Consider the following 1,114,008-nt stretch of genomic DNA (forward strand, 5'->3'; position numbering starts at 1 on the left):
TGCCCCTGAAATTTTGAACGGTAGTGTATAAATAATGCAAGTATGTTAAAGCTTTTGACATAAAAACCAAATAAAATAACACAAATTTAGTATACCATGCGGTCACTGCTGTTACTGCTCGTGTCACTCATGTCATGTGACTCATGTCAATCACCCATGTATCTTCACTGAGTTTGCAATCCCAAGCTCTGTGGAAAACAACCACCACTACAAAACAAATAATAATAATTAAATAAATCCATTTGTCTTAGCAACAATCAACATTTGGTCAAGTCTCATGTCTCATTCACTATTTAAAAGGCATGTGCAGTTGCTGCCAATGTCAGTCATTAACTTATGTTTGCCAAGTATGTGGTAGACAGCAAGTTATCCGTTATCATTCCTTTATTTTAAGCTACCGACATTACCAAAATCAAAATAACACCAGTGCCCTGCTGCTGTGAAAGGGAAGAACTGTGAAAGTCCACGGCCAAAACTCCCTCCCACATTTCCACTGGATTAATTAAACTGGAACGTACACCTTTGGAAACAGCATTAATTATTATTTACAATACAATAAGCAGCGTGATTGCGGGTAGCAGAGGCTTTCATCTCTCCAGGAGGTGCTACCCTCCCTTCTTGTCCTCACCCCCCCGACTCTCAGGTAACCGTGCATAAAATGAGATTTCTGAAAGAACGAGAAGATGCGAGAAAACATATGCACTCTTTTAATGAGGGAAACTGAAAGTGGAAGTGGAACGAAAAAAAACCAAAAAAACAAGTGACATTCGTCTCTTTTAAAGCCAAACAAAAGAGTTTGTTGCATCATTTTTCTTTTCTTTATTTTATTTGAAACATTTCACCAACGGATGTCATCGCAAAAATGTCTATCCAATAACAAGAATGTTGTTTCAAAGAATCAAAAAAGGTGATGCGAGTGCAGTAAGTCCAGGGAGAACAAGAGAGAGAGAAAGAGATGTGATTTCACAGGTAATCTCATTCTGATGTCACGCCTGATTGAGAGCAGTAAAGAGGAAAATCACATCAGGAGTAGCAGAACAGAAAACATCATGAGGAGGAATGTGAAAACGTGCCAATTATACAATGAGAAAACACCAGACAAACACGTGCACACAATGAGACAGACACACACTAAAGGAAACAAAAGAAATCGAATGTCTAACAAATAAAAAAGCAAAGAAAAAGGAAACATTATTTGGAAAAGCAACAGATCCAAGAACAAATGTGCAGAGAAAGAGAGTGCATTATATCAGTGAGGATTGCTAAGTAGTACAAATACTCCTGGCACTCAGGGATCTGCTGTCTCGTAATACAGAACCGCTGCTCTTGCATAGTACCGTCTCTCTTGAGGGGGACGAAACCCAACTAATACATTCTTTTTTTATTTAGAAAAAAATGAGTACATCAGTAATCGTTAAGTATAATGAGTTCCATGCATAATACAACTTTTTAGGATTAATTTGGCATTAACATGAATACAAACAAGGGTCAATCACACTGAAAAAAGTTATTTATATTTATAATAAACATTTAAAGATATAGCTATATTATATGCTATAGCTAGCGGGGGTAAAATGAGTCTGAAACCATAAAGGGTAAATTCGATTTGACAAATTTGAACTGTTATTGCTCAAAGCGTCTACATATGTGAAAAGACACATGTGCCTTGAAGAGCAGTGTGAAGCCTTTTAAAGAGTAATAATTGGTCTGTTTATGACATAAAAAAAGATGAGTGCTTGGCCCAAAGGTCAGTGTAAATCATCCAGTAATTAGCTGCTTAATAAAAAACAGTGAGTTTTCATCCTGGACCAAACCAGCAAAATGACTTGCATTCTGTGGACAAGAAGTGTGTTGTTGGAGGTAAAAGGGCAGAGGAGACGGATGGGAAAGGTTAATTGTTAAGACTTTTCCTATGCGCGTATGTGCGCGACCCGCCGGCATTTATTAGCAAAAGGTGACTGTGAGCTTTGTGTTTCTTTTCTGTGTCTGTGTCACCGTAGTGACTACACACAGGTCAAACCCGAGAGGTCCGAGGAGGCGGTGATGTCATCATAGGGCACGCAGACGGGCGAGCAAGGCCTCCACATCCGTGTCACCACTGGATGAGCAAAGCGTCGGAGTTTGCTCTTTTTCCTTTTCTCGCTCTCTCGCTCTTTCTTTCTCTCTCTCAGGCCGGTGGGTCGGCCTGTGGGCTGCAGACGGATGGGGTTCGCTCTCGTAATGAGGCTCCTGGGCAGTGGGTGCTCGTGTCGAGTTGAAATTGATATTCTGCCGCGACCGTGACCTTTGCAGAGGTGCCTTCATGTTTTCTGCAGGAGGGATGGGAGAGAGATGGGGAGAGAGAAAGAAAAACAGGTTCTCATGAAAACGTTTATAAAAGTTAGCAGCTCTTTGAGGACGGGTTGTGTAGACACTAAAGTCATCAAAGAAATGAGAGCGGAAGACGGAGAGCGATGCTGACAACATGACAACACAATAAAAATTAAAGAGGCGCATACGCTCGCTCACCTCAGTACTGTCACCTCTCGCCCTTTTTATTGCCGCCGCTGCTCTTCTAGCCTTTCCAGCATTAAATCTCTGATCTGTGATGTGGTGCAGGGGCTGGTGGGAAGCGTTTCACTGGCTTAATGATTCACTACCCAGCACATCTACTGTACCTGAACAACTTAAAGCCATCTTTTCTCACTCACTCTTACCACCATCCAGACTGTGAGGTGTAGTCAGAGGAGTTCACAAGTCTGAGATCACCAGCGAAAAATGCTTTGATTTTGATCAAAGCATTAGTTTTCAATTATATGATCAGCATTACAATTTAACTGAAAAAAAAAAACTAATAGCAGCAGCGTTAGCTTAAATACCTTGAAATAATTTAGAATCTTAATTTCACTTCTAAACATCTTAAAATGGATTTTAACATTTTTAAACGACAAATTTGATCAAATGTGGTCTCACTTGAAGCCTATTTTCTGGGTAACAGAAACAATAACAAGTAACTGAGATATAAAGTCAGATATTATTCCTCTCATTTGTGGTTTTTATAATAGTTTTTACTTTTAATTATTACAACTTCATATCTTGCATGTGTAATTTTAAGTCTTAATTATTAAATTAACAATTAATAATAATAATATAAAGTTGCAATTATGAGAAGTCACATGTGAAATATAGTCACAAATGCAAGCAATAAAGTTGACTGCAGAATATGAAGTGGCAAATGTGAGATAAAATCACAATTATGTGATATAAATATCATATTTTTTTCTTTTTTATACTCTGATGTGGAAATTGACTTCCATTGGTCTCGAGAGATTTAGAACAACTGTATATTTACATTATTTGGATGTATACATTTTTATGTAGGAAAAACAAAACCAAGCAAATGAGAGGAAAAAAGCAGGAAAAAAAAAATCCATATTCATCTGACCTTGCACTGACCTTTATGGATGCTTTATGGAAAGGTGCGCCTGACAAACTACTATAAGTTTTCCAGATTGGTTCTAGACTCAACGGCTTTATCATCACATCAGCGGCGATTCCTGCGCCAGGCTCGGCTCTCTGATGAGAGCGTATATTACAGCCACGGTGCACGAAAAATAAATAAAAAAACCCTCCTGCATTACAAACAGAGCCTCACCAAGGTGCAGAGCACACTCGTTCACTTCAGTGCAGGAGCGAGGGACAGAGTGATGTATGAGTGCTTTAAACAAGGACAATCTCTACAAACAAGAAAAGATGGAGAACGAGAGAGAGAGCGAGAAGAAAAGAGCCAGCGATAAACTTCCACAGCAAAGCAAAAATACTGCAATAAAGGAGCATGCAGACATGATGGTTTCTTCATCCTCCAACAAATTTCCCACTGAAAAGGCTCAACTGCAGCTGATTTGGTATCAACTCATAACAGTTTCTAAAGGTCTTAGCTGCAAATTTAGGCACTGCAGCAGACCTCCAACACAATAAACCACATTCATCAAGCTGTAAGACCATGATAGCAAAAGAAACTACATTTACATTATCTCAAGGCAAGTGCCTGCTTGTCCATGACCATGATGTACTGTTTAATATTTTGATGGAAAGTTGGAAACCATGTTTTTTTTTTTTTCAAGATTCTTTGATGAAAAGAAAGTACAAAAGAACAGCATTCATTTGAAATGGCAAACTTTTGTAAATGTCATTGCTGCCAATTTAACAGTAGTCTATGTACAATAATAATAGTGTCATTAGCCTTAACAAGCACCACTAATATATCTTATATTTAGACCCTATAGGTTATGCATGATTACAGTATGTATAAGTCAAGAACTGTCAGAATAAATAATGTGTGAATGCTATCATGAGTGTTGACCTTTTTAAAGGCAGCATATAATAAGCAATCTCATGGCTTATCTAAGCAATGTGCTTCTCGAATGTTAGTGAATGTCTATAATCTTGTGCATGCTCTCAATGATGAAACATACAGTAAATGGGACAGAATTTTAGTCCATTGTGTCATGCAGAGTAAATGAGTGGTTTAAGATGAATGATAGCTGTAAAGTACAGAATAGGAGTGTGTGGCGAGCCATGGTCGGGTGTGTGTGGTAGTGAGTTCTCTGCGCTCTCATTACTGCTTTGTGAGAATGTGCACTCGTTTGTCTCTGTGTGCCGCTCTCTGCCCTATGCTTCAGGCCACTTTCATTAGTCTCTTCGGCTCTTCCACTTTCGCCTTCATTTCCTGCTCGTCCCATTTGCTGTTTCCCTTTCTTAAAAGAATCTTTCTTTTTCTCCACATGTCTTTGTTCGGCACCATACTGCTTAGTTGCTTTATCCTCTCCTACTTTTTAGCTGGCTCGGGTGCTGCAAACTGACCCTGTTGATATGTAGAGGCTGCGTGTCTCTCATTAGCGTGAGGATGAGGTCTGTGTTTCTTAATGAGTGCTAAAACACAAGCTACAGTACGATGGAGACACTGCACCACTATATGACTTCTGATTTATTCTTTTCACATTCACCAGGAAGCAGCAGATGCCAAGTTTTTTCTAAACTTGTTATAAGAAGTGAGAGAAAGAGGGAGAGAGCAGAAAAAAAGAAAAAGAAAACAGGAGCTAGATGTAGTACTAGAGACACAAAGCAGTGAGCAGCTGTGACAGTCAAGCTCTATCTAATACAGTTATTTCCAGTTATTTTTATGGTTCTGAATCTGGAATCATCATAATAATACAACTTAAGAATGTAAAAGCTAAAGTTCAGCAGCTAGTTCAATTAAATGTTTCATTGTGCCTTCCATAATGAAATGAGTTTATGATTCTTCAAGCATCATTAAATAAATAAATGAAAGGGATAGATCACCCAAAAATGAAAATTCATTTACTCACCCAAAAAAAGCCTCAAAAACATCCTATAAATAATAGTCTATATGGATCTTCTAACTCATTTAATAGCTCGATATACGCAACAGACTGAAATTAGTTATAAGGAGAAAATCTTGCTTGACAGTTTTGGCCACTATTCACTTTCGTTGCAAGGAAAAAAAACAGCTTGGACATACTGTCCTTTTGCGTTCCATTGAGGAACATCATGAGGGTGAGTAAATGTTGACATTTCTGGACTGAACTATTCCTTTAATATGGTAGAACATGTACTCTATTGTAGGACAAGCTTAAAATGCAAAAGTCAATTAAATAAAAATCTAATCTTGTATCTCTCTGGCCGAATAACGTTCAATTAATATTCTAAAAACATTCAAATCCGTCCATCCTTTCAGATTCCCCCAAGCGTCTATGAAGCAAACACACACTGCGGTAGAAATCTTTCATCAGTACGTATCTCCTCAGTTAGGCTCATAAAAACTCACTCACGTCCAGACTGTGCCATCTGAAAGAGACTGTCTCATTCCTCTCTTCAAATAGAACAGGGCTGAAATACCGGTTTCTGACTTTAGAGATCATTTGATCAATTTGCATTTGCACTGGGGGCCGCTGAGAAACTCACTTTCTTTTCATCTCTTTGCTCTCCTCCTTTCTTTCCCCTACTCTTCAGCAGAAGTTTTGGCAGGAGACTCGACGGAACGTGACAGCAGATGAGGGCACTTGATCAACCTAACGAGCTCGCACGCAGACAGGCGTCCGATTAGTTGCAATGGAGCCTGTCTCACACCATTCGGGACTTTAGGAGCTCTGCACAATGCAATCGGTGACACATAATTTCCCCCTCTGCACGCCGTACGGCTCGCCATATAATCTATAGAAGTATTAGGAATGATTATACCATACGTCTGACTGCAATCTAGCGTTCTAAACCTGGAAATGGCACCTGGTGAATGGCTAAGGTTACATTTGCATGGAAATTAACATGACTTTGCTCAGTGGGAGGAACAGGGTAGACGTTCATGCTACTGATACTCCTTTGACGGGACTTTACACGCGTCCCAAATGCATTTATGTGATAAACAATAAGGGTGCACAATAAATCAGTATCAAATCAGTTATTGCCTGACATTAAATATTTTTTTTGTTTATCATCATTATTATTATTATTATCTATCAGCATCACTTTATATTTTATATATTTAAATACTACTATTCAAAAGTTTTTAAAATGGCTTTGAAATAAGTCTATTATGCTCACGAAGGCTGCTGTTATAAGATCAAAATTACAGTAAAAACAGTAATATTGTGAAATATTTTTACAATTTAAAGTAACCGTGTTCTATTGTAATATATTTTAAAATGTAATTTATTCCTGTGATAGCAATGCTGAATTTACTGCAGCCATGACTTCAGTCTTTAGTGTCACATGATCCTTCAGAAATCATTTTAATATGCTGGTTTGGTAAGAAGAACATTTAAATGTAAAATTTTTCAGTATTCTCTCTCTCTCTCTCTCTCTATATATATACACACATACATACATACTATATTAAACTGTAGAATCCTTTTTGGCGTTTATTTTTTCACTTTTATCGTCAGAATTTTAACAACTGAAATGATTATCCCCTATAATGTAATAGTATCTAATTGGGCAAATATTGGTGCATGCATAAAAATAATAATACTGGTACTATGTTGGGCTGCCACTTATCAGCCAAAGCAAAGTCTGAGTCCACTGAGTTTTTTTCTAGGGACAATGCATGTGGAATTAAAGTTCGCCTGCTGTGAATTATAGCATCTATGTAAGCCAAAGTGAGCTGATGTAACACTACTGTTTGATGACTAAATTTAGCTTAATGATCAGGCTGTCCTACTGGCCCTCTTTCGTTTGGACTCTGTGCGCGCTCGTTTATCTACATTTAGGCGGGAAAAGGGGAGATGGCACATGCGGACAAGGTCAAGGGAAATCAGAGCTAATTCTGAGCGGGTGAATTAGACCAGAAATACTGGTAATAAATTATGCCTTAATTGATGCCTTACGGTGCAAAGAGACGTGATTATGGGTTGCCACATGAATAACACAGAACCCTGGGCGACAGAATATGGGTTTGGTTCTGCACAAATGGCAAACAATGTCAGACTGTGAGAGACTGTGTGTGCGTATTTGATGTGGTGGCTCTCAAATGATGAGACCAGTGCGAGAGGCAAGCCTTGACTGATAAAGAGGGCTGTAATTCAGAGCCCATAATGCTCTAATGTCCCTCTTTGTCTGACTGAAGGACTCGGAGAGCGATGACCTGCACATTAGCCCCTATGCCTACATGAGTTAAGCAGTAATTAAGCATATCAGTGGAGACATGCCTCATACACCGGGCACCCAAAAGCCGCCCACTGGTGCCACAGGTAAAGCATGTTTTTATGGGTTTCTATGCTCTTCGACTGACATTTATGACAGAGGGAAGGCAATTAATATTAAAAAGATAAAAAGGAGGAGGAGAAGAGGTTCCAGAGAGGCTGTAACTCTCTAATTACCAAGCTGAAGAAGTAGCATAACCTCTGAACCCAAGCAAGAGTCAAACATATCAAAGCTAGTCCATGTGTTGTTCTGGGATCAGCGAGTGTGAACACTGAAACACAGAAAGAGAATAAGTAATGATTCACGTTTAAACGGCATAATTCAGAGGTTTCCTTTTCTTCTCCAAAGACATTGTCTATGTTGCGTGTGCATCTCTTTGTTTTATGTGCCTCTGTGTGTGTGTGTGTGTGTGTGCGCGTGCACGTGCACGTATTTGCATGTATTTGAAGGTTCTGTACCCCAATGACTTTCAATTTATGGCCAATAACAGTTGACAGTCTTTACAATATCTTAGTAAATATAGTAAAGTTAATTTTTGGCCATTATTTACTCACCCTCATGTCATTCCAAACCTGTATGACTTTCTTCTGTGGAACAGAAAAGAAGGTATTTTGAAGAATGTTGGTAACTAAACAGTTTTGGCGACTATTGACTTCCATTGTACGAACAAAAGAACATATTTTATGTTGTACAGAATAAAAAAAAAGTATTTTTTGAATTACAGTTTTGAAATGACATGAGGGTGAGTAAATGATAACAGAGTTTTCATTTTTGGGTAAACTATCCCTTTAAGATAGTGTAGTATCTTCAGTCTCCACAATCTGTCTGATGAATCTGTCTGATATGATGTCCCTGCATGGTAAAATATAGAAAAACTGCAGTGTAATCAAAGTCTTTGGACCATCAGATCTGTGTCTTGAAGGGGTCTAGTCTTGGTCCTGGTCCAATCTGTACTCTAACTCTGGTATGTTGTGGCAGAAATAAGGAACTACATTGACCAAAATGCAATGTGGTTATTAGGAGAGGTTCGGTGAGACTGAAGGACGTAGTGGAATTATTTAAGCAACAGAACCGAAAAAACTCCATCAAGTGACCTAATGGTGTCCTAAAACTCCATCAGGTGACCTAATGGAGAAAAAAAAAACCTTGGGAGAACCCAGGCTCAGTCGGGGCCAGTTCTCCTCTGGCATTTATGAACTAGAGGCCGGATTGTAGTTTGAACTGTAAGATTAAAAATATTATATGAATGCCTGGCCGAAAAGATGCGTCTTTAATCTAGTTTTAAACTGGGAGAGCGAGTCCGAGCAACGAACAGTATCAGGAAGACTATTCCAGAGTTTCGGAGCCAAATGTGAAAATGCTCTCCCTCCTTTGGTTGATCTGGATATCCTAGGTATGACCAAAAGCCTCGAATTTATTGATCTTAAAGAGCGCGATGGATTATAGGGCGATAGAAGATCCGTTAAAACGATTGGAGCTAAGCCGTTTAGGGCTTTATAAGTCAGTAGCAATACCTTGTAATTAATACGGAACTTTATAGGTAACCAATGCAGTGATGATAAAATCGGTGTTATATGATCATATTTTCTTGATCTAGTAAGAACTCTAGCGGCTGCATTTTGGACTAACTGTAGCTTGTTTATTGAGGATGCAGGACAACCGGCTAATAAAGCATTACAGTAATCTAGTCTCGAGGTCATGAATGCATGAACTAACTTTTCTGCATCAGAAACTGATAGCATATTACGTAGCTTAGCAATGTTTCTAAGGTGGAAAAAGGCTGTTTTTGTAACATATGAAATATGATTTTCAAAAGACAGGTTACAATCGAGTATAACACCCAGGTCTTTTACTGTAGAGGATAAAGTAACAGGACATCCTACGATGTTAAAGTTGTATTGTGAGAGGTTCTGTGGGTGGTTTTTTGAACCGATAAGTATTACCTGTCTTGTCTGGATTTAATAAAAGAAAATTACGCGTCATCCAATCTTTTATATCTTTAACACACTCTGTCAATTTGGATAATTTAGCGTTTTCATCCGGCCGTGATGAAATATATATTTGAGTGTCATCAGCATAACAATGGAAACTAATTCCATGTTTCCTTATAATATTTCCAAGTGGCATCATATATATTGAGAATAATAGAGGGCCCAACACAGATCCCTGCGGCACTCCATAGTTTACTGAAGTTATGATCGATTTTTCTCCATTCAAATAGACAAAATGGTAGCGGTCAGATAAGTATGATCTAAACCAGCTTAATGCTTGTCTAGATCATACTTATCTGGTGTTTCTAAGCATTTCGCTGGCTGCACTCGATGTCTCGATTCCTGAAGGACACTCGTTCATCGGCTGTGTTTGGGCTGTGCGTGAGCTGAATAGTAGACATTTTTATGAGTTTCCATTACAACGCCGCCGAAAAGGACAAACTCGATAGAAGATAGCTGCGTCTCTAAGTATTTCGCTGGCTGCACTGTGAAAGAGTGTCTGGATTATCGTTGTTCCTATTCCTGAAAGACACTCAGAGTTACTTATCAGAGTTGCCTGGGCTGAGCGGGAGCTGAACGCTGCAGCACTGTGAGTGAGTTACCCGTTTTCATTGTGGACTGTGAGACACAAAGCCAAGGTACTGTGAGTCTGACTCCAGGTAGGACTGGAACAGTACACTCTTCCTCTTAAACTATTCACTCGCCCTCAACCTACAAAAAAGACGCAACAAACTGAGATCACCTACACACACACACTTACCCCTCAACTAACGAATGCTAAAATTTCTGAGGTGAAAGTTATTCATGAACTAATAGAAGAGGTTAATGCATTCTACTAGTTATTGCTTTTATGTTACATGAGTTGAACCAATCACTTCATTGACTTTATTTGTGGACTTATATTTTGTTAAATACATTTATCACATTGTTTGATGATATGTTTCTTTATTGGTTGGTCAAGATGGTTATGTATACTGTATATATATATATGATTTAGTGAATACCATGCTCTAATGTTTTGAAATTGTTGTATGAGAATAATTTCTGTTTTGACTGAAGTACACCAAGCGCTTGAGGGAGACAAAAACCTAAGAGTTATACAATAAGACTTAAAAAAAAAAAAAAAAATTATATATATATATATATATATATTTTGATGTTAAAATGGTGGGGTAACAGTGCAGTTCTGTAACGGGTGATTTAATGATTACCACCGTCACAATGTCCACCTGTATAAACTCTCTTTCTCTCAGTTGTGGCAGTTGTATTGAACAATCAGAGTCTTTAACAAAGAGCAGCAGTGGGGAGTTGTAATCCCACAGCATTCAGCGCCTCACAAAAATTAATTACAAATGAAAACGGCTTAATGCTTACTTGAACCCGGGGAGAGAAGAGAATGTCACCAAATTATATCCAAGAGAGAGGGAGAGGGAGAGGGAGAGAGAGGGAAAGAGGGAGAGAGAGAGAGAGAGAGGGAGAGAGAGAGAGAGAGAGAGAGAGAGAGAGAGAGAGAGAGAGAGAGAGAGAGAGAGAGATTTGATTTTGAGATGAAACATCTGTATCTCAGCATCAGAGAGACTCTAGAGAGATCTTTGATGTTGACAAAATAATCAGTATGCCATTTTGAACAACATTAGCGGTTAAAAGAGGTAAAGACTGCACATGCATACAGTATGTGCATACATAAGGGAGTGATACAACTATTTCAGGTATTTCACACATATGCTCTTAAGTATTTTAATTTAACATACATGCTCTAACTAGCAGTCATCCGCCCAAACAAACCAGAACAAGACCAATAATACACAGACAAACGCAGCCTCAAAGATAAAGAACAAATGAACAAGAAACAACTTCTGCATTGCAGTTTGAGTCTGTCCTAGTCATGTGACCAATAGAATGCTACTTTGTCTTACTGAAACAAAACATTCTCAAGAAAACAGAAACGGGTTGGACAGCACATGGCCTGATGCATACTGTAGATCCTCCATGACAAAGACAACAAATACAAGGTTTGGGGGTAATCAGAAGGATCAGAGCCCAGAAAAGTGTTGATCAATCGAGTGGTGTGTAATCACTGCTACATCTACATGCTAGCTAGATGCTAGCTAATATGGCTACAACATCCCTCTTGTCCCCTCTGCTTTGGTTGAACTTTCATACAGTAATTTGATCTGATTATGATTCATCAACTGCCTTAAAGGGATAGTTCAGCCCAAATTGCAAATGTCGTCATTATTTACCCAACATCATGTTGTTCCAAACCTGTAAAACCTTCTTGAAATGTGTGTTTTTTTCTCTCTCTAATCAATATAAGTCAATGGTAATTGACTTCATTCTTCAAAATATCTTTTGTTTTCTGAACAAACAACATAAATGATGATTGGGTAAATGCTTTCTTAAAGGTCCTGGACAAGTCCACCAACATGGGGTGTTGAATAGCGATTAAAGATCTGGGCTGGTAACAAAGGTTCAGACCCAACAAAGAGAAATTCATTAGCTATCGCCATTCTTTCTTTAGGAAATAAACAATCCCTGGTTGCTCCAGGGCTATTGTCTCAGTAATAAGTGTGCTGGGAATCATTTTAGGATAAAGGAGCCTGCTAAATGATTTTGGTTTACTAATAAAGTTTCCTGGCTGTCTGTCTGACATGTTGATGGAATTCATCTTCAGAAACAAAAGCTCAAAAGGAAGACCCAGCATTGTCTAGTCAACCTGCTCAAATGTTCTGTTGGCATCACAGATGCAAACTATCAGACCATAAGCTTTGGGACCAAGTTTGAAACAGATTTTGTGACAGATGAGACACAACAGAGTGTATCCTGACAGTTGCTGAGATCAGGTAGGCTGGGCCCTCTTCACGAGCTGCTCTACTGCAAAGGAAAGTTCTTGAACATTTGTGAGCGGATACATGCATGTGGGTGAAACCATACCTCTAATTGGAAGTAACGTATATCTGTCATTGTGAATCTGCTCGCTGCAACTAGGGTGAACTGTTGGAGAGCTGCACAATTAGCAAAAGATTCAAATGAAATCAGTCGTCACAGTCTCTGTGAAGCTCCTCAGAACAGGAAGTTGGGCTGGGGTTTAAAGTAATTAGAGAGAAGGAATCTTCATTTGAATGCCAAACCTGATGAGTTTCCTGAATATTTTCTGCTACAGGACATCTGTCTGTGCATTGCTGCAGGGATGGGTAATTATTCAATCCAGCCCACTCTCATTTATATCGCTGTCTGCGGCTGTCTCACTCCATCTTTCTTCCAATTCCCAGACTCCCTTTCAGTGATTCCTACAGTTTTTCTTTCTTGGTTTGTTTTAGTCGTTGTTTTTTGTCTTCAAAAGAAAATATGCTTTAAATTGAGTGAATATTTTGTTAAGCAATTTTCATTGTACTGTATTTTACTCTCTGTGAAAAGGCATATCATTTTAGTCAACTAGACCAAATTTAAAATATTTTGAAAAATGTATCAATTTAAACACTGGGTACTATAAAGTATAAAATACAGCTGATTAAGTTTGCCTATTGTATATATAAGGAGTAGTACTTTGGAGTCTAAATAAATTACATACAGTATATGCACTACTGGTTAAAAGTTTTTCATCAGTAAACTTTTTTGTGAAACAAATTAATACTTTTATTTATCAGCATAGACTCATTCAATTTATCAAAAGTGAGTAGACACTTTGTTACAAAACTTTATATTTCATTTAAATGCTGTTATTTAGAAATTTCTATTCATATAATCCTGAAAAAGAAAAAGATGTATCACAACTTCACAAAACATTATGCCGCACAACCGTTTTCAACATTGCTAATCAGGACATTAGCATCAGCACCAAATCAGGACATTAGAATGATTTCAGAAGGACCATGAAGACTAGAGTAATGAGAGAATCAATTAAAATAGTAAAATTACATTTAAAATAATCTAATATAAATATAAAGCTGTATCCACAACAAAATGTAATATTGTTAAATAATGTTTTCATTCAAAAATTTCATTCTTCCCATTTTTTCTTCCTCTATCACTTTCTCGCTGGCTTCCTCTTTTTCCTGTCCGTCGTCATGAAGTGCTATTGATTTCAGGCCTAGTCCAGTCTGTGTGTTCTCTCTCCCTAGACGCTCCCTCTCTCCATCATTCTCTCTATATCTCCCTTTTTCTCCCATCAAAGTCCTTTAGGTTAATGAGTAGACTGACTGATGAGCTGCAGATGGAGTGAGGAAGGAGTGTGAGGGGGATGGAGAAGAGGGGTGCAGACAGTGAACTGTCAGTTCCACGAGATGGGACTTATGGGAGAGGTGGCCGTAATTGATCGGATTCTGTAGTAATGTATTACCACCTCCACATGCGGATAATGGCTAACGCTGTCTAATGACTGCTGGCAACGGCCAACACTTCATTGATAGCTGATGTTTGCTATTAACTTCCCATCTCATTACAGACTATAGACTAGTTTTCCATAAGTCTCAGCCGGTTGCATATTACCGTCACAAAGATATTTCTGTCGAGGGTCATTCGTGTCTTAATTGTGTTTTAGAAGTCAATAGTCAGATCCATTGCAGCAAAATTACAGATTCTGAACAGGTGTGATGTTACATCATCAGATCAAACAGAATCACTCCAGAATCACACTTTTAAGCTCACTCTGCTCCACCCCGGACTTAGAGTCGGGCTGGGTGCTTCTCCTCAAGTTGCCGGGCTTCTCTCTCGACTGCCTTCGACAGCTTTCAATATGCACATCCAGCCTCGTGAAACATACTTATGAATTCAAAACAGCCTCAAGTCATGCTCCATATTTCATTGAAGTTGAATATTTAAAAAGATCAACCCACTCAAAACCCCATAAACCTTTCTTACGGAGGCTTCTCTGTCCTAAAAATAAAATCTCATATGCCATATCATATTACAGGCGGCTCCATCAGGCTCTCGAGCTTCCTTTAACAAACAGACAGGGCCATTCTGGTAAACAGGCTGTCCGCATCTACAAAACGTATGTTCCTCTACCCGGTCTCCTCCCTACCAAAACACACTTCCTCTTCCCTAGCCTGCTCTCCAAACAGATCAGGCCTGATCCGAGCACCTCCAATAGATGCTGACTAATACCTGCAAAATATATACAACAAAGAAATGAATAAATAAATACTCTTTTATCCAAAGGGACTTGCATTAAATTCAAGGTACTTTTTATCAGTTGATGCATTGTCCTATGTCCAATTATCTAACATTACTAACATCACACTCTACTATTTAAGAAGCTATTTAGCAACACAAACACTATTTTGTGGTGATTTGTTAAATACAACTTGTTAAAAAGTAAACTTTTAGCAAATTAGATCCTGTTTCCCCCCACATGATTTTGCTGTTTATCTACTTAACTGACACCACAGTCCTACTCCAGTTATTATTATTATATTTCAAATTTGTATAATTTCCAACTAACTGACACCTTTTCTGATTGAATCAATGGTGGCTAACCTCAGTCCCTTACCTCACCGAGTCTAAAACAGCAACTGTCCATTCAGTAATTATGAAGATCTACAGTTAATGGTCATAAAAATACATCTGCCAATCACACAAGGCAAGACAAGGAACGCTTCTGCTGTCTGTTTAACAGGATACAAGCTTTATTTTCTTTATACGATTGACATTTACACAACACAAAGATTCATTTTTCTCTTTTCTGACCTGTGTGTTAACCCATGGGCACTAAATGTTCTTCTATGAATTGGGTCGACTGCGGTGCTGCCTTTTGTATCTCTAATACAACAATAATAACGCCACTAATGTCAACAGCTGTGGTACATTTAATCAAATCAGCCTGTCTAATCCTGCTCCGGTCAATAGAACCCAAGTAGAAACAAATGAAGCTCGATTCAGACAGCATAAAAGCAGGTTGAAGGTCACGTGTTTTTAATTAAACTTAAACAAATGGCTACGGAGGCAAAAGAAGGCAAATTGTTTCAGCTCATAATCTCTAATGAGACTTTTGGCGTAGGCGATAAGAGCAGATGCCTCGTGCATTCGAGAAAGGTCAACTCTCATTGCCATTCTGACATAGCCTCTCTCGCCCAACACACGCCCGTTTCTCTCTCAAACAGGAGGAAAAAAATCAGCAAGCGGTTCTGCCCATGCGTGAAGACGTAAACAGCACACAGAAAACATTCCTTCTTATTTAATTAGATCGCAACGATGCTTCTGAAAACAATTTGTAAGATGTTACGTTTGGTGAATTCTGAAGTGGACCGCCTGTAAAAACAGACTTTAATAAAATATGTAAAAGCATTATTCACACATTCTTTACAAACAAACAAAAAACTACCTACTGCTGCGTTTCTGTCCACCTCATGCTGAGATTAATAATGAAACAGCCTGACATTTGAAACAAAGGCACCGATTTATAGCAGTTTGAGTCATATTTTCACTGAACACACACACACACACGCACACAAATAAAAACCCTTTACTGCATTTGCCAACACTTACAGAACTTGTATCAAGGGAGGGTAATAAGTGAGCGGTAAAGTTGCGCACCACACATTTTCATGTGTTGCAGTGGTATAGTAAGCAACACATCATTATACTAGACAACAGTTCAGTGGTGGGAGTCTTCTGTGCAATACTAATGGTTAATTTAGCTCCTGGACCACTGTGGCAGGCATCTCATCACAATTAGACTTAATGCAAGACCTTGCTGAAGGTCACAGATGATCCGTTACGAGAAAAATGAAAAACAATGCAAATTAACAGAAGAATGACTGTCCGGTGAGATATGCATGTTTTTTTTGTGTACACGTGCATTGAATGGGTGTGAGAGAATGTGTGTATTTTTACACTTCCCCCCTGGCCAAAGACGCAGCAATTAAAAAGACATGCACCAATAAGCCCCTCCTGTGTTCTTCTGTAGAACGTCACGGAAACCTAGACGAAGACAGAGAGAGATGGAGTATGTTCCTATATCAGATCTGAGGAGAGGTCATAAACAGCACATTTAAGGGTATAGTTCACACAAAAAACAAAACAAAAAAAAAGGTGAAAGAAGGATGCCGGGTCCGATGAGTCACGTTTTCTTTTACATCACATGGACTGTCGTGAACGTATTCAACTTTTACCTGGACCTAACAGTCTACTAACACTAATGAGAGAATGTCTAAAGTGGACAATCGAAAAAAAGTGTATATCGCGTACATCGCTGGGCGATAATATAGATCACATTCTTGGACGATATAACAATCAAGCAGTTGAGATTTGCTACATAGCGAGAAACCTAGTGTGACACATCTTTAAGAGGAAAATTTAAATGCATGCAAATCAAACATGAGAGCTGTAACAGAGGAAAAGATTTTCTGACATATCTAAATGAGAACCAGAACAAATGTCCCTCTCTCTTCTAATGGATAAAGCATCAATAGAGAGATGCATGAACACAAATCAGTGACCTTAGACCAGGGGTCGGCAAGTAACTTTGGCCGCGGGCCAATATTTTTTTTAGCCAGTAGATGGCGGGCCAGCTACACAGAGTAGGCCTATGGATACAAATACTCTTATATACTGTAGGCCTATAATCGCGGAATATGATGGGTCCGTCACCGTCCGTGGATCATTCGGTTTTTTTTTCAAATTAAAACCAAAAATAAAAAGATGAAAAACGACTTGTTTTTCCATTATTTATTTCCTGAACTAAAATGAAAAAAACGAATAACGACGGGTTTTCTGATTTTCTGATTGTGCTCAGATCAAAAATAGAAAAAATTAATTACTGGATTAGACAAATTTTAATTTTGATTTTGAATTTAACACCTTAGGCATGATATATCAAGGAAATCATTTTAAACAGATCAAGTACTATTGTGGTAACAGATTACAGCCATTTTAATAAAGGTGTGAATAGCAATCATGCCTCATTCGCTTACAGTCCGACTTTTGAACTTTATTCCTTTTTTTATTATTATTTATTCGGGACACACACATACACACCTAAAGGTTTAAGAAGGTCTGCGCGGGACTGTTTTTTTCCGTCCCGCTCCCACAAGGTTCTATTCAGCAACCGCTTAAAATACACTCTGTGTTCACCCGCTTTATTTCCCGACCTGAGGGGTCCGCAAAATTCTCGTTTCTATAATCTCACATTCAAATGTCTCTAACGGAAAGAAGGAGATTAAGTAGCCTATAATAATTATAAATGCTATACAAAAATTGGGTTCATGTCAATATAAATATTAGGCTATTTTAACATTGTACTGTCAGCAGAGAAATAAGCCTATCACTCAAAAAGAGAAAAAAAAAAATGCCACAGGAAAAATGTATGAAATATAAATAACAAATTGAATAGGACAAAGCCTATCACTCAAATTTCAAAGCAACATAAACGAAAATCATATTGCCCTACTGACAAATGAAGTAGGCTATGTTCTGCCGAACTATTTCAAACATCCTTGCAAAAAAAGAATGTTGTTGACTGACAATGGTTTCAGTACCAAACAGCTCCTCAGAGCTAGGTGTACAGGTGGTCAGAATTAAGTGCGGATACGCTGTCAAAAGATGTCGGGAGTGGGCTATTGTCAGTCAGACCGCCCGCTCCATCCAAAGTACACCAGAGTTCTGACCACTACCGTCTTTTGACGCGCGAATGCACACAAAGTGGTCAAGCGTATAACGCGCTATTCGCGTCCGGTATGAACGCACAGTTATACTTTAAAATGTAATCCCGCGCCGCATGATTCCCTATGTGCGTTTCACACAGTACTACGGCTACGGCTTTTCTCAAGTATTGGAAGAATTTTGTGCAGCATTTAGGACTTCCAAAATAATCCGGCGGGCCAGAAAATATTGCTGGCGGGCCAGTTTTGGCCCGTGGGCCGCCAGTTGTCGTTCCCTGCCTTAGACTAAAAAGGTTGACCTCTGACTAGCTTTTCATCAATGAAACAATGCCTGATCAAAACAGGTCGAACAACAACAAGCACCAAAGACCAAAGAGATCTTTGTTCCCACAGCTCTCTAAAACCCCACCTGAACATACGCCAGAAATATTCAGAAGTCCTCTGGAGGCTAATGATGTACGGGACACACAGTGATGCTTGTATCTGACTAACCAATAATCCATAAAGACATAGTACAGTGGCATGTGGTGGCAAGGACAGGCTGCAGATTAGATTGAAATTATTGATTTGAATCAATTGAGAGAGTGAACATTTCCCTTGACCTCATAGAACAGGGAAACAGGAGTAATTGAATTGCATCAGTGTATATTGGGTGTGTTCAGGTACAGTCACTTGGAGACTCGCCTGGTGGCCCTGAAGGACTATTGACTTAACAGAGAGCAGATCTAATGATCAGGGCTAAGAAGACAAAAGCTCTCAGCGTGAGAGTGTGTGTGCATGCATGTCTATGGGGATACGTCTACAGGATTTTAAAGTACCATAATCCATTTCCAAAGGAAGGTTAAAACTGGCCTTTGAGAGAAGGAAAATGGTAGGTAGGTTGATACACGTAACCAAAGCTACTGGTGTAAAATAGAACCGTGTTGATTCACATATGTCTAAAGATCACTTTGTACACACTTTGCTGTAGAGCAACAGTGTTTTGGTGCCTCACAGCATCACAGCGCACTTCACAGCCCCATGCAGTACCCTACCAGCAATTACCAGCACATAAACACATTCTGAAAGACTTGCACGAACAAAAGACGACGTTAGCAAGTAAACAAATGTACCCTTACACATGAAAATATATAGCTGCCTTTAACATTTTAGAATAGGGAGCCCTTGCACCAGAATGATCATATTCGGGGGTCCATGGCATCTAAACGATTGAAAAAACACCTGAGTTGAACAATTATGTGATACACAGTGCTGGTGTTTCTATGCTGCAGGGTAAATGTGTGACTGTGTAAGTGTTTTAGTATGTTTTCTTTATAAGCATGAAAGCTTTGCTCAGCACTTATGAGGTGTTATAGTGAGAACTGGGTTTAAAATTCACATAACAATGAGATGTCAAGCTTTTGTTCTAAACTCTGTGCCCGTGTTGTTTACTCGGCAAACCCCTATATCGGACCCAAACACACACCCTGAACAACTTTTCTCATTCTTCAAAATCTCAGCGATAGAATCTAAACCAGAGCAGAAAGTACAACATAAACAACACACGTATTCACAAACACACTCCTGTGAGTGCACTGCTACAGAAAGGCTTCTTTCTCCAAATATCTAAAATGGCTGAAAGTGCAAGAAGAGGAGGAGAGTGAAATGAAAAAGAGAGAGGCAATTAATCTGAATGTTTGCAGAGGTCAATTGGCCTCACTGCCTTCATCAGGAGATGAGGAGATGCAGCCCGGAGCAGACCACTGCAACTCATATGGGGATAGAGGTCTGAGTGGGCCTCATGATTATTAGCGTAATTAAGTTTGTATGGTCATTACAGAGGGTTGCGATGAATGCCAGCCACACCAAATTAAAATCCTATGTAAGGTGGAAAACTGATTGAACCCACAGCCACATTTAAATATCCTCTTTAACAAGAGAGGAGAGGGAGTGAGAGATCAGAAAAAGACAGATGTGTTTCAAGCCCTCGGGTAGAGAGAAGACCCACTACAGCACGGGGATGTTGTTTGTGTGGACTGAACAGGCTTTGATGGAGGCTTTCACACGCTCCAGTGCAATAAAGACACAGATGAGTTCTAGAGCAACAGGTATGAAGGCTTCAAAGATGTAAGAATTACATACTGTACTCGACTGATATGGGTTTTTCAAAAGCTGATCTAGAAAGCTAAACCAATAATTCAATGACAAGAGTTGTGCATTTAGAACGGAAGTCGCTAAGACTTTGGTTAAAGTCCCTTTCAAGGAAAGTCTGTTAATTCGACGGCCATATTTGCAATGCCTCCGGGCAGCTATTTCAGGCATCCAAGACTCACAATTAAATACAGGCCATGAATTTTGGTCTGGGTTTGCAGGTATTGCGCATAATTTTAATCATTCCTGCAGGTCTATATAAGGTCAATCGCACTTATAATGTGGGAAATTCCCACAAACATTTATTCACTTTAGCATGTAGGTTGTATGAGTAAATTAATCCACACAGATTATAAAATCAAGTCAGTCATTTTAAAACTTTCTGCGAGACAATTTCACAAACAGCTCGCGAGTAACAAAACTGAGTTTTTTTTTTTCTCGAATTATAGCGCATTTAAAAACAGACAAAATGATGCCAAAATTCCATTCTTGGCGAGTATCCTCGTGTAAACAGTCGGTTATGTCTTAAATAAACGAAAGTGTAACTGTATGATGGATCCGTGCACTAGCTCTTAAAGTGACAGCAGTCTAATATGTGTCTGTCATGAATGTTGATAAAACAACAAAAGAAAGCTTTAATTGTAAAAAAAAAAAAAATCTGGATTAATAGCCTATGTATTAAATTTATACAGGAATAAAAGACTACCCAGTGTTATTTTAAATTTGAATACTTCATTCAGTTTCTGTTGTATTTCTGTACCTGAATAGTAGTGTATAAACACTGAATACATTTTTTTTTTTTTCATTCGTATCTTTATTCTATTGCGTTTGTTTGTTCTACTTTTTCAAAACATTTTTTTTTTTTGTGTGTGTGTGTTGTGTAAACTCTTGAGCAACAGTTTAGGTGAGATAAATGTATTTTAAGAACAATTGTCTAAAAAGCATCACCCCCAAACTTAACCAGAGTTGGAGAATTTTTCCTTCGGGGGAAAAGTGTGTCAGCATCGGCATCCTGTCAGTGGTCAAGTGGCATTAGAGATAGCAAACAAAGATATACTCAAAGGACAAGGAAAATGGTCAAGAGGGGAGATGGAAAAGAGCTGAGAAGGAAAATGAGTCATAGAGGTCCAGGTGGTGGGCTGACATTGACAACGTTTTGCACGAGTGTCTGAATGTACAGAGATTTAACAAAGGAGTATTCCTGAGCCCACCGAGGTATGGAATGCACAGCAATTTCTGTTATGGAAAGCCTGTGCAAAAATTAGAATAAGGAAAACCGTAGGTTTTTTTTTTTTTTTTTTGCTTTACAAAATCCGTAAACCTGCTCTATCAGGAAAGTATTACAAAAACATCAGTCACTATATATATATATATATATATATATATATATATATATATATATAGAGAGAGAGAGAGAGAGAGAGAGAGAGAGAGAGAGAGAGAGAGAGAGAGAGAGAGAGAGAGAGAGAGAGAGAGAGAGAGAGAGAGAGAGAGAGAGAGAGAGAGAGAGAGAGAGAGAGAATTTTTAAATGCTAGCATACAGCAACAACAGGTTTCAAAGAGTTAAAACATAATGGAAGAAGAGTTAGGGGTTAAGCATTTCTACAAGCTTTCTTCTTTCCATCTCCCCTGACTGTGGTGAACTCGTAAACACTACGCGGCTTCAGTTTGGAGCATGAGCGCAATAACTAACCGTGACAACCCTCCCCATGAGGTTTAGCCTGAGATTTGGGTTTCTGTCTGTCACCATCTGTGTGAACCCTCTACTGTTAGGACTGCCTCTGTCATCCACAGCACAGAGAGATGGAGAGAGTCAGAGAGAGAGAGAGAGAGAGAGACTGACAGACAAAGACAGAAAGAGTGAGGGCTTACAGTAATGTGATAGAATACGCTTATTCTTCGCTCTCTATTAGCTGCCGCTGGCCTGTCGGTGGGAGCCTGCTCAAGTCACAGTGTAAAACAAGCTGCCTGATGCATATTGCAAAGAAAAATGGCAAGTGCATATTGAAATCACCAGTTCCAATTGATTCTATGCAATTTCAGAAAGTTAAAATGCACATCTGTATCAGTCTGACAGTAAACAATCTTGTATGAACAAGGAACTAGGTTTTTACAATGCTTCCAAACTAAAATATTTAAATAATATAGAATAAATAAATAATAGAGCCACCTCTAAATGTCAAACGCTGCTTAATAGTAGAACATTCTGGCGTAATTCTAATTGAAAGAGACACTGACACTGTTTTTTTTGTGTTTAGTACTGTAAAGCTGCTTGCTTTTAAACGATCTATTGTAAAGTGGTATATAAATGTGACGTGAAGTGCAAACATCCACATTGCTATGATCAGATGCTTATTTTAACTACTGTTTTCTCATCCCTGTCATTTTTGTTTAGTGTTTATTTTGTTACTGAAAGGAAGCACATATTAGCATATTCATTTAAACGCCACTCTCAGCAGTGTAGGTGGCGTCTGGATGTTCGCTAACAGTATACCGCTAACTTCTTTTCATCCCAAAGAGAAGATCGAAAAAGAACTTCGCCATGAGTATATCGGGGACTTTAGCTGTCAGAACTGAAAACGAAAAGGAAACGCACACCAGTAACCAGAAAAGGGGACACACAACATACCAATGCAAAAACTTAAAAGAGACAGAGCAAGGGAGAGATGAAGATAGTCTGTACACTGTCAAAGTTGAAAAGCCGATTTAGATCCGTTCTCTTGCTAATTTTCTTCAGTGAGTCAGCACATCTCTGACTCCCCACGAGTACTGAATACTTGGCCTATGATTAAAATTGACTAGAAAAAAAAAAAAAAGCATCTTATTTCTTAGGGCTTTTGCAACTTTTGATCAATATAACAGCACAGAAGGGACAGAAAATATACTGGGCCATAACAGACCATAATAAAAATTGTGTCTCCTGCTCGAGCCACTAGACCCCCGCTCCGACATCTAAAGACCATTTTGTGACTCGCGTCAGTGCATCAAGGTTATTTTAGTTTTGCATTTTTAATTTTTTTTTTTTTTTTATATCGGCTTCAAATGTGCCAAACGCTTTAGTTTCTTTTTTTATTAGTTTTATTAATATTTTTTTTTACTAGTTTTCATTTTGTGAACACATTTCTGTTGACTTTTTATATATTTTAGTTTCAGTTTTAGTTTCAGCAATTAAAGTGCCTTATTAACAGAACACTTCCAGAGCGCAGACCAAAGCCAGGCATTTTATTTTAGGCTTAGTGATGCAAACGTAGCAACACAAACAAAGCATGTTGAGATTTGATGTGTAACAGTAAAAGTATACGCCAAAAAATGCTCGGCAAAATGAAACAGTCAAGTCTTTTTACTCCATAAATGTACACAAGCTGCACTCCGATTGAGGGTCCGTATAAAGTTCACTTCTTCCTGAGCACGGGATATGTGTTGAAGTTCACTAGACAAAATGAGTTCATTCGGAAAACCCTTCAATGCCATTACATAAATATACATTTTACACGCATATATTTATACATCAATGTGTATTTGTATAATATAAATTTATTATTAATTTAATATAAATATTTGAAAGTGCTAGACTGAATGATAAATGTATGTTGTGATATTTATATGGAAATAAATGTAATTTGGTTATATTAGATGTGTCTTATCTTATTTAACCATAATCGTGATATTTTAACTTGTGTCTTGCTCACTTTATACCCATGAACAACCATAAATCATAACTGGGACTAATAAAACTCAATAACGGCAGAGCCTCAAGATATTTTCTCACCACGTTTATTTTAGTAAAACTCCTTAGAGTATGTGGTGATGTGCATGACAGTTGGGTAAATTTCCCTCTCAACTTTCAGAGAAGTGATGTATCGATCTTGCATTATTCCTGGTTATGCCGTTCGCAGTGCACTTAACTGCTTTGCACCTCTCCCTCAGATAACCTCACATACAGGATGCGCCACACAGCTTTCAGACCATCAGAATGAGGACATTTTGACCGGTCAATTTCTGAGACCCCTTTAAAGGCCTGTTTGAGGGTCAAGTTTTGGTTAAGGGGACAGTAGGTGTAGGGTAAGGGTTCGGCACTTAGTAGTGATGGGTAAAGTTAGAGCCAGGAGCTAGAGATTGCATTTAGGGGTGCGCCAAAATATCGATATGGCGATATCTCGCGATATTTTCTCCCGCGATCAATTCTCGATGCGCTCTTGCCAAGTATCGATCTTAAAAGCCGTTAGGGCGGGTGTACACGGTGCGAGTTCGGACACTCGGGAGGTTGTGAGATATTGCACACGTTGCGAGTCAGTTTAACTGATAATCGCGTCAAAGCAGCTGGTACAAGGCACGACTGTCCTGCATGAATTTTATCCCGAGCCGGCAGCAATCACGTGGGCTTTCGCGCTAAACCGTCATGTTGCGAATGGGAGAGAGAGAGAAAAGTGTGTGTGTGTGTGTGACAGTGACAGTGTATGCGCATGCTGTTGCTGCCACTGAGGTATAGCCCCATTGATGTGGTTGTGTATGATTTGGCAATAAGGGACAGCTGGTGAAATTTTTTTTTTTTAAATTATCGGGAGGTCAGGAGGTGCTCGTAACGTGCTCGGCTTGTAATTCCTCTCACACGCTGCGAGCCGCGACCATGCGAGCATCACCGATTCCACTCGATTTCTCCCGAGTGAAAAAAATCATCTGCAGCAAAACAAAAATAGTGTCTGTGACTGTTTTGTTGCAACTGATAAGACACAAGTTGTTTTTGTTATTGTGTTTCATCCAAAAAAATAAATGGAGATTCATTTTCCTAATAAAAAAAAAAACTTTTTATTTCTTAAAACATGATATATTGTCAGTTATTACTGATAATATATCGATTATCGCCATATCGTGATATTATCGGTATCGTGAACAATGTATTGCGTATCGTATCGTATCGTGAAGTACCCAGTGATTCCCAGCCCTAATTGCATTGTGTCAATAAATGTCCTCACAAAGATAGATCTACAAGATTGTGTTCATTTTTTGAAGTCTTCATTAATTGTTCATAGATTTGTCAAACAAATAAACAGTTCCCCTTAACCACAGTTATCCTTTATGCTGCTTTGGGGCGATGTCTTTGTTGTGAAATATTATTAAAAATGTTTCGCTTAAACGCTGTCTTACTTAACAAAAAAAACAAAAACATCTTCGAGATATTTCAATGATTTATTTTGATTAAAATTCTTTGATTCATTTGGATTTAGTATAATGAAAATATAACAGTCATTATTTCTACAGAATTTCTGCATGTTTGTCTGAAGTGATGGTGAACACTGCAGAAGACCAGTAAAGAAGGACAGGAGGAGGGACGCCTCACAATGACTTGGATTTGAAGTCAGAAGCTGAAAATTAAACCCCTGCAGCTAATAGTAGTTTTTATTACTTTTGGCTAGTGTGCTTATATTAGAATCACAGTCGAGTGAAACAAAACACGATATATATATATGAAACAGATGAGTGTCTATAAAGAAAAGATGTGAGAAGACATATTTCAGACCTCATGGAGAGATCGAAGCATTTCGCTAGAATAAATTACTGGCAAAAATGCAACAATCTTGTCAATAAGAATGTCTTTCCCATGTTAAAATGAGATGTGAGACATTTTGAAATTTGACATCAAAGAGCTCATCTCTGGAAGGGAAAATCTATCTCTTTTTAGCAAATGAGCAATCAATCCAATAAAGACATGTAGAGCCTTTCAAACCATTACTGAAACTTACTATGAATGCTCTCTTCAGAGGGAAGGAAAGCTAGGACACAAGATTAAGAGAAAGAGAGCAAGATGTACTGCAGAGCAAGATGTACGTTTTTTTTGTTTTTGTGTTTTTGTTTTTGTTTTGAACCCCATTGACCTTCAAAATCATCTTTAGTGTTTTGCAGAACACAAAATAATTGGTTTGGAACTACATGAGAACGAGTGAATGAAAGAATTTTCTCGTTTGGGTGAACTATTCTTTTAAGTTCATCTAAACAAAACAAACATGAGTGTTTAACTTAAAAAAAGTGAACACTGGGTTCAGATGTATAACCGTTTACAGTAACTGTTGAGTGCATCCTCTTATTAATAATTAAATCAAGCGTTTGCGACTGATGACTGTCTGAGGAGGTCACTTCTGAGGAGAAGTAAGTCTCAGAACACTTGACCTTGTATTCAGTCACTCCACAGCAGATGAACTCACAGCGTTTCCTTTAAACTCAATCAAATAAAACACATGCACACAACGGCACCAGGCCAAACTGCCTTACACAGTGCCAGATTGATCATATTTAGTCTAAGACAATGTCGAAAGAGGAGTAAAGGAGAAAGAGGCAGGAAAAGATAACTAATAAAATATATCTAGTCCATATAACTATATTTTTTATGCTTTTGAAAAAAAAAAGTATTTTATGTTCACCAAAGACTGTATTTATTTGATTATAAAAACAGTAATAATGTGAAATATTACAATTTACCATACAATTTAAATGTAATTTATTCATGTAATGCCAAAGCTGAATTTCCTGCAGCCATTATGATTTCAATAAACATTATTGAATTCAACTGATTATGATAACTTGATGCTTAACCCTTTAGAACCTGAAGCTAAAATAGTTTTTTTTTCACATATTTAGATCTTTTGACTATAAAATTCTAAAACAATGTGCTATCTTCATGTGCAAGGTGTCATCTTTTTCAGAAAAAAGATTAGCTTTCAACAAATTACAGTTATTGACCATTACTGTGTGTGGTGAGTTTGTAAATATAATTTAAATAGACAAAAATAAAAAAACGAGAATAAATTTACTGATTTTTATTTAGAAAAAAAAAAAAAAAGAAAAATCACGAATGAAAGAAACTAACACTTTATTTAAAGTTGAAAAATGAACTATAATACATATATTATAGAAAATAAAATATTATAAAAAGTATTTTTTGTGACATTGGGTTGCACAGTTTTCATTCAGGACACTTTTTTTCATACACGCACACACATACAAATGCATGCATACATAGGCACGCACACATACACATGCACACACCACATGCTAAGATACGTGAACGCCATCCGCCTCCCAAGATTCATTAAAAATCATCCCAATCCCCTCTTCTGCTGTCTACCACTTCTTTCGCCATGTATTTTATTATTTTATGCAATCCAAAACACTCTAACCTGCCGCGCTTCGTATCTCTGTTCAAATCCTTCCTTCCGGCTCTGCCAGAAAGCTGCTGTCATTTGCAGACGGAAAGCGTAATCAACCGTATATTGCCGAAAAGCGCATGTTGTCTACTGTCAGGGGCAATTTGAATGGTTTTGATAGTGCAAACGGTTGAAGAGTTACGGTAAAATGAATACAGCTTGCTGGTATGTGTTCTAAAGGGTTAAGAAACATTTCCTATTATCAATATTATAGTGTTTAGAACAGTGTTGCTTAGAATTCTTTGTGGAAACGTGAGTTTGTTCAATAGAACAGCATTTATTTGAATTATTTTTTTTTTTTTTGCAACAACATAAATGTAACATTGATTGCATACTTGTTGAATAAATACTATTCAAAAATATTAATTTCACAAAAAATAAGAAATCTTACCCTAATTTTTCATGAATTATAAAGTGTAACTTCATGAATTATATTTATTGGATTATTTATTTTCAAATAAAAAATGAACACTAAAAAATGATGATGAAATTCAGAGTGTCTTAACATTTGGCTTGTTTCCATTTAGTTGTTAAAGAAGTTCATAAGATCTTCTCAAGTTTGCTTATATGAATAATAACCTAGAAACCTCAAATAGATTTCAATTATTATGAAGTACATCATAGTTTTCTTAAAAATACATGTTTTATTATCCTAAACATTCTTTTATTTCTTAAAAACACATTAAAAAGAGCTTAAAATTAAATGTTTAATGTGATCCGAGACTTTTGGACTCTACTGAACAGTATATGGGCTATAACAGATAACAGTAACTAGCGCTGTTTTAAAACCTAGAGATCTGTCTCATTGAGAGAGGCTGTAAGTGAAAAGAGAAAGCATGACACATTTCTGCCGTTTGTTTCCTATGCTTTCTTTCTCAGTCATAACGCTATTTGTGGCTGTTTAGTGGAGAAATTGTCTGGGCAGTGCTGATGAATGCAGTTTCCCAGTCCTGAATTAAAATCCCATTAGGCTGTAATTACACTGGGTGAAAGTCCAGATCATTTTGAAGAGTTTAGGAGTTGCTTTCAAATGGAGATTCATCTTTTATTCTGCTGAATGAGCCTCTTAAAGTTTAGATGTAAGCTGTACATGTATTATGCAAATTTTAATGCCGACTTAATCAGTCAAATATAAATACGAACCTACAAACGTTTCACCAAATGATCCACATTTCAGCTCTTCGCATAAGTCATTACAAGATACAGACTCTACCCTGGACTACACGGAGGGCAAATGAACACAAGCGGTGTGATGTGACTGACAGGTGTAACATGAGAGGTGATGCTGAACCTGGCAGGGCGAGCAATGGGAATGTCTTCCTCGTCACCGCGAGAACACCAGGAAAAGACGTGGCACAACACGAATGTCACCGGGAGGGAAGACACCTTGTCAGAACGACAGCGCAAACCCATTAAAAAACCCTGGAATATTATTACAGAATATTCTGACATTTTTCCTTCTTTTAGGCTGCAGCAAGGACACTTCGATCTGTCCGTCATCACCAGCGTGAAGGTTTGTATCATGCAGGTTCTTCTTATAATTGACCCACACCACTGCAATGGAATCCTTTCTAAAAGTCTTATTGCAATAAAATGTGTTGTAAAGCATTAACTTGTCCTTAATCTTTTGTACAAAAGCTTGTCAATTAACAATGAGCAATACATTTGTTACAGTATTTATCTTTGTTGATGTTAGTTAATAAAAAACACAATTGTTCATTGTTAGTTCACAGCATTAGCTAATGTTATAATTTATGAGTATATGTTGAAATTAACATTAACTAAGATTATTAATAAAGGTTGTAGAAGTATTGTTCACTCTTAGATCATGAAACTAAAGATGAAACCTTATTGTAAAGTGTTACTGATTTATTTTCAGTTTTTTTTACAAGTGTTCACAGTGTACCCACAATCCTTTGCTGCAGGTCCTGTGGGATTGTGGCTGAGTAGAAATATGGCTGGCTGCTTTCATTATGGTACTGTAATGTAATGGCGACCACACTGTCTGTTCTTTGCATGCCTGCACTACTGAATGGTTGCCTTGACGAGATCGCTCATGGCAACTGCACAGGTCTGTCTCTCTCACGGTTCAGGGAAAAACACGGCCAAGCCACCCTGGGGAATCTACACCCAACATGTATTCGTTGTATAGCCCTCGGTCTATCCCTCAGAGGAGACCACCTGCTATTCTTTTTACTGCACTGTGATGAGATGGTGGTCTCGTCCTCATTTATTTCTTTCTTTTGCTTTTCTGTTTCTCCTCCTCCTCCGGTGTGCCGCATCCATAAAAGCTTCAGTCTGTTTTGTGCAGAAAACCCAGAGATTCTGACCTGGTTTTGCCGGGTTGAGGACTTAGAGTGGAATCAAAAGTGTTCTGAAATTTTCAGTTTATACTGCTGGAATGACACACTTGCCCCAATTCTTTTTCTGATGTGAATTTTATTTTGCTTAATTTTTTTTATTTGTATTTAATTACCCTGATTCTTTGTTATCTTGCATGAGATTTATTTTATTTTATTTTCAATTTTATAAAAAAAAAAATATATATTTTGTTTATTTGTTTTTCAACTTTAATTTACTTTTATTCTATTTTATTGTTGTTAAATTATTATGCTTTTTAATTATTTTTATTTTTCCCACTTTTATTTTAATATTTATTTTCCCACTTTTATAAAATAATGGTCGATTTTAGATTTCTCCATTAACACACTTTTTAAATGGAAAATGAACACCCACAAGCTCATGTTTTTCTAATGAGCCTGGACTAGAAATTCACAACTCAGAGTAAGTATGTGCTATGTCTCACAGTGAGCTAAAATAGGAACTACAGATCAAATAACATTTAGAAAATAATCTTAAAACTGTTGAAATGATTATGGTACATGCATTTAATAAAGGTAACTATTGCCCCCTAGTTGGGAAACACAAAGAAAATTTCTTTGTGTGTTTTTGAAAGAAAATTATTATTTTTTTATTAGGGTGCAATAAATCAATAAAAAACAAACACATTCTGTATTATTCAAAATGTCCATTAAAATGCGCAGGCTGCTTTTAAAACCAAAATTTAAATTTTACAATATCAAAAAATAGAAAACAGCTATATATATATATGTTACTTTTTGGTTGCATTTTGATTATTTAAACACTGTACTGGTTAATAGATTAATAACATTCTTTTAAAAATCATTAAAAAGAATGTATTTGGTGTCATCCTTGTGATAACTAAAGTATAATGAAGAGCAGTTGACGAAATACAAAATACAAGATAAAAGTGCTAGTAGTTAGGCCTGCGTGTTATCTAGCGGATACGTTTAACCCTAAAGCAACTTACAACTTACACTGAACCGTCTCCCTGCAGAAATCTGAGGTTAACTTCTTTACTCAGGGCCTGCATCCTCCCCCCGGCTACTACAAATTGCCCCCTTAAATATATATCTTAAGCTGAGGTTCCACTGGGTGTCTATGGCTGCTGAAAACCTTCAACTTCAACACAGCCAAATTTATACAAAGGGAATATTTCTTGACAAAGTAGTAAGTGATTGCACTGATCAAAAGCTCTTTGATATTCAAATCATCTGGGTCAAGCAAGCGTTCAGCTTCTCATTGCGAGTCTGCGGAGCATTTGGTGAGACAAAGCACAGTGCTTTAAAAGACAGAGGAACACGATGTACGTGCAGAATTCATTTGAATGCATTTACATGAGGCTAGAGTTGAAGCTGTGGCTGAGTTAATGGCTTAAGATCACAGATGTGCACATGAGAGTAACGTGATCGAGAGTGGCCATGTGAAATGAAGACACTGAAAACCAGCGATCAACGTCGTCTAGATCTCTCTGAAACGTGTAAATGCGCACACTATCAACATTTTTTAAGTGTTTAACATCTTTGGGCCATATCTTGACCCTCTTTTTTTTCCCCTCCGTGCCCTCTCTCTCGCTCTCTGTGTAAGGGAGCAGTGTGTTTCTAATGAACATAGCTGTCGCTCGGCAGGTTTCTGATTACTGCATAACTGCTTTCAATTAGTGCCGAGCACATTAGCATTGCCAGCGTGAGTCACACTGAGTCCAATCCTCATTCCATTGCTCTCTCTCCTCTTCCCCTTACAGTTTTAAACATTTTAATGGAAGGCCTCAATACCTTTTATAAAGGTACATTATGCTTATCCAAGCCAAGTCTAATCTTCAAAATATCTGTGAAAGGTGAAGTGAACTTGAGTCAAGATACTTTGGATTTAAACTTGGATGGCTAGTGATTACATTTACATTTATCCATTTAGCACAAGCTTCTATCCAAATAAGTACAAAGTGATTCATAATAAGGAGGTGGTAACATGAGATGTACTGCCATACAAAGTTACAAGATTGTTCAGTATACGCGTAATGTAAGGTCATGTACAAATTTTACCGTAATAAATCAATACAGTTATCCAGCAAGGATGCATTCGATTGATCAAAAGTTGCAGTAAAGGCAAATTAGAATGATTTCTGAATGATCATGTAACACTGAAGACTGGAGTAATGACTGCTGGTTTTGATATCAAAATAGCTTTGTTATATTTTAGTATAACAGTTTATATAACAGTTCCTTTAAACAATTTAAACATTTCACAGTATTGCTGTTTTTACTATATTCTTGATCAAATAAATTCAGCCTTGGTGAGTAAAAACATTAATAAAAATAAAAAAATCTTACCAACCCAAAATGTAAAGAGTGTATTCTGTGCATCCATAAAATAAACTTAAATTTATACATGACTATGTTCTCAGAGAGAGACAGAGAGAGAGGGGGGGGGGGGGGGGGGGGGGGGGGAGCTAATTTAGCCTGGCTTGATGACATCGAGCAGAAGTATACTGACTCTGTGCTTTATAATCACTTCCCATGAGACTGCACAACACTTACACACTTACTAGTGTGACAGAGAGAGGGTTATGAACACACAATCAACCCACACACACACACACACACACACACAATCAGCACATAGAGAGTGTCAGGTGTGCACAAAACAGAACCATGTGCAACAGAGGAAGGCAAATATACTAGCACCGACACATGCGCGCACACACACCCGCACCCGCACCCACACACTACCATGACGTCATGTTGATGTACTTATAAGTAACATAGGAAAGGGGAAAAACATACTGCAAATGCAATCAAGTCTGCAGTGGTCAGTAGAGCAGGGCATGCACACACATACACACAGCTGGAGACGTGCAAATCCTATAAACAGTGAGGAGGGTCTTGTCTCACATTCCTGACTTCATGAAGTTCATTGTGACCAGATGCAGTATACAGAGAACAAAGACACAAATATGACACATGAATAACAAATAAGTCAGATAAACCCCATTTGAGCTCATTAAAATGAGAAGTCTCATAACGTAGTCCATAGAGGTTTACTGTAAGTACACAACACGGAAACAGTTCACAATTCATTTTGAGCCAGACACAAATCAATGAGATGATGATTTGTGATTCTTTAAAAGGATAGTTCACCCCAAAAAATAAAATTCTGTCATAATTTACTCAGCCTAATGTTGGTCCACACCCAACACAAATTAATCTATTTTTAATGAATCCTGAGAGGTTTCTGTCCCTCCTCTGAATCATAAAGGTGTTGTAAAACGAATCCATAGTGGTCCAGAGTGGTTTAATCCAAGATTTGCGAATAGATGTGATTACATGATCAAATAAAATGACCATATCTCTTCCCAGGACTTGTCATATAGTGTCATATATTAATTATATATATTAATCACCTTTTAGAATGATTCAAACTGGGATCTGAGAGTCCATCTGACAGATTCAAAAGAACTGGTTCATAAGAGTCATTTGTCTGTGAATTAGACGGAAGTGGTCACACTGTACTGAATGCTCTTGCATGCAGCCATCAAATACAAAGCAATTGTTTAATTTAGTCTTTCATTTAACTCACTGCATTCAATTCAGACTGCAAATTCACAAAATGTAAAATATGATATGGTAAAAATATGAAATATAGATTCAGCAGCTGTATAGCCAGAAAACGTCCTTTCTCCTGTAGTTAATTGGGTGAGAGGGACCGTTGGAGAGGGGTTACAGGTCTCATGCTGAAGTCTAACACAAGCAAAGAGAAGATTAGACTGTTTTTGTCTCAGAGGAGAAAGTGAGATGGTGGGTGTGGATATTTGCTTTTTCATGGAGGCATATCTCAGACTAAGAGGAGCATTCAGGCCTTTACGGCACTCTCTATTCCAATGCGATTATATGAAAAATGGAAAAAAAAGATGGAAGGATAAAAGGTAGGAAGGTTTCAGATCATCACAAATGGATTTTTACAGGTGGATGGATGAATGTCTGAGTAGATGGGTATATGAATAGATGGATCAATAGCAGAAAGTGAAAGCACACAGGTCTGGACAATAATGATCTACACAATACAGGTTTAGCTCTTTGCACAAAATATGTGGCTGGTTTCCATTCATACAATGTTGCATTAATAATTTGGTTTCATGCAAGTATTTGTGTGCGTTGAGAGAACGGTTCCTGCGGGAGGTTTTTAGTAGAACTAAATTAGCCCTTACAATTAAGAAATGTGTGCTGAGAGTCAAGGGAGTGATTTGAGTTCCCTCGTTGCACACAGAGTCTTTAAGCACGAGGGCCTGACCCCACTACATGCTCCAATCACTAAACACGGTAAGCCCCTCATTAACTAACCACAATGGGACCTCTGTCACACAAACACACACCGCAGAATATCAAACTGAAAACTATTAAGAAACACAATGCAAGGCAGATCAAATGTGGTTTAAAATTGAATGAAAAAATGAAGGAGCTGGTGTGGTAGTCGTGGTCTGAGGCAATTGTTAACACTATGTTATGGGATGCAGTTCATTCTTCACTGAGGCTTTTACTTCGGGAAACACAACAAGGGCAGCCAATTAATCTGCCTTTGATTAGGTTCTAATGAGAGTTCACTGCCATCTCCAGTCTGGGTCACTCGTTTTGCTTTGGTGCCCTGATCGCAAATTAGCAACTAAGGAACCTTTGTCTTCTTTCAGGACTATGGAAAATACAAACTTTCACAATTAGGAACTGTAATTGTTCACTCACGATATCACTCAACTGTAACTGCAATAACAAAAATACAAAAGTGCACACATATAGATACAGAGATGCCACCGCCAGACTGAATATCTAATCTGTTGTGTAAAATTAAGCATGCTGTGAATAGAGAACATGACAGAGATTTTGAACACTGAGAACTGAGAATGTACACTTATTCAAAAGTTTGGAATCTGAACTATTTTATAATGTTTTTGAAAGAAGTCTTTTATGCTGCATTTATTTGATAAAACTACAGTAAAAACAGCAATATTGTGAAATATCACAATTAAAAATAACCGTTTTCTATTTGAATATATTTTAAAATGTAATTTATAACTGTAATGGCAAAGCAATTCTAGTCTTCAGTGTCATGATCCTTCAGAAATCATTCTAATATATGCTGATTTGCTGCTCAAGAAACATTTCTTCTTATTATCAATGTTGAAAAACGGCTGTTCAGCTTAATATTTTTGTAGAAACCGTGAAACTTTCTTTTTAGGTCTCTGATGAACAGAAATGATATACATATATATTTGAAATAGAAATCTTTTGTAAAATTATAAATGTCACTTTTCATCAATTTAATGCAGCCTTGCTTAATAAAAATATAAATTTTATTTAAAAACAATTGTACAGACCACAAATTTTTGAACGGTAGCATAAACAAAGTGCAGTCTGGAAACTACAGACTCACTTGTCTTAAATCTGACACTGATATCAATAGTTACTTTCTTATTATGGCAGATAATCGATAAATGGCTCATATTAAAATTCTATGATGTCTAGGTAAATAAAATCCCAAAAAAAAAAAAAAAAAAAATCAACTGTTTTCCATTCTACAAGTGAATTTAGACTGTTTTAATGCTCATTAGATATATATTCAATGGATATTAATTTTGAAATGTATTAAAGATTACATTTAACAGTGTTATTAAATTATTAGTGTTTTTAAATTCTAACTTTAAGTAAGCGGCAATGTTAATCTAATTGTAAAAATACGGGACATGAGCATGGACAATTAAATATCACCAATACAAATCAAATCAAATAATATTAACAAAAAAATAATTTAAAAAATCTCTAATATCAGACAATATTTTAGATATTTTGTGCACCCTTACTTAAAACGTGAATAGTCTTCACATTCTTTAACACCATAGGAACTAAAAACAAAAACAGTAAAATTATCAAAGGGATAGTTCACGCAATTTTTTTTATTCTGTCATCATGTATTTACCCTCATTCTTTTTGCCCATACAATGAAAGTCAGTGGGGTCAATTGCTGTTTCACAATAACACCCTCTCTCATGATCAGAAAACAATGCTATCATCGTATTGATTAAAGGACAAGACATAACTGTGAGTAAAAGACTCTTCTGCACTATCTGTATTAACAGAAAGAAAGGTGAGAGCGGAGACAGGTAGAGAAACCTGTTCATGTGTTTGGATCCTGATAAATCCTGCTTCCCACTGTAACAACACTGGCAGTGACAGCTGACCTTTGACAAGGCTAGGACAGTGATTTGCCCTTTGCCATGGCAACGAGGGACAGACATTCAGCCTGTGGCTCCTCTGATCATGTCAGTGTCAATGAGGTCAATGTGGACACTGAACCCTCACCCTCGACCAGAGAACAGGTGTTTGCCAAGCTTCAGAAAGAATGTGAAACACGCCGACAGTATAATAATATCTGAGCAGAGCAGGAATGACAGTGTAACCTGTGAGACGGTGTAACTGACAGGGCTGTTGATGTAGCTGGCAGGAACAAACCGGGTTTCTCCCTGAGGACCTGTCACTGCGTTTAGCCAAATATATCACAATGACATTACTGATCCACAAAACACCTGCTTGGCCGAGTCCCTACAGAGGGACGAAACACTTTCACGCTCTCTCTCTCGCGCGCTCTGTTTCTAATGTACATACAAATGCTCACCTTGCGCCACACACTTATCAAACAAAAAACAATTCCACCTAATTCCCAGACGGTCCGCCCACTCCCTCCCATTCTCTTAGCTACTGTCAACAGCCCATTGCCTCTGAGAATCCGTGTCACTTCCTGTTTGTCTCAGCATCTCCGTACCGACCACTGGGGCTCCTGGCGGGGAAGTGGGCAGGAGCCATCAGAGGTATAACGAATCTCCACGGAAACGCTAGGTGATTGATGGCTGAACACTCTTACCTTGGGTAGTTGACTGACAGCGACAGAGCAGGAGAGGCTTTTACTGACATTTGTCATAAATCAACTACAATTTCATCAGAGAGAGAGAAAACGAGAGATAGAGGGGCCTGTCATCCGAGCCATCTGTTATCACTCTGCATTTCACATTTCTCTCTCTATCCTCTACTCAAAAGCACGCATACAATGCAAATGCACTGATGTGTTCGCTGGGAGATGTTGCGTGATGTTGGTGTGGGTCATAATGCTTTAGTTTCCCCCTCCTTTAAAATCAACAAGAAGTCACAGTTGACCCTATTTATTTTCTTAATACACATTCATGGTCTTTTTGTGCATGATATATAATTTTGTGCTTTCAGTTTTTGAAATCTTCATTGAAATGTAATAATTTGCTCAGCCACTTTAATTTTAGCTGATGTGAATACATATTAATATAATAAATTTTGTTCATTACACAATACTGAAACAAAGGAGCTCTGCCATTTCAGAAAAACAAAAACAAATGATATATATAGATATAGGTATATATATAGATATATATATACACATACACATACATACATATATATACACATACATACATATATATATATACACACACGTATATGTTGTATAATTGCAATATTTCACAATATTAGTTTTTGAAAATAAATGCAACCATAGTGAACAAATCAAAACTATCAAAACTAAATAAGTAAATAAATAAAACAATTACAATCAAACTGCATCCAAATGTTTGAACGGGAGTGTTTGCGTGTATATATACACCTTTATAGTTTTTTTGTGGTCCTTACAATAGAAGTCATTGGCCACTAAATCTGTTTGGCTACCAACATTCTTCAATATATCTGCATAATACATTATTTGTGTCGTTCCAAGCCATCCATACAGGTAGTAAAACCATACAGGCTTTTTTTACCCCTCTATAATTGAATATCCTATTTACCTTACATTACAAAATTAAGTTTCACCACGACTTTAAAACTAACTCAGACAACACAACAGAGCTCAAACTTGTGTCCTGTTATCATCGTCCCGCAAATACAGAGATCTCGCAGGCCGCTACGCCCTAACCATCTCTGACAGCCTGACAAATTACATTACGCTTTTTCAGGAGACCCGCAACTCATCTGGTAAGCAATTTTCTAAGGCACTTAGGTGAAGATCCCGCTCCTGTGTGTGACCTTTTAGGCACCCCGACTCTGCTGTCACAGTCTGAGAGGCTATGAAGAGAGCAGCATGTAAAGGCCAGATCCCTCTCTGCAGATATGCAGAGCTAATCAGCGGCTCCATGAAAAGCTGCTACATGCTGCTCCACACAACGCAATGGAGTGGAAAAAGAGAGAGAGAGATGCAAGGGTCAAAAAAATGATCCAAACACATACCGGCTTACTCACAGTGTGTAGCCAGTGAAAGCACCAGGCCGAAAACCAAGCAGCATCCATCACTCCAGTCTGTCGGTTCCCCTCAGCCCCACACACACCTGGCTGAGCAACATCTGCATAAACACATCTGCTGCTCCATGGAATGCTTTCTTAAAGCACACTTTCCTGAGCCTGTATCAGAGCTTGTCATGCACAAATCATGGGTTAGTTACACTCGCACAAAATGGTGTGGAATATTGTGAATATAGTCATGGCATTGCATTTAAGCCCTTCAATTTTGACTATATAAAAAATACAGCACAAAGTAAATTAAAATAGATCCTAAATATTATCATCATTATTAATAATAATCATTTTACTTTTTGTTAGAAGTAATAATAATAATAATTATTTATTATTATTATTTGTTTTACCATCGAGTATTTTAGCATGGTTGGAACCCTGTAGTGACCAATCAGAAGCCAGCGATGGAACTATCCGTTTTATAAAGCATGTTGGCGTTCAGATCAGATCTGATATTCAGACAGGCGGTGGACAAAAAAACAACATGAGGTGTGCTTGCGATTTGATGTGTTAAAATTCACTTACTGAGATAAAAGACAACAGATCCACATGACCTAAAATAAAGTATCTATAAACATGTGTACGTTACCAAAAGAAACAGGGCTTTAATTGTGTTGCTTGTCTTGACATCTTTAAATCAGTTTGGTGTTGAACGCCCCACAGCTTGAGCTTTGTTCTGTTCAAAGCCAGTTTACAACAGCTGTTTTGTTGTTGTTGTTTACTAATCTCTCCTTGCATCTTTAAAAGAACTATCACACCCACAAAAACAGATGTCAATTGTTTTTCCTCCAGTGCGGTTTCTTTCACAAGAATTAAGAGGATTAGAGGCACTACATTTGCCGCTAATAAAAGTAAAAGAGAAAGGTGGCGGGAAATAGAGAGAGAAAGACAAGAGGGGTGAAACTCATCCAAACTGTCAACATGTAAAGTGGAATTTGCACTTGAAAACGGTGGTGCTGAATATGTGCATTTGATCATTTTGACGTGAAGGTTTGCGAAAGGAGTGATCAGAGACACCGCCGTCTTCCTGATCTATTTTTTACGCTCCTCATCTTTCCTCCGACTGCTCAAAGATGGGTAATTATCTTTTAAAGATGAGACTCTGGGTTGGGATGCTTTTGTCCTGGTATGCATCGCTGTGTGTATGAAGATTTCAGTGTGAAAGGCGCACATCAGGAATAAAAGTGCTTCTGAAAGATGTCCAGCTCTTTTGAGGAATAAAAGCTGGGTTATATTAACTGTGAAGAACATTAACAGAAAAAAAAAAAAAAAAAAAAAATCTATGAAACTATCAGACTGTGAACAGACAATCAATCAATTCGATTTACTGAAAATGTAACTACCTAAGCAAAATCTTGCCAAATGTCAGCAATATTTCAGTACATATTCATCACTAAACAATGGCTCTCAATCACTATAAACGTGTGCACAAACACGCTTGAACGCATGCAAATGCCAGCACACTGTAGGAAGAGGCCTAATTGCACACTGCCCTGATAAATCATGTTTTCATCTCCTGTCTGGACAATCTAGCACTCCTTTGATGGATAGGTTACACGTGTCCTTCTCTTCCTCTAATGCTATTCCTCCATCTCTCTCCCTCCTCTCACTATTGTTCCTCCCTTGTTACAGCGCCAGTGGCTGCAGGATTCAGAGGATTAGAGGCGAGAACGCCTGTTCTCATCTTCCCCCCTCTGCCTCGTTCTCTATCCTCTCATCTTCCCCGAACAAAAGCGGATTTAAGCCATTAAAGGTGTGATAATCCTGAGAAGATGGGATGAGGTAGAAATGGATGAGAGAAGCACAGAGTGAGTGATTCCAGCTGTGTGGTTACACGTGAGGAGGCTAATTACCTCTTTAGAATTCAAACCACAGCGAAGGTCAACCAATCACCAGGCACCAATCACAAAGAAACTTGCCTGTAAATAATCTGAATATTTAATGGAAATTATATTTCATCAGGGCATCTAATTTTTTTTTTTGGCACACTTTGTTATTGTTATGTGTGCACCAAAGTGAGTATGGGTCTTGAGTGTACAATGGGTAATGATCTTGTGTGCGCTTGCTTTAATGTGACCATTCATTGAGAGAGTGGGCAAAACGGTGATTTAAACATTAAACAAGAATGGAAACATAATCCTGAGGGTTTAAACCAGTAATTACCTAATAAATAAAAAAAGGAAGGTATGGTAATCCAACAGCTTTACACACGCTGCGGGTTACAGTCGGATAGACATGCATCTGTGTGTATAGAATAAATGAAAACTATGGCAAATGTGCACTCACAGAGAAGCGGTGTGGGAAACTGTCATTGGCAACAGTGCATTCATGAGTGTTTTTCTAAAAGAGCGGTGATACAGCTGGCATATGAGAAATACAACTCTAATATCACTGTTTAAGCAGAACGTGTGTGATTTCCTCAGGGCATCTCATGGCTGGGGGAGATTTTACACAGCTTTCTCTGTCTCACTTCTGCAATTTCTCATTCATTAGCCTGGCCAAACAAACACTAAAATGCAAAAATGCAAATGACAACGACACATGCACTAGCACACATAAACAAACCCCATTACCTCACAAAAGGCTAATTTAATTCGAAAATAGGAGTTAATGAACACCAACCTAATTGCCTTTTATCTTCATTAGATGAATGGAAAACTAACTGCGTGTTAAGGGTAAAAACTGCCGTTTTCCTGCATCTAGCACATGATTGCGTTTAGAGCTGGGATTTCAAAGCAAAGGAAAAAACAGAGAGAAAATAGCTTTGTTCCAAAACCCAGTGAGCTGCTACCTAGACAGCATTTAAGCTATAATTAGTTCTGAGGCAAAGGATGCAAGCTGGCCAATGAACAAGGAAAAATTAAGTATACTTTGTATAGAGGGCCAGAATGCATTGTGAATGACAGACACGTGGACAGAAATGTTGATTATGATATATTATATTGAATACAGAACAAAAAAAAATGATTAAATTGTTTAGTCTAACAAAAATATATGCATTTTTATGCTAATAGAGTATACCGTGTTGTTAGCTTAGCCACATGCTAATGTCTATAGGAATCAATTGAGAGTTTTCCTGTGCACTTCACTTGGAGTTGCTGCCTGAGTGAAATAGACAGAATAAAAGAGAGAGGCCAAGCAAATGCAAGAAATTAAATGGATTTGTTAATATAAAGACTAACACAGTCGAATGTCAAGCTCTGTAATTATAACCTATAATGCTTCCTGTGTGGGGCTGAGACGCTTGTCACTTTGTGAACGTGTGTGGGTGAATATGCAGCTCTGTGTTACTATCTTAACCAATATATTATTCTGTACTCAATATTGAATGTTTCTCAACTTTCAAAACCAATCGCTCTTTTATTAAAAAATATGAGGAATAGGGGAAATAGGCAAGTCTAAATTTGACATTAAATAATAATAATACTAATATTATTATATACTATATATATATATACTTATATACTTAGTATATGTGTAGTTTGTAGACCATACAGAGTTGTTGGCGATTCTTTCTATTGAAATGTTGCGTAATGTGTGACCCCCGTCACCGATCCTTCGTGCAATGTGCACACAGCAGCAAATAAATAGAAACAATGAGAATGGTCTACGAAAACCTGTGACTCTACCGGTTAAAGCTACAATATGTAATTTTTTTCACTGCTAGGGGTTGCTAACCTCTTACAATAAAAAAGGCGTAGAATGATGACGCAGTGAATAAGCTGAATGGAAATTGTCATCATGCCGATGGATCTAATAATGTTTTTGGGAAATAATGTTTATGGATAAGTGAATACATTCATGTTTTTTAACATGACTGTGGTATGAAACAGGGTGCGATGAGAGACAGATATCAGCGCCACACGCGAGTCCCGCGGATATAAAGGAATGAGGACATTTCATTCTACCTAACTAACGTACCCACAAGTGCTGAATTAATACTCAAACTGGTCAGTTTATGTAACAAATTAAAATTGTGAGGTAACGCAGCGCTGTTTCACTTGGTCTACACTATCATACTAAACTGCATTTGAGTGTGTTGAAAATTATAATGTTATTCTACGTGTTAGTTTGTTGGCTGTATGAGACTATCAGTAAGCTAGATCAACATTAGAATAACACACTGATCATATTCTAACATTTCATCATGTTGAGCTATAAAACATTGATTCGTTTTATGTGTATTTGCTCACCTGTCTAATAAAGTACATGCAAGCGCGGCGTCTCTGTCAAGTACAAGTTTGTCGTGGATGTGGAGCTCTCGGCATCTCGAAACGCCACGCCGATAATGATCCTCATTTTATTTCTCCTTTTGTCCCAAAGTCTGCTTGCCATGGTCCATAATGTTTGAATGAAACAACAACAGCGTGAGCGTGACGCTAGACATTTCGCAGTTGTCCACGTCTGATGCCATGGTTACTATGGGAGTACTAGCGGAAACCAGGGACAAGTGACAAGGGACGGGCACTATTTAAAATTGTGAATTTCTCTGAATTTAAAAATCCTAAACATTTAGGATAATATAAGTACACAATTGAAAGAAATATATAACACTGTGCAAGTGTTGTTTTTTGTGGATATTTTGATGCAAAATTCTTACATATTGTACCTTTAAGCATTGTGGACACGCTACAGAGTTGCCTTAAATGTTCCATGCATGATGTGGGATGAAAAGATGTTAATAAAGTCTAGCAGCGGAGTGGGTCCCGGCGGGGATCATTCTGCAGCCGATCAGAGAGGCAGGGCTGGTTAATTTATACCTTAGAGGAAGGTGATCACAGCACAAGTTGCCCTAATGATCCCAACCCACCTGGGGGAGCACGGCTAGGGCTATGCCCCGAGGCCACGACAAGGGGTTAGAGATGGGATTAGGGGGTCCATTGAAGGGGAGGGTATCAGCCCCACGGCCAAGCGCCGAGGGGTAAACCACCCACAAGACACCCTGAGAATAATTTCACTGATGCGGAACGTCACTAGATTCCGCCCGACTGCCAGATCAATAAGGAGGAAGTACTCTACGTGCGAGCCACCAAGACACGGATCCTCTGAAAGCCTCCGATCCGGAGTGGCATGGTCTGGATTTGGAGAAGAGCTTGAGGATGATATGCCAGTCAGGCTGAAGGAAGCTTTCATTATGTCATAAAAATGTCTCGAGGATTTTTACTACACTTACCACCTAACAGCTTTATCGGAGCTTAAACTCAACAGCCGTACTCCAACGCTGGTCATGCCGCAACAACCATCCACGTCCACAAAGATCCACACCCTCTCTTCTCCCTCTCTTTGGCACAAATCTATGGCACAAACAGCCTCGTTCAGCATTCAACATGTGTCTCCTCAAGCAACCAATCCACTCAGTCAGCCACTCTGTTGCCATGGCAACCTCTGTGGCATTACGGCAGGACGTGCGCCAGACAGAGCTCCCACTCTGCATAGCCTACCTCAGATCAATCTCTTCTGTTACTGAGGAAGAACGAGAAAAAGAGTGAGTGAGAGAGAAAGAGAGGGGATAATTAAACAAGGGCCTTGATTAGTACCTTCTCAACCGCTTCAGCAAATCAAATCAGCGTTTGATTTGCCTAAACAAATCGAAACGCTTTTCCCTCCACCCTGGGCTTCCAAACCATTTTAACTTCTTTTAGTGTCTACTATCCGTAATCTTGCACATAATTCCTAATTGTTTTAAAATCACCTGTCCTTTGAATGTTCAACATGTGCAATGCCAGGGATTTGGAGAACGCGGGCATGAGGAGGTCTGTTTAATACGGATGCACATGTGCCAGTTGTCCCTCCCTCACGCCATTGCAGGGAGAGAGATATCTTGTGTTGAGCGGTTATGGGAGGGGTTGGTCTGCATGCTGCTCTGAGATAAGGGGACTGTAAAATTCAATTAACTGGACCTTTATTTCTTCTCTCCCTTTTTGTCTATGTGTTTGATTGCACACCAAACTCAGACTTCCTGACCAATCCATTCAAAGTAACTATGTGAAAGAGAGAGAGAGCTCTGAAAAGGTTGTTGCACCCACCATGTACGTACAATGTATTTCTCACATCTGCATTCTCTGGTACATACAACAATGCACCTCTCCAACCCTGTCTTTACTCTCTCCATTCCAGTGTTATTTCAGCATTATTTATACACTGTAAAAAAATAAAAAATAAAAATTCATAATCTATCACAACTTTTTTTCTTTTGTCAAATCAACTTCAGATAACATAATATTTTGAGTTTTTGTTGATTAAACCTATCTCCATTTTATTAACTCAAATTTTTTATTTCAGTGAACTCAAAATTAAGGCAACCAGGTAATTACTTTTTTTTTTTTTTAAGTTGAACCAACAATATTTTAGGGGAGTTTAGGGGAGTGAAAATGTAAAGTTGATGTCCCTACAATAACAAACCGGCGTGCAACTCATTCAAGAACGCTGTGCAAGTTTATTGCAACAATGGCGTATCAATGGTGCTGTGAATGTGAACTTCAAAAATCCAGCGTTTAGTTGATCCTGATTAGTGCTCATTGTCACAATAGTAAACACAATGGCTTTCTTCTTCCATGAGCGAGTTTGGAATCACGGCGGTTTTGTTTCCAGGCGGACCGATAAAGAACACGCCACACACGTCTCCCGGAAAACCTAGATAATTCAACCAATCATCAGGTGGCGACTTCAAAACTGCCAAAGCATTTCCCATTTTGTGTGCCATATGCATCAGACGTTCAAGGAAACGGTCCACGGGTTTTCTTCATCTAATATCTGTATTTTACACTATTTTAGCTTTATTCAGTTAATGAAAATGTTTTTTATTATATTTAATGTCAGTTAACAATAGCAACGTTATGGCTACTCCATCCTCGTTTTTCTACTAGGTCGTACTACATGCATCATTCCTGAGTCTTTAATGTCTTTACTCCCTTCCCAATCAAGTAATTTTCCTCCACTGACCAATCTGAGCATCATCCCCCACCAACTAATCCAGTCACTGCCCCTTCCTCAAGACGAATTCATCGTGTCCATCTCTCTTTCTTATCTGCGCCTGTACTCCCCTCTCTATCTTTCGCGCTCTCCTGGTTGGAGCATTAGGCTCCAGCGGAGGGTCTATCAGTGCATCCTGCATTACAGCGTAACACGCTGAGTCATTGTGAGGTTTGTATGGAGGAAAGGAGAGTAATCAGAGATTAGTCAGCCACCCACAGCTCAGTCTGCCCTCTTTCCCTCTCTCTATCTCTCTCTCTGCACCCAAGCACCACCTGCTTTTATTACTTTCTGATGTTTGTTGTGAGAGTGAGGAAAGATGTCATAATGGTCAAACATGGGTTCAAATATTATTTAGTTCACCCAAAAATGATAATCATTTACTCACCATCATGTCATTCAAAAAACATAAAAAAAATCAAAAGGAGAGGGTTTGCAGAATGTCCAAGCTGCACTTTTCCATACAATGAAAACAGGATTGAGCAGATACAATCATATACAGATGTACTGAGACACCTTTTTTTGTTTCTCAGGATAATGTAATGATACTTTAGATCTATGTGATTCAAACATTGCATCATGGTTTCCACAAAAAATATTAATTAGCATAAGTTTTTTCAATATTATAATCACCATATTAGAATAAATTCTGAAGGATCATGTGACAATGAAGACTGGAGTAATAATGCTGAAAAATCATCTTTGCCATTAAAGGAATAAATTACATTCTAAAACATATTAAAATAGAAAAGTTATTTTAAATTGCAATAATATTTCATAATATTACTGTTTTTTACTGTACTTTAAACGCAGTCTTGGTGAGCATAAGATATATTTCAAAAACATAAAAAATCTCAACTCTGACATTTCTACGAGGCACAAGAAAAAAAGCACCATGATAGTGAAAAAGGACAACAAAAAAAAGGTAAAACAAATGCAATGACATCATATAATAGCTCCACGCTAGGAACAAAGCATCATTTTACTCATCATTCACTGACAATCGTTGTATAGCATATATACTTCAGAATATATCACACAAGAGGTCTAGACTTATAAAGTATATACTTTGATGGTGCTTTTAGATGTGCTTCAGATCCTTCACCCCCACACTTTCATTGCTTTCTTCTAGGGCACACAAGTCTTTGCTCTTTTCCATGCAAAGTTAGATGGAGAGTAAATCATCACAACCAGTTAAAATGGGACAAGCTAACATGTCTGTCTACAAAGAGTGAAATCTACTGATTGACATCTACTGAGACTCCCCACAGAAACTGCAATCCTGTGACATTTCAATGAGAACATGTAAAAGCATGACTAGATATGGCACGTGCTCTAATTTAGCAAGGGTTTCCATTTACATCTATTTACATTCAGCCTTCTACAAAGACTAGCCGCATGCTTGCAGCTTAATTGCTTTAATTTAACAGGCAGCACAGGTTTTCTGCAGATTTACCATTTTCTCCTAATAATACTTTCTGAATTTCAACATTTCTTTTTACTTCTGATAAAGCGTGACACTATAACGTGCATCTCAGGCAATGAGATGAGTATGAAAACAAGCTTGCCCTTTTTTAAGAAATAGACTTACTAATCTAACTTATGCGAAAATGTACTGTAATCGAGCTGTGTTTACACATGCTTGAAAACAGGCATTATCTGATACAGACATGAATTAGTCAAATACTCATAATAGCATGGCTATTTGTGGCAAGTCAATATCACTATATTATAAGTGCAATTACTGTGCTGTTTGTGTTTTTGATAAATTATCTGAAATCCTAATGCAACTCTGAGAATAGATATTCAAACAAGTGCATAGCATTATAACTATATTTGTCGTCATTTAATTTAAACACCATTTCTTCTTCAATCTCCTCCTCCACAATGCTAGTTTTCATAGCCTCCTCTTTTGTTTGAGAAACTCGCAGACTCTCCCTCACAAACACACAAATCTTCAGCCGGCAAGGTATGTACAAACTCACTTTACAGAGACGCGCTGTACGAGTCTGGTGAGGAGAGAACGGCTTTGATTTACTGGAAGTGCTGAGAGATGCAGCTAGTGTTCAGAAAGCAGCACAACAGCCCTGGAGAGATGGATGAGGGTTGAGAGAGAGAGAGAGCTGACAGGACACGCTGTGTTTGTCCGGCCCTGAGGAGTTTAATGGGATGAGATTTGATCTTGCTCCGTATGACATTTTTGCTATTTGCGAGATGCCAAAACACCGTATATTTTACCATGCGAAAAGTAGCGGAAGAGAAGCGGGTGTGTGTTCAGTCAATGTTCCTGAACAGACTCTTGAATTAATCTTTCACTCTAATGAAACACAGAGGCCCCGTATGTGAGGTGCAGATGATGTATGGCTCTAAAACGCGGATAAATCAAGAGTTCAGACAGTCCAACTTTAAGAACAATGACACGAGACATCAATTAGAGAGAAGAAAGAGAAGAACGCGATGCTCTCAGACGTGCTGATTAAATAACGCTTTTCCTTCTCCTTTGGTTCTGTCACATCAGGAGGAGAGAGAAGGAAAAATTAGTGCGCTATGGTGCACTTCATTGCTTAGATGGGAGTTTTAAATAAAATCCTGCATTTGTACGCCCTGCGTGGACCTGATTCATCTTGATAAATCCATTTAAGAAATCAGGAGGTGTGAAAAAAGAGCTTTGTATTTATGTACTTCTGCAACAATACTTGTGTTCGATAGCAAAGTAATGGGACTTTCAGAATGCTAGATATTAAATGGGTGCAGTAAGAGTCCTGGTAGTGAGCAGATGATTAAAAGAGCTCATAGGGCATAAATTCCCTAATGTATGTACTGTTTACAAACTGCCTTGGGTATATATATCGCATAATCTATTTTGGAAGTGCTGCAACAGCTTGAAGGCTCTCTGAACAAGAAAGAGCGTATTGTATTGGGCGGTGATGAATGCCTCAAATCCAGAACAGACTGGGATAAGTTTGTATATTATCTCCATTTTCATCCGTACACTTTATTTCTCCCCTGCCCTGTAGGCTCTTAGGCCTGAGAGATGGGACGAGGCAGAAATGAGAGTGAGAGAGAGAGAGAGAATATATCACTAAACCTCTAGCCTGAAGCAAATTTTCTCCACATCAGCAGCGTGGCTCTCCAGTACAGCCTGACTGAGAGCATAAGCCATTTGATGCTATAAAAAGGATTTCATAATAGACATATTACCTAAAATAAAATCATTCGAGACATTTATTTTTTGTGTGCGTATACTGAAAGGTTCATGAGGGAGATGTAATTGGATTATAAGGGGTGTATTGCAATTTACAATCTTTTTACTGAAGCCTTTTATAAGTGTTTGAATGTCCAAATCATTAGACTACATTTTATTTAAACCACGGAACTGGTGAATTCTTAATTACGATTAGCATACAATTATCCACAGTTCCATATCACGAAACCATGTTATTTTTCCAAATTTTATAAAGTTGCAAATGTGCAAAAAGAGCCTTAAAGGGATAGTTCACCCAGAAATGAAAATTCTGTCATCATTTACTCACACTGTTCCAAACCTGTATCCAAACCAAGACATTTATATGCAGAAATGGTTACTTTCAATATAGTAATTGGCGGAGTATGATAGTGTTTCAGTGGCAAAAACCTGAGAAAATGCAATAACATAACCTGTATCTGTATACTGTTGTGTGTTATATCTAGATTGCCACCACAGATGTGCATTATTTTTCAATAATTCAACCGTGGCAAATGTCAATGTTTCCTAATTAACAGATCAGGTCCAGGATTATGCATAAAATCAATCTTGTCTATCAAACATGCTCATAAAACCTTTAGCAGTGGTGCATACCCCACTGACTGCAAACTTTCCATTGGTTTCATTTACCAAGTGTGGAGTGACCTTTCCCAGCCAGCTATAAAATCAATTTCAGGCTCTAATTCAGAAATATGTTACATGATCATTGTTGGGTGGAATATTAATCAGTAGGTACTAGAGCTCAGACCTAAAAGCTTACTGAAAAGCAGGGTTTTCTATCTGCATCTAAGGCAGAAGGGTGACAATTGTACTGGTGCCTTTTCTGGCAAAAGAGAGAGTGGGGTAAGATGACTATCTTCATCTAGTAATTTTGTCATGGACATATATTAACAAAGGGTCCACCATAAACCGCTTCCTGCGATTGAGAGATCAGAAAACTGACCTTCATAATGATAACTGTTGCATGTCAAAAAAAAAAAAAAAAAAAAAAAAAAAAAACACACAATAATGATCTAAAAATTATTAAAAAGTAAGCAATAAATTAGTATGCAGGTTTTATGCATATTCAAAAACAAAACTAATACAAATGGAAACAAACAACAAAATTAATAAAACTTTAAAACATTAAAATGAAAAACGAATTAAAAGAAAATAGTAGTGGAGAGTGGAAGATATATATTCAATTTACCCTTTAACATGGTTAAATTTGACATTTTTCAGCATTATTATACCATTGTTAGATGGGAGACAGCTGTAGAACAGCTTACCCCACTCTGTACCTGCACTGAGCAAAAAAGCCAAGAGTTACCTGTGAAAGCTACAACTGAGTTTCTTGAATCAATTTCAATGTGGATTCAAAGCACTCCATGTGGTCAAATACAAATAATCCATCATTTCTGAAGCCCGAGCCCCCTTAAGAGCCAGACCGCTCCCTCAATCCATTCACTCGTCTTCTTTCTGTCGCAAGTCTTATCCTAACCCTGGTCACTCAAGTCATAAAGCATCTTTATCTTCATCCTGAGAAGAAAAAAAAAAAAGCAGGTAGAAGGATGTGGGGTTCCAGACACACTTAAAGGCTTTAAGTGTTGCCTCAGGCACAGATGAAGAGAGAGAGAGAGAGAGAGAATGAGGGAAAGGGGCTACTAAAATGAGAGGGGGATTGGTCTTCCTAATAGAGATTAGAGATTTTACTTCCTAAAGATTTTACTTCCTAATCTTGACCACAGCACACATTCTGGATGTTTGTAGTGCACAAAAAGAGGTAATGTAAGAATCTGCAAGTGTGTGTTCTTACCTCAGCATTTATACCTTTGTTGACTGAGTTCAAGAAAGTAATAGATGACCAAAGGCATAAGTCTAAGGACCTGAATCTCCACAGATTACTCGATTTGAGACACTGGAACTCTTAAGGCGGCTGTCGCCTGTGTAAAGGGAATCTCAAAAAAAATAATAATAAAAAATAAATAAATAAATAATAATAATCTTATTGCTTCGACCTGCGTCTATCAATTCCAACTGGCATATACACAGACGCACACACATTCCACACATATTATTCCCACTGCTCTAATGGTTACACACACCAGACTGACCAGTTCATTTTTTGTGGTTAAATACAGTGTCTTCTGTTGCAGATGTGCTTGATTTTAATTCGCTTTGCTGCTCCACTGGAGTGTGAAACACTAAAGCCCTGGAGATCAATTACTGAGGGGTATTTGCACTACACAGTGGCAGAGGGGACAGGGACGGGACGGGCCTGACATACTTCAGCATGTGTTCACTCTCTCAGCCACTGGTCTTTTCCCACTGCACTCATTACACTGTCAATCAGCTGACAGTCAAAAACATATTGCAAAGAGACAGAACATCTCATTTTGATTTATATACACTTCAAATGAAAGGAAGGGAACCAACTAAATAATATACATACAGATAATAAGGATGCAAACGAATGAGGATGTCACACAAACACAATGTCTCATATCTGACAAAACTCGTTAGAGAGAGACAAACTCAAATAATGTGCAAATAACATCTTAAAGTCAACATGAAAACTTGTTATTGTATGTTATTGTGGATAATTCATCAGTGTATATTATTTAAATACATACATGTTTGTTTTTGTAAACCTTTATATAGTAAATATATGCTCTGCTTCTGAAATGACTATTTTCCGGCTGGAGTCACCAAGGCTGTATTAGCAAATAGCCAAATGTAGCTTTATAGCCATTGTTTTAGGCCACTGTTAAATGTCATGCAGCCTTTGTAAAATATTTGTGATTACTTTAATAAAGGTTACAGCAATAATAGCAGATAACGATATATTTGAGAAAGGAGAGTTGTCACTGGGATAAGTTGAGATGCTCTGGAGAGTGAACTTGACCTTTAACCTCCAAAAGCGAAAGTAAAATAGTTTGCAAATGGCATTTCATGTTGACTACATAGACAAATGAGAGGTCCTTCCACACAAACACAATATCTCATGCCTGGCAAAACTCTCCAGAGACAGACAAGTTCATCATCCACCTCAGTGCAAATAAAGCGCTACATTTAGTCTGGGAGGCACCAAGAGGACAAAGTGTGTGCAACAAGAGACACTTTAGAGTTTTATTTAAAAAGCAGATGGCACAGCCGAAATGAAGATGAATTGGACTGAAGCCTGGTGTGAGATGAGAACTAATTAGCCTGGCCATCAGAGGGGCTTGTAGAACTGCAGAGGCCCGCATGAACATACACAAGCCCGGGGCTCCATTAGTCAGCCTAGTCTAGAATAAAACACAGGGACAAGGGCACCAGTGCCCTGCCCCGCAGCCAGACTCCCACATCTCTTCTGATGCTTCAGAGGACCACGGAGGGGAGGGCGCCACACTTGATATCCCAGAATGCCCTGTGTCCTTCATTACTTTTTGCTGAGAGACATATGAGGGGAGTTAATGTGAGCTGCGGCAGTCTTTCTTATGATGGATCGCACATACGCACACATCTTTCTCTCTGTCTATTCACTCTCTCTTTTCTACGCACAATCTAATTTGAGATAAGTCATAAGAGAACACTAGTGGGAGCGAGAGCAGACTTTATCAGTGCTCTGGGTGAGTGTGGGAGGAGATCTAGGAGTAATTGTATTCCTGTATGCTTGCAGGGACTCCTATTAAAACCAATAACTGTTAATGGGGTTACAGCTTAATTTTTTAAGTGCCTTGATAACGATTATGAAGCATCCTTTGACAAGACAGCCAAGTCTGTTTATGTTATGTTGCTGATGCATATTAGAACAATCACTACTGTACATAACACTGGAAAACTGAAGATCTTGAGAAGTCTATGAGGTAAAACGGGAACAATATGAACAGAAATTCATGCGAAAACGTACAGAGGGAAGTTTGATTGAATCTTGCTCCAGATGGTTTTCCTGATTCCCACTACACATCAAACGCTGATCCCATTTATTACAGAAAAAACTGGATTGATGGTTACATTGATACTTGTCATGTCAAAAGGGAAGATTCAACATGTTGCAATTTTGTAACTTTCCAAGAGAGCATGAAAAAAGAAAAAACAAAACAGCTAAGTCAACAGACAATAGTGGGAAAGCCTTTTCAGCAAAACATTTTCCCAATGTTTCTGGGCGTCCGGTTTTACTGGAAATGTGGCATTCTCTGCACACAGCGCGTTTCTGGATGACACATTAACACCTGGCGGTAACGACAGCTAAAGCACATCACATTGATTATAACCCTGCTGACTCCCGACACTTACATCAACCGTCCAATCACAAAACCACATGAGTTGTAAGCAGCATGTTTAGATGAAATAAAACGAAACTCAACGTGCAAGCAGACAGAAAAGATTGATTCATGCAGTAAAAAGGAGACAACTCAGATATGAAAACTGTAAAAATATTTACAGTTACAATACCCCTTTTCTACCAGTAAGATGGAGGTGATGGTGCTGCAGCCAGTGCCCAATGTAGCCCTAATCTGTGCATTACCACTAAAGAAAAAGCAGTTTCTGAGTCAAAAACACTGACCCAGGAATGATTACATTAGTGGGCAGGCTAAACCAAAAGAAGACTGTAAAAATACCTTATAACATTTCAAGAAGTTATCTACACTGGAAGCGGCTGATGTAAAACATCACTTAGGAGATAGAAACCATGGGGGCATATTACAGAAACTTTCTATCTTGAGTCTTAAGATATGTCAAGCGAATTTAGGATTCTTTTCACAAATTTGTATTAAAGAAGCAAATCTTACCTTGATTTAAGATAATTATCCTATCTTACAAAAGCTCATATTATCTGTAGTTAGGAAATCTTAAACTGCCCCATTGAGTTCGGTAATCAACTCTCAGGTCTGTTACCAAGCAACCAATGACGCGTAAGCAGCTGCTGTGAAGTAAATGCTAGAGATTAAAATGCAGAAACAAAATAGGTGAGCTTTTAATTAAGTGCTGCAGAAAGAGAAGTTTTGATAAGCTTGGTAGGAAAGGCAAAGCATGTCACTATATTTCATGGAAGTCTGTAATTATTTATCAGTGTTTTGTCGTCAAAGTGCAGCACATAATTTGGGTGTTCAAAAAGTCTTTCCACTATCAAACATTGCTGTTCTTTATCTTGCATCATTAATACATTCTCAGACAGGGTTATTTGTTATGATAATCTTACAGTTGGCTTTTAAATCATTTTGAAGTTAGGACATGAGGTTGTCCTAAAGTTAAGACAGTTTATAAGATTTTTTTGTTTGCAATACAGATTCTGAATTAAATTACGTTGGATATTAAAATATGCTCTCAAACCTAGGAGTAAGACTTGTAAATAAAGACTATGATTCAGTATGTTTGTTTGTGGGCAGCTTATAAAATAATGGTCAGTTAAATCATTATTCAGCTCTCAAGTCAATGGAAACACAAAGTATCAGCCAGCGAGCACCAACACCAACACTGTTTGGGTAGAAAAGGAAAATTTGTAGTTAGAAGCAATAGCCTTTCCTGGACCTGTATCACACTATAACACTTGTCGTGTTTATGACCAGCAGCTTAGGAAGCTGGAAAAAAAACGTTTGCTATCATTTCCCTTTTGCTAGGCGTTTATAGAGGCCTTGAGGGACTGTTATGAGCCATTCAAATAAGCAAGTAGCCTGATCTGGACCAACTATTGAACATTAGTAGCTATAAGAAAGCAAAAAAATAATAAAAAAAATCAATAAAAAGAGTGACGCATGATTGAGAGAAGACAAAACAGACATTAACCCGAACAGAACACACATTCAAAATGCATGGCTGGTAGATCAGGGTAAGTGCGCAAAATGAATGCAGTTAATGGCGAAGAGAACAAGTGAAAGCAAATAGTAGAGAGAAATTATATTCTCTCTTTTATTAACTCTGATTTTACCGTGGTTGCAGTCTTTCAGAACAGGTCTTTGTGGACTCGGGTTGAGCACTTGTCTTGATTCATCTGTGGAAATTAGGACATGGGACAAGACAGAGTGAGTGCCAATCTCACACATAAACCCACCTTTGTTCTCCATATATTAGACTTATACTTCCTAGCAGGGCCTAAAATTAACACTCGCCAAGTGCCAAATGCGAGTAAAAACCGGCGTTGGCAAGTAGAATATGAAACTGTGTCAATAGCCAGTTGCCTGATAACATTTTTATGAATTCTATCAATGCAAAGTTGTGAGAACATAGGCATTAAAGTTTAAGCCTTTTTTTTTTTTTTTTTTTACTATTTTTTTTTTTTTTTTTTTGACAATAAACATGCCAGAATGAGAACATGAAAACATGGATGAAATCAACTACCCACCAACCAATCCCCTCCCTCCCCTCGCACCCCATTCCCACTGCAGAGAGATTTACATTTGATTACTTTATTCAATGTCTCTACCTGAAAACTACTGTTACTTGTCTTTAATAATGTTTTAAAATTATGTTAGTTAGGCTAATAGTTTTAGCTGTGGTATTGAAATTGGAATAGAGAAGTGTGAATCTTCACTGGTATCTAAAATTTTGGTGTCATAACTGCCTTTTTTGCTAAAATAGTTTCAAGGCCGGTGAAAAAACATTTATGGCTGCAAATATTCTTAAGTCACCGGTCATTGGCAGGTGTAGCAAAAAGTTAGTTTTAGGCCCTGCTTCCCAGTAGAAGGAGAGTTATGATATACTTTTATTTTTTTTTAAATGTTGAAATTTCCTGCAGCGTTTAACAAGGTCTTTCTGATTTGCCAGGTCAGTTTGTTGGGCTATCCTGACAGCACACTGATTTCTATTGAAGGTGGTCAGCAGCATTAAACTTCACTGGGTCCTGTAATGCCAGAGGAAGTGTGCTGATAATGGGGGGCTGATTCTGTACTGATTTCTATAGAAGAAAAAAGCTTTTAACACTTTGACTGGAACAGAGCCATCAATTGTGAATTGTGCACTAACAGTATGGCAAACTATATACAATAATGGTTTCATCATAAAGAGTTTGAAACTTGTCTGCGAACTGAAGACATCCAGTATATAACAATGTTGAAATGTTTGTGGTATAATGTTACACATGATTTCTATTTTAAATAAATGCTTTTCTTTTGAACCTTCTATTCATCAAATAAGCCTAAAAAAAATTTAGGCAGCAACTGTTTTCAAATTTGAAAATTCATCTTTGACATCACAGGAATAAATTACATTTTAAAATATAATAAAATAGAAAAAAAAGTCTATATATATATATTTTTTTATTTTTAAATAAAATAAACGCAGCCTTGGTGAGCATAATGGGCTTATATCAAACACACACAAAAATATCTTACCAACCCAAACTTTTGAACAGTAAACTCAGTTTATGGTCAGGCTTGTACTGATATATGCCACCCATTAACTGCATGTCTGAAGCTGTCTGAAGTCAACAAACCTGAGCCTCTCAGATGGGTAGGTCGGACACATAACATGAAGAGTGCAGAAGATACACTCTACCTTATCTCACCCCTCAATGCACTGGAAAAAGAGACTCTAAACCACTGGATGCTTTAGGCTGCTACACACAGTTACAAAATACAGAAAAATACACAGCTATCCCTACACTCTGCTTTGGGTTTCTGGTCACCATGAAGGGGTTTATTTTGTTATGATGACCAGCTGACTGTATTATCCTACTTATCACACAGCTATTTAAATGACAAACAAGCAAATATACATGAAACTTGTACAGCTATGAAAAAAAAAAGCAGTCGGAATAAAGTACATTTTAGTGGTTTAACGGTTTATCTGTTGGAATTGACCAATCAGAGTCGAGCATTACAGTGAGCTCTGAAATAAAAAGCCAAGTGAAAGAAAGAAAGAAAGAAAGAAAGAAAGAAAGAAAGAAAGAAAGAAAGAAAGAAAGAAAGAAAGAAAGAAAGAAAGAGAAAGAAAGAACGAACGAAAGAAAGAAAGAAAGAAAGAAAGAAAGAAAGAAAGAAAGAAAGAAAGAAAGAAAGAAAGAAAGAAAGAACGAAAAATACAACCAATGATGGCAGGATGTGAGTGGAGTGTGAGTAGACTCACCTCGGGGTCTGGGTGCTCTTTTCCTGCGGTCTCTGAAAGCGGCTCCAGACTGCAGCGCCTCCAGCAGACAATCCATCACACCGGTCTCATCGTTCTCTACAGGAGAGAGGAAGAAAGAAGAGAAAACATTAGGATGCGGAGGGGCATTCCATAGCGTCACTTAAAGCGGCCTTAAGGGTCTCTGCAGGAATGCTGGAGAGAGAGAGAGAGAGAGAGAGAGAGAGAGAGAGAGAGGGGGAAAAAAACCCCAAAGAGGCCTTTTGTGGACGGTATATCACAGCGTCGATTCGGACAATTTGAGAGGCAAGACAGGCCCTTAAACTCCTCTATACGTCTCCTCTGCACCTCTACACAAATCCGCTGGTGTTTTGTAGCATTTGGAGGGCCGGTCGTAAAAACAGCTGAGTGGTGCAAGCAGTTAACCTCAGGCCACTGGATTTCACATAGAGCAACTCCACAGACACAAGGAGGCCTGTGGGACACACGGCAGGAAGGAGGAACACCACACTGCTCACGGTCACAAACACATCACGTATATGCTCGCACTGCTGCTTACACAAAAACTTTACACACACGCACACACATCCACTGACAGAGAATAAATCAGGTTGGCAGGAAAGTGTGCTTTTCAGCAGGTTTGGATAGAAAGGCTTGTGTGAGAGAATGTCTGTTGTGTGTTGAACCCCTAGATGGGTGCGCGTGGGTAAGCATTACGGGGCCTTGACACTGTAACCTCCAAATATTAATCTTTACACTGACACAGCAAACGCACACACGCACACAACACAAAACAAATCAAAAAGCACATGAGTGTGTGTGCTAACGCTGCAGAAGTGCCCACTTCTCCACCGATAAGTTATGACACCTATCATAGGGGTTGTTCAGAATTAAACCAGTACAGTTTACCTGTATAACCTGACAGTCATGATATAATTTCATGAGGGTTGAAAGGTGTGATATAGTTTCATGAGGGTTATACTGTAGACATGCAAGTCTACAGTATAGTACATTTATCCTTCTGGATATATACATTTACTACACTATATCTAATATAAATTACAGAAAATAAAACAATCATAATGAATAAAAAACAAATAAAGGTAATTACAATAAAATTATTTGATAATATTACAGAAAATAAAACACATAACACACATGAACGAAGTGTCTTGGATTAGCCTCAGTGAAGTCATCAGTCACTCCCTTTAAAGCAAATACACACTGAATTTCACTGAATAGAGGAAATCTTCCTCTACTCTATCTGAATTTCTGCATTTTCTTAAAATATAAAATGCAAAAGCAAACACACAATTACAGGGGCTTTATAAAAGGGGCTGTCTGAAGCTTATTTGGGACTGCAGCATTGTCACGGTTGAGTTGCTCTCTGTAAAAAGCAAGACAGAGTCAGCCATATACACTGATAGCCATTTTCAATCAGCAGGTATTGTCTGAGTAAGTGAGCGATGGAGAGAGAGAGAGAGAGAGAGAGAGAGAGAGAGAGAGAGAGAGAGAGAGAGAGAGAGAGAGAGAGAGAGAGAGAGAGAGAGAGACAGAGCGAGAGAGAGAGAGAGAGAGAGAGCGAGAGAGAGAGAGAGAGAGAGAGACAGAGCGAGAGAGAGAGAGAGAGAGACAGAGCGAGAGAGAGAGAGAGAGAGAGAGAGAGAGAGAGAGAGAGAGAGATTGTGTGAAACAGAGGAGAAGGTAGAAGGTTCTTTTGTACAGAGTGCTGTCAGTAGTTCAGAAGGGGCAGTTGACCACAATGAAAACTATCAACGGAGAGAAAGCACAAAACTGTTGACCTTTACTAGCCAAGCTTCAATTAGACACAAAGAGAGTGAGTCTGTGATAAAGTAAGTGTGTGTGTGTGTGTGTGTGTGTGTGTGTGTGTGTGTGATAGACCAACCACTTATCACCGCTCTCTCCAACAGAAATACAAACTTGCTAAATTGAATCCATTATATTTTCATAATGAATTAAAAATCCTACTTTAGACATTATGATTTTTTTTTTTTCCAAAGAACTTAAACTTAATTTATTTACATTTAACATTGTTTGCTAGCAAATATGCTTAAATGTTTTTGCACAGAATACATAATGCAATGATGATGACGACAATAATAAAAATAATAATTTGTAGAGCAGAAATGACAGCTAAGTCTTTTCCCTAGAGTACGTACTGGCTTTGTTACGTTTCTGTCATCATTTCATCCGTTCTTCCAGACAGATTTGCTTTTAAATATTCTTTTGGCCTTGCATCTAGGACCTTTTTTGTAAAAAAATAATAAAATAAATAGATTCACTTTTTGGCAGACACGCAATTTTCCTGTATTCTGCATAATCCACTCACTAATTTTGTTTTTAACAACATATTACGGGTATGGTTTAGCCAATGCTACAATTGTAGCATACATGTCACTTAGAAGCTAGAAAAGGTTCTATGTTGGTCTCATCTGATTACAAAATCTTTTCCACATTTTCAACATGAGCAACTGTGTCGTGTCATGCCTTTTGGCAAACTCCAGAAAAGCTGCGACATGGGCTGCATTTACACTTGCCATTAGCATGTGATCACTGTGATCCGATCAAGCAGATCGGATCATAAGCCAATCAGGACACGGTGCGTTTACACCTGTCCACGCCAAGTGGCTTCTGTATCTGGATAACAGATCGGATCTCACATTCCCGCGAAAAAAAAGAAAGAAAAAGGGATGGCTCCAGTGCAAAGTCGACCTGAAATGGTGGGTTTTCTTTTAAAAACGGTTTTCAGTAGGGGTACATTTTACAAATCTCACAAAATGAGGAGGATGAAGAGGCTGCAAGTAGGCTACTAATAATGTGGATACTAGATGCCGTAATGGAAACGGTACAGAGAAACGTATGGGTCCGAGAACATGCTGTGGTGGGAAAAATGCGTTCTTTACAGGAAATTAATGGTTCTGCAACTTTCGGGTGCGAACTGCGAAGGCAAACATTTCAGTATATTTGCGATGTAGCCTATATGTACTTCGCACTCGACTGCAAAACCACACAGCTCTCAGTTCCGGAGAGAGGAGGGGGAATAATGACAGTGGGCAGAGATTCGTGTGACGTCCACCTGTGAATGCAGACACGATGGCTGGATTGCGTTTACATTACACTGAGACCCGATCACAAAGCGTCCTCGACCACCTCCGAACCTGGACACGCTGAAGCGTGTCACAGGTCACATGTTAATGCCAAGTGTAAACGCAGCCATGGATCTTTTTGAACATTGTCCCCTTTTGTATCGTACTCCTGAATCGGCCAGTGTTATCCAGGGCTCTTGATATGCTGTCTGGTGCACCTTCAGCTCCAGAACTATGTAGCCTCTACAAAGTGTTTGCTGCTCTCTCTGTAGCTTCCATCACAAGTCTCCTGCTTGTTTGTGAAAAAAAAAAAAAAAACCTGTCTAGACAGTGTTGGGGTAGTTTGATATAGCTTTCACAATGCCCACTGGGACCACCATACACCTGCATTATTTTCAGTTGTTATGTACTTTTTTCCCCCTGCAGTTTATGCATTTGTTTTACATATGTTCTTTAGTCATTTTCACCGGTTTAATTTAATTCAGACTGAAAAACGCTTCAATAACTGTGTGAGTTTATGATAAAGCATATGGGCGAGTGATTTTAATGATTCACAGGTAGAGACCAATTATAAGGCAATTGTGTCCTCATTAGAGAAACCGCATTTCATCTGTGTAAGCGAAGAGCTTCTACAACCCAGGTAAAGAATATTTACATAAATTTCAGTTTTTATCTGTACAACTACGGTCTTCACTCACTTACTGTACAGTGTCGCATTTAAAATAATTTGAGATTCAGTGCTTACATTTGTGACACTGTTTGCTTTTCCAGAACTCTTCATCAGTAATATCTGTAATATTGGCGATAAGAGATTTGAAACCAATATATCATCCATGCCAAAAGTCTAAGTATCATTTGCCCATTTTGCCATCTGCCAAGCAAAAACCTAATCACTCGGAATAGTACTAGAACACCTCTTCCCAACAGTGAAAAGTCAAAAATATGCATGAAAACAATACAGTACACTGTGTGTGTGTGTGTGTGTGTGTGTGTGTGCGTGCGTGCATACATGTATGTATGTATGTATGTATGTATGTATATATGTATATATGTATATGTATATGTATATGTATATATATATATATATATATATATATATATATATATATATATACATATAGGTATACACATATAGGTAGTTCATTGTCATCCCATTACGACTTCTATAATTTGTTGGTTCTTTGATGACTGTATAGTCCGATGCGGGAAGCACACTGTCTTTTACAGATAGGGCATATGCAAATTTCTCCTGATTGTCTTGGAAGGCAGAAACAAGCATGGCCTGCTTTCTTTGGTGTCTTTTAGACAGGCGATGTTTAGTTCTCCTGTCTTCATAACTTTGTACTCCATTCTGACAAAGTTGCTGGCAAAGTGTGCGATTCAGGGCACTACTTTCCAGGGATGTGGGCTTTATCCCACACTTCTTAAAGCCTTTTAGTTGGTCTTTCAGCCTCTTTTTTTTACCTCCTACAGAACGGCAGCCAAGATGTAATTGACCGTACAGTACCTTACATGGGAGGCGACTTGGTGACATTCTCACAACATGACCAAGCCACCTGAGTTGGTAAAGCATTAGGGTTGCTTCTATACTCCAACAGTTAGTTTTTTGCAGGATCTCAATATGTGGCACTCGATCTTGCCGTGTCACTTTGAGAATGTGCTGCAGGCATCTAATAAGGAGAGATTCCAACATTTTCACGTCGAGCATAGATAGTCCATGCTTCACAACCATACAGGCGGGTGGGTGAGGCTGATTGCTCGATAAACAGCAATATTTGTGTGTATATGTAAATTAATGTTGCTGAACACACTTTTATATATACACACACAAACACATGCAAAGCTGTTGTCCCCAATCTCTCTGCTGACAGTGGGCAGTGTCTAAGTGAGTGGTGAGCTAATGAGTTATGATTTTGTTTTGTTTTTCGCCAAGCAAAGAGCGAGTGGCTGGCACTGAACCTGACCACAAGGAAATGAGGCGTGAATGTCAATCACTTATCTCAGTGTTCCAACACCATCTTCTTCACCCACAGGACCCAGGACAGCAGCAGCTGTCACGGCAACGCTTCAGAAACCAGCACTCTCAGATAGACAGACAGGTGCTAATGGACAGGTGTGAAAAGACATAAAGGTGCACCACTAGCAGGGAAGTCGGTACTACAGAACACAATATAAGTCGATAAGAGAGCTAGGGGGAAAAAACAGAGGAACGCTTAAGGCAGAGAGAGGAGAAATAACTAGTAACATGCTACTGAGTGGAGGCTTGAGGAAAGAGATGCAATCATAGAAAAGCAGATGAATGTCCGACTGCATTTGTGCATGTGGGTGTGTGTGTGAGACTCTTTGCTACACCGACATGCGTTGTGCATGCTGTTCAATCAGACCTGACTATTTACATGCAGCCTTGAATCGACACAATTGATCGTTCGCAAAGACCTGCCCCCTTTAGTTACTGTTGCTATGTCCGACAAGCCACGCCGCTCTCACGCCACACCATGTTCTCACGCAGTGAAAAATACATTGCGGAGCAGAGAGGACACTGACAGCGCACTGACAACGTGCTGACAGACAGGACAGACCAGGTTAATTTTGATATGAAAAGTCTCACCTTTCAAATTTGGTAATTTTTTAAAGAAATTTAAACAATAAATACCGTTTTGTGGCTCTTTAATGTGTCGTGTTCTCTACAGATCACTGTAGAGCCTCAGTTAAAGATGCTCGTGAACCGATCATCTCTTCCTTCTAGTTAATTTATAGCATCAAATAAACATGAATGAACATAAGAAGGAATGTTGTTTTAACCGCGGAAAGTACAGTTCAGTACACTCCGTTTTTCAAGTTCAAATCCTCCAACGTTAATCTACTAACTCTCCTGATTGCTTTGTCAGACAAAAAATGGCAGATTCGGAGGATTGTGATTGGTCAGATCGCCTGTCAATCAAACTCCCTGCGAAGGGTTAATTTATAAGGAAGGGTCATGCTTAGAATATTTACGTCTTTCTGAGAAGAGAGAGAGTGAGCCAAGGGAAATGAGAGTAGATATGGACTACGATGATTGACATTAGCCTGCACAGTTTTCCAGGTGGCACGTTTCTTATTTCTTTTGAAAGATAGGCCCAGATAGCCAGGTTGCAGGAAGAATGGATGGATAGACGGACAGCGAGAGGGTGTGATTTAAGAGAAATGGAGAAAGAGAGAGCGCGAACCCGAAAGAGCGATAAGTGCTAGGAGGTAGCCTGCTGGGTCTCTGATGGAGGAGAGAGGGATGGAGGGTGGCTTTAATAAAGAGCTGAGTGAAGAAGAGAGAGGAGGTGTGAGAGGGAAGGATATGGTGTGATTTAGCCAGGAACGGAAAAGGCATTTGGCTTGATTGCTGTTGCCTCTCTTTTAGTTCTCCCTCTTTTTTATAAATACAAGAGAGAGTGAATAGAAGCACTCACACTGAAGAGAAAGACAGAGAAAGAGGGCGACTGCTCTTCAAATAAAATTATATACATCTAAATGTTCCATAAATCAATTAAAAAATCTTTAAGCAATGAACTGTATAAATCAAAGCATTTAATATTTTTTCCTTTTAAAAAAAACATTTAAAAATTAATACAAATTTACCTCTTTTTTTAAATAACTGAATAAATGGTCCACGGTTTAATCCACAATACTGTAATCTATCAACATGGAACAATGTCTGGAACCAGTTTCCCTTTTGCAATGTGGAATTTGTCTTTCATTTCAAAGAAGGTACAAAAAAAAAAAGGATTTTCTTGAAAGGGGGGCCATGAGACAGTAAAGATAAACATACAACGTGGACTTTTTTTAATCATTTTGTCAAGTATTTCAATTACTTTCAGCTTTCCTTCAACCTAAAAATCTATGAAACTACCTTTCTGTACCCCTTCTGCTGCTAGTAAAGTGAAAGGCCTTAGATGTATTTGCTCTTAATCGCCATGTCAGCACAACTTATGAACACGTTATGATTGGCGTAGCATGTCTTTCAAAGGAGAAGCTACACTTCAGTCCAGCTGAGATTTATGAGATGTTCATTACGGATCACAGAAACACATGATTTCACTGATCTGAGATCAAACAACAGCATGCGAAGGGGCTGGACAGGTGTCTGCACAGGTTGAGCAATAATGGCGGAACAGCACAATCATTCCTGACGTATCAACAGTCACAGTTCATGTCCGTTCTCTCTCGCATTTGTCTGAAGAGGGTGAAAGAGAGATGACAAATAATGAAGACAGCAATTACCTCCCCTATAATCTTTCATCAACCCTCTTTTCTTGTTCTCATCTTTCACATCATATTTTCCTGAACAGATACAAAGAGCACATTTGCTCAGCTGCCTGTCTGCTATGGCTTTGACAAAATGCCACCTGCTAATCTGATTTGTCAGGTGCATATTCTGATTATTAAACCTTTACTGGAGCGTAAAGGTCAGATATTTTCACTTTTCACTTTTTTCAAAGAAAGGAGGAAACGTCAGTGAAAGATAAAGGGAAAATTGTTAGATCTCATGCATAAGCTCAGCAGGAGTCCACCTGAGCTCTAGAAGGTTCAATCTTAAAGAAACATATTCCATTGCTTTGTGAACCTAGTAGAGCATGATGTTAATGCTCAATGGGTTTGATTTCCAGAGAACACACACACACTGATAAAATGCATATCTTGAGATCGCTTTGGCTAAAAGCATCTGGCTAATGTGCCGCAGTCTTTGCGAACGGATTGTTATCGAAGGAACAATACATCCTTTTTCTAAATTATTTTTAAAATTATATTTTTATATTATATAAAAACACAAATGGATGCACTAAGCGCATATAATAAATTAAATCTGATGCGGGATGTGGGTTTTTATAAAACATAAAAGATTACATTATGCACATTGTGTATTTCAGTGCATAACACTGAGTACAAACAAGGCGTAACAATTCATCAAGCAATAACAGCCACTTCATGTGAATCTGAGTTTCTGTCAGCTCTAGTACTGTGCTGTAGCTCTGCCCATAGAGAAATCTATATAGTGAGGGTCAAGCAGTATTTTTTCTTTCGGTTTGAATAGACAAATTACTTGTTGCGCTTTCAATTTGTAGCCCTGTTAAATTATGGACTCTTTGTGAGGCTTTATTCCTTTTTGAATGTTTTACTAAGCTTTTACTGCATTTGTCCATTTCAGTATACCCTTTCATAGGCTGTAGGGCTCAGAGTCGGTATCATCAGCTGGTTTCTGAGCTCCAGGGAGCTGGGAGTCCCCCTGTGGCTTCCTCCTGGAGGAGAGCCCATATCTGGGACAGAGTAGCCAGAACGCTGGGCTTTTACAGCACTTGCTGGAATTGGGAATAGCACAGGCGACTGTGTTTGCTCCGTGTCTATGGATATGTGGCCTAATTCTGTTAGATGTCTGGTCTGTTGCTTTCAACAAGCACAGAGACCCTCCCCTCTCTCTGAAAACATGTGCATGTAGTTCTCTCTACTCCTCCGGTCTGGTCTTGAATCATTGCTCTTCTCTGTGTGTGTGGCTCCAAAACATTTCAGAGGAAACTAGTGCACAGCTTCCTCTCCTGCTAACAGTGCCAAACCAATTTATAATTTTTTTCTTCTCCGTCTCACATCCTACCACCCACCAAAGAGCGGCCCGCTTACGTTAACCCTAACACGTACAGAGCATCGCCTCTCTCACTGGGGCGGTTTGGATTACCACAGCGCTTTAATTGACAGTCTCCGTGGAGACGAACAGGAGAAGTGGCAATGGTAACCTGGAAACACAACAGAGCCTATTTGTGCTGACTTCAGACGAGAGACAGACATCATCAAAAATGTGAGTGAGAGTAAAAGAGAAAGAGAGGGAGAATTGTTATTATTTTTGAATAAAAAACAGCCGTTCACTGTCTTTTCCAAAGACACACTGCACTTAGAGCAACCTTGTGTGTTAAAGAGCTGCATGCACATGCTCACTTCCAGCATGCACGTGTCAGAGAGACATCAGAGCTCTGAGTCAGAGTACAGGAAAGAAAAGGGAGATAAAGAGGAACATGATTAGAAACTAATTGGTGTGAAAGAGATTTGTGATAGAAAGCAGACGGGGGGAAGAGGAAGCAGAGGATGGTCTCTCTTTGAAGGCGACATTCTCTGAAAAGCTCTTTGATGTGGCCTCACTGTCTGCATCTCCTGCTGCACCTGAGCCAAGACGAGCGCTAAAAAATTTAATTTTCTTTTACACTTAGGGCTGCGCAATTAATTGATATATAATTGCAGCAATTAACTAATTGGGAACAGTGTTCGTTAAAACATTTCTTTTAGGACTATGCTTGATGCGGCTAAACGTTTTTTTTTGTTTTGTTTTTTTGCAACAGATAAGGGTTGCAACCAATCACACACGCCTGCTGTGTGAATGAATGCAACGGCCAATCAGATACTCGTTTTAAATTAAGTATTTGAGTGTTTCTTCAACAATGAGTATTTTTGCCAACGGACCTTTACAAACATGTGCAACTTTCTTCTTTGTTTTTTTTTTTCTTCTTTTAAAGAAAGTTTTAAGTAGTACAACTGATTTTTATAATCAAATAAATGCAGTCTTGGTGAGCATAAAAAACTGACCCCAAACTTTTGAACAGTAATGTAAAAGTGCTTGAAGTTGAAGAAACACCCAAGTACTGTCCAGTGTAAACAGCTTTGTTTAGAATGGTAATTTACACTGAACTGCAGGACACAGTCGAGTGAAAACATGCAACCAGTTACCGTTTTAGTGATTACAATGTGTTCAGTGACACACTCCAGGATTGTCATGTTACTCACGTTGTGTAATTTATTCTGCAACTTACTAGCAAATTTGATTTTCATGCTGCTAAGAGAGCCAACGTAAACTTGACCACTCAGGCACTCTCGCTTTAAACAATGACCTCATGTTATACACGCATGCTAAACCCTAGACTGAAGAGCAAATGAGATTGGAGTAACATGCTATACAAAAAGTGAGATGAAAAAAGGAGGGGACTGCTAGGTGTGTGTGTTTTGTGTTTTCTGCACACGTCGCACTGATGAGAAAAGCCAGACTCGGAGACTTGAAGTAAGTGATGCAGTTTGCGACAACTAAGCCGTAATAACAAAACAGTGAAGGAAAATGGCCCACTGATGCAATTACATGTGGCAGGTAGCAGTTAGCCATCTGAGTGGCTGCCCGATCAAAAACACGGACAATCACAACAAGCAGAGCTTTCCTACTTTGAGAAAAAGTCTGCAGTTCTTCTCTGTAGTTGTGGTCTTTCCAGTGATAATTATTAAGATAACACTGATTAGCACACGCTGGGGAGCTGCAGGGCAAGAGCGTCCGCTCTGAGGCTCTGTGGACGAGAGAGAGCGATCACACTGGTTGACTGGACAGGAAGCAGTATTAGCTGAAGAGACACCTGAGACCTCCTGAAAGAGACACATTTATATGCCAGAGCCTGCTCAACACATACACACTCACTCATTTACACGCTCTCCACTTCATGCATCTCTCTTTTCCATCTGAATCAGCACACACACTCCACCTGTGGCTCAGCCACTCATCTTAAAGTGCATGCGGAATGACAGAGAGAGAGAGAGAGAGAGAGAGATTGGTCCTACACTATAAGAGCCTGCATGTTCTAGGTTGGAGAAGTCAGTCCTTGTAAGAGGACACTGCTGGTGTTTGATTGATGAAAGGATGAGAAGAGAGAGAGATGGAGTGAGCAGACACAAATAAGGGTGGAAGTACCCACAGGACACTTTAGAACTGATTCTGGGTGATATAGCTTTTTTTTTTTCAAGACTCAGTATCTTGATATTTTTTCAGCTTTTAGACAATTGCCAATGTTTTGAAATGTATGTATTTGCTCTGAAATGGCTTCAAATTGTGATCTTTTCCCCGATTATTAACAGCCACTGTCGCAAAACAGATTCAAAACTACACAAAAAATTGAAATATGAAGGTTTTCAACTAAATAGAAGAATGGCACAATAATTTGTATTAATATGCAACAATATAGCAATATCTAACAATAAACTAGCAATACTTATCCACATATACACTATCGTTCAATTCAGTACGATTTTTTTTTTATGTTTTTGAAAAGTCTCTTATGCTCACCAAGGCTGCATGTATTTCATAAAAAGTACACTAATATTGTGTAATATTCTTACAATTTAATATAATGTTTTCTATTTTATTATATTTTAGAATGTAATTTATTCCTGTGATGGCAAAGCTGTATTTTTTTTTCATACTTCAGTCTTCAGTGTCACATGATCCTTCAGAAATCATTCTAATATGCTGATTTGGTGCTCAAGAAACATGTATTATTATAAATATTGTCAATGGTCATGGCGCTTAATATTTTTATGGAAATGTTTTAGTATTCTTTGATGAATGGAAAGTTTAAAAGAAAAGCATTTATTTGAATTATTATTATTATACAATGTAAAAGTCTTCATTGTAACTTTTAATCAATTTAATGTATTATTGCAGATTGAAAGTAATCATTTCTTTGATATGAACTCAAATTCGTGTAGTAGATTCAGGGAAATGAATCAAACATTTTTGCAACTAAAATTTATATCAGAGTCTTAAGGAGTAACTGAGCTACAGGTGCAGTTGCAGAAAACATAGCAGCAAAATAAAAAATGCCTTAAATTATTGCATTATTCACGATACTGGTTAACATTACATTCAACCACAAAATAATATCAAGTATTGGTTACACTTTATTTTAAGGTCTCTTTGTTATAGTGTAATTATACGGAGTAATATTAAGTAACTAGGATTAGGGTTTGGTTTGGTTTAAACAGAATTAGTTTTGGTTTGCATGTAATTATGCATAATGTATAGTTACTATTATAGTAACTGCATGTAACATCTGTAACAATGACACTGTAAAATAGTGTTACCCAACTATGTTGTAAATATTTGGTTCAGCCATTGGCCCTATAACATTCATTTTAAGTTGAACAAATGAAACCAGTCCAATGCTTCTAATGCACTGGCAGGCTGAATGAAGTGTACTTGGACTCGAACAGAGAAGATAGTTTAAATAGAGTTATGCTCAGAGACGCATAACATTGGGATGGGGAGAGTATAAGACAGAGAGTATAAGACAGAGTAAGACTAAGACAAAAAGTCTTTTTCTGAGGATATAATCAGAGTGCAAGTGAGTTAAGCAGAGAGATAAAACGAATTCATCTAAATGTATAAATAATTCATATGCTGACTGCCTGGACAGTGTGTAGTGCCCCCTGTTGAGCAAAGACAGCGGTGACATGTTGTCAGTAAACCCTTGTAGAAGAATCTCAAAGTTGAAACAAAACCACTTTGGATCTGAATGACTGTGTCATGAGACATTTAATGAAATCTGCATTAACCTAGAAAGGTTTATTAGAGACCTGCTCTAGAGACTTAAACACTGAGATTTGTTTTAAATGAAAGTGAAGGACAGCAGTCCTCCAAAGGAGAGTAAAAAAAGGAAAGAAGAGAAACATTCTAAAACAAAACCCAGCAGAATCAGAATGAGACGTGCTTCAGTGGCTGCCCTTTAAAAAACCTTGACTTATTCATCTCTACTGAGGACTATGCTTCTAAACAGATACAAAAATAAATAAAAATCAGAACTCACCCACCATCACACAAACTGTCAAATCTCCTAAAATGTCTTCATTTCTTAGCTTACCTCTAAAAGCACTTTCACAACATTCATCAATGGACAGAACTCTATGGTGCTCGTCCTGCAAGTGATGTTTAACGGTCAAACAATTTCAACTTTCACCCACTGACCCCTTTGAAGCACAGGCAATAAGTGTGTTTGACTGTGCCTTGGCTTCCTGATTGGCAAGATTTGCTGGTTGCATTTGGGGGACTCATCAACTTAGATAATGTCTACTTCCCGTAGTGGAGCTCACAGTGTTCGCTTTATTGCAGATGAAGTAGATCAGATGCAGTATTTATCAGATATGTTCAAATTTTACATGTAGTAATAATTTTTACTGAATAGGTTTAGGGCTGCACGATTAATTGAAACTAATCTGCGGTTATTTTATGCGCAGCTTGTCAGTGCAGCACGGCTCTGTGATCGGTAGTAAATGCTGCTCTATGTGAAAGCCAGAGGGCGCTCTCGCGCAGAAACTCCAAATATGCCCCGCACGTCATTCCAGGAAATCCCTATGAGTATCATACTATCGCTGTAGCTGAATAAACAGAAGATTGAAACGCTTTGCTTGATTAAACAGGACTAATAAACACATGGCTACGACAATGTATGGTTTATCTGAGTTCTTCAAGCCTTCTCGGGTATTTTCATGATAATAAAGTATATTTATACTTCAAAGCTAATCAACATAGCTTTATCACTGTATATAATACTATGAAATAATATGTTGTGTGCCTTATTCTGTGTAAGAAGTCACATCATCTCACAGAAGCATGCTCAACTGTCGTTATGAAGCGAGTTTGGAGTAAAAACATGTTATTAAATGTTGTCTTTTGTTGGACAAGGCTCCAAGGCTTCTCATGTTTGGAAAGATGTTTGACGCGTGTCACAGTGCCTTCAGAAAGAACAGCGTTTACTACTGATCACAGAGCTGTGATTCAATGACAAGCTGCTCATAATTTTTTTTTTTTTTAATAATCGCAATAAGCCAATGCGATTAATCGTGCAGCCCTGGTGCTGATTAGAAGAAGAAGAAAAAGCTTTAAATAAGCTTATATTATTTAGGCTTAATAAGAATAAAGTGGGGTTTGTTATTTTATCAGTTAATTTTGACAAACATAACACAAAATAAGATTCGATTATAAAAAATTCTGCTCACACAGATTTGTGAGCATGAGCATAATAGAAGTTTTCAGAATAAACAAAAAAGTCATGGTTGTCATCTGTGAATCTGGTCAATCGTGAAAATCGTCATTAGGCGCTCTGGAGAAACTGTCAGCTGAGTCAGACGGCTGCTTTCCAATCACTCTCGTCATACTCTACTGTATGGTATAATCTGTATTGAATAGGGCGCTATATAAATAAAGGTGACTTGACTTTATTAAACTAACAATAGTAAGGCCAACCAAAAGTAATGTGGGTATCATGATTATTGTCTTACTCATTCTAGTACGATCTGACTCATACTACAACACTGAAGTCACGTTCATTGGCTTCAAGTAATATGACCACAAATACATCATGCATCCCTAACTCACTCACCCACCCACAGAGTTCAACTTTAAGCCCTCCACCTTGCACTGCACTTCATGCCCCACTGCCACCACACATCCTACCATAACCCAACACTAGATTCACTACTGACAGTACCACACTCCACATATTCATTTGTAAGTGTGTATGTGTGTATTTTAAGTGCATGAATAATGCACACAGGCTGCTCTTCTGTTTTATTGACTCAGCGTGAGACCCGATACGGACACAAAACTCATCCCAGTCAACACTGAGAGCCCGCTGCGTGTATGTACACACCCTCACACACATTCCGCACACAGCAGGAGGCAAGCACGAGTGGCAACATATTATAACAAACTCATTTCATGTGTGTCTCATGAGTGCACAGAACCTGTTTGTAATCCAATCACATCTCTAATATCATCATGCATTACGTTGCATCATTATGAGTTAGATGCTCGCTTAGAAAAAAAAAAGAATGTAAACATTATAGAAAGTGAGTAATGCAGATCGGCCTGTTTCAGAACTGATAAACACTACAAAGTAATGTTTTCGACATTATGAAAGCCATGGTGCTGAAATTCCATTGCGTTTGTGGCATTATAACAACGATGGGCTGTTCACATGGTAACAGATTGACAACAGGACACACATACGCTCTCACTCTTCTGTCTGTTTAAAACAAGCTCCCATGTGCGTGTGCAGGGATTCGTTTCATCCATCTTCAAAGGTGATTTTTCTAAAGCTCACTCTCGTGAAAACTTTCAGTGAGTGACTGATAAACATCTCACCTGTGTTGACCTCCAGCAGTCTCTTCTTCCTCATCTGCCGATCCTGCTTCTCTCGTTCTGCCTTCTCTTTGGCTATCCTCGCTTTCCTCTGCTTCTCCTCCGCCTCTCTTCTCCTTACGTTCTCCTTCACCGCTTGCTGGAGAGAAAAAAGGGCAGAGATAGAGCAGACTATTGAGGAAACAAGTAAAGATAAACTTGCCATTTACAAACAAAAGGCGAGTATATTTCTTAAAAGAAATGAATACTTTTATTCAGCAAATTACTTTTACTCAGACTCATTAAATTGATCAAAAGTGACAAAGAAATGCATAATGTTACAAAACATTTCTATTTCAAATAAAATATGAAAGATTATTATTATGAGAACATTTATTGTATCTATATTAACTGTAAAACAGTGTAAATAGTTATTACAATTGTTGACCAATTATTTTTATGGTAATGTTTTTCTTGTTTGCATTAGTGATGCGTTGGCAATATTGTGCAAATCACGTCAATTTACTTCGAAAATTGAAAGAGCGAGTCAGTATAAAAAGCCTTTTCTGAATTTTTAACTGGTATAAAGATTTTTCATATTTCTGAATTTTAGCCCAGGAGTCATTGACCTACACAACATTCTGGTGATGTGAATTAGAGATGCGCGGATGGGCTATTATTTCATCCGCAACCTCATCACAAAACTCATCATCCATCCACCACCCATCCGCACCAACGTTTTTGACCAATTTTCAAAACCGCACTCGCCCGCCATCCGCTGATTGGTGTATACATATATTTTTCATTTGATTGGTTCAACCGCCCGCCACCCGCCTGAATTTAATTAAAATATTATTTTTCGTCACGTCATCTGCCCGATCCGCGGTTTATCCGTGGAGTCCGCGGCTGTAACCACCAACCACGCATCTCTAATGTGAATACAATCGAGTCGAACACACCAAACTAAGACCTCAGTAAACAGTCTATAAATAGACATTTGAATGATTTTAAGAACCAAGTTGAGTCTTAAACATCCATGTTCAAAACTATTCAACCCCAAAAGTCAGTGTTTGGCGGAACATCCTTTACCCTTTATACCCTCCAAATAAATGCTTATGGCAAGTGTTCAGAGGACCCTGACACCTCTCTATTGGACTCTTAGCCCACTGCTCATGTGAAAAGCTTCCAGCTCACTGACATTTTGTGCTTCCTGTGCTGCCACCGCTTGTTTCAAATCCCATCAAAGATTTTCAATGGGACTTAAATCTAGAGGCTGAAACGGCCACTCAAGGACATTCCGTGCCCGATCCCTGAACCATGTTCTGGTAGACTTGGATGTATGCTTGGGATCATTGTCTTGCTGGAAAGTCCAAGCTTCAATTTACATGCTGAAGGCATCACACTCTTTGCCAAATTGGCCTGGTACTTCAAAGAATCCATGGTGCCAGTTACATGGTCAAGATTGCCCTTTCCTGCAGCAACAAAACACCTGAATGACCCAACCAAATGATTTTGTGCTTAAGCTAGCTGAAACCATTTCCTCCTGACTGCTCTCTCTCGAAAATGGTAGATGAAGTTCAGTTTTATTTTTTAATTCCGTTTTTTCCCCCCGTTTTATTTTTTGACTCCATTCTAATGGTTAAATCAAAATTTTAGTAATCATGAAGCATGTCTAATTGAAATCATGAAACTGTACAAACATACATGAAACATACAATTTAACAACAATTTCTTAAAAGTTTAACAAACATTACATGTTTAGGACCCTATGAGATATGTTTTTATTTCCCTCAAATTCTAAATGATGTGTTTTCTGGATTTCATTTTAATGGTTTAATTAAATGTTAATAATCAAAAAGCATGTCTAATTAAATTCATAAAAACAACAATTTTAATAAAAACATTTTTTAATTAATTTGTATGACGTTTTTTTTTCCCCCCACAAATTCTGTGCTTGCTTATTTTCCGGTAATCAAATGAGTACAGAAAACATTAATTTATTTTATCTTTTAATCATATGAAATTAAACAAACTTTTGTTAAACAACATGCTACACAATGAGCTTTACTGTTAACATTAAAACATGGAAGAAAAATGTATTATTCCTTAAAAAAAAATTTAAGTTTCGATAATAATAATTATTATTATTAGTGTTAGTATTATTATTATTACATTGAGACACATCTAAATTCTACTGTACAACAGTAATATATTTCTGTCAAGTTAAACCAATTCTTAATTTTGACTCAAGAAACATTAATTATTATCAGTGTTGAAAAGTTGTGTTTTTTTGTTGTTGTTGTTTTTTGAAATTACGATACACTACCATTTAAAGGTTTGGGGTAAGTGAAATATACATTACTATGATTACTGAAGGATCATGTGACATTGAAGACTGGAGTAATGATGCTGAAAATTTAGCTTTGACATTACATATATTAAATTATTTTATTTTATATTATATATAATTATATTATAACAGAAACAGTTCTTTTAAAGTGTAATAATATTTTACAATATTACTGTTTTTACTGTATTTTTGATCAAATAAATACAGCCTTGGTGAGCTTAAGGCGAGACACTACAGGTGAATAGGGTAAAAATTTTAACTAGCAGATATCACCATGAAACTTTCCCAGTTGAATACCTACATTAAGATAAGAAAAAAATGTATTACAAGTTTTCTGTAATTTAATGTTTAAATATGCAAATTAGGCAATATCTAATTAAATATGCGCTAATTTGTATATATTTTAAAAAACGAAATCTGAGTATTGGATAAAGCCAGATAAAAAATTATTTTTTCATTGTGTTCACATATTAGATGGGGAAAAAATTACAGAGGGATTTATGGATATCTACTTTTGTTATCCTGTAAATCAGAATATACTGTCAAAAAAAATGATTTTCGCCATGTTTTTTGTAATAAAATGTTATATAAATCAGGCTAGGAATAATGTATTTACAAATCCCTCTGTAAATGTCTTCATAATATAACTAGGTACAAGACTGGAAAGTTTGGTGTATATCGGTGCTACTGAAGTGGAGATTTCGTACTTGGAGTATGAGAGAAAGGTCATTTTGAGAAAACGGGCTTTAAAGATTTATCATCAGCCAATGAGATTGCGCATTCAGCCCTTTTACTATCGCGATTGGTTGCTGATAAAAAGGAAATGACCATATTTGGATCCGACAGCATTGTACAGTGAAGAGAGAGCTTTCCAGCCGTGCCTGTGATGACAGAGAGCAGACAGAGATCGCGGATCGGCAGGGTGATTTACAACGACAACTTTTGTTGAATTTACGCGAAATCTACAGACGCAAACAGACAAAGTGTAATAAAATAAAGACCTAAATGTGTATTTCGGACTTTTTTTCACCACAGTCTGAAAGAAGACATGTTATGAAGACAAACATCCAAAAATCTCAAAATTGACCAGTAAAAAAAATAAAATGTTTTTGCCTGCCGTGTCTCGCCTTAAGTGACTTCTTTCAAAAACATGAAAGAGTCTTATTGAAAAAAAAAAATCTTTTGACCGGTCTGTACATACTAATTTACATTATGAAACATGTTGGGGGGTATGTAGGGGGGTGAATAATTTTGATCAATTATAATTATAATTAATACATTACATATTTGACTGCAATATACATTAAATGAAATGTAACAGAAAGAAAGAAAGAAAGAAAGAAAGAAAGAAAGAAAGAAAGAAAGAAAGAACGAACAAACTGGAAGAAAATAATGTTAAGTGGAGCAAAGTGGCAGAAAGAGAGAAAAAGACCTCTCATTAACTAAGCCATTCCCAGGTTTTGACAACGCTCTGAGCACTTCAGACATTTTCGAGAAAATCTGGGGGACAAGAACTGAGCAAAATGTCGCCTCCTTGCTTGCTTTCTTTTCTTTTTGGACCATTAGTGGTTGGAGAGGGTTGTTAGAAATCTATAACTCCTCTTTTGGTTTGATGAGGGCTACTTTTCTAGGTGTAAGAACACTCGGGCAATCAGAACAAGCTATCAGAAAGAAACATCATTAGAGCAGTCACCTTGTCCTAACTCTTCATATTTCTCTTTCTCCGGCTCTCTTTCTCTCTTCAGCCTTAAAAGCCTTCTCCAGATAATGGATGTATTTCTAAGTGTGCAGAACAGAGCAAGTGGCACACCTCACACAAAGGTAAGGTGTAAGAGGCAAAAGACGAACAGGTTTAATGAGAAAAGGCAGAAAGAAAGAGTGGGAGAGAAAGAGTGGGGAGAGGGGAGTTCAACACAAATGGAAAAATAAAGACGGCTGAGAAATAACCTGAATTCATAATTCAATAATTTACATAAGGGTATGAGTACTGCATTTCTAGATTTAAAAAAAAGTTTAATGCATTTACAGAAGTAATGCACATATCCTGGGCCCATATCCTGACACATGTAAATGGATAAATATTAAGTCCACTTAAGCCCATATACATATGCGCACACACTTTTTTTCTTATAAATTATATTTTATTACATGTCTACGGGGCTGTTGAATGCTTGAAACTGATTGGTTGATGAATGAATGTTCTAAAGTGTGCAATTATTTTCAGGAAAGCGCATGGCTAAGGCATATTTGTTCAGTGATTACTACCAAGAAAACAGATAGTAAAACCATAGATATAACGGTCTTCTCAAGTAACTGTACGAACTTCCATTCCAGGTAAAGCAACACCAACTTCCAGTTTTATCCGAATATAGACACGAATACTTTTGAGATTGTTACAAATACAGATATTGGCTCTGCTGCAAACCCCTAATATATATTTACACACACAACTCTTTCTGACTGGCCAATGAAACCCTCATTTGTTACTACCACGCCAACCCATAATTTTGTTGTCCTATTAAAGCATTTCACCATCATATCTAATATTTGTCCCATGGAAAAACCTGCTCTAAGAGGGGATTGACAAAAAGAAAAAGAAAAGTTCCTCGTAAATGGCTAAGGCAGATGTCGCTGTCTATTTTTTGCACAGCTCACAGATCTCCAACTGATCCATAGTTGGAGCAGTGGTCCCTTAAATGAGCAGGAAATATGGCTATTGACGGCAGGCCAAGACAGAGTATAAGTCACATGATAACGAGGCTTATTCCCCATTGCGTGTGGCGGATTACGGCCACAGTCTGCGATCACAGTAAATCCTGACGAGGGGAAAAAGATAGCGAGATGGAAGGTGGGTTAAATCAGCTTTCCTCTCCATGGCTCTGTGACTGTGCGCGCACAGAGCACTTTAAACACTTTCATTAGAATTAGAGGAGAATGAAAAGCAGTGGTGCGTGACCTCACGCTCTGTAGCATGGACATCAATATCAACACTAATACAAGAGGGGGATTCATAATGATCCTGCCCTTCCTTCAACACTTCTAATACACTGTTTGTGACTTGTCAGTTGTCACTGGTGTTGCCCCAAATGCAAATTTCTACACATTTCAAAACATTCTGCCAGAAGCCTAATTTGAGGGAACGTCTTCACTGATAGAGAAAATGAGGCAATTGAATAATTCACATTACATGCAGGGTAGGTGATTTGTTCCAGAAACATTACATGTATGTACAGTATATGTACTGTAGATACATCATCTGTGGAAGATGTAGGACCATAAAATGTTCATCCATTCATTGAATTCGGTCCGAATGCAATGATATGATGTCCTACCTGCCTGCGTACACACCATAACTACAGTAATTTGTAAGAGATGGAAACCTATGACGTTATACTTAGAACAGTTCGTGACACGAATTTATGTTTTTCAAACGCTGAAATAAATCTGCAGCAGTCAGGTGGTACAGGTCAGTGCCCTTGAAGTTGTTTATGTTCATTATTTTTGTAATGTTACGTACTTTGAGACATGAGGTAGTTTAACGTCGTCTCTTGTGATGCTTTTGTTTTCTCCCTGCTGTACGAGTTCATGTTTTTTTGTGTGTTTTGAAGGAGGCGTGGCTTTGGAGACGCTCTGAAGGGAGGGTGGGATCTCATGCGCTCAAAGCTAGCACACTATTGCTTGCCTCTCTGAAAATTGGCAACGGTACCTTTAAGCTTGTTTTGAGTCAGCAATTTGCTCAATTGGTCTCTGCTTTCTACACAGGAAGTGATGTTGGCGGTGCCCTGACCCAGGTCTTCTGCAGGTGGCTATAATGGGACACATTGGAACTGCACAGATGTTGTTTTATCGCTTCTAGGGCTGCACAAAATATCGAATTAAAATCAACATCGCGATATGGCTTACGGCGATTGTCAAATCGTGCAGGTTGCGATTTAAATAATTAAAATATATGTGCTACCGGTTTCAGAGTGAAGCAGGGCACGCATGTAAATGAACTAAGTGCCAAGCTTCACTCTGAAACTGACAGTGCACACTTTTAATTGTCGGCAACCTGTCAAAATAAGATTGATGGGCTGCTGTTTCTGTTAAAGACGCAATTATGACAAAGTAGTATGTCTCAAAGCTAGCCTCCTCTTCCACTACATACTCAAAAGTATGTACTTTATGGTCTAATAATGCAGTTCATGGATTCTCATCCGTGGAATGCGCCACTTCCGGTATTTCTCCAGTTACTCGACACGGGTAAATTGCAATCGAGGATTTTTAAAAATTGAGTACTCAAATTTAATCGTGGAATCGTAACAGTCCTAGTCAGTTTTTTTTTACAATATCGTGCAGCCCTAATCACTGTAGAAGCACTATACAGATAGAGGTCTTACCCAACATGCTTCGCTTGTGACCAGCAGCCTCATCTGAACCACATGTGACAGGTATGTCAATCCAACCTCTCGCGCAGTGGCCACCATACTCAGGTAAAGTATCGACAGCAGTTTAGAGTGAGATTGTCAGCAGATGCAACGATTAAGTCGACAGCGCCTCGGTGTACAACAGCTCTGACGCGAGTAAGCATTCAGGAGCAGATGGGCCAACGCTGAACGATGAGTGAACTAGTTATTAGATGTTCAATAACAGTTCCGAGGAAAATGTGCAGGAGGCTGAGGATGTTCCATTATGCCTCTTCAGTGGCATAATAGAAAATAATAACATAAGAGCGGGTCTAATCCCTGACTGAAAACCATGATAGAAGACTTACCGACAAGAACAAGCTCTTAGAGAAACTTACAAAACGTCACAACAGAAGAAATTCATGTTTCCACATTAAATGGCATTATTAAATGCTTTTATACACATAATTTTAATAGCTATACAAAAAGGTCAGTTTTTAAACTAAGCAAGCATAAAAGCATTGATGTTTTCTAAAGACTTATGTGCTGAATCCATTTATTCACTTATAGGTTAAAACTTACAGGTCACAAAACCTTTAATCTGTGGAAATTATAGTTTCAATTGTCTGAGAGACCTTAAAGGTTTTTTTTTTCTTTTTCTTTTTTTTAGCTTTTAGTATGAATATGTTAGCCTTAAGTAGTGTTGTTTTTGGCGGCCTGTTTTAATTTTAGTTTTAGTCTAGTCTTTGTGTCAGGCTGTCATTTTAGTTTTTATTAGTTTTAGTCACATTCATACTCTTTTTAGTCTAGTCAAGTTTTAGTCGACGAAAACTGATGACATTTTAGTCTAGTTTTAGTCAACGAAAACTGATGACATTTTAGTCTAGTTTTAGTCGACGAAAACTGATGACATTTTAGTCTAGTTTTAGTCAATGAAAATTGTATTTTAGTCTCTTTTTAGTAATGCGATTCTATTTAACCCAGTCAATATAGAATTTCAAACAAGGCTATCTTATTATAGGCTATTTAGTAGGCCTATATTTAGGGCTGTGACGGTGACAGGTTTTTTTTACCATAACTACCGGCGGTGGTTGGGGGGTTATTAAAAAAAAAAAAACTCGTTTTATATTTCCACACAAAGACGCGTGATACACTCTGCGCTTTGAGAGGGATGTGGGACACGAGCAGGAAAACACGAAGATATCGATCTCTTTATGATATCTTCGTGTTTTCTACTTGATGTAAATTGGTTTGAAGAGCGAATTTTATCCTCCACAAGGGCGAGATATTTAGGCTGTGTTTGAGATTGCGCTGCCAGAGAAAGTGAAACTAAAAATCACCCACACGTGTCAAACGCGCTTTACAACTAAACTCGCGCTCAATGTCTAATATAACAAGCACAAACTGTGTTAAAAAGAATTTGACATGCAAGTACAAATGTAGGCTATCTGTCCTACAGCGTTTTTCTACTTTACCACAGTAAAGAATACGAATATAATAGGCCTAATTAAAAGCGAACCAAGAAACGTTTATACCTTTAGAAAATGGGTGAGACGTGAGTGAAGATTTGGGAAAAGAAACAAGAGATTCCATGCAGGGATGAGTCACGATTTTTGGATATTCGATTAGTTTATTTAATTATAAAATATCGAATAGGTTGTGCGATTATACTCTAAAATAAAATCTCCATGTTCTGGCGCTGATGCGGTGACGTGTTCATGTAACAAGAGACGCTGCCAATAACGCACATAACAGCTGTCACAAAGAACCAGCAAAAGTAATGATTATGAATGTGTCAAATATATCAATGAGACATTTTAATAGAATAACTAATGGAGTAATATATGGTTAAATTCGCTGATAATCGGGTGACCAGATCGCAATCCAGAATTTAAAGCCGACAAAGCTATAGGTTCACGCACAACTCTCTCATTCGTCGTGACGTTACATTTCGTCTCGTCTCGTTTTGGTCAACGAAAATGAAGAGACATTTTAGCATAGTTTTTATTTTTTAAACCACATTTAGTCTCGTTTTTATTCGTCAACGATATTGCATTATACATGTATTTTAGTCATCGTCACATGACCATGCATTTACGTCTAGTCTCGTCTCGTTTTCGTCAGGTGATAACGGTTCGTTGACGACAATATTTCGTCATAATTTTCGTTGACGAAAGCAACACTAGCCTTAAGGTTATGAATAAGCTGGTTTGTTCCAAAATAATGACAAAATTCACATTTAGGAGATATAAGCATTCAAAACTTACAGTCTCTCACTTCCGCTAAAATGGATCACGAATTTTAATGACATCACCGCGGACTTCAGCTTCTCATCACATCTTCTGTCCAATTAAATGCTCTATAGAATCTAAAGCATCTCGCCCCCTATTCTATACATACCACCTGGCCAAAGCGATCGTTGACAGACACATCATGGAGCAATATGGGTTGGAGATGTGTGTTCGGTTGCTCAAACGCTCGAGGTTTATTCCGTTTTCCAATTTCAATTTATTCACACCTCTACAACCGAGTCCAACATATCATCAGCGCTAGAATTCACTTCCATGGTGCTGTCAAGTACCACTTGAAGTATTGTGAGGTAAACTAAACGCTATTGGCTATTTGAAAAGGGGGAGGAGCCATTCAATATGCACCGCCTTAGCTTCCTGTTTCAGTGGAAATTACGTCAACGCATTATACAAAGCTGCAAGTTCCAAGGCACTTCAGTGGTCCTTTAAAGCAGTGGTCTCTAACTCAGTTCCTGAAGGACTACAACTCTGCACAGTTTTGCTCCAACCCTAATCAAATACACCTGATCCAGCTAATCAAGGTCTTCAGGATTACTAGAAACTTCCAAGCAGGTGTTAATTGGAATTGGTTAGATCTAAACTCTGCAGGGCTGTGGCCCTCCAGGAACTGAGTTTGAGATCACTGCCTTAAGTCCTTTATACACACACAATATTGTGCTGATATTGATTATTTTCAATACAGTACAGTGGAACGCTAAAGATACAAGTAAATCTCACAATGCTGAATAAATACTGAAAAGGTGTAACTTCAGTCTGAATCAATAGCAATCACTGTAACGTACACACACCCCTGATTTATTCTAATGTAAATCAAAGCCACTGCCCGAGTCGTTCCCAGTATTGCTGATCTCACACAGTTTATAAAGCTGCCGCTGGCTATGAGAGCATCAGAGATACAGGGGCATGACCCAGCTTCTGTGCTGTGAGTGTGTCTGATGCCACAATGTGCCTCAACAGAGACGGATTTCCCTGCCACACTGCCGAAGGACTGTTCTGATTAATGGCACTTAAAGGGAGAGTTCACCCAAAAATTTTAATTCATCATCATTTACATTTGAAACGACCCATAAGACTTTGGTTAATCTTTGAAACACAAATTATTTTTTAATGAAACCTGAGAGGTTTTTGTCCCTCAATTGACAGGCCAGGTAAGTAAAACTTATAAGATCCAAGCAATGCAGATTGGTGAATGAATCATTCTTCCGAGTGAGATCCCCCCCCCAAAATTTAATAATTGATCTGATTTTTCCATAAGATGCCTATGTTCCATTCATTGATTTAATAATCTGCAGTGGTTGCCTGCTCATTGGAGAGAAAGTGAATGATGACTTAAATTTTGGTTTGTTTTTCACACACAGCTATTGTATGAATTGCTTTAATATCCTTAAGATACCAGTACTTTTTGTGTGTGTCTGTGTGTGTTTAATGGAATAACTTTTAGTAGTAATACGTGTTTGGAACAGCATCAAGGTGAGTAAATGACAGAAATAAAAATTTTGGGTTGAACTATTAATGACTTTTAAAGAGTTAACAGCATGGCAGTGACCGGTGAATTCTTACAAATGCACATACAAACACAAAGTAAAGGCAATGAGAGTTTAGGGAGAGAGAAAAAGAGAGCATGAGAGGATGGGGGTTACCACACACAGTCTTTGCTGTTAGTCATAGTCAGCATCTGTGTATGTGTGTGTAAATGACTGATGAGGGGTTAAGGGGAGAATCCTACACACAGCTGAGGTGAGGAAACTCCTCAGAATACACTATTCATCTCTCTGCACCCCACACACCATTACAAAGTGTTACTGATGAACCTGAACTGCTGGGCTTCGCTCTCTCCGGACATGCTGCACAATACCAGCCATCAACCACTATGTGACATACCCCTTTGCCGTCACTGGATACAGTGCCTAATCTGGCTCCATTCAATGCGTTTCCACTGTAGACATGATTGTTCTAGGTCAGAAGAAAACTTAAACATACAATCATAAATACACTAACATCAAGCCAGGGGATGGAATAACCTCCTCATAATGTAAAGTTTTCAAAAAATAAAAATAAATCAGTCCTTCTAGACCTGTTCACATTAAGGGCAATAACTATACCTATACAATTGTAATATCGTTGTAATTATACGAGAATAGTGAAGTCCACAACACAGCTATAACGTCACAGGGGAACGATATTGTTGGAATCACTTTCAGAACCATTTTTTTTTTCCAGCTGAATAAGGATAAATACATTGACGGCCAATCAAAATCCACCCTACTTTAAAGAGCTGGAGCATTAAAGCAGCAGACAACATTTCTGCAGCGCCTTTTATAATAAACTGAACGTTATCATGCATTGGTGAGGACACAAATATCATTCAAACACAAAGCAAATTGCAAATGAAGTGAGGTGAATTAAGTTGACACCTTATTTGTATCTGCGGTGCAGCATAACTACTATAATGACTTTATTTTCCGCATCTTAAATAAAACATCTAGAAATACTATGATTGTCTTTTTGAGATACTTATCATAGACACAAGAACGACTCTAAGAGTGTGTGTGTGTGTGTTCAGGTTTTGTGGTAACAGCATCACACCAGCTTTGGCCCAAGCATCATTTTGATGGAAAATGTGGAAACAAGGGAACAAAATGTTTGCATTTTGTTTCTCAGTCTCTGCAAACTTCTGCACTTGTATCTCTTTAAGTATTTAAATCAGCATTCACTGTGAGAGACGACTCCATGTGAGCTGAACAAAGTGTGTCGGAAAGAGTCTAAAATGCTGTTACAAGTGATTGATGTCTGGCAAACTCTAAACTCAAAGCCGGGGCTCTCATAAGACATGCCTTAATATAGATCACAACAGCTGCCTGCCTACCTCATATAACCCTGCTAATCTGATGAAGCCACTCTTTCTACAAATCTGCTCGGCTCCTGCCAAGCCCAATGTGTCTGATTAGACTCCGCCCACTCTCCCAGTCAATATGGGATAAAATTCCTCTCTTCTCATCTGCATAAATGGCCTTTAACTGTGTTTAGGTGGAGAGCGAAGGGAAAGAGATAAACACAGGGTGCAGAAATTAGGACGGAACTCTGCGGTCTCCCTTGGCCCAAAATTGTCTGTTTTCTCATTACACAGCCGCTCTCCATTTTCTAGTCATCGTTTGAACTCAATTACTGCAGTCTTGCCAGGAGTGAGGCCCTTGCTATTTCCCCTTTCATTCGCATCAAATTCAGTTTGACAGGAGAAAATTCAGGGAGATACAAACCTGCTATGAAGGGTTACAGTGACCGAAGCTAATTTCGCTACAGTAATAGCTTTGGCATTAGACAAACTGGTGCCATTTTGTTTACATTAAAAAGCAACTCAGACAAATTGGGGGGGGGGGGGGGGGGGGGGTTACTTCAGGCCTGATACTTCGCTCGTGTATTGGGGGGGGGGGGGGGGGGGACTTCAGGCCTGATACTGCGCTCGTGTACTTGGAGTGGATTGAGCATGCGTGCAAGCTTGTCGAGCGCACACCCCTTTTTCACAGACATCGCTGGAAAGTTTGTAGTTTGGTCAGATATGGCAATAGCAAAGAAAGTAAAATGAGGAGCATATTAATAACGTTAACTGACGATAGATAGATAAATAGATAGATAGAATATTCACTGTGCTATTAAATTGAAGATACAATATGATAGAGCAATAATATGAACATTGAAAGTAACAGTAGCTCCTACAATAGTGTAACAGGCATAATTAGGCATGAAAATAATTGAAGGAATATCTATTTGCTAAGCCAACTAAACTGATTAATATTATTCTGGTTTCTCTGCCCAATATGTTTTTTAATTACAAAATGCAATGAAAATAAAGGAATTGGTACTCTGTATCGCTAAGTACCTGACTCGTTCTGGAAAAAGTGGTATAGGTGCATCCCTACCTGACACAATACATGACTAACTAAACAAACTCTGGAACACACTGACGGCATATGGTAGGTTAAAGCACATAGAGGTCAAACACAACTGCAACTAAGTGCTATGCAATTTCTAGAATTGGCGTGAATCAATCTTATTTAGTTATTGGACTTCTAGGGGGTATGGACAGGTCTCCAAGGGAGGTGGCCTGCAGCTGCCCACTAGGTCTAATAGCGCAGCTCAACATCGACCAAAGACAAAACAGTCAATACAGTCAATCCTAGCAGCACCCTGCCTCTCTGTTTTTTCTTAATGCAGATTGCCAGAGCAGAGGGGATTCCCTCAGTTTCAGGTTGAGTCTTGGACTGGGTGCTGAATATATGGTATTAACGGTTACTCACCAAAAACAAATGGAGATGAAGTTGTAAATGCTGCTATAGGGTTGAAGAAGAATCATTTTGCAAAACTGCGGTAGATGTAGTTCGCCCAAAATACTACACATTTTCACATAATACTTTTACAAGAATATACTTTTACAACAGTTTTAACCAAATGCAGCTTAGTACTCTGGTGTGTTCAATTAGGGTTGGAGCTAAATTGCTGCAGGATAGTGGAGCTTCAGGGTTGGATTTGAAGTTATAGATGAGCTTGAAGACATCCTTGATAAATCAAATATGTATAAATAAATAAATAAAAATTATCATTGAGCTATTATCATGATGAGATGAACTATAATAAATCCTGTATTTACTGCACTGATAGCAGATTATATAAGCATTTAAATGACCTTATACATCATAAATAGCGATTATCGGTCTTGAATTCTCGCTTTATGGGTTGTGCCAAGGAGAGATGAACGGATGCCCATTTTCCATCCTGTTCTCTCTTTCTCTGCCTGCAGGTCATCCCGTGTTCACCCACTCTCCCTTGTCTGTCTGCCATTAGCCACGGTCAATTGGATTCCTGTCAGCACTGCCGAACTGCTGCTGGTCTATTTCAAACGGGTGGGTGAGCAGAGAGGGAGAACGCTCATACACACGCGCACGCTAAAAGACTCTGAAACACACAGTTCAATGTAAAATGACTAGCACCCTGTACACTAGGGGCTCAGAGCGAGCGAGGGCATGTCCAACATTAGCCTCTCTCAGAGTGTTAGCGATGAGGATCACAAAGAATGAGCCACATGCGACAATGTTCACCTGGTCAGTCTGTTATGAGGAGGGTTGTGACAACGCTTCAATGATGTGATGTGTTTGTGTGCCTATGTGTAACATTTTGGCTATTTCCTGACAAGGCAGAGCTGCCAGTTAAAGTTTAAAAGTCAACAGTAGAAATGAAAAGAGTGGTTGTTGCACAGCAACTCCCATGGTACAGGATTATAGGGTGTGATTCAGAGGTTTGGCAAGGTTTGTGTGACTCTTGAGCTTTAGCCTCATAATTAACTGCTCTTTAAAACAATTCACCCCCTTTGTAAGTTTTTGGGTATTTGACGTGCGAGGATGCATTTCCAAGACCAACCTGCAACTTAGAGCGAGGTGTGAAATCAAATTACTATTACTATGTCGCATAAGAATCCTGTCTCAAATCTTTGTGATTTTATACAACAACAAAAAAAACACAGACAACAATTTGTCCGCACATGTTTTTCAAGATTGTAAAACGAACCCTGGTAAAGCAGATCCGGCTACCTCTCAATACATTCCCAATACAAACTTTCTGCTCTGTCCTTCTATTTCCGATTCCACTCAATGGCTGTTTCAAAACCTAGTACCGTCTGGGTATCATAGACAAACAAAGCTGAAAAGGCATCATATTTGGATATTGTCGACCTTTCGGAATCACAGCAGCCTACATGTACAGTACAACTTTTGAAGACAAAATTCAGCCAACTGCATAAATCAAAGCTACCTACAGACAGCATTTTAAGCTTCATAAACATCCAAATCATAATTGTGATTATGAGTAGCCTGCAAAGCAGCATTTTCTGCATTACAGACACAGCCAAATCAGAGCTACCTACCTAGCCTGGATCATAAGGGAGTTTGCAAGATCATATCAAATACACCAACAATCAAGAGAGCACTTTACAAACCAGAGATACCTACAGTATCAATGCTGTAAATAAAAGAAAAACCTGAATTTAGCAATTTTTTTCCTAAAAATCCTTGAAACAATGAAAATTTACATTAGAAGCATAACATATTTAGTATGATATAAATAAAGTGTGATAAAGACAATATAATTAAATAAATAAATACCTAAATAAATGTAATTTATATCATCATTGTACTAAACCCAAAATTATTAGAATATTATGTGGATATTGTATGGTAAATATAATAAATAACATTAAAAATATAAAAAAATATATAAAAATACATTTATAAACATACATGCATACAAACAGGCACATTCAGTTCACATCATGATTATACTTACATATATTAAGAAAATATCTGGAAAAATTGTGGTAAATATATATTACATTATACATTATTATATTATAATTACCTATATTACAAGGTAAAAATACATCAGGAGCAACACTGTACAAGTTATTAAAGCTTGTTTTCATAGATTTTGATTATTTAAGTGTATTATGTCTTATTGCATTGGAAATTTTCTCATTGGTTTTAACTTTAATTAAAAAAAATGCCTGTGCATTAATACAAAATACACTTGTATTAAAGATGTTCTCTCAAAACTTAATTATTTACAAACTAAATATTTATAAATGCAATTAAAAACTAAAAAGTTTATGCAGTGATGGATATTGCTTCTCAAGCAAGTGTTGTTTGTTTCAAGGATTTTCAGATATTTTAATTACAAAATTACTGATACAATTTTTTCAGTGCAAGCAGCATTTTTGGGCTTCGTAAAAGTCTTTGAATGAAAATAAAAAGCCGGCTACCTAAACGCCATTTCTGAAAATTAAAGGCTTATACAAGCACTCAAATGTACCCAAAAATGCTGCAGAGGTAGCTCACTGGGTTTAGAGGCACAATACTCCTATATGGAGAAGTGAAAGGAGGTAAGGTGAGGTGGGATCTTCATCTCTCCCTACACAAATTCAATTATTCATAACAGTCTGATTGACAGGAATGGTCATTTGCTGCTGCTGCTGCAGCATTATTACCTTTCTTTTGTCCCCTCCTTTTTCATTTAATTCTCTGTGTGTCTCCTATATTAGTCTGTCTCATAGTCTCTCTTTTTGTCTTTCTTTTCTTTCTTCATTCCTGTCACTGTTCCACCCTAAGAAAGAGAATAGGAAAATGGGTCGAGAAAGTCGGAATGTGTGTGTCAAGTATGTGCCGGTGTTGCTGGGAATCAGTGGGGCAGCAGCCAAAAACAATCTCCATCAAAATGCAGACATCCTGTCAATGTCATTCTGCAGAAAAAAGCAGTCAGAACCGAAGAGAGCGAGCGAGAGAGATGTTATTGAGAGGATGACTAAGCATGCGTTGCTGCAGGTCTGCATGTGTGTGAGTGTTTGGTGTGCAGGAATGTGTGAGTGCATACAGTGTTTTGGTAAGGTGAGTGTGTGTGAAGGCCTGTAGCCTCCTGCTCTACTGCTGGTCCCCTGCCACTCCTCAGCATTGATTTAAACAAGCTGCTTCTGAGGGCTGAAAACTCACTGACCTGGAAAAGGGCAGAAAGAGGGAGAGAGTGAGGGAGAGACATTCTACATGAGGGTGAAGAACGGGCAGGAAAGAAAGAGAAGCAGAGGACAGGAAGAATGGGTTAGAGAAGAAAGAAACATTTGCATCTGGCTACACCCCTTTAAAATCTTGAAGCCACCGAGACTTAAAGTCAACATGAAACTAAAATTGACCACCATTTATTTTCTTAATTCATGTTCCTAGGGTTATTGTCCACATTGTAAAGTAAGTGAATAAATAAAACAATTTGTTAAAATATTATTTGAAAACAACAAATACATTTAAAAAAAAAAACCCTGAATTGTTTTACTCTTAAAATATGCCATATAACACAAGTAAATTGGATTGTAAATGCATTTGATGTCACTGTGATAAAAATGAATTAATTTACATTGTGACTATTCAAAAGCCATACGTTTATATATATATATATATATATATATATATATATATATATATATATATATATATATATATATATATATATATTAGGGCTGGGTATTGACACAAATGTCACAATTCGATTCGATTTCGATTCACAAGCTTGCAATTCGATTCGATTTCGACTCGATTCAATATTGATTATTTTGGATATCAGGTAGGCCTACAATACATTGCAAATTTTCTCAAGGAAAACAAATCTCTTAACTATTATTGTAAACTATGGGAGTCAGTTGTAGCCTATAGGCTTCATTAGCCTACTATAATATTGAAGGTAAAAATTAACTGATTTGTATGCAAACACTTAAAACACATTTATTTTTATAATAATAAAGTTATATGAAATTATATAAAAATTTATAAATTTCATAAAGTCATAAAACACTTTCCAGATTTATTCAAACATGCATTAAATATTGAAGAACATAAAAAATTATAATGAATATGTAATGTATGCTTAATTTTTCTAGCAGACTAACGAGTTTATCGTCGCTGGATATGTTTTTTTCTGAGGTAAATGTGAGGTTACATGACATTGTTTACTAACGTCTTTCCACAGTTGAAACACTTGATTGAGCGATTCCATGAGACATGATATGGACTTCGATAAGTTGTACGCTACCTTTTAACACACTTTCAGATGCTCATTCATGTTTATTTCGCACTGTAACTGGTGTTAAGGCGGAAGAGAAGATCATGTGCGCTCCGCGCTGCGGCTTCTCTTGAGATGAGCTGAGCCAGAGCGATCTCACACCACAGCGCCAAAACAGTAATTATGTTTTTGAATTTCGTAAGAAAATGGACGTAATTTGAAATCAGGGTTCCTGCAGGTTTCAGTTAGTCAAATTTAAGACCTTTTTAAGACATTTTAAGACCATAAAGATTGAAATTTAAGACCTACACGACGCATTGCCAAAAAATATTCAAATCAAAGAATTCATTTTATTTCAATGAATTCAGTAATTGAAAAAGCATTAACTTAATTTACAGATAAAGCAATCACATTAGTAACCTTCCAGACCCAACAACACGTGTCAGAGAAAAGAACAGAATCAGATATAATTTTTTTTATAGAAAATTGTACTTTGCATATTATAGGCCTACTGTAAAAAACACATAATTAGTTGATTTTAGTTGATCATAGTTGATCATAACTAGAGATGAAATGGCATGAACATTTCATTTAATTATTATAGTGCCAAAAATTATCACTTATCACAGAATCCTGTTCAAAAAGTACTAATACTACACAATGAAATCAATTCACCAAGTTTTATGTCTAAAAACAGCAAATAACAATTAAAATTAGCATCAATACGCACTAACATAAACATTAAAATAATACGATTAAAAATGATAGCCAGATTTTAAAAGTGTCTTGCAACATGTTATATACTAACATGTACAAGTTCAAATACAGTTGACAAAAAAGGTTTTTATAAAAAGATAAACCTCACATATTTCAGACTTTAATTTATCTTTTTTGACTCATTCTTTTTATAAAATATGATTTAGTGACATTTACAATACACTTTAGCTTATCTTTTATTATTAATAGTAAAATTCGGTCCGATTTTCCCGTGGCGTCTGTCGTTGCTATGCAACTCCACAATGACAAAAAAGTTTTAGTGGCTAATGGATTTCCACCGCCGAAAAACGCTTGCTATAGCTCTGTTACAAGATTTATTTACGGAGAAGAGAAAAACACCCGTAGTGTTTGGGTGCACCCGCATCCTTCATGTCTTTTTTCATGTTGCTGCGCCTGGAAAAAAAACGAGCGCGTCGCTTCAATTATAAGTGCGCTTACCGCGCGCCTACATTTGAATGAACTTGAGCGCGAAAAAGACGCGATATGTGAACTGCCTCTTGGCGAGCGACTTCGATACTTTTTTGCTACTTTGTAATAACTTAATGCGGCCAGCGTTTCTGGAAATGAACGAGGGTAAAATCTTTTTTAAGACCTGACTAAACGAAATTTAAGACCGCGGATGAAAATCTGGCTGTTTTTAAGACGTTTTAAGGCCTTAAATTTAAAGTTCAGAATTTAAGACATTTTAAGACTTTTTAAGACCCCGCGGGAACCCTGTGAAATATGAGACTTTGTTTCATATCAATAATAACAAAGCACAAAGATTATTGCGATTTATTGGATGGGATGCGCGCAACAATGTTCCATTCATTCATCAACTGAAAACAGGATGACTAATCGATTCTTGGGATTTAAGAATCGATATCGTTTCGTAAAAATGAGAATCGATTAAAATCGAGAAATCGATATTTTTTTACCCAGCCCTAATATATATATATATATATATATATATATATATATATATATATATATATATATTAAATAAAGTATTCGATATTTTTTTACCCAGCCCTAATATATATATATATTAAATAAAGTATTAAATACATTAATTCATTAAATAAATCAATGTAATTTACATCATGATTGCACTTATATTATATTGCCAATATTAATATAATATAATATAGTATTTATATTATTATTAATATAATCCATTATACTTATTTTTCTATTTTTTATTTTATTTTCAGAAGACCCAAGTTTGAAAACCCCTGGTTCAGACAACATATTGTTGACAATGAATTGACAGTGTATTTCCTAAAGTTTAACACGTATTGAATGAGCTGTCCCTCAGTGTCATTTTTGTTTGTGTCAGCTGATCAGCATCCAAACCCAGTCTAAAATCTATTAAGCAAAAACACAACCAAGAATCATCCTTTTGGTCAATTACAACCCCTATCCTGCTCACTGTTGCCTTGTTTCACGGCGAGTGTGAAAACTCAGTCTGACGGAGTACAGCACAGGCTGCTCGTCTGGAGTGCAAGTTCTGTGTCCCTCGCTGCACCGAGAACAGGTTTCAAATGTGCGCCACAGGAGTGCATTATCATGCATCTGATGGTGGACCCGCCGTCAGCTCATTCCCCAAATTTCAGCATTTCCATCATGAAATCATTTAAAATAATAAAGGCAACGAGATTCGTCTCATCACTGTAGCAGCCAAGTGGAAAATAACTTTGCATTTCAAATGGCTTTTCATAAAGGAGACAGGCGGCTTCTCTTTTGTCAGATTAGTGCACTAGAACCTTCAGAATGGGAATGAAGGGAGTGTGTGAAAGCACGCACACACAATCACACACTCAATGACAGAAAGCGCTCAGTCTTAATGTGTGCATAACCTGCACCTATCGTTGCAAGACGAGCAATATTTGGCAACTAAATACCCAGTGTTCCCTCTACTTATGATAACATACACAAGACTTCCTCCTGTTCAAGTAAGTCAGGGCTTGTGGGCCAAAAGGGTCAAGGCTGGAAGGAGAGAGAACCAGATTATTCCCTGTAAAGTCATTGAAAGCTGGTGTGGGGCTACTGCAAAGCTGCAAACACAAGCTGGTTTCAACAGGGCACTGACACGACTCCATTTCATATGATATAGAGACTGTGATTATGAGCTGAATCAGAGTCACGGCTTACCATGAACATGGCTCTGAAGTTGCTGAGGTCAGTGAAGAGTTCCTCCACGGATGTCTTCTTTGAGTCGATGGCGAAAAACTCCAGCATGTTGAGGTAAAGGGTCACCATATTACTGTGCATGATCTTCAGCTTCTGATACTGATCTCTCGCCTGCGTAGAGAAACTGTGAGGAATCACTGTCAAGGACTTTTCCAAAACAGTATTGAAAAGTGAATGAGAAAACGTGTTGTCACAAGGATTTTCATTAAAATAATTTAAGGAATAATACATTTTCTTCTTCATTGTGATACTTTGGTTAAATTAATTAAATAAAATGGTTTAAAAAAAAAATTCAGTTGTTCCAGAGTAAAAATGCTGTTTCTGATTGCAGGTAACAAATTAACCCCCCAAAACCAATGAGCCAAGGAAACAATCATCCTTACTTCTGCACCTTTGAACATAAATACACAAAAAAGTTCAATAAATCAGCAGTAATTTATGCAATTGTTATTTAATTTTCCAGTTTATTATTACAGTGCTCTCTCATTTCAAGGCAAGGAAAGTTAATCTCTTATTTTATTCTAACAGGTTACCATTTGGAAAGGATGTTGTGAAATGCCAGAGATTAAGCATAGTTTCCACTAAGAATGAACCAAAATGAAAATTCACTTTTAATGCCTGATCGCATGACTACAAGCCCATAATGCAACACTTGCTAAAGTTGTGCAACCCGCACATGCAAAAACCCAGACACATATCGCGTAAGAGCATATAAATAGTTCACATGTAAAAGTCCAGTTCATTTTAATTATGGTTAAAACTGCTGCACTTCTGCACAGAGCCAAGCGCTTTATCCATTACTGCTCTTTATCCAATTAAAACGGTGCTGGTGTGTACAGTAGGAGCCAATGCAAAACATGTCATTTATTGGGAAAGCATGTATACACACAAACATAATTATAGATGACTTGTAGACAGTCATTTAAACCAGTGTTTGTTATGCACATTTATTTGCAGCCCACATGCATTTATATTGAATGTAAGCAAATGTCTGCAAAGCCCATGTTTTTAAGGTGACCCTTATGGCAACACTGAACAACCATAAATTCATTAAGATCTTAGCAAGTTTAGAAAAAAACCCTACTTTTCACTTTTTAAAGGGGTCATCGGATGCAAAATTCACTTTTATATGGTGTTTGCATATAAATGTGTCTTTGCAGTGTGTGGACACACCACCATACAATGAAGAAAATCCATTCACTAAAAAGCCTAAACACTCAATAATCAAGCTGTTTGAATTTTCTGAGCAATATGACATCATATTGCTCATGCTCCGCCCACGACCACTGACAGACTGTCCCGCCCTCAGCCATTTGTAGACTGTCCACCAAGGCAGATTGCCAAGACAGCACTTTACTTGTCTTGTGTCGACATCCCCCATGGAAGAGAGGGGTGGGGTGAGCAGTTGCTCATCATCATTTAAAGAGACATGCACCGAAACGGGTCTCTGTGAACAAAGCTGTTTTTGAGGAGGTAAAAAGGGTGTTGTTTTACACAACCATTGAGGAATTTTAACCAACGTGTGTTACAAACTTTACATGAAGACCCTAAAGAATCATACCAACTTGTGGAAAATAGGCATTTGATGACCCCTTTAAAGATAATGAGAGAATGGAAGTTAACTCCCTGGGGTCGGCCGTTGCGATTGTCTCGCTGTTTTTCTTATCAGTGCAAAAGAGACTTGAATAACTCCATTGAATTTTGTCATACAGGCAAGTGTTATACGTCATTCAAAACTTTTAAATGTCTTTTATTTGTGTACACTAATAATAAAAACAAAATGTTGAGTTTTTCGTAAAATAAAGAAAATAAAGATGCACATTCTGCCGTCTCTCTCAATGTGAAGTTCATTCTGAAACGCGACAGAAAATGATCTGTAACTCAGTGTATGCTTGTCACCGTGACATGAAACGTCTTTACAGAGCTTGAAGTCTCCATTTTTTTAAATGATGTAAATCATATTAAAAACAAATATTCTCTGAAATTGTACCGCAAATGGTTATGGATAATTTATAGCGCGTGATTATATAGCATGTGTTCACACCATCTCTCATGTTGTTAAGTGTAACCAGTGTGGGACCTGCATTTAAATAAATCTACACCAGTCTGCATCAGAGACAGATGCAGTTGTAACCTAAAAATTGTATTTGAAATTGTTTTGATCTAACGGACCGATGCCACTCCAATTCATTGTTGACCATTAGTTGATCAAGATCGAACTCTTTTGAAAACATGAAATGATAGTTGGATGAAAATGTAATTTTACTATCGGTGCACACCTCATATGTGGTGGATAAACATGGTGATTTCCTTCAAATTTCTATTAAAGCACATTAATGCAGTACAATTCATACCTAAATGCACAACTTAAATAGGGTTTTGCTCTTTTGGTAAAAACACATTTTTTTATTTTTTTCATGGTAAGGTGACATTTGCATGGAATTGCTCATAAGCAATATTAATAGTTGTGCATGTCATTAATTAACACCTTACACATGTTCACTTGCATATCACATGAACACTGCCATATGTGTGCACACTGAAAAATAACATGCTGGGAACACAAGTCTGGTGTGAGAAAAAGGGATGGGTGAAAATCTTTGATGAAGATCAAAGTTTTCCTTTTGGAATGGAGAGTGAAACAATCTACTCAGGGTTTCTGCAGGGATCTTCAATTTAAATGTAATGCCTTTTCAATGCCTTTTTAATGCCATTTTTTTCATTTTAATGCCATACACAACCTATGATCAACCATATATATATATAAATTAACTTGATTAATCACACATTTTTTCCACAATTAAAAACACTTACATTTGTTTAGGTTTATATTAGTTTATATATTTTATAATGTAATCATTTCACAGTTAATCTACAAATGAATGTAGAGACAACATAAAGACCAGTTTTACTGATAATACAGCTATTGATATCTGGATAAAAAATGATTTCTCCCCCCTAATTTTAAACATTAATTATAGCCATCCAACATTACAGTGTAATTGAAAGCTATCAATTTTTTAACATTAGGCTTAAAAAAAAAAAAAGACAACTTTTAATTTAAGTGAACTTAAACAATCCTCACATAAACCTATAATAAATGTCATATTTACCTTTGGCCTTCCTGTCTAACATACAAAAATTGAATGAAGTTATCAAACAGTCTGCACAGCATAAATTATAGATTAAATATGGACTAATGCTTATTAAAGCTACAAGAGTTCTTTAGTCAATAGCAGTGAGTAATTTTCTCTGGTGCCTTTGTACTGTGATTAACTTTACTGACAGTAAGCTTTATTGGCTGCTGTCCCTTTAAGAGCAGCTGCTGACAGAAACATGGATCTAACATGTGCCTCATTCTCTCACAACTCTTTGCGTTCATTAAAGACTTCATTTCACTAATTTAAGACTGCTCTTATTTTACGAGGATACTCACAAAACAGACATTTTGGCAAAATTGTGTTTTATTGTTCGTTCAAGCGCGAAAGAGTACCGTTTTCTGGTGCGCAGTCTGTGCGCACGATCTGGCGCGCGTCTTTCTCTGTGTGTGTGTGTATGTGTGTGTCACATATACAGGACATTCACAGGCAGCGGCACGGCGTTAAACTGGACAAAAATAATCTCATGCGTTAACGCGTTAAAAAAACGCAAAGTGAGCTTCAACAGCGGATGTCAAGCTGATGAGAGAAAGTTACTACACATAGATAACTGCTGTCTGCCTTTTACCGTCGATCTGTGGCTGTCAGACTGCATGAGATTTTACGGCGTTGATTCCCATTGTAGCTACCCAATTTAATACCTTTTTACAAACGCTGCAAAATCATTCTTTAGTTTGACCACCAACCATGTTCTAAATTGTGTCTTCCATGCACTTTCCCAGTTTTCTGGTCTAGTTTTATTCCTGTTGTTCCTGCTGTCCAAAATTACTCGCGCCACCTCCGCAACTTTGCTCCAGCCGGAGGCAATCACCAAACTGTTTCCACGTGTTTTTAATCACACTAACGTACATATTTTGCGACAGCAAATACAAATGATTAATTATGAAGACTATATTCAAATAAATTGATAATATAACATTTTCTTCAAAACCATAACAAAATTTAATGCCTGAAGGATTACAATTTAATGCTTTTTAATGCCATTTAAGGCCTTAAATATCGCAAAATCAATTGAATGACTTTTAATTGTTTTTAATGCCCCGCGGAAACCCTGTCTACTGTACATGCATGCCGACAAAGAAAGAAAACAGTAGGCCAGAAGGAAAATATATACATATACATGTGTGTGTGTGTGTGTCCTTGGGGTTGGACAAAGATTTTTACAGTATATAAACAAGTGCTAAGAAAATAAAAATATTCTTATTGTTTACTGCTGTATGAGTGAAGTTTCACTAGGATGTAGACCTATAACCCACACACAATCACTCTCAAGAGCAAAGAGCTCTTTTCACGTCATAGTCCGCTTCACTAAGCCACATAAAATGTCTATAACAAACATTAGCATTATGTCTCACACATACACATGCATGCACTGACACTGTGACTCTTACACACGACATGAAAGAGAGAATCTGGGTCTAATCCTTGCTGTGAGGTCAGGAATGCCTATGCAAAGATGGTAAGCTTTACTTCAAATATCATAACTAATATTTTCGACTTTGATGTGGTTTTTAATTAGTAATCCTGTTTGAAGCTGGTGCCTCACATCACACTATTCCCACCTCCCCCAAAAAAATCTGTTAAAACTTTAAATCAGTGTCCAAAGAAATTTTGCTTTTATTACTGGCATTAGCTTGAGAGAGAGTGTGTGTGCGTGTCTGTGTGTTTATGAGGTGTGTGTACGAGCTGGCCGAGAGGTGAACTGTTTTCAGGAGGTGGTGTCAGATTGACTTGTGAACTCCACCACGGCAGTCTCAATGAAGCGCAGTTACACTACAAACAGATCTGTAGTTAAGTGCCACAACAGATAACAATCGCACCTGCTGTCATTCGCCTGTCCTTCTTACGTTAAAGCCTACACAATTCTTCAGGGTATTTTGATTAATTGCTATAAATAATGCTGCGTTTGATTTATCAAATATATCTTCATGTATAACTCCTAAATTAATGTGGTAGATATTAACTGAGTTTGCTTTAAGACTCATTAACATTGAGTGGCTACCAACACAATCATATTTATAAGTATATACAGTGAGGAAAATAAGTATTTGAACACCCTGCTATTTTGCAAGTTCTCTCACTTAGAAATCATGGAGGGGTCTGAAATTGTCATCGTAGGTGCATGTCCACTGTGAGAGACATAATCTAAAAAAAAAAAATCCAGAAATCACAATGTATGATTTTTTAACTATTTATTTGTATGATACAGCTGCAGATAAGTATTTGAACACCTGAGAAAATCAATGTTAATATTTGGTACAGTAGCCTTTGTTTGCAATTACAGAGGTCAAACGTTTCCTGTAGTTTTTCACCAGGTTTGCACACACTGCAGGAGGGATTTTGGCCCACTCCTCCACACAGATCTTCTCTAGATCAGTCAGGTTTCTGGGCTGTCACTGAGAAACACAGAGTTTGAGCTCCCTCCAAAGATTCTCTATTGGGTTTAGGTCTGGAGACTGGCTAGGCCACGCCAGAACCTTGATATGCTTCTTACAGAGCCACTCCTTGGTTATCCTGGCTGTGTGCTTCGGGTCATTGTCATGTTGGAAGACCCAGCCTCGACCCATCTTCAATGCTCTAACTGAGGGAAGGTTAGATGCCCAAAATCTCGCAATACATGGCCCCGGTCATCCTCTCCTTAATACAGTGCAGTCGCCCTGTCCCATGTGCAGAAAAACACCCCCAAAGCATGATGCTACCACCCCCATGCTTCACAGTAGGGATGGTGTTCTTGGGATGGTACTCATCATTCTTCTTCCTCCAAACACGTTTAGTAGAATTATGACCAAAAAGTTCTATTTTGGTCTCATCTGACCACATGACTTTCTCCCATGACTCCTCTGGATCATCCAAATGGTCATTGGCAAACTTAAAGACGGGCCTTGACATGTGCTGGTTTAAGCAGGGGAACCTTCCGTGCCATGCATGATTTCAAACCATGACGTCTTAGTGTATTACCAACAGTAACCTTGGAAACGGTGGTCCCAGCTCTTTTCAGGTCATTGACCAGCTCCTCCCGTGTAGTTCTGGGCTGATTTCTCACCTTTCTTAGGATCATTGAGACCCCACGAGGTGAGATCTTGCATGGAGCCCCAGTCCGAGGGAGATTGACAGTCATGTTTAGCTTCTTCCATTTTCTAATGATTGCTCCAACAGTGGACCTTTTTTCACCAAGCTGCTTGGCAATTTCCCCGTAGCCCTTTCCAGCCTTGTGGAGGTGTACAATTTTGTCTCTAGTGTCTTTGGACAGCTCTTTGGTCTTGGCCATGTTAGTAGTTGGATTCTTACTGATTGTATGGGGTGGACAGGTGTCTTTATGCAGCTAACGACCTCAAACAGGTGCATCTAATTTAGGATAATAAATTGAGTGGAGGTGGACATTTTAAAGGCAGACTAACAGGTCTTTGAGGGTCAGAATTCTAGCTGATAGACAGGTGTTCAAATACTTATTTGCAGCTGTATCATACAAATAAATAGTTAAAAAATCATATATTGGGATTTCTGGATTTTTTTTTTTTAGATTATGTCTCTCACAGTGGACATGCACCTACGATGACAATTTCAGACCCCTCCATGATTTCCAAGTGGGAGAACTTGCAAAATAGCAGGGTGTTCAAATACTTATTTTCCTCACTGTATATATATATATATATATATATATTAGGGCTGGGTATTGACACAGATTTCACAATTCGATTCGATTTCGATTCACAAGCTTGCGATTCGATTCGATTTCGATTACGATTCGATTCGATTCAATATCGATTATTTTGGATATCAGGTTGTAAATTTTCTCAAGGAAAACTGGAAAATAAAAGGGAAAAAAATTATTGTAAACTATGGGAGTCAGTTGTAGCCTATAGGCTTCATTAGCCTACTATAATATTGAAGGTAAAAATTAACTGATTTGTATACAAACACTTAAAATACACTTTTATTTATTTTTATAATAATAAAGTTATATGAAAATATAAAAATTTAAATGGTGGCTGTCACAAAAACTTTCCAGATTTATTCAAACATGCATTAAATATTGAAGAACAATAAAAATTATTATGATTATGTAATATGGTGCATATATTTAGCAAAATGCTCCTCTCTAGAGTTAATTTTTCCAGCTGACTAACGAGTTTATGGTCACTGGATATGGTTTTTCTGAGGTAAATGTGACATTACATGACATTGTTTACTAACGTCTTTCCACGGTTGAAAGTGAAACACTGATTGAGCGATTCCATGTGACATGATACGGACTTCGATAAGTTGTACTCTATCTTTTAACACACTTTCAGATGCTCATTCGTGTTTATTTCGCGCTGTAACTGGTGTTATTAATGCGGAAGAGAAGATCATGTGCGCTCCGCGCTGCTGCTTCTCTTGAGCTGAGCCAGAGCGATCTCACGCCACAGCGCCAAAACGGTAATTATGTTTTTGAATTTCGTAAGAAAATGGACGTAATTTGAAATCTGAGACTTTGTTTCATATCAATAATAACAAAGCACAAAGATTATTGCGATTTATTGGATGGGATGCGCGCATCAATGTTACATTCATTCATCAACTGAAAACAGGATGACTAATCGATTCTTGGGATTTTTCGAGAAATCGATATTTTTTACCCAGCCCTAATATATATATATATATATATATATATATATATATATATATATATATATATATATATATATATATATATATATATATATATATGACTTGTGTGCTGTTTTATATGCATTAGTGTGTTTTTGCTGAATTGAGCAAAATCTCTGCTGTGTGGCAATCTACTGTCCTATATTGCAACAGTTTCTTTGTAACCTGAACAGCTTACTTGCATAATCAACTCTTCCTAGGCAAGCAAGGTACAAGTGACTATTAGCCAGAACTGACTAAAAAGTAGTCATCTAGAGACAGGACGGAGCTACTCTAACCCACACATTTCACACCAGGACTCAGGTCCTCCATGACTTATTCATGATGAAGACATAAGGGAGGACAGACAGGCCGGACAGCGATGCTTGTTTGGCATACACATGAAATCATTTGGGAGTTCTTTCGGTGGCATACACACACAGATCTGTTTTGTGCGTCTCCTCTGCTGTCTTTTATACTGCGAGTTCATTCACGCCTTCCAAATATGAACGGAGAATGGGGCGCAGGGGACGTGCTCACCTAATGAAAGGACAGGCGGTGTATGAGAGCGAGATAAGACTTCATTAACGTTAATACTGATCTGGTTGCTGGTGCTAAGAGCTCAGAGGAAAGAAAAGGGCCTGTGCCGTGTGGAGCCAAGCGGTGTTAGCAGTAACAGAGGAAAGAGAGAGGAATGTGGGTTCTGGGTTTTTGTTCTAAATGACAAAGAGCTAAACTAAATAGAGAGAGAGAGAGGTTGATGGCTGACCCTTGAACACAAGTTCTGTGCAGAGGGATTGAAAAGCATTGATTTTTTTTCCTGTACACCTGAGCTTGTTAAGTCTCTCATACTGTACACTTACACGACACAAAGACACACTATTAACAAATACACCATAATACAGTACCTGAGACCCACACAAATGCATGTGGATACCCCCTTCTAATGAACTATTTCAGATGCATACTAACAGGTGCATAAAATAAACACAGTCTCCCAAGTCATTTACAGTAGAATAGAACATAGAAAAACAATGCTATATGCTGCTATAGCAGAAAAGGGAGGGCCAATCCTTAATGTCAATTGTTTAAAAATAAAATGTTAAAAACAAGCACATATGGATGTAATATTCGGGCGTTTACATACTTTTGGCCATTTAGTGTCCATAAAATGTCATGTAGTGTCCATAAAATGCAGCCTCTGGTTAGACTGTATATTTTTAGAGATGCAACACTGGCGAATACTGACAATCTGCATCATGACAGTGTACTGTACAAAACGGTATGTACAATGTTTTGCACAAGATTACATTTAAAGGCCCATTCACACCAAGGACGATAACTATAACGATAACGGTAAAGACATAGTTCTAAAAATTGTTCTAAATGTAAAAGAATAACAGTCCACACCACAAATACTGTATAACAATAACGGCACAGTAAAACAATATCATTGGAATCACTTTCAGAACGATTTTGTCCCCAGCTGATGAACGATAAAACCACTGACAGCCAATCAGAATCCATTTTGTTTTAAGAGCGAAAGCATTTAAAGTGACAGACTACAAAAAAGCAGAGCATGCTAAAAATAAACAATGATATTGTCCTCTGGTGTGAACGCTAATATAGTAATCGTTATAGTTATTGTTCTTGGTGTGAAGGGGTCTTAAATGTTATTAAATTATTATTGTTTTAAAAAATTAACTCTAATGTTTTTTTGTTTTGTTTGTCATTGCCTATGCCATCATCTAACACTCACTTAAAGAAAAACTCCAAAATCAGCTGACAACTGCTATGGTACCAATATATCACACATCCCTAATATTTCAGCACATTACTACGCAAGACTTACAAATACAACGTTGATGCCCATTGTAAGAGGCCACTGCAAATACCCACCAAGAGCTGCCCACCAAGTGAGCATATTTTTGGCATCATCAGTGTTTTCAAATTTGAAAAACATTACCCCAAAATGCTGTCTAGCAGGGTAGCTCTCTAGGATTTGAGTCAATGCATTCATATAATATATCGGTAGGGACAAGGCACTAAATGTAGCTATTAAAAAATAATAATAATTAAAACACTAAAAACAAATGAAAAATTAAAGGCTAGAGCAGACAAGCAAAAAAAGCAGAAAGGGCAATAGAAAAATAAATAAATAAACAGAAAAAAACGGTATGGATGAGAGGAGGGATGTAGGGTGGAAGACAGTCCACTATGTGGCTGGTGAGTGAGATAATAACCTCCCCTGGTAGAGTCTAGCTAGGACAGCGTGAAGGGTAGAGCAGTCGGGTCAGACCCAGAACATGGAATTCACTGGATCATGAGCACTCACTAAAGTAATAAAGTCAAATCTGTTTTTTTGCCCATGAAACAGCAAACACACCAACAAAAAAATAAAACATTCGCTAAGCCTGAGCCCAAGACAGAAAAATTAATAATGAAGCTACACAAGACTACCTGCTCCACAGAGATGTACAAAATGCACTACAAGAAAGGTTCATTGATGATTATTAGGGTATCTGTTTTGATCAGCGTTTAGTTTGTGCCACTGGTATCTCCCCTGGCAACACGTCTGGCTTTCAAACATTTGCCATTAGCAAAGGAGACAGCATCAAGACCGCAGGAAATGATTTCGAGAGCAATGACAGACAGCAAGGAAAAGAACTAACAAGCAAGTACAGGAATGTACAACTCCATTATCAAACCAGGTTTCACAAGCAGCCCGGTGAAGTTCAATATAAATAATTTATTCGCACACGCCGACATAAACTCTGATTAGTGTTTGTGAATGTGTGTGAGGTTGACAAGGGTGCCAGAAAATGTGTTGCCACCATGTGCAAGAGAACTAACGATGTAGATAGCAGCACAACAATGAATAAGTGTGTTCAGACAACAACAACAACAAAAAAAGAAACAAAGAAATGTACAGTGTGTGTGTGTATGTGTATGCAAACGTGTGAAAGGATATTGCCATCTTGCTGTGGAACAGGTCCTGCTGATCGTCTGTGGAGCTGAAAGTGTCCAGATCCTTCTCCAACTGCAGCAGGTGTTTCTCCATCTGTCTCAGGCTCTTCTCAAGGTTTTCTGCTGATACTACACACAGAGAGGTACAGATTTAAAACAATGCACTGACACGCTTTACTTACAGCAGATCCAAAATGCATGTTTCCAGTAGGGATGCACCGAAATGAAAATTCTTGGCCGAAGCCGAATAATAATGACGAAGGCCGAAGGCCGAATACCGAACACGTACATTTTTTTCCATTTATTTTGCCAATTTTTTCACCATCGCATCAATTAAATAGTAAAAATTTGCTTTTTACTATTTTGTCTTGCTTTTCATACATTTTTAAAAAAAAAATACAATTACAAAAATACAATTTAAAAATATTTATTTAACACTAAACATTGTTTTAACATTTTGTCTTGTGGACTAGGCTATTAAACATCTGTTATGTGAAAGCTTTTTCATGGCAGTACTAAATAGAAACAATGTTTTTATGATCCTTCTTATTAAAAAATAAATAAAAATAACATTTCTGCAAAATTCTGCAAAGTGTATGTAAACGTATGACTAAAGTGTAAATGTAACAAAAATCATAAAATTATTAGAAGCCAAAATGTTGCTATGGTTATCACGTTCTCATGTTGCTATGGTTACTATGTCAATCATCGCAATTTCATGACTCACAGGACTAAAATTTAGCGGATTAACTCCCACATTTAAATGCAGTTATCACTCTATAATTTACAATGTGAACGTAACCACTGGTCCTCTAGAAGCATGAAAAACAAAACTATTATTTAGATCAATAGCGCTCCCTTTAAGCCATGACTTAGGCCTACTTACCGCCTTCTGCACTCTCACTAAAACTCTCGTCATAAACACTGAAGTTGTCCGTACTGCACAGTGAATCTCTTATTTATATAGCGTCTAGACTTTGTTGTTTATGAGGGGGATTTGCGAAAGGATAAAGTTTGCGCTGATTCTAAACATACAATTTGAGCGATTTGAATGATATGGTGTACTCCAGTGCCCGGACTCGACTGTACTCAGAAAAATTTACTGGGATGGAGTGAAGTTTTCTTAGGTTTCATGAAAATGGTTCCCTGTGAATAAGCAAATGCTGAAATCTAAAATTACAATAAAATGACTGCACAAAACGTGAAATGCCAAGTGTAATTATTATTATTTAAAAGATCTTGAAGTCAACAACAACATAGCCTACAATAATAACAGAAAAAGAGAGCCGCTCAATAGTAAACCATTAATTTTTGTCTCGTATTTACCACCGAGCTAAATTTCACAAGCTTTTGGCTGGCTGGTAGCTGGTGCTAATTCCCATCTGTGCCTAGCTGTGACATTAGGTGCTTTAGCTTATTTCACATGTAGTATCTTTGCTCGTTGATGCCCGGAACATGTCCGTTATTTTGGAGAATTTTGCTGCCTCCTCCTCCATATTTTTTTTACTTTTGAGTCTGACCTTCTCAGCGCCACATTTCCCTTTTCTTTTTTGTCTTTCCATAATTTGGGGCTGTTTACACCTGGCCACTTCATACGTTTTCTCAGATCGGATAGAGCTATCTGATTTATCAAAACGATTCCATGATTGTGTTAAGCGTCTGCGACTTACTTTCACTTTGATTCACTTAGTTTGCACGTTGGCTTGATGAGTAGATGCTCAGCTGCGATCGGATTCGGATTCAAATCCGTCTCGAATGCGTTTCGGAGGGCATTTACACCTGGTCTTTTCACGATTGGATAGCTATCCGATCACAGAAAATGCATTAAGTGGCCAGGTGTAAACAGCCCACTCACTCACACACTGTCTGTTAACGTTAGACTTCCAAAACGTGACGAGGAAAAAACAGAGGTGTTCGATGGCTTTACGTCATAGGCCGACAGGCTATGCCATTTGGGGAGGGGCCGCTCACTGATCCCCCTATATTTTTGAAAATCCTAAAATCCTGAAAATCTTTAGAAGACTCTGCAGTCTGATACAATCTGTTGTGAGTCCTTTTTATAGCTAGACAGCAAACAATTCCTTTAAAAAAGTAGAGAGAGTTGACGTCTCTTCTTTCACACACAGTGTGAGATGTCAACAGTGTAGCTGTTTAATCATTTTTAACTCTGAGGTCTCACTGGTGTTAATTTTTTTATATATATATTTTTTTTATTTCAAAGCATTTATTGCCATTTGTTTGCAATTTTTGTTTTCTATGCAATACATCTGATGTGTTTGGTTTATCTATGCAATTACAACAAGAAAAAAAGGATAATAATAGCATTGATAAAGAGCAGGGTAACACTTAACAATAAGGTCTCATTAGTTAATGTGAGTAAAAAAATTAATTACAATGAGCAATTTATTTGTAACAGTATTCATTAATCTTTGTTAACATTAGATAAAATACTGATCGTTGTTAGTTCATGTTAGCTCAGATCCATGAAATATTGTTAACAGATAAAAAGTAATGCATTAATAAATGTTGAAATACAAATCAACTAAGATTAATAAATGTGTTGGAAGTATTTTTCATTGTTAGTTCATGTTGACTAATGTTAACAATTGGAACAGCATTTTATCACATGGTAAATGCTAAATTTTGCACATCTGAAGTGTGTCTTCAACTGGAGTGTAAATGTGCACAGTCAATTGTATGAACACCTGTCACAGTGACTGTGTGTGGAGGTTACTATTCTCAACATTTTATCGAAATCACATTAGTGTTCCTCTCTCGCACACATCACTGAATAGGTATTCAGTGCAGACTCATTTAGGATGTACGAGGTTAAAATTGATGCTCTATTTATTTGTGTGTGTGTGCGTGTGTGTGTGTGTGTGTGCGCGTGTGTGTGTGTGTGTGTGTGTGAGAGAGAGAAAGAATGGGAGTTTGTTTCAGAAATTACACACGTCAGCTTTATAGCAAACCATTTCTAAAAGGTTCAATGTCCTATTAGCAGACTCTATTACATAAAACTATAATTTTTTACAGATATATTTGGTTCATTATTATTACAACAGTTCCGGTAAGACCAAACCAGGTCTGCATCTTTCACCTGTTCCTCACACATGCTGGTAGTTTGATGAGGTAATTATGTGACTTTAATAAGAGGCTCAGGTTTGATTAAGCAGACACTGTTAGGAGGGGACGATCTTGTTCCATGCACAGTGTTAGCTTAATGTGATGGGACACATTGACTGAACCTCAAGGGTTGAGATTTGGCTTATATGTGCTCAGCTTAGCAGGATATTATTTATTGCATTTTCATGAGGAATTGTGTAAATGTTAAACTACTTAACGGTAATCTGCTTAGTTAAGGCAGACTTTTTTTTTGGGGGGGCGGATAAGGATCATAAAATCCTTAATGATTTTTAACATGCACGAAGAACAATTTGAGGTTTTTAGCAACTTATTGTGCCTCTCACACTGTCCATATCTTGGCCTATAGAGTCAAAGCACACATTTTACATTTAGAACAGTACAAAGCTTAATCAAAACCAAAGTGCATGTACACAACCAGACAGGACAAGCTGAATGCAAAAACCTCACTTTCGCCACAAAAACTCATCTCTAGCTCCCTCTCATGGAGTCAATGTAGAGAGGTAAATGTCTCTATTTGGTCTCACAGTACAGTGTCAGAAGTAGCTGGTACTGGCACTTTGAGTGTGACTCAAGAGTCCAGCACCTACAGACATATGTCAATTTGAATATCTGTAAGATACATTTATTCATGCACAAAGTATTATTATGCAGCATGTTGGGGAGACATGTTCTAAGCAATTAGCCTTGTGAACAATAAAGTACCAAACCATTCAAAAGTTTGGGTTTGGTAAGATTTTATTGTAATGTTTTTCAAACAAAAATTCATAAAATATTATTACAATTTAAAATAACTCTTTTCTATTTTAATATATCAAACACACAAGATTGTGGGAATCAAACACACAAGATTGTGGGATATCATAGGCCGCAAATGATACATCTATGCTGCCTGCAGAAGCAGTATTGTTCAGCTTTCAGACAAAGCTGCTGTCTAGGTAGTTAGCTCATTAGATTTAGAAATGCATCCACTACGTTTCAGGTGCCCTTTCTTAAGAGCCACTTTGGTAGCAAAGTGTGAGCCAAAGGAAATAAAAATGTAAAAGAAAGCCTCAATAACAGTCAGCAGGTGCTCCTGAAAAAAAAACACACTAAAGAAACACACATGTATGAACCCTCCATTAGCAGCCACTGAAGGGAATCACCCTAGACCTAACCGCATCACAATGGGAGACAAAAACATAATAGTTGGGGAATGACAATAGCTAATTCTTAATGAAAGCATCTCCATCTCCAGGAGAAAATCAAAACATTCACCTGCAAATGTGAGCTCTAAAGGACAGAATAATGGAAGTAATATCTGTAAAACAATCAAAGGCTGTTTCCTGAGGGGCGTGCAGGGACAGACGTTCAGTGTGGTGGGGATATGTTACCCATAATGCCATTTCAGCTTTGATGAAGGGCACAAGAGCAGGCAGCACTAATGAAATGGGGAACGGGAGAGAAAGAGACGGACAGGGAGAAAAAAAAGTGAAACTAATAAAAAGCTGCAGAGCCAGAGTAGGAGAAAGAGGACATGACAGAAAAAACTACATTGCTCCAGCCTTCCTTCCTTGGAAAACAAAAGGAATGCCTGAGCTGCTCATTTCAATACAGTGAAACTAAATTGTGACCATAAACCATCAAGCACCAATAAAAAATAATAATAAAAAAAGACAGCAAAGCATCATAAAAGCACACCATATGGGTTTGGAGCAATGTGAGGGTGACTAAATGACATAATTCACTTTTTTTTTAGGTCAAATTCAGCTAACAGTTCATAATTAAGTCAACATGAAACAAAAATCAACCCCATTAGGTCTTAATAAATGTCCCTGGTCTTACTGTGAATCATTCTTCCAAGTATATTATTATAAAAATACAAATAAATCATAATAGTTAATACTGTATAAAAATGTAATAACAATCCCAGCCTGTGAAACTTTCATGTTCAGCTGATGCAATCAACACACTACACAGCCAGAGAACAACGATATTAACCAATAATATTACAACCTAACAAGTCTAACAATCCAATAAAATCCCAACTACTAAGTCCTGCCCTCCATCATTTCCTGCTGACTTATGTTTCATTTAGAAAAACACAAGTTTTATGTTCCCTGTAAATACTTTCTCTAAGGCTGACAGACATATAGGCAGGGCATCTTATTAATCACTCTCTCTAATAATCCTGTTTGATTATTTGTCCTCGCACTGCCAAAATTCTCCCTACCCTGCTTTCTGGAAGCATTAGGTAACGCAGTGAGTTGCTCTGGTCCTGTTGTGACTCTGCCTCTAGGGCTGCCGAGGGCAACGTGACCTCACACAACGGCCCGTCGGCTTCTCTCTGTCTGCTAAAACACACACAGGCAGATAGACATAGACTGTCTGAAAATATCAGCTTATATTAGTGGATTCTAATCGTGATGTGTTCAGATTAAGATTTACAATAAAAGGATCCAGAGATCTGACAACTCACCGGCCTTATAATTATGAGTGCACAAACACACACACACAGGCTGACATTATCTCTGTGTCTAGTGTTGCTGACAGAGTGTGAGCAGCAAAATGAGGCTGTGCAGCAACAATTACAGAAGTCAACAAAAAAATCACAAAAAAATCACAGATAGAAACTGGTAGTTCATGTGAGAGTGATGTTAAAGACCAGTTAAAGTACCATCTCATGTTGGCAGCTATGAACTGAATTATTATTATTTTTAATTTTTTTTCACTTTTCAGATGGTCAGCCAGGGAGTTGTTAGAGCAGCTAAATCACCTTAAACCAGCAAACTATCCTCGACTAATTAAGGCATTGTATAATTAAGGCAAAATCAATTAAAAAGCAAACAATAAAACAGTAATAGCAAAACAAGTTAGCATTGCTATTTTTTAATAAAATAAAAAATAAAATACAAGTATATCTCACAATATTGTAATTGCATTGTAATACTTAAATAAATAAGATTTATTTATTTATTTATTTATTTACAACAGACACTGGTTCTGAGTACCTCGACTGGCCCGGTCCACATGCTGTAGATCATCCACAAACTTCAGCACTTCAGGGTATTTCTCCTCACAGATCTCTGCCAGGAAATTCAGTAGAGTGGACTTCTGATCAGCCGATTTAGTGTCCTTCAGCTGGGACACAGAGAGATAGAGAGATAGAGAAAGACAGAAGCAGGGAAAACAATTGTTTAATGTGGGAACATTAAATCAAAATAGAAACAAATAAATACATCCATCAAAAAAATGCAGATATTTGGTTGTTCAGAGCATTACAGAAACAGAGAAAGAATCTTGAAGGAAGCCATTGACATCCGCTGCTTTCACGTCTGACAAGTTAATTTGATAGTACACTGAAATTGCCGCCGGACAAGAAAAGCAAGACATTTTCATTGTCAGTTATGATTATCATCGTGGCACAAGGATACAAGCCTTTGTAAAAGGCAGAGCAAAAAGCATTTGATTAACGCAGATAGCACAAACATTATTAAGCTCTTTTGGGTGGTGTAGCTTGACGATTTAAGAAGCTTGATTACCAAGTGTGGGGGGGTGGGGGGTGAGTGAGAGATAGAGATAGAGATGAAGTGAAAATGGAGTTCCAAATAAGCCCTTATGAAATGAGAGATGAAATTGGAGAAATCGACTTGCCATCTAGTCCATTTCAGTTCTCACCACTATCTTGTGTGCTGCCATTTCTTCTTAAATGTACATGTTCTGACAGAAGCTTTGTGCTGGATATACACACTGGGTTCAACTGGATAATTTCAGTGTCAGAACATTTGGAAGCCGTGTGAAGCATTAGACGAATGGCGGACTTCTCAAAAATCCTATGTAGTAAGCTGGAACAAAAATATTCTACAAATTGCTTGTGCATATATTTAATCAAAATAGTACGAAAATTATAATGGAACAAAGAAACCCAAAATATCTAATCTTATCCTGTAGTTCAACTCACTGAGGTCTGTGACAAATCGGTTCTCAACTGGAAAAGTTTTACAGGAAACATTCAACAACATTCACTGAGATTCTGACGTCCAAGACATACTGAACCGTCCTCTGCTGATGAGATCAAACAGTGACGCGTGAGTCACACACTCAAAGAGAAACGCTTTCAAATCCTTTGACAACAAAATATGCTCGGATAAACCCACCGTGAGCAAAAGAAGAAGATACTGACAGGTTAAACTCAGAATAAAACAAACAAACAATCAGATCAACAGAGGCAAAGAGAACATCAGGATGGGCCCTCAGGCAAGGAACTTGAAAGGCAGAAACCGACACACTTTCTCTGTTACCCTGCCCATCAGGGACTGCATCACTATGTGCAGATGTAGAGATCTAGTCTCCCTCTCGGCAGTGAGGACGGATCACTCCATCTGATACGCAAGGCCCTTAAGTGGATATTAGGACAAGTTTGAAGACAAGCGTTGATATTATATATAATATTATAGATCACCGGTACCCATGGATGATTTTATTTGAAAGCAATTGATACTTTTATTAAAAGTGTCAGTAAAAACAATTGCATTGCTGTTGTAAATGTTGTTATTTTGAAATTTCTATTCATAAAAAAAAAAAAAAAAAAAAGTATCAGGATTTCCAAACATTGAAAACAATAATAAAAGTTTTTTTGACAACCAAATCAGCATATTACAATGATTTTTAAAGGATCATATGACACTGAAGTAATGGCTGAATGAAAATGTAGCTTTTCCATGCCATCACAGGAATAAATGTATATTAAAATAGAAAACAGTTATTTTAAATTTTAATAACATTTGACAATATTACTGTTTTTACTATATTTCTGATCAAATAAATACAGCCTTGGAGACAATAAGAGACATCTTTCAAAAACATTGAAAGAAAAATCTTACTGACCCCAAACTATTGAACAGTACTGTAGATATAATGACTAATTTAAAATAAAATGTAGATTCTGTCACAATTTAGTCACCCCTAATATAATTCCAAGCCCATTTACCTTGCACGGGACTGTGAAAAATTGTATGGAGGGAAAAAGCTCCAAAAAGGCAAAAAAAAAAAAAACTTTCAAAAGGAAAAAACATAATACAATTTTAACACATTTTATTAAAAACATAATAAAAGTAGTCTTAATGACTTGTGTTCATTATTCTTAGATATTTGAACAGCTTCATGGAAAAATGTCAAAGTAATTTGGGTTTGGAACAACATGGGGGTGAGTAAATAATGACTGACATTTAATTTTTGGGTTATTCCTTTATAAAATGTCTGAATGTGAGCATGTCCACATACAGTCTTCGGTCTTTTATCAGGTCTTCTAGGTGACATGATGAGCAGGAAGGCATTTCATTATGCCGGAGAATGTCACAAATGCAGTGATGGCCGTTCTCTGATTTTTAGCACCACAGAAAAGGGAAGGAGTGAAAGTACAGTAGTAATGAAAAAAATGGATGGCTAATAAGAAAAAGAGGCGGATCAAGCCTGATAAAATCCAATGCCAAGTCACCATGGAAACCTAAGTAAATCTCTATGGCTTCTGTGGTAATTAATTATACGGCCCTTCTGCCCTTCCCCACTCACCTAAATCAGAACATTTCACCCAAACATCATTAGACTAGCTAACACAATGCTAGGACTCTTGCTAAGATGTTCTGTTTAAAAATCCATTAGCATTACATTAACACACCTAAACTAAACAGGAATTAAAGACTGTCCTTTTTCCGACAAACACATATATGTCTGCATTACGTCATTACTCTGAGACTTATCTCTGAAAACAGAAGAAGAAACCATAAAGTGGTTTTTGGTCTCTGCACTTTGATAGATGCCAGAAGATACGGCTATTGTGGTCTTGAGTGCTTGATAGTGTTAAATCAAATGAGATCTTCTTGAACGCCAGGCGTCTCCAGCGAGAGGCACTTTAGATGGGCCGACCGATAGGGGTCAAGGTAACGGGAAATGTGCGGGAGGGAAGTGAAGGACACGCAAGCAGCAACCGGACACTTGTGCCTGATGGTGACTCAGCTTTAGCTCCTCCACAAACATCAGACACATATAAATTATCATCTTATCGGCTTCTTCCCAAAAACAGAGAGCAGGAGGAGAGAATTTGATGGAAAATGCCCGCGGTTCATGTGGGTGGGCGTGTTTCTAATACGAAGAGACCTGATAAAGGGGCTAATAATTCACAGAAGGAGAAAATATGGATAGCAGAATGCATAAATGACTTCAGGGCTGGCTTTACTGGATGAAATAATAACATCGGCAGAGGTTCTCATGGAATACACTTTCTCCATGAAAGCAGCCCAATACAGCCTCTAGACTTCATGTATTTGATCCAGAAGTTTGAAAGCTGTTGTTTTATAAATGTGTAGGCTTAGAAATCCATTGAATCACAAATACATCCATTTAACACATTTGACTTACTGTAATCCATTTTGCAGACTTCTGTAGATGTTTTCATAGAGAAAATGTGGACAAAAAGTGTGCCAGGCCTAGATATTAAACTCAAAGGTTGTTGTGACTCACATACAAACTCTTTCTCTGTACGTACTTTGCAGAGTGAGCTGAGGTTGAAGCCGAAGGACTGGGCATTCCGTGAGCCGGCGTTCATGAAGTTCCCCATGAGCAGAATGAGTTCCAGCAGCCTGCTGAAGGGTTTGCTCTTCCTCACCTCGTCGCAGGCTGCGTTCACTGCCATGATGTCTGGACGCAAGTTATTCACCAGCTCTTCAAACTGCAGCTTAAACAGGATTGAGTTGAGCCTGGGCCTCAGACGCTTCACACTACTCATCTTGAAGAAGATAAAATAAGCAGAAAAGCATGGTTGATTTAAATGTCAGTGAAATAGAACCTAAGGAAACAAAAATGGAAATAGTAATCTTATAATTTTCTCCTGATTTTAAGTTTAATACAACACCTCTAAATCAGAAACAAAAACTTTATTCCTGAATGAAATACATTTCTTTCAGATCTGAATGATGTACAAGATGAATTTAGAGTTTATTGCAATGCATGCTGGTTTACATTCTAACTGAAATCACATACAAACTAGTTAAGATTTTTATGGTGAAACTCTCATTCATCTCAAATTGCTTCTCCTCAAAGCCTGCAAACATGCATATATGTGTTTGTGTGTGTAGTGTGCATTTAAGAGTTGTGTGGGGGGCGGGGGGAGGCCACAGTTTGCCCCATAAAAGCCAATTAGCAATCACAAATTAAGGGTGTAATTGAGATATTCAATATGGAGATATGATTAATATGTCTAGAGTTGTTTTCCATAATCAGATATCATCTCTCGTATATGCACACACAGTGCAATCAGTCTGGATGTGTGTATAAACTAATCCAGGGATCATTTCATCCTTGAAGACAAATGACAAAGGACCAAAAGCAAAACAAATCCAAATTGAAAAAGAGATTGATGGAAAGAAGGAAGGGAGACTGAGAAGAGAAGAGAAGGTAAAGAAAATAGGGCAAAGCCAAATGCCTAATTTATGTGTGTAAACATTCAGCAAACTTGTAGAAGACATCTTCTGTGTTGTCAGGCAGCGCTAATCTGCAATGAAACAGACTCTGATTCAAAGCTCTCCCAGCCATAAATGTTTGAGGGGGATTTGTACCCTCCCCCTCCATAAAACTCACACCCAGCACATATAATGAATTATTCATTCGAGCTTCTAGAAGACAAAAAAGTAGGAATTATCAGGAAGTTTCAGTAAAGTTGGAAATCACAAAGATCAGGTATATAAAACACTTTGGGGACTGACACCGGACACATGTGGTGCAATGACAAAAGACGGACCGTATATCAAAATATAGCATAAAATGATGCTTCCAATGAATAAATGATGAGAAGCTGGAAATTTAGCAAACATATTGCCTTGTAGAATCTGAACTGAAAGCTACCATGCATAAACAACATGAAACCGCATAAGCAACTGTAAAAAATAAATACATAATATTCCAAAAGAAGATCATGTAGGGTGGGAACTGATTTTATTCAAAAGGATTTGATTGGATCTTGCAAATTACATGATTTTTTTGTTTTGTTTTCCAACCACACAGCCTTGGCTGTCAGTGAAAGATGATAGAACAGCAAACAAGCAATTGCTTTTGTTTTCTTCTTTAGAAAAGCTAAACACTGATGAATTGCATTCAATAAGACCAGAGAAATAAAGACAGTAAAGAGGGTCAATTTTGACATTATGTGGTCTAGACATTTCACATCTCAATTAGAGTGCTGTCTACAGTAGCAAATATTCTCTTTGATCAGTGTTGGGAGTCTTTATGTAAACAAAAGCAGCTTCTGAACAAAAGCAGCTATGCATATGTTAATCTAGTCAGAGTGTAAAAGTGTTATTTGCTGCAATTTGTCCACTAACAATGTTTAACAGACAACAAACTGGCATTGATCAAAAATGCAGTAAAATGGAAATATCAAGAAATCTTATTAGAATTTTTAACAGTTTTGCACATTCATATTTTTTGTATTTATTTTTTCAGTCATGCGATCCTTCAGAAAATATTCTAATATGGTGATTTGGTGCTTAAGAAACATCTCTTGTTATAAGTGTTGGATTAGGCCATCCTTAAAAATATTTTGGTTTGCAGTAACAGCAAAAAAAAAGAAAAAAAGGGTCGGTAGGTAGGTATATATATATTTTTATATATAAAAAAAAATATATAAAAAAGTATAATTTTTTTTATAAAAAAAAAAAAAAATCGGGGTGGGGGGGGGGGAGAGAGAGAGAGAGAGAGAGAGAACATTTTTCACCGATGTCTAGGGGCTGTTTACACCAGGCCACTTCATGCGTTTTTTCAAACGATTCCATTTACACCTGGTTACATAGGCTAAATGTGTGTGTTTTTTGCGTGCACGTCACCGAAAGCAACAGTTATGAGACGCATTATTTTATTGATCATCAGCTAAAATTTCTGAATCAAAGCCCGCAATAAGAGAAAGCGGAAACAGCCCTGGTAAGATCATTTTGTTTCTTTACATTTAATGAAGATGATTGTGTGTTAAGCGTCTGTGACTTACTTTCACTTTGATTTGCGATAGCACGTTGATGCTCAGCTTCTCATCTGCGGCGATGCGTGTTGCAGTAGCGTCGTCATATCTGACAATAACATGACATATAGCCTATAACACGCTCTCACGTTTATTTTTTAATAAACCATATTCAACAACATATAAAAATGAAATAATCTTTAGAGTAAAGCCGCAGCCATCATTACCAAGCGCGAACCATTGACAGTGAATGAAACGAAGCGAACTTAGCCTACGTATGTAATGCGTAAACCAATGGTGTAAACATAATCATAGATGACGCGCCACAGGTTTTTATTTAAAAGAAAGAACGTAGCTTATGTTTGTATGTAGGTCTAGGCAATTTATATTCACAATACTTAACTATTATTTTATTGCATTTGTATTAGTTGTTTGAAGAGTTAAAAAAAATCGGTCGGTCTTAACGCAAGTTTACAACCGGCAAGTCGGTCGGACTAAAAGGGAAAAAAATAATAATAATTGGGTCGGTGCTAAATTGACAGGGTCGGTCGGGTTACGGCAAACAAGAATATTTTTAAGGATGGCCTTAAATGGGTACTTCACCATTAGGAAAAGGCCTTAAACATGGCTGGCAGTAGAATGTTGGAATTTTTTTTAAATTGATTCTACCTGACGAGAGGGGGAAAAAAGAAGGGAAAAAAAGGCTGTTGTCTTCTCTTTTGTCAAACAGGTAGGAAAACACCCAAGGCCACTCCCACAAGTCCGATATGGATAGGCTTGACCAGAGTCAAATGCTGCCTTGCTTGAGTGGGAAATACTTCTTAGCAAACATTTAGACAGTGTATGGTGTAGACTTGTATTTTCCCAGGTGCAATAATTCAAAGAGTTAATGATTAGCAGGACTAAGTTAGGGTGTATTCACACCTAAGCAATCGCACTCGTGAGCGAACTAAAAGAAAAAAAAACGTCAGTTCCGCCCGAAGCAAAATGCTGTTGCGTACGGTAAGAAAGCTGTTGCCATTATGTTCCATTTTTACCATAATGCTGTTTTTCAGTGATAAATCTACACGTACAAATACAATAACTGTTCTGTTATTAACCCTCTGTTGATCCGACTGTCCATACAAAAGTGCAGAAGTATAATCTGTAGTTTTCACGAAAGACTTTACAGCACAGTCTCCTCAAGGTAAGCCATTCAAATCACCCTTTAAAATATAATTTCAAATGCACCTGCAAAAGGGAGTGGAAGTAATGCCGTCATGCCTGCCACTCAGCATGTGACGGTATTCAGAGGGGAACAACTTTTCAAGTGTTTCAAGTATTATTCTTTATCAAGAAGCTAAATCATCATTTCACACAACCACCCAGAGTGCCTGCCGATCAACAGAAGCGTTTCAATATGTGTGTTTGTCCCAGTAGACCCTGAACACACTCACTCCGTCTGTAGTGTATAATGGCTGCTGGAAGACTCAATGGGGAACGGGATACACACACACCTGTTTCATCTTTCTGCCTCTATTGTCTGGCTGAGTTAGTTTGCCTGATTTAAACTTTTCTTTTTGTGCACCTTGAACTAAGACCTGTTAAAAGGGGGGGGGGGAATACTGTTGCTATGGCAACAGGATATTTCTCTTCCCAGAGTTTTCCAGTAAGAGGTGTAATTCTTTACGCTCAGCTTCACCTGACTAAAGCGAAACAGTTTATCAGAAGCTAAAAAATACCACATGCAGCCATTAAAAGAGTTCATTTGAGGTATCAAAGCAGATGGCTGAAATAGAAGCATCACATATGTGGGTAGAAGCACCACAAACACACGCTTGCACACAATCACCCAATATGATCTTAAGGTTACGGTAGTCACATTCTATATTTTATGGTCCACTTAGCAGGATGCAAACAAAGGGTTCAAAGTTCTGGCTCCAGAAAAGAACAAAGAGTACAAAACTGCTTGCAATGGCACTATGAGAGATTAAGAATTCCCTTTGAACTGGATAGTTCTCTGAACTGCAAATGCATCATTTCCTGCTGCCCACGCATGCATAAACCGTAGCTCCATAGCCCTCATTACATAAACACCCCCAACCACAATGGCGAGCCACACTGTTGCATGATGTAACTCCCTCGTGCCTTTCTTTCACTTCCGTTTCATTTCTCAAATGCAAGTCCCCCTTCTCTTATTCCAGCATCCCAGTGTGTCTTCAAAAATAAAGTGTAATTAGCCTAAAGCCAGGTGTACACTGTCCGATTTATAATAGTCCTTTACGATTGTTGCTTGACAGACTGTACAAACAAGAGCCCAGCTGTAAGCCATGTCACATTGTAGGATGTTGGGGGACTAATTGCATCATCAGCTTCTGCACTCCTATTGGTATTTAATTTTTCTTATGAGAAGCCACACTGCTAGCCTGGCAAGCCAGACCTACATCAAGATGTTAGGTCTGGCAACTCACCATTGGCACGGCTCAATCCGAGGGGTGGGATAAATGGTTGTCTCTCAAAATCCCTCTGCACGCAATAGGATAGCGCTACAACCAATCAGAGCAACGAAGGCGGCTAGTTGGTATATTAAACTTTTGCCGTATCCAGTCGGTAAAACTCCGAACACATCTTCCTTTTTTTAAAATGACTTAAGTGCCGTTCTTTGCTCTTTTCTTAAAGAAAAGCTTAACTCCAAGTCCTCCAGAGTCGCGGCCAAAGCCAATTCGAAAGACCGCTGTTCGCCAGCAGCAGCCGCCATTCTTTGTTTTCAAGTAGCAGGGAACCGTCGCAACTCTGTCGTCATTATGTTAAGCCCGCCCCGCCTACTGTATACACGATGTGATTTTGCTGCCGCTAGGGTGCGTCTAGATTTCTAGGCTACCAGAATTCAGAATGGTACGTTTGATGTTTTTCATATGCAGCCGAAATATCAGCTCTTATTAGTTGGGCAACTTGGTGGTCACACCAGTGCAACCTCTAAAAAGTTTTAGTGGCAAGAAAAAAGGTCGTAAAATGCAACCATTTGGTTGCAGTCTGGAGCCCTGATTTTAAAACCTGATTTACATTTTCTGTAAAAAACAACAACAACAAAAACAAATCTAAAATACGTTCACAAAATTTGCTTCATAAGACAGACATAACTGAAATAACGATAACTCAAAGTCAGTCAGATGCTAATTCAATAGCCAATCAGTGATTCAGTTGAGTTCATTTAGCAAAGAATTGATTTGAACAAATTTGATTTGATAACGAGGAAACAATTCGGAAATCATAACTGGTAACAGTTTAGTAAAGAGGAGATGCACTGACATGATAAATAATACTGATATGCTGATAATTAATTTAATGTTATGGCTAAAACTGACAAAGGGCAGACAAAGTTTTACATATAAAAAATTCTATACTTTGTATGAAACTGAAAAATAAAATAAAAAACAGAATAAATGTAGACACCAAAACCTACTTTTAATCCAGTATGAAAAATGGATATTGCAGATTACATTTAACAGCATTATTAAATGATTAGTGTTATTAACGGTTCATTTTAAATGAGTATTAGGTAATGACAACAGTAATTTAAATAAAAAAAAAACATGGAAAATTATCACAATTAAATATTAAAAATTGACCCATATATATATTGATAAATTAAAATGTCTCTATGGTGCAAATATACTGTGTACGCCTAAACTCAAAAGAAACACATTTTCTATTGAAATCACATTTAGTTCAGACTGCAAAATCCAAATTCTGGCAAAATACAATTTTCAGATTAGATTCAGCAACAAAAGAGGAGTGGAGGAAATACTGTTTTTTTTCCTCTGACAGTTCAATGTGCTCGAGACAACTATTAGTAATAGTTTAATTTAAGACAACTGGGTTAAAACTGTGTTAATGTGTCAGGTCGACCATATGTATTTTCCATTAGAGAATAATAGTAATTCTTTCTCTGTTCAGAGAAACAATATACTTCTTAGGTTGTACAATATGTAGTTGTTTTGTTTGTGACAAGATGATGATATCGGTTTCAATTTAAGAGATTAAATCTTGTGTAGAGGGACGGACACAAAATCAATCTGAGAAAAGTTTAAATAAAGAGTGATTGATGACTTCTAACTGGACGTTCCACTACACTGAAAGGTAAATTGATAAGAAAGCAGTTTAGAATTTGGAATACAGTGGCAGCAACACCGAGGGCATGCGTGTTCGTGCATGGAATAACTTACCACTACTCCAAACTGCTCCGGTTCAGAGAGGTTGGCATATTCACTCTTGTACTTGACCAGTGTGTTCAGCTGCTCCTGTTCAGGCAGGTGTTTTACAAGAGTCTGGAAGAAAGAACAAGACAAAGAACTGTTACTGTGCTACATTCATCCAATTAGAAGTTCAACTTTAACCTGCAATCTAATTGTTGCCGATTTAGTTCCAGTTTCTAGACATTTAGTGGAGCTCCTCATCTAAATCGACTCACTGGCAATTAATGACACACTAGACTAATTGAAGGGACGATATATCTCCCTGGTGCATTCAGGGGTTAAGCATCTTGCTCAAGGGCAAAATGGTACTTGATCTCAGTAAACTTCCAGTTCATGGGTCACCCCTGGCTGGAAATGAACCTGCAACCTGTACATTAGCAGACCTAATACTAAAACTATATTCAAAAAATAAAAAGCAAAGATAGCATTTAGATTGCAATAACTGTATTGAGATACATGCTGTTTATTTCATATTGTTAAAAATATCAATACCTATATTTTATATACCATTATTTTATCTTATTAAAAATACAAATGTTATCATTTGTTTCGCAATAACTATATTGCAGTATTTATTTTTGCGTTGTAGTTAATTGTAGTTATTTTATTAAAAAATAAAGTTATCAATTATAATACTGTAATATTTACCATTATATTATATTAAATTGATATGCACCACTGCTTTTGGCCAGTTATAGAATTATACATGAGATTCAACATTGAAAGTCCGACATCCACTGATATTCAAAGAAAGCTGGAAATGACGTGAAAGCAATTCACATCATTAGGCTAACATAGCTTCACCATAATATATGGTTTTATGTCAAAGCATCGATAGGCCTGTGATGTTTTGTTATCCCATTTTCCGTCTCTTTCTCCCAATCAGATGGTGTCAATCTCAATTAAATCCATCTTATAAAAGGTAAATGCCTAATTTTTTTTTAAAAAAACATGGTGTAATGCAGCAATTTAATCCTCTTTATGCATGCAATCATGTGAACTTGTCTATCTACAGCGTGTGTTCTCTCAACCTCTGTAACCGTCAGTCTCCATGAGATCATTAAATCCCAGATATAAATGGATATTCAGCAATTCTCACTTATCAACGTATTGTGATCTTGTTATTTTTCCAAGAAGAATTCATAACTCATAGGTATTGTCATAAAGTACTACAATATAAATCCACTTAATTAGCCGCTTATCTGTGGGGTTCAAACCTTTTATTTTAGAGTCTGGAAATAAAGAACCTACTCTTGAGTCTCTGACTTCAGAAACAAACTTTAAAGTTTCAAAAACCCATTGATGAACTGGTCTAGCTCATCTCCAAATAGGCACTTCATTAGTGCACATGAACATGAACCTAATAGATGGATGGCCACGTTCCTACATCAACAAAATAAAATCAAGCACAGATGAAGATGGATATTTCTGTTGTTCCCATCCCAGTCATTAAGATAAAGAAATGGGGCTGATTTTAAGTGGTAAGTAGTATAAAACAACAAAGCTCTGTTATAGATCTTAAAGGACAAATCCAGTGAAAAATGAACCTGGGGTTAATTAACACATGGTTACCGAGTTGATCGTTCCCTGCGATGCGTTTTCATGAAAATCGAATGTAAAGAGTTTTATCTTTAAAAACAGATTAGCTCATAACACTAGTATATGGGGCACAGAGTAAGTAAAAGTAAATCGCTAGTTAATACCACTAACAATGCTCAAAATAGCCTCACACTAACATGGTAGCATAATGAGGGTCCCTACATGCAAACCGAAGCATTGAGAACTTTGTAAGTGTACAGACAGTTTAATAAGAAGATACTTTATAAAGACAGTACATTACGCGTTTACATGCAGGAGCCATCTTGGAAAACAGTCTCGACTAATCGAGTCACGAACGCCGTGCTACGTTAGATTTCACAAACGTAATTCCTATCAACCAGCTCACTTAGCACGCCGTTCGTGACTCGATTAGTCGAGACTGTTTTCCAAGATGGCTCCTGCATGTAAACGCGTAATGTACTGTCTTTATAAAGTATCTTCTTATTAAACTGTCTGTACACTTACAAAGTTCTCAGTGCTTCGGTTTGCATGTAGGGACCCTCATTATGCTACCGTGTTAGTGTGAGGCTATTTTGAGCATTGTTAGTGGTATTAACTAGCGATTTACTTTTACTTACTCTGTGCCCCATATACTAGTGTTATGAGCTAATCTGTTTTTAAAGATAAAACTCTATACATTCGATTTTCATGAAAACGCATCGCAGGGAACGATCGACTCGGTAACCATGTGTTAATTAACCCCAGGTTAATTTTTCACTGGATTTGTCCTTTAAGTAGTGGATATTTTAAAACTATTATAGTGAATGAGAACCTGCTGTGCACTAAGCTACAGAAGAATACATAAACCTGAGCCTGACATCAATGCTGAATGATAAAATACAAGAGAAAATCAGAAAGATTGTTTAATGTATTTATAAAACAAAAATTAAATATATGCATTTAAACCATGTAGAAATATGTCAAACAGTAGAGATTCTGCTATGCCATCGTACAGTACATCTATGGAGCGATTAAAAAAATTACAACACCATGCAGAAACTAATGTATAGTGATGCAGCCTTGATTATAATGACAGCAAATTAGTTCTGATGTGCATGTATTTGGTGTAAGCACTATGTAACAAAGTTGTTTACAGTTGCCTGGCAACATAGCAATGAATTTAAAAAGTATACTATATATCACTACTTACTTTTTAGAGGGATTATGTTGTGGTTCAATGTATGTTTTTTCCTGTGAGCTTTTTGTTTTTCTATGCTTTTGTTTTTATTTTTTATTTTTTTTATAGTAAAGTAGAATCCGTAGCTGTAGTTTGCCTTTTTGCCATAATTTTGACAGATAAATACCTTAACCCAATTTAGTGTTTTGTTTATCATTCCCATTTAAAATAACAAAAAAGAGTGTGTCCATTTATACTAAATCCATTTAGGCTGATTTTCATACAAATACCATAGAAACCATATAGTTACATTCTACCATGGTGATGAGGTGCTATATGCGTGGTTTTAACTGTGGTTATCATGATTTAAATGCATAATACGGTTATGGTAAATTGGTTAATGGTTAATTTTAATAAAGCAGTTAGAATATTTAAATTTTACCATATAAAAATTAGGTTGTTACAATTTTTACAATGTTACTGTTTTTGTCAATGAACATAAATTTACATCTGCATCCTAACCCAGATACTACAACTGTCAACTCATTGTAAAATATGCATTGCTAAGAGACAAAACATGTAATATTAATATTGCAGCCTGCACTGCAAACTATGCTGAAGATACACGTCAAAGTCAGGCAATAAAAATGAGTAGAAACAATATCACCCATTAGCACATGCAGAAACCAATAAATATTTTTTCTATTAAGATATTTACTTTAAGGGAAAAAAATTGGGTGATATTTAAAGATGAACTGAACTGAAATAATCAAAGTTGATAATGTGTTGTTTATGACAATTAAAAGTAAATTACACAAAAAATTTGAATTAAAAATATCAATATAGCTCTTTTTTTAAGCAACACAAAAATTGCGTTTGTTAGTATAAGAACGCTGGCAATTCCGATGACGTCACCGGCATGGTAGAACCTGCGAAGGTATATAGGCAGCTGCAGCTGCAGGTCCTATACACAGACGAAAATTAGTGATTTTAATGGCATGGGTATCTGACTACCACCACACGCCCGGCCTGACACATTAACTGTAATTATGAACCCAAGCCCGATTTAAACCTACCATTTTTTTAATACGTGGGCCGTTATAACCAGGGGCGGCGCCAGAGAATTTTTTAACGCAGGTGCTGAGGGGGTGCTAGATATATACAAATAGTATTAATAAATGAGCAAACATAGGCCACTTAATATTTAATAATCAATTATTTTAATTATCACAATTAAAGTATTAATTGTATTCAATTGAACAAGCAACATTCAGCATTCAATCAAATATTCTTATAGATTTATTATTAATAATGATAATTAATAATTAGCCTAATTATTTCAACATAATATCTCGTTATTTCGTAATATGTAGCCTACATAATATGTGTGCGTGCAACAAGCAAGATGTGCATTTGTAAATCCGGTGACGCACATGCATTTATTTATATTAATAAACAGTGTCGGCTGCAAAGATTAAGCTGACGATCGCCATCTCCGTAGTGAACGCGCCTATAGAGAGAAATGCACATCATTACATAATCAGAGAGTAGGCTAGCCTATTTATTTTCGTTTTGAATTGTTTCGTTTAAAGACATTTCAAGCTTTCTATATTTCTCATGTGTGTAAGGCATACACTGAGTTTCGGTTAAGTTAGGATGAGATGCGCTCCAGTTCACGTGCAATGCAAGTGGACGCGCGGACGCCTCCATGATTATAATGTCTGCTATATTTGCTTATTAAATACAGGTTGATGAAAAAAATATTAAAATTAAGATACAATTTATACAAAACGAAATTCACTTTAAAGAAAGGCTTTCTACAATGCAAATCTTAATTAAGTGGTCAAAATCATGTCTGACCCGCTCCATATCTCTCGATATATTGCGCATATCCTATCTTACTCATGCTGTTAACTTTTTTATATTCAACATAGATGAAAAAAATTATAATAATAAAAAAATAAATAATATTTTAATGAAACTAAATGAGCTTATTTAATGGCTACAACACGTATAGTAGGCTTACAGACTCTCTATTTGTACAAATTGCTGCATATTCATTTACTTCTGAATTGTGTACGTTGAAAGGCATTTGTTTGTGCATAAAACATATCTGACTGCAACATTTATCAAGTTAACGGATAATTGTGCGTGCATTTATTAATTATTATCTTAGTGAATAATGCAACAAGGATGAAGCATGTAAACTGCGTTGTTTGTTTATTCAGAATGAAATGGATCGCAAATGGATCCGAATGAAGAAACGTAAAAAAAAAAAACAATAAAAAACAATAAAAAAAAACCTGAACTCCCTCTGTATCAACAATGTGCCCTGAGACGATGGACATCAGCTAGCTTCAGGGTGGGTAGGACATTGGAATCTGTTTACAGACAGACCTGCTGTGGTTTTATTAGCAGCTAGTAAACGCATTATTATCGAGACGAGTCATGATTTATACGGTTTATATGGTCGGAGTGGTGGCTAGCTTGTGGAGTTTGACAAAAGTGCTTCCAACGTGTTTACGTTAGCTGCTAGCTCTTTCCCTAGGTTGGATCGTTTGGTATATAGCTTGATTTTGTTACTCAATTTCAATGAATGAGTGTCTCAGTTTTGTTGAACGCTATAAAGCTATATTGAACACAATATGGTTTGTGTATGTGACAACGTTACATCCAGCCCTTTGCTTAGCTTGCTATCATGATAACAGTTAACATACTTCTCTGTCCTCTGCCTTGACGTGAGCGTTTCAGCGCCCTGTCTCTGCGGTTACATAGATAGCATCGGTGGTGTTAGTACTTGCCATTGGTCTATCGGTCTGCCCTGTACTACAGCCTGAAAAGTTTAACATTGACGGAATAGCCTCAGGTTTAGCCTAACCCTCACCAGTGAACCAGTTGTATAAGTACAAATCTCTAAATAGACTGTCGCTAAAAAATGCTCACTATGGACTCGAAATCCAGGGGCTGCATGCAATGGCTGCTCTGCTAGTGTTGGTTAGCAACGGAGTAGCTTACCATTCCAGTGACGTTGCCGAATGTTGAAATCCAAGATGGCGGCGCCCGTGTAACAACAACAACATTTTCAACATACCATTTTATCCCTTTTAACAAATTCTGCCACTTTAAAAATTGTACCAATGAGAATAAATAAAATGCATCTTTTATATCACCTTTACTCAAAATTCCAGTTCAGTTCATCTTTAAGTGTAAAGAATTCAAAAACGTGAAGTGTTTGTCATGTTCTAACAATAAAGTGTAGTTTAAAAACACAATTATTATTACTTTTACAACTTTCACTTATAGGAGCAAAAATCTGCCTTTAAAGTTAAAAGAAATAAAGATTTGACATTAATCGTGATAATTATCAATATCTACTGATATGAAAAATGTTATCGTGATAAAATTCTGATTCTTATCGGTTCCCAATTTCGATTCCAATAAGGTAAAAAATAAAATAATAATAAAAAAAAACTTAGATATCATTCACATTTAGTCTTATTGCAAAACATTTAATTGTAGCTGAATATCATGAACAAAAATCAACAAGCTAAAGAACACGTACACAAGGAACTTCTGCCTGTGGTTTAAAAATACCACAGAAAAACGACTAGCCTAACTAATATACATTTCAAGCATTGTTAAAGAAAAGTAAACACTCAGTAATAAAAAAAAGAACAAAAAATAGCAATCAAAACAAATAGATACAACTGAACAAAGATACGATATTCAGGTACAGAAACTGTAATCAAATGTAAAATAACACTGCACTTTATAAATATATATTTTTTAAATTTTATATAAATTTCAAATATAGTTAAAAAAGTTATTCAGTCAAGAACGAGTGATTTTTCTCTTTATCTTTTGTTGTTTCTCTCTCGCGCTTGAATGTTTTAAAATCACTTTTTTCTGTGCGCTCGTTTTGGATGTGTATGCAGCACATAAAACAGTGCGAGTCGTCTCGCGCTTGAATGATTTAAAAAAATATTTTCTGTGAGTGTGCTTTGGATGTATGCGCAGCACAGAAAACAGCGCGACAAACTAATCAATTTTAATTTTATAACAAGTATCCGATTCCTGACCTCAAGTATTCGATTCCGGAATTGTGAATGTGTTCATAACTGAAATTGAGAAGTATTCAGAAGACCCAGTCTGAAGCCCAGTCTGAATTGCAAACACTTCTCATGTAACTACCAGCTTAAGATGAATTGCTTGTTGTATTTCTCATTTGTAATTCTCTTTGGATAAATGAATGAATGTAAATTTTACCATGTATACAAGTTATATAAGTCCCGTAGAACACAGCTCTGGACAATGGCACCTTGCAAACTGAAATCCAAGTAAATTACCGTAAAATTACCAGAATGTCTTTACCGGTAAATACTAGGGATGCACCGATACCATTTTTTCAGAATCGATCCGATCCGATACCAAAAATTCTGAGTATCGACCGATACCGATCCGATACCAGCACAGTTTTTCTTTTCTTTTATATATAGCCTACTATAAAATTGAGACATTTGAGTAATAAATGTATAGCACAGCTGTTTAATGAGGTAGCAACATATGATAGATAGGACAGAACAAGAACGGCTATTAATAATCTTTTATTGCGTCACTGTATTATGATATGAAAGGCTCCAATACAGTGCGGCACAAAGTACTTATGCGCATCCCGAGCACAGAATGATGCGCTTGAAGCAACATGAGTCACAGCGCGCAGCGCGTCAAGTCCGCATTGAAAAGTTTAAAGCACAAAGAAAATACATATTGATGCGTAGTGTAGCCTATTATACAGAATCTATCTATGCAATAGTCTGTTCAGCATTTTCTTTTAACAGTTTTAAATTTCAGTTACTGTGCGCGTGAAGAACAAATAGTGCTCTGACTTTACTCCAGTGTTGTGATCTAACAGACACCCGGTAGAAAGTAACATGATTAAGGTACAGCAATAAAGTCCAGCAAGATAAAGTTGTTTTATGCGAAACCATAGACCTTTATCTACAGATCAAGTATAATAATAGTAACATTGAATCATCTTGGAGAGAGTTTCATCGTGTTAACTGTGGTAACCGAACGCAATGCGCTGTTTGAATGAAGAATGATTGACAGCCGCAGCTGAGGGAAACGTTTACGTGATCTTGAATTTAACGACTTAAATATTCATTTCTATCTCACATTATACTATATAATGGCTTCAGAACACTTATAATATTGTGCACTAAAACGTATGGTGCTTTATAATGTTTGTGTGCCTTTTGTGGGGCTTAACAATAACACTGAATAGTATACGCACAATATCGGATTTGGATCGGCCTCGTCTGACCGATACCCGATCCGGCAAAAATGGCAGTATCGGAGCCAATACCGATACTGAGTATCGGATCGGTGCATCCCTAGTAAATACACAAATATGCTGTTCACACAAGCAACAGCGTTCTGGCTTTTTACCGGTAAGAGACCATCCACACATCATCAGCAAAATACCGGTAAATTCTGTGATGTCAGTAGGAAAAGCGCTTTAGTTTGTCTATCTGTTCAATTTGACAACATTTTATGACGTCTGAGTGAAAGGCATAACAGATGATCAAACAGAACACGTTTTTTCCTCTTAAGAAAATGAGACGCACATAATAGTAACCAACCCGTGGCGCTGATGAATGGAAAAGGCAGGTTCTCGAGCACAACACGTTGAAAAAACTGCGAGATGTGGCGCAACGGTCAAAGATGATCATTTAGCGCATATTTAAAAATAGAAAATAGAAAAAATCTTACTGTAAACAGCACGGAGTAATCACATCATCTTCATAAGTCTTTATGATTGGCCCAATTCAGACTTCTTAAGTCATCCCGTTTGTGCGTGCAAATACCAGTAATCTTCATTCCGCGTTCAGACAGAGCACATTACTGGTAATTTACTGGCAACGTTACAACTTCCCTTACTGGTAAATTGCTGGAAACCAGTATTTTTTAAAAGGTCCTGTTCACACATGATCTATTACTGGTAATTTACCAGTAAATTACCAGTAAAGACTGTATGTGTGAAAGGGGCTAATGTCAAAATGGCTGCTGAACAATTCCTCATGTTTGTGGCTATCCTCTCTGAACATGGGCGTGCTTTAAAGGTCATGAATGGTGAAGAGAGGTGATGTTACCTGGATCATGGGCTCAGTTAGCTGATCCTCGTCCACCTCTAAAATCATTTTCCTGATCTCCTCATAGGGCATCCGGAATGACCCCAGGAAAATGGCTAAGGGAGAGGGGGAGAGTTTTCATCAAAAGCTCCCTGCAGTAATTCATTAACAGTCCACACACACTCTGTTTAAAGTGTGTGTGTGTGTGTGTGTGTGTGTGTGTGTGTGTGTGTGTGTGTGTGTACTGCATGCTGATAATATCTGATAAAAAGAAAGAATGAGCTTGAATTCTTCTGCAATTGAAACGCACTTCAACAAGAAGAGATGAGGGCCAGACGAGAACTTCAGCAGAATCAGGATAACATTCATATATCAAGGCAGTAGGGTAAGAGTATTCACCCCTGCCTGCATCTGTCACAAATACTGAGTTAAAATATGATTTTAGAAGAACGGCAATAAAAGGAAGGTGAGAAAACAAGTAAGTGAATGGCAGAATAGGTAAAAAGGGTGAGGGACAGCGATCTGACTGCCGGGATGTTCAGAAACATTTAATTTCTCCATTCCACTCTCATTATAGAACTCTACTTATTGCCACGGAGATACTCGGACAAATGAATCAGTGTGAATACATGCAATTGACAGACAGAAAAAGAGAGAAAAAAAAAAAAAGTTTGAAAAACAGGTGCAAGGAGAAGTGTGTGCGAAAGAGGAAGAGAGAGACACGAAATACATTGTATATAACAGCACAAGACAGGTGTTATTGTGAACTCCAAGGTTCTGAGAGAAAAAGAGATGGAAGGATACAAGGGAAAAAAAGGACACCTGAAAACCTGTTTTGACTTCCACACCTTTCTTCACAGAAAGAGCAGGAGAGAAATAACTTGCATGGAAATCATCAAATATGCTAGGAACAGACAAGTTTAAAACATTACAATATGTAATGCTTATTTTCACTATTTTTGTCATTGTTGGTCTATGTCAGATGGGTGGGTGTGTGTGTGTGTGTGTGTGTGTGTGTGTGTGTTGCGTTTTTGAGAAAAAAAGCATACATTTGTTTACCACCTTTACACTAGCTAATGTTTAAAATAATCAAACAAAATAAATAAGGTAAAATAAAATAACTGGATAATACTCACAGAGGTTCTGTGCTATCTTCGGATCCAGCACTTTCAGTTCTTTAACTCTCTTTTTGATGTATTTCTTCTCTTCCAGATCCTCCTCTTCACGTCGAGCTGAAAACCATCATAACACTTTATTACCACACTCAACATGCATGCAGAAAACCTGTTCAAAAACCCCAGTGTGAAAAACACAGAGTCACAGTCACAGAACTGACACAAAGCTTGAAGCGGACTAATGGTCTACAGCAGTGGGAACACATTAGCCTGCACTTAATTTTTCATCATTACTGTCAATCACGTGTTGGGAAAGAAACTAGCATTTCATCTTAAACACAACTGAACAGAAAACACTGCATAATTAAAGAGCAAACTCCAGAAAAACGCATTTAATGAGGACCTGTGGGGTTCTATGATAAGTTGAACTCTTGGGGTCAGATGATGAGTAGGATGACACTGTGCAAACATGTTTGATTGTTGACGAGAGAGAAAGAGAGTGATGTAATCTGTGCCAAATGGAAAACGGAACACTTTTAAATGGCCATAATGCTCAAAACCATGTTAGATAGGTTGCTTCAATGTAAAGAGAGATCTATAGGGGCTTTTGCACTGGAGGAACGCATCTATAGTTCCTATAACTTATAGTTCCTATTGGCGGAAGTACCCGCTTTTATGTGTGATCGCACCGCAGGAACTGGGAGCAATTTTAGTTATAGGAACGCCTTTTGGGGGACTAAATTTTCTCCTACTTCTGAATAGGGTCAAACCAGCACAATAGGAACTACCAGTGATGCAAGTAAACACTGACTGGCCGAAAGCATGCTGTATGAAACACCAGCACCCGCCATACACTTACTCCACAAACTAACGCTACAAACATGGTAAACAGGGGTAAGATGGACCGACGCCGAAGTCCAGGCACTTCACAACCTTTAGACTACGGAGTTGTTGACATCGTTGAATGCAGCACTTAAATGACTTTGCTGTTGGCCGGTTTAAGTCACTTCAGAGTTCCTACTGGTGGTGCGAATGCAACCAGTAAATTGCTTCAATTTACTGGTCTATGACGCCCAAAAACACTGTCTAGGTAGCTATCTTGGATATCAACAAAAAGCTGTCTAAGCAGGTAGATTCAATTTGAACATTACTACAATGTCCAAAATACTGTCTAGGTAGCTCATAACATTTTGAGGCACAACCAATGAGTGTGTAATGGTCATGCTGGGTGAGTAAGGGGATTGGTATTTGACAAGACAGCTGTGAAGAATGAGATTAGAGCCACACAGCTCTGGTGACTGTGGTAAATGAGGTCACACTCTCACTGTCCTGTGCACACACACAGTTTCAACTGTACATATTTAGCTTACCATGCATGAAGATTTTCAGAAAGTGAATAAAATAATTTTGATATAGTCTTTTTACTTTCGTGTGGCTTTTAAAACCAACAAAAGAGGCAACGCAGAGGTCAGTGACTAACAGGTTACACAGCTCCCTCTTCAGTTCTCGGAAAAAAGACAGTGAGAGAGATGGAGAAAAAAAAAGAGAAAAGAGATGAGCAGATGGAAAGCAGGGGGTTTCAATACAAGTTTAATTATTTATAACACCAGATTAAGAGAAGTAAACGCAGGTCTCCGGAGAGAAGTGCATAATTGTCTTGTGCACTAATTAACACGGCTGTCTGGATACCGGCTCGAAAAACACAGGAGTGGGGTTAATCTACAGGAAAAGAGACCTATTCACACAAACAGCTAACCCAGATGCATATAGCTAAACCAGCGTGAGTCTGCCTTATACACTCACACAGAGATGACAGTAGCCGCGTTTCCACTGTCGGGCCAGTGCGAGCCAAGGCTTTAAACGGGCCATGCCGGGCTAAAAGTCCCGGGCCTGTAGCACCAAGCCCAAAACCACACTGCGTTTCCACTGTCAGGCCAGAAGCTCAACTGCGCTTCACTAAAACACGCCCATAACACACCTCTCTGGAACAACGTCACACAAACCCATCATTTCACCAACAAATGGAAGTTTTATCAGAAAACTAATCAGAAAGAAATCACTGGAAACAGCGAGATCAAAAAAGGAACATTTTTGTTCGCAAAGCGACCGTTTGCTGCCATTTTTGTTGTTTAGGCTACTTGAAGATTTAAAACCCAAGCATCGATGTTTTGCCACAGGTTTACAATAAAAAGTGATACATTGATCATAATGAATTAATTTGTGTCAAAATTGCACATTAGTTACACAGAAATAAAGTAGTTTACCGTTATTTCACAAAAGAAAGAGGACGGACTCGCGTCTGTTTCTGTTTATTTGTAGTTACAGGTTTGATACACTGCCAATTTTGCAGGTTTTCCCACTTACAAAGCATGTAGAAGTCTGTAATTTTTATTACAGAAAAAAATCCAGAAAATCACATTGTATGATTTTTAAGTAATTAATTTGCATTTTATTGCATGACATAAGAAAAGCAGAACTTAATATTTGGTAGAGAAACCTTTGTTTGCAATTACAGAGATCATACGTTTCCTGTAGTTCTTGACCAGGTTTGCACACACTACAGCAGGGATTTTGGCCCACTCCTCCATACAGACCTTCTCCAGATCCTTCATGTTTCTGGGATGTCGCTGAGCAATACGGACTTTCAGCTCCCTCCAAAGATTTTCTATTGGGTTCAGGTCTGGAGACTGGCTAGGCCACTCCAGGACCTTGAGATGCTTCTTACGGAGCCACTCCTTAGTTACCCTGGCTGTGTGTTTCGGGTCGTTGTCATGCTGGAAGACCCAGCCACGACCCATCTTCAATGCTCTTACTGAGGGAAGGAGGTTGTTGGCCAAGATCTCGCGATACATGGCCCCATCCATCCTCCCCTCAATACGGTGCAGTCGTCCTGTCCCCTTTGCAGAAAAACATCCCCAAAGAATGATGTTTCCACCTCCATGCTTCACGGTTGGGATGGTGTTCTTGGGGTTGTACTCATCCTTCTTCCTCCAAACACGGCGAGTGGAGTTTAGACCAAAAAGCTCTATTTTTGTCTCATCAGACCACATGACCTTCTCCCATTCCTCCTCTGGATCATCCAGATGGTCATTGGCAAACTTCAGACGTGCCTGGACATGCGCTGGCTTGAGCAGGGGGACCTTGCATGTGCTGCAGGATTTTAATCCATGACGGCGTAGTGTGTTACTAATGGTTTTCTTTAAGACTGTGGTCCCAGCTCTCTTCAGGTCATTAACCAGGTCCTGCCGTGTAGTTCTGGGCTGATCTCTCACCTTCCTCATGATCATTGATGCCCCACGAGGTATGATCTTGCATGGTGCCCCAGACCGAGGGAGATTGACCGTCATCTTGAACTTCTTCCATTTTCTAATAATTGTGCCAACAGTTGTTGCCTTCTCACCAAGCTGCTTTCATATTGTCCTGTAGCCCATCCCAGCCTTGTGCAGGTCTACAATTTTATCCCTGATGTCCTTACACAGCTCACTGGTCTTGGCCATTGTGGAGAGGTTGGAGTCTGTTTGATTGAGTGTGTGGACAGGTGTCTTTTATACAGGTAACGAGTTCAAACACGTGAAGTTAATACAGGTAATGAGTGGAGAACAGGAGGGCTTCTTAAAGAAAAACTAACAGGTCCGTGAGAGCCGGAATTCTTACTGGTTGGTAGGTGATCAAATACTTATGTCATGCAATAAAATGCAAATAAATTATTTAAAAATCATACAATGTGATTTTCTGGATTTTTGTTTTAGATTCCGTCTCACACAGTTGAAGTGTACCTATGATAAAAATTACAGACCTCTACATGCTTTGTAAGTAGGAAAACCTGCAAAATCGGCAGCGTGTCAAATACTTGTTCTCCCCACTGTATTTACATCACATTTAGAAAGAATGATCATTCCTACAAATATGCCACCAAAAATATGACCTGAGGAGCTTTATGACACTCTCTCCCAATATAGTTATAGGCCTATTTTCAGGCAGAAAAACATAGGAAGCTCTTGAAAAACAGGAGTTGCTTTATTTTATGAAATATGCGGAGCTATCAAGCGGTCCATATTTACCATGTTTACTATGGTAATGGTTTGCGTGCAGTCCTATTTTTGCCTTATACCGTACGGTGATCAGAATCCACATCGGATCACAAACAGAAGGAATTCAAACATGAAAGTGAGTTTTGAGCTAAAATGATTTTAAAAGTCTTTAATGCTGATTTTAGCTGGTATATGGAATCATCCGCGGTGCTGACGTCTCTAAACTCCTCTGTTCGTAAACACTCCTTAAGCCCGAGTTGGCCCGCTTTGGACCAAGGTATTCATCAGGCCAGAAAACCCTGGCCGTTGGCCCAGAGGAAGCCCTGACGAGGCCCGATCAAGCCTGGAAGTGACAGTGGAAACGCGACTAGCCCTGACACGCACTAGCACGCCCGCTTTAGGCCCGACAGTGGAGACGCGGCTAGTGATTGCAATAGAAAGTCAAAGTGACTACACAGCACTTCTACAGGCTCCACAGGTTATACAGTCATTAACTATGTTCCAACCTAGTAAATTACCTACAGAGAGTGCAATGCAAGGGCAAATGTGACACATTTTGGTCAACCTAAGGCAACGTTACTTGTTTTAGTGGAAAAGGCAATTCCAGAATGTTCAGAAAGTTTGGGGTCAGTAAGATTGTTTAATGTTCGTGAAATAATTATCTTATGCTCAAAAATCAAAAATATGCAAAAAAAACAAGGCTGTGGTTATTTAATCTAAAACACATTAAAACAGTAATTTTGTGAAACATTACCATTTAAAATAAGTTTTCTATTTTAAAATATTTTAAAAAGTAACATTCATGTGAAAGCAATGCTAAATTTTCAACATCCATTACTCCAGGCTTAGTGTCACATGATCCTTCAGAAATCATTCTAATATGCCGATTTGTGCTCAAACATTTATAACAATTGTTGAAAACAGTTGTGTTGCTAAATATATTTTAAATGTCTTTCCTGTCATTTTTAATCTAATGTATCATTGAAGGAATTTAATGTATCCTTGTTGATCCTCATTCTTACTGAGCCCAAACTTTTGAATGATTTAGTGTGTTTATGGTTCCATTTCAGTCAGGATGCCTTCTAAGGCAGTTGTCTATGTAGGCAAGCAGACAACAAGTCAGCTCACTAGGTTTCAGAAGAGTGCTAATGAGTATTACTATCTGTCTTCTTTTAAACAGCCAATAGGTGGGGTCACCATGGGGGAGGGCTTGTGTTGGGAGGGAGGAGCCACATACAGAAAAACTTTGCTCTCCTACAAGCTCACACACACACACACACACTTACTGTACTTGGGTGGCTCTTCCGCAGGTTCACTCTCCTCAGACACTTTAGTGAGTGGAGAGTGAAGGGAGAAAGTAGAAAACAGAACAAGAATGCAAATAATAAAATTAGAGACAGCAGCCAACAGAAATAGACAGTAAGTGCCAGAAAAACAAGAGAAAATTAGACAGAAACAGTCAAATGAGCCTGAAGACCAAGAGGAAGTAGAGACATGATTTATCATATTCTACAATTAACTGTTAATTATGCTAAAACTCTGGAGCGGATACATTTGATTTGGCAAAATGTGAAATGGCTAAAACTTTTAAATGATGTAAATCATATCAAAAACAAATATTCTCTTTAAGTAATCCGTATGAAAGCAACGACATAGTTTCTCCAGTCTGAGCTAATTAACTCTAATGTGACCACGCCCACACGAGCGATTGACATGCAAATAGTCCACGTGGGCCTGTAAACGCCCTCATTACCTCAAAACAAAGAATCAGAGACTACAGTAACATATTTCTCTGCTTTTCGTCGAGACTGTGTTTGTGCTGTGCTGTTTTCCTTGGATTTACCTCAGAAGAATTAGAAGAACGCAATTTGAAGATGAGAAGATTTTTAAGGTAAGACATTTCCACTCCTAATAGTAAGCATGTTATTGTACATTGTAAAAACATGAAGCCTATGTCGTACATGTATATGTAGGCTATCTATATATAGACAGAAACATGTTGAAATGTGAACTAGAGGCAACCTTTCAATGCTAAATGTATATACATGTACGACACAAGGAAGCTTTCGATAATAAAACAGCATGATAAAAGTAGGCTAGTATGAGTGTTTACTCTAATATGGTGATTATTATAATGTTTAGACCTGAGTTTACTGTTAAATACTTTTATTCCTTTGTTTGTGGATATCTGCTCAAACGTAGATGGTAACAATAATGTTTCATAGTTTGGAACTGCTCGATCGCTTCAGTATATGTTCTCTGCACATTTTGAGTTTGAGTCAGTCGCGCTGTGCATTAGGCTTCATGTTTTTACTCCAATCTCATTTCATAACGCAATAACGAATGGAAACATTTGAGGTAACATATGATAATCAATATATTTTTCTCTAGTGTAGTGTTACTGATATGTTCCTTTTTAACGATGTATGGGCCGCCTGTTATCGGCTATTGTTAATATTATTTTATGCAGCACTGCACGTATATGCCGTGCAGAGCAACAAACCTGGTGTTCATTGTTTATATACGTGTGTGTGTGTGTGTGTGTGTGTGTGTGTGTGTGTGTGTGTGTATTTTGTACATTTTAAATCGCAATTTTAACCAGAAAAATCTAAAATGTATTCCCAAAATCGTGGAGCCCTATAGTTTCTCTTGATATCTGCATGTTCACAGGTGTTTATTTTTATTTTTTATACAGGGACCAGATGCCCCACTGATGAGTCCTGCTGACTTCAACATTCACATGAGTACATGAACATGGTAAATGGAAAATCAAACACCTTGGAAATGACAGGTATGTACTATGTTTCAGGAATGGCACAAAGGTGTGTGACTGTTCAAGTCTCTGTCTTTAGATCAGTGTGTTAAATAATGTGCTTTTTTGTCCTTTGTTGTGTGTTTGTATCTTTGTATGTTGTGTTGTAAATAAATCCAAACAATCAAAAAGTCATTCTTTTTTAAATCTCCTCATTCTTTGTGCAAGGTTCCTCATAATGATAGGGCCATTATGGTAGGGTCTTTGTCTTTCTCAGGTGTGAAAGCCATCAATATTAATGATGTGTTCACGCCTCCTTGCATAAAGCTTTCTTACACAAAACATGTCTTACAAATTTAAAATCGATATATTGTTTTATCTGAATGAGTTGTCAGGATGATTTTCACATGGTTTTTGAGCAAATATTCTAGGCTACGTGATACAATTTTCAAAAATCTTGTGAAGAAATAATCAGTATGGGTTTCATGACCTAATTTCAGTGACAATTTTTTTTCACAAACCACGCATAAACGTCATTATCTCAAAACTACAAACTTTTACATACATGCTGCTGACATATTATTGTAGCAGTGTTTGTGCTGAATACAGTGTAATCAGACTTTAGCCATGAAAATGTCACAATTAACAGAAATAAGAACAAATGTCAGAGCATGTCAGAACACCTCCAGGGCCCAGAAAACACCTCAGACCCCAGAGGGTTAAAGATTCATGTTCTTGATGTAATTGGAACAAATTGGCTGATTTATCCTGTATATCAGATGAGGATCTCAAAGATCAACTCAAGCGCTGAAAGACGTAACACATGAAATGCATGACAACATGCTCTGTTGGATCATTTGAGACCTGTGATGTACAGATATGTGAATGTGAACTCTGAAAGCACAGAGTCCGTGCGCAGCTGGAATATCGATCCGAAAGCTTGGCCCTCTCACCATCCCTCCATCTAGCCATCCTATCTGTATCACCCCTCTTCTAGAGAAAGAATAGAAAGCAAGTGTGTGTGGGATGAAGATATGCAGTATTGATCTGCTCATCATGACTAACAGCCGTGCCATCAAAACTACACCCATTCATTACACACACACAAGCACATGCACACTAAACACATACAAGTCAGATGATGCATGATTCATGGTGCCGTCTCTCAGAATCACACAAAACCAAAGTGTGTGTAACGGCCTTCTCTGAGACTTTAACTGCTTGAGTATATGGCTAATAAATTTATCATACTGTGGCCTCCTTAAAGTGTCTAAGGATTGTGTTTTCCAGCCTTTGAATGGGAAAGGATGTTGTAAAGAATTTAAGGAGTGGTTCATCCAAAAATGAAAGCTTTGTTGGAGGAAGTGAGCAAAAAGGCATCACTCACTGATAAATATTGCTCTCCAAAACAGGTTTAAAATCGTATTAGCACTAGACAATACTGATTTCCATCAAAGTGCTATATCATGTCTCTTAACTGATCATGAAGCGCCAAGCTTGAATATTGGGTATTGCAAATGAGATTTCTGAGCTCAAAAGTCTTGCACTATATAGTGTGTATGGACTACTTTTATGGTCCTCAGGGTATGCTTGTAGTCCACAGATTAAATTAAGTCAGGGGCTGGAATAAAATGAAGGTGGGTAAATGATGACAATAGAATGCTGCTGGGATGATGTAACATAGGATTTTTTTTTATTGACTTTTGAATTTTTGCAGAAAATAAGCTGTGTGACCAACAGAGCATGTGAGCGGAGTGGAGCGGTGAGAATCTCCGCTCATCGCTCACGGAACTGTTCACCCCTCCGCTCCCCCGCTCAAAGCTACATCAGGCCGCTCCGCTCATTATCGCTCAGCGCTCAATTCGCGCAAAAAAGGAAAAAAATCTACATGTAGGCTATATCACTTTTAGCTTAGACCACAGCCTTACCTCCTAAAGAACTAATGAGTAACAACATTTTTCAAATTGAAATGTTTTATTTCAAATTACAGGCTTATGTAAGAAGGAATATAGACCAATTTTGAGCCTACGTCACAGTTATGTCACAGCGTTAGCTGATGGCAAAACGAATGGAAAACTGGAGGCGGCCAATACAAACCAGCACAGATTCGGCTACATAATAAGGAGCTTAAATTATTATTATTGTTATTAAATGTCATTTTGTTGTGTTGTTGGGTGCAAGAATCGACGGAGTACAGGCTCCGATTTGAAATTTTATCGCATAATGTTTTCTAAATGATTGTGATTATTTGTGAATCATCATTGTTTTGACTGATTGTGACTATAACAGTTACTTTTTGAGGAACCTGAATATTACGCTATATTTAATTTACACTTTGTTACAAGTTACCGTATTCAATTTGCTAACCTTTTGTTTTCTTCCCAGCGTGTTCGCGTAGCTCACGTTCATGTTTTCGAGAGATGTGTCTTTTGAGATTCCAAAATGAATCTTTGCTGACTGAAACGATGTCTCCACATTCGTTTTCTTGTACCACATTATCATTGTTAGTTAGTTTTATTATATTAATAGTAGCCTAGCCTACACCTGTGTGACTTCTCATTTTCCTTTTTGAAGTAGCCTACTTTTTGAACTCCATTATTGAGCCGAGTTTTGACTGAAAATAGTCTACTGTTGATGACTATGCAAGACAGATGGATCCTGGTTTAGGTTTGACTGAGCATGCTTCAGACTCGTGGTGTGAGCTGAGCGAAATTGGAGCGAAATTGGAGCGGGAAATAAGGCGACGCTCCGTCCTTTTAAAAATGCCGCTCTGCGCTCTGTCGAAGATCCGCCCGCTCCCGCTCCCCGCTCGCTCCCGCTCGCTCCCGCTCCACTCCGCTCACCCGCTCGCTCCCGCTCCACTCCGCTCACATGCTCTGGTGACCAACTACATATTCATTTTGTTTCACAACATTCACATTCACAAATTTTATGAATTTTAAAGCAAAACAAAAGTATAAAGCAAAAGGTTGGCTACAAACGGTCACATGACTTCAATTTCACCACCACTATGCTACAAACAACTTTCATCTTTATTTAAAATCTACAAGTTGGAAAGATGGGAGTTGGAATAGTTTGCAAATGTACAAGCATAAACACAATGAGACTGTAAAAGTGAACCAGTGAGTAGATTACATGTTCAGTGCGATGGCATCGACAACCTCTATAGTCCCATTTAGCCACTTGTTATATATATATATTTTTTTATGCCATAGAATAAAATGAGAAAATATATTGAGCTTGTGTTAACCACAGACCTTGTTTCATGCACTTAACCAAAAACCCATTAAAAAAACTCAAGAGTTTGGGACACAAACCCAGAAGTGCAAAAAAGCTAAATCGCTTCTGGGTTTTAAGACTCATTCCTGCAGCACCAAATTAAAATTTTTGAACACCATCATGTGCCCATAAACCTATAGATTCTACTACAATAAACTAAACTATATATTGACTCACTTACGCAGCTGATTAATATTAACCAGAAAAATACATCTTGATGTAGACAAATAACAGTGGTTTAAAGGTCTTTCAGACAGGCAATTTTTCACATGCTATGTACTACACTGTCACCATATTAAAAGGGCACATTAAAGGCCAAGCAAAATTCACTAAAAGCTCTTTGAAAGAGTACTTGGTTTGCCTGGTGAGCAGAGTTGGAGCAAAAACGCCAATTCTGTGATTCCTGCCACACACTTGAAGTGAGAAGACATTAACCCCATCAATTAACATTTAGATCGCTAATGAAAGGGCAACTGACATGAAATGGTTTAACATGGTGTCTCCAAATGCCACGATGACTATATACATCTAATGAAGGACAGGTAATGATGCAGACGAGCGGGTCAATACCAAAGTATCTCACATGCAAATATAGGGTGTGAGCTAAACAGCATACTACACAATTTTTGGAGTGTATATGAATACTGTGCAAACTACAATGTTTCTGTATGCACGGAATACCTGGACGAGCAACTAAACTTGACAAGTTGTGCAGTGTACAACATATAGTATAGTATAGTATAGTATAGTATATAGTGCTAGCCCATAACACAATGCAATAACTGTAGAGCACTTTGGGCAAAAACGTTATTAAATGTGCAATATAAATACATAATAGTTGAAAGTTAAAGTTGCAATAAACTTAACCTTCCATGTCCAGTGTGATGACTGAAGTGGAATTTACAGTAGTAAATATTTTCTTGACTATTGTGATGCTAAAACTTCAAAAGACTTGAAGGTTCCGGAACGACTGATGAAATATGCACTATTTTGTACTTTTCCACAATACAGGAAGTATTTAGTATAGTATAAGAAGCGCTTTGAGTATTTGGTGCAGTTGGGTTTGGGCCAATTGACCTCCTAGACAAAATTCCCTCTATCATTCCCTCACCAAATCAGGCACAAAATAATCTTCTCAATAAATAGCATAACAATCTGATGTCTGACAGAAGAGGAGAACAAGAGTGATGAAGATCTAGAAAAATTACATTTTATCATCTTCCCCACCCCCCAAGTCTCTAGGGCTTGTCAACGAATATTCTAAATTCGAATATATATTCGAATAGTTTTAAAAAACACAAATTCGAATGTGAAAATTAATATTCGAATGTGGAAAAACCATAACGCCCGCGGTAGCAGAGGCGCGGCTGTCTGCTTTGCGAGTGGGCGCGCTGCCTGAGGGGTGAGGGACAGGTCACAGGAAGAAGCGTTAACGGTAAACAGAAACATTACTAAAGAGTAGGCTACTGTACTGACTGAATAGATATTGCGCAGCATGAATAAGGTAGGTTAGATACAGCAGTTCCATGCACTGCAGGCTTCCACTGGTTTGATTATTTACCGTTTCATGTCAAGGAAAAGTTCAATTTTTACCACAGCACAGCTCGCTCGGAGCGTTCAATGTCGGATTCGCGTCTACCGCGTCTAGTTGGACTCTTGAACATTTTGAATTCGCGCGTCAAAAGCAAAAGTTTGATGCGCGGAGAGCGTGCCGCCTCATTCGAGCCACAAGACCTCCAGACGCGCGTAAACGCGTCTTTACATCGACTTAACATTGAAATCACTCGCACCAGACGCTCTATTCGCGTTTGGTGTGTGAACGCAGCGGGTAAGGGCGAGAGAGAGAAAGAGTGCCTGCGAGTGAGCGAGCGAGAGTGGGGTCTGCGGTCTTGGCCATTAGGAGATTTACTTGTTTGTTTTTGTGAAGGTAATACGTTGTCAAATATGTTTAAACTTAAATAAACTACCTATACAAGTAGTTATGTCTCTTTGTATTAATTTGTCCTGTTATTGACGTAATGTGCGTCATTGACAAAATGGCAACCAGATGTTCGAATAGTTCGAATATTCGTGTGTTTTTTAGAGGGAATATTCGAACGTCATTTTTGAGCAATTTTGACAGCCCTACAAGTCTCCCTCTGTCGCTGTCTCTCTCTCTCTCTCTCTCTGTATGTCTCTCAGCATTGTGTTAAAGAGAATGGGAGATAAAATAAACAAGGATTGAAAGGGAATGAGGGATGGGCTGTCGGGCCCATGAGACAGCCTCCAGTGTTCCAGCTCGTCTGATCAAGGGCTGCTTAACCATACCACAACATTACAGCAATGCAACCGCAGCATCAATACTGTGATGCCGAGCTAAAGCCTTCATTTCACCAACATCAATCTTTGTCTTTTTCCATAGTCAGCATACAGACAAAAGCATTAGTAATCAGACCATCAAACTTATACAGACACGCACAAAAAAATAACTATGAAAGTTGTCATTGGTGCATGTGTGTTAAGCTAGTGTGCTAAGCTCTGATATGGAAGTTACTTTAGATGAACGCATCTGCAAACAACAAAACAAGCATGCACTTTTAAATAACAAATGAGAAACTTTGGTAACAGTTGCTGGCTCTGTGAATCGCATGAATGCTCAGCACGGGTCTCTCTGGCATTTTCAAGAATCCTCACTAAAGCCCACATTAAAAAGAGATTAAACCATCTGTGGAAATGAAATGAGGAGACATGCAATGATTATCATGATAAAGTGCATATTTATGATTGGTGATTTGGTGGCAGAGCTGGCAGGCTCAATTGTGTGTGTTTCCAATAATGCTGCAGTATTTGTAGAGATTTGTACGGGTAATAAGACGGGACCGCAGGGAGACAGTCAAAGGACCTGGCAACAGAAAAGGCCTGTAATGTTACAGAAAAACCCAACACTAATTAAACACTCTCCTCCTTTGCTCAGATTCTTTGTGCTGTAAATCATGGTCTATTCACCCATCTCCTACTGTCATCCATGGGATTCTGTTTCTCCTTACACTGTCCTGTCATCTCTCTTTTCAGTTGCTAGCTCTGTCCACCCAGGCAGACTTCTATCTCTGCTCTTGTTTGGTAAGTTTAAAGTTTAGTTGAGAAACAGGATGTGCAGTTTGTGGTCTGAATTAGGAGAGACTTGATTCCAGACGGAAGGTAGACAAACCAGTGTTTCCCACACATAGACTAATTTGTGGCGGTGCACCACAGAATCAACACCGGCAGCCACATATTGCGTTTCGTTATTCTTTTTTTTAAACGCTATTTAAAGGGGTGGTCAAATGCCTTTTTTCGAATGCTTGATTGTGTTTGTGGGGTGCACTGTAACATGTGTTCATGCTTCGTTTTTAAAAATTCGCATTATTTTTCACATATTTAACCATTATTCTACACTGCTCTGTCCCTCCTTGTAAAAACGGTCGGATGATTTCCGCGTTCTATGAAGCCCCCCCCCTTCAAAATACGCAATGGGCTCAGATTGGTTGGCTGGCCCAGTGTGTTGTGATTCGCTAACCACCGAGTACACGTTGTTCGGAAACGTCACGCCCCCTTATCTTTACCGGTAGTTTGTGCTTCAGTAAACAACGGCGTCAATATTTCCATACCAATTTGAGCCCGAATCAGACCCAGAGAATGTTAGTGGAGAGGATCGAGCAGAACCTGTTCAAGAACGGCTGTTAAAGGACGTTTCAGAAAGGTATGTTTTTAAAGACTGCAGATCGCTATATGACACTGTTACTTTTGTATATTTAGAACGATTGTAGCTAAATATCTGTCGCCTGAACTATTAATCCAATACGAACACTAAACATTGGCTTTACAACAGCCAAATCAAACACAAAACCATGTTTAGCATGCCTGTAGATAAACAATACATAAAAGCTATAATCAAAGAATAATTTACACTGATCACATAAACGCCAACACAATTAACAACCACGAACATTCCAAGTTCGCTGCGCTGGTGATATTAAACAGAAGTTTGTATGTGTTTGTCGGATAAGTATGAATTAACGTTAGCATTTAACAAACTGGTTTGTGGAGCCAAACAGCGTTGTCCTTCGTTTACTTCCTTGCTACAACGTACAATTAACAATACGAACTATTACAGGAAAACAGAACGACGAAAAATAAATCATACTGACAGGTTGTGGCCCGTAAACAGTTTCTGTTTTTAAAGTTGGAACTGCTCCATCTTTCAGGACTAGCTGTTGTGCGAATCCTTCATCGGAGGAGGGGTTTATGTAAATATTGGGCTTAGTGATGTCAGCAAGCCCGCAGGAATGTTGTGTAGTCCCTACTGGCCGTTTTTTGTAGTTCTTAGAAATTGATTTCTTTAAAAGCAAATATCTCCCTTTGCTTTAAACTTTGAAAGTTGTAACTTTGCAGATGTTGTTTATGCTCAAACAGCAACATTACACACTAACTAAAGTTAGAAAAGTGAAATCGTGTTTTACCACCCCTTTAAAACACGCAGCATATTCGTTCAGCTACATTTCCTTTCCCTGCTCTCCCTCCGTCTTTCTCGGCCGCCAAAATAATTTTTGTCCCGCCAAAGCCTTATTTGATCGGTGAGTGATGTAGATGATTGCTGCGCTTGTGACAGGGTGCATGTTACTGAAAGAACGATCAGAGAGCCCCGGCCGTGCACGCGCACTCTCACCGTCTTCAAAATGTCTTGCTCTCTCTCACTCCCTCGCGCATATTAATCAAAATCAATTGAGAATTGACACGATGGTAAAAGATCGGAAGACCGAAGTTCACGTGGAGCATTCAGAGATTTTTTCCCTGAATTACCGCTGGGTGTGAATTGTGCTAAAAAACATTGCCTTATCTTCTCTGAAAAGCGTTCCGCACATTCAGCTGAAATAAAAAACACATTGAATAAACAAAAAAAAACCTCACGAAACATCTGAATCTGTGTATAACAAATCGGTAACACTTTGCAATAAGGTCCCATTTATTAAACTCTAGTTAACTACATTAGTTAACATTAACTATTAATAAACTGCACTTCTACAGCATTTATTAATCTTTATTAATGTTAATTTCACCATTTACTATTAGCCTACATATTACATAGCCTACATAGCCTATATTGAAATCAAAAGTTGTATTTATTAACATTAGTTCGCCTAATGCACTGTGAAGTAACATGAACAAACAATGAACAGCTGTATTTTTATTAACTAAGATTAACAAAGATGAATAAATACAGTAACAAATGTATTGCTCATGGTTCATGTTAGTTAGCTTAATACATTAACTAATGTAAACAAATCAAACCAGTGGTAAAAATCACAGCTTTAAAAAAAAAAAAAAAAAAAAAAAAAAAGAGGCCAAGAAAGGATGACAGTGTCCGTCGGCCACCACCGAAGACCAGTTTTGACCCAGGAAAAACAAGAATTTTGACCCCTTAGCAAACAAGCGATTGCGCCTTCTTTAGAAAGTTAACTAGTCGCAAGTTTGCGGTAAAATGCAGTTGGGATGTCAAGGTCAAAACACTGTATAAGCTGTGAATCAAATAAAACTTATAAATAATGTTCTTACACTGAATGTTTGGATTTTGTGAAGGTGTGAATCATTTGTGATTAATATTTAATATAATAAAGTTCTGTGTAACGAATTATTAACGAAGGAATTATTTTGAATCACCAATATTTTGAAAAAAAAAAAATTGTGTTTATATACATATATATATTTTCTATATACATTACAGGCCAAAAGTTTGGAAACATTACTATTTTTAATGTTTTTTGAAAAGTTTCTTCTGCTCATCAAGCCTGCATTTATTTGATCAAAAATACAGAATAATATTGTGATATATTATTACAATTTAAAATAATTGGTTTTCAATTTATTATACTTTAAATTATCATTTATTTCTGTGATGCAAAGCTGAATTATCAGGATCATTACTCCAGTTTTCAGTGTCACATGTGACATCCAGTTTATCTCATGATCCTTTAGAAATCATTCTAATATTCTGATTTATTATGAGTGTTGGAAACAGTTCTGCTGCCTAATATATTTGATGAATAAAAGGTTAAAAAGAACTGCATTTATTCAAAATAAAAAAATATTTTCTAATAATATAAATCTTCTTTACGATCACTTTTTATCAATTTAACACATCCTTGCTGAATAAAAGTATTGATTTATTTCAAAAAAAAAAAAAAAAAAATTACTGACCCCAAATTACTGACCAGTAGTGTATATTGTTGTTACAAAAGATTTATATTTTTAAAACATTTGCTGCTTTTTGTTATGAAAAAAATATTAAGCAGCAGAACTGTTTCCAACTTTGATAATGAATCATCATATTAGAATGATTTCTAAAGGATCATGTGATAGACTGGAGTAATGATCCTGAAAATTCAGCTTTGCATCACAGAAATAAATGATAATTTAAAGTATAATAAATTGAAAACCAATTATTTTAAATTGTAATAATATATCACAATATAACTTTTTTTCTGTATTTTTGATCAAATAAATGCAGGCTTGATGAGCAGAAAAAACTTCTTTCAAAAACATTAAAAATAGTAATGTTTCCAAACTTTTGGCCTGTACTGTATATATTTAAATATGGTTTTGGAGTAAAAGTTTCAACCATGGCAGAATAAAAGCATGTCACCTGCAAGAGCCATGTGATCGCTCAAAGGACTAAAATTCTCTCCGCAGTGTTAATGCACATTTTCTACATGCAAAAAACACACACAAAGAGAGCGTAAAAAAAACCCCATTTCATCCTGTTTTCCTCCCTTTATTTCATTCTTTCCATCAGGGTGCGAGATAAGTGGATGAGAGGGAAAACAGGTCTATTATCAATTCCTCATTGCAAAAAGGAAAAGGACGAAGCGTGGATGAAAAATCATCTTTGCAAAATAAAGTCGCAGCTGCAAATGTATTTTAAACGAGCCACTACATTACGCTGCTGATGTAAGAGCCTCATACGACAAATTGTAAATAAATTGTGCTGCTTTTATTACGAGACTGCAGCAAACAGAGAAAGAGAGACAGGGAAACAGAAAAGGATATTAGAAAATAAGGAAGAGCAAAAAAAGGAGGAACAGTGATGCTGCGCATCACACTCTAAGAGAGAGAAAGGCAGAGCAGAGAAAGAGCTTCATTATGTCTATGTGATCAGAAGTAGATCCTTCACTGTCTAATCTCACTGTTTGCCTTCACACACACAAAAGAACACACATGCTCATCATTTATCACTCAACATCAACATCAATCTAAGCTCCATTACCCATGATCCTCTTTGACTAATCAACACCTGGGTAAGACTCCTGCTAACCTCTTTGACCTCTACTCTATCATTTGCTTTGCACACACACACACACACACAAAATGTGAACATAAACCCCTCACACATCTCTGACGAAACAGTCTCTGATGTGACTGTCAATTAAGAGGATCTAATGGGCACTAATGATTAAAAATTAAAATGAAGAAACAATAGAACTGCAGATTTGTTGTTTGATTGAAAAGCACCATTATCTAGAAGTGAGGAATGAGCTTGAACATGTAATGTAACAAAAATGAGGTTAAAAGTTTAAAGATATAACAAACATGAAAATAAAGACATCAAAAGAATATACACTAAAATTAAATGTTTAGGGTCGCTATGATTTATTTATTTTTTGCATCCAAAACTGCTTTTATTTTAACAAAATACAGCAAAAAAAGTAAAACTGTGAGATATTATTATTACAAATTAAAATGACTGTTTTCTATTTTAAGATATGATAAATAGGCATTGCTGAAAGAGTGGCTCCACTAGAATCAGTACTGTGTGTGTGTGGGGGGTTTATTCTGTCTGTGAGTGGACAGTGAGAATGGAGCATCCCGCTGCTATCACCCTGGGGTCCGACACAAAAGAGCCAAAGTAGATTAAAGGCTTTAGAGGTAATTCTGCCTGCTAATTTCCACACACATCCACACACGCAGTGAATGCATGTGAAGTTGTTGATAAAGCAAGTCCAATTTAAGTTTCATATATAACAACAAATGTAAGTGAGCGAGTATGGCTAAAGAAAATGGGCTGAATCACAGTGATATCTCTCTCTTACACGGACACAAACTGCTGAGATCATACTAAAGGACATATGCTGTCTGCAATACCCTAATGTTTATAGCTCACACAATTGTAAACACCACCCTGTTTAATGAGCTGTTTTCTCAGATTTAAGTCCTTTTCTTGTGGCATCTCTCTGTACAAATAGCTGTTTCCTGATTGTTATTTCTGGCTACTAGACAGCATTGTTTCAAAGAAACAAAGCTAATTATAGTGTCATATCTAATTTGAGAGTGGGGAGAAATACACTTCAAAAAATGCCTGCCTTTAAAACTTGTTTTCTTTCTCTCCCGTCTCTGCAGCTCAGTTGCTCTGATCATATGCTTGGAATTCTTTCCCGTCTCTTTCAGCTGGACTATGGCCTGTTATTATGCTACCTGAGAGCAGCTCTCCTAATTGGCCACTGCTGATTGTGTAACGGCTGATGGACTAAGGCCAGAGGTAGTCATTTGGCTGCACTTTTCCTAGTGACCAAGGTGTATTGGATGCTTCTAAGAGACAGAAACCCTGAGAGGTCTATACTCCCCTACAGAAAGCTGCAGCGAGATGGTTCTCGAGGGCTGGAAATAAGAGAAACATAGACGGGGAGAATGAGAGAGCCTACATACTCAGAAACACTAACTTATTGGACAAACCAGTGCTGCAGTGCTGGATACTGCATGCATTTTTAACATTGCTAAAAGTACACAAAACAGTAACATTTTCAGCTCATTTCAAGTCAAACAACTTGAATTAGTAGCTAGTTCATTCATTTATATTTACCAATTCACTAAGTGAGTGAGACCAATTCAGACCAATAACCAATTTGTGAATCTGTTCATGTTTCATTAAAAAGAGCCAATTCACCAGAGCCATTTTAGACATTACTGATCTCACTGTAATTACAGTATCATACAATTATTATGAAAATAATGATATACTCAAAATTGCAAAAATGTGAAAAGTATTTTTCTAAATATATACACAAATGAAGAATTTGAAGTAAATTTCCACACACATTTCTTCTTGATATTCAAAAAACAAAACAAAAATGCTGTGGATTCAAACTGTATTGTGGCAAGGACATTGCTGAAATTAAATAAATATATAACATTTAAGTTGCTTTCTGATTGCGGTTGATTCATATAATCAGCAAGCAAACAGCCAACATCAGGTCAAAGCCTCAGATGTCCAGCTGTGTCTGAGTGACTTTGAAACAAACCATTCTTCACTGGCAGAGATAAAATGCTTGAAGGGTTGTAGTCCAATCACTCAGGAGAGAGTTATGACAGCCGTGCTCACTCCAGGGGTTCTTAAGGACTTCATTACCCATTAGTCATCAGTGTGACGGCCCCTGAAGCAGCGGTGGTCTTGTGGAACGTTCTGGCACATGTTGACAGAGTGCTGAGAGAGTGTGTGGAAGTGTTTTAATCCCTGGCCACTCTGGGCCGTCACTGCATCGACCGGGGCGTTAGCGTCTGACAGGCTGATTAATAAGGAAAAAATGAGAGGAACCACACTGTCTTACAACTACTCCGAGTTTCACACCCTGCTGTGATAAAACACGAAATAACAAATATTTCAAACCCCATTATTGGGCTGAAGATTGGAGGGGCAGTGCTGTCTGGGCACACAACTGTTCAATCGTTCAACTACAAGAACAGAAAAAAAAAAGAAAAAAAATTTTCATCAGTCTTACAGAGAGGCAACAAAATCCACAAGAATGTTCAGAAGATACTGAGAGAAAGCCATTTCAATCCTTGGCCCAGTATACACATTAACTTTGATTGTAATTACATTCCCATTTACAACCAGTAGTAACATACATTGCAAATGTTTCTCCTTTGAATACATGAACTGTAGCGACTGAGACAAATCGGACACAATTATTTGGCATATGCACGAACAAATCTCTAAAAAACAGCCATCTGAGAGCTGTGCCATACTCATGAGTTGCAACTCATACAGTGACATTTGACACTCAAGGACCCAACAACGAATTCAATCTTCAACCACTTCAAGAATTGACCATGCAAGTATAAATTTCATGAGATACACTGAAATAAGCTGATGGTTCTTTTCATACTAAAATAGATCTTGCTCCAGAGTTCTATTTCCTGTTTCCGGTTCCATAACACTCACACCTTTACCTATGCATGTGGATGAATGTATGTATGTTTGTTTGTTTGTTTGTTTGTTTAGTTTATTTATGTTTGTGATTTAGTTAATAAAACTTGTGCACAATTATGAATTTGATTTCTGATCCTCTGTTTGCATACAAAGTCCCCTTTACGATCATGGTCTTGTTACATGCTTTTGCTGTACATAAGGAATAATTATCTTTCAGTGACCCTGAAAGATTCACTTTTCTTACAATAAATTAATAATCGAAGAGTTCTTTGGAACTGATTGATTGTAATATTAATTGGTCTTACCTCAAAGTTAATCTAATTAACTGACCCAAATATTAATAATTAATCATAATTGGAAATTATGGATTGTTATTAATATTCCCCTTTTGAGCTAATATTGTTACAGAACGTACTGTGACAGTTTGTCACTGCATGTTCATAAAGAGCAAAAAAAAGGACAAAAAAATCAAAATTACTATATCGAAAACTAAAAATATCTAAAATAACTACTCATACTTTAACTTAAAAAAAAAAGTACAGAACAACCTGATCAAGAGGAATGTTGAGGAGTACATCTGTGACAGAGGATCCATGTAACCCTCTAGTTCATAGATCACCTCTAGGATGTACAAATTACAGCCTTTTAACAGTTAGGTTAAAAGGCTAAACAAATTTGCACTCTCAACTCATATCAACTCATAGGAAACAAAGTTAAGATACAAACAGACATTCTTCAGTAATTTCGTCTTCTATTCCTTTTTAAAATCTTATTTTGCTGGCAATCAACAACAGCACATATTCAATCTGAGCTCATATTTAACTCTGTCTTGCATCACAAATGCTGATGGTTCGCTGTGTACTTGTAGCTCCTACAATGATTTTTAATGAGACCGGACATGGAAAACAGTCAAAAGCTGCGAGCACCCATTGTTTGTTCAGGGAAAGGGTAGAAAGATGAAATTACGGTTTGCAAACAAATGTTCGGTGGCAGAATGTAAAATTGGATTTTGATGATAGTTTAAAAAGAAGTCTATATTTTTTTTAACTATAAACCACATATATATATACATATATATATACATATATATATATATATATATATATATATATATATATATATATATATATATATATATATATATATATATATATTTATATTTAACCCCCTGAGGTCGGCAATCACGCCGGCGTGATCTGCTCGCTTTTTTTTTTATCAGTGTAAAAGAGACTCATAAATAGTCTGTTGACTTTGATTTTCCATAGGAGTTTCATACATCAATCGATCCTGTTAAGTGTATTTTTTTTTGTGTATACTCACAATAAAAACAAAGTGTTGTGCTTTTTGCCAAAAAAAGAAAAATAAACACAAAGCGAGTTCCGCCTTCTCTCTGTCAGTTAAGTCCATTCTGAAACGCGTCCGAAAATGAGCCATAACTCAGCGAATACTCAGTCAAACAGTCACACAGGCATGAAGCTTGAATTCTCTTCTTTTAAATGAAGTCATTTTTATAAAAAACAAATATTCTCAGTTTATGCAATCTGTATGAAAAGAGAGAGATGTCAGTCGTTCTCATCTCAGCTAATTATTTTTAATGTGACCCCGCCCACGGAGAGCGCGCGCTATTCAAACGCAAATGACTGAGGCAATCCACGCAAACCTGTGAACGCCCCCATATCAGCTCAAGAAAACACATCAAGTTTATTCAGATCATTGTACTTGTTTACACCGTCTCGCGGCGCTGTGAGGAATAATACTATCGAAATAATAATAATGGAAAATGTACCTCAGAAGTGCTGGTATTTCGAGGACAACGGATCCTGAGCTATGGAATACTGTAGTACGTTTTTTTTTCATTCTCAAGTGAATCGCGTTCCTGAGTGTGAATGAATGAATGGCAGAGATGCGCGCTGTGTACCACAACTGGCAAAGAGACGGTTTAAATTTGAATCGCGTTTCTGTGTGTGAATAAATGTTTCGCTTTTAGAAAACTGTATTGCTATACTGAGTAAAAATCGACTGAAATATGTTGAAATAAAATGTATTTGTATAAGCAACGTATTAAACTGCAAATTAACATTTATATTTCTTATAATAAAAACGAAAGACCTATGTTACAGACATATGAAAGACAACATTTCGTTGATTAGTTTTGGATAGATTATACATTTTTACTGTAAAATATCTGCCACATCAAATAAGCTTTTGTTTGCCAATTTTTGCTCATATGTTAAATATAGTATGTTTTGTCAAAAATAAAGTAATCAAATAATATGTTATAGTGTTTATTCCAATGTAGCCTAGGCTATATTCAAGTAATGAATCCTTAACTTTGAAATATGTATGATAAAATGTATACTTTAGTTTTTACAAAGAAAGATTACACTTGAATTGTTGTTGTAATTGTAACCTTTTTAATAAAAAAATATATATATTTACAAGGTAGATGTAAACAAACTATTAAAAGGTAAATATAAGCATTTTCTTTAAATAATTTTTATTGTGTTTTATTAGTGACAAATTTGGGGAGAGGATAAATATTCCAAAACTGAAAATACAGTATGAGAATTAACTGCACAATTACTAGACATGTTTTCCTTGGATATTATAGGCCAATTTTGCAAGCACAATTTGTGAAAAAAAAAGAAAAAAAAAAGAGATGCTTCCAACTGTTGCTCTTGCATTCTTTCTTGTGGCTCAGTCAAACACCTGAATGAATGGCTCATTAAGTATGCGGGCCCCATTGTCTACTCAGGTGCGAACCACTAAATATGCATGATGGTGTTGGCGCCCACTTCGCATATTGCCTTTCCAAACAGAAAGTGTTTTGCAAAATTTAAATCAATGTATTGTGTTATGTGAATGATTAGGGAGGATGATTTTCACATCATTTTGAAGAAAAAACTCTAGGCGACAACATTAGTCAAAAGTCTTATTGACACATATTTAGTATGTGTTTTGTGGCCTTATTTCAGAAACTTTAGTTTTTAGTTTTTTCAATAACCATACATAAACATTATTCTCTCAAAAATGCAAACATGTACATTCATGTTGCTCACATATTATGGTAGCCCTGTTTGTGCTAAATACACCTTTATTACACCTTTGCCATTAATATGTTTATAAGCAACTGAAAAAAGCACAAATGTCAGGGCATGTCAGAACATCTCAAGGACCCCAAAAACACCTTAGACCCCAGAGGGTTAATATATTATATTTATATTATATTTATATATATATTTATATATATATATTTATATATATATATATATATATATATATATATATATATATATATATATATATATATATATATATATATATATATATATATATATATATATATAAACACCATGAAGTCAAATTTGGTGCTCTGTCATTAACTGTATGTGTGCGCACTTTGATTGCTTGATGTGCATTAACTCATTGGATTACTACAAATAAATCATTATATTATATTATCTTTATTATATTATTGAAAATCCCATCCATAGTGATAAATGCGTTTGTTGTAATCTGTTCATACATGGAGTGATTGGCAGAGCCTTGTACTTGATTTCATGGCTATCTGGAAAACAGTGAAAATGCATTTTGTTATACATGTGGGATATCATGGTTAGCCGCCTGATTACTCTTGCTGAAATGAAAGCACTTGCTTGATTTCATGGGTATGGGCCAACAGCAGAATCCTCTCGCAAATATGACACTAGCACGGAGAGGAAGAGAGAGGCAAAAAAAAATAAAAAATTTGTGAAACTGCTCTAAGCATGGCTCATTTCATTATAATCTGTGGCTGCTGTACAAAAACAGAAAGTCTATGAATACAATGTGGACTAAACATGATTTCAGTTGCTAAGAATGAAAATTATGCCTCGATTCCCTTTCTCTCTTAAAAGGACACCGGTGTCGTCTGCATGAGAGATCACGTCCTAGTTGCCTGACCTTAATAACACATCTACACAATTAGCAGTGCTTGAAAAGAGCCAAGGCAGATGAGGCAGAGAGGAAGAGTGGCGTAAACGAGACTGAGTGGATGCCTCTAATAATGGGCTGTGCGCTTCTCCTCCATTAAGCCTGCACTGGTCAATCGGAGGACGTGGGGGACGGCAGCGCAGCGCCCACTGAAGTGCTCATCAGTCTTCGCTGATCTAATTAACATTATAAGATACGTCGCCCCACAGCTGTACCGAAGGTAAATGCAACAACCAGGCAGAACGAAACCCTCTAATCACGACACTGCTCAAATTTTTGCTATCAGATCCCTGATAAAGTTATCCAACAAGATATGATGGGGCAATTACAGTCACAACACTTGGCTGAATTAACAAATAATAGAGAGGCAGACATTGATTAGATTAAAATTACCATCTGCTAACAATGAGACGGCACTGATCGACGGTGAATTGGAACAAAGGCACGACGCTCATGTCGGATATATAAATCCATCTATCTATCTATAATCATAGCACAAGTACACACGCCGCACTCTGTGATGTGTAAAGGTGTGTATGGCAAATAAGGGAGGTGAGCAGCTCTTAACAATCAAGGGTGGTGATCACATCGGTGAGCACAAGCAGCCACGCCGAACCCGAAGCGCTCAGGGAGGGAGAACACAGGAGCTGGGTTGTGTGAAATTACACTTTTCAATCTACTCAATCTTTCTCTCCTATCATACACAATCATGCAGCACACCACTCAAAAAAAAGAGAGAAAGAGGTTGTCTTCTGTTCTTCTGCTGGCTTCTACTGTTGTGGTTAGTTTGGGAGCATAAATGGCTTGACTCGCATTTAAATGCACTCTCCACAGGCTGAGCTGTGGCAGAGGTGAAGAATTTTACAGAAAAAAAATTCATTTTAACTAAAAGCCAAAGAAAATGTTCCATTGATCAAAATATGACTAATGAGACGCACAGAGAGCAAAGGGTGAATATTCCAAAAATCACAGAGTGAGAAAGGCCTGCTAGTCTATTCTTCACCCCAACCTCAAAATCAACAATCAATTCAGGGAACAAAGGTGAATCACTGTCTGGAAAAATCTGGGTAACCTATGACAACTTTGTCGGTCTTTAGTCTGGAAGGAGCAGAGACAAGAAACAGCATTTTAGTATTCCCGTCATTCTTTAAAAAATGCAAAAACTTCCTATTGTTTTCTGTCAGAGGTGCTTTGAGGTTGACCTTGAGTCTGTGAGTCGTATGCACAGTGAGTGCGAATGGCACAGTCGTAGGGGGGCAGAGGTGCAAAAGAGGCAGGGAGTTCGGTGCGAGGCCTCTCTGATACTGCATTAGGGATGCAGTTACACATCCCGCAAAGCCAAAGGGAAATAAAAGGCAGGGAGGCTATTCAACAGCAACCAATTTTGAGGCCTCTAGGAGAGCAGGAGAAGGAGACGCATCTTAAAACCCCTGCCCTCTCGGAAATCCATCTTGTTACGGCCATCTAATAAACAATTCCATTACCTGGCTTCCCCAGGTGAAATTAAATGTCATGGTTAAGTGTGACATGGAGAGAAGGGAAATCAGCACAACTCCGCAGAAATTTCATAGCAGTCATTATCTGTGAGGGTCCATGCTGGAGCCCAGAGGCACAGGTAAGGGGGTTTCTCTTTTTCTGATTGATAACAAGGTCTCCACCAGCATTTCAGGACTACAAGCAACCGTAAACTCTCACGGTTGAGTCCTGAATAGTTTGATCATGCCGATCTACTGTTAAAGGGCTTTCAAGCCGACAGTGGTAAAAAATCGCTGGAGGTCTCCAAGTGTCTGCTGTGAGAGGCTAGTAGGCATTCCTGCTCAACAGCAGTATCCAACAGCATCAGACTGTGGATCACTAACAAAAAAAGATGCTTTAAAAAAAGAATAGCATTAGTGAAGACAGCTTGGTTTACATACAATTATCCCATCAACAAACATGGCTGGATTCACCTTCTTCACTGTGTGCACCAATTTAAATAAAGTTATGCTTTGCTTTGGCAACTTTGTTGCATCGGCAATATTGTGGTCATGTCACCTCAGGGGCTGGATTCATAAAACTTCATAACCATTTTTCATCTTATTTTATAAGTTAAGAAGAACATTTAAAATATTTTGTATTTATTTGCATGTATTAAAGGGCTAGATCACGTATACCTTTCTTCTGTGGAGCAAAAATAAATAGATTGGGAAAATGTATCAAATTTAAATAAATAAATATATATATAAATAATATTTATTTATTATAAAAAGTTAATTTTTACTTTGTTTATATAGTTTTTATTTTTTACCCAACAAACAGGATACTGATAATGCATTTTTACTTCTTGCGTACTCAATCTATGGCAAATTTTTGTGAAGGAAGACAAGCATGTGAAGTTTATCTTGTTTCAAACTGAAGCAAAACACTGTCTGAAGGTTTCCTGAAGAACTGAAAAGCTCTTAAACCTATTGTTGCGCCGGCGCCAATAAAGTCATGCAGATAGCAGATTTGAACAAAAAAAATCAAGTGCAAATACAAATACAAAAATAAGATGAGTAAAGAAAACAAATTAAATATAATAGTTGCTGAGTCTGTGATCTGAACACTTTACCTCAGAGCATCCGTTAACTGAATGAATTGAGAATATCACCTGAAAATCCGATAACATCAGCAATTTTCATTCAAGCAGCTGATTTCTGTAAATCAGTGTAAAATTAAATGTATATTGCAGCACAGGGTGAAGTTATTTACGATGATTTGAGACAAATATAATGTAAATTTAATATAAAACGATGTAAATGGCGCTCTGTGTCGCGGCAGGATTTTGAACAAGGTCCTGAGCCGTTGCTGGGTGCCGCGTACAGAGCCGAATGGTACCGCCGGTGTGTGTACACTCATAGAGAATAATGTGTTTGAATTTTAAAGACGTGGCACTGCGCTTCTCGTCCGGTGTGCGACCCCCTTCAAGGTGCTGTTTTCTTTGAAGCCGAAGAACTCCATACTGGCGAGCTTACTTTTTTCGGGTGTGGACAGAGTGTTTCACTCTAGCTGCGCGGGCGCGGACGAGCGCTGCGTCGTCGTCTTATTTGATAGGTGTCCGCGGGTGCACTGTGAATAGCTGTCAGCATGAATGCTCCTTTAAAACTAGTGGGCATGTTACCGTCATTGTATATCTGTTGAACTGCGTTGCATAGAAAGCCTACGCTTTGAAATCAGTGAGCTGAATGAGAAGTAACTCACTAGATGAATTATAACTGACAGCCTCTATCAAGAGCTGCATTAATGTGCGCTGAATCAAAATCATCCACTTACACATCCATATTTTCACAGCCTCAATATTTTCAAAGCAATATCAAAATGCTTTAATTTACCTGCTTGAGAAATGTTGACATCAAACTGCATACCGACATATTTTAAAAACCCCACTGATGTATCACCTATAGTGGACTGAAAGCTTAAAGAGCGTAATCACCTTTACAAGCTGTGAGAGCAGGTTTTCATAGGTCTTCCATTTAAGACGACCCACACGATTACGCTGAAAGCTTGTTGTTTGAGCCAGGTTCAGTCGTGTTACATGACAGCTTGATACTGTAAGTCCAGGCTAAATTAGTGGAGCTCCAAAGGACTGCAGAGCAGAAGTTGCAGTGACTGATGATGGGCCTCTGGGGCTGACACACTTCAGCCCTCTGGCAAAAACAGAAACTATCACCAGTTCTACCCTCTATTTCTTCTCTCTTTCACACAAAATGATGCCTTTGAGCATTCTGTTTTTATTTACTGAAAAATGTATATGTAAGGGGCTCCCCGAAGACAGAGAGCGATCACAGCATTTTCCAAAAACTTCTGATGTGTGACTCTGATGTGTGGCTTCAGGCTGAGTGTTCAGTTTGTTTCTCTTTCCATTTACGGCACCTCTGTCCTTTTTCAAAAGCATCAACACTTAACCTCAACAAGCTACACTTATCCTTTAAAATCAATGTCCTTTCTTCCTCAGATGGGACAAAATTGGTGTCACAGTGGAGAGGTGTGATTAAGCACTGAACTTCTGTGATATCTGCACTCCCTTGAAATAAACAAAGCTTTATAGGCCTTAAAGAGCTTTACATTCCTAAAAAAAATACCAGTGCTAGCAAAATAGCAAAAATAACAGTATTTGAGTATTTTTCTGTCTGACAAGAAGGAACACAAGACGACAGTATAAAATCTGAGTTCCCCCACTAAGCAAAAACAATATGGGCTTTCAGTAAATAAGTAGTGGTGGTGATAAGCCATCTTGCTATATATCTGTATTGTCAGATTTTTTATCAAAAGCTCGGTATGACACCTGCTCCACAAAGTAGAACAAACTGCACACTCATGTAAGTGAGTGATGTTTCTCTGTTAGTGGTCCTGCCCTTCTCTACAGCAGCACTCTGATCAGGCCGTCTGTGTTTGGTCCATGCCAGCTTTAACATTTATCTGTCTTCATCCAACTGCGCCTGCAATTTGGCCTCGTGCTGGGCTCTCTAAAAATGGCTTTTAATAACCGTCTGAATGGCACAAATATAAACAGAATCTGTCTTCTCATGGCCACCCTGCCACTCAGTTCCAGTCTGAAGGGGCGCGTGAAGCTAATTATCGAAAAACTAAAAGCAGCAATGCATTTCTTTGATTGAGATTTAATAAAGGAGAACAAGACAACATCCTCTCATGCTCTCTGTGTTTCAACTTGACTTGTAGTGTTGTGTATAAGGGGTAGGCAAAAATCTATTTAACAATATTCTAAACAAATGGGTCAATAATGCTAGTTAATATCTAAATCTATCTTTAAGGAAAGTTTAAAAAAAAAAGAAAAATGCAAGAAAACAAAAATACTTTTATAGAATTTTTATAGAAAAAAATACTAATATATATACACATCAGGGTTTCTGCAGGTATTTTCAAATTAAATTTAATTATTTTTAATGCCATTTTTATTTTATTTTTAATGCCATACATGACACTAACCACAGATAAAATACATATACATATAAATATATATAGCAATTACCAAACCGGTTCCGTGTGTTTATCACACTAACGTACATATTTTGCGACAGCAAATAAAAAGTATTATATATATGCACTATGTAAAAACACTAAATGTTCTTAAAAAGCAAAATATATATATTTTTTTCTGTTTTCAAATTTCAACCATGGGAATGGCCATTATCTAATATGTGTTGGAAACTACTGAAAACATTGTATTTTGCCCATCCCTAAAAATTAAGCAGACTGAATAATAATGTGTAAGAGAAAAGAAAATGTGATGGAGTGTGTTGAGCAACAACTACATAAGCAGAAAGATCCTGACTTCAAAGGCACAATGCTATTGACCAATCTCGGTGTGAGTAGCCTTGTTTCAAGGTCTTCATGGCAGTTCATGTTATGATAAAAAAAAAAAAATAACCGAGTGAAATAACCGGCCTTGTTTACCTTGATCCAGAGCAATACTGTGTTTTCAATCTGACCTTGTACAAGAGGCCTTCAGCGGTATTGAAGAGCACAAAATAATGGAACCCTCAAACATGGAAATTAATTTTGCAGTTGAAATACTTTTCATTAGCATGCTTGATCCGTTTTCTGTCCAAATCTCTATGGTCAAATCCTCTGATCTGCGAAAACAGCTCTTCTTAACACAGTTTGAAAATGTATACATCTATCAGACATCTCAAAGATTTGTATTGAGTTTAAAGAGTGGGAAAACTTTTTCTGATTCATATTCTGATTTAGACCCAGTTTCTGCAAACCAGAACAATCCTTTGAACCAATAAAATGTTCAGATCACCACTGAATAGTGAACCCTTATACTGCCTTTAAGAAAGGAATTTGATACAAAGGCAACATTCTATAATCTTTTTACAATACACTTAAGTTATTTATAACTCTTTTTCTTTAATATAGTAATTCTGAATGGAGAACAACAATTTGCCAAGAGTCATCTTTCACATGATACCATAATTATGCTTGACTTCATGAACCATCTATTTTAGATTAGGAATGACATTTCTTTTGTTTTGTTAAGCTGCTGCTATCTCAAAGAGATGCTGTTTGACCTTCCTTGGGCTGACAAACCTAGAATGGGTGAAATGTATTTTAAACACTGTTCCTAAGTTTTATGTTGTTGCTACGCTCACCTGCTAGCCAATATTAGTGTTGATATAGTGTTGTTTACAATAGCTTTTTTAAGCTCTCACTTTTGTAAGGCTGTTCAACACCCCTTGTGAAAATTAACCATGTTTTTGTGATCGATTACTGTTTGTATAACCATAGTTTTACGACAAATATCATGATTAAATGGTGGAAAACATCGTCCCTAATGTAAAAGTAAAACATACCACTCTGAAACGTCCTGTGAAATCCGTGCATGTTTGATAACATTTTCAGTGTCTGAACCGGGTTTGAAATTGCCACCATCCTTTATTTTTACACTAGAGCAGAACTCTCAGTTATAGAGGGGCGGGACATTTCCTGAACACACGCTAAGCGCTGCTCATCACAACACATTTCGTATTTTGGAAGGAGGGGCTTCATTGAAAGCAGAACTAAACAACGCTTTCGGGACAGACTGGAGAGAGAGGAACTGTAATAAATGTAAAATATGTGAAAATTCTAGTACACACAAAAAACAAAATCAAGACTTCATAAAAGGGCATAATAGGACCCCTTTAAGCAATTTTACCTGTTTCCAACATTAACAATAAAAAGAATTGTGTCTTGAACACCATCAGCATTTTAGAGGATCATGTGACACTGAAGTAACTGGAGAAATGACTGCAAAATATTCAGCAGGAATATACTATAAACTGTATTAAAATAGGATAGAATTTGATCCCCCCAAAAAAATGCAGCCTTTGGTGAGCAATAAGAGACTCCTTTCAAAATCATTTAAAAAAAACCTTGTCAACTACAAACTTTAGAACAGTAAGATATGATAAAGATATTTTCAATAAGATATGATAAAGAATGATACATACATAAAGTACCAATAGCACTACTGATGAACAAATTTTGACTTCATTGTGTCCAGGAAGGTGCCATACACACAGGCTCTAGTAAACCCAGTGCTGACAGAAAGGACACAGTGGTTCTGTCACGATGGGGCCAGTTTGACATTTAAATGACTTGTGTGCCCACAGCTGGAGACAGCTGGCACAACACCAGAGTGGCCACCGATTCGCTCTGGTCATAAACACTCATCACGGTACTGACAGGAAATGAGCGGGAAAACAGGCCCCCGCTGGTACAAGGAGAAGACGAGCCCAGATGCAGCTGCGTTCGGTCTGTAGACTGAATGACTGGTGGGAACACATCTGCCGTGAAAGGCGAGATGGATCTATTGTCGAATTTAAGTAGAACTCTGAAAATGTGAAATATCTGTCCACTCTAATCTCTCTCACGCTCCCACAAATGAGCAAGGACACCCGTGCGCATGCGCATCAATCAAGAGCTCCGCTGACCTCGGAAAAAGGTTGAGAGTGTAAACAATGACAATGATGTGAGCGCTTAAATTGATGTGCTTAGGGGGGAAAAAAGAGCCTCTGACATTTAAAGACAAGCAAATGAAGTTAGTCACAGGGCCCCTCCATAATGGCTAGTACACGGCTGGCCTGTGGGTAAGACGTGAGAAATGAGTGCACTTCAAATGGCAAATGAGGAGACGTCGATGAATGACTCATCGGACATGTGTGTTAAAAGACAGAGCAAAAAACACAGCACCACAACAATGAAAAGAAAGAGCGCAAGCAAAAAGCAAACTGACCTTTGGCTTCTGTTCCAGCAAGCAGACAGCAGGGCATTCAGTAAAAGAGAGAGAGAGAGAGAGAGCGTGAGAGAGAGAGCGAGAGAAGCAGGTAGCCATATGGACTGTCATGCTTTATGCTGAAATAAAAACTCTGAGCTGGGAGGTAAGTGAGTTAGCCAGTTGTCCATCTGCAGCATGTAATTCGGTTAAAAGGCTATTAAAAAGCTCTAATTTGCCCCCTGTAGACAATGTGGGGCAGATACAAATATAAATGCTCAGACTTGAGCCCTGATGACGTTTTTTGATGTCCCGTTTTTATAAGGTTATTAAACAGCACAGACTTGGCTCATGTATTTCTATGTACAAATGTTGCAAGAAATTCTCAGAAACAACTTGACCACAGTGTTGTGTCCTGAGGACTTATTATACGCATATATGTTTTTGGGTGTGTATTTTACCCTGTGTAGGTGTGTTTTTGCCTGTTTGTGTCTCTCTCCCTCACTCCTTACAGTTAATTAACCTCAGCTGACACTCATAAGGAGTGTGCTACACAGAGCAACCACTGCTTCAGGGAAGTTCACTTCTCCCATGCAACAGACTTGTGTGTTGAAAAAGCTACTGAGTGTAGAAACTTGTGTGTTGTCCTTTAGCTGTGTCCAAAATCATCCCCTACCCTCATTCACAATTCCCAACATCAGTCCACTAATATAGTTCACTTTAGGGAGTGAATGAAAACGAGTGAAATTGGACACTGAGGGTACGTTCACACGACAATGATATGCTTACAACGGAGAAGTGTTTCCTTGGATTTTTTTTTTTTTCGACGTACAGACGACACCATTGTCAAAACGATCCCCATTCACACGGATCCGCGAAAACGACTAAAAACGTTGTGTTCTGCTATCAGGCCATTAGATGGCAATGAAACTATAGATTGAACACATAATCCACATGTGCATGACATCATCGTTTTCACAGATTCATGTTTTTGTTGTTTACACGGAAACCATTTTCAAAAACGTGCATTTTAAAACCCATTTTCAAAAGTTTGCGTTTTCACGCACCAAAAAAGCCAGTTGTTCAGTCGTTATTGAGGTGCTTTGTGGATTGAATGAGTGCACTCGAAAACATCCACTTTGGTTTCGGACACCACTACAAATGGCTGTCCCTTTTGGATATGGGGGCGATTTTGGACATTTTGTGGATATGTGTGCTCATGTGATTGTGGCTTTTTTTTTTTTAGGAATCCACCTTACTCCTGACGAGCTTACTGCGTTTTAAATTATGGGTGGCACTTCCGGTTTGTGAAACTTCCAAATCATAAGGATTCCTTGCAAATAAAGCTTATCCGTCAGAGAATAACGTAACACTTGGTATTTTAACGTGACATTTTACAACAAGAATATCTATGGCAAGAGCTCCCATTCAGTCACTGCATTTTTTCCCCTCATGATTATTTTCTATTTTCCCTTTGGATTCCGCTGTAATAGAATGAAAAAAGACAATATACGGCACATTTGTGGTCTTGTTCTCCCGATTTAATTTACGATGTATATCCCATTAATAATTCACTGGAATGCACAAAGAATCTCTCAATTTTCTCAAATTTTGTTTTCACAGGTAAATAAAATGTATTATCTGGTCAAAATGATGGAAATCACTGAAATAGTATCACGCAATGCTGAACTTTTTGCAACTGTCATATGTTAATTGCTTTTCTTTTATTGGAAGCTATAGGGAGAGGGTGCCATTTTCTTTTAAATATACAAAATGTTTATCCCTGTTTTTTGGTTGGTTTCTTTTCTTTTCCATGTGTAGGTCCTTTAGTTCCCCTCTTAGTAGTTAGTAACTCTGTTTGTTGGTTTGGCCAGGCCCTCTCCCGAAGACATTGACTATCAAAAACTATTTTTGTTTGCTACAAAAAGTAGCTGCTTTAAAGTTCTGGGGCAGAGGACTGACAGTGAATCCTCCACGTTTTCCATTTACGTTTCTTCTTTTGGTTTAATTTTCACACGTTAAAAAAAGGGGGGGGAAGGGGGGGTGCAGCAAGTGATGTAAAGCAATCTCATCTGACATCTTCAGTGCGGCTCTCAAACAAGCATACACTTCACCTTTTTACCTGTGCTAAAAAACAGTTTGGAAAACCGTGCAGAGAAAATCACAATTAGACTTCATCTCAGGGTATGGTATTAAAAAAAAGCTGGGAACAGGAACTCACCAGCACTGCATCAATTAGCCTTTCTTTAATTCACGATTAGAGTGATAACCAGCAGGCCAAGCTGGACTGATTAACTTGTGCCAACCTGCACTTACTCAAACTGCCACCTGGGAGCACAAGCAATCAGAAGACAGACAAGAGTAAGAGTCTTCTGCTTACCACAATATTTTCCGCTTTTCGACACGTTTAACTACTGCACTTCCAAAAGCTTTTCATTAAAAGACAAACTTCACTGAAAATTCTGTCATTTACTCAACCTCGTGCGTTCCATACCTGTACGCCTTTCTGTAAAGCACGAAAGATGATATTCTAAACAATTTTGAACTGTTTTTGTCCATAAAATGAATGTTGATGGGGAATATCAAACACTGTCAATGAATAGACGAAAAAAATTATTGGAGTTTGTCTGTTTTCTCACTGCCAGGTAAAAATAGCATAGAAAAGTAATAGTGCACTTACTACATTTATTACTATTACATGCAGCATTTGAGGTATCAAATAGAGAACATGATTCGACATGCTACAGTAAATGCAATCATACAATAAAATATCCTCTGCCTGTTGGATATTTTGCAATTTACAACAAATTTACAATCTGACCAGTGTTGTTATACTAAACTAAAACTATTAAAAACTCGTTTTAGTTAGTTGAAATAAAGCTAAAATAAAGTAAAATACAAATATTAGGTAAAAAACAAACTTAAATGAAAACCTGAAACAAAATAAGTACTAAAATTCCGTCAAATAAAAAAAAAGAAATATTAAAATGTCAAAAGCACATACAATTACTTACATTATTACAAAATTAATTGCATACTAAAATTCAAATTAAACTGAAAATATAAAGATAAAAGCCAATTACAAATATTGATAAATACAATTGTATTATAACGCAGTGTTTCCCCTACAATGTATTCAGCAGCGCCGCTGCAAAATCTTCACATGATCAGTAATATCACGACATTCACTTCATTCACTTATACACCTAAAAACAATGAGATATGATGACCGGCGGCGCTGCTAATGCGGTGGCTCTGAATCCACTTGTTGACAAGAAAGGAGGAAAGAGCCACATATGGAAATATTTTCGATTAGGCTAATGTCACGTTGCCATAAGAGGCCGTTCACATAGCGCGTTTTTTGCGCGTGCAAATTCGTAATTTAAAATGTAGATGCGGCAAGCACTCTCATAATAGAAGAGCACTCGTTTTTCCAGGTGCGCCTCTCTGTTCATGGTTGCATAGCAACGACAGACGCCACGGGAGAGCAAGCGCTTGTGGAAAGGAGAAAGTGGTACAAACTGCGAAATTGGTACCGAGAACCGTGGATTTTTACCGAATATTAAAAAATTTCAGTGAAAAAAAAATTAACTGAAAAAAAAAAAAATTCAGTGAAAATATTCACCTTTAAGTTATTTCTAGGTGAAGACAGACCTGAGGAATAGGCTACAAGGACAGCATCTGGCCACGTGCATGCGTGCCAGCATTAATGGCCCCCCCACAATAGCATTCAATTACCAAAGAGCCTTAGAGATCTTCTATGAAAAGCCCAGAAAAATTAAGTGCTCACAGATTGGGTGTGGCCTTTGCCATTAAGATAAAATTTTCAATAAATTGTAAATAATCTTTTTCTGGGTTGTGCCGTTTCATTTTTCCCCTATCATTTTTCCCCTACCTTATAGCTGAAAATTAACACAAAAGAAAAACATGAATAATCCTGTCTAAAATTATAAAATGAAGGTTTTTGTTTGTGACCAGTTCAAGGTACGTGCTGCAATAATCATGCCTTGAATCTGTTGATGGTATATTTGTATGTCTAAACATTTCTGCCCACAAAAATTGCCAGCTGCTGGAAAAATTTCTAAGGGAAACACTGTAACGCTAAAATAACAAACTGACATTTTCAACAAAACAAAAAAAGCGTAATGCTGCCACAATGCTAGTGACAGTGTGCTTCTGTGCAGTTTTCTCTGCAATTGCCTACTTCAAAAGAGTCCATCCTCAAGATATTGTGGTCCTTAGATATTGCTCAAGTACCTCCTTAAATACTTTTTTTTTTCCTCAGGTGAAATTTGTCTAGCTTAGAAAAGTGACTGTACAATTCTCCAGAATACTCCAAGTGATTTGAAGTATCATTCATGTCTCTATTGGACATGAATACATCAGGGTTTTGTTTAAATATATAACCCAAAGTATGAGTAATAGTAGCAGTGCTGCTTGTCTTCACACTTATATTATGTTACCTTTAAAGAGGCAGTAGGTGTCTTTGAGCCTAAAGAATGAACTTGGCAGGTATGAAAAAAAATGATGAACATTTCAGAGACTGAATTCTTTGTTCAGCGTCTACATGATGAATGACCTTCACCGATCCCCTGAGGTGTGCTTTACATTTTTGGAGGGTGGAAGAGTCTCCATGTCTGCCTGTGTATCTCTTCTTGGTGAGATTAACAGTGGTGCAAAGAAGGCCATCTCTCCCACATATGGTGACAAAAAGTCCCCCTGCAACCAAAATAAACCCGTATTTTCCACCCTAAAAGATTGCGATAAATAAAAGTCCCACATGAAGCAAACAAATCGAGCCAAAAATGCAGGAAAAACAAGAACAAAAACTAAATGTATACCTTCTGAATGTTTTTATCTGATCAAAGGCCATTTAAAATGGCGGTCTCTTTGTCCCACGGTGAGTATATCACAGCTGACAGCATTGAGGATCTTCATCAGCAAAAGACACCTCAGGGAGCAGAAAATGAGACCAGTGCTTTGGAGGAACAAGCCACAACAAGCATTATCTCAAACCTGTGCTGGGCTCGACAGTGCAAGCATTTCACTTGCGCAGATGTGTGCGAGCTGTAAAATGTATTTAGGAGCACCAGTACGAATAAAATGTCTTAAATATCTTAAATGGTATAACAAACTCCTTCATTATCATTTTAAAGCCAGGTTCACACATACTCCGTTTGCAGTACGTATGCAGCATGTACTGTAGTAAGCAAGCGGTGCAGAGCAGCAGCACAGGTTCATTGTGCTTTCAAGCAAGTGATCCGCGGCTGTATACCACAAACATAACATTTGTTCTTTATTTTAAAATCCAGAAGTTGTTACTGGAAAAGGTTTTTCAGCATTGTAATTCTCTTTGTACACAGTACAGTTATACAATCTTTCATAAAGGTACTCACATTTAAACGCACTAAATTTAAAGGGATAGTTCACCCAAAAATGAAAATTACCCCATGGATTTACTCACCCTCAAGCCATCCTAGGTGTATATGACATTGTTCTTTCAGATGAATATAATCTGAGTTATATTAAAAAATGTCCTGGCTCTTCCAAGCTTTATAATGGCAGTGAATGGCCATTTATTTTTTGAAGTTCATCAAAGTGCATCCATCTATGATAAAAGTGCTCCACACTTTTTAATAAAGGAAGCGAAGTGATGTGTTTGTGTAAGAAAAAGCACCCGAGAACAGTATTTGTGTTTCAAACAGACATTCAGATTTATGTATTCACTATGTTGTTCAGGTCAGCACCAAATACTCAAAGAATTTATAGGTATTTACTTTCAAACTTAAAGGTGCACTATGTACCTTTAAACATTTTTACATTTTAAACTAAAACATGAAAATGTTCTGATTCTTTATTACTGTTCGGTAACACTTTATAATAAGTAACAATATCTGATTCATTAGTTAACATGAATTAACAATCAGAAACACTTTTTAAAGCATTTATGTTTATGCTTTTATGAATTAAGTATTTATGTTAATTTCAACATTTACGAATACATTTTTTAAATAAAAAGTGGTATCCGTTAATATAATTTAATGGACCTGAGCTAACATGAACTAACAATGATTAGTTGTATTTTTATCAAATAACGTTAACAAATAATAACTACTGTAACAAATGCCATTTCTAATTGTTAATGCTAGTTAATGCATTAACTAATTTTAACTAATGGGACCTTATTGTAAAGTGCTAATGTTCTATGATTCTTTTGCACTTTAATCTGTTTGGAAAAATTTGATTACTTTATCATTTTTGGTGTGTTGTTTTGTTGTATTTAAATGTTCAGAGTTTTTTATAAAAAAGTTATTAAACCTGTTAGGAGGAAAACTATTTTTTTAATACCATATAATGTGATAAAAGCAATTATTGTGACATGTATAATACATATCATTTTGCTTTTGAATGTCTCATACCTAGGTAAAACACATTTTTTGATAAATTTGCATTGCGTCCCTAAAGTTTTGTAATGCAACTCACAAGCACAAAAAAGTAAGCATCAAGCCCTGCTTATGGTTTATCTGAAGAGAACATTAAGTAGTTGTACCTCTCAGAAGAGGGATGTTTTTCCTCTTCTGTTTGGAATTGATTGTTTTCAACTCTCACAGAAACAAAACTGCATTCATCAATTATTGAGTTCAGAGCAGAGGAAATAGTCCTCATTTACGCCAGGTCAGGGTCTATCAGCTAAATAAATGTAATGCTACAAAGAAAAACCTTCCAAATGAGCATTAAAAAGATTTAAATGTTCAGGAACACGAATGGCTTTACTCTAAATCCAAACGCACAACCTTGAAGGTGGGAAACATTTATAATTTAGATCACTTCCAAAAAGGCTTCAGGTCTGGTTCCCAAGACAACATGCGCTGTGTTTACAATATCAGTGGTTTCATTTTATTCTGCGTTTATCAGATATTCGGTTCGTTTGAGTGTGCGTCATTGTCTTTGTGCATGTGTGTTTAGGGACCCGACTAGCGCCCTTGTCAAGGTGATGTACTGCTTTGATTGGATCACAAACACCCCTCTCTATTCATACCAATGCATTCGGCACCTCTGAACCGCTATGAGCTATGGGACATGAGTTTAATTCTATTCCTGAGAGAGAAGGCCAAGCAGTGACAACGCATCCATAATGCCTAGACCATCCTCTCTGCTGGAGACTTTTCCGGTCATATATTATCTGTGTTTCATGGGAAAATTGCTTTATGAGAGATATGAGATTTAATCGAAGGCAAAATAAGCTAATGTAGCTTTTCTATTATATGTTGCAGCAAGCGATAATGTCACAGGAGCGCAGTATGTAGAAATCGAAAGCGCGTGCAGGGTTTCAATAAGAAATTTGCTAAGATGAGAATAACACCCTCCTCTTTAATCTCCCTTTTTTCCCCATCCTTGCGTGCTCAGAAAGTCATGTTTCAGACAATTAGGTGGCTGATGGGATAGACCAGATCACAGGCTTGGGGCAGCTGCTATCTAAAGTATCTAAAATCAACATGAAACGATACTTGCAAGTCATTTTATGTTGCATACTTTAATTGGACAGATTTGCGAGAAACGGAATATAATATAAAAGGGGATTTAGGCCAGGAATGGATTTATCCAGTGGGAATTTATCAGAAAAGTGCAAAGTTAGCGATGCTGAGATGATGAAAAATTTGTCCCAGAAAACAATCCAGATTTATGTGAAACTCTACCTTTAAAGGCTGAAAGTCAAGCTCAAGGACAGTTAAATGCATCTTAATCTATGTCCATGGTAATAGAGCTTCAATTTGATCAATATTTTGTTATTGAAAGGATTGTAGAAAATAGAATAACATATGACAGTATCCCAAAACAACGACTAAAATAGCCTGTTCAAGTGGCCTAGGTGAGTATATTAAAAGTCAAAGTCAGTGTCAATTGATCTATTAAGGCGATAAACGGCGTCAATTTTAAGTTGACCAATGTAAGCCACACTTATATACCCAAATCAAGAACTTAGTGAGAAAGATGAATGACAGGCGGAAAGAAAATCAAATCTCAAGATGCATGATGCATTTCCGAGAGCCACTCGAAAAGATAAATGAGATTCTGTAAGTGTTAGCAGTACTTCTGTTTTGGTCTTTGGTAGGGAGACACGAGCCACCACAAATCCTCCCTTCTGATCTCTCCCAAGCACATGAGCCGAGCCTCCAGCCAGGAACGATTAATAGTACACACATTTTTCTAGACCAGAACGGACACAAAGAAAGACAGAGAAGACAGAAAGGGAGAAGAAATGTGCATTTGGAGCTCAGATTCTCTTCTCTAAAATGTCTCATAAGATGCACAAAAAGACTTTTAGATTACAGACAGATATTAAAAAGGCTTAAAATGAGTTTTCAAAGTGTTTTCATCTAGTTAAGGCAAGACACGGCAGGCAAAAACATAGATTTTTCATGTAGTGGTCAGTTTTGAGATTTTGGGCTAGTTTACTCCTTCAATATGTGTTCTTTCAAGCTGCTATAAAGAAAACGTTGAAAATATACATTAAGATGTTTATTTTATTACATTTTGTTTACTTGCGGCAGTAAGTTTCTCCCGAATTTACCAGGAAGTTAGCATTCCAACACGGCATGCCGAGATCCTTCTGTTTACTGAAGTCTGTCATGACCAGTATCGCTGTAAAGCTCCGAGTCTCCTGCACAACGCTATGTAACCCAAATATGGGCATTTCCTTTCTATCAGTAACCAATCGTGAATGTCCAAAGGGGGATTTAAAGCTAACGACGATTTCTCATTTAGAGCTATCTAAATCTTTAACTGCCCACCTATGTACACCAAAATTTCCAGTTATACACTTAGCAGTATTCTGAAGATATTATTTTATATTTGTGTGTGTATATATATATATATATATATATATATATATATATATATATATATATATATATATATATATATATATATATATATATATATATATATAAATATATATATATATACAGATATATATATATATTTGTTAATAAATCATTCCTGGCCTGATTTATGTGACATTTTAATAAAAAAAATATGGCGAAAATCTATTTTTTATGGCTATAGACAGTATATTTTGATTCCCTATGTAATGAAAGCATATATCCTGAAATCCCTCTGAGTTTTTATTTTCATCTTGTGTGTAAACAAAATGAAAAAAGAATTTTGCACCTGGCTTTATCATATGTTCAGATCTATCTACCGAAAATATATGCAAAATCGTGCATATTTAATTAGATAATGCCTAATTTGCATAATTAAACATACAAATTTCTAAAACTTGTAATACATTTTTTTTATATACTTGTGTAAGTAATCAACTGAGGAAGTTTCATGGTGATATCTATTATTTTAAAATTTTATCCTATTCACCTGTAGTATCTCGCCTTGAAAAAAAGCTTTAGACACTTGAATAAAGAGTGAGTGCCTTCTACTCGCTTAGAATGTACAGCTCCCATCAGAAGAGACGAGCATGAAATTACAGCAAATGAAAGATAGAAAAATTACCTAAAAAGAGAAAAGACAAGAAAAGCAGAAATTAGATATTCATATTTTCCTTTTATATACAAGATGACACATGCTGAGGCGAATTCTAATGTTATATGAGGTCGAGACGAGTGTGTGCGAGAGTGAATACGTGTTTGCAACAGTAACTTGGCAGAGCGTCATAATTAACAGAGTGGAAAGGGCACATTTCATTTTAATGAGCATGGAAATTGGAAATCAACAGCCTTTCCTGAGGCTACATACAGTCCTGGGTGTGAGGAGTTGTATTGATTTACTGTACAGGCTACAATTATCCCTCCCATTTATTAGAGTCTGTGCCCTCTGTCACTCCCATTTCCTGCAGTCACTGCATCTTACAATGCTAACATCTAGGATTCTAGACACACAAACAGTTTGATAAAATCATCCTCTCAGAGAAGTTGCGTCTTTGCATGCATTTTCATTAAAGCCCAGCAACGGTGATACACACTCAGATATCTTTGGCAGTTGCTATCAAAACGTCCCACCACAAGCGTTAAGTTATTATGCATGCCATGTCATGTTAACAATAGTCCAAATTTCAAAAAATGCATCTTGAGACCCCTGCATGCTGTTCCATTCCACTGTGCTTCAAGTTCTTTTCAAATGCTAGAAAATATCGTCTGCCGCCACCCACAACACACATGATGGTGAGTTTTGCACTTGTAAGCACCACTCACATTTAAAATATAGTTCATCATAATAACTATGACTACTGTCTCATCCGCTTTTGTTTTGGCAGTAAAAATGTACATTTCTCATTCCAACAATGCGTTAATTAAATCACTGAGAGACAGAGCATTAGAAACTGAGACAAAAGCATGTGGGATGACCAAAACTGATCCATGGTGGCAAAAAAAAAAAAAAAAAAAAAATGGATAAAAGATTAATATAAGTACTCTTAAAGATCCTGCTAAACTAAAGTGATAGAAATGAGGGAGCTTGTCTGTCTACTGTTTGTTTAATCATCACAATACATGTTTGAAATATACATGCCATGTACTCAAGTCTGGTCTTTAGATAGATGGACGATTGTATTGACAAAAATGATAAGAGACAAATAATCCAAGGTTAAAGATGTGGAGAGATCTCTCATATTCCTCTTCCGCAGAGAACTATGAAATATTAAAGCTGCAGCTTTTGGACAGCAGCAGCGTCATGACCCAAGATTAACTTTTAAATAATGTTTTAACATGCTTAATATTTTATCATCTCAGCTATTAAGAGAACAGTTCTTTCAAAGCACCCAAAAATAAGATTATGAACTGATTTTTCGTTTTTATCATTAACAGGAAACTCCAGATCTGACACATACTTCAACACTATGCAAGAAAAAACTAAATTAGTACTTAATTACTCCTAACATTTTTTTTTTTTTTTACTTCGAGATTCACTTAAAATAAGTAGGGTTTTCTTTAAGGTTTTTTTTTATGATTATTATTATCATTATTTAGCTGCTATCTTCTCTGTAAAGTTTCTCTGTCATTTTGGTGTCAGGAAACAATACTATCCTATTTCATTCTGGGTATGAGTGACTATGGAACTCAATGTGCTCTAATCATCCGTCTTACAAAAATATTTTCAGCTGAGGAAGATTATTTTAAACTTTTTTTACACTTCTAGAAATTCACAATATGTGTTCATAGTACATCAATATCTCTTATTCCATGACAGGAAACACAGAATGGTTTTCTGATCAGTAGGCACATAAGTCTTGATAAAAAAAATAAATAAAAAAAATGCAATAAATAACATATACAGCTGTACTGCCTAGTGCCTACACATTTTCAAAACATAATTTTACCAATACATGTTTGAAGGAGTTCACAAAACACTATCACAAAAAAAATAAAATAAATTAACTACACATTTATTGGGTCAAAAAGACAGATTATCTACTACGTTGTGCACAGAAAAAACCCCTGTAATATAAGATGAGGGGTTAGACAATACAGTAGTAGCAGCACTTTTACTCCTCAAACACACAGCTAACAGTGCTATGACGGTGTGTTAGTTAAAAAGGGTCAAACCTTAAAGGCTGAGGTCAGTCAGCCATATCAGTGTTAAAGCCTCATTACTCTTTTTCTTTCTTTCTCTTTAATATAACAAAAACTACTCAACGTGAACTAATGTCTCCCTTTATCCATCCACATTTGTCTGCCCACGCACTGCACTTATGTCCATCATTACAGATCAAACGCTCCTCTCTCAAACACAGTACTAGTCATGGACACGCCAGTAGCCTCCGCATGAAACAAAAGCAGTCAACTCACCAATTCATCCAGATGCGTCGATCATGCATGTGCAAACAGTCATAGGACAATATGAGAGTTGATATGACAAAGAGCAGTGGTGAAGCTGTGAGTTGTGGCATGGGTGGGGAAATCATTATATATATATATTTTTTTATGGATTCAGATACTGATTCATTTTGTTTTACTGTAATGCAACCGATTTGCCAAATTGATCCAGCATTTTTTAATAAATAAATAAATAAATAAATAAAAAAAAAAAAAAAAAAAAAAAAAAAAAAAAAAATCACCCAAACTATAAAGGACTACAAATATGAAATGTGTGTGTGTGTGTGTGTATATATAATGCTTTAATGAGAGGCTTTGTTAGTCGTGAGAGGGCCATCTCCGGGGGAACCTGAGCTCAGTAAAAGCCATGCAAACTCAGCGCAATCTTTGAGCTTATTGTTCCCCTCACACCCAGTTATGATCATATATTTCGGTCTGGTTTTCAGGATTGTTGAGAATCCAGGGTGTGAGCAGTGCAAGCAGAAGTGTGTTTGTTTATCTCGCTCTCATACAGTAATGCTTTCTGCAGACTGGGGAAGAATGCAAAAGTGAGAAGTGCTTGGCATGAATGGCAGTTTTGCCATGCCAAGCTTTATATATAATATACACACACACGTATTTAGACTTGTGATAAAAGGCCTAGCAGAGGATGTACCTCCTCTTTTACTAGAAGTTCCTGATTTAGTTACTTAGCACACAGTTACAGAGCTGCACAGGACAGCTACCGAACTGGACAAAAGGCGGCTACATGGATAGTCAGGACTGCTAAGAGGATTACTAATGCACTCTTGCCCTCCCATCCAGGACTTATACCCCTCTAGGAGGAGAAAACGGGCTGGAGAAAACGGGGCTGAAAAAAAAAAAATCATCTCGGACCCTGGCCACAACCTCTTTGAACTACTTCCCTCTGGCCGGGACTACAGATCATTGTCCACTAAAAAAACACACATAAGAGCAGTGTTTTTTTTCCAAATGCCATCTATGTCATGAACAGCAAACACTAGTCAATGACCTTTCTTCACAGAGCAATTTCCATTCTTAGTCTTTGTGCAACTTAGGGCTGCACAATTAATCGAATTTCTAATCACGATTACGATTATGGATGCCACGATTACAAAATCGTTCAAAACCACGATTACAAAAAAACACACAAAAAAAAAACACTCTGCGTGCATTTAGAGCATGTTATGAGAGGCAAATCACAACTACTTCAGAAAACCCAGCACAATAGGAACTACCAGGCAGTGACGTATGTGTACGCTGAAATAAAAAGTCTTTCATCTCAGAAAAACGGACGTTCCTGTCATGTCAGCCGTTATAGGCTACTGTGCTCGTAGCGCACACGCTTCAATTGTACGCGCAAATGCGGAGGCGTACGCTGTGTATAAAGTGCAAAGGAAACTACGAGCATGCAACGTTGTTACGGTGTAAATTAGTAAGTCACGAAATAAAAGTAAAATACCAATAAATCACGTTACTGGTATGTCGTGTGTTAGCTGAGAAGGACTTACATGCAGGTATGATTTTCATTCTGTTCACCAGGAGCAGTTTCCATGTTTCATTAACAGTTCTTGTTAATATTGTGTATTCACCATGGTAACTGTCGTTTCAATATTAATCCCAAAATGCCACTTTATTTTCACTTTGTGTTATTTTTTATATTTTTAAATGACTATGGTGGCTCGCTCATACCAACATTGTATTAACAAAAGCTAGTCTGGGACTGCCATTTAATAGCTTTAGCATAGGCCTAATGTTTATTTCTTAGTAGTCTTTACTATTAGTCATATTCTTACAATTTATGTGTATGTTAAGTAAAGGGGGACAGTGTGTGTGTTCACAATCTTTAAGTAAACATGTATAATAATATGCATATTATATATATATATATATATATATATATATATATATATATATATATATATATATATATATTCAATGTAAATTGTAATAATCGTAATTAATAATCGCAATTACAATTTAAAGGGAATAATCGGCAATTATGATTTTTGTCATAATCGTGCAGCCCTAGTGCAACTACAGTACAACTGCATGTGTGTAAATGCACATTTATTTATACCAACTGCATTTCTGCACTACAATCTGCATTTTCTTTTATTCCGTGTGTGAAAATGTTGTCTCTCTAGAAGTACTGAAAACTTCTGTTGCCAAAGTGAAAAAAGCAATGCCCTTTCTGATTCTTGTTTTGAGAAAGCGAGAGCAAGAACTATTTTAGTCAACAGCAAAGACATATCACCGTTCTACAAACAGTCGTAACATTAATGAATTAATTAATGAAGACAACAAACACTTCAACATCAAACACAAATCATGCTATTTTACTCTCTTTGCATGTCTGCACTATAGTCATGATTCTCTCCCATGAGTTTTAGATGGTGCTGGTTAATCTGCGATGGAGAGGTTTTGAGGCAGGTGTTTGATGGTCTGGGAGGTTGGAACATGTGTATGAGTGAATTGTGATCTGCAATTGACTCTTTGAGTGGAGTCATCACTTACTATTAAGTGATGGGACAGCTCAAACACAGCCAAAGTAATTATGTTGTATTTTATTACATGCACATTGCACACACACTCGCAGAGTTATTTAATGTCACTCAGTAGTGTGAGCTATTTGCAATTATCAATACATACTCTCTAAAACAAGTGTATATATAAGCAACAAAATAAACACTAAATTACAGGGCTAATGACAGGTGCCCATAAGCATGTTAACACGAAGTTTTCACACATATGTGTAGTATACAGCAACAATTCAATGAATATACACTAATGCATGACAGTTAGCTTTCTATCATCTTGGAGATGCTTCTGAGTCGATAAGTGTCTTCTACCAGTTTTGTGGGCCAAAAGCCTTTAATTACATGCTTACAGAAACGCAGGTGTTTGAGTGTGTCCATATAAAGGCAATGTTCAATCATATGCCTCTTCAGACTGCATTTGCACTGAACCCTCAGCCAGCAGGTCTCAGAAAGAAAGGAGGAAGAAAGAGAAGAGAGAGAGAGTTGTGGAGATTAATGCAAATGATCAACAACATGGGTGATGTGTGAAAAGGTGTGCAGAGAGACATTCATTCTTGAGAGTAAGAGGAGGAGGAGAAAGTGATTATTATATACGTGATTGCAAAGGCAAATGTAAAAAACAACAAATGTTTTGCAATGAATCAGGGAAGAAAGAGGCAAATTAACGACTAGCACAACAGCGATAACAAGCAAGCTGTTTTGCAACGGTTCAAACATTTTTATAAAGTATAAACAATTACAAATAATTATATAAAAATATGTAAATCATTATGGTCAATCTGTAGCTTTCACAGAACTTCTGACCCCTCAAAGAATAGTTTGTCTTGGGAGGGAGGGAGGGAGGGAGGGAGAGAGAGAGAGAGAGAGAGAGAGAGAGAGAGAGAGAGAGAGAGAGAGAGAGAGAGAGAGAGAGAGAGAGAGAGAGAGAGAGAGAGAAAGAAAGAAAGAAAGGAACGAACGAGTGAAAGGAAAACAGAAAAGAACCGCAATACAGCTCAATACAGGTTGGAAAAAAAGCAGTGAAATACGCTAAGAATAGAGGGATGATGAAAGAGACAGACATGCTTCATCTCTCTGATCTAGGAAACCAAACTCTGTGCTGAACAACAGCAACAACACATATACAGATTAAGACATCAGAAAGCTTCTGCTCATTTTAGACCTTCACATTTTTTTTCTGGAGTCCTTTAGTCAGTGTTACATGAGCACTTTATGATATGCATTCCTGATCCTTGAATGTACTTTCTCTTCTATTCGTGTAAATGGGCATAAAAAAAACCCCAGCAACTCCTTGCACACGCGTCTCAGGAGTGAGACGTCTCAGACATTTCCCATCTGAAATTGGGCGGAACAACTGACGTCATACAACCAAATAGAAAATATTCCTTTTCTATGAACATGCGCCCACAAAAACATTTTCAATGTAGATGTGCTTGACTTGGCAAGCAAATCTGAAGGTTCTCTCCTCCTCATCCTCAATTCTGCCTCCACATCCTATAATCTCTATCAGGACAGTCGTGAGAGGACCATCTCCGGGGGAACCTGAGCTCAGTAAAAGCCATGCAAACTCAGCGCAACCTTTGAGCTTTTTGTTCCCCTCACGCCCAGTTTTTATCATTCATTTCAGTCTGATTTTAGGGATTGTTGAGAATCCAGGGTGTGAGCAGTGCAAGCAGAAGTGTGTGTTTATCTCGCTCTCACACAGTAATGCTTGCTGCAGATGAGGGAAGAATGCAAAAGTGAGAAGTGCTTGGCATGAATGGCAGTTTTGCCATGCCAAGCTTTATATCTGAACAGGAAATTACATGGCGGGGACAGATTCTAAGACACATTAGGCAGATGAGGATAACCCAAAAGCACATGTTTAGAGATAAATGTCTGGTTGAAGAAATAAATGACTGCAGATAGGCTTCATCTGTATCTGGACAAGGAAGATAAAATCAAGGCTTTTTCTGTTACTATCTACCTACGGCCACATATGAACGATCGATCGAAGGATAGACAGATAACAATAACTTAAGAGATTTACTCCATTTAAATGCAGTTGTCACCCCCAGTACACCTCTGAACTTGGCCATATGGAATCTATGGAGCTTTGATGGAGCTTTTTGAAGGGAAATCTGTGGAACTGATTTAAACATGGAAAAACATTGAGCACTGAACTGTTATTGGCAGCTGTAAGTACAAACAAATTAGCCCAAAAAAATATCAAACAAAAATGCAAGGGTAAGGAATGGGTAAAATTGTGTGAATGAGGGACTCTAATTATACAGACCTTTCTGTAAGCACAGATTTTGTGTGGGCCAACCGTGAGTTTTCTTTACACAGTTTAGTATGTCTTACAGAAAAACCAGAGCCAATATTTAGTTTATACGTGACAACCTATATAAATAACAAAATAAGGCCTTGATGACACAGATACACAATTACACCTACACAACTGCTCACAAAGAGGGGGAAAATGTGCTGAATAATGTGCATCATGCCTACAAGAAATCACATTTAACACCATGTCATGAAGGACTCTGGAATATATCAGTCTCGCTAAACTCAATTATGTTTATGCCGTATGACCTGGAGAAGTTTCTGGACCGATAATACAAACTCACAAGCTAGATCTACCTCATACCATTTCATCCATCAGCAATTTGCAACTTGTGAAATAAGGGTCATATTACACAACGCTGAACGTCACTTCTGGTGGGGTTTTCTTTCAGGTTACAGTCTGACAGTTTTCATAGGTTGTTATTAGGAAAACAGTACCACCGGCGAAGCATTCCCCTGGGACGTCCCAACAGCCGTTCGGCTCAGCAACACCGCCTAGGCACCTGCTCCCAGAGGACGGGCCACATCTGGAGGGGTGGGCGGAAAAGAGATTTGGCCCCTGCAGATGTTATCAACTCAAAGAGGCTACAACACCTGTGCTCACACTCTCTCACAAAAACAAAGCAGGCGTGACAGATGACATACATACAAAGTCACACATAACGAACACACTCACACCTGCTCCCTCCCACATTCAAGTCAATGGGGCAGCGGAAGCGTCATCTGACAAGAGGGACACGCTCACCTCAGAACTCGCAATATCTTGAACAAAATAACCAGCCATTAAAGCAGCAAAGACCACATTGTTAAAGATGCTTGTACTCTCTTGCTGTTATTTCAGGAAGGAGAGAGAACTGAAACCTCAAATAAAGAGAAGGAATAAATAAATCAAGAAAAGTGTCAGATTTATAATGAAAACGTTTACAACAATGTTTGTTTGTCTGCTTGAATAACAGCATTTTCAATGTTGTAAATAATAGTGCTGGAGCTGCATTTATTTATTTTCACATTACATTGTTTCCTTTTTGTGTGTGGGATCAAATGTTCTTTTTTATTGTATGAAACAGTGGTATGGTATAATGCAATACTAAAATATAATATTTTACAATCCTGAAAAGCTCTGAGTGCACGTTGTCCATTTAATGTAAATGAAGCCATGGGAGGTTCAGCCAATAAAAGACCAGTAATTAGAGGATCGTATAATACATTTATCTTTTTTTCCCTTTGTTTTGTAGACCCTTAAATTGTATTCTTATCCTTATATTTCAAAAGATAACATTTTCTAAAAATTAAAAAAAAAATCATTGTCATGAACAATTCGGTTCATCTACTGATTTGAGTCCACTTAAAGAGCACATGGGATAGCGATTTATAATGCCTAAATCACACTTCATCAAATTTTGTAAAAACTATACTATTGTGAAATATTATTACAACTGAATAAGTGTTTTCTATTTTAATACATTTAAAAAAATATTACAACTGAATAAGTGTTTTCTATTTTAATATATTTTAAAATGTCATTTATGGCAAAGCTGATTTTCAGCGGCCTTTACTTCAGAAATCAAGAAAGTTCTTTATTATCACTAGCTGTGTTTCCATTACAGATTTGCGCAAAACTTTTGCGATTTTCTAAATGTCGATAAAAAACTATTGCGAAATGACTGTTTCCATTAACCGATGTTATGCGACTAAAACTTATTTATTTTTGTCATTCCAAAAATCATGGCAATGATGTTGGTAGGTTTAAGTACATCCTAGCCACCACACTAGCCATTATTTTTAATCGAAGGAGTAGGCGTGTTATCCAAGCATTAATGGCAAGGAAAGACCTTTATACTCGTGAGTGGCACATGAGGTGTTTCTCCCTCATATCTGCTTCGAGGTCTTGACTGTGACATTTCTTTGTTGTTTAGAATCCAGTATTCCCGTAATTCTTTTAACTTTTATGAGTTTAATAAAGAACATTGTCTCGTCTTCTGAATGAATGTTCTGAATGAATGTTCCACAATTCACAATTCTTTCAGCCAAAGAATCATTAGGTCCAAGCCAAACTCAATAAATGGATGGATCAAATTGTGGATTGAGGGCAAGATAGCATGTCCAGTAATTATCAAGTTTGAAACCTGAGGAAGGAAAGAAAATTCATGACATGACTCATTTAAAGAGAGAACAGTAATGTCAATTACAAGTGTGTAATAAGAAATATTAAAACAGAGTAGTGAGTGACCAAATTTAACAGCATCCAAAATCCTTCATACTGATCCTTCCTACACTCATCTACTAAGGTTCCTTGGACATCCAGCACTCAAACTCCCAATGCCAATGATTCCTCACTGACTTCTGACTGACTGACTTCTGACAGATGGATAAGTTTAGCAAGTCGTGTGAAACTGCAGACGGTAGTATCAGGGTGGCAGATTGCAGGGCATGTGTTTGTGTGTGTGGGCTCTATTCCAGCAATCACTCAATGGTCCAACAAAGGCCTGAATCATTGTGATAGAGGGTTGATGAAAGACAGAGGCAGGGCAAGCTTGCTCTAAGCAGCTTGCTGGTGATTGTTTCCTACACTTTGCCGCTTTGACGGAAAGAGGATGTGGCAAAATAACAGGACTTTAACAGATTTCAGACTGAAAAAAGCAAACGTCTGTTCAATCAGAGCAGTCATTTCAGGGACGAACAATGGCGAGCACAACAACAGCAGAGAACAACGAACAGCAGCAGTGAAAATTAATATTTTAGCGAGTAGAAGTCTTGATTCTTCTGGTTAATGTTTAATTGGGCTCCAGATGTTGGTGCACTTAAGGGAAATTAAGAAAGCTTGAGAGACGGGATAAAGAGCAGCGAGCGGGGGATCAGTGCGCCGCCGTTACGGATGCAGTCCTGACATGAGGTTTCAAAACGTTAGCTTCTGCTCCTTAAAGAAAGGCAATGAATAAATAAAACTGATACAAAAGCACTCGCCGCAGCTCCCAAATACACTTGATGAGGAGTGAAAGGAGACAGAGGAGAAGTCCATCTGCGAGTGAGATGTGAAAGAACTCTGATGGGCCCCTGGGTGACCGGAGATGCTGAGCGCTTGGTTCTTTGAGAGGAAGTCTGGTTTTCGGCTGTCATGAGTTCTGTAATCACATCTGGGAACACGGCGTTCTCAGGCCTGAAGTAAAGTGAAGTGGAATCTGACAGGTTGTCTTCATTTCTCAAAGATTGGAGAGCGTATGACTGACAGCACCAAATCCTGCTTTAGGTTAACAGACAGAGCCGGACTATAAAGTCCATCCAAATAATCTAACCTAGACAGAGCGGTTAGCAAAAGTTAAGAGGGTCAATCTTGTGCAAAGCAGACACGGGACATACACATTGCAATTAACACACATGAAGCCCATCGGCCATTAACCAATTGGTACCAATGAGACTTACATTCATTAATGTTTCCAAAAGGCACATTTTTATGTCAAAGAACCTGAAATATGATGATCTATTAGCGCTCTATATATATATATACATCCTAAAATATAAGTAGATGTATATTTGGGATGTATAAAGACTTGCTTATAATTATATTGTTACTGCACTTAATTCAAAGCAAATACAAATAAATTCTATCTTTTTTATACCCACTATTAGCGTAATTTCAGATGTAAAAAAATAAATAAAAAAAAAAAAAAAAAAAAATAATAATAATAATAATAATAATAATAATAATAATAATAATAATAATAATATCGCAATAAAAATACTAAAATATTTTTTTTATATATATTTAGGGGCTTTTATTTTTATCCATAGAGTTATCTGAATGCCACTGGTTAGCTGTTGCCTGAATGTGTAATAACCAGTAGTTGTACTAAAAAGTCACAGTGAATTCATAGTATTTACTATGTATGTGTAGATTCTCTTTGACACATTGTTCTGATCATCTCAGTTGAATTGATCTGGAATGACATTACCCGGAATAAAACTAAACACGGCTAGTTCAAAGGCTTCTCTTACAACAAAAAACACTCTAAAGCATCCAGTAGAGACTTTGAAGCAAACTCATTAAAAAGTTTTTCACTTATGTTCACAAGTAAGTAAAATGGACAGATAAAATAGTTATGAAGAAAGTGAGCAAGAAATCACAATGAGGAAGATGAGCTTTGTTTACCTGACGGAGTTGAGGATGATGATGTTCGCATAATTAAAGTCAGATTCGCCAACATGTAAAATATCTGCCTCACACACATTTTAGGTTTATTTAAATTTAAATAATCTGACAACCTTGTAAAACACGCTTTCACCATTTGCCCTATTGAAGCTAGACATCTTAAACTGTGTGCATAATTCAAGGTTCAGTCGCATAACATCATCCCTGTGGGTACTGAGAAGGATGGAAGAGAGAGAGAAAGAGATATCTGCATATAGAGCTGAGTAGTGACAGGTAGACAATGCTGATATGAATAATTGAAAAGAAAATCAAGTAAAGCAACATGCCGGAGCAATTCAAAACAAGCTTAATGTGAATAAATCATCAGGGGGGGGGTAGAGAGAGATCTTAATTATCTTGTGGCTGTAGAAATGTTTAAATGACTAAATCCAAAACTAGTACAAAACTAATTTCTGGTGTGTATAACTTTGGTTTATTTAGTGTCTGTGTGTGGGTAGCAGTACAAAAACCCAATCGTGACAGCAGTAGGCAACGTCCTGTCGAAGAGTTGGAGGGAACATCCAACAGCTTGGGGAGTCTGTCTCTCTAAAGCCCACGTAGCTCATTCAAGGAAGGTTACAAGTCTGACTGATGAAGGTAGAACATTTTGAAAGCTGATTCTTGATTTTAAGTCTGAATACTTTCACTTCCTCAATTTGAATACAAGAAAATGTTACTACCAAATTAAAACATTCAAAATCCTAAGCTAAAACTTGTGTTCTTTAAGATATGATTGGCTAACCACTGAGCAACTGTGCTTTGTTGCATTTACTGACAGGCAGCGAGTTTGCAGTAGGGTCTAATATAATTTAGTGCTGACTCATTCTTCAATATCAGCCTCTTTGCAGGCTTGTATTTTATTAAGAAACATTACTAAAACTATGAGCTGAAATGTGCCACATAAAGCCTGGAGGTTAGACTGAAGTGATTAGAAACCTTGTTCAAACTTCAGAAAACTTCATTCGTTTCTAAAAATGCAATTATTAAGAAAGATACGTAGAGCTACAGGTGCTACACGCAGCCAGAAAAAAATATAAATAAATAAATAAATCAAGGTTAGTTCTTTATAATATCTACATCCTCGTTATTATTTCACTAGATATGTCTACAGCCATTTTTATGTGAATTTTGGGATACTGTATAAAAAATGCTGGATGTAAATGCCAAGATGAGCATACATTCTAAAAATGTGTATAAAAAACACAGAAAAGACTAGTTGCCAATAGGGCTGTGTGATATAGCTAAAAAAATGTATCACAATATAATGTTTCATATCGTTCGGTATCGATAATTGACATTATTAATATGACATTTTTTATAACCTTTTTTTTTTTTAAAGACAAGTAGAAACGTCTGAATTTAAACCACTGTTTTTTTATTTATTTATCCACATTATTAGGGCAAACAACAAATTATATTAGTTTTAGCAGTCAAAAACAAAAATATCTTCTTTATATCTTATATAAAGATAAAAAAGTGGAAAATGGCAGAGAAATTTCCTTGATTTAAATATATTTAAATCAAGGAAATTTCTCTGCCATTTTCCTTCTTTTTTTTTCATTAAAAGAACAAATATTTTAAATAAGCCAAGTGTGAGTTTTCCTACATCTTGAAACTTTTAGTTTTATAAATGATGGTAATTTTGATGAACAAATTATGTTCTGGTCATAACATTAAAAATAACATTTAAATATGATAATATTTTAGTTTTGAAGTGCTGGAAAAACATGTGAGACGCACTTAGAGCATTTTACTATTCCTGCCAAACTTCCATGGTTACAGTTAGTGTTACTATACTAAATCCATGGTGAATGTTGCTGATTTGTGGACTATAACTATAACTAGTTCATTCATGGCACAATGTTTCTCTTAGTTTCCACGTCAGCGCTGTTTAATCTGTTAACAACGGAGAAATTTGAATGCTCCTCACTAGATCTCGCAGCGATGTTATTACTTCAGTGGCGAATTCAAATGCTCAAATGCCTACTTTACTGGATCTCTTAGCGCTGTGTAGTAACAGTGTCGCTTGATCAAGATCGTCTTGCGCTGCACTAGTGTCAACTGATAAAGGTCCGTGAAACACAAAATAATGAGTAGCGCAGTTTCGTTCCGCTTTCATTATGTTGCCATTTGATGTTGGGCAATGTTGTGGTGGTCACGCCAGTGATGCGTGCGCATTTTAATGAAAATATCGAGTGCTAAATACCAATACCGTTTTATAGAACACGCTTTATTTGCAAATGTTTTATGCGATATTCCAATATTGTGCAAAAGTAAAATCCCCAACTTTGGATGGAAACATGGCAACTGTGGCTAGGCAGAGTTTCCAAAAAAACAAAACAAAGCGTTTAAATTATTTATTATGCTAACACAGCGCAGTATTTATGCAGTGCATCAGGTTTATTTGCAGAACTACAAAGAAACATTAACATTGACTGACCGGCTCGCTGTGTGCCGAAGGTAACGGCCAGCCTGGTAAGCAGGTCCTCGTTCTCGTAACGATCCTCTTTGGCGATGACCCAAAAACAACTCTCGGACATCTCCTGGGGTGAGATCTAAACAGACACAGAAAGCAAAAAAACTAAAAAAAAAAAAAAAAAAATCATAGCCTGACATCATGGCACATCAAGTTAGGTCAAGTTAGGTGCTGGAGTTGCTAGGAAACGTGATGCATCTAAACAGTGAGGTGGATTTATGAAAAAGTAAAGAGGAAACCTATTCAAATATTCATATCGTGTTCTATCGCAGGTCTTTATTTTGTTCTCCTACATGTCAGTGTGTGTGACAGCTGAATGCAGCCCTGGAGAGGCTTATTCTCAGTCTTCTCAGTACATGAAAACACAGGGCGATCTCCAGTCAGACATCACCACACACGGGCCACACAAACACATGCCTAAAACACCCATGAAGCACTGCAATGAAGGAACACAAACTGGAGATCATCATTTAGAGGGGGGGGAACCAAAAACAAAAAAACGAAGAAGAAAATTAGGATGAAAAAGAAGAGAGAAGGAATGGAGAGGAAAATAAATGGTAAAAATAATATGGATGAAAGAAAGAAAGAAAGAAAGAAAGAAAGAAAGAAAGAAAGAAAGAAAGAAAGAAAGAAAGAAAGAAAGAAAGAATTCTACTTCTGTATTGTGGTGATTTTGTAAAAAACGGAAATTAAGACTACAAACAATGTCTTCAGTAGTGTTCAAATATCTAATCTGGAGGTGTGAAAGGAAGCCATAGTAACACTTGGGAGAGAAGAGCATTGTGGGATGATCAGTTTAAAGGAGTCTTCTTGTTAACATAAAGACTCAAAGGGTAATCGATGAGACTAGCTGCGCTAATGAACAGACCTCACACTCCTGCCAAATACCTGAGCCAATAACAGCTCTTCAAATCTGCTCCATGAGGACATGTTCAAAGAAATCAAACAATCAGGAACGGACAGAACATGAGCCTGAAGAGTAGCCTCTCAGTGGAAGCGATTAACCCACGTTTCCAACTGCGAGCGTGATTAAGCGAACATGCAATGCTATGTTCAGCCCCTTTGACGGCATGGGGTGGCATGTTTCCCATGATGCACCAGCTGCCTCGTCTTTGACTTTCTAAGCTGCAAAGCTCATGTTAATGAGTGATAAAAGTCTTGGGTCAGGAGCCATGAATATTGTATGGCGTCGGTTTCTCAAGCAGCTGTTTAAAAAAGCATATTTGTGTCCGCCTAATGGCTAATTACAAACAGGTTTCGGATGAGATGAAGCATATGGCGGATTTTTTTAAAACATCTGTATGACAGTGGCAAAAAGGACAGAGATTAAATATTAATCGTAATGTTATAAACTAACACAACTCAAGACATCGTATCGCAACATCTGCCGAGAAACAAGAGCAGGAATCCGCACAGTAAAGTGTGATCCTTCACAGCAGAGAAACATTTCCTTTAATGATGCTTGGCAGCAAACAGAAGAAGTTTTCTTTGGTTACTTCGCAAACATCTGTCTTTTCTGCTGTTGCTGCTTGAGCACCAAAGGAGGATTCTGTCCCGCAAGGGTTTGAGTGAAGTTAAAGACTAAAAAAAAGTAGTTTATGGTACTTTTTTTTTTTACCTTGGACCAATTGAGGCGCTTCATGGAAGTATCGGGTTTGAATTCTTTCTTGGGTTTCAGGCCGAAAGGCAGCACGTGTTGGATTGAGTAGGATGTCAGCGCACCCAGTCCCAGAGGAGGAGGAGGGGGTGGAGGCGGTGGAGGTGGTGGAGGTGGAGGGGGTGGCAGAGCTGCAGCCCCAGGAACAGGTGGAGGAGGAGGTGGAGCAGGGGGGAATGAGGAAGAGGCAGTTGAATACAAGACCACTGGAACGGCTCCGAACTGTGAAAACAGAAAACAAAAAGGTAGGAAAGAGGAGAAACATGCCTCATATTAATTCAGTTCCTGTTTCTAAAACAACTTTAAAACTTAAAGGTCCCGTATTATGCCCCTTTTCACAAGATGTAAAATAAGTCTCTGATGTCCCCAGAGTGTGTATGTGAAGTTTCAGCTCAAAATACCCAACAGATCATTTTTTACAGCATGTTTAAATTGTCATTTTTTGGGGCTCAGAAAAACGAGCTGTTTTAGTGTGTGCCCTTTAAATGCAAATAAGCTGCTGCTGCACGACACAGGGGGCGGAGCCTCACAAGCTCGCGCTCAGTCTCTCAGGACAATTTAATCTCACGGAATGATGATAATATCAGAAACTCTCAGTAACGGTGTTCATTTCGAGTCGGACAATAATGCCTACAGAGTCAGAGTGCTGTATAGAGATGGAACAGGTATAGTTTAGTAGTTTAATTACGGTTATTATAACGTATTTGTCATCTGCTTGTATGTATCCATTATTTATTAATAGCCTACAAGTCTGCTGTTTCGGACCAGGGCCGAATGATGATCAAACATATACTGATGAGTTTAATAAAGTTTATTGTACATCACACAAAAGATGAAGCGTCAGTTTTACTTCAGAAAATCACCGTAAGAGCTGAGTAAACACAGTAAGTTATAAGAAGTGCGCAAGTACATAAACGTAGAGTTGAGGGAGCATTCCTGTGGGCGGAGGTTAGTCAAAAAACTGTTCTACTGACGTCATTAAAGAAGGAAGTAGAGGGATGTAGTCCAAACGGGCCGTTCGATGTAGGCGACTTCTGTTAAATAAAATATCTCGCTTGGCATTGAACTTTGAGCTTTATAATTTTACAGATATTATTTATACTCTAACAACAATATTACACACTAACTAAAGTTTGAAAAATGGGATCACGAAGAACGGGACCTTTAAAAATGTGGGGTCAGTAAGATTTATGTTTTTGAAAGAAGTCTCGTATGCTCACAGAGGCTGCATTTATTTGTTGAAAAATACAGTTAAAACAGTAATATTGTGAAATATTACAATTCAATACAATTGTTTTCTATTTTAATATATTTTAAAATGTAAATTATTAATGGAAATGCTGAATATTCAGCAGCCATTACTATGTCACATTAATGCTCAGAAATAATTCTAATGTTGATTTGGTGCTCAAGAAACATTCTTCTTATTATTAAATGTTAGTCAAAAAAGTTATTAATTTTGATGAATCGAAAGTAAAAAAAAAAAAAAAGTAAAAAAAACAGCATTTATTTAGCATTCTGAATAAAAGTATTAATTTATTTCCACACAAAAAAAAACTCTTAATGACCCCAAACTTTTGAAGACAATTTACAATAAGGTTCAAATTCAGTTCAAGAAGTTAATGCATTAAGTATTATGAAGTAGAAATTAAAAAATATTTTACAGCATTTATTAATATAAATGGAAATTTCTACATATGCTAATACACATTTCAAGTTGTATAAATTAACAAATTACCCCATTAATTAACCATGCAAAATAGTACAGTTATAAATTAACATTAAAATAGTTAATTCAAGATACATAAAATATATGTAAATAAATGTAACTAACCATGAAGAGCAACCCATTCAGAATAAATGAAATGAAAAGAAAATAGAACACAAGGAGATAAAGTATGCAAAATAAAAAAAAAGTGAAAAGAAAGCCGTAATGAAGACAAAAAGAGTCAAGATGATTTATGCATAAAATTTTAGCCCTATGCTAATGCTGCCGTGCAAAGGCAAAAGACTGTAACTTCGTTTTTGGTCGAAAATGAGTTCGTTATTTATATTTTTGCCACATTCAAGACAATAAGAAAATAATGAGTTGTCTTAACAGTAACTTCCAAAAGCCCATGAGAAACCAAGGCAGAACACCATAACACCAGTTACCGCTCTTTGGCTTTGTTTTGGAACGCTCAAATTGAGTTACGGTGCTCTGCCTTTGTTTAGCCGCTGGTCAATATGAAGTTACTGTGCCGGTGTTCTATCAAATAATGCTACCTATCCGATTGTACGGTTATCTGCCTTTGTTTTACTGTCCATTAAAATTAAAATTACGGTGTAGCCTGTGTACTTTGTACAGCTGCCATCAGTCCCTCTAACTTCTGATGTTCTCAGAGCATTGTCCTGCACAAATGCGGTCAGAACATTTAGTATGGATTGTAAAGGATCATGCAGAGTTGACACATGTTGACAAAAATGTTACACATGCTAGTAGCAGATGAATACAACAAAGAACTAAATCCCCGCCTCACCCAGTTCGGGTACCGGACCTGGTTGAAACACTCATGCATCTAGCTGGCAGAGTGCCAAAACTTCGCCGGCGCCTTCAGCACTGCCCTAAACACGGTCGAACCAACGCTGGACTAATATATCTATGGAGATATTTTGTCATGTCAAATGTATTAATAATGCCATCAGAATGCAACCAAAGCACAGGATAGCAATAAGTAGATGGCTATAAATAATTGTAAATCATACAAAATAAATGCCATGATCACTAGATTTTATACAGGTGTTACTATAATGATTTTGTTAATGGTGATCAGCAACCAAATAATGATAATGTGGAAGTTACTGCCTTTTGCCTTGGCATGATTTCTCACTTTTTGCTGACAATACAAAGGCAGAGTACAGTAACTTAAATAGTGGTCAAAAGTCAAGTTTGAGCTCAAGATTTTTTTATGTACATCATTTTCATTACTAAAACATCTATTTGCCAGATTTCCAGTGTCCTACCTATAATTAATTTGGCGGGACAACTAAAAATCTTTAAAGTCATTTTTCTCAGTTCCATACTCTAGCGAGTCTTTTGCCTTTGTAGGGCAGAATATATAGACCATTTACGTGTCTCAAAGCAGGTTTGAATCCTGCTGGCTACAGTAGCAATGTACTTCTTGGTGGTGGAGTGATGTAGTGGTTAAGATTCAGGGTAAGTAAAGAGAAAGTTTCCTGATCACTGCCAGAATCCATCACCAATTGCATGACTGAGCAAGGTCCTCAAACCCTATGTAACTTCAGAGTGATCATCACTGCAATAAGTTCATGGCATTATCATGGCGATATCAGATAAAAATTGAGGAAGCAAAAAAAATAAAAGATCCTTTGAGTTGTAACGTATCATTTATGTACAACAGAGACTTACAGTACCTGTCCTTCCAGATTTACTCAGATAAGTAAATATAAAAGATTAATAAGACCATAACCCTTTCCTTGATAAAAACACCTCAAACCCCTATCAAACATTCAGAGAAAACAAGTACAATACATTACTCTAGTGTATTCACTCCATTCATTCTGAATGGCAAACAGCTGCAAGGGTGTGGGGAGGGGATTTATTGAACAAGTAGGTGTGCTCTAATTCAAACTGCACGCACACCGGCCTCCAGATAATTCACAGGCTAAGAGTCAGCATGACTGACGCTCCTGCATATGTGGAGAATTGACTGGGTGATTACGTTTTGCGTTGCTGCAAACGATCGCACCCCAAAGAGATGGATCAGCTTAACTGCCTGCACTCCAAACTTTCACTTCGCTCATTGGCCACCATCATTTAAGAATTGATCCGCTCTATCGACGATAGCCCGTTGAGCCAAAAAGCAATTGATCAAACAAACTGTTCAGTTGATGCCCTATTTGTCATGTCAATGGGAGGGGTTTGCACGTCCATAAAAAACGAAGAGTCTCGAGTCTTGAGTCGAGGACAGAATGGAGGAGAGGAGTACAGACACAAAGCAAGGAGAGCTAGAAAGTGAGAAAAAAAAAAAAAAACAGAGAGAAACTGCCATATGCAACAGATGTGCCGTATTGCTTGTGTGGATCTAAACAATCCACTGGCCAGGGGCACAAGGTTTCAAATTTACCCCCGCATATAATTTATTGTAGCATTGCCATCTACCAAAGGAACCTGTTGCAAATTAGCCTTCCAGTTGGTCTGAACAACAACTGAATCAGAGTCAGTTTCACATTATCCCCATGAAAATGCTGAATATTTCTTGAGTGCTTGTTTTTTACAAAAGAGTTAAAGAAAGAGTGCAGCAATGCCATCAAAACCAGTGACAGAAATTAGCCAAAACAAAGAGAAAGAAAAGCATGGATACCTGGTTTCTATAGGCCTGAAGTTCAGCTTCCAGCTCATTGATCTTCTCCTCTCTCTTCAACATCTGGGCTTGAGCTTCCTGTCTTCCCAAGAACTCCTCATCAAACTGGAGAGCAAAACCATATCAGCAGATGACAAAAAAAAAACAAAAAAAAATTCATCAAAACAGTTCTCAAAGATGTTTGAGTACTGCTCAGTTGTGTTCTTCTGTTAGAATTATGTACTAAGGCTGAGAACTAATTACTGAAATGAAAGATATTTACACTACAATGAAACAAATACAAAACATAGCAAATTTAATTAAGGGTTTATCCAAAAAGTTCTGTCAGAGGATTTGCACTGAGAAATAAAGATCAATCTTTAAACTGCTTTACCATGCAAAGAGAGCTAAAATTCGTTAGAGGGTCTTGAGGAATACATATTCTATAAGCTATATAATCAGGTTAGTTTAGGCTTACACATTGCTTAGTAGTGGATGCTAAAAAGATCAATAGAATCACCGACAGAAAAACAAGCAAATCGGCTGAATTATTACACTACAATTCAAAAGTTTGGGTTCAGTAAATAAATAAATATTTTAACATTGTTACAAGAGATCATATTTTAAACAATTGCTGTTCATTTAAACTTTCTATTCATCAATGAATTCTGGGGAAAAAATCAGTTTCCTCAAACATATTAAAGCACAACAGTTTTCAAAATTGGTAAGAAATCAAGCATATTTGAAGGATTTCTGAAGGATCACGTGAAACTGAAGAATGGACTTTTTACTGTATTTTCATCAAATAAATGTATTAGAGAGACTTCTTTCAAAAACTAGCGACTGTATGGTAGTGTACATATACATACCACAAAACTAAAAATTAACAACCACTTTTTATTGCACAAAACTAATCCTCACAAAAAATAGTGACAAAGGTGTTTTTGTGGCTGATTTAAAGAGGATGAATAGAGATGAAACTTTTCAGAGAGGGAAATACAGATAAGTTTGAGTTTCAATCATTTACTGGATGTGAAAGGATGTAGTTAAAATGCTGTGGTTTGGGATCTATAGATCCGTTGCCCTCGCCCACGTACATTTCGGCCAACAATTATAAAGGAATGCTCCCAACAATCAATACAGGGGCCTTTTTAATCTCAGAATACTGTTAATTACAAATGGCTGTTTGAACGATTTCAAGTAATCTCGCCGTAATTAAAGAAAGCTAAATGGTGCAGTCATGAATGGTCTTCAAAGGCCGCATACTTCATTAGAGGAGCCAAAGTGAGAAGAAAGAAATAGAAAACAAGGGAGGGGTGGAAGATAAAGAAGAAGGAAAGAAAGGGCACTTGCCTTTTGAGCTAACTCTGAGGCCCTCTGTTCAAACTCCTCAGTCCTGGCTTTATCCACACACACCTCTGCAGTGAAATGAAGGAAAGGTTAACCATTTCAGTTTGTAAAAAACAAATTAACCAGCTCATATGTGAGAGCATAAACACACCTAACAGGTGGCTGAAGTCTACATCCAGACGTTTGCGGTATGTGAAATCAGGATCTGTGCCACTACGATGGAGGACAATTTGAGACACACACTCTTCTATGATCTTAAAATACTGAGGCCTAGAGGACAGAGAACAAGAGAGAATAAGACAGAGCGAAGAGGGAGGAAAAATCAATGCATTATATTATCTTTTGGGGAATATGGTACCATTGACTCGTGCAAAAAATGAGAAAAAAATGTTAAATTAACTCTGAATCCTCTGACAGTAGCGATACTGGCTTATACAAGCTATTAACTGATGCAATGAAAATGACTGAGTCCTTTAAATCTGTGATGCTGCTCGACACTCATATAAAACAGAAAGAGAGATATAAAATGGAGAGGGATATGGAGAGAGACAAAAAAAAGTGAAAAGGGATGGCGTATGCAATACTGTATAGAGTGAACTAACTGTGCCATCAAGCAAAGGATGTCCTTAACTTCACACCTGCTCTTTTGCTTCCCTATTCCCAACACTATAATATAAGCTTGTCATATGCATATCTATATATATTTTTTTATTTATAGAACAGAAGTGATATTGGCCTGCATATTATAAACGGAGCTGACGTTTAATAAATTTAGCCTTTGTGACTGAATACGACCTAGACTAAAAAGAGTAAAATTAGCAGAGCTTTCGAGTGGAAATAATTAGGATCAATCAGTTTATTTGATCATAGGTGATCATTTGACCTTTTACAGTCATCATTTCTACGAGGTACTCTGAAGTCGGTGCCATATAATAATGATTAAAATTAGACACCAAAAGATTGTCTAAAATTAAATTATAATCAATTATAATCAAAATCAGTCTCATTATTCTAGTGCCATTAATCATGTTCACTAATTGATATGTTTGAAAATGGAACAAATAAAGTACCTAAATCAACCTCATATTTGAAATCTCAAATATTCTAATATGGTTTACATAAATTCAGATTATAAAATTCAGATGACTGTATTCTCAGTTTTAGATTGAGTCAGCATTAAAGGCACATAAATCCACATTCCCATAGGGAATAACTGACCATAAATAGAAAACATAAGCAATGTGTGGTCAATGAACGTTCTTTTTCATAGTGACTTCAGAAAGAGCAAAACAACCACTTGAACGGCACAATTGGCATGTGAATGCGTGTATATTAATGAACAAGGTATACATTGCCTATTTGCTGTGTTTTTTAAAACCAAGTTATATATCCTGTATTCTACATATTAGAAGCCTCTCTTTTGATCAAGACCAGGTTTAACACACCCCCAGCTGTGAGCTCGAAGACATGAAAACACTCTTTGAGCAGACGCCACAGATGAAAAGAGAGAGAGAAAGAGAGAGGGAGGGATATAGGGAAGGGGAACAGTAATGTGGGCATGTGAGATGAGAGGAAGATGAAAGCAGGTTCATTCTCTTTGTTAGACACTGTCATTGGATAGTTTGGGGGTAAGAGACCAGCAGGGTGTGTGTGGACTGCCTGTGTAGAATAAGCAACATTCATGGACAGAATTTAGAGAGAAATGTTCATGAGGAGAGAAGAGCTTACTTTGAGGACTGGGACCGTTTAATAATAATTGACCAATTCACCAGCAGTACTCGAAAAGACAACACAGCAAATTTATGTTTATTTGGTCAGGATGTGTGTTTAGAAACAAGTTCTCCAGGATACTTATATTTGCAAGATTAACTGCAGGACAGAAAACAAAACAAAAAAATCACCAGGTCCACCCTCCAAGTAGGCCTATGTGTATGTAGATGGATAGATGGATAGAGAGAGAGACGGACAGACAGATAGATATTTGCATCAGCTGCAGAATGAGTGCTGCTTTTCTCCAGTACCGCCACTCAGCAGATGGTCTCTATCTCTACACCTCTATTTCCATTTGCACTTCTCTTTTCTGTCAAAGCTGTTATTCTAAAAACAATATACAGCTCACTGGCTAAAGATCTTGAAAAGCTGTTCTCCAAAACACAACACACTGAGTCATTAGTGAGACCTTTACTGCCATGAAGATGTATGCTGTTGCATCACTGGCACTAATTAGACAGAAATCAATAAAAACCTCAGACTAGGTTTGAAAGGGAAGAGCGGCAGCATTTTCATAAAAATTGAATATTAATATAAGTTGAATATAACGTGACTGTAAGTGCCGGAGTTGGTTTTGAAAGACATTGTCTTTTTTTCACAGGTTTATGAAAGGTCTTGTGCGTCCAATACTATTTAACAGTTCAAACACACCAACTCATTCATTAATATTATTCCAAAATATTATTCATCAATTAGTAATAATAAATGCAAAATGAACAAAATCAAAGAAATAGAAGAATGGGAATGAAGTAGTAACTGAATAAAATGTTTAACATGTCAATATTCACTTTTTTTTTTTTTTTTCTTTGCCTAAATTACATAGCCATTTCTTGGGTATTTTTCATTCACCATCTAGTCAGCTCAATAAAAACAAATACATAAATACATAAACAAGCACTCCTCACCGTGTGAAATAGTCATTCCTGACCAGCAGCAGGTGCTGCAGTATGGAAAGAAAATGGCTCTCAGCGCTTGTGTCCTTCACAGAACAATATAACACATTAAAGACATCTCCAATATCAGTACACACTGTGTTAAGGAGAACTCAAGCTCTGCCACTGGTAAAATAAAGGGAACAAATGGAAAACCACAGAAAAAGAGAACGTACAAACTCTCTTATAAATAATGTAGACACGAAGACAGAGCAAAGACTTATCTTGTAGCCTTGTCAAAGCATGAGACTTGTAAAACACTAATGAAAGCAAATGAATAAGGGAGATTTATGGTTTTGATTAAATCTAAGAAAACATCAATGTAATCAGTGCATGGTTTGCAATGATATTATTACATGGCCACCATAATATTGTTGGAGGTCCTCTAAGGATCAAAGAATGAGTGGGAGAAAGAAAGAGAAGACGACACAGGAGAGGGAGTGTTTTCTGAGGAGCGTTTAAGTGTGGACAGAATATCAAATGAAATTGTATGCATCTCAGCATCAGAAGGATATTCCAGTTCACTCCGGATGTCCTCCAGGCGATGGGAGAACTCAATCATGTCCTCCTCCTTGTGCTCCTCAAAGACCTTCAGCTGAATATCCAGAGCATCGTTTTTTACAGTGTTCAGGCTCTACACCGAGGGAAGGGCAAGGGTAAACAAAGAAAAGAGCAAATTAAATGGGTCATGCAATAGAAAACTTTCATACGTGAAGAGGTTAGCCAATCAGAACAGAGGTCAACTACATATAGAAGTCCTACAGATATGGAAGCAAAACAGCAGGTGTAATTCTAAGTAAACAGCAAGAATGAGGGAAAAAATCATGGCAAAAATTATTCAACTGCTTTTGTTGCAAGAAAACGTGTCTAACATTTTAAGTGGACATTCAGGGGAAAATGTGGAATATGGCCACTTTAAGAGGGAAAAAAAGAGAAACACTGACAAAACACAATTTCCAAAAATGTGTATTTAGAGAAAAAAAATAATAATAATTTTGCTTTCATTCCATCTCTTATTCTCTACTCTCATTTCTGAGGCAGCTTCTGTTTTGAATAATAAATAAGACATGCGTGAGGCATTAATCTATCTCACTCGCACACTCTCTGGCTTTCATTTCACACACTTCTCTCCTGTTTTGTTCAGGCAGTTTTCAGTTGTTTGTTGATATAACATAACCACATTCAGAATGCCAAGAGGAGACAGACCGAGAGAAAGAGACCAATCCAATCCTGGCTGTAGCTATTGATTCAGCAGAGCGACCTCTCCTTCAGGCCTCATAAATTATTCGTAGACCCATTTTACAATATTTCACTCAAGTGGACAACTCATTTAAATATTAATACACAGACAGTGGTGGAGCCGCTTACCGGCAGGATCTCTCGCAGGCCGCAGCGCATAAATTCATTTCGGATGTGCAGCCTGAAGTCCAACTCATCAGGAGACGTTACGAGGGCATTGATGAGCTGCATGCAAGCCACCTAAAGGGAAGATAACATTCAGTATGAGTATATATATATATATATGTGTGTGTGATATAAACATACATACATATATTAGGGGTGGAACGGTACATGTATTCGTATTGAACCGAAACGGTACGGGCGTCACGGTTCGGTGCATGAATATCCACGGAGAATACACGGTATAAAAATGAATAAAACTCGCGTGCAAATGAATGTAATGTAATGCGGAACTACTGTTAGATACGTGGATTCTTAGGGACACCTAATCTGTAGCTCCGCCTTAGCTCTGAAGCTCCGAGGCTATAATGAACAGGCTGCGATGTCAAGAATGCAATGCTGGAATATGTTGTGTGTGTACGTGCCAACCCATTTAAAAACAGTCTGTCGGTGCTGTCTTTTGGACATTCATCATATTGCATTGGTTTTCATTTCTTGTCCTCAAACAGAGCACTAATCTGTTTGTTTACACATTCTACATTGATTAAAAAAGAAAATCAAATGTGTTTTTAATGGTAGTATTATTGGTAACACTTTACAATAAGGTTCATTAGTTAACTACATTAGTTAACATTAACTAATAATGAACTGCACTTATACAGCATTTGTTCATCTTTGTTAATGTTAATTTCAACATTTACTAATACTTTATTAAAATCTTGTTAACATTAGGTAATGCACTGTGAACTAACATGAACAAACAATGAACAGCTTTATTTTCATTAACTAACATTAACAAAGATTAACAAAAACAGTAGTAAATGTATTGCTCATTGTTAGTTCATGTTAGTTAATACATTTACTAATGTTTTATAAAGGAACCTTATTGTAAAGTGTTACCGTATTATTTTGTACAGAAATAAATTATTTATAATTAAGATGAGAATAAAGTTAGTGTTAATTAAAATTTTAAGGAAAACAAATATATTGATCTGAAATATAGCAAAATAATTTTAAATTCATTCAGGTAGGCCTACAATTACCAAACATTTCTCAAGGTCTTTTTGTCTTTTTATTAATTTAATTAATAAACTAATTATATAAAACTATCGTCAATGCACTACAAATAAACTGGTCCTATGCCTTTACTTTATTAATAAAACTACAAAACTAAAAAATACTAAGAACTAAAAAATACAAGGCTTATGATATTTATTTTCCTTTGGTGGTACAGCCTGAGACATGCACAATAATAAATAAAAAAAAATGCCTTCTGCATTTTTGTTTTGCTTTTCCCTCCATTGTACCGAACCGAGGTATGAACGAATATATATATATATAATAAAAAAGTAAAAACAGCACAGTTAACAGTTGTGATATTAAGCCTTTATTAATTAGTTCATTAGTTTATCACTAATTCACATGGCTTAGTTTAAAAACAAAGCATCATGATCTTAAATGTTTCACTGAAGCAGAAGACAGCTTGTTTGTAGAGGAATGTATATGAGACTGCAGTTTGGACTTGTTGCAGAGCATCACTGCGGTTTATGACTCTCACAGAGCTCTCAGCCAACAAAGGATTCCATCACCTCAGTCAAAATCTACTATTCATTTCCTCAAGCAACACAGATCATCAATTATTGATCAGCCTTCTTCGCAACACCCTAAATCACACGTGTGTGAGGAAATGTTTAGTTAAAAGGCACTGGTGCATTCAGGGGACCGAGGCATATTGAACAGACAGTGAATTGTCTGTATGGCCCTGTGTGTCTGTGCCTCCAGTTCACATAATGTCTGCTGATAAAATAATTGATTATTACACAAACCACACTGATTCCACATTATTTATAGTGGTGAGTCTCAACCGAACAGGTTGTGATGGCACAGGGCTGGTACAATTTTATTTATTTATTTTTTTATATTTATTTTTATTTAGTTACCAGGGACATTGCACATTAATAAACATTGCTGTAAATGTGCCAGAATTAGCCAAAGGCAAGTTATACATCAACCTAAGACAAAATATATGGTTAAATACACACTAGTTAAAATTGAAATAAAATACATAACACAATCCATAAATAATAGCAATAAAAATAAAACAAACAAACAAACAAACATAAAAGTACAATGACAAGGAGAAATAGTATCGATGACAGAAGCAATAGCAGAAGAGCCGACAGTTATAGAGTTCTAATGTTGACAAAGCTGTGTGCTAATTAACCATTTCTTTAAATGGAATCTGAATCATGTATCTAGTTCTCTTATAGTTGTTGGAATAACGTTCCATTGTCGTGCAGCTTTAACAGACAAAGCAGATTGAGTAAAATGACTATGCCTGAGTTGAATAATACAATCTCCTCTTAATGCACCTCTTGTGGAACGATACGCAGTTATTCTAATACTAACAAACTGACTAAGAGGGGAAGAAGTCAACCCATTTTAATCTTATACATGAGACATACATTTGCATATATAATCAATCTCCCAGCTCAGCAGATTATATTTTTCTAATATTGAACAGTGATGAAAATGTACCAGTTTCTTATAAAGAATTTGTGTATGTTTGTATAAAGACTAATGGTTTTAGAGTCTCTAAGCTTGCCTGAACCCAAGTTGTTAAACAGTAAATAATGTGAGAAATAACAGTAGAATGCATATACATCTTAGCTGCCTCTGACACAATCTCGAGTAAACCTAAAATTAGAAAGATTAAACTTCACTTGCTTACAAACCTTGTTAACCTGAACTTTAAATATAAGTTTAGAATCAATCAGTATGCCAAGGTATTTATATTGAGAAACAATCTGCAGCCTCACCCCTAACACAAACATAGCACAAACATACTGTAACATCTCTTCACTGATACTATTTGACTGTTTTAGACACATTTATAATCCACATTTTTAAGGTTGGGTAAAAAAAAATGTATTCTTCGAATTGTCACAACTCAACTGTCACAAATTAAACTGGTGACTCTTATGAACGAGTTATTTTCAGTAAAACATACTGCACAACAGGTATAGTAGTATAGTATAGTACAGGGGTATTAAATTAAAGTTCCAAGAGGTCCGGTCTCTATATTTCCTTCCCAGCGGAGGACAAAATTATAATAGTACTACGGCTGCCCCGATGGAAATGTATAACTGTGTTGTCCGGACATCCGCTGGGAAAGAACTTTAGAGATCGGACCTCTTGGAACTTTAATTGAATACCCCCCTGGACTATACCATACTGGTCATGTTGTATGATTTGGACTTAATGAAAAGAACTTGTTCATAACATTCACCAGTTCAATAGAGTTGTGACAAATCGAAGAATCAATATTTTTACCCAGCCTTAAAAATAGCAGGAAACATTTCAAATCTTAATCCTAAGGGTCAAAACACGATAATGATGATGATAAATAAAAATGATGACATTGCATAATTCAGTTAGTTCATTCATCAATGATTCAAACGGTAACTCCAGAGTTTGGGTCTTTTGAGTGATACACTAAATAAGTATGCTCACAAGAGTAATTGTTTGTAAATCAGACTATACTGGTTGGCTGTAAGATTTTGATTCACTACAAAGAACTAGTTCATAAAAGAATCTATATTTTTACCCCTGCATCCAAAGAACTGTAGAAAATATTTCTAATTCTAAACTCGAAAGTTCCAAACACAAGAATAAAATTTAGTTGGGTAAGGTAAATTGATGATATTTTTAAAATAGAAAAAATATATAGCTTTTAAGATCTGCTTGGACAGTCTACATAAGCAGAAAATTTTGATTTAGAAGACGACGATATTGTATTATCCATATTTGTGTGGCTCAGCGGTTGAACTGTGGGAGAAATATCAGCAAAGTTGAGAACAAAAGACACTTGAGATGAGGGAAAAGAAAAACATAAGCCATTAATAACTTTACCATCTTCTTAATCTGCTTACTTCACATGCCTGGTGAGAGATGGGAGTGGTGAGAGGACAGGATGAGGAGAGAAAGAGAAAATCTATTCCTGTGAGAATCACTCACCCTCCATTAGCTCAGGGTAATACAGTGCTAAAAGAAATATCTACTAGACGTAGACATGAAAACACAAATTATGTATTGATAAAACAACATGCTGAATCATTTACTAACTCCAATGGATGAGCAGAAACATGCAAAAGGAAAATGCTTTCCTTTAAATAGTATCCTCTTGGAGCTGAGCTTAAATTCTTCAAAAATAAAGTTGTCATATGCAGTCTATGGTCAACCCTGAGTGCTCCCTGCCTCTCACTCCTACATAAACAAACTGAACTTTATGCACTTTTTCTGTGTGTGTGTCTATAAAAGCATATATTTGAAGAAACATGCCCCTAAATATATCTCAGGCAAGAAAAGGAGAGTAGAGTGAACTCACAAACTGTTCTCAGTGATAATGGTCTGTAATAAATGATTTATGTATACATTTAAAAAAAAAGATTTATAAAAGAGATCACCGCAAACTATTAGCAGAAACAATAACCAGTCAATCAATAGAACATTACTAGAGAGGCCCCTAAACACACCAGTTGGCCTTCATGGATATTAACCAGTGTGCGTGTCTTGGATATTTTTTGGCCTGTTTTTCTCCTCTCATTTAAACAATTCCTATCTAATGGAGAGTAATCGGCCAATAAGGGCCGTTTCCTGTGCGACCTGCTATTGTTGAGCATGCAATTGCTTCGTATTAACTATTCAACACTATAAAAAGCTTTTGGGCTGAAAGAGGAGAAATTAGTGAGTTGATTAATGCTAAACATAATATTTTGCTCAAGTTGCAGCACTACTAAATATGTTGCTCTCTGCAGATCACAGTAAAGCATTAAAGCACAATGACAGCATTCTGTCATTATGTCAAAAGAATATATTTTTTTAGCTGTAACATTAACTGCTGAGTAAGTGGTTTATCCTAAATGCTAGATATGAGAACGTATGTGAACACGTGCTCGCTCTATACATATTTGAAGGGAAAGCTCTGTGCCTCTTTTTCACCTCCCTCAGCTACCAATTAAACTGAAACACGGCTACTTTGATCAGCCTCAACAATGAAGCCGTGTAATTAAAGCAGCCAAACCAGTGCATGTTGTTCGGTAGGACCAGCACACTCCAGAGGAACAGGGCACTTACAATGAGTGCACACATTCTGTGACAAGAGAGCCCAGAGACAGTCAAAACTAAACATTCAGATAAGGTATAGGACACAACAAGGCATCTGCACGGTCCTTGAAAAATACACATTTTTACAGAGAGACGAGAATGACGGACGGACAGATTTTCAACTGTTGGAATACTTAAGAAAACTGTCCATTACAAGATTTGTGGTTTACAGACCCTGACTCATGGTGCACTTCTGTCTTATTTAGAGGCATAGGACTAAATATCCCTAGTCAAATTAGTAATTATTTATGGAATTATTTTAAATTTTATCAGGGATGCTTGACTAATGCCAGTTTGTTCTTTACAATGCAAATTAAGTGCTTTAACTGGCAGCACTAATCTTACAAATGTCCTGAGCCCCTAAGCATGCTGGCTAAACAAAAGGTCATGTTGATTTGTCAGAAAGGGGCAGGAAATTAAGTTAGTTTTATAACGTTTCATTTATTTAGGAACACTGAGTATCTTTACTTATATAAGCTTTTGAAATGTGTTCTTGTATAAAAGACTGGTCGTTAACAAGCACACTTGCTTATTTGTTTTCTGATCCTTTTTGGTGTAGGTAGGGTTGTGCCGGTAAACTTGACAACCATACCACCACAGTGGCTGAGTAGCACCGGCGGTGGTCCGCCAAAACAAATTTTTTGTATGTGAATGCTGTTTTACATGCGATATTTTCAAAATTCTATAATTAAATAAACTAATTTAATATTCAAAAATCGTGACTCATCCCTGCATGGAATCTCTTGTTTCTTTTCCCAAATCTTCACTCACGTCACACCCATTTTCTAAGGGGATTATAGCCTACGTTTCTTCCTTTGGTTCGCTTCTAATTAGGCCTATTATATTCGTATTCTTTGCTGTGGTAAAGTAGAAAAACGCTGTAGGACAGATAGCATATATATTTATACTTGCACGTCAAATTCTTTTTAACACAGTTCGTGCTTGTTATTAGACATGGTAAGGCACGTCAAGTTTATTTGTAAAGCGCGTTTCACACACACGGGTGATTTTAGTTTCACTTTCTCTGGTAGCGCAAAATCAAACATAGCCAAAATGTCTTGCCCTTGTGGAAGATAAAATTCGCTCTTCAGACCATTTATAACAAGTAAAAAACATGAAGATATCAGAAAAGAGATCGATTGTCTCTTTCCTGCTCATGTCCCACATCCCTCTCAAAGCGCAGAGCGGTAGCTATATGATGTGTCTTTGTGTGGAAATATAAATCGAACGTTTTTTAAATAGATTTAACTGTATTATATTATTTAAGTTACCATTATTTACTGATATTTATTTCAATGCTTTGCAGGCTTTAGTGTGTTGTTTCTTTGACGGAATTGCTCAAATAAACTTTTTTTTTTTTTTAACAACCCCCCAACCACCGCACCACTGCGCCACTGCCAGTAGTTGGTCCATTACCACCGCGGTGGTAAAAAACTGACACCGTCACAGCCCTGGGTGTAGGCCTCTATATATTTTAAAGTGTAAATTGCGTTTTAGAGGTGATTCAGGGCCTGTGACTTTGTTCTATTGAAGTCACTACCAAGCAAATAGCTGGTGCTTCATCTCAGCATGACCATTTAGCGGCCCTCAAATCTCTGAGGAAAACATTCAAAATGAAATATTATATAAAGAAAATGTATTTCCTGAGCAATGAAAAAGAAAAATCCTTTAATCAATCTTTTGTCTTGTTTTCCAATGAAAACATCCTTAAAACAAGATAGATTTAACTGCGAAAATGCATATTAAATTTTTTTATTTTTTTAAATAAATTAATTTACATTCAATTTAGTTATATATAACTAAATAGAAAAAAATGTATTTATTAATATAAAATTATATGTATGTATTTCAATAATGCTTGTACTGATTGTCAGGCTCAAGTGGAGTTTTTTGAAGGGGCAAGTGAGAGAGGAAGGCATCCAAACTTCGGCCACCAAACATTTTCAGCTGAGATTGATTATTGCTTCATTCTCATATTAAACAGCCATTTGAACAAATCGGTTGAATGAATAACTCAATGACTCACTCATTAAGACAGCCAATTGCCGCCACCTATTAGCATGTTAGTTTCGTATTTAAAAGCATCACTGGATTTCTCCAATATTTCATATTTGTGTCTGTACCAATAAATATTTTTTTCCATCACATTCACAGATCACAGTGATCCTATTTTCCTTTTCTTTAGAAAGTGGCACCAGTTCAGCCTGAAAGCATTTTCACTTTCTTTTGCATTTAGCATAGGTATAAATGTGTATATTTGGCTGAGTGTGTATTTTACCATACAAGGTCATGAGGGCATTGAAAGGGATGTATCAGCAGAAGATGAGTGAACAAGAAGGCATATGAGGAGCAGAGAATGTTTACCTGTAACTGGACGGAGCGAACACTAAGGCCTTGGACGATAGGGTTAAAGCGGGCCACCCCTCTTCCCTCTGTTGCCGTAGTGATGGCTTCAAGGACCTTCTCCAAACTTTATGGAGGAAAAAAAGTGAAAATAAGTGTCACAGCTTTGATTTGGCTTTACATTTTTTGCAGAGAGTTATGCTGGGATTGCACTTCTCACTGGTATGGAGGGCACTTTAAATGCACTTACTGCTCCTAATATACTTTTCATAAAAGACAGACACTTGCACCTTTTGATTGTTTACATGAAGCTGATATTTGAAAAAGAGTGTTTTGATGAAGTAGTCCTGATGAATCCTTTATGCATCCAAGCTAAATGTATGATCTGCTTATAATTTCAATGCAAAAAGCCCAAACAAAAAATACATAAAAAGGAAAAAGCATCTGTAAGAGTATGTACAAGGCTGTTCTAATGTATAAAAATTGGGATGCAGAATGGGAGCTAAAACAAACAGTAACTAACATACACACAACTAAATATATATTTTTTTTTAATTATGATGCCATGATGTGAAGCTCAACAAACAGCAGCCCAAAAAGCATTTGAACACACACATGAAATAAATATATGAAATAAATATTTGATAATCTATTTGAGAATACTGAGGTTAAATATTACAATGAGGACATAAAACTCTAACAGAAACTATATAATTGAATAATTAAATAATGAAATGAGGCTGAAATAAGAAAGAACAATAATTGCATCATAAAAAGATTGATTTCAACTGAAAGGCTGGAAAAAGCAAGTCGGGAGGCTTACGTATTTTCTTCTCCCACAATGCAGATTGCAGAAAGCAGTTTAACCACATCTGTCATCATGGCCGGCTGACAAGGGTCGATGGCTTGGGCCAACAGTGCCAGACTAGTCTCCTCTCCAAGGATCCGATCCAGTCCATACTGCAGACAGACAAAAGTTATGTAATTCATAACCCGGTGTAACTCAGCAATTCCTGTGATGCTATTCCGCAGTGACACTGCACCACTGCTAAATCTACAGCGTCTTAGTAAAATATCAATTCAGTGAATCTTGAAATTGAATGTAATGACTTACAAAGAATTACTGCACAAAACAGAGAGCTAAAAAGGAGAGCTAATGACTAGCCTGAACAGAGAAGTGCATGGTGGGGGAACAAAATAAAAACTAAAAACAAAACCAAAAGTAAAAAAATATATAAAATAAACTATTATTACTAAATTATTACTAAATTATTACTAAATTATTACTAAATTATTACTAATTATAAAATATTAAAGTAAAATATAATAATAAAAAACATTATTACAATAACCATATTCAACAAAAAATAAATCAAATATTATGGTTTATTATTGTAAACATTAAGCTATATAAAATATTGAGGGACACATTCAATTCAAAGTAGTAATTTTGGAGAAGAGTTTTAGTTTTAAATTAGAGGTGACTTTAAAAGTGGAGGAAATAAAGAAGGACATAACGTAGCTGCCTGTTGCTCTGTCCTTGAAGTAATGACAAAACTGCGATCAGGGATATGTTAATAGTAGCATGAAAGAGAGAGGAGGGTGAAAAAAAAAGAAAGAAATGGCAAACATAAAGGTGAATGAAGAACACAGTCACAGGACAGAAAAGCCTTGGGGGTCTAGAACGACAAGAGCGGATCGAGACCCGCAGAGAGAAGCAAGGAGTCAAAGAGGGGAGAATATCCAATATAAAACACGGGGGTTCGGTTAATGACGACCGCAGCGCCAATACCACAGGACGAATTTCTCATTAATTCAAAACATTCTGATGTAACTTAAAAGAAGATGATATCTCCACTCTGTCAATCTTTAGGTATAAGAGATACACTTGTCTCATTGTTGAAAATGGAAAGACTAATTTTGAAATTGTGCTTATTTAGAAATGAACAAATATAAACATGGAAAGAGACAAATCAGCTGCCATCTTGCAACAACACAAAACAACTTGTGACTCAAGTTTAGCAATTTTCAAGACATGAATCATGCTGAGTGAATTCATTTCTAACTAAAAAGCTTTAGGACAGCAAATTCACCAAGTTGTGTTAATTGCTCTATAACTCATGTCAATTAATGACTCCGACTGCCATATCTCAGACTTGTTGTCATTCAGAACAGATGTTTCTGCTGGGTTTTTTTATGCAAACTTAGGTATGAAAACATCCTTCCCGCCTCAGAGGCACAGGGGAGATAACGTGCTATCACAGTGTTTACGCAGAGTAATGGATGTAAACATATTTGAGCCATTTTCTGTCTTCATTCGGTGGGAGTTGGTGACAGATGGACGGGAGCACCTGGCTGGCAGGCAACATGGGCAGAATACGTCCCATGATGCTGTGGGGCTAAAGTGAGAGGTCTGGAGCGGTGACAGGCCTCTGGGTAAATAAGGCTCTCAGCACCTGTCGGGTGATTGGGATTACACCAGACCTTCAGGGCTGAGAGGTATGTGTAGTAGGATGTCTAGTAGGATGTGTAGAACTGGGATCTCCAACAAATTAATTCCCAAAATGACTAAACAGAAATAGATGCAGTGAGCTTTTTTTTTTTGATCCTTCAGAAACAGGCCTCAGGAAAACAACAATGGCCACAACCCATTTATATTTCCTCAGTGGGTGACCATGACAGATTTCCAACTGAAACATTCACTGATGCGCTTAAGTTGCTTTGTTTCCATTTTAAATGAATGGCGTGTCAATTAGAGCTGATGACGAGACAATTGAATACAATAACAAAAAAAGAAAAAGGAAAATCAACTTCTGAAGCTCCTGATGGGTGGGGTGGGGGGGGGGGGCGGGGGGGCACTCAATTTATTCTGTAGATCAGTGGTCTCAAACTCAGTTCCTGAAGGGCCACTGCCCTGCAGAGTTTAGCTGCAACCCTAATTAAACACACCTGATCTAGCTTATCAAGCTCTTCAGGGCTACTAGAAACCAAAGCCAATTAAAGGCAAGCCTGCAACCTTTAGCCATAAAACCATAGGCAGGGAAGGAGACAAGAGGCCATTTTTTTTATAGATATCAATGAAGGAGAAGCTTCACTACGCTGAATAAACAGCTTTTGTAAGGAAATAGCTTATTTAATGAATCGTCAGCCTGTTCACTAATCTTCAACATGTTTTACACAAAACAATACTTTCGTTGGGAAATATGTCGAATTTACCTTGATAAAAACACTACTTTTTAAGAGAAGGTGGAGTAGGGAATGTCGCGACAGGTAAGACTCATTTACAGCATTACCACCAGCAAATGTGTAGTAGTAGGCGTTGTGTAATATTGAGTGATATTGTATATTGTCTAAATTAAATATCAATATCGTTTCTTTCTTTACTTTCAGATTTTAATAAGTGAATGACTATGACTGCCATGCGATGCTGATATAATGCATTTTAATAATAAAGGTAAAATGAATAATTTCATTATAAATATTGTATTATATTGTTGTTTTATAAAAAATAAATGATGTGATCTCTCTATGGCTTCCAGGTTTCAACAAATGAATTAGAATTGTGATTGTAAGACTTGAATTGCAATGATTTATGACAGCCTAATAATGATATAATGCTTTTTAATGAAAGGAGGTAAACAAAATATAAAGATTTTAATAAATAAATGTATTCTTTCTATGGTTCCAGATTTCAACAATTAAATTACAACAAAAATTTTAGTGATTAGTTTTACTATCACTGCCATGTATGCCCAATAAAGCTTTTAATGAACATATTCTAATCTAATCTTAAATGTGGTTTTATGCACACTGTAGTGCTTATATTGCTTACTCATTTCGTGATATAAGATATTGGTCATATTGCCCACAGCTATTCTATGCTTTGTTGTCTAAATAAAACACTAAAAACAAAAATAATTGTTAACATTTTAACTGAGCATTAGATTACAGATTAGATTATAACATAAAATAGTGAAAATTGGGATGCATAAATATCTAATACTGACTGATACAGATGAATAAAAAATAAATATTTCACATTTAATAATTAAAATTTTACATTTCTAATACTGATGCACTGTAAAAGCAATGCTTACTTTAAGAAAACACCATTGACGAACGCCATCATAACAAAACAGTCAGACCTGTTAGCGAGGCTGATAGATGACTGCTAACAGGTTTTCAGATAAGATCAGTTCAACTTCCCTCAAACACCATGGGATATGTTGACACCAGACAACATGTCTGTCTAACATCTGCCACATACCCAGTGAATGAACATGGATCAAAACACTACAGATCTCTATCTGTACGTATGTATGTGTGCACAAGGCGTGAGTAACTCTTCAGACCCCGGGCTATCTCAACAACATCAGAGACACCACTGGAGATCCACTTCTAACGCCTCTCTAACAGGAGTGTGCAAATCATCAAAAGACCCCTCAGACCTCTCCACCTCGGCCGTGCGGAGTAACCCCCCTCCCGAGTTCAGAGTGGTGGCTGTCTGCAGCCCCCTTCATCTGAAGCTCTGCTCTTATCGCTCATGACCATTTGAAAGCTGACGCAGGTAAGTGCGTCCAACGGGGAGAAGCGGATGCATAGTGAGTTAGCGGACATGTAACGCGCCAGTTGATGAAGGGGTCGGCTGACACACAACAGTGGAATTAGTCTTGTTTGAAGCTGGTGCTTTAGGGTAATAATGAGATTTCTACTTCAAAAAAGTACATCTGAAACTCATGAAATACATTCACAGCAGATAAATATGCTAAAAAAAAAATCTTCATTCCACATATTCTATATATCATTAGTGACATTTTTGATGTGGGGCAGCTGAAAATGTGCAAGCAAAAACCATTTTTACAGCTTAACATTTTAACAACCACCAATGGGAGCGAAGACTGTGGAACTCGCATTGAGAAGAAGAGTCAAAACCATATTTAGCTGCAGGTTGTATGTGGTCTTTGAAAACTGATAACTGTCCAATATGACATGAGAGTTATCTCAAGTGGAAGGTAGTTATAAAGTGAACCCGCAGCTCAGTGACGTTATTACCTTGTTGTTCATAAAGGCCTTCAGGCACTGAATGACTTTGTGTTGACTCTTCTTATCCACCTTTTCTTGGCTGAAAAAAAAAAACACGAAAGAAAGAAAGAGTGTAAGTGAAAGAGGGAGGAGCTCAGTGGGTTTCCAGAAGACAAAAACAGAGTCAGAGTTTAGTTAAACTGTACAGGTCTCAGGGCTCATGCTGAGAGTAAAGTACACTTAAAACCTAGTAGGAAGCTTTTGCATAAGAAATATAATGGAATTTGTTTTACTGTTTTTTGTGGAGGAGCTTCTCCAGCGTTTCCAACAGGAGGCCCAGACCCTCATGGCCAAAACTCTGCACCCAGCTGGAAGGGGGGAAAAAACATGTTAGGGTACATTTGCATATAATCATTTAGCAGACGCAAAAAATAGGGCAACAATATGCAAGTATGACTAGTCCCAGTTAGTCTAGCACAGTACATGTGACATAGCAAGGTTTTTTTTTCTTTTGTTTTTTTTATAGATATATAGAATAGTAAGTGTTAGTATTAAAGGGTGAAGAGTTGATGAAAAAGATTCAAAAGATTCCCGGGTTGAGTTAGCCAGGTCATTCCACCAGCTTGGAACAGTCAAGGTAAATATCTAAGAAGAACTGAAGTATGTAAATTATATTAACTAAATAAACCAGAATGTATTACATACCAGGACTGAAACATAAGTGTCAACAAGCTTTATCAGAGTGGAGTTTGTCAGAGCCTATTTAACGTTACTATATTCCCACACTAGATTCTTCAACAAATTAAGCTCTCCCCCTGGAGCAAAAACTGAAAGGCATTGCTAATAGAGCAAATATGTTTATTTTAATTCCATTCAGACACAATCTTGCGCTCTACATCTCCATTGATTTGGCCTCTATTGTCTGTGGGAATTGCCACGGCGGAAATTTAACTCTCCAATAACGAAAGGGGAAGCATGTCGAGTGAGGCATTGATTAATAATGAGGGAATTCAATAAGCATAAACAAACCGATTAACCCATTGTGTGTAGCAAGCAGGTCACAGAGTTCATACTGCAGCCTATAACAGATGTTTCTGAAAACATAAGCTTTTATTTGGATGTAACAGTAATAACATGGTCCAACAAAGCAGATATTCCAATAAAATATTTTGTGTATTATATATAATATACTATTATTCATAATATATTGTTGGCCTCAAAACTATAAGTATAGGTGAAAAATCTTGTTCAGGCCTGATACATCTTTTACAGTAACAATTCTAAAATTCTATCAGATACCAATAATTATTTTCATGTTATGGCCAATAATAAATGGCTGATATTAAAATTAAGATATTTAAAAAAAAAATAATAATAATCCTATTTTGTCTAAAAAAGATTAAACACTTAAACTCAAATTAACATTTAAAAAATGTTATTTCAAAGTAAACTCCCACTCAATAATCCAGGCAATAATTTGCATGCATGCAAGCATTTATCCATCACTTTGTTCAAGATCCTTAAGATGCAGGTAAACTTCATTGTTCAAGCCTCATTCTTTTCCGCAAACACCTAAAAAACAAACTTACACTGCAATTTCACGCAATTTTCAAGTTGTGATTCATTGTGTACTTAAGTCCATAGTAGCCAAAGAGAATCACTGATAAATTGGCGGTTAAGCCCACTAAAATCAGTCAGGTAAAAACAAGAGAAAAGCTCATCTGCCATATTATGAGCTGTTGATCATGTCAGTCAGAGTGGGCTGGGTTGAGTGCGGCCTCACAGAACTGTGTGAAATTGCCTCAGTGTAAGTGTAGAAGAGCGGTGAGCATCAATAGCCAATTTTCAGAAAGCCAGTGTCAAGAGGAGTGGGTGTGCTTCCAAGGCTAAATTACAGCCGAAATTGACCACAACCCGGAAACTAGAAACTAAGGTGGACTGAGGAGAAGAGAACAGAGGAGGGAGAAAGATAATGCTGTGTAAAGTAAAATGGAAAGCAATACAGAGACAGTCCGATGAGATTGAGAGGAAGTGCTCTCCTAGCTGAGCTGTGGCAGGATTGATATCACCACAGTTTCACAGACAGAAGGTTTTCACCAAAATGAGTCCTCGTGACGAAACGTTTCATCACGAAATAGCAAAAGTCAAAAGGTAAAATACTTTGCAACCATCCTGCAATTTACAGGTGGACACAAATGGTTGTAACAACAAATTGCAGTAGTGGGACTATTTATTTTCTGCATTTTAGTTTTTATTTTATTTTAGAGTGAATATTATATATATATATGTGTGTGTGTGTGTGTGTGTGTGTGTGTTTTGGTCATCCTTCTGTTAGACTGTCTCACAAATGAATTAGGTTTAATAGCTGTCAGCTGTTAAATTTAAGTACACAATTAGATAATACCAATTTAGGTCAACCAATTACTAAGCAATGCTTAATTTTGTCTGTAGTGTAAAAAGGTCACATTAGTAATTAAAAGAAAAAACACTTAAGCAAAACATGGTCAGGTGAAAGTACCTGAATAATTTTGCTCCAAAATTTTTATACATTTTACTGGTAGTCCACTGTATGTAGAATTTTTGGCTATAATATGTTACAGTTTATAGTGAACAGAACTATAGTGCCCTGCACCCACTAGTAAAAAAAATATAAAAAATGATATCTGGTGTCTGAATAATTTTTGGTTTGACTGTATGTATGTATGTATGTATGTATGTATGTATGTATGTATGTATGTATGTATGTATGCATGTATGTATGTACAGTGCTGGTCAGAATTATTTGCCCCCTTGGTAAATATGATCAAAGATGGCTGTAAAAAATAAATCTGCATTGTTTATCCTTTTGATATTTTATTAAAAAAAATGCAAAAATCGAACCTTTTATTGAAGTAAAAGAATTGAAAGTGGAGGGGAAATCGCATTATGAAATATATGTTTTTCTCCAAAACACATTGGGAACAATTATTTGCCCCCTTTTATTAAATACTTTTTGCAACCTACTTTTTTCCAAGATAACAGCTCTGAGTCTTCTCCTATAATGCCTGATGAGTTTGGAGAACACCTGACACGAGATCAGAGAGCATTCCTCCATACAGAATCTCTCCAGATCCTTCAGATTCCCAGATCCATGTTGGCACTTCTCTTCAGTTCAGCCCACTCCTTTTCCATAGGGTTCAGGTCTGGGGTTGTCAGGTTTTGATTTTTATCTGTTGGTATTTGATCGAATCCATGATGCCATGTATCTGAACAAGATGTCCAGGACCTCTGGCAGAAAATGAGGCCCACAGCATTAAAGATACAGCAGAGTATTTCATTTTACACATGGCATACTTTTTATCCCTGTATGAACCAAACCCATATTAAGTGTTTGCTGCCAAAACATTGCCTTTTTTTTAATTTATTTCATCGGTCCATAAAACGTTTGAAAAGTAACTGACACTACTGGAACTTCAAACGGGACGGGTTCTATGGTCAGATGAAACAAAAAGTTTTTTGGCAGCAAACACTTAAGATGGGTTTGGTGTTGTCTGATGTCTACGATAGCGATCAAAATCAGCTTTTGATGGAAACTTGGTGCTTAAAATAACGCATTTATCAATTACATTGTTCCGCCACTAAGTGGCTACAAGTGACTGTTAAAAAAATTTATTTGTTATTGAATCATTTATTCAAGAGAACGTAGTATTGTATGATGCTTCTGAAATAAGTAAAAAAGATGTGATAATTTGTTTTTGTAAATATGACTCATCTTATAGACCTTATGCGCCAGAGAAACGAGGGCACTGCCATTAGAATATTGTCTTTTAACTTCCGTTTTTGCGGTCGCTCTGTATATTTCTATGGCATCGCTGTCCAGGAGTAATTAGCTTTTTAAGTGGATTTACTTAATGTAAAGTTAACTAAAGTTATCAGGAGGATTGTAATGTTTAAAGCAGACGACTTAAATGTCAGTCGACCGGGAAGATTTTAAAACGAGCCGTTCATTAATAAACACGCAAAATCACTGTGAAAATACAGACCGGAAGTCAAAAGACAACGAGCGCAGTGCTGAAAAGGGGCGGGGCTACATAAGGTCTATACATCATGTACAGTCTGTATAAGTGTATGATTTAACTTTTCCCGATGGTCTAGTGTTAAAAAAATTGCAATATATTGCAATATCGAATCGCAATACTTGAAAAATTATAATTCTTTAAAAAAAAATGTTTTTTTTTTTAAAAATTGCAATACATATCGTATCGGCACCCAAGTATCGTAATGGTATCGAATCGGGAGATAGGTGTATCGTCCCAACCCTATTCTGTATGGAGGAATGCTCTCTGCTCTCTTGTCAGGTGTTCTCCAAACTCATATGCATTATAGGAGAAGACTCAGAGCTGTTATCTTGGAAAAGGAGGTTGCAAAAAGTATTTAATAAAAGGGGGCAAATAATTGTTCCCAACATGTTTTGGAGAAAAACATTTATTTCATAATGTGATTTAGAGAGAGAGAGAGAGAGAGAGAGAGAGAGAGAGAAAAAAATGAAGAAAATAAAATACATACATTGCAATATAATACACTTTACAGGTAGACACGAATGGTTCCAGCACATTACATAAAATGCGGAGTTGGCACTAAATAAAAAAAACATGATATTGTGTGCATGTGTACCACAACCATATATTATGAATTAGTGTTGTCACGATACTGGAATTTTTTACTTCGATATGATACCTTGAAAAGTATCGATATTTAATATAATTTTCGATGCAACGGGGAAAAAACGCTGCATACAAAAAATATCCAAAAATGTCTTATGAAGAGATCACTTAAATATGATTAAGCTTTTATCATATATAAACGTTGATCAATTACATTACCATTCTCACAAATTTCATAACTCGATGTATTTGTTTTTACAATGGGGTAATTTTGTTGCAATAGCTTACAGCACAAGGAAGCTTGATTTCAAATGGTAAATTGAATTTAAAAAAAGATAAACGAAAAAATTAACTTTTTGTTTAAAAAAAAAGAACGAATAAACAAAATGACTAACATTACAACAGTAATATTCAGGAAAGAAACTGAATAAAGAAACGAAGTAATCAAATTTAAAATAACATTTGATAATCTTCATTGAACAATTTAGAGATTAAGTTAATCAGTCAAGAGCACTAAGTGATTTTCTTATTATCTTTTGTTGTTTGATTAACGTTAACAACATAGAGATCGGCACGTTTATTAGGTTGCTTATTACTAAGACCTGACGCATCCATGGATACAAAATACTGTTACTGTTACACATTCTTCCTGAACCGTTTACGACTGTGTTTACGCTAATACTCACCAAGATTGTAGTGTGTATTTGACCATGAATAAGCCACGAAAGAGAGCTCATTTTGGCACTTGTATGTAAGAGGCGGCTTTATTATGTGTGCACGCTTCGGATGCGAGTGCGAAATCTGTGGAAATTTTAGTATTATGTGCAATCCCGCACCGAAATTCAGACCCGGTCACACCAACACTATTTAACCGGAGTGAATGAGACGACTGAGAGGAGATGGGTGCATGTCAACTCTCTGTCGGAGAGGAGAGCAAAAAAGCGCAGCTGGTATTAGTGTATCGATACTGCAGAAAGGAGTATTAGAATCGTTTCAGATATTTCAGTATCGATACATATCAAAATATCAATATTTTTGACAACACTTATGAATACATGTCACCATTTAACCCATTCAAGTCCTTCCCTATATGCAAATAAACTGTAGGAGGATCAAAACTATGGCTTCTCCAACATGGAAGGATGCTGTCGTACTATAGCTGGAACCCAGGGACCTGAGAAGCTATGATGAGGGGACCTTATACAGGCCACCATGTCGTAAATATGGATCTACATATTTCACTTTCTTTTTACACTCCCCCACGCCTTCCTTTCTCTCTTTTTGTTCAGTAACTTCCCCTTGCTTCAGCCACTCCAAAGGGATTGTAATGATTTCCAGTACATGGGGTCCCTTGGGTGTGCGTAGACAGAATAAGGCTCTCTGAACATATTTAACTTGTAGTCGTTGAGAGGTGTGAAAGGAAGATGAAATCTTGGCCAGTCTTTTAGGTATTGCGGCTGATTGCGATGGGAGTTGAGGGCTCAGGCCCCCTAAGATCTGGTTAATCACATCTCACCACAGAGGTAAATGTACCATAGTAACAAAATAATCAGCAGAGAGCAGAGTAATATGTACCTGAATACAAAAAAGCCATCGGTTTCTTTCATTCGCCAGCTTTTCCCCTGATCATATTGATTAGAGAACCTGCCAATGGCCAAGAAAGGAGGCTTCCCACTGGGAGGAGAGGGGAAGGAAACAAATGATAATGAGAGAAGGAGATGAAGAGGAGAAAGAAGGATGGAGCTGATGAGGGAACGACAGAGTACAGTGAAAGTCGGCAAGAAAGTAGAGTCAAGCAGAGAATCAAAGCATGTTCGCAGAGAAGATAAGAGGGCAATACAGAGGAAGAGCGAGTGTTTATGTGGCGAGAGAGTGAAAGCAAGAGTCAGTGTAATGTCTGTTCACATCAAAATGCAGTCCTCGTCCAATTCTAATCAACAAGCCGCATGCCTCCAAGCATCCACTAATCAAATCCTAGCATGTATGCCTGTGTGAATTTTCAAGGTGAAGCAAAAGGGGGGCTCACCCTGAATTGAATTTGTCAAATCGGACTGGAGCGGAGAAAACAGAGAAGGGGAGTGTAGTAGTCCATCAACAAAATTCATTTGCTGATGGGATTCCAGCTCGTCTAAATCAAAATGACGACAATGATGCTGGTTATTATGGATGAAATGAACTGTTAGTTTAGCCGAATAAAGAGGCACGGACGTGTCTCAACACTCAAATGAGTAGTAAATTAAAGACAATGTCGGTTTCCGAGAAATGTGCATTTAGACGCTGTGTCGCCCTCATGTTGAATTCATCTCATTTGTAGGGTTATTTATTTTCTTTTTTATGGATGGAATGAGATTAGGAAAGTGTCAGTAATTGAAAAATCAGGATGGGGGGGATTGTCAACCAGAGCAAATTTCTGGCAAAATGGCATAATCAAGTAGTTTCTCAGGAATGAAGAAATAGTGAAGTGTAATGGAATGCAAACAGGATCAACAAAAGGAGTAAGATAGCCAATGAGAGTGAAAGAGGAGAGAGACACTTTTACTCTGCACTTTCAATTTAATAATTCATTTTATACTACTGATATTTCAGTTTTGTTTTTGTTTTGTTTTTGTTAATGCTTATTTATTTTAGTTTACTTTGTGTCTGTCTCAAACCATGCTGCTGATATAAATATAGTTATATAAAAATAGACAACATTTTAGACTAAAAGTAAAACTAACTTGAGGGGAAGAAAGAGATAAAGCTGAAAATGAAGCAAGGTAAGTACTGTTCAAAAGTTTTGCGTCATTCATTTTTTTTTTTTTTTTTGCGTTCACACTGCAGGGCTTAATGCTCAATTCCGATTTTTTGAAAAAATTCGATTTTTTTGCAAGGCCGTTCACATTTCCAATTAAATGCGACCTTTTGTGATCTCCTGTGTGAACGTGAAATGACCCAGAAGTGACCCGCATGCGCAGAAGAGTACTCAACGGTCAACGACGTCACTTGCTGTTTGCGGAAGTAGCTAAACTTCAACTAACTGTGATTCTCACACACACACACACACACACACACGAGCGCGCGCAGCGACCGTTACACAAGAGCCAGACAGCAGCCGCTGACCTATCTAATATCAGCACAAATAAGTTAACATAACGTTAGTCATATATAATGATGGTGGCCATGGGCTTTTATTTATTTTTTTAATTAACGGGCTCGTCGAGGTCGACCCGTTCGGCAGATTTACCTCAGCTCGACGAATATGCAGTCCGTTTTCAAACCGACGACTACTTCAACGCAGAATTATGACGTTTTTCGCGTATCAATGACGTGCGGGTCGGATACATGCGACCTGGCCGTTCAGACTGAAGTCGCATTTCAAAAGATCGGATATGTATCGGATTTGGGACCACATACCCAAGTGGCCTGGGTCGCATTTGAAAAGATCGGATCTGTGTCGTTCAGACTGTCATGAAAAGATCAGATACAGGTCGCATAGGGGCAAAAAAATCGGAATTGGGTCGTTTCAGCCTGCAGTGTGAACGTAGCCTTATACGCACCAAGGAATCATACAGTAAAACAACAAAGTAAAGAAAAAAAATGACAACCAATTAGACTACCACGCAATCAATTAATCTTCTCATCAAAACCAAAGCAGCAATTTAAATGCCCCAGGCTGACATTAAAAGTATAGATTTATCACCCCCCTGTTATTCAGTAACACCGTACATTCTGACATAAATGTCAGCAAGTGACACGTGACAAGAGCTAGAGGAGGAGGGTTGCCAGATGTTGACAGGTTAAGAATGAGGTTGCAACGTGAGAGAGTTAAATTTATACTCATGCTTACAGGAAGCAGGCAGTGGATGATACCGAGCAGGCCAGGCCTAGGGTTGTGATAAGAGCTTCATTGAAACGCATAACTTACACATAAGAAACCATATACTTCCATCATCAGCAGGTGAAACCCGGAGCAGAAGACAAGAATAATCAGTCAAAGCAAAGCAGATGAAAAACCAAGGGTGACTCCCTTCAAACCAAAAGGGTGCGAGTTCCTGTCAACATGATGCAGTGGAGAGAGGTCAGCGTGTTCGAGAATGAGGCGGGCGGAAAAGCAAAGAGGTCAAAAGCGGCACTCTCCTACACGCCGTCGAAATTTCACATTCTCACAGACGGCAAATCAAGCAAAACACTTTCTCCCAAACAACTTATCTACCACCAGGTGAACAGGAGTGTGAAGTAACAACTGTAATTAAGTACTTTTTTTCCGAAATTATACTTTGAGTAGTTTAAAAATTGTGTAATTTTACTTTGACTTGAGTACATTAAGTGATGTATCCGTACTTTTACTCTGCTATTTTCCTTCCATTTGTGGTCGTTACTCGTTACATGCTCGTTTTAAAATTTTATTTTTATCCATCAACGTGATTGGATCGAGTAATCGGTCTCGTGACTGTCATCAAATCAAATTATGGATAGAAAACTTTAACCGCTGGCCTACTCATGGTTGCTGTGGAAGTGCATTCTTCAAGCATCAATTCAATCAATATATCAGCGTCTTCCTCTATAATATGCTAAGGTACATTTCACATTTCTGCTTACTATGATATTTATATAGGCTAGCCTATCTACAGGGCCTAACATTTGGTGTGAGGTTGGGGGTATTGCGTACAGTGTTAACTCCCTCAATTGACAAGTTCAAAATGCAGTGAATTCCCGCTCCCATTTACTTCATAATCACATTATAGAGAGAGGCGCGTCGCAATCTGTGCACTGCCACGTCTCGTGCTCATCATGCAGCCAGATTCAGTATGCAGTGCACCTTATGAACCATGGCGTTAACTTGAACTGCATTTCTGTCAGTGCGTGACTACAGCTCGTTAATAAACAAGGTTTTTTTATTATTATTATTATTATTGATCCATTTCATTCAATCCATCTTCATTTGGCAAGTGCACTTGTGCAAAAAAAAATTATGTTCAACTTTTGTTTTTTTGTGTGTGGATGCTGTGTGTGTGTGTGTGTGTGTGTGTGTGTGTGTGTGTGTGTGTGTGTGTGTGTGTGTGTGTGTGTGTGTGTGTGTGTGTGTGTGTGTGTGTGTGTGTGTGTGTGTGTTTCTTTTGTAAAAGTTTCCCGGATATAACTTCCCTTTTTAATGCACAATTTTCCTTACAAATTATATTATCAGCATTACAATGTGAGTAAATATAGCTGTGTAAAATCTAAGGGATGATGCCACCCTTCTAGAACAATGTGCATTTACGTTTAAATTGTAACATTTAATGGCATGGAATTACAGTGTAATTAGTGTTAGCTCACTATCTTAGCCTTTTTCAGTGCATTAGGTGAGGTAAACTGATATTATTAGTGATTCTGATTTCTTCATCAAAACACAAAAACTGGTACCGCTTTGGAGAGAAATTGGGTATTTTTTAATAACCTATCTCATGGTGTGTGACGCTAAACTATCGTATGAGTTTCTAAAGGTTTTTTTTAATTAGTTGCACAGTTATGAACATTGATATTTTATGTGCAACAATAGCATGCTCAGGCTCAGTGGCCTTACGCCTAATTTTTTATTTTTTTTCAAACAATATGATTTCAATGGCGATGAGTGTACCGTTTTGATGCATTTTAAAAAGATGGATGATATATATTCTTCAATCTTTCTGAAAAAGAACAAAAGATAATGTGAATTACAGTATGTACAATGTTCTTTTAATTTATTAATTGTAGTGTACAGTGTTTATTATAAGGGGTAGAATCCGCAGCTCAGTACTCACTACCCATGAGTACTTTTAAAAAAGCTACTTTTTTTACTCTTACTCAAGTAGTTTTTTGGACAAGTACTTTTTACTCTACTCAGACTACATTTTTTGGAATTTTGGTACTTTTACTTGAGTATGTTTTTTCAGTACTCTTTCCACTGCATGAAGTTATCAGAAGCAAAATCTCTTTGAAAATTCCTTGTATGAAATGAGCATCCAAGTCTGGCCATCTGACGACAGAATCATTTTCATTTCTTTCCCTCTCTCTTCTCAGAAGTAAGGGATGCAGCTGGTATGATCAGCCCGAGTGAAGGCAATCATTACCAGGCCTTTTTGTATCAGTAAGCCTGACATCAAACAGCAGCTTGCTTTTTCTTTTTCTCCTACGTTCTCCCTCTTTCCTGCCCCCTCCTTCGAAGGAGCGTTCGATTACAAAAGCAGAACATCTGGAGATGGACGCTTGTGTCTGAATAACAATATTAATCAATCCCACAAGTGCCGGCAGAACGGCAGTCTTAAACAAAAGGCAGAACACTTTACCGCCACAGGAGGCTCCAATCAAGAGAGGCTGCATTGAGAGCAGTGTCCCACTGCTCATAATCACATAAAGTGGCACATTCGTTCCGGGGAAAAACGTGTCGAAAATAAGCATGAGATGGTTTTCTCTTCTTTAGCTCCCCTTTTCTCTCATCCGTCTTCAAACTTTTGTCCTTCACCTTCCCTATGCACTTTGTTGGTTTTTATCAAAAGTTTCAAGTAGCTATACAAGGAGATTAGGTCCTTAACCATTTAAAGATGAGGCCAAATGGACAGAAACTTTCACATGTGCTTTAAATGAGATATAAACCCCACCAGACTTTCAAAATAACCACATTTAAACTCCAATCTCAACACAGTTCCTATGACGATATTATACTTAAAGAAATAGTTCACTTAAAAACAAAATTTCTGTCATTTACTCATCCTCAAGTTGTTTCAAACCTGTATGAATTTCTTTCTTCTGCTGAACACAAAGGAAGATATTTTGAAGAATGCCGGTAACCAGACAGTTGACGGACCCCATTGACTTCCATAGTAGGAAAAAAAATATTATGGAAGTCAACTGTTTGGTTAAAGACATTTATTTCGACAGAATTTTACAGACAGAATTTAAGTGAACTATTCCTTTAAGTGCAGTTTTCTAACTGGGAACAAGTGACTACAAGTGGATGCTATGGGAGAAAGGAAAATAGTTTCATTTTCATACACATTATAAATGAATTTTTAGCACAGTTTTACACATGAAAATGTAAGCTGCCATGGAATTTAGGTAGAGGATCAAATTTGATGGTCCTTGGAATCTTAAAGTTTGAAAACCCCAGCCTTACTGTTCATGTAATATTTTTATTAATAAAAACAGGCAGGATCAGTGGACAGAAAGCTGTCGGCCTCCTGAGGGAGAGCAAGCGCAGAGGACTGGTGGAAATCTTTACATTTGCTAAAACATAGAAAAGGGAAGAGAAAAAAAAATTTGATTGATGTGACAATGTGAGAACTTGGTCTGTTTGACCCCCGGAAGCAACCCTTCACTTTCATTAGCATCCTCCCACACTCTGAACAACCAGTCTCTTCAAACACATTCTCTTTTATCTCTATTTTCTTGTCTCCCTTTATCCCTCCTCATCCCTTTCTGTTTTACGGCTAAATAGTGAATGAGACAAACTCCCCATCTACTCCTTACAGAGGCGAATGACTGTCATACAAGTCATTTCTTTTAAAATAGCTGATGCAAGCCCATAGCAAGGTTAATGCATTTAAACTAACCTTCAAGAGCATAGCAATAAGCAGAATACCTGACCAAAGACTTTGCAGAAATATAACAGTGCTAAGCGAACAAAAGTCAGAAGTTAGCCAGTGATAAATATTAACGAGTTTTAGAGTAATGTGTGCTTGCAAAGGGAATACAGGTCAGTCACACTGAAAAGCAGCGTCGCTAGAGTAACGCATGTACGATCACCCACTTGTTTGAGCCATAAGCGACATAAGAGGAGTGGGCAGGCTCTCTCTCTCTCTCTCGCAGTTGAACATTAAAAACACTGGAAAACAAATTCATCATCCCATTCCCAGGAAACAAAAACAGACATAAATCACAAAGAAAAATGAGGCGCCTTATCTGGCTAACTTCACGGCAAAGGTAGCTTGACTTCCCTTCTCCCTCTGGAGTCTCTACCCCAAGGCTGCGTTACCCACGTTAGAGTTGCGCTGGGTTGGAGCCGCACTGAGCCGAAAATAAAACATTAACTCCAAAGTCCTGCAGCGCCCCCAGGTCTTACACATCCGTCTCGCCCTATTTTCCCCTTACTCTCCACAAGGGAGAGAGTCTCCTCTGTGAAGAGGAGACTCCAGAACCTAGATAGTAAAGTAGGTGGAAGCGATAAGTAGGAATATATTTATACACGTTTGTAAGACTCAAGTGTGCCGCACACGTCCTGAAAAGTGAATCCAAAACATTTAAATTGCCCCCTGGTGGCTGGCTGCAGTATAGGTCATAAACCCAGCCCTCTCCATGTAATCAATGGGATGCAAAGGAAACAAAAAAAAGAATCAGATTACACTTCAAATAATTTTCCCCCCAAAGATGTTTTTTGTCATTTTAGGTTGTTCTTATAACGCTGTTTTTCAAGTGTTTGTTTTTCCAGTAAGTTTTAGTTAGTTGTTTGAGCACCTGTGGGGCATCCTCAAGCGGAAGGTGGAGAAGTGGCATGTGTCTAACATCCAGAAGCTCTGTGATGTCATTATGGAGGAGTGGAAGAAGATCCCAGGAACAACCTGTGCAGCTCTGGTGAATTCCATGCCTAGGAGGATGAAGGTAGTGCTAGACAATGCTAGATAAGTGCTAGATAAATGGTGCTCATACAAAATATTTTGTATGACACTTTTGACACAGTTTTGACATGTTCACTTGGTGTACTCACTTGGTGTACTCACTTTTGTTGCCAGCTATTTTGACAATAATGGCTGTATGTTGAGTTATTTTCAGAGGACAGTAAATATATACTGCTATACAAGCAGCACATTGACTACTCTAAAATATATCCAAGTTTCATTTCTATAGTATTGTCCCTTGAGAAGATGTACTAAAATGTGTATACTGAAATGTATGTAATATGTATCTTAGTTTTTATTTTTTAATAAAAGAAAATAATGACAAAGGTTTTTATCTTCGCCATTTTGACCTAAATGTCTGCCATTCTTATTTTATTTTATATTTTGTTACATTGTAAGACTTTATTTTTAAAATAGGGACATTAGTTTGGCTGTAATGCTCCGTCACTTGGAAAATAGTAAAACCAATATGAAAAAGAATCGTGATAAAATCGTGAATCGTGATTTTCTGAAATAAATCAACACTGCTCCATATGAAAGCACTGTGAGTTTGAGTCACTTATAACGTGCATTTGAAAAAGCAACACACGTCAAACATAGTTCAAAACATGAGAAGCATTTATGAACCTCTTGTCCAACAAAAGACAACATTTATTAACATGCTTTTACTCCAAACTCATTTCATAAATGACAGTTGAGCATCCTTCTGTGAGATGTGACTTCTTACACAAAATAAGGCAGTTGTGACGTGTGTTTATTAGTCATGCAGGGCAGGAAAGTTTGTGAGATCGTGATGAACTGAGACAAGTGCCAGCTTTTTAATGATTATAAGGGAGTTTGCAAATGTAATATTTTATACAACAATTCAATGAACATGAAATTAATATTAGTGACTTACATTTTAGGAACTTTAGGAATTTTTAAGGATTTTGTCAACGAAAATAGTCACAGCTGAACCGCTGCGTATCTCCGAGCAAACACGGGTGTTTAGTTTATGAATGAATCTGCGTTTTCAAACGAATCTAGTGAGTCAATGATTCAATGACCCATTCATAAAGACAGTCGCTTGATTTATTCCTGAATGAATTAGCCATTTGAACGAATCGATTGAATGAATGATTCAGTGACAAAGACAGTGACTTGCCGCCTCCTACTGGTGGTTTTAATAAAAAAAATTAAAAAGTATAGTTTCAGTTATTTAAATCATTTAATATTTCTTTATTCCAAAACTTCCATTTAAAACACTAATCTCATAACATCATTGTTATGAATGTAAAAGCATTCACGCCACTTCTGAGCCTCATTAAACAGTCTGTAAATCTACCTAAATGCCACCTTTTTGTTCTTCTATGTCACCTCTGCAGTGCAAAGATGGATTTTGTTGATACTGATTTCATTTGTTTGGTAACTTATTCTTCCTGATTGCGTCTTATTATTCTAACTCAATTTATAAATATAAAATTTAGAAATTTTACATTAAAGATGGCATTTAATAAAGTAAAAAAAATAAATGAAAAAAAAGCCCTTACAAAGGTTTAAAAAAAGCCCCGGCAAAGTCTTTAAAGAATCAAATATTGCCAAGATTAATTTCTGTCATTGATCAGAAGATGCTCCTAAATTTTTGACTCTGCTCCTAATTTTTTTTTTTTTATTAGGAGCACAAATGCTCCTAAAAAGAAATGCAAGCGTAGAGCCCTGCCATGTTTAATCAATCAAAGTGTTTCAATCTTCTGTTTATTCAGCTACAGCGATGATGCCCATAGGGATTTCCTGGAATGATTTGTGTTATCACACTTGTATTAGTACGATAACGGCATATTTGGCGTGTCTGCGCGAGACGTCCTCTGGCATTCAGATGGAGCAGCATTTACTACAGATCAGCCGTGCTGCACTGAAAAGCTTTTTAACACTGCGCATAAAATAATCGCAGCCTTTGCCAAATCGCGTGCGGTTTCTTTGTGATTAATCAACGCATTCTCATCCTAGGGTGTCATATACTGACGCTTTTGACATTTCGTCTACATCCAACGCACATGGCACCCTTTAGCGTCAATATGACACGCACAGAGCTTTGTTCGGTTATGGGTAGGTTTAGGTCTGGGGTAGGGTTAGGGTTAGACCGCTAGGAGGCGCCTTCTGGCCCATATCTATTTGCGTCTCATATTGACGCTAAAGGGTGCCATTTGCGTTGGATGTAGACGTAATGTCAAAAGCGTCAGTATATGACGCCTTGGGATGAGATCGGGCTGGATTAATAGTGCAGCCCTATTTTAAACATAATACATTGAATAATAATATAAAAAATTAAAAAAAAAATTTAAAAGAAAGATAATTTTCATATTAAATTAAAACCACCAGTAAGTAGCAATTGAGATTCAACTGATTCATTCAAACAGGTGATTTATTCCGGATTTATTCAATCTTAATGAGTGAGTCATTGAATCATTCATTCAACCAATTTGTTCAAAAAGGTGATTCATTCAGTAACGAAACACCACGGTGTGTTTCTCAGAGATGCAAAACAGTGCTGTGGCTTGTTTCGAACTATTTACATTGGTGAAATGGAGAAAAAAACAGGCAATATTGTGTCTAAAATGTAAGTCACTTAATATTAACTTGTTTTTTGAATTGTTGTATAAAATCAATATCACATTTGTAATCGTTCTGATATTTGGAGGGGGGAAAAAAAACGGCACTCTTGGTGTCATAACTATATTAAATTATATAAATATAAAACAGATATGGGGCATTTTTGCCCCTTATCCTGAATTTTGAGGGCATTATAAATGCATTTTAATAAACTAAATCACACAGTGAATGCGTGCATTCTAAATGCTCACACGCACTACTCTAACCTAGCCTACTAGACTACATCATGTAGTCGTGTATATATGCGCTCTCTGGGTGTGTTTTTGTAATGTGGGATATACTCAATGTCAGATCGCATATCGTTAAGACCACAATTATGATATCGTAGACGTAGACAATATATCGCACACCCCTACTCCAATGGCCAACTTTATTTAAAAAAAAATTATATTTCCTTACAAATAAATAAAATAAACCCTAAATAATGCAAACAAGTCATTGGACAACATTACTTGCGTATAAATGCATGTGCTATGGGTAAATAAAATGGAATAGCCTCCGCACGGACAATAATGAAATTATTCGAATTAAACCATATTATTGTTTAAAATACAAGAAAAATAAAAGTGATAGTTAATAATGCATCAATTTTTTTGAAAAGAAACATCTAAAATTAACATCACTGTTTCAAAAAACAGCATTGCTGTTTGAGCTGCATGCACTGAAGCTGGAGAGCTGGATGAACACAGGTAAACTGAAGCACTTTGTTAGCGGGTTAATATACAACACAAACATAATATTATAACTTATGAAGTTATGCATAAGTGAACTTGAACTAAGTTACGTGTTATTCAGAATGTGTAACTCCTTTTGTGTATGCACTCTACCCTTAACAATGTGCTCTATGGCAACTAAACCCAAAGAATTCATAACTTTTTATTACAATAATGTTCTCATTATAATGTTATATAATATGACAGTCCCAATCATAGTTCTTAATGTCGTGCATTGCTGTTTGAGCTGCATGCGCAGAAGAAAGATGATCACCAGTAAACTGAAGCGATTTACTACCGCGCTAACTAACTTAGCCAAATGCATCCTGTATGAGAAAAATCCGATATACAAACAAAAACATAATATCACAACTTACAATTGCACAAAACAAAAGGACATGTGAACTTGACAGTACCAATCATGAAGGTTTAATTGTGTTGTGAATGCGCACAAAGAATTCACAACATTCTTTTACAGTACTGTTTTAATATAAATTGTATAAACTTATTCTATATAATATGACAGACTTGCACTGCACATGTTGCACTAAACTATATTTTCCTTTTCAAAGTGATTGCAATTATATTTCAAGCAATACAAAACTATCATGGTGAACTGTGCGCACCCGAAGTGACTCAACTGAAGGAAATAATCCATTTATCGGCTTTAATATATTGGCCAAAGTTTCTTACCGGGCTGATAATGTTAACGTTAAAAATTAACACATATAGGCCGATACCGATATAATGGCTAATATATACTGTATATATCATGCACACCTTAAATTAACTGGTATAATGGTGTTTTATTAGAACACTAAAAGAGGGAGATACAAACAGACCATTATATTTTTTTCTGATCATTTTATTTTCCCTACATACTTGAGTCTCTCTTGTTCTCATTCTCTGTGGCCTTGTTTTGACTGTACATGAATAGATTAATCTAAATGACCTAAATTTGTACCATTGTGTATGGGAGAGCTGCTTCCAGTTCAGAATTTTCTTCTTGCATGTACATGACATCATCTACCGTATACTTCCCTCAACAGTATTGTAACAACAGACTGAAATGACTTACAAGAATAAAGCTAATTTGAGTGTGCATACCGGAGACACACTCCAAAATGGCACCAGTAGACTATTTTGGTACTTGTGTGTGATCAGGTGTGTGATCAGGTGTGTGATCAAGTGTAGGAGTGTGTGTGTGTGTGTGTGTGTGTGTGTGTGTGTGTGTGTGTGTGTGTGTGTGTGTGTGTGTGTGTGTGTGTGTGTGTGTGTGTGTGTGTGTGTGTGTGTGTATAATCACAGGTTTGTGAAGCCCGGAGGGAGATTAGTAATGAAAAAAATTAATGTTAATGCAAAATTAGCGTTAATAACCTGAAACCATTGAGAGAAAAAAAAGTAACAAATTATTTAAGATGCCATTAAATCAAAGTCTTATCAAGCAAATGAGCTCAAGCTAAAGCGCAGTTATATTTGCTTCAAAGAGTGCTTCTGTATACTTCTGTTGAGGATATGCGAGTGTGTGCCCGAATCAGTTTCCTGCTGCATTACGAATCCGACAGAAGTATTAAAGAAAGAACAGTCATAACTCATGGTACACAGGCCCACTGAACATCACTACCAAACCCATATTACAAACTCCCAGCTCAATTTCCTGTTTGTCTCCACAGCAATGCACACTTATAGATGAAATTACTGTCTGTCTGCCATCTTAAACATGGACCATTATTCACAGGTGCCAGCTGCTCGTGGCAGACAGACAATCGTTTCTTCATTTCTTAAGACCCTTGCACACTGAGTCTGAAATTCGCATCCGAAATTTTCACACATTAAAAAATAAATACGACCTCACGTTATGTCAATCACGCTTGTACAATGCCTCCGAAACTTTCGTCCGTCAAAAAGAAATTCGGATCAGGTTCAATTTTCTGCGTTTTTCGCATCCGTAGCAAGTATTTTGAAGGGTGTCTTGACAATTTAGAGCCACCGAATCACGAATATTCACGAATACGAAAAAACGCATGCGTAAATTTCGGACTCAGTGTGCAAGGACCTTTACCCAGTACCTCTAAAACACAACATTCAATGTGGGCTGCAGTGTTACGTGGGTTTTCTGCAAATATCTTCTTAATCCACATTAGATAATCTATAGATTCCAAAACATGTGCAAAGAGCCTTTAAACAAGAAAAAGAAAAAAAGAGAAATCAAGAGACAAACAAAGTGAGTGAGTGACATGACAGTTCTCTGCAGTTGTGGATGTGTATGACTGCTGTAAAGTCAGAGCAGGGTGCATAGATGAAGGAAAATCAATACACATCCATGCACATTCCTTACAGTACACGTAGCACAAAGACAAGCGTCAAAACTAACTTGAAATTTCAAGTAAAGTACTGGTGTGAATTCTACTCTGTGCTTTAGCCAGTTACTTTGCTTTGCCAGAACTGGATATAAGCTCAGCAAAAAAAACGAAACTTCCATTTTTTAGGATGCTTTACATGAAGCTATACAGTAGATGTGACGGTGATAATATTCTCCCACAGGTTAATCGACTTGTGACAACACCTGTAATATCGGTTTCTTCGGGGGGGATGTAAACAAAAAAAAAAAAAAAAAAAAATCACATCGCTTATAAAAAGCTGGTGCGGCAGTGTGCACTTCACTTTCACTTTTAAATTAGCGTCAATTCATCCTTCGCAGGGAGTTTGATTGACATGCGATCTGAGTCTGAACAATCAAAATCCACCATTTTTGTCCGACAAAGCAGTCAGGAGAGTTAGTAGACTGCTCTTATGAGGACACTCGACAAAACGGACATTTTGGCATAATTTGTGTGTGTTATGGTTTGTTCAAGCCCGAAAGAGAACTCAATACTGACGCGCGTCTTTCGTGTGTAATAGGCAGGACTTACGGTACTGATCCACTTGTCCGTGCGACACTGTCGCGCCACACTCCACTTTATTCCTATAGGTGACGCCAAGCGACTTTGTCGCGCCCGCAAACCATTCCGGGAAGGCGGCCCTTTATTTGGAAAAATGCTGTGCATCAAAAAGCTGGTCGATGCCCATCTTTATGCAAATGAATTCCGTTGAACACAATGCGACTATCCAATAGACGAAGAGCATATGGAGACGGGGGGGAAGTCTCTCGCAGGTTTTAAATACGCAACATTTCCTGCTCGGTCAAAACCACGCCCATAGCGGTAAACTAAGGAACGCCCATCAATGTACAAATGTGGGGAGGCGTCGCGACAGTCGTGTCGCAAAAGTGGATCTGTACCGTTAGCCTACAGCGTGGTCTCTTTAGTCTTGTCACGCTTGAATGGTTTAAAAGCATTCACATTAATAAGAGCGTGATCATACAACGCTAGTCAATGGGTGACAGAAAAAAACGGATACTGCGTAATTGCGTTAAATATTTTTAACACTTTAAACTTTTTTTTTTGCACTGCCACGGTGGGCAAGTGATGAAACCAGTGTTGCGATGAACACCGTGTAACACCGGTAACACTGACTATCGTAGCAAGCCTACTATACAGATATTTATTGGAAAGGGTTTAATGTTTTCCATGCTTTTTCAATAAACCATAAACAATTACTGTACAGTAGTGATGCGCGGATCACGGTTATATCCGCGGGCGCTGCGGATAATCTGCTGAACGGGCCATGAAGATTAAAGACCATGAAGATGAGATGCACTGTAGATATTAAAGCAGCTGGTGGTCACACAAGATCCTGACTGCTCTGACACACACACACATACATGCTCATGAAACGTATTTTTACAATGTAAATGTACAATGTCAATGTAGAAAACAGTTGTGCTGCTTAATATTTTTGTGGAAATAGTGATAGTTTTTTCAGTGTTCTTTGATTTTTAGAAAGTACAAAAGAACAGTTTTTTTTTTATGTTGAAAAATAATTTATACAAAACATTATAAATATTACAGCATCATAAATGTATTTACGATACACTTTTAATTGATTTAATCCATCATTGCTGAATAAATGTGTTAAAGGGGTCATATGATGTGATTTCTTGTTTTCCTTTTTCTTTAGCGTTATGTAGCTGTTTGTGCATGTTTTCTGCAGAGTTACACAGCTCAAAGTCTCAAACTCAAAGAGATATTCTTTGTAAAAATTAAGGCTCAGCCACTCCTTCCTGAAACACTTCATTCAAACACACCCCCACAAATCTACATCAGTGTGTGGGGGCAGAGTATAATACCGCCCAAATGTACACACAAAGAATGAAGGCGTAACTTTTATTCTCACTGTATTATTGTTGCCGCCATGTTCCGGATCAGATTTGGGCTTGAATTGATAAGGTAGTAACGACATTATCACCTGTCATCATTGCTTTGGGAGCTGATGTTCCAAATATGTTAAGGAACGTGACATTTCCATCACATGCTTAAAGTATTTGGGCCAATCACGAATTAAAAGGCGATTAATATTAAACCGATAAATAACCCATTAACCGGCCCTATATTACATCTCAACATTTCTTCAGGATAAAAGGAAAACTGATTCTTGAAATAAGAACAGAAGAGCAAATGTTCCTTTTTCTCCTCACATGGAAGGAAAAACACATCAAAACCGGTGCAATCAGACAAAAGAACGGTGACTGATTTCAGCCATTTATGCGCGACAGAGCTCTCTCCATCAAAGCAGCAAGCAAACTTCTCTCTCAGACTTCACACTGGAGTGTGAGTGCTGCTAAATGCTTTAGCGCAGAGTTATGGAAGGATACAGGGGGCCAGTGAGCTAGAAGAGAAAGAGAGAGAGTTGCGGCCAGAAACTCAATAAGCTGACATTTGAATTGCAGGCAAATGAGGCCCTAAACAAGGCTGAAATGGCTGGATTAGAAATTCAGATTGATAGGCCTGTCTGGAGCCATTCGGAGGGCCTCCCCTGGTGCACCCTGGGAAGTCCGTACTTTCTGTAGGAAGGCGATTTTTTTGAGAAGAGCCAATTTAGCAAAGTCCATACGTGAGCGAGCGGAGAAGAGATTTGCATCACAGTGAGCATGCTGAGTGAGAAAGAATATCCATCGCAAATGAGAAGCGAAAATGTAAGCCTGCGTTTACCTAAAGTCACATTTGGTTTTGAGCATTCACATTCAATAGTTTATTCCCAGAATGCCTCCCTTTTCGAATGCACACAAACCAAAATGAATGTGGGATAGAATATATTGGTCTGAATTTTTATAGACCCTCGGCATATATAAAATCGATCACAGAAACTACTTCCACTAAGAAACAAGACTTGAAGGGGGGGACTATGTAATCAGACTATGTAAAAAGAGTTTGTGCATTGTTCGATCAGCTGCACTATACAGCATGAAAGAAACCTGTGGACCTTTAGAAAGTGTCACGTTTAAAAGACGAGTATGAACTATGAGCCATTTCGAAGCAAAACTAGCAGTGAAAAATTAATTGGTGAAAATTAAAAACTATAATTAGTCCTTGAATTTATTCATCATGGCACTAAGCAGCATGAATGGTCATTCCATCAAAGAGAGAGCGGGAGGAAAGAAAAACTCCCTGGTGAGTTGAGGCTAGAAGACAAACATGAAGCCGCCTTAATCAGTTAAACTTGGGGCGGTAATTTAAATTTGGCTCAATCAATAAGGCTGTCTTCTGAACAGCAACCTCTCGTCAATAAAACACGACTGATGTTGAGGGGAACCAAATTGCTGGAATCTAAATAACAAAGGCATTCTGAAATATTTTCTGACCTTGATGTGACAGCGATCAAAATATAATTTTAATGCATTATGCTGATTAAAAATTCCACCACGTTTAATTACAAACATCAAGTGCCAACATATCAGCTGAGCAATAAAGTTCACACAAACGATAAAATTTCTATCTACAGTAAGCTAAAAAGGTCTCAGAAATACGAGACGCTAATTATTTACGGCTCTTGTGAAATTTACACCGTGTTTTAGACCTAGGTGGATGTGGTTTGTGACTTGTACATAATAGAAAATGAACTACACTACTGTGCAAAATTCTTAGGCATGTTACCATTTTCACCCCAAAAAATGGTTTTAAGCCAGTTATTTATACATTTTGCTGTAGCATGTTAGTAGGAAATACCAGTTTACATTTCCAAACATTCATTTTTGCCTTTAATTGTAATAATCCAGTGAGATTTTTGAGGGCACAAGAATCTGACAAAAAGCCAGTATGATCCGGACGGAGATCTGATCTCACCATCATCGAGTCCATCTGTGATCACATGAAGAAACAGAAAAAAATTAGACATACTAAGTTCAGAAGAACGGTGGCAATGTCTCCAAGATGCTTGAAGAAACCTTCCTGCAAAGCTACAGTACTGTGAAAAGTTTTAGGCACTTGTGTAAAAATGCTGCAAAGTGAGGATGCTTTCGAAAATAATATCATAAACAGATTTTATTTATCAATAAACTTCGAACTAAATCAAATCAATATTTGGTGTGACCACCCTTTGTGTTTAAAACAGTTTTTGTCCTATAGGTACATTTGCACATAGTTTTTCAGGTAGCTTTCTAGGAAGGTTTCTTCAAGCATCTTGGAGACATTGCCACAGTTCTTCTGGATTTAATCCGTCTCAGTTTTTTTCCTGTTTCTTCATGTGATCATGGATGGTGGACCCTATGATGGTGAAATGAGACCTCCGTGCGGAGCATACCAGCTGTTGTCAGACTCCTTGTGCATACAAAAATCTGGATTCTGGAATCACTGGATTATTACAATTAATGGCAAAATGAATGTTTGGACTGATATTTCCCATTGACATACTACAGCAAAAGATATAAATAACTGACTGACTTAAAAACATTTTTTTGGGGGAAAATACTAACGTGCCTAAGACTTCTGAACAGTACTGTATATCATATTCTATTCAGTTTTCTCCCTGCATTATACTCTGTAAGAGTAAGACTAGGGGTTAATATGTATCCTCATACACAAACAAACACTCATCCCTGCATAACTGCCTGAGGGCTAAGAAGCTGTGCCTGTGGGTTGGAGTAGTATGGTGCAGAAAATGTTTTAAAGTTGTAAAAAAAAAAAAAAGCCTGCGGGGAGACCTGGAGAACCATACTGTGATTAACACACTTGTATGCATGTGCATACATGGGACAAACAAGCACCACACATTTATTCACACTCAAAAATACAAAAGTCAAAGCAATGGCTCAGTGGGTAATGAGTTAAGTGTACGTCGACATATAAAACAGCTGCTGTTCTTGTTCAGACCAGAGTTTAAATCATGCTTGGGTCATGTTCTCAGAGATACAGCATGCTAAGAAATGCAGGTGCGTCCTTCTTGTCTTGTCACTCGCTCTGTTTGGCCCTCTTCTATCTTCTCGCCCCTCTTGAACCAAACGTTGAAGACTTTAAATAGTCTCTCTCACTTTAAATAGAAAAACTCACTCTCTCCATGTCATTTTCAATCATTCATGATAACTGGATAAAAACTAGGCAGGTTTCCCTCAAAATTTTTTTATTCATTTTCATGAAACAAATTTCCCAATATTTCCAGGTTTTTCATTACCTTGGAACCCAATTATAATTTCCATTTTGCTGACATATGGAATAAATTTCTTGCGAAAGGCGTGGTCACATTAGCAAAACAAATTTTGCAGGTAAAGAAGGTCCATTGTACATTATCAATAGTGTAGTGATGCATGAAGCACTGCTTACTCAGAATTCACTTCCAAACTAAGCAGCCTTATACTGGTTGTAAATGTGGTGAATTTGCACGTTCAAAGTTTAACAAACTTAAATATGTGAAATCCAATGTTTCGCATCAAGCATCCCTCATTACTATTGAGATGACTGCATTTTGCCTTTGGAATTTCACTGTACGAAGGTATAAGTGACCGCACACTAATAATATAAATTATACAAGCCAGTGTTACAGACGGATTCAAACTTGGAACTTGTCTTTAACTATTCATTAAATGAACCAGTTCATAAGAGTAATTTGTTATGAAGTCATCCAAACGAAGTTCTGGATGACATTCTCTCCTCCTATCTTTCTCATTTCTTTCATCTCACCACATCCCTATCTCTGTGAATCAGTTGTTTAATTAAAATCATTAATCATTTCAGCTTAAACATCTTACTGCTTCTGTTCAGACCAACAAATACATTGAATTTAATTAAATGGGTGGGGGAAACAATTAAAAGGTAGGCATGTCCTTTATGCTAGTTGATGCAGACCTCAAATTAAAAGAAAAGATTTGATTCAAGCAACACGGATGCAGGAAACGTTTTTGAGGATGCAGGAGTGTTTGGAAAAATATGGAATGAAGCCCTTGTCATTGACAATGAATAGGAAGAAGGATCTGCAAAGAGAAGAAGATAGGGCAGCGGAGAAGCCTGATCTCACTATGTGTCCAACCGGTGCAGTTTTACTGGTTGCGCTCTCTGAAAGAGGTCGCAAAGCCAAGGCTCAAAACCTCTCCACTTGGCTCACGAAGTCACTCGCTATTGTGTGTCTGACAAAATAACAAATCTGAAGCCTTAAACCTGAAGGTCAGTTTTAATACAATATCTAAAACCAATTTCCACCTGTTTGTCAGTGCCATTTATCACCTTCATTTAATACAATTATATCTCCTACACAAACGCCTCGGCTCAGCAAGAGAAAGTAAGAGGGCATGGGTGTGTGCGTGTGTGCACTGGTTCTGTGTCCTGAGGGGGCAGGTGAGGGTTGAGGGTGCGAGTCCTCATTCGAAAGAAGTGGGAATTACTTTGGGCAACTCGCGCAACAAGACAAAGTGTGAGGGTGAGACCGAGAGAAAAGGAAAAACCTGATAATAGATGCAAAAAAAACCTGCACACAAGTCAAAACAAAAGCTGCTAGCCCAAATCAGGAGTGAGAGATTGGCTGACCCTAAGAGGAGGAGGTGTGGGATCTGCATTCACAAGCAGAAATGGGTTGCAAGGGGCAAGACAATGAAGAGAATGGAAAGAAACAACTGATAATCTGAAGAAAAATGAACAGCACAGACAAACATATACTTTCCTGAAGCAAAGAAAAGGCTTCCTTGATAATTGCTTGTCAGTCAGAGAATTAAATTAGGCATTCTCATCTAATATAATGAAATGTATTGGTGACAAAACTTTCCTTAATTTTCTCACCATCACAAATATTGCTTGCTTTCTGCTAAACGCAAAGGGATGAAAATGTGGCTACTGAAAAAACATCATAAATACTCCATGTGTCATCAAAGAAGATAAAAAGGCCTATAGGGCTGGAAAAGTAGGAGGGTGAGTAACTGATGACAGAATTTGCATGTCGATTAACTATTCTTATTAATTTATGAACTAGGCCTATAATATTTTGGAAACAGACAAGTTTTAAGAAAGGAAGGTGTTTGTGTCGGGAGTCTTGTCTTAATTCTAAGACTTCAATGGGCAAGTAGATCAGATAACATTTAAAATGATGATCAGCACACAAAGAATATCAACTGGTTTCTTTTATTAAATTTAAGTCAGTGAAATGTTTTTCATATGCTCACTATGGCTGCATTTCTTGGATCAAAAATACAGTAAATATTTTGAAATATAATAATGATGTATAATATGTAGGGGTGTGGGGGGGGATCGATTCACATATGAATCGCGATTCTATATTCTGCCAATTCGCATCGATTCAAATTTAAACTAAATTTCTAAATGTCAATGTACTACTTAAAATTATGTTATTAAACAATTATTAAATCACAATAAGCCACGAAAAAGGACTCAATACGATGCTCATGCTGACAGACACACAGCCGAAGCATGTGCACAGAAAATAAATACAAATGCAATCCCGAATTTAGTTCTCTTTCACAGCTTATTGCACTTGAATGGTCAAAATTACATACAATTATGTCAAATTCACATCGCATGGAATATTCACATAAACGGTTCAACGTGAACAAACAGTTAAGAGAAAATTGCATGTGTAACAGTATATTAGATCCATTCATTTGTTCTTAAAGGGACAGCAGCCTAACAAACTGTTGCTATTGGTTTCATTAATGTTAATACTTTTTTTTTTAAATAATAAAAAAAAAGAAATCACTCACTGCTTTTGACTGAATCACTTTAGTATCTTTATTATTAATTAATTTATATTTAATTAATACAGTGAATACTATATTGTGTTTTTTTACATTTGATTATTCAATTGCTGTAGTATTTCTTAAGATATGTCAAATAAAACTATAGGTTACTGTACCTGAAAAAGCTGTTTATTTAAAAAAAATGGGAAGGAAAAAAACTAAAAATTCAAGTTTTACAATTAATTCAGTGAGATTTGTTTTTCTTCTAGATCTATTAAATGGTCTATCGCAGTCAAATAAGACAATAAACAAAACAGTAAACTACAATCAAATCTATACATTAGGGCTGTCACAATATGATATTGCGATTATCGCATCCAAAATAAAAGTTTGTATTTACATCATAAATGTGTGTGTGTACTGTGTATAATTATTATATATATAATTATTATATATATATATATATATATATATATATATATATATATATATATATATATATATATATATATATATATATATATATATATATATATATATATATATATAAATATATATAAATATATATATATATATAAATATATATATATATATATAAATATATAAATACACACACATGCTTGTATATATTTATGAAATATTTGCATGTATATACTGTTTATAGATTTATATATAATTTATATTTATATAAATATAAATATTGTATATCTAAATAACATTTTTTTTAAAAAAATATATACATGCATGTGTATTTAAATATACAAAATAATTATACACAGTACACACACATTTATTATGAAAATACAAACTTTTAGTTTGGATGCGATAATCGCGATATCATATCGTGACAGCCCTACTATACATATATGGAATTGAAATTTGAATCAAAATTGAGAATCAATTTAATCGAATCGTGACCTCAAGAATCGTTATGAATCAAATCGTGAGGTACCAAAAGATTCCACCCCAAATAATATGTATAACATGTAATTTTTTTCCAGTGTTGGAAAAGCTGAATTTTCATCAGTCATTTCTCCGGTCTTTAGTGTCACATGATCCTTCAGAAATCATTCTAATACACTGATTTGCTGCTCAAGAAACATTTCTTATTATTATCAATGTTGAAAAGAGTTGTGCTGCTTAATAATTTAGTAGAATGCGTGATGCATTATCAGGATTCTTTGATGAATAAAAAGTTCAAAAGAACAAAATTATTTTAAATAGAAATCTTTTGTAATATTTTAAATCTTTAACCAATCTGTCCAACTGTCAACCAATTTAATGCGACATTGCTGAATAAAATCTCTTTAAATTTTTTTTAAAGATAGTGTATATTAAGAAAATATCAAATAAAAACAAATGTATGATCTAGTGGCTTCAGTGACAATTTAGAGGTAAAAGTTCTCTGTCTTCCTCTATGGAGGACAGTTTGATGGGGCATGACCGACTGAACCATGGGCCAGTGCAGGAGGGAAGAGCATGGGCAGTGTGTCTCTGGGGGTAAACCACAGGCCCACTGAGGTCTGTGGAGAGTGACAGTCACTGAGCCAACTCACCGCCTTCAACTACAACAGTACAGCTAAACATGCTCACTGGAGAAAGAAGGAATGTTTCCAGCAAGTGCTCTGACCAATACATTCTGCATCCAGAACGAACACGCTGTACGCATGCAGGGAGTAGAGGCACTGGAACAAAAATAAAGGAGGGCAATCTGCACACAACCAAGTGAGACTCAATAGCAGGCTATTAGACAAATTGTTACTGACAGCACGTATGAAGAAAAGACTATGTGATGAGGCCATGCTGTATTACGCTGTAACTCAGTTTTTCTCTCCTCTACAGTTTTGTAATCAAACTAGATTTGACAAAACTCACACCAAGTATTCAAATCCTGATCATCTGGTGCATGTCAACAATAATCACTCCTCTTTCTAATATGTTAAATGTGTCCTATGTGAGCTATCAATAGCTGTGTTTAAATGGACCCTAACAATCCGATTGTAATCAGACTACTAGCACAGTTGGAATAAAAAAAGTCACATGTAACCATGTCAGTCAAAATAAATAGGCCGAAACCAATTGAAATTTCATTCGGATTGTAAGGGGTGGTTTAAACCTTTAGTAATCTAATCAAGAAGACATGTAAACACTTGATCGGATTGAAACCCGGAACTGGAAAGTACTGTGCATGTACCCTGGTGATCCAGAGTTCTCGCGAGAGCACAAGTTGAATTTGCTCAGCGAGTTACTCTGGTGTCGAATAATGATGCTCATTAAATATGCCCCTCGATCTGAGCAGCACCAATCACATCGGGTTATCTGATATAGGCGGGCCAGAGGCGAGCTAAACAGATGACGACAGCGCTGTGACGACAAAGTCATTAGTAAACATTGCAAGATAGCTATGGATTTAGTTTGTGATCAATTAGTTTCTTATTTAAACGAAAGTGAAGTGAATCTACACCCAATGCAATTTGGGTTTCGAAAAAATTATTCTACTGAAATTGCTAATTGTTATTTTGTCGAACAAATTAGAGGTCAACTTGACACTTGTTGGAGCTGTGTTTTTAGACTTAGCAAAGGCATTTGACACTGTGAATCACAACTGTTTAATGTCAAAACTTCAGAATTTTAATTTATCAGATGCTGCCTTGATGTGGATGAAATCATACCTCAGTAATAGAAGTCAATGCACAAGAGTGGCTGATAAATGTTCTTCATTTGCTAGCTGTCCTACGGGGGTTCCTCAGGGGTCAATTTTAGGACCGATTTTATTTAGTATTTATATTAATGATCTACCTCAAGTATGTCCAGGTGTAAATGTTATAATGTATGCAGATGATACTGTGCTTTTTACTCATGCAAGAACTAAAGAACTAGCTGCAAACAAACTGTCATCTGCAATGGTGAAAGTCTCAAATTGGTTGAATGAGTCTTGTTTGTCTCTAAATGTAAGTAAAACTGTATGCACGTATTTCACTGCACGAAAACAAAACTCTGTGAATCCAGATATCATATTTAATGGTGAAGCAATCAAATTTGTGACATGTTAAATATTTAGGAATAATAGACCAACACCTGTCTTTCAAAAAGCAAGTAAAAAGGGTTATAAATAATGTTAAATTCAATTTGAATAATTTTAAAAACATCAGGCACCAGCTCTCTGAATCAGCTGCACTTCTTTTAGTACATACTCTGATTCTTCCTCACTTGTCGTATTGTATAACAACTTGGTCACAAGCAGATGCAACTACACTTAAGCCCGTGTACTCCCTTCATAAACAAATCATGAAAGTGTTAGATAAAAAATCAAGGGACTACCATCATTGTACTATTTTGAAAAGGTTACATTTTTTAAGTTTTTATAATTTTGTATTTTATACTGATGTGTGCCTGATGTACAAAATTATTCATAATCTTGCTCCACCCCCTCTTCAGGGATGCGTGACCCATAACGGAAGTGCAGGTAGGACTAGAGCATCGGCCAGGGGAGATTTGGTACCGCAGTACAGAAAAACAGCCTTTGGGCAAAAAGCTTTTTCAGTTAGAGTAGTGGGGTTGTGGAATTCCTTACCTACAAACATTCAAAGCCTCAATAGCTTCTCAATTTTTAAAAATAAGCTTAAGTACTGGCTACTATCACAACAGATCTGCAACCACTAATGACTGTGTGACTGTACATTATCTGTTTTAAATTTTATATTCTTGGACCTGTATGTATTGTGATGTTTTATGTGGTGTATATGTAATGTATGTTATTTTATTTGTTTACCTGCCCAGGGACAGCAGATGTAAACTAGCTATTAGCTAATTCTGGTACAATTACTTTTAATTGTGCATTGTCCCTGTAAAAATAAACAATAAAATGAAATGAAATGGATGAATACCAGTTGTTTGAAACAGCTTTGGCCGCTACAATGAACGAGTTAGAGTTGGCTTTTTGCTGTTTCGCCGACCGGATACGGTAAGAGTATAATCAGAGAATGTCTAATAAGGTTAGCTCCGCTGGTAGCTGGGGTTTATTGTTGTGATTGGTCGTAGTGTTATCCAATTGCGTGAAGCGAGATTTTCAAATGCAGGCTTGGTGCCGCCCCTCGAGCTGGGCGATTTTCATTAGTCGACGCCAGACCATTAATCTTTTAGATTTAGGTCTGGATTTCCAGGCTACTGTGCATGTGCAATGACGTAGAAATGGCGTAATGACGTTTAACTCAAGGAACGAGCTGTTGTTGTTGAAACTGGAAAAGTGTCATAAATGGGTCGTGTCATTATAAAAATCTCCTTCCACTGATCGTCTGTGAAGTGGAGCAAGACAACGTCCCAACAGTCCTTGTTTCTGACTCATCTACAGATGCCTTGTTTTGGGGGCGGGAATGGTAATTTTTACTGCTTGATAAATATAAGCAGCACGGCACAACGGTTCATGTGTTTGTCATTTTCGAATTAGTAAAAAAAATTAAAGAAAAGCAGCAATGTAGGACAATAGTATGTGCAAACAGCGGGAAACTCTGTAGAATTATTTATGCAGTGTGTGTGTGTGTGTGTGTGTGTGTGTGTGTGTGTGTGTGTGTGTGTGTGTGTGTAAAAATCAATTCTGATTAGAAGCTTGACATATAAATGTGCACATTAACCCAATCACTTTAATTCCAATTGAAACAAAAGGTGTCCATGTAAATGTAGCTAATTATAATAAAACATATTTAGAAATAACACACAGATCTGAATGACACCAGTTCAGCAATTCCCCACACCCAAATGTTCTACACATAGAATGATCATTGACCAATGAATTTTCATAATCATGACTCCTACTCAGTCTTTAATATGACTGGATTAGGATTTGTATAATGCCATTTTATAAGACTACACTAACAATGAGCAATTTCTAGCCAAATAAATACTATAGAACTAAGGATACACTTTTTTAAATGTGGTCAATAACACTAACTATTCAGCAAGAATGAATTAAGTTGAACAAATTGAAAGTAAAACATTTGTAATCTTACAAAATATTAATATTTCAAATAAATGCTATTCTATATTCATCAAAAAATCCTGAAAAAAACAACATCAGGTGTTTACACAAAAATATTAAGCAGCACAACTGTTTTTAATACTGATAATAATAAATGTTCTTGAGCACAAAATCAGCATATTAGAATTATTTCTGAATGATCATGTGACATTGAAGACTAGAGTCATGATGCTGTAAAATTCAGATTTGCCATGACAGGAATAAATAAATTACATTCTAAAATATATTAAAAACACAACAGTTATTTTAAACTGTAATCAATTTCACAATATTATTTTACTGCAGCAATGGTAAGCATAAGAGACTTCTTTCAAAAACATTAAACAACAGACTTCAAGCTTTTGAACGGTAGTGTAGATAGAACATTTTGAAAAAAATTGACTGGAAGTATCTGTGACTTTTCCATGACCTTTTAAGAATTTATATGACTTTTCCAGTCCTGGAAATCACACTTTTGAAATCCCGTGGTTTTCCAGGGCTGTGGGAAGCCTGTAAATTCTATTAAATTTAACCCTCAGGGACTGGTCCTACTTAAATCAATATTTAAACCATGACCCCTTAAGAAGTAAAACATGTAGCCTTTCGAAAGTATTGGTTAAACTGTCAACATAATTTTTTACTAGATCATTTCCCCCCCAAACAAAATGCAGATGGCAGAGGAAAAAGACGAGAAAGACAGCAAAAAGACAATCAAGCACACTGCCAACCAAATAATGTGGATATACATTAAAGGAATAGTTCACCCAAAAATGAAAATGATTTCATTTATTACTCTCTCATGTCGTTCCAAAGCCCTAAGACTTTCGTTCATCTTCAGAACACAAATGAAGATCTTTTTGATGAAATCTGAGAGCTTTCTATCCCTCCATAGACAGCTACGCAACTGACACTGATACTGAATTGAGCGGTTTAGTCCAAATTTTCTGAAGAGACTCGATAGCTTTATATGATGAACAGATTTAATTAAGGCTTTTATTCACATATAAACTTTCATCAACTCACACGGAAGCTCAAGCATGTTCAAGAACCAATGAGGTTCATTCCCGTGTGTTACGCAGCACGTTTGAGCTTCCGCAAGAACCAATGAGGTCTGTTCTCATGCATCATGCAAGTATGGTTGAGCTTCTGTTTATGTTTGCTTGTCAATGTTTATATGTGAATAAAAGCCTAAATTCAATCTGTTCAACATATATGATCAAGTCTCTTCAGAAAATGTGGACTAAAGCGCTCAATTCATATGGATTAGTTTTACGATTGCTTTGTGAACTTTTTGAAGCGTCAAATTGTCAGTTGCATTGGAAGGGTTCCAGACATTATAATGAGCTTAAAGAGGTTTGAAGGGACATTAGTAGCCCAGCACACCCAATGTTTTGAAGAAACATTAAAGTTAGCTAAAATCAGCTGTTTTTACTCCTCAGCAGACATGCAAGGATATCTGCAACTGCAGATTCCACAGAATTCTGCAGAATTCAAATGCTCATCATTCAAAAAGTTCTGCAGTACATCTGACTCTTGCATAATTACTTATTACTTTTACAGGGTATATACAGGAATCATGGAGTTAAATGTAATACCTTTTAAGACCTTTTTAAGACTTTACATACATTTTAAGAACTCATCGCCACTTCAAGTTTTAACCTGTTACATTGGCAACACTTTAACTTGCATTTAAACATAGCAGTGAGTGTAGTGCAGTCAGTCAGTGAGCGCGGTAACAAATGACGTCAAATCTAGCAGGATTCCATAAACTACACAGTATCCCACTATTCGCCTACGCAATGATTAAATTCAGGCAAACTTTAGCATACAACCTCTTTGGACAAATGAAAAGATGATACAACATTTAATACTAAGGAAAATAGCATTTAAGACTTTTACATACTTTTTAAAATACTTTTTATACTTTAAAATACTAAATACTTTTTAAGGGCCTTAATTTTCTCTAAATTGATTTATCAACTGTTAATACTTTAAAACCCTGTGGACACCCTGTTTTAATTTATTAATCTGAAAGTTTAACACTACTAGAAATGAGGAAAATGTAAATGCAATAAAAAAAATCATTCTTAAATGATTCTGAATCAATCCACACACAAAAAAAAAAAAGAATAATATAAAGATTTAAAGCCACACCGCGGACTTTGTGACCTAAAGAGTTGACGCATACGAGTTATTTTAAATGATTCCTCAGGCCAATATACAGCGTTTGACACTATTAATGCTCCGAGCGGGGCTGCCCTCTTGAAATACCGCCTATGTAAGTTTGGAGAAGACGGACCGTCGTTGGCCAGGTCATGTGACCTGGAGAACGTATCGCTTTACGGCCATCACGTGACCATAGGCTCTGATATACTCATGGAGCAGACTTTTGCGACAGTGCTGCGGCGCTTGTGGCCTCTAGGGGCGCTAGACGTGAAAGTTACAGGTCTAGCGCCCCTAGCGCCCGCAAAAGTTCCGCGGTGTGGCTTTAAATGAATTTTGTGAATAAAGTTTGCACGTCTCATCATTTATTTATTTTTTAAAGTTGTATATTCCAAATTTTTTAATTGCATTGTTACCTCACACACAAAAAATACTTACGGATATTCAACATACTTGTAGACAACTTCCTTTTTGTCTCCTCGTTTTTCGCTCGCTGTGACTCCTCTAAGGTCTGTTTCTCTCCCCTACGATTCCTTTAAACAAGTGTCTTGCACATTTTCACCCATCATAGAGGAAAAACTAACGGGTCTTGTAGAAAGCATGGTAGAGGGAAAGTAGGAACAGACGAAGGAGTGACAGTGGGCCAATAAAAAAAGCTCCCCCCCCCTCCTCTCTCTCTCTGAAATAACTTGTGCAGAAACTTATTTTTTTTTTCATCCTGGTTCCTGGAGAGAATTGGCAGCCCATTTTATTGGACCCAAGGGAAATTACATGCTTTATATTCCATCTCCCCACACATGTCGGGACAAGAGCACATCTGTCCAGAGTTGACACTGGGATGAATAGAAGGGGAGAAAAAGAGCAAGGGCGGTGAGAGACAGAGAAAGGGAGAAAGAGAGGGGAGATGAAAAGTGCTGATCGCTGAACATGGAAGAACTGTGATGTTTATGCGATATCAATAGTTGTTTCAAAAGCTAGAGAGCCTAAATGCAGATGTAAACAGAGTCTAAAACATTTTGTAGTACGTTTTCGTAGAGTAGACAGTCGATGAGTTCAAAAAAACACAAAAGATCACCTACTCTCTGCTTACTGACCTAATGTGTAAACATTATGGGAAACACGCAAGCCAGACAGGATTTAAACTTTGTCGGTTTCCAAATTTGGTTTGAAGATGAAAAACGTACCAAGCACAATGTTCTCTCACCATTCCTGATTTCTAACACGCACTCACAGTGTTCAGCATGGTCTTGCAGCTATCAGAGCAAAGATGCTGTTTATTCATATTTTTCCGTCATCTCCTTTCACGTTCATATGCAAACGTGCAAGCTTATTTCGTCTATTAGATCAAAAGATCTGAAAAAGCCCATTCATTTACCCGCCCATATACCCTCCTCTCAAAGAATCAGGACAGAAGTGGTCAAAAGTTCTCAAAAGAGAATAAATAGAGATTAAAACACCAGGTATAAATGGGAATGTGTCTCCCTCGTCAACCTGTGATCCAATCAACCAAAATGCACCTTAATACCAGGTGTAAACAGGGCCACAAAGGCAGTTCAAAACAGCAGGAAGCAATTATGTTGCCTTTTAAAGGGGTCATGAACTGAGAAATAAAAATTTCCTTGAGGTTTTGACATATAAGAGGTCATCATATTATAAGAATATCCTGAAAGTTTCAGACCTGAAAACTTCCTTGTTATTCCAAAATCAGATTTTATTCTTGCCAGGTCCAGCGAACGACTCGTCCTGGAATGTGCCTCTTTATGACGTAATAAGGTAGTCAAAGACCGCCTCTGCAGAAGAAAATCAACTTTGGCCCTGCCCACTGGCATTAGTGAGATGAGGAAGAAAGAGCAGCACAGGGTAACTCACTGGACTAAAAATAACATTACCTTCCAAAGGATCCTAATGCTAGGAATGTGGATATTTATTTTCAACAATGTGAATGTCTCAGTTGAACATTAGGCTATCTATTTGTATTCAGTACATTTCACTGGATTCTTTGGTAGATCAGGCCGCAAACCCGGCGCTGGCTTTGCAGGATTTTACGATATGGACTCGACAGTATTGCCACAACGTGCAAGTAACCCTGTTCATTCAAATGCCTGATCTGTGACCAGTGATTTCTGATGTAATGATTCATGTAGCTACAGTCAGATGTTCTTTGTCCTGTCAGTAAATCAAATAAGTGACTAAACGGTCAATTTCAAATTGTTTCTCTTAGTAGGATGTAAATTAGTGATCGACCGATATTGATTTTTTATAACCGATACCGATTATTTGCATTTTTATGTGCCCGATAACCGATATGCAGAACCGATATTTATTTACTTTTATACTTCTGGTTTTGACACAATTACTACAACACAAATTAACTGAACAAACCATTCAACAATCACTCCCTCCTTGCATACAAAAAAAAACAACTTTATATTTATACACAAATAAATAGAGGGGTCTGAGTCCAAAAAATAAAGTGCACTGTTACTAAGTGTATTTGTTTAAAAATAAAAGCTTTGATGAGGTAAAAAATAAAGCACAAAAATGATTCTAACATATTGGGGGGGAAAAAAATCTAAATTACCTTAATTTTTTTTTTTTTTTTTTGCATAGCTGGAGTCATAATCCGGGAGTCATATCACCTTTATAAATGTAATTCATTTTAAACAGTTTTAGAAGGTTCATGGGCCGTTTAATAGGTTTAAAGGGTCATGAAACCCCCCTATTTCAGCGCAAGTCTAGCTCACACTGTTTTTGAAAAATGCAACTGAAATGGGCGTGGATGGCTGTGGATGGCTGTGAGAAGGGGGAGGGGAGTGTGGGTGTGGTATTGCACGGCAGGGATAACTGTTATTGCATACACATACCTCTGAAGGGTTAGAAAAGTCATCGGGACTTGGTACCGCATTGCTTGAAAGACGCAAGGTGGATTTGTCGTCAACAAGGCCGAAGTCCAACATTCTCCAGTTCGCGAAGCTCTCTCGAGAAAAATGTTTGCTGCATATATATAAATTAGATGTGTCCGTTGTGGATGGCCAACCAGCCGCACGGAGCCAGACTCTAGCCCTGGCAGCATCGCGGGGAAAGCTATGCAATGCGCTTGAACTTTTGCACCACGCATACAAACACTTGCGTCCCATGATCGCCTCTCTCATCGACTACGCAATATCACAGTTTGTTTGACAGGTCTATCATTGGAAAGATCCACGTGGTATCATGATTAATTCAGTGAAATGTCTTCTCATTGGATATGAAGGCTCAGCCTCATTAATAATTATGAGAGAACGATGAGTCATCACTGTACGATCCGTACAGAAAAACGTCACATCCTGTGACGTGGACTTGATGAAGATTTCAAACCCGGAAGACGAAAATAGCCGATACAAACTCAAATTTAACCATTTATATCCTATTATTAAATTTTACAGATTATAACATTGTCTTCTATGGTGTTAAACACACCTACCTCTGTTAAAATCTCAGAAAAATTGGTTTAGGGTTTCATGACCCTTTAAAGAGTGAGGAATAATTCACTGGGTAATATTAATTCACTGATTAATATTAGCTGGAATATAACATTGTCAGGAAAGTAACAAACAAAACAGCATATACATCATTGCATTTTCCAACTAGTATGTTATTAAGAATTATTAATAATGTTTTTGTCGGTCTAGATCATGCTTTCTTACAAAGTGCTGTTTATCTATGCAACACAGAACTATAACTTAGGCTACTCATCCGCGATCTCGCGTGGAGATAATAAATAATTAATTTCCACAGAGCAGTATTTATTTAGATTTGTATTAGCGAAATAATGGTTATGTAGTAAATGTAATAATTTAGGGTGTTTAAACGAGATAATCTTGTCAAAAGTTTCATGCAGTAGCCGTGCTTGAGCATTCCTGATCATCAACCCAGTGAGTGCTCAGCAATATGAACAAACTTTTTTTTTTTCGATACTATATAAACAGCACTTTGTAAGTTGGCATTGAATCTAGATCATGAAATGCCAACTTACAAAGTGCTGTTTGTTTATCTATGCATTTACACAGAACTTAACTTACTCAACCGCGATCGCACGTGGAGATAATAAATAATTTCCACAAAGCGGTAGGCCTATATTTAGATGTGTATTAGCGAAATAATTGCTATGTAGTAAATGATAATATAATCTAGGGTGTTTAAACAAGATAATCTTGTCAAAAGTTTCATTCAGTGGCCGTGCTTGAGCATTCCTGATCATCAACCCAGTGAGTGCTCAGCAATATGAACAAACTTTTTTCTCGAGACTAATGGTGAGCAAATACAACAGATAGAGAATTAAATTCAGCGCTTTTATTTTCAACATGCACTCATTCATATCTGTTTTATTTAATTCATGTAAAGTTACGTCTTTATTGGGGCAGGACATGACGGATTACGCTATGTGACTCCATGAGTTCGTCTCAATTTTTTAGAACCAAGCTGCATAAACTATATCAGGTATTTATGTCTCAAATCTCATTTCTGCATGTCTGTTATGTTAAATAAAGTTGAATAATTAAAGCAAAGCAAGCAGAACATATACTTTACCTGTGCACAGTGTTGTTGTTGACTGATCTCCTCAGACACTGGCTGCAATGGCGGAATTCTCAAAACGGCCACAAGATGGCGCCGTTTATCGGCGAATCCGATATTACAAAACCAATACCCGTTTATGGGAAAATGCTTAAATATCGGGAAAAATATCGGTCGATACATCGGTCGATCACTAATGTAAATAATCTGTTATTTAAACTGATTGAGAGATATATATATATATATATATATATATATATATATATATATATATATATATATATATATTCAGTCAGTTTAAATAACAGATTATTTACATTTAGTAATAACAGATTATTTACAAAATATTTATATTTATAGAGAGAGAGAGAGAGAGAGAGAGAGAGAGAGAGAGAGAGAGAGAGAGAGAGAGAGAGAGAGAGAGAGAGAGAGAGAGAGAGAGAGAGAGAGAGAGAGAAAACGATCAAAGAACGCTCCGTTTACAATTGCTGTAGCTGTCAATCAAACAGCAATCAAACTGACTGAGTTCTGGACTCACACCAAAACTTCTGTAATAATCAACAAATCTCTTATTTACATTGCGTTTGCACTGTTAGTTATGATGAAGGCATTCGTTAGTGTGCAGAAATCGAGTTGCAATGAAGAGATCGCTGCGTGCATGTCTGTGATCGGCTACAATACTCATCACTGCAACCTTTCATGCCACGATCTCAGTATAATGCCATAGATCTAATTGTAATGCTATAATTATCACTTTTCACTAGTAGTTAACACATTGAGAGCTGTAATAGTAAAAACATGCTAAAAGTTTTCTAGAGAGTTCCACATGTAATACTAGCTATTTCATATGCAAAGCTGTTGGCCAATCACAGCAGTGGGCGTTTACACTGAAGTCTCACAGCAGACACACCCCTTCAAACAGAGCGTGCAAATTAGAGGGCTAAAATAGCACTAGGAAAAATGCCTTTTATTTCCAAATTGTGCCAATTTTTTTAAGTTAAAATCATACTAACATTATATGTGCACCCCAGGAAACATGAAAAAGTCTAAGACAGGACATACCCTTAGCGGCTTAATGAAAAATCTCATTCAATATCAGAACAAGAGAAAAATTTAGATAAAACATTCCAAATCAGGATCTAACAGGATATTTTTGTTAAGAATGGCATGTACTAGGGATGCTCCAGCAGATTGGTATTGGCCGATAAGCACAACAAAACACTCGATCGGTAGTCACTAAATTTGGCAGATCTCACAAACTGATAGCAATTTGATGGAGTAAAACTGTAAAAAGTTGCCGCGGACGCACATGTAAACAACAGACAGATAAGGGTTTGTGCCATGTTCTGCTTTGTAACTCGTGAAACATTAGCAAGCCATAGTATATCGGACATCTTTATTTAGAGCAGGTTGTCTCAATTCAAACAAGCCAACATACATGCTTAGATCTTGAGAAAATCCTCATGGAGTGACATGACATGCTGCTTGGCTAAAGCTATAGGACTTCCGGGATCAGATCACGTCTTTAAAACTTAAAAAAAGTTTAACCAATGGAAACTGGATCTCTGGTATGGTAGGTAGGGACGATGTGTAGAAACCAATCAGACGCTGTTTTAGAGCTGGAGCGCGTCTGGATTGGGATGATCGCTCCAATAATCAGGTCTTGATTTAACGTGCACCACAGAATAGGAGCGCACACAGCTGAAATAGCGCAGGAAGATAATCACTCTCAACCAGGATCTTGTTACTTATTACATGAAATTCAAAATATTTGTATGCTTTATTGTTGCGTTTACACATGTAGGTAGCTCATGATGACAAGAAATTAGTAGTCAGTATTGGCTGAAAAAAATCTGATCAGAGCATCACTAGCATGTACTGTGCAGCAAGATGATAATTGGGTAAAGGGTGTAAACATATAAATGTAAAAGATTACCATCCATCCATGCCCTGTCCTCGTTTGGGTCATCCCATTCAATATTTAACCAGTCACAGTCGGTGGAGCGCAATGAGGCCTGCTAAATCAGAACAGGTGTCTTTTCAAAATCATTTAGCATTCTGCTGTGATGGGAGGATGAACTCCTGAACTGATAAAAAAGGAGTGAAGGAGGAGTGAAAATCAATGTCCCTCACAATGGCACATGCAGGTAATGGAAACATCACTCACTCGTCCAATCAGACGCCTTGCCTGAGCAGAAGAGGATGTATGGGTATGAATTACGCCCCCTAAAAATTCTCAGTGCTCATGCCCCATACACACGATCCCTCATCTCTCATCCGTTGTAAGGAGGAGAGCGAGAATATTAGTACAAATCAAAGATCAGCCAAGCAAAGGATGGCCAACCTCACCCACACAATCACAAAACCCATCAAGCTCATCATTACCAACCGCACACATACAGAAAACAGAGACACACACACACACAGCTGTTGCAAAACTGTTAATTTCAACGTAGTGACAACAGAATGTCTATTTGTAATTAAAACGAAACTAAGAACTGTCTAACTGTAAAGAACTGTCTCAACTCTACAAGTACAGCAAACAGGACAATGCATAAAACAAAGAGCATTTATCAACATGTCACCAGCATTCAGCTTAAATCACTATGATTGATGTTTAAGCCATTGATAAAAAGAATCCTAGATATCAAGCTGCAGAATTTTCTTTTATTATTTATTTATTTATTAAAAATATCATGTGTGATGTTTTTTTATCCTTCAAGTCTGAGTGGATTCCCAAGGGTACAACATCTCATTCTTTTGACATGAAGGACCTTGTACATCAGCTAACAGATTCAAACATTAGCAGTTACAATCGTCACCTTTTTGGGCACAGGTTAAACGCTCAATTTGACTTGAACGCTCGAAAATTCGCTTCGATCACATCAGTCTAGTTTTTTTGGTTTATAATGTAAGCTAGTTGATAAAATTTGAAAGAAAGGAAAAAACTATATTTAGCACAAAAAACAGTAATCTCTAGGGAAGCACTATTATAGATAATTATTTGTACATAATACGTAGGGCTATATATATATAATATATATATGTAACAATAATATACAGGGTTCGTACACTTTTTCCAAGGTCAAATTCAAGCACTTTTCAAGCACTTTCCAGGTCCATTTTAAAGCTTTTTCCAGCACCTTACACTACCGTAAATTACATACCAATACATAGTTAAAATTATTATTTAGTGTTTTTATCACATCAAAAGAGATAAACAGCCAAATGTTTCATAATAGCAGAGGGCTGCACGATATTGAAGAAAAATGAGATATGCGATAACTCATTAAATAATGCGATATTCAATATGCGATACGATAATGCTTAAAGTGTGTCAAATTAACTTAAATTATCTTTAAAATATCTTTAAAATGATATAACCTACACATACGTGTTTCACATTCTTTTTGTGATAAGAAAATATCCCTACAACTTATGACAGTGAACATCAGTGTTTTACTGTAGCATAAGAAGTGTTATTTTAACATCACTGGGGTTTAGGGGTTCAGGTTATCCTACATTAGGTTTATTTAACAACAGAAACTGATTAATCAAATGTAAAAATAAACACTGCTTAGTTTTCACTGCATGAATTAAATATACTGATTCTTATTAAAGCTACAAAAGTTAGCCTATTCAGCCAAAAGCAGTGAGTGATTTTCTTTGTCTTTTGTTCATGACCCCAGTTATTGCAAGCCGTTGCGATATGCAATTATGCATATTGTAATATATAGCCTACATTTGCAATATTTCGATATATTGTGCAGCCCTAATATTTAAGCCAATCACAAGTTTTATTCTTCAAAATGTATCACTAAGTATATAGCCTAAAGCATATGAATAATATAGTTTTCATTATATTAATGTCCAAATATTGCTTACCAGATAATGTGATTTATAGGCTGTAAAACTGAATTAATTTCAAATATGAAGACTTAGGATTTAAACAGAAATATTTGACAGGCCTTCCCGTTTTGGGACACATTCTTGATATAGACAAGGTTTGAACAATATCTGAGTGCACAGGCACCTGCCTGATAAATGTATTTCATTGCCAAGATGTCTTGGGCCAAGACATAACGTTAGCTAATACATTTACTGGAATACAGCAGTGTAAATATTGCATAGGGCCATCCTAAACCTTACAGTAACAGTAGACTACTTATGACACTGACTGATTTCAGTTCAGCAATCAACGACTGTTGTTATGCACTGGGCTAACGTTTGCAGGTTAATTTGCACGTTACAGTTCTGTAATTTTGGCAATGTTCACTGCATATTCCACAAATGAACGTGACATAACGGACATGCAATACTTACATTACATTATCACACCAAGTACTCTCAGTCACTAATGGCCCTTTCAGATAGGACGCGGACCGCGCTGCCCTATGAAATGAAACCGATATATTTCAATGGCTTGCGCGACTCGGACCAAAGCGGAGCTCAGCGAGCTCGCGCGCACGCCGCGGTCAAAGTTTAAAATAGTTCAACTGTTGCCGCTGCGTGCGTGGCCAATAAAAACGGTGCATCCAAACAACCACGGAAATCAAAATGAAAACTTTTGCTCTGGCCAGCGTAACGCAAATCAATCTGTATCTGATTCTGAAGGGCTACATTTTTTTCTCCATTTAATAAAGAACTATTTCGTCAGAAAGATATTTCTTGTGAAAGAAATACAGTTACAAATTCAAGCATTTTCAAGCATTGTATCCAAAATTCAAGCACTTTTCAAACCTTGAAAATACAACATCAAAATTCAAGCACTTTAAAGGATTTCAAGCACCCGTACGAACCCTGAATATAATATATATATGTAACAAAAAAACGATATATATATATATAAATAAATAAATAAATAAAAATAGATATACATGCCAGTTGGTGGCGCTATAACTTTGACTCACAAATGTCACATCGATGTGATCGGCCTCTTACAACGAACACACTGCTGAAGTTTCAGCAAGATCAGTTAATGTATGCAAAAGTTATAACTAGAGATGCACCGATTACAATTTTCTGGGCCGATTCCGATTTCCGATTTTTGATTAAGTTTGACCTGCCGATACCGATTTTAGCCGATTCCGATTTCATTTTTTCTAACCACTTTACAGCACACACGAATATTTATTTTATATCTTTTCTGTAATAGAACATTTTACAATTTGCATAGTACATATTTTTTTGAACAGATAATTACCAGGTGTGGGTAATTCACACACATCTAGTGCAGTGTTATGGAAGAACCATTTCCTTTTCACATTCAATATCCAAAATTTTATATATGTATTTAGCAAACTAAACATCTGTATGAAAACAGGGAATGGCAATAAAATAATATATAAATACAAAATAAAATAAATATAGCCTTGCAGTATAAAGATATTTCTCAAAGCACACACACACAGGCCTATTGCAATCACTTGTACAAACTGAATAATAAAACAAGTTTAAATGGGTACATTTTCTATAAATACTAGTCTTCGTTTTCTTTTCTGACATAGCCTACTCCAGTTCTTGTTAAAACAGGCAAATTCTGTGCATTTTGGGCACTTTTTTGTGAAACCCTGTTTAGGCTATTTTGTCCATCAAAAGTGTGCTTTCCCTTTAATTGAGGGTGAGCAGTGCAGCAAATAGACTCGGCGCCGAAACACGCGCTTCACTGCTCGCGACGCTCCTGCTTGACGCTCACGCGCTGGTCCTGCTCCCGAAAAAAAATACGCGCTTGCGTTCTGAACGGACGTAATTCACGAGGTTTCCTACATGTGAGTTCCGTGTGCATGTGTGATGCTGATGTTGCGCGATGTTATTCATGCGGCGCCCGAGTGCATTTGACCGGCATAACATCGGCATTTGTCAGACTGACCGGCCGGTCGCCGGTCACGGCCGATCACGTGAAAATCGGCCAATTCCGGTCACCAGCCGATCAATCGGTGCATCTCTAGTTATAACACACTTCCTGTGTCCCATTATTCGCCATAAATTCGTTTCCTCGTCACGGCCAAACCGTTCGAGATATCAAAAATCTGTTCGCAAGAATTCATCCTCAATGTCTTGACTTCATTCACACCGAGTTTGGTGGCGATCGGATGAATTCCCTAGGAGGAGTATTTCACATTCCATTGTATGCGTTTTCCAAACAACGTATAATAACCGACTTCCTGTTGGGCTTTTGTAAAACTTAGAGCATGAAAGTTGTTCGGCCCGATGAGATCTATATGTGTACTGAGTTTCATATTATTACATGCAAGCGTGTTTCATATATGGACCAAGATTTCGGACCCCATTCCAGGGAGCGCTGTCGAGCCCCCCTGCCACGCCCGGGTACCAGCTTCAGTCCGGCCCTGATGGCCGCGGGTTCTGACCTGTGTGCAAAGTTTCAAGAGTTTTTGAGCATGTTAAGGGCCCCAAAAGTGGCAAAAAGGCACACACACACACAAAAAAAAAAAAATCCTTACGAAAACAATAGGGCCTTCGCCCTCTCAGGGCTTGGGCCCTAAATATTTAAAATTTTGTGGGGGAAAAAGCTTCAGGCATACCAATGGTTTAACACCATTGTCATTGGCCAATGCCAATATGGTCACCAATCTATTGTGCATACCTTGCCCAAAATGAACAATAAGAAGCATCAATGCATCTTAGAATGGAATAGTTTTCTCAGCCTCTAAGGAAAAGAATAAAAGAAGGTGGTGAAATACATGGTAAAATAACTTCCAATGTGGACCAATATCAGCCTTGACTACATGTGAATATCAACATCCAGACGTTCCAACAGGGAATTGCAGAGAGGGACCTGTGGGAATCCTAATTATAATAAAATACGATATGTCCGTTTTCATTAGGGAATTGTCATGGCCTTCTCTCTCTTGCTTCTTATTGAAAAGCAGGGACGATCACAGTAGAGTCTACATGGATCAGTCATGTTAAAATAATTACTCTTCCCTGCCTAATGTGAAATACTCATCATGGTCCTCCCAACCTAAATCTTAAAAAAAAAACACCATATCAAAACGTTGTGCATTTCCACACTGTTGAGCATTTGCAAATTTGCTTTTTAGCAATAAATCAACATTTACTATAGTCTTTGCTTCCTCACACTTATCTTGTTTTATTCATCCCACAACAGTGACCTATAAGAACAAAACACTGCAGGCTTTCATCAGCATAGCTGAATAAAACAGCTTTGTGTCATACTCTAGTCAGACAATGCCAAAAATACAAATTAAAAAAAGATTGAATTGTTTGGAGAAGTTTTAACCTTGCGGAGGAACAAATGAAAAGGTGCCAGGTGTGAGTAATGTTCGGGCTAGACTCCTCATGCAAGGTCGGACATTGCTCTCCGATTGTGGATCATTCCACCAGCGACGTTCACGGCCATAACAAACAGCTGCATGTGCCAGAACAACGTTCAGGGTGCTAATAGAAATCATGACATTTCATGAATTATGCCAATAAAGAATGCAGCACTGATGAAAACAGTTTAACACAGACTCTCCTGCTCGAACATGCTCTCGTCTTTCTCTCTTTCTTCTCCATCATCACAGATGAGGTTTATTTTTCCATCCATAGTCTTTGAAATTGGACACTGCTTAGTGCAGTCTGTCAATTTAAGTTTAACTGCCTGTAATAACTTTATCTGCACGCAAACACTGGGGTCTCTATCCCACTTATCTATTGGATTTTTTTGTTATTGGAATTAGGAAAAAGTTTCAGATGAAAAGGACACTGAACAAAAATGAGTGTCCTAAAGCAACGTTCTCAGATGAATTAGACCATGTCTTGTTATGAGTCTGTGTTCAGAATAGAAAGCAAGTGATTCTGGTCCCCCAAGCATTCCATAACTAAAAAAAACACAACAACAATTTTGCCTAGTCACTTAGGCCTATTTGAAATGTGTAGGCTTTAATGTATTCTTACTTTTTTTTTTTTTTTAAAGATCAATAAAAATCTCAGTCTTTAGAAATTATAAAAGCCACAATAAAGCAAATTAAAATAAAAAATATTAGGGCTGAACGATTAATCGCAACAAAACCGCATGCGATTTGCGATTATTTTATGTGCAGCTTGTCAGTGGAGTGCGGCTGATTGGTAGTAAATACTGCCCCATTTGAACGCCAGAGGGCGGTCTCATGCAAACACGATAAATATGCCCCACCACAGAAGTACAATAATGCGCATCATTCCAGGAAATCCCTATCGCTGTAGCTGAATAAACAGATTGAAACGCTTTGATTAAACATGACTTATAAATACACGACTGCCTTATTATGTGTAAGAAGGCACATCATCTCACAGAAGGAGGAGCTCAGCTGTCGTTATGAAGTGAGTTTGGAGTAAATGCATGTTATTAAATGTTGTTCATAAGGTTCATAAATGCTTCTCATGTTTAGGAAAGATGTTTGACGTGTGTTGTTTTTTCAAATGCACGTTATAAGTGACTCAAACTCACAGTGCTTTCAGATGGAGCAGCGTTTACAGAGCCGTTCATCAATGACAAACTGCACAAAAAAAAATAATAAAATAAATAAAATAAAAACGCAGCCTTTGCGATTTTAAAATCTCGATTTAAGTGCGATTACATGGAAAGTGCAATTAATCGTTCAGCCCTATATATATATATATATATATATATATATATATATATATAGTGAGGAAAATAAGTATTTGAACACCCTGCTATTTTGCAAGTTCTCCCACTTGGAAATCATGGAGGGGTCTGAAATTGTCATCATAGGTGCATGTCCACTGTGAGAGACATAATCTAAAAAAAAAAATCCAGAAATCACAATGTATGTTTTTTTAACTATTTATTTGTATGATACAGCTGCAAATAAGTATTTGAACACCTGTCTATCAGCTAGAATTCTGACCCTCAAAGACCTGTTAGTCTGCCTTTAAAATGTCCACCTCCACTCCATTTATTATCCTAAATTAGATGCACCTGTTTGAGGTCGTTAGCTGCATAAAGACAACCGTCCACCCCATAAAATCAGTAAGAATCCAACTACTAACATGGCCAAGACCAAAGAGCTGTCCAAAGACACTAGAGACAAAATTGTACACCTCCACAAGGCTGTAAAGGGCTACGGGGAAATTGCCAAGCAGCTTGGTGAAAAAAGGTCCACTGTTGGAGCAATCATTAGAAAATGGAAGAAGCTAAACATGACTGTCAATCTCCCTCGGACTGGGGCTCCATGCAAGATCTCACCTCGTGGGGTCTCAATGATCCTAAGAAAGGTGAGAAATCAGCCCAGAACTACACGGGAGGAGCTGGTCAATGACCTGAAAAGAGCTGGGACCACCGTTTCCAAGGTTACTGTTGGTAATACACTAAGACGTCATGGTTTGAAATCATGCATGGCACGGAAGGTTCCCCTGCTTAAACCAGCACATGTCAAGGCCCGTCTTAAGTTTGCCAATGACCATTTGGATGATCCAGAGGAGTCATGGGAGAAAGTCATGTGGTCAGATGAGACCAAAATAGAACTTTTTGGTCATAATTCCACTAAACGTGTTTGGAGGAAGAAGAATGATGAGTACCATCCCAAGAACACCATCCCTACTGTGAAGCATGGGGGTGGTAGCATCATGCTTTGGGGGTGTTTTTCTGCACATGGGACAGGGCGACTGCACTGTATTAAGGAGAGGATGACCGGGGCCATGTATTGCGAGATTTTGGGGAACAACCTCCTTCCCTCAGTTAGAGCATTGAAGATGGGTCGAGGCTGGGTCTTCCAACATGACAATGACCCGAAGCACACAGCCAGGATAACCAAGGAGTGGCTCTGTAAGAAGCATATCAAGGTTCTGGCGTGGCCTAGCCAGTCTCCAGACCTAAACCCAATAGAGAATCTTTGGAGGGAGCTCAAACTCAGCGACAGCCCAGAAACCTGACTGATCTAGAGAAGATCTGTGTGGAGGAGTGGGCCAAAATCCCTCCTGCAGTGTGTGCAAACCTGGTGAAAAACTACAGGAAACGTTTGACCTCTGTAATTGCAAACAAAGGCTACTGTACCAAATATTAACATTGATTTTCTCAGGTGTTCAAATACTTATTTGCAGCTGTATCATACAAATAAATAGTTAAAAAATCATACATTGTGATTTCTGGATTTATTTTTTATTTTTTTGGATTATGTCTCTCACAGTGGACATGCACCTACGATGACAATTTCAGACCCCTCCATGATTTCTAAGTGGGAGAACTTGCAAAATAGCAGGGTGTTCAAATACTTATTTTCCTCACTGATATATATATATATATATATATATATATATATATATATATATATATATATATATATATATATATATATATATATATATATATATATATATATATATATATCCATCCAAGGACAACAGAATGACATCAACAGTAACACCACCATGAGAATAAAATATGCATTTCCTCTCCTATCTACCGTATTCTCCTCTACACTTCCAACCAACGCCTGCAGCATTGCGTCTCTCTGTGTAAACTGCATTTAAAACTATGCTGTAAAAAGAGTAGTTTTAATGGTCACCAAAAAAAAGAAAAAAGGGAAAGCGTATTCAAAAAACTATTCACAAATTGTTTATCATCTTCACCCTCCTGGAGAGGCCTCTCTATCATGTTTGCAGTACAAATGCAGGCAAACAGCAGGAGAGCTCGTCGCAAAAGGCATCAAACAATTAAGTAGTAGGAAGGAAAACCTGGGGCGACGTGGCAATCGGTAATAGTAATACATATTAATAAATATGAAATCACAGCACTCCGCTGAGATACACACCGTCGGGCAAATGTCAGAGGTCAGATGTGGTAGGTGGCCAGGCTGAATAGTTCAATGTGTGTGTTAAGCCGCGTTTCCACCGCAGGAACTTTCCCCAGGAACTAGGAACTTTGGGCTGGTACTCGATGTGTTTACACCGCAGGAACCAGGGTCTAAATGAAGTTCTGGGTAAATATTTCCCCCTCCGATAGTCCCTGCTCACGAGGTAGTACTTTTTCAAAGTTCAGGAATTTTCAGGGGTGGGACTTGTGCGCTGCACAAGCTGATTGGTTGTGTTCACGCTGCATTTTGGTTGGATGACTCCACGCAGCATTTTATTTATTTTTAACCTCCCTTTTTTTAAAAATCTATTGCGGTTTGTGTTTTGGCTTCATGCAGTAAGAGTTGTCTGTCTGCAAATATGGAATTTAATTAAAAAAAACTGGTGGACTGGCGACGAGTTTCAGGCTTTATTTTGTGGAAGAGGAAACTTTATGCGCGTTCGTCCCAGCCATACGGTCAATGTCCGCAATAGCTGATAACATACAAATTTTATATCTAACGTTAGCATTACGAGCTTACTGAACACGCTTTATCAGTGCTCGTCTCTTTTCTGCCACAGCTTTTATTATTAAGTCATTATGTTTACACAATGTCATCTATTGCAAGGCACTCCAAACCATGTTATAAATTTACTATAACAGGATTGAAATAGCGCTTTGAGGTTAGTAACAAACAACTATTTACAAGACTGTCACTATTTATGATTGATAGACGGGGTTCAGGCTTTTTTTAAGTGTATTTGCGAAAGAGGAAATTTTTGCGCGTTCGTCCCAGCATCTCACAATAACTGATAACATACGTTGTCTAATTTTATACGCATACGAGTTTTCTGAACACGCTTTAGTATCAGTGCTCGTCTATTTTGTTTTGTTAATTACCTCGTTAGTAAACCAATACATAACTGCAGCACAGTTTGAATCTCCTCCATACTTATTATAAATGTGGCGCTCAAAACTGATTACTGTCCGTCGCAGACTGGGAGGAGCAGTTTGCGCGCAGTTTACCTTCCCGGTACTTTAGACCGCGGTGTAAACGCAGAAAGCAACCGGTCTGGGGCAAAAAAAGTTCCTGGGAAAAAAGTTCCTGGGACAAATTGTTCCAGGTAATTTCGGTGGAAACGCGGCTTTTGAGTATTCAGCAGGCTGCAATATCAAGCTAGCTTGTCAAATTTGAGATGTAAGAAAGCTTTTACGAATGCCTTCCAGTGGAAAAGTGTTTGTGCAACCTGAGCAGGTTTCTACAAAAGACACAGCAGCATAAATATCCTGGTAAATTACATGTCAGAGAGAAAGAGGAAAACTTTGATACAAGAAAACTTGACTAACATATATTAAAATAAATGCTACAAAACTCCTTTACGTGAGTACCTGACTGGGTTGCTGGTGAGTGACACTCTGAGGGAGTCCAGACAGGCAAACAGTCTCTCATCAGTGGCGCCACCTTTCAGCTCAATCAGAAACTCCTGAGGAGAGATTTGACTGCTGCTCCTCAAACTACCCTGTCAGAGAACAATGGAGAGAAAATACTATTAGATGGTCAAACATTGAAACACTGTTTTGTAGATTTCAGTTTTTCCCTATTCAAGTAGACTGGAGCTCTACTTGCATGATTGGAAATTTCTGCCCGGGGCAGTACCTAGAGGGCTGCAGAGTGGACTTGCCTTAAAATAAGATTACATTATGTTTTTTTATAGATTTAAAGGCTCAACGTGTGGTTTGAAAAAAATCACAATGAATGAACAACAAATTCGCATGCTCTGAAAAGAAAATATTTTTCCAACTTAGTCTGAAAATTAGATTTATTATCATTTGTAGGCTATTGAATATTGATCATCTTCTTCAAACTTCTTTTATTAGTTTGAAAGGCTTTTATTTTTTGGAGAAGCCAGCAAATAAACATGCCAAAATTGTGGCTGTCGCTTGCCAAATTTGAGATTAAGAGCTCCTAGAATTGACAAACAAAAATGCAGATAAATAAAATGCACAAATTTCTGCCTATTCAATTACTGACTTAACAAAACTGCAATTACTAGAATTAATTGGCAAAGCTTGTACTAAAACAAATATTGCACATTGCAAAATGAACATTAGTGAACATTCTTATTCTAATGTTTTATTTGTGTATTAAACAATGTGGAAAAAAGGAAAACGAGGAGAAGGATAATGAGAAGTAGTAGAAAAAAGGAGGAAGAGAAGTAGTAGAAGGAGAAGGAGAAGGAGAAAAAGGAAAAGGAGAAGGAGAAAAGGGAGGAAAGGAGGAGGAAAAGGAGAAGGAGAAGGCAAAGAAAGGAAAAGGAGAAGGAGAATAAGAAAGAAAGAGGAAAAGGAGGAATGACAACAACAAACAACAGGAAGAAAAACGAACAAAAATTAGTAAACCTCCACACCTCCCAATGTCATATAAATCCTGTGACATAGATCTAACAGAGACAATAATCATTTTTTTCTTCTGTTTTTGTTATTGTTTGTGGTTCTTGAAGACACTGCATGTTAATGAGGAAAATAATTATGTGTGATTTATCTTTAAGATTTTTTTTCTCTGAACATGCATGCCTTTGCTTGCTTCCACATATTTAGACATTTTTCAAGTAATCTTGCGCAATGGGTGGGTGACAGACTGGTATTGAATACTCATTTGCAAAGTCACAGTTTCGGTTCATATGTCACCAGTAGTGGTGCACGGTTAGATTCATTTAAGGCCAAAACGATACTGATATTTCAAACTCAAGGTCAATCACAAAGCAGCACTTTAGGATATTTCACATGCATTAAGGCTTATAGGAACACTATAGAAGTCAAACTAGTAAAAACCATGCAGCATCACACACGTCACAAATGCATTAAAAAACAAGAGAAATGCAAATACTAGCTTCAAAATAGATCATTATTGTCTATGATTGCTCTTGAGGGTTTGTTTAGGTTAGTAAAGCAAATCACTAAGAATGAAGTAGTTTAGGGGGAGGCACTGCAACAGCAGGATAAACTGTCACTCATTTTCAAGTACAGTCAAGATTTAAATTTCCATCTTTCTTTTAGTGTGCTTTCAGACTTGGTTTGATTATTATCTGGTCTGAACCAGAGTTCAATTGCATTCAACAGCGTTCACATAACCCAAACAAACCAAACTCAAACGTCAATCAAACCCAGGTGCGCACCAATAGTGCTAGTGTGAAAGCACCCTTAGTCAATGAACTCTTCTGGGCTGCCATTTAGCCATTCAAGATAATTACTGTAATTACCTATACATTCATGCTACTCACAATTCAATTAGATTTAATACTTACATTTCAAATGTGTTGTTAGAAATGACCAGCAGAGTTTGGTTATTTACAGGAGACGTTTCACCTCTAGTGTATGTTGGGCGGTGGAGTTTGTGTTCAGCTACCATTATGTAAGATCTCTCTCTCTATCTCTATCTCTATCTCAATCTCTCATTTTCTAACCAGGAATTGTTGATTCTTGTAGCCAGGACACAAACATTGCCAGTGGGAGACAGACACGGTCAGCAGGAGCAGGTCATTACACCACAAGATCAGCCCTCCTTACCCTACCCATGATGCATTGGGCCTGTGGGCTGCTGCCCTGACTGTCCCCTCCGCAGGAGACGGAGGTCTTTATCACCACATGCAAGAGATACAGCTGCTTCCAGGGAAAGACTCTCCACCCATCCCTTGTTCTCTTTCTTTACTGTCCTGTCCTTCCTTTATAGTTCTCCCTTTATCAGACTGCTTTTTGTAACTTGAGGAAAGCAAACATTGTCTTTTTTGCTTCCTTTCCACTCAATAGCTAAATCTTCAGCAAATCCCAGGCAAAATATCAACCCCACACAACATATTTGGGATTTTACAAGAGATTCTGGCTGTTTGTGTTTAGAAGAAAAAAAAGAGAGAGAGACAAAGGAAAATCGTTTTGTTTATCTCTATAGAACCATCTTGTCTGGGCTACTTCACATAATGAGAGTTTCCTTGGATTTTAAATGTGTTCTGCATAGTTTATCCCGTTACTCCCGTCCCGATAATAAAAAATAAATAACACTAAAAATCTCATAGACAACAAAAGATAAAAGTGTCGGATAAGGGCGATGCTCATTCAGGATCAAGCCTGCTCTTTGAAACCTGCATTATCCAAACAAATCTTTACACATGAATATGGCTCGCAGCAACAACATCAAACAAAGAAAGTTTCACATTAAGCAGCCAAGTCATGATCTCACAGCAGAAGCTCCAATCACCTGGTGGCGTCTTCTGTCAGGAATCACAGGAGCGAAGGTAAACATCCTAGAGCATGCCCTGGGTCACGGATCGACCTGTCTGCTTAGTGCTGAACCCTCCGAGCCTGACAACAGGCCAATTAGATCAACTCTGCACAGGTTATGACATTAATAAACCATGAAGCCAAGTTTCCTTAGGTAATTGTAGCTATCACTCCCCTTAAGGTACTGCGAACCTGATTCTCATTAGTTAGTGGTGTGATTTAGCGGACAGTTTCATACAAAGTGACTTACAGTAGACTAATTGAGGAGACAGTCCCAGTGAAGCAACCAGGGTTAAGTGTCATGCTCAAGGGCAAAATAGTGATCGACGTAACATCAACAATTCCTAGGTCCCTAGTGGGGCAGCAAACCAGCATCCTGTGCGCTAACAAGCTCAGATCTGAAAGTATTAAGCTTGCGCTTTCCTACTCTCAATCACATTTCATAGTCGTCTAGACCAGGGATTTTCAATCTTTAAGGACCGGGACACACCAAGCATTTCTAACAGCAAGCATGAGGAGCAAACCCACTATAACTTTAAAAATACTACTGCTATTGTGCCACGTAATATAGTTTTAACCCCTTTAAACCCAAAGATCACCAGCGGCCCTAGATTATTGTTGTTCAACATTCACATCATGTTTAAAATAAAATAAAACAACTCTTAATTTATCTGGACAAACTTAGTATCATTAGAAAGATGTAAGACTCCAGCTTCGATATTTGACCACTGTTTATGATAAAACTTGGTTGCAGTGACAAATTCTTAATTTATGTCAGGAGTGCAAAATAATCAACCTGTAATTCTTGATATTTTGAATAGAATAACACAAATTCATATTCAGTGAATTCTGTTTGGTACATAAAAAAAAACCAAAGAAATGTTTTTACACGTAAAACATGAAGCTATAAATACATGATTAAGATAGTAAATGATATTATGTGATTTTAATGTTTGTTTGTTTTTTTATAACAGGTTTACATGAGAAATTCTAAGCAGGAGCAGCGATTCTTATAAAAGGCTATAAATAAATTTTCAACAACATAAGTTATTGCAAATACTCATTGGTGGGTTAAAGTGAGTTTTAAGTAAAAGCAAAGGATTAATCGTATAAATTGTCTGATGTGGAGATGATAGTTGTGGCTCAGGTGCAGTTATATTTCACAATGTATTTTGTCAAAAGAATTTCACTTAAGTTCATAAGAAAAGTTTTGTTTTGTTTTCTAGAAAGACTATTTATAATAGGTGGATAAATTATTATTGGGATCAAAGCGATGTGGATGGGAAAGCCACAATGCCAAAATAAAGGCTAATAGCCTTAAAAAAATAATAATAAATGAAGCAACACCATCGGTGCTCGATGATAAAATGATAAAAGAGTAATGAAGATTAGGTCTCATTCTTGACAGAGGTGTGAAAGGATTGTTGAACAATCGAAACATAAATGGAGCAGTTCGCCACACCAGATATAAACTGCAAGGCAGCTGCTTTTTATAAAAACAGCCATGATAAGGTATTAGAAAATTCAGTTTTAGAGATAACATTCTCAGATTTTGAAAGAAAGAAAGAAAGCAAAAAAGCAAGCAAGCAAGCAAGCAAGCAAGCAAGCAAGCAAGCAAGAAAGAAAGAAAGAAAGAAAGAAAGAAAGAAAGAAAGAAAGAAAGAAAGAAAGAAAGAAAGAAAGAAAGAAAGAAAGAAAGAAAGAAAGAAAGAAAGAAAAAAAGAAAAAAAACTGTCTATTCTGTTCTGGTATGCATTGGCTTGGCTTGCATGAGATATCATTATATATTCTGAACAGTTAAATAGACGATATTAATGTTCTGCCATTTGAGCATGAATAGACTGAACTTGAAAACTTTGTTAGATGATTTGTTTGTTCTGATAAAATGATTTTGGCAAGCTCAAGCCATCCCCTGCTTTTCCTGTCTGTTCTGTCCTCTGCAATATTGTCTATAATTACATGCAAGCGGAAAAAAGCAGCGCATAAGCAAATGTCAGACATGCTTAGGGAATTGATCATCCATTTAAAGGACAGGTCACAAATGCCTCTAAAATGCCAGAGCCTCTCCCATCCAATCAGGGTGGAGAGCATCTGAGGGCATAAAAAAAACATCAAAATGTCCCCATCAACCTGTTCCTGTGGTTGTGATAATTAACAGTGTGTTATGGTCAAATGTCACAACACGGAGTTTGAGCCAAAAAAATTCCAAAAATTCCAAAAAGTCTTGGAATTGACGATGCCTTATCTGCCACTGATCCACAGATAATGATGATAATGTTAATGATGGGGATGATGGTGATAACGAAGGATATTTGGATATTTTTGGGAGAAAAAAACAGTTCTAAACTCAAGTGGCAATTTCTAAGAAATGTAATTGTTGGTGTCATGTCGATTTCATGCATTCAAAAATAAATGAAATAATACTATACAAATTAAAATAATTAAATAAATTTTGCATATACTTTGAATACACTTGAGTGTACATATCCTAATCATTACTTGCAAACAAGTTTTCAAAAATATTTTGTACACCCATGCACAGTTAATATATTTGTTAAGGTAACAAAAAAAATTAAAAAGCACTTTGATTTGGACAAAAATTATAAATATTAATAATAATATTTTAAAACAAAACTGCTTAACTGCATTTTCCCCAAGAATAAATAATAAAAAGAAAAGTTATCACTAAAGATTCTAAAAGCTTTTGTTTTCATCTTTGACCAAGAATCACATCACTGACCCCTGTGACTAATAGCAATCTCAACATGTGAGAACTGTGAGTTTTTCCACAACAAGGGAATGTACAGTTGCCCAGAATGTGGTGAAAAGGGCCAGTCCTCAAGGATGTCAGTGTGTGCATGAGTTCTTGCTGCGTGCTGCACATTTGATTTCACTGCTCGAGTCCTATGGGAGCTCATTTAATGTATCAGGTGTTGAGCTTTTTGTGGAGCAAATATCTGGGACATGCCCCCACCTTCCTTACTGCCATATTACTGCCATACTAAAAAAAAAAAAAAAAACATCCTAAACCGTCCTAAAAAAATAAATAAGATAAACTGTGTCTCTAGAAGTGGCAAGATTGCCAATTAATAACAAAAATTAAATAGCTCAGTATCTCTCTCTATCCCTAAGAGCAGAAAATAAAACGAAATCTAGAGTGTGCGTGTGGCAGGCACGCGCCAAGGCGGTCAGTCCCCGGGAAACATGGCCGTCTGCCCAGGTCTTCTCCTGCATGTCGTTTCTGGGCAAGTTTTTCCCCTGGTTCACGTTATGATTCATAATGAGCCAAATCATCATTACCCATCGAACCCTGAGATGCATAAATCACACACGCACACACACTGAAAGCGGCCCAGCAAAACCCTTTAATGATTGTACTAATCTTACACCAGAGGAGCGCAGACTTTGGCCTCTTCACAGTTTAACTCTGGAAGCATCATTCACAACTTTTCTCTATAATAACAAAAAAATATTTTGAAGAATTCAATTGTCTGCACATAGTGTCCAAAGCAATACTGGACCTCACTAAATTTCTTTGTATGGACAAAACACAAAAAGTAAAACTTTTCTTGTGTTCAACAGAAGAAAGAATTACAACATATGGTTGAGTAAATGATGACAATTTTCATTTGTAGGTAACTATCCTTTAGGGAAGAAGTCTAGGTCACATTTTATCTAAAGGTGTAGGCTAGATGCTATATTTCCTTCTACTGCCATGCGATTATACAAATCATTACAATGAAAAATGTCAAAGTAGTTTACTGACTCGATGAGATTGCACATCTTTGAGACCTTTAAGGGTTTTAAAGCTGCAATCTGGATTTTGATGACATTTATTTTGGACTAATTTCAAATTGACTTCACGATTCCACTTTGAGCAAACTGGTTGTGAAGCCCCTGTCTCTGGCAGTACACAAGTTTCTATGATTTTAAAATAAAGTGCTTAGCCCCAGGCTTTTCTAGAAGGTACTAGCATATAATGTGGTTTTCTCTCTTTAAACCGCACCTCAGCACAAACTCAGAAAAATATATATCCAACCCTTTCATCTGTGAAGTTTAATATGTGTCTCTTTCAAAATAAACTTCCAACTTCCTTGGGTTATTCTGCACGGTATTAGTCTCCCAGATGAATTGCTAAGGAATATGTTTGCCCTGAGCATCAGATGGCCTGCTAGTGGACAAGCCACTGGGGAGCACTTCAACACTGACTCCCAATTACAGACTGGGAATGAATGTCCACATCCTGATATCAAAGCAGAGGGCCACTTTGGTTGGAGAGAAAACAAGATCTAAGAGCTCGGAAGAGAATGTGCGCATAGGGCCTTTAATGACTAAGGATTTCAGGGTGTTGTTGTACCGAGACACAATGTACTCGAGCCCCATTGTCCATTCCCCGTTTCCATTCATACTCTCTCCTTCCCTCAGTCCTAATGATTCATCATATTTTCTGGTGCGAGTGGGAGGTCTGCACTGTCTAAACAGTATCTTACATTATTGAGATACAAACCACGCAGGAACTTCTCCATTTAGTGCCTTTAGAGATGGCATTAAGCAAAGAGCGGAAAGAGAGGAGCGCCGATACAGCCCTCTCCATCAACACAAAGGCTAACCTTAATGCATAATGCAAATGAGCACGGCAGCAATGGCTTGGCTCTCCTTTCAGCGCTCTGATATAATTAAGAGCTCTGGGGCCTGACTATTTGGGCCCGAGAGAGGACTTTTTTCCTCACTTCTTTTTTCTTTTTTTTTCTTTTTCCTTCTCTCTCTTCATCCCACTTTCTAACATCCTGAACATGTGTATTAAATCACCATCTTGTAGAGGTACTTATGGTTGCCCCAACAGAGTTAGAGTAGCTTTTATCATATCAAATCGGAGAATTATTCTGTGATCTATATTTAATTAGACGCGCTGACTCTTTGTGAACGGAACAACAGTCCCATTAGTCTCCAAATTTCCATTTCCAAAATAGAATCAGACACTGCTGACCTTCACTTGTACGGGCAGAAGAAAGAAAAGAGACACTAAACAAGAACACAGATGAGTATCTGTAACAACACTCGAGAGTCATTTGCTTTTCATAAGATAAACTGATGGCATATCTAATGGCATGGCAAAAAAAAAAAAAAGAAAGAGAGATCAAGGCAATGACAAACAAACAAAATAAAATACACATGAAATTATATAAAATATTAAATAAAATAAAAATCACTTTAAACGTCAACTTTTCAAGTTTCAAAAAGAACATTAAATATAATTGTGATTCAGCTTCTTTGACTTAAAAACAATACGGCGCTGTCATCCAGCTGAGGTGATGGACCAGAGGGAACATGTTTTATTATGAGAAAGAGTCTGAGCCCAGTGGAGACTTCAGTCAAAGTCTGCAATTGTATGGTGCCAAAAACAGAGACGTTTTGACAAGATACAGCCCATAAAGCTTGTCTCCCATTATGTCCTCAAGCAACTCTATCAAAAGACAATTTTTCACAATACAAAGACTACAGTAGTGTACTTCACTTGCCTAGCAATATATCAAGGGTCCAGGCCACACAAATGGCCTCATGTGACAGTTCACGCACAGAATTTGCACTAATTTCAGTGCCTTTCATTCATTTCAATTCAATTTTTTCATTCATTCACTGCCCCTTGTTTTAGTAAATAGCTTGGTTAGTTTAATCATGCTGTCAGTTACCATGAAAAATAAAATAATCAATTCAACAAATAAATGAAATACAAACATCCTTTTCCTCCTTAAATCAGTGTAGAAAACGAGTCTACAGATTTAAAAAAAAAAAGGAAAAAACACATAAGACCAGAACTCTGGTCATCTACCAGATTCTGATCCACAACATGAGTTTCTGCAGCTCACAGACAGCTGACACAGCATGCAGAATGTGAGGAGAGATGCATGGAGAAGCATGACATGGCCTGGGGTCTGTTGGTGGGTCTCGTATCAGCCCTGACTCAAAGCACACTACGGGAGAGAAGCTTGCCTCTATCCAAAGTTGATAAAACAGAGTTAAACAAAGTGACAGCAGCAGAAAGCCTATAACGTGCAAGGTGGAGACTGTGCATCCGTTTTCTGACTGAAGGAACTGTAAACATACACACACTCTGGCTGGGCTTGTTGTGCAGCTCTCCAGTGCCATCTAGGGGTTACAAAAAATGTAAGAGGGAAATACTGCTGATGAGTAGGATATTAAAACTAAAAGGAGATAGTTAACAGACTTTAGCAAAAAGTTAACTACATCAGACACATTCACTTAAATAGCATTCATATACCACAGACTGACTTAAGCGGTTTTGGGAGTACTTTACTAAATCAAAAAATTATGGAATTTAGAAACAGGCATGTTGAAATATAAGTATTTTCATCTTTAGCTTTCATGGGTTTAATGGATGTATAGCAAGTGATAAGAGATAGTTATTTGGCTGATGCAACAACAGGTTGCTAAAATGGTCTAATCACAATCACAGGAGGCTATTGCACAAAGTTTATACTGATCTTTCTCCAAATGTCCATTAAGCCTGACTAATATTCAAATAAAACTTTTCACAAGTATCCACTCTCACTGAATCCAGAAAAATTTTCAGACAACAATAATCAACTGTTTCCATACAGAGGTTTTGCAAATAAATGATAAGCTATACTGCCCCTCAGTGGTCATCGAATAAGCCAGATCAAGCAATCAGCCAATCAATCAATCAAAATACAATGAACTACAAGCAATATCACAAGAACCGAACCTAAAAAAATACAGTATTGTTCCGAATATAAGAATTGTTCCGCACCGGGGAGGTTGGCGTACGGGTGTCTCAGTGCGTGGCCATGGGTAAGAAATGAGGGGCCTCGCTGGTGGATATGTTCAGCTCTTTGGGGATATCCAGTGCCTTTAGATGGATTATGGCTCTGGTTATAGGCAGCACCTCGTTTTTTTTGTTTTGTTGTTTTTTGTTTTTTTTGGGGTGCGTGCTGGCTGGCGTAGTTGCCTATCGATTTCTTCGACACGTTCACTTTTAGGACCACGGTAAGCTTTTCTTCAACTGTTAGCATTTTTAGACTTAAGAAAAGTTACTAAAAGTAACTAAGAAAGTTACTACTTTTATAATGCATCTGTGCCCTTTTTTAATTAATTGCCTCAGTTCACATTTATTGCAATTCCATGAAAAAGAGTGACAAGTACACATTTTCAAAATATCTCTTTTTGTCTTTCACAGAAAAAATTAAGTCAAACAAATATGGAATGACGAGTGTGGAAAAAAAAACAATAGCAATTTTTATTTTAGGGTGCACTATTCTTTTAATAAAAGTAACCGTTTCACTCCATCTATTTACCGATGTGATGCTGAGACCAGCGTGATCTTATATAGCCTTTATTGTAAACCGTTACAGTTGAGAGCAATTAGGAGGCGTTTAGCATTCTTTGTTTGCTGTGTACAATTGTTGACAGGCAGGCATTTGTTTTACTCTGCTAATAATCGATCTGTTTAACAATCAATCAATCATTTTAATTGTGGTTTCAGCAGCGCCTGAAACCTGGAAACTGAGGTGCCATTAGAAAAAAGGTTTGATCGATGGAGGGTTGCAGGCATGGCACTCCACCCCACCACCAAACTGATGACCTGAAAGTGAGGGCAAAATATAGCAAGCACCCATCTTTATGGAAATACTCCTGTTTTAATGCATGTTACTAAAATGAATGTGAATTTTGTCTTATCCAGATGCTGATAATTACACAGCTCTCAAGAATGCTGTACATATTCAAACACGCACACCAGACGAAGGAACCACTTTCCAATCTACGCCTACATCCGTCAAAATCCAATTTATAAAGTGAGTGTAGGAAAGTCAGGCTTGATGTTTCTCAGAGTCCGCAGTACATCTATACAGGGGCATCAAAACTGACAAACAAAAAAACACTCCCCCTACCCCTCAAAAAAGCCTGACAGTTTCCCAGTGCATACACAGATGTACGCTTCTAAAAAGCCTGACAGGCTGAGATCTTCTCAGACATATATACGGAAAGCCCTTGCTCATCTTCCACCGCTGTGCTGACAAGAGCCCTCTGCCTCAGTAAATCTGTAGGCCACATCACCGGGATCGAGAGAGGAAAAGTGTGGGCATTGTATCGCGCCCCAGCACCAGAACTGCATGTACCTTTCATCACACAAGGCCCTACAGCGTGGCATTTTTCAACCTATTACCTCTCATTATAGCGCCCAAGCGGGAGTGGGGAGCATCTCTGAAACACACAGAGATAATTCGGCTTCTCTTTATGCTCACTCTAGTAAGAAGCACAAAGAAGAAACAACGAAACAAGAATGTGACGTCCATGTCAAGCAAACCTGACCCTCTTTGTATTTTGTGAGAGACCTCTGCTGGTTTTGAGGTGTGAAGTAGAGACATGCTGTAGAACCTGTAGACTTCAAATCACATAGCATAACTACGTATGAAAAAAATCCTAAAGAATTGAACAATTCTGGCTCTCCAACAATCGATCTGTACTATTTCAATTCAGCTCAATGGATTAGAGATGCGCGGATGGTCTATTATTTCAACCGCAACCGCATCACAAAACTCATCATCCGTCCGCCATCCATCCGCACTAACGTTTCTAACCAATTTTCAAAACCGCACCCGCCCGCCATCCGCTGATTGGGCGATGCAAGGCGCTGCTGATGACAGCCGCGAGACTAGAAAGCTCTTACCTCAGAATATCAGCTGTGAACCTGACCTTATCTGATAGGCTACTGTAGCCTACAATATTTTCATTGTATGTAGCCTAATAGAAAACGCATTTTTGCACATCATTTCAACATGCTGCTATTTAGTCTACTAATGAATGCCTATTTCACTTTATTTTTTAGCAAATAGATAGAAAGCTCGAATAAAATAACAAGTCATTTACATTATAGGCTAATTAACTCTATGCACTTTCATGTCAGGGTGACGACTAGGACTAGCCTGCTCTGAAGACTCCCGTTAATTTTGAATGCACGGGAAGAGAGAGGGCGTCTTTTTCAGGCACAGTGCAATTCATTTTATATACCAACAACAGACCTAACAATCATATAGTAAACTATAGAGCCTCGATATTAAAGAAACGCCGACTCTATTCATTCCGAAATTCGATTAAATTCCACCGCACAACAGTGCACGTTCACATGTGGCTAATTGTCCATAACAACCCCAAAACGGACGTGAGCGCTCTGAAAGCGGCACGACTGCTTTAAAACTTTCACAGAGACCTCAAACAGAACAGCTGCCTTTCTTTAAATTGAATTTCGTTTTGTATTAATTATATCTTAATTTTAATCAATGTTTAATGAACCAATTGCCTGGATTTAATAGCCTAAATAAGTAGTAAATATCAGACAATAGATAATCACGACATGGAGGCGCCGGCGAGTGAAATCAGCTCATAAATCAGAGTCTCATAAATCAAATCAAATCAAGTATATTTGTATAGCGCTTTTCACAATACAGATTGTATCAAAGCAGCTTCACAGTATTAAAATAAAATAATACAACAAGGTTTGTTTCTGGAATTTATTGATTGATAAAATAAAATTAAATATCCCCAAAATATAAACGAATATAAATGAACCGAAACTCAGCGTATAGCCTAATGCACATTCACATTCACGGCGTATAGACACATTTAGACGCATTCATAATCATTACTTTTACCGGTTCTTTGTGGCAAGCTTTATGCGTGTGGTCGTGCGCTTGAGTGCGGCTATACGTAAACGTTCATTATCCTGTAGGCTATATAAGGGGCGATTTCTCAACGAATGACTTAAATTAACAGCCTTCTAGTCGACTAGAAAAAAAAAAACTTTTGGTCGGAAGCAGCCCTTATTCCACATATTTTCGAACCAGGGCCAGGCATCAGGACATCTGGTTTGAGAGAGCGACCCTGCGGAATGAACGAGCGAAATATTCAGAAATGCGCTCTCCATTTACGAGCTCTGATCGGAACAAACCCAAACCTCACTGTCTGCTGAACTTGCGCAGAACATCAAAATATAACCAGCTTTTTAAAATGTTTTTTAAAAACTAAACACTATTTTAGCACAAATTATGAGCATATTGGCGATTTTTTATAATTATTGACAAAATTAGAATATAGCCTAGTAAAGTTTTTTTTTTCTTTTTAGTTTTGGGTGGGCCTGTTGAAAAGCGGAGCCGTGCCTGAGCTACAGGACATCGTCTTTTAAAACATAACCTGCGCGAAAGAGAAAAAAAAATGAATGCATCATTGTACCCAGCACTTCTGAAAATGCACTTCCGAATGCGTCTCTGTCCCCACTCCCCAGCACATTTCAAACCAAACTGACGCCCATGCTTTATTGATATCTCTATCAGACAATGCCTTTTTTTGGATGTAGGTAGGCTATAGTCAGATAACAATATTTAACAATGTATAGGCTACATATATTTTTCATTTGATGGTTCAACCGCCCGCCAGCCGCCCGAATTTAATTAAATTTTTATTTTTTGTCACGTCATCCGCCCGATCCGCGGTTTATCCGCGGAGTCCGCGGCTGTAACCGCCAACCGCGCATCTCTACAATGGATGCGCAGTGTACCTGTATTTGACGTACTGTACCATAAACTCTAAAGTGCCGTCGCTTTGCTGAGAGCTGTGTTTCTCGCACACACGCAGAGAGTGTGAGTCTTACATACCATGCAAAATCAACATGATACATGTAAACGATATTCTTTGTTGTATTTTCCTGTCGAAATAATGGCATTCATTTGGAATTATTCAGCTTTTAAGAACAAGCAGAAGACTGCATTCTCCGGTAGTGGCGGGAACTAATGTGCAAACAGCAATCTCATTGGCTAGCGCTTACCTATTATCGTCCCGGTTTTGATTTCAGCAAAATAGTTAGAGCGAACGCTGACAACGTGATTAATATTCATGAGCCCAGCAGCTCATCAATCCTTACTGCCTTGTATATTGTTATTAGTAGTAGAATTAGTAGTAGTATTATCTTTTAATAATCATTACCATTATCTCTTAATATCTTTTTTTTTTACAGAAACGCTGAATGAACAACAATATTCTTAAGCACCATCACCAGTCCTAAGTTCAGTTAACCGTCATATTCTCCTAATTTCCAGTTTACACACATTGTTTTTGGGGTCCATTTGGGATTTTTACAGAGCTATTGTATAAAAAAAATATACATTTTTAAATATACAAATGATATATCTTTTTTGTTTACTTCTCAACTATACGTTTATGCTGTGTTTACTGTGTTTATGCTGTAATTACTCTACACCACTACTGTAACGGTGTTGGTGGTCGTTGAAGGCACAAGACGAAGATGAAGGTACAACAATGTTTATTTAAACTAATACAGGCAGAACAGGCACAACTAACACAAACGAGAACCGACCAAGGACTGAACAGAACAGGGAGTATAAATACACAGAAGGAAACTAACTAGACAGGTGTAGAAGGCAAACTAATTAGGGACAAACGAGCACAGGTGCAGATAATCCATGACATGGGGATGACATGGTGGTGACATAACGCCCCCCTCGGATAGGCGCGTCCTCGCGCCGTAAAGACGACAAGAGAAGAAAAAAGAAAAAAGGACGGAGGCTTCGGCGGAGGGCGTGGAGCTGGTGTGGCGTGAGTCGTTGGTGGAGATGTATACCATGGTGGAGCTGATGGTGGGAGGAACCAGGGAGGAGTATTAACCAAGGGGGCGGACGGAACCCTGGGGACGATCGGCGGAGGCGGAACCATGGTGAGTGGTAGAGGAACAAAGAGGTTGACGGAACAGGGCGACATCGCTGGTTTGGAAGGTTGGCGCTGAGCCGTTGGGTCGCGGGACTGAGGTGATGACGAGGACTTCCATATGCTCATTGTCAGAATTTGGAGACAATAAGCATATGAACCGTTGTGCCATGCTGCTTGTATTTATCACCCAGAAAAAATTCCCCTCCCCGCACCCAAAACCGTCTGGTCTCATCTGTGGATGAGAATCCAAAACGAGGACTAGTGGGACCTCGCCCTGCTCCACTTCACAGACGCTGAGTGAAAGGAGAATTTTAGAATGATGGGACACTCATTTATATGACACTTTATTCAACATGAAGAAAAGCTTGTTCCGCACGTCATACGTCATTAAGCTATTTCCACGTCATTGCACATGCGCAGTCCTTTCAGTTTTGGTTTTCAATCCTATCAAGTGTTTACATGTTCTCTCAATCGGATTACAAAAGGAATAAACCACCCCTTTCAATCGGATCGAAATTTAATTTGGATCAAGCTCAATCGGATCGATTAAGGTGTTTACATCAAGGCTTTTCAGTCCAATTGAGCCGTCAATCCGATAACTAACGGTTTATTTGGTTGCATGTAAACGTAGCCATTGATTCATCTAATCGACTTGCTTGTACCATCATGTTTAACTTTTACACAAGCTGACAGTTCCCTGAGGTCTTTATAAGACAGCTGTGACATTTTTTTGGTCAAATAGTGTTCTGTGCTCGTCTGTGAAGCCAACCAACGACAACAGTTTATGCTTTGCTCGAACTTTTGCCATTGCGTTAGAACCGGTTACACTGTTGTCGCTTGCAAAAACCAAATGGCGGTGCCATGGGTGGAAGCGTGCAGATTAAGGGGCGGAAATATTATAATAAGATCCCCTTCCTACGTCAGAAGAGGAGTGAAATCTGATCGGCTTATTTTTTTACATGCTTGCAGAGAAAGGCTTACCAAAACATTTACTGGGTTGTCACTTTTCACGTTTTCTGTGTTGGTAGATGGACAGGGGACCCGATTATAACGCTTAAAAATGATATGTCCCCTTTAAATATAATGTTCCTTATGGTGGTGATATTTGATTATCATTGTGGCTGATGCTATTACATTCTTATAATGAATGCAGGAAAATAATAACTACAATCAAAAATGAAAGAGGTGATGGTATACCAAGAGTATTCTCATTGCCTGTAGCACAAATTAGAAATAATTAATAAAAAAAAATGATCAGGTCACATAGCTACACACCCTTATTCTAAAGAAGTGTGTGGTCAGTTAAAATGGGCCTCACGATTGTGTCTTTAATTGCTTGTGCCCTCTCTCTCTCTCCATTCGACTGCTATACCTCCATTGTCACCATCACAGCTCATTGTCATGCAAAAGCCTGATTCATTAAAATGCACTCCATTACCAAACCTACAGTGTAATTATTAGATAAAGAATTTATCACATGCACCGAAATGCAAATCAAAAAGGTGTTCTTTCTCTCTCCATTAAAGTAATTGGTTTGCAAACACAGCCTTTCAGCAATGGCAAAAACTCAATTGAGAGTAGATTGTGGAAAGGCTATCCTGGCCTTGTTAAACCTTGGAGGGAATTACAGGACTGTGCTTATGGGAGTTAAAGCATCAGGGGACGAAGAGGAAGAAAACAGACAAAAGATACGGCTGTATATTTAACAAGTGAAAAAAAAAAAAAACTGTGGCATCCTTTTTCTCTCTTTGGTCAGAGTTGAAGAGCAACACACTACAGAGTTAGGAAGAGTTAGGGTGAAGATGAGGGAGATATCATGCCTGTCTTATTTCATTGTGCACCTGCAATTTTCAAAAAAGCTTTTGTCGTCAATAGAATTCACGTTTATTCTGCAATTATCTCCTGAACGCCACAGGGGGTACATTACAGTAAAAATTGAGCTATTATAATACCTTTCTTTAGAAATTGTTCCTCGAAAAGGCAGACAACCACAAGATGCGCAATTAGTCAGAACAGAAATTATTTTTCAGCAGCATGATGCGGTAAACAGGTGCACAACAAAAAACTGTTTTAGACGTCTTTCAGAACCAAAATAGCTGGAAGTGTTCAAAGGTGAAGTCGGCACCTTTTGCAGCAGCTTAACCACTGAAAAGAATTGACTTGGTTTAAGGGCTTGCATTATTTACTAAAGAAACTGAAAAACACTAATTTTTTTAATCAATCAGGTGCAGCCTTTCAAGACTAAAAACTAGAGAGACATAAATATTCATGTATCGCTTTATCTGGTTTCAACAGTACTTATTGAAGTATTAAAATAACTATGAAGAGACCTTGAAGAGGGAATAGGGGAAAAGGAAAAGGAAAAAAGAGTTTGTAATATGCAGACTTCTCATTAACGCATTAATGGCAGCATTAAAACAGGTGCTTAAACAGGTGCTTAAATAAAAAAACTCCCTAATGAGTCAAATGTTTACGTTATTTAAAAAACTGCTTAGAAAAACTATATAAAAATATCAATAATAAAATAAATGCTCATCTTCGTACTTTTTTTTTTATTCATTATAAACCACAACAAATGAAACGTTCTGCATAATCTGCCTTTCAATCAGTGCTAGACTAAAATGAGCTCACGCATCTTTCATAACCTTTAAACCTAAGACCTAATCCTTCAAAGTTTTCTATCGGAAGTATAATATCACTGTATTAAATGTAATTGTGTAAAACTGTAAAAACATTAGATGTTCTTTTTAACTTAAACTTTTACCATTAGTAATATCCACATTATCTGTTTCAGGTTGGGTAATTGAGACTCTCTAAGTACGTTTTATAACACTAAGGGGGAAATTAACAGGGCATGATTCTTTTACAAATGTTCTTATGCCTGAGATTTAATCCAAAATATAGAATCATATCTGTTTAACTCAATACACCCTCTCAGGTTCCTCTCCTTTCTAAGAGCTCAGTGCAAGATCTGTGAACTTCAAGAAATTTAGATTAAGCCATAATTTAAGAGGTAAGGTGTGAGCTACACTTAAAAGGTGTGTAAATGTCAAGTGCTTTAATACAGCCATAAATAAAAGAGATAAAATAAAGAATATGAATCTTGTGTCACATACAGCCGTGGCACAGATGTGTCTATCTGCAGGAATTAAGAGATTATAGCGAAATCTCACCATCACTTTTATGGCAGGCTCACAGCAGATAGCGCCTAATTCCTGTCTGGAATCCGTTGGGGTCAACCGTCGACAAATGGCGAAGTGGAATTTGCGGGTTATTGGCAGAGGATCTGTAATAGGGCTGACATTTACCATCAGCCTCTCCCTGATAATAATGACCATTTCTCTGTGAAACACAAAAGGAAAGCTGTCCCGAATATGATAAATGAGAAGTTCATAAGTGAGGATCAGTCAAGGACAGGAATTAACTTAAGGTAAGAAGAATTTCAGAGTGGATAGCTCCCCTTCAACCTGTCCTAGGGCTTCTATGAGTGCTGAAAATGTCCCGCTTGCAACCCTTTCAAAGGCAGGTCAATGGCAAGAGATAATTAGCTGTAACATATGATTAGCTGCATAAAGACATTATAAAATGGACTATCCTGAGGGCAATGAAAGATGTTTCAGCACACACACACTCTTGAAAGACGCAAGAAGGTGAAGAAGGTGCTCTCTAAGCCTGAGAGAAGACACAGAAAATGATTTCAATAATCCTCTTAAATCGGTTGTGGTCAACAACCGATAAATGGCCGATAATTTTCTATAACATTTTGTCTAAAAAAAAAAGAAAAAATATTTTTTTACAGTGTATAGTATGATTAGCGGGTTTGCGTTTTTGAGGCTTGCGTAGAGATAACGGGTAATCGTTTGCACCTTCGAACCTATTTCAGGGAGTGCGTTCTCGAGACACCATGCACTGATTTGTGCGGATGGGCGGCCGGAGCGCATTAAGGGTTTTCCTGTTAGAATGGTGTTGTGTTAGCGGCCCCTAAGTTAATAACTAATGATCTTTGCAACAGAAGTGAAATCAATCAATCAATCAAAACTAACTTTAGCTGGACAATAACTTTATCCTAGAGCTGTTGTAAAGCCTAAACAATCTGTTACGGTCCTAACAATCCTATTATCACAGTAAAGCTGCTTTGAAACAATCGATATTGTTAAAAGCGCTATATAAATGACTTGACTATAGTATGATAAATGGATATACATTTTGAGATGAATATCTAAATGTAAAAAGAGAGAAAATGAGCATGCACAATGAAACATCCAATATCAACAAATACCAATAAAATATGAAGGATTATTGATTTTATTTACAAACGTATTCAATCGTGGTGGGTGGCAATTGGAAAATATGACCATTAATATAATCAATTAACAATTAACACCCAGAAAACACATGCAAGTAAAGATGCCATTTCCACATCCAGTAGGCAGTCAACTGAGGAACTGAGTTACAGGCAAGGCAGGAGAGACAGATCAGCTCACAAAGTCTCAATAACACAGCCGAAAAGCCCTGCTGAACTCTAGAATGTTCTTCACTGGTCACTTCACATTGCCAGTCGCCTGAGCTTACCCTTTGCCTCCCAAAGCAAATTGGTTTTAAGGACACCCTCTGGTGTTGATGCGTTTCAGGTTTTAGACAAGTAAATGCAGTTTTGATTGCTTGCCTATGTCCAGCAGTGACCTCTCTGCATCCCGCTGGTCAAGAGAATTAAGAAGCGAATAGAATGACACTGCTTCCCCAACCAAGCCCACAGTAAAAGCTCACAGCCTGTACTAATAAAGCTTGCCAATCTGGCAACCGCTGAGCTTTTCATTTCTCTAGTCTCAGCGATGAAAAACACTTGCTGTGTCCACAGCTTAAGAACCCAAGACTCCACTGACATTTACTCCAGAAGAGAGGATGGTGTTGTGTCTACAATGACGAGGCAGTCGCATTGTAATAAGATTGTGTGTGTGCATTAAGGCTGTTTGTGTGAACAAGCAGCCAAACATGGCTGTTTTTCATAAGACTTTACCGTCATTTCTGATATCCTATTAAAGTACTTGCCTAAAAACCTTAACAGAGATGTGTGAATGGAAAACTTATGCAGCTGACAATCTGACACAATATGTGTGTTTCAGAGTGTTTAGGATTCATAGAGGGAGCTGATGATGGTCTGGACAATTTTGGGTCTGGATATTTCAGAAAAGATTAAAATGTCCCCTCAACACACAGGATGAGGTAAAAAATGTTAAAAAGAACTATATAGTTCTATAAAGCCAAGGAAAGCACTTCTATGGCCTCAGATTTGTACAATCACACTTCCAAGAGAAATTGTAAGTTTTGAGCAAAGAGAGTCGCCCGAGTAAAATGAGGAGGGGGTCAGATGAGTAGATGAGAAGGCAATGTGCGTTGTCAGCTATAGCACATTAAAAATCACTTCCAATTAATTCCTGTCACTGTTAGAGAACTGAACGCCTATGTAGCATTTTACAGTAAGGAAGCTAATTGGGTGTTTTCAAGAGTAAGAAATGGGTTAGAGGCAAGAGACCTATAGTAATGTAAGTAAAGCACAGACAAAAGATCAAATTAAATTAATGCTTGAACCATGCAGTGATGTGAATTATATATTTATTTTCAAAATAAATACTTCAGTGGAAAATTCTTATGTTTGTAAGGTTGTGAATAAATTTAAAACTTTTTGCAATTCACTGGCCACAATAATACTTTAAAACTGCAGAATAGAGGAAATGTAAAAGGTTTTCCTCAACACAAAAAGTACAAACTATCCTAAAATAGCTTAGGAACACAAATGTGAAACTGAGTTGCAAAGGGCTGGGCAATAGCCTACATTAATATATAAAATAAATAAACCCCAATATGTTTTATTTCTTTTGACAACATTCAATATGCACCTCAGTTTTTACATATTTGCTCTGACGCCATTAAAAATATGGTGTCAAAACATATTGTGCTCATACTTAAACTTAATGTAGATATTTTTTAAATACTATGAATAAAAAACTATTACGAAAAAAAAACTATTACAAATAAATAAAAAGCCTATTAAAAAGACTTTATAAATCACCAGCAAACCTCATATTGTGAATATTCAACACATCGTACATACAGTCCAAGGCTATACCATTCTAATGTGAATTGTTTTGGGGGGGGTTTAAATCAACAACACACCTACAGTACAGTGTTTTTCAACAACTAGCCTATGTGATATCTAAAATATGTGGAGCTGCAGTTTACAAGAAAAATAACATGAGGACGCAAGGTCCTGTCAACCTGCATCAGCCAGACTGGCTTCTCTGGAAGTGGTCGTTTTCTACAGAGTACCAAGCTATGTTACATCTGTGTAGACAATCACTCACACCTGTGTACAGCTTATTGTATTCATCTTCATCACCACTGGCAGCTCCTACTGATGCACTGGATCACTATAGGTTGGGATGAGATGTGGGATGTTGTGCATTTGTGGTTGGGGACTACAATAGCAAGAGCAAAACAAATGCTGAGAGAAACAATACTCACAGAGGAACATATGCTTTGGTTTGTTTTGATGAGTACAACTCTATGGGAATAATCGAAGGTGGACTTTTTATATAGACCTTGGGGAAACTCATTATTGCTGAAGGTACCAAATGACAGCCATTCAACCATCTCATCTGCATAACTAAATAGAGTTATACAGTAGAAAGACATTTAGCAAATGAGACTTTTGCATGGAAAACATTATACTGATTAGAATTTTGTAATCCAATAAATTGAAAGGAACAGTTCACCAAAAGAAAATCTGTCATCATTCACAAACACATTCTAAACCACTATGACTACATTCAGCAATCTAATTTACTGAAAGTCTTCCCCTCCACCAAAGCTTACAAATATGTTGAAGTTGAATTAAGTCATGCCAAGTTTGATGACAATACTGAGACACAAGAATCAATGTTAAATGTCACTAATATCAAACTTGGTCCAGCACGTTGGATGCACAATATGTGAAAATTACAAATAATTTCACTTTTAGGTGAGCTCTTCCTTTGGTTTACTTTATAAAAGACTGGCCCAGAATAGACAACATCTTGATTTGATACCTTGGCTAAAATCTGCAAACGAAAGCTGCAGCATTACGTAGAGCTGAATAACTAAATAACTAAATAAGATAACATGTAATTTACTGGACGTTCTGACAAATGTTAATTGCTGAAGTCTATTTAAAATGTTTAATTAATCGGAAAAAAAATATATTTTTAAAAATTGGTCTGAATGAATGATTCAATGACTCACTTGTAAATACTTCAATTGTTTCATTACTGGATGAATCAGTTTTTTTGTTGTTGTTGCCGTTTTTGAATGAATGATTCAATGACAAAACCTTTTTTTAAACAGTCACTTGTCATTGTGGCGTACCTGGTGCCGTAACAATGTAATGGATACAACAGTTATTAAATAAGACATCCTTGATGATGTATGAAGCCTAAAAATGCGACCACAGGAGGATGCAGCCTCCGAAATGAGACGTAGCTTCACTGCATAACTGCAACACACTTAGCAACCATCCTTAGCAACATAAACAATCAATACAGTACCATGTATTATTTATTTAAAAAATATGAACTGTTTATTATTTATGTAATGAATTATGAGTGACCCCTGCTGGCATTATGTTGCGTCTTTCACCTTTAATTTCACCACTGTCAAAGAGTCTTCTCTTATGTGAGATGCGTTGATGTGTGCGTGTGTCTGTGTGGAAGCCCACAGTTTCCGAAGTGTGGAGGAAATATTTGTTTCAGGTATGATATTGTATGTCCGTTAATTTGCAAACTCATGTTGTGCCGAGAATCGGTCTGTTTTCAGCTAAAAGATGGAAAACAGATGTTTTCATGCAGAGAAATAAGCAGATATATAGTGTTAAAAAATAAATGAGACAATGGAGGAGAACAGTTTCTATTCTCTGTTTTTATTTGAGCTCCACACGATGAGGCATGTTACACTAGAACATTCTCTTGCCATTTACTGTCAGGAACTTTTTTTAGCGGAAAGATAGCACTTAATGAATTTACCTAAAAAAAAAAGTTACATTAATACATACATTTTTGGTTTTAATACTTGTATTGTGTGGTAACAGTTTTATAAAAGTAATAAGGAACTTGATGAAGTGCTGTATTGTGAAAAAGTAATTTGATACGCACGATCGTTCACACTGGTGTGATTAGAACGTTCAGATCACGTAATCATCAACTTCTAAATTCAAATTTGCGTTCGCGCGTTGGCTGGTGCTAAGCCAGAGAGAGACGCTCTCAGCGCTGTCATACATCACAACTATTCAGTGTTTTCAACCAGATAAGGTTTATTTTAAGTTTCAGACATTTAAATACACATAAGTACTAGCAAAACAACATTTATAGTTTGTAAAATACACACTGATGTCTATGGAAGCGGCAATAACAATCCTTTCAATTATAAATTGATGAAGTGTTTAGATACACATTGTGTAGGTAACTATAAAATTTACTGTTCTTCTTACACTTCACCAGCCACTTACTTTAATGCATTACGGGAGAAGTGGATGGATTGACGTGCTGTAGGCCTAAATCTGACAGATTCAATTCTCTGAACGTTATACTGTAGATCAACTAACATGAATCATGATCATTATAAAGGTTTCTTAAATGACAAAACACATTCATTTACATGTATTTAAGAATAAAAATATCAGCCAAGGACTGACTGACATGTAAAGCAACCAATCACTGTTTGTTTTGTTCTGCATCATGTTTAGTGTGAAAATGTAAAGTCGATGTCCATACAATAACAGACTGGCGTACATCTAATTATTAATTTAAGAACGTTGTGCAAGTCTACTGCAAGAATAGAGCACATTCACTAACGTTTTGAGGCTCTCTTTTTTTGAAGTATCGGTTCAGGCACCATTTAGGCACTGCTACCGTTTTAAAAGTATCGATTTGGCACCGGTATCGACCGGTAAAAACGATACCCAACCCTAGTTGTATTCACAACACAGTACGGCCTCCCGATGCCTTGGCCTTATATGTTTTTTTTAATGGTACACAAGGTTTCTTCTTTGCCTGTTACTTTAAGAGATCTTCCAGGGATACCCCCTATGCTGCATAGCTGTAAGACCATTAAAAGCAAAAGAGGAAAAAATAACTAATTAACCAGTTAATAAATGAGTGGGCATTTCTGTCAGTGCTGAGAGCACACTGTTGGCTATTTACATAACCTTTAGAGTAGTCTGTGAATTTCCATTTTCTCTCTATGCTGAATAAAACATTCCTAATTTGACTGATGAATGTTGTGACTGCCTAATGGTAGCACTGTCCTTGGAAAAGAGATCAGCTCAGAGTGCCTGTCCCTGTGTTTTAATGAATCTGGGGAAACATCCAGACTATAACACACAAACACTGTGCATCTTAAAACTAACCCTATTCATTACCTCAAGCCTTAATTGTTTTTCTTTTTTAATTTTCTCTTTTTTCACTCTACACTTTTATCAATGCTGAACATAAGGGTTGGCGATATGGCAAAAATAATTATTTTTTTAATGTTGGTTTTACTATTTTGCAAGTGACTGAGCATTACAGCCAAACTAATTTCCTAATTTAAAAAAAAAAAAAAAGCCTTACAGGGCAACAAAAAAAGCAAAACAAAAAAAAGGCAGACATTAGCTGTTAAGTTATAACGCAATCTTATGTAGAGTTTTATATAATGACCACTAGAAGGTGCTCTAGGCATGTTTTCCTTGATTGCTTTTCCCTGAAGAGAAATACATTGTTGAAAAAAAGTTAAGTAACGCAGATTCGTTGCGTTTTAATGTGAAATGAGAGTTCCGTGTCTTACATTAATGATTTATATCTCATTGACCCGCGACCCACCCAGTTAATTTAATGTGTCATTTTTTATAACTTGGCCCGTCCAAGCAGCGGATTATCTAGTGATTATCATCACTATCAAATGCTTAGAGAATGGACACAGGCCGGGAACCTGCAACAGAACCATCTCGGTGGAAAAGGGGTATCGGTGCATGTGACTGTAGTTGATATTTTTGTCGACAGCCGGAGGCGGCACAAAATTTGAAGGAGGCAGCCGCCTCATAATTCTCTATGCAGGAAAAACGTGGTGTATTTTTTTCCTACTATGGAAGTCAATGGGGACTGTTTGGTTACCCACATTTTGTGTTAAGCACAAGAAAGAAAGAAATACAGGTTTGGAACAACATTAGAGTGAGTAAATAATGACAATTTTCATTTTTGGGTGAACTATCCCTTTAAGGACAAGCGGCATCATGTTTACTATTAGGCAGCTGTCACTTTAAGACCTGCATGTATCTAAAATACAGGCAAGCATCTGATTTTCTCTCAACTGATTACTTTCACTTTAGAGATAACCAACTGTGTTTATATAAACATTGTGTGTAATTTTACAGTATTAGCGCAATAAGATTCGAAAGATAATTTAGTCCAGTAATCAAGCACTGTTTGACAGGCTTTTAGTGTGGGCGTGCTTCGGGTATATGCGCTCAGAAACGTGAATGTTAGAACAGCGCATCAGCACGCTAATGAAATGTTTAACTGGCAAGGCTTTAAAGCACATGCAAATAAGGAGCTTTCGTGAATTGCAGTGTCCCGTGAGTGTAACTCTACCTCTGCGTTAACGTGATGTGAATGTATGTCGCGTTGTACAGTATGTTCAGATGGAGGCACCAGACCTGCAACTGATAGAATACACTGTAGCACGACACTACAATATTTTTTCAAAAGCAGATCGTGGAGACATTTTAATTGACCACGATCAAAAATCATAATCGCACACCCCTAGCTGAACATCACCTAAAGCATCACATTAACATCTAGAAAGGCTACAGTCAACTCTGTAACAAAAACTGCATGATTTAGTTGTTCACAGTTCCTTTTTGTATTTTTAGTCAAAGAGCCCTGTTTTGATAGACATTTAATGGCACTGTCAAGGTGTCGATGAGTCGTGCCTAGAAATGAACAAAGCTTTTAATTGACTGTCTGCCTTACTCTCCTCACAGTATACAGAAAGCAACATTGTACAACTGCTACAAAAGCAACAGGGTGAAAAACTGCATTATTTTTGGAAATATTCAACTAACAACCTGTGTTTGACAAAACATTGCCGTATTTTTTTGCAAAGTTCTCTGTAAAAGGCTGCCCACAGTTATGCACTGGATGGTGTGATAAGGTCAAAGCACAATGGTCTTTTTCAATAGCCACAATCTTTTTAGAAGCACATTTTTTCCAAATCGAATTATGACCAATGTCACACGTTCACCTTCAGATCTTCAAATAGATGGAAAATAAACATTGAAAATCTGACCTTCAGCCAAGGATGTCTTTAAAATACTCTTTCCAAATCTTCCTGGAACAACCATACAAAGTCTTTCAGTAGTACTGCAACAACATCCCCATCAATGTTAACTCTAAGGTCTGTTTTAAACCTCTAATTCTTGGTATCTTTAGCTGAAAGAAAACAATGTACTTTAAGAACACTTATTTAACTCAACAGCTACAGTGAGGAAAATAAGTATTTGAACACCCTGCTATTTTGCAAGTTCTCCCACTTAGAAATCATGGAGGGGTCTGAAATTGTCATCGTAGGTGCATGTCCACTGTGAGAGACATAATCTAAAAAAAAAATCCAGAAATCACAATGTATGATTTTTTAACTATTTATTTGTATGATACAGCTGCAAATAAGTATTTGAACACTTGAGAAAATCAATGTTAATATTTGGTACAGTAGCCTTTGTTTGCAATTACAGAGGTCAAACGTTTCCTGTAGTTTTTCACCAGGTTTGCACACACTGCAGGAGGGATTTTGGCCCACTCCTCCACACAGATCTTCTCTAGATCAGTCAGGTTTCTGGGCTGTCGCTGAGAAACACGGAGTTTGAGCTCCCTTCAAAGATTCTCTATTGGGTTTAGGTCTGGAGACTGGCTAGGCCACGCCAGAACCTTGATATGCTTCTTACAGAGCCACTCCTTGGTTATCCTGGCTGTGTGCTTCGGGTCATTGTCATGTTGGAAGACCCAGCCTCGACCCATCTTCAATGCTCTAACTGAGGGAAGGAGGTTGTTCCCCAAAATCTCGCAATACATGGCCCCGGTCATCCTCTCCTTAATGCAGTGCAGTCGCCCTGTCCCATGTGCAGAAAAACACCCCCAAAGCATGATGCTACCACCCCCATGCTTCACAGTAGGGATGGTGTTCTTGGGATGGTACTCATCATTCTTCTTCCTCCAAACATGTTTAGTGGAATTATGACCAAAAAGTTCTATTTTGGTCTCATCTGACCACATGACTTTCTCCCATGACTCCTCTGGATCATCCAAATGGTCATTGGCAAACTTAAGACGGGCCTTGACATGTGCTGGTTTAAGCAGGGGAACCTTCCGTGCCATGCATGATTTCAAACCATGACGTCTTAGTGTATTACCAACAGTAACCTTGGAAACGGTGGTCCCAGCTCTTTTCAGGTCATTGACCAGCTCCTCCCGTGTAGTTCTGGGCTGATTTCTCACCTTTCTTAGGATCATTGAGACCCCACGAGGTGAGATCTTGCATGGAGCCCCAGTCCGAGGGAGATTGACAGTCATGTTTAGCTTCTTCCATTTTCTAATGATTGCTCCAACAGTGGACCTTTTTTCACCAAGCTGCTTGGCAATTTCCCCGTAGCCCTTTCCAGCCTTGTGGAGGTGTACAATTTTGTCTCTAGTGTCTTTGGACAGCTCTTTGGTCTTGGCCATGTTAGTAGTTGGATTCTTACTGATTGTATGGGGTGGACAGGTGTCTTTATGCAGCTAACGACCTCAAACAGGTGCATCTAATTTAGGATAATAAATGGAGTGGAGGTGGACATTTTAAAGGCAGACTAACAGGTCTTTGAGTGTCAGAATTCTAGCTGATAGACAGGTGTTCATACTTATTTGCAGCTGTATCATACAAATAAATAGTTAAATCATATATTGTGATTTCTGGATTATTATTTTTTTTGATTATGTCTCTCACAGTGGACATGCACCTACGATGACAATTTCAGACCCCTCCATGATTTCCAAGTGGGAGAACTTGCAAAATAGCAGGGTGTTCAAATACTTATTTTCCTCACTGTATGTCTTTGTTACATGGTTTTGATACATGGTTTGTATGCAGCCACCACTGACAGCTTGGCAGGAGCTCATTCTGAGAGTTTATTTGCTGTGCAGCGGGTCAGACGGTGATAGAGTGCAGGTAAGGATGCGTAGCTTGATGCAACAGTATTAGGCATGCTAACAAGGACAGAAAAACTACACAAGACACTAGATGTTGCTTAAACCCTTATTATTCAGTAACTATGTCTCCCAATTACTTTGACTTACATCCACAATGGTACAGATACAAACGCTCTGTGTGGTTTATTAGCGTTGTCAATCATTACAGCCTTATTTGCAAGCACACACATACACAGACAAAAAAGTTTTTTGGAGCCAGGAGACTGTTTACACTGATCTGTTTTAATGCCATGCCATTTTCCATGGCTATTTTCATGGCAAAAAAAAACAGGCAAAAATATAATAAAAGATACACAAAACATCTATGTAGGGCTCGACAGTGCGGCCAACTGAGATGAAGCGCAATGAACTGAGACGAGTGATAGCTTTTTAATGATTATAACATGAATAACGTGAACAACATATAACATGAACTTAATATTAGGCTAAGTGACTTACAATTTAGGAACAGTATGGTTTTTGCTCTATTTCGTCAGCGAAAATAGATTTAAAAAAAAATAATTTAAATTTTTTTTTATTTTGTTTATCAATTAATCTGCGTTTTCAAACAAATCTATGGGATTCAATGACCCATTCATAAAGACAGTCGCTTGCTTTGTTCCTGAATGAATTAGCTGTTTGAACAAATCGATTGAATGAATGATTCAGTGACAAAGACAGTGACATGCCACCCCCTACTGGTGGTTTTAGTTAATTTTTTTAAATATCCTTTCAATTATTTAAATCATTTATTATTTCTATATTCAAAACTGATTTAAAACAATCTCATAACTAGGGCTGTCACTTTTCGTTCGAAAATCGATTGCACAATCGATCGGACCAACCAACGCAAGTTTCGAAAACGAAAATAGGGAATCGATTTTAACGGTATTTTCTCAGAGCGCGTCCAGCTCGTCACGATACGCCCGCAGCGAACGTAGGTGAAATTTGTTTGACATTTCTAATCGTAAACACAGCCATGTTGAAGCCTGCAGTGATGTTTTTCATTGATGTTATGGCAGTCCACTCTTATTGTTTTTCGAGAATGTTGCACTCCTTTTTGTCATTGTGCACGAAACTTCACGCCAATAAATATATGAAGTTGATGATCACATGATCTGAACGTTCTAATCACACCAGTGTGAACGATCGTACGCATCAAAGGGGTTTGCTAGCGATCACATGCGGTGGTGAGGCTTCTTACGTTCGTTCAGAGAACCATAGGGCAAATATTTCAACCGACAGCTGAGGCATTTAAGTGGCACCGAAATGAGGCACCGAAATCTGCGTTTTGATTCGGTCTGGTTACATGCCGGTTACTTGGGTACCGGTTCCATATCGGTGCCTGGTTTCGGTACCCAACCCTAGTTTAAAAGTCTTTCCAAAATCATCAGTTTTTCAAAAGCACAGTTTCGTCAAGAAATTATAACTACCACTGTCCAAGTTCAGGAAAAGAGCCCCAGACCATCATGCTTTGTGCTCAATGTTCAACAGTTGGTATCATACAATGAAGATCCAACCTGCGTGACAAACCAAGTATTTTGATTCATCGGACTAGAAGACTGATGGAAAGTATGTTCCCTGATACCATGCCTAAATATCAGGCTCACCCAGAGCTAGATTTTGGATGGTGGATTGTTTCCTGCATGTAACATTTGCCAACTCTATTGTTCCTTGCTACAATGAAGTGGTTGAATTCCAGAGCACATATCTGGAGCAGAACAAAAGGCCAACCCTGCGAATGTGGGATATATTTATTAGTCCCATCATTATCCCAAGTATTAAAACCCAATAATTATTTCATGACCAACAATTTTGCGGTATTTTGAGGAGGACACAAAAGCGGAATGGAGAGGTTAATCTTTGTAATTACCAACCAAGGTATTATCCCACGAGGCAGACGGGGACGTAAGAATAGCTTTGATTCTGTTGATTCGTTACTTTCAGAAGCGTTTCTCTAAATATGTGACACACATGAACAACGGATCATAAATAATGGAGGAAGGGATTATGATGGTGGTGATTAAAACATGTTTAGAAACTTAAATATTTAAGTTTATAAATATAAAATATTAAATAAATATGACTTGATGAAAATGAAAAAAGCCTATGAAATATATAGGTTAAACTAAATACAAATTTAAATCTATCAGTTTATCCGTCAATTAGTCTGTCTATACATCTGCCCACCTGTCCAGCTGCCCGTCTATCATCTATCCCAGTGTTTCCCAACTTTTTTTTTTTTTCTTTTTTTTTTAAGTCAAAAGTCAAAGCACCCTTTGAAAACGTTACAAAATTTGTGGCACCCTACATTAGTGTTGTCACGATACTGGAATTTAACTTCGATAAGATAACTTGAAAAGTATCAATATTCGATACCACGGGGAAGAACCACCATATATATATATATATATATATATATATATATATATATATATATATATATATATATATATATATATATATATATATATATATATATATATATATATATATATATATATATATATGCTACTGTCATATATTTTTTATATTATCACATTTTTTGTCCATCCATTGAAAGTCTAGGCAATCAATCATTTCTTCAGAAGAGATCAATTTATATGACGACATATTTTAATTTAGGATTTTATTCATATATAGATAACTATCTCACCTAACTGTTTGCTAACTCAATGTATTATGTTTTTACAATGGGGTAATTTTGTTGCAGTAGAACAAGATAGCTTGATTTCAAACTTTGAATTTAATTTTTAAAAAGACAAGTAAACAGTCAGTAATAAAATAAGAACAAATAAATGACTAATGATAGAAAAAAAAAAAAAAAATGGAATAAAGATACAAATTAAATAAATTGCTTTAAGTTTTTTTATGTAGGTCTAACAGTAGTAGGGCTATTCATGTAAGAAATACTACAGACACTGAATAAAGTAATTAAATGTAAAATAATCTTGGATCGTTTTTATTGTAAAATGTAGGCTACTGTACACATGCATTGTTGATCTCAACTGTTTACATTCATTTGAGATTTTCGACTATGGGGCCGATCCACCTACCTTTAATTTATTCAGTGAAGCTTATATGCAGTGTTATTTTACATTTGATTACTTTAATCAATTTCTATACCTGAAAACTTCTGTTAGACCTACCTGAAAAACCTGAAAGCACTGTTTATTTAATTTGTATCTTTGCTCTATTTTTTGACCAAAGAGCCTATTTTTCAAATTAGGTTAATGCATTTTTCCAAAAGAGCCACTGTTTTACGTCATGTCGAATGTGTTGACGTGAATACTCACTATGCCTGTCCGTGTTCCGCTCAGAGCGTGCGCACAAAGCATCCTGTCAGTAGCAGATTCAGTTCTGTTTCGTGGCTCATTGTGCTTTTAATATTTCTTTTTAATAATCAATCGCATCCCGCTCTTTACCATCTCATTTATCCAGGTTTCATTATTATTAAACAGTATCATCCACTGAAAACTGCGTGGATTATCATAAATACTACACATTTATAGGGCATAAAAGCAGGGTTTTTCCTGCATTGAACGTTTTCTGGCGGCCACCAAAGCAAATTTGAGTCCGCCAAAGCCTTATTTGATCGGTGAGTAATGTAGATGACTGCTGCACTTGTGACCGGGTGCATGTTTAAGTGAGAGAACTAGCAGAGAGAGAGCCCCGGTCGCACACGCGCCGTCTTCAAACTAAGCGCTGTCTTGCTCTCTCTCCCTCACACATATTAATCAAAATCATTTGACTCAATGGTAAAAGGTCGGAAGACCGAAGTTGAGTTCACTTGGAGCATTCTGAGATTTTTTCCCCCTGAATTACCACAGGGTGTGAATTGTGCTAAAAAATCTTCTCTGAAAAGCATTCTGCACATTCAGCTGACATAAACCACACTTTCAATAAACGAACAAAACCTATTCAGTGATGAAATGTTTTCTGTGTTCACAAATCTTGTGCTATGTCCTAACTGCCAGGATAATCACACAACACGTCGCGTACACGTCCGCTAATGACACGTCCGATTCGCAAACTAATGACTCATTTGAACCGATTCACTTTAATGAATGGTTAAAACAACTGATCTGTCCAACACTGAACTCAAGAGACGTCTGAATCGATGTATAACAAATCGGTAACACTTTACAATAAGGTTCTTTTTATTAAACTCTAGTTAACTACATTAGTTAAAATTTACTATTAATAAACTGCAATTCTACAGCATTTATTATTCTTTGTTAATTTCAACATTTACTAATAGTATTAAAGTAAGAGTGGTTAGCAAGATTTAGCCTTAAACTACAGTATTTTCAGGTTATTTATATGACAATGTGTAGAAAAATTCTCCTGAGGTGAAATCAGAAAAAAAAAGTGCAAAGCAAGTTGTTGTTAGCTAGCTTATAATTAGGGCTGCACGATTTGGGGAAAATGTCATATTGCGATAATTGAGGTCAATATTGTGATTGCGATATGCGATATAATAAACAAATGGTTTCATGAGTCAACTTGCTTGGTTCTCAAAGAAAATAAATGCACACACAGATTAGTGATAATCTGCCTAAAGAAAAAAGTACTTTATCAAGAGCAGTGAGTGTTTTTCTCTGTTCCCTTAGTTCTTTGATTAACTGTAGCGACAGATATAATTAGTGGCTACTGTGTACTGTCCCTTTAAGACCAGCCGCTGCTGTTAGAGACGCGGATCTCACACGCGTCTCTTTCACGAGTCACAACTCTTCACGTTCATCATAAGACTACTCTTATGTTATGAAGATACTCTACAAAAAGACATTTTGGCATAATTGTGTGTTATTGTTCGTTCAAGCTCGAAAGAGAACTGTATTCTGGCATGCTGTTTTGTGCGCACGCACGATATTAGCGCGAGTCTTTCTGTGTGTCACAGTCAGGACATTCACAGCGCGTTCATTTTGGCATACATGTGTGTGTTGTTCGTTCTACCGCGAAAGAGAACTTGATACTGGCGCGCGTCTATCTGTGGGTTGTGTGTGTGTGTGTGTGTGTGTGTGTGTCAGGAGGACATTCACTGACAGTGCGTTCTTTTTTGTCTTATCGCGCATGAATGGTTTAAAAGCATTTGCATGAATAAGAGCGGGATCATGTAACACTAGCCGAAGGATGCCAAAAATAACAGATGCTGCGTTAATTGCGTTAACAGTGCTAATTTGTTTATTTAATATAAAATCGCAGCATTTTGCGTCATATAATCGCGTAGGCTTGATATCGCGATTGCGATACTATTAATCGTGCAGCACTACTTATAATTTTATTTAATTGTATATGGTAGAAAATTAGACTATTAGTTAAAATAAACTTTTGAATGCTACTTTTTAATATTGATATGATTATATACCAAAATAATTATCAGGTCTAGCAAAGGATTTTATCTTACAAAGCTATGAAATCCAGTGGTAAAATCACAGCTTTTTTTGAAAAAAGGGGAGGAAAGGATGACAGTGTCTGTCGGTCACCACCGAAGACCATTTGTGACCCAGGAAAAACCCTGAAAAGGTCTCTGCAGCAAAAGCAAAAGAACCTGGTGAAATGTTTTGATGTGTCTCTTTAATCATATTTTTTCAAATAAAGACAAGGTAGCCTAACGCTAATATTACATACAGCACACAGTGAAAACGATATGAATATGACACAGTGGGCAACTGGATATAGCACAGCATATTTTAAAATGAAGGATTTAAAGTTTTTTGATCGCGTCTCCTGTGAAGCTGATCTTCTGTTTGCATTCACTCACTTCGCACAGACCGACCATCACTCGCAGTAACACGTTTCTGCAGGCTACAAATGCACACTTCACAAGATATCACAGCTGGATTCCATTAAATCTGCAAGGTTTGTGAAATTAAATGTTTATTAGATATTCAGAGATTTGTTTAAATGATGTAGATGCGCATTTGCTGAATGTTGACAGTAAATGAGAAAGTATTTTAGCCTAATTGTTTGCCTTTTCTGTAACAAATAATATAAAAGCAACACTTTACTTTTTCGCATACCATTTACTTTCTTTGTTTACCAGTTCTGTCTAACAAAGTATTAGATATATGACTGACAGAGATTGTAAACTAATGAAGACGGAGAATGTGAGCGAGCGCTGTGTGATCAGGCGCTGCTGTTCTCTTAGGCACTGGTGTTCTCAGCGCCGCCCGTCAAAATAAAAGTCTGGAGCGCCGTCAAAATATTGCTCTATTGTATTTATTTGTGCTATCGCTTGTAGTTTGATTATTTGTTCTTATTTTCTTTATTTTAATTTGAAAGTAGTCCTTATTTTTCCTGAACATAGCACATATCAAAACGTACCAAAACCATGACCCTACAACCATGATACACCCATCTATCTACCTACCTATCATCCAATCCATCCACCTAATCTATCCACCCAATCCATCTATCCTCCTATCTACTGTATACTGTATTCCTTCTACTTAGTACCTACACATCCATCAATAACAAATTCATTAATTAATATTAGTTGACTGAATTGACTTTCAATGACTGTCATTTAATTTGACTGCACTGACACTATTATATGAAAACAATTGAGCTGGATGATGACATCACTGTTTGCATTTTAAATGCCACACTGTCCATCACACCAATATGCTACTTGCATTTGAACATCAGGGATTTGTTGTTTCCAGCTCTTTTAATATTACTTAATGAGCACTAATCAAGACCTAATGACAATGCATCAATTTCTAAAAGAGCAAAAGCTTTGAGTATGAACATTCATTCAAGGTACAGTGAATGGTAATTATACCCACACTCTATGCTGGCAATGGCAAGGTGAATGTTTTAAAAGGTGAATGTTGTTAACAGAGAGGGAGAGGAGCCTATGCCAGAATCTATAGTTTCAATTACCAAGCGAGACGAAGGAGCAGAGCCAACAGGAAAGGCTTCACTGAAAGGCAATTATTCGTCAAGAACACGGACAGGGGGTAAACAACCAGGCCTGAATGTCAAAAGACAAGAGATTGAGAGAGTGAGAGATGAAGGAGGGCAGAAGCATGCAGGTGCATGATAGAGAGAGAAAGAAACTCCAGGACGTTTTCCACATTTAAAGTAATGTCTATCCATCAAACTAGTCAAGGTAGTGTGAGGAGAAGCTTATTTGAGTATGAAAAGGGAAATTCCGAAAACACCAATACATCACTGTCTGTTCTGTCCAACAGATTCAATTTTTATAAAGGATTTGCAATACATTTTATGTATAACCTAAGAAGAGAGGATGTGCAAAACCCTATACATTTTCAAAATCAAGTAGTTGGTGGGTTCCTTGAACGAACAGGCAGTCTAAACTGAAGCCCAGGATAATAAGGCTGGTTTTCAGGTTCACCTGACCCCAAGGTGTTTCTAAAAACAATTACTTGATTAAATGGTTTAAATTTGCAAGTGGTTTTTCAACCAATCTACAATTTTTATTTTTTTTAAGTCTGGGAATGCAGGGTAAGAAGCATTCCTATAAATGTTTAATAGTGTTCCTTTTCAAAAGCCTTGATTTCTGCCAAACACCTTTATTGCCTTCAAACGGTTTGTCCACCAGCGTACACTAAAATTAAAGATAAAGGTTAAAAATAAAGATAAAGGTTCCAAATGGGGTTTTCACAGCAATAACTGTGATAGAGAACCTTTTGTGCGATCGAAAGGTTCCATAGATGTTAAAGGTTCTTCATGGAACCATCAATGCCAATAAAGAACCTTTATTTTTACGAGTGTAGTGTAAATCAACATGGATGAGCGTCATGTTATTTATTTGATAGAATTAAAATGTTGGGTCATTTATTTAGGTCATTTTATCTGAGAAAATTCAAAAGATTCCAATACATTGGGAGTTTTATCATGATTGTCTAAGGTCAATGAGTTTCAGCACTCTAAATGTAGAAAAAGAAAGCTGATTGGAAAAAAACCACAAGTCCTGACCAGCCACTCCAGATAACAAATACAATTCAAATTGAATCATCCTGAAATCTCCAAGCACTCCAAAATAATTAAATTCTCAGCGGAAAGAGGGGAGCAGCATTATAATTAAACTCCCTTGTTCTTGTTTCTCTTCCACCGTTCATAGGCCCAGTAAATGAACACAAAGCTAACCGACAGGAGGATTAGATTGGGGAATTAATTTCGCCAGAAAAACATGCAGTTTTTATCCATCTCGCCTGAATCTTGCATATAGTGTTTCCACTTGTGTGTAGCTATATCGTGCAGTGGAAGAACTGGAGGATTTGTTGAACACGCTCAATTCTAAGACGTGTACACTTGTCAGTCTGTCTCATCAACACATCGGGACTTAAAAACAGACAAACAATCCTCTAAGCAGCATGGCTTAAAACTCAGAAATTAATCTAATGCAGAGAGCTCCAATCAGCATGTATAAGGAAGAATGCTGGGGCAAATAACTCCCACCTATAGTTTTTGATGAGCACCTGATGCTTTTTTGTTTCTAAAGCTAATCTAGCAAACTCTAATTAATCAATCAGCAAGTTGATTAACATTCAAGCCGAATTAGGTATACAATGTTAATAAATGTAAAAGGGGACATATCATGAAAATCTGACTTTTTCCGTGTTTAAGTGCTATAATCGGGTCCCTGGTGCGTCTACCAACACAGAAAATGTGAAAAGTGACAACACAGTAACTGTTTTGGTAAGCCCCTCTCTGAAAGAATGTAAAAAAAAGATTTGACTCCACTTCTGACGTGGGAAGGGGATCTTATTATAACTAGGGCTGTCAAAGTTAGCGCGTTAATAACGCGTTAACGCAAAATCATATTAACGGCACTATTTTTTTTAACGCTCGATTAACGCAGCGCGTATTTTCTGTTTGACCCGTGGCCCAAAACCTAGTTGGAGAAATGGAGATACACAGTGTTGCCAACTTAGCGACATTGCAGACCCATTTAGCGATTTTTTTCCCTTAAACAAAGCGCCCAAACCTTATTTAGTTTCTGAGAATCTACCGGTACCGCCGGTACTGCTCTCCCAGCACGCGCGCGCGCCTCTCTCTCTCTCTCTCTGCGTCTCGCGCTGGAGAGACGAGCAGCGCTTTAATTCAGTTAAACACAGATATGATGTTGCTTCTCTAATTTTACATGCAAGTATAGCCGAAATCGCAAAACAGATATTGTGTTTATCTAATGTGTATTTGATTTCATCAGACGACGGCTCGATTATCAGGATTTTTGTGCAGATTAACATCTTGGAAGGGAGAGCTGGTTATGTCTTAATGGGTCGCGTTTCAGTCACCATTTCATATTCATTCCGTTGTTTGACAACAGAAACAGTAAAATATACCAATGACAACAGTTTTATTGAGAATTTAGCTTCATCAAAATGGGCACAGAGAGAGACAAACTATAATGTAGCCTAATAATAAATAATAAATGTACATTTAGCATTTTCAGAAGAGCTGCCCTGTCATGCAAAAATCTAAACATGTTTGTGTTAATTGCTCAGTGCAAAGAAAGAGAAGTAATGGGAACCTGGTATTTCTTTGTTCTTTCTACATGTGTCTAATAGACATGAACAAGTTCTTTGAAAAACATCTATGACCTTTGAAACATGTCTCGTCTTCATGCTCTATGTTGACTATGGTTTCAATAATAAACATACATTTGCATAAAGCATCCATATTTATCCATGCCCACGTTGATTAGAGTATTACAAACTTGAAAAGTATTAATTTAAGGTACATTTAGAACAAATAAAAAAATGTGCGATTAATCACGAGTTAACTCATGACAATCATGTGATTAATCGATTCAAAATTTTAATCGATTGACAGCCCTAATTATAACATTTCCACCCCTTAATCTGCACGTTTCCACCCACGGCGCCGCCATTTGGTTTTGCAAGTGACAACCAATTCTAACGCAATGGCAAAAGTTCAAGCAAAGCATGAACACTATTTGACAGAACACTATTTGGCCACAAAAAAAAAGTCACAGCTGTCTTATAAAGACCTCAGGGAACTGTGTCAACTTGTGTAAAAGTTAAACATGATGGTACAAGCAAGTCGATTAGATGAATCAATGCAACTCCACAACAACTACATGAATGTATTCACTAACCATTCAGAAACATTCACGTGCGTCTAAAAGTTGCAACCTCTTCGTGGAGTCTCTCCGTAAGGCTGCACTTCACTACTGGTTATTTCTGAGATTTTGGATGAGTGACATTTGCATGTTTTGTAATTGTATCCAAAGCTTGTGTAAAGGATCGGCCCTCTTCTGAACAGGGGCGGGGAGCAGCAGCTCATTTAAAGGCACACACACAAAAACGGTGCATTTTTGCTTACATCCAAAAAGGGGGCAATTTGTCAAGCTATAATAAATGATGGAGGGTATTTTGAGCTGAAATTTCAGAGACACATTCTGGGGACACCATAGATTTATATTACATCTTGTGAAAAGGGGCATAATGTCACCTTTAAAGAAGGACTATTAAAAAAAAACCTTCTCACTCCTTTTAAAGCCATTACAGATTAATTGTTTTGGCATCACTGAGAAGCCAAACTTTCATATTAAAAACAAAGGAGGAGGAGGATTTATATACTTCGTCTGTTTTTATTTCTCAATAGCATTTCTTCTTCCTCCAGTATTCTAGCATAAAAACTCGACTGTTTGTAGAAAAGTGAAATGGTGAATTACACATTGGGAGATTATGTAAAATCACATCTTGCCATGCTTTCCCACAGAAAAATGAGTTCATAAGTATACATGAGGAGACTCAACACCTCCCTCTCACCTCAGGACAAGAGAACAAAAGAGACAAACTAAAATGAGGGCAATCATCTCCGATAAATACAGTCTTTAGCCTGTCGATGTCATCATAAGAGGCCTTACAGATTACAGATATTTTCATCAGGGCAAACCCACCAGTACAATAAACTCACACAGTCAGCACAGGCACACAACAACAAATTAACAAAGACATACATGCACATGGTTTCTCTGTGGTGGTCCTGCACCTTAGCTTATTATTTTGTTGTTTTACAAAGACACTGACACATATGACATGGGATCGAGTAACTGATTGGAGCAGTCTGTGACGTGACCTCCTATGGTCTTTATGTCAAACTAGTCTTATTCAGTATCAGGGTTAATTATGGAAATCCATTATGAAGCAAAAGGAAGCTCATGCTTTCAGGTTTATATGTTAGTTTGTGTGGCTGCAATTATTCTTTGACTTACGTTTTTTGCAGCTGTGATTATGTACTGAAGGACCATCTCCCTTTTTGTGCCCAAGTCCTTCTCTCTGAGTGGTGCTTTCTTCTCTTCATTAAGATTCATATCCTCCTGAAAATACAAACCACATACAAGAGAAGGAAAATATCATGTTACAAGAAAAAACATCAAGTCCTTCAGTATTGTGACCTGCTTTATGAGAATCTCCATCATTACAAGCGACGAAACATTTGATCCAAACAAAAGAGACTAATGAATCATTAACTGATATCTACACATTTCTGCTCAAAAGAAAAATAGTACTGGAGATGCAGGTTGTTAACTTAGCAGAGAAGAGCAAAGAGCTCTCACATCTTTCAATGCTCACATGAATCAAACCATGCCTAACACCTGTTCTTTTTGGAACTGCAAATAAATGAAACCGCGGGATGTCAACCTCTACTCGTGAATCCATCAGGCAGATACGACATTAAGAAAAAGGAGATGAAAATGACAAAAACAAAGAAAGACTGATATATATAAGACACTGAAGTATTACAGGGAAAAGGAATATAAAATAATTATTAAAGCCATTTTATTCAGACAAAATTCGCATCTACATATAATTTGGATAAATGCTGCAAAATTGCCATGCTGGGTGTTGATAGTGCACGAGCACTAGTGAGACTGAAACAGCACAGGTTGTATTTAAACTAAACTCTTTTAAGCTTTGCCAATTTAAACATGCAAGAGAAAAAGACGCGAAAGAGAACTCGTGCACGCTGTGGGAAGATTTGTTTGCGCACACATCCAAAGCACGCACACGGAAAGCCGAGTCTCAGACAGCGCACAAATATTGAGTTCTCTTTCAAGTCTTGCGCTGTTTGGACAAATTCAATAGACAAGGAAATCACACTCTGCTCTTGATTGAATAGCTTTTGTAACTTTAATAAGGATTCGTCTTTAATTCATACAGTCAAATATGCAATGTTATTTTACATTTAATTACTTTATTCAATTTCTGCACCTGAAAACTTTTGTTAGACCTACCTGAAAAACTTGAAAAGCACTGTTTATTTTATTTGTATCTTTGCTCTATTGTATTAATTTGTGCTGTTGCTCAGTAGTTAGTACATTTACATTCACAGTACATTTTTGGGATTTACAGCAGCAATTGCTTACAAGTGTGAATCCTGAAACGTTTTGTTCAGTCAGGAGATTAAAGTAGCTGCTTGAATATGTTCATTCAGTTGTATGACGAAACCGCATTCTAACTAACCATAGCGGTAACCATAGCGACAGTGTCAAACATGGCGGTGTCCATAAAACCGTGAAGTTTTACCATGATCGACAGCACGTGTCCAATCGAGGCGCAAGTTCATCCATTAGATATTTTAAATAACCAACAACAGTGTTAAAAGCTTTGTAACCAGTTGCAGAGAGTACGTTTCAGCCACGGCAGAATGCTGTATGAACGCAGCCATATTAAGCACAAAACATGAGACTGACAAGACAACCATATTCCAGTTTTACAGAGTGTGCAGAGCACCATTTTAAAAAGCATTCGTATTCCATGCAAATAGACTAATTTAGGTAATCGATGTAATCAATTACGTCAACGCATCTTTCCAGCCCTAATGAACAGCGGTGGATTTTCACTACACTTAGTCTCAAATTTATGTCCGTTCAAATTTTCAGGGCACATAAGCCTTTTCCCATTACTAGACGCATAGAAATAAAATTGAAAAAAAATTGTAAATATACATGTACTGACAATATGTAAATGTAAAATACGTACTACGTTAATTTGATCCAGAAGTGTTAAGAACTATGTCAGCTGGATATCGCTATTTTGTGTGGCTGCATTTCTTTCCCCACCATAACGTTTGTGATCATTTCAGAGCATCAGATAGGTATGTGTAGTTTTTACATTTAGTGAAAGTTCTGTATAATTTAATTGGTTTAAACGAACAAGCAATTTTGCTACGCTTGGTCTCTGAAAGCTAAAACTGAATATAAAAATCTGCCCTGGTTTTTAAAGGAAGTCATCAAGTGTTTTTGATTAAATACTTTGAAATTTAAATAACTGATTAATAAAAGCCAATTTTTGCTAAACTGGTATTATAAACATCTGTTGTCTATGTGGACACATTTCTGTGTGCAACTTTGTGAGATCTTTTAAAGATTAGTACCTAGCACTGCACAAGCCTGATTGATGAAGTCATGAATTATGTATTAGAAAAATTTAATGGGCCAATTTCTGAAAAGATTAGAAATTAACAGTGAAACAGAAATGAGCATGTTCATAAATCTGAACCTGCTGTACAGCTAAGACAGACATTGGCAGATATACTTGGCAATTTCACTTCCAAGATTACTGAAGCAACACGTCCTGTGCCAAAGAAAACTAGTGTACTGCACTTCTCAAACTCACCATCTCTGACAGAGAAGGAGAAAGAGAAAAGAACTAGCGTGTATCCGTGGACAGTTTACAACTACCATCAAAAGATAGAAAGGGCGTGGAAATCTCAAGGCAAAAGACAGAACAATAAAATCGATAAGGGAGGGAAGGAAAGGTAGATGAGAGAGAAAAACAATAACAGCTGCATATGATGTTCCTAGTGTCCTCCAATCTTATTTCCCTTTCCCCACAGCTTCTCTCCCTTTCATCCCTTTCCAGAGAGGATAGATCAGCAGAGCCGTTTAAGATTTCACTCATGGGTTCGCAGGCATGATGCAGTCCTCGTGTGTCAGAGCGAGAGAAAGAGAGGAGGATGCTGGGATATGTGCGGATAGGGCACAGAGCGGAAAAGCATCCATTACCACTGTTGGCCCTGTCACCTCTGCTGGCATGCTCATGTATCCAAACCCGTACTTGCCATGACTAATGACTGCGTCTCTGCCCATGTTATCCACACTCTTCCTTCTCTACCCAGCAGTGGTTGCTCCTGTCACTCAATCCTGCGCTTGGAGACGCTGCTCAACCGCTAACACTGCCTCCACTCTTAGAAAGGGCAGAGACAGGGACCTCCATTCGATAGCGCTCAGGCAATGGGAGACTGTGCAATGTTTTAAAATGATACTTGAGAGAAATTGGATGAAATAGATAGATGTGAGTTAAATGTATGACAGAAGTGCAATCAGTTAACTTTCGACAGCTGCATAATTGTGTACATATCTAAAAGTCTAAACAAAACTTTTTAAAGTGAAGATTTTTTACTTCATATAAGAAACCTGAGATGAAAGGTCAAAAAGTTTAAAAAGAGAAAAAGAAATCTTATACAGGCCTAAAACTTTTACATTTAAATTGACAAAAATATTAGTACAATAAATAAAAACTTCAACAGGCATTCTACAAAATATTTTTTATTGTAAGTGCTTATTAAATCTGACAATGTGCAATTTTGCAATTACTTAGTAATGCCTAAGTCCAAATCAAAACTATATTGTAGGTTAAGCATCAGTTAAAAAAATAAATAATTCAAAACATCTACAGTATTCTTTTTTTTATTTGTGTGTATTTTCTTTATTTACCACAATAAACGAAGGTGCTTGCAAACATTTGTCCGTGGCTGTATGATGCGTGTGAGTATGTGCATTTATAGACATGAGGGCCTTGTCCTTCTCTGAATACAAGCTGATTGAGGTCAGTGCCTCATAACAATCCATTTCATTATGAAAAGGCTGCGTTTCTTAAAACATAATTGCAAATAAACCTCTAGTGATTATTGTGTTTGAAAGGTTGATAAAGGTCATTGTGTAGGAGTGATAATTGGTTTTATACATGTCCACAGTAAGCAGACATGTACAATAGCGTGAATGTATATCAACAAATCCTTCCTTTACGGTCAGAAATTGGGGCTCATTTACTGACCACGCATACTTTGTTTTAAATTTTATTCTAAATTTACAAAATAATTTAGGAACAACTGAAACCACACGTACGCAGAAATCACATTCTCTGAGTGGTCCTATAAACTTATTAAGATGGAATTTTATACATAGCCTACATGTTTCATCTTAAGTATATTTAAGCAACATTTGTGAGAACATTGTTGCTAATTATCCACGCCGTTTTCAAGATTAACTTTTAAAGAAAAGCAGGAGTTAATCAGTAAAGTAAAACCTACACCAGAGCTTAATTTGGTGCAGAAAGCCAAAGCTTTTGAAAGCATTTTAACTCCAGAAATTATAAACTATACCCCTGGGTGACAGCATCAACCAAGAAGCTAAAGCTTTACTGCTGGAATTGTTTGCTGTTTGGGCAAGTTATTTAAAATCTAATAGGTCACGTGCCAACTGAATTTCTTCTGGACACCGCTGCCACTGTTTTAGGTTCAGCTTTATTTGAGAAGTAATTTTGCAGAATTACCGGTCAATCTGTAAATTTACCAACTCAGTGACCATTATGCACATTTGCTGCTATTCTGCATTATAGTTGCATCTTTCCCCCAAAAAAACATAAGAATATCAGGGCCTTTTAGTCCTGTGTAAATTAAATTCAAAGGCTACTAATCCTGATTCCTTACAAATAAAGCTTTCTTTTGTTGTTTTATCAACATTAATGACAGACACATATTAGGCTGCTGTCAGCTAGTGCACAGATCCATTATACTACTCTTACACATGCGTTTTCTTTCTCACAAAGATACTCGCCAAGACCTGGAATTTTGTGTATGTTTTGACGCTTGCCTTTTGCCGATGCAATGTGGTGATGTTTAGTGCATTTTGAGAGAGAGAGAGAGAGAGAGAGAGAGAGAGAGAGAGAGAGAGAGAGAGAGAGAGAGAGAGAGAGAGAGAGAGAGAGAGAGAGAGAGAGAGAGAGAGAGAGAGAGAGAGAGAGACGTAGCACCGCTGAATCAGACATGCCGTTTGTGAAATTACATCTTTTAAAATTACTGTTTTGATTTTATAATCAAATTTTTCTGTGTGGATTAATTTACTCATACAATCTATATGCTAAAGTGAATAAATGTTTGCGGGAATGATGTTTTGAGGACGGCAGACTTGAGGATCTTGCTGCGCGTGCTCTCACCCTGACTTTAGAGAGCATCATGTTTGCTGAGAGCAACAAAAGGAAAGGTGTGCGGAAAGCCCCTATATGGACATGGGTGTGTTTTTTGCAAATTACTAACCTTGTGCACATGGTCACTCATTTAGAATACTACAAATTCATTACCATGCAAACAAGGTTAAGAAAATGTGTGTACGCACGTTTTGGGAATCAGGAGGAACATTTTTGGTGAGAAGTTCTCCTGTGCGTATAGATACCTATTAGGGGTGTGCAAAGCAGCCGGTATTTGTATCTGTATTTGTATTTGTTGAGGGGGGAAAAGTATTTGTATTTGTATTCGAGTAAAATTCAAAATAGGTGTAAAAATCCAGTTTGTTTGCGTTACACTTCTAATTTATGTTATAGTGTAAGTATTCTTTAATTATATCCATTATAATAATTATGGATATGCAATATTGGTTGATGTTTTTCCATAAATCCAGCAATGAACATGTAACAAGGAACGTCATTGAAAAGAAAATAACATAACAGCCATTACCTATGTTAACGTTACTCTGTCAACAGCCTATTGTCTACATTACCGAGCTAACAGAGCTATTAGTGTTGTCACGGTACCAAAATTTCAGTATTCGGTACCAATACCAGTGAAAATCCACGGTTCTCGGTACCAATTTCGGTACCAAAGCTTAATTTAGATTAAATTTACATATATTAAAGTGTATATCACGGTTACAAAGATGGAAACTGTAGTATTAAAAACACTTTACAATAAGATTCCATTTGTTAGATAACATTAGATAAAATGACCTAACAATAAACAATAGTTATATACTGTCGCAATTATTCTCCTTGGGGTTCATTTAAAAATACATTTTTAACATTACTTACATTATTATTTATGTTAACATTATTTAATGCACAATGAATGAAGTGAACAAACATGACCAATCAAGTGTTTGTATTAAATAACATTCACATACACTTATTAATGTTGTAAAAATATATTGTTCACTCAATGTATTAGATAACACATTAAGTAATGTTAATGAATGGTATCTTATTGTAGTGTTACCAAACTATACAGGAGATAAAACGTGTTTTATTTGACTTGACTGTACTTTTATTTCATCCAAAACTGCATTCATATTTAATTTTAAAAGGGCTTTTTAAACCTGCTAAGAGTTATCCAGCCAAGAATAAGACTAGAACTGATTTTCTGATGGACTGATATTAATGACGGCTTTTTATTTCATTTCTCATCTCCATAAATATATCTAAAGCTAATGCAAGGGCTAGAAAACAATTCATTCTTTGCTGATACTTCCTCGTCATCATGGAGAGCGCAGTTCGCACCGCTATCTCCTTTCCACAAGCTTGCTCTCCCGTACGTCTATCGTTGCTATGTAACCATGGACATAGGCGCGCCCCTCGCTTCTATTATGAGCGCGCTTGCCACGCGCCTACATTTGAAATCTGAACGCGCAAAAAACGCGCTGTGTGAACGACGTATGTGTCTCTTTCCTCCTTTCTTATCAACAAGTGGATTTACAGCCACCACATCAGCAGCGCCGCCGGTCGCCATGTCTCATGAGGAAACGCAGTTTTTTGATATAAAGTTTTTCTTGTTCCCGAATACAAATATTTTTTTAAGTATTTGTTCGAAATAAGTATTCGTAAAAAACACATTATTTGTGCCTTTCCGAATACCGTATTCGGGTTCGGCTCCACCCCTAATACCTATAAACCTCGCAATTATTAGTGAATGAGGCCCAATGTTTGTTTCTGTTTATGTATTAATGCATTTCAGAATTACATAATATATTTGTCTATATCTAAATATATCTTACCATCATTTTCTCAAAGAGGGCAAGGATTTCCTTCTCCGATGTGATTTTTGAAGAAAGCTCCTCAAATTCAGAGGAAGTGGACCAGTCACCAGAAGAGGAATGCTTGGACATGTGGGAGAGGTGTGGCCGTTCCTTTTTACTGCCAGGGATCCGGATACTGGAAAACCTGTCCAACTAAGAGAAAAATGAGACATTTGAGAGTATGAGCGAGACTGGTTATATGATAAGAAATTAATTAGCCTATGTTATGTTGATTTTTTTTCTTTTTTTTTTTTCTTCATTTAGTTGAAAGTGCAAAATATACAACTTTGGGGTCAGTAATTCACAATGTTACAAACGATTTTTAGTTAAAATAAATACTGTTCTTTTGAACTTTCTATACAAAGAATCCTGAAATCCTGAATCCTGAAATCCTGAATCCTATCACGGTTTTCACAAAAATATTAAAGGGGTGGTATAATGCCCTTTTCACAAGATGTAAAATAAGTTTCTGATGTCCCCAAAGTGTGTATGTGAAGTTTTAGCTCAAAATACCCAACAGATATGTCCCTTTAAATGCAAATGAGCTGCTGCTCCCAGCACAGAGGGCGGAGCTTCAAGAGCTCCTGTGTGCGTTTGTGTGTTAGCAACTACCTCACACAGACACACACTGACAATTTCAAAAACTTTTAGCCTTTTATGTTCAAAGGCTAGACAATGATGGAGAGATTAGAAAGAAGTGACAACATGTAGATTGCAACAGGACATTTCTGAATGGTTAGGCTAGTTGATGAATTTATATTGCTGATGTGTCATCTTCTAGTCACTGATTAGCATATTCTGTCATGATAATCTATAAATCGCGTTGCCGGGGGAGGGGTTTATGTAAATTCTAGGGTTGGTGATGTCACTAACCCAGGAGGAATGTCCTGTAGTCCCAACCAGCCGTTTGTTGTAGTCCTTAAAAAAAAACGATTCAAATATCTTCCTTTGCTTTGAACTTTGAGCATTGTAACTTTGCAGATGTTGTTTATGCTCAAACAGCAACATTACACACTAACTAAAGTTAGAAAAGTGAAATCAATCAACCACCCTTTTAAGCTACGCAACCGTTTTTTAACAATGAAATAAAAGCAATGTTATTTGAACACTAAATAAATCAGCATACTAGAATGATTTCTAAAGGATCATGTGACACTAAAGACTGGCTGAAATAAAAAAATTAGAAATGCATTAAAACAGAAAACAGATTTAATTGTAATCATTTCACAATATTACTGTTTTTGTATATTCTGTATTTTGTAAACTGTGTAAAAAAGGTTTAAAATATAAATATTACAAAAAAACTAGTGCTGGGCTGTGAGACCAAAAATGTATATGAAATTTATATTAAAAATTATACCGTTTCACGGTAAATGATAGTATATTTTTTCCAAGCATGACTGGGTGATAACCACATTTTCTACTGATTGAGAGGGAAAACTGCAGTAGATTGACTTAGAATGCCCCATTTTACTGTAATGAGGGAATATTGTAGAAAAATTCCACACTAGTTTTCATACCGGTTTACAAGGCCCCACAAAATCATGCTGTTTACAAAGAGGTGCCAGCAGGAGGCACTTTAGGTAGAAATAGCGGTTTCCCCGGTAACGGCTGTACACAAAGCAGCATAGCGCTCATAAATGCTGCTTTATCAGGAAAGATAAAGAAAGATTAGGCTAAATGAAAATAACATCAAAACTTTTCTAAAGACAGTCAGTTCCCTTCAAAGATACATTCATATAAAAACAATCGTGCCGCATTTTGACTTTAAAACGTGCAGTGCGCATGTTAACTCAATGATGTCAAAGACTTTTGGAAAACCTATTTGTGGCGGGCAGTGTTGATATTGTGAACCAATGTATGGGAAACACTGTAATATTTGACAGCTATCATTATAGTTTAACCTATCCTCACCGTCACGGTTAGTAACCCATATATAGCTGTGCCCTCACCACAGTGCAACAGTGAAAAGGGACCCTCTCAAACAGTGTCGCGCCGCGTTCCGAACATTGTTTAAACGACATACTGTACATCGTTATTGTGGTATATTAAAAATTCCTATCGTAACAAAAATAAACACCGGTATTCGGTATGAACCGGTATACCGCCCAGCACTACATAAAACCAATCAAACTCTAACATCTGCTCCAATCTCATCTGCTTGAGCAGTCAAGTGATGAATCTGCATTTTTGCGGATTACAGCCCAACAGATGTCTGTTTTAAAAAATTAAGTAATTTTTCACTACTTTATTTGCTTATTAAAAGCCTACTTTAAAATTGTTTATAGTGTATTTCAATCCATTTATTAAGCTAAGTTTAGCACGGCAAAATTGACTCGGCCCTTTACAAGTAATTTGCATGCTATGTATTTGGTTGCCATGACAACTTCACATGCATGCTGCTTTCTGTAGTCATAGTAAAATAACTTCAATATTATATGGAGTTACACGGAGTGTGAATGTGAATATTTTCTACAGTAAAAATTTTTTCACACTATAGAAAAGCTAAAATGTGATTAAAATGGTGACTGACAAAAGCGAGTGGCTCAGTCTGAACTGAAGTTCAAAAGCTTTCAGATCTTTATCAAATACCCACTTTAACCCTGTGAACATTGTTTATGATCAGTTATAGCTTCCTTATTGTAAGCAGGCGTTCATTAGAAGTCATTCAGCTCCACATTCAGCATGCCTAACAAACAGAGCGTCCGCAGAGACAGTGTAACTTGCCGTCGATTTATATCGAGATGGTGGGCCCCCGCATCACACAGATAATGATTTCCTAATTGGATTAGATTTGTCAGAGAGCTGTTTTCTCTCCCTGGGCCTGTGGGAGCAACAGGGAGATGATGGGAGATTGAAATGTCAGTGTTGGCTGAAAAGGTAGGTGGTTTATTTTCAGAGGCCTTGCCCCCTTTCTTTCAAGGGGTGGGTGAATTAGCAGCAGTTATCTTCGAGATTTTTTTTTGCCAACGCCACCCATTGCGCATTATCTTGGCGAGAAGGAGAGCAACACGCTGAGATAATCAGCAATGACACTGATGTAAAATTAATTAAACACAAGCAGTAGATCAGAGTGTAGCTAGCGACTACAGTGCACAGAGCCGATGCAAGGAGCAAATGTGTGGTGTCTGATACCAAACGACACCATCATCTGTCTAATTTTGTTTGCCATTGCCCTAAAGCGCCTCTTCGCTACATTGAGTGATGGCACTGATCAGTTTAATCACAGAGATTCATCCCCAGCGGAGGGAAGAAGCGCTTTGCTATTCCACACTCGTTACCGGTGAATAGATAAATAAATATGTGCAGCCGCTACCTCGATAACAACAACAGGCATCATACCTCAGCCGACACGAGCTGATCTAGATGATGAAGTGCTTTTCAGGACTGTTTAGGTGTTTATGAGTGAGTCTGCGGCTTACTTTCATACAATCTCTCTCCCTTTTTCACCGGCATACACTTTGATGTTACTAATGGCTCCATCCCCTTCATTCCTCTTCTGATCACTCCACCAGACCCCTCTCTGGTAATTCAGCCTCTCAGCACCAAAACACATTTCTACCATGACCAAACATCAGCCCTCACAAAAGCCCTCTATTATCTAAGGACATGATTCACTCATCAAAAACATGTCCTACACGATTCTGCCACCCTACAAATTCTGCAAATTTTCTCCAAAGAATTTTTATATCAACAGATATTGTTGTTGTTTTTTAATGCCCGATACCGATATCTTAGAGAGCAGGGTGGCTGATATATCACACTACATAATTTAAAGATAGTAAAAACAAATGCATAACAATTGAAGAAATTTAAGAAATAACTAGTAATAAATCATTTGAAAAAATTAAATATAAACTTGATAAATCTGTAAAATAAACAGATTTATACTTTAGATGGTAACTTCTTGATTCTGTTATCATTCTATTATAGTATTTTTCACAAACACTATGAACAACAGTGCACTCAGCAATCTGGTAAGTCTGTGTGCACTGGGAATCTTTTTTTTTTTTACAAAAAGACAAGGCTATACAGTATATGACCTGCATATGGCATAGCAGCAAGCTGGATGTAGTGTAGCATAGTCTGAAATCAAGAAGAATTTAAATTGTCAATCAGGAATGTCCAATGACAGCGTAATTCTCTTCCTGTCCGTATCCAATTCACAAAGACAGATCGTTATGCACAGAGTGCACGCTTTTTTATGCAGTTCTATTACTAATAATAAAAATACTTCTTTGCACTTTGTTTAACAGTTTATTTTCTGATAATTTATCAGAAAAAAGTATCGGCTGATGTCAGTAATTAAAATATCGGCCTTGACAACAGTCAACCACTACCAAGATTGCATCTGCTCATTTAATTTAATCTCCATTTGTCATTCATTTTGTCTCTTTTCTTACTCATTTCATTCATGAATCAATCCAGTCATGTGCTCATTTCAGACTGCACCTGACTTTAGGGTGTGTGATAGAGAGAGGGAAAAGGAGTGTCCCAGCGGTGTCTACCTCATCATAATCCTGATTACCCTGTTCCTGGGTCTACCTTCCCTCTGGCAACGAGAGACCGAGAATCGATACCAAACCAACACAAACAAAAACACATTTTGATGCCAATCCATAATGCAAAAGAAACTAAACATTTTGAGAGAGAGAGAGAGAGAGAGAGAGAGAGAGAGAGAGAGAGAGAGAGAGAGAGAGAGAGAGAGAGAGAGAGAGAGAGAGAGAGAGAGAGAGAGAGAGAGAGAGAGAGAGAGAGAGAGAGAGAGAGAGAGAGAGGGGGATTAAATGACCCAAGAGGCGAAGAATTAAAGAAGAGAAGATTGAAATGTATTGAGGAAAGAGGAAACCTGGTGAAGAGATGATTAGTGAGTAAGCATGGCAGAAGGGAGGCGAGAAGGAAGATTTGAGATAGAAGGAAGGATGGAGGTGATTGCAGTGCTAAATACCAAAGTTGGTGCTATTCACCATGAGGGTGAAAAATGCCCACTGAGTTCCATCGATAAGGTGGTCTAGGTGCTGTTTAAATTAACTGACTGCTCCAGTCCATGACCTAAGTCCTCCATCCAAAATATTTCATTACCTTCTGCTGCTGCTAGAGGAAACAGGTCCAGCTGCACAGGCTTGATACAACATTTTTCACCCTCAATGTTTAATGAAACTCATACCAGTACATGAAATTCTAGCATGCTTCAGAATTCAGCTCACTGCTATCCTTGATTCATCATACTTACAAAAGAAATTGAGAAAATCAATTGTCGTTTAAAATAAATAAAGAACCAATGTAGGAAAATGCGCGAACAGCGGGAAACTCTGTATATTTGCGCAGTGTGCGCATGTCAAAAAATCTAGGCTATTCTGATTTTTTCTGAGGCTTTTACAGTATATTGTTCATATCGATATTGTAATTATATCGTATCGACCGAAATTAAGAAAGATATTGTGATATAAATTTTGTCCATATCGTCCAGCCCTATAAGCTACACTTTATTGCCAGAACACAACAAACACTTGATGTTTTTGAATTCTTTATACATTTTCAGTCATTTAAAGCTGCAGTCCGTAGTTTTTCCTCTTTGTCGCCATCTCTGTTCGAAATCTGCAATTGCAGTTATTCGAGGAATTGTCAACTTTACGTGGGTTGTGCCTCGGCAAGGCACAGCGCGGACGAATCCAATTGTTTTGAGGAGAACGTGCGGCTGTTAGTCACCACGCCGGTGTGGATACTGTCATTCGGAATCACAGATTCTACTTTTTAGAAGTATGACCTACATAAGAATTTTCACCGGAAAATGTAATCTGAACAAGTAACATCCACTTTTGTTCTGACCAACTAAGGGGAAAAAAGCATTGCAGTAAAACATGCTGATTAAATCTAACGATCGCTTATATCACGTCAAACCGTGCAAATTATACTTTGTTCTCAAATTGTTAATGTTAACAACATCAGCATTGCGTGACTACATTTAATGCCCTTCCGATATTTATCCTTGTTTTTGCATGGGCCCGGTTGCAGTCTCTTTTTTTCCTGTAGCCACCCCGAAGTCTTGCATTTTACAACGGGTGAATCCAGTTGTCACTGGTGATTGTCGTTTGAACCTTTCTGGATGCGCAATTAAATTGATAAGTTTAATTATATCAAGTGCTGTGAGAAAAAGCTATAAATCTCCACCTCCAACATCCTCACACGCAACATAGCCTACTAGCCGAGACACCTTCTTTATGTGTACAGATGTGACGTAATGACGCAAAGACATGCTCGAATTTTCTGCGGAAATCCACCAGTACCACTGGAAATAAAAACATTATTACAAGCTTACCGTTATGAATCGAGCTAAGGCAAGCAGATAGTTTTGAACACTGGCTGGTTATGTACTTGCTCAAATTTATTTAGAATTTTTTTTAACCCAAAAAAGTTACGGACTGAAGCTTTAACAAAATAAATATCTTAAGAGAAAAATGTATTTACATTTTTGCATGTGCTAACAGATTATATTGTTTCAAGTCATAAAACAGGTTTGTGTTGCCTGACTTTGATGGCAAGTATCTTTGGCACAGTTTGCAGTGCAGGCTGCAGTATTAATAATATTACACATGTTGTCTCTCAAAAATGCACATAGTAGCAGCTAGGATGCAGATGCAAATTTATGTTCATTAACAAAAACAGTTACATCTGTAAAAATGGTAACAACCTCATTTATATATGGTAAAATTTAAATATTCTGACTATTTGAGTTTAATCAAAATTAACAGTTGGTCTTCCATAGTAGCATAGATCATGATAAACGCAGTTTATGGACCATGCGCACCTCACATGAAAAAAAAAAAAAAAAAAAAAAAAAACGTGTATAAAAAACAGTAGCCTAAACACATTTAGTATAAATGCACAAATGCTAGCTTAATCACAAAAAAATACTGTAAATATATTCTATTACTCCATTAATGCATGTCTACAGGGTGGGCCATTTATATGGATACACCGTAATAACATGGGAATGGTTGGTGATATTAAAGTCCTGTTTGTGGCACATTAGTATATGTGAGGGGGCAAACTCCTCAAGATGGGTGGTGTGTACTAATATATACTAATGTGCCACAAAAGGACTTTAATATCACCAACCATTCCCATGTTATTACGGTGTATCCATATAAATGGCCCACCCTGTACATTAATAATATAATACAATTCGATATGATTGCATTCATGGTGATTTGTAGATGGAAAAACCTTTTAACTGTATCGTTTCGCACAGTGTTTCTCCTGTTTGTCAGTGCTGTTTCATCTGGCTTTAAACTAGTTTAAATCAAGACAATTTGTATTCTTTGCTGAATTCAAGCACTTCTCACTGGATTCCACAGCGCTGTTTAGTGGCCGCGTAACCGAGACGTTTAGCAAGTAAGCGCATGTGCTATAATAAGCTCATGCTGCGCTGCCGAGTGGATAAATGGTCCGTGGCGGCACGGTTCAAATGAGTAGCACTAAACTTTTGTTCGTTAAACATTTTATCGAGCATTTATCAAACTCTTGTTATCGTTTTATCAAGGAAAATTATATCACGATAATTACCATTAAGGTTTTATCACCCAGCCCTAATTTTATGTTGAACAAGGCATTTCCAGTTTCTCTGGTTATTTATTATGATCAATTCTTACATCCTGATTGTCAAGTTTCCTGAGTTAATTCAGAATTTTGTTTTTGTTAGATCTAATAAAATTACCATGAATTTATAGAAAAGAGAGGAATTATTGTAATGTATTCCCTGTTGACAAATAGACACTTACCATGAGCTGAACAGCTTCACAACAAGTTGTATAAGTTTTACAGATACATGCAGCCTCATTAGGGATGTATATAAAGCATGAAACATGCTTGATAAAAGGCCATTCTCAAGTGTTAGACGCACAAGAAAGCAAGCAATTGTCTCAAGGAAAGCTTTAGAAAGATTACAGATTAGTAAAAGCTTTTTTTTTCTCAAAAAAACTGAGCTGACTGTGAATGAAATGCTGTGGTTAGTATGAGACTAAAATACTGTGTTAAGCATGGGTCCTCTAATAGTCTGTGATATGGGGTTAATCATATCAGAGAGGAGGAATCAAATTTAAAATGTATGCTTGTTGATAATGAACAACAAGACAGAGAATTAAAGAGTGAATATTTGACAAAGTGAAGGAGAGAAACCTGAATAAAAGGACTCTTACCACATCATCTGTAAGTGTTCTGATGTTTAAATGCTATAAACAGTGTGTGTGTGAGAGAGAGAGAGAGAGAGAGAGAGAGAGAGAGAGAGAGAGAGAGAGAGAGAGAGAGAGAGAGAGAGAGAGAGAGAGAGAGATGATTAGAATGATTTCACAGTGACACTGAAGATGAAATCCACAAGACAAAGCATAAAAAGCATTAACCAACTGAGCCTGCAAATGAGCTTCAAGAAGTTACTTTTTCATACTATAACATCTATGAGAACAGACGGGTGTGTGTGTGTGTGTGTGTGTGTGTGTGTGTGTGTGTGTGTGTGTGTGTGTGTGTGTGTGTGTGTGTGTGTGTGTGTGTGTGTGTGTGTGTGTGTGTGTGTGTGTGTGTGTGTGTGTGTGTGTGTGTGTGTGTGTGTAATTATCTTTGCGAGGACCAGTTTGAGTTTTAGACCATTGGAGTGAGGACAAAGAGTAAAGTGAGGACATTTTGGCCAGTCCTCACTTTCTGAGACCCATTTAAAGGCCTGTTTGAGGGTCAAGACTTGGTTTTAGGGATACGGTTATAATTAGGTTAAGGGTAGGTTTAGGGTAAGGGTTGGGGTTAGGCACTTAGTTGTGATGGGTAAGGTTAGGGTAAGCGGCTAGAGATTGCATTGTGTCAATGAGTGTGAGTGTGAGTGTGAGTGTGAGTGTGTGTGTGTGTGTGTGTGTGTGTGTGTGTGTGTGTGTGTGTGTGTGTGTGGTGTGTGTGTGTATTCTGAATTTCTCAACTGTAAAATCTTTCTCAGATCAAATATGTTGATTAGTCCAAGTGAATTGTCTGCATATACATGTATGAAGAAATAATTGGAAATGCAATTATCAAGACGAGAGAGAAGCCAACTAATTTAATTCTACACTGCCATCCCTTGACAATTACAAAGGGACCTGAGCACAGTGCTTCATGCACATTAAAGACCAATTCAGAGTTAGAGTGTCAAAAAGATGAGATGTGAATTGAATTGCATACAGTGCAATTTAGTTACTGCTCTCTATGGTTACAAGCTCACCATTGCATTCTGCCATCTGTTTAGAAGACAAAAGTTTCATAGGCGATTGTAAATGAGAAAATGTTCCTTGGTGACATATGAACGTGCTAATATGCAATTGGAATGTCTGCATGTTGGATTAAGGACAAAATTAGACCAATCTGTTGCTTTGGATCACACTCGTGCGCTGAGGAAAAACTGCTTTTGTGGTGCTCAGGAAAAGCATGTTTGCTAATGCTGTTGCGGTATTTAATTTTGGAAATTCTTTAGAGGAATGGTTTGCCAAATCTCATAAGGAGGAACAAAGCAAACAAACAACGGCACATTTTGCCCGTATTCTTAGTCTAGGTTCTTGCCAGTCCTCCATTAGAGGAGAGAATTGGGTTATTTAGCAGTAACCCAGCACAGCTCAAGCAAACAGTTCGACTCAATCCCAGATGGCAGGCATTATAATCTGTCAAACTCCAAATCTACATTTTCACAGCCTCCCTCCAAACATTCACATGCACTATTAATTCAGCTAGTGGTCCACACAATAGTCAAACACACACACAGTTATTGGTGGCTTGGCCAAGAATCACAGCCATCAGTCTTACTTCATTAATGGAGTCAAAACAAATTCACATACTTCGGTGTAAACATGCTGTGCTGGTGATCAATCAGAAAGTCTGTGCTTGGGAAATGACCTTCATTAAAGAAACACAGAACTCCAAAAACACAAAACCTCTCAATCACAGAAACCTCTCAATTACTGAACTTAGCATGAAATACCAGGAACAAGACAAGTGACCTTCTGAAAGACTTTTGAGAGAACCTTTATGCCAACAAAAAAACACCTCAATGAATAAAACGTCAATTTGGAGGCAATGGAAATACACAAGTTTCTTATCGCTGTTCTACATTTATAAAATAAAATAATAAAAACTCTCCTACATATATACATATTTATAACCTTACTATACCAAAGATTAAAGCATCAGAAGTGGCATCAACTTCACAATGCACTCAGTAAGCCAACATTAATTTAAAATTCAGCACTTTAAAGGTGATCTAAGCGATGTCACACGTTTTTAGGCTGAAATTTTATTTTCTGAAAATTTTGTCACATACAGCAAACATCTCCTCACTATCTGCTAGCTGCATGTCCCCTGAACACACTGTAAAAAACACAGTCTCTGTAGACAGCCCAGGCTCCACAAACGGCAACAAAAACAAACTGGGCCAGCCTGGACCATGAAACATAACAAACAGTGTTCCAGCCAAGCGTGCAGCACAAGCCCTGAAAAGTGAAGCCAAAGCGCCTCGATCGACCCCCCGGTGACTGGTCCTAGTATAGGTCATAAACCCCGCCTCCCCGTGTTATTCAACGGGACGTGAGACCAACTAAACAATTAAATTATACTTCAAATATATTTTTTCCAAAGGTGGTTTCTGTCATTTGCTGTCGTTTTTATCACGCTGATGTAAGTTCAAGTGTCTGTTTTAAAAATAAGTTTGTTTTTAGTTAGTTACGTGATGCTATAAAAACGGTGGTGTAACGTCATGATTGACAGCTGTGATTGACAGGTTCTCTGAGCGAAGTAGTCACTGAAGCACCAACGGACTTTTTTTTCGGGATCTTCGGAGGACTGAGGAGATTGAATTTATTTTTAAAAAGCCTCTTGTTGTACTGCAATCAACAGACATCAAAATTCATCATGATCAAAAATCAAGCGACACGGACAGACATAGGCCACTTAAAAAAAGTGCAGGGAGAGTGCATTCTGCGAGAGTGAGGGCGGGGTGTTGATTTCACGGCTTTACTTCCTGCTCACTACTGCGCAGGTCTGGTCCAGAGATCGCTACTGCGCAGACTCAAGTCCCAAGATGTCAGCGCCATATCGGGACACTGGCGGCTTCAGTTCTCACCAATGGAAGAGAGCGAAGGGGCGTCGTCCATCTTTTTTTACAGTCTATGGTTCCAGCCAATAACCAACAAGAATGATTTGGGGGTGGGGGTTGGGGGGTTAGTGAGCATGCACATGAAGGGGGGTGTGGGGAGTGGAGGAAGCATGAAGAGGGAAGTTAGCTAGAGGAGAGATATCCTAGACAACGACTAACGTTAGAATGATATTCTTTTGAATTTTGATATGGCCAACACACGGCATTCCGATGAACAAATAGCAAAGAAGAGGGAAAAGGTTTCAGGAAGCACGGAAGGGAGGGAAGGGGACGGGATGAGGAGGAGGGAGAGTCGAGCTAGCCTCCGTTTGTGTGACAATACTTCAAACGTCAACAAGAAGTGACGTCACCCAACATCGCTTAGAGCACCTTTAAGTTAAAAAAAATGACATTAATTACACCCCAAATGTGCCTATTGCACTGTCAATTTACAGAGGGGATAATGAACCTGTAGATATAAAAGTAGATTAAAATACAAACTCACTAAAAAATGTGAAAAGTAATTAGATGAAATAAAAATCGTGACCATCAAAAAGGAAACAAATATTCATGAGCCTAATTGTAGAACCTTCCCTCTACTTGTCAGTCACTCACAGTGTTTGTTTTCTCAAACTGGCTGAGAGAAAAAAAATAATTATTTAAAACATATCACAAACATGCAATTAAAAAGAAGCTGTTGTCATACTCAATTTAGCAGAGACAGCAAAAACATCTTGTGCTACTTGGCTGTAATTATATTTGCTTTATAATTATCTAAATATCAGGTGGTCCTCCCTCCCCTGTACTCTGTATGGCAACTAACATTTCTTACAGCTCTTGAAATGATTCAGTTGCTAAAAACAAAGCATTAAAACCAAATTTCACAACTAATTAATTTGCAAGATTAATATTTTGCAACCCATGTAAAAATGTAGCTAAATCCTAGGGCCTGAATATGGTGCCTTTATTCCCTCTTAACTTTTTGTTGCCATAGAGGAGTTACACCTTGGAAGCAGGGAGGTAATTGCAGTTCATACCTAACCTCAACCTCCCGATCTCTGCTGGGGACCAGCATATGGTAGCTCGGCCAACAGGTTTAGCTTCAATTCAACTGATCTCAGGAACAGTTATCAGGGAAAGCGCCCCTGCCTTCCTCAGAGCTAAAGCTAAACTAGGGCTGACAAAATGGCTGAAAAACTAAATTTGAATTTTTTTTATACTTAAATAATATTCTAAGGAATGACTTCAGTTAGGAAAAAAAAAAACTTTTGTCTATCTCCTGAAGCCACATGAGGCCGCAATAGGCAAAATATTAAAGCACTGTATTAAACTGTTTATAAAGCAATGAAATAGCATGACTATCTGTAAAAAAGAAAAAGTGCATAACGTTTAAACTAACGTTTATAAATATTAGAGATGCACCGACTGCAATTCTCTTGGCAAATTCCGATTTTTTTTTAAAGTATTATCTGCCAATACCGATTTTATTTTCTAAGAACTATAATTGACAGCATATACAAACAAAAGTCAACTTCAAATGAAAAATATTCTTTTCATTAAAAAAAACAATTAAAAAGTCAGTAATAAAATAAGAACAAATAAATGCAAAAGAATAAAGAGAGAAAACACAGCTTTAAGTTTTTCAGGTGGGTCTAACAGTATATTAAAGTAAGAAAGACTACAGAAATTGAAGTAATCAAATGTAAAATAACATTGGATAGGCTTCACTGTAAAAACTAAATCCAGATTAATATGCCTACAAATTAAAGTTCCAAAAGCTATTCAGTCAAGACTAGCAGAGTGATTTTCTTTGTCTTTTGTTCTTTAACATGACAGACAGCAGCAATAATATTAGACTGCTGTCACTTTAAGAGCTTATGCACGGATCCAATATACTGATACACAACACGCACAATCTTTCTCTACTGTTTACATTCCAAAACTGACTGTGTTTGACTGAATACTCGCCAAGATGGGCATTGACCATTTTGTGTGTATTTGACCGTAAGCCACTCATTTTGGTACTTGTGCAACCAACAAGCTGTTTGAGAGGCGGCATTACGTGCACGCCACTTATATAGATATATATATCATCTTAAATCTGACAACGCATCTCTAATACGGTTTGTTAAAAATAACACGTAAAACAGACAGACACTGTTTGCATGTTTCTGTTAATGGATACACATTCTGGCTTCCCGGTGACATTACAACAGCGATGATCAAAAAATAAAAATAAAAATAACATGGGCAAAACAGTCACTCTTTGTACACTTAGTTCAATGCGAGTGCTGCCGTATGCTCGAATATGACCAGTCATTTACGCAGCAAAAATACCCCTGGAGATGCCAGGGGACAGCGAACCTTATGGAACCTTACCCTGAGCCTAAACCACAACTCCAACTCCTTCATACAAGTAAATATAAATCACAAAACATCAGTTCTCACAGGAAAGTGTGGTAAAGCGCTGCTTCTGGGTGAAAACAAAATCTTCCCCATTAAAGGCTGAAAGGAAACAGCAGGTTCAATGGTCCCTCTGTGAAGCACTTGAGAACATAAGAGTCATGTTTCAGAAATTAAATAACTTTACACAATGGAAGAAGACTCTCACAGCTACCGGGGCGTGTCTAGACTTCTGCGGTTTTGTTATTCAACTCCCCACCGACGTTCTCACAGCCCTCAGCCAAACCACCATCTGCATACTCGTATTCAAATGTAACTTTGCCCCTATACAGACTAATACTAACGAATAAGCGGCGAGATAATTATGTTCTCTAAGCACATACACGCTCAATTCATTCTGTGCAGACAAATGTAAAATCACACTGAATTTTAACAGTCTGTCTTCATTCGAGTTGAGTTCTCAGCAAATAGTGGAGCAAACTTCCTACTAATCATCATTCACAAGAAGACTTACAACCTGATCAGATGAAACCCTTTGCTGGAGAGAAAAGAAGTATAATCACAAAGCAAACATAGAAATTTTATACTGTACATTGGTTGGAAAAACAGCTCTATGAAAGGTCAAACCATTCTGACTGAAGAGTGGGGACCAGTCAAACCCAAACAAAAACAGTCAGTGTGTCAAGAAGGGCAAGCAGTGGGGGATCCTCATTAGAGCTAAGGCGAACTGCAAGGATTGAGTTCAGGTGTACTAATGAGATCAACACACCCATCCACCGCCTGGCCAGCCAGAGATCTGCTTCACCTCAGCCAACGGATGGTGGGCTAACCGCCTACAGTCAAGATGAAGACCAGAAGAAAGATGATTACGAGTTATTGAGGTCAATCTGTATATACTTGTGAAGTATATAAATGCAGTTACAGCAAATCATATAGAAGACAATATGAAAAGGTTAAAAGATATATAACCAGGGTCCAAAACCACCATGCACTTAATGCATATAAAAAATATTTTTGGCGAATAAAAACTGTTGCTTGCCACTTGCAGGTTTGCCAGTAATGTTAAAGTCATAAAAAAAGCATTACTGTTTTTATTGAAGACAACACCAGTGCTGCTTCTAACTTTTACTAAATTGGAAAAGTCACCATCAGAAGTTTCTCCCAAAAGAAGTTTCTTTTTTTTCCTTTCCAGAACTTAACATTGAATACAATTTACAAAACGGACAAAATATGAAGAACAAAATCTCAAGGTGTCTTGATGTTTTTGGTGACAAGTGCAGTTGTGTGTCTGGATGTTCTTGTGCATTTTGACCTCCATTCAAGGGTGATGTTGCATTGCAGTGAACACAACACTTTGGGTACAATGGCAGAGCAAAATTATCCCTGAGGTTTCTTTAACACTCTCAAACTCACACAAATGACAGGGCTCATTAAAACAACCACAGTAAAAGTATAAATGCTTCAAATCAATGTCCACTGAATAAATTGAAACCTATTCAAAGCATTTTCATTTGGCAGACATTTCACTAGAAATGAAACCACCTAAAATTTTGGAATGCATTTCAAAAAAGATATTATTGACAGTAATTAATCATTGACATTAAAGACATTTATAAATGTTACAAAAGCTGTCCATTTCAAATAAATCATATTATTTTATACTATATTCATCAAAGAATCCTCAAAGAAAATGTATCGTTTCTACAAATATATTAAGCAGCAACTGTTTTTAACTGTTTTATTGATAAGAAATGTTTCATGAGCACCAAATCAGCATATTAGAATGAATTCTAAAGGATCAAGCAATGATAATAATGTTTATCACATTAAATGTAAACTGATTGTTTAGTGTTTACAATGCAATGATTATTTGTATTATTTGCTGCTTCTTGTAATAATTACAATCAATAAGGGAGAAAAGCCCACAGATTCATAGATTCTCATTGAAATGCTTATAATCTATCCATTCCATCCTAGTCCTACCGATAAATAAAACACCAAGATGTGTTGGCCACAGACATTGCACATTACATGAAGCCAACCAGCATGATGGATGTCACCAATTCAAGAACTGGCAGGGGACTGGGTTTTAGAGCCAAATGCAAACACAAACAAACGCATCCCCCAAACAAAATTCTCAGTCAAACAGATACTGTAGAAACTTTACAAAAACTTGGTTACAATGGCAACTAGGTTAATTAGGAGTTTATTCATACAAAGCAGTACTAAGTGCTTACATGCCCTGCGTGTGTTCTCATATGGGGAAAACATAAAAGATAATAGCTATCATCACAGAGTAGAGAAACAGTGTGCGGATAGGTTTCTAGAGAATTATTATAAAAGAAAAAGGGATATATAGCTTGTGCACCCAAAGTTTGACATGACTAATATTCTTTACGCATTAGTAATCATACTCCACTTGGAATGAATTGCATCATTTGTATGAGCATCAAAGTTATTGAAAAGTCCTCTGTTACCATTTCAAGGCTAGAGCAACAATTGGCAGAGAAAGCAACCCAGCTAACAGGGAACGTTCTCAGAACATTGGCTAACGTTCTCTGAAAGTTCTCTAAAAGTTATCAAAAACGTTCTTGCTGTAACGTTATTATAACGTTGTGCCAACGTTATATGTCATTGATAACCGTTCTAAAAACGTTAGCATTAAAACGTTATTCTTACGTTGTTAGTGGAACGTTTTAAAAACATTATTATGTTAAAAAATATATATTAAAAGTTCTCTCAAAGTTACCAAAGTAACGTTGTGCCAACATGTCATTGATAAACGTTTTAAAAACTTTATGTTAAAAAATATATATTAGTCATTACAAATTAGTTATACAGCTTTTTATTCTGCAAATCAACTTCAGAAACATAATTTGTAAATCCAGTGACACAACTAATGACACAATGCACTGACATTATTTAACTATTTCATTAAAATATTTTTTATGGTCAGAAAAAAAAAATCCCAGAATATTAAAAATTATGTACAGGAAAATAGCAGTATTCATTTAAGTTGAGTGCATTTTGCTTGTTGTATGAATTAGACACTTTTATCACAATGCTGATTAAAAAGTTCTCTCAGAGTTACCAAAGTAACGTTGTGCCAACATGTCATTGATAAACGTTATTCTTACTTGTTAGTGGAACGTTTTAAAAACGTTACTAAATTAAAACAAATATTAGTAATTACAAATTAGTCATACAGCTTTTATCTTCTGCAAAACAACTTCAGAAATATAATTTGTATATACAGTGACAATGCACTGAAATTATTTTTTGGGGTTAAAATATTTATTAAAAAAATATTAAATATTTATTATTAGAAAAAAATCTCAGATATAAAATAATTATTTATTCAACAGGAAATAATTCAAAAACTACAGTCAATTATAAATTTGGTTTTACCTCTAAAAAAAAAAAAAAAAAAAAAAAAAATACAACTAGCGTTTTTAATAACTTTTGCAATTACAGTCAAAGAGAAAACAGGGAATGTGTTATATCCATAGACTGTAGTTTTATCTGACCATTCCCCACATTACCAAACGACCTATTACCTAAGATGGGCGTGGTTTTGCAGCGCGGCACGAACCGTCAATCAAACACTGCGTCAGCGGGACAAGACGTCGGACACAGAGACGACAGCTTTTAGGTAAGTTGGTTGAATTTTGCGTGTTGTATGAATCAAGTACTTGTATCAGTGCTAATTAACTTAGTTTTGCAGCAGTTGCTACTGTTTTAATAAAGTTAACTAGATCATCAGTTTGCATGATATGAGGTATAGATGAAACATTGCTTGAGATGTCTGGTTGTTTGGAGAAGAAAAAAGTACACACATTTAAAATCAGTGTGTGTGTGTGTGTAACATGCTGGGACACACAAGGTGGTATAGGTACATGTAAATGTAATATAGGTAGGCTATGTTATGAAAAAATAGAGTATCCATCGCTACTGTAAAGTAAAATTAAAAATATTATAATAATTTCCTTCCTCTCTCTTGCTGCCACTGAAAAAAAAAAAAAAAAAAAAAAAAACTACCGACCCATGACCAACCAACAGGAACCAAACTTTTTTTTTTTTTTAGGCCTAATATCCATTGTTTACTAAGAGGACCACATTAACTGGGGCATTTTATTCTGGGGAGTGATGGAGAGATAACATTAATGTTTTTCTTGAGTTTAACCCTCGTGCTTTCCTTTATGATAATTGGGTCACACACTTAAGTGACCAAACACCTTAAGTGTACCTTTTCATCAATTCAATAAATGTACTATATTTTAGTTCAATAATTATTTAATATTTTAAGCTTTTTGTTACTTAATAATATTTGTGCAATAATTATGATCCATTAATGACCATTTAAAATATTTTTGATTTAAGCAAAGTTATCATTAGATTGCAGTTTTGGGGTGTGGCACGGCTCATTAAAGCAATTTAAACTTTAAGAGTGCGTTAAAATAGAAACAATACAAAGTCCTTGAGCATGAAAAGCAGTATAAATTTAGTAGCATCTGGCTTAGGGACAAGAGCAGAGAGCTTATCTCGTATCTTTTTCTCCCAATATTCCAAAGCAGATTAAACTTTTTGTAAATTGTCAGAAAATCTAATTAGATATTCTGCATGAGCAAGTACAGCATCCCAGTGCTTTTATACTAATCTCACCACACTTTAATACAACACTGTTTTATTTTCTCCCTGCAGTGTCTCCGAAGATCCTCTCAGGGTTCAGTCCAGTCCAGTCCGATGTGCCGGAAGTGGAAGCTGATGTGATTGTGGATAATGTCATTTAAAATGTTTTTTTTTTTTTTAGCTTGCTGATAGGTTAGGGTTAGGTAAAGAGGCTGTTTTAGTTTTGTTTCATGTTTCATTATTTTGAAGTTTAATCAGTTTGTTCTATGTTTTAGTCCAGGTTTATTTTCATGTTAATTTCATATTTCAATTTAACCCAAGTCGGTTTCAATTGTATCTGTATCTTGAAATAAACTACACTTTGGTTCACTTCAGCTCGCCTTCAGTGGACTACATTACACATAGACATGATTCATGGGTCTTTTTGATTTTAATTATCTTTCTAGATCTTTTGTCTTAATTTTAAAATCTGAAAGTTCTTAAGGTGCTTTCATAAAATGATTGTCATATATACATTATATGCAAAAACACTGAGAATGTTTAAATGTTTAAACAAGTGAATGGAATGTTTTAAGAACGTTTTTTATAATCTTAGAAAAACATTAAGAGAACGTTTATATAACGGGAGAATTGAACGTTCTAATAACGTTTTTAATAACGTTCTTATAACTAATAAATAACATTAATACAACGTCTAAAAAATTGGACGTTTTGAACATTCCTAGAACATTCAGAAATAACGTTTTTATAACTTAATGGGAACATTATGGAAACATTCTTATAACCTAAGAATTGAACGTTCTAATAACGTTTAAATAACATTCTTATAACCAAGCAAGAACGTTAATACGACGTTTATATAACAGGAGAATTGAACGTTCTAATAACGTTTTGAATAACGTTCTTATAACTAAGAAATAACGTTAATACAACGTCTAAAAAACTGGACGCTTTGAACGTTCCTAGAACTTTCAGAAATAACCTTTTTATAACTTAATGGGAACGTTATGGAAATGTTCTTATAACCTAAGAATTGAATGTTACAATAACGTTTGAACAACGTTCTTATAACCAAGCAAGAACGTTAATACAATGTTTATATAACAGGAGAATTGAACGTTCTAATAACGTTTTGAATAACGTTCTTATAACTAAGAAATAACGTTAATACAACGTCTAAAAAACTGGACGCTTTGAACGTTTCTAGAACATTCAGAAATAACGTTTTTATAACTTAATGGGAACGTTACGGAAACGTTCTTATAACCTAAAATTGTTAGCTGGGAAGAGAGCCTTGAGAAGACTGGATTGTCATTCGAGGCAGACTCTGAATCACCTTCAGAGCAGAGAAGACCCATTCATGCAAATAAGGTTGCACAAAACGGAACCACCAGGCCTTCTGACTAAAAACAAGCTGGACTCAGAAACGTCCTTATTAAAAGTCATAAATTAATCAATCATTTTGAAAACGTAACAAAATATCATTAATAGACGTGCTGTGCTGCACCCCCTCTACTCAATTTTCTGGTGTTTTCTACTCCCTGACTGCACCCGGTCTAATTAAAAGGACTTATTGCCATAATTAACAACATTAGCCATTTCACCTGATTATATTATAAATAACAGTGTTTATTAGGTCACTGCAAACGGCCATCCATCATATTAGCCTTTGCTGAAAGGTCATCTCTGTCAATGTCAATGATAGCTGTGTTTTTATCCTGCGACATGCCCTCATCTACAAAACATCCAAAGAAAGTTACAATTGTGTGCACAATCATTAAGCATTTATGTAAAATAAGATCCAAAATGATCAGAAGAACAATTGCCTTGATTTTCTTCAAATCAACATTTTTGTTTCTAGACAGCACAGTAATGGAGTAGGAAGGTCATTGTGAAAAAGAACAAAAAGTTTACCCAAAAAACAGATCAAGGTGATTGGTTTCACCTAGTAATAGTTGCTTGCTAGGAAACCCCCATCTCCTTTCAGCTAGACTCAATGAGATGATGAAAATAAAAAAACATAGTAGATTAGAGTGGATAAAACTGACAAAGGTGAGATCTGAACAAACAGCATATTGAAGATGTGTAGGAGTGCATTACATTTTAGGACTTTTAATTATAAACAAAATACACCGGGACTTTTTTTGAAATGTCAATACTACACTATTGCTAGCTGCTCATTCAAAAAGATGAGGGAGATAAAATATGCCCTCTTACCACCACCTACAATCTATTACAATATTGTCATAAATCATCAACAGTAAATCGTAAGCATCGTATGGCATAAATGCACGGTATTCATTGATTGTTAACTGATTTGTCTGTAATTGACTTTTTATGGATATTGTTTTCAAAACCTGACAAATCAAATAAAACTGGTGGTGGTTGAGGAGATTCCCCTTTTCCATATGTAAAGCACTATATAAATGTACACTCACCTAAAGGATTATTAGGAACACCATACTAATACTGTGTTTGACCCCATTTCGCCTTCAGAAATGCTTTAATTCTACGTGGCATTGATTCAACAAGGTGCTGAAAGCATTCTTTAGAAATGTTGGCCCATATTGATAGGATAGCATCTTGCAGTTGATGGAGATTTGTGGGATGCACATCCAGGGCACGAAGCTCCCGTTCCACCACATCCCAAAGATGCTCTATTGGGTTGAGATCTGGTGACTGTGGGGGCCATTTTAGTACAGTGAACTCATTGTCATGTTCAAGAAACCAATTTGAAATGATTCGAGCTTTGTGACATGGTGCATTATCCTGCTGGAAGTAGCCATCAGAGGATGGGTACATGGTGGTCACAAAGGGATGGACATGGTCAGAAACAATGTTCAGGTAGGCCGTGGCATTTAAACAATGCCCAATTGGCACTAAGGGCCAAGAAAACATCCCCCACACCATTACACCACCACCACCAGCCTGCACAGTGGTAACAAGGCATGATGGATCCATGTTCTCATTCTGTTTACGCTAAATTCTGGCATTTTCACCCACAGGACTGCCGCAAACTGGATGTTTTTCCCTTTTCACACCATTCTTTGTAAACCCTAGAAATGGTTGTGCGTGAAAATCCCAGTAACTGAGCAGATTGTGAAATACTCCGACCGGCCCGTCTGGCACCAACAACCATGCCACGCTCAAAATTGCTTAAATCACCTTTCTTTTGATTGTCTTGACCAGGACCACACCCCTAAATGCATTGAAGCAACTGCCATGTGATTGGTTGATTAGATAATTGCATTAATGAGAAATTGAACAGGTGTTCCTAATAATCCTTTAGGTGAGTGTAAATAATAATAATAATAATTTATTATTATTATTATTATTAAACCTTTAAAGCCAACCCTTAAAAGTTGATTATTTCATCCAGAGGGTAAAAATTAAAATATTATTATAAATAATATTTATATTTATTATTTAGACACATATGCTCCTAAAAACATTTTAGCCACTTATCTATTCAAATCTATTAAACACATAAAAGATGTTTTAAACATAACATTATCCTTTTTTTGCTCAAACTCTCTTTTCACCATCTTTGTAATCAATCACCATTTTGTACTCTACTTTCAGCAAACAGAGGAGAACTGTAGTACAAGGGCCAAATCACAAAAAACAGGTACATTTCTGGATGTCAAAGAAAAGACGGAAGAAGTAATAAGTGAATGTGGCAGAGGGTCTATCAGCATGAAGGTCAAGCTGAAGCTTTAACGGAACATGCATGAATGCCAAACAGATTTCTCTATCAACACTTTGCCAGGAGAGGCTATTAAAATCAATCCAGTAGCACCTCGGCAGAGGTGAGAGAGACGCTAATCATGTCAATTGCAGTCCATTAGGCTCAATCACACCCACCTGCCGGTGATTGTCTTAACCTTGGACGTCAAGACCAGAGAGGCAATGTGGCAATCGGGCTCAGTGCAGTTGCCATCGACATCTGTCAGATCACTACCCTGGTCTCGACACATTGCAGGAGTGGAGTGACAGGAATACTGTCGCATGTGCACAGGATGGACTGAAGCAGATATTTAAGATGAGTGCTGATGTGCAGTAATATAAGGAGGAAAGGGATGTGGTTTGCTCAGAGACACTGTGACAAGAGCTATGTTGTCTAGCAGGAAAAAATAAATTAATTCAACAGATATTCAAGCAGTCATAATTTCCCCTATTTGAAGAACATCCCACGTGTGGCATCCAGTGTGTTTCCATGTGATTTTATTCAGCTTCTGAAAAACTTCAAAGCCAATTGCATCACTCTGGTTAAAGTCCAAATATGATTTTTACTTGCAGAAAAAAATCAGGAAAAGTATGCTCAATAAGAGAGTATCAGTTATCATAAAAGTAAGTTAAACAAATTTTTGTCATGGTTGAATTACTAGATGTTCTAGGAACAAAATCAAATATCAATGTTTGAGGTAGGGTTGGATATCGGCAACTGCCTCACACTATGATACGCTTACATGTCACAATTCAACACATAGGGATGCATAAAACGTATGAGAGAAACGTATCTGAGAGTATGAGAGTAACGTATAGAGACCGTTTCATTCACTCTTGCATGGTTTGAGCCTTTATGTTGGAATTTTGGTGGGCAAAACATCTTACTAAACTTCAAGGAAGCTCACGCTGCAATTGTTATATTAACAACATAGAGTGTTGGAACAAATGGACTAAACTGTGCTGTTAGCAGGAAAAATAAATAAAATAAAATGCAATAAAATAGATCTATAAAGAATAAAATACATATAAGAAGAATGGCATCTACTCTAATGTAAGTCCTCCTGTTTATTTCGAGGTTTACTGTAATCCGGGCCGTATCTAGATCAGATGGTGGACCTGCGCCTAGACACGACCACAACGCATCCCTGAGGTGACAGTAGAGATTGTGTCAACTAGACTCCCCTGTGAAGGCCTCATCGACACGACAGCCATCGGCATTAATCCTCAATAAACCCGTCTCAGTCCAGGCGTGATGACTCCAAACAGATGGAACTGGATAATATTCTGAATGTTCCAATCCAATCTGACTTTTGACCTATAATGCTGCCTGAATCTAGGGCTGCACGATGTATCGTTTTAGCATCGATATCGCGATGTGCGCATCCACGATAGTCACATCGCAGGATGTGCGACGTCATGAATAGGTATCGTAGTTGATCCGTGATTCATGATCCGTACGGGCCAGCTGCTCCCCGGCCCGTAACGCTTGTGATTCGCGGATTAATTGCAAAGTTTAACCATCATAGAGTGAAAGTTTATTATTTGCATGTGTTTTTAAGTCCTGTCAGTTTAAACATCAAGTGCAAGAAGTGTGCGCACAGAGCCGGGAAGACACAAAGTTCAGTCCTCTTTCTTATTTCTGAGCTTGAACGGACACGAGAATTCAAAATTAAGTCAGAATGCCCGTCTCGGTGAATATCCTCATAAACACAGTCGGTTATGCAGGGGTTTTCCTGTATTGAATTTTTTTTGGCAGCCGCCAAAGCGAATTTTTGTCCCGCCAAAGCCTTATTTGATCGGTGAGTGATGTAGAATAGAATGACTGCTGTGCTTGACAGGGTGCATATAAGAACGAGCAGAGAGAGAGAGCCCCGGCCGCAAGCGCGCACTCTCACCGTCTTCAAACAACACGAGCGCTGTCTTGCTCTCTCTCCCTTGCGCATATAAAAAAAAAAAATCAATTGACGCGATGGTAAAAGGTCGGAAGACCAAAGGTTCACGTGGAGCATTCAGAGATATTTTCTCCTGAATTACTGCGGGGTGTGAATTGTGCTAAAAAATCCATTGTCTTATCTTCTCTAAAAAGCGTTCCGCACATTCAGCTGACATAAACCACAATTTCAATAAACGAAAAAACCTATCCAGTGATGAAATGTTTTCTGTGTTGACACAAATCTTGCGATGTCCTGAACTGCCGGGATAATCACACAACGCGTGCCGTAAGCTACACGTCCACTAATGAGACGTCCGATTCGTGAACTAATGACTCCTTTTGAACCGATTCACTTTAATCTGGTGAAATTGTTTTCATATCGCAATATATATCGCAGAAAAATAAAAGTCAAGTCAAGTCATCTTCATTTATATAGCGCTTTTAACAATGTAGATTGTTCCAAAGCAGCTTTACATTGATAATAGGAAATTAAAGTAAAGTGTTTTGGCTTTATAGCAGCTCTAAAATAAAGTTATTGTCCAGCTAAAGTTAGTTTGATTGATTCACTTCCATTGCAACGATCATTAGTTATTAACTTAGGGGCCGCTAACACGACACCGTTTTTGTGTATGTGTATTACATGTGTATTACGAGTTCAGTCTATAGGTGTGAGCATTTGAATATATGTGCGCAGGCGTGTAGTCCTTCCCTACAAATCAACCCTCAACATACAACTTGTCTGGCCTTAAAATTAATAATACAGAATTTTTATCGCTTCCACGTAGCCACGCGAACCGGAATTATCCCGACAACGCTTTATCTGTAGAGAGGTAAAGGGAGGGGAGGGAGGCCTTCACAGGGAAGAGCCTAGTTGACATTTCAGGACTGGGCTGTCGTCGCGTCTAGGCGCAGGTCCCTCATCAGATCTGGATATAGCCTGGATCCGACGGACTGCGGTAAACCTTGGGATAAACAGAGAGACTAATATTAGCATAGACATTCTTCTTATGATGTAACGAATACATCAGGATTTATGGGAAGTGTTCCCGGTTCCGGCTGACCTAATCTATGCAGCCTAACATTGAATTATAGAAGTCTATAATGTGTGCTAGGTCAAAGAGATGCTAGGTCAAAGAGATGTGTTTTTAGTCTAGCTTTGAACTGACAGAGTGTGTCTGCTCGATTTTGATATTCTAGGTATTATCAACTGGCCAGAATTTTTAGATCACAATAGACATGAAGGACTATAATGCGTTAAGAGCTCGCTCAAGCACTGGGGAGCTAAACCATTTAGTGCTTTGTAAGTAATCAGCAATATTTAAAAATGTATACGATGTTTAATAGGGAGCCAGTGCAGTGTTGACAGAACTGGACTAATATGGTCATACTTCCTGGTTCTGGTAAGAACTCGAGCTGCTGCGTTTTGGACCAGCTGTATTTTGTTTATTAAGCGTGCAGGGCAACCACCCATAATAACATTACAATAATCTAACCTTGACTAATTGTTCTGCATTTGTCAATGAGAGCATATGACGTAATTTAGATATATTTTTAAGATGGAAAAATGCGGTTTTACAGATACTAGACACGTGACTTTCAAATGAAAGATTGGTATCAAAGAGCACACCCAGGTTCCTAACCGACGACGAAGACTTGACAGGGCAGCCATCAAGTGTTAGACAGTATTCTAGATTATTATGTGAGGAAGTTTTTTGTCCAATAATTAGAATCTCTGCTTTTTCAGAATTAAGTAGTAGGAAATTACTAGTCATCCAATTTTTTACATCACCTATGCATTCCGTTAATTTTGTGAATTGATAAGTTTCGTCAGGGCGTGAAGAAATATAGAGCTGAGTATCATCAGCATAACAGTGAAAACTAATTCCATGCTTCCTAATGATATCTCCCAAGGGTAGCATGTACAGAGTGAAAAGCAACGGTCCTAGTACTGAGCTTTGTGGTACGCCATACTGAACTTGTGATCGATGAGAAAATATCGCAATGTAATTTTTTCCCAATATCATGCAGCCCTACCTGAATCATAATCATACACTGTTCGTTCATTGGCCAGAGGAGAACTGGCCCCCCGACTGAGCCTGGTTTCTCCCAAGGTTTTTTTCTCCATTCTGTCACCTGATGGAGTTTTGGTTCCTTGCCACTGTTGCTTTTTTTCTGCCTTTGTCACCATCTGTATTGTAAAAAGTGCTATGTAAATAAAGGTGACTTGACTTGATCTACTACTGTGTAGCAGTGGTTGACTTCAGAAATTCAAGAAGATTGAAGTTCTCTTCTAAAGATCCTATAAAAAGTATAAACTTTACTCTGTCAGGCACAACAGAAATATCAAATTCAGCAGAAATAAGGTGACTTAGCCAAAGCGAGTTTACGTCTGTTCTGTTTGGGTAACATCACCTCCGCCAGGACACATCCCTCTTGCATGTGCATGTCTGCTTATCCATCGGTCTTCATTTGTATCCATCTCTGCCTCAGTCTGGGTGTAGATCTCTGGCTTTCCTCCAATCTCCAGGTTTGCGTCCGAAGGGCGATGCGGGCTGTCAGGAAGAGGAGGGGAATTGACTGGGCTGACAGCTGGTCTCCACGGATACAGCTGGGGTCGGGATAAAGAGCCAAAGGCAAGTACAGAGCTGCATAGCAATCAGCGCATCAGGGGAGTGACAGACAGGGCCAAGAGGTTAGGAACGAGGGAGAAAGACACCATCCCCAAACCACATCACACTTTCTTCAGACCACATCCTCAGACAGCATCAGAGACATCAGGGTGATAATCTCGCAGTCGCATGCAACAGTCATTTCGGCATGCAGTGCATTCATAACAGGAGCACTGTCGACTAGCCCAAATTGAAGGCCTCACTAAAGAACATCAGGAGCGCCAGCAGTGTCTCATCATTACCATCACCACAAATATCTCAGCAGGTTCAGGTTCAACTGCACCACTCTGGTTCTGCTTCTATGGCGCACTGTTGCCATGGATACAAAAAAAACAATCTTTCACAGTGTGTGTGTCAGAGAAAGTGGTTCATCATGCCAGTCATGAACGCTCATGCGGTAGCTGCTAGAGTCTATGCTCTCTCTCTCTCTGTTCAATACAGACACTCCTACTGCAGTGGCTTAGAGTGTTCTCAGACACTGAGCACTGTCACCCCTACAGAATATCACTGTCTAGATCTACAGGGGCCATTTTTGCCTTCCAATATTAATGGACTTACTTTCCTACAGGGTAAGAAAACATTTAAACTGTACTATCAATAGTCTGCTTCTTGCTTATTGTGATCAGTGGTATTCTTTCAAATAAGGGTCCTTATTTTCACACTGATGTAAATTCAATAACCTTCCCTATTTTCCTAATATTCATTTAAAAACATTGCCTTTTAGTCTACACAGCAAAATAAGCATGGTGCTAAGTGTGCAAAGTCCACATCACCAACATTCATTACTGAAATGGCTTCAAAGAAAAGCACAAGTTTTTTTTCAATGTTTGCTGAGAGATGCAAAAACATGCAAGAACGTTTTGACTTTAGGTCGCTGTCACTGATTTAGATGGCTTCTACTGTTACAAAATTTATTTTTCTTTTGACTTTTTGGGCATTTTAAGGTCATTCCTTATTTCGCACATTTGTTCCCACTACCCAGAGATTGTGCTAACACAAAAGTTGATTTACATAATTTCACTGTAAATAATACAGTGACAAATGTTTCCACTATTACAGGACTCAATATTGCTATAGGTCGCACTGGTGCCACCATCACGTTGCCCAACTGATAAGGGTGCCATTTCTGTTGCAAATGAGAAATATCAAACGGAAAATGAAACGTCTATGTAACAATTCTTAGTTGAAGCATTTATTTTACTTTTCATCTTCAATCACTTGAGAATAATGACAAATATTGTCTGGACCTTGTTAGTATGTTTTGGGAAAGTTTCCTGGTCAGATCTAGAGCTTGCCCAAAACCATCCTTGAAGAGGCTGGGTTTCTGTGAGTGTGTTTCTGATACTCTTTTGTCCAGGATCTGACGTGAACAACTGGCACGCAGGGGAGGTGAGATGATCATCTGATGACAACTGGAGCCTAAAAACTCAGTGACCTCAGTGGGTCAGTTTGTGCCTAAACTGGGAGTTGACTGACGTCCTGATAATGAATTGAGATTTTTCTCTGGCTAACAGCCCATATGTGTTAATTTTCTAAGTTTATCTGTGCCTTAACGAATCAGAATCCTTCAACCTGTCATGATGACGTAGCTTAGTCAAATTATTTCAGTGCAGCTGCCAGTATTTTACATTTTTTACATTGTAGAATTACTATCAAAATCTCCTTGTGAAAATCTTGAAATGCCTCAAAAAATATGGTCAAAGATCATGTTTGACTCATGCTGTACCTTGTAAGTCACAGTGTGTAATAGAACAAAACTGCTAAAACACTTATCAAACAGTCTTTTGTAGAGAATGCAAGAAAAATCATACATCCCACATTTCAGGCAGTTGGGAGAGACAACGTCCTGCTGGCCTTGACGACAGCTTAGTTTCCGGTGAGCTTTTCATCGCACCAGGTAATAAGTGCAGCTACCAAGGGGAAGCTATCGCCACTTACTTAGCTCCGGGTGTAGTATATTTGAGACCTGAGTGACAGAAGCTGAATAAGAAAATTACCTTTCATTACAAATACCCACCCAAATTTTTAACCAAAGACAGTAAAAGAGGATGAGTAAAATTGGATATAATTACTCTGGCCTTGATAGTTGCAGCTACTTTTCCTGGCATTGTTGTTTCCTGCATTTGAAAAGTCAGATCCTTTTTCATTTAGGTCAGTCAAAAGTTAACTGTACCATTAAGGCAGCAGAACATGTTGTGATAAAAGAAGTGCATCACTGGCAGCTTCTGTAATTGCTTCTTCCACATCATTCTATTCAGTAAGTCCAATGCTGCCATTTGGCCTTTCAATGAAGCAGTAGCAGCCTCCATTTCGACCCCTTGCCATACAACCTCATACTCTGACTTTTATCCTTGTTCCTTTCCCTACGTTACTAATTTTAGAGACACTTTATGTGTCTGTATGTGTGGATGTCGAAGTCATCCTGTGACATTCAGACAGGAATACCAGTAAATCTCAATCAACAAGTCTTGCAGTACCACAGCGGTACTGTCTACCCATCACTGCGGGAACATTTCACGTTAAGCGGCTCAAACTCCACCAATCCAAATGAAGGGAGGAAGAGAGATGTCAGTGGTCTGTCAGAACAGCATGAGAATGAAAGCTCCCAGTAAAATCCACCTAGTAGCTTTGGCTCTGGATGTATAACGGCAAATATAAAAGCTGAATTTATTTGGGGTTGTTTGGGCATATATTCCATCTTTCCCCACTCAAATATCCTTGAGTGCATTCTTGAAAGTCCACAACAGAGAAATCAATCTGGTATCATAATTGCAGGTAATGAGAGCCATTTGGTTGACCCTCACCATGATATGTTCCCTTGTTGATGCAGCATTATGGGTGTGCCAAAATATTTTTCTCTCCCACTCGCATGGTCTCTTGCTCCATCTCCCTCCCTTACTGGAGACAGATGGGGGAGCTGAACGTTTAGCCCAGGACAATGCCCAGAATGTCACCCAACACATTTGAACACCTGCTCTGGCAACTGCACCTACTCTGCTGAATTGAGAGGTCTACGACTCAACTAAAGCAACTTGCATAAGCTGCATTAAAAAAATATATTTTCAGTAACATTTGAGATTTTGAGCTTGCCATGCACTTACACATGGCATAATTACCATACAATGTCTCATTTGTCACTCTCTAGGACAGCTGAGCTGTCAATAAGACAATTTATTCTGGTTTAAGGAACATTACAGAGCAACTCTGAAGACTGTGACACACACTTTATGATGTAGTTCAAGTTTAACACAAAATAATAGACAAATAATAACATTACTGAAGATGCAGGTCTCTATTCTACTTAGCAAGCAAAGTTAACTAGCCTCTTCCTAAGTTGGCCTATTCACCTTTTATATTAATAACATCTAGGGGTCTGCAAAGGCAAACTGATGTTTAACACCTCCATATCGTCTTCCTTCCTCTATACATTATGCCATAATGGCATGGGAAAGGTTAACCATGTGTCAGTCTTGAGAAAAGAAGACAGATTCTAAGCCATTAATCTGACTACTTAAATTTAAAATGTAATGTTACTAAAAATGAGGTAAGAAAATAAATACTGAAACAGGAGAAACTGGTAAGTGTACACAAAAAAGCTGGATTTAAAAGTATAATCTCCACTTCCTTTCTTCCTCTCATCTTTTTTCTTTATCGGGTACATGCAGCTTATCTTAAACGCAGGCACAAAAACAAACTGGTTATGAAAACATGTTCAAATGTTCTTGGAAATGATACCTGCCTCAATGATTTTTTTTGTGGTGTTACTGTGACACCTACTGGTTAATACAGATACTTGACTTTACACAGTATTTTTTCCAAAAGAAAAATATAAAATGTAAAAAATAAGGACAGCTCTTTTCCAAACACATAATAACTGCCAAATAACTGTTGAGAAGATAAAGGAATGGTGATTTTGAAGAGAATGAAATAGAAATTAAAATGCACCCTGTGGACGGATTTCTTTTAAACAAGTAAAAAGACTGTAATTAAGTCTTAAATTTCATTCAAGCTAGTACTGATTGATAAACGATAATACTATTGATAAACAATACATTATCCCTTTCCATTACAAAACCAGGCATAAAATGGTCTCTGGATAGTGGATAAACACATGTTGTTTCATTCAGTGCTACACAGGGTAAAAATGACAATAAACCCAACTCATGATTTTAAATAAACTTTGGCAAAACCCCTAATTTTGAATTAAAAGTGTCCACTCCACACTATTTGAGAAGTTTTTGAGCAGTACTCAAAAAGATGCTCTCACAGCAAAGTAATTATGAACTTCTTACAAAAAAGTAAAAAAAAAAAAAAAAAGTTTCACTTGAAGTCCAAGCTATGCATGATAATAAAGGTTTGTGAAGTATATTCTGACTGTTGTAGTCAAACTTCCATTCTTCACATGCATGCAGTCAATGGTCACTAAAACTTTCAGCAGACTAAATCCCACTAATTACATTAAAAGGGTCAGAAACCACAGGAGAAGGACAACACAGTCTCTTCCAGGAACATAGGAGACATGGGGAGATGACAAGAGCAGAACAAGCACAGCCTGTGACCAGTCAAAGACCAACTGAGTTTCAAGACAATGCACTGCTGGAGTTAAAAGTCAGCCTGTGGACCACCTACAGTCTGAACTGTTCATTACAAGTTCAGCTGTAAAAAAAAAAAAACCAACACAATGGAGGAAAAACTACAGAATGGCCTCGAACAGTCATAGCATTCCAGAGTCTGACAATAGACGTCCTTCTGATGAAAGCGCACTTACGCTTTGCACTCTCTGACTCAGCAAGAGTGTGTTGATGGAAACATCTCAGGACTGTTAAGGGCTTTTCACACTGCGCTTAACCCCGGGTTATCGTCGTTCTTAACATCACTTTAACCCCTGGGAAAGGAGCATTTCACACTTGTAATTTAGAAGTGGGGTTAGCACCGCTTTTTACCCCGGGTTATGAAACCCTGCTTCGGAGGGTTATCACCGCTTTAGAAGTGTTAACCCTGCATTGCGGTGCCAAACTTGTACAGTGAGAAACGATGCAGTGTTAGAATGTTAAAACTAGACGCTTAGCAACAGACAACCAAACGCGTACATATTTGCGTGCTTTGTACAGTCACGGAAACACTGTACATTGTATATAAACAGTAAATTCAGTGTTTGAGGGGAAAAATGTCAAATGCTGACAGAAAACACAACAATTTGAGTGAAGAAGAGACCGTATCATTCTTACCTTTATAATCTGAAGTATCCATTCAGTATAAACTCGACAGTACAGTCGGCAACACGAGGATGTGCAATACTAGAGCTTTTATGTAAAAAGGTCACGTACTGCGTTCATCCAATACAATCAATGGCACTTACCCCGCAAATATGCAAATAAGAATATTAACCCAGGGTTTAGGAATGTACAATGTGAAACTTCATCTTATGAATACTCAGGATTAATTGTTAACCACAGGTAAATTATGAGCAGTGTGAAAAGTGAAGCAAGATAACCCAGTTTTCAGTTTACCCAGGGTTTAGAATGACTCAGGGTTAACTATTTCAAGTGTGAAAAGCCCTTTAGACAAATAGCCAACCACACATGCGTTTAGAATAAAACAAAGCCCCTATTATCAAACAGATGAGCAGTTTATGTGGAAAGCAACTTAAAAAAAGACCCCGTGTTTTATACATTCTTCAACAGAGAAGACCTCTTCTCCGTTGAACAGACAAAAAAAAATGTGACTGCAAGAATGTGCAAACAAGAATTACTGCATTTAACCATAACAACTGACAATCTACAACATATTCCAACAAAGAATACAACAATTTAATACTGACAACTTTTCATTTAGAAAATATGTTGTCTTTGTACTAAAAGTATACCAAAGTTTGAGGTAAGATTTTTCTAAAGACATTTATAATTGTATTTTAACATGGACATATTCAAGTGATCAAAATTGAGAGTAAAGAAATGTAAAGTAATTTCAAATAAATGCTGTTCTTTTGATATTTCTGCTCATTAAAAATACTAAGCAGTACAACCATTTTCAATATTGATCACAATAAGAGCACCAAATTAGCATATTAGAATGATTTCTGAAGGATCATGTGACACTGTATTATGCTTAAAATTCAGCTTTGACATCACAGGAATAAATGATACATTAAAATAGAAAAGTCATTATGAATAGTAAAAATATTTCACAATATTACCGATTACTGTGTTTTTGATTACATTTTTTTTACAAAAAAGTAGCCTAGATGAGCAGAAGGTGATTTTTTTTCACAAATTTGTTTTTAAATATCTATAGTAGCCTTGATATTTTACGAAGGTATTTGGGGGTTCTTGTTCTTGGCATTAAAAAGTTTGAAAACCCCTGACCTAAACAAAGACTATAGAATAACACCTAAACAACATGGTGATATTTATAGAACGCTGTAAATATATTTAAATATACGATATTTACAGGCACGATGTCTCACTCATCATGTTGGCTGGGCTTTCAGAAAAAAAAACTGTTTCTACACCAGCCGCACTAAACCAAGACTGGATTATTCTGTCTTATCCCTGAGCTAATTTTATCCTTTGATTTAGCACTGGCAGTCAACAACTAAGTTAATGGCATTGAACAAGAGGTTCAATGTGTGTGGGTGTGTTTTTATTCATTTGTCTCTCTGCTGTCTGTTAAAATACAACAACAACAAAAATTAACTTAGCTGTTGCTGAAATCCATCTAAAAACAGTCATCATGCAGTCAATTTGAAGAAGTATCATTCAATTTGCATAAAATCAGACATATTTGATTGCTGAAGAAACAAAGTGCAATGACAGAACAGATACAGACTAACTTGACTTGATATAGTGCACATCAAGCCTGTGTGTTTGTGTGTGTGTGTGTGTGTGTGTGTGTGTGTGTGTGGATATTCTGTTTTTATTATGTTCAGTTACCTACATACTTGAATCTATTTAATGTAAAACATTACCATCAGGCCTTGACGGAAAGATGATATTCATTTTTTTTTTTTTTAAAAAGCTGTCTCTCTACATTTTGTACATTTATAAACGAAGTACTATTAAAACTTAATTCTGATGTCCTCTCTCCATATTTCACCGGATTTGAGGATGTTGTTTGGGATGATAAGGCCTAGATATGTTTCCTCATTTAATACATGCGTGATACATGTTTTTTTCTTTGCAGAAAATCATATTGAGCTCATTCATTCAATGTTAAATTTGTCAATATTCATGATAATTATTTGACTCTTTTTTTTTTTTTTACCTGATAGTGTTGGCCAATGTATAGTGACAGGCAACATACACATTGTGACATTGCACCAAAATACAGATTAATGCCTCTGAACGCAAACAGATTCATTTAAAGTAATTCCTTGACACAAAATGTTTTGTAGGCTGTTTTGTCCCACTAACGTTAAGTCCCACAAGAACATTCCATTCAGCAGCAGTGTATGAACAGGGTGGGGACATATGATGATTTACTAGAATAATAACCAGATATGAGCACAGAAACACGTTTAATGATAGTGGTAGTTTTAAAAGGTGTAACTTACGAATTTAGGCTTCTTCTCTCCGTCATCCCCACTTGAATTGCCCTGGGATGACACTACGACTCCAAATCCTTTCTTTCGATGTATTTTATTCCCCCTCCCTTGATTCGAACTTTCAAATCGTGGATGGCGGTAGTTATCCATATCTAGGTGAAGATATAAAAACTATTTCTACAAAGTTTCCGGGTTTAATGCAAAACTAAGGGCTCATGATATTCCCAAGTTTGACCGTTGAAAGAGACAAGCGCGAGCTCGGATTACCTTGAAGTTCGCGAGCGAACAGGCACGAGACGCGTTGACAGTAACTTAGCTAGTTGTTTTCTTATAAGGCGGCTAACGACGGTAATCCAATTGCCAGTTCTTTACATCTCACTAACACCCCGTTTCACAGCCCTAGGTTTGCGTAAGAGTATAAAATACACTCTGATGCGACAAAATAGCCAATTTTTTAAAATGTGTATAGGTTGTCCAAGTTAGTAAAAAACTAGAGCTCGTTTGAAATACATAGAAGGAGTATCTCGATTCCCGAATGTCCAGCAATCTGAAACTCCCGCCTCAGAATCAGCCAATGAAATGCGTTGGATTGAGCAACACGTGATGTTCAAGTAAAGAATCTTCCGTAGGAAAGAACCAGAACATTCACGCTGATGTAAGCTTCCGCATGTGGTCACACTCAACATCCGGGCTTCACACAGGCATATTTTCTTACTTGTTACTCTAACCAGAACTTTTTATTTGATTTATAACATAAATGTTGTTTCCGATGTGAAATGATTATGTTTTACTGTACTAGAGACAAAACAAATTATTAAAATATAATTTGAAAAATATTTACTAACCTAACCCTAAATTTACTGACCAGTAGGCCAGCTAATGTTTTAACCAAAACCATTTTACCCAATAATTTTAATTTCTATATTCTATACTTCTAGATAATATTTATACTATGTATTATAATAAGTATATTAGAATATTAGGATTAAAAATGTATTTGTTTAGGTTATTTTATTTTATTTTTTTACTCAGTTTTACAGAAAATTGGAAATAGATTGGATCCAATATTATATTGGATAAATATTTAAACTATATATATATTTTTAATTACAAAATTGTAAGAGGATTCCGACTTGATTTGAATTTCTAACTGTTAAAATACATTTGGTTTAAAAAAAAAAATCAACCAAAATTAAAAAAATTCCAAGATCATTTCAAATTCTGTCATCATTTGTTTTTCCAAAGTAATTTCTTTATTCTGCTGAACGCAAAAGAAGATGTTTTGAAGACAGTCGGTAACTAAACAGTTGATGGGCCCCATTGACTTCTGCAGTATATATATATATATTTTTTTTTTTTCAAATGGAAGTCAGTGGGGCTTCAATTTTGGGTGAACTATCCCTTTAAGTGATTCATTTACACCAAAAGATAACATTTATGCCTTCATCTCCGAAAACATTATTTTTTCTTATTTCTTACGCTTTATAATGAACTCAAACAAGCTCAGTGGTGATTTGTTTTCCGTAAAGGATTGTGGGTGATTGAAGGACACGAAGGATGAACTTGATGTATCCTTCAAAATTAGCTAAATAACGGATGCAAAATGAAGGCTGACTTCCAAGGATCCTTCAAATTGAGACGTCCTTCGGCGTTGCTTGATGACATGGCAGACGAGATATGCAGCCTTACTAGGACACAGCCTTCCATGAGAAGCACCCAATGAAATTCCAGTAGGTGTCAGTGAAGAGTGGCCTGTCTAGCTTTTAGCAACTTTCACTGCATTCTTGAAATGCAATTGGCAGGATCTGCTGAAGAGGGAAGAAAAAATGCTATTCTGTAACCAACCCCACCTTTTAAAAAATTCAAATTCAAATTCCCTGTATATTAAAAAGGACACTTTCCAGCCCAGTTTCTAGATTACACCAACAGTTCTCAACCTTTTTGACTCCAAAATCCCCCACTGTCAAAGACAAGATTCAAAGGCCCCCAAGATATTTATGATAGTTTTTTTCCATCAAAGAAACTAAAACTAGGAGTGGCAACATATTTAAATAATTAAATAAATACATGTAAATTATTCAATCAAATTCTATAATTCTAGAAGTTTCTTTTTTTCTTTTTTCGTTTTTTTTTCTTTTTTTATATATATATAAATGAATTTACATCACTTTTCTAGGCATTCAGGATTATATTTATTAGTTTGTTGTACTTATTTTTTTACTGACAAATAGCAATTTATACCCAATCAAATATTTTAGAGCTTGACAGAAAAACATAGGCTACTAGAAAAAAATATATATATCATTTATTTTTTTATTTTTTTTCTAGTATATTTTTCTGTCAAGCTCTAAAATATTTTATTGCTATAAATTGCCTACTAGTACTATACTACTTTTTAAAATTTCCTTATACATTCAGTTTTTCCAAGACTGTGGGAATCCTGGTTCTTGAATGAAATTAAGTTGTTGAGGAAATGAATTAAAAGTCATCTTGAGGTCCCCTTTGTGGCCCCCTGGTTAAGATCCACTGTACTTCATCTGATAAATTTAAGTTTTTATATATAGTGCATATAGTAGACATATTAAGAATGTAAACTTATATAAAGTTTTCCCTTTAATCAGACACAGCAAATGTATTCTAACATTCAATGATTACAACAGAACGTGTGTGTGCTGTTTTCAGTCCTCTGTCTCCCTCTACTGCACCAATTAGGATGATTCTCTCTCTCTCTCTCACACACACACACACACACACACACATATGAAAAATTACATTTTAAAACATGTAAAATAGAGAACATTTCAAATTGTAATATTTCAAATTATTTATAATATTCAAGATTTTTGTCTCAACTAATTCAGCCTCAGTGAGCTTAATATTTTTTATTATTTTTATCTTACAGACCCCAAACTGTTGAATGGAAGTGTGTTGTGTATATATACACTCTATATATCTCATATTAATAATATAATTAATAATACAAAATGTCTACCATATGATAACCTAATAACTATTAATAAGTATGTCTATTGCATTGATCCCCATATAAAATATCTGTTATATGAAAAAACAAGACTGCACTCCCATGAACAGCACATTTATTCACCATTCAGCAGATAGCTTTCTATGTCTGTACAAGCAATATAGATTCTGTTAGCATATACTCTTTCTATAGTACAATAATCATTTACACAAATATACACAATTTAAAATATAAACCTGTTCCAAAGTACAACATATACTGTTTTTTTAGCATTTCATTGAGGCAGTCCACACAATGTATTTTCTATGAAGGGTGGACAGCACAGGCAACAGTAAGCTCAATCAGCACAAACCGAAAACGGTGACATGGAAGAGGATTTCTTCAGGACGACCTACAGTACAGCTGGGCTGGATAAGACTCTTTGGATCATGCACTATCAGGCCTTTCTCGATGCACTGACCGTGATTGTCGGTTTTTGAAGTTCATTGCTCTGATACGGTAATGTTTGTTCCTACTAACACCATGTTGTTATTGTTTGTTTGTATGGCACGTTTAAAACAGTCTCGGATCATGTACACTTGAATATGTCCTTTGTGCAAAACAAATATTTCCTCCACACCGAACCCAAGTGCATAATGTAGTGATCAAATAAAAGTGTATGAGCGCACCCTCATTCGAACACGTTCACACGCACACCATAAGACAACATGCTTGTACGCATGCACGTTAACATTTCTGCTTCTCTCTCTCTCGCTTTCTCTCTCTCTCACTCATGCACACATATAGTCCAGCAAAATCATTCTAGACCTGGGAAATAATCTGCATATTAAAACTGGGTGATCGAGACTGTTTGGACAGTGGGCTTCCAGAGGAGAACGGACTCCCGGGGGAAAGGAGATCCTGGCTCCGCGCCGCTTGCCCAAGACGTTCCTCTTGCAAACTGATGGCTGACAGATAGTGAGCCCTGTCTGCGCTGAGGCTTCCCAGCGACAGGCTATCTGTGGGTCCCGATGAGCCGTTGAGGCCGGTACAGTCAAGAGACTTGCTTGAAGATGTGTTGCTGGTTTTGGCTGGTGCACCAGCAAAGGGAGAGATGTAATGCGGGTCCAGAAAGCGTCGAGGAGCGCTGGGACTCGGGCTGCGGCTGCTCTCTGCGGTTCGGAGGCTGACGGCAGGGGGAGGGGACTGGTGCCGTTGTTGGAGGCTTCGGAGCGCGGCTCTGGTGTCGGCCGACACGCTCTCCCTCAGCCTGGCTCCCGGATCTCGGGAAGGTCGAACGCCAGTTATGACCCAGTCACGTTTCACGCTGCTGGGCTGGCTGCTGCTGGAAGCCCCAGAGGAAAACCCTTCATCTGGGTCAAAAGAGTCCTCTCCGCAGCTCACACCGTCGGCATCTAAAACACAGCGAGGGGAAAATGAGGCAGAGAAAACAGAATGTTGGATTTTGAATATCTTGGAGGAAATACTAGCGCTTGCAAGGCAGCAAAAGAATAGGGGTAGGTGAGCTTAGGCGTAAGCTCTGGCTTTTGGATCGGTCTCCGTGAAATGCTGCATCTGACACTCAGCACGCATCTTGTGTTAATTCTCCTACACAGACTCACAGCCGGTAGAAAACAACATGGCACCGTCTTTGAAGTGTCAAGCTGCAAATACACCAGTCTTCATTCGCTCCATTCACTTATATTCATACACATGTGAATGTGGGAAACTCAAGCACAGGGGCAAAATTTTGTTGTTGAACTGACGAGATGATTCAAGAATCACAACTCAGAGCGTAATTTCACTACCGTTCAAAACTAAGTTCAGTACGTTTTTTTTTTTAAAGAAATTAAGTCTTATTCAGTAAGGATGTATTAAATTGATCAAAAGTAACAGTAAATATTTTTATAATGTTACAAATGATTCCTATTACAAATAAATGCTGGTTTTTTTTCTATTCATCAAAGAATCCAGAAAAAAATCTAGTTCCAACAAAAAAAAGCAGAACTGTTTTCAACTGATAATAATAAGAAATGTTTCCTGAGCAGCAAATCAGGATATTAGAATGATTTCTGAAGGATAATCTGAAGACTTAAGTAATTATGCTGAATAATCAGCTTCGCCAATGCAGGAATAATTAAATTTTAAATATATTAAAATTATTTTAATTGTAAAAATATTTTATAATATTACTGCATTTCATAAAATACTTCTTAACAGTACTGTAGCTGTAAGGAATGCTGCATTCAAGCCCACCTCGGAATTTCCTATTTCTAAGTTCAGAAATGGCAAATATAAATGAGTTTGATTGGAATACAGTGGAGGTGCTGGACCAATATCATAATTCTCCCTCTCTTTTTCACTTTCTGACAAAGACAACAAGCTTTCTAGAACTAATGCAACATAACAAAGAGCAAAGGATGCACAATAGATGTGCAATTGGTCATCAAGTAGTAATTTCTAGCTATTTTTATCACTATTTTTCATTCATTTTACACAAAATATTACCACCACCATTCACAATTACAGTAGTGGGCAAAAGTAATGTCCGGCCTAGGAAAACCGACATGTTCACCCTTTATTCAAATATTATTAAATATGTGTTTGTAAGCGTATTGCATAACAAACCTTAATAAGGGATTATGTTGTCAATGTATGCTATTTGTTTATAAAAATTTAAACTTTAGAAAATAAAACCTGTAGCTGCAGTTTTGCGAAATACTTTTGTCTGATCAATACCTTAACCAAGTTCAGTGTTTTGTTCTTCCCTCATATTTAAATTATTTATTATTAAATTATTATTTCTCATAGTTTGATGATTTATTGAACTTGCAAGCTCATTAAAAACAAATATCCCCTCTGGATATCACTTTTGTGCCTACAAATTATTATGATCAATAACAATAATAAACTTTCAACTTATTTAAAAAATGTAACTGGTGATTATGACATGATGGTGGTACTCACGTGCACTCAATTTTGAAACACTGTACGATCATTCCAACATGATTTGAATGCACCAAAAGGCGGCCACTCACAATTCAGTATGCAAATATTATTACTATTTTGAAAGCAGAACATTTTATCAATATAAATCTCAGGGGAATTTCCTTTTAAGAAATTTAAGATGACAGTGTAGTGCACTACAAAACTGTCCACAAAACAATGTTTGAATGAATCGGTTCATTAAGTAACTCAAGCTAAATGAATTTCAGAAATTTGTAGAGAAGATCATCTTGCCTTGCAAGCACTGTAAAGGGCTCCTAAAATTAAACTGATCACAAATGAGAGGATTAAACACAAATGATCTCAAGGTATGTGGAGACATTAGTAACAGACAGGAGGAAGTTTGCATGCAATGGGGTCACTTTAATAGTGATAATAATTATTGAAAATATTAATGATAATGAACACTTTCTATGATGAACAAGGGCAGGGCTTGTGTAAGGACTGTCTAACACCGTGACACCGTGTAATGGTGAGATGTTCCTGAGCCCTGCCTACCCCCTTGCAAGGTTAGGTGAATGGTGCACTTTATCCGCCCGCATGCCACAGGATTGTCTGGTCTCTCCGGGGGGGTGTATCGGCTGGGGATGATGGAGGCGTAGAATTCAGCCGAGGTTGTGAAATCAAAACAATCTGAGATGAAGACAGTGAGCGAACTAAACATGATGCTGACAGAGGGAAAATTTCACACACAAAAATGGCCATTTTTCCATTCCTGAAGCTTGAAAGGATGCAATGAAGGGACTGATGAGGATGTCATGTTAATGTTCTCATTATGATTTTAATGATCATGAAGGAAATAAATAAGCAGAAAGCAACCAAAATAAAAAGATTGGTATAAAAGGGTGTGTGTGCGTGTGTGTATATTTCGCGTACCCTCTCGTTTCCAGCGGAGGCGACGAATGGAGGCGGCAGTGACAGCTGCCTGCGAGATGCATCTCCCGGTAGGCGTTACTTCCACCTCCAGAAGGTTCCGCGAGCCCTCCGGAGGACGGGTCGGAAGTGAGCGACTAATTGCATTTGCCACCTGAGGATCAGGGTTCAACATAATGCAGTGAGATATTACATTTCCATTAAGAATTACAATTTAAATGTTGCTCTTGAAAGATATTCTTGTGGCAAAAACCACAACTGCAACTTCACTAGTACAGTACAGTATATTTTCAGGGTAACAATTTGAAGTTAAATTAAAAATTTGTCATGAACTTTAATAATTTAATTACTAATTTGTTGTTTTTGCTCATTTTGCTTCAATGGCAGCAGCACTTTGAGCTGTATAAACTCCACAAGTTTGGGTAAAACTTAGGCTGTGTCTGGAATCGCCCCCTATACTCTTAACATAGGGCACTATTTAAAGGGACAGTCATTTGTAGTGGTGTCCGAAACCATAGTGGACATTATCAAGTGCACTCATTCAGTCTCATAATGCATTGCAAAAACAAGTGTACACCTGATGTACACTCAACGGCTAGGGAATTGTCATGCTGAATTAATTCCCGCGTTTAACCAGAAGATGGCGCAGCTTTATCATCCATCCATCCATTTTCCAAATGGCTAATCCAATGTGGGTACAGCGTAATATCATAAAGGTATAAAATATTAAATAGTTTAATTAAGGTTTAAACATGCTAGTTTCCATGACAGAGTTCAAGATATTTTCATTACTACTAGAATTAAACAGCAAGAACAAACTTCGCAAAAGCGGTAGCCCTTTCGAATTAGCTTTCATTCACTCCTTTAAGTGGACTGTATTAGTGGAGTAATGTAGGGAATAGTGAATGAGGGTATAGGAGGCGATTTCAAACACAGCTCTGATGATAATGATGTTCTTGCAATAAATTTAAAATGATACAAAGAGCATTTTGTGGATCAATGGAAGCAAAAACATCTGTTCACAAGATTTGAAATTGGTTTGAATTTGATTTGAAATTTGCTGACAAATTGACAAAAACTGACAAAAAAAAATATTAGCGTCTCAGACTTTCAGACCCCACTTTATATTTCTGTAAGTGTACTGTAACAAAAGCATTTCACATAATAAGGTTGGTGAATGACAGCAGAATATGACTTACCAGTAATGGCTGGGCATGGAGGTCTAGCTGTGCTCGGTAGAGGATGTCATCCAAAGCTTCCCTCCCCAGATCCCACTGCCCATTATAACTGGAGTTGAAATGAGAGAGTATCATTATGCAGATGAGATCATTAACACACCACTCAAATCGTTAATTGATAATTAACAGGAATTAAATATATAATACATTTCCTTCTCTTACTAATGCAAAAAGAAAATAGATCTGAGCACTGCTCAGAAATACACAACAATTTAAAAGTTTGGGATCAAGAAGACTTTTAAATGTTTTTGAAAGAAGTCTCTTACGCTCAACAAGGCAGCCTTTATTTGATCAAAACCACAGTAAAACAGTGCATCTTCAGCATTCAGCAGAAATTATGCAATATCTATATCAAATAACCCTCTTATTAGAGAAGAATAGCGGCATGGAACAAAAAAGAAACTGACAACTTGTGCTATAATGGAGATGCAACTTACATGGCATGGTAAACAGCAGTCAGCATCTGCACCATAAACTCCGGCTCCAATCGCATACGGTAATACGGCTCCTTCCACGGCTTTTGCTGCTGCCGCGGGTAACCGCTCACACAAAGCCTGCGTAAAGAGAGAGATTCATAAAGAATTCTAATGACATGTTTATTTGGAGGTCTTTATGCTAATGCTATGACCCGCCACAGAAATCCTTTGCTCTCTCTCTCAAAATCAAATATTCCCTTTAATCCATTTAATCATTCCATTTCTGCCTGTTCCAGCAAGACATTGCAGAGAGAGAGAGAGAGAGATAGAGAGAGACAGAGACAGAGAGACAGACAGGCCGAGACGTTCCCAGATCGTTAGCAGAAAAAGGAACTCATGCCCCCCCCCCTTACCGTGTGCTCATTCTGCAAGCCGATTGATGGGAGGACGCAGGCATAAAGACCACGGCTGAGTTGTAGCAGAGCATTAGAAAAGACAGCACCTCAAACCTGCAAGAGACACACACACACACACATATTACCCCCTCTGACATCTGCATAATTTTACATCGACAAATCAGACAGCGGTACATTATGAGTCAGCGACTGTCGCAGTGTTTCTAGCCAGAGGAATGGGTAATAACAAATCACACTACATCTGCACCGATCTCGCTGTCAATGCTCCAGCAGCGGTTTAATGAAATAAAATGCTTAGATACCATTACAGCCAGCAGGAAAAAGTAAAAGCTGAGTCATGGCAATAAAACGGTCCAGCGGGCGATAGCGCAATTAATCAAAAGCCCAGAAATATTCCACAGATCAAACCTACTTCCTCCACAAGAAGGAATGAGTACAAAACCCCAATCTGACAAGAAAAAAGCACCTGTTCTGTGAGGTGAACGTCTCTCTCTGAGATAGCAGGCCGCTGTACACCACCCGGATGAGGTCGTGCTGGTTCAGGGCTCCCTCGGTTAACGCCATGGACCCCAGGCTGGATGGCTGCATTAATCATAAAAGTTAATTTTTAATTATTAATTCGTTTAAGCCCTACATATAAAAAAAGTTTTTTACAGCCTTAAGTTCAATGGAAACATTCTATATAATATGACTTGTGGAACTTATTTTCATTGGCAGAGCATGTAAACAAGTATCAGATGGAGTGTATCCTGCTGAAAAACATCTTAAACCAGTCTAAACAGAGTAGTTTTAGAGGAGGTTTGTGCACTTTTCAGATGAACAAGCTGGCTTCCCAGCTAATCCAGATAGATACCAGCTTGGCAAAGGTGGGGGACCATCTTAAAACAGCTAAGGTATTATTATTATTTTACTATTAAACTAGCTCTTATATTATGTTGCGGGTCCAATTGACCCATTTCCGGTTCCGATTTATGCCCGGCTGACCAGTGCATCTCTACTTTTACGCAAAGAAATTTCGCTGCATCGTGGCACACACTTTCACCAGTTCATGCATGTTCAGTTCGATAGAAATCGAACCCATGATTTTGCCATTGTTAGCGCCATGCTCTACTGTTTGAGCTTAAGAAAAGTACATAGAGCAGACAGTTTTAAAAAAATTTACAAATTGTTGTAATACTGTTATATAATATACATATTTTCTCCTTTTTTGGTAATGTGTGAGAAGTATATGTTAAAAATTTCATAATATGATTTTTGGTGAAATGTATTGAAACCAATTAGGGTCAATTTGACCCAGACCATAGTTTGTATTTTACTTCATACCTCATGGTATATTGAAGGCTTAGAGAGAGTTGGTATGGTGAATGACAGCAGCTTGGAATTTCCTTTACTGTCCACAATTTCCTGTAACAGAAGATGTACACATACCATATGTCATCTTTAGATATTGAATTTCAGGAAATGATAGGTAATGCTAGCACATTGACCAATCTCTCACCAGGTTATAGATCCCCAGTAGCAGGGCTTCCACGCAACCATTGCGGTAGCGCTCTTTGCTGGCTGAATGACGCAAGTACACCCAGATGAGTTCAGGCAGGAACTGCAGGGTAAACCGACGCAAACCCTCCTCTGAGCTCCGGTACAACTCAAACAACTGATGACACACCGGAGCCAGCAGCTAGAGAGAAAAAAAAAAGTGATTTAAAGTGAAAGAGACAGTATGGGATGGACATAGGCACTGAGAGGAACACTCCTTTGCGACATTAATTAATTTACACAAGGAAAAACTGAACATAACAGATCAAGATATTAAAGAAAATACGAAATTAAAACTGATTCAATCAGAATCAAATTTATTTCCTTATACTTTGCAGTTATTTTAATTCACACAATTTTCTCTTAAATGTTTTCAGAAATATTAAATACATTTTTTATTAAATAAATAAAAATGAAATGCCTTGACATAACTAAGATCACAAAGGCATGGAATAACATTCACCAATAATAATATCAGTATCATTTTAGAGTTATGTATATACTATTAAAGTATGTATTAATATTTTTAATTAGCATTTATACATTTTCAGTTTTTATTTTAATTTTGTGATATGCTTTTGAGATTTTTTATCATCTTTTCAATATTTCTATTTAGTATTAGTTTCAGAAATTGTAGTACTTCAACTTATTCCAGGTAAGTCCCAAATAAAAATAGTTCTCAACCAACATGCCATTTCAAGTTACCATTGAAAGTTTGTATCAACATGTGCTTTCAGAAGGAATCATCACCCAACACAAGTAAATAACCATAACATTTTTAAATAAAACATAAATCATTTCAAACACTTCAGCATCGTACCTCACTGCAGGGCTGCTCCTGAATAACAGCATAGAGAGCAGGTACCAGAGCTTTCTTCAGACGCAGGCTGCCAGAATAGCTGCGGATTTGCTCTTCAGGTAAGGTCTAAAGAGGAGAAACGTTGCTTGGCATGACTGAGCAGCCTCAACCTGAATCGGCCTGGAGTTTAATTAACTTGGAGGCTGAAATATTCCTCCATTATGTTCTGAGATTCCAAATGTGGTTAATGGGACATTGCGCTCGGATCACTTGGGAAAGGAGGACTTAATTTGACTGAGCTATATAAAAAACACCATATTAAAGCCTGCAAGGATGTCAAACTTCTCACCTTGAACTCAGAGAGCCATTCCTCCACCACACGCTGTGAGCTGAGCATGGTCCTCCTGACAGAGAAAATTAGGGAAATATGAAACATGTAAAGAAAATGAATATTAGTACCACACTTGCAGCAAAATCGTGGCCCAAAATTAAATTTGCCACACCTGTCAATGTCACTGAAACCAGAGAATTTGCCAGGCAATTTTTTTTTCTCATCGACCATGAATATATTTTGCATTATTCCATTAAGTAATGCAAAACAGTTTCATGGTTGGTTTAAACGGCAATTTCTGTCACAGGTTGAGGTCAAATTTATGTTTAAATACCATAAATTTGTTTTTTTTAGACAAATATAAAGTATATCTACACTACCTTTTAAAAGTTTGGAGTCAATAAGATTATTTTTTAAAAGAAATTAATACTTTTATTAAGCAAGGATAAAAGTTCCCATTTCAAATAAATGCTGTTATTTTGAATTATTTACCAAAATATCCTGAAAAAAATTATCACGATTTCCACAAAAATATAAAGCAGCACAACTGTTCTCAGCTTTGATAATAAGAAGAAATGTTTATTAGAATTATTTCTGAAGGATCATGTGACACTGAAGACTGGAGTAATGGCTGCTTCAGCTTTGCCATCACAGGAATAAATTACATTATACATTATATCAAAATAGACAAATTTTAAATTGTACTATTTGACAATAGTACTGTTATTACTGTATTTTTGATCACATAAATGCTGCCTTGGTGAGCATGCAAACCAACTTCAAACTTTTGGAAGCTAGTGTAGTGTACAAATGATTTTTTTTAATCTGGTTTGCTGGTCTTAGTTGTTCTCCCTTCTTGGTCACGCTGGTCAGTCGCCTGGTTTTTGTGGGGTTTGGTCACTTTTTAGTAGGGATGAAACCGTTACCCTGACTTGATGATAGTAATACCCGACAGTCAGTATTAATTATCATTTAAACCTTATTTAAAGCTACAATATGTTGTTTTTTTGGGGGGGTTTTGGCGCTAGGGGTCGCTAACCTCTTACAATAACAAAGGCATAGGTTGATGATGCATAAGAGGAATGATGGGACTTGCTGTCATGCTGATGGATCTAAAAATGTTTATGGATGAGTGAATACATTGATGTTTTTAACATGACTGTGGTATGAAGCAGGGCGCGATTGCTAATAAGAGGCAGATATCAGAAAGGAATAAGGACATTTCATTCTACCAAACTACCTGCAAGTGCAGAATTAATACTCACACAGGTCAGTTTATTTGCCGAATTAAAATTGTGAGGTAACGCAGTGCTGTTTCACTTGGTCTAACGTTACACTATCATACTAAACAGCATTTGAGTGTGTTGAAAGTTATAATGTTATTCTATGTGTTAGTTTGTTGGCTGTATGAGACTAGCAGTAAGCTAGATCAACATTAGAATAACACACTGATCATATTCTAACATTTCATCATGTTGAGCTATATAACATTGATTAGTTTTATGTACATTTGCTCACCTGTCTAATAAAGTACATGCAAGAGCGGCGTCTCTGTCAAGTACAAGTTTGGCGCGGACGTGGAGCTCTCGGCATCTTGAAAACGCCATACCGATAATGATCCTCGTTTTATTTCTCCTTTTGTCCCAAAGTCTGCTTGCCATGGTCCATAATGTTTGAACGAAACAACAACAGCGTGCTGCTAGATGTTACCATAGATATCATATATAAACGCTAGATGTCTTATGGCGTAGTCACTTCCGGCATCACCGTTCGGCCATCTTGTCACAGTGAAGCTGTGAATTAAGGTGAGTGATCAGCACGCACACAAATCCTCTTATCTCGCTGAAATCTTGACGGATTTACAAACGGTTTGGTTTCTTACAAATGTTATTAACGTGGCTATAATTCCGAATGCTTGAACATGTATGTTATAATTATTCATATGTATGCAGTGTATGTATGCAGTGTCATAACTACATCTCTGACCTTTATAACAAACCAAACCGTTTGAAAATCGGTAGAAAATTGAGCAAGTTATGGTTATTTAAAAGTACCATTAAACAAGTGAGCGAGCACACTGTGGCAAGATGGCCGCCACGTGCGGACGTCGACCTCCACTGGCCAGCAGCGCGCACGAGACATCTAGCCTTTATATATGATATCTATGGATGTTACGCACTACGCAGTTGTCCAGTCCACATCTGTCGCCATGGTTACTATGGCAGTACAAGCGGAAACCAGGGATAATGCGGATATTACGTCACTGACAGGCGACAAGTGAACAGAGACGGGCACTTTTTAACATTTAATAACATTTAAACATTTAGGATAATGGAAGTACACAACTGAAAGAAATATATAACTGTGCAAGTGGTTTTGATACAAAATTCTTACATATTGTACTTTTAATTACCACGAATTGAAAAACTCAAGGTAAAACAATACTGTCCAGCATTAAGCGAAAATAAGCAATAGTCTCACGCAGATGCAGTATTTGGTTTGGTGTGAAAACATGGCGGAAAGCTGTGAGGTTTTACAAGAGCGCTGAAGGTAAATGAATGTACAAATTTATTAATTATAAATTCACCTATAGTTATAATACACCTATAACCTAGTATTTTCTTCCTACCTCCGTGTTGACAGCGCTGCTTTGTTTACGGAGGTTACCAGGGAAACGGCTCTATTTCTGCAGTTCCATAAGTGCCACCTACTGGCAGAGAGTGGATTTTCTGAGAGTTACATTTTCATTGAGCCTGTATGCTGCTCAACAGGTTAATGGAAAATAAGCTAATGTTCATTCCACAAACCATTAAACCATGTGCAAATTCATAAGTCAATACACCATTGCAGAGTATTTTCTCCTTAAAATTGCAGTGAAAAAGAGGCAGTTTCTGACGTCACAAACTACCTTGTAACTAATCACGTCAACATGCCGGCGGGCTTTAGCATATCATCATTACTCAGCTGCGAAGCTGGGGAATCTCAAGAGTAGCCAGGTTATCCCGTTATATTTTTCTGTTGATATGAAAAATCAGGAACATTCAGCTATATAACGGGTGAATTGTGTATATGATATATATTACAATGTTATGATGAACTATATGCCTTTCTCCACTGATGTTCTAAGTTGTTCAAAGCGTTTCTAAAGATACTGATTTTTAGAAGGCTGACTCTGTCTGACTCTGAGATGGCGAACTGGGACATGGTTTGTGTAACATTAGCAATACATTATAAGCTGTTTGATAACAGTCAAGCCAAAAGCTAATTATATTAATTACCGTTATGTGTCTGACGTTGTAGAGAGCGATACATAAAACGCATTACCATTCTGATACATCGACTTGTGGACGACCGTGTATGAGTGAGTGGAGGCAGGGCTCATTTGCATATTCATAGTTCCACCACGTATACTAAATGAAGCAAGGGTGTAGTTACAAGATGGCATTAATAAAAAGTTTCACAGGAAAAAAAAAAGGTTTAAGCATGCCTTTTTGGTGATCAGAGATGAGTTTTAATGGATAAAATTCTGAATGTGAGGTTTTTCAACTTTTTTGTTCATTTAAAATTCGGACGTTTGGAAATTTGCTTTTTGAACATTTCCAGCTCATTTTAACAAGACCATGATAATTTTGATAACTCTGATCATTTTGGTCACTATAATCGTGACATGAATTTTTCATTCCGTTTCATCTCTACTTTTAGCTAATTGGGCTAGGAGACCATCTGGCTTGGCTGGTAGACCAGCGTAAACCATCTAAGACCAGAAAACCATCTGGTTTAAGTGTGTGTGTTTTTTAAGCAAGGTTGAGTTTCTTCAAAGAATCCCTGGAAATATAAGATGGTTTGATTTGCTTAACATCTTTTGATCACTACACAATTTCCATTTTTTCATTTGTGTTATTGTATTACTATCGTCTTAAAATGTGCAAATTCGCCAGTACTTTCATTTACTCCACAAAACCATTTTAGTGTTCATTGTGGCTCACCTGACTCAAACCCAGCTCACAAGTGTAGACAAGGAGAGATGTGGCTCAGATTCTCCATGCCTCTTGATCTCTGGTCAAACAGCCGGCAGATAAAAAGAAGACGCGCACATCCCGCTCAAAATCTCCATTAAAGCTCACACACCTGCCCAACACACAGAGCATCACAGTTACTACAACAACTGTGGGCTCATGTTCCAAACTGAGAGCTTAATAGTGCAAACACACGCAGGTGTTGCCCCATTCAGTCCTAATAACAGTCTGTGTTGTTTATGCATGTTTGTGTGCAGCTCTTAAAATGGCAGGCTCTGCATATGGCAGTGTGACGGTGAGGGGGAGCGTTGCTCTGCTCTGATTAGAAAGCAGTGTTGTGCTGGTGGTTGGGGAGTGAATCTGAGGCAAATAGAACAGATGCTTTACACGCTAAACAAAATCCTACTTGTGCTGTGAAGACATGACCTAAGATAGCCTAGAGGAAGCAGCGCTAACTGCATTACTGTACCGCTATTGTTGTACACTGTTTTTTGCTTAATTTAAAGCTTTGCACATGTACAGGCACCGTTCATCACTGAATGTGGCAACTAACATCAAAAATGTATATAGGTTGAGTTATTCTAGAATTTAGGGGACATTTCACATTTGAAAAAGTGTAAAAACAATATGCTTTCTCAATAAAACAACTATTTGTATGCCACACTGTAACTTTTTTTCCGTCTATTCTGCCATATGTACAGTGACAATTTTTGAAAGACTTCTAAGAATTGTATTTTTTTTGCAGATATTTGTGTAAAATTATCAGCACGGTCACTAAGGACAAGAAAAAATGTTATTAGAGCTGCATGATTATGGATAAATTGAGAATCAGATTTTTTTTTTTTGTTTCAAATAGAGATCATGATTCTCCCACGATTCTGAACAGGCAACTAAATAAAATAATTTACAAGAGATTCTGGCATTTAAAATATAAAAAATTAAATATAAAAATCTGTCAAAACATAGTTGACAATGACAGTTGACGCAAGTAACATAGTTGATAGGTAATGTAGTTGAAAATTTCACCATTTTGCCTCATAATGACATCACATAATGCTGGTAACATGGTTTTGGGATAAACCTTTTCTTCAGGGGGTATTTGGTTAGTAACATAGTGACAATTTTTGCAGACATCAATAAAATAAAATATTTTCTTATTTGAAAGAAAATTAAATTTATTCTACTTTTAAAGGTATATTTATATTTTGATATAATTTGATATAATATTTGACTTGAAATGATATTTCTGAAGAAAATTGTTAGAAAAAAACATTATCATCAATGGACTTGAAATTTAACCTAAATTATAGAATGACCCAGTTATGCATGTGAGAATTGGCTACATGTCAACGAATGCAACTTGGTGGTTTTGGTCATGTATTTCAGCATTTTTTTATCTAAATTTTAGTCAAATGTTAGTACATTCCTCTTCAACAGTACATTGTTTTTTCTTTAAATTTGGGCAGTGGATGTCAGAAATGTCCTCTGGTTTAACATGCTTTACTTCACCTAAAATAGACAAATAGAAAGTATTTGAAAGTATAGAAAGAAGGACCGTAAAGGAAAAGCAGCATTCTTAAACATTCATAAAGCTTTTCCTTAAACATGAATTTTAACCTAAAAACCTGATGCTGTAACAAATGTTCATGGACACGTTATGTCAACAACCCATTCAATTTCTCCAAAAGTGAAGGTTTATCCTGAGGCTTCGAAACACTTTGACTCGACCATGACTAAAATATTTGAAAAATGCAACGTGGCTGCAAAAAAATAGCAGTGAAATACTCCCCTCATTACACAGAAGCTGTAGACCTTCAGTATTAACACCTTACGTCAAGATGGGGGCAATCTGCCTGACCAAAACATTCCTCTGCTGCGTGGACGCAACGGTTAGCGCGCCTGCTCTCTCCAACCCTTGCCAACAGGTAAGAAGCTTACAAGATTCAGCACCAGATAATTAAGTGTATACAGTCCCCTGAAGAGGGACGCACAGCCAGGCCTAAAATAGCCATTGTGAAAAGAGCTTAGTGCAAAGAGAGAGGAAGAGAGAAAATGAGAGGTGGTTTCACTGAACAGAGATCAAAGTAGTACACGTTCAATGAGCATTAACAAGAGAGTTTACTATGATCGGCCTGTCGACTGCAGCGGGACACAACAGAAAGGTCATTGTTTAAATAGGTTGCGCAACACACTCAACGTACTCGACTGAAAACGCACTCCAAACTGTCACAGACACGATTTTACCTGCACTCAAAATCTCATTGAACACCAGGATATGCACATCTCACGCTGTTCCCATAGCGAGGACAAACATTCAAGCAAACATATGGACAGATATACGAACATATGCACTCCTAGCATATGCATGCGTTCAAACACAACAAGCATTATTTTGTTCTGACAGTGCGAGATGCGTCTCATCACTCTCAATCCTGTCAAATTAGCCAGATGGTGTCTAATCTCGCCCGGGTAAATCTCTGTGCTGCACAGAATACAAGTCCTTGGCAAGGGTCACAATCCAGCTCCTCTGAGATGAAAACAACCCCTTGTCTAGGGCACAAAAGACCCGAGTTGGTTTGATTAAAGATTTACTCTAGGGTTACATCAGTGGCAAATCAAGCCCCAGTGATTGCCGCCATCCTTCCTGTGTCATTTGACTGTGGTTTTCGAGTGAACGCCGGCTTCCTGCACGCAACACTGGTGCATCTGTGTTTTGGGGGGGGGGTTGAGATTGCACACTTCATACTGCTGGTTTATAGGTGTGCCCTACTGGCATCTGATCAATTCACTTTGTGCATGAGAGTTAAAACTGATGTTATGCCAGGTGGAATAGTACCAATGTGTGTGTGGCGTAAAGGTATCCAGAGAACAGAAAATGCATATTAAAAAATGCTTCCAAATTTAGCTGAAGGCCAAACCATTATGTTAACACTTTAGGGTGCATGTTTCTTTAAAAGGCATAAAAATAGATGATATGCAGAATGATGTTCTTTTTAACATATTAACCAATTCAGACCCAGTGTGGATTCCACTGGACATCACTCTCATGTTTTTTAATGTTTTTTTGTTTTTGCCAGCCAAATCACAAAAGAGTATTAGATTGGATGCAGATAAATCAATTTATGAGTGATTGTTGCTTTTTGTCAACACAACAGAAAAATAATAATAATAGCCCTATGAAACTAAAAGCATGGCAGCCAGTGACACAAGGCTGAAAATAAATATTACATAATTTTAACTATTAGCCTACAGGTTCAAAGTACAGCACTAAAAGTCAATCTATGGGACTAAGTGTACAATAAGTGTAAATGCTTAGCCTGAAGTGTTTATTATCATTTCTTTGTTTGCCATATAGTTTTTAATGATCTATCAGTGATTCGTGTGTTTACAGTAATAATATTTTAGTTAACAACACTAAAATTCACCGTTTTATCAAAGCAGCCTATATCAAATCCATTTGTACAATTATCTAAATGTTGCTCAGATCCACTGTTTACTGCAATATATATTGAAATAAATATAAATATTGTTATTTATAATAATTTATGGTTGCATTTACATTTGAATGAAATTTGTATTTAGAGAGAAACAAGCATTAACATATTTGTGTGTCCTTGGAACATAATTCAAGTCTGAACGGGTTATACAAATAATCAGTTATACAATCAAACATGGCATGTTGTTGTTAACTTTTTAGTGACCATAAATGTGATTTAATACATGTAATAAACATTCGGCCTAAAACATCAATATAACAGAATCGGTTACATCTTCCAACGTATGTGGTTCAAATGTATATTAAATAGGTTTTATCAATGGTATGGTTGTGAATTACATACCAGTAGGATCTGGACTCCTCCGGATGCTGCAGATGATCGCTAGAGTCCTTGAGCAAAGCTGCAATGCGCCTTAAAGGACAGACCCGACACAACGACCACCTCTGAGATCAAGCAGAACATTACTTGTAAGATCCCACCGGACCTTTACCGTAAATATCAATGAATCGACGGGTTAAAAAGGGCCTTGCGTTTGCCTGATCGAAAGGTTCACTGCCGTGTTGACATCATCATGTATCTCCGCTCTCTAGCTCTGCTCTTCCTGCCAACTTGCAGCTATTTACCTGACCAATTGAGTCGCTCTGATCGAGCCCTCTCCGCGGCTGGCCAATAGCTGCGCAGTGCGGTGATTTGTGAGCTTATCGGTGCTCATCGCACTGCGCGGTTATTGGCCAGTCGTGTCGTGGTCTTGATCAGAGCGACTCAATTGGTCAGGTGAATAGGTGAACCGTGCTTAGAAAAAACGCACTCAGGGAAGTGTCATTTGACTGGACTTCCAGTTACTATCAAAGAGACTATTGGGTGTAATTTAAATTCCTTTTCATGTTTGCAATGCTCTTGTGGTACAATGTCTGGGGGTCATGTAAAAACAGCAAGCCTGTCTGGGTGCTGTTTGCTCTGCATTTTCCATAAGGAATCTGTGCATATTGTCAACGTCAGGCAGTTTTATGTCCCTTTTTTTTTGATATATGAATGTTACATCAACATTTCAAATTACTTTTATGCATACATTTTAACTCAAAATGATTTACTGTTCTACATATGAAGAGTTCAGATGCAAAAGCCTCTAAGTGCCATCTGAAATTTTCTTCTAGAATGATAATTTTTTATCAAGCTCGTATATTTAAGTTCAGTAATTTCACTTAAACGGCAATGAAAATTACCTATGAATTGTCATTTAAGTGAAATTACTGAACTTAAATATACAAGCTTGATAAAAATGATCATTCTAGAAGAAAATTTCAGATGGCACTTAGAGGCTTTTGCATCTGAACTCTTCATATGTAGTCATACAAATATATGTTATATACATTACCTATGTAGAGCTGTATTTTTTGTCAAACTATGCAAAATTTGTGAAAATATTTTTTATTTGGACCTATATACTTAAAGACAGAATTGACAAAATGATCCTTTATTGGCTGTATATGTGCTTTTGTAGAAAGTTTTAATAGCGATTATTTTATTAAAGTCCACAGGGCCAAAATGTCAAAAGTTGAAGGAACATCCATTAAAGGAGAAGTTCACTTTCAAAAAAACTTTTGCTGATAATTTACTCACCCCCATGTCATCCAAGATGTCCATGTCTTTCTTTCTTCAGTCGCAAAGAAATTAAGGTTTTTGATGAAAACATTCCAGGATTTCCCCCCATGTAATGGATTCTATTGGGACCCAAACGGTAGAAGGTCCAAATGACAGTTTAAGTGCAGCTTCAAAGGGCTTTAAACGATACCAGACGACGAATAAGGGTCTTATCTAGCGAAACGATCGGTCATTTCCAAAATAAATAAAAAAGTTTAAGTTTTATAAGCACAAACGCTCGCCTTGCTCTGTTCTGTGATGCGCGTTGAAGACGTCACGTAATACGCAATTACGTTGAAAAGGTCACGCTTGACGCGTTTACAAATGTGCGGAAGGAGGACCATATACACATTTTCAAATGTATTTGTGTCAGTTTATCGTTTAAAATGCCCATTTCGTGTGCGTATCCTGGGTGTTTTAATATTAAAAAGCCAAAAAGAACATTTTCTTCAGGACAGAAATTTTTCAAGCGTGACCTTTTCAACGTAATTGCGTATTACGTGACGTCACGAACGCGCATCACAGAACAGAGAAAGGCGAGCGTTTGTGCTTATAAAACTTAAACTTTTTTATTTATTTTGGAAATGACCGATCGTTTCGCTAGATAAGACCCTTATTCATCGTCTGGTATCGTTTAAAGCCCTTTGAAGCTGCACTTAAACTGTCATTTGGACCTTCTACCGTTTGGGTCCCAATAGAATCCATTACATGGGGGGAAATCCTGGAATGTTTTCATCAAAAACCTTAATTTCTTTGCGACTGAAGAAAGAAAGACATGGACATCTTGGATGACATGGGGGTGAGTAAATTATCAGCAAAAGTTTTTTTGAAAGTGAACTTCTCCTTTAACAAAAAGCTTGTTTTATTATTAACCGTCTTACCCACTACTGCTTTATTGTATTTTAAAGAGAATACTTCAATTTGGAACATAAAAACAAAAGGCAATTAGAGCATCTGATTACCACTGTGGTAGAGGATTTTATTACAAACTGAGGTGCATGTTGTTAACATTTTGTAAAAAGCAGAAATTCAGACATTTAAGATCTCCCCGAAACTCTTTTTGAGTCCATAAAACATACCGCATGCAAGTTCATTCAGATACAAAGAAAAAATCAGTCTTTTCACATTCTTTCATAAGTCTGCAGAGAATATTGTAGTCTTTTAGGCATTTAAAGAAGCAAAGAAGAATAAATTTTAAGTCCAATGCAATCCTTCCAGTTTACACAAATGCTATTTTGCTGCACTTCCCTCTTAATAAGTGTTTTTAATAGACACCTGACAGCAAATTCACAGTTGCTACAAGTCCTAAACATTTCGAACAGTCCCTAGCTGTACCACAGTACCTCTGGTAGAGATTTTTACCAGCCTCGAGTGGGTTTCCATGTGTCTATAATCTTCCCATTAGAATGGACAAAATAGACCGGATGCATCATAGCTGTAGCACAAGCCTGTCAACAAAACATACAAGTGATTAGGTTTTCTTTTCACCATCCTGCTCTTAATTTTAAAAGAAATCAATCATTCATTGCATTCAGATGTGTCATGTTCAATTAGCATTAAGGAGCAGGAATGAAAACAATGGTAAGTGCAGTTGCCAACATTGATAGATGGTATGACAAGCCCTCAGGCTATGTTAAATACGTGCTCTCAAAAAACAAAGTTTGTGCTGAGAACAACGTTTTTGTGCAGTTAATTATTGGACATATTTTCTTATTCTGCCTGCCCTGGTCATGTTAATAAGTTTGCACAGTATTGGGATTATGCATTTTGTGGTAATATTAAGAATATTAAGAATATTAAGTAGTGCAGAAAATAGCATCTTCTTGACATGTTGAAAACACGAACCAAACTATTCGAAACCTCAGCTACAACTACAGTGTTTGAAGGCGGGTCAAAGTAGACATTGTTCACAAGCAGCCAATGAAGACCTCAGGTGGGCATTATGCAAATTTGTTCCAAACCTACATAGGCTTGTGCAAGAAGTAAGACTGGAGACAGTGACTCCATTTATCGTGCACTTTGATCTTTGAAACTTTGCAGAACTTTTACATTCACAAACAGCTGTATGTATGATAGGTAATATCCGATAACGCATAACAGGTTCACTTTAATGCACAACACATGGATAAAAATGATAGACCACCAACAATGGCTTAGTCAGATGGAGAATGTCCTTTCATACAGTTGAAAACTGTGTGTTTCTGTGTGTGCTTTGTTGCAATGAGAGGGTTAGTAACTCACATGGTAAGGCATGAGTGTGAGGAGTGACCCCAGCGGGAACTGCTTGAAGTCCAGTTTTCCAGAGATGGGCTCCACCCTGCCGTGTTCCTGAGTCATAGACAGTAGTCTGCAAAACAGACGACACCCTTCATGCTATTTATATCATCTGACTCACAAAACCTCCTACTCCCACTGTTGGGAAGTAAAAACAACAACATCTAAACTTGTACAAAAAATGATTATGTAAAGTCACTGCTTAGTTTTTAATATTTCAGAATGGATTTGATTCAATGCAGACAGGTGCCTTTATGAAAAATCAAGGGATGCACCAAGATTAAAATTCATGCCAACAACAGTAAGTTGGTAATTATGTTATGGCTGACAACTGATAAATGGTTGATATTAAAATTCTTTACTGTCTATATAACTTAAAACACAAATGCCACAAGTAGAGCTGTCAAATAGATTGATCACGATTTGTTAGTAAATTCAATGATCAAATGTTTGGGTCTGTAAGATTTCTTTTGTTTTTAAGTTTGTAAGTCTTTTAGGCTGCATTTATTTTCTCAAAACGCAGTAAATTTATATTGTGAAATATTATTACAATTTAAAATAACAGTCTGGCTATTTTAATATATTTTGACAAAACAAAATGTTCAGCATCATTACAGTCTTCAGTGTCACATGATCCTTCAGAAATCATTCTAATATTGTACTGTGCATTGTGTAAACTATGATAATTTTTTCTTTGATATATAGAAAGTTCAGCATTTATTTGAAATATATATATTTGTTTGTGACATTATCAGTGTCTTTACTGTCACTTTTGATCAATTCAATCCTTGCCATATAAAAGTACACCAAAAAATCTTACTGACCCCAAACTTTTGAACAGTAGAGTATATGGAAAAATATGGAAAATTAGTACAAAAAAATCCCCCTCCAATATCTGCCAATAACTGATATGGTACCATTTAAATCCACATAATGATCTCGTACTTGAGTTCCAGGTGTCCTTCAATGATGGCGTATCCGGTGGGTAAGCGCCCCCCACCATCATGACTCAGTGCTGTCCACCCACAGTCTACAAGTAACTGGTTCCTGTGTGGATAGTGACCTATGACCCGCGTCAGTACCCGTACTGCAACATCCTCAAGTCTGCAGGACCCAATGAGGGACTGCTGTACGTCTGGATGTGCAACAGGTAATATTATGATTCCAAACAAACTGAGAACATCACTGCTTATAATGATTAAACAGGAGAACATGGCAACACGGACCATACAATACGTAGTTCCCAGGATGCACCTCACTCAACATGGCCATGTCTGCAACTGGGTGGCTACAGGAAGGGGTGGAGCCAATGCTGGATTTGGGGGGGTGTATCCCAGCAGCCTTCAGCCTATGGAAAGTAGAAATAATACTATCAATGCATATTGAGAAGGGATGCACTGATATTAAAATTTTTATTTTGTTTATAAAAAAAAAGTTTATTTTATGCCTATATTAAATGTATATGCTTTATTTTCTTAATAAATTAAATTAAACACTAAATAAATTAAATTATTAACTTTAAATGCTACACATACATTTAGGCATCACAGTATTATAATGTACAGTATCAAAAAATTATATATTTTTTGTTAAAGATTACATTTAATAGTGTTTACAATTATGTTTGTCATCTATACAGATTAAAAATAAAACACTACAAATTAAAATCAATTATTTTAAATAAAAGCGAATTTAAGCATCACAATATTATAATGTTTAATATAAAAAAAATATAATTTTTTTATCTTTTCTGCAAAAGATTACATTTATTGTGTTGGTAAATTATCATGTTTTGTTGTCTAAATAAATTAAAAACCAAACACTAAAACAATTTAAAAAAAGTAAGTAATTAAACTCAATTACTTTAAATGCTACAAGTGAAATTATGCGTCAAAATATTACAATGCATAGTATAAAAAAATGAAAATTATTTATATGCTTTGTTGTCTAAATGAATTAAAAACAAAGTATAATCAATAATTTTTAATTGCTACAAGTGAATTTAAGCATCACAATATTGTAATGTATAGTAAATAAATGTTATCATTTCTACAAAAGATTACACTTTTTAATGTTGTTAAATTATCAGCGTCTAAAATGATCATGCTTTGTTGTCTAAATAAATTAAAAATAAAATGAATTATTTTAAATGCTAAAAGTGAATTTAGGGATCACAAAATTATAATACATAGTGTAAATAATGAATGATCATTTTAATGTTTTTTTAGTGATTAAAATTATATGCTTTGCTGTCTAAATAAAAAATAAAAAAACAGCATAAAATCAGTCATTTTTAACTTCTACAAGTGAATTTAGACATCACAATATTATAAAGTACAATATAAAATATTCCATTCAAAAGATTCCCTTTATTAGTGCTGTTCATTTATTTGCTTTGTTGTCATAATTTAAAAATAAAACACTAAAAACTAAAATCAATCATTTTAAATGTTACAATTAAACTTATCACAATATTATAATGTATAGTGTAATGCAGTGGTTCCCAAACCTGTCCTGGAGGACCACCAACACTGCACGTTTTCTTTGTCTCCCTAATCAAACACACCTGATTCAACTCATCAGCTCATTAACCCATGTGATAATGAGCTGATGAGTTGAATCAGGTGTGTTTGATTGGGGAGACAAAGAAAACGTGCAGTGTTGGTGGTACTCCAGGACAGGTTTGGGAACCACTGGTGTAATGTATAATAAAAATGAATATTCTATTTTTCAAAGGATTACATTTATTAGTATTGCTAAACGATCAGTGTTTTCAAAGATAGACTTTCAGTGAGCGATAGGTGATGTCTGCACATACTTCTCCATGAACTGCAGCGTGATGGCAGTGGTTTCCTGAGCGACGGCTTTGATTTGCTCCTCCCCCTGACAGGCGTAGGTGTTCCCACAGTGGGCATAAATCCCCGTCAGCTCCACCCCTGCAGTATCCGAGATCTCCTGGGCAAGTTTCAGCGCAGCTGGGTCACAGTGAGGAACACCCGCTGTCGAAACACAAAACAAACAAACTTATCTTACTGCAGTACACCCAAAAACCGCACTTCAAACATCTGGTGAACTCCCTCTTCAAGCGTTACCTCTCCCATTGTCACAATCCAGTTTCATCCACACCTTCCAGACTTTTCCCTGCTTCAAAGGTCTCTTCTTCAGTTCCTGTAGGGCAAGGCGGTTGTCCACTAGGATGTGGAATAGAGAGAGTCTCTCAGATAGCTCAGCACAGCGCTCCACTTTATCAAATGGCAGTGGGTATGCGTACAGTATATCATCATAGCCATTATCAGCATAGAACGATGCCTCAGCTAGAGTAGAAACCACGATACACCGACGAGAGCCTCCTGTCATGATGTCCGCACATTCCCTGAAAACAACAGACATGTAACATTCAAGATGAGAAAAAAATGATTTAATGATTAAATGGGGGAAAAGGCATTTGAAGTATTTTCCATTGTTAGTTTGTGTTAACTAATGAATCAACTAATGTTAACAAATGGAATCTTATTGTAAAGTGTTACCTTCAATTTTTTATAATAGGCTACATTTTTATATAAAAAAAGATATTCAAATGTTTTAAAGGAATAGTTCACCCAAAAATGAAAATTATCCCATAACTTTTTTTTTACGAAAACACATTGCTTCACTTCAGAAGGCTTTTATTAACCCACTCGAGTCGTATGGATCACTTTTATGATGGATGAACGCACTTTTTGGAGCATTAAAAACTCGGGCACTATTCACTCCCATTATAAAGCTTGGAAGAGTCAGGATATTTTTTTAATATAACTCCGATTGTGTTCGGCTGAAAGAAGAAAGTCATACACATCTAGGATGGCTTGAGTAAATTATGGGATAATTTTCATTTTTGGGTGAACTAGGCCTATTCCTTTAAGTGCCTTAAGTGTCCAAATACATATTTCCAAAATCACTAGTGAATTATAGTTAATAACATATAACATATTATAAAAGTATATTGCAAGCAAGATGGCTAAGCATTTTCAAGTGAAATCATTCAGTAGATAAAGCGGCTGGTGTTGTTGACACGTGAATCTTACAGTGTTTTGTGTGTTTTCATGTGAGGTCGGAGCTGGACCCCCAGTTTCTGGAAGCGCTCCCGCATGGCTTCGGCATTTCTGTTCACTTTATCCAGGTCAATAACCAGCGCTGGAGTACAAAGGTCTTTGATGAATTCAACACTGGCCATTATCCAAAAACTGAAACAAATAAAATACACCAACACATTTAAGCGAAATGGAAACATGCAGACTTGTAACAAAACGCAGGATAGTGCTGATAAAATAAATGTAACAATTTTGAAATCATATAATCTCAACTTTTTAAAGCATTTAATTACAGCTGTAAATAAATAAGAAAAATATCGAGTAAACATGAGTTTGGTTAATGGTCAAAGTGGCACGTGTCAAACGGTGATGATAAACTGAGGATGAACTTAAAATTTCTCACCATAAAGCGCGACGCAAGTTCTGATGAATGAGAGCGAGCGCGAGAGTGTGAAGCCAGAATCAACACAGCGCCGCGTATACACAGAAGTTACATTGCAAACTGGAATTTTCAACCTAAAAGCTACTGACGAGATTCTTTGTTGTTATAAAAGATTTAAAATATAATTTGTGCTTTTATTATATTAATTATATTATATTATATTATATTATATTATATTATATTATATTATATTATATTATATTATATTATATACAGTCACTCATAGGCTAGCCCTCATCCAAAGAAATCCCACAGACCCATCCATGATGATAGAGGTGAGAGATCTTTAAAATATCTCTGCAATAACACTGAACGTTAAAAAGTCTAATCTTGTGTCCCAGATGAACTTTTTGTTGCTCATTAAAGTGGATTATTTCGAAGTCAGTTAATAAAAGGGCTAATTAAGGCATTTAGTCATTAACACTAAACCCTCCTCTCCCAGTTGGATAAAATCCTCAATTACCAGAGCCGCGTCAGAGTATCGGGAAAAGACCTTTAGACCTGTTTTCACTTTATCCCTTGATGTCTTTCAGTAGAGTAGGCCTACTAAGACTCTTTTTCAATAGAGCGCTAAGCTGCAGGCTACATGACTTCTATACCTCCAATCCTTTCAGACAATTCTGGATGTTTTTGGTAATGCTTCTGTTATATGATTTCAAATTCCAGTCGTATTTTAGGCATATAGCCTACAGAAGTATGTTTTTGAAAGAAGTCTCTTATGCTCATCAAGGCTGCATTGATTTGGTCACAAATACAGTAAAAACAGTAATATTGTAAAATATGATTACAATTTAATATAACAGTTTTCTATTTTAATATATTTTCAAATGTAATTTATTGGATTTATGGAATTTATGGAAAGGCTGAATTATCAGCAGCCATTGTGCTTCTTAATATTTGTGTGTAAATTATTCTACTTTTGATTCTCTGGTAATTAGAAAGTTCAAAAGAACAGCATTTATTTGAAATAGAAATAAATGCTTATTTCAAAAATAAAAATCATATTGACCCCAAACTTTTAAACAATAATATATATGTGTGTGTGTATTTTTCCAGTCATGCTTCTGGCTGATTAAATATTTTAGAGGTTAACAAATGACTACAGAATTTAATGACTTTTATTCATTTGTATGACTTTTCAGGTATAAAATTTTATTTTTTAAAAAGTACGCAGGAAAAATGTTGGTGACCCAGTGCTGTAAAACCAATATACTGTAGGTCTCATATTTCACTTTAGTGATACATTGACAATTGTGCAATATTTTCTACCATTCTGTTTGAAAGAGAAAAAAAAAGTAGTAAACAAGTCTCCATTCTCATGTGGAAGCCTTTCTTCATGCTCTTCCAGTTCATGTAGAATAGATGATGGATTTGTATTCGCCGCTACAAACATCTAGAGGGTGCTGCAGGACTCCAAACACACAGAAAAAAAGTGTATGAATGTCACATGACTTTTAGTGACAAGAAGGTTAATACCATCAGACGACGAACAAATGATGAAACAAATAAAACATGTACACACACAGTCAAACAAGATGCATTTAGGAAAACTGCTTTTTTTATTTAAAACTCAGAGCTGTTAGGCATGAGATGTCAAGTTTGGCTTAAGACAGGAGAGACATAACGTCTGCAACAACAGACATATCGCTGATGACTGGCAAAGACAATCCAGCAATTCTCCCGGTGACCAAGCAACGGGTGCAAGCCATGATAAAGCACGTTCCTTGTGGCTCCAATTAGGAGAGCTTGGAAAGCGGAATTAAGAGCCATACAAAAACACAAATCCAATAGCTTATGAGCAGAATAACACGTACAGGACATTGCATAGTGCTTGTAACCTTAAAAGGGGTTTTCTGTGTTGTTTCTGCATATGCGTTGCCAAACAAAACTGTACCTTTATTAACACGTGCAATAACAAAGTTGACAAGGGGGACCGGGGGAAGGAAACTGTAGGGGGTCATAGCTCAAAATCTTGTTGAATAAGTGCACAAACACCCTCAAGTTTTGCATTATGTCCATCCTATGCTCATGTAAGCCAGCATTCTTCATAAAGGAAACACAAAGCATGTTAATTCACGCCTGTCTTCACAGTTCCTGTGAGAAGCCCCTTATAGATGACAGATGGAGAGGTGAATGAGAGAGAAAGTCGCTTCCTGACTTTCTTCTGCCCTCTGCTCATCATCTCTCAGCAGCACTCTGGAGGTCCAACCCTGTACACTCCTCTTCATTCATCCCTCGTTCACTAGCTGGGCTCTGACGGCTTGTTTAGCTCCACCTTTACGCTCCTTTCACCGGAACCTAAAAGACGGAATACAGAAGGTGAATACAGACCTGCACTTCGCTCTCTCTGACAATCCATCTGTTATTAGGTAGAAGATTAGCCACTGTGGTTCATTATTTTAAGGAATTCTTCATCGTGAAATGAAAATACTGTCATTATTTACTCATCCTCATGTCATACAAGCAGTCTGTACAATAAAAGTGAGCGGTTACTGATAACTAAACTATTAATACTTCTATTCAGAAAGGATGCGTTAAATTGATCAAAAGCGACATTGGTGATGTCAAATGAATGCTGTTCTTTTGAGATTTCTATTCTAAGAATCTTGAAACAAAATGTATCATGGTTAAATTGAATGTTTATTGGTTTATAACAGGAAATAACATACAATATAACTCCCACAAAAAAATATTAAGCAGCACACAACTGTTTTCAACATTGATCATAATAATAAAAGTTTCTTGAGCACTAAATCAGCAAATTAGAATGATTTCTGAAGGATCATGTGACACTGAAGACTGAAAATTCAGCTTTGCCAACACAGGAATAAATTACATTTTAAAAATATTCAAATCAAAAACGTATTTTAAATCGTAACAACATATGGGTGTGAAACAACAACATGAGGGTGAGTAAATGTTCATTTTTGGCTGCACTGCTCCTTTAAATAGTATTCCAACAAAGCAGGCTGGCCATAATCCCATAGATACAGCACAGAAATCTAGATAATGTTGTTCAGGATCAATGTAAGTGCCTGGTCATGTTTGAGCAGACCTCACCTGTTAGATATTTCTCCTTAGCTCGAGCTCGCTCATCAGCGTCAAAATACCACACCGTTATAGCATACCTGCACATGAATTCACACAGAGTTGCATTTAAGTATTAGCAGCTTACAGAACTATTTTACAAAATGAAATGTGTCACCGACCTTGTGGCGTAAGCTGGCTGGACCTCATGTGGGTTCCGTCTGTCTGACCAAAACAGCAGAAGTCTGTCAAACTTGGGCTCTATGTCTGCAAACTGAGAGGTTCCCTCTGGAAAGATCCGCAAAAGGCCACCGTGGTCCTATAGAGTGAGCAGATGAGAATTATGGTATATTCCAGGGGCTGGACAGTGAAACTGAAACCGTTTTAGACAACAATCATTTATTAGTATGGTGTAGGGCTTTCAGATGAGCCAGCACCAACAATTTGTCCTCTTTTGAACTCTGATGTGTCTCCCATTATGTTGTGTGGATTGCAATATTTTCTGTACAGCTGTGTTATAAAATTTGATTTGTTTTTAATTTAATTTAGCACATTAAATATTACCATAAGTTAAATACTTGCACTGTCCACTTTTCTACATTAAAAAGTTCCACCCCATGAATTGTACATTTGTGTATATACATATACATATATATATATATATATATATATATATATATATACATATACATATATATATATATATATACATACATATATATATATATATATATATATATATATATATATATATATATATATATATATATATAAAAACACACACACAGAGGAATATAATTATATTTTAAAACATATTCAAATAGAAAACTTTAAATTGTAATATTTTACAATTAGTTTTTTTTTACTATATTCTTGATCAAATTAACAAAGTCTTGGTGAGAATAAGAGACATCTTTCAAAAACATTCAAATTCAGTTACGAATTTGGATTTCAAATTTCATTTACACACAACAGAATGTTGTGGATGGGAAAACTCTGGGAGGGAATGTCTTTTTTCCTGCCCCATGACAACCTGTTGCTAAATTTAGCTTAAATTAAAAAAAAAATCGGACACAACTGTGTCTTTTACACAAGCCAAGACAACGGTTTGCGTGAGATGGCTATTTTCCTCTCCATTCAGTAAAGAGGGTGAGATATGCTAGAATTCAAATCATGTATTACTGGCATCCTGTGCAGCTTGAGAAGGATGGAAAATATCAGGGTTGAATGTGTGTGAGATTTGACCCATCCTTACATCACAGCACTGATACAGAAACCGATGACTGGAAGAAAACGGCGTTTGTTTGCAGATTCTAGATAACAGCATCTAGATAAAGAGCACCATGCCCTTGAGTGTTTAATGTAGACTTAACACTACAGACAAACACAACATCCTTCTTTCCCTTCTACCAACCCTGTATCTTGCCTGTGAAACTGTCCAACTCTCTCTTTAACGTTCACTTCATATAAGAACATCTGATCAACTCTGAATGGTTTCCATGGCCGGTCGGAATGTTCTAGAGCAGAACCGCTCTCTGACGCAGTGCTGGCTTTAACAGCTGGAAGGTGGTAGAGTCAGCAGTGGAAAATGTCAGGCCTGCGGTCACAGCGAACGCTCATGGAACTTCAACAGTAAATGTTTAACAACCATAAGAGTGGAGGCAGACATTTCACACGTTATCTATACAGATTTCCTAATTCAATTTCAATTTTGATTAGATTATGACTCAGTTAGGTATATTTTAGTAACCATTCTGTGTCCACTACAGCAGGGTTTCTCAACCGGTGGGTCGCGACCCACAAGTGGGTCGTTGATAATTCTATAGGGGGTCGCAAGACTTCAGTGTTCACTAGCACAGCCAATAAGTGGGCTTCATAATAGGCTCATTGCAATAGACTGCGTGCAACAAAATAATCCGTTAGTAAACGTATTGGCGGCTCAATCGGACTAAAAAGCCTTAACACCTAAACATAAACGCGCACAGATTGAAACAAAAGTTGTGCATGTAAACATAGCCAGTCCTCCAACGAATCTGATTTTCGAATGTCGTACTTCATTATTGCCGTGGCTTCTAACGCTGTATTTCAACTATCCTATCAAAATAATTTATTATTGCCGCGAAAGGCTCTTATTGGACAAGGTCCTACTTACATAATGTTACACATACACACACTAGCTACCTGCTATGCCAGACTTATTAATAAATTGTACGCAGCCACGGCCTGTTAGCTTGACAAAATGCATCCGTTTTTTAAAAGAAAAAAAGCAGAAGATTCGGAAACTCCTTCAACTTCAAAGGCAGCAAAATGTAAACGCAAGTACAACCCGGACTATATTAAATATGGATTTACTTCGTCGGATGAAAAACCACAGTGTGTCGAGTGTGGTGAGGTCTTGGCAAATGAGTCCATGAAGCCATCCAAACTTGAACGTCACCTACAGACTAAACATCCAACATGTGTGGGTAAACCTGTGGATTACTTTGTACGAAAGCGAGACCTACTTAAAAGACAGCAAAGTAGTATTGTGTCGCTCACAATCGCTTCAAAAAGCACCCTGAAGGCAAGTTATCTGGCAGCTGGCCATATCGCCCGTGCTAAGAAATCGTTTAATATTGGTGAAGAGCTAGTTATCCCATGTGCAGTTGACATGTGCCGCGAGGTACTAGGGGAAAGTGCTGCTAGCAAAATAAAAGAAATCCCACTCTCCAACGACACTGTCTCCAGACGGATTATAGACATGAGCGATGATATTGAAACGCAACTTTTGGATCGAGTGCGAGCAAGCCCCTTGTTTGCCATTCAAATCGACGAATCAACAGATATTTCAAAGATGGCATTATTGCTTGCATTTGTACGCTACAACTGGGAAGGTGCAACACATGAGGATCTACTGATGTGTAATGAGCTCTCGACACGGACGACAGCAGATGAGTGTTTCAATTGCCTTGATGGTTATTTCACAAAGAATGGCCTGGTTTGGAATAATTGCGTAGGCATTTGCACGGATGGCGCGGCCGCACTGACTGGCAAACATAGTGGTGTTGTGAGAAAAATTATGGACAGAGCACCTGAGGCGACGTGGGTTCACTGCTTTTTACACCGTGAAAGCCTTGCAGCCAAAGAAATGTCAGTGCCCTTAAATGAGGTGATGGACATTGCTGTCAAAACTATTAATTTAGTGAAGAACAGTGCTCTCAGTTCCCGCTTGTTTTCAATTTTGTGCGACCAGCTGGAATCAGTCCACCGCCAGTTGTTATATCATAGTGAAATTAGGTGGCTCTCGCGAGGAAAAGCTCTTAATCATCTTTTCGAAATGCGCAAGCAGGTGCACACATTTCTGGAGGAGAAACGGTCTCCCCTGGCAAAGCATTATACGGAGCCTGAATTTCTCGGGAAACTGGCGTACATGTCCGATATCTTTGACCAGTTAAACCAGCTAAACCTTTCCTTTCAGGGGAGAAACAACAGTGTTTTCTTGATGGCTGACAAATTGAAGCATTCAAACGGAAGTTGGTATTGTGGGAGAAGAGAGTGCAGGAGAACATTTTTGACATGTTTCCTAACCTCACTGATGTTCTACAGGAATTCCCTCACATCAGCACCGACATACAGAGAATTGTCCGGGAACACCTGACCAGATTAACACAGAAATTCTCTGATTATTTTCCCAAAGACCGAAGAGTTGGGAATGCGTGGATTCGCAATCCTTTTTCAGTATACCCAAGTGATGTGGATGTTGTACTCCCCATTAATTTGCAAACACAGTTAGTGGAACTTGCATCTGACGGCAGCCTGCAGCTTGCTTTTCGCAAAACAGACCTGAGCTCATTCTGGATTCAAACCAGACACGAATATCCTGAACTTGCAGAACATGCAACGAAGTTTCTCTTGCCATTTAGCACTACCTATCTTTGCGAGTCAGGATTTTCAACAGTGACTGCAACGAAAACAAAAAGCAGGAATAGGCTGACAACAGCTAGTTTGTGTGCGACACTACGAGTCGCAATTTCCCAAATTCCACCGTGTCTGGATATGATTATTTCAGAGTGGCAGTCTCAAGTGTCACATTGATGTGAGTTAAAAAAAAAAATCAGTTTGCCTCATAGTCTGTCTATTGAAAATATTTCTATGTTTTTGTGAAATTAATTATAATAAACATATTGGCCTACGGAGTAGTAGCCTATAGATCTAAGAGGCATTTCGTTATTGAATTATTTGGGTCGTATGACTGGCATACAAAAAAAAAGTGGGTCGCAGTAGGCAAAAGGTTGAGAAACCCTGCACCAGGCACGGCGCCAGGATTCCAGTTTTGGATGGGCCAGACCAATTGTGGGTGGGCCTTAAATTAAAAAAAAAAAAAAAACGTTATCCAATCAATGCTTAACCTAATAAAAAAATATTGACTAATATAGCCTACTGTTATATTATCTGTGCGTATACATAATATAGATTTTAATAGCTTGATGCTCTTTAAATATTTTGTTGCATTGTTAAAAGTTTCGGTGCATAGCACAGACCTATCCGCGATCGCTCTCCGTGGTTCTGACCAAAGAAGGAATTGGAATCTCCGTTACGCATCATACCTGGACTGCATTTTCCGATAACATTGTCTCTTAGCGCGCTACGAAGACTCTTAAGGTATAACTTAACTAAAGGTATACTACCATTAAAGGTATATCATTGCTAGGCGTCTTCAGGGCTATCATCCACTCGCGAGGCAGAGGCGCTGAGAGGCAGAGGCGCTGGCGCACTCCTAGCAACGGCGCTGTTTTTGGTAAAACATGATTTTGACGACTTCATTAAGTTTTGTTTTATAGAAAACTCTTTTTAAAAGATTTTCGTTTTGTATAAATTGTATCTTAATTTTGATCAATGTTTTATCAATCAATTGCCCGTATTTAATAAATAAGACAATGTAATAAGGCGCCGACACGATCACTTGCATTGCATGTGAACTGGAAGGCGCCGAAACTCAGCTTGTGCCTCACAGATTTGAGAAATATAGGCTATATTACAGAAAGCTTGAAATGTCTACTTTTAAACGAAAATATTAAAACCAAAAAAATAAATAGCCTATAGGCTACTCTCTGATTATATAATCCATATGAAATGTGCATTTCTCTCTGGCGTTCATGGCGAGCATCGTCAACTTCATCTTTGCAGCGACACAGAAAACACCAGTTTATTACTAAACAATTAAATGTCTCCTTGCTAATTTAGACACATTCATAATCATTACTTTAACCGGTTCTTTGTGGCAAGCTTTATGCGTGCGGTCATAACGCTTATTATCCTGTAGGCTATACAGTGGCGGTTCTAGGGGGGGGCCAGGGGGGGCCAGTGCCCCTGTGTCAACAAGCTTGGCCCCCCCACTGGCCCCCCTAAATTTGGAATCGTAAAATCACACCAAACAACTGCGCATTTTATCAGTTGCGGCGCCTTCATCTATAGGCTACACTGCAGCACGACGTATATTCACATCAAATGTTAACGCAGAGGAACCGGACACTGCAGTTCACAAAAGTTCATTATTTGCATGTGCTTTAAAGCCTTGCCAGTTAAACATGTCATTCGCTGCTGATGCGCTGTTCAAACATGCGCTTTACTGAGCGCGTACACTCGACGCGCACATGCACTAAAAGCCTGTTACTGGACTAAGTTATCTTTTGAGTCTTATATTGCGCTAATACTGTCAAATACAGACAATGTTTACATAAACAAAGTTGGTTATGTCTAAAGTGAAAGCAAACAGAGAAAATTAATTAAAATCTGCTTGTCATATGCGTGTATATTAGACGCGTCGCGTGCAGTTCTTAAAGAGACAGTAGCCCTAATAATAAACATGCTGCCGCTTGTCCTTAAAGAGATAGTTCACCCAAAACCAAACAGTTGCTGGTCCCCATTGACTTCCATACATAGTAGGAAAAAAATATACTATGGAAGTCACAGGGGTACATCAACTGTTTGGTTACTCACATTCTTTCAAATAACGTTTATTTTCAACAGAAGAAAGAAACTTATTCAGGTTTAAAACAACTTAAGAGAGTAAATTATGACTTTTTTGGGGGAGAACTATCCCTTTAATGTTAATAAAACAACAAAACACACAGAGGAAATCATTCACTGCTCTTGACTGAGAACTTTAAGTCTGTTGTGTTTTATTTTCATATTTGTTTATTTAATTACTTTCTTCAATTCTACTGTTAAATACACCTATAGCTGAAAAAATAAAGCACTGTTTATTTCATTTGTATATTAAGTTGTGTATGTGTAATATGTATCTCTGTTCATAATTTTTAATAACAAAGAAAATAATGACAAAGATTTTTTATCTTCGCCACTTTGGCCTAAATGTCTGCCATTCTTTTTTATTTTATATTTTGTTACCTATAATGCTTTGTTTTTAAAATAGGGACATTAGTTTGGCTGTAATGCTCAGTCACTTGCAAAATAGTAAAACCAACATGAAAAAAGAATCGTGATAAAATCGTGATTTTCCTGAAAAAAAATCGTGATATGATATTATTGCCATATCGCCCACCCCAGGTGTAAAAAAGTGCCTAGATGTGCTTAGATGCTAAAAATGTGTTATTATTGATCATATCACACTACAATTAAACATAATGAAACATTAATTTGAATTGAAATTGTTTTATTAGCTTAGCTAATATAATTTATTAGCTTTTTCTAGAGATTGCAGTCATGCATGACATGGTGAAAAATGACTTGAAATAATACTGAAAATAGGTTAAGATGAATGTTAAAGGTGTGCCCCCTAAAAGCACAAGTGGCCCCTGCCTGGCCCCCCCAGTTACTGTGGTCTAGAACCGCCACTGAGGCTATAGCCTATTTAAGTAATTAAATTAATATAAAGCGGCGATTTGTCCACGAATGGCTTAAATGAACAACTAGTCGACTAGAAAAATTAGTCGGAGGCAGCCCTTATTCCACATATTTTCGAACCAGCAGGCCATTCTGGGTTGAGCGAGCGACCCTGCGGAATGAACGAGCGGAGCGGAATATTCAGAAATGCGCTCTCCACTCACGAGCTCTGATCAGAACAAACCCGAACTGTCTGCTGAACTTGCGCAGAAACATCAAAATAGACATAGCCAGCTTTTTAAAATTGTTTTTAAAACTAAATATTTAGACTATTTTAGTACAAATTATGAGCTTATTGACGATTTTTTTTATAATTCTTGACAAAATTAGAATATATTAATTATTATTTTTTAGTTATTTTTTGGGTGGGCCTGTTGAAAAGTGGGTGGGCCTAGGCCCGTCAGGCCCACCCATGACGCCGTGCCTGCCCTGCACTACAGTATACAGGGCTGTGTTAGACAGATTCAAATCATTAAATAAAGTTGTTTATTTTAACTATTCTTTAAAAGGACCAGTTCGTAATGTTTCTGGACTCAAGAACCAGTCATTTGTTTCGGGAATCAGTCTACACTGGTCTTGTTGTTGTATGTTTTTGATTTAGCAAAAAGAACCAGCTCATAAGAGTGATTTTTTTCAGGATTTGTTTGGTTTTGATTCAACCAAAAAAAAAAAAAAAAGAACAAAGAAAATCGGCTTATTGAAGTACTTTGTTTCAGAAGTCGGGCTACACTGGTCACACTGTGTTTCTGATTCACCAAAAAAAGAAAGAAAGAAAAGAAGGAGTCATTTCTCTATGAATCGGACTACAACTGGTTGTGCTGTGTTTTTGTGTGATGCCCATGTGGTCAACTGATTAGAAATACGTTTCTTTCCATTAATTTGCAGTACAATGTACAAATACGTAAAACTTAAAACACTAAATATTTGACAATAATTAATTTTTCTATTATATACAAACCCAACATAAACCAAAGTTTCATTGTTCTAGTAGACCTCTAATAACAGCACATAAACAGTCTCTTGTGTGGCTTATTTATTTAAAGTACCAACAGCAAACTCTCTGCACAAGGTTGGTTTTGAACTTCCATTGAATTGAATGAAAGCTCAGATGCGAGTTTAAGCAGTCTACATCAGATAAGATACCTAAACAAACAGAGAAGAGCTTAAACAATCTCGTGCAGTTTTACATGCTACAGAACGTCTGCAAGTTCAAAGCTCAAAGGAAGGTGAAAAAAAACCAAAAAACTCCTACCTTGGCATCCCAGTCTTTATTCAGGTAATATATGCATGTGACACATCTCCCATCTCCGTTAGGGTTATCCACATGCCGTACATATCCTGTCCCATCGCCAGGATAACACGCCACCATTGCCTGGAAGGAAAAACTAGTTGTTTTAGTAATTGGACAAAATATAGCCAATCAAAAGAACATGTGACAACAGAACTTTGACAGTGATTGGATGCAGCACACTCTATAAGAAGACACTGTTCAATGAACATTTCTATTTTTTCCCATCATAAAATAATATTTTTAATATATTTATAGTCTTATTCATATTTTTTATATTAACAATAATCTCACAAATGTCCTGTCTCAATGTCCTGATAATATTTCAAGCACATCATTAGGACAATTTTGCATGCTAGCTAGCTACATTGCAAGCTATGTAGTATTATTAATAATAATAATGGCTATGTATGGAAACCACTTTATGTATAATTTTTATACATAATGACTTATTTTTATACACTGACTCAGAGTGCACACTAATTATTTTTTTTTGTCTGGTATACAACTTTTTACATGAGAAAAGATTATGAAGTTTTAAAGTGTTTATTCACCATAGTATTTGGTGTACTGCCTTTAATATATGCTTAATTAAAAACAAATCATTGTGCTCAGACAGGTTAATTTTATATTGAGAATTACTAAACTAAAAAGTGAAAACATCAAGATTACAGATTCATCACAGATGATGGGGGGGGGGGGGGGGTAAAGGGTCCTTCAAAAAATGGCAAAAATATGCAAAATATTATTAATTTTTGCTTTTGAAGTGAAATATTATCAAGATATATTCTTCATGAGACTCACTGTTATCCCGTATTTGTCTAATGGAGTTCAGACCGCTGAATTCCTTTCAGATACTGTACGATACCACAGCGCACTCATACGTGAAATCAAAGGGGAAAAAATAAGGTGATAACTGTGAAATTCTCAGCCCTATGATGATTGTATCATTTAATCTTGTTGAATCTGGGTTATGAGGCTGAGGGAACAATGAAGCCATTGCTGAAGTCTTTCCTTTGCTGAGGTTTTTCTTTTCCTGCTCTTCCTTTGCCCCTTTTATTTTGGTCTCCGAGTTTACATGGAAAGTGTTAATTAATCACAAAGAAGAAAATAGCAGTGTAAAAGTATTTGTGCACATGGACACATCCGTTAGGAGCGATCAGGACAGTGTTACAAAGGAAAGACTCATAAAAATAGATCATCAGTTCATCAGTCCAAGTGACCTGCATATGACTCGGTTAAACTACATTTCTGGAGCAAACAACATGTACTTCCTTATAATTAGAAGTTTAAAAATAACTAAAAAGGTAGGAGAATATTCCTCTCCAAGTAAAAAACATGTCAAATTTTAAACAAAACCATGACTAATGCCAACGTTCACCTTTAAATCATTAACAAAATGCTTCAAACAAGCACCCAACAAACACTTAAATAACAGAAACCTTTGGGCTAATACTGTGAGCCGTGTTTCTGTGAACTGAAAAAAAGCACTGTCAGAACAGCTCTCTGATATCGATCCCCTCCGGGAACTCGCCTTCTTTTACACCCACTTCTGCACGTAGGCTCCTGAATCTGATCACTTATCACTGATAGTTTGTGACCTAACACTCTATTTATAAGCAGCACTAGCCCAGCAGGGAATTTTTAGGCCTTGACATAACCCTCTAACCCTAACCCAACAGCATAATGTCAAAGGGACCGAGACGTCCTCCCCAGGGACAAGACATCAGCGTGTTTTCCACTGACTCTCAGCATGTGTGTGTGTGTCAGGCCTGTCTGAGGAAGGCAGGGAGGGAGGGTGTTCTTATGGCCGAAAAACAAACATCTCTTCCAACATTCTTTGCCTTACTTGCATACATACTAGAGGTGAAATGGTTCCCATGAAAAAAAAAAAAAAAAACTTTATGGTTTGGTTTGCATACGTAGTGTAGTTCAGTCACGTCATGTCATACAATACTTTAAAAAATATCAATATTTGTATTTATTTACTTGATTTATGCCATGTCAGCATTTAAGGTTATTCTCATGGCAAGAACATTAAAGATATATTCATTAAAAATTCATTAAAAGATAAATGTATAAATAAATGTATAAATACATTTATTTAAATTTTCAAGACACATTTACATAGTAAGACAAAATCTGTATAACATAAAATGTGTAAGAAATTGTAAAGTGTCCAGAGCCAGAGCCCTCCATTGAAAATGAATTGGATCATGTCACTTTGGGCTATAGGATAGTCGATATGATGCTTAAAAAAATACTTAATCAGCCCCGATACCGATCCTTAAGATTCTTCTGGGGCACTGGTTAAATAGTCATCTATTAGTGCTTGATGATGGCAAATGTATTGGCCAATAATAATACATAGATAAATAATATAAATTACCAATATAAGCCCTATGACCACTATGGTGGCAAAATATTGTCAGTCTCATTTTTGTCAGTAATTTACAGTGCATTATTCTGCAGCATTTTTTTTTTTTGTTATTATTTGAAAAATAAAAATCAGCAATCAGACTGGTAACAACCAATCAAAGTGTTAAAATATCGGTATCCGAATTGTACCTCCTGAAAAGCAACACACCAAGTATTTACTGAAACTGTGACTACAGAACCGTGATGCAAACTGAACAGTGGAAATCTGAACCGTTACACCCAAAAACACAGAGCTGCTAACAGCAGTGTGTGTCCCCCCTTAACATTTCTCCTCCCCAGCTTCCTGAGGCCTATAATTTGATATTAGATTTCCAGAGAACGAGCGTCATCATTCCAGGAGAAAAGACGCCAGCTGAGAAAAGCAACACATGCTGGGAACAAATCTAAAAACGACTGTACATGAGGACCCTTTTTCCAAGCAACATAACCGGTAGCGGTGCTGGGGTGTGGTTTACTAAATCACTCACTTCAAGTGGAAGATGGGGAATGCAGGAGTCACGGAAAGTCCAAACTAGGGGCGAAGACGATGACTATGGTTATCATTTTACTGTTAAAAAGGCAAAATTATGCCCTTTTACAAAATCTTTATTTTGTTTTTGGGGTCTACTAGAATAGGTTAAGGCTAAAAAAAATGTATTTACATATTTCACATTGTTGCAGCACCTCTCTTCCCAGTCGGTAGTAACACTAGTTATACTAGGAATATTGTGACGTGTACGTTCCCAGAAGAAAACTCAAGACTGCATTCGAGATGTTTCAGGAGTTCAGAAACAGTGCTTAAGGATACAGATAATAACTCCCTTTTGAGTGGACTTTGTGCTTTGTAACTTTGCAGACCTTTTTTACGCTCAAACAGCAACATTACAGACTAAAGAATGTTGAAATGAAAAAAGGCATAATAGGCCCAGAAGCTACGATAGTTTTTATTCTCTATTCAGACGTATATTCGAGTGAAAGGTCTTTTTGAACATGAAAAAATGTAGAGCAGGTCCATTGAATTGATTGGATCATTGGATGTGATTGACAGGTTGTCTCGCCCTCCCACCAAAAAAACCACATCATCAGAGAAGAGATGTCGCTGCAAGTAGGAGTGGAAGTTCTTTTGATTAAAGGCACACTATTTAAAAAAAAAGAATAATGATATACACGGATAAATCATTTATAATAAATACTGCAATATTCCATAAAAAAAAAACTTTCAGCTCATAAGGAATATACAGTTTTCATTAGGGGTGTACCTGTGGACACGATTAACTGGTAGAGACATGACGTTGCCGTGCTGCGCTGTCACCGAAGCTTATCATTTGAATGTGTTTTTAAGCCTTGCGGTTTAAAAACAAGTGATTTAAAACCATTCAAGCGCAATAAGCTAAAGAGAACTCATTTTGGTATATACGCGCACTGTCTAAGAGACAGTTTCTGAGCGCACACACCTGAAACGTGTGCACATAAAGTGTGCTGAGTGCTGAACTGAGTTCTTTTTGGCGCCTTATTGGGATTGAGTGAACAAATAAACACACTTATGTGTCAAAATGCCCGTCTTTGCGAGTATCCTCGTAAACACGGTTGTTTATGTCTAAAGAACGTAAACAGAGTTGAGAAAGAAAGCGCATGTGTATCAGTAAATTAGATCCGTGCATTCGGTCTTAAAGTGACAGCAGCCTAATGTTCCTGCTGCCATCTGTGCCATTAATCAAAACAATCTCATTGCTCTTGACTGAATAGCTTTTGTAACTTTATTAAGAATAAATGTATATTTAATTGAATGGTTTCAGAAATTGTTATCATAAAAACATTATTTAAAGCAAAAATGATCATATTGTAGTAGAATATATCGTTATTGTGAAATAAACGTATTCATAGCGTGATAAGATTTTGGCCCACCCATAGTTTTCAATAACCTTCGCACCTCGGCTCGTTTAAAGGTGAACTAAGTAACTTTTTTATCTTAACCGAACAGCTTCGGAGTCATTGGAATGGTTATATGACTGTTTTCGTGTTGAATGGTGGTCTTCTCGCACCCCTCGAGCGCCTGTGAGACGAAAAACCACCCTTGCAACTTTGCGGCGGCGGGCCGCCTGCCGCAGCATCAGGAAGTATCGCGTGATATCAGGTCTCGCGATGTAACAAACTGCTTTACGGCACTGCACACATATACTATCTAAACATATATATGCTAGCCTTCTGTGTATTATACATACCTCAGTAGACATGGCTCCGTGCATTCGCCGGGTTCTTTGAAAACAAATGCACATGACTAGCGGGAGAAGATGGGACGAGCCACCGAGTTTTAACGACAGTGTTGTCAAATATCTATTCCGAAGCTGTAGGGGGAGCTCTAAAGAGAAACCAGCGAGCAAAAAGCAAAAAAAGTCGGCAAAGCTGCATAATGCAGCTTTAATAGGGGCCTTCCCAGCCAAATCTCGCAGCCTGCATTGGCACGCAATACACGACAGATCACAATACATGTGACAACATTTCATCTGAAATGTTTACCCTGGTGGCAGGTGCAAAAGCGAAGGACAACGTAAATGAAGATGAAGGGAGGGGCGAGTGAGCGTGTGCTTTAGCCAGTGGGAGAAGGATATAGGGGAAGAAGGAAAGAAAGACAAGCCAGGACAAAAAAGCGAGCTGAGGGCTTTGACGCAATCTGCGAGCCCCCCACGTGAATGGGCCGGAGCAGATAAGGGTGAAATCGCTCAACGGCGCTTCAATCGTTCAGGTGGGGGTGAGTGTGAGAGACAACTGCGTCATAGAGTAAGCAGGGCATGCTTGGATGAGAAAACAACCGGGTGAGGAGAGGTGGGTGCGGATGGCACGCATCAGCATCACGCAGCAGCTTTTGCGTCAGGATGCCATGCCGCCACTCTCCCATCATCATCTGCAAAGATCCGTGACCGTGGAGGAGGGTAAAGGAGATTGAGGGGATGCCATAGTCCCACAACACAAAGAGCATTTCAATCAGAGCTTCAGTGTGCGTGTATTCTGGTTTCAATGTCTCACACACACCTGGATGTGACGCTGTGTGCACAAACAGCTGCGCCTCCTATCTATACATTTATTAGATTGTCAATATTCATGACAAAAGCAGCATTTTTTTTATTCCATTAGCCGATAGTATCGAAAGGTTGTTTTTTTTGTTAGTAGTAGTAATAATTTGCAATGATGCGGCAATTGCTTTGTTAAACATTACTAGAAAAATTCAGAGTTTGGTTTATGTTGTCATCAAAAAGGAGCTACAGTGCAAAACATTTACATTTATAATATTAAAAAAGATTTAATATTTCAAATAAATGCTGTTGGAACTTTCTATTATTAATCCTGAAAAATCCTGATTTTTTTTCTTCAGAATCCTAAAAAAAAAAAAAGTATTATGGTTACCAGAAAAAATATTAAGCAGCACAAATGCTTTCAACATTAATAATAATAAATGTTTCTTGAGCACTAAATCAGCATATTAGAATGATTTCTGAAGGATCATGTGACACTGACATTTATGCATTTTATTCCACACAGACACTATTCCATGTCCAGGTAAAATTATAATACACGTTATTTTTAGATAAATACACTGAACTACTGCTGTTTTAGCTAACTAGCTTAACATTTTGACATAAATATTTTGCTATAAAACATCATTTCAAATGTATGTTAAAATATACATAAAATGTATATGTTGCACCTATGAACTGATTTGGAGCATGCATAAAGTCTTCAATGATTTCCAATTAGTATGTCAATCATGCCAGTCATTATTTACTCCAACAGATCTCCATAACAGTAATTTGTTTTCCTAGATTCAGGGATTTTCCTGTAAGAGGCCCTCTTGGGTTTACAACATGTCCTTTCTCCTTTATGTGATACTGCATCTGTTCCAGTGAGCTATGCAGAGCTGATATAAACCTGAGCAATGCAGAGCTGATATAAACCTCAGCTCCTGGACTTTAGCCAGACAGACAGTTCTAATAGTCCAGCTACGTGCAGAGCGTGCAGCTGTACTGCTGTTCCAAGCGCTGACACCCTGGCAGACTGACACCACGCTGCACCATTAATAAACACGTTGAGGAAAAAGCAGTGACAGCGCACAACATGTCCAAGAGATAAGTCACTCATTTAAGCTTTTGCTGATAAAAAATAGGCACAACTTGCAACTAACAGCACACACACAAAAAAACATCAAATGCATGTACAATATAAACTTAAAATATGCACCAAAAAAATAAAAAGCATGCTTCATTATGGCTCATTATGAAGTCTACAGGTGTTTTACACATCAGATTTCCGCCTTCAAAAAACAACCTCACAAGTCTCCTGTTGGTTGCACGCAAGGTTTCCTGACATAAGGGTACAAAAACAAAAAAAATCACGTAACTAAACATCGATGCAGAAGCAAAGAAATATTATACATCCTTCCTAGTGAGGTGGGACTTTCCAAAGGGAATGCAATGCTCTAACAAATACGCTCAAAAACAGCCCATTCTGATCCAGTGCCAGCATCTCTGGTAACGTAATGTAAACATGACTATGTGGCAATTCATTGTGTTATACTGCTGCGAACATTGTTCACCCTGACACCTAGAAGCTTTCTGAGTAGGAGGTGATAAACCCCATAAACCAATGATAAACAATAATTCACCAAAAACACCACACAAGAACGATATTTTCTGATTCGATTTGTGTTCAGATTCACAAGCTGTTGATTCGATTCTGATTCGATTTAGATTCTGCTGTAAATTATACAGGGGTTTCAGACAGCATCCTACTGAATTACTCATTAGAAAAAGAGTCATTTGTTTCGGAAATCGAGCCAACTGATTGGTCGCGTCGTATGCTTGTTTTTGCGTGAAGACAACTCCTGCCATTGTTTTGTGTTAAACAGTCTTTTTCATTGCATTAAGACAGACTGCACATTCACAACTCGGGTATAATTTTTTTTTGCCATGAAACAGGATTCAGGAGGGAACGTTGCTGCTGAAGGCGATGCAAGGACCATGGAATGGATACAAGGAACCATATGGTACATTACGAAAATATGAAACAATAAACTAAATATTGTGACATAAAAATATGACAATAAAAATTACAAAAACTAAACTTTATTTTAGTTAAAAAAAAAAAAACAAAAAAAAAAAACAAATAATATATATATATATATATATATATATATATATATATATATATATATATATATATATATATATATATATATATATGTATATATATATATATATGTATATATATATATATATATATATATATATATATATATATTTTTTTTTTTATTATTATTACCAAACAGGTCAATATTACCAACAGGGTCCACACTGTGCAAAGATTTATTGTGAGAGACTTCCTCAAAAGGACTACAAGACTCAATAATGGAATTGTTAAAGTCCACGTGAACCTTTACTTCTTTACTTCAGTGTTGTGACGTATTTCCAAGTGAAACGGAATATTGAATAGAGGGCACAGTTTTATTTTAGCGCACCTCACCTCGCTTATTAACTTGCATGGATTAATTGTTCACCACAAGACTAGTAATGTGAGCTAAGTAAATAGGGTTTCATTCTGATATCATGATGACTATCACATCATGGAACTTGAATCATTAAAGGGGTAGTTTTTGTTTTTTTAATTAAAATTACTTACCATCACGTACTCACTCATCCAAACCTGTATGACTTACTTTCTTCTGCGGAACACAAAATAATATATTTTGAAGAATACTGTAATCAAGCAGTTTTGGTGACCTTCCATTTTATGGTAAAAAAAACAAACAATAAAAACAGAGACATTTCTCAAAATATCTTCTTATATGTTCCACAGAAGAGAAAAAGTTTGGGATACAGGAGGTTTGGGATAAGATGAAGGTGACTAAATGATGACAGAATTTTCATTTTTGGGTGAACTAGGCCTATCCCTTTAAGAAGATTCACAATATTTAGGCTATATTCTATGCAATTTTAATGTATCAAAACATTATGCGTCCAAATCTATGAAAACTTCTTCATAATAAACATTACCTTTTGTTCCTATTCTCACTTCTTTCTCTACTCATCTCCTTCCCTTCCACAATCTACAGCCTCACTGAAGTCCAGATATATATATACACTCTGCCTCTGATCCTCCGACATTTAACAACCACAAAGCTCGTTCATAGTTTAATATCAATACAAAACAAACACATTATCCGTTCATTGTGTTTTATGTAACAGACTCTTTCCCTTCAGGTGACTCTTTCATAAGCCTGCTGAGCATCCTGAATTGTCCAGCTGTACATCTGCAACACTCACAATGACATTAAAAAAACTATGCAGTTGCAGGAAGTGCTATCACCTCCCATCGAGCCTTCTGATATTCACACTACAACATCCTGTGCACAGGATATGCCTTTGTTTTAAGCACAAATTAATAAAGTACATTTTTATTTACGCCATTTTATCTTTAGCCATGGAAACGTTTATGTTTAAAGAATAAATGTTAAGCATTAATGTTTCTCTTTCATAACACTGTGGTTTCTATTGACCGTCTGATAATGGTGTGACTGATCGCAAAGCATGCCTGTGACGGCTTGCTGTGGCGTACAGGGAGTGAATCTAAAAAATAAAAAAAGGGAACGCATACTCTCCCAGGCACAGTCAGTGAAGTTCTGCGGTCTTTGTCTTTGAATAAGAGACCCTTCAAACTTTAAAAGAGGAAACTTTCAAACCTCCAAAAGATTCACCTTATAGTGTGATATAAAACGAGACATAGCCTACAACTTAACTTGTACATAATCATACCAACCCTTGCAAAACCATAAGCTAACGGTGTTACAAATTTCCTGTAAGTCGCAATAAGTGTGCATGTGTTTACAGCAAGATGGAAAAGGTGATGGCTTCCCTAAACCCTGAGAGGTTGGAGGTTTGTCCAAACATTGTGCATGCGTTGGGTACGCCTGATAGCAGCTGGTGGTCGCAGGCGTTCCCCTGACCTGGGGAAATATGAGAGCCATGCTGGTCGTGGATAACTCACAAAGGCACTATCAGTAACAGTCTGTGGCCCCAAAGGAAGCTCCTGTTTAAAAAAAAAACGGTCAGCCTGACATTTTTGCGGGGATAGAAAATTCAAGAACAATTGAATCGGGGAGAGACCTGATGGTGCATATATTCAGAGTCTTTAATGTGTTTAGTCCAGAATTTTTATTGTAGGAGATTTTCATGTTTTGCTACAAATCTGATCTGAGTTTTAACCTAATCCATAAAAGATGTAGCCTGGCAAGCCAGACTACATCAAGATGTTTAGTCTGGCAACTCACCATAGACACGCTCACTCCGAGGGGCGGGATAAACGGCTGTCTTTCAAATTCCCTCTGCACGCAATAGGACAGCGCTTCAACCAACCAGAGCGTTTTCCCAACAGCGGAGCTAGTTGATAGATTCATTCAACTTTTGCCATATCTGGCCGGCAAAACAACGAACACATCTTCCTTTTTAAAGAATGACTTAAGTGCCGCTCTTTGCTCTTTTCTCAAAGAAAAACTTAACTCCATGTCCTCCAGAGTTGCGGACAAAGCCGATTCGAAAGACTGTTCTCCAGCAGCCGTCATTCTTTGTTTTCAAGTCGCAGGCAGGTAACCGTCGCAACTCTGTCGTCATATGTTAAGCCCGCCCCGCCTACTCTATAAGCGACGTGATTGGCCTGACCCAATTTAGGTTTTTGCAGCTAGAAGGTCTATTGAGAGTGCCTAGACCCACCTGGCTGCAAAATACATTTTGCTGCCGCTAGGGTGCGTCTAGATTTCTAGGCTATAAAAGATGTGCTTTAACTGGGGCTTTCACTTGATCCCCCAACCATATGCTCCCACACATTTTGACTAATGAATTTCCATGACATTACTAGATAAGAAAATAATAATTTCATAGCTATTGCACTTGACAAAGCAGAGATGAGCGCAACTATAAAGAAATTGCCTATGAAATGTCTGAATTTCTAGGCGTTTAAAATGTCCTGATATTTTCAGCTTTGCCATTCCCAGATAACGTCTTGAAAGTGTAAAAGGTTCAGTTTGCTCTTGCTTGTGTTAAGCCTCCTCTTTGTCACAGAAGTTTTGGACTCTATACTGACAACTATCGGCATGACTTTGTTTACTAATTAACTAGTTAATTCACACCAAAGCTGTTTAGTTTTTGTATTGTTTCTTTTCTGTATATCTTATCCTACACAAATCTGAATAATAGTGTTGTCAAAAATATTGATATTTCGATATGTATCGACACTGAAATATTGAAAACGGTTTCAATATTCCTTTTCTGCAGTATCGAATTCACCCATACCAGCTGCACGTTCTCACTCTTTCTTCCATCTAATGGCGAATTGACACACACCCGCCTTCTCTCACTCACTTGTCTCATTCGCTCCAGTTGAATAGTGCTTGTGTTGTGCCTAATTGTAGTCATTCCCACAGGTTCCGCGCTCACACAAAAAGCGCATGCACCACTGATCTGTACAAGTGGTGTGCACAGAGCCGCCTCTCAAACAGTTTGCGAGAGCCAAATTGACTTATTTTTCGTGGCTTATTGCACTTAAAGATGGCGTGAAAGATAACCCAGAAAGTCGTGTCTGACAGCAGGTGAATACCGAATTAAAGGGTTAGTTCACCCAAAAATGAAAATTCTGTCAGTAATTACTCACCCTCATGTTGTTCCAACCCCGTAAGACTTTCATTCATCTTAGGAACACAAATTATTATATTTCTGATGAAATCTGAGAGCTGGCTCACTCCTCCATAGGCTTCAATGGGATTGAAACTTGCAAACCCATAAAGTTAGTAAAGACATTGTTAAAGGAGAACTTGGTAACTTTTTTAACTTAATAAAACTGTCTAGAAATCATTTGGATGGTTAAACAACCTGTTCTGGTGATATTGGTGACTTTCCCCGCTCCCCCCAGCGTTCCCAGGCGGAAAACCAACCTTGCAACTTGGGGACTACCGTCCCGGCAAGATAGAAATTGGAAGTCTCGTGAGAAGCGAGAATGAGAACGAGAACGAGCGCGAAACACAAATTGCTTTACGGCAATTCGACATAAACACGCACGCATGTATGATGTATTACCAGATTACCCACCTCGGTAGATATAGCTCCACACGATACAGTTGGCTTGCTCCGATCAAAACAAACGCACATGAGCAGCGGTAGAGAGGGGGAGGAGGCCGCCGCAAGTGAGTTTTTTACGACCGTGTTGTGAAATATATGCCCCCCCCACAGCTGTAGGGGGAGCTCGTGGGGAAAACATGCGACAACAAAAGGGAAAATCAGCGAAGAAGTGACTAGAGTTCGCTAGAGTTGCCGAGTTCTCCTTTAAAATAGTCCAAATGACTACAGTGGCTCAACCACAAATTTATCAAGTGACGAGAATACTATTTGCGCGCAAAAAACAACCAAAAATAACGACTTTATTCAACTATTCATTTTCGTCTGTGTGGGCCTGTATGAGTTCATGTAGAGTAACAGCGCAGCGCTTCTGTGTTGTACGTCACACGCATAACACACATGACCAACGTCGGCCAATAGTGAGCCTACGTGTGACGTACAACCCAGAAGCGCTGCGCTGTTACTCTACATGAACTCATACAGGCCCACACAGACGAAAATGAATAGTTGAATAAAGTCTTTATTTTTGTTGTTTTTTGTGCGCAAAAAGTATTCTCGTTGCTTGATAAATTTGTGGTTGAGCCACTGTAGTCACTTGGACTATTTTAACGATGTCTTTAATAACTTTTCTGGGCTGGCAAGTTTCGATCCCATTGAAGCCTATGGAGGAGTGAGCCAGCTCTCAGATTTCATAAAAAATATCATAATTTGTGTTCAGAAGATGAACGAAAGCCTTACGGGGCTGGAACAACATGAGGGTGAGTAATTACTGACAGAATTTTCATTTTTGGCTGAACTATTCCTTTAAGCTTTCACGTCTTCTTGTGCTTGAACGGACAATTTCACACAAAATTATGTCAAAATGTCTGTCTTGGCAAGCTTGCTAGTAAACACAGTCGTTTATGTCTAAAGTGAACGTAAACAGTGGAGAAAGAAAATGCATGTGTAACAGTATTAATTAAAGTAACAGCAGCCTAATACACCTGCTGTCTGTGTTTTTAATGTTAATCAAAGAGCAAAAGACTCTTAACTGAATAACTTTTGTAACTTTAATAAGGATCCATCTATATTTAATTTATACAGTGAAGACTATGCAGTTACCTATTTTACATTTGGCTACTTTATTCAATTTCTGTACCTAATCTATAGCTAAATACTGTTAGATCTACCTGTAAAAACCTGAAAATATAAAACCTGAAAAAATAATTGCGACTTTTTATCTCACAATTCTGACTTTTCTTCTCATAATTGCTATTCTCACTTTTTTTCTAAGAATTATAATATAATAGATATATTATATAATAGATAAACTCGCAATTGCGAGTTATAAAGTCAGAATTGTGGGATAAAAACATGCAATTGCGAGTTATAAATTCAGAATTGCGGGATATAAACTTGCAATTGTGAGTTATAAAGTCAGAATAAAGTCAGACTCTTAAAGAAATATATAGAGTTTATAAGATAAAAAAAATCTTATGATTTAAAAAAATATGTTTTTTCCCATATTGATTTTTTTTAAAGGTATCATATCGAAGTCCAGTATCGTGACAACAATACTGTATAATATAAAGATTAGAAGTTTTTGTTTTTTTTGCATGTTAATGGTGCGCATCCGGTTACCTGCAGGCGGTTGTGTGGCTGGTCATGTGACATGAGGAAGGCATAAATGGCCTGATTATAGCAGGTTCTACCTTTTGGAAATTATAGAATAAAAACAGCCGTATCTATACATATGACGTCTTTGTCATTTTAAAGATATTTCTCAAATCTCTCATGTGTATTGCATCAAACTTTTAAAATTACTGAGCGCACCTCTATTAAGTGTCAGGCATCACAGTTCTCCTTAGTTAATGACAGCTCTACTTACTTTCGTTCTTCCATTGATCCTGTAGTTGTCCAGTTTCCCGTTACAGTGTCGGATCAGATCGTCCATGCGGCTCATGAGAAACGCTATCCTCTCACAGCCGCCCTCCTTCCCCTCCACCCAGGTGATCTTATCCCCCCGAATGTCCTTAGACGAGTCGCTCCTCTGGCTGACCAGCTGTCCGTCCGTGAATCCGCCGGTTAGGTAAAGCGCCCGCACGTCCTCCAGAATACTGCGTCCGACCTCCTCACCTAGGAAGTTGTCAACCACACAGATTCCGTGCTTGTTCATGCAGGGCACGATATAGTCCGTGGCCAGTTTCTGAGGAGGCGACCGCGTCTGTCCGTTGGGTTTCGAGCTGTCCGCGGTCGGTTTGCCGTCAGAGCTCGTGGCGGACTTGATGAAATCTGACATTCTTTCGCCGGGTGTCGTAAGAGTAGAGTCACTCTGGGAAGAGTTCGACTGTTCTGAAGTGTTCGAGTGTTCGGCGCTGGGCTCTTCAGCCGGCGGCGGCGGCTGCGGCTGCGGCTGCTTCTCCTCGGCCTCCTTACACACCCGCTTGTGCTTCTTCCAGTCCTGTCTCTGGTGCTCTTTGCTGCAGTAGAAGGAGCTACGACACCGTCCGCACTTCATCAGGTTCTCCATTTTCCCGCACAGCTCGCAGTACTGGCGCTCTCGCTCCAGACTGTCGCTTTCCCTTGAGTTTCCCTCCATGTTTCAGCGCTGTGCTGTATTACAGTATCAGCCTGAAACTTCACTACAAGTATCCACAAGCGAAATTGTCCCTGGGCCCCCACTGCCAATTTCATTCCATTTGACGGAGGGCAACGTGACGCTCCCACATTCACATGGTTTGACACTTGTGAAGTCTCAGCGCGAGCCGTGAGTTTGATGGAAGCGCATGGCGCCTGCTGTTCCTTTTCTTCAGCGCTCAGCGCACGTCAACCATGTGAGCATGCGCACTAGAGACAGGATAGACAACACTGTGGGCATGATTCACATGTGCTTCTCAACTTCATGTGGGCAGAGTGAAAATTAACACAAATAAATATGTAATCTCCCAAAAACATTTAATGAGCAGAAATACTGCATCTGTGTCTTCGAAAAAAAAAATGAATGTAGGCTATAAAACCGCAAACGAATTAATAAACTCAAAATTTGCATAATAGAAAGGCCAAAAAGTAAAAATAATCAAAAATAAACTAACAACACTTCAATCAAACTTTTATTATGAGAAATAAGAATGTAGTTCTGGGTCTAATTGTGGGTATGAACTATTTGCAAATTATTTAGTTTTTTTATTTTAGCGTAGCAAATTATTTAGCATAGTTTTTTTTTTTAATTAATTATTTGCCTATGTTTTCAGTTCAAAATGACAAAACTTGATAAAGTTCAGTTCAGACTGTGGGTCGTTTAACAGTTCTATCGTAAAACATTTGTCAAATATTAAAACTATTCGCACTCGTCTTCATGGGGGGGAAGAAAGCAAGAAACAAAAAAAATATTTAAAATAAAAATAAAAGAAACCTACCAGAACTGCTTTTTAATGGAAAAGGACTTACCTTAATTAGACTTTACACCTTTCAATCTTTATGAAACTATATTTGCTACATGGTTTCCTTCAAATAAAAATCTCTACAATTCGGCCATAAAAGTTATATATAGTCAATCAATCTTTAGTTTCTTTACTCATTGATGTCATATCATAAAGCAAAGTCTAAATGAAATCTTGGTTTGCATTCCGATCGTGTAGCATATGCAAAGTAATTTCCATTACCAATTAATCTTATTCTCAAGGGAGCAATAAAGATTAGCTTTGCAATGTATAAGATAAAACTAAAATGATACTCTGCTTCCTCACCGATGATCTTGTTGGTTTATGTAGATGGTTTCATTCAGTGCACAGCATTTATTTTTCTTATGAATTCATGAAACAGTTACATCATGTATATGCCAAAATATGCTGCTTATGTAATGAGAAACTTGTGATAGTCATGATGACAGTTCCCTTACCTCAATTACAGTCGGAAAAACACTTTGTAAGTGTCGTCACAATTGTTTTATGTAGTGTTTGGATAACACTCAAGCCTTTCATGACTGAGATTATTTTGTCCTCGCTGGGTTCAAGGGTGAAGCGACGGCCATGACTTTGTCAGTCTAGTTTTGGCATGGCTGATGTTTGGAGAACAATTTCTCACAGAGGGCATTGTTGGCCTAACGGCCCCACCGAGTTCCGATAGGCACACAGGACATGTTTATTTACAGTCTCAGTATGCATGTTTGTGTTTATCTCTCTCTTATGCAGACTGCATCTCAGCCCTGGAGTACTTCAGTCATACAGAGCTCAGGGTGGGCCCACATCCAGGACCAGTCCTCATCGCTGTCCCTATGGAGGGCTATCCCAAGCCTGAGGCCATCGCCCCCTCCTTCATCTTCCCTACATCTCTCTCTTGCCCTATACCTCAGGAGGATGTTCTATTTTTGACAGGACTATGTGTTGATCTGTGGCCTGGCAAAGGAAAATCATAAGTGCATAAATGTGCTTAAACATAAATGTGCACATGATCAAGACATGCAAAGGCAGAGAGTGAGTAACAACACTTCTGCAGAGCTGCTTATGACTGAATTGAACTCATTTTATAATTCAACATTGATCATAATAATAATAAGAAGAAATGTTTCATGAGCAGAAAATCAGCATTATGATTTCTGAAGGATCATGTGACACTGAAGACTGGAGTAATGCTGAAAATTAATCTTTGCCATAATCAATTCTTTTTTTAAATACACTGTATATAAAAATAGGAAACAGTTATCTGAACTAACAATAATATTTCACAATATTACTCTTTTTACTGTTTTGAGCAAATAAATGCAGCCTTGGTGAGCATATGAGGCATTTTAAAATCTATGTTTCTTGAAAGAAACTTCACTAAGGTAGCATTTTTATAGCATTTTAATACAAATACATTATTAAAGATGCAAATTATTATAACTGTTTAAAATAACTGTTTCATAATTTTATTAGCCAACTATGAAAAATTGTGTAAAGTCATGCAAAAGCAATCATTCTATGCTGTTAATTTGCCACGAATAAACTTTTCTTGTTATCTCAACACAGTTAAATGGTTGTGCAACTTGTATTTATAATTTTATTAAGAAAGCAAACTGCAGGACAAAGAGAGAAGTGGAAGCCCCAGATACTGAACAGGTCACAGCAAACACCAATTTCAAGATGCAAGAGTTTCAAATACAAAGTCACATCTGCAATATTACAAAAACATAAGACAACTTCTGAATAATGTTGACATTGAGCTGGACGTAAGGTCTGGGAGAAGTGCAACAGAAAGGATGCAAAGAAACTTAACATGATTATATAAATAACCTGACAGATTGAATGCCAAAGGTCTGCAAACATACAAGTTGAAGATGACCTAATATAGCACTTATTTTGAAAAGACATTTCTAAACACTGTACATGCCTTTATTGTTACTTTTAATCAACTGAATGCAACCTTGGTGAATAAAAGTTCCAATTTTAATGCAATTAAAATTAAAATCAATGCAATTAATCAATTTAATAGTGTTTTCAAACTATTGAATGGTAGTGTACAGTACATGTTTATTTTATTAGGTACATTTAAGTAGCTCTTTTAAAATACCAAATACTCTTTTTTACTATGTTTATGTTAATGGAAAGTGTACAGTATGTTTTATCAGATTAACCAGATCTAACTGGGCGTCACCTCTTTTTACTTCCAAATATCTAAATGAGGTTGAGCGCTGCAATTTAGCCTTCAGTAAACAGATTAACCGTTGCACACCTTGACCCATATAAAGTCAGCAGTACCAGCAAACATCCACCCTTGATCTATTGTCTTGAAAACAATAGTGGTGTTGACCTGACTTTGATAAACACAAACACACACACACACACACACACACAGGCACGTACACACACACACACACACAGGCATGTGCACAGGCTGTTTCTTTCCTCCTCAAGCCGCATACAAAATAAATTCCTGCCCTTACAGTCACATTGTCTCTTTAACCAGTTAGACTCGACTGCAATGTGGGATGTTTTTCAGCCTGTGAGTGACTTGTCTTTTGATGTTTGGATCACCTTCTCAGTTCCATTAGTCAAAGATCAACAGCTGGTAAGAAACGGGACCAAAGTCTTTCTTCCCCAAGACAAAGTTTTGATATTCTTGGTTGTCGCATAAAGCAGGTGTCTTGTTTAACACACACACACACACACACACACACACACACACACACACACACACACACACACACACACACACACACACACACACACACACACACACACACACACACACACTCTCTCTCTCTCACACACACTCTCTCTCTCTCTCTCTCTCTCTCTCTCTCTCTCTCATTTACAGGATATCTGCTTCTGAGTGTCATGTTATTTGGTGTGGCCTTCAAAAGTTGTATTTGTTTTCCTGAGTATGATGCATTATGTTTGATGAGAACTATAGGCCTATTTTTCTTGATTTTCTTGTTTGGCTGTTAATGCATGTCTGTATGCATTACCAAATGTGTTTGCCATACCAAAGCAAACAAAAATGTACATGAAAATAAAACATTCATTTTTAAATATTTATTATGTGCTGCTTAGCACCATACAAAATTGAATAGGACTTTTGTATTTTTGTTTCTTTTTTATCTTTTGACAAGATCTGACATTGTTGAGAGATTTTATAAGCCTTAATAAAAGGATTCAGCTGTGGCTATTTAGCCTCATATATATTTACCATACTGTTCAAAAGTTTGGGGTCAGTAAATATTGATCAGAAATGTGGTAAAAACAGCTGAATTTTCAGCATTTTTACTCCAGTCTTCAGTGTCACATGATCCTTCAGAAATCATTCTAATATGCTGCTTTCATCACCTTCTTAAAATAATTGCCTATAGTCATTTGATCATGAAAATGACTTGGGCAATTATTTTAGGAAGGTGACGATAGGCCTGATAATTACATACATTATGCACTGTATTGTTTTTGTAACAACATATTTTTTTATATAATTTTATGCATCCTTGCTGAATAAAAGTTAATGACCCCAAACCTTTGATCGGTAAAGTATTAAGGGCTTAAATGAAACAAAATTACTAATATGGCATAAAATAATACAATTTCTAAGTTAAAAACTATTGCAAAACCGCATTCTTAATTACTGTACAAGCGAAGAAAGAAACAGATCCTTTGGGTTTAAAATGGAATGAGGACCCATGTAAGCTCGTTTGTGAATGAATCTGGCATGATAAACTTGACTTCTGTCTTTCTCCACTGGAGGTCACTGCAGACTAAACTATCATAAAGCATTTGTAACGATCAGCCTTCCATATGCATCATCTTTAAAGGTACAGATATTTGACAGATATATTTTTGAAAAGTTGCTTCAAGCTGAAAAAATAAATAAGCAGTGCCTGTTTCTTTACAACATGAGTGGCCTGTTCTTTCAGTATACTAAACTAAACACTGGTCTGTCTGTTTCACAGACACAGATGCACAATTTTATCTAAATATATAATATATATATTTATATATATATTTATATATATCTGAAACTGCACACTCTCCTGAGTAGGAACTTTAAATAAGTAATTATTTCACGACCGCTATCGTTTACATGCATTTTTAAGTATTGCGGGTTAAAAACAAGTGACTTTAAATCTTTGAAGCGCAGTTTGCAGGGAAAAACAACTCATTTCGCGTCTGAGAGACTGTTTCTCTGCGTTGTCTGAGAGATGCGAGCACATGAAGCCGCTGCTCGTAATGTGCGTGAGATCTGAACCGAGTGCTTTTTGCAGACTAATTGGGCTTGAATGGTTAAATACACATACTTATGTGTCAAAGTGACCAATTAGTTGCAGTAAACACAGTAATTTATGTCTTAAGTGAACATAAACAGTTGAGAAAGAAAACGCATGAGTAGTTTGGATCGTGCAGTTGGTCTTAAAGTGACAGCATCGAAATTGACCTGCTGTCATTATTAATGATAATAAAAAAAGGGAAAATATCTCACTGCTCTTGACTGAATAACATTTGTAACTTTAATAAGAAAAAAAAAGTTAAAAGTTAAGTCCCAAGTTAAGTCTTAATTAGCCTAAGTGAAGACTATGCAGTGTTTTTTTTTATACATTTGATTATACAATTTATGCTTGTAATTAGTTTCTTTGTTCTATCTTTGTTCTTTTTTTTTTTCTTAGGCTAGTATTAGTTGGTGAAAAGAATTATGAAATGTCAGTATCAATTTAAAAAAAAACTTATTTAGAGCAAAAATAACAATATTGTGATACTGTATATATTGTTATTGTGAAATAAAATGGCTCATATCGTGATTTAAGATTTTGGTCATTTCGCTGTCACGATCTCAGCCTGCGTTCCCCTGTCTTGTGTGGACGTTTGTTATTTCTTGTCTTGTTGTGCCATGTTTTGTAGTTCTTTGTAGTTTTTAATGTTCATTAATCTCCCCAGGTGTATCTTGTTTCCTAATTACCTTAAGCTTGTTTTCCCCTGTGTATTTATAGCCCTTGTGTTTCACTTGTTACATTGTCAGTTGTTGCACATGTAATGGTTGCTTCTGGTTCTGTTATCCTCATGGTTTTGTTCCTTGAGTGCTTTATCTGTTCATTGTGTTTCTTGATTAAAAACCCTGCATTTAGATCCTCGCCTTCGCCTGCTTTCTCCAGCTCATTACATTCGCCCACCCCTGGAGGGATCAGACAAACATAGCAACGACAAAGATACACATCAGGACCTCAAGCGGCAGGCATGAACACACGATAACATTAATAAAACGTCATCCTTCCACACCAGTAGTTGTTGGTATAAACTCAAAAAAAAAAAAAACACATCTCTTAATCTACAGCAGTGTAAACAGTTAATGCTTCAGTTCACAGCTGTATAAGAACTTTCAGACAGCAGCCTAACCGCTCTGACCATTTAATATGGAATCAGTAAATTAAATTCATGCCTGAGAAAATTTGCTGTTTATTCACACCAAACGATTCAAATGTTATTACAGGGGCCGCTGCGCTTTACAAGTATAGACCTGTGATTGTGGATGTCATTAACACCCCGGGTACTAACAGCAGAACAGCTCCATTTCTACAGTTAGTGGACGGTACAGGGTTGATGGTGGAGTTAAGGAGCTGGGTTAACAATGCAAATGTTGCAGGCTCAAGTTTCTTTAGTGGTAAAGAAAATGTGCTAAAACCATAAATAAAAAAATAAAAAAAGCTGGCAAAGCTGAATTTTTTCAGCAGTCATTATTTCAGTCCTCAGTGTCACATGATCCTTAAGAAATTATTCTAATATGCTGCGCAAGAAACATTTCTTCTTCTTCGTGTTACTATTATTATCTTTAATGCTGAAAACAGCTTAATATTTTGTGGAAACCGTGATGTAACAATGGTAAAGTCTTTAATCCTTGCTGAATAAATCTATAATTTTTTAAAGAAAAGTTTTTGAGGGATAGTTCACCCAAAATATCTCCTTTTTTGTTGTACTGAATAAAGAAATGGATTTTGAACAACACGAGGGTCAGTAAATAATGACAGAATGTACTTGTACCGCCACCTGCTGGATATTCTGTTACTAATACGACCTCTTGACCTCTTGTTTTGTGACTGTGCCAGCACTCTTCCTGAGGCGCAGCAGCACAGTCTACATCTGTCACTCCTACATAGAACAGCATGTCATCATGAAAAGAAAGTCACCCTCCATCCCAAACATATTGTAGCTCCCCAGGCCACGACTAGACCGCTGTAAGACCCCCTCACCCCCCACCCCACTTAATAGCTTGTGGATGTTTTCCTCCCCTGTAATGTTTGTGCAGATTATCACCCATCACCTGATTCATGATGTGTCACTTTCTGCCTGGTTGCACTTGTACACTTGGCCTTGGCAGTTAGTTTTTGTACTAGATGAGATCTTTTCACGGCATCTGGGATTTGAACTGTCCTAGTGGCACAACAGCGCTAACAAATAAACTGGCAGGATTTTATTGTAATTTCACTCATACTGACCCCAATCGTGATGCCACTGCCCTGAATTCATAGGTTTTTTGTAAAAAAGCTTTTTAGAGGCTATTTATCCACCACATCTTCACATTGCTTTTTAAATGTTGTTTTTGCCCACAAATATATTTCACTATATTCCACATTGACAAGGACAAAAAGGCTTATATTGAATGTTTTTCTTGGCAGCTGTGAATATTCATGCCCGTTCCTGTCAAAGAAGCATTCTGTACCTCGGGCCTTACAATATGACACATTTCCAGCTCTCTCGCTGCCTACAGAGCATCTGCGTTTTATGGGTTAAGTTGTTCTTCAAGCTAAATGAGCAATTTGTTTATTTACTCATTAAAGAGGAGAAGTATTTAAAGGAATATGGCTATTTTCAGTTTTGTGCCTCACAAGATTAAGTAAAATGCTAATCATTGTGTTGTCACATAAAGAAGCTGACAGTCTAAAGCCAGACGAGATGTGCAGACACAAATCTGCAGCAACTGCGTGATGCTATCATGTCAATATGGACCAACATTTTTGAGGAATGTTTCCCGCACCTTGTTGAATCTTTGCCATAAAGAATAAAGGCAGTTCTGAAGGCAAAAGGGAGTCCAACCCAGTACTAGCAAGGTGTACCTAATAAAGTGGTTGTAAGTGTATATTACTTCGTATATATTATCTATGTATAATAAGCAATTTATTTTAAATATTTTACTTATATATAAATATGCATTTACTTTGAGAGTGAAAAAATAATTATATATGGCTGGCAAAAATTGTTGTGGGTGAACTGTCACCATGCAGCAGATATTCTGTGAGATGGGATTCACCCATAAAAATTCTCTGTTTTTGTTTCGCTAAATTTCACGTAACACTGGGTCACAGTCTACGGCTCTAAGGCAGTTTTTGGGTCCTATTTTAACGATCTAAGGGCATGATATAAAGCGCATGGCGCAAGTGCACTAGGGCATGTTTGAATCCACTTTTGCTAGTTTAACGACGGGAAAAATGGTCGGCGCACCCGGCGCATGGTCTAAAGGGGCTGTCCCTATTCTCTTAATGAGTAATGGGTGTTTTGGGTGTAACGTGCAATAAATCAATCAGAATCTCATCTCCCATTTCCTTTAAAAGCCAGTTGCACTCGCGCCATGGTGGATTCGCTATTTACATGGCGGAATTTGGTAGTGGAAAAACGCTTCTCTGGCGAGGAAACGGATCTGCTCGTGCGCGAGGTTAAAGCTCGCGAGCAGACCATCTACGGGACAAAGTGTACGCATGTTGTGGACCCCCTTTTAGGCGGATATTACTAACACGCTATTTAAATAATAATAACAAATTGCGCCATTGACTTTAGACCAGGTTGGTCAATGGCCAGTCTATTTCAGTTGCCTCAAAATAGCAACGTGCCAGCAATGCGCCTGAACACACCTTGGCCATGGGTGCACAAATGGGAGAAAATGCATTTGCTATTTAAACAACATGGCGCAGGACGTTAAAATGATAACTGCGTCGGGCTGAAACTAGCAAAAAACACCGGGTGTATGTGTATTATTTCTCTTTTTCTCTGACACACGCATAACCTTTGACACATCCATGACCTTTGGATGTCCTGAACTGTGAGTAATTAGATGTTGACATGGTTGTAACTTTCTCGCAGGGGCTTTGCATCCGTGATCGCAGATTTCAGTGTCACAAGACTTCTTTCTTTCCACTTGACATTTCTGATGCTGATGTGACAGCTGAGCGCGTGAACGCGAACCGCTTAACAGGAGGCCGCAGAGCATGATGACTGTAGAGAAGTGACAGTACTTTATTGGGCGGAAGACGGCGTTGACGCTAAATTCTCTTGCAGCCAGAAAAGTGCAAAGCAGAAACACATATGCAATCAGTCATTTCTTCTCTGCCAGCGGCCTGGACAGCTCTGTGCGATCGTGCACGTCCATGGGTGCATTTTAACACCTGTCAGAACTTGGTTTGGCAAACTTGCATGTGTGAATCGCTTGTCAGCATGGAGATTGTTGGCCAGCCTCTGCGGGAACAGTGAGCAGTTCCCTAATCATCAGGTAGTTTGTTAAGCGACATATGTTTATTTGTGCATGTGTTTGTCAGTTGTGCTAGTCTAAGCAGCATCGTTGCTTCAGTAACTCAGCAGACAGGAGGTCAAATGCATATTACATGTCTCCTTCTCACGCAACGTCCCATTGCTGCTTGTGTGTCAGTGTACTGTATGTGTATATTATGATGGAGGAACTGTAAATTGGCAGAGACAGTGGAATAATACTTGGAAGCACATGATAAATCATGTTGCCTGCCTAAAGTCTTTAGAAAAAGAGTGTGAATTAAGATACTTTTGCACACTGGCTTTAGGGTTGGTTTGCACATAGAATAGACTATAATATAAGAGGAATGAATCATTCAACGCATATTTTATTAATTATATCTACATGTAATATATACATACAGTACAGTGGGGAGAACAAGTATTTGATACACTGCCGATTTTGCAGGTTTTCCCACTTACAAAGCATGTAGAAGTCAACATGCATAATAGTCAACATAGGTACACTTCAACTGTGAGTGACGTAATCTAAAACAAAAATCCAGAAAATCACATTGTATGATTTTTAAGTAATTAATTTGCATTTTATTGCATGACATAAGTATTTGATACATCAGAAAAGCAGAACTTAATATTTGGTACAGAAACCTTTGTTTGCAATTACAGAGATCATATGTTTCCTGTAGTTCTTGACCAGGTTTGCACACACTGCAGCAGGGATTTTGGCCCACTCCTCCATACAGACCTTCTCCAGATCCTTCATGTTTCTGGGCTGTCGCTGGGCAATACGGACTTTCAGCTCCCTCCAAAGATTTTCTATTGGGTTCAGGTCTGGAGACTGGCTAGGCCACTCCGGGACCTTGAGATGCTTCTTACGGAGCCACTCCTTAGTTGCCCTGGTTGTGTGTTTCAGGTCGTTGCCATGCTGGAAGACCCAGCCACGACCCATCTTCAATGCTCTTACTGAGGGAAGGAGGTTGTTGGCCAAGATCTCGCGATACATGGTCCCATCCATCCTCCCCTCAATACGGTGCAGTCGTCCTGTCCCCTTTGCAGAAAAGCATACCCAAAGAATGATGTTTCCACCTCCATGCTTCACGGTTGGGATGGTGTTCTTGGGGTTGTACTCATCCTTCTTCTTCCTCCAAACACGGCGAGTGGAGTTTAGACCAAAAAGCTCTATTTTTGTCTCATCAGACCACATGACCTACTCCCATTCCTCCTCTGGATCATCCAGATGGTCATTGGCAAACTTCAGACGGGCCTGGACATGCGCTGGCTTGAGCAGGGGGACCTTGCGTGCGCTGCATGATTTTAATCCATGACGGTGTAGTGTGTTACTAATGGTTTTCTTTGAGACTGTGGTCCCAGCTCTCTTCAGGTCATTGACCAGGTCCTGCCGTGTGGTTCTGGGCTGATCCCTCACCTTCCTCATGATCATTGATGCCCCACGAGGTGAGATCTTGCATGGTGCCCCAGACCGAGGGAGATTGACCGTCATCTTGAACTTCTTCCATTTTCTAATAATTGCGCCAACAGTTGTTGCCTTCTCTCCAGGCTGCTTGCCTATTGTCCTGTAGCCCATCCCAGTCTTGTGCAGGTCTACAATTTTAACCCTGATGTCCTTACACAGCTCTCTGTGAGTTCCGTCTCTCACAGTTGAAGAGTACATATGATAAAAATGACAGACCTCTACATGCTTTGTAAGTAGGAAAACCTGCAAAATCGGCAGTGTATCAAATACTTGTTCTCCCCACTGTATATAGGGTTGTATGATCAAAGAATCACATTTTCCACAAAAATATTAACATGTTCCAACATTGATTATAATAATAAAAATAATAAATGTTTACTGAGCAGCAAATTAGCATGATTTCTGAAGGATGATGTGACACTGAAGACTAATGATGCTGAAAATTCAGATTTGCATCACAGGAATAAATTACATTTTAAATGCAATACTATTTCACAATATTACTGTTTTACTGAGATTTTGACCAAATAAAAGCATCATTGAAGATAGATTGATTGACTGGCATAATAATTTTTAGAAATTATTTAGCAAAATATTGAGCAAAAAAAAGAAAGAAATTATGCAAACCAAACCTACATGGAGATGCAGTGGACTAGAATGACCTAGAATGCTAAAATACGAGTAGGACAGCTTTGAACAACATTTGGGTCTGAATCTGCAATTTTCTGCTTTGTTGAATGCATTCACACAAACACACATATTCAGATTACTCTGCACCTTTGGCCACCCTTAAAAGCTGTAGCAAAAATAGACAGCACGCTAATATTTTGAATTTCTTTGCCTCGCCTTCTGCTCCTTCTCGCGGCTTTGCATATCACTAGTGGAGCAAAGCAAGCGTGATCTTAAATTGGACTAAAAAAAAAAAAACGGTTAAACATCCCAAATGACTTTCTCCAGCTTGTCTTTCTGACTTGAATAAAATATTTCTGCCAGCATAAATGGCCCTGTCACTACGTTTCCCTTTAAACAGAGTGAATAGAGCAAACTCTGTCTCATTCAAACTCTAAGCTGTAATTCAGGCACTTCCTCCAGAGCATGCAATAAACTTTCATTCCCCTGACCGACACTTTTTCTACATTTCCTTGTGTTTCGCATCACTTTGTGCACCCAGATGGAATAAACACAGGCATTGTCTATTAAATTAGGCAGAAGGAGAAGTCTAAGGCGTGTGTACCTTATCTTGTAGGCGTTAATTGTTGCCACATACAGCAAATGACAGATTTTGACTGACAGCTCCCCCACCATGTGCTTCTCTGTTCAGGCTAGTCATTAGCTCTCCTTCCTTGAGCTGCAGTTTGTGCTTTCTGAATTGGAAAGTAGCAGAGATGGTGTGAGAAAGAAAGGAAGACATCTTTGAATTTCACATCATACTGCGATCACAATGTGACATGTTTCATACATGCCCTGTCTCTGTGAAACAATACATGGTCTATAAGACCAGGAAGAGAATGCAATCCGTTAGCATTCCCTTGCCTTCATCTCAATGGCACTTACTTGGCTGATCGGAAGTACATAGTTCGAATCTACCATGCCATCTTTGCTGATGGGTGACATCATGACAACACTGATTGGCTGATGGCATTATATGAACGAAGACAGGCCCAAATTCTCTAGTCTCTATATTGGATGAAAAAAGTAAATCAGACAAGTATTTTGATTAGCCTAGATTTATATAGGTCTTTGCTTCAGTTGAGTGAAAAACACCTGGCGATCACTAAAACAGAAACTAGCCATTATCGGGTGTCAAGAGAGCAAAGAAACACTCAGACTCGCATTCTGCTTAATAATGGGTTTTAAATTTGATCCTGAATCCCTGATGTTTTATGATATACTGAGTTTGCATGAAATTTTAATAAAGTGGGATTGCTGAGAAATTAATTAAGCCAATTAAAGAAAGCTTATAATTCAAATATATAATTTAATAAATAATTTATATATATATTATGCAGTATATGTATATATACACAGACATATACATATCATTTTATAATTATAATTGATCTAATTAACAAATTATATTATGTAATTTTTTTTAGTTATTGTGATTATTGATTGTATTGTTTAATTTTTTGTGTGTGTCTTGTTCTTTCTGATGCTGCTGTAATACCGTAATTTCCTCTCAGGGATCAATAAAGGATGTCTGAGTCTCATGAGTCTGTCTGAGTGTGTGTGTATATAAATATAATAAGAAGTGAGAAACGAAGGGTTTAGTTTGTAGTTTCAGAGTGTTATAAGTCAAATTAAATGAAAAACAGGAAGTATACCTACAGAGAATCCTACCTCTTGTTAAATTTTGCTTTTTGTGACGCTGACAGCCATAAGTATAAAGTATAAAATACACCGTTCCATGTCATATATATAAACAAAAGTTACTTGGTTAACTTTTATTTTCAGTAGAGGAAAAGAAGCATGACTTCCAATACTATCATATAGTCAAGTAAAGACAGCAAGCTGATCCAACTATTACTCATGGGATGGTGACATCTAGTGGTGTGGAGGTAGAGCTACAGGCGCAGTTATCACATGCATAATGGGATTGGAGAAATATCACCATAACATATTCACAATCACAACAGTACACATTAAAGTCTGAATAACGACTGACTGGTTCAGTGAGGGTTAGGGATCGCCTACAGGGTGGCGTGAGAAAAGTTTCAGCGTGTCCATGGAACGTCATGTGATATCTCCTTAACAGAGGCTTAAATGCTGACACGGTTCACAGCTGCACTGTCTTCTGTGCACTGCAAGTCATCTTACTGTATCATCCACATGCCCAGTGAACTATAGATGCTGAACCTAACTTCCAATGACGTTCTCTCTCTCTGCATTTGTCTATGACTCATTTTATGCACTTTCTGGTGCAAGGCGATCTAAGCACAGGCAGTTAATATATAGCTTTACTGAAAGTATTCTTGCATGGACACTGAATTTTTTATATAATACTTGCATTTTGAATCATATATGGTCATGCATCATTTAAGATGAAGACTTCAGCGGGTAGTCATTCGAGGACTGTAAAATATAATGGAGATGGGTTTTTGAGCTAACCTATAGTGAACAGAAACACTTTTTACCTCTTGGTAATGTAGATTTCATGCTTTAGTCTTTAACATTCTGTGAAACTGCATGAGTTGGTCTGTTCGCCCATTCGTCCATCGGCAGTGCAAACACCATCCAACATGTTCATGTGCATAAGAAAACTTCTCTGTCATGTTCATTCCTCCATTCTTCTTGGATGACTAGTGCAGTTTCTTCACTCATCTGAACAACTGAATTGCACTCTGACTATATGAGGAGGTGGCAGCCAACAAACACAATCACATGAAAGAAATCCTTCCCAACATGCACAGAATGAGCCTCATATAAGTCCCATATTGGCTGCCTGTTGACACATGATAATGAGACTACCTTAAAACATTCTAGATAGTGTTTATATGACTGCACAGCACCTGTGAAATGTTCAGGGGGAAAAAAGGCACGTTTTGTAGAATCTATTTTCAATGCAAACTCATTAATTACTCATCATTACAGTAATGAAAATCATCCTGCATGGAAAACATTGAAAAAATAAATATGATACAACACACACTATACCATGATTGAACTTACATAAGTTTACAAAAACATATATACCTTTAAAATGTACGTAATCATTATTAATAATAAAAATTATTGTTAAAATTTCTTTGCACTGCACTACTTTTCCTATCAAATTCTTATTACTGTAATCCAAAAAATGAAAATAATAATGATGAAAATAGTAATAGTAATGAAAATAATCCTGTCCACAAAATATTTAATTAATTATTAAAGCAAGCTTAAATTTGGTAAAACCCACACTATCATGATTTAGGGATTAATCATGATTAATAATCACACTATTATTATAATTTGCATTAAAAGTAGAATAAGGATATTTTACGGGGGTAAATGTCACAAAATAAAATAGGTCTCATTATCCTAAGTGATCCTTTTCAAAAGATATATTTCTTTTGATTTTCACCCAGACATTTTGTGACACTCTTAAATAAAGCACTAAGCACAACTCAACTCAAACACACGTCAAAAACATCTAAATTATGTTATCTCTTTCTTTTGTTACTGCAAAGCTAAAGCTAGATTTTTAGCTACACCTGTTCTCTTCTTTCTCCAGAGGACTGGAAGAAGTGCCAGTGTGCTAATTTGATCACGCTCACACCTCTCCGTCTATCCCCACAAGCACGCTGTCTGTCTGTCTCTCTCACTCGCATACACACACACACTCTCCGTTCACACGTAAACATGATGTTCGCTCATATCAGTCTCTTGCTGTATTGACACCCCACCAGGAGCTGCCATGGAAACCAAATCAAATATAAGATATCATTTCTCAATAAGTGTAGTGATGAAAAAAGAGAGAGAAAGACACAGAGCATCATCAATGGATGGAAAGACAGCAGTAGGGAGTGAGAGAAGTACTAATTATCTCTTCATCCACTCCTGGGAGAAGGATTACATTTCATATGGTATTAGATGGATAGATGAGTATATCCTTGAGTACATATTCATTCAGACATGAAATAACTTTCATGTCTGTCCGAGGTGAAATATGACTTCATGGGTGTGATATTGCAAGCATTGCGCAAATTTTTCAGTTCATTAGCACATGTCTGCTTATAAAAAAGATGAACAGAGAGAAAGGCAGACAGAAACGGAGAGTGTTTTGCATTAAATTAAAGGATGTTCACAACCACATCTCATACCGTCTTTTTCAGTGCTCTCTCTGACTGTATAATACAGAGATATGATCTTTGAACAATAATGTCGCCTGAATAATGGCATTTTAACTTTTTTGGACACAGAAAATGTTGACCTCACCTCACATTTACTGGTAAAGCACTTTTTATTCTGTCTCTACAGTGGCAATTCGTGGATTAGCATCCGAAAGATTAATTTTTAATTTGGCCAATCGGAGACATTTAAGTGCAATCCTATTAGATCCGGCCCACTAGAGACCACTACATGTTTAATGAGGATTTCACCACTCCTGATTTATATGGTATCAAGGCTGATAGGCCTATTTTATGCAACAAAAATATTTATGTGCATGCATACAAATCACATCATGTCTCATGGCATTCATCAGATTTGCCTCAACTTTATGTCTCACTTTGCAGGAAACCAATAAAAGCTATTCTAACTTTTTAAGACAAATGAAAAAAATGAGCAGATATTTCATTGTCACCATTAGGTGGTGACAAGCGATTATCTTTTAGAGTGAGTCACTGAATCAAACATTGTCCAGGAACTAAACAAGTGTGAGTCACTGATTCACTCAGTCAATTCGTATTTCAGGAAATAAAAAAGCGACTGTCTATATGAGCGAGTCACTGAAACATTCATTCATTCATTCAATTAGTTAAAAACACTGATTCATTCAGGAACAAAACAGCACTACTTTGCGTTGCATGAGATGCATAACATTTACATACCTTCAAAAAAGGTACATGTATTGTCAGAAAATTCGCAGAACAATGATAAATGTGACCACACCTTAATGGTCAATTCTACTATGGCTTTGTTTGGAACTATTTTTGTTGGCTGACCAGGCATATACCAAGAAATTTGAAATACTATGGCCCTGTCCCAAATGGCATCCTAAGCACTTGCGGTCTTCCTCTGAGTCTGCACTTTCGTTACGTAACGCCGCTTTGACCAAAATAACATCCCCTCCCTCTTGCAACGGCATCTCTTCGAATCAAGTTCAAGTTCAAGTTCAAGTGAGCTTTGTCATTTTGCTATACTGTGTGTGGAGACATACAAGGGAACAAAATATAATCCCTCACAGGACCACAGTGCTACATATAAACATATAACCTATATACTGTAAATCTACATATACCTATATAGCCTGAACAGTGAGCGAGTGATTGGAGTTTAGGGCTCTCACAGCACTGGGGGAAGAAGCTGTTGAGCAGTCTGGCAGAGCGGGATCTGATGCTCCGGTACCGTCTTCCTGATGGTGTGTGGTCCTTTAAAATGCTGGTGGCTTTGCTATAGCATCGTGCAAGGAAAATGTCCAGGATGGAGGGGAGAGGGACACCGATGATCTTTGCAGCTGTGGTCACTGTTCGCTGTAGGATCTTGTGGTCTGCAGCACTGCAGTTCCCAGTCCAGACAGTGATGCAGCTGGTCAGCACACTGGTGAGGATGGGTGGAGGAAAACTTGCTCTTTTAATACGTACACATTGAACGATTTTGGCTTGTCCCAGATTACCAGTCGTGGTGATTTCTGTGGTCGTGGCTCCTAAATGGTGGTTCTATGTCGTACAGTAAGAGATTTTCAAAGAAGGCCATTGTCACAGTCTTGCGACCAAAGATAGCCTGCAATAATTTACTGACAGTGTCAGAAATTTAGCATGATTATCTCACAGTGTGTTTGCTGCTACGACCTACGTCTACTGACTAGCCAATAAAAATGCAACATGAAATGGCATATTAATCAACACGACATGGCGCTAAAACTTAAAACTACTTACCTCAAGCTCCATTTGCAAAATGCATGTCAAATTGGCCTCTTTTCCCTAGCCATGACTGTTTCCATATTAGGAAACTTTTTTTTCAGCGCCCATAGAAACCACAATTGCCAAAATGCAGTTGTCTTGCTGTATTTGTTTACCAGTAGCGCATGCTGATGACGTTTTATTCTTCTATACTAACTTGCGTCGTAACCTACGATTCAATAGATGTCATCATCGTACAGTCTACATACATGTCGTACCCAAGTTTATTAGATCCATGTCGTACAGTGTGATTTGTAATGATCTTATAGGATTGCCGAAATCGCACAGTCTGTAGCAGGCATAAGACGGTGCAGTTGGGTCTCTGATGATGTTGGGGCTGAAGAACCCGTCACTCACATGAGATCACAGCAATAGTAAACGACAATGATCCAACGATCCAATCAATTCCCAATGGACTAAATCAAGTCCTGTCCAATATTTTTCTTGTTCGAGAAGCCGTTTCACTCAGATATATATATGTCACAATTAGGAATAAAAGACTATCGCAACTTCTCGTGCCGACTTTGAATGAATGAGTTCATAAACTTCCCGGCTCTCTCTGTAGTGTCTGTTTCATCTAGATTTCATCTTGCTCAGTCAGATCTGTTAGTCAGAGTTGCTGTGCTGGGAATCATCTCTAATCATCTGACATGCAGACCACAAACACTGCAGCGCTCCTTCTGTAGTAGTATGTGGAAGCGTTTGTTTTATTTACTGTGTTATTTGAATATTTTGTTTCACAGGATATGTTTTAGTTGACATCTTTCATTTCAATATTTCTTTAACAGATCAGCAGATTTAATGCATCAATTCAAGTGTGGTCAGTTCACGTTCTTGTGAATTGCTTCTCTTGATTTGCGGCCAGAACAATGACACTGCGGGGGAGGTCTGAATATTTTCAACAGATGAACATCTGAATCATCAACAATGTCTCAAAGACATCCAAACATATTCTCCCAGAGCTGTTATTGCACTCCTAACCCTGACATCTCCCAAAGTTAACCGCACACATTTTCAGTCTATGTTCTCTTTAAAAGGCTAATTTTCCAGTGCAGGCTGGTCTCGTTCTGGAGTGTTGGAGACGAAAGGTCTAATTCTGTCACATCTAGAATGAGCTGCATGGGAACAGGCTGTGGAACATAGTATTTTGGGTTGGCTTTAGTTTGGCCTCCCAAGCCCTGCAGGAATGACCTGGCAAACAGCTAAGGTTAGTTAAGCTCCCAGAGGGAATTGTGTCCTTCTCTGTCTGACAGTTGGGCTGCATGAATCATATTTGCTCATGAAGTTGTTTACTTAATTTAACAGTGCCTAATGTCTATAGTGTGTGACTAGACCAGGGTCAGTTAGGAGTTTTATGTCAGTTAGGAGTGTTTGCTATTGTAAGATGTTACATGTCAACTTTATATTCTAAAAATGCAACACTTGACATTTACAGTGTCAATTTACACACATGAACAAGTTACAATTTGTGACATCTGGAGGATGTTATGAAGTTTCAGACTTAAACATTGATATGCACTTACTGTAAATCTGTTTTAAAATCTAAAATGGCCTGCAACAGCATGGATTGGCATAATTCATTCTGCCTGATCTCATGAGAAAATGTGGATTTGTATCTGGAGGCCAGTATTTTGGGAAAACTTATTCACAGCCACGTTTTTCCTACAATAACAATAACAAGCAATAACATGAACTAGATTATTTTTTACATTTTCTGAACAAAATATGCGTGTCTGTTAAAAACTCACTGCTGTGGTGTTTTGGGTGTTTGTTTAGGTGTACTGAATCTGTAATGTTAAAATATATGTCAAGCTCCCAGGAACTAAAGATAAATATTTTCTTTAAACATACATTTTATAGTCTTGGTCCAGTGGTGTAGTCTACGTGATACGCAGGTATACGCCGTATACCCACTAGAAAAGGCCAAGGATTTGCGTATACCCACTTAAAAAAAGCGTGAGGATACGTATCAACTTCGTTTTGTGTCATAAATTCACCCCGTCTGTGTTTGCGAAGCGACGGATCGAATCGAGGAATCCAGTCACAAATGGAACTTGCTATATAAAGCAGAACGTCACGGAATTTGGCTATTTTTGAATGAATAAATCAAAAGTAGCTGCTGTACAATGAATCAAATCTCGATATGGACTAGTGTCTATGAATATTAAAGCTAAAAGAGACTGCAATTGTTCTACGCGTCTCTGGGAATGAGCGCTCAGTGTGTGCTCCACTACACACACACACAGAAGCACGCGTGACTCACGCTCGTGGTGTTTTCAGCGTTTTACTGTATTGAGACATGATGTAAGCTACACATGTGCATTTCATCGCAGAGCTGCTATGAGAGTCACTTAATGAGAATTTTACCATTTCATTTGATAAAACTATCGTCATTCATTCGTTTCATATACACACAGAAACTGTTATGTCTTTACGACAACCTGTCAAAATAAAAGTTCTGTATAACTTGAAGAAATTATAACAGAAATATATTGCTATTGCACAGAGTATACTTCAGGCCTAATAATAATAATAATAATAATAATAGTTTATTAAAACACACAGAAACTCAAATGTCTACAACCCACCAAAATAAAAGTTCGGTCTAACTCAAATTAATTAGATAGAAATTGCACAGTAAAATGTATTTTAAAATAACATTTTTTTCAAAAACACCATTTCTAAAAGTAAATTTGTATTTGTGCCTATAATGTTTTTTAAAAAAAATTGTTGAAAATTGTCAACTGATAAAACCTGTGCTTCAGGGACCATATTCATATAACATCTAAGGCTAAAGGTAGCTCTTAACTGACTGAGTTAGATGGTGATTAACACTAAACAGTAGAAAATCAGTCCAGTCTCCCCAGCTGTAAATGTCATTGGCTGTTAAAGTCTTGTTGCTTATAATAAATTGACATGTTGATAACACTTAGTATTTCATAATGCTCTCAACTGTCGATGCATACTGTATGCATTAGTGAGTGTGGTGGTGCTTATGGGGTGACGCTCTGGGATGGGTGAGTATGCGGCGGGGGGGGGGGGGGGGGGGGGGGGGGGTGTTATATTAGAGTATACTCACTACAAAAAACTAGACTACACCACTGTCTTGGTCAAACAAACAAGCTAACAGAAAATGGTTTCCCACCGTCTTAGGTCTTAGATTTCCATGGGCAACATTTCCCATGAACTAAGAGCTACCGATTATAAGCTATAAATCCACTGCCTGCATCATTTATGATGTCCAGTGGAGAGCCATTTGCAAAGTACACTTCAGCATTTCTGATAAAGGGGTCGGATATTTTTAGCAGGTCGGCGTTTGAATGTTTTGAAAGAGGTGGGTTTGTGCTTAAAGTTGACATGCAATGGAAATTGTGATCATTTTTCTTTCCTATTGTGACATACGGTATATCTGAGTGAAACACAGACTTGATTTTGTCCATCATGAACTGGTTGGTATTGTTGTTGTTTAATTGGATTCCAATCGGATATGCACAAAAATCGGATTTGGACTGACAGCCTGAACGAGGCTATTGGCTCTCCTTTGCGCTGGTGTACGCATAATGATTGATAACCTACCATCATTATAACAACAACCTGCACATTCTATAAAATGCATTTTGTAAAATGTATTCCAATAATCCATGTATGGCTGAAGCTTAACTAAATTACTTAGGTAATTGCAATAACCAACTGAACTGAATCTCTTGTAGTTGCACACTAACTAGTTAAAACATGCTAAACATAATTTGTTTACCATGCATATATAATTAATGAAGTCAGCAGGAAGAAGAGGCCAGTCATTGTAAGACATTGGTAATAGCCTACATATGCCTTTTAAATAGAAATATCTATTATTTATGTAAATTAGCCATCCTCAACCCAAGCACAAGCAGCACTCTTCACCACAAAAGTCACAAAAACTCTTGTAAATCCCCAAATGACAGAACATTAAACACTAAGATCAGCGTGCTTAAAAACACTTACTCTCAAAATCCAGGCCAAAGCATGCTGGGATTTAGAAATTTCCAGACCAGTTTTCTATGCTGACACCAACACAGATGGTTTCAGAAAATTCTAATGGATTGCACATAATGTCAAAAGTTGTGACAAATTCAGCATTTTTGTGCATTAGCTAATTCATGTGCATTATTTTTTAAAATAAATTAAGTCAGATTTTGAGTGTGTTCCTGAAAGATATAAGTTATTAGAACTTCAGAAATGGAAGTAAACCAAAAAATTACATCATCAAGTAAACCTTTGGTTATTTTTTAGCATCATTTATTATAGGGATGATGTTTCTTACAGTAGATCTGTAAAGGCCCCAGGCTCCCGTTTCACTAGCGGTGCAAAATCCGTGATTGTTCAGCATATCTGCATCAAAAACATGACCTTGAATTCAGCACATCTACAAATTACTCCACGCTCTACCTCAGCACATTCATCCTGAGAGACGGTGGACTGCAATTTACAGAAAAGCGCTCAATAATAAACCCTGATTTGAGAGGCAGAGATTCCTCAGAGTCTGAAATGCCTGTTACTCTCAGCGGTAAAGGAAGATGACAATGATGGAGTCTGCCGCCTGTGTATTTTGTCATCAAAAATAATAAATGTCAATTTCCAACCAATCCAAATATAAACCAGTATTCACACCGGTAATCACTGAGATGAATAGATGTGAGCGTGCAAGGTCTACTTTCTCTCTGACATTAATGGTTTCATAGAAGAGGAATCAATAGTGGCAAGTTTATAAAAAGTTGTTGTTGATGTAGTTTGTGTGTGTATGTGTATTTGTTTATACAAGACTGCCTGACATTCAAATTATGAGAGCTTAGAATGTAATAACCAATTTCTGCTTCCTGTTGATATTGATGCCCCAGGGTTTTTTTTTTTTTTTTTTTTCTTCCAAAAAACAATCAGTCTATTTCTCCTAGAGCACCAGGGACACGATTTCATAGGTAATTATTAAACATTCTGCTTGGCACCTCAGGAGATCAACCCACTGCAAGTGATGCTATAAAGCCAAGCTTCTTGTGTTATAAAACAAGCAAGATTACAGTGACTAGAAAATTTGAATAAACCCCTTAAGGAGAAATTTGTGAAACTTGATCAAACATTATTGCCATAAAGCTTGCTTACTAGATTCTAAATATCAAAGGACTTCAATTTTGTTTGTTGAAATGACCAAATTGTTCCTTGTACTCTGATTATCAGCTAATAAGATTAATCCCACTGATGCTAAGAATCACGTGTACATTACACTACTGCTAAATTTGTCATTTAACCTGTTAATTATGCTAACCAGCCCTTCTGCCTTTGTAACGGATGTAGGCCAGTAAGAGCAGAGAGCCTGGTTCAAATCCCACTCGGAGCGGGTCGAGTTGGACCGGTTACATTTGGTGCCGTGACCCGGATGGGAATACGTTTTAGTGGGGGGTGAGTGTAACGGACATAAGCCAGTAAGAGCTGTGCGTGTAAACCTCCCCTGGCCTCAAGAGGCGTGCTAGCGACTGATGCTAGAGGCTGCAGTCATCAGCATCCTTGTTAGCGCACCCGGCTCCCACACCGGAGACCCCAATTAAAATCCCGCTCAGAGCAGGTCGAGTTGGACCAGTCACATATGGTGCCGTGACCCGGATGGGAGTGAGATATGGGGGGGTGATTGTAACGGACGTTGGCCAGTAAGAGCTGTTCATGTAAACCTCACTCCCCTGGCCTCAAGAGGTGGGCTAGCAGCTGTGGTTTTCGGCGTCCTTGTTAGCGCACCCACGTCCCATGCCAGAGAACCTGGTTCAAATCCCGCTCCGGGTCGAGTAGGACCGGTTACAGCAACAAAGAAAAAAAAAAAATAGCAAACTATTTATAGCCTAAGTGGACATGGCAACCCTCAAATTTATTTATAAGCAGCTTTGCAAGCATAAGCAAAATAATGCTGTCGGTTTGTTGTGGTTTATTTAAAATTGCCAGACATAATGCACTTTTGCTCCCTAATGTTACGTAACTTGGTCTGACAAAACAAGCCCAAAATACAACTCGCCTAACAAAAAATAAGTCTAAACAACCCAAATATGTGACTGTACTCACGCAACCTATTTATAAGCGACTTTATAAACAAGCCCAAAGATGCTTATAAAATAGACATGGCAACCCTCAAAGAGAATGAACTTTGAGTAAAAGCTTTGCAAGCATAAACAGAACAATATGCCTGTCAATTGTGTTTTATTTAAAACTGCCAAACATAATGCATTTTTGGTCACTAATTTTATGTTGGCCAAAATTAGTGGATACCAAAAGTGTGAACAACTTGTTCAAAGCCACGAGACACCTGTCAATCTTTCGCAACTCGTGCACCAGTACACACTAAGAACTTGCCAAACTTTTTTTGTCAGCCGAGCCCCTTTAACCTAAAATATTTACTTCAAACTCTGAGATTGTAAGTAATATTTCAATCATTTAACAACACATTCGCATGTTCACAGTTCTCTGATTTTGGTGCCACTAAAGGGACATGATGATGGGGGAAGAAAAATTTGACGGGAGGAAAAATGATGTCAATGCTTCTCCTGAGAAACTTATATGAAAATGATGTAAATGTTTCTCCTGAGAAACTTATATGAAAATGATGTCAATGTTTCTCCCAAGAAACTTATGTGAAAATAATTTTGATGTTTCTCCCAATAAACTTTGCGTTCGCTTGCAAAAATGTCGAGTTCTTTGCGAGCAAATGCAAAGTTTCTCAGGGAGAAATATTTTTATGATAGGCTACACCCACTGTGGGAACACCAGCACCTGTCAGGGGAGGTGCAAATCAAAGCAGTTTTTCAGGAAATCTTTAAAAAACACTAATAATTTAACAACACTAAAGATTTTATATATATATAAATGAATATCCCCCAGGGGTTGATCCCCTTGATTTGGGGGATTTACTCCAGCATTTAAATGCGTTTGTTATATCCCCCCCCAAAAAAATCTGTGTGCATGTTGCCAATTATGTTTCCTGTGACATTGATTTATATTTGGTGCACAGGACCCACAGAAAGGTCGGTCCGAGCTTCCAGCATGTTCTGTCTGTAAACGGCTCTCCTGAAACCACCCGCACAGCTGTTCGCTTTGAAGTCCCTGTATCCTGACAGTAGAGTGCCTGTGTGAGGACCGGGACTAAAATGTGTTCATTTTTTTCGGCAGATAGCCCAGCGACCTCCCTCTATGTTCCTAATTAAACTTACGGCTAGTCCCTCAGTTCCTCCACATGCATTGTCGAGTGTTCGATGCCACCGTGGGTAATCCTTTGAAAAGGGGCTTAAAGATTTTCAAGGGAGTTTTCTTCAAACTAGCCACCATCACCTTATCCGCACTCTCATGGTGATGGGGATAAATGAATTTCTGGAACAGCCTCGGCTCAAGTGCGCGCGCACACACACATACACATGCAGATGTGATTTTCAAACGTAGATCATTACCATAGTGCATTTCACCGACTCACTGCACAACGGATTTATTGAACTCAAAGAAAGCCGAGGTAGTGAAAAACGAGAAGAATGAGTTCATTAAGATCACAAAATGTTCAGAGGAAACAAATGCAGATGACCCTTGAACCGAGAGGGAAATTACCAGATGGCCTTTACCCCCGGCTCAAACTAACAGATGATGGCTGATGACACTTAATGTTGGGGGGGGGGAAACTTGCCAATACAGAGATACACAAAGATGAAATATTATCCAAAACTGCTTTAGTTTATGCACATGGCCAAGACTCAGGGATTTAAGAAGATAGTTAAAAGCCCATCATTGTGAAATGTTGAAGGCCATTCATGTGAAATTCAAACGCATTAATATGAGTAGCACTTAAGATATGGAAGATGTTTTCACAAATAATACACATAAATTAATTCATATGGGACTGAGCAAAATGTCTCAAACAATAAAACAAACAATATTATTGATATTTAAAGCCACTTTTAGTAAAGTTTTTTCAATGCTTTTATCCGCCACAAAAGTATGTCTTTGAATGATCTTTATTTGAGGGTTTTTCTAAGGATGCATATTGATGTATGAGAGATTATAACATTTATTGATATCAAACAATATTGGATGTTTAATTGCGCATGCTCATTTTGTAGGATTTTTTTTATGTCCGATTCCAATTTTTACAAGTAAATGTGCCGATTGATTTTATAGTATTTTCTCTGCTGGTGCATATCTGTTCTCCTCTTTGTGTCCGTCATCTTCTGCATGTCCTGTTTCTGGCTTGTGTTAAGCTCCTGCTTACAGACTTTATTTTATTTTATTTCCACACAAATTACATTTTAGGAAATGATTGCAAAGTCCAGAATAGAGATTGGCCAAATTAAAACAAAAAAAATTATGTGTTATGTGTTCCGTCGACCAGTGCATCTCTATATGAAATATTTCTAAACGCTGTGTAAAATGCACAGATGTTATTATGAAGAAGACTGAAACAGAAGGAGCCATGTAAAGAGCTGTTTGAACACGGCTCTTCAGCGAGATCTATTAATCGCATTCATGAGAATGAAACTCAGGCAGGAGAACAGAGTCCTAAACAGCCTGTTCTATTAGAGCACAACAAGACAGGAGCACAACTCCAGATGTCTCGCGCTCTCAAAGGGACAGAGATACGGACAGAGTAAATGAGTGGGAGAGAGGGAGGAGAAGAAAGAGGGACAGGAAGAGACTGAAATCACAGATGGTTTCGAGGCCCGCCGGGATAAGGAATTTAAGATGAGTAGTTTTCTAATACTTCAGAAAACACTTTTCAAAACTAGAAGCCACACACATGGAAGGCTTTGTGAATATCATCAAGGGCATCAGTGTCTCTCTCATGATTGTGTCATTACAGCCATAGATCAGGTGTAGGGGCATCTGTGTGACCAGATGATTTGGCTGGCAGCAGGTTTGTTTATAAACATGTGAATATAAAAAGATAAGTACATCATTTTTTCTGAGGATGTTCAGTCTCTTTATAAATTTTATAATCATGTGCTCTAGTCGCAATCTTCCATATGAAATATAAAACATGTTTCTCTGACCTGACTGCATTATGTATTAGAGGAGGGAAACTGTGGATTGATTTCTGTGTATTGTGTTTCAAATTGATTCATAATACGGTGCATGTAATACCAAAGGACCTGCAAAGCATTTTTTCTTGCCATATGGTGTTTATGGGACATGAAATACTCTTGGGAAGTTGATATGTCCAGCATGTGATACTGCATATAAAATCATTTTGATAATTTTTTTTTTTTTGATAATTATATATTTTATATTAATTGTTATGCATAATAATTAAGACTGCATATTGGTATTTTTATAAATTCAGTTGTCACACTGCAGGACCATGTAAAAATGTGTTTTAAAAGTGTATCAAATATAGGATATTCATCACATGGCTCTCAGAAATGCTTAATTATGGCTTGATATTGCTATAGATAGTGCTATCTGCAAGGAAAAGTCAAAGGATAGTGTCATTGTGGCAGTGAAACATGTCTTAATGGACACAGATGTGGGTGTTTAACAAGCAGACCAAGGGTAACCTATAGCAGTCTGTGGCTGGGTAAGAAACAGGAGGAGAACAAATCTCCGGAGACCATCACCACACAAAAGCACTTAAGAAAAGATATGAACTAAATGCCCAAGAAAAGTGTGTCAGAGGCTGTCTGAGAACTGGAGAAACGCTCCTGACCTACTTACAGAGAAGGATGGAAGAGATGTGTGCACATACACAGAGATGGCTCTTTCCCTGAATCTCGGGTCCACTTCATGGAGCTCTCTTTGATGTGGAAGATGATTATGTAGAAGTAATTTATTTAGGAAAAAACATATTCTTAATTAATTTGCCATGAAATGCATGTGTTACTTTCAAGATGTATATAATATAATATAAAATAATATCTAGAATAGTATCTGAATATATTTTCCACATCATATACTTTTTATATAATTAAAATGTGTGAAATAATTAAAATAAATATGAATTAGGTTGATATAAACAATATATTTTATGAAAATATTGTTTAATATATGAATATATCGATTTAAAGCAATATATAAACAATCGATGATATCAAAATAAAAGTTTTTTCCCGTTTTAGTTGCCCCATGTATCCCGTTTAAAAAGTGGAATAAAAAAATAAACCTGTCTCGGATAATGAATATATCTTCCGGAAAACAGCCTGCGTTGCAAGAACACCCAGCCGCCTCCTCCATGTATGACCCACATGCCCGAGAGAGCTGAATTAGCACCATCTGCTAATGATCAGCAACCTTTGGTTCCCATCCTGCTGTAACATACAGTGAAATGGATTAGAGCAGTAAAAGCACATATAATGCATGTTTGTGTGTGCCCAGCCTCAAGCTGAGCTAAGCTCCCTAGGTGGAACGTTTACCCCGGGGACTTCGTGTTCAACTAATAGCCTCCATGCCAGAAGGGGTCACTCTGACACTATCAATAACCTGTTCTGAGATGTCTTTACTTGCCGAATTGTTACCCCCTCTCTCTCTCTCTTTATCCTGAATCTGCTGTTTAAGGCAGCTAGTGCCTTTGGAACCTGCTGGACGGCAATTTGCATTTTGAACACTTCATTCTTCGCTTCGGGTAACCACATGTTCGCCTGTATCTATCTCCAAAAAAATGTCTGTCCCTCTTCTGTAATGGGATGGCATGCAGGCGATAACGCAGATGGAATTCTATGCCTGTGTATTAAACTGGAACTGAATGAAACATAAATGAAATGAAATGAATTTCAAAGGAGTTTGTCTCAGCAGATGAGTAATAGCAACTTCTAAAAAAGGAAAACAGTCTCAGAGGAACAACACGCTGAGATGATAGTTCTGGAAAGCTTATGGAAATATATCTTTGCCCTTTCCCCAGGCCCTGTTCATGAAACATTAATGCCAGTATGTAGATACACCACCTGCCTCTCCTGACTCACTTTATTAGGGAAGTGTATTGCACCGAATTCAGCATGCATATATATGCGAGTCACTGCATTTAGAGAAGGAAAAGCTTTCTTCACGAAAAGGTCTTCACGAAACCAGAGCCTGCAAAAAGCTCAGCAGATTTCAAATAGAATTCAATTATCTACAAAGTTCAACACATCCCTCTTGCATGCTTGTTTCCTAAACATTTCCGTCATCAGAAAGGAAAATGAGTGGAAAAGTATGCAGATTATGTGCATTATTGGAACAGATATTGGAAGTGGGACATTCCTGTTATGCAGTAGCTTTTTTAGATAAATATGCCCATGTTATGATTTATCTACACATTTCCTAAAGGAACTTTATTATTTACACAATGATAAGAGAATTATCAAGAAGGATCATAAAAGGATGGAAACAAAGAGCTAAAGTCATTGCTCAGTGAAGTATCGAGAGTTAGCTTGCATGAAAGTGACTACTTGAAGGTAGTTTTGATATTTTCGATATACGTCATTAATTTGGTTGAAATGTCATTTTATCGAACATGATGTAGTAAAAGTGACAAATCAACTAAACATCAAAATATCACAGAATTCATCAAATTCATTACTAACACTTGCTGAAGTTTCTGCTGTTGTTTTTATCACCAAATACTGCATGATGTCACTTTCAGGAGGATGATGTCATAAAGGAATATTCTTTTAGGGATTTTACAGAATACTGGAAAGTGAAATTGAGAACAAATAATTAAAAAAAAGGTATTAACTGATTACCAACTAGAACTTAAAAAAAAAAAGTTTGGAACGTTTTCCTTAGAGAAAGGAGGGAAAAAATAAGTTTTTTTTTCATGTTAGAGGTAAAGAAATGTGGCAAAAATGGCAACAACCTCTCAAACCAAAGTCGTGAAATTGTTTCAAATCACTTAATTGCGATAAATGAAAATAAGTCCATCTTTAAAAATTGTGATTCTACTATATTGATGGTGGCAGGGATCAAACGTTCTGCATAGTGGAAAGCAATGCTAAATGAATTCTAGGGTTTCTCCATATCTGTGGGACAAATTATGGTTCTTCACGGGCCATTTTGATAAGACGTGTCTTCGAGCCTGTCAACATCTCTATCTGTGCTGCTCCTCTGCTGAATTTTGTTCCCATACTGAGACCCAATGATGGACTGTTATTCACCCTCCGGCAACACCACGCTGTGTCTGTGTTAGCGGCTGTCAGCCTCATCGCTCTCGTGTAAAGCTGTGGCTTCTGTTTGTGCCTGAACCTGTAAATCAGTGGGATTCAAGTGACTGCCGCCGCGCGCCAACATGACATCAGTAATGGGAACATCCATATGATCTGTCTATATGTGTCTGTCCACCTTAACGCTGTTGTGTTTGCCTCTTATCTGGAATAGTCATGCTCGGATACCCCACAACAGTGGCCACCCTCGCGCTGCCAACGGTTTTCCTTTTGTGGCTCGTTCCTCTCGTTTTTCCCGTTGTTGTGAAATGGAAACAGACTTTAGTGTGATGTCATCGCTCTATTCACGTGAAGAAGAGTAATATTGTGCCACCGTTTGGTTAAGGTTCTCCAAGTCAGACAGTACAGTTTGCCTATGTAAATTCCCCTTTATGCAAATGTCTGCCGTTTGCCTTATCACAAAGCTGGCCAAGGGAGAGCTCCCTATTGAAGGGGGAGGAACTGCCTAAAGCTTTTCACAAAACTCTGTGTGAGGCATTAACAAAACACAAATGCAAATTTTTCATGGGTCTCAGCTGGAGAGTCCAAATGTGCCTCAGAATGTGCACAGTGGGCCGCCCTGTGTAAACAATATAAATAAATGCTCTTGATAAATGTTCTCACCACTGGCGAAACCGGCCTGTGACAACCACACAAAACAGAATACAGGACTGGAGCATCCAAGTAGGAAGCAATTAAATCCTGTGTCCCACTGGGCGGATGGAAAGTCGCCCTTTACAATAAAGAGACAGGGAATGAAGAGAGAAGATACCACTAAATGTAAATGCCATGGCAACCTCGAGCAGGAGCAACGCAATGTTTCCCTAAATGGATGGCATTCCGAGACAGGCAGTCTGAGATCTGTAAAGATTCAATTGGAATGTTCTACTCTGGCTTCTGTTATATTTTAACATCATAACTGAAATGTGGCAAGGTCTACTTTGTAGCTTTGTTCAAAATTAACAAAATTCGATAAATCATCATGGCCTATTATGAGTACTTTAGACCTGAAAGGTCTTGACATATCCATAAATAAACAAGTTGCTCTGGTTTCTTTGACACGTGTATACACGTGACTACTTGAAGGTACATAAGTAGTCACGTATAACAACATAAGGGTAGATCACTTCAACTGTTGACGATTTGAAATGACGCGCTCGAGTGACGAAGGATATTCCAATATACAAATAAGCTTTCCTTCGATTCCTCCGTCCTCATTTTCTTTCCTTACATCCTTCACTTGAATTCTAAGAAGGGTGGAGCTGAGACGCGAAGAAAGGAAGCGAGTAAAGGAAACGAGGATGCACAAATAAGAAATGACAAGCATATGTCTAGTCTGAATAAAAATGTAATTTTCAAGTGAAGACATCTAGACCCGCTCCGAGCCCAGATAGCAACATCCAGATGAACTTATCATAATTTTGAGCCGATTCTTCTCAGTGAACCGGTTCATTGCACTGATGCAATTGCTGCAGTTAACGACTCACTGATTCAACGATCCACTTGGAGCGTGTCTCTTTAACGAATCAATCAGCCGGGAGTAATATGGTCCTTTAGCTTGATTGCACTGATTATTAATTCATTATAATGACAGGTATTTTGAGCAAGAGAGTGTAGAATAGCAAATAGCAATGAATTAAAAATAAATGAATGAATGATAGTTCTATTGATATTTGCGTGCATACGCAAATCAGTCATTTCATCAAGATTTCTTCAACTCAAGTAGCTACAGGATTTGTATACTTGGTCCACCACTGTCCATTCCCAATATGGGATTATGCAAAATCAAATCATAAATGCAGTTACATTCCCTGAAGGCCCTCACATGCACGCGAACACGCCCAGAACTGAATCCAATATCCTCAGGAAGGACATAGTGTTTTCCTTGAGCAACCTTGGTTAAAAGCATTCATGTATCTTTCATTCAAATCTTTCCTAGTATACTGAAGATCACCTTGCCCCAAGCAAAGACTCACTCATTCAGAACAATGCCTTAGATGAAAAATACCTCTTCTTTCCTTTCATTTTGTTCTTTTTTTTGTGGCCTTTTGGCATGCATTGAAGACAGGAATATGTGATTGAGGACTTTTACTTCAATAAGACTGTCTGTTTCAAAAATATTAATTTTCAGTATGCATTTTTCAGCAGGGGAGACATGGCATAGATAGACTGATGCCAGAAAGCAAGACAGCTTTGAGGAAGATTCATCTTGTTCATCCATGACCTTTGCTGCTGTGTGCTCTTATTTGCAGATATATTCAAACTGACATATAAAGTTCAGAGTCAACAATGCTGCAGAGCAAACTCTTAAAGGATGAGGCAGGTATATCGTGACGCTATGCTAAACTGCAGTATATTACTTGGACTTTTAAGTTTCAGAAGCATTAACCAGGCAGAACAAAATCTATAAAAAGGATTTTCTTGTAGCGAATGGATTTTCATGATTTATAACTTGAGCTATGAAGGGAAAAAACTATAGAAAAGTTCTTGGAACTGATGTGTCTGGTTATTTAGTGCCATTTCTGAGTTCTAGAAGATTGTGGGCTTCAGCATCAGTGCTTCTCATGCGCTGCCTCATGGGAAAAAAGTCACCAAGTCAGCTTCTCTTACAGAGTAACCCTTAACACACTTTTGTACTCTGAAAACTGAAATCAGTGTTGTACTTCCTGTCGGACATGTTTTATCCTCCACTCTAACAGATAGGTGTGCACTTAAGCCACATACAAAATAAAGTGCTTTTGGGAAGATTTTAAACATTCATGATGTCAAGATGGAGGAAGCAAGGGGGGGGGGGGGTATTATTGGTACATTACAAACAGTCAGCTTTTGCACATCAGTCACTGTGCTTTGAACGAAATGTGTGTGCGTGTGTGTGAGGCATCACACAATGGTTGATCAGCAAAGACGGCTTGGCAGTTGGGCCGCTTCATTTCCAATTACATGCTTTGTTGGCAAGGCAACCAGGTCACCCTCGGGAGACGACAAACAAAGTTACCTTCAGCTGCCTTGGGCAAGATTTGTGAATTCTCCCTATGTGCTCCTGTGCCCCAGAAAGAGAAAGAGATTTGGAGGTTTCTTAGTTCTGATGACTCATGATATATATATATATATATATATATATATATATATATATATATATATATATATATATATATATATATATGTCAATCGTCCTTGTACAACTTATGTAAAAACAACAATTTTTCAGGTAACTTGCAATTTTATGTTTCAACCACAGATGGCGATAGAGAAGTTGCAGTTCAGTAGTGCAACGTTTTGTCATTCTGGCTTCTATTTAACCCAGACAATCATATGGTAGCTACACTACCAAATTATGTGGACACCTCAATCCATTTGTGCTTGTTTCGAATGTTTAATTTCAAAATCATGGATACTAATATGAATGTAGCCATACCTATTGCTGCTATAACAGCTTTTATTCTAATGAGAAGGCTTTCTGCTAGATGATGGAACATGACTTTGGATATTTGTCAGGTTCTGACACACTGGGTTGGCATTTTACTACAAAGTTTGTCTAAGAAGATAGCATGGCTTAATTTTATTAATGTATGTTAGCAATGTGTGTAGATGCAATTGCCAATGCTGTAAATTAGAGAAGGTTTCTACTTTTGGAATTGTAGTGTGTGTCACTTTATTTCCTATTTTACAATTTCAGCCCCTCAGGCTCCTCCTAAAACCATCTACGAATAGCTTAAAAAACATGTATTCATTATTGAACCTCAAATGGAGATAGATCAAAAGAATTTGTTAAGGCTTACAAGTAGCCTTTGATGCCCTAGTTCATTATTGCTATTCTTGTTAGGGACAAATGTAGGGCGGACCTAAAGCAGAGCCCAGAGGCACTCCAGATTCAGGTAAAGTGTGGCTGTGTAGCCTATCTTCATATATCTGTTACATTTGACAGTCTAGGTACATCATACCGAATCTAAAGGAGGAATAACAAGCATCAAGGGGGCGAAAGAGGCATATGCACCCATTTAGGGCCCTTCAGTTACGGTTACAGTACCAAACATACAAAGGATTCAATTCAGTATTTGATTAGGCTTGACACTGATTCTCCAGCTTAATGTGGTTTTTCAGTCTCTAATCAAGTGTTGTGGTTGTTCTATGATATGTAACACAAGGTATGGCTTTGCTATGTGCACTAGAATCAAATTTATAGCTAAAGCATTTTTTTATGGCACATGCGGATAACTGCAATCTGTGAATTCACATCCGTCATTTATCTTGATGCCAAGCAGTCAAGCTTTCTAATCACAGGAGTGTTTGATTTCTTTCCCAGAGGCAGTGCGATTGACTCACTCAGCAGTTTTCCTCAAAGTTGTGGTTGGACCTGAACATTTTTCCTGAGCCTTCTTGGTGGCACTGTTATGTGAAGAATACCACAGAAGTACTGGACTATAAAGCACCACACTACAAAACACTCAGTGTAAAACAAACTGATTGTGAGTAAAACCACATGTTTGTGGTCTGAGAATAATGTGTGATTATTGTGCTTTTATCTTTTCAATTTGTGCAGCAATCTATGATTTGCAGGCATGCTTAAATAATTGCAACTCCAATTTTCCCCAGATCTTCACAACAAGAACATCATGGCTTGCCTGACATCACTAATACATTAAAACGATGACACATAAATGGTGTGCATCAGCTGACATTCACTGACCTTCACTTGAACCCTACGTCAAGAACTGAACCGTGCCTTTTTAATTATGTTAATAATGTAACATGCGTGTATGTGTGCTCAACCACACATGGTTAAAACAGGAATTCATATGCATGAGAAAACATAATAGAATGCAAAAGTCTAAGAAAAGATTCTGACTTGTATCTCCAATCAAATTCCAATAAAAACTTCCACCTCTTTTGGTAGCTGCAATTCTTCTTAAAGGAAAAATATATAAAAAATAAATAACTTTCATCTCTTGGTGGCTCCTTAATATGGAAGTGTATTTCTGCCACATAATAAAAAAAATCATGTTTTGGTAAATCATAATTATGACAAAGTCGAAGTCGAGATGAAAATTCAAAATCATGACATATTGTAAAAAATCATAAATATGAGATAAAAAGTGATATTTATTTATGGCAAGTCGTCATATAAAAGCAAATGAGTGACAATTATGACAAAAGTAAAAAATATAACACTAAGTCATATGAGATAAGTCTCATTATGTCAATAAGTTTGAATTGAAATAATGATGAATTTTTTATGTCAGAACATTTACTTGCCATAATTTAAACTTTTTTTCAAAATTAGGTCTTTGTCATAATTGTATCTCATAATTATGACTTAGTATCGCATCATTTCAGTGTTTTATGTCAATTATGATTACCAAAACTTTAAAAAAAAACTAAAATAACTGCAATAATAAAAAACAATTTTCCAGAGATTTTGTCGCATTACATGTCTGATTATGTCTCTTTTCCTGTTCACGAGTTCACACTTACATACAATTACAGGGAATAAAGTTTAATGCGTATTTGGCGTGCTGTCCGGGGGGAGGGTTCCGAGCTCGAAGTTCGGAACCCGAATTGAGGTGAGACTGCTGAATATATATATATATATACACCTCTTATCGTTGATTGCTGAGTGCTCTCCACTCGTGTTAATTATCTGAACGTGCTCCTCCCGAACTTTGTTAATAAAACATCATTTATCAGGGACCTTTGATTTAATTCATCAGAATCACGTTCAGTTTTTAGGGTTTCCCAACCTCCGAAATCCCAGTTTAACCCTTAGTTATTGTTCTATGCTCATGCAAAGATACAGAGACCAATCTTGTTCAAAGGATCTTGGGTAGCACTTTAATTTACAGTCTTGTTTGCATGTACATACTATATACTTATTGTAGTAATTGCAATAACTGGGTGGGTAATAACTTGGTACTAGTCCTGAACCTATCCCTAAACCTAATCTCAACCCATGTAGTTACCTTAAATGATTCAGTACTTTCTTGGTAAGTACACTGTAAGTACAATGACCATCAATTGTACACCACACTTTCACCTTGTCAGTTCCCACAGGAGCAAAGGCACCTTGGTCCATGCCATCCATCACAGCTAGGTCACCTATAGGTTGACATTTTTCCACTGGTTCCTCACAGATGTAGGGCAGTGCTGACATTTCCATTCTCCTCAATCACAACCAGCGAAAGGAGAAATGTATTGATTTTTTTGAGTTTTCACGAATAACATCCTGAAATGGGTCATTGACTATTGCACATTTCAGCTCCCTGTGCGTGTGTTCCTCCATCTTCTCAGCTTTTTATCCATCTCAATCTATCAAAAATATCACAACAGCCATAGATTTAAAACATCACAACTCCTGAAGTGCGTCGGATAGGTTGGTTCTTCTTGGCCGTGTTTCTTACCAGTGACATTGTGGAGAACTCCAGAGATGGTCACACTTTGTCATTCAGAGGTGCTGCTCTTGCACCCAGCTTCCAAAGTGTCTGATCAATAACACAAGCCAGTATTGATCTCGATCCACAGGCTTTTAAAAGAAGCAAAGATGTATACGGAGTTCACAAGTTCATTTAAAAATAAATAAATAATGATTTAATATTTTAAACAATTAACATTTGCAGATTTTACATTGGACATGACCCAACACAGTAGCAACATTAATAGCGTTCGTGAAATTAAACATTAAAATTAATTAATATTCATATAAACTTTAAAATAACTATTATGAACTGCCATTTGATTGGACACAACCATCAACAACAAAAAAGCTAAATATGATGATCCTATTTATTTAGAAATTCTAACTATGCATATATAATTGGCATTTTATCATTTGCATTTTTCTGCCGTATATTGCAATGTTAAAGAAATTCAGCACAAACACCATATTAAAAGGACACAAGTCATACTTTATTGACATCCTAAACTTTATTTTACAAAGGTAAGCTTTTCATCCCAACCTCAACGAAATAAATTTACAAAGAAATTAAAACATCTTTAAAAGGCCATAAAAAACAACATCCTGTCCTCTAGCAGCATCCAAACATCTGAACTTCCCAGAAATAAACCATTTTATGTTTACAGTTATCTCTCAGCCAAGCTATACACCGTACTGCTGACATGGTACACAAGTATACAAAGTACTGCCACATGGAGCCATTACTCTTTTTAGTGCAGAAAAGGAAAATACTCTCATTAAAATAACAATCTTAGGTTAAATAAGCTTAAATAAGAGGGCGAAGGTACAAGACACTTTTTCTGAGGTACTTTACACCAACAAGCAGAATTTGGCTTTTATTTTAAGTGGTTTACAGGTGCTAGTCTGCGTGTACTGGCCCATCCACACAAGTTTAACCGTTTAACGTCTGTTTTTTGGGGGGTAAAACAAAGCAAGTTGACAAAGGATCAAGAGCAGTGGTCATGAATTTTTGTACGGACTCGGACAGTTAAATGGTTTAACGAAAACAACTGGGAGGAACAATCCTTTTACCACCAATAACATCAGGCACACGAAATACTTTTTTTTTTCTACATAAAAGTTTTTGAATACAACCAAATCACACTCAGTGCTAATCTTATCGAACAATTCTGTGATTACGACATCAGCAAAATTATTGCTACAACATTTGTTTCAATGGGTTACTTACAAAAACGCATTTCAAAACAGGTATACAGCACACCAAGTCTTGGGGAGCTTTGGACACTAAGGAACGTTGCATCTGGCTGGTCTACATTTCGACAAACGATGGGGGTGGACAGCCACAAAGCCAGGATTGAACTTGAGTTACGACGGTAGCTTTGAAGATGTTATGCCCAAGGAACCAAAGATTTTTAGAAAGAAATCACGACTTATTGCATTACATTCACTTTCACAACGTGTTCGTACCCTTCGACTGGTCATAAACTATTTATTTTTCCCTTCCAGCCCTTATCGCATATTTCATTTCTTACTCTCCCTTTTCTCATTCACATTCTCACGTCCTGCCACCAACCTTGACTCAGTTTTTAGTGTGTTAGCATATTAGCTCTGCACACATTCACATTCAAATGCTGAAATTTCTCCTCTAACATCTTTTTTTTTTTTTTTTTTACAGTATGCTGGACTAATTTTCCTTGGGTTATGTATTTTGCGAAGCACAAGAAGGGGAAGTTATTGACTACTTCAGCTCAAGGTTTCTTGTCCATCGTGTTCAGAAACAGTTCAGTAAATCTCCTCAGTTGCGCGGCTGCTGTCTGGCTCTCTTCATGTAGTCGAAGGTTGTCTTGACGAAGGTGTTGCACCTGTTCCTGGAGCATAGCCTTGTCTTCTTGCTCCTTTGAAGGATAATAACAAAGCATGTCGTTACAAATAACTGCCTTGAGGTGAATGCTGCTAACAGTGCTTGTTCGGCTATGTTGTGGATTTGTTTAAGCATTATTTTTGCCTTGTTATTATGTTCGAGGCTCTTACCTTCCTTAGGTCACACTGCAGCTGTCGGAGAATGAGCTCCAGCTGGTTAACCTTCCCAGTTAGCAGAGTAGGAGAACCTTCCCTGGTTAGATGATAGAAAGACAGGAACAATTAGACAGAAAGGCACACAGATCAATAGGATGGATAGATGCAGACAGACACAGACAAATAGACAGACAGATGGATAATTAGATGGACATAGAGATAGATGGACAGAAAGATGACATAGACAGACAGACAAACAACAGACAGATAGAGTCTGAGACAGACAGACAGATAGATAGATAGATAGATAGATAGATAGATAGATAGATAGATAGATAGATAGATAGATAGATAGATAGATAGATAGAGTCTGAGACAGACAGACAGACAGACAGACAGACAGACAGACAGATAGATAGATAGTCTGAGACAGACAGACAGACAGACAGACAGACAGACAGATAGATAGATAGTCTGAGACAGACAGACAGACAGACAGACAGACAGACAGACAGACAGACAGACAGACAGATAGATAGTCTGAGACAGACAGACAGATAGACAGACAGACAGACAGACAGACAGACAGACAGACAGACAGACAGACAATAGATAGTCTGAGACAGACAGACAGACATAGATAGATAGATAGATAGATAGATAGATAGATAGATAGAGTCTGAGACAGACAGACAGACAGACAGACAGACAGACAGATAGATAGATAGATAGATAGATAGATAGATAGATAGTCTGAGACAGACAGACAGATAGATAGACAGACAGACAGACAGACAGACAGACAGACAGACAGACAGACAATAGATAGTCTGAGACAGACAGACAGACAGACAGACAGACAGACAGAGAGATAGATAGATAGATAGATAGATAGATAGATAGATAGTCTGAGACAGACAGACAGACAGACAGACAGACAGACAGACAGACAGATAGATAGATAGATAGATAGAGTCTGAGACAGACAGACAGACAGACAGACAGACAGACAGACAGATAGATAGATAGATAGATAGTCTGAGACAGACAGACAGATAGACAGACAGACAGACAGACAGACAGACAGACAGACAGACAGACAGACAGACAATAGATAGTCTGAGACAGACAGACAGACAGACAGAGAGATAGATAGATAGATAGATAGATAGATAGATAGATAGTCTGAGACAGACAGACAGACAGATAGATAGATAGATAGATAGATAGATAGATAGATAGATAGATAGATAGATAGATAGATGATAGACAAACAATAGATAGTCTGAGATAGACAGACAGAGATAGATAGATAGATGGATGGATGGATGGATAGATAGTCTGAGACAGACAGATGGATAGATGAATGGATAGATAGAGTTTGAGACAGAGACAAAAAGGCAGACGGATGATGGATAGATAAATCACAAAATAGACAGATGATGGATGGATGTTCTTCAGATGTTCTACTTCAGCACTTACCCTGCCGGTAGGGTTGAGGCGGCCACACATCCCACTCTTCTGCTCAACTCCTCAGAGAGCTCCAGAACCTGCTTAGTCTGCTCTTCCTCGGTCAGGGAGCTCAGAGAGGTTCCAGTCTGATCTAAAAGAGAGGAAAGATTTATTCTGTTAGAAATCCAGGCTGAAACATTCATTATCTATACAGGGCAGTAATAGCAAGGGACTGTGTGGTGTGCTGTATACGTGTTTATCATTTAATATAAGCAGCTGCACACTGTAAATCTACTATAAAACAACTGTTTATCACTCATCAGCACTGCACAGGACCAAAAAAACAAGACAAGAAGGAAATCCCCTGAGGCACACAGGAAACATGAAACTTCATACTGCTTCACCTGAGGTGATTTACTGTAGGCTGATGTTCCAGGTAGAAGCTTCAAGCAACACCCAGAGAAAAGCTTATTAAATGCGATCCTCCTTTTCAGCTTTTTCCAAGGTGTTAAATCTAACCGTTAACCAGCTTCAGCAGAGCAAGGTGTTAATTAAGTGGGGAACGGAGCTAACACGGCAGAAGGGTTAATGGCGAGACGGGAGGGGGGGGGGGGGGGGGGGGTTCACACGCTTTCAGGTGAGTTTAGCATTACACTGTCAGACGGGCATATCATTAAGCATTCAAGACCAAGAACGCACAGATATAGTGCCTTTACCTCCGCTGAGAGGGCAACAGGGGGTGGAACTGACAAATGTACTGCTATTTCCATTGGGCATAAAACAAAATCTAGAAACATTTTTAAATAGCAATTTCTAATCAATGATACCAAAGTTAATACATATATGTTTTCTATTGTTTTTTAATTACCTTATTTAAACAGTCTATACATTTCTAAATACCCATTTCAAATCATTGATAGCAAATTATGGACCAAAAGTTAATAAATATATGTTTTGTATTGTTTTATTTAGCTTTATTTCAATTTATCCCATATTACTGACAAAAATGGAATTTTGTACTTGCATAAAACAAAACTATCTAGAATTTTTTTTAAATATCAATTTCCACATATTGATAGCAAAAGATTGACCAAAAGGTAATGATGTTACTTCATATCATTGACATAAATGTGTTTGGCACTTGAAATAAAACAAAACTATCTAGGATAATTTTTTAAATACCAACTTCTACTCGTTTACTTCTACAACATGGACCAAAAGTTAATAAATGTGTGTTTATTGAACTTTACTTTGAATTCATGGCACAAAACTGACTTAAATGTGTGTTTTGCACTTGGAAAAGCAGAAGAAACGTGGGTGTGGTCTTAGAAGTGGAGAATTTCTTTTGTTTCTTTATAAAGACCTACAAGCCCTTTGTTAACAAGAATGCATGTCACGACCCTTTATATTATTCAATATACAATGAGCAGTCTCACAAGATGTTGACCTGCCATTGTTTCGTCAAACGACGAGCTAAAAGCGTTCATGAGGCTCCTTTAAGAGCTCTCACCTCTTCTAACACCTTTCAGCGCTTCCTCCACCCCCCTCTCTCATTTCATTTCATTAACAGTCTCACAGTAAGCACAAAGCAGCACATGGAAATCAACAATGTAAGCTCACCTCCTCCCCACACCCTTCTAGTTAGCACCCAAACCCTGAGGCAAAAGCTAACTTAATCATTTCTCTCGCCATGAAACGATGGTCTCATATTTGTTAGCATTTCAGGACGGAGCCGCGCACTCATTCCATTTTTCATATCCGTCAGGTCCCAAGAGCACGTCTCTAAGGGCTCGGGAGAATAAAACAACGACACTAGCAGGGAGAACCTGCTTGCCGGACGCCCCTCCAGCCAATTAAAGCCGTCCACCATGTATTCCCCCCGTTCCACATGCAGATCCAAAAGGAAATTCTCAGTTCAAGATGCTTGCCAGCATTCGCCATGGTCTCCACAGCGACCGGTTGAAGGTGAGGGAACAGCTGTAATTGCACACGAGTAAAAGCGTCCAAAACCCAAAATGTGTAATTACAGCAAGCGATGGCTTGAGTCATTTCCCTAAGTGGTGTCTTGCTGGGCTCACATTGTGATAATGGCTTAATTTCTCAATGCTCGAAATACGGTCTCCGCTCCTAATTAGCACCTTGCGGAACAATGCGCCTTCAGGCAGTCACAGGAAATGAATGGGAGGAAAATAGAGACGTGGTGATTTCGACATGGTCAAGAGCAGCGTTGGAGACGGGTGCCGTTTTCTGCAACCTTCAGTTAACTTTGTTAATGGTGTGTGAGAGCGGCTAAAGCTTTGTGGTGAGGGGAAACCTTGGTCAAAACACAATCCCAATAATAGGACAAAAAGGCATTTTCTGTTCTTTTCAATTCTCCTTCAAGCCTACAGTTAATACAATGAGCTCCAAAAAATTAAATGGATGAATAAAAATTTGAATTTGCACACGCGGCCTGCATTGTTTTAGCTCCCAATTCACTTATGTCAATCAGGTAAAGGCACAAATACACACCCAAAAAAATGTACTTATTTTACTGGGACAGAAAATACATTAAAATTCAAAAGTTTGGAGACAGTATGATTTTTTTTTTCTATTTTCAAACTACATTTATACTTTTATTCAGTAAGGTTGCATTACATTGATCATAAGTTACAAAAGATCATTCAAATAAATGCTGTTCTTTTGAAATTTTTAATCATAAAAGAATCCTGATTTTTTTTTATCATGGTTTACACAAAAATATTAACAATATTGTTCATTCGTGGCCACGATATACATATTTTTTTTGCCGCATGTCATGTGCGGGGCTCTGTAGTTTTGAACATTGATAATCATAATAAATGTTTCTTGAGCAGCAAAGCAGAATGATTAGAATGATTTCTGAAAGATCATGTGACACTGAAGACTGGAGTAATGATGCGGAAAATTCAGAGGAAAAATACATTTTAAAATCAGAACACTTATTTGTAATAATATTTCACAATTTTTACTATATTTTTAATCAAATAAATGCAGCCTTGGTGAGCACAAGGGACTTCTTTCAATAACATTAAAATAATCTTATAGACCCCAGATTTTTTCATTTTAGTAAAAAAAGTAAACAGGGCAACATTAATTGCACTGAGCTAACAATACTGACCTTTGTGAATAAGGCACATTTTATAATGAGCCTTATTTGCATAAAAAAGGCATGTTTGAGCTCAAAAGAATGCCAATTACTTAATTTAAATATTTTCCGGCACAGTGTTATTTAAGCTAGTGCCTGGAAATGCTGTATTAGTTAATACCACGTGGTGTTGAATGAATCTGCCCCATAGTCTTTGACAAACATAAAGACATTTGACTCCATTTGTCTGGTACAAAAATATCCAGAGTCAAAAGGTCAGTGCAGTCCTTGTGGAAAAAATACCAAGTAACCTTGCTGTTCATTCCATAACAGTGAGCAGCGAGTTTAAGATCACAAAGCATGTTAAATGGGTCAAGACCGTACACAGCTGTGAATATGGTGTTTCTCAGTGACAAACCAGCTATTTAGTGTGTGTGTGAAGGAAGCTTGTACCTTCAAAAGCCCGTGCGGCGTTCACAAGATGTGACCAGTCGAGACCAGAAGAGGGGTCCGGCAGGGGCATCATACCAGTGTCCGCCAGCTTGGCCTTGTCTGCCAGTGAGCTGTCAGAGAACCAGAGCTCATCTGTGGAGACAGCACACAGTTCATTAGAGGACAGTTAGAGTGCATGTTTAGATGGGACCCATAACCTAAAGTGATTCAAAATTATGACATTTTAATTTAGAGAAATGTGATTTTAAAGCACTATTTGAACAGAACATGCTCTGACCTAAAGGTGCCTTTAAATAAATTAACTCAAGAGAGACTACAATTACACTTGAACATTCATACACCTCATGATATAATGATCAGTTCGATTAAAAGGAAACTGAGATGGTCACTGAGGACACAACTGAAAAGCCCTGACCGCGGCGTAAACTACATTAAACATTCATCCACTGGCAGAGATTTCAACTTGATAGAAAAGCAGTTGCTGCTGCTCAACAGTCAAGAGCCAAAGGGCATCTTTACCCACAATTTGATGTACTTATGGAGAAAGAATAAAATGTGGAAACTCACAGAAGCAAGGTAAAATTAGCTCTAGGTGACCTGGAGAGCAAACTCGCTAATTCACACAAAGTCTGCTCATGCAGGCAGACAGACAAGCCTCGCCTGAGAGCGGAGAGGTGAGAGTGATTTGAATAATGAATGAAGTTGGCTGGCTTAGAGTTCTGCTATAATGAGAGAGGAACTGTACGTTTCAGACAGCTGGAGAACAGATCAAGTGTCTGTATGCGAAACGCGCCAAGAGGCATTAGGGCCGTTCACACAGGACGTGTTCTTACAGTACATTCTATTTGTGCTATTTTTTTTATATTTGTGCGTCTTCGGCTGTTATGGTGTCTTGCTAATTTTGTGGGTTTTTTTTATTTTTTATAAACAAGTGTAGTTAGAACAGTTCTGTTGATTTGGGAATATTAGTTTTTTTTTTTTGGTAAAAATATTAGTTTCCAAAATACACATAAATCTTGTTTTTTTTTTATGCATCTAAATTCAATTGTAGGATAATAGTTTCACTATATCCAGAATACAGCATAAATGTTTTTTTTTTCTTAGTTTTTTTTAAACAAAAAATACAATTTCCAAAATGCACATTAAAAGCTTTAAATATATGTAAAAAAAAAACAATATTTCCAAAAATGTATGAATTATTTGCTGCTTCCAAAATAGAATTATTTGCTGCTAATCAAATAAAATTTCATTAGCAGCAAATAATTACTATATTTTCGAATTATCTTTATTATTTATAATCTTTAGTTATTATTTTTACAAAAATATAATTTACAAAATGCGCATACATTTTTTTAAAATTCATTTCAGTTTTGAAAATGGAAAAATTTACTGTATAAATGACAATTTCAAATTTTTAAACACATGGGATGGAAACATTGCTTTATTAAGCAATAATTGGGGTTCCCTGGAAACATTTCCGTTGTGGTCCGTGCTATTTGCAGCGAGTTTCTGTATTTGGTTGTGTTGTGAACTTTTGCAGTGAGTTTCTGTATTTGGTTGTGTTGTGAGTATTTGGAGCGCACAACTTGTGAAACTGATGAAGATCTTTTCTTAAAGCGACACTAAGGAACTTTTCCTTGTCGGTCCCCCTACAGGTTGGAAGCGGAATTGTCCATTACCGCTGTTGTAAATAATTTCGCTGCCCGCAGCCTACTGTCGCACGCACACTCACTGTTTATCTAGCACCGGCTTTGGAATGAACGATGTCCACTGACAAGGTAGAGTATGTTGCATGATTTCATGAAAGTAAGATGTTTTGAGACATCAGAAACGAAGGAAAACTAAATAATGACTATTGTAACGCTTGATGTAAAGCAAGTCAAATTTGTAGTTTTCTTATGTCTCATTCGAACTACAGAAACGCGACCCGGTTTGGCAAACTTACATGGTGTGGTTATAGCAGATATAGGGCTGCAAAGCGAATCCAGAAGTGCCTTTCACCCTGTTACGACTTGATGAACCACTGATACGATTTTGGAAACAAATGTGTGGGTGTTTTTCAATTTGCATGTGTTTTCTTCAGTTGCAGTGCGTTGAGCTCTCTCGGCCACCGTACTAAGATTTTGCGAGCGAACACAAAGTTTCTCGGGGAAACGCAAACATTTTGCGCACGAATGCAAAGTTTCAAAGAGCGCATTGACATATAATATCATATATATAATATCATATAATACCACCACCATGTCCCCTTGGGGGACAATTGTGTACATAGAAGCTTAACTTCACAAGAACGTGCGTTCTGTTCAAATGCATCGCGCTCCAGCTGTTTAACGCATGAACACATCTCGCTTTCAGTGAGCAGTCCAGCATAGTTGCGCAAAAATTGTGCCATTATAATGATTTTCCTATTACAGCACACTTTTCATCCCGCTAGAATATTTCAGAAGACGTATAATAGTATGATTAGCACCAAGTCTCTCTTGCATTAGCAGCAGATTTATAGTATCATTACTTGCTTCATTACTTAGTACAACATTAAAGTCTGCAGAGGATAGAATTACTGTAACAGGAAGGAATGTGGTGAGCTTACAGAGGAGATGGAAAAATCTGCTATGAGCCAAAAAAAGCTCATTTATTCCATTATCATCAACCATGTCTTAGTGCTGGCAATCCAAGCGTTTACATTTTATGTACAGCTGGTACTGTGATGCATTCTAGGATTAAGTGGACAGCATATTGCGGTACATAAATGCAACCGTGGGATTCTTACAACAATGTTAGTATCACTGATATGGTAACAACATTGCTAAATGTGGCGAAAACTCACTTTTGAGCTGAGCGGCGGCGTGGTTTAGACCCATGCGAGGTGGTAGGGTGCTGTGGTAGGGCAAGGCGCTGCTGAACAGGATGTCGTTGGGCACGGCCTGGTCCAGCATGGAGCTACGTGAGCTAGCTAAGGACAGCGCCCTCCGGTGGCTGCTGCACAAGCTCTCGTCTGAGAGAGTCCGGTACAGGGAGCGGCGTGGAGACTGACCGACAAGCGGTATCTGAAATAACACAAAAACAGAGATTGAGGAGAAGGAAAGTGATGGATGGGATGTAAATAGAAGACGACGGGTAACAGGAAGACAAAGAGAAAGCAGAGAGAGAGAGAGAGAGAGTGAAAGAGCAAAGCAAAGATATTATTCATCAGAATATGATTATGTGAAAGGCTCTGCAATATTGTTAATAAAACAGCCATGGCAATAAAGCACATATCACTTAATTGAATTGTGGGAGAGAGGTGGGGGGTGGAGAGCAGAAGGAGGGTGAGCTAAGGGAACATGAGACTCAGCTGGGGACCAATCAGCAGTCAGAGTGAGTGACTGCGGGTCTGTGAGTCAGATCTATTAGAGTCATAGCGCTCTCATCAATAATGCAGGCGAGATGGACACGGTCCTCATGGGGGGTCTACTGGCGGGAGGAGGGGCGCAAGCTGACAATTAGAGACATGAACGTGACAGAGGACTAACAGAGATAGGATGCTTATTATAGTCTTCAGGAATTAGAAAAAAGCATGGTGAATAATACAGTCTGACAAAAACAATCCCACATTAATGTTTGTGCAGAGGGAGACTAGTTGAAATATTAATTCCTATTTTATTAGAAGAAATAATAATAATAATAAAAAAATATTAATAATCATCATCATCTCCAGTGACTTTAACAACAACAACAACAATAATAATAATAATAATATAAAATAACAATAATTATTATTATCATCTAAGTAAGTGGAAAAACATTATTATAAATTGTATTATTATTATTACCACCACCATTAAATAACAAAATATTTTCCAGTTCACTTAAATGATGATAATAATATATTTTCCAGTTAACTGAAATAAAAACAAGAATAATTAGAGATAATACTAATACTTGATGTACTAATACTTGAATACCACCATAATACTAATACTTGATGACCATGATGATGATTATTATTATTCCTAAAAACCAATAACATTATTTTAATCAATATTTTTATTTGGTAACACTTTACAATAAGATAACTTTAGTTAACATGAGTTAATGCATTAGGTATCATGACTTGTACAGCATTTCTCAAGCTTTTTGCAATTTATAAATATATTAATAAATTCAAGCTGTATAAATTAAGGATAATGTATTATGAATTAACAAAATACATTATGTATAAAATGGTTGTTCGTTGTTAGCTCATGATACCTAACGCATTAACGTATGTTAAAGAATTGAACTTTATTGTAAAGTGTTACCTATTTATTTTGATATACTATGTGGCTGAATTACTGTACATTTCAAATGGACACTTGTGTATGTACTGTATGCACTGTGCCTTTGCCTCTCTCACTCGGGATTTATGAGTCATTATTCTTTGTAAAGCTGCTTTGGAACATTATGTATTGTGAAAAGTGCTATGCAAATGAATCAAAGTAAAGCTTACAGTGAGACGAACACACATGTAGAGAGTGTGGGCATGTGCAGCTTTATAATCCACACTGCTGAGAGCAAAGCAGGTGAGGAGGATGACTGATTGTTGTGACCTCATTTCCTCTAGACGCTTCCATTAGTTCAACCGTTACACAGTCTGCTGACTGGATAGTTGATTTGCTTGTCAGTGTAACACACACCAGTGAATAATGTGTTTAGCACAAAACATATTCAAAACAATTTCTAAGTTTTTCAGTGTTGTTTTAACATGTCCTAACTACAGCAGCACTTGCTCACTGCATTACTCATCCTCCAGGGCTCAGCTCCACACTCACCTTGCCGCGACCTGCCTGCCCCGGGGGACTGTCGGGTAGAAGCATCCTGAGGAAGGCCTCCTTAGTGAGCGTCGGAAGCTTCTCACCTGCGCTATTAACCAACTGGGATGGGTCTCTCAAATAGAGCCCCCTAAGAGAGAGAGACATGGAGACAAAGGGAGAGGAAGGAGAGGAACAAATTAGACAACAAAACAGACATTAGCAGCCAGTTTTGCTGTAGTATCAATCTAAAGTGAATTGTGAAATGCCTCTGTATGTGGTGCTGTACATTTGGGTATCTCCTTGTAAAGGTGCTACAGACAAAATATTCAAAGGACTACAAGGCTACGGTAGTGACAAAACACAGGATTATGGGCGATTGAGTAAGGAACAGCCTTCACACAGTCATGACATGACTCATCGGAACAAATCAAAACAGACTCCTGTGATCTGAAAGGAATAGTTCACCCAAAAAAGAAAATTTGTCATCGTTTACTCACATTGTTTCAAACCCATATGATGAATTTGTTTTAAACCATCTTGGCCGGGCCCTTTTTAATAAAACAAGAGTGAATGAGGACAAGAGCTGTAAAACTCCAAAATGACAAAAAAGCACAATGAAAGAATCATAAAAATTGTTCACACGCACTATTTTCCAAGTCTTTTGATGCCATACAATAGCTTTATGTGAGAAACAGACAAAAATTTAAAGGGCACCTATTATGCAAAATTCACTTTTACATGGTGTTTGAACATAAATGTGTGTTGGCATTGTGTGAGCAAAACCACCCTAGAATGATAAAAATCCACCCAGTAGTTTTTTTACTATCTCAATAAATCACAAGCACTGTCTCAGAACGCCCTGTTCTAAGATTGCTCTCACTGTGACGTAGAATTGCGCTAAGCCCCACCGACGTGGTTTGATTGACAATCTGGTTTTGGCAGACCCCGCCCTCGGTGGGTCCAAACCCCGCCCAAACACAGACCCCGCCCTCGGTGATCTGTACACCATCCTCCATTGTTTCAGCGACAGCCGGTAATGTCTCCTAAGAAGTGTAGGTGTTCTGTTGTGGGATGTAAGAATGGACATAGTAGTCTTCACTGACATCAGAGCCACAGAAAACGCAGCGGATGGATTTTATTTATGAAGAAAAGTCGCCACTTAAACTTCCTAAATACGTTTATGTTTGCGCAAATCATTTTCTGACTGACTGTTTAGTGAACGAGGGTTAAAGTTAATCCTCAAGTGTGGATCGTTGCCTACTGTTCGCGATCCAACATCACCTCCAGAAGAAGTAAGTGTATTTTATGATTTTTGAGCAAATAGTCATTTCAATCGATGTCAGCCAGTTCAACAACAAATGCGTCTAAAGCTATTTATTGTCGTCGTCATAGGATGTCTCAACAAACAACGTCAGACAGTTTTATGTCACGTATTATTTTTTGCAGCAATTACAAATGTAAATAAATTAAGGTCTGCTCTATCTCCATAGACAGTATATAAACGTCTATCTCCCTGCAGTATATGTTTTCTGGTTCTGTATAGCCATCTTCTCACATTTGCCACATAAGCACCTGTACGACAAGTAATGTCAACATGACGCAACAGCGCCCCTGGCATAAATATAATTTTGTTTGTACTTAAGAAAAAAAATAAAATAAATTAGTTTGTACTTAGCAAACGTTATCACAGTATTTGTGTGTGTGTAGTTTCAAAAAATTGCGCGAACGTTATCACAATTCGTGTGTGTGTGTGTTGCACATCCATAATTTCAAAGGGGACGCGATTAAAACTTTGTAAGTACATAAATGTATCAAATAACCATTCCGAGACGTTTAGTCCATTCTCATTCGTGTTTATTCTGTGCCGGACTCTCTTCATCATCTGGGTCCAGCAGGGCGGGGATATGCAGCTCATTTACATTTAAGGTGGTACACACCAAAACAGCTCTTTTTAAAACAGGCCCCAAAAATGACATTTTCAAATGGTTATAATAAATTAACTGTGGGGTATTTTGTGCTGAAACTTCACAAATACATTCTGGGGACACCCAAGACCAATATTACATCTTGTAAAAAGGGGCATAATAGGTGCCCTTTAAGTCAACATTCACTGAATATTTTGATATCAGTGATGGCAGAGTAGCTATGAATATTTATTCATGAATAAACTCAGATCTTTTTAAAGAATCACTTGTAGTTCACCAAACAGGTGAACTGAACAACTCACTGACTAAATTATGTGGTTGCAGCTCACTAATGAGGAAGATTGTTTACACATGACTCAGAAAAATATTCTACCTTTATGGTGCCTTTACATTATTTTTTAAGCTTGAAAGCTCCAGTCCCAATTCATTGTAATTGCAAGGAAAAGAACAACTAGCACATTATTAAAAACGTCTCCTTTTGTGTTTTACTGAAGAAAAAGGTCATATGGGTTCGGAATGACATGAGAGTGAGTAAATGATGACCATTCTTATTTTGTGCGTGAACTTTCCCTTTAAGGGTGTAGGAAGTGCCATTGTTACAAGACAAGAGGGAAGGAGAAACACAGTGAATAATTCAGGGCCAGGTAATGATCCAACTACCTTGATTTCCTCAAAAGTGTCTTTAGAAGTAAAGACAACAAAGCCTCTGACCGACTGAGGCAGCAACAAAGAAGAAAAAATGATTACACAGAGCTTTTAATCGATTCGGTGTCCTTTTTGCTTTTAAACCTGATACAACAGAAATATGAATTTCCATCAAATATTGTCTGCATCAGGAAAACGTCAGCATCCCCTAGTGAGATTGTCAATCAAATCCAGCCTCTGCTTTAATAATCAGTGAACATTTACCAGGTTTTCAGTCTTATAATGTGAAGTGGCAGGTGTCAAATAGATTCTGTCTGGATTCTGTATGATGGAGGTTACATCATATTTCTGTTGACATCGATCATCTCTGAAATGCTGCTAGCCGGAGATGTGTTACTGACCTAAAAGGTTTTCCGAATGTCACTGATATGCAGAGGTACTGGTCAGACACTGACTTAATGCATTTGTTAAACAAAAAGCAACATGACTGAAGTGATTTAATCTCACTATGAACTCTTCTCTAGCTTCAACGTTACATAAGATCCATAAAACATTAGGTGCTACTTACCTAAAGTCTCTATCTTGCCTTTGCTCCTCCAGTAAGTGGTCATTTTCTCCTTTCTTCCAGCCAGTCAAATACTTCTCGCCTTGTGACTGGCAGCTAAGCGAGTGCTTTTCCCGCCCTCCCATTGAAGTCGCGTCCGTAGGAGAGATGATGTAGATTTTTGAGGGGTCAATGGAGCTGGAGTTCTTCAAACAGCGTTCAGAGGGGCTTCCAGAATGACGAGAACCACTGAGGGGAAAAAAATTAAACAACAGCTGTTTGTATAACTGATTTATCATGAAATAGGGATGCCTGCCTTAGCCAGAACCATTAATTATCAGGTTTTAAAAGGATTCTTATCAAGGCAAGAACAAGGTGGGGGAATCAAAAATGACTACTGAAACAGCAAAAAAAAAAATGGTACCAAAATACTTTAAAATCTGAGCCTCCTGCACAGCCATTGTTATTTTAGTATTATTTAGTATTTTTACTAAGTCTTTCTTAGTTGAATCAGCAAGAATAAGAAATAATATTTAACTGATAACCACCTCTCTTAATGTTACAGGCAAGTTTCACAATTGAAAACCAAAGCTATAAACTTCACAACATAAAAAAAAATCCTAAAAAAAATCTTAAAACCATAAGACAAACCATCTCACCTGGAAAGAGAGGAGATCTCGCTTAGATCTCCTGTGCTGCCATCTGTGGTGTGACCGGTAGGTGTAACGGGAACGTATCCTTGAGACAAAAACATCTTTGCCCTTCCTTCATCAGTCTCGCAGTCCTCATGGTATTCCAGAGGCCACGGGAGTCCGGTCTCAACCCTCCCGTCCCTCAAGACCATCCGTGAGGGTCCCACCCCAGTCAGGGGCAGGGAAGGGGGTGGAGGGGGCATGCAGGGTGCTGTATCTATGCCGCTGTCGGTGGACGCCCCCTTTATGTAGGTGAGACCCAGGGACTCTGGATCCATCGGGTCTCCAGAACCGAAATGTTTCTCGTCGCTGCCGCTGGAAGTATTGCTGGAGAGGGTGTTGTTACTGGAGTGGCTGGAGCAATGACTGTGGCAGCTCTTCTCACGGGTCTGGAAGATTAAAGTTGACCAATTAGTATAAAGGACTTTTGAATGTTTTTGAAAGAAGTCTCTTATGTTTATCAAGGCTGCATTTATATGGTCAAAATCAGAGTAAAAACAGAAATACACTGTAAAAACTGTTTTGTCAAGTATTTTACAAGAAAACACTATTTCAGTCTTTCTACTTAAAAATGTAATGTTTAATTCAATGTTACTTGTCATTTATTTGTAATTATTTGTGAAATTTACTAGCAATTTCTGAATGATTTTAAAAAAAAGTAAATCCTACCCCAAAATTGTATTATGAAATATTAATACAATTTAAAATAACTATTTTCATTCTAATATGCTAAATTGGTGCTCAAGAAACATTTCTTATTATACAATTAAATCCACACACATACATACACATATTTACACAAACACACATATATGATGCAACCAATTATGTGTGTATATATAAATATCATATATTATTTTACTGTATAATAATAAAACATTTGTTGTTCCTTTGTTCCTTTTTAAAAATCTATCATTTGTACTTAGGCACTGAATACGAGGCAGGCAAACCATTTCATCGAAATGCAACATTTGTTTACTTCATGGTCACAGTACAATCCAACAAAAATGGATGAAGGAAAACCCCCGGAGAGCTGAAGTGCATTTAGCAGAGCAATAACAGCAACAGACAGAAGAACAAGCTCTACGCGATTACTACCTACTGTAACCAATCTCAAGGAAAATTAATAATTGATTATTCGGTTAAATTGCATCCTCTAAATTTAGGCCCTTTCAAATGAATGGAAAGCAGATGATTTTTAAACTTTAATGCATGGTTTACTTTGGAAGATCTACTATGGTGCACCATTTCCAAATGTCCCTTCTGGCTAAAGCCAATGTGGTCAATACACTATTGCAAAAAGCTGTCAGTTCTGTGAATCAAGTAATGGAGGAATGCATAAGTAATATGAGATAAACATGACCCAAGAAGCTAGCATCATCTTGCCGTTAGCATCAACACCGGCTGCAAAAAGCAAGGGTAAGGTGACCTTTTCGTGCTTGATAAATTAGATTTATTTGTACATAACCTGATGCACAGGCTCCTGACGTTGGAGCTACCCAGCGCACAACTCAAGTCAGAATGTACAGTGTGGCGTCCTGTAACTGTGCTGGCGTCCAGTTTCTTACATCAATTCCCACAGGGATTGCATGACTGGATGTGACACTATGAGCCATCTGCCATAGATGTCAACCCCCCTTTCCTCCAAACCAATGACCTCCCCTTCACAACTACCCACCCACACGGAGAAATGAGGTGCATTTGCAATGCTGCCAACTACACGTTCCTAACTAATGAGGTCACTGCACCCATCAGCCACATATAAAAACACAAACACTTGCACCGACATTCGCGTAGCATATGGTCCTGTTGCTGTACAGTAAAAGCCATTTACTGTACAGTACAAGACATTTACTGTATCATAAAGATGTTTACGCTCCAATAACCAGAAGTTCATATGTAAACTAGGAAACCGCTGTCTGAAATGACTAGCAGAAGGAAACAAGTCCCAGTGCTATTAAAAAAAATAAAACTTGTCCAATCAAATCAGAGACTGGATCTAATGGTTTTATAGTTCAAATGATTGATTACTTACATGAGGAAATTTACCAGGTGAGTCTTTCGCCCCCTGTCTCTGTATACCTCGGTTCAGGATCTTGGTGGATGGGATGTGCCACTTGGCCTCTGGTACACAAGGTGATCCTGGAGATAATGGATGTGGTTACATGACACTGGAGTGCTATGCATTTAAAACCGATTAGTTGATCAGATCTTTACCAAATGACTAACAGAAAATGTCTCAGGTTATTTAATAGAGATTGTTAAGCTCATAAAACAAGTAAATCAGTCAATTAAAGTAGGTAACAAGTCACTTGCAACTAATGAAGTTGAATCTGCATTGGCGCTTGAGAAAAACAATGCTTCCATACCGGCAGACCGTGTCCTCTCCAGTTTGTGCTCTCTATCTCCTTCTTTTTCTTCTGGCTGATCATGAAGTGCAGGTGATTGTGATCTATGGGTTAAGCAGAATATCTTTGTAGTGTAAAGGTCCACTGGCATTATTCATAGACATTAATGATATTTTGTTGTTACTACCCAAGCATGTTGTACCAGCCTGATTAATACATTTCATATGGAGGGTAAATATGGAGGGGCCATTTTATAAAAATAAAATGTTCCTTGATCTTTCAAGGCAAAATATATAAAAATGGTTGTCTACATTTTAGAATCTTCTTTAATGTTCAGAAAAGTGCCTGTGATTTGTCTTTGCAAAGTCCCTGATTATATTTTTTGCAGCACTATTAAGCACAGATTGTGAATCTGTCTAAAATTTGGGACAAAAAAAACCCTTACTAACACTTTACGCAGACCTCAAGGGACAATATATATATATATATATATATATATATATATATATATATATATATATATATATTGACATCAAATGTTTGTTTAAAGTGAGTGGTTTAGCAAGGTGATGTAGAGGTCATTCATTGTTAACTATCCTAGCAATGGTGGGGCAGGGAGGTTTCAAGACCCTCTGGTGTTGTGTGTCTGTCTGTGAACGAACAGCTGATATTTACAAAGCTGGTCATGAAATATTAGCTCATACTAGACATCCTACTCTAATTCTGTTTGCACCAAAGATTTGCACCAAAGCTCATGATCAGACTTTTGTGATAACCTCTAAACCTGCTAGGCTCTTTTATTTCAGAGTTACAAGGCTGAGGCGAAAAGAATCTCATTACCCATCATAACTGGCTTTCTGGGCCCATGTGCCGCAGGGACCTGGGTCACTGGAGGTTGATTGGTTACTGGGAGAACTGCAGTAGTGCTGGCCGGGATTTCCAGATGGACTCTGAACCATCTCAAAGTCCTGCAACACCCTGCAATGAGCAAACACAGGGCAGAAGCTCATTAATCAAAACTCTGGTAGCACAAGCAATGAGAGCACTGCAACAAGACTCATTCATATTCTGGACCGGAGGGAGGAAACACTGTCAAAAAAAAAGTGGTGGAGCAGATTCTATTCATAGCAGGACCCCATGTCTCCAGGGTTGGGAACGTCTGTGCATTCCAGAGGGGAAATAAGAGAAACATACTCCAGGAAGAAATTACATGCCATGTGCAGCACAGATCCCAGCTGAGGATGGGATGACAGCCTGGGTGAAGAGGCCACAAAGGTGTGTGCATTTCAGACAAGGTGAAGACACAAATATGCAACACACAGTCACTCAATTGCACAAGAAGACACACATTATGAAGGGATCCCAAGTCTACAGCACCGGAAAATCAAGTTCCCAATTAGCTCACCCTGAAAGGCGTCTCCTGAGAAATGCCAAAGCCACATCAGACTTTTTTGCATACTTTTTTGCTTTCTTTAATCCACAGGGTGGCATGTATCATCCTTAATAGCCTCTATATGCTCCCTTTCGGGATTTCCCAGTGGATATGTCAGCAGAGATATGTCTGAATGATCAGACATCACAGTTATGAATCATTGTTCCTTAAAGTTCCTATTCCTGAGCCCGATGAAAACCAAGTGTAGCGGTTTGCTACCTTTGTTGGCACATTCACAGTGGCGACCAACTTTATACTATATATTAATAGTATAATGATTTTTAATATGTAATATTTATATGTTGATTTCAAAATAAAACAGGATTCAGACATCATAACAGTAATGAGAATAAGAGAAGTTGGCAAAGGCAGTGCACTATTTAGAGAGATAATATAAGACGATTTAATTCATTTTCAGTGCGTATTATGAGCCAAAAAATAGTTAGTCCTTGTTTCTGAGTTCAGGCATGTTTTTGCTTTAGCGGTCCATGTAAAACTAATTTTCAGATCACTCAGCATTATATAAAAAATGGGTGGTATCTATTCTGAATATCAACCATGACAGCCTAGAACAGAAAAGGCCTAGAGACTGTATTGACATTTTTTTTCAAAATGCTGAAGAAAACAATGCACTGAACAATGCACGTGCACATTCACAAAAAAACAGCTGAACGCACATGCTGTATTTACTGAGATCAATTACACAAACCAAACCAATCCACTCTGCACCTCCATCTCTTCCCTATAGTTTTTCCTCATATTTTCATGAGATTTGGATCGTGATAATATACACTAGTGAAATTACAGGTAAATATTTGAATGAAAGAGCAGCTTACGTGTTTGGAATGACATTATCACATATCTCCTACCTGGATCCATCCTGGTACTTCTTATCAAAAGAAGTGCTGCGTGAGATGGCAGCTTGCGCGTACTGGAACATCTGTTGGCCCGGGGAGGGTTGATCTGGACCCTGAGTGGGTGAAACTCGAGACAGCGGCAGCCCTTGGGGAACGTGAGTCATCCTGTGCCAACCAGGGCCGGCACCAAGAGTCTTGTACTCCATGACGGGGACACGATACAGCTCTGAGGCACCTCTGAAAAACACAAATTATCATGGGTTTTACACGTTACAATGTTTATTTTTTTGGACATAGTATCATAGTAATACCATTGTATATTCATAAATTCACTAAGGGGGTTGGTACATTTTTGTAATATTTTTGAAAGATGTCTTTTATGCTCATCATTGCTGCATTTATTAAATACAGTAAAGACAGCAATATTGTGAAATTCTATTACAATTTAAAATAACTATTTTTCGTTTTAATATATTATAAAATGTAATTTATTCCTGTGATGGCAAAGCTGAATTTTCAGCATCATTACTCCAGTCTTCATTGTCACATGATCCTTCAGAAATCATTCTAATATGCTGATTTACTGCTCAGGAAACATTTCTTATGATCATTGTTGAAAATAGTCGTGCCGCTTAACATTTTTGTGGAAACCAGGATTCTTTGGTGAATAGAAAAGTTCAAAAAGAACATTATTTATTTGAAATATAAATCTTTGGTAACATTCTAAATGTCTTTACTGTCATGTGATCAGTTAAATGTCCTTGCTGAATAAAAAAAAAGAATAAAAAAAAGAAAACGTACCCCAACCGATTGAACTTTATACAGCATGTAAATACCTTAAACCATCCATATGATAATCATTGAGTAAAATAGTATGTCAATTTACCACTGAATCCATTTGATATATTAGAGGGGCTTGTTAGTTCAAATCAGCGCACATCACTCAAAATAACCGCATATTTTATTTTTGATTACTCAGATGACCATATATGTTATTTAGTGACTCATTATGAACATGGTGAACAATAGTAAACTGATTTGTGTTTTCAGGTTGAGTTAGCAATTCGAAATTCCTGCTCCTTTAAACAGGACGATGCAGCACAACATCAAGCTAGCATTATTTGCATCATTACCTGATTTCTAAGATATATAGGCCATACATGCTTTGTGATAGCAAGCATAATGTGCGTTTCATGTTCATGGGGCGCCTACATCAGCGAACCCAGTGATTATCTCCACTTAGAAACAACTTGCATTACATCAACAGCACGACATGTACCCGACAACATATTTAATTATAGAAAAGCCAGCAGGGATTAATCACATCCATACTATGGATTAACCTGGTTTTTGGATAGATCAAAACCCCCCTTGAAATTGCTGAGAGGTTGAAATTAGCATTGTGGAGGCAGACTGCTCCTTCCAAAGGAATGAGTATTATCATGGAAGCTGAGTTACAGGTCAGAGCCCCCCAAAAGCGGGAGAACCTCCTTCACGCCTCTGAGCTGACTGGATAACTTCTGGCTGTTGACATTTATACACACACACACACAGAGGGGTCCAAAGGTTTGAGACCACAGTAAAAAATCTGGGATTCAAAAACAAAAGCTGAAAGTTTTAGGATTTGGAATAATTTGAAGTGTTACTCCTATGTGACTCCTTTCAACAGATGTAACCAAACACATTCTGAAATTCATGTTCATTTTTTCCAATTCAAATTATCACTCAAATTGTTATTCTAAAATATAATAAAATAAAAAAAAAAAAAAAAAAAAAAAAACATGAATTAAATGAGAAAAATGCAAAATAGAGTTATTTTCACTAATGGTCTCAGGTTTTTGGACCCTACCACTGTAAATAATTGTTAGCTGTGTTTAGAGCCAGACTATTTCTATGAATCCATTCCAATGTATTAATATAGAGTATTTTTCTAGTCCGTCATTGCATGTGAAATGCAAAATTCAGCATCAAGGGATGATTTTGTGAGAGGAAATTGGCAGAAAATATTAAAAGATAATCACTGCAGGGCTGTTTGGCAAGAGAAAAGACACATCCGCAAATCAGATGACAAATGGTATCAGATAAATGATATACTGTATTTTGCTGTGATTATCTGTGGCGGGTGTTATTAGAGAGGGAGAAACCAAAAGAACAAACAGAAAATGAACACAAGTCCAACCCACACCAGCGGGATTCATTGATGGTTAATGATGCGTTTCCGATCAAATCCACTCTGTTCCAACCACACGCACTGAAATACTTCCGAAACAAGAATCTCTGGTGATCTTCTTGAACGAAGAGCTGGAACAGGCGAGGGCTCTCAAGACAGATTCTCACAGCCTCTACAATGAAATACAGTACTTCAAAAAGTACTTCTATGAAGAACAATGCACTCTTAAGACTCTCACACACAAATTACTGGAATTGAGAAATGTCTAACAAACAAAGGCTTGCGAATAAAAAATATGCATGTTCATTAACTATAAAGTAGAGACATCTCTACAGACTGCAGAACTAAAGTAATTTTTACATCCAATTGAAAATCCAATGACATCCAATCACAATATTACTGCTAATCCCTCTCTGATCTGTAACCAAATACAACCCTGACTTGTCCTGGCATGCTTCTGTTAACTATAGTTCTCTGGAAACGACTTGCCCAAGATACAGCTATTTAGAGCAGTTAAAAGTCAACCAGAAATGCAAGCAATCTTCTATAAATTCGTGTTTACAAAGAGCACAGAGCGCTTGATATCTGTGGCTTTCATGCCTTGCAGGGTGGCGATAAAAGTCAATCCAGTTATTGACAGTCTAGAGGGTCACTTTAATCTCTGCCTTCAGATGTTCTTGGTAAGCCCTCAGCTCTTCTGAAATGAGCAAACAGAACATGAGGCACATGTTCAACAAAGTTCAACAGGGTTCTGGGTCGCTTTCTATTTCAGGACAGTTTGCTGCAAGTGGTTTCTTTTATGTAAAGGCTCAACAAAAAAAAACCCCAGACTATAATCATATCATTCACAGATTATCTCCAGAGGATTAATTTTCCCTTCAGGAGATGACCTCTGTTTACCCATGATAAACTGGTGTGGCCCATCTGTCTGAATTATAGGTTCAGTTTTGAGGGTTGTTTTTGTAAATGTGGCCAAGAAAAAGAAAATACCAGGTTTATAACACATGCTGCATCTTTGAGTAATAAACACATTTTCAGCATTTTGAACATAATTTAAAGAACAATTTTTACATTTTAAAAATGGTAACGAAAAGCTACCAATGGAAGATGGAGGACAAACTGTACCTTCTGGGGGTGCCGTCCTCATGTGGCTGTATGACCACCACCGTAACAGGTGTGGAGGTCCGCAGATAGTCAATCATCTGCTCGTGAGTTAGAGTCCCAACAGCGACCTTGCAGATCTCCACCAAACGGCATCCAGGGCGAAGTCCTGCCTGCCAGGCGAACCCGAACGGCTCCACGTCGGCTACCACACCCTCAAAGTTGACATGGAAGCCCAGCTGTCCCAGGGCATTTCTGCGCAGGGTCATCTCTAGCGTCTCACAACCCCTGGTGACCATCTGCGGAGAAGACAAAGCAAATGTAATGACTTTAACCATCTGAAACGAGGCTTTTTGTCACCTCAGCGACTTTTAAAGATAAAATCTGTGCTGTGATGATGGGCAGAATGTCCTGCATAGGTAAGCATGCAGATGGGTTGGCAGGTATGCAGAGATATAGATGATGACTGAAGCCAGGTCTCTGAAGGATGAAATTAACCGATGTCAAACCAACATGGGAGAGCACAACATGCTGATTGTCTCATGAATAACACATTCCTTCAACCTGAGCTGAGAATCTGACACCTAAAACAAACGTATGTGTGATATAGCAGCTTAAACTTTTTGTATGCACTTTATCCAAAAACACACAGTTTTAAGCAAACTGTTTTAAGCTGATCTTACTTAGACTCTGCAAAGCTACTTAGAGCCCAAAGGCATCTTTATAAGCACCCACAAAAACAACAAAAGCACTTTGATGAGATTGAGGTGCTTAAAAAAATACTGTATAAGCTTTCCTTTTTTAAGTTAAAGGATGGTCACACTTTAGATTAGGGTCCAATTCTCACTATTAACTCACTATTAACTACAACTTCGGCCTCAATAAACTCCTAATTACTGCTTGTTAAGAGTTAGTAAGGTAGTTGTTATGTTTAGGTATAGGATTAAGAAATTTAGAATATGGTCATACAGAATAAGGCATTAATATGTGCTTTATAAGTATTAAAAAACAGCCAATATCCCTTAGGTTTATTTAGACGCAGCTTGGTTTTTACAATATTAAACCCTATTATCTGCTAAAAAATAAATCCCCCCCAACACCTAGATTTAAATTGAAATGCTTAAAACATACAATATAATCAAAAAATTGTAATACTAAAGGGACAGTTCACCCAAAAGTGTAAACCCTCATGTTGTTCTTATCCTGTATTCACTTACTTTCTTCTGCACAAGAGAAAATGATGTACTTAATCAATGCAAGCCAATGGGGTACAAAAAAAAGTCACTGACTTTTATTTTATGGACCAAAACAAATAAACTGCAATACTTTTTAAAATACTTCTTTTGTGTTTCACATAAGAAAAGTCAGCCAATACAGGTTTGGAATGACACAAGGGTGAGTAAATGATGACTGAATTTTAATTTAGTGCTGATGGTCTGCTGCACAAATGCTATGATGATGACAGCAAACCACCCAATGTACAAAACACATTTAAGAGCTTGTGAACAGTTAAAGCACAGTATTTTACAAGCTGTCAAATCTCACAAAGAGAAGGGACCACACATGCTGCCTGGGTCGATCACCATAAACAGCATGTATACCCATTTAAGCCTCCATTGCACTGTAGCCTGCAGTTCTGGCCCAACTGAGCATGAATGGGTGGCAATAAAGCAACTAGTGGAACTAATATTGTTTTATTAAGGTGTGTGTTGATGTATGTACTTATCCCAAAGTGAATAAAGTGAATGGTTTTGGTAAGCTTAAGGTAAACTAAGGTACTGTAATCTACTCTAACACTGTCTTTCTACCTTTATAATGCTAATCCATTGACCATTGGCCCCTGATTGCGAGAGAAACTTGATCCTGTAGACCTACACTGCTCGCTTATTCACAGTAAAAGGCAAGCTTGGTCTGAGTTTCAGCTTAGATTAAACTTGATCTTTCCTCTTGGATTTGCTACTCATACCTCTAATCGCTGTACGACCTCTCGAACTTCCTCTGGGCATCCATCCTGCACGGAAAAAACCACACAGTCGCCACGCTCGTAAAAGAGTTTCACCCTGCCAACCGTGGAGGACGAGCTCCAACCAATCACGTCCTTGCAGTAACAGTTGAAAACCACTTCCCGGGTTGCTTCCTCAATGAGCACCACAAACTCACGGGAGATGGACAGCAAACAACCGATATCGGTGGACTGGCAGCTGTCCCGGGCAACCACCGACCACGTGATGGCTCCCGTACTGTACAGATGAGCATTGTTCCTTGGGCGGCTGCGTTCCTTCCTTTTGGCGCCTAGGGTGATGAAGCTGAATTTTGCACCTGATGCGTCCACAGGCGTTGCACCAGTGAAGTTTAACACTAGGTCTTTAAGGTATTCTTGGCGGGTGCGCGTCGCCATGGCGCGGAACTTCTCAGACTTGTGGGCTGCGTTTTCGCTGTTGATCACCTTGGCTAGCAGGAAGTCCCGGAAAACGGCAGACTTTGGGAACATCACTCCCTTGGGTATGGGAGGTCCAAACGGAGGCACATCTTTGGATCTGGCAACCGCAACACTAGAAATATGATGAAATGAGTTTAGTCACTTCAAATAAATGCTGTTCTAAACATTAAAGAATCCAAAAAATTTTATCACAAGAGACTTCTTTCAAAACATAAAAAGAACCTTGCGACCCCAAACTTTTGAACAATATCTAATAATATAATATAATATACAATATAACATAATATAGATTAAAATTATTATTTTATATATATATATATATATATATATATATATATATATATATATATATATATATATATATATATATATATATATATATATATATAAATCTTTTATACGTAATATTAAGCAAGGATAGGAGATATTATTTCCACATTCAACATTAATATGTCATTCAACATTAACATTAATATACAAAGGCTCATGGCACATGGCTCCTGTGAGAAAAAAATGCATTGAGAGGTTTTTCCGTTTGACTTCAACATTGACATCAATTCTGAAATCATGCCGCAGAAGTCTTTCACAGATCTGCTCAGAAGATGAGACAGGCAATTTTGCTTTGAGACAGGTTCCAGCCTCCTTCAGCTCTCTGCAATGTTACGCTGAACAAGCTTAAGAGGTACACACTGAGTAAATAAGACTGGAAATTGAATTCCCTTCGATCTTATCCTTTAATCCTCCCTATCGTTCTGAGAGGTCAAATCTGACTGTCACCAAGCTGTTTGGAAAGCATCTTCATCTGCCTCTACCCCCTTTCCTACTAAGATGGAATCTCTAATTTACAAAATTGGATTTATTCAGGATGGGTTAGGCATGACTTTAAAACAGTATTTAGTTCAGCAAAGACACATGTATAAGCCAAACCACCATCCTTATTGGAAAACACAAGCATGCATTGAACAGGCTAGGCTGAAAATGACAATTAATTGACATTTTACGTCTTACCTGTAACACACATGCTCTGTACAAGGATTGTGGACTTTGACTATGATGAAGACATGTTGAAAGTGAGAGCGTATGTTTTGGGGTGTGAATGGAAAAGCTCCTGGTTCCTGGAAAATGATGGTAACGATGTCATTTCCAATGTGCCTCTTCCTCAGTAGCTGAATAGGGGAACAGATAATAAGAAGAAAGTCAACACAGTGCACATTTAAAAAAAAAGAAACCAATTACAGTTACAGACATCTAATCAGAAACCGAAAGCAAAAATAAACTTCAAAAATGAATTTTCATTCATTAAAATGAAATGAAATGAACAAAACAAAAGAAAACACATCAAGCTCTGGGACATTGTACTTGACGAAACATAATTGTAACATGTACTGCATACTGGACAAATAACTGTTTGTAAGAAAGCTTAGGTAACGTGTAAATATAAAGGTTTAGCTGTAGTCTACTGTAGATCCCTTGGACTAATCTCTTTGTCAGCAGAGAGAGAGAGAGAGAGAGAGAGAGAGAGAGAGAGAGAGAGAGAGAGAGAGAGAGAGAGAGGATCAGAGGTGTACTGAACTAAAACTCAAAGCTGTGGAGATCTTCACCAGCTTATTTTCTAAGATTATCCCTATTGGACCATGATCCTATGGACAGAAAACCACAAATCCCACAAATCAGACAAATAAAGACACTTTCAAGGGCTCCTTTCCTTCTCTTTCTAATCATTCTGTAAAAACAGCTTTCTTTTAAAAAGCACAAATCACAATTTCATTATCCGACTGAGCTCAGTCTAGCCATGGGGATTTCAGGAAATCATTGACGGAAACCTGTTATGGTGGTAAATTAATCTATGACTCTATTAGGATTGTTCCGCCCATTGAAAAGTACAGCGGATGAAGGAAATAAATCTTTTAAAATTTGTTCCACCAAATAAATGCATCAAAAGGACATTCTTAATAATCATCCTTGATATGTTTTGCTTCTCACTGCGCAACTGAAAAAGCTTTTTTTATTTTTTTTTGAGATGGGGCATTCAGACGGTTGCCATGACAACGTGGCCTGCCCGCTGAAGTGTTTACAATTAGCAGGATGCAGGACAATTGGTCTGGGCTCTGTGAGGTCTGTAGATGCACAGATCACAGATCAAGACCAGGCACTTGAAGAGAGAGCTGACGAGGGCTGAAAGAGTTTTGTGTAGACAGGACTGAGTAAGTGATCAGACCTGAATCTCATTTGACCAGGTGCTTATTCAAGTGTGCATAAATCAGCAGGAAGGCTGCTCTATCTTGGACTATCTGCTTTTTTGTTTGTAATAATAAAATAATAATAATGGGACCAAAGCACATATGATAAATATCTACATTTTATATGAAAATGTTGTGATAATTTACAACCATTTAAAAGTAAAAAGTAGTTTATTCCTGTGATGGTAAAGCTGAATATTCAGCATCATTACTGCAGTCTTCAGTGACAAAATGATCCTTCAGAAATCATTCTAATATGCTGATTTGCTGCTCAGGAAACATTTCTTATTATCAATGTTGAAAACAATAGTGCTGCTTAATATTTTTGAGGTCATGTGACTCACTTGTTGCCTGTTGTTGGGCGTGTAGGGCAGCATTGTAGAGACGTGAAACATCAGCTCAAAGTCTTTATAAGTGGTGTAGAGAGAGTGAGTGCCAGTGGAGTCCGCTGCAGAGAACGTGATTATATCACACATATGAGTATAAAAGCAGTAAATTAAAAAGACACATACACTCATGATGAAATACGAAATTAGTCTCTTGCAGTTCAATATTAATTTGCAAATGGCTCATCTGCACACACAGAGATTATGATAAACTGTCCAATGCCCTATTTGCACTGCCTGAGAACAAATATGGCATATTGTTCAAAACCCATTTCAGAAATGAACCCAAAGCTGCCAAGCAGCTTGTCAAAGATTAACAGCAGTGAACGCGGATCAAACATTCAAACATTTTGAAGATATCATCGTGAGAAGAGCACTCACTTTTGTTGTCCAGCTGTGCCCTGTACTTGCTGAACCCCTTCAGTCGGACTCTCTGACCAAGTAAATCCAGGAACTCATCCAGTGCGGGACTACCACTCTCGTTATTGTACATCTCCTCCTCTGTGCTCTGCCCGGCCTGGCAGTACAGAATGCCCACTTTGTGCTGGTAACTCAGCTACAAATTTCAAAGAGTAAAAACACAATCAGTTTCAATCATCGTAATGATATTTGACAAGTTTTTTCTGTACTCCCTTCAAGTTTGAGCCAGCTGTTAAGTACTTCCCTCAACCCTAATTACATGGCTCTCTGAAATACTGGCCAATCACTGCATTCTGTGGTCATTTTTTTTTGTTTTGTTTTTTATAAATGAACATTACACTGTACAGAACATTTTACCCGTTCTGGGACACTGATCTTCTAGACTGTAGTCCTTTCATGTATTGCATCATTCTGTGGTCTCTTTATTTACATATTATAAAATAATTTAAACTCAAACTGTTTAGTAAAAAAAATAAAAAACTCTGCTTGGCGTCAGGGTCTTGATCATCCTTTCTGCGTTTATTCTGCAATAATGACCGCCCTGACTGTATATTAACCCTTTACCAGTGTAATTTTTGTATTATTTATCTACCATTATAGTATTTATTAATATTTTGAATTAGCTTTAATTTTATGTTTTCCTTTTAATTTTAGTTTAGGTTATAGTAATTTTGTTATGTGCTTTCGTCATTTATATATTTATATATTATATATTTCTGTTTAGCTTTAGTTTATTTTTATTTCAGTTTTAATTTGAATAATGTTATCACTTCAACTTCCACTTATTTTATTTCAATTAGTTGCCAAGATTTCTCATATTTGTTAACGTTTTTATTAATTAATATACATTTAATATGTATATTTTCAATATGTCTTTATTTCAATTAATGAAAAATATATTTCAGTTAAAAATAACAACACTGTCCCTCACATATTACATGGCAGGATTTATTACATAACAGAAACAATTTCGAAGCACTTCTAAAATAAAATAAAATATAGCGATCTCACAAGAGAGCACAGCAAAAAAAAAGAAAAAAGGATACATTTATCCAATCTTCAACATAATCTACAGGAAACCATTTAAAGCACTTTTAAAACCACATTATGTTATGGTGATATAAACTGTCTACCACAAGTGGTGATATAGTCATGATAAGTGCCATCAATCTATGCAAAAGCCTGACACATAATGACATGCAGACTGGCCTCAGATGCCACTTTTGCATAATGTATGAGAGACACATACCAGCCAGAAACTAAAGGAAGAGGCAATGGAACCAGATGTTGGGCTTCTGACAGACAAACAAGCATTTGGACAATTATTAAAAGATAATGTAAAAATATGATACTTAACATAAAAAAAATGCTGAATGGGGGACAATATGAAGAAAGCTGGTTTACAATGACACAGGAATTTTTAAGAGGTCTACGATAATTGTCCGAAATCACACATAATTCCCACCCCATACCAATTTTTAAAAAATGGTAAAAGCAATTTTAGTGCTATTCTTACAATTGCTTTGGCTTTTGTGCCATAAAAATGCTACCAACAGTCTAGTCTAGAGGGGAATAGCAAAACCCCCCCAAAAAGCCATTATCAGAGAGGGGGTAGAATTGGGAGAGAGTATGGAGGCGCGATGAAAAAAAAAAAAAAATGGACCAAAGACTTGGACTCAAGAAAGCATAAGACAAGCTATGATTTTCTTTCATTTTCACCCTAAGTGTCGCTGGTCACAGTTGGTAGCGTCTCAGATGGGTCAAGTGGCCCGTTATGTGTGGCTAGGTTGTTGCCATGGTGATGTTTTCTGTGGTTTTGCTGAATAATTTGCCTTGAAAACTAGTTACCTCCTGTCTGAATGCTGGAAGGGTGGACAATAGTTGAATCATCATTTTACAATGAGGTCCTCAATAAGGTATTCGTTGAACTTGATTGATTTGAGATGACTAAATACCATTTGAAATAATTACCATCATTACTTTGACAACTAACTGCACTCAATGCATTCATTGTTCTGAATCTACAGGGTTACTGTTCAGGTTTTCCACTCTGGTCGTCGTGTGGCTGCAATATCGATCAAGACTTTAACTGCTTCTCAGATTCCATTCAGTCAATTTACTGACAAAACTGCTCATCTCTCTGTTCCACTCTCAGTCTAAGAAGTCCCGGTCTGTCAATAAGTAATTGGATCTTTGTTTTTATAAAAGGTTCCTTTAGTAAAACACTGTCTTATCCTGACACACCTGCAATTTGAACCCTCAAACGGAAATGCTGTAAGGCCATCAGAAGCACCTGATAGGCGCCTTGCCCACAGGAACTACTTTACAAGCTCAATCTTGCTTAAGTTATCAAATGAACAACAGCTTTTAAGGATGTCACATCATCAGCAGAGGTTTAAAACATCTGTTTCTGGTTTTATCAGTATGCATTAAAACTAAGCGAATGGGACATATGAAGGATATAACTGATGGTTTCTTAAACCCCCACTTGATTATGTCTTAGTAATTACAGGCCTTGCAGACATGTACGGTTCACAACATTGTACATTGTTTGCAATGAATCATCACAGAGAATGAAGGTTTCTTCCCTCCTGTCACTTTGTGTTAGCCAAACTGTCTCTTAAATGTCCAAAAGGTGGTACGATTATTTTACAGCCTGTCTGTATTGTGGGAAATGCTTATTGTTGCACTTACAAAAGAAGCATATATTTGGGTAGTTAACAAAAAAGTTAATGGAAGTATTATATTTAACATCAACATTTCTAATTAAAATTGTCATATCTGCATAAGGGAAACAGTATACCTTAGGTCCTGTAACTGCTACAGTTCTTTTACAAAATTAAATTCAATTAATTAATAAACTGTCGACTTTAAAACATTTTTTTACATTTTTTTATATTTTTATTTTAAATGGTCGTATGGCATAACAAACACAAAACATGAATAAATTAAGAAAGAAATATTCTATGCAGTCTCTCTTTTAATATGAGCATCATAAAATAATAGTTAATAATAGTAGTTAATAATAGTTCTGGTCTTGTATGCTGACTGGTCAATACAGCAGGTTTCATACACATTTCTTCCAATAAATTTCCATGACTTCTCCATGACTTTTGAGGCAAATATTCATGACCTAATGTTCCATGAAACGTCTGTGTATACATGTAAAATAAGAATAAAAATCCATGTTCAATTTTCAAATCACAGCATATCTTAACTAATTAATTACAAGCTATGTGGTTTAATACTAAATAAACATTTAAATAACGCTGACACACAAGACAGACGATTAGATAAAATACTGTGTCTGACCCTCCCAGAACTCAACTTTCTAATTTATGTTGGAGTTCTTTTCATCTGTTTTTTTAGTTTATGTGGCTGTTTTAGATCATGTTTGACTGTAGGTGCGTTCACACCATGACATAATTACTGCAATCACATGATTTAAACTTGTAAAAAGCATTGTCCTCGTATAGTGCTTGTAATTACATGCTATGTTAGCTCAAGGACGTTCTTCTAGCATGATAACTCATAAATTAATTAATATGGTATTTATGGAATTTAAAAAGGTAAACTCTAATAAATTATCTACACACTTTCTATGTGTAAAACTATCTGTAGACATTTTAGTACTGTACTTACCCCCTGCTGATCTAGCTTCAGCAGTTGTTCTGGGACTTTAGGTGAGCTGGTGGCCAGTCTGAGGCACTGAATGTTGACCTCGGGAACTACGTACTCCAGCACCTCTTTAAGAGGGAGACCACGGGACGTCCCATGCTTTACCGTGGAGGGAACTGCATCCTCCATGATTGAGCCTCTCAAAGTGGTGAGCTGAAGATGGACAGAGCGAAGAGAGAAGTTTATATTCATAGAAAAGAAGTAAATAGTTCATATTGTTGGCGGAACTGAGCAAATGTATCCATTAAATGAAATACACGGCACGCTCGAATCCTATTACTGAACAGATGGATAAACCATTCTAGTCTCTCAAATGGCAAAGCACTCTTTAAGAGTGCCTCGTCTATGATGCTGAATCCAGCGACATGCCCTGCCAACCTTTTCGATGAATAATTGAGTTCAACTAACTGTGGCGAATGCTGAAGTAACGCTTTGGCTTTTAGCAAGAGGGCCATTGTACGCTCAACCGCCAATTCAGCAAACTATCCAGTCACCCTTAGGAAAACCCCTGGCAGGCCGCATATGAAAGATCTCTTGCCATTTGAAAGCCTTACTGGTTGGGACTGTTATAGCATCAGTGGTGAGACTCATGTAGTACAGTGAGGTAATTTATATCACCATACATGGAAAAATCAATTGTACAACACAGACATCATCCATCTTGGGTTGATTTCCAAAACAATCAATGCTTTTATTGAGGTAGCTCGGATTTGTATTCAGAGGAGATGATGTAAAAGCATTGGGAAATGTACTTAATGGGAAGGTGGAAATCAATTATAAATGAATGAGAAGTCCACTCTTTGTCTGTTAAAAACATGCAGTAAATATTCTCAGCTTATTTAAGATTTTATTGCTCTTATGTAAAACTGTTTGAATGAATTAAAAAAATATTAACAATAATAATAATAATAAGTTTGGACATACCTTTCCCTTAACTTAAACCCCTGAACTTGACTAGCTCAAAGAACATTGGATCTACAGAGGTCTGTTAAATGATGTGGTAAAACAGTGTTTAATAGGTGCCGTCCTACCTCGCTGGTCCTGAAGATGACCCTATAATTATACTGTGGGCCCTCCTTCCCCTCCTCCAGCTTTTCTCTCCGAATGCTAACTGCCACCGGACCCAAGTTCTCATCAACACCAAAGTAGTTTTGGTGCTCTTTCAAGAAAAGAGAATAAGAAGGGGTCAACATTATACCGTGAGAGATACACAGTTATTTTGGTTACTAAGTGAGATCATCAATCACTATAGGGTATTGTGTAGAACCATGAACTCAAGGTCTAGTTTGTAAAAACATACCTTTATTGAAGAAGAATTTGTGATAGTAGTAAGCACCCATGTCAATGTGCTCAATGATGTAGCGTTTGATGCAATCCCGTGGAACAGCATAATTTTCACGAGAGGCATAATTCTCACGGGACATTTCCAAGACAGAAACCCCCGCGTTGGTGCAGTGTGAACTTAAAGTAGACTCAATAGTATAATTGTCACCCACATTGTTGTGGGATCCACTGTTTGGTTTGGTGGCACTCAGTTTCCTTTCCCCTTCACCACCAATCTCGTTACGGAAGTATGGGCAGGTCAGCACCAAACCATTGCTCTTCCCATCCCCTTCGTCAGGATCGGTGCAAGCTTTTTGCCCAAGTTCCTCACAGCTGTCCAAAGGGGACTCACAAATAGGTAAGGGGTCAGGACCGTCCATTCCCCCACCAATTTGGTGTTGGGACGCTGCAGAAGCCCCTGTGGTAATATTCTTCCGACGTGCTAAGTTTGCACGATTAGTAACCGCCTCGCTAATATTAAAAAGCACACTCTGGACATCATAGTGGGCGAAGCATCTCTGGAAACTCAATGGACGACCATGTCTGCTGCAATCGTCGTGTTCGCCAAGTTGCCGCTGCTCGCTTTTCATGGTCTTCAGCCTGCGGAATATGGATGTCTCGCCCTTTTCAGATTTCTGCCGCTGTAGGAAGGACTTCTCCCTTTCCCGACCGTAGAAGAGCGAACTATCCACATAGTCCGAGTAGTTCGGAATGCAGAGAATGTCCCCCCGTGCAATCTGCGCAGCAGTCTGGAGACTTGGAGAAACGGCGGTCTCCGGAAACCGACGAAACTCCGGAAAGCCATGTGGAGGTGGTGCGCTCGGTTTCTCTGAGTGTTCTGGCTGGAAACCAAACCCTTCATTGGGCAAACCCTGGCGATTGATGGAGGACGTGCTTCCATATTCTCTGTGCAAAGTGGCACCTGTATTGGGGTTGATTGTTGTCTGATCCATGTCCTCCGCCCCTATATCACTGATGGTGACGTCACTGTTGCTCCTCTTCTGGAGAGCGTGTTGAACTTTACCAGGAGAGTGGTTCAGAAGGTTACCAAGACCATATTTTGTCTCCAGAAAGCTGGGATTGGGAGGAGAACCCGGGCTTTGTTTGACCACATCTTCTGCCGATTGACTGGGTTGTCCATTCTGGAAGGACGTCATTAGGCTCTCATACCTGGGTGGTGGACCGAGGCCATCCTTCTTTTGTGGCCAATCTGACACTCTTGCGCGTATGCCCATCTTGGGCACTGCTGGTGTTCCTTGTGTATTTGGGCCAGGAGGTCCCATATTCCCATTCAAGGCTTGAAGCTTTTTGGCAAAAAGATCATCAGTCTGCATCTCTGAGGTGAGGCGCTTCTCAAGCTTCTACGGCCTCGTCTGCTGTATCTCTGGTCCTAAAGTTAGGGATATTCATACCTGACGTTAAATTGTCCAGAACAGAAATTCCAACTCCAGCATTTTATGCAATAGCGAAGGAGCTTGACGGCGCTGGGAGAAGTCTGTGAATGATGACTGACCCACGTCAGGGTGTTCAGACCTATTGGTCTGTAATCCATAGGAGGAGAATGAGTCTCTTTATCTCAGTTTCACTGTCAAGGACAACTGCTCACTCCACGGGAGGGCAAGCAGAAGATACGGTCATTTCACAGGCATGTAAGCTTAACAAAGCCAGGTGGGATCTCTCTGATGCTCTGGAAAGGAACGAGAGAGAGAGAGAGAGAGAGAGAGAGAGAGAGAGAGAGAGAGAGAGAGAGAGAGAGAGAGAGAGAGAGAGATCATTAGAGAATCCATTTGGGAGGTAGAGATACCAATGTGACCTTGAAAGAATGCAAAGCACTCAAAATCCTCAAATGAACAAAGCATCAGCAAAAAGGCCAATTAATTTAATAACGGTTTGAATGTCTATTCAGAAAGCACATTTCTTTTTCACCTGAATGCATGCCATTCATATAACAAATGTACCACTTTTTGACCTTAGAGACTAATTAGAGATAAACATCTAAATAAAAAAGCATTACTGATCTATGCACACTACTACCTGTGATAAATTGCAGAACAGATTCAAACCACTTTCTCAACAGCATTAAGTCATAATGATATTCAACGTTATTATTTCAAGAGGTGTTAACAAAACTTTGGGAAAAAAAATTACATTTTTTGTTTCATTTACCTATTTTGCATTTGAAAGTACTTGACAGATGGCCATCTTTTTATGTCCCTTTTCACAAATACAAAACAAAATGCAAGCTGGTGTATTCAAAATTAATTGCCAATGAAAATTACAAATTATTAAAATTATTTATCAATATGTTATCCTCTACCATAAATTATTTTTCAAATTCATTTTCAAATCAAAGATCTCCCATTGAGTTCAGTGGTTCTTAAATGGAAAATAAACTATGCTAATTGTAATTAATGAAATGCAATTCATCATAAATCATACTTTGCTAAGACTGAAAAATAAATATGAACTTTTGAAAGAGGAGAAAAAAACACTCTTACATCTCTTGTTGTTGACATTAAAGGTCGTACAACTCTATCAAGAAATTCAATTAAACTTTGTCACTTAAATCTGTCAATTGCACTTAGCTTAAAAACTTCATGTTAATTTCAATACATTTTAATATTTTATTTTATGAACATTTCCGTTTGATTTTAATATTATGTTGATTATATCATCACTTGATATCCAATGTAAAATCTGGGTCTTGCACCCAACATTTTTTTTTTTTTTAATTACTGGCTTAGTGCACTGAACTGACTGAGACTGCCTTTCAGTGAAAGAGCCTTCCAATATCACATCATCCAAAAATAAAGTACTAGTGAGAGCGGAAGGGAGTATAAAATTACATTACTGACAGATGCCGCCACGGACATGCTGTGAAATTCGCCAACCTAAAAATAATCCTTCGAAAGGCAAGCTGATTAAACTACCGTATATTTAATAATGTGTTTTGGAAGCACAGTCCTGTCTGTCTCTTACATAGAAACTGACCCCAATACTTTTAACCCTCCCTTTGAAATAAACACATCTTTGTGTCAGCGTCGACACCAGCTGTGAACCACATTGACGGCATCCGTCTAGAGTCTGGAAATTCATTGGATTCAGAGCTGTGATTTAATGTCAACATGAAAACAAAATTGACTTTACTTTATACATGTGTTCTATTGTGCACAAGTCATGGGTGCATGTTATTCCAAAGAAAACAATTGTTTTATAAATCTTTAATCATAACATAATAGCCTGCTCCACCTCTGAAATTACTTTCCTTTTCAGTTGACGTCTAGCAAAGGGGGAAATCTTTGTTAAACATTCATCAAAAGATACGCTATTGACATTTAGACAAACGCACAAAGCGACACATGTTCATCCCCAGAGGAGATGCAGGGGTATTATTGCTTTTAAAATATGGGTGTAATCAAACATTTAAAATGCAAAATTTCCATGATCAGAAACATTCCCAGCAGCACTGAACTTTGGGTTAAATTGAACATGGCGTGAACAGAGAGAGCTGGTCAGGCTAAACTTAGCATTGGGCTTCAGAAAAAAAAAAAAAAAAGTGCACAAATGACAAGCTGTTTCATTATTAAAGAATGCTGTTAAATATTAAAAGGAGGAAAAAGCAACCTGTAAGGAGGCTCTCTTTCACAAAACAACAAAAAGCCTTGATAACCTGGCAAATGATAGGGTGAATCTCACGAAAACTGCCAAGAATGGTCTAGAATTATTTTTCCACCCAAAAAAACAAAGTAATAAATAAGAAATTATATTTGCAATTTTTTTTAAACGCATAAAGACAATTTTTAGTAGCATTTCAGAGAACAAGATTTTTTTGCATAGTGACATAACTGACATACCATCAGTTCTCATTACCATAATGTAGAAAAAAAATTACCATTGTCACTGCTGTAATGTGAAAAGTATTATTTTAGTTTTAAAGAACTTTTGTTATTATTTAATAGTAGTAATAATAATAATAATAATAATAATAATAATAATAATAATAATAATAATAAAACAAATACATAACTGAAATGAGATTTTTTCCTACTTTACAAAATTTGGGAGAAAAATATGATTAATTTTGATTAATAATAGTCAAGAAAATAATGTCATTTTAAATGGTCCAAAAATTGGTCTAGCTTCCTCCACTATGCAAATCAAAATAATCTTATTTTGATTTTGGGGTAAAATATGATGAGGTTCACAAGAAAAACAAATGTTTAGAACTTCAGGAGTGTCATCATCTAATATCTACACCACCACCTTATAGCTGTGTTCAGTAACACATAAGTCTAGTATGTCTAAACTCGCATCTTAAATCACTGAAAGAACATCAAAAGCAACTCAAATTAATGATTCATTTCTAACTGTCAATCCTCAGTGATTTTAAAAATTCATATGTCAGAAGGAGGTCTGTTTGTCCTCCAAGACATCACTGTGATCCCTGGGATACAACAAATATCTGTTTTGGGACCATTTACGTTAAAATGAATGGAAAAATGTGTTCACTGTCTTTAGAGGCATCACCACATTTGATCCCAATAAATCAGCCTTATCCAAAACAAGAAAAGAAAGAGATATAGCACATCAAGCACAATAGCAAAGGCTTGAGAGGACAACAAATTGCACATCTGAAAGGCTCCCTCCCACCACCTCCCGCTGGGCTTCAGAGTCAGGCAAATGGCCAATCCTGTCTTTTCCGACGCCCTCCGTCCAGCTGCAGGCCCTGTACAGGTCATTGATTACCATTATGAGCCGGTCCCCTGCTTTCAAACGCTTGCTCACATGCACCGTGCCACCCAAACAACAGAGCTCATCATCACTATCATCGCCCACCGCAAAGACACACTGACCCAATCTATTTAGACAGCTGGATTTATAGCGGGGACTGTGACCACATCGGCCTGTCTATCATTTCCAACAGCCACAGAAGTTAAAAGGAGTCCCTGTCTGACCAGGGTTTGATAGGGGCAGAAGATATGAGAGAATATTTGAACTAAAGGTTTTTTTTTTTTTCTCTTTTTGGAAATGTCCACTACCTGACGAGCATGAATCAAGAAGAATCAGAATAAGCAGCTTACATGGACACTTTTGTTTAATAAATCCACAACATTTTGATTGTTTTCTCCGAAACCAGATTTAGTTAGTCGGATGTTACCTAAAGCTAAACTACGTCACTCTTTACTGGATGATTGACAGGCACAGCACAGCAGTGTCCTTTGAGACATGGTCTTTGAAATGTGCTGCGAAACAGATCAAAACAATGCTGGAAAGGAGGTCAGCTCACTCACAGACAGTCCCCGTCTGTCCAACCGAAATAGAGAAAGGTCAAAAAGTCCATGCCGAAAATCTGGAATTCAAAATCTAATTTAAACTTCCAAATAAAGTTGAAGGATTTTAGATGGATAAAGAAATATGAAGAAATGTTTTAGTGTCTGCACTAAATCTGTGAAACGGACCAGAAGTAAAAAAAAAGATGGATCTCAAATCATGCAAGATAACAGGAACATTAAGTTCTGCACAAACTCATTAAATCAAATAAGGTAAATGTATGAAATAATCAGAAAGTCTCATTCACTTTAATTTAAAAAACATTTGACTCAAATGTTGTTATTTCTATTTTAATAATACATTTAAAATAGACATACTTTTAAATTACCTTTGGTAATTGCTTACTTTTCAGATAAAAATACTGAATAATTTCTCTCCATGCTGTTAACTCAGTCCAAATCAATGCTACAAGGTTACACCTAATTGATTATTCCTTCCTGTCCTGTCCACTTTTGTTTGCTCCTGGGTTTAATTGAAAAAACAAAAGGATGACTTTGACAAAAGTATTGAGTAAATTGAGCCCAGCAGTTTCGACAGGGTAACTGGGGTGCGCAGACACCTAGTAGAGCCAGAAAGGTTTGACATCAGCCCCAGTGAACACCCTACATGGGCACACCCTGTCAGATGCTGTCAAAGCGTTCCAGGCTCTTTCCGCTTCAGCCCTGAGCTCACCTACATTTCTAATTCCTGAGACGCAGCTGGGAGGTCTTGTGTTCTCGTTTCCCTTTCCTTGTTAGGAGTAAGGATGGAGTCTCTTTGGCGCTTATGCATTCCAGAGCTACAGGCACTATAACAAGAGCCAGGAGCCGGTGTGCCCTAATGCCTCACATGCCATGAACACTTCTGGATTTATTCCAAGCGACGGCATGCAGGAAAACCCACAAGACCGTTTCACACGGACATTTCAGCACAGAGTTCACTAGCATCTAAAATCTACAAGACAACCCTATGGCATAGATTGATAAAAGCATTTGAGTTACATGACAACTTGTTGCAAAGTTTCTTTTTTAAAAGAAAAAAATAATTATAAAAACTATTAAAATGAATAAAAAGATACTATTAGCTTCACATACACAACATGCATCTATTTCTGTCCAGCAAATGTAAAAGTACATTGCTAAAAATATAATTTGCTCATTCTTTTGTAGTGGACCAGGCTTGGCAAACAGAAAGATGACTACATTAGTAATATCTATAAATAAAAATAAAATAAAATAAAAATACATTTATTTAAATACATAGTATTTTATTTATTTTATTTCGAATAAAATAAAAAGATAAAAAGAAAGTAAACATCCCAAGTACTTTAGTGCTTGGCTGATTTATCTGCTAGTACTTTACTGTATATTCAGACATTGATATGTCATTTCTCATTTAACCAAAACCAAAATGTCCCTTTTACAATAGCTATTTTTCCATCCACCTATTTTATGCGCATTTTGGAATATTGCATTAAGAAAAAATACACGGAATGGAAATGCCAAGATGCGCATAAATTCTATAAGTGTGCATAAAAAAACATATATGCTCAATTGAGTTGGATATATTTTTTAGGCGATAAAAAAAACATGCACATACACTACAAATAAAATTACGAATAAATCCCTCAATGCACATCAAAAAAGCATCAGAAATGCTGTTTTGGTCATTCTGAAATGCCTGAACAAAGTCTGTCGTCAAAGTGGTTCGGTAAAGCAACTACCACTTTTCTTATTGATATGTAGCGTCAGTTTATCAGGAAGTGATGATTTTGTTCTCTTCGGCTCACTGGATGGAAACGGTATTCACAAATGTTTTATGCGATAAGTTATATTCACAACTTTAGATGGAAACATAGCTAATAAAAAACTGAAGGCTAACTCTACTGCAAGCTATGAGGATGTGAATGTTGGGAAAGAGAGGAAAAGGAACAGATCCAATGAGAGAACAATAAACAAACAAAAGGCAGATCTCACACCCTTATAGGCAGTCTGGGCACGAGTTGAAAGGTTGGACCCCGGGGGGTGCACTGAGGGGGCTTTCTGAAGGGAATACAGCCATTGACCTTTACCATTTGGGTTAATATAATTTCCAGGTGTTTACCAAACAAACATGGCCCTCCAACAGTGAGCAAACAGACAGGGAACGGTCCGTGAGAAAGGGCTGTGGTTTAGAACTAGGTCAGTGATCTGGCTGAAACACAATAACCCACATTTCCTTCATTTACAGTATGATACAACCCAGATATAACTACTTCCTAAGTATTTTCCCAAGCAAAATGACCTCTAGTTGGCATGTTTTACGCAGGAATGCAGGATTGTGTGCCAGAACATGTCAAGATCTTGTCATTTTCACTGCCGGAACTTTACCAAGGAGGTAGACCCATAATTTCATGCTAAAAGCTCACCGCTTGACTGCTTCTTCACCAATTTGGGAAAAGGCCCTTGATAAGTCAAAGTACGAGGAAACACTTTTTTTTCCACCCGCTTTTATGACTTCAGACTCAGCTTTTGGCTTTGACTGACCTGGATAACGTGTATCAGCTGTTAAAATGAGTCAGACATGCGCAGACGCAGACAGCCAGTCAGCATCTGCTAGACTAGACATGACTGTCTGTGATGGAGTTTATGGCATCCGGCCCAATAAGAGATAAAGTCCCGTTAATGACAATCTGTGAACACTATTTCATGTACACACTGTTGATCTTATCAATAACAGCTGGAATCGCCTTTGTTTGACAGATATTTCCTCATTCGCAGCTGGGACTGAAGTGGAGGAGACAGGCAGGCATTATCATTGAGATATTTCGCCTCGCAGCCAGTTGGAGTTAAACATGAGGGACGCCCACCGCCTCCTCCAAATCTCATTTTTCTCACTCAGTCTAGGTCATAAACATACTCTATGAAAGCAAGCAAACACAAATGCTTCTAGCCAAATGTGTCAGCAATTCATAACACAATCAAGTACACTTTCTCAACTATGCTACAGGGCCGCTTGTATAAAGCGTTTTCTTACAGCAATGTAAGAAAATTTTGCTGTGTCGGTAAAAGTTAAACAAACTATCAGCAAATTTAAAGATGACCTGAATAACAACATGCATGCTTTTATGTAATATTGCAGTGTTAATTATAAATTATTTATCTGTGCATGTAAAATTTTTTTTTGCAATCTTTAATAAAAAACATTAACATTAATAAAATCAAGTCCCGCTCTGCATTTTTTACTTATCCGAGAAGCCGTTTCACTCGGATATTCATCACAATAGGAAGAAAAGACACAGTTTCCACTTTAAGTAGTGGTCGACTAGACATAATCAAATTAGGTGTGTATTGCACTAGTGGCACCAAATGGAATTGCAACCTGTTTGGCACCACTAGTGGTGCTATTAAATGGAGAATACGCTGAAAAGCTACACATCTGACTGAATGGTAAGCATTTGCGTCAAAACTGAAGTATACTATATATATCAACCAAGTGGACATGATTACCAATGGCAATTATCTCAACAACAACAAAAAAATATCGTCTCATTTCATTATATACAATAGGCCGCCCACTTGCAATGTACTGCCCAAGCATTTGCACACTTGCGTAGTAAGTATGCTTCTGGCACACACATTCACTGTTTTACAAGGAACCCAACTATTTTGGCTAATGAGCTGTGTTAAGGGTAAGTTATCCTAATTTTAACCCATTTAATGTCTTCCATATGACACATCAACCACAAACAACACCAATCTTATGCGTAATGGAAGCATATACGGGGGCATCTTAAACAAGGCCATGAGGTAAATTAACCTCCAACCCTTCAGTCCTTTAAACACCGCAAGTCTTGGCCAGGGCCCAAAAGGGCTTATATGAACAATGCTCATCAGCTAGCAGCTAAAAAAAAAGGGTTAAGAGTTTATGTAAGCCTTTTGTACGGACACAAATCCTCCTTTTCACGCACATGAATGAGGTTTTAGGAACAGCATAAAGGGCGATTCGGCCTAGTGCCTCGTTTAATTAAAATCGGAATAAAATAAAGTTGTTCGGATCTGCGTACAGCTGCAGGGCAAATGACAAACATGTTTGACAAAGTTTGACAGGAGTTTCGATTTCTGTGGTTCAACTACTGACAACACTAATGGGTAAAAACACATTCACAGGACAGGACCAGACACAAATAAACATGTGGGGACTGGTTGATCCGCACACGTATGGAGCTCGACGGCAAGTTTCGACAGCAATCGATGACACGACTCTATATCTGTCTCTGTTTCTTTAAGTTCAGTGGGAGCAAACAGACCGAGGGTCTTTCGCAAACCTGTCTACGTGGTGGAAACACACTGCCTCCTTGTTTCTCTCATTCAAGTCGTTCCTTTATGGGTTTGGACAGCAGCAGGCATCTCTGTGGAAGCAGCACTGCATTGTGCCCCTGAGCTGAACTAATTTCTTCTCGCGCTCGAGCGGTAACCTTCATTCACCGGGAGATTCTGACGACATGCTGCACTTGAAAGAGAGGCTGAAAGGGCCTGTGAGAAAACCGAAGCAGCAGGTAGCTTTGGGTGTTGGAGAATTCCGCCTGTCTGAATTGAGGCTGGTCATTCCAGACAGCATGTGGTCCACACCGCGGAGCTCCAGTCGAGAGTGGGAGAGCTTTTTGAGTTTAACAAGCACCATCTGGCATTCTGAGCTCCTCACAGCAGCCGAACACACACACACACATACATACACCCCGACACCCTGCTGCACCATCCCCGCCAAATATTTTAAACCAGCACACACACACACATAGACACGGCTGAATAAAAAGACCTGGACTCCTCAGACTTAGTAAAAATATGACCTTTAACCAGCATCCCATAGAACTGTGCTTCTCAACAGGTTTTACAGACCCAGATTTTCCATTGGACATCAAGTAATAATAACAAAAAATGTCCTTAAAGTGAAATGTAACAATTTAATCATTATAATATTTTATAGTAATTAAACACTGTAAAAAAAAAAAAAGAAAGATTTCTTGAAGTTGTAAATAAAACAAAGATTATTGGAAAACATTTTACAAGCAAATGCTATTTTAGTCTTTGCACTTCAAAATTTCATGTTCAATTCAATGTGTTCTTTGTAATTCTTGTAAAATTTACAATTTCTGAGTGAAAATAGTTTCTACACCAATTTTTTTTTCAGTGTACAAAACTACCTAGCGTTATGGAAGCTTGTTTCCACCACGCTATAAAACAATAATTGCGAGTTTTTGTCTCACAATCCTGACTTTTTCTCTCACAATCCTGACTTTTTATCTCACAATTGCGAGTTTACATCTTGCATTTTTGACTACTTTTCTCAGATTTGTGAGATATAAACTTGCAATTGCGAGTTACTTATAAAGTCCAATTCTAAGGTAAAAAATACTTTTTTTCTCACAATTCTGAGTTTATATCATGCAATTCTGAGATAAAAAGTTTTAAAAAGCTGTCTAAAAAACTTTTTTTTATTATTATTCAGTGGCGAAAACAAGCTTCCGTAAGCTTTGGCTACCTCCAACCAAGTGACAGATTGATTTGCAGTCAGACTAAAGCATTTACATGACATCTTAACGTTTTTTAAATTGCATTCCCCAAGCATTTGCATATTTACATTGTCACAATTAATTTGCGACAAAATACAGAAGAATTTTATTTGACCTGTGATGTAGCCTAAACAAGTTGTGTGAACCTTTTTCTTCTCCATTAAAACTCTGATAAGTCTATGTATTTTAGCTACCATAACTATGCACGATTTTATAGTCAGCAGCATTTTTTGTTTGAGTTCATCACCGTTTCCCCCCACAATATTATAAGGACAGACCTGCGATCAATTTCTGAGTCACAACCCACCTGAACCTTTGCTCTAGACCATACTTTGCCTTAAAACATACAAAGGGATTTAAAGACACTTTTCTACAGGCTTTTAACATGCAAACTGGCAACAAGCTAAAACACAACAAGCTATCATTCATGCTAACAAAAGCACTGCCACTAAAATTAAATAGATTGAAAAAATAAATAAAACTAGACTGGTGTCCATGATGAATAAAAGGCCACATGATTTCTCTTTAATATATTAATTTAATATTAATATTTAATTATATATTTTTTAATTAGATAGTTAAATTAATACTACTTTTTTCTTATTTATGATATCGGAACAGTTGTATCATCCTGACATTTTTTTACTTTACAAACTGTGCTTTTTAATGCGTTTTTTAAATCAGTTATCTTAGAACAAATTATTATTTGATGCATAAACTAGATAATAACGGACTAGTTAGTTGTTGGATGATTCGCCGACCATTGTGAGCCATTTCTAAGCAAGTGTCAATCAATAAACTCCAAAACTCCCCACCACATCTTTACCATCACTCGATGCTTTCAGTAAAACTAAAATGCACAATAAAAAGGCAGAGAACGAGAGAAAAAGAGAGTGTAAAATCTCTTTCACTGCTGAAGGACATCTATCCCACTGACAGTTAAATGTAATTATACTGCAGACATTCTCAGCATTACAGAGCTCTTCATCTAACCTCAGAAAAGCCTGCTGAGAGCGATCCAGCATGTTACAAATGTCAAAAACAAACAAGAGCAACTCACCAAACAAACCCACATTCTCTTCCCAGTCATCAGATACGAAATGAAGCGCACATTGGCAGTCGTGTCAGGGCCGATCAGCTCAATCAGTGGGCTAAAACCGGTTGCCCTCCGCCACATCCTCACCGCAGAAAAACAGCTGTAAATTCATCCATGTAGGCAGAAAAGTCCCCAAGGCCTTGGCTTAACAAGCCGATATTCAGAACCCTGCCAACACCTGGAAACCACACCCAAAATGTACCTGGCGATGTGTCTTTTCTCACAAACAACATTTACTTTACCTCAACCAATCAATACATTCCCTGTGTAGGCCACAAGCCTCGCTGATATGGAGGACTGATGCTGGTTACTGATTAAGACAAATGTGTGCGGTGAAAACACTGTTAAGATAAAGAGAAAACCGAGAAGATAAAAAAGTATATATAGAGAGCAAGAGAACAATTAAAAGAGAGCCAAACCTCATTTCCTCAACCCCCAACATCTCTCCAGACCCCTTTGCCCCCCGAACAAAAGCCCGTAACGACTGGTGCTGCTGGCTCAGATTAGCATTTCTATAAAAAGAGGCGGTACCATGAAACTCCAGTTATCGGACCGACAGATAAAGCCCTCCCCCCCCTCCCGCTTCTCTTGAACTCAACCCACCCCCAAAACCTATTCAGTCCACCTGCATTGATGCAAAGACCCTCAAAGAGGCATAGAGAGACCACATCTGAGGGGCTTCTACATGCTTTTTTACTCCTCAATTCAGTTTTTGAGGTTATAGAGGGGTGAAAGAGGGAGAAGTTTTCAGAGTGACAGAGAGGACAGAGGTGGAATAATCCCATGTACAAGCCATATGCTGTGGCGCTGTAAACTCAAGACTTCCTGTGGCGGCGAGGGCGAATGGAGGGCAACGGCAGTGAGACAAGACCTGATACTAACGGAACACAACAGAAATGCTCACCTCACACACTCTGATTTAAAGATGATGTGTGTATTTTTAATACTAACATTCAGAGACAACTAAGTAGGTTGAATTCAGCAAACGTTGGAAACACTGGTGATATCATAACACTGCTGTTTGTTTGAGCATCACTGCCCAGCACAGCAACACTGGCTCAACCAATGGTGCAATTTTGGGGGAAGGGATATCCGTTTTATCAACCAATAGCAGATGGGAGGAGTGTTTCTGCAAACTCAAATTCTAATTGATGCTGAAGAAATTACACACTTTACACCTTTCAAGATTTACTTTTTACCTTTCACTTGACCTTTCTCATTACATGCTTACTTACTAAATAAATAAATATTTATAAATATTTATTTTCAATAAGAATATTTATTAATTAATTTTTTTAATAACATTTACTTACAACAAGAAAAAAAAAGATAAGAGGCATGCAATTAGCACAGCTCTGCAAAAAAAATCAATAAATTATACAGAAAAACCTGAATCAGAAGTATTTTAGAGAGCCATTTAATAAATATAACCCATACATATATATCATTTAAACAAATTACATTATCTCCTTTCTTATGACTGTTACAGTTTTGAGATCTGTTTTCCATAAGCCAAATTTCTAATTATATTCTCTATGCTGCATCTGTTTTCCTCTGTTTACAGGAAATGTGCTATACAAAGTTTGATCGATGGGCCCATACACACAAATTGCAGTGTCAGCTCTGTACACACACAAAAACACAGTAAAACACTGAACAGCTCAAACTTCCTGTCAGTACGGACTGTGCGTCATTAAAAATGCATATAAACAGACAACAATGATGGGAACGAACCTCTGGGGCAAGTTGGACTGAAACCCTAAACACACAGAGCTGGACAGTAATGCAGAGTGATTGAACCACTGCAACAAATAGGCTACCCATGATGCCTTGCCTTGCCTTGCTCTGCCTACAGCTGTGCCAAGTCTCCAGGGGAACATTTACACATTGCTCTGTCAGACTAACCCAATCTGTTTATACAAGTCTAAATGTAAGGAAAGGACACACAGTCCGAGCGTCCTTCTCCCCCTCCTTCTCTCACTGATGTCAACTGAATCAATGGCACATTTGAAACAGCTTCTGTGCACTGGGGTGGTCTGTAGGTCTCCAGGGCCTTACTGCTTGTTAGGGTCCATGTCTTTCTCTCTCTCTTCCAGGATACACTGTTCTGTCAAGGCTCTTTCTTTCTCTCTCGCTAACTCACCCATCTTCATTCCCTGCAGCCTGGCTAATGTGCTCATGGATCACTGCAACCGCCTGTGTGCATGCTCCAATGCAAAGTTTCCAACGGACAAGCCCAGAGCAAGTTAGACTAAGTGAACTGGAGCTACTGGATATGTGAGTGCGCTTCAAAACTTATTCTTAGTTCCAGCGCTCTAATTTGATTGAACAAGAGGCGTTTCAAGACTCCAATAGCACTGAGACCCTTAACTGTAATTTGGCAAGGATCCAAATGGATGAACACGGCAAGAAATTCTATTCTTAACGAGTATTTTTAAGTTCCCAGTTAAAATATCTAAAACATTCTTATATTTATTTACAATGATTATATTAAGACTTGTTTTCGGAGAATGTATTTTTAACAAGGCTGTATTTAGTCGAGTTTTAAACAAGTGGGGAAAAAACTAAATAAATACATAGTAAACCAAAAAATTACATTTACTCACCCTCAAGTTGTTCCAAACCTGTATGAATATCTTTCTTCTGCTGAACACAAAATACGATATTTAAAGAATATGGGTAACCAAACAGTTGATGGACCCCATTGACTTCCATAGTATGGGAAAATTAAATTCAGTGGGGCCTGTTTGGTTACCCATATTCTTAAAAATATCTTCTTTTGTGTTCAGTAGGAGAAGGAAAATCATACAGGTTTGGAACAACATGAGTCATAATTTTTTATTTTTGGGTGAACTATCTTTTTTAAAAACAAGTGAAAAAAATGTGCCAATGAAAAAACAAACAACACTCCCCCATAAGGGTAAAGGTCAGTCGGTACGAGTCAAGGCTTGGAAGTACCAGTGTGTTTAGTGTTAAAACTCAGCTGCTGTGGGATACTGTGGACGCACGCCAGCGAGGTGCCAAGCACAACGGCTTCCCGAACATGTTATTAGCTGTTTTCTCAAATGTGCACTTGCACAGTTTGTTGTTGTTAGTTGGTGGTTTGAGGGTCTGTTTTACCCAGTTACCAAGCAACCTCTGATCTCATGCCTCTTTGATTGACAGCACATTTCCACTCAGCTGGGTTACTATGTTAGAGAAAGCAGGTTTTCCATATGTCAAACCAAAGAGAAAAGATAAAAGGCAGAGATGGCTAGAGATGGGAGAGAGAGAGAGAGCATGTAAAGACAGCACCACATATTGATGGACTACTTCCTACTATCAATTTCTCTGGGTCTGATTTTCTGGGCTATCACTTTCCAATGATGCATACCAAGATGTGGCACGCACAACCACAAAGCATATGGCCACAGTATGTGTATGGATCTTATATACAGCATAAACTGGCATTCAAAGTCCATTTGACTGTGTAACATATTTCAGAGCAAAACAGGATTTGTAGGGAGAAAAACAAAACAATTTCATCCATAAGGAATAATGGGAATACTGTGCAATAATGTGCTTTGTTAATATGAATTAATACAATAGCTAACATGAAATAATGCACAATGCTTTTATAACATGCAAGTTAACCTTGCATGTTAAAGAACAAGTTAAGAACAAGTTAAACAAGTTAATTTAATACACTACTGTTCAAAAGTTTGGGGTCAGTATGACTTTTTTGTTAAGAAATGTATACTTTTATTCAGCGAGGACATATTAAATTGATCAAAAGTGACAAAGACATTCAAAAGATGTCTATTTCAAATAAATGCATAATTTCATGTTGACTTTAATTGCCTAGCCGTTCAACACACTTCCTGGTTTACACACAATTCTGATCGACAATGGATGCATCTTTTACTTGACCTGCTCTTGACAAGACCTTGATTATCTGGTTCAGGTGTGTTTAACTGGGGTTGGAGCTAAACTCTGCAGGACAGTGGCCCTCCAGGACTGAGTTTGGACACCCCTGATGTACACAAATGTTCTCTGAGGTGTGTTTGTGCGTGTTTTGAACTATTGCGAGTTATTAACTGTGTTGATAGGAGCCCAAAGGCTTTCTGGATCTGCAGCAGACAGGATAAAACTCATTCACCCTGAGGAGAAACACAGCTGAAGTGCTTGCGTGTTTATGTCTGTTTATATAGTGTGAACTGTATACATTGCGTACGTGTTTAAATGCGAGTGGGAAAACGAATCTCTTTTTCTCTCTCTTACACAGATAATGAGAATGAGAAATGTGCGAATAGTTGCTTTTATTAAAAAAGAAAAGTTTATAGGTGCCTGTGGCCTCATAAAGCCCCAGTGATGGAGCGCAGGAGGGAGAGGCAGTGAATTATTCTCATTCCTCTCTCTCTCTCGCTCGCTCACTCACTCTAATGGGCCTTTGTTTCTTTATCTTTGCTGTCAGGTTTATTAGGAAGCACTGTTTAAATTTAGTTTGGAATTGTACCATTCTGTATCAGGTAACACATTTAAGCATTAGTAGGGTAAGAAATCTCCCTTGCTCCACATAGACGAATAAACAAAGGAGACCAGCTATAACTTACACAGAATGGTTACTAAAATATACCTAATTGAGTCATAATCTAATCAAAATTGGAATTGAATTAGGAAATCTGTATAGATAACGTGTGAAATTTCTGCAACGCTAGCAGTACCAATCAGAAAAATAATAACCATTTCCACAAAAGGTTTCTACATGCCATTTCAGCCCTGTCTTCCATAGTTTGGACAAACATGTAGACCCACCCCCAGACTCATGCCACTAGACGAGCCAGAAGTTGACCAGAATGTCAAACACTCAAACGAACAACAAGCCTGTGCCTATTTTCAATACTATTCTACGCCATTTTGAAGTATATGTAGTGTATTAAAAGTACCAAGATGAAGTACTTGGTCAAATGAAAAACTTAGTACAGATTACTGGACTCTCTAGTTGCGTATTTTCATACATAGCAAAAGAGGAAAGGCTAAGAGTCCACACTTTCATGAAGTAATACCGCTTTGACTGTTGGGCACAATTGTACCAACAATCACATTTAAAAATAAACTAGGGCATTTCACAAAAACAACATGTAGTTCTCATTTCCAGTAGATTCCACGACTGATTTCTCACCGTTTTATTATGTAGTGACAGACGTTGGCTTGTCAAAAAACACAGGTGTTTGATCCAGGGGATATAAATGTTTTTCCTTAGGCCGACCACATAGCGCTGAAAAGACAGCAATTTCTCCCTGAAGTCAGAGAGCAAGTGCTAGGTAAGACTTGTTCTGGGAATCTGCAGCGTAATGCTAATCCATTACTTCACATCATTCTTAGCAGCATCAAAGCAACCGCTTCGAAGAAATTGACAGGGAAGTGTGTCAGTACGTAGTCGAAGTAAGAAACGAGGGGCCTCACTGGTGGGTAAGTTCAGCTCTTTGGTGATATCCAGTGCCTTCAACTGGATGATGGCTCTGGTTATTATTGGACGCCCCTCATTTCTTTTTTCAGCTGCGTGCTGGCTTCAGCTTCGAAGTGGACACTTTTAGGACCGCGGTAAGCTTTTCTTTGACAGTTCGCATTTTTAAGACTCCCTTTTAAGCCTCGCAATCTTCTAACATTACACTATGACACACCGTATTTCTTGGCTGCTTCATGAGAATTGTTTGATGACTCTGCTGCGTTTATCACCATGAGCTTAAAGTTTGCATCATAACCTCTCCTCAGTTGCTGGCTTGCTTGCCCGACTTTTGAACAGTTCTGTTCTGGATGGTCATTCACTATCATGAGGTCACCTGGTACTGTAAAATACTGGTAGTTTATTGGGGGGGGGGGGGGGTTGTTGACATGTAAAAATCTACACCCTCAATCTGAAAGACAACCCCATTTTTTCAGATGCATTTCCAAGAAAAGAAAACACTTATATTCGGAGCAATACGGTAAGTTATAAATAAGTTAAGTACTACAATTACTAAAACTAAAATAAAAAGAGACTAAATAAAAATATTGAGGAAAAAAAAATAATAATAAAAATGACAAAAGCACACAACTAAACTTAAAATTAAATTAAAATGAAAATATAAAAATAACAAATGTATTAACAAATATAAAAAAAGTAATAAATACTATAATATTATATAAATAATACTAAAATTACACTGGGCTAAACATGCTAAAGCTAACACTTCAAATGGAACACGGCGACTGCTTCAGTGTAGTAAAAAACCCCAACATTAAACGGTATTACATTTGAGATGACAACTCTTCAAAAATTCATAAACTACATAGCAGAGTGCACAAACAGTGCATTGTGCACTCTGCTATGTAGTTTATGAATTTTTGAAGAGTTGTCATCTCAAATGTAATACCGTTTAATGTTTTTTTTTTTACTACACTACAATAATACATCATGAGGGATGCTTCTAACATTTTGAGAAGGTTTCAGGAAGTCAACCGACAAATTGTTTACTTATTGATGTCTCTGTCTGTGCATTAAACTGACATTAGAAAGTGTTTTATCATTAAAAAAAAATGACAGTTCACCTTTAAAAGAATATTCCAGGTTTTTCTATATCCTATTAGCATGCTGTCGACTACCTCAGGCAATAATTTCAACACATCTCTCTCTGTTTATAAACACACAAGACACGTGTTTACAGTAAGCACACAATTATTGTCTGAGGTAATCGTCAGCACGCCACAAATGCGGCACGCAGACGTCAGGTCGCAATAAACCCGGAATATTCCTACAGCATTCCTCCCTTCCCCCTCATTGAGGAGGAGAGATGGGCAACAGCTGCTCCTAAGGTAGAGGTGTGAATTCTTAAATGGCAGACCGCCCCTTTGCCCCGGCACTCTGGGTCACATCAACAGATCTTGAAACACTTGTGTCGTTTGTACTGACGTAGGCCCATCCGTCGTTTACGGCTCTATCGTTTTGCCCTGTTTACGCTGCCCAGCAAGGCCAGAAACCTTCTGACACTTGGTTTCCTTCCTGTTGTTCCTCCCAAATAAAGACATTACAAAAATCCTGTCTTGACTCCTTGCTGAGCCTGTGTGCAGCTGTTGGGTGCTGCTTTCCACTTGGCTCTCTCCTGCTGTGGGACGAGCACTCCGAGAGACATGGAGGGGGATGGAAACAGCTGTTTCTCATTCACAATCACACGTCAGTCAGACTCAAACACATTCCCTCTTTATTCCGCCGTGCTGCTGGCGAAGAAATGACGTGTTTGAGAAAAATAGACTGAATAAAGGAGTCCTGCTATTTTTACTTGGGTAAGCAACTTAAGTGTAATTCGTCCACTGTTAAATGGAAATGCAAAAATAACTGGATTTTTAGTATAAATGACACGTAAGAGAAATTTAATAAGGTACAGTTACCCCAAAATGAACATTGTCAATATTTGTTCACTCTCATTGTTCTAAACTGGTTTTACTCTTTCTTCCTTTAAATACAAGGTGAAATTTCAAAAAACAAATGAAAGACAGGGAATGAATACTGGGGCTGTCAAGCTCAAAAATTACAAAAAAGCACCATAAAAAAAAGATCAAAAGTCCATTTTGAAGTAATACGATAAATAAAGCGAAAAATGTATTTAAAAATGTATTATTAGTAAATGTATTCACTAATAATATAGACCACTTTTATAGTGATTGTCATTTTGGAGCTTGATGACAAAGAACACACACACACAAAAAAAAAAAAACTTTTGAGGAAGAATGACATCTACTAAATAAATTAATTTAAATGTAAATGCAATGGGGTCCAAACAACATTGGACCTAATTGTCTTTCATTGACAAAAACAAAGACATTTTTCAATATATCTTCAATGTTCCACAGAAAAAAGAAAGGTTTGGATCTACATGAGAGTGAGTAAATGACTGAACATTTTTGGGTGGACTATCCCTTTAAAAGACAAAAATGAGAGGGAGATGAAAACAGAAGAGATGAAGAGAGGATGAAAGAGAGAGACCGGCAGAGGAACGGTCCGCTGGGTGTTGTGAAGTATTCCCTAGGCTCTGTTCTTCACATTACAAAGCACACTGACTCTCTGAAAAAAAACTGTCCCATCTTGGCTGCCCAGCTGTGCTTGCCTGTCCCATTTTCTCTCTCCTTCTCTCCCTCCATCCATTCCTCACTCCTGGTGCTCCTTGGCATTCAGGGAATAAAGACAGCCTGAATAAGGTCTTTCCTTCCATATGGGAACAAAACCTCCAGGCCCAGTGAGTGACGTCTCTGAAGACAGCTGACCTCTGACTGCTGAAATCCACTGAGACTGGGATTCGCTAACGATCTCATGAGCCCCGGTACAGATGAAAGGCAGAACGGAGGAGAAGAAGAAGAGGAGGAGGAGGAGACGCAGGAATTGAATCTTACTGAGTGCCTTAATTTAATTTGCCAGCCAGTTTGTTCACTAATATCAGATTGGATGTTGTTGCATGTAAACAAAAACATACAAGATCAGACTTTTCTGCATCCAATTCCATATGATCTATAAATGCAGTGTTGGTGAGCATAAGAAAATTCTTTCAAAAACATTTTAAAAATCTTACCAAACCCTAAACTTTTGAATAGTAGTGTAAATTCCTTTCTTCTTTTAATACTGGATTTGGGCATTATTGTTATGTTATTTAAAGGGTTGTCTGAAAGTTCTTGTCTGAAAGCATCACATGCAGCTTGGATAAAGTGTGAACTACTTTAATAACTAAAAGTGACAGCAATTATTTTCAATATGAAAACATTTCATTCTCAATACAAGTTTTGGTTATAGTGGCATTGTGTTCTAATTGGTTAGAGTCAGGAAAGTAATTATATAAAGGCACTGTACATGGTTTCAGTCCACATTCTTGCATTTATAAACAGTTAGGTGAAGCGCAACTGAATGTAACAGGATAGATCACAGGGGTCCTGAGACACACTTTTAAAAGCTGAACAACTTTTAACTTGCCACATCATCTTAAAAATGCAACAGACATGGTGAGAGGCAATTAAATAACAGCTGTAAGCACATTTTGAACGCAATTTTAAATATGATCTGATATCCCGTCATGTAACCTATATCTAAAACCTATATTTGATTCTCATCATAATTCGAGATTGATCATAATTGAAGACAAGGTCTTGTCTGAAATCATCACTTGCACTGGAGTCCACAGGTATTCCTAATGTTTGTCCAATCATTGAATTCGGTCCAGTGATACCATGTCCTACCTGCCTGTCGACGTATGTATTTTCATACCTCCATTTCATGCTATTCAGAGTTAGACTAGCCACCTTTTACACTTCCTCCTGAACTAAAAACAACCAGCTTATGCTGCATTCACGCCATAACAACTGTAATTGCTGTTGGGAAACCTGTGATGTTATACTCTGAGCGGTTCGTGACTCGAATTTGTGTTTCAATGGCAATGCTATCAATGCCGAAATATATCTGCAGCAGTCAGGTGGTACAACTAGAGCTCTGTAAGTTGTTTATGTTTGTTATTATTGTAATGCTGTGTGCTTTGAGACGTAAGGTAATTTAACGCTGTCTCTCGTGACGCTTTTGTTTGCTCCCTGCTGCCGTTTGTGTGTTTTGAAGGAGGCGTGGCTTTGGAGACGCTTATGCATTCAAAGCTAGCTCGCTATAGCCTCTCTGAAAATTGCCTACCCTGCCTTTAACTGAACGGTACAGCATTCAAATATAAATATTTTTAAATAATAAAATAAAACTAAAAACAAAATAATATAATTGATACTTGTTATTAAAAACAAGGTAAATTATAAAACAAACAATGTCTAATTTTCTAACATGCTTAAAGCAAAATTAAATTACTCTGGCTGGAAATCACTGATAAAGTAATGTCTGGTGCTAGAATGGGATGTATGAAGTCAGACTGGGAAGAATGCTAAGACTGTGTGCATCTATAGGCTCCAGTGAGCTGAAGCAGCACTCTTCAAGCTGAGTCAGGAAAAGGCATTAAACTCAAGTAAACACACATTCACACCAAAACTCACAACACAGCAGCGCCCTGAAGCGAAACATCTAACCGTGTTCATAATCTAACAATAACCTCATCCTCCTTCCGAGTACAAGAAACAATGCACGCTTGTCTTAAACATCCCTAAAAAAGCTCATTAACTACATAAAACAGGCCGAACCGGCTGAACCGCAGCGCCTGATTGGCTGCAAGCTCAGCAGCTCATTAGAGCCTGAAAGATGCACATTATAGCTGTATCGAACTCTTCTCCTCTCAATCTCCATCTCACAACATGATCTGCTACAATAAACCAATTAACCTTGAACCGAGCAGGTCACTTACCAGCTAATCAATCCCACAGATAGGACACACACAGGCAAATACACACTCATCTGTACACATGCGCCACGTCTGGCTCATAAAAATCTCATCAAGGCTGTGACGAAAGATTTTATAGTGATAATTACGTTATTGAAACAGTCAATTGAACCAATAGAAGTCAATAAGACTGTGAAGAATGTCGAACACGCAAAAGGTCGAAGACAACAGCTGCCCTTTCATGCCAATGTGAGATTGGTCCTGCGATGTGACATAAAACAAAGACATCCTGAAGGGAAGTTGATTAAAAAGCATTAAAAATCACATCTACTGAAATATTTTCTAGAAATCGAGTTGGCCATGAGCTCATGTTTTAAGATCAGAGTCATGTACCATGCTAGATTTTCGATGAATAGAATATGTTGTCAGTAACAGAGAAAAGGCCTCAAATTCCACGAACTTAATCCCGCAATTGACTGCTCGCAAAATCCCGCCCCTTAATCCCACAAAATTTTGTCATTTTTTACAGAAATTTGAACAATAAAAACCATTTTGTGGCTCTTTAATGTGACAACAGTAAATCTCTCGGAAATATATGTGGATTTCTTTTACAGATTATAAAAATTGTTTCTCTTGTTTTTAGGCAGACAAAGCTTGGCAAATCAACACTTTATTGAACATCTGTCCCCGTTTACACCGCTCAGCCAGAACGATCCACAAACTGAAACTACCAATCTAGTGCATTATGACACCATTTAGGTGTCCAAAAATGGATCCGGTGAGGTCTTTGATCACCCGCAACCCTTTCCGACAAACATGGAGCTGTTATGTTTATTTAACGTGAGGAGAGCTGACGGAAAAGTCTGGAGGCTGCACCTGCGTCTCAAGGCAACACGTGTCTCATCTTTTTTAATTGCCGACAGCCATTTCCTGCTACCACAATCACACCCATAATTTCCTGCACAAATGTCTCTAATTTTCCAGGTCATAGGGGCTTACAGAAAATGATAAAGCCAAGCATCTTATTTCAGTGGTAAAGCTTGGAGAAGATTGGGTGAGATTAAAAAAAGAGAGCGAACCAGTGGAAAAGAAACAGTCTACAGTGTCACCAGTCGAAATTCCCCTAGGCTTCCTATTGAGACATCATTTTCGCTACAGTGGGAAGAAGGAATGCTGGGAGAGACACTAATCCGCTCCTCTTTTCTGGCCTTCGGCTCTAGAGGACAACAGGTCAAACATCTCACCCCCACCAAAAAAATGCATGAAAACACCACATTGTCTGGGGTCTGGCCTATGGCTCTGGGGTCTTCCCCAACAGCAAGCACAGGTCATCAGATTGTGAACCATTAAGCCAAAGTTAATCCTTTTGTGTCTCCATGTTCATATCTAAATGGTGCTACAGATTAAATCACACAATCGGATGAATAATCTGCCATTGCCTTATGCTACATGGGTCAATGGTGCGTGCATAATGGAGCATGTACAATAAAGCAATGAGCCACGAGAAGCATGTGAGATCTGATGTGCCTAAACACCCTTAACCTTGGTAATCCACTACAAACTACATTCTCAAATGGCTTAGCCTATTGCTTTAACAAAAAGTGGCAAGAGCAGCCTGATAAAAGAACCCAATATTAAAACGATAAAAAAAATATTTAAAAGACCCTATACAATTAAAGCAATGATTTACTATTTTATAATATATATTAAAATACTACTACTACTACTAATAATAATATTTAGGACAAAAAATAACAATTAAAATGTATTATGAATAATAACAAAATAGCCTATGGGTTGCTGGTCCTAACTTGCTGGATTTAGAATGGTTTTGGGCACTCATCAAGTGGAATGCCAGCTAGATAAATTTAACATCAGCTTGGTCAGACTGAGAGACCAGTTTGACAATCTTTAACAAGGTAAGTCCACTATCTTAAGCTGTTTGTTGTTGAATGTTTTAAAAACAATGACTAAAACATAGGCTATCTCTGGTTCAAACTGTCAGAATACTAATATAGTTACAGAACTTATATTGATACAATTGCTTTAAATATAATACTAAGAGGTCTCTTCTGAGACCTTTAAAAGGTTAAACCTTTGTGCCACCCAAACAAACAAGAAGGGCTTAAAGGTGACCTTGCTGACATTCAGCTTGTTGACTAAAGCATATGCAACAGTCCACATTCCAAACCAATGTGGAACTGTCCGTTGATGGGATGAGATCAATAAGACAGAACAATAGGAACCCCTGGGAGCAGGGGCACCTTGACCTTAAGAATAAACCTGCCCATCTGTCCCTCCTGAAGCGGCCGATAGAAGGTCAAAGGACATATTGGACCAATCTTACCTTCATTAAATGAGGGATTGCTTCGATTGTTACTTTAAAAGGTGAAATATGTAAATTATGAAGCACTAGTGGCACCAAACAAAACTGCAAAAACAGCTTTCTACAAGTAGTCCTACCCTAAACTCATGCCATTGGTTTTCAGGCCCGTTTAAGTCAACAAATCCTGCAAAAATGTGTCCCACATTAAACTGCCATATAAAAGTATTTACACATAGTAAAAAACAGACTTTGCCTTTAAGTCTGAAAAAACAGAAAAATGTGAATAGACTGGATTGAGTTGAGTTATTACCTTCTTAGACTAAATGGTTATGATTTATTAAAGGGCCGTGAGGGTTTGCTGTGTATGCAGAATGGCAGCACCAGCACCTCCGCCGCAACAAACAACAGCTGTTTCTGCTACAAATAGCCTTGCTGATTATGACCAACATATGTAAATTACATCTAGCAATGTCCTACCAAATCTCTATGGTATATATTTAGTAGTAAGGGGCAGACTGTAGCCATAGCATAGGACTGCCTGAATAACAGTGAACTAAAGGATATCAGCCACAACAATGCAGCCACAGACAAAGACCTAAAATATGTGTATAGTCCAATTAGAGCAAAATGTACTCTAACATGAGGAGTCCTGAGGATTACATGCATTTAATCGTCCTTGTACATGCTTGACTAACAAACAACCCCACTGACATGGGAATTACACATCCAGCCCAGTCAAGGAGCAAATGTAGGGCAAAAATAATAAGCTTTCCACTCGACTTGCGTTGCGGAGGTGGCGCTGTCTAGCATACAATGCACTTAATCATTGCGCAAATATGCTTTAAGAAGCTAATGAGCAAAAACAATGATGCAAAATAAAGAAGACGGTTATGCCATCCTTTGCCTCACAAATGAACTACTGTCTGTCAAAAAGACAACTATAACATTGAGCGGAATCCAAATGAACGCAATTGCATGGAGCAGTCAAGACAAGCTAGTGACGTGGTGATTCACGGCTGTTGAAGGGTAAACATTGCAAAACAAAGACTTCACAGATACTGAACGGTCTTTATCGCTTTCTTCGCTTAGGGACACACCTCCATGACAACCGACACAGGTACAACGCAGCCACTGTTCTCTCAACACTTGGCAGGAGCTGTTAACCTTATGCAAGGCCTTATTGTGCACATAATTCATTTTTTCAGCTCCACGTCAGTCATCTGATTAGTCATACCATGTTTCTCCAGGTGGAAGCGAAGAAAGCAGAGAACCAATTATAGGCTTGTTAAGAGGTGACATTCCTCAAATTTTCACCCTGAAGGCTTGTGTGGCAATACCCCCTACTTTATGAAATTAAAAAAATCTAATTGTGAAAGTGTTTTGCTCAATCTGCTTGTGTTAATGAAATGCTCAAGGTTTGGTCTTTCCACCCATCCAACAGACAGAGAGAGATGGGGAAATTGATGTCTTTGAACACTTCACGTAGATTCGCCTGTCCCAATTTGAAGTCTCTCTTTGTGGTAGAAACCTCCAAAGAGTCCACTTAGCAAGCGCGAGAGAGTCATATTAGTCCCGCTGAGAACAGAGATCTGGTTCAAAGACAGAGAGAGAGAGAAGCCAAAAGGAGACGGCCCTGTGTGCATCAGCCAGCCTTCTAAAATCTCCCCCCTCTCACAATGAGCGTAGATGCTTGAATGAGATTTGGTTCAGCCAAAGGAGAACTGTGGAAATCTATCTGCTGATATTTCAATCCTCGTCTCCAACTCGAAACAAAGCCCCGCACAGAAACAAACAACATAGAACCCAATGCAGATACCAGTGCTCCAGTGCTCTAGTTTTTCGTAGCATTTGCCATTTTAAATATTGAGCAGCTTGTCATCCGAGGTTAAGCTCATGAAGAAGGTGGAAAGGAAGAGGGAAGATCCCAAAGGATGGCGGAAACGTACGAGCCTGAGTGAAAGGGTTTGAAATTAAACTATTGTAAATCAGGAAAAGGCATTTGGTGGGGTTGAGACCCAACTGGATGAATGGAAGTGAGTGTTACAGTGTCAGGTGTAGAGGCAGATGGCTCTGTGCATCTGATAGGGTTTGCCAGCAGCCTTGCTCTCTTTCCCATGGGCCTTTGCATTAGGCAGAAAAGAGAGAACGTTCCAAGATGGATGGGTTATTATGAGGCTGGGGCTGCAATTTATTAAATATGATATAGCCTAAAGATGTTAAATATAAAGCAGCCGATAAAATATAAAGGAACACTTGGCTTGCATAAATATAAATTATTTACTCACCCTCATATCATAACAAATCTGCATGATTTTCTTTCTTTTATGAAACACAAAAGAAGGTATTTTGAAGAATGTTTTGGTCTACACAATGAAAGTTAATAGGGTCCAAAACAACATGTTGTTCTGTGTTCCACAGAAGAAAGTCATAGAGGTTTATAATGACATGAGTTTGAGTACTCAACCTATCCCTTTAATATGGAGAGACTGTTAGATTAGGCAGATAGAACAATTAAGAGCAATATATAGATGTAAAATGAAGCAGAAGCAATTCGGTAATATAATTACAGAACCATTAAGGTTTCCAGTACAAGCCTTGGCCTTCCTTCAAATCGCCAGCACTCGTATCGCGGGCTGTTCCCTCTGTCTCCATGTCAGTGATTTTAAACAGTTCTGCTAAAGTCACATGACTGCAATACAACACCTATAGCCTGACCTTTAAGTTCTAAGATGACACATCCATGCTTCATAGCAAATCCTGAAATGAAACAACAGAAGCGAAACAAACCAATGATCATGAGCTTGTTTTTCTTGTCTATTAGCCACACAATGTCTTTGATTCAGAATTCCAGGGTGCTAAGGCCAGGTGATTCTGCCAGGAATGTCAAGAAAGTCACTCAAGTAGAAGTGAGAAGGGAAGTCTGAGTTGGCATCAGCTCTTTAGGGTTGTCTAGCACAATAAGGATAAAATGGTTTACTCTATATGAAAACCTACGACCTGAAAACCGAATCCCCAAACCTCCAGGCTGCGGAAGCGTCATAGGAAGACACTCCATTGTGTCATCTCCCACCTTCAAAAAGAGCCATAAAAGAGAATGGGAGGAGGAAGAAAATTGCTGTGAACTCAATGGCTGACTAAAAGGAAACCTTTTCTTGCAACAAAAGCTTCCATTGGGACAAGAAAAGTAAAACTATATACGTCAGAAATAATTGACAAAGCTTTATCTACAAAAAATAAATAAATAAATCAGGAAAACACTAACAAATGTCACCCTAAATTTCCTCGCCTTGGTAGACAGCACATTTGGAAAGTTTTAAAATTGACATTAGCAGTTGGAAACCGCTGCTGAATATACAGCCGGCTATATTAAACCAATTATATTGCTCATCTTAACAAGAGGATTGCGGGCTATGTAGGGTACTGGAAGAGTGCCAGGGATGGTGGATGGAAGGGAGTTGGTGGTCCCATTTAAGACGTCACTCTCTTGCTCACAAAGGTGCACATTAAAAATGGAGTATCCGAGGTCACTTTCGGCCAAACTGAAGTACCGTTGATGGAGTGGTGCAGTGATCCTTTCCTGTGCCCATGCAGGGAAGCTGAGAAAGGTCTGGCTATTGATTCCTCGGGCAACAGATGGCCATAGCTAATCCCTGTCTGTGTCCATGAATTCTCCCGATGCTTTCCATCGAGAAAAAAAAAAAAAAAAAAGTCCCTCAGTACATTACTACCAGCAAATTAACAATGTTTCCTTTGTAATCATCTTCTGAGATGCCACTTCAAGAGAACAGATTTCACTGCTAGCCGACATTTCAAATGCTTTTCATGGTCTTCAGCTTATGTACCCAATCATTTTTTTCCTTCGGAGAACATAATCTTACAAAAACAATCAATGAACAAACAGGGTCTTGCATAGATCACTATTTTGGGAGTTTACAGACAGGCAAACAGATTAGGAACTAGAGCATCCGATCTAAGTCTCGAGATAATAAAATACTTCCTTTCTGAGAGAGGCAAAAGACAAACTCTTCCAGAAAGAGGTCACACTTAGGGCAGGGGCTGTTTAGTCTTCAAATTAAGCCATTTGGATCTTGTTCCCTGAGGTGTTCTCAACTCCTGACCTTGATTTGGTAAACTTGAAACACATCCGTACTTATTTCCTTTCCATTATCTGTGAATTATGCAAACTATGCACATAATCTGCCCTACCATTCAGGATCTGGGCGCTCAAATATGCTCTGATTGTTTACCATCCCTTGGGAACCAGAAACGCACGGAGGAAACAACTAATACTGAGGAGTCTTCCCATGGAGCCAGACACACAAACATACACAACCACCCACACTGGACAGTCATCTATGAACAATGAAAAAGGGGAGGAGTCTTCTGATTTGCTTGCTAGGGTCAAAGGGGTCTCACAAGAATTAGATAACTCAATCAACAGTCAATCAAGGGCTAGCTCAAACTCAGCTGCATCTAATAGCTATAATTTCCCTAAATCACATTTAGCACAAAACCATTTGAAAAACATCTGCTGATCCTTCTCTAAGATCTTGAGGTTGGTCAAAGGCCCGAGGGACGAGACCAGAGAGTTGAAGAAAAGACTGCACACTTAATTAGCCTGACCGCACTATGTTGAGAAAGCCGAAAAGTCCCACAGGGTTCACATGAAGAGTCCCTCAGTGCTGACAGGTGCCCGCCATGACACCGAGAGAGGGGAAATTAATCCGCTAACACAAACAAATCGCCCTCAGGCCTGTTTTCTGTCAGGGGTAGCGACACAAAGCCCATTGATTTGAACTCTCTGAGCACACAGAAAGTGTTTTTGACGGGTTCCCTGCTGTCAGACATTCGGGGTGTTTGACTTCTAATCCACCCTGAGGGGGTTTCAAATAACCACACAAAGCAGCATGAGTATTCATTCAGCAGTATATCACCATTTAAGTGAGAATATGAACATTTCACAGAAACAGCACAACATTCTTATAGCTGAAACCAAAAGGACACAGATGTGTTTCTTGGTTGGCTCCAAGCCCTGCTCTCAAGAGAAGGGTTTCTGACAAAATTAGCTAGGCTGAACATAATTACATTGGAGTTTTGATAATTAATTTAACAATAAAATATATGGCAGCTTATGAGATGAGCATTCACAGCCATCTGCACCTCATTTGACATGCAACAAGACATTTGGGCGGATATCTGTAGTCTCCATTTGATGAAGACATTTCATTTACATGCCACTCAGTTTCTAACAGATGAGAACAAAGTATTTGTCTGAATTTGAATAATGGATGCACCTAAAACAAAGACAGCGGAGCTACAAAGGGTTTCAGCCTGCAAAGCACACAAACCCCTCCAATTTGGGCATCAAAAACTCCAAACCCAGGAGAGAGAATAAAACCGCAGATTTACTGGGTAGACTGCCAAGATGTTCGGAGCAACAGCTGGCTGCCAAGGTTACTGCTGAAGGAACAAAAAAAAAAAACTATTTCTCTTTAAAGCGTTACAAATTAAGCGAGACTAATCCATTTCAGACCGTTGCAGGGCTTTCAACACCATTGAATAATGAGTACTTTCGGATGATCTCTCTTATAGTATGAAGACCAGTGACAGAATGAGCATTAACGCTATTAGATTGAAGATCATCAAAATGTGTTTCAAAATGAAAATGTAGCCTACCTATAATCAGTAGTAGACATTTTGCAAAAATGATAAAAGATCTTTGAGACTGTGAGGCTTTGAAACAATAGTTCTCACGAAAAAGATCAAGCCTCATCTCATTCCAAACTCGACTTACTTTCTTTTATGGGCATCAAAAGGAGATATTTTGAAGAATGTCTTTTCCATAATGACAATCAATGACAGCCTTTATAAAGAGCACAAAATCACCATAAAATTAACATAAAAATAGTCTGCATTAGTTGTGCGCTATTTTCCAAGCCGTTAGAAGCCCCTTTGTGCAAACAAAAAACTAAATCATTATTCTAAAAGTCATTATTCACTGAAGATTTGGGAGATCTGCCCTAGAACTTCTTGGGCGAGTTTGTGGGTGAAAACCATACCCAATTTGTGAATGATTCGTTTAAATCTGTTTATTTTTTTAATTTGCAGATCGCAGAAATTGCAAGCAATCTGAATTGTGAGCAAGTGTTCAATAGGCTATAAATCCAATCCCATACTAACATTCCTCATGTTTGAATTTTTAATTTTTCAACTCTTTGAATCTAAAGGCTCGTCTTATGGGATAACAAAGTGATGGCTGGTTCCACACTTTGAACCAAAGAGAGTTTGCTTACTGTTTCATGAAACCGAGTATTCTGCCATCCTACTGATTTGGCATACAGCTTTCTGCTTACTTTATAGTAGGGAAGTAGGCATATACGGACGCGCGGAATGATTTGTTCAAGAATCAGACAAATCCGACTCTGAACAATTCAGCGTTTAACTGAAGTGAATGGAGAGTGGATAGCGACTTAAATTTCGGCCTGTTCCCTGTTCTTCCTCACACAAAGCTATCACATGGCGTCACAAGACTTGGAATATATTTAACGACTCGTGTGGATTACTTTTGTTTCACGGAAGAATGTCAAAAGGGCTTGAAAGGAAATTAATTGAGTAAATGATGACAATTTAAATTTTGGGTGAACTAACGATATAGCCTAACAAGTTTTAAAGTGAAAAGACAACGACAAAGCGGATAAATATTAAACTTTGTTTACGCAAATCGCAGATATACAACAGCTGGAGTGCAAACAAATGTGTTGTAGGATGTTTTGTTATTATTCACCCTAGGCTATCCCAAACACTGAATAATGCTATACGAAACTGCCCGCTGGCATCAGCAACGGCACATATAAACAAATGAATTGTCCTTATCTAAAACAAAGCTAAATATTTCCCGCTGCTTTCCTGAAATAATCTATTGTTAAAACCAAAAACACACGCGCTGTGGAGCCGGGTGGATGGACAAAACCCACTCCGTGGAGTTCACCTATAAGAAAAAGTTTCTTTCGGAACAAGTTCAAATACAAGAGACAGATTCAATTGTTAGTCATCTTACCTCGCCAAGGACGAGACGACAATCCCATTGTATGTGGAAAATTATACAACGAACGATTCCTTGTGTCAATACACGCGTTATTTCCCAAAGAGACGCGCCTTCCACAATAGAAGCGCAACAACTCAACAGATCTCAGGACAACAGCGAGCGGCTGACTGACAGCCCCACCGGCACAAAGCCCGCCTCTTCTACGCGCTGATTCGCCGTGGTGGACACAGAACTCCTCCTCCTTTCATAGAGGATTATAATTTGCTATCTGGCCTGTCAATCTCGCCCTATGACTTTAAAGGGGCTGTTTGGAACGATGTTTTGAGACTCATAATAGTCTCATGTTGAGTAAATTATATCTACCATGTAAATAAGCCTATTAAATAATGTTTTTTAGGGATGATAAATAAAGTTCTATAAACGTCCACTTTTTAAATTACATGTTAATGTATGCATTTGTAAGCAAACAATCATTTAATCCATGAAATTGCCTCAGGGTAACATACCCATAGCCTATATTTACAAGCACATTGTGCATTCTAGATGCCAATTAATAGTGAGGGGATGACGTTGAATAAACAAGCAAAATGCTTTGACTTGGTCACACTACATCCTGGTGGTCATTTAAAAACTTTTCTGTTGTGGGGGAGACATTTTTCCCCTTCGAGCTTTTTTCACCCTTCAAAATCACATTTAGTGTTATAAATAATTTCAATGGGGATTTGCTTAAATGTGTTTTATTTTTTGCCTTGAAGCAAACATTTTGCAACAGTGGAATAGATGTGAACAGTGGATATGGACAGAATGGATTTTGTGTTATTCATTATTAAATACTACAGTATTTACTTGACATCTAAGTTTAAGTAAATAGCCAGTGAAGTTTAAAAAAAATAAAAATAAATAATGTAACAGTTAGTGTAAAGCCTGGTGTTTCTTATAATGAAATTGTTACATTTTCTTTTTCTATTATGACTAATTTTCTAAGCGCTTTGAGTGCAGAGAAAAGCGCTATATAAATGTAATGAATTATTATTATTATTATTATTATTATGACATCAACAGATTGTGTAGTAACTCAATTTCACAATACACACAAACCTGTCTATGATGAATTTCCTTCAATTTAACTGGCAGCATACCTAAAAAGTTTTCCAAATTTAACTGAATCAAACATTAACAGCTTTTGTAGGCTAATGCATGCAAGAGGGGCTAATTTGTCATAAATTGAATTTTAATAATGTAAGCCTCATATTATTGGTATGAATAACCTTACACGCTAGTAAAATGTCAAGTTATTTTTAGATCTGATGGGAGATACCCTGTGATATGTGTGTCATCTTATACATGTAGCTTGACAAGGGTTGTGTTTCCAGGACTGTATTACATGTTTTCTTTACATTGGCTTGAAGCAATCAGCATACAAGTCACACTGACACTTATGTGGTCTCAGTTTTATTTTGTGCAAAATAGTGAATGATGTAAGTGTGAGAATAACAAAACAGCACTTTATGGCCACACGAACACATTAATAATCCCTTCAATGTCATATATGCTCCATGATAGTGATTTACAAACTGTTTTCTGAGATGTACAGCTTATTACAATAGTCTGGTTATAAAAGGGAATGCCATATATGCAAGTTTTTTCTCATGACAGTCTTGTTATTATTTCTTCCGCGAATCAGCAGGATGATGTCTCTGGGTCTGATGATTCTGTTGTTAGCTCGAAATGGGTGTGTACAGAGGTGCCTTTTTATTGCACATGGGTTAAACCTTCCACTACTAGCAGGACAAGGGCTCCACCTGGAGTTGGGCAATGGTAATTTCAAACTTCTATCGTGTGTCTGCACTGTAGTCTATACAGTGGGTCTTGGATCAACCTTCAGAAAGACAGTTTTGCATTAAATTTACCATGTTGATATAGAGAGGAATACAACTAAAATACAATAATACATGTACAGCATAGTAAATGCACAGCAGATAAATGATGAGATGTTCAAAACGATCCCATCCATGAAATAACCCATCTTGCCAATGATGTGATGGGGTTACATGGGCAAAATAACCATCTCATCCATGGAGGGGGTGTGCTACCTGTCCCCTGCTGGTTTTGATTGATAGCCCTGCAATTAAAAAAAAGCAATTAACCAGCCATTAAAAGAGGAAATGTAATTGTTCATTTGTTTTTCATTATAAATCTGCATGTGTCATATCATATACTCATTCATGTTCTCAATTTTAAGCAAATTTTAAGTCTAAAGGGAAATACTGGCCTAATTTTGAAAGCTGTGTTTAGGGCCCAACACAGCTGTCAAACATGGCGATCAATTTCCCTGTTATCCCCATGAGATATTGTCATTATTGCAGCCTGGAGTATTTGTCAGTGTAATAAAGGCCATATCATTTCATGATTAATAACTGGAGCATAAAAATATCTAATTCAATTACAGACACTGTCTTTTTCATTCTCTTCGTCCAGAATTGCAGGTGTCCCACCAGTAAAATGTATACAATTCCTGTAGCTCTTTATGTATAGCCTGTACTTCTCCAATGCAACATTCACATTATATTAGATGTGTTATCATTCATAACAATTGCTCAATTAAAAGTAAAACATAAAATGTTGCTCAATGGAGTATTGAAGAATCGTCTGAACTGTGCACATGCCCAACAGATGGAGCTATTTGCTAATCACATCACACTTTGGCAGGTCACATAGTCTAGCCACTAATATGAATATGGCACGAGTTAACCATATGACGACATGTCAGTGTCTCCAAAGAACGGCACTACTCTATTGTCTAATATTCTATCAAATAATTTTCAGTGATGACCAATTAATTGGACGATTGGACGCAAACCTGAAACTCCAGTCTTCAGCGTCACATGATCCTTCAGAAATCATGTTGAATACCGGTGCTCAAGAAACATCTATTATTATAATCGATGTTGAAAACAGTTGTGCTGCTTATATTTTAGTGAAAACTGTGATACATTTTAATATTTATTTATTCATTTCATATTTTGTAACACTGTAAATGTCATTTTTGGTCAATTTATTATGCCGTTGCTAAATTAAAGTATTAATTTCTGTAAAAACGTTTGAACTATAGTGTATATAGGCATTATATTGGTGCAAATTGCAGTTTAAAAATAACAAGAAAACAACAAAATATGACAAATTCAATATCAGTCATTAACCTTTATTGTAAGAATCCTCTCCTACCTGTTTCTTCATCTGTATCTTTTTCCACAGCACAGTTTGAAGTGAGATTACCCACTCTTCCTCTCCAGATATCTTCCAGTTCCTCTTCCTCCTGCTGAAACAGCCAGTGCCCTGGCTGAAGAAGCTCCTCCGTGCTGATGTTTGCTTTCTCTGCACAATCTACTCTGGTCTCTTTCACTGTATCACTGAAACACACTGCACAGTCTCTCACACCACAGTCTATGATACGGCCTCTCTTACGGAAGCCCTGGCCATTAGGGAACAGGTTTTCTGAGGCGTTTATCTTCACATGTTTGGACGTGTTGTATAAGTGGCCATTCAGGTCTTTTATTTTGGTATGAACACTAAAGCAATTGTGACCACAGGATGAAGAAGGACATAGAGGCCTGCATTGACTGACTGATGGGGAACCATTGACCACTGGAGGAGAGGCTTTGTGACAGCTCGAGGAATCATTATCAGGTCCTTCATATTCAACTAATGTGAAAACCCTCAAGGCAGGTTCTGTGCTTTCATAAACTTGGTTCAATTGTTGGGTCTTGACCACAGGTTCTTCTGTATCTTCAGAATCTTCCATATCTACCGGGTTTTTTTCAGTTTGTCTCATTTGAATCATTGGTTCCACCTCTAGTTCTAATTGTGGAGTTCGAGTTGATGGTAATGTTTGGTTGTTTGAGTCATCATTAATCTGCACAGGTTCAATCTCCTCTTTATTTTCAATGTCCGAGACACTGTTGGGAAAGTTCTTGGGAAGACTGAAGCTAAGAGTGGATCCTAGAGACAAATAAGAGCAGATGTTTTTAACTGGTCCACTTGAAGTCTTGACAGCATTGGGCAAACTGTCTTCTGGAAAAGGGTTGGATTTGTTATTAATGACCGGTAACATGTTTTTTTTTATGAAAACCTGAAGATTGGAGTTTGAATGACTTTCTTTCGCTTTCCGTTCTCCTTCTGGCCAAGTGTTACACCTCCGCCTGAAAATGCTTAAAGATTTGCCAGACCTTTCCAATCTTACATTGCCAAGCGTAGAGTTTCTTCTCTGCTCATCCTCCTTACTTCTGATCGGCTCTTTAATCTTGAACAAAGAACTTGCCTTGAATCTGTTGTGATTGTAAACCATTCCTCTTTCAGCTGTGACATTTTGCGAGAAGGAGGAGGGCGATTGAACTGAGGAGGAACCCAACTCAGAGGTTGTTATGTCCTGCCCTTCTGCATGTGGTGGGGATAGGACCTCCAAGACTCGTCCTGCAGATCTGTAACTATCCGAGACGTGTAAATACGTGAACACCTGCCATAGAAAGATGAATGCAAAACTTTAGATAAGCTGAGATGCAACTTACACTCTCATAAAAACAAACCCACGGTCAGTTGTAATGGCCCACAAGCGTTCTGTAAACTGACAATTATATGGCTCTTGAATGCATACACACACAGCTGTGATGGCAATAGCTGATGCATGACTAATATGATTGCATGCCAAGTTAATAAATCCTATATGGCGGCTTCACAGCGCATTATTACAATACACACCACCAGGAGGCTTTTCAAAGCCATGCCATGGAAACTTAATCATGAGGTCATTGTTTTACCACATGGGACAGGATGTACAGAGCCGGGAGAATAATAAGCACATGCATGTCTGGTTTGTGTGCGAGCTTTGAGCTCAGTTTGGAATGTGTCTGAAGTTAACGCAGTTTTTGAAGTCTTACTTACTCTATGAGTGACTTCAGCTGCCACTTCATGCCGCAGGTGGTCATCACTTTGGTTTTGGTTTGTTTCTAGATTGTTGTGTGTTGCATTCCGCATCAAGTCTTGTTTGTAGTTTGGTGACTGAGGGTTTTGCGCTTGATGCATGACTGATAGTTTTTGCACCTGATCAGTGTCTGGTGATAATCGCAGATTAGATTGGTTGTTGATGGACTGCGAATTCTCTGTTAGGTGGTTGCAAAAAGATGATTCACTGTTACATGGGGACAAAAGGCTGGATACTTCCTGTTTGCTTAGTGACTGGACGGGTTCTCCATGGTTTTTGTTTTGCAATTGTCCAAGATTCCAAAAAGATGAATTTTGTTGGGTCTCTTTACTCATGACTGATTCATTCGGCCATTTCACCAGAAGCATTTCTTGTGGCTGTTGCATTTGCATTGAGTTTTTGTCTTGTGATTGATGTCTGTCCACCTGAGTGCTGCTTGTTGAATCTTCATGTATGTCATTATTGTTGGGTGACCATTGCTTTGTCACTTGGTTGATGCCTGAAGACTGTTCATCAAAGGTCAAAATGAGACAGATGCTAGAGCCTAGCGATGCCTTTGAAAGGCAGGACTCCTGACTAACAACACTGGACACATCATGTCTCCCACTCTGTTGTTCGGAGTTGTTTTGAGATGACTGTGTTTCAGTAGCACCTCCTTTGACCTCTCCATTTGTACTGCACAGACTATCAGAAGGATTTTTGAAAGGCATAGCCTAAACAAGAAAAAAAAATTAAAATGAGTACAAAAATAATTGCATTTTAATTGTATTATTAATCAATTCAATTATAGTGTATTTATTTTTTTATTTAAAAAATAAAATAAATTTGTATTTATTTAAAATAAGAGAAATAATTAATGAATGAGGGATTAACATATCTGCATTATTTAAAATTATGGCGTTATCTAACATGCATGATTCTGATATGTCATTTGCAGAATTTTGCTGTGATTTTTTTAAATAATAACTAAACTATTTAAGAGAATGTTGTCCTAAGTAAAGGATTTCAACTTAGTTGTGTTTTATATCTCTTGTATCACTTTTTCCTCTCAAATAATATAGTAATTCAAGTTTTTTTTTTTTTTTTTTTAATAAGTATTTGTTTATTAAGCAGGATAATGTGCAGTCAGATGGCCATTATTGCAAAATAGACCCCTTCAGGGTGATACAAGATCCTGACGGGGTTCATTTTGATATAATGATCACATGACTGAATATTATCCCTTACATGTTTTAAATTACATCATTTGTAAAAGATGTCGGAAAAAAAAATCTAGAAACCTGCTGTTCATTTGTTGACTCTGATCTCCCATCCTTGTTTCTTTTAAGCTGCTCTCTTTGAGCGTGCCAGTTCACCTGGATCCATCCCAGCATGCTTTCCAACTCATCTGTTCTCTCCTTGATCTAGAGACAGGAAGATGTTAATCAAGAAAACATCATCATAACGAATATTCTGCAGATGGACGCCGCAAGACAGTTGACATTGCTTTTAGATGACCATGTGGTAACAGTGAGTAAATCAATCACACACTCACAATGTCTTTAAACTGACTCTCATCTTGCATAAGCATTTGACCAGCTGCAGCTAGTTTGCTAAACTCATCCAGCTTTGTTTCAATGCAGTGATCAATCTCTGCAATTTCACTCTCTCTGCAAGCAGAGCTGCCAGCAAGGAGACAGGATCTGGTGTTCTCTGTCCACGTACTAAAGGACACAAAAAGAGAGACCGTGCTAAAATAATATAATATAACAATACCACATATGGGAAAGTATTTCCTGCTTAAGTTGTTGACATCAAACATGAAATATTCACAATGTATAATTATCAAAATTAGTCAGATGTTCTCTCTTACATCATGGCAAGATAGTTTTCAAAGTAGTCCTGAATCTGGTGAAACTTCTCCAGGCGGCCTCTGTTCTCAGTCATGTTGCGGCCTACTTCCTCCCAAGCCTGCAGGATCGCCTGAACTTCTTCCCTGAGAGAGTCTGTCTCCTCTGGGGAAGGAACCTGTAGCTGTCTGGCTAGTCTCTCCATCTCTCTCACCTCTGACTCAATGATATTATAATGAGCCTTTGTGAGACAAAAATTTTATTAATTAGAATGACAACCTGATTAAAAGTGTGACATTTATGAGCTCATTCAACAAATCCCTTAAATGTGACCTATAATTCATTTAATACTGTTTAATCTTAGCAACCTTTTAATACTTAAAAAGCTGGGCTCATCTTTAACTACTGCAGGAAGAAGATATTTTGATGAATGTTGGTAACCAGACAGTTGACGATAGCCACTGACTTCCATATAGGAAAAAATACTATGGAAGTTAATGACTACCGTCTACTATCTGGTTACCAACATTCTTCAAAATATCTTCTTTTTGATTCAGCAGAACAAAGAAACTCAGGTTTGGAACAACAAGTAATGACAGAAATTTCATTTTTGGGTGGACTATCCCTTTAATTACTGCTCTGGGGTCATTCAAATAGTGATAAACTTCTAGTATACATTAGTATACATTTTTTATTATCTGACCTCTAGGTCATCCTGCTGCTCCTGTAGCCCTTCCAGACCACTGAGGTCAGAGTCACAAAGCACAGCCATATCTGCTTCTATATCCAGGAGGTCCATACTGAGCTCAGCACAGCGGCAGAGGTGCTGGTTTATCCGCAGTGTTAGATTAGATAGCTGAGGAAAGACAAATCTGCTCTTAACTGATATACGATTGACTATGAAAAAACATGCAGTAGCCACAAAAAGTGTCTGGACACTTTGCCTTTTAATGTCAGAATGTCATAATGGTAATTCATAAAATATCAACCAATTGGCATCTTTAAACTAATGATGCTAGACATATTCACTGAATTAACTTTACTTTCCTTCCCAAAGTAACTACTAATAGTTACTATAAAATACAGTTACTATATAATAATTTAAATTTCCAAAAACTTTTTTGAGATAGCTGCAAAAGATGTTTTGGAAAAAAAATATTAGCAGTGCGATACAAATTGGTGAAATATTGTGCATGCCATTTATTTATATGTATATCTCTAATATCAGGTTGATGTTGGACATCGCTTTGTGAAACAAGCTCATATTCTACCGAGCTTTGTAGTTCATCAGTGGTCTGGTCCTGTTGCTGGGATCTTTCTTGATCAGTTTGATGACTCAGTAAACCCAGTGACATTTCGGCATCCTCAGCCATTTCTTGCCTATGCAGTGGTCCAGGAACATCCTAAAGCAGATTCACAATGGTGTAAGTGGTCCTGAACTGTATTCATTACATTTTCTAAAATCATACACAGAAACATCATGTTATGAGTCTGAAACATGCTATATATAATTACCACATAAAAAAATAACACTTAAAACTAGAGGTTTAATATTGTATATGATGTTTGGTTTACTTGGCTCTTTTTGTGATATCCGGTGGGATCCAGAAGTTCAAGGAACTTTTCAAGCATTCCTGAACTGCCGCCTTCTACATTTTCCGGGAGATGGTTTGAAAGTGTGAATTCTGATACCATCTGTGCGGCTTTATCTCCAGTTTGGTTTTTTTCCACTGGTTCAGTCTGATTGTTCTCTCCATATTTCGTCTGCAGAGCATCCCAAAGGACCTCCACCTGGCTTAGGAGCTCCTCTATTTTGTGGTCTTGTCTTTGCTTTGAGCAGTCATGCTCTTCATTCTTTATTCAATTTCCAAAAGGAGATGAAAAGAGAAAGTGAGATCATTTATCAGTTTAGTGCATTGTTATGAAAAAATCTTGAAATCGTATTACCATTCCAGTGGATGTCTTTGACTCTTTCACCATCTTATTGGGTATGAAACAATCTTGAGCGGAAACAGGGGTTGTTTGAGCCATCTGGGCGATACAGCTGGGAAAGCATTAACTGTTAATCAAACTTTACTCAACAACTGCATCTTGAAATCCATTGTATGAAATGACATCACACAATTACGGATAATTTACTTCATCAGTCATCCACAGATTCATTGTGAAATAAAAAACAAATTGCACCTCTTCCTGTCCTGTTTTTCCGAGATATTGTCCAGCTTGGAACAGCTGCTCTCCGACAGTGAGCCTCGACTCCCTACAGAACATTCCTCAACTGGACTCCACATCCTTTGGGCCCACAGCCCTTGAGAGCACTGCAGAAATACATTTTTAGGCATATAATATGTTTAATAATAATTGATGTCGGGCCATTGAATTATTAGAAAATAATGCACACATGAGATGGTAATGCACGTCATGGCTGTTACACCTTGGGTGTGCATTATTTTCTAATAATTCAATGACCCGACGTCAATTATTCCACTTATACTACACATCAAGACATTGTTTAGATGCTGTTTTTCAAGACATTTGTCAGGTTTTTGTCCTTAAAACGCTCTTGTGTGTAGGACTAATTTCTTACGAATCTCATCCCACAACTCCATTGCTAATTCCAAAACAACGTTTTAGAGCTAACAGAGGCTTGAACCATTGATAGCAGACTAATGTAGTTATTAATTCAGTTGTTAGAGAGAGAGAGAGAGAGAGAGAGAGAGAGAGATTAAGCATTTCTGTGCATCTCTCAACAGTGTTCGGCAGCAGCTTCTCTACTAATAGCGAAACTGCACTTTTATCTGATTCAAGAACAGCGGCGTTACCTCACTAGAGAGAATAGTCATGTAGCTTTTAACCCAGCAAACACAGAACGTTCTCCTAACGTTAATATTTGGTTCCCGCTTGGTTATTGTTTTGAGAATCAAATAATAACAATCTAGGAACGTTCTTTTTAGGTTTTATTTTTTGCAACCATAAAATAACGTTCCCAGAACGTTGCAGGGAGGTAAATAACCTAAAAATAAAAATTTCTGTTAAGTTATTTTATGTTATTATTTTGAAACCATAAAATAATGTTCCCAGAACGTTGCAGTGTGGTTGTTATGATATAGGAGTAAAGAGGTTAGGGGAACGTTAGAATAACGTTCTACAAACCAAAAAGTAACATTGTATTTCCATTTAGAAAACTTTCCTGTCTAACCAAAAACAAACCGTAAAAAAGAATGTTCTAGGAACCAAACATTGTTAGCTGGGAAGTTGCTTAACTATTTTACATATAAAATCGTCAGAGCAATGCTAACAACACATTTTTGTGCGAGTGTGTGTCCGTAATGTATGTGTGTGCATTTGAGTGGAAGAACATGTGCTGCTTTCCATACATAAAACATAATTTTGTGGCAAAAAACATCTAAATAATTTGTCGTTTTTATCCTATTGTTTACTATTTTCATTTACTTGAGTTTTGATTATTTTGCTGTTGTAAGCTGTAAGGACCTTTGAAATAACTGAAATGAAAAATGGCGAAGTGATATGGACATGTAGCTAATTCGGTCAAAACCTGCCTGGAACTACTTTAGCCGAGAACATTCTTCAACTAATCAGAAGATTCAAGCATTCAACTGCCCCATAGTATAATCATGGATAATTCACACCAAAATATCACAGACACATGGGGTGGTATCTTTTGACTTAGGCTGGTAAGATATACCCTAGCAACCACATAGCAACATGCTTAAATCCATTTAAAACACTTTAGCAACCACATAGCAACGTGCTTAAAACTACTTAGAACACTTTAGCAAACACATAGCAACATGCTTAGAACCACTTAAAATATCTCAGCAACTGCATAGCAACATGCTTAAAACCACTTAGCAACACCTTAGCAACGCCATGGCAACTACTCACAATGCCCTGTTATTATGGTGGTAAGTTTGCGTGGTATTTAATTGTTATATGATATCTGGAGAAGCCCATTTCAACTTAAAAAAATATGTATGTTTTTATATTTACATAAGGTAATTGTGACTTTATATATGACAGTTTAACTTTATATTTAAAATGTGACTTTATTATCTTAAACTTCATCTCGCATTACTTTTATTATTATTTTTGTTTAATCTGAGGCAGAAACAGGCCTCTATAGAAATCACATGAGTAGGAAAGCCAATATGATTGGATTTGAGGATTCAGTTGTGGTTTTGCTGAAGGTCACTTACATTCTCTTGCATCATTCTCAAGCATGATTTGAACTCTTTTTCTATCTTTGCAATTAAAACTAAAGTAATATCATTGTCTAGATAGAAGTTTGTCTGTCAAGTGAGACCAGTTTAAAGCCTCATTGTAAATGATTGTCTCACCGAACAGAAATTTCAGACCAATCTACTTTTCTGTGTGGTCATGACTGGTCATTTATAATCACACGCTGACATATGTTTTTGGAGGCAGTGCAACTAACCTCAAATCCTCTGAGACGGTTTTGCTCCTCTTTGACGTCTTTTCCCATTATGCTGTGACCCTCATTTCTAGCAAAGCTCTGTGAGTCAGGGCATGTGGTTGGAGGATCAACGGGTAAAGTTGACGGACGTTTTGAAGACACATCTGTCTTCTGGTTCCTGTAGAAGTGGAACAAAACATTACCTCTAATGGCACCACTGAGGCATCATTACTCTTCAAACATTTCAAACATATGATATTTCATCATACTTTTAGACCATACAAGCCAGTAGACTGTAAATCTTTAATGGTAACAACTTGCAGATTGAAAATATAAAAATATCCACAGATCACTAACATCATATCTCTGCTGCTTATGTAATCCTGGATGAATTTTGCAGCAATTGTTTTGGTTTGGGTATGTATTACTGTTGGCAGGATATGCAAGCAATGATGTCACCTCCTTCTTGTCTGGTTAGCTCATAGTTTCAGGAAAGGTGTGTTTGCAGAGCTAGTGATAGAGGACTTGTTGAAAGAGCCAAAAAGGAATGTAACCATCTCTGTCGACAAAGCCAAAATGGCTTGTTTGCTGCATTTAAAAAAAATAGCTAATTAATTTAATGGCAAATAACTAACAATTGGTGTATAGCGCCACCTACAGTAATTAGTACAATCATCATGGCAATATTTATGTATATAGAAGTCTTGGCTGCTGTGGGTTTACTCCCATTACCAAAACATATTAATTTAAGAATATATTCATATTTAACCTATAGCGCCATATTTAATTTTTTGGACAGGAATGACAATGAGGCTGTGAGGGATAGAATACAGTGTGGTCAATGGATTGTACCTTTGTTGCTGACGAAACATCTTTCCAAAAGAAAACTTTCAGTAGCCAAAAACGCCATAACAGTTTTAAAAGTTGTGAGTTGTGAAAATTACGTCATCTAGGACCTTTATACAGTGCATGCCATTGTAAAGACTGTCTATCCATCACAACCTCATTTTCATTTTCATCAATTCAATATGGCGTCTAACCTGACTAAGGTCCATTCCTCCCTTGTTTCTTCATTTTTCCAAAGTTATTGATTTTCGCATATATATTTCTGTCATGACAACTCTCAGAGTGTTTGACATGGTAATGGATGACAATGTTAATATGAACAATGTAAAGATCTGCTACACTGCTGCTGCAGAGCAAGTACTTGCTACTGCCAATAGACGACACTGCTGTGAGCAAGTAAGACATTCTGCTGCTGTACAATATACCATACATGAATTACCCTTAGCAGATCTAGACAGGTGGAGCATGGGGAAGGTGACAGATTTCTGAAAGAGTGCTGCAAATTGCTATGCAAATACCAGATGCTGACCAGGTATTTGAAAGTTGAGCAGCAAGCTCATTGGCTGCTGATACAGCAGGAACCAATCAGCTTTGCCCTATAGAGAACAATGTGACAGCAAGCAGATTGAGTTAAGGACATATCAGCCTGCACCATCTAGAGTTTCATGACAGAATTTTATATTTTAAAATTACAATGACTAGTTTGACAATGACTAATGACTAGAAGGCCACTGGAAGTACCATATATGTGATTTTTGTGTACGTGTGTTTCCAGTTGGTGTAAATTTAGAATAATCAATCAATATTTGTTCCATTTCCTAGAATTGAAAGACTTTTAAGATAAATGTAATAAAATTGTGTTTAATAAAATTTTATAAATGTGTATCTGCTAAAAGTACATTTTCAAAAGCCTTACAGATGCAAACTAAAATCCACAAAACTCTCATTTTGAGTTCAGAATGTATAGTTTATTTTATTCCGCTTAGTTGTTTTAAACGTTCTGTGTTTATCTGAATTAGTTGCTTTAATAGTGAGATTTATGACAAATATTCAGACAGTTATTTTTTATCAGTTCCTTCCTCAGTGCATTCCTCCAGATGCGTTTTAACAGAGTACCTGTCTCTGATCATATCTTCATACCATACATATGAGCTATTCCTCACATCTGCACCAGTACTGAGACTAAATCCACTATTATAGCCTTTGTTCATCTACAACCACCTTTTCCTTTTCTTCCTGTCTGTCATTCAGTTCCTCTGTATCTCCTCGCTAACACTTTCAGAAGTCATACTATTGAGGTCACAGAGGTCACACTCCAATCTGACTGAGTTTCCATAATGGTGTGAGTATTTGTGGAATTCTGTGTCTAAAGCTGTTGACTGTTCTGTGATAACAGCCATGATCCAATGTGATATTTTGTAAATTAGAAGGGTGACGTTAGCTCAGCCACTAATTACAGCTTCCTTTAATGGTATTGGCAACGTTTTAAACCAGACATGCGTGGTTTAATAAAATGATCTAAAAATCGTTCAGTAAGCAAAATAACATTTTTGTAAGCTCTAAGTGATATTTGTCCTGCTGGATACTTATAACAGAATCACCCATTAAAAAGATTGCATAAACTGCCAACGGCTTAAACTCAGGACCAACGTGCAATTAAGTTTGAAACTAAATACATAGCAATTGGATTAAAACAACATCTACCATTCATGATCTAAGACTCTGCAATTGGTCAATATCGAAATAAAAGACCATAACATTACATCACTAAACCACATGTCAGCTCAACTCCTGGTTGTTGACAATTATGGATTCCATTTTAGCACAATGTCATGTACTATTCCAAGCCTTAAATATGACCTCACTGCTGCTCTCAAGTACTTTATTTACTATTGTTTTTTGTCCACAGGAGGACAATGGCAGTAAGGAGACTCTCGTTTACCGGAGAAACTCCTGGAGAAGTGCCCAGTTCTCCTTCACCTCGGCCTGTTTGCATGTAACTCGTCTGGCCAGGGTTGGGTGGAGAGTTGACAGGCGAGACGCAGACTCATTCAGCATCTGGAAAGAGAGTTGTCCAGAGAGGGGTGGGGTCATGGAAGGAAATGACATCATTCATTTGGAGTTCATATGCTACAGTCCAGAGAAAAAACGCGTGCGTGAGACTAATATAACGGACTAGTATTTGGTATAGTGAGAAATCATACATAAAAAAAGCAAACTGACTGTGTCAGGTTCATATGTTTTCATGTTCTCAAATTCAGGTTTACACAAGAAGACATTATTTCCTCTGATGAGATCATGGATAGACTTACATTGATCTGACAGGCAATTTCTCTCTTCTCTTTGTCGCTTTTTTGGATCTCGCCCGCCAATACAAGGTTCCTCTGCAACGAAATTCATTCTGGATCAGTACTTGTATTATTTATAAAGACAGTTTGAGGTCTTTTCTAAATGCCAAAACTAATCAACGCTTGTTTTCTCAACCTTCCAATTAATGCTGCCGATGATGCTGTCAGCCTGTTGGTAAAACGATGAAACGTCTAGTGCCAACATGAGATCTTGATGATAGTCCCTAAGGAGTGATCTCAACTTCAGCCACCTGCAGAGAAACTAACTGTTAGTTTGTATCACTAACAAAAGTGCAATAATTCTCCACTCTCCATAGTGCCAGGAAATCTTACGATTTGTCAACGTGGTCCCCCGGGCTTTGTTTTGTTCTAAACATTTCCAATCCTAAATCTACACCATCTGACGTGTCCTGAAGAGGTCTTTCTGGTTCCTCCTGGCACAGGAGATGCATTAAGCAATCATGAGGTAATAGTTCAACAAGACACATTAATAAACAAAACAGAAACATCTTTACAATGAATTTAACCTGCATCAAGTCCAGACTTGTGGTCAGTTGGATGAGAGAGTTCTCAATGTCCTTGAGGTCTCTCCTTTGGCTGTGAGCCGCGTCCTCTGGTTGATCACATGGGAAAGCTGGCATGCTGTTATCGTAATGAAGGTTCCTTATCTTCCTTCCTTTAGTCCATGAATCAGTCTGTAATGAGATATAGTCACAGTCTAAAGATATATAGCATTTCATTTGCAGTGTGTATATATATATATATATATATATCCTTGTAATTTATTGTGAAATAGCAATTTCTGATTGAAAGTTGTTTATAGACCAACAGGCTATTTCTCATTTCGTAAATCTCCCAAAATATCTTACATCATTCTATGTTGTTCCAACTAATTCGTCTTGCACACTAAGATCTGGTTCTTCTGCAGTTTCTCAGCTGTTAGGCAATAAAATCCTGTTGTTTGTTTGGGTACATGAAGTATAGATTAAAGGCCAAATTGATTCGAAATGATTGCTTACTAGATGATATGCCAAGACATTTTCTTCAGAGGTATCAACTATCTCCACAGCAAACACCTCATATTTATGCACCTGTGTTTAGGACACCCGGGGGATTTGTATGATGTATTTTAGATTTAAATCACATTAATAGCAGGATCAGAGTCTGTTGGCCCACCAACAATACATGAGCCTGCAGCAAGGTGTGGTACTTCCAAATAATGATCTCATCCATTAGCGGTGGTGCTTTATGTTGCAGATCTTGCATTTCTTAACTTGTCTTCTGCACCACTGCGATGACTGCATCCTCAGCACATGGTGTTAAAATTCTGTAACAGCGGGCAAACCACACCTTTTGCCCTCTAACATTTATATTATGGCTTTATGGCTTTACCACTTACATATAAACACGAATCGAGTTTAAGTTGTGGAATACTGTTACATCATTTGCCATTTATTTAGCCACAAAGTGCATCACGACCAATAGTTTAAATATTATTTGGTATCATTAGTGTAGTGCCATGTTTTATCATCAGTTTATTCTCAGATCCTTCCCTCTGTGTTCCAGTTTAGAACTACTTCCCATTTTTTGTGGAAATTACCAGTTCATCTCGGTTGTGGGCTTGTGTAATGAGGGGCCTGGCTATGACCTCATCTCAATGAGCACAGTGTGCAAAACTGTAATAATCCACACAGTTTTTTTTCTTCTTTTTTCTTCCTCTCACAATAAGACAATGTGTTCTTGTTGTACTCATTTGTGCACGCTATGAGAAGCTGCATTTCTATTTTTGTGGGAAACTGTGGAGTGAGTGCATGGGCAAGCGGTAACTGTAACAATTTAACAAACAGCTCATAAAAAACAGCGAGAGACTGAAACTGAGAGAAACAAATATGGAGCAGTGACGCCTGTGAAAAATATGTTGTGATGCCAGTTAAAAAAAAAAAAAATTATTTGAAAAGAATGCAAATGCTGTTGTGGTTTTTATGATCTTATGATCCTGCAGACATTTGTTTTATGTTTTGTTTGTAAAATTGCATTCAGTGAGGAGAAAATATTAAAGTGGGATATATAGGAACTATTATAATATGTATTATTATAAATTAAAATATTGTATAAAAATGTAAAAAAAATATATATTTAGTCATAAAAATATGACTCTACAAAAATATGATTCTAATAAAATAAAAATAAAATATGACTCTAGAAAAATTTACTCTAAAAATAATATATATATATATATATATATATATATATATATATATATATATATATATACATATTTAAAAAAAATTAAAAAATACTGTATGTAGGCTATATGTGTAAATAATTTCCAGCTAAGAAACAATGTCCAACACATGAAAACAATGCATTCTTGCTCACCTCTAGCTGTGCACCAGACTTGTCACTCAGTCTTTCCTCAACTAGAAACAGCTTTTCAGTAGAAGTACTTGGCTTATTCGTCTCATAGTCTGTCACGTTAAAGTCAGTGACATGGCAGTTGATCTGGCTTTCAGCGTTTGCACACATAGCAATCTTCTTGATAGATCTGGAGGAAGTTGATGGGGACACAGAATCCCTCTCATCTTCCTCTTTAATATCGTCTGAAAGTCCCTCCACTGGTGTAGATGTGGACACTCTCTCCTGATGGAAGAAAGAATTGTCATCGTTTGAGTCGTTTCTCATTTCACAGCAGTCCAGACCCGGTACAGGAAGGATGATTCCCACATAATCCAAACATTTTGTCTCGGAGGGGACAGATAACTTAGTCCCGATAGTAAAAGGTTGGATCCTCTTCATTGCTCTTCTTGCTTTAATCATCAGAATGAGGAGCAAATGACCATAAAACAATAAAACATCATTCTCATTGTTTAAAAGAATCCTTCTTCTGCAACATTGATAAAATTACAAGCCTGAAGTCAACCAAGTCAGGTTATAGTCTTTTAAGCTAAAATGGTCCAGTCTGAATTGTTCTGAGAGACTTTTGAGATGCAGACTGCAGGAACTGTAGAGAACGTGACTCTTGCAAAGCCTCACTTCTGCACAGACTATGAGAAAGCGAGAGGGGGGGGTTGAGGGAGGAGAAGAGTAGGGAGAGTTTAGTAGAAACAGGGTGAGGTCATCACACTTAGCCACGGCCCCATTTGGAGGGAGAGAGGGCTGTAAACCCAAGCTGTAAAAGCTTCCTCCTAAAATAAGAAGTTGTGGGAAGATAAGAGTCAGAAACACAGAGTCAAGCCCTCTCTGAGGCCTTGCTTCTCGACAATGATGTCATTTATTTTTCCTCAGCTGTTCCCTTTCACTTTCTTTTTTTTTCATGCAGTCTGAATTTTTTGTCAGATTTAATGCAGCATACAAATCACATTTTCCTTTATGTTTCAAAATATGCACCATTTTGTTCATCTAAAGATATGCTTGGATACTTCCTGCAACTAAATAAACAGATAAATAGGTGTGCAGATGCAGGAGGCTGTAAGTGGTTGAGACGGTGGTAGTCTCATACTATTATCTAAATGTTTACAGAGCAGCAACAGGGGAAAACATTGCACATTCTGGCTGTGGCCCTCCTCTGATTCAAACCAGGTGTTTGGTACAGTGTGTTGGAACAAGCTACTGTATAGCACTTGACTGTGAGGATTAGTCAAAACGCTGATAGACCTGACACTTTATTTTGTGTGATTTTTTTGTATGAAGTTTACTTTAACACCCTTTAAAGTTCATAATATAGCACTCAGTATGTTATGAATTACTATTTACTTATGTTGCACTTTATTGTACAGTATACATGCACTTACAGTGTACTTACCTAAGAAAATACTGTAATACAGTGTCCTTGTTACACATGTAATTACTGTAGTAGTAACTATAAATTATGCATAATTACATGCAACTAAACCTAAACCAAAACATAATCCTATAGTAAGTACGTCATGCAGTTAATTATTATTACTCAGTTATTAAATGTATAATTACACTTTAATATGGACATCTTAAAATAAAGTGTAACCGAAAATACTCTAATATAGGTAACCTCATGGGTTAAGGTTATGGTGTAGGAGGGTTAGTACCAGTTATTACCCATTTATTGTAATTACTATAATAAGTACATAGTATGTTGTTACAAAGGAAACAGGGCTGTAAAATAAAGCACTACCGAAGGAAATTACCAACATGTCCAGACATATATAAGCACAGTATAATAGGGCTGGTTAATGTCACTGCTTGTCTAGACTTAAAGATTAATTGTACTAATTCTACATCGTTGTACAAAGAACAGAGATACCTCACAGAGATACGACAGCCACAGCTTGACACTCTCAGTGAAAATATATGCAGCAACATGATCTCGAATTCCTTTCGATGTGGCTCATCCTTTAGCTTGTCTTTTCATGAAGAGACTAAAGTGTGAACAAAGACTTTAGTCACAGAAGCTCCCTGCAGATCTTTTTCTTGGACTCATGCTGAACTGCCTTGTACTATTTTCTTGGGTTTTCCAACAATAAAGTTCCAAAAAGTCAAAGTTTCATGAACAATTATGGAGGGATAACCACAAAGCTAGGGAGTCATTTGTGGGGAAATTAAACTGAATTGAATTTGATTGTGCATATTCTAACATTTAAGATGGTGAGGAATGACTTCATATGGTGCAACTAGAGACACTTATGACGTAATGCTTGAAATGTCAGTCATTTTTGTCAACTTTTTTCCCCCAAAAGAATGATAAACCCTTCAATAATCAGCTTCTCATTTGAATTAATTAAACCAACCAACTGATATAGATTGTGAGAATGTTTTTCAAAAACCTCTCTGCTGTTGATTGACTGAATTTTGTAAGATTATAACCATAGTTCTTCAGGTCAGAGGAATGTTAGCTATTTGTAATGGGAGTCAGGGAGTAGATAGATAGGGGTATGTGACTCTTGAAAGGAGGGGGAAGGAAATAAGGATTCAGGGAGAGTTAGATAAAAGTGAGGTCAACATCATGCTCCCAGCTGCAGAGGTCGCATGGTTCAAGCACTCGTGACACAGGTGTCCGAGCTCACCCAACAGTTACAACTTCTGCGAGCTCCCACTGCGCCGCCCACACCGCCCATTCAGCCCCCCCCCCCCCCCGACTCCGCAAGAGAATCAACCAGAGCCTCGTCTGCCCACGCCAGAGGGCTATTCAGGTGAGCCTGAATACTGTAGAGCTTTTCTCACGAGATGTTCCATTTTGAGATTTAAGAATCTGCTCTTGTCTTTTAGTCAGAAGAGGAAACAACTGATACTAGCTTTTGCTCATTCTGATTTAAATGAACAACAAAGAATCTCTGTGGAAAGAGAAATGTTGATTTTCAAAGGTCAAATTGAACAATCTCACCTCTCAACAGAAGAACTTGAGACTGCTGAATTGGAGATTATTAGACTCTCACAAGAAAATATGTTTCTTGATGAGCTTGCTAGTCTAAAAAGGGGTGAAAGCGTAAAGCCAAGTAGCCACATTCATGGACTTTGCCCTGTTCTTGAAGATGTTTTGAGGGTTGGTGGACGATTGAGTAGGGCATCAATGCCTGAAGAATCCAAACATCCAGTCATTTTGGCCAAGAATTCTCACATCTCAGATATTCTCCTAAGAAACATACACCAGGAGGTAGGACATGCTGGTCGTAATCATATGTTGTCCAAATTACGACAGAAGTATTGGATTACTGGTGTGAGTACAGCAATAAGAAGAGTCTTGTCCAAATGCATCATCTGTTGAAGACTGAATTCACTTCCAGGTTGCCAAAAAATGGCAGATTTGCCATCAGAAAGAGTCACTCCGAATGAACCTCCATTTACCCGTGTTGGGATAGATTATTTTGGACCATTTGAGGTAAAGAGCAGAAGAAGCGTTGTGAAAAGGTATGGAGTAATTTTCACCTGTTTTTAATTTATCTTAAGAAAAGTAATTTATCTGACCTTGGTGATGTGAGACAGCTAGCAGATGGTCGGTTTAGCCAGTCTGTCTGCTTCCTGACCTGAGGCCCAGATTGTCATGTTTGAGCTCTAAAACTATGTGCCATATTACTAGAGAGAAGAGCAGCACCATCCTAGGAGGGATGAATTCCATCTCTTTTCAACAGGTCAGGTCTGGCCCAAAAACTTTCTATATTATTTCATCACACCCTCTGGGCACTATGAATACCGGGTTATGCCTTTTTGCCTGTCCAACGCTCCAGCGGTATTCCAGGGCTACATGAATGAGGTATTTCGGGAGTTCCTCAATCGATTTGTGGTGGTATACATCGATGACATCCTCATTTACTCCCGAGACCTCTCTGAACATCGACACCACATCACGCAGGTCCTTGAGAAACTGCGAGCTTACCAAATTGATCTCAAACTGGAGAAGTGCGAGTTCCACACCATCTCTGTTCAGTTCCTGGGATATATCATCGACCAACACGGTACCATCTCTGTTCTACTTACCTGCGATCCTCATCTTCAGTCTGTGTTCCTGTTTACCATCTGCCATCACCGCTGATCTCCTTCATCTTCCGTTCTCCTCCATCTGCAAAAGACATTCTGTTATTTCTCCAGCTAAGTTCATTATTCAATTCCACATTGCCAATATCAACTCAATTATACATCTGATGGTTCCGTGCTTCTGTTCCAAATAAACTACTGTTTATTCTAATCACCTGTCTGATTTATCTCTAAACCTGACACCCTGCTTCAACACATTTCTAACTTCTAGCTTGAAGAGAATGACTTACAGTCATAAAACCAACTGTAAATTGTTCATGTAGGTGTCAGGCATGATGCAAACTTTTTAGAGACCTAGTTCATATTAAAATAAATATGAGAAGGGGTTGGTTCGGTTCTTACAATTGATTGGTTGGGTCCTTACATGCGCTTCGTGAGGCACACTAGCACACACACGCAGGGTCTCTCGCTCCCTCTCTCTATACGTTCTTATCCCGGTAGACGTAGAATCAACAGCTAGATCAATGAGAAACCCTATGATTACAACGACCATCATTTGAAGTGTCATACAGTTCTGAAATTATCGTACATTATAGGATTTTTTCCATTATTGATCGTACAGAGGTACAAATACGATAATTATCGTACATCTGGCAACACTGAGACAGACGTAATGCTGCCGCGAATGTGACGCGAAATGTCACGTGAACAAGCAAATCCACAAAGAAAGAATAATAAATAAAAAAGTACACTATTAAATTAGTTTTAATTTGGAAACAAGTTAGTGATGTTTCTCAAATATCAGACTTCACTACATAAATGCTGGATGGCGCCTTGCATGGCTGACACCGCCGTCGGTGTATTATGAGTGAGTGAATGGGTGAATGTGAGGATATATGTAAAGCGCTTTGGTGGCCATAGGTCTGTGAAAGCGCTATATAAATGCAGTCCATTTACCATTTACCATAAATATGTTTTTTTTGTGTGTTTTATTTTTTTATTTTTTTTTACTGGATATTTGAGGAGCTAACAGGAGTAGAGAAGGAGAAATGAAGACTAACACCAGAAACATCAGGCTGAAATGGCCATGAATCAGGGTGGTTATTATAACTGGAGACTCACTATGACTATCTGTCGGCTCTGACTCAAGCGCATCTGTGCCGGCTGGCGGCTCTACGCTGGATGTGTCTGGATGAACTTTTTACAGTCTATGGGATGAACCTGTGATTCCTGCTCAGCCTCAAGAGGACGCACTTTGGTTTTGGTTTGGATGGACTGTTTCAGAACCTTCCATCCTCTGCTGAAGAAGTTCTTCCCTTTTGCCTGTTTTTCTGCAAACAACAAATATTGATTAGAAACGTCTGTTTTATTAGCACAGATTACAGCTCAATGATTCACTAGTTCATGTTCTTGACACGATGGTGTCGAACAAAAAAAAAACTATCCAGTGATGAAATGTTTTCTGTGTTGACAAATCTTGTGCGATATCCATACTAATATTCCTTTGAACCGACTCAATTTAATGAATGGTTAAAACAACTGACCTGTCCAACACTGAACTCACCAGACGTCTGAATTGGTGTATAAAAAAATCTGTAACACTTTACAATAATGTTCTATTTATTAAACTATTTAACTACATTAGTTAACATTTACTATTACTAAACTGCACTTCTACAACATTGTTAATTTCAACATTTAGGCTATAGCCTACATTATTGAAATCAAAAGTTGTACAGTATTTGTTAACATAGTTAATGCACTGTGAAGTAACATTACCAAACAATGAACAGCTGTATTTTTTTTATAAACTAAGATAAACAAAGATTAATAAATACAGTAGCAAAAGTATTGCTCGTAAGATCATGTTAGTTATTAGATACATTAACTAATGTTAACAATTCAAACCATATCCTAAAGTTACAAACAAATAATTTGCTCTAATTTAAATAATACTCTGATGTTTAAATCATTTAAAATGAACATGTAAGTGTGCTTACCCCATTTTTGTTTGTAAGAAAACAAACTTAAGTACTTTTTAAAACGAGTAGCCTACTTCTTTTACTTAAGTAAGGAAGTTGCGTACGTTGTCCACCTCTAAATAACACAGAGCATTTTGATAGTAAAAGCAACACTTTGTGAGCAGGATATTGACTGAAGCAATGCAATGTGTGTGTGTATATATATATATATATACACACACATATATATGTGGATAGTAATATACCGGTATTTTGAAATATCTAAATTATTTTCACACAATAACTACTCAAATGTTAATTTATCAAGTTTTATTTTTTTATGCTGGATTGTCATAGTATGCTGTATTTCATAATAATTCATATATTATATTATATTTTATTATATTATATGATATCAATTATATATTATATTATTTTATATTATATTATATTATATTATATTATATTATATTATATTATATTATATTATATTACAATTCCTTTAATTTTGTTAGTACTGTATTTTTGTAGATGATCTGACTTCTATTTAAAAATGAAAGACTTCTATTTAATGACTTTTATTTTGTTTATTTGTAAGCTATTGAAGCAGAAGTCACGTGACATAACAACACAAGTTCGGCTGTCATATGATAGTAGTTTCATTTTCAACATGGCTGTGCTGCACATCAGTTTTCTGCTCCTGCTGTTTTTCTGTCTTGTGTTTTCTCTACCCACGGGTCGAAACTCCATCTGCGGTTATAAGGTGAGTTTTGGCTTACTTGGTAAATTTTCTCAAGTTTTTCCTTGTAGAATCCTTAAGAGAGATTCGAGTAAATGTAAAAACTTAAGTTGCCACTGAGGGAAATATACAAAGAACAAAAAGTACCTTGGTAGTAATTATTTTGGACATTTTTCAAAATAGTTTTTGTTTTTTAGGACATTAAGTCACGATTATTACATGGTGTTTGGGTCATGTACCTTGAAAATACCATGTTTTGGAACATGTACCATGCATGGTACCACCACAATACTTTTTTGTAAGGGTCGGGACTGATGTCGTGCACCAACCAATACATTTATTTTGTTTATGGACTTTTTTTTTTTTTTTTCGGTCTAGTTTAAAATATCAGTTGACACAGGTTTTGCAATTTTGGCAGATCAATTATGAATAAAGGAGCTTTATTTCCCAGTAAAGTATAAAGGAAACGGTTGTAGAATGAGGAAGTGAATATTTTACGTGATCTGTTGTTGTATCTTTCCACTGTTGATGACCTTGTTGGATCTTTTCAGTCATGTCCAGCCACAAAGCCTTCCATGCTGAACGTCCACCTGGTTCCTCACACACATGATGATGTTGGTTGGCTCAAGACTGTGGATCAGTACTACTATGGAGGTGAAGTTCTGTTCATGTCAAGTGTTTTATTGTTTGCAAACATGCATTGATATGGTAGTAGATCACATTCTTCATGTGACTGTCCATATTCTGCACATGATTTGTGTGCTGCTTGTCATATGATATGGCAACGCATTGGAGTGGTAATGTTTAACCTCACACCATAATACACAATAAAATTTTGTTTGTGCAAGGCTTATTCAGGCTTGCAAATAAACCACAAACCTCTGTGTTTTTATTCCAATCTTTGTAATTTTTCAGACCGAAACAACATCCAGCATGCAGGTGTTCAGTATATTCTGGACTCTGTGATAGACCAACTACAGAAGGATCCAGCCCGACGTTTCATCTATGTAGAGACGGCCTTCTTTTACCGCTGGTGGAGGCAACAGAGCCAGAACACACGCCGAATTGTAACTCAGCTTGTCAATGAGGGTGAGGAGGGTATTTGTTTTGGGGTCAGTGACTGTGGATATTCCTGAGGATAAAAAGTTATATATATAAAAAAAAGAAATTAATCGCATAAAAAATCTGAAGTGATGTAAAATGTACTAAAAAGTAATAAAGTACTTTTTTTCCACCACACATTTATAGTTATTTTTCAAACATTTTGCACAAACGATGTCTGATAAAAAAAAAAATATATATATATATATTTTTTTTAATTATGCTAAAAATGTAACGTTAACAGTATTAAAAGTACTAATACACTTTCCTTACACCCTGAATCTTTATAATTATTTTCCATATTTAAGCATGTCTGAGATGATAAAAATAATAAAAAATAATAAAGAAAAGATTAATAAAACACATTTTTACAAAAGCATTGTTTTTAAAAACGCTAAAATGTAAAATGATGTAAAAAGTACTAAAATACTTTCCTCACACCCTGAATCTTTTCCAAAAAAATATTTTATACATGCAAATATTTAAATAAATATATAAATATTTTCACTAATGTCATGAATTATATACATTTCTTTCTTTTTTCGTAGGTCGTCTTGAGTTCATAAACGGCGGCTGGTGCATGAGTGACGAGGCCACCACGCACTATAGCGCTGTCATAGATCAGATGACTTTGGGGCTGCGTTTCCTGAATGACACCTTCGGTGAGTGCGGGCGTCCCCGGGTGGCCTGGCACATCGACCCATTCGGACACGCCAGAGAACATGCCTCCATCTTTGCTCAGGTAATCATAGCCCATTATATGAGACTATGAATGGTCGGTGTGGTATAGTTGTGCTGATGGCTCTTCCCTTTTTTTTTTCTTTTTTTTTTTACAGATGGGCTATGACGGTTTCTTCTTTGGCCGTTTGGACTACCAGGACAAGGCTCGCAGGATGAAGACCAAAGAGATGGAAATGCTCTGGAGGGCCAGTGAAAGCCTGACGCCACCACTCGCTGATCTCTTCACAGGTACTAATCTATAAACATGCTGTTTTATACTGTCTAATAATCCAAATTCAGATTTTTAATTCTCCAATAGTGCATGATATAGATCTTTATATATATATATATATATATATATATATATATGTATATGTGTTTTTGAAAGAAGTTTCTTCTGCTCATCAAGCCTGCATTTATTTGATCAAAAATACAGAAAAAAATGTAATATTGTGATATATTATTACAATTTAAAATAATTGGTTTTCAATTTATTATACTTTAAATTATCATTTATTCCTGTGATGCAAAGCTGAATTTTCAGGATCATTACTCCAGTCTATCACATGATCCTTTAGAAATCATTCTAATATGATGATTCATTATCAAAGTTGGAAACAGTTCTGCTGCTTAATATTTTTTTCATAACCTGTGATACTTTTTTAGGATACTTTGATAAATAAAAAGTAAAAAAAAAAAAAAAAAAGAAGCTTTTTTTTTTTTTTTTTTGCTGCTTATTGCGCTTAAACAGTCTAATACACACAAAATAATGTCAAAATGCTGGTCTTGGTGAGTATTCACTTAAATACAGTAAGTTATGTTTTAAGTGAAGGTAAATATTTTTAATATTAAAAATAACTATATGGCAGTTTTTCCCCATGGTATTGATGTCAAAATTGTGGCCAGTGAAAATGCTGAGTGGCTAGTAACTTTGAAAAACCACTAGCCACAGTGGTTGGAGAGTTTTTCAAAGTTTTTTTTTTATTTACTTTTTTTAACCTTTTTACTCCCATATATATGTAGCAAAGTTAGACGTTGTGGGAAGAAGGAGGCGGGAACCAGCGAATATTTAAAGACTTTAATACAAAAATACAAAAGTAAATTAAATTAAAGACAGCAGCCCCTCATGGATGACTGCTGTCACATGTAATAAAACAATAAACAAAACACAACGTAAGTCCAGGCCTATTCCTCTCGTCGCTCCTCCTTTTATGCTTCCACTCCTCCGTGAGAGATACGAGACTGGTGCGTCGTGCAGGTGTCGCTCATTATCAATCATGCCTCGTCCTCCTCGCCACAATATATATCCTAAATAACTTCACAGTGTTGAGTATGTGGAAGTGTGAATATTAGTTCTCTTAAATGACTAGACAAGTTTCATCTCTAAAGGCGTTCTCCCCAATGGCTATAACCCTCCTGAGGGCTTCTGCTGGGACCAGTCTTGTGATGATGCTCCCATAAGAGACGACCCAGACCTTGAGGACTACAATGTGGATGAGATAGTACAGAACTTTCTCAATGCATCCTATAAACAGGTAAGTAAACAGCATTGCAGCAATGCTGAGTCCAGTCAATTATATGTAAAGTTCACGTGTCTGTGGTTAGCATGGATGTGCCATCAATTTTTATTTATTTCCCAGGCTGCCTTTTATAAGACAAACCACATCATCATGACCATGGGTTCAGACTTCCAGTATGAGAACGCCAATCTCTGGTACAAGAACATGGATAAGCTGATCAAGTATGTAAATGCCCTGCAAGCTAAAGGGAGCATGGTGAATGTGCTTTATTCTACACCGTCCTGCTACCTGCAGGAACTCAACCTAGCCAACCTCACCTGGTTAGTGTGCATATACAGATAATACATTTAGAAGAGGATATCTCTCAAATGTTCCCTGTGACATTTTCCTGTCTTGGCTGTTTATCATAGGCCCCTGAAGACCGATGATTTTTTCCCCTATGCTGATGATGCTCATGATTTCTGGACTGGTTATTTTACCAGCCGGCCAGCACTGAAGTTATATGAGAGACAGAGCAACAGCCGACTACAGGTGAGACCTACAACCTTCCTCTCTGAAGTAAAAAAAAAACCCATTTCTTTAATCCGTAATATCTGGTTTTGTCCTTCTAGACATGCAACCAGTTGGAGGTGCTCGGCGGGCCCAAGTCCACATCGGGTCCTTTTGGTGAAGGGGACAGTGATACTATGAGTAAGTCTACATCTGTTATAAATAAATCACTTATGTTGGCTTTAATCACTTGATCTGTTTGAAATCTTATCCTTTTGATCAGAGAGGGCGATGGGTGTGGCCCAACATCATGATGCTGTGTCTGGGACAGAGAAACAACATGTGGCAGATGACTACGCCAGGAGACTGGCTACAGGCTGGGCACATTGTGAGGTACAAAGATAAAATATTTCAACCTAACTAAGCATCATCCATTATTAGTGGTGCTTGCTACATATAATACGGCTTATTATGGAGAGACGTGCTGTTACAATTAAAATTTCTACATCTGTTTCCCCACTGTCTAAATATGCGAATAAAACAACGATATTGCAAAACAAATGTTTTTGCCACTCTCCTTTTCTTGTTGTAGGTGCTGGTTTTTAATTCTCTGGCCGTTCTCAGTGGTTCTAAAGCTCTGCGTGTGTTCTGTGAGAATCTCAACATAAGTGTGTGTCCCCTCACAGAAAGCAGCCATAAGGTACGACACACAGTAGAGCTGCACGATTAATCGTTAAAAGATCGCGATCTCGATTCAAACATCCATGCGATCTCATTTCTAAATGACAATGATTTCGCCTGTGTCTATTAAGCCTTTGACAAAATCACACTGGAACTTTAAAATCTGCTTTTGTGCTGCCGCTGAGCCAGAGAGAGTACAAAACATATTCATAAACAGTCTTTTTTTAACCACACAGTATCATTATTTCTGTCTTACAGATATTTAAATTATCACAGAAGTACTGGGATAAGTTTATAGGTTGGATATTAAAACTGATGGCTATGTTAGTGATCAAAATAATCACCTTTTGATTTGAAAGTAACTTGGCACTTCAGCTAACGATTATATTGATTACATTGTTTCGCCACTAGGTGGCGACGAGTGACTATTACAAATTTTTACTGGTATTTGTCATTGAATCATTCATTCAAGAGATTCGTTCAAAAAAGCTGATTCATTTTAAATAATTCTGATTATTTTAAATAGACTGCAGCAATTAACATTTTGTCAGAACCTCTAATAAATTACGTTATTTTGTTCGTGATCTCTGTTTGAAAAAAAAAAATCATGATTCTCAATTTATCCGGAATCGTGCAGCTCTAATACACAGATATTAGTAAATAAATGCATACAATAAAAAGCACATTCACTGTCGAATTCTGATCATTCTTTTTCTTAATCTCTCTCAGTTCTCTATGAATGTGTACAATCCTCTGGGCAGGACTGTAAGCTGGCCTGTTCGTTTGCCTGTCAATGGTTCAATGTACAGTGTTACTGATGCAAATGGGAAAGCAGTGGACAGTCAGGTTGGAAACTGTGTTTGCATGAATTACGTTCGTATGTGTTACATTTATGAAATGAAATCAATAATATTTCCACTTCTCTTGCTATTGGTCAGGTGGTTCCACTGTCTAAGTCCACACAGGAAGTGAGACGGAACTGGGGTTATGCTAAAGGTGAGCTGGTTTTCCAGGTTGAAGCTCCTCCTCTTGGCTACAGTACGTACGTCATTTCCATGGTTCAGGATGAGCCTCCAGCATCCAGTTCCAAACCGACAGCCCCTCGCTCCATTCAGAACAAGGTAAACGGAGCCGCATAAGTGGAAACCATCCATTTAAATCCATTATATCAATTTAAAATAAATTTCCTATTTGAATATATTTTAAATGTGACAGCAAAGCTGAATTTTCAGCATCATTACTCCAGTCTTCAGTGTCACATGATCCTTCAGAAATCATTCTAATATGATTATTTGTGGCTCAAGAAACATTTATTATTATATCAGTGTGGAAAACAGTTGTGCTGCTTAATATTTTAGTGGATTTTTATTATTATTCTTTGATATCAATTTAGTTAATTTGTATTAATTTCTTTCAAAAAATATTAGACCCCTAACTTTTGAACAATAGTATATGAAACTCAGATCTATTTTTTTTAGCATCTAAATACTGTATCTTTATCTAGAACACGTTTTGTATTTATCAACTTGTACGCCATGATAAATTACCTTACGTGAACTTGACTGGTGGTTTTCACATGCAAAGGTTAGCTAAAAGAAAACAAATGTCATTTGCATGTTTTCATAGAATCGAAAGTACAGTAAAACATTTTTACATGACTTAAAGGTACAGTAGCAAAATATATTGATCTTTTAGAGTGAAAGAGAGGGTGTAAATAGTAATGACTGTTTCTGATGCAACAAACAACTCAAAATCTACTAGTCAGTCCCACCAGGATTTCACACATTTATTTATTTATTTATTTATTTATTTATTGCAAACAAAATGACTTATTTTGTGGCGATACATTTATTGTTTTTTATCATTGGGATTCCACATTTACCCTGCAAAAAATTGTTTTGTTTTGGAGTACTAAATTCTGACACACAGCTTTTACGCATGCAGGATGCTTTTTTGTTGTGTTTCACTGGCAGAATCGCGGAAAACTTGTGAGGCTGACCAGTGTTAAATTACACTAAAACTGCATCATGTTTCAATTAGCATAAATAATAAATCTATTCTTCTGTATGTGTTTTAGTTCTTAAAGGTGACCTTTGATGACACCACAGGTCTGTTAAGCAGCCTGACAAACCTGGAAACGCAGCAAACCATTCGACTCACTCAGAACTTCTACTGGTCAGTTTAGGCTGATTCAGAATCAGTCCCTCCCTTCCAGTTTCTATCTACAATTTAGTATAACCTTGGTTTTTGGATATGTACCATTCTAATACTATATTATTTTTTGAATTACCTTGGAGTACAAGCAAATACAATTAAACGTGAGTATGGTAATGATTCAGTACTGTACATTTTGCTTGTGAATCTGCATTGAATGTTCCCTTTCCTTGTCGTGTTTGATAGTATAAAAAAGTGAATCACCATATTTTTATACTTACAGGTATAATGCAAGCGCTGGGAATAACAAGGAGAGCAGGCAGCCGTCGGGGGCTTACATCTTCAGACCAAATTCATCAGACCCCTTCATCGTTAACAAGACTGCTGAAATACAGATAGTTACGAAGTCCAGCGCAGTTCAAGAGGTGACGCAGTGGTTCAGCCCGTGGGTGTCTCAGGTTGTCCGTTTGTACAAGGACCGCAGGGAACTGGAGCTGGAGTGGACCGTGGGACCCGTGCCTGTCTCGTGAGTCAACATACACACTCATACGCACAGTTCTCTAGAGATTAAGGATTTGCTGCGAAAATGAAAGTTAAGGCATTTTCTCTGAATATCAGCTCTCTTTCTCTTTACAGGGATGGTTTAGGGAAAGAAGTGATCACTCGTTTGGACACCGATATCGAGTCCTCTGGATATTTCTACACTGATTCTAATGGCAGAGAGGTTTTAGAGCGACGGTGAGGAGATTAAAGATTAAAGAAAGGATTGAAATGGAAAACTGAAGAGAAATGACAAGTAGAATATCACATTTTGCTTAAATTGCTGTAGAAAGTTTATTTTAATTGCTGTGTTGTTTGTCATGTACGCTATTGTTTAAATGTTTTGGGTCAATGACATTTTTTTTAAATGAAATTCTCAAGGATGCATTAAATTGATCAAAAGTGACTGAGGACCTTTATAATGTTTCAAAAGATTTCTATTTAAAATAAATCCTTTTTTTTTTTTTCTATTCATCAAAGAATCCCTTAAAAAAGTATCATGGTTTCTACAAGAGTATGAAGCAGCACAACTGTAAATAATCTTAGGAGTGGTTTTGTCATTGTAGGAAAGATTATCGGCCCACTTGGGATTTGAAGCAGACAGAGCCAGTTGCCGGAAACTACTATCCAGTCAACTCACGCGCTTACATCAAGGCAAGTGTCGTGCAGCCAATCATGTCAGCTTCCTTGTTTTCTTTTGAATCCTGTGTATAATTTTATTGATTTGTTTGTATAATGTAGGCTTTTTTTAATCTCATTGACATTCTCCTTAATTTGTTGTCTTTTTATATTTCCCTGTCTTCATCCTCGCTTTCTGTTGTCACTCAGATTCTCATAAACAGCCTTGAGCTGCCCTAACATGTCAAGAAATGTAATATATATATATGTGTGTGTGTGTGTGTGGATTTAGGATGACAAGCGTCAGTTAACAGTTGTGACTGATCGCTCTCAAGGGGCCAGCAGCATCTATAACGGCTCGCTGGAAATCATGGTAGAGTAAAATGATCTTCCCTTCTCTCTGTCAAAATCTCCCTGTTCACTTCAATTTAAAAATGCTTTTCTGGCTTTAATACAGAAGGTACCGTGTATTTTTAGAAAATGAAACTTGAACGAGGAGAACAAAATTTTAAATAAGTTAAAAATTAAGAATAAATAAACATTGTAGTGTAATTTCAAATTAGGATTACTTTTTTTTCCTTCAATATTTCTCTCTCCACCTTTCACAAACTTTCAAATAAATGTTTATAAACAAGACTTGACAAATTAATTTTAGTTTAGGAAAGGTTTTAATTTAGTTTTTGTTTTGCATTATCTTTTAGTATTTTTGTTTTGATATACATGCTTTTTAATTATATTTATATAAATTAAATATTTATAATATAACTGCATATTCCTAATATATATATACAGTGCAATGCATAAGTGAATACACCCATGCTAAAGTTGACTAAAAAGAGGAATAAAAAATCATATTTTGGAAATTGAACTTAATGCCTTAATTTAAAAAATTAGGAAAAATCCAACCTTTAAGGACACCAATTTTCTTTGTGAATGAATAATGTATCGTAAATAAATAAATGTTCTTCCTTAAAATACATGGTGCATAAGTGAGTACACCCCTATGTTAAATTCTCATAGAGGCAGGCAGATTTTTATTTTTAAGTATTTTTTTTAATTTTTTTTTAGGATACTATGCATCCTGATAAAGTTCCCTTGGCCTTTGGAATTAAAATAGCCCCACATCATCACATAGCCTTCACCATACCTAGAGATTGGCATGATTTTATTTCAGTTAGCCTAAAAGCTAGTTTGATTTGCATTGAGAGATGATCTTATGGAAAGTACCCCATGCCAATCTCTAGGTATGGTGAAGGCTATGTGATGATGTGGGGCTATTTTAATTCCAAAGGCCAAGGGAACTTTATCAGGATGCATAGTATCCTAATTTTTTTTTTTTTTTAAATACTTAAAAATAAAAATCTGCCTGCCTCTATGGGAATTTAACATAGGGGTGTACTCACTTATGCACCATGTATTTTAAGGAAGAACATTTATTTATTTACGATACATTATTCATTCACAAAGAAAATTGGTGTCCTTAAAGGTTGGATTTTTCCTAATTTTTTTAATTAAGGCATTAAGTTCAATTTCCAAAATATGATTTTTTATTCCTCTTTTTAGTCAACTTTAGCATGGGTGTATTCACTTATGCATTGCACTGTATATAAGGAATATGCATTTCTTCTTATTTTCTTGTTCTCTTTGTATGTAAAGTGCCTCCAAAACCTTCCTTTATGGCTCTATATACAAATAAAGTTTATTATTATTATAATTATTCATGAGATGGTCTCATTGCTTGTTTCCGACACTGAATAAAAAATAAAAAAGCTAACTGCGACTTTTTATCCCACAATTCAGATTTGTTTTGTGCAATTGCGAATTTACATCTCGCAATTCAGACTTTTTTTCTCAGAATCCCGTTATATAAACTTACAACTACGAGTTATAAAGTGAGAAATAAAGTCACACTTTTCCTTTACGGAAACAAGCTTTCATAGTCTATATGCTAACAGCTAATCAAACTCTCTCTCAGCTGCACAGAAGACTGCTGTATGATGATTTTAGGGGGGTGGGAGAGCCTCTCTCTGAACCAGGAGAGTTTTTTCATGGTTTAGTTGCCCGAGGGCGTCTGCTGCTGACCCTCACTCCCCCAGACACGGCCGCAGATGTCCACAGACCCCTCGCACAGGGCATGGTGCTCCAACCCCTGCTCTCCTTCCAGGACGGCACACCTCCCGCCAACACTAAACTGGAGGTTTGTAGAGGATCGGTGGATGGATGAACTGAACTGGTTCCTTATTATAAGCTTGAACTCTTTCATTCTCTCTCCCATAGTTCTCTGGGCTTCAGGCTGCTCTGCCCCCTGCTGTTCACCTGCTGACACTGTCTCAGTGGGATAAAGACTCAGTTCTCATTAGGCTGGAACATCAGTACCAGGCCAAAGAGAGTAAAACACACTCACAGCCCGTTACGGTCAACTTACAGGTAACAATCAAATGTTTCATCCCCAGCTACCCACTTCTAGTAAATCCCGCTTTAGTTAAACACTGATTGTGTTTCATAGACAACAAACAAAATAGTTCTGGTGCTGTGCAAGATGTTCTAATTATTTAAATGATCTTATGCATTTAGCACTGCACTAACCTTATTGACTAATCTTTTAGCTTGGGCTCTTTGATGAACTGAAAGCTTTTATCTTCAGTAATGCAATGCAAGTACTTTAAAAGACATAATGCAAGCGCTGGGAATAATTAGACACATTTTTTCCCCCACCTACACACTTCCAGTAAATCCCGCTGTAGTCAAACACTGATTGTGTTTCACAGAGACCATGTGAAGCATGTTCATGATTTTCATTATTAAGAATTTGTATTTCTTAAAAAAAAAAAAAAAAATTCTCATCCAGTGGACCCTATAGCAGTGAACAGAAACTACAACAAATATAATTTTGCATTCCCATTTGCCCAATTGGTCAGAAGAGAGAAATATGTCATATTTTCCATCACTGCCTGTGATGGAAAATCACAGACAGTGATGGAGTGTTTCATGGTTTCAGAAACACTCACTAAGCAGCATTAACAAGTTTTCTGTTATTTAATGCCAAGGTAATAAAACACAAAGTATTGTCTTAGAAATGTAGATAAAATAAAAGGAAAAAAGTGTGTATGTGTATACATCTATATATGTATACATATGTATATACTTTTTTTCTTTAAAAATAAATATATATCATAAACATATATATAAACCTTTGCTAGATTTATGATGTTCATAACTGTATGTCATCACAGTCGATGAAAAGCGTCCATGGAATTAACAGATTTAATGAAAATTTGTGATGTTAATATTTTTATATTTATTTATCATTTTATAAGAAGCAGTAAGGCACTTGTAGTGCTATACCTATTGTAAGCATAGTCAGTTCAATCTTGAGGGCCTTATAGATTCTTAAAGTAGTAAAATAAAACAAAAAAACATTTTTTTAATCATTTTAATACTGATGTTTCTCTTTTCGTCTGTGCAGAAGCTGTTTTCTACTCTCGAGGTGCTCGGAGCGTCTGAGATGAGTCTAGGGGCAAATCAATGGAAAGATGACATGAACCGCCTGCGGTGGAACACAGGTAACAATTACTCTGGGAACAATTGTTATTTACTCTAATTATATCTGAATGCTCAATTGTTAAAATTGTATCTTTCAGAAAAGAAATCAAAGCCCCTTCCTCTCAGTGTCAGAGACCCCTCACCATGGGAAGTGACACTAAACCCAATGGAGATCCGCACCTTCCTGTTACGGGTACGACAGCTGTAGAAGTGACAGATCACTGTAAGAGCCAATGAGAGTGTAGAATTGCAGTATCTAAACCCCGCCTGCAACTGATTCAGAGCTGAACTACACGGCATAGGTTTGACGATTTTTCTGTGTACTTCAGTTACATAATTTCAGGAACAAAATTAATTTTTTAAATGTTCAAAGAATGCATATTCTTCAAACTGCACTGTGCCACATGTTCATAAAGATGTATATGATCTATAAGAACTTTAAGTATTGAAGTTTTAAATTCAAGTTTCTTCTGCATGAGCTGTTTTGGCCAAATCAGCATTTTGTATTTCTTCTGTGTTAAAGACACATCTCCTTGAATTCATTTGTGCAATAATTTTGATTGTATTTTTCTACTGTGCCTTTCATACAAAAATTACGTTTTTAATGAATGAACTGTGGCATAAATGTAATGACCAGAAATAAAAGTAAAAATGTTTTTAAATGATGCGTACTGCTCATGCTGAATACATTACAAAAACACACATTCACTTGATATTTATTTGCCAGGTGAAAATAAAAATATTTCCAATAATAAAATGTGTCCCACTTATTCCTTTATTTGTGGGCAACCAGGTAAATTAAACTTGCCTTGCACAAATCCAATTAACATAAAACAAGCTTTAGGTCCAAATCTGTACAGACCTTGTGAACAGAAGTGCAGACATTCAGACAGCTAAGAGAAAATTAATTTACAAGTCATAAAGTCTCAGTCTTTAACTAACTGTCACGGCTGTGTGATGTACATCCCGCAGTGAGAAAACCAATTAGTCCATCTTGTCCTCGTTGGTTTCTTGCTCATGTGAATAGCAGCATTTGTCTCCATGTGTACATGTTCCCTAAAAAAGAAAGAATAGCATTTTTAGGTAAAGAGAGCTGCTGTGACTTAATATGTATGAATTCTTGGTTATACGAGTGGTTTATTTTTAACTCTTGACTACTAAATCTTAAAAAATAACTTTTTAAAATCTCACTTATACGTTAAATCATTTATGACACATCCTGGAATAAGAGTTGGATAATTCTTGGACTTAAACAGGCCCTTTTACAATGTCTTGATTTTGTTTTTGGGGTCTACTAGAATAGGTTTTCATGCTTGAATGTTCAAAAAACACATTTTTACATTGTTGCAGCCCCTCCTTCTGAAAAACGCAATGTGCCCTGATTGGTCAGCTGGATTAGTGTGATGTGATTGGTCAACTGCTTTGAGTGCATTTTGGAAATGTCACATCCTTAAACATAAACGCAAGTTTCAACACAAAACTAACGCGTATTTTTTTGCGTATGCTTTGGGTAGGAATTATTTCAATTAGGAATATTGTGACGTGTATGTTCCAAGAAGAAAACTTAAAACTACAATCGAGATGTTTCAGGGAGACATAGCATAAAAGCATAATAGGTCCATAATAGGTCCTCTTAATTCACTTCTCAATTGAAATTCTCAAACACTGACCAATTTGGTAACGATAGCTAATAAAGCAACATGTTTGAATATCTCTGAGATCCCTATCATATTGAATTCCAGTGAACGTAACGTACCTTTCGAAACTTTTTACATGGGAGGCTCTTGAGTTGGGAAGAGTCTGTGATCGGTTTCTTTCTTTTACCCTGAAAGTGTTTTCTTTTGTCCTCCAGCTCAGATGAGATTCCTCCACTAAATACAAGAGGGAAAAAGAGATGATTAACACTTTTAAAATCAACTGAAAGATTTTGACTATGATTTGACTAAAGAACAGTAGTAGTATGACCAACCCAGCCCTGGCTCGTGCTTTGGGTCCCCAGTTGGCCTGTGGGTTCTCCTGGAAACGCGTGAGGTGACGTTTCCGTGACTGAGGGTTTGCGTCCTCTCTGATCTCAAAGCAGGCCTGAAGACTTAATGAGTGAATACGAAGATTAAGGGTAGTTAAGTTGTATTTTTTATTAAGCAATTAAACTAAACTAAAAGGCACAGCAACAGAAATGACAGGGATTTTAATATAAAATGTAAAATAGCCACTAGATAGATAAATGTAAGGCGTTTGATCCTTACGTTGGCTCTGTGGAGAGAATGCGGTGGGCAGGACTGGTTTCCGATAACCGCTCTCTCTTCACAGGGTTGGACTTTTCCTGAGGGATAAGCAAACAGAGAAACTACATTAGAAAACAAGGCATTGTCTTAAGAACTTTTGGGAAGGATCTTATGAGTGAATGGTAATCACTCACCCAGCAGCGCATGATATCCCATAACACCCCAGCGGGAGCGTCGGTCTTCACAGCATTCTTACAGGCATGAGAAAAAGATACTCTGTACCCAGCGTACAGGAGAGCTGACCTACACAATAGATAGAAAGTGAGGACACACTGCTATCTACATACAGGGCTTGACGCTTTTTTGCTCTCCAGCCACTATGGCTAGTGGTTCTCCAAAGTTACTAGCCACTCAGCATTTTCACTGGCCACAATTTTGACATCAACACCATGGAGAAAAACTGCCATATGGATATTTTTAATATTGTCTCATAATTTGGCAGCAGGTAGCCTTTATTAGGCTGCTGTCACGTTAAGATCTGACGCACGGATCCATTACAGTTACAGATGCGTTTTCCTTCTCAACTACGTTCACTTAAAACATAACTAAATGTGTTTACGTGAATACTCAAGACCAGCATTTTGACATTATTGTTTGTGTATTTGACTGTTTAAGAGCAAATAACCTGTGAAAAGGAACTCAATTTTTCCTTTTTTCACCTTTTGCCATTGGCTTTTGGCTTGCTGAGTTGGGGACATTAAATTTAACATTTAATTTAATATTCAACAATATTATTGATCTGCCTGCATTGACACCATTATATGAGAACTGAACTGCGTTGGACGATGACATCACGGTTTTCTCCAGAGCGGCTATATATATAAATTAACTAAATTAATAACTTTTTTACAACAAAAACGCAACATCACTGAACTTACTTAAGCTGGACTGTGACGCTATTTTCTTCTGGCAACAAACTTCGTTGCATTATTTTCCTGTTATCTCTGTAAAGCTGCTTCGAAACAATCTGTATTGTAAAAAGTGCTATATAAAATAAATGTGACTTGACTTGACTTTATGTGCCACACTTTGGGTGTCTGTGAGCACAAAATCTGCGGAAATTAGTCAAATTACACGCAATGCCCACAGTCCCATGCTGAAATTCAAGCCCTTGTAACACCAACAATATTCATCTGGATGAAATGAAACGAGCGAGTGAGGGGAGGCGGGTTTGTGTCAAATTGCTGTCATAGAGATGAGAGAGCGAGAAAGTGCAGCTGGTATCCGTGCATCAACGGAAAATTAGTATTAGAAGCGTTTTAGATATTAAAGTATCGATATGTATTGAAAAATCTATATTTTTGACAACACTACATTGCACTTAGTTTTTTAATTCAGATGCCGTTTTAAAAGACTACAATTGAAAATGACAATTGAATGACATTTGGCGGGTTGGTGGGTGTTAATGTCAAGCCCTGTCTACATATCTGTTACAGTACAGTATATATATATATATATATATATATATATATATATATATATATATATATATATATATATATATATATACATACATGTACACATATACTTATACACATGTATATACATTATATATATATTATATATATAAAAAATTGAGTAAAAACATTAATGTTGTGAAATATTATTATTATTGAAAATAACAGTTATCTAATTTATTAATGTGATAGATGAATTTTCAGCATCATTACTCCAGGGTTCAGTGTCACATGATCCTTCAGAAATAATTCTAATATGCTCATTTGCTGCTCAAAAAACAGTTCTGCTGCTTAATATTTTGGTGGAAATTGTGATAATTTTTTCAGGATTCTTTAAAGAACAGAATGTTCAAAAGAACAGGATTTATTTGAAATAGACATCTTTTGTAACATTATAAGAGTGTTTACCGTAACTTTTGATCAATTAAATGCGTATTTGCTGAATAGAAGTCAATATTTAAACTTTTGAACAGTAGTATATAATACCCAGGTTGAAAATGTTGTATTGAGTTTACCTGAACTGCAGCATGGGCGGCGTGTTGCAGTGAACTGTGCTGCTCAGATGATCTAAAGCATAGTACAGAGGAACATCCTGCAGCTCCTGAAACACACATCATTTCTCTCAGCACTCATTCTCTATTCAGTGAACCAAATCTGTTATTGCCTGGAGACATTAAAGATGTTATAATTATGTTGAAGATTATTAATACTAAGTTTAATAATGACTGACCTCAGTCACCATGCTAAGCACCCCTTCGATCCGCTTGGATGTTCTGAAGCGAGTGGGGTTCCCTGAAACGGCACCCAGAATCTTCTGAACAAATGTAATGTCATGAAGAGGCTCCGCCCAGACCGGGCCACCCAACTACAAACACAGGAACAAAGAAATCAAAACTTCATGGTTGAAATATACTATAGCATGTCAGTTGGTTTTATACATTGATGCACCGATATCACAATTCTGGCCAACACGACAAGTTGATCATTTTTTTAATGTTATGGAAGATAACTGATAAATGGCTGATATTAGAATTATATACTATCTTGTCTAAATATATAAAAGAGAGAACACTAAAAACTAAAACCAATCATTTTAAACACTACAACATAATTTACAGCAGTATTTCCCAAACTAGCTTCGTGAGGGAACTGCAGGGGGTTTGTGAGCTGATGACAACAAATTAATTAAAATCATAAAAACGTAAAATAAATAAATAATTTTGAAATAAAAACAATCCAAATAAAACACTTATTAAAAAGACAAAATATTTTATTTGTTTATGTCATGTGACAATTAACCAACCTCAGACAGAGAACCATCACCATGCAAATGTGTTGTTAAATTATTGAAAAATTTAACTGCACACTCACTTGTAAGTTTATTTTTTCCAATGTTTCAGCAACAAGCCTTCATCACCTTGATAAAGACTGATTGCCAAAACATTGGTAAAAATAAAATTGTGAGTGTGTGGTTAATTTTTTCCCCTAATTTACACCTATATAAAGAGTGCATTTGCTTGAAACATGAAACTTAACTTGGTACTTCAAAAAAATATTTTAGGTCAAAGGGTTACAGCTTTTTTGGGGGAATCCCTGATGTACAGTATGAAAAATATTTGATTCATATTAATGGAAATTAATATTAGTTCATTTTGATTTTATAAAGATGACACATAACAGCGTTATTAAATTATTTGTGTTTTTTAAGACATATTAAACATAACATCTGTAATATTTGCTGATATACATCCAGTATTGACTGATACTGATATATTACAAAATCTCTAATATCGGCAGATAACCAACATGGTTTATAAGTAGGGATGCATGATATAGAAGTACAAACTAATTAACAACACATCAAAGGGATATTTTATTTTTTGTAATAATTAAACATAAGAGGAGATATTGAAGGTTCAGACCTGGTGTCTCTGCCCACAGTGTTCACAGTTAGGCCCTACAGGTGGTCCAGTGGCTGCTGAATACTTCATTCTGTAACAAACACATAAATATTAAAATATACACAATGATACTTCCAGTACAAAAGCATTGAGAAAAATGTGAAACGGGAGATAAAAGATCAATCCTGGAGGTAGAAATACTCACTGTTTGCCTTGGCTTGTCCTTTTCCCCATCCTCTGCAGATGGAACGCACCACAGCCGACACAGTTATACAGCAGCGCCTGCTTACTGCAAAACACACACACACACACAATGTTTGAATGTTTTTGAAAGAAGACACTTATGCTTCCTAGGGCTGCAAAAGAACAGCATTTATTTGAAATAGAAATCTTCTGCAAAACTATAAATGTCGTTAGTACTGTCACTTTTGATCAATTTAATGCATCCTTGCTGAATAAAAGTATTAACTTCTTTACCAAACCCAAACTTTTAAACGCTAGTGTATATGCATTTTTTATGTATAATTATTATTACTCAGCTATTTTCTCTCTATATACAGTCAGAGTAAACCGTGTATGTTACCTTGCAGAGTTTTTGACTACAGCCTGGCCGGTTTTGACTCTGACGAACACACGGATGTAGAAATCCACACTCACGCTCAAGAGCGGTTCAATGTAGCGCTGATACACGGCTGCTCTCTGATCTAAACTGTGCAGGATTATACGCAGGGCCTTGAATAAAAAGAAAGAGAGTGTGAAAAAGACATAGCTATGATGAAGTGTTGCCTTCATTCCATCCATTCATCACAACGCCAGTGAGCCCCTCTTACCATCTCATGACAGTATTTGGACTTGATGGACATAGAGCCATACTTGCTGTAGCAGGTCTCCCCGCTGTTTCCAGCCATTACAGCCATGTCCGTACATGTGACGCAAAGCAACCCTGACAACAAGAGAGCGAGATTACTCATGTATATGTGCTTGATAAATTCAAAATGTGCATGTGAGAGAAAAGCTACAGCGACTGACTCACCTCCCTCACTCACAGCCTGCACAGCCGCATCCAGAAACGGTGATGGACTGCCATAGGGGTCGAGATCAATGACATCATAGCGTTCCTTCCTCCCTCTTGCCTCATACATCACCATACTGGAAAGATGGTGTTATACCAGGATTTAGGACAAAACAGAATCAGTGTTATTGTTAACTAAAACTACAGAAAAAAATCTGGTTGGTGAAATAAAGCTGCAATTAAAAAAAATAAAAAATTATATATATATATATATATATATATATATATATATATTAAATTCAATATTATTATTATTAATATTAAATAAAAAAGTTTGTTGAAGTGCTAAAATATCAAACTAAAATAAAATGTATTTAAGCTATATATAAATACAGTTTTAAGATTTAACACTTTACAATAAGGTTTTATTTGTTAACTACATCAGTTAACATGAACTAACAATGAACAAATTTTCTACAGCATCTTAATGTTAATCTCAACAAATACTAATAACTTTAAGATAAAAACAAAGTTGTATCCATCAACTTTAGTTAATGCACCATGAACTAACATTAACAGAAGTTAATAAATGCTGTAAGAATATATTGTTCATTTTTAGTTTGTTAATAACTGCATTAACTAAAGTCAATAAATGAAACCTTATTGTAAAGTGTTAAAAAATGTATAAAATGTACTACTAAAATGTACTTGCTAAAACTTAAACTAACGTTTAAAGAAATGTAATATAAAAATAAAAGCTTATTCAAAATATTAATAAATACTACAGTAGCATTTAAAAAATACTAAAATAACATCTTTAACTTTAAATAAGTGCTGAAATGAATTAAAGATTACACAATTACACTTAACAGACTAAGCCAAAACATACTTCAGCTGTCAATAGATGTTTGTGAGTGTATAAGCAAATACGTGAATATATAAAGAGCACCTGGCATCTCTTTGGCTGGCTTGCAGAATGTGGGACACGTTGTTGTGTTGTGCATTGCGGGCGATCAGGGCTGCAGCTTTAGCAGAGTAATCATTAGCAGTGATGCTCTTCAGGCCAGGAACCTCCAGAGCAAAACGTACTGAACGCAGGCCTGACGCTGCCAGACCCTCCAGCACACACAGACCTTGCTAGAGCAAAAGAGAGAGATAAATCACAATACATTTACTAATTGGCAGACACTTTTAGCCAAAGTGATTCACAAATGAGGAAAAAATTCCAACAAGCGAGTCATAAGGAAACTACTGAAAAAACAAGACAGTGTGCAAACACCAGTCATGTAAGAAAATCTAACATCTAAAATTTGTTTTAAATTCTAAAACACATTTTACATACATTTTAATCATTACCTTTAGCAAAATAATTTGTGTTGTTATTGTTAACTAAAACAAAAAATATGAATAATCCTTTTCATCAATTAAAATAAAGCTGAAATAAAATTAAATACAAATATTAGATGAAAACCTTCCCCATAAAATTAAAAATGTTGCCTTGGCATCTAACCGAAATTAAATGAGATTAAGTTAAAGTAATACAATCACTAAAACTAAAAAGAAATAGAAATAAAACAAAAACCTAAAAAAAATTTCAAAATCCCATTTGAAAATAACAAAAACTTCAAGTAAAATTAAAAAGAAAACAAAAGCTAACTCAAAATATTAATAAATACTATAATAGTATTTATAATACTAAAATTTCCCTGTAGCACACACAGACCTCACATCTTTCCCCTACAGATGCAGTGATGTATTCCTTCTCATCAGCCTCTTCTTCCTTTAGTTGCTCATTTTCAGGCTGTTCTGATGCTTCCTGATCCACCGTTCCATTCTTCTCCTCTGAGAGTCGGACCACAACTCTGTCTTTCTCCCCCGGGACCAGGATCCGGACGCCCCTTTGAGCCAGCTGATCCCTGGCAAACTCTGTGATCACCGCACACCTGATTAAAGAAGGTAAATGGGAAGTTTAAAGGCGAGGTTAGAAAACAAAACATCACGAGATGTCACACTGGATGGCATACTCACGTTAAATCTCGGTTGAACTCCTGCACAGGGTTGTAGAACACCTCATTAGCACTTGGGAATAAAATGGCAGCCTTTCCTTCCCTGACAACCGTCTCCCCAGGCAAAAGCCCAGGTTCTGTAGATGAGGTCTGATTTTGTTCTGTAGAGCTGGAGGGATTGGTGTCTTCCTTTGGTACTGCTGTGGTAGTACTGTCTGCACATGCACTGATGGTGTCCTGGGATTCTTCGGGTTCTTTCTTGCTGTCCATTGTTTTGAAATTTTTTAGGACGCAACTGCGCCTTGTTGGGAGGATCTGAAGGAAGGATGCTCTCTTCTTAGGAAATGCTAATGACAAACCAAGACACCTATAGGATACCTGAAGTGTAGTCCTTGCTAACATCTACCAAAGAAAAACCCTGTGACCTGTCAACACAAAATTGATTTTAGTTAACAATAAGTGCTTACAAACTCCCACATGCTGTGTCAACTTAATTGTGTATATATATATATATATATATATATATATATATATATATATATATACACAACAGCTCCCAACTTCCCACACCTTTTGACTGATGGATTTCCATAAGTTTACCATTTTTTCAGTCAAATATTTTAAAAGCATTTTATATACATTTATATACATATACAACTCACATACAATTTCAACTTATTAAATTATATATAGACTAGACAAATGTTTCTAAACCTGGGCATCTTCACATTCACAATGTAACTAGCCAAGCTAGCATTGCACAATTTATCTCGCCTTCCTACTAACCGCTAATTATCCTTCCAAAAAAATACTTTAGTAATGTCATAGCAAGTCAGTCACGAACAAAAAATAAACCACATCGCTAATTGTACACTACCATAGACACTTGTCAACTGTTAGCTCCTGTGTTTTCAGGGAGAATTCACGTGCAGCTCACCGCTGTGTGTGAACTACGGAAGCCTTGTAGTACTAAACGCCTGACTGAGACGCCAGGCACTGCGCACGCGCACAGCAACCTATAGAAAGTGCTACACTACACTGTAAAATAAGGACACCGAGGACAAAGCAGTGTCATTAAGGAACTAGTTCAACGCATTTAGGGTTTTTTCTTAATGTTTTTTTTATATATAATATACTACCTTTTATATATACACATAGCAGAAAGTATGTCAGTAACAGGGTCAGAATATAATATATTGTATTTTATATTATATTGCTTTTTTATTGACATTCCTGACACTTTTTTAGTCTGTGCTTGTCTATGCTTTGGCAATGTTGCATGTAAAAAATCTTTAAAACTGAATGCCAGTAAATGAGAAGTAAATCCACAATTAAGAAAGAAAAGTGTTCTGTACTGTTTAATAAACAGACTAATTTCTCTAATAGTACTGGGTATTTTATCTGCTCCTTAATATTTAAGTGAATTACCATAAAAAAAAAAAAATGTCAAAGGTTTTTTTGTGAGGTATAATGCCCTTTTCAAAAGATGTAGAATAAGTCTCTGATGTCCCCAGAGTGTGTATGTGAAGTTTTAGCTCAAAATACGCCACAGATATTTTTATATAGCATGTTAAAGTTGTCACTTTTTGAAGGTGAGCAAAAACGCACCGTTTTTGTGTCTGTCCCTTTAAATGCAAAAAGTCTGATGCTCCCGGCACAGAGGGCGGAGCTTCAACAGCTCGTGTCCTTTTACCTCACACAGATGTGCACTGAAAATTTCAATTTCAAATTTTTTTTTTTTTTTTGCCTTTTATACTTTTAGACTCAAGAAGAATGCAACAGGACATTTCTCAATGGTTAGTTGATTAATTTATGTAGCTTATGTGTAGTTATCTTCTAGTCATTGATTAGCATATTCTTTTATGTAAATGTTTATGTAAAATTTTAGGGCTAGTGATGTCACTAACCCGGAAGGAATGTTGTGTAGTCCTTGCCAGCCGTTTGTTGTAGTCCTTAAAAAGCAATTTCTTTCAAATAAAAAATCTCCCTTTGCTTTGAACTTTGAGCATTGTAACTTTGCAAATGTTTATGCTCAAACAGCAACATTACACACTAACTAAAGTTAGAAAAGTGAAATCATAATCAACCACCCCTTTAAAATTCGCAATTGTCATGACAGTACGTTTAGCTATTTTATAGTTCAAATTTCTATATTCATAATTTTATATTGCACATAAATTCCATAAATACATTTTCTGCGTAAAGCATGCCTTCTCTGTGCAGCATTAAACATTCTTGATATTTATGTCACTACAGTTGCTCCTTCTGTGCAAATGTCACATTCGAACTAATAATCTAATCCAGTCACGCTCTATAAACACTAATTGTCTATACGCCATATAATGTGACCCCATTAGAGCGACGTGATGGACATATTTGGGAGGCGTTTAGTGCATGCTCTTCTCCAGTGCGCCATGCAGAGCTCCGTTGGCATGCAGAGCGCGTAGCACCCAGACCCCAGGGCTTCACCTGAGTCTAGACGCTCACACGGCTCGCTTTCTGCGCACAGGCTGATCCAGCGGAGAGCGCGCGGCACGGTTGCACGCTAGCGTTCTTTTTCTTGGTCTGTGCATGATTGATCGGTAACTCTGTGCTCTAACCGGGGTGACAAAATGATGCACCCCTCGATTATTCTGCGCTCGGGTGTCTTGCCTGTGCATTCACGATGAATGGCTGCCCGTAGAGAGAAAGAGTATTGCCTCCTCCACCACTGAACCACTTTTCAGCAGATTGCAATCGAGGGGGTGAGTATTTTAATGCATGCACGAGAGAGGGTCATGCCACTTTGAGTGGGGTCAAGGGGCAATCACGTGGGTTGAACAAGGGGTCGCGTTAGTTATTGTGGCACGGGGTAACAGAAAATGTTGAGGGGATTTTTGGATAGGGGTATTGTTTTGTGAAGGTGTGCGATTGCTTTAGATGGGGGATGGGCTTGCAAAACTTTAACCACTTCAATGACTTGCTGCCGAGAGCTTGATTTATGGTGCATCAATACATCCATTTATATTTTCCAACTTTTTTAGCCCACACAACATCATCGCTTGCAAATTAGCGCTTGTTTCTGGACGATTTGAGGATTTATAATGGATGAGGGCATTATGTGCATCGCTTTCAGACTTCAAGTGGTTAATGGTGTCTTGTCTCGCGGATCAGTGTGACTCGCCCCCCAGTTGCTGCATTTGTCCCGGGATGACCTGTTGATGTCGGGAAAAGATGAAGCCGAGACCCCTTCCTTTTCCTCCAAAATGGAGTAGAATTTAACCACAGAATATTTTATGTGAAATCCAATGATTGCGCTGCGTGCATACAATTAGGACTAGCCTACTTCTTAAGAAAGCCAAATTGCAAGTAGCGGTAGGATAAAAAAAAAAAAAAATGCATGCATATGGATGCTGTTGGTCGAGTCAAAGCGTTTTGGGTATTGATATTCTGGTGTGCACAGGACTGTAATTCAGCCCGACATTGCATAGCATTGCACTGGCACCGAGGGGGCGAGAGAAACGGATGTGGGCTTCTCAATAATTCATCTATCAGACTATTTTGGTGACAGGATTTTTGAGGGCTGAGCAGATTTTAGCTCTTTGGTCGCAGCATCAAGTGAGGAAACCAGGAAATTGGGGCATTGTTTCTTGTATTTTTAGCCCCCCTGGGCCCGTGCCAACCCGGAGCTCGTGTCCAGCTGGGCAGCGGTGCGGGCACACACTCTCACCGGGAACCGCAGCCCTTCCGCGGCCGCACACATCACAGAAACACCGGCGTCCGACTCTCACTGTGAGATTACAAACTATCGCTAATTTATTACATTTATGCTTGTAATTAAAACTGTTGTTATTATTACTCCTTTGGGAAATAGTGTTGTGCGAGTGAAACAGAACAAATAGTCTGGATGAATTAAACCACATATTTCGCTTCATAGCTCCTGAACTACAGACAGACATTAATCGACCATCTAAACTACTCTTAGACTAAAGTTTATGAGAATTTCTTAAAATGTGATTGCTAGTAGCTAAATGACTAGCTTTAACCCTTTAAATTAGGATGGCACAACCCGAAAAATTAACTATGGGTACTGTACTGTTTCCAAAATACCATAGTTACTAGGCTATGCTGGTCATAATATTTAGCATAATATCAATAAACGGCATAAGAATCTTTCTGTAATAATTATTTATTTTTTATGTTTGGTGGAATGGTGGCTACAATCAGAATTTTACAGTAGTAAGAATAACTGCAGTAACTGTGAAATAGAAAATAGACATTATTTGATCATTTAATGTATGATTGTGTGTGTATGTTTATATATATATATATATAATCAAGAGTTCAGATGCAAAAGCCTCTAAGTGCCATCTGAAATTTTCTTCTAGAATGATCATTTTTATCAAGCTTGTATATTTAAAGTTCAGTAAATTCACTTAAATGGCAATGGAAATTACCTATTAATTGTCATTTAAGTGAAATTACTGAACTTAAATATCCGAGCTTGATAAAAATTATCATTCTAATAGTAAATTTCAGATGGCACTTAGAGGCTTTTGCATCTGAACTCTTCATATTGCATCTTATCTCGTATATGTTAAAAAGTGTAAACGGAAGTTTCTTTTGGCAGCAAAATTTGGGTTTATAACTTTGCATGACCTTGCTCAGCCAGACGAATCTTTGATCTGCTTTATATATGCATGTGATCTTATCAACCTTTGCACAGAGACTCAGAGCAATAAGTTGGTGTGAAATTACTCAGTACACCCTTACTGGGGGGTTTTTGATCAAACTGTAAGGTACTTTTCAGTAGTCGTATTTTACTACTGAAGAATATCCTGTGATGATGAGCAATAGAATTTTTGATTGTTAAGAGTTGTTAACAGACTCTTGAGATACAAGTTTTAAAAGTGTTGAGCAGACTGAATGAACATAAGTAAACAATGTATGCACAGAAAAGTAACTGCACTTAATTTTGAAGAGTTGCTGGTTATTTAGTACACAGATATGATTTCATGTAATGTGCAAATAGAAACCTCAAATAAATGCGAGTTCTTCCTCTGAAGCATGTTGGATTTCATAATACAGGATGGATAGAGTGTCATTGCATTAGGCATGTGCTCTAATTATGTTAAAGAATATTCACTTGAACCACTTCTTGTTTACCATGCATTCATCTTCTGCTCCTAAAAGGATTTTGTTTACATGCTGACCTTTGGTTTAGAGCAGATTCTAAAATATGTATGATCCTAAAAAGAATAGACTGTAGGATAAATTGTTTATGACCCACAGAAAACCTCTTAATGTCCCTAAGCATGAGCTCTAATCTTCAGTTATATTAAGAATGTGTATCAACATTTATTGCTTTTGTTCTTTGTCTGATTTCCTGTGGTGAATGTATGTATTTTCTGTTTCTATGTTACAGACTTAGTCATGGGATGTTGTTTGTGGGACTGCATGCACTGACCTTGGAGTTAGAACAGAGAGTAGCACTGTGTCTGCATGGTTTCATAAGAATATATGATATATGTATATGTTTGTGTGTGTCGAGATTCAAAAAAATCTTTGAAGCTTTATTTAAGGGATACAGTTTTAATTATATGTATGTGAGACAACTTTTGTGACTTTTTTTTTAAATCAGAAGTTATCTACACTATCATTCAAAAGTTTGGGTTCAGTAAGGTTTATTTATTTAGTTACTTTAAGTTGATCAAAAGTGACAGTTAAACCTCTTTAATGTTACAAGAGATTTTTCTTTTGAACTTTAGTCATCAAGTTCTCCTTGGAAAAAAATGATCACCGTTTCTTTCACACAAACATATTAAACAGCACAACCTTTTTCAACATTGATAATAATAAGAAATGTTACTTGAACACCAAATCAGCATATTATGATTTTTGAAAGATCATGTGACACTGGAGTGATTGCTGCTTAAAAATTCAGCTTTGCCATCACAGGAATAAGTGACATTTTAAAATATATTAAAATAGAAAACTGTTATTTTAAATTGTAATAATATTTCACAATGTTATTGTTTTTACTGTATATTCTATCTAATAAATGCAGACTTGATGAGCAAAAGAGGCTTCTTTCAAAAAACATTTAGAAAATCTTACGGACTCAACCTTTGAACATGTTTCTATAACTTTTTTAATAACCTATTATGTCATCTTGCCTAAACATTTTTGCAGCTGTTGAGTCTTTAAAAAACAGAACAATTTTAAATTTGACAATTTGAAATTGCGTGATATTCAAACTTTCTTACAAACTATTTAAAATTATTTATGAATATAACTGTACCTGTCATATCCCATTGGTAAGACTGTATGTAATCGGCACACTTTTTCACATTTTCCACACTGATTTGGTGAGAAAATGTCTGGAATTCCGTGTAATTGATATGGTAAAATCTATTAAACGACACTGATTATTAGTAACTGTTAACATTACATGATCAAAATATTTGAAAAAATGAACACGCAAAGTTTATGTGTATAAATTTGAATGACAGGCTAAATATCTTTTGGGAAGCTGCTGATATAATATTTGCGTTGATGTGGATTCTGTACAGGCCTACCCACTGGTCATCATTATTATATGATAATTTTATAATTGAGGTGAAAAATAAAATACCAGGTGTTTTCTGTTTTCACAGACTCTGTGGTGCTGGGCTTTGCGATATGGCTCAGATGCTGCAGATGGCGATTCCCAACTTTGGCAACAATGTCCTGGAGTGCCTTAATGAGCAGAGGCTTCAGGGTCTGTACTGTGATTTGTCAGTGGTGGTGAAGGGTCACACATTTAAAGCCCACCGGGCAGTGCTGGCTGCCAGCAGCTCCTACTTTCGTGATTTGTTCAACTCTGGAAGTAAGAGCTCTGTAGTGGAGTTACCACCAGCGGTTCAGCCTCAGAGCTTCCAGCAGATCCTTTCCTTCTGTTACACCGGTCGACTTAGCATGAACTTGGGTGATCAGTTTCTCTTAATGTACACAGCAGGATTCCTGCAGATTCAGCAGATTATGGAAAAAGGCACAGAATTCTTCCTAAAGGTCAGCTCACCAAGTTGTGACTCACAGGGTCTTCACACAGAAGAAACGCCCTCAGAACCCCAGAGCCCCGTTACTCAAACTGGGAGTAGCAACATAGGAGGGGGTGCGGTCACCACGGCAACGGCTCGACCCGCTTCTTGTCTCACACCTCTTCCATTGATGTCAAGGGTGAAGACAGAGCAGCAACCTCAGGCCCATCAGCCCCAACAAGAAGCATCATCATATTCAGTGGTTTGCTCTCCAGTTGCAAAGCGTCTTTGGGAAGGAGGTAGCCGTGAAGGAGGTGGAGGATCAGGGGCAGGTGGAGGAGGAGGTATGAGAAAAGCAGCCCGTTATTCGCAGGAGGCAGCAAGGGGCATGGGCGGAGCCCCACCTCAAAGTGCAGCTTTATTGGGTGGAAGCAGTACCACTAATAACAACAGCAACAACAATAATAACAACAACAGCAGTAGCACGCCGGAAGGCACCAGCCCAGGCACCCCCAGCATGTACACCAGTGACTCACCAATCTCTTACCACGATGATGAAGAAGAAGAGGAAATCGCAGACGAAACGACAGAAGAACAGTACAGACAGATCTGTAATATGTACACTATGTACAGCATGCTAAATGTAGGGGCAACAGGTAAGAAAAGTTGACTAGAATTTAATTTTATTGTCTATTGCTGCTAATCCTTATCAGTTAAATTTATTGACTGACACTGCTGAACCCCGCATCGTGATAGTAGACTTCAGTATGTAGTGTAATTGTGGGAAATGAATTGGGCCACGTATCGAGCTCTGAGGAACTCCATCAATAGGATTATTGTAAAGTAGACAATTCATTTTTTTAATTTAATTTTTAAACTTTTTAAAAATATATTTTATTGTTTTAAGAAAACTCAAAAGTACAGATAAACAGTAGAGGAAATGTAAATCAGTGGAGAGAGATATATTCAACATCTTGACCAGTTTCATTAAAATGTATTTGTCTTCAGTTTGGTAGTCCGTGTAAGCTCTTGTAATGTTTTTTTCTTTTCTTTTTTACATCTTTTCCTCTTTGCAATCTGGGTTCAGCCAATGAAAGAGTGGAATCACTGCCTGACCACCTCACAGTTGAATCAAGGGGAAGAGGAGTTCGAGTGAGGCAAGATCTGGCCTCTCTTCCCACTGAGCTCATTGCACAGATCGGAAACCGCTGTCATCCTAAACTCTATGAAGAAGGTGACCCTGCTGAGAAACTGGAGCTAGTAACCGGCACCAGTGTTTTTATTTCACGTGCTCAGCTGATGAACTGCCACGTTAGTGCAGGCACACGCCACAAAGTGTTGCTCAGGCGGCTACTTGCTGCCTTTTTTGACCGGTGAGTGAAGTTTTGGACTTAATGTATTCTGCAGAAAATAAACTAAAATAAATTAGAATAAATAAATATAAAATTCTGTCATCATTTACTCACCCGTATGAATTTCTTTCACAAAAAAGAGATGTTTAGCATAATGTCCTATTTGTATCAATGAAAGTTGATGGTCATATGGGTTTGGAATTACACAATGGTGAGTAAATAATGCCAACATTTTCATTTTTGAGTGAACCAGCTCTTTAATTGAAAATAATAGATTACCATGTTATTAATGGAAATTTAACCAATTGTTTTGGGGATTTAGAAAGTGACTTTTTTTATACAATTCCAGTTAGTAGAAAAAAACGGTCCACAAAGAGTTTGTGTGAACAGTACTTTGTTGATTCCAATTTGCCCTTGCAATCTACAGGTCAGTGTTACTTTAAGTGTCCTTTTCTGTTTTTCCTGTAGAAGCACTCTTGCAAACAGCTGTGGAACAGGCATCCGGTCCTCCACAAATGACCCCAACCGCAAGCCACTCGACAGTCGAGTTCTCCACGCTGTTAAGTGTAAGTGCTGTATTGATGCTGATATGTTGTGGTATAATATTTTGTTATTGGTTAAACAAATTAGCTATTTCCAATATGAACCCAGCAGTTTTATCCACATTAAAACAGTCCAGTTGAATTTTTAAAGTTAGCATGAAATGAAAATTCACCCCATCTATTTTGTAAATGCATGTTATAGATGTTATTGTGAATGATTCATATATTTTTGCCTCAAAATGTCATAATTCGATCTTCCAGTGAAAACAACAGACTGGTGATGTATGCTGGACTTCTCCAATCACGTCGTTCACTTAAACCCCAACCCTCCACAAACGACTTAAAGCTCAAATTTATTTTTGAGTGCAACACCCAAATCTCAAAATCCAATCAATGGATAACCGATGGATAGAACGAAGTCCTGATCGACTATATTTTTTTCTGATAATTGGATGTTCGTCACAACAATATGGAAGGAAATATCTTTTGCCGCTTGTAAATTTAAGCATTAAATATCTTTGTGTAAAAAGTGCATGAAAAACTAACGCTAGTAATAAAAAATCGTTTTTTTGTTTGTTTTTTAATCTCCAGTTTACTGCCAGAACTTTGCTCCTAGTTTCAAAGAGAGCGAAATGAACGCGATCGCCGCAGACATGTGCACTAACGCGCGGCGCGTGGTACGCAAGAGCTGGATTCCGAAACTGAAGCTTCTGATGGCAGAAAGCGACGCTTATGCCAACTTCCTTCCGGACGCTGCCAAAATGGAGTCTGACGGCTTGGGAGTGGAGCATTCTTTTGAAACAGGATCCCTGGAAGGTGGCACAGCCTCTGATTCAGGCCATTCATCTACAGATGCCCTGCAAGGTGTGAGCGGGGATGGTAGCAGCCTGTTTTAGTGAGTAACAATACCATGGTTCAGTTATTCTTTCCCTTCCACTCCTCCATCGTATCTCAGTCTCACCTTGGGCGTTGATGTCATCATGGAGTCGAGAAGTGTATCTTTATGAAGACTGTCGTTGAATCCCACTTCAAAATATGGTTATTTTTATTTCCCTATAGATTTTTTTAATTTTTTTTATTCTACATTGTGGGCCCTCCTCTCAATACTGCAGAAACACATTCCTGAAGAGGAGGGACCTTTGAGGACATTTGGGGTGATCTGAAGGGGAAATGGTGTCTTGAAGCTCCTATCCAGTCTGAGAACACTGGCATGATTCTGAATGTATCTTTTTGGAGAATCCAGAAAGTTAATTTTGCTGGACGTAAGATTGTATTCATCTGTTAATATTTAGTAGCTGTATATCTGCTTTTTGGACCCCATTTCCTCTTCTTGCACCAACACCCTTAGGCACCTTTTCTTTTAAATATTCTTATTTGTACAACATTTGTAATTGTTTTGCCAACTTTTCCACTATTTGTCTTGCCAAGTATCCCAAGAGAAGCAGTTTTTCATGATTTGTGATATGAATTTGTAAGAGGCAGATGAATCTGTTTTGCTATGTGTGAAACTACTGTGTCGTTTTGATTGTCGATAGAGAGGGTCTGTGCAAGATTCTCACCTTTTGAGTCAATGAATGGTGAACTGTTGTCCACATGTTTTTGCATTAGCAAAATCCAAAATCTATTTGAATCATTTTTATTTTGGTATATTACCAAGGCTTAATATTGTTACTTTGGTAGGTTACTCAAATCGACACGTTTTTACTGTCAAATATCTGCAAAGCAAATCCCAAAACACTCCCACAAGCTTAAAAATCATTAAGGCCTTTTACATTTCTCTTTATGTCCTTTATTTTGTATAGATGGCACATGGCGTCTGTGTGATGTGTAAATGAGTGTGTATGGCGTCTGCAGACTATGTCTCACAGCTCACTGCTTCATGCATCTAACACACAAGTGTGGTGCATGCTGCCGCATGGCGCATTCTGACACGCTACGCCTCAGCGCCTCTGACAGAGTTGCACTAAACGCTCTGATGAATTGGGCTGAGTGCAGTATTAGAGATTGGCACTGAACGGGCATCAGTGCCACAGATATGCTGGCTCCAGATCAGTAAAGACCACTCTGAGATTGGAAGCTTTACGTGGATTTGAAAAGTCAGTTTTTAAGTGTTTCGCGTTTCAGAAAGAGAAGTTCTTGAAGTCTGTAATCACAATAAAGAGCTGTTGTAATCCCAGGTTCGGAGATGAAAGAAAGTGACCATGTTATCTAAAAGTGTAGTTGCACCAGTTTGTGTTAAAATTAGATTCCCAAAGTATGACCTGCATCTTCAGGTGTTTTAAGCACACTTATTTCCTTTAATGGTTGGCTATATTGTTAGAATTTTTGATTATGGCTTAAGAAAGGCTGCGATTGGTCAAGATCATCCCAGTCCAAAATTATGATAAAGAGTTCTAACTTAAAAAAAAAACTATATTAGCACATTTACCCCTGTTATCTGTGGGGGTTTTAATGTTTACATTTTTTATTTTATTTTATTTTTTTACCTTTTCTTTTAAAAAGATAGTTCACCCAAAAATGAAAATTCTGTCATCTACTCACCCAATTATGTCGTTCTAAACCTGTATGATTTTCTTTAAGATGTGGTCACATTTTTCCGTTGTTCAACAAAATATTGTGGGTAGAATCATGTCATTCCAATAGGAATAAGCGCTATTGGGAGTTTCATACTTCTCTACGCTATTACTAATTTTTTTTTTTTTTTTTTGCATGTGAAGTTTTTTGACCGCACCTCTATTCTGTGAAATACAAAAGAAGATATTTTAAAGAATGCTGATATCGCTCCAAATGGTGTTAGTGATAATTTTGGGTGAGCCATCTCTTTAAATTACTTTTTTAAACCCGTTTACTTAGACATTTCATGGAAGAAAAGGACAAAGGCAAGTTGTTGTTTTTTGTAGCACTGGGCCAGGGCACAGAAGAATTTTACCTCTCGGCCACGTGGTACGATCCTAAGAGACTGCACCAAGTCTTAATCACAGTACGATAGGATACGAATGAGATATTTGCACAGAAATCTGAGCTGGATTGTTCAGCACTGCCTTAAAGAGTGGAAGTTGTGTGTCTGAGAGTCTTACACAACTAGTCTGTGACAGAGAAAGAAATTCTAGGAAGGGAGGGCAGAGAATGCCTGGATGAGTCTGTATGCATGTGCGCTGGTGTGCTCCGCTACTTATTTCTCAGAGTTTGAGTTTCTTTTTTTTTATTTCCATTTTTGGAGGCACACGTGCTAATGTCTGTGCATTCATGCGAGGAGGCTGACAGGAAAGCGAGAGTGTGAGCCAAAGGCATGCTCTTTATGCGCGCTCATTTGTTTATGTGAACGTGCTCAAATGTGTGTACGTCTGGTTTTTGTGTGCCAAATGCATGTCTGAGAGAGTGTGCGTGGGTGGTGTTGATGTTTGATTGTGGAATATGTGCATTGTGTGTGTGGGTTGATGGATGGATGGGTGGGTGGTTGGTATGTGTGTATGCAGAGATCAGAGAGCTCTGTTTGTTTTTGTCTGACTCAGAGAGGGAGACATACAGTGCAGACGCAAGCAGAGAGGGGAGGGAATGGTGAGGAGATGGATGCTCACGCACACACACACACACTTAAACACACACACACACTTAAACACACAACTGGTGCAGTGAGCCATTTCCCAAATGGAGGCATCAAACGGGTACGCTTTGATTAAACAAACATCAGCTCGCATTGAATCCAATCTGGTTTGGCTCCATTGGTTTTGTTTCATCATTGTAGAGTTCAAATGAAATCAAAATTGATTCTTTTTAATGCACATTTCTGGGGTCTCATGTATTAAACTTTATACATGCACAAAAAAAATCCATACCCACACATGCCAGGTTTTTGAGTATAATCAAAAGGTGTCAGATTTATAAAACCGTACATTTGCCAGAACTTTTCCACCTCATCTTCTCCTTGAAATAACCATATATGGAATGCACAAAGCTTTTTATTATGCATAGCCTAATTTGCATGCAATTTACACATGCATTATCTTCCTACTGCATCTAAAGTCGCCATGAAATGACAATTCACCCTATCTATTTTCTAAATGCATATAATAGATCTTATTATGAATGATTCATCCATTTTAGAATGTTTTTTTTTATTTTATATCTGTTTGCATGGAAAACATATCATGCACATTTCAATGCCTATTTTGTGCTTATGAAACATTTATTCATGAGGCCCCTGCTGTTATTGTGAATAATTTCTGTGCATGTTATTCCAAAATGACAAATGTGTTTTTCCAATGGAATGAAAAAAAATTGCTTTGAAATAACTTGCTTTGTTTCTAAAACCAGTCATTTAATGCTAACGCATCCTCTTTACAGTCGACTTCAGGTTTGAATTTTACATTTGGCTCCAATTTTAGTGTAGAACGACCACTTTTAATGATCCAATCACATTCAAGTTGTTAAAATCAAATCAAATCCTGCCCTACATTTTGGTTTCTTATTAAATATTCCAATTCAAACATATTGTGGAATTAAAAGGGATTGCGAATGCCTTATGTTGACTTTAAGACCAACCAAAATAAATTCTTTCATCATTTACTCATCCTCAAGTTGTTCCAAACTTATATGAATTTCTTTCTTCTGCTAAACACAGAAGATGTATTGAAGAATGCCGGTAACCAGACCTGACGGGTGGCCATTGACTTCCATAGTATGGGAAAAAAAATACTATGGAAGTCAATGACTACAGTTCAAAATATTGTCTTCTGTGTTTAGCAGAAAAATAATGGAAATTTAGGACGACTTGAAGGGGAGTAAATAATGAGAGGTTTAATTTTTTTGGTGAACTATACCTTTAAATGTCAAGTGAACACAAGTGTGTGTGTGTGTGTGTGTGTGTGCGCACAAGTACCATTCCACTGTCCAAAAGAATGAAAAATATTTGATAGTTGATAGATTGATGGTGACTGCAAAAATACGGCTCTGTGTTGGACTGTTCCTCATCGCACCTTTTGAAATACAACGAGAGAGAAAAAGATAACAGCTGTCGACATTTCTTCATCCTTTTGGAATGTACATATAAGGAGCTGAATCCTCTGATGTACAGCTTGATCTTTTTTTTTTAATAATGTTGGACACGCAGGGAGAGACCAGGAGGGTTTTTTAGGAAGCAGCCAGCATGTGTGTCCACGGGGGCTGGATTTCGTGATGTTTTCGACTCACTTCTTAACATGTTCTGCTCAGTGGTGCATTGGTGAGATTGGGTACACGGTGTGCGCTGAACTCTGAACCCGATGAACTTGAGTGGAGTTACCCAGTGGAGAAGTTTAACCTGACCCGCACCCTGGGTTCATGGTCTTTTGCGCAAGATCCTTTTAGTTCTTCAATTGAACTTGCATGTATTCTGAGTAAGAATCATGCAGGTCAAACAGAACAACTGAGGTCAAGCTTTGAATTGAGACTTGCAAAAAAAAAAAGAAAACCATAAAAAAATTAGGGATAAAATGTAAGGCGAACAATGTATCTTTTGTTTCTTATCAATGTTTTGTTCTGCTTTAGAATAGTGCTTGGCCATTGAGATGCTACTAATTTTTAACATAGACCGTAGAGTAAATATTTTGAAATGTACAATAGCTAGGATCAAGAGAAGTGCTGGGAAAGGATGAGGGCAGCTGAAACTAGCTGAAAACGTTTTTACTGTATTGAAATGTCATTTTTATGGGATGGATGAGTTTGAAGGAGCGTAGATGGAAGGAGTTAGGGTCTTCATGCACTGCAAGCTTTATTATTTTTTTCTGTCTTAAAGAAATCATTTGTTACTGAATTAGTTTGCTGGTAAAGAGGATCTTTGAATGATGTTGAATGGCACGTGGATGAGCGCCACCTGGTGTCAGACTTCATAAATGCTGCAGGTAGAAAAGAGAACTGCAATGCAGTTACTTCTCCTGGCCAATAAGGGACAGCAAAGGATTTAGAAAAAAACTACTTGTAATTTGACTTGATGATTTTAATTCTCATTTTTGATGTTTTATTTAATAACCCCTGAACAGGAGAAAATGTACACAGCTGTGTTTAAAATGTTTCTGAACTGCCAAATACAAGGAAATGTTATTGCGATTATTCCGAGCTAAAATAAATTGTTTCAGCTGAATTTTACCAATGTGACGATCAAAACAATCAATACTTAATATGACACTTTATTAACAAATGGCCAATATGGGGAATTGCGAACAGCTATCACGAACTAAGTATTCGACACTGCAATTTTTATGTGAAACTTTACTTTATTATTAAATTCCTATTAAAATCCTGTTTTTTTTTTTTTTTCTTCTTCTTTTTTTTTCTGTGGGATTCTGCAGAATGAAATTAAGCATTGTAAAATGTGTTTGTTAAATGGAGCTTAGAGCGCTACAAATTTATAATTTTCTGAAGATATTAAATTCAGTTGTATTTATTTTACAAGAGAGAGGGAGTGTTCATAGTTTGTCTTAGGGGTCTTCAATGGAGGGTCTGCAAACCTATTTTTATTTTGTAGTGTTGATTGACTACAAAATAAAAAGCTAAAGATTTTCAGCAAAAATTGTATTTGTCCTCCCACATTAAATAAAATAAAATGGATATTTTATTTTTAAAATACAATAATTAATAGTTACTTCTTATTTTAATGTCTTTGCAATATAAGCGTCATATGTAAATACATTAATATGGTAATATATATGCATGGCCAGGCTTAAAGTGCAACACTCAGTTTTATACAATATGTAAAAGGGGATCCATTCTCCATCTTTATGAACAGCAAGGGGTGCTTGGCCTGAAAATAAGTTGAAGACCCCTACTTTCGCACCTTCAGCGCCCTCTCTCTGCCTCTGATTCAATTGAGCAATGGGGAGTTCAACTTTTTACGTTTTCAACAAATATTTTCTTTAATTCTGGGTCTTAGGGCTGGTTCACACAGAACACATTTTTGCATTTAACTGTGCTATTTAAAAAAAAAAAAGTTTTTATATGTAATCCTTGTATATCATATTTTCCCAGATGATTAATCATAGTACATTAAGACAAATGTTTTGTATTACACATTTTCTGAAATGTTGTTTATATATGCAAATGAGGCAATAATTAAATTTCCTACTTAGAAATCTGAACATTGGATAAAGCCAGGTTAAGAAAGGGTGGAAAAAATCATTTTGAGAAAATAGCAGGTATGCATTGTAATTGAAATCTACAAACACAGCTAGATAAAGAGTAATAAAATGTGTATTTTGGATGTTTTCTTTTTTACTAGTCCAAAAGATGTTATGGAAGCCCAAAATGTCAAAATTGACCAGTGCATGAACAAAAACAATGGATTTCCCTGTAGTATCTTAACTTAAAAGCACGTCTCAGTGTGTTTTTAGGTGCAAGAATGCGTTCTGTGTGAATGACTTAACCTATACAGTGTGTGTGTATACAGTATATATACACACTCCACCTCAGTTATGTGGAAAAAGTAGAGGCATGTACACAGGAAAAACAATGAAAGATGCAATCAAAATCCTCGGATGAAGACATACCTCTCTTAAAGGGATAGTTCACCCAAAAATGAAAATTCTGTCAGTAATTATTCGCTTAAGACTTTCGTTCATATTCGGAACACAAATTAAGATATTTTTGATGAAATCTGAGAGCTGGCTCACTCCTTCATAGGTAATCAATATCTGCCAATATTTCATCAAAAATATCTTAATTTGTATTCCGAAGATGAACGAAAGTCTTACAGGGTTGGAACAACATGAGGGTGAGTAAATACTGACAGAATTTTCATTTTTGGGTGAACTAACCCTTTAAACTGTTATCTTATACATTTTATCCTTAGATGTCTATCAACCTGATAATCTCGTTTCACCTTTCCAGTGTTCTCTCCCCCAGTATAAACATGCCTCTGTCCCTCTGCTCCATGTACATTTACTTCACCCTTCTGTGCACTTCTGCGCTGCCGGCAACCTCAAAGACTTTTTACAGATTTCAAACATATATTGCTCTTTGTATGTCCCTGCCCACCAGAGACCAATACATGTGCGTGGATCTACCTCCCGACACCTTCAGCCATACCTCCGTGCCCTAAAACAGGTCATGTGATGCAGGAGACCCCTCGACGTGCTGCTGTTCAGATTTGTCTGAACGGTGTTACAGGAACTAGATGTAAATGGTAGATTCATACCTCACCAGGGGCCGGGAGCTCCGACCGTCAGCATGGCTCCGGAGAGCATGTCTCTGGTGTGGCCGCAGGGATCCTGCAGATTTTTTTATTTTCCAGTATAGATATATGAATATACATATATAAATACAAATCTATATATACTGTACATTATACATAGAAACACTAATGAAGTTTGATTGTTAGTTGTGCACTCACAGCATGAGATGTGATTCCCCAGAAACCTTTTTGGAAACAAATGCAGTAGCGTCTACTGATGTCAAAATACCCGTCACCCCACCCTGAGTACATGCCAGTGTTTCCTCTGTGTTCCAAGTGCCAATAACTTTGTGTATTCCTTAACTGTGACCCAACGAGAAAGAAAATTGCACATTAACTACTGTAAAAAAGAAGGAAAAGATCAACAAGAAAATACATCTTAATAAAAAAAGGTTTGTAACAAAGAAAATGATTGTGTTTGGCTTTTGTTTTAATGTGTGACTTAGTCATTTTAAAGCAGTTACAGATGGTTCTTTTTCACATTTCCGGTTCTCAGAAGCGGAAGTCGAATGAGGGGCCGTTTTCACGACACCGTTTTCAACTAAAAACTGAAACGTATGCGTTTTCGGCCGTTCATTTACACGACAACGGCGTTTTGGGCGCCTGAAAAGTAAACTTTAGAAATTGGGTTTCAAAGTTAAAGTTTTTGAAAATGATAATTGTCTCCATTTAAACTACAAAAATGCGATTTTGTGAAAACGGTGACGTCGTGCATAAGCAGGCGTATAATTTTTCATTAGAGTAGGCTAACATCGATAACTTCTGGCCTGGCGGCATTATACAGAGTTTTTAATAATTTTTCGCGGATCTGTGTGAACAGTGGTAGTTTTGACGTTTGACTTTTTTTAACGTTGTCGTCTACGTGAAAAATGCAAAGGAAAAACTTGGAAAGACGACAGCGTTTCCATGACTTTCCAAAAGAGGGAAAAAATAAAGAGATCATTACAGCAGTCAGAAGAAAGAAATATGTCAAAATTGGTGTCACTCTCAGCCTTTCTGAAAGAAACCCTGTTGCTGCATTAATTCTTTTTTTTTTTTTTTTTACTACAAAGGTAATATAAACAACATAGCGTTACAAATGTGTTACTTAAACTTTACTGGACTTGCGACGTTGATAAAAGTGTAAACGCGTCATCACAGTTAGTGAAAAGGGTCCATTATATTGCATGATATGTATCTTTATTGTGAAAGAAAATAACATATGCCGTGGTATATTTCCCTGCTATAAAGTTATTCCATAATGTGGTGCATGTAATTTGAAAAATGACCTGGGAAAATGAATGGCATGTCAAAGTCAAACTTTATTCAGGGACCATTTGAATTTATCAAGATGCCAAAATAAAGGCAAAATTTGTATACAATACAAATGCTTACAAAAACAAGTGACAAGGGCATTAGACTTTTGAAATGCAATTATTTATATGCAGGCAGCACTGAAAGACATTACTTTGCAAATAAAAGACAATCAAATGTGTACCAAATCTCCCTAAAAGGGCATGTAAGAGGTAATAAGTTTTAGTTCGTTGTTCCACATTTTTAATAGCAGTGAGTACTAAAATATGTTAAGGCTTAGAATTTCCAAAAAAATCTTACGTTTGAAGTTGGATCTGATTTTCAGTTAAGGGTTTATTTACTTAATCATATTACAAGAAATAAGAGAATACTGAAATGTCATATTCAGAGAGGAAAGCATTTATACTGAACATAATGCATTCACCCACAGGCACGTAGTGTCTCAGATCAGAGGGCACACTGGAAACAACTCATTGGCACGGAGGATAGCAGTACAAAATGTTCCTTATCACACCCACAGATGGACACAATCTGAGCTCAAGTTCAGGAATAAAAATATCAAATGATCCTAACTGGGAGGTCCGATCAGCTCTTTAGGGGATGTTGTCAGTTAATATAGCTGACTTTCAGTACATGCATCTCGCTGCAATTAAAAGAGCAGTTAATAGCATTTTCCTTTGAAAAATAGTAAAATGACAAATATATATATATATATATAATTATTGGAGTAATGGGTCTGGAATATCACTTTGGCATGCAGTGAAGGCTTAACCCACACCATCAACTGAGACAAAGAATGCCTATATGTCCAAATGATTCTATACACATCTCCACAGTAATATGAAACTTCACAGTCCAATGTACAGTAATCTCAAAAACAATGCCTAAAATTATACTTTAAAATATGGGGAAACTCAAATATCACAAGAATAACCAAATCAGTCTAAAATATGGGAAAATCCATAAAAGCAGCACATCTATGAAGATTCATGAAAAGTGCAGCAAATTAGATGATTTTTCTGCAAGCAATTTTCCATAAATTTTCAAATAATGCAATAAAGTGTCAGATGTATCCATAAAGGAAAAGCAAACATGTAAAATGCAAATGTTAACCTAATGTTAAAGGTGTGACTTTGCTTTAAAACAATTTAAATAACCCTTGCTATAATTTCCTTTTCCAATTTACAAACAATTTCCAATGCACACCATCATAGGTTGTTTGATGACGGTTATTGGATGACTTCACAGGTTTCTATCATGACGGTACAGATCTAGAGGGCGCTATGAGCCTGCATTACTCATTGTGCTTGAAATCTGAATCAACCAATAACAACATTTAAATTGTTACATAATTGGTGAACATATTTATGGTCAACCTCTTTCACTGGCATTTATAATGTACACAATTACTATGCTGCTGTAAGAATCAAACATATAAAAATATAACAAGGCAATTATCAAATTCCTCATCCCCACTCTGTACCACAATAAAACATAAGAAATATAATAACTGTTAACTTCCATCTCAGCACTAGTAAAATTCGACAATAAGTCCAATCCAAAAGCAGAGGGAGAGAGTGAAATGCTGAGAGCCAGAAGACGTATGGATTAGATGAAGGCAAAAAGACGAGAAAGGACTATAAAAAATAACTGGGATCTCTTTCTCACAAAGGATCATGGAAGCTGAGGTGGAAGAATCATGATAAAATACTTCTGTAAGCTTTTGGCATGATGGAGGGCCAAACCGAAGAAGAGTCTGGTTTAAATGGCGAAGAACAAAATGAGCACCACGATCAGTATGATTACAAGAACTCCGATAGCACACCACTGTCTCCGACCTGCAACACACAAAACATATGATCCAAGTCAAAATCTCACCAATCTCATGCTCGTTTCTCAAGCCTAGCAAAATTAAGATGATTAAAGATATAAAGCTTGTGAAAGCAATGAATGAGAACCAGTTTGAGAAAAGCTTCCTTTTAGGTCAATAAGATTTTTTCGTTAACAAGTTTTATTCAGAAAAGATATTAAAATCAAAAATGACACTTAAACACTTTTGCACTGTTACAAAAACAAATCTATTTTAAATAAATGCTGCTCTTTTGAAAATTGTTATTCATAAAAAAAAAATCATGAACAAAATGTATCACGGTTTTCACAAAAATATTAAGCAGCACAAATATGTTCAACATTGATAATAATAAGAGACATTACACTGAAGTTTGGAGTAATGATGCTCAACAGGAATAAATTACATTTAATCATATTTCACAATATTCCTGTTTTTACTGTATTTTTTAACAAATAAATGCAGCCTTGGTGAGCGCAACATCTTTCAAAAACATTTCAGAAATACCAACCCCAAACTTTTGAATGATAAATATAATAACATAACATTTTAGGCTGAAATTACATACATTTGCTGTGAGTGATATAAAAACGTGAGAAGTAGTAGAACACACTAAGAAGTAAAAGCACTCACTGCTGGTCATGTGTGAAACCTTCTCCATTTTCTTCAACACTGAGTCCATTCTAGAACCGGTCTGGTCCATCTCCTCACTAAACTCCCCGAGCATACTAAGACAAAAAGCACACATGGCAATAAAAATAGACATTGAGTATTAGAAAAATCCACATGCTAGTGTTTCTGTTTATTCTTCAATATCCTTACACTGCCTGTTCATCCAGCTCGTCTCCTATCCTGCTGGACATGTCCTTCAGGACACGGATGCTGCCTGTGACCAGCTCCAAGTGCTCATCCTGGTCCTGCATGATCAGCTGCACGGAAAGACAAGTTGGGAAAGTTATGACGTAAAACGAACAAAGAAGAAATATTTACCCTTTTTTGCCAATTGAAAATTGTGGTATTAAAGTTGCCATGAAATCAAAATGGACAATTCTTGTTTTTTAAATGAAAAATGTTTTTATTCATGTGCCCTAGTGATCTTTAATAAAAATAACTCTTGCAGCGACATCTCTTCTCTGATGACATGTTTACTGGTGCGAGGGCGGGGCAACCTGTCACTCACATGAGATCAACCAATAGCAAACCACAACCATCCAACCATCCAATCAATTCCCGATTGATCAAAATCAAGTCCTGCCCTACATTTTTTCTTATCCGAGAAGCCGTTTCACTCTGATATACGTCACAAAAGAGAAGAAAATACTATCACAACTTCCAATCTATTACAAAGCTGAAAAGAGCCAGGATTTTTTTTTTTTTATAATTCAGATTGTGTTTGGCTGAAAGAAGAAAGTCATATACACCTAGGATGGCTTGAGGCTGAGTTATCTATGGGATAATTATCATTTTTGGGTGAACTATCTGAACTACTTGGCACTAAAAGGTCACATTTCCTTGTTTTCTGTGAAGCTTATAAGATGCTCTTTGGAATATTGTCAAGTAATGCTGGATAAGAAAATAATATTTTCACTGATAACACTTTTTTTTTTGACCTCATGTCTTTTACCTGCTGCTGTTCCTGTTGCTCCTGAATGTATCTGGAGTTTGCAGACACCAGGTGAGGCTCCAGACCGGCGTAACGATCCTTTGTTGTGGCCCCCATCAAAGCCTGTCAGACACGGACGCAAACATGACCATATGAATCCATTCAGTCTCATTTTAGTGAAATAGTGAATGAATCACTCACCTGTCTGTTTTTCTTCTCTGCTTGGGCCACAGCTGAGGGACTAGAGAGTTGCTCCTTCATCAGCTACACACAGAAACACACTCATTTACATGACAAAACCTAAGACTACACCATATAATTAATATATATATATATATATATAGAGAGAGAGAGAGAGAGAGAGAGAGAGAGAGAGAGAGAGAGAGAGAGAGAGAACAGGAGATTGACACCTGCACAGAACTCCGTGTTCGCTCCACAAAGTCCTGCCTCTCCTGGAGTTCATGTTCCCCTAAACGGAACTTTCCAGGGTTTGCCTCCACAATACCTGATACCGTCAAGAATTATAACGAGTTCTGCTTATACATTACAGTTCAAAAGTTTGAGATCAGTGGAATAGTAAAGTATTTTCTTTTTGAAAACTACACAGTCTTTTAGCACATTAATCTCCCTTTTGCTAAACTGAGGCATCAAGGCACACAGTATTTGTGTAACATTCCGTCTACTTAAAGGGATACTCCACTTTTTTTGGAAATAGGCTCATTTTACAACTCCCCCAGAGTTAAACAGTTGAGTTTTACCGTTTTCGAATCCATTCAGCCGATCTCCGGGTCTGGCGGTACCACTTTTAGCATAGCTTAGCATAGATCATTGAATCGGACAGGACCATTAGCATCTCTCTCAAAAAAATGACCAAAGAGTTTCGATATTTTTCCTATTTAAAACTTGACTCTGCTGTAGTTACATTGTGTACTAAGACCGATGGAAAATGTAAAGTTGCGATTTTCTAGGCTGATAACTATACTCTTATTCCTGCGTAATAATCAAGAAACTTTGCTGCCGTACCATGAGTCCAGCAGGCGTAATGATATGACACAGCGCCTGAAAATAGGTCTAATAGGTTAGACAAACTTAGTCCCGGTCACGTTGGAAGTTACCGAGCTGGGGACTATTTTCAGGCGCTGCGTCATATCATTACGCCTGCTGGACTCATGGTACGGCAGCAAAGTTTCTTGATTATTACGCAGGAATGAGAGTATAGTTCCTAGCCATATCAGCCTAGAAAATCACAACTTTACATTTTCCGTCGGTCTTAGTACACGATGTAACTACAGCAGAGTCAAGTTTTAAATAGGAAAAATATCGAAACTCTTTGGTCATTTTTTTGAGAGAGATGCTAATGGTCCTGTCCGATTCAATGATCTATGCTAAGCTATGCTAAAAGTGGTACCGCCAGACCCGGAGTTTGGCTGAATGGATTCGAAAACGGTAAAACTCAACTGTTTAACTCTGGGGGAGTTGTAAAATGAGTCCTATTTCCCAAAAAAAGTGGAGTATCCCTTTAAGTGTTGTCATTCTGATATTTGAAGGCATCATTGGGTTTTGGTTTACGGCAGGATACTGATGGTTTCATGCAGGTCCTCTAGGTCCCAGTCGATGGCCCTCAGGCAGTTTCGGAGTTCATTGGTGCTCCAGTCCAGCTCATCGCGACTGACGGGTGTTTCTTCCTGCAGCAGCTCTTCCCAGCGCTCAAACAGCCCCTGTGCTTTAGACAGGGCCTTCTGCACCTCCCTGCCAGATAGAGGAGCAAACTGTCAAACCCTTTCTACTTCAAAGGAATGAAAGGTGTTTATCAGAAGCAAACAACTTTTACATAAGCACTACGCCGGTGGTAGTTAGGTTACAGTCATCTTGGGGTGATGTATGATTAATTTGTGGTTTGTATCTGTACATTAAATGAATGACAGAGCCACACAAACACATGCAACATAAATCAGTGTGTGTTTACACTCCAGTCAACACAAACCATTACTATAAAATGTCTCTGGCTTCTGTAGACTTGATTCAACCTTCCTGATCACTAAAACTCAACTAAAAACACACCTATATTTTGTTTATTAGGGAAGTTTATAAGTAAAATCACATGGAAACATTAATAATGTGACAAGAACTGGAGCTCCAGGTAGTGATGAAGATGCTTCACTAACACTTAAATTAACCTGTCAATATCAAACTCGTGTCATTTAGACAAAGACGGAAGACATACATTAAGGCAGGAAAGAGGAAGATAACTTTTCTTACCCTTTAACCACGAAAAAAGGATCCTCCATCGACATATTAGCCCCTCTGGTTTAGGAGCTGCGTGAAGTCAACGGCAAGATGGATTGTATACGCACGCACGAGTTTTCAAAATAAAAGCCCCTGAACTCTAAACAAACGTTCCATAGCATGTTCCAATATTAACACTTTGACCTTTTTCACAGACTGTCAGCATCGTAAATCATGCAAAGTTTTTAATATTTTCATTCTAAAAAATGTATGTACATTTATAACACTACACTTTGTATTATATTACCTGTGGACAAAGTACACAACTTCTTTACTTGAGTGAAAGTTACTACTGGTCAGAGTTGTAAATACCTATTTTTCTTAAGTAAAAGTACAGAAGTATTTGTTTTTAAAAGTACTTAAGTATCAAAAATAAAAAGTAAATGTCAATACATTGTTTTATTATTGTTGCATTGTTGTATGTAATACTTACAGTTTTATGCCTCTGAATCTATGCCTGCCTACCTACCCTCATATCAATATCAAATTTATTTCTAGAACACAGTTCCAGTAGTAGGATTGAATGTGAGACTGAATAAGTGCACTCAATAACGTCCACAATGGTTTATGACACCCAAATGGCTGTTCCCTCAAATAGTGCCCTATTTAAATATTTTTGGCTTTAAGTATGAATATGTTACCCTTACTGTTATCTATAAGCTAGAGTACTCCAAAACAATGACAAAATTTGCATTTAGAAGACCAAACCAAAAGTTGAAAATGAAAATGTCAGAATCCAACGTCAGATTGATTAATCTCCAATGTTGGACAGACGTTGTATTGTGGTTGAAAATGAAAATCGGGTTGACTTCAGAAACATCAGTCGGGTTCTGACGTCAACCCGACTTTCCTCTCCAACCAAAATCCAACATCTGTCCGACGATGGATGTTGACGTCCACCCGACATCAAAATTGACATCTTTCTCTCTTCTGACAGCGTTATCAATCTCTCTCTATTTTTTCCCTCTTTTTGAAAGATGTGAAAACACTATTGTGGAGTTTTTCTTTTGTTTTTTGAGCAAATGGGAACACAAAAAATATGTAAATTATGTAAATATTTAATGTAGTCTCTCATTCACCGCTATAGAAGTTTACCCAACTATGACGACTTCCACTTCTGAGAAACCAGGGAACGTGCAAAAGGTCCATTATTCAGATGTCCAATAATGTCTTTATTACAAATATACCATATATATATTTATATATACCATAAATATACCAAATATATATTTCATTTGATATTCTCTTTATTTAATACAACATTTTAAGCACACAAAATTGTGATTACTCTTTATTTTAAGGTAGACTAAAGCACAAAAATATTCATAGTAGTCTAGTCAAACTCTAAAGGTCCTATTTATATGTTAAAGAAAATATCAAAAGCTTAAGTCATCTTAATGCATAAGCACAAGTTTCCAAAATACACATTTTCCTCATTTGTATGTAAAATAAAATGAATGCAATTGTTTTGAGTATGTTATCAGTCCATCCTAACAATAATAATAAGTAATAACAATCTGTAATTTTTCAGAGAATTAATGCACTAATGTCTTTGAATAGCCTACTTGACTGAGAAAACAATGCATTTCTTCTTTGGATCAGTTGCATGATGCATTACCTCATCTGTGGCTAAGCAGAAATGGCATATTTTTAGCATTGTTTGTCACTCATTTCCAAAACAGGGCTGTTAGCACACCTATGTTGCAGTCCTGACCTGATTCATAATTAATTCGGTTATGTAACTGGCCTGGATGTGCTTGACGCTCAAGGCAGTAAATATGATAAGACGGGTGGCGGGTGCATACGGCTTGCGTACATTTTTGATATAGTTTTTAATGCCAGCTACAGGGTTAAATCATGACGTCTGGTCCCCTCTCCTCTCCTCCATTTCCTTTTAGCAACACTATTCTCCTTCAGTTCCTCTCCCACCTCTTAAACAGTCACCCTTTCCTTCCTGTCTCCTGCCTTCCTCTCTCGCCACACACTGTTTCCTGTTTCACACACACACTCCACCTCCTGTGAAAAGCATAAAGGTTGGTTGTATATGTCAGGGCCACACTTGTGAGTAGTGAGACAAGGTGAAAACTGACTTTAGAGGACATCTGAAATTCTTTTGACTATTTGAAAGACAGATTAGGCTGAAAAAATGGTTTGCCTTAAATGTCAACATGTTTATTTCAGGGTTGGGGTTTTGCAAATATCATTATGTACATATTAAAACCATTGGGTCAATGTGGTTCACATAGACCCAATGGTTTTCATTTGCTAAACCTCAACCCTAACCCTCAAATAAACCTGTTGACAAGATTGGGGTGCCCTCATTAATGTAATGAAACCAGTGTGATCTCAGGTGCAAAGAACGCTTTTGGAAAGAAAGCAAGGGTGGACCTAAATGGAGGCCTGATCACATGGAATGCAGTTTGTCAGAGAACTGTAATAAGGGAGCTATTTTTACAAGCGGTAGCTTGAAGGTCCTCGTGATTAGTCACTCTGTTTACAAAACTGGTTTGTAATGTGATGCCCTAGTGTTTAACAAAATAAATTATTTCCTCCCTCTTCTGTTTCTCAGTAAACACATTCACAAACAAGACTACTACCCATGCTGAGCAATAAATCAAAATAATCCGAATGAGATTTATTGCCAAAAATGCTTACACACACACAACACATTCGACTTGGCAAATGTTTTTTCACGCTCATAATTTAAAAGCAATTCTCTGTACAAAAATGCCGCACACCAACGAAATCTTTTAATTTCGACATAGCCAGCAGGTAGCCAATTTTCTATAAATAGAATACGCATTTGCTGTGAATAACAGCTGTATTCTGACCTCAATCGCTTTGCTTCCTAGTTACGCTCATATGAGCAGAAGGGGAGGGGCTGTTGGACCGGTGACAAGTCCAAATATGGTGCGCGGTGACATCATCACTGCCTCTGCTGAGGCTGCGGGAAGCAGCGGCACGTCACGGCTTTTCCACTGCGAGCGCGCGCTCCCCGGATCTGCCAAATATGGCGATAGAACGTGACGAACTGTAAACACTGGGGAAGATTGATAAAACTCTCAACGTGAATGTTTCAACAAGAAAGGCGAGCTTGTAAGGCAATTTCAAATTGAAAATACCACATAAAACAAATAGCCTAGATAATATACTGTAAGAAGAAGAACAAAAAACAAAAGCTAGTTAATCAGGAAAACGATGCACTTAGTTATCATTTCCCCTACACTTAATGAATATTTCATGTATTCATTCACATGTCATTAGTATAATTACATGAGATCAATAAGTAATGATTATTTGAGAAACAGATCACCTGAGGTCATGAAGCAGTTTTTTTATTACTGTACTGGCAGACATCTGATACAGTGCAATAATGACATATGCTGTTTGTGATGACACTTTTGTAGAGCAGTGCTATTAAGACCCGTGTTGCCAGATCTCATTAGAAAAAAATCCCCATCAATTTCTTTTTACAAAACAAGCCCAAAACAAGCAACCCTGTTGTTTCTACAAGACAAAACTTTTTTTTTTTTTTTTTTTTTTTTTTTAACATCACATACATACATGTTTTTTATTTTACGATTACGATTTGTTGACTGAAGTAAGGCTGCAGACCATAAAGACTCATTAAATAAGAAAGCTAAAGACTTTAAAATATAAATATTTGTAATATTTCTAAACACCCTTATTCTGATTTGATATTACTACACAACAACCCACCCCCCTAAGGACTTTTTGTATTTTTTTGTTCTTTTCTTTATGGTTGCATGAAAATTTTTATATTGTTCAATTTTGCAATAATGTTAAAGGCAGGGTAGGTAGGACTATAAAAAAAAAAAAAGATCCAAATTTGTTAAAACTTTCTATATATATCAATACATAATTAAAATGTAAGTACTCTGAAAAAAAGAGTATAAAAATCAAGTGACTCTAGACCGTTTAATCTGTATTAAACACAGCTCATTATTTCGATTCGGGACGAATCAAAGGATTGGCTTAGGCGACTGTCACTCTCTCTCGCAACCATGGCAACAACCCTTTTGCCACGGGATCTGCCCACTTGCGCGCGGCCGCGCGCACGTTTGATTTGAGGAATTCGAGAGGCACTGAACCTAGGAATAGCAAAACAATGGCAGAGAAAGAGCAATCAAAATTCACATTACCGGCATGCAGTTAGTGAAGGCAAACAAGGCAAAAAAAAGAAGACAGTACAAGAAAAGGTAATGAACAAAAAGTCTTTGGATAAACAAAGAAATAAAACGCGTGTCAATATCAGCGTAGCTTTCCAGCGACCACCCCGTCCTCAGCCTCTACTTCCTCGGATCCTAGTTGCACGCCACGGCCTCTTGCACGACCTCCTCTGCTTCGCCCTAAAATTATTTTTATTTTACAAAAGGACATTTTACAAACCTACATTTTGCGCATGTGCTCCTGCATGCACTTTTCCAGTCACAACACAGCAATCAAAGGAGGACGCGCTGAAAACTGTAATGCTGTTCTCTTCCTTCGAATGTTTGAGTTGCAGAGGAATTTGTGACTGTTTCAGCTGTTCAACCACATCAAAGTTTCGTAATTAGTAAGTCCGTGCTTTTTCTCTTTTTGTTCTTATGTGCTGAAGGGCTGCTGTGCCTTGGTGAAACGGTGTTTGTACGTGAAGAGCTCTTTTCCAAAACGCCATAAACCTAAAAAGCTGCCTCAAAGAACCAGCAAAAGTAATGATTATGAATGTGTAAAATATTGCAATAAGACATTTTAATTGTTTATTAATTTCTGTGTCGGCTGCAAAGATGAAGTTGACGATATTTGACTCGCGATCTTCGCAGTAGGCTAGTGAACGCATGCACCGGAGAAATGCACATTTAGGCTACATAGTTTTATTTTGTTTTGGATGGTTTTGTTTAGAACCAGATTTCTGTAAATATATTCCACATTTTTTAGGCCTGTGAGGCGAGGCTACGGTTCGGTTCACGATGATATAATCTCCAGTTCAAGCACCTTATGTTGTGATTGATAGCCTATATTTACTTTATGTATTTAATGCAGGAATGAAAATATTAATGAATTAATGAAAAAAAAAAATATTAAAATTAAGATACAATTAATACAAAACGAAATTCGTTTTAAAGAAAGGCTTTGTGCTTTCTGTTTTGAGGTCTCTGTTAAAGTTTGAAAGTCTCAGTGCAGCTTTCAGAGCGCTCGCGTCCATAATGGAGAACTGTCAAGTAATATTGTTTTTTCCTCATAAATGCAAACACGAAAAATAAAAGACAAAAACTTTTTTAAAAAGACAAACCATAAATTTAGAAAAAAAAAAAAAAAAGATGGATTTATTTCGTTTTGGGGGAAAAATGAATGGATTTATACCGTTTTGAAAATGTTAATTTTTTTTTACTTTGAATTGATCATCAACAATATTGTTGTTTGATTTAATAATCACTGTTGCAAGAAGTGCCTAGTTAAGTTTTTTTTTTTTTTTTTTTTTTTGTAAGTGGAAAAAGTAGGGGGTGCCACAGATTCTGTTTAGTTAGCTCCTTTATTGTTTTTTCTATAGCCTAGAATAATATAGGTCAAATGCAGCAAGTCAAAAGACCAACTGGACCTTCTTTGCCAGTTTGCTCACATTTCTTTGAAGGATGGCAAAAATATCGCCTGAATATCTATATCTAGATATTGGAAAAAAATATCGAGATATTCATTTTTGTCAATATCTCCCACCCCTACATGCAGAACACCATATATGTTATGAATCTTACACGAAATTCATCTTCATCACAATATAACTGATGGTAATGTAAAAAAGTGTATCAATGCAACCTGTTTTTAGCTTATATAACTAGCTCGTTAGCGAATCAAAAAATATATATTTTAAATTTACCAATATCAATATGCTAGCTTGATAGTGAGTACTAAAATACATCTTATTTGTTTATATTCATAAGCAATTAGCGTTAGATTTTTTTATTACATGTGATTCTGACATGATGTCACTACATGCACTGTGCTCCTTCCTCTCTGCTTGTCTCAGGTAAATAATGCGTCTTCAGCTCAGCGGTTGGAGTCGCGCGTTCATGTGTTTTGGGGGCGTGGCTTTGGAAGGAGCCCAGAAGGGAGGGGGTGGAGTGAATGGAAATAATGAACTGTCTTTAAAACAGTCCTGAGAGGTCTACAGACACTCGATTTTTATACTTTCTTTTTCAGAGTACTTACATTTTAATTATGTATTGATATGAACATAAAGTTTAAACAAATTTGAAAAAGAAGTTTTTTAGACCATTCCTACCTACCCTGCCTTTAATGTTCATTCAATGAAACAAGTTTGTTTTGTGCTTCTGGTGCAGGCTGGGTTTATCAATAAATATTGCTTTATTTAATCATTCTGATCTATTGCTGCACAATTACATTTTGCTGCAAATACAATATATTTGCAAATTTGTTTCCCTCACACCCACACTAGGGTTATTAGGCTATATTAAAAACTAAAACATTTTATTAATTATTATTTATTGAAATTAACCTGAAATAAAATAAAATGTAAATATTAAATGACAGTTATAAATGTTGCATTGGCAAATAATTGTAATAAGTTGAAGTTGAAGGGGGAAATAAATAAAAAAAAAAACAATGACAAAAACATGTAAAATATATTAATAAAAACTCTTAATAGTAGTCTATATACATAATACTAAAATAACACTGATCCACACTGCCACAATTTAACGCATGTATTATTACCGTACTCTTCCAAGCTTAAAGTTGCGTATAATAAGTGGACATGGCAACACAACGCATATGTTGACTTGATACCTCAGTGCTGTGCCAATATGACGTATGTTGACAAGACGGGAGGGGCGTGTTTATACACCCAGGGGAATGGAAACTCTTTACGTCACCTGAGCGCACATAAAACACCGCCCTGAGAGGAGAAAACTTTTAGTTTTATCCACCGCGAAGACCTTAAAGCGCAGACGTTTAAAAATAGAAAACAAGTCTAGAACTGAAATATCCTGATACATTGTAAACACAATGGACGTCGAGGCAAAGAGAATCATGGCTCTTTCTATTAGTAAACTGTATTCATTGAGAACCCAGCGCGGGGGATTGAGACTTCACCGGAGTCTCCTGCTCTCCATGACCATGAGAGCCGCACGGGACATCTACCACACCGCGCAGCAGCTCAGAGACGCGGAGGAGGAGGAGCAGGTCGTTCCGTGCGCCCCGGAGGAACCCATGGAGATTACTGACTCTCCTCAGACTCCTAATGAGGTCGCAATGAAGCCTCAGGAACCTAAAGACACTCCAGAAGAGGACAAAGAGAACCTGTGCGCTTCTGAACGGCACTCCAGGAAGCGCCGCGGTAAGACGGCGCTCGAGCCTGACTTTCTACCTCTGAAGAAGGCAAGAATGGACACGGATGAGGACAAGCAACATCTCCAAAGCGAGGTTTTGAGGACTAATAATGGAAACAGCTGTCGCCAGGCTGAAACCCTGACAGCGTTCACAACAAATCGAGCCATCGGGGCGTGTTGAGCAAGACGCACTTTGGATCCTTCCGAGAATCGATCTCCCTTGATGGGAATTTCCTGGACAAACTGGTTCAGAACGGACTGGTTATGCAGCCTGACACCTGTGCGGTCGGCTCAGCTCGCCATAAGAGCTCCGAGAGAGGCCAGGATCAGCAGGAATACAGGACAGGTGGTGGATAGCCTACTATGATCCCAGTCGCATTGGAATCACCCGAGCTGCTTCATTGTTCAGTGAGAGGAGTCAGATGACTCTGTTGAATCACGTATGAACTGGGCTCTGATGTCTTCTATCAAGCCTATGAACTTTACAACCTCAAATAAGAAGAACTCTGACGGTGTACATGATGTTTATCCGAGTTTGATACTTGAAAATGTCTTGAAAATGCCAAAACGTGTTAAATGTCACTGTTGCACACTGATCAATTGCACAGAAGAATATGTATTGAAATACTAATTTAAGAAGGGCATGATGGACTGATATGATATGATGTTGATTTCAGTGTTTACTGTTTGCAATAAACATGCAAATGTTTAAAAATCATCATGTTGTACAGATTTCATTTTGAAGAGCTCACAGAAACATCTGAACAAACACTTGATGGCTAAAGTTTGGGCTAATATTTGTGGATTACGAAGTTCTGATTGAAGTTATATTTTCCCCCACACCTTTTAACCAATGAAGAACCATGATTCTCCAGCTTTTACTTAAGGATTAACAAATATATATTTTAGAGATTACACCCACAAAAAAGCTAGCCAATGAAATATCTTAGAGTTCACCATAACTAGAAAAAATTTGAAATATAATTATTTTTTTTAAATATATTTAAATTTATTTTATGTAATCTATATTTATAGATTAATTAGACTTTTCCAGGACTGGAAATCACAATTTTTAAACACGATTTCCATGATATTTTCCAAGTCCTTCTGTCATGAATTAGTTAAGGTTTTTCAAACAGATCATCTCTGAAATATGTGACTATAACTCACTCAGCTTTTCATCATGAGGTGTAATGCTTATCTCACTGATCCTAAACCCAATCTTTTGATAAAACATACAGCTCATCATCTGTCACTCTTGTGTGGGCGATAAAAAAGGCAACAGCTGGAAACACTACGGTAAAGTGTAATTTCCCTTCATTAGTCAGCAAGATCTGTCCGAACATGACCATGAGTCATGAAATTCACTTTTCCCTTGAACACACTGATAAACATTTTTGGCTATTGGCCAGTGTCAGACATTATAATCGTTGAGCTTGAAGTCCCAGTTCAACTGGCATTACAACATCCGAAACTGAGCACAATGAGAAATAATTAATGCAATAGAGTGAAACTAGAGTCCACAGGCCTCAGAGCATGAATTTTAATCACTTCGTTATGTCTTATGTCTTAAGCTCTGGGTGGTTTTGTATACCAAAAATAAAATGTTTTTTTCATTTTTATTAAGAGTTTATTCTAAGAGTTTATTCTAAGATTTAGCGTGACACAAAAGATTAGGCTCTAAATTCAAATGACTAGCATGAGTAAGTATGAATCATTGCTCTGAATGTATATGTGGGTTGTGGGGGTGGATCTGAATAGGTGTGCATGTAATTTCAGGTAGGAAGTTTTGGATGCAGTGAGATAATTGCTCAGGATGATTAATAACTGAAACTCATTTTAAGATTAATCACTGAAACCTAGTTCAACTCAGATTGAGCGAAACCTAAACGAATCTGCTTGATGTGGTCATGTGTGGACTAGGTGAATACCTCAAACAGGTTTCTGATGTTCTAGTTTCCCCCAGGGTGGTCTTGATGTGGGTCTTTGACCTGACAAATGAGGTGGAGGGGGGAAATTATGGAAATTGTGATTTTGGCCCATCGAAATTATATTAGAAATCACAAAGCAGTGTCATAACAAACTGATATTCAAAGTATGCTTAACTGTTAACTTTTTCAACAAACAACATAAAAAAATAGAGCATTGCAGGAAGAGAAACAATTCATCAAACTTTTCTCAAGATCAACCATTTAACCCTCATTTTCTGAAAGAAATGAGAAATAATTATCTTTTTAATTTATAAGATACATAATATTTAAGACTTATTTATTACTTATAATAACACTATATATATATATATATATATACAATCAAGAGTTGTATCTGTTAATGCACTGTGAACTAACATGAACATTTTCTTAACTAACATTAACAAAGCTATAAATGCTGTAATGCTCATTGTTAGTTTATGCATTAACTAATGGCAAAAAAGAGACATTATTGTAAAGTATTACTAATTGAAGCAGAGAAGGGCAAATCTTTTTTTTAAATATTTATATATTAATATTTATATAGAAAAAAAATATTTGCCCTTCTCTGCTTCACGGTGACTAACAGTTAAATTAAAGAGGAAGTATGACGGTGTTTAGATGCAGAGTCACTATTTCTCACTGCTTCTTCACTTCCTGGGTCACAGGTCATTGGGTTAACAGCCCAGATCCTTAATAATCCGGCTATCAACACTTCCTCAACAGCTGTCAATGTGTGGCATTGTTTCCCCCACCTGAAACCTGATTGAATCCTTTTCAGATTGTCGTGTAGGTGTGAACGCACGTGTCAAAGAGAGGCTTTTGTCTTCTACAAACATTCATCAGTTGTGTACATAGAGTGAAATTATACACACGTTCACACACAAACTACAGTCGTGCATCTGAAGACAAGAGATGGGTTTAGAATGCATTCTCTCTGGTTTTTATTCAGGTTCTTTAGGAAGAGGTCTGTTCGGAATTACAAAATGCACTGGTAGAAATAGCAGAGAGATAACAGAGACAGAGGAAGAGAGAGAAAAAAGGGTGATTTTTCATAGCCAGAATAAATGTGTAACATCACCAGGTTCAGGCAGCCTCTTTCACAGCTCAACATCAGCAAAAAGGGTTTTGGAGTTCTTCTTAAATCAGAGTGATGTGCAGTCCCTCACACTGAGAGTTACTGGATATCTTTTAACTTTTTTTTTTTTAACTTTTTTTTTTTTAATTCTGTAATACATTTCCACAGCATGTAGTGTGCTCACCTCACCCACGATTCTCAGAGAACAGTTGGCAATAGAAACAAACAAACATTCTATGAGTATTTATCATTTATCGTCTCTTGTGTTATTTTTTCCCCCCTCTTGGTGCTCTTTTTTGTCTTTTTCATTTTTAAAAATAGAAGAAAAAAGGAACACATTGCTCATAAAAACATCTAACTATATTTATATATTTATACATATATATATACTCTTTTTCTTTATATTTCTTTTTATATTTTAGAATTCCTGAAGTTGACTTTTTAACCCACATAGTGGCATGCACATTGCACATGCAAATCAGTAATTAAATACCTCTCTTTATCATGGCCTTTTTTCTCTTTAAACTTCCTCTTTTGCTTTTAAATGGTTCAGGTCAATAGTAATATGGATGGCGGGTGGGATATGGGTGATTAAGGAGAGATGGGACGGGTTTGTGGGTGTCATGGTGACAGTGGCCGCGCGCTCACAGGAACTCCTCACATACTCGCACATTCACACCACGCGCTTATTTCCCCTTCGACACACACGAGCGCTGTGAAGAAGCACACTCCGGCTGACGGTGGTGAAAACACGCTTCCTGTCTTGTGAGCCGCTTCCTTTTAGAGAACCTCAACATCCGTTTCTCTTTTAAGTGAAATCTGTTCGTTTGTCTGCTACATGTTTTTTAGCATCTATTCTGTCTTAAGCCCTCATTATACTTCTGCGTCGGACCTACGCCGGAGCCTATACGCCGTAGGCAACGTGTTGGTTTTAATGTATACTTCTGCGTCGTTGTCCGCGTTGACGCGCACCTAGGGAGCATGTGAAACCCCGAGGGAGGGGTTCTGGCAGACCAATCACAGCGCTTGCGTCCGCGTAGAATTGACGCGTTGTTACATTTTTGAGAGGTGCACGTCAGGGTACGCCGTAGGGTACACGTGCTACACACAGCCTACGACGTAGCTACGGCGGCAGTTCGACGCAGAAGTATAAATAGGCCTTTAGGCAGAACAACTAGTGCGCTTAAAGGGATCGTTCAGCCAAAAATGAAAATTCTGTCGTCTTTTACTATTACTATGTTTCTTCTGTGGAACACAAAAGAAGACATTTCGAAGAAACACAAAATAACATTGGACCCCATTGACTTTCATTATCTTCTTTTGTGTTCCGCAGAAGATTTGGAACTACATTTAATAAGTAAATGACTTTCCAAATCACTTTTGGGTGGACTGTCCTTTTAAATGTGTAATAAGTATGATTTATGTTTTAATTATACATCTAATAATACATTTATATGAAAAAATATTTCTTACATATTATCAATACAATATCAAATCAGCAATGTGTTTGAATGAAGAAACCATGACATGCATACAGAACGAGAGGAAATGAAACAGTAAGGAACATGGGAATGCTGAAGAAAGAGGATGAACACAGACTGTTGCAGGAAGTTTATGAATGAGATATAGCCTACAAGAGTTACAGAAGAGAAAGAGATAGATAGGCCCAACAAAATAAGTTAGATAGACATGGACAGACAGTCGAGGTACAAACATGATGACTCTCTTTGCTTTCGCCATGGCTTTGTTTCTACGGTCATGTGACGGCGATGGGAAACTCTTCATTGTAAGGCACTAAAAAACGAATTGCCTTCAAATCAGCTCACGGACAAACGCACACACTCGCAGTCGACCGTCCCACTGTCACATGGATGAACCCAACCCTTCCGATCTTCTGGAAAAAGTGGCAATGGATCCGTACCCAATCTCGGATTGGGATCAGATGAGGATGATAATGAAGTATGCCATGGTAAATGCTGAGCAGAAATGGATTGGCAAACCCAGCACTAAATTACCCAAGGTGCACAATATCATTAGTATCCCTTTCTGATAAGGTTTTTTTTTTTTTTTTTTTTGGCATGCACAATGCCTGTGCTGGCCACAGCTGTGCCTCAAGTTCTCACTCTCATACATACCGGGAAAAAAAACTACATTACCCATCACCCCCCTCCCTTTCTCCAGTTCCCCCACACATTAGCATGCACACACATGTAATTCTGTTCTGTACAAAGGGAGACCACAGGAAGTGGTGTAGCTACATAGAGGGTGACTTGTTTTGGCAGCACTCAACCATTGAAGGAAAGCCCTTATTTCGTATGAAACAGAAAGAAAATACAGCTTTGTTCCACTAGGACGATACAAAACAAACAACACATGCTCAAATGCAAGTGTGTTGTGTATCTACGATGGATCACTTGTGTGTGTTGCAAACTGAAAATGGCTTTCTGTTGGGACAGAAAATGAAGATGCGAGTCAAAAACATAAAGCAATAAAGGCATTGACACTGAGAGCAAAAGAGGGTCAGAACCAAACTGATGAACAAGCAGAGCCAAAGAATGATGCACCAGTCTTAGTTACATGCATAAACCTTTAAAGGCACAGCTCACCCAAAAATGAAATTTCCGACATGATTTATTCACTCTCATTTATCTAAACCAATATGACTTCATTTCTTCTGTGAAACATAGCAGGAGAAACTTTTCAAGCTACAAAAAGGATGCACTATATTTAAAGTCACCAAACAGAAGCTGTTTCACTGGATATACATCAAAATAGAAAAGATGACTGCAATTTCTACATGCCAGCTGTAAAGTCTTTAAGCCCTTCAGGTAACTGGATCAGTCAAATTTGTGAACTGGATCAACTGATTCATTGAAAAGTTCTAAATCATTAAGGTGGATTTTAAGATATTTAGCGAATAATGACTTGTATTTCAGTCCGTTTTTTACACAAACCTATTGTATGGCTTATAAAAATGAGAACACTGTCCCAATTTTATAGTTTATGGTACTTTTGTGTCCTTTTAGAGGCTTAAAAGCCTCAGTCCTCATTTATTTTAACTGCATAGAATAGAGCAACCAGAATAATTATTTAAACTTTTTTTTGTTCTACAGAAGAAAGAAGGTCATAATAGTAAAGAATGAGATGAGGGAGAGTAAATCATGTCAGAAGTTTCTTTTTTGAGTGAACTGTTCTTTTAAAAACCACAACCTTCTGCTATCTCTTTTTAATCAATAAAAATCAAATCCTATTAATAAACTATCGATCCACATCTTGAGCTAAAATGGAGCTGCATTTCAAGTGTTTTCAGCAAAAGAATTCAAGACCAAGAGAAATTCTAAATGGGCTTTATATTAACCATGCAAAAGGTCTAACTAACATTCATGCCTGACAAAAATAAGCCTTCCTGTCCTTTTGCTAAAAGACCTGAGAAGTAGAACAATCCCTCCGATGTTCGATGCAACTCTCTAAACGAGCAGGGTGAGACAAATTAAAAAATGGTTGCCATCCACTTGAGGAAGCATTGCTAAGAGAGACAGAGAGCCGAGATGGACACCCTGACAGAACTCGGTTGTCATTTCCCTTCATTACTCTCAGAGTAACTGGGATCTTCCCCCATCATATAACCGTGCCTCCCTGTCTTTAAAAAGCCCAGCAGACAGCGCAGACATGGGAACTTGTTAAGGCGTAGTGTGACTGAGTCCATCACATTAAGAGAGAGATAGAGGGGAGAGGGAAGAGAGGCAGGGGAAGGGTTAGTGTGCGACACTAGAACAGAAGGCACTGTGGCTCTGCAGGTTCATCTGGACCCATGGGCATCAAACCTGTGGCTAATTGGGGGCCAGCTGTGGGTAAATGTGGGCCGAACATCAACAAACACCCAGAAAACAGTGGTTTCCTCCCTAAAAGTCTTGGATATGGGTTGGCGAGGAGAAGGGATTAAACAAAAAGACACTTTTCATGTTTTAAAACTTTTTTAAAGAAAAGAAAAAGTCCCTTGTACTGTGGATTTCATATGATTCTGGGACAGAAAATGAGACAATACAGAACCGCCCAACTGACTTCAAGATTAGATGAATGTGGTGAACTATTCTGAGACGCTTTTAATATTTTTATCTGAATAAAGTGAGATTATGAGACCAACTGAATCCTTACGGTTTCACATTTTGACTGCTTTAAGAGAAACTTCTGCATCTTTTTAAGCAAAATTACAGTCAGGGTTTCTGATCTTGAACATTCCATAAATGAGATCTCTTTAATTCTTACTCCTTGACCGCAATGAGATAAAATTGAGACTTTTGGAGTTTTTTCTCATCACATGCGTCTCAGAAAAACGATTTCAGATGATGCTACTCACATTTCTTTTATAGCTCTATATTCATACAGCACGGCAACAATTGTCTCATTTGTGATTTTTTTTTTTTTATAGATTTTTGGAGAAACATCTGAGACAAAGTTGATACTTAAAACTGAGAATTACACGGCTCCTGAGCTATAAAAGTGTAACCTATGCACAATAAAATCCTTACCTGGAGGGGAAAAAAACCCTGTTGTAATGGGATATTTAATAAACATTTGGTCTTTTCTGATGTTTTGAGATGGTTGGATTGGTGTGGGTCAGCTGGACAGGTTCAATGACAGTAGGGGAGGCTGAAAAGGCCGCACCTCTACACCCCTGTGAGATATACGTTTGGCTGTATCGTTGTATCCTGAGCAGAAGGGGAAGGGTCTCAGATTGAGCAGGCAGCCAAAGACATGACAAACTGCCCATGGCAGGGAACAGGAAGGCAGGGTGGAAGAATCGTTTCCAGTTACTTGATCAAAGACTATCCAGGTCAAAATTCTCAAAAAACAACTGTCGACGAGCTTCGACAGACCTGCTACGTCACCTACTGTCTGGGAACAGTTTTGCAAATGTAATAGCGCCCTCTGGCGACTGTATTTTCATAAGGGATCGTTTGTCCATAGTCTAGCCTGGCTAAAGCTGTGTAACAGCACCGCAACATGGACAAAAAGTAAACAACAACATTCATCGCCCAAAATATTAACTTGCACATACTCTACATTAGCTGTGAAATAATTTAAGGGGTTAAAATCTGACCTTCTATAAAACAATTTCTACCGATCACACTGTTGTGCGACCATCTTTTTCCGTCAAAAAATAAATATGAAATGGACCCTGAATTTGTCTGAAAAACTCTGACACGAAAACTGTCCGAGGGTATCCTGAATGGCCTGACTCTCTCTTTTAAAACATTCATGAGCTCTGACCAAAACTATTCACTACTGATAGGAATATTCTACTCAGCTGAGGTCACAAGTACGTAAACTTCAGGATGCTATCAGGAGCGCACCCTTATAGACTTCAATCTGTGGTGAACGGAACCAAAAACAAACACAAAGAGTTCGAAACAAGATGGCCACAACAGACAAAACTCCTGAAAACAAGACAACAAAGTCACATGACCATCTCTATCTTCATCAGCATCACCGTCATCTACATCAATTGCATTAAGATAGTTTTCATCATTATAAGACTACTGTTATTGACAATAGCAAATGAAGCCATTAGAAAGGAGAACATCTCTCACCCCGTTTCTCTCTGTTCACAACCATGGCTGACAGCTGTAGTGAGGGAGGTTTCACCATTCAGGCTAGTTTTTAGTGCAATCCAAAGTAATTATAAACAGTGCAGAACATCATCTGGGATCCTCAGATGGAAATTACATAGAAAACACCTTCAGATCTGTCTCGCTATCTAGAAAGGTCTGCTTTAACGTCTATCTATAAACTCCATCTGCACATAAAGGTCTGTAGACATGGCAAGAGCAACAGGGAGAAAACGAGAGAAAGAACTTCCTTAAACTGAATGGAAAAAAGAGAGTTATCACCCCCCCTTCCCACAGTAAATCTTCTGTCTGATATATATATATTTTTTAAATCATTCATGCAAGTTTCCATCAGATTTTAGTCCAAAAATATCAAAGAAAGCTGAGCAAATGCAACAGAATAACCAAGCTCCAAATGTTCAAAAAGAAGAAGTAATCAATTGAAGACATTCTGAAGAGGAAATAGTCTTTCCGTCCCTCCCTCATCTGCCGTTTCATTCTTTTTCCGCTGTCTTTTCCTTTATCATTGAGTGGCAGTTTGTGGGCGGGGTTTCGGTGTGCCACGCCAACCCGCCGCCTCCCGCCTGCACTGAGTCCTTTCATATGCCACGCCTCTTCGACAGTTAACCCCTCCCCCAGGTGATGAGGTCACTCAGCGTCTTGAGTTGGTAACAGTAAACGTAGATGATAAAACTCATCGATATTGGCCAGCACATGGGGCTGGTTTTGCAGTAGGTAGAGCTCTTGTTCACAAGAAAACTTGCTTTTTCTTCAACAATGTCTATTTTTTTCTTCCCTTTTTATTTTTTTGGGTCTTTTCAAGAGGCATAGATGTGAGGGGAAAAAAGGGGGTTCTGGCTTGATTTTCAAACTTCATTTTTTCTTTTCTTTTTTTTGATTGACAGATGATGTTGCTCATTTTTTCCATCGTGCAAGAAGCAATCGGTCTTGCTCAGTCTGGAGTGGAGCGTTCAAACACAACGACTCTGATCTTTAAAGTTCAGTCCATCTAAACGCAACCACCCCATTTATCGCGTATGCTCCCATTCCCTTGCTTGCTGAGCAGCATGGGCAACATAGTCTAGAGAGCAGGAGAAAGCAATAGAGAGAGAGAGGGAGTAGGGAAGCTCGATGTGCCACTCCAAGGCTTAGAGTCTCACGATGGTGCAAAAGCACCACTTGCTTTTCCTCTTCCGTCCCCTCTCTCCCTGCTGCGGTGCATAAACATCTCGGTTTGAGTTGAGCGGCGCCCCCTCCTGGTCACCCTGCGCACTAACACCAATCATCCTCGTCCGTCTCGCTATATTGTTCGTGCAACCCCTTCCGGGGCCCACGGCCATTTGGCGGCCGGTGTGGGCCTGGGTGGGGGTCGCGCCGGTGCGGGGAGGGCGAGGAGGAACGGTAGCCGTTCGGCACACGACGTGGGTGCGAGGGAGGCCCTTGACGAGCAGTCCTTGGGGACCGGGGGTGCGGGTGAGAATGAGGGTGGGGGTTGCCCTGCGATAGACTCAGCTCGTAGGCAGGTGGCTCGTGGTGCCGCTCGTACTCATAGTCCCGATCATAGAATGTTCCATCGCCCTCCAGGCTGTCTGGCGGCGGGCCCCAGCGGCCGTGACGTGGGGACCTGGGTGACGCATGCCTGGGGGAGCGCGGGGAGGCATGCCGGGGCGAGTTGTGATGGGGCGAGGCATGGCGGGAGGGTGGACGGTGGTAGGGCGGTTCGTGATCTGGTGGAGAGAAGTGTCGCGGGGAAGGGGAGCGGAGACGACCCTGGCCCGGGGAGCCGTATGGAGGCTTGCGGACGGCTGGGGAGTAGGTGACATGAGGACGAGGTGTGGATGGGGTCTGGGGCAACTGCCGACGGCCACGCCGGGGGGTGCTGGTCCCCGACGTCGAGGGAACGGGGCTTCCGCTCACAGAACTACTGCCCTACATGAAAATTAAAACAAGGCAAATAAAAAAACACCACAAAATTAACGTCAAACAAAAGAGAGGAGCACACACCGGCAAGAGGTGGAGGAGGAGGAGGAGGAGGAGGAGGAGGAAGAGAAGAAGAGAGAGAGACAAGGAAGAGGAAGAGAGAGAAAGAGGTGTGTGGAAACAACAACAACAACATCAATAAAATCAGAAAGAAACAAACCGGCAATGAGGCAAAACAGCAGACACAGAGAAGCCACGAGTCACATCGAGAAAAATGGACAGAAACCACAGTGATAAAAGAAGATAAACAAAAGAATAACACAAGAAAGAGAAACTGATTTCAGTAAGCAGTCATGATAAGGTCACAGGTGAGCATAAGCTGTCTGGTTACTGTCCAGCTGGACCCACACCTGCGTATTCTAGATACTCTAAGTTTCATTCCTCTGGCTTCTCATGGCAGATTACTGTAAAGATCTAAACCACGAACACATACACATGAATGTTCAAAATGACTACTCATGCGTATGACTTTAAAGGGGTCACATCATCAAATGTCTCATTTTCCTTTACCTTTTTATAAAAATAATAAGGATGTTGATCGATTAAGAAAACAAATTAATCGCATAGGTTTCAGAAATTAATCACGATTAAACTGCACCTATGATTAAAATGTGTAATAATTGTAAATATATTTTCACATTGCATCTCCAAATTAATGGTGAAATAACATAGTATTTAAAATATTCAATATTTAAAACATTTGTTTAATGGCATCTTTTTACTAAGTACTATGAATAAAGGTCAGTATCACTGATATCAATAATGATACTGATGCCTCTTATTTAAAGTTTGCCTTCAACAGCCGTATTTTTCCCACTCCTAAAAAAAATAAAAACAGTTTAACATGTTATATAACATATTTTAGCTCTCAGAGTGCAAAACCTCCTCCAGTCCAAAAAAAACTGCAGCAACTTGTTTCGAAATGCATTAGTACGTGGCTGTGTGTAGCTCTTCTTAAGGATCCCAATATAAGGAAACAAGAGAATTTTTGTTTTTTTAATTTGAACTTTTTGGGTGGCATATTTCAGCACAGATTGTTTTGTGAACCTGCTGCAAAGTGCAAAGTGGCTGTTATTGAAGAACAGAGCAGTGCAAACTATATTAGACCTGACAGCAAATCTGCAACTCGTATGTGCTGTTGCTTAATTTATAAAGATAAAGACTCAATATGACATGGCCCCTTTAAGTAGTATAGTGAAATAAGTTGAAAATATCAAGTTGAATTTGTGTGTAAATATACGAGTGGTATTTCAGCGAGTGTGTGTGCCCCACCTGTCTGTGCCCTCTCCCCTCACTCGGTGAGCGGGACCATTGGCGATCAGATCTGTCTTGAGGATGACGGTGGTAGTCACGCTCATGACCGTAACGCTCTTTATCCACCGAGCTGTGGTGGTGATGATGATGATGGTGGTGGCGACGGTCTTTTGCTCGACCCCGTTCTCGTTCTCTCTCTTTGGGTGGAAGTTCACCTGACTGTGTAGTGGTGCTAAGATCTGTGCCCAGTCCTGCAAAAGACAACGTAGAGAAATGAGATGAGATGTGTAAGAACACAAACCCTCCAAATGAGTCGCTGTCAATTATTAGGGATTATAAGGTGGTTTAAAATGACATGAGGGTGAGTAAATGATTATTTATTTTTTGGTGAACTATCCCTATTGGTCCTGTAAAGCAAACTTTTATTCATTTGTTTTTGGCTATTTTTGTATAATTAGAGCAACAGAATGTTTACAGAAAACCCAAAACAAAGTAAAAAAAAATTCAATGAAGAAAATAATTGATTTTTAAAATAAAAATCTGTTCATTATTCATCAGGAAAGTACGGAGACCCTAAAGGGACATGGTGATTGGAAACAAATATGTGAAAAATTAGGTGTCAATTCTTTTGTGTTCTCTCGCAAATGTTTTGTGTTCCCACAAGAAACTTTGCATTCACAAAAGATCTCAAAAGTTTTGTGAGAAAACGCAATGTTTCTAGGGGGAACGCAAAACTTTTGCAAGCGAACACATAAGCAATAAAAAAAATAAATAAATTGCAGTGACTTTGTTTAATTGCTTATTTATTCTAATTCTTAAGTCACTTTGGACAAAAGAATCGGCTAAAGAAATACATTTTTATTGTTTGACAAAAATTGAGAAGCACTGCTAACTTTAGATAATAAGTTTCTCATAGCACCTACAGAACTTGGGTATCTTAAACAAAATAATAATAATAATATGACACAATTTGCAATGAGTTGTGCGTGACCTGTGTCTGCGTCTGTATAGCGAGCGAGGGATCTCTCTGAGGTGCGGTGACTACGGTCTCTCTCCCGGTCTCGATCACGCTCTCTCCTTCGCGGACCGTGTCGGTGACCCTCTTCTGACACCACCCTCTCCAAAGAATAATCGTCCAATCGTACGCCTCGACCAGAACGTCCGTGGACCAGTGAGGATGTAGAACGGCGCATCGGACTTGTGTCGGTGATGGTCTACAGAGAAAGAAAAAAAAAAAAGATAGAGAAAAAGAAGAAAAAAATGGGAAAGGACAGAAGTTTACATTGATATGGGTTTAATTAAATGCAGTGTGCGTGAGTGGAAACATCTGAATGTAACCAGATTAACACTCAGTACATTCCACACCCACAGAGAAAACCAAAGCACAGGTATATCTGTCATGCTCAACAAAGACAGAAAGAGAAATAGAGATCAACAGGAAAAGCGAAGGAGATCTAGATAGAAATACAGAGATAAATGGATATTCTGTGACTGACAGAGAGTAAAAGAGAAAGATAAATAAGCAGAGAGAGAGCCAGAAATAAAAACATACAGACAGAGACATAGATAGATAGATAGATAGATAGATAGATAGGCAGTCAAACATACGATAGATAGATAGATAGATAGATAGATAGATAGATAGATAGATAGATAGATAGACAGACAGACATACGATAGATAGATAGATAGATAGATAGATAGATAGATAGATAGACAGACAGATAGATAGATAGATAGACAGACAGACAGACAGACAGACAGACAGACAGACAGATCATGCCTTACATGCACTGCAGCCTTTCTAATACAAGCGGAAACATTAAATACTCAATGTCTTTCTCTGCAATAGCTGAGCACACAGAAGAACCCAATCCAGCCAAATAAAGTTCAGCACATTCATCAATGCACACACCCTAAGGCATGATGGTCAACATGACAGTCGGTAGCACGTGTGGACGCACAGTCATACTTGGCCACATTACGCTCTAAACATGATCTGAAAACTGAAATAACCCTTCACGCTCTTCTTTTCACTCACACACGTAATGCTTGATGCCATGCACCTTATTGAAACATGCTAACAACATGACCGGTATTAGCAGCAGGTTTTCCTGTTTGAAATCCATGCGCCAAGAACTACGAGACAGCAAAAGCTCCCCATGTCCACAGGACCAGAAATACAGAGATAAGATACAGACAGACACACAAACACTTGCGCACACTCTCGCACACACACATACATACAGGGATACGGGGCTGCATAAGTGGACACGAAAAAGGTATAGAGAGAGAAAGGTACAGCAACGGGTAGAATATACAGAGGGAAAACAGGATGGCTTGAAAAAAAGAGTTCAGTGTGACATCAAGACATAAAGAGAGACGCAGACTCCTTAAACAGACAAAATGAGAGAGGGAACAAGGGAAAGCATGGAGAAGATAGAGAGAGAGAGGCAGAAAGCCAGAGACGGTACATACACTGAGGTTACTTCCTCGCGGCCTGTGTCTCCGTCGCTGTTGAATAGCACACAGACGATGCGCAGAACAGGACACACGCATGAGACCACAGGGACGATACACACAGAGCACAGCAGAGAAAGTGTGTGAGGAAAAAAAGAGAGAGAGGGGAAGGTAAAGGAAGAAAAGAGGAAATGGAACAAGGAAGGAAGGAAGGAAACCATGGTTTTATGGGTAAAAATGGAGACAAATTCAATGTGCAACATGACAGAAGAGACGAGAAAGATCCCAGGAATGAGAGACATTGTCAAAATGAAAGGGATCGATGGAGTTGGTAAGAAATTAAAAAGACGAGTGTGCCACAGGAAGTCCACCAAAACAAAGGAAGTAATAAAAAACAAACAGGGAAATAAAGAGAGAAAAGAACAAGTAAAACCAATATAAAGAACAGGAAATATAAGAGGAAATGGTTGAAAATGGAAGCAAGGAAAAGGGAAATAGGAAACCAAGATGCATTATGGGTACAAAAAGGAGACAGAAAAAACAAGGATTGGGGAGAGATTAAAAGCAAAGTGGAGAAGAGAGCAGAGTAAGAGAGAGAGAGAGAGATTGTGATCCCCATTGTAATTTAGAGTAAAGGAACACAGGCATTGACAGGAATGAGTTGGGGGGAGGGGGAGGAGGAAAAGGAAAGAGAAAAAAGACAAAAATTGAGCGAGTGTAGAGGAAGATAGGAAGCACACTAACACACTTACCGCAGCAGAATGCACACTCTGTGGGGCAGAGCAGTGTTAGACAAGAGTGAGTCACAAGAACAAGAACCACATCTACGTTACAGCTTTACACGGAACGCACAAACACAGACTTTGGATCCTCACACTTCCTGGTGTGCACTGTATGCACCACACTTCCAACACACAAGTGAACATATATAGATTGTTACTAGATTGTGAAGTTTCTACGCTTAGCTCACCTTCACACACATTTTGGAACACATGCGGGGACACACGGCTCCCTCACACTTATCACACTTGGACAAAATGCTCAACTCAGACACATCTCCAGAGGATAGTCAACCAAGAGATCATGGGGTTTATGTAAGGGTGAGAAACACTGTGTATATTTATGCACTTTATCATAATAGTAGTGTAATTGCTTCTATGTGATGTGTTTTGGGTGTATGTTTGCGGAATCAAATGTTGTGAGCGTGTTACTGCCTCTAGAGGTTGATTTGTGCTAGTGTTTCAAAAGGATCAGGTGAAATATATCTGTCAGGTCAGGAGGTCACTGGACATTGGCGTTAGGTATGCAAAGCAGTGCATATGTTGCATATCACATTTTTGCACCTTTTTGCTTCGATGTGGTGTTTCTTAAATTCAGTCGATTGGTTGCTTCCATATGTGAACTGTCCTATGGTCCTATAACTCAGGAATAAATTATATTTTAAAGCATAATTAAAATTGTAATTATATTTTACAGTATTGCTGTTTTTATTAATTATAATTAATTGACAACTCCATAAGTTATTCTGTATGATATAATTACTTTTTAAAGCTAGAGCTATACATTTTATAATAGTTGACCTATTTCTGTCTGATGTGTCACTACCTCAAATCAAGCTCTGGCAGCAACACACACCACCAGACACACCAAGGTTTTCCTGAAAGTGAGCTAGGGTGGTATGATGATGCTGAGAACACACACTCGCTCTCACTCTCTCTCTCTCACGCATACATGCATTCACACAGCCATGCAGGTAAGTGAAGGTAAGGGTGTGAGCCACTTATCCATGTGCCCTTTGACTCTTGACAAAGACATGCTAGCATTTATTGACATGTTAGCATGACAGCACATCAAACTATATGAAGTTTGGTTCCCCCCACCAAAGCGGTCAAAGGCTGTAAGCTGGATAACTGACTAATGACGGATGTCGGGAATGGATGATAACAGATAAAAGGTGGAAAGATGAAATGGGTGAATGGATGGATGAAAGGATGAAGGTGCTCACTTGGTTGTCTGCTGAGAGGCGTGGCATGGAGATGGTCCGCCCATGCCCTTCCATTGGGTGATAGGGCTCAGTGTCCGAGTAACCGTCCCCAACAGGGCCAATCTTTCTCATTTTTACCGTCTGCAAAACAGAGCAACAGCATGTGGGCCGGGCTGATGCCTGCTTCACCGGCCTACAGCTCTATGGGGTGTCATACTGGACCCATGAGGGATTAAACCAGTAGAGGGCGATGTCATGCGCAAAAGTGCTCTGAACTGAAGATTAGCACACTTGATGTAGTCATTAGCCATTACCAAATGAGGCATATCACTAAAAGAGTGAAATAAAGGAACAGGTGCACACTAGTCTCCGATTATCAGCCCATATTACAACTTATTCTGGCCAATTTAGACAGGAAGGAAGTCTGACTGATATATAAAGTGACAAACCAAAGTTTGCTTTTTGAATATAATGTTCAAGGACAGGTAAATCTAAAAATAAGATGTATGAGAGTAAAGCACAAAGATGTCACATTTACTTACTACTAAGCATGCCAATATATATATATATATATATATATATATATATATATATATATATATATATATATATATATATATATATATATATATATATATATATATATATATATAGTATTTTATTTATTTATTTTAAATGTATTTTATATATATATATATATATATATATATATATATATACACATACACACACATATTTATATGTTTGTAAAAAATAAAATAAAATAAAATAAAAAGCTGTTGTTCTGGTTTATATAACAAATTAATTTTACAAATATTTTAATATAACCTATTTTTGAGGAAAGAAAAAGAGATTGAGTGATTTCAAATTTGGTCTATAAAAGAGAAATGTAAAAAAAATAATATATATATTACAAATATAACATCAAGCTTTATGCTAGAAAATAATAAAACAAATATTTTAACATCACTTATTTAGCATACATATGCAAAAAAAATTGAGGAAATAGAGAGATTGTGTTGTTTCAGGATTGGTATATAAAATAAATACATAAATACATAAAATATAAATATATATTATTTATAATAAATATTTTTTCATATATATATATATTATATTTTAAATATAAAATAAAATAAAATAAAATAACTTTGAATAAAAAGCTTAACTTTAGATTTTTGGTTTGAACTACAAATATTTTAACCTGTTTTGCATATATATCCAAAGTGATGAGAGGAAATAAAAAGACATAGATTGACTTCAAGTTTGGTCTTAAAATTTCACAGTAAAAAGGTCACAGCTCTCGTTTGTAGACTTCTTGCAGGCTGAGACTAGGTGACACTAACCCTGTCTGAGTGCCCACTACTGGTTTAAGTGCTTTCCAACATGCTCTTCAAGCCTACAGCTGTTTATTCAGAATCTCCTTTGCTTCATAGTACTAGGATGAGTGACAAGTGCAGGGAAACATCAGGGTCGGATGACTGCTGAGCTACAGAGAAGAGTCACACTGAAGGAGAGATGAGAGTCTGGAGGGGGTTTGGTACGATCCAGAAGACAGTGAAGAAGCAGCAAGCAGTGAATCACCCCTGCAGTCTGGCAGAGGTGGGAGCGTCTATACAAATGTCTACGATGGGCAGTAAAGTTCAGCAGAAATATTTATCAGATAGATAAAGATGTGAGCTAAAGACTGACAGAGACAGAAGAGGTAGAAAGAGTGATAATGTGAATGAAAAGTGTGCCCAAAGGCACTGAAAAAGACAATGGCTGGGAAGACAGTGATTGGCTGAAGCACACGGTTCTTGGAATACCGAAGGCTGAAAAAAGGCCAGAAACAGATTCTGCTGATATAGTCACAGCCACTTTGTCAGGTTTCAATCGGCCAGATAAACTCCTGCTAAAAGTTCAGATTCAGATCTAAACGAGACAAAATCACCTTTCTGATTGGAAGATCTCCGGTATTACCTGTGGATTATGGCGGCTGTTGTGATGGTCATCAGGATACGATGGTCTGTCAGGGTTCCAGTTTTCCGGAACAGACTTCTGGAACATTTCCTGGGCACGGGACGTCACCCAAGATTGGCTCTCACTCATTCCACCCTCTGGAGGCCTGGACCAGAGAAAGGTGTCGGTTGGCTAATTCTCTCACTCACTCTCACACACTTACATAAAAGCAATTTTGTACATACAGAATGCCTTTTGCAGACAAAAATAGTACAGAAACACTATTACAAATGTATTTATGTATTTACATCAGAATTAACATAAAAGCAGATAGACGTATATATCATAGAATTGAAACATAATGTGAACAAAGACAGCTGAGAGAAGGTAAAATAAAGAAAGAGCAGAAGTGCAGCCTATAAGGAGAAGAAGAAAGACAACAATTAAAGCAAAGCTAAGCAGTGAAGAGAGACAAAGAGCACCAGTGGAAACAGGTGAATCTCATAAAACCTGCCAGGTTTTAGTAATATTTTACCCCCAAATTAGAAGGAAAAAAATATATATACAGTGCAATGCATAAGTGAATACACCCATGCTAAAGTTGACTAAAAAGAGGAATAAAAAATCATATTTTGGAAATTGAACTTAATGCCTTAATTTAAAAAATTAGGAAAAATCCAACCTTTAAGGACACCAATTTTCTTTGTGAATGAATAATGTATCGTAAATAAATAAATGTTCTTCCTTAAAATACATGGTGCATAAGTGAGTACACCCCTATGTTAAATTCCCATAGAGGCAGGCAGATTTTTATTTTTAAGTATTTAAAAAAAAAAAAAATTAGGATACTATGCATCCTGATAAAGTTCCCTTGGCCTTTGGAATTAAAATAGCCCCACATCATCACATAGCCTTCACCATACCTAGAGATTGGCATGGGGTACTTTCCATAAGATCATCTCTCAATGCAAATCAAACTAGCTTTTAGGCTAACTGAAATAAAATCATGCCAATCTCTAGGTATGGTGAAGGCTATGTGATGATGTGGGGCTATTTTAATTCCAAAGGCCAAGGGAACTTTATCAGGATGCATAGTATCCTAAAAAAAAATAAAATAAAAATACTTAAAAATAAAAATCTGCCTGCCTCTATGGGAATTTAACATAGGGGTGTACTCACTTATGCACCATGTATTTTAAGGAAGAACATTTATTTATTTACGATACATTATTCATTCACAAAGAAAATTGGTGTCCTTAAAGGTTGGATTTTTCCTAATTTTTTAAATTAAGGCATTAAGTTCAATTTCCAAAATATGATTTTTTATTCCTCTTTTTAGTCAACTTTAGCATGGGTGTATTCACTTATGCATTGCACTGTATATTTTGAATACAGAAATCAAAGTCTAATTTTGTACAATTAATAATTTTAGAACTTTGACATTATTTTCATTATTTTTTTATTTTCATAGACATTATTTTTACAAATATTTTAATATAAACTATTTTTAAGGAAATAAAAAGAGATTAAATGATTTCAGATTTGGTCTATACAAAAGTAATGTAAAATAAAATAAAGAAATATTACAAATATAACATCAAGCATTACACTACAAATTAATAAAACAAATATTTTAAAAACTTAATTTGCATAAATATGCAAAACAATGAGAGGAAATAAAAAGAGATTGTGGTGTTTCAGGCAACAAATATAAAAAAATTATATAATATAATATAATAATATAATATAGATATTTTATTTTATATATGTATATATTGTTGTGTTTTCTTTGATGCTTTTATTGAATTTTGTATTACAGATTTTTTTTTTTTATTAATAAAAAAGTACAATTATTTATTGCTTTAAAGAATGTTAGTAAAACTTCTGAATGCATTACAGCAATTCTGGGGAAAAATGTTTTTTATTCTCATGAAAATAATGGCACAATGAAATAGCACATAAATAATCTTTTAATAATTAATTTAGCTTTTGAATGAAATATGGATACCTGGATATGATTTCATGAGACATACTCATACAGATTAAGCTAAAAGCTAATTAAAAACATGACTTGTATAAAAAGAGTAATCAAGATGCTACTCACAGGCTATTGACAGGTTCCTGCGGCAACTCCGGGAGACCGTTCACCCCCGGTCCCCCTTCCTGGTTCGGGGATGGCTCCAAGCGCTGAAACATTAATGGCGTTCGGTTCTGTGTAAGATACGAACATGGCCTGCAGCTGGGATCAGACACACTCATGGGATATGGGGTAACACACACAAGCCACCGTGCATTACACAGGTGGTGGGGTACCAGACAGCAGAGGTCACCCAGAGGGCACCATGGGAAATGGATTCCTCCTGTGCCCTCGTCAACCTGAATGGAGTAGCTCATTGGGGCTGTGCTGTCTAGGTAGGTGCCGATGGCTCAATGCATTTCCATCCAACCCACCAAAAGATATGGGTGGTAGTAACAGTTTGGGCGTGCTACAGCGAAGATCTAAGGTTCATACTTACAGAACTACAGGTTCTGGGTGGATGATACATAAACTATGAACACTAGAAATCTCAGAGACCGTGGTAGCCCAAAGGTTACACCAAGAACCTCCCCTCAACATCCATTAATGAACATATCGGCTGAACAAACGTGTCCACACGGAGGGAGAAAAGATTCCATGTTAGTGACTGATAAATCAACCTCACCGATCAACGGATGGAGGAAAACAAGACAAAACAGAAGATTACACACAATAAAAAAGAACAAGAGACTGACAGTGGATCCAAAAAGTATGGAAACAAAAAGGAATTTTTGAATTGAAAAGAATTAGACAGAAGGAAGACAGTAAAAAATACAAACAAGTTTACAGACAGGCATTTAGAGACATCAAGGATGGATATAGAGAGTGAGACAGCCACAAACGCGCTGCTGATGTTGAGAGGATGGTGCTGAGTTACAAGTGCAGACAGGTAAAGAGACAGACAGGGATTCAGGTGAGGCAGGATACAAACATATATTTAGACCATTCCCTGATGCCAGCAGAGTGTCCATGCTCCAAGTATTACTAATTCAATTTCTATATGAACAATGATAGGCAGAAACAATGGACACTGTGCCTGTTCGGGATGGGAACATTTCCGGGGAAGGGGGCAGGAGTGACACTGACAAAAGGCCATGTTGTATCATTCATCATTGTATATTCATTGCAAAATTACTGCATGTGTTATTAAGCATGCTCTAACTCTGTAAATAAAATGTGAAATGATCATACAGATCTACTGCATAACCAGTTTACTGTTTTCATGCCATAAAAGCACTGAAATATTAGGGGAGTTTGCATGAAAATCTTAGTGCTCCATGTGGGAAGTGACATAAACTACTGTGTATACTGGGTCGGCAAGATTTTTAAAGAAATTAATATTTTTATATAAAGCATTTATAATATTCCAAAAGTTTTTTTATTTCAAATAAATACTGTTCTTTTGAACGTTCTATTGATCCAAGAATCCTGAAAAAATGTATCACAAAAAGCTTAAGCAGTATTCAAAATGTATAATTATAAGCAAATAATCTGCATATTAGAATGATTTCTGAAGGATCATGTGACACTGAAGACTGGAGTAATGATGCTGTAAGCTGTGCCATCACAGGAATCAATTACATTTTAAAATATATTAAAATAGAAAACAATATTACTGTTTTTACTATAGTTTTGGTCAAATAAATTGAACTTGTTAAGCATAAGAGCATATTATTTTTAATAATAATTTTTTTTAAATCTTACCAGCCCAAACTTTGGAATGTGATCATCTAAAAATGGCTAATTTCAGCTTAAAATGTGTGAAGTGTGAAGGATGCATTGGCTGTGTCTGAAATTACAGGCCGCTACCTATCTGTGAACAGTTTTCAACCATGTATTTTGAAGCATATTTAAAGATCACATAAAAATGCTGCATGGAAGCACCAAGATGCAAATAAAGTTTCCAAAATGTGCATAAAAACTGCAATGCTCACTTCTAAAAATTAGAACTTATAAGTTAAAAAATCATATATAGCCAATAAGTGAGAAGGTAGCCAAAGTTAAGATAATTGTGTGGACAGGCAGGAATTAAAAAAAAGTGCTACCAATGTTGATTAGCAAAGTGAGGAAGTTTCCTCTGCAATGTTAATTAGTGAAGCTAATCAACTGCAAACTTGGCTTAATACACTACATGATTGATTTGCTGGGAGAAGAGTAGCAAAAGGTTGAGAAAGCAAAGCAGACTTGGCATTTGTTTGTTTGTCTGAGGCGGTACCTGCTCCTCACGAAGCACCTGCAGCTTTTTGGCCTTGCTCTGCCGGTAGTACTCCATTATCATCATGGCGGCGTAGATCTTGCCCACTGTCAGGTCTGTCGCTGCTGAGAGGATGAAAAAGTTAACCTGCACAATTAGACTGGGGTGGAATGGGACCCTGAGCCGAGAGGGGAATGGGAGTTGGAGACAAGGCATGCCACAAACACTAAGGTCTAGTCTCTCAGACCCAGACAAAACTCATCCACGACCTCGACAAAAATGAACCAACAGAAGTTCTTCAGAGTCCAGAGTGAGTCTCAATCTGGGTCTGAGAATCTGGACAACAGGTATACAACAAAACTTGCACAAATAAAGAGGCCCCAAAAAAGCACTTAGACACTAGAGTCACGGTTAAACATGTATGAATATTACTGCATTGGCAACAAAATATCAAACCAAGTGATGCTAGAGATTTTCCCAATTTCCAAACCAATTTTTGTATATTTTTTGTGAAATATTTTGTTTCTTTCTTCAAAATAAATGCCACCTGGTGTTTTGTTATCAAATGCAATGAATTTCTTACATGTTTAGTGTTGCTTGATAGTAGAGCTGCACGATTATGACAAAAATCATAATTGTCGATTATTCCCTCGAAATTGTAATTGCGATTATTTACTACGATTATGATAATTTACATTGAAGCAGGTCTGCTTACATCGACATGTTTCTACAGTGGCCCTGAACGGACAAACGCGCTTCGCCACCATGTTGTTCTTCATGCAAATATTAATATTCGCAATAACATTGTTTTACTTAATAATTAAGTCAACTTAATTTCTTAATTTATCTTTAAGAAACCTCATTGATTACTTAGACGACGACATCACTTCCTGTCAGCCACCGTTACTTCTGTTGGTTGCAATTCGCAAACTCAGCACTAGATACCGCTAAAAATTACACACTGCACCTTTAAAATAGCTATAGAAAGACAAACAAAAACACATCTTAAGCACACGGAATAATGTAAGTGAACTTTTTTTTGTTGTAATTGAGCCTTTAAACGATTACATAATTGTGGCATCCGTAATTGTAATCGCGATTACAAATTCGATTAATTGTGCAGCCCTACTTGATAGTCCAAATACTTTTTGGGGCCACTATATATACTGTAATATAAATACACAATTTACATTATACACAATATATATACAAAGTACACTGACAAATACAAAACGCCACTGAGCTGATAGTCTTTTCACAGTCAGATCCTCATTAATTAAAGAACCTCTCATTTTATTCAATGACCTTTTACTGTTTCACATTTCTATGCTGTATTACGTTCCTACAGGGACTCAAGAGCCATTTTACTACGAAAAGATGCCATGAATGAGGCAAAAGTAACAGTACCTTAAGAGTACAATATTTTGCAAGGAGCTCAAATTTTCCATCAAAACTCTGCAATGGCATCCGGAGTTTGAATGAGACATATAACATATAAATTTGAAAAAATTTGAGCTGCCACAAATGACAAAAAAGCAATCCCTTCACATCAAACAACTTCTTGTTAGGACAATTTCATAGTAAAATGGCATGAAACACCTAAAGGATTGACAATAAAAAATATAAATAAATGTAAAACATGCTAAAATTTTCAAAAGAAAACATGCCAAAAGAAAGCATACAAAAGCATTTCCAGGCTACTTGTTTATTAGCTACTTTCCATAGATTATACAAACAGATTTTCATAAATTCTGGTCATCATATCAAACTCTAAAGTACCTAACATCTTTTAACACCATCAGATATGAGGTACTAACTCGGGCTAGTTTATGAGGCTCTGTGATTTGGAGGTTTAGCCCAGCTTTGTGCTTTACACGTGCTGGAGTGAAAAGACTTCTATAGAGGATCCGTCTATAGCGAGGCACCCCCTGATAACAGGCAATGAAGACAGAAGATAGGAGAAAGGAAGAGGGAGAAAAAGAAAGAGGTTGGGGAAGGAGATGATATGTACATATATGTACATGTTATGTAGAAGTGTGATGACTATGTTGAAGGCCTAAATGTGGATAGCGAAATGGATGAACTAAACGAGTCACATTGAATATCTGATGTGAAAAAAACAACAACTTTATGAGCAATAAATATAGCTAGGAAGCAGGGTGTTTTTAAATAGAAATAATATGGAAAAGCATGGTATTCCTGATCTAATTAACAGTGTAAGATATTGGTTTGTCATGTGGGGACGGGAGAAAGATTGTGAGATTGTTGCCTGATCAGAGGATGCTGAGCGGTGTGGGCTGAGAGAAGCTGTCCTCTGATGAATTAGTGATCTTTTATTAGTTGTTTTTCTCTACAAACCCATCTGCAACTTACACTTGTGCGGCGTTACCAGCAGATCCAGGTTCTTCTGGGAGAGATTTGGCCAAATCGCCATCATTTCCTTACGGAGCTCCGCGTCCATCTGGTGTTTGTCTGCGCCTCCTGAAAGTGTGTGATGTCAGGGCAGTGTACATACACACGTAAGCAAACACATACGTATAGATAAACAAAATATGCATATACACCAAAAGTACAAATATCACAAAAACATAATTATAATCACATTCATTCAGAAGATACACACACAAACACACAGGAAATGTTGTTTTGGTTAATATTTGTCATACTTTTTCAAAAGAAAGAAAAAAAGAAAGTGCATATCTGACTCAAATCGGTTTAAATTTCTGTAAAAATAGAATAAAAAAGTTAATAAAATACAGTATACAAGAAAGAGGGATGTCGTTCTGTACCCTTGGCGATTTTGATGTCCAGAGCTGTGCGTATCAAAGCCATCAGAGTAGAGTTGAAATGCACCGTGTTATCATCAGCAACAGGGAGGTCCATACGTAGCAGTCTCTGTGGAGAGCCAATCAGAGGGGATGAGGGCGGGGCTGTGTAAGTTAAACCTCCAGTCAGATGCTTTGGTGAACTAATAAAAGGCTTGGGGAGCTCAGCAGTCTGTAGCCAAAAAATAAACTTCTAGCCATACAAATTTCCGTAGATTAAGCTGTTAAACAGATCATTTGATTGTAGTTCTGACTTTCTTTTGATGCAGTGGTTGTGTACAAACCATGCATCATGCAATTCATTTTCAGGTGATACTCATACAACCACACAAAAAAGGGAGATTTTGTTGACATCTGTGAGAGCAGTTTTCTTAGACTGACAAATGATTGACCAATACACATCCTGCAACCTTGTAATGTGTGAATGAACCATTCACACATCTTATAGAACATATACAATACATACACATCAATTAAGTAACTTAATTGGAGCCCTCACAGATAACAGGAGCAGTATCACACAGGATGTAGTTCCTCAGTGTTCCTCTGCCAGTGAAAACTGATCTCAGATCAGGCATAAATATCACTCACATAAGCATCTCTTGTTTGCGAATGCCACTTGGTTTGATATACTGTGTCTAATGCAAATGTATACATTTTAAAGTACTTTTTTGTGCAATTAACAGTAAGTTACGTACACTGAATCAGCTGGCAAAGGCTGAGGAAACAAATATCAGCTAAATTTGACATTTATTTCAAAAGACTACTGCTAAAGAGCTCCCCCTACCTGTTGGAGGTTGTATATTTTGGACAAACCAATGAATGAAAGGGCACCTAAAACCAGCAGTTTTTAGATGCCTATTTCCATGCATTGTATATACCTTCATAGAATTGGAACACACAAGCACACCACATGGCATTAGTGTGAGAAAGTGAGCATGTGTGAGCCTGTGTATACGCGTGTGCCCATTTCAGACCAGTCCGTCGTTCCTTGGAGGTGTAAATACCAACGAGTACGAGCCGGGTTCCAGTGGTGGTCATGCAGAAGCGCATGCAATGCAGCAGGACCCCAAATAGGAGTTTAGTGGCGACCCGCCCTCCCCAACGGTCCCGGCCCACCCGAACATCAACCCCTACTTCATGCAGCATGCAGTGCATGCACCCCCCCTCCTCCCTCCCCATCCCTCACAGAACAAGAGCAGTGCAGCCGCGCAGAGAGAGTATCATTTCATCTTTTATTGACCACTTGTATTTTTGGGTTAGTTTAGCATCTTTCATTGGGTGATTTCTCATAGGGTTAAGTGATATTTTGCATTATTATTATTTTTTTTTTCTGATCTCTCGATGCAAAACGGGTGCAGTTTTTTTTTTTAGGTCAGATAAGGGGTGGCATTCCCTACAGAGTTAAAGAGGAAAAATGGCTGTGTTGTACACCGAGAGGTGTAGGACTGGATTAGGGGCAACAGGTATAGAGGTTAGTTCACTTCAGACTGGAAAGCTATGAGATATGCACCACATATAAAAATAATGAGAAGGGGGGGGGAGTGGTGTGCTTGGCAATGGATAGAGAGAAAGTCTGAGAGGAGAAAGAGAGCAAAAAAGAAGGATGTTGTTTGTTTGAGATGAGGGGAAATCAGAGAGTGAGGAAAGTGAGAGGAAGAGTGAAGGGAGTCTGAGTAAAGCTTTGAGAGCTTGTAATTAAATTGCACTTCACAAAATGTCTACCACATTAAAACTGTCCATGCTGGCATAGAGGAAGTCCGTTCAGTGGATCTTAGTCAGTGTAGACGCCAGTTGTAATTAGACATAAATTATAAAATTGGAAGTACTGTCTGTCCAAGTACAACCATATCGCTGTGTACAGCTGATGAAACATGCAGTGGACAAAAAACTCCAGAAAACTATTACTTGCAAAAATATTTGTAGTGTGAAACAGCAAGAAAACGCATACAATATGATGTTTCCAATCTATGACTGAATGGTCACATGAGAAATCAAGTAGTTTTTTCTTCAGAAATGTGTGCATTTTCTGCAATATTTTCAAAATACACTAATTTTAGCTCAGTCTGTCCTCAAAAACCCCACTGTTCAAAAGTTTCGTTTTTTTCTATAGAAATGAATAATTTTTATTTAAAAATTAATAATATATAAAGTATTATATATATTTAAAAAATCCACAAAAATATTAAGCAGCTCAACTGTTTTCAGCATTTATAATAATAACCAACATCTCTTGAAGACCAAATCAACAAATTAGAATGATTTCTGAAGAATCACGTGACACTGAAGACTGGAAAATCATATTTTAAAATATCAAAATAAAAAACAGCTATTTTAAATCGTAATAATATCTCACAAAATTACTATTCTTATATTTTTGATCAAATAAATGCAACCTTGGTGCATATAAGAGAAAATCTTACCAACCTCAAACTTTTGAACAGTATTGTACAAGAGATTCACTATGCAGAAAATAGTGAATGGCGTAAGAACAAATCATTGTTTTGTACACAGTATAAGCATAAATTGTATTGAAAAGAGACTACACAGATATACATCATGGGACATTAATTACAGTCTCCACCTGCAAAACGACAGAGACAAATAATATTTTGTATGAAAAAAAAAACTAACAACATGGCTCTGGTTTCATTCACCTCAAACTAAACACACCATCATCTAATCTGACTAAGGTCCATGGCCTATAATGAACATGTAATGACATGTAAAATGGCTGGATGTAACTGTCACATAAGGATGCATTCAGATTATTACTATTTGCATAATTAAGAAGCATGCTGACAAAAGTGAAGAAATGAGAGAGAGGGAGAAGGAAACAGGATGTAAAAGAGAGAGAGAGAGAGAGAGAGAGAGAGAGAGAGAGAGAGAGAGAGAGCAGGAGAAAGAAAGGAGAAAGATGCAGAGATGTAGTGGCTGAAAATGCAAATTGGAGGAATGTGGGGGGGGGAAGAAAAGATAGAGTGAGAGACAGTAAGACAGAAAGAGAGAGGGGAACGGAAACAGGTCAGAACTGCATTGACAGAATCAAACGAAGGACAGGTGGGAAAGCTTATCTGTGATTCTAGTGGATTTGCTGGAAAAAAATCAAAAGGATAAAGTGGGTCTAAAGACTCCTAAAAGCTGTGTGATCGCGCTAGCTGAACCTACGGAAGTGTCATCTGCCAAACTCATGGAAAATATACTGGACATCTGTAGACTTTAGGAATCATCCACTGGAGGGAGAGACGCAGAGGACCAAAGGCACACAATCCTTCCCAGTCCTTCTGTACACGCACACAGTGAAACATGTATATTTCTGTCTATATGCTTCATATTTGTATTTCAAGTTTATCACAGGCTCTATTTCTGCAATGAACATGGACAACATAATGCGAAAATAATACAAGGTTCCTTGTTTTCAAGTTAAAGTCAACATGAAACGGCATTCAAAAACCATTTTACTTCTGCAATGTCATATTCATGAGTGAAACTGGATATTCAAAGAGAACAAAAGTTGTAGGCGACTTTATTTTATTCACTAGGAATTCATTTGAGTTGTTGCAGAGGAGGAACTACTAATTAACTTTTGATGAAAGATTATGAAGAAAAACTTTTTGGGGTTCGGAATAATACTGCACCAATGAATAAGACCTGGTAAGTGCATTAAGAAACTAAATAGGATCTATTTTGATTTCATGTTGATTTTAACAAATGTCTAAATTAATAAACACATCATCTCTAACAATAAGACTGCAGTTGAAAAAGTTAACAGTTGCTGTTTTGCAACAAAATCATTTGCATCTGCATGTGAGTGAGTGAGTATTTGAGTACGGTGCAGAAGGGCTGGCAAGGTACCCTCCGTTCCCGCTCTCCAGTGGATGTGTGCGTACGTGTGTGTGTGTCAGCTGGCTAACACTTTCACCGGTACCCCACAATGTAAAAAGAAAGATACAGCAGCTCACCAACACCAACACTAACAGAAAAAAAAACGGACAGCTTTGATTGGCTGTGGCGCACCCACGGCGGGCTGCTGCCGCTAACCTTGTAGGCGACCCGAGCCGGGCACCTCTTTCCCAGGCCTAGCGGAGGACACATGTGCCTGAGCATCTCATACATATCAGTGTAACTGATCCTGCCGCTGTAAGGGGGAGTGGGGTGGGAGGGGAGGGGTGAGAACCCCAAAAATTAAACGAGGAGAACGGGGGGGGGAGGGGGGTAGGAGGACAACGAAGGACAAATAAAACAATGGACAAGAAGAGAAACAATGGAGGGGGACAAACCGGAGGATGGTGGGATTTAAACCAAAAAAAGGAGAAAGGAGGAGGAAATAAGAACGGCAAGAAGGAAAAACAAAGACACATAGGTTATTGTTTTGGTCTGGGCGAGGGGCGGGGTTTTGAGAGCATGAGAGCTCTTGATTGGCTGGAGGTTAAACAGGAGGAGGGGAAGCTGGTTTTTAGTCCTAGTAAAAACACTGTTCTATGCGATCGTAGGACGGTCCCATAGAACTGCAGTGGGGCTTCAAACAGGCAAAGAAAAGCTCCGCTGCTTGGTGGTGAACTATGGCAGTCACGTCAATGCAGTCCTCTGATCCCCAACCCTCACTTCGTCCCCAAACAAGAACAATGCACACTGTTACACCCAGTTTGCCAAGGCATGGTTCAACAGCAAGCAGAAAGAAAAAAAATAACAAAATGACTGATTCGTTCGATTGTGTCGTTTTTTTTTTTTTTTTTTTTTTGGCTGGTAAGAGTGGTTTATTCCACAGAGAGGTTCATACAGACTTGGCTGTCGATGGCAGTGCATGTCATGCTTCTAAAAAGGTGTCTGCATTGTCCTGCACATTCTCATTTGTCATATCAGAATGCATACAGAGATGGCAAATAAAATAACAAAAATGAATTTCAAGTAAAAGAAGAAAAACTGTGGAGAAGAGTAAAGAAACTGAAAAAAGAAAATATAAAAAAAAAGAAAAGCAACATTCATTCCAGTCTTCAATGCGAGCAGGTGCTTAAGTTTTTTGTTTAGTAGGATCCAAACCTTGCAGGCCACCCTATGAGGACATTTCTTGCCTAAGCCCAGCGGGGGGTCGATAACCCGCAATAAACTGTACATATCCTTATAATGAATGCGCCCGCTGCAAGAAGAATACAGGGAGGTTAGAGAGGGGGCAAACACAGGAAAAGAGAGAAAAAAAGAGAGCCAGAGAGCCAAAGAGGAGATGGAGAGGAAGAAGAAAAAATAGTGAAACAAGAGGAGGAGCACAAAGAACAAGAGAATAAAAGCACACATATCCATTGACAAATCACAGACCAAACCCAGTGAAGTTGTTCCACTGCCTCAAACCAAGAGAAAACCAGATCATTCGAAGGACAGCCCGACCGATTTTAAGCTATAACAAACATGTTCAGGTCATACGAAAGACTGAAATCTTCCTGGAATGGACACTTTTCACAAGACTGTGATGATGAATTTCCATACTAATTAAAAACTAGCAAAATTAGAAAGGTTCGATTTTTGTGATTGTTTTGATGAAAGATCAAAAGGATAAACAATGCAGATTTATTACCACAGCCTTCTTTGAACATATTTACCAAGGGTGCAAATAATTCAAACCAAATATTAAAAATATTATAAACTAAATAAATAAATGCATAGAAGCATGCTACAGCCATTATAAATAAACGCCCATTTACCTCTTAAGACAGTTCTCATGCTATAGTTTACTTCCGTAATAAAAACCTGGAAATGTGAAAAGGGGCCATTGTCTTGGATAAATTGAAACATGCATGTGAGGGTTACTGTAGCCGAGATTTCAATGCATGTCAAAATCCAGTGCAATAAACCCCAGCTATATGCATGTAAGTGAAATCACCAGAAAAAAAAAAAGATTTGGTACAGCTGTCCTTGAATGATCTTTAGTGCTGTTCTGAATCCTCCCCCAGTCACGGTGCGGAGTAAACGAATCCACCGATATGACCGTGCACATGAGAGGCTCTCTCATCTTTACGAGTCCAATGACTTAATTGAACTGCATACAGTGACAGCTATGTGGGCTTTACAGGCAAAATACATGAGGTGTATTTTGTTAACGTTTGTATGCAGTGGCAAGTACAGAAATAAGCTGCGACAGCTTGTCTGTGAAGATGTTTGCCATGCACACCTGAGCCATAAAGATGGGAGAATTAAGTCATTGTGAAGTCAGAATCTGCCATGCACAGGGTCTTACGTTCAACTCTCTCTCTCTCTCTCGCTTATATTCTTTTAAATTAATTCCTCTGATTCTTGCAGTAGTTCTTATACACATATTATTATTATTTTTCTTCTTGAGCTTCTTCAGACCAACTCCATGCGCTCCTGCAGAACAGCACTTGAGAATGAGGCAAGCACTGGGACGGGGGGAAGTGGGAGACACTACTGACTGGGCAGACAGAGTTTGTGCAGTTGGTACAATCGGGCTCATCTACATATGTGACAAGAAATCAGACTGCAGTGGTCACATCAGCCCTAGGATGGGATAGGAGGGATTTAAAGACAAACATTGGGGCATTTTGAGAGTTTGAGATCCACTATTTGTGACAGGGCTTTATCTTGAGTGACCATGGACAGTGTTTTGGGACATTTTGGGGATGTTTTCAGTAACAAAAGACATAAGAGCTATGGAGAAGAATGGTTAGTTTTTAAGTTAGTTTGTGTGCACATATCTGTGATAAAATAATCTTTAGAATGTTACAGTGTTTGTTAGCTTGCAGTAAGCATGTTTTTACAAATTGTTGTTATTGGGTGTTGCAATTGATTTAGGATTTACATTATACAATTTAAAGGAAAAATCAATGCTTGCATGTGTGTCTATAGGCCTGTTTACACCTGGTCACTTCATGCGTTTTCTGTGATCGGATAGTTATCCGATTGCGAAAAGACCAGGTGTAAATGCCCTCCGGAATGCATTCGAGACGGATTTAAATCCGATCGCTCAAACCACATCAGGAGGTGGTCTGGGCCGCATTCCAGATGAAACTGGACAAATGAAAATGCATCTGGTTGTTGAAACCACATATGTAAATTTTACTCCTCCAAACAATGCTAAAAATAAACGTGTGAGAGCGTGTTATTGGCTATATGACATGTTATAGCCAGATATGATGGCGCTACTGCAACACGATCGCCGCAGATAAGCAGAGTATCTCTTTATCAAGCAAACTAAAGCAAATAAAAGTGGCAGACGCTCAACACACAATCATCTTCATTAAAAGTAAAGAAACTAAATGATTTTACCAGGACTGATGTCGCTCTCTCTCCTATTGTGGTCTTTGATTTTGAAATTAGCTGATGATCAATAAAATGCAGCTCGTATCTGTTGCTTTCGGTGATTTGAACTAAATTAAATCTGCTCATAGCGCGGGAATTTATCAGATTTATATCCGTTTTGCGAAAACACATTTATGCGACCAAGTGTAAATGGAATCGTTTTGTTAAATCAGATAGCTATCCGATAAAAAAAAACGCATGAAGTGACCAGGTGTAAACGGGCCCTAAAAGAATATGAGCATCTTTAAAATGTGTTTTTGTTAGAAAAGTGTGTGTGAGATAAAAAGTTGTGCGTGCAACTCACCAGGCTGCTGGGTCGTACTCTGCCCATATCCTGACATACTCATCCAAATGATGTGGACCCAGGATGGAGGAGTCCCTGGTCAAGTACTCAAAGTTATCCATGATGACAGCAACGAAGAGATTCAGCATCTAAACACATAAACAGACCGCCCAAAAACATACTGAATCAACTATTAACTGTTTTGAAGCGAAAAATAAAAAACAGATGCATCTCTGAGAGAAAAAGTCAAATGTTAAAAAATGTGATTAAAGGGGTCATGAACTGCCTTTTTTATTATTTTGTACTGTTGTCTGTGGTCCACTAATAGCATTAGAAAGGTTTTTACCTAAAAAAAACATAATTAGTAAGTAATAGGCTATTTTCTACCCTGTTTTTGAGCCTCGATCCTGAAACACTGGGTGTGCCGCATTGAAGACTTGGAAGTAACCGCCCACTGCTATTATTGGGTAATAGTGTTGCATATGTAAAGTAGATTTAGGTCCAATTAGGTCCCAAAGTTTGAAAGGACAGTTGAGTGCCCACCGATGTGAAAATCTGCGTATCTTTTTGACAGACTTTATCCTTCATCAATGGACGCTGTTGTAATTTTGGTTAAACATGTACACATTTTAACATATCAAATGATCTATAACAAAGCAATAGTAAGACAGGATAAAGAAAAAATGTTGAGCTGTTCCTGTCAGATCCAATACAGAAGGGCACAGCTTCTGTTTTAAATTTCAGTCTCTCAAGCAAATCCTGCATCGAACTGTGCCTTGTTTACAAAGGAATCCAAAGTAAAATGTAGCTTACAAATGGACAGCTTCTAACTAACGCAATCTGGAACTGTATTAAAAATAAACTTCAACTACGCAAGTCCCTGAAGCCATCTTCATCTTTAGCTTGTTAGCTCTAGTAACCTAGCATTAGCGTCTCTCTGTTATTTACCTACTACATGGCATACGCGACTTGGTGGGCGGGGCTAAAAAGGTAACTTTAAAATAATATGTGAATCTTCTTCGGCAAAGGCGGTCTTTCACGGCACTTTGACGTCATTATTCCACACTTTTCAGATCTTGTCTTTTTTTGGCCTTGGTTTCAATAAGCTGTTTTTGGAATAACAAGGAAGTTTTCAAACTTACAGGATATTTTTATAGTATAACGACCTTTTAACTGTCAAAAGATCAAGGAAAATTTTAATTCTCAGTTCATGACCCTTTAAGGTAAAGGAAGGAGTAAAGAAACAAGTGGAGGTTGTTCTCACCAGGAAAGAACAGAGGAAGATGAAAGAAACAAAGTATACATAGGCAAAGTTGCTGCCGCACTCTGGCCCTTCGTTTCCAGATTTAACATCACACTTCTTTCCTCCGAGACATGCCAGCATGATGTCATGCCATGCCTCGCCAGTGGCACTCCTGTTACCAAAACACACACATACATGATATTAAAAAAGTTTTTGTTAACTGACAAAAAAATATATTATATATATACTATTAGTAGGAAAAAATTAGAAAACCTTAAAAAAAGTTCTAACTTCAAATAAAAAAACTGAAATGAAAACAAATTAAAGCTAAACAGATATATATATATATATATATATATATAAAAAAAAAATGATAAAAAGCAGACAAAATTACTAAAACTAAAGCTAAAAGTGAAGGTTTTGGTGGGTTTTTTAAGGCTTGCTCCTAAAAACAAAATAGAAAGGTTTAATTGGAAGTACTAAAATTAAAAACTAATTCAAAATAATAATAGCAATACTAAAATAACACTGGTAAAGACACAGGATGGACCTGAAGAGGAGCATTAGGGCCATGATGAAGGTTCTGAAGTTGTTGTGTTCGTTGATCGCACTGTCTTCTTCTTCTTCAATATCCAAGTTCCCAAACAACTAAAGCATCAAAGAGCAGATATAAAACTTATGCACACATCACGACATTCACAGATATGATATCCCAGCAACCATATGTCATTTAAATGTGTTGATAGATGGCATATTTAAGTTTTATTTTTGTCTTGACCTTTCGTATGACCTGAACATTTAGTTCTTTAAAAACTCACAGTGATGTTAGAGCTCATTTTAAACAGAACAGCTGTTACCTGCATGCCAATGATGGCATAGATGAAGAACAGAATTGCAATGAGCAGACACACATATGGCAGAGCCTGTAAAAAGACAAAAACAGCATGAAAGGTGGAAGAAATTTGAATATTGATGGTTGGCATTTGTCACTATGCTTTTATTTAAAAGTTAAATAAAGACCACAAGAATTTATAAAGAAGTATTACATCTCTACAATCAATACAATGCACCTCTATGATATTGCATGAAATGATGCACTGCAATGATCTACTTTTTTTGTTCATTTTTGGAGAATTAATCTTTTAAAAATGTTCAATTCAATAAATAAGCTCAATTTGTAAAATGTTCAGATGCCAAACTATTAATTACAATATTCAAAATAATTTCAAAGAATTAATTTACTCTTTAAATCCCTTTAAGGCAGGGCAGTTGGTTATGCTTTTTTATGTATAGATAAAATAGTCTATCTTTTTTTTAACTGAAAGGTGGGACTTCAGAGTGCATGAAATTTGCCATCATGATCAGTGTAAAGGTTTTGGCGTGAAAAATGTTTGCATATATCTTAAATCTTGAGAATTGGTGTGGATGTTTTCGTACCTTAAATGACTGAACAAAGGTCCAAAGCAGAATGCGAATGGTCTCGCCCTGCCTCAAGAGCTTAATGAGACGTGCTGCTCGGAAGAGTCTCAAAAAACTCAGGTTTATGAAGTTATTCTGGGGAGATTAGATTGAGACGAATGTAGAAATGGAGAGAGAGGAGAATGTTCCAGAAGAGTGAGGTAAAGTGAAGAAGAAAATCACAATCAGTTTACTTAATGATAACAAATCAGTTTTTTAGTAAAATAAAAAAAATATAATTTAGAAGGAAAGAGTGGGTTAAAGTAATCAATAAGTTATACAAATATTTTGCATATAAATGTATATACATAAAGTAATGTATAAAATAAATTTAAAATGGGATTGACAAAAAAAAAAAAAAAACGAAAAAAAACATTAAAAATCACTAAAAAATTATCAAATTAATTCAGTAGGGGCTAAAAAAACAATCACTAAACTGTAACAGTCATCATCCAATCATATATTAAAGCATAAACTTTTTTTAATCAAATGCACTGATCTGTTGAGACAGGCAAGTCACAGTATGGAAGCAGCCCGATGCACCGCATTATTTAGGCCTTAGCAAGTTCAGGCATAAGGAATAGAATACCAACAACATTAGCCAATGGGGATTAGCTGCGTTGGTCATGTAATTCTCAATGGTCCAATCCACACACAAAGGTCATGCCAACTGTCTTTTCATGGCATTTTAGAAGTACTTAAAAATTCACTTTTTCAATGTGGTATTTTAACACTTTCCCCGCCACTGACGGAAATTTCCGTAATTTGTGAGAAAACGCTTCCCCGCCATTGACAGGCTCTCCGTGTTTTCACTGTTATATGGTAGGGGGTGCTGTTACACCTCTTTTGAAAGAGTACTGAATCTCCTGATCAAAACACACTTGAATGAGATGCAGAAACAAGCAATCTCATATGTAATCATATGCATATGTAAAATAATGCGATCACCAAAATGAAACAGCATATAAATCAAAACTGCCTAATGTTACTTGATGGACTCGGATCTACTCCAGCTATGTTTTGATTATCGTTCTGAATCAGATCTGGATGTAGTCTTTGACAAAAACATGATTTTCTCAGCTTTTTGCTCAAAATGTAGCTTTTTTTAATGACACTTACCCACATTCGAGTGTTGATAAAAAGCTAGGATAAATTTTTTTTTTGTTTTTTTTGTTTATCCTTCTTTTGATATACTGCATGTTCAGATATTCATGCAAACAAATATTCTGGGGGCCATGACATTTTTGTGAAAATGATCAAAAACACTGGCGGTGGCTGGCAACTTTAAAAACGGTGGCAGGGAAAGAGTTAAGTACATTTGATATAATCAGTCAGCAAAATGTTGCGTTTAGACTTGGTACAATAAATAGTAAGTCTCAACTGTGTGGACAGGTTATTGAGGATCAATCCCCCATTCCAGCATACACATATTTCAATGAGTGAGATGCAGAGGAGGAACTACAGTAGAGCAGAACAGGCGGATGAGTCGAGAAAAGGAGGGAAGAAATAAGGTAATGAAAGAAAAGTCATCATGCAGCTTTTGCTAAAGTGCATGGCATTCAACGATGATATGGCAACGACTGTGACTAACTATGCAAGTGTAAAGGTATTTTTATGTGTAAAGGCATTTTTATGCAAAAACAAAAACTAGTGCTTTTATTAGTCACTGGGTAAATGGGTAGATTAGAACTACAAGTCAATAAGAGCGAGAGTCATCTAATGAACTGTCTTTAACCTCTTATAAATACATTTAGGTAAATCAACTTGTCAGTAAAGTTGCTTTAATTTACTAGATATTTGCCCATATATGGTTAAATATACATACATGTATATTTTATTAGGGTGGACAGTATGACCAAACACTTTTATGAGTAATTTTACATCATAATAGTAATAGTACATATAATCACAAAAGAGTTATTTAGAGTTATCCCGCTCTGCAAAAACAATAGATGTGTGGATAAATGTATCATGATATAAATACTGACACATTTTAACCATCATACCACCCAGTCCTATTTGCTTTGAGCTTTTTTTATTGCTAATAGAGTGTATGAGCATTAATGTGAGCAGCTGTCCAACTGTCAAGCATCTTTGGGGTTGGGGGTCATTATACTGGAAGCACATGCTTTGAGGAAGGAAGGGAAGGAAGAGCAAGGAATTTTGGGTAATGGATGCAATAGAAGCTGAGAATAAATTACAAACCAACCGGATTCTATGTGTTGTTGCAGTAGATGGATGCATACATGTACAGTGAGTGTGTGAGGGGTTTGGATGGGTACATATGAGATGGAAGATATGAGAGTTTCATAGTGCATTTTTTTGTTTGTTTTGGATTGGATGGGTTTATCGCCAACAAATCAGAGGAACAAAGAAAGCATGTGAAAAGATAAAACAGGAATAAGTCGTTATGGATACAGTCAACAGGCTGATTAATCAAACACAGGTACTGTGGGCATTGATTCACTATCAAGGCTGTTCCAGTGGCCGAACCATATTTTACTGATTTGACCAGACAGTAAAATATGAGGATTATGGCCTAAAAATATTTTTTTTAAAACCATGTTACAAATACAATGCTAAATACCTAAGGGGTTGTGTTGTTATTGTTAGTTAAAATTAAAATGATTTTATTAAAAAGTCTTTGGCTAAAATTAAATAAAATATTTTATTAAATTATACAATTTTAGATGAAAACTGAAAACTGAAAAGCGACAATTGTAAATGTTATCTTGGCAACAATCTGAAATATGTTTCAGTTGAAGTACTAACATTACTAAAACTAAAACTGAAATAAAAAAAATACAGCTAAATAGAAATATTAAAATATAAAACTTAAATAAGAAAAATATAAATAGAAAAATGACAAGCACATAACAAAATTACTAAAAGTTAAGCTAAAATGATTATATGTATAAATACTGTAATAGTATAAAAATAATACTGCTCAGGGGAAAGTTGGAATAATAATCCACATTGTGTAATGTGTGGCCACTGGGAGAACCCACAAACTTCAGTGTAACACATCAGATTAAAGTGTCTGTCTAGTTTTTATAGACAGAGCACCCAAAAAGCACAGTGAGGAAACAACACAAGCACAAGTACACACTCTCAAACACTGACATTCACACACAAAACACAGTACAAATACACACAACACTTAGCAATAGCATGAACACATGATGTGGAAGACTGAACGGGTAAATATTCAAGTAGACAAAAGTTTTAACATTTTGCTGACAAGCAATTTTACAAAATAAAGTTTAAAGTGTTGCATTTAAACCTTCCTCATTAAACATGTAAAATACTGTATGAAAAAGTGTGTAATAATAGGTTGATCTAGGGCTGGATAATTAATCGAAAAGTAATCGAAACCGAAATTCAGAGCCTATAACCGACGTAATTTTACCAAGTCGGTTATTTCACTGTGTGTTAATGTACTTTCCCCTTAAAACATATTACCGCATGTGTAGTCACGTGACTCCGCCCCGTCCCTTAGCTCTGAACGCGCGTCCTATTCGCTTTGGACGCGCGAATGGATTCAAAATGTTTAAGCGTAGAACTAGACGCGATAGACGCGAATTTGACGCTCTATTCACGTTTGGTGTGAACGCAGCATAATGAGCAGGCTGCGATGTCAAGATTGCAATGCTGAAATGTGTGTGTGTGTGTCAGAGAGAGAGAGAGGCACGGGCGCGATCTAACAGTGGAAACATAAAAACATCATTCGTCATTATAACATCAACGTCAATTTGTTCATACAGGACATCATTAAAACTGCAAAGTGTTTAGCCTACTTATATTTGTGTAAAACGTGCTTTTGTCAAACTGTAAACTCTTGTCAAACTGTAACCTACAACTGTCACCCAACCAAAATCACACACACACACACTGTACTTTTTTTTAAAAATAAAATTATCAAAAAGCAAAAATGATCTCATCTTTTGGTCATTCATCATATTGGTTTTTTATTTCTTGTCCTAAAACAGAGCACTAATCTTTTTATTTTTAAGTAACACATTCTACATTGATTAAAAAATAAAATCTAATGTGTTTTTAATGGTAGTATTATTTTATACAGAAATAAATGATTTATAATTCAGATGAGAAGTTAAAGTTAATTTAAATTTTAAGGAAACAAATATATTGATCTGAAATATAGCTAATTAATTTTAAATTCATTCAGGTTACCAAACATATCTCAAGGCCTTTTGAATAAAGGGTGGCAGTCTTTCATTATCAACTGTGGACTATATACTGGAGAAGTATTTGTTCTCCATTTGAGTGAGATGTTTTTATGTGGCTAATTGAGCAAAGTGCTTCCATATATTTTATTATTAGTAGTATTAGTTCAAGAATAAAATAAAGATATTGGATTGATATCGGTATCGGCAAATAGCCAAAGCTGCGGTATCGGTATCATATCGGAAGTGAAAAAGTGGTATCGGGACATCCCTAAATCTTTCATTAGAAAAAATAACCGTGAACGTATTTACAGTATAAGCCTTGCCAGTGACATAGGATTTTTTTTTAAAAATAATCGTTCAATAATCGTAATCGAGGTAACTTGTTTGATTAATTGCGATTATGATTTTAGCCAAAATCGTCCAGCCCTAGGTTGATCTATTAAACATGCTATATATTCAGTACTTAAATATTCATGTGTGTGGGAATGCAACTTTTTACAGTCACAAGAAAGGGAAGTGATTGTAAGAGTTGCATTTACAGGGATTAAAAAGAGTATTTATGTACAAGTGGATAAATTCACATTTGTCCATTCAATTCCAACATTAATCAAACTGCAATCTGTATTTGCTTTCTAAACTTGTCTAAAAGTGCACTTACCCCAAACTCTGTCACTAAAATATCTGTGATGCTGCCGATAACGGACACAAAATCAAAAATATTCCAAGCGTCTCGGAAATAATTCTGCAGAGAAACAAAAGGAGAGCGTGAGTTAACCAATCATGTCAGAGTTCTCGGAGAGCGAGGACCCATATTTTACCCAATCCTCCAATGACAAGACTATTAAAGAAGTATAGCCAATCAAATGCCTGTCACCATGGAGACAGGCAGACAAGTGCATTAGATGTTTTTTTTTTTCCCAAACACATTTTTCGAAAGGGGTAAGGGAAAGAAACGTTGCATAAATATCTCAGGTCTAAAAAAGTAACAGGATGTATGAATTAATAATGGGTGATATCTTTAGATTGTGCAATGAGTAATGCTAGGAAGAGCAGGATGTATGAACGCGACTTACTTTGATACCAAAGGCAATGATTTTCAGAATACACTCCATGAAGAAGAGTGTCGTGAACACGATATTCAGGTTCTTCAGGACTTTATCATACGCCTCGGAGGCCCCGTCATACTGGAAACATAGATTAATGAAAATGTAGACCCTGATGGATGTACAGACATGATTGATGCTAGGGGAGGAAGAAGAAGCTCGTACCTTCATCATAAGGACGACCGTGTTGAGCGCAATGAGAGCCATGATACTGTACTCAAACGGAGGCGACACCACAAACTGCCACATTCGGTACTGAAAGCTTTGCTTGTTCTGAGGCATGTGGCGCGTTAGAGGTTTGGCATTTATAGCAAAATCAATACAGGCTCTCTAGAAGACACAGAACAACAGAAAACAGTGAAAGAAGCATCTGACATATCACGTTGCATGTTTGTTGCAGTGGAAAGACAAGTGAAAATTAAAACTGTGCAGCATTAAAACCGAATAATGCTCATAACTGATTTTGTTTTTTTTACAATAGCATGTGGTTAAATATAAAACATGCGTGTGCACAAATGTAATCATCTCAATTGAAATAAGACGATTATGCCCCAGAAACACAGTTTTATATACATGAATAGGAAAACTAAGTTTTCTAATGATGTACAGACCCTTTCCAAAAAATGTGAATATCATGGAAAAGTTTATTTCCATAATTCCATTCAAAACATTAAACTTCCATAGATTATAGATTCAGGGCCCACAACTTTTTCAAGTATTTAGTTGTTTATTTGTACATAATTTGGGCTTCCAGCTCATAAAACCCACGGAAACAGGGTTCATGCTTCCTTCATTTTCCAGCAGGATTTGCACCTGCCCACACTGCCAAAAGAACCAAAACCTGGTTCAATGACCATGGTATCACTGTGTAATTACTGTGTGATTTCATGTAATATTCTAATTTTTTGAAATCCTGTTTTCGTGGGTTTTATGAGCTGGAAGCCCAAATTATGTACAAATAAACAACTAAATACTTGAAATCGTAAACGCCAAAAACGAAGCCCTAAAACTGAGAAGTTTAGAAACGCTGCCGACCCCGTTTCGCGTTTTGAATCTCCGGAGGGCGTTTTAGTGAAGACGGTTCAAAACGGAGGACTTTAGAAACGATGACGCAGAGGCTCACGCTCGGCTCTATGATTGGGTGTCATCAGTCATGGAGTATACACAGGTAATATTCAGTACCTGTAAACTCCACCCGCTGGAACAGTTTCTTACAGTAAGAAGTAAACTAATGCGGTATACTATACTCGCGCGGTAAACGCGTGCATGCTAGAAATAGAACCAACGCCTATTTTTCATGCGACACGAAAGCGTGTTGGAAGCGTTTCCAGGCAAAATAGAATAGGAAAAGATGTTTATATGTAATTTTGACACAAATTTTTGTGTTTAAATTTTTTTTTGTTATTTTCCCATTGTTTTCACCATGTACTGGGGAAAAGTAGACAGGTAAGATGTCAAGTGACATACATTGTGCAACACTTAGAGATCTCTGATGTATTAGATGCACTTGGTTAGAAGTGACCTGTAAGTTTTGTATTTTGGCTGAAGACTTTTGATTTCCTTTTATACGATTATACGCGAATAGCCTTGGGTTTTGTTTAGTTGTTTTCTTTCCTTTGGCTCCGCTCGCGTCCCTTTTCATATGGAATTTTTTACCAGGAAAGTTGCAAAGAGCCACAACGGCATAAGTCAGTCTACTCTTTATCCTAAAATTGTACTAAATCATTCGATTCATATGGATTAGTTTTCACTGTCTTTATGAACTTTTTGAAGTGTGAAAGTGGTAGTTGCATAGAATGTCAATGAGGGACAGAAATCTCTCAGATTTTATTGCGGTTTTGGAACGACACGATGGTAAGTGATGACAGAATTTTTTTTTGAGTGAACTAACACTTTAAATAATAATAATAATAATAATAACAATAATAGAATATATTTATATATTTAGCATTTTAGAGTTTGCAATAAAATTGACAATTTCACAGATGAGTCAATATTTCAGTTTATAATCACATTTGTACACAAATGGCTATTGCAACTTATGACTCAAAATGAGTCTGAAAATGTAGATTGAAATACCACATTTTTAATTATATGAAATTATTTACCATTAAACAACATTTTAGCAATGAATACAACTAAACTCTGTCCACAATCTCACACAATGCACACAATGCAATTGAGGGATTTATAGGATGTTGCCTGAAATTTTGGTCAAAATGAGCTATGTTAGTTTGGTTTACTCATGTGAATAAAATAGCAATTACCTCATTCTTTTCAAGGCTGTAGTCCTCCATCATCTTGTCTCCTTGCTCCTGAAAAGTGATGATGATGAGAGCTACAAAGATGTTTACGAAGAAGAAGGGGAAGACAACGAAGTACACCACGTAAAAGATGGACATTTCCATCTGGTACCCCGGGCTCGGGCCCTGGTTCTCATAAGTGGCGTCCACAGAGTGCTTCAACACCCTGAAAGAGAAAAGAAAGGAAGAGGCGATGACACCAGAGATGACACACAAGCGCTTATTTGTGAGTGAATGCCAACTCACTGCGGCCATCCCTCTCCAGTGGACACGGTAAAGAGAGTAAGCAGGGCCCAAAGCACGTTGTCGTAGTGGAAATCGTATTTCTTCCACTCCCGCTTCTGCGATTTGACCTCATTATTACGCTCATACACCAAATATTCGCCCCTGAAACACAAATACACATTGTGTATAGGCAGTTCACACCAAGGACGATAACTATAACAATAAAGTTTTAGTAATGGTTGTAATTCTATTTGGTTATACAATGGTAATGGCACAGAGGAACAATATTGTTGGAACAACTTTTTAGAATGATTTTTTTCCAGCTAAACAATGATAAAAACATTGACGCCAATCAGAATCCACCCGACTTTAAAAAGTTCAAACATTTAAAGTGGCAAATGTCAGCACATGCTTCTAATAAACAGACCGTTATCATGCATTGGTGTGGATGCTAATATGGTTAACGATAAAGTTATCTTTATAGTTATCACTGGTGTGAACGGACCTTAAGTGTATTACTGTGGACCATGTTGCCAAATTCATGTCACTTTTGGAAACCTGTTGCATGCAAAATTGTGATTTTTGACTAAAATCATCTTTAATTGCAAGTCATCTCTCCTTACCTGCAGTCACGGGCGAACTCTTTGGACTCGTCGGTACAGTAGAAGAATCGTCCCTTAAAGAGCTGCACGGCCACCACAGCGAAGATGAACATGAACAGCATGTAGACAATGAGGATGTTCAACACGTTCTTCAGAGAGTTTACTACACAGTCAAACACCGCCTGGGAGAAGGAGACGAATGAAATTAGTATAGTGCAAACAATTTAACATGGGAAAACAGGATGATGCGATAACACGCATCTCAGCTGTGTAGGTATATGTGTGTCTTTGACTGTACTTTTAGTTTAGGAAGACGTTTGATGGTCTTGAGTGGACGTAGCACCCTTAGGACCCTCAGAGACTTGATGACACTGATGTCTTTCCCCTTACTGCTCCCCCTGAGGAGTGGAGGCAAACAACAGGACATTAACATGCTGTACAATGAGAACGAAAGAGTGATAAGGACATTTTGAAAGACCGTCTCCATCTATTTCCATCACATCTCACTTCTAGATCATTCTTTGAGCTTCCATTTTACTCTTAATGTAGAAGATAGATTCAATATCACCATGCAACAGTTAATATTATTTTATATACGTATATTATGTTGTAGACTACTTTGTTGTGGAATGCATTTTATCAAAAATATCTTTTTTTTCTTTCAAGCAAGTTTTTACAGGCCTTCAGATTCTCAACCATTGATGGTTTTTGGTTTACTTGTTTTCTTCTCTGGACATTGCAAAAGCATTCAAAACACATTCAAGTAAGTATCAAAACTGTCAGGCATTTTCTGGTGCAATGCCCAGCCAAACCTCTTTCTTTCTTTTTTCCGTTTTTTTTTTGGCTGTGTTAGAGCAGACAAGGGAATGGAGGTCTGGGATATGGAGGCTGTTTGTGTTAATTGTAGGTAACATGACAAGACTGAGGGTTCACTGAGATGCAAAAGGCTAGCGGACTTCAGTCCAACTGTATCTTGTCCCTAGAAGAACTTGAGGAAGCTCAAACCAGGAGACAAAGACAAGTTACAAGGACATTTCATTGCATTCAAACCGATAAGGGAAACAAAAGGAAAAACTGTCAATAAATTTCCTGCCATTTGGATTTTTGCAAGAAAATCGTCAAGAAATGCCTGCCATTTTGAAGAATTTTTGACCAGAAAACTTGATGTATAGTGCCATAGTCTGTCTACACTGGAAAGCGTCAAAACTGATTATCCTAAAATATTCATGAACACGGATCAATCAGCTGTAAGATCAAGGTTAAAAAAAGAATTGCTTAATTGCTAACAGAAATCGGGGAATTAAATGGACTTTGCACGGGTTATGTGCAGTGTGTGTGTGTGTATATATATATATATATATATATATATATATAAATGAAAATAAATGAATGCTTGGTAAATAAATAAAAACAAACAAATAAAAAAATAATAATAATAATGAGGTTAATAATGGGTTAATGATGAGGTTATTTAAATATATAACTAGTGCTGTCAAATTGCGATTAATTGCATCTAACATAAAAGTTTGCGTTTATATAATATGTGTGTGTGTATATATATAATATATATATAAATGTGTGTGTGCGTGTCTGTGTGTGTGTATATATATATATATGCATCCATGTAATGTATGTACACACACATATTATATAAACACACAATATATATATATATATATATATATATATATATATATATATATATATACATAACTAATAATATTCATAGTAAAAAAATGACATTTAACATTTGTGAATAAAGTTATTTTATTTTATTTTATTTATTAAATGATAATGTTAGTGATCTTGCATCCAGTGTAGACAGTGTTAGCCATCAAGCATGAATCCTTATTGAGCCAAGCTCAGTCTTATGAATGTGGCAGAGGTATTTCTTTTAAGTATTTACACAGGTCCCAAACACAAACAGAAGTGAACTCTTCAATCAAGCGGCCAAGACAGCTGTCTTTAACTATGAACTTCCAGGCAAGTCCCAGCTGAAGACCAGCCAGCTCATGACAGATTGATTGAGTCGCATTGGAAAAGGTCCAGGTTACCAATAATCAATTACTCGCTCCTGACTGTGCTCAGAGAAAGGTGTTCAGTATTGTAAGCAGTGTACAAAAGTGCGATCTCTTCTGTAACTTTGTGTTCAGACGTTTAGGTCCACAGATGGACCTGTTATAACCAATGTAAGTCACGGGCAGAATAAAACAAGCAGTGGAATGGAGAGAACCAGAGTGGATGAGCAAAGAGGAAGGGAAGAGGAGGGACTGTCGGGAAGGGAAAAAGAAAGAAAGAGAGAGAAGCCATCGCGTGAGCTGGACGGTAGCCGTGCGACAATAAGGAGGGGAGACTTTACCGAGAGAGGCTCCTGTTGATCACCAAGGCGTAGACATAAGAGAGGTTAGAGACAGACAGCGGAAGAAAGAAAGAGACAGAAAAGAGAGGAATACACACACACAGAAAAAGAGAAAGAGAGACAGAACAAGAAACAAGATACTGGGAGTGGTTTGCAGAGGAACAACATCAATATGAGAGACAGACAAACAGAGAAAAAGGACCAAACAAAAAAACTCCATGCAGCGAATGATTAAAAGAGTTGAAAGCTCCTGTGTTCAGATATTTAAAACTACAGATCAAGTCAAGTCAAACAAAATTAAAGATGCACCAAACAATGTTTTACACATATAATAGGACTTTTGACACATATGTTAATTCAAATTATTGCAAAATTGATCACGGCTGACAAATTCACCTGAATTGGTCATTAAAAAACAACTGCTTTTGTGTGATACAACATCCCCTCCAACAGTGGCCAATATTGAAACTTTGCTTAGTGCGTCTTTATGTAATGTATTCCAAAACAGTTCTATAGACACATATAACTGACCCTTTGCCAAACGCTGCCTACTTGGTTACTTTTATTCGCTCACACAAGCCTTACAGAGAGTCCCATAGGAGTGAATTGCAGTTTTTCATGAAATTCATCTATATATGCTTATTATATATGCTTATACTGTATGCTTATATATGCTTAAATATGCTTATTTGCATATTTGTTTAATAATGTCTGTAAAATGTTGGGTTAAAACTATCAAACAAAACAATTCCCCCATAGGCGCATATTAGTCAGCAACATGTGCTAAGGTGTGTTTTGCCAGTAATGTTGGAGGCAGGGATTAGCTAAGGGTCAATCAGTCTTAAAATCCAGACGAAATCCTTAAAACTTCAGAAAGCGGTTGAGAGATCTAATAAACATAAGTAGTGTACAGTTCTAAGATAAGATCATATCTATCTGTTCATTTCACAAACGAGCTCATTATCTGATAAAATATTATATATATATATATATATATATCAAAAAACAGTTTTCAGAATCATAATAATACATATATGATCATATTTTATTATGTAATATTGTTATATACATATAATAAAATCTAATTATATTATATTATAATAAAATATGATACAAATATTATACTGTACTGATCTGCTGATCAAATTTAGCTGCTTTATTAGTGATTAACTCATGCTCGCAATTGCCACACACACACACACACACACACACACTGAGTGCGAGTGTGTGTGTGTGTGGCAGTTTCGAGCATGAGTCTGCTGCTCTTTGCCGTATTGACTCTGACTGAATCATTCTCATACACTAACCCCTGCTAGGTATTTGGCAGGTCTTTACTCTGGGCCTGTCCCCAATCAATAACTAAGGATTCAAACTTGTCACACTTATAGATTAGGACAACCCACTGCAGTAGGAGAGAATCCTCCCTCTGCCATGCCAACTCTGAGAGCAGGGGGAGATTCTCGCCACCTTAGCCCTGAATCAGCACGCTCTATCAGACACTTGAGCCAGAATGGAGGTGGAATCCGTAACTGACTGCAATGGAGCCAAAATGGCCGCCACACTGCTGTCGCCTCAAGGTGGCAGTGTTCGACGGTATTTATTTGAGTAACTTTCAAGCAGCACATACAGTCCACAACCCCACACATACCTAATTTAACAATCCAAACTTCCAGCACCTATTTGTTTACATGCTTCACAGGTATTTGTAATAACTTCATTCTTTATTCTAAGAATGAAGGAGCCAAAAGCATAATCATTTGTTGAGTCGTTTTGTTCTTATTGTGAGACTATAACAAATGGGCAAGCCTTTCCTCCACCAAACCAAGGTATTCTGGGTAATCAGAGATGCTTGTGTGTCATGTGACCATGCCTATACCCAGAATGCAACCATTTAGAAAGCATTAAACTGTGGAGAGAACAAGACTTACAGCAATAGTTCACTCAAAAATAACATTTTGTCATTTATTCGCCTTTATGTTGTATCAAACCTGCAAGATGTTTTTTTTTTTTAACCATGGAACACAAAATGAGGCATATTGAAAAAACAACATACAGGTTTGAAACAGCATGACAGTGAGTAAATAATCACAGGTTATAATGAAACGGTATAACCTTTCATTTCATATGTGCGTGAGTGCGAGAGAGAGAATGAGATGAAGGACAGAAGATGTACAAACGTCAAAAACACCAATTAATGAGAAGCAACTGTCAACCTGGAGTCTTCTTTTCTTATGTTCCTTTATTTCCTTTACCATATCCTTCTATATCTATTGTTCTTTCTATCTCTCCACATCTCTTGTGGTCTCTCTTTTTCACTCACTTTGTCAGACTCAACAAATGGAGGCACAAATGATAAACAGCTTGACAGCTGGAGTTGGTCCAAGGCAGCTTAGTGCTGATGGAAAGGAAAGGAAAGGAAAGGAAAGGAAAGGAAAGGAAAGGAAAGGAAAGGAAAGGAAAGGAAATTAAATTGGATGGGGAAGAATTGTTTTGAGGAATGAGAACAGGAAAAGACACAGGACAGAAACAGGGTTGAGAGGGTGGAGGGGGTTCATTTAGATTAGGGTCAGGGGAGGGGAACTGGGCGTTATGTGTGGAGTGATTTTTAACTCAAAGCAGGATTTAAACATATCAGGCCATGTGTATTCGAACATACTGTACGGCCTGATAGGTTTCACTACAGGCATTCAGCTAACAGTCATTCATATCAGCATACCATGTGAATTCTCTTGGCAAATATTTCAGTAAAAACAGGAGAAAATTGGTTACTCAGTTACATGATCCTTCAGAAATCATTCTTATAAGCTGATTTGGTGCTCAAGAAATTTCTTATTATTATCAATGATGAAAACAGTTGCGCTGCTTATTATTTTTTCCAGGATGTTTTTATAAATAGGAAGTTAAAAAAAAGAAAAGTAAATTACTGATCAAATTTTTGAACGTTAGTGTATATATACAGTGAGGAAAATAAGTATTTGAACACCCTGCTATTTTGCAAGTTCTCCCACTTGGAAATCATGGAGGGGTCTGAAATTGTCATCGTAGGTGCATGTCCACTGTGAGAGACATAATCTAAAAAAAAAAATCCAGAAATCAAAATTTTTTAACTATTTATTTGTATGATACAGCTGCAAATAAGTATTTGAACACCTGTCTATCAGCTAGAATTCTGACCCTCAAAGACCTGTTAGTCTGCCTTTAAAATGTCCACCTACACTCCATTTATTATCCTAAATTAGATGCACCTGTTTGAGGTCGTTAGCTGCATAAAGACACCTGTCCACCCCATACAATCAGTAAGAATCCAACTACTAACATGGCCAAGACCAAAGAGCTGTCCAAAGACACTAGAGACAAAATTGTACACCTCCACAAGGCTGGAAAGGGCTACGGGGAAATTGCCAAGCAGCTTGGTGAAAAAAGGTCCACTGTTGGAGCAATCATTAGAAAATGGAAGAAGCTAAACATGACTGTCAATCTCCCTCGGACTGGGGCTCCATGCAAGATCTCACCTCGTGGGGTCTCAATGATCCTAAGAAAGGTGAGAAATCAGCCCAGAACTACACGGGAGGAGCTGGTCAATGACCTGAAAAGAGCTGGGACCACCGTTTCCAAGGTTACTGTTGGTAATACACTAAGACGTCATGGTTTGAGGGCAATTCCACGCAAAACTGTCACATCCATAACGCCAGCACAATGCCATTGTATTTAGTTGGCGTTATGGATGTGACAGTTTTGCGTGGAATTGCCCTTGAAATTATGCATGGCACGGAAGGTTCCCCTGCTTAAACCAGCACATGTCAAGGCCCGTCTTAAGTTTGCCAATGACCATTTGGATGATCCAGAGGAGTCATGGGAGAAAGTCATGTGGTCAGATGAGACCAAAATAGAACTTTTTGGTCATAATTCCACTAAACGTGTTTGGAGGAAGAAGAATGATGAGTACCATCCCAAGAACACCATCCCTACTGTGAAGCATGGGGGTGGTAGCATCATGCTTTGGGGGTGTTTTTCTGCACATGGGACAGGGCGACTGCACTGCATTAAGGAGAGGATGACCGGGGCCATGTATTGCGAGATTTTGGGGAACAACCTCCTTCCCTCAGTTAGAGCATTGAAGATGGGTCGAGGCTGGGTCTTCCAACATGACAATGACCCGAAGCACACAGCCAGGATAACCAAGGAGTGGCTCTGTAAGAAGCATATCAAGGTTCTGGCGTGGCCTAGCCAGTCTCCAGACCTAAACCCAATAGAGAATCTTTGGAGGGAGCTCAAACTCCGTGTTTCTCAGCGACAGCCCAGAAACCTGACTGATCTAGAGAAGATCTGTGTGGAGGAGTGGGCCAAAATCCCTCATGCAGTGTGTGCAAACCTGGTGAAAAACTACAGGAAACGTTTGACCTCTGTAATTGCAAACAAAGGCTACTGTACCAAATACTAACACTGATTTTCTCAGGTGTTCAAATACTTATTTGCAGCTGTATCATACAAATAAATAGTTAAAAAATCATACATTGTGATTTCTGGATTTTTTTTTTTAGATTATGTCTCTCACAGTGGACATGCACCTATGATGACAATTTCAGACCCCTCCATGATTTCTAAGTGGGAGAACTTGCAAAATAGCAGGGTGTTCAAATACTTATTTTCCTCACTGTATATGTTTTTTAAATACAATAATTAGCATAAATCTCAAATCTGAATATTAAGTTTGAGGCCAGTGCATGTATGCTGATAGTTTGACTGATGTAAATAATCATGTCCACCTTCCTCAGTCCCTAATTTTTATTGCTTGTTGGGGCCAGTATTGCTTGCAAAGACATTTGGATAGCAAAGTGTTAACAATGACAAAACAGTTTGACAAACAGTAAAGCAACTTAAGACTATTTCAAAAGGCTCTTGGTTAGCTAGCAAGTTGCTATTTAGAATGGATTTTTCAGAATTACTAGTAGCATGTGATTTGAAGGTGATTATTTCTTTTAAGGTCACATGTTATGATGTTGGCTAAATGCGCAGCTGAAAAAATAATTCGAACTGAATGCACATGCAATAATGTAAACACGTGCAATCACACATAATAAACAGATAGATGCCTATACCACATCAAAAAAGATCTGAAACTATGCATGAGATATTTATTTACTTACCTATTTAATTTTGCTATTATTATTCCAAAGCCTTGTTTAAAAGTTTGCAGACACTTTTAATGCCACAAAAAACAGTGTTATGCCATTTATGACACCCAGCAATCCACCAAATAATCTTACAAACATGAAAAACTTGTTTCTTGTATACACATATCTGGCCTATGGGGCTGAGGAGGATGTACACATACTAGATCATACATGCACAACAGCAACCAAAAAGGGCTAAACAAGAGTAAAAATCATTCCACGCTCAAAGCCCCATCAGCAGTGTTCACTTGCTCTCCTTTCTTAGTGACTAGCTGATCTTCCCACTCTGGGGTTCAGTTTTATTCTTCAACCACTCTCTTTATATCCCCAGGCTGCTGCTCCCCCAGGCCGTGCATAGGAAAGAAACCAGAGTACCTGTGGCAGGACGAGCTCTCGCTGATCCAAACATGGAAACCGCCTGGGCACTAAAGGGCTACAGGTGCCTGGAGACCCCTCACCCCCACAGGGCCCCAAAGGGCACAAAACTACCCTTCTCAGCAGGGGGAAAGTGTGAGGGGACAAGGTTATGGTGAATACTTGGTTGGTGGAGCAATGACGATGGAAAAGAGCCCTGATACTCCAACAAAACAAACATTTTGCTTATGTTTAACCAATTCTGTAAATTACATATCATGGTAGAGTTTCTAAAAATCTAATAACTAACTCACTAAATAAATAAATGAATGTACTAGTAAAAGTTGATTAGATGTACTAGTAATCAGATTGATTTATTTTATTAGATTTTTTTAAAACATAATCTTTTTTTAATTTTAAATTGGGCCATGGTAGAGTTTCTAAAATAATAAAATAAAATCAATCAATAAACTTTATTAGATACAAATTTAAGTTTATGTATTTATGTAAAAATTGGAACATTTGGAACTCACATGTGAGATTAGTGGGGACTTTAAGGGAAAAATTTGAGACACATATCTGAGATTTGAGTAGAATTGACCCTTCGCAGGGAGCTTGATTGACAGGTGATCTGACCAATCATACTTCGCCATCCGCCATTTTGTCCGACAAAGCAGTCAGGAGAGTTAGTAGATTAACATAGGAGGATTTGAACTTGAAAAACGGAGTGTACTGACGCCTTTCTGTGGTTAAAACAACATTCCTTTTTGTGTTTGTTCATGTTTATTTGAGGCTATAAATTAACTAGAAGGAAGATATGATCGGTTCACGAGCAGCTTTAACTGATGCTCTACAGCGATCTGTCACGGCACATTAAAGAGCAACAAAACGGTATTTATTGTTAAAATTTATTTTAAAAAATGACCAAATTTGAAAGGTGAGACTTTGCTTAATATGTTTAATATCAAACGTAACCGAAAAGTAACCTGCTCTGTCCTGTCTGTCAGCGTGTTGTCAGTCTCCTCTCTGCTCCGCAATGTATTTTTCACTGCATGAGAACATGGTGTGGCATGAGAACGGCGTAGCTTGTCGGACATAGCGACAGTAACTAAGGGGGGCGGGTCTTTGCGAACGGTCAATTCTCCATTTGCTCAATTTGGATAATTTCACTAAGATCTCATTTGTGTATTTGTTGGTTTTGACTGGAGTTGTTTCAGAGAATCTATAGTTTATGGATTGATTGAAAGTCTTGGTTAAAGGAGGAAACAAAGAAAAGTTGTTTTTGCACCAGGAGGAAGGACAGAGTGTGAGATGAGATAAAAGATGAATGGTGAGGGACGGAAGACAGACAGGCAAACAGAAGTGTCGGACACACAGTAAAATGGAGGGAAAAAGTTTGTGTGCATCACATAGAACTAATGGCAGGAGTTGAATGGGAAAGAAATAGGGCTGAAGCCAAGAAGAAAGCTGGGGGAGCTCATTGGTCAAAGTGAAAATATAGAGATAGACAGACCAGTCCTGCCAGAAAGTGAGTGTTTGAGTGAGTGTGAGTGTGTGTAAAGAGAGAAAGACCTTCATCTTCGTGTCTGATTGAGTGAGACAGAATGCAAAGTGACCAAAAAATAAATAAATAGAAATAGAGAGCTGAGAAGAAGAGCATGCAGTACTGACAGGAGAAGAACAGAGAAAGAGACCAAGAGAGAAAGTGGCAGAAAGTATTAAAGAGACTCCAAGGTGGCAGTGGGGCAACAGGGTGGCAGAAGAGAAGATAAGGGGCAATAGGCAGCACTGTGGGGCAGGAAGCGGTGGAGCAAAGGGCACTTACGTGAAGGCAAAGGCTACCAGGGCACCACTAACCACTACAAAGTCCAGAAAGTTCCAGAGGTCACGAAAATATGAGCCCTCATGCAAAACCAAGCCTAACACCACCATCTGAAACACAGAGCACAGGATTAAAGCAAATAGATAAAATGACACACTAAAAAGTCACCGCACAAATCATCTCGTGCACACTTTACCTTGATGAGCATCTCAAAGGTGAACACACCCGTGAATACATAGTCAAAGTAACGCAAAACCTGGAAAAAAGAAAGCAAATGCATTGAAAATGTTTGCCATCAAATACAGTCTATACGAGAACAAAACAACCAACACAAATCACATCAAATCTATTTAAATCTGAGTTTTGTCCAAACTAGCTGTTAGGACTAGCTGTTGGTTGCTCGTGTTGTCCCGCCCACAGTGAAATCTCATTGGTTTAAAACACTGCAGATGTCAAACATCTAAAATATTTCTGATTGCTGGTTGTAGTTTCAATTACTTCATAAAAATTCCTATTAAAAAGATTTATTTGTGAAAGAAGATTTATTTGAAAGCACAGCTTGAGACAATAGCCAAGTTTCCACTGTCGGGCCAGTGTGAGCCAAGGCTTTAAACGGGCCGTGCCGGGCTAAAAGCCCCGGGCCTGTAGCACCGAGCCCAAAACCACACTGCGTTTCCAATGTCAGGCCAGAAGCTCCACTGCGCTTCACTAAAACACCGGGGGTCAACATGCCTCTCTGGAACAACGTCACACAAACCCATCATTTCACCAACAAATGGAAGTTTTATCAGAAAAGTTTTATCAGTTTTATCTGTCTGATTTCTTCAGACATTCATATTTACCATGTTTACTATGGTAATGGTTAGCGTGCATAGTCTTTTGCATCGCATATAAATATTTTTTACCTTATACGCTGATCAGAATCGACATCGGATCACAAACAGAAGGCATTCAAACATGAAAGTGAGTTTTGAGGTAAATGATTTTGAAAGTCTTTAATGCTGATGTTAGCTGGTATATGAAGTCATCTGGCGCTGCCGTCTCCCGGCTCAGGTAAACTTCGCCTCTGTTCGTAACCACTCCTCTAGCCTGAGCTGGCCCGCTTTGGACCAAGGTATTCGTAAAACCCTGGCCGTTGGCCCCGAGGAAGCCCTGACAAAGCCCGAGGAAGCCCCGGAAGTGACAGTGGAAACACGACTGCCCTGGCACGCACTAGCAAGCCCGCTTTAGGCCCGACAGTGGAAACGCGGCTAATTTTAAGATCTCTTCTAAAACTTATAATACATAGATAGCTACCACATAGCTGTATGTTGAACGCCTAAAATTGTTCTGGTTGGTGGTATTTTCAAGTAGGCAGAACATTACTTCTAGAAAGGTTAGAAAGTTTCAACACAAAAAATATTCAGAACATTAGTCTTACATTGTTTCGAGGTGATTCTGGCGATACGGGATCTTCAGCCGCTAATGCAATACTGCTCATAGCGATGACTGACAGAATACACATCTCGAAATAACGTAGCGTCAGTATGTAGTGACAGCATCTCCGGAACCTGAAAACCCACATTGGTTATGATAAGTAAAATTTATTTTGCACACATGCACTTACACACTTGAACACACTTACGGGTTGGTTGTGGATAGAATGAAACAGGAACTGAATGGGGGAATGGGTTTGGGTCCGTCTTCGTCGCCACCATTGTCTTCTTCCTCTTCTTTCTTCTCTCCTTCTTTAGCCGGTTCTGTGTTGGCATTTTTGTTTACTGCACAATGAAGGGAATGTGGGAAGAAAGAAATGCTCAGAAATCTGGTCCGCCAAGACCAAATACATTAACAGTGCCGTAATCATGAACATGCTAAAACTATTTCGAGAGTTGTCATGATTGAACTGCAATTTTTTTTTATAATTGCAATTTCTATATTTAAAAATTATACTTTAAAAAAAAAGATTTTGTGTGCAATTTTGTATATTTCAGCAACCAATCTCAAGCTACATTTAACACATTTGACCGCACTTAAATTCAGTTTTTCTTTTTAAAATCAATGCAATAAAATGTGAACAAAGGTGTATAGATTATTCACCCTCATGTGGTTACAAAACTGTTATAAACTGTTTTTTGCACATACAATGAAAGTCAATGGGGTCAAAACAACACTGGACTATTGATTTGTATTGTATGAATATTAAAAAAACTTATCTAAATATTATTATTTATCAAAATATCTTCTTTTGTGTTTTACAGAAAAAAAGGCATATAGGCTTGGAAAGATATGAGGGTGAGTAAATGATGACAGTATTTTCATTTTTGGTTAAACCATCCTGTTAAAAGTTTAAAAGTTAATCCTCCAAAAGTTTTCTGTAATCACACATGCACATCCCTCACCTTGTAACTTGGCGTTGAGTGAGGGGTAAATCGGGGGCATGTCTATGGCAGTGTGGTCGAGTTTGCTGGGGGTTTTGGTGGAGTCTGTCAGAATGAGACTGCTGTCATGGAGATCCGGTCCACGCAGGTTCAGCAGATTATTAGCCTGCTCTGGGTCACAGTAGGGGTCATAAAGATCAGGATCAGGGTCATGGATGGCCATCTTGCTGCTGTTCCGCAGGTTGTCCAGATCCTCACTGTACTGGCTCTCCGTGTGAGATAGACCTGGCTGAATTGGACGAGCCAACGATAAACTAGCCTCTCTTAAAATAAATAAATAAATAAAAACAAGGGAAGACAGGTTAACAGCTGAAAGAACAGTTATACTGTAATTAGCTGCTTAGATTTAGAAATATTAGTTTATTCTGAGCAGTGTTATTTTAGTATCATTCATATATTATTAAAGTTTTTATTAATATTTTCAAGTCAGTTTTCATTTTAGTCAGTAATTTTGTAATTTTGTTTTGTCATTGTTATTAGTTGTTGTATATATACAGTGCAATGCATAAGTGAATACACCCATGCTAAAGTTGACTGAGATTGGCATGATTTTATTTCAGTTAGCCTAAAAGCTAGTTTGATTTGCATTGAGAGATGATCTTATGGAAAGTACCCCATGCCAATCTCTAGGTATGGTGAAGGCTATGTGATGATGTGGGGCTATTTTAATTCCAAAGGCCAAGGGAACTTTATCAGGATGCATAGTATCCTAAAAAAAAATATAAAAAAATACTTAAAAATAAAAATCTGCCTGCCTCTATGGGAATTTAACATAGGGGTGTACTCACTTATGCACCATGTATTTTAAGGAAGAACATTTATTTATTTACGATACATTATTCATTCACAAAGAAAATTGGTGTCCTTAAAGGTTGGATTTTTCCTAATTTTTTAAATTAAGGCATTAAGTTCAATTTCCAAAATATGATTTTTTATTCCTCTTTTTAGTCAACTTTAGCATGGGTGTATTCACTTATGCATTGCACTGTATATATATATATATATATATATATATATATATATATATATATATATATATATATATGTTTAAATATATGTATCTAAAGTTTTATTTATTATTATTCCTATTTTAGTTTTATTATTGTTCAAAGATTTATTTCAGTCGATTCATTTAGATGATTCTTGTAAATGATTCACTGAACAAAATAATGATTCACTGATTCAGTTCAATTCATCAAGTTCCTGTGCAGTTTCAAACGAACACAGATACACAAATTTAGCACACTCACTTTCTAGCTTGATGCTGTCGACTCCGATCCCTATCCCTCCTTCCATCTCCATCCCCATGGTTTCCATGGCGATGCCTCCTCTGCCTCTTTTCTTGGCCCTCCTCCCCTTCTCCTCCTGTCTCTCCTCTGCTGTGGTGTTCTCTGTGTCTCCTCCCTCTTTCTGCTCCATCTTCATCTCTCCTTCTGTGCTGGTGGTGTCGGGGGCGCCTGTGCTCGCCTGCGCCCTCCACGTCCTCGCCTCCTCTCTGGGCATATTCGCATCCTGCGTCCCCCAGCTCTAGGTGGTGTAGGGACTGGCGGCTGGAGTGGGTGTGGTGGTGGTGGTGGTGATGATGATGACCGTGATGATGGTGGTATCGGGGCTGGTGCTGCAAGTATTCTTCACTCCTCTGCTGGTTCAGCTCCTGGGGGTTTGGTTCACCCGGTCGGGGCTTGTTGGTATTGTTGTTGCGGTTCTCCTGAGGATTAACAACTAGTGGGCGGTCCAAGTGGGTCTTCATGTCAGGACGGTTGCGGTAGTTCATCTAGAGATACAAAAAGTAGATTTGATCAATTAAACATTTTTACTTTCCTAAGAAAAAGAGTGGTAAACATTAAATCAAAATTGACCCATTTACAGTAATATGTTACAAAACCAGTTTTATTGTGAACTGGGAAAGCACCAATATTAGAATAATGCTCAATATGAAATAATTATTTACATGTAATGTTAAAATTCTATATTATTTTGTCTAAATAAGCTATTTTAACTAAATAAGTTAAATAAAACACTAAAATCGATTAACTAAGTTAATCGTTTAAATGCTGCAAATGAATTTAGGGATCACAACATTATAACGTACAGCATGATAAATGGATATTCTGAGATTTGCTAAAGATTACACTTAACTGTGTTTTAATTGGTGTTACTGTTAAAAAGTTATGGGTTGGCAAGAATTGAAGTTTTATTACAATTTAAAATTACTGTTTTCTATTTTAATGTATATTTTTTGCAGTCATTACTCCAGTCTTCAGTGTCACATGATCCTTAAAGGAGTCATGAACTGGATTGTTTTATTATTTTATAATGTTGCCTGGGGTGCCCTTATAATGTTAGTATGATTTTTACATCAAAAATTGTCATAATTTATAAATAAAAGCCATTTTTCCAAGCCTGATTTCAGCCTCAGATTTGAACGCTCTGTTTTAAGGGGCGTGTCTGCTGTGAGACTGCAGTGCAAACGCCCACTGCTGTGATTGGCTGACATGCTTGCATATGAAATAGCTAGTATTACATGAACTCTCTCGAAAACTTTTACTACGTTTTTACTATTACAGCTATCGAGATTAACAAATCGTGAAAAGTATCGTTTAAGGCATTATATTTAAATCTATTCCATCACATGAAAGGTTGCAGCATGATGAGCACTACTGACTGAGCAGATGACAGACAGTCTGTTGGTCGCGTGAATAAAGATCTTATCATTGCAACGCAATTTTTGCACTCACAAATGCTTACACCAAATCACAATGCAAACACGATGTGAATACACAGTAAGAGCTTCGTTGTGTAGTGTAACAGTGTCATTATTTCATCACGAGTTTGGTAAGTGTCCAGATAAGCTCTCGCGGCTCACGCTGCGCTGTTTGATTGACAGCTTGGGCGATTGGAAAGGGATCGTTCTTTGATAGCTTTCTGTATATAATTTAATAACAGTTTAAAAAAGATTATTTTCATAATACTACGAGAAATTATGTGAAGTTGATCGTATAGTCACTGATGCATAAACAGTATTGAACGATTTTAAGAGAAATATCTGAACTTGAATAATTACACAGAAATCACTGATCGCAGATCAGGCATTAGAATACACATGGTTACTTACATGTTGCTGGCAGATCCGTGTCGGGAAATTGTGATTGACTGATTTAATAAAGTTTAACCATGCTGGAATCCGAAGGAAGCTTATGCAGACTGTCTTCTTCCACAAACAGGCACTGCACAATATTTAGTAAACAGCATGTTTATTGCTTGGAAGTAGCTCGATCCGGTTTAGCAATTATCATGTCGTCCTATGTTATTTAGCATGTTTGGGCGAATCGGTGGGCGGGGCTAAACAGGCCGTGTTGAAGTAGGCGTTGATCTTCTTTTGTGGAGGCGGTCTTTTATCCTCTTTGACGTCATAGTTCCCCACTTTGAAAAACGAGTCGTTTGCTGAGCCTGATGTCTATAAAAGCTTTTATTTGACTAACAAGGTAGTTTTCAGTTCTGAAACTTACAGGATATTATTATAGTATGATGATCTCTTATATGTCAAAAGCTCAAGGAAATTTTGATTTCTCAGTTCATCACCCCTTTAAGAAATCATTCAATATGCTGACTTGCTGAAAACAGTTGAGCTGCTTTTTTTGTTGTTGTTGTTGTTGTGGAAACCGTAATCCGTACTTTTTTTTCAGGATTCTTTGATGAATAGAAAGTTCAAAAGAACAGTATTTATTTGAAATGGAATTTTGTAACAATGTTAAAGTCTTTACTGTCATTTAAATCAAATGAAAGTATCCTTGCCGAATAAAAATGTAATAATTGAATAATTGAATGAAACTCTTTCTTTCTTTCTTTCTAAAAACAAAAAAACGTCATCATCACAACATCATCACTCTTTGTTCGGGATCTATGAATTGTCTCTGACCTTCCAGTGATCTTCTGCATCGAGTTCATTGTAAAGTGCCTCTCTGCTGGTCATCAGGTTCTGTCTGCGAATCTCGCTTGTGCGCTGCTCCCACACTGACTTAGAACCTTTTGAGTTCTTCTGCTGCTCTTTACTACAGAGTGAAGAAATAGAGACAGACAGAAACAGAGAATGATTTTAACCAAGCGAGGAAGAAATGGCTAAGTTTTCCTCCCCTAAAGCACCTATGAGCAATGACCCAGGGTGGAAGGAAATGATAGTGTCCCTTAGTCCCCAGCAAGAGAACATGGATGTGGCTCATGAATTCTGTGAAGGGGAGGGGGAGGGGAAGGGGCATACTGAACAATAGCATTGAGCACTGAGACATGTTCAGACAGACAGACTGAGAGAGGAAGGCAGATATGGATCGAAACCAAAACAGCGATACAAGCAGCCCTGTGCTTGCAATGCTGCTGTGGAGGAGACAGTGTGTTATCACAGCCAATGATACCTCAGCCTCAGTGCTACAACACAAGACTGCAGCTACAGCAGCAGGTAACATAAAAAAACACCCATACAAAACATGAGGGAGGCGGAAAGCAAAAGAAAAAGGGATACAGAACAAAAAAATGAGTAAGTAAATAAATAAATACCAGTCCAGTAAACTGTCTGTGGCATCGATACGTTCAGATTTTACTGTAACTCTGAGGAGAGGGGGGTGAAACAAGGAACATAAAAACAACGCTGCCACAACTATCACAGAAAACAGCTGACAAAGCGAACAGACCTCACAGGGTCCCGTTCACTGAAGGTAACTTGTTTGGTTAGTCAAACATGTTTAGGGATGACTTGGCATAAACCAGGAAAATATAAAACTTCTCAAACCTGCTTGCTGGCAGACTAACTATTCCAAATTCCAGGTTTGTGTCAAGCTGTCCTTAAACTTATCTGACTAACCACAGTCAAGTTATTAACATATTTATTTACTAAACAAAAATAAATAGACTAAATGTATATTTTCACTATAAATGTGTAACCATGTCCTAATCAGACACAATAAAGTGACGACAGTAAAATCTCATTGGTCTTAAATCTCCATGTAATGGTGTTAAACATCAAATATGTTCTGCTTGATTGTTTCACGATGTTCAGCATTTTTAATTTCAGTGTGGAAAGACAAATTTTATCACTGGAAACTTGTCGCATCATGCCTGGTTAGGTCATAGTGTAAGTGTTAGTTGATTACAACACACACACATACACGCACACACAAAAAAATGAAAACATTATTGACCATTTTTAGTAACTGAATGAAGAATTTAATGAGGAACCAAACACCTTAGAAAAACCCACGTCACAAACAGATACCACACATACAACGGTAGTTCAACAGCAAATTTAACTCATAATATGTGTTCTGAGGCATGCCTTCAAAAGTCATATGCATTGTCATGGTATTTTTCTTTCTTGGTATTATTTTGGTCTATTTTGGGGGTTTGGCAGCCACTGTTCACTGTCTGCATTACAAACACAAGGAAAAGAGCAGCTTAGGCCTTCTGTAAAATATCTATTTTTTGTGTTCTTTGCAATAAAACAAAGTCATATGGATTTGGAACAACAAAGTTGTAAATGACAAATATTTCCATTTTTGGGTGAACTATCCCTTAACAACAAAAACATAAATGGTCCTAAGGGGGTTTCATACTATATGATCAAGCAAGTCTGCTGGAAAGTGAATTAGAGTGGATTTACTCAAACAAGATGATAAAGTTAAGCTGATAGGGCTAAACTCAGTTAAGCTTTAAGCATTTAAACTAGCTTACGGTACCAGATTAAATTCCTGTGACATAAGACAAGGCCTCTTACAGTAATAAAGTTGAAGTGTACTATATTATGTCAGTTTGTCACATTAATGTGCAAGTGTATTATGACTCATTTGCATATATATGCCTATTCATGGTATTTAAGAGTCATTGAGTGTCAGAGGTGTCTTGTAAGAATTTCACCTTTTGATCATGAATATTTATGAAAAACTGGGTATGGCTTCATTGCTATGGTGTGTGTGTATCTCTGACCAAGCTATTACTTTTGGGCACAACATTGGCAAAATTTGTCCCCTGAATTCTGATTGTTTGATCCACGGCAGTCATTATTTTTGCAATTCACCTTTAAAGGGGGGGTACAATGGTGTTTCATGTATTCAGAGTTGTTTACAGTGTTAAAGAGATGGATTCTCATGCTTAACATGGGCAAAGTTTAAAAAATATATTTTGGACGAATAACGGAGAATTTCTGTGCCGAAAATCTTACTTCCGGGTTGGTACAAGTTTCGGCTGGTTTTTTTCGATCGTGGATCTAATGACGTAGATGAGAGTGGAACTCCTTATATGAGCATTTCTCTCGGAAAAGCTCGCCCGCGCACACGTCGACCAGAGGAGAGCGAGACCGCGCACATCAACGCGCTTCAACAGGAAATCATCGGCAGCCAGCGCTGCATAGGATTTGTTCAAGAATGTCTCCAAAAAAGTGTGTTTTTGGATGTGAGGGAAAGCTTACCGTGTTCAGTTTTCCAAAGAACCCAGTGTTACAGGAACAGTGGATGCAGTTTGTTTTTCCGGGGCAGCAACGGAGTGTACCAAGTGCGGTTGTGTGTTCTGGTCATTTCAGTGATGAATGTTTTATTAACAAGGCCCAGGTCGACGCTGGATTTGCAAATCGTTTGCTATTAAAACGTGGAGCGGTCCCAGTGATAAAAGACCCCATTCATATAAGTACAACTGGATCAGATTTCTGTCTTTTGCTGGAAATCAAGCACTACCGCTTGACTCTATAGCTCCGCCTCCAGGACCTCGGCTTTTTCCGGAGAGAATCGGAAAGCTGTATTTTTCTTTTATAAATATAATAAAACTAAACACTTTTTGGAGATATTAAGGATGCACTACTACTCTATAGGTACTCAAGATTAACATGAGATTAGGTGAAACTGTGCATGTTATGTACCCTTTAAGAAAAGCAGAAGTCAAAAGAAACATACCCATATAGACAGCTAGGCAAATTTGTGTGTGTATCCGGATTTGTAAAGGTGTGGATTTTTAGTGTGTAGAGTAACTCACGCAGAAATAGAGAGGTTGGCAGCAGACAGTGGGCTCACTTCTGCAACTTCTTTTGCTTTCTGGAGAGCAAGCTTTTGTGATGTGGCCTCCTCTTCTTGTTGTTCATCCTAGAATATAAAAAATTAAATTAAAAAAGTTCAGTAGTGACAGCCGCTAACCACTGCATGGCATATAAAAATTAGCTAAATGGTTCTGGGGAGAAATTTACATGAATGGTGAATCTGAGAGAAATTGTGTTTAACCTTAGTTAGTTCCTGAGCATTGGCCAGGTTGTCCACAGCGATAGCCAAGAATACATTCAGTAGTGTGTCTGAGAGGACAGGGTTAAGAAACAACAGACAGTACTTGTGTTTTACAAAGTTTGTCATAGACACGGTGTCACATTTCACTTATCACGTGATGAGAGTAAAGAGAGATGACTGACAAGACGATGACAGATTTGGTGCGTAACAGATCCTGAGCATCATTGACAAATATCTTATCTTGTGACATCCCTAATCCAAAGTTCAGTTACAGATATTCCACTGCAGATGACGCACAGCTTTACTTAGCCCTATCGCCTAACGACTACAGCGTCATTGACTCCCTGTGCCAATGCATTGATGAAGTCAACAGTTGGATGTGCCAAAACCCTCTTCAGCTAAACAAAGACAAAACTGAAGTCACTGCGTTTGGAAACAAAGATGAAGTTCTCAAGGTGAACGCATACCTTGACGCTAGCGGTCTAACAACTAAAAATCAAGTCAGGAATCTCGGAGTGATTCTGGAGTCAGACCTTAGTTTCAGTAGTCATGTCAAAGCAGTAACTAAATCAGCATACTATCATCTGAAAAATATTGCAAGAATTAGATGCTTTGTTTCCAGACAAGAATTAGAGAAACTTGTTCATGCTTTTATCACCAGCAGGGTGGATTATTATAATGGACTCCTCACTGGCCTTCCCAAAAAGACCGTAAAGCAGTTGCAGCTCATACAGAACGCTGCCGCCAGGATTCTGAGCAGAACCAGAAAATATGAACATATCACACCAGTCCTCAGGTCTTTACACTGGCTCCAAGTTACATTTAGGATTGATTTTAAAGTATTATTACTGGTATTTAAATCACTCAATGGCCTAGGACCTCAATACATTGCAGATATGCTCACTGAATATAAACCCAAAAGATCACTCAGATCATTAGGATCACATCAACTAGAAATACTAAGGGTTTACTCTAAGCATGGCGAGTCTGCTTTTAGCTATTATGCCAGCCGCAGCTGGAACCAGCTTCCAGAAGAGTTCAGATGTGCTCCTACAGTAGTCACATTCAAATCCAGACTCAAAACACATCTGTTTAGCTGTGCATTTAATGAATGAGTAGTGCCAGTTCCTTTTATAACTGTTTTAATTTCCGCTGCTTTTATTTTGTGTCTATTTTCTATCCAAAGCTCTATGAATTGAGCTTTATTTTGTGATTATTTTTATTCCACTCTATGTAAAGCATAGAAATGTGATGTGCTATATAAATAAACTTGCCTTGCCTTACAATAACTGCCAATTCATCAGTTCACATCATGTAGGTAGACTTAAAAAAGTCATATAAATATTTATTTCAAATAAATGCTGTTCCAGCACTTTCTACTCACCAAAGATTCCTGAAAAAATTTGATTATGGTAAATAATAAAAGCAGGTTTCAACATTGATAATAATAAGAAATGTTTCTTGAGCACCAAATCAGCATGATTTCTGAAGGATCATGTGACACTGAAGACAAGAGTAATGGCAGCGGAAAATTCAGCTGTCATCACAGATATAAATAACATTTTAAAATATATTAAAATAAATTATAATAATAATTCACAATATTACTGTTTCTACTGTATTTTTTTATCAAATAAATGCATACATGGTGATGACTTTTTTCAAAACATAAAAATGTACCAACCCGTTATGTAAAAACGAAAATGCTTGTGTTCGTATGTGATTAAGAAGGATACAGTTGCCAAAGAGTGTGAGGACAATGAAGAATACGGAGAAGATCATTCCTTTGTCCACCCCTCCCTGAGACTCAATGCCATCATACATCACCACATTCCAATCCTCTCCTGTTAGAATCTATATAAACATATATATATATATACTATATAAACAGGTGCTCTTGAAACACACAAACATGGTCAAATTTATCACATAAAATGTAAGTTCTATTAAGAATAATTAGCTATTTTCTATATCTGTATGTGCCTTAGAATGCTGTATATGTAGGCAGATTGCAAGTTTTTGGAAGCTATTGTCAAGCTAACATAACCTACCTGAAACACTGTCATAATGGCAGCAGGGAAAGTATCAAAGTTTGTGGGAGGAGTGCCTTGCTCAAAGTTAAACCTGGCAAAAAATAGAAAAAAACATCAAATGGACTTTTACAATGATAACATGCTATGCATAATAATTGGTTGTCTGTATATAACTGAGAAACTGATTAAGAGAGTTGGCAGCGAAATGTAGATCTATACTGACTGTCCACCGAACAGCTGCATGCCGAGAAGAGCAAAGACCACGATGAAGAGGAAGAGAAGGAAAAGTAAACTGATAATGGACTTCATGGAGCTCAGAAGAGACACTACCAGATTACGCAAAGACGCCCAGTATCTGAAAAAGAAGAAGGAAGAAGGAAGAAATATAGTAAACACTAAAATTCTAATATCATTTATTCCCCTGACGTTGCTTCAAACTCAAGATCGACAAATTCCAATATTTTCTTCGGACAAATCCATCATATGGCTTTAGAAGATGTGGAATATAGCATTTGATTTGGTGCTTGAAAGCCCCAGTTTCCAATGACTTTCATTGTATGGAAAAGAGCATGATCTCTTTTTGTATTCCATGTTAAAAGAAGTTTGGAGACGTGAGGATGAGAAAACAATTTTTGCTTGAACTATTCCTTTAATCTAAACAAACCCCAACTGAAGACATGAAAAATCAACAGTTTAATCTTGTTCTTGATTCAAATCTCAAGAGGGGGAGACAACACAAAAGCCAACAAAATGACGGGTGATGGGTGACTCAGAGATTGAATGAAAGCAACAGAACGCACTTGGTGACTTTGAAGATCCTAAGCAGTCGGAGAGCTCGTAACACGCTGATTCCAAAGGACCTCCCTGGCTTTACCATGGCCCAGAACACCTCAAATATGCTGCCGACGATGACCTGAAACACGTACACAGTCAAATCCCAAAACAAATAAGGAACACTCTAAGGACTGGCCAACAAGGACTTAAGTCTGCATCTAATGTAGGTCAGCGGCTTGTGAAGGTTAAAAACAGAGGCAGAGATAAAAAAGGGAGAGAAAGTGAGACTTTAAATGGGCCAAGAGAGAAGGGCACTCACCATACAGTCGAAACAGTTGAATGAGGAGTGGAAATAAGGACGCGTCCCCAGTCCATACATCTTAATCAGCATCTCTGAAATAAAGAGGCCTAGGAAAATGAACTCAGCATAATCTGGAGAAAAAGAGAAAGAGAGATAAGACAGAAAGTGGGATAAAAGAAAACAGAGGCGAGTAAGGAGTTTATTGACAGCAAAAGTAGAGGAAACCGAAAACTGTTTGAGGAGTGAAATGAACAATGGGACATAATGCTGGCCAAATTCAAAAACAGCTGCCACTATAACAAATGTACAAACAAACAACTCACAGAGGAAGTCTGACAGTAGCTCGGGCTGATCGTAGTGTACGACGGCCACGCACAGTGTGTTGAGTCCCACCAGGCTGAGGACGGTCCAGTAGAACGCTTGAGTCTTTACAATCTTTCGAATGAAGAAGCGAAGACGGCGCTCTTTCTTGTTAAACGGAGTTCCGTCACCCTTCCCGCTCTTTATGCTCGCACGAGCAAAAGGCGACCCTGAGAACATACGCACATAACATTGTGATAACATTCAGATCACTTCCTCTGTGTTACTAATTAAAGAAACATTCAATAATCATAGTTGCTTTCCTATATGACCTGAATGATTCTTACCAACTGCATCTCCCATGTGGTCCTCTCCTTCTTCTGGATTTAAAAGGTCAGCTTTGTTTTTCTTTAATGTGGGCCTGCGACGAGATCCTGGGCAAAAACACATTGAGGGAGTGTGAATTATTACTGCATTTTAGACATTATAGCATGTTTAAATTCTGTGACTTTGTTTAGCATGCACAAAACAGGAACATTCATACTGTCACCGGGGCCATTGTCATCCTCAGCGAGTATGACCTCCTCTGAAAAAAGAGACAGAGAGAGTATTGAAAAATGTGAAGTTTCCAGTATTTTTAGATGCACTTTCTTTATGCAAAAAAAACAAACAGGTCCAAACCAGTATAAACTAATGGTTACATTCCGCAGATAATTCAGGACATTCATTTATATCTATACATTTGTTTATGTGTTTTATGCACAGACCTGCTTTGCAGATCCATTCCAGATATCCATTGAGTTCTCTCTCTATCTGCTGCTGACGTTTGAGCTTGAGGAACTCGCTCCTGTTCTCCACACGCTCTCTTTCTTTGGCAAACTCGCTGGGGGAAACCAGATAAAATAAAAAGAGACAGACAGAAAGATACCTTTATAGTTAGCAACTTATTAATCGAAAACAAATATAGGAACATTTTATACAAATGATGGATGGATGGAACAATAGATAGAACAACAGACACAATCGAACAATAAATAGGTAGTATGATTGATAAAACAATAGAACAATACACAGATAGAACGACAGATAGACATAGATATAGACATTTAGATGAATAAAAGAACAATCAAAAGACTGATTGATAGATGACACACAAGACAATAGATAGATAGATAGATAGATAGATAGATAGATAGATAGATAGATAGATAGATAGATAGACATTACCCTGAAAGTACACCCAACACCAGATTAAGCATAAAGAAGGATCCTATGATGATGAGGGGAACATAGTACATCCAGTTCCATGAACTCCCTAAGGCATCATTGCTCTGTAATACACAAATATTTATCAAATATTGTCATCTAGATCCAATTTTAAAAAATGGAATCAGTGTTAAATCATTGGCTTTTGCTCTTACGTAATAAAGCATGTCCGTCCAACCCTCCATGGTGATGCACTGGAAAACAGTGAGCACGGCAAAAAGGACATTGTCGAACTGTGTGATGCCATAGTTTGGCCCGATCCAGTATCCCATACACACCGAATGGTCCGGACAGCTTCGAGCACCACAGGGCTGTTCGTCTACAACCTCAACTGAATAATGTAAATGCACAGGTTTTGGTAAAAGGCATACAAATCAAAGGTCAACTGATTTTCTTTTGTCTTTTAGGAAAAGCTCACATGTGACATTGTCGTAGCATGTTTGGTGGAATTTGCCCATGTAGAACTCCAGGCCAATAATGGCAAACATAAGGATGGCCACAAATAAGAGCACGCCAATTTGCAAAAGTGGAATCATGGCCTTCATGATGGACTTCAGCACCACCTGCAGGCCTGGAGAGTAATGACATTATTGCATGTTGCACAAAGAGCTCTGTCAGACATTGATCAATGCAGACAGAAAGAACACTCACTTGGAATTCCTGACACCAATTTTAGTGGCCTCAACACTCTGACTGCTCGCAATGTCCGCAGGTCTAATTCTGACCCCACGGAGGACAGGATACTGGAAGACAGAAGAAAAAAAAAGAGAGAGAGGAGGCAGAAAAATAAACAGTTAATGCCTGCTCATTAAACCTAACAGCTTTAATCTACTTTCTGCTCTTTCATTCGGATTCAGTCATCGGTTTATCAGGATGTTTTTTTTGTTGTTTTTTTTTAATTACGACTTCTTCACATCTCTTTCAAAGGAAGTTTTGTCATATTATCTCATTTATGGGGAGAAATTTGGACCCAAACAATAGTATGGTCACATGCATACACACTAACCTGAGAAGAGGTCAATAGCAGGTAAATAATTGATCACACACTACTCTGTTCTCACATCACACACTGGTCTGATCATCTGATCTTTAAAGGCCCACTGAAGTGCCTTGAAATGCGCAGCATTATTCAATGTGTTGATGTCATTTCTACTGAAACAGGGCGACAGGGCTGGACATACTGAACAGCTCCTCCCCTTTTTTAAAATAGCCAATAGCGTTTAGTTTATATCAGAGCGGTTCAGCTCGGTAAAGCCGCAGTTTCCTCCTAATCTCTATCCGTTTCTCCTCCTAATCTCCTCCATACCTCTTTAAAATATAGCATTCTGTGCAGAATTCAGATGGGTCTGATACATTTTCTGGTATGCGCTGACTCGCGCATATGATCCGCTCTTTGCTATAGTGTCTCTGGACTGGAGCAGACTGTGTGCGCACTGCGGTGATTCGATTAACCCTAATGTGAAACTATACTTAATTTGCCCCAATGGAAAGCATACTTAGACTGTCTGAATAGTTCCCTTTCCATATTGTGCACTATGTGCCATTCACCATTTAGAAAATAGTAAATGTGTGAACAATTGACTGATTTTCGTAGCAGCTTCAGCATCTATTTAAAACGTAGGGGGCGGGACGCTTTAGATTCTAGAGAACATTTGATTGGACAGAAAATCTGATGAGAAGCTGAAGTGCAGAGTGATGTCATGAAAATCATAACTGTAAGGCTAACATATTCATACTAAAAGCCAAAAAACTAAAATGTTGATTTCTTGGTGACTTTAAGTGTGTGTGTGTGCGCGCGCACACAGTGGGGTGCAGTGATTCTTCATTTGTGGGACACTATTGGCCTGTTGGATGGGAAATGTTTCGGAATCCATTTTAATATTGTTTTTATTTAAGAATTGTCAATATATTTGAAAATTTAGATGAAAAAGTGTTCTCAGTATTGAGAAATGCATACAAATGGGTTGAAAATTATAGAAAAATGATATCTGTAGTCAAAAGAAAAAGTTATAGTTGAGCAATGACACTGAATTCAGGATTTTCTTGCTCTTTTTCCAACACATTTTCACTCCCTTCTGCTGTCGCCTGTATATGCAGCGATGCCAATGTTGCTAAGAGCTCATTCATAAGTGGTTATGATCTAGAGCGCCAGCCACTGGGCTCAGTCAATAGGCCTTTAACTGCTCTACAATCACATGCAGCAAACACCTACGTAAGCTTAAAGAAAAGAGAGAGAATGGTTGGATGGATGGACTTAAGCGAGACTGGACAGAATGCAGCAAACTTGTCTCCTGACTCATTCTCTAATGTCTTCTGCTTTTTCAGCTCTTTCTGTTAAGCCTTTTCATCGGCAAGAACATTGTGACTAATTCAATCAATGATCTGAATCATATTAGTTATTTTGTGATGTCACATGGTGCAATAATGTTTTGAGAATGAGGATGAGATGGCGCCAACCCTATATAATAAGCGTATAGGATCTGTCTAGAATATTCACAACCAAACCTAAATTGAAAACATGATCACAGATCAGCAGGCTGTGCCCTCTTTGAGCAAACCCAACTGAGATATTTGGATGAAACAGTCAGTAATTCATTTACATATATCTGCTGTCTCACGTAACAAATAACACCTATTTATGACCCATCTCGTGTGATTAAATAAGCCTGAGACAGACGCAAATCTACATTCAACACTTAAAGAACGGATCTGAGATCAGGACTAAAGTGCTTTGGCTGCTGATATAAGATCAGTTTACACTTTATTTTTGTGGAACAGTGAATACTTAGATGCGGGAAGGAATAAACTGCCTCCCGGTCAGGCGGTGAAGAACACTTTATGTACAGTAAGTGCAGTCGGAATAACAGAGCACCGCTGACAGCGCTCATATCCTACTACACACTAAAAGGCCTGTGGTATTTTTGATGGAAGAGTGGACTGACGTGTATGTGTGTGTTAGTGTGTGCAAGTCTGAGACAGATGGAGAGAGGAAAAAGTGTGTATATGTGCAAAAGTTTGAAAAGAAAGGCTGTAGCCCCTGCTCTCGGGTTAGAGTAGAAGAGCGGGCCTGTCCAAATCTATTTGGCTGATAAGAACTCTCTGTTGTGAGCTGTCAAAGAAAGTGCCTTTCATAGGATGTTATTTTGAACACAACACTAACTGGCCAATACTGAAATAGGGACAATTTAGGATTGAAAAATATATATGAACATATGCGAGTATATAGTGGTTGGCCATGGAAAAACATGATTCTAGGGTATTGTGGGTGTGATTGCTAATATGTTCTGAGTGGTTTTTAGCACATTGCTATTTGATTGCTAGGTGGATGCTTATTGGCCCAGTCAAAAAAGCCAATGACAACCCAGTGATATACGAGCCAGCTAGCTGTAAATGTCAGTTTATCTAACTTAAAGTAACTTACTCAGCAAGATTACCTTTAAACTGTAGCTCTGAATAACTAGTTAAAGCATCCGTAGTGGCAGCACTAAGAATGCAACAAACTAGCATTCAAGTTCACTTCAGTGTTATTTTAGTATCATTAGGATACTATTATAGTTTTTGGAAAAATTCTTTGGATAAAATCTCATTTTAATTTCAGTCAATGTTTTATTGTGACATTTTTATTCGTTTTTTAAAATATATACAGTATGTTTATATAGTTTTTATTCATTTTTTTTAATTCGTTTTTTTAGTACAACTATAATAACCCTGGTTCACGTATTTGAGAATCGCAAATAAACTAAACTTTATTTGAATATTCATTCAGAAAGTTACATTTGGTAAAGTTAAACACATAAACTTTAGTTATTTGCTTTCATTCGATTACACTTGTGCTCACCTTACAGAACATGTGACCGTGTCCTTCTTACCCAGAATTATTCTACAATATTTATATATATATTTAACATGTTAAACTGAAAAAAAGTATTGTTAACGTTGATAAGCACTAGTATATATATATATATATATATATATATATATATATATATATATATATATATACGTATATATAGTTTTTTTTAAATAAAGTAAAATTCCACTTCTTTACAATCAGTTATGTGCATTTCCCAATATTTAATATTGAAAATGTGTCTGAAAAAGTATTGTACAATATTAAGAAATGCACATAAAATTGTTTAAATTATATCTGTAGTCAATAAACAATGAAACAAAACTTGTTTCTTACCCAGAATTATTCTTATATGTTCATTAAATTAGTAAAGTAAATTAGTTACGATACTTTGCAGCCTTTAGCCGCTGCCTACAGTGCTCTGGATCCTTCAACCTGGAAGCAACTCACTCCCGTTAAACGTTTACTCTTTGAGTTCTTGAACCCAGGAACCATACAAGTCAACACCATTATGACAAAAAGTTTGCTAAGAAGTATTTGCTACTAAAGCAATGTGGTATTTGACTCTGCTCAAGCCTCAAGCATATCCATATCAGACTGGTGGGGGTGGCCGTAAAGTGCAAAATGCCCAGTGCATTATGGGTGTTGAGGTTTCCCTACCGATTTGGCAAAAGGGAAGACAATAGCCTGTTATCTCTGTTTTCTCTAGTTTGGTAGCACCGATTTCAACATTTTCTTCACATTTCTACTGTATAGGCAGCCAAGTTTTATTGAAAGAACACTTCTCACAGTGTTATATGAGGTAGTCACTGCCCTCTCTCTCTCTCAAGACCAGTGGGAGGGTCCTGTGAAGGGAATAAAGTGTGATTTGGGACACACTGGTGAGAAAAGATTGAAAGACACACAGTTAGCCCTGAGAATGACAGAGCAACAGAGAGAGAGGTAAAGAGAAAGAGAAAGCCTCCCCCAGGGAGAGGACGATGACAAGGTGAGATGGAGGAAGGGAGTGAGGGATTCACAGGAGCGTCAAGGCCTTCGTCTGCTGGGGAAAACCTGACAATCAATCAGAGCACACACACTGAAGAAAGGACTTTCTCTTTTTTACTTTTTCTCCCAACACCAGTTTATCACTCCTTCTCTCCTCTATTGCACTGTAGGTGTTGTGTTTGTAACGTAACTTAAAAAAATTAAAGCACCCTTGAAAGACATATCACAACCCACATGAAAAATTATTGACAGGAAGGATTTTCTGATTTGGAGAAAGGGCGTGGCTATGTCTGGTAGAAGTTAGTGAAATGGCAAATATTGTTTACAGTCTATTTGTGTATGATAATACATATTACGTTCATATGTGTATGCTTTAAGAATGTTTCTAAGAATAGATTCTGTGTTGTCTTGCTCATTTACTTTAAAAAAAAAATGAAGATGTGGATGACGATCGTGGAAGTCTCTCTCCAACATCACGCCACCAGGTCTCTCCCCATTCACGGCATCACCATAGCAACCGGCGATTCCTCTTTTACGGAGTCTCCACGGTTACCAGCCTTCTCTCATTCATAACCGTTGCCACGGCAACGGGCCCTCTGTCATTGATGGAATCTCGGTATTGCCGCGGCAACCAGGCCAGGAGTGAGAGATAAAGTGTCCCCTTTCGATTGATCTCCCTTCCCTCCCCCTTTTATATGGTGAGAATTCACTGACTGACCACAGTGTCATACTTATCTGCAGTTTAACCGTTGACTACATAAAGTCCACCTCATTAGCACGTCCTCTACATGTTGCCGGCACCAGAAAACAGCTGGTTCCTGCAACAAAACGGCGCAGGAATCCTCCAGCTTTTCGTTCGTGCTGAATGTAGGTCATCCTGATATGCAGCCGAACTCTACATTATTCAATGCTGTACACTCAGGCCGGGGCATCTGGGAATACAGTGCATTTGTGCGGTATGTGAGGGTGTTTGTTTGGGGAGTGCGACAAGGATCTGGTATCACAATCTATTTTCTTGCACCAAAGTTTGTAAAATAGGCCTCTTGTTAGTGGTGGAATAGGTTTCTTCTTTAACTTCTCATATCGGGCATCTGTGTGAGAGTGTGATCTGATCAGCATGGCGACAGACTGCTGGAAGAGTCCATTTTCACCACTGGGAAGATGATATAACTTAATTCCTTAAAAATTATCAACCGTTCCTAAATGGTATTCTCCTCCTCCTTGACTTAGCTTTCTTTCTTATAGTCTCTTAGTCAGTGATAATACTGATATCCCTGTTATTATTGCTCACACTTAAGGCTATGGATTTAGATTAGCCCTTCACTCTTAGCATTACACCTGGGTGCGTAACTTGACCTGCACTATTTGTGCTACAGACATGAATGATAGCCACGATCATGTTGCTTAACCATTTTGTTACCAGTGTCAGACATTAACCAAGCTTTTGAGCAAAGTTACAAAAATGCCCCAGAAATTTAAAATGTGGGGGCAAAATTGTTGCCCCTTATGTGCATTAGTCTACTTTTTTTTATTTAGGAAACTTTTTTTTTTTAGGAAATTAAAAAATGTATTGCGCAAGGATGCATTCAACTTATCAAAAGTGATAGTACATATGTATGGATTGAAATGTAATCTATTATAATTATTTCTATTTAAAATAAATTCTGCTCCTTTAAACTTTCTATTTAAAGAATCCTGAAAGATGGTTTCCACTATGGGTGTCAAGATTCCTCGATTAAATTCAAGTACTGTTGCAACTGTTATCATTTATATATACAGTATATATATATGGAGTGTGTGATATATATATATATATATATATATATATATATATATATATATATATATATATAGGCTATATATATATATATATATATATGCATATCAAACTCCATCTCTGCATATGCTGTGAGTTTGGTTTGCTTATAACTTTCATCTGAGAATGCAATGTGCACTATTTCGTCAGATTTGCAAGGTAAATCATTTATAAACCTACGCCAGCACAGGAGAATATCGTGTTTCTAAAAATGCTAACTGTTCATCGCGATTTCAAAATAAAAGTTCAAACCCTCGCTCTGAGTTTGCATGTTTTGCTGTCTACATGTTCTTGTTCAAGAAATTACAGTGGCTGTAGCATTTCTATCATAAATAAATGGCCAAATATTAAAGATTAAGTGAACATTTGAATTAAATGTATATATATATATAAAAAGTCATTTTATAGGCTTAGGTCTTTGCTTAGGTCTGTTTTTATTACCACAAAAAAAGTTATCTGATTAATCGGCAGAATAATCGACGATTACTTGATTACCAAAATAAACGTTAGTGACAGCGCTAGTTTCCACAAAAATTTAAGCAGCAGCAACACAATTGTTTTCAACATTGATAATAATAATAATAAAAAATGTTACTTGAGCAACCAATCAGCATAGTAGGATGATTTCTGAAGGATCATGTGACACTGAAGACTGGAGTAATGATGCTGATTCCATCCATTTATTCCATCACAGGAAAAAATAGCATTTTAAAATATATTAAAGGGGCTATATGCTTCTTTCTGAAATTTAAACTCGCGACTGACACCTGTGGCCAAAAAACGGAACTGCTCTTCCTTTCTGCTCGCTCTCGTACGTGCACACTTCACAAGTCATCCGCTGCAAAGAAGTCAACATTATGTTTACAGAGGTAAGAACAGTCAAATACATATATTGTTTGAGAAACTAAGTTTGTTTGCTGACTAGCGGTGGTGGCAGAGTGATCTGAAACGTTTAACATGAACGCGCTTGACGTCACATCCGCAGACAGCGCGCAAAAAATCCGACCCGAAAGAAAATAGGAAAAATAGGATACAGGCTTATAGGTGCACCCACTGTGAGCTGACAAGGTGTCAGTATGCTCATCAGGAGATGTTTGAGTCATACATGGTCAAATAAAAAGGCTATTGTTACGTTTATTTTGGGGAAACAGTTGCATATAGCCCCTTTAAGAAAACAGATAATTTAAATTGTAATAATAGTTCCATATTACTGTTTTTACTGTATTTTTGATTAAATAATGCAGCCTTGGTGACAATAAGAGACTTCATTCATAAACATAAATAAAATAATACAGACCCCAAACTTTGTGTATTTTATATTACTTGCACAAATATTATAATATTTTAAGCATAATATTCTATATTTAGAAACTATATATAAAAATGATTTTGATGGACTTATTCAATTGAAGTACTTGAGATTAATGGGAAAACGTTATGCGTTAATACATAGTTAGAGAGTAAATATCTGAATCTTAGGGGCAAATTAATAATTCAATTTTTGTTAAATTCTGGCACTGGTTGTTACTTTAGGCATTCATACAGTACATTGTAAAACCTTATTTTCCAAAGTTTCCAAGATTACTGGAGAAAATACTTTCAATTACAATACAATTTCAGTGTTACTTGCCATTTCTTTGTAATTATTTATGAACTTCACTAGCAATTTCTGAGAGAAAATCCTACATCAAAATTTTTAAGTGTACCCTCAGATTTTCTCCTGGCAGACAATATATCCTTAAATATCCATTAGACCTATACTGAAGGGGCGACCAAGTAAAATCTAAGGACTAGAATATATATACATATATTTTTGCTCCTGATGATCTCAACACAGCTGATGGTCACTCCCTCCCCCTCCTCTCATCCTCTCCGCTCATTGTTACCAAGCACCCGCGTTTTCTCTGCATTCTCACATTCCCCCTACCTCTCCCTTACCGCCCTCCTTTTTCCACGAATGCTTTTTCCCTATTAGTCCCCCTCTTGCACTGTTACATTTGTGATGAAAGAAAAATGAGGGAGAGAGAAACATGGAAAACCTCTTTCACCCTTTACAACTACATAACACACTGATGCAGTCTCTCTCTATTACACACACACACACACACACATGCTCTCTCCGTCTATTACTGAGAGCCTTACTTTCTCTCTCTGGCTTTCTGTTGTTGTCCTTCCCACCTGTCCTTATGTGGCAACCAGCATGTGTGTGGCCGTCTCAAGGACAAGAGAAAGAGCAACTTCACCAGCACACACAAGCAGAAGGTGTATGTTAATGTGTGCAACATGACGTGTGTGTGGTGAGAGAGAGAGAGAAAGAGAGATAGAGGGAGGTTTTCTACCTGTGTGGATATTGTACCACTGCCATCATTTCCATTATCATTATTGCTCTGCAGTCATTTAGAGAAAGACATCCTTCCCTTCACCTCCATATAGGGCTTAACCACACACTCACCCTGGAACACACTTATTCTAACATCAACACACACTCACGCACAAACACACTCCACTCAAAGTGCATCTATTCCTGAAACATGCTTTTAACCTGGTGTCCGGTCGGCGCAACGGTACCGTTACCACAGACATAACTTCCTGGACATGTTCTTAAAAAAGACTATGTAGACACAAGCGCACAAGTTCACACTGTCTTTTGGGGAAAAAAATTGTTTATGATATTAGCGAGAAGACAGGAAATGATGCAGAGAAGTGGAAGAATCAGGGTTAGGGTAAGAGGCAAGCCAGATTCAAAATCATGTAAATAAAACAGATTATTGTTTGTTGCATGTATTACGAGAAAATACTACTTTCTATATATATATATATATATATATATGTTTGAACATATTTTACTTCCACAAACTGACATCCCCCTTCAATATTATGGAGGCAAACGTTTTATCTTTGAAATAACATGCACAATTAAGCATAATGCTTAATGTAACGCACTTTGATGGGTTTTTGAGTGAGTACACTCACAAAATGGTGACAGTGTGGACTGGATCAAATAGAAACTGGACTAATTGCACACAAACTACAAATAAATGTAGTCTTTTTTTTACAAATGTTGTCTTTTTTTATCAAATGTGCCAGAATGCCGCTCCATGTTGTTCAATCCAATTTAACTGCTCATCTTGGTCCATATTAATGTTTAAATGTTCCTCTCCTCCATAATTTTAAAATAAGAGACTGTATGTGAGTGTAGACACAGGGAGACGGCAAACCAAAGAGTGTGAGAGAGAACGATAAAGTGAGAAAAGCAGAGAGAGTGGTGTCTTCTCTGGCCTTCCACGGTTCTCTCTTATTACATAACATTGCTATGGAAACAGCTGCACATGGCAGTGCTAAGGTGTGTCCAGAAACTGAGAAATCTTCTACAGGCTAAACCATGGTGTTATTCTCTTGGTCTCGCTCACTCTCTTGCTCTTTTCCTTTCTGTCTCTCTTCGCTGTGTGTGCCAGTAGTGAAGTCACAGATTGGCACAGAGCAGGCAGCCAATAGCCAGCGCAGTCACGACTCAGGAATCTGCCAAGTAAGAGCTGTACATTGGCAACACGAGCACAAGCAATGGCAGTGGTAATGCAGAATGTGATAGGGAACTAATAACGGTACTGGTTCAAAATGGAAGTACTACTTCGTACTAAGGCTGGGCAATATGGCCACAAAATCATATCTCTGCATTTTTTGGTTGAATGGCGACATATCTCGGTATTTTATACGTTTTCTACATGGATAAAAATGATTGTATTTATTTAAAAATATGTATATTTCACATCCTGCCCAATGTTGTCCAACAAACAATGTTCATATTGAAGGCTGTGAAAACAAATATAGTGAATGTAACCATGCAGGCTATGCCATTTAGACTATTATGTGCAAAAAATGAAAATAAATAAAAACAAAAGCATATATATATTATATTAGCCTTGATTAACCCATTGCAATAGTCACTTTACAGTTACTGCTATCATAAAACCTCACTTACTTGTAGGTTTAAAATTTCAAATATAGCACATTTATTGTCCAACTACAAATATTTTAGCAATATGTATATTTTAGTCAGAATTATCATACTGTTTGCCGAAGTCTGTTCATTTAGCGGAGATTCACTTGCATAAGGCTTGTCCTCTCCTGACAACAAAATGGAAATATTTGCATGACTTTCTAACATTTAGTGAGAGTGAGAATATACCTGTGAAACTTAAGTTATACACTGAGGAAAACACCAAAACTCAAACGTATGTATCTGTATACATGTATCTGTCAGAGCATCTAAAGGGGCAAGCCGCTTTAAACTATCCGTGTTAACTATATCTTATGAGTTATTATGAAGCCCTTGATATAAAGCATGGCTCATGTTTAGGACAAAGTGAATTATGCACCTTCCCCGCAGCAGCACACTCTGCATCCTCCGCTATTTTTCAGATGCGCTTGTATCAAACTACAGTACAGTATATCGATATAAACGGCATTCCATATTGTTTGTAAGAAATACATCATACAAACTCGATATACCCCCAGCCCAACTAAATGGAGGAGAATTAATTAAGAACTACAATAAAAAACAATTATAGTTCACTATTCATTTTTTTACATTATATATGCATATAATATTTATATTGTAAATTACATATGCATCAATTTTATATTCAAGTTTTTTCATTATGTACAAACACGCATTTACTGACTTTTAAAAAGATCCTGATGTTGAAAAAAGCAAGTTCATGTCGTTATTTGTCAACTACTCAAATGCAGATTCAACATGAGCTCTTTCAGACTGTCCGCTGTGACCAGTGACCGCTCTGAGACCGGCAGTGAACTCTGCTCAGAGGTCATGAGAGTCTGTCACTCCGCTGTCAAGCTTCATTGACGTCTTGATGTAAAATCCACGAGGTGAAGCTAAAATGTAGAACTAGAGTTTTCGAGCTGATGGAGAGGCACTCGAGGGAGTACTGCAACCACAGCCGTTGTCAGAAGTAACATCCTTTTTCAACTGACACTAAAGAGCATTTCAGACACTAAAAACGGACAACCAAGGCTAAACGTTTAAACATGTGAGAGGAAACAATGAAGTTGTCCAATATTCTGTTGATAATTTCAGACTAATTCTAACTGAAGTTCTATATTTTTATTCAAAGACAAAGCAATTCTGATTTCTGTGCCAGTCGAAAGGCTGAAACAACCTAAAACTAATGTAGGTCTCATTACATCATAGTCATAGTTCAATCATGACAACTCACGGAATAGTTTTAACGTTATTGAATATGGAGATGTTAATGTATTTGCTCTTCGTAGGACTAGATTTGCTAAGCTACTGCTACTGTAGAGTAGAGATGTGACGGTGATAATATTCTCCCACCGGTTAATCGGCATGTGACAACACGGGTAATATCGGTTGGGCGATGTAAATTTTTTTTTTACATCGTTTATAAAAAGCTGGTGCGGCAGTGTGCACTTCACTTTCACTTTTAAATTAGCGTCAATTCATCCTTCGCAGGGAATTTGATTGACATGCGATCTGAGTCTGACCAATCAAAATCCACCATTTTTGTCCGACAAAGCAGTCAGGAGAGTTAGTAGATTAACGTTGGTGGATTTGAACTTGGCTTTAACTGAGGCAATCTGTCATGACACATTAAAGAGACACAAAACAGTAGGCCTATTTATTGTTTAATTTTCTTTGACTGACCAAATTTGAAAGTTGAGACTTTGTTTCATATTAAATATTACCTGCTCGGTCCTGCCTGTCAGCGCGTTATCAGTGTCCTCTATTCTGCTTGAGAACATGGGTTAAATCCGAAATCGCCCCCTAAACCCTCATTCACTAAGTTAGGCCTATTCCCTACGTTAGTCCACTTATACTGTTCACTTGTGAATGAAAACGAGTGAGCGAATTCGGACAGCTGTTGAGCGTACATAAGCTGTACACTCGTGTTATGGTTTGTTCAAGCCCGAAAGAGAACTCGATACTGACGCGCGTCTTTTCTGTGGGTCATGTGTGTGTGTAATAGGCAGGACTTACAGCGCGGTCTCTTTAGTCTTGTCACGCTTGAATGGTTTAAAAGCATTCACATTAATAAGAGCGTGATCATACAATGCTAGGTGACAGAAAAAAACGGATACTGCGTAATTGCGTTAAATATTTTTAACGCTTTAAACTCTTTTTTTGCCGTGCCGTGGTGGGCAAGTGATGAAACACCGGTAACACCGACTATCGTAGCAAGCCTACTGTAGAGAAAGTATGGAATAGAATCAGAATCAGAATCAGAATCAGAAAGAGCTTTATTGCCAAGTATGCTTGCGCATACGAGGAATTTGTCTTGGTGACAGCTTCCAGTACACATACAATATAAAGTGACAAGACAAGTGACAAGTAACATAGGTATAAATAAAAAATAGAAAAAATAAAAATAAAATAAAAATAAAAGATTATAAATTATAAATATATATAAAGTTATAAGGTGCTATAATGAAATGTCTGAGGGAAGTATTGCACATGTTTGTTCCACAGTAGGGGAACATTAAGTGTTCATGAGGTAGATGGCCTGGGGAAAGAAACTTTTCCTGTGTCTGGTTGTTTTTGTGCTCGGTGCTCTGTAGCGTCGACCAGACGGTAACAGTTCAAACAGAAAGTGTGCTGGGTGTGACGGGTCCAGAGTGATTTTGCGAGCCCTTTTACTCACTCTGGATGAGTGCAGTACTTTGAGTGTGGGAAGGGTAGTGCCAGTGATTCGCTCAGCAGTCCGAACTATCCGCTGTAGTCTACGGAGGTCGGTTTTGGTAGCAGAGCCGAACCAGACGGTGATGGAAGTGCAGAGGATGGACTGGATGACAGCTGAGTAGAACTGTACGAGCAGCTCCTGTGGCAGGTTGAATTTCCTCAGCTGACGCAGGAAGTACAGTCTCTGTTGGGCTTTCTTCACAATAGAGTCTATGTGAGTGTCCCACTTCAGATCCTGAGAGATGGTGGTGCCCAGGAACCTGAATGACTCTACTGCAGTCACAGTTCTGTCCATGATGGTGAGTGAAGGGAGTGCAGGGGGGTTTCTCCTGAAGTCCACGATCATCTCCACTGTTTTGAGCGTGTTCAGCTCCAGGTTGTTATAACTGCACCAAAGAGCCAGCTGCTCCACCTCCTGTCTGTACGCAGACTCGTCACCGTTCCGGATGAGTCCGATAACAGTAGTGTCGTCCGCAAACTTCAGGAGCTTGACAGAGGTGTCTTTAGAGGTGCAGTCATTTGTGTACAGGGAGAAGAGCAGTGGTGAGAGAACACATCCCTGTGGAGCACCGGTGCTGATGGTGCGGCTGTCGGACGTGATTTTGCCCATTCTGACTAGCTGTTGTCTGTCTGTCAGAAAGCTGGTGATCCATTGACAGATGGAGCTAGGGACAGAGAGCTGGGTCAGTTTGGTCTGGAGCAGTGATGGGACGATGGTGTTGAAGGCAGAACTAAAGTCCACGAACAGAATCCTTGCATAGGTCCCTGGTTTGTCCAGATGTTGTAGGGTGTAATGCAGTCCCATATTGACCACATCATCCACAGACCGGTTTGCTCTGTAGGCAAACTGCAGGGGGTCCAGCAAGGGTCCAGTGATGTCCTTCAGATATGCTAACACCAGTCTTTCGAATGACTTCATGGCCACAGATGTTAAGGCAACAGGTCTGTAGTCATTGAGTCCTGTGATCTTTGGTTTCTTCGGGATTGGGATGATGGTGGAGCGTTTAAAGCAGAAAGGGACTTTGCACTGCTCCAGTGATCTGTTGAAGATCAGTGAGAAGATAGAGGCCAGCTGGTCAGCGCAGGTTTTCAGACAGGCTGGTGAAACACCGTCTGGGCCTGGTGCTTTCCTTCTCTTCTGTTTCCTGAAGATCTGACGCACATTATCCTCACTGATCTGAAGTGCAGGGGGGGAGGGGAGGGGGATGGCTGGAGGTGTTGATGGCTGTGTAGAGAGATGGTCAGGGCGGGTATGGGGTGTCTGATCGGGGGTCTCAAATCTACAGTAAAAGACATTCAGCTCGTTCGCAAGATGCTTGTTGCTGTCGATGCTGGGGGATGGTGTCTTGTAGTTGGTAATGTCTTTCAGGCCTTTCCACACTGATGCAGGGTCGTTGGAGTAAAACTGGTTTTCCAGCTTTTTGGCATAGCTCTTCTTAGCCACTTCAATCTCCTTTGTCAATGTGTTCCTGGCCTGATTATACAAGATCCTATCCCCACTCCTGTAGGCATCTTCTTTGACCTGACGAAGCTGTCTGAGTTTTGGTGTGAACCATGGTTTATCATTGTTGAATGATAAGTAAGTCCTGGTAGGGATGCATAAATCCTCACAGAAACTGATGTATGATGTTACAGTCTCTGTGAGCTCGTCCAGATCGCTGGCAGCAGCTTCAAAAACACTCCAGTCAGTGCATTCAAAACAGGCTTGTAAGACCTGCTCTGTGTCGTTGGTCCATCTCTTTACAGTCCTTATTACTGGCTTAGCAGTTTTAAGTTTTTGCCTGTAAGTTGGTAGAAGATGAACCAGGCAGTGATCGGAAAGTCCTAGAGCTGCTCTGGCGACGGAGCGATATGCATCCTTTGTTGTGGTGTAGCAATGGTCCAAAATATTATTGTCTCTGGTGGGGCATGTAATGTGCTGTTTGAATTTAGGCAGTTCACGTGTGAGTTTTGCCTGATTAAAGTCTCCGAGAATGATAAGAACAGAGTCCGGGTGTTGTTGTTCTGTTTCTGTGATCAGATCAGCCAGCTGTTGCAGCGCCGTACTCACGTGTGCTTGCGGTGGAATGTAAACACTGATGAGAACGAGCGAGGAAAACTCCCGCGGCGAGTAGAACGGCTTACAGTTAATGAAAAGCACTTCCACATCAGGACAGCACATCTTCCTTAACACAGTTACATCAGTACACCACCTTCTGTTGATGTAAAAGCATGTCCCACCACCGCGCGTTTTCCCCGTTGACTCCATATCGCGATCCGCTCTGAACAGCTGAAAGTCCGGTAGATGTAACGCGCTGTCCGGAATGGCTTCGTTCAGCCAGGTTTCCGTGAAACACAGAGCAGCAGAGTTGGTAAAGTCCTTGTTTTTGCGTGAGAGCAGAAGTAGTTCGTCCATTTTGTTAGGGAGAGAGCGGACATTCGCCAGATGGATGCTAGGCAGCGCCGTTCTGAATCCGCGCTGCCTGAGCTTCACGAGTGTGCCGGCTCGCTTCCCACGCCTGCGCGTCTTATACTGTTTCCACAGTGCAGCGGCGCAACCGACGACAATGTTCCGCAAAACGCCAGAAGAATCAAAAACTGGTTGGTGATCAGTTGGTGTGCACTGCCGAATGTTCAGCAGTTCGTCCCTGGTATAACTGATAGCGAATGACAAACATAAAACAGGACAAACTAACAAAAACAGTGTAACAACTGGAGAGCTCAACACCGAGGCAGCCATCCGCGGCGCCATCTTGGATCGTATGTTTTGAATAGATACATAGACACGCTGTTGTGATCATGTAAGATATGCTGCTGCTGCATAAATAGACAAAATAGACATAAATCCCGTAGCAGATCTAGGCAGGTGGAGCTGGGGGAGGTGGAGGGTTTCAGAGGAAGGACTAGCTTAGATCAAACAATGAACCAGACTATTAAAATGTTGAGCGAGCAATCTTATTGACTGAATCTTGTGAATCTTGAAGCTTCTGACCAATCAGCTTTCATGAATTAACTATTCATTATTTTGTCCTTTTCAGAGCATTATGACTGACATGTCCTCAAATTTTTAGAAATAGCTAATCATATTTAAAGAGTTGTGTTTTGCATGGCTGCAGAATGAGGAAAAAAATGGGTCTGTGAAACAACTTTAAGACCAAGAAAAAGCTTCTGCCAGCTGGTAATGTTGGCAGTGGACTGAACAACTGTGCAAGCAGTGAGCAGTAATCCTGCTATGGCTAGCGCCCATTACCTGACTGTCATCAAATCAGGACTACTGAGTAAATATCCCATCACAAAATTTATATTAAAATCAAAGTGGAAATGTTTTTCAGACCGTTCCTATGCTGCTGGGTCATGGTCTAAATGTAAATGGTCTAAATCTAAAGGTCTGTGCTGGTAAAACATAATGTTAGTAAAAAAATAAAAATAAATAAATAAATAAATAAATAAATAAATAAATAAATAAATAAATAAATAAATAAATAAATATTATATAAAATATTTAAAAGATTGTATTTTAATAAAATAAAAAGTAAAAAATATAATTAATAAAATCATAAAATAAAATAAATAGAAAATACAAATAAAAAATAAAATAAAATAAAATAAAATAAAATTTCTTGGACAGAAAGAGAAAAAACACTATCACTTTCTTCCAAAAGTGACACAACATGACAGTCCAACATGAAAGTATGCATGCGTGTTTGTTACAGTAAATTAAGGTATGTATGAGTCTGTCTGTAAATAGAAATCATAGCTACAGGAAGCAGCATGGAGGAGAATGCATTGTATCATCAAAGTGTAGCTCTTTCTCTCTCACACACACACACACACACACACACACACTGCTGTGAATGTCAGCTGATGCTTACAAATGTATCCAATATGCACACACAGCAGTCGACGGTGAGTAAAAATGTGTGTATTGAGGATGTAGTTAATGATTAGCCATGTTCAGTTTCACAGCTGCTTGTGTGTGTGAAGATCTGGCTGTGTCTAAAAGCGGGGCTAGTTGATTGATCATCTGCAGTAGTGAAAAGCAGGTTACTGCAGCAGCTAACAAAAACACACACACCCGCTCGCCCTGCTCCATTACGTTTCCATCGTTCTCATTCTCTTCCCTTCCCCCTCCACCTCTATCCTCCATGTTCTAGTTTTTTTTTCTCCTTCTTCCCATCATTTCTACTTTCACTAGTTTCTGTTGAAAAGACAAGCACTGCTCGTCAACATGTTTTGGATGCTGGTATGTTGGTGATCTTACCAATATTTTTAAAGGGACAGTTCACTCAAAAGTAATTCCATTATCATATACTCACCTTCATGTCATTCTCAACCTGCATGACGTCTTGCTCTTAAAATATATTTACACTACCCTTCAAAAGTTTGAGGTCGGTAAGATTTTTAAAATGTTTTTTGAAGGAAGTCTCTTATGTTCAAAAAGATTGCATGTATTTGATCAAAAACAGTAAAAACAGTAATATTGTAAAATATTATTATAATAAAAAAAAAAAGTTTTATATTTTAATATATACTTATAATCTAAATATAATTTAGTCCTGAGATGCAAAGTTGAATTTTCTGCATCATAACTCCAGTGTCACAAAATCATTCTAATATGCTGATTTGCTGCTCAAGAAAGATTTACTATTATGATCAATGTTGAAAACAGTTGTTCTGCATAATATTTTTATGGAAACCGTGATACATTTTTTAGAATTCTTTGATGAATAAAAAGTTAAATAGACCAGCATTTATATGAAACGGATTTTTTTGACATTATAAATGCATTTACTGTTATGATGTGTCCTTGCTGAGTAATGTGTCCTTGCTGACCCCTTTTGTATAAAAATATATTTATATATTTACTGGAATGTCCATGTAGCTGTTTTATACAAAGTCAGTGGTAATGGGGACAAATTTGTTACCATTCACTTATAGAAAAGAGCAGTTTGGACAAAAGAGACTTTTGTGTTCCATGTATGAAATTAGGCAATACAGGTATAAGGAACGACAAGTAAATTATGACAGAGATTCCATTTTTGGGAGAACTAGTCCTTTCGCTTAACCACCAAGCCTCCCTTTGTCAATCATAATGATGATGCTAATTGACCAGCATTTTGCCAACCAAACCAGCACTAACCAGCATAAATTAGCTTTTCAGGATTTTCACTCCATCATGGATTCTTCAGCCTCTCATCTCCTCCTCCTCCAGTCCATATATCTTTCCACATCAACCAACACCGAGCTCTCTCTCTCTCTCTCTCTCTCCTCTAATTTTCCAATATTTCAAAGCCCAGGGGAATGGAGTAATGGAGTCACATGACCCTGCCCTTCTTTAGAACTACAATACTACAACACACCCGTCTGTCTCTCTCTCTCTGCTTCCCTGTGAGGTGACATTTCAGACGTGCCCTGATGGTTGCTCCCTAAGGTGCTGCTGTGATCTGCCCTGTGTTTGAGAATCCGTGTGTGTGTGTGTGTGTGTGTGTGTGTGTGCTCATTAAGGCATGAGGGAGCCAGCATTCAACCAGACCTCTGCTGTGTGTGTAGTGTTGTTTCACACAGAGAGTTCCAGAGGGGGCGTGTTTTTCTCTAGGCTAATTTAGGCCATGCAAAAAGTATATCTTTTAGCATACATTTTATGAATAATGTGCAGTCAACCAGTCATAAGGCAATCTAAAGACAAATCATCTATTTTATTTCCAAGTTAAGAGCTTAAAAAGGCCATGAAATGCTTAATAAAACAGACAAAAGTCTGCTTTGTCATTTCTAACTGCATGTAAAAGTAAAAATAATGAATAGTGTAGTCTGTATCATGAACAAATGACTCTTTTAATTAATCTGTCAAAAAGAGCCACTCCAATTTTAATGTTCAGTCTTTCACTAAACATACAAATTATTACACAAAAATATTTGACATCAGAACTCCACCATCGACCAACAGAATCAAGTATTCCAGAGAGTCATCTGACAATTGTTTATATTGACTCATAAATCGAGCAGCTCAAATTATATTTAATTTGGTCTCTGCAGTTTGTATACAAGAGCAATGACATCAGACACCATGCAGTGAGTGTGTTTGTTTAACTCACCCCGTGAGCACCACTACAAAGTCCATCACGTTCCAGCCATTTCTCAGGTAGGAGCCCTTGTGGAAGGCAAATCCCAGCGCAAGAATCTTAATGCCCGATTCAAAACAGAAAATAGCAATGAAATAGGGCTCTGTGTCATCCTGTGAGAGAAAGAAAACACACAGTACCTGTATTTATTAACAAGTGACTCTCAAATTGTCCTGTGCATGCTTGAACAGAAAGGAGCAGATGAAATAATGTTTATATGGCAGTGTTAAACTATTCTTTTACTATGTATATGTGTGTGTGTGTGTGTGTGTGTGTGTGTGTGTGTACACCTGATATTCACTACATTATGGGGACCAAATGGATGGTTTACCCCACAAGGATAGTAATACCACTAAATTTTGATCTTATTGGGACTTTTTTGGAAAACAGGTTATATATCATACTAAATTAAGTGTTTTTGTGAAGTGTATACTTTGAAGTGCATTTGTAAAAATAGTATAAAAATAAAGTAAATAAAGTTGTAAATATTGTAAAAATGCAATAGAAGTCTATGCAATGTCCCCATTTAGATAGCTAAGCATTTAAGTAAATGTGTGTGTAAGTGTGTGTGTGTGTTGCACTTTACCAGTCTTTCTGACAGTGGAGTTTTGTCTCCATCTGGTAAGTGTTGTTCAAGAGCCAGTACGATGCAGTTGGCAATGATGGTGGTTAAAATCATCCACTCAAACGGAGTAAGAGGCAAAGTTAAGGCTCATATCAAACATATTTATATTTCAAAAGTATTTTTTTACCATAATATTAAAATCACCTTGCCATCATAAAAATGTATGAACTTTGCAATGTTACAAAAATAACCAAATATAATGTCAAAATATTAATTTTATTATACTATAATATTACTAGAAATTGTATTAAGGAATTAATATTACAACAACAACAAATCATGCACATAATGTTGTCCGCTTGCAGAGTTTGGATAAACCATGCGCGTTCAAGTGTAAGTGATACGGAGCTGTAGGCCTGGGCTCACACACATACATACAAAAATAAACACACACACACACACACACACACACGGCTGCAGGGCTGTATAAAATAGATGAGTGTGGAAAGATTCAGCCTGGCTGTAATAGAGCACTCATTATCCAGTTACTGTGTGTCTCTTTACCAGCTGCCACTGGCACTGATGCCACACACTAGTGATGTCCGGTTCGTGAACGAATCGTTCTTTTGAATCGGTTCTTTTTAGTGAACCGGTCGAACCAGTACACTAAATCGGACTGAATCGTTCAAAACAGTTTGCGTCTTGCGTCAGCGCTGATCCACAAGTTACCAATGTAACTCTTTCGGACATGCCTGACAGACAGTCCCTCCGACTCGAAATAAACCAATATCCCGGAGTATATTTTACTCCAGTAAATCCAACAGTTGACTGAACTGAGACATGCTGTGCTAAGAGAACTGATGAGCACGAGCAGCTGATACTGCGCATGTGCGTACTACCGAACGTACAGGTACAGCGGTTCTCAATCACCAGTACAGAACCGAGAACTGTTTCTTTCGGACACATTCGACATACTTTAGCCTACCGAGAGCTGATGAGTTGAGCATCCGTGCAATTTTTTCAGAGGGACGAAATGCATGTTTCCTAAATATTTTGTTGAACATCAATAAGTGTAACAATATTTAATAAGTGTAAGTGTAAGTGTAAATAAGTGTACAATCACATAATTACTGTCTTATCACTGGATTATTTTAAAGATTGGAAACACAATGAATGGATTGTAAAACTGTCAAACTAAAGATTTATTATTATACTAAAACATTATTTTCAGGAACAGCTCATTTCATTTCTAAGTAAGTTGATATAAATCTTTGACGTAAACTCCTGCCAAGGTTTTAAGGGTGCAAAGTAAATGTTTAATGTGTTAATCGAAACATAACGTATTAAACATGCATCGACTTTTTAGTTTTGTCGATTGTATATTCAGATTGCAGCAGATCTCAGATCAGCACACACAGCCCTATGCTACAGTTCTCGAGTCAAGAACTGGTTGTTGCAGCATTTCTCGAATCACCAGTACAGAACCGAGAACTGTTTCTTTCGGACACGTTCGATACGGAGAACTGATGAGCTGGAGATACTGAGCATGTGTAATAACACCGTCTCTGAAAATGAACTTTCTTTCGGCCAAATGATCAGAGGCGGACAGAGTACACAGCTTCATTACTTGAGTAAAAGTACAGATACCCCTTGCTAAATTTTACTCAAGTACAAGTAAAAGTACTACAGTCAGATGTCTACTTAAGTAAAAGTACTAAAGTACTTGTTTTTAAAAGTACTTGAGTATCAAGAGTACAAGAGTACATTTTCTGTAACATTTTAAGATGATTAATTACATGGATAAACATGTTTGCATTACACTATATGATGACAAGCATAAATCTACATTCAAACTATTATAAAGTTCATGAAACTTTGATACTATATGTACTGCGTATATTTAATATATTTCAATACATTGCAAAAACGTATTCTTAATCAGTATTTTGTCTTGTTTTCACTAGAAAATATAAAATTTCCAAATATATATTTAAAACAAGATACACTAACTCAAGAAGTTTTAGAAGATAAAAAAAAAGTATAATTATAAATAAATACTAATAAACATTTTTCTTAACCTACTGATTATTCTTAAACATAAAACTCAATTTTGTAAGATTTAGGCTAAATATAATATAATATAATATAATATAATATAATATAATATAATATAATATAATATAATATAATATAATATAATATAATATAATATAAGTGTTTGTTTGCCACAAGTGTTAGTTTTCCTACATCTTGAAACTTTTAGTCTTACAAATGGGGACAATATTTGTAGGATGAACAAACAATGTTTTTGGTCATCACATTAAAAATTACATGAAATATAATAAATGAATATTTGAGTTTTGAACTGCTGGAAAAAGTTGTGTGAAGCACTTGAAAGTTCTTAAAATGCGCTTGATTTTCACTCTCAAAAGGCTGTATGAACCCTGAAATGAATAATGTAAAAACATTCTACTACTTCTGCCACAATACCATGGTTACAGTTAGCACTACTACATTAAATCCATGGTGAACGTTGGTGAATTGTGGACTGGAAACCCTTCTAGCTGAGAATTCTGCACCAAATTTGAATGTTTCTCACTAGATTTTGTAGCGATGTTATTAATTCTGTGGCGAATTCAAACTCTTTCTCACTGGATCTCTCAGTGCTGTGTAGTAACAGTGTTGTGTGTTTCTCATATGCAACAGAAATTGCAGTTCTATCAGTTGGGCTGATGACCTTGAACAAAATTTAGTCACATCAGCAGGAAAAAGTTTGCAAAATGCATCATTTGGTCGCAGTCTGGAGGCGTGCATATGAGCATGCCACGAGAATTCATACCAATCTGTCTGTATACTGCATGTAAACTGTTCAAAGTACATCAGTTATTTTGTGGTGCAAAAAGAGCAAACACAGACCTCTAAGGGACACAAGCTCACATCATGACTAAGTCCTTACACACAAACACACACTTCATGCTTATTCAGAGCTTATTGAAATCACCAACAGACAGTTAGCTCAGGGCTAACATGGCTAGCAGTACAATGCATGCTGGGAGACTTAAAGTGGTATCCATGGCAACCACTCGAGCGCTGAAGTGAGCATGTGCAGAGCGGTTGTTCTGAGAAATGAAATGCGAGCATTTGTGCAAACCCTTCACGGCAGAAACCACAGACAGAGATGCTGCAGAGTGCTGCACACTAAACTACTAAACAACTGAAATCTTCCTTTCTCATTTCAACAGTCTTCTCTCTTGTTCTGTTTCTGTACAAGGGTAATTGAGAGAGAGAAGGAGAGAAAAATAAGACAGAGAAGGACAACAGAGAGAATGTAGATGTATTTAAATGAGGAGGAAAAGAAAAGGAAAGGCAGGGAGAGCTGGCAACAGAGAAAGAGAGAGAGAAGAGCTGTTAAATGGAAAGTTGGCCAGCATTTGAGAGTCTCTACTGCATCTCTCCATCAGCAGTTTAAATGTGTATTAGACTAATAAGAGGTAGTGATGGTGCCAGGTCCCTCTTTCAATCTCTTCTGCTTTAATTAAAAAGTCTGCACACAGCCAAATATATACAATGTTTTCCTTCTATATACGGTATACATATTTATCTCTTCTTCTCAAAAACATACACGCTTAGTTAGCTACACAGTAATAATAATAATCTTTTAATAAAAATAATAAAAATCTTTTTTTTTAAATATTAATCAGATTTTTTATTTATTTTTTAGTATCTAAATAGCCTTAAACGATGATAAATTTAATTATTTGCAGAAAATTCATCTTAAACTGCGTTTTGCAAATTATTCTTGTTTTAAGCAGGCTTTGTTAGATTCAGCTAACTTCTAAAAGGCAACTTAACTTTTTTTTAAAGTGTCCCTGAAACCTTCCCATGACCACTTCTTGTCCCTACTTTCCCCATCACCTCACACACACTAACCTACTGTACACTCCCTCCCATGCACACACTGCATTATTAAGCATCAGCATATTAATGCTTGACTGCTCACAACTAAAAACTCCATATTACATTATCAGAAAGCAATCCAGAGGAGAGGAGAGTCGTCTAATACGGTCAGTTAGACCTCCAGGCTTTAGAAACTTTTCATGGGCATCGTTTAAACTTTAAAGGACAACGAGTCACAAGACTTGCATTGTCTGCACCTCCCATTACGTCATTGTGCATTCCTTTATTGAACTCAACTTTGTCATATTTGTAACAACCCTTGTTGCCAACTGAAACTGAAAAGGACTGACCTTTAGTTACGCACCTTTAGTTTGTGTGTGCAAATGTTTAATCTGAAAAACCAAGCTCAAATGAACACTTCTGCCACTTCCTGCGAGAAATAACAGTGAGAACTTCATTGTAAATTTGACCTTTGAGTTGACAGCACTTTGTTAGTTAATGACAAGAATTACACATCTTGTAGATGCATGGGTTTGATGGACATATACGTGTTGGCCAGGGTTTTTCTATCTTTTTTTTATTTTTGAGGGGTTTCTGCGCTCTAGATTTGAGCTGACTGTGTGCTTTAGGGGGAAACAGAGCTGATGAGATGCACACAACTCAACTGAAATAAAACAAACAACCTTACAAATTGAATGAAAGAATCCACAAGACTCAGCAAGGGCTCTCGCCAACTCGCTTTCCCATTGTCTTTGGCACACCGTGGTCCTCCTGTCTCCATCTTTGCATTTTCCTTTCCTCTTCGTTTGCTCAGTTTTTCCTGCAGAGGGACCTGAAGCGAGCGTGTGTGTGATCCATCATGCTAAAAAGCCTTCAGTTATGAATTCCCCCTCCTGTTCCATATACGCTACACTAAAAATAGATACATGACAGATTAAAGAGTCTGCTCCTCTCCTCCTTGAAACCCATTTCTTTCACTCTGTCGCTCTCTTTTTCTGTATTTTATTATTTGTGACGTTAAATTCTACTGCATCCTGCTGCGTTCGGGTCTTTAGAGGTCTAAGTGACTCTTGATTCACAGAGATTTGTTCGTTGCTCCACTGTCATAGTGCCCTCTTCTCTCATTTCCCCTCTCTCTCACTCTAACACACTCTCTATAGCTTTCTTCCTCCATCATGGATTCCTTTAATGGTTTTCATTGCGGTAAGTCTGTGTTAGACACTGAGCTGACTGCTGGATGCTAACTGCATGCTCATGAGGGCTGGTTTACTGATGCAATATGCAGAAAGATCCTGATTCGGCAGCTGGAGTAACATTACCTTCAAAACCAACACACTCATGTAAACAGTCTGCTCTAATACATCTAAAATAGTTTGAAAATTATGTCATCAGTTATTCACACTCATGTCATCCCAAACCTGTGTGACATTCTTCTATGGAGCACAAAATATATATATATTTTTAAATGTCCAATAGCCAATGTTGGTTTGGACCCCATTGACTTTCATTTTATGAACAAAAACAGTGAATATCCCTTTACGTACTGCTCTAGATTCCACTCTAGATTGAACAGAGAGATGGTATCAATATCTCATTGACATTAGCCTGTAAAATGTCTTAGTTTCCATTCACTGTAAATCTGTCCAAATATGAAATGAAATCATATTGGAAAACAATCTAATTCAAAATCTAAACTAATTTCCCCAAAGTTCCCAAATTTTTGCATGGTATATATATATATATATATATATATATATATATATATATATATGAAAGATTGTGTATTTTTAAATTAATTGCAATCCTGCAACTAAAACAAGCTCAGTTTAATTTGATTATTTTATGAAAACTGACTCAACGCTGTTTGTTGGTCAGATTCCACTGAGCAATCAAAACAAACGTGTCTCTGCTTTACATAGAAACAGCAGCACACACCATCCACCTGTGAGATTGGAAACATATATGTGTTTGCTGCCAGTGATCATATTGATCTATTCTGGCTGAGAGTTTGTGTTGTGTTGTGATATCGATATAGACTGTATGGAAAAACATTCTTAGGTTTCAACCACAATTTCAAGCTGTTCTTCTTTACAGCTATGATCTGTGTGCCTGAAATATTAATATAATGACCTGCTTACTTTCCAGAACCTGCTGGAAATTGACCAAAAAAATGTTGTAATTATGAAATAAATTCTGTACATTCTGTAATAGTGTAAATGAGAACTTCCCTTACTGCTCTCCATCTCTCTCCTGCCTTGTTCTTCGACTTTTTCTATACAAACATTTGTGGTATTATATTCTTAATCTGTCCTTTATCGCACAAACACCATCTCACCCACTGATTCGTTCTGCATCTCTTGCAATAGTGCTAAAGGTTAGTTAACAGGATGATTGCAGCTCTAATGTGCAGGGATGTAAAATATGATTCATACTCGATATGAATATAGCAGAGACCGTTTCTTGTTGTCATAATTTCATCTCCAGGAAATATTTTTTCAGGGAAGGTTTATTTTTAAGCCCAATTTCTGTAAGAGCACATACCTTACATTTTGACTACAAAAAAAGTCAAAGATCATCAAAGATCATTGACCAGGAACGGAGATACAGTTTCTGGGGAACTATATGGTGTAAGTTGTCACATTTGGTTTCAGCAAAATTTTGATGACAAAACAATGATCAAGAACAAAACAAAATTGAATCAGCTAAAATGTTAAAGGTCATACAAAAATATTAAACTACTGTTTTAGCCAACAGAAATGTCTCTTATGCTCACTAAGGCTAAGGGCCCTATCTTGCACCCAGCGCAATTGACTTTGTACACCGACGCATGTATCATTCCTATTTTGCACCCGCGCACAGCGGACTTTTCCCTCCACAGATGCATGTCGGTAAATTAGGAAATGAACTTGCACTCCCGGGGGCGGTTCAGCACAAAGAGGAGGCGTGTTCCGGCGCAAACGTTCCCTGGTGCTATTTTGCAGGTTTAGAAAACAATTCTGCCACTGACCAGGAAAAACCTAGTCTAAAGTCAGTGGTGCGTTGCGCATGTTATTCATATGCTATTTTAAGGGTGCATGCTTGGCCATAATCAATGTAACGTGTGCACAACGCGCATACTCTTTGCTTCTCTACTCTACACAGACGCAGCAGTTCCCATTTTTAGAAAACCATACATTATTACAAGGAAAAATATTAACACACGAGGGACATCATTGTTGTGTCCATGAAGATGTGAAAAAATAGGCATAAATCTAGTTTACACATTTACCCAAATTATTATATGCCTGTTTAACCGAAGCTTATTTGGGTGGGTTTCTCCCATTCCCATACAATGTCACCTCTCTGTCTTTTACGGCCCTGACGAGAACGTCGGTCTCCTCGGCTGTGAACCGCTACTGGCGCCTGGCAAATCCGCCGTTATAATAGCAACCCGCCATGGAACAAGCGCACCTGTTCTTAAAGGGAATGTGAGATGTCGCTCTGATTGGTTTATTTAACGTTACGCCCAAACCACACCTATGAATAATGAAGCTACTTCAGACCAACCCATTTTAGATTTGCGTCGGGCGCAAGAGTCATTTATCCCGCCGGTATAATAGCAACAGCGCCCCGCCCACAAAGTTACTTGCGTTTCAAGCTTGATACTTGCGTTTCAGATCGTTAAAATAAGGCTTTTACGGTAAACAGTAATATTGTGAAATATGATTACAATTTAAGACAACCATTTTTTATTTTAATGTATTTTAAAATAGAATTTCTTTTTTGTGATGGTAAAGCTGAATATTCAGCATCATTACTCCAGTCTTCAGTGTCACATGATCCTTCAGAAATCATTCTAATATGCTGATTTGGTGCACAAGACAAATTTCTTACCATCAACGTTGAAAACCATTGTGCTGCTTAATATTTTTGTGGAAACTGTGAGAATGTTTTTCAGGATTCTTTCACTCACTATATATATATATATATATAAATAATCCCAACAGTTGGGTTTGTCCATTTTTGACCCAAACATGGGTTGAAACAACCCAGCATTTTTTAGTGTTGATGATTAGAATAGAAATCTTTTGTAACATTATATTCTTACTGCTGAATAAAAGTATTAATTTTCTAAAAACCTTACTGACCCTATATTTTCGAAATTTTAAGAAAGTATATAAAACGCATGACAATTTGACAAAAAAAAAAAATTGACAAGAAATGTTAAAGTTTAGTGTGGAGGACAGAATTTCTAGCCCCACTTTCCCCAATTCACTTCTAAACCTGTGTGTGGACAGGAGAATCATGGGTGTACTGTATGTATACAGTACGTTTCAGACATTCACTCAACATTTATGTCAAATGTTTTTTCTCTATTTTCATATTTACAGTCTGTCCGTCATTTTGATATGCCTCCTTTTCACTCCCTCTCTCCACTTTAATTTCTCTCTCATTCCTCCATTCATCCTTCAGTCTTTCTGCATAATCTCAGTAAACACCAAACACTCCAATTTCTTCCACTTCCTCTTTCTCTCCAGTCTTTAAACGTCAAATCCGGCACCTTTCACACCCTGACATCTGCATGTTTCTCTCTGTCGGTCTGCCCAGTATTGAAAAGCTTTTTGTTGCTTACTCCACCCTGTTTTCTCTTCACTCCTCCTCGTCTTATCTTTTATCCTTCCCTTTCAGCCTTCCTTTCCCTCCTGCATTTCATTCTCTCCTTCTCTCGCTCTCGTTTGAGAGTGCTGCACATCAATCATACAATCTTAATTCAGTCAGAGCGCTACTGCCGCCTCAGCATTTCTGCAGAGAGAGAGAGAGAGAAGATAGAGGGAAGAAAGAACATAAACAGTGGCAGAACAGACGGAGAGAGCCCCTAGTGAGAGAAACTGAAATGGAGAGTGTGAGAAAGAAAGATGGGTGTATAAACAGAGAAGAGGGAGAATGAGAAAACGGGAAATGTGGGTGGAGGGGAAAGAAGAGATGCAGAATTTGTTTTCTGCTTGTCCTGCGAGTGGGCTTCAGGAAGTAGATTATCATCAGATGGCTTAAAAACACTCAACCACAAGTCGATCGTGTGTTCGCATATCATACAACAGACATGCACACACGGACATGCATAATAAATACTCATTTTCAGACCACATATTTGTAAAACACACAAAAAAATTAGGGTGGCCCACTGGCCAGACTGAGTGAGTTTTGGGTCTATCTATTTTTCTATCAAAAATTTAAAAAATAAAATAAAATAAAAAACAGGTAATTGTTTTGGGATCCAAACTCACAACTTGCAAGCGTAAGATGTTTCAATAGCACCTCGGATTTAAACTTTCAAAAAGGCAATAAACAAAGTTTGATTAGCTTCTGTGAATTTAATTTTAGTCAATTCAAAACTCGGATTCAAAGTGTTATTGCTGTCATCACTCAAATATTTACGGAGCCCTGCACATGACATGCAAAGAAAAAAAAAGTAACTCGTGCGCACAATTTACTATTTTGTTCCCTCGATTTACTAAACGTGCAGACGATTTACTAATTTGTTCTCTCAATTTATAAACCGTGCACACGATATAGCAAATTAAGAGACCGAAATAGTAAATTGTCCGCACGATTTAGCCTACTATTTTTTTCCTGCATATAACGTGCGGGGCTCTGTAAAAATGCATATGGAAGTCTTAAATATATATATATAATATAATATTAAATATAGAATATTAAACATGGTATATATAAAAAAAAACATACTAAACTTATTTTTGGAAATTCAAAAAAAAAATGTCTGTGATGGGTAGGTTTAGGGATAGAGGTTTAGGGACAGAATATACAGTTTGTACATCCCTAAATAAATTAGGGACAATACATGAAACTGAAAAACGAAATATGTATATTAGTTATTATCAAAAGACTGAAACGTATAGTGTACTTTTGATTTTATCACCATTTGGCCTTTAGAGCAGCCACACTGTACAAGCTCTCCATATATTTCCTGCATGAATACTGTCCACATTGGACTACATGCATTACATTACTGTGGCCAGGCACTGAGAGTTCTTTCAGTTTTATAGAGCTTCTGTATTGATCGGAGCTACAGCAAACGCACAATATGCCACCGAGCACAACCCGCCACAGTGAGGCTACATCAGCATTACTTGATTTAAACATATCAACACTTTTTTTCTTTTAAAGAAGCATTTGTGCAGTAATTGCATGTTTATTGTACTTCGAGCTACAGAACTGAATGTCACCATTTGTAATACATATTTCTCCATGTCAATACCCCTGCATTGTGCGATCGTCAGAGAACACCGTAACATTTTGGCTCCCGGGCTGAACTGAACTCTCTGAGCTTCAGCCAAGTGAAGCAAGTGCTGATGGGATTTGATGGAATGTCAATGGTCCAATGCAATCTGGGAGATCTACTGCTAACCGGTGGGGCGCACCTGCGTATGCGTCTGTATGTGTGTAAGACGCGCATGTCAGCAAGGCCAGGCCCTGATAAGAGAGGCTAAAAGCTTGCAGTCTCAGCACTGCAACTTCTAAATTGTCCCATGGGAGATTTAGGACCCCGGGGGGAAAGTCAGAGCTTGCACAACCCACCCTCCGAATGAAAAAAAAAAACCTCTCCCCAATCCCCTTCTCATTTAGAGGAGTGAGAAAAATGCTTGGGTCAGAGGGAAAAGGATTCACGGATCAATGAGGGGTATTGATAAGTTAAGACTACAGCGCGTTTGTTGATAAGGTGTATGCATGTTCTGAACAATCCACTGTGACCCGCAATAACCCCAGTTATGAAGCAAAAACAACATCCGTGTCAATTGTTACAGAAAAAAAAAATATTGCAATAATTTTATTAAAAATTTTAAAAAAAAGAATTCAAAAAAATTATCCTGAAAAAATAACTACTCTATTACTAATAATAAAATCAAAATGATTTTTTAAAATAATATTTCATAATTTATTACAAAATTATTTTTTATTATATTTTAGATTTTATAGAACCATTTTCTATCAAAGGGGTCATGATGACATGGATTTTTTAAATTATTTTATTATGTTCCTTGAGTTTCACTTATAATGCTAGTAATGTTTTGGCACAAAAAAAAAAAAAAAACATATGGGAAAAAACGATTTCTTCTCTTGACTCTCTGTCTAAAATGATCCGTTTTTAAAGTCCCCGTGAATGGGGAGTTGCAAATGACTTTTCTCCAGTGTTGTGACGTATTTCCAAGTGAAACGGAATATTAAACAGAGGGCAGGGTTTTACTTTAGCTCTCATCCTCTCCATAGCAGACTAACGGTGTGAGCACTGTAAAAAATGATTTTTTGGTGAAGTAAATACTACTGAAAAAAAACAATGTAATGTACATGAAAAAGTTAGTTCAGGCAAGAATTAAAAAAACGAAGTAAATTCCATATCAGTACTTAATTCAAGCGAGTAGAAATGAAAGCGTAAATATCAACTCAATAAAATTAAGTAAAAATTACTCAGCTTTTCTGATACTGGGGTTCCCATCATGCACTGGACCTTGAATAATTAATGAGGTTAATTTTTCACTGGTTTCCAGCTGTATTTACACTGTTTTATCATTGCTTTTGTTGTCAGGATTAGTAACTTGCCATTTTGTGACATTTCGAGTAAATTTTCTGCTCAAAATGACACATTCAAACACAAAAACGATCAAATGTTACCGTCATTGTGTATTGTCTACCAAGTATTGAGGTCTTTGCATTCACATGATGCTTAACATCTGACATGCTGTGGTATAAATTACTTAGATAATCTAAGTAAAGCACATACTATAAATGACTGGTATAATTCAATATTATTGTTTGAGTGAAATGTAACGCAAAGGAAATTTCAACTATATCGATATTAATCAACCTTTTACTAGCCAAGTTAAAATTACTTATTTTCTGTGTTACTTTCACTTAACTAGGTTAAGTAAAGTTAACTTAATTCCATATTGCAAGTAAATTGAACTTAAAGATTTCTAATTAAAACTACTGATGAATATGTTTAGGTTTTTACTTGGCAAATCTTTGTAAATTTACTAGCATTTTCTGAGTGAAAAAAGTTGGCTAGCTTTTTTCAAGTAAATCCTACTCCAAATTTTTTTCAGTGAGGAGAGTGGTTAAGCGTTTTCAACCCAAGCCATCAAACTGACGTCATCAGAAACTGACGTTGTTGGAGTCGTAAGTAACTTTTCAGATTTTGCTTAAAGATTACCACGGCAAAAAAAAAATTCTGTGTATTAACTTGCACGGATTAATTGTTCACCACAAGACTAGTGTAATATGCGCTAACAAAGTAAATAGGGACAATTTTGATTTCATGTCAACTTTAAGGGGCGGCTCCTTTAAGGTTTGTCAGTAAATGCTACTGTTATGATTGGCTGACATCATTGCATTGGAAACGGTATCAACACCTACTAGCTACTGCACGCGTTTTGAAAATTCTATCCGTATAAAACTGTCATTTAGTATTATGAAATCATTTACTTATGTTTTGTAACGCAACTGCTGTAAGATCAGTTGGCTGCTTTGCTTTCAACAAAAGTTTCTTTGCGAACTCTCCACTACAGTGTTCCTTGTTTACAATAGTCTTGTTGCGGTAGTCAGTGTTACCGGTGTTTCACAGTGCTCGGCCGTACACCGATTACATATGGCCACCTCGGCACCACCCCCACTGTCGTTTTGCTTTTTTATAGAAATAAAACTATTTAGTTCAGTTTGACAACAGAACCAACAATTATAAACTGAAAGTGTCTGCTCTGCTCCATAAAGCTGCAGAGTCGTAGCACAGAGCAGCAGGAGTCAGATTTCACTTATTATATGACCAGAGCGAGACAATGGCGGAGGATTTTGGTGTGCAACAGATCCTGAGCGTCACTGACAGTTATCTCATCTTGTAAAATATGCAGTCAGTAGCGCTGCTCCCTTTATACACAGAGTACGCATGACCGCGAATTCGGAAGCGAAAGTAAACAAAGCATGCACGCATTCAAATGTGACCCCACCCCCACCTCCAGTGTTATCGGTATAACCAGTGCTGTCGCAAGTTTATAAACCTGTGTGAAAATTTCCTCACGCGTGGAGTATGTCAGAAACTGAACGCGCATCTGTATACTGTATCCAGTGTAGACAGCATCAGTAATTATAACGTCAAATGTCAGCCGTTAAGCAACTGAATGCCAGTGGGCGGGGCCTACGGTGCAATAATGTATAACTATTCGTCGATGTCTTGCTCTGAAGGAAGTCATATGCAAATGCATTTGCCCGTGTGATGTCACAGATCCCACAATATCCAAACGAGCTGTTTTTGGAGCTCAAGGCAAACGTGATTTCTAACGTCATGACCCACAAAAATGCGTGAAATCAACACTTATATAAGGAATCAAAGATACAATTGAGTACAATTGATGCTAATATGAATTTAAAAACACCAGGTGTTCAGATGTAGAAACAAAGTATATCTGAAATCCACTCTATATCTATGTGAGATATCTATAAATATATCTGAAAATAAATATTTGAAATCTTTCCTATATAGTTTTGACGATATGAGGTTATTCAGGTGAAACATTCATTCAGATAAGACGATGTCATCTGACTGACACGCACACAGATTTTGAACTTGAACATACGTTCCAAAATATTTTTTTTCTTTGATGTTCTGCTTTTAGAGCTCCACACAGAACACAGTGTTGAAATGTCCTTGCATTAATATAATCAAATAAAAACAGCTTACAGTGCAACATCAGGCAAAGTCTAGATCTCCTAAAAATAATCAACAGTGCTTAAACAAACCACACACACACACACACACACACACACACACACACACACACACACACACACACACACACACACACACACACACACACACACACACACACACACACACAGGTGTGGACCAGGCAGTGAGTCACCCTTGAATCATGATGGACACAGAATTAGCCACATTAGTTATTTACACTCTATGTACTATATATGGAACCAGATCATCATCTCGGGGACTTGGTCCTTCCCCTATGAAACCTTGTTTTTCTCACAGTGGCCTATTTGCATCTCTGGAAAAAGGAAAGAAGTTTAACTTCTGTACTTCTCTGTCATCTTTCAGGAAAGACTGTGATACTTGCATGTGATTGCTAAATGTCACTGAATCAAAGGAGCTTTGCATTAATTAACAACTTTTGCACTGTAAAAAAATGATTTATTAAAGTTGCAAAATACTGTTTCTGTTTTTTTACTTCAAAATTTCACATTTAATTCAATGTGCATTTTTATGGAAACTTATTGTGAAATTTACTAGCAACTTCTAAATAAAAATTGTTTCTACGTCAAGTAGTTTTTTACAGGAGTTCAGGAGTTGGCAGCACATTTGTAGATAGTTTAATGCTGGGAGTAAGATGCTAAGATGTTGATAAGACCTCTGTCAAAATCTAATGCTGAATTTAATTCAAGTGACCAGAATGTGAAAAATCATGGAATCATTAGTTTGGAAATACTACAGGATATGAGTGTAATTAAAGGAATAAGAGATTTCCCAACTGTCAAACGGTTAATTAAATCAGGGCTTGTGTCTTCATGCAGGAGTATAGCAGTAATTAAGAGGACTCCATTTTACAATTTTTTTTTTTTTTTTTTATTACCATAATTCGCTGGATGCCTGAAGCACGGTGACCACAAGCTTGTCCCAGTTACTAGAAATAGAGCCTGACTGAAAAATTAATTAATAAAAAAAAAAAACACTGACGACTGACAGAGAGAAGAGTGTCTGCAAAGGAGTTGAAACCCAATTAAACTACATTTTATACTGCAAAATGTCACGTAACTGATAATCACAGCTGAGATTTCTAGAATACGCAACTTGTTTAGTATGAATGCAATTTCAGCCTAGTAAATCTCGACACATTCATGGAGGGATTAGTGGATTGAAGGTTTGACCTCTGGGATCTCTAAAGACACTTGACACATATTGATGACTGTGACTGTTCCCATCAGAGCATTAGCTGCTGTCCACAAACATGTGCAACCAATATGTTTGGAAAGAATGCCACAGAGATGATCAACATCATCTTTAAGCTGTTCTACTGCATTTGAATATTTTATTCACATCATCAAGTATTGTGTCTGTTTAAACAAAGCAGTTTTGACGAGAAGATTTGCACAGGGCTCCACAGAGCGAGCATTTTAATTGCATTAGCGACTTAAAATAGATCTGTGTGAAACGTAAAATGTATTTAACAGTGAATAAAAAGTCATTTAACAGCACGTGTGTGAATAAAAAGCCATTTTTGTCAAATTTAAGGTCATAACTTATGGGTAACTTATGATAAATTCTCAATTATCATTTTAAGAGGTCTTAAATTTGAGGCCAGAAAACAGGAATCGTGATACGGCCTAATGTGATTTTTGACAATGATTTACTTCAATAGGTATGAGTGCTGCACGTTCAAAGTACAAAATACGGTTGCTTATTCTACAGGCTCGTGGTTTCAGAGTAGTTTGCAATCAATTAATACCGCGCATATGGTTAATGAATTATGAAATGAATTTTGAATGAATTTTGAAAATGTTTACTTTACTTAACTTTTGTATTGTAATATGTTTTAGATGTTTGTAAGCATGCATATTTGATCTCCCTTGTATATTTGAATGAGCCGCTGGAAGAAGTAAAGACATTTTTTTAAAAAATAGTCCCAGTGTATTTTGGGCCTTGTTTATAAATAAAAGTACTGCATTATGCAGAACATTTTTTTTTTCTGTTTATTATTGGTATTTTGTTACAAAATAAACTTGATCTGGCAGTTAATTTAATGTTTAGAATATACATAATTTTTATAATTACTAAATAAATACAGTTTGAAGCAGAAATATTTTTTTAAAAGTGTCGTTTTTGTATTCAAACAAATTAAACCATTTTGCCTGTAAATGTCTCCTCGTAACCCTTAAAAAATATTTAATAAATTTTCATTGCACACCTAAAGTTCTTTATGCACTCCTATTTCAAATTAGGAGCACGTGCTCCTGGGGAAAAAGTATGCGTCAAGCCCTGCTTCAATGTTCAAAACAATCATGAAAATTTTTTTATCATGGTTTCCACAAAAATATTAAGCATCACAACTGTTTCCAACATTGATAATAATCAGATAAAAACCAATTCAGCATATTACAATGATTTCTGAAGATTCATGTGACTGGAGTAATGGCTGCTTTTCAAACACAGGAATACATTTTATTTTAATTGTATATATATTATATATCCTGTATATACACGTATATATTCAAATATAAACCAATTATGTAAAAATGCATCCTCGGTGAACATAAGAGACTTCTTTACAAAAATATGTTTGATTTTCCACCAGATGAAAAAGTCTGATCACTTAGAAAAACTATTTGAAGAATAGATTATGTCAATAGCACAAACAGTGTGGGATGAGTTATGCTGAAAAATATAATACTATAAATATTTCACTAATAAACCAGTTTATGGCTTTGATATTGGTTACAGATATAGTTCAACAGCCTGATCCCAGCTTGCTGTGACCCATGACTTACCGAAATCACTGTCCTCATTACCACTGTGCCCTCCAGCATAAGACTTAATCCCAGGTTACTGCAGGAAGACCGTTGCAGTAATTAATGTACTGTAAAAACACATGTAAATGACTAAACATTGGAGTGAATTCATTTTCAAAGGTCAATATTTGGCCATTTTGAGTCACTTCTTTAAGCATTAATCTAACAATATTTAATACGATTTAGGCTTCTCAAGTTGCTCAAACTTCACATTTTCCTTTTCAAGTATATTTATCTCACGTTAAGGATGCTTAGATATTTTAAATGGAAAACCAGACATATACTGATTAGGAAAATTAGTTTCTGCCATGCATTTAGCTGATGACTTTTATCCAAACCATCTCCACTTGTAGTTCACTAATTGCAGGGTCACTTCTCCTCCATTAAGCTAGGGTCAAACACCCTACACAAAGGCAGAGGAGTGACAGGTGGTTTAACTGTGCAGTTCATGGGCCGCTCCTACTGAGGACTAAACCTGCAATCTTTCTGTTACCATCTTATACACTGGCTATCACCACCCATCCCCTTTATTGTTAAGATGACAGTTGATTGCGACCTCTCACCTCTCAGTCAAACACCACATGTACAAGCAATCAACTTGCATGTATCATACACATTGCTCCCTGAAGGATACATGGAAAGCTGATGTCTCTCTGTCTCTAACACACTTCCCCTTCTTCACCCCCATCTTTAAAAGGTATTGTATACTGCCTTGAGTGTGCTTGCATCCCCTAGATAGTTCCTTCCATCTTCGTCTGTGAGTGTATGTGTTGGCTTCGTGTGCTACTGCAGGGGTAGACCCACGAGTTACCATGGTAACCAAAAACAGCTATATAAAGTCAGAATCAATAGCAATCATCAGACCATGGTGATCTTTACATCAGACTTGCGGTGTGTGTGTGTGTGTGTATCTGACTACAAACTACTAGCATGCATCCTAATTCATGTCTAATAAGGAGACTGTTAACCCTTACAGTAATACAAATATAATCATATATAATATACTAACACTGATCTGTACCAATATTTGATATAGTTATATTGTAAAATATTACTGCATATCTGTACAGTTCCTCTGTTTCTCATTCATTGTCATTCAATGCTTAGATTGCATAATGTGTGTGTATTTTTATGAGGGCAAGAGGACTTCTCACTAGCACACACTTAGCTGTGACTTCTCACTAGTGCACACTTTTATTTCAGAGCTGTTTGATCTATGAGAGGAGGCTGTCGCACCGAATCACATGTTAGCTCTGTCAGAACACACCAACCTGGTCAAACCTGAAAATAAATGGATAAATGGATGACTACAGAGCATCTGCAGGAAAGGAAAATCACAACTGAGATCTCTTTAATATCTCAAAATCGCTCTCCTAGAGAACACCAAGATAAAATGGAAAGCAAAGTCTTCTGCTGTCCTTTAGTTTGACAAGAAATTATCTGATAGTATCTCAAACCATGCTCAGATCTGCTATGATGTCTACAGGTCTACAATCAAAAACTCAAACATTTCATAACAAATCCTCCTAAGATCAAATTTTCTGAGCTAAGTAATTAATTTTATAACTTACACTTTTACTTTATGTAGACATAGGTCTCATGTGTTTCCAATTTTATTTCTCTCACGGAATTATAAGAAAATGATCTCAAACAAAGCTGATACTTTTCTGTTATAACCCATACCTGAGCTACCATACAGAAACCACTTGGGGGACTTTATTAATTGGCTCTGTTTGAGCTGCAAATTTAATTTAAGTCCTGATGATGTTTTAACTGCAAAATACATTCCTTTTCCTTAAAACGTACAGTACTGTTCAGAAGATTAGGGTCAGTATAGGTGTGGTCACATTAGCTGACCACATTAGCTGAAAAAGTCTCCATTTTCCCTTGTCCATTGCGTAGAGATGTATGAAGCACTTTCAAACCAAGCAGCTTTCTGTTGGTCAGTGTGGTGAATTTGCAAGACTAACTTGAACATGAGCACAGTCTACATGGCAAACTTTTTCACCCTCACACAAAATTCCTAATTGTGAGGATTCTGGCATTAATTTTTGCCGGAGTTTGACACACACACGACATTTGTACTTTTGAGGAACAGAGAATACTCTGAGAATGAGAGGAGAAGGATGTGAGCAAGGATGACAGATAAACATATTAGATACAGACAGACAGACGGCCAGACATACAGACAAAATGAAAGAACGATCAATAGAACAAATGATAGATAAAATGATAGCTAGAATGACAGATAGATTGATATAACAAAGAATTGGAACAGTAGAACGAGAGATAGAATGATAAAATAATAGAATGATGAATAGCATCAAATGTTGAATGGAATGATACAGTGATAAAATGATACATAGAATGAATGATGACAGATGGAATGATTGATAGTACAGAATGGATAGAATAAATGGATGATCGGCTCTATATTAATGCAAACTGATTTGAATACACACACTGTCTCTTCCTCCACCTATACTCATTTTTCTTTCCCTCCTCACCCTTGCCTCTCCCTTTTTCCCTGCTCTCTCAGTTTCTCCTAAGCAGCCCCTGTAATGCCAAATCACACTGTCATCAGAATAATTATTATCATTACCCTCCCTTGCATAAGCACTCCTATTAGTATCCTCTCATTAATGCAGTGTTTTAATCACAAAATAACAATTAGGTTGGATATCTATTTGATCGATTCAGGGCACAGATGAAAACATGGCTCCTGACCAAGACCAGGGGCAAAATATCACAGTACCTCCAGTCTCATTCAGCCACCGGAGGTGGCGGAGGGTTTGTTTTCTGCCACGTACTGAGATGTTCTTACAGTCGCATGGTTTTATAATGAGAAGATTATTAAGAAGAGAAGAGGAGCCAAAAGCGTACATGACAAAGAATCAGGAAATGCTTCACAGCACACACTGTGATATTTAACAGGACTGCTCATGCCCAGTGGGCAGAGAAACGCCACCGATATATAAAACCAGGGCCAGAAACAGTCCAAAGAGAATGTGGGATACCTGAGGCAAAGGCACTTTTAAGTCACATGGAAAAGGGGCATGGGTACAAAACACACATAAGCCTGTAACATGAGCAAACTTGCTGCAAACATGGTGCCTGGTTGAAAGGCCAATAAATATCATGTTGATAGAACAGAAAAGCACAGAAGAGGCTGTTAAATAAACAAAAGAACAAAACCAGCAGCATCTGCTCCGTTTTCCTTTCTATATCTCTCTCTTTCACTTTGCTGATCTTATCAAGCAACTGGGCTCACAACATCCCTGTCTACCTAAAATACATGAACTAGCTATCTGTCATCGCTATTTGGCATCAGGCTGTGAAGACTTATCATATGTTACACTCTTTGCATCCCAATTCGCATAACATCTGCCCCAAACTGTATTCAAGATTCTTGAATACTATATTTTGGGTGGATAGTATGCAAATTGGGATGCAGGGGCTGAGATCACATTGGGTCTGAGTCCTGATGATGTTTCAACTGCAAAATACATTCCTTTTCCTTAAAACGTACTGTACTGTTCAGAAGATTAGGGTCAGTAAAGGTGTGGTCACATTAGCTGACCACATCAGCTGAAAAAGTCTCCATTTTCCCTTGTCCATTGCGTAGAGATGTATGAAGCACTTTCAAACCAAGCAGCTTTCTGTTGGTCAGTGTGGTGAATTTGCAAGGCTAACTTGAACATGAGCACAATCTACATGGCAAACTTTTTCACCCTCACATAAAATTCCACCAACCAATATTCCAAGTCTTATGAAGCCATATGATCCATGAATACATGTTGTTATTTGCTTAAAGTCGGCATGAAACGAAACCTAAGGCCGCTCGTCCACCAGGCGCTCTGCTGAAAAGGCCTAGCTGTGGGCACTTGATAGCGTTTTGGCAGCGCAGCGTTTTTTTCAGTTGAGACGCTAAGACACAGATAAGTTTCTGTGTTGTTTCTATATAAAATGTTGATACAGCGTAAAGTATTTGCTCTGGCTCTTGTTTTAAATTATTCTGTTCCTTTATTATGCTTGTTGTTGTCATCTGTTGACGTTGTAAAAGCAGAATGTGATGGTTGGTCGATGTGGTATTTGTCCCGCCCCTCCTCTACTGTGATTGGACGGCTGACAGTGATGAGCGTTTTACCCAAAGTAAACAAAATGTAACTCTCGACGACCAGTTAAAAAAACGGCGATCGCTCAGCGATTCAGAGTGAAATAGGCAGTGTTACGGTCCTGCCGTTTTAAAAACGCGGTGCTCCCATTGAAAACAATTGGAAAAATACGCCAGCCGCGTGAAAAACCGCTTTGGTGGACACATAGCATAATGTGACGTATATGCCAGTAAAACAGCTTCTCAAACAAGAAGAAATGTAGGGCGGGACTTGATTCTGTCCGTTAGGAATTGATTGGTTCGTTGTGGTTTGCTTTTGCTGTGATCACATGTGAGTGACAGGCTGCTTGCCCACTTGCCGGTAAACACATCATCAGAGAAGATAAGTCATTACGTTATTTTGGTTAAAGATTATGAGAGCAAGTGAATTAAAAAAAAATAATGATGTGAACGAATAAATAATTTATAATAAATACTGCAATATTCCACGAAAAAACTAGAATTGTCCATTATGATTTCACGGTGACTTAAACTCTCAAGTCACATTCATGTTCATATCAATTCAAATATTGCACATCATGCTGTTACAGCTAGTGATACAGTATAGATGACTTGTATGGAATCGTTTTTTGCCCTTTTGGAGCATAATATCTTCGGTTCCTGTTATGAAAAAAGCATATTTTTGTGTTCCACAAAAGAAAGAATGTCAACAGGTTTCTAACAACATGAGGGTGAGTAAATGATGACAGCACTTTCAGTTTTTTTGTGAACTATCACTTTAAAGCAGTCGAGTAAATCCGAACTGTGTCTTTAACCATAAGACACAGTAAACTAAAGAGGGAACATGGGAGCTCATAAGGTGAGACTTTCCTTACAGTGACAGCAGTGACACTAAGGCCATACAGCTACTTTGGCCAACAGCCAATGGCTCACGTCCAACACATCATGCCAGACAATGGAAAGAACTCTTGAATCTCTGTCTCCCTCTGAACGATGAGGGTGATCTGTGCCCACTGAAACACACACACATACAAGAAAGGAATGTTCCATGTTCAAAGCAACTTAAGCTTTATCAACTATGACTATGTTATGGGTTGTGGCACAGTGATCAACTCGTAAACTTAAAAATGGCACTTTATTACAAAAAGCTTGCCATAAATACCCAATATTAAATTTTAAATTAAAAATCATCGTATAAAAACGTATAATGTAAAGTATAAAAATTAATATGATTTTGAAATTCGCTAAAGATTACATTTAACAGTATTGCTAAATTACAGATATGGTACTTGCATATCAAGCGTCTCTAGAGAACAATTAGACTCTTATATCAAATCACAGTCTTTAAATCTACAGAGATCCAATCAACTGCAACCTGGGTCCAGCCAAGCATCTAAATGTGGTTTAGCAAAGCATTATGGGAGCTGCAAAAAGGTTATGATCTCAAAGCTTTCTTGGACTTACTTCCTCCAAATAGAAGGGCAAATGCATCAGCAGGACAACAAAATTAATAATATTAATAAAAAAAACATTATTTGGTATTCTTAAAAAAGACCTTTTACCAGCAGAGGGTACCTAAAGGTTATGGCAATAAGGAAGGAAATGTCCAACTGGGAAGCAAAAAAGAGCATTTCAATATGAATACGTGTGGGAGAGTGTGTCTGTGTGTCTAAGAGGGTTACACAATAAACATGGTTATTGTGAAGTGCATTGTGACGTTTTCCTTACTCTTTGAGTAACACTCAGATGCACATACACACACACAGACCATTAGATGCTTCTTCTGCTCAAACTATGTTGTATCCCTTCTAGTCTGCACTGCAGCGGAGAGCCAGATTGTGTTTTCTAGCCAGAGAAAAGCAATGGATTTAGTGTCTGGTATCTGGTATGTGTGTGTGGGTGTGCGAGTGTGAGCATGTATCCATTTCTTGTGTGTCTCTACGATTGCACACTGAAGCGTGAATGTCCCACATGGTGTGTGTGTGTGATGCCATAGGCTGGTGCTGAGTCCTGGCCCGGTTCCTTTTTCCTTTGGTCTCCTGAGGAGATTGATCCTACAGAACAGGTGTCACTGTTTTAGCTGCCTTAGTTCATGTGCGTTGCTTTTGTGTTTGATGCCACAGGCTGTGCCGCCCTACCAAATCTCCACTCACCCAGCAATGATCCCTCCACTGTGCGTTACTGCTGATGCACAATCTCCATTCAGCTTGGACACGAGGCCAAAGTGTGAAACCAGCCGAAACATTTACAAACCCCTGTTCTTCTGTTATTACACATCACTGCATCCATTAATGCACGGGCTTACTATTATATGTGACCATGCCATTGACCATGCCATACTAACATAAGGTAATTGAAGCAAGAAGAAAAAAAAACATGTCCAGGTCATATTCAGGGTTATTTTTTTTTATTTAAGGGGACCTATTATGCCCTTTTACAAAGTCTTTATTTTGTTTTTAATGCTTGAGTGTTCAAAAAACACATTATTTTTCACATATTTACATTGTTGCAGCACCTCTCTTACCAGTCTGTCAGTAACGCTCTGGGGTGCGTTTCTCAAAAGCACCGTTGGCCAACTATGGTTGCAAGTTCAGTTGAATTGTGTTGATAACAAAGGAACTTGTGACTATAGTTGGTTTCGGGAAACCCCTGTTTAATTCCTGTCTCCGCTCCACCTTCCGAAAAGCGCAATGTGCTCTGATTGGTCAGCTGGAATGGTGTGTTGTGATTGGTCACGCCCCTTACTATAACCGTGAGTTTTAGTACACTACTAATGCAACTCAACCAGGCCTCGTCCCTTTTTATGTGTATAACTTGGGCGGGAATTATTTAAATGAGGGATATTGTGACATTTATGTTCCCGGAATAAAACTCAAGACTACAATCAAGGCGTTTCAGGGAGTTCAGAAACAGTGCTTACTGATATAGAGAATAACTCCCATTCGAGTGAACTTTGTGATTTGTAAATTTGAAGAATTGTTTTTTGTAAAAAATAAATAAATAATAAAATAATAAAAATGACAACAGCACAAAAACTGTATAAAAATGTAACACAAAACTCACATGAAAAAATATATTTAAAAAAATCTAATTCAAAATATTAATAACATATTTTTTTATTAAAATAAAATATATTTTGCATAAAGAAAATGTGAAAAATAACAATTTGCATGAATTGGCATAAAGAAAATGTTATTATTTTTGTACTAAGATTTTTTTTTCCACCACCTTTTCCTCCAAAATGGTTCTTAACATGGGACGTTTTGCTTAAGGTTTACTGAGCTAACTTTACTATAAAGAAACTTAATGGGTGTATGTTACCCGGCCCGGGACACTTTCCCATTCTCAATATTCTTAATAGTGATATTCTTACTTTATCAATTTAGTAATTTTTTATTGTATTACATTTAAAAATGTAGTAAAATTATATTTTTCATTAATCTTATTTTAAAGACACTACCATAAGTAAATTAAGTGTATCTACTGTACGTAATTCTATAAATTAAATCAATATTTTTTCAGCATTACAGTAGAGTAAGAATAAAGAATACTTTTTCTTTGTATTTAGGAAAAGGATAACTTGATAGGAAATGTGCTTAACTGTCATTCAAATGTCAATATGCAAAAACAATAACTTTAAAAATCCTAACATAATAGCTTAATTTTCTTTACCTTCTTATATTTATCTTTTAATTCTGGGGTGAGTTATGACTGATCAAACTGATTTTTAACTGTCATTTAAAAAAACTTCCGCCCTGCTCTAAAAAAATTGACACCATGTGCTTGATCTCTATGATGCTATCTTTGGTCAAATAGCTACAAATCTGTTTCACTTGCATCACACATGCACACACACACGCACGTCCAAAAGGACAGAAATGAGTGTACCTCCCCAGATCACTCTTTTTCCATTCTTTTACCGTTTCCTCTCACATGCTCATGCCCAGTGAGTCCAACAGAACCCCAGGAAGCACCACCACCATACAGACAACAGAGAGAATGAGCAGATGGTCTGAGAGAATCAGAGAGAGAGAGAGAGAGAGAGAGAGATGGCAAAAGGAAAGGGGAGGCGTAGGAGCATGAGAGAGGGAATTTTTTTACTGGCACTCATACAAGCAAAGACCTTATAAACTCATCATTCCGACAGAGTATTTTTAAAACAGTCTAACACCTCTACCATCGCACTGTTTTACCAAACTATTAGCACTCGGATGGAAAAAGAAGTTATAAGCAACCAGCCAATATACTGAGCTAAGGAAACTGACCAATAGAAAGTTTTGCTGCTGACTAAAACCAAAAGGTGGCAGAAAAGGACTTTTATCACAATAGCTGCCCTGTCCAGTTCTTGAATAACCTCTACTCTACAGAGATTTTTAAACTCAACAGCAAGTTACATGTGACGACTCTCCAAGAGATGGAGTATACATTAGCATTAGTACCTCTTCTCTGTAACAGTAAAGCTAATATTAGAGAAATTATCGTACACCTCAACTCATGGCAGTCTGCCAATCATGATAGAAGAATTGATCAATTAAAGTCTCTTAAAAGTTGCTACTGCATTGCCTTGATCCATGACTTTCCGCATAAGTGTATGCACAGGGAAGAAGAATAGCGTTGGCCTTGTCGATGTCCCAAAAGTTTAAAGTTCAATGTGAAAGGGAACTTTAACGATTCAGGGATCATACTCTTTAACTATTGCATCCTTTAGCGAGCCTTCAGTATATAAGGAGACTTTTCTTGTAAAAAAAGTGTTCTGCAAGTACCTTTTAATGTAATAAATTTGGTAAATGACAAGCAGCAGTAAAGAATACAAGATACATGAAATCTTTAATGGACAGTTCACAATTTTTAAAAAAAATCATGTTGCTCTTCAATGAAACAAAAAAGGATATTTTGAAGTCTCAAGGTCTTTTGTCCATACAATGAAAGTCAGTGGGGTCCAATCTTTTGTGTTCCACAGAAGAAAAAAGGTCATACAGGCTACTTAATAAATTGTCATTTTTATGTAAACTATCACTTTTTGTCTTCAAAATCAATGGCCTGGTTTCACAGACAGACTTAGATTACACCAGGATTAGGCCTTAGTTTAATTAAGACATCTAAGTAGCTTTTATAAACGTTAAAACATTACTGGTGTGCATCTTGAGAGAAAGCAATTGCACTGACATATTTTAAGATATGTCAGTGCAAGTTGCTTTCAGTTAAAACAGCTCAAACTTGCATTTTTGTCCAGGACTAGTTCAAACTAGTTTTTGTTTTTTATGCGCATTATAATTTTTCACAATTCGCTACTCTCTGCTTTCATGTAATCAGGACTACCAGCTCAATTCTGACTGAGCCACCACTTGATGTGGTTTACTCAACTGTGCACACACTGTATTAAAAGGCAACTTCATCTCTCTCCTTGTTTTTTCGCTCCACACTGCAAGGCTCCATTAAAGCTCATATGCTGACATCAGCAGCCCCCCTCCACACTCACACAGGCACTCAAACAGTCACTTGCACACTCCACCAATCCCAGCCAGCGGGAAACCACGCACACCCACGCAGCCGCAGGCCTCTGAACACAGACCTGCACACCTAACACATGCTTACACATGGATATAAAAACACATGCACATCAGGCCTGGCTCCACAGGGGGGACAATGCCAGCCTAGCCCACCCTGGCAACCACCTCCCTCTTTATTGGGTAGAGTACTGGGGTGTTCTCTAAGATGTTCTATAGAAAATGTAAAAGAGTGCGGTACAATCTCCTTAATATTACAGGAAGAATATTTATAGACTACTTTAAGTGGGAAAAAACATGTTCAAAATGTCTACATTAGCTTTGCTGAACAGTGGCGGCTCATCCAAAAACAACATGGTGCTTTGATGTACCACAATACTGAATTTATCTTATTTGCATGCTACTTTAAGGTATTTTAAACAATACCATGGCATTAGAAATGGTATTCGTCCTAAAATCCAAACCAAAGGGTAATACTATGGTAGGCAACTTAAAAGAATAATAAAAAAATAAAAAAACTAGAGAAATCTGGTGCTGGGACTGTTGCTCAGCATCTCAAAATGTTCTACAACCAACGATAAATAACTAAATGTATAAAAAGTAGCGTTTGAATATTAATCATTACATCCTTTGTGCTTAATTATAATGATTTGGATGAATAATTAACTTACATTACAGAGATGTCTAGAAGAAATGTAGGCAGCATCAAGCAGGGGCCAGTGAAGGAGCCATCACTAACCTATAACATATTACAAATCTGTACCTGTTCCCAGGAGCCCTCGTATCTGGGTTTTGTAAAGGATATGGCCATTCGGTGACCTTTTTGGCGTATTTTCGAATTATGTTGTCTTCACTGAAGAGAAACAGAGAGCGGTTGACCGTCAGGCAGTTCTGTCGGACCGGGATCGGGTTGTAGAGGGCCATGGTCCGGGCTCTCTGGGCCATCGATTGCTTGTACATCCTCTGGGCCCCTGGCGGGCCGCCCTGCCTGCTGCCGCCGCGGCCGGGTCCCCCCTGACCGGAGCCCCCGCCGCCGTACCTGGCCGGCACTTCGTCTCCGAACCGAGCCATTCTGTAGACACCAAACGCCAATCGTTACGAAGCAGCCGAGAAGGGGGTGAAGTCTCAGGGTGACAACACCACATTACACCCCATCCGCCTCAGCACAGAGCACACAGACATTCAGATCTGATCTTCATGGTTAAGAAATGTCCATCATAAAGCACCAAACAAGATCAGTGGTTGGGGAAATGTGTATGAGAGCGTGTCAGCGCCAAAAAGGGACTCAGATAACGAGATTGATGGATGGATAGATGGAGTATGTCCTTTCAATGGTGCAGTCAGCTCAACAAATAGTCAAACAAATAGTCAAACATAAAGAGATAAAATGTCGACGAATTATCTTCCTAGGGAGGGTGGGATCCACATTTTAAGAAGTATTTCCCGTCTCAACAGCTCGGTGTGGGTCGTCTTGCCATTTGCAAGGTGTGCATACAGATCCTTTTAGCATAATTGCGTTAATAAATTACATGTAAATTAGCATCAACTATATTAGGTCTAATACGTCTTTCTGAGGAGTTGCATTCTTGTTTTTTTTTTCACATCCACAAGACGAAAATAGAATAGAAAAATGGTGAAAACCTTTTAATTATTAATTTATTTCTGTGGTATCCGCAATGTTTGGTATACTATGGCAATATTCAGACTCCCCTCCGCCAAACTCTCGAATTACACTCGCAAATGCAGACAACGGGGCTTCCCCAAAAAAATCCACACCTCGGTCACATTTGTTGATTTTAGTAATTTAAGTTTGTCTGCTTTTTTAGAGCCATATCGGTCCTATATGGTGGGCGTGAGCGCGCGCTGGGAAAACAAAAAACACCATGTCAAGATATAATGATGATCTCTTGCGGTTTCTCCCTCAATTCTTCACTAAAAACAATTATCATCTATACTCCAGGACTCGTAGACAAATCCAAGACGCGAAAAATCCGACGGTGGTCGTTGAAATGAGCATAATCAGTTTTGGAGAGGCGCCGGAGCGCGTGGATTGAAGCTCGAGCTCGCATCTTCTGTGGTAACCGAGAGGAACCAAGAGGCACCCATCGCCTGAAGCCCCCCTAAAATGCTCCGCCTCGGGGTTTTTCTGTCGCCTCAGTGGACGACGACCGATTATTTCGGATTTAAAAGTTTTATTTTTGGCGGAGAAAATGAAACGGAGACGCGGGGTCTCGAGCGCAATCCTCTTCAGATCAGCTGGCGGGTTTAGAGCATCTGATCAATTTAACGCTCGTGCTCAAGTCTTGCAGCACATGACGCGCGTCCCCGTAGCGATTCGCTTATCCTCCAGCTCACTCCTCCTTATGGCCAAGACAAGACTCAACCGAACAGTGCGTGCCATTTTGCTTCTTCTCGCAAACCGTGTGAGACGAGACATTATCCAAAGGCGATGGATGGATTCATATCTCTCAATACGTATTGTGTCTGAGTCATACACTTTTCCGGAAGAGGGAGTGTGTACTTGTTGACCAAGTATGGATTTGTGGGGACTTTACAGTGTCCTTATTCCACATTAAATGTTACTATAATTAATCACTACACTGGAAAATGTACGGTTAAAAAATGACCCGAAACTATTATTCAACTAACTATTATTACCTAAAACTATAACTATTACCTGAAGCATTTTAGTAACTATATTTTTTGTAGGTCATTCAAGTGTATAATATTAATATACAAATCTTTTTGACCAATTAAAATATGTAAATGTACACATAATAGAAGTGGTGGTACAATGGAATCCACATTTTGTTACAGTAGCATAAAACATCATCAGGAAACACACTACACAAAAATAATGCTATAAACATTAACTTAACATTATGAATGCAACATAAAACACTCCAATGGACACTATTTTCAAAAAGTTTGGGGTCGGTGAGTTTTTTTTTTGGTGCATTTTTTTTACAAAAGATATTTCAAATAATTGATGTTATTTTCTATTCATCAAATTCTATAAAACAAAACAAAAACAAAAACAATGAATGAATCAGTTTCCACAAAAATATTAAGCAGCACAACAGTTTTCAACATTGATAATAAATGTCTCTTGAGCACTAAATCAGCATATTAGAATGATTTCTGAAGGATCATGTGACACTGAAGACTGGAGTAATGATGCTGAAAATTCAGCTTTGGCATCACATGAATAAATTACTTTTTTAAAATATATTCAACGAAGAAAAGAAACAGTTATTTTAAATTGTAATAATATTTCACAATATCACTGTTTTTCCTGAATTTTTTTATTAAATAAATGCAGGCCTGGTGAGCATAAGATACGTCTTTCAAAAAAATATTACCGACCCCAAACGTTTGAACGGCCATGCACCGTATATAACTAATAATATAAATAAGAAGAGTTTAATAAAAAAAAAATGATGGTTTGATGGTTTAAACCGAATTCTGGGAATGTCCCTTTGCCCATAAACTATAAAGCGATTTACTTTTTAGTTATTTTAAATATATAAGTTTAACATTTTCTTTTACTGCAAAAATATACAGTGTCTTATAAACATTTAAATATAATTTAAATATTTTCCCTAATTTTATGAGGTAAGTTCCACTGTTTTTTACATCGTAAAATTAGTCAAATTAAATGCAATGTCCTAATAATGTTTTAATTTTATCATATTAAAAAATATAATTTTTTAATATGATAAAATGATCTTTTTAGCGTAGGCTATATGGTAGATAACTTACAGTGCAGTTAACCAATAACACGTTTTTATATAACATTGCAATGTGATGCTCTCTCTCTGAACAGACAGTTTGTCAGCCTGAAAAGACACTCAGGAGAGAGTGTGTGTCCTAAAAACACTCTGCTCATATCATGCCCATCTGTCCACCTGGCACCAGCCTCTGAAATGCCTTTGGTTGCTAATTCCCTGGGTTTACTCTCCAGCTAAACTTGCTGAGAAAACGTGTCCGATTTCCATCTGAAGACAGCTGGTGGCATACTAAAGGGCTGTGAACTGAATTTGGAAATGTTCTGTTTGAAGGAATGCGTAATATTTGCAGTGTAAAACCAACGGGTGCTCTAGATTGACGCTATCCGTGGTGCTGAAACTGCACTATCCCCCTGCACTGAAACTGCGCTATCCATGGTCCTGAAATCAAAGAACGAACTCTATATCAGAAATATAGCGGTGCAGGTACAGCATGATTAGTCAGCGCACTTGTTCCGGGAGCTTTCGAGTCAAGCTGCCCATAATAATGCAATAAAAGGGGAGGATTCCCGCTGAGGAGGTGGAGTGGTTGTCCTGGTAGTGGGCGAGCGTGAGTGTCGGTAAGGGGCGTGGATGCGCAGTCTGTAGCGTATCTGCCGGAGCGCCTGGTGTAATGCAACAAAGATGATGAGCCTCCGCGTTGAGAGACATGGTTAATTAAGGCATAATGCATTCGCTTGGGGAGACAATTTGACAAAAGGTTTTATAACACACAGCACAGAGGGGAGAGAGAGAGACAGAGAAAGAAATCACCATTGCAGCACACACTGCACATAGGTGACTATTCACTGCTAGCCTTCAGCAACACATTTTATAATTAATTTCTGAGCTCTTTGTTGTTGTACAGTCCAATTTTTGACATCTGCATCAGAACCAGATCAAATGCAATAAATAAGGCAGACAATTAAATCAATGTTTATATATCTTGTGTGCATTCTGTGCAGCATGCCTGTGTGTAGATGTAACAGCATGCTATGCGTTCCTGTGTTTCTGGCTGAGCCGTGAGACTGAGTCGTGCTGGGGCCCTGATGTGCACCATTGTCATTCAGACCGCGTTCACACGGAAACCCTGCAGGAAGCACCCAGTGCTCCCCCGCATTCTCTCTCTCTCTCTCTCCCTCTGGCTTGCTTTTTGCTCTCTCTCTCTCCCCGGCCCGCTCCTCTCCTTATTCGTTCCATCCTTCCACTTCCTTTCTCACTGCGCCCATCTAGCCTCAAGTACAGCAAGAAGCAGAGAGAATGTATCAGAACACATGGGAAAAGGAAGTCGGGAATGCAAATATGAGTGCGTTTGTTTATAATGGTAAGACATATAACTCTCTAACCACCTGCTCTCTAAGCTCTGGCCCTTCAGGAATATACAGGGTTACCAGATGGTGTTTTGACTGAGCATAGCGTGAAGCATGATAACCCTTACATCCATCCACACACAAGCAAGCAGTGGGCATCAGATCTAATAGGAAAGGAGACAATTAATTGTTATAAAACAATTAGGTTGAGAGAATTTTGCATTCGCCCTATCTTCCTACCAAAAAAAGTAATGGATAAATGAATCAATAGAGTTGGAATTATATGCTGTGCCACTAGTAATGTTGATGTTGTTTTATATCACTTTTCAGGTGCATTTTCATTTTAAAATGACTGAAATAAGTCAAACAGCATGTAGAGCACATGAGGATGCACAGAAAATCACCACATGCCAAGAACCCATGAGTCTCTGAGCAATAAAGAGCACGTATGCGGAGACGGAGGGGGGGCTACTATATTTAAACCGGGCTAGCGAGTGCAATAGATTCATCCTCAGCTTTTCTCGGTGTATGGCAGCAGGAGGTGTGTGTAGCCTCTTTACAGGCTGTCTCAAGAGGTTAGAATATGCTCGAGAACTCGCTTACTCTACTGCTCTGTGACTGCAACACATTAGAAAGCACCTCGCTCACCCACAGCAAGAACAAATGCCCCAGCTTGGAGGTGTCAATCAAAGCAATCAGATGTGACAAGACTACACTTGTGGCAATAGATGCTGTCATTATAATCCCAAAAACAAGTTGCTCTTATGAAGTCTTGGAGGAAGAGTCGGAGAAATAGTCTTACTCAAACTTCACTCTGATGCTCAGCCAGGAGAGATCTGGGTTTAAGGGACAATGCAACAATACAGTGGCCCAAAAATATATTTAGATACTTAAAACTGCATGAACTGCATTCCAGTAGAACATAAATATCAAACCAATCAGCATCTGCAAGAAACATCTTTTTTTTTTTTTATTCTTTTTTTTATATATGGACGATTACTTTTACTTGTATTACTTTTCTCCATTTTTAGTGGCAATCAAGTCATGAAACATTCAACAAACAGTGTCCAAATTCTATTTATCTTCATTGAACATTACATCTATTGTTGTCATTACAACTCTTCTTTCTTTTGTGAAATGTTTGTGCTATCTGTCTTTAAAATAAATAAATAAATAAAAAGCTATATTACATTTGTGTGTCTACAATTGCATACACCTGTGTCCAGTAATCAGCACTTGAGTTTTAAGGCTGAGCCAGTCTTGAGTTCTGTCCAGAAAACGATTCTATACTCAATGATTCATAAACCTAAATAATTCATAGCAGCCATGCATACTAGCCCAGCTCTCATTATTAAACTTTGATCTGTTTAACTCTCTGCAGCATCTCCAAGTGTAAGTATGAGTGTGTGGATGTTTTCCTAATACAGCTTTGGGACTGGAAGACCATCTCTTTTGTCGTTTTTCTCTTTTATTAGTCTTCACTCTCCAACTCACTTTTCTGTCACTTCTTTTTTCTTTGTTTAATTCAAACTGCAAAATGTACACACACATACACATCATCACCAACCTGACAATGCATTACCCAGAATTATATCTATGCACTGATGCATGCTGGCCTGTCTTCAATTGGTTAATATTTTATTAGGCAATACATTAAGTTCCAAGGTGCTTCAGTACAAAGAAAGGTTCCGCTCTATATACTTCCAAATGATCAGAACTGATCTTTCTGACCTAGAAAATTTCAATATTTACTAAAACATTATTATAATCAAAAAGTTATATATGTTAATATTATTTAATGGACTTGAGCTAATAGACAATAGATAGTTGTATTTATATTAACTAACATTAATAAAGGTTACTAAATGTCTAACAAATGTATTTCTCATTGTTAGTTAATGCATTCATTTTAACTGATGAGTTCTTACTGTAAAGTGTTATGCACATACAGACATTTACACATATGTATTTTTAAAGAGTTATCTATGTTTATGTAAGTTTTTTGTACATTTTTGGCTGACCTTTCCCTTAATATTACATTTGATTCATTTAAATATTAGTATTAAATATGAATCGTATACTTAATTGTGGTTTGTCTTCTTGAATCTGTCACGTTGTGTGATGATTCTCTCGTATCAGAACAATCTCTTGTATCGAAACATAAGCTTAACTAAAACCTTGACCGTATTGTTTTTGCTGCCTTTCAGATGCTGATATTCCAAAAATAAATGGATATCTGACATTTATTTTCTTATATAAAATATCTTGTCTTTATCTGCATCTTTTTCATCCAGTTCTTAGGCCAATGAGGTTAAATGGATAGATTCTTCAGAGAGCGAGAGAAGGATAGCAGAAGAGGGAGAGTTTATGAGTGGGGGGGAATTAAGTGACAGAGAGAGGAATGGGAGAGGATGGGAGAAGAGCCACAGTAATTAGGAGATTGGTCTTTTTTGGCTGTTCTGTGTGTTTGCAGAGGGACTGAGTGTGTATTAATTAATGAACTGATTGATGAGGGGGATGGAGGGAGAGAGCGAGAGGTGGAGAGCGCGAATGGAGGGGTGAGACTGCACTGCTGGCCTCAGCTAATGGCCTAAGACTGTTGTGGAGTAAGCAGTCTACTGAGGAGGATCAGCACTTACACACACACACACACACACACTGAGTGTTTGCACACACTGTATGTGCACAGAAGCATCTACAATATAAAGACACATGCATTTAAGCTTAATTTGCATAGTCGAGAACCAGAGGGCGTCGGAGCGGCCCGCTCCCCGCTGAGATAATGGCCCTTCTGACCCTCCGACAACATCCAGGATGTTTGAAATGATCGTTGAGTCGCTGGGACAGGCTGAGCAGTGACCAATGGCCTTATTCTCTCACTGATGTACAGACGAGCTCATTGTCCTGATAGGATATGATCCAAAATCTCCTCTCCAAATGCAAAGCCACATATCAACATAACTGCATTTTTCTTATATTGAGGCAGGATAGTCTTGGTTAATTAAATGTAAATCGTATTCAGTAGCGACAGATCTTTTATTCTGTAATGTACACCCAAGTGTAATGGATTCAGGGCCATAACCACAATAGACATTGAGGGGGATAATTCAACCCCCCACCCCCACCCCCACCCCCAAATCTCAATATTTGATATTGTTAATGCTGCTCTGCTGCACACTATTATGCACCGCTCTGTTTGTTGTTAGGATGACAAAAAGTTTTAAAAGCTACATTTTTAGGCTTGTCTGCTTCAGCGGTCTAACAGTGCTCGAAAAGATGGCTAATCAAATCAGAGACAGGCCTCACAGTTCACAGAAGACGAGTGCGAATTCCAACGCAACGCTTCAGTTGTAACAGTGAAAGAGTGTGTGGTAAAATGTAAGTAGCTAAACATTTAATATTTGACAAGTGTTTTACGTTAAACAACTGACAGTAATATCCAGTGACTCAAACTCAACTTTCGCTGTTTTGAATTGAAATGCATATGCATTTGAATTGAGTTGAATATGCTATCATTTACATGATTCATGTAATCCATAACTCATTGTGCTGAGAAAAGAAAAATTTTGCTCTTTCAACATTAAACATATGACTAAGAGTGACTGTGTGCATATTTTAAAATAAAATATTATTTGCAAATAGTTTAAACGGATTAGAACTTATTTTACCATTTTTCTTTCTTTTTCTTTATTCCCTTAAATTCATTTGATTCCATTTAAGGGTTAGTTCACCCAAAAATGAAATTCTGTCATTAATTACTCACCCTCATATCGTTCCAAACCCGACTTTCGTTCATCTTCGGAACACAAATGAAGATCTTTTTAATGAAATCTGAGAGCTTTCTGTCCCTTTAGTCAATAATGCATTAACATACAATGGGCAATACATTTGTTACAGTATTTATTAATCTCTGTTAACATTAGTTAATAAAAATGCAACTGTTCATTGTTAGTTCATGTTAGCTTAATTAAATAATAAGAACAGGTACAACTTTTGATTTTAATAATGTATTAGTAAATGTTGAGATTAAGAAATAAATTAATTTTCATGTTAACAAATGTCCCCCATTGTAAATTGTTACCACAACTATTGTTTGCACGGAATTTGCACTGGATTTACATTGACCGCTACAATCCGTGACATGGAATTAGAAAACATGTTCAGAGGTTGTGAACATGAACGCTGAGTCATTCAACCTGTCACCCCTTTTTATTCTTAATCGGTCAAGATATGGCTGGTTAATCAGGCACTGCTAGCAGATGCCGCAACTACACCATCTGGACCAAAAAAAAAAATCTTTCCTTTAATAGTCATTCAAAATTAGCCATGTATTCTTGAAATATATATTTTTGCAAGCAAAATATCGTTAATATTTCATTATGGAGTAGTAGATGATCAGCACTTTTTAACAATGTAACATAACCAAGATGACGTACATGCTTACAATTCATGTGGTACAAAAGGACAGATGAAAAAGTAGACTAAAAGACAGAGAGAGGGAAAATGAAAAGAGCATATCACAGGCAGGAAATGATGTTAAAAGCAGGAGGTGTGATCAAAGGTGGACGGGAAGTTATGAGTAAGCAGGAGAGACGGTGAATGAGTCTGGCCAAGAGCGCTGCGACCACGTCAGCCAATCGATCCCTCTTTCCATTTCTCCGACCCTCCTCCCTCCCTCCATCCATCCATGCATCTAGCCAGTGTGCTGAGCGTTCGTTTTTTCCCTGCTACTGCAAAAGGCAAATCAGCCCTGATTCATCACTGAGGGCCTTTCAATTAAAGTGAAAACACTTGGCGAGAGAGAGGGGGAGGAGTCAAAAGAGTTAGAGAAAGATGGAAATGGAAAGGGAGGGGAAAAGAGAGAGAAGGAAGTATATTTCCGTGTGTGTGCATTGCGTCAGTGTCCTTCCGGCATAAATTAATCGGAGTGCTTTATCTAAAAAATAAAAAAATAAAAAATCCTTAAAAAAAGAATTCCTGGTTTTATTGTGCACAATCCACCAGTGCACATTATGTCAAGAAAAACAATTATTAAACTGAAATTGAATTAAAGTAGCAAACAGGACATACAATTGGAAAATTTATGTTAGGAGGTAAATTAAAATGATTCTAAATTCAGAAAAAGTCAACTTAATTTTGGATGGATGGATGGATGGATGGATGGATAGATGATAGATAGATAGATAGACAGATAGATAGATAGATAGATAGATAGATAGATAGATAGATAGATAGATAGATAGATAGATAGATAGATAGATAGATAGATAGATAGATAGATAGATAGAAAGAAAGAGAGAGCAAAGGATAAAATGAGTGTGACAGAGGGAGAGGATTAATAATAAGATACGACCTATTTTCAGTGTCCTTGTTCAGAGAAAGCAAGAACATGAAGCAAGGTGGGGACAAAATAACAGAGCACCCTCATTGTACTACAGGCTGCTGCAAATATGTAAGTATGTGACACAGATGGATGTGTTTAGCAAGACACTGTATTAAGTACAGTCTTGTGTTTGCATACCATTTTATTTCAGGGGGAGAGAGAGAAAAGGTGCGTGTGCCAGGGAGAGAGTGTGTTTGCGCTTATGAGCATGAGCTTGTCTCGTGCAGAAGACTACGAAACTCGACTGATGATGAAACGACTAGTTAAGTTTCTTTTACCACACACACATACATCAGATTTGATGCCTTTCATAATAAATTGCACTACTACTGACTCACCTATTCTATGTGTGTCCTGTCCCATTGAAGAAAGGAAATCATATGGGTTTGAAAGCTGGAGTAAATAATGAAAGATTTTTATTTTATTTTGGGGTTGAACCTTTCTATTAACATTTGCTTTGTATCTATCGCTTTGAAATCCTTTTTAGTTTTTGTGTGTTTGCATTTGCCATCCGCACTCTGCTGAATCTCATTTCCACTCATGCCGTTAGGACAGCGTAAATCACACTCTCTGAACGTTTCATTGAGAAAAGAGCCGAGCTCAAACTGGCAGCCAGCCAATCAGGGAGAGTGACCCTGAGAAGACATGTGAGCAATGGGACGCATGGCTACTCAGACAAGCTGGAGCACTTAACGGTGACGCTAGTTAGAACTGAACACTGGTGACATGGTGGCTGCTGGGAATACGGCACGTACTGTATATAAACACTGATGCATTTCATCAACCACAAACCTAAGAGCTGCAGTTTTTAATTCAGTTGATGAGATAATAGTCTAGAATTAAGGAAGAATGGAAAAGGCGAAAATGACCAAATGGTGCTTCTGAAAAATGACAGAAATAAACAACTGTGGTTTTCCACAAGAACCCTTAAAAATGTATGCACCGTCATGTTGTTCCAAAACTACTTTTATGGAAAACAAAGCGTTTTATTTTTTGCAAATAAAAATACATTTACATTTATTCATTTAGCAGACGCTTTTATCCAAAACGACTTACAAATGAGAACAATAGAAGCAGTTAAAACTAACAATAGGACAACAATATGCAAGTGTTCTAACCCTTCCCAGTTTAATCTAACGCAGTACATGTTTTTATTTTAATTTTATTTTTTATAAATAGATATAGAATAGAAGAGAAAGTGGTAGTATTAATGGATCAAGTGCTGCCGAAAAATATGTGTCTTCAGCCGTTTCTTGAAAATGGCTACGGACTCAGCAAAATGAAAGTCAATAGGGTCCAATGTTGGTCCCAACGTACTTCAAAATATACTCTTTTGTATTCTGCAGAAGAAAATTAACATTCTGTCATTGTTTGCTCATCCTGATGTCTTTTGAAACCTATATGATCTATAAAAGGAGTCATTTATAACAGAATGTACTTAATGTTTTCATACAATGAAAGTGAATGGTGACCACAGCTGCCATGCAAGGTTTTCCATAAATAACTTTAATTTGGGTTTTCCGTCCATAACTTTAAGTCAAAGTTAGTATAGTATATGGTTTAAGAGGACTTTGAATATAGTGCACATGTCTTAAAAACTACATTTATGATGCTTTTCTTTTGGTCTTTTTGGAGCTTGACAGCGCATAGTCACCATCCACTTTCATTCACTGGAAAACAGCAGCTCAGATATCATGCTAAACGTCTCCTTTTGTGTGAAGGAAATAAGTTATACAGGTTTAAAATGACATGAGGGAGAGCAGCTTATTCACAGCATGAGCGGCATAAAATGTTAGTGAAGTCCTTTCTAATGGTGGATCAGGTTTTCGCAGCCTTTTACTGCTTTCACTGCAACTGTGATCAGAGAGAATTCAGGCACAGCACATGGCAATCATACTGATTAAATCCATTCAATCAAACTGATAGACAGAGCTTGTCAAAATGAGTTGTAACACTACTGCTGTAATGATCATCACAATGGTATGTGTCGAGGCTTAGAGCAAGAGAGTGGGCGAGAGACGAAGAGGAGCGAGTGCTTGAGTGAATCAAGATGGGAGATCCCCTCAGCTGTGGGTGATTACAGGGTGACAAAACAGTAGGTGGGGCTGCAGAAATCTAACAGCACTGTCTGCAGTGCCACCGTGTGTCTGATATTGGACGAGCAGGCTAAAAATGTAACCAGGTTTCACAGCTCCCCCTACTGTACAGCTCATGGGAGGAAAGTTTGTGGATTTCAACCATTTACTCAGGAAATGTCTAGCTTAAAGGAGAAATCCAGTGAAAAATGAACCTGGGGTTAATTAACACATGGTTACCGAGTCGATCGTTCCCTGCGATGCGTTTTCATGAAAATCGAATGTAAAGAGTTTTATCTTTAAAAACAGATTAGCTCATAACACTAGTATATGGGGCACAGAGTAAGTAAAAGTAAATCGCTAGTTAATACCACTAACAAGGCTCAAAATAGCCTCACACTAACACGGTAACATAATGAGGGTCCCTACATGCAAACCGAAGCATTGAGAACTTTGTAAGTTTACAGACAGTTTAATAAGAAGATACTTTATAAAGACAGAACATTACGCGTTTACATGCAGGAGCCATCTTGGAAAACAGTCTCGACTAATCGAGCCACGAACGGTGTGCTAAGTGAGCTTGTTGATAGGAATTACGTTTGTGAAATCTAACGTAGCACGGCGTTCGTGGCTCGATTAGTCGAGACTGTTTTCCAAGATGGCTCCTGCATCTTCTTATTAAACTGTCTGTACACTTACAAAGTTCTCAATGCTTCGGTTTGCATGTAGGGACCCTCATTATGTTACCGTGTTAGTGTGAGGCTATTTTGAGCCTTGTTAGTGGTATTAACTAGCGATTTACTTTTACTTACTCTGTGCCCCATATACTAGTGTTATGAGCTAATCTGTTTTTAAAGATAAAACTCTTTACATTCGATTTTCATGAAAACGCATCGCAGGGAACGATCGACTCGGTAACCATGTGTTAATTAACCCCAGGTTCATTTTTCACTGGATTTGTCCTTTAATGCTTTGAGGTTGGCCTCAAACATTGTTTCATCTCGTCAACAGCCATTAACAATGCCAATTTAATTTATAACTTAATCAAGGCAAATACAATGAGGGTAAAAGTACAGTAAGGCTGATGTTAAATTCACAACATCCATGCTGTACATTTTAACAGCAAATGAAAAAGCAAAAAGCATTGTGTGTGTTGATAATTACGTTAGTCACTAAATTCACGTTAAACACAAATCTTCTAGTCACTAATTAAGTTAAACACAAATCTTCTACACATTTTTATATATCATCTACAGACACAAGATAATAATGGAATAATATAATATAAATGTAAAATTATATACAACCGTTCAAAATTTTGGGGTCGATTAAAATAAACAAAAACAGTAATATTGTGAAATATCATTACAATATAAAATAACTGTTTTTCTATTTTAATATATTTCTAAAATGTAATTTATTCCTGTGATGGCAAAGCTGTATTTTCAGAAATATCAAAATAGTATTTATTTTAAATAGACTTTTTTTTTTTTTTTTTGGAACAATGTCAATGTTTCACTGTAAATTTTATTTTTTAAAAAATATAGTATATACATAATTTTTCTCTAATAAAATCTTTGTCTGGTTACTTTTTTTAATGTCCATCTAATTTTACTTTTAAGATGGCAAAATGCCTCAGGTGAACATGAAAAATAACCACAAAAAAACAATGATTGTATATATATATATATATATACATACAGTGAGGAAAATAAGTATTTGAACACCCTGCTATTTTGCAAGTTCTCCCACTTAGAAATCATGGAGGGGTCTGAAATTGTCATCGTAGGTGCATGTCCACTGTGAGAGACATAATCTAAAAAAAAAAATCCAGAAATCACAATGTATGATTTTTTAACTATTTATTTGTATGATACAGCTGCAAATAAGTATTTGAACACCTGAGAAAATCAATGTTAATATTTGGTACAGTGGCCTTTGTTTGCAATTACAGAGGTCAAACGTTTCCTGTAGTTTTTCACCAGGTTTGCACACACTGCAGGAGGGATTTTGGCCCACTCCTCCACACAGATCTTCTCTAGATCAGTCAGGTTTCTGGGCTGTCGCTGAGAAACACGGAGTTTGAGCTCCCTCCAAAGATTCTCTATTGGGTTTAGGTCTGGAGACTGGCTAGGCCACGCCAGAACCTTGATATGCTTCTTACAGAGCCACTCCTTGGTTATCCTGGCTGTGTGCTTCGGGTCATTGTCATGTTGGAAGACCCAGCCTCGACCCATCTTCAATGCTCTAACTGAGGGAAGGAGGTTGTTCCCCAAAATCTCGCAATACATGGCCCCGGTCATCCTCTCCTTAATACAGTGCAGTCGCCCTTTCCCATGTGCAGAAAAACACCCCCAAAGCATGATGCTACCACCCCCATGCTTCACAGTAGGGATGGTGTTCTTGGGATGGTACTCATCATTCTTCTTCCTCCAAACACGTTTAGTGGAATTATGACCAAAAAGTTCTATTTTGGTCTCATCTGACCACATGACTTTCTCCCATGACTCCTCTGGATCATCCAAATGGTCATTGGCAAACTTAAGATGGGCCTTGACATGTGCTGGTTTAAGCAGGGGAACCTTCCGTGCCATACATGATTTCAAACCATGACGTCTTAGTGTATTACCAACAGTAACCTTGGAAACGGTGGTCCCAGCTCTTTTCAGGTCATTGACCAGCTCCTCCCGTGTAGTTCTGGGCTGATTTCTCACCTTTCTTAGGATCATTGAGACCCCACGAGGTGAGATCTTGCATGGAGCCCCAGTCCGAGGGAGATTGACAGTCATGTTTAGCTTCTTCCATTTTCTAATGATTGCTCCAACAGTGGACCTTTTTTCACCAAGCTGCTTGGCAATTTCCCCGTAGCCCTTTCCAGCCTTGTGGAGGTGTACAATTTTGTCTCTAGTGTCTTTGGACTGCTCTTTGGTCTTGGCCATGTTAGTAGTTGGATTCTTACTGATTGTATGGGGTGGACAGGTGTCTTTATGCAGCTAACGACCTCAAACAGGTGCATCTAATTTAGGATAATAAATGGAGTGGAGGTGGACATTTTAAAGGCAGACTAACAGGTCTTTGAGGGTCAGAATTCCAGCTGATAGACAGGTGTTCAAATACTTATTTGCAGCTGTATCATACAAATAAATAGTTAAAAAATCATATATTGTGATTTCTGGATTTTTTTTTTAGATTATGTCTCTCACAGTGGACATGCACCTACGATGACAATTTCAGACCCCTCCATGATTTCCAAGTGGGAGAACTTGCAAAATAGCAGGGTGTTCAAATACTTATTTTCCTCACTGTATATACAAACAAACATGTCTGGTTTGCTATCTTTGTGGGAACTCTCATAAATGTAATGGTTTTATACTGTATAAATTGTATATTCTATCCCCTTTCACTAACCTTACCCCTAAACTTACCCATCACAGAAAACTTTCTGCATTTTTACATTTTCACAAAAAGCTTGTTTCCTCATGGGACCTCATTTAGGTCCCCACGGTGACACAAGTCCCCATGAGTCTGTGCATTCAGGTTGAAATCCACACACACACACACACACACACACACACACACACACACACACACACACACACACACACACCCTCTTAGAAGCCAAGTGAACGGGACTTCATCTTTCACAGTGCAGTTGAATATTTTGCCCAGGAGAGGGCAGTAACTCTAACATTGCAGAAAGGCATAACAGCTTGTTCCTGAAGCTGTATGTGATGTAAATATATCTAATAAATATATCCAATAAATATCTTTGAATTACTTATGGTTTTGAAGTTAAAGCATAAAATCAAATTAAAGCATATGTGTGTCTTGTGAAATCTGCAAGGATCTAGACAAATCGTGACAACAAAATATGAACGAAGGGCAATGGAAAGCAATAGATCAATCTCTGAATATGAGAGGGAAGTAAAGCACTGTAATAAAGAATTTTTTATGGCATAATATCCATTGAGAAGATTGCTGTGAGCGTGTTAGTCTCCCAGCACTTCTTTTCTTGAATAAAAAGCTCTCTTTGTCTGACTTGCTTAATGAGAGTGCACTTTTTTAGTAAGAACTGTACAATAGCCAGATTTTTTTACTTTAACATCCTATACTACTCATACTGTAGTATTATTTGCTAACATAAATATATGACAACGGCTATCTGCAGTTTATTTGACACCTGAAAATAAGCAATACAGTTCAGAGTGATGTGGAAGCATTTGAAATAAAAGGTACACTGGGTATTTGTTTCATGTGAAGATAAACATCTACATGCACTGTAAATAACACTCCCATTTACCTTCAGCAGCCTGATTCACAGACACCATTAAACATACCCATGTGTGTATTGTGTCATATTTGTTATTAGTCAGGGAAAAAAGGAAGTGTGAATGGGTGTGAACAAGGGTCAGACAGTCCAGCCCCCCAGAGCAGATTTGAGCTGACCCTGCTGTGACCTTTGGGCCAGCAGCAGATGGAAAGAGCTCACTGGCTGCATTAGCATCTAAATGGCTCAGAGAAACGACAGAGGACAGAGAGATAAAGTAAAGTGAGTTCTGCCCTACATTCATGAATAACAAGAGATACACAGAAAGACACACAAACATAGGTAGAATTTGATCTGTTTTCACAACTGAGTCCACTTTCATGAACTAGGCTACAGAAGATGAACTACACAAGAATATATTTTAAAGAATGTTTCTGAACTGGTTTGTACGCAGCCCCTAAAATAACATGGTGATGGGAAAAAAATATGATATGGGAGAAAAAAATATACTTAGATGTTTTCGCGTTCGATCGCAAAAGTTTGGAGTTCCCTGAGAAACTGTGCATTTCCTCGCAAAACATTCGATTTGTATGAAGGAAGACGTGTGACTATTTTTGTGAACTTTATAACAGTTTTTTATATTGTTATTCTTTACTCCCTACCAGATTATGACTCTCCTGTTTCTGCCTACCACACCGGAAAAGGATTTAATACATTTCTTTAAGCATAAAAAATTCTCTCTCACAAGCACACACACAACAAGCTCACCTCTGAGATCTCATACAGGAAGACAGTATGGCACAAATGCATAATTGAGATGCAGGAGGTGCAGTCTCAGGCTGGGAGAACACTGTGGTTTGACAGGATCCCAGGCTCAATAAATTGTGCCTAAAAACCAGACAGTGAGCTGGTTTACGACACAGATGCCTAAACTGAAGTAATGCATTTGTGCACTATTTGGATCCAGCCAAGTAATTATGTACAGTAATGAATTTAATGCAGAGACATAGTTGCATGAAAACTGCTGAGGTGTATTTTTAGAGTTCAATAACAACAAGAAACCCGTAAGGAATTACGATTTCGCAACCACACCAGAAAGCGATCAATATACACGCACGCACACAGACATTGGAGAAACTGGGTCCTAAGGGACGCCTCTGTCTGGAACAGGTCTGCCACGCTTGGCAATAAGCTAGATTGATGCAAGATAAAAAGAAGATAAGAGAAGAAAGTTGTAAAGGGGGACCAAAGGAAAAAGAAAGAAGGGATGAAGGGCAAGATGAAGGTGTAGTTAGACTGCAAGAGAAGGGAAATTGGAAATAACCTGAGAAAAACAAACAATAGCTCAGTGTTTAAGAGGACACTCATTCTGTTCTCATTGGTCTTAATGTTCAATCTGTCTCCCGTTTCACTCCTCCTCTTGATTACTTCATATTTCATTCTTTTACTTTCCATTTCATAATTTCCTTAGGTGATGTTCATCTATTGATCCATCCATCCTCTCACATGGACTAAATATAGGCTGCAATGTTTCATTGTTCTTTCTCATACTGTTTATCAAGGTGGAAACTTTTCATTGTTTTTATATGAAGATAATGATATTTTCTATACTCTTTGCCTAACTCTTCCAGAAACCATGTACTTCCTTTTCCTTGTACATGCCATTTGTTCTGGCCTTACTAGACGGTTTTAAAACTACTGCATTTAATTGTTTAAAAATAAAAAATAAATTACATAATATCTGATTGCTATCATAAAACGAGCCTTAAATCTTGCTCTGCATATCATCTTTTCTGTCAACTGTGCATGAAAATCAACTTTCAATCTATTTTTTCCCCACAACTATGATTCATGCACAGGTTTATGCTGCCTCTGCGAATTAAAAAGCTTTTTTTTTTTTATATAGTTTTGTGATATAGATAATATAAGGCTCTTCAAATGCGACTTCACTAAAAAACTATTTTTGCCCAGCCAAGCACAAAAGTGTTTTTTCATGAATAAAGCACAAAAAAACTTGAAAACTTGTTTCATCTCCTATGTTTCATCTTATGGCCGGTATCCAGCTGTGAATCTCATGTTCTCTTTGTACAATAACTTCTCCTATCATTTAATTTAATTTAAACTGATTTAGCTCAGCTTTTAAAAAGTTTTAGCAACTGATTTAGCTCAAATCTACAAGTGCTATGCAAAAGCAAAAAAAATCCTAATTTTAAGGGAACTGCATCTACGTATGCATGCATCCACTAAAAATCACATTGATTGGTTACATAAAAAAAAAATCTGTTTGCAAATGCCACTTGGTTTGATATTTTGTCATCTAATGCAATGACAAACATTTTAACGGGTCTCACCACATTAACATGTCGCACAAGAAAAACAACCAATCAAAAGGATGGGGTCAGTACAATTATTCATTGTCATTTTTTTTTTAAAGAAATGAATAATTCTATTCACCAAGGATGCAATTCAAAAGTGAGAGTAAAGACATTGATTATTTGACAAATAGTTTCTTTGAACTTTCTATTCATCAAAGAATTCTGAAAACAATTCCTCAAAAATATTAAGAACAAACTAATTTCATGTTTCTTGAGCAACAAATCAGCATATTAGAATGATTTCTGAAGGATCATGTGACACTGAAGACTGGAGTAATGATGCTGAAGATTCAGCTTTGTAAGCACAGGAATAAATTACATTTTAAAGTATATAAACATAGAAAACAGTTATTTTAAATTGAAATACTGTTTCATAATATTACTGTTTCTTTACTGTCTATTTAATCAACTTTTTGCAGCCTTGGTGAGCATATGAGGCTTCTTTTTTATATTACTAACCCCAAACTTTTGAGCCTTAATGTATTAAAGTAAATGTGCAACTCAGTAAATAGTGCAGATATCGTTATTGTACAGTTAATAATTGTGCCACAAAAAAAAAAAAAAAATTGCAAAAATGTTTTCATATAGGCTAAGGAAAAGAATGATCATAAAATCCATAGCATTTTGCCAAGGTCCACTCGATTGGAATTTTATTCCCTCGCCACTGGTATAAATCAACATGGAAACTATTTGCAGAGGCTAATCAGGAAGTCTCTACATTTGCATCTGTTGGCATCCTCTCAGTCTTTGGGAAAAGGACTGCAGCTGCCAAGATCATTCTAGATGACATTTAATCATCAAGCACCCTCACAACTGTAATATCATATTCCACAAATCATCCCAGTTTCTCTGTCTTAAATCAATGCTTTAATTCATTGCGGCCTTGGAAATGCTAAAAAGCCAATTTTATGGTTGCTAAAAATAGCACAGCCACCCTATTTATGTGGCTTAGGTCTGTCTTGCCAACAGAAACTGTGGAAGCGTCCGCACAAAAGCTGCCCTCTTGTCACACTGCCGGCTGATCTGTCCATACTTGCTGCCAAGTGTCTCTGTATAAGACTCTCTATGTGTGTGTGTGTGTGTACAGTCTATATGTAAAATACTCAAAAGCCTGAGGCTCATGTGTTTTGATTTTCAGCCTTTCATTCTAAACCTAGACCACTGAAATATGAAGTGAAGCAATCAACAGCACAGATAAGGGGGAGGTATGTGGGACACAGATGAAGGTATGGAGAAGAGATGCAATACACAGCTAAGCAACAGCTAAGTGTTTTTTTATTCTATTTAAGAGGATGTTTTAATATAGCACTGCTCTAATTGAGAGCGTGTGAGAGACATACCCCGTGTTTATGGAAAACACTGAGCACAACGCAGTGGCTAAAGAGAAAGACTGGGAAAGAGAGAAAGAAACAGAGTCTAATGCAGGTTTTTACCTTGAGAGAATATGAGGAAAAGGCTTCTAATTTCAGGTCTCAACAGTAAGAATAACCTACTGTCCCAGGGACAATGTGAGAGTGTTTCAGGGCAGTTCATGAAACTATCCTAGTATATGGTATCTTACTTTTTATATATATTTTTATATAATTAATAAAATTAGTATTTTTATACCACTAAAATTGTTTCCAGGCTGACATAATGTTCTCCAGCATAATTTGGAAATGATCCAAAGAGCTTGTGATTCAATGGACACAAGAACATCAAACATCTGACCATCTCCACAAAAGAGTTCACATGGTCAATATCACAAATAGACTTGAATATGAAGATTTTCAATGTCTGCACAATATGTGTTGCATAGCTGGAATGAGTTTAGTGGTGTATCTTATACATGTGAGTGTTTGTTTGTGCATTTCTCTACCACTCTGCTGTGTGACAGACTCCCTGGGCCCATATTTAATTACAGCCAGAGACAAGAAAAGGAAAGTGAGAGAGAAGAGAGTGAGGGGAAATGAGTGAAATGAGGTGAGATTGCATTTTCTGTCAGTAACCTGTTATCTCCCGTCTCCCCGCTGCTACGACTGCCAGAATGAGTGGGTGAGCAATGAGAGTGGAAGCCTCCACACCCCTAAAGCATAACAGAAATCGTGACTGGATTTCACTGCCACTCTGTGTTCATTTTTAAGCAGTCCCTCCGTGACGCAAAACAGAAACAAAGTCATACTCTTCTAAACACCAGAGACCTACAGCCGATGACACAAGTTTTTGTGCTAACAACGTCAAGGTAGAAAAGAACATGTTCTTTCTAACATGAACTATATTTAGGTAAAATGATTTCCCCCTATTCCCAGAAACAACTATAAATATGTAATTTATAGCAATTCATTCTGACCATGAGTTGGAAATATATATACAGTGGGGAGAACAAGTATTTGATAAACTGCTGATTTTGCAGGTTTTCCCACTTACAAACCATGTTGAAGTCTGTAATGTTTATCATAGGTACTCTTCAACTGTGAGTGACGGAATCTAAAACAAAAATCCAGAAAATCACATTGTATGATTTTTAAATAATTAATTTGCATTTTATTGCATGACATGAGCATTTGATTACCTACCAACCAGTAAGAATTACGGCTCTCACAGACCTGTTAGTTTTTCTTTAAGAAGCCCTTCTGTTCTCCACTCATTACCTGTATTAACTGCACCTTTTTGAACTCGTTACCTTTATAAAAGACACCTGTCCACACACTCAATCGAACAGACTCCAACCTCTCCACAATGGCCAAGACCAGTGAGCTGTGTAAGGACATCAGGGATAAAATTGTAGACCTGCACAAGGCTGGGATGGGCTACTGGACAATAGGCAAGCAGCTTGGTGAGAAGGCAACAACTGTTGGTGCAATTATTAGAAAATGGAAGAAGCTCAAGATGACGGTCAATCTCCCTCGGTCTGGGGCACCATGCAAGATCTCACCTCGTGGGGCATCAATGATCATGAGGAAGGTGAGGGATCAGCCCAGAACTACACGGCATGTCCTGGTCAATGACCTGAAGAGAGCTGGGACCACAGTCTCAAAGAAAACCATTAGTAACACACTACGCCGTCATGGATTAAAATCCTGCAGCGCACGCAAGGTCCCCCTGCTCAAGCCAGCGCATGTCCAGGAACGTCTGAAGTTTGCCAATGACCATCTGGATGATCCAGAGGAGGAATGGGAGAAGGTCATGTGGTCTGATGAGACAAAAATAGAGCTTTTTGGTCTAAACTCCACTCGCTGTGTTTGGAGGAAGAAGAAGGATAAGTACAACCCCAAGAACACCATCCCAACCGTGAAGCATGGAGGTGGAAACATCACTCTTTGGGGATGCTTTTCTGCAAAGGGGACAGGACGACTGCACTGTATTGAGGGGAGGATGGATGAGGCCATGTATCGCAAGATCTTGGCCAACAACCTCCTTCCCTCAGTAAGAGCATTGAAGATGGGTCGTGGCTGGGTCTTCCAGCATGGCAACGACCTGAAACACACAGCCAGGGCAACTAAGGAGTGGCTCCATAAGAAGCATCTCAAGGTCCTGGAGTGGCCTAGCCAGTCTCCAGACCTGAACCCAATAGAAAATCTTTGGAGGGAGCTGAAAGTCTGTATTGCCCAGCGACTGCCCCGAAACCTGAAGGATCTGGAGAAGGTCTGTATGGAGGAGTGGGCCAAAATCCCTGCTGCAGTGTGTGCAAACCTGGTCAAGAACTACAGAAAACGTATGATCTCTGTAATTGCAAACAAAGGTTTCTGTACCAAATATTAAGTTCTTTTTTTCTGATGTATCAAATACTTATATCATGCAATAAAATGCAAATTAATTACTTATAAAATCATACAATGTGATTTTCTGGATTTTTGTTTTAGATTCTGTCACTCACAGTTGAAGAGTACCTATGATAAAAAATTACAGACTTTTACATGCTTTGTAAGTGGGAAAACCTGAAAATCGGCAGTGTATCAAATACTTGTTCTCCCCACTGTATATATAAAAAAAAAAACATAAAATGGGCTATGACCACCTGATTGTTAGTCCGATTGACTTGAAAATTGGTATGCAGTGTCTTGGTCCAAGGTGCCATGTATGTCTATGAGGACATTGGCGTATTCTCGAAAAACATGGCCGTCATCGGCCAATGAATTTTGAGCACCTATTAGACAAGGTTAACGGAAGCCGATCGGAACGAAACTCGATGGGCATGTTCGACTCCTGGCCCTAGTGGTCTGTAAGAATATTGAAAGAAATCGTCCACTAGTTGGCGCTAACGAGTTTTACGGCTCTGTAATCATGTAGATCTCCTCCTCATTTTAAACACACATATATATATTGTTACGTGTGGGTATTATAATATTGAACTGTTAGTGTGTGTGATTATTTATTTTGAGTTCGTAGGTGGAGTTTTGAGAAGGGATTTTCCCTGCACCGCGGAAGTGAAGTGACGTCATGGGAGTTCCTGCTATTTAAGCCGGGACGGTGTTGCTGGCGCTCTCTCTCTCTCCGCCTCTCTCGCCTGATTGCCAGCTGGGGGTTTCTCGCCGTGCGGCGAGCTCACTCTCGCTTCGCCTCGCCATGCTGGAGCGATCCTTATGATTGTGTTTTTGACTGTGTTGCATAGCTGGATAGACTGTGTTCTACTTTATTCTTTAAAACCAGGTAGTGGGGTTATTTTCTCAGTACACTTTTTGTTATTTATATAGTACAGCGAAGGTAAGCAGTTGCCCGGAAGATTCACCCATTATAGTTATTTTCGGGAGCTAGGTAAGATCTCTCCTGGAACAATAGGTGTAGCTAAGGGTTCCTGTTTTCTTGTAGCTGCCCTACCTGTGTTATTGATTTATGATTATTGTTTGTTTATCTCTTGAGGTGCCTCTCATTAAAACTTATGGCGTGGTTGACGTCAGAAATGTTACCCAATCGTCTGTGATTTTTGATATGTTCGGTCCTTGTCTTTTGTGTGTTTTAAAAAGAGCCAAATTAGATTAAGGGCCGTAACATATTTGGGGGCTCGTCCGAGATTGAATTTTGTGTGGCTTTGTTTGATCTTTTTGATCTGCTCACACTTTGTTTGTTACTTGAGAAATTTTGAGTAACTTTGTTTAATCACAGTCGATTGGTGTGAATTTTCTCGTGTAGTGCTCGTTAATTTTTTTTTTTTTCTCTTATAATAACCAGACGTTCAATTTTTTATCATGTTTGAATTAGCGAACTTTGTTGCAAAACAAAATATATGTGGCACTATTAGCACCAAACAGAATAGCAAAAATTATATATATATGTGATTTTTGCTATTCTGTTTGGCGCTACAGTGACACAGAAATACATCATATTGACGGGCTGTCGGGCACCAATTATGAGACTGACAAGTTTATGAGAAGCATGTTTCCACTAATCACAACAAAAGAATGTAAACAGGCTTTCACTTCACTACTACAAAAACATCTTTGCCAAACATACCTTCACCACAGCTGTTTTGCCTTATTTAATGTTTCCATCTTGGTCTGAGTTTGTTCTCTTTCCACTGCAGATTTCTGTTTCCCCTAGAGCTCAAGGTTTCCACATTCACTAACTGCTGTCAGGCACAACCACACACAGGGTCCAAATGAAGTAGGGACCGTCACTATGTCCATCAATGTGTCCATCACTGTGGCTCTAACATAAACATCCTCTCCACACACACACACACCTTCATGACCTGCCCTTTATTCTCAGAGATATGATAGGAGATGAATTTCTTGAGTGACAGTCTGAGAAGACATGCTCCCTGAAAGCTTTAGAGGAGGCATGAAAACAAACTAGGTCTAACCAAAACGTTCCAACTCTGGTTTATAAAATAATAATAATAATAAAGATGAATGGTGTGTGGGTGTATTTCGCCATCGAAATGTGGACCATTGTTGACATTTCATATGAAACAAGGTTATACGGTTGCTAATTTCAATTCATAGGACTAGCATTGACATTAAACTACTTGTGCAAAATTACAGTAAACTTAAATGTCATCAGATGACTAAACATGCCAAAACACAAGATTGGTGCTTTTTGATGGACTTTTTTCTAGTACACTTTAAACTAACAAAGTCGTCAAACCCAAGACATTTAAAAAAAAATGTAACATATTATTTAATACTCACTCCCATTGTTTTCGTCGGGCTTGTGGAGTGCTCTGCAATTTATGGGACTGGTGGGCTTTGATGACATCACGGTGGTCCACTAGGCCCCCTCTCCTTCTGACAGGAGGAACCAGAGAATCACTGGGCATCAAAGAGTAAAGTGTCCCATCCATCACCACGGTTTCCCCTCCATTCGTTTTGCTATAGTCAAAGGAGTCAACTTGGCATGCTTCATCACTCATGTCATACACAGTATGATAGTAGGTGGGGTTGGCACAAACACTGCTCCCGCTGGTAGGAGGATGACAGCGCAGTTTGTGGCCCTGTGGCTGCACTCTCCCACCCTTCCGCAAGGACGGCGCTCTCTCCATGATGACTGAGCTGTCTGCATACATGGGAGACAGCATGGCTCTATGGGGAAAAAAGTAGAGAGGTGAAGGTGGCTGCATCCGAAATCGCATACTTCCCTACTATATAGTAGGGGGAAAATAGTATGTGACAAAAGTATGTCTGAATTCACACTACTCATAAAAGAGTAGGCAAAAGTACACGGATGACCTGCTACTTCCGGCAAAATTCTGAAGTGTGCATACGATGGACACTTTACTATCCCATGAGGTCACGGGAGAGGATTTATGAATGGCAGTGAAGCAACGTAACTGATGCTGGTCACATGATAATAACAACATGGCGAATGTAGAACATCCAGATTACATTCATACTACACACACTCATACTATATAGAACATACTTTTTTAGCGGTCATAAAGTAATTATTTATTCAAAATAAGTACCTACTCAAGAGAGTATGCAGTTTCGGACGTAGGCTGTATCGGCAGAAATGATTTTGGTGTGATTTTGTTTTTTTGTCGTTGTTTTGAAGAATATGGATATTTAAGTGAAGATTAACTTAAGAAAAAGATCTTTTATCTTTTATGATGAGTATAATGTTGAATTTAAAATTAGGTTTTCTATCATTTTACTGATTATATCAGTAAAATCAGTAAAATTATTTATCCATAAACGTAAATGAGCATAAAATCTATCCTTCCATTGATTTATAATGCATACTATGCTATTTATTTATGTAGCTGTTGATATACCCTGTTTGTATAATAATACAAATTATTATTATTATCATTATTATTATAGCATTGGTATTGCTATTATTAAAATTAATAGCATTTTTCTATTTTTATTATTGGAAAATACGTAGCCTATGTTGCGATGTTGTTCATAATGCTTCAAATAAATAAATTTTTAATTTAAAAATTTGTATTTTATACATTTACTAATTATATCGGGAGAACTACTTACTCATAAATGTAAATGAATCAATCATTTGATTGAGTTCTTATTGCACTTTATAATTTTTTTGTTGAAAAATGTTTTGATGGTGTTCATGATGCTGTAAATAATAGTAATAATACTGACAGCAACCAAAAAAAGAAGAAGGACAGTGAAGGGGAAAATAGGTGACATGTTATCAAAAGGGAAAGGGAAGCAAAGGGAAGAAAAAAGCACCAAGGGAGGTTAATTAAAAAAAGGCTGCACAGATGTTTAGAAAAAATTGGACTAGACCAACGTCAGGTGAAAATAAATGATGCACTCCAGTACTACAATATGCTGACGGTGCTTGAGGAATTTGTCCACTGTGACACGGGAGGTGGAATAAAGTAATTTAAAGTGACACATACACACTCAACACTTTCAATAACACACACATGCATAATAAAACAATAGCAGAGCTATAGACGGGTGTTTATGCTTTTGGGATTTCTGGGGCTCTTTGAGATGCAGCAACACGGGCCAATAACACCTCTACACTTCTGTTTCCGAAAGCAAAGCATTGAAAAGGTGTCAAATGCTGTAGTGACCTTCCCCAAAGTACATAGATAAAAAGAAAGGCACAGATGGAGTAAAGCACGGGAAAAGATAAGCACAGTCCAAACTGTGAATGGAATACATTCACACTACAGTCCTTATTGAGGCTGTGCTCTTTGTTGACAGGCGGGATTTGCTGTCAGACTGTGATTAGGAGGGACACAGCTTGTCTCAATGATCAGACACTAAAGATGGAACTAACTAAATCTGCCTCTTTATTTTTGGCCAATGGAGAGCAAAGACATTGCAATTAGCATGCCAGTTCCAACAGGGAATATATTCAGTGAGGTGAAGGAGAACCAGAAGACATCCTGAAAGGCCTTCACACATTTTAAGGTCCCTCCCTGGAGGCTGACAGCATTGTGACATTCATGTTTTTGTATTTTTAGTTAGGAACACATCTCTTCCTCATTTAAAGGGTGTGATGCATTGGCTGCTTCCTGGACAAGACAAAAGAATCATTCTTTGCTTTGTTTGCTGAAGCGACAACACCATAAATCTCACTGTAATGGCGAGGTAAAGCATGAACATATCCACAAAAGGTTGTAAGATCCAATTTTGGATGATTTCATGTGTGTTACAGCAAGTGGCTGTTGGTGTGGGTTGGTTCTCCATTGCACCAGCCCACAGACAGCCTCACCGTTGTGTGGGTGTGTATGAATACATGCAATTATTTACAAAGTTCTCCAAAACCACAAAAACTTAGCCTACCCATAAAAATAATGGCCATGAGAATCCCTACTCAAAGATGTCAAGTATCAAACTCTAGAATACTTTTACTGGATTGAACTAGATTTTTTATCTCTCAAGTATATCAGGCAATTGATATGGTTGCAAATGAAAAAATAATTGTACTGTTATCAGAAATGGTTGATGAAATTCAGTCTCAGCCAATTCTGCAGCTGACATGTGTATTGTTTAATAGACGGACAAAGGAAAATGTTTGAACATGCAATAAAATGATTTGCTGCATTTAGTACCCTTCAGAGCATAGATAATATGCTACCTGCTGAGTGAACACTGGCTGAAAGCCATCACACAACAGCAAAAGGCTGGCAGCAGAACATCTAACAAATACAAAAGTCCTGTGTTAAGTCCAAAAATTCACTGCTGTGATACCGTTTACTGAATATATAAGGTAGTAAAATCATAGTACGTTGATATAGTCCATGGTATTTACCTTGTACTCCAAGGTAGTTCAAATATAGTATTACCATGGCAAATGAGCAATACCATGGTATTTCATGGTACGTTTCAACCAAAGAAAGATGAAATATTCTTCTGTGATGCCCCAGATATTTCAGGTAAAGGTTTATGGTTTATAGATAGATAGATAGATAGATAGATAGATAGATAGATAGATAGATAGATAGATAGATAGATAGATAGATAGATAGATAATTTTATATTTTACATTATATTAATTATATATTTTTTAAAGAAAATATAGGCTATATTTTTTAATTATTTGTATATAGAGAAAAATATTATGTATAAACATCTTTATGTAGGCTATACAGAAAAATAAGCGATTTTGAACAGAGAAGAGACAAAACACTTACCAGAAAGGTGTGTGTTTTTTCTGAGAAGATCCTGGAATCTGGACCCGTCCGGATCACCTGTAGTTTATAACTGACAAAACTAACAATAAAACTCCACAAACTGAATGGTCCGAGGTCCGTTTTCTCAGAGCAGGAGGGCATTTCCATCTTCAAGCTCGGAGCATTCTGTCTTTAAGTATTTTTCTTGGACAAAACAGATAATTTGTATTTTCTCTCAGTGTAATATTGGTATTCCTCTCAGGAGTGACAGCTCTCGAAGGCTCTCGAGAAACGACTCTACGTGGCGCGAGACCCGCATGCACTTGTACGATACGATGAGTCTCGCGCTCTGTGCGCGTAACGAATACGTGACTGTAATGGCACTGAGTGTCGCGCGGACTAAAACTACGCGTTTTGATTGCTGCTGCTGCGCGATGGGTGAGAGACGGTGTGGTTGTGTAATTTGTCATTCCATCCGCAGGTTTATTATGAGATGCACAAATTATTATTCATACGGGAAATGTAAATGCGAATTTCACTGATCAGTCGTTGGGCTACCAAAAATAAATATCCACAAACAATAAAATGTCATTTAATAATTCATAATATATTATAATTATTGGGTTAATTTAACATTTTATAGATTATGAATTATCCAATAAGCTTGATCAGACGTAAGAGAGTCTGAATTGTCAGATGACGGTAAAATGCTGACTCAACGTCTTTCTCAGCTTTGACCATTAGTGACATAAAACATTCGTCATAAGACATTTAATAAAATTCGATACACAAAATCTTAAATACTAAATAAATAATGTTTCTTATTATTTTAGTCATGCTTAATTGCTCGTGTTTTTCATGTCTAAATGTAGGCCTATATATATATAAAAACAGAAATCAGAGGATAGATTTGCCATCAGAACACATCATATAAATAAATAATTTAATATTATAATTATATAGATTATAATCTCGTCAGAAAAGTGCTCAAACCATAGCATAATAGGTTACAGACCATTTTTATTTATTTTTTCACAGATTTTTGAAGAAACTGCCCTGATGTTATAAAGACAACAATCAAAATAACAGACTGTGCACATTGCTCCTCTTTATAAGAAAAATAACAATACTTCCAAAAATGCCAATTCATGAGTTGCCAGTTGTTCCTTAAATCCTCTAAGCCTGAGCAGAATCCATTTTGGACACACTGAGAGAGGAATGAATCTGGCACGTCTGTACGGTACTGTATATCTGTTTAGCAGCGGTTTCTTACAGCACACTTGGAAAAACTAAATCTAACTAAATAAAAAGCTTATTAAGCTTCTGTCCACACATATAGTTGGAAGCAGCAGCAGCATGAATACATTAACATCTCCAAAATCTCGCCTGCTAGTTATGCACATCAAAGTGTCCTACTTAGCACTAATTACTTGTGTATATATGAAAAATACAGCCACAAAGAAATGTCAAAACAGTCATTTATTTCTCAAAATCATATGAATATTTTTCGCATAGTGTGGTCAGTCACATACATAAAAATCAGTGAACACAGAGACAACTTGAAAAAAGGTCAAACAGGAGCTACACTGGTCAATTTGACAGCCTCTGATTGGCCAGCTGGGCTGATGAGTGTATGTCCCCGTGTTCCAGAAGGACAGTGGGAGGATCAGCTGGTTCTCATGCCGTCCCTGCTGAGATATCTCCCTGGGTCTGGATTATTTGTTACCACGGTGGCGACATGGGCTGCGGGTTCTGCAAATACGACATCACGACTGCCGATATGGACAGCCTGAATGAATGAATACATGTTTCATTTGGCATACAATCCCATAAGCATAACATTTGAGAAATTCTTCAGGTAGACTACACGTTAACATTGATCAATTAAAAAAAAAAAAAAATGGAATTAATTATGAGAATGTCAAATGAGCATAAGCAACTCACATGAAGCTGCTCATCATTTGTTTAGTGTCTTCTGAGCTTCTTGAATTGGCGAAACTGATGAACGAGCAATACACCGCAATCCATGCACACCATTTAAGCTGGCAAAATACACAAATGGAACATAATTTAACATTACATAATCACTGAGAATCATTCAGCTCATGTTTTAATCACAAACAGTGAGCATTCATGAAGTAAACAGCAGCGTTGACTGTAAACAGGAGTTTTTGTAGATGAGAATGAGGTCACCTTGAGCATCAGGCCACACATACTGAAGATCATGCCGAGCAGGTTCATGTAATCCGGTGTAGGATCTTCCAATGTCGGGTTCGTTTCGGTATTGGGAGGCTTGTAGCTGTAAAACAAACACAATATGCCTTGACTATTAATAGTCTATGCTATTAATAGGGGAGGCTTGTAGCTGTAAAACAAACACAATATGCCTTGACTATTAATAGTCTATGCTATTAATGCTGTCTGTCATTTAATCCAGCATCGATTTCATATAAAATACACACACTCTGATTTCATCAGAGATAGCCATAAAGACATACAGTATCTAGGTGAACAAACCGAAATAAATGAAGCATTAGATAATAACATAAATATGCAACGACAACGATACAATTGCTGTCATTAATAAATTAGCACTACTTAACATTATTGAATTAATATTTATACAATTTAACAAGTAACATTAATAAAATGACCATTTAATTTAAAGTATATTATTAGGTAAAAACCATACATCTATCTTCAGTGAAAATCTGGTTTAATCTCTACTAATCATTAGCCGAACTGCGGCTAACAGTGATGCTAACGAGAGCCAATCACACCTCTCAGCATAGTGAATGAAACAATTGTTAAACACAGACATAATACTCACCGAAAGATCTTATTCGGTCGTCTTGGGTCTGCCATGTTGTTTAGGGTCATATTTTAAAATCCTAATAAAATGAAAACTTCTTTGAGGGGGTTAAGATCAGCACGTCAGCGAACAGCTGACCTGTGAAATTCTACTACGCCTGTTGTATGTAAAGCTGTATGTGGTGCACTAGCACCCCCTGCCGCTAAGGAGTGTTAATGCGTAATTGCAAGTGTGTGGAAAATTCAGATGATATTTGAGTCTAAACAAAAAGTATAGGCAAGTTATACATTTTTGTATAACTGTTAAGAAATAGCGGTAAGTGTAAGTGCCACATTTAATAAATTCTAAATTTCAGTCCATTAAAGAGGTGTATTGCATGTCTTGAATTCCATAATACAAAATTATCAAACTTTTTTAATATTTTTCATATCAAGATAAATGCACATGTACAAGAACACAAGAACCATTCAGACATTTCCACCATTACATTTTATTTCTTTTCAGAAGATAAAATACAAAAAACACCTTATTTTAACAGACAGCAATTTGTTGACTTTTAAATTCAATGACATTTCATTTGTTTCTCAGTCTTGTGAAACCTCAAAGATGTTTTTTTAATCCCTTGTGCACCATAAAATGTCTTGCAGTTGATGTTATTTATTCACAGCTGTACATAAGGATGTTTAACTCTAAGGAGTCATTGTTCTTCTGACAGTATTTGCCTTTATGAGTTCTTCTCTTGTAAAGCCCCAGAATTCATCTCAGAGAGTTCAACGTCCCTCTCTGATTCCGTGGACACTGTGTGCCTTTAATAAATAAATAAATGATCAATATTTCACAGTGGGATCTTATATCAAGATGCAGTATTATGGAATTTAATATTTGTTGTTGTGGTGTTTTGTGTGATTCAGCAGAAAGCAATTTTGGCATCCTTATATACTGGATATGATCTGATACTATACCTCCCCTCCTCTATATCCAGAATGTTCTCTGGAAGCTGAACGTTGGTGGTCTCAGGCAGCAGGAAGACCACACATCCGCTGAAAACTGCAGTGGCAGCAAACACTAGAGGCGGTGCAAAGCGCCACATGTCCTCCAATAATATGACCATAGGGGCGAGCGCACCTCCGATACGGGCTATAAAAGAGGTGTAGCCCAAGCCGCACTGCCTATGAAAGATACAGAGAAGCAGAGTGAGTTGCTTCATTCCAAAGACAAGAAGTAGACCATAAATATGGATTAAATCAGGGGTTTTCAAACTGGGGTCCAGGGACCCGCAGGGGGCCGAATGGGAGTGACAGGGAGTCCTTGGAGTAGTAAAAAAATCAATAAAAAATTGTTAAAAAAATTAAATAAATAATAAGTAACATAAAAATAATTAAGCAAATAAATTAATTAGATTAATTAATTAATAAAAATGGGATTGAAATTAAAAAGCAGTTAGTTATTAATTAAATAAATCAGATTAAAATAAATAAATAAACATTTGATTTATATAAATAAATAAAAATTAAACTAGAATTACATAATTAAACAAATAAATAAATAATATATTTTTAACAGTACATTATTATAGTGAGTAGAAAAAAAGATATAATTTTAATGCTGAGCAGACTCAGAAATGAGGGAGAGCTGGACCCCCAATGCAATGCGTTATTTATTTAGCTACAGAAATATACAAGGTAACTCAAAATATCTAAAGAAACACTGAACATTAGGAACAAACTGAAAACACGGAGTAAAGAGGAACAAAATCGAAACAGCCATCACTGGACAAAACCAGACCAAGAACATAGTGTTTGTAGCGTTTCTTTACAAAGTGACATCGCCAACTACTGGCCTGGCAGCAGAATACAGAGTTTTTATTCGTTTTCGTGAATCCGTGTGAATGGGGATCGTTTTGACAATGTTGTTGTCTGTACGCAAAAAAAAACGCAAAGGAAAAACTTGCCGTTTTTAGTACATTATCGTGTAAACGTACCCTTAAAATTTCAAAAACTTTCATTTCCGGCCCACCAAAATGCTGTTGATGTGTAAATGAATAGCCAAAATGCATTCAAAGTTTTCAGTTTTTGTTGAAAATGGTGACATGTAAACGGACCCTAAATACACAAGATAACAAGGGCTGGAACAAGGAACAGGTGTGGGTAATGAGTTGCTATGGAAACAAATAAGGGTAACTATGGGAACAAACGAGGCAGCAATGAAAACTGTGTCTCATTTCGAAGGCTGCATCTTCCGGAGGTTACATTTGTCAGCCGTATACATCATCAAGGATGTCTCATTTCAGAAAAAGTAACTACTATTACATTGACCGTTATTCCTTCTGAAGTATAAGTTGTTGTATTTTTACTATGACTTTGGGATGTAATGTTTACTATTAAGAAATGAGACATCATTGATGACATAAGCAGTTGACAAATGCGACCTCCAGAGGACACAGCCTTCGAAATGAGACACAGCTGAATAAAACAGGAACTAATCACAGGAAGTCAAACAGCAGGAACAATAAAAACAAAAATACACTTCAAAATAAGAGTCCTTAAACAAAAGACAGGGGAAACAAGATACTGTAGGAATTGTAACAGAAATAATCTAACAAACTAATTTTAGATTTATAATATTAACTTTTCAGTGTATAAATTTGGGTGTTTATAAAAAATATTGACGTCTTTAAAATTTTAGGATGGGGGTCCCTCATACGAGGATGAACATATTTGGGGATCCGTGGCATATGAAAAATATGAGAAACCTTTGGCAATAACATTTTATCTAAAATAACATTTTAAATATAATTTTATCTAAAACTTTACAAGTGCTGTATTTTTAAAATACCGGAGTACTGTAGGGTAGAGCTCAGATGTGTACAAGAAGGCAATAGTAAAGGCTGCCTCTGAGAATCCCTTCCCAATAACTGCAATTCCTGTGCGCACAACAGCCAACTCTGCAGATGAAATAGCACAATTCTTCAGTAATTCATATATCCACCATCAAAGACAAAGATGCAGCATGATAAAGAATGAAGGAGCACCTGTTGGGACTATACTGTTTAGACCAATCAGAGCTCCTGCTATAATGAGAGACCACGCCTGGCCGTTTCTCCGTCCAATCAGATCCAGAGTGAAGTAGGTCCCAACCTTAGCTGGGACTTCAATGACTCCATAGACAAACTGCGTGAGATAGATGTTCAGACCAAACCCAGTGATGTTGAAGCTGATGCCATAGTAGGTAAAAGCAACTGCAAACCTGTCAATTAAAATAAAGATGGTTGTTTTAAAAAACAAAACAAACAGCTATTGACTTTTATATCACAATGGAGAAAAAAAAAAGTCCTCACATACCAGAAAATCCCTGACAAAAGCACAATCTTCCTCAGTTTCGGTGTCCTCACTAGATCAAGGTAGGAATGATCCTTGTCAGAGACCTCAGAAATGGTGATTTTCTTTAAGGTCTATAGTATATAGATGACAGTGAGATGTTTTATTTTGTTTTAATGAAGAGATAAAGGATATGTTCAAAATTGGTTATAACAAATGAAAGCTCAGCTAGGTGTGTTTACCTCAGTTTCTAGTTTATGAGTGCACTTTCCATTCATCTTAGCACACTGAGTGAGATACTTCTGCGCCTCTTCTACCCTGCCTTTGGCCAGCAGCCATCTTGCTGACTCAGGAACCCACCTTTTGAGGTGAATTGTAAAGGAGAAAAATAGTCTTGTAGTCATGATGAACATTTAAAGGCCTAAAAATATCCATTATATTTTTGTAAAAATATAAATAAATATTTGTAATATTTATTTAAATATCTGTAATATTTGTTAATTCATAATGAATAGAAATCGGACGATATTTTCTTCCTTTTTAACTGTTTGTATTTCAAATCCCACTACATTTTCTGGTCCAATAACCCGTTATTCTTTCACTTGCAGTTCCACCACTCACCACCAGGCAATTATGCCAACAAGGCAGGGGGATGTCACTACCAGGATGAGGTGGCGCCAGTCCCTGAAGAGATATGCCAGAAGAGCCAGAAGCATGTTCCCTACGCTCCATCCGAGACTGATGATGGTACCCGTAAATGTGCGATGTTTAACGTCTGTCCACTCAACACCTGTAGAGTGAGCGGAGTTCATGTTAGAGTCGGTGAAAACAATACTGTGAATAATCGGGTCTAAGCAACATGATACTTTCTCAACCTATTTTGCTTCCAGAAACTAATTGAAAAATACTTTTAATTAGTAAGGATTAATCAAATTGCTAAAAAGTGAAAGTAAGACATTTATAATGTTGCAAAATATTTCTATTTTGAATAAAGAAATCATTCTAATGCACTCTAAATGCTGAGTTGTTTCAACCCATGTTTGGGTCAAATATGAACAAGTCCAAATGTTGGGTTTAAAAATGTAATACAAAATTTTAAAGGGGTGGTTGAATATGATTTCACTTTTCTAACTTTAGTTAGTGTGTAATGTTGCTGTTTGAGCATAAACAACATATGCAAAGTTACAACGCTCAAAGTTCAAAGCAAAGGGAGATATTTTCTTTTAAAGAAATTGCTTTTTAAGGACTACAACAAACGGCTGGTAAGGACTACACAGCATTCCTCCCGGGTTAGTGACATCACAAACCCTAAAATTTACATAAACCCGCCCCCGGGAATGCGTTTTATAGATTATCATGACAGAATATGCTAATCAATGACTAGAAGATAATTAGGCTACACATAAGCTACATAAATTCATCAACTAACCATTCAGAAATGTTGTCTACATGTTGTCACTTCTTCTTTTGAGTCTCTCCATCTTTCTGACTTTGTACATAAAAGGCTAAAAGTTTTTAAAATTTTCAGTGCATGTCTGTGTCAGGTAAAAGGACACAAGCTGTTGAAGCTCCGCCCTCTGTGCCGGGAGCAGCAGCTCATTTGCATTTAAAGGAACAGACAAAAATTGGTGTGTTTTTGCTCACCCTCAAAAAGTGACAACTTTAACATGCTATATAAAAATATCTGTGGGGTATTTTGAGCTAAAACTTCACATACACACTTTGGGGACATCAAATACTTATTTTACATCTTGTGAAAAGGGCATTATACCACCCCTTTAAACCAACAGTTGGGTTTGTCCATATTTGACCCAAACATGGGTTGAAACAACTCAGCATTTTTTTTTAGAGTGCATTAGAATGATTTCTGAAGGATCATGTGACACTGAAGACTGAGTAATGATGCTGAAAATTGAGATTTGCAATCACATGAATAAATTACATTTTAAAATGGAAAAAATGTTTTTTTTAATATGTATTTACTGCAAATAAATGCAGCCTTGGTGAGCACAAGAGACTTCTTTAAAAATTAAATCTTACCAACCCCAAACTTTGGAATGGTAGTGTATATACATTTAAATACATTGGACAACATATAATTCACAAGAAAGTAAATAGGATCAGTTTTGATCATGTTGACTAGAGAGATTGAAGATTAAAAAATGATAAATTGATAGATACACAGGGCCACTGTGGTGATAGACATCCCGGTCAAGGCAAGTCCACACAAGGTTCTTGCTATGGCGAACATCACGTAAGATGTAGAAAAAGCCTCGACAATTCCAAAAATAGCACTGACCACAAAGGACACCTGAATCATTGGCTTACGACCAAACCTGTGGAGTGATTTGAAAGACATATTTAACCACACAGAATATTACACCATTTTATAAGAGTGAAAATCACATGGAAAATGTCTCTTGCTCTTTACACAAATAGCCTGAGGTAAGCAGTTTTAGACGTGGGTTCAACTGTGACGTTCCATGACAAATAATGAGTATCACTCAAGAAAAAACTCTATTGTGAAAGCAAAGAATGATTATGCATATGTACAAATCAGCTATGCAGAACAAATCAAGGGCAATTCATAATTTTTCAACCTCAGACATGTGAGTAAAAACACTTTATTGTAGTAAAATCATGTGACCAACTTTGAGCCAAATGAAACTCAGATATAAAAAAAAAAAATAGCAGAAAATAATTGGTCATAGAAAAAAATAGCATGGAACAAATTATTCTAAAACATAAGATTGATAAAAAATAACATACTTGTCTGCCAGCTGGCCAAACACAACAGCACCGATTGTCACTCCAATGAAGAAAAATGTGGCAAGGGCTTGGTTTAGTTTTTTGTCGTCACATACCAGGTCCCACTAGAAAAAAAGAGACAAATCACACCATGATAAAGTCCTTGCAGATTTCTTATATTGTCTTTGTTAGAGAACATACGGGTGAAATAAAGTCCATGCATGAAAATGAATTAATATATTTTCATCAACATATAAAACAGAGCTGTGATTCTCAACTAGGGGGTCTCAAGATGGCTTACAATGATTTATAATATGACAAAACATGCTTTAAAATAAGCTAGAACTGCTAAAAATCAAGTTGCAAACTGGAATCGTATTTCTTATTTAAAATAATTTCCTCAACAACTCATATTTATCTTTTTAAGTCTTGGAAAACCAGGACATATGATTGAATTTTTAGTGTGAATTCTAGACCCAGAAAAGTCATGGAAATTTCTATAATGAATAGGAATTATTCTAGTTATGCCAAACTAGAATTCAACATTTGTCAGTAAAATCCCCATAATCACGAAAGTATAGACAAAAAAAACAAAAAACATTTAAATTAATTGGTAATAAAAAGTGTAAACCCTGATGGAAACCCTGAATTTATGGAAATTTATGGAATTATAGAATTTAATTGTTTTAACTATTAATAATTATTTTGTTCAATTATTTTAATATATTACCACTCTTAGTTTAAGTAAATGAAAAAGTGTAAAAATAAGCAGCTTTGTCATTACATCAGAATTACAATATATATATTGGGGCCTTTCTAATGTTGTCTTTGTCAATGGGGGGCCTTTGAGTTGAAAGCCACTGAAATAGAGGAAAGTGCCTTGTATATTCTTACCTCTGTGGCGGTTGTTGAGGTGAACTGTGAGCGGTCATATGCCCATCCGTGCTGGCATGGCACCGACACATTTGATCGGTTTCCATACAGTAGGGACAGGTCACCATTAGGGTTGAAGTCCAAGGGAATAGGGTACATCTTGCAGGAGCTGTAGGAGCCATCTGCATTACGTGGGATGCCAAAAGCCAGAATCCGTGCCGATTCACTGTCCTTCTCTGTGCCATCTGTGTACCGGCCGTCCAAGTGAGGCAGGGCACAGTGGTGGGATGGCACACCTGAGATGAAGTTGTGGAGCAGGAAATGCAGTGGAAGGATGACCCGTGGGAGCCACAGGATGTATAGAACCAGAAACTGGAACTTGTTAAAGCCACCAATTTCTTGAAGGACGTCCTCAAACCTCATAGCTGAAAGTCAGATAAGCTACCAAGTAGATATGATATCCGTTTGTTTCTTTTGCGAATGCTCGTTCTACTCACCCATCAGAATCGAGACCTTCTCAATGAAATTTGCTCTTTTTCTAGAGACACACTTGGTTTGGTCTACAGGGGACCGCAAGTGGAGAGTTGTCTGAGGAGATTGAATTGAATTGCTGTATGTTATCATAATACTGTTCCCTGTCACGCTTTTCAGGGCCTGAATGAGACACAAGAAGGTCTTTGTCTTGGTAAGCTCAAGAAAAAGAAGAATCCCAGGCTTTAAAAGTTCACTATCCCTCAACTGACTAGCCGGAGAGAGGAAAAGGAAAATACATTAGTTCCACAAAAAATGATTCTGTGGTGAAGTAAATACCACAGAAAAAACAAATGTAATTTTAGTTCAGGCAAGAATTAAAAAAACAAACAAAGTAAATTCTAAATTAGTACTCAATTTAAGATTGTAGAAATGAAAGCGTAAATTTCAGCGTTATAAAATTTAGTAAAACCTATGCAACTTTCTGATACTTGTGTTCCCATCATGCACTGGGGCATGAATAATTAATAAGGTTGCATTTTTTACTGTTTTCCAGCTATATTTACACTGTTTTATCCTTGCTTTTGTTGTTAGGTTTAGTAACTTGCTCTTTTGTGATATCTGGAGTTCATTTTACTCAAAATGACACATTCATACTCAAAAATGATCCAACGAATGTTACCGTTATTGTGTATTGTGCACCAAGTATTGAGGTCTCATGTGGCTGGGTACCACATTACTCTTATTAAGTAGATATGTTGTCCACACAATATCCACTCACTGTACTGTTTACTTAAATATTTTAAGGAAAGTTTATACTTTAAAAGTATGGCTTAATTTAGTGTTGTATTGATGGAGTTAAATGTACAAGGTAAGCTTCAACTGAGTAGAAATGATTACTCACCAAACTCTAATTGGCCAAGTTAAAGTCACTTATTTTCTTAATTATACTTAATTATACTTAATTTTTTACTTAATTCCAAATATGAGTTACTTAAAAATCTGTGTGCAAAAATGAAGTGTGTATATATACAACGTGTAACACAAGCAAGTTGACTGACTCATCATTCGCTTTTCGTAAATCAAACATGTACCTGCAAAAACGGAAATGTTTTCAATGACTGGGAAGAACGTGGAATATGTCACTTGTAGAAAAACAACAACATAACACAACTAAGACTTATCATTTTATGCTCCTTGTTCCAACAGAAATCTCACTTAACATCTCACCATTGTAATAAGAGCAAAAGAGGTGAAAATTGTTCATTTAGAAATAATCCGTATTGACAATTATTATAATGTGTGATTTCTGCCATGCTTAGAAAATGAGATAACTCGGTGTAGAACCCACAATAAATTCCTTTAAGAAAACTAAAACCCAAATACTTTACCATTTCCTTTGCCTGATAAAAATAAAGAGGTCTCTGCAGGAAATACTGAAAAGAATATATACAAGCATACAGCAGTATCATCAAACACTTGTAACAAGCTAAAGACAAGGCATGCCCATCATCACAAGGTTTACAAAGAGGGCCGAGCTGCAGACCAGAGAAAATTTGTGCATTTGTCCTTGGATATGTGGCAGATTTTACAATGTTCTGTGTGTCTGGTGGTCTATAATAATTTGTGCTGCCTAAATACACATAATATAGGCTACTGTATGATTGATTTAGATGTTGTAAATAATTATACATTATTATTGTGTGTCAAGGGTCAAAGACAACTTGGCATCTAACTAATAATAAAGTACACCTTCAAAAACATATTGAATTAAATATGCACAACAGAACAACACATATACAGTATAGCACCGATTAAGCTAAATGTGACATTTCCTCCATTATATTCCAAAAAACTTCTAGTAAAGTGAAAGTTCTACATTGTTTACCCTTATAGTACAACATAAAATTATTTGGTACAGAATTCAAAATTAGAACTATAGCCATTTGTAGATTAGGAAGAACATTAAATTAATTAAAAGGTTAATTTTGGTCAATGGGGCCGATTACATGTTGAGGCAATATGTTCAAGTAATTGAGAAGAAACAATCCCAGTGAACAGCAGTCACAGTGTCTTATCTGGCTGCAGCTGTTTTGTTGCTTGTGCTTTTTTCCCTTTTCATGGGTACTGTGTTCTTTGAATGAGCAGAAGCTTTGGTTTGATTCCTTACAGGTGTATTGGTGGGTTGGTTTGGTGATGGTTTGGGGTCCTTTGCAGGACCACTACAAGTAGTAGTCCTAGACTTCAGTGGGAGATCCACAGTGGTACGGAGGGCAAACAGCTGCTTGCGAGATTCGCTAACTGCAGTTCGTATGGGTAGCCTATGGGGCGAAGGACTAGCTATACGGGTTGAAGAGAAAGTGCAGTTTGTGGTGCTTAAGCTGCGACGAGACGAAGCCGGAATACAGGAGAGAGGCATGCGATTGCTTCCACTTGGCTTGGTAGAACAAGATAATATTGATTTTGATCTTGTGTGAAGTGGTGGAGCACTTGATCCTGATAATGTTTGTACCTTTGACCTAAGGTGAATAAAACAAAATACAATTTAATTTACCATATTCATACTTTTGGTATGCTGCCAACTGGATTGGGTAAAATTCTGAATTAAAGAAATGGCTCCCATTAAATTCTTTAGTGTAAATTTAAATGTTCTTCATCCTATTTGAAAACTGATGCAATCCAAAGAAATTCAAATTCAAATCATTCTCAATTTGATTCTAAATGGTGCACAACCCTGGCTGTCAAACATGTTTGAAGTGAACTTACCCATTGCTTGCCTTTTGTTCTAATTTTGCATTTCCAGCTTCAGGATGGATTACAGGAGCCACTACTACTAGTTTAGTTGAAGGCTTTCTTATTGGGGTAACTGGCCGTGGGATCCTGCTGTGCCACTCTGTTTGGTACTTTTCCTCAGCCTTCTTCTTGAGTTTCTTGACAGAATCATCAGATACGTGAATATCTTCCTCTGAGCCTGTAGTAGAGAGAGTCTCTGAAGGTCTCTTGGGCTCGTCTCCAGAAGATAGTGAGGATGAAGTCCTGGAATTTAGTCTTATCCAGCGGCCCTGACGTTGTCTTTCTACAGCTTGACGGGCCAGGTCTTGCTGCATGGCTCTTCTACGCAGTCGCTCTTTGATGGGCAGGGATTGTTCAGATCCTGGCTCTTCTTCTGGGACTAGGATAGGAATTCGACTTTTGCTCCTTGGTTGTGGATGTTTAGAAACACTTTCAGGTACTGTGTTCTCCTCTTGATATTCCTCTTTTAGTTGTTTATCCTGTTTGGATTCAGTTGATGAACCTTGATGGATGGGTTCCCTAGACTCTGAGAGTAGAGGAACCACAAGACCTTCCCATTTTTTAGCAGTCTCATTTGGCAAAAACTCATGCAGAACATTGAGTACCCGAGGTTCCTCTGTAAGAGTCTGAGAGGTCACTTCAGACTGGACACACGCTGCAACTCCTCCTGGCTCTTGAGAAAGGACCGACTTGTCCTTTATCCGCTTGGATTGTGATTTGCCTTCAACCTCCTCTAAAACTTCAAGAACCTGTGCACCACTGGAAGACATGACATTCAGATGGGTTGTCTCTGCAATGTGTAAAAAAGTTCGCTCCACTTTGGAGAAAGGGGGTGAAGCAATTGAGGCTGAGGCCACCAAAGCTGTTGAGACAGTTACCACCAGTTTAGATGTTTGCATGGATGGGTCAACACTAATTGCATCAGGTTGCCTTGCATCTGAAGACCTCTCTGCCTGCTTTATGTCCTCCTGGACATGCACCTCTAGTCGACCAACTTCATCCAACGGCTCATTTTGAGGGGCATCAGATCCCGCCACAGCTTGATCCACATCCGTCGCATTTATAACATTGGGAGACTTCTTTGTGTCTCCTGGTGAAAACAAAACAAGGGTGTTCGAGACGTCCTCTTGGTCAGGATCTACTTCAGCAACAGAACCCGGTTCTTTTGACTCCTTGTGCGGATCATCGGCCACTAAGGTGGAAGGAGCCCCATCTTGACTAGGTTCAGTGCTCTTTTCGCTTGCGCCACTACTAGATTCACTCTTCGTGACATCGTCATCTCTGGGTCCCTCATCTTGTGTATCAGGCGGTGTGGCTGTGAAGGCCCGTCGCTGGTGTAGGCTTCCTGTAAGCATGACGGTGAGGAAGTCAGCTCTTTTAGCCTGCAGTTTAGGAAGGATGTGAAACATCTCCTTCTCAGAGGATGGGGATTTAGTCCTGTAGTCAGTAGGTGACAATAGGGGCTCACCCGGGGTTGGGCCCTAAAGGATAACATAAAAATGCTAAAGTTACAATACTGCCATATTGGTAAGGCAGTGTAAGAAAAATTATGAGAAACAACGAGATCCTGTTCAGTAAGATATTCCTGGAAAACACTTTCCAGCAACACATACTTACTGTATCTGAAGACATACTGTACTTCATAACTGAGTTTACACATACTTTTTCTAATCATTTTATTAATTTCTAATAGATAAAATCATTGCTATACATTATACAACCACACAATACAACAATTGTTTTTTCTCAAAGACTTTAATTATGTTTAAATTGTACACAAGCTTTTTAAGATTGTCTAGATTACATACATAAAAAAGGCACAAAAATGTGTTAAAGAATTTTCCATTTTACAGCAGCCAGTCATATTTTGCTTTTTTTCAAGTGTATCCAACATACAGGTTTTCTATACAATACATACAGACTAAAACCAACCAGATAACATGCTTTTATCTATACAGTATTGATTTAATTTCTCTTTCTTAGATATATATGTACAATTATCCTATCATTTAAAAAAAGTTTAAAATACATGCTTAACTTGGAAATATTACAAGCATACTGTACAGTGATGTTGTGATAGAAAAGGTAATATGCTTATTGTACATCAATCTAACAGATCACAGCCCATTTACATTACATAGCAATACCAGACTGTCATTGTAAATAAAATCTTGCTCTTAAATTACTTGCCTGGTTACATAAAAAGTTAAATAAAACCTTCTGCAACTTATTTTTACACTGTTATTTAACAGCACACACTTTTAAATTAGCGCTGTTACCATTGACACATAGTTGTTTTTAATTGCAAATATACTGAATACATTAAATATTGACAACAGTCGGTGCTTGTATCAGCTCCATCAAGAGCTTGTTCTGTGTACATTGTTGCTTTTCAGCTGTGTATCGGTGTCAACATAGTAGAGTTCATTGTAGTTCAAGTGAAGCTTCTCACAACACCAAGCTAAGATTATCACTCCCTGCAGACATGATTATGCTCCAAACGTCCTTGATCCATCACATCTCACTATATACATTATATAGAATGACCCTGCAATCAACAATATATCATACAACATGCACATTACAGCTATGATACAGCATTTTCCTCCATCCTAAAGGTGTTATTGTGACAAAGGCATTGTGTATAGGCATAACGTAAAACCATCAAAAACTCATAAGAGCAGTGGTGGGATGTGATAGACTAAATGAATTTCTTTTTGGTATTTCAGAGCATCACATGCAGATGTTCAGGTAGAAATAAAATAAAAGGCCTTCGAAAATTTTGTAAACAGTGCTTAAAACTAAAAGAAAATCTTTTACAAAAAATCGTAAAAAAAAAAAAAAATGCTTTAATGCAAATTTATTTGTCAATTAAATATTTTGAATATTGTCAACTGAATATTTTGCTTTAAAAAAAACATCAATATATATCAGTATAATCAATATACAATTCATGGAAACATAAAGGCATAACATAAGCCATACAAAATTGTCTTAGTTTCACTTGCTTTCATGGACCAACTTCATTTGTTAGTCAAAATAAGGTTCTGAACTGCACTGTCTTTCCAGTACTTCCCAGTCTCAACAATAACGACTTTTCTTGCACCGTTAATGTCGGTGCCATTACTGTAAAATTACAGCTAAACATATTGATGTAATCCAGGCAAAAGCAAATGTGCAAAATAAGTGCAAGAGTTAGCAGCCTGTTTGGGTATATAACAGTACATTCATGTGAAAAGCCATGACTGTGACAGTACCAGAAACATATACAGAAACCAAGTCATTTTTGAAATGTATCATTTCTGTTCTAATACAGTTTCAATATGCACTGACTGAAGATGCACAATTCAGAAAATGTTATCATATAAAGGTGCAGTACACACTCCGAAACTATAAGTTGTATGTATGCGTGAACAAACAACAGATTTTGGAATACACTTTTTCTGAATTCCCATGTTTCTAATATGTTTAAAAACACTAATTTTGCAACAAAAAAGCAGTTTAATTTTAGTCAAGTCGTTTTAAAAAATATAATCAAAAATATAAATGAAATCAAATCTAGCAAAAGTAATGGTTTTCTAAACAATTAATGACCATATCATTTTTCTTTCCTGACAAAAGGAAAGTATAAATACATTTTCCATCAACTTTCACAATCCAGGCATGCATCTTATGTTATATTGCCAAAAGATCTCTGCCTGCTACAACGACAACACTGCAGGAGCCATTTAACTTTCAAGCCTAGGTTGTTTAAAACAACTTAAGCCACCAACATCCATAAAATGAAGTTTATTCAACAAAGGTGCTATTTAATCACTAAATGTCTAATGTACATAATATTTTCTAGAATATGCCCTTATTTTCAGTTCTTTTTTTCAGTATAAACACTAGTGGATTTTAATTGAGAAAATGACAATCTTGTACCGCTCATTTCACATCTTATTGCAATCACATCGCCAAGGAAACAGCTATGGCTCCAATTCGGTGTCTTTTTTAAAGTGCAATAGTGAGAACAGTACACAAAAGACCCTACAGCAGTCTCACACACATTAATTTGCTACTCAATAACATACAACACAAAACTGTGCATCCAACCCAAGACTAACTAGGAGGTATTTAATGAGATATAATGCGTACACAGCGCATTCAAAGCTCTATGCACATAAATATGATTAAATGAGATATGGAAACACGCACAAAAAAATATGCTATTTAAAGGAAACTGCTTTCATATATATATATATTATTATTAATAATATATATATATATATTAATTATTATTTTTGCTTAATTTATGGTTTAATTTTAATCAGTGGCAGAGAAACCAAAATACGTGCTGTTCTTTCATTTCCTGTATGACTGACACAACAGCCGACTCATTTATCTCATATTTCGTCTGTAAAAGATAACCAGACTCCAGCATGCCACTTCATTGGTTATAAAAGCATTGACATATTATTCCCTTTTGCTCCTATGGTTCCATTTTATATTTAAAACACTTTCATTCAACTTGCATAACATCTCCTTTGTGAGGCAAAAGCACCTTTAGAGCACAGAAAAAAAAAATTTTGTAAAATTGAAAGCCTGCGTAGGTAATGAACATTATGTACTATGGATGATGGCTTAGAACGTGTTTGATAACTTAAATTATAATACATTTTTTTTTTAAAAGAAGACAAAAAATAAATAAAAAATTCACCAAGTTTTTCATGTTTTTTTGCATGGAAGACAATGAAATAACTTGCATATTAAAGGCAGCGGTATGTTTCAGGTTGACCACAGCTGCAAATGCAACACATGCAACTGAGGTACACGAATAGCCACTGCAGGTAATGAATTTTGGCTATAAATATCTTTATAGTTCGCTATATCTAATGTGATTTTTTTTACTCACAGAGTGATTAAAATGACTAAAGCGTTTGTTCATAACAAGCAGAAAGTGCGAGTTATGAACAGCGTGTGTAAAAGCATGGCATTCCCTTTAACACGTCGTTCCCTTCTTACAGCCCTCTACAGTTTATTGCATCAGAAAAGACTTCTTTCCCAAAAAATATTTCAACATCCTTTAAAAAAAAAAAAAAAAAAGTCTTTCACATCGGTGTGTGAGAAGAGATTACGTCAGCTTTCCTCAGCTGTTTTTGTTCATCAGTTTGGCCAGCATCTGCTGGATCTGCACGCGGGACACGTTGAGCATGGAGTGCCTGCTGCGCGGACTTCCAGGCGGCTGCAGGGGAGCGTGACGCCTCGAGCCCGATCGGAGGTTACCGTGAGCCGGGCTGCTCTCGGCCGACCGGCTGCGCTGGATGAAGGATCCTCCGGCGTGAGGGTACTGCTCAGTCTCCAACGTCGAGGACGAGAAGACGTAGGAGGCGAGACGTCGCAGCTGGTTGGAACGCGGGCCCGTGTGAGGCCTGTCATCATCCAGCTGAAATAAAACGAGAAAGAGCAAACGTTGAAATTCACGAGCTCAACAGAGGATTTGTATTTGTAACATTTAAGGCATCTCCCCAGTCGCATGCAGTGAGGAGAACGCCAGACACTCAGAGGAAAGAGAGGAACGGGCTCTCTTTACACAGACCTACAACGGGTTGCCTGGAAACAAGTTTTCACAAGAGACAAAGCTAAAGGGATAGCTATGTTTTTTTCTTTTTGGTTGGGCAGCCAACATTGAGAGCCTCTATTCCACAGAGGCTGTTCGTTTGATGCAGATCCACCTCTCAAAAATGTGCCACATGTGACCATGTATAAGACAATGAGCAGAGAGATTCCAGACAAAAAGTACTTTAGCCATTTTACCGATCGGTATCATCACACCGTCGTTGTAAATGCGGACAACTTAAGAAAAATGAATGGTCAGGCATACAAACACAAACACACGTGGATAAAAATGGGTAAATATGGATAAAATGATGACAAACAGAAGAAAAAACAATGAGCAAGTTCATCAAACAGGTACAAAAGGGACTAGCCTAAACTGTGCTTACCGCAAACACCTCTTTCACTCTTCTTTTGTGGCTCCAGCGGCAGCCTTGGTATTTTCTCCGTGGGTGAAATCAACGTGTCATACGTGATTGTGAGCGAAAGGCCGAGCAAAAGGCAGTGGGCATTTAAAAGGTGAAGACTGCTGGGAAAATGAGCATCCTCATCTGTTTTGATTTGAGATTTTGGCTATCATACAAAAGAGACAATCCAGCAATCTCAGTTCAGCTTGAAAAGGCTGTGACTGTGTTTACAGCGAAACAATGGAAGGGGCAAGTTATTCTAAACAGAATTCAGAAAAATGCCCCAGAATTTTTTTTCTCTGCTATATTTCCTCATGGGTAAATGAGAAGAATAAATTAGCTAGCTAACTTTTAAGATGAGCAAAACTGCTGGTCTACTATATGTCATCTGGCTCACCCTAGTGGTAAAGAGCGTCTGAAATCTTCTCACACATTTTGTTTTGGACTATGAGGGATGACAAACATTAAAATATGAAAATGAATAACTTTAATGTGAATTAGTGCAGAATTTTACTGAATGGTTTAGTGCTGAGCGTCCTAAAAAGACAAACAGTCAGAGTTGAAAAAATGTGTAGAAACGCTCAGCAGTAGACCCCTCATTTTGAACGCAGTCAAAGACACAAACACAGTATTGAGGTAAAAGAAAAAAATAGTGTTTTTCTGAAGGACAAGAAATACGCACCCCGGAATCCAATTAGCAAAGGTCTGGTTTACCCTCACAGAGTTTTTTGTGTTTTTTTCTGAAAAACTGCTGAAAACAAACTGGATATTTCTGAAGATTTAAGAAATCATCTAGTAATTCTATCTGGAAAGGAAAAAAAGAATAAAAGAAAAGAAATCTGGGCCATGTACACACTGCAGCTACTTTTAATCCCATTCTGTTCATATTGAGTTCAGTTATTACAGGTGTGACAACCGAATTAAACAAGTGAAATCATTTCTAGAATTTTAAATAGGATAGTTCAGCCAAAAAATTAAAATTCTGTCATTATTTATATGTTGTACCAAACCAGTATGATTTTCTTTCTTCTGTGGAACATAAAAGACGATATTTTGAAGAATGTTGCCAACCAGTTTTGGTTACCATTGACTTCCATTGTATGGACAAAAAAAAAAAAAAAAAATTATGTTCCAGAAAAGAAACAAAGAAATATAGTTTTGAAAGGACATGATTAGGGTGAGTAAATTACAGAATTTTTGAAAACCATTTTTCAGATTTTTTTCAGGGATTGAAAACCATTTTTGGGTTACCAATCCCTTTAAGGTTGCAGCAACTGAATTTGATTTAAATCCATGTAGTGCGATCAGAACTAAAGTTAATGCAGTGAAATCAGCTTAATGAGCATAAATGATTTCATAACAAATGGCACGTTAATCAGTCACTAACACTGTTTGGTATCCATGTTTCTTGTTTACATTCGCAGGGTGTGAAAAAATCACTATGGTTACCTCGATATCACAAAACCGTAGTACGAAAGACTCCTTATTCTTTACATATGAAAATGATACCTGATCAAAGCTTTGTAGTGTGTACATGGCCTTGAATACCCCCTTAGTTACAGCTGAACTTCTGCATACAAAAGTTTTCCAAAATACAAATCATGAACAAAGAAGAATCATTACATTGTAGCAAATCATGTGAAAACCAAATGTTTGATGGTCAGAAAAGAAGAGATGAGGCATGAGTCTGTGTGTCAGACAGTGAATTAAAGAGAGAGTGACAGATGGAGAGAGAAGAAAGGGAGAAAGAAATAGGCACACACCCTGTAAAAAGTGGAGACAACAGCACCGCCCCATCACAAAGCACTGGCTTTATATAGATTAAAGTTGGTTTTAAGAGAGATATGCTATTTTAAAAATTGAAAAAGTGCTATAATGGGACTTAAGCTAAACCAAGTCTCCTGCACATGTCCCTGGAACCAGTATTTCATGTTCGCTCTTGGAACAAGTGGAAAGTGGAAAATTTCTAAAGGTACAAGAAATTCCTGATGTAGGTCATTCACCACATTTAAAACAAGATTGAAAGCGCTCCAAAGAGGATTATAGGTTGGTTTAGTAATATTTTTTACACAATTTATTACAAACATTTACATACAGATACATAACAAGGGATGCACCGATACGAAAATGATGGCTGACACGATAACCGATAATTCTTTATATTTGAAAGCAGATAACCGATACATTGGCCGATATCATTTTTGAGAGCCTGCTTACAAAGTCTCACCATTAAAAGCCATGTCCCAAGCACACAACTATAATATTCTCATTATAATTTTAATGTAGCCTATATGACAGACTTGTACTGCGAATGTTACACTCCTTTTTTGAAGTGATTGCAATCATATTTCAAGCAATTAAAAACCATCATGGCGAACAGTGCACATCCGAAGTGTCTCAGCTGAAGAAAATAATCCATTATTTACTTTAATATATTGGCAACATTTTCTTATCGGGCCGATAAAGATAACATTAAAAACGAACACGTATTAACCGATACCGATATGGTGGCCGATTTATCGTGCATCCCTTTACATAACTGTCCAAAAATTTGGGATCAGTAAGAATTTTTATGTTTCAGTTTTTATATGCTTTTTGTATTTAAACAAAAATACAGTAAAACAGCTGCACTGTGAAATATTGCTACAGTTTTAAATAAATGTTTTCTATTTTAATAGATGGAAAACATTTCTCATAATCATCGATGTTGAAAACAGTTGTGCTGTTTAATATTTTTGTGGAAACCATGATACTTTTTTTTCAGGACTCTTTGATGAACAGAAAGGATTCATTTGAAATAGAAATCTTTAATATTACAAATATCTTTACAGTCACTTTTGATCAATTTCTTGCTGAATGAAAGTTTTATTATTATTTAAAAAACAAAAATCTTACTGACTCCAAACGTTTGAATGGTAGTGTATATATAAACATTTTTGTATTGAATTTATATGAAATTTTTATAAAACAAAAAATATTTTAATTAATGTTTTTAAGATAATATCATTTTGAAAATATCTGTTATTAATTTGCAAGCAGAGAAGTAACAAAATAGCAAGATGCAATGTAATATAAAGAAATTACAGTATAGTGTTCCTGCCATCTTATCTGATATTTCCCTATCATTTATTTCATTATTAGCTGATAAAATCCAGTACTCAGCTGATAAAGCTGGTTTGCGAATAAGCATCCTTTTCCTGATCTAATTTTAAACTTCTTATCCAGACCATTTTTCTTCAGCATCTCATGAGCTCGAAAACATTGCACCCACACCGCATCCAAAGAATGATGTACAAAAAAAAAAGTGTCTGTAAACAAACAATTTATTATAGCGCTTCTAACTGAACCTCATGATTTCTTTACCACCATCAAATATTTTCAGCCTCACTCACCTTAAACCCAGCAATGCACTCCATCTTTAGGCTAAGAATGTCAGTGCAGGTTAGTCAGGATAGTCTTACCTGTCTCTGAGGTCCGTTGGATTCTGACTCTCTCCGCCGTGGCCGTCCGGAGGGCAGCGAGTGACAGGGTGACTGCACAGGGCTCTCCGCTGAGGTTGACTGGCCTTTCCCGCTCCTCCTGGACGCCTCCTCCTCCGTAAGGGGCAGCATGCCTCGTGTCGTCCGGTCGCCGTGTGACGTCTTGGGCCTGACTGACGGATCTGTCCCTCTATGTCTCCGCCGCTCTTCTCCTTCCTCCAGAGGGCGTAATTCCTCCGGCTCCTCATCCGTGGTACCGGATGTGGTGGGTTCGGCTCCTGGGAGGTGGTGGAAGTCTCTGAGCTCCGTTTCTTTGTCTATGATGACCCACTCCTTGCTGTCAAAGTCCTCCTCTTCCGCGAGTGGGACGGAGCGGATGAAGGCATTGCTGTGGGCTTCCTGGTCCACTGACGCAGAGGCCTCATTACGACCACGGTCTCCGCGACAACCATCGATGGACAGCATCTGAGCAGGCTGGGAGGAGTAAACATGCCGAGAAGGAGAACCCAGGATGTCCATTCGAGAGCTGAGAAAGGAATAAATAATGAATTTATGATGCTAAATGACACAAAAATATGAAGAGTATGAATTGGCAGTATGAGCACAATATTATATTTTATGACAGGAACAATATATATATATATATATATATATATATATATATATATATATATATATATATATATATATATGTGTATATATACACACATACATATATATATATATATATATATATATATATATATATATATATATATATATATATATATATATATATATATATATATATACATATGTACATACATGCATATATACATGTTATTTTTGCTGGAAAATCGAAGAAAAAAAATTTCTTACGGTAGTATAAATATTTTTTCCTTTGATTTTCCAGAAAAAATATATACACGTTATTTATAAAAAAAATATATACACGCTATTTTTGCTGGAAAAATTAAAGAAAAAAAAAAGATTACACTACCGTAAAAAAAAACAGTACAATTTTTAAATATTATTACAATTTAAAATACCTATTTTCTTTTTTATTATATTTTAAAATGTAATTTATTCCTGTGATGACAAAGCTGAATTTTCAGCATCATTACTACAGTCTTCAGTGTCACATGATCCTTCAGAAATCATTCAAAAATGCTGATTTAGTGCTCAAGAAACATTTCCTTATGAATATCACTGTTGAAAACAGCTTAATATTTTTGTGGAAACTGTGCTACTTTTTTGTCCAGGATGCTTTGATAATTAGAAAGTTCAAAATAACAGAATTTGTTTTTCCAAATAGAAATCTTTTGTAACATTATAAATGTTTAACTGTCACTTTTGATCAATTTAATACATCCTTGCTGAATAAAAGTATAAATTTATTTAAAAACTTTTAAACAGTAGTGTATCTGAAATAATCATGTTGTAATGCCTTTATTTGAATAATGCAGTGAATTAAAATTTCATCAATGAAAATAGCCTACTCATTATATTATTATCTCTTTACATGTGGAACTCAATAGATAAAGGTAAGTGCAAAAACAGCATCACAAGATGTATTATGACTCAAAAGTCAGGCTATTATAAAACAGATAGTTCGTTATCTAACTTCTGACTGGTTGATTCGATACAAAAAGTTCGACCCACCGTTGTCCGTAACCATCCCGTCCATCAGCGGCAGATATGCGATCAGATTCAGGGCTGTTGACCCGTCGGTACCTGAGTGAGTGCACCTGCATACCCGGAGAGTCCAACCCTCCCCGTTGTGGCGACACAGGACACACACCCCGGCTACCATCTTCCTCTTGACCTCCCTGCAACATAAAATCAAAGAAAATGAAATATAAAAAAAACTGACTTATAAAACTTCAAATGGATTATGTTTAATTGGTTTTAAAATAAACACAATTGCTTTTTAAAATATGATCATGAAAAGTATTTGATTGGATTATATTCACTGGAGTGCTCTGCACCTTTCCAATGTTAATCCTGAGTTTGTTGCGATTAAAGTCTGTCTCCTCCCATCCATCTGCGTCAGTGGGTAACTGACTGCCAGCAGCTGGCCGGCCAGAGGGAATCGGGGGGGCGTTTTCCTGATCGCTTAGGTGCTCGTCCTGCACAACGTCCTCTGTATTTTCCCTCTGAAGGTCACCAGGCATCTGGGTTACATTTATAACCCTAAAGGTTAAAGAAAAGATCACAATCAATTTCAAAAAAAAAAAAAAAAAATCAAGTCGACCCTGAATTACTTTAGAAAATGTTTTGGGAAACCTACTTGGGGTTGTTTAAAAAAAATCTGTTTATGACATGCTTCACCTTTATAGAGTCATTTTCTGTAAATATCACCCAGAGCTTTCAAGAAGCATCAGAGGGGGAACTCCTTTAAAAGTCATCAGACGTTTTTCTATTTCATGGTAAAATGTTCCTCATGTCCTGGAGCAATACAACAACTCTGCCTTTCCAGAACTGCAATGGACTAAAATAAGTCAGTGACATTTCCATCAGAAGTGAGTGTTCTCCTCTCTCAACATGTAAACCTACTGAAAACAAACCACAGTATTCCAAGAAGCATTGTGTGTTTGTGAATAATAAATCAGTTTGCAAAATGTATCAGTATGCAAATAACAGTGATTAAGAAAAACAAATAAGACAACACATTCAAGCTTGTCCCTTGTTTTTTCAGTTGCTTGAGTATTTCAGACTTTAATCATGCCTTTCGTCCATCTGTACGGCTTTTATGTGACAATGTACGACAAGTAACAAAATCCCTCGAGAGGATGACTGTGAATTAGTGTGGGTTTTGTAAAGTGTGGTGCATTTGTGTGTTCGTGTACAAGAGGATCTTTAACAATATGGATGGATGGATGGATGGATTTATAGGGTCCATATCATGCCGTGTGATGTGTTCACACATGCATGCGGTTCTTACCCAACCATAGCCGCTGTAGGCCGTGTGTTCTGCTGCGCTGCTGTCGGTGTGGTGGCAGACATCGTGGAGTCCGTCCCACTTTTCTCCCAATCATATGCCTCATTCTCTGTGATGATGCGTTCTTTCATGCTGTTCTCAAACACTGACATCAGAAGCTGACACAGAAAAGACACCTTAGTAAAGACTACTCATATCTGTATGATGAAATGTATCCATGTAATTCTTATACATTGTTATATAATGTTTAATATTCATATATATATATATATATATATATATATATATATATATATATATATATATAGAGAGAGAGAGAGAGAGAGAGAGAGAGAGAGAGAGAGAGAGAGAGAGAGAGTGAGAGAGATACAGTAGATACAGCAGGAAAAACGTTTTTAAAAATATTGAAATAACAATATAAAAATCTATTTTAGTATTCTATTTGGTACACATCTGTTTAGTAAACATAATAAGATATATAGAGAGTTAAGAGTTTGTATTGTAGGTACCTGATAGTCTGGTTTGGTGTAGTAGTCAAGGGTTAAAACATGCTCCAGGAAGACATTAAACTCTGATGGCATGTGTTTAAGCAGCATCCTATGGTCATAGCGCTCCTTTATCTGACCCACCTGCTCCTAAATGATGCAGATGACAACAGAACATTTCAACAATGGTGGTCTGATTCAAAATAAAAAGTAAAAAAATCAAGTAAAAAAAGATAAACACTGATTTTCAAATCAGGCAAGGAAAGTCAGAGCACCTTGTCTTTAATTTTCCTCCACGGCAGCTGCCCAGCAGCAAATTCAACCAGCATGTAAAACAATGACCATAAGTCATCATGGCGACCCATTTCCTGTAATAAAAAAACAACACAAAAAGAATTCCATTAAAATTAATAGGCAAAAATAACATTAGATTATTGTATATCCTGTAAAATACATTGTTTGATATAAATACATAAGTAGACAAAGACTAAGCACTTACTTTGTTTTTATGTGCATTGACAGATGCATATCTAACAGTCCCTCGAAATCCTGCAACAGTTCTGGGCTAAAAGCAGAAATGTATTAGGAAAAGTTTATTTTTGCATTTTATTTTCGGCATCTGTAATACTTAGAATTTTCTATATATATTTAGGTAAATCAAAACAAATCAGACAAAAATATTCCTGTGTATATTTTATGCATTATTCATTTAATTTCTGTTTTAGTGGTATTGTAACAACAGGAGAGGGATACACAATGCACAACACACACTCCACTGAACATAGCGTTCCACTCTTCCAGAACATTGAACACGCAACGCAAAAGGTAAACACCTTCCGTCGCGGAAATTTACCTGTGTGTCTGTGCGTGCATGAGTGTGTATTAGTCCCAATGGGACTTTCTTACAAACCAAATTAACAAATTTATTTCTGATTAACTAAATGACATGACAAGCAGCATCTGTTTTGCAGAACAAATGACATTTCATTTGGATGCAGTTAATTTTCTCTTACCGTGTTTTTACTGACAATTATAGAAACTGCACTTTTGCTGAACTTGAATGCCAAACTCTCCTAATGCATGCATGCATATATATATATATATATATATATATATATATATATATATATATATATATATATATATATAAGCTATAAATGAAAAAAATATGAGGTCAGATATAAAGCAAAGATGAGAACTCCATGAAGTCACTCACAATGAAAGTCTTTCCATTGGTGAGAGTGTGGGGAGAAGGGAACAGATGGAGAAATACGTCAGACATGCACGTCATAACTTAAAACCCCAAACGAAAACTGCAAAAATAAGACAAGATGGTCAAACAAAAGAAAAAGCAGAAATAATGTCCATTTGCACCAGGCAAAATTATACAAATGACCCCATGCAATGTCCTTCAAATGCTGTCAATAAGAAAATGTTAGTATAACAAATAAGTAGCTACTGTATATTTAAAAAATGGGGTACAATTTAAAACATTTACAAACATCAACAAATATTAACAAACAAACAAACAAACAAACATGGCAGCATATGACTCTGGACCTTCATTGTCCTATTTATACTGTATGCATTTAAAAAAAAGGCAACATATACAGTTCTGAGGACACCCAAACTATTTATAATCCTAAAAATGTTTTTTTTAGGATCTCATAAATATGAATGGATACCACAGATTGGATAAAAAAACATGCTGCAATTGCGTTTAAAGTGAATAATTTTCTTCACAGTAAAGTTACAGTCTGGTTTTAAACCTGTTTTGTTATTTGTTCAACATTATAAAGTTATTAATTGATCTGGAGAGGTAGTTTTGGATCAACCCAAGCAAAATGTTCAATCTGCTGCAGGAACAGACAAACAACTCCTGAAGGTTGCAGGAGAAAAGCAGAGCCAAACCACTTTAGTGCTGCAGCACTGCATTGCCCAGGTGAGTGAGTGAGAGAGTGAGAGTGAGAGAGAGAGAGAGAGAGAGAGAGAGAGAGAGAGAGAGAGAGAGAGAGAGAGAGAGAGAGAGAGAGAGAGATAGATAGATAGATAGATAGATAGATAGATAGATAGTTTCCTGCCTGAATCAATGAGTGCAGCTGACTCAGCTGTGCAGAAAGGAATGGCGAAAGAGAAAGAGGGAGAAATAGAGAAAGCCAGAGAGAGAGAGAGAGAGAGAGAGAGAGAGAGAGAGAGAGAGAGAGAGAGAGAGAGAGAGAGAGAGAGAGAGAGAGAGAAAGAGGGCTGAAAATATTACACTCTCTCAGGCTGGAACCTGGGGGCATTGCTCACTGATGCATGCAGTCTTATTAAATATTCATACCGCTGCATTAAAACCTGCACGTACAGAGAAATAGAGAGATAGTGTGAAGGATGGAGAAGAGAGGAACATGTGCGAATGAAGAGCTCTTTGTAATGAGCTAAAAGAGGAAACAGCCCAGTGCCTGATTCAGAGAGCTCTGTAAACCTCTCGTGAGCTTTCAAGCTCGTCTCTCTGCCAGCCTGCACTGTTACAGTGAATATTGCTTTTTACTGCTCAAATAAATCTCAGGCGCTTCTTAATAAAACCAGACCTTTGGGCTCAATCAAAAGACAACCTAATATCATGGTTGGATTGTAACCAATAATATTGATTGACAGAAATGTCATATTTCATTGCAATGCAGGGAACATGTACTTTTATTCAGCGCATAAATTAAGCAGTAAATAATTAAATTAACAATGAATAATACCGAAAAGGAATTAAACTGTGACATACCGGTCGGACTTCTCCATTGGTGTTTGTATACTGTCGTGCGAGCCCAAAATCGAGCATGTAACATTTCCTGTATGTTGAAGGCAGCCTTCCCATGGCAAAATTTGACTGGAAAGAAAATCCATACATCCTTGATAAATAAAATCACTTCTGGAAATCAAATGACAGTGTTGCATTATCTTATTATTAGACACATGATTACAAGGCAATTACATTTTCAGGAAGGCTATTAGATATTACCGGTTTGATGTCTCGATGGAGAAAGCCAACAGAGTGAATGGCTTCAATGGATTCTAGAATCTGTTTTCCCAAGCGGAGGGTTGTGCTCATGGTAAAGGTGCCGCGTGGCTGACTTCGCCTGAGATCTGCCAGGTTTCTACCCTGAGAGTGATAATGAAGTGTAAGTGAAGCCCTCACACCTCCATAACACCAGTAAAGACAGCTTCAGTATTTGAGAGAAACCAGCATGTGATGGTTATCTATGATGTACTATAAAATGTTCCAAGGACTTTCATCGATCAATGATGATTTTTCAAATGAAGGATTACTTATTTGCATCGCTGTGTGTATGAGCTTTGGTTTTATATGCGCCAACTATATTATGAAAGGGAGTCGTTTACCTGCAGCTGCATGACGACATAGTTGAATTTATCATTTCGCCCACAGCCTATGAACTTACACACATGGTTTTTACCTAAAAAAGAAAATGTGCAAGTAATTTATATACAAAAATTAAAGAATAGCATTATTAGTCAGGCTGATTAAACGGCCACTTGGCCAATCAACAATTTCTTTATACTATATGCCATTACGTGACAACTTGTACTTCTTTTTTGTTTGTTTTTTTGCTTCTTTCTGATGACTAATGGCTGAACTGAATCATCAGAATGTGAGTGTGTGCGTATAGCTTCACATGTTCGCAGTCACGTAGGCTGTGTTACTGCCGCTTCATTCACAGTGCTAAATATACAACATGCCACGCACATTGTTCACTGTGATGGGATGGTCAGTCTTTGCAGCTTTTAATAAATGCCTCAGTCATTATGATGTCAACTAAGTACTGTATAAAATTATACAATGCGACTAGCACGCAACTTAATCTATAAAGCCTTTGAAACACAGCAGGGCTCGTGTTTCTTTGAGTCTTTCTTTTCTATAATGATTCCAACATGTTTTCTTGGTAATACTGTCTTAACTGTAAATTAATTTATCATTTTTTCCTGTGTCCTCAATATCACTTTTCATCCTACGAGTCCTTTATGTGTTTTAACTAATCAAATCATCCTACAGGAAGTTACATAATGATGGGAAAACAACAGCCCAAACAACAAATGAAGAGTTCAGATGCAAAAGCCTCTAAGTGCCATCTGAAATTTTCTTCTAGAATGATCATTTTTATCAAGCTTGTATATTTAAGTTCAGTAATTTCACTTAAATGACCATTAATAGGTAATTTTCATTGCCATTTAAGTGAATTTACTGAACTTAAATATATGAGCTTGATAAAAATTATCATTTTAGAAGAAAATTTCAGATGGCACTTAGAGGCTTTTGCATCTGAACTCTTCAAATATTAGCAATGGATATGATAAACTTGCAGGAAGTCAGTATGGTAATTTAAGAATGGTTTTAATAAATGGTTAAAAATATACATTACCATTCAAAGGTTTGGGGTCGGTGAGATTTTAAAAAATTGTTTTATGTCTCTTATGCTCAACAAGGCTGCATTTATTTGATCGAAATACAGTCAAAACAGAAATATTATTCCATTACAGCAGCCATTACTCCAGTCTTCAGGGTCACATGATCCTTCAGAAATCATTCTAATATGATGATTTGTTTGTTAATATGATGACATATGAAGTCATTTATTATTATAATTAATGATGAAATCAGTTATAGAAAACCATGATATACTTTTTCTTAGGATTCTTTGATGCATAGAAGGTTCAAAAATCAGCATTTATCTGAAAAAAAAAATCTTTTGTAACATTATAAGTCACTTTTGATGTTTTAAATGATAGTGTATACAAACGTATTATAAATGGGTATGCAATTTGTAGACAAACTTCCTTAAATTACAACACAAGAATACAGTTTTTAGGAGTTCAAATGGTACTGTATAACATGAATGACCGCATTTCTGTGGGGAATTTGTCTTCAGTAATCGGACAATGTGATATCTTGTCAATGTCAAAGTGATGTTGATGCTGTACCAAAAACCAAGACCTAATGATGACCATGTCTTACCTTGCAGTTTCTTCAGAACTGCCACCTCCATCTTCAGGACTTGTTTGGGCTGTTGAGCTGACTCCACTTTTAACGCCACATTCTCCCGAGTCAGCAGGTCCAACGCCTCGTAGATTTCCCCGAACCCCCCTCCTCCTATCTTCTTCAGCTGTACATCAAAAAGGAACACAACAAGATGTTTTTTCTGTTTAATTTGGTATTGATTTCAAGTATGAGCTGGGAAACCTAAAGTCAGAGAAACAGTTGTCAATGATCTTATAAAAATGCACGCAGCCATGCAAAGTGTCTTTTAGAAGAAGCATCTGGGAAACAACAAAAAGCACTTGGTAATATTTACATTTCAAGTGCGTCAATAGTACCTTTATTTTACTCTCCTGAGATATTGATTTCAATTCAGACTAAAACAACAAGCTCAACAAATAATACTGTAACAGAATCTTTTCTACATCTGCATGTTATAATCCTTGTTTCATTGATAGAACAATCTAGAGGGCAAATCTATTGATCAGGGATATGCAGTAGTGCAGCAGTCCCACTGCAGAACAAACATTAGTCAGCTTTGCATAAATTTGTCACAAATTTCATATCCGCACCATACAGAGTAATACATGTCCACAAGACAAAGGAGAAAGCAAGCAGAAGATTTGTGATTTCAAATGACTCATAAATCATCATGTCTATTTGATGGTCTAGTTCTAGTGGTTCTTGAGCCCGTTTACTTGGACTGGAAGTGATCAGTCATGTGAGAAGATTCTCTTCTCCCTTGTACTGGGAATTGTTGAGGAATTTTATCTCTATGTGATGTCTTTTGACAAGACAGTCCCAGTGATTGGGGTCAAAAAAGCTTTACTGTTACATAATCTACTAAGAGCATAGGAGAAAAGATGGGAAGCTTTATCTAATCTATATGTACCCGCATACTTTTTTTTTGAGAAGCTCCCCATTTCATTTTACTGAAAATCTGCAACTTACATGGTAAAAAAAAAAAATCCAGGACAGTTTGATCAATAAAAATGTAAAAGAACAGCATTTATTTGCAACTTATTTTTTTAACTGTCTTTACTGTCACTTTTATTTTCTACTTTTAATTTCTTTAAAACTAATATTTTTTTGATCTCCCAAACTATTTAATTAAAATTTGTATTTATTATGTTAAAAATAGTTAAACAGTCCAAATGTCAGAAAAAAAAATCTTGAAATATGGGATTCAAAATTTTATTTAAACATGAAAGTAAACAAAACATACAGGGTTTTGAGAAATGTATAACAAAGAAACATTACGAAATACAATGGGAAATAAATATTTAGGATTCTGCACCAATTTTAGGTCAAATTTGTGAAAGCAAACTGAATGTTTTATTTTGAGCATTACACCTGCACTTTACTATCACGTTTAATTCAGTCTATTCATTTCTTTGTAATAGCTTGTGAAATTTACTTGCAATTTCTGAGTGAAAATTGTTTCTACACCAAAACAAATTCAGTGTGTGTGTGTGTGTCCCTGTGTGTACAAATGTCATGTATTGATCTTTTGAAAACGTACCACTTTCCATCGTTCTTTGACCATGCAATTTGGGGGCAGAATGTCCTGCTGCTCTGCAGTGCCGTTCATGTTGGCGTTGTCCTGCAGAGCTGGTGCTAGGCACTGCAACCCTGAGAGCACTCTGGCAGCCCCCAGCTTAAACGAGCCATTTATCTGTGAAAAGCCACCAAAAATTGTTAAATCACCTATTCATCATCGCTATTGCCATTTTGCCGACGTGCTATAGGTCAATTGAGCTGGCTTCTACATGCAATTGCCATCAAACTTCAACAAACGATAACATTCCAAAGATTAGCTTTGGAATGCCTGTTTTATAAAGAAGTTATGAGATAGAACACCAATTTATTCCTGCGGTTATTTACTGATACATATTCAAGAGGCAAAATGCTGACATTAAAGTCTGCTTTGAGCGTTATAATGTTACTATGCTGTTAGCAGACAAAGAAAAGTCTACTAGGCACATCCATTGACCCACATACTTTTTGACCCAAATGCCTACGCAAATAAAATGGCCACAAACAGTGGAGGAAATGCTTAGAAAACAAAAATAATAATGACACCCCATAAACAAACAGTGAGGATATTTCTAACAGCACATGCTATTATACATAGGCCAAGTAGCCTACGATGTGCACTAACAAGGGATACTAAAACAGTTCCATTAAGTCTGCTGGGCATTTCTGATTTAGAAGATTTAAAAAGAAACCATTATGAACGCATCTAAAATATTCATTAACAACCTTACAATTAAGCATTTATTAAAATAACACATTTAGCTTTTTTTCCCAAAAAAGGGGGTACATTGATATTAAAATTCTGGCTAATATGGGTAAGCCAATAATTATGTTCATGTTATGGCCGATAAGTGTTAAATGGTTGATATTAAAATTCTATACCATTTTGTGTAAATTAATTAAAAATAAAACAGTAAAAAATGGGTCATTTTAAAATATTACAAGTGAATTCATTTTGAGACTGGCTAAAGATTGCATTTAAGTGTTATTAAGTTATTAGTGTTTTTAAAGGTTAACTTTGAGTGTTAAATGACGATGTTACAAAAAGGAGAACAAACATGCACAATTACTGTAAATATCCAGTATCAGCTAATAACCGATATATTGTGCATCTCTAAAATAAAGCAGCCAAACACTACTGCAATTGTAAATAGATAATTTTTTTTACAGATATTCACACACTTTTGTTAAGTCAGTTATCAGCGCTTAATTATTTAGCAAACAAACTTCACACGTAAAGTAATTGCATAAATTATAAGACATAAGTATTGAGTCAAAAAGCACAAATAGAACAATTAATTTAATATCGGTAACAAGCAACGTGAACAAAAATAATCAGTATCGGTCATAAAAAAAACTTAAAAAAACAATATCGGTCGATCTCTAATTCTAAAACCAGGTGATTGACAGTAAACTGTATTGGTCATTGGATTCTTAAACACCACTGTCCCGTGACTTTTAAATTAAACATTAGCCTCTTAACACAAATGAAATTCGGCACTAAAATGAGAGACTCAAAATGTTTAATGCAGTATAGAAACTTTACTCCAAGCCAAGGTTCAATTTTGGCGTTACCTTCTATTAAACTAAGGTTAAGAAAGATGCATATAAGAACCCAATAACATGCTATTTGGCATGCAGCACCGTTGTTTTGTTGGTTAAACATGCAGGGCCTAGCTCGGCTCAGATTCAGTAGCTCAATCGCTAACTCATGCCCAGCCCAGCATCCGTCAAGAGCTGCAGTCTCTAGTGCAGCATCTTAGAGAAGTGCTCTATGGACAATCTATGAACAAACTGCACTATGACATCAGGTAGACAAAGTTCAGCCAAGAACAGTGACAGAGCGTAATATTGCCAACTCATGTGCCAAGTTACTGACACCTGCACTGATGTACCCTTGATAGATGCAAACAAGGAGATTTGTAGAAAACAACTGGAAGATGATAGCCTGAATGTTATACAGGCAGTGACAGGGATGAATGACGCTGTTTACGAAAATATAATATATTGAAATCATGTTTGGTTCGAATTCACATGAGTTGGCAAAAGAATGTGAGCAGTGAAGAGTTTAATCACTATGTGTTGGTTTTTGAACACTGAGATACAACTGAAGTTCATCAAGCCAGCATTTCCACACCCTTCAGTGGTTGGTTATCAATGGGCTCTTTAACAGCTGCAGTATATTGTTGTGACTGTAACAGCCATTGTAGAAGAATGAAGCTATTCAACTTGTTTTGTCCATTATAGCCTTACTTTCCAATCTCTTCAATTACAGCCAATCGACAATTTCCATAGAGTGCAACAGTGCCCGCCCACTTTTTCGGCGACCTTGGTTCCGGAAGTATTTTTTCCATCAATAGGGATTTATAAAAAGTCTAATTTAAAGAGTTATAAGCCATGAACCAAATCAACCAGCTACGAGGTGAATGACTACATCGGACAAAAAGACAGATACAAGATTGTGTACTGTACCGAACCGTTAATGAAGGAAAGAACTACAATCCCATGAAGCAACGCGAATGACATAATCAAATGAAAACATGAGAAATATAAAACTAGGGATTTATAGATGTTGATTAATCTGTAGACATAATATATTTTACTTCAAAATTTGAGAGCATAAAGAGACCGACTCTTTACATCATTCGCAGTGCTTAATGGGAGTAGGCAGGCTTTAAAAAGATATTTTGGCAGGATTTGCTGTTTCAGTTCTCTGATTGATGGAGATTTCTTTGAAGAATCATGGGTAGTGTAGTTTTAAACGAGTGATTATTCAACAAAAAGCTGTTATACATGATTATTCAACAAAATCAGTTGAAATAATGTGGGCTGATGCCTTTAAAAAAGGCATATACCATTGATTAGCAATCTCATAACTCTAATGTTAATCCCATAACATTAGATCTTTCTTTAAAGGTTTATAAGTGATCTTTAAAAATGTATTCCCTTTGGTGAAAATGAATGAGATTTTTACTTCCGGAACCCGATTATTGCACTCTTTTGTGACTATATTTTGAGATGATGTCAAATTTTATATTGTATGAGAAACCTCAATGCGTGGAAATGCTATTGCTTCATTCCCATAATAAAGGGAATCCACTTTAGGCCAAAGGACAGATGGATATTCTTAATAGTTTCTACATTTGCTGCTATCTACCCTCTCCCTTATGAGCGACTATCTAAAAAGCAGGTTCCGAACAGTCTTACGGGTGTTGTTCGCGCACAGGCCGTAATGCTGGCGAAAAAGCTAAAGCATTCAAATCGCGCGGCTTGTATTCCCACTAATCTGCGTGTGAGGGGTTTTTTTTTTTCAGTTTCGTTCCAGGGGACCCATGGGATGTGAGGTTACGGTGAGCGAAAAGCAGGGGGGGTTTCATTCAGGTCACCTCAATTAGCAAAGAATAATCATTTAAGTTCCTCTGAATCCCAGGGAAGGGAAGCGTCAACAGCCATTTTGTGATCAAACTCTAAAAAGTGAAGTGCAGCCACATGTCCAGGAAGGGAAAGGGGGGAACTATGAAGGACGGTGTAACTCTCTCACCATGTTCACAAATCTCTTCAATAACCTTACGTCTCTGACAAAAATCTTGCAACTGACCAATTTAGTCGACACCAAAACCCTCCTTTGCCAGCCTACAAGCCAGAAAAACAAGAGAAGAGATGGATTATACTTAGCAAGCAATTGGTTTTGAGCACTTTGAGCTGATACAGTTCTTGAATGACGTTCCGGCTGTTTTGTTTTCCTTCTCTGTGCTAGTTGTCAAGGATTTTGGTCAGTATTGATACAATGTCAAACCACCTCTTTTGACTATTATGACACTCACCATCCATCTTAAGGCAAGCATGGGTCAGACAGAAACTGAATCCTTTAAGGATGAATGTCACAAAGGTCAGTTTGCACTCAATGTCCCAGAGAAAGGTGATACATGCATTATTGAATCATAAGCTGATGCGCAAAAGGAAAAATATGTCTTTGACTTGACATTACGAAAAGACATCGCCGTTACGAAAGCCCTGTGAACTGAAGAAAAAACACAAAACATATGTGCAACACAGTGGAATGGACACAGATACATACACACATTACAACACACCAGGACACATATGGGCCAGTGAGAAAGACAAGACAGTAAATACATATAATGCTTTTATAAATGCATAAATGTTGTGTTTAAAAGCATAGGGGAGAGTGGGGGTAAGCTGTGCCACTTTTGTTTTAGGTTTTCTGAATAATTTATTATTATTTTTTTTAAATAATGTACAATCCCCAATCCAAACTCTTTAATGGACATTATTCACAGCTTTTAAAGAAAAGTTTAATATTCTGTACATTTGTTTTGACATAAAAACATAAAAGTAATTTTGGTACTATACGGTTATCCGGACCACAAGTGACCACAACCGCTCTTGGTTGGTCATAACCCCAGTGACGGGTAGGTTTAGGGGCGGGGTTGGGGTAGGTCATCACATGTGGTCCGGATAACCGTATAGTACCGTAATTTTATCTGCCTTGTAGAAAATGTACTTTGACATGCAAAACTGATGTAGAATAAATAAAATCACTTTTCTTTCAATCACAGGAAGACGTCCTGTGATGAACCTATGGACATATGATGGACCCTTTCAAAATATCGGAATACAAAAAAAAGGGTGAAAAAGAGGGTGACACATCTTACCCCATTCTCCCTTATGTCAGAAAGGTGGAGTAAAGTTTGTAAGAAATGTACACTTTTTTTACAAAAAGACAAATTATACATTTGCAGGAAATGTACACATTTTGTTTCACAAAAAGACGATTAAACATTTATGTTTTACATAAGACTAAATTCATTGCAAGCCTTACTCCAGATTATTTCACATGCTTTAGTAAAACAGTAAAAAAGCAAATGCATATTTTAAAATATATTTGGAAGTCCCTCTCCCTACCTGGCACACAGACTACGAAAAGTCAGTCTTTTCCGTCGTTTTGAAATCTTCATTTGGGACCTCACAGTGACACAAACCATCAGCTGGGACCTTTCCTAAAACCATAAACCGCCTGACTTCTGCATTTTATTAGTGATGTTCCATCTATCAAAAATTCTATCTACGTGCTAAAATTATTAGCCGTATTACTAAGAAAAACGCGAATGTACAGTAACTTAAAACATTCTCCAATAACACTGACAATGCACTGCAAGACAGTGGACCACCACAAAAACACCTACTGGAAGCGTAGCTGGTTATCTAACCGTAAACATCACGCCTATCAAATAAAAACCATGCATATTAATGACATAAAAAGTCCAAGGTTAAAGCAAATATACAAATCTGGCACGAGACAGGTGCTCTAATTCGCTGTACAAACAAGCTCTATGGAGCATCATATTGCAATCTCCTAAAGACAAAAAAAATTAAAAGAGTATGTACATGAATGCTATTCTATCCGGATATTCGAGACATCCAATGAATTTTGATAAACAAACGGCACAGCTCTCACAGAACGCAACTGTCCGCAACATCCTTTGCGCTGGTCCGCACTGCAGCGCGTCAAACACCCATGCAGTGACTCTTCGCAATCTGTAGAGGACGCTTTGTGGATAAATATTTATTACGTTGCGTTACGTTCATCTAGTACAGCTGCGTGATTGGGTAATAGGCAGACGCTGCGCTAGTAAACTAACGAATCGTGTTTGGAGGAATGCTTCGCTCATGAATATTAATTGCGTCCCAGCCAGCAACGACAGCATGACTTAATTATTATTCATGAGCTATGTCTTCGCCGTAGTAGGATTTGTCATTTCGCCTCCCTGTTACACTCGTTGTCAATGTTCATTTTGTATAGTTACATAAACTAGCCTATTCAACAAAACAAAATTAGAGAGAAGTCTACAGATTACAAAACCCTGAATAGTTAACTAGGCTAAAAGTAAAGATACTAATCCAAACAGAAAAGCATCCAAACAGAACTACACATCTCAAACTGAAGCCGATAAACAACACCGGGGGTTCAATAGGCCTGTGTTATTTCAGCAAACGCATATAATAAGCTTTTTTTCTTCATTTTCCAAGAAATGCTAAAATTATTGGCAGACATAATGGATGCAGTTGGTCGAATTTACATTCCTACGGGGGCTGTTTTAAAATGACAGCGGTTCTCCGGCCTGGCATCACAGAACCAGCCATATTGTGCCACAGCGAAATTGAAATATAAGGCGCTTATTACCTGCTCATTTTCTTATGTACGGAGGCTCATAACCTCTTTTCCCGCGTCAGGATACTCTTTAGACTTCTCGCCACCATTGCTAAGGATGCTGGATGCTCCCTGTTTGCTCCCCGCCCGTCTGGATCCCAGCATCAGCACCACACATCACTCTTCCTCTCCGACCTCCACCACAGCGATGCTGATGCTCCACACACGGTATTCCGCTCCCTGTTGGTGAGCTCTTGAATAGAGTTTAGTTCTTATAATGGACAGGGACACGTTAGGATATCAACGAGTCTCTCTCGTATTATTATTACAATAATTTTTTATTTCAATTGGTATGTGTACAAACTTTTACTCTGGGGCAATCCTTATTGGTCATAAAGTGCACTTTTCCCAAAACAATTATAAAACACACACACACACTATTTTAAGCCTATATGTTTATATAATATTATACACACACACATTTGATTACAAAAATGACTCTTTGATGATTGAAAAATCACTATTAGTGGTCCACATAGCAAAGTATATATAATAAATCTTATCAAGTATTGCATACATATAAAGAATCTTTGATACAAACTGTATTTATATATTTACAAGTTTTGGGGAGTTTTTAGTTTCTTGTCAGTTATACTGAGTCAAAGACAGGGTTTGAGAAGTTTAAGTTTTCTGGCTCTTCCTCCTCATTGAAGTCTTCAGGACGAAGATCTCTTTCAAACATCCGCTGCAAAAGTCCATCCACAGTTCTGGATCCTGGAAAAATAAAACAAATTTTATATTATATATATATATATATATATATATATATATATATATATATATAAAAAATACATAATACTCCTTTTACAAGACTAAGAATGCATTTGAAAAATAAAAAAAATTTAAGCAAAGCAAAAAACAAGAAGCACAACATTTCTTGAAGCAATCTTAAACATAATGCAGAGCTTGTTTGCCGTCCTTCAATACTTACTCTAACAAGACTAAAAATGCATTTGACAAGACTTGACTAAAATTTAAATAATAATAATAATAATAATTAATAATACACCAAATAATAAAACAAACAATTAATAACAATTAAATAATAAAATAAAATACTTCTTGAAGCAATCTTGAACATGAGGGAGGGCTTCTGTTTGCCAGCTTCAGAAGAACCCAGGTCATTTTCATTGCTTTCCATTGCATCTACAAGACCTGTGTCCATGCCATCCCTAACAAACACAAAACCACACAAACCTCCATTAAAACCCCAAATCAACAGCAACAGGATCCTACGCTGACACGTATGCATGAAACATTTTTTATACATCAAATAACAAGATATGAGGTCTAAATGGCACATACTGTTGGACATTAAGATCCAGCTCCTCTATCTTTTTCTCCAGAGAAGTCTGCAGGTCACTTTTGTCAATTGTGTATTCCACCAAGAAGGCCTCCAAAATAAATGCTACAAAAATACTGGGGGGAAATAAAAATCGCACATTATGCATATTTTTCCTTCAAAGTAAAACACAACTATAATATTCTAGTGGACTCCATTCTTACTTGATTATAATAATAACGACCACAATGTGAAAAAGGACGAAGAATATTCTGGCTGAAACGTGTGTGACTGTTGTGAAACCGCTGGCCAACAGTGCAGCTGAGTTAAGGGAAAAGCAATGCATGAAACTTTCAAAAATTTCAAAGTCCTTGGGCTACAGTTTCACACACTTGATTAAGTATTATACATTTTGATCTGTAGTTGTAAAGGATATCATGCCACTGATTAACCACAGTGAGTTCCAGCAAGACGATGAAGGAAGAGATCACATTATTGAAGTTGTTCTTGCAGTAGTTGAGTTTAGCAAAAGCGGTTCCTTTAAGGAGAGGGTTTCCACAGTACTCTTGATCAGGACTTGTAGAGTTAGGTTCAAAAAAATGAACTTTTCCTTTAAATAATTCCATGCCAACCATAGCAAATATGTAATAGACCACCTGTAGGGGGACAGCAGTGGATTTATAATAAATACACAGGTATATTGATTATGATAATGTTTCTCATCACAAATCACAGTTTAACATGTGGCATGAAGGGTCTGCCTCCCACCTGATGATTATGTCCCTGTCCCTGTATCTAAATGTAGCCAAAAATCAAGCACTGCATCCTCCCCACACTTTTTTGTACAAGGTGACCTTGAGGCCAGGTATGGTGCAGTATACAGGAATCACCAATGAGACAGTGACAGAAACCACTCCTTCCTCAGGAACACTTTAATAAATTTGTATTTTTATTTTAAAGCAATAGCCCGTCTAATGCATGCGATAGATATACATATTATCGAAAGTTTGGGGTCAGTAAGAGTTGTTTTAATGTTTTTGAAATAACTCTATACGCTAATCAAGACTGCATTAATTTGTAATAAAACTAAAGTAAAACAGTAATATTACGAAATATCATTATAAGTTAAAATTGAAAATAAAAATTTAGAAAAAAGTTTTCTATTTTAATTTAAAATGTAATTTATTCCTGTGATGGCAAAGCTGAATGAATAGAAAGTAAAAGAAAAAGAAAAAAAAGCATTTAAAATATAAATCTTTTGTAAAATTATAACATTTGTAATATTATCTTTGTCACGTTTGACTCATTTTAATGCATCCTTGCTGAATAATTCTTATTAATTTATTTTAAAAAAAATATTGGTATTGTAAGTATATACATATTAGAAATATTATTGAAACATAGTTTTGATATTTCTCAGTGTATGCCTATTACCTATTACTCACTAAGTACACAAAGATACACTGAAGAATGTTTTTGTTCCTACAATGAAATAAATGGGGTCCAAAACAACAGATAACCCCACTGACTTTTATTGTATAGACAAAACCACAAAGAAGAACGTCGTACAGGTTTGAAATTACATGAGGCAGAGTACATTTTGACAATTTAGAGTTTTGGGTGAACTAATCCATAACAATCTGTAAATACTCACCACTATGAGTTGGCCAAAGGTAAGAATAGTTGGTCCAATTTTAATAAGTGTGTTGATGATGGCTCGAAATCTACGAAGGAAAGTTTTTAGTTTAATGTCACATGGCAAATGAATAAAAGGTATTTTCAAGCACAGAAATCACTTGTTTTTTTTTTGTTGCATTTGGCTGGAACTATCTCACCTCTTTATGGAATCCACCAAACGTATGAGTCGAAGGACTCGCAAGATAAAAACGATGTCCAAGACCTGACGACTCGTGTAACCTCCAGCTGCAAACATAAAGATAAAGTCAACAAGACTTCTTAAAGGTATGTTTATATCAAACTTAACAAATCAAATAAAACACTTAGAGAATGCAGAAATGTGTCGATCTTCTAATATCCACATGTGCACTTACAGTGTTTGAGTGCTGAGTTAATGATGGTGCCAAAGAGTGCACACACAACAATGATAGTGTCAAACCTGTAAGAGATAGAGTTGATTGAATTTGGTTTCATGTGAGCTCACACAGGTGATGTTATGTGATCAAATTCAGTGAGCCATACAAAACACAAAGTGTTCCTCACCAGTTCCAGAAATGATGTCGGGCAAAGAACGCCCGTGGCTCGGTAGAGTACAGTTTGAGAATGATCTCCAACATATAAAGAGCCAGAAAACCCCACTCAGCATTTGATACCACAGGGTTCTCCTCATCCAGACCAATGAACACAGCATTCACCAGAATAATCAGGTCATAGACATACACAAACATTCTGAAATGCACAATACAAATATATGGAATTCAAATAGCATTGTTGTCGAAAGAAATATGTGAATGTATTAGTGTCAATGCAAGATCAACATTTTGGGCCAGATTAACTAAACAGGGCAAGTGTGATGAAATAAAAGTGCGATGGTTCTGCGGGTGATCTACTCACAGGGTGCAGATGCACAGATGCAGTCAGCTCATTTCCATAATGACCAATGCAATCTACCAAGATCAGTGCAAATTAAAAATATCATGGCTTGGCAAATTATACGTTTGGAAAAAGTCTCTGGCATTCCAAATAAATGAACAGGAGTGGATCAAATTCCGGTACGGATATGGTTTCATTTTACACCGTGGGGCTGATAACGGAGCTCTTTAGAATGTAATATGCGTCAGTTGTTGCTTTGGTAAAGTTTACAGACGATAATATAAGATGTTTTCATTTTATTGTTAACTTCGCTCAAATAGCGCAATTGGCCAGCTTCAGAGAAACTGGCAGCCAGGCAACAGATAAGCGAACAATCCTGAATGGCGACGTCACTACCAGCACGGTTCAGCACAGTTAAGGCACCCACACACTACAAGATAATCAGGCCAAATCATTTCCATGAAATAAAGGAGAAACTAAATGGTCAGACACTTGAACAAGTTAAAGTTATAAGATATCTAGGGATATGGATTCCAGTCTCACTTTCAAGACACATATACAGATTTTGTTAGGCAAGTACAAAAAAGTACTAATATATTCAGATGTCAAGAAGGAATGGAATGGGAAGCTAGTCAAAAATATTTAGAACGAATATATAGTGCATTAATCAGGTCAGTAATCAACTGTGGATGTATAATTTGGGGATGTGCATCAAAATCCTTGATTAAGAAAGTCGAAACAGTTCAGGCACAAGCATTAAGAATATGCTGATCCTCTCCAATATCGGCGTGACAGGTGGAGGTAGGAGAAATGTCCATAAGTGTAAGTAAATTGAAATTAACAATGAAATATTGGATTAATATGAAAGGGCATTCAGAGACACATCCAGTTCAGGAAATACTAAATATAGTATACTACCCCTGTAGTCAATAATTTTTATCTCATCTTTGATCACCAAAATGACATATTTAAACGTTTTTTTTCCTTGAAAAAAATTCTTCATGACTTAAAATAGCTTGAATGTAACTCTACACCTTTGCCTTAATTAGTATACAGGGATCTATGAATATGCAAATTAGTCCCGCATCCACTCACTCACACCAGCTCAAAGATCCACTCATTGACGATCACACCTTGACATGATTGGTTACAAGGTAGCTGGTACGAAACATCAGCGATTTCAAACCGTGTTTTTGAGACTGTGTTTGGTTCACTGCAGATTTAAGGAGAAAATACTCAGCAATGGTGTTGACATGAATTTGCACATGGTTTGTCTTAACGCATATTAAAAACACCACATAGACATATAAGCAAATGGCCTACATTATTTTAAATACATCTAGTCAGTAACAGAGTGCAAGCATATTAGTCTAAAATAATTCTGTATTTTAAGCTTCAGAATCATGAATATTTTTATTGTATTAATACCACATTGTGCACTTTAATCAACAGTACATTTTTTGTTAATCTTTTACCATATGTCTTGGAGCATCGCAATAATATCATATCATGAGTTCAGTATCGTGATATATATCGAATCGTGACATGAGGGTATCGTTACACCCCTATTTTTTGGTTTTGGTTTTCCTTTCCACTGATGCTTCACACAGTCCAGTTGGTGAAAAAAAGCCACAGTCACAGTCATGTCAAGCGCAAAATGGGTTAAGACATGCTTTTTTGGGCATGAAATAAAAGCACAAATACCAGAAATTGACTACTGCAAATCGTCTGAAAGGGAATCTCCTACAAATGCATATGCAATAAGTTCACTGTCCACGCAAAAATAACTGTCCATGCCATTTCATCGCTAATTCTTTACTGCGCATCTTTATTTAACATCCTGACAGTAGTTTTTAATGCCAAAAGAGGGTTTGTGGTGATGCAAGCTGTTAGTAAATCTGGCCCTTGTGTCCACATACCTGTGATGAACCATGTGGCGAATGAATCTGCTGGCTGAGGAATCATACAGAGAGGGGAAACAGATTTGAATGGGGTGTGGCTTTGACTTCACTGTGATCACCTGGATACTTAGAAGATCAGCCAGCTGGACAAATGCAAACTTTCCTGCTCAGAAAAAAAAGATCAAGTGGGAAAAAAGAGAAAAAGTCAATAAAACTGAAGTCAAATTTGAAATGGGAAAGAAAAACCTATCTGACCTATGTGTCCTTTATTCTGATCATCTAAGACGCTCCAGAGCAGTTCCCGGTGAGCAATACTGATTTTCGGCTTGGCGAGTTTAACCAGAAGGTTCCATTTGGCCTGGGTCACCACAGGCTCCCCACCTTCACCCCGGGTCTCCTGAAGCAAAGAAAACGCCCGACACATCTTATATCTTCTGGCCTTCACCAGCTGCCGCACTTCCTCCTAGGAAACATGAAAGAAATCAAGTCAGTGTTCCACTACAGATAGATAGATAGCTAGAAGTATTTTTATTGGACTCTATTATGCCCTTTTACAAAGTCTTGATTTTGTTTTTGGGATCTACTAGAATAAATTTTCATGCTTGAATGTTCAAATAACTATTTATTTTTCACATATTTCACAGTAGTGCAGCACCTCTCTTCCCAGTCTGTCAGTAACTCTCTGTTTAGTTCCATTCTAGCATAAAGCCCCTCCTTCCAAAAAGCTCAATGTGCTCTGATTGGTCGGTTGGACAAGCGTGCTGTAATTGGGTAATGGCATGGCGACAACACACTACTAAACCAGTCCTTGCCCCCTTTATTTTGTGTATGCGTTGGGTAGGAATTATTTAAATGAGGAATATTGTAACGTGTATGTTCCCGGAAGAAAACTCAAGACTACAATCGAGCCAGTGCTTACTGATATAGAGAATAACTCCCTTTCAAGTGGACTTTGTGCTTTGTAACTTTGCAGATCTTCTTCATGCTCAAACAGCAACATTACACAATAAAGAAAGTTGAAAATGTAAAAAAGCATAATCTGTGGCATATAATTAAAAAAATAACTGATCAATAATATTAATTTTAATATGATTTAATTATTTAATTTTAATATTTAATAATATACATTTTAATTCAAGATTATTTTATTCTAAGATTCATAACTTCTTTAAAATGTGAGAAATAAAAATGTGCATGTTGACAGAAAAAAATGTGAATACCTTTAGGTACTTTTTGTAGTTATTGTAAACGACAGCCAGAAAGAAGGACATGAAGGTATAAATGTTGATAACAATATATAGAATGAAGAAAATAGTGAAGAAAACACTGTAGTTGTATGCCGGCATCCTACAAAGAAAACATAAAAACATCAAATATTACAGAAGCATTTGTGTTGTGTACAATGCATGCGTAAAGCATATTATGGGTGACTGATATTTTTTATACTGCTGAATATACAATTGCACACAACAAAGATTCACAAAATAGAAATAAGCTTAAAAGGAGAGAAAGAAAATGCAATAGCTCAAGACTTACATGACATCAGGGCTATTAGCAGTGGTCACCAAAACGTACAGATCGAAAACAATATCCAAATAGTTTGTGAAATATGGAGAACCATCAATGGTGAGAAGGCCCCTGAGAAAAAATAAAAAAAGATATGACAAGCAGTTTAAAAGGTTATGTAAACTATTTTTCAATGGACACAATTGAGATGAATGGAAAAACAGAGGTATAAATGGATGATACTTTATTTAGGTTTACCTTTTCCCAAATAATTTAAGAGCCATAAGAGAGAAGACCAACACGCTGAACATGAATAAGAGAAAAACATAGGAGATCTGAGGCAGTGCATTCCGTATACTCCTGAACGCCCTCCGCAGCTACAGACAAACAGAAGGATAAAATAAAAAATGGGTTGGAGGAGAGACATTTGTTCCCGATAAACATACACTTCCATTCAAACTTTGGGGTCGGTACGATTTTTAAATGTTTTTAAGTCTCTCATGTTCACCAAGGCTGCATTTATTTGATCAAAAATACAGTAAAAACAGTATTGTGAAATATTATTACAATTTAAAATAACAGTTTTCTATTTTAATATATTTTTAAAATGTAATTTATTCATGTGATAGCAAAGCTACGTTTTCAGCATCGTTACTCCAGTCTTCAGTGTCACTTGATCCTTCAGAAATCATTCTAATATGTAGATTTAGTGCGAAAAGAAACACTTATTAATATCAAATTTTTGAAAACAGGTGTGCTGCATAATATTTTTGTGGAAACCATTGTTTTCAGGATTCTTTGATGAGCAGAATGTTCAAAAGAACAGCTTTTTTTTAAAATATAATTTTTTTGTAACATTATAAATGTCTTCACTGTCATTTTTGATCCATTTAATTCCAACCTTGTTGAAAATATATATATATTTTTTTTATCTTACTGACCCCAAACTTTTAAACGGTAGTGTATGCTTTCGCCAACTTTAGAAGTAGAGTAACTGACGGGAAAATTTAAATTACTGATAACATTTCATCTTAATTAAATACAAGAAATACACAAAATATTAACTCTGAGAAAATATATACAATGTGAGTGTTTATTGTGCTTTGATTGTGGTTTTCTTACTTGTCGTCCCTCTGTAACATTGACTAACAGAAGTGGTCTCAAGACCCTTGACCATCGGATGGAAAAATAGCCTGATGTTTTCAGTGCCCCATATATAGTCAAATCTATGAAAGAGAGCTGTGAAGTGGGAAGGGTAAAGAAAGATAATGAAACAAGAATACAGTGAAACTTAAAATCTCTCAAAATGTCCAGTTATGCAACACACACACAAACCCTCTCCCTGACTTCACTAAATGTCTACTCATAGTCATTGAACGCCACATTTCCTGGAGAACTGCTGAGAATGATAAAACACGGGCTAAAGTTCATTTCACAACATTGTTACGAGCACATTCTCAGCATTTTCACATGTTTGTACAGACAGAATACTTTAAGGGTATATATATTATAGAAATAATGTATTATAAAATTAACACAAGATAAAAGTGATTATGTACCTGTAAATAAGATACAATCCAAAACTATGTATCAGATGCCTACCGTTACAACGATTATGATGCAGATATTTTTGGGATCCTTCCAGAATTTGTCCTTTGGAATGACTTTGGCATAGTGTACCATCCGCACAGTAAATGCAGAGAGACATATGATTTCAATTGTAGAAGTCGCCTATAGAACACACACATACACATATACAAAATGTTTTATGGGGACATTCCTTTTACTTAATGATTTTTATACTGTACAAACTGCATATTCTATGCCCTAACCCTAACCCGAACCATCTCAGAAAACGTTCTGTATTTTTAGATTTTCAAAAAAACATCATTTAGAATTATTTATAAGCTGTTTAAATAAACACAAGTCTCCAGGAAATATCCCATTGTGTCATATGGAGGGTTGGCATGGATTCCAGGATGTCATAAAAGCAGTAAGCAAGAAGAAAAAAAAAGGTTCAATGTGGTTTTATATAGTTCTTGACTCACTTTTAAAGAACATTTTATACTGAAAATGATCTATAAGGAAACATTTTTAAATTAACCCTTTAAGGTTCTATATACCTATAGAACCTTTTCTTCTAAGTGTGTAGTTTATGTTGCTATATATATATATAAATATATAGCATCACTGTCTAGGATGTTTCCTTGGTCACACAATCATATAGGTAACTTTAAATATGAAAACACACCCCAATTCTTAATTTCAGAGTATAGAGTTTGATGCATTATATGCATGTTTTGTGGTTAAAAAGAGGTCTCATGGCATCTGCTTGTCAGAGAAAGTGTTAGCAGTATGAACTGACGGGGATATCTATGGACTTTTAAGGTAATCAGCTAGAGATACAGAGAGCATTCAAGAAATATTCAACCACCCATTCACAAATCTACACAAGGTCTGAAATGAATTACAATTGTGGTCAATGATTAATCCACTGCTTTGCTGAACAATTTGTAAATGCAAGTTATATTTCCATACATACCCATATAGGAATTGGAACAACAGCAGGATCCTCAAAGAGAGCCAGAGCAAGATTTATGACGATGAACACATATACCAGTGTCTGCATGAACCAGTGATTGTACAGCAGGTACAACCTGTGGAATATTTTACAGATTTTATAATACACAACCTGGTAATAGTCAAAGTTATATAAATGATTGTTGGAAAGTCATCTCTTACCTCACAGCCTGTGGTGAAGTGTCAAAAAAGATGTTCCTGTTATACTGGGCATCTGACACATAGACAGTGGCAAGGTCGAATTTCTAAAGCACCACCAGCAAACCGAGACCAAGAAGAGAGAAAAATCAGTTTGACTGGCAAATTTTAATGAGAAGCACATGGTGTGACAAATATTTAATGTAGTCTCTCAAGTAACTTAATGTCATAAAATCTGTATAAACAACAATAAACAGATCAAATACTTTGCAAAAGCTGTGAGAAGCTGGTTAAATGAAGTACAGAGTAGGACATATCAACTAACCAAAACTATTTGATGCTATAACCTCCCTCCCTCCCACACTACACCCTTCACTCAAAAACCCTTGTGACTGATATGTGCATGTTTATTGATCTAAACAGTTCCTCCATGCATAATTGAAGTTGTATGGCAACAGACACTCATAACAATCCATCGATTAATAGGTAAAGAACTTCAAATATGTTTGCCAAATATTCCAGTGCTTCAGCTGACACTTTTTTCAGGCACAATTTTCCAGTGCTTTCTTGACAAACAGGACACCAGATGTTTCTATTCCATAAACGATCCAGATTTAATGTCGAAAAACTTTCTATACAAATAAACCAAATAATCAGAGTGTCATCTATTAACTTTTTTTTTTTTTTTTTTTAAACCATCAGTTTAGAATTGTACATTTCGCGGCACATTGATGAGTACAGGTTTCCAAGAGCACCATATCCATGCACGCAACATACCTCTGTCATCTCTTCTGAAACGTTACTGGAAACATTATTTCCTCCATTGGTTATACCTTCATTCTTTGATAAAGAATGGCACTTTGGGTTTTCGGTGTCAGACATTTTCTCTATCCCTCAACTTTTCCCTGTCCTTACGCAGCAGATACATCCAGTTCGCAGGAAATCCCGTCTCAAAAAAGTGTATCTTGCTAAACGAAGCAAATTTCCTAATCATAGTATGGCGAAGGCCTCTCTATTAAAAATTCATGACCCACGCCTTCGTATGCTGAAAATGAGAGCATGGCCAAATTAATATTTAGTAGACAAGCCATCTCACCAATCAACCTGAGCATGGTCCCCCGCCTTCCATTGGAAGAAGCCTTGCGTCGATAGGATGAACGCTAAAACTAATTAATATTCATAAGGTAAGGCCTCGCCATAGTAGGATTCGATTGGTTAAATCCCGCATATACACACGTACGGTGGAACGTGTGGTACTTGGCTTTAATCTCCAAATAAACAGTTCTTGGGCGAATAATATAAATTGTATGGAATATCAAGAGCATATCTATACTGAGAGTGTATACTGTTTCTTTAAACAGAGTTTGCAATGCGGTGTATTTTGACCGGTCATGTGACTGAATCCAGCGGAAATAGCGGAGAAGAGCCACAGGCTCACTCAGGAGTTTTGTAGGAACATCTGGAAGAAAACACCCCAACGACTGTCTTATGCAACTCAGAAATTTACTCTGAGACCTCAACAACAGAGGAGGAACATCACAGCATCGTATAATGTAGTGTTAACTGAACGTTTTTCAGTAGGTTGCCTAGAACTATTACCTTTTTTAAAAAAACAGTGCCTGTACCACAAAAAAAGAAACCAACGACTGTAAACCGTTATATAATATTTATTACATTTCACCAAAAGTGATTTTTATAAACGCCATAGAGTCAAAGATCAATACAAAACTATATAAATAATTTCTGAGGATAATCCTTTAGAGCTCATGTTGAATATAAATGATTAGAATTGATTTTATTTTTTAAACTACATTTCAAAGTGTTTTTAATGTGCAAATTTGGCAATAATTTACAGTTACATATATAAAATAATTTTCATAACCCTATGGATTCCCTTTTGATGCTAAAATCCATTGTGCCATTATGCATTGTAAACTGACAAAGATGTTGATTAAAAATAGTTTAAAAGACAAGCATCGTTATCAGGAAACGGTTTCAAAACTTCACAAAAGTTTTTTGACAAACGGACAGCTCTAAAAAGATATTCATATTTCAGCCACAAAATTGAAACATTTATTAATAAACAGTGCCTAAAATGGGTTTCATTTTCAACCTCTGTAAAAAGAAAACATTATGTCGTCAAATTAATCTGGGTAGAGGAGGGTTCTTCCTGATGGAGGAGTAAGCTCCGATGTGCTTGATGATATTGGGTTCAACGCTGTGTGCCTTCTCACCTGGCGTCGACCTGGCTATCTTGTACAGCACCATGTCTTTTGCATTACCCCTAGCACAGACGACCTGGTCCAGGTATTGGGCGGCTCGGATGGAGGCATTACCTGGGTAGAGCATAGCAGGGGTGCAGCATTCAGTGGCAGGAGACACAGCATACAGCTGGGGTGAGAGCCGTCTGACCTCCAGCAGATAGTGCCTCCCTGCCATCTCAGACACGGCCATTATGTAGAGAGTTAGGAAGAGAAGATGAAGAGGTGAGAAGGTAAAAGAAAGAGGTGTACAGTGAGATAACAAGAGGAGGAGGATTGTAGAACCAAACAGGCCGAGACCCAGCCATTCTAGAATGCGATACGGCTCCGGGTTCCAGTATCCCTGAAGACGTTCCGGGTGGTAGAGCTTTATGTATAAAGTATCGAGGGCAAATCTCCGCGAGAGTAAGTTTTTAATCAACGGAAAGAAATCGGTCATCGGAAGCGCATCATCCTCCAGGACGACGACGTTTTTTGGCCTCATCAGGTCCCATCCTTTCCGCAGGCAGAAAACGTAATCTCTTTTCTCCTTCTCGAAGATGTTGTCCACCTCTTTGCTGTTCCATTTCTCATCTGGTGAACGTCTAACAACCAGGAACTCTTTCTCCAGAAGCAAAGCATCCTCGTTCAAACCGGGACCACTTTCGACATCACAGAGCATGACCTCGGCACATGGTTTATCGCCACATGCCTTAAGGAGCGATTTGAGCTGTTGTGCCACCTGTAACAGGTAGTGATAGTCCCTCCCCTCTGCTCTTCTGGATGTCACTATGGTGATCAGGAGATCTAGTTTCTTAGCATTCGTTTCCAAAGGGTCCTTCAGGCTTTTTGTAGAGGAGGCAGCACTCTCCCAGAAATGCAGGGCTTCCTGACCTCTGTCGTAGCTTTTTTGCAGTGATGCATCGCTTAGTGAATCAAGATAAACACTCTTTAAAAAATAATGTGAGTAAAGTAGACGATGGCAGCATATAGGCAATATCACTCCAAAGGTTAAAACACACAAAACCAGCCCTTGAGCTACTGGGCTTGACCAACGAAAGTGCTTGCTGGTACAAGTCCCCCATCGAGGCATCTGTGTCTGTTTAAACAGATCACAATTCACTTCTGTGACAGTTCACTTCAGTGCCAAGGTGACGGATACGTCGCACAGGTGGAGGATCCAGATTTGAGCCAACGTGCAGGAAAAAAAAATCACTGAAGGACTTGCATATGAGAATATAAACTTCTGAGATATTTCCAACTTGTACCTATAGACAAAAGAGATATAGGGAGTCATAATCTTATTTTTCTTAATAAACCATTACACGTGATTTAAAAAAATTCTGGGTGATTCCATACATTCAATATTGAAAAGATGATTATTTTTTTTAGGTACAGTAAAATACAGTAAACCCTTAACACATACCCTAGCCTACGTTTTTTTTTAATATTCTGCCAAAACATATTTATTATTAAATAATAATAGCCTAAATATTATATTGTCAAAATATTATGTACAGTATACGAGTATAAACGTACTTCATGTGATTCATGTACTTGACTTTTTGATGTGTTATATGGTTGTGTTTTTTTTAAATAATAATAACATTTTATAAAAGTTAGTGTCAGTATTTCATATTATAAACATAGTCTTGCGACACTCAAAAGCCACTCTTTTCATGAAATGACCCTTCTTTCTGAGAAAAACAACTAGGTAAAGGCAGTTTGTGTTGTAGAAAGCAAGATAAAACAATATGAGTCAGCTTATCGTAACAAGAAAACAAACCCGGAAGAATCTTATGTATCAGTCTGCAAATGGCCCGTAAAGTTAAATAATAAGAAATGGAACAAAGAATAAAGTAGTTCAGTATTTCTACCTCTCAGAATGTGGATGTTTAACACACAGCGACTAGACGACGGCAACCGAAACCAAAAAGCATGTCAAAACATCACGACCTACTACGTGCTGTTAAGCGCGTCGAATCAGGTCCGAAAACGTATTACTGTAACACATGGACAAAATGCGCATTTAATTCAGGGGGAGCAATGTTGACCATTTTTTAAGGGGTGGAACATTTAATGGCTCCTAAAGCTGAATCTTCTATTTATTCAATTCACATTCAGGATGTTTTTTTTTGTTTTGTGTGTGTGTGTATTTCGTAAAATCGTAGCTAAAGCTCAAAAAAGGACTGTGATTGGTTAATCGTATCCACCGCTGATTAAAGTAACAGAACCCACGTGACAACTCCTTCAAGCGCTGTAATCACCACACCAGACACTAGATGGGAGTGTAAGGTAAAAGACGGTCTGAGGTGACCCAACCATAACCGTCTCTGGGAATGGGGATAAATATTCACAAGGTTTTTTTTAGGTATGTTGAGTTTCGTGATAGTATGCAGTACAATCGTGTTCGTGTTTGTCAGTCTGAATTTTTTTTACATTTGCTAGTATCATCGCAATGGATTTCAGCAGTAGGCTAACATCTCAATAAGTGGGCTACATAAATAATAGAAAATCACCCACTAAAAACTTTCAAGCTTAGGTAAAGCTTGACACTTCTGATGTGTGAAGTTGTGAACGTACAGTAGGCTATTACCATAGGCTACATACTACAACTTAATAAAACTAAATACTAAACCCTGGAATTTTCACCGCCCGGTAATAAAATAAGACATTGCAAAGGCAAATAATTAAGCCTCACTTGGATATTGTAAGAAAGAAATATCTAATGTATCACTCCTGAGTCACGCTTTGACAAAATCTAAACCACCCTTGTAACCAGATCGACGACTTCTTAGCAGAGGTGTAAAGTCCAGGTTCAGAAAGAAAAAGTCCTCCTCAGTATTTTGTTCCAATCACCTGGATTTGCTAATTAGCACAGTTTTTCAGCCAGGAGATAGAACTAATTAGTGAAATCAGCTGGCTGAGTTTATGGGTGGAATAAACATATGGCAGGACTTTTACTTTCTGACCCAGACTTTACACCCCTGCTTCTTAGGAAACATTAATTTTGCTAATAGTCTTCGACATGGGTGTTTGACTGTCAACATGGCAAATGTTAAGATAAAAATATTGAATTTTAAAATAATGAATTTTGCTCAGTTTATTGTTCCCATATTTTGCATTGACATAGGGCGATTGATCACTACCATGAATTGACAAATTGGTTGGATTAGAATATACAGTAAGATGTTGTTGTTGTTGTTGTTGTTGTTGTTGTAGTTGTTGTTATATCTATTCTACAGTATATTGTTGTAGGCTTTTGGCCTGTCAAAAAAAAAAGAAAGAAAGTTGCCATGGTCGATTGAAAGACAACAACCAACAACACTGTCAAAAATGAATGTGCACAAATGTCTGGCAAAAAAACAGCTGCCCTTGGTGAACGTTGTGCACAGGGTGGGTCATGGAATGCATCAAGGTGAACAGGTCTGTCCAGTTTCTGTCAGCCTCTTAAATAAAGCATATCTTCAGCATTTCTGCACATTTATTTTACCTGTGTAGAGAGGACACTCAGGTGAACACAGTCATGGCATCCAATACAGGGCAATCGGGCTTCCTGCCCAGCGGAGCGGCCATATTCTGCACCATACCCGACATCTTCTACCTAGTAGAGCTTGTGAGTTGATTTTAATTAATTAATTTAATTTGATTTGATGTATATTCAAATACTATTGATTAGTAGTACCTACACTGTATACAAATTATTGTTGGTTTAACTTAAAAATGTAATGGTTGCCTTAAAATATACTCTAAGATAATTCATCCTGGAGAATCTAGCCTCATGATTTATTTTAATTAACGGTCATTTAAAAAAGAAAACCAATGTTAACAGAAAATGTATACAATTATGTAAATGACAAAAAAAATACAATTTGTTAATCTAAAGACTATACATCCAAGTTATTTAAAATGATTTGATTCATTATTGTAAGTGAATATTACATAAAAACTATAAGCAAATCTGTAATTCTTCAAAAAAAAAATCAATAGGCCAAATAAATGTCAGAATGTTTTTTATTCTATTTTATTTCAATATCATTATTTTCTCTTATATCCAATTTAGATGTTTACTGTTTGATATCCATGTCATATTTCAGGAAAAGTTTTAAAACACTTCATAAACAAAGATGTTCACAGGGGAAAGAGAGTTGTAATTTTTCATCTAATATATTGGTAACACTTTAAAATAAGGTTCATTAGTTAACATTAGTTAACTTCCTTAGTTAATATGAACTAAGAATGAACAATATTTCTACGGCATTTATTAATCTTAGTTAATATCAATTCCAACATTTACTAATACATTATTAAAATCAAAGGTTGTATTTGTTAACATTAGTTAATGCACTGTGAACTAACATGAACAAACAATGCACAGCTGTATTTTTATTAACTAACGTTAACAAAGATTAACTAATAAAGTAACAAATGTGTTGATCATTGTTAGTTCATGTTAGTTAACTAATGAACCTTATTGTAGAAAAAGTACAACTATCTGGAAGCTCATTCTTTCATTGTGTTTATCTCTTAGGTCTTTGGCGGTCTGGTATTGTGTCTAGTAGCATCTACAAAGCTCGAGCCTAACAACCCCCAAGCGTATGTGATTTCTGTGACAATTTTCTGTTTCATCATGACATTCCTCTGGTTGATAGTCTTTGCCACTGGGTCTCATCGTAACAGAAGCTCTTGGGCAAGCGCGGTAGGTTCATAATCTCTCTCTTTCTCTCTCGTATTTCCTCTCTCTTCATGAAGACATTTTCCTATTTAAATATACATTTTTTTCAATTTCTCTCCACAGGATGTTGCATGCCATGGATTTGCATCACTCCTCTATTTCAGTGCTTCTGTGCTTCTAGCTTTTATAACCATTTGGCTTGGTAGTGTTGACAATATCCTACCCAGTACCGTACTTAAAGAAAGTATCCAACTTATTTACAAGCTGGATGTAGCCGCCGTGGTGAGTCCCTCTACCCAAAATCAAATTTCCAAATCTAACGCTGTTTTACCTGTTAAATACTAATATAACTATTTGTAAGATATTGGTGAAATCTGTGAACAAAAATGACAAAGCTGATGTTCTGAATAATCTTGAATATTTAGAGTACTAAACATGTAACCTCATTCAGGTTAACCTAGCTTCATGTAATAACAAAAAACTTATTTAACATGAAATCAACTTAAATACATTAGATTACACCAATGAAAGCCATGTTAAAAAAGCAACTGTGCATTTTTTCCTGTTGAAGTGTATAGTGATTATTTGTCTCTTTAATTTCAGGTGTTTGCCTTTCTCACCACTTTACTGTATGTCGTCCACACCATTTTCTCAGCCCTCAGATGGAAATCCTTCTAAAACATCTGCACACAACCTGATTTACTCATATGATTGTCTTCCTCATTAAACAAAGTTATTACAAATATCATATAATACATCAGTAATAATTAATGTGATAATAGATTGACTGTCCAGGCTTCTTGTGTTCTAAAATGTATACAGATTATTTTTTAAAACCACTTTTTATTGTGTTTTTTTGTAAACTAGTCTCACCTTAGGTATAAATTATTGTAATTACTGTATGACTTATCTAATAAAGGAGATTATGAACGATCTGTGGAGTATGATCTCTCTTGGTGTGTCACTGGATACAAATGTGTCCCTATAGGGCTTCAAATTGCCCTTTATTTTTAAATAAAAGAAAAGGAAGATTTTCTGGAATGAATCACCTGCTTTTACAACATTCTGCCAGTGTGATGAACCATAAAACAATTTTTTTTACATTTTCAAAAAAAAAAAGAAAAAAAAAAAGTTTTTTGTTTGTAAGTGGCTTTGCAGTTGCTAAGGTTTTTGGTCTTTTGGACTACACTTGTTGTGTTCTGTCTTCCGGTTTGTATTTCCACAGCATGAAGTTAAGATCTTACAGACTTATGAATGAACCGCTCATTTTGAAATCTTCCCAGTCTACTGACATTTGTAATGACATCCGCTTCAAACGTTACAATGCTCATGAAAACATTTGTTAACTCCACAATTAGTAAATACACTTCACCAGCTAACTGAGTGCACACAAAATTTCTTTGGGAAAAGCAAACATTTTGCATGTGAATGTAAAGTATCTCAGGGGAACGCAAAACATTTTGCAACATTTTTTTTTCCATAGCATGTTCTTAGCAAAGCACCACAAATAATGTGGTCATGGATAGCCTAAGTTATGACAAGAAAACAAACCCAGTAACCATAGTGTGTAGATGTAATCAGCATTTCAGTAAGGTTTCTTTTTGTTCTTTTTTTTTTGTAGTCTGTGTATTTTGGTGTGTCTCTCTGTTCCTTAAAGCATGTGGTGTGTCTGTTTTTGGCTTTTAAATGTCTTGTTTTTCTAGAACTGGTTTCAACTGTTTAACCTGGTTTAACCTGTTCTTATGGGTTTGGAATTACGTATGAGTAACATAACACAGGGAGTGTGAGTTCACACACGTCTTGAACAACAGGGGACACTTGGGCCCTGTAAGGCAGTGGTGGAAAGAGTACAAAAAATTGTACTTAAGTAAAAGTATTGCTACTTAAGTAATAATTTACTTGAGTACAAGTAGAAGTACTGAAAAATTATATGACTCAAGTAAGAGTAAATAAGTAGTTTGCTTAAAAACTACTCAAGTAACTACGTTACAAAGTACTTTAGTATTATTTTTCTATTTTTTACCCAAAATGGGGAGATAATAGCGATATGGAGCGCTAAACACTTTCATGTCAATTCTGTTTCATTCATACTGGAAGCCCAGTACAGATTCATCCCCCACGCAGAAAGTCCACAAGTGAGATTTATTGGAGTATTAAACTTGGATATATGGATATAACATGCGAATAGAGATGTTTTGACTGATGAAACATGAAGACAAACACATGATAGCGATAATATATCTGTGTTCATCAAGCTATCTCAGGAATTTTCTTAAGAATGATGTATGTCTTTAAAGGGATAGTTCACCCAAAAAGGAAAATTAGCCCATGATTTACTCACAATCAAGTCATCCTTGGTATGACATTATTTTTTCAGACGAATACAATCAGAGTTATATTACAAAATGTCCTGGCTCTTCAAAGCTTTTTAATGGCAGTGAATGGCTTGAGAAAGTTTGAAGCCCAAAAAAGTGCAAACATATGCACTCTGAAAACATATTCTATGTTGTTCATTGTCCATTTTTACGTAAATTCTTGGTTTAAATTGAACGAGACAACTGTACATAAGAATGGATTCATGATTCATGATGATTTACAAAAAAATCTTCTGCTTGTGTTAATGCAATGACAGTAAATGCTGACTGGGGTCGCATTATGCCTGAGATCTGCTTTTGGGTTTGAAACAGGTTTGAAATGTCACAAGGATGAGGAAATTATTTCATTTTCACAACTTTAATAACATTATAAACAGTCAATTTTGTACTTTGCAGAGATCTTGGCATAGTATGCTGAAACAAGTTTGAACAGGAATGAAAACTTCTTGTAGAGCTGAAAATCAAGTGCCAGGACAATCTACCAGAAAAGAGGAAAAAAGAAGCCTGGCAGAAAACGAAGCTGCTGCACCTTTTTACTTTTCTGCCTCATTAATTACTTCAAATGTCCCTTGTGAATAATTTCTTTATATTAATTGCATTTTATGTTGCAACGGGTGTGGAAACATTCTTGAATTTTCTGGGAAATTTTGTGGGCAAATGGTCTATTGTCCATTGTCTACAGCAGGGATGTCCAATCCTGCTCCTGGAGGGCCACTGTCCTGCAGAGTTTAGCTCCAACCCCAATTAAACACACCTGAACCAGATAATCAAGGTCTTAGGCATTCTAGAAACTTCCAGGCAGGCAGGCTAGAGCTAAACTCTGCAGGACAGTGGCCCTCCAGGACTGAGTTTGGACACCCCTGGTCTACAGTGTGGCAACGTAATGAATGAAGCACAGCTATCACAGAAGTCCCTTTCAAGCAGCTTTCTTTTGGTCAATGCAGCGAATTCGAGTGACCAACTTATACCCACACTGACATTTTTTGACCTCACACAAGATTCCTGATTGTGTGGATTACTATTGAAATGACTGGAATTCACCTGTGAACATTCGCTGAACGACAGTGAATGTGACTACACCTTAAATCTGTTATGAAAAAAATGTTATCCGCTCGTTAAGTCATGACGCAAGGAATACTGTTTTGCGGTCCAAGCCTGTACTTGTTTCTTGAGAATCCTCGACAGCCGTTCATGAGTTGTCTACTGTTGATCCATGACACACATTTAAGCAAAGTGTGGCAAGCAGGGCGGGGACGAGAGCCGTGGGAACTGAGCGAGGCCGGTGGCGCAAGTGCTAATGAGCTTCACCTGCGCACCTCAACGGTCTTGAGTCACGGCGGAGCTCCGGTAAGATAAAATGAGGAGTGACGACAGCGAAGGAGGAGAGAGGACCAGGGATGTGTTCCTGAAAGCAAGGTTAACTTACCGTCACACATACCCTGAACTCTCGGTTGTTTAACCCAAACATTGGTTACTTTGGAGTAAATTCAGTCAACCAGGAGTATTAAATTGAGAGTTAATGGTGAATGAATTATCGCGTCTCGCCAGGAGATGGCGCCATACAGCTGAATCAAATCATCCATCTATTTTCCAAACCACGCTGGTCCAGCATAATATCCAAAATATGGACGTAGTGTCCGTGATGTCACCCATAGGTTTCTGAGAGCATTTTTGAAGCACAAAGTGGGCGGAGCCAGCCATCGGCATCTTGGTAGCGCGTCACTCCTGGATAAACGGAAATGGGCAAAAAGGCGGGATTAGCTGAGGTTACGTGACGGCTAACAAACAGCAGACAAACGGCTAGTAGCAGAGAATGTCTAATAAGGCGAGAAGTTTCACTCTCAGTAAACTTCCGGCTTCTGAACTGGTTGCAGTTCCACTCTGATTCCATATGAGGGCGCTCACAGGACGAGTGCAGAATGAATGGAGGTCTATGGTGATATACCCATCAAAATCCACTTTCCAAAAACTCTCTTTTGGAGCCTGTCTCTAGCGACCAGTCGATGAATTGCAGTTTTTAAGTCACTTCCGTGTTGGTTTCAAGAGAGAGACAGGAAGGTTGCCGCTTGTTAAGGTCATACAGGTATATAAATTCCTTTTTAATTTGTTATTAAATTGCTTAATTAAGGTTTATATGCTAGTTTCCATGGCAGAGTTCAAGATAAATATTTTCATTACTATTGGATCTGTCAGTTTGGTGTTTCAAATTATTATTATTAAACAGCAAGCACACATGTAAAATCGGCAGCCCTTCCGGTACACTCAGTGTCCGAATTCACTCACTCGTTTACATCAACTCCTTCAAAAGGACTATATTAATGGAGTAATGTAGGGAATAGTGAATGAGCGTGTAGGGGGCGATTTCGAACACAGCACACGAGTCACAATGGAAATGGACGCTAAGAAGAAGCGCACATACTTTTATCTTCTTCTTTTGTTTAATGGCGATTTACATTTTTTAGTGCATATCACCTTTTGTGCATGTTGCCATCGTAATCTTTTTTTAATCTTATCTTCTAATCTTTCTTTAATTAGTTTTTTATTACTTTGAACAAGAATGATATTGTTTGTTTGATGCTAAATATATAGATTTTAAAAAAGAGAGATGAATTGACCGGTCGTGTATGTATTAAAATGTATCTATAATATTCAATAAACAATAGTTTTTCAGTTTGTTTATTATAATAGAAGTTAATGGTAAACAGATAGCCTACTAACAAGAAATAAAAACTATTCACAAAAAAAGCTGACACCCCGCAACGTGCCATTTCCACTGATACCATCATTGCACAAGTGCATACTGGATCTGGCTGGGAAAGTAAATGAACAAAGAAAAAAATAGCTTTGGAAGGTGTGAGTGTCCCTGTAATCTCATGGATACTTCAGAACCTGATTCTCAGTCACCCAGCACTCAACGTTTTGAAACTGTGGTTAAAAATAGTTGATCTAGTGGAACTTCAACAAGGATAAGACTCAAGATGTGTCCCAAGCTTTAATCAAACATGTGGACATTTTCTGGCTGGTACATTAGTAGATGATAGGAATATTTTTAATCAAAGGAACACTGTTCATTGCATTTTACATCAACACTAACAGGAAAGAATGTAATGCTGGACGTCAAAAAACACATTCACGGCTGTTGATTGAAATATTAATATGTGTCACAGATGTAATCTGAGTATTCAGTTTTGATTTGTTTCATGAAATCTCTGTTTAGTATCGAGAGGTAGCATTAGCAAACGGTCTCTGACTCACCTCAGTATTTGTTGGCAAGAAGCACGTGTTTTTCAGCCTTAGGGGCCTTTCTATACAAGAATCATGCCAATTTTATTATAAAAAAAACATCATAAATTCTTTATTGTGAAATGTAAATAAAATGCTGATTTTGGATGTTATGTTTTTATTATTATGACCTTCAGGTCAATGTGCTCTAAATGAAGATACACATATGGACCTTTTTAGTTTCACAACAGATTCAGAAAAAAAATTGAAAAAAAATTACATTTCTGTTTTGTTCTGTTCAAACAAAGCATCTAATTCTAATTTAACATGTCTGTTTGGGCTCTCATGGACTCCAAGTCCATTTTATAAAGTATACTGCATACTTAAAGGCTCTAAATCCAAACCACTGCACTGAAACGTTCACCAAGGCTGCATTTATTTGATCAAAATTACAGTAAAAATTATAATATTGTGAGATATTATTACAAATTAAAAAATTGTTTTCTATTGTAATATATTTTAAAATGCCATTTATATTTCTTAAAGTGTATTTTTATTAACCGAAATGTTTAATTTCTCAGTCTACAATGTAAAAAAAGGCCTCAGAGTGCACTGTGTCTCCCTCTATAGCTCTGAGCACCAAATATAACATTGAATGATAATGAGGTAATTTTGATGTTGAGATGTGTAAGTGAAGGAGTGTTCATGCTAGAAAGATTAAGATGTGCACCTGTTATCTTCCTCTGCTTTAAAAGCAGGAAGAGGATGGCTACTAAAAATGAAAGATAACCCAACAAACGACTATTTGTTGAGCAAAGGGTAAACAAGTTGAAAGAGACTGTACAAGTTTTGAATGAGATTGTTAGATAATCAACTGGCAACTCTGTTTTGTTGTTTGAAACAATAAAGTCTATTCTTTTGACACATGAAGATTTTTCTTAGTTGTTTATTCTAATTTGTTTTAGTGTATTTCTACAATGTTGTTTTGCCAGGAATAAATTCAACACAGGGATAAAGCTTCAGTAATATCACAATGGGTTTAGTTCAGAGGAACTCAAATAAAGTGAAAAATAAGAGGTTCATTTACAACGAATGTTCACAACAGAACATTTTCCAACAGAAATTCAGACAGTTTTCTGTGTCTGAGATTATGCAAATGTAAAATGTATCTGTGAAATATCTTTCCGCTGGTCAACTTCTCACAAATCCTCTCGGTTACACAACTCTATGTTCCTTTGAATCTCAGATGATTCCTCGTCCACCACCCAAATGTACAGCTGCAGTTTCTGTCATTTTAGACCACTGGTGAAGAATTTAAATCTTCTACACTCGTTTTGTGAGAAGTAAGAGTGACATAAAAGAGATTATCACATATAAGTGACCAATTTCATTAGACAAGCCACCATTTGGAAATATTACTGTCTATTTTCCCTCTGGTTTAAACCAGTCTTTCCTTTATAAGCGCTAGGCCCCTGTATATCAGTCAGAGGCAAACGATATAAAGAAAAATGGCGCCATATTTGCCTCAGACTTGAGTAGGCTTGATGATTTTGGTTGCAGGGGTTGCATTTTGGTTGGAAATGAAAGTCGGGTTGACGTCAGAACCCAACGTCAGATTGACGTCAGAACCTAACGTTGTTTTGACGTCAGACAGACAGATGTTGGATTTTGGTTGGAAATGAAAGTCGGGTTGATGTTAGAACCCGACTAATGTTGGTTTCTGACGTCAACCCGATTTTCATTTTCAACCACAATACAACGTCTGTCCAACGTTGGAGATGAACGTCAATCTGACGTTGGATTCTGACATCAACCTGATTTTCATTTTCAACATTGGGTTTGGTCTTCTAAATGTGAATTTAGATAAATGTGTCATTGTTTTGGAGCTATAGATATAGATATAGATAACAGTATGGGTAACATATTGTCAACTTATTCATACTAAAAGCCAAAAATCTTTATATAGGGTACTAGGGAACGGCCATTTGGGTGCACTTATTCAATCTCACATTCAGTCCCACTACTGGAACTGTGTTCTAGAAAAAAAATTGATATTGATATGAGGGTAGGTAGGCAGGCATAGATTCAGAGGCATAAAACTGTAAGTGTTACAGACAACAATGCAACAATAATAAAACAATGCATTGACATTTACTTTTGATACTTAAGTTCTTATAAAAACGAACTTTTACTTTAGTATTTGACCAGTAGTATCTGTACTTTCACTTAAGTAAGGAAGTTGTGTACTTTGTCCACCTCTGCACATACTTTAAAGGATTTTATCTATGCTTCACTACAAGTTTCAGGATGGAAGTTCACTTATGTAACACAAACATCATATAAGGACACTTTAACTGAAACAGAAATGGATGAGACAATCATTGCAGCCCTTTATGCCGGCGATGATCGCGTCAGCCGCTGACTACGCAGGAAGGATAATACTTAATCTAACAAACTTCAAAGTTGTTTAATGACTCATGAGATGATGATTCATTACTGCTGTTTTCAACAAACTTGAAGAAAGATCCCATAATCACAGTTTTAATGGGTGCTGACAGCTGAGTTAATTAAGGGTCTATTAAGGGTCTATTAAGGTATTATTAAGGGTCTATGGTCGCTAGTGTCATACAAGCCAAATCAAATGACTTTGCAAGTTAGTCACTTCATGTTCTTATACTGTACATGAGAATGTGTAGGATATGACATAGAAGGACTGGGCATCATGAATCATTAAATGCAGTAAATAAAGCACTGGGTCTTCAGGCAGTTTGAAATGGACCTCTGACAACTGCACTGCTGGAAAACAGTCATACATATCACATGACTACAGACCTATGGATAAATCACGTCAAACTGCTGGCAGAGCATAATCTGATGTGGCGTCAACATTACGAAAAGATGATCAAGAAGATATAAAGACTATTCTTACAAGTTGTCTTCTCTTTGTTTGTAGTATGTAATATACGGTATATGAGCTTTTCTTCCATATCACTGGCACATGCAGCTCTATTGTAATGCGCTTCATTGAGTCTTTGTTGACATAGAGGCAAGGCCAGTGTCTTTTTTTTTGTGGGGGGGGATTGTTTTAATGTTTTTCCACAATGTCAAAAAAGTTAATTTACCTTGCAAAGTTGCAAAAAATTGTTTTTTTTTTAACCACACAATTTATTTAAAAATCATTAAAAGTCATATTGTCCTTTAATAATGTCAAAATGTAAATAAATGCCATAGAAGAGAAAAATTTACTGAATTCAAAATGTCAGCAATTAAGTCGTGATAAAATTAGCAACAAGTACTTGCCTAAGTGCACTTTATCACTTGATTATGATAAAGGGCAGGAATAGCATTAAAGACACTGACAAAATCCCTTAACAAATTCAAAACCAGAGAATATGAAGTCAAATACATGATGCTTTTCCTGCATTTGTGGCGTACTGAAATGTAGCCATTGCTCCGTTGATGTTTATAGGATGTTGCATTTTAGCCAAACACGGTCATGATTCATGGGCTTGCAAGTACATGTGCTTTTTATGTGCCCTTCTCATAGAGCCCAGTTAGACAGATGTCAAAATGCAATACGTCTAAAGCGGCCAAAAGTGTTATATCACTTTGCCCTTATGCAACTAAACTCATGCCACAGCACGTTGAATGTAATTACACTGATTTGGAGGCATGTATATATAAATACTAAATGTAGTGATGGTAATAATGACTTGGTTACACTTTATTTCTTTGCTCCACTTTGCAACTACATGTCAACTGACTCTCATTAGGGTCTTAGTAGACTGAAGTAGACTGTTAGGTTAGGGTTAGATGTTAGGGTAGTGTTAATAAGTTGACATGTAGTTGTAAAGTTAAGAATGTCTGTTGGAGGGGCATCAAAATAAAAATGCTAGCAGAAATTAATAAAATGTTAGCAGAAATTAAGAAGACAGTCTATTAAAACTATATGGAGAGTTAGTTGACATGTACAGTGTAAACTATTATTTTTATGATTTGTTCACAACTTTTTCCCTTTTGTCAAATCAACTTAGATAATTAATGTGGTTCAGATAACATAATATTTTGAGTTTCTATTTATTAAACCAATTTCCTTCATTGTATTAACTCAAAATTTTAAGGCAACCACATAACTTACTTTTTTAAGTTAAACCAACTTTACTTTTTTTTTTAGTTAGTAGAATGTCTAAAGTGGACCATCAAAATAAAGGGCAACCAATGACTTTTGCAGGAAGCCGAGCTCTGTCTCATTTCATAATGTATTTGCCTCTTGCCTCCAGTATGTGAGCTTCATCTGCTCTCATTCCAACTGAAGGATGTAGGGTTATTATAGTTAACTAAAACTAAAACCTAGTTACTTGAAATAAAATACACTTTAACTGAAGAAAAAAAAAATCTGTAATAGAATCTCAATGATACTAAAATAACACTGAATGTAAGCCAGCTTCTCTAAACCTTTCAGGATGTCTCACGGGATCAGAAGATGTCACGACTGGGGTCCTGGGAACTGTGGAAAATCACCAGGAGTGCTTCTTACGTCCTCAGCGCATTCCTGCCTTCGTTGCAAACACACACACACACACTCGCTCACAGACACACACAGTATGGCCACACACACAGGGGGAGAATAAAGCTACCTGCCAGCGGAGCCCCTTTATCTTGCACGTGTCTGTTAAGGACAAGAAGCTGGCAGATAGCAGAGCTTCACAGACAGGGTAGCAAGTGACAGGCTCTGAGCACAGCCTTGTATGGAAGTGGCTGAGGGAGAGGAGAACGATAAGCAACAACCCAACTATGCTGTCCATGTTTAGAGGCGCTCACTGGGCCCACCAGGCCAGAAACAATGCCCGTTTCTGTTAAATTTAGACAGGTTATCGGCCACCGCTCCTCTCCCTAGACAGTCTCTCACAGCACCACAGGGAATACGGAGGTGAGTCCATATAGGATTGATTGCTTCAGGGATTTCTAGGCAGAGTTGCAATCTAAGCCATTATTTTATTGGATGAATTATTGGACTTATTAGATGGCTTAACGACCGTTAAGGTGGCATCATTTGCATGAATTAATACGTTTCTCTATTTTGGCATCATTTGCAGTGGGATCATAATTGTTTATTTTGATTGTTGCTGTGTGAAATGTTCTAAATGATCAAATTTCTGAATGCTTATGCTACGTCATTAAGTAAACAACTGTTTTAACAACAAAAAAGGAAGCAGACATTTTCTGATGCCATTAATATTACATTTCTTGTAGAATTATTTGGAATTTTTTTTTTTGCTTATTACTTGGAAGCAAAATTCAATTTAACAGTTGCCAAGTACTAAATAAGAGTAAAATCGGCCTTTTTGTAAATAAAATGTTACTTGCAAGCTGGCCATTAGCTTTATTTGGAACTGGAATATAATGCATGGTTTGGATCAAATTATAAGATGATAATCTGATGCTCACTAATGTAAATCAGGTGTCTTTTAACAAGTTTTATTTCAATGGAAAATTTACCTTCAGAGGTTTATCAAGGATGCCTAAAGAAATTTTGTTTCTCCAGAATTTGATTACTCCTCACATTAGCCTCCAAAAATGAAAATATGAGGAATAGAATCTGAAGATATGGTATAGGTTTACCAATAAATTGAAATATTAACCAGTTGTCTTTTAAAAAAACTTACAGGGATAACCATTTGTGGTTCCTTTTTTAACCTGCTTGGAAGTTATATTGTTTTAGCGGTGACAATGTTTTTATGGTGTGATTCAGACTTCATTCGAGCTGATTTTCCATTTAAGGGCCAGCGAGTTGCTTAGCCAAGGCAAACAGAGGAAAAGTGAGTGAGAAAGGAAAAAAAACAACAAAATGCATCATCATCCCAGCTAATGTTTAGAATCAAGGAATTTCTACCAAAACTTACTCTCAAACTTTGAGCCAAGTAAATAGCTCATGCCAGTTCTGACCTCATGTCAATGAGGTGAGAGTGTTAGGAAAAGTCTAGCTCTTCCAAGACATGACTACAATACATTGACAGACTGCCCAGGAGCAAGTGACAACATACTGTTGCTTATTTATTTATTTGTTTTACGGTGGACAGGTTTTGTTTGCCAGGAGGTCAGGCATAAGATTCGGGTATGCCTGTGGAACCGCAAGCACAAATTGCGGTTCTCTCTGTCATCTTACAGAGAGAATAAACACCTCACTGAGTCAACGGTGAGCTCACTTCGTCTCAAGGCCTCCCCTCCTTATCTCACAGCTGTGGAGCTATAGGTGAGAGCAGCCCACAACAGCAAAAGCCTCAAGATGTAAAGTTCACGGCAAGCTGCATTCGGACATTCTGTGTTTCCTTCTGCGTAGGACACATTTTGAGGCTGAAAGACCATGTGAAATGCAGAGTAATCATTTTATTGGCATCTTTCTGTATACATGTAATGAATTGTTCTTATGTAGACTTCTGGGAAATTCTATTTAGGTAAAGCTTTTTAAGTTGGCATGAAATGGAAGTTGCGATAGTCTTTTCTTCACTACTGTATATAATAGGCTACTAAAATTATAATACTAAGATAACTAAAATAACTAAAATAATAGGCTATAATAGGCTACTAAAATTATAATACTAAGATAACTAAACGTACTAAAATAATAGGTTATATGTTACTAAAATTATAATACTAAGATAACCTAATATATTTGTTGAATTTCACACTTTGTGATTGGATGTGAATTGTGAAACATTGCTTAAGATAATCTTTACTCATGATCTTTACTCCATTTTCTATACTGATTTTTTTTGAGAAAATGAATTAAAGCATTGTAAAATGTGTTAAATGGAGCTAAGAATGCTAGTCTTACAAACACTGCAAAAGTCCTTAAAAATAAGAATTGTCCAATTTGATTTTATGGTGACTTAAAATAAAATGGATTCATATGACACATGCATGTCATAGAGGTTCAAATTCATACTGATCCAGCTGGTATACATCAAATCTCTTTTTCGCTTAGACACTTTGGATAATGCAGGATGTTACTTTTTTATTTCCCATCTCTTGCATGTGTGCATTTACCCAAAATTTAACCAATTACACACAGATCGCACTGTGCACGACTATGCAAGACAACTTCTATACTGTATACATGCATATATTTGCATTTCCATTGCTTTGCGTCTGCATTGTTTCCGTCTAGGGAGTCATCGGCAAGGCACAATAAGAAACATGATTCAAATTAATGGAGGCCCTTCAGGTCATATTGGTCTAACGCAGGGAGACACATCACGACAGAGATCACGTCACTGGCAAATGTGACCTGATGGCATGGCATAACACTGACTCAAGATAGGGCACAAAAGTGTCTTTTCCGCAGTAGTTAAGTGACAAACACAGACAAGGAGCTGCATAGCATGGCTCAGTAGCTTACACTTCAGTTGAATGCACATGCATTCCAAAATAAATATTGTAGCCTTGAATATACACAATGATTAATATGATCAGCAAAACAGCAAATTATTTATGTAAAATACAGACATTATTTATATATAATAGGCTACAAAAATGTATAATACTAAGATAATCTAATATATTTACAGAATTTGACACTTCGTGATTGGATGTGAAACTGTACTTGATTATCATGATTTTATTTACTGCTCCATTTTCTTTACTGATTTTTTGAGAAAATGAATTAAAGCATTGTAAAATGTGTTAAATGGAGCTAAGAGTGCTAGAGTCTTAACAATTGTTGAATTTTCTCTATAGGGTATTGGTAGCAAGTAGGACTATTTTTTTTGTTTCTTGGGTAGGCCTACATCAAGTTAAACTAAATGAAAGAGAAGTGTTTCCTTGGAAGCTATAACTTAATTTTATATATAAAACACTGACGTTTCATGTTTGGTGTTTCACTCCACGTGTAGGCCAATGTGACGTGTTTATAGCTTCGGAGCCAAATCGGAGTGAATACGGAGCAGAAAGTGGAATTAGGTGGAGCGAGCAAGCGGTTGCTTTGGAAGTCGAGCATCGGCGTTTTCTCTCAAGAACGGAATGGGATTTGTTTGTGCAGCGCGTAGCGGCTTTTGGAAAATCACCGCGTCCACGGTTTCTCTAGCGAAATGACATGAAAGGTTTACTCGTAAATAACCGCGTTTGAGTTTTCTCTTTCGCCATTATCGCTCGGGGCGGGCTTTCATTCAGGGAGCGGCAAATTTAAACCTCGGATGAGGATCGACCAGAAAGCTTTGTGTGAAGCACGGTGAAATATTCGCCAATCGCTTAACAACTAAACCAGAAAAACTTAGAAACTGTCTAATATAGGCTAAATTAGCAACCGCCTTCAACGCCCTAGTGACCGCCTACAATACCTTAGCAACCGTATAGCAACGCCCTATCAACTATAGGACATTCACTGTTCTTTCTTCAGAAAATGTGAAATTATACATTTATCACATAAAATGTTGGTTAAGCAAGTTGTTTTTTATTGTAGGTTTAATTATTTATTAAATGTTTATTTAATTTGATAGGTAGGCTAATGCTCAGTAGGCTATAATTATTTAAATATCGAATTTATGTTAGCCTAATTAATCAACTATGTTAATATGCCATCAGAAAGGTAAACATGCCTCTAAAAAACACATCAAGGGGATAAATGTTACTTCTTAATGGAAAATGTAATTTCTGACTTATCTTTTATAGATAGAGTAGCCTAGTATTGAGTTGTGTGTGCTCTCAGTGTGTTATCAGCTCATGGGGGTCTGGCACGAAGCCACTGCACTTTCCAGCCATCCGAACAGTCTCCCCTCCTCCGGTCAGAAATGCGAATCTGTACGGAAATCGGAAAATATGCTTGCAGCACTAGGGAAAGTAGCCTACAACTCTCCTCCGCACTCTCTCCATCTGCAGCTCTAAATGAATCGCGTGTCTCACACACAGCTCTCGTTACCGGAATGATTCAACTCCTGGAGGATGAGAGTGAACGGTCGCGGTACTTTGCAAATGAACGCTGCCTATAAACGGTCCGGTTGACTGAGGTTGTTTAGCCGGAATTTCCGAGCGTCACTACCACAGCTGTATCTACATGTGGCGGCTTTCACATCTCCACAGCATTTCGTTTTAAAAGGTACATCTTAATGTATTTTGGACTTTACTATGTTTACAATTTTTCAGACTGTCTGCAGATGTATGCAAATATAGTGAATGTATTTGCCATGGATTATTGTAGCCTATTATGGGTGAATAGGGAGAATGTAAATTCATTGTAATTGTTTTTTATTGAGAGCACTGAGTTGAGATGCAAATGTCTAGAGCAATTAGTTCAAACCCAGTTAATCAGATCTTTTGCACATCTTTCCATTCAGAAACCCTCCTCTATTTACTAAATCTCTTTCTGCGAGTCTATTGCGCATTTATGACATGAAAACCCTGTTCCTTTTTTGTTGTTATTTACTTTCTGAAAAAAAATAACCAGCCTAAGATGGTGTACTGGTTTGGGATGGTCCCACATCCTGGCCAAGCTGGTGTTCAGGTGGTTTACCAGTCTGACCTAAAAATTGCATAATAGCCAACAAATCATCTTGACCAGGCTCGGTGACCTGTTTTCTTTCAGTGGGGTTATTATAAGATAAAATATTAATTTGCATATAATTATTTTTTTTAATTTTTAAAAAATTAAATGTGTTTTTATTTGACACAAAACAGCTTTTGTATAAATGTGTGTGTTGTTTGAATGATTCTGGTATGCAACATAATATCTGCCTGTCTACACCATTATCAACCAGGTCATCAACTTTAGAATAATTAATTAATTAACAGACACTCTTTTCTTACTACTCTTTTAAATTTCACACAAGGAAGAGTACAGGCCACAGGTAATCTCAGCTGCACTGATATTCAGTACTTAAGCACAACTGTGAACACCTTATTGGTTTTATAATACTGTTTTGTAATATATTTCAGACAAAATTGTACCTATTAATTTGTATATTTCTTCTCCACCAAAGAAAACGGTTAGATTAAACATTCGTGTCACCAAGCAGCTTGCAGTTTAAAAACCGGTCTGGAACATATAAGTGGAGTTGAGTGACAACGGTTACACTCCCCCGCTCAACACTTTCTGCAATCACTCTTGGCCAACTCTTTTTCAGGTTTTCCATTTCCTCGCTGTGTTTTCCTCTTTCCGAGCGAACATGGAGCTAGAGAAATCACTGATGTTCTGATTTTAAAACAAAAAACATTTCTTGCTCCAAGCAAACTCTGCTTACACTCGGCATTGCTAGCATACTCAGGTCTGGGATGTTGTGAAAAAGCACAAGCATGTATACAAATGGTGAAACTTCCCAATGCCGTTAATGTAAACTGTAAATATCAGCTCTCTCTAAACGTTACTCGGCCGATCAAATTTGAGCATCAGAACTAACTGTTGTTTCGTTTCTTGAATTCTGTTCAACCATTTTGCTGTTGTGTCATTCTTAACAATTCTCCACACTTTTCTTCCCTCACAGGCTACAGGAGAGCAGGAACAATATACCTCACTAGGAACATGGGCCAATCTGGGACTTCATACTGTTTTTCTCTCGCTCTAAACCTCATCATCTTCCTCTTAGTTTTCTCCAATGAGCTTATGCCAGCTACTGCAGGCGGCTCTAAAACAAGCTTAGATGTAGATACTTCTCCTAATGACACCTCTTCACACGATGCATGTGGTGGTAGTTTTGAGTGCAAAGAGGGAGTGATCTTGCCAATTTGGATGCCAAACAACCCGTCTTTTGGGGATAAGTTGGCCAGAGCCACTGTGTACTTTGTTGGTTTGTTCTACATGTTCCTGGGGGTATCCATCATTGCAGACCGCTTTATGGCTTCCATTGAGGTCATCACATCCCAGGAGAAAGAGATCACCATCAAGAAGCCAAATGGAGAAACCACAACCACTACTGTTCGTATTTGGAATGAAACCGTCTCGAATCTTACTCTCATGGCTCTGGGTTCATCAGCCCCAGAAATTCTGCTCTCCGTGGTAGAAGTGTGTGGACACAACTTTAACGCAGGCGAGCTAGGCCCAAACACCATTGTTGGAAGTGCAGCTTTTAATATGTTTGTCATCATCGGCCTCTGTGTCTCTGTGATACCAGAAGGAGAGCATCGGAAGGTCAAGCATCTGCGGGTGTTTTTTGTCACCGCCACTTGGAGTATCTTTGCATATACGTGGCTTTATCTGATCTTGGCGGTGATTTCCCCAGGTATCGTGGAAGTCTGGGAGGGACTGCTTACTCTTTTTTTCTTTCCAATTTGTGTCCTTTTTGCTTGGGTTGCAGACCGCAGACTTCTTTTCTACAAGTATGTATACAAACGTTACAGAGTCGGAAAACAAAGGGGGATGATCATCGAGACTGAAGGTGAGCCGGAGCTCCAGTCAAAGGCGGATATCGAAATGGACGGCGGGATGCTTAACTCTCACGGCGAGGAGTTCTTAGACGGAACGGTGGATATTGAAGATAAAGACATGAATGAGGATGAGGCCAGAAGAGAAATGGTAAGGATATTGAAGGAACTGAAACAGAAACATCCGGAAAAAGAGATGGAGCAGCTGGTTGAGCTCGCCAACTACCACGTCCTCAGCCAGCAGCAGAAGAGTCGTGCTTTCTATCGCTGCCAGGCCACTAGACTTATGACTGGTGCGGGTAATATACTAAAAAAACATGCTGCGGACCAAGCCAGAAAAGCACTTGGCATCCATGAACTTCGCTCAGAAGTCTCAGATAATGATATTTCGTCCAAGATTTTTTTTGACCCTGGCACATATCAGTGTCTTGAGAACTGCGGAACTGTGGCTTTGAATGTAGTACGACGTGGCGGCGACTTAACTAGCACTGTTTCGGTGGAGTACCGTACTGAGGATGGCACTGCCAATGCAGGGTCTGATTACCAGTTCACAGAGGGTGTTATATTCTTCAAACCAGGTGAAACTGAAAAGGAGATAAGAGTGGACATCATTGATGATGACATTTTTGAAGAAGACGAACACTTCCTGGTCCATCTCAGCAACGTTAAAGTCATATCTGAAGGAACCGACAATGGGAACCCAGGCGCCAATCATGTGGACACATTAGCTGGTCTTGGCCTTCCTTCAACAGCTACTGTGACTATCTTTGATGATGATCATGCTGGCATCTTCACATTTGAGGAACCAATGGTTCATGTCAGTGAAAGCATTGGTACGATGGAGGTGAAGGTGGCACGTACCTCTGGAGCCCGTGGAGTAGTGGTAATACCCTATAAAACAACTGAAGGCACAGCAAAAGGTGGAGGAGAGGACTTTGAAGATACTCATGGTGTCTTGGAGTTCCAGAACGATGAGATTTCGTAAGTGCATTTTTTTTTTTTTAACTATTCAGTTAGAATGTATTGCATTGTTGTGCAAAATGGCAGACAATATCATGGATGGCAGTTCTTATTTAACAATTCAAAAGGGGAATCAACATAATCTTGTATAGTCGAAAACCCTAGTTAGTGTTCAACAATAAGGATGGCACACTTGCCTTGAGTCAGTTTTGGGCCAGGTGACCGAACTGTCACTTGTCCTATTAGATTAGCTCTATCTCTTGCATTTTTAAATTGTGTAAATGGATTTTATGGCTTCCAAAGTTAAACATTTGGTTTTCTGTGACATATGGAGATGATTGTAAATTCTGTCCGATTTTTAAACATCAAGTAGGTAAATTATCTGGCTGATGGTAATTTTTTGCTGCCTTGGTGTTTCCTGTATAATTATAAATTGTATCATTTCTAGCTATTATTATAAATTTCCTATGTGAAGAAAACTTTTTTATGGCCTGACCACATGCTGAAAAATCTTTACTGTTGAGCCCTAAATAGTGTAATTAAAAATGATAAATTCATCAAAGTCTCCAAGTCATCCAGATGATTTTATCTCCTCAGTCTTTGTTCTTTATTTGCCCACAATATGTTTCCTCCCTTGATATATCTGTTGGCTGTAAGTTTTTTTCCCCCTTTTTTCCTTTGCAGCCCTCCTTTTGCTTTCTTTTCACACTCTCATTTCCCACAAGCTGTGCTCACTCTTATGTTTCCATTTTGCTGTTTATTTCAGAATCTCACATTAATAAATAGTTTTTTATACAGCGTCTACTCCCAAATCTCCCAGTACTGCTTAAACAGTGGCTTTGACATTGTTGTACCCATTGTATTCGGCAAAAGTGTGATTTAAGGAAGTGCATTGATATGGTCTGATTTACTGTGTTAATCATTATTTTATCGATAAGTCCTAGCAGTTGCACGCATTTCCACCTCAAATTTGGGCCTAATGTTCTTAGAGTGGCATGCAAAACTCTTTAGCGGGATCAGAAGAGAGTAAGAGATACTTTTATTGCTTGAGGTGATTAAGTTCCTCCCATAACAGACCTTTGACACACAATAAAGGCTTTGACAAATGTGGTCCTTGAAGTCTGAACTGAATGAAAAAGCATCTGGTTTGGAGTGAATGAGCTAAGTAGAAGCTTTCCACAAGTTGGATCTGCTTAATCTGTGTAGAGGCATGCCACAGAATGTCTTGGATTTCCAGAACTGCTCATTTGGGTGACTAATTACATTTCCATAACCATTGCAATGCTCGACATGAGCTTGAGCTCCATCGCTAGGGCTTCTGGCAGAGAACAGGCTCTCCTCACCAATCTCGTCCTCTTCTGACACTTCTGGCACTCAGCCTCAGATCATTTATTGGTATGATCACATACTTGACAAGGTGGCCTGAACCCCAGATATTTTCCATGACAGGGAGGATATAATGATAACAGATTTACTCAGTCAAAGATAAACAGCCCTGAATTTGCTCCAAGATCTTGAAATGGAAAAGCTCCCTTACTTGTGCTTATTTTAAGCTGATTAATGGGAAGACATGAACAAATGTAAACAGAGTTGAACGCATTGCTTTGAAGTAAGCAACCTACACCACGCTGATCTGACTATGCCTACAGATGGAGTACCATATATGGGCATCTCGGCTCTGGATCCTGGATCCTATTTGGAGACAACTGGATGATTTTGTATGGTGCTACGTCGAATCAGTGTCCTTTACTCGTAATTTGATCAACCATTTGGATTCTTTTGCAAAAGGAAAGTCTGGCAATAAAATAAATGATTTGCTTTTAGAGGTTAAAACAGGCCAGCTGAAAAATGATTTAGTACATCCCATTTTGAAAGCCAAAAAATCATATCATAGATTTGGCACTAAGGATGTCAATAAAGAAGTGAGATGAATTAGGACCCTAAGACATCTCAGTGTTGGAAGTCAATTTATTTGTGTACACTGAAGTAGCCTTGTCCAAAGACAGCTACATAGCATCAGCCCACATCTGGTACGCATTGAATACACATGTACCAGATGTGGCCCGGATCTGGGCCGACACTGTGTTGCTGTCTGGGTTTTCTCTTACTTGCTTTGGTTATCATTAGAGTAAATCTATAACTGGCCTCTAATCACATGAGCACAAACCAGTCTTAAAAACATTAGAATTTAGCACTGTAAACACTAGTTTGAATTTGGATCCCTTAATGATGTATTAGCATTGAGTGTTTCTTCCTGATGGGGGGCTGTCAAAGACATGAGCAATCCATCTGTGTCCTCTTAGGGTTTTGTCATGCAGAGTAATGAATAAGTTTTAAATGTTAATCTGATTACACTTTAGGGCTATGTCCTTGTTTAGTAGCATAGTGTAGTTTTTTTTAGGCTTTTTTACATTTCCTCAATTCGCAGAGTAACAAGCAAGAATGAGTGTATTGCCAATGATCTTGTTAAAAGAGAAAGAATGAAATTTAGACATGGGAAAAGGGGGGAACAGTGGAAAAGACAAAGAACACAGAAATAGTATGTTAGGCATGTTTATCTTGGCTCATGCGAGACTGGACTTCACATTAACACTGTACATGGAGGGAACAAAATCTCTAGGGGGAGGGAATTTCCATCAATACTAGTTGGAAAATTCCGTATAGTATTTACATTCAGTGTAGGCACTCAAAATAGTCAGAAAAACAATACAATTATTTTGAAATCCCCCAAGATATTTTTCTTTATTCACAGGCAGAGATTGTTTTGAATTGTCTAAAAAAGTCTATTGATCGATTCTATTTCCCCCGTCTACTGCCTTTCACATATTTAGATTTTTTTTACTGAGCTCAAGGCTGTTACATATATTTCAGTGATGTCTGTCAGGTGATAAGGATTTTTAAAGTGTGGCCTTCCCTGAAAACGCCTCCAGCATCTTTAGTTCATTAAATTTTACAGTCAAATGCTTAGTTAGGGTCTTCAATAAGACACTGCGACATGACCTTTGTTATAAGGACACACTATGTCCATGTGCCCTCATGCACAGTTGCCGGAGTTCTTGCCTCTGCCTCGGGCTAATTAGATGACTCGTTCAGTGGTCATGTGACACTGACAGTGAACCTTGGGCAGTGCATCTAATATGAGCACTCTGAAACAAAGTGAAAAAAATGTACTGTGCGCAACACTGCTTTAAACTCCCATATTTAATATAAAGGCAACGTTTCGACCCTGCTGGGTTTCTTCAGGCAGATCACTCTGAAACAAAGACACGTGGGTGTCCAGTCTTTTATTATGTTCAATTAACTTACTTAATTGAGGTAAACTTTTTCATGCAATTAAATTAAGCCTCATAGACAAAAAGTAAATACTTGTTATTTTTACTAATTACTTATGGATTTTGTAGTCTTGTACAAACTTAAATAAATTTAGCTGACTAGATGCAATGAAAATTACATAATGCTTCTCTGATAATATCATTATTCATCTTGGTACATTTTCCCCCGTTATACAAAAATAAATGCTGTGTGTTGTTTCTGTACATCCAGTTATGGTAAAAAAAACTACTCACTGTGTCCCAATGTGAATGGATTAGATAAACACCCAAAATTTTTTTGCATGATGTCATTGCCAATTGTGTTACATTAGCTTATTTTAGTTAACTAAACTGAAAAAGGCACAGAATCCTTTTTTGAGACTAGGTTTCTCGCTTTTTATTGGTCTCAAGAACTATGTCCTGATTCTAGAAGAGAAGGAAAGATGCTCCCGGGTTTATCGTTATGTTTTTGGAGCTTGTCCTTCCTCCCCCCAGTCGAGGAGGAGAGGGCACACTTCTGTCGCTAGAGTTTTCTGCCAGCTTAGAGCTGCACAGACAAACAGGCTGTCAGTTGATTTCATGTGACTCGTTGCACAAGGCAAAGATAGAGTCAGCCTCAGTGCACCATTAAATCACTGCTCCCATCTCTGCTGGGAATATTAATCATATTAGGTAGCCCCTTTTGGCAACTTATTATCTTATGATCATCTATGACTAATTCAGATTATTTACAGAGGTTTCCGTGCCTGCCGAACGCTTGTGACTTTGTGTTGTACGTGTGTTTTCGAATTTTCATTAGGCGATCAGCCTTTTTTTCTGAAACATCTTGATGATATAGGTTTACAATAAAGCCTTTTAAATATGAGGCCTACATGGGGAAGTACAGTAGAGGTCGGGTTGTGTAGCTTTACATAACGTGATAGTCATGGCATTAATGCATTAAATGTTTATGACACCGTACTGGCGAGAATGCTCTTCCACTTAAGGGAGGTCATGAAAATTTTATTAAATATGGAAAATGTGCTTTTTTTTCTGGTTTGATGACATGAATCAGCAGAGCCATCCACCGTCAGAATAACCCTCGGTGTCCCTTAAAGGCGAGTTTGTTCTTAAAGGATTTTGGTGAATCTCTGAGCATTACTTCTGCCTGTTTAGTTTAGTTTACTTCATTCGTGATGAAAACAGTACATATTGAGTGATGGTGATTGTTGGACAGAGAAAGTATTGTGTTTATGTTCACAAACCATCACTCAAAATTAAAGGTGCAATAGGTGATTTTCTACAGAATTCTTTTTTTGTTATGCTGGTTGAAAGTCTTCTCATATCCTGACAGCAATCACTATGTTAAAGGGTAACTCTCGCCAAAATGCAACCTAGGGTCTTTTTGTTAATCTACCCGAGGCAAACTTTTGTTTAAAAGCATAATTAGAATGGAAACGCCACTTTTAAGTTTGACTGTATTTTCATTTTCGGTCAGATTGCCTTTTGAATGGGAGTGCTTGGGGCACTTTTATGATAGCATCAAAAATCGCTATTTTTAAAACACTAAGAAGGCTCGACACAACATGAAACTTTGCTCGAAGTATCACCAGGGGCTCTACACATGAACTCGAGCACTGAGAACATTGTTTGTGTGCACAGAGTTTACTAAAAAGAAAGATTTTGAACAACTCACTGTAGCTGTGTCCACCCATTTTGACAGTCAAAAATAGTCGATCTCTGAATGCAACGTAACAGGGAGGAGAGTAAAGATGGAAAGCTCCTAAAGCTTAGTTCCATATAAATTTGTTGTTTTGTCGTTAGTGAAAATCAATATTGACCTTGTATTTGAAAAAGGATCCTCATATAAGAAACAATACTAAAATTCAGAGTCAGTTCATTCGTATTCGGAGATCGACTATTTTTGACTGACAAAATGCACAGCTACAGTGAGTTGTTCAAAATCTTTCTTTTTAGTAAACTCTGTGTACACAAACAGTGTTCTCAATGCTCAGGTTCACGTGTAGAGCCCCTGGTGATACTTCGAGCAAAGTTTTATGTTGTGTCGAGCCTTCTTAGTGTTTTAAAAATAGTGATTTTTGATGCTATCATAGAAGTGCCCCAAGCACTCCCATTCAAAAGGCAATTTGACCAAAAACGAAAAAACGGTCAAACTTAAAAGTGGAGTTTCCATTCTAATAATGCTTTTAAACGAAAGATTGCCTCGGGTAGATGAACAAAAAGACCCTAGGTTGCATTTTGGCGAGACCTTTAAGTGGTCTAAATGTATTTTTATTCATATATATCTATATATCTGTGGGAGGTGTAGGACTATAAAATGTTCCTTCAATCTAGGGGTGTGCCGGTTTCAGAATTGGTGATGACGGTTATGACGTGAGTCAAATGTGACGGTTCGTAACATAACCGTCTGGGGGGGGGGTGCGACGTTCGTCTGTTATAGGACAACTTAGTTTGAATAAAATTAATATTTGTGTAGTGTTCAATGTTGTTATCAATAGAGATACGCGGATGGGGTATTAGTTCTTCCGCAACCGTGTCGCAAAACTCATCATCCGCACCAACGTTTTTTAACCAGATTTCAAACCCGCACCCGCCCGCCATCCCTGTTGCGGTCTATGGACGATGCAATGCTCTGCTGATGTGAGCCGCAAGAAAGCCCTTGTCTGTTCTAGAAAGGATGCAGCAAAGATATTTAATGCTAATGTATGAGCCATAGGCATACGCTGAGTTTCATTCATTTACGATGAGATGTGCTCTAGTTCAACTTAACAATGCAATGCAAGTGAACACGGTGCATCGGAGCCTCAATGTCACGGTTATTATATTGTCTCCTATATTTGTTATTTATTAAATACATGCAATTGGTTGATGAAACATTTATTAAAATTAAGATACAATTTGTACAAAACGAAATTCGCTTTAAAGAAAGGTTTTCTACAAAGCAAAACTTAATGAAGTGGTAAAAATCATGTCTGACGATTTACAAAACAAAACTTCATTAAGTGGTAAAAACCATGTCTCCCGATTGCAAATGTTCATTGCTAATGTTTATTATTGCAAATGTTTTTCATTTGTTTAATAAATCTCATAATGATGGCACATCACTATATCATAGCTTTTATTTCTATCTCAAATGATTGGCGGTCGGTCAGGGGGTACTTGGCAAAGAATCAAATACAGTTGGAAACGATGTAGACCATTAATAACACAGACTGTTAACAATTGTTTTTAATTAGTATTTAAACATTCTCTATGATAAAAAATGTTTGTAAAAAATATTTTAATAACACGGTTTTGGCGGTTATAGAGTTGTAATGACGGTGTTCAACTATAACCGTCGGTCTCACGGTTATATACTAACCGTCACACCCCTACTTCAATCATTGCATTCGGTCCGAATGAAATGATGGAATGTGTTCCCTGTCAGTTTAAGTGTGTTTGCGTACCACTGCGCAGCCTGTTCACGCAGACATCATACGTCATCAGCGTTCACGTACGCTGTGCAGACAAACAGCAACAACCTTTCCTTCTGACAACTACAAGTGGCACTGGCAAAGTTTAAGAGATACTGTAAAGTTTCTCACTGGTGAATGACACATGATGTAATAACGTTGTCTCTGGTCGTCTCGCTTCTGGTCTGTGCGCGTTCATGTGTTTTGGAGGAGGCCTGGCTTTGGACGGCAATTTGCAGGGAGGGTGAGATCGTATGCTTTCAATGCTAGCAGGCTAAAGTTAGCATTTCCCAGATCACCAATTGCACCTTTAAGATTTCTTTGTCACTACATAACATGTAGCACATACTTTGAGTTCCCCTTTAGTGGTTTTTTTTTTTTAAACTGCTTATGATAGTGACATGCAGCGATAAATCTGATTGGCCTCTTCAGTGGACCCTGTCTTTGAAAAGTAGGAATGTTGATTTTATTTTATTTTTCAGCTTATTTCAATTTTAATTAAAAAAAAAGTAAATTCTGCAATATTTACCAAGAATTCATTACAAAAATACACACAGGGCTTATACATATTTGTAATTAACAGCAGACGGATTGCAGCCAGGCTGCTATATGTATATCACTCTATCACTATTCCCCTTCACGTATGATAACAAATATGGTGCTTAAAATTAGAGCTGTGGAAAATCTCTGCAGAATTTCATGGTGAGGAGTCAAAGAGAATGTTAACAGTCATTTGGCCCTCATTCATTCAGCTATGTTGTTGTCGGCATAGAACATTTTTTGGGTCTGAAAATGATTTTCCTGACAGGTTATGGTTCAATTATTCTTATTGTCAGACCAGCTTTCAACCTGAAAAATGACTTCAAGAGGTTCCATACATGCTTTCAACCTGCTTCCCCCCCCCCCCCCCCCATCTCTCTATCCCTTCAGTCTCTCTCTCCTCTTACTATAAGGTTCTCCTCTTTTTCCCCCATACTTATTTGAACACTTGCATAAACTTCATGATGTATTTTCCATGACTTCAGCCGAACAGCAACACGAGGGCAGGCAGGAAGATGGGAAATATCCTCCTACAAACCATGGAAAAAAGGATCACAATGACAGACAGCTATGTTTTCTTGCATGTTTTACTGTAGAGAGGAGAAACTGGCTAAAATTAAATATATGTGGAAGGAGAGGAGAACTCCGATCCGCCGTAACCTTTATTTCATTGCGTGCAGAGGACGGGATCTGCTCTCTGGCTCTGAGATATGTCCTAGAAGCTTCACACAGCAAATCAAATGGCACCCACACAGTGTTGGGGAGTAACAAACTAAAAGTAGCAATGCTAATGTAGCGAACTACGTTTTCATTAGTGTGAATGTAGCTCAGTTGTTTTTAAATCAGTGTAGCTTTGCCAGTTTAGCCAAGCTCCTTTTTCCAGTGAGTGGTGTAGTTGTATGAAACGCTACATCGTTGTCACATTATATTGCGCAGACAGCTTTATAGCCAAGTGAACTGACGCAAATGCACACTCCTGTCCTCCATCTCATGTAGTGTTCCTTTCAGTGAATCATTTATTTTTATTCATTGATTTCTTTAAATAAGTTTGTTTAAAAAGTGGCCGTTTTTTTAATGCATCTGTAGTTTTTAGTGCAAATATATTAAAGTTCATTAATTTGAGAGAACTGTTGAACTGTTTATCAGTAATATTATAGCAAAATATTTTGTTTACTGCTGTTCATCATCACTGTTTTCTACTCTTTTTTGTTTTTTAAGCTTATCAGCCTTTTTTCCTTATCAGAACTATAATTTTACTCTGCATATATATAGTACCGGTCAAAAGTTTGGAAACATTACTTTTTTAAATGTTTTTGAAAAGTCTCTTATGCTCATCAAGCCTGCATTTATTTGATTTATTTGAATTAAAATATTTTCTATTTTATCATACTTTAAAATAGAATTTATTTCTGTGATGCAAAGCTGAATTTTCATCAGCCATCACTCCAGTCTTCAGTGTCACATGATCCTTCAGAAATCACTCTAATATGCTGATTTATTATCAATGTTAGAAACAGTTGTGCTGCTTAATATTTTTTATAACCTGTGATACTTTTTTCAGGATCCTTTAATTAATAAAAAGTAAAACAACAACAAAAAAATCAGCATTTAGTTAAAATAGAAATCTTTTGTAACAATACATTACTGTTCAAAAGTTTGGGGTCCGTTCTTTTTTTTAAAAAAATTAATACTTTTATTTAGCATGTGTTGAATTGATAAAAACTGATAGTAAAGATAATAAAGATTTCTATTGAATAAATGCTGTTCTTTTTTTAATTTTTTATTCATTAATGAATCCTGAAAAAGTATCACAGGTTCCAAAAAATTTTAAGCAGCACAACTGTTTCCAACATTGATAATAACCGAGTATCAAATCAGCTTATTAGAATGATTTCTGAAGGATCATGTGACACTGAAGACTGGAGTAATGATGCTGAAAATTCAGCTTTGCATCTCAGAAATAAATTATTTTTTAAAGTATATTAAAATAGAAAAACTTTATTTTTCATTTAAAAAATATTTACCAATTACTGTTTTTCTGTATTTTTGATCAAATAAATGCAGGCTTGATGAGCATAAGAGACTTCTTTCAAAAACATTAAAAATAGTTACGTTCCAAACTTTTGACCGGTACTGTATAAGTGTGTACATTTGCACATTTCACTACCTTTGTAAGTGTGTGTAAGTGACAAACTTGAAAAATATATATTTTTAAAAAGGGTAGCCTGACAGTAGTCTAATTACTTAATATTATACAGTAGCTTGTCTTTGTAAGATCTTGAAGTAGCTTCTCAATGCTGCACGCACATCAGCAGATCTGCCACTTCAAATTCTTGTTAAATTTGTTGACTCCCATTATTACATAATATAATGGCTCACCCTTTTTTCTGCTTCCCTCTTTTAACTTCAAAACCTGAAAACCATCCTGCAGTGAGGCTTATTAGGGAGATAACATGGAATGACTGAAGCCTTCTGTGATACACATACTTTTATCATCCTCTCATCAGCTTTCTGAATGACAGATTGTGTTTTCATGCTCATTCGCTCAGAGGCTGTCAGGCTTCCTGCCTGATATTCTTTTAATGCATTTCTCAGAGGGGGGTGGGGGAAGATGTGTGGCTTAATTATCATCTCTCGTTATTGTCACTGTCGCCATCCTCATCACAGACCTTGCCAGTTTGTTGTGGAGGAGCACAGATTGCATTTAAGTAGTCCAAAATAATACCCTCTCAAGTGTATCCAGGAATAGGTCTTGTTTTCTGAAGTGCTGTTATTTCCATTCCACTTCCTCTATGTCTCTCCTGATCTGTTCTAGGCCAGTTTTGTCCTTGGACAACATCAACAGTAAAAATTCAGGAGGGAAATGGATTTTTCCAGACAAATCTCCCTTTTAATGGCACGAGCTGCTTACCTCCGTTTGGAAGTTTTCTCAAGGCTGATTCAAATCTATTGTGTCCTTTAGTAAAATGAAGTACCATTAAATGGAGGCAAATACTGCAGTATAGGGCTTGGCAATATATCAAATATTCATAATATATTTGCAATCATTTTTTTATTAAGTTTAACTGCTCATTGGGCCATTCAATGGCATTCAGTATTTGTACACTACCATTCAACAGGTTTTTATGGATTCCTTGATGACTAGAAAGTTCAAAAGAACAGGATTTTTTTTTTTAAATAATTAATATATGTTATTACATTGGTCCAAAATTGTTAATTTAATATATCATTTTTTCTTAATGAATTTTTTTGTGACAAATATTGTGATGAACATGCCTTGATTAACTCGATTTTTATTGTGCTTCAGCTCTTTAAACATTTTGAATCTACTTTTCAAAAATGTTAGCTAAAATTCGTAGTTGAAATAATGGTTCCTCTTATTAAAACTGAAATCACCTGTTCAAAGGCTTTTCAAAGCAAATACGCTTTTATATAAAATGTATTCCTTGAGAATATTAAGTCCTTGGGTCTATAAATGGTATCCAACAATAGTGGACACTGACACTCCTGGTGTCAGCCAGAACAATTTAGAGAATTTTGAGAAATATGATAATATACTTATGTCTTTCCCCCCTCACAAAAAGAAAAAAAGAAAAAAATCTGGCAAAAATAATCACATTTGTAAATTCCTATTAGAAGCCAGTGCAGCGGCTGCTCTGCAGTGTCCCTTAGGCCGGAAAATAAATGACTTCTGACTAAATCCAACGGCTGACTGTTGTCAGGCTGTGATGAATGTGACAGGGGACTTTTTAATGCAGTAAGTTGTTAAGGAACTTTTCCATATTTTCCACACGGGAATGACAACATTCCATCAGAAGCAGTGACAGAATGGAGATGGAATTATATTCTCCACTGGTTAATGGATGGATGACATTAGTGCCAGGCTTGGTTGAAACATATGCTGGCTTTTCATCCATCTTCTTTTTATTCCATTCTAGTTTTGAAAGGTTTTTCCTAACAAAGAAAATGTTCACTCTTTGCCCTTATAAATCAACTTGGCTGTTCATGAGCTTTCTCCTACCACCTTTTCCCTGAAAGGAGTTGACATCTATGCTTCATTTAAATCTTTTTTTGCTCATGTATCTTTTCCAAATGCTTTGGTTTAATTCCACTGTCAGGCCTGGATTTGTAAGCGAGAAATAACAATATTTTGCATTTCTTAAGCCATCGGACAGATTAGGGTGAACGTGGTAGACAAAAAGAAGAGGATTAGGAATGTAACCTGGTTTTGAAATAAGCCATCTGTCCACCTGCCTTGGTCACACTGGGTTGGGTATTTGTGTTTCTGGCATATCTGAAGATCTGATGTACATCATGTGATTCAGAAAAACATGTGATTTTAAAATAAATAATCACTGCACTGGGCCTACAGCTTGAAGAATACAGCTCCAGATTTCAGTGGAAAATGACAGATCCGATTACAAAAGCCATTGGGACTCCACAGGTTAAATTAGGTACAAAGGTCATGACACTTTTGCACACCTCAGAAATGTTAAACTGCCTGGAAATGATAACAATTCAACAGTCATACATATTTCTGTCGCCTTCATGCCAGGAGTAATCAGATGAAGATTAATGTCACTGCTGATTCATCTGTATGTTCTATACCATAGTGCGTACGAGAATCTGGATTTTATGGCCTTTTATCGTAAATCAACAAACTACTGTATGTCGGACACTACGTACGTGTTCCAAGATGGAAAGATTGTGTTACAGGAAATTGAGCATGTGCCAGTAAATAAACAACTACATATCCAAAATGATTCAGTATTTCAAATATTAATTGTATTGGACACCTACACCATTTTCTTTGCTTAGCAAGATTCCCATGGTTATGAAAAACCTTGAAATATCAGAAGTTTCTTCATTTTTTTTATATATATATATTTTTTTAGATGTGTTAGAAATTACGTTAAAATGTAGCATAATTTTTAAATTATAAGACATTTTTTAAATGTCTTAAAGGGGACATATTATGCCCTTTTTCAACACTTAATTGTTCACATATTTTACATTATTTTACATAACAGCAACATTACGCACTAAAGAAAGTTGAAAATGTAAAAAAGCATAATAGGACCTCATTAAAATGTCAAATTTTTATAGTGAATATCCATTTTTCTAGTTCTGCTCAGCTCAGAAATATGTCATTGGTTGCTCGTAGACAGGGTTCGAAATGACTTAGGACTCTTGGGGGGTCCCCTAAAATTTTATTCTGAAGACTACCTTGCTACACTATATACTGTAGGAAAAATTAAATGGACCAATGTTTAAGGTGGGATAATGGTCTTGGGATGTTTTTCATGGTTTGGGCTAGGCCCAGTATTGTAGTGGTGTCTGGAGAAGTGGCTATAATCTAACAGGTAAACCTCTAACTCTGGAGCAACAAAGTTACAAGTTCTTTTTCCTCTTTTTCTCTCCATGATGCAGGATTTTAAATTAAGAAAAATAATATTAGCTTCCTAGATACTTACCAAGCTCTCATGTATATACTCATTCATGCTCAAATCACATTCACTTTAATCAACTCACAGACTTGAATTAAGTCCTGGTTATCTTTCATAATCACTGACTGGACAAGCAAGTTGTTATGCTAGCTTTGAATAACTAGTCTAGCTGCTAGGTCTGCTATGGAAGCTTGTTTCCGCCACAGGATTTCCACCACAGAAAAAAGATAATTGCAACTTTTTATCTCACAATTAGGAGTTTACATCTCAGAATTGCGAGATATAAAGTCAGAATTGCGTGTTATAAAGTCAGAATTGCGAGATATAAAGTCAGAATTGCGTGAAATAAAGTCGCAATTGCGTGTTATAAAGTCAGAATTCTGACTTTATAACACATAATTGCGAGTTTAATATCTCGCAATTCTGACATCTTTTCTCAGTATTTTGAGATATAAACTAACAATTGTGAAATATAAACTAATTTGTGAGATATAAAGTCCAATTCTAAGGAAAAAAAGACAGACTTTTTTTTTTTTTTTTACCACAGAATATAGTTTAACGTTATATCTCACAATTCTGACTTTATAACACGCAATTGCGACTTTATATCTCCCAATTGCGTATTATAAAGTCAGAATTGCGAGATATAAACATGCAATTATGAGAAAAAAAGTCAGAATTTCAAGTAGGCTATATTTCTTGCAATTGCGAGTTTATATCACGCAATTCTGACTTTATAACCTGCAATTGCGACTTTATCTCACGTAATTCTGAGATAAAAAGTCAGAATTGTGAGATGTAAACTCGCAAAAGTGAGAAAAAAAGTCAGAATTGTGAGATTAAAAAGTCGCAATTACCTTTTCTTATTTTTCACTCTGTGGCGTGAACAAGCTTCCATTGTCTGTTAGCTGGCAGATCATTTGGCTTCATACACATACAGCTAGCAAGAAACGTTGACAAACGTACTCTTCTAATCATTACACTGGGTATAGTTAATGCAACTTTTGATATAGGAACTCGAACTCCTAATATTTTACTATAAGCAATTATGGAGATATAAACATAATTGCCACGTTCAGCTACAGTACGTGTCTGCGGGAGCACCACAACAACAATCTGTGACGCTGTATAGGAACCCACTCGGCTAATAGCTGCCCTGATTGCTGCCTCGCGCTAGGAAATAAATTAATTACTGTTATAAATATAAAACGTCACTAAAGACCTACACTGTAAAAAATGATCGGAATTTTAACGGTAAAAGACTGTAAAAATGCTACAGTGAAAAACTGTTAATTGGTTAACAGAAAGTTTCCGTACTATATACGGTAAATAGCTGTGATAGATCTAATGGTACATTTTACATACTGTAAAATACCGTTAAATGTACAGTTTTTGAAAGTGAAAAAGAACAACTCATTGTATAATTTACAGTGAAAAAACGTGACTTATGACTTATGCCGATCCCCCTCATTTCGAACCCTGCTCGTAGAGTAAAACATGGCCACAAGCTAATAAGAAACAGTTTAATTGGAGGCATTTGTTCAAACCTATTAATTCTCAAGACTGCAACTTGAAATTCTTATTCAGTGATCATGAACGACAGGAAAAGACATGGAAATTAATTGATCAAAAAGTATGGAAGCCCTTGTTTGTGATGCTCCTACCGAGGATCTTTGTGTTTAAATTTGTAAGTTGCAAGAGAGATCTAGGTGGATTGGTGTTGTTTATGCTATTTAACCAAATAAATTGTCTTGTCCAAAGGATTCGTGCAGTTGCGTGTTTCATCAAAACCGAGGTCCATTTTCACAGTATGATGCTCCGTCGTCTCCATCAGTTGATTACAGCAGTACAGAGCGTGACATTTCGTCTGACACTCTTTTCCTGCTGTCTGTTTGTCCCCAAGCAAACACAGGCAGAAGTTCTTTCTGAAGCACACTAGACATTTCACAGCTGTCAAGTGCACTGTATAAACCTGATGAAAAAAGTCTGCCTGGAGAAGATTATAGACTCCAAAACTTGAGCACACACTGATTCCTTTCTTTCTACACAGACAGATGGGATATAAAAAGGGTTTGACAAAAGTATGTGCCAGATTTGGGGAGCTGCTTGTTCAGTGCATCACATTTATATTTGAGTACTTTTGTGCCAAGTTTGATGTTGTCAAGAATGTTGCATGTGGACTTCTTGTGATGTTGTTGTTTAAAGTTACTGTTTTACTTGCCGTTGTGGTAACCCTTTATTTATTATATTTGTATCGTATTTTTATTTATTGGTTTCAGTCGATATAGATTTTCATTTGGATTACCTATCATCATTTAAAGTCCCCCTTTAGTCAATAATTCTTTGATATTTAAATCTTTGATCACCAAAATTAAACGTTTTCTCCTTGAAAAAAGTGTTTCATGCCTTAAAATAGCTTGAATGTAATTACACCCTTGCCTTATTAAGTATACACGGTTCTATGAATATGCAAATTAGCCCCGTCTCCACTCACTCACACCAGCTCAGAGATCCACTCGTTGACGATCACACCTTATACTGATTGGTTACAAGGTAGTTTGTGACGTCAGGAACACCAGCGATTTCAAACAGCGATTTTGAGACTGTTTTTGGTTCACTGCAGTTTTAAGGAGAATATATGCTCAGCAAATAGTTATTTTGCCAAGGGAAGCTGAACCAAACTCAGCTGCTCCCATGGCCCTGAATCTCCGTCTGTAGTTGCCCCGGGAAGAAGAACAGACAGACGATGTCAGAAAATGATCTATTTCTGTTGCTTTGATGACAAAGAGGGCAGTAAATTTAATAAACTGACATCTAAGGTTATATTTTGAATGTTAGTGGATGCGTTGTGTTTTCTGTATAGCTAATACTTGCTGAATGTTGTCCAATATCTTATATACTTTTATTGGGATAAATGAGCTGTATATCAAGGGTGTAGTACATTTTAGCATGTGTGTATTTTAGTGTGTATGGCTTGTCCCAGGTGTTGTAGGCTTATCTTGTGTCACAAAGAACACTCTAATCTCTAATCTCAATCTTTAGTTGCGTGTCACAGCTGATCGGATAGCCCTGAGTAGAATGTCTGTCATGAAAGCGCAGATGATTTTATCTGTAAAGGAGAAGTTTATATTTTCATCTTAAATGACATTGTCATCATTAACTCAACCTCATTTTGTTCTGAAGCTTTTTCCGAAGCATAATGTCCAAGCTGCTCCCATGCAAGGAAAGTAGATTGTGATTTATGCACAATTATAATAAATTACTTGCTCTTTTTGTCATTTGTAAGTCACTTTGGATAGTATCTGTTAAATTACTATATGTAAATGTTTATACTGGCATTAAATGTACCATAAAAGTAGTTCATATTCCCCAAAATTATGCACATTCTGCCTAAGATCTTCTTTTCACTGATAAAAGAAAGTCATGTTGTATTGTAATATCAATAATGATAATCGTTAATCGTTCCTTTAAAATCGTAAAATATTTTGTGCATTATAGATGGACTTTGGAGTTTTATCTTTGTTCTTTATGTTTTTATCAATGAGTAAACATTAGTAAAAACATTACATTCAAATACATTAACATTAATTCATCTTCCAGACGCTGTTATCCAAAGCAAAGTATCCATTTTATCAGTGTTTGTGTCGGTGTTGTTTTAGTATTATTTATATACTGTTATAGTATTTATTAATCTTTTACATTTTTTTATTTTTATTTTCAATACAGTATTATTATTCATTTTTCAATCAGTTCTTTCAGCCTATGTATGAAAGCTGATCAGATGGCATTCTGTTGTAATCACCGACGGGAAAAGAGAGCTAGAAACTTCAATGCAGCCAGAAAAATGGATCCCATCCCATTACAGATCTTGGAAGGGAAAGTAACAGTCTGTTCCTGGCTATGGTAACAATACACAGCAGGAGTTCATCATGAGCCCCATAGGAGTCCTGGCTTTACACATCACATCGGCTTACTAAGCCATGGGTCTTCGTAGCATGGCTTCAGTCGTGGACTTGGGGAAAACAGCTAATGAATATTCCAGCTCACAGTCACCATCTGAGAGTCAAGAGCCAGGGGCTCTCTGATTTGAAAAGCGCTGGCGCTGATTAGCTTTTTGAGTGGAGAAAGCCTTAATGGCATTAAATTGGGTTTAAATGGGTCAGTCACAAACCGGATGAGAGAAGGGGCACTAAAAGTTGTCGTAGTTGATCATTTTAGCTCTGTATGGTTTCTTCTATAAGGAAGCTTCTTTGTGTCCTTACGTCATAGTGCGTGAAGCACACGCAGTTGACTCAAAGATTTAAAACAGCGTTCTTAGATTTTTCAATTTTCTTTTTCATTTTAGTTACATTTTTCCAACTTAGACTAACGAAATGAGATGTTAGTGTTTATTTTATTTCAAGTAATGAAAATGCTTTTTTTGTTTTAGCTTTTAGTTTCGGTTAACGATAAAAACGAGTTAAAAAGATAGTTCACCTAAAAATTATCATTTACTCACCCTCATGTTGTTCCAAACCTGCAGGACCCCACTGACTTCCATAGTATGAAAAAAAAAATACATATATACTATGGAAGTCAATTGGGCCCTTTAACATTTTTCAAAATATCTTCTTTTGTGTTTAACAAAAACAAAGAAACTCATAAATCTGCATCTCATCATTACATAAAACTGCATTTGTCCTTGAATATCTGTATACATTAACCTTGGATTTTCTGGATAATTTATGCGACTCGCAACTGTCTTGTTTGGAGTTTCTTTTCACCCGAATAACTGGAGTAAATATAAGCAATGCATCTATGCTTCAGCTAGCATGCTGATGCCTAGTTATCGGAATAAATATAATTGGCTTCCTGCATGTAGATTATTCATCACTTCCATCTCATGGATTTACTGCAGTGCACTGACATACATTTCAAATGTATGCATGCTGTGTCATGTCTATGCATGTTGTGTGTAATATTAGATCTATTTACCAATTTGTGGTGATACCAAATAACATCAGGCACCGTTTATAACCTGCAAAAAAAATGTGTCTTTGGCTTCTGCAAGCTGGTGTCACAGTGATTTTCAAATGGCGCTCTGTGCTGCAGGTTACTTCTGTCCTTGCCCTCCTGGTTTAAAACCATGCTGGCTTCTCTTTTACTCAAGCTTGAATTATTAACACAGACACACACACAGTTGCTGAAGTTAACCCTACATCTTCATTGGTCATAATACTGTAAGGCAAGGCAAGGCAAGGCAAGTTTATTTATATAGCACTTTTCATACACAGTGGCAATTCAAAGTGCTTTACATAGAAGAAATTAAAATAATAAAAAGAAATAAGAATAATTAAAACAGTTTAGAAAAATAAAAATAAAATACAGTACAGTACAAACAGTCGGACGAACATTGGCACAGTGTTCATTCATTAAATGCATAGCTAAACAGATGTGTTTTGAGTCTGGATTTGAATGTGACTACTGTAGGAGCACATCTGATCTCCTCTGGATGCTGGTTCCAGCTGCGGCTGGCATAATAGCTAAAAGCAGACTCGCCATGCTTAGAGTGAACCCTTGGTATTTCTAGCTGATATGATCCTAGTGATCTGAGTGATCTGTTGGGTTTATATTCAGTGAGCATATCTGCAATATATTGAGGTCCTAGGCCATTGAATGATTTATATACCAGTAATAATACTTTAAAATCAATCCTAAATTTAACCTAAATTTAACTGTATAGAAGCATTCATGTGTATTGCACACTAGCGAAGGTCATTGTTGATTTAAGCAACAGCTAGACGGCCAAAGGCCTTTATTATGACTTTAGCATTTAAAGCCATATTTGTTACTCATATCATATAATTTATGCCTCCAAACCAGTATGATTCAAAAGCACATAACAGCTCAATTAAAAAGAAGTTAACAGCATAAGCAGCTACAAATTTAAGCTATTTAAAGAACTTTTGTCATTTATTCACCCTCATGTTGTTCCAACCATGCATGACCATGTATTCTTCTGTGGAAAACAAAAAGATAAGTTTGCAGAATGTTACAGTGCAAACAATAAAAGTGGATGGGGACCAGGGGATGTCAAGATCCAAAAATGTGTCTTTGTTTCATTCCTTGTTTTTATTCCATTTTTATTATTGAACCTGCCATTTTTATTCTCTGCTCGTTTAGTCAAGAATCATTGTTTGGTGTTGTGTGTCAAAATGACAGAGCTGGAAATAAGAATAATTTGTGTATGAGGGAAAAATCCACCACTCTTCACATTAGTTTACTCTCCATATTTGGTAAGCATTGCTGTGGTAGATGAAGCGCCTCTGGATATCATCAAACATGGGGATGGTGTGCTGTGGATTGGCCCATAAAATCAATTGATAGACTGCTTGTGTTGTTTTCTATACTGGCAGAGGGTGTCCTAACATAACTTATTTTGGGGTAAATTATTCCTCTAAAAATATGTTGCTCCATCTCTACAACTTTTTTTAAACTTAAGTAGCATTTTGTGTGAACAGCCCCTGAGAGAAAGAAAGTGTTTGGGCTTAGTAAATTATGTAAACAGGATGTCTGGCATTGTTGCACAGGCCTTCCCTTTTAACAAGCCGTAACACAACACAGTGCAGCATGTCTGGGGTTGGGCTCTGTAAACCATGAGTGTACAGGGAGCTTACACTATTACATAAATCTACAGTATGTGTACGCAGACAATGGCATTGTGCTCTCTTCCATACGCAGGCCTTTGTCTCAATTTGTCCTTTTTGTCCTTTTTGTTCTTGTCATAGTTTATCAATCTGTGGTTTGAGATTACAGACAGGCAGTCACAGAAAGACAGGTGGACAATCATAAGAGCATGAGAGGGGGAAAGTCAAAATTATAATAATTATGTGCCTTATAAATATTCTTTAATGTGTTCTAGAGTCGCTAGGTTTTCAAACATACAAAACGAGGGCCATTCGTGTTCTTCGCATTCAATATCTGTAAACAATGATTTAGCTAATGCCAGCTTGATTTGTAAATGTAGAATTTTTTTTCTTGTAACTATTCATTTTCTAGATTGTATTTTAGATTCAATTTTCTAAGATTTTCTAGATTTTCTTATTTAATCATAGTATCTTTTTTTAGCTTGTCCCCATCCATTGTCTTGCTCTACTAACAAATATTTGTATTTTAAAAACAAAATATATGGAAATTAAAGGTAGTATTTTGTATAATTATAAAAGGTATAAGTAGTTGTTACCTCTGTAAATATATATTTAGATTTTAGTATTATTAAAAATAAAAGTTTGTCCCCATGTTTTAACCACTTTTTTTTTTTTTTTTTACTTTTAATGTAATCAACAAATTCATAACTAATAATAATTATTAAAAACTTATAATGACATCATCACCCTTTCACAAACTTACGGAGTCCCTAAAGGGACATGGTAATGGAAAAAAATATGAGATGGAAGGAAAACAATAATTCAATGCTTTTGCGTTCGCACCCAAAACTTTTGCATTCCCCTGAGAAACTTTGCGTTCGCTTGCAAAGAACTCAAAACATTTGCGAGAGAACGCAAAATCATTAACATATGATAATTTTTACCATCACCATATCACTAGGGGCTCCATACAAACTAAACTCTTCAAGGACAAGTTAAAGTGTCCCTATTATCACTTTTCTTATGTTATAATAGGTTTGCCATTAAGGTGACATTTTTAAATTTCAACTTTGATCCTGTGATTTTGTACAGTAAACAGTTGATCATTGAAATGTGAATGTTTGTAGAAATATCATATGTAGTTTGAAGTACTGTGACCATTTATTAAATTAATATATCAACCTCGTTACCTTTCTGAATGCATAATGAAATTCCAACTAATACATTTATTTAGCTTGAGATAAAATTTGTTAATACTTCAACACATTATTTGGCTGGTACAATGTTTATAATCTTGATGTTCTTAAAAAAAATCACCTCATCACACAGAAAAAGGCACCCGTTTCATAGAGTCACCCACTACGCTGTTTAATTCTCTGTTGTTCCCCAGCAGAAGTGTGCTGGTGGCAGAAAAATTCAAGGTTTTGTGACAAGCGGAGCTTACTGTAGATGCCAACAGTCAAGAGGAAGGGTTTATTTTGAGCACATGTCTGGATGAAGGTAGAGAGTATTTCAAGGGATGTGTTTTAGCTTTCTGTGTGTTCTGTCTTGATGACGCGCCCACGCTGTTCGCCGATCAGTTGATCCACATTGCACAAACAAATAGCAAGAGATGGCTGAAAACTGCAGTTGCGTTCAGATTGGATGATTGTTTTTTGTGTGTGTGTGTGTTTTGCTTTGTCCATCCAACCTAATCTAACGGGAAAACGCAACAATTTGACAAGGAGACGATGTAGCAAGAGCTGTCTAAATACTGGCAGTTGCGATCTTTGGTTGTTTTAAACAATTTCGGTAAAAAAAGTTTTTGTACAAATACATTTTTGCGATTTCATATGAATTGGTAGGACGTGAAACTTATGAAAATGTATGATTTTTAGAAAAAAGTAAGCAGGAAAGGTCCTCCCCTATAACCCCATCCCTAAACCGGGAAACACACGAGATCGTATGACTTCATATGAATTAGCCACCACCAATTCGCCCAAACTTAAAAATAGTTACGAATTTGCCATGAGATTGTGTTGGTCCATCATACAGTCCCTTCCTATCGAAGTGGGTTGTTCTTGGTCTAACATTTCTGACTTGTGTAGAGGGTGAGGTTTGAACTTTATAGATAATTTTTGTGTTGCAGTTTTTTACAATGACTTGTGTAATGGTCTTAGTAAATTGATACTATTTAAAAAATATATGACAAAGGGAGATTGAGGGATAGCCTGTTGTTGTATTATTCACAAAACCAGACAAAAGCACTTAAAGGGCTTTTAGGCCAGTAAACACAGCTGTGATTGCAGATCATTTTTCACATGATTTCCATTGCCCCTGACTCTCACATCATATGCTGATATATATTCTGCTCTGTTTGATTGTGAGAATGTAAAGCACTCATTGGATAGATAATAAACATGCACAGCATGTGCAGATAAACAATTCATTCAGACTGAGCACATGATGTCACAGATTTTTCCATTTCCTTCAGGGAATGAATCCAATTTCTTTCTAATAGCTCCAAAAATTGCTATTATATATATATATATATATATATATATATATATATATATATATATATATATGTGTGTGTGTGTGTGTGTGTGTGTGTGTATATATATATATATATATATATATGTGTGTATGTATATATATATATATATATATATATATATATATATGTGTGTATATATATATATATATATATATATATATATATATAAATGTGACCCTGGACCACAAAACCAGTCACATGAGTCAGTTTATTAAATTCGATATTTATAGACCATCTGAAAGCTGAATAAATAAACTTTCCATTGATGTATGGTTTGTTAGGATATAACAATATTTGGTCGAGATACAACTATTTGAAAGTCTGGAATCTGAGGGTGCAAAAAAAATCGAAACATTGAGAAAATCGCCTTTAAATTTGTCCATTTTTGTTCGCGATTGTGCTGCATTCACTCACAAAAATAAATGTTTTATATATTTATGGTAGGAAATTTACAAAATATCTTCATGGAACATGAAATTTACTTAATATCCTAATGATTTTTGGCATAAAAGAAAAATCGATAATTTTGACCCATACAATGTATTGGCTATTGCCACAAATATACCCATGCTACTTATGACTGGTTTTGTGATCGAGGGTCACACACCTGGATCATATATATATATATCATATATTTATATATATATATATATATATATATATATATATATATTTTTTTTTTTTTACATTTATTTTCATTGCATGGGAAATAACAGTGTCGATATCCTGCATAGCAGCTCCTGTTGTGTTCAACAAAAGAAAGAAATATTAATGATGACACATTTTTTTTTTTTTGAGTGAACTATTCCTTTGTTATTCACTCTTTATTAACATTTTATGTTGCTTACAACATAGTCGCTTGTCCGTATTCATTCTGCTTTTCTTTGCTTTCGGTTATTTCTCCAGCATGCTTCTACTCTTTTCTTCAGCTCTTCAGCCTATCTCATGTCTGCAAACTTGTGCTCTTTTTCTTTCTCTCTTTCTCTTTCAGCAAAACTATTCAGATCAATATAATCGATGACGAGGAGTATGAAAAGAATAAGAACTTCTTCCTGGAGATTGGAGAGCCACAAATGGTGGAAATGAGTGAGAGAAAAGGTGGGATGTCGTCTTCCCCTGGTCCCACTTCCCGGTGTGCTGCCATCTTCAGGGCTGAACTGGAAGTGTTAATATACAAAGCCAGCAGAGCAAACAGTCCACCCACAACCTCTCTAAACCTAACGTACACTGTAAAGTGTATTTTGTCATTAATTCAGAGGTCTTCAACCCTGCTTCTGGAGACCCACTGCCATGCAGAGTTTATTTCCAATCAAAAACAAGTGTGTGTTTGATTAGGGTTGGAGATAAACTCTGCTGGACAAGCTTAGATGAATCAAATAGGAATGGAGAGTCTTGTGTCATAATTATTCAGGGATTTGATTGGCTCATGAACTTTTTGTTTAGAGCCCCAAATGTGAACACACAAGCATGCTTCATTCCTCAAATGTGATTTTATGTTCCCCCCACAGGAAGTCCATAAAGGTTAAAATTCTTGACCATGAGGAGTATGACAAGCATGCAAACTTCTTCATAGAGCTGCAGGAACCAGAATGGAGGAGGAGGGGATGGACAGGTGAAAGATAGCAAAGAAACGATTGAAACAAGACTTTTGACTTTTTTCTGCAGCTGCCTTTTATTCTGGCTTCTGTCTTCCTCCGCTCCTCCTTCAAAGCTGATCCTCTACTTTCATTCTACTGTTGCAGTAATGCAGTTTTCCTCCCGCTTACCGCTCAATTTCAGTGGATATATCCTCCATTTTCCCTCCTGGCCAAAGGTTAAGAGCTCTCTCAGAGAAAAGCTGTCGGGACTGTTACTTCAGGTCAGGACGAGACGAGGACAATTGAAACCATAATGCGCTGCCGATACATGGGATCCCTGCCAAATTCCAGAGCCTGTGAGATTTCATGGTCTCTGTAGTAACAGAACCATATCGATTCAGCAATATGATGTTAGATTTTCCTTGACGTCGTACTCATTTTTCAAATTTCATATTGTGAATATTACTTCGTTTTAGGGCAGTCAATTGAACTAAAAGTATAAGATAATTAATTACATGAGATGCTCAATAATTCATCTATTAATCACAATCCCCCAAATGAAGATCATTTAAGATGTTATGTTTTTTTTTTTTTTTTTGTGGCAGACAATAACATTAGGATTCAATATATTTTTGTTTTATCTCCATTCATTCATCCCAATCCAATCAGTTGTTTGTCAATCTGTTGAAGTGTTACTTTAAAACATTAAAGTTCTTTATGAATTGCTGTATTGGTAGGGAATGTCCACAATATGACATTTATGAACAGGTCATGAAATATTTATTGCATTATTATTATTATTATTATTTTAATCAGTCACACTAAATTAATGTTAAATTGAAAGTATCATAGAAAATCATAATTTTTGTTCAGCAAGGACACATTAAATTGATCAAAATTGGCAGTTTATACTTTACATTATTACAATAACGTTATTAAGATTTCTATTTCAAATAAATGCTGTTCTTTTGAACCTTTTTATTCATCAAAGAATCCTTTAAAAAAAATCTAAGTTTCCACAAAAACTCTGCACATCTGTTTTCAACATTGATAATAATAATAAATGTTTCTTGAGCATCAAATCACCATCATGTGACACCGAAGACTGGAGTAATGATGCTGAAAATTCATTTTCAACATGCTTTCATCGTTCAGATTTTTAAATATACTAAAATAGGTAAACGAATAAATGCAGCCTTGGTGAGACTTCTTTACAAACATATTTAAAAAAATCTTACCAATCCTTACCAATACTTTTAAATGGTAGTTATACTGTATACAATGGAGTATTTAGATGTCCAAAATTCATAAAGTCCCTCATTTATCAATGTCTGATGAAATCACAGTCCAATTTCAGAGACAATCTCTAATCCCAATTCTCACAAAGTTCAGCAACACAATCTTAATGCACACTATCCCTGTCTGTGTTACTGTGTTGGTTCATTCATAATCATTGTGTTCTTTCTCTATCTCCGTTTTTACTTTTTTTTGTCCTGTCTCTCTTTCATTTGTCTACATCAGCTATGTTGCTGCATGAATGTGGTAAGCTGTCTCTTTTTCCCCCTAATCTTTATATCTGTAAATCACTTTAAAAATGTTCATCTCATCACATGATAATAAAAATGTTTATTTATGACTATGCATAAGCTCTTTGTTCAAATTTAGACCATTTTTTACCTATCCATGCTGCAAAGACCAGCATCGTTTTCCATGCCAATTATATGCTGGTTAATGCTGTTTTGTTGCTTGTCAAGCTAAATTTTAACTTTACAGCAAGGACATGCCATATTTTGTGATATATTTGGACTCATTGTATCTGTCTTTATCAATTCTGGTCACCAAATAATCAAATTATGCTAAAGCTTATTAATTTCGGCCAATACCAGCATAATTTCCTATCTTTACTAAAACAAGACAATTAAAACATGAAATGAACAAAGAGTGAGTTCATTTTTGCTATGTTTTTATGATTTTAGGTGGATTCGTGAAGACAGGTATGGTAATATATCACTGGAAATGCTTAGCTAACTCTTTACCAGCTACTTAATCTAACTTGCTTCGCTAACCAAGCGAATGAATTCGCTGTCATAGATTTAATTTTTTCTATGATAATCTTTTCTTCGATAGATAAGCAGCTTTATGGTAAGAGATTAAATTTTACTTTTCACCAAGCTGAGAGCTAAATATAACATTGGGTGTGTTTGGAAACTGGTTTGCTGGACGTTGAGCTTGAGCCTTTGTTTGTCACACTGCTTCAACTACTATATTTTAGTGTGTGTTCGCTTGATAGGCTCATTTGCTCAAATAGAACCAGAGACAGATACTAAGTGTCTAATTTGCTTTGCTTTCTTTCCTGTTAAGTAACCCTTACAGCAGAAATAGCTTGCATGACCAGTCCCGGAGACTATAGACTATCCACTAGAATAGATTTCAGTTTGTTCATCATGGCTGTGTCTGAAAGTAATGACTATAATGCTTATTTCTCAAAAAAAATTTTTTATTGAATTGCCCAAAATATATTGTAAATAAATTTAGTATAAATTATATTTTTATAATTAAAAAAGTATTATTATAAATAATAATTATAATTATTTTTTTATTCAATAAATAATCATTTATATTTTGTCTGCATCCAAAAATAAGGGCTACAATGATTATTTCTCTGGAGAAATTGGATTGTAAGTGAGCAAAATTATATATCAATTTATTTAAATTACTTTACATTTTATAATGAGAAAATATTATTATAAATTGTAAACAATAATAACAATTAAGTTTAATTTGATAAATAATTTATATTTTACGGCTATGTTCGATAATAATGTCAACAATGCTTATTTCTCTGTAAAAACTTTTAAGTGGGTGAATCCAAATTTAAAATGAATCTAAATATATCATTTAAAAAGCAATTAATAAATTATTATAAATGATAAGTTATTTTATTTGATAAATAATCATTTATAATTTACTTTTGTTAACCACTCCATCAGACATTTTTATTCTTATAACCAATTGTCATTTTATTTTATTTTTATTAATAATATTTTTAAGTTTTCAAACACAGTCCATGTCTCTAATAAAAACTAAACATGTTTACTTCATTTTCTGAAACTAACTCATATACTCAACTGAAACATAATTATGGTCTCATTTTGTACACATCACTAATTTATAAAGTTAAGATTTTTTTGCTGTGGCAGTGCTCTGAACCCACTGGAATTGTTTTACTTGTGAAATGCCTCATTTGCTGCATGCCAAAAAGTTTCACAAAAGACATTGTGTGATGGGCAACAACATTGCCATTATTGCCTAAGGCAAACGGGCTGGTTCCTAATGAGAATGCATAGTCTGCCTTAAGATGACATGTCTGCTTTCATAACAGTCTTGTCAAACTCGCTCAACAGTGATAGCACTCACATTGATTCTTCAAACACCATTTGCACTTTGAATATTGTGTCCAAGGAGTGTCTGTTACTGGAAAATTTCATCACCAAGAGAACAGTGCATCCTAAACTTAACATATACTGTAAGTCAGTCAGAAGAATTTAATGAATGCTATTCAGGCGAGGGTGTGGTTGATGTTTGACGCTGCAAGTTGACGTCATGTTGATGTGTCATGACATGTTATACTCTATCTAAAAGAGTTTTAAACAGCAGTTCTCTAATAATTATTATATCATCATAGCGTTCATTATCTTAACTATTGTAGCCTTCATGATCCATTTCACCATTTTTTTACCTTTTATGACATAAATTCATTGAGATTACATGAATTATTTGTAACTTTAAAAATGTAAAAAAGAAAAAGATATTTTATATACATATTAATATATTTAAATATTATATCATTTAAATATTAAAAATTGAAACGTCCTCTCATATTCAAAAGCTTTTTTCCCCAATCAAATAGTTTAAATATTTGTATGAAATCAGGAATGGTGAGAGAACATTGTGATTGGTACATTTTTCGTCTTCAAACCAAACTTGGGTCTCTAGTTGACAAAGTTTAAATCCAGTCTGGTTAGTTTGCTTCCCATAATGTTTGTGCATTAGGTCAGTAGGCGGACAGTTGAAGGTCTTATGCGGCTGTTTGAACGCATTCGACCACATGAGCGTTTACACTACGAAAGCAATCCGGTTTAATACGTTTTCGACTACCTCTGGAAGTGGTCGAAAGTGGACAAGCTCAAAACGTTTTAGACCCCGTTTACACCTGTATTTAGCGTCGTCCACTTGTGATCCGATCTACCAAAACGCATCTTAATACCAGGTGTAAACAGGGCCTGAAATGTTACTCCTCTCTTCCACCAAGGTACTTGCAAGTTCTCAAACATGTCTGAGGGCGCACATACTGTAGTTAAACGGGGTTTAGAAAGGTCTCTCATCCTTCCCTCATTTAGAAACTCATTTTTTTATGTTCATCAGAGGGGTCCAATACCCTATGACTTTTGTCGCACTTGAACCACAAATACATACAATTTTTTTTTAATGGATTCAAGGAGTTTTGTGGTTGAAATTTAAAAAAGTAACAAATCCTTCCCTTGCGGGTCAGTTTGACCCCCTTAGGAATGAATGGAATGCGAGGAATGCTTCAGTACACATTGAAAAACCTAAAAATGCTCAAAATTCAAGCTAAAAATGCTATAACTTTAGCAAAAAAAATATTTTATAATGTGTGTATCTCAATGCATACTTAAGAGAAATTACTTTAGGACCCAGCAGAACAGCTCATTTTCTCCAAATAGAGCTATAAGGCCATCTAGTGGCAAAAGTCATAAAATATCATGTTATATATTTTTTTTTCCACAAGAGGTTGACTAAAACAAAGTAAGATATTTTGAGCTGAATTAAAAGGGTTATGCATGAAATTGTGTTATTTTGAATTTAAGTTGAAAGAATGTGAGGAATGTGTGTGTGAGGAATTTATTTATTATATATTGATTCAATCTAGTCATTTAAAGGTAAATAAAATAAAAAATGACAAAAAATCTCCAGAAAATTGCATTAAAAAATAGAAAAAATATTATCAAAATAAAATAAAATAAGCTTTCTGGACAAAAAAAAAAAGTAGTATAATTTTTGGGCTTCGGGTCATTTTGACCCATGAGGGAAAGATGTGTTACAAAGTGCGAGAGAAGGATGAGGGTTAAGTTATTGTAAAAGACTTTAATTGTGTACCACCTGTAAGCTGTTAGTGTCTTAAGGACTGTTCCACAGGTGCATGTGCAATAATTATTTATGGTTCATTGAACAAGCATGGAAAACATTGTCAACCCTTTCCAATACAGATTTGTTAAGCTTATGTGGATTTTACAGTTATCTTTAAAATACAGTATACCGAAAAGGGGACGTTTCTTTTTGTTCCTGGGTTTATATACTATGTACACTATAATGAATCTGTCAAAGAGGCAGTACATATTTGCTCTGTTCTCTCAAGTGATAATTGAAATTTTCATAATCTGCTTTATAAAGCTTTATTTAGTTGTGCACCATCATAGATAAAGCTCTGTAAATCTGTTAGCATCTGTGCTAACACTGTTCAGTCAATGTGTTTGGGCTCATCAGGCAGGGATGTGTACCGGAAAGTGCAGGGTAGAGACAAGCCAATCCCCTCCACCATTATCAGCATCACAGGTATCAATTTTCCTCTCCTGTTCATCCCTTTCTCTTCCTTTTAATTCATTCTTCATTGTGTCACTAATATAAATGTGTGACCTCATATTGCATGTGCATGTTTGAGCCAAAACCCTGGTTGATAAAGCGATTGTGAGGATGAAAACAGTGATTCAACTGTCTCATTTCCTCATTAGTGTAACTTGCAAGAGCTATAGTATTTACTTTACAGGTTTGGAATAAAGTGACTAAGTGTTTAAGTGTTTTGAATCAATGCAATATACTGATTGACTTTAGTGGAATTGTCTTATTGTGTTATCTTAAAGGGATAGTTTACCCAAAAAGGACATTTCTGACATCATTTACTTTCCCTCATGTCGTTCCAAACCCATAAAACTTTGATTTATATTCGAAACACAAATTAAGATGTTTATAATGAAACCTGAGAGGTTTCTGTCCCTCCTAACCAAAATGTAAAAGATCCGAAAAGTTCATAGAGGCATAGTAAAATGAATCCAGATGAACCAAGCGATTTAATCCAAGTCTTGTAAAGAGATGCAATTGCTTTATATGATGAACAGATTTAATTTAGGGTGAGGGTGAGTTTATTTACCTTAATATGTAAGTTTAGTAAAAGACGAATTTTAACTTGAGAGTAAACCGTCCCTTTAAAAGGAATAGTTTACACAAAAGTATATACTGTAACAAATGTCATCTTAATGCATTTCCAGCCTCTTTTTTTTCCCCCATCCACTTTCCTCATATGGAAAACAGAAACTCGGACATTCTGCCAAAAATCTCCTTCGGGTTTCACTCAAGAATCAAAATAATAGTGGTTTGGAGCAACATGGGAGTGACAAGATTTAATTTTTTGCGTGAACTGTTCCTTTAAATATCTTTTTATCAGTTATCCATTCATTATTTGAAATTAGTAACATTGTTTGTTATATTTTTAAACCATTCAAAAGGCCTACGCCTACACCTTCAAACATTTTTTCAAGTCCAGATTGATAGCATTGCATTCTCATATTTCAAAAAAAAAAAAAAAAAACATAGCATAGCTCACATTGCAGATGTTACGACTTTATTTAAACCCTGCAAATGATGTAATCGTACAAATCTGCATCTTTGTCCACTGTAAAGTGTGGTTTTATAAGGAGTGCATGTGAGCAAACCAAATCAACTCAACTTCTTTATGGATTTATGCATTTCATGAAAGACTCACCATCTTGTTTTGTTCCTTTCCATCACATTTCCTGTACCTCTTTTTGCTTTGTCTATCTCTCTCAGAGGATGGGGAAGAGGACACCCTGACTAAAAAAGAGAAGGATGAGAGGCGTATTGCTGAGATGGGACGCCCGACACTGGGTGAACATGTTAAACTTGAAGTAATCATTGAGGAGTCCTATGAATTTAAGGTACCTTTTTTGCTCATAATAAATCCGTCTTGGAAAAATACATTCAGACACCCATCAATGTTCAGACACTCACACAGACTCACACATTTACTATAAGGTCAAGTGATGACATTTTAAGCATGAATCAGGGTTTAGAAGCCCTTAAAGGTGAATAAGAGGATGAGCGAGCATCTGGACATGAGTGATGGTATCCTGAAGTAGCCCCAGCTGGAGACAATTCAACCTTTAATTTCTCCTCAGATACAGAAGACATGGGGAGAGCTATTACCGTAACCTTTCAGAGGGCCTGTCGCTTTATACATGTTAACAGTGTCCATTTTCCATCTCTAATTCACCTCTCCAGTTCTCTCCTGTGTGCGTCAGAGGGTTTATTCGTTTTCATCCTGTCCGTGAGATTAATTTGCTTTGACTCGAAGGAAAATTATTATCCTGAAGATTTGATTGAATCGCACAAAATTATGTTCTGATGGTTTGATACTGACTGTAACTGTCACAACTGATGTGGTAGTTCTCAGAATGAAGACGAGGAGGATTATATGCTCCTTTCTTTAACTTCCTTTAATAAACACGATGATAATACATAGAGGAAGGCAGCAGGAACGATCACACAAACTAATCACATATAGACGAGAACCGACAATGAACAAAGAAACGGGGTGTAAATACACAGGGAACTTAACGACAGACAGAGAACTGAACTAGGGCACATGAAACTAACACACAGAAATGAAATGAACAAAAGACACAACATAATACTGACAGTACTTCCCCCTCCCACGAGGCGCGACATCGCGCCGAATGTAAAAGTCCAACTGTGTAGGGAGGGAGGGAGGGGTTTTGGAGGAGGAAGAGGAGCAGGCGGAGGGCTGGAAACAGGAGTGGGCGAAGGGCTGGAGAAGGCTGGCAGAATATCAAGGAGTCTACCCAGGGAGGGAGGGAGGGCGGGCGTCCTGGAGGCTGAAGAGGACGTGGTTAGGAGGGACCAGAGGCCTCCAGGGCGCAGTCTTCCGTTCGGGCGGCCAGGGCGGATCGGCCATTGTGACCTTTCCATGGCACTCAGGTTTGGCCACTCTGGCCGGGGACAGTTCTTGGAGCAGGAACAGGTCTAGGAACAAGTCGAGGAACAGGAACAGGTCTTGGAGCAGGAACAGGTCTAGGAACAAGTCGAGGAACAGGAACAGGTATTGGGACAGGCTCTGACATGGTGGCGGCCAGCTCAGGCTAGGCAGGCATGACTTGAAGAAGCTCAGGCTTGACAGGCATGACGTGAAGAAGCTCTGGAAGGGTGGTCTCGACGGGACGAGACTCTGGAAGGGCGGTTTCACAGAAGGAACTCTTTCACATATACTTCAATCGGACAGCCATCCTGGAAACAGTTTATCAGACGATCGGTTGGGTTTAGATGAATGCGGGAAACGCCCATACTTTGTTTAAACTTCAAATACACAGGGAACTTAACGACAGACAGCTGAACGTAATCAGTAACCGAGGAGACTAACTAGCAGGTGATCAAAACTGAACTGAAGCACATGAAACCAACACACAGAAATGAAATGAACACAAGACACAACATAATACTGACAATAACCTTCATAATTGAACAGCGATGCTGCCCTGACAAATCTGTTTCGCTGTGCTGTGTAATGGATAAGATTAATGGATGGCAGGTTTTTCGCTGGCTGCACTACAGGAAACCCTTTATTGGAAATCTTTTTCCTAATCTGAGAAATCTGCTGAATTATCGATTGAGGGATTTTTTTTAAACTGTTACTTAGCTTGTGATATCTTAAAGAAATATCTGAAAGGAATAACCACAAATGAAAATTCTGTCATCATTTACTCAACCTCATGTCATTATAAAGCTATATGATGTTCTTTCTCCTGTGAAACACAAAAGGAGATGTTAGGAAGAATGTTCACGCTGCTTTTTTCCAAAAAATTAAAGTGAATGAGGTGAAAGCTGCCAAGCACCAAAAATAATACAAAAGCAGCACTATAAAAACAGTTCATATGACTAAAGCGGTATATATTTCAGGTCTTTTACCACTTTTATGATACTTTTATGAACTTTTTGCTTGTTTCCGCCACAGAATAAAACATTTTAAAAGATAATTGCGACTTTTTATCTCACAATTGCGACTTAATTTCATGCAATTATGACTTTATATCTCCCAATTGCATGTTATAAAGTCAAAATTGCGAGATATAAACATGCAATATGTTTATTTTTCGCAATTGCAAGTTTATATCACAATTCTTACTTTATAACACACAATTGCAACTTTATATCACGCAATTCTGACTTTATAACTCGCAATTGCGACTTTATAATTGCAACTCACAATTCTCAGAATTGTGAGATGTAAAACCTTGCAATTGTGAGAAAAAAAGTCAGAATTGTGAAATAAAAAGTCGCAATTACCTTTTTTATTTTTTATTCTGTGGCGAAAACAAGCTTCCATACTGATATGCTTTCATTGTATGAAAAAAAAAGCAGTGATGTCATTCTTTAAAGTTTCTGCTTTTGCGTTTCATGGAAGAAAGAAAGTCATACAGGTTTGGGACATGAGGGTGATGGACTTTTCAATTTGGAGCTAATTAACTGGTAACACTTTACAATCTTTTGTTTACATCATTTTAATGTATTAACTGAAATGAAGTAGCAAAGATAAATCTATTTTTTACATTATGGTAATATATATGGGAATTTATTAAACAATTGTTCTTTGTTTGTTCATGTTAGTTCACAGCTACTTAATAAAACATTAATAAAAACAAATACAACTTCTAAATGTATTGGTAAATGTTAAAATTAACATCAACTAAGATTAATAAATTTTTTCATTGTTAGTTCATGTTAACTAATGTTAATAAATGAAACATTGTTGTCAACTGTAACCATTTTACTGTAACCATTTTAACCTTTTAAGTATTGTTAACCTGGTTGATTTTAACCCACCTTCCAGAGCACAGTCGACAAACTCATAAAGAAAACCAACTTGGCCCTTTTGATTGGAACCAACAGTTGGAGAGACCAGTTTGTAGAAGCCATCACTGTCAGCTCAGGTAGGTCTCTGAGAAAATGCTGCCACATTTTACCATTAAGTCTCTACATACTTTAAAAACAACGTTTGCACGGTCCCCTGCAGACTTGACTTGATGGATTTGTCAGTCAGAATGCTAGAAAACAAGGTTATTTTGTTGCTTCATCTCTGAAAGGCTTGTCCTAATCGCTGTTCAATGACTGCGCTAACTTTGCAACATATCTTTAATTAGCGGACTATTGCTATTTAAAATGTGTTGGAGCTGAATGCCTGTCTGTAGCCAGAGAGAAATGCATGTGAGTGTTTCATCAATTAAACACAGTGTCAATCATAGTGTCAATCATTTGCTTTCTCATCCTGGGCAGACAGCTCTCAGTATTAAGTTGGAGTTACCAAGAACCAGTTTGGCATCTTAATTTTTTTTTATTATTTAGTAGCAAATAATGTCTCAATCAATTATGTCTGTCTTCATAATCTTTTAACTGTAATCTTACCAAGCTCTCATATTTTTTTACCTCCTCCTCTGTCATAATCTAATTAAAACCCAGTGGGTAAAATCAAGACTTTTTGCATCTTATTTTGTATGGAAATATGTCACATTATGAAAGTAAAATGGGATGCGAATGTGCATTGTAGATATTTTTGTCACATCCACAAATTTGGATAAAAATTGTTATTGAATTTCATACTCTTAGACTGCGAAAAGATACAGGAACAATAGAATCGCCTTGATTCTGTATTGTGAATTTCATGGGGATTGTTTTACACATCATTCAATGTCAACATTTCAACATTAGTTCCAGCACAATTATTTTTTAAATATTTAAATTTTATAATTCAGTATTTACATTCTAAGTTTAATAAGTATTATTATTTAATATTACAGATTTTTCACACCATGTAAAAATATTTTTTGTCAAGAAATGTTAAGTTTAGGTGTGCGGAAGTTGTGTGTTTTTGAGAGCAACTCTGTCTTTAACAGGGGAAAAGACATCAGTGTGTTTCTTATGGGTTTGTTTTTTTTACCCAGAATTCTTCTACCATCAGTCGTGCTTATTGTGAGCATGACCAAACACAAGCCAGCGCCAGTCTCTCTAAAATGTCAAGGCCTTTTGCTTTCACCCTCCGTCCGCACAGTTTTTGAAGTGTCTTTCGTCATGTAGCACAACGTATTAATAAGGAAAGCAAAGCTCTGAGACTCTGTCTTTTGCCACACACGCACATGCAGTCAGACGCATACACAAACACTCATTCTGACAGGCTTGACTGAAGCTGACAGAGCTTGTTAGTGCAGCCTGAGCCACGAGGAGAGAGAGAGGGAGATCATCATAATCTAAATTCCTGGGGAATATTTCTCATAATTAGATATTAGGCGGTTTATAGAGGGCTGCACTGCAGTGCTCCAGTTGTGAATCAAAATTAACTTTCTTTGTCATGATGATACTGTATTATGTAAAAGATTCATTCACATTTCTTCTCATTAAAGACTGAGTTGCTCTTTTACCTAAATTCTTGCACACCTAAACTTAACATTTTTACAATATTAAATGTAAAAAAAAATTCTCAAATTCTAAATGTAATTTTTTAATTATAAAAATGCATTTTTTTATAAATGTAAATATAGAAAAATACAATTATATACGTAAAATAAATGTAAATATTGGATTATAAATTTAAAGAATAATTATGTTTTTTATGTATTTAATAATTAATTAAAATGATCATCATGTTTTTTTGTGTGTGTGCCAGGGCTGGTGACTAACCGGTGAGTGATGTGCCTAACATTGCCTTTTACATTCACAATATAGCACTGCCTCTTATTATTCCTAGCTTTATTGTTCAAACAGTTACCTGGCATTAGCTGGGCTGAAATGGTTTCTTGAGCAAAACAAATGTAGGGCAGGACTTTTCGGTAATTGATTGGATGGTTGTGGTTTGCTGTGAACTCATGTGAGTGACAGCTTGTCCCGCCCTTCTCAGAGAAGAGAAGAGATGTCGCTGACAGAGGGAGGGGAAGTTATTTTGATTAAAGATTATGAGGGCACATGATTTTAAAAAAAAAAGAATGTGTGCATTGCACATATACTGTAAATCAATTAAAATTTGATTGGTTTTGACTATTTTGTGTTACAGTGATATGTTTATCACACACTGATGTTCCCTAGAGGAAGAGGACAGCCTGTCTCTTCACAGGAAACAAACAAACCAATCCATAATTTAAATCTCCTCTTATTTTCTTGTCCTCAGGGGCAGATGATGATGAAGAGTGTGGGGAAGAAAAGATGCCATCTTGCTTTGACTACGTCATGCACTTCTTGACTGTGTTCTGGAAGGTTCTGTTTGCGTTCGTGCCGCCCACTGACTACTGGAACGGCTGGGCGTGTTTCATCGTGTCCATCATCATGATTGGTGTCCTCACCGCATTCATTGGAGACATTGCATCCCATTTTGGATGCACTATTGGCCTGAAAGACTCTGTTACTGCGGTTGTGTTTGTGGCGCTGGGAACCTCTGTACCAGGTACTCACATTTCACTCCAAAATCAAATGAATTATAAGATCAATTTACAACTTCCCCCAAATCTATATCTATCTATCTATCTATCTATCTATCTATCTATCTATCTATATATATATCTATCTGTCTGTCTATCTATACTGTATGTATAAATGTATATCATGTATATATATATATATATTTTTTTTTATTATATTTTTTTATATATTTTTTTAATGTATTAAAAACAAATAGGAAGAAAATAGCAACAGAAGCAGTTACCTGGCATCGCAGTTTCCACAAAAATATTAAGCAGCACAACTATTTTCAACATAATAATAATAAGAAATGTTACTTGAAATGTTACCAAATTAGCATATTAGAATGATTTCTGAAGGATCATGTGACACTAAAAATTCAGCATTACCATCACAGGAATAAATTCCATTTTAAAATATATTAAAATAGAAAAGAGTTAAAAAGTTAAAAGTTTTTACTTTTTAATCAAATAAATTTATAAATGGTAAAGCATTAGAGACCTCTTTCAAAAACATAAAAGAAAAAAATATTTTGAATGGTAATGTATATTTAAATCAGCCTAATTTAATGGTAACAAAAAGTACTTTATATATATATAAATATATATACTTTATATATATTATATATATACTTTATATATATTATATATATACTTTATATATATTATATATATATATACTTTATATATATAAAATATGTACTTTATAAAAAGTACTTTAAAAAGTACTTTAATAATTATTCAAATAAACCAATTTTATAGTAATAAATTATCATGTGATTAGATGCATGCGATCATTTCACATTTATGCATTTTTTTTATTACAATTTGGAAGGAAATGTGCTTAAATATCTTTAAAATATTGTCACAATGCTTAATGGTCCTAAAAATAAGCTTAACCTCCTTTACACAAACTCTTGATTTCTTATTTCCTTATTTGGATTTCCAGGCAAAATATGAACTGGACATGTTCTTTACAATTTTCATAAGATTTATTGACGGAGCTGTTTTTGCAGCTTGACAATATTTATTCCTTTCTGTCTTTCTCTCACCACCTCTTCAAAATCAGACACATTCGCTAGTAAAGTGGCAGCCACCCAGGATCAGTACGCGGACGCCTCCATCGGCAATGTGACGGGCAGCAATGCTGTGAACGTCTTTCTGGGCATCGGAGTGGCCTGGTCCATCGCTGCCGTATACCACCAGGCAAAGGGCGAGTCCTTCCGCGTGGAGCCCGGCACGCTGGCGTTCTCCGTTACCCTTTTCACCATCTTTGCCTTCATCTGTGTCGCCGTCCTCATGTACCGCCGCAGGCCCGAGATCGGGGGGGAACTTGGTGGCCCGCGGACTCCCAAAATCCTGACCACAACGTTGTTTTTCAGTCTCTGGCTGATGTACATCATCTTCTCCTCCTTGGAGGCCTATTGCATCATCAAGGGTTTCTAAATCAGGCACGAGATTTAGTCAGTTTTCGTCGTTAAAATCCTTGTAAACAGGAGGAAAGGGTTCAAAAGAAGAGTTCAAAGCAGCCGCGGAGGACTGCAGGTGTTTTATTGTGTTATCCACTGTATGTTTTGTATGTGTTTGAATACACGTGTGTTTCTGCTGTCGAGATTATTCTAGTCTTCAAAGAAGAAAGGACGGACTAAAGGGGCTTTCTAAAGCTTTTTAAAAATTGACATTGTTTTAAAGTAAAGATAAAGATTTTAGGAAAAACGTAGTATGGAAATGTTATTGATTTGGTTGACTGATTAAGCTTTAAGGCCCTTTCACACCAATAAAGATAATTATTACATGGCTTGGTTGCATTCTAATGTAGAATGCGGTCTGTTATTTCTTGATAACAGACCGCTGCGAAGTATAACACACCGTTGTCATGAAAAACAGAGCGTTGCTATGGACACAGGATTCTATCTATAGAGACGGAACGGACTATTTTCTTTAGCGGAAGCAATACAATCGTTTTTAAATCAATAAACTCCTTTTTGAATCAATATTTTGTGTCAAATTCTTGAAAATAATAAGCGGGATAATGTAGAGCGAGGCGGTTGTTATAGCGAATACAACCCCTTCAGGCCTATATTACCTATATTACCTATATTAGTGTCCACACCAGCGGACGATATCGTTCTGTTTATTATAAGCTTGTGCTGCGGTTTTGTCGTCTGCCGCTTTAAATCGAGCTCTTAGGAGCAGGAAGGATTCTGATTGGCTGTCAGTGTTTTTATCGTTCATCAGCTGCACTGTAAAAAGTTGTTTTCTTGATTTGTTATCACAACTTTTTATCTTTTGTCAAATCAACTTAGACAATTAATGTGGTTCAGATAACATAATATTTTTAGTTTCTATTTATTAAACCAATCTTCATTGTATTAACTAAAAATAATTATTTCAATGAACTCAAATTTTTTAGGTAACCTGGTAACTTACTTTTTTTAAGTTAAACCAACAATAATTTTTACAGTGTGGGAAACAATTGTTGTGAAAGTGATTCCAACCATATTGTTTCTCTGTGCCGTTATCGTTATAGTTGTGGTGTGGGCTCTGCTATTCATTTACATTTATAATTATAAATATATTTTTATCGTTATTGTTACAGTTATCGTCCTTGGTGTGAATAGGCCTTTAGACTGAAATCTGTATATGATTCAATTTGATTCAATTGTCGTCTAAAATTCCAATGGCATCTAAGATGTCATTTGGCAAAATGGTACAAAAACGAATGACCTTTGAGTAGCAATTTGTTACTCTGGATCCAGTGGTCAGGCAATCACTGTCATTTTAAATCTCATTCATATACTTGAAACATTTTGCAGTTCAATAAGCAGAAATCATTGTGTACACGAACTCAATATCTGTGGTTAAAGATGAAAATAGTGCATATCTGCAATGAACACTTTTTGGACCTACAAACGGGTGTTTTAAACAACGAACGATGTCAAGAGACTTTTTTATCCCTTCAGATTTTAATGCATAAATGTGTGGATTTGTGAGTATTATAAGCCTTTGACTTGATTTTATTTGAGATTTACATAATTCAGTGTGTTCAATGTTTTCAAGTAACCTAAAATAGATTTAGAAAAAAACACTGTGCCACCTTCCAGCCTGGTTACATGGGACAGTGTCTCTCAGCTCAACTCCACAGACTTTCATAAAGGAGCCAGTTACTGAGGACAGTTGAAAATAATGTTAAATGTACTGCAATATTTTGTGTGTGTCCGAACTTGTATATTATGTTTTTTTCATGAACTCTGAGACGTTTCCATACATTTCTAGTGCAGGTATCAGTAGTTTTAGTACATACAATCAAATCAAATCTTATCTGTCGAAGTCAAAAAGATCTGTGAGAAAATACTTTGACTTTGTACAAAAGCAAGTTCAGAATCTGTTTTAATTCTTTTTAATACTACTATATGAGGAATGCATGTTATCTCTCCTGTTTTTTGTGACTTCTCCCTTTATGAAGGCTGTATTTTTTGTTGTTGTAAATCACAGTACAACACATGTATGATAGAAAGTCAACTGAGACACTGGGAATATGAACTTATTGTATATAGTGTTCAGTCGTCTAATAGAAATTTCAGAATTTATGACTATTTTTACCCATTTGAGGACACGAGTGCACTGGTAAAAGCTTATTTTTTTCCACGTTTTTTTTGGTCAGGCCATATCACTGCGCGCGCGCGCACACACACACACACACACACGGGTGATGGCACTATCTACTCCAGCACGATTCACTCGACCCCCCAGCCTAATTTACAGTACATTTCGCTGATATGTTGAAGTAGTTTTCCCTCGCTTGTGCGAGTGCTCGATACCTGTAAGTTTCATTTTGATTAATGTCATCTGTATGATAATACAATCTTTTTATTTGGAACATTGTTTATGGTTTCAACAATTTGAGTTTTGTCCTTTTTTGTTTTTATGGCATACTTGACAGAAGGGTAATGCACAATATGTTACCGCCATGATACCGCCCTTTTCCCTACCACAACAAAATTAAACTTAAATTTCAGAGTTTAGACAAAGGTTTATGTGTATATTGATGATAACATGGCGCCCTCTTGTGGCAGAATACTTGAAAGTCCTATTCTGCAAAAAAAACACAAATCTGTAAAAAAAAAAAAAGTACATTTTTAAGTACAATCAACTTGGATTTTAAAGTCTTAAATTACATTAAACGGACTTAAAAAAAAGAGTTAAAAATGCTTAACTTATTTTGATGAGTTAAAGCAATGTAAAAACATATTTTGTCATAACTAAATTTTTTACAGTGCATATCCATTTTTTTATAATGAAAATTATTCTTTACCAATGCTTCATTTTCATAAACAGGGCTGCCACACCTTTTGACCATTCAAGTTCCATTAATGGTGATACTGGGATTTTAAATAAATAGAGATGTTTTTACTCACAAAGAGCATTTAGTATACATTTTATACATTTAGCCCAATCATTTAGACCTGAGCATAACTAGAACAATTTGTATGCACTATAGAGCTTTGGTTTTAAGAATTTTTTTTCTTTTTTTTTTTTCAAATTACATGACTTTTCCAGGCCTGAAAATTACAATTTTACACTTCCCTGATATTTTTAGGTTGTTCATTAAAATAAAGCTGAAATAAATAAAATATAAATATTAGATGAAAGACTTAAAGGGATAGTTCACCCAAAAATGAAAATTCTGTCATCATTTACTTACCCTCAAGTTGTTCCAAACCTGTATGAGTTTCTTTGTTCTGCTGAACACAAAGGAAGATATTTGGAAGAATGTTTGTAACCAAACAGATCTCGGTCCCCATTGACTACCATAGTATATTTTTTTCCTACTATGGAAGTCAATGGGGACCGAGATCTGTTGATTACAAACATTCTTCCAAATATCTTCCTTTGTGTTCAGCAGAACAAAGAAACTCATACAGGTTTGGAACAACTTGAGGGTAAGTAAATGATGACAGAATTTTCATTTTTGGGTGAACTATCCCTTTAAAATGTTGACTTGAAATGAAGTACTAAATTGACTAAAGTTAAATAAAATATAATATATTAGAGAGAGAGAGAGTCCAGTATGGTCCATATATACAGCATGGCACTCAATATAAAAGATAATGGGAAAATTGTGTGTCAAAATTGACATCAACAAATTTGCTACACTAATCATTTAGCTTCAGTTTTGCTCATTATAAACTGCTTTTCTTGAATAATACATCATAGCCAATAGCTACGTGAGGTGAAATTATGGCATTGTTTAATATTTCTGCAAAGGTGGCCTAGTGTTCTTCTTGAAAAAGAGAAAGCAGAAAACATGCTGGCACTGCTTAAAATGAGCCACCATATGTCTGACAAAAACAATAGCACATATAACAAGCCGAAATACCGCTGAAGCTCACACGAAACAGTTTGGTTTCTTCATAGACCTTTATTTCATCATTATAATATTTTATTTACAATACACTTTCAGAAACACAGTAGAAGTTTTGAGGCAAACAGTACAGTGTCAGGGATATGTTACTGTTTTTGGCTCAGTTTGGAAAACAACATCCTGCATTTAATATAATCCTCGTCGCTTCATATTAGTGTTGCTTCGTGGAACTGAAGGAATTGTATTTTCAGCAATGACGTGACGTCATGAGAGGCCTTTCATGAGCGAGGCTGGTATTCGAGAGCATCCACTTTAAGCATGCTGCCATATTACGATTGCGTTCAAGTTCGGAATCTTCAGAGACATTTCATCCAATCACGAAATTGCATATCCACATCTTAGATCTCAAGACTTCTCGAATCTCTTTGATTTTTCAATCTTTTTGAATATCGGCCACCAGCTGTTACCCAAAGGTGATATAGGCTATATGCAATCATGCCTTTATACATTTGTCTGATGTGGTGACAACGGTGACATGAAGCGTCCTGTTCATCCCTGATTGAATTCTTTAGCTGTTTTTTTATTCGAAACGTCAGCTTTAGTTTTTTTGAGCCAATGGTTAGTCGACTTGTATCCATTTGCACGTCGTTGGGAAACCGAAACATATGCTTTAATCACATGATAAAAAAATAATACTGACCATGATCAGAGCAATCATTTGAATTTCAGATGGTTTGCATAAAAAACTGTGGCTCAGATCCTAAGTGTCACCTGATCCAGAGAATGACTGCATCACAACAACCCAAAAACATACACATATCCATTCAATCAAAGGTTTTGTTCATTATATTCACACGTACTGTATATTTGTGTGTATTTTCTTTTTTTATGTGTGTGAGATCTGTTAGCAAATGTGTGTAGAAGACACACAGGAAATCCAACAGTCTTGATCAACACATCTCAACAGAGCAGGGATCAGAAATCTACAAGACATTCAAAACTGCACCATACAGCATGAAGTCCCACTTGAATCTGTTTTCCTAAAGCGCCAAGTGCTGATTAATGTTTTGCCGAGTCCTCCAGGCCACAGGGGGCGCTCATACAGATGACTCCCTTGCCGTTTTGGAGCGGAGAGCCTTTGTGCGGCTCAAGAAGGGATAAGTTGTGCAGATGCAACCTGACGCCACTGTTAGGCCCAGACTGACCCATGCACAGAAGATGGACCATCCGTACCCGTGGTCTACATCACCGGGCAGGCCGTAGATGAAAGGAGGGTTCCTGGATAGGTCGTATGAGACACTGGCTGCGTAGGTGCACAGTGAGATTGTGCAAAAGATTCCTGTGGGAAAGAAGAACCTTTGAGGTTACTGATCCAACACATGAGAAGAAGAAAAAAAACATCTGAACTCTTCACCTCATGTGATATAAAAAGAGTGAGAGAGGAATTATAATTGGAGGAATTATTGTTTATTTATGTAATGCAGTGATAGCCCAGCGAGGGTTGTTTGTTTTAGTGAGTTTTCTAACCAATCAGTTAACAATTTCTTAATATTTATTAAGAATGATTGTTGGTTTTAGTTGATAGATAGATAGATAGATAGATAGATAGATAGATAGATAGATAGATAGATAGATAGATAGATAGATAGATAGATAGATAGACTGTTTTTTGAATACTATAAATTTGGACATACTATTTTGGTTTACTGATTTTTTGTATACTAGTATGGAAGTAGGCATACTGTATTTAGACACAGCGAATTTTGAATTTTAGACACGCTTTTTTGAGACTGCTTATCCAAAAAGTTATGTTTTTGGCCCCGTTTTTTGCCTTTGTTAGACAGAACAGTGTAGAGGAGACAGGAAGCAATGGGAGGAGAGAGGGGAACAGGATCAGGAAAGGACCTCGAGCTGGGACCACTGCACTGTCAGATGTCCACATGGCTATGGCCACATTTCTTAAGAAATCAGTTGAATGAATGATTAATTGACTTGGGTGTAAAGATAGGAACTGCATCCAAATATGCGTATTCCCTACTATATGGCAGGCGAAAAACAAGTGTGCATCTGATGAACACTATGAGGCCACAGAAGAGAAGTTGTGAATGGCAGTTAAACGAAGCAACTGACGTTATAGGTCACATGACAATGACAACATGACGAATGTATCATATCCAGATTTCATTCATACTTCACACATTCATACAATATATAGAATGTTGTGAATCTGAAATTGCATACTGTCTAGTATTATTAAAAAAGGATGTTCTATATATTACAAATATAGATAGAATAATGACGCTGCGTCCAAAACCGAATACTTCCCTACTGTGTAGTATGTATAAAACAGTACGCCAAAAGTGTAGTTTGTCCGAATACATAGTATTCGAAAAGTCCCTGAATAACCAACTACTTACGGCGAGATTCTGAAGTGCACATTCATGAACACTTTATCCTGTGAGGCTGCGGGAGGGGATTTATGAATGGAAGTGAAGCGACGTAACTGACGCTGGTTGTTCACGAGACGGATGTAGAAATGGCGGATGTAGTACGTCCAAATTTCATCAATATTACCCATATTCATACTACATATTATAGAGCATACTTTTTAACGGTCGCAAAGTAAATTCAAATGTAGTACCTACAAAGACAGTACGCAATTTCGGACGCAGCGCACTATATCCGCCATGTTGTTACTGTCACGTGACCAGCGTCAGTTGCGACGCTTCACCGCCATTCATCCTCATCCTGCCAAATCATCTCCTGTGGCGTCATGGGATAGTAAAGTGTTCATTGAATGTGTCACAAAGTAATTACTTCTTCAACAAAGTATGCCTGTTTTGGATGCAGCCAGACACTTCCTGAATTCCTGAAAAGGTTTTGAACGAATCAGTTGAAATTCACTTACAAAAACATTAATTTACCGCCATCTACTGGTGTAATGATGTGACCTGCGAAAAGAGTCACTGAAAAATCCCCACTACTAATATACATATAAAATGTACATATATACATAATATATATATTTCTCATCTTGCTCACACACGCATATATATATATATATATATATATATAGCAACAAGACAAGGGAAATAAGACAGAAGGAGAGACGTGGGAGAATGAACAAGGTAGACAACAACTTGGAAAGGAAAGAGAACCACCTACGAGAAAGCGTGCGACTTGGCAAAGCGAGTAACAAGTAGCCAAGGAAAAAGATGAGAAAGTTAGATAATAAGTCAGAATAAGCAGAATTGTTTACCTGCCATGAGGAACAGGAGTCCAGACACATGCTGGGTGAGGCTTTCCTCCCAGAAAAATCCCACGGCGGCCACAATGCTTCCACACAGCATTACGGCAGCAGCCATGCCCAAGAACCCTGCCGTGATGCGCCGCAGATCTGAACACCACAGAAAAACACACTGTTTCCATAACTACCACCCACTTAGCCAACAACTCACACTTTATAGCTATGGGTAACACCTTATTATTAGGAACTTTCACTGAGCTGTGTGGGCTCAGTCGCTTCTGGTTCCATGCAAAGTTTTGGAGTTGCTGATCAATGCAGATATTGATTCAGTAAGTTTAATTTGGAGGTATATCACATTGAATCACATTATAGAATCTGATTGGGACTCATGCATGGAGGAAGAAAAGCTTAATTAGGAGGCATTTTAACGAGGGCTGTAATTAAGGCTTGCAAGCTCCCTTGAGACTTGCCATGTTACAACATCACAAGAGCTAATAACATTCCTTCCAACAGAAAATGACATTTGACCAAGTTTGTGTACACAAAACAGTACCGCGGGGCACATAATCTTATCATGGAGATGCAAGAAAAGGTTACGATTGCATATTAATGACAGGAAATGCAATAACCGCATTAGCACAAAACACATGAGCTGTATTCTTATTGTGGAAAGGAACAATAGCACCCAATGGCATGTCTATCTTATAATTTAAAGGCTCAACCCTTTTTTTACAATAGCCAGTATACCTTTAGTTAAAGTCACAGTTGTGAACCCCTATTTGCTATTGCTAACTGATGGCATTCTAGAGAGCATTTGATTGGTTGAGAGCATTTAATTGGTTTTTGGGCAGTTTTTCCAGAAGAGAAAAACTTGTACATTTAAAAAAATACACCAAAGTGTTATGTTTTATGGGTAAAAACTTAATCACTTTTAGAAGAAAAGGTTCTATATTCTGTCAGGCGTTTCATAATCATTTCCATCATGGGATCATTTTATGCGGATTTAGTTTTAATGAATTAATTTTTGATTCAATTTTATGAATTAAAAAATACTTTATCACTAGAAAAATAAATAAATAACCCGTTAAACATGAAAGTATAATGTAATAATTTAAGACATTTTTCCTTAGGCTAACCTTTTTGGCATAAATGTTGATGTAAAAAAAAGAAAAGAATTGAGTTAAGAACCTTTTTTCTAAGAGTGTAGGAAGCACATATTTTAGATAATGTTAACATAAGTATTTATAAAAGGCCTGTTTTTATTTTCCACTCCATAAATATCAATCAATGAAAATTAAATGCATTGATTATACTGAGTTTAATAATCTGTTATATTTTTTAAAAAGTGATTAGTTGACTTAACTTAAAAAAGGGATGAAACCCGTTGCCTTAAGTAAACAAACTTAATGTGTAATTGAAAAAAATAAGTTATGTGGAATTGTCAAGTTCACATAACTTAATTTTTTCAATTTCGCATGAAGTTTATTACCGAATAATTTTAAGGCAACGGGTTTCCTCACTTTTTTAAGTGTGCTAATACCAAATAACATGTTAATTTCCTGTCAAATACAATTTTTGATCTATTTTTTCTTGTTAAAATCCAGATCCTCAGTATGGTCCTTCAGTTCAGTACAGCTTCAAATATACAATGTGCATTGACAATAAGCACATTATAAATAAATTGAACTGAAATAGTAAAGAATCCTAATCAAATCATTGTCAGAGCAAATACGTCCTTCCCATCATCCTTCTGTATTTTTACATAGTATTGCACTGCACAGTTTTCACTATGCAATGCACACTTAACTTCAGCTTGCATGCACTGCTTAACATTCAACGCATATCAAGAGCTACACAAGGCAGTGAGGAAGCTTTGGGAGACTTACGTAAGAGGTGCCACTCGTCCTGCTGTATGGTCCTTGTCAGGTTGAGAGGGATGTTCCTGAGTCTAATGGGTTGGGAGAAATGGTACTTGACAGATGTGCATCGTTCTGCAATACCTGCAAAGGGATCACACACTCATTTAGGACAAATTCTGCCCTTCAGATACAGCTTTGTAAAGGTCTTACCAATGAAATCCCTCCCAAATCTTCTGGCATGTGATACTAGTTGTTCATAAGAAACACCGTATTGCTTCACCTTAAAATCCTTGAAGTGCACTAATCTCTGCTACTTTACTGGTTTTGTTTGTTTTTTCCTGGACGTTCCTGCACTGGGCCAAGAACAAGTATAGAGCCAAGCACTGCTGAAACACCGCCTCCCCGACAGAGTGACCTTCTGTCATTATTTCTGCCTGGGTTCACACCAAACCCCACAGATTTGGCAGGCGTTGTGAGCTGAGTAAAGACTGCAGCAATCATGCAGCGAGCCTGAGATGCATAGTAAAGTAAAAAGACACTGTCTGGGTTACGGTCAGCTACATGACACAATGAATTCAGTCTGGCTAGTTCCGATCAGTTTTTAAAAAACGTGTGGGTGAAATTGAAATGAGCCTTCTCTGAACTGACTACATTTAATTCAGAGCCAAGCCAGTGAGAAACCTTGAAAAAAGGCTAGATGTGCACTTCTGTATTCACTAATGAATTCAACTCTGTAGGTTTTCTCACAGAGAAATTAAGTTGCAGCCATGTACTTATATGAATACTAAAACTAATATTCCCAACCTGTTGACCAGTTTCCCATGACTTTGCCTATCGTGATTACTGCCTAAGGTTTTTTTAAATGTCAGAGATTTTATTTAGAGATTGCTCTCACAAACAGCACTTTCTAGCTAATAAAACATTTTGATATATATATTTTTAAAACACACACACACACACACACACACACACACACACATAGTATATATACATACGATATATTTTTATAGAATAAATATTTAATTACAATTTTTATAAATTTAAATGTATGTATACATATTATTAGAACAATATGTTAGAACCATGTAAAATACATTTGCATCGCTTTGTTCTAGCATATATTAAACACGCCATCTTATAATATATATATATATACAGTATATATATATATATATATTTATATATATTTTTTACATATAGGCCTATATATATATGCAGTACAATACAATACAGTATTTAAAAAATGCTAATCTGTGGGTTGTAATCATAGTTCTAATATTGTCATGAAATGGAATAATTATTATTTTATAATAAATTGTACTCCTACTGGTACATATAAATATCACTAACATCAAACATCAAGTCACAAATGAGGAGCAGAAATAAAGGGAATTTTGATCTTCCGGTTGGCATTGTGATTAGATGAGAAGCTCTTTAGAGTGCCTTTCTTCTTTGATGGGCTGATTCGGGGACTCACAGTAATAGACTGTGGCACAAATCAAAGCCTGGGTGCTGAAGGTCAAGTGATCTGTGGCTTTGGGCTTGATTTGAATGCAAGGTGGCACACAGCTTCTGCTTTTAATCTTGACATGATCAGATCTCTGTAATCTGTATTGACTATGAATCATCATCACTCATTTCCTGTGCTTTTTTTTTCACCTTGAGACTCTTTCAAATGAAACTTTAGCGAACCAGCTGGCTTGGTTGGCAATTTAATAAAGTTTTGTTCTGTTGAGATCTATCATGCATGAAATTGATTTGCAGAAAGTGCCTTTGCAGTAAAATAAACAGGTCAAGAGAGAGACAAAAATGTCAGGCGCTAGTGTCAGCAAAAAGTCCATTAAGCTTAAGTTTGGATAAGTGTCAGAACAAAAAGGATTAAATCGATATTTCTTCCAGGAAACGATTATGCATAAGCGGCTATATTCATCCACACTCACCTATGTTTTTGACGCAACACACCATGCAGACCACCATCATCACCACCACCATCATCATCATCATTCACAAATACAAAGCCTGCACACTCAGAAGCGTCTATCACACAATTCTATCACTTAATATTAACCATTTTCCCCCCAGAAAGAAATAGGCTAATTTGGAATGATGAGATAATTTCGTCTGTTTACCAAACACTTTTTTCCTATTCACTGTGTTTTTCTCTTTATAGAGTCGGCATAATTAGGCAATGCAATCCAAACATTTTATAAAAAAATAAAAATAAAAAAAAACATTAATTTTTTAATGCACTACTTGTCACATAGGATTTAGTGCATAGTGCATCTTTAAATGCATGTTATCAAATACGCTAAATAACCAGTCAGAAGCTGACTGCACTGATTTAAACGTGTCACGATTCTTGAGTAGCCTAACAATTTCGGATTAAAACTAATAGCGTGTTCTGATTCGCTGAAAAATCATTTTTTCGGTAATCTGACTTCTGTGGTCACGCTGTCCGTTTCATCCTCTGAAAGGAAACGGCTCATTAGAATCATTCGTTCAGGAATCGAACCACACTAGTGCCGCTGTATGTTTTGATTCAACTACAAGGAACCGATTCATAAGAGTCATGCGTTCGAGAATCGGATAACACTAGTCGCGCGTGTTTGTCCGCGATGTAGATTCAATGCAGAAAACACTGTCGGGTTATTGTATCTGTAGAAAGAATACAGGTTTGAGAACCCTAACAGAACTGAACTTCATCAATATTGTTCGTTTCTGGTAGGATAGCTATAAAAAAAAATCAGAACCGGTTCTCAGCTAGCCAGAAGCAAACATTTTGTGCTCAGTGGATTTTTTTTTCTTTTGCGTTTAAATGAACTTTCCACCCAGGTCTTACCCTTAAAAATGAGTTTGTCAATATCCCCGTCCATTCCCTGGAAGTAGCATTTCCTCCAAAGTCCAAAGTAGGTGGAGAAGAGCGGGCGCCCGCACTCCGTCTCCAAAATGCCCATGCCCAAAATCGCCCTCCAGTTCTCCAACAGTTCCTCCTCTCGACTCCCTACATGGATGGGCTTCATGGGAGCCAGGTTGCGCTTCGCATTCCCACTGTCCACCAAAGGCAGGTGATAGATGGGCATCTCCCTGTTCTTCTGGTCGTTGGACTCCGAGCCGTACTGGTCGCAGTTCTCCTTGTGTCTCCTGGTATCGGTTTCGTACCAGTGGTCGGTAAAGATCGCCGTGACCAGAAGCATGAGCGCGAGCAGGCTCATGGACAAGCTGATCGCCGTTACAAGAGCCCGTTTCTCCATGTCTCCAACATCCGCGCAACTCACTCAGTCATCTCTCACATGAAGCGTACTTTCCTCGCCTTATTCCGGGACAATGCGCCGCTTTGAGCAGCGATCTGTCATTACAGGTGAATGAGCGGAGTGTGTCTGCGCGTGCGGTACTGTGGGCATCTGTATGGGATGCGCGATGGCCGTGCGTGTTTGTTTAACTGCACTCCGTTCGGCGTTTGTCCATCTTCCTTTATCCGCAGTAGCCGCTTGTCTTACTTTCCCTTTTCCTGAAAAGGATGATGCATCCACGTAGACCAAGATTTCATCGTGCAACTGAACGCGCGTGTGGGAATGTCAAGGTTGTCGCGCGCCTACTGTGCCAACAATAGCTATGGGTGTGTCAAGGATACAGGCGAGGCGGTTTCCTGCAAGCGCGCGACTGAACTGTTATGATGATGATGATGATGGTGATGATGATGATGGTGACTACAGTTTGATCAGGCAAACATCAATGCAGCAGAAGACCATTATGCAAAGGGGAAAAACAAATTAAGAACTTGATTAGACTGCAACATATGTTATCCATTATGTTCTAGTAACAAACAAAGGTAGCTGTTTTAGGGTCAATGTCTGATAAAAATGATCAATCTTTTAATGCAATACCTGCATCCATGTTTAATAACATTATAGCCAAGTTAGCCAACCATATTTTACAAGTAGTTTGATTTATTTACTTTTTTTATCATTCAATGAAAATAAATACTTCCCTTGTCCCTTGAATACATGAGGTTACACAATATTTGGGAGTTTAGAGTTACTCCATTAGACCTGACCAAATCATGACTTTCATAACAAGGTCAAAATACTCTTAAAAATAAAGGTTAGAATGGGTGTTGGGAGTAGCGGAGGGGGGTAACAGTGATGTCATAGAAAGACCATTTTTGAGTTCCCCAAATAATCTTTCTGTGAACAGTTCTTAAATTTATTTATTTTTTTCTTAGTGCGAAGAACATTTTAATAATCTAAAGAACCTTGTTCCACATTCCTTTTTGTGGAATGGATGAATGTTAAAGGTTCTTCATCGAACCATTAATGACAGTTAAGAACCTTTATTTAAATTTTTTTATTAATATTTTTTCCATTGATATTGTCGTCAATCAAAAACAACCCGGGAGTTGCACACAAGGCATAAACAAAACAAAATCAAACCAAATGAAAATAATAATATTAATAATAATGATAATAATAAAAAAGGGATAAACATGCAGTATGTTCATTATAACACAATGGAGGAAAACAATAAGTAACAAACAAATATCCAGTATACATCCACAACCAAAGGGTAGCCTTTATAAACAATTGTCCCATTATGGATACATTCTGGAATCTTCACTAATCCCTAGAGACTTCAGTGATTCTTTCCAGATTTTATTAAATGACATGAGTTTGCTCATAATATTTTTTCTAAAGATATAAGATCCTTTATTATAGCTAGCCAATCCGTATAATGGAGGGCTATCTCCAACCCATTTGTTCATAATGGCCTTCTTGGCCAACATCAGCAAAGGATGGACAATGTCTTTGTGTTCCTCAAAGGGAGGAGGAAAAATGCCGAGTAAACACATGTCTGACACGGCTTGCAGACTGAAAGCCAAAAAGTTCTTATTACATTACCACAGACAATGGAAAAGGGTACCAAGGGAATATTTGCACTTCATACAATTAGCTGATACATGTTTGTTAAATTTGCTACATCTATGGTGACATATAAGCCTGAACTGTATTTCTCTGAATTTGTTGCAGACAGAAATAGTTTCATTTTCCCATGAGACAGTGTCAATATCAAACCCAATGTTTTTCCTCCAAGATTTTTGAAGATCAATAAGCTTATTCTGCCCATACAATTTTCACAATTTCTAGTGCTAACATAGTGTCTAACTAAAAAATGTATAGAAATCTTTTTGTGCAATATGGAAATGGAATGTGAGCTTATCAAAGGTTATGGGTTTACCTTTGTAGAAGAGATCATATAATTTATTCCGGCTTGTTGCCATGAGAAAAAATATGATCCCATTTTGGGACACAAACCATCTACCAACGAGGAGAAAATAAGGGTTGTTTATAATGAAATAATCTTTTAATAGTGGACCAAGCTTGCAAAGTTGAAAATATCAGAAAACAAATTCTTCAATTCAAAAGGAGTTGGGATCTTTTCATCTAAAATAATTAAGAGGTTCCGCATAAATCCATAAAACAAAGAACCTTTATTTTTAAGAGTGTATATGACATTGATATGCATATGTGCATTAAAATTAGTCAGATATATGAACCAGGCCAATATCTGGTCATTGACGGCTAAATAATATCTATCTCAAACCAATCATATTTTTATTAAATATTAAGAAATTGATAACCGATTGATTAGAAAAAATAATTAAATTAACCCTCACTATCACTGCATTACATAAACAGACACACAAAAGATAAAGAGGAATTGAAAATGAAACAATAAAAATCTGAACAATGGGTTGGAAAACATATCTAGAACAGCCAGGAAAGAATACCTCTCTAATACACGCCATTGTATGTGCGTTGGTTGTTTGATAACTGCCGTCATGCTGAGACCTTGATCTGTGCCAGTGCATGCTTTAATAATCAGTCAATAAATTGCATCCTGGATGTGTGCCTGGCATTTGAGAAATAAATTAGACTGAATAGTCCTGGCTCATAAAACCTTCATAACAACCACATGGTGTAAGTACAAATGTGTTCAGAAGCTCACTCTTGGCACACACTCCTCTGTGATTCGGAAATAAATAACGCTGAATCACAATCCTGTCTGAGCTGAAAGAGAAGAAGATGGAGGAAGAAGTATGAGACTGTTTTGTAAGTCAACCACATGGAGAATCCTGACAACTGTTAATCTGTCAACTGTCAGTGATTTGTCACATATTTGGAGAGCTATATGTGAGAAAACAGACCTCAAACTGCCTTGTTTAACTCTCGAAATGAAGAAAATCCATGTAGAAAACCACAACCCATCACTGTTATCATCACATACAGATCAGAAAGTAACACATTTCAAAATACTAAAATGTAAAACAACTACAACCAATGATCTGACAGTAAAGGGACATTTCTGTACAAAATTTCACTGGAAACAACTTTGCAAGGAAGGAAATTTTATAAAGTCATCAAAATCAGTTGCCCCCTGTTTTAATTTTTGTCACTAGTGCCCTGTTTACATAAACAAATTCTATTCTATTCTATTCTATTCTATTCTATTCTATTCTATTCTATTCTATTCTATTCTATTCTATTCTACATTGAATACTTGGTTTCTATTTTCGGTGTCCTAAGTAGACTTTTGTAGTAGAAGTTTTGACCTCTCTGCATGTGAATTTATCTGAACTTAGCAAAAAAGTCTGTGACAGTCATACTTCTGCTTTCTTATGAAATAATATGATACATGAAGTCATCACATCGTTAAGTTAAAGTATTGTTATAAATTATTATGAATATGTTATGTTATGTTTTATTGACATGTTTTATTTTATTAATGTAGCCTAGGCTATATATATAATAGGATAATTCAGGGTTTTTTTATTTCATAACTATTTCTTTACTTTTTACTGTATCAAAAGAGCACATCTTTTTAATTAAAAGTTATTTGTGTAGGCTACTGTAGACCTTATATTAAAGATAATAATAAATATCAAAACAAGACAAACTAATTATCAAACCAGTGTCACTCACCATATATAAACTTCAAAAGAAGAAAATGAAATAAATAAAACGCCATTCCAATAGAGTGTTTCTAGTTTCACAAGTTTCACGACTTTTGTAAAATATTCCTCAGAAGCAGGTTATCTGCTGGTGCCTATGCGCTTCTGGTCATCTGATCCAGCCCATCCTCCTCCTGTCTTCATCCTCCCATTCCAGACATTCTCCACTCTACGAGCGCAGCGCATGCGCAGTGGAGCTCACGGGAAGCCATGTTAAAGTTAGTGAAGTACTGCGACTGAGATTCCCTTCTGACGCCGTATGTTTATTTTTTGTCCGTTTTTCTCTTTTCGTCCGTGTCAGGGCTCCCAGCAAATCTAACATTGATATTCAGAGGCCGGAGTCCCCATGATGAACTCTAGTTTCGATCTGTCCAGGCGAAATCCGCAAGAGGATTTCGAGCTTATCCAGAGGATAGGCAGCGGGACCTACGGGGATGTTTACAAGGTAAAAATGTGTTTTCTACAAACAAGGCCCGTCTTTTGGACTGTACAGTCCACATTTAAAGGACCCTATCTTTAGAATAAAACCAATGTGAGGCATATGGTAGTTTAAATGTTGTATCTACAGTCATGAATATTGTACTTCTCTGAAGTGGACTGGGACACTGATCTTAAAGGTGCACTCCGTATTTTTCTTGAGAATGAAAAAAATTACATTCAATGAAATTAATAGCACTATGGTGAAATATATTTAAAATGATGTATACTAATATGATATGAAGACTACAGACCTATAATTTTGCTAGTAAAAGCTGTTTAATTTTACTTGGAGGGGGTCCCTCATGGGCACTGCCATGTTGACATCACATGACCAGACCTGTCATGCTGTTTTTGGACTACTACTACTAATACAAATTAAAAATAACAATAATGTATTTACTTTATAGTGCTTTAGCAATTGCTGAGTGGGAAATGGAATCTATAAACAAGCAGTACAAAGTACCAACGCAGCCTGGTAACGTTATACCAGTATGTGTTGAATCCAAGAATGCACTTTTTATGGATGTCTAGTATGAGACGGAGAGAAAAAAAACCTGCTATGAAGCGGCAGCAGTTAGTAAACAAACTTCATGCATCCAGACCGAAAGGTGTCAGAACAAAGTACTAAATCACTGGTTCTATTGAGACAAATAAGAGCCGAATAGAGTAAAAACTTGTGCTGTGTGTCCCATTTGACCTACTTATACTAAGCCCTAAAAATATGTACTCTTTTTGTGAAGGAAAAGTACATACTCCATATTTAATTTCCTACCAAATTGGAGAGAAAAGAAGTAGCATGTTGATCTGCCAGAGTGCCAGACAGTCGTGGGTCTTTCATGCAGAGAACTCTCCTTAGGCCTATATTTTTGCATAATGGCGCATTTAAAAGTTAATGGCCAAACGGATCTTTATGAAAGTTCTTTTTTATCAGGTTAAATGTTGATTATTAGTCACTCAAACCTCTTCATCTAAACCTCTCTACTCAACCGTCGGTCTCACACATCTGCCATGTTTGTAGTTATTTAACACTTTTTCTTCATCCTTATAATTCTGATCAAAGTCCTCCTCCAATGCACAGTGGGTTGTGGGCAATATTAGCCATTAGAGTGTGCACCAATCCACACTTCCAAAATTTACCTGAAATGGTAGACCATCTGAGGACTTTTGGCGTACTCTTTTCAGCATACTATCCTTTTGGGACACACTAATCTCACATACTATTTAGGATGGATAGTATGCACATTGGGACGCAGGTTTAGGCTGGATCGGAAATATGCATACTTCCCTACTATTTAGTAGAAAAGTACCTGGATGACCTACTCCTGTAATATGTAGTACATACTCAGACATGCAGTTTCGAAAACGGCTTTACTGAGTGCACCTTTTCCGAAACAACTTAACTTTTGCTCTACTTAAAGGGACAGTTCATTCAAAAATGGAGTTTTTGTCATAATTTGCTGACTGTTATTTTGTTCTAAAACTGTTTCTTTCTTCCTTAAAATAGAAAAGAAGATGTTTTGCAGTATGACAGTCTCATTCATTATTAATTTCCCTTAACAGTAGCATCAAAACACTGATCTGTGAAACTCTGTTAACATTGTGCAGATAAGCACACTCATTAACTGTTTGCAAATTTGACATAATTTCCTGTCAACTTGTTGGGTTTATTCCCAGTTTCTTGCACCTCAGTTTGAGTACGACTGGATAACATTATTGTGTGGTTTTGTTGCAGTGTCACTCCCATGAGTTGTTGCAAAATTGTGCAAGAGATGACAAATATTTGAGGAAGGCCTTGTAATATCACCGCTTATGTCTGTGGTTGTCAACTTGTCACTGAGTCTAACTCAAGCGCTATAGAAAGATCGGTTTGGTGACAGCTGGCCAGTTGATCACTGAGGCTGTTGTCTTGAGTGGTTAACTTGGAAGTTGTTTACAAGTAGTGTGAAATGTGCTGGATTATCCGAGGCTTTATCCGAGTGAGGCTTAAGCGCTAGGTCAGTGTCACCCTGCAAGACTTTCACCTGTCAGTCAACACTCTTAAAAATAAAGGTTCTTCATTAGCATTCCCTGAAGAACCTTTAACATCCATGGAACTTTCCACTGCACAACATGTTCTTTACAGTGGGAAAAAGTTCTTTAGATTTTTTAAATGTTCTGCACACTAACTTAACTTTTGACTGAAAGGTTCTTTGGGGACCTAAAAAGTTTTTTCCATGGCATCACTGTGAAAACCCCCTTTTGGAACCTTTATTTTTAATGAACGAAGGGTTGCACATGGTCAACTTTTTACATATTTACATAATTATTTCACATAGACATAATTAATTGTATTTAGTCTGCTTTCATCCTATCTTCAAGTCAAGAGAAGCATGTCAGTCTTTATTTCCCAGAAGAATATTTGTTTTATCTGACAGAGCGTGTTAGGATTATGTAAAAGATAGCCTAAGTAAAACTCTGTTTATGCTGATTAGAAGGATTTTAGATAACAGATGATAACAGATTATGTTGGCTACTGTCTGGTTTAACAGCATTGAGTGCAGTGCATCTACAGACATGCGGTTATTTACAGTCCTTGGGTGTTTTTCCTTGAGAATCAACTGTAATCAAGAAGGTAACCGAATATTCTAGATTGGAGGAGACGGTCATTTAGAAACCCATATTGATTGACATATTGATATTCTGAATATTGGTGGGGATGTGGCCTCTTCGGTGTATATGGTTGTTGACTGCAATTCATTTTTTATTGAGTCAATCATGCAGTACTTCATGTCTTGAAAGTTGTGAACAGAATTTGTGTGATAATGCTTTTTTGTGCTTTTTGCAACCGATTTTAATGAATGTAGTGGCATATGAGAATGATGATGGAGAAAAAGGATGGTAAATTACCATATAATGTCCAAATGTTTAAGACTTCTAATGACAGTGATGACAAAGATGGTTAAACTTTCACCCTATATTCTACATGCATGTTACTGATCAAATTGTGAACAGTTCATTATTGGATATGTTTCTTTTTTTTTTCTTCACTTCTTAAATTTTATCATAACTCGATTTTCTGGGGAAAATGTCAGACCTCTTTTTGGTGATATATGCTGCACTTCTCCAGTCATTTCATTCGCTTAAACCCCACCCCTTTCTTACAATCGACCTCAAGCTTGCGTTCAGATCTGCTTCCATCCAATTAACAACCAGCTGATAGAACCAAGTCCCCAACCGCCATTGTTTTCTTTTTCTTTTTCAATAATCCATGTCACTCAGATGTAGCCATATGTCTCAATACGGAAGAATGGAGCTGTCGCTACTTTTGCGTCTTTAGCTAGCAAGCAGCAGCAAGCCTACTTAAAAGGAAAGTTTACCCCAAAATCTTTCTCTTGTCGTTCCAAACATACGAACAGGTATGAACATCGGTGGAACAAAAAATACATTTTGATGAATATAAAACGTTTTTTTGACCATGCAATGAAAATCAACGGTTTCCGAAACAACATTGGACCCCATTGACTTTCATTGTAGGAAAAAAAAAAAGAAGACATTTATCAAAAATATCTTTTGTGTGAAGAAAAGTCATACAGGTTTGGTGAGTAAAAGATGACAGAATTTAAATATTTTTAATATTTGAATATCTTTAATCCTTGACCTGTTTTATTCAAAACAGAGCAGGACATTAGCTTCAGCACGGTTTGCTGATTTAAATACCATACTGTTGTCAACAGGTGTTTTTCCTGGTTGTTTGTCTACTGGGTCTGCCTGTTTTTCGTAACAGTTTGAAATAAATGTAATGCCAGCATGCACCTGATGGATTTTAAAGGGCCTGAAAGCATACAGAGATGTAAAGTATTGATTGAGCAAAAGTAAGCATTGAACAAAAAGCCTACTGCGTCAAGGGTAGGGATATGACTAATTACCCAGTTTAATCAGTATATATTGGCTTTGTGTCAAGCCTTGGTGGGGCTATTTTGATAGTTCTGTGGCTTCCCTGCATTCGAGTGGTTTTGTATTGATTCCATTTTTATGTCTACGGCCTGAGGAATCGGCAGATGGAAAGAAAGCAAAGGGATCCATATGTGTGAGGAAGAAAGCGAGAGTGAGAAACTCATCGGTAAAAGAATAAGTGCGAGTGTAAACTCTGCCCTGAGGTGTAATGCTTTGAGGCAGAATTCATCGCTTCTCTTTCAGGAGGTTGCTGTGGAAAGACGATTGTGGGAGCAAATCTCTCGCTATTCGTACGTGTTTGTGACTTTGTATGTGTTGATTCTTTTTCCTGGCCTCCTGTAGAGACACAAATTCCTTTCTCTCACTGGAAGTTTGGCTTCTCACTGCACGAGTTTGCTCGAAAAGGCCAGGTCAGTCTAAACAGTAGTTCTGCTGAGCTGAATGCAGGTTGATTTCAGTCCAGCCACTAAAATGCATCAGATAGAACAAAAAGGGAGATGTTAGTTCTTGTCAGCAGAACAAAATCTGTTTATTTCTGGACCGAGAGGTTTGATTTCACAACTCTTGCACATGTATCATTTGATGAATCCAGTCCATTTTAGTTTATAGTTTTCCTTCTCAGAGTTTGTGTGAAGTGGAGTGTCTTGTCTTCATAAGGAACATCAATTCCAGGCCTTGCCTGGGTTTGACCTGACTGGTTTAAAGTCACGATTTCACCTTTATTCGGATAATCCCTTTCATCCTTCACACCTAGGAAGTCTTGTGTTCCCCTTAAATCCACTCATCCTGTCATTCCCGATTGCAATAGTCACCTTCAATCACAGATTACACAGGAAGATGGTTCTCCAAGTGTCCTGCATCATGCATTTGTGAAAACATTCTGACTGGATGAAATTCAAGATGATAGAGTTTCCGTGATACGTGTGCCCTATGTGTGCAGAATCGCTGTGCAGCTGATGTGAGGGCATTTCTGAATTGACTTTGTCGGGAAAAAATGATCATTAATTATTCACCTGTTTCAACAACTGGGCACTGCTCCATCCTGTAATACTATAATGCTTCTGAGATTTGTATCGGCTAGTTTAGGGACATGCTCGCAACCTCTGACTTTCAATAGTCCTGACTATTTAAATATACTCTGATAAATAAGATATAGCCTATCTGGAATTAACTGGAACAATCAGCTCTAATATTGATTATCATCATGTGGAAAAGAGTTGAACAATTATTTTATTTAACTGGCTGATACTGGCGATTCACTCTCTCTCGCACTGAGATGTTGAGTCTTTTTCATACATTTGTCGCAGTTTTACTCACAATCTAATGATATTGTGATATATTGATGTCTGTTGAATTGTGGCTTTTGTTATGTTATTGCTATAATTCCATAGATGTCCATTGTAAGTGCATTGCTGTTATATTTTGTTTTTATAAACTTATGAATGAAAATGGATAGGATTTACTGGAGCTTAACTCTGAATATTTTTATTCAAAAGTTTGGGGTAGGTATATTTTTAATGCTTTTGAAAGAAGTCTCTTATGCTCATCCAGACTGCATTTATTTGATCAAAAATCCATTAAAAACAGTGATTTTGTGAAATATTATTACAAGTTAAAATGGCCGTTTTCTATTTTAAAATGTAATTTATTCCTGTAATGGCAAAGCTACGTTTTCAGTCTTCAGTGTCACATGATTCTTCAGAAATCATTCTAATATGCTGATTTGGTGCTCAAGAAATGTTTCTTGTTATTATCATTGTTGAAAACAGTTGTGTTGCTTATTGTCTTGTAGAAACCGTGATACATTTTTTTTTCCAGGATTTTTTGAGTAGAAAGTTCTAAAGAACAGCATTTATTTGAAATAATTGAAATTGAATACAAGTAATTATTTATTTCAAAAATAAACCCAACCCTAAACCTTTGATTGGTAGTGTACTGTATATAATTTTATTTAGGCTTATACTTATAATAATTTGGAGTGTGACGATACACTAAGTTAGCTCATGAGACGATACGATACACGATATCGAGTTCACGAAAACGAGACGACGATATTTTCAAGAAACACTATATTTAAGAAATATTCAATGACAAAATATGACTGGAAAAACTAGTCTGAAAGTCACAAAATGCAAAACAATGCAGTTGATGCAGTCTTTTTATTATATCGTGCAGCTTTAGAAAACTATCTAATAATGCGGTTCATGGAATCTCTTCCATGGAATGTGCCAATTCCGATATTTAATCGAGAAATCGTGACAGCCCTAAACTAATCATTCTGTAATGAATGTCACTTCAGTTCTACTTTCTGAGTATGAATTATCATATGCAATAAAAGACAGAACAATATAATGCAAATGCTGTCAAAGGATTTGCCACAAACTCTACTCAGTCATGCTGATATCGCGAGACAGCTTTTCACCTCAACGAGAAATATTGCCACATTTTAATATCACGTGGAACGAGATCTCGTCACACCCCTAATGATAATAAATAATCATATGTCTAATTTTTTATTATATAATATTAATATAATAGTATAAAAATAGTTTTTTACTTATTTAGTGATATCTATTGGCATTATATCAAATATTTTAGATTTGAACCGAAACAGCAACAGGTATGATTTTGGAAGCGCTTTGCATTGGCCAGTTCCTCTCGTTCAAGTTGTTTTTTTCGTCGTATGAAGGATTTTCGTACCTTTTCTCCCTTGTTTTTGTGACTCATTAGTCGGAGCGAGTCACAGTCCTCAAACCCTCTCCCTGAGGAAACCTTGAAACACCTCGCAGGAGTCTCACAAAAGCTGAGGTCAACGTACTCCAGCCATCACATATTCTTTCTTTCATCACTTTTTGCAGGAAGCAACTGTCAACACCTTTGCTTACTCTCATGTGTTTTATGCCTTCGCGCCTTTTAGAAGTTCACAACATACTGGATTACACAGTCTCTTTTAATAGAACGTCCTTGCCATCTAGCCTACTTTTGAGCGACCCCGAGATCTCTGCACATTCACAATCTGAAAACTAAAGCAGTTTCAACCTCGCCGCAACCTTTCAATGAGTAAGCAGAAATATAGATCTGCATGACAGAGTGATCCACTGTCCTACAAGTGCGTCCGAGGAGAGAAATTGTATTCTCCCTTTGTGAGTGTGAGCGACTGACATTCTACCTTTGTTTGGACAACAACGTGATTTACTTAATTATCTTTGGCGTTTGGTAGCGGATTTAGAGTTAGTCTTATTAGACAGTTAATCGACCGTGTTGTAGTAACGATTCATAAACTGTGTTGTTGGTGGGAGACTCAGAGGAGGCGGTCGTCTCAGTTTTACTGTGTACATAATCACGTTTTTGCAAGCCCAGGCACGCTCCTGTCGGCGCGCACTAGAATTCTTGATGCATTATGTACTCTGCGTTTAACTGCAATACAGCATGAATAATGAATTCGATGAAATGTTTGATAACACCAGCGCAGGAAAGACATTAGAGAGGAAAACGAGTTGTTTATCAGAGGTCAGTGCCGCATTGGCACAGTAAATTGTTAATACAAGGCATCAAATTTGCCAGGCATTGCAGAAAATGATTGGCCTAGATTCGGCTGGTCGGGGGCCAAGCTTGCAGTGATTTATCCACCTCTCTGTAATTACCTGACATGGCAGCTCGAAGCCCCACTGTGTTCTGCACCTGTTCAGGTGGAGCGCTTGGCTGTTGCTCCGCGCCTTAGCGGACATAGGAGAGTGTGTGCGCGTGTGTTTGAAGTCAAAGGGTTACGCGCTAGGAGGCTGAGTTTTAAATTTATGCAATGGTTGTGTGTTTTTGTTAGTTAAAGGGATAGTTCACCCAAAAATGAAAATTCTGTCAGTAATTACTCCCCCTCATGTCATTCCATAAGATTTTCGTTCATCTTTGGAACACAAATGAAGATATTTTTAATGAAATCTGAGAGATTTCTGTCCCTCCATTGAAAGTCTTTTCACTCAAAACTCCAAAACATTCATAAAGAGATCATAAAATAAAAAATCGAGCAATTTAATCCAAGACTTCTGAAGATCACTATATATGATGAACAGATTTTATTAGGATTTTATTCACATATAAACATTGATCAGCGAACGAAAATAGCACTCAAATATGGTAAACAGAAGCTCAAGCATGCTTGCTTATATCGGTGAATCCGATATAACAAAACTGATACCCGATTAGGCCATCCTTAAAAATATTTTGGTTTGCAGTAACAGCAAAAAAAATGAAAAAAAAGTCGGTAGGTAGGTCTATATTTTTATATATATATATAAAAAAAAATGTATAAGTTTTTTTTTTTTTTGCGGATATAAATCCGATCTTCAATTCCCGCTATATGCAGATTTGAGTGCACGTCACCGAAAGCAACAGTTATGAGATACATTATTTTATTGATCATCAGCTAAAATTTCTGAATCAAAGCCCGCAATAAGAGAAAGCGGAAACAGCCCTGGTAAGATCATTTCGTTTCTTTACATTTAATGAAGATGATTGTGTGTTAAGCGTCTGCGACTTACTTTCACTTTGATTTGCGATAGCACGTTGATGCTCAGCTTCTCATCTGCGGCGATACGTGTTGCAGTAGCGTCGTCATATCTGACTAAAACATGACATATAGCCTATAACACGCTCTCATATGTTTATTTTTTAATAAACCATATTCAACAACATATAAAAATGAAATAATCTTTAGAGTAAAGCCGCAGCCATCATTACCAAGCGCGAACCATTGACAGTGAATGAAACGAAGCGAACTCAGCCTACAGGCCGTAGTGTGACATGCGTTAACCAATGGTGTAAACATAATCATAGATGACGCGCCACAGGTTTTTATTTAAAAGAAAGAACGTAGCTTATGTTTGTATGTAGGTCTAGGCAATTTATATTCACAATACTTAATAACTAATATTATTTTATTGCATTTGTATTAGTTGTTTGAAGAGTTAAAAAAAAAAATCGGTCGGTCTTAACGCATTTTACAACCGGCAAGTCGGTCGGACTAAAAGGGGAAAAAAATAAATAATTGGGTCGGTACTAAATTGACAGGGTTGGTCGGGTTACGGTACACAAGAATATTTTTAAGGATGGCCTTATGGTAAAAGTGCCAAAATATCGGTTAAACCGATTATCGGTCAATCACTAATTATCATCCCTCATTTTCATCCCCAAAAAAACAACAACAAAAATCATGATTAGATATTAATAACATGGAAATTTTCCTTTAAAATCATGTCAGAATATTATTTACATTTTGTGGCTATACTTTTGAAACTGAGCATTTTAATGTTTACGAATTGATCCCATTCACTTTCTTTGTAAGTGCCTCATGTTAATCTAGAGTTTTGCTTTATTTTAAGAAAAGCAGGACTGAGTCAAAATCATTTTTATTGTAATCAATATTAGGTGCTGTTGATTGAGCCTAACTTGTACTGAACCCAGACTATTCCTTTAACCCGCACTGTTGTACCTCAACGCATTATCGCAATCCTAAACTTTTCTGAAAGCATAAAGAGGTGTAAAAAGTCAAAGTGGTGGTCAGGATGAATCACAATTTTTTTTTTTTATCCCACAATGTCATCAGATCCGGTTATGTTGTTGTTGGTTGGTTCCCACGATCCTTGACTTTCACCTTTCTTGGGCCGGTGGTGGGCTCATTATAAAGGATCATTAACACATCATTTTAAACCACACCAGACAATATGATTTGCCTGATTGCAAGGCGAGGTATTGACCGCTGGGCCTGGATGCTTGATGAAGCTATTGATCAGCACTAATCTGCAACCCTCCACCATGTAGACACAAGCAGATTATCCTGGAAAGGAATTATACTTTGCATTTCACACAGATTTTTTTTTTTGCTTATTAATTACGATTTGGCCTAATTAAAAAAAAAAAAAAATCAATGTCCAGCTTGTGAGTCATGATATGTAATTTAAACCAAAAAAGAAATATTATGCATGGGAAAAGTGCAACTGTGAACATTTTTCATTTTGACTTCAACCGAAAGATGAAAGTTGTTTGTTTCTGGATTATGAATTCTTTAATTATACATTTTGCTGTGTGGTTTTGCACTGATGAGTCAAAGCAGGGATTTGATGTAATATGTTGATATTGCACAACATTTCATGGTTTTCGTACATCGGTGTGACACACACCATCCGCTCTGTGTTTATAGTCGAGGTTCGATTTCAGCACCTCATATCTTTGAGCTGAAAGGATTCAGCATGTGGGCTTCTTTCAAAGCTGTTCGCAACAGGAATTTGAATATACGGCGGAGAATCATCAGCCTTCTGGAGGGGAGCTTTCAGTTGTGTTTTAACTTTTCTGACATGCACCTCAGAGTGAATTCGCACACGATCCCGGCAAAGCTGTATCGCTCTTGACATCTTCGCATTAGTTACCCGGGATGCCTCTATGTTTTGCATCATCCTTTTCAGATCATATCACTCTGCTGCTGATGTTTTTCTGACTTGTTTTCGATAAGCAAAATCTCTTTGAAAGATATTGATTATTAGCATGCATTAGAATTCTTCGCTCGTTCCATTTGTTGACTGCAACTGTCAAGTTAAGGCCTCAATAAATGTAAGTAATTAAAGAATGTTATATGAAAAATTATGTTGATCAATAAGGAAGTGCAAAACAACTCAGTCAACTAGTCATGAGTTTCCAGAATGATTAGTTGACTAATCCGTCTTAAGGAGGTCCTGCATAATTAGTCGTTTGGGTTTGCCTGACCTAAAGGTGTTTCTTGCATTAGTACATTAAGTCGTGCTCTTTCGTTCACTCTTTCGCCCCGAATGGAAGTGTCTCGAGATGTTTTTTTAAAAGTTGGACTTGACAAAAACAATGCTTGTAGCGAGACGTTCAAAAAAGTGTTGTGTTTGTATTTCAATATAATCTTGCATTAAATGGGCATCTTTGACCATGGCAACTGTCTCTGTTTTTCAGCATTTTCAACTAGAATGCTGTGTTTTCCATGCAATGCCAAATACAAAATTTAACATCTCTGCATTTTTCTATTGCTATTCGATTACAGCAAAACTCATAATCATGATTATTTTGGTCAATATTGAAATCGCTATAATTTAACACCATTAGTTGTGGGTGATATGATTAAAATCTTATTTCACAATATGAGTAAGTTTAGATTAATTCTAATTATAAAAGTAAGTTTTGCAATTTCACAATTATTTATACCAATTCGATTCTTCAGCAAAAACTAAAACTAGGTTAACTAAAAAGTCCTCAAATTGTTAATAAAGACAGTAAGAACAAAAAATGGAAGGAAATACAAATACAATAGAACAAAGATGGAACAAATCCGTATGGGCAACAGTGTCTCTTTCACGGCTTAATGCGCTTTTAATAACTTTTAATATCAAGCACGTCCCGCAGGTTAGTAACGGGAAACTGCATTTTGCGACAGTCACTGATCTAGCTGATAAACATTTCACCAGAGAAACATTTTCATAGTTTCTATTAGGCTGCACAATATTACAAAAAAACTGGCATTGCGATATTTAGTTTTTCTTCAATACATATTGCAATATGACTGGAATAGCTCTGTTTGAAAAGAATGAATCATTCTAGAATAATAGGGATTTTGTAGGGGAGTGAATCCGCATAGAAAACATGACAAATTCACAAGCATTCGCACCGGCACCTGCCATTTTTAAACAGCTGTGTAAACACACAGTTTATAGCCTACATATTTACTCCACAATCTAACTCCACGAACAGGGAGAACAGCGATAGATGGACCGACGCCGAAGTCTAGACACTTCTCAACCTTTCCGTTGAGGAAATCCAACACGACTTTGAAGAGACCACCAAGCCTAACATGATTATGTATTTCTGCTCAGCTGGAGATATTGGGCATCAACAACACGACAAATGCTATAATACTTTTTCATATAGTTTACTTTCTTTATAATAACATATTAGATAGCACTGTTAAACCGATCTTAAACTAATGAAGAGAGTTCTCAGCGTTGTCAAAATATAAGTCCCACACAACAACCAGAGCAGCAGGACGTAAGTGACGACTTGTGTCACTTCAGAGTTCCTACTGGCGGTGCGAATGCTACCAGAAAAATTGCCCTAGGGGAAAATGTTGTTCTCTGGGGACCACCCTGGTGGCTAGTTCCTATAACTGAGGTCCCACAACTACTCGGTGTGAAAGCCCCTAGAACGAAACCACACTGCTGGCGCTGTGACGGAAAGGAAGGTGCTTAAAGAAGACAATAGAGCTCGGGCGTAGACGTTATGGAATGATGCATTGTGGGTAACGGCGGCCATTTTAGAGGCAACGCAGAAGCGTTCGGAATAAAGTAATAGCGTAGCCGACCGGTCTCCACCGGCACCGAGAAAGAAAGAGAAAAAGTTATGGGCCGTGACAAAAAAAGTTGGCTATACCGTATACTGACAAACTTAATAATGAAGCCAAACAACGCTACTTAAAAAACAAATTAGATTATAGGCGAATCGATCCCTATGAATAAAGTCTGGAGTAGGCTAATACCAAGCCTCAGTTTTGAGTGATATTTTCCCTGATATTTTCCTACCTGGTCTGTGGAGTGAGCGCTTACACCTCCGATCCAGAGCCGGATTTACAATTTCCTGTGCCCTCGGCAACAACATTCACACACACATTTTAATTGTTTAATAAACAAATGGGTTTTTTTTGTCACAGTCGGCTGCAAAGATGAGGTTGACGATGCTGATTGGCGATCTTCGCTGTAAGTTAAGTGAACGTGCCAGAGAGAAATGCAAATTGCATACGGATTAACTTACATAAGCAGAGAGCTGTCTGTTTTCTTTCATTTTGAATTGTTTGTTTAAAAGTAGACACTTTTAGAAAAGTAGAAACTTGTCACTGGAGGCTCACTTGCAGTTCACAAATGGATGAGTGCAAGATCTGCAGATCTACAAAGTAAACGCGGAGAAAACAATCGTTCGCACCGTGAACCAAGCATCAGTGGTGACACACACACACACTTGTCAGATTCTGTGAGCTACGAAGCTTGTCTATGTGGGTTTGTTACACTTCAGGAGTTATTTATTATACGTGAAATAATCCACTGTTTTCATCCGGTTGACGACCAGCGGCGACCCAAGCCATATAGGGAAAACTAATATGATTTATGAGGCGTTTGCCCTGTCGATCATGAGACCGATTACAGCAGTTCACAATACAGCAATACTGAACCATTTTCCAAAAAATAACCTAAATTAATGACCAAATGATCAACGTTACCTACTGCCTACTATACGCTACTATACAGTACATCTACTTCCGTACCGTGATTCCCACAATGCATTGCGGCGTGATGCAACGATCCCGAGCTCTATAAAAACAAATAAAAAAATGTATTTGAAAATAAAATGACTAATAAGAATATATTCCGTGGTGTGAAAGGCCTCAAACACGCCCATTTGAATAAATAAGTTGGCATGAAATGGAATTTCACCATATCTATTTTCTAAATGCATGTTATTGATCTTATAGTGAACGATTCATCCATGCATTTGTTTCATTTTATACGACGTACTTCACAATACGGAAGAAAAGATCTGTCGCTACTTTCTGTTCAAAGATGTTTTCCAAAGGGTTTTACAGTGAAAACTTTTTTTCACTGTAAAGCGACAGTGAGCGACTTTTTTTTGGATATTTATATATGGTCAGTGGTTGAAAACTTCTACTCCCTGCAGCCCAAACAAACTGTCAGTGAAAATGTAGACTCTTTAATTTGACATTTTGTCATTCCTGATGCTTTTTTCACACAGATTTTTCTATCAAAGTGCACTTCATTAGTGTATTGTTACTATGGGACGTCGTCAGCCGTGTTCTGCCCGGTAATACTCGGCTCAGTCGCCCCCCCCCCCCCCCCCCCCCCCTGTTTTCACTGCTGCCAACGCCTAGCTGTCAGATCTCACGCTGTTGCTAAGAGAGGGGAAAAGAAATACTTTGACCACTTCGCTGATGACATCTTAATTGAATCCAGGCTAATTTTGTCTAATGTTTTTCCTGCTGCCACATCGTGATTAAATAATGTCATGATGGACTGAACAACAAATTTTTTTTGTAGCCAAAATGAGTCTGTCCATTGGTGTGGATATTGAGGATGTCAAATTTTCCCCCCTCTTGATCAGTAAAGCAGTCGTTGTTTGTATTTAGTTTTTAAAGGTGATGAAACTCTCACTTGAATCATGAAATACATGAGCCTCTGCCCATGTGACTATACAGATTTGCGTCAGGCGGATAAATTAACATTCTGCTCTACGAGCACTGATCAGCGGTCTTTTCAAAACAGCAAGAAAATGCATAAGTATGCACAGTCCATATTGACACAATGCTAATGCAGTATGCATCCATTCGATTGCATGTTAACCCTATTTAAACCTACAATTTAGTTACAGGTATTATTGACAATTAAACTATTGAATATCAATGCTAATGGAAGGCTTTAAGCTTATTCTTACCCAATACCTGATTTGCAGAACCACATGCTAATCATAATTTTATGATGCTTTTAGCCACTCATTTTTCAATGTTTAAATTCATTCTGCAGAATTTTTAAGATTTTCCCCAAAAAATGCAAAAGAAGTCTGCAAAATCAGGGCCTGCTGATTGCTCTGATCACATCTGAAGTCTTTCAGGCTTAATAGTAGTTATTAACATTGAGACGTCTGTTGAATAAGTGCTGTTGTTGTTCTCTTTCAGGCTCGTAATGTCACTACAGGAGAGCTGGCTGCTATCAAGGTCATTAAACTGGAGCCAGGTAAGAAAATCTCTTCCCTTTCAGACGAAACCGATTTTGTTCTCGTCTGGTGTCTGTTCTGTGATCTATTATCATATTCTCTCTCCATACACTCCTAGGCAGACTATTTTAATTCATTTAGGGCAGTTAAAGTACCTAGGTACCTAAGTACCTAATTATGATTTCCCCCCCCCAAAGAATAGACTAATACTTGTGAAAAATCTTAAATATTAATTAAAAAATCTGGGGTCTTTAGGGGGTCTTCAAGCAGATTCCCATGGTGTACTTGACATTTCTAGTTACTGATGAGGCTGTAGGGGTACATAAGACAAAAGAGGTTGGGAAGCATTAATCTAGGAGCTGGTATGGTGAAGTAGCTAATGTTTAGGATTGGTGTGCAGAAATTTGTAGGCTTGAACCCTATGTGGAGTGAACTATGAGCTTTCACCAAGTGTCCTTGAGCAGGGCACTTAACCGCTTAGAAGGTTATTGTAAGGGGACATTACCTGTAGTAAATGTACTATACGTCACTTTGGATAAAAGCATTTGCTAAATGACCTCTTACTTCCTTACTAAATGACCTCTTACTTCCTTACTAAATGAGGGGAAAAAACAAGAACTTTGCACTCAGTCAATAAAGTCCTTTGGAACATTCATTCTGTTTCTTCCTTGTCCATCTTGTTTACTTTTTTCATGCAAATCAAATATTTGAACAAGTAAAAAAAAAAAAAGTAATACAAAAGTGCTGTAGACCCATCATGTTTCAAAGTTAGGATACCATCCTCTGTGTCCAGATGTACAATGGAGGTTTCACGCTCTGATCAAGCTAAACCCAGATTATTTATGTCAGTGAAAAAGCTTTTGATATAAAACCCAGACCAAAGCAGGAGATGACATCAAATGGGGTCTGGGGTTTCATACGGTTTGACAATATTGAATATCATTGTCACAGTAAAGGATGTACCCGTTTTATCCACCAGCCACCTGGATTGAACCTGGATTGATGAATGACATTTTCTTGCCTTAAGGAAACCAGTCAAGTGCGTCTTTCATTTAGATTTTATAGCGATTCTCTTTGTGTTCTGTTTTGCTGTGCCAGCAGTAACTGCAGGAACAATAGCAGACCTCAAACCTTTTTTTTGCTGGTTTGAGATAAAACCCACAGCCTTCTCCTTCCAATGGCTTAACTTCCCCAGCATGTTCTTTAAAAAAAAAAAAATGTCCAGTTAAAGTTTCACTTTGTGAAATTAAAGTACAAACTACAACTGGTAACCAAAGTTTGTTGTGTGTCCATACCTTTATGCAGCACCTTGGTTGGTTGGTAATGGTGGTTCACCCCACATTTTTTATGATACTAAACCTATAGGCCTGTTTGTTTTGCAATGAGAACGATTAAGCTACTTGGTTTAAACATTGACTAAGAATTCAGTAGCCACTCACATTCATAGATGCAGATGCACACAGTGTATTAGTCAGCTTTCAGCCTCCATAATTACTACATGCCTTTCATACCAGAGACGAGAGAGAATGAGAGGAGAATGGGGGTTTCTGGAGGCCCTGCGCTTTGCTTTCTCGGCTGTAGTTCGAGATAAGCGAGGGTTTGCATGTGTTTGTGTGGCTTTTCGATGCCCCTGTTGTAATAGGATGCATTGCCGTGCCAGATATCTGTTAAGCGGGGTTTCATATGTAAGGGCTAGATTTAGTCTGAGTGTTTTAGAAACACCTGCTCAGGCTTGTGCCCAAGCTGTTAGTTTTGAACGGGCGGGAAATATATCGTAAACAAATTGCAAATATTATTGAAGAGTATGGAAAAATGACCATTAACTTTTAAAAGTTGACTGATACATGCTGCTGGATCAGTTTTTCATTCTTGGTTCAGATCTGAGTGGGTTTCTTTGAATTCAAGCTAGAAAACTATAAATTTGATCTTGATGGTGCAATATGCTAGTCATAGCTTTCAGATTAATTATATTTCAAACTTCGATCAGAAGAACAACAGCATATTTGTGTCAAGTGAAATGTTAGTTTTTATGGGATTGAAAAATGCTTTGATGCCTTTCTATGACAACCAGTAGTGATCTAATATGAGTATCTATCTGTCCGTCCGTCCGTATATATCTGTCTCCATCTATATTCTAATAGATGACAGACAGATATCTATCTATCTATCTATCTATCTATCTATCTATCTATCTATCTATCTATCTATCTATCTATCTATCTATCTATCTATCGTCTCTCTGTCTGTCAGAAAAATAGATAGATAGACGGACAGACGGATATCCATCCATCCATCCATCCATCTATCCATCATGTCCTCGTTTATGTGGCGTGTTGTTAGCTGTCTGTGCTCGTCGTTGTCGTCACCGTGGGCAAATGAAGGCTGCTAACTACTCGTACATGTATAGTAGTCATGTGCCCCAAGGGCTGTCCTTTATTATGTCTCGTTAATTGTGTTGGTTTGCAAGCAACGCACTGCCAAGATAAACAAAATGAATCAGTTATTAGTCCCACATTTACCTTCACCTCTCTGGCGAGTTAGTATGAAGTCAGCCTAATTAGATAAGGATATTAACATGAATGTCCCATGGATGTGTTTTATGGTGATTTCTTTGTTCTTCTTTGACATTAATTTACAATTCTGATTAACATGCAGAGTTTCTTCCTGACGCATTGGACCGCATAGCCGTTTTTGCTGTTCTAACTCATTAATGTCTCTGAGCTGGCCTTTACGAATCATGGTGGGGGAGGACAACACACACTTTCAGGATAGGTCTCCTCCCTCTCCGGCACTGTGGGGATCAGGACATGGCTTTGATTTTTGGCTCATTAGTTTCACATAATCAACAGGGGATCGTCTAAAAAGACCCAATAAATGGGTTTGCAAACAGACATGCCAACACAGACATCGAGACCCGGGGAGAGTTTATGTAGGGGTGTTCGGTGACGTGTTGATGTGCGGTGAGATTCATTCTTGGCCTGAGATGAGAGGCGCAGTGACCAGGATTCAGCTGGATGTGCTCTTATTTCTCTGTGTGTGTAGATTGGTTGGCTCGAGCAATGTTGGTCTCATGCATTTCATTCAAAATTGATGAATCTATGATATTAGACTTCAGAAAGGAGCAATTTGCCACTTTGAAACAGGCCTGTAGAGGGAATCAATTTTGGGTGTCTTTTTCAGCTTCCTTCTTGGTTTGTGCTCGTTTGTGTGTATGCGGGCTCACACATCTGATTGTGTGCTCGGACGCTTGTGTGTATAGGCAAACACTGGCCTGCATGTGTGTGAGTTTGTGCACCTGCTTCTGTGTATTGCTGAACAGCAAAGGCTATTCTTACCATAAAAAGAAGGGCGACCTCATGAGCAAGCACTTACCCTGCCTTGCCTTCTCTCTTAATGTCAGCTTGTTGTGTAGCATATTCACAGTGACAAGCTGTAGAAAGTGTGGCGAGGCAAAATGTTCTCTGCCGACCAAGTGTGGACACTTAAAATCTACCATTTCACCTCTCTGCTTCAGATTTGTTCTTCTTGGATGTAGAAGGATAGGTGGAAAACCTTTTTCGTTTTTCGTTACCAGTTAATATAATTGGCTGATGTTGATATAAGTGAAATTAAAGCTTGATATGGAACATAATACGGATGCTAAAATATTTACTGAAGATGCACAAGATCTTATTCTCTATGAATTTTCACTTGTCATTCGCTGTGCAAATGTGGTTGCCAATGCCATGGTTGCCAAGGTTTTCAGTGCGATGTTAAGCTTTTATTTTATAAATATATAAATGCACAATTTGCAGTTCAGTATGTGCATCACATATTGATTGTAAGCTTTAGAACTTGAGTTCATTCATTCATTGAAGGACCATTCAATTGAACCAAGTGTGAAAGCACCCTTAGTCAGACCAGTTACTTAAGTTTGAGACTTTTTGTATGATTCATTAAAATAACTATAGTTTCTAAGTCTGTTACACCACCAAAGCGTTTTTTTCCAGAGGCTAGCGTTTTCAATAGGAACGTCACGTTTTTTAAAACACCAGCAGCGTGACGAGGCACTGAGCGTCTGTTTCATGCTGAGCACTCTTCATTTTTTTTCCAATTGAAGAGTTGAAGAATGTTCAACTTTGGGTAAAATGCAGCGCACATCACTGTCACATTTTACCCAGCCGTCCAATCACAGTGGAGGAGGGATGAGACAAATACCACAGCGACCAACCAGACGACAAGAAGTACAACAACTGAACAAAATCACTGAAAACAAGATCCAGAGCGAATACTTTACATTATCAACATTTTTATATTCAGAAACAAACTATATGGGATACTAGCAACACTTCTGCTGATGTTTCATATATAGCACATATAGCGTATCAACTGAAAAAAAAAAACGCTGTGCCACCAAAACGCTCTCAAGCGCCTGTAGCAAGGCATTTTTTCGGCTGATAGCGTTTTGTGTTGCGAGGACAACTCTACTAAAAGATGTTTTCTTTTTTTCCCTAATTTTTTCTCTTTTTATGTCATCACATTCAATTCAGACCATAAACTCCCATTCATAGCTCAGATAAAATATGATTTCTTTTGCCATATAGTGATTTAGCTACCTTTTTCAGAGCAAGTCTGTAAGACTTTTCTCCCATTTAATCCCTGCCAGGCAAAAGATGTTCGTTTCATATGGCTGTGTCTCAAAGTCTAGTGAGCTACCCATCTAGACATCATGTTTGGCCATTGTAGATGCATTTCTGGTGTAAAAGATAGTCTCAGATATTTTCAGTAGACACGAGTCATCTTACTAGATTTTAAAACACAGCCTATATTTCATCTTCCAATCTGATGTTGAAAAGACAGGACAATGCTCCACCGCTATTCGGAGTGACATTAGGTGTGTGCGCGTTTGCATGCTGTGTCTTTGTTGGCTCTGATTCCCGTAAGACATGTAAAGGGAAGAGAAAGCGCAGGAGTGGAGGTGGGTCTGGTATTAGCCGGCTGGGAGCACTGAGGCACTGCGGGCGTGCAGGGCAATCATTTAAAATGCATGGGCTCGGAGGTCGGTGGCCCTCAGAAATGTCACTCGCTGTAATGGGAGGGGAGAGTGCCAGAACCCAGAGTCCCTACAGAGTCAGATGCGTGCGTGTTTAATGCATGTGTTGGATGGTGTGTGTGTGTGCAGTATGGAGACTTGCATCACGGCAGGTGCAGCTGGTTCTCTGTCAACAAAGAGCTTTAGAAAAATATGCTGCTGATGTACGCACAATATTAGGGAAAAGTGGGTCCAAAGTCCTACAATGGGAACACACAGGCTAGATTTACAGACCTATGAAACAAATCGATGTTCCAAAATGTGATTGATTGTGACAGGGGCCAATATGCAAAAAAATTTCCTCCAGGAAGCTATTCAGGCATAAGGTAATGTATTTTCGTTGCCTGTCAGCTATAATAAAGCATTTAGACGCAGTGATGGAAAAATCGAGAGTAAATGATCAGGACAAGAATGTATTCTTACATTTTCCCCAAATGATTGATAGTCCATTATATTGACAAAGTAGATTAATTGGCCAATATTTTGAGATTATTAAAATTAAATTAGGATTGAAAAGAATTGCTGAAGGCTTTGTTCATACAGTCATACTGATGGCAACACACACACACAACTGATTCAGTCTCCTTCTCTCACTCGTGATAGATTTCAGCAATGCCATTTGAACATTGTGAAGGATAATCATTGTATTTTGATCAATATGCACCCTTGGTGAGCATAAAAGACATCTTTCAAAAATATAAAAAAATCTTCCCAACCCCTTACTAAACTCTTGGACCATGATTCCACTCATACAGCACACATCAACCAAAATTTGGCTGAATCCTGTAAATGTGAAGTAGACACTTTTGTTAAATAATGTGCTTGCTAGTGTATTTCATAACTAGTTGTGTATTAATTGAATATTTTTCATATTTAGCTACTGCTGCTGTTTGAATGTAGCCCTTGTGTTAGTTCTGCAATATGTCAACTGCCTTGTCTTGATAATGTTTTTTTTTTTTTTTTTTTTATATCTCATTGTACATTGTAACCTAATTCAGTGGCTTTATTCCAAAGCTGCCCATGTAGAACAGTCAAAATTGACAAGCAATTGAAAAGCAATATGATATCTTTCATCTGACATCAGAGATGGGTGTTTTAACAAGCATTGAAAAGTTGTGCCAAACTGGGACTGAAAACACACCCGTTTGGGGACACGAGTGCTAATGGTGACCAAACCTCTGTTAAATGTGTGAGACTTAGGGAAATACACCCCTCATACCAATCAAGCTCTTTTAATCCCCCCCCTAGAACACACACACTATCTCACTTTAACACTTACACACATTCTGTCACGTCAGCGGAGCTGTTAGCTGTGCACACACATATGCGCGCTGACACGCATGTCTAATGGAGTGACAGTTGAGCGCCTCTTCCTGACAGTCTCTGTTGCTATCCAACACCTACAAACATGCCCAAGAGCACAAACTTGTCCCATTTCTGTGTGCGATGACATGCTTTAATGAAATTTATGCATGAATTATTTGTTATTATTCATATTTTTTTTTCAGTTTGAACAAAATCACAACAGTGCTCGTTGCACCTTACAGTTGCATTCAAATTCTGGTTCACAATAATTGGAAAACAATAGCTAGAAAAGTTGAAGGTTTCTCTCTGGTACAATAGAGCTCCATTATATAACACATATTAAATGGACACGTCTGAAAAACTATATATTTAATTTATAATTTTTTCTTTTTAGTGTGATTTGAGCTGGAGAGAGAGACCACATTTATGATACCATTTGATGTCAGATTGTACTGCTGATGTTATTGAAAATGTTATTGAAATGGAGATTCAAGTCAATAGGAGCTTTCTGATATTATTATATGTAAAAATCTGACTGGAAAGTTTGTTGTGTCCTATAGAACTTGGGTCTGGTGGAAGACCTCTATAGATCTTATTCACAGCAGTGTCATCTTTTGTTTTTTAATGGGAATGAAAGCGAGGCTGTGAGGGATAGGCATACATCTCTTCAGTGGGTTGTACTGTTATTTAATGTGTTTTTGGATTGTTCTGATGACGAAACACTGCAAAAATATCTTTCCGAGAAATTTCTGTAGACAAAAACCCCCCCCAGAGAGTATGAGCTGTGGAAAATTAGAAGTGATCTAGAAGCTTTATACAGCGGATGCCATTGAAAACACGGCAAGTCCATCCCTCACAGCCTCGCTTTCATACCTGTCATGGCACTGCTCTGAAATAAGGTCTGGGTCTTGTGGACCTCTATAGATTCATGGAGCCGTTTCTAATGGCGAGATGTTTAAAATATTGAAAGGTGCATTTTCTTGAAATAATCCTCCGGTGAGGCTACAGTCTAAATTCAAAGAACCTTGAAATCTGAATAGGAGTGTTTTGCTTTATATATACATATATATAGTGTGTGTGTGTGTGTGTGTGTGTGTGTTTATATAATGTTTATTATCTTATTTCTCTCTAATTAGTTGTAATTTAAGCCCGCTTTTTTGTTTTATCATTCTCTGGTGGTACACAGAGAAAAATCCCACTGGTCACTGTTCCTTTTCTGTGTTATCTGCAGCCTTGCCTCGTGTCCATGTACAGTAATGGAATTTCGTTGGGAAATTTACCAGACCTCTAGATGGGCTTCAGCACTTCACATAGAAAGGCAGCCAAGTTTTTTCTTTTCTTTTTTTAGTGTGGCTCTTAACTGTCCATTCTCAAATCAATACACACTTCCCCCCTTGTCTGACCAAAGGTAGACACTCATAAATACACTAAAGTACATACCACACTTCTCTTGAAGGGATAGTTTACCCAAAAATGAAAATTGCATTTATTTAGATAATCGTTCATATATATGTGTAAATAAAAGCCTAAATGATATCTGTTAATCATATAAAGCAATCGTGTCTCTTTTGAAGACTTGGATTAAACCGCTCGATTCAAGTGGATTTATTTTATGATCCCTTTAGGAACATTTTGAAGCATGAGAGTTTTGGATGAATAGACTTTCAATGCAGGGACAGAATTTGCTAAGATTCTATAAAAAAAAAAAAAAAAATCTTCATTTGTTTTCCAAAGATGAACGTAAGTTTTACGGGTTTGTAACGACATGAGAGTGAGTAATTGATGGCAGAATTTTCATTTTTGGGTGAACTAACCCTTTAACATAGCACATATACCAATGATATTCATGTACCTGCTGCTCAGCAGGAGCTTTTTTGCCTTGAAGCTGGACGTTCTACCCATCAGATATGCATAGATGAAGCCTACACTGTGAATAGTAGGGTAGCTGCTTCTGTTTCCCCTAAATGAGGTAAGAGGCAATACCTCCTGCTGTCCCTCGCAGCGATCTGCCCCATATGAGCAGGGAAATGTCACTGCCTCTGCGGAACGTTCACTGGATCACTTGCCCCGGCAGGAAGTACGTGTCACCTGACCCCACTGCTGCTACTTCACACTTCCCTCAGGGAGCGAATGTCTTTTGCACAGACCTACACTTAAAGGACATTATGCAAAACCTCTCATAGCTTCTCCTTCCTTTAGTCCGTGGGTTTGGAATTAAAACTTTCGTCCTGAATTTAACAAGCAAACTTCACACTCACATTCCCTATATATTTCATTTCAACATTTACCGGTAATTTCATTTCATTTCATTCCATTTCATTATTTCATTTCATTTCATTTCAGTATTTCATTGCATTGCATTGCATTTATTTAGATAATTGTTCATATATATTAAAAAAAATTATAATAAATTCCCACAATTTAAAGGTGATATTTTACCCTGTTTGCACATTATTTTTGCTGTTTTATTTTTGGTTTTGCAATAGTGGGGCAGAAATTACTTTAAGTACTCAAAATAGTTTTTATTCATTTCAGAATAGTTTACAGTTACAGTAAAACTTAAGCCCAAAGTATACTTTATTTTTTTAAGTGTACACTAGCATATTATGCGTGCAGGCGAACTTGTAGCCTTTCAAAGTATTCTCCATTTAATAGCGTGTGTGAACGCAGACGGGTGACACATGCGCTCTAGAAACTTTTGTCTTTGTCTAGTGTCTGCGCTGTATTTCTCCAGAAGTTATGACCGGTAAAAATGTCATTGCATCTGAAATCAAATACTTCCCTACAGTTTGCGGAAAACATTACACCAAAAGAGTAGTATGTTGTCCGGATACATAGTATTTGAAATACAGTAGGCGAAATGTACTACTACTACCGCCAAGATCCTGAAGTGTGCATTTGATTGACACTTTACACGGGAGGGGATTATGAATGGAATTGAAGCGACGCAACTGACGCTGGTTTTTCACGTGACAGTAACAACATGGCGGATATAGTGCGTAATTTCCAAATTTCCTTCATACTGCCCATATTCGTACTAAATAGAGCATACTTTTTTCAATGGTCGCGAAGTAAATTCAAATGTAGTACCTACTCAGTATGCGATTTCCGGCATTTTGTTGTTGTTTCGTCTCTTTAGTTTTGTTTGTACTGTGAAACAGCGGCCTGGGCCAGTGTCGCCACCTTGTCAGTGCAAAACAAATTTAATATGCATGTGCCACCTGCGCATACAATATAAAATTTGGGCTTTACTGTGATGGTATCAGATGATAATACCATTGTACTGTATGTTTTACATTTACATACCAAGGTTTTTACCTCAAAGAATAACATAATGAAATCATGCTTGATTCCAAAATGTTCCACTTTGTACTGTTTTGTAAGTAAATGTACTAAGTGACCTTTCATCTTGTAAATGCGATTATTGGTGCCTGCACCCAGCTTGGGCTGTTCAGTTTAATGGCGAATTACGCAAGTTAAAATATTTATCTCTGCCCCTCTATGTGGGAGTAAAAGGAGTGTGTTGCTAGTGTCAGTGGGAGAGAACAAGGAAAAACCGTTAAAAAACTTTTAATGAGCCTACAGCTTCCATCATTAAGCAAGCAGTCACAACAAAGTGACTTTGTTCTCTTCTGCTCTCCTCCATCTCTCATAATCTGTCTCTCCCTCTCTCTTCCTCCTGTCTCGCTCTCCTCTCTCACACACACACATTTATAGAGCAGAGCCAGAGATCAAGGTCAGCTCAGATGGAGTCAAGCCAGAAGCCCCCACACATGCATTATGGGTGATTGCCTTCTCGTGTCACCCATCAGCTGAGATCACATCACTTCCAATAAGTTAGCAGAGTTTCAGATATTCTCTGTTACTTTTGTCTTTCCCCTATTTGTTTTTCCATTTCCTCCTTTTTCTTTTACAGCAACAAATAAATGTATCTGAAGGAAGAAGGCCCTTGCTCATGCTCTTGGCTTTTAAATAAGCTTAGCTAAAATAACTGAACGTTACCGGGTTGAGAGAGAAAGGAAGTTTAGAATGGGGTGTGAATCTCTCCATCAGCACTTGGAGGGGAAAACCACAGCGATGCATCAGGGGTCTGATGCTTTCTGAATGCTAAAGAGAGCTCAATGCTTTAAAGGCACTATATACATAAGCGCCTGACCCTCCCCGTAGTCTTATGCATGATTAAACAAAGCATCCAATGCTTCGATTTGAAGCTTTCATGAGGAATGGGTTTGAATTTTTATATGGATCTGCCTTATTTAGAGGTGTTTTCTGAGACATGTGTCACTGTTACTTCTGCAAACCACTAACCCTTAAAAAGTGTCCATTTTAATCGTCTTAAAATGTCCAGGAGAGTAAAAATTGCATGTACTTTTTAATATATTTTTTTATAGATGTTTTCTTTTACTGTCATTTTCACTGAAGAATATAATTTTTAATTATATTATATTATATTAATTATATTATATTTAGTGCTTTCAAATCGATTAATCACGATTAATCGCATCAAACATAAGTTTTTGTTTATGTAATAGGATATGTGTGTATGTGTATATATATATATATATATATATATATATATATATATATATATATATATATATATATATATATATATATATATATATATATAAAAATACATGTATAGATTTGACTGCACTAATTATATTATATTACATTAGAATTTCATACCATTTAAAGGTCATGTTACATTTTAACCTGTTTTTAAAAAGCCTACTGTCATTATTTATTTTCTCAGAATTTGTACTGTTATTTTCACTGAAGAATATAATTTAAATTTGCATTATTTTATTTTATTTATTGTTTAAATGTGTGTTTTGTTATTTTATTTTGATAATAGTTAATTTATATTATATTATATTATATTATATTATATTATATTATATTATATTATATTATATTATATTGCATAAATTCTTACAATTTAAAGGTAATATTTGCAATTGTAACCTGTTTTAAAAAAGACAACTATCATTATTTTTGCTATTTTGGTGATGCTTCTTCAGAAATTACTTAAAGCAATCAAAGATTACAGTTACAGTAAAACTTACTGTGATGGTATCAGATGGTAATGCCATGGTGCTTTCAAATATACCATAGTATTGTGTTTTCCATTTACATACCAGAGTTTTTACATTTTACTCCAAGGAATACCATGGCAATGAAATCATGGTAGATTCCAAAGTGTTGTACAAAAACACTTTTTCATCAACATGAATGAATTAGCTGAATAATGTTTACACGCTCACCTTGTCCCCATCTCTCTGTGTTTTCCCTGGACAGGCGAGGACTTCGCAGTGGTTCAGCAGGAAATAATCATGATGAAAGACTGCAAGCACTCTAACATTGTGGCCTATTTTGGTAGTTACTTAAGGTATAGTAATGACCACTTTCCTGACCACCCTTTTACTGTTCTCCGCTCTCTCCTTACTTACCCCTTCTTTCAATCGCTCCCCTCCTGCTCTGTCAGTTCCTATTCCTGTCTAAGGCTGTTGAGTTGACACTGTGCTCTGTTGGCTGGGTCTCTCAGCTGCACTGCAGGAACAGCCACCTCGGTTTCTGATAATTGTACAACCTGTGCCTATGAATAGTGTTTTAAGCTAGGTAGATCTCATTTGATTTTGGTGGCAGAAAGCAGGACTTTAACATTGACAGTATGATGTTTTCTCAAAGTTTGGTATTACATGACACCTTCATCGCCCACCAGGGATCTACAAACTTTAATTTCAAAACTAGAAGTAATTAAAAATGTTAGAAGGTTAAGCTAAAATGATTTAAATAAAATCATTTTAATGCATCCCTCAGTTTGAAAACAAACCGAAAATAGAAATGTGAAGGTTGTAATTTCAAATAAATGCTGTTCTTATGAGCTTTCTATTCCCATAATTTTTTTTAACATTGCCAATAATAAGAAATGTTTCTTGCGCACCAAACAATCATATTAGAATGATTTCTGAATATGATTATGTGACACTGAAGACTGGAGTAATGATGCTGAGAATTCAGCTTTGCCTTCACAGGAATAAATTACATTTTTAAATATTTTACAATAGAAAAGTTATTTTAAATATTAATAATATTTCATAATGTACTGTTTTCGCTGTCACTTTGAAATGCAGCCTTGAGCATAAGACACATCTTTAAAAACAAACATTTCAATTATTTTACTGACCCTAAACTTTTTAAACATTATATTAATTCTGAAGTTTGAACAAATTGGACGTTACTGTGCAGTGAAGTATCTAAAAAACGCCACTTGAATCAAAGAATTTTATCGTGGTCTTCCTTATAGCTGTAAGCAACTTGGGCGGTATATCTCTTAAATATTAGTCTAGACATTAGGCACCTTGAGAAGTGGAGAAGGGTGTTTTTGATAAAAGCAGGTTGCTTGTGAGTTATGACTGTCGCCTACTTGCTGTGTCATGACCCAGAAAAGTGTGCATCCTTCCACTCTCCCTATGGGGCTGCCAGGGGACTATTTCGAGACGCATCGATTGAAATATAATTTGTTGGTGTTTTTCTTTCTCTGGCTTTTCAGGAGAGATAAATTATGGATATGTATGGAATACTGCGGGGGAGGCTCATTGCAAGACATATATCACGGTAAGATACACCATACAAAGGTAAACAATCAAATGCTAACTCAGACTCACTCCGTGGTCAGTATTTCAATGCTGTGCAATATCTCCTTTCCATTCATTATTTAAAGGAACAGTTTGCCCAGAAATGACAATTCTGTCATCATTTATTCATCCTCACTTAGTTCCAAACCGATATGAGTTTATTTCTTCTGTAAAACACATGATTCATGTTGAATAATTTTCTTGGTCAATTTTCTTTCCATATAATTCTTTTCCATGAGGCTTTCGAGCTTCCAAAACGATGCAAAAGCACCATAAAACGTGATCCATATGACTTTTAAGTCAAAGAGCGACCTGTACATTGTTCAGAATGTCTCTTTTTGCATTCCAAGTGAGAAATTATGTCTCAAATGACATGAGGGTGAAGAAAAACTCGCATAATTTTCATTTTTGGGTGAACTATTCCTCTAAAAGTCCCAGTGTAAACAATGTTGATACGATGTTTGCAACGGTTTGAAAGTTCTTCTCGTTTCCGATGCCAGTTTTTACATAAATAGACTTTCCTCTCCTCCAATTAACAATCTGATTCTTGACAGATGGCCTAAATATACAAATCTTTTCTTACGTTGGAAAGCGTCCCTCTGTATGTTCCCAGGTGATAAATTTAGCAGAGCTCAGTTGAGTGGCCTGTCAGATCATTAGAGCTCATTTTCACGGCAGCTGTCGGCAGTTCTGTGATTCTCTCTGAGGCTCTGCGTGGGGTGGGGGGGGTAGATGGTGTTATGCCACTAACGTGTTAGCTTAGTGTCCAGCCTCACATCCCACGTTATCTGCCCCCCCGCTGCCACGGTTGCACTCGGCTGTAGGGTCGCAGGCCTGATTAGAGCCGAGGCCGACCGGCTCCAGTCTTCCCACACACAACACATAAAGACATATAGAACACATGAATCAAGTTTTGCTTGGACAAACATGTTTTTAAATAACTTTCTGAACTAGTAAATGATCAAGTAAAGGACATTTGAGGTAAAAAAAAGGGATATACTGGACATTTCTGCTGAATGGATGAAAGCCTCTACACCTGTTTGGACGTAATTAAAGAGCAAACCTTGTAAGAATTTGTCTTTAATGCACTCTTAATACTTTTATCTTTACATATGTCTAACACATATTTTACAGAGGATGGAATATATGAAGAGTTTAGATGCAAAAGCCTCTAAATGCAGTCTGAAATTTTCTTCTAGAATGATCATTTTTATCAAGCTCGTATATTTAAGTTCAGTAATTTCACTTAAATGGCAATGAAAATTACCTATTAATGGTCATTTAAGTGAAATTACTGAACTTAAATATACGAGCTTGATAAAAATGATCATTCTAGAAGAAAATTTCAAATGGCACTTAGAGGCTTTTGCATCTGAACTCTTCATATACACTTTAAGAAAAATGAATACTTTCTATTCAGCAAGGATGCATTAAATTAAATCACAGTAATTATTTATAATGTTATAAAAAACGATTAAAATTAAAGCTATTCTTTTAAACTTTCTATTCATCAAAGAATTCTGAAAAAAAGTATCATGGTTTTCACAAAAATATTAGGCAGCGCAACTGTTTTCAATATTCAATATATTTTTTTGAAGGATCATGTGACATTTAAAGACTGGAGTAATGATGCTGAAAATTCAGCTTTGCATCACAGGATGTGTTATAAAATATATTCGAATAGAAAACAGTTATTTTAAATTGTAATATTATATATTTCACAGTATTAATGTTTTTACTATATTTTGATCAAATAAATATCTTAGTCTTAGTGAGCACAAGAGACTTCATACAGAACTTTTAAATGGTAGTATAATTCACATAAAAAAAACGTTGTCAATGTGAAATCAAAATTGATCCTATTTAATTTGGTGCATGTTTTTGAAAAGAAAAACTTTATCTTTAGCATCTTTTCCAGCAGTTATAAGAACGGTAAGGAAAGGTTCCAGTTGAGCATGGTTTGTCACGGCACGATTTCAAACCGTTCTCGACATCGCCACTCAGGATTGGTCACTTGTCTGTTGCCTGGCTACTAGTTTCACTGTAGCTGACCAAGCACGCTATTTAAACGAAGTGAACATTAGTTATCAATAAAATAAAATATCTGGTCAATATCTTCTATAACGCAGTTGGTATTTACATCTCATACCGTCTGTTACCTCTTGCGCCACCAAGACAACAACTGATGCATTTGTATTAAAATCCAAAGATCTCCGTTATCAACTCCACAGTCCCACAGTAAATGAAGCCGTCCAACGAAATGGAACGGTTAAGCAACGAGAAAGGTTTGGCCCAACAGTGGAGAAGCAGCTTTGTAAACTTCATCACTGGTTTAACATACTAAAACAACTTTCCTTTTCTGATGACATCACCATGCCCTCTTATTTTTCAACCTATCACGTTACCACTATTTACAGTCCAGTCAAGTCCTGGCACTTTTCTCTGAATATCTGGTTTCACATTTAGAAAGCATCACTTTACAGAAGTAAAATGGGTTGCGGACACCATTTAATAAATAAATTCTCTCTCTTCCTTCAGGCTATTTAGTATTCACTCCTTCTGATTTGCACATTTCCCGTTTTTGTGATATTTTAATCAGCAATAAAAGTCTCTGTTGACTTAAAAAAGATTAACTTCTCTGTCAGAGGCTTCAAACCGTCAGAAATCCTACATCATTATGGGCAACAGACAGATGCCTGCCTGCCAGAGCTTCTCAGACGCCTTTTGAATTTTCTCTTGCTAAAGTTTCAACGTCTGGTATTTTCATCAGTAGTCCATTTAGAGTAGAGTAATTCAACTCTATATTTTTTCAGGTTGGAAACGTGTAATCAGTCACATTGGGTTCTTGATAATCTCGTCCTTGGTGTGCTGGATGAAACCCATTAGTGGTGCTTTTGTTAAACTGTCGTTCCAGTGTGGTATGGGAAGGATCAATGTTATATATGTTCTCTTGGTTTAAACAAGTTCAAGCTTAAGATAACTACTCTGCATGCCTCATTTTTCAGCTGATGTGTTTGCACTTTTGTACACACTTTTATGCTGTTCGGATCATTACATTTAAGATGTTTTGGCAAATATTCTGGAATGGGATATATTTTCAGATGCACTTAGTAGATTACATTAGTGCTAAATGTACACTAAATTTGTCTCCACAGTTACTGGGCCTCTAACAGAATCACAGATAGCATATGTAACAAGAGAAACCCTTCAGGTAAGCCATTTTACCGGACTCTGTTTTGACAACTGAAGTAATCTGTTGTGACCATGAAAGCTACTTTTGAATTTTTAATGGTAGACATGTGGGCCGATATTTCATAATCCTTGTTCTGTCTCTAAAAAGGCAGTTTGTAAATGTGTTTTTGAGATGAATATGAATTAAAATGAGTTTTAATCATGGCTTTTATTTCAGGGTTTATATTACCTACACAACAAAGGAAAGATGCACAGAGACATAAAGGTAATTTCATTTATTTCTGATTGATTTTAGCTTTTGTGCGTCTAAATGAAAGGCTCCTTTCAGTGGCAAGGAATTGATTGATTTAATTGTACTCAAATGGCAAGAAAAAGTTGAGTGACAGCACATAAACCCACCTCCTGCTACATCTATCAGCAAATCAAATCACTACCAGGTATAGTTTTTAGCAAAAATGTATGTTTTACCTTGCAATGAAAAACTGTTGTTTTTCACAAGGCAGATCAATGATTATTTTAGTAAATCTGTTTGGTGTCGCTGACGGCACAGAGATCACACACATCAGCTTTAATGATTCTGATTAATTAGTGATTCGTCGTTATTTTTAGGAAATTATTCCTTTAACAATTCTGCCATTATTTTCCAATTATGTATGGTGCTGCTAGTGGTGCAGAAAGGATTAGTTTAGATTAGTTGCTTCAAGGATTGTATTTCATAGTTTTAATAAAGCATACACGTATTTAAAACAATCCCTCCTTTTAAATATGAAATATTATGCAATAAAGGAATTTGAAAGTTTGGGGCTGATATAAGGTCTTTTTAATGTTTTTGAAAGAAGTCTCAACAAGGCTGCATTTTATGAAATATTATTTCAGTTTTAATACATTTTAAAGCGTAATTTAGTCCTGTAATGGCAAAGCTGAATTTTCAGCAGCCATTACTTCAGTCTTCATTCTCAAGACATTTTGTTATCATCAATTTTGAAAACAATGAACGTGGTTTTTGATTGTTCATTGATGAATAGAAATTTCAAAAGAGCAGCATTCATATGAAATAGAAATATTTTGTAACATTATAAATGTATTTACTAATGCATCTTTGCTGAATAAAAGTATTAACTTCTTTAAAAAAAAGATACTGACCCCAAACTTTTGAACGGTTGTGTATGTTGGCTGTTCAAATCAACAAATTATTAATAATTTGCACCATAAGCTGTGTTATTGCTCATATACAATGTCACTGTAAAGCAGTAAATAAAAATAAGCGCTCATTACATCTAAAATTCATGCATCTCATGTGTGCCATGGCTGTTTACAAAAATGCCCTTAAAGTAAAGCCCTTAGTACCTTTTAATGGCGATTTGGTGAAGCCAGATGTGCAATCACTGGTAAAGAAAGAGAAAACGTGTTACCTGGCCAAAGGGAGGTGTAATTAGTATGACTCAGATGGTGCTTTCACATCTCTGATCATAGATGAAAGCAGGTGTTGAAAGAGATTTTATAGGAGGAAAAATATTAGATTCTGAAGTCTGTCAGATACATTTTTCATTCCATCTTACAAACCTACCAGTAAAACATTCAATAATGTGTTACTTATAATTGCAATGTATAATGCTATACAGTATAATGCTGTATAATATTACAGTGTCATTTCATGAAGTGTTTTTCCATTTGAAATAGGGTGCCAATATTTTATTGACGGACAATGGTTATGTCAAGCTAGGTAAGAAAACACATTTTTTTCCCATTGTGATAAAAGTGTTAAATGAAGTTACTTACCATGTTACCAGCTCAAAGCATTAAAAAAGTGCGAATAGCTTTGTGTTGTTGACTGTGAGCATCACCTCATGTTGTCACGTTTGATCTGCTTTGTCATTTCACAGCTCTCAAATTTCATAATTCATTAGACATAATTATACACGTGGTAGTGTGAGCTGCACACAACTCACATGAGAGGTGTTTGTGGGATTGTAGTAAAGATGATATTTTGTTTCTTTTTCTCCGCAGCTGATTTTGGTGTATCTGCACAGATCACAGCCACACTAGCAAAAAGAAAATCGTTCATTGGGACTCCTTATTGGTATACAGCAGTTTTCTTTCTAGCTTTGTTGTGCCACATACACCTTACAATCATACATGCATCCATAATTATTTATAATTATAATAAATGTGGTTTCTATGACCTCAAATTTGTGAAAAATGACTCTTAAATGACTATTTAATTAATACAAAAATGGTCACCAGTTGTAAACCCTTCACGTTATACAGTAATATAAATTTTAACCTCATGTTGAATAATAAAAAATCCCATATTATTTTGTCAACTACCTGAAATGATTTTTATAAAGAGACTTTTCACAGTTGAGTTTAAAAAAAACACAGTTAATCTTTCATAATTCAGTAGTTTCCTACATGGCCACAGAAGCCTTTTCCACAGCTTATGTAACCATCATGTTCCTAAATATACTGTGAGTGATGATGTGGTCTGTAACCCATGATAACAGGATGGCCCCAGAGGTGGCCGCTGTGGAGAGGAAAGGAGGCTACAATCACCTGTGCGACATTTGGGCTGTGGGCATCACCGCCATTGAACTGGCCGAACTACAACCTCCCATGTTTGACCTTCATCCAATGAGGTGAGTTTAATCATCTTCAATCAGCCTGGCACGGTTTAAACAGCAGTATGGATCTGTTCCAATTCAAAAAGAGCTGCTTTTTTAGCTGTACAGTTCAAAAAGGACTGTGGCAGTAACATGATGAATTATAAATTATTGAATAATAAATTAAATATGATGGTATGTATAGCACAATACTGAAAGATTGCCATATTATTTCACCGTTCTGGTTCAGATAAAGATTCCACTTAAAGATGTTTTAATACATTCTCTTATTTTCACTTTCTCATTTAGCTCGATCAGTGACATTAATCTGTTTCTTCAACGAGTAGAAAGAGTGTTTGGGAAAACAGCTTGAAATTGTGCAGATGTTCAGTAACTTATACCTAAAATGTCATAAAAATATTCTCTTATTCATAGAAAGTGGACAAAATGGATTTAATTTCTCGACTCTGGCTACTTTAACACAAAAATAATGCACACACAATAGTACCATGTCCAGAAAACATATTAAGACACTTTGATACCTCTTTGCTAGTGTAAATAGTTGTTCTATTATATTTTGAGCATTTTTTGTAATTGCTGAATTCTCACTCTCACACTTGACAGTGAAACTATATCAATGTTTTAATGAGTTGAGATGCTTTAATTTACTCACATTTTCTTTCTAAGCCGAGCTATTTTTCTGCTTGTGACTTCAACCCTTTTTCTCTCTCTCTAGAGCTCTGTTTTTGATGACGAAAAGCAACTTTCAACCCCCCAAATTAAAAGACAAAGTTAAATGGTAAGTGATAATTACATTTTCAGGCGATGATTATGTTACCTGGGTGTGTAAAATACTTGATACCAAGAGAGATTTCAGTGTCAGTGAGTTTCAGTTTTGTTTTTTAAATGCCCTATTCTTTAATATCATCAATCACCATTGAAATTTGGGCCAAGCACTCTCATTTGCCCTAAAGAGTTACTTTTATGCATTTTGATTTGGTTGGACTTGACATTCTCTTACCTTGGCTAATTATGAATCTGGTCAGGTCTTCTGCCGAATAGTTTCTTCTCCGTACCTTGCAGCTCTGTTAAATCAAATTAGCTTAATTACGTTTAAAGCTAACAAACTGCACGGCCTCGCGGTCGAAATGCTTGTTACGTGTAAGATTTATGAAGACTCTTCTTTATGTTCTGCAGGACCAACAATTTCCACAATTTTGTGAAATTGGCGTTGACAAAAAATCCAAAGAAACGGCCACCGGCTGACAAGTTATTGCAGGTAGGAGGGGCTTTTTGCATTTTGTGTTTCTCAGTTTCATAATGTTTGCATTAGTTAATATTTTGGATTTTGGATTGCATTTGTTCAATTGTTGAATTTTGATTTTACCAAGATGGCGCCAGTGTGTTTGGCTCGCCGTCTCTCTCTGTCTTTAGGGCTTTTATGTATTCATTTATTGTTTTACTGTACAGCACTTTGTGTCCACTTTGGATTTTAAAGTGCTCTATAAATAAATTTTGATTGATTGAAATTTATTTTATAATTAATTATATTTTAAAATTGAACAATATAATTTGATTTCATTATAATTATTTGAACAATTAATAATATTTATTAATTTGTTATTTTATTTCTTATATAATAATTTTTTGTTGTCATTGTTCTGAATTACATTCGTTAAATTTATTGTATAATTAATTATATTTATACATTTTATAATTTTCTTTTTAAATTATATAACTTTTAAGACTAAGCCAAATGACATATCTTTAAAGAACATGTAACATTGCCGTTTCAATCGTCTCTACCCAGCATCCCTTGGTGTCCCAACCATTGAGTCGTATTTTGGCAATTGAGCTTCTGGATAAAGCGAACAACCCCGACCACTCGTCCTACACAGACCTGGACGATGACGACCCAGAGCCGGAGGTACAGTATATCTCTCTTTGTGTGATTCTCAATGTTATCGCAACTATCACTTCAAGAATGACGGCCCCACCGGGACTATTATTCACAAACAGAGCCCAGAAAATGCCAGCTGATCGAACTGACTACGTTAGCCTCTCAATCCCAAGAGTGGGGATGTCAGTTTGATGAGCCCCGTGAGTCTTCGATACCTCAACCATTTTATTGCGGTGATATGTTTCACTGGCTTACTTTCTTTATTATTAGCCTGTAATTGTTGTTTTAAAGGCCCTTATTCGTTTCGATTGTCTCTAAAGTTAGGTTTATACGCAGGCGTCTCTTCCAGTTGTGCTACAGGGCTTCTTCTGATAAAGATTTGTGAAATCATTTGGCCTCTTCTAAAGTCCCCCAGCGAGAATGAAGACTTTTAAGGACATAGTTGTCCTTCATTTCATCTCTCCTGTTCTACCCATTTCCCCAAGCATCAATTCATGCTCACTTCCTCTCTTATTCATTTTTCCCCCTCTCCTGCTCTTGAAGTTTAAATACAGAGGGTTGTTTTTACCAGTGTCTCCTCTCTCCCGGCGAGTCCTTCGCTTTGCAGCTCGCAGAAAGGTATCAGGGGTGTGTGTGTGTGTGTATGTGTGTGAACATCTGGAAATGTTTTGATTACCAGTAGTAAGTATTAATTTTGCGCTGATGACTATAATGGCTTTATGTGTGTTGTTAATTTATTTTCTCATAAGTGACTAATTTTCTTTCTTTTTTTTTAACCTAGACAAAACATTTGTGCATGATGTGTGTTTTTTTGTTTGCTTGAATAGCTGTGTGTTCGTGTGTGTGTATAAGTGCTTGAGTTACGCAGGTATGCCCAAGGATGTTTTAGGGAGTTTTGCGCTCTTGTCGGATTTGGGATCGGAGTGTTGATCCCTCAAGGGGTCGGTTTTGGAAACGGAAGCTCAGTTCAAAAGCTGGATTTGGATCCGTTGACAAAAGATTTTTGTCTGGCCTCTTTGTGCTAAAGTTTGCTTCAAGGGTTTAACAGAACATCAACATCAAAGAGCTTTTAGAGAAATTTCTTGCGTCATGAAATGCAAATAATGTTCAATATTGGGGTGAATCTCGTGCAAAATGTCAAGAGCATGTCAAGGTCATATTTAACCCCTAAATATAAAGAAAATAATAAAAAATAAAACATTTATGACTATTATTATTTTTTTTTTGTGTGCTTATTTTATTTTTTGAGTTTGGTTGTAGTTGTCATTATTTTCATTAACTCTTATATTGTAAAATATTAATGAGAATCATACCTGGACAGTCATTAAAAAAAAAAAAAATCTAAATATTTTTAATTAAAATAAATATAATTTAAATACTTTTATATATTGAAAATAAATATAATATAAATACTTTTATATATTGAAATATTAGGCTTATAGATTATATAATTCATTTTATTTTGTTAATTTATCCTTTATTTCAAACTTAAAAAATAAACGTTTTTTAGCAGCATTTTTAGGACCACTTTTGAGTTTATAATTCTCATTATTTTCATAGATGATTCTCATTTTGTAACGTATTGATTAGAATCATGTCCAGGCACAATAATAAATAAAAAAAGCTTAAAGAGAAAACAAATAAATATATAAATACATATAATCATATAAATATGAATCTTTATGATTTTGCGTGTTCATTTTTCAATTGTTTGGTTTTGTTTTTTTGGAGTGAGATATGAGCTAGACATGTTCTTGACTGGCTTTTTCTTTTTTTACCCGTGGGTTAAATTGTATCTCAATAAAATGAACAGCCTGGATTTATTTGATATCTATATACTGTATAGATTTTCAAAAAGCATAGATAATATCTTTCTTAGTCTCTGTACCATGTGGCTCAAGTGCTAAAAGGTGTGATAGAATATTCACAGGCGTCCGCTGAGGGAAGGGCGCAGTGTTTGGCATTCTGTCTATTTCTATTTCAGAGCCCTGCTGTGTCCTTGTTGTCTGAAGGTCGTGCGTCTGTTCCTCTGTCTTATCTCTCCTCATCACATCTACTTCAGCCCTGCTGGCGTGAAACTAAAGTGAAGGATGTCCTTCAGTGACCATTTAGTTTCCTGGACCCTGTTCAGGACTCAAATGTTTGCGTGTTCTTATGTGTGCTGCTTATGCATGTGTTTCCGTATGCACATGCATGTGTGAGTCTGTGTTTATGTGTGTGTTGCTGATGGAAGGTGTTCTCTGGTTCATGAATGACAGCAAACTTTTCTGGATGGTCATCGGGGACTGGGCTGTCGGACGCCCAGTAGGCCGTAATGATTTTCTCTTGGGCTGCAGTGAGACAGGACAGCAGCGTCAGACAGATAGGGATTCAGGGGGTCAGCATCATGACCCCTACTCTTATCAGAGAGCGATGCCTGGCATGTATTTTTAGCTTGTGGAGTTTGCCCTCCACTGAGTCCCTGGCGATGACACTAAGTGATATCTGAAGTGTAAGCATTTAAGCCGCTCTTGTCTTAAATGTATTGATGTGTGCAGATTTTGCTGACGGGGTGTTTTTATCTTAACTGGGCTTCTGATCTGCTAAGAATGGCGCACTAATATGCAAGCTATCGACTAAGAGCATCTACAATCTTGACTTTTTTGGTTTAATGTGGCTTATGTATAAAAGGCTTAAAAGCCATGTCAAATCTGATTGCTTTAATAGTGATCGATCGATATGGGTTTTTCAAAGGCCGATGCTGATTAAATGGTGGCAGCATAATGCTGATATATACATTATGCAATGAAATGATGGCAATTGAGGCGTACCCTAAATTGCTGAAATAAAAGCACTTTAATATAATACATTTTATACTATATTTAATCAAAATTCACAAACTCAAGGGTGAACTGAGTGAAAACCATCAATGACGTTCTAATTCAAAATCAATAGAGACACATAATAAATTATATTTAGCATATTTTAAGTTGCATTAAAACATTTTTTGCATTGTCACGTTTTGTCATTTTCATGACAGTTACACACTTTTTATAATTATCTATTTTTAAAAAGTCATTGGTAATAAAACTAAATGTTTTTGCCTGAACAGGATGATTGTTTACTGTCGTAAAATAATGGACATAAATAAAATGGAAATAAATAAGTTCTTTAATTAAAACAGGCTTCGTTTAATAATCAATATTTAAATTTTTTTATTTATTTTTTATTATTTTATTTTATTGCGTGAACAGGATGATTATTGTTTACTGTCTTAAAATAATGGACATAAATAAAATGACATTTTATTTTAAGCCATACATTTTATTTTATTTTTTATTTTATTTTATTTTATTTTATTTTATTTTATTTTATTTTATTTTATTTTATTTTATTTTATTTTATTTTATTTTATTTTATTTTATTTTATTTTATTTTATTTTATTTTATTTTATTTTATTTTAATAAGACTCAAACATTCATGCTGTGAGATTCACCCTATGTTGGCCTTTATTTAGCCACATAAACATTCAAATGACCTCATAATAACCATAACAAAACACTTTGATTTGTCATTAATACTCTAAATGACCTTTAGAGATAAAATCTTCTTTATGTGCTTCATGTGCTGGTGTGTATTTATTTGTTCTTGTGTGTGTGTGTGGTGTTTATGTGTGTTTTTTTCTTCTTCTCCCTAGCCTCCAGTGTCTGTTCCACATCGGATTCGCTCAGCAAGCCGTACCAGCCGGGAAGGGAAGACTCTGTCAGAGATTAACTGTGAGTGTTTGTTGGATTTCTCCCCTGGGCAGACCTGACAGGTGCTCCTGCTCTCCTGAGCTTGGCTGAGTGAATTTCTCAGCTTCAGTTCTCTTTCTGCTGAAGTATACCAGAAATGCTCTCTCATGATCTGTCTGTCAGTGTCTGCTGGGGGATTTCTTTGGGTTCTGTAACATACCTACCAGACATCTACTGACTTAAAGAAATGTGTGGTTTTGAGTGTTCATGATATGATTATTTATGTTCAGACTTCAACCAGTTATATCAATGAACAGTATTCACTCACCCTCATGTCATTCCAAACCCGTATGCTGATATGTTTCTGTACAATACAGAAAAAGTAGGACTGTTGCTTTAAAAATGGTTTGTTTTCTTACAGTCGGTCAGGTGAAGTTTGACCCTCCTATAACAACAGAGACGAAACCGCATCATGAACCGGTGAGTGAGCTGCTCTTCGCTTTGGGGATTTCCTGTGATGGCAAACAATTCAGCCAATCAGAACACACTTTATGCTTCTTAGTTACATCTTATTAGCTCTGTTCCAAAACCTAATGAGCTGCCTACTGCTTACATAGGCAGCTTCCTTGTAAGGAATCGAATTAATTAAAAAGTTCTACATAGACAGCAACTTAGTGCGCAACACAAACAGCTCAACTCACAATTGATTTCAGTAGAGTTTGGCGTTAGCATGCTGTTAAGCTAATGGCGTGAGGCTCTGTTAAGCATAAAAACACACATTTATTATTAAATAAAACTGAAATAATGTGATGGTCCTTTTGAATGAAATAATTTTAATTGCCTTAAAAAAATAAAAATTGCCTTTTTCCCTATCACATATTTTTGTAATAATCAAACATTAGGTATTATTCAAAAGCTTAAACACTCAAGATTCATCCTGTGAAAAGGGTTTTTTTTTAATTGGATGTTGCGTTACAATGGAAAAACTACTTTAAAACATTTTAGAAGGCTCAATTTTAGTGATATCAATATAACTTGTTTAGACATATGCCTGTTTTTCTAGTAATTTCCAGATTTCAATCATCAAATTATTTTGTAAAATATATATTCTGTATGAAATATTTAGATCAGTACATTTGCTTTAGATTTTACATTTTCAGTACATTTGATTTGAAGTAAACTTGAACTTGTATAACTTTTTACACTTTTTTTTTTTTGCTTTAATTTCTGCAATAATTTATCTTTAAAAAGAGACCAACCGTAGGTCTGTATTGCAAAGCTTTTATGAATTACAACCATTTAAATACAAAATGTATTAATACAAATAATATGATAATAATAATATAAAATGTAAAAAAACAACAAAAAAAAAAACATAAAAACACAACACTCTTTATTATTACTCATTATTATATACATTTATATAAAAAAATATATATTAAAATGATTTTAAATGATTCACTTTAGGAAAAACATGTTTATGTTTAAACTATATTTTTTGCCGGTGAAGAATATGATCCCTCCATAGGGAGCCAACTAGGTTTTGGAACAGAGCAAATGTGAAACCACGTCAAGCTTAATTTGAAATCACTTTGCCTTTCTAGCTGTTCACAAATCTCATAACCAAGTGTAGCGAACACTTCCAAATGATTTTTCCTATAAGCTGACACTTACTATTATGTAATATTTTCCTCACAAACACCTCAATCCCAGCTCGTCTACTGACAGTGGCTTGTTTTCTCTCACACCATGTTTGACTGTTGTGCATTTGAGACGTCTGTCTCGCACTCTCACCACCGCGATAATTGAAAGGTTAGATGCAGCTTTCCGTGGCATCTAATCAATACGACTTCCTTTAAGCGCTGCAGAAAAATGCAGCGTTGACTCATCTTTGTCTCATTTGAGCACTCAGTGTTTCTCATGTTGTAACTGGATTTGTCATCCTTTCATAAACCAGATCATTTTTAACAGCAGGACATCAAATTAATGTCGATTCCCATTGTAGCTTATGCTTATGATGTCATCTTCTGAATGTAACCTCACATCTGAAGAACCTCACTTCCCCCACGCTTTGATTTTCTTTTGATTTCCTGGAGTCACATCAAGTTGCTCTGCTGTTTCTAAAGAAGCAGTACATAATTGCTGCAACTGGTGGGTTGTAAAGGTTTTTAAAATGTGAAACATTTTAAACAAATTCAAGTGATATCATTTCTATAATGGTACTACTATATATATATAGCAGCCATTACTTCAGTCTTCAGTCACATGATCCTTTAGAAATCATTCTAATATGCTGATTTGGTGCTCAGCACACATTTCTTATTATTATTAGTGCTGAAAAACCTGCTTAATATTTTTATGCACATCATGTTGATTGATTTTTTTTTTTCTCGATTCTTAAAAGAACAGCATTTATTTGAAAGAGAAATATTTTGTAACAATGAACAGTAAAAGTCTTTACTGTCACTTTTGATCAATTTAATGCAAAAGAGCAGAATTATAACAATCATTACAACTTCTGTGAACATAATACCACCACACCACTTTTCAGCAGTTATGGACTGTTCATTTAATCCACAGACCTGTTAATGGTCTATTCTGGTTGACATGGTGTTTGCAAGCACATCTTCACCCAGCAACCACCCCAACCGCCCATAACCCATCAATTATTGTTTCTGTGAAACCACATGGACGTCACGTGTGTGTGATTAACTGAAGTTTCTTGGTCCTTCTACTAAACAGCCCGACACTGACGATTTTTTGGACTGTGCCGAAGAAATATACTACACTGCAAGATCTAATCTGGTATTTTTTTGTATTTTACTCTGTTATCTCTGTCTTCGCGTCCCCTATCTTTTTTTTTGTTGTCTTTTACGTAGCATCTTGTCCGCTTCGCAGCGCTTGTGTAGTGAACTCATCCTCCCATATGTGACTTTCATATCTTTTGTTCATTTCATTCATTCATTCTGCTGCCTTATCATATTTAGATCACGGCAGTCTGTGTCTTCAGCTTGCCTGTATATAATTGTCTGTTCCTTTGTCTGTCATGCCAAATCTCTGAATCCATTTTATTTTGGTATTTCAGCCTCTAGCTTTATTAAAGACGCGTCCCTCAAAGTCGATACATTGCTGCACTTTTCAGTAATCAAAAGCACTTTGAAATTGCAAAGCAAAGCATTTTGTGTAGTCGAGGCCTCCGAGGGGCTTTATTTTTAGGGCTTGTCACAATCAGACACATCTTGAAAGCGAGCAACAGTGAAGGAGAGGGAACGGAGAGAGAGAGATTAGGGTTAGACAGATGGAATGGATGTTGAGTGGGGCGGAGAAGGCGAACAAATGGGGAAAAACAAGAAAAGAGAGAGAGAGAGGGGGAAAAAGAGTCTGAAGTGCCTGTGCGTGTCCCACAGGGACGGTTAAACCGAAGTGCTCTGCAGGTCTGTGAGCGAGGGGGAAAACATTGCCTCAGCAAGCAACGCTTTCCGCAACAAACCCAGCTCGCACGCTCTGTTTGAGGTATCAGCTAATTCTGCAGCAGGGACACATCACCCCTCCGTTTCAACACCAAGTTATTGCGTACACCTACCGTACTTAATAATAATTGCGTACTGAAATCCAATTGGCCCCTTTTCCCCCCTTTGTTTGCATACTGAATTGTGATTTGTCTTTGTATGCATCTATTTAGCTGGGATTTGACATTTACAAGTTGTTAAATTATATTTTGTGTGTGTGTATAAATACACCATATTTTTTAATATATAAATCAGTTTTAGAACAAAATTCATTTGGCTTCTCGAACTAGATGGATACTAGATACTTATGACACTGAATTAATTTAGTATAGAAATTGAAAAGGTGACCTACATTTTCTAGCTCATCCAACTTAGGGTTGTGGATACTACTTTTGTCCTTTTGACTTTTTATTTTAGTGACTGGGTAATATTGAAGAATGATGTTGCATAGTTTGCCACGTTTTTAAAAGCATCACAGGGTTATGCCTGTGCAAAGAAACGGTTTCCCCCTTTTTTCATCTTTTTGCCTTTTTTGAGGCTTTTTTGAGTGACACATCCATCTGGTCTGAAGCCCACGCGCTGAGGCGGCACAGCGAATCACATGCTTGGAATCGGTGTCTTTGACTGCGTATGAAGAAACCAAAAGGAGAGAGATGAAAAGCCGGTGACAGAAGCAGTGAAGCGGATACTCCTGGATGTTCTGTTAGCTTTTACTCTTCCATCCTTTCTCTCTCCATCACTCTTTCTGAAAAGCCTCCCATCAGCAGAAAGGCTGCCAGCGAATAAGGATATGACAGTTTGCTGCGTAAAGGATATTTGGTTTGTTAATCTGCAGGGCAAAATCAATGAGGTTTTGCATGGCTGAAAAGCTGTATTCCAGAGAGAGAGAGAGTAAGAAGGGAAAATGAGAGAGCTGTGAAAGTAGCGAAAAGGAGTGAAATAAATAAAGAAAAGAGTTTGAGGGAGATAAGGTTCTCAGGTTTAATCAGTGACCTGATTGTTATAGTAAAATCTTCTGCCAGAATATCTCCTCTAATGGATGAAGCACTATAGCCAACTTCCCTAAAGAAATAAGACAGCGTTTCCCTTAAAGGGATATTCCAGATTTTTTAAGACCTGATGTCTATTTATCACATCTTTGACATCACAGACTTGTTGTCTCGCTGCCCTATCAGGCAATGACTTTTGCAGGCAGCTAAGCGGTTTGATGATCTACAACAAAATAGAGCTTTGATGATAACTAAGCAAATATTGAATTACTACAATAGTAATTTCTCGCTAGAAATGACATCAAAAGTGGAAAACGTTGGTCAAAAACGTACATCTACACACAAACTGACCACCAACCACAACTTTCAGATGCCATCTTTATTTTTTAGCTTAACCGTCACAGAATGAAATGCACAGGATTGTGGGATATCAAAAATGTATCAGGTGAAAGTATCTCAGGAAGTGAAGCTGACGTTGGATTCGGACATGTTTTGATGCTTTCCTACCTTGGAATGGATCCTCCGAACGCAGCATTTCTCAGCTTTCTGACGCTTCAGTGCATATATTGGGTATAAAAGTCTGAGATCACTTAGTCAGAATGGTATTTTTCATTTTATTTCCCTTACAATTTTATCAGAATAACAAATTAATTGAATTGGCATTGAAATTTAATAATAAACACAATATTGTACTTTAATTTACATTGTACTTTAACAATAATATTAATAATTATTTTTATTTTTAAATATATTATATTTCAAATAAATTGTTAAAATTGTCTATTTTAGGTGGAACTATGTTACAGATATAGGTGCGGATCACATTCCTTCAATCTACTTTCTGGTATTCTCATGTGGATACCAAGCTAAATAAAACTTTTTTTTTTTTTTGTTGTTGTTGTTCATGGCGAAAATTACATTAGTTTCCTGGCTAGCTTCCATTACGAGATTACATTATTTTCTGTAAACAGGTTTCCTCTACGGAGGGGTCAGTTGAAATTGTTGTTGTTATCGACAGCATGCCATCGGGTTAAAAACGATGTTTTATTCCTGAAATATTCCTCACGTTGCAGGTATTTAATAGATACCTCCTCTGTTTTCTGATTCTATTAAGTCATGAACACGAAGTTATTTCAAGTCATTGCCTGCTTGAATGATCATATTGGTGAGTGGGAGGAGAGATAGCACATGGCCCAGTCCACCCACAATGCTCTAATTAGGAGGACATTGTGAGCAATATGAATTTAATTCCTTTCCAGCAATCTTGTGCAATCAACATTTCTAATTGTATTTCATCACATAAATACAGTTTTTCTGTATTAAAAAGACAGATTGTCTATCTAGGGGTCCAACCTGTTAATCTCCCACGTTTTTTTTTTTTTTTTTGACTCTTTGCACTCTAATAAAATGATTAACGTTTGTTAAGTTGTACTACAATTATTTTAAACCTGAAAAGGATAGTTCACCCAAAAATGAAAATTCTGCCATCATTTTCTCATCATTGTGTCATTTAAAACCTGTATGACTTTTATTTGACTCTGTGGAACACAAAAGGTGACATTTTGAAAAAAGTCTGTGTTTTTGTGCATACAATGAAAGTCAATGATGTTTGGACCCCATTGACTTTCACTGAATTATAAAAACATTTTTCAAATTGTTTTTTGTGATGTCAGAGCCCAAAAAGGAAAACATCTAATGAAAACTAATAAAACTAATAAAAAAAATAATCGTGGCAAGATGTGTGCTTGCTTGCTGATGTAGTGCTAATACACTGTAGATGAATGCTCATCTCATCATCTCTTCCATTGTTTTCACTCACTAAATATACCATGTACGTGTAAAAGCATTATGAAACTGCATGTGGGGATTAATAATAATAATAAACAACACTTAATTACGAACAAAGAGTTAATAATTCCTGAATCTAATGTCAACGGCATTTCATGCAGGTCATATTATTCATGTTCTCTTTTCATGCATCTTTTTGAAGCTCTGTGTAAACACGCCTGCGTTCCGCATGAATTGAAGCATAAGATGAAGATATACTCTATATGACTTTTTTATTTTTTCCGCAGGATTTACAAATGGATTATGAGGAAGAATCCCCTCAAGGCTCCATCATGGGAGGAAATAAGTAAGTTTCAGAACATGTCACACTGTTTTATATTAATAAAAACAAAGCTTTACTGCTGCAAAAAAAAAAAGGATTCAAACAATACAAATTAAATGTTCCAATTATAAATATCTGTATATGTATTTGACATTCCTAAGAGAGTTTATTCACAGTTCAAAGACACATGCTGGGTTTGTTCATGGTGCATGTGTATTTGTCCGTGCATCTATTTATCTCACACCTGATATTGCTGTCTCACTAGTGTGACACTTTGTTTCAGGTTGCTTGCGTATGATTTGCATGACTGTCATTCTTTTAAAATGTACACACCCTGCGCATTGTTGACAGTCTTTGCCATATAGTGAACAGAAGGTCGAGTACACCAGATGGAGTGGCAGTGAAACTGTTCCCTCTGTGTTTGTGTGAGCGCCTTTGCATGTGCTCTGAGGTGTTGCTCTCAGCTCTTGTCAACAGATGGGTCCCGAGCACTTCGAGACACCCCCTCAGCGTCACAATTCACTGTATATGAGCACTCATCCGCTCTCGTTTAGTCAGCTCCATGCATGGCTGCAGTAATCAGCCTCTGTTTGGTTAATGATGGAAACGATAACTGGATTGAATGGTCCAGGGGCCTGTGCGCTCTTGGTTATTGAATACAATAAAATGAGAAGGCCACTCTTGGCTCCGAGGTAGACAAGACATAATGACTTATTGATTTATTTATTTTAAAAGTGGTTGTGCTGTATTATGTTTTAAAAGTGCACTGTACTTCAAAATCATACATATAAAGCACAAATTTTAATCAAAATTATTTTAAGGATATTAAGCATCATCCAATTCTGGAGCAGTTTAATAATGACACTCACCATTGAACCGTTATACTGCCACCTACTGGTGTGGAGGAGAGATCGTGCAAAATCCACAACAGATTTTGGGTAACTGGTACTGTTGTAGAAATTCTGCATTCACAGAAATATTTGTCAACCAAATGTTAATTTGTTTTTATTCAAAAAGTGCCTGATAATTTGGGAGTACTGAGATTGAAGTGAGTAGTGTACAGTTAGTAATTCAATTTCAAAATGGCAACCACCATGAGGGGGGACCCTCCTTATGTACAGTAGTCAAAACCTTCATCAAAAAACTTATCAAAGTTGTACATGAATTTTTAACAATACCCGTTCTTGTCTTGGGACATCTTTGATGAACTTTTTTGATCCACTTCAAATGTTGACTACTGTACAATAAAACATATTTATATAAGTTATATTAATATGTATGTTAAATGTTGTGAATGGCTAGGAAACAAGAATATCTCTGTGTTCGGCCTTGGCTGAATGATGAAGAAATCCATCATGGTGTTTTCTCTATTGCACATGGTCCACAGAAATTAAATTTGAGCATTTTGGGTGGCTGTGGTCTATATTGCTATCATGTCTTTCAGTGATTTTACAAAAACTGCAAAATGTGCATATTCATTCACTATTTAAATGTCATAGTTTCCATCAGGTTACATTGATAGAATGTTGAGCCTTCACGATGTATTTAAAGTAATGACGTCATCGCTATATTTGCATACTGAATTGTAATTGGATCTTCTTTCTTATACATTTACAAACTGAATTGTGATTAGTGAGTTGTTCTTTGTATGCAGCCGTAAGACATGCGGTGTGTTTGTCCACCTTGTGTGAACTTGTATTTTCTTGAGGAAATGTGAAGCTAGTTTTTATCTACTGAATTTTTTTCTGTTATTTTAAATCCCTTTTAGTCCAGAAAACCTTACTGTTCAATAATTGAAGCGCAGTGTAGATAAACAACTTTTGAACAGAGGTTCTAGACGGTCGGAAGCAGACATTCTCTTAAAATTTAACAACCAAGCATTGGACAGTTTCCCAGTGTCATCAGAGACAATTTAGCAGTAAATGCCTGTTTATTTAGCCTTAAATCAATGAAAGCTAATGGATCCGTTGATGTGTTATAAAACTGTTCATCATGTGTTTCCACATGCTCTTTGCACTGAAAGAATCACCTGTTACTTACCATCTTTCATTTGCTAAATTCTCTCTTTACAGGAGCCTCTTGAAATCTGTTGAAGAAGAGCTGCACCAGAGGTATGATGCCATTGCTTTGTTTGTGTCCTTCACTCCTGTGCTCTCTCATAGCTCTCTCTTTTCTTTGGCTTCCCCTCTCTCTCTCTCTCTCTCTCTCTCTCTCTCTCTCTCTCTCTCTCTCTCTCTCTCTCTCTCTCTCTCTCTCTCTCTCTCTCTCTCTCTCTCTCTCGCTTTCTCTCTCTGCATAGCTGGTTTTTCATCTGATCAATATTTGATGTGACCTAACCTTGCCCTTTTGTGCTTGTCCGAGTGGAACCAAAGGCTGATTTGCTTGGCAATGCTTTGTTGGAGATCTGTTATTTTTGCCACAGTATTAGTTTTCTATTCCTCAGGGGAAAATTAACCAGTTACTCCCTCTAAATGAAATTTACTCCAGATGCATTTCTAGATTGATCTTTGGGATTGTCCTGTCATTAATTGATTTTGATTTTAGAGTCCATCTTTAAAGGGAATGTCACTGAATCATCAAGACTGATTATTATGCTACCAAAATGTTTACTTCGCAATAGTGATGCATTCTTGTGTTCAAAAACAATGGAACATCCTGAGATCTTAAAAACATGGCGCTCATAGCATGAGATGCTGAAAAAGCAGTGAGATGGATCACAGAGGTCACGTAAAGAGTCTGTTTAGTGCATATTTATGTAGACTAGCATTTAAAAACTACACGGGATGCCCTATGTGAATGGCCCATTAGTGTTTAATCTTACCCATGGGAAGTCGAACAGTGTTGCTTCAAATTGATAATCTTCATTGAATGAGCGCCGCAACCTTCTCAATCCTCATTAGGGGGCATGAGGCTCATTTGGAGGATGATGATGAGGGTGAAGATGATGGTGATGATCATGATGATGAATTGCAACAGTAAGTTCTTCTGATTCTATAGCAAATTTCTCCCTGCTGCTCTAGGATAAAACACTTCATGATCATGATGCACTGGCAACTTTTTGATGCAAGCACCTGAGATGATTTTTTATGTAATCCTTTGTGAAATTAAATTTTGACTTCTTTTCTTTTAAAATCAAATACTGTTTTTCAATGTCCCCTGAAAATGTTGCCAGTATATCATGGCCTTTTTATTTCCATGGGAATCATTCTTTCATCTGTTTTCCTTTCTTACTGGACAGACCATCTCTTTTCCCCTTTATTTAGCAATGCCATGGCTAGCAGACGTTCAAGAATGTTGTGGTTCATCCAACTGCTACTTTAGGCTTATTTTCCAAAGTTCAAATGCAAATGAATTACTATCATGACACACATAGCGCACTCTCTTAGTAACGACAAGCTTTTCTAATACAAATGTTATTATTTATTCATCATCATGTTCCAAACCCAATTGCTTTTATTAGTGACCACCAAAAAAATTCCAAAAAGCACCATGCAAGTAGTCAATATCACTTTTGCGCTGTATTTCATTCTCAAGTTTTGGTGTTTCATGAAAAAAAAAAAAAGAACAGCATGCATGTTTGAAATGACGTGAGGGTGAGTGAATAATAACAGAATTTTCATTAGAGTGAATTATTCCTGGTGCATTTGATTGCATGCGTATTTGTTGTTTGTTTCCTGTCTTTTATTGTACCCCTGTTGTTCCAGTGTCAGATGAAACCAAGCACAGAGGTTCATTAACATCCTGTTAATGCCCTCCAATTATGTTCGTCAGTTGTAGTATGATTAACATAAATAAGTAGCATTGTAACTCAGCTAATTGGATGTCTGATTTGTCTCAGCACGAAAAACTCTACCATGAGGCCTAAGGTCCCCCCACCACTTCCTCCCAAGGTAAATATCCAAACAAGTTATATGGTATAAAATGTTTTTAGTAAATCTTTTTAGTGTTGAAAACTTGCACTACTGTTCAATGGTTTGGGGATTTTAACCTTTTTCTTTTTTTTTTTGTTGTTGAAAGAAATCATTACTTTTATTCAGCATTAAATCGATCAAAAGTGACAAAAGACTTTTAAATTGTTTTGAATTTTCTATTTATCAAAGAATCCTGAAAAAAAAAAATCTCAAAAATATGAAGTAGCACAACTGTTTACAAGATTGATAATAATTAGAAATTGTTCTTGAGCATCTAATCAGCATATTTCAGAATGATTTCTGAAGGATCATGTGACACTGAAGACTGGAGTAATGATGCTGAAAATTAAGCTTTGCTATTACAGGAATAAATTATACTTTAAAATATAAAACCGTATATTAAAATATAAAACCGTTATTTTCAATTGTGATAATTTACAATATTATTGTTTTTGTGTGGTGAGCATAAGAGATATCTTTTTAAAACATTTAAAAAAATCTTTCCCACCCAAACCTTTGAAAGGTAGAGCATGTTCAGGTGTTATTTTGATTTAGCAGTTTTATTTTGAGCAACCAAGTCTTTTTTTTTTATTCTTGAAGCAAGCTTATCGGAAATCAGTGAACAGCTTCTACAGTTTTTTTTTACATCTACTTTTTTTAGTAATCGCACTATTGATCCCACAGAAGCCGGTAGCATGCTGCTAATTTTGTTCTGTCGTTTCCAGCCAAAGCCCAGTCCCGGACCTCATCAAAGCTCCTCGGGCGATCATGACGGTAACCAGGGCACTATAAAGCGCTGCCCGGAGCCCGAAAGCCCGGCTCGATCATCCACCAACGTACCCCCTCGACCTCCGCCGCCTCGACTGCCAGCAAACAAGCTCAGCAGTTTAGGTAATGAGACCAATCGGGAAGAACTTGACCCGTGGGAAGCCCAGGGGGACGCTGGGATATGTAGTCAGTTCGACGAGAGTCTGCAGGTCTCGTTTGATGACGAGGAAGATCACGATGAGGAAGGAGACAGTAAGACAGGCCCCTCCCGTATTGAATTCAACTCAACCCTATAAACGTAGTTCAACCCCAGTCACTAAACCTGTCTCTAAACCGTCCCATTGTTAGTCCCTTTAGTCAGCCAGTAGTGAGATTACATGTCATCTCTCATCCCTCTCTAAGAGAAATGCCGTCAATGGTGTTGGCATGTGAAAATGTCACACACCCACTGGAAGACATCATGAATCACCCACTCCACCCTTGTAATCTTTTCCTTGTCAAATTATTGTTCTCCTGTCAGTCATTGTTGCAGTCATCCTTTTTGATTCATTACACTCGCCTTGGCATTGTTATTATAGTGTGGTTGCTGCAAATCACAGCAGTAGCTTAGTAATTGCGAAACGTTTCATCGTAATGCTAAACCTCTTTGTGAATGTACATTTAAAGCACACTTTCTTTACATAATGTGCTCTGTGTGCAAGGTAGATGCTTGCATACCTATTTTAAGGAACATAGCTTTTAGGATTTATAAACAGAAACTAAATTGTGTACTATATCTTTACTTACATACCCACAGGTAATGGAATTAGCCCATCTGAACACTCGCTCTCAACGGAGACACAGTCCACAATGCCCCCTGCTGGTCCTGGAACGAAGGACAAGAAGGATTTTCTAGTATGGCTCAGTTCCATTGCATTTAGTGATTCTTGCAACACTTATGGTTTCTGGATAATGAATGTTTGACATGTTTGTATATGTTGTTGTAATGTATGTGTGTGTGTGTGTGTGTGTAAGTTTGGAAGCATTACAATTTTTTTGATGTTTATGAAAGGGGTCTCTTATGCTGAACCAAGTCTGCAATTATTTAATCAAAAATACAATTAAAACAGTAATATTAAAAGTGTTCATTTCTCTCTCTCTCTTTTTAATATTGGTTCAAATGTTTGAATGGTATCATTGTTTCCACAAATTGTTAAGCAGCAAAAACCGTTTTCAACATTGATAATGATAAAAAAAAAAAATCCTGAGCAGCAAATCAGCATATTAGAATGATTTCTAATCAGAGTAATGATGCTGAAAATTCAGCTTGTCATCACAGGACTAAATTACATTTTTAAATGTATTAAAATAGAAAACAATTTTCTTACATTCTTATTTTGCTGCAATTGTATTTGTTTTCCCCACAGAAACCCATCAGCAATGGTCTCCCTCCAACTCCAAAGGTTCATGTAAGTGGACATCATAGATTTGCAGATGCCATGTATTTTTATTTAAATGAATGCATGTTACCTTTTTGTTGTGTTTGTTTTCTTGGATATAAACCTTTTGAACTGTGATTAATTTGTCTGCATCTGAGTTCTCCATTGCGTTTTATTCTCATATCCAGATGGGAGCATGTTTCTCTAAAGTCTTTAATGGCTGTCCATTAAAAATACATTGCGCTACCTCATGGATCAATCCAGACACACGAGGTGAGCTCAGTTAATATGTCTTAGTTAGAATCTGGCTTACAGGAAATATTAATATTTCATGCTACGTTATTATATCTATTTTGCCTACATAAGCATTTTTTTAATATCTCCGCTGAAAAAGTAATTTTTTTCTTCCTCCCTGTTTATGCATTTCAGACCAGTATCTGATATTTGGAGCAGAAGAAGGCATCTACACTTTAAACCTTAATGAGCTGCACGAGACGTCCATGGAGCAGGTATGATGCTACTTTTCAGGCATTTGCAAACAAATTTTGGAAAACTAATTTGTGTGATGTATATCCTTGTGTTATCTGAGTGTGGCGTGCTTCTTCAGTCAGTCGTGTTTGTTTTGTGCTAAAGCTATTTTTGTGTCATTTTCAGCTTTTCCCCAGGAGATGTACTTGGCTGTATGTCATGAGCAACAGCCTGCTGTCAATATCTGGTAAGCTGTGCTTTAAAAAAGATCATGTTTAGCTTTTCAAATTACAAATTATTCAGAATGAGTTTCTTTTTTTACAATTGTTAAAATATTTTTATTTTCGGGTCACACTTTACATTATAGGATGGAACTGCTTGTAATGTGATAATACTAGAATAGTTAACTATAGTAACATGTCATATATGTCAAGTGTTTCCTGACATTGTCCTGTTTCCCTGTTCTTGAATAATGAAATTGTGTTTCCACAGGGAAAGCATGTCACCTGTACTCTCACAGTCTGAGTGGCCTGTTTGAGCATGCTCGACATATGCAGAAACTCCCTGTTGCCATACCAACATACAGATTTCCTGACAAAATGATCCCCAGGTAAATGTTCAGATCTCTCTGTGTGTGTAAGGATGTGACCAAAATGTGCATTTTTCATTCTCTGTTTTTATTTGTATTCCAGGAAATTCTCAGTGTCCAATAAGATCCCTGAAACAAAAGGGTGTCAAAAGTGCTGTGTTGGTAAGCAGATCCTGTACTTTTCTTCCTTCCTTTATTTCTGAATTCAGTAAGATATATACTTTGGATGATGTCAAGCATATAATTCAGTTGTCTTTAAAGTGCCCCTATTATGCTTATTCAGATATTACCTTTCATGCAGTGTGTTAAATAGCTGTTGTGAGTGTAAAAGGTCTGCAAGGTTTCAAAGATCAAAGTGCACGACAAATAAAGTTTTTGTCTCCCATAAGAACGAACTGATTCTGAACTGCCTGAAACAAGTCGTCAGTACTCGGTAGGTTTGTAACAGATTTGCATAATGCCAGCCTTTGGTCTTCATTGGCTGCCTGCGGACAGCGTTTACTTCGACCCGCCCTCAAACACTGTATTTGTAACTGAGGTCTGGAAGAGTTTGGATCGTGTTGTCGACATTTCGAGAAGACGCTGTGTTCTGCTCTGCGAAAGCAAATCCACTTTGCATGCATTTTCAAAGGATGTGGACTCGCGCTTGAATTGATACGGTAAAACCGACGCCATTGTTACCGTTCGTATCACTGTATGTACAAGTGCTGAGGAAGCCTCCGGAGCTGAAGTTCAGATACGGTAATGTGCGTTTCATTTCACCAATCACAACAGACTGGCCCGTCTGACCAGTCAGAGCAGAGCAAGCTCTCGGAAAGGAGGGGTTTAGAGAGATATAATCTTTATCGAACCGTTTCAGACACTGCGAGGAAAGAGGTGATGCTGCTATATTATGAGAAAATGTAACTGTTTTTTGACCTTGGATGCTTGTAAACCTATTGTAGGAGTCCTCCTAAACAAAATGAAGAACCTTTAAAATAGCATAATGGGGCACTTTAAGGAAAATATAGTGAAATAGACTTTATTTAAGGGATTCTACAGTATTTTGTTTCCATATGTTGTCTTGTTTATTCTCAGTGAGGAATCCTTATACTGGTCACAAGTACCTGTGCGGTGCCTTTCAGTCCAGTATTGTCCTTTTTGAGTGGGTGGAGTCCATGCAGAAATTCATGTTGGTCAAGGTGAGCCCAGTGTCACTGGTTCCCATCGCCAAAACAATGTTACAGGGTGATCTGCAGATCAGCATCACACTAAAATCCATGGAAAAAGGGTTGACAACTCAAAGTGGTGGAAATAAATATAATGTAGGCTTAGCTATTAGCTATTCATGTTTCCTTTAAGCTTTTAAAAATTGCTGATCTTCTACTTAAGACTTGTGGGTTAAAATTGCTTTAGTTGGCATATTCACATGCAGGCTGTTCCAAATTAAGCACTGACTCATTCCCCGCAGAGCATAGACTTCCCCCTGCCGTGTCCGCTGGAGGTGTTTGAGATGCTGGTGGTTCCAGAGCATCAGTATCCTCTCATCTGCATAGCTGTGAGCAAAGGGACAGAGCTTAACCAGGTGGTGCGGTTTGAGACCCTCAATCCCAACTCTACCACCAACTGGTTCGATTCTGGTGGGTTCTTTAAAACTTCATTGGTAAAACTACTTGGTAAATCCTACATATTGGGGACAACATAGGTCCCTACAAAGGTGGAAATGTCCGAAATCCTTGTCCTTGTGGGGACATTTGTTGATCCCCATGAGGAAAACTGCTTATAAATCATACTAAGTGTTTTTTTTTTATGTAAAAATGCAGAAAGTTTTCTCTGATAGGGTTAGTGTAAGGGGATAGAATATACAGTTTGTATTGTATAACAAATGTCTATGGAAAGTCCCCATACAACATGAAAACACAACGTGTGAGTGTGTCTGTGCGTGCGTGAGTGTGTGTGTAAATTTTAGATTTTAATTAATTTGACTCTTTTAGAATTTAAAAAATGCTTAATTCTAGAAAATTGTTAATGTTGTTTCAGATACCCCACAGAGTTGTGTGATGCATGTGACCCAGCTGGAGAGAGATACAATTTTAATCTGCTTAGATCGTAAGTACAGAACATGCCATTAATAACAGATGCATGCATATCAAAAAACAGATATAGTGATTAATTGCCTCTCTTCATCTCCAGGGAGCATTAAGATTGTGAATTTGCAAGGCCGGTTAAAGTCCAGTCGAAAACTCTCAGCCGAACTGACTTTTAACTTCCAGATTGAATCAATAGGTATGGAACTTTGGTACATTAAGGGTGTCCTGAAGTAAATATTCCTCCATTTTTACATAAGTCTTCTCTAAGCTCATTGAATTTAACAGTTATCCTTTAGGTATTTAAACACTTAAATTCTTGTTTTATTGTAGTATCTATCTATTGTAGTAAAATCTCTCTCTGCATCTATCTGTCCCTCTTAGTTTGCCTTCAAGACAGTGTGTTGGCCTTCTGGAGGCATGGCATGCAAGGACGCAGCTTCAAGTCCAATGAGGCAAGTCCATCTCAATATATGTGAGAGAAGATGTACAGACGGCCTGTCAATAATATCAAGAGAAAAAACCCTGACCTCATCGTGAAGCAGAAAAAACAAACACTGCAAAAATATTACAGTATTATTGTGTGTGTGTGTGTTTAAAATAGCTGAATGAGAAAGAAAAGAAAAAAAATTATATATATATATATCTCAATCAGGATCAGAATGTATTTCAGAGTGGTGTAAGAATGTTTTTGTTAAACTATATGACATACATATTTTGCAATCACATTATTCTGTTTATATTCCAGATTACACAGGAGATTTCTGACAACACGAGGATATTTAGACTGCTGGGTTCAGACAGGTGAGAAGAAGACATCTAATTATTATGTCATTACTTAATTAATATTGTACACTTTATTACTGGTGTGCCAATCCATGTTTTATGATGTAGGGCATATGTTCGCAGAAAGGGCATCAGGTCAAAGGTATTTGTTTTGATGTTGTTCTTTATAGGGTGGTGGTTTTGGAGAGCCGGCCAACAGACAATCCAACAGCACACAGCAATCTCTACATCCTCGCAGGCCACGAAAACAGCTACTGACCGCAATGCATCTTGGTGCAAAAACACTACATGCCGGAATGCAGTGTTACAAGAGGCTTTTATTTGAATGTGGCCCAACGACAACTAGCCACATCTCAGAAGAACCACAGATACGCTGCTGTTGGACAACTGAGCACAGAGGAAGACTTGAATGGATTCAAAGATCTCAGAGAACAGATAGGCCGTAACCGCATGATGTACTACAGTATGCACTTTCACCCTTAACTGTTTTAGAGGCCTTGCTTTGGTTTGGCTTCTAGCAGTTTTAATTTATTTTTTAACTGAAACACACACATATACACTTTTGTTTTGTTTTTTTGTTTTAAAGTAAGCAAGATTTCTTTTGTTTTAAGCCACTACTCTCACTTGACGTTAACCACACAAGTGCTTGAAAACACGTATTTAATTCATGTACATACAGACATAGTATTGTTGAGTTGTACTCTTTGCATTGGTTATGTAGATATCAGTACATTTATGTTGTACAGGTTTGTGGCAGCGTTAGCGTTGTAAAGGACTGTGAGATGTTGGGTACTACTTCAAATGACCTCTAGGGCCAGATAATTTTTGTTATATGCAGTGGTTTAAGAATCACAAAGCTGAAGTGCCACTCTTTCCGAGACTTGCCTTCTTAATGTCTTTTTTGTTTGTTTTTTATTGTAAAACCTAATCTTTTTTTTTTTATATATATATATATAAAGCCAAATTGTGTTTTTATTGAGCAACCTCTAATTCAGTGGCCCTCGTAATTGTTTTTAACTCTGTGGTATGCACTCACTTCAAATTTGCACAATGTTATTAAAATGTTAATGTGTATATGTAAGTGTATGTTTAAAACCATGCAGATAATAACATATATAGATATATACACATGTATTTTTTTGTAAATGTGTATACATGTATAATCCTAATAAGCAATAAATCATTAGGATGTTTCTACATTATTTTGAAAAGTTCTCAAGCTTACGTGGAAGACATTACTGTCTGCATCCAGATGTTTGTATGTAATTTGAGTGCTGTATACACTATTTACAAGATGATGTTGGAATTTGTGAGTTGCTGTAAACTTTCTACAACATGGACTTTCTCTTACAGAACTGCCATTCAAAGTAAACGTAATTCCACGATAAGAACAGAAAAACATATTCCGTGCGTTCTCTTGTCTGTAATTCACAAGTTAATTCGATTATGGAATACGTTTTCTTTTCGTTTTGTGTCAAATGTACATAGTGTAAAATAAAATCACATGGTTTTACATACCGAGATGTCTTTCGTGTTTTAAGTATTTTGCTTACTTTTATACATTTTGCTTAGTATTTCTTGTGAAATTTACAAAATCTAATTATTAATATTATCATAATTGCTATTATTAAAAGTTCAAAGCGCAAACGGTCGTGCTCAAGAACATAGGAAGCTGGATCAACACACACACACACACACACGGAAGAGCAAGAGGACTTTTTTTATTGAAAACATTATATAAACAGTCAAAATGTAAAACGAATAAACAAAAAGAAAGACAGGGGTATAACTAATCAGAAAAAAATACATATCAAAGGAAAAGATTAAAAGATTTACATGTTTCAATTGTTTTTAAAGCCTTCTTGTTATGGGGACTTTTATTTTGCTTCACAGTCCGTCTCGTCTCGTGACGTCAGAGAAATCATGGCTGTGTCCAGTGTGTTTAAAGCAGGTCTTTTCAATCACAAAGTTGCAATCGTGACGGGAGGCGGGACTGGGATAGGAAAATCTATTACTTCGGAGCTCTTACAGTTGGGTATGCATTTGCTGTTTTTAAAGATGGATTTGTCCTTGTATTTAGATCAGGGCTGCATACGATAAAGTATAACCAGAGAATGTAGAGGGGTCACTAACTGTGAACTTTAGTCCAGATATTGAGCAACATAGCAATCGGCCAATAACTTCCAGGTCATCAATCACCAATTTAACTATTACCAATGCAATGTATTTGATGTTTTTATAGATCATAATTTCCATTTAAGACAGGTGAATTTGGTAACATATCTTGGAATATAAAATATAGAAAATAATGTTTTTAATGTTTTTAGTATTAGAATGTTAAATTATATACTATAGGAACACCCACTGTAAAACAGTTTGCTTTTGCCTTTAGTGTCTATATATATATATACAGTCTCAAATATCTCCCAATATGTTGTAGGATGCAATGTGGTCATATCATCCAGAAAGCTTGAGCGTCTGGAGTCAGCAGCTGAAGAGCTGGCACAGAAGATCCCCCCATCCAGTCCGGCTAAAGTGACCCCTATAAAGTGCAACATCCGGAATGAAGAAGAGGTGACAGTCTCATGATCCTGTTTTTATACATTGCCTTCATGCCAGAGAAGCATGTGTAAAATGTATTTGTTTTCAGCACGTTTATTTAGGAAGGTATATAGGACAAATTCTGGTTTCTCCATCTGGCAATTCCTGTCTATAGATAACATTCTGTATCAAATCAACCAAATTTCAGAAACTTCCCCAGCTCAAATTTTTTATTTTGTTCATACTTTTTTCTGTAGAAAGACAAACATAAATAGTGATGAAAACCAAAAATTTGGAGCCAACAGGGGGCAGAAAATGACTTTAGAAAGATTGAACCAGCATGTAAAAGGATATTAAGATATATTAATTACTTTCTAAAGAAATAGTGGATTAATCGTCTAAGGCATGTAATGTTTTGGCTTTTTTCTTCATTTATGCATGTCTTTAGTTTTACCAGAAAAGAAATCAAAATGAAAAAAAAAAGAAAAATAACTGGGGACTTCTGGTTGAGTTGAGAATGAGAGCTGCACGATTCTGGATACATTGAGAATCACTTTTTTTGTTTTGTTTGTTTGTTTCAAATAGAGATTACGATTCTGAACAGACAAGTTGAATGAATTACTTTTAAAAATCGGTTTTTACTGCGTGAATCAGCGTTTTTGAATGAATCTCTTGAATAAATGATTCAATGACAAATTTAACAGTCACTTGTCACCACCTAGTGGCGAAACAATGAATTTGTTATTTGAGGCGCCAAGATACTTTCAGTTACTTTCTACATACTTTCTATTTTGATCGCTATAACTTTTATCTCAATATTCTGTGGTAATTTGAATATTTGTGAAACACAGAAATATCAATACTGTGTGGCTGAAAAATACTGCTTGTGACTGAAGCTGATGACAACTGCTGTTTCTGGCTCAGCGCAGATTTGAAGAGAAGAATGGCTGTATGGATTTGAATGGATTGTAGGCGGCGTGACTTTATGTAATAGGGGCGTGGTTTGTAGTACTGCGGGACGCATTAAAATAGACTATAAAATATTCTTTAGTTAAATAGACTTTTTTTTTTTACAGTCTATGAGTTGGACACACACACGTGATTTTGTTAAAGGTTTAATTGGGTGGCACAGGCGAATCGTTGTCGCATGAGTGTTTGATCGCGATCTTTTCACGATTAATCGTGCAGCTCTGCACGGAATGACCCTGTAGGTTTGGATTATAAAGTGGTGTGACTCTACAAAGAAAATGTATTATTTAGCCTATGTCTCATTTTTGATAGGTGAAGAACCTGATGGCCTCCACCCTGAAGCTCCATGGGAGGATCGACTTTTTAGTAAATAATGGAGGTGGACAGTTTTCCAGCCCAGTGAATATGATGAGTGCAAAAGGCTGGAATGCTGTGATTGACACCAACCTCAACGGAACGTTCTTATGCTCCAAAGAAGGTTCGGAGTGCGATGTGATGCGAAACGTGAGACATGGTTTAGCTATCAGCTTCACTCTTAAAAATAAGAGTTCCAAAAGGGGGTTTTCACAGCGATGCCATAGAAGAACCGTTTTAGGTTCCCATAAGAACCTTTCAGCGAACTGTTCTCAAAAGACCCATTTTGTGTGTGTGTGTGTGTGTGTGTGTGTGTGAAGAACATTTTAATAATCTGAAGAAACCTTTTGTGCAATAGAAAGGTTCCATGGATGTTGAAGGTTCTTTATAGAACCATACAGCAGAGGCCAATAAATAACCTTTATTTTTTAAGGGTGTATTTGTGATTGTATGTGTAAATTGTAAGCCTTATTTCTAACTAAATAATGAATTGACATGTTCACAATTCATACCACTTCAAGAGCTACTCTCAAACAACTTTTGCTCTTGATTCGTAGCATACAATGCGTGGATGAAAGATAATGGAGGTGTGATTGTGAACATCATTGCGGACATGTGGAAGGGTTTCCCTGGAATGGCGTGAGTTGGTAAAAAATATTGGTTAATAAAAATATTGTGTATAATTACTTTACATTTAATGGCTGTTTAAATATATTTATTTATGGTAATGCATTTTGTCTCCTTTCAAAGCTATGTTTAAACTGCCAGACTTGTTTATGACAGGCACACAGGAGCGGCCCGAGCTGCAGTGGACAACCTGACCAAGAGCCTGGCCATTGAGTGGGCTGACAGTGGCATCCGGGTCAACTCTGTGGCGCCGGTTAGTGCCAGTTTGGAAACAATTGGAAAGCATACTGTATTTGCATAGTGTTGTCCAAAATGAGGTTGAATTGTTTGAATGAAATTCGTGATTATTGATTTATCGTCTAATCGTGGTTATTCTATGTAATCGCAATTATTTGAGATGGATAACTACAGTTACAGTGTACAGTTTAAATTTCAATCACATTTGGCCAAAGAATATAAAAAACACTGTTCTAACCAAGATAGTTAAAGGTCTTCCTTTATAGGAAATTAAGGTTTGTGGGTTTCAGCAGACTGCATTATATTATATTATACATTTTCAAAGCATTAAAGAAAATCACATGTGCCTATTTTATTAAAATTGTATTATATTAATACAATTTAAGTTTAAAAATAAGGTATTAGGTTTACACTGTAAGTGACATGAACAAAACAAAATTATATTATTAACCGCAATTATTTGTATGGCAATTAATCATCAGCAAAAAATGCATGATTGTCACAGGCCTACCGCAAAATAAAAATGCACATTATAAGCTAATTAAATGTTGGGGGAAAATAGCTTTGTCTTGCCTGAAAACGTTTCCATTGTATTTTGGAAACCATAACCATTAGGTTATACATAGTTCCAAGTTTTTTACTAAATAACATGTTTTTATTATATATAATGCAATTCCAATTCAACTGCAATATACACTCCTAATTGATCTGTCTTTTATCACAGAGACAGTGTGTGTCCATTTGTTTTTTTGTGTGTGTTTCTCGAATGTAGGGAACTATCATATCCAAAACTGCAATGGAAAACTACAAAGAATATGGTCCTACTTTGTTTAAGATGTCAGTGCCATTTAGTCCGGCTAAAAGACTTGGTGTTCCTGAGGAGGTAACCTATAACCTATTATGATGTTGACGACATTTTGAAATAGCAGAAACTAATCAAAGATCAGAACATAATTACTGCCGCTATATACTCTACAGCTAAACCTGTGTGTGTGTGTGTGTCTATGTATATAAACGTGTTTAAGTTAGTGTTTAAATAATCTGAGATTGAAATAAATGTCTGTTCTGCTCAGATCCTTAATATTTAATATGGATAATAATATATACAATATTTCTATCAGATATCACCAGCTGTATGTTTCTTGCTGTCTCCGGCTGCCAGCTACATTACTGGAGCGACCCTGAAGGTCGATGCAGGACAGAGCCTTTACCACTCTGTGTGGGAAATCCCAGGTACCCATATTTGAGCCGGATGAGAGCATAACACATGCTGTATTTGTTTTTCGAAATCACGGACGGATGTTTACTTACCATGAGTATTCAAATGCTTTCTGTTTCTGTTTGTGTCTCTCTGATCAGACCACAGTGCCTGGCCTCCAGCCCCAGATGGAGAAAATACAGACACACTGAGAGAAATCATGAAAATGACCAAATCCAAGCTGTGAATCATAACAAAACAAGTCTAGACTGTCAAACAGCTGCTCTTTATCACAGCGTGGGTGAAGCACAAATGTTGTTTTCTTTGCTAGGAATTGCAACGCGTCTTGACTGTGGCTTTTGAGTGATGCTTACTGATTTTTAGCATTATCATTGAATAATTCAACTCAAAAGTTCTTGAGGAACTGTGCTTAATCAATGTAAATATATGTAATAGTATGATATTGTGAATATAACATTTGTAATTGTTAGATTTCTAAAAAGAACATGTATCAACTGTCACCGTGAGATTACAAATATGTAATGTATTGTTCAAGAAAATAAATGTTCTGTTGAAAACTTTTAATTGCATTAAGCATCAGTTTGCTGGGTCATTTCTGTTATAAAGTATAGCTTTTTAACAGTAAAATAAAATAAAAACGTATATATCAAACTTTCAGATTTATGCTAGACACTTAAATTTAATTAAATATCTTTTGATTATTTACACTATAGTAAGAAAATGAACAGGATGCTTTAACTGTTTTGTTGTTTCTACAGAAATACCCACCAAAAATGTCCATCTTGATGTTGACTTTTGTTCATTAAAGCGATTTTACAAAAGAGAAAAATAAAAATGACGTTTAAGATTAATGAAAAACAAATACATTACCAATGGAAGCAATGTTCCCAAGAAAACATATTTACGTTGAAATACTTTTTTTAGTAAAAAGTGGAACGATTTAAGTAAACTCTAGAATATTTCTGTTTTAAATGACCAACTTAGCAAAAATTGAGACATTGAGTTGATTTTTAAGTTTATTGTCAGGCGAAATGAATGATTAATCTGTTTTATTGGCATCTTACTCGGAACATGTTTAAAAATTTAGGCTGTGCCGGTTGCTAGGCAGAGCGCCGCATTAAGCGAGCATGCGCACTGAGCGCTGAGCGCACGCCGCTGATTGGCTAAACAATGGCATTATCGGTGTGAGGGGGGGATGCGTTGTCCTCGGTGTGGCACAGTCCGAAAAAAAATAAACCAAGATCCACAATGTTACACGTGGTGAGTCACCCTTGCGAATGATAAACTGAACATATTAATCAAGCGACCTCTGCAGGCATTTGTTTGAGAATTTATTTAAGGTAAGAACCGTGTATTATCACTTCAGTATTGTGTAAATCAGAAACGGATAGGAACAGCGCGTGGGGTGTGACTTGATATAAACAGCAACGTATCCTAAAATGCGATGTAATGCAATGCAAAGCAACCAGAAAGTAACATAATATAACAGCAGGCTGTTTTTCCCCTCTAATGCTAGAAGAGAGCATCTTTAAAGGGTGATTGACACACAAAGCAGGTGTGTCCAGCTGCACACTGACATCATATAGGAATTTTGTCCATAGTCATGGCATCTGCTGACATCACTGGTTTGGAGATGGAGGGAGAGATTGGGACAGAGGAGACCCCAGTGAACACACTTCAGAGATCAGCAGAGGAGGAGGGAACCACCACTCGGAGGAAGAGGAAGAAGAAAAAGAAAGAGATCATCTACCGCTCTGACCTGGAGGATGAAGATGCTGGGGAGGGGACCTCTGCGAATGTGGATGGAGCCTTTAGTCCTCCACTTGACGAAGGTGAAGGTGAACCTTATTTAGTTGTAAAAAAGATTTGGATCTGCCATCCATCCATCCATCCAAAAATCATAGTAAAGACATTTGTAATGTTACAAAATATTTCTTGAGCACCGAATCCGCTTTTTAGAATGATTTCTGAAGAATCACGTGACACTGAAGACTGGAGTAATGATGCTGAAAATTCAGCTTTGCCATCAAAGAAATAAATTACTATTATAATTTGTAATATTTCATATTATTACTGTTTTATTGTATTTTTGATCAAATAGCATGTATTCAGCTTTAATGAGCATTAAAGACTTCTTTCAAACAATGTAAAAAAAACTTTTGAACAGTATATATTTGCAGTTTTCTTGCAATTTTAAGTACATTTTGTTTACAAAATATAAATGTAATATATTATTAGTTATGAAATAAATGCTTGATTTTTGAGTGTAATTTAGTCAAGGCACAGTTTTCGTGTCTGCTTGCATGGACTGTATCCCACATCTCAGTGCTTTTCTTGTAATGCATTTCCTCTGTCCCACACGATTGACAGATTTATTTATAATAATGTGTTGTTAATGCAATATTCTCAATATTTACCTTTCATTCACAGAAGAAGAGGATATCCCTCCTGACAGCCGTTTCGTGACCCTGACTGGCACCATCACACGAGGAAAGCGAAAAGGCCAAATGGTGGACATCTATATGACCCTCACTGACAAAGAGCTGAGAGACATGGCGCGCTCCAAAGAGCGTCTAGATGCAGAATGTGACGGGCTCGCGGAAGCCAAGCAAAAACCCTGTGCGCTGGGGGTCAGCCAGGGCCCTCATGTTCTTCTCTGGAGCCTTTCCTGCTCCCCGTTCATCTTCCTTCTCTCTTTCATCACGTCGTTTTACTACGGAACGCTCACCTGGTACAACGTCTTCCTGGTTTACAATGAGGAACGCAGCTTTCTGCACAAGATCACGGTGTGTCCCTTGCTCATTCTGTTATATCCGGTTCTGATCATGGCGTTGTCTCTTTGTATGGGGGTGTACGCCGCCGTGACCCAGCTCTCCTGGGTGTTTGGGGAATGGTGGCTGGCGGTGAGGGACCTGGAGAAGGGCTTCTGTGGGTGGATGTGTGGGAAGTTGGGGTTGGAGGACTGCGCCCCGTACAATGTGGTTGAGCTTCTGGACTCTGACACTCTCTCCGGGACCCTCCAGGGGAAGAGGATGGATGATGTTGAACACACTTCTACTTTGTGAGCGCAAAAACATGGAATAACGTTCTGGGTTTAATATAAGTTAAACTCTGTCAACAGCATCTGTAGCATGCTGTCGATTATTTTTAATTTTTTACTTATTTTGCTCAGGAAAAGCAAACTTAAGAACAAATCAAAATAATTTCCAATAGCTTTTAACTTGTTTTCAATCCTGAGCCTTTCATTAAAATGAAAATTCTGTCATTTTCTCACCCTCATGTTGTTGAAACTTTCTTTTGTTCTGTAAGAAGATATTTTGAAGAATGAATATTTTGAAAGAACCTAACCATTTTGTTCCTATTGACTTCCATATGGACAGAAAACATTGAAACATTTCTCAAAAAAATCTTCTTTTATGTTCCACAGGAGAAAGAAAGTCACAGTTTTGGAACCACATGAGGATGAGTAAATGATGACAGAATTTTCATTTCTGGGATGAGCTTTAAGGCAAGTCTTAATTTTGCACAGTTTTATTAATTAGTACATGTTGTTAGGAAATCATCTATGATTTAGTCTTATCAAGCATCACAAAATCAATGAAATACAGGGCCAAGTTACTCTAAGATTTCAGCACATTATCTTTCCATATCAAATGTAAAAAAAAGGAATAATGGATTTTGAGGTTTAATGCTATACATTTGAATTTGAAATTGTGATGCAGTTCATAATGATATCAAAAAGCAAATTTTTTAATCATTGGTTTCAGAACATAAATCAAACTATTTTTAATTCATTAAATGAGCACTATGGAAGTTTTCTCATTTAAGTTTACATAGTACGGTGCATAAAAAAATAAATTATCAAAACTGCATAAATGTGCCCAAAACGGTCACTAATGGTAAGCCTGTGAAAATGATTTATATTCAGAGCTCTCAAGTTTGATTTGGCTGAAGATTCCAGGCTTCCGGATTATATCCTTGCATGTTTACAAATAATTTTTTTTTTTTTTTTTTGGCAGATATGCTTATACATTCTTATACTGTACATATTTTCCATAGACTACAGATATATGCCTTGTTAGGACAATCTTACTGTCAGTGATCTTAATCAGTCAGAGCTGCTCTGATATGGTTATCAAAAGGCAACTTTAGCTATAGTCTACATCAAACCATCAGATTCATCTGAGCAGAAGAGTGGAGCAGAACTGATGGAAAATTAATCAAATTGCAAGTTACTTGCAGAGGAACATTGTTTTTGTTTTCAACCACAGATGTCAATAGAGAGCCATGGTGTTCCTTTAATGAGTTTTTAATGTACAGCAGTTACCATAATGAATCTGAGACTGAAACATTCTAGAAATGAGGCCCTCTCCTAGCCTTCGTCAGGACAGTATATTCTGTTATCTTGAGTAAAGAGAAGTGTTCGAAGTATTTACCTTTGTCATGTCATGCATTACTCACATTGCACAGCTGATGAGCAGCAAATTTTTCTTCTCTGACGATGTTCTCATGCTATCTGACCGATACTTGCACTTGAACCAGACACTAAACAACATTTTACACTCTAAGCAGACAAATGCTTTTACACTTTGAATACTTTTATTATTATTATAATTTTTTTATATTCTGTTTGTATGTCCCAAATCACTAAACTGTTGTGTTAGTGTTTGAAACAGTGTAGTGCTTTGTGTTTTTACAGGTGTAACAGCAATGGTGCTATAATAGTGTTCACCAAGAATATCAGCCATTAAAAACCACTAATTGGTTTACACACATTAAGGATAATGGTTCTATTGTCCCAGAAGATCATATTACAATTTGTACTGGAAGTTCACAGATTATTGGGCACACCTACTTCAGATGGGGTGAATTATAGTACTCATATCTGCTTCATCTACAGTCATCATTTACAACTTTATCTGTTGTTTATGGAGGCATGTATTGTAAAATAATGAAATGCAGGGTTCCCACGGTCATGGAAAACCTGGAAATATCAGGGAATGTTAAAATTATTCGAAAATCCATGAGAATTAATAAAAAGCTATGAAGATTTTGTTTACTAGAAAATGCTCTTGTCTGATTTGTGAGTGAATTATTATTTTGAGTCACAAATATGAAAAATTATACATATACTGCATAACTCTTATCCCGTAAAAAAGTGTGGGAACCCTGTAAATTACAAAATATCTTACCAGAGATCTATGCATCTGATCTGCATAATTTGAAGTCTGTATATTAAAAGAAATGAATAAAATGTAAAGACAATATTGTTTTAAGACTGTAATATATTAAATCCGATTGCTTTAAAATATGCAAGTATTGGATGCTCTCAAATTATACTGTTTTAATTATGCAAATAAGCAGGTTTGATGTAAACCACCTTTTTAAATGAGAAACTGTAATCATCAATAGGTTAAATCTGTTGCATAAGCTCTTTTTGTTTATCTTTGGGAACTTTTCCAACTGCTATGCTGTAGGCTACAATAGACACTCATCATGTCGCTGATAATACAAGACTTTGACCTGTTTTTTGCAGTTAGGCCAGCCTTAAACTGTTCTACAAAGAACACTTGAATGACATTATAAAATGTTGTCTTCTGGCACAAAGTAGCCTGTTTTTCTGTAAACATGGTTTCAAAGCACAAACTTGTTTTTTTTTTTTTATATATATATACCATGTCCTTGATAAATGTTTTGTTTTCACACTTATGCACTGGGTGTGTACCACTGTTATTTCATTTTCAACACTTTATAATAAAGAATTTTATCTCCTTGTTTCAATTGTATAGTTTAGTTTCCTTTCAGACTTAGTCAAAGTTTTTGCAGATCTCACACGCTGTTAAAGGTCACACGCCTCAGACAGTGCTATATAATTGCCAAACCTTTAAAAAAAAAATGTTTTATCATTGTTGACTGTCAGCAAGCATCCCCTCCCTTATGACCAGCCCGGATCTAATTAAACCAGTCTGTTACAGACTTAACACTAATGAAGTGTAACGAGAGAGAAATGAGTAAATAGCCTCATGTGAATGAGTAAGAAATTGTGAATGAATGTTCTAAGCGAACCTAAATAGAGTTCCTGTTCGAGGAGGGAGAGGGAGTGGCTTGTTGGTATTCCTGTAAAGGCTACTTTCGCTTTTCGCTTTTTATCTTTTTATCTTTACGGAGAGAAGATGAAGGCACACGGCGTCAACGGTAATATATCGTCAAACGATATGTCTTTCTGTTCGTTGTAATGGGATGTTTTTTTAATAGCCTAATACTTTATAATTTTAACCTTGTTTATTCATAGTTCCATAAAAAACGTAGTTGCACACGTACCAGTTAAATGCGAATTGAGCTGGTTGTTCTAAGAATCCGAATAGCCTACGTATTTTGTTCGACGCATGACGTAGTGAACAACATGGGTAAATAACGCGAGTTTATCGCTACATAGTGGCGTAGTTTATACTTTTCGAATGTAGCTCTATCTTATTCTTAAAGGTGGTTCTAGATGTTCCCATTTAAACATTAGCTCCTCCCTAAACATTGTAAAGGGACACGTAAGCGTGCGCTTTATCTCAAAACGTCATTGTTCATATATTAAACCATTCTTTTTATTCGGGTCGAAGTCGGTTGAATCTTTTTAGTGATGACGTAAGATCTGTTTAGAAACTGTTTTTTTTTTTTTTGCGTGTAAAACGAACAGTTCCAAAGAACCGAACTGCAGAAGAATTCTTACGCCATATGGTAACGATGACAGGAATGTTAGCGTGGGTGAGTGAGAGGTAATGCGAGACGCTGTGTGAAGTTTGGGAACGTAACCAAGCAACTCTTCACAGGAATCCCCTTCAACATTGCTGCACTTTCGCTTTTGCCGAAAATGCGGGGTAAAACCCCAAGTGGTCAATGCAAACCCTCATGCAATATACCACTGTTTATTTATGTAGATTTGCAAATGCAATTTATTTATTGGGGATATGCAGGTACTTTCTATTCTATATAAGGCATCATTTTGAACTAACAACACCTCTCTTTGTTCCACCTTTCTTCTCTTCCTTTTTCTTTCATTGTCTCCAGGAGATAAGCCTCTCTGCAGGCATCACCACCAAAGCTTTTGGCCTTCAAAACTGTAAGTGCTTTGACACTTGCAAGTGTAAATCCGAAGTGGCTGTTGATTTCTACAAGAATGTGATGAATGAGGCTGCGGTGGATTTTCTTCTTCTGTCAAGATAAATGCAATTTTCATTCTATCCTTTCTTCAAAAAAACAAAAACAAAAAATGCAAATATCTTTTTCCTTTTTTTCTACTGTTTTTCCGGACTTGACAAATAGATGTTTAAAAGTGCCTATTCCCAGCGTTTAAAATGACCCAAGCTATAACCTACAACATCTATACAGGCTCATACAGTAAAATGGCGGATGGATTTTCTATCATGGTAAACAATGTGACCGCAGATCTTGACAACGAGGAGCGTAGGATCCTCCTGTACCTTTGTACGGATTTGTTCACCAACAGCTGTGTGGAAGATCTGAGAGGAGCTTTGCTGGCCTTTGCCAAACAGAGACAGAACCAAGCGAGTCAATCTCATGCAGGTAATGCCCTGCTGATGGAGCTCATGTTCCGAATGAAGCGCTTTGATGTCCTAAAGAAAGTTTTCGGCACCAACAGACAACAGGTGGAAAGAATTCTGCAGGAGGGAAGGGCCCTCTCAGATTACAGGTAATTCATCACATTAATTCTTTGAAGTCTGAGGAAAAACAACCCATGTGGTTAAAATAATATGTATGGTAATGAAAAGTTTTATTTTAGAGCCTGACATTTATGTTTTTAGGGTTATTAGAGCAGTCTCTTGGGAAAAACCCAAGCAGAAATACCCATGATATGGGTATGTTATTTTCACCCACCTGAATGCTGATCTTATGTCTGCAGGGTTCTAATGGCAGATGTGAATGAAAACCTGGACAAGGAGGAGTTAAAATCTCTTATCTTTCTCCTGAACAGTATCCTACCCAAAGAAAGAATGGCTAAAGCTACCGTAAGACTGGAGAAATTACATGTTTAACCTTCAGAATGTTTGTACTAAATAATAATTATACTAAACTGAACATAAATATGCATATGACTAGAAAAATCTACCACTTTTCTGGGATTTATGTTATGTGCATGTTATGTCATGTTTGTGTCATTGCATTTGATCTCTAATAGAGCTTTCTAGACGTGGTGGTGGAGTTGGAGAAGTTGGATGAAGTATCTTGTGATAAGCTAGATCTGCTTGAACAGTGTTTGAGGAACATTAAAAGATTGGATCTTGTCAAAAGGATTCAGGCCTACCAGAATAGAGGTCAGTCATTTGTGAGGTCACTTTTCTTTTGTTTGTTTGGTCAGCTGCTTGTCAGCAGAGAATAATGCACTGCACATGACATGTTATACAACATCTGGTTATAGCTTTTGATTTGATTATGCAAACTTAACTTGATATTGAAACATGCATTTAAAAAAACACCATGTCGCCCTTAAGAACCTAGAACATTGTACATTATACCCACATGATAATGCTTCATTTTACCTGCAAACGTTTTTTTGTTTGTTTGTTTGTTTCGTGGCTCTGGTTACCAAACTTGAGCGGCAAGTACATTGAGAAATTTAATGATACATAATTAACTATACAAAGTTCATTTTTAATTTATTCAGGTCAGAATGTACCATGTGCAGTCCCTAAAGTTCAGAATTCCTTTAAGGTAAGACAATTTAAAAAAAAAAATTATAATTCTTTTATCTTCCCAATAGATACAGTATGTTAAATGATGATAATTTTACTTACTGTATCTCTATATTTCTTAATTTCAGTTCACACCTGGGAAGTGTCAGTCTCCCGTTAAACAAGTGAGACGATCACAGTGCTGTTCTCAAGGTGAGATTTTATTTTTCAGTCTTCGTTTTTAGTTTTAATTAAGATCCGATGGATAACATGACAGACTTGCCTTTGGTCTTTTTTCTAGAGTTAAAAAATCTGAAGCTTTCGGTGCCAGAAACGGGGACACAACAACAACCGGTAATAAATCGGCTTCTCGCTAATTAATAAATAGTCATCGTTGCAAAGCCTAGCAATTTTTCTGATTTGTTATTTTATTCATGAATAGGTTGTAAGCTATTCCTCCCACTGTCTATATGTCTGCTAGGCTTGTGTGAAGGAGTATCAAATAAATCCTGAGCAGAGAGGCCTTTGTGTGATTATTGACTGTGTTGGCTTTGATGGACGTAAGTGTGTGTGTGATCCAGGTTTTGACCCTTTACCATTTTTGAATGTTATAATCATTATACTGTCATTTAGTACTTCTGAAAACATCATCTGTTTTTGACTCATTGGTTTGTTAGGGAAACTTGCTTGCAGAAAAAACCCACGAAATGACATAATGTTTCCGCACAGGGGAAGGCAGATTTTGTAAAAAACAAAAAAAAATCCCTTCTAAAATGTTCTAAAGAAATTGCAGTTTTCATCGGGCTTTTGTTTTCCCTTTAAATACAAATTAGGAAATGTGAAAAAAGAACAGACTTTGTAGATCGGTATAATGCGTAAAACACCTGCATCTAAACGTCTACGCTGTTTGTGTCCTTTCAGAGATGTTGAATCAGACATTTGAGCGTCTGGGTTTCAGGGTCATTTTGCAATCTCTCCTGGGTTTGAGAGAAACCCTGAAGGTCTTGGAAGACCTGACTCGCAACAGGAGCCTTCAGGAGGTCAACCGCTTCGTCTGCTGCCTGATTAGCAGGGGAACGGACACTAATCTGTTGGCTACTGACACGAATGTTCCTGGCATCAGGCTGAAGGATCTCAGGCAGCTTTTCAGCCCAAACCAGTGTCCCTCACTGGCTGGGAAACCCAAACTGTTCTTCACCCAGATCTACAGGACCACAGAAACTCTTCCAAGCCTTTCAATGTATGATGACTACCTTGAGACGGATGGACCAAAATGCCGGTATTCGGACAAGAGGACTGTCCCAGTGTCAGCGGATGTCCTTTGGAGTGTGTGCACAGCAGAGGCAAAACTGCTGGAAGATTCCGGCCACCAGTCGGTTTACCTTCATGCATTACACACTGCCTTATTGATGGGGCATGAGAGGTACTTTATGAACCTTTTACCTGCTGTCTCAAAGAGCCACTGTTCAGTCCATTATTGCTTGTGACCAGACATTTAACACTGCAATAACCATAAAAAAAAGTTGTACATGCTAAATCATTTTCAGTTTTGCTTTTGTAGTTTCACTCTAAAGAACAATTCGATAATTCAAGTCCCCTTATTCTGTTTTTTTTTTTCTTAAATTTGCAGAAAGAGCCCTTTACTGGACATCATGACGGAAGTGAACAGAAACGTGTTTAGTCACAATCAGCAGAATCCTGAGAAGACGTATCAACTTCAACTCTCTCATACACTACGGGAAACTCTTTATTTGTAACGCGTAATGTGTGCAACAGAACACAAACTGCTCTTTGTTCTTTCTGTCCCTTTCTCGCACATACACTCTTCTTGTTTTAGAATAGAATTGTTAGTGCACTGTCAATACAAGTACACATAACTGCATACTGATATGATAATCGATTGTTCTCATTATTCTATATTTTTATTAATTTATTAATATTTGTATTTATTTGTGAGCCTTTATCCCTGTTGCAGCTATTACAGTGATCTGTGTTGTAGTCACAGTGCTAGTGTCTCATTATTTAACCTAAGAAGAATACCTTTCAGTCATTAGTCAAGCTAAATTAAGTTATTTCTATAGCACTTCTCAAATGACTTATTTTGTCAGAGCAGCTTTAAAGAAAATCATGTTTAGATGATCCAAAGGAGCAAAGCAAACTCTATGAGATGTTTTGGTGAAGAGGGAGAAAATCGAAATATATAGTCATATATCATATGTTGTAGTAATAGTCATGTGTTCATTGAATACATCTTTAATACGCACTACGTGAGGAGATGTATAGAGTATTTTACATTGCGTCCTCTTAATGTCCTTCTTTTTCACAGTTGTGTAAACATGTTTGTATAATGATACACACGCAGTTAGGCTATATCCTTATTTTCTCCTAATTTTAATATTCTAGGTATCAGCAGGCTAGAGTTGTGACTTTAATGAGCGTGACAGATTGTAGAATGATGGGTAACTCAAGTACAGTACTGCAAATATAAAGCGTTCAGGGCTTTTAAATTAAGTTTAGGCTATCTAGGAATAGTTCAGAGTAGCTACTTTTATATTTTATCCATTAACATTTGTTCATAAAATGAAGAAAATTCTTAATGTATCCTCTTGATATTTATAATATACGGTATCCAATTAAACACTGAATATCAAATTATTTAAACGTATATCTATTTGTCATTTAATCACTTGTCATATTTATGTAGCCTAATTCATAACCCTCTTTCTAACCACTTCAGAGAGATACCTACTAATTGGTCTTGTAGAATTTCAGTGAAGGAACTGGATGATTTGCATTTGCAAATGATGAATGAACGGAATGTGAAAAAAGTGAGCGGCGTTAAAATATTGTGCGTTACGCATGGCAGGAATAAAATGATAGAATAGGTGAGTATTATGATTAAAAATGTCATTAGCTTAAAGTCCGCGTGAACCGGAAGTTGCAAACGACTTTTCTCCAGTGTTGTGACGTATTTCCCAGTGAAAAGGAATATTGAACAGAGGGCAGGGTTTTACTCTAGCGCTCCTCCTCTCCATCTCTCGCTCATAACAGACTAACGGTTTGAGGGGAGTGGTTAAGCGTTTCCCAACCCAAGTCCTCAAACCTACGTCATCAGGGAAGGTCCTCCAATGCAGAGGGGAGGGGCATTTTCAGATTTTGATTAAAGATTACGAAGCCAAAAAATTTTTTTGTGTGGATTGACTTGCATGGATGAATTGTTCACCACAAAACGATCAATTTAGGCAAACAAAGTAAATATGGTCAATTTTGATTTCATGTGGACTTTAATGTACTGACACTGACTTTGTGTTTTAATTGAGATCATACAAATAAAAGACCAGGGGTGCGTTTCCCGAAATGGTTGCGACCATAGTTGGCCAACGATGCTTTCGGGAAACGCACCCCAGATTTGATTACATGGAATTTGAGTTTTGATTTCTTGTCTTTTCTTTCTTCAATAATTTCATCACACGAGTCATTGGTCGCCATCTACACATATAATTGGAAAGCATTATTTAATAAACATCTGTTTCACTTCAAGATACAATATAAATTTGAAACAAAAAAAACCTGAATTAAATCTAGACAATAGAAAAATTACATTTGCCCTCCACCAGGGGTCGCTTAAAGTAAATTCAAGAAAGTAGGTTTTGAATTTTACTTTGCTTGCAGTGTTTTAGAAACTACATTTACAAATGAGACTTTGTTCAACAGTTTAAAAAGAGTTGAGTTTTCACCTCTTGCACAACCATAGCTTTCAGCAGAAATGAAACTTGGGCTTTAACCTTTTTCTAGTTTTAAGAAATGTGATATTAAAATTTGTGTTTATAGTTCAGCCACTAAACGTGACAACCCTTACACAACCAGTTTTCAACTAATGTAAGGTCATAGGGTTCTATTTTAATTGCCTATATCATGTGAGAAATTAGGTTTTTGTATTTCATAATAAAAACTTTGCTGTGTTCATATTTTAGGATTTTATTTTTTCCAGTTCAGAGAGTGATTTTTCAGAACATAAAGAGGCTACAAGTGCACAACAAAAAAATTCCTTTCATACAAAATTGATTTGTCATGATTATTTAATTGAGCATAGGAGCAAAATTAACAGGGGAAAAAAAGATTAATGGAAAAAGTTTAGGCAATTCAGTTCACATGAAAAATGTTGAATGCCTTGGTGTTGATCAAGTTGATGAAACATAGAAAATGAATTTCAATTGAAATAAAAAACAAAACAATGGTTGTAAAAATTCGAAAAGCTTATACTTTTGTTTCACAGCTTTTAAGTTGTGTCATATTCAACACAGCATCTATCCGCACAGCAAGAGAATTCCATTATCCAGAATTCCTGTGTGTTGCCTTCAGTAAAATAAAAAATATATCATAGTGACTACAATTATAGGTAGTAGTGGTCGGTGATATCAAAATTAAAGCATGTGAAACTATTATCTTTACACATGAAACTGCTTCAAAATATTGATGTGTGATCCCTGTTTACAAAACTGCAGCTTTAAAAAAACCCATCCTTTGGCTCAGTTGTCAGCTGATGGAAGTCAGGCTTCTCATGACTTTAGCATTGTGAAACTGTAACAGTAGATTTAGAAAACGTTTGCTTTTATCAGCAAATACCACTTTTTAATCTCTATACGATCAGTCTTCCTTCCTTTTCTGCGTTTTTCTACAGCAGCGTCTCCAGCACAGTGCACAGCATTTAAATGTTACTAGAGTTACAATCAGAACAATAAAGAGCAGAAAGCCCATCACATCCAGACTGTGGTACTGAAGCCAGTTGAGGTCATGGGCAGCAGGTCTCAGATGATCGGCCCCCTTGTGTCTCATAACAAACTCTGTCCAGTACACCGCGAGATCCAAGGGCTGCATGGGACGGTCATTGTGTATGGCCGACAGCTTCTCCATTTTTTGCTTATAGCTACAGGAAGAGAGATGCATTGAGATTATGAAAGAGAAAAAAAAGAGACATGAAAAAATTATGTTTCAAACAGTCACCTGCTGTCATTAATAACTGCGTTGAGAGCATCGACCAGTGTTTGTGCGGTGATGTCATGGATGCTGAGGATCACTCCCACCCCTCGAGTCGCCATGCGGTGCACATTGTCACCCTGGTCACCAAAGAGGGGAATCATCACCATGGGAACGCCATGACAGATACCCTCGTAGATTCCATGCGTCCCACCATGAGTGATAAAGGCTCTTGCTTTGGGATGACCTTTAAATGACATGAGTTAAAGTCACTTATTGCTTTTGACAGGACTAAGTGGATGGTTTATAGAGCAGATGATGATGATGATGATGATGATAAAGGCAGTGTTAAAGGGATAGTTCACCTGAAAATTAACATTCTGTCATCATTTACTCACCCTCAAGTTGTTCCAAACCTGTATGAATTTCTGTCTTCTGCTGAACACAAAGAAGATAGTTTGAAGAATATGGGTAACCAGAAAGTTGATGGACCCCATTGACTCCTATAGTATGGGAATAAAATACTATGGAAGTCAATGGGGTCCATCAACTGTTTAGTTACCCATATTCTTCAAACTATCTTCTTTTGTGATGACAGAATTTTTTATTTTATTTAAATTTTACATTTATTTTTTAAATCTTTTAAATTAATTAATTAATTAATTGATTGATTTACTTTTTTTGGTATTTAAACCTTATAATAAACTTTTAGGACTGAAAAATGTAAAACAAGAAGAAGTTAAAATAAAACAAAATGCTAAATAGAAGTCCCTAGCAGCCTTAGACCTTTGGATCCCACTGTATATTCCTTCAATTTGAATTGTTCAGTAGTATGTTTTGAGATTCTCATACGTCATTTATTGATCTTTGCAGGTGAATAGGTGTACAGCCTAGAGCACCCTTTTGATTTAAAATTGCCCAGAATTTATATAGCTGACAAATTGCTCATTGGTCCAGCATCAGTGCTAATATAACCACAGTTAATAGGATTAGCTAACATTATGAGTCTGAATGGGTTCTGCTCTCCAGTCATTGCAATCATACCTGACATGCCAGACAAATTAAATACTTTACACAGCTTGTTTAACAAAAGCTGCTTCTGTGTTCTCGGGTTTAATGATCCATGTTGTTGCTGGAATCTGTGGTTGGCTGATCCTTAACTAATCACACAAGGGATAAGCCAAGTGAATCCCTGGATTTCACAATAATAAATGACATGTAGTTGCAAAGTTACTTATAGTTAGTAGAATGTCTAAAGTATAGACAATTGAAATAAAGTGTTACAAAAAAAAGAAAAAAAGAAAAGTCATTCCAGCCCTGGATTTGGAAAAACAGACAAATATATTACACAATTATTTGGTTCCATAGATCTGCAAATAGGTTTCTAGATCTGTACTTCCCTATTGATTATTAAAACAGAGCCATACTTTCGGCTGCAGAAGAATTTCAACATAACATATACAAAGCATTAAATTAGCTAATTAAATGTTGTATGGTATGGGAAAAGTGCTTTAAGGTACTCATTGCGCAGCTAAAAGAAAAATGAACCTACACCTGGATGTACAATATATGTAAGCTTAGCATAAACAACAACAAAAAACCCAGAGAAACTCACCAAGTAAATCATTCTGTGGAAGCCACTTCATCAGCTTAACGTTTTCAGGGACATTATCAGGGATCTCACCCGTATACCGCCACAGAACCTAGAAAAAGTGACATTCACACCTTTTTTTTTTTTCCAAAGCACCTTACAGTACAATGACTCCAATGACAGTCCTCCTGAAGCTAGCTTATGGACACGTTATACCAGTTATACAGTATGCAACAGTAAAATAATCTCAATCCAGTTCACAGTTGAACCAGGTTACTTTAACTACTAGAAGTACCCTTTGTAATAATTTTAATGCAAGTATGTGGACACTTGTGCTATATAATGCTATAAAATCAATATATTTATATCAAGCCAAATGCAAAATATCCAAATACTCTCAAAAATATATGCACTTTTAGAGTTAGAGGGTTAACTGATTCAATGATTCATTGCCAGGTAAAAGTCTTTAAGAAGTGACAGATTCGTGCTTGGTCTAATAAAAAACACTATACACTCCTGGATAGTGCCAAACCCTCCGTTAAGCACGCATGATAACTTTAATGAGAACAAGATGTTCTCCTGGACTTTCTCCCTAGCTATAGCTAAAGCTCTGCGTGCAGCCTTCACTTAGTTTTACACTTTAACACACAGGGAAAACAATTGGGTAAGTGGACTCATAAATCCTCCAATCCTTAGCTGAGAGATGACTGAACATCTGGGATGCTGAAGAGAATAGGCTCAGGTCACGCACCAGCTCTAAAAGCCTGGCATTAGTAAATTTGGCTAGTTGAAAGGATTATTTTACACTTTGTTTGAACACTCAAATTACACCAGAATAACTACTATAAGACACTATAAGAAATTATGTTCTGTTCCCAACAACTTCCACTCCAATATATATATATATATCAAATGTTCCTTCACTTAAAAGAGCTTAATTATCATATAGAGACGATTACATCCAATCTCAGTAATATGAAAATAGTATCACAGAGGCACAGGTGTCACCTATAGTTTGGGAGTGACAGAGGGCAATCGAGAACCATCTTGATTAAAGGGACTTCAAACAATCTTATCACTTTAACCTTTGACTGTTCTTATTTGAAAGAATAGAATAGAATAGAATAGAATGAGGCATTTATATAGCGCTTTCATATGTACTACTGTACACCCAAAGCGCTTTACAATCATATCAGGGGTCTCTCCTCAACCACCACCAGTGTGCAGCATCCACTTGGATGATGCGACGGCAGCCACAGTACAACGGCGCCAGTGCGCTCACCACACACCAGCTATAGGTGGAGAGAGGAGAGAGAGTGATAGAGCCAATTCAATGTAAGGGGATTATTAAGAGGCCATGATTGGTAAGGGCCAATGTGTGGAATGTGGCCAGGACACCGGGGTTACACCCCTACTCTTTACGAGAAATGCCATGGGATTTTTAATGACCACAGAGAGTCAGGACCTCGGTTTTACGTCTCATCCGAAGGACGGTGCTCTTTGACAGTATAGTGTCCCCGTCACTACACTGGGGCGTTAGGACCCACACACAGACCACAGGGTGAGCACCCCCTGCTGGCCTCACTAACACCTCTTCCAGCAGCAACCTGGTTTTTCTCAGGAGGTCTCCCATCCAGGTACTAACCAGGCTCAGCCCTGCTTAGCTTCAGTGGGCAACCAGTCTTGGGCTACAGGGTGATATGGCTGCTGAAAGAATAACAGAGAACCTTCTGTGGGACATTAGGGACCATGGGGTGTCTCAATTTCATTAACATACAGACCACAGCTGTTGCAAGAAGAGCAACTTCATTTACATTAAGACCAGGATAAAAGGTTTAGGATTGGGTATGTTCGGGGTTCATTCTGACGCCGGTGAACCCAAGGTGCTTTGTGTACCTTGCCACTGCTATGCTGTAATAAACTTCATTTTTGAGATCTTCGACGTCCACATAATTTTTTCTTACAACACTTTGCTTTACAGCTAAGTGATTTCCCCCAGTATGTAGTTTCTGAAATGTATGCCGTTCCAACTTAAATTCTTTCTTACCCTCTGTGGAATCATACTGAAAGCCTTGAAGAAGATGGCAGCTTTTTCTTTTGGCATGGAAGAGACCAGAGAACCCAGACTGAACACCACAATACCATGCTCTCCAGAACCCATGACAAATTCCTCCACCTCCTGTAAAAGACAGACAACAAGCCAGGGAATAAGCCGAAATTAAGTCATGATACTGTGATTGACAAAAAAAGCAGACATGTTTGCATTATGTACTCACACAGCTTCATAAGCAAGACCCATTTTATCCCTTAATCAACACCAAACCATATCTATGTTCATCTGTCTGGTGTCTTTATAGGCTTTATGTGCACACATATTCCACTTTAAGTCATCCACACAAACTGATACAATTTACAATTTATAGTTGTTTTTCTACATGACAGAGGAAAAAAACATGAAAGTAATTACACTAGTTTTTAAATATGACTTGATCTCATTTGAAGAATATACTGCAAGTGATTTCAGAATCTATGCTTTGCATGCATTACACAATCACATAGTTTCCAGAGTTTTCTGAGCTCGGAATTGATTATTTTGTCAGCAAAAAGAACCTCGGCCTTTGTTTCGGGCCCCATGGAAGGAAGGGTGGCTGACAAGGAAAATAACACAGAGGAAAGCGAAGGGGGAGGTTGCGTGCCAAAGACTACACTGAACACATCATGTTGCCTTAGGTTAACAATGCCCTGGAGAGGGGAGTCATATTACCATGGGTTATGTTTGTATGTGGGAAAACATAATGCATGTTAGGGCAAAGCAACAATGTCAAAACTCAAAAATGGAACCCATATTCTCAGAACCGACACTGACCCCAACCCAAATTTAAAAACCAGCCATGGAGGTGACATAACTTCTTTCCCCCTTAGAAAATCATAGCCTAGAACAAGTAGTTACTCACTACTGAACTTGTTTAAGAAATTATATTAACAACGCATTTATAAAAGGCAAAGACTTTTTTTGTATATTTTCTAATCCTGGATAAATATTCTGAATGATCTGATCCAATCTGACCAGTAATGCTGCCCTGAATCATTATATCATACACTGATCGTTCGTTGGCCAGAGGAGAATTGGCCTCCCAACTGAGCCTGGTTTCTCCCAAGGTTTTTTTTCCCCCTCTCCATTCTGTCACCTGATGGAGTTTTGGTTCCTTGCCACTGTTTTTGACACCTTTGGTCAACATGCCTTTGTCACCTTTGGCTTTGGATTGCTTAGTTGGGGACACTTAATATTCAACATTATTATTATGACGATGGCGATGGCATCAATGTTTTCTCCAGAGCGGCTATATAAATAAACTAAATTAATTTAACTTTTTTACAACAAAAATTAACCATCACTGAACTATGATGCTATTTTCTTCTAGATCTGCTGTACAGCAGAAACAAACTCTGTTGCATTATTTACATTATTCATTATTAATACATTCATTATTACTGTAAAGCTGCTTTGAAACAATCTATATTGTAAAAAGCGCTGTATAAATAAAGGTGACTTGACTTATCCTGACCAAATTCAAAAAAGGCACCTCTGGTGACTTACAGCAGAAAGTAAGGCACTCTTCCGACAGTTGATGCCCCCGATGAGGACCATATTTGGCATGAGAGGTCTGGGGAACTCAAATGTAAAATCATATCTAAACAACCAGATAGCTCCGTGGGAGACGATCTCCTGGTACGTCACATCTGCATCCAGGTATCTTGCAGCAAGTTCATCAAAACTGGCGTACATTATTCGACACAGCACCAGCTCCACGCCACTCATGATGAAATTCTGAATGCGCTCTACAAAGGTCATTTTGTCAGTGCTGCCAGACTGAAACCGAGGTACGTAGGATGGAGGAGAAGGACACTGTAAAGCCAAAAAGTCAAGGCCGCAAGGTATGCCACGCAGGAAGTAGACAGCAGGGATACCTAGAGCGGTAGCAATAATAGGTCCACATGGCAGGAAGGGATCGGTGAGCACCACTTCAAAGTTCTCCTCCTTCAGCTTCTGCATTAGAGGTTTGTTGTAAAGCAGCGACTCGCATCCTCGCACCTGCGACTCCGTGAAGTTCAGCAGCCGCTCCAATTGGACAACGATGTCCATCATCGCAGGACTACGCTTGAACACCCCCTGCTGAAATCCTTTCAAACTGGTGGACAGCTCCTCTTTGGAGAGGTTCACCGGGAAGGTTTCGGTGCGGAAGAGCTCTGAACTCTGGATCAAGATGTTGGTCTCAGGCACCAGCAAGAGGATGTCATGGCCTCTCTGGGCCAGTTCAGTCGCCAACACCTTCATGCTAAGCCAGTGGCTGCCTTCAACAGGCATGACCATCACCCGGCCACCCTCCGCAGGCCTCAGCCAGGCACCCAGCCAGAGCAGCAGCAGCCCTGAACCCAGCCCCCACAGCCAACCCTCCTTCAGCATAACTGGGTCTGCCTAAGACCAGACACAAGCACTGAAAGAAAAGGAGAGGAGAAAACTCCTCCTCCAGGAAAAGGGGCTGTGTTTAGACTCTCTCGTGTGTGACTGAGAAACAAGAGTGAAAGAATGAACAAGAGGTAATGACATTTATCTGTGTTTTTGGTTGCAGATGTTAATCATGCAAATTTTGGAAGGCAGTCAGGATGCCATCCTGTTTCGCAAAAAAAAAAAAACATTTACTGAAAGGGATAACATGCATTTACACAAATCAAATTCTTACAAGAAGAGATAGCACTGTTAAAAATAAATAAATCAATGGGTGTTTTACAAATCTGCGAATTATATATCCCATAACCAAATGCCAACATTGTTCATTACAGTTAAGAGACTGAGGTCTTTAAACACAGCAGAACCCCTACTTTGTACACATCCAAATACATCACAGTTCTTTGGCGGGGATAACTATGGATTTAGCATTTTACATCTAAAACCATTCCTAAGTAAAGAAAGACAACTCAAAGACTAAGTTACAAGCAGCTGAATAAACTCAAGAGCATAAGGAGGAAGCAATGTAACTCCCACCAGCACCTCCCCCCTCCCCTCAAACCCAGCTCGCGTGAGAAGTTCGCCACTCCTTTGCTTTCAATCTCCTCGTGTTCAAGAGATAGCGTGACTAACAATATACCCCCACATGCTTTTTAAATAGCATTCCATAACATTAATATCCACATAGGGTATTTTGCCAACAAAGAAAAACAAACTATATATTTTCTTCAAGAAAGACATTAGGAGTGAGGATTACTGCAGTATAGTTCTCTCATGGTCTCCTGTTTAAGAGACTATGTTAATCCATCGACTGATTTTATATAAACCATCGATAATCAGGTTATTTTTTTCAAAAAGCAGTAGCAACAGCAAAGTTCTTGCAAACACTTTAGGATACTGTTCCGTCATTAATGAATAACTATACAGGAACAAATTAGTAAGGCAATATTAACACTCTAGTAACTACTATTTACTAAAAAGAAAGTGATTAAACAATGAAGTAAAAGTGCTCAAAAGTGGAGTCATTGTAAGATTTTGAGGTTTTTCTAAGGTTTTCGTAATGACTCAAGTGTTACTACATCCTTCAGAAGGAACTAATAACTATTTGGATCATTATTTTAAGGTGAAAAACACGATAACTCCCTAGTAATGACTGGAGTCATTGTACACTTTTGAGGTTTTTGTTTTAGTTCTTAATAGTTCTCTGGGAGGTATGACAAAATTACAGTTATTGATTAGCTAATACTGAACAACTGTACCGCATTCGACTAAGCACTATTACTTACTAATTCATTAATCAGAGTTTCTTGTTAGTTAAAGTCCACATGAAATCAAAATTGACCATATTTACTTTGTTTGCCTAAATTGATCATTTTGTGGTGAACAATTCATCCATGCAAGTCAATCCACACAAAAAAATGTTTTGGCTTCGTAATCTTTAATCAAAATCTGAAAATACCCCTCCCCTCTGCATTGGAGGACCTTCCCTGATGACGTAGGTTTGAGGACTTGGGTTGGGAAACGCTTAACCACTCCCCTCAAACCGTTAGTCTGTTATGAGCGAGAGATGGAGAGGAGGAGCGCTAGAGTAAAACCCTGCCCTCTGTTCAATATTCCTTTTCACTGGGAAATACGTCACAACACTGGAGAAAAGTCGTTTGCAACTTCCGGTTCACGCGGACTTTAATTGTTCTAGAATGTTAATCGTGTGTTGCTTAATTGTTCCTGTGTTATTCATTAATGACGGAACAGTATTCTAAAGTGTTACCAAGTTCTTAAATTAATAAATACATCCTACTAGTAGTACTACTACTACTTTTATTATTATATTAGCAGCTCCCTGATTTGGGGGATCCATCGGTCAAAAAAGACAACCACTTTTCTATTAGTCGCCGCAGTTCCATTTGTTGGCAAAAGCTTTCTTTTTTGACCTCATACATGTTCTGATGAAATCTATTTAAGACTTACTGTCTCTGCACGAATTACACTAGCCGTAATCTGATTCGACCAACTACACATAAAATACTGCTAAATTACAACAAAGTAACCCAGGAAGATCCACTGACCCAGTCAGCCACATGCAAAATCATACAAAAGTAATTGCTGGTCTCAACAGTAATCATCCCCACCCAGCTACGCTAAGGGAATACAACACTAACAGCTGAACTGATGTTTATCTCTTTAGGACTATATGCAAAAATGACAGAGAGAACAGTGACACCTGCAGTCATTTTATGAAACAAGAAAATTCTGTGTGAGGAAAAATGGTATCAACAACACCACTTGGTGTGCTGTGTTGTACTGCACAGAGTGATTAAAAATAATAATAATAATAAAAACTAATAAAATAAATTGAGTATTCGTGAAGGGTGCAGGCAAAAAACACTTATTTTACCAAAAGAGTGCCTGATGATCATGCATGCAACACTAGTCTATCGTATGTAAGTGCTTATGCATTTGCCCCTGGAAGGCCAGAGAAGAAATATAGTAACTCCTGCAAATCATTACATAGTCTCGACTTATCACCTACTGAAGGGCAATACGAATTTAACCCCTACTATTAAAATATGCTTTGTCACGGAAATAATGTTTACAACACACACATGGCTTAGTTTGCTGTCTTTGCTGCCTTACCTGTTCATGCATTGTTGTGTGAAGTACATTTATACCTAATATTTTATAGTTTAAAATTAATAGGTTAACACATGGACTTCTCTGTTTTGAACAAGTTTTTTTTTTAGTGACTATTCTCAAATACAAGTAACAACCAGATAGAGAAAATCTAAGACCCTAGCAATGAATGACTTAAGTACAAAGTCCAACTCTTCTTTTGCCTTCTTTTAATTGGCTGAGATCCTAGGACCTTTGTCACCCTTTCCAGTCTGGGTTCACCCTCAAATAATAAAGTGTTTTTGAAAATGCATTAGTTGTACATAGTATATTCTCACAATGTGACTCTCAAATGTTGTGAATATTCTACATTTCATAACATTTATCAGGAAAAGTTTACCATTTCATCATATGATTTAGAGTTACACTAGTCTCACCTTTTTCAGTGGGTTCCTAATTTCACAGTTAATTCCATCTATCAGAATCAGGTAGGGATTTCCAGTAGGGATTGCCCTGGGGTTGTCAATTGATGAATATGTTTGGTCAATGTCGGGTTGAACAACTCCAGCTCATACGAGACTGGAAATGTCATTGTGATGTTCAGTAGTGTTTGCCTGGACCTAAATGCATACTGATCTCTGGAATCACCACAATCACAAGTGTCCAGTGACTTCCATCCATTGATACCACTCACAGCTTCCCAGTCCAACTGCTCTTCCCAGACGGGCTCTGGTCCGACGCTGCACAACAGACTATAATGATCACTCGACATAAAACTGGTAGAGCTTAACGTTGATACTTGAACTATGTTCAAAGATACAACCAAGCTGCAACACATTCACGTATTAGCCGTTTAGTTGATTTATGGATTTCCTAAAGAGCTTATTTTCTAGTCTGTCATCCAAGGCAAACAGCAGCTTCTCAAAACAAAGGGATACTCTTTGTACCACCTTAGGATACCTCAGCTTTGACCTCTTGGTTGACCAAAATATCAGTCTGCAGAGCAAAGGCTTCAAGATGCTCACAAGATGCAGAACACATTGATGGAATTACATACTGTGAGTTTTGTGTGAAGAATTTTGGGACGTAAGACACAGAAACTGGGCATGCTGCGGTGGTCGAGTCTAATCTGCAGTCTGCAATCTATACATTAATACCAAATACTAAATTCTGATTGGTTGTCAGAAATGTTGTCCCAGGACCAACTAGGATGTTGCTACAGAAACATGTAGAAGCCACATTTACCCAAAATGACCCTTGTAGCGAATTACGTAGGTTCAGAGTCCTACTCGTCTTTTGTTTCTTTTTACTGGCTGAGATCCCAGAAAATTTGATCACCTTTTTAAACATGCTTTAGTTTAATCACACATTACGAGTCCTGAGAGTTGTGAATATTCTACATTCTAATACATTCATCTGGCCTTTTTGAAACATTTACCTTTTCATCACCTCATTTAGACAGTTTCTAGGTCACATACTGTAATATTTGATTGTAGATATCTAGTATACTTGCAGTTAAGTGCCTCAGACCTCTAAGTATCATGTGACAAGCATAGGTTATGCTCACCTTCGTCAGTGGGTTCTTAATTTCACAGTTAATTCCTCCTATGAGATGCATGTTGGGCATCAGGGGTTTGGGGAACTCCAGGGTGAAATCATACCGCATTAACCAGACAGCTCCAGTGCTCAGGATCTCAGCCATGTTCACATCTCTCTGCAGGAAGTTGGATGCCACTTCCTCAAAGGACCAGTAAAAAACCTTACATCCTAGTGGTTCCAGCATGCTCACAAGAACGTTCATCACACGCTGACCAAAAGACATGCGGTCTGAGTTTTGTGTAAAGAAACGTGGGATATATGAAAGAGGTTCTGGACAGGCTGTGGCCACAGCATCAAGGCCACATGGCAATCCCCTTAACATGTACACCGCAGGTACGGAAAGATTAAATGCCAATATGGGCCCCATTGGTAAGGCAGGATCGGTTAAAACAGCATCAAAGTTTTGTTCTCTCAGAAACTCTATAAGCTCCTGGCTCTTGAACAGACTTTCGCTTGATGAGGCCATTAAGTTAAACATCTTTAACATATTTCCCACTATTGAAGTCACACTCTCCAGTAGGGATTTCCCTGAGGTTGTCAATTCACGAACATGCTCGGTAAATATCTCGTTGATCAACTCCAGCTCATATGGGACCGTAAATGTCTTTGTGATGTAGTTTTTGCCTGGACCCAAACGCATACTGATCTCTGGAATCACCACAATCACTGTGTGACCTCTGCGTCCCATCTCTTCTGCCACTGCTTTCACTCCTGTCCAATGACTTCCATCCATTGGCACCACTAACAGCTTCCCAGTCCAACTGCTCTTCCCAGACGGACTCTGGTTCAGCGCTGCACAAATGACTATACTGATCACTAGACATAAAATCACTGTTAAACGCATGTTTCCAGACAAAAATTCTTCTCCTGACATCGAGAGCCTCTGTGTGCCTGTTTGTCTCCCTATGTGCAAATATATCAACTGACTGCTTTCGCAATTTTTTATGAGACAGATAGCAAGCAAATTGCTTTCCAGCTTGCTAGTGGCTACACATATGATCTGGGAGGAACCATTATTATTATTTTTTAAACTATTAAACACATTCATGGTACTACAATAAACAAAGCTCTCCAGTGTCTTTTTAGAACAAAAATGAAAAGGCTTAACGTAATATTTAGCTTGTAGTTAGCAAGCAGTCATAACTGGTTAAAAATTTGTCAGTGTCAAAAGAACTTCACTGGCAGTGTTGTTGATCCTTGGACTGTCCAAAAATGCAACCAAGCCATGTTCATTTAGTAGCAGTTTAGCGGGTTAATTAATCTCCCATATCCTAACTTGTTATCATAAACAAACAGTTGCCTCTCAAGCCAAATGATACTCTTTGCTCCTCCTGAGGAAGACTGTGAATCACCTCAGCTTTAACCTCTGAGTTGAACACAGAGTATCAGCAAAAAAATAAAGATTTTATACAAAACGCAGGAATTCTAATAAACAAGGCCGAAACACACCGGGATTCTTATTTTGTAATGTCTATGCTTTACTACTTCCAGCAGCTCATTCAAACTGACGAGGGATAAAACATGAACTCTTACAACCATCTACAACAGTGTTTTTCAACTCCAGTCCTCGGGATTCACCTCACAGAAAGTTTTAGATGTCTCCCTATTTAACAAGCTGATGAGATGAATCAGTTGTTTAATTAGTGAGACATCCAAAATATTCTGGAAGGTGGGTCTCCTGGACTGGAGTTGAGAAACACTGATCTACAACCTATTACAAAATAAAAACATAATTCATCAACAGCAGATCATAAGCAATGGCTTGGTATAAATACGCAGTATTGATTGTGAATTGCTCTGAAACAGCGAGAACATGCAGTGCTCACATCAATTTCATCATTGCATTTTGAAGTTTAATAATCAATTAGGCTGTATGGTGATTCCTGTTTTCTCGTGCCCAAATTTTAGACTTCTTAAAATGTAAGTTATTCATTTTGTTATACCAATTGAGATATTCAAGACTTTTTTTTTTTGCATTAAATTTGATCAAACTGAATTTAAGACTTTATAAAAACCCACAGATACCCTGTGACTAATATATCAGTCAGCAGAGCAAAGGCTTCAATATTGTCAGAATTTATAGCAGACATTGATGAAAATACATACTGAGTTTAGCGTGAAGAATCAGGGCATAAGATGAAGTGTCCAGGCAGGTTGTGGCGGTCAAGTTTAGTCCAATAAGTATCACAATAAGTCAAGTCTTGATTTTGCAGAGTAAGCATGTTGGGTCAACAGGTTTTGGAAGAAAAAAAAGTTCCAACTTTTATCCCTACTCCTAACCTAAACCCTAACCATATAAACTACAGGAAAATGATACTGTAGGTTGTTAAGTATGGTGTACATGCCCCCTAAATCATGCCCCCATTTATCATGTCCTGAAAACTTGACCTGTTCATCACCTATTTTAGTCTGTTTCTAGTCATGTAGAATACAGATTTGATTGTAGATATCTAGTATACTTGCAGTTAAGTGCCTCAGACCTCTAAGTATCATGTGACAAGCATAGGTTATGCTCACCTTCATCAGTGGGTTCTTAATTTCACAGTTAATTCCTCCTATGAGATGCATGCTGGGCATCAGGGGTTTGGGGAAATCCAGGGTGAAATCATACCGCATTAACCAGACAGCTCCAGTGCTCAGGATCTCAGCCAGGCTCACATCTCTCTGCAGGAAGTTGGATGCCACTTCCTCAAAGGACCAGTAAACAACCTTACATACTAGTGGATCCAGCACGCTCACAAGAACATTCATTGCACGCTGACCAAAAGACATGCGGTCTGAGTTTTGTGTAAAGAAACGTGGGATATATGAAGGAGGGTCCGGACGGGCTGTGGCTGCAGCATCGCATGGCAATCCCCTTAACATGTACACCGCAGGTACGGAAAGATTAAGTGCCAATATGGGCCCCATTGGTAAGGCAGGATCGGTTAAAACAGCATCTCAGTTTTGTTCTCTCAGAAACTCTATAAGCTCCTGGCTCTTGAACAGACTTTCAGTTGTAGAGGCCATTAAGTTAAACACCTTTTTAAAAAAGTCCACCTTTGAAGTCACCCTCTTCAATAGGGACTGCCCTGGTGCTGTCAATTCACGAACATGGTCCACCATTATTTGGTTGAATAGATCTTGCCCATACGAGACTGGAAATGTCTTTGTGATATAGTGTTTGCCTGGACCCAAACACATACTGATCTCTGGAATCACCACAATCACCGTGTGACCTCTGCGTCCCATCTCTTCTGCCACTGCTTTCACTCCTGTCCAATGACTTGGCAAGTAGATTGTTTTCCAGCTTTTGAGTGACTAGATACATGTGGGTTTACAGAGTTTGCCAGTTACACATAGACTTTGCTGGTTAATGATTACAATAATACTGTAATAGTGTAAACAGAACTTCATTATTGGCAGTGCTAAATGTTTTGATATTTCGACTATGTTCAAAGGTGCAACCAATTCACAAAACATATTCAGGCAGTAGAAGTTTAGTTGATTTATGGATTTCCTAAAGAGCTTATTTTCTAATTTGCCATCGTAAGAAAGCAGTGGCTTTTCAAGCCAAAAGATATCCTTTGAATAGTATGACAGTCTGTATAAGAGATGAGTTAAATCAAAACTCATCTCTTATAGAGCCTGTTTGTCATTCTACGCAATCAGAAGCTTCTCAAGACAAAGAACACTCTTTGTTCCCCCTGATGAAGTGCAAAAATCACCTCAGTGTTAACCTTAAAACCTTAAATTAAATCTTAAAAGCAACCCTTAAAGGGACAGTTTACCCAAAACTGAAACCTCTTTCATTTACTCACCTTCATGTTTTTCCAAAACGGTATGACTTTTTCTTCATTGGAACAATAAGATAATAAAAGAGATATTGGAAAAGTGCGATATTTTAAGAAATATCTCAGATATCTTGTCCATAAAATGGAAGCAAATTGTCCTTAAAACAGTTTGGTTACCAACATTCTTAAATGTATCTTCTTTTGTGTTTCGCAGAAGAAAGTCACACGGTTTTGTAACAACGTAAGGGTGAGAAAATTATTATAGAAATATAATTTTTTGGGTGAACTATCCCTTTAAGCTTTAAACCCACTTCTATGCCTGGTGTTGAAGCAAACATTTTTGTGTAAGCATCCATTCAAATGTCTGCAAACACATCCCTCCACTCACCTTAATCAGAGGCCTTTTCATGGCACAGTTAATCCCCCCGATTAGAACCATGTTTGGCATCAAGGGTTTAGGAAACTCCAGGATGAAATCATACCGCAGCAGCCATAGAGCTCCACTTTGCAGGATCTCCACCACACTTACATCTCTCTGCAGGAAACGGGAGGCTACATCCTCAGTAGACCAATATATTAGTCTGCAGAGCAAAGGCTCCAGGATGCTCACTAGAACGTTCAGCACACGTTGACGAAAAGACATACGGTCTGAATAGTGTGTAAAGAACCGTGGGATGTAAGATGGAGGGTTTGGGCAGGCTGTGGCCGTCGAGTCTAGTCTGCAGGGTAAGCCTCGCAACATATAGACAGCAGGTAAGGAGAGGTTATAAGCCAGGATGGCACCAGTTGGCACAGCTGGGCTGGTGAGTACCGCATCAAAATTCTGCTTCCTCAGGAAATCCACCAGCTCTTGGTTTAAGAGGAGACTCTCAGCTGTGGCCCTTTGGAAGTCCACAAATTTCCTCATGTTACTGATTCTGGTGCTGATCTTCTCCAAAAGAGGCTGCTGCTTATTATCCATCACCTCAGCATTTCGAGCTTGGAGTTCATCCAGTTGTTGCTGTCCATATGGAACCGGAAACGTTCTAGTAACGTAGTGTTTACCAGGTCCTAGCAGTACACTGACCTCTGGAATGACCACCATCACTTTGTGACCCCTGCGGCCCATCTCCTCCGCAACGGCTTTCACACCAGTCCAGTGACTTCCGTCCATGGGCACCACTAAAAGCGAACCAGTCCAACCAGTTTCTCTAGGATGTATCGTCTCTCCCACATCTGCAAAAGCAAGCATGAGGCACCCTACAAATGCAACCAATCTCATCTTTAGGTCTTCATGTTCAAAGGGTGTATTTGAGGAGAGATGCATTCTGCCAATGATTCCTCAAGGTCTTGTGCAGAACTCTCTGTGAATCTCCCCGTTCACTGTATTGAACAAACTGGATCAAGGCTTGTTTTTCTGTGTGAATTCCTTGCAGGATTAGCCTTACCAACTGTGTGATCAGGCCGGGACCACTCTTAAAAGTGAAGCAGAAAGAGAAAAATTGTCAATTTGACACCAGAGCCAATACACATGTCTCACAAAGACCCTGGCAAAAATGCAGGTACAAAGTCCTGCTTATCTTTGCTTTCTTTTTACTGGCTGATATCCCAGGACCTTTGTTACCCTTTCCAGCCTGGGTTAACCTGTAGATAATAAAACTAGATAATGACTTTGAGTTTTAATCTGAGGTTTACATTTTCACACAACGCGAGTACTGAGGAACTTATTTACATTGGCATCATCTGATTTAGTGTCACTAGTCTCACAGCATAAAGCTACAGATCTTTTTTGGATACCTAGGAAAGCTGCTACTACATGCAGTATCATGTAAAAATGAGATGTTCACCTTTGTCAATGAGTTCCTAATTCCAGTTTTAAAAAATGCAATACACATTTATAATGCTATAGCCTACTTTGTTTAAAAAAAAAAGTATATAAAAAAAGGAAATAAACATAATAGGTGTTTCTTATACAACGGCTGAGGGAGTGGCAGGAAATTTGACATAGTTCTCTCTTCTGACTGCTGTAATCAATCTACATACAGTGAGGAAAATAAGTATTTGAACACCCTGCTATTTTGCAAGTTCTCCCACTTGGAAATCATGGAGGGGTCTGAAATTGTCATCGTAGGTGCATGTCCACTGTGAGAGACATAATCTAAAAAAAAAAATCCAGAAATCACAATATATGATTTTTTAACTATTTATTTGTATGATACAGCTGCAAATAAGTATTTGAACACCTGTCTATCAGCTAGAATTCTGACCCTCAAAGACCTGTTAGTCTGCCTTTAAAATGTCCACCTCCACTCCATTTATTATCCTAAATTAGATGCACCTGTTTGAGGTCGTTAGCTGCATAAAGACACCTGTCCACCCCATACAATCAGTAAGAATCCAACTACTAACATGGCCAAGACCAAAGACACTAGAGACAAAATTGTACACCTCCACAAGGCTGGAAAGGGCTACGGGGAAATTGCCAAGCAGCTTGGTGAAAAAAGGTCCACTGTTGGAGCAATCATTAGAAAATGGAAGAAGCTAAACATGACTGTCAATCTCCCTCGGACTGGGGCTCCATGCAAGATCTCACCTCGTGGGGTCTCAATGATCCTAAGAAAGGTGAGAAATCAGCCCAGAACTACACGGGAGGAGCTGGTCAATGACCTGAAAAGAGCTGGGACCACCGTTTCCAAGGTTACTGTTGGTAATACACTAAGACGTCATGGTTTGAAATCATGCATGGCACGGAAGGTTCCCCTGCTTAAACCAGCCCATGTCAAGGCCCGTCTTAAGTTTGCCAATGACCATTTGGTTGATCCAGAGGAGTCATGGGAGAAAGTCATGTGGTCAGATGAGACCAAAATATAACTTTTTGGTCATAATTCCACTAAACGTGTTTGGAGGAAGAAGAATGATGAGTACCATCCCAAGAACACCATCCCTACTGTGAAGCATGGGGGTGGTAGCATCATGCTTTGGGGGTGTTTTTCTGCACATGGGACAGGGCGACTGCACTGTATTAAGGAGAGGATGACCGGGGCCATGTATTGTGAGATTTTGGGGAACAACCTCCTTCCCTCAGTTAGAGCATTGAAGATGGGTCGAGGCTGGGTCTTCCAACATGACAATGACCCGAAGCACACAGCCAGGATAACCAAGGAGTGGCTCTGTAAGAAGCAAATCAAGGTTCTGGCGTGGCCTAGCCAGTCTCCAGACCTAAACCCAATAGAGAATCTTTGGAGGGAGCTCAAACTCCGTGTTTCTCAGCGACAGCCCAGAAACCTGACTGATCTAGAGAAGATCTGTGTGGAGGAGTGGGCCAAAATCCCTCCTGCAGTGTGTGCAAACCTGGTGAAAAACTACAGGAAACGTTTGACCTCTGTAATTGCAAACAAAGGCTACTGTACCAAATATTAACATTGATTTTCTCAGGTGTTCAAATACTTATTTGCAGCTGTATCATACAAATAAATAGTTAAAAAAATCATACATTGTGATTTCTGGATTTTTTTTTTTAGATTATGTCTCTCACAGTGGACATGCACCTACGATGACAATTTCAGACCCCTCCATGATTTCCAAGTGGGAGAACTTGCAAAATAGCAGGGTGTTCAAATTCTTATTTTCCTCACTGTATTTTTCCCTCTTTAGGAAAATCGTGCAAACACTATCACATATTTTTTTTCTTTTATTTTTAGAGCAAATGCAAATTCAAAAGTGATATTTACTGTCGTTACATGTCGAACCCCTGGAATGGGAAAGGGTCAATTGTCAGTGGGACAGAAATATTTTTAATATACATTGCATTTTTCAGGAAGTGTTTTGAAAATGTACTTAGTCTGACCACAGGGTGGTGCAATTACATCATATGGCAACCAAACCAAACCAAATCAAATACCCTATCTAGTATCATATGATTACTGGCAGGAGCGGAGCTAAAAAATAATTTATAGGGTGGCATGAGGTCTAAGAGGGGGCAACACCAAAGCAACGCCCATGCATAGTTTTTGGGGATTTATGGCCTGACATACACAATTGTGTTCACAAACATTGCATTACCACAAAGTAATCATCTATACTGTTTAAAATTAAATAACAAAAATTTCGATATCCATCATGGCACCAAGTAAGATGTGTCTGAGCTTGTATCACTAAAGAAGATGAGCTGTTTTATTAATATTACATAGGCTGGTATAGGATGGTATAAATCACGTTTAAGTGCAAGTTAAAGAGCAAAAAAAAAAAAAAAAAACATTAGAAAGAAATACAATTCTATACTTGCCCCAAAACAGAATGTATGTTCTATTGTTTGCTTCTTTTTTCTTTACCCTGCACAAAACACAAACTTCCAGGTCAAAATAAAACATTCTAGTTAAAAACATTCTCTTCTGTCAAAATCTATCTTCGACCTCAAATGACAGAAAACTGGACACTACCCCACTGCCCAGTGAACACTAGTGCAGTCAATTCATAACACTGTAACAAAAATCTCTTATTGGGATTCAGGAATTATTTTGCAGCTCAATGTCTATTACAGTAAACAACATCAAAACATTTTAAAAATATCCACCACAATACAGTACAGTAAAAAAACAAAAACAATAATAAAGTGAATTCAACATCCTCTGCATATTTCATGGCCAAATTTCATGACGGTGTAGGCTACAGTAGCCGCAGTTATTTGGTCTTCTGACACGATATCCCTAGGCAGTCATTTCTCAGTTTTGCAAAAATACAGACTAGTAAGGTTACAGATAAAAATGGCTGCAAATTAAATTGACAATTACAAGTTTAAGAGAGTAGGCTACAACATGTGCTACAGTTGACTGTACATAGAATAGTGAAAAAAATTCCCTCATCTAAAGTAGCCTACTGTGTAGGCAACTGTAATTGATGATTCTTTCAGCTCTCTCTCCAAGATGCAAAAATTCTGATTGTTGTGTCATCAGTTTTGCTACCTAATGTTTACTCATTGTTAAAGGTTTTGAGAAATGTGTCCTTGACTCCTTGTTCTGATAACGAATGGTGCGGGAAACTGGCCTGAATCAGTTATAATGTGTAAGCAATCTAGAAAAACTGCAATGCAATTAGATTCTTACCTAAATCTGCTAGACGTTTCTGTGATCGGGATCTTTTTATTGATTTCATTCGTCTGATGGCAAAAAAGTAGCCTGACGTCGTCATACTCAGATTCATATCATATTCGAAATTCTATTCGAACTTCCCGACCTAAAAATGTTGTGGGCGGGGCTAAGTTCGGCTGGCATCCAGGCTAGTAAAAAAGGTCTATCCATGATGAAAGTGGAGCGCGCGGTCGGAGAATCAGCTAGACTAACAATTAGCTACGAAATTAATCTCACACATTATACGGACGCGATTAGAATTCTCAGAGGACTTTTGAGTTAGCCGAGAAGCAGCAGTAATTTTCCGACTCGCAAACAAATGGAAAAACAATTAGTAAATTAACTGGGCTGTGCTGTGTGTTTTTAATTGACTCACAAAGAACCAGTTCATAGTCATTTGTTAATGAACTTGACTCGGCTCTTTGATTCTTTAAGTCAGTGAGAAACTTTCTCATAATTATGACTTAACAACTCAAAATAATGAGAAACTTTCTCGTAATAATGAGAAATGATTTATGATAATGATTTCTAAATGACTCCAGGGGGTTAGATCCACTCCTTATTACTGGCCTACCAAGTTACTCAATGACTCAATAGGCAGGGTAAGAGGCTGGTAAAGATTACCACTTTCTTGTTAAAGGGTTAGTTCACCCAAAAATTTAAATTCTGTCAGTAATTACTCACCCTTATGTTGTTCCAACTTCCAACCCTGTAAGACTTTCGTTCATCTTTTCATTTTCTTCTGTGTGGGCCTCTGATTGAGTTCACATAGTGTAACAGCACAGGCTTCTGGGTTGTACGTCAGAACGTAGGCTCACTATTGGCCGGGGCTGGTCATGCGTGTGATGCTGGCCAATAGCTAACTATCCCTAATAACTAACCCTTTAAGGAATAACAAAGCTGAACTTTATAATAATAAATACCATAGTGTACAGTGAGACTTATTTCAAAAACAAACTTATTATTCCAAATATATATTTTCTTATTTTATTCATACATGTGGGTGAAGAAATACAAAATATGTTGTATTAAATACACAATATAATTAAATACAATACTGTATGCAAAACAAGACAAATAAATGAGATCAGTCCTCTTCAGTGCGAGGAGCTGGTGTGTGTGTGTCTATTGGCTGGCAGTTTTTTCGGTTGTATGGGGATATTCGGTGTGTTTCTGGACAGGCACATTTGAAGCTGCCTCTGTGGTTGATGCAGAGGTGAGAACAGCTGCCGTTCTTCAGCTCACACTCATTGACATCTGACAAATATCAGAAGGAAGAACACTTAACAGCAAGAATTCATCTCTCATTGAAAAACTGCACATATTTTGGTTGTGTATATATGCATGCATCAGTCTGTGCTGCCAGTGGCAGGGTATGCATGTTTGCGTGCTGACCTTCACACTGGGCTCCATTAGGGTGCAGTCTGTATCCACGAGGACAGATACATCTGTAAGTACCTGGCAGATTCAAACACTTCCACTCGCACGTGTGCAACTGTTGTTGCTGGAGGACCTCGGTTTCCTCACACTCATTAATGTCTACAAACAAACCAGAAAATACAACTTTTAAAATAAAAAAAATACACATCTCAATATTCATTATCTTAGAAATCATCTATGCAGCTCTTAAAGGGGCTCTTCCTGGCTCGATAATGGCAGTGGATTGCAATCAACAGATTGAAGCTCAAAAAAAGTGCATCCATTCATCATAAACAAACTCTAAATGACTCCAGGGGGTTAATAAAGGCCCTCTGAAGAAATATGATGAGTTTGTGTAAGAAAAATATTCATATTTAAAACTTTATAAAGTAAAATAACTAGTTTCCGGCCAAAACCAGAAAGCCGGAAGCTAGAATTTTACTCTGTAACATGTTAAATATGAATATTTTTCTTATTAGAATTTTTTTTAATCTTATTTTTCTTAATTGTATTAATTCTTCCACTTAAAGAGAGGGGCAGCAGGTCCCACCATTTGATATCCCGTTTCAGACCAGGGGCAGGAGGTTAGCTTTATAGAGGTCCTTGCAATTGTATGCAGCCCAGATTCCCAAATATTTAATCTTGTTTGTGGTAACTTTAAAAGGAATCGAATTGAAAGAAATACCTGTAGCAGCTGCATTTATTGGGATTAATTCGCTTTTTTGAAAATGTATTTTGTAGCCAGATATCCCACTAAATCTTTCCAATATGTTCAATAATTTAGGGAGACAAGGCAAAGGATCTGATAAATATAACTACGTCATCTGCATAGAGTGAGATTTTACACTCCATATTCCCTTTTATGAATTCCTTTAATAAAAGTGGCTTGATTACAATGGAAAATAAAAAGTGGAGACAGCGGGCAGCATTGTCTGGTGCCTCTTTGTAAACTAAATAAGGCAGATCAATTATTATTGGTGCGAACTGCAGCCATTGGGGAGGAATAGAGGATTTTAACCCATGATATGAAATTGGGGCCAAATCCAAATCTTCCTAGAGTGCAGAAGAGATAGTCCTACTCCACCCAATCAAAGGCTTTTTCATCAAGTGATATTAAAATCTCTGGTATGTCGGGTGGGGAGGGACTGTAAATAATATTTAAAAGACTTCTAACATTAAAAAAGGAGTGTTGTCAGTCTGCCGATTTAAATGCTTGAGCTATTTAAAGCAGGATGGATTCTGATTGGCTGTCATTGTTTTATCGTTTATAAATGGAAAAAAATAATCATGAATGTGAATCCAACGATATAGTTTCTCTGTGTTGTTACTGATATATTTGTGGTGTAGACTCTGCTTTTATTTTTTATTTAGAATGATTTTTAGAACTATATCTTTATCATTATTGTTTTAGCTATCGTTTTTGGTGTGAATGGGCCTTAAAGGAATAGTTCAACCAAGATGTTTTAAGAATATTGAAAATAAAGACATTCATACAGGTTTGGAACAAATTGAGGGTGAGTAAATGATGACTTAATTTTAATTTTTGGGTGAATTATCCCTTTAAGTTTCCTGGTATTAGTCTACATATACAGTAGTAAGCCTGTGTATTACAAATCAGTGTAAATAAGACTTTACGACCTCTTAAGACATATCTGCTTCTGTCCACCAGTGTTAAGATAAATTAAAGATATGTAAAGTCTGACCTATGCACTGTCTGTTGGTGCTGTCCGGTTGGTACCCTTCGGGACACAAGCACTGGAAACTGCCTGGCGTATTAATGCAACCAAATGCACAGAGAGCCCTACCAACATGCTGGCACTCATCTACATCTGAAAGTAGAAATATTAAAATTAAAGGGTTAGTTCACCCAAAAATGAAAATTCTGTCAGTAATTACTCACCCTCATGTTGTTCCAACCGCGTAAGACCTTCGTTCATCTTCGGAACACAAATTAAGATATTTTTGATGAAATCTGAGTGCTGGATCACTTCTCCATAGGCTGCTAGGTGACCGAAACTTGCTGGCCCAGAAAAGTTATTAAAGAGATCGTTAATATAGTCCAAGTGACTACAGTGCCTCAATCTTAAGTATATTAAGCAACGAAAATACTTTTTGTGCGCAAAAACAATCAAAAATAACAACTTTATTCCACTATTCATTTCCTTCTCTCTGGGCCTCTAGTTGGTTCACGTAGTGTTTTTGCGCTGCGCGTCTGTGTTACATGTCACCACGTAGGCTCACTATTGGCCGACGCTGGTCATGTGTGTGATGCGTGATGACGTGCAACACAGACGCGCAGCGCAAAAACACTACGAGGCCCAGAGAGAAGGAAATGAATAGTGGAATAAAGTCGTTATTTTTGTTTGTTTGTGCGCACAAAAAGTATTCTCGTCGCTTGATATACTTAAGATTAAGCCACTGTAGTCACTTGGACTATATTAACGATCACTTAATATAGTCACTTGGACTATAGTCACTTGGACTATATACACGGTTGGAACAACATGAGGGTGAGTAATTACTGACAGAATTTTCATTTTTGGGTGAACTAACCCTTTAACTACATCAAGACTGTATATATACACTGTATATATATATACTGTATATACCTGTGTAGATATATATTGCCAAATGACATTTTAACTTTAAAAATGGTTGTGTCATTGGCAATGTATCACACCAGACACTAATTCACTCACCAGAGCAGGATGTCCTGTCTGGAGAAAGCTGAAACCCTGGACTGCAACTGCACCTGTATGAGCCCAAGGTGTTTTCACAGACCTGCTGGCACCGGTGCAACTCCTCCACACACTCGTCCAGATCTATAAATACCACAGACAGGCACATGAAAAGACCAGAACACATACTTGCAACAAGTACTAGCATGTGCATGAATGAACACATGGACACAAACAATGATGAAGAAGATTGATATCAAACACATTCCAATATATTTAATATATGCAGATGCATGACCAAGTATACAGATACACACTCACCCAAGCAAACATTACTTGTCAGGATGAGCACAAAAGGGATAACAAAAGTTGTACAGCTATGCAAAGAAGAATTATTGGAATTTGGAGCACAACATTTTTTCAACTCTGTTTACACCTGTATTTAGTGATCAGTTGATCACTTGTGATCAGATCACAGAGATGGATGTTAATATCAGGTGTAAGTGACAGAAGAAATTACAAAATGAAAAGGATTTGGCCTTCAAAACGTGCTGTTCATCACACATGAAAACACAGGTAAGTGTTTGCATGCTGCATCGCAAAATCTTAAATTTGTCATAAAGTTGTCATAATTATTTCACATATACTTTTGTGTATGCAAGTAGTGCACTTAGATCCAGTTTGTCTGAATAGAACACAGGCCACCTGTTTAAGCATTCATAGAGTGATATTCCTTAAAATCTTAGACTAGTCCATTAACTGCTAAAACTCATAAAATGAACCTTAAGCACTCTGTATTTCATGTGTAGACTCTAAAATTAAAGGTTCTTTATCGGCATCTATAGGGGCCTTCGCACCGGAGGAACCTTTTCATAGTTCCTAGAACTAATGGCTGAAGTATCTGCTTTTCGGAGTGTCCGCACCGCAGGAACTGGGAATTATTTTAGTTCTAGGAATGCCTTTTGGGGGAACTAAATTAGCTCCTACTTCAGAGTAGGGTCTAACCCAGCACTATAGGAACTACCAGTGACGTAAGTTTACGCTGATTGGCTGAACGCAAGCAAAACACCAGCACCCGCCATAAAAATAAAAGCTATGTACATGAACTAACTCTACGAACATGGAAAACAGTGACAGATGGACCTCTCAACCTTTACACTTAACCTCTCAACGCGACAAGCAAAAACAAACAACGGACCAAGCAAACATGTTTCTATGAAGAACCTTCAACATCCATGGAACCTTTCTCCTGCATAAAAGGTTTATTATAGTGGATTATATTAGATATTATAGTAAAAAGGTTCTTCAGATTATTAAAATGTTCTTCACACTAAAAATTTTTCTTTTCAGAACTGTTCACTGAAATGTTATTTGAGGAACCCAAAATGGTTCTTCTATGGCATGTGAAAACACCCTTTTTGGAAACTTAATGTATATTGTCTTTTCATCCTTATGTTGGACAACTCTTAAAACACAGTGTGAACCACACACACATGCTGTAGCTTGTCTTTTAGGTCTAATTAACAGCCTGATATGGGTCAAGAATTCAATGCTCTGGGGTGACACCAGAGGGTGATGTTGAGTCTTGAAGGCATTCAGGGCTGAATGGACACACCACAGCTGGTTTGCAAACCAAAACCATAAATCTAAGACACACAGGTCAAGGATGCGTAAACAAGCTTTTAACCTGGTGTCAAGAGCACCTCTTGACAAAAAAAAGAAAAAAGAAAAAGAGTAAGCCGCCATTCCAAAAGTGGAAAACCTATAATCACTGGAGTCTGGCTGTCGAAAGAATGCTATTCCGTGGTCGTTTTGCAGTGGTAATGATACCACAGTCAATAGATAAGATTAAACGTGCATGTAGTTCCTCTCTCACCTCGACAGGTGCGCTGGTCCTCCAGAAGCAGGAACCCTGGTTCACAAAGACACTGGGCACGATTCTGTTCATTAACATGACAGATCTGAGAGCATCCTCCGTTGTTTAGGGAGCAAGGAGTTAACTCTGCAATTAAAATAAACATACTATGATGAAATTAAGATCTAACTAGTTAAAAAAAAAAGGATGATCCAAGCCACTGAACAGAGAAAAAAGTTTTTTAAATGCTTTTGAAACAGAAAGTGATAGACTGGTATAGAGGAAGAGTGGATCCCTTTCAAATAGAGTGGTCCCTTTCAAATAATATAGTTTATTTTATTAATATATATTATTAATAATATAAGATTTATTAATATAACTATATATAACTATTATATATATATATATAGTTTCAAATAATATAGATACACTGTGTGTGTGTGTATATATATATATTTTTGAAACAGAAAGTGATACTTGAAACTATATATATATAGTTTCAAATGGTTTAAGTTTAGAGAACAGGACATGATTTGCTCACTGCTGAGAATAAAATCCCACATCCGCAGTGGTTTACATATCCTCCGACCTAATGAATTTACCTTGTGTAGACAGGAAACACTTTTGACAATTACATCATTTTGAAAATTACACTTTGTTTAACAGAAACAGCCCACTAAACAGTGGTAAACTTAATTTGATTCAATAAGAATATACATTCATGTGCATTTTTAAAATAAGATAATGTGTTTAACAGAACACATGAGGTCAAAACCTATAGGTAAACACATATTCCCAGATGTGTCTGATGACATTTAAAGCCATTCTGAGGCCATCTGTGTTGAACATTTATGCCTATCACCTGCTTAGAGGAGAGATGAGCAGGATATTACACAGATGTCATATCTACAGACATGTAAGATTGGAGTGTGTGTGAGGGAAGACAGGAAGGAATCAGTATGGTAAAAAGCACCAATACAATAAAAGCACATAAACAGGCTTATGAACAATAAATCTTCCTAGCAATTTTCATGTCTTCAGTGAGCATGTGATACAACCCTGTTAAATAAATCCTTAATAAAGGATTTAATAAATCTATAAATAAATAAATAAATAAACATTCTCTCCTTAGGATGAATTGTTTGAAATGTTCCTGATAAATACAGAGTACCATTTCCTCTTCATAAGAAAAAAAGTCATGCTTTGGTGAATCAAAATTATGACATAAAAAGTCATAATTAGTAGATATAAAGCTGAAATTATCAGATACAAAATCATATTTATGACATGAAAGTTGAAATTATGACAAAAATGTTTTATTGTCAATTACGACTTTTAAAAGATATGTTATTTCGATTTTACCAAATCATTATTTATTTCTATGTGGTGGAAATGGGCTTCCATAGATAACAGAATAAATGTAAAAATAATGTTGTGTGCACTATATAATGTTGCACTTTCACTGTCTTCAGATTGTGCATTTAATGTTAAAAATGTATTTTCAATTTTATCCTGCAAAAATAACTTTCTACATATTTAGTTCTAATACTGTATGTGTCGTATCTTACCTAAGCAGAGAGGTGTTTGGCCACTCCAATGTCCATTGTGTTGGCAATAGCTGTAAACATCACCATTGGTCAAGGTGTATCCAGGGTAACAGGCATATTGAATATAATGCTTATACTGAAGCGGGTCGGGATTCTTTATCGACCGAAAGTAGAATGTTCCGTGAGAAGGAAATGGAGGGTAGGGACATACTGGACGACGTTTCCTTGTTGGAAACCTTGGAAGATCTTTCCAGACTGGAGGACCAAAAGTTTGTTTGGGGTCACTATGATTGTTTCTTTCATTTACTTGACCATCATCAGTAATGTCAGAAAAGTTATGAACGTCAGTTTGAGCCTTCGGAAGCAGGCCAGACATTAGTCGGGTAGCCGTCGTCAAGACCGTCATGCTAGATGATGTATGTTCTAGTGTTGGAGATGATTCCTGGAGGTCTGGTCTTTGTTCACAGAGTTCTCTGCAGGTAGAGGAAACAGACTCATGTTTAGACACCATGAAACCAGGATAGCTTGTTGTTGGAGGTGCAAAACTCTCAGTGGGGGCTGCATATGGATCTTTTGTGAAGAAAGTCCTTGACTGTAGAAGGTCATTTGTGCCCAGTGTGTTGATGTTTGTTGCAGGTGTAGTTGATGTCCAGTGTGAATTATTTTTGATGTATTCTGGTAAAGTCTCAGCAGCTGTAGTGACTAAGGCTCTTTGAAATAGTTTGTCTGTACCAAGCGTGGACTGATGAGGTTTTTTATTTCTTCTGTATGGTGTTTCAGTAAATGTCTGATCCATGACCTTGATTTGTTGAGTGTCCATCACTGGGGTAACGAAGCTGGTTTGTGTGGTGGTGGTTAAAAATGAGGATTCATGAAAGGAACTGACTAATGACATTATGTTGACATTGGTAGATGTCATTGGCACAGGTTTCCGAAGATCGGAGTTCCCGATTGGATCCTTGAAGTTTACAGGGTTGAAGATTGGCTCAGCCCTTCCACTATCTAGTGTTTTGTCAAACAATAGACTCTTTGAGGGCTTTTTCTCTCCTGGTTTTCTTATATTTTTCTGCTTGTTATCTGTAAAGTCAAGTCTGATATGAGGGACCTCAAGCAATGCTGATTTGAGAAAAGCATCCTTGGGAGCAGTGATTGCGAGGGTGTTTAAATGGCTATGTAAGCGAATTTTTAGATTTGTAGGAACATCACGGCCCTGCGCTGAGACGGGACCATGTGATGATTCTTGCTTCAAATGAAGAACACTCATGATATCAGCTACTGTAAGAACCAAAAAGCAAACCATAAGGAGAACAAACAGATGGTCAGTTGTACATGAAGTCACTGCAGCAGTGATTTAAAAGCATAGGCATAAATAAGGCATATAGTAATAGATCAAACAGTTTTATATGCTTGATTCAGATGACATACATTTGCAGACAGGCTTAGTGCCGTTCCAGCTTTTCCCTTTGCAGTAAAGCAGCGCATATCCAAACAAACTAAATCCAGCATCACAGCTAAAGAAGGCCAGAGATCCATCTTCAGACACCATAGTCCTGCCATGCAGGAGATCGCCAGGGCTGGGGCATCCTGACGCTGGAGTACAGAACAACTTATGGTATGGCTGTAAGTATCAATACTATATTAGAGACCCTATAAAATATTGTAGGTTATTTTTTACCTAGCTTTAGCTCTTGACAAATCTCATCTGCTTCATTGATAAATGTCATAGTAAAGAATTTTGTATATAGTCACAAGTATCTACAAAACACATGAGTTCACTAACCCACACACAACGGTGGGTCTCTGGCCCACTGTCCAGACACACAGCTGCTCGTACGGTAACCGTGGATCCGGAATCCTGGATTACAGGTGAAGGTAACAAACAATCCTCCATACCGGAAAAACGTACGCCCATTTTCCAAGTGCCCGAAACCACTGCAGCCTTTATCGGCAACGCCTAAGTGAAAACCATCAGAAATACTAATACACATGCAGATACATTTTCCTATGACCTCTATCTCAATCAATATACAATGTCAATTACAACACATTATCATGATAGTGTACCTGGAGTTAGTGTCCATAGCTGGGACAAACAAACACACAGCAGTGCACCTCTCCAACCTAGCATGATTGAGCAAATTCCACCGTATAAAAGAAGCTGTGGAAATCCTGAGAGTGTCCGACTGTAGATGAAGATCACGAAGGAAAACTGAACTTTAGAGAGTGGTCTTGAGCACGTGGAGTAAAACGATGAGGGGAAGGGAGAGGAGAGGGGAGGAGACATGAAACAGAATAACAGGACTTTAAAACCTCCTGGACACTCCTCTTCAAAACAGGATGAAAACAGAAACAGACAGTATGTTTCTTCTTGTTAAGAGGAGTAACAGCAAGTCAGCTCAGATGACTTCAGATGAAAACACTGCATAAAACCCCCCCAAAAATGTATTTTGTTTTTACCTGTGTGAATATCAGTGTTCTTTAGTATTAATAATATACTATTATAGTATCTATATTTTTTTATATATATTTATATTTCATTTTTTTTCATTCATTTTAATTTGAGCAATTTTAGTATTTAAACATATTTTGCTTCAGTTAGATGCTAATGCAACATATCTTTATATTTTTAGTTTTTGTCAATTGTAGATAAGCGGGTAGACAAAGTAATGATGTCTTTACAAACTGGAAAAACTAAACACTGTACCAAACACTACATGTGTAAAGATATTAAATGTGATTAGATTTATGGCATTAACATTTACATGTTAAAGGAAAACTGACCATCCTTTGGAATTTTGCTAATTTACTATAGGATGTTGCACGACAAAATATTGTTCAATTGAATAATTAAATGTTATGTAGTTAGTCAAATCTATAAAGCAGGATACAAGGGGGTTCAGTCTTTACATAACCAATCTAAATGAAGTATGCGCCATTATTGGTAATTAACCAGTGGACAAAAAAACTAAAATTTCCTACAGAATATAAAAGTAAGGAATGTTTTTTTGTGTGTCTTGCCAGTTTTCCACCAGGAAACACAGCAACATTTATAAAAAAAAAAAAAAAAATGCCCCCTCTATTTTAACCCTTAACATTTTTAAATAAGGTCTGGTGATGGTATAAATTGACATTTTAAGTTTGTTAATAATAGATGTTACGTTGTAAACCATGCACAAGATGCAAACAGAGAGGTTAATATCAGAGAAATATCTACAACAGAATGACTCACGACTCAAAGTGAAGTCACAATTATAGGGTTATGCACTGCTAAACAATTATTCTGCCCTTGTGAATTGCAGTGCAACACAATAGCTGTGACTGCATTTATCCCCGCATTTTCATCATATTTTAACATTTTATTACACATTTATTTAGTTACTTATATCACAAAACTAAGATTGAAACCGCTTACCTTTATTAAAAATGTAAATCCTGGTATACAGCGTAAGATTATGTACTATGAGTAACTGCTTATTGTGTCCATAAGATGTTAAAAAAATAAAAAATAAAGATGAAGTGCCAAAAATGATTTGGAATTCTGTCTTGTCTGTGATCTGGTCATGCAGAATTAACCCTGCTGCTGCTCTTTGACATCCAGTTTATGAACCACCCTGAAAGCCTCCAGGAACTCATTAAAATCAATGCTGCCATCTTTGTTAAAGTCTATGCTTCGAGCCATGTCGTCGATCGCCTGGTCATTCACAGCGACCCCCAAATGAGAACTGAAGAGCTTCCAGGTCTGACGAAACTCCTCGATGGAAATCTGACCTGCGCGTGAGCGTGGAGAAGTGGGTTATGATCGGCACACAATAACCAGCATTAAAATCTCATTGAACAAACAGGAAAGCAGTGACACTAACCTGAGTGATCCTTATCAATGATGTTAAATATTATCTCTAGGTCAGTTCTATACCTATAAAGAGTTTCAGCCAAGTTTGGTGTTACCTAAAAACAAAAAATCAAGTTTTTATTAAAAAATAAATCCTATATTCTACCAAATATTTCATATTGCCTGTTCTGCAATAGCTTCAAATGACTCAACCAATCAGAGTTTAGAGTTGCAGCTATCCATTTTATAATATTAGTTTCACTATTATTTACTATTTCACTATTTACTACTATTTTTTAGAACAATTTCATCAGATTCCAAATAAAAAGAGAAATATATCAATTAAGATTCATTACCTCTGATATACAGTGAGGAAAATAAGTATTTGAACACCCTGCTATTTTGCAAGTTGTCCCACTTAGAAATCATGGAGGGGTCTGAAATTGTCATCGTAGGTGCATGTCCACTGTGAGAGACATAATCTAAAAAAAAAATCCACAAATCACAATATATGATTTTTTAACTATTTATTTGTATGATACAGCTGCAAATAAGTATTTGAACACCTGTCTATCAGCTAGAATTCTGACCCTCAAAGACCTGTTATTCTGCCTTTAAAATGTCCACCTCCACTCCATTTATTATCCTAAATTAGATGCACCTGTTTGAGGTCGTTAGCTGCATAAAGACACCTGTCCACCCCATACAATCAGTAAGAATCCAACTACTAACATGGCCAAGACCAAAGAGCTGTCCAAAGACACTAGAGACAAAATTGTACACCTCCACAAGGCTGGAAAGGGCTACGGGGAAATTGCCAAGCAGCTTGGTGAAAAAAGGTCCACTGTTGGAGCAATCATTAGAAAATGGAAGAAGCTAAACATGACTGTCAATCTCCCTCGGACTGGGGCTCCATGCAAGATCTCACCTCGTGGGGTCTCAATGATCATAAGAAAGGTGAGAAATCAGCCCAGAACTACACGGGAGGAGCTGGTCAATGACCTGAAAAGAGCTGGGACCACCGTTTCCAAGGTTACTGTTGGTAATACACTAAGACGTCATGGTTTGAAATCATGCATGGCACGGAAGGTTCCCCTGCTTAAACCAGCACATGTCAAGGCCCGTCTTAAGTTTGCCAATTACCATTTGGATGATCCAGAGGAGTCATGGGAGAAAGTCATGTGGTCAGATGAGACCAAAATATAACTTTTTGGTCATAATTCCACTAAACGTGTTTGGAGGAAGACGAATGATGAGTACCATCCCAAGAACACCATCCCTACTGTGAAGCATGGGGGTGGTAGCATCATGCTTTGGGGGTGTTTTTCTGCACATGGGACAGGGCAACTGCACTGTATTAAGGAGAGGATGACCGGGGCCATGTATTGCGAGATTTTGGGGAACAACCTCCTTCCCTCAGTTAGAGCATTGAAGATGGGTCGAGGCTGGGTCTTCCAACATGACAATGACCGAAGCACACAGCCAGGATAACCAAGGAGTGGCTCTGTAAGAAGCATATCAAGGTTCTGGCGTGGCCTAGCCAGTCTCCAGACCTAAACCCAATAGAGAATCTTTGGAGGGAGCTCAAACTCCGTGTTTCTCAGCGACAGCCCAGAAACCTGACTGATCTAGAGAAGATCTGTGTGGAGGAGTGGGCCAAAATCCCTCCTGCAGTGTGTGTAAACCTGGTGAAAAACTACAGGAAACGTTTGACCTCTGTAATTGCAAACAAAGGCTACTGTACCAAATATTAACATTGATTTTCTCAGGTGTTCAAATACTTATTTGCAGCTGTATTATACAAATAAATAGTTAAAAAATCATACATTGTGATTTCTGGATTTTTTTTTTTAGATTATGTCTCTCACAGTGGACATGCACCTACGATGACAATTTCAGACCCCTCCATGATTTCTAAGTGGGAGAACTTGCAAAATAGCAGGGTGTTCAAATACTTATTTTCCTCACTGTATATAGTATTTAATTCACTGGATTACCCAAATATAAGCATTAAAGGCAAGGTAGGTGATTTGTTCCAGATTTTTTTTGTTATGCTGATTGAAAGTCTCTTCACATCCTGATAGCAATCACTAAGTTAAGGTCTAAATGTATTTATATGTATATACATATCATCTGTGGAAGGCGTAGGCCCATAAAATGTTCGTCCAATCATTGAATTCGGTCCGAATGCCATGGTACAATTACCAAAACAATGAGCTTATGCTGTGTTCACGCCATAACTACAGTCATTTGTTAGAGATGGAAACCCTTGACGTTATACTCGGAGTGGTTCGTGACTCGAATTTGTGTTTCAATGGCAACACTATCAACGCTGAAATTAATCTGCAGCAGTCAGGTGATACAGGTCAGTGCTCTTTAAGTTGTTTACGTTCATTATTATTGTAATGTTATGTGCTTTGAGACATGAGGTAGTTTAACGCTGTCTCTCGTCTTGTAACGCTTAGTAAACTCTGCAGTGTGCATTCATTTGTTTTGATGGAGGCATGGCTTTGGAGACACTCTGAAGGGAGGATGGGATCTCATGCTTTCAAAGCTAACTTGCTATTGCTAGCCGTTCAAAAAAATATTTTACCACATGGTTATTAAAATATAAACCATTTTTTAAATTAAATTGAAATGATTATAAAGTGACATATAATGTTACAGTAACATGATATATATTTACTCATACTGTGATATACAGTAAGATTTGGGTCATATCGCCTACCCTTACAGGCAAAATATAAATATAGATGATTAAGATATTGACCGGAGGGATGGGCTCTCCAAGGCTGATGTCCTCGAAACAGGATTTGTACTCCACGTTGCCATCCGTACCAAGACGGGCCAGGCGTGGGCGCAGGGTTCTCCACGGTAGATCCAATCGCAGAACAGACTCCACCACCTGAGCCCACTCGCTAGTGGAGATGCGGCCTGATAAAAGACAGATAAAACAACAGATTACTTTATATAATATAACGTAATTAGTGCTGTCAAATCGATTAATTGCAAATGTCTGTGTGTGTGTGTATATATATATAATATATACACATATATATTTTGTAAACAAAAACTTTTTTATGTTAGATGCGATTAATCACGATTAATCAATTTGACAGCACTAAATATAATATAATATAATATAACAACCTGTGTTGTCTATGTCATACTGTTGAAAGGCAGCCATCAGCTCAGAGCGGTGAGCATACAGCTTCTCTTTCAGAGCCCTGAGTGCTGAACCTTCTGCAACACGAACCCTAAAACAAATACGTTGATAAACGGGGACACTTCTTCATAACCTGACACACAAATTCATATACTCAGCACCAATTTGTTACTGAAGGAAGTGAGCGGGTTAGATTACCTCTGATGGAGGGTGAGTTTTCTGGTGCTTCGACTGACTTGATACTGGAAGAAGCGTGGGACGAGTTCAGGGCCCAGTTTGATATACGCTCCACGGTTACTGCCCTCTTCATAGTAGTTAGATGCAGAGAAAATAGTGATAACCTTGGATAAAAGGAAGACAATTGCTGAAAATAATTCTAGTACTAAAAATATACAGTATGAGTTTAAAGACTTGAGCTCAAAACTGAAGGGTTGTGGTCTTTCATCCAAGTCTGTTTGATTTGAGGTTATCCATTTGCAAATGTACTGTTCGCAAATAATTTTTTTTACCATGTTTACAGGACAGTAACATCTCTTTTATGGGAAATTGGATGCATGCAAATATATATATTCGTAAAGATAAATTCACTACAAAAGTATAAGAAGTGATGTTGGCATAATGACAAAATGGATTATGTTTCTCATGCTCACCTGACCATTGTGGCAGAGCTCATAGCCCTCCTGTTTGCACTCATGTGACCTGATCAGCAGACAGAGGCCGTGTTTCTGCAGCAGAGTCTGGGTCACGTCCGGCCCAAAGTAACAGCCTCCACCACGGAAAGAGTTCAGACTGCAGCCATTATGATTTTTAGGGTCACTCCAAAGGATATCGACAACCTGTATCAGACAAATTATGATCATGTGTTCATTGTTAAAAATGTCTATAATAGGACTCAAAAAAATAATTTTAGAACAATTTAGAATTGAACATTCGGTTACACTTTTTACCGAACATTCTATATTGCCTATAGAAATACTACAGTCATTTTTCCATAACTTTCCATCAGTTTTCCAGACCTGAAAAAGGAAACACTTTACAATAAGGTTTCATCAGTTAACATTAGTTAACTACTTTAGTAAACATTAACTAACAATGAACAATACTTCTACAGAATTTATTAATCTTAGTTAATATTAATTTCAACATTTACTAATACATTATTAAAATCAAAAGTTGTACTTGTTATCATTAGTTAATGCACTGTGAACTAACATGAACAAACAATGAACAATTAGTTAGTTATATTAACTAACATTAACAAAGATTAACTAATACAGTAAAAATGTATAAATGTTAGTTAATAAATTAACTAATGTTAACAAATGAAACCTTATTGTAAAGCGTTACCAGTTAACTTGGCTATGTGGTTCTCGATTTCACAAAAAAATCTTTTATAATTCATAAACACATTTTTTGTGGAAGCTCAAAATTCTTGCATCTCAGAACAGTTTTAAATGACTCCAACAAACTGAGTCATATTATGTACTGGAGCTTTACGCCAAATGGATTTCCAAGGCAGAACGGTTTCACATCCAAGATAGAAGCTATTTGTCACACACTCTCACCAACAAAAACAAGAACCGTTTCAACTCACTTGCTGCCATTCCAGTTCTTCTCGGGGCGGCTCGGGCGGCTCCAGGGAGACGAAGGAGTCCAAGAAGGGGACCTGGAGCACATCGGTGGGGCTCGGCAGACTGGGGGAAGGAGGAGGTCGGCGTGGAGTGTTTCGCGACGAGACACGGGGGGAGCACATGGATGATGAGGAGGAAGAAGATGAGGATGAAGATGAGGAGCAGCTGCCCTGCTTGGTGCAGTGCTTCTTCCTCCTGCGGGAGGCGCGACTGGTGCGGCCTGAGGCGCGAGGGCTGTCTAACCTGGATCTGCTGCTGTGTCTGCTGCTGCTGCGACTGCAGGCCCGGACGCTGAGATCATCAATGCTGCGTTTGGGCACCCTGAGAGCAGACTTCACCTGTACCATGTACACGTAAGGGATCGTCCTTTTTACATTATTCTGCTTATTACATGGATGCTTACCAGATAAATAAATAAATACACAAGAACTATACCTTTAAACTGAAATTATTTTTATTATGTATGAAGAAAGACTATAAATCCATCAAAGACAAAAAAAAGACCTACTTTATGTCTTTCAACAGTGCTCAGAAAGTCCAGATCAGTTTTGTCCGATATGCCACCATGAACTATAAGGACTTTGTTGTCAATGACAGTTGCAAGAGGAAGCAGGCTGAACACATCCTGAAACACTTGAAGGATTTCCCTGCCATGAGTCTATTGAAAGATCAGGAAAAATGACTAAACATTAATTTAAATGTCCAGTAGATGGCAGTAATGTCTAATATTCAGAAGTGAACCTCACACTTAAAAATGACACAAGTGTACAGTATATACCGTACATATATATATATATATATAGTTGATGAATATATATTTCAAATAATTTAGAGAGTTTAAGGCTTTCCTTTTCAGCTGCCTTAAGGATTAAAATAAAATTTACTTTTGTGTAAATAAAACTTTGCTATAATCAAAAGATTATTACACATTCAACCTCTTTGTTTTGCATAAAACACCAACCTTAAGCACACATAAAAATCTACCTTGTACTTCTGCATGACTTCTCTTGTGAATCCGTATCTGCAAGAAGATAAAGAAGTTACTCACCAACAGATATGATTTTTTTTTAAATCAGTTTAAAAAAAAAAGATTGCTTTCTGAGGGCGTCCTACTGGCGGTGTACCATTTCGTTTTTCACCGACAGGATGCATTGACCATGGAAGAGCTTTTGTTTGGTTTATTAAGTCATACCTTCAGTAACCATTTGAATGTGTGATCTAGCATGTTACCTGAGGTTCATGATGTGGTCCTCATGATTGCCTCGGTTCAGATGCATGTGATCGGGGTAGAGCAGTAGGAAGGCAAACAGAATGATGATGATCTCTGTAGATTTCTTTCCTCGATCCACAAAGTCTCCATTGAATATGTAGGGGTTCTCCGCGGAGGGCAAACCATTCTGAGTAATAAGGCAATACATCTTAAATAAGTCACCAGTGATGCCCAAGTGGCTTTAATGAACTTATTCTCTGGCTTTGCTTAGGTACATTACCTCTGCACCAATATGTGAAATGCAATCACTAGAAATGATATTCTACATCTAAACAATCAATCTGCATTTACCTTGTAAAATATAAGCAGTAAGTCATCCAGGCTACCATGCAGATCGCCTGTGTGAAAGAGAAAAGTCGGCATATAAAGGCTGTTTATCATTCCAAGGAATAAAAATCAAATATTGGGATCAGTGATGAAAATATGCAAAATAGTATAACGTAATGTCTTTTAGAATATTCCAAGTTGGGAATTCAGTTATTCATGCATGCTTTTCTGTTCTAATTTAATCTGGAGCACTGTCGAGTATGAAATTGTGCAGGTTGGCTGTGATGAGCCCATTGAGGTACAGTGAAGTGCTTTATGAAGTGCAAAATAAATAAACACTCATTCATTCATGCTGCCATCACTTTTTCCTAAGCAAGATATCGGAAATTTAGCACATATCTCAAATGCACTGCTGCAACTTATCAGATATGGATTCTATAGAAATATCAACTGCATTTAAATTAATATTCTAGTATTTTACTAAATACGTTGCGTCTCACCACAGATAGTTATCTCTTTGGCATAGGACGTCGACAGGTATATGACGTTTGGCATCTGTTTCAAGAACTTCTTTGTTTCATATAGTAACTGCAGCACATATTTCCCATGAAGAGTCTGAAAATGAGATGTAGTCATACATTTGCATGTCAACGCATTAACTTTGTTTGCAGCTCCTAAAATAGTTAAATGTTTATAATAGCAGAAAAATATTTCAAGTTTTTATTAAGCTTATGTTTAGATACTGTTTATCAAAAAAACTATTGAAAATATATATATACAGTACCGTTTAAAAGTTTGGGGTCAATTATTAAAAATATTTAATACTTTAATTCAACAAGGACACATGATAATGATCAAGTGACAGTAAAGACATTTATAATGTTACAAAAAATATATATTTAAAAATAAATGCTGTTTTTTTATTTTCTATTGATCAAAAAATCCTGAAAAAAAATCTATTGCTGTTTCCGCAAAAATATTAACTGTTTTTAATATTGATAATAATTAGAATTTTTTCTTGAGCACCAAATTAGCATATTATAATGATTTCTGAAGGATCATGTGACAATAAAGACTGGAGTAATGATGCTGAAAATTCATGAAAATTAATAAATTCCATTTTAAAATAGAAAACCTATTTTTATTTTTTATATACAGTATCTGCCTTGCACATTCGGCAATGGTCGTTCAGTGTTAACTGAAACATCAAAAAAAGCATTCTGAGAATGTAAGGTATGATATAGCATATATAATATAGCACAATTTGTAAACCATTTCATGTTTGCTAGACAGAGCTAAATAATGCACAAGATGATTTTGGTTTTTGCCAGAAGGCTCATATTTGTTCAGACGATTAGTGAAAGTTTTATAGTGTTGTACCTGCTCCTCTTTAAAGGCACAGAGCAGGGCATTGGTATCAGTCACGCTCAGCGGGAAGGAGAGATGAGGGCCGCTGTACGACTCCGGCACCACAATCTGCTCGTACTTCAACTGCCTGACCTCCTCAGTTAAAGGGTCAACCACAGAGTCCAGGAGGTGAGAGATCAAGTCTGGAGGAAACAGAACATGGCTGCTGTCATGACCATATGGGAAGTATAATATAAGAATCATATACAATAAGTGTCACATTCAACTTATTTAGTATGAATAGGTGTTACAGCAAAGCAATCGCAAAACAATTTTGTGGTACTTGAATGGTGGAAAGGGTAATGGAAAATGCATCATCTCTGGAATATTTAGTCATCGAATTAGTCAAACAAACCATTTAAAATGAAGTAGAAAAGGCTAAATGACACTAAAAATAATGAAAAACTAAAAGGAAATAGTCATCGTTGGTTATAGGAGATAAAGCAACCCACTTTTCCGCATACAATTTTTAACCTTCTTTCCTCCCCAATTAACATATCATGTGAGAACTATCCATTAGTATAACCTGTAAAAACATCAGTCTGATAAATTAATGTAAATGTGAATCACGGAACACTCTGGAACATCAAAAGGTTTGTGTTATTGTTAAGCATGGCTGGGCATGTGGCAAAATGAGCACACGGGAACATCAATACAGGCGGACAGGCAATATCTGTTTCAGTCTTCAGATATTAAATAAATGATTAATTCTCAACCCGGAGTCTATTATGAAAGGCCTATTTTGATTGCCCATCAAAATACCCAGCACACACGGTGCTATAACACAATGTACCATACTTCAATTTGCATGGCGTCTGGCCCTGCACAGGGATTTGAGGAGAGCTGACCCATTGTGTCATTCTTGAAAATGTAAATTTGCAGTGTTTCCCATAAATTTATGCAGAGAGACTTGAATTTCAGGAACAGATGTTTGTATTGAAGAGAGAGCAAATGTAGCATTATTTTTTCTAACCTTGATTTAACCAACATCTACTGGAAATCATTCCCTGCTTCCTTAGATTGCTACTGATAAACAAGCAATATTAAAGGGATAGTTCACCCAAAAATGAATTCTGTTTTCGTTCCAAACCTGTTCGGTTTTCTTTCTTCTGTTGAACACAAAATATGATATTTTGAAGAATGTTTGTAACCAAACAGTTGATGGGCCCTATTTAAGTTTAGGTATTGGGTTAAGGGATTTAGAATATGGTCATGCAGAATAAGGCATTAATATGTGCTTTATAAGTACTAATAAACAGCTAATATCCTAGTAAATATGCATGCTAATAAGCAACTATATATATATATTTTTACAATTTATTTTTGATGTTTTTGCCTTTTATTGGATAGGACAGTAGCTAAACAGGAAGCGAGGTGGGAGAGAGAGGGGGGACGGGATCGAGAAAGGTCCACAAGCCGGGACTCGAACTCGAGTTGCCCGAAGCACAACGGCGCTACATGTTGGTGCACTTGCCCACGAGGCTAATCGGTGCTGACAAGCGAGAATTGGATCCTAAATCAAGTGTTACCAATAAATTAATACTTTAATTCAGCAAGGATGCATTAAATTGATCAAAAGTGGCAGTAAAGATATTTGTATTACAAAATTCAGCCAAATACAGTTCTTTTGAACTTTATATTCATCAAAGAATCCTTAAAAACACATTTCCACAAAAATATGAAGCAGCACAACAGTTTTCAACAATGATAATAAAACATGTTTTTGAGCAGCAAATCAGCATATTATAATGATTTCTGAATGATGTTTCTGAAAATTCAGCTTTGCCATCATTGGAATAAATTATTTTAAAATATATGAAATAGAAAACAGTTACTTTAAATTTGGATAATTTACATTAATATTACTGTTTTTACTGTATTTTTGATCACATTAAATACAGCCTTGGTGAGCATAAGAGATTTCTTTCAAAACATTTAAAAAAAATCTTGCCTTGTCTGCTCAGCGCACAAAACTAGACCTTTCAATATTAAACCTGAAGATACACTTTATTATACTACAATAACATAATTCCTATACTAATCATTCTAAGAGCCACAGAAACAAGAAGCTGAACCTGAAATCCATCCAATCCAAGCCCTAGATACATGATTACCTGACAAGACTAGTCGTGTGTACTCTCTGCTACTCAATGCGAACTGATTAAAAGTCAATCTAGTATCATCACAGGCTAAAGCAAAGAACCCCCATGTGAAGAATCTAAAATAGTGAAAAGAACATTCAGTTGGGTAAAACAATTGACTATTTGTGCCCATGAAGTTTTCAGTACTTTCTTCAAAAACATTGTAAGAACATTCTATGCAGAGTCTCTCTCAAGCTTCTCCTACTGTTTTCTCTGTGAGCTCATTTGGGTTTCCGCTGCTTGACTAAAGATGGGACTAATTGTCTTGTGTAATTCTGCACTTTGGACAGCCGCCTGTGGAGGCTGGATGCTGCATTTCTGGCTCTCTCTGCATTACCACAACTCAAAATGGGATCTCCCAAGGTTGCTAAGCAACTGTGTCTCCATATAGTGTGTTTTTGGAATCACTGAAAGGATAGGTGTGTAATCCTCAAGAGGGAGACTGTTTGATGCAAAATCACAAGTACCATGGGCTTTCCAAAGGTGTGTTGAGGGACAGCCAAATTCAGATGATAATGAAATAAAAATCATCTATTTAGCAGTATCAAACCAATATAGCCTGACAAACCACCATGGATCAACCAATAGAGTGAGTTCAGAGGACTGTTTTTCCGGCCAATAACAAATGGGAGCGTTTGAATTGTTTAGACATTGGCAATGCAAAAATTACACACTTTACCTTTAAGGAAAGAAGCCTATTAATACAAAATTTGTATCTATATACAACACTTCATTCGTTACCTGGTCCATTCCCATTTATCTGTGTGAAGTTGTCCAACATGAAACTGAAGAAACTGGAGAGCTATGAAAATGAAAAAGATGCAAACTCGTGTCATAATGAACCATCCATTAATTTAGTAGAAAAGCACAATTTTAATATCATTATAGAATAAACAACAACAGCATCATCATTTAAACAACATCAGTGCAAGTTTATTAAAGGGAAAGTCACACAAAAATGAAAATGACGACAACATCTTTGGGTGAACTATTCCTTTAAGAGCAAAGTGAGTTATAGGTTGATTTGTTTTTATATGTGTGAACTGGCCATAAGAACCAAGTGTTTTTATACCTGTAGCTGGTCCTGTTCCCCTGCATACTCAATGGACTGAAAGATGTTCCACGTATAGCGTCTTCTCATCTCCAGGCGGGCAACATAGCGTCTGTACCAACGCTGGATGAGTATAGCAGCTTTTATGGCTAAATATGTTAAGAACACAAAAAGAACGCAAGTGGCTGATGTAAACAATCCTTGAAGCTATAGTTGTGTAACGACAGTTTTTAGACATATACTAAATGGGAAATGCAGGCAATGGGGGTTTTCAATGCACCACAAGTGCCAGTTTTTAAAAGCAAAAACTTATAGCTGATTTGAGTATTCTAATAAGGAAAAATCACTCATTTCTACCTGCATCCAAATATGCATACGTCCATACTTAATATGCAAAAGCAATAATATGTCTAAATATGCAGTAGGCATGAAACAAGACCTGGGATGATCTACTACTTGCTCTGAGTTTCGTAAATGTGCAACCATTGGACACTTTTCTATCCCATGGGGCAATGGGAGCGGCAGAACTTTCAGATTCAAAAAGTTAAAAAATTAAAAATGGCAGGGAATTTTTTTTTTTAAGTGTAAATGTAAGTGCTTCGGTATATAAAAAAGGTGTTCCTCACGGTTAAATTATACTTGTTTAACAAAACCTGAGTAAAGTAAAGAGAACATAAACATCAAAGGACAATGTCAACACGGCGGATGTAGTGCTGTATGTCCGGGAAAGATTTAATAATTTCTTGAATGCTCACATACAGATATATTAAAAATAAATGATTAAAACCAGTCCACAATAGCAACCCTGCAAAGATGTACTATTGGTACAGCTGATTTTCATTTGTCTTATCAGATTCACATTACCATGCTATCATCATCATTCTTTAATGCCCATACAGCTCTCGGTACAGGGACACTTGGATCTTTTACTGAACACTTGAGTGCAAAGACTGCTAAAAATAAACCTTGTCTCAGGGGGTCAATATCACAGGTGCTAATTAAAGAAGTGCAAGGAGCAGTTAAGGAGAAAGAACACAAAACAGACGTCAGAGACAAGGCATTGCTAGAGAATACACACCCATAGAGAAATGATGAGCTGTGTTCGAGAAGGATGGGATAATTGCTCATTCATTATATTTATTCTAAATGATCACAAAAATAACATTTGTGGGTTTATGCAAACTGGATTTAAACCTGACAAAAGTCATACTGGCTGCTGCTTTATCTCAAAAAACTAATCTAGTTCGTACTTCCAAAAGTACATTTCTACATTGGTGAAATTGTGCATTCATGCCAACTAGTACTTCTTTATAGCCACAAATGGGACACAGACAGTGATGACAGATGCTGAAGAAAGTGCCTTACTCAGAGCTGGGCTGGGCTGCTTGACGGAGCCATCTGTGTGAGAGGTGATTAAATTAAATTGAATAATTTGAGTAAAGCCTTGGGGGTTGAAAAACAGAACCAGAACTAGAGCAGTATTTTTCAACAAATAAATAATGCAAACTTGTTGAAACCAGGGTTGTTGCAAAGGGGAGAGGAAAAAGAGGTTAAGCTATATTGCAAATCACATTAAAGCAATAGGGATAAAGAATCAATATTTACCCGTTTCAGAGGGTCGTGTTTGGTTCTCAACGGCAATGGATGTGCCGCATCCCATGATGGTACTGCTTGCTTCAGGTCATGAATCTCTGAAATTCTTGAGGTCCTCTTCTTCCTTTAGTATTCAGAAATGCCTGTGCAAAGACATAATACAGAATGATTGTAACTGAAATAGCTTAAACCTTATCTGTACCAAGACCGAAAGACTGAAAAATATTTTTTCATTTTAGTTGAATACAAATCTGAAGATTGAGAAAATGCATCCTCCGGGCTATTGTTACCACTATTAATAAAACAGACCTAATATTTAATTTCAGGGCTGTTTTGATCTTCATAATGAAGTGGAATGGCATTAGAAATAAGCAGCACTGTTTGGAACTAATCCATCATTACAATAATGTGTCTCTGTAGATTAAAGCAAGATACTTACTGCAGATCATGCTGGACTTTAATCTGTGCCCTAAAGAGCCTTTCAAAAGGCCCTTTTAACAGTGATCAATCTCTGGGAGCGGGCACATGGAGAGAGATGTAGACTGTTGATTGTCATCTTCACAGAACAGAAATATAATAATAGTTGACTTATATTTTGACTTAATTTCCTATGCCTCTCAAATATGCTTAATATTTCAAACTCTCAAATAGGTATAGGCCATTTAAAAAACATTACTGACAAGGTATTTATTACTTAGCAACAAAAACGGCAGAACAAACAATCCTACAATTAGTAGCTGGGACAACAACGCATAGGAAACGATATGCATAAGTTACCTTTCCGTTGTCCATCATTCAGTACGACACGCATACGTTGAGAATTAGAGTGGGAAAGACGTATGATGAAAAATCAAATATTCATTTCCAAACGTGAAGGGATGCGATAATAAACACCACAGGTGTCAGATGAGGCTAGCTTGAATGAAACGCAGAGGCGGTTTGTTTGACGATTTGAGAACACCTCTCTCTCAGTGATTCGTGCGAGTCTAGTGAGGGGGGTTTGGTTCATCCCTGTGACTCGAATCATTTGGTTCAGTAAAAAGATTCATTTACTAGCCCTTTATGCAGTTGTGACAATAGGTGGCGAACAATACAGTGTATTTTGAGTAGTCGATCGATGAATCATTGTCAATAGCTGAATGTTATCGAGCCAAAGAAAAAGAAAACATTAATAGTCTCTGAAAAAGTCCTTGCCTCATTAAATTGTGTACACAAAATATCAGTTTACAAGTTCATAATTCTTTTGTCTGCTTCATTTTGTGAACAAGATTGATTCATGTTAAGAAATAAACGTTCAGTCTGTAGATCTTGTTGAACGATATTTTCCTTTCTTTCACGATCAGTAGGTCCAACCAATTAATTAATTTTACAAAAAAAAATTAAATTACTCCTCATGTAGCCTAGTTCCAAACCCTTAAGACTTTCGTTCATCTTCGGAACAAATATGAAGATCTTTTTGATGAGGTAAATCGAGCTTTCTGTCCCACTGCAGCTATGCAACCTGATGCTTCAAAAAGTTCATAGAGAGATTGTAAAACTAATCCATAGAGTGGTTTAGTTAACTTGTTAGTTATAACTAAGTATAATTAATGTTGAAGAGACACTTTGAATTTAGGCTTTTATTCACATAAACTATACAGCAAACCTTACTGAAGCTCAACCAAACCTGCTTGACATGCGAGAACAAACCTCTTGCAGAAGCTCAAATGTGCTGCGTAACACACGAGAATCAATGAACCTCATTGGTTCTCTCATGCCAAGGGAAACCTGCTTTGAGCTTCTGTTTACCACAACAATCTATTTATACATTTTTTGAAGCATCAAGTGCAGCTGCCAATGGAGAGACAGAAAACTTTCAGATTTCATCAAAAAGATCTTCATTTGTGTTCCAAGGATGAACAAAATTCCTACCGGTTTGGAAAGGCATGAGGATGAGTAATGACAGAATTTTCATTTGTGGGTGAACTACCCCTTTAACAGCACACATTCAAACTCAACCTTTAAAGGCAAACAAAATAAAAATAAACATTTAACCGCTATAGACTCCAGCAATTTTTTTTTTTTTTTTAATGAGACTCTACACATGTAAAATTAAGATCATAGAAAAATTCAGAAGCAATATGAGGTCTAATAAGTGGCGATGTCCAGCAGCAATGTATACGCCAGTATACAATAAGCAAACATGGGCCAGTTTAACAAAATTATTTTTTTTATTTCAAGAAATAAATATTTACAAATAAACTAAAATGGTTATACATTAAAAGCTTCGATTAAAAAGACTCGATGTTCAGGCGCCAGCCAGAGCGGCTGGAATTCTGCGGCGTCTCAGTTGATTCCAGGCCTCCAGAATGTCCCTCCGCGTGATGATCCTGTGGCGGCTGAAACAGGAGAGGCGCGCGGCCTCTAACCCCACTCTCTGCAGCAAATATCTGCTTACACCCCTGGACTCATGGACGCGTCTCACTGCTGCCTGGTTGATCTGTGGAATTCAGTTTTATGTGCAGTCATTTTCAACTAATGTTGTTTAGTCATTTGTGGACCTATAAAACACACCTGTTGTTGTCGGACCGTGTACATGGACGCAGCGTGTCCTCTGGTTCTTGCTATGGAGCTTCTAGATGCCGCGCACCGCTTGCTTTTAAGGCCAGGAGCTTTCATGATGGACAGAGGAGTGTGTGATAAACAGTCGCTGAAGAGAAACTACAATTTAAGGTATTTGTAATCAGTCCCCTAATGACTACAAGCATGCCTTCTCAATTAAGTCCAATTGAGTCAATCGGTCAATTCAATCCAATTCACATTTATTTGTATTACGATTTTCACAATACATATAGTTTCAAAGCAGATTTACAGAAAATGCATGTCTACATTACAATTTAGAGTTATCTGTTATCAGAGGTGACTAGTCAAGTTGTATTAGCTACAGGCTATCCTACAAATCACGCATTTAGCAACAATGTATTAATTTAAACAATGTATTAATTTGAGGAAGAAACAGCGAGCTCATTGAAGTAATGAATAGGCCTACATGTTGTTAACAAATTATTAGGATTAGGTCAAATCAATAACACTAAAAAACGCCCTTCACCATGGAAGCCATGAACTTTATCTTAATCTTATTTCAGCACATTTTCTGAACATCAGCATTTGTGAGATTTATTCCATCTGAACAGTTGATGTTTGATCAATTATTTTCTCTCTTTAATAGTGATTTGTGAATTTATATCACGAAGTATAAATATAATGTTTTTATTTATGTTTTTTGATGGGCATTCATGGGCACAGTAAGTCATTTAGATATGGAGATTTTTATTTTTTTTAAGAGGAAAAATAAAATTAGACCATTGGGGTAAGATGAAAAGGGGCTAAAGACCATGAGGGCATGTTATATTTGTTATTATTTAAAAAAAATAATTATTAAGTAATACCATGAATAAAATTACATTTCAAATCATAAATATTTATATTATATAGAAGTAAATTATTTAAAAATATATATTCATAAAAATTGCATAAATTATCCAAATGTTTCATATCAGCAAATGCTTATTTCCCCTAATAATATTACATTTACTGATAAAGTGCCGTGTTGTCATTCATGTACATGTTTATATATTGACCATTTTTATGTATTTCTATGTATTAATTTATTTTAGTCTAGTATCCAAATGAACTTTTTGGACTTTTGTTAAAGAAGTGGATCTTGATCCAAGTTGAGGGTTAATAAATTGTAACATTGATCCAAGTTGAGTGTTAATACATTGTAACATACACAAGAGAGAGACGTTCTTTATTCAGTGGCATTGTTTTTCAGGTAAGCCGCAAATACAATTAAACAATGTAGGCTCATAATAAATGTACAAAAAGGAATTGGTCATAACAGTGGGAATAAAACACAATCACAAACCACATCAGAACTCACAATAACAACATTCAGTACAACTCCATGCAATGTCCCCCTTTATATCTGATTTGCCAAAGCAAAAAACGTTTTTGTTCATAAATCGAATACAAGAGGACATGAAAAAAAAAACTATTTGTGAAGAGAAAAGGAAAACATCTTCAACACAAATTAATGCAACTATAACACATTCTAATGATTATTTCCTCCTTAAAAATACCATAAAATAAAATAAAAGAGAAACAAGTGCAGTGATTGGGCAGTTATGTTCACTTTGTCATGTGATACAAGAAAAGGGGCGGTGCAGGAAATAGTTGGGTATGACTTTGCTGGAATGTGTTCCAGATCAGGTGCATTTATTCATGCAAAGTAGCAGCTCCAAGCGGATGGCGATGCGAGTGTGCCAGCCAAGAGGGATGATCCGGATGTAACGGGCTACAATAGGTGGACGCAGCAGGTTCTGGACTGTGGAAGAACGGTCAGAGTTTCCATAGAACACCTGAGGAAAATACAAGTACGTGTAGAAAACAAATAAAACCAAGGACTTGAACTTTAGAGTACTGGTTGCAATACTATAATATTACAGTGAAAATGGTTATGTAATCCTTCAAAAAAATAGGTCATGTGATTTTCATCTTGGACCCTTGTTATTCTAGGATGGGCTGTTTGTCTTCTTACCCTGTTGTTTCCAGTTTGGTCCTTGTAGTAGATCCAGTTGAGTTTCTCATTGGTGCGGTACTGCACAGAGTACTTGGTTACCCACTCATCAGAGTCACAGCGTCCCTGGGTCAGGATCCCAGAAACCGATTTGATCTCCTTCAGGTCAATCTGAAGCCACTGGTTGGTATCCTGGAACTTAGACAGCCAAGCACACCTGGGACAAGAGAGAGAGAAAGACAATCTATGTGTAAAAGTTGCAGTCAAAGTTTCTTCAAGACATTACAAGACAACACATAACAGGGCAGACCATTTTCAAAAATGATCCAGTCAATGATCAACCTTATAGAGTAAAAAAACAACAACGTTTCTCTCAAAAAGGCAATTTACCTGAAAGACAGGACTTCCTTTCCTACAGCCGCCACACTAATATTTCAGAGAACTCACCCAAACCCTTGGCTGTTGAGTCTTGCCTTGCTTGCAGTCCAGGAGGAGAACCAGCCTGAGTACTGGTCTTCATTAGAACAGCTCATCTGATCTGAAGTCACAGATCCTGCCTCAAAACCCAGGGGCTTATGGTAGGGACACTCTGGACAGGCAATTGAGAATAAATATTGAGAATAGATTATCTTTACATATAATGCGAAGTGAAAGTGTAAATATGCGGCCGCACAATTCAGGTTTTCTGACTCTAAAGGCAGTTCTGAATTACCAAAATCTATGGACAGACCCATTCAACACAAGCCTGCAGGATGTCCAACATGTCTGACAGACATTAGTCACGCGATCAGAGATTTCTTTGTCAAGCTGCGTTAAAAGGAAATGGACAAAGCGTTAATCTGGCGGCTCTGTAATTCTTATGCGCGTGATTTTACAATCCCAAAAGCTTCAGTTCCGCATAACGAAAGATCAACATCCATTAAGACTAGGTTGACAGATGGTCACGTTTCCACACTTAAGCTCCAGTCCTACAGCAATGTCTTTACATAACAGTCCCTGTTTTCAAGGATTTAGGATGCTCTTTTTGACATACCCACTTCTGGTTTTGATTTGAATGAAATCAAGCGAAAATAAAAGGCATTCTGATTCAGCAATCATGAATTTTGTGCTGAATTTCTTCTTTTCCAGAGAAAAGGTGTTAATACACTTAATCGTCAATAGTTTGATTGACAGGTCCTATTTTTGGTAATCTCAACATAACAGGATTATGAACCTGCATCACTGTGATTCTTGAGTCTTTATTTTATTTTTTCATCTAAACTTTCCTCGCTTTCATTTGATTCTAACTAGTGCTGGGCAAAGATTAATCGGACTAATTGCATCCAAAATAAAAGTTTGTGTTTACATATTATATGTGTGTGTATGGTGTATAATTATTTTGTGTATATAAATACACACATATGCATGTATATATTTAAGAAATATTTGCATGTATATATATTTATACATTATTTATATTATATATACTATGTAAACACAAACTTTTATGTTGAATGTGATTAATCACGATTAATTGTTGTCCAGCACTGATTCTAACACACCAGTCTCACGAGCTGCTCTGTGTTAATGGAGCATGTCTGCCCTGTGGTGGTGTGCCAATGGGATGCGGCGATGGCACACATGGCCCAGGTGAATCTGCAACCGAATGATTAATGACTTTCTGCACCGCTGACCGGGAGCCAGCTCATTCGCACATGTCCTGCCTTCTGTTTCCGAAGGGCACCGGCTAGTGCTAACTATAATCCATCCATCTCAATTCCCAAAGAGTCAATGTTAGCGCAAAGCACCGTTCAGAAGTTTCACTCTCCTGACAAAATGAGCATAAAGGATTTCAATGGATTCACAATTCACCCTCAGCCAGTAAAAACAGTAATCTGTACTATTTAGGTACAGTAATGAAGGAAAATGAGTCATAGTTTGACACATTTTGAACCACACTGCAAAACACTCACATTATTACTGTCACAATTTTGCTTGGAAATTTTTTTATTTGAATGCATTTTTCTTCCATGTTTCATTCTTACCTGGCATGCAGTCCATCTGCTGTGCCCAACTCGAAGAAGAACCTTTGGAAAGCGGTTTGCTAGAGGATTCATCACAGTCACACTTGCAGGTTTTCTCATCCCATGTGTCGTTGCCCTCGTCATCCTAAGCACATATCAACATGGTCATCAACATTGTGTCTTTTAATTGTCTCTGCCAATATCAGATGTTTTTAATTACCTCTTGCGCTTGCAGTCCAACAAAACCTGGGCAAAATATGGGAGAGTAAACACTTTTTATTATCTCATCCGGCTAAATGAATTGTTAATACAGGTTGAATAGACTTTAAATGCACATTATACAACCATAATTCATAATAATTTTTGTTGATATATTTAGATTATCGTTAACATTTTCAGTGTTTTTTTTTCTTTAAATCTGATGCACTTTTAAAATGTAATCAACTTCTGTGAATTAAATTTCTGCTAATTTAGTGAAAATAATGGAACACAACAGCACATACCTTCAGACACCAGCAGGATGGCTATCAGTAACGTGTTCTGCAGTCTGTACTCCATGATGGTTTATTTTTCGAGTGGTGGACCACTGCACTGATATTAAAGGGGCTGGATTACTGTAATCCACAGAGCACTAATGGCCTTATCTAATGCCCTTTATCTCAAAGCTCCTCCCTTTACTGCTAAAAGCTAGTTTGAAATTGTTCACATCCCAGTCCGACCCTTGTCTTTTAAAAAAAAGAGAGAAATAGCCAAATGATCCCAGATTTTAAAGCCGGACGGTCACCTTCTGTGACCCAGTTAATGGTTCAATGCATACAATTAACTCAATTCAACTTCTCAGGCAATGTTTTGATGCAAATCACTAACATTTCACGGAGAGACAAGTTGAAGGCTGGTTTCTTTTTTTTAGTGTCGTTTTTTTTTTTTTATTGATCATCTCAAAGACATGGGTTTTTATGGTGTTTGCAATGAAATGACACATGCTAGAACATAGTTGGGTAGACATTGTTTTAATTGTTATTAATTACAGCGGAATATACATTATAAACGCTGTTGGAGTCAGACATGCCTGGACTTAAATCAAACAACGTTAGGGTGCCGTTTCCCACTTGTACCCTAAAGAGAACACACAGACAAATAGTCTTCACAAAAGACATAGACAAAGTGCTGAGTGAGTGGTGAGGATTATGTTTGAGCTAAATGTTGTGCATTGGTGATTCAAAAAAAGTTATAAGCTAATAACTTTCAGTTTACAGAGTCAATCGGTTGAATAGATGCAGGCCCAGACGAAATCCGCAGACTTTTATCACATTTTCTGTGTGGATTTTAGGATGGAAATATAAATGCATGTTAAACATAACTGAAAATACAACACACTTATCGGTAAGTGAAAGCAACATTTTAGCAGTGAGGGATGTGAAGAACGCTGAAGATTCTGCGTGGGCCTGATAGATGTAACAAAAGTCATGGCTGTTGTCTAAATGGAAGTCACATTCTGATTGGTTGGATGTTTTGATGACTACTATTTATGTCAATCCTGTCAAGCAGAAGGGGTAAGTACACAATTTGGGTATGGACCATGTTCTCAATTCAGCAAAGAGGATTCAAACAGACTGCGAAAACTTCAACACATAATAGAAACAGTCTTGACATTTAAATAAGACACAAACAGATGCCTTTCTTAGTACATTCTATGACAGACTCAGTAGTCAGTCCACTAAAATAAAGAGAATGAATTCATGGAACAGACAAATTGAATGCTCAGAATAAACTCTTTTGTTCCTGATAGATTGTAAACCTTTGGCCTTACAAGACTTCACAATGGCTTTAGTTGGCACAACAACTGCTTCAGACAAAAATGTGGCAGTGATTTCAATACTTAAAGGTGGAATAAACATTATGAAATGTCTAAAGTAGAAACTGACCACTGGGCCATATTTGCATTAAAAACTTACATTCTTGTGCAGACATCAACATTTGTCCAATGGTAAACAGACATAAAGAGTTAAATACATTACATTCTAAAAGGACAGAGCTTTTACTCATTGCCAAGCCACAAAAAAAAAAAGAAAAAAAAAAAGAAAGTAAGAACAGCCATATACGCAAATATGAGATTGACTAATTGTCTAATATATTTCATCTATCCTGTGGGATGAACCTGAATGTTTATATCCCTGCATTCAACAGCTGACACTGAAAAGCAAATGGGCATCCTGTCTGGATGATAGATGCTACAAGCCAATATAAGACGAGTGTCTATGGCTATTAAACCATGACAGATGAGTTGTCAGTACCTGCAGGTATACTTTAGTATGGCAGTGAACCAAGAAACACTCAGAAACACCTTCACAATATCCTTCAGCATACATTTAAGGCAGTCAACACCCTGCTCATTCATTCAGAAGGTGAATAGAGGTAAAGTGGGACCAATTTGTCAGTCGGTAAAAAAAAAAAAAAAAAAGGTTCCAAACGGCTAACAATGTTCATATTCATTTAAGGTAGAATATATAATAATAGATGATTAAAGGGTTAGTTCACCCAAAAATAAAAATCCTGGTGTGCACTGTGCACATGAACAGCGTCAGCCAATAATGAGCCGGCATTCTGACGTAGAACATGGAAGCGCTGCACTGTGTTTACAACATGAACAGCGTATAGGAGACTGACATGGAAGAGAAGAGATGGTAGAGATGGGATTTTGGGATTTTTGGATGAACTATCCCTTTAAGCTTAAATTTCCACTTCAATGTACGATTTTGTAATGTTTTTAAACGCTTATGCTCACCAAGGCTGCATTTATTTGATCAAAAATACAGTGAAAACAGCAATATTATTACATTTTAAAATAACAGTTTTCTATTTTAATACATTTGAAAATGTAAAGCTGAATTTTCCGGTGTCACATGATCCTTCAGAAATCTTTCTAATATGCTGAAACATTTCTTCTTATTATCAATGTTAAAAACAGTTGTGCTGCTTAACTTTTTTTTCTTTTCAGGATTCTTTGATGAATGGAAACAGTCTTTTCATGTCTTTACTGTTAGTTTGATCAATTCAATGCATCCTTGCTGAATAGAACCCAAACTAAACTGAACCCAAACTTTAAACTGGTATTGTATATTCACCCTGGCTATATCACACGACTATCAGGCTCCATTTTGACAGAAATGTTGGTAGACGCAGCCCTTTGGAGATGAGTTTTCTATTTTAACGCTTAAAACTAGCTTTCGTAATATTTTAGTACTCTAGTATAGGGAAGTGGTATGTTTTGCCCTGATATTGTTAGCATGATTCCACGCCAGTCAATTTAAAAGTAAAAAAAGTATATCAAAATCAAAATAATGGTGCTTAGCAAACAAGAAATTCAGAATCAGTGACATTCTACATGTTTTTTTCAGCAGGTTAACAAGGCCAGTCATAGATTACCATTCGCAGGCGACCTCACCACAGCTGGCGACAACCAAACAGTTTATCTTGGCAGTCCTAACAGCTGGCTGATGGGAGGATTACCTGGCACCGCGGAGACAGACTGTGCCAACGTACTGCAGATTAAAGGATGTCAGAGCGTTTATGGACAAGGTGTTAATCCAGTAGTGATGGAATCACATTCTAACATTCGGGTATGGTGAAACACGATGAAATCGGCAGACAACATTACTCAGGAACAAAGTGATTCATGTCACTAAAAGTAACCTGAAAACAAGGAAACGAGAGGTTCCAGAACAAGCATATAGAAGATTAATTTCTTCCTAAAAAACAAAAATCAACAGTTGCATGGCAGTTTAACCATGAAAGACAACACAGCAGTTTAACAGAACATAACTGAACCTGATTACTGTTGCTAAATTTTTTATCTACGTATAACACACTGAAATAGTGCAGAGACAACAGAATCAACAAAGATATAAATAAAGACAGATAAAAAAAAAAAAAAAACATGACTATGATGTAAATGCCAATAACTGTAAAAGTCTATACAGGACTGAATTAGGATTATTCATGTTGAAGATACACATTTTAGTACAGTCTATACAGGTACATACTGTATAGAGTGTATTTGAATGTGTATCTTGAACATGAATAATAATCCAGTCATGTGAAAGACAAAGCTCATGTACTGTAAGTAGATAAGGTAGAAGATTAGATAGATACAAAGTTCTGTTTTAATCAAACACCATATCAAGACAAACACCAGTGAGAAATGTCTGTTTAAAGTGCACCATTGATAAAACAATACTATTTCAAAAACCAAAAAAAAAAGAAATGTTTTCGTAAAAATATTGAGGGACACGTTTAACTAGAGTTACTGAAATGAAAATGCTCTGTCACTCTCTTTGGGGGGGATTTTGTGAGCAACTTTAGTTGTTGGGATGATAATCAACGTAAATAAATAAAAATGTACTACTCAGAAGCAACTTTGTGAAGGATGATAAATTCACCTCAAAGTCGTGATATATTGCTCTGTTTGCATTGGTATTCAAATGCCTGGAATCCTTACTACAGCTATTTTGCATATTTTATATCCATCTAATTTCAATCTGTATTTGTAAAATATAAATTGAACAAGATGTACAGCGAAAGCCTGAATGGAAACGTGCTGCGTTTCAGGGGCCACTCGAAAATCTCACTGCGTCTCCCCTGCAGTCCCCGCGCGCTAACAGATCAATAACTGCATTACGTCTTTGAAACCCTTTTACCAGGTCCCGAGGCAATGCTTTTATCTCTTCAAAAACATGCCGTTAAATGGATTAAAATAAAACTGGCAGTTATTCAGTTTGTTAGAAGAATCATGCGCACATGCAACCGAATCCCCGTGAAGCGACCGCTGAAAGTCACGCCAGGACGGAGATACAGACTTAACTCTCACAACCTTGAGCAAAGCTGCTTGTAAAGCATCGCTCGTGCCACAGGCAAAGTCACACTCATTCACCAGCTGGTGGGGTCTAGATCGCAGAGGGAGACACGGTGAGGCCCTGGGGCCCTGAAATTCATTATTCACAGGAAATCCAGCTCTTCAGGGATCTGGGCTCTAATGAACTGACTCCAAAAACAAGCACTGTCTGATGTCAATGCTTAGGTTAATATCCTGTTTTGAATGGCGAGCTCACGAGAAACATTGCAAGACAGGTAAAGTGTGACAAATAGCCATCATGGGACGTCGATTTAATGGGTCTCGCATGAAAGGTAACACCGAACCTGTTTAGGAAGCATCAGTAGTTTTACGTTTTCAATAGGGATGATTCAATAACCTGCAGTATGAGACGGTGTGAAATATAGACCTAATCTGCACTGAGAATTCATATCAGAAAACAATGCTCGATAAAGAGAGGAAAATAATTCAGAAACAATAAGTACTTTTGTTACAACCATAAAATGCACTCTGTACATTATAACTATTAACACACCAATAATTCATTAAATAATCTCCATGAAATATAGAATTATTACACATTAAATATTTATACATTCTCGTGTATAAACTAAAGCTCTTACAATTCCACAGATTTTTTTTTTTTGTCCCCGTCCCTAAGTTTCCATATACAAATACATAGATTCATATCATCGTCAATTAGATATATTCAACAGAAAACTGAACCCAGATGTAATGAACAATAATACAAATTCTATCAAATGTGGATGCTTTAAAAAACAAATCTGAGACATAACTATTGCCACCTTCTGGCCAGAAGTGGCATTGTGTACCACTGTATGAACAATAGCATTCCATAGGTAGCCAGGAAGGAAAAGGAGAAACCAAGTACACTAGAGGCCACTAGGGGGCCTCCTCCTCTAAAGAGCCGTTTCTTTCAGATCATTGAGGTTCGGCATTCTCGGGCGAGCGGCTCTGGTAAAGCCGATACCGTTCTGCCCACCTTTGTTCGCCATTTGGTCTGGGTACGGTGCGCCCTCAGCCCGATTCAGCGCGGAGACGTGCCAGCTGGACTCGATCTGCCCTGGCAAAGGGTAGTTGTGGGGTTTGCGGCTCTTGGTATTGGGGGTGACGCTGCCCGGTGGGTGCCCTCTGACCTCGTTCAGGTTCCCCTTGCTAGGGGGGTTAGGAAGGGGCTGGAAGCGCAGTTCTGCCGAGCGATCGGGTGGTGGGGGCTGATTGGACGTAGCAGGAGAGGAGAGGTGTAGGAGCTTCCGCAGGGATTTCAGAGGCTGGTTCTGAAACGGGGAAGCAAGATTAAAAATTCAAATCTGTGTGTTTGGGTTTGCAATCATTTAATGAATAATGGATACATATATTCAGCAAGGATGCATTAAATGCCAGTAAAGATGGCATAAAAAAAGGTTTCATTTTCAAAAGATTTAATTTTGAACTTCCTGTTCATCAAAACATCCTGTTTTCAACATTAATAATAAGAAATGTATATAATAAGAAATCTTTCTTGAGCAGCAAATCAGCATATTAGTATGATTTCTGAAGGATCATGTGACACTGGAGACTGGAGTGACAAAAAATAACAGCAGAAAATTCAGCTTTGCCATCAGAGGAATAAATTACATTGTAATATACTGTATACATACGAAAATAAGTTATTTTAAATCTGTAAAAATATTTTATTACATGTATTAGATCAGAAAAAACAGCCTTGGTGAACACGAGAGACTTTCAAAAACAAAGAATTGGTATTAATTGGTCATTTTTCATTTGCTACTATAAGCTAACATCACTAGTAAACGAATGAAAATGAACAATACTTGTACAGCATTTAGTAATTGTTACATAATGTTAATTTCAACACTCACTTGCTTCAATTGCAGTAACAACATCATGTAGCACTTATTATATCTATTACAACAGTATTTTTTATTCAATGTGTTTTTCCGTACTTCCGTGGAGCTGCTGTAATAGGTGAATTTCCCCGGTGTGGGATTAATAAAGTCAATCTATTTATCTACTAATACATTTTTAAAATCCAAAGTTGAGTCCGTTAACAATAGTTAATGCACTGTGAACTATCATGAATAAACAATAAAGAATTGTATTTTTATGAACTAACACTAACAGATTATTGGTCATTGTTAGTTCATGTTAGCTAATACATTATCTAATGTTAATGAATGGGACCTAATTGTAAAGTGTAACCAAAAAGTTTTGACCAGCAGGAGCAAACAAAGAGATTTTACTATCAGATCATCTGAAGTTTTTCTTACCTGAGGCTGCACGTCTGCCTGCTTTTCAGGCGGCCAAGTGTTGTCCCTGTCACGATCGCGATCCCTCTCGCGGTTTCGATCCCGGTCACGCTCCCTCTCCCTTTCCAGGTCACGTTCCCGGTCGCGATCTCGGTTGCGGTGTCGACTGCTGTGATGAGACGAAGATTTGACTGGTCTCTGTATCACTATCTGGTCCTGCTGGGCCTCACTAGGAACCTGGCACACAGATCAAAACACAACACCAGTGAACGCTGGGATTTATGAACAACTTCCACCTCTCCAAACAAAAGTTCACCCATAATCACGTGCATTAGGTCAGAAGACTGGAAACGTGCCGGAATACAACCCTGTGAACCAGCTCAAGGCCTCCATTTGTATATGATTGAAATCATTTAAGGATATCATTCCAATGACCAGCTGTTTCTGGAGAAGATGGATTACTGAAAATCGGTTAAAGAGCTGAGTGTTTCGGGATGTGCCCAGTTTTCTGACCTTTTGTTCCAAAATGTGCAAGTGTGAGTGTACAGAAGACAGTTTGTTTGTTTGAAGACCACTTCTCCTGCTCTCTCCCAGGTTGGGAGAATGGCAGATGAGAAAACGTGCATCCTCTTTGAGCAGGCGCTGCTAAAGACGGTCAAGGGGTCTGACATGCATCTAACAGAAGAACACATGCTGATGCTTTTGCGATGTTAGCAGTAACCTAAACAATGAAGTTTGGTGTGTAAAACACACAGTACCAGATCTGTTACGTCAACATCTATAAAAAAAATGATCTTGAGCTAATGTGGTTTGAAATTCATTATCAATGATTCATAAGACAACACGGTATATTAAAGTATGAGTTTTTCTGTGCCGCCAGCTATTGAGCCCATAAATTAAATGCGTGTGGTGTGTGCAAAGATGAATTAGGCTTATTTAGGCTTTAAAATTGGATATATTAATTTACACATTAGCACAATGAATCATGTAAAAATAAATTATATTTTGTGAGTTTCTTCGATTTACTCATCTGCCACAATAAACGGGGCTTTCCCCCCCTCAACAAATACTAATATATTAATACTATATTTCTCTGCAAATTAAATATATGCAATTCATTTGATAAAATGACTATTTGAAAAAAAGTAATGTAATTTGATGTATTTAAAATGTTTGATTAAAATGTAAAATTGCAGCCTTAGATACACCCACAATTTTCGATTATACACATTAACATAGATCTGGACCTGATGTTTTACTTGTTAAAAAATGGCTCTTGGGGAAAAAAAAATAAAAAATCTAAAAATAACCAAATAAAAATGACAAAAAGACATCCAGTCATACAACCCCAAATCCAGAAAAGTTGGGACATTTTGTTAAATGCAATAAAATCAAGAATCTGTGATTCTGTTAATTCTATTTAACCTTTATTCAAAGTTTCTACTGACCAACTTAAGTGTATTTTGTAAATATAAACATATTTTGATTTTGATGGCTGCAGCTCACTCCAAAAAAGTTGGGACAGATGCAAAATAAAAGTAAAAAGCTTATAGAATATCCAAGTTAAACTCTTTTGAAACAGCCCTACAGAAAGCAGGTGAACTGGTAATAGGTGAGGGTATGTATAGTGATTGAGTGTAAAATGAGCATATCAGTCAATCAAAGATGGGTCATGGCTCACCACTTTGTGCCAGATATGGGAGAATTGTCAAAAAATTCACAAATCACATTGATGCACGATTGCAAAGAATGTAAGTCTTTCATGTTCTACCATACATATTATTGTGAAAAATCTCAGTACATGTAGGGCAAGGTAGGAAACCTCTGTTGAATGTGTGTGACCTTTGAGCCCTCAGATGGAATTACATGAGAAACCGTCATGCTACTGATTTAAATACAGCCACATGTGCTCAGGAATCCTTTGGAAAACCGTTGTCACTTAACACAGTCTGCCGCTGCATCAAGGAATCCCACTTGAATCTCTGTTACGCAAGGAGAAAGCTATACATCAGTTCTATGCAGGCCTGAGCTCATCTCAGATGATCCAAAAAACAGTGGAAATGTGTGTTCTTAGTCCCAAAGACAAAAGACACCATCAGCGACAGGTGGAAAAGCAAACATCTGTCATGGTATGAGGGTGCATCAATGCAAATTGTATGGGTGACTTGAATGTGTGTGTACCACTGAAGTGGAAGCATATATTGGGATTGTACAGACATATACTGCCATCAAGACGACATCTTTCCTGGGAGGCAAGACAATGCCAGGTCTCATTCTGCACATGCTACAACAGAGTGGTTTCTAGACACTCTACACCGTAGAAGGGATGTACTTGTCTGAATGCCTGCAGTCCAGATCTGTCTCTTATTGAAAATGTATGGCCCATCATGAAGAGGAGAATCAGAGAATCAGGTGAGATTGAGCAAAAAATCCACTTGCAAAACTTCAACAATCATTTCCCTAACATTTAAAAAGTGTAATCAAAAGGAAAGGTGATGTGACACAGTGGTAAACATGCCTCTTTCCCAACTTTTTTGGAGTGTGTTGCAGCCATCAAAATCAACATTTGTTTGTATTTACAAGTTTGGTCAGTGAAAACTTTGAAAATCTTTTCTTTGCACTTTTGTCAGTTATATAAAGGTTAAAGAGAATTAACACATCACAGATTCTTGATTTTATTGCATTTTACAAAATGTCCCAACTCTTCTGTATTTGGAGTTGTAGAACACCTATACATTTAGCAAGACATGCAATGGAGATGTGTTTATTTGGTAGAGCGGCGCGGTTTTATGCGAGCAATACCATGGGCTGCGGGACAACAGGGAGCACTTTGACAGAAGAGTTATGCTTTAAGCTATTCTTTGAGTTAAAGAGGGGGAAAAGGCTTTTCTTGATGCTCGGGTTCCTTCCCGCGTTGCCGTCCGTCTGCAATATAAGACGCACAAAACCCCAGTGGCTCATTCTATTAACACCAAACATCTTTTGTTGTTGAATACAGCAGATGAACATACGGTCCTCTGGCTCAATATTTGTGGACAGAGCACAGTAGAGGCAGATTCTGTCACACACATGCTGCTCGGGTCTGTAATGGTCTCCATATGGCTATTATGGGGAAATACTACTGAAGGCACTGAACTGAACTGAACTGAGAGTCTCTGTTGGATTCTGTCGGACATTAATTGGACAATTAAACAAATGGACGGCCTCCTTTTTGGGATGATACGTCACTTCACTTTCCTTTTCGCACTGGTCACCTACATGCTGATTGAGATGACTGAATGAACACTAAGAGGGGGAAGCTCGTCTATCAATTTAATATATAAAAAGAGACAGTTTTCCTCTATCCTAGGCTACTACCTTGTGTATAAAATACATCATTTAAGTTCAATGACTAGCAGACATACATACACAAACACAGCAGCTAAGCAACACGTATACATACATGTGAAATAATAATAAAAAGTACACACACAGAAAAGGTCTCCTGGCTAAAGCATTACTATCTCCTTACTGCACTTGTTTTTGACAGTTGAAAAAGAGAAACGTAATAAGCAAATTAATGAATAGGACATTCTTACCGGCTGTGTCTTCTTCTTTTTCTTCTTCATGGCTCGAAAGAAACCTTGTTTTTCTTTTTGTTTAGGGACCTCTGGTGGGTTCATGACCATGGCCTCTGAATTATTCCTAGAAATTAAATCATTAAAAAGTTAATTATTAAACAGAGAGATCTGGGTCATATTTCAAAACAAAATGAAACAAACTAAAATAGCACATTTCCTGTCTACATTTTCAAATAAAAATAATGTCATTGTAATACAGCAATGAAAATCCAGACATTTAAAAAAAATATTAAAATCAGTAAACATTTTTGTGTTTTTCCCCCCAGCTTTTTTTTTGTTAATGTTGGCGAAATAGAACAGACATGTTTTTGATGTCTTTATTTAAGATTCACCCTATTACATAAGAAATAAGCAGCCATATTATCCGAGAACTGGATTATGAAAGCAAAAAGCAAATAAACAATCAAAAAAAGAATGGCATGCTTTATTATTTTCTGCACCCACTGTTGCCAGACATCTCGAAACCGTCGAGGACACTACTTATTTTTATCTTGATTTTCTAGTTTTTCATTTGAAGCCAAGTATTTCATGCTGTCACTTCCAGCTTATCAAAGCATTTCATCTCACAGTGAATGTAGATGTACACAGAATGATTTATTTGTCCAGATCGAGGGTGTGCTGCCCTCAACACGCGCGTGTGCTCACCAGGGGTCGAAATTGGTCTGACGTTTAGGGTGGTTTGTCATGGCTGTGCTTTCTGCCGCCACCGCTGGCACTCTGCTCTGCCCAGCGCTTTCATGGAACGAGTTGTCAGGTCGAGGAGAGGGGACTGTGCAAAAGGACAGAACAAGCTTAACTCATTATTACCCCTAATAAATATACATACATAACCCAACCATTCAAAAAGTTTGGGGTCAGTAAGAAAAGAAAATAAGTATGACTAAATGACTAAATGTAAATGACGGTTTCCACAAAAGTATTAAGCAGCACAATTGTTTTCAACATTGATAATATAAGACATGTTTCTTGAGCACCAAATCATCATATTAGAATGATTTCTGAAGGATCATGTGACACTGAAGAGTAATAATACTGAAAATTCAGGTTTGCCATCACAGGAAAAATTACATTTTAAAATATACAAAAACATAAATAAAGTAATTTTAAATAGTAATAATATTTAAAAAATAGTAGTCCTTTTAATATATTTTGATAAAATAAATTCAGCCTCAGTAAGCATAAGAGTCTTCTTTCAAATTTTTTTTTTTTTTAAACATACTGACCACAAACCTAGAATCGCATCCCAAACCCCCAACATACACTTTTCAACAGGGAACAGTTGTCATGCATGGGATTTTATGAACTACTTAAGTGCACAGATTAAAACAACAACTTTAGCATCATGTTTGTCACAGAGTTCATTTTTAGGTTACCTCTGTAAAAGCTTCCCACTCTACGAGGCATCGAGTCACTGTAGATGATTCTGTTCTCCTTGGACGAGGTTCCATCCTCCATATGAGTGTCATGGTACATCCCAGCCTGAGTTACAAGAGGATGGTCACACTACAGGACAGTACGGGACTGTAGTTTCTACAACTTTCTGTGCATACTTGTTTAACTGTAACTGAATATTTGCTTGGGGGAAAAAGGAATGATTAAGGAAGAGAAGAAACAGGTTAAACGGATAGTTCACCCAAAAATGAAATTTCTGTCATCATTTACTCACCTTCATATCATTCTAAACCCATGTGACTTTCTTTCTCCGATGGAACACAGAAGCAAAGACTTTTGACTTTGGAATTTCAGTTTATTCCACTATTGTAAGGCATAGAAAATGTGCCGTAAATATGGCACTTTTTTTTATTTAGTGTCCTTTCTGAAGCTTGAAAGCTTCAGTCCCTACAATGTAATTGCATGGAAAGAGTATAGTCCTGAAAATTTAATTCACAGAAAAAAGAAAGTCAAATTTAGAACAACATGATGGTGCGTAATTAATGACAAAATATTTTTTTTGTGTGAACTGTCCCTTTAGTTGAGAACCTAGATATTTAATGCTGAAGACATAAGCTAGCAGTTAATGTGTGACATGAACATTTGCAAAACATCCATATAAATGGTCTGAAAGCTAAATGTGATTTGCTTTTATGATCAACGCATTAAAAAAAACAAAAAACAAAGATAAGCCGAGGCATGATAAACAATAGCAACTTGTGAGTGTGTGAATGGACGCGTTCTGAGGGTCCTGTTGAGACCTCGGACCTCGTTTTTTGGGCGTTGTGAGTGGAAGGTAGCTGTGTTGTCCCTCGTAGAATCTTTAATCGGGGGGCGAGAATGAGGCTTCTCTTTGGGAGACTGGTCATTCTGCAGACATAAACACACAGCAAAATAAGCAGACACTGGGAGACACTGGGAGTGTGCATGTAATAATCAGATAGAATGAAACAAAATGCATGAATGCAGGATGCAGCAGATACGCATCTTAAATAAGATCACATCCACACACGCAAACACACCACAATCGAATCTCCTGAAATTATTCCGCCGAACAAGGTAGAGAAAATTTGTGAAAAAGTAACATTCAGACAAAGACACATAGATAAGAGAGTATCCTCAAATGCTGATCACAGGAACCCACAGAGATTAGCATTTTAGCGAGATCAACGCCTAATACACCACAGGACACGGAGATAAAACGAGAGCAGGTCACTGACCCTGCTCAGATCTTGCGTGAGTTCTTCTCGGGAGGAACTGGTGTTGTGGCGTGGGAGTGTGCGATGCTGGAGCTGCGGCGAGAGGAGCTGTAGGCTGCTGGCACGAGTTGGCACTCCCTGCCCAACCACCAAATTCGTCTCCTGGCCGTGCGGCCGGTGTCGCTCTCTCCGCACGTACATGGAGTGGCGATGAGGTCGCTGCTGCGAGGAGAACGGGCTGGTGTAACCGAGACCGTAAGGATAGGATTCATGTGGGGAGGGCAGATTGTGAGCATGGCCCCCTGCTCCTGCGGCCCTGCTTGGGTCCAGAGTGTCAGAAGCCTTCGGTTCATCCGCTGTCTTTTTCCGTCCTGAAGAACGCCGCGAGTCTAGAGTGCCCCCTTCTAGACGCATGTTCCCTCGGCCGCTGGGGCTGTGGCCTTGCCGCTCCGCCCCAGCGTGCCTTTCACCCCTGGGGCTGCCGGGAGCCGCATTAAGATCTAGACAGCTGGACGGGAAGTAGCGGGAGCCTGAGCCCGATCCCACCATGGGATCGTCCAGGTGGAGTCGTGTCTCTGCGAGATTGCTCACGGACTTGGCGTCATTCAGCGCCCCATGACTCTTGGACAGGCTGAGGAAGGACGAGGAGCTTTTGGAGGAGGACGTGGAAGGCATGGACCCGTGCGAGGATTCCATGTAGTTATGGCGACTGTGCTTGTCCCCAGACTGCAGCGTGCTGGTCTTCCCTTCCAGGAAGGATGAGTGGCGGCCTGTTTTGGACGACTTGAGGTACTTGCCCGTAGAGGTATCCGCTCCCACAGTGGAACCTCCAACTTTAGGCCCCAGGTTGAAATCAAATTCGGTCTTTCCCTTCGAGTCTTTGGGGCTGAGGAGGTGCGGAAGGTTGTTGTTGGCCAGATCTTTGCTGCTAGAGGCGGAGCGGCTCAGGGTCTGGACCTGGTAGCTCTTGGGATGTAGCGTGGGACTAAGGGTGGATGAGGTTGGCATGTTGCTGCCGTTCAGGAAGCTTTCGTTGCTCCGGTGGAGGTCCTCATGGCGCGGTAGAGACGAGCAGTCCTTGCTGTTAGCTCGCCGGTGACCTGAACTCTTACTGCCGTGGCTCCTATAGGGATAAACATGAAATGTTTATATTCTAGACATTCTTTCAGCCAAAACCAAGATATGCATCCTGGGGTGATTTTTAAAATGGTAATGAAGGAGTTCAGTACCATTGGGTGGTAGGTCTTTTTGTCTATCTTGTCCCTACTTACTTTCTTACTTGGGAAACAATCCTCATTTTGACAATTGCATTTGCTGCCACTAGTTGCACAGAAATCTCGCCTTTAACCTAGTGTATAGAAGTAGCAATTACTGACCGGCTGGGTATGGTGTTGTCTCCGTGGTACGGTTTTCTCTTCGAGGAACGAGGTGGGGTGGGTGATGGGGCAGCTGGCCGCTCCGGCCCTCTCAGACCCTGAAACACTGGGTGGTTCAGACACTGTTCTGTCAGAAAACGTTCGGTGGGGTTCAGGCACAGCAGGTTCTGATACAGTGAAAAGAAAAAGAGGAGAGTCATGCCACTGTTGAACAATTAAACTCATTCAAATTCAGTCTTTAAAAACACTTTGCACTTGGGGGTAATATGACACCTGCAGTTAATTTTAAAATAAATCAACACCAAATATATCAACTGTTGGGATTCGAAAGGAAAAATGTTCTCTGATGAGTGTTGCAGACTGCTTTACCTTCATTAAATCCAACATGAGTCCGTTGATGATACCCAGGTACCTTCGATCAAGCGTCTGAGGATGACTTACAGAAGGAAACTGTCACAAAAACACATACATACATAGTTAAATACAGACAGAGGGAGGACTAAAGAATAGGGCAGAAGAATTGCATTTTCCATTACAAATATGAGATACTTTGGTTAATTGCATTAAGCAGTGAAATATTTGTGTACAATTGACACTAAACTGTATGTTTAACTGTTATCCACTGCAACAGGGTTATTATCATTAATTAAAACTAAAACTATTAAAAACTTTTTTTTGCTAATTGAAATGAAGCTGAAATAAAATAAAATAAGAAATATTACAAATATTACATTTTGTTAACTAAACAAAAATGAGAAATGTTGTCTTGAAAAACTAGATGAAATAAATTTAAGTTGAAGCATTAAAATGACTAACTAAATAAATGAACACTAAAACAATGTAAACTTTCATATCCATCTATCTATGTATTTAACATATAGTCAACCAGTCATTACTGCAAATTAAATCCATACAGGGTGAAAATTAATTGAAAATATGGCTAAGAAAAGAAAAGGTCTAGCATCATTCATTAGCAGATGCCACCTATGGTTACAAAACATCATTTAAAATGTGACTTGAGTGTACAAATACTTTTTGAGGCTATGTACTGTGTGTGTGTGAATCTATGTGCATGTGTGTGAATATTATGTACTGTGATCAGCCCTGTCAAGGCAAAGCCAGTTGTGCTTCACACTGGCACATAGCGATACATGAGTCATAGGCAGCCACTTATTCAGAACACTGGGATCCGTGCCATAGGAAAGGAGAGGAGAGAAGAGGCGAGGAGAGGAGAGGAAAGCACAGAACAGGACAGAGAAGTGAATCAGAACACAGGTCCTTACTCTTAGTCCGGCGAAACGAGGGTTGTTGTAGAACAGCTTCATCTGCTCTGGTGGTAAAGGGCCCAACACCTTTTGAATGGTGAAGAGCTGGTCGATTTCACTCTCGCCAGGAAACAGGGGCTGCCCATCACTCAGTTCTCCCAAAATACACCCCACCGACCACATGTCCACCGCCTTCCCATATGGAGCTCTGCGAGAGCCAAGAAGACAGATATAAGTCAAGTATTGACCTTCAGTTGAGTTTTCCATATCCTTATTGATAATTTCTATTTGAAACACATGTAGTTTAACTATTCAAGCTGTTTTTAGTAAAATAGTTAGATTTTTTTGTCTTTCATTGAAAGATGCAAGACAAAAAAAAGTTTTCTGAAGAAAATGTTCGTTGCTTGCCCCTAGAAAAGCTGCCATCTCAAGGCTAGGGTGATGAAGGAGGTTGCCAGGGTGTTGCTATGCAGTTGTTATGGCATTCAGAGGGTTTTTTAGCACGATGCTTTGTGGTTGCTAAGATGTTCAGAGTGTTTTTTGAGATGTTGCTAGGGTGGTTTCTAGGGTGTTGCTAAGGTGTTCAAGGTCATTTCTAGGGTGTTGCTAGGCGGTTTCTAATGTTCTCTGGGTGGTTTCTATTGGGTGTTCAGGGTTGTTAATAGGGGTTTGCTAAGGTGTTCTGGGTGGTTTCTATAGGGTGTTCAGGGTTGTTAATAGGGGTTTGCTAAGGTGTTCTGGGTGGTTTCTATAGGGTGTTGCTATTTGGTTGCTTTGATATTCAGAGGGTTTTTAGCATGTTGTTTTGTGGTTGCTAATGGTTTCTAGGGCATTGCTAGCATGTTCAGGGTGGTTTCTAAGGAATTGCATTGCATGTCTTATGGTGTTCAGAGCAGTTTCTAGGGTGTTGCTAGGTCATTGTTGGGTTGTTCTGGGTGGTTTCTAGGGTGATGCTATGCGGTTGCTATGATGTTCCAAGAGTATTTTTTTCAGAATGTTGCTTTGTGCTTGCTAAGGAGTTCTGATAGTTTGCTAGAGATTGTCCTGGATGATGGTCCAAGATAAAAGAGCCAACACCAAGTCACTATAATGTTCTCAGCAGGTCCTGTATTACAGAAATGTAAAATAATTCTTGACTTAAGATTTGAAAAAGTTCTGTTTCTTAAGTGAAAATACCATGGCTACTAAACAGATAACGATAACCTAAAAGGGGTCCTATTATGCCCTTTTACGAAGTCTTGATTTTGTTTTCAGGGTGTACTAGAATATGTTTTCATGCTTGATTAATCAAAAAAAGCATAATTTTTCACATATTTTATTTACAGCATGTAATTTTCTTATACATAATAGATACGATGTTATCCACCATTTAATTGTGATATTTGTCGGAAAACTAAGGTAATACAAACAGTAATTGATCACAAAACCATGGTTAATTTTCCTAAGGAGCGGTGAAACGTCTTACAAAAGCGAAAACAAGCTGTTCTCCATGAAATGCGCAGGGCACAGATAAGCGTTCAGGTTATAAAGTTCAGGAACAGTGTTAAAATAAGTTCACTCTAAGTTCCTCAGCCTCACAAATAAATGAGTTTTGGAAATGTTGTGGAAAAAACAGCGTCTCTTTGACATAGCGACAACACTGTCTTCTCTAATGCAGCTCATCCATGCCTCGTCCTCTTTTTTGCTTACTCCATAGGCACGGATTATTTAAATGAGTACCATTGTGACCTCATAAGATCTGGAAAAATTGTGCCGTAGTCCAAACCAGTCGTTCGTTGTAGTTCTTGAAAAGTGGATTCTGTTAAATAAAACATCTCCCTTTGGAGTAGACTTTGAGCTTTGTAACCTTGCAGATCTTGTTTATGCTCAAACAGCAACATCACAGACTAACTAAAGTTGAAAAAGTGGGAAAGCATAATATGACCCCTTTAAAAATAATTTTTAAAACTAACGTGTGAACGGGTCAAAGGCTTTTTTTCACCCGTTTTATCATCTGAACTGCACAAATCACAAATCCGATAGCTTAGAAAAGTTATAGCAATACTTTTCAAAGCAGCACATTCATGTCTGTAGCACAAACGGGACAGGGTCGATTTACACACCAAAGTGTCATGCTTAGGGTTAAGGTTTTGTTCAAATCTCTAACTCCAAGTTTGAACAATGGCACCCTTAATAACGAAAGAGGGATGAGGAGAGATGCATGCAGAGACAGAGGCAGATAGATAGACATAACACTGAGACACAAATCTTTGCACTAACACACAGCAAGAGGGAGGGAGAGAATATTTGTGTGGGTGGAATTTAAATGGTGAGAGTTTAAAAAAATGTTCCACTGCATTCATCTAGTCTAGTGGCACACACTAGAAAATAACACTTCAATGGAGACAAGGACAAATAATCATGCACCTCACTCCTGATGTCACATCTAATGGATATATAAAATCAACATTTTTAAAAAGGATGTGCCCTGGATGCATATTAGAGCTTGTGTCTGAGGGAGATTTGATTTTTCATGCCTTTTGGCTTTATAGAGGAAAATACCTCTTTGTCATTTTTCAGTTATTATGTCTCGGGAAACAAGGTATACTAGAAATCACCTTGAAAAATAGAGCAGGAGGAGGTACGTATATCAGGACTTACCCTAGGAGCAGTTCAGGTGAGCGGTACCACCTAGTCGCCACATACTCAGTGTAGTTAGCATCGCTGCCTTCAGAGAGATTGCGGGCAAAGCCTAGGGAGTGACCAGCCCGGATAGACAGACATAGGGAAGGAGGAAAGCGAAAAGGTATCTGGCATGAGCAAGACCGCACACAACATTCAGAGATCTTAATTAATCTTGCCATATTCTTCCCTCTAAAAATAAAAGTCTTTGAGAGAAGCTTGTGGAGTGAGTCATTCTCAATTTCCGTGGCATTCAGTGTGGAGGCAAAATTTAACCCTGAGTGAATAATATATACATTCCATCAGGAGCAGAACCTGGAGGCTGGGAAGTACAATATGTGATTTATCAGGTAGGCTACTGAGACGACAACCACAACATTACATTGGGCAAGTTCAAAGTTAAACAAAGTTGTTGTTAATATATAAAATATATGATTAATTTATAATTATAAAATGTATTTATATTCAATGCGTTTCTATATTGTTCATTTATATACAGTAGTTATTTTACAATTATATAATCTTAATTTATAATTCATGAAAATATTTGTATGCGTTTTAAATTAAGATTATATAATTGTAAATGATAAGATGATATAATTGTTTTTTCCAACCAGATCAGTATTTATCTGGCATAAAACTAACAAAAAAATAACTTAAACAGTAACAACCTATGATGAAAAGCAGCAACTGATTAAATATGATTTTATTGTATATAAATCTATTCAAAATAACATAAAATAAATAGTTATATTTTGTCTATTTCTACAAAAAATAAGAAAGAAATTAGATGTAAGCATTAAAAATAGTGATGTTGGGTTTTGTCGCAATACACTTTTTAAAAATAGTTGAACGACCGTCATGCTAATGAAAATTGAAAAAGATAGTAGAGTTGCAACTTTGAGTTACTCCCCAACACTGCTAACAGCTTCTTTTTCTGTGATGAGGGTGGATATTTCACTCATCTTCCATTTCAGTATGAAATCATATCTGGAAGGACCAAACATCAACTTAACATTTGCATTACAGATAATAGGCGCTTAAATCCAATTTCAGATCTTTTTTAAATTATTTTTTTCAGACGTCACCGCAGGACTCATGACGCCTTGAAAGGAGACCAAGCATTCAGCGAGAGATCAGTGTGAATATGGGGGTGGCGGGTCCTGAATCAGACGAGTGAAAGCCTCTGCTCACCAAAATCACACAGCTTCAGGATATCATTGGAGCTGATGAGGAGATTTTCAGGCTTGATATCTGCAGATTAGATAAAAAAGGATGGATTTTTCTTAGTGAGCTCAATTTGTGTTCAAGGCTACACAAAAATTACACTAGCAACAAATAAGAAATGTTGAAAATGACAAAATAAAGACATCACACATCATATTCCATATTCCTAATGATCTTTAAATAACTTCCTTAAATACTTCATTAAATTAAAATTAGTACTTCATAACAGAAAAGACCCATATACAAACAATGAAGAAGAAAAAAAAAACCTTAACCTAACTGTTCAAAAGTTTGGGGTCTGTAAATTTAAAAAAAATTATTTCATCTATCTATATACGCATTCTTACGTTCTTAAAAGGTACAAAGTACCCAAAAAAGAAAATTCTGTTCGCTTCAATGTTCAAATGTGAATAAAACCCTAAATTCAATCTGTTCATCATATAAAGCGATTGTGTCTCAATTCATATGGATTAGTTTAAAGATCTCTTTATGAACTTTTTGAAGCTACAAAGTGGTAGTTGCGTCGACTGTCAATGGAGGGATAGAAAGCGCTCAGATTTCATTAAAAACATCAGTAATTGAGAACAGAATTTTCATTTATGGGTGACCTATCCCTTTAAGAAAAGATTCATTAAGAAATCTATAAACAATACAGAGACTGTCATACCCCTGTGAACGATTTCATTCTTGTGGCACCAGTGAATAGCTCTGATCAGCTGTAAGATGTAGCTTCGTACTTTTTCAGGTAGTGCACCATTGGGCAATTCCTCCAACAACTCAAGCATATTCTGAAATATATATAGCAAAACACAATCTGAAACACAACACATCATCATCGTCATTTGAACTACAATTCAACCCAACCAAATGAAGGTAAAAAAAAGCCTGTTTTGAGCTGACCTTCTCCACATATTCAAACACCAGATAGAGTTTTCCCCTTCGACGAAAAGCCTCTTTCAGTTCTACGATGTTGTCTTGCTTCAGCGTACGGAGCATCTTGAGCTCTCGTAACGTCGTCTCTTTAACTTCCTCATTCTCTGCGGGAACACACAAGGGGGTTAGATGAGATTGAGAAGGGGCTTGTGTTTTCTAGAGTAAAACAAATGAGCTATAGAGCTCTCAAAGAAAGGTGACATTATAAAAGGCACTTCTCACAAATGGGCTACACTTTGGTGTGCCATTACCTTTTAAGAGCTGCAAATCTCTTTGTTGTGAAAACTAGATATGTTAGATATATCGTTAAATTAACCTAGCATGAAAGTAGCAAATGTTTCCATCCCCCCTTAAAAAGATGACATCATTTGGATCCTTTCTACAGCATGATGGGAAAACAATCTCATGCCATTTCCTTGACAGCTTAACAATTCATCTCTGTTATTATACTTTTAAAATAAACAATTTAATCCAATTTAATAATTTTTTTAAATAACATTTGTCCATTACATGTATTTTGGTTCATTTCATTTCATGTTGCTTGCTAGAAAATACAAATCACAGAAATCAGGTTTAAAAACTGTATTTACATATTTTAAATAGAAAACTTCAATCAGTGTGTAAAGCGTTTATATACCAAATAACTAGCCCTTGGAGTCTGTGATAAATAATGTCAATTATACTTTGTGTCATGGTAACCATACAGTGTTGTGGTTTCCAACCAGTAAATTACATGGATGAAAAAGCAAGCATTTGGTTGTAGCAGTCTTTTACCTTCACTGTCCTTGAACTTCTTAATGGCCACAAGCTCTTTTGTCTCCTGCAAACCAGATATGTAAATCAGTTTGAGCGCCTTCTCAAACACAAGCTTTATTAGCAAGCTGTTAATGGACTTAACATGTAAAACAAACAGCTGAGAGCTGCACAAAAGAACTGAACCTTAGATGAACCACTTCCCGGTTGTATCAAATAAGCCACAAAGGGGTATTTTTCATGACAAAGCCCCTGACAATGCTTCCGCTAAATGGAACAATGTGCATGTTTTCAAAGAATAGATATAATTTCATATTAGGATGTCTAATTATTAGGCGGAAGTATTGCGTGCGCATATTTAGCCTTGTGTTCAGCAGCCCTTGCGGTGGAGAAATGTTCACCCACTGTCAGTCACACAGAGTCCCTGTCATCTGTGCTGTTGGACAGAGTCTCGTTTGCCTATCTTTGTCATTCAGAGCTCTCAATTTGCACTACAGCTCCCTTCACAGTGAAAGCCTTCGCGCTATGATCACGCTAGCTGCTAAAGCCCATCCATTTATCACAATTCTACACAGTAAACACTCACTCAGGACAAATTCCAGCCAGTATTATAGACTATAGTGCCCAGATAAATGGATATTAAATCATTATTCTTCTGGAGTCTGTGTTTTCTGTAGCCTGTGTATTTCAAAGGCAGTATAACTGAACGCAGCTAACAAGTCTGATATAAAGGGAAACATTTTAAATTGAGAGAACTACTTGGCATAGTTACAGTGTCACAGAAAGGTTGTTCAATACAAGAAACGCATTCAATAATTGCTGACAGATTTACTTGCAAAAAAAGTACCATGGTTTTACCATGGTATTCTTTGGAGTACTTAAGAAGACCATGTAAATACCATGGCATATGAATATGGTATTCATCCAGAATTAATGTTTTTTTTATTTTTACATGTCCCATGATAATACTATAGTATTTTTTAAAGTACCTTGGAGTAACATGTAACATCCAATGTTAAACGAATATGGTAATCTCTCAGTACCGCCGTATACATCATATAAATCGTGAACTTACCAAAAGGTACTGTGGTGCTACCATGTTTTTTTTTTTTACTATGGTACTACTACTATGATATATTTGGATTTCCCATGGAGAACCATATAAAAAAAAAGTAAAAAATATTATACCATACATACATGTTTGGGGGCAGTAAGATATTTTTGTTTATAAAATTGTAATACTACTTCACAATATTACTGTTATTTTTGATCAAATAAATGCAGACTTGGTGAGCATAAGAGACATAAGAGTACTACTATCTGATAACATCACTGTACCACGGTACCGTCACAGTAATTTTTATAAGGGTTAACAAGTCAACAAGCAACAACAATGCACATTTTTCTGTTTTCAGAAAATCCTCCAACTAAAAGGCATGTTTGTCAACTCTTGGACGAAATCCATAAAATGCCCGAACCCTGCAGATTTCAGAACATCGCTGAGGCTTGCATTTGAACCAGCTGCAATTAAACTGAAAGAAAATCCCAACTGAATCTCCCACAACAAGGCTGGATCCAGGCGCTAGCTCTACCTGACGCCTCCGGTCGGTAGCAAGTGCCTCGAAGGCTTCCTCATATTCTCCTCCGCAGTGGAACTGCAAGTCATTTTCACTTTAAGCACAGCTTGTCATGAACAGATATGATTCATGATCAGAAATGATTAAGAGGCACAGCAGGCATGTGGGGCTGGATAAGGGACTAGCTTTTCCATATTGAGTAAGCCGGACCCCTGCATGGGCTACTTGCAGAAAGATCTGGCTGCTTTAATTACGCTGCACGGTCATTTGAACGACATATCAACATATGAACGGTTCTGCGGGATGTTGTGCAGAATAGCATGTATGGCCCTGTGTCTGAATATGCATATTTCCATTCTACAAAGTATGCAAAAAGCTGTACATTAAATGAGTAAATTCATTATTATATCTGTTGCAACCAGGGAATGGTAAAGGTAAAAAAAAATACACATTTCAAAGCCAACATGGTGGACTTAGTATGTTCAAGAATGTATTTATAACACATACTTGCCTACATATTTATATCAACTCTTGAGCATTTCTTCCTCAAATTAAAGGGATAGTTCACCCAAAAATTAAAATTCTGCCATCATTTGCTCACCCTCATGTCATTCAAAACCAAACTTACTTTATTCTGTAAAACAGAAAATGTCAAAATGTCTCAGTTTATTTTACTTACTTTATATTTATTTAGTTTTTTTATATTAGTTTTTGTCTATATTTTCAGTTTTCATTTTAGTTTAAAGGGGTCATGACATGAGAAATCAAATTTGCCTTTTCTTTTGACCATTCAAATATCCTGAAAGTTTCTTAGCTTAAAACATCCTTCTCGCTATAAATAAAAGCATTTATTTAATCAAGCTCCAAAAATGGGATATTGCGGGATCTGTGACATCGCATGGGCAAATACATTTGCATATGACTTCCTCCAAAGCAAGACGAATAGTTATACATCATCGCACCATAGGCCCCGCCCACTGGCATTCAGTCGCCTAATTGGTGACATCTGCCTACACTGCACTGCACGTCACATTAAAAGCAAATAAAACCCATTATAATCACTGACGCTGTCTACACTGGATACAGTATACAGATGCGCGTTCAGTTTTTGACATACTCCACGCGCTTCACAAGGATCACAACATCTTGGATGGTATTTTAATGCCGTCCCAAATCGTGTCGCAGGATTATATGTTTGTTCGGAGCATTTTGCTTTGTAAACAAGGAATGGAGAGTTCACAAAGAAACTTTTGTTGAAAGATGAAGCGGCCAACTGATCTTACAGCAGCTGAATTACAAACCCTAAGTAAATGATTTCATAATGATTTGTCTGTAAATGACGGTTTCATATGGATAATGTTTTCAAAACACTGTACTCATGAGGGCGTTGACACTGTTTCTGTTAGCCAATCATAACATTAGCCGTTTACTGACCAGACTTAAAGGAATTGCCCCTTAAAAACGGATAATTTCAGACAGAGGGTCAGAATGAAGGTTGAAAATAATAATTTTTCTGCATATATATTTGTTTGTTTTTTTGGACAAAAACTTTATTAACATTACAAGTTCCATTTTATTAAATTTAATTTCAGTTAGTACTAATTTTAGTAAACTAAACCAATTCTAAATGTTGCCTTGGAAACAAATTGAAATAAGTTTTACATCTAATATTTTATTTTAGCATTAATTTTAATTAACAAATTTTTTTTTAAATAGTTTTCATTTTCGTTAACAAACATATCCCTGGTCCAATGTCACCTGGACCACACTGAATTTCAAAACATCTACTTTTGTGTTTCACAGAAGAAAAAAATGCATACACCAGGGTGAGTAAATGATGACAGAATTAAAATTTTTGGGTGAACTATCCCTTTAAGTACACTACATACTATAAAAATAATGGGAATTCTGTATCCTACATTCAGGGTGAAGAAAATTCATTATAGCCTGTAAATGGTTGCTTCTGCATTTCGTAACAAACTGAAAAAAACTTGCAACATCATTTAGGAAATATTTTTAGCTTCTTCACTTACTTGACAAACCTGTCTGTCTCTCAGTATATATATAGGGGGGTGAATGAGTCATGGACAGTGAAGAAAGCGGAGGGGTTGGGATCTGAAAGGTGTTTATGGAGAAGCTGAGACTTTCACAGCTTCAAAAACCCACCACACACAGCGTCCGTGTCTCATATTTCTAATAACCATGGAGACCAACCCATAATTCTATTTACAAAAGTGCATATGCACTAAAAATATGCCTTTACCTTCCAGACAGAATCCTGTGATAATACAGAGTGACATCAAACAATGACATATCTGATATTTGGTGACAGGTAATCCGATCTTTAGCTAGTTGTTTCCGTTTTGGATTACAACATGTTAATGTATAGGTCAGGTGTACTTGTGAAAGACGGGCTGTTGACTTTGTTTTGTTGACGGGGAAACATAAGGGTCCGATGGGGGTCCAAAGCACTCAGAGTTAATATATCAGTGCTGTCACTCATGAGGGGGTGCATGAGAGTGTGTGTGTCTATAACTCTAGCATGGGCACATAGTAGGATTACAAGCGGCAAGCCTGTTTTAATTCCTTTAGCTTCACAGCTTTCTTCATGGCCATTGTGCCGTTCAGAGGGTGGGAGGTCAGATCATTTGAGAGGGTATTTCTCTCAACATGAGAGCAGAAAGTCAGAAGTTTCACTTCACAGAGGCCTGTGCATAGACGTGTTCTCGCTAAATGCATGGTTCAGTTACTGTAATTTGCTTAGGAAATAATTAGATGCCATTTTAAAGACAGCTAAACCATGAAACAGAGCGGAACACGTAGTCAGTTCAGCCAACTTTTAGTATCGCTTACTTTAATAACGATGTTGGCATCCGTTCTAACATCCGTACGATTGGAACAACAATGCTGTTGAAAAACAGCACGGATCTAATTTCATATTGCCAACAAAGCTGGCGCAACCTTAATTGTCCTTGCTGCTAAGATAGGAAACAAAACATCTCTCATGCCAAGCTGGGTTCCTGAGCTGGCAAGGTATCGTGAACTCAAGCTCTGTCTGCCTCCAGGAGAAACAGAGTAGATCACAGCTAAATTTGATATCTCCTCCATTCATGGGGTCTCTATTAAAGAGTCATTTGTATTAAATCCTCTTACTTTTGTCAGCGCTTGTTTAAGGGAATTCTATCAGGGAGAGTTTTTTTTCTGTAATGGAGAAAAAGATTGAGAAGTAAAATATAAACTGAGAAATATGTAAAAACGTTGGATTAAATTCACTACCGTTCAAAGGTTTTTGAAAGAAGTCTCCTATGGTCACCAAGGCTGCATTTATTTGATCAAAAATACAGTTAAAAAAAGTAATATTGTGACATAATATTACAATTTAAAATAGCTGTGTTATACTTTAATGTATTTTAAAATGTAATTTATAACTGTGGGGTATGCAGTACTCCAGTGTCACATGATGATCAGAAATCATTCTAATGTTAATTTGCTGTTCAAGAAACATTTCTTATTATTATCATCAATGTTGAAAACAGTTGTGCTGCTTAATATTTTTGTGGAAATGGTAATTAATGCTTTTCAGGATTCTGTGATGAAGAGAAAGTTCAATAGAACACCATATATTTGAATGAGAAATATTTTGTAACATTATAAATGTCTGAACAGTCATTTTTGATCAATTTAATTAGCATTCTCCTTACTAGCATCCTTGCTGAATAAAAGCATTACTTTTCTTGATAAAAAAAAAAACAAAAACAAAAAAACTGCTGACCCCAAATAAACTAAAATCAGTTATTTTAAAGGCTTAAGTGAATTTAGAGAATCACAAAAAAAAAATAAAAAAAAATAATAATAAGATAATAATATATCTTGACCATGACCATAATATATATATATATATATATATATATATATATATATATATATATATATATATATATATATATATATATATATATATATGCAAACAAAACGACATTGACCCCAAAAGATTAAATTGACCAAGCTGATTCAGCTTTTTTTCACTGGCACAAACCCTAAAATGTCCAACGATCCTGAATGGTTGCGTAAGCTCTGGGCAGTAGAGTATACAGCATTGCATGTTGTCCATACAATGGAACTATAGAGAGTCCCACATATTGATTGTGTTCCACTGACTACACAGCTGTTGTTCTATTAATACCACAGACATGTTTACATTAGACACATGGTGGGGCAGCTTAGCCTTGAGAGCCACACAATAACAGAGGCATGTTTAAGTGCTAAATAATATCCTGTAAACGGATATTAAGAGTCCATTTTAAGCCTTCATGATGTTTTCAATTTATTACCAGGCCTGACGCTGGATTAAAGCACCATTCCTGCTCATAAAATAATGTGAGCACTCGGGTAAAGGAAACAAATACCATTTCATTTATAACATGGGCGCAATTGTTGGTTGCAGATTAAGCCTGGCCAGACAGTAAAATTAATCACTGCTCACAATTTAATTTTGTGTTGGAAAATCTGGTGCTTTAATATCCTTGGCCTTTTTTATACTTAGATATTCAGATGACAGGCTTAAATTAGTTTCAAATAACTTTTTTCCCCATTTTAAAATGTGATTTATTCACGTGATGGCAAAGCCGAATATTCTGCATCATTACTCCAGTCTTCAGTGTCACATGATCCTTTACAAATTTGGTGCTCAAGAGACATCTTATTATTATCAATATTGAAAACAGTTGTGCTGCTTAATATTTTTGTAGAAATGGTGATTCACGTTGTTCAGGATTCTTTGATGAATAGAAACTTCAAAAGAACAGCATTTATTTAAAATATAAATATCTGAAGTCTTTTTCCTGTCACTTTTAATCAATTTAATATGACTTTAATAAATAAAAGTATAAACTTCTTTAGGAAAAACAATCTTTCTGACCCCAAAAACTTTTGAAGAATGGCATATGTTAAGCGATTGGGTTAAAATGACTGTATAGGATATTAATATTTAGGACTTTAGAAAATAAGGATATAGGAATATCACTATAGTTCTGCCTTGCAAAAACTACGACTTTAATTATCATATTCCGTCATCCAATCCACAAACAATAAAAACGTTCCAAATCAAAGCATCAAATTTGAACATAATACCCTGTTATCCAGCTTCACGTCCAAAGCGTTTTCTTTCAATACCTCTTCATCTGGGCATTTCTGTCACACACAATCTCATCCATGGTGCCTTGCACAGTCATCTCACCACGGCCCTCCACAACCAGTGTTCCCACTCAAGGTGACCTATTTAATGCTAATGCACACTCACGTCCCCTCTTCCTTCTCTGCCCTCAATTCAACTGATACGCTATAAAAATAAATATTCCTCTCCAAGGGAACAATCTTTTAAATTCAGATGATCTCCGTCACTCACAGGCCATCGCACGTCTACACACACGTCTGAAGAGAGCATATAAAACACCCTTACTGAGCTTCACATCAACAGTCATTCAATAGATCTTAAAACATGAGATGTTCAAATGCTAATCAGTGTGGGTGTGATTGCACATTGCTGACAAATAAATAAATTGCTGCCTAGCTTCATGCATTTGATGTCTTTTCACTCATTTTAATGAAGCAAGCTTGAAAACAAAGTGCGGAGATGCTAATAGAATTTAAGTGACCATTGCACTAGAGCGAAGCACATTTAGAATATCTGACTGACAAATACACAAGAATATTAAAGGAGTCATATGATGCTTTTTACGGTTTTTCTTTTCCTTTAGTGCGTAATGTATCTGTTTGTGTATGTATAAGATCTGCAAAGTTATAAAGCTCATAATCTCCCACAAAGAGATTTATTCTATCTATTCTTTATTCTATTCTATCCTCGATCCAAGTCTAGATGTTTCTTACGCAAACGTCTACGTCACATGGTGAAATATTAGCATAATGCCCACCCAAAGGCGTACGCAAAGAAAGTATCTCTGTATACTGTATCGTTGAAACGCTGTGGCTGCATCCCAAAATCGCATACTTCCCTACTATATAGTAGGCGAAAAACAGTATGTGACTAAAGAAGTTTGTCCGAATTCACAGTATTTAGACAAAAAGTCTGCTACAAGTTCCGGCGGCATTCTGAAGTGTGCATTCGATGGACACTTTACTATCCCATGAGGCCACAGGAGAGGATTTATGAATGGCAGTGAAGCGACGTAACTGACGCTAGTCACATGATAATGACAGCATAGCGAATGTAGTGCGTTCAGATTACACTCATACTATATAGAACATACTTTTTTAGTGGTCGTGAAGTAATTACTTACTCAAAATAAGCACCTACTCGGACGCCGCCTTCGCTCTTCGATGTAAAAGCAAAACCCCTTTTTTAGCCTTACGAAAATGGATGAACTTAAGAATCAGTGGTGATTTATTTAGTTAGCTTGTGTACAGTGCATTTTCTTCCAGTTTCCAGAGTACAACGCTGGATATACACCCCTAAATACATAAGAAATGTCCACTGTATTTTATGTTGTCACTTCAGGACAAAGTTGTTAACAGTGAAGAAGAAAAACCCACTGTTAAACGTTCTGCTAAAGTCATGCTCGAACTGAGACTGTAATACCGATGACATTATTAACTGTGTTTGCAGTTGCTTTAGAAGTCTTGGAAGCTGAAGATCACAATTATGGTGAAGGCCGTTTAATTTCTGACACACACTTGAGGTTTTTGGCTAATCACAACTCACTGGGGCAGCTAACCAATCAGAGCACAATGGGCTTTTCAAAAGGAGGGACTTTGTAGAAATCATTGCGTTTCCAGACAGACTGGGAATAGAGGCACAGCAATAAATGTACAGTATATGAAAAATAATGTTTTTTGAACATAAAAACATGTTAACCTATTATAATACAGCCAATCAACAAAATAATGAACTTTTAAAATAGCATCGTTTAACTTATTTTTGTATATTTCAATGCAAAAACTACTAAATGAAAGGTACACAAGAATATCTCAACCAAAGACAAGAACAAACAGCAGTTCTTGTTGTGTTGGGTCACGCACAAAGGGCCTTTCATGGCCCCCACTCGCTGGGATAACATCACTTGGGTACACTAGAGAGAAACAATAGAGAAGCCAGTGCCAATAGTCAGAAACAAGAGCGTTCTCAGTGAGGAGTGAATCGCTGAGCTTTTTAAAAGTTTGCTGGTGCAGTTTACATGCTTCTAGGGAAGTACATACCGTAACTAAATGAGACACATTGAATATGCTTTGTTTTACACATATTAATGTCTGCAAACATAAAATATGATCATTTTTTGATAATTTATTTGTTCCTTTATTCATCCGTACATGTTTTACATCACTGCCATGCTAATCGGATAGTGTTCTGCTTTGTAAAAACCACTATGACTATAACTGGAGTTAATAACAACTCATCTCTCCAGTACCTCTATTAACAGTCACTTATAAGACAAGCTCAAAATATGCACCTTCTTATAGAAAATTCAAGTTTTCCCCAAGCAGACACAGATTTCATTTCTGCCTATTAAATTATCAAACAATACGTGTAATCACCATTGATCTAAGTGGATTTATGAATGCACAAATGGATTGTTTATTTGAGGATGTGAGGATTTGGGATGCACACTAAGACGTATATAGTCAAATATGTGAATGGCATGTGCTTCATAAATATTGATGTGTTACCAATATTTACATAAATGGTGCTTATTTCTAAACTGACCAGTATAGGCTTCTATGGAAAAGAGTGCAGGTAGAAAATCCCTATTCTATTCTATTCTATTCTATTCTATTCTATTCTATTCTATTCTATTCTATTCTATTCTATTCTATTCTATTCTATTCTATCAAGACAATCTCCTGAACTCCAAACTGAATGTCAGAATGGGAAAGAAAGGTGATTTAAGCAATTTTGAGCGTGGCATGGTTGTTGGTGCCAGACGGGCCGGTCTGAGTATTTCACAATCTGCTCAGTTACTGGGATTTTCACGCACAACCATTTCTAGGGTTTACAAAGAATGGTGTGAAAAGGGAAAAACATCCAGTATGCGGCAGTCCTGTGGGCGAAAATGCCTTGTTGATGCTAGAGGTCAGAGGAGAATGGGCCGACTGATTCAAGCTGATAGAAGAGCAACTTTGACTGAAATAACCACTCGTTACAACCGAGGTATGCAGCAAAGCATTTGTGAAGCCACAACACGCACAACCTTGAGGCGGATGGGCTACAACAGCAGAAGACCCCACCGGGTACCACTCATCTCCACTACAAATAGGAAAAAGAGGCTACAATTTGCACAAGCTCACCAAAATTGGACAGTTGAAGACTGGAAAAATGTTGCCTGGTCTGATGAGTCTCGATTTCTGTTGAGACATTCAGATGGTAGAGTCAGAATTTGGCGTAAACAGAATGAGAACATGGATCCATCATGCCTTGTTGTTACCACTGTGCAGGCTGGTGGTGGTGGTGTAATGGGCCCCTTAGTGCCAATTGGGCATCGTCTAAATGCCACGGCCTACCTGAGCATTGTTTCTGACCATGTCCATCCCTTTATGACCACCATGTACCCATCCTCTGATGGCTACTTCCAGCAGGATAATGCACCATGTCACAAAGCTCGAATCATTTCAAATTGGTTTCTTGAACATGACAATGAGTTCACTGTACTAAAATGGCCCCCACAGTCACCAGATCTCAACCCAATAGAGCATCTTTGGGATGTGGTGGAACGGGAGCTTCGTGCCCTGGATGTGCATCCCACAAATCTCCATCAACTGCAAGATGCTATCCTATCAATATGGGCCAACATGTCTAAAGAATGCTTTCAGCACCTTGTTGAATCAATGCCACGTAGAATTAAGGCAGTTCTGAAGGCGAAAGGGGGTCAAACACAGTATTAGTATGGTGTTCCTAATAATCCTTTAGGTGAGTGTAATATTGTTACAACTTAATTTTTTAGACAAGTTTGAGGTTCGTTCAATTCAATTCATTTGATCAAAAATAGAGTAATATTGTGAAATATTACAATTTAAAAGATTTTCTTTTTGAATCTATTTTGAAATGTAATTTATTCATGTGATGGTAAAGCTGAATTTTCAGCATCATTACTCCAGTCTTCAGTGTCACATGATCCTTCAGAAATCATTCTAATATGCTAATTTGCTGCCTAAGAATAATTTCTTATAATTATCAGCATTGAAAACAATAGTGCTGCTTAACATTTTTGTACAAACTATGATGATTCTTTTCAGGGTTATTTGATGAATAGAAAGAACTGCATTTATTTAAAAATATAAATTTTTACTTTTTTGGGGAAAAAAAAAATCTTGCTGTCCTCAAATTTTTGAAAGATAGTCTACATGAAAATGATTTCAATAGAAGCCAAAGCAGAATTACAAGGAATATACATAGTGACGACTCTGGAACGGCACAAACATTATAAAATAGCCACAACAAAAATTCTAAACAAAAATAACTTTATTCTATTCTTTTCCAAATGTATTTTATTATATTCCATAAAAAAATCACCCAAAGGCAAACAACAGCTCTACACAACACCAAAAATCACCAACAAATTGAATCTAGTCTCCTAACAAGACTGCCTCATTTTCAAAGACTCAAACATAATGTTTTCAATCAGGTATGTGGTGAAATCCAAGTTTAGCACAATTTTTCCTGGTGATCAGTGCTATTCTGAATGTCTGTAAATAGATCGCAGGCATATTTGCGTTGGAGAATAATGATACGTGAAAGAGAAACAAGACAGAACGCAACAAAAAACAAACAGTCACTCTTGATTTCAGCTGCAATTTTGAATGCATTTAATGAAGGAGGAAAAGCGCTGACTGACCAATTACTAAAAGCACAAGCCTGGATTTCTGTTCTGGCACAAGCTTGAGGACTACACTTGCTGCTGAATTTATCGCTCTCATTATCATTCATAACAATGATGCATAGGAACTTGGAGTGGAACAATGTAATTATGCATGGAAATATGATTGGTTTATTTCTTTCATCAATTCTCAGCTATTCTAATCCACACTGATTATTTAACACAACTTCTGTCAAAATCAATAAATATACTCACGAAGCCACTTTACATGATTAAATCAAATGATAGTTCCATATGCAAACATTAAAACTTTTGACTTTCAACTTGACCCTTTAAACCGTTTCCAGAAAGATGTGTGTAACTACATGGCTCTGTACAGATAAGAGCATGAATACCTGCATGGTATCAGTGGTAACTCTGAGGTGTGTGTGTGTCGAGGGTCAGTGAAATCTAAAGTGTAATGAGCCCTAACCATTCTGTTGCACTGTACTGTCATTCATCATCTAGCCAGGCAACCAGCCACACTGCTGTTGTCTACCCAGGCGTGAAGACACATCCTGGGCATGCAACCATGAATCAAATACCAACAGCATCGAAGATACACAGAAAGGGACTGTGAAAACAACCTGCAAAGACAGGTAGTTTTGATAACAACAAAATTTTATCTAGTGGTTTCAAAACTTTGATTTATATGAATGTGGTAAAAGGTGTTATCATATCTAAAGGCCCGTTCACGCCAATAACGATAACTATATTCGCGTCCACACCGCCGGACGATAGCGTTCTGTTTATTATAAGCATGCGCTGCAGTTTTGTTGCCTGTCGCTTTAAAGGAACACTCCACCGTTTTTTGAAATAGGGCTTATTCACCTTCTTTCCTACATTTAGATAGGTGGGCAAATGCATTTTTGTCTCAGTGCATGCATTGTTTTAGTTTGACAGGGTCAGCGCTAGCTTAGCTTAGCATAATGAATGGAATCCTTTGTTGCCAGCTAGCATGTCCTGAGTAAAAGTAATATAAAAAATAAAAAAACCCACCTAATTACTTCTTGTGGCCTGCGTATTCACAACAAGTACAAATAGCGATGCAGATTAACACTAGGCGATTTCCTATGCAGATATTGACTTGGGACTATATTATGGGGAAGCACAGACGAAGCACTGCTACTTGGGCGCAGAGATATCACGCCCAAGTAGCAGTGCTTCGCCTGTGCTTCCCCCTAATATAGTCCTTAATATATAAGTCAATATCTGCCTAGAAAATCGCCTAGTCTTAATCTGCATTGCTATTTGTACTCATTGTGAATACGCAGGCCACAATAAGTAATTAGGTAGATTTTTTTTTTTTTTTATCACTTTTACTCAGGACATGCTAGCTGGCAACAAAGGATTCCATTCATTATGCTATGCTAAGCTAGCGCCGACCCTGTCAAACTAAAACAATGCATGCACTGAGACAAAAATGCATTTGCCCACCTATCTAAATGTAGGAAAGAAGGTGAATAAGCCCTATTTCAAAAAACGGTGGAGTGTTCCTTTAAATGCTCGAGCTCTATGAAGTAGGATGGATTCTGATTGGCTGTCAATGTTTTTATCGTTCATCAGCTGGAAAAAAATTCCAAAAGGGATTCCAATGATATTGTCTCTCTGTGCCTTTATCATTTGTGGTGTGGACTGCTATTCTTTTTATATTTAGAATGATTTTTTAGAACTATGTCTTTTTCGTTATCATTATAGTTATCGTCCTTGGTATGAACGAGGCTTAAATCTTATTAAAAAAATACTCTTGAACTAAACTCTGTGTCATCGATTCACTTCAGATGCAAGCTATTTTGTGTATTGAACAAACACATCAATAGCAGTGTCATAGGCTAAATCCTCGGGATGAGAATGTATTGAAGCTATAATGTTTCAAAACACACAGAAATCACTGCATAATGGACGATACAAAAAAATTCCCTGAACCTCCCAACAGCACAGCAGCAATTTCAATTAAAGCAGCTCCTATTGGTTGAAAATATGCATATATGTACCTTATTGTGAGTTAGTCTAGCAATGTTCGGCTGTCTGAAAATGCCTCCCAAACAATGAAGCAAATCTGCCAACTAGGCCACAAGCAATGCATTTGGAGAAGCCCACAATTTTAAAAGAACCAGTTGCTAGGGAACCATGCCATATTACAATTGAAAATATATTTATAAAGGAAATATTTCAACAAATGTACCGTTTAAGGTGTTTAAACGTTGTGCAACTCTTCTGGGAAAGTTACAGTCACGAGGCCCATAAAGGTTAAGTGAGTTAGGCAGTTTTATCTTACGGGGAAAATGAGAAACTAGCCTCACCTCTACAAATGACATTACCAGAAAGGAATTTTTGTTTTTTTTGCATAAACAGTATAGGTAAGTGATCTTCATCCAGGTGGATATGAACAGTACGGCTTCAATAATTATCTGGTTTTCAAAATACATCTAATTTGCATGGATCAAATAAGCTGTACAACATATTTACAGAGGACTTTCTTTAGGTCTACTTAGCATGCTGACCAACAGCTTTCTGCATAAATATGTCTTACCTTGTGTCTGCATTTCAGGACCACCCCATAGGCTCCTTTGGAGAAAAAAAAAAAAGAAGCTTTATATGCTCAGTTTACGGCTTATGAATAAGCAGCTGTTTTATAAGCAACGATACTAATTCTTTTTTAATTATTGATATTAACAAAAGATGCACTCACCCTCTCCTACAATCCCAAGGACCTCAAATTTATTCATCACATTACCGATGTCAGGAATCTTCATCAAGTCAAAAGATGGCGAGGTGGTGCATGTCTGGGCTGAGAGGAGCGGAAGGCCAGAGGATGGGACAGATATCGGTGCTTGAACGGGTCATTGCAGCAAAAATCTGCTCCCGGTTGGTCACAATGCTCTTCTCATAATCCACACACATACACTGACACACATTCCTGCAAACTAATACACTACACGCACACACTTGCTCACCTGAGGAGGAAGAGTGCAGAGATTTTGCAGAGAAGGGGTCAAATAGAGTTATTCATGCATACTGGATCTACATCATATGTGGCATATCTACTGTATATTTCACATGAATATGCATCAAATGCATGATGTGCATCAATGCAGTGGCATATCTAATTTTTACATCCAATGCATATGCATGAAATGACATTGATCACTGTTTATATTCTATCTTATTTTAATAAGAATGGATATTTTTAGGATTGTCATGATTCGGTTTATGTCTGAGGTGATAATAAACAAGGGCCACAGAGCTTCAAGATGAATTATCATGAATTTTCCAATAGTTTTGGGAATAGCAAAGCACAGCTCTTAAAAAGATTTACAGGTGGGTGAATAAGGACAGCCTGAAATCCTCTGCCAAACCAGAAGTCAGTGATGTAATGTGCTGAAAACACAGATGGACATCATCTCAGTCACCTCAGATGTGCGACAGGTAGCATCTGCCTTTTATTTGTGTACAGTACCCGTTTCTTTTGCACTTAAATGCATTTCCAGATATGCGTTTCGAAGGTCATGTCGTGACACCAACAGCTACTTGTATGTTTGTGCATTGTGCATAAAAGCGGCGCATGTCTGCATCTGATGTGTTGTGCGGTATGCGCGTGCGTAAGTGTGCGCGCGCTGGAAATATTCGTAGGTGGATGAAAGTTCTATCATTATTTTAAGCATCTTATCCACCTGAGAGTATCAAGAAATGACTGACAGCCCACAGCACTTACACCCACTCTTAAATGAACAGTAAAAATACGGTGGGGTAAAAAAATCACAACGATTTAATACAAAGTGCCCAGCCAATATAAAGACTATGTACATATCAAATATGGTCTTAAACGCATAATTGATAACAGGTGACTTCGGTCTCCTGGAGTGTGTGGGCAGGAGGTGTACGTGTTTGTGCGTTCACATCAGAAACACCAACGATGTAACAGCCACAAACATCAAACATCCAGCGTAAAAACCAAGCGCATTGACAATATTCGTAATTTATGGAAAGAGCACCAACCAGAATACTCACTTATGTCCAAGACAACGTCGCGCAAACTGTCCTCTCGCCTCGCCAAGTAACGATGTTTTCATTTTCACCTGCAGTGGTAACCCATCATCACAGCTGCAACAGTATCCACCTTCATTCTGAGCCATTGACAACCTAACAAGGCGAACTTACGGATCGCAGTATGGCGAAGGGGCGGGTAATGAATATTAAGCACGTCACGCTGACGTTGCCTGGTAACCTTGCAGACTCGTCCAGTCACGTAAGCTAGTTAATAGTCATGAGCCAGGCCTTCGCTGTAGTAGGGTGTATACAAATTGGCGATCAGGCGAAGCGGCACCAATCCGAGTGAGTGGCGGACTGCTCACACCAATAGTGTCCGAACCGAACCTCTCTGTGGCCAATCACAATGGAAGAAAGCTCAGAATGGTCCAGAAGCGAAAGATCGTCTTTGGCTGGGTTTGGTTGAGAAATGATAATATGCATTCCTGCTCGGATGTGTTACATTTCATACATGCATACATCCAAATTGATGTGCTCGTTTTGCGAGGCTGTCTGTGTGTGTGTGTGTGTGTGTGTGTGTGTGTGTGTGTGTGTGTGGGCTGAGCTGAAAGATCAATTCAGCAGACAGCTCACACTGTTTACTGCTGATAAGAGAAAAGAACAGGCCTATAGATCATGACCGAATCTATCTATCTATCTATCTATCTATCTATCTATCTATCTATCTATCTATCTATCTATCTATCTATCTATCTATCTATCTATCTATCTATCTATCTATCGGTCCGTCCGTCCGTCCGTCCGTCCATCCATCCATCCATCCATCCATCTATCTATCTATCTATCATTGCCAAATGATGTGTTATAGTAGCCTAGTCATTGTATGTTTTAAACTTGTGCCTTTAGGTTTTTCCTTTTTGACGCATCTCTAATCTATGTAATTATATGTAGGCTCTGTAAAATTTCGATTGGTCAGTTTTATAGCTACACTATTTATTTATTTATGCATTATTTATTTATTTATCGTCACCTTCCTAAAATAATTGCCTAAGTAATTTTTTGACAAAAGCAACTTAGGCAATTATTTTAGGAAGGTGCGTTATTTATTATTATTATTAAGAAAATTATAGCAGAATGGCATAATATGTCACTCTTAATAAACATCACATGCAAAAATGCTGGGTTTTCCAGCAAAAATGAGCAAGAAGAATGTAATATGGGAAAACTCGAGACGGCAGCCTGACTGCATGGAGTGATTCTTCAGGAAAAGCGCATGGTGCCATCTAGCGATTATTACCATCTGAAAAGTAGCACATGCAATACAAATAATAATAATAAAAAGTTGTTTTCTTAATAAGTGTTATTTACAGCAGTCATGCTCTTATAGCCTATTTAATATGACCCCATTTCACACAGGAGTAAAACTTTTTTAAGTTATAGGCTAAATATAAGGCTATAGTAGACAAAGGCTATAGATCATTTGAATTATTTAAAAGAATAATTATATGCGATGATAAAATTTGCACATTTGCTGTATTATTAGACCAGATAGCCTAATGAATGCCTATTTAATTAACATCAAGTAGACTACCTCATAAATTACATTTTTATAGTTAAATTGTGTTTATTTGTAACCACAATGAACATGATATTCCTCATATAGGCCTATATTTTTTTCCCCAACTCACTAATAATTAATCTGTAAGCAAAATAACATATATCCACTTAAATTCCATTCTATTTTTAGAATGTCACTCGAATTCAGTTCAAACCGGATTCAGCGTGTAAACCTGGATTTGAAAAGGAATATTGGGAGTTTGAAACTCAGATTCACCCATACAAGATTATCTGTAGTTCTTCGATGTTCCCATTGATATATAAATATAAATATATAAGGCGCAGATGCTGCTGGACATGCGCGGATGCTCGAAACATGGCGGCCTAGTTCCAATGGAAAGTAAAGCAGAACAGCAGCACTGTCCGACCTTACACGGTGAGCGAACAGCAGTGGCACATTTTTCATATCTATTATATTGAATTAATTGTGCAGCAGTGTATTGTGCATCTATTCGCTCGTTTAGCATCTCATGGTCACTGATGCGGAAGCTGAATGCATGTTTACATATGGGATGATGTTATGTGCGCGCGCGCTGTGTTTTCTTGCGTCTGTTATTCCCTGAGCTAAAACAGCTTTCTGCGGCCTCTCTCTAATTGGCACACTGGTGTTGAGTGCATACGAAAAGCTATTTACACTGCATCAAAAAGTAAGACAGATATATGTGTTATGTATTACATGCATCAATTTGCTTTAAAAAAGCAATAACGATAAAATTATTTAACAATCTGCATGTTTATGACACTGGCATCTGTTCCACCCATGACAGAAGGGCAGTTCACTGTTTATGTGACACTCATTGTTTCAGGGTTTTTGTCAGTTATTTTGTCTCAGTAAAAGTTATCAAATTAATCTACAGATGCTGAATTTGTTTTTTTCAACACACTTAATGCTAATATTTAATTCAATTAAAGGTTATTTTCAATGCATCATTCATATGTGTGTGTCTTCTCTTTATTTAGGAATTGGAATTGAATTCTGGCATGAAAACAACATGAAAATTAATACATAAAAACATTTATCTTGACATTTTTTTAATCTCACTCATCTGTGAAATCTAAATAAAGAGAAGGCTTCCTGTCTGGAGGGGGTGGAAAGGCCTTGAAAAGACAGACAGAATGAGAGAGAGAGAGAGAGAGAGAGAGAGAGACCACAAAATGTAGACATCATCTGTTAATGGGAGGTGTTGGAATCCTTTTCATGTGCTGCTGCAGACTCCCACAAATGTACACTGACTATTGACCTTTTTACGGCGGTTTGGAATCTTTATGACGAGTCTCTGAATGGGATTCACAGCTTAAGAAAGAAGAATGAGGAGGAAAAGAGGGAGAGAGAGAGAGAGAGAGAGAGAGAGGTTGTCTGCTATCCAGACAGAAGTGGCTGGTAGTTTCGGAGCAGAAACATTGGCGTGACTTTGAAAGGATAGTATCTTTCTTTCCCCACAAATCAGACTTGTTTTCAGGACTCTCTTTGGGACTTTTTGGTTTCAGCATCATCTGGAGGTTTTTGCTCAATCTTTTGCCTGGATAAGAAAGTAAGAAACAAGGCAGAAATACATGTTTTTATTGCATTTCTCTTAAAAAAAAAACTATTTAAAATATACCTTGTAATTCCAATATGCCCACATTACATTTCTATGTTATATTTTTAAAGGTCCTGATTTAATATTTCAATGAAGTGTTGGGTTTAATGCATTACTAAGTAAATCATTACTGTAATTTAATTACGTTTCCCTTGAAAAAGCAAAGTAATGTATTACTCTTAATTTTTCTAAAATTTAATTACAGTTACTTCTGAGTTGCATAATACTGTATGGAATATTCTATATAAAACAATAGTGCATTTAACATCAAAATTTACATACTTTGGTCAGTTCAAGAATAATTTATGCAATTTTACATTATTTAATTGACAGAATTAAAAGAGCAGTTTCTTGTCTGTCCTTTACTTTTCAACTGGTCGATGTTGATATGGGATTTAGAAAGTACTAGTAATAAGTATCTAATTACACTGTTGAAGATGTAATTAGTAGCTTTGATTACTTTTTTAGAGTAACTAACCCAACACTGTTTAGTTGGACCTTATTAACCACATGGTGCTTCTAAATTCATATTTGTGTATAAAAGACAACCTGAAACTTAAAAACACAGTAGATTGAAGGCTGTAGTATTATATTTGTTAATAGCATTTCACTTTTGCAAAAAAAAAAAAGAAAAGCATTTTGCAAATGTAATTGATTTGTTACCCCTAATTGCTAATTTACCAACAAAAGGGTGAATGTTTGTTGCAAAGTGAGCACTGAAGATAGCAATGTGCTGAAACATTTGCTCCTGTTCATTTGTTTTTTAATTCACTTTGCACTTTTTGCACTATGCAAAATGTTTTGATAGACTTCTGTAGTCTGTACTGAATCCAGCCACCTTCTTGCTCGTTTTCCATATCTTTTTGGCTCCACGCACCTGAAGAAAATTGATTTTTTGTCAATTCTGATCGCAACAATTTCTAATAGTTTGTTGAAGTGATTAAAATGGAAAAATGATTTGTTTTAGTCTTTATTTGTTTTTTTATTTAGCTATCTTGAATGTCCCATTACGAATCACTATAGGAATAAAAGGGAAGTCCTTCATCCCACTGTCAGTTTGCACGGGACGTCAGCTGCAGCCAATTTCCCCCAAACTGAGATGTGACTTATCACTTGCTGAGCGAGCCGAGGCTTTGATCAGAGAGCGCTGGGTCCCTCAGAAGCTCAGTAACTTATTATGATGTCAAATAGAAGAAAAAGCTTTTCTTAGTCCAGTGCTTTGATTCTCTAAAGGTATTTGTGATTTAGTGATAATCTTTTCTCTTTTTTTGCACAGTACAATGTTGGTGGAATAAATTGCACTCAGACGCCTGTAGGGAGTATAAAGTATAATCCCTGTCTTCCGTAATGCTGTAATATGGTTTCCGGGAAGAGTTCATGAACTCTTGGCCAAAGCTGAACCAGCTGATAAAAGAGAAGACTATTATTTACAGATAACATGATCTCACTAAAACTGATTTGAATTTTCAGCATCATTTCTCCAGTCTTCAGTGTCACATGATCCTTCAGAAATCATTCTGATATGCTGATTTGCTGCTCAGTATTAAAAACAGTTGTCCTGCTGCTTAATATTTTTGTGGAAACTGATACTTTTTTCAGGATTCTTTGAGTAGAAAGTTCAAAAGAACAGCATTTATTTGAAAGAAATATTTTTAGCAATTATGTATTATCCTTACATGTATTTTTTTAATCAATTTAATGCATCCTAAAAGTAATAATAATAAAAGTATTAATTTCTCTACTGTTGAACTTTACCCACTTTCATTGGTTGAAAACCAAATTTTCAAACAGCTGATAGCCTACTTATTGTAATTAAAGAAGAACAAGAAAGAAAGAAAGAAAGAAAGAACAGAATTTATTATAGACCTACCAATCTCTCTATAAAAATAAAATAATAATGCTGCCATCTTTCAAGTCATTTTCTTCCCTTTGTAATTTGGCTTTAAATTTTAGGTGGAAATTGTCATTTTGACAATTAAATATTAATCCATGGCATTTCATATTTTGGCTTTCCTTACTATTTATGTTTGTCTTTCTTCAGAAAAAAATATTAACAAAATTAAAAATTTGAGCTGGGTCTCTCTGGTTGATTTGACACGGAATGACTGTCAGTATGATTGCTATTAAAAATAATTAAAAATAAATAAATTCTTTCTTTCTTTCTTTCTTTCTTTCTTTCTTTCTTTCTTTCTTTCTTTCTTTCTTTCTTTCTTTCTTTCTTTCTTTCTTTCTTTCAGTTGGCTGTTTAGGATCTGTCCAGTTTCTGTCCGCTTCATGTGGTTCTCCAGGTCACCATGGGCAAAACCCATCACAAAGGTCAAAACTGCTACTTCATGCCATTTTGACATTTTAATTAAACCTTTTTTGTTAGTCCCTTTTCATAATGAAGTAACTTATTTGTTATTATTCTCTAGTTTTGTGACTGACTATGTCTTTTTAATAGCAGACAAAAAATACAGTAATAAGGAGAAATCAGGGAGGAATAATGAGGATTCACTCCCTTCACAAAAGCTCACTGGTAGATCCTTCTCTTTCTTTATTAACTTGTAAAGAAACAAAAACATGTACTGTTTACTTTATCTCAAACTTCCTGATACACTTCTCTCCCCCGCTCATTCATCAGGGCCGTTCAGCTGGGAAATGTACTTGAGAGAGACTTCAGCCTGTCCTGCTTCCCCCAGCTGTTTCAGACAGGTAAGTCTCTCGATGCTGCGGTTCTGACTAAATAAAGGGTCATCCATGGATGTTTGCTGCTTAATTTGTTATAACTGGTATATTTTATATTATGTAACTCCTTACAAGATTAATGAGTCTTGATACCAGAGTTATGTGTCTTTTAAATTCCAATTCAATTTCTGAATTTCATTTGAGACTGCAATGAAGAATTTAAATTTAATCTGAATTTAAAGAAGTGGAATTAAAATAGAATGAAGTGAATGTGCTGTTTTTAATGATAAATATATTAGTTCAATAATAAAGTTTGTAAGTTGTATTTTTACACTACCGTTCAGAAGTTTAGGACCAGTAAGAGTTATTTTTATAGAAATTATACTATACAGTGTACATATCTATATCTATCTATCTATCTATCTATCTATCTATCTATCTATCTATCTATCTATCTATCTATATCTATATATATATATAAATGTAATAATATATATACACACATATTACATAAACAAAAACTTTTATGTTAGATGCGATTAATCGATTTGATAGCACTAATATATATATATATATATATATATATATATATATACTATAACTATACACCAAAACGCCAAATCAGCATACTAGAATGATTTCTGAAGGATCATGTGACACTAACGGATCCCTATATGCCATTATTCATATATTATTCACAGTATTTCATTAACATTTCATGGTAATGTTTTCTCTCTCTCTCTCTCTCTCTCTCTCTCTCTCTCTCTCTCTCTCTCTCTCTCTCTCTCTCTCTCTCTCTAGTCCAGAATCCCTCCCAGTAATGATTTTAAAGTGGGAATGAAAGTGGAGGCTTGTGACCCGAGGAATTCCACCTCCGTGTGCATCGCCACGGTGATGGGGTCAATGGGCGTGCGTCTGCGGCTCAGGCTGGATGGCAGTGACAACACCAATGACTTCTGGCGATTGGTTGACTCCTCTGACATTCAACCTATCGGCACATGCGAGAAGAGTGGCGACATGTTGCAGCCACCACTGGGTAAATTCTGCACTGATGCATTCTGGGATATAAAACAGAAAAATAAGATGCACAGGAGAAAATTCAAACATTGTTGATATTAGTGTAAAGATTCAGCAAAATAAAGTTTAGGTCTGAATAAGTCCCATATGTCACATTTTAGATTAGGGTCCAATTCTTACTATTATCTAACTATTAACTACCAGTTTTGCCTCAATAAACTCATAATTACTGCTTATTAATAGTTAGTAAGATTGTTAAGTTTAGGGATTAAGGGATGTATAATACAGTCATAGAGAATGAGGCATAAATATGTGCTTTATAAGTATTAATAAACACCCAATATCCTAGTAATATGAATGCTAATAAGCAACTAGTTAATAGTGAGAATTGGACCCTCAACTAAAGTGTTACCGCTGTTAATTTAAAGTGTTTTGTGGAAACAAACATCCCATATGATGGTCCTTTGGATAGTTATATCAGTGTTATAATGTCATGTTTAAGAACAAAATTGTGCTGTGTTAATAAGAAATCTAGTAGTTTTTTTCTTCTTTAAATAAAGCACAATAATGATTTGAAAGTGAACTTTTTGCCGTGCATACTTATGGCAATATGCTCCTTCTTTTCCATTCTGTTCATAATCTATTGCCTGTTTATACCCATCTTCAGGATTCAGAATGAACGCTTCTTCATGGCCCATGTTCCTATTAAAAACATTAAGTGGGGCAGACATTGCTCCAGCCTCAGCCTTTAAAAAGGTAATTGCTATAATAAAGCTGTGAAAGAAACGGAAAGTGGAGAGTTTGTTCCACAACACAATCTTTCAACTATTTAGAGCTTAGCATAAACATTGCTTTTGTTATATTGTACTGTATTTTGAAATTAAATTGATGTATTTCCTGTGAATGCCTCAGGAGCCGTCCAAACCCACTCAAAACTACTTCAAACCCGGTATGAAACTGGAGGCAGTGGACCGAAAAAATCCCTACCTCATCTGTCCCGCTACCATCGGAGAAGTGAGAGGTGACAAGATATTCATCATGTTCGATGGCTGGAGAGGAGCGTTCGATTACTGGTGCCTGTATGACTCCAGGGACATCTTCCCCGTGGGCTGGTGTCAACTGACCAACCACAGTCTGCAACCTCCTGGCAGCTGCTGTGAGTACAGTCTCTGACCACTAGGGGTCACTACAGGCTTTTTTTCCAGTGTGTACAGAGAAACGTCATTGCCTCATGTTGTTTGAATTGGGAGATGTATTGGGGTCGTGGTGACTTGATCAATCAAGAGACTTGAGAAACCACCTTTTTCTCTCCATCAAATATTTAGTGTTTTTAAGTTCAAGTGGACAGTGAACCAGTTGGCACAATTTTGCAGTTTCTTGCTGATTAAATGTTTATTATATAGCCTACATGATTTTGAACTTTGAAAACAAGTTTTACAAAGTGAAATTGTTTAATTTGATGACTTAATAATTGTTTTAAAAATCGTTTTTTCTTTTTTTAAGATTTCTTTGTATCATAAGAATTAGTTTTTTGTGGGAATCCTTTTCCCCCTACCAATTTCATACTTACTAAAAAAAGACTGAGTAGCACTACTATTATTTTAATAGATTATTGATGTCAAATGGATGAGAACTCAGAATTCATAAGAGATAGCCTATGCTATAGTTTTTGGCTACAGTTTATGAATTTTAAGAACAATAACTATAACGATAGTGATAAAGATATTGTTCTAAAAATGTTATAAATATAAAACAATAGCGGAGTTATTGAACACCACAACTGTAACGATAACTGCACAGAGAAACAATATCGAATAACTTTCAGTAAAAACTTTAACTTTTTATTCATCAATGAATCTTGAAAAAGTTTCACAGGTTCCAAAAAAAAAAAAAAACATATTAGGCAGCACAACTGTTTCCACCATTGGATAATAACTGAGTATCAAATCAGCTTATTAGAATGATTTCTGAAGGATCATGTGACACTGAAGACTGGAGTAATGATGCTGAATATTCAGCTTTGCATCACAGGAATAAATTATATTTTAAAGTCTATTAAAATAGACAACAATTATTTTAAATTGTAAAAATATTTCACAGTATTCCTGTTTTTCTGTATTTTTGATCAAATAAATGCAGGCTTGATGAGCATAAAAGACTTCTTTCAAAAATGTTTGACCGATATTGTATAAAATGTACATATGTATGCATATATATATATATATATATATATATATATATATTGTGAGCAACATGCATACACCTTATTCTTCTTGACAGCAACTTTTACTTAACATGCACACTTTGCTGGACTACATTATTTCTGCTATTTCTGGACTATATCATAAATATATCATTTCCTGATGTGTCATAAATCTGGATGTGATGGTTTATCACTGTCTGTTGGTGCTGTTCAAATGTTTAACCCGTGCTTGAGCAGTTTGTGTGGCTCTGGCAGGATAATTGATGTGAAATGAATGAAAATTGACTTGTTGATGGATGGTGGTAGTTACGTGTCTATGAGTTCTTCCTCCTCTGAATACTTTCGAGGCATGTTTACTGCTCTCTTCCTGCTTTTACCAGAGCGGACACGACCAGACTGAAAGGATATTGGGTGTTGGGAGAAGTTTCCCATTTATCCCAGTCAGACACAAGGTTCTTTAAGTATGAAGTAGAGCTGCACAATTCTGGACAAATTGAGAATCTGTGGTCCTTTTTTCCCCGTTCTTGTACAAAAGCTACTCGAGATAGCCAGTGATTTTGGTAAATACATCGAGTTTGATATAGTTCATGGCATTATAATATTTATCGGATTGTTTTGTTTTAAAGGGATTTTAGAAAATTTCTCCATTAAAATACTGGTTGAAATAAATAAGTGATTTTGTCTTTGAGACTCAATAGTTTGAATTTTCTCATAACCATCAGAACTGGAACTGTTATTGACAGACTGATTACAATTCACTGCCCAAGTTTTACTGAAAATGCTTGGATCAATCCATGACTCAGCAGTACTTTATAGTTTGAAGAGTTATAGTTACAACAAAATACTTTTTCTTTATTCAACAACAAAAAAAGAAAGGGTTTTAGGGTTTCATGTTCTTTTTGAGAGATAAAAATGATGTAGAATTAAAAGAACAGCCATATATGTTTCAATTATGTGGTTTTATGAGTGGTTTTTATGAGTGCTAAATTTGGTAAGACCATAGGCTCATTTTACAAATAAATATGAAAAAGCTAATTTAAACTAAATTCTGATGATATTTGAATGAGTTTTGAATGGAGATATGAAAGCATGAACTGCGAGTTTATATTTTCCTTTGTGTGTGATTTGTCTTCATTTGCCTTGCATAGTTTTAACTGATCATTAGTGAATACCACCTTTCTAATGAGCACTGAAAAAAAACAAAAAAAACAACGTGTCTGTTGATGTTTGAAGGATGGCTTTTTTTTTTTTGTATTTCTAGTTTTTCTTGCTGGGTTTCACCTCGGGCGCAGAGCACATTGGGTGTGCGCAGATGTGCATATGTTAATAATGTAGCAAAGAACAACAGTAATAAGTGCTTAGTACAATGGAAAGGCAAGCTCTGGACACAAGACAAAGGTTTAGCTTTTGGTTCAGATCTATTGCAGTCAGTTACAAATAAATGAAGCATTTACTTTTTAAATTAAAACATTTACTCCTAAAAAGAAAAGCGTTCTCAGTTTTCCTGTAATCTGAGAAGATGTCGGAATATCTGGAGCGTGCTGGTTTGTGTTAGAAACGTCTTCTAGGTTTGTTTTGATGCAGGTCATCAGTTCAGTTTATGTTTTTGATGTACTATTACAAAAGAGCTCAAAGATTCAGCCTCTGGCGATGCCACGTATGAAGCATTTATAACATTGTTTAAGAGAAAATGAAAGAAAAATTGTTTTTTTCCCATCTCAGATGAGAATTTGATACAATATTGATTAAAAAAAAAATTCCCCACTGAATTTTTCAAATTTCTTTGACTTGAATTATTCATTAAAAAAAGAAAAAACAATCGGCCTGCCTAATGCAAAATATATTTTAATGGCTTTGAATTTAATCATTTAATATTTCCGACATACCTTCAATTGTTTATATGATTTTAATTTTATTCTTTCCTTTGTAATGAATTAGGAAATATTTGACTGCTTTTTTTCAGAGCCTTAAACAATAATCCAGTATGATTAGATGGCATGCTTTGCCTATATTATCTTCCTCATGGCTCATTTTAAGTTATTCTTAGAGGTGTTTATTAGCACTAAATATGTATTCACCTTTGCTCCTGTTCTCACACCTAAAGTGAGAACCATAGGGGAGTTTTTTTTTTTAATAAGTGTTAGTGCTTTCACACATCATTCTCGCACACTTATGTAGCTTAATGCATTTAAAATAAATGTGTGAGACAAAGCAGACAAATCCAATTTGGCTCTATAGGCCTGTTTGTGTATTTGTAATAATCTAATAATCTTTCTGAATGGGGTTTGGGATTACGACTGGTACCAGATTGAGGTGTGGGTACCAGACTATACCCGCCGGGTGTGTAAGAAAGCACATAAATACTTCCAGCAGGAGCATCATTCATGCCTCTCTGGACCCACGTGCTTCAAACTGGGCGCTCTGAATCTGATCTTCATTAACCTTTTACCCCCTCCAGCCCTAAAAGCCTGGGAGGAGGCCCGCTTTTGAAATGGCAGGAGACTGATTAGTATGGGATGTTGAATGTAAATGTGATAGTTTGTCAGAGTTAACAACAACCCGTGCCAGATTTATATAAATAACATTTTGAAAAACTTGACAGTGATGTGCAATGTTTTTTTGTTGTTGTTTTTTTTGGACATATGGTTTAAAAAAGTAAATCATCATTATTATTATTATTAGTAGTAGTAGTAGTAGTAGAAGTAATAATAATAACAAAGGTAATTATTATTTATAATTATTATTTATAGTCTAAAAGGTCTAAATCTTAAAGAAAAATATTATTATTATATAAAATATTATTAATATTTACATCTAACATTGTCTACATTTTGATGTAACATTTACAAATAATTACTTTAAAATAATAATTACTATTATTAAAAAAATATTTTTTATAAATGTTAAATCAACATGTAGATTAACTTTTTTTTATAATTTATAATTTTTATAATAATGATAATAATAAAAGTAATTATTATTTATGAATGTTACATCAAAATGTAGACTAAATCTTAATCTTAAAATAAATGATATTGATATGTAATGATATTTTGTATTTAATAAAATACAAATAAGCTCTTCTTTAATTGAATGTTTTATTGTATTTTAATAATAATGTAATTTGGCGCCCATTTGAGGACTGTCAACACTGGTTGATAACATGAATACCCCGCCCCCCCTCCTCCACCTCCACTCCTCCTCCACTCCTCGTCCCCGCCTCCATATTAATCAGATATTGCCCGATCAGGGCTCCACCGGCACGGGCTTTGTCATGCGCTTTTACCGCTGTTGTTCAAACCGGGTGCGAAAGTGAGCGCGAGCTCCGGTTGTTATATTGCTTTAAAAGCAATATTTGCCAGACATTCTCAACCAAGGGAAAAGATTTACACCGGATTCGTTGGCGCAGCACGCGGATATAGTTGAAAGTTGGCGTTTTGGTGAGTTCCTCTGGTGTATTTCGAGGCTTTTGTCTCTGATGTCTGTTGCTTTGTTTTAGTGGCTTGTGCATTTAGGTCACACGAGTTTAATTCGAGTGTGTTTTTGCAAAGGGTTCTTTCCTGTTGCGTTCAGTTAGTCTCTTCCTCCTGTAGTGGACTAACACTGCACTTTTATTTCTCTATTAGTGAAAAGCATTCATTGAGCTAAAGAACTATAATGGTAAGCCATTTTCATATTTATTTCGTTAAACCAACCAGTATCTATATTTATTTTACTAGTATTTATATTTTACAAGTAATGCAATAGTGACTAGTGTATTTTTCCACATTCACTAGTATCTATTCATTAGGTAGCCTACTTATTCCTGTAGTAATAAGTATTCAATTAGTCATCATTAATATTTATTCTTTGAATGCTAGTATGCACAACTTGCATTTGTTTTTTTTGCAGTATGCAGTGACTAGTCAGAATGGCTATACTACATGGTTCAGGAAAATCTTACTTAATAGATACCAGCAACAATTGTAATACATGCTAGTCTAAAATGAAGTTATTATCTGAACCTCGGATCACTATGGAATTGTTGAAACGAATAAATAGTTGTCAATATACCAGCAAGGGAATAAGTATCAGCATGCTGTAAATAATTATTAGTGACCAGTTGAATAGATGCGTATCACTGTTGAATTAAGTACTAAGATGCTAGTCACTCTCGGACTACTTACTAGTAATAAAAAAGTAGGCTACTAGTAACATAAAATTGATCATTTTAAATGATAAAATGGCTTGCCACAAAAAGAGTCCTTAAACCCCTTTCAAGAAAAAGGTTTGGTCATTCATAAGGTGATCCATTGATAGTTCTACTAAAACGCTTCTGTCGATTTCTGTTTTGTGCTTTGTGCTGTGCTGAATTTACTTTTGTTTGTTTTAGCAAGATAATAGATATGCATCAGGTAGATTCATTCAATAACCGATAAGCTATAACTTCCAGCAGAAAGGAAAAAAAATCTGCTGACTTGAAAGGACTAGTAGAATTACAAAGGAAATGCTAGGATGATTTTTTTTTTTTGTACAGAAGCTGCACAAATATTTTTAAGCTTTTGTTGAACCGCGGTAGCTGTTTTGACTTCAGCTCTTTAACAGATTGCATTGTTTCTTTAAATTGCCTGGGGCTCAGGGAACTCTATATCCCCTTTTACCATTCACACAGACACACACGCTCACTCTTTTTCGGCGTTACTCCCCCACAACATGTGGTTCTAGTTCCCGCTGAGCTGAAGCCGCCGTCAGCCGCAGACAGATTGCCCGGGCGTTCGGGTCTGGTGTGGGGCGAAATGTAAATATTGTGGAAGAGATGGAGTAATTACACTGCTTTTGCCCGGACACCTTTGTTCCACATGAGTCGCAACCTCTCCCGTGACCAGACGCCCAGAAGGGTGTGTGTCTGTGCACTGGGAGTCAACTTGGAGGTCACTGGGTCACGCTGCAGCAGACCATAGAGAGGTCATTTTTGTGATCAGCTGGTTCGCTTCATTTTTAAATGCATGGGGTGATTAGTGGGTAAAGTTTGTTTTTACATTGTCCGTGACCGAGCTCCTGAAAGTGTTTGCGTCTGTTTTGCATGCCCATTGGTGCGCTTAATAAGCTTGATTCCTCACGTGCCGCCTTATATTCATAGGATATTTGAATGAGAATCGCACACTTTCCAACCTTCGAATGAAAGAAAACACTTGTCCATTCCTCGCACGCTTTCTCTCGTCTCCTCATTAAACGTCTGCATGGCTCCGGCTTGGTTTTCCTCTCGAGGCCCAGGAGAGCAGCTGCACGTAGGCCTCTGTGAAAGCTCCCAGATGTACTTAGCAAAGCCGGCTTCTGCTGACCGCCCGTCAGCCGCCCTGTAATAGGAGAAGTTTATCTGATCTTAGAGATGGCCTATACAGAAGCTATAATAAGGGGATTTGGTGCCATTGGTCTAAAGGAGATGTGTATGAGTTGGGGGATTTCACTTGGATGTTGTTTGGCACTTCAAAAGCGTCGACTTGTGCTATTTTACACCTTCATTGATGAATTTGTTTATGCTGAACTGCAGAAATTCATTGTGGGTTTTTTGAGGAGACTGAAAAGAATTTGCAGACATTAATGTTATTTGGTTTGCAAGGCAAGTAAATTTTTTATTAGCAAACTCGCATGGATTCATTTGATGAATTTAAAATGAACATAACTCAGAGCACTATCTATTTTATTTTTTTATTTTTATTTTTTTGCGGTGTCATTTTGTACATCTGCTTGGCAAATCACTTTTTTATTATTATTTTGTCTTTTCAGTGCATTCAAATGCCTTTTTTAACACTTAACAATATTTTTAGGGATTTAGGGTGCTTCAAATGAAAACCATAAGGTTCTCTTTTTAAATGAGACTATAAAGTAGGCACTGCATTTTGAACCAGCTACAAAATGAATAATACATTAACTTGCCTGCTCAGAAATATTCATAGAAAATTGTTTGTTGCTCTATGCAAGATACAATTGACTTGAAATAAAATGCAAAGATGCAGTTCTAGCTGTGAACTCCTTCCATAGCCCTTACATACTCGTCAAATCTTGTCCCACAACGTGATAACCGATAACGCACTCATCCAGGTGGAGAAGGGGGTCATTCTTTCTCCCTATAATGAGGATTACCTGTTGGCCACAGAAAAGAGGCCTTTGACCAGAAAGCCGGAGGGGGGGGGGGGAGGCCGGCCCACAAAACAATAGGGTGCTGAAAAGCACATGCCTCCTATGGGGCACAATAGCCAGCTGAAACTGTCTTAAAGAGGATCTCTAGACAACTCAATTTTTGCGCTCCCTGTATTTAAATAGCCACTTTCAAGGCTGTAATGTGATGCTTCTAATATCCAAAATGGCCTCTGAGGAAGAGAATTCGGCAGTACGAAGAAGCGGTCAAATTAAAAAGGAAAATATCAAAGTTTGTAGCTCGTCTCATTCAAACTGCAAAAGAAGTGACTTATTTTTATTTTATTTAATTATTTATTCTGTGTTTGTGTTGGGCGGGTGAGGGTTGTCTTATTTATGTATTCATTGCATATTGTGATAGCCAATGGGATGATGCTTTGTGAGACACAGATTGGTGAATCTGCAGTAAGAGCTTATTTCATGTTGAATGTCAGTATAAATCATCTCATTTAACTTGCGGATATTGCACATGTGGCAATAGGGCTCAATGTACAAACTAATGTAAGACTTTGGTTTATAGTCATCTTGTGGGTTCTACTATATTGTTGTAACCATGATGCTTGTGATGAATAACCAGTTGATTTTAGTAGGATAAAACCATAACCATGTACAAAATGCTTTCTCTTACTAAAAAGTACTAGGCCTATGGTGGGTCTATGGTACAGTATTGTGGTATTGTATTACTTTAATATAAACCATAGTATAGCATGATAACCATATTTATATACAATGCATAGTATTTTACATTTTGTAGTGCCCAAAAAATGCTGTAATACCATGGAATGTAATCATCAAATTAATATATATTTTTTTAACAGTTTAAGTATAAGATTCATATTTTTAATTAGCACAATATTTGATTTGAACATTTTTGTCATTGTATAGTATTATGTGTAGTATTATAACCTTTCTTTTTTTTTTTCTCCCCCACCTTTAGTCAATCTCCCGAAGACTCCTATTCCAGCATTGGGCCAGTCCAGTCATTCTTGGCGCCCAATGCAGTCCCCATACCGCCTGCCGCACCCTCTGCCCCCTCTGCCAGTGCGCAAGGGGGTACGAGGGAGGAGACCTAAGAGCCAGACCATCGCGATGCTGAAAGAAGCCGCCGAGGCTGCAGCAGCCGCAGCCGCCACGTCACAGAACGGCCAAACGCTGTCCAATGCAGCCAAGAGTCCCATGAGCTCACTGCTCACTCCCAAACCATACAAGAAGAGGGGACCCAAACCCGGCAGCAAGGTACAACTGCTTTTTTGTGGTCGGATGGGTCAGTTAATAGGTTTAACAGGGGATTGTTTATTTATTTTGATGATATTTACAGTTAAATTCTTTGAAAATGAAAATTGTCATTAATAAGTGTTGTTAATTTTTATAATTTATATAATGCTGAAATAAAACAACTTTTTTTTCAATTGGTTGCATTTCTAATTTTCATTTAAGTTTTTTATCCTCTAGTATTTATATTGCATTTTAAGTAGTGCTGGGAAAAAATTAATCGCGATTAATCGCATCCAAAATAAAAGTTTGTGTTTGCATAATATATGTGTGTGTACTGTGTATAATTATTTTGTATATATAAATACACACATATGCATGTATTTATTTAAGAAATATTTGCATGTATATACTGTATATACATTTATACATAATTTATATTATATATAAATATAAATAATTTATTTATAAATAAATACAAATCTTAAATATATACATGCATATGTGTGTATTTATATATACAAAATAATTATACACAGTACACACATATATTATGCAAACACAAACTTTTATTTTGGATGCGATTAATCACGATTAATTTTTTCCCAGCACTAATTTTAAGTATTAAAATTACCGAAACTGAAAGAAGAATAAATTAAAGGTAAATAAAATATTTTTTAAATATTAAAAAAGAACATAACAAATGAAACCAATTTTTTTAACACATGCTATAATATATAAATAATACAAAAATAACTATTAACTTTCACTCAAACCTGTATGATTATCGTTTTTCCGAGGAACACAAAATTAGATATTTTGATTGATCGATTGAATCTGATGTCATTGTTAGCCAACATAATGGGATTTTAATGGTTTTAAAAAATGAAGAAAGAAAAAAAAGAAAAAAATTGCCCTGGTAACTGATCATTATGCAGCTTTTGTTTGATTTGAGGGTGTCTCGTATGTCATGAATGATTATCTAAATTAAACATTAACACTTCTTCTATAATCCTTCCCCATGAACGGTACATTAAACATGCTGGATTCACGATCATGATAAGGCTTTTATAGCCTTCTGCCATTGTTTTGAGATTTAGACGGTGGGCAAATGATAGTGGGGTTGTTTTGTGAGGGTGTATTGGTTGTTGTTTTTTTATCTCTCGCTCTCTGTCTTCCACCTTTACAGAGGAAACCAAAGGTTCCTCATTCACTTTCAAGCCCCACATTGTCTTCCTCAGTGTCAGATGGGAGACTGTCTAGTCTACAGACAACAAGAGACTCAGGAGTCTTGTCCACTGGTAAGCTTTTATCTTACTGAATTTATTTACAAAACTTAAATTATTTTGGCTTGAAGCAAACCTCATAAACAAGCACTGACACTTCACACAGAAATGTGGTTCATCAGGTTGAAGTCTTAACATGTGCATCTCAATTTTCTACTAGGCATGGCATTCTGATGCTTTTGCATTGTGTTGTCCGCTTCACCTGACCATCCACTCTCACCTCTTCTAGTTTGTGTGTACGTGAATAAACACGGAGATTCGGGGCCGCACCTGGACCGCAAGCTGTTGTTGCAGCTGCCCGATCACTTCGGGCCGGGCCCCGTGAACACGGTTCTCCAGCACTCGGTCCAAGCCTGCGTGGATTGTGCGTTTCAGCCCAAAGCTCTGTTCGGCTTCCTGCAGTCTCAGTCTGATGGAGGGGAAATCATCAGAGGTTAGTTTGGATCTGATTTAGAGTTTGTGTGATCTGCGTTTCATTTAAGGGGGATTCTTTGATTAGGAGGACTTGGCTGCCAGCAAGAAAAATGCTTTTTTGAAATAAAATTTAATTTATTGCTAGGTAACTCTAGGGTTTAGGTTTAGTCTAACATTTTCTCTGAAATATCACAATATATCCACATCATCACATATTATATTACTGAAATCTACTTGACGTGGTCATGACATGTGATGCATGTTTTAACAAAGATGAAACAGTTCAAAGTTTTTTTTTTAACCTGAGGGAGTCAAAGGTGCCCCGACTGGAAGAGTCATCCACAATCAAATGTGTTTTGAGAACTGAATGGCATATTGATGTAAGACTTGAGCTCTGTTTGATTTCGTATAGTTGAGTGCTGTTTTAAGACTGTCAGTGGTGTGCTTTACAATAAAGAGAAAAAAGTAAAAGCATGGGTGTGTGATTGACCTGAAAAGATAAGGGTGTGTGTGCATGTTTAAAAAAAAGTGTGTGTGCACAGCTGATGTCATCAGACTGCGAGTAATAAAGGATGACATCTGTGTGTAACCTGGTTTGGATCATTTGATTTGGCTGTCCCCAGGGGAAGTGTGTATGTGTATGTGTAAGCGTGTCTATATTTTTGTGTGTGTGTGTATGCAGGGGGTGGGGCCCACGCTAGGACTGTAGAGCCATCTGCTGCGACGCCATGGCCCCTTAATCGGCACCCATTTAGCCAGATCACCCCCCCCCCCCTACACACACACACACACACCCAAACAGCATTTGGAGGGTTGGGACTAGATTTTGGTTTTTTTTATAGCACAAGTGATGTATTCATGAGAAGCATACTAAATTCAACATGCATTCTGTGTGACATGTTTAAGAGTTATACAGTGTTTTTTAACTTTGCACCCTATTTACTTTGATTCAGTTCGCTCTGAAGGAGGAATCCACTACGTCAAGCTCCCCACTGCCTCCAGTGCTTCGTTCGTTCTGCGCTTTCTGGAAACTCTGTGTCACCATCTGCAGTGTGATAACCTGTTCAGCAGCCAGCCGTTCAGTCCACTAACCACTAACACACACACACCGTATGAAAGGAGCAAATCAGGTATGTGTGCGTGTTATTGTTAACTGAACTAAAACTATGCAGAAATTGAATTACAATTATTTTAAATGAAAAACTTAGTACCCCTATTATGCTGTTTTAAACATTCCTCATTTTGTTTTGGAGGACTCCTACAATAGGTTTACATGCATCCAAGGTCAAAAAACACTTAATCTCGATTAAGGATTCAGTCTCTCTTAACCCCTCCTTTCCGAGAGCTTCCTCTGCTCTGATTGGTCAAATGGTCCAGTCTGTTGTGATTGGTCTACCGCTTACAGCATGTGTTAGAAACCAAACACCCATTGCCATATTTGAATTTGTAACAATGGCATTGGTTTTGCCGTATCAATTCCAGAGCGAGTCCTCATCCTTTGGAAGTGCATGCAAAGTATATTCGCAGCATAGAAAGCAGTGTCTTCTCAACGTCTCGACTCCACGAACCAAACTCTGAGGCCTCAGGGCGGGTCAATGTAGACGTTGTTCGTGGGCAGACAATGAAGACCCTAGGCTGGCATTAATGCAAATTTGATTCTTTCTTTTAGGAGACAACTTTATTTTCTGTGCACTTTGATCTTTGAAACTTTACAGACCTTGCACACTCACAAACAGCTATATTACACACTGCATGAAAGATAATATTCAGAAAAGCATAATAGGGGCTTTTTTAAATGCATTTATTTGACTAAATCTAGCTTGTGATTTTTAAATCCTGTGGACTTCCAGAAGTGATCTATATCTGCACTTTTCCTCTGTTGCAGTGAAAGAGGAGACATCAGAAGCTTTGTCCGTAGCGCGAGGTACCAGACGTTTCAACCGAGATTCAGCTGCCTACACCGCTGCCCTGTCACCGAAACTACAGAGAACAGAAGCTCTGCCCTCAGACGGTACGACCCGTTCAGCTGTTCTGAGTGTTTTTGCTTGTTCGTATCTGGGAGTGAATGAATACCGATTGAGTGTTTATGCCACACTAGCTGCAGCAGGTCCTGGCCAGTTCTGATTGGTCGAACTTAAAGTGAATGGAGGATGGGGTTTTCTTTAGGTGGAGTTAGGCGCCTCTGTTCATTTTCTTATTAACCGCACAAAATAAAACAATTAATAATGCAGACAGACTCCTAATTAAATCGTCTACGTTGTAACTAATTAAGTGCCTGAGTTTCATTAGGGTGAGAATAACCTGCCAGTTTGGGTTATTTTTACTGCTGTGGGTGATTTATAATTTGCCAGACGTGGGTGTTGTGTGTTCTGCTCTCATTAAATGTCTCGTAGATAAAGCTCATTGCCACAAATTGAAGATAAAGTAATTTTTTTTATAAAATTGCTAGTAGTGTTCGCATATGTGTGTTAGAGGACAATTATAAACTCTGAGACGTGTTGCTACTTGTTGCGTCAGATTTCTATTCATGCAGAACACAGGAATCCTGTACTACATTTATTTTGGTGAGTTTGTGTTAGTTAAATACTGTAGGTGTGTAGACTTACAGTCTCGAGCGTGCAAGTTAAACCTTCTGTAACCCTGTAATTGTGACACAACTAGTCATTGTTTATTATGACTACTTTCCACATTTTAATGTCAGAAAAACTATGAAATGGGAGTATAGGATTTATATAGTGACCAAATATGTTACATTTCAGCTTTATGAAAGCAGTGACAAGTAGCCACAGCTTTAAGTACATCCTGAGATGCTTTTTAAATGGTATATTCATCCATTAAATTATGTAAAAGATCATGAGAAACAAATTCATTGTTCAAACCTTTGTAGCAAACTACCCTTGTGTATTTGTATTTTGGGGTTGGGGTTGGGGGGGTCAGTAAGATTTTGTTTTGTTTTGAAAGATATTAATAATTGAATTTAGCAAGGATGTATTAAATTGAGCCTTTTACATTATTACAACATGTTTCTATTTCAAATAAATGCAGTTCTTTTGAACTTTCTATTCATCAGAGAATCCTGAAAAAATTGCTTTAGTTTTCAATATTTGATCATAAAAAGAAATGTTTCTTGAGCACCAAATTGGCATATTAGAATGATTTCTGAAGGATTATGTGACACTGAAGACTAGAGTAATGATGCTGAAAGTATTTGCTAACAATATTTAAACTGCATGTTTGATCAAATAAATGCAGCTATAGTGGGAATAAGCTTTTTTTTATTTTTATTAACGATCCCAAAATTTTGAACGGTAGTGTATACATGTGTTTATTTCAAATCATATATTATTACCAAATAATGACCTAGGTATTAATGCAGCTTTTCACTCTTCTTTGTGACAGAAACCATTGCCCATGCTGAAAATGGTGCCACTACAGACCAGCAGTTCTCAGAAGAGTCAATGGACTCGGCCTCCAACTCTGTGGCCCCCCGGCCCCCTGCCCTACGCAGCCCGTCTGAGTATCACCCCCCGGCCGGAAGCAGCCCGCACTACCCCTCTCACCCCCCAGCCCTCCGCAGACTCTCCTCCAACCCCTTGGAGCTGGGGCCCGCACGCACACACAGACGAGTGGAAGGTAGGCTATGTAAGAACGCTTTGTTTAAACACCTTCACACACACACACACACACACACACACTATTAATAACATGTACGATTGCTTGTAAATGACCAGACTTGTTCATGCTTATTTATTTATTTTAAACAGCCCTAGTGCTGTCAGATTTATAGCTAACACTTTGTACTCACTGTTTCATAATATAAAATAAAAAATGTATAATTCTAAACAGATCATTATGCACAGTTAATGTCAGAAACTACTGATCTGTATATAAGCATTTTTTTTTGATGATTTAGTTGTTAAAGACTTGTTTATTTATTTTAAATAGACCTAGTGCACTCAGATCTATAGGTAACACTTTGTAATAACTTTCATTTATAATATTAAAGTTGGCATGAAACGTAAGTTGCGATAATCTTTCATTCCCTGTATGTGAGTGAAACGAGTCAATGACTTCTCGAAAAAGGAAAAATGTAGAGCGGGAATTGATTTTGCCCATCAGGAATTGATTGGATGGTTGATCTCATGTGATTGACAGCTTGTCCCGCCCTCATGCCAGTAAACGCATCATCAGAGAAGTGATGTCTTGCAGGAAGGAGAGGAAGCTATTTTGAAAAATAATTACATGAACTATGAACTAAAATTATAATGATGTGCACAGATAAATCATTTATGACAGCTGCAATTTTATATTTATCCATTTATATTAACCGATTATTTCATGCAGTTAGAAATGTCATGACACTTTAAACAACTGATCTGTATATACGCTTGCATGTTTTTGATGATTTATTAATCATAAATTTGAGTTGAGTTGAATGATTGAAAGTCTTTAGGGGTTTTGAGCTGTTGGTGTCTGTGCTTGTTGGCATTAGTCTTGTGTTTGAGCTCTAAAAGCAGAACCGTTTCATTGTTCAACTCCCTCAGAATGCTTTCAGACTGGCAGCTTGGCTTACGCGATCACCGCTGCTCTTCGGAGACTTGGATCTATTTCTATCGTGGGATAAACTCCCATATCAGTTCCGCACAGAGTGCTTGTGTGAGGACCAGATGTATTTTCTCTAATCAAATGTCAAATGGCACAATAGGCTTTGATATGGATTAAAGCCTGTTAGTGGCTCGGGGGGCCATATTTATTTAAATTGCATCTCAAGAGTAGGAGCGATGTTTGGGGTTCAGTTTTATTTTCCATATTAAAGCGTCTGAGAGCAGGACCGTCAAGCAGGCGCTGATTCTAGACCAGCACTCATTCAGGGAAGCATAATGTTCAGTTTCCCAAAAAATATGTGTTGGTCAATTTTTGGGTTCTTTTGACCTCTAGCTTGACATATTTTCAGTCGTGGGCTAGATATATAAAATTATATATTGACTATGTAAATAATATTGTCATAATATAACATTATGCAGTTTTGTTATAAACATCATTAGTTCATGTTGAAGTATTAATTCAGATATTAACACATGATTATTCATGTACCCTTATTATAAAGCGTTACCGATTTTGTCATTCGAATGTTTTTTGGTGCCCCTAGTGGCGATTATATCTAAGAAAAAAAAAAATCCATATGTGCAAGTAAAAACCTTTTTGTAGTTGCCATATTTATTATTTATTTATATATTATATTTATTTGTTAGCTGCTAGCTCAACCACTGGTCCTGATCATCAAGCAGCAGAGAAGGATTCCTCCAGAACGTCCAATAAGTGTCCGTCATCATGGAGTATAGAGGAAGTGATGCAATTTGTGCGCAACGCCGATCCACAGGCGCTGGGCCCACATGCAGAGCTCTTCAGGAAACATGTAAGATGTGATTTTCTTGACTTCTTTCATATGTTTTGTACTACTTTGTACTAAAAAGGTTTATATGTTTTAAATTATATAGTAGATGTTATAATGGATTGATTGTTTTCCACAGGAGATTGATGGCAAGGCCTTGATGCTTTTACGGAGTGACATGATCATGAAGTACATGGGGCTGAAACTGGGTCCTGCTCTCAAACTTTGCCATCACATTGAGAGACTCAAACTGGTGAAATAGTGGCTGGAACCTTCAGAGGATCCACTAGAGGGCAACGGAGGAAAACGCAGGTCCACTCAATTTCAGAGTCGACACCAGAGACTTCAGTCAAGATTCATGGATATTTATTACCCGTGACATGGATGGTCAAAGGTCTAACATGCTGACCTACTTCATTCACCTGTACTCATTCCCGCTGGTTTAAACATTGGGGGAAAAAAATGACCTGCCAAATATTTCCTTTTTTTGTGGCAAAAATGAACCACCAGATTGACTTTTCAAAACTGCCTAACTTTGTGTGCAACCAAGGATGTTCACAATGGCTCTCATCTAGAAACAAATTCAGTGTAGAACTGCAGCTACAGATCTCAGTACCTCAGTGATATGATGCTCTGCGTTTACAGACAATGGTGGAGAAAGCTGAATCCCAAAGGATTTCACTGTGTTCATGTGTCGTGTCCGGTACCGTCTACACGCACATACAAATGTTCACTTTCCACTGTATTCTACTGTTTACGTCTGTTGAAGATGTATTTGACTTTATGCTTTGGGCATTGAATATGAAGGGTTTCGGTGCCGGTGAATCAAATTTCATTGTTCACTATTTGGCGTAGTGTTTATTTAATTGGACATATTTTCATAAAAATTTTTTTTTTTTTTTGACATTGGAATTGGATTACACATTGAAATACATTTCAACATGTACTACTGTTAAATAATAAAAATGATTTTTTAAGTGATATAAACCAAAAATGGTTTTGCTACGGTCTATAAAAAAGCACCAATTTTTAAAGCACAAACTTTTAGTTCTGACTGTTACTGAAGATGTCTACTATTGCTCTTTAACTCAAGACAATTAATTACTCAGGACACTTGTCATTTATTCATATTTTGTTGTTATGATGTTTTTCCCTCTAAAAAAAACTGACTATATTAATGTCCACACCAGCACTTCATGTGACACCCATGAAGGTGGACATAATGTCACATGGTCCTGAAATTTAGAGGTTTATCTACACGGAGAATGATGTACGGAGCATGCAGCAATTCCAGAAACGTATGTGGCTCTGTTTGTGTACATCATACAAATGTGTATTTAGTTCAGTATTCTATCATTTAGTGCATTTTTTATATTTAATAGGTAGAAACTGTTGCTTTTGAGCACATTTTGTCTGTTTATATAATGGATTTTGTGACTTTGGGGGATGGAGCCTTTTTGTTTTGATATTATATACATACATTTTTAGCTCCTTTTAGATACACTGTATTTACTTTGCTCTTATACTCAGGTTGAAATATTTTGTATTTACTTATTTGAACACTTTTCTACCATTTGAATAAATAATTGCATTTATAAAGTTGTCATTTGCACCGTATTTTCAGTGGAAAGGCATTTGCACGTCAAATATGTTATGCTTTGCTTAAAGCCGAAGTCTGTTACTTTTTTTTGTTTTGCTCAAAATGTACAAAAAAATATATGAGCAAGTACATCATGAATCCTTTAGATTTGACATTTAATTAAGTTTAGATTAAGACGGTTAATCCATAATAAAAAGCAAATCCCTTTAGCATGCACAAAAAGAGCATTTCAACATTTCACACAGCCATCTTACTGGTGGTCATTTTACATACAGACAAAAACATATACTATCAACATGAGTTTGAGCTTCAGGGAACAAATAACAATATAAAACAATCATTCACAGAAGCAATCGAATGGTAAAAGCTTCAAGAGCATTTTGGTGTAGTTCACCCAAAAGCGAAAATTTTGTCATTTACTCTTTTCAAGTATTATTTACTGAGTTGAGAGCGAGTACATTTTCATTTCTGTCTGAACTATCCCTTTAAAGGCCCCTTGAACCATAAGGTTTATAACAAGTGTGTGAGCAACAAATTCTGTGCAACTGCAACTCTGATACATTACATTGATTCAACTTCCCATTTTCCATTTTGTGGACAATATACAGTTTCCATGCTATCATTCCCTCTCCTTGAATGCTGTCTCCAGCAGAAGAGGTTAAACCCGGGGTAATAGGCCCATATGTTACTATTTACGAGAAAATTGCATTTTTTTAGTGGCTGAGTAGCCTGCGGTGCATTTGTCTCTGGAGAACACAAATATTCACACATATAAAATAGGCAACGTCCCCAAACCATTTGGCCACTTACCACTGCAGCATTAATGTAATGCGTAAATCAAGCTGATGATAGCTCAGATTGCATCTGAATTTCCTGATAAAGAAATATTTTTGGTCTGTATGGGATATTTTCATTCTAGCCCATCTAGTCTATATGGTAAGTTAACATGAAATACAATGAGAATGAGATACAACATTCAATCCAAAAATTATACTAAACAGAATATTCTTTTATAATCATTAAAAAATTTTTTTTATAATTCTGGTTTCACTTTGTTTTGATGGTATGCATTTAGGATGGTCCTGTCCTGGGCAGTCAATATGTTTTTGGAAATTTAATCCACATGAGATCTTGGTTAGCAATCATATAAATGAATAATATTGAGCAGATGTAAGAGCTGCTTTGGGTAAAATTGTCAGGCCTTTCAAACTATCATGAAAAGTTTGTGCTTTGACAATTCTGTAAAGATCTGCAGTGGGATTTAATGCTATTGTGGAATCACATATAGTAAAAGAAGAGAAATTCTTCCATTTTCAATGTTAGTCGCTCAGAGAAGGTCTTCTCAAGTCTTCTCAAACCAGATTCATTTAATCTAGTGAGAAGTTACGTTAGCCAGATATGAACAGCAAGGTCCAAAAAGTCTAAAACCACTAGTAAAAATGTCTTCATAAATAAGCATAACAATTTAAGTGAAATGCTGAAGTGGAAAATACATGCATTTCCGAATGTCTTAGTATTTGGTTTACTTTTCAGGTTAAATAAATATTTTAATATATATCTATTCATTTTTCTCTTTATTTCTTGCATTGAAATGGATGACTTTTTATCTGGCCTCCACAAGTTAACTGTTGTGCAATTAAATGTTTACTTCATATCCAAATACATGGATAACAAAGCAATAAACGCTGTGTACCAAAGGAGAACTGTGGACAAGAGTGGATCATATGCACAGTGTTCCTGTTGCTAAAGCAGAGTGGATTCAACTTTATATTTGGAACTTACTGATCCATTGTAACTTCACAAGTATTTAGGGAAAAAAATACTCTACAAAGGTTTAATTTTTAAAATGATTATTACTTTCACAAGTGGGAATAGGTGAATGTGATTTCACCAAGTACAACAACTTTGTTGACCCTGGGACAACATTCCAAACAACCAATAATATATGAGAGACAAGTTTACAGTTTATGTCAAGTTTAGGCTTGCAACCAGGTGCTTCTACATCAGCGTTGTTCACCTATTATTTACCTCTGATTTTAGGGATAAGTTATGGGTAGGCTTAGGTTTAGGGATAGGACTACATTTTCGGACAGGAATGTTGTTCCAGGATCAAAAAAATATGTTAATTCAGGAACATGCCTTTCTAGAAAAAAAAAAACTACTATGGAAGTCAATGGGTGCCGTCAACTGTCTGGTTACCAACATTCTTCAAAATATCATCTTTTGTGTTCAGCAGAAGAAAGAAACTCAATGACAAAATGTCCATTTTTGGGTGAACTATCCCTTTAAAATGCTCTTTAAATCTAATTTACAATATTCTGTTAATTGTGAACAGAAACAATCTTACCTTTTTCTTAAGTTGGCAGTTCAGGTGCTGTTTTAACCAATTATATCTATGTTGTTGACTTAATTTAGTGTAGCAAGGCTCAATTCCTTTTTAAAATTGTATCACTGGATAGAAACAGCAGTCTTGCAGAAGAGTCAGCTCTGTCTGTCTGATAGCTGCAGATCTGTGAGAAAGTATGTAGAGAATTAACTTTTGGACGGCCCCTTCTGTGCTGCTCCGTCCTCTGAAATAAGGTTGTCCAGTTCAACATTATTGACTTGACTGCTATTTCAGGTGACAGAATATAGGCTACAAATCGAACATGTACCAATTTAATGAGTGCAGTGCAGTTTTAAACCTGACTTTTTAAAGTTTCTTTTCTTAAATTGGGGATCTCAGCGTGTCACTGGAACAATGAGTTTGTCAGAAGTGATGGTGGTCTGTTGCCTCATGTCGTCTCTGGTCTCCTGACTCTGAAAGACCCATTGTCCCACATTCAGCCTCAAAGACTGCCATGAGCTTCAACAATGCTGTGCACTAACCTCAGGGGCCAAAGGGTCTACCTCTGACTAACACCCTCCAGCCATATTTCATCTGGCGCTTAATCACTTACCAATGGCTCTTGTCTAATCTCTTATGGAAAGTTCAAAATGGATCCTGAGGGCTTTGTTCACTTGTCTGAGTGACATCTCACTCAAATATACAGTTAGTCAAGTTTAAAATAAATAAATAATAATAATGACTGAAATAGATCATGCTTGGTTATTGAAAAACAATAAAAAAAAATTAAAAGGATTGTTATGCTCAACATGACAGAGTTAATAATTATAGCCGTTTGCGTAACGTTAAAGGTGTGGCCGCATAAAACGTTTTTCTGTTACTAGATTTTTTAACTAAAATGTAGGCTAATTTGTAGGCTACTACCGTGGCCAACTTCTGGAAAGGAATATAAGGGACAATCGTGGTTCTTTATAGGAAAATAAGGGACACTCAAAATATTTGTTCTGTAGCCTACTACACAGTGCATGTCATTTATTTTCAGTAGCCGTATAAAAGGTGTATAAAAGGTTTTCAGACATAAGCACATTTGGGTCATTCCGTGTCAAAATCAAACACATTTCAGAAACTTTCCCGGCTCATATTCATAAAATTCTGAAGAAAGAAACATAAATGAAGAAAGCCAAAATCTTAGCGAAATGGGATGAATTTACAAAGTAGGCTAGCTGCTAGCCTAACTGTTTTGTCGAGGGGGTCAGAATGATTTTTTTTTTTTTTTTTTTTTTTTTTAGCCTACCTGAGATTTGGTGTCAGATTACAGGGGGGTAAAAACACAGAGATTGGTAGGTCCATTAGTGAACAAAATCGACCAAATAAATCAAAAATCATCATCAAGCCAATCAGAAGGACGCTCGCGCACTATAGCAACGATAATAAGGAGGACAAATTCATTAAAAAACTCGCAATTTTAACATTATTTAAAGTACTGAGAAATTGAAACAATCTTTGTAATAATAGGCCTAACTTACACTTGTTTGTTCACATTGAGTAGAGTTCACGTTTTTGCTTCAATTTATTTACAAGAGCAGAGGTGAATTAGCCTATACATTGTCACTTGCAGTAGGCCTATATGTCACACAAAATGATATTCAAAACTCACATTAAATTCATTTAACATTAAATAAAGCACATATGAACCTGAGATTATCATTAGGCCTACCATACTTTGTATTTTGTTTGTCCAGCCGCAGAAATAGAAACAGTTGCATATCGCCAGCTGGTTTGGACAAATGTTGTCTATTCCCAGATTTAAGAATAATTGTGATTCATAGGCTACAGGACAGGTTCCTGTGTGTTAAGACTAACGTTAGTTCTCAACTCCAAAATTATTTAAGAGTGCTGGAGAGTTATCCTAATGTAGTCAGGAGTAACAAGCTGGCAGCAGAGAGAGGAGGAGACCACACACTATCCAATGACGATATGTAGGCTATGAGTAATACGATGCTTGATCGTCAAAAAAAAGAAAGAAAAAAAGATGCTTTAATGTCAAGGTTGAGAGGGACCAGGATGAGTTATTTTGCTCTCCCTTTCTTGTATGAGCCGAGTTAAGCGATTTACCCAGTTCCTGGAGAAATGGCCTCCTCTTGTGGCGTTTTCTGGAATTTTAAAAAGGCCTTATCTCAGTCTACAAAACAAAGTCCAGACTAAAGTTTCAACACCTTCCTTTGTTTTCTTATAGTCCAGAATGAGCAGTAAAGTTACTGCTTTACAGAATTATAGCTGTGTTTTAAATAGCCTACATGATTTTTACTCACTGTGACTGTGGACTGTCACGTCAAGCTTGATGCGTCGCCATTTGGAAATAGGAATGTGACACATTTCTAAAACAACAGTCGCATTAGAAAAAAAGAAAAAAAAGAAAAAAAAAACCTCACGTCGGAATATTTTAAACGAAAAATAGCCTACATTGTCAGGCTCAAATCAGGGTGTCACGAAGACCAAAAAGGTTATTTAAATCAGTGTTAAAATCTAAAAAGTCGTATTGATCATTCCCAAGCAGTGGTAGGCCTACATCAAGCAGATCATTTGATTGTGAAAATAAATGTTGTGATGTGCATGGCATCTCGGTATTTATAAATCTTCACCCGTCACTATACATTCACATAATTGGCCTTAAATCACTTATGGGCTGTATCTAATTGTAAGACGTTTAATTTGTTCTTACTGAATGAATCAGTATTGCATCGAGTGCATGTAGGCTTAGGCCTACTATGTAAATCATACTTCAGACATCCAGTCATTCTTCAATGCAGTCACATTTATTGGCTTTCTCTATGCACAGTTACTAAGCAGTCACTTGAGCTGGCAAGAAATGGTTCAAATTTACAATGGAATTTTCACAATGTTTACTAAAAAATAAATACAGGACTGAGAGAGTCGCACAGCTCAAAAATATACAAAGGCTTGGAATTAATGTAAACCTTTAAAACATGTTAAAAAATGAAACATTTGTGTCTTGTTATTTTTTTTTTTTTACTTTAAAAAGATCATATGTACATGTTTATACAAAAATACAAAATGGATTAAAATCTCTTGAAGCGAGCTTGTATGCAGAGTGAGATTTGTTTCCTGATTATTGTAACTGAATGAGATGCATCTTGTCCCCAGACATTATCACTTTAACCCTCATTTTTTATTATATATTCATCAATTAATTTATTATAATTTGCAATTATTTTACAACAAAACACATTTAAAACCATTTGGCAAAACAGACTGTGCTTCTCCATTAATGCAGAGTAATTCAGCAAAAAATTGTCTAAGAAAATAAAATTAAAAACAAAGAAACCAAGTCCAAGATGTATATTTCAGTTACAACAAAGAAAACAATAAAATAACTTTTCTGTGTAGTGTCTTATGTTTTCTTTCATTCGTTCTTTATTGATATGATCATTTTTGTGTAGTACCTTGTACCTGTTTAAAACAGTCCAAAACTGTGTTGAGGTAAAACAATGATACAGATAACACACTTTGTGATTTCCCTTCATTTTTTTTCTTTAATATTTTGCAAATAAGGCCCAAACTGCCTGGCTAGCTTCACTACAGGTAAGGTTGATACCTCAAATGTGGCTACTGTTGTGTTATGAAAAATAAAACAAAAGACATATTCATTGCTACATATCTAAATGTTTGAGTTGTCACGAGTGTTGTTTTCATGACTGCTTTTGCATCACAAGTACAGAGAGATAAATATGAAAAGGAAACTGATGATGTGAATGGCAACAATGACAGAATATGGCCTGGGTATAGAATTCAAAGCACCATAACATTTAACTACAGTTGTATAACATATAGAATAGCTTATTTGTTCAGAATGCAAGTTTACAGCTAATTAGAAGAATGTTTACAAGTTCGGTATCTTCATCATTGGCTGATACACCCCTGATATGAAACATTTTTTTCTTATTTTATTTAAATAAAGCTTTATCATTATTCTTTTCCAAATTCATTAACAAAATAATTCTCTGGATAAAATATCCCATAATTAAAAATATTTTTTTTTTCTATTAAATGTTGCAATCTAAAAGAAGATTTCATAGATTTAGTTCTAGTATATGGACACAAGGGAAAAAAGTAGTCTGTACTTCCAAAAGTCTGTAGTTATAAAGCAATGCTAATTGCAACAACCATCAGACAGGGTTGTAATAAAGGAGAAATAAGACGTGGCACATTGCAGCTCCTATTTAAGAGAAAATATCTGTTCTGTTAGTGTCTCAGAATATCCTGGAAGATTTCTCTACCGGTATAAAACGATAAAAAGAATTAAATTCTCAAACCTCTTGGACATAACAATACTTGACAAACCAACAACAGTTCAGAAAAAAGGCTGAAATATTATGTTTAAGTCAATCATCCATGTATATACAGATGAGCAATGGATTTCAAACTGCTGCCTGTTTGCAGTCATTTCATCTATATATCCCAGAGATTGAGATATAAATCAGTTCTCACATTACACTTATCCCTAAATATAATTCTATCATCATTTAAACCAAATGGCCCCTTATGCTTCAATCTGTTTTTTCAAAACTCAGCTCTACACAAATAGTGCTTCATTAGATTAGATTGTCCAGTTCCTCCACTAAATGGGAAAAAGCTCAAACTGTGTATACAGTGATGTAAAACTGCTAATTTCAAACAAATCTATACATTTTGTACATTTACTGAACATAGCACATACTTAACATATTCAAGTGAAGGTGGAAATACATGGAGATGTGACATGTTCTTGTGTTTTATTGCATGCTGTACAGAGGATGAAGAAACTGAATTACGACCACAGTGAAAGAGCGTTAATCAGACGGATGACTAAAGATCGATCTTTTCACAGCTTGTCACCTTCCCTCCAGTGGCACAGTGTAGGCTTGACAAATTAGCTAAGTCCTATGAGTTTTGAACTCCGAGAAGACTTCAAACTCTTAAGAGTTTAACTTTAAAAGTGAATCCATTCTTCTTCAAATGTACAGTATGCTTGATTTTAAGGGTATTCACAGAATACATTGAGACTGAAGTGAATTTCTCTCGGAAGTCCTCGTTTCTTCTGCAGTCACAAAAATTTTCCGTGTTGGGTGGTTAAGTAAATATACATGATGACACCTGAAAAATGTGACGAAAATACACAACCCAATTTGGGTCTTTGAAGAAACGGTAAACTAAACACAGGTAAAAAGAGTTACATTTGTTTTCGTAATAGTTGTTGGAATGCTGTTTGAGAGATTGAGATTCAAACAGACACACGCCATAGACGTTCCATTACTCTAAATGAAAAACTAAAACTGGATTACTTCTTTCTGCTCACTTTGTTTTTTAACATTGCATCCAGGTTGTATATTTCAAGGTATAATGAACCAATTAAGTGCAAAAGAATGAATGGTTTTGCAAACCAGTCCACATTTAGAATTATTTTCGTGGAATTTCTGGCTTTTTGTCTCAGAAGTCTTTCCCCTTGCACACTTAGACACCCTGCTAAGAAAGGCCATGGTGCGATTGTCCTCAGAAAAGCTTAACATCCACGTATTCATGTAAATGTGTGATGGATGGTGGAAATAGAATTGTTTTCTATCATATTAAGAAAGAAACAAGTTACCTTTTCAATATCTTGTTAAAATGACAAAGGATTTCACCTTTTCATTTTGTGAGCATAAAAGTGTGGGATTATGATTGAAATCATTCCTCAAAAATGATCAATACAGTATTGGGTAATGCAAAAATGAATGTACTTCCATTTTTTTCAGTTGACTTTTAGTGTACAAAAGGAGCTTAAAGAAATCAATGTTTTTTTCAAATCACAAACATCAGGGGAGAACACTAGGCAAATCATAATGTGTACAGCACTCTCACACAGTTCAAATAGAATGTTTTCATATTATAAAATATTTATCATTTTGCTAAGTGGATAAAAAAATTATTATACCACTAAGAGGAGCGGTCATCGTGTGGACTTCCATCTGAGTTCTCAGTCTCTCCTTCTGATATGGCCTGCATTGGGGCAGTGTACAGCCGACTCCGCGTGCTATAGCGACTGCTGTTTGCCGCAGGTGGAATCCTGGAACGTCCCTGTCTGGAGGCAGCTGACATGGTAAGTGTTTTTGGGGAGAATCCCTCACTGTTGGCCTTAGGGAATGAGCTCGGAAGTGGATCACCACTGCTAATGGAATCCTGTAGGGGTAAGGGGGGCTCTTCTGGTTGCCTTGCAGCCTCTAATAGCAGCTCTGCTTGAGTCTTGGGTGTGATGGGGCTCTTAAGGATCTCTGTAGCAGACATGCGGTAACTCGAGTCTGAGCGACTACCCTTCTTTAGCAGCAGGAGTTTAAACTCCTCACTGGATGTACTGGACTTTTTGGCACTCCTGTAGATGGGTCCTGAGGCTCGCTGGAGGCAGGTTGAAGGGACTGAGGCAGCAGGGGTAACCGGGCATACAGTAGGATTGCTGACAGGGGCGGGTGCAGGTGCCACACCAGGCCGACTTTTTCCACTCATCTCCCCTGAGTCTTTACGCCCCAGCACTTTCCTTTTAGATCTGCAATATTTTAGTTGATGGTGTATTAAGGTCACATACATGTGCATTGTATGCCACAATCACTTTCCATGTCTGCATGCAATGTCATCCAATGTCATCATCAAAACCAAAAGTCATAGAGAACATACAGAATGATTCGCAAAACCCTGCACTGGTAGGTAAAACAATCAGGCTTACCTGTGTATCATAGCAAACAGATCTTCAGTTGTGCGTAATTTGTTGGGGGATGGAAAAGCATTATCATCATCAGGTTTAGAGTCATCAGTCAAAGGAGAGGATGAATTGTCACTGGGAGTTGATTCTGTCAACATGCAAAGCATTCATGTATCAAGTTCAACCTCAAAGTTATACATTTTACAGCTTTAATGTGAAATCAGTCTTTTAAAAAATGTATACTAGGCCTTCTACAGTTATATAATGTGAAAAAGAGGTTGAACAATATATTGGTTTTACTGATTAATCAGCACCTACAGTATGGTTGTGTAGTTGCTGTTTTGGAATAGCGGCCTCTAGAGGTGAAATAAAAACAATCACTGACTCTGCCTGGAGTTTTCTGTGTTTTGTGACTATGCTATGCACAGAGCCAGAAACTTTAGAAGTTGATTTAAAATATTGAACGAAAAAAGCCAAGGCATGTTTACAGTACTCGTTATCATTGCATATAGTCATGGTACTATAAATCAGATCACGTTTAATATCTTGCCGTTTTTTACAGGACAATTACCCTTGCTGAAGTAGTCCTCTGTGTCCGGGGTCGACTCTTCTTCCCTTATGTCCTGTGAGGCACTTCTGGTTGCGACACCTGATGTCTCATAATCCTCCTCTCTGCCTTGTACATCACTGATTGTGTAAATGTGCGATGCCTCTTGAGTTGAAACAGGCACTTTGTCAGGACTGCTGCACAGTACAAAATTGCTCCTCTGTATTTCACTATAAGCTGGAGGCGGCATTGTACTGGCCAAACACACGGGCTGTGCTGAAGGCTCTGGCCGCAAAAGTTGATTTATATCTTGTTTTAGTCTCCCTGGTGATATTGTCAGTTGCACATCTGGGTACCTTCTGCTGTCTTGTTCTTGCTCAGAACTTTGAGATGACCTTGTCGAAGAGTCTTCTTTTTCAGGACAAGGATCTACAGTTCTGAAAGCAGTCATTGCCCAGTAAGTACCAGGACCAAGCCTCTCCTGTCTCACTCTAACTTCCTCCTGGGGAAGAACAACATTTTCCACCAGTGGAACTTGTGATTCACAGAACTGTGCCGTAGGGGGTTTGTAGGCTGGCGGTTTCCGGTTGTGCCTATTGCTAGAGGACGGGGCGTCAGTTATTACTGTGGGACACTTGGGGCGAGTTACTGGATTTACACTGGCCAGAGCATAGCCTTGGTTCCCTTCAGCTGGTCTACAAATAGATCGCAGTTGCACTGATCTAAGAACAGTTGGAGTAATAGCCAAATGGGCTGAGCTGGATGCTGTGCTTGTTGCACTCTCTGAAGTGGAAGCTGCAGCTGCAATGCGAGCCTCTGCAGCAGCGGCAGCGGCGACGGCTGCAGTGCGTGCTTCAGCAGCAGCAGCAGCAGCTATGGCAGCTTTCTGCTTATTCTGGTGGAGGATGTGCATCTGATTTCTGTGAGCAAAGTGCTTGCTGTGAAGAGCACTTAGGTCGAGGTGACTGGGGGGTATGGCATGGAAGTCAGTTTCCCTCCTGGTGAAAATGCCTGGGTCTCTGACTAAAAGCTGTGGCTGTTGTAGGGAGCAAAGGGAGGACTTCCTTTCAGGGACTTTGGGTTTCCTCTTGCCACTGGTTGGAGACAGGGGCCCTGGGAAGAAAGCGGAGGGGAAGGAAGATGTAGGTGTTTCAGACTGACTGGAATATCCACTGGAAGGGGATGCTAAGCCTGCCAGCTTTTCAGGGGAAGCCAGCTTGAAGTCACCTTCAGGTGGAGGAAGAGTTGGGGAAGTAGGTCTGGACCTGGGTTGACAGGCTTGCATTTCTGCACTTTCTGATGACTTGATGCATTCAATAACAGTTGTACCCGTAGCAGCACTAGAGTTGGACAGAGACCGGTAAGGGTCATTTGATTTCAAGTCACTGTGGAGCCAGAGGTCTGCATAGTCTGCTTGCACAGCACCTTCATCCTTAAAAGAATGTGTGTCTGAGGAACTGAATGGAGAGGAGCAGTCAAGTATGTCCCTGACATTCTCCACTCCCCATGCGCCAAGTGACTCAAGACCTGCAGTCTCAAGGTGCCCTGCAGAACCAGCCAAGTCAAGCTGCAGTTTCATCTCCCTGGAAGACAAGGGCAGCGGCAACTCGCAAGTAATCTTTGGTTCGCTCTGCTCTAGAACGTTCACACCACTGCTTGTTTCCTTTAATGAAGAGCTACGTTTTGGTGGGGGTGGCTTGGCCTTTGGTTTTTTTAAGGAGAGACACGGTCTGCCAAGTGTCCTGGTGGCTCTGTACTCTGACTGAGGGTATTCACCCATGTCAGGTGCTATATTCCCACTTGGGCCACAGTCTGGGTCAATGGCTGCATAGTTGTAGTAGCTTCTGCTACCCTTAAGACCACAGTCAAAGTGCATGGAGGAATAGAATCTTTCAGTGTCAACGATGTAGTGCATCTCAGATTTCCTAGCGGTTGCTTGGTCACCGAAGCTCTCGTAAGTTTCCCCACTAGAATAACTGGGGCAGCTGACGCCGCTCTCATCCTCTCTGGAATGCTTTGGGCTGAAGTCTTGGGGGCAGGGCTGATCCTGCTGTTCCTGGGCACAGTTCCACTCCCCATCACTAGCAGTGCTGACACCTGCATCATCCATCTGATCAGTAGCTGATGAGGTAAAAGAATTGGATCGTTGCCCCTGTCCTTGTGGCTTGTCCATGTGGTAGGGATCAATTATGAAGCCAGTGGAATCATCAATGACATGGGACCCAGTATTGAGGGAGAGTTCTGAATCACAGTGTGAGGATCCAGTCAGGGGAGGGGAGGCAGCAGGCGGAAGAGTCTCAGACGTCTGCGATGGGCAAGTGGAGCTGCTTCCGCTCCAGTTGCCACTTGAGGACTGGTGATCCTCTTTATGGTCGATCTGGCTGCCAAGCACTCCTGTAGTAGAGACAGAGTGAATGGGGCTACTGAAAGTATCTGAGCTGGATGAAATTTCACAGCTTCCCATGTCAACTTTGCGTGGGAGCCTGGATCTCCCTCTCTCCATCCATGCGTGGTCAGGGCTTTCCGAATGCTGCATACGCTTGAGAGTTCCAAACTGTAGCTCTGGCATGGCTTGGTCATCAGTACTCTCTTCCTCATCCTTTGGAATTCTCTGTCCTGGACCTGGCAGGAAGTCCTCTGCCTCATACGGAGAGAGCTCCTCATCTTCCTCTTCATCATCTTCATCATTGTCATCATCATCATCATCACTGTCATCTTGGTCCTCATCCAGAAGTCGGCCACCCTCACGTGGAAGACTTCTGGAACGAACACGGGTGGCTGTTGCTGCAGCATACACGGTATCAGAGCGATCCGGCAGGGAGGTGATGTTTCCAGTGGAGTGTGAGAGAGAAGCTGGAATTCCCTGACCCCTCTGGGCACGGATACGCCTCCGGGATGGAGCAGCAATCAGGAAGTCATCTGTCTGACAGCCAGAGTCCTTGGTGTGCAATACTCGGCCACTCAGGGAGAGCTCCTCATGCCACAGTGACTTGTGTGGGTTGGCATGGATGATCACTGTTCTCTCTCTAGCCACAGGTGATTCATCAGAATCTACAGGTAAATTAGAAAATCAATAATTAAACTAAAACTATATGCAGATAAAATGAAAGAAAATGTTATATGTAAAATGAACAGAAGTTTTTATATATAAAGTTCCTTTGATGAACTGGATCTTTAGATGGAAAGTATCAGCTGGCCATACCCATGTCTTGTTGAACCCGTTTGGGGATGCCAGTGATCGTTTTTCGCCTCCTGAGTTTCCGACGTCTCTGTAGAACTGACTGTGAGTGAACAAGAGAGCAGCGAGCACTGGCTTCTCTGTCAAATCCAACACCTGTGAAAAAAAAAAAAAACAGACACTCAGTACTAGCTAAGCAAATGTCATAGTCCTTTTTTGTGTTAGTTTGTATTGAATCTGAAGTAGTTGCTTTACCAGAAACATTTATTGGAATTATACAGGATGAAATCACGTGTGAGTCATTCTTTACTCTCTCTTCTGGTGTGGGAAGAGGCAGGCCTTTGGACCAGTTTGTCTGTTTGTCCAGGGTGGTAGGTACATTGGGAACAGGACATTTAGGCCTATGGCTCATCACTGGCAATTCTCCATCTGTTTCTGTGTTGGTACCAGCCTAACATGGGATGATATTACAATGGTTAGCTCTATTTAGAACCAGATTGATGATTTAATATGTCTAAATACACAGAATGTAAACACACAGTTGAATGTAAAAATAAAATGTTATCTACAGGATCACAAGATTTTATACAGTGGCCCCCAAAACTTCCAAAAATTTTTTTATCACTTAATGTTTGAATTTCACAGCAAATATACAATAAAAATACAAAATAGCTAACTAAGCGTGAACTGATGCTTGACTTTTCCCTCAAAACTAACAATGAAGACATTTGGCAGCAACTATATAAAGTAGTCATGTACATACACATACATGTATAGTCAAAACAACACAGATAAATGGGAATAAGAAATGCAGCTTTGAGATGATGAGGCATAAAGCAATGGACAAGACATAGAGATTAGGTACTTCTTTAGAACAAGATAAAAACATGCAAATGTAAAAATATCTTTCATGAAGGTCAGGTTTTACCATAGAGAGTAAATAAGAAAGGAAATCGATGGAAAAATCATGAAAGAAATCTGTTTTATTGACACAAAAAGTAGCGGAATAGTATTCAACATCAAAGCAAAAACTATAAGGAAGGATCTTACTATATCAGATCTCTCTGCAATGCCAAATGCAGTATATCACAGAAATATAGTAATATATTTATATATTATATATGCATATTGTCCCAAATGATACTTAGCTGCCCCATTTAAAATGTTGTCAAATAACAAACTTATAAATTATCATTTATATTATAACACATATTCAATAACTAATTCTGGTTATAAATACAAAAATATCTTATGAAATAATTTACTTAATTATCATTAGGATTTACTCATACATGGAACTATGATGATGTTATTAGCAATTCCAAATATGAATCTTTACAGAGTATTTGCAAAAGAAGAGCAAACAAACTAAATAGCTAAACAGACATATTTACATATGGAGGAAGTCTTGTTCTAACATGATTAGGTTAGGACAAGGAGAAAAAGAAAATGTTAGGAGTTAGAGTTAACAAGCTGTCTTTAAGTGGGCAAAATACCTTTCTCATCCAAGGAATGAAGTTACAACACTGAACAGGGGAGGAGGAACGGGAGCGCTGATACTAAAATTAAAAGATGGAAAATAGAACTAAACCAATGACAAAACAAAAAAAAATGGCATCATGTATTTGATTTCAAAAATCAAAATAAAAGTCTGATGTGATGTTTTTATGAATTCCATGGAGTGAACATGCTGTCAGGAAACAGGGACAACATATACACACTCTGGCTTGTGGTTCACATCTGCAACATACAAGCTGAAATGAAAGGTTGTAATCTGATGGAGAAGGAATTTTCTAAATGTGATTGTTATGGAAGGATTTGAATCAATCTGGCATCCCCTGGTAATTAGGCCAGGGTCCTGTTTTTACATCACAAAATGATGTCATTTACCTTTCTGAGGACGGGTTTGAATTCACCCTCCTTGGCCGGTCTCTCCTGCAGCAGTTAAATGTAAGGAACAATACAGATAAAGAACCCAGAATATATTTCACCCACCCTTGAAATCACATGCAGCAGCTAATTTCTTGTGGATGTTACCTTATGAAAACATGTAAAACATTCAAAAGATGTAAAAAAAATAAAAAGAAATAATACATGTATAAAAAAAATAAAAAAATAACCCTTACTCCAATCACCACATGGTAACATGTTTTCAGACCAATGTTTGAGTGTTCCTACACAACTCTTAGTTTAGTGACATTCACTTCACTGTACATTCTCCAGTATACTGAGCGGTTGGACGAAGCAGCATTTTAAGGCCAATTCACACTAACTAAAATAACTATATTATTTAACATTCAATATTTTACATGCAGTAAAAAATTATTATTTTCATGTCCCGTACTGGACACTGAACACAGAATTTATGTAAAACGGAAAAAAAGTAATTTGCCATTTAATATTTGGTTTATTAACTTTTTTCATAATGTTTTGTAATGTTCTGGGGTCTTAGGAAGTCAAACAAAACGTGACAAAATATGTTATAATGGGATGGTATCACAGAACAATACAATAAAAGCAAACAGATAGTCTTTACCTTCCTCTGGATAGTCTGCACATCACTCTCTCTAACGCTCCTCTCCTGGTGTGCATGGCAGGAGAGAGTGTGCTAGCTTAAGGCCAAAAATATTTTGTTTGTCTTATAACAGTTTATGTTTTGCAAGATAAACAATTATAGTACTGGATTAGGTCACCACTTGACATTCTAAATACATTCTAGGTCCTTGAAACAAAACCAGCTGAGAACCACTGATCTTTGGACCTCCTCTCTATAGAGTGGTGCAAGACCCGGAAGACTAAATCGCCAGTGGTTCCCGCAAAATCTTCCAATGGGTTTTTATAATGAGGTGTTTCAATTTATGAGTAAAATAAGATCTTCACGAAACATAAGTTGACGATACTTGAATGTTTTGTTCTACAGCATAAATTACACACACACTCACACCCCAATATTTCCGATTTAGTTACTAATAAAGCAAAATTTGCATTTTGGTTGTGTGTAATTAATGTTGTAGAACAAAACGTCCAAGTATTATCAACCTATGTTTACCAAAGTTCTTATTTTAAATTCTCATAAATTGAAAACCCCCATTATAAAAACCCACAGGAAAATCTCAAGGGAACCACTGGCAAATGAGTCTTCAGGGTTTTGACGTCATCCCTGCGTCCCAATTCAGAGGCTGCATCGCAGGCTGCGTTCGAAGGCCGATTGCGTCCCCACGGCGCGATGAAGACTGTCCAAATTCGAAGGCTCCTTCAAATGCAGCCTCCAAATGCGTGCTTCGTTTCCCGTGAAATGAAGGATGCAACTGATGAATCCTTTGCGGCCTTGCCTACCCCAGAATTCATTGCAACAGTGACGACAGGATATTTTTGAGAGAAATTGCAAGTATTGGGTTTCAACTTACTCTAATATCTAATGATAAAAATGTAAAATAAATAAATAAATAAAAAAGCGGTTCAAATGTTGACTTATTTCTTACTAAGATGTGATTATATATAGTTTATACTCTCGAAAAGGACCATGGTGAACATATTTAAACAGTTTTTGAACCCTGTTTTGTTTTCAGACAGTTTAATATAACTTTCAAAAAAGTCTAGAATAAACGTTACTGTCACTCATCAACGGCAGCTGTCACAGTTGCTAGGCGACAAGAACAATCCTCCATAGGCTAATCCGTACCATTTAAAAATGTTCAGTCCAACCTTCACGGCCTTTGAAAGGATGCAGCCTTTGAATTGGGACACAACCTATATGTACTACATGAGTGGCGATTAAATGTTGAGTGCCTTACCACCAGGCGTGAGTGTCGCCCCCTCTGCTCCCGCCGTCTGAGTTTGTGAGCTGAAGGGAAGGTTGGCATGGGCGGGGCCACAGATATTGATATGGTGACCCGACCACGCTCTCTGCTGGTTGAACGCTGACGCTGCTGCTGGTCTGTAAAGTACACACACACACACACACACTTCAGTTTACTAAGCAATTTCAGTCTAAACTAAAGTATGAATTATAACAACTTCTGTTTTACAGAATTTACAGACTGTCAACTGCTAACTAAAATGTTTCATATCTAGAAGGCCTCTAATGGATGTATTGCATGCTGACAATGTAAAATCAATGTTCTGGTCACATTCTATGTGTAATTAATGTAAGTAAAATTGATTCAAGGGAAAAATATGAATTATGCTATGATGGTTCACATTGAGTTTAAGGCAGTGCCAGATCAAATTTCCTCATTCAAACACAAGGTGGCAGTATGAATCAGATGTATGAATCACTAAACTCCTCCAACATCTGCCTCTAAATGCATTTGTGTCATTTTTTCCCTTATACAGATACATTAATATCTAATAGTAATTAATTATTGATTATTATCATTATATAAAATTAATTATCTGATTATATAGATCCACATAAATTTCAAGTAAAATATCAAACTCACTTATTATCTTCAAAGGAAAAATCTTTCCATACATACAGAGAATGAAATAGATTTCAAAGGTGACATATAGCGAGATTGGAAGATGGAAGTGAGAGGTTAGTGACCTCTCACTAAGGTAAGAGGTTCATTTCCAGGTAGACTCAGTAACTTGATAAATGTTTATACAGATTGAGGACAACATAGAAACACTTTATTGATCCCAGAGGGGAACTCCAGGATCATAATTCTCATCTATCCTGATCTATCACCATTGTGGCCCTGGGCAGACCACTGAACCACAGGGGGAATTTGGTTACAATTGTTGTGATATAAGATACGTTTGGATGAAAAGAACTTTATAAAAAAAAATCAAATGGCCATTTTGACCCCACTATGGTTTGAAACCCCAAAAAAATGTAGGCCCAAAAGCCTCACTCAGTACCTCTGTGCAGTGCCCGCAGGTTGAGCTTGGCATGTCGGTGTAACTCCTCGAGACATGGTGGCCGTGTACAAGTGTGGAACAGATTGTGTTGCTGATTCCATGAAGCCTGATAGTGGGATGTCAGTTTACTCTCAATGTCCAGATTTGATACCGCTAGAGAGAAAGACAGAGAAATGACAATGTCAGGAATGTCTACAGAATTCCTATTGGAACATCTAAGAATCCAACAGTGAAAGAACAAGATCCTAAGAACAGAGTAAAATTCCTAAATTTTTTGTGCATTTGATTTGATTGAATAGTATGTAATCCTTATCAGAACCCATTGTATTTTTCTTGTGTTGGAATCACATGGAAACTCTTCAATAGTTCATGGTAATCACAAAGGACTTACAAATATATTTGTAAATTTGTGATGTTCTACAAAATGTGTTCTAAAAGAAATACTTGTTATTTTGTGTTATGTTGGAATCCTATAGGGCATTTCCATGAGGACCCTTCAGAATAGGCTCCAAATTATGAAGGAAACCCCGAAAGGGATCCTATATAAACCCACAATTTTAAGGCCTTTGCCAAAACATATTCAAGCCCACCAAAATGAATGAACAATTGACTCAAAAGCTGTTTCATGGACAGGTGTGGGCTATTCCTATAGGTAAAAGGTCTGGATTCTAAGTTTGGTATTTGCATTTGGAAGCTGTTGTTGTAAACCCACATCATGCCGTCAAAGGATCTCTCCATGCAAGTCAAACAGGTCGTCATTAGGCTTAAAAAATCACACAAATCAATCAGACAGATAGCAGGAACAATAGGAGTGGCCAAATCAACAGTTTAATACATTCTGAGAAAATAATAATGCACTGGTGAGGTCAGCAACATAAAAAGGCTTGGACGTCCACAGAAGACAACAGAGATGATTGCAGGATCCACTCTATGGTAAAGAAAAACCCATTCACAACATCCAGCCAAGTGAAGAACACTCTCCAGGAGCTAAACTTGTCATCGTCAAAGTCTACGATCAAGAGCAGACTTCAGGAGAGAAATACACACTGTCAAGCCTCAAGAATAAAAAGGCCAGATTAGAATTTGCCAAAAAAAACATAAAAAAAAAAAATCCTGACCAGTTCTGGAAAAGCACTCTTTGGACAGATGAAACTAAGCTTAATCTGTACCAGAATGAACAGAAGAAAAAGGTATGGAGAAGGCTTGGAACAGCTCATGATCCAAAGCATACAACGTCATGTGTAAAACACGGTGGAGGCAGTGTGATGGCATGGGCATGCATGGCCTCCAGTGGCACTTATTGATAATGTGACAGAAGACAGAAGTGAGTCTATAGGGATATACTGTGACTGTCTGCCCAGACTCAGCCAAATCCAGTTAAGTTAATTGGACGGCGTTTCACGGTACAGATGGACAATGATCCAAAACACTGCAAAAGCAATCCAGGAGTTTTTGAAGGAAAAGAAGTGGAATATTCTGCAATGGCCAAGTCAAAAACTTGATTTTTAACCCGATCCAGCATGCATTTCTTTTGCTGAAGGCAAAGCTAAAGGCAGAAAGACCCACAAACAAACAACAACTGAAGACAGCTGCAGTTAAGGCCTGGCAAAGCATCAGAAAGGAGGAAACACAGTGTTTGGTAACGTCAGTGGGTTCCAGACTTAAGGCAGTCATTGCCTGCAAAGGATTTTCAAACTAAATATTTAAAAATATAAAATATAAATAATGGTTGCAATTCCTAAACTTTTTACTTGATATTTTTTACTTGAATAAAGTCTGCACTTCAACTTCATCTTGATTGTATCATTTTTTATTTTATTCTGGTGTCATAAAGAGCCAACATTATGAAAACTGTGCCTGTGTCCAAATATATATGGACCTAACTCTGAGTGTGTGTGTGTGTATATATATATATATATATATTTAAATTGACAGTAGATATATTTATAATGTTACAAAATATTTTTTTATTTCTAATAAAATAACTAACCTTTGAAGTTTCTATTTATCAAAGAATCCTAAAAAAATATGATAATAATAAGAAATGTTTCTTGAGCACCAAATCAGCATATTAGAATGATTTCTGAAGGATCATGTGACACTGACAACTGGAATAATGATGCTGAAATGTCAGCTTTTCCATGACAGAAATAAATTTAATAAATAAATAGTATTCACAATATTAATGTTTTTGCTGTATTTTTAAAAAAATCAAATGAATGCGGCCTGGGTGAGCAGAATACTACTTTCAAAAACATAAAATCTTACTGGCCCAAACTTTTGAACGGTAGTGTATGTTTCCATTTTCATTCACTGTAATCAATATTATGAATTACAATACAACAAATGACATTCTGAGATGAAGGTGGAAGACGGCTTCATTAGTATTTCTCCCTCTATCTTTTTCTCTTTTGCCCAGCTTCCTGTCTCCTCCTCTCTTCTATAAAGGAGCATCTGCCCATCAGTATTCAATGCACAGTGGTCCCCTTGAACTACACAGAGTCATCTGTATCCAAGCAACCCTTCATATCTAATTTACAATGAATTAGCAGATCCTTATCAGGCCGTGATCAGCAGAATAATACCAGAAATGCATTTCCTCTCTTAGAAGACCACAGAGAAAAGGTGGAGGGCTGATGATGATGGTTGCTTAGAAAAACACTGGATTTTAAAGCAACAAACCCTTTGTTGTATGTAAATGGAACAAATGTCTTAGGACATATGACTCGAAAGTGTAATACAAAACAGAAGTGGCTTCTCATGGAAGGGTCTGGGAAACATTTTTCCCCCAGACTCACATGAAGGGTTTTCCTGAAGGACGCCCCAAAGGGCTCTTATGTTTCTGAAAGCTATGTCTAAATATGATGCAGATAGTTCAAGCTGACAGTCAGAGAGAAAACATTTTAGTGCTTATTAACCATGAGGTAAACCATGACAATAGCCCAGTCTTTTACAGAAATGAACACAAGGCATCTCTCTCTCTCTCTCTCTCTCTCTCTCTCTCTCTCTCTCTCTCTCTCTCTCTCTCTCTCTCTCTCTCTCTCTCTCTCTCTCACACACACACACACACACACACACACACACACACACACACACACACACACACACACACACACACACAAACCACTTTCTATAACCTTAACTCTAAACACAAGCAGAGAACCATTAAAATTAACAATGTTTTTGAGTGCTTTTACTCAGCAATGCTAACCTGATACCTGCTTTTTACTGTCTTTTCATGTTTTATGTTAACTTGCATTGATAAATGAGACAGCTCTAAACGAAATGTTAGGAATGAGCACAATTAATCAGGGAAATCAAATGTCACTTGCCCAAGTTAACTTAAAATAACTAAATAATTTTATTTAGTTGCCAGTGGAAACTTAATTGTATTATTTAGATTTAAATTTCAGCTTAATATTTCAGATAGGCTTTAACTACTTGTCTCTTAAACACATCTGATTGACACATCACTGATGTATTCAGACCTGAGCTAGTGAGTGGAATTTAAATCTGGATTAAGTGCATTCATGCTTCAATTGAAATTAAGAGCCTCCCATTGATAGTCTCCAATAATACTTTGTCTCTGGGAGTGGGCCAGTTTTTGTTTTTGCTTCATCTACTTAAAGCTGCAGTTCGTAAGTTTTTTTGTGTTCAAAATGTACAAAATGTATATAATAAGCGAGTACACCATGAATCCATTTTCCAAACCGTGTTTTTGTCTTATCCTGAATCACTACGCTACACCTATAATAAGTGTTTATATTCGGAGTATTTGAGAATGGTTCGGGTCGTCCCGCTGCGGAGTAGACCAGTACCTGCTACAATGTTCTTCCGCAAGTTCTGTTTATCAACCACTAGAGCGCCAAAAGTTACGGATTTGATTTGCAGATTTAAGTGCCTTATTACATTTTTTCAGTCCTGTAAGCAATATAGAAAATAAACTATTTCACTGTCTTTACTGACATCAAACATATGAATGGTATATTTATAATATAGAGAATGCAATACCAGAATTCATTGCGACAACCTTAATGAAAACTATAAATCCAAGATGAAGGACAAGGTGAGAAAAACACTGATTACATATAATTATATTTATACCTGTACATGATTATACATAAATGTATACACATACATGATTATACATAAATGTTATAGGCCTACATACATGATTATACGTAAACGTATACATATACATGATTATACAGAAACGTTAGACATATACATAATTATACAGAAACGTATATATTTAATTAAATACCAGCTTTGGAAAGAAGTTGGTGTTTTGATCTAAGCCCTACCTCACATGCTCCTCATCTCTCCTCCCCTCCATCTGAACGTGTGCTGTGATGATGTGTGAATGCGGTGAACAGACTATTACTCAGCACTGCTCTGCTGTTCTTTTCGTTTCTGCCTCGCATTATCAAGCACTGATCCTCATGCGGCACATGCGTGACCTGACCTCTATTGTGCACGCTCTGTAATCATTCCCTCTGCAATTTTGGACAAGACATTCAATTGAAAATGAGTTCAGTTGAAGAGGAAGTATGCTTTGTATGAAACATAGTAGGGTAGAGTTACATATAGCATGTTGTAAGATAATAGTCTGAGACTCTTATTATGCCATTAGTCACAGTTAAGGGGCATTTTTTTAAAAATAAACTCAAAGCACACATGGTTTTCATGCATGTCTTCAATGAGCAGTACACAATTTAAATCACAAAAGCATCAAAAGTCTCAATGTCTAGTAAAGTGCCATTGAACACCGCAGTTACGGGAGAGTTCGATTCACGTAGAGGTCAGTGCTTATTGAGCAAGCAGTACGCTGCAGTATAATTGCACCAGAATGCGAAGTAAATGAGTTAAAACGATGGTCATCTATATTGTAGTTCATGAACTACCTGCATTCACCTCTGCAGGGTACCTAGATCACTATCCTTGTCTGAAATCTAGTCGTCTTACCTGTTGTGCCTGCTCTCTGGCCTGTGTTTTTACTACCCCTCTTTGTCCTCCTCCTTTTTTTCAAGCCACAGCCAGGTATCTTCCTCTGAGAGTTACCCATCTCTCCCTGGACTGAGCATACAGAATGAAGGAGTGAAGGATTCTGCTAGAACTACTGCAAGACTGGGAGAGCTGCTCTCTCTCTCTCTCTCTCTCTCTCTTTCTCTCTCTCTCTCTCGCTCTCCCTCTCTCTCTCTCTCTCTCTCTCTCTCTCTCTCTCTCTCTCTCTCTCTCTCTTTCTTTCGTTCTGTCTCCAGCAGGTGCACAGTCAGCAATGTGAGTCAGGACTCTGCCAGCAGCAAGGCGAAGAAAAAGTACTGACAAATCTCTAATTAGTTGTACAGAAGGACAATACAGAGAAAAAAAGGTTCTAATTAAAATAATGAAACTACCAAAATATTCACTGTTATACAACCATACCATATGCAATCAAGAATCCACTTAATACAACAACACAATCCTGCCTCGAAAATATCACAGCTCCATCTTGGTGGAAGAAAATTTCACACTGGAATTTGACATCAACATGCAACTATTTTGAATGTTGAAGTATAGATTTCTTTTTTCTTTATAGAAAGAATTTAAAATTTGTTTTTCATATCTGATATACACTATGGCTCAAAAGGTCAGGTTCAGTATTTTTAAAAATAATGTCCTTTATGTTTATCAAGGCTGCATTTATTTGATCAAAAATCCTATAAAAACAGCAATACTGTAAAATATTATTACAATTTAAAATAACTGTTTTATTTATTTTAATATACTTTAAAGTATAATTTGTTCCTGTGATGCCAAAGCTGAAATTTCAAGCTGTGACTCCAGTCTTCAGTGTCACATGATCATTCAGAAATCATTCTGCATATGCTGATTTGGTGCTCAAGAATTCTTTATTATTATTATTATTATTATTTTCAGGATTCTTTGATGAATAGAAACTTTTATGTGACATTTATTTGGAATAGAACATAATAAATTACTTTTGATCAATATAAATGTGTCCTAGCTGAATAAAAGTATTAATTATTAAATTTAATTCAAATAAATTAACGGTTGTTTATTGGCTATTGGTTATTAGTCTATACTGATTACAAAATAAAAATGCTCACCATAAAAGTCTAGATCTCTAACATGCTTCACAACACAAACATTTTACAAATGTAGGCCAATAACGAACCATTCGAATAAAATAAATCATGGGCAACCAAAAAAAAAAAAAAAAGGAAAAATATGGCTTTCAAATAATAAAAAACTCAATGAAACGCCTATGAATTAATGTGAGGTTCCATTATTTTTTCTGCTATAATTTATCGGATTTAACATATTTAACCTATTTTACTTATCATCTTGATATCGCTAAAATGAGCATCAATATGACCGCCAATGTTATTGGGCATTTCTAAAAACTACAGTGCAATGCATAAGTGAATACACCCATGCTAAAGTTGACTAAAAAGAGGAATAAAAAATCATATTTTGGAAATTTAACTTAATGCCTTAATTTAATCATCACATAGCCTTCACCATACCTAGAGATTGGCATGGTTTTATTTCAGTTAGCCTAAAAGCTAGTTTGATTTGCATTGAGAGATGATCTTATGGAAAGTACCCCATGCCAATCTCTAGGTATGGTGAAGGCTATGTGATGATGTGGGGCTATTTTAATTCCAAAGGCCAAGGGAACTTTATCAGGATGCATAGTATCCTAAAAAAAAATTAAAAAAAATACTTAAAAATAAAAATCTGCCTGCCTCTATGGGAATTTAACATAGGGGTGTACACACTTATGCACCATGTATTTTAAGGAAGAACATTTATTTATTTACGATACATTATTCATTCACAAAGAAAATTGGTGTCCTTAAAGGTTGGATTTTTCCTAATTTTTTAAATTAAGGCATTAAGTTCAATTTCCAAAATATGATTTTTTATTCCTCTTTTTAGTCAACTTTAGCATGGGTGTATTCACTTATGCATTGCACTGTATGTAAAGTAAAAGAAACCAGACTACATTAAATTACATTCACGCAACACAAATCATCATTGCAGTTCTTCTTTTATATACAGATGCTCTAGTCATTAGCAGTCGGAGCGCTAGCGTAGATGAATCTAGGTCAAGCTTGCCTAGCAGAGAAAGACATTGCTGAGATCTTGCTGAGGAAAATCAAATAGTGAATTTATCTATTGGTAGACTTAATATTAAAGCACTAAACGGCATTAAACAAAAATATGATAGACCCTCATTCACTAACTGATCAATGATAAATACATTTATTACATAAAAGCAGATTGTTAGCTGTAGCCGTCCAGCTGCCTGCTGTATGGATGGAGATAGACTCTCACTGATGGGGGCTGGGGACTCTGTGTCTCACAGCTGGTCCCTCTGCAGGAGAGCTTAATACCCACTGATACTACACAGCACTAACAAGTCTATGGACTAGATCTATTAATATATCTGAACCTCTTCGAGGAGCACTTTCCTTCCCATACAGCAGGGGATCCATAATGTTTACACCGGTTGAACCTCTTGTGACCTGTTTTATTATTACGTTCCAACTTATGTGCCAAGATACTTTCAGTAAATGTAACATTTTAAGAAGCCGTTTTTGTATATAAATTAGCGAAAAATTATATTATTATTTGATTTAATTTTAACACATTATATTGCCATTTCTATCAATCTCATGAACAGTGTTAGGGGTGATGCATTACATGTATCGTGAGTAATGTAATCAGATTACTTTTTTCAAGTAACTAGGAAAGTAACGCATTAGACTACTTTTAAATTTATAACAAAATATCTGAGTTACTTTTTCAAATAAGTAATGCAAGTTACTTTGTTTTCCTATTTATTGACTGACACCTCTCTTGTCCCTGAACGATTTGTTTGAGCTGCGCCCTCTACTGTACAGGCATGAAATAGCATTTCCTTCAGCCCGAGGCTTATTCATTTCAATTTTGGTGTGAAAGGTGTCAAAAACAAAAAAGCAAGCCCAGCCCAGGTGGAAAAACAAATTTCTTTCCATAAAAGTAACTAAGTTATGCAATTAATTATTTTTTAGGGAGTAACGAAATACTGTTATGAAATACTTTTAAAAGTCATGTCAACTGGTGACCTAACATGGTACCAAAACTGGTACCATATTTTTATATATGCATTATATACTGTACACTAATGTTCAAAAGTTTGTGGTCAGGAAGTTTTTTTGGGGGGTGAAAAAAGTATGCTTTTATTCAGCAAAGGACGCGTAAAATGTATCAAAAGTTAAAGTAAAGACTTGTATGTTGTTGCAAAAATAAGTGATAAGTGACATGCAATATAAATAAATGAAAGGTTTCCTATGGATGTGCTTACATGCAATTTACTCCAGGTGAAAATGTTATATATCACTAGGTATAATTTGTGTAATGCATAAAACGTATATAAACTAAGACCATGGAAGAAGAAGGCTAAATATCAAGACAAAGTACAACTCATACATTTATAATTTATTTATATCTCAAAGGTAAACAGAGCTATTTATGCAGATGCGTGTTTCCTTAAATCCAAAGCAGTTCATCCTAAAAGTACATCCCCACCCTCCATTTAAAGGGGGTCTCTGATAAGATAAGCCTGATTTGAGGGCACTATGGCTGGCTTGAGGGGCCCTGTGGAGACTTGACTTATAGACCTTTACAAATGAGCCATAGCAGAATCACTGAAGCATGAGGACTGACCGCTGCCTCCTGTAGTGCTGACCAATGCACTGCTCCGCACACACACACACACACACACACGCACGCACACATACACACACACACACACACACACACACACACATTTTAAAACCAAACTCAGCTTATAACAGTCAAAGATTATGGGTGAGGATGAAGCATCCATTTTTTTAAAAGCTACTTATTCACTTTGATTCCTGTTTTAGGTCCATCATTCATTCTGAACCTTTTTCTCAACAAATAATAGAAGAGAGTAATAAACAGATTTCAGACAGAGGACAAGATAAGCAAATCAGATGGGCTGTTGAGTTTATATGTAGGGCAACACACACTCTCACTCTCTCTCTCTCTCTCTCTCTCTCTTTCTCTCTCTCTCTCTCTCTCTCTCTCTCTCTCTCTCTCTCTCTCTCTCTCTCTCTCACCCTTAATAAACTCTACTGCCAGTGTGTCAGTTTAATAATTCAGATTTTCTTAAAGGGATAGTTCACCCAAATATCAATTCTGTCATGTTGTTCCAAACCTATATGCAGTTATTTTCCCATGTTTTCATCTGTTTTTCGAAGATTCTTCACATTTCTTTTGCATAAAATGACAGTTGACACAGTGACAATGGATGTCAAAAAGCATCATAAAACCACCACAAAAGTAGTCAAAAAAACTTGTGCACTACATTCCAAGTCCTTAGCCTGAAGAAATACAATAGATATATGGACTACGTTTGCAGTGTTTTTGTCCTTTTTGAAGCATAACAGCTAAGAACCGTCATTGTATGGTGAAAAGCTGTGTGACGATTCTTTAAAGTGTCTTACTATAAGTTAACTATAAATATAAAAATAACAGCATGCAGGTTGAATCAACACAAGCGTTAGTATATAATGACAGAATTTTCATTTTTGCGAAACTATTCTTATAATCAACACCCTACATTCATCAGTTCTTTGGAGGATAATTTCTTTTTAATTTCTGCGATGTATCGTCTATGAAAATATTGTAATTGTTATTTAACGAAAATGCCCCCAAAAATCAAAGGGGGTGAAAATGCCCTAATATGAGTTTTTGTCTTATATTTCTATATGATATATAAGAAATATTACACAAGCAAGAGTGCGGTTTTTCACAAATATCAGCATAATTGCAAATGTGATGTTGATTTTTATACAACTGTTCAATAAACAAGAAGTTAATATTGTAAGTTATATTTAGACACAATTTTGTAAAGATTAGACTATCTCTTTTTGCTCTATTTTGTCAATGAAAATAGTTCCAAACAAAGCCGCAATAGAACTGCAGTGTCTCTGTTCCTGAATCAGCTGTTTGAACGAATCAGTTAAATTAATGATTCAATGACTCACTCGATAAGACTTAGGCAGTTTTTTTAAATTGAGTATCATTTCATTTCATTAAAAATAAAAATAAAATCATATTTCAATATTCAAATTATTAATTATTATTGTTATTATTGTTAATATTGTTATCATCAAAATATATTTTTTTCAATATTGCACACCCGTAATACAATGCAAGGAATAAACCTCAGCCAGCTAAAGCCTCCATGGAAAAGAAAGACAACAGTCGAACGCTGTAATTCAGCATGCAACAACACAGCACTTTACGGTTTACACAAATGCATGATCCAACATGTCACACCAAACATGGACAGACAGTCTGTGTGACAGAGACATCATCACTATGGCAGGCATAGCGTTCCTAGTACAAAAACAATCTCAGATAGAGAAATAACAAGATGGATGGATTAGCAATTTCTGAAAAAGAGTGAAAATGGTTTGAAAGTAAATCCTACAAAAAAAAATGTCAGTGTATTCCAGGAAAGAGAAAAAAAAAAAACATTAGACAAGAAGAAGAGATGCAAATATCTTTCAGTTATATAATAGAGTTTGGACAGTCAAACTGATCTATCTATAAACGAGCTACATTATTTCACAAACAATATAAAAATGAATAGCAATTTAAACCACAGGAAGAGAGGCAACAGAATTCTATGACTGGACGAACTGGAAAGGAATGCACGGAAGGACGTACCTCTGGATCTGACAGGAACACAGCAGGCAAAAGCCATTGTTCAGTAAGGACAGCTACGCCAACTGTCCCTTAGCCAGGTCAGCCGCCCTTCAACACTCATTCCGTTCATCTTCATGCATGCTAGCGCATAAGCTCACCTGCTGCGGTTAGCAGCCGTCAGCCACATAAACAGACTAACCCTTGCACCAGAGTAAGCCCATCTGCAGCATCTGCACTTACACTGCTCCATCTCCACCTCAAGTCCCCCCCCATTTCTAGGGGCATCATGCAGGTGGTACACTCCGTTTGCCCTTAATCTTCTAACGGGCCAGTGTAAGAGCTGGTCCAAAGGGGGATTTCAATCGGGAATACAAAAAGAAGGGTGTTTTGATATGATTATTCCTGGAAAATCATACACAGAGTTTGTACAAATGCAAAGAAATTTGTTTTATGCCCATAAATTAGCTATACATCCATTCTGTGGAATTATTTGTGGAATTTACAAGTAATTTCTAAGTGAAAATTGTATAAAGTAAATCCTACAACATTTTCAGTGTATGACAGGGAAGAAAAAAAACCATCAAAAATGGAAACATCTTTCAGTTGTATTAAACAGAGTTTGGATCATCAAAAGTAATTGATATTGAAGAATTAATGAGCTGCATTATCTCACAATATTAAAATGAACAGCAAATGTAACCACAATCATGAATACAATATGGTACAATAAGGCAAAAGAAAAAAGCTTTTCTGTCTATAAATAAGCTATAGGGCCTAATCCAGTTAGGAGCTGAGGAGTATTTTATTAAAATAGTCCTCATACATAATCATTCATACATAAAAGTATTTTCAGCACAAAGTAACTGATACAAATAAAACTCTAAACGTTGTATTATGTCATAATAATAGCTTGTCGCTTGGTGTAGACATCAAAGTGAATGAGAGCCCCCATGTGTGCATATTTGAGAAGTGAACATCCTTGTGTGCATGTGTGAGCATGTATTTGAGTGTGTGTGTGTGTGTGTGTACTTGTACAACTATCTTTGTGAGGACCAGTTTGAGTTTAAGACCAAGAAAGTAAAGGGGGACATTTTGTCCGGTCCTTAGTTTTAGGGACAAGGTTATAATTAGGTTAAGGGTAGGTTTAGGGTAATGGTTTGGGTTAGGCACTTAGATTTGATGGGTAAGGTTAAGGAGCTGGAGATTGCATTGTGTCAATGAATGTCCTCACAAAGAGCTGTACAAAAATGTGTGTGTGCGCGAACCGTACACACCGCAGTCCTGGAATAATACAGACCTTCCCGCTAATCCATGTTAATCTGGTCATCCTGTGCCTGTGACCTTGGCTTCAAATGGACTGACAGTAGGAGAGTGTTTAGTACAGACAGAATCACGTTGGCAAACATAAAAACACAGGTTTGACCGCTTGGTCCGGCAGCTTGTGGCTCTGCAAGATGCCCATTAACAGCACATATTCACAAGCCAATATGGCAATTGCAATGACAGACGTCTGAGGTGAAATTGAGTTTATGTGTGATTTTTGTGGTCAGTTTAAACTGCAACATGCAGTATGTAAAAGCAGAGCAGATAGTTGATGACAATAAAAGGAGCATTTGCAGCACTGTCTGACAATGGTGTGATGCCTGAATGCACACTTTATCTTTTGAAGACTTGCAAAAGTCACAAGACATGGGTGGTACTATGGCTTCTGCGCGGCCCGCATGGAGCACACCTGTTCTATTCTTTCCTCATCCTCTCTCGAGTCACACCCTTCCTCTGCCTTTGACTGCGGCTCTCTTTAATATCACATTTTATGTGTGCAAACAGACCAGAAACATGCCTGGAATACACTAGTTCCCATCAAACACCTCTCTTTTTTTGCTATTTCTTTAGATATGCACCATTTTCTTGGAGCTAAAAATCATTACCACTGTTCAGAAAGTCTTAAATGTCACGGCTTAAAAAAAAAAAAAAAAGTCTAACAGCTGTTGTGTTTCTCTATCCGGAATACTCTAGCTCTTTTTCCAGGGATCACTCTTCTTATCTGCTTCCCATCTGTATTTCTGGCCACACACTCACATACACATTTACTACTTGTATTGGTATTTCTACTTTCTAAATCATGAAAGTGTGGGAATGTGGGTTTGCATGTAAGAATTTCTCAGACAGGAAGCGAAAAGCTTGTTTAATCACACTCTGCTTTGATTTATCTGGGACTGAGGGCGCTTTGTGATCCTGCACTCGCAGAAAAAAAGGTACAAAAGCTGTCATCGGGGCGGTACCCTTTCAAAAGGTGCATATTAGTACCTTAAAATGTGCATATTGGCACCAAAAGTGTATGTATAGTACCTAAATGGTAAACCGTACCGTCCTAGTGACAGCTTTTGTACCATTTTTTTCTGAGAGTGTGTGATCTATGTTGCAAGACTGAACTGAAGATACTTAGTATCCTGTGTATACAAATTTGAGTATGTAGACCTATACACAAAATAATAAAAAAAGAAAAGATGCCAGCTCAATTTATGTAACGAGCATACATCAGGAAAATAATGATCAGTGACTTTAAAGCAGGTAAAAGGTTAAGGAAACTGAATTTTAATCAACTTAAATTTGGAGAAAACTATAAAAGTAAATAAAATAATTTACTACAATAATAATAATAACCCAATTTAAGTTGAATGATTAAATGGATGGTGATGCACTTTGTTTGGTTAATTAAAAAACAATAAGTGATGAAAATAATACGTTGGGATTTTAATCCAGGTTTGTCAATCAAAAAACAATATTTTCTCAACACTGGCCCCTAGTGCTGAAAAGGAGACAAGGCTGGTTGCAGCTCAAAACTGCTTATTTTCACATGCTATAATAAAAGAATGCTGCATTCATCAACGAAAATGTAAAATGGTAAGATTAATGTTTAAAAAAAAATCTTTTATTATTCAACATACAATTAATAGGCCTACAATCCAATATATGTAAATTAATTGACTTAAATTTGTTTCTCTTCGTTTCTAGAGAGAGAGAGATGGAGAAAAAGCAGTCTGAGCGAGAGAGAGTTATCAGTGTTTGAGATCAGTGTCACAGACACCTCTAGGATAAACGGGTGGTAATTTGTCATTTTACAGCACAGGATCACAGAGCCAGGACACCTCAGCTCCTCCTCCTCTGCCATCACCTGAGTTCCCAGCAGGATGTGGCTATCACACTGAGGCTAATTATGCTAATCACATAACTACCTCCAGACATGACCCTTTTGAAGCCCACCTTACGACGGGATGTCTGCTGCAAGTGCGCACATGCAGAATTTGAAATGGAGACAGCGTAAGGAAATTGTGCTGTGGAAACAATGTTTATGAGAGTAGCTAAAAGTTAGCTAAACAAGCTAGACTGAGAAACCTGCCACTAGCAGAACCAAACAAAGTGACAAAAATAATCATAATAATTTAAAAAAATGTGACAGATGTCCTAAACATTACACTGAAATACACATAGGAATGCTAACAGATAGCTTTCTCCAGGTACTTTAGACTGAGTAAATGCCACAGCGTCAGGCCACTACTAACAAAGCATTGTTGAAAGCACCACAGTGTTTACACTCTTAAGAGAACTCGACCAACAAACAGCTACTTATAGTCATCTCTGCAGATTAAACTGGGATTGTTGAAAGTATTTTAAGAAAAAAAAAAAAAGACTTCACCTTTAAGCAGTAGGCAGAGCTCATATGCTGTACATTGGACATGTACCATGGTCGTACGCCTACCGTTCAAAGTTTTGAGGTCAGTACAATTTCTTATGGTCACCGAGGCTGCATTTATTTGCTTAAAAATACAGGATTAACAGTAACATTGTGAAATATTATTACAATTTAAAATAAAAGTTTTCTATGTGAATATTTAAGCGTGTGATGGCAAAGCTGAATATTCAGCATCATTACTCCAGTCTTCAGTGTCACATGATCCTTCAGAAATCATTCTAATATGCTGATTTGATGCTCATGAAACATTTCTTATTATTATCAATGTTGAAAACAATTGTGCTGCTTAATATTTTTGTGAAAACCATGATACTTCAAAAAAACTGCTTCAAAATGCCATTGTATTAATCCCATAAAGGAATTTGCGTACTTAATATCTATTCAAATAGATGCAAATACAGAGTTCTTCCAGCCATTTAATAACTAATGCCACATATTAACACACAGACTGCTAGAGCATACATAAACTAGCACATACTGTATGACAGAAACGCACAAATCAGACACAAAAGATGGTCCACTACATGTGTGTGACTATAGCTGGCTCAACATAAACATGCTCTCCAACAGGAAGTTTCAGACACACACTGCTCTGTCTTTCCAACTTATACAAATACACAAATATTGATATGCTAAGATAAAATATACAACGTTTTGTGTGCATATAAATGAACAAGTGTGACGCACTTCAGAACACTGTCCAGAATACATATACAATATGATGTCATAACTTCTTACATGTGGTCTAACAGCAACCACAGAATAACAGAGAACAGGAAGGAACCGATGGATGGAGTCTTTGTTGAAACGGCTTCCATTTCATTCGGCACAATGCACGCAGTAACGTTACGCACACAAACACACCTGCGTTTTCTTCTGTTTACAAGTCCAATAAGGTCAAGGTTTGTAAAGGATATCCTGGGCTTTATCAGTGCCCATCTTCATTTTGTGAGACATTTTCAAGAGCAACAAAGATTAATCATTAAAATGGGCATATATAATTTAAAATAATAAGTAAAATGCTGTATAATGTACATTAACAATGGGGTCTTTGTGTTCTTGAAAAAAAAAGTCTTTAATGCTCACCAAGGCTGCATTTATTTGATCAAAAATACAGTAATATTGTGAAATATAATTACAACTTAAATGAACTGTTTTCTCTTTGAATATATTTTTAAAACGCAATTTATTCCTGTTATGGCAAAGCTGAATTTACTCCTTCAGAAATCATTATAATATGCTGATTTGGTGCTTAAGAAACGTGTGCTGCTTAATAATTTTGTGCTACATTTTTGTTTTTTGATTAACAGAAATTTCAGAGAGTTCAAAAGAACAGCATTTTATAAAAATAGAAATCTTTTTGTAACATTATACAGTGAATGTCTTTACTGTCACTGTTGATCAGTTTAATGCATCCTTACAGAATACAAGTATTTAATTATTTTGGAAAAAACAACAACCTTATTGACCCCAAATTTTTTGAACGGTATCTATGTGCACTATAGTGTTGTTATTTTATAGTGTTTTATTAGTATATAGTGTATATGTATATGTATACTTTTTCATTGTTATTTAATGTATGTTAATTAAAGTAATGCATGTTATGTAATGTATATTGTTAATTAATATATCAATTAATCTTAATTTATACAACTTGAAATATAAAAAATGTTGTTTTTAGGGAGCCCTCGTCGAGCACGCGCATCACCTGCCAGGCCATGTCTCTTTTTACCATGTCAACTGTCATGGTGTTTAAATGTAGAGACAAAAGGGAAAAGTGAATAAAAATAATTACTCATCATCTTAAACATCTGTCTCAGTAACTATTCTTGTAAAGGAAAGGATGCTCAAGGGATTCAAATTAGGTTAATGAAGTTCCTGTGTCTTACAGTGAACTGCTCTTGGGACGACGTCTCTCTGTCTGACTTATTCTTTTACGTCAAGAGATCGCTGGGATGTGAAAATGAGAGATGTGTGTATGTGCTTTAGGTTGTGTCGTTCAGAGCGCGGCTGCTGTTTGCAGTTGGAAATGGGTTAATGTGGGTAAAGGGGGCTTCTCATGCACACGCATGTGTGTTTAAGAATGCCACTGCAGCAGGGTGGGGTGCAGCAGCACTGCAGAGCCCATGGGGCAAGCGGAGTGTGTGTGAGCGCGTGCACGAGAACCAGCCGGATACAAGAGTCCAGCGTTCACAGTTTCTGCCCATTATGGCCGTCAGTAACGTCAGTCCCGTCACATCGCCGAGGGGGATGGGGTCTCCGTGTGTATATGCGTATGTGACATTTTGTGTCAGACGTGTTGGTGAATGGTACAATAAAGCCGTCGCCCATGTTATTTTTAACTCTCTGTCTCCATGGAAACCAGCACATATGCTGGGAGCGATGCACCCTGCCGAATGTGTGTGTGTCTGTGGAGATGCAGCAGTTCATCCTGCTTCATCTGGAGGAAGCACACACACGTTGCACATGCCTGCCGCAGTGTGTGTGTGTGTGACAGTGTGGGTGTCTTATGAGGTCGGATCAAATCACAAAATCTCATCTGATTAACCATTCAGAGTATAAGCAAATTGGTATGCCAGTCATACCCAAAGAACGAGGCGGAGGGATACACAAACCAGTAGCTGGATTTAGATTTACAATAATATTATCAGCTATTCAGCATGATACACAGTGCCAATTCAAATTCAAGCCTGTACCAGACAGGCTTATTATAGAGTCGCTAAAAAGCACTAGTTACCCAAACTAAAGCATTTATAACAGTTATGTAAGGTGCATAAAGCCATATATCTAGACAAGACCTGCTATAGGTTATGTTATGTAACATAATAGCAAATGCAAATGCAGGAAAGAAAAAAAAGTAAGGTGAATTAAATGGTAAAGATACCATATACTGCCATATATCTAGACAAGACCTGCATTTATGGGAACTGCAAAAAATAAATAAAAGAATAAATAAAAATTAAATTGCCTGTAGTATAACTACATTAAAATATAAGTAGCATTTAGCTTTGGAAAGCTACAGTTTTTAAGCAGCTTCTGCAACCCTGAGTAAAGCATTACAATACTATGTACAACAATGACAACATAACTCGCTAACATTCTGTCTATTGTATTAAAATAAACGAGGATGAAACAGGCCAATGCAATTTTCAAAACGGAATAAACTAACTATGTAGTGCAAAAGGGGATGTTAAAGGTGTGTGAAGACAAATAAAGGGTGAAGTCACGAAAACATGAAGCAGATGTCAAAAGAGAAAGACAAAAAAAAGTGTACAATTAGTTTATAAACTTCCTCTCTTACCTCTATCGACTCATGATCTTTTGAATAACATGAAAACCAGCCTCTACTCCTGCATTTTATTGCATCTGGTCAAAAGAAATTATTTTTAAAAAGCAGGTTGAGTGAGAAAAAGGGTAGAACAGAGAGTAAATGCATGAATGGTTAATGCATACTTTATACATACAGAAAACGTGTACAGCGACTTGTTCCATATCCAATTCTCACTCCTGAATCTGAAAACTTCGTAAGTGCAGAGGTGATACGCGGAAGCTGACCTCAGATCAGCACTATCTGCAGAAGTAGAGCTCTGCTCATCAGTAAGGTTGCCAAGCAGACAACCATTTATTCCCACCTGCATTTCTATGTTACTATGGTAACAGCTTAAAGATTAGTGCATTAGTTACAGCATCATGCACAGTGAACTCTTCATGATATAAGAGTGCTTTACACATCCATCTTTTCAATTTTCTTCAAACTGTTTTGCTTTTGTCCTTCTCAGGTGTTCCGGCTGTTATTCATCTTTGAATTGACTGAAAATATGACTGTGACAAATGTAGTGACTAAACAAAAACAAACATGTGGTTTGGACGACGACGACCGGATTCGATACAATGCAAACAGGATCCCACAGAGAGCAGGAGCCGAACAAATGATGGAACGGCAGCAACAATAACACGCTCCGGGTGACGATGTGATCGAGGCGGTTTTATGCTAACAGCCAGAGCCTGACGAATGTAGGTCATGTGCAAGAAAGACACATATAAACGCCCTACTACACACAGCGCACGCATAATTCACAACTTTCAGAAGGGCAGAGCACTTGGAAATCGAGAATGAATCACTTAATGTGTGACCTGAACCCACCTCGGCCTGCCACTTCACAAATAAAATATGCTTATCTGTTAAACACATTAAAGGGATAGATCACCCAAAAATGTTTGTCATCATTTACTCACCCTCATGGGTGCCGTCAGCTGTCTGGTTACCAACGTTCTTCTTTTTACTTCAGCAGAAGAAAGAAACTAATACAGGTTTGGAAAAAATTGAGGGACAGAATTTTTGGAAACTATCCCTTTAAGACAGAGTCCCAAAGATTTTGTGTACTCACATACTAACGTACTTGATTTAATCGAACAAACAATGAGAGTATCTTTGGTTACATAAATGCTTCGCATTTTCAATTTACAAAAAAACGGGCAAGATGAACATAAATAACCCTTGTTGGACCGTCGCAAACGCCATCGACGACAATGAGGTTTGTTTCTACGGTGGCCCTGAGGGACAGGTTTTCCTTTTATCGGGACTGTGCGGGAAAAGACAACACATCTCACGTCAGGTTTCTAGCCAAAACCAACACTCCATGGAGAATCATTTATGTGCATGTGTGTGTAAATGTGTGAGTGTGTCTGTATGTATGTTTTCTACCTCCCTGAGCAGCGATCGCACAGTGACCTATATATCCTTCTCTACGCTCCTGCAATGCACTCAACCTCAATTATTCATAACGCACACAAACATTTCAGAACAAAGAAGAATCGCATGAAAGAAAACGGACCGTTACATATAACATTGGAGGTAAAATAAACCAGTTAAAAGGAAGGTATTACAATAATGGGAATAAAATTAAATAGAAAACTGAAAAATAATGCAATTAGACAACCTTGATCGGGCAAGAGAAGTTTAATTTAATTTGTTAAAGTAAAAATAATAGGTATATGATAATGTATTTTTTATTTATTTTATATATTTGAAAAAATATTTTTTTTATATATAATTCATCTTTTTTTTGTTTTGAGCTTATGTAAACAACGCACCCAAAGAAAAGCATCCTGAAACCAGCCTAATTGTACAGAATTTCCCTACGACCATCCATAGTCGCAATCATAGACATTAAATATTCAACATTATTGGTCAATCAAAATGTGATTTTCAATAGTTGATTCTCTTCCATCCCATTCCTAAATATGTGGTCGGATTCAAGTATTTACAAGCAGTCAAAACAAAACTCCATTCATACATGCTCAGTCTACCATGTGATAAACATTTTCTGTCGACCAATCAAGCTTTTGGAAGGATTTCCATCTAAACTGCCTGCCAGACAAACCTGCTGTCCAGCCAGGCTTACACAGCAAGCCTGCATATGGTCAATCCAGTCCACAAACCCTTTAACTCCTGCCCGTAATTTGCACATAGCTTTCCATTCCACACTGCATAGTGAGACCTAGGTAGCAATATAAAAAGAAGTTGTGGTTTACTCAAAACCGCCACACAACGTTCAAAAGAATTAATATCAGCACAAACTTACTTGAAGAATATGCTTTGATATTTGCATAGCATATAATAATTATTCAGGTCAGTACAATTAAATGTATTAACTGAATACATTCTCACCTTCAAAAAATGTGAATAAAAGTGGTTGACAGGAAGAGGGTGGGGTAATTTATGAGCAGTTGGAGTAGTTTATGAGTGTATTTTCTGCTTTTCTGCACAATGTTTTGTTTTTATAGCACACGGTTAAAACCACAACCGCAAATGCTGTGAGGAAAAAAAAGGTATGGTGAGAGGAGAATTGAAGTAAGTGGTAAAGAAAGATGGAGAATTAAGAGACTGCATCCCAATGACATCTTTTACTCTCATAAAAGGCAGTTCCTCAAGTGAAATTCCTTTGATTTTTTTTTTTTTCATATCCAAAATCCAATTGAGCAGCTCTTGATCTTGTATATAAACACAGCTGGAAGAGTTTGGATTATAGAGATATGTTTAAAAACCTCTAATGTTATATGTGCCAATCAGAAACATTCTGCTTGTTAATGATTTTGCATGTTTAGGTTTGTCTTTGGAGAGTTAGCAAAACATAAAAAAAATTGCAAAATGTTATGTCTTCTAGGTAATTAATCACATAAGCATAAAATAAAAAGCATAAAGTAAAATATAAAAACATGAATCAATATTACATATATTCTAGCCCAGGGGCCTCAACCTTGATCAAACTCATTTGCCTGTAGGTTTCTAGTAAAGCCACTTGAAGGCAAGCCTGCAAGGTTAGCCAAAAAAAAGCGTAATGCCCGCTATCGCTGTGGTACACAGGGAAGGAGACCACAGGCCTTTTTTAATGGATGTCAATGGAGGACAGGCTTCACTGAATAAACTGCTTTTGGGAAAAATGGCTTATCATTTAATGAATCGACTGCCCATCGACTAATCTTCGACATGTTTGCTCTGAAACATTCCTTTTGGGTTGATCTATTTTTAGAGTTTACTCTGAAAAAAATGCTTTTATAAGTGAACTCATGGACAATTGCGCGACAGGTATGATTCAGTTTACAGCACTTCTCATTCATTTCTATGGTATCCGCAAACAGTGATTGACTGTCACACAACTTCAATGACCAAGTTATGCTTTCTCCAATGGTAGAGCAACAGACCCTCATGCCCATAATGCCCTGTAATGCTCACGCCGAATGAATTCCCGTGTTTTGCCAGAAGATGCGCCCAAATCTGAATAATCCATCCATTTTCCAAACCGCTAGTCCAATGTGGGTACAGCATATTATCATACGGGTATCAATTCCTTTTTGCTTGATTATTAAATTGTTTTATTAAGGCTTATACATAGTTTCCATGACAGAGTTCAAGATAAATCTTTTCATCTTACTACTGGAGCTGCCAGTTTGCTAAGTTTGAAATGATTATTAAACAGCAAGCACAAACTATGCAAATGCGACAGCCCTTCTGGCACAGTGTCCGGAATTTACTCGCTCGTTTCATTCACTCTTTCAAGTGAACTATATTAGAGGAGTAATGTAGGGAATAGTGAATGAGGGTATGAGCGGCGATTTCAAACACAGCCCATCTCTGTTTCTAGTGATCCTGAAGACATTGATTATCTTGTTCAGGTGTGTTTGATTAGGGTTGGAACTAAACTCTGCAGGAAAGTGGTCCTTGAGGGCCAGAGTTGAGAACCCCTGTTCTAGCCTATGTTTTTAGGTAGACTGTATTCAAGATAATCTGTAAAAAAAATCAAACGCTAATTCACGTTTTCCTCATTTGCTTGCCATTGTATGCCATGTCTGATAATGCAAATAAAGTTGCAACCGTGTAGTGGGCTTCTGGACATTAAAAGCTGGCAGTATGTGATGGTTCAAAAATAATCTACCCAGGATTTTGCGGACTGCCTAAAAATGTTTCTGAAGGCTAGAGATACAAACAAAGATTAAAAAAAGCAGGGAAGGATCGCATGAAGGGTGTAATCCCTTCAGATAGAGCAGATTTGAGAGGAGAGCGGAAACTGGGTGAGATTACAGGCTGCTCCTTATTTTTCACTGGGTTTTTTTTTTGACACATAACAGAATATGCAAAAAATGTTCAGTGCTTTTTTAATTTTTTTATTTGAACGCATTATAATGATACTTGCTAACTCAATCACAGATGGTATATGCATCACCACAGTTTGCCATAACCACAAACCACATGGTCGTAATGGTGTAGGGACATAGTGGTCAAATGGAGAGAGAGAGAGAGAGAGAGAGAGAGAGAGAGAGAGGTGAGTAAAGGGCAAAAAGAGGTTAAAAGGGGTGGAACTGAACACTGCTTCACTGTCACATAGACGACACGCTTTTTTCTTTCTATGGAAATGGGAATGTCCTGTCATCTGTTGGTTTGGGTTTCCCTGCAGATCACAAGCATAGTAAAAGTTTACAGTATCAGTCAATAAAGTGTTTAGTCTAGCATGTTTAAAATTGTGATCTTGTAAGCTTAATTACATTTTCTATTATTTATTTGATTTATTTGTGTATCTTTAGGAATAGTTCATACCGTGAAGTGTGAACCATAGTCGTTTCATACTCAAGTACTCAAGACACAAGTCAAATCTTTTTGCATTTCCCATACAATGACAGCTCATGGTGACCACATCTAAGAAGCCCCAAAAACAGGCACGTGCACAGAATAGATAGACCCCAACTGCCCTTTTGACCTCTGACTAGATAAGTGTGCCTTTTGCAAGACATTTTTATGTTAGTTTTTGTTTAAATTTGACCCGTGGCAGCAATCCTCAGCCACTACAGCGCTCCGCAGAGTCTCTCGGTCTTCACTGCCTTCATTGGTGACAGCCAGGTAACAATCATGTTTGCCCTAAACTTTGGCTCTGTTTGTCACTGCTGAAAATAAACCATTATTAATACATCTCAATACAGCCAGCATCCTTAAGCAATAGGCAGCCCTCTATTAACTCTATCCCTGCCAGCGTTTTTGTCAAAAGTTGCCATTTTCATAAAATTTCCATGGCCTCCAGAATATTTTGATGTATGAATATTTTATGTGAACATGCAATTTATCAAAATCATGCATTGCAAAAAATGCATCAACACTTGAATGTGGGTAAGTTTCATTTAAAAAGCAACATTGACTTAATAGTGAGTAAATTATGGAATTTTCATTTAGCTCTGCACTAACATGCTAAATATAACACGCCAATTGGTTCCAGGAAAAAAAGCAACTAAACTCAAAGCTTCTTTTGTCATATAGACAGATCTGTAAAAGTATTTAACACTTAAGTATTAACCTACAGTTAATTCTTCATTGGTTTGGTTTGCCCAAGTCACCTTGGGAGTCTTCTGCTCATACTTAAGAATGCTAAGCCAGGCATTAGGGCTTGGACAGAAGACTGTCAGGAGGCAAAGAACACGCCATGGACCAACCATTCAGCTTTTGAAGCTTAAAAGGAGAGTTGCACGAACAGACGACTATAATGGCTCTGCTGACTGATTGCAGGTGATTGGTTAATTAGCTCTGGTTGTTATGCTGGTGACCCCATGACGGACCACAGCACAGATGCCACCAGCTCCTTTTACAAGTTGAGACTGTGCATGTGTGCTTGTGTACGCGTGTTTGTTTCTCAGAAGCGCGAACTGGAATTTGTCTCACCCCTGCTGATTTAACCCCCCCTCATACACACACTCTTTTCTCATCATTCAAAACCTTGACAGCATTTGTAAAGATCCCATGCCCTTTACCAGCCCTCCCCTGCCCCCCTCGGCCATCCTTGACGCCCCCACAACAACACTAGCCATGTGTAAGGCTGCTGAAAGACTGGGAGACAAAACAGTGCCCATGCAGAGGACATGGCAACAAGCACCTCAAAAACCAAGCTCCCAGCCTCCACAGCCGCAATTCCAGGTGTTGTTCGGACAGAGTACAGAATGATGAATGAAAACCCCGGAGAAAAGCACACTACAGTTAAAATCACAAGCTTCAATGGAGCCCAAAACATCTTTGTTACACTGATGGCACAAACTCCGCAGTTTATCACGCATATAGACCAACAATACAAGTCATAATGCTAACACTCCCGTCAAACCTGATCTCATAGGAAAGCGTAGCTATGTTATGAGGTGGCGATTTCGTATGAATTCGTATGATGTGAATCGTACAAAATTATGTTAAATTATTATGATTTTAAAGCACTAAGTTAACCACCCCTTAACATGACCGTCACTGGGGCTTTCTTTCTTCTGTTGAAAACAAAAGAATATATTTTAAAGAATGTTGTTAATCAGACAGTTGATGGTAGCCATTGACTTCCAGTAGGGAAAAAAAAATACTATGGAAGTCAATGGGTTCCATCAATTGTCTGGTTACCAACATTCTTTAAAATATCTTCTTTTGTTTTTTTAACAGAAGAAAAAAATCTCATACAGGTTTGGAACAACTTGAGGGTGAGTAAATGATGACAGCATTCATTTTTGGGTGAACTAAAAAAACTACGTTAAAAAACATTTTTCATCAGTAATTCCACTAACAAGATTAACACTGGTTCACATGTGGCTGAGCTATCTTAGCAAGCAATGGAGATTGAAGAACTAAATCCACTCCATCCTTTCAAAGTTACTGAGTTTTAGCGCTAATCCAAAACTTCTTTACACATTATTGACATTAGCCAAGCTTTCAGTGTGTACTTGCAGTAGCAAATGACAATGCTTCCTTTTCAATTTTGTAAATCTTCATCGAACAAAGCACTCCAAGGATCCTTCTATATGCAAAGCCTGCTCACATGAGCTAAGGATAATTAACTTGTGACAAGCTCCAATCCAATGCCATAGACCCTGAAGAATAATCTGATCAGAACGCTCAATCGCCTCCGTCTAATCTGGAGATTTGCGTGGCTCGGATCAAGTCCATGCTGGTAACTGGCTTAGCACTAGCACAACTAATGAGAGGTCAGCGCAGAAAGAAAGAGCAAACCCTAAAGCTCTTCAAGTTCAACTTGGCCGTACGCTCAATGTTATTCAAATCACAAGCAAAAGACACCCAAAGGCTTCATGCTAATGAAGATCTGCTAAACAAGTACTGGAATTAAAAAACAAATACACCCCCCCCCCCCCCCCCCCCCACACACACACACACATTTTTTGATGCCTGTAAAAAACCAACTGCAAGTCTTGCATAATGTACAGAGAGAAGGCATTCATTATAACGGCCACATTGAGGTCAAAGCAAAATGGCAAAATAATCATTACAAAAAGACTAAACTGTTTATTTTTTTCTCTTTATAAAAAGTAGCTGAATTCCAGATGGACTTATAAATGTTGGTCATTTTCTCTTTTCATTCAACAAGAAATCTAGCCTTGCTAAAATTATCTCGCTTATACAGGTCAAAGAAAAATAGCTTTAGTGACTCTCATCATGAAGCACCAAAATGATGCTATTGTGACATTTTCCCCTCAGCAAATCCAGAAGTGTATTCACAATAAATACATTGTATAATATGACAAAGAAAGAATGATAACAGTACTCTATGCAACTGGCACACTATATTTTAATTATGTCATTCACCGATAATGCCATTCACATTCATGTACATTCAAATATTCAGTGTGGAAAAATAATCAAAACACATCAAACTTTAATATGTAGGCTACACTACCTTATTTCACCCGGGCGGCATTTATTTTATCAAATACACACAAAATCATTAATATATTTCACAGTAATATTGTGAAATATTACAAGTTTTTCATTGTAATATATTTTCAAATGTGATGGCAAAACTGAAATTTCAGCAGCCATTACTCCAGTCTTCAGTGTCACATGATCCTTCAGAAATCAGAAATGTTACCAAATCAGCATAACATTTCAGATTTCTAAAGGACCATGTGATGAATGTTAGATAAGACTTTTTTTTAATCCTAACAGTTTAGCCTTGGGTAAATCAACACGGCACCAGATTGATGCCTGAATGTCACTTTAATACAGTACAAGAGTGACATTTTTGTGGTGCAGGATAGCTGTCAAGTAATAACTATCCTGTCGGTTAAACTGTGCTTTAAAATCCGTCGATTCGGGATAAACAAACGAGAAAAAGCAACAGCAGATGGTGCCACAGATAGAGAAATATAATGACCTTAGTTAGTTTCAGGATCACTCGCCTTGATCTATTAAAACCATATGGCTGATCTGCACTTCACGCCTAGGGAGAGTAATTCTGCCCCCTCCTCGCGCAAAAGGACGCGTCCTAAATACATACAACACAAATTCCCATGAATACATGCATATATACTAGTGTGGTTCAACGGATCACAAAACTCATGGTTCGGATCAATAAGAAAAAAAGGGGGTTAACTTGCTTTTCATTGAATACTTAAAGCTCACTTTAAGTACTTAAGTACAGCAAAAACTACTAGCCTAACTAATAAAGTTAAAACATTATTAAAGGCAAGTGAACAGACAGTTAAATGAACAAACTGTACACCAATTACAAGCATAGATAAACACAACATAGTTACATATAAAGTAAGGTCTAACTGTAGTGTTAATTGCACATACAGAAATTTAATAATTAAATGTAAAATGAAAACTATGTTCACTGTATAAATTTAATATAGATTAATCTTTTGAAAACTGTGTTTTGTTGTTTGATTAACATGACAGACAACAGCAGGTATTTATAGGCTGCTGTCACTTTAAGACCCCATGCACGCACAGATCCAGTATAATGATACACATCCGATTTCTTTCTCAACTTGTTCACTTACGACATAACCAAATGTGTTTACGAGAATACTTTCCGAGACGATTATTTTGACTGACATAATTTATGTGTATGTATGCGCTATGTGAAACACGCCTCTCTCTGTGAGTGTGCGCCTCAGGTGTGCGCACAGATAACGGGTACGCGATACTGAATTAAATTCTCTTTTGCCTCTTCTAGCTCTGGAATGGTGTTAAAATCTATTGAATGTGTAAACTAGCAAGACAAAACACGTGCAAATGATAACCTTTCACTCTATTGTGGTTAAACTTGCAATTGATCCGCGAATCACATGCGTGCTGAACCGTGGGACCTGGTCCGTACGGATCACGGATCAACAACGATCCGTTTAACCCCTAATATATACTTTTGCACACACAATGACACACACTAGTGAAGGGGGGGAACCCAGTGGAAATTACAAGGCGAGTTAATTGCAGTTTGGCACATCTGTAATTATTCAACTGAGTAAAAATAGTCGCCTTCAATTACTTGATCATAGAGTGGATGTAGATCTGGTTCTATCAGACAAATGAGGCTTCTGTATTCATGCTCTAATTTGTAATTGGTATATTTCATTCAGTATCTCTTTTTTGGATCTTGATCCTCGTGTATAAGGTGCAGTGTGAGAGTGTTTTAACACTGTCTAGTGGAGCAGCTGCACTAGCCTGCAGCCCCGCAGCACGCCACTACTGCTGTCAGCACACGACACATCAGCCCACTCAGCAGACCACACAAAAATAAACTCATACAGACTGATCTAGGGCCAGATGTCTTGGACCAAATCCTTTCCTTAAGAATTATCAGACAAACCGCTCATCTAATCACTGATCGGTGACAAAAGGCCACACGAGTCTCTTAACAACCGCACAATGATGCAAAATCCACACAAGATGAAGTCCATGTGAGCCAGTAACTGAAAGACTGTAGGTCTAAACCCCATAGAGAGCGATTTGTAAATTTTCACCCTTGTGTCCTCCAGCAAAGTATACCCCCCTTGCTCCAAGAGTAATATCCCTGTATTATATACACAACTCTCCGGAATAGATTGTTACTGGTCTCTTTCTTAAAATAAAATAAAATAAAATAAAATAAAATAAAATAAAATAAAATAAAATAAAATAAAATAAAATAAAATAAAATAAAATAAAATAAAATAAAATAAAATAAAATAAAATAAAATAAAATAAAATAAAATAAAATAAAATAAAATAAAATAAAATAAAATAAAATAAAATAAAATAAAATAAAATAAAATAAAATAAAATAAAAAGTTTTGGGTTGATAATATATATATATATTTTATGCTCACCAAGGCTGCAATTATTTGATCAAAGATAAAACTTAATGTAATTTATCCTGTGGTGGTAAAGCTGATTTGTATTTTAAAGCAGCCGTTACTCCAGTGTCACATGAACATAAAAAAAAAAAAAAATCATTCTTATATGCTAATTTGGTGCTCAAAAAACATTTCTTATTTTTATCAATATGGAAATTATTTTTTTAGGATCCCTTGACAAATAGAAAGTTCAAAAGAACGGCATTTATTTGAAATAATTTTGTCATTTTTAAATAACTTTACTGTCACTCTGATCAACTTGCTGAATAAAAGTACTAATTTCGTTAACAAACTTTTGAACAATAGAGTAAATGTACTATAAATTCATGGTGCATCAACAACCAGTATCTGGTTTTCTCTGACATCTTCCACCCTTTTGGAGCATTTGATGAATAAATCTGAGGACGTTTGAGGACATGTAAAAAAAATAAATAAATAAATAAACCCATAATCCATACTGACTCGTGGGCAGGGGGTGTTTGGACTGCACACTTCAACATCCTGGCTGGAGATTGCTTTAATTTGTTCCCCAGTAATGGAGTAATAGCAGTTAATTCCTGAACTAATGAGCCCGGCTTTGCGCTTTGCTTTTTGTGTCTGTTCTGCTTAAGCTGCTCCTAATCTGTTCATGCTGATATCCCTATATCTGTCCAGATATGATTTCAACATCATGTGACCCTCCAGGGTGTCTCTTTCAGGAACAGTATGGGCAGCTGTCCTTCAGACTGGGGAAAAAAGCACTGTAAGATGCTTACCAAAGGCAATCTGTTGAGAGAATGGTGTGGTTTAAGACCACACACACACACACACACACACACACAAATACACATACACCTATAGACTACAGATGGGGTCTAGTGTCTAATTCTATCATCAACACTTGACAAACAACTTACCTATACAGATTTTTCTCCTGAAACCTGAGCAGCGAGGAGAAAAGACACAAGGGATTTGTTATAAATCAAATAAACTGCCATTCCATTCGCGTTCCATTCAAAGTGTGAGGTAAAAAACAAATACAATGCCACAGGTCGGCATGAACGTTCCTGGCAGATCCAGAACAGATGCCATATTTTGGTACCATGTTTTTAGTCACACCCTATAATGCAGTGCTGTACTGTACAGTGCAGTGGTTTTTTTGGACATGGTCAAAACTTGCACAGATTTATTCCCTAAGGCTCTGAAAGTCACACATAAAACAAAACTCTGCTTAGAACTATTACATAAGACAGAGTTGTTTTTCTGGCTCACTCTCTATTCTCAAAGTGGCATGTGTTTTTTGTTAAGGGATAAAAATAGCAAACGAAAGCTTGCCCAGCCCCAAAGAAAAATAGTTTTTAGTGGACGGTAAATCACATTCAAATATGAATATTTAATTGTAGATACAGCTGTCATCTCTGTTTATAATATAATAATTTACTACAGCATTAAAGTGTCATTCAAAAAGTAAAAATCCCACAACAACTATTTATATGTAAGAAGTCAGTTGTCCACAGTAATTCATAGTAATTGTTTTATTTTGCATATCGCCTGGACTCTTTTATTAGAAGTCATTATCAAAATATTATTCATAAAAAAAGTTGACAGAGCAAATAATAATGAAATGAGAGGTCAGTTGTCCATACAATGTAACCTTACAGCATTACTGCATAGTGAGTGACTCCTATTGATCCATTCCTGGAGTAGATTAAAGATGACTCAAATACAACAGCCCTGTTTAGAGTCGCAGCTTTGATACACTGTCATCATCATCATCACAGCCCTCTCTCATTTCTCTCCCATGTCTGTCTGTCTTAATTACGGCTATTCCCTCTGTTGTGACTCAATCAGCCAAGTTTTTCCTCTCTGTTTTCCCTCACTCTCTCTCTCTCTCTCTCTCTCTCTGTGAGACCGACCCATCTCTTGCAGCACAAGCAGCCAAACAAACACTTCTCCTTCTGTTCCTCTGACACAGAAGAGCATTTCCTTCAGTCAATGAGATAGGATTCCCACTGATTTTTGTATGCCACTAGCAGCACCAATGGAATCGCAAAAATAACTGTTATCTAACAGGTTTCACAAATACTTTTACTGGCCCTTCTTTTGCGAGCGCCCCTCGGTCTTCCATTGTTCAGACAAACTAGTCAATTCCAAAGTACACATCTTATTAGTATAGTCATAAATTTATACTATTCTAAAGGGGAGGTCACAGTACACATTTCGTTCCATTGACTTCCATTCATACGCATGCGAATGCATCAGACCAGAAACGCAATTGACTTGCGAAAAGTTTCGCATTTCGCTGCTTTCCAAAGTTCAAGTTTGGTGAACTATGACTAGCGAATTTCCATCACGTGAAGACATGTGACCAGTAGAAGATAAATAAGTCATGGCATGACCTCTGGGCTGAATTAAAAGAACGTACACTGTAAAAAATTAAACCGTGATTTTTACGGTAAAAAAACGGCAGCTGTGGTTGCCAGTACTTTACCGTCAAAAATACGGTAGCAACGTTATTGGTTTTACAGACTTAACTTAAAATTTACAGTAATAAACCGTAATTCATTATCTGATATAATGTGAATTTAACGTCCTATTGAAGTATTAATATCTGTTTTGTACCATTGTAATACACTGATAACCACCAATCACAGCAGTGATGAGAGTCACATGATCAATCAAAGCTCATCACAAGCAGCTCTTCCACAAGAATTGTAATACTAATATAATAGAAGCTGCACAGTGTCATTCACACAAACATTAAACACCATCATGGTAACACACATTTTAAAAATGCAATAAACATTAATTTAACAACATTAAATTTAACATAAAACCCTAATGTACATAACTGATTAGAACAAACTAAGAAAACTATGAAGAAACAGTTATTTTAACAAAAATAGATCAAATGTGAAGTGTCACGCAGGGAATTGTGGGAATGTCAATTTACGATTTTTCACTGTAAATTATACGAGTTGTTCTTTTTCACTTTCAAAAACTGTAAATTTAACGGTATTTTGTTGTGTAAATGTACCATTAGATCTATCACAGTTATTTACCGTATATAGTACGGAAACTTTCTGTTAATCAATTAACAGTTTTTCACTGTAGCATTTTTACAGTCTTTTACCGTTAAAACCACGATAATTTTTTACAGCGTATTACTATTTGTTATATTTAGAATTCATGTTTAAAAAAAAAAGACACTGCAGAGTGTGGCGTTACAAAGTGTCAGTAGAAATTTTGTGTGCACAAGGTCTACCGCGGCCGAAATTACGTCCGAAATTTGCCCAACGTCAAAAAACAGAGCAATTCTTAGAAAGACACTAAGAAAAGTCAGTAAAAATACTAGACTTAACAGAAAGTATGCTGGTCATTTTCTGCCAGGACTATTCATTTTTGTACTGCCTTCAGAAATTATGACAGACACGTCTCTCACTGTTTGCGGAGCATAGCTGTGCTCTGTCTGGGCAGATCGCCAACTAAAGTCAAACTGCAGTTTAACCCATCCATACATCCAGTGAATTGAGAGAGGTGGTTAATGATTTCCCAAGGTGTCCTTTTGAGGTCTGAAAAATTCCCCAAATTCTTGAGCATTGCTACATGCCATAAAAATAAATTTATTGAGTATGGCGTCAGACATTCCGGAGTAATCTGACAGAAAATCATCAAAGAGCTAATATAAGGACATATCAACATAAATCTGTCTCTCTCTAGCTGTGTATCTATGAGGAGAAAGGGAAAAAATGAGAGAAGCATAGCTCATCCTCATCCAGTTGAGTTCACACGTATGAATTCTGCTTATTTCATCATCATAGCTGCGTGATCAAAGGTATGCCGAAATTACTGGCAGGCAGAAAACTTGATTTAGTCTGAACATAAAGGAAAGAAGAACCCAAGCAGGCCCATGCCAGAAGCTTCCCCTCTGTCTGAACTAACAAGATATCTTATCATGGAGTTCATTGTGAAGATCATGCTGTTTTGCAATCCAGAGTTAAGTATATACTTTAGTGATATTCACTCACACAACTTGGAGTAATGATAAAAGTTGTTCTCTGTGCAGAAATGACAGAGAAAGCTAGCAACTATTGTGAAATACCTTTCTGATTTAAAATACCCAACCTTTCTAAAAACCCAAATACCAATCCAATCATAAACTGGCATAACCATAAACATAAATAAAAATAAACAAATATACGTCGACAGGCCTGCTGTACCAAGGCACTAAATGATTACCATATTCATGGTGTTTAAATGGTACTCCAAGGTAGGCAACATGTCGATAAAACATAATAAACAAGTTTTTCATCGCTGTCAGACGATATGATGCATTTCATCCAGAACTCTTTTTGTTCTCCATGTTGTGTTTACTGTGACTGTTTGTCTCAGTAAACACTCTATTGTATGATTCAATCGTGAATCCATTCAGACATTAAAGGCGATTGAGGAGCGATCAACCCATCTCGAAAAAGTGATTCAATGCGCAAACAGTCGATTCATTTATCCCCGTTTGACTGGTTAATTGAAAAGAACCGACTCAAAAGAGTGTTTTATTCGCGAATCAGTTTAGTTCTGATTCTGATTTTATCCTAAATTGCTGAAATTTTGGGAAGGAAAATGTTTCTCAGGGTGGTATAAGGCATTCTCGCCAGACATGGAATTATCAGTACAAAAATATATATAGACGCTCATGGCAGAACGCACTACAGTCTCGCCGCCCTCGCGTGGGTAAAGAAATACGTTTGTTGCCATTTCTGTCATTAGAATGATTTGATATGATGTTACTTTTCTTCTTTTAGCTGAGGACTGGTTAAGTTGTGGGATAATTGAGACCTGTTTATGCATCAACTTTAGCTAGCTATACCCTTCACGTCTGTTGCATGACACAACCATTTTATAGATAAATAAAAACATTTTAGATATGACATAGGATATTATTTAATCCCTTTATGAATCAATTTTCCTTGCGGGGGTGTCCCCATAAAGTGGTTTATTTTCAGAAATGTCATCCTACCAATATACCAACAAGGCCACTTGTACAGAAAACAAACAAAAGATGAGATTACAAATATTTTTCCACCCATAATGGTGTATTACAGCATCTACTACCAGCAGGGGATAACTGGTCAAACATTGGTTTAGACTGTCACTTCCCATCTCAGTTACCCCGTTAAAAGTGGGACATGACCTAAAATGTAAAACTGAACTATTGCTGCGATTGCTTCAGAAAGCAACCCAAAACGGACACAAACAGCCTTATAGTTGAGTTATGGTGACAATCCCCAACTGAGAAATGGTTCCGTCCATTTATATTTTATCATAAGACACATTTCTTTCACCAAGTCTAAAAGTGTTGAGGAATAAACCCTGAGTGGAAATATTTGGGGAAACTGAATGATAATTTCTCACTGTGCTGAATAGCCCATAAGAGGACAAGGAGTCTTCAGATGTCTGGTGCATTTTGATAAAACAGTGTATTTCACCAAGTTCATACTTACATGTACATATAATTAAAAAGAGTAAAGGTTATGCGTATTTGGCATGCTGTCTGAGGGGAGGGCTCCGAGCTCTGAATTTGGCCCAAACCTAGTACTCCCCCTATTCCAGCTTGGGATAGGAGTATATAGCGTTGAGGAGGGATACTGGAAAACTGTCATGAAGCAGAGGTAAGTCTGAATTTGGTTATATCTGAACATGCTCCTCCCGCACTTTAATAAAACATCATAAAAACAGTTTTGTAGATATGACTGAATTGGATTATACCTGATAATTATGTTACTCTAAGTCTATGCAAACAATCATTTTTGTTTTTTCAAGAAAATGCCTCACTCTTTCAGTCTGATCAAAATGGTGACTGTTTCTTGGTCCATATGACCAAGGCTAACATACTTTTCCTGCATTTACTAGTTTAGTTTGACTGTTTCTCAGCTCAACCTTTATTTCTGAGGCTTTGTTTTAAGAGGATGCAGTTTTCTTTTCCATCACGATGAACAGTTCTCAGACAGGCCTCATAGCCTTGATGTGTCTGCAGTGAAAATCAAAGTGCATTAAACATTAAAAGTACTGTCAAACTCAGAAGTAGACCAACTCTAAGGGAAAAGTAGAGCACTGAGAAGGCTAGAAGGCAAAAAATGTAGACTCTATGATCGTTGTTGTGCTCTTCTATTCGCCTGCATACTTATTATGTAAATATGTATTTTAACTGATTTTAATTGTTTATAACAGAAAAACAAAATGATAGGACTATTGTTCTGTCTCAAAACCCAGGGAACCTAATCCCAGAATGCATTGCAACAAGCTCAGTTAAAAAATAAAAACAAGATGGCAGAGAAAGGCGGATTATAATATACTTCACTGTAAAAAAAAATATTGTTGGTTTAACTTAAAAAAGTAAGTAACCTGGTTGCCTTAAAATTTTGAGTTAATACAATGAAAGAGATTGTTATCTGAACCATGCACATTAATTATCTAAGTTGATTTGACAAAAGAAAAAATGTTTTGTTAGCTTGGGTAGTTTCTGAAATCTGTCCTTCTCTACCTCTGTAGGATTTGAATGAAACTTAAAGGGTTAGTTCACCCAAAAATGAAAATTCTGTCAGTAATTACTCACCCTCATGTTGTTCCAACCCCGTAAGACTTTCGATTACGTAGAAGCCTATGAAGGAACGAACCAGCACTCAGATTTCATCAAAAATATCTTAATTTGTGTTCCGAAGATGAACGAAAGTCTTACGGGGTTGGAACAACATGAGGGTGAGTAATTACTGACAGAATTTTTTTTTTGGGTGAACTAACCCTTTAAAACATAATCCTGAAATATACAAGAACAGTGATGCTTTGCTGCAAATAGTAGGGGCAAGTACCTTGGCAGAGAGAGGCGACACCTGCCACTAACCCGCACACACAGGTGCTGTCTGACTTCAGTGTGTACAGTGTACATGTCTGTGCTCGCTGCTCTTTATGCTGTTCTTTTTAGGATGGGGGTACTATAGGATGTGGGGGAGGGGTTTCTGCTCAGAACATGCCGGGACAAATAGCGAATGGCATCTTTTTTTAGATTAAATCACTGTGGTCTTGATGGACAAACAAATCCATTGGTTTAATTTTGTCTTGTATCAGTGAAAGCTGGAAGATCCACTCTGCTCCACATCCCTTTTATTTTAACGCTACGTAGTCTGTACTACTTCTCACAAAAGTAACCTATACAATTAGTTTATGAATATTTAATGGCAATAAAAGAAACAAAGATTCCCGCTGGACCTGCTGGTCTTACAAATTATTCATGAGGTCAGGACTTAAACTCTGTCATTAACCAGATGTTTAAATGAGTGAGAGCATGGGATAACACTTATACAATAAAATATAAGGGATAATTAATGTGATGCAAAATGGAGGGTAGTTGCCTCTGCGGAGTGCATACAAATCGTTTAATGCACAGTTAGCCGTGGATTATCCCGCTTATACCATGGTCATTTGCCAGCATTGACGACTTAAAAGCTGTCATTTACAGCGTGTTAGATCTAGCATTCTGCCTGCTTTGAATCAGCAGTGCATAAGATTACATTTATTTGAATGAAGGAATTATAGCATTATATTTCATATTCCATAGAATTATTGTCATACATATTTCTTTGATGGATAGAAAGTAAAAAAAAAAAACAGCATTTATGTGGTTTTGATGTACTCTGAAGTTTTGACTGTTGAACAAATTTTTTTGTAACAATGTAGTCTTTACTCTCATTTTTGATTAAAAGATTAAAAGTAATAATTACTTCTAAAAGAACATTGCACCCCAAACTATGCGTGTGATACATATATATATATATATATATATATATATATATATATATATATATGTGTGTGTGTGTGTGTGTGTGTGTGTGTATGTGTGTGTGTGTGTGTGTGTGTGTGTGTGTGTGTGTATTACAGAGATGAGCCTGACATTTCTAAGAAAAATACTGCAGGGCCAACCAGAGGTACAGGTCAGCATAAACTCTTGATAGTAACACAAAGCACCCATTAGACCATAAATATTATATTTTTTTCCCTCTTCCACTTCCTTTGAACCTACCTAATACTTCATTTTGAGCTTATATTTGAAGTAAATTATAACCTGAGAGTGTCATTTGCCCTTTGTGTGAACTAAATTACCTGAAAGGAAGTAGTATAACACTCTTTACCATTCCATTGTGTTAGCCCCTATGTTAGAGAAGGTCCAGCCCTAAGGCAAAGAGATACAACTCAAATATCTTCTCAACCAAGCATTAGAAACAAAAAAACTGTTCTATTGCGTGAGGAAAATCAGGAATTCTCATCTTACTTTGAAGCTGTTTATATAAGGTTGCAACTTGTAACATAGAAAAATCATTGAATATATACACGATTTGCACATACAGTAAAACACAAAGCACTTTTACTATGTTTAAAGTTAGTGTGCTTGGCATGAAGTTTGCCACTCTTGCACTCAGGAATGACTCCAGCAGTCAAGCAAATGATTGGCATATGTTTTTGCCCAAATGCCACCAGTTGAAGTAAAATATACAAATAAAGGTTCCTTTTTAATTAAAGATTCTCTCTATAGAAAAGAACAGCTTCGTTTCACACCCTAAAGTCCAGAAATAATGAATAATTGGTTTTCTTTTTTTTTCTTTTCTCAATAACCTATATGTGGTGAATATATATATATATATATATATATATATATATATATATAAGTGTAGGCCATGCATTTAACTCATTTCTTGCCATATTCTCCACATTCCACAAAGCATCTAAATGTTTTGTGCTACATTTGGTATTCCAACATATACTACGCAGTTTATATAAAAATATAAAACGCAGTTTTATCAAACTGTAGCATGTTAGATCAAACATCAGATGAAACCATCAAAACATCAAAAGTAAAAGCATGCATATCCTTATTTTGACCTGAGGCAATGCACAAGTGCTCACGGTAGACTTGTTCTCTAAGACTGTGTGTGTGCAAATGGTGGGCAAACGAGTATTTAAACTATGGGCTGCAGCACTCTCTGAATCTGACCAATCAGAACTGAGCACACAGTGGCCCGGAGCTGAGAGGATGATGTGCCGTACATAGCTACTTTAATTCCAGGCCACTGAGACTCATTTATGTATGATACTTATCAAAACGGAACAAGACAGAGAGCACTCGACCTATTATAAGACAAACAGAGAATGGAAGAAGGAGTGTGTGCTAAGTGTGTTTTCTGGCTTGCAAGTGTTTGCCTGTGTCTTTTATATGTGTATTTCCATTTACATGTATTTTTGTATGTACAAACAAACAAAATCATTTTCTGTTCATGGGTACTATATGCACTATGTGTGAGGGTGGGGGATCTAAAGCTACAGGACAATGAATTTGGCTCCAGGGGCTCTTAGAGCAAAGAGAGTGGATGCTGCAGTGGGCTCTGTTAAAAGGTTAGAGCCCCTCTCCCTCAGGCTTCTGTTATATATATATATAATACATGTTTTTTAAAATATCTTTTTCTAAATGTCTTATTTTAACTATTGTTAACGTATAATAAATGCTTAAAAATTGCTCATTTGTTTATGCAAATACCAATGTTAACAAATAAGACCTTATTATAAAGTGTTGACATTTTTAAATGCCATTTCTATTTTCACTTTTTTTTGTGTAAGAATAGCAACAATTATTGCAAGAATTATGATTAAAACGATTCAACCTCAGAGGTTTCCTTAGATCATACATACGCAATGCAGTTTTCAACAGTACAAAGTTGAGGCTGTTTCTGTTTTAGACACATTGGTGAGGGTGTTAAGCGTAACAAGTCAAAACTGTTTCTCCAGTCGCTACGAGTCGACTTTTCTCAGTCTGATGTCTTTCCCTTCATTAGTAAAACCTGCAAACGGCTGTATGCTCTGGGAGAGATCTTGTCTAATTAAACAGGTCCGGGGCCAGGCAAGGTAATCTCTACCCATCCTCGCTGGGGAGGCCAGATCAGGCCTTCTCACTTCCAGGATGGAAAGAGAAAAGCGTCCCAGAATGGATTAGATCCAAGACTAGACACAATGCTGTGTGAGGTACTGTAGCTGTTTTTGTTCTGTGCTGTTATGCAATGTGATGCATGTATGTATGCATGTATGTACTCATCATTTTTATGCACTGCTCAAATATTTCAAGAATGAATATCTCTTGTTAAAGGGATAGTTCACCCAAAAATGAAAATTCTGTCATTAATTACTCACCCTCATGTTGTTCCAACCCGTAAGACCTTCGTTCATCTTCGGAACGCAAATTTAAGATATTTTTGATGAAATCTAAGAGCTTTCTGATCCCACATAGACTGCAACGTCATTGCCACTTTCAAGGCACAGAAAGGTAGTAAAGACATTGTAGAAATCGTTCATGTGACTACAGTGGTTCAACCTTAATTTTATGAAGTGACAAGAAACGATTTTGTGCGAAAAAAAAAAAACTTTATTCAACAATTTCTGCACTGTGTTTACAACATGAACAGCATCAGAGACCGACACGGAAGAGAAGAAATTGTTGAATAAAGTCGTTGTTTTTGTTTTTTTGCACACAAAAATTATTCTTGTTTGGAACGACATGAGGATGAGTAATCAATGACAGAATTTTCATTTTTGGCTGAACTATCCCTTTAAAGGTATAGATTATTTGCAGCATTGTCCTCCTGCAGGACCAAGACTAATGAGCATATTATGCAAATACCTCAAAATGTAAGAACAGTTTTAGTTTTTTCCAAATAATCAACAACACTATCTGTCAGCTTACACACACATGACACAGCGACATGATTTATATGGACCCCCCTCTCCATATATTGGACATACATTACATCACAATTATTGCACTAGATACCTTAATATCCCACCTCACTATAGCCATTTTAAAACTGTGACAATCACAATAATAACAACAATTCACACAACTGTCATTGTTACAGGATGTTGCACTAGCTATTTCATGACTTTGACTTTATCTATTGTTTGTAAATTCCATTGTGTGAATTTATTGTCTGTAACATTGAGTTACTGTGCTGTGCATAGTGTGTTTATAAATGCATGATGTTTGCAACAAGAATTCTCGGAAACTACATTTAGTAGTTTTACTGTTCTAAGAACTTTAGCTAACATTCTAGCAAGATTCTCTCAAAGTTAACGGTATTACTAAAACGTTAATTCAAAGTTATCTGATTTTCAATAATGTTCTTAAAACGTTAGAACAAAAACATTTATGTCTTGTTCATGGAAGTTTGTTCTCTGAAATGTTTTAGTTGAGTGCCTAACATTGTTTTTAAAATGTTACTTCTTGTTTCAGAACGTTCAAAAGCAACATTCCCATAATGTTTGCAAAACGATAAAATGGAATGTTCCCTTAACTTTCACATAACCATTAATTTTTCTTAAAAAAACCTTTATAAAACTGGACGTTTTGAATGTTCATAACTAAATATGAACATTAGCAAAACGTTCTTAGAACATATTTTATTATTGTATTTAATTAAATAATATAATGATTGTATTCAAATTCAAAATATAAATTCAAAAGAGTTTTGTATATTAAAGTTTGGAGCTGTTGGTTCTTGCAAATCATCTAAACCTACTTTAAGATTGTTTCAAATGAAAAAGATCTGGAGTGGATCTACAGAGATAAAGGTCACAATTAAAGTTATATGGCCAACTGTCCATTCAAATTCAGGAGGGTGTCGTTCCTGGCACCACACACCATCACTGGAATAACATGACAATACACTGCAATTATGGGATTAGGATCGTTTACACTAATCGAGCCATAAAGGGCTATCACACGCACAATGAGATAGTTCGAGCCCCCAGCACAGTTGTTCACAACCAATGTTTTAGAATCAAATGCAAGGTAATATTTCTTAATTGTCCATCTTTTCTTAATGCTTTGTCATAATTAATTCTCTAAACATAAAAACATCTGAATCTTGAAATTAGGGAAAAAACGTCAAGCTTCTCAAGAATTTTCCATCTGTTAAAGAGTGCAAAAATTACAGACTAGCATAAGTTTGTGCTCCTCAAAACTTAAGACAGCAAAATCCCTTGCTTTTAATCTTTTTATTTTGACTGTAAAGTCAGACACAGCAACCAGCTTTAGCATAACACTGTCCTCCTTTAATCACGCGACGTACAAACACATTCGGAGACTGTACTCTATCATTGTTGGTAATTAGTTTCTTTTATCTACATTAACCAGACTACAGGATAACACCAGGGATGAATCCAACCTTTTTGATGTGGAACAGGCTTTTGGAAATCTCTGGATTTTGGGCTTTTCTCAGAAATCCACAGTAAGAATCATACAGTATAGCCCTGACCGTCTTCAGGTGTTTGATGTTTGAGAAAATCAAGCCCTTTGGAGGTTAAAGTGAATGTATAATCATCACAATGTTGATTTGAGACATGCCTGAACCCTAACAAATGAAAAAAAAAAAAGCATAAATGCCTCAATAAAATAAAAAGCTGTTACTGTTATTTTTAATAATAAAAGTGATAAAAGATTTTTATATAGAGATAATATATTTTTGTAAATATATTTCTGTCATGACAACTCTCGGAGAGTTTGGCATGGTAATGAGTATGACAATGGCCGTTTCTCAATATGCGTTCTTGTCTGTACTTGTGTTCTTGTGGACTTGTGAAAACGTCATCAGTCGCTGCCCAAGTACTGTCCCAATACACAAGTTTGCATTTTGGCAAGAACGGTTAAAAATCCCGGAAGTGTTCTTGACACGCCCATTTTACCGAGGATGCATAGGTTGGTAACTTGTGTGAACTTGACGGCAGAAATATCCCAGCATTCATTTCGGCATTCGAGCAAAGAGAGGCAGGTCAATACAGCAAGTCGTTTTCTACAATTTCGTACGCTATTTCATCACTAAATTCACTTCTGAGAACATTTTTACGAAAATTGATGGTGAATCGAAAATGTGCTCAAACGTTTTCGGAAGTGAGAATCTCCATAAGCGTAGCTTTATTGTTATGAATTATAGACATTACATTGTAGTGTACAGTTGTAGAGTAATCCCTTGAGCTGAGGGTAGGCTTGGGCGATAAAGCCTGGCTGTTATCGTCAATAATTCTCGTTATGTTTGGGTACTGCAGACGGCGTCTGTGCGGGGGTATTATTGCGCAATACCAGCAAGAACACATCGTCTCAAACTGTCAGCAGCGTTCTGTGTGCTCGTCACCTTGTGAGTTCATTCTTCCAAGAACAATTAGCAAGTGCGTTCTCCCCAAGAACACAAGTCCGTTCTTTGCATTCTTGGTTTTGAGAAACACCCAATGTTAATGTGTTAGTCTTGGTGGAATAAATGCTGTTGCTGCAGAGCAAGTATGGAACTTGACACTGCCAATACACACACAACACACTGCTGTGAGCAAGTAAGACATGCTGCTGCTGTACAAGCATACATGAATCACCCCCATAGCAGATCTATACAGGTGGAGCTGGGGAAGCTCATTTTCTGTGTCCCAATTCAGAGGCTGCATTCGAAGGCCGATTGCGTCACCGCAACGCAACGAAGTTGCTAGACGACAAGAACAATCCTACATAGGCTAAACCGTTAACAACGCTCAGTCCAACCTTCGTGGCCTTCGAAGGATGCAGCCTTTGAATTGGGCCCTGTCCCAAATGGCACCCTACACTCACAGTCTTCCTACGAGTCCGCACTTCAGTGATGTAATGCCGCTTTGACTGTCGGGAAGAAGTCTGCTGTGGAGCATCGAGGGCGCATATCGCCCACAAAGGGGGAGCTCACGAGCACCCTTCTGACAACTGACTGGGCACCCTACAGTCTTGTGGATGTAACATACACACACATGTAGGAGCCATTGTAAGTCCACAAGACCAAAAGTGCATATGAGTGTGCCATTTGGGACAGTGCATGACTACCAATACAGCGGAAACCCTATAGAATAATGTAATTGTAAGCAGATTGGGTTAAGGACTAATGAGCCTGCGCCATCTAGAGTTTCATGACAGAACTTTGTATTATTTCATCAGAGCTTGTTGACAAAACACAGCTAAAAAAATATGTTTTAAGAAAGTTTTTGCTAACGTTCCAATTAAGTTGTGCAAACATTATTTCTAATAGTTCTCTGAACATTCAAAACATCCAGTTTTTAAAATGTATAAAAACATTTTTCTTAGTTATACGAACGTTAAGAGAACATTCCATTTATTGGAACGTTACTTCTGAATGTTCTCTGAACGTTCCGAAACAAGGAATAACATTTAAAAAATGTTAGATAAACATCCAATTAAAACATTTCTAGAAATGGTTTAATGAACAATGTATAAATAGCGTTTTTGTGGTAATGTTTTAAGAACATTTTTAAAGACTAGATAACGTTGAATGATCGTTCTATTAACTTTACTGGAAGAACTCTTCAAGGTTCACCCTTCATGACTAGCCAGAACCTTAGCCAAAGTTTTGAGAATGTTCCCTTTTAGCTGGGAACAAGGCTAACATTTTAATCAATGGTCAAATCAGTTTGACATTAATTTCCAATGTCATATGGATATTTTTAGTTTGGTGCTCTTATAAACTCCGATGGCACATGAAACGGGAACACCCTGCCATCAAATGATAAGTGGATCAATCAAAGCAAAGCTCATATCTGAAATGTCCTTTAATTCCTGCCAAGAAGAAAACATTGTATTATCCTGCAGGGGAGGATGTCAGTCTACCCAGGTACGCCAATAAACCCAGACACACTGCCAGCTTTACCTCATTCTGCCAAGCTACAAGGGCATGACATGCTCTGAACTCTGCAACATGACAAATAACAACGCGTCCTCCAAAATACACACTGATTCTGTAAGGAGCAGAGGAGCTGTGGGGGTGAAGTAGTTTTGGTCCGATGGTAATAATCACTCAGGGAGAAACAGATTATTTCAGCAGGTCCTAGCTTGACCTACATGGCTTAATCTTTTTTTGGGTCAAATCAGTTTATTCCTGGATGTAACCAGGTTCAAAACACGTCGCAAGGCATTGGCAGGAATGAAACGATATTCAAACTCTGTAAATGTGCTAGTTTGAAGTTTCTATTTGCCTCAAAGCAGAGGGGGAAATCTCCATCTTTCTAGTGCAGTGTTCATGCTCTGGGTTTAGCCCCACTGCAGCTTAACATCCGCTTATAATTAAAGCTATACAGCAGCACCCAGTGCTGAGGCTATGATCCACATGAGGCTATGATCTCCTCAGAGGCTTGACAAGGGCGCTGAGGCTGTAGCATTTTATTTCAAATAAGGGGCCTGGTTTCATCTGCCCATGCATTTGAAATGATGTAAGAGGAGGGTTTTTAAATCACATATTTTATGGATATCCCTCTTTCACTATCCTTTTTGGACATTTCTCCATGGATATGAGGTGGATGTTGCTTTGCATTTAATGGTGCATCCAAACAATATTTTCTCTCCACACCCTTAATATCCAACAACCTGGAAGTTTGATGTAAAATGCATCATTTTCTCAGAACATAGCCACTGTTTAAGTGTGGGCGACAAGGATATCTCGTCTCGTCGTGTTTACATGTCACATCACCGATAACCTTTAGGTTAGATTTATCTTTTGCATATAATTCTGTTGTACTAGCTGGATGGGTGCAGTGTCAGTTTAATATGACACAAGGACATAATAGTTTATTTTATATCAGCTTTATAATAGGATTGTGGAAAAATTGAGCATAATAAAAAACATTTTTTTTTTTTAGCGCATGGCAGATGTGATTATGCAATTATGCGTTTTAAACGAAGACACTATATAATTCTTATTATGATCGAAAAATGACTAAAATAATTTTTTATGAAATAAAAACCATGTCATACCTGCAGAGATAGCTGTTGCGTTTACCTATTTTAATAAGCAGTGGAATTGAAATAGCCATGGCACCTACACGCCCCTCTCTCCAAACAGCTGCTGAAAATGACCAACAGTCTCCTTATGTCTTAAAAATCTTAACGATCACACATATAAACTATAAAAAATAATATGCATAAGTGGGTTACTGTGTGGCAAGACGTTTTTCGATTCGCAGCGAAAAGCGCACCCGGTCACGGTGCAGGTGTTGGTTATACGCATACAGGCGTGTGACACATTATAATTTGCTCGGCAAAGCTTCGAGGCAGTGTCTACATGTGACTTGATACATATAACCAACATACTCATTCATTCTTTTCCAATAATTTAAAAACCACCCCACTTTCATGTGTAAAATCACCAAGCCGTTTAATTTACGCGTAATGGTTTACTTACGCACAGCCTCCAGTTTTGGATCCAGCGCACTGGCGGTTTGCTGAATTTTGCCTATTTTGTTCTGCAAAGCCCAAACCCGTTGGTTTGTGGAGATTATTTCGTTCTCAAGCTCCTGAAATAAGGAGCAGGCGTGTTTGGACAGGTCGGAGAGCTGCCGCAGGGTCCGGGATAGAGCCACATTGGTGATAGAGCACAGATCCTCGAACAGTAACCCTTCATCATTAGGGATGGGATGTCTGCACAGCAGCTGGGGCTCAACGATCCGTTTGGCAAAAGGCATTTTTCAGTAGGTAAATGCAAATCCCCCATAAATGAGTAAATCAACTAATCCAACAGAAGATTCTGGTGCCTGTCAAGCAAAAATCCACGAATCCTCCGCGCAACCCGCCATCACTTCAGCTCTCCCGTTAGAGGAGCTCACACAAGGGATGGAGGTTTCTCAGTGAAAATCTCTGCTCCTCCTCTGGTCCTGGATGCTTTTTGGTAGGCTACTGGGTTCTTTCAGGGCTTTGAGGCTGAGGTTGGATTGAGAGAGGCTTTGCAAAAACACGGACTGGTCTACTTGTGCCAGGAGCGGAGAGAAATTACACATTCTACTATGGAGAAGGCGTGCTACTTTAATATTAATTAGGACACGATGACGTCGCCTGGTAGGCGTCCAGTCAGGTGCTTCATTAATATTCACGAGCCAGGCCTTAACCGTATTAGTTTTTAAAAGAAAAATGCTTCCATAGATGATGGTCTAACAGGCACTCGTGTATATAGCTTTGATTAATTCATTTAGTCAAGCAACCAGTGTTCTAGATAGAAGGTGTTCTTGAAACAATTAATGCATTTTGTTTTAACAGCTTTAACTCGATGTCTTTTTGTTGCAGGTTAATTTTACATTTTGCAACTAACCCTAAACCAACCCCTATTCCTTACACTAACCCTATGTAGGCTACATGTAGACATTATTATAACTCAGCAGGCTACTTATGTGATTACACTGTAACGCGGACACCTACAAATAAAGTAACCTTATTATGCATTAAAAAATATCATTTTCTATTATAGGCTTCATTTGGGAGGGTGTGGTGGTTATGTATTTCCCATCTAACGTTCTGGCAAGGTTCACTCAAAGTTATGAACAATTGTCAAAACGTTAGCACAAAAACATTATTGTTCATGGAATGTTTTTTTCTGAAACGTTAAGTTGGATGGTGTCTTTTTTATCTATCTATTTATTTATTTATTTATTTATTTTTAAACCACATTTTTAACTCTTCCTGCGTTACAGCACAATATAGGCCTACAGTCTCCCATATAGACAGTTCAATATCTTTTCAATCTGCTGAAATGAAGAAGTTCATTCACAATCCCTAACTACGTTAATGCTCCATTGTGATTTCCACAAAGGTGACCACGTGAAGTATCCGTGCCTCGTTTTGGAACAGCAAAGGCTGCAGTATTACATCAGCACAGCGGTTTTCCGGTTAGAGGAATCGTTCGGATAAACTTTATCCACTCTTTTGTCGAGGACTTAGAGATGCTTAGGGCTGAAAAACACTGTTGTTCAAATACGCAAGGTTAACTGAACGGTGGTAGCCTAGTGGTGTGTATAGATCTGAGAAGTGAATGTGATGACCAAGGAGTTACTCTAACTTTTTCAGAATTTAGTCTTTTTTTTATTTATTAAGAAGATGAATATAGGCTAATGAAGATCAGTCAGAGCCACTCCAGATAAAAGATCTAAATATGTGTATAGCAGCCTCTCGTGGTAAAATCAGTGCAGTGCAGAAGCTAAAATTTAAAGGATTCAAAAAGATATCACCATCTGGTGGTCATATTATGCAACTGCGAGAATTGTGATGGCAATATATGGTATTTATACGAGGAAGTGTCTTATTTTATCATTATAAAATAAAGAAATCAAATATAGAAAATAAAGATGCAATCTGGTTAACAGATATTGAGGATAACTTGAATTACAGGCTGGTTTGATAAAACATGGTTGCAAATCGCATTTTAAATACATTTAATATTTAATTAAACAAATTGTACATTTTATTTATAAGTAATTTTAAGAACACCGAGAAAATGTATGACAGAAAGAAAGTGTAGTGATTAATCATGATTGTATTAGTTAACATTTAATCACTTTTTCCTAGTGTGCTGGATTTTATCTGACAACAATAATCTTACCTTAACCCAACCTTTGCTTTAAAACCTCACATGGAAACCATAAAACAGCCACACAACAGATAGAAGCACAACTTGTCATTGATGGATGAGCTAAAATAAACATTAAACAGATATGTTAGCAATCTGCTTAAACTCAGAAAGTTGAAACTAAAAACTGAAAGTTTGTCTGAGCATTGTATAGGCTAGAAATAGAAAAGAGAATATGGCGTTAAAACCCTGCGTAAATTGTTAAAATGTTCTAACAATTAGGCTACAATGTAACAATTTATGGCATTATTCCAAAAGAAATGTAAAACATTTATCTGTTCCTCAGCACAATATCCAGCTGTAGAAATATCTTTCTGTTCAATCCAATTTATTATGAACTCTCTGAGTCATCACCTTATCTTGATAAAGAACTACTTTAGCCTTTACGGTCAGTGATTTATGCTTTTATAGGCCTATATTATGTTTGCACAATGGACTCGCTGCTCAAGTAAAGAGGTCTCTTTATAGAAATCAGTTTTTTTCGGTGTGTTTTGCTTTAGCTACTGAATACAACAGGTACTCCGCCCGTATATGAAGCCCACATTTCAATTAAATATAATAAAATGCTGAAATGATTCGCTTGTTATAACACCGTGCCCATTCCACGCGACGCGCCAAAAGCAGATAGAACACATCAAAATCAGTGATTCTGTCTACGGTGGATGTGGCGCGAGTCGTGTGACAAAAGTACTATGTCAAAAAGTACCCGGATGACTTACCGGCGAGATGTGTGCATAAGATGGAAGCTTTACTATCCCATGAGGCCACGGGAGAGAATTTGTGAATGGCAGTGAAGCCGAAACACTGGTGGTAGGTCACATGATAATGAGAGCAGGGCGACGCGTACCTCTACTCATAGGCTACTATAGATTATAGAACGTACGTTGTCCTGAAATAATTACTTATTCAAATTAAGTTCCTACTTAAGAGAGTATGGCTGCATCCAAAATCACATACTTGTAGGTGAAAATCAGTAGCCTATGAGACAAAGGAAGTATGTCAAAATTCACATTCTGAAGTGTGCACGATGGACACTTATCCTATGAGGTCATGGGTGGGAGAGGATTTGTGAATGGCAGCAGAGCCCGTCTACGGAGAGCCTGCCCACTCCCTATTAAGTCCTATTGTACCGAATTTTGGTTGTAGTTCCACCAGAGATCCACTGGGGGCGATCGTCCATGAGTGCAGAATGAATGGGAGTCTATGGGGCTATACGGCTAAATTTGTCTCTTTCATCCGATTGCCGTTGAGAAATCTCAGATTTGATTGTAGGTTTTGCAAGTTCAACATGGGTTATAGGTCGAAAGTTGAATGAACGAGTACTTATGTCCTTTTGATTTCTTACAGGTTGAGTTGTTGTTGCCCATAACACGCTAGCATTCTGCTAATGAACGCTGATTGGTCAGTGAAGGACTGATTACGACCAGAGATACCGCTTGATGGCATCGTGGCATCCGAAGCGGGACCAGAAACAAACAAAACAAAAGCTCTTCTAGCACGTGTATTTACCTGTGTCAGCTGTGTTGTCGATGCCTCGAGTGAAAAGAAAGTGCAAAACGCGAAAGCACCAAAGTGACTGAAGGATTGCCGTAAAGCAGCATCTCTGGTCGTACGATGTGTATGACGTCATTGACACTTTAAAATACTTTTTAAAGCAAATAAGTGACTCTAAAAAATCTAACACCCAGCAATGTGTAATTTCTTTGCATCTCCTTTCGAATACAACATTCAAATTACTACACAAAAAATTATATCCTGAGAAAAGTGGATTTTGATGTGTATAGCGCCATAGACCTCCATTCATTCTGCACTCGTCCTGTGAGCGCCCTCATATGGAATCAGAGTGGAACTGCAACCAGTTCAAAAGCCGGAATTGTACTGAGAGTGAAACTTCTCGCCTTATTAGACATTCTCTGATGGCAGTTAAGCGACGCAACTGACTGACGCTGGTAGGTCACATGATAATGACAACATGGCGAATGTTGTACGTCCAGATTAAATTCATACAATATAGAACATACTTTAGTGGTCGTGAAGTAATTACTTATTCAAAATAACTACCCACTCAAAAGAGCATGCGTTTTCGGACGCAACCCAAGTGATTTCGGATGCAGCCACTCTGTTGCCGCGCTGGGTGTAGACGCGCTCGGAATATACTAAAATAGGCCTACTCTTACTATGTTTACCATATGGCAGGAATAGTAAGAGTAGTATGCATTTCCGAATTCAGCAACGTGTTAGAAGAAAATGTTCTACATAGAACCTTAAAGGGCTTTTCCAGGTGCTTCATAGAACCTGTTAAGAGGTTCCATCATGTGATTTTATGGATTTAGTTTTAATTAATTAATCTAATTTATTTATTAATCTATTTTTAAAAGTAATTTAATTTTATGAACTAAGCAGCTTGTAAACATACTTTATCACTAGAAAAAAATTAAATAGCCCCTTAATCATGAAAGTATTATTCAATCATTTAAGACTTTTCCAATTAAACTTTAATAAACAAATTCTGGATAAATTTCATGTGCACCCTGGCAACTGTTCAGAACACTGTAGCATCATAATGGCAGTTGGCAGGTGTTCTACAGAACTTGCCGTTTTATTCATAAAAAACTTTTCTAAACTGTAAATATGGTAATTTGAGCAGAAAATATGTTATGCAATGTCCAGTGAGACTCATTTACTGGAACCAACCCACCTGCATTCAAACAGAATGTTGCTCTATTAGGTTATGGCACTGGTCAAAGGGCAAAGCAATTAAGTTGCCTTTGATAAAAGCGTGCATGGGGAAAACAACAGAGTCAGTGTCGGTGGGATACGCGCTGTCATGATGTGTGCTAGGTGGCTCCTGCTTTTGGCCATGGCCTCCATGGCCTGCTCTCAGACGGTGGAGGAAAGAGCCAGGGAATTCTTAAATAAATTTGATGAGGAGGCATCTAATCTCGTGTACCAGTATTCCCTTGCATCCTGGGCCTACAACACAAATATTTCCCAGGAAAATGCAGATAAAGAGGTAAGTGTGATGTAAACAGACATGTTTTGGGGAAAATATGAATTGAACAATCAGTATCACCTGGATATGGATGTTCTTGACTAGTTAAGCATCATTTTCTAGCTTTTGAATAAAGTTTTTAACCAGTTCAACTATTGAAATGACAAAATATCTAATTTTTAGGGAAAATATTAATTGAAAAACATCAGTAGAAACTGGATATGGATATTCATGTCAAGTTGAGCATCTCTTTCTATCTTTTGCAGACAGTTTTTAACTCGTTTAGTTATTGAAATCACAAATTATCTAATTGTTGGTGAAAATAATAATTGAACAACGGTAGTAGTAATTGGATATGGGTGTTTCATGACAAGTTGAGCATCTCTTTCTATCTTCTGCAGACAGTTTTAACCCATTCAGCTGATTGGGTGTTCTATAATGAGAACTCTTTAAACTTCTCTTCAGGCTGAAGAATATGCAGTCTGGAGCGAATACTACAACAAGAAGTCAGAGGATTCCAGTGCCTTCCCTATCGATCAGATCTCCGATCCAGAGATTATAATGCAGCTCCAAAAGCTCCAAGATAAAGGAGCAGGGGCACTTTCACCTGACAAGGCTAGCGAAGTAAGTATGACATTGCTGATTTACAATAATGTCACCTCACCCATGTTTTCCACCACACTTTCATGTTTCACTTCTCCTGCATGTGTATTAAAACTTAAATACTCTGAATGCCTTTTGTATCACAGTTGAGGGACATAATGTCACAGATGAGCACTATTTACAACACAGCGACTGTGTGCAAAATGGACGACCCCTCTGACTGTCAGACTTTGGAGCCAGGTAATGTCCGCATACATATCACCATCCTAATGATAAAGCGTAATCTCAGGATCATTAACAGATACCTTGTTTTTATACTCATGATAATAAAAGATCTGTATAAAAGGCTTCTATGATCTGCTTCATTCATACACGTGTACAAACCTGAAAAAGGGAACTGTCAGTTTCTATTCTCAGATCCATTGTTGAACGTGGTCAGAACATTGTTTATTAGAAAAAGTGGATATAATATTTGAAACATAAGATGAAGGAAAGGTAAAATGGCCAGAAAAGATTGTTGAGTCATAATCATTTAAGATTTAATAAAGATTCAATGATGAATCACCAGGCCCAAACACTGCAGAAAGATTCACAGAATTTGAGAAACAGATGTTGTATATTCAGTTAGTTTTCAATAAGAGCTCTCAGTTTAATTGATCAAAGTGAAATCCTCAGAATTCAAAGATTTGTACCCTAAAAATAGTCTGAGTTTGCAAAGTTGACTGGAGCAATTTCTTTATCAGATTTGTAAGAAAACATAAGGATGTTTTTACTGAACACTACTTTTCAAAGGTTTGCGATCAGAATCCCTCCCAAAAAAAACTGCAGCACAACTGTTCTTAACATTGATATTAAGAAATGTTTCTTGAGCATCAAATCAGCATATTAGAATGATTTCTAAAGGATCATGTGATCCAATGTCTTTTTAACATAAACTACCAATTCACCTGACTTTAATTCATTTTTCATTCACTAGGCCTAGAGAGCATCATGGCGAACAGCAGAGACTACCACGAGCGTCTGAATGTGTGGGAGGGCTGGAGAGTGGCGACAGGGATGAAGATGAGACCCCTGTATGAGAAATATGTCGATCTGAAAAACGAAGCCGCCAAACTTAACAGTACGAACTCTTTTCCCCTTATGAAATATGTTTTTAGTTAGCAGAAATTGTTACACCTTTGCTTTTATTGCTTTAACTACATGGACAGCTAATGTGGTGGTGGCCAACAATAAAAGTTGTTCACTTAATTTTATTTTTTCTGAAAGAGTACGAAGACCATGGAGATTATTGGAGGGGGGATTACGAAACCATTGATGGACCTGAATACAGTTACTCCCGAGACCAAGTTATGGAAGATGCCAGGCGCGTTTACAAGGAGGTTGGTCCAAAAAAAAAAGTCAAAATAAGACTTTCTTTGGTTTTGATTCAGAAACTCACACTTAATATGATGTTCCAGATCTTACCATTGTATAAAGAGCTTCATGCTTATGTGAGAGCAAAACTGCAAGGCGTCTATCCTGGACACATCGCTTCTGACGGTTGCCTTCCAGCACATCTGCTTGGTAATATATGGAAAATTATTAAGTGATTCACAGTGCCAAAACAGTGGTATTAATGACAGATAATATAATACGTATATGCTAATAGGATATAGTGCTGTCTGATGAAATGTGGAGATAATGGTGATATTTTCTGACATTTCGCATTCAGGTGATATGTGGGGTAGGTTTTGGACCAATCTGTATCCTCTCATGATCCCGTATCCAGAAAAGCCTGATATTGATGTGAGCTCTGCAATGGTGGCCCAGGTAAGACATGTGACTCTTGTTTATTTCTATACCCTACCCTTTTGCTCTGAGCTGAGCGTCTCTTTATCTCCGAGGTTTTATCTTTTATCTTTATATATGTTTAACAGTACAAGGTCAGTTCACATTTTATTTGATCAAAGATTAAATGTAATCTATTCTATTAATCATTTTGTTCTTTAGCTGGAGCAATAAAAGCATCCCTGAAGATTATGGAGTCATGCTCTTTTTTTTTCTTCTTTTTTTTCTAATTATTTGATACCTCTGTACATTTCAGGGCTGGGATGAAATGCGCCTGTTTAAAGAGGCAGAAAAATTCTTTATGTCCGTAAACATGTCTGCAATGTTTGACAACTTCTGGACAAACTCAATGTTTATTAAACCTGAAGGAAGAGATGTGGTGTGCCATCCTACCGCATGGGACATGGGAAACAAAGAGGACTTCAGGTGGGGCTGATAATACTGCTATGCTTGGTAATGACTAACTGGTAGACAAGATACTAATTTAAAGAATTCAGTTCAGTTATTTTCTTTTGCTGTTTACATTTATTTGATAAAAAACCTTAATACTGTAAAATATTACAATTTAAAATAACTTTCCATTTGAAGTTATTTTAAAATTTCTGTGATGGCAAACCTGAATTTTCAGCATTATCATCAATAGAACATTTCAAAAGTATAGCAATTATTAATTTTAAATGAATTTTTTTTTTTTTTTTTACAGAATCAAAATGTGCACTAAAGTGAACATGGATGATTTCTTAACTGTTCACCATGAGATGGGACATAACCAATACCAAATGGCCTACCGTAACCTCTCATACCTGCTGAGAGATGGTGCTAACGAAGGCTTCCATGAGGCTGTGGGAGAGATCATGTCTCTTTCTGCTGCCACTCCTTCTCACCTGCAGTCATTGGGCCTTCTGCCTTCTGATTTCAAGGAGGACTATGGTAAAGGGCCATTGCATGCCGAGTCAGGAGTCTGACTTCATCTAAATGAACATAAACTGATTTTAGCAGATCATTCTTTACCAAAACGTTTTCTGTATGCACAGAGACCGAGATTAATTTCCTGTTGAAGCAGGCCCTCACCATCGTGGCCACTCTGCCCTTCACCTACATGCTGGAGGAATGGAGGTGGCAAGCCTTTAAAGAGACAATTCCCAAAGACGAGTGGATGCTCCGCTGGTGGCAAATGAAGTGAGTGAAAGAAGAAACGTAGGATCAGAATCCAAACATTGTGAAGTTTTATTCAGTGTGGCTCATCACATTTGTTACCGCAGGAGAGAGCTAGTTGGAGTGGCTGAGGCTGTGCCCAGAGATGAGTCGTATTGTGACCCACCTGCACTTTTCCATGTGTCTGGGGATTATTCTTTTATCAGGTAATGCAATCTGTATTAATAAAGGGTTGCATTTGACAAAGTGCCGATTGTCTTTGTCACTGCATAAGTTGCGTTTTTAATTGAACAGTCCTGATATCAAATCTTAAAACAGTCCATATTTCACATTAGTTGTGAATGTGAAGTCTGTGTTAAAGGCAATGCAATAAAAATACAGTTTACCACGAAATAATAGCCAGAAACGTCTTTATATTGAGATCTTTGCAGACCGCACAGAACAAACATGCAACGCGACCTATGTAGTCCAATTCATGAACAAATTACGAGCCAGTTCTTTTTAGTGAATAGAAACATACATTGCATATATTCCAGACACAAATGACTCTTTTGAGACGGTTCTTTGTAGTGAATCAGAACATAGTGCGCGACCAGGGTAACTCAATTCAAAAAACAAATGACTCTTTTGAGCCAGTACTTTCAATTGAGCTGGTTCTTTAAAAAGAAAAAACCTGATTGTGTTATTTGCAGCATTAGCTGAGAAAGAATTTTTTTCAAACCTTTTTCAACCTGAAAGAAAGAATTTTTTTCATATTTAAACAAAATGCACTTTATAAACCAGTGTTGGGTAAGTTACTCTAAAGAAGTAATTCATTACTAGCTATTAATGACATCTTCAACAGTGTAATTAGATTGCTGTACTAATTCCTCTCTCTATAAGTACTGTATTACTTATTAAAAACCATATAAATCTCGACCAGTTGAACAATACAAGGATAGACATGAAACTGTTCTTTTAAATCTGTCAAATAAAAAAATTGCATAAATTATTCTTGAACTGACCAAAGTATTTAAATTATTTAAATCAACTTTTTTTAAAATATAGAATCAAATCAAACCGAGAGCTTGTGAATCTGAAATGATTTGTATAGCCAGAATTATTTTCTGAATTAAGTCAGAATTAAGTCTTTCTTTGTGCAATACAGTATAGGCTAAATCTATGGCTAATAGTCATATGAATAGCTATGTCTGGTTTCTCTAATAGGTACTTCACTAGAACCATATATCAGTTCCAGTTTCAAGAGGCATTATGTGAGGCAGCTGGCCACACCGGTCCCCTTCACAAATGTGACATTACCAACTCAACCGAAGCTGGGAACAAACTCAGGTGTGCAGAATGCTTTGTGTCTTTGATATTGCTTACTGATATACTTTCTACTTTTAACTTTACACTGCAATAGACTTGTATTCTTCGATGGTCCGCAGGCATATGCTTGAGTTAGGCCGATCCGTGTCTTGGACTCGTGCTCTGGAAGATATTGCAGGAACCACGAGGATAGACTCCCAGCCACTGCTACATTACTTCAGCACTCTCATGGAGTGGCTAAAGCAGGAGAACCAGAAGAACAACAGAGTGCCCGGCTGGAACGTCAATATCAACCCAAGTTAGTATTTCATTTGAACATAAACCTTACTTTTCTTTTACAGAAAGTAAAATTCCTCCCAGTTAATGTGAGAAACTGATAGATGTAAGAAACAACAAGGAAATGTAACTACTAAATGAGGGGGTGTACTTAAAAATGGTTACATTTCTGTACATTCTATTAATAATAAATCAATGGTTAAATTATATTACCTTCATCCATCAATACAGTCCAAATAAAGTTCCAGTATTGACATGCCAACATGCTGTCTGTTGAAAAATGACAACGTTTTTCATTAGGCGTATTGTCTTACTCACAGCTTCCTATTTAAATCGTGTAGATTCAGAAAACGCCTTCAAAGTCAGAATAAGCCTAAAATCTGCCATGGGAGATAAAGCAGTGAGTCTCTTTCAATTTGAACACTCATAATGAATTACAGATACAAATAGAATGTTAATTTGCTAATTGTTGTTCATTCTTATCTCCAGTATCCCTGGAATACAAATGAAATGTATCTCTTTAAGTCCACTATGGGCTTTGCCATGCGCCAGTACTACTTGGAAGTAAAGAAAATAGAAAAGAATTTCATGTAAGTATCCTTATCCTTCACTAAGTGCACATCAGAGTAATGAGACCTGAATCATTTTCATCATAAAATGAACATATTTGTTGCACGCAGGCCAGAGAACATCCACACGTACGATGAGACCGCCAGAATCTCCTTTTATTTTGTTGTGATGGATCCAACCATACCAGACACAATTATTCCTAAGGCGGAAGTAGAAGAGGCTATCTGGTATTTCTTGAAACCATACTATATAAAAATATAGAAATAAAAAACATTAAATATTGTATATTGAATAATACATGATTATTATTTAGATTTTATATATATATATATATATATATATATATTATTTAGATTATATAATATTATATATATATATATATATATATATATATATATATATATATATACTATTTATATATTATGAATATATTTTAATATATTAACTATAAACTATTTTATTGATATAAAACATTTGAAAACTGAATATTATTGTGATTATTCCATGTTTTATTCTTAATCTCAACTCAACGACTGAATACATTTTAATATTTTGGAAATAATTGAATGAATATTGGGTGTCGTAACATTATGAGGAACTAAAGCAATTGTTCCTGTGACTAAAGAATTTCCCTTGTTAACTCTTCCCAGGCTGTCAAGAGAACGTATCAATGGTGCATTTCTACTCAATGATGAAACACTGGAATTTGTTGGGCTGCAAACAACATTAGCTCCACCCAAAGAGGAAAAAATCACAGTTTGGCTGGTGGTGTTTGGAGTGGTAATGGGAGTAACTGTGTGTGGAGGGATTTATCTTATTACCACAGGGATATTAAACAGGAAGAAGTAAGTACTAGAAGGGAAGCCCCTTCAAAAATGAGTCAATCATCGAACGTGGTTTAGAAACATTTTAGTGACAGTGAATTATGCAATTCTTGTTCGTATAACAGATTGGTGGAATTGCATCATCATAGCAGCTACATACTGTATAGCTACATGCATTGTAGACAATATATACAAATATGACATAATCCAACATCCTTTTCTGGGACAATACAATAAGTAACACTTTATTTTTAGCATCCATATTATGGATTATACACATTATAATAATTATTTTCTATAGAAATAGTAAAATATGAGCTTCAAAAATATTGAAATCCACATTTTGACCACAGCTAGTTTGTTTTTGAATTTCTTACATTGTTGCAAAAACTGAACTTGTTTCAGACGTTAGCTAACATCTCAGAATTATGGCTAATGTTCTTGCAAGGTTCTCTCAAGGTTTTGAATAAACATTTTTCCAGTAACGCTGACAGTCAAATTGTTAGCACAAAAATGTTATTTATGGAACTTTTTTCCTGAAAAATGTCAGTTCGTCAGAATGTTCAGAGAGCATTCAAAAGTAACATTAACCATAATGTTTGCAAAATTTTATAATTGAATGTTCCCAACATTCGCAAAAAAACAAGAAAAACGTTTAACTTTTTTTTTTTTTTTTTACAAACAGGACATTTTGAACGTTCAGAAAACATTCAGAAATAACATTTTCATTACTTAATTTGAACGCTAGCAAAACATTCTTATAACAGATTTTTGTCAGCTGAGTGACTGAATGATTATATTTCCAAATTTTTCAGGAAAGCTAAGAAGGCCGAGGAGACTATGAACCCATATGAGAATTCAGATGAAGGAGAAGTAAACAAAGCCTTCGAGCAAGACATTGAACAAACAGGACTGTAAAGAAAAAGGGGTTTTCAAAAACATCAGAATTGAGAGTGATGAAAAAAGCTTCCACATCATTGCATGCGTTTGGAGACTTTTTTATTTTCTAATACAATGAACAGATCACTTTTTCCCCCCACAAATGTTTATTTAAATGTCTGATGGAAAAGTGTAAAAAAGATACATTAACACATAATGACAAATGATGAATTTACTGTAACCATCAGGATGGCTCAAATTGCTAATAGCTTATGCAGACAGATGTAAATAGATTAATATTATAAATATATGGATAAAGTATATAGAATGTTGTTGTTGTTGTTTTACATACTATAAAAACATACCCAGTGATGTGGTACTACAATATAATAAAAAGCAGTTCAGCATAAAAATGCAAAAAAGAAGCACATTCTGAATAAAATCTTTATTTTAAAATGTTAAGGATTTTTGTGGCATCAGTCTCGATTAAGTCAAAGCAGTCGCTGGATGTAAGTACGCCTCTTGGCTCCAGTTTCACAGGGCCATTGTCCACAGTGTGAATGAACCATCCTCTGTGGAGCGCTGACTCAAAATGCCGGTGACCCGACGGGGCTACAGTCATGTAGAAAACAAGGGCTGTTTTTTCTGGATCATCTCCAGAGATGTCTAGCGTTTTTTCGGTCTGAAATAAACAATTTTGTTTAACTGCAGCTTATGGGACAAAAAATCGATTGGCGAGTAATTTTGCATGAGCAGGGAGACTTTGTAAATATATCTTATTTTCTGAATTTTATATCCCAATGTCATGCCGTTCAGAAAATATTAAGATACAAATGACACAATATGCAGCCCTAACAAAGCTCGAATGCAAAGGCAAGAAACAGAGAACATTATTGAAAACTTACTTTAATTTTCAACATCTTTTTGTCTCCTTCATTGGTGCAGCAGAAGTAGTTATTTGTGCCAGTGAAGTTCAGCACAACAGGAACACACAATCCTGTGTCTTTGGTGGCCATGCATTGGAGGATGGAGATTTTTGCTGAATAAATTCAAAATATGTGGAAGAAATGTCATTTTTAAAACAAAAACAAAAATAGGACTGCCACAAGGAAAAGTGGCATAAATATATATATATTGAACATACAAACCTGACATAGTGTCCACCAAACATATCTGATCACGCTGACCGGATGCAATATACTTTTTGACTGATTTTGACTTCAGGAACAAATGGCTTTTTCCTGTAATCAGTTCTCCAATTTGTGTAGAAACTGTGAAAAAGGCAGCAGAATTAGAACATTTTTAAATATGGGGTTGTAGTTTCTTATGAACAATAAAAATGGAACGGTCACTTCAAAATTAGTTAATTCAAATGAATAAAAAAGGTGAGGAATAAAAGATTATTGAATGTTTCTTACTAATGCCAAAATCAGCTTGCTCAGAGGTGACCACAACTTCATTAAATTGGTGATCACAGCTACAGGAAGGTTCGTCAGTGTCGGGGCTTTGGTCATCAACCAGATTGAAGCTCATGTTTGCCAGGGAAACAAGCAGCTGATCGTCATCATCGAAACAGTCGTCCTCAATGTCCTCATCTATCGACTCAGTTTTCATAGGATGTGACTGTTTCTGATGCCCACCATTCTCCAAATCTTCCTCACTTAACATGGTCAGGCTGAATCTCAGTTTCATCTTCCTTTTCGTGCCACACTTGTCCTCAGATTCACGCTCATCTGTTTTTCCAGGGCTCGGATGGTGTACAGTCTACGAGAGGAAATTATTTGCTTCAGTGCAGTTGAAAACACAAAGGATTTAGAAATGAACCACAAAGAGGTGGTCTCGAAAATATTTGTTTCAAACGCCGCCCACACATGATCACATGATCATTCTGACTTGGCTAAAAGGCCATAGTAAAAAAATCAGTTTCATTTCTCTCGTGTCATAAACATGGATGTGATCGAGTAGAAAAGGATCCTTTAGATAGAACATCAGAAAAGGCCTTGATTTTTCTGCTACTTATCATCTAGAGTTTATCTCCCTTTGTGAATAAATAGAGTAGGAGTGACTGTCAGGAGTCACTAATACAGTGTAACATTACGTGTAGGATAAACTCACGAAGATGAAAGGAGAATGCTAGAACATCAACTTTAATAAATAAACTGCAGACATGAATAATATACATACCAACATAAACGAGAACTGACAAACACTGAGGGAGAACTGAGGACTTATAAGCAGGAACCAAATAAATGAGCTAATGAGATTAATTACAGAACACAGTTGAAACCAAATTAACTAAACAGAACATGGGTAAACTGGGTCACAGAGAACACTAAATGCCACATGTTACTTACAGACATTGATCAATTGCTATATTTTTATTTTTTAATTTATATTTATTATAATAATATAACATACCTGTTAAAATGAACTTAAAGACAAAAAAATTACAATTTTCTTTTTTTGCTACTTATCTAGAGTTTATCTCCCTTTGTAGATAGATAGATAGATAGATAGATAGAGACAGACAGAAAGATAGAGATAGACAGACAGACGATAGATAGACAGATAGATAGACGATAGATAGAGATAGACAGACAGACGATAGATAGATAGATAGATAGATAGATAGACAGACAGAAAGATAGAGATAGACAGACAGACAGATGATAGATATACAGATATATGATAGATAGATAGACAGACTATAGATAGATAGATAGACAGACAGACAGATGATAGATATACAGATATATGATAGATAGATAGACAGACAGACAGATGATAGATATACAGACAGAAAGATAGAGAGATAGATAAATAGATTGATTGACAGACAGACAGACAGATACAGATATACGATCGATAGACATACGATAAATAGATATACGATAGATAGACAGATTATAGATATAATACAGACATTGATCAATTACTTTTTTTTGTAAAACTTTAATAACACTTCATTTGTTAACATGAATTAAAAATGAACCATACTTCTACAGCATTTATTAATCTTAGTTTGTGTAAATCACAGCATTTGCTAATTTTAAGATCAAAACTGGCATCTGTTAACATCAGTTAATGCACTGTGAACTAATATGAACATGTACATTTTTATTAACTTACATTAACAAAGGTTGTTAAATGCTGTAAAAATAGTTTTCTCATTGTTAGTTTATGTTACTTAACGAATTAACTAATGTAATACCTTACTGTAAAGTGTTCCCTTTTATTTTGCTATATATGTAATTATAAAAAGATTAATCTGTTGAAACAAAATTGCATACCTCTGCTGCCATGTTGATTAATGTGCTGATGAATGAAGAATGTGAGCCCTGACTCTGGAAACACTGCCTTTTCTAAGTTGGTAACTCTGATGTGGTAGGAAAAGGAAGTTGTAATAGAAATTATACAAACGCATGAGGTTTGTGCGTGCTCATTGGCCTTACAGATCTCTTTGCATACCAAAACAAATTAAGCAATGATTTCAAAATGTTCCCTAATAAACCTATCCAAAGCATGAGGTAATAATATAACATGGCCTACTTATTAAAATGAACTTAAAAGACAAAAAATGTTTTTAACTCTATGACAAGCTGGGGTGCGTTTCAAGCCATCGTTCCAACGAATATTCGCAAAAAGCAAAGCAAAGTTCAACGACCGGTCTGGAGCGGTGGTTAGCTGTGGTTAGAAGCAGAGTTTCTTGTTTGTCATGTGATATGATGTGGACTCAATGAATTCTTATCTTGAGCCAAATAAGCAAGCTGACATTCAATCTATAGGCTACCTTTTATCTAGAATAGACATACAAATGTCGTTTACGTCTTTTAATTTGTCGAGAGATTTAAAGCGTCGTTCTTGAAGAGTGCGCACGTGCGAACATGCTCTAGTAGGTTAATAGGGTAGACTGAGTTCAGTTGGTAGCCTACACTTTTTGCTTTTTCCGTTACCACACCAAAACTAGGGACTGAAAAGAAGTGATTTTTTTCATATGACACCTTTACTTGTCTACTAAAATATTAATAATTATTAACATCCATAAGTTGGCTAGGTCATATTTGCAACAATTAGCTCATTAAAGGCACAATAAGTAACTTTTTTGCTTTAAAAATAGCAAAAATCACTATATCTATGTTATATATTTTTTTTAGTTGTGTACTTACATTATCCCGACTGTTTCCAACAACTTTCAAACCAGGGCTGCGTTCAGCCCCGACAAAACGTTGCACAACGTTTTTTAAACAGGAACGGTGATGCATTGAACACACTGTTCTGATGACGCAAGAGTTGCAACTATGGCAGCTGAGGAGGCCATTCTTTGTGTTATTTGTAAAGAATTTTCGGATCCTGATGAAGTCGGTATAAATATGTGTTTAATACTACAAAATATGCCCGATGTTACAGTTACTGCACTTGCCGCCCAGAACAAAAGAGAACATCAATCGAGTGAAGGGATTGCTGAAACTAAAATGGAAGCACACATCTTACCTAATTCAGACTAAAACACATCTATTTAGCCTCACATACTGACTTTATTTGTAGTTCATACTGTTTTAATACCCTGTATTTTCTTTCTCATTTTTAGCACTTAATTGTTTATTTCTATACCAAATGTCATACACTTGCAATGAAGCTGAAAATATAAACTACATCATTATGTTGATATCCTATATTTATACAATAAAACTTAAGACAAACATGTCTTCTAATATCCTCAGTTGTTGCGTATACTGAGCTGCATCGAACACATTTGTAAAATATAGCTGCGAGCAGCGATTGCGGGCCCAAGCCGGTGGCACCGCCACCCTGGTGCCTTTAGTTACACTAAAGCCACCGGGGTGGCGGTGTCACCGGCTTGGGCCCTCCATCGCTGCTCGCAGCTATATTTATATATATATATATATATATATATATATATATATATATGCCAGTTGGTGGCGCTATAACTTTGACTCCCAATAGTTACATCCATCTGATCGGCCTCTTACCACGAACACACTGCTGAAGTTTCATCAAGATCAGTTAACGTATGCAGAAGTTATATTACTTCGTGTTTCTCTTTTCTCGCCATTGTTTCCTCGCCACGGCCAAACCGTTCGAGACATCAAAAATCCGTCCGGAATTTATCATCCTCAATGTCTTGACTTCATGCTGACCGAGTTTGGAGGCGATTGGATGAATTCTCTAGGATGAGTACATCAAATTCCACAGCATGCGTTTTTCAAACAACCCATAATAGCCGACTTCCTGTTGGGCGGAGCTAATAACTTAGAGTGCGGAAGTTGTTCGGCCCGATGAGATCTATATGTGTACCGAGTTTCATATTAATTCATGCAAGCGTGTTTGATATATAGACCAAGTTTTTAGACCGTGTCCAAGGGGGCGCTGTTGAGCCCCCCTGCCACGCCCGGGTACCAGCTTCAGCCCGGCTCTGATGACTGTGGGTTCTGACCTGTGTGGAAAGTTTCAAGAGTTTTTGAGCACGTTAAGGGCCCCAAAAGCCCCTGAAACCTTGAAGAACAAAGATTAAATGGAATAGACAAATCCCCCCCCCCCTCCACACACACACACAGACACACAGAGAGAGAGAGAAAATTCTCCAGAAAATCCACATTCAAACCAAAATATCTGACTTCCTGTGGGTCTGAGGTAATGACTGTAAATTAGAAAGGTGTCCTGCTTGATGAGAACAATACACCTACCAAGTTTTGTGATTCTAGGAAAAACTAAGCCCCCATTTTTGACTAAAGGTGGCGATACTGAGCCATTCCACCACGCCCATTTCTGAAACTTTGCACATGTCTACTGTATAATAAATGTGATGTGTCTGTCGAGTTTCATGCATTTTCAAGCATGTGAAGAGTCTCAAAAGCATCCGAAAAGAATATTAAAGTTTGATGCGTTGCCACGGCAACAGTATCTAAGATATCAATAATCCTTTCACAGGTCTACATCTGCCGTGTGTCTACATTATACACATAAAGTTTTAAGCAAATTGGGTAAAAATAAGAGAGTGATTTCAAAGCATTTTGAAAGTGACACACTTCCTGTTGCCAGTTGGTGGCGCTATAACTTTGACTCACAAAGGTCACATCCATGTGATCGGCCTCTTACAACGAATACACTGCTGAAGTTTCCGCAAGATCAGATAATGTATGCAGAAGTTATAACACACTTCCTGTGTCCCATTATTCGCCATAAATTCGTTTCCTCGCCACGGCCAAACCGTTTGAGATATCAAAAATCTGTTCGCAAGAATTCATCCTCAATGTCTTGACTTCATTCACACCGAGTTTGGTGGCGATCGGATAAATTTCCTAGGAGGAGTATTTCACATTCCATTGTATGCGTTTTCCAAACAACGTATAATAACCGACTTCCTTTTGGGCTTTTGTAAAACTTAGAGCACGAAAGTTGTTCGGCCCGATGAGATCTATATGTGTACTGAGTTTCATATTATTACATGCAAGCGTGTTTGATTTATGGACCAAGTTTTCGGACACCATTCCAGGGGGCGCTGTCGAGCCCCCCTGCCACGCCCGGGTACCAGCTTCAGTCCGGCCCTGATGGCCGCGGGTTCTGACCTGTGTGCAAAGTTTCAAGAGTTTTTGAGCATGTTAAGGGCCCCAAAAGTGGCAAAAAGGCACAAAAAAAAAATAAAAAATAAAAATAAAAAAAAATAATCCTTACGAAAACAATAGGGCCTTCGCCCTTTCAGGGCTTGGGCCCTAATTACTTTCCTTGAACCCATTGTGCGAGTTCACTTTAATACCTCGTGATTTACATGTTGCTGCTGATTGGACTGCAGTTCTGACACACCCACCAAACAAGAGAAAACGTATCTCAAACCCCGTTGCACACCGGTGCACGCCGTTTCCAGGAAACATGACGTTCAACCCGGAAACCGTAGCGAAACGTTGCGCACCGTTTTGAACTTGAACATGCCTCAGGATAAATTTTAATTTAATTCGAAGACACGGCACGTTTCTTTATTTCCGTTTTGTCGCAGTCAATGGCGTCATATCCGCGTTGTCCCTGGTTTCCACTCGTGCTGCCATGGTAACCAGAGCTATGAACCAGAGCCTCTAGTAACCAAGACGACAGACGTGGACCACTGTAGTTCGCAATGTCTATCTGCACGCTGTTGTTGTTTCGTTCAAACATTATGGACCATGGCAAGCAGACTTTGGATAAAAAAGGAGAACTAAAACGAGTATCAATATCAGCGCGGTGTTTTCGAGATGCCGAGAGCTCCCATAGACAGTAACGTTATACAAACGAGAGCTCCACGTCCGAGACTTCGACCGCTCCTACATGTACTTTATTAAACAGGTGAGCACATTTACATAAAACTAATCAATGTTATTCACCTTATTCCGGAAGTAGCACTGGGTGGCGCCATCCGCGTAATCTCACTTCCTGGTTTAGCTACTTAGCGCTTTGTTTGCCCTGGTCCAATCTGTTATCTGTCTTGATATAAGTAGATAGACTATAATATTATAGCCAAATGCGTTGGCCTATGGTTATTAACAACTGCTGCAACGTACTAAAGTACATTTCACTTGAAGCTTTTGAAACAATGCCACAATCAAATTATTTAATAGATGTGTCTTTCTAATAGCTATTACTTAGTTATGAAGATGTGCACAAACACTACTACATGTAAAGTTTGAAACATTATTACACCACAGTTTGTTTGCTTAATCACCAGATACATTTGCAGTGTATAGCCAACAGATGAGAAAAAAAATAGCCACGAACTGGTGTAGAAAGAAAGTAGAGCCTCAACTAGATGAACAAGAGGGTAACGTTAGCTTAGCTAACTGCTAGCTGCAATTTCTTATGGTTTGATCTCTAACACAAGTAATGGCTGTAAAATAATTCCAGCGACTGAATTCTAGAGGACCATAGCTTTCAAACAAGGTATAGCATGCGTATGTGTCCTGTAGTGAGACCATTACAACATTAGATGTTTGTGGCTAATGTAGGCTAAACACTACACATCGGCCGGGCTGCGATCAGACAGGCAGACGGGTCATATAAACACCTAAAAGTCGTTTAAAAATTACCCCGAGAAACAGTGCATTGCTGTGCTGTTGGTACACACATACATAGCACATTTGGCACAAATTAGCTCATCTTTTTTGACATTTTATCAGTGAGACTTCTCTGCAATTCTCCTCGAAATTGAATGAGGGTCCGCTAAACCGGAAGGTGATTTACAACGGAAGTACTGGACAGAAGTAAAAGTGGGCGGGGCGGAATAAGGTGAATATAGTTCAACAATGATAAAATGTCAGAATATATCTGTATGTTATTCTAATGTTGATCTAGCTTACTGCTAACGTTAGTCTCATACAGACAAACTAACACATAACTTACATTTCAACACATTCAAATGCAGTTTAGTGTGATAGTGTAATGTTAGACCAAGTGAAACAGCGCTGCGTTTCCTCACAAGTTTAATTTGTCTAATAAACTGACCTGTGAGTAGTAATTCTGCGTGTAGTTCGGTAGAATGAAATGTCCATATTCCTTTTATATCCGCGGGACTCGCGTCGCGTTTGGAGCTGATAGCTGTCTCTTAGCAATCCCGAACTGCTTCATATCACAGTCATGATAAAAACATTGATGTATTCAGTCATCCATAAACATTATTAGATCGGTCGGCTTGACGTTGACGACAAGATCCATAATTCTTAGCAAATGTTGCGTCATCAAACTACGCCTTTGTTATTGTAAATAGGTTAGCGACCCCTAGTGGAGAAAAATTCCATACTGTACGTTTAACACAAGAACCTTTTTTGTTCCAACTGTACCCGTACCTTAGTAGTTGAGACACCCATCCGTAATACTGCAAAGCTGCCTAACCAATTCATTGCAAATGTAAAATAACTTTAAAAATGAAAATTCAACAGTTTTTAGTTCCATTCAGTATTTTTATTTGATTATTTGTTTGGTTAAAAGTAGTTCATTTGTAAAACATTGTAGTAATGGCAAACAGCGATACAATTCATTTCAGTTCATCATTTTAAAAATAGGCATAATCTATAAATCGTGTTCTGGGGCGGGGTTTATGTAAATTTTAGGGTTCATGATGTCACTAACCCGGGAGCAGGGTTGCCCAATTGGGCGGTTTTGCAATCATTTTTGCGGGCAAAAATGGGTTTGGGCAGGTGGATAAAAATTGGGCTGGTTTCGGATCAGTTCGGCGGGTTTTTATTGCCGAAACACCGGCTCACTCACTCACACACACACACACACACTACGTGCCCCCTAAAGGCCTATTTATACTTCTGCGTCGAACTGCCGCCGTAGCTACGTCGTAGGCTGTGTGTAGCGCGCGTACCCTTCGCCGTACTCTGACATGCACCTCTCCAAAAATGTAACAACGCGTCAATTCTGTGATTGGTCTGCCAGAACCCCTCCCTCGGGGTTTCACATGCTCCCTAGGTGCGCGTCAACGCGGACAACGACGCAGAAGTATAAATTAAAACCAACACGTTGCCTACGGCGTATAGGCTCCGGCGTAGGTCCGACGCAGAAGTATAATGAGGCCTTAACCTCACAACAGACTCCCACTCGCTCCCACTACATTCATGCACGCGCCCGCCCCTCAAACAACAACACACTAGATCGCGGGGTTTTCAAAGTTCAAACTTACTTAGCTAGCTGACTGACATTGCGGTTTCATGACAACTCTCTCTGGGTCAGCGGCAGCGCCAACACAGATTTGAATGTTGCGATATGATTTTGTCAAAAGTTTAATAGACAGACGAAATGGAATAAGATCGCGTGGGTGTTTGAATCGAGATCAGTCTTTTAAAGATGATCATCGAATCGTGCAGCTCTATAACGACACATTTCATCCTGAAACGTTTTTGAAACGAAAGTGGCTAACTTCTGTCAACCTCATCTATAAGCAAGGGCAAAAATAATATCTGTAATATTCTGTAATAAAAAATAAAAAAAACGATTTTAAAATCGTAAAAAAATTGCGATACCTAGGTGAATCGATTTTTTCTCCCATCCCGTATGCATGTTTCATGTTGCCATTTGAAATAATTGAAATGTTAAAGTGGGTTATTTTTTATGTCCATATATCCACTCAATGTTTTTATGTTACTGAATGCTTCCAAGCGACTTTTATTGACAATAAACAGACTCATTGATAGCCTAAGTTGATCGCATTATTTTCCGTAACATAATAGAATAGTCTGACTGAGGTACAGCCTACTTTTGCGTTCATTTGATTGAATATTGTTTCTAAAATCGGATAGGCTAAGTCGAAAAATGGGTAATTTTAAAGCTTGTTAGTGATTTCAATGTGTTTAAACGAGAAACAAGCCACAAAAAAAATTGGGCGTTTTTTTGTGCATTCTCGCGGTTTTTGACGAGGTTTTGGGCTGGAAAACCTTGCTGGCATCTGGCAACCAGCCGTTTGTTGTAGTCCTTTGAACTTTGAGCATTGTAACTTTGCAGATGTTCTAGGCTATATGCTCAAACAGCAACATTACACATTAACTAAAGTTAGAAAAGTGAAATCATATTCAACCACCCCTTTAAATTTCCCATGATCGAAGAGGGCGCTAATGTGCAAAGCATTACACAGATCAGGGGTGTGTTTCCCAAAAGCATCGTTAGCCAACTATGTTCGCAAGTTCCGTCGTTAGTTCACCGAGTCTGTGTTTCCCGAAACCATCGTTCCAACGAACATTCGCAAACAGCATTCGCGACAGCTCTCAACCTGTTAGCATATTTCTTGTTTGCATGACATGTGGAGTCAATCAATCCTTATCTTAAGTCAAATAAGCAATCTGACATTCAGTACAATGACAATTTATATATTTTATTTACAATGTACTTATTTTAGTTTATCAAGAGAAGCGTCGTTTTTGAATAATGCGCACGTGCGAACGTGCTCTAGTAGCCTACGCAAGAACGAGCCTATGATTGAATCTGGAAATAAAGCAAAATAACTGAGAAAAATGAGAAATAGTCCTCAGATGCCATGTCTGTTGGCTTATTTATATAAAAACAAAGCGTTCATTCGATCTCAAACACTTTCACCAACGTGGTTGAATGACCAATTTGTGACAATACGGTTTTGGGATCGTGACTAACAAGTTGATTTCTTCAACGATGCTCTATAGTGAAGCAGCGAGTTACATCATTGTACGGGAAACCTGAGTGGTTAATGTAGGTGTAAAAGGTCACAGTTTGGTTGTTGGAGTGATAATGAGACTGGTGGTGTGTGTGTGGGGATCTACCTGCCACATGGGGCATTCAGCAGCATGAATAAATTATCATTAAGGGGGAAGCACATCAGGAATGAATCATTGTTTGTTGACTTACAACTGGTTAAGGATGATGCAATTCTTGCCTGTGACACCAGTCTATGTGTGACCGTTTATAGCAGGGATAGGCAACTCCGGTCCTGGAGGGCCACTGTCCTGCAGAGTTTAGCTCCAACCCTAATTAAACACACCTGAACAAGGCAATCAGTGTTTTCAGGATTACTAGATAGATACAGGCAGGTGAGTTTTTATGAGGGCTGAAGCTAAACTCTGCAGGACAGTGGCCCTCCAGGACCGGAGTTGCCTATCCCTGGTTTATAGGCTATACTGTCTATGTGTGTGACACGTTTGAACATTGATTTCATCATCATATATGATTTAGGCACTCTGTGATTTTATAATAAAATTTCAATTAATCTAAATGATGCCATTTCTTTCATAGAATTAGTAAAAAGTAAAGTCAAATGAAATGTAAAAATAGGGCTGTGAATTGATTTTTATAAGGTGACTATTAATCACACAGGTTTTAATAGTGATTAATCACACCTTAAAATTCAGGTTACACTTTCTCACTATTAACTAGTTGCTTATTAGCATGCATATTACTAGAATATTGGCTGTTTATTTAGTACTTATAAAGCACACATTAATGCCTTATTTTGCATGACCATATTCTACATCTCTTAATCCCAATTCCTACCCAATACCTAACCTTAACAACTACCTTACTAACTATTAATAAGCTAATTATGAGTTTACTTAGGCAAAAGTCATAGTTAAAAGTTAGTTAAATGTGAGAATTGGAACCTAATTTAACATACTTTAAATATACATAAATTAAATATATTCTAATTAACATTTGTTTAATGACATCTTTTCAGGAACTGGAAAAAATGAATGCTGAAAGAATTGATTAAATTTTTTAAAGCATTAAACAGTCAACATTAGGTCCTAATTGCAGAAATTACATTATTTCTCTAGCACTAAATAAAATAAAATAAAATTACAAATAATATAAAATATTGTGCAACTGCAGTGATATTTGATCAAACAAATGTATATTTATTGATTGTATATTAAAATATATGAAATCAAATGTGTTACACATCTTGCAAGTTACTAGATAAATTTCAATTGTGATAAAAATTGTGCAATTAAAAGCATCTTTTCAAAAAGAATCTGTTAATAAGTGACTATAGAAACATCATAATATTAATTATGACCATAACTACCCCTGGTACTGTTATTGGATAAATCATCATTCTGAAACACTGAACTTGATTCAAAACTTTATTTTATTGAGATTTGATAGAAGATACATCATACATAAACACACAAAATGATAAATTATACATGAATGTAGCAAGGGCAACTGTTCAAAGTTGTTAGTAGCTTTTAGCTTACACAGACAACAGCAATAATAGTTGATAATATAAATATATGAATTACACGCATTATATGTTTTGCAAATACCTTTTTTGCAAAGTTTCAGCATACACTGTAAAAAATTATGATCAATAAGAAGTTATGACAACATGTTTTTACATTGCTTTAACTCAT

General features: G+C 37.3%; 32 protein-coding genes across 73 annotated transcripts; 11 read left to right on the top strand and 21 right to left on the bottom strand.

The window, feature by feature from the left end:
* Positions 1 to 694: 694 nt before the first annotated feature.
* Positions 695 to 339,757, bottom strand: diaph3 (diaphanous-related formin 3). 3 transcript variants are annotated; one of them, XM_084101803.1, is made up of 28 exons: positions 339,226 to 339,753; positions 305,153 to 305,326; positions 298,319 to 298,423; positions 259,175 to 259,305; positions 208,888 to 208,962; positions 208,625 to 208,694; positions 204,396 to 204,532; positions 203,594 to 203,699; positions 196,031 to 196,141; positions 195,178 to 195,296; positions 194,636 to 194,752; positions 192,112 to 192,230; positions 191,964 to 192,028; positions 190,632 to 190,736; positions 186,229 to 186,489; positions 184,575 to 184,689; positions 134,588 to 134,629; positions 129,292 to 129,387; positions 128,177 to 128,271; positions 119,279 to 119,380; positions 112,614 to 112,853; positions 109,081 to 109,210; positions 102,953 to 103,078; positions 92,157 to 92,320; positions 71,641 to 71,776; positions 56,572 to 56,667; positions 54,437 to 54,499; positions 695 to 2,309 (listed from the first exon to the last, which is right to left on the bottom strand). In XM_084101803.1, exons 1-28 carry the CDS (start codon positions 339,364 to 339,366, stop codon positions 2,050 to 2,052), a joined length of 3,501 nt encoding a protein of 1,166 aa, XP_083957929.1. In that variant the 5' UTR covers positions 339,367 to 339,753; the 3' UTR covers positions 695 to 2,049. The 3 variants fall into 3 exon arrangements, with proteins under 3 accessions (XP_083957929.1, XP_083957930.1, XP_083957931.1); XM_084101804.1 differs by lacking the exon at positions 134,588 to 134,629 and adding an exon at positions 313,372 to 313,404 and having other exon boundaries at positions 339,226 to 339,745; XM_084101805.1 differs by lacking the exon at positions 134,588 to 134,629 and having other exon boundaries at positions 339,226 to 339,757.
* Positions 339,758 to 342,297: 2,540 nt separating this feature from the next.
* LOC311074705 (hyccin 2) lies at positions 342,298 to 358,912 on the bottom strand. Of its 4 annotated transcripts, XM_084101544.1 has the most exons (13): positions 358,649 to 358,912; positions 354,780 to 354,921; positions 350,812 to 350,866; positions 350,484 to 350,588; positions 349,626 to 349,805; positions 349,451 to 349,531; positions 348,594 to 348,709; positions 348,125 to 348,220; positions 347,733 to 347,849; positions 347,257 to 347,344; positions 346,061 to 346,211; positions 345,683 to 345,817; positions 342,298 to 343,593 (listed from the first exon to the last, which is right to left on the bottom strand). In XM_084101544.1, the coding sequence occupies exons 3-13, from the start codon at positions 350,857 to 350,859 to the stop codon at positions 343,001 to 343,003; spliced, it is 1,710 nt and encodes a 569-aa protein (XP_083957670.1). In that variant the 5' UTR covers positions 350,860 to 350,866; positions 354,780 to 354,921; positions 358,649 to 358,912; the 3' UTR covers positions 342,298 to 343,000. The 4 variants fall into 4 exon arrangements, with proteins under 4 accessions (XP_083957670.1, XP_083957672.1, XP_083957671.1 ...); XM_084101546.1 differs by lacking the exon at positions 345,683 to 345,817 and having other exon boundaries at positions 358,649 to 358,909; XM_084101545.1 differs by lacking the exon at positions 354,780 to 354,921 and having other exon boundaries at positions 358,649 to 358,899.
* Positions 358,913 to 360,905: 1,993 nt separating this feature from the next.
* Positions 360,906 to 368,142, bottom strand: LOC311074461 (D-serine dehydratase). 2 transcript variants are annotated; one of them, XM_084101074.1, is made up of 8 exons: positions 368,003 to 368,142; positions 366,286 to 366,444; positions 365,314 to 365,594; positions 365,040 to 365,220; positions 363,448 to 363,569; positions 363,167 to 363,356; positions 362,189 to 362,294; positions 360,906 to 361,395 (listed from the first exon to the last, which is right to left on the bottom strand). In XM_084101074.1, exons 2-8 carry the CDS (start codon positions 366,432 to 366,434, stop codon positions 361,306 to 361,308), a joined length of 1,119 nt encoding a protein of 372 aa, XP_083957200.1. In that variant the 5' UTR covers positions 366,435 to 366,444; positions 368,003 to 368,142; the 3' UTR covers positions 360,906 to 361,305. The 2 variants fall into 2 exon arrangements, with proteins under 2 accessions (XP_083957200.1, XP_083957199.1); XM_084101073.1 differs by lacking the exon at positions 368,003 to 368,142 and adding an exon at positions 366,695 to 366,809.
* A 127-nt stretch (positions 368,143 to 368,269) lies between these two features.
* Positions 368,270 to 392,319, bottom strand: egln1b (egl-9 family hypoxia-inducible factor 1b). The gene is made up of 5 exons (XM_084101075.1): positions 391,374 to 392,319; positions 377,898 to 378,017; positions 369,943 to 370,079; positions 369,794 to 369,861; positions 368,270 to 369,031 (listed from the first exon to the last, which is right to left on the bottom strand). Exons 1-5 carry the CDS (start codon positions 392,082 to 392,084, stop codon positions 368,976 to 368,978), a joined length of 1,092 nt encoding a protein of 363 aa, XP_083957201.1. The 5' UTR covers positions 392,085 to 392,319; the 3' UTR covers positions 368,270 to 368,975.
* A 36,268-nt stretch (positions 392,320 to 428,587) lies between these two features.
* On the bottom strand, positions 428,588 to 493,904 carry sipa1l2 (signal-induced proliferation-associated 1 like 2). 2 transcript variants are annotated; one of them, XM_084100078.1, is made up of 22 exons: positions 493,766 to 493,902; positions 462,096 to 463,805; positions 461,827 to 461,954; positions 460,760 to 460,948; positions 457,079 to 457,253; positions 456,656 to 456,759; positions 455,080 to 455,237; positions 453,598 to 454,183; positions 451,656 to 451,930; positions 448,373 to 448,597; positions 446,912 to 447,049; positions 446,093 to 446,175; positions 445,759 to 445,865; positions 443,691 to 444,112; positions 443,056 to 443,280; positions 442,503 to 442,556; positions 439,936 to 440,065; positions 437,973 to 438,192; positions 435,146 to 435,277; positions 431,617 to 431,737; positions 430,150 to 430,231; positions 428,588 to 430,013 (listed from the first exon to the last, which is right to left on the bottom strand). In XM_084100078.1, the coding sequence occupies exons 2-22, from the start codon at positions 463,450 to 463,452 to the stop codon at positions 429,867 to 429,869; spliced, it is 5,058 nt and encodes a 1,685-aa protein (XP_083956204.1). In that variant the 5' UTR covers positions 463,453 to 463,805; positions 493,766 to 493,902; the 3' UTR covers positions 428,588 to 429,866. The 2 variants fall into 2 exon arrangements, with proteins under 2 accessions (XP_083956204.1, XP_083956205.1); XM_084100079.1 differs by lacking the exon at positions 442,503 to 442,556 and having other exon boundaries at positions 493,766 to 493,904.
* Positions 493,905 to 495,191: 1,287 nt separating this feature from the next.
* LOC311074131 (uncharacterized protein) lies at positions 495,192 to 511,245 on the bottom strand. 2 transcript variants are annotated; one of them, XM_084100486.1, is made up of 18 exons: positions 510,569 to 511,245; positions 508,717 to 508,884; positions 508,523 to 508,623; positions 508,326 to 508,440; positions 508,154 to 508,225; positions 507,784 to 507,899; positions 505,017 to 505,173; positions 502,748 to 502,878; positions 502,508 to 502,604; positions 502,136 to 502,414; positions 501,832 to 501,963; positions 501,264 to 501,416; positions 500,584 to 500,801; positions 500,266 to 500,434; positions 500,012 to 500,134; positions 498,692 to 499,444; positions 496,979 to 498,266; positions 495,192 to 495,875 (listed from the first exon to the last, which is right to left on the bottom strand). In XM_084100486.1, exons 1-18 carry the CDS (start codon positions 511,004 to 511,006, stop codon positions 495,823 to 495,825), a joined length of 4,563 nt encoding a protein of 1,520 aa, XP_083956612.1. In that variant the 5' UTR covers positions 511,007 to 511,245; the 3' UTR covers positions 495,192 to 495,822. The 2 variants fall into 2 exon arrangements, with proteins under 2 accessions (XP_083956612.1, XP_083956613.1); XM_084100487.1 differs by lacking the exon at positions 510,569 to 511,245 and having other exon boundaries at positions 508,523 to 508,613; positions 508,717 to 508,853.
* A 5,977-nt stretch (positions 511,246 to 517,222) lies between these two features.
* man2b1 (mannosidase, alpha, class 2B, member 1) lies at positions 517,223 to 529,456 on the top strand. Its single transcript, XM_084100875.1, has 22 exons — positions 517,223 to 517,357; positions 517,885 to 517,987; positions 518,249 to 518,422; positions 518,983 to 519,176; positions 519,271 to 519,403; positions 520,544 to 520,689; positions 520,795 to 520,994; positions 521,085 to 521,205; positions 521,286 to 521,364; positions 521,447 to 521,556; positions 521,756 to 521,863; positions 522,574 to 522,690; positions 522,783 to 522,965; positions 523,922 to 524,019; positions 524,282 to 524,524; positions 524,635 to 524,736; positions 525,105 to 525,192; positions 525,449 to 525,529; positions 527,132 to 527,353; positions 527,434 to 527,583; positions 528,623 to 528,719; positions 528,798 to 529,456. The coding sequence occupies exons 1-22, from the start codon at positions 517,265 to 517,267 to the stop codon at positions 528,905 to 528,907; spliced, it is 2,952 nt and encodes a 983-aa protein (XP_083957001.1). The 5' UTR covers positions 517,223 to 517,264; the 3' UTR covers positions 528,908 to 529,456.
* Positions 529,400 to 538,330, bottom strand: trmt1 (tRNA methyltransferase 1). Its single transcript, XM_084100876.1, has 16 exons — positions 538,238 to 538,330; positions 537,383 to 537,785; positions 537,078 to 537,297; positions 536,304 to 536,491; positions 535,376 to 535,491; positions 535,173 to 535,285; positions 534,926 to 535,074; positions 534,548 to 534,631; positions 534,364 to 534,433; positions 533,172 to 533,306; positions 532,957 to 533,042; positions 531,119 to 531,227; positions 530,946 to 531,022; positions 530,669 to 530,788; positions 530,456 to 530,570; positions 529,400 to 529,755 (listed from the first exon to the last, which is right to left on the bottom strand). The coding sequence occupies exons 2-16, from the start codon at positions 537,760 to 537,762 to the stop codon at positions 529,684 to 529,686; spliced, it is 2,034 nt and encodes a 677-aa protein (XP_083957002.1). The 5' UTR covers positions 537,763 to 537,785; positions 538,238 to 538,330; the 3' UTR covers positions 529,400 to 529,683.
* A 1,550-nt stretch (positions 538,331 to 539,880) lies between these two features.
* Positions 539,881 to 551,679, top strand: nacc1b (nucleus accumbens associated 1, BEN and BTB (POZ) domain containing b). Of its 2 annotated transcripts, none has more exons than XM_084100879.1 (5): positions 539,881 to 540,104; positions 543,996 to 545,014; positions 545,446 to 545,731; positions 546,179 to 546,276; positions 546,844 to 551,679. In XM_084100879.1, the coding sequence occupies exons 2-5, from the start codon at positions 544,021 to 544,023 to the stop codon at positions 547,146 to 547,148; spliced, it is 1,683 nt and encodes a 560-aa protein (XP_083957005.1). In that variant the 5' UTR covers positions 539,881 to 540,104; positions 543,996 to 544,020; the 3' UTR covers positions 547,149 to 551,679. The 2 variants fall into 2 exon arrangements, with proteins under 2 accessions (XP_083957005.1, XP_083957006.1); XM_084100880.1 differs by lacking the exon at positions 539,881 to 540,104 and adding an exon at positions 541,013 to 541,131.
* A 4,058-nt stretch (positions 551,680 to 555,737) lies between these two features.
* stx10 (syntaxin 10) lies at positions 555,738 to 561,614 on the bottom strand. Its single transcript, XM_084100975.1, has 8 exons — positions 561,460 to 561,614; positions 560,780 to 560,949; positions 559,611 to 559,705; positions 559,402 to 559,464; positions 559,222 to 559,323; positions 558,420 to 558,526; positions 558,231 to 558,325; positions 555,738 to 557,586 (listed from the first exon to the last, which is right to left on the bottom strand). The coding sequence occupies exons 1-8, from the start codon at positions 561,492 to 561,494 to the stop codon at positions 557,510 to 557,512; spliced, it is 744 nt and encodes a 247-aa protein (XP_083957101.1). The 5' UTR covers positions 561,495 to 561,614; the 3' UTR covers positions 555,738 to 557,509.
* A 6,775-nt stretch (positions 561,615 to 568,389) lies between these two features.
* ier2b (immediate early response 2b) lies at positions 568,390 to 569,550 on the top strand. The gene has a single exon (XM_084101174.1). The coding sequence runs from the start codon at positions 568,510 to 568,512 to the stop codon at positions 569,011 to 569,013; it is 504 nt and encodes a 167-aa protein (XP_083957300.1). The 5' UTR covers positions 568,390 to 568,509; the 3' UTR covers positions 569,014 to 569,550.
* Positions 569,551 to 571,729: 2,179 nt separating this feature from the next.
* On the bottom strand, positions 571,730 to 712,047 carry cacna1ab (calcium channel, voltage-dependent, P/Q type, alpha 1A subunit, b). The gene is made up of 51 exons (XM_084101344.1): positions 711,795 to 712,047; positions 708,370 to 708,759; positions 683,891 to 684,157; positions 657,025 to 657,130; positions 656,412 to 656,551; positions 637,624 to 637,715; positions 637,391 to 637,543; positions 637,128 to 637,303; positions 636,934 to 637,037; positions 636,474 to 636,589; positions 636,251 to 636,292; positions 636,054 to 636,140; positions 635,730 to 635,936; positions 635,425 to 635,537; positions 635,132 to 635,244; positions 634,555 to 634,686; positions 634,350 to 634,422; positions 634,035 to 634,152; positions 632,299 to 632,366; positions 632,057 to 632,163; positions 629,597 to 629,647; positions 628,965 to 629,097; positions 626,296 to 626,819; positions 625,007 to 625,308; positions 624,250 to 624,385; positions 624,046 to 624,175; positions 622,822 to 622,881; positions 622,629 to 622,735; positions 613,215 to 613,314; positions 612,938 to 613,098; positions 612,336 to 612,476; positions 612,054 to 612,255; positions 609,952 to 610,116; positions 609,757 to 609,867; positions 609,342 to 609,425; positions 604,476 to 604,592; positions 603,896 to 603,961; positions 603,589 to 603,686; positions 603,060 to 603,210; positions 601,817 to 601,944; positions 599,245 to 599,341; positions 594,169 to 594,274; positions 593,753 to 593,860; positions 591,401 to 591,504; positions 589,213 to 589,319; positions 587,130 to 587,274; positions 585,189 to 585,308; positions 583,202 to 583,237; positions 581,715 to 581,937; positions 580,742 to 580,974; positions 571,730 to 579,418 (listed from the first exon to the last, which is right to left on the bottom strand). Exons 2-51 carry the CDS (start codon positions 708,753 to 708,755, stop codon positions 578,762 to 578,764), a joined length of 7,503 nt encoding a protein of 2,500 aa, XP_083957470.1. The 5' UTR covers positions 708,756 to 708,759; positions 711,795 to 712,047; the 3' UTR covers positions 571,730 to 578,761.
* Positions 712,048 to 713,237: 1,190 nt separating this feature from the next.
* wdr83os (WD repeat domain 83 opposite strand) lies at positions 713,238 to 714,758 on the bottom strand. The gene is made up of 4 exons (XM_084100954.1): positions 714,604 to 714,758; positions 713,967 to 714,072; positions 713,718 to 713,815; positions 713,238 to 713,562 (listed from the first exon to the last, which is right to left on the bottom strand). Exons 1-4 carry the CDS (start codon positions 714,651 to 714,653, stop codon positions 713,496 to 713,498), a joined length of 321 nt encoding a protein of 106 aa, XP_083957080.1. The 5' UTR covers positions 714,654 to 714,758; the 3' UTR covers positions 713,238 to 713,495.
* Positions 714,759 to 715,055: 297 nt separating this feature from the next.
* On the bottom strand, positions 715,056 to 721,946 carry slc22a7a (solute carrier family 22 member 7a; the record flags this gene model as incomplete). The annotated part of the gene is made up of 10 exons (XM_084101258.1): positions 715,056 to 715,391; positions 715,548 to 715,754; positions 717,421 to 717,529; positions 717,617 to 717,831; positions 717,927 to 718,036; positions 718,145 to 718,262; positions 718,524 to 718,692; positions 720,084 to 720,238; positions 720,672 to 720,775; positions 721,545 to 721,946. The coding sequence occupies 10 exons, from the start codon at positions 721,944 to 721,946 to the stop codon at positions 715,310 to 715,312; spliced, it is 1,671 nt and encodes a 556-aa protein (XP_083957384.1). The 3' UTR covers positions 715,056 to 715,309.
* Positions 721,947 to 723,168: 1,222 nt separating this feature from the next.
* On the bottom strand, positions 723,169 to 750,610 carry ttbk1a (tau tubulin kinase 1a). 4 transcript variants are annotated; one of them, XM_084100372.1, is made up of 16 exons: positions 749,162 to 749,729; positions 747,777 to 747,868; positions 744,222 to 744,374; positions 742,679 to 742,826; positions 741,049 to 741,122; positions 740,669 to 740,809; positions 740,432 to 740,536; positions 738,173 to 738,238; positions 737,949 to 738,041; positions 737,698 to 737,823; positions 737,192 to 737,346; positions 736,236 to 736,440; positions 735,910 to 736,076; positions 734,251 to 734,794; positions 724,761 to 726,268; positions 723,169 to 724,513 (listed from the first exon to the last, which is right to left on the bottom strand). In XM_084100372.1, exons 2-16 carry the CDS (start codon positions 747,777 to 747,779, stop codon positions 724,069 to 724,071), a joined length of 3,933 nt encoding a protein of 1,310 aa, XP_083956498.1. In that variant the 5' UTR covers positions 747,780 to 747,868; positions 749,162 to 749,729; the 3' UTR covers positions 723,169 to 724,068. The 4 variants fall into 4 exon arrangements, with proteins under 4 accessions (XP_083956498.1, XP_083956499.1, XP_083956500.1 ...); XM_084100373.1 differs by lacking the exons at positions 747,777 to 747,868; positions 749,162 to 749,729 and adding an exon at positions 750,441 to 750,610; XM_084100374.1 differs by lacking the exon at positions 747,777 to 747,868.
* Positions 750,611 to 750,724: 114 nt separating this feature from the next.
* Positions 750,725 to 761,393, bottom strand: tpcn3 (two pore segment channel 3). The gene is made up of 19 exons (XM_084100664.1): positions 761,202 to 761,393; positions 760,449 to 760,531; positions 760,249 to 760,363; positions 759,309 to 759,437; positions 758,829 to 758,945; positions 757,965 to 758,083; positions 757,737 to 757,838; positions 757,421 to 757,547; positions 756,456 to 756,663; positions 756,219 to 756,363; positions 753,970 to 754,155; positions 753,801 to 753,865; positions 753,585 to 753,672; positions 753,404 to 753,473; positions 752,186 to 752,405; positions 751,974 to 752,064; positions 751,773 to 751,886; positions 751,527 to 751,639; positions 750,725 to 751,181 (listed from the first exon to the last, which is right to left on the bottom strand). Exons 1-19 carry the CDS (start codon positions 761,304 to 761,306, stop codon positions 751,057 to 751,059), a joined length of 2,322 nt encoding a protein of 773 aa, XP_083956790.1. The 5' UTR covers positions 761,307 to 761,393; the 3' UTR covers positions 750,725 to 751,056.
* Positions 761,394 to 761,937: 544 nt separating this feature from the next.
* On the top strand, positions 761,938 to 768,439 carry LOC311074948 (myelin and lymphocyte protein-like). 2 transcript variants are annotated; one of them, XM_084101992.1, is made up of 5 exons: positions 761,938 to 762,001; positions 766,166 to 766,280; positions 767,196 to 767,363; positions 767,463 to 767,621; positions 767,943 to 768,439. In XM_084101992.1, exons 2-5 carry the CDS (start codon positions 766,191 to 766,193, stop codon positions 768,015 to 768,017), a joined length of 492 nt encoding a protein of 163 aa, XP_083958118.1. In that variant the 5' UTR covers positions 761,938 to 762,001; positions 766,166 to 766,190; the 3' UTR covers positions 768,018 to 768,439. The 2 variants fall into 2 exon arrangements, with proteins under 2 accessions (XP_083958118.1, XP_083958117.1); XM_084101991.1 differs by lacking the exon at positions 761,938 to 762,001 and having other exon boundaries at positions 766,019 to 766,280.
* pgap4 (post-GPI attachment to proteins GalNAc transferase 4) lies at positions 762,076 to 764,659 on the bottom strand. Its single transcript, XM_084100881.1, has 2 exons — positions 764,542 to 764,659; positions 762,076 to 763,932 (listed from the first exon to the last, which is right to left on the bottom strand). Exon 2 carries the CDS (start codon positions 763,755 to 763,757, stop codon positions 762,564 to 762,566), a length of 1,194 nt encoding a protein of 397 aa, XP_083957007.1. The 5' UTR covers positions 763,758 to 763,932; positions 764,542 to 764,659; the 3' UTR covers positions 762,076 to 762,563.
* A 9,203-nt stretch (positions 768,440 to 777,642) lies between the features above and the next one.
* Positions 777,643 to 825,229, top strand: slc8a1a (solute carrier family 8 member 1a). 10 transcript variants are annotated; one of them, XM_084101808.1, is made up of 11 exons: positions 781,720 to 782,027; positions 783,409 to 785,266; positions 808,149 to 808,255; positions 810,256 to 810,276; positions 810,711 to 810,728; positions 810,862 to 810,876; positions 814,300 to 814,368; positions 815,638 to 815,765; positions 818,732 to 818,831; positions 821,057 to 821,329; positions 822,412 to 825,229. In XM_084101808.1, the coding sequence occupies exons 2-11, from the start codon at positions 783,447 to 783,449 to the stop codon at positions 822,786 to 822,788; spliced, it is 2,928 nt and encodes a 975-aa protein (XP_083957934.1). In that variant the 5' UTR covers positions 781,720 to 782,027; positions 783,409 to 783,446; the 3' UTR covers positions 822,789 to 825,229. The 10 variants fall into 10 exon arrangements, with proteins under 10 accessions (XP_083957936.1, XP_083957934.1, XP_083957937.1 ...); XM_084101811.1 differs by lacking the exon at positions 808,149 to 808,255 and adding an exon at positions 808,666 to 808,769; XM_084101817.1 differs by lacking the exon at positions 814,300 to 814,368.
* Positions 825,230 to 826,750: 1,521 nt separating this feature from the next.
* On the bottom strand, positions 826,751 to 835,687 carry tmem178a (transmembrane protein 178a). The gene is made up of 4 exons (XM_084101077.1): positions 834,653 to 835,687; positions 831,841 to 831,954; positions 829,967 to 830,104; positions 826,751 to 828,046 (listed from the first exon to the last, which is right to left on the bottom strand). The coding sequence occupies exons 1-4, from the start codon at positions 835,062 to 835,064 to the stop codon at positions 827,805 to 827,807; spliced, it is 906 nt and encodes a 301-aa protein (XP_083957203.1). The 5' UTR covers positions 835,065 to 835,687; the 3' UTR covers positions 826,751 to 827,804.
* Positions 835,688 to 838,985: 3,298 nt separating this feature from the next.
* On the top strand, positions 838,986 to 896,565 carry map4k3a (mitogen-activated protein kinase kinase kinase kinase 3a). 5 transcript variants are annotated; one of them, XM_084100235.1, is made up of 34 exons: positions 838,991 to 839,264; positions 853,974 to 854,031; positions 865,689 to 865,779; positions 866,944 to 867,008; positions 870,184 to 870,239; positions 870,438 to 870,485; positions 871,901 to 871,943; positions 872,228 to 872,300; positions 872,725 to 872,856; positions 873,557 to 873,619; positions 874,018 to 874,099; positions 874,631 to 874,747; positions 878,398 to 878,476; positions 878,856 to 878,914; positions 881,177 to 881,239; positions 885,008 to 885,066; positions 887,115 to 887,153; positions 887,943 to 888,017; positions 888,881 to 888,932; positions 889,679 to 889,973; positions 890,518 to 890,615; positions 891,128 to 891,169; positions 891,328 to 891,412; positions 891,569 to 891,648; positions 891,794 to 891,854; positions 892,100 to 892,217; positions 892,300 to 892,358; positions 893,274 to 893,377; positions 893,647 to 893,815; positions 894,216 to 894,284; positions 894,369 to 894,461; positions 894,647 to 894,717; positions 895,011 to 895,066; positions 895,219 to 896,565. In XM_084100235.1, exons 1-34 carry the CDS (start codon positions 839,166 to 839,168, stop codon positions 895,304 to 895,306), a joined length of 2,841 nt encoding a protein of 946 aa, XP_083956361.1. In that variant the 5' UTR covers positions 838,991 to 839,165; the 3' UTR covers positions 895,307 to 896,565. The 5 variants fall into 5 exon arrangements, with proteins under 5 accessions (XP_083956363.1, XP_083956361.1, XP_083956362.1 ...); XM_084100236.1 differs by having other exon boundaries at positions 889,679 to 889,844; XM_084100237.1 differs by lacking the exon at positions 881,177 to 881,239 and having other exon boundaries at positions 838,986 to 839,264; positions 889,679 to 889,844.
* Positions 896,566 to 896,943: 378 nt separating this feature from the next.
* pecr (peroxisomal trans-2-enoyl-CoA reductase) lies at positions 896,944 to 901,559 on the top strand. Its single transcript, XM_084100265.1, has 8 exons — positions 896,944 to 897,083; positions 897,489 to 897,622; positions 898,871 to 899,036; positions 899,470 to 899,551; positions 899,696 to 899,792; positions 900,549 to 900,659; positions 900,898 to 901,009; positions 901,136 to 901,559. Exons 1-8 carry the CDS (start codon positions 896,972 to 896,974, stop codon positions 901,219 to 901,221), a joined length of 900 nt encoding a protein of 299 aa, XP_083956391.1. The 5' UTR covers positions 896,944 to 896,971; the 3' UTR covers positions 901,222 to 901,559.
* Positions 901,560 to 902,197: 638 nt separating this feature from the next.
* tmem169a (transmembrane protein 169a) lies at positions 902,198 to 904,232 on the top strand. 2 transcript variants are annotated; one of them, XM_084100263.1, is made up of 3 exons: positions 902,198 to 902,335; positions 902,512 to 902,827; positions 903,426 to 904,192. In XM_084100263.1, exons 2-3 carry the CDS (start codon positions 902,599 to 902,601, stop codon positions 904,058 to 904,060), a joined length of 864 nt encoding a protein of 287 aa, XP_083956389.1. In that variant the 5' UTR covers positions 902,198 to 902,335; positions 902,512 to 902,598; the 3' UTR covers positions 904,061 to 904,192. The 2 variants fall into 2 exon arrangements, with proteins under 2 accessions (XP_083956389.1, XP_083956390.1); XM_084100264.1 differs by having other exon boundaries at positions 902,212 to 902,335; positions 902,597 to 902,827; positions 903,429 to 904,232.
* A 2,819-nt stretch (positions 904,233 to 907,051) lies between these two features.
* On the top strand, positions 907,052 to 911,674 carry cflara (CASP8 and FADD-like apoptosis regulator a). Its single transcript, XM_084100255.1, has 10 exons — positions 907,052 to 907,190; positions 908,055 to 908,697; positions 908,908 to 909,013; positions 909,184 to 909,319; positions 909,670 to 909,716; positions 909,826 to 909,889; positions 909,978 to 910,030; positions 910,158 to 910,236; positions 910,598 to 911,099; positions 911,307 to 911,674. The coding sequence occupies exons 2-10, from the start codon at positions 908,342 to 908,344 to the stop codon at positions 911,431 to 911,433; spliced, it is 1,470 nt and encodes a 489-aa protein (XP_083956381.1). The 5' UTR covers positions 907,052 to 907,190; positions 908,055 to 908,341; the 3' UTR covers positions 911,434 to 911,674.
* A 1,955-nt stretch (positions 911,675 to 913,629) lies between these two features.
* On the bottom strand, positions 913,630 to 930,252 carry LOC311074026 (UDP-glucuronosyltransferase-like). 3 transcript variants are annotated; one of them, XM_084100254.1, is made up of 5 exons: positions 929,122 to 930,252; positions 918,292 to 918,423; positions 916,269 to 916,356; positions 914,681 to 914,900; positions 913,630 to 914,603 (listed from the first exon to the last, which is right to left on the bottom strand). In XM_084100254.1, exons 1-5 carry the CDS (start codon positions 930,037 to 930,039, stop codon positions 914,324 to 914,326), a joined length of 1,638 nt encoding a protein of 545 aa, XP_083956380.1. In that variant the 5' UTR covers positions 930,040 to 930,252; the 3' UTR covers positions 913,630 to 914,323. The 3 variants fall into 3 exon arrangements, with proteins under 3 accessions (XP_083956380.1, XP_083956378.1, XP_083956379.1); XM_084100252.1 differs by lacking the exon at positions 929,122 to 930,252 and adding an exon at positions 924,929 to 925,858; XM_084100253.1 differs by lacking the exon at positions 929,122 to 930,252 and adding an exon at positions 919,843 to 920,717.
* Positions 930,253 to 934,829: 4,577 nt separating this feature from the next.
* Positions 934,830 to 958,627, bottom strand: LOC311074907 (serine/threonine-protein phosphatase with EF-hands 1-like). Of its 4 annotated transcripts, XM_084101871.1 has the most exons (18): positions 958,470 to 958,627; positions 957,705 to 957,835; positions 957,465 to 957,497; positions 956,121 to 956,248; positions 955,790 to 955,850; positions 952,881 to 953,050; positions 952,001 to 952,115; positions 951,525 to 951,571; positions 951,194 to 951,360; positions 950,948 to 950,984; positions 950,472 to 950,621; positions 949,927 to 950,301; positions 948,983 to 949,168; positions 948,531 to 948,673; positions 948,317 to 948,423; positions 947,937 to 948,100; positions 945,198 to 945,282; positions 944,523 to 945,105 (listed from the first exon to the last, which is right to left on the bottom strand). In XM_084101871.1, the coding sequence occupies exons 2-18, from the start codon at positions 957,757 to 957,759 to the stop codon at positions 944,906 to 944,908; spliced, it is 2,223 nt and encodes a 740-aa protein (XP_083957997.1). In that variant the 5' UTR covers positions 957,760 to 957,835; positions 958,470 to 958,627; the 3' UTR covers positions 944,523 to 944,905. The 4 variants fall into 4 exon arrangements, with proteins under 4 accessions (XP_083957996.1, XP_083957995.1, XP_083957994.1 ...); XM_084101870.1 differs by lacking the exons at positions 945,198 to 945,282; positions 947,937 to 948,100; positions 948,317 to 948,423; ... (12 more) ...; positions 957,705 to 957,835; positions 958,470 to 958,627 and adding exons at positions 934,830 to 935,095; positions 935,234 to 935,377; positions 936,961 to 937,086; ... (4 more) ...; positions 943,118 to 943,291; positions 943,402 to 943,520 and having other exon boundaries at positions 944,750 to 944,908; XM_084101869.1 differs by lacking the exons at positions 945,198 to 945,282; positions 947,937 to 948,100; positions 948,317 to 948,423; ... (12 more) ...; positions 957,705 to 957,835; positions 958,470 to 958,627 and adding exons at positions 934,830 to 935,095; positions 935,234 to 935,377; positions 936,961 to 937,086; ... (4 more) ...; positions 943,118 to 943,291; positions 943,402 to 943,565 and having other exon boundaries at positions 944,750 to 944,908.
* Positions 958,628 to 961,465: 2,838 nt separating this feature from the next.
* On the bottom strand, positions 961,466 to 964,994 carry rs1a (retinoschisin 1a). The gene is made up of 6 exons (XM_084100270.1): positions 964,757 to 964,994; positions 964,474 to 964,499; positions 964,275 to 964,398; positions 962,698 to 962,839; positions 962,272 to 962,467; positions 961,466 to 962,092 (listed from the first exon to the last, which is right to left on the bottom strand). Exons 1-6 carry the CDS (start codon positions 964,809 to 964,811, stop codon positions 961,940 to 961,942), a joined length of 696 nt encoding a protein of 231 aa, XP_083956396.1. The 5' UTR covers positions 964,812 to 964,994; the 3' UTR covers positions 961,466 to 961,939.
* Positions 964,995 to 968,400: 3,406 nt separating this feature from the next.
* cdkl5 (cyclin dependent kinase like 5) lies at positions 968,401 to 1,001,430 on the bottom strand. Of its 3 annotated transcripts, XM_084100232.1 has the most exons (19): positions 1,001,310 to 1,001,430; positions 999,991 to 1,000,255; positions 999,832 to 999,866; positions 985,880 to 985,925; positions 985,073 to 985,209; positions 984,840 to 984,960; positions 984,140 to 984,199; positions 982,925 to 983,015; positions 980,303 to 980,492; positions 979,389 to 979,469; positions 979,020 to 979,186; positions 977,665 to 978,766; positions 977,213 to 977,314; positions 976,387 to 976,492; positions 975,659 to 975,782; positions 974,972 to 975,077; positions 974,196 to 974,318; positions 971,415 to 971,630; positions 969,770 to 970,421 (listed from the first exon to the last, which is right to left on the bottom strand). In XM_084100232.1, the coding sequence occupies exons 2-19, from the start codon at positions 1,000,052 to 1,000,054 to the stop codon at positions 970,044 to 970,046; spliced, it is 3,249 nt and encodes a 1,082-aa protein (XP_083956358.1). In that variant the 5' UTR covers positions 1,000,055 to 1,000,255; positions 1,001,310 to 1,001,430; the 3' UTR covers positions 969,770 to 970,043. The 3 variants fall into 3 exon arrangements, with proteins under 3 accessions (XP_083956359.1, XP_083956358.1, XP_083956360.1); XM_084100233.1 differs by lacking the exon at positions 974,196 to 974,318 and having other exon boundaries at positions 968,401 to 970,421; XM_084100234.1 differs by lacking the exons at positions 985,880 to 985,925; positions 999,832 to 999,866; positions 999,991 to 1,000,255; positions 1,001,310 to 1,001,430 and having other exon boundaries at positions 984,840 to 984,986; positions 985,073 to 985,156.
* A 1,729-nt stretch (positions 1,001,431 to 1,003,159) lies between these two features.
* scml2 (Scm polycomb group protein like 2) lies at positions 1,003,160 to 1,026,453 on the top strand. 4 transcript variants are annotated; one of them, XM_084100242.1, is made up of 15 exons: positions 1,003,217 to 1,003,281; positions 1,006,723 to 1,006,801; positions 1,006,932 to 1,007,003; positions 1,007,109 to 1,007,179; positions 1,007,954 to 1,008,188; positions 1,008,837 to 1,008,925; positions 1,009,082 to 1,009,325; positions 1,017,487 to 1,017,785; positions 1,018,951 to 1,019,062; positions 1,019,277 to 1,019,480; positions 1,020,415 to 1,020,591; positions 1,021,347 to 1,021,472; positions 1,022,861 to 1,023,103; positions 1,024,714 to 1,024,877; positions 1,024,993 to 1,026,453. In XM_084100242.1, exons 2-15 carry the CDS (start codon positions 1,006,780 to 1,006,782, stop codon positions 1,025,113 to 1,025,115), a joined length of 2,181 nt encoding a protein of 726 aa, XP_083956368.1. In that variant the 5' UTR covers positions 1,003,217 to 1,003,281; positions 1,006,723 to 1,006,779; the 3' UTR covers positions 1,025,116 to 1,026,453. The 4 variants fall into 4 exon arrangements, with proteins under 4 accessions (XP_083956369.1, XP_083956368.1, XP_083956370.1 ...); XM_084100244.1 differs by having other exon boundaries at positions 1,022,861 to 1,023,094; XM_084100243.1 differs by lacking the exons at positions 1,006,723 to 1,006,801; positions 1,006,932 to 1,007,003 and having other exon boundaries at positions 1,003,160 to 1,003,281.
* Positions 1,026,454 to 1,032,336: 5,883 nt separating this feature from the next.
* Positions 1,032,337 to 1,088,857, bottom strand: nhsb (Nance-Horan syndrome b (congenital cataracts and dental anomalies)). Of its 3 annotated transcripts, none has more exons than XM_084100229.1 (10): positions 1,088,504 to 1,088,857; positions 1,044,098 to 1,044,250; positions 1,043,029 to 1,043,171; positions 1,041,771 to 1,041,815; positions 1,041,125 to 1,041,169; positions 1,039,490 to 1,039,685; positions 1,039,259 to 1,039,390; positions 1,036,081 to 1,039,107; positions 1,035,534 to 1,035,657; positions 1,032,337 to 1,035,356 (listed from the first exon to the last, which is right to left on the bottom strand). In XM_084100229.1, exons 1-10 carry the CDS (start codon positions 1,088,781 to 1,088,783, stop codon positions 1,034,753 to 1,034,755), a joined length of 4,749 nt encoding a protein of 1,582 aa, XP_083956355.1. In that variant the 5' UTR covers positions 1,088,784 to 1,088,857; the 3' UTR covers positions 1,032,337 to 1,034,752. The 3 variants fall into 3 exon arrangements, with proteins under 3 accessions (XP_083956355.1, XP_083956356.1, XP_083956357.1); XM_084100230.1 differs by lacking the exon at positions 1,088,504 to 1,088,857 and adding an exon at positions 1,054,853 to 1,055,101; XM_084100231.1 differs by lacking the exons at positions 1,041,771 to 1,041,815; positions 1,088,504 to 1,088,857 and adding an exon at positions 1,054,853 to 1,055,098.
* A 4,565-nt stretch (positions 1,088,858 to 1,093,422) lies between these two features.
* ace2 (angiotensin I converting enzyme 2) lies at positions 1,093,423 to 1,101,323 on the top strand. 2 transcript variants are annotated; one of them, XM_084100241.1, is made up of 18 exons: positions 1,093,423 to 1,093,727; positions 1,094,172 to 1,094,330; positions 1,094,456 to 1,094,549; positions 1,095,286 to 1,095,429; positions 1,095,576 to 1,095,688; positions 1,095,767 to 1,095,872; positions 1,096,021 to 1,096,118; positions 1,096,393 to 1,096,562; positions 1,096,840 to 1,097,066; positions 1,097,171 to 1,097,315; positions 1,097,399 to 1,097,497; positions 1,098,498 to 1,098,620; positions 1,098,719 to 1,098,897; positions 1,099,217 to 1,099,275; positions 1,099,365 to 1,099,465; positions 1,099,556 to 1,099,672; positions 1,100,096 to 1,100,290; positions 1,101,085 to 1,101,323. In XM_084100241.1, the coding sequence occupies exons 1-18, from the start codon at positions 1,093,542 to 1,093,544 to the stop codon at positions 1,101,185 to 1,101,187; spliced, it is 2,418 nt and encodes an 805-aa protein (XP_083956367.1). In that variant the 5' UTR covers positions 1,093,423 to 1,093,541; the 3' UTR covers positions 1,101,188 to 1,101,323. The 2 variants fall into 2 exon arrangements, with proteins under 2 accessions (XP_083956367.1, XP_083956366.1); XM_084100240.1 differs by having other exon boundaries at positions 1,093,438 to 1,093,727; positions 1,099,196 to 1,099,275; positions 1,101,085 to 1,101,259.
* LOC311074031 (uncharacterized protein) lies at positions 1,101,252 to 1,105,425 on the bottom strand. 2 transcript variants are annotated; one of them, XM_084100262.1, is made up of 6 exons: positions 1,105,315 to 1,105,335; positions 1,104,439 to 1,104,524; positions 1,102,567 to 1,102,912; positions 1,102,297 to 1,102,419; positions 1,102,054 to 1,102,187; positions 1,101,252 to 1,101,830 (listed from the first exon to the last, which is right to left on the bottom strand). In XM_084100262.1, exons 2-6 carry the CDS (start codon positions 1,104,448 to 1,104,450, stop codon positions 1,101,594 to 1,101,596), a joined length of 852 nt encoding a protein of 283 aa, XP_083956388.1. In that variant the 5' UTR covers positions 1,104,451 to 1,104,524; positions 1,105,315 to 1,105,335; the 3' UTR covers positions 1,101,252 to 1,101,593. The 2 variants fall into 2 exon arrangements, with proteins under 2 accessions (XP_083956388.1, XP_083956387.1); XM_084100261.1 differs by lacking the exon at positions 1,104,439 to 1,104,524 and having other exon boundaries at positions 1,105,315 to 1,105,425.
* Between the last annotated feature and the right edge of the window lie 8,583 nt (positions 1,105,426 to 1,114,008).

This window comes from Abramis brama (genome assembly GCF_963993115.1).
Source record: "Abramis brama genome assembly, chromosome: 23".
NCBI lineage: Eukaryota > Metazoa > Chordata > Actinopteri > Cypriniformes > Leuciscidae > Abramis > Abramis brama.

Bases quoted from the DNA above. Each gene is read 5' to 3' on its own strand.
- ttbk1a (XM_084100372.1), bottom strand. The intron at 736,077-736,235 runs GTGCAGAGCACT...TTTATGTTGCAG, and splicing joins TCAGGATTAACATTGGAAAG to GGAGGTCAAGAGGAAGATGG. The intron at 726,269-734,250 runs GTAAGACTATCC...GTTATCCTTTAG, and splicing joins CCAACGGACCTCAGAGACAG to GGCCCAACCCCGGGTGAGCC.
- sipa1l2 (XM_084100078.1), bottom strand. From the start codon at position 463,452: ATGCAGACTGATGATCTTTTTGCCAAAAAGCTTCAAGCCTTGAATGGG. The intron at 447,050-448,372 runs GTAGGAGATATG...TGCTCATTGCAG, and splicing joins AAGTACCAGGATGGATCCAG to GGTGTTGCAGGACTTTGAGA. The intron at 442,557-443,055 runs GTAAGTAGCACC...TTGCTGCCTCAG, and splicing joins AGGCAAGATAGAGACTTTAG to TCGGTCAGAGGCTTTGTTGT.
- nacc1b (XM_084100879.1), top strand. From the start codon at position 544,021: ATGGCTCAGATGCTGCAGATGGCGATTCCCAACTTTGGCAACAATGTC. The intron at 545,015-545,445 runs GTAAGAAAAGTT...ATCTGGGTTCAG, and splicing joins GCTAAATGTAGGGGCAACAG to CCAATGAAAGAGTGGAATCA. The intron at 546,277-546,843 runs GTAAGTGCTGTA...TTTAATCTCCAG, and splicing joins AGTTCTCCACGCTGTTAAGT to TTTACTGCCAGAACTTTGCT.
- ace2 (XM_084100240.1), top strand. From the start codon at position 1,093,542: ATGATGTGTGCTAGGTGGCTCCTGCTTTTGGCCATGGCCTCCATGGCC. The intron at 1,098,898-1,099,195 runs GTTAGTATTTCA...TCTTACTCACAG, and splicing joins GAACGTCAATATCAACCCAA to CTTCCTATTTAAATCGTGTA. The intron at 1,100,291-1,101,084 runs GTAAGTACTAGA...CAAATTTTTCAG, and splicing joins GGGATATTAAACAGGAAGAA to GAAAGCTAAGAAGGCCGAGG.
- slc8a1a (XM_084101808.1), top strand. From the start codon at position 783,447: ATGGGCCAATCTGGGACTTCATACTGTTTTTCTCTCGCTCTAAACCTC. The intron at 785,267-808,148 runs GTAAGTGCATTT...TTTCTCTTTCAG, and splicing joins TTCCAGAACGATGAGATTTC to CAAAACTATTCAGATCAATA. The intron at 821,330-822,411 runs GTACTCACATTT...CTTCAAAATCAG, and splicing joins GCTGGGAACCTCTGTACCAG to ACACATTCGCTAGTAAAGTG.
- tmem178a (XM_084101077.1), bottom strand. From the start codon at position 835,064: ATGGAGAAACGGGCTCTTGTAACGGCGATCAGCTTGTCCATGAGCCTG. The intron at 830,105-831,840 runs GTAAGTCTCCCA...TGTGGTGTTCAG, and splicing joins GGACGAGTGGCACCTCTTAC to ATCTGCGGCGCATCACGGCA. The intron at 828,047-829,966 runs GTAAACAATTCT...TCTTTCCCACAG, and splicing joins ACTCCTGTTCCTCATGGCAG to GAATCTTTTGCACAATCTCA.
- LOC311074026 (XM_084100254.1), bottom strand. From the start codon at position 930,039: ATGCATCTCTCCTCAAATACACCCTTTGAACATGAAGACCTAAAGATG. The intron at 914,901-916,268 runs GTGAGTTTCTCT...TGTCATTTAAAG, and splicing joins TCCACAGAATGATTTACTTG to GTCATCCCAAAGCAAGAGCC. The intron at 914,604-914,680 runs GTGACTGTTTGA...CTCTTCCTGTAG, and splicing joins GCAGTTATTAATGACAGCAG to CTATAAGCAAAAAATGGAGA.
- LOC311074131 (XM_084100486.1), bottom strand. From the start codon at position 511,006: ATGATTAAAGCAAGAAGAGCAATGAAGAGGATCCAACCTTTTACTATC. The intron at 508,441-508,522 runs GTAAGATTTCCT...GTTTCTCTGCAG, and splicing joins GGGGACCACGTTGACAAATC to GTGGCTGAAGTTGAGATCAC. The intron at 500,135-500,265 runs GTGAGTGTGTGA...TCCTGTCTCTAG, and splicing joins AGAGTCAGTTTAAAGACATT to ATCAAGGAGAGAACAGATGA.
- cflara (XM_084100255.1), top strand. From the start codon at position 908,342: ATGACCCAAGCTATAACCTACAACATCTATACAGGCTCATACAGTAAA. The intron at 909,014-909,183 runs GTAAGACTGGAG...GATCTCTAATAG, and splicing joins AAAGAATGGCTAAAGCTACC to AGCTTTCTAGACGTGGTGGT. The intron at 910,237-910,597 runs GTAAGTGTGTGT...GTGTCCTTTCAG, and splicing joins CTGTGTTGGCTTTGATGGAC to AGATGTTGAATCAGACATTT.
- man2b1 (XM_084100875.1), top strand. From the start codon at position 517,265: ATGGCTGTGCTGCACATCAGTTTTCTGCTCCTGCTGTTTTTCTGTCTT. The intron at 519,404-520,543 runs GTACTAATCTAT...TCATCTCTAAAG, and splicing joins ACTCGCTGATCTCTTCACAG to GCGTTCTCCCCAATGGCTAT. The intron at 522,691-522,782 runs GTTGGAAACTGT...GCTATTGGTCAG, and splicing joins GGAAAGCAGTGGACAGTCAG to GTGGTTCCACTGTCTAAGTC.
- pgap4 (XM_084100881.1), bottom strand. From the start codon at position 763,757: ATGCCTCGATGGGGGACTTGTACCAGCAAGCACTTTCGTTGGTCAAGC.
- trmt1 (XM_084100876.1), bottom strand. From the start codon at position 537,762: ATGTTAGCAAGGACTACACTTCAGGTATCCTATAGGTGTCTTGGTTTG. The intron at 534,434-534,547 runs GTGAGTATTTCT...TGTTTGTTACAG, and splicing joins AGGACAAGCCAAGGCAAACA to AATGAAGTATTCAGCAGCCA. The intron at 531,023-531,118 runs GTGAGTGATTAC...CTTATCCCTCAG, and splicing joins GGGATATCATGCGCTGCTGG to GAAAAGTCCAACCCTGTGAA.
- pecr (XM_084100265.1), top strand. From the start codon at position 896,972: ATGGCTGTGTCCAGTGTGTTTAAAGCAGGTCTTTTCAATCACAAAGTT. The intron at 897,084-897,488 runs GTATGCATTTGC...AATATGTTGTAG, and splicing joins TTCGGAGCTCTTACAGTTGG to GATGCAATGTGGTCATATCA. The intron at 897,623-898,870 runs GTGACAGTCTCA...CATTTTTGATAG, and splicing joins ACATCCGGAATGAAGAAGAG to GTGAAGAACCTGATGGCCTC.
- tmem169a (XM_084100263.1), top strand. From the start codon at position 902,599: ATGGCATCTGCTGACATCACTGGTTTGGAGATGGAGGGAGAGATTGGG. The intron at 902,828-903,425 runs GTGAAGGTGAAC...TTTCATTCACAG, and splicing joins TAGTCCTCCACTTGACGAAG to AAGAAGAGGATATCCCTCCT.
- LOC311074705 (XM_084101544.1), bottom strand. From the start codon at position 350,859: ATGCTCAGCTCACAGCGTGTGGTGGAGGAATGGCTCTCTGAGTTCAAG. The intron at 349,532-349,625 runs GTGAGAGATTGG...CTTCTGTTACAG, and splicing joins TACTGGGGATCTATAACCTG to GAAATTGTGGACAGTAAAGG. The intron at 345,818-346,060 runs GTACGCGAAATA...TCTTCATCTCAG, and splicing joins CCTCCGCTGGAAACGAGAGG to ATTGTTTTGATTTCACAACC.
- nhsb (XM_084100229.1), bottom strand. From the start codon at position 1,088,783: ATGCCTTTTGCCAAACGGATCGTTGAGCCCCAGCTGCTGTGCAGACAT. The intron at 1,039,686-1,041,124 runs GTAAATGACATC...ATCCCATGTTAG, and splicing joins TCAAACCCGTCCTCAGAAAG to GCTGGTACCAACACAGAAAC. The intron at 1,039,108-1,039,258 runs GTATGGCCAGCT...ATTTACCTGTAG, and splicing joins ACGGGTTCAACAAGACATGG to ATTCTGATGAATCACCTGTG.
- LOC311074461 (XM_084101074.1), bottom strand. From the start codon at position 366,434: ATGGCCAGTGTTGAATTCATCAAAGACCTTTGTACTCCAGCGCTGGTT. The intron at 365,221-365,313 runs GTAACGCTTGAA...GTGTTTCGACAG, and splicing joins GGATTGTGACAATGGGAGAG to CGGGTGTTCCTCACTGTGAC. The intron at 361,396-362,188 runs GTGAGTTACTAA...TTTTGTTGACAG, and splicing joins TCACACTCATGCCTTACCAT to GCTTGTGCTACAGCTATGAT.
- ier2b (XM_084101174.1), top strand. From the start codon at position 568,510: ATGGACGTCGAGGCAAAGAGAATCATGGCTCTTTCTATTAGTAAACTG.
- diaph3 (XM_084101803.1), bottom strand. From the start codon at position 339,366: ATGGATAACTACCGCCATCCACGATTTGAAAGTTCGAATCAAGGGAGG. The intron at 259,306-298,318 runs GTAAGTCAAAGA...GTTCTCTGACAG, and splicing joins TAATCACAGCTGCAAAAAAC to GGTAGTTTGAGGAGCAGCAG. The intron at 208,963-259,174 runs GTACTCACGTAA...CCCCCCTTCCAG, and splicing joins CTCACCAGCAACCCAGTCAG to CTGGGTGCAGAGTTTTGGCC.
- LOC311074907 (XM_084101868.1), bottom strand. From the start codon at position 943,621: ATGTCTCCTCCCCTCTCCTCTCCCTTCCCCTCATCGTTTTACTCCACG. The intron at 942,613-942,762 runs GTATGTCATCTG...TGGTTCTTACAG, and splicing joins CACTAAGCCTGTCTGCAAAT to TAGCTGATATCATGAGTGTT. The intron at 939,938-941,358 runs GTAAGATACGAC...TTTTAATTGCAG, and splicing joins CCAAACACCTCTCTGCTTAG to AGTTAACTCCTTGCTCCCTA.
- cdkl5 (XM_084100232.1), bottom strand. From the start codon at position 1,000,054: ATGAAGATTCCTGACATCGGTAATGTGATGAATAAATTTGAGGTCCTT. The intron at 983,016-984,139 runs GTGAGCAGAGGC...GTCACTCCCTAG, and splicing joins CCTGAAGCTGTGTGATTTTG to GCTTTGCCCGCAATCTCTCT. The intron at 970,422-971,414 runs GTAAGAAAAACT...TCCCCGTTTCAG, and splicing joins AGGCAGACGTGCAGCCTCAG to AACCAGCCTCTGAAATCCCT.
- rs1a (XM_084100270.1), bottom strand. From the start codon at position 964,811: ATGGAGTACAGACTGCAGAACACGTTACTGATAGCCATCCTGCTGGTG. The intron at 964,500-964,756 runs GTATGTGCTGTT...TATTTTGCCCAG, and splicing joins CATCCTGCTGGTGTCTGAAG to GTTTTGTTGGACTGCAAGCG. The intron at 962,093-962,271 runs GTAAGAAGACAA...TATTTTCCTCAG, and splicing joins ACCAAACTGGAAACAACAGG to GTGTTCTATGGAAACTCTGA.
- scml2 (XM_084100242.1), top strand. From the start codon at position 1,006,780: ATGGGCAAAACCCATCACAAAG. The intron at 1,007,004-1,007,108 runs GTAGATCCTTCT...CTCATTCATCAG, and splicing joins CCCTTCACAAAAGCTCACTG to GGCCGTTCAGCTGGGAAATG. The intron at 1,007,180-1,007,953 runs GTAAGTCTCTCG...CTCTCTCTCTAG, and splicing joins CCCCCAGCTGTTTCAGACAG to TCCAGAATCCCTCCCAGTAA.
- cacna1ab (XM_084101344.1), bottom strand. From the start codon at position 708,755: ATGCTGTCTCCCATGTATGCAGACAGCTCAGTCATCATGGAGAGAGCG. The intron at 634,687-635,131 runs GTGCGTTCTGTT...CTTCTTTTTCAG, and splicing joins AGGATCTTCAAAGTCACCAA to ATACTGGGCGTCTTTGCGTA. The intron at 612,477-612,937 runs GTAAGGAGAGAT...TTTGTGTTTCAG, and splicing joins GAGTTCGCCCGTGACTGCAG to GGGCGAATATTTGGTGTATG.
- egln1b (XM_084101075.1), bottom strand. From the start codon at position 392,084: ATGGAGGGAAACTCAAGGGAAAGCGACAGTCTGGAGCGAGAGCGCCAG. The intron at 370,080-377,897 runs GTAGGAGTTTTT...CTCACTCTATAG, and splicing joins ATAAAGACTGGGATGCCAAG to GACCACGGTGGCCTTTTGCG. The intron at 369,862-369,942 runs GTCGGTGACACA...ATTCATGTGCAG, and splicing joins CAGCCAGCTTACGCCACAAG to GTATGCTATAACGGTGTGGT.
- wdr83os (XM_084100954.1), bottom strand. From the start codon at position 714,653: ATGACCCTAAACAACATGGCAGACCCAAGACGACCGAATAAGATCTTT. The intron at 714,073-714,603 runs GTGAGTATTATG...TTTGTTTTACAG, and splicing joins CGACCGAATAAGATCTTTCG to CTACAAGCCTCCCAATACCG. The intron at 713,563-713,717 runs GTGAGTTGCTTA...TCATTCATTCAG, and splicing joins CAAATGATGAGCAGCTTCAT to GCTGTCCATATCGGCAGTCG.
- LOC311074031 (XM_084100261.1), bottom strand. From the start codon at position 1,105,410: ATGCATCACCGTTCCTGTTTAAAAAACGTTGTGCAACGTTTTGTCGGG. The intron at 1,102,420-1,102,566 runs GTAAGAAACATT...CCTTTTTCACAG, and splicing joins GCAAGCTGATTTTGGCATTA to TTTCTACACAAATTGGAGAA. The intron at 1,101,831-1,102,053 runs GTAAGTTTTCAA...TGTTTATTTCAG, and splicing joins AAAAGATGTTGAAAATTAAA to ACCGAAAAAACGCTAGACAT.
- LOC311074948 (XM_084101992.1), top strand. From the start codon at position 766,191: ATGGCATCCAATACAGGGCAATCGGGCTTCCTGCCCAGCGGAGCGGCC. The intron at 766,281-767,195 runs GTGAGTTGATTT...TTTATCTCTTAG, and splicing joins TCTTCTACCTAGTAGAGCTT to GTCTTTGGCGGTCTGGTATT. The intron at 767,622-767,942 runs GTGAGTCCCTCT...CTTTAATTTCAG, and splicing joins AGCTGGATGTAGCCGCCGTG to GTGTTTGCCTTTCTCACCAC.
- stx10 (XM_084100975.1), bottom strand. From the start codon at position 561,494: ATGTCGATGGAGGATCCTTTTTTCGTGGTTAAAGG. The intron at 559,465-559,610 runs GTGTCAATCTCC...TTCTGTGTGTAG, and splicing joins GAACACGGAGTTCTGTGCAG to CTGATGAAGGAGCAACTCTC. The intron at 557,587-558,230 runs GTGAGTGCTTTT...TGTGTGTTGCAG, and splicing joins GGTTTCACACATGACCAGCA to GTCGGAGACAGTGGTGTGCT.
- map4k3a (XM_084100235.1), top strand. From the start codon at position 839,166: ATGATGAACTCTAGTTTCGATCTGTCCAGGCGAAATCCGCAAGAGGAT. The intron at 888,933-889,678 runs GTAAATATCCAA...TGTCGTTTCCAG, and splicing joins CCCCACCACTTCCTCCCAAG to CCAAAGCCCAGTCCCGGACC. The intron at 892,359-893,273 runs GTAAGCAGATCC...GTTTATTCTCAG, and splicing joins GTGTCAAAAGTGCTGTGTTG to TGAGGAATCCTTATACTGGT.
- tpcn3 (XM_084100664.1), bottom strand. From the start codon at position 761,306: ATGTCTGACACCGAAAACCCAAAGTGCCATTCTTTATCAAAGAATGAA. The intron at 754,156-756,218 runs GTATGTGGACAC...TGTGCATTTCAG, and splicing joins CGCCACATGGTTCATCACAG to AATGTTTGTGTATGTCTATG. The intron at 751,640-751,772 runs GTATGTGCCATT...TGTGTTTGTTAG, and splicing joins CTGGATCTTAATGTCCAACA to GGATGGCATGGACACAGGTC.